At 43.1% G+C, this 1153433-nt stretch overlaps 1 protein-coding gene and 2 pseudogenes across 1 annotated transcript; 2 read left to right on the forward strand and 1 right to left on the reverse strand.

Moving 5' to 3' along the window:
* The first annotated feature begins 424467 nt into the window (after positions 1-424467).
* On the forward strand, positions 424468-429001 carry LOC139317758 (transmembrane protein 120B pseudogene; annotated as a pseudogene).
* Positions 429002-430792: 1791 nt separating this feature from the next.
* Positions 430793-949298, reverse strand: KANSL1 (KAT8 regulatory NSL complex subunit 1). Its single transcript, XM_070944495.1, has 14 exons — positions 947955-949298; positions 786142-786283; positions 563105-563209; positions 555462-555577; positions 554162-554357; positions 552507-552672; positions 548985-549170; positions 537528-537686; positions 537059-537213; positions 495740-495861; positions 485859-485916; positions 453016-453128; positions 432175-432412; positions 430793-431868 (listed from the first exon to the last, which is right to left on the reverse strand). The coding sequence occupies exons 1-14, from the start codon at positions 949253-949255 to the stop codon at positions 431641-431643; spliced, it is 3285 nt and encodes a 1094-aa protein (XP_070800596.1). The 5' UTR covers positions 949256-949298; the 3' UTR covers positions 430793-431640.
* Positions 949299-1055546: 106248 nt separating this feature from the next.
* LOC139317759 (uncharacterized) lies at positions 1055547-1119452 on the forward strand (annotated as a pseudogene).
* The last annotated feature ends 33981 nt before the right edge of the window (positions 1119453-1153433 follow it).

Raw genomic sequence — 1153433 nt, forward strand, 5'->3', positions numbered from 1 at the left:
CCTGAATGCAGGTACCCAAAGGAAAGGGGGCGAGGGTGGTCACCCAACCCCAGGAAACACCACGAGCGCAGAGACCACTCCAGGGACAGTAACTCTGGCTCCATGTACGGGATCAGGCACGATGACCCAAATGACAAACATAAGGTAGAGAGAAACACATGGCTCCTGGACTCAGGGGCCACAAGTCACACTACTTGTAACCCAGAGCTGCTAGACTCACTCACAGAAGTAGACTCAGAAATAAAGGTGGCAAACCAAAGCAAGGTCAAAGTAGTGGGGAAAGGAAACATACACATCACACAGATAGGGGATTTAAAAGGGGTACTGTACGTGCCAGAAATACCCCACAACGTGCTAGCCATCACAAAGCTGACACGGGACACAAACATAGAGATAAAATTCAAAGATGGAAAGGCACACTTGATCAAGCAAGGGAAAGAGATAGGAAAGGTAACCATACACGAAGGACTTCCCTACTTCACACCCAACACAAGGGAGGAAGAAGGCATTGATACCAACACGAACCACAAAGTAGATGAGTATCCAGAAATAGAGGGGGTGCAGCAAGAGGCAGGAAGTGGCCATGAGAAGGCCAACAAGTCTGTATCTATCGGTAAGCCATTGCACGATAACTGCGCCCACCTCCTCCACAGGAGGCTGGGACACATAAGTTTCCCCATTGTAAAGAAAATGACGGAATGTACCGAGGGTCTCAAAGTAAAGAACTGCGAAAACTACTTGGAGTGTTCGGTCTGTAAGCGTTCTAAGATCAAGGTTAAGGCCATCCCCAGGGGATCCAAACGAACCACAGAGTCCCCCTTCCAATTGGTGCATATGGACTTGGTAGGGCCATTGAAACCCTCTGTAGGGCATAGGAAGCGATTCTTCCTCACGATTGTGGATGACTACACCAGATACGGGTATGTCTACTCCCTCAGACACAAAAACGAAGTATTCCAAAGGTTTAAAGAATTCCACAGAAGAGTAGATATGCAACATAACATGAGAATAAGACAGATAATGACAGACAGGGGCTCAGAATTCATGGCCAAGTAATTCACAAGGTGGCTGAGAGAACAGGGCATAGCGCATTACACCTCTTCACCTTTCTCCCCCTTCCAAAATGGAGTCTCAGAGAGAAAGAACGGACTTTTGCAAACCATGATGAGGTGCGCCCTGGAGGATGCTGGGATGGGGCAGCATTTCTGGTCAGAGGCACTACACTACGCTAATTACACCCTGAATAGACTGTGGTCAAGCTCTATCAATAAGACACCATACGAGATGCTATACAACAGAAAGCCCAACATCACACACTTACACATATTCGGCGCCCCAGCCGATGTCCACATCCCCAGACAATTAAGAAAGAAAGGGGAGAAATTATCAAAAAGACTGAGATTCGTGGGTTACGAACCGGGCACAAAGGGCTACAGATTTGTTGACAACAACAACCGTTTTGTGGTTTCCAGGTCAGCCAGTTTCCACGAAAATGCAAACTGGTCGAGGGTACACTCCAACGACATTCCCACCAATAGGGTCACATTCGAACATGGCCAAGGGGAAAAGGAGGTCAGAGAGGTCGGAGGGCATAAAGCCAACAATCGCAAGGCGAGCATCAAAGAGTGGAAAGAAGGGCACCCTTCCCTGAAGATAGATGACCTGACAGACAAAGAGGCAGACAACATGCAGGAAACCGAGCCAACCCCCAGCAGGCCAATCAGAGAAACCAGAAACAAGCTGCCAAGGAAGCTAGAGGACTACGTTATGGCCATCCACAACACCCATTTCACGCCCAGCTCATACGAGGACATCCTCGGGCTCCCACAGAAAGAGAAAGAAAAATGGATGTCTGCCATGGAGAAGGAGATGGAGAGCCTAAGGAACCTCCAAGTATACTCACCTGCCCAAATTCCAGAGGACAAAAAGCCAATAGGAACCAAATGGGTGTTCAGAGTTAAGACATTAGAAGACAACAAGGTCCTGTACAAGGCAAGACTAGTCGCGCAGGGTTTCGCCCAAAGATACCCCGAAGACTATACAGACACCTACTTGCCAACCGTCAGGGCGGAGAGCATCAAAAGCGCCCTGGTGGTGGCCACCATCCTGGGCTTGGAGGTTTTCCAATTCGACGTACAAACAGCGTACCTGCACGCCGAGTTGGACAAAGAGATATACGTTAAAGCACCGCCTGGGTACAACGAGGGCGAGAACCAAACCTGGCTACTGAACAAAAGCCTGTACGGGCTCAAGCAGTCGGGCAAAAGGTGGTATGACTGCCTAGCCAAAGCTCTCAGATCCATGGGCTTCGAGGCCACCTCAGCCGACAAATGTTTCTTCACGAAGAGAGAAAACAACACATTCGAAGGTGTGCTCGTTTACGTGGACGACATCTTGTACATCAGCAAGCACAAGGACAGATGTGACAAGTTCGCCACTGAGCTGGGTAGCCACTTCTCCCTAAAGTCACTTGGAAAGATCGATAAATACCTAGGGGTCCAAGTGATAAAAACCAACAAGGGTTTCCGCCTCTCCCAGAGAGAAAAGATCATCGAGCTGCTGTCCAAATGCAACATGTCCGAAGCAAAACCCAGCGAGACCCCCATGCAACCAGAGTTCCTGAAGACTATGTACGAGGAATCTGAACCTTTCACAGACAATAAGTTGTATAGATCAACGATAGGGTCACTGCTGTATATATCCAACTGGACCAGGCCCGACATCGCCTTGGCCGTCAATCTGCTGTCCAGACATGTAAGCAAACCCACGGTAACACACTGGAACGCCATCAAAAGACTACTTAGATACTTAAAATTCAGTGCGGATGCCCTACTCTGCCTAGAGCCAGAAACATCTGAGAAACCAAAGCTAACCTGCTATGCTGACGCTGACTGGGCTGGGGACATAGAGTGCAGAAAAAGTACCTCTGGCTATGTGCTACTACTCAACAATTGCCCCATCCATTGGTACACTGGAAAGCAAAAACTGGTGGCCACATCAACTACGGAAGCAGAATTTGTTTGCCTATCCAAGGCCGCAAACAACTTAGTATGGTTCGATGACCTGCTCTGCAACATCTGGGCTGAACCCTCATATCCAATAGTTATCCACGAAGACAACAAGGCAGCGATAGAGATCTCAAAGGCCGATGCTATAGGTCAGCGGTCTAGGCACATTGACATTAAATACAAACACGTCAGGCAGTTTTCAGAAAAAGGTTTCATTAAGGCAGTACACTGTGACACAGAGGAGCAAACAGCAGATATTCTCATGCTTTACTGCGTGTCTGGAAAAAGTATCAGTATAAATTAAACGATAAGTTACCAATGTGGGCAATACCCAGACACGCAATAGAGAATATAAGTGTAGAGCAAAAACAAGATGTGATTACTTATAAAGAGCTTCTTAATAAGGAAGGAGGTATATTACAACTAAAATCTTTGAATCAATTAAGAGAAGAAAGGATAATTCAAACATGGTTTCAGTATGGACAGCTGCAAGCTAGATGGAGAGAGGATCAGAAAATTGGTATCTCGCAAAATGAGGAGAACTTGGTAAAACAAATTAGAGACCAAAGTCAAATGCATATAAAAAGTTTGTATAATGCATTGGTAGAAATAGATTCAGAAACAGAGCTAGTTAAGGATTGTATGATAAAATGGGCACAAAATATTGAAGAAACAATAATGATGGAAACATGGGGAAAAATATGGGTTAGAAATGTAAAGTTTAACTTAAGAGAGAATTTTTATAAAATGTTTTATAGATGGCATCTAGATCCTAAAAAGCTAGCCTGTATGTATCCAAGTTTGCAACCTAAGTGTTGGAGATGCGAATGTGATGATGCCACGTATTATCATATATGGTGGACATGTAAAAAAATTAAGTCATTTTGGATAAAAATATGGTGGATTATCCAAAATATTCTCAAGAAGAAGATAAAATTTACTCCACAGTTCTTTCTGTTGGGTATAATTACAGATTGTATGGTTATAGAGACTAAATTGATTTTAAATTTAATAACAGCAGCCAGACTTTTGGTGGCGCAGTATTGGAAGAAGGAAGACTTACGTACTATTGAAGAATGGACATTAAAAGTAGTGAATTTAGCAGAGATGGCAAAAATTTCGGCATACTTGAAGGACCATTCAAATGAAAGATATATATCAGAATGGAGAAGATGGATTGACTATATTCAAAACAAATATTGGACTAAAAAGTTTCAAATAGCTTATGAATGAAACCAACATTTTCTTTTTGAATTATGTTTTGTTAGTTGAAAGGGGAGTTAAAGAGCAAGAGGAAGTATGGAGCCTACAGAAAGATAGCATATTTTAGTTTATGTTTGTTAAATGTTATACCCTGTATTTGCTCTGGGAAGTCCGGGGTCGGTGGGTGGGGGGAGGGGGGTTGGAGGGAGAGGGAGGATGAGGGATGGGGGGTGGGGGGAGGAGGGAAGGGGGGGGAGGAGGGACGGGAAAAAAATTGTTGTAATATTTGATAAAACTTTTTAATAAAAAAAATAATAATCCAGACGATATAAGGTTTCCTGCTGGAGCAGGGGGTTGGACTAGATGGCCTCCAAGGTCCCTTCCAGCCCTAGATTGCTGTGCTGTTTCAAAGCGTCTTCTGAAGCCACGTCTAGTGCCAGGGTTTGTGGTCCTTCCTTCCTCTTCTCTCTCTCTCTCTCAAATTTATATATATATATATATATATATATATTTAAACACCTCAAACATTTCACAAAAAAAAAAAAATCAAAATCGCAAGTCAGAGCAGGACAGGAACTATATCTGCGTAGCTGCCATATGCAGTCAAAAGCAATGTTGCAGGATCAAGTCACCCATTCGCCCCGCCTCTCTCTCAGACAGACTCAGCAAAGGAAAAAAAATGTGTAAAAGGGAAAACAAACCGCACCTCCCCCCCCCCCTTTCCTACTTCTCTCGTTCAAGACAAAAAGAAAGGAGAAATATAGGGAGGAAAAATACTTCTCCTTTCTCCATTCAACATCGCAAATACCTCTTTCTAATCCCACTTCTCCGTGGGATCTCTCTCATCCCTCTCTTTCTCATTCGAACACTTGCTATTACCTTCACAACAACAACAACAACAAACCCTTGCCACTTACTGTTTCTTTATACTGTAGGAAGAAATATCCTTCTGGGTTCAGCTCCAAGTGGGGAAAAAGACACTGGAAACATGGAGACTGCTTGGAAAGATGGTTTAATGGTGGACAGGATCACATGGTTTAAGTACCTGAACAGAAAAAGGGCCGAGATGCAGTGAGTCCCCGGGTTTTATGCCCTCTCTGGCTTTGAACTTCCTGGGCCCCCGAAAGAGTATCCTGATTGGTTGTCAGACTCCCAGGGGGTGGGGGTCTTAGCTAGCCTTGCTGGCTGATGTAATCTTCCCAGGTGCCATGTGGTGAGTTTCTGTTGCTAGATGGGTCCTATTGTGTTAGTTTCTGTTGCTAGATGGGTCCTATTGTGTTGCAGATGATGGTCCATTGACAAAGATGGGAGGGAATTGAGTTTCTGCCTCTGGCCCATTAACAAAGGGTGGGGGGCAGGAAGGTGAGAGCTGCTTTGTCTTTAAAACATGCTTCTCCATTTCTCATACAGAGAAACATAATATTCTGCCTTTTTAATATTTCCTAAAATATTTCATTCTTCTAGGAAAGGGGTGGGTGCTAACTTCCTACAATACAAAAGGAGATCCCCCAGGGGGAGGGGGTTCAGCACACAGGCATTCACAAGTGTCAGGATCACCTTATCACTCCTGTGAGGGCTTTCCACACACACTCACATTTGTACTGCAATCAGACCGTTTAGTGTACACTAACATACACACATACTTTCTCCCTGCCAACTAGTTAGTATAATTATTTCAGGGAGCTTTATTATTATTCTTATTATTATTTTACAAGCCAATGAGCTTTATGGCCTAAACAACTTTTTTATTACACACAGACGCCTTCACACATACATACCATTAAACAACATTTGCAGCCCTGGAATAAAACCTGGGAAGGTTTCATCCCTTCAGATTCCCATTTTGTTTCCATCCTTGACATCTTGTAGCTTATTCTACAAGCAGTGGAAGACCTTAGGATGTGGTTTCTAATCAAAAACATGATTTTGGGCACTAACCACCACCTATTTTCCACAGCTCCAAGCTCAAGCCAAGAAGTTCACTTAATTTGCCGACACACACATATCACTATCACTTCAAGTATAAATATGCACCCAAGAATGGTTAACAGAAATCACATCACATTAATCAAAGACAAATTTGATATAAAGAGCCTTGATAGTACAGGGGTTTAGTGCACCCTGTTATTAACACAGCTGCCTGCAATTTCTGCTGGTTCGAATCTCTCCAAGGCTCAAGGTTGACTCAGCCTTCCATCCTTTCTAAGGTAGGTGAAATGAGGACCCAGTTTGTGGGGGCAATAAGCTGACTTTGTATAAAATATACAAAAGAATGAAGGCTATTGCTTAACGCATTGTAAGCCGCCCTGAGTCTCCAGAGAAGGGCGGCATATAAATCAAATTAAAAAAAAAAAAATATTCCCATTTAACCTTAGGTAGGAAGAACAATAAACCTTTTCTGCCTGTTTCAAGAATGATAAAGATCTGTATACCACTGCAATATTTCTACTCCTTCCACCCATAACAGCATGAAGCAAAATCATCCTTGGTCAGCCCCAACATCTGAATCTTCCCACTAGATATTTCTTCCCTAATTGTTTTAGTGAGCTTCTCACTCCTACTTAAAGTTATCCCTGTTGTTCTATCCCCTTAAGCACCGGACTACCTGTTTCTGCCCTGGGGATGTTCTATCTCTTCAAACAATAATTAATTATCACATTATTATACTGCGCAGTGTATGAACTCAACCAAACTTCCCTCCATCAACATAGTAAAAGGAATAGGAAGGACATAGAAGGAGTTTCCTTATGTTTCCTTCAGTAAATTTCTCAGGATCCTTAACAAATATTCCATGTCGGGGCCCCATAGTTACTTATTTATTTATAGCTAAAGCCGATACTTCCCTCCTTGAACTCCTTTTCCCTTAAAAAATCCACTCAACACGCTTAGCCTCTGGCCACTCCAGTCGCCCAGAAAATGGAACCGCAGAGGAAAGCTCAGGTTAGCATGTTCAACGTGAGTACTAATCACATCTAATGCATCTCAACATACACACAGCACCAGACATTCAAGGAGTCAGACCACCCCAGCGAAACACCCTATAAGTACCCCGTACTTATACTCACTCTGGGTCAGTGCACTGTATTCCTGGTCCTGCACGGCTCAGACTTCCCTGCTCAGTTGTTCAGGTCCCCGTCACATCAGGTTAAAGAAGAGCAATTCCCTCTGGAAAAGAACTACCCGTCCCGGATCGCTAAAATCAGCGATGGTACCCACCGGCCCTCAGGTAAAAATTCCACTCCAGAAGGAAATCTTCAAGTCCCGCTCAGGCGCCAATTGTGAGATTTTTTAAAAAACAGCAAACCTCATAAAAAGTGAAACAGAGACCATGAACAAGTAAAAAGCAGATTTATTAAATATATATATATATAAAGCTATATATATATTTCAAGCTTTTGCAAAAGGGTTCTCCCATGAAAGAGAGAGAATGTCGGACCACTTCGATTACATGGTTTAAATACAGTTTTCGATGCTCAGCAATACAATTCAAACGCCCACGCTTGGTATTGTTTTCAGGTCTTATATAATATTTTGGCTTTCTTCACATGTTCCGCCTTGGAGTTCCCCTCCAAGATTCCCCTCCAAAAATTCCCTTTACATCTGTTTTCATAATTATTAGTATTGTTTTCCTTAATTGATCATTTAGTCTCTTCCTCTTTTTCAATAGAGCTTAGGTCAGCCTGACCCAACTTAGAATATACCAAAGCATCTATTTCCTCAAAACAGGCATCACAGTTCCCTTTTCCTTTCCAGAATATAACGCTTACCCATGTCCTATTCACCTGGTTATATAAATCAGGTTATATGAAGGTTAAATATGGTGTTACTTAGGTTATGATTTTTACAGGAATAATTCATTTTTCTCTCAGCCTCTTAATTAGGTTTGTGTATTTCCTGCAAATTTAGGGACGTGGTGGCTCAGTGGCTATGATGCTGAGCTTGTCGATCGAAAGGTCAGCAGTTCAGTGGTTCGAATCCCTAGTGCTGCGTAACAGGGTGAGCTCCCGTTACTTGTCCCAGCTTCTGCCAACCTAGCAGTTCGAAAGCACGTAAAAAATGCAAGTAGAAAAATAGGGACCACCTTTGGTGGGAAGGTAACAGTGTTCTGTGCACCTTTGGTGTTTAGTCATGCCAGCCACATGACCACAGAGACGTCTTCGGACAGCGCTGGCTCCTCAGCTTTGAAACGGAGATGAGCACCACCCCCTAGAGTCAGGAACGACAAGCACATATGTGTGAGGGGAACCTTTACCTTTACCTTATTTCCTGCAAAAGGATAAAAGGCTTCCCCAATTAGCTTTATCTCTTCCTGATCATCTTCTTTGTGTTCAAACTTGGCTATTTAGCCCCCTGGAGTGAAGGGAACTCAACACAGATCAAAGGTGAGATACGTTCTTAGGCAGAAGAAACAAATAACAAGTTTCTACTAATTCTAGTATTTCAGTATATCCTTATTACTATTTCCTTACACTTTCTTGTCTCTCTCCCTTCCTTCCTCTTTCTTTCTTTTTCTTTCTCTCTTTCTCTTTCTTTCTTTCTCTTTCTTTGTCTCTCTTTCTTTCTTTCTCTCTTTCTTCCTTCCTTCCTTCCTTCCTTCCTTCCTTCCTTCCTTCCTTCCTTCCTTCCTTTCTTTCTTGTCTCTCTCTTTTCTTTCTCCCACTCTGTTTCTCATCTCTCTTTCTCGTCTCTCACTCTCTCTCTCCCCATCTCCCTCCCTCTCTCTCAATTCTCTCTCTCCCTCTCCCTCCCTCTCTCTCATTTGTTTTCTGCTCTTTTCCCTCTCTCATTTTCTCCCTCCAGATCTCTCTCATTTCTCTCTCCCCCTTCTCTCTCTTTCTCATTTGTTTCTCTCTTTAACTCTTTTTCTCCCCTTTCCTCTCTCTCATCTCTTTCACACGTGCACACACACACACAAGTGGATAACCTCCTGTCCTGCTTTGGGATCACGGTGGCAGCAGGGACGGTGACTCCTCTTGCTGTCGCCACTGCACAGTGAGGTGAGTAGCTGGCAGTGCTGCGCAGGAGAAGCGGAGCTCTTCCCCCCTGCATCCAGTGGCAGTGTCTGCTCCTCCCCGTTCCCCTCCTTCCTGAGCAGACACGAAGGGGACCGCGGCTGGAGCTGAGATGCCCACGAAGAAGGCAGAATCGCAAAAGGCAGCCGGTCACGGAGAGTGCAGAGAAAATGTTAGGGGCACTTCAGTTGCGCGGCTCTGCGGAGAGGCTTGCACCTTCTCGGGGCAGAGAGCAGGTCACGTGAGGAGGGAGAAGGGGGCAGCGGCAGCCGCTAGCATTGAGGGGAGAGTGTCACACAGAAATGCCGCCCCCTTCTCCCTCCCAGCTGCTGGGTGATCTTGTGTGAAGGGAACAGCAGCTTTAGCATAGGAATAAAAACTGATTTTACTCCTTCCCCTTGGCTAATGCCCAGAGAGGGAGAAGTTGCTCGATATTCCCCCCCAGGGACCCCAAGGCCAACTGGCAGAGCCTGATCTTTCAACAGGGGAAGGGAAGGTTTTATCACTGCAGGAGCGTCGCTCGGGCATGCCCCTCACCACCCGTCTCTGCCCTTTCATGGCAGAGCAACTTCTCCCTCGCTGGGCATTAGCCTTGCAGTAAAATCAGTTTTTATTCCTTTGCTAAAGCTGCCATTCCTTTCTTCGCACGAGATCGCCCAGCAACCGAGAGGGAGAAAGTGGCAGCATTTCTGTGTGCTGCTGCTACTGCTAGTTCCACAGACAATGCTAGCTGCCACTGCTGTCCCCTTCTCCCTCTCAGCTGCTAGGCGATCTCCACAGCCACAAAGTGGCTCTCAAAGAGGCGGCGACTGGCCGCAGGCCACCAAAAAGTACCGGAGGTCGCAGAAAAAGCTGCTGCTGTCGCCACCATGTTCTTTGCGCATGCGCATCCCATTGGACTTGCAAGGCAATGGGATGCGCGTGCGCAAAAAACATGATGGCGACAAACATGGTGGGCGGGCCAAGTGAGTGGCGACCAGGGGACCGGTTTAGGGGTGTGCCCAGCCAGCCATCACTACCGGTTCGGTGACCTTGGCCAAATTTCTGCCAACGGTTCATGCAAACTGGTGCGAACCAGCTGAATACTACCTCTTGCCACAAAGAAGAGGGTGTCAAGCTATTCTCCAAAGCACCTAAGGGCAGGACAAGTAGCAATGGATGGAAACTAATCAAGGAGAGAAGCAACCTAGAACTAAGAAGAAATTTCCTGACAGTTAGAACAACTTGCCTCCAAAAGTTGTGAATGCTCCAACACTGAAAGTTTTTAAGAAGATGTTGGATAACCATTTGTCTGAAGTGGTGTAGGGTTTCCTGCCTAAGCAGGGGGTTGGACTAGAAGATCCCTTCCAACTCTGCTATTCTAATCTCTATTGCTATTCTTCTATTCCTATTGCTATTCTTCTATTCCTATTGCTATTCTTCTATTCCTATTCCTATTCTTCTATTCCTATTCCTATTCTTCTATTCCTATTCTTCTATTCCTATTCCTATTATTCCATTTTTATTCCTATTAAAGGCAGGGCTAGATGAATCACAAGTTGGAATTAAGATTGCCGGGAGAAATATCAACAACCTCAGATATGCAGATGATACCACTCTAATGACAGAAAGTGAAGAGGAACTAAAGAGGCTCTTGATGCGGGTGAAGAAGGAGAGTGCAAAAGTTGGAAACTTTTAACATTAAGAAAACTAAGATTTTTTCTTTTAATTGAAAAGTTTTATAAGAAATACATTTTCTCCCCCCCCACCCTTCCCCCCTCCCCCATCCCTCCCCCTTACCCTCCCACCCATCCCCCCTCCCCCTTCCCCCCACCCCCCTCCCTAGACTTCCCAGAACAAGCACAGGGTATAGCATTCACAAACATAAACCTAAAATATGCTAACAAATTGTTGACTTCAAATTCTTTCTAGGTCTTTAACTCCTTATAGCTCAAAACACTATAAACATAAGCTAAAGATTCAAAATGTTTCACTCATAAGCTATATAAATCTTCTTAGTCTGATACTTGTTTTGAATATAGTCGATCCATCTTCTCCATTCCGATATGTATCTTTCGTTTGAATGGTCTTTAAGTTATGATGAAATTTTTGCCATCTCTGCCAAATGCACGACTTTTAGTGTCCATTCCTCAATAGTAGGTGGATCTTCCTTCTTCCAATACTGTGCCACCAGTAACCTGGCAGCTGTTATTAAATTCAAAACCAACTTAGTTTCTATTACAGTACAGTCCATAACTATTCCCAACAAAAAAAACTGTGGTGTAAATTTAATCTTTTTTCTTAAAATATTTTGAATAATCCACCATATTTTTATCCAAAAAGCCTTAATTTTTTTACATGTCCACCATATATGAAAATACGTAGCATCTTCACACTCACATCGCCAACATTTAGGTTGTAAATTTGGATACATACAAGATAGGTTTTTTTGGATCTAAATGCCATCTATAAAACATTTTATAAAAGTTCTCTCTTAAATTTTGGGCTTGTGTAAATCTTACATTTCTAACCCATATCTTTTCCCATGTTTCCATCATTATTGGTTCTCCTATATTTTGTGCCCATTTTATCATACAGTCCTTAACTAGCTCTGTTTCTGAATCTATTTCCACTAACACATTATACAACCTTTTTATATGGATTTGACTTTTGTCTCTTATTTGTTTTATCAAATTCTCATCCTGTTGCAAAATACCAATTTTTTGATCTTCTCTCCATCTGGCCTTCAGCTGCCCATACTGAAACCAAGTTCTAATTATTCCTTCTCTTAATTGCTCCATAGGTTTTAACTGTAATCTAACTCCTTCTTTATAAATTTATATTTATATTTATTTATTTATTTATTTAAATTTATATTCTCTATCGCGTGTCTGGGTACTGTCCATATTGGTAACTTATCATTTAATTTGTATTGATACTTTTTCCAGACACGCAATAGAGCATTTCTTAATATATGACTTTTAAAAGTCTTATCTACTTTCTTATCATACACTAAATAAGCATGCCAGCCGTAGACCAGACCATATCCTTCAATATTTAATATCCTTTCCTCCGTTAAATTTATCCAATCAGTAATTGCTGAGAGGGAAGTGGCTTCGTAGTACAATCTTAAATTGGGCATTTTAAGACCTCCTCTTTCTCATGTATCTTGCATTATCTTTTGATTTACTCGTGGTTTTTTCCCTGCCCAAACAAATTTATTAATGCCCTTCTGCCATTCCTTCAAATTTTCATCTTTTTTAAGTATAGGTATCATTTGAAAAAGAAATAAAAACCTTGGTAAAACATTCATTTTTACTGCGGCTATCCTTCCCAGCAAGGACAGTTGTAGTTTTTTCCAATTTTCCATCTCTTTCTGTATTTTTTGCCATAACGGTTCATAGTTATGCTGATATAATTTCATATTCGTAGTCATAATATAAACCCCTAAATATTTAACCTTCTTAACTATCTCAAATCCTGTTACCCTTTCTATCTCTTCTTTTTGGCTTCTAGTCATATTTTTAGCTATTATCTTTGTTTTAGCTGTATTTATTTTAAAACCAGATACTTGTCCTATAAGTTAATTATATCCATCAAGGCTGTAATCGATTGTACTGGTTGGGCTAAGGTAACAACCAGGTCATCCGCAAATGTCCGTAGCTTATACTCATGCTGTCTAATTTTAATTCCCTTTATTGTATCCGTCCCACGTATTTTACTCAGTAGGATTTCCAGCGTCAAAATAAACAATAATGGAGACAGGGGACACCCTTGCCTTGTTCCTTTTTCTATATTAAAAATATCTGTTAAACCACCATTGATTATTATTTGCGCTGTTTGTTTTTGATATATTGCCTTAATAGATTGTATAAAATGTTCTCCAAGTTGCATCCTTTCTATTAATTTTAATAAAAAATGCCAATTCAATCTATCAAAAGCTTTCTCAGCATCCAGAAATACTAGCACTGCGGGGACCTGGTTGTTCCTTCCCAAATACTCTAGTAAGTTAACAATTTGCCTTACATTACTTTTCATTTGTCTACCATTTATAAAACCAGTTTGATCATGATGAATCATTTGTTGCATGACTGTCATTAATCTATTTGCTAAGATTTTAGCAAAAATCTTATAATCTGTATTTAAAAGTGAAATCGGCCTATAGTTTTTTGGATCTGTATAATCTTGACCTTCTTTTGGGATCAAAGAAATAAAAGCTGTCTTCCAAGTTGGAGGTACCTCTCCTCCCTGTTGTATATTATTAAATAATTCCTTCAGTGGTTCCACCATTTCCTCCTGTAAGCTTTTATAATAAACAGCTGTCAAACCATCCGTCCCAGGAGCTTTACCCACTTTCAACTGCTTAATTGCAAACAACATTTCCTCGGAAGTTATCATTTGATTTAAACTATCCCTCTGCTCTTTTGAAGTTGTGTAAATGTTTTCTTTCTGTAAATATCTATCTATATCTATATCTTGAATTTTATCACCGGCATACAGCCTTGAATAAAACTCTAAAAATTATTTTTTAATCAATTCTTGCTCATAAACCTCTTTACCCTTGTATTTTATTTTCTCTATAATCCTTGATTTCTGCTTTTTCCTTAACATATATGCTAACCACCTACCTGGTTTGTTAGCGTTACAGAAAGTATTATGTTTAGCATATTGTAAGTTAGTTGCCACTTGATCTGCTATTAACATATTAAATTGACCTTTCAGTAAATTAATTGCCTCTTTAATTTTCTTATCTGTTGGATTAGCTATTAAAGCTCGTTCCTGTTTTCTAATCTCTTCTTCTAATTCTTTTCTTTTTTCCCCCTGTTTCTTTCTATATTTATTATTCAAATATATCAAAATGCCTCGCACATATGCTTTACTTGCATCCCATACCATTTCCATAGATGTACCCTTTTGCATATTCATAACAAAAAATTCTTTCATAATTTTTTTACACTCTTTTACATTTTCTTCATATCTAAACAAATTATCATTTAACCTCCAGGACCTCCTAGGCCCTTTTCCATACTCCAGTTCCAACCAAACTGGACTATGGTCTGTCAATGTTCTTGAACAAATCTTCATATTCTTCACCCTAGAAAAAAGGTCATTAGTAATTAGTATAAAATCAATCCTTGAAAAGGATTGATGTCTATCTGAAAAGAAAGTAAAATCTTTTTCTTCTGGGTTTCTTTCACGCCAAATATCCCTCAACTCCCAGTCATCCATCATCTCCAAAAACGATTTGGGCAATCTTGCTCTTGTTAAAACATTTTGCTTGGGTCCCTTCTTGTCCTTTTTTACGTCCAAAACACCATTCCAATCACCCAATAGGATACAAATCTTGTATCCCCATTGTGTCAACTTTGAATGTAGAAGATTATAAATTTTTTCCTGTTGTTGGTTCGGGGCATATACTCCAATTAACAGTAATTTTTCTCCTTTTATTAAAAGTTCAATCGCTAAAAATCTTCCTTGATCATCTGCTTCAATTAATTTGGCAATTAAGTCTCTTTTCACATATATGACTATACCATTTTTCTTGTCTGGTGCTGCTGCTACATAGTGTATACCTAATCTTGTATTTGTCAAATATTTTTGATCTTGTGTCCTAATGTGAGTCTCTTGTAAACAAATTACATCATTCTTAAATTGTTTAAGATAGTGAAATATTTTCCTCCTCTTCTGTGGTGAATTCAAACCATTGACATTCCAGGTTAAAAATCTAGTTCCCATCTCTGGGCCTCTGAAGCATCTGGAGCACTTTCTGGTGGTCTTGCCTCATTTGACCTTTAGGTCTGGTTCCTCCTACAGCTTCTGTTTTGGTAGTTTCTTGAGTTGCCATCTGAAGTTGTTGCTGTCTTAATTCTTCCTTACATTTAGCTGTTGCTGCTCTAGTCTGTCTTTGATCCTTCGGTTCTTCTGATATATCAATTAAATCCAAATCTTGAACAGCAATCTGGATTTGTAGCTAATCTTCTTGACTGGTCGAGGCTCCCCCCTGGACTACTGTCATCAGCTCTTCTCTCTCTCCCTCCATTACTTCCTTCTTTCTTTTTCCTTCTGGTGATTTGGATGTCCCAGCCTTTAACACATTGGCATAGAAATCTCTTGCTTTCCATATTGTATTAAGGCGATATCTCTCTCCCGAATATGTCACCACTAGGCCGGCTGGCACTTCCCATCTATACTGTATTTCACGTTTTTTCAGTTCATCCACCAGGAATGTGTAATCCCTTCTAGCTCTTAACATTTTGGGAGGAATTTCTTTCATTGTCATCACTTCCTGGCCTTCCACCTGAAGCTTGTTTTTAAAGGTAGCCTGTAAAATTTCATTGCGTAATCTCCTTGCAGTAAAATATATTACAATGTCTCTTGGTAAATGTTTCTGTCTGGCCACCCACGAATTGACACGATATATCTTGTCAATCTGCCAGCCTAACTCCACTTTTGTCCCCCCCAACATCTGTGCCAATGCCTCTGACATCATTTCTTTCAAATTCTCTTGTTTGTTTTCCTTCACCCCTCTTATTCTTAAAGCAAATTCCATATCCCTGTATTGAATCATTGTTACATCAGCTTCAGCCCTTTCAATTCTATTCTGAGTCTCTCCTAATTTATTATCCAAAATTTCCGTAGATTGTTTAATTTTTTCAACTCTATCATCCAATATTTCAATATTGCCTGCCAGACCTTTAAATGCCAGTAATATATCTTCCCTAATTTGCTGGTTCCGAATTGAAATGTCCTCTGAAACAGCCTGTATTTTTTCATTAGTTTCATTAATTTTTTCATTAATCACAGTTACAAGTTTACTCTGTGTGGCTATTAGGGCTTCTGGTATCATTTCAAACGTTAAAGTCTGTGGATCTGTTGGGGGGGGCAGAGGCTTGCATTCTAGAACTGTGAGCTGGGGAACTTCCAGCACTCCCAGTTCCTTTAGTGGGAACAGTCTTTACAGGTTTTGAGGCCATTCTCAGTTTGGATTAATCTATATATTTTTTTTTTAAAGTTTTATTGTAAGAAATTATAATAATACAATTTTATCCATCCGGTTATATAGTATGGAAAAAGAAATAAATACAAATTGTACATATTATACATAAGTAGGTAATCTTTGCAAACCAGTTACATGGTAAAAAAAAAAAAAATTGTGTTCACATATCATTTTTAGTGCATGTATATATGATAATCTTTAACAATAAATTAGTAAATACATAAGTTATGTCTTTTGCTTACCCATGTAACCTTTCCTTGCCTTATTATATTTCCTACCATCCACAGTACATCTTCTCTTACTATTTCATTTTTCTATTTCTTGTACTTGCTCTGGTCTCTTTCCTTTTTATTTCAATTTCCTCTTCTCTAACCACCCGTACCACTTATCCCATACGCTGTAATAATCCGAGTCTTCTCTGTCATTAATTTCTAATGTTAATTTATTCATCTCGGCACATTCCATTATTTTGCCGATTACTTGTCCCTTAGTTGGTATATTTTTCTCTTTCCATTGTTGAGCGAAAGCGATTCTTGCTGCTGTTATTATATGCACTGCCAAGTATTTCTTCTTTTTTGCCATTTCCGTCTTAAGGATTCCCAGGAGAAGTGTTTTAGGGTCTAATTCAAAGGTTTCACCTATTATTTCTGAAAGCCAATTGCAAATCATCTTCCAATATTTTTTTGCTTGAGAGCAGGTCCACCAGCAGTGGTAAAAGGTACCTTGCTGGTGTCCACACTTCCAACACTTTGGGTTTGAGTTAGAGTAAATCTTGGCAATCCTAGCTGGTGCTAGGTGCCACCTATAAATCATCTTATACTGGTTCTCCTTGTAAGTAGTTGCCTTGGTAAGTTTTATATTGTTGTTCCATATTTGATCCCATTCTTCCAGATTTATGTTTTTCCCAATGTTTTTGGCCCATGCTAGCATTGGGCCTTTAACCACTTCTTCCATCAGGTCATATTCTACTAAATAGTTATATATTTTAGCTAATAATTTATTATCTGTACCCATCCAAATTTTATCAAAATCTTTGCTTCCCATTTCTATACCGTATTGTTCTTTATCGTTTTTGTATCTTGATTTTATCTGTGCGTATGTCCACCATTCAACAAAAGTGCCCTGTTCTTTTAATTGTTCTAATGTTTTGAGGTTCCCTGCCTCATCTAGGATTTCTTTATATTTTACAGTTTTACCATGGTCCAGGACATTTGGGTAAATTATCGCCTCCATGGTTGAAAGCCAGCTGGGAATTTTAGTGTAGTATTTTCGTCTTATTTCTTCCCACGTTGACTTCAATATATCCCTCAATTTATGTTTGTTGAAATGTGTTTTGGTTTTTTTCCCGGTTTCCCATAAATAGGCATGCCAACCCATCTGGAGATCATGCCCTTCTAGTGGCTATTAGGGCTTCTGGTATCATTTCAAACGTTAAAGTCTGTGGATCTGTTGGGGGGGGCAGAGGCTTGCATTCTAGAACTGTGAGCTGGGGAACTTCCAGCACTCCCAGTTCCTTTAGTGGGAACAGTCTTTACAGGTTTTGAGGCCATTCTCAGTTTGGATTAATCTTTATATTTTAATCAGAAGCCAAAAAGAAAAGTTCATCAAAGTCAAAAGTTTTCCCAATCTTAAATTGATGTCTTAAAATCCTCCTTCTCTCATTACAAAAGTTCTTTTCAGGCAAGAGGCTACCAGCGAAACGAAACTTTCCTTTAACTTTCACTTTCCATGCCCTTTCAAGCCTCAATCGCCATTTTGTTGCAAATTTACTAAATTGTTACTTCCGAAGGAGGCAATAAACATTGGAGTTAAGTTTGAATACTTGCAGTCTGACTTCTCCTGGCTTGTTCAGGATGTTGGAATTCCCCTCACTTGTTGTTAGCAGAATTGGTCGCGGCTTCTTGCTCCGCTAATTAGCAGATTCGACCCAGGTCCGGAGCAGATTGACAGGCTTCTAGGGAGCTCTCGCCCTTCGCACCCCAGAATTTCTCCTAGGGCACTTGGGGGGCTCTACCTCCGCCTGTCAGATCTCCTCTCTCCCCTTTGCCCGGGGGGAGAGTTTCCAGACCGCCAGACAGCTGTTTGTCAGCTGTTCTGGCGGCTTTATGGTGCCGGGGATCGGGCGCTCACGGAGGAGCGTCTTCGAGGCGCGCGGAGCCAACCGGAAGTCCAGAAAACTAATATCTTAACGACCTGATAGCTGAATTAATACAAATATAAAGAGGCAATTGAAAATGGTTGAAATCAAAGATGGATTATATGAGTCAGCAAATCCACAAGAGGTGACTGCAAAGGATTTAAAAGATTTCTTAAAATCTTTTACTGTTGAGATAAGGCAGATAATTAAAAGAACTATTCAAAATTTTAAATTGGGGAATAAAAATGACTTGCTGGCTGGAAAAGAGGAAGAAAGTAATCAGGATAATGTGACTTTGGAGGACAAAAGAGATATTGTCGGGATTAAAATGGAGGTTATTACACTGAAAACAGAGGTTTTGGAAGAGGCTTCCATTCAATTAATTGAAAAACAGCAAGAAGATTCTTTACTGCAGGTTGATAAATATTTTGACAAGTTTTGGCTCTACAGACAGAATCAATATTTAAGGAATGAACTGATTGACTACAAATGCAGGAGGAGTCAAAATGGGGGTTTCAATTTAAAGGAAACAACTCCAAGAAGAGAACGAATTCCAAAGACACACCAATTACAATTTCAAACCAAAAAATTCTTGAAAATAAAAGCAGGGGGAGAAGTAATCCTGAGGAAGAAAGTATTATTGAAGAAGGACTGGAAAAAATATAGAAAGAAAGAAAGATTGGTTATATTTGGGAGATTCTTTTATGATGTTAAAAGGTTTAACTAAAGTTGGATAACTTTTTGAACTTTATTGTAGTTTTAAAGTATTGAAGTGAGAGATTTTAAAATGCTTAAATTAAGATTATAGTTTTTTTTTCTTTATAAATGTGAAATGTGATAAGAGAATTTATAAAAGGAAGGTTGAAGTAGAATTTTTAAAGGGGGAGTTAACGAGTGTGAGAGAGTTTTGAATTCTGTAGTAGTTAGTATATTTTAGCTTATGTTTATTAAATGCTATATCCTGTTTTTGCTCTGGGAAGTCGGGGGGAGTTGGGGAGGGGGGTTGGGGGGAAATGATGTATAATAATTCATTTCGTATTGTTTGGTTATTTGAACATAAAAAAATGAAAACTTTTGTTGTGAAAAAAAAAACAAACCTAAGATCATGGCATCCGGCCCTCTCAATTCCTGGCAAATAGATGGGGAAGAAATGGAGGTAGTGACATATTTTATTTTCCTGGGCTCCAAGATCACCGCAGATGGGGACTGCAGCCAAAAAATTAAAATACTGAGAGAAAAAGAATTATTCCTGTAAAGAATATAGCCTGAGAGACTCCATATTTACCCTTTACATAACCTGAGCTAACCCTCAGCTATTAAGGTGTTTCCCAACCTATTTCTTAATGTTGATCATTTCCAACATACATTAAATTCAATCACAATTTGTTACTTAAGTCTGTGTTTCTTATTTTATCATCCGGGGTGGCGGTTGATACCCCCAGACTTATTGTCATGGGGGATTTCAACCTTCCATCTGTGGGTGAGGCATCAGAGGTGGCTCGGGAGTTCATGGCTTCCATGACGGCCATGGACCTGACCCAGTTAGTTCAGGGCCCCACTCACATAGGGGGACACACTCTGGACTTGATTTTTGTCTCTGGTCAGTGGTTGAATGATCTTGGTAGAGGGGAACTAGATATTAAACCCTTGTCATGGACAGATCATTCACTCCTTCACTTGGACTTTCCTACCGCTTCCCCCCGCCGCAGGGAGATGGAACCGACCATATGGTTCCGTCCCAGGCGCCTGATGGATCCCGAAAGGTTCCTGACGGAGCTTGGGCCATTTCCTGAGACTCTGACACACGACTCGACTGAAGAGCTGGTGGCCGCCTGGGAGAGTGCGGCCGCCGGAGCTTTGGATCGCGTTGTGCCTTTGCGGCCTCTGACCCGATGCCGATCTCAATTGGCTCCTTGGTTCTCTGAGGAGCTGAGAGAGATGAAGCGTCGGAAAAGACACCTAGAGAGCATTTGGAGGACTAGTCAATCCGACTCCGACCGGACACAGGTGAGGTCTTATATCAAGACCTACCTAGTGGCGATAAAAGCGGCGAAATCTAACAATTTTTCCGCTCTTATCGCATCTGCAGAGAACCGCCCAGCCGCCCTGTTTAGGGTGACCCACTCCCTTCTTCGGGGGGGAGTGTGGGAAGATCCCTTGCAGGGTCGTGCTGAGGATTTTGTGCAATTCCTGCATGATAAAGTCGCTCGGATTCGGGATGGCTTGGACTCCGATTGGATGAGTCCAGGGGAGGAGACGAGGGCAGGTCTTGAGAATATTATCTGGGAGGAGTTTGATCCTGTGGCTCCCGAGGATGTGGACAGGGTTCTGGGTAAGATTAGTGCCACCATGTGTTTATTGGACCCATGTCCCTCCTGGTTGGTACTGGCCTCCCGGGAGGTTACACGAGGCTGGCTCCAGGGGATTATAACTGCTTCTCTGAGTGAGGGAGCCTTTCCTGCCGCCTTGAAAGAGGCGGTAGTGAGGCCCCTCCTCAAGAAGCCTTCCCTGGACCCGGCTGAATTAGTTAACTATCGTCCGGTCTCCAACCTTCGTTTTGTGGCGAAGGTTGTTGAGAGTGTGGTGGCACGACAACTGCCCAGGCACCTGGATGAAGCTATCTATCTAGACCCGTACCAGTCGGGCTTCAGGCAGGGGCACAGCACAGAAACGGCATTGGTCGCGTTGGTGGATGATCTCTGGAGGGTCCGGGACAGGCGTTGCTCCTCTGTCCTAGTCCTATTAGATCTCTCAGCGGCTTTTGATACCATCGACCATGGTATCATGCTGCAGCGGTTGAAGGGGTTAGGAGTAGGGGGCACCATTTTGCGGTGGTTCTCTTCCTTCCTCTCCGGCCGCTCGCAGTTCGTGTTGGCAGGGGAGCAGAGGTCGACCTCGAGGCATCTCGCATGGGGAGTGCCACAAGGGTCGGTCCTCTCGCCTCTTCTGTTCAACATTTATGTGAAGCCGCTGGGTGAGATCATCCGTGGTTTTGGGGTGAAGTGTCACCTGTACGCTGATGATACTCAGCTGTACATCTCCACCCCAGACCACCCCAACGATGCCCTTGATGTGATGTCTCGCTGCCTGGAGGCCGTGCGGGTCTGGATGGGGAGGAACAGGCTCAGACTCAACCCTTCCAAGACCGAGTGGCTGTGGCTACCGGCGTCCCGATATAGTCAGCAGGTGCCATCGCTGACTATTGGGGGTGAATCTTTGCCCCCCACAGAGAGGGCTCGCAATCTGGGTGTCCTCCTGGACGCACGGCTGTCTTTAGACGAGCATATGACAGCCGTGGCCAGGGGGGCCTTTTATCAGGTTCGCCTGATCCGCCAGTTGCAGCCCTTTCTGGACCGGGACGCCTTGCGCACAGTCACTCATGCCCTTGTCACCTCCCGGCTGGACTATTGTAATGCTCTCTACATGGGGCTCCCCTTGAAGAGCACTCGGAGGCTCCAGCTGGTCCAGAATGCGGCCGCGCGGGTGGTTATGGGCGCACCTCGTTGTGCCCGTGTGACACCTCTCCTGCGCGAGCTGCACTGGCTCCCAGTGGTCTTCCGGGTGCGATTCAAGGTGTTGGTTACCACCTTTAAAGCGCTCCATGGCACAGGACCCGGGTACCTTCGAGACCGTCTTCTGCCACCAATAGCCTCCCACCAACCAGTCCGTTCCCACAGAGAGGGTCTCCTCAGGGTGCCATCAGCCAAGTTATGTCGGCTGGCGACACCCAGGGGGAGGGCCTTCTCTGTGGGAGCCCCAACCCTGTGGAATGAACTGCCCCCGGAAATACGTAAGATCTCCGACCTCCGGGTGTTCTGCTGCGCACTGAAGACCCTGTTGTTCCGCCAGGCAGGGCTGTCAATATAATAATTTTAAATTGGGGTATTTTAATTTTTGGGGTTTTAAATCGGCCAAATCTATTTAATTATTTTAATTTTTAATTATTGTTGTGTCTTGTGTTTTTAAATTGGCTGTACACCGCCCTGAGTCCTTCGGGAGAAGGGCGGTATAGAAATAAAATTATTATTATTATTATTATTATTATTATTATTACCTTCGAGACCGACTTCTGCCACCAACAGCCTCCCACCGACCAGTTCGCTCCCACAGAGAGGGTCTCCTCAGGGTGCCGTCAGCCAAGTTATGTCGGCTGGCGACACCCAGGGGGAGGGCCTTCTCTGTGGGAGCCCCAGCCCTGTGGAACGAACTCCCCCTGGAAATACGTAAGATCTCCGACCTCCGGGTGTTTCGCTGCGCACTGAAGACCCTGTTGTTCCGCCAGGCCGGGCTATCAACATAATAGTTTTAAATTGGGGTATTTTAAATTTTTGGGGTTTTAAATGGAGCCAAATTTATTTAATAATTTTAAATTTTAAATTGATGTTTGTCTTGTGTTTTTAAATAGGCTGTACACCGCCCTGAGTCCTTCGGGAGAAGGGCGGTATAGAAATAAAATTATTATTATTATTATTATTATTATTATTATTATTATTATTATTATTATTATTATTATTATTATTATTATCCAATAGTTCATTAATCATTCACATTTAATCATATTTACCATTTTCAACTTTGTTTACCATTTAAAATTAAAACATGTTACATCAAACATATTCTCCACTTGTTCTCCCATATTCTAATAAATTTTACAATTTAAAATTACAACATATTGCATCAGACATATTCTCCACTTATTCTCCCTTAGTCTAATAAATTTTCTTGAGTTTGTCTCATATTAATATATACTCTTATGCTTTTGTAAAAATATCATTTTTAACCACTTTAACATCAAATTTCTATTTTAGTTACCTTCTTTTATTTTCCATCTTTATTTCTCCATAGACACCTCCTGCTTATATTTAAAACTCATTTAAACATTTAAACATTACATTTTAAGTTTATCTATTTTATTTCTTCATTTCCCTATCTGTCCATAAGTATTCCACTTCAAAATCAGTATATCCATGTTTGAAACTCTATATATCATTTTAATTCTATTGTAAAGTCTGTTCCATGTAGAATCCATCAGTTTCCTTATTTTGTTCCTGCGCCACTTCTTTTATCCCTACGCCAGTTAGTTTCAATTTTATTAGTTCCATTATATTTCTTCTTTCTTTATAAAACCACCCATAGGCAGAATAGGAATCTCCAAAATCCAAAAATCCATAGTTATTTTTTAAGTAATCCAAGGTAAATAGCCAGTCAAAATAGTTCTTTTTCAAGCAGAAGACACTTTCGCTTAGTCACAGCAATCTCCATTTTGTAGCAATTATGTAACCATCCATTTGCCTTGCTTCATCTAACTTTTAAAGGTGTTAAGTCCTTATTTGTCGCTTTTCTCTTTTTCCAAAGATCGAATCTGTTCCAGTTTGAAGGAAAACTCAGTTTTCTGATTTGTTAATAGCCAATTCGTCCAAAACAATCAGAACTAAAGTAAATTCCTTAATGGGTCGTTATCCCCTATTGTTACTTTACAAAATCTTCAAGTCCCGCAAATCTACAGCCGCTTTTTAAGGCTGGGGGTCTTATTAGTAAAAGTCCATAGTCTAATGTTGTTTCTCGCCTGGGTTGGTGTCACTCACCCGGCTTCAAAGCACATCATTCTTTCTTTCTTCTTTCCTCCTGCACAATTCTTTCCCGGTTTGTCCCAGCTTCGTGGCAGCCGCCATGGCTGCCTCCCCCCGCCACCGACTCAGAGGGTTCCCTCCGGCCTCCGAGGAACTTGCCTGTTCCTCTCGGCTGTCCAAGGCGCCCCTCTCCTTCCCCTGTCCCTACAAGACAGGTTCAGTCCAAAGACCTATCGGCGGCAGCTCGTCAGTCAGGGTTTTTGCGGGGCTCATCAGAGCCCACTATTTCCCTGACTGCATCGCTGGGATGCCAAACTTCCAGATTGATAGCCTGGATATTGAATAGCCTGGTGAATAGTTAACTATGTTATTTTAGCTTAGTGTTGCCCAGATAAGGGGATGGATTTTGAGGATTTTAACCCAGAGGTGGGAAGGAAAGACTAGTAGGCATATTTGTCTAAAATGCTAGATCCTACCCTAATGGATGTTCCCTTGAGGGAAGAATTACTTACTAGTAGAAGGTAGAGATGGACTTTTGGTCTGGTTAGCTAGGAAGTTACCTGTACGTTAGTCTGTACAGACTTGTGAATTAAGTCAAGCTTTGCATTTCTCTGAAGCTTGTGGCAATAGTTTAGCTGACTTGTGATAGAGATGTGATTCCCTCAAGTGGGGAGAGTTAAGCATTTATTGATGATACCTGTAGGAGAAATCGCTGGAAGAAAAGCCATGGAAAGTTGTTTGAAAGCTATGGGAAGTTGTTTGTAAGGAAGGTGATGAAGATAGGTTTGAAGAGTTGAAGAAAGCAATGGTACAGGCTCCAGTGTTGAGCTTGCCTGATTTAAGGAAACCCTTCCACTTGTTTAGCAGTGGAAGATGCAATAGCCAAAGGAGTGTTGGCTCACATATGGGCTGGGAAGAAGAGACCTGTAATATTTTTTTCAAAATTGATGGATCCTGTGGTGCAAGGTTGACCCTTGTGCATACAGGCTGTAGCTGCCACTGCACTTTTGGTGGAGAAGAGTAGGAACTTAATGTTATCTCAAAGAGAATTTGGTTCTCTCGACTGATAGGAATTCAAATCCAGCTGGATTCCTGTCGGGAGAGAGAAAGGAATGGGACAATGTGGAACATAATTGTGCCGTTATTTATTGATGGGTCTTCCCGGGTGGAGAATGGAAAAGAGGATGAATGGATATGCATTAGTGAATGGAGACACTGCTGAAGTATTGGAAGCTGGACGGTTGCCTTCTGATTGGTTGGCACAAATATGTGACATCTTTGCTTTATTACAAACCTTGAAGTTGCCAGCCAACAAAGTGGGCAAAATAAATATATTGATTCAAAATATGCTTATAGGCTTTTAATGATCTTTGGTAGAAATATGGTTGGAAAAAGAAAATAAAGAACAAATAGCTATAATACTGTACATATAGGAGTACATTGAAAAGAAAACTCAAAACAGGTTATGGAGAATAGATTGGCAGATGAAACTGCGAAGGAAGCTACACGAATGGGGTAGGAAAAGTGGTTTCATTCCTATTCTGGAATGTGATGAAAAACCTGACTTCACAGATTTATTTTATTTTTATTATTTTATTTTATTTATTGGATTTGTATACTGCCCTACTCCCGAATGACTCAGGGCGGTGAACAGCCACAGAATAAAACACATAAATACAAAATTTAAAAATAGAATAAAACCGAATGAAACAATTTGGCCAAGACAAATTAAAACACCCAATAATTTTAAAAACAAATTAAAATTTACATTTTAAAGGGGAAAGATTTAGGCCAGGCCGGCTTGATGGAATAAAAAAGTCTTGAGAGCGTGACGGAAGGTGCGCAGATCCGGGATCCTCCGTATCTCCGGGGGGAGCTCATTCCAGATAGTAGGTGCCCCCACAGAGAAGGCTCTCCCCCTGGGGGCCGCCGGTTGACATTGTTTGGCCGACGGCACCCGGAGGAGCCCCTCGCGCAGGAGAGGTGATACATGGGAACGCCACGTCGCTCCCATAACCACCCGCGCGGCCGCACTCTGCGCCAGTTGGAGCCTCTGAGTGCTCCTTAAGGGGAGCCCCATGTAGAGAGCGTTGCAATAGTCCAGGCGGGAGGTGATGAGGGCATGAGTGACTGTGCGTAAGGAGTCCCGATCTAGAAAGGGACGCAACTGGCGAATCAGGCAGACCTGATGAAAAATCCTCCTGGTCACGGCCGTCAAATGCTCTTCTAAAGACAGCCGTGAATCCAGGAGGATGCCCAAGTTGCGAGCCCTCTCCGTGGGGGCCAGTGATTCGCCCCCAATAGTCAGTGATGGCGCCAAGTGTTGTGGCTCCGTTGCCTGAGCCTGGGCTATCGACAGATGCAGACTCTGAGAGTGAGGGGGAGGAGTTGGCAAGGCCTCCCTCTCCAGGACCCTCCTCTCTGGCAATGCCTCCAGAGGACACCGAAGGCCAAACGATAGGCTCAGAGCCAAGCACGTCCCTGCAGCCACAGGTGGACAGTGACGAGGAAAATAAGTGCTGGCTGGACCCTCGCCAGAGGCGCAGGGAGAAGCGTGCGCAGCAGAGGGGAAGGCGTGCCAGAGATTAGCTGAGTCACTGGACCACACCCCACAGGCTATAAAAGGGAGTGTGGTGGCCATTCGGACTCTGTGACAGACAAAGCTAATCTCTGGCGAAGCACTTTGCACCTTCGGACACAACACCTATTTTGCTGTGGATTTAATTACGAACTGGACTATTCAAACTGTGTGTGTCGAGATCCCCTCGACATCATGATCCGTAGCGGCATACATGACTCCCTAGCTGACATCCAACAACACCGAAGGACCTGACAGGGGGTGGATGGGGGGGTGATTGGCAATTTATATGCACCTTGGTGGTGGTGGGTGTTCTCCTTTAGGCGGTCGGTCATGTAAACGGCCGGCATAGGGAGGGTCCTCTTCAACTACCTTCCGTTGATGGGGCTGCGGAGGAGACGCTGTGCACATGCGCCCTTTATCACCACAGCCGGAAGGGCGTTATAGCGGCTGGCGCAAGTATTTAAAAAGCGTAAGGAGGCACTTGCTCCTAACGCTGACTTTGTGCTGATCGCATTTCGTACCACTTGTTACCGCTCGCTGTTCGAACAGATTAAACTACTGAAGCAATCAACTGCTGTCCATAGCGTTTTCTTCTCGTTTGCTCCAAACGCAGCGGCAAGTTGACAGTGTGTATTTTTGTCTGTGTTATCGGAGTAAAAGTTTTGGCAGGCAGCCACGGAGTTGCTGCCAAGTTCCTTATCACTGACGTTGAGTGTTTGAAGAGTTTATTTAACCCTCGGCTGGCTGGTTGTGTGTGTGCATGGTATGGGGACAGAACACCAACTGACTATATCGGGACGTCGGAAACCCCAGCCACTCAGTCTTGGATGGGTTGAGGCTGAGCCTGTTTCTCCACATCCAGATCCGCACGGCCTCCAGGCACTGGGACATCACTTCAAGGGCATCATTGGGGTGGTCCGGGGTGGAGATGTACAGCTGAGTGTCGTCAGCGTACTGGTGGTACTTCACCCCGAAACCACGGATGATCTCGCCCAGCGGCTTTACATAAATGTTGAACAAAAGGGGCGAGAGGACCGACCCTTGTGGCACCCCACATATGAGGGGCCTCGGGGTCGACCTCTGCTCCCCTGCCAACACGAACTGCGACCGGTCGGAGAGAAAGGAGGAGAACCACCGTAGTACGGTGCCTCTCACCCCCAACTCTTCCAACCGGTGTAGCATGATACCATGGTCAAGCAACCCCCGTCCCGAGCCCTCCAGAGATCATCAACCAACGCGACCAATGCCGTTTCCGTGCTGTACCCAGGCCTGAAGCCCGACTGGAACGGATCCAGATACATCATTTCATCCAGGTGCTGGGGGAGCTGTTGCACAACCACACTCTCAACAACCTTCGCCACAAAGTGAAGGTTGGAGACCGAACGATAATTAGCCAATACAGCCGGATCCAGGGAAGGCTTCTTGAGGAGACGCCTCACCACCGCCTCTTTCAGGGCGGCGGGGAAGACACCCTCGCCCAATGAAGCATTTATAATCCCCTGGAGCCAGCCTCGTGTCACCTCCCGGGAAGCCAGCACTAACCAGGAGGGACACGGGTCCAACAAACATGTGGTCGCGTTCAGTCTGCCCAGAATCCTGTCCACGTCATCAGGAGTCACAGGATCAAACTCATCCCAGATAACATTCTCAAGACCTGCCTCAGTCATCCCCCCTGGATCTACCCAGTCAGAGTCCAGATCTTCCCGAATCTGAGTGATTTTGTCATGCAGATACTGAACAAAATCCTTGGCTCTTCCCTCCAAGGGGGTCCTCCCGCGCTCCCTGGTGGAGCAGGGAGCGGGTCACCCTAAACAGGGCACCCGGGCGATTATCTGATGATGCAATAAGAGCAGCAAAATAAGTACATTTTGCTGCTTTTATCACCACTAGGTAATTCTTAATGTGAGATCTTACCAGTGTCCGGTCAGATTCAGAAAGATTGGCCCTCCAACTACTCTCTAGGCATCTTTTCTGGCGCTTCATCTCCCTTAGCTTCTCGGTGAACCAAGGATCGGCGCCGGGTGAGAAGCTGCAAAGGCACGACTCGATCCAGAGCTCCAGCGGCTGCCCTGTCCCAGGCGGCCACTAGGTCTCCAGTTGAGGCGTGAGCCAGAACCTCGGGGATTGGCCCAAGCTCCATCTGGAACCTATCAGGCTCCATCAGGCGCCTGGGGCGGTACCATCCTGTCGGTTCCGCCTCCCTGCGGCGGGGTGCAGCGGTTCGAAGGTCAAGGCGAAGGAGAGAGTGATCCGACCATGACAAGGGCTCAGTGACTATATCCCCTATCTCGAGATCACTCAGCCACTGACCAGAGACAAAAACCAAGTCCAGCGTGTTTCCCCCCCATGTGAGTAGGGCCATGAATTAGCTGGGTCAGGTCCATAGCCGTCATGGAAGCCATGAACTCCTGAGCCACCTCGGACGCCTCACCCACGGACGGCAGGTTAAAATCCCCCATGACCATAAGTCTGGGGGTATCAACCGCCACCCCAGAAATAACATTGTGTAACTTGGGCAGGGCTGCTGCCACGTTGCAGGGAGCCAGGTACGTGATCAGCAAACCCATCTGAACCCCATGACCCCACTTCACAAGGAGGGACTCACAGCCGGCCGTCTGAGGAACAGTGGCCTCCCTCGGCCTAAGGCCTTCTCTAATAATAACCACTATTCCCCCGCCCCTCCCCTGTGACCTCAGCTGATGGAATGCGTGGAAGCCTGGTGGGCACATTTCTACAAGAGGGACCCCTCCCTCCGGGCCCACCCAGGTCTCCGTAATACCCGCCAGGTCCAATCCCCCCTCCTGAACAAGATAACAGATGAGGGGGGCCTTATTTACTACAGACCTGGCATTGTACAACATCAGCCGAAGGCCCGGGCCCTGAGGGTCTGTGCAACCTGGAGAATGAGTGGAGCCTTGGGGGCTGGAGCGCGCCACCGCTCGTAGACAGCGGGCGCGTACTCCCTTAACATGATATGGCCCCCTGCTCCCGCCATATGATGAAGAGACACAGGTGAGAGATGAGAGAGCGGAAAAGAGAAATGGAAAATGGATTGATTACGAATAGTAGTAAATACACCTATTATGAGGAATATAATAGAGAGGGGATACAAGCATTACTAGAATTTATAAAAGGAAATATATTTGTAGAGGCATGTAAATGATAGCCATACAAGTGGAGAGATACTATTTACATTGTGTATGTGAGGGATCTCACGAAGAACGATGGTTCGTTGAGGGCGCTTCCAAGAAAAGGTCAGCACCCAAGGATGCAATCAAATTAAGTCTTTATTTAGAAGTAAAAGTAGAGTAAAATAAGTTCCCAGGCATGGAGGTGCCCATGCCTGGATTGAGCCCATGGCTCAGTCCCATAGGAGACTAGAACAAGAGCAGGGAAAAGGGGAAAGGGTAAAAAGCAAAAAGGGAGGGAGCAGCCCCTATGCAGGGGTTCTTATAGGGGCCCCTGGCCCCTCCCTTACAAGGTGTGTGAGGGGGCCAGAGGGCCATTAACTCTCCACAATGGGGCTGCAGGGGCTGGAGCCCCTTGACCCACCAGTGGGATCAAAGGTGCCTCTTTGCCCCCATCTGGTGGCCTTTGAAGAGACTGCCATGGCTGGCACAAAACACCTAACAGTGTATGACTATATAAATACATTGTGTAAGAATAAAAAAGAAGATTATGCGTAAACATGTAGAGATTTGACCATTTGGCCATTTCAACGAATCCAAGTAGATTACATTGAGATGCCAGCGGTGGGAACACTGAAATATTTGCTGGTAATAGTGGATCATCTTACTGGATGGCTTGAAGCCTTTTCTTCTGCAAAGGCAAATGCTCAGATGACTGTTAAAATCATATTGGAGCAAATAATACCCAAATATGGATTGGTTGAAATTATTGATAGTGATAGAGATACACGTTTCACTGTCCAGGTGATAAGGGTAATGGAGCAATTTGGGATTGATTGGCAATAAAAATATTGGCAATAGAAACATTAAGTGAAAAGGTTAATGTTGGAGTTCCAGGTTCTTTGGACAAAATGTTTGCCTTTATCTCTTTTCCATCTAAAGAAAAGATGTTTGACCATATGATATGATGTTTGGTTTATCCTATACTGGCAGTATGGGACTGCCTAAAATAAAGCTTAAAGATGTCTTACTTAGAAAAAATATACAGGGACTGTCCCAGTGTTTTTCTCATTTAAGGTCTAAAGGACTACGGACACAAACTCCACCTCTTGATTCTCAAGTATATAATTACAAAAGTGGTGACTGAGTCCTGATAAAATCAATAAAGGAAAAGAAATTACAGCCTGTGTGGGAAGGACCGTTCCAGGTGTTGTTAACCACTGAGTCGGCTGTGAGGACCAAGGAAAGAGGCTGGATACATTACTCCAGAGTTAAAGGACCAGTGGGTTCGCCCTATGGATGGACTGTATCAACAGATGCAACAAACCTGCTTAAATTAACCTTCAGAAGACAGATATCCGACGATTGATGGTGCTTTCCAATGACTGATGGAACTTTGGGCAGTTGATTTGAACATTTGGTTGGGAGTAATAAACATTTTTACTGTGTTATTGATTGTATTAAGAAAGGAGACAATTGAATCGTGTAAATCAATGCTGTGGTATCCAGTGGATTTAAGTTCCCTACAATTGGCTGAAAGACTTGAAGCCTAATGGTAAGCTTTTAAGCTTTTACACATTTAAACATACCCTAGACAGGGGTCCTAGTCCACTAGGAAGATGAAGTTTGTAGTGGTGATGATTATTGCCTTATGGGAAATTATGCAACATATACAAGTAGGAGTGGGGACTTTGGCTGTATTGCCTAGTTATCCTATAACATGACAGCAGCTGTGTTTTCATACTGAACTTGAGCAACAATATTCCCTGATGCAGACACCATTAACCCTGATTGAAACTACAGCTGACGCTGGGATTTGTATTAAATCTTCTTTCGATGATGGTGTACCGTTGGGTAAATATCCTAGGAGCAACCGTACATATGAAATAGTTTCCCAGTACAAAGATCTCTCAAACAAAATGGAATTTTTATACAATCAATGCACTGATCAATATGGTAATTATACACCTTCTTATAAAAAGTTTAGGATTATAGAGGAAGGGCTACATTTACCATATATCGAGTTGAAAGCTCCCTCCAAACTTATGTTTTTATGTGGAAATATAGCATTGGCTAAATTACCTTTTATATGGAAGGGTAGATGTACTATTGGATATCTTAAAGCACCAACAAGGTATACTAGACAAGTGGGAGAACCTAGTCCAAATAAGAAGGAAGAGAATATTTTCTTGGATCTAATGAAGGTAGCTCTCAACAGTTTTGTTGGGGTGCCAGTCCCTGGTAAATTCTTATTTGAGGAGGCACAAATTACCATAGAACCTATTACTTATAGTTTATCACAAGTGATTTGGGAGTCCGCAAAAGCCTAATAAATGGACTAACCAGACGAAATTGGTAATTGAAGTGAAAACTATATTACTGGCTTATGATTGTTTCAGGCTGTCTAAACAGCCTGAAAAAAAAACAGGAAGAAGTAATACATGTTCCTGTACCTACTGAGCATGTGTTTCCCATACCACTGAAGTGGAAGAGATGGATGCTATGGGACAGGTATTATACCTGCCCAGAGGGTGGATTTTTATTTTGTGGATTATATGCCTATGCATAGATACCTACATATGCAATAGATGGTCCTTGTACAATTGGACATCTGACTACCTTTATGGCAGTTGCACATTTTAAGACATAAATCAGAAAACAGAATTTTACTATGAAATGATGAATACTAGTCTCTATCACAGTAACTGAATGCCCCATAAGGTTGCTACAAAGGTACATGATGGTACGTTGGAGACAGTAGATGAGTCACATGTGCATGGACATGAACATGTGGAAGCACCCAGCCCTGAGAAGGAACTACATCTAATTATTTATGCACCTGTAAAGCCTATAAAGTGGCATATAACACCAATAGAATAATATGATCATATGGAGGACAGAACATATAGGGGAATATATAGGGGTAAGAGAGCTACTGTCAGGTTTCGATGCTATCTCAAAATAAATGCATTTCCAAACTGCTGATCTTTAAGGAAATTTTCTCTTTATTCGAGCACAGCAATCTGATCCTGACTCTTCGCGGTCAGTAATGACCTTTGCCCCCCAATCCCTCCCTTTCCGATCCCCAATTCTCTGCTTCTCATTGGCTATCTTCCAAGTCAGTTTCCTGATTCCTTCTTTGTCAGATCACAGGAATGTCTCCCCTCTCCCCATCTCCGAGGAGACTGAATCTTCAAAGAGATTTAGCAGGCAAAAGTTCAGGCTTCTCCTCCCTTTTCTATGTCAGTGCTGGGACGCTGACATCCGGCCCCTCTCCCTTCACTCTCCCAGTGAGGCCTGCACAAGACAAACAACAAGTTTAGTACCTTTACCCCCGTCCGAGGGTGTGTCCCACCCCCTCCCAGCTTGTCCGGGTGATCTGCATGGAATTTAGCTATAAGGCGGTCAGCTTGAATGTTCGTGCTCTTCACCCAGGAAGCTTCTGACAAGGGGTAACCCTTCCACTTAATTAAGTATTGGAGGCGCCCTCTGTGCCACCTCGAATCAAGAATTCGCTGTACTTCATAGTAGGTATGGCCTCCAATAATCAAGGGTCCTGGGGGATCACGTGGCACCGGTCTTAAAGTTGACCCTACCACAGGCTTCAGGAGGCTACTGTGAAAAATGGGGTGTATCCTCCCTAGTAACCAGGGCAACTGCAATTGTACTGTAACCGGGTTGATTATTTTTACTATCGGAAATGGTCCTATGAATTTTGGGCCCAGTTTCCTGGTCGGGAGCCTGAGTCTTAAATACTTGGTGGAGAGGTAGACCTTCTCCCCTACTCGGAACGGCCTTTGGGGGGCTCGGTGCTTATCCGCTTGTTTCTTATAAGACCGTGCCGCCTTGTCTAATGCCTTCTTGACGTTCTCCCAGGTTTCTCTCAGCATTGCCATCCAGTCGGTCAAGCTAACTGAGGAAGGAAGTTCCCTTGGGTACTCTGGCATGGGGACGAAATCCATGCCGCTCACTATCTTAACTGGGGTTAGTCCTCTGCTACTGTGGACAGCATTGTTATACGCGACCTCCGCAAACGATAAGAGGTCCGCCCAGTTCGATTGTTGGTAGTCAACCTAGCACCTCAGGTACTGCTCTATCATGGCATTCAATCTCTCCGCCCCCCCGTTGGTGCTCAGGTGAAACGCTGAGCTGAGGCCTTGGGATGATCCTATGGATCGAAGGAATTCCCTCCAGAACTTCGCTGTAAACTGGACACCTCGATCGGAGATGATTCTTCTGGGTACTCCGTGCAGGTGGTAGATGTGTTTCACGAACAGTTTGGCCAATTGGCGGGCTGAGGGTAGTCCGCTGCAGGGTATGAAATGTGCCTGTTTGGAGAATAAGTCTATTACAGTCCAGATCACTGTGTTTCCGCCGCTCCTCGGCAGTTCGACTATGAAGTCCATAGCAATCTCCTCCTATGGCCTTGACGGTTCAGCTACTGGCTGCAGCAGCCCCGGAGGTCTTCCTGGTCTGGTTTTCATCGTGGCACAGATGGTACAACTTTTTACATAGCTGTCTACGTCTTTTCTCATGTGGGGCCACCAAAACTGTCTCTGTGCTAAATGCAGAGTCTTTAGGAAACCGAAATGCCCCGCTGGTTTAACATCGTGACTCCTCTTGAGGACCAGGGTGCGTAGAGTCTCTGGGACATAAAGTTTCGTCCCTCTCCATGCTAGGCCATCTCTCTTTGTCAAGAGATGTTGATTGTCTCAGAACCAGGGGTCCGCCAACATTTCTGCCTTGAGCCTTGTCATCAGGTCACTTGCTGGTTGCCCCTGCTGGTCGCGATGCTGCCGTCTGGTGGTTACCTGACCCACTCCTTGGGCAGAGGGGATGATGGCATTCACCACCTGCTCCCGTTCACTGTTGTATTGGGGCATTCGGGAGAGGGCATCGGCCAGAAAGTTCTTCCCCCCTGGGATGTGCTTCAGCTCGAAGTTGAAACGATTGAAGTATTGGGCCCACTGGACTTGCCTGGGCGATAACTACCGTGGGGTCTTGAGGGCCTCCAGGTTTTTATGGTCAGTCCAAACCTCGAACGGTGTTTGGCCTCCTTCTAGCAGATGTCGCCAGGTTAACAGCGCCCACCTCACTGCGAACACTTCTTTTTCCCACGCCGCCCATCGTCTCTCTGTGTCGGTGAGTTTGCGGGATGTGTAGGCACAAGGTTGTAGGTCCCCCTGGCTGTTCTTTTGGAGTAGGACTGCTCCCACTGCCACATCGCTGGCATCTGCTAGGATGACAAAGGGTTGTTCGGGGTCAGGATGCTTCAAGACTGGTTCTTTTGCAAACATTTGTTTTAGTGTTTTGAATGCCTGTTGGCAGGCCGGGTCCCACTGTAGAGGCTGTCCCGGGTGGGGTTTCGTTGTCGGACTCCCTGTCTTTAGGAGGTCCATCAGAGGTTTGGCAATTCTTGCAAAGGAGGGGATGAATTGCCTGTAGAAATTTGCGAACCCCAGGAAGCTTTGCAGTTGTCTGTGGGTGCGAGGGGGTCGCCAGTCTAGGACTGATTGTACTTTAGCCGGGTCCATTTCTATCCCCTCGTTTGACACTCGGTAACCTAAGTAGTCTAGCCGCGATTGGTGGAACTCACATTTTGACAGTTTGACCTAGAGGTTCGCTTTCAGCAGTTTTTCCAGCACTTTGCGTACGAGGGGTATGTGTTCGTCTATGGTCTCCGTGTAAATGAGAATGTCATCTAGGTAGACAAGGACCCCCTTATAGAGGTGGTCATGTAGAACTTCATTGATCAATTTCATGAACACCGCCGGGGCTCCCTGTAGCCCAAATGGCATCACCTTGAATTGGAAACTTCCCAGGGGGCAGTTGAATGCTGTCTTCCACTTGTCTCCTTCCCTGATGCGTATTCGGTAGTAGGCTTCGCGGAGGTCTAGTTTGGTGAAAATCTTTCCCTTGGCCAGGTGGGCTAGCATGTCTTTCATGAGGGGGAGGGGATATAAGTTGTGTACGCAGACAGCATTGAAACTGCGAAAGTCAACTACCAGACGCATAGAGCCATCTTTCTTCTCTTTGAAAAGGACCGGTGCCGCGACTTGTGGTTTGGCTGGCTCAATGAAACCCCTTTGTAGGTTCTTGTCTATGTAGTTCCGCATTTCTTGCATTTCACGGGGCGTCATGGCATACAATTTAGGTTTAGGTAGTTTCGCCCCAGGGATGATTTTGATGGCGCAGTCGGCATCGCGGTGGGGGGGTAGGACGTCACGCTCGGCCTCGCTAAATACCTCTGCAAGGTCTTGGTACTCTTTTGGGATCTGTTCTGCTTCTTGGGAGCTGTTGGATGTGGCCCCCAGCTGCTTCGCAGTGCCCTTCGGGAGGGGCCCTTGTGCTGGCGCCATCTTCTTTTGTTCAGGCGGGAAAGGTTGGGGCTCTTGTGGGTGGGACATCTCTCCTGGTTGGAGCGGCAGAGGTTGGGGCCCCTTTGCTATCCTCAATCTGCGGGTTCCCTCTTGCCACCATATGATTGGGCCCCACATGTCTAGCCAAGAGAGTCCCAGTATGACTGGATCGGTCATTTTGGGGGCTATTATGAACCGAATCGTCTCCCAGTGATCTCCTAGCTCCAGATTCACTGGCTCGGTCAGGTGTGTAGCGTAAGCCCCGCCTACGAGGGTCCCGTCAACTTGCTCAAATCGAATTGGGTGGTTGAGCTTCTTAGCTCAGATGCCCAATTTCAGGACTGTAGGTAGGTTAATCAGGCACCTCGTGCAGCCCGAATCAATTAGGGCTTGGAAAGTCTCTTGGGTTCCTGTTTTAGGGGCTGTTAGGCATATGGGGAAGAGAAAAGGGTGGATGGGTCCACTCACCATTGGGTCGTCTTCATCATCGTCCTCGCTGTCATACGAGTCGGGGAATTGATCTCCATTATCTGGGACTCTCCTTGCTTCAGTCAGGTGGGCGAAGACCTCTGTGCCTGGGGGGAATTTTCGTGGTGCATCGGTGGCGCACTTGGGCCCTCACTCCGGTCGTGCCCTCGGTGGTGGGTTTGCCCTCGGTCCCGGGGTGCCACACGCTGCTGCTAGATGGCCCGTTCCCCCACATCTGTAGCACCTCAGCGGGCTCCGTGGAACGGAAGATCTTTGGGTGGGCTGTAGTGCCGTGTTTCCGCATCTGCTATGTGGTCTTGGGTCCGATTGGTACCTCTCCTTGACATCTGGTTGCTCTAGAATGTCATTGGGTTGCAGCCCCCTCTCAATTTGCATCGCTACCCGGAACCATTCGGAGAGTCGGTTCAGGATGTCCCAATAAGCAGTCACTTGGGTGATTCGCTTGTCTAGGCTTGTTCTGAAGAAATACACCAGTAGTGACTTCCGGTTGGAGCCGTTGTCATCATTAGACGGTCTTTTTAGGACCGCCAGCCCCGCTGCCCGTAAAGAGCCGCCTCTACAGCTGAGAGGCAGCTTGAAAAACTCTTCGATCCGGAGGATTCGGGAGAAGAGCCAGCGCAACGAGGTAGAGCCCCCTTCGAAGTCCCCAGAGTGTTTTTTGGCTTCTGGGGAGGAAGCAGGGTGAGGCTCCCTTTACAGCGCGCTGAAGCTCCGGACTCCGGGGACAACTCTGCACTTAGCAGAACCAGGCGGCGCGTCCAACGAAACGAGTGAAAGCTAAGAAAATCTTTAAAAATAAGCAGGGCGGAATCTGGACTTGAAATTCAAACCGCAAGTATTTTCACTAGCCCTGTGAATGAATTTAGTAATTGAGAAAAAGTAAAAGTTCTTTTAAAATGGTGCCCGGCTTTAGCAATAAGGAATGCTGAAAGCGAAAGTGGAATTGTTTGAGCCCATTGTGCCACAAAGTAACGAAAAGTAACAAAAAGTAACAGTGCTGGCTAGAAGAAAGGGGAAGAGTTCTTTTTAAACTGACTTGATTTGTTTCCTCTCCCTTGGGACTTGACTAAAGCGGGGGAAATTCCTGAAAGGTTTTTGTGGTGGAAAGGGAGAGAGGTCATCTTTTTTAGAAAGAGTCAGGCTGCGTGGAAGAATGGCTTCAAAGCAAACAAAGCCAGCTAAAGCTGCTGGGGGGGGGCTCCCCCACTCATAAACCACAAGAGCAGCCTTTGAGCTTGCAAACACAGACTCAAACACAAGAATCTGGATTTAATGATTTGAAGGAATTTATTGCTGGGGCTTTGAAGAATCAAAATGAAGCTTTAGACCAGAAATTTGAAAAATCACAGCAGGAATTTAAGGAGGTGATTCAAGAAAAGTATGACAAAATGAAATGGGACATATTGACAGCTATGACTGGTTTATCAGAAGTAGTGGTCCAGATTGATAAGAAAGTGGAACATCTTAGCTCAGAAGTAGAATCTAAAATGAAGGAAGCTGATCAAAAAATTTCTAATGTTGATAATACAACGCAAAGGCTTGAAAATGAAGTGACAATGATGCAATTTAGATTTATGGAGTTTGCTGTAAGACTCAGAGGTATAAAAGAGAACAATAGAGAAGACTTGAGAAGGGTTTGTGCTGATGCTCTGGCTGTAATGTTAAAGGTTGATCCTGAGGAGATTTTTTGCAAAATTGATAAGGTCTATAGAGTGAATTCCTGGGTGGCAAGACAAAGGCAACTGCCCAGAGATGTGGTGATCTATTTTACAGATAGAAGAATAAGAAATGATATCTTGCAAAAGTCTTTTGTTTCTACTATTCAAGTGGATGGAAGAGAGATTGGGATTTACAAAGAGTTGCCACCTAAGATGCTGAAAGATAGAAAAGATTTTGGATTTTTGGTGACTGAATTAAAGAAACAACAAATTCCATTTAGATGGGACACTCCAGTTGGCATAATATTGAGGTATCAAGGAGAGAGATATCGATTAAATACTGTTGAAAAAGTGGAAGGATTTTATTTTAGTGTTTTTAAACCTGGTGCAGCATCTCCACGTACTTCCTCGGTGTTAGCCATAGTGGAGGGTGAGAAAGAGAAGCAATTTGAACAAGAGCTTGAAGAGCAGAGAAAACAGACTGAGATGGAGGCATTGCAGACTCAAGGAGCGACAGGAGGTTTTTTAGATAAACCTTTGCTGGATCTTCCCTTAGAGTCTTTAGCTGATCCGCCTAAAAATACAAGAGAAGTGGCAGTGGATCTTGATTTGATGTTGCACAGTGCTAAAGATCAGCGTATAACTCGAGCAGTTTATAAACAACTTCTAGAGAAACAACAACACCAGAGCTCTAAGCTACCACAAGATAAACAGGGAACAAATGGTAAAGCACAAAAAACCGAAGCCATGGGGGGAGCTAAGCCGAAGACTACTAGTCTGGAACAGCAACTTCAGCAAATGCTCTTATCGCTTCAGGAGACTATTTTATTTATTTATTTATTTATTCAAATTTCTATACCGCCCTTCTCCTTTCGGACTCAGAGCGGTGAACAGCCAAGATAAAAACATCTATACAAAACATCACAGTTAAAAAATAAAGTTAAAATAATTTATAAATTTGGCCCATAATTTAAAACTTGTCAATTAAAATCAATATTAAAATTTTAAAACTAACCCTAAAATCAAGACAGACCGGCTAACTGGAAAAAATGAGTTTTTAGGGCCCGACGAAAAATCCGAAGGTCGGAGATCACTCGTATCTCTGGGGGTAGATTGTTCCATAGGGTAGGTGCCACCACAGAGAAGGCTCTCCTCCTGGGGGTCGTCAGCCGGCATTGTCTGGCCGACGGCACCCTGAGGAGGCCCTCTCTGTGGGAGCGAACCGGCCGGTGGGAGGCTATTGGTGGCAGAAGGCGGTCCCGTAAGTACCCTGGCCCTAAGCCATGGAGCGCTTTAAAGGTGATCACCAACACCTTGAAGCGCACCCGGAAGTCCACCGGAAGCCAATGCAGCTCGCGCAGGAGAGGAGTCACATGGGAGCGCCCCGTCGCTCCCATAATCCCCCGCGCAGCCGCATTCTGCACCAGTTGGAGCCTCCGGGTGTACCCCAAGGGGAGCCCCATGTAGAGAGCGTTACAATAGTCCAGACGAGAAGTGACGAGTGCTTGAGTGACCGTGCGTAGGGAGTCCCGGTCCAGAAAGGGGCGCAACTGGCGTATCAGGCGAACCTGACAAAAAGCCCCCCTGGCCACGGCTGTCATATGCCCTTCTAAAGACAGCCGCGCATCCAGGAGGACACCCAAGTTGCAGGCCCTCTCCGTGGGGGCCAATGATTCGCCCCCAATAACCAGCGATGGCGTCAGCTGGCTATACCGGGACGCCGGCAGCCACAGCCACTCGGTCTTGGAAGGGTTGAGTCGAAGCCTGTTTCTCCCCATCCAGACCCGCACGGCCTCCAGGCACTGGGACATCACTTCCAAGGCATCATTGGGATGGTCTGGGGTGGAAATGTACAGCTGAGTATCATCAGCGTACTGATGGAACTCCACCCCAAAACCACGGATGATCTCACCCAGCGGCTTCACATAAATGTTGAACAGGAGGGGCGAGAGGACCGACCCTTGCGGCACCCCACAAACAAGGCGCCTTGGGGTCGACCGCTGCCCCCCTGTCAACACGGATTGCGACCGGTCGGAGAGATAGGAGGAGAACCACCGCAAAACGGTGCCCCCCACTCCCAGTCCCTCCAGCCGGCGCAACATGATACCATGGTCGATGGTATCAAAAGCCGCTGAGAGGTCTAATAGGACCAGGATAGAGGAAGAACCCCTATCCCGGGCCCTCCAGAGATCATCCACCAACGCGACCAATGCCGTTTCCGTGCTGTACCCAGGTCTGAAGCCGGACTGGAGCGGATCCAGATAGACAGCTTCATCCAGGTACTGGGGAAGCTGTCGCGCCACCACACTCTCAACAACCTTCGCAATAAAGCGAAGGTTGGAGACTGGACGATAGTTAGCCAAAACAGCCGGATCCAGGGATGGCTTCTTGAGGAGAGGCCTCACCACCGCCTCTTTCAAGGCGGCCGGCAGGACACCCTCGCTCAAAGAAGCGTTAATAATCCCCTGGAGCCAGCCTCGTGTAACCTCCCGGGAAGCCAGCACCAACCAGGAGGGACACGGGTCCAATAAACATGTGGTTGCGTTCAGCCGCCCCAAGATCCTGTCCACGTCCTCGGGAGCCACAGGATCGAACTCCTCCCAGATAACACTCTCAAGGCCTGCCTCAGTCATCTCGTCTGAACTAACCCAGTCGGCGGCCAAGTCTTCCCGAATCTGAGTTATTTTATCATCCAGATACTGTACAAAATCCTCAGCTCGGCCCTGCAAGGGGTCCTCCCGCGCTCCCAGATGGAGGAGGGAGCGGGTCACCCTAAACAGGGCAGCTGGGCGGTTATCTGATGACGCGATAAGAGCGGCAAAATAGCTAGATTTTGCCGCTTTTATCGCCACTAGGTAGGTCTTAATATGAGACCTTACCAGTGTCAAGTCAGACTCGGAACGACTGGCCCTCCAACCGCTCTCTAGGCGTCTTTTCCGGCGCTTCATCACCCTCAGCTCCTCGGAAAACCAAGGAGCTAAGTGAGTTCGGTGCCGGGTCAGAGGCCGCAAAGGCACGACCCGGTCCAAAGCCCCGGCAGCCGCCCTATCCCAGGCGGCCACCAGGTCATCAGCCGAGTCATGGGCTAGAGTCTCAGGAAATGGCCCAAGCTCCATCTGGAACCTATCAGGGTCCATCAGGTGCCTGGGGCGGAACCACCTGGTCGGTTCCGCCTCCCTGCGGCGGGGTACAGCGGTCAGAAAGTCAAGTCGAAGGAGCGAGTGGTCAGACCATGACAAGGGTTCAATATCTACATCCCCTATATCAAGGCCACTCAACCACTGACCAGAGATAAAAACTAAGTCCAGAGTGTGTCCCCCCATATGAGTAGGGCCGTGAATTACTTGGGTCAGGTCCATGGCCATCATGGAAGCCATGAACTCCCGAGCTACCTCAGATGTCTCACCGATGGATGGCAGGTTGAAATCCCCCATGACCACAAGTCTGGGGGTATCAGCCGCCACCTCGGCTATAACATTGAGGAGTTCGGGCAGGGTGGTTGCCACGCGGCAGGGAACCAGGTACGTGATCAACAGACCCATCTGCGCCCCACGACCCCACTTCACAAAAAGGGACTCACATCCGGCTATCTGAGGTACAGTGGTCTCCCTCGGATTGAGACCTTCTTTTAAAATGACCGCCACCCCCCCCGCCCCTGCCCTGAGCTCTCGGCTGATGAAATGCACGGAAGCCTGATGGGCACATCTCCACGAGGGGAACTCCCCCCTCATGGCCCAACCAGGTCTCCGTGATACCTGCCAGGTCTGCTCCCCCCTCCTGAATAAGATCACAAATGAGGGGGGCTTTATTTACTACGGACCTGGCATTACATAACATCAGCCGGAGACTCGGGCGCTGAGACTCTAAGCAGCCTGGGGAATGGGAAGAACTAAGGGGACCGGGGCACGCAATCGCTCGGAGATAGTGAGCACGTGCCCCCACCACATGATATGGCCCCCTGCTCCCGCCATACCTGCCCCTCCCACTCAGCGTGTTAATAGAGAAGCCCTCACTAGAGGGCATTCTAACAGTCCCCTTTCCCCCAGAGTCCGTACCCCCTACGGCACCATTAATAGCAGCCGGACTGGTCTCCAACCCCCGTGGGTTTTCCCCCAAACCCACATAACCTCCCCCACCCTCAGAACCCCTTAAAAGTCTAATTAAAAAAGTCTTTAAAAAACCCCTCAATCCCCTTTTTGTGACATGCCACCTCTCGGGGTCCCAAGATCCATCACTAAGGTGGGCCCTCGATAACATAGAGGGCCAGGCCTGCGAGAGGGGGGAATCTCGCAGCACAAGAAGCTTTGCCCTAGAATACATTTTAACACTAGAGTGATAATACAAGTTTGGCCTAGACATGGCCTAGGGGTCGATAATGATGGTTTCAAATGTCCAGGAAGCAAGACTAAGATAATCGGAAGAGTCACCATTACCCTCTCACAGTAATGGGTAGGAGTCCTCACGTTGACAATTACTACAAATGACAATTAAGTTTTTATCTTGGAATGTGAACGGATTGAACTCACCACAGAAAAGGAGGAAGATATTTCATTATTTGAGACAATTTAACAACGAAGTTATTTGTTTACAAGAAACTCATATTAGAACACAAGATCAAAAGTATTTGATAAATTCTAGATTAGGAACACAGTTTATAGCTTGAAATTTGGAGAAAAAGAATGGTGTAGTGATTTATATAAATAAAAGACTGCCAACAAAAATTATAGAAGCAGATGATTGTGGAAGATATATAGCAATAGAACTTCTTATAGATAACGGTCCAATTTTGGTGATTGGAATTTATGCTCCTAATCAGCAACAAGAAAACTTTTATAAATTACTGCATTCTAAAATACTACAATGGGACTATAGATCTATTCTACTTATGGGAGATTGGAATGGAGTAATAGATCCTAAAATAGATAAGAAGAGCTTGGCAAAATCATGTGTCAAACTACCACAGTTTGTTTTTTTTTTATTTGAAAGAAGATTTGGAACTGAAAGATATATGGAGAGCGCATAACCCAAAAGAATTGGACTTTACTTTTTTCTCAGATAGACACAGATCCTTCTCTAGGATTGATCTTATTTTACTTACAGTTGACTTGCTTTTAAAAACAAAGAAAACAAAGATATTTCCGAGGACTTTATCTGACCACAGCCCAGTATGGATAGAAATAGAAATGGGAAAGAAAGAGAGAAGATCTTGGAGAGTAAATGAAAATTTGTTTAGATATGAAAAAAATGTAAATGAACTTAAAAAACAAATGAAGGAATTTTTTTGAAATGAACTTGAATAAGGGTACCCCTATTGAAATTGTTTGGGATGCGAGCAAGGCCTATATGCGGGGGGTACTGATTTATATGAACTCTAAACATAAATCAAATCGACAAAGAAAAAGCTTAGAATTGGAAGGGGAGATAAAGAAAAAAGAGCAGTTACTTATAAAAAATCCAACAGATGAAAAACTACAAGGAGTTATAAAACTTTTGAAAGATCAATTCCATATGCTCACAGCGGAACAAGCAGCAACTAACTTACAATTTGCGAAACATAATACATTTTGTAATGCCAATAAACCGGGCAGGTGGTTGGCTTACACATTGAGGAAACAGCAGAGTACTCGGACTATTGGGAGTATTGAGTATAGAGGGAAGGAAGTATTTCAACAAAGATTAATTAAAGAAGCCTTCTTAGATTATTATACCAAACTATATGCTAAAGATGATATACAGAATGAACTTATAAATAAGTACCTAGAAGAAAAGAGAGTTATAAAAATTTCTAATGATCAAAAGGAAAGAACGAGTTTACCAATAACAGCTGAAGAGATTATTGTTGCTATTAAACAACTGAAAACAGCTAAAGCTCCAGGAACGGATGGCTTAACTGCGGTGTACTATAAAACTTTACAAGCAGAAATGATTGAACATCTTAAAGACTTATTTTGTAGCATACAACAAGGGGGAAAAATACCCCCTTCATGGAAAGCAGCTTTTGTCTCTTTGATACCGAAAGAGGAGGCAGGCTCTACATAACCGGAAAATTTTAGACCAATATCTCTCCTGAATACGGATTATAAAATTTTTGCGAAAGTATTAGCCAACAGATTAATGCCAGTTATTCAAGAGGTGATTCATCATGATCAAGCAGGATTTATAGAAGGCAGATACATGAAGGATAATGTGAGGCAAATTATAGATTTATTGGAATATCTTGAGAAGAATAAACAGATCTCTGCAGTGCTGGCGTTTTTGGATGCGGAGAAGGCCTTTGATCAAGTGAATTGGAACTTTCTATTAAAGACTTTAAAAAAGATGGACTTTGGGGATCAGTTTGTACAGGCGGTTGCAGCAATTTATCAAGAACAAACAGCACAAATTATTATTAATGGAAGTTTAACTACAAACTTTAGTATAGAAAAAGGCACAAGACAAGGTTGTCCGTTATCCCCGTTGTTGTTTATTCTAACTTTAGAAGTCTTGTTGAATACAATATGGGACTCGAGCACTTTGAAGGGAATAGTGATAAGGCAAGAGGATTACAGAACAAGGGCATTTGCAGATGATCTGGTTGTTACCCTAACACAGCCGATGGAATCAATAATTCAGATGAAAGACATTATAGAAGAATATGGTATGGTATCAGGATTTAGACTGAATCAGAAAAAAAAGAAGATGATAGTTAAAAATATGACAGCTGATCAAAAGAAGGAACTGGAAAGGAAGGCAGGCTTTGAAATAGTATCAAAAGTGAGATATCTAGGAGTTCAAGTTGCAGATTCAAATATAAAACTGTTTCAAAATAATTATGAGGTGTTGTGGCAAAAGGTACAAAAGGATATGGAAACCTGGAAAAAACTGCAGCTGTCTTTACTTGGAAGAATAGCAGCAGTTAAAATGAATGTTCTACCTAGATTTTTATTTTTGTTTCAAATGATTCTGGTGCTTAAAAGTGACAAATACTTGATGGAATGGCAAAAAGGAGTGAATAAGTTTGTTTGGAATGAGAAAAAGCCAAGAGTTAAACTGAAAATTATGCAAGATGTTCGTGAAAGGGGTGGTCTTAAACTTCCAAACCTGCGATTGTATTATGAAGCAGCAGCATTTACACAAGCAAGTGATTGGTTTGGAAGGACAAAGACTGGAATATTGAATATTGAGAGTTATGATCTTGAATTTGGTTGGCATGCATATTTATTTTATGAAAACAAGGTGGATAAAGTATTTAATAGCCATATACTTAGAAGCTTCTTGATGAGAGTATGGAAGAAGCACCGACTCAAATGGGATTATAAAATACCGTTGTGGTTGGATCTTGGTCACATTATACGGAATATAAATATAAAGTCACTCGGGGGGGGTTTATACAAAGAAGTACTTTTTAATGATGGGGGCAGATGGCAACTAAAGACATTGAAGACACTGTTGGAAGAAGGGATTAATTTAACTTGGTTACAGTATAATCAACTTCAATTGAGATGGAGAGAAGATCAAAAAACTGGTTTAATGTTGCATGAAGAAGAATTGGTTAGACAGATAAAAGAGAAAGGCCCAATGCATATTAAGAGGGTTTATAATGTTTTGTTAGAAAGAGACTCAGGAAATGAATTGGTTAAAGATTGTATGATAAAATGGGCGCAAAATTTTGGAGAACCAGTTATGATGGAAACTTGGGAAAAAATATGGGTTCAGAATGTTAAATTCACACAGTCGCAGAATTTGAGGGAAAATTTTTATAAAATATTTATAGGTGGCATTTAGATCCTAAGATATTATCATGCATGTATCCTAATGTTCAACCGAAATGTTGGAGATGTGATTGTTTAGATGCTACATATTATCATATATGGTGGACATGTAAGAAAGCAAAGGCTTTTTGGATAAAAATTTGGTGGGTTATGCAAAATGTCCTGAAGAAAAAAATTCAATTTTCTCCTCAATTGTTTTTATTGGGTATAGTTAAGGGCTTTTCAGTGGGTGAAACAAAATTGATATTGTATATGGTGACAGCAGCTAGGTTACTGATTGGTCAATACTGGAAAAGGGATGATATGCCTACAATTCAAGAATGGACTTTGAAGATGGCCAGTTTTGCAGAAATGGCAAAGATATCAGCATACTTAAAAGATCGGACTCAAGAGACTTATGTATGGGAATGGAAGAAATGGATAGATTATGTGCAGAATAAATATCAAACTAGGAAGTACCAGATAAGTTTTAGCTAAATGTTGTGTAGAAATGTATAGTTTATAGGAGGCAAAATAGCTTATTGTTATGTAGAAATGTATAGTGCACAGGGGGGAGAATAGAGGGGTGGTAAAGTATGATATAATATAATGTGGATGGATTTCACCTTGGGGAAGTCATGGGGAGAGGGGAGGGTTTGGGGGGGTTAGGGAGGGATGGGGGGGAAATGGGGGAAAAATTGATATTTGTAAAACTTTTCTAATAAAAAGAAAAAAAGAAATACACCAGTAGTCACTCTGGTAGGGGAGGTAAGGTGCCAACGACTCTTCTGAATTCACGAATGTGCTCCCTGATGGGCTTCCCTTTCTGCATTAGGTTTCTGAGCTCGTCTTCCACATAGGGGTCCTCCCCTGCCTCATGGAACCTGGCTCGTAGTAGTTGCAAGAAACCATCTGCATCTTGCAGTTGGGGGGCCCTATTCCTGTAGAGGGCTGCTGACCAGCTCCTTGCTTCTCCCTCCAGCCCTTCTGCAATGGCACTGACTAGGGCTCTGGGGAATGGGTAGAGGTGTCCATAGCTCTCGATGTAGATCTCAGCTGCGTCAAGGAATTGCGCTACCTGGTCTGGATCCCCATCGAACTTCCCTTTGAATCGGGGTGGCTCCACTCTCGGTGCTCCCTCCTCCCATTGCGGGGCTCTCTGAGCCTGCCTAGGGCGCCATTGGGCTTCTTCCTCATCTCTCATTAGGGGGCGGGTGGGCGATGCCCTGCCCAGGCTGGTGTGCTTGCTGGGGAGAGGGGGAACCCATGGATGCACACTGGGACCATCTCTCCTTCTGGTGTGGGAGGGGGGAGGGCTGCGCTCCCATCTATGGTGACTCAGTTCAGCAGGCTTGGCTAACCCTAACCCTAACCCTAACCCTAACCCTAACCCTAACCCTAACCCTAACCCTAACCCTAACCCTAACCCTAACCCTAACCCTAACCCTAACCCTAACCCTAACCCTGTCCTTGGGCCGGCAGGATGGCTCCTCCCCCAGTCGGATAGCACGGTCAGAATCATCCTTCAATTTTTCCATGGGGCTCTCGAGTGGCAGCTTTGAAGCTTTTTGCTGCCTGGCTTGTTGCCAGCTCCAAATCCCACCTGCCCTCCCCAATTCACTCAGGGGATTTCCCTTACCTTTCACATCCAGAAAAGGGAACTCAGCTTCTGCAGCTTTTTGCAAAGTCCACCAAGGTTCTTTTTTTTTTTCTTGGCTTGGAGCACGATTGTCTGACTTTCGTAATGTTGTGGCAGTGCTAGAGGAGGTGGGGGGCGGGCTGGTTCCCAGCTGTTTGAAGTAAACTTTCAGTAGAGAGTTGGCTTTCTGCCATGGCTTCTGAAACTTGGTGCCACTCCGTCCAAACATCTGGCAGGGAACTGGAGGGCTGGAGGTTTGCCAGTTTGGCTTGGAAAGTTGTGAGTACTGACCGTCTGTCAGGTTTCTTTCTTTCTTTTTTTAAAATTTTTTTATTAATATATTCTATACACCAATACACAAATAAAATATACAATCCTGCCACCATGGTATAATGTGATTACATTGTCCATAAATATAAAGTCATTCCTTTATACATACATATTTGCCATCATATATATACATCATCATATATCTATTCTATCCCACCTTTTCTGGACCCAATCATACCATACTTTCCAACTGTTATAAAATTCTGAATCTTTTTTACCATTGATCAATCTAGTTAATCTATCTGATTCCACACACTCATTAATTTTATATATTATTTTCAAATCTATCGGTAAGTATTGATTTTTCCACTCCTGCGCATACGCTAATCTTGCTGCAGTAATAATGTGAATCAACAAGAACCATATATCTGATTTAACATTCAAAGGTTTTGCCCCCAATAGGAAAATCTCGGGCCTTAATTCCAAATTAATCTGTGTAATTTCCAAAATCCATTGCCGTATTTTTTTTCCAATATTTAACCGCCTGCGGGCAGGTCCACCATTGGTGAAAATAAGTTCCATTACTGTAACCGCACTTCCAACAGCAGGCAGATGTCCCGGGAAACATTTTAGCTAATCTTGGCGGGGGGAGATGCCACCGGTAGACCATTTTATATATGTTTTCTTTGTATGAAGAAGCCATAGTTAATTTCATATTTTTCAGCCGAATCTGTTCCCATTGCTGGAAGTCAAGGGGATATCCGAAATTTCGCCCCCATGCTATCATACAATCCTTCACTACATCCTGTTCTATCTGCAGAGACAATAAATATGCATAACATTTAGATAGTATCCCTTTCCCTCCTTCTAATAAGATCTTATCCAATTCTTGTCTTTTACGGTAGATTCCTTCACTATATAAATCTTTTTTATACCTGGAGTGCACTTGAGAATAAGACCACCAGTCTATCTTATATCCTTGAAGAGTTAATAATTCTCATGACTTCGGATTACCCTGAACATCCAAGAAACCTTCATACGTTAAGGTTTTCTCCCCTTTATACAATGTCGGGTAAACCTGAGCTTCCTGCGCCAAAATCCAACATGGAACTTTTGAATATACTCTTCTTCTAACCTTTTCCCAAGTGTACCCAAGCGTCCTACGTAAATAGTGATCATCAAAGTGTCTAGGGCGGCCGGATGCTCCCGGCCATAGAAAATAGTGCCAGCCATGTTGAAGACCGGCTCCCTCAAATGTCAAAAGTCGTCTCTTTTGTAGGACCATCCATTCTTTCACCCAAATCAAGTTCGCTGCTTGGTGATAGAGCTCCCAATTTGGGAGTCCAAATCCTCCTCTATTTTTGGGTTCTTGTAACATTTTAAGTCTAATCCGCGGCCTCTTTCCCTGCCAGATAAATTTAGATATACTCCTATCCAAATTTGTAAAAAACTCTTTATTCAACCTTACCGGGGCTGTTTGGAATAGAAATAACCATTTGGGTAACACACACATCTTAATGGTTGCCACCCTTCCCAAAATTGATAGCTGGAGATTTTTCCATCTTTCTAAGTCTCTGAGCATCTGGCTGTAAAGAGGAAGATAGTTATCCTCCTTTATGGAGGAGCATCTGGCGGTCAACCATATACCCAGATACTTAATTTTATTTGTTATTCTTAAACCCATTAACTGCTCCAGGTGTTGCCTTTGCATCTGAGTCATATTTTTCGCTAGGATTTTAGTTTTTTCTTCATTCATCAGTAATCCCGCTACCTTCCCATACTCTCTAATCAAGCATAATAATTTCAGGCCCGAGTCCAGTGGTTGATCCAAGATAAATACAAGATCGTCTGCATAAGCCTGGACTTTAACTTCCTCCTGCCTAATCTTCATTCCTCTTACTTCCATGTTTCCTCTCACTTCTCTAAGCAGGGGCTCTAAAATTAATACAAATAGCAATGGGGAAAGGGGACATCCCTGTCTTGTACCTCTACGAATTTGAATTCTCTCCATCTCCTTTCCATCTATGAGAACTCTTGCAGTCTGCTCCCGGTAGATAGCTCGAATTGCCCGAATAAAATTCCCACCAAACTCCATATATTCCAATTGAGAAATCATAAATTCCCAACTGATTCTGTCAAACGCCTTTTGGGCGTCAACAAAAATTAAAGCTAATTGTTTATCCGGGCGATTTTCGAAAAATTCTAGTGTATTCATGATAATTCTAAGATTATCTCGTAGATATCTATTAGGAAGGAAGCCGTTTTGGTCTGAATGAATGAATTGGTTAAGGAAGCAGCTAAGCCTGGCTGCAAGAACCCCCATAAATATCTTATAATTGGAATTTAGTAATGATATTGGTCTATAGTTCTTAATAAGAGATAGATCACTTCCCTCTTTTGGGATAATAGAAATATAAGCCTCAGTCCAAGATACTGGAACCTGAGCCTCTTTCATAACCGCATTGAATAAATCCATCATGTGTCTTCCTACCACGTCAAACACTATTTTGTATAATTCAACTGGAAGGCCATCTCTACCTGGGGTTTTGCCATTCGCCTGTGCTTTCATAACTGTTTCTACTTCCTCCATCGTAAATTCCGCATTAAGAATTTCCTTCATTGTTTCCGAGACTTTAGGCAAGTCTGTCTTTTCCAAATATTTCCGAATTTCACAGATATTTTCCTCTCCTTTCTGATAAAGCTGTGTGAAAAAATCCTGAGCTACCATTCTCTTGCCTTCCTTAGTACAATGAAGATTCCCAATTACATCTTTCAGCCCTTCTATTCTCCGTTGTTCCTGCTCCTTTTTAAGCCGGTAAGCCAACCATCTTCCTGTTTTATTTGCCCTTTCAAAAAATTTTTGCTAATTCCTCTTGATCTAATAATTTAATCTGGTGTTGCCAGTACTCCCTTTCCTCTATCAATGTTGTCTGGGTTAATCCATTTTGCATCCTTTCTTCCACCCGTTGTAATTTATTCAAGAGGTTGTCTCGGTGTTTCTTACCCGCCCTACGTTTATCAATCATATATTTGATTAACCATCCCCTCATCACTGCCTTAACCGTATCCCATGTATTGTATATTGAAGTATCCTCTTTCTTATTTTCCTGGAAAAAAAGATGTAACTCCTTCTTAAATTTACTCATAAATTCTTCATCTCTCAAGATACCTATATTCATTCTCCATCTACCCTTCCTACAATGTGGGATCTTCCAAGTTACCATTAGCGGGTTATGGTCTGCCCACTGGTTGGGCCCTATTTCCACTTCTGAGACCAACCCCCTCAACTCAAGAGACATCCATATCATATCTATTCGGGTCCACGAGTGGTGTCTGGGAGAGAAATAAGTATATTGATTTTTATTGGGATTTCTCAACCTCCATATATCCTGTAATCCAAATTCCTCCCTTAAATCATTACATATTTTTGGTAATGTTCTCTTAATATCCTTCAACCTTCCTTGTATGTTTCCCGGGACATAATCCTGCATTCTATCCGTTACAGCATTGAAATCCCCCACTAAACAGACATGTTCATATTCCAGTTCCCCCAGTTTAACATATAAGTTTTGATAAAAAGTCCTCCGATTGTCATTAGGGGCATAAATACAAACCAATAAAGACTTCCACTGGGCAATTTCTATTTCGAGCATGAGAACCCGGCCTTCCTGGTCAGCAAAAACCTGTTGGGATTTCAAATGATGTCGTACATATACCACTATCCCTCTTTTTTTTTGACCTGCTAATGAGGTATAAGTTTTACCCAACGCCCGGCATTCTAACAAATGGTTTTGATCTTTTTTTATATGGGTCTCCTGCATGCAGACAATATCATACTTAGCCTTTCTTACTTTATTCAAAATCCTACTGCGCTTATTAGGAGCATTTAAACCATTAATATTTACAGATATCAAACGCACTAATTCCCTCATTTCCTTTTCTCACCTAAGTTTTTACTTTCCCGCTGTTATAGCCTTCTTAACTGTTTGTCTTGTCTCCCTCTGAGGTGCTGTTAATTCCTCAACTTTTCGTGTTCCCCCACCCTTCTTTCCCGCCTTTCCTTCTCTCCTCTCCTCTCCTCTACCTCTGTCAGGTTGATCTGTCCCCGTCCACACACACACACAAACACAGCCAGCCGAGGGTTAAGGAAACACTTTGGCACACACCCAGGTCTTTATCTCCAACTTGGCAGCGATTTACACACCGTCTGCCAAGTGCGTTTATTTCCACAAAACAGAAAGATAAGATAACTTAGTGTACAAAAAGTCCAATCAGAATAATATTTCTCTCAGCAGTTCCGGACGAGGCTTTAGTGACTATCCAAGGTTTATTTTTGTTCGTCACAAGGATCACTGGCCACCACCCTCTATTATATAGTCTCTGGGGTGTGGTCCAGTGACTCAGTTCTAATCCCTAGCACGCCTCCTGAGCTGCTGCAATCGTTTATCACGCCTTCGGAGGCGTGCGTCCAGGAATGATGTTTCTCCTTCGCTCTCATCCGAGCCACCTGTCTCCCTGCTAATCTCCTCTCCCTCGGCCGGCACCTGAGACAGTGCCAGAGGGGAGGGGCCTGGAGAGGGAGGCCTGGCTGACTCCTCTTCCTCATGCTCGGAGCTTTCTTCCTCCGATGGGACAGGCTCAGAGGGTGGGGCCACAACACAGGTTTCGATGCTATCTCAAAATAAATGCATTTCCAAACTGCTGATCTTTAAGGAAATTTTCTCTTTATTCGAGCACAGCAATCTGATCCTGACTCTTTTCGCGGTCAGTACTGACCTTTGCCCCCCAATCCCTCCCTTTCCGATCCCCAATTCTCTGCTTCTCATTGGCTATCTTCCAAGTCACTTTCCTGATTCCTTCTTCATCAGATCACAGTAATGTCTCCCCCCTCCCCATCTCCGAGGAGACTGAATCTTCAAAGAGATTTAGCAGGCAAAAGTTCAGGCTTCTCCTCCCTTTTCTATGTCAGTGCTGGGACGCTGACAGCTACATTACAAGAAGCATTTGATGCAGGATGTAATGACAAGGTAGTAATATTAAATAAAGTACAAGCGGGACTTTTGAGAATGTTTCTATGGGTGGCTACTCAATATAATCAGATGCATATTGGACATCTTGCTTGTGCTTTAGCAAAAAGCATAAATGAAACATTGTCTGCTATTGCTGCATTAGCTGATGAGATGGGAGAAATTAGGAAATCACTGTTGCAAAATCGTATGGCTATAGATTGTATGTTGTTACGGATGGGACATGGATGTGAGGAATTCCAAGGAATCTGTTGCTTCAACATATCCGATAAATCTCAATTTATTGAATCTAAACTACAAACATTGCATAATATAACTACACATTTAACACTCCTGAGTCCCGCAGGAGAAGGGCGGTATAGAAATATAATAAAATAAAATAAATAAAAATAAATAAATACATATAACATAAAATACAGCCTTTAAAGGAATCTGGGATTTGTTAACCTACTGGTTACCTAGCTTTCCCTGGTTAAAGGACCTATTTGTAGGTATCGTTATTATTGTAATCATATGCCTTATCTCCTGTATCTGTATTAAATGTGTAGCTGTATGCTGTAACTGTTGGAAGTATTGTTATCAGGTGACTAAACCAAATAAAGCCAATGAAGAACTGAGCAAGAGGTTAGGGAGACAGGAAGTATGTATTATGTTACAAAACATACATGATGATTTACAGGAATAAAACTGATAAAAAGGAAAAGGGAGGATTGAGAGAAAAAGAATTATTCCTGTAAAGAATATAGCCTGAGTGACTCCATATTTACCCTTTACATAACCTGAGCTAACCCTCAGCTATTAAGCTGAGTAAGATATGCAGAAAAGGGAAGCATGTATGACGCCTGTTCTGAGGAAAATAATGTGTTAGTACATTCTGAGTTGGGTCAGGCTGACCTAAACTCAAATGGAAGGAAGGAAGATACCTGGTTCCCATTAATTGTCTTTGTTAAGGACAGTTAAGGACATATTGAAAGGGTATTTATGGAGGGGAATTCCAAGCTGGAACAAATGTTGCTGAGAAAGCTAAAATGTTATGTAACAACTGAAAAACAATGACAGGTGGGGGCGTTTTAATTGTTTTGCTGATTGCCTGAAAATGTATTTAAACCATGTATTTGGAGTGGTAAGACGTTCTCTCTCTTTCATGGGAGAACCCTTTTGCAAAACTTATGATATGTATATATCCAGATATGTATATCTATAATAAATCTGCTTTTTACTTGTTCATGGTTTCTGTTTCACTTTTTATGAGGTTTGCTGTTTTTTTAAACCTCACAAATACACTTGCTCCTGGGGAGGAAAGCTATGGCAAATCCAGACAGCATACTAAAAAACAGAGACATCACCCTGCCAACAAAAGTGCATATAGTCAAGGCTATGGTTTTCCCAGTTGCTGTCAGCATTCCAGAAAAACCTCTGCTCCAATTAAAAACTCTGAGGCAAGCATTTTCTCAAAGTTCCATTTATTAGAGTAGGTATGCTGGCACATCTTAGGAAAACCTGAATCTGAGAGTTTCGGGTTTTCCCTCAGTAAAGCAAAACCCCCAAAACCATCCCCTCACTCATCAATCGATCACATGCTCCAATCACCATCCATCCCATCTTGAGACAGCACTCCAACCAGTGGTGGGTTGCTCCCGGTTTGGCCCAGTTCCGCCGAGCCGGTAGCAGTGATGCTATTACGTCACCGAACCGGTTCTCTTTCTTCAGGAGCTGGGCCCTCCCGCCCGCCCCCGCGTTATTCCGACCTTATATTTCTTCTTTTTTCGCCCAGCTGAGAGGTGCAGCAGAGCGGATTGCTGCACCTCAGCTGGGCAGATTCGCAACGCGCTTGCGCAAAGCGTGCAACTGAAGAGGTGATCGCGCGCGAAGCGCACACACAAAGGGAACCAGTAGTAAAGCCAGTTAGAACCCACCCCTGACTCCAACCACTCCTTCTCCAGATGCAGGCTCGTCCTGACCTTGACCGACAGGAAGAATGCTATTTTATCTAAATACAAACCCTCAATTAAATCCCCCCTCCTACTTTCCCACACATGAGAAGGTGGCAGCTTGGAAGCTTCCGGCCTAATATGGCTTCCAAAGATGACAGGCATCCCCTCCCCCCGGAGAAAAAAACATACCCTTTAAAATAAAATAGACAAAACACAAAAGAAGGGGTTAACGCATTGTACATAATCCCACTTAACCTCCTCTCCCCCCTCCAGGAGGACCCCTTGGTTTCTATGGAAATTTATCATGGAATTGTTTCACTAGTCTATCAGCTTTCATATTCCAACTTTTCACCCAAGTAGCTTCAGGCAACGGGTACCTTTTCCAGTGTACCAAATACTGTAACTGACCCCTGAATATTCTAGAGTGCAAGATCTTCTTAACTTCATAATGAGTCTCCCCTTGTACTATCAAAGGAGGGGGGGAACAGCTGGTAAGGGTCTTAAATTAGATCCTATTGCTGGTTTCAATAAGCTACTGTGAAAAACTGGGTGCACTTTTCCTAATATGCGAGGGAGGCTAAGTTGGACAGTCACTGGGTTAATCACTTTCACTATAGGAAAGGGACCTATGAATTTGGTTCCAAACATCTTGCTAGGTAACCTCAATCTTAGGTATTTGGTTGACAAATACACCTTATCCCCTATTCGAAAAGGTGGTTGGAGAGACCTGCATTTTTCTGCCTGGGCCTTATATTTCTCCGCTGCTTCAGCTAAAGCTTTTTTAGTATTCTCCCAATCCTTTTTTAATGAGTTTATCCATTCTGTTTATCCACATGGAAGTGGGTGGCTCTCTAGGCAACTCAGGCATTGGCACAAAATCCATGCCTGTAGTTATTTGAAAAGGAGTCAACCCGGTACTACTGTGTACTGCATTATTATAAGCCACTTCTGCAAATGGTAATAACTCCGCCTAGTTTTCTTGTTGATAATTTACATAACATCTAATATATTGTTCCACCACGGCATTCACTTTTTCAGCGGATCCGTTAGTAGATGGGTGGAAAGCTGAGCTAAGCCCCTGGGATGACCCAATGGACCTCAGGAACTTCTTCCAGAATTTAGCAGTGAATTGGACCCCTCAATCTGATATTATTCTCCTTGGAACCCAATATAGCCTGTAGATATGCTTCACAAAAAGTTTTGCCAGCTTCTTGGCCGAGGGTAGTCCATTACAGGCAGTGAAGTGTGCTTGTTTGGAGAATAAATCAATGACAGTCCAAATCACCTTATTTCCCCCGCTTTCAGGGAGTTCGATGATAAAGTCCATTGCAATCTCCTCCCAGGGTTTTGTGGGTTTGGCCACGGTCTGGAGAAGCCCAGGGGGCTTCCCTGGTCTGGCCTTCATGGTGGCACATGTGGCACAGCTTCTAACATAGACCTCTATGTTGGTTTTCATTCTTGGCCACCAGAATTGTCTTCTAGTCAAATGGAGGGTTTTTAAAAATCCAAAGTGGCCCCCTAGTTGAGAATCATGACTATGTTTTAGCACCAGGAGTCACATGCTGCTGGGCATATAAATCTTACTCCCCTTCCAAGCCAATCCCTCCCTTAAAGTTAAGTCTGTCTGGTTTTCCTCAAACCAGGCATCAATTGAGAGTGCCGCTTTTAGCTCTGCTGTCAACTTGTCTTCAGGGAGGTCGGAACCACGGCGTGTTTGTGCTCTAGTGCGTGTTTGTGCTCTAGTGCGTGCTTGGGCTGATGGTTGGGTTTCAGAGATCATGGCATGAACTACCTCTTCCTGTCGGCTGTCAAACTGGGGCTTCCTGGACAAAGCATAAGCTAATAGGTCCCCCCCCCCGGAATGTATTTCAGCTTGAAGTTAAAGCGTTTGAAATACTGAGCCCAGCGAACATGCTTGGGGGAAAGCTTCCGAGGGGTCCTCAACGCCTCGAGGTTTTTGTGGTCAGTCCACACTTCAAAAGGCTCCTTAACCCTCTCTAGGAAGTTTCTCCGGGATAGGAGAGCTCATCACACCGCAAAAGCCTCCTTCTCCCATACCGCCCATCTGCGCTCCATGTCCGTTAACGTTTTCAATACGTAAGCACAAGGCATTAGTTCATTTTGACTGTTCCTATGCAGTAGAATAGCTGCTACCGCAACATCACTAGCGTCAGACTGGACTACAAATGGTTTATTTGGGTCAAGGTGTTGTAGGATCGGCTCCACTGCGAATAGGCGTTTTAATTGTTCAAAGGATTTTTGACAGTCCATTGTCCAAGCTAGGGGTTGGCTAGGTTTTGGCTTGGTCAGAGATGGACTGGTTTTTAGTAATTCCGTCAAGGGGACAGCAACCTCGGCAAAGGAAGGGATGAATTTTCTGTAACAATTTGCAAACCCCAGGAAGCTTTGAAGTTGCTTACGTGTTCGTGGGGGTTGCCAGTCTAGCACCTCCTTCACTTTCCCTGGGTCCATTTCAATTCCTTGATTCGACACCCACTAGCCCAGGTAGTCCAAGGACTCCTTATGGAATTCACATTTTGACAGCTTTGCATAAAGCCTGGCTGCTAGTAGTTTTTTCAGCACTTGCCTGACTAGTTTGACATGTTCTTCCATATTTTCACTGAATATAAGAATGTCATTCAGGTAAACAAGGACCCCCTTATACAGGTGTTCATGCAGAAGTTCATTGATCAGTTGCATGAAGACTGTGGGGGCCCCTTGGAGTCCAAAAGACATGATCCGGAATTGGAAACTGCCCAGGGGGCAGTTAAAAGCAATTTTCCATTCGTCTCCCTCCTTTATGTGAACTCAGTAGTAGGCCTCCCTTAGATCCAACTTGGTGAAAATCTTGCTTTTTGACAAGTGGTTCAGCAAGTCTTTCATTAGTGGTAGGGGGTAGGTATTTTGTATGCAAATGTAGTTCACACCCCTAAAGTTCACACACCCCTGCAGTGCTGGAATCATTGGGGCATATTGGGGCCATGGGGATCCCTGGAAAATTGGAGCATATGGTGCTGGCGACCACTGGCACTGGCCGGGATAGAATCCCCAGCCTGGGGGGATACATTCGGCAGGAGGTAGCACAAAAGCAGCTGGTGAGGGGGAGCAGCAGGGGGGTTTGGCATTCCCCATGCTGGCTGCGTCTGCTGTCTTCCAGCTGCCGGCTGGCCATGCTGCATTGAGCCGCTCCTCCTGTCAGACCTGGCCGGGTAGGAAGGCGCCTGTGCCCCACTAATTTCTCTGTCAGGTCCTGGAGCGGGGAAAGTAAATGTTGGTTGTGTTAAGCTCCATCTCACTTGAGAAGGTTGGGGGGGCAGAGCTTCCCACTTCCATCTGTTCAAAACGCTCATGGAGCCCTGTTAATGATTGGCTTTGAGATGAAGGCAACAGGTTCCAGTCCTGGGAATCTCCAGATCCCACAGCTGTCACACCTCTCCACACTGGCTTGTGGGGCGACTTCATTGGTCTGGAAGCGGCACAACATCCAGGCAGTCTCTCCTCAGTTCCCCAGCCAAGGCTTCACCCGTTCCCCAGGTTGCACAGACCCTTAGGGCCCGGCCCTCCAGCTGATGCTGTGCAATGCTAGGTCCGTAGTAAATAAAGCCCCCCTCATCTGTGAGTTAATTGGTGAGGGGGGGAGCGGACCTGGCAGGTATTATGGAGACCTGGTTGGGCCAGGAGGGGGGGGTTCCCCTCGTGGAAATGTGCCCGCCAGGTTTCCTTGCATTCCATCGGCCGAGGTCACAGGGCAGGGGCAGGGGAGTAGCGGTTATTATTAAAGAAGGTCTGAGACCGAGGGAGGCCACTGTTCCTCAGACGGCTGGCTGTGAGTCCCTCCTTGTGAAATGGGGTCATGGGGTTCAGATGGGCTTGCTGATCATGTACCTGGCTCCCTGCCACGTGGCAGCAGCCCTGCCCGAGCTCCTCGACGTTATCGCCGCAGTGGCAGTTGATACCCCCAGACTTATGGTCATGGGGGATTTCAACCTGCCATCTGTGGGTGAGACGTCGGAGGTGGCTCGGGAGTTCATGGCTTCCATGACAGCTATGGACCTGACCCAGTTAATTCATGGCCCTACCCACACAGGGGGAAACACGCTGGACCTGATTTTTGTCTCTGGACAGTGGTTGAGTGATCTTGAGATAGGGGATATAGTCACTGAGCCCTTGTCATGGTCGGATCACTCTCTCCTTCACCTTGACCTTCGAACTGCTATACCCCGTCGCAGGGAGGTGGAGCCGGTAAGATGGCTCTGCCCCAGGCGCCTGATGGAACCTGATAGGTTCCAGATGGAGCTTGGACCATTTCCTGAGACTCTGGCACACGCCTCGACTAGGGACCTAGTGGCCGCCTGGGATAGGGCAGCCGCTGGAGCTCTGGATCGGGTCGTGCCTTTGCGGCCTCTGACCCGGTGCCGATCTTGCCTAGCTCCTTGGTTCACTGAGGAGCTGAGGGAGATGAAGCGCCGGAAAAGACGCCTAGAGAGTAGTTGGAGGGCCAGTCTTTCTGAATCCGACTGGACACTGGTAAGATCTCATATTAAGAATTACCTAGTGGCAATAAAAGCAGCAAAATGTACATATTTTGCTGCTCTTATTGCGTCATCAGATAATCGCCCGGCCACTCTGTTTAGGGTGACCCACTCCCTGCTCCACCAGGAAGCGCGGGAGGACCCCTTGGAGGGTAGAGCCGAGGATTTTGTTCAATATCTGCATGACAAAATCACTCAGATTCGGGAAGATCTGGACTCCGACTGGGTAGTTCCAGGGGGGTTGACTGAGGCAGGTCTTGAGAATGTTATCTGGGATGAGTTTGATCCTGTGACCCCTGACGATGTGGACAGGATTCTGGGTGGACTGAACACGACCACATGTTTATTGGACCCGTGCCCCTCCTGGTTAGTGCTGGCTTCCCGGGAGGTGACGCGAGGCTGGCTCCAGGGGATTATAAATGCTTCGTTGGGTGAGGGTGACTTCCCCGCCACCTTGAAAGAGGCGGTGGTGAGGCCTCTCCTCAAGAAGCCTTCCCTGGACCCGGCAGTGTTGGCTAACTATCGTCCAGTCTCCAACCTTCGCTTTGTTGCGAAAGTTGTTGAGAGTGTGGTTGCGCAACAGCTCCCTCAGTACCTGGATGAAACAACGTATCTGGATCCGTTCCAGTCGGGCTTCAGGCCTGGGTACAGCACAGAAACGGCATTGGTCGCGTTGGTTGATGATCTCTGGAGGGCTCGGGACAGGGGCTGCTCCTCTGTCCTGGTCCTATTAGACCTCTCAGCGGCTTTTGATACCATCGACCATGGTATCATGCTGCACCGGTTGGAAGAGTTAGGGGTGGGGGGCACTGTATTACAGTGGTTCTCCTCCTTTTTCTCCAACCGGTTGCAGTCTGTGTTGGCAGGGGGGCAGAGGTCGACCCTGAGGCCCCTCATATGTGGGGTGCCACAAGGGTCGGTCCTCTCGCCCCTTTTGTTCAACATTTATGTAAAGCCGCTGGGCGAGATCATCCGTGGTTTCGGGGTGAAGTACCATCAGTACGCTGATGACACCCAGCTGTACATCTCCACCCCGGACCACCCCAACGATGCCCTTGAAGTGATGTCCCGGTGTCTGGAGGCCGTGCGGATCTGGATGGGGAGGAACAGGCTCAGGCTCAACCCATCCAAGACCGAGTGGCTGTGGTTTCCGACGTCCTGATATAGTCAGTTGACGCCATCGCTGACTATTGGGGGCAAATTGCTGGCCCCCACGGAGAGGGCTCGCAACTTGGGTGTCCTCCTGGAGTCATAGCTGTCTTTAGAAGAGCACTTGACGGCTGTGACTGGGAGGATTTTTCATCAGGTTCGCCTGATTCGCCAGTTGCGTCCCTTTCTAGATCGGGACTTCCTACACACAGTCACTCATGCCCTCGTCACTTCCCGCCTGGACTACTGCAACGCTCTCTACATGGGGCTCCCCTTGAGGAGCACCCGGAGGCTCCAACTGGCGCAGAGGGCGGCTGCGCGGGTGGTTATGGGAGCAACATGGCGCTCCCGTGTGACACCTCTCCTGCGCGAGCTGCACTGGCTCCCGGTGATCTTCCGGGTGCGCTTCAAGGTTCTGGTTACCACCTTTAGAGCGCTCCATGGCTTAGGACCTCGTTATTTATGGGACCGCCTACTACCACAAGCAGTCTCCCACGGCCGGTACCCTCTCATAGAGAGGGGCTCCTCCAGGTGCCGTCAGCTAAACAATGTCGACTGGCGGCCCCCAGGGGGAGGGCCTTCTCTGTGGGGGCACCCACTATCTGGAACGAGCTCCCCCCAGAGATACGGAGGATCCCGGATCTACGCACTTTCCGCCGTGCTCTTAAGATTCTCCTATTCCAGCAAGCCGGCCTGGCCTAATTTTCTCCCCTGTTTTAAAATTCTTTTAGATCGAAATTTTAATTTGTTTTAAATTTTGGGATTTTTAATTGTCTTGGGCTAAATTATTTAATCTGGTTTTAATTATATCTTTTAACTTTTGTATTTATGTATTTTATTTTGTGCCTGTTCACCGCCCTGAGTCCTTCGGGAGTAGGGCGGTATATAAATCTAATAAAAGAAAGAAAGAAAAGAAAGAAAGTTTCTCTTTCTGGAGTTGGATCAGCCTGGCAACTTTTCCAGGAATCTGACTCCTTGGGCCGAGCGCCTAGCCTTTGGACCGCCTCTACAGCTCCAATGGCTCGCACCATTTCTTCAGAAGAAGAATACAGGGGCTTGATAAATCCTTCAGTATCCATCCCCATGGCCCCCTCTGTGATCTCCTCCTTCTCTTCCACCTTTGCTGAGTCTTCGCACCACCTGAGGTTTAGGTCGATTCTGGGACTCTCTTGTCAAATCTGTGTGCACAACAGTTACCTCATGGTGGTTGAGAAGCCATGGTGTTTCATCTTTCTCTTCTGTGTGATTCCTGTCCAGCTACTTCTGAAATAGAATAGAATAGAATAGAATAGAATAGAATAGAATAGAATAGAATAGAATAGAATAGAATAGAATAGAATAGAATAGAATAGAACAGAACAGAACAGAACAGAATAGAAATTTTATTGGCCAAGTGTGATTGGACACACAAGGAATTTGTCTTGGTGCATATGCTCTCAGTGTACATAAAATAAAAGATACTTAAGCCCTTAAGAGTTCATAAGCACTTGTTTTTTTTCCCCTGGAAGAAAAGTGCAGGAGAACCAGCTGATTGGAGTGCATGCAAAGTGGAGGGAAAGGAGCAGCAAGAGGGGTGGTAACGACACATATGTTTCCCTTTAACTATCCACCCAGGCAAGCACCAGAGTCAAACCTTTGGCGGGGAGAAAACTGGGGCGTCTTCTCTTGCGAGAGAGACAGCAGTGAAAGAAAACATTCCCCAGCCAGCAGCAAAACCAAGTTTTATTCCCCCCTTCCCATCAATGGGAAAGTTTATTCACATTGAAATCACTTTCAAGACCTTGACAGTCTTCCTCCTCTGCTTAATTTTTGTGATCATATAGTTATTTTCTCCATGCCCCAAGGAATGGCTCCCACTATATAGAAATGAGTTAGGAAAATTGAATTATCTGTTAGAGTTTGCTGCAAAAATCAAATCCAGAAAGCACACACAGGCAGACTGATGCAGCAGGATTCAGTAACTTCTTTATATACATAATAAAACATGAAGTAAATTTACAGTACCAATAGCAGATTCCTTCCAATGTAGCAGTTACATGCAAAACACCAGCAGAGTACAGCAGACAGACAAGTTTGCAGATTCAGAGCTCAGAGCTTAATGCAGAGCCACGCCCAGGCTCCTTCCAGTTTCAGTTTCAATTCACCAATCAGCTCCCATTGGCTGACATAGTTGCTATACCTATTCATTGGCTGACCTTGTTACCATGTCTCCATTCAGTCCCCAGTGGCTGATCTATTCCAGTCTATGAATATTCATACTCTGACATTCTCCATAGTATGCTTTACCTAATTTGTTTTCCTTGTTTGAATGAAAAGTACTGTATGATCATTTAATATACTGAACCATACTTTGGATAAAGCCCCATTTGTCTGTGTAGGTTCTGTGTAGGTCTTGCATAAATATCCTTTATTTCTGGTGGAATAAAAACATGAGTTTTCTTCTGAAGGAAGAACCCCCTCCCCAGATAGAAGAAGAAACCATGAGGCAGCAAATAATCCAAACACAATACAAATAATTAAATCACAACCGTTTACACAAGGGAAGGAAAGCCCTGTCTGGCTCATTGTCAGAGCTCACACCCCAGGCAAGCTCAAGTGTAAACACTTGAGATAAGCCTAACTACAAAAAATGCAATTAGCGCTAGAATGTAGCAAAAGAGCAAACACAGTAGCTGTTGCTTGTTAGACAAATTACCAGAACAATTAAACACAGGAATTAGGTTTCTCAACCCTGCTTCCTTTTAGGAACAGAGATTAACCTTCTTCATTCCAAACAAATAGGGAAAATTATCCTATCAATAAACACAGGATTAAACGTCACCAAGCACATAATTAAACGTCACCAAAAACCAGTTTTAGACCAAAACTCAGAAAAGGTATATATCACGCTTGAATAGGGTATATATCACGCTTGAATATCAATCTTTGTTCTGTCCCCTCCCACGAGTGGCCTTGCAGAAGCTCAAATAGCCCGGCAGTAACAAACGCAGGCTAAAGAGATTGAAGCTGGTCCTTTAATAAACAGTTCAGTAGTTACCGGCAATGTTCCAAAGGTATATCAGTTCAGTAATTACCGGGCAATGTTCCAGAGGTCTTGGCAGACGGCCAGCAGGCTAATGCAGACTCCTTTTCAAAACTCAAAACTAGCAGTTCTAAACTTCAAAATGCCAACAAATTGTTCACCACGCCTTTCCGGCCCAGCCATACCCCTTTTATACTTTGTAGGGTGTGGCCCTACATCTCCTGACCACACCTCTTGGGACGTGGCAATAGCTGTTCTCTACGATGTCTCCTACGTCTCTCTCTTGCATCCAATAGGGGCTCCCTCTCCTCGTTACCGGCCTCTGTTTCCTCCTCAATTTGGCTGGGGTCCAGAGGCACATCAGCAACTGTCAGTTCTTGCTGACTCACCAGTGAAGACGACCCCTTCGGCACATAGCTCGTGCCAACTTCCTCCATCTCATCCTCAGAATCAGCATGCGAAGATAAATCAACCCCCGGGGCCGGAGTCACAACAATCTTTCTAGCTAGCCAAGAAACTTTGCTGAATGTCACTCATCTTGGTTTCTTGCCATTAAAAGACTTATTTCCGGCAGCTCTGCTTTGTTATTCCATTTATTCTTCAAAGCGTTGTTTCCCGGCTGGAAGAATCCTCATTGGGAGGCATTTTTCTCCCAACACTTCTAACCCATCATTTATATTGTAGTGCTGACATGTCAAACACACAGACTGCAGGCCAAATCTGGCCCATGATAGGCCGTGGAGTTGGCCTGCAGGGCCATCCCAGAGACAGCGAGGGACCGGCCCCTGCTGCCCCGGGCCTGGCCACGCCTGCTCAGCCATGCTGACCAGGCCACGCCTACCCCAGTCCCCCAAGGGCAAACAAACTCCTGATGCAGCTCACGAAGGGATTGAGTTTCACACCCCTGTTGTAGTGTATAATGAACAGCCATGCTTCCAAGCTTGTGTGTAGGGCATTACCCTAATCACTCATATTGCTGCAGTCTCCCAAAATAAATTAGTATTCAAATGTGAATGAATCCAAACATATCCTGCTAACTATAACTTGTTTTGCTGAGATGTTTTTGTTTATTAGCATTGATTATCACTACAATAATGTATAATTTACATTAGCATTGTATCTTCTATATGCCAGACTTCTTCCATTCTACCCCCAACAGCCGCCCTGTAAGGTAGATCGGACACTGAAGCAACAACAGACCCAAAATGGGAACCCATGACTGGGAGTGAATTTGAAATCGGGCCTCCTGAGTTTTTGCCCAACACCTTAACCGCTACACATCAGTCCCTCCTCCTGCCTTTTGTGCACTGGGCAGGTGTCCAACCTGGGTGGGCCTTTTAAGAAATAATAAGCGCATATTTCTTTTCCCCTGGAAGAAAAGTGTAGGACAATGAGTCGATTAGAGTTCACGCAAGGTGGAGGGAAAAGAGCGGCAGGAGAGGTGGTAATGATGTGCATGCTTCCCTTTAACTACCTGCCAGGCAACCACCAGAGTCAAACTTTTGGAGGGGAGAAAACAGAGGTGTCTTCTCTTGCAAGCAAGGAATGGAACAGCAGTGAGAGAAAACATTCCCCAACCAGCAGCAATATCCTGTATTGGTTTTCCCAGCAAGCTAGACACATTCTGCATGGGCGCTCACTGGCAGGGTGGGAAATTCATCTGGCGAGCCATGGCCCCTATGTGCTTTCAGCTTCTCCCAGTAGCTGATTGGCTGCCAGGATGGGCAGCTATTTTTCCTGTGCAGCCAATTGACCCTAGAGAAATTGTCCCTCTGCGAATCACCCAGGAGGAGGGGCCGGGGGACTGGGGGGGGGAAATGACAGTGGAGGGCAAGCCAATGGTAAATGCCTGTGATGGGTCAGCTGCGGTGGGGGGCCCGCAGTGAAGCGGGAGTGGCCAGGCAGCCACGTTCAATTCTCCCATTCCAAGCTAGATTTGGATTCCTTATTCCCATGTCCTAGTGTCAGGCCTGCCTCCGTTCAAAACCCAAGAAAGAAAACCCCCAACTCCATTGAGATAGAGAAGAGGTACTTTTACTGAGTTTGAAATAACAACAGCGAAAGCAAGGCAAGATCTGATTCAAAATGCACAAAAGTTACAGATTGAAAGTTTCCCCAAATTCCTCCCCACAGGGTTCAGTGTTGAGGGTCCAATCAACATCCAGTATGAAGTTGTGTGAAGCTCATCTTCAGGTATTTCACCCATCTGGAGTTGATGGGTGTAAGTTTGGCCTTGACAGGGTGTAAACAACTCCACTCAGCAGTGCAATAATTCTTGAGAGGAAACCTTCCTTTCAGTTCACATGGGACTTCACCTCACCAGCTCACTTCCCCAGCCCAAATGCCATGCCCCCCCACTCCCCGTTACTATGGCAGCCGATAGCAAGCATGCAGCAAGGTTGAACCCCATGCTGGAGATCCGGCTGACACCTAGTTTATTTTTCCCAGCATTTTTCATAAGAGGTTTGAAGAATCTTGAAGACTCTCTACCCTGACTTGACTTTTCTATCTCAGATAATGTTATTACTGTAGTTTGTAATTTTGATATCTTATCAAATTCAGAGTATATTTTTTCTGGTTCATTTGTTTACTTCTCCAGTAGGAAGAATTTACCACCCTTTTCTCAATGTTTTTTGTAGTTTAATCAGTCTGTGATAAAAACTTGTGGAATGACAGACTTCAGAATCATTCAGTCATTATGCTAAAGCAACTTCTAGGTGTCTCTTTTCTTTTTCTGACTTTTGCAGAACAGGCCAGGCCTACAGTTAAAACCATTCATAGTTCTATAGCACTGCATCTGATTATTTGGATGGAGTTGGCACTTCTTGATTATACTTACCTTTTGCTATGTCTTAAGAGATCTGTTCTGCTGCCTGCAGATAAGCATATCTGCCATATATACCTCTACTGGCCATATTATATATATATGTTATCTAGCTCCCATGGCAGGTGCTGACTTGATTGTCTGAATAACTGTATCATGCCCAGGAAACCAGGGCATAGGTTCCAGCAGAGTGTACAACCAGTTTCAGAGGAAAAGTAACAATTCAATAGTTTTTGAAGTTCCCACTCTGGAAGTGCTCTGTCTGCTTCTCTTTGTTTGTTTCATTCCCTTTCTTTCTCACAAAATCAAGCAACTGAAAAAAAACTCAAGGTAACAGATTGTTAAAATAATAAAAACAGATTAAATGAATAAAAACCATAACAAAATAAACTATGACTACACCTAGAAACAGTGGTAAAATCTAAAATTTGTTACTTGTTACTTAACAAATTTGTTAAAATTTGTTCTGTGGGCGTGGCTTGGGGGGTAATGTGATTGGGTGGGCGTGGCCATTTTTTTTTACTTTTAAAACCATTTTTTCTACAACCTCTTCAGCGAAGAGGTTGTAAAAAAATGCTTTCAAAAGGCTCTGACAATCCCAGCTGAGTTGCCTGATCATCAGAGGCTTTTTTTCTTTTAAATGGCTCTGACAATCCAAGCTCTGACAATCCAAGCTGAGTTGCCTGATCGGCAGAGGCTTTTTAAAAAACCCTCTGCCAATCAGGCAACTCAGCTTGGATCGTCAGAGCCATTTAAAAGAAAAAAAGCCTCTGATGATCGCGCGGCTCAGCTGGGCATGGGGAGGGCAGGGATTTTTGCTACCGGTTCTCCGAACCACCCACCTCCATCGCTACCAGATCAGGTGATCCGGTCCGAACCGGGAGCATTTCACCCCTGCCTAGAAACTAGAAAGGCAGCAAGATCTTAGATCCTATATGTGTAATGAAAAATTATGATCTTCACTTGTCTTCCTAAAGGCAAGGTGTGAGTGGGCCACTTGATCCTTGGGTGGCCAATTATTCCACAATATAGGGGCTGCCACAGGAAAAGCATCCTTCTTCACAACTATTCCTCTAGTAGCCGAAATGTAAGGGAGAAAATGTGAGCATTCCTTTTTAATGTTACTGGGAGCAAGTAGTCCAAAAGATAACCTTGACCTAAGCCATGTAGGACTTGATCAACAGCAGCTTGATCTATAATCAAGAAACAAATAGGCAAGACACTACAGGCTCTGCAGCACTGGTGTAATTTTGCTGAAGTGGCTCTCACTACAAAGAGGTGCAGTGGGCACTCCCCCACATCGCCATCCTGACAAAGGTCATCCACTAGAGTGACCAATACTATTACAGTTCCATATCCAGGTCTGAAACAGAGAGAAAGGGAATCAAAATACTCTCTTTCATCCATAATTCTCTGTAATTGATGTTCCATGGATTCTTTAAAATCTTCCCCCAACAAATTGTATATTGGGGGATATATATTCAAAACGGCAGGTTCCAAGGATGACGTTTCAGGATGTTGCTTTTCAGTCTGATAAAAACTTTATTTGGTTTCAGCTTTCACCTTCTGGAGAGAAGCCATGTTCATATGGTAGGTATGCTTACCCAATTACCCTTGTCATTCTAAAATTGCACATGCCATATATGAGCCTTGAACATTTTTTCAAGTCTGATAACCAAGGATACAGTAGACAAATTGTCAAGCACAGGATGAATGCAGGTTTATTGCATGCTAACACTCTCTACAAGAATCTGAACTACCAATGGTTAAGGCAAATTGGCGGTAGATAAGGGTCAACAGAATTCAAGGTGGGCTGGACTTAGATCTCTTGTGGGCACAAAGGGACATGAGACTGATGACACGTTTGACCCCTCCCTTGGGCTCAGCCTGGTCATCTCCTACATCACCCACCACTCCACCTTGACCCCGTCAATGCTGTTCTCCCCCTCCTCCATCACTTCTTCAAAGTCTAAGTTCTCATGAAACTTGGCAAGGGCAGAAGGGAACCAGTTTCAAAGGAATCTGCCTCCCCCTCATCTGAAGGAGCTGGTGAGCCAGGTGGTGGTGGCTGAAACACAGAAACATAGTTAGAAGGCCCCTCCCTTCCCTTGCCCAGGAGTTGAAGGCCTGAGGTAGAAGGCCCATTGTAAGCAAGTGCCCACCCTCCCCCTCTCTGAGCAATCCAATCCTGGAAAATAGCAGGCTCCCACGAGCCTTGCGAAAATCCAGCCAGACAAACCGCTGTCGGGGAGGTCTTTGGACCGGAACTGTCTTGTAGGGACAGTGAAGAAAGAGATGTGCCTCGGACGACCAAGAGGAACAGGCAAGTTCCTTGAAGGGTCAGAGGCAGCTCTCTGAACCAGCGGCGGGGGTGGTGGCCATTAAAATTACCACTCTGAAGCTGGGGCAACCAGACTAAGATTTTGTGCAGGAGTGATGTCTGAATGGAGTATTGATGAGTGATTGGCCAATTCACAGGTAAAAAAGAAATTTTTAAAAATCTTAAAAGAGATCCCGGCGAGGAAATAAGCAGCTAATTGGCACTTGGGAATTTTAATTGGAGGGAGAAGAACAAAGAGGAAGTTAAAGGATTAAAGCCCAAAAAAGAAAACTTTCTACCTGGACTTAAAATTGGACTTGGAGAAATTAAAAATAATACAGGAAAAAGAAAACTCAGGGAAAGCACTTTTTAATGAAGATTTGAAATGAATTATTTGAGATAGTTTTGATATTGGAAGAAAGAACAAAGAGGAAGTTAAAATATCAAAGCACAAAAAAGGAAACTTTACAACTGGATTTAAAATGGAATTCGGAGAAATTAAAAACAATAAAAGGAAAAGAAATTGAAGAGAAAGTATTTTCTATGTGGATTTAAAGCATTTGTATAACCATGTTACTTTGTTGTCTTGGGAATTGTGGATTGGAGAGAGACATCTGCTGGCGGAAAGAAAGCACTATAACTATTGCTTTGACCTTGACTACTATGAGGAACTTTAAGGAGTATTTGTTTCTTTTTAAACAGCTGGGACTTGACTTTGAAAGGAGGTGAAAAATAACAAAGTTTTAAATTGGAGTGGACTAGATAAATATTTGAACTGGGTATTATTTGGAAGTAAAAAAAAGAGACTATATGGACTTGAAACTTAATTAAACATACATTAAAATATAAAAATTGTTTTGAATTGCAAATAGGGAGCATTGGGAGTATGAGGAATTAATGGAGATGTTTAAAAATGTGCGTGAAGCATTCAAGGGTAATAAAGAAGCAGAAGCCTGGTTAGAATATATAAAAAAGGGAAAAGAGAATATAAATGAGAAGCAAGAACAGAATGTTGAAGGGGAAATAATTGAAGATAAAAAGATAGATAATTACACTGGGATTGACAGTGACAAAAAAGAATGGACGGGGGGAATATCCCTCAAAAAAGAAAGGAAGAGAAGGAAATGGGAAAAGACTGGGTAAAGATAGGGGGAGAATTATGAGAGCAATAATCTTAAAAGTTAGAGAAAGGATTCAGGGGAAAAGATACAATAAATATAAAAAGAAAAAGAAAAAGAAGATAAGAGAATGGGATAAAGGGAGAAAAATTTTAAGAAGTGGAATTTTGGAGAGTCCAAAAGAAAATGGTTAAAAGGGGAAGAATAATGGAGAGAAGGAAGGGAAATAAAGCATATATTAGTTGATTTAAGGGAACTGTGTTAATAGTAGAAATTGTATGTAAGAAGCAAACAAGATGAAGTATATTGATTATTGCAAAATGGAAGCATATGTAATATGAAATATAATCTGGTTTAACTATGAAAATAACTGATTTTTTTTTTTTATTTGATTTATATGCCGCCCTTCTCCGGAGACTCAGGGCGGCTTACAATGTGCTCAGCAATAGCCTTCATCCTTTTGTATATTTATACAAAGTCAGCTTATTGCCCCCACAACTGGGTCCTCAATTTACCTACCTTAGAAAGGATGGAAGGCTGAGTCAACCTTGAGATTCGAACCTGCAGTAATTGCAGGCAGCTGGTCTTAATAACCAGCTTAATAACAGGATGCCTTAGACCACTTAAGATATAAAATTGAAATTGTGATGGAGATTTAGAAAAAATGTTGTAAATGATGAAATAAAATAATTAATTGATGTTAGAATAAGAAATTAGAATTAAGGAAAATAAGAGGTGGAAGGTTAATTAAGCTAAAAGGTTTCAATGTAAGAATGGAATAAGATGAAATACATTGTTAATAACCAAAAAATGTGATGGGGATTTTGAGAAATATACTCAATAAATGGAGAAAAAATCAGAGTTGCTCAGATACCATTGAAAATATTGAACTGAAAATGATTACAACAATGGAGAGAGAATGGAAAGAGGAGTAGAGGGATAGATAGGAGGGGAGAAGAGAGGAAGGAGAGAGAGGAACAGAAGAAATGGAAAAGGAGAGGAAGAAAGGGAGGGGAAACAAGAGTAGGAGAGAAGGTCAGAAGAGGAAGAAAGGAGGAGTGGGGGAAAGGAAGGGGAAGGAGAGAAGAAAGTAGAAAAGGATAGAAGAAAGGAGGGAAGGGAAAGAGAGGAGAAGGAGAAGAAAGATTGTTGTAAAATAAGGGAGATGGAATGGTAGAAGGGCAACCCCGAGTATACTCAAATTTGTTAGGATGAAGAATGAACTAATATGAAAGTTAAAAGAGAATATGTATGATTAACAATGGATAAGATAAGATAATTAATTGAAATAATGTTAAGAAATTAGGATTTGAAGGGCGAATGGTGATACTGTTTATATAATAAGTATAGAAGGTATTAAGATAAGATAAAAAAGTAGGAAAAAAGAATATTTTGGCAGAAATTGAAATATGTAAATTGTATTTGGAGGTGATAAGTTGTATAAGATATGATCTGGCCAGTACTCTGTTCATAAAATATGTATGTGAAAGAAAAAATCAATAAAACTTTTTTTTTTTTTTTTTTAAAGATGCTAACAACTTGGTAGAGAACCAAATTTTGTCCCCTACTGCTATGGGTGGCCCCTCCCGCTGGTGGGCATCCATCACCTTCTTGTAAGACTGTTTTGCGTGGTCAAGTTGCTGTTTCAAGAGGTCTTGGGCAGCAACTGCTCCTGTAAGAAGTCAGCTGCCCCTTTGATGGAGGGATTTGGCCCTCCTGCATGTGTGGCAAGAGGCCACATATTCTTTGATGTCTGTTGCCAACTTAAGTCACCAAAAATCTCTTAAGGTTCTGTGAAGAGTTTTGAAAACACCCCCATGCCCCACTTTCTGCTTATCATGGCAAAGATGCAATACCTCATCCCTGTAAAGTGTGGGAACTACTGTTCTACCCTTGTGTTTTAAGGCTTCTCCCTCCACTGCAAATGGAGTTACAGTACCTACTGGGGCTTCCTTGAGGTCATCCATTTCGGCCTGTGAGAAGCAGTCCAGACATTGCTGAACCTGGTGATTTAAGTCCTGATGCGGTTGGGTATTCCCCAACCTCTCAGTGGATGGTGGTTGCTGTTGAGGCTGGAAATGTGATGGCTGTCAATCATTTAAAAGAAAACACACCAATAACACCATGTAATCTCAGTTTGCTTTCCAAATCACATTAAGCCTGTTACTGTCTTGTTTTGGCTTGTGCAAATGCATTCATTGTGGGCATTAACCAGGGAGGTGGCTCAGCCACTGAATTTAAACAATCTGCTTTTAATGCAGAGTAGAAATCTTGTGGATTAAGAGCTGGAGGGGGTCCTGGACCTATCCCCAAGCAGTAGTCACAACCTTGGTGCATTGTGACTATCATTGTGAATGATTGACAGAGAGGTTTGTGAAGGTGCTGGGCTCATATAGCACCTTTGCCCCATTAACTGAACATTTATTCACCTAATTAACTCCTGTTTGGGTTTCTTATGAGATGCTAAATCCTGAATTAAGCACAAAGCCTTGGTTAAGCTGTGATTGGCTAGTCTGGAGGTCAGCATGTCTTGCAACCCAGAGCATCTGCGAGGAGGGGGGGCTGGTGTGTGTGTTTGTATTTGTGTATGTGTGTAAAAGCTGGAAATCCTGCTCTGGGTTTGCTTTCCTCTTCCCTCCCATTCCATTTTCCTCTCTTGTCATGCTTATTATATTTTGAACTGGACGGCAGAGCCTCTGTTCTCTTTGAACATCTGCACCACATTCTGGAAAATCAAGGCTGCCTTTGCATGTCCATAAATCTCCTGCTTGCAATAAACAGGTCTTGGCTGGTGCGGTGGATGCTTGTGGCTTGGCCACGCATGATCCACGGTCTGGAAGGGGCTGGCTGGGCATGCAGAGGAGCTGAGGAAGAAGGTTGGGGCCAGAGGAGACACCTGAAGGCCGTGCTTCCTGGCTTGCTTCACCCTCTTCTAGGGTGCCAGCCATCCCCCTCAATCCTGTATGGTCAGTAAGCCTGGAAGAGGGTAGTCCGCTTCCACGCTTTTTACCCAAGCCATTAATGAATACACAGAAGTGGTGGTTTGGTGGGGCCAGCGAGGTATGGGGACAGCAGGGGATGAGTGGATGTGGGTGCCCTAATAGCACCTTCACCTTCCATTTTTGGGAAAAGGAGCAGCTCTGGCAAGAGGGTTGGACCTGAGGTTGAGGCCAAGACCAAGGCTGGGATGGCAATTTGCCCTGGAGACACCAAAAGATGCCTTATGGCAGGGTTGTCAAACTCAATTTCATTGAGGGCTGCATCAGGGTTGTGTTTGACCTCAGAGGGTGGGCACATGTGGTGGCCAAGTGCTAAGGCAGAACTTCCATGAGACCCTCCCTCACATTATACAGGTAATCCTCGAGTTACAAATGTAATAGAGCCTGCCAATTACATTTGTAACCCAAGGATTTGTTTGATTGAATCACATTAAATGAACGTGATCACTCTCTGCTTTCCCCAATGCATGTTAATCGAATGCACAGGTCATTAAATACACATGAGGTATCTCAGAGAGGGGAAGAGCATGAGGTGCCTAGTGCTGAAGCAGGCCATCCAAGGCCTCCCCCAATCCACTGAGATACCTCATGCTCCCCTGGGGTCCCCACAATTGCTTCCTCTCCATCCTGCCCCGCTGGGTCTCCACAGACTGGGCCTGCTTTGCTAGTGTCCAGTATTCCACTTACTCCTCCCCACCCCATTTCCCATGGATTACTTACTTTTTGAAGATCTCCAGAGATCCAGAAGAGGCTGACCCACTAGCAGAGAAGCCAAAGTGTTTTATTCAGATGATGGTGAAGCTGTAAGAACGTGAAATCTAAGGAAAACATTTTTGCCAGCTTCTGATAAAACACTGTGGCCCGCAGGCCTCTGGTAGTAGAAAAGGCCTGGGCAGGGCCACAGCAGCCTCCTACTTCAGAACAGCTTCAGGGATTGAGGCTTCAGCAGCAGCCAATAAACAAGGAGCTTGCTTCCTTTGTCTCATCAGGTTGAACTGCAAGCACCTTGTTGATTGGCTGCCACACCCCAATCCCTGAAGCTGCTCATTTGAACTAGCCAGTGATCAGCAAGCAGGAGGCTGCTCGTTGCTGGCCAGACTGGGCCCAAACTAGCCTGCAGGCCCTCATGGCAGAGAAGCCAGTCTTTTATTCAGATGGGGAAAGCTGTTTTCCTTACATCTCACATTCTTACAGCTTTACAGGCTTCTGAATAAAAGACTTTGGCTTCTCTGCCACGTGGGTCAGCCTCTTCTGGAGCGCTTTGAAAAGTAAGTACAGTAAAGCCATGGGAAATGGGGTGGGGAGAAGTGGAATCTGGGATGCTAGCAAAGCAGGCACAGTCTGTAAAGAGGACCAAACAGAGCCTCAAAGGGCCGAATCCAGCCCATGGAGGCTCTATTTCAGCCAGCAACAGGCCGGGCAAGGCCTCTGGAGGCTGCAGGCAGAGTCCTACCTGGTGGTAGGGCTCTGGTAGGACTCAAACTGCCTGAGTATAAACCTTCTCCAACGTCTTTTAAGCCACTGACCCACCACACCTCTACCCCAATGTGTACTCGCATGTAATTCCCATAAGAGTGCTCACAATTCATGAACCCGTTCATGGGAAAGTTTCCTACAACCTTGAGTCAAAATGTAGCCTAAGTTTTGGAATTTTTGCTGGACTAGCTGTGCCTTTGGGCAAGAAACTTTATACCCCCACTGTTGTGACCCAGGCCCAAGTAGGTAGTAATCGACGCAAACAGTTCCAAAACAAACAGACTTTATTAGAACAGCTGAGAATTAACTCATTCTCAGCATAGTCCAAACTAAATTAAAACAAACTCTTCATAACACAAATTCTTCAGTCTAATCACCAACCTTGGTATAATTAGGCAAACTGCCAAAGGCTTCTCTTGGCAAAAGTTCAAAAGCAGAAGACGCCGACAAGAGATAAGTGCAGCAATACTATCAATGTTGTTTTCCGACAAAGAGCCCAAGAGCCGTTGCTGGTCTTTTAAGCCTTATGGGAGGGGCCAATCATATCTTGGCCCTACTCCCAAGTCATCCTCTTTGCTTTAGCTGCTCTTGCCTTCTGGCAGCTCTTCTCATACGTGCACTAGGAACAGGGTCCTCCTGTTCCTCTGCCTCTCTACTGTCAGCCTCTGGAGGCTCCGGAGTCCGCACCTAACTCCCCGATGGCCCTGGCCTCATCTCTGCCTCCAATGCAGAGCCCTCATCCGGGCCTTCCCCAGCCTCCAGGACCGGCCCATGTTCTTCCTCAGCCTCATCTCTGTCCGACTCTGCTGCCAGCTCCGCAGGCTGCTGGCGAATCACAACACCCACGTCCCCAATGCATTAAGCAGGGAGAAGGCACTTGTTCTCTGAAGGGGCAACCAATAAGAGATTGTCCACATATTGTAATACCACAGCAGTAGTATTATAAACTGGCTTCCATGTTGCCAAATCTTTAGCCAGAACATTGCCAAATATGGTGGGGCTGTTCTTGAATCCTTGAGGCAATACAGTCCAGCAAAGTTGCCAGTGCTGCCACTGAAAAGCAAAAAGGGGTTAACTAACAGGTGCCAAGGGAGCACAGAAGAAAGTGTCCTTCAGATCTATAACAGTATACCAAGTAAAAGCAGGACTTAACTGACTACTTAAAGTATAGGGTTTAGGTACCATCTAGTACAATGTAACTGTACTCTGTATTCTGTAATCTGTAATCTGATTTATAGCTCTTAAATCCTGACAGAAGCAATATGACCCATCGGGTTTCTTTACTGGCCGTATTGGCATGTTATAGGACCTCACCACTGGTTTAATGAGACCATAAACTAGAAAGTTTTCAATTATGGGTTCTAATCCTTTTAGAGCATTGGTACTGATGTAGTATTATCGAACATGGTTGGGATCAGGTAAAAGTGACATTTCAACAGGGAATGCATTGATAGCTCACCCAGGAATTCCAGAGCACCATACCTCATGGTGTACTGCCTGTTCCAAAAAGGTTTTTAAAGGGTGGGAGGCAAGGGTTCCTTGGAGGAGGTTGAAGAACCATTAAGTGCCAATCCTGATCAGGGGGAACTGAAACTTCGACATAAACCCCCTTGAAAGCAATAGTAGCCTGTAACTTGGTAATCTTGGGATCCTAGCTGAAAAGAGGCATTGGACAATCCAGCAAGTACAAAAACTGATGAGTTAGTCTGAACTTGCTGAGGGAACACTCCAGGAGGTCAGGGATGCTAGCGGACAAGGATTTCCCACCAGCTCCAACCACTTGCATGGTACCTGAGGAGGGGTGACCCAGTGGGTGATTCAAGGCCAACCACAACACTCCCATGTCAACCAAATATGAGACAGGTCTCCCTCAAACTTGGACCTTTACTAGGGGTGAAGAGGGAGACATTTGTGAAAGGGCTGGGAGACATAAGTCCCTCTGCCCCGACACCCCTAGTATCACTGGAGCGGTTGCTGAGGGACATGAAGAGTAGGGTGTGTTAGTGATCGCCCACACAACGGACAATCCTTGCCCCAGTGGCCAGGCCTCTTACACAGTCTACACTGATTAGACTGCAGGAGTGACGGGCGCTCCTGATCATTCCTAAACCTGAGTATTCCTGTCTTGTTCTGTCTATAGCCTCCTCGCTCAGATCCTCTTCTGAGAGAACTACCAGTCCCCTTGCCTAATGCTTCTGCTAATAAAACAACACTCCATCTCTCCTTCTTTACTTGCTTTGTCTCTACCTCAGGTTGTGCAACATAAACCTTGTAGGCCACTTCCAGTAATTTGTCCATTTTTTTCAGTAGTTCCCACATCCAGCTTCTGCAGCTTTCGTCTCATGTCAGGGACACTGTGACTGATAAAGAGCATATTGACTATTCTCTGATTTTCCAGATCCTCCAGGTTGAGGTCACTGTATTTCTGGAAGGCCTGATAGAGGTGTTCTAGGAAGTCACTTGGACTTTCAGAGGGGTGTTGAACCTTGTAAACCTTACTAAGGGTTGTTGTTGGGGTTTTTTTGCTTAGGGATGGCCATATGAAAAACCTGAATCATCCAATCCTGATACTCCTTCAGTTTCTCATAGTCTTGACTTTCATAGTTTTGAATGGACCATCAAGAATCCTTATCAGGGATTATTAGCAATTAGAAAGATGTCTAGCATAGCCTGCAAATAATTGGGATTGGGATTGTGTGTTCAAATTATAGATAAGACCAATTCTGCATCTTATGGGGGGGGGGTGTCAGTATAAGACCTGAGATGATCTTTCCATGCATATAAAACAGTGGTGGAAAAGGGTGTGTAAACAAGAACCTCCTGAAGTTCACCTTGTCCCATCACCACCTGTTCTATAAGAAGATACAACCCCTTATAGGTTGGTGGAGCTGAAGCAACTGCCATGGATTGTCTTTTAGGTGGGCTATAGTGACACAACCTACAATCCCTCATCATTTTCTTATTCTTTGGTAAGTCCCAAAATAATGCATAATATTGTGTCTGATCCTCATCCATAACCCTATGAGCATAGTCACCCATGGTCTCATAGACACCCAAATCCAGAGATCCTCCATATTTTGATGCCAAAGAGCATTATATTTTATAAGAGTTTCCACCTTCATTTCCTGGCAGGTTTTTTAAATTTATCAAACATTTTTATAACACATTCAAGAGGGTTTAGACTTTTCCCCTGAGGCTTTCCTCTGTCTTTCTTTAGCTTAGCCTGGCCTGATCGATCCCATTCTCCTATCCTAATCAGCAATTTTCCAGCCACACTCCTTTTGCAGACCGTTGAGCTACAAGAGATTCACCGATGCCCCCTTGCAATGTAAACACCCTTGGTCAACAGTGAACCACCTAGCAGGGGGTTATGGGCAGCTGAGATTGGTTTCATGCCTAGGCTTGGTCAACAGCAGGAGTTTTATAAGGGAACATTCACCAACACCAACCATTCATCAACACATGCAAGCCATTGTAGCACAAGAGTACAAGATTGCCCTCCCCCCCCTTGTGATTTAAGCACCACCAGTCACAGCCTTTCAGCTCGTGGATGGTTAATGTGGGGGGGTATAATTCAGTAGGAGACAACCATTCATACACACACACACACACACACACACACACTCAAATACAGACAACCTATTCCTATTGGCTAAATTGTAGAGAGAGAGAGAGAGAACCGGGCACCTGACTCCTGGCTGTTGGCTTGCCAAATTTGTTAAGCAGTGCTTGGTCTAGCCTGGCATGAACAAAGAGGCAAAGTCCAATTCTCTCTGAGTCACATGTTTATTCAGATCTGGACAAAGGTGGGTTCTCCCATTAGGCTCGGAAGAACCCCAAATGATTTCTTCAACAAGCTTTTATACTTTACTTGGTTACACGAGCAGGAAATACAGTTGTTGGTATGAAAGTAAGTAAAATACAGAAGTTACTGGAACTGTGCCCACATCCTATTGCGATATGTATTTTGAGGAAGCCTTGCTCTCAGAACCATTGTTTCCCCACTGTTCCTCACCCTTACTTGGGACTTGTGCAATTTATTTTAGCTATTTCAGTGTATGAATCTTAATCATCAGAATCCTGATCAACAAAGTAAAGGGGAAAATATCTTCTATCTGTGTGGTTCTTTTGCAAATCTCAGGATTTTTCTGATCACGATAATACCTTTCTCTCATTTCTTAATAGCCCTGCTTTGTTTTCATTTCTGAATTTATCTTCATAAGAAATGAAAACAGGGATGGCATATGAATCTAATTGGTAAATCCAGAAAGGTCTAGCCAATACTGAATTTTAATCCCAGATGCTAACAACTACATATTTCTTTACTACTTCTGCAAGCAAAGGTGCTTCCAGACTAGGCTCTCATGGTGCTGCTGTCATTCACAGAATTTTATGGGGGAACCAAGTGTGATTTAACATGTGTAGCTCTACTAAATGTTCCCACCACTTTTGTCTCCCCCCCACCCCCCAATATCAATCTTTTCATTCTCAAGGGGTTAGTTGAGACACATATTTTAATTTGTTTTAATAAACTTTGTCTGTAAGCACCTCAAGAATTCTAGGATTTTTGTTTTTATAAAATGTAGTGAACTTGATTTACCCTGAGTTTCCAAGTTTAATCTCCCAACTCAAAGTTTTAGGGCATATTACAGAATTATATGCATGGCACTTGAACTACACATTAACTAGCATGTATTGCAAAAGAAAATATAGAAACTTAATTTACTAATTAAACTTACATAGTTTGTATCATTAGTCTGTTTACTGTGTATAATTTGCCTTTTCAAGAGCACTATTTGCATGATGTTGTGTTGCAGAAAAATAAAGATGAATTTCGAAATCAATAAAAGCTTTTATTTTGGCCAAAAGGTTCAGACATGCGTTCTTTTTACATTCTGAACAACGTGTTGATTCAGACATACATTCTTATATGTGAGAGATAAGTTCTCTCAGGATTAGCTGTAACTATTGATTGGTTATCAGCTTGTAAGTTTGAACTGGCCAATCATGCTGCAGTATTTGATTTAAAGTTTTTCCCGGGCTTTTTCCAATGGACATTCTTGGAGTATACAATATAAGGGAGGGCTTTCCCAGCCCAAAGAGAGACACAGAGACAGGCTCACACAGACGAAGAGAGAGACAGAGACTTGCATACGCCACAGAGCCTCCAGGGCTGAAGTCACTTCAATGGAGCAAAAGAGCTGAGTCACTGCCTTGCTCCCGAGGAAGCAGACAAAGGACCGAGAACTCCCTATGCTGAGGGAAGACTCCATGAAGAGCTGATGGACTTCACTAAGAGGAGTGTCAGGTTTCGATATCGTCTTCAAATAAAATAAATTGCATTTCCAAACAGATAGTCTTTGAAGAAATCTTTCATTTTATTAAGCACGACAATCTGGCCCCGTTCGTGGCGAAGCCAGCTCTGGCTTCCTGACCCCAGACCCTCCCTTTCCGTTCCCCAAATCTCTGCGTCTCATTGGCCTTCTTCCAAATCACTCTCCCCATATCTACTACCTAAGCTCCCAGGAATGCCCCCCTCCCTCTCATCTCCTAGGGGATATTATCTTCAATGAAAGTAAGTAGGTGAAGTGTCAAGCGTCCTCTTGCCAGCTGGCCCCTCTTCTTCTTATGTCAGCACTAGAGTAAATGCAGGTTGAAGTGCTGACATCAAGAGCTTTTGGCTGTTGGTGTTTTCTTGTAGGCTTTGCTTTTATGTGTTTTTATTAAAACAAATAGTTTCTCAAGACTCCTCTCTCGACTTGCATGCTTTAGTCCATTTGTGTGCGTAATTGGATCACGGTCTATTGTGCACAGAACCTCCTTCACAATTGGTAGCAGACAATGGTTCTGTGGACCTGATTCGCAACACAATGCACTAAGCAAGCATGCCCACCATTAAATCAACGCGACAGGAGAAAGTTGTAACCCAGGCTTCTACCAGAAGCAAACAGTCCCAAGACGAATTGATGGAAGTGCAAGCCAGGATAGCTTCAGCTGAAGGACTTCAAGCAACGGTTGAGCAGGAGAGCGGAGAGGCTGCGAATTTTGAAACAGATGCCCCAGCTCTCGAGACGCACGCTGCTGAAGGTGATTTTCCTCCACTTGCAGGAATAGAAGGTGGACGGGTGTCTCCTATGGCATCGAATGCGAGCCCGATGGGAGAAGATGAGGTGAGGTCAATAATACTTCGAACCCTCGGCCTCCCGACAACATGTGAGAATCCGGTTGCTGATCTCAGTGTTTTGATGCAAGCAGCAACTACGCCGGTGATAACAAGGGACAGGATTGAAACCCAGGATAACACCAGACCGGTAAGGGATATTCAACCTTCCCCTGTAACCCCCCTTGCTGGCTGCAGATCGAGAGTAGGAAACAATAGACTGCCCATTTTAAATTTCCCACCAAACGTTATGGCGCCACCTACTGCTCAAACTGTTTTAAATCAGTCAGCTGGAAGTTTTATCCCCCCAACGACTACAGCATCGTTAGTTCCAGCTGCATCAGGGATGCCACCAATGCTGCCTAGGCAGGCTTTTACCCAGGCGACCAATACGGTTACGGCGGCCACAGCTTTGAATATAAGAAGTTCGCCTCCCGAATCTGAGATCGTAAGTGCAATTGAAACATTAACTGTGTTTTTTGGAACAGATTTTCAGTTATTCCTTGCCCAACGTGCAACAGCGGCCCATATTAATACACCCTCGATGTCCACGACCCACTCCTCATCAGTTGTAAATGGGGTGGGCTCTCCTACGGCGCCTCCAGCTTTTGGGGCTATCTCTGGGACTGCACCAACTGAGGTTGAGGTTCCAGGAGCACGCCCAAGGTTTTTTGCGGGGGAGCAGCTGAGGAGATCTTTGCACTCTGGAGTTCAGGCACGAGTAAATTCCGGGCCCATGCAGCTCGGAACTTCGACTCCCCCCATTAGGGAGGAACAACCATCGAGTGACCAATCGGCAGATTTTAAGCCAGCCGCCGCAATCCCTATGCCCTATTGTCAGTTTAGAAACTTGCAGCATTATGGGCAACAACAACTTTCTGTCTCCACGCCTGCAAACACAACGTTTTACCATCCGGTTTTAAAACCTTGAATATAAATGGGAAAAACTTAAAAGAGTGGGTTAAAAATATTCAAGTGATTTTAATGAGGGAAAATGTATTATCATTATTGCTAGAGCCTCCCCCTAAACCCTGGACTCTCAAAATTGACTTATTGCATCACAAGGCGTTTTGTATTTTGCTATCATCAATTGATCCTGCCTTGTATCCTAGTATTTCACATGGTTTAACCATATGCGAAGTTTGGCAGAAACTGTTCAAATTGTTCTGTTGTAAGAATTCTAATACAACAAGCAGAATCTCCAGGGAATTTCATTCTGCAAAATTGAAGGAAGGGGTGGATATGAATGAGCATCTTTGTGAGCTTAATAAGATGAGAAAAGAGCCTGTAGTACAGTGGACTAAAGCACTTTTATTAACATCTGCTGTTTGCAATTACTGCAAGTTCAAACCTCACCAGGCTCAAGGTTGACTCAGCCTTCCATCCTTTCAAAGGTAGGTGAAATGAGGACCCAGATTGTGGGGGCAATAAGCTGACTTTGTATAAATATACAAAAGTATGAAGGCTATTGCTTAACGCAGTGTAAGCCGCCCTGAGTCTCCGGAGAAGGGCGGCATATAAATTAAAGCAAAAAAAAAAAAAAAAAGAGTTAATTTTAAGGGGGGAACATGTATCTGAACAGAGTTTGATCAGCATCATAATTAATTCTTTAGGCTCTAGCTGGGATAACTTTGTTTCCCAATTGGATAACACCAGTTATGAGAATATGTCCCTGGAAGTTCTGTCTGGCAAATTGATTGCAGAAGACAACTTAAGAAAGGATAGGGCGGCTTTTCACAAGAAGGAAAGACTAACGAGAAGGTCAAATAGCCCTGATAAGATATATACAGTTGGGGAATGTTTTAGTTGTGGATCCAGGGGTCATTACAAAAGAGACTGCCCGTGCAATGCCTATGTTAGAGCACGTCAAAGGGCATCCTCTGGTGATAGGTATAGGAAGAGATCACCCACCCCACATGGAAAGCCACAAGGTAACCCTAGGGGTAGATGGCCGAAGAAAGATGATAAGAAAGACAAATTTGGTTTTGCTAACAACTTTGTTACTGTGATTGAGACATCTGAATCAGATCTCTCAAGGAAACAACGTGCACAATTGTGGCTGCTGGATAGTGGGGCAAGTAAATACATTGTGAGTGATCGAAGGTTGTTTACTGAATTGAAGGGATATAAATCTATGGTCAAGGTTGCAAATGGTAAAAGGGTAAGAGTTACAGGTATTGGTAAGGTTTTTATCCCCGGGCTTGAGGAAGTTAATGATGTTTTATATGTACCTGAAATTGATCATAACTTGCTCAGTACTGTGAAAATAAGTGAGAATTCTAAGATAGAGGTATTGTTCACAGAGGGAACTGCTATAGTTACCTATGCTAAGGGAAGACTCCATGAAGAGCTGATGGACTTCGCTAAGAGGAGAGCTTTTGGCTGTTGGTGTTTTCTTGTAGGCTTTGCTTTTATGTGTTTTTATTAAAACAAATAGTTTCTCAAGACTCCACTCTCGACTTGCATGCTTTAGTCCGTTTGTGTGCGTAATTGGATCACGGTCTATTGTGCACAGAACCTCCTTCACATTATAGTTAACAAAAACAGGAAGTATCTGAGATCTGCCTCTTTAGCTAGCCCCCTCCCTTATTGCTTAGGCAGGAAGCTAGGTAACTCTGCAACTGTCTCTTTGCCTGTGGTTTGACTTCTTGAACTTTGCAACAGTAGGGGGCTTCCGGTTGCATCATGCTAAATGGAGGACTAGGAATTGTGTAGCTGCTTATCCTAGTTCTCCCTTTTCTGTGTCTGGCGGTTGTTCCTGCGCCATCGTGAGCCGTGGAGAGGCTTGCGAAGAAGGGGAGGCATCGGGGCATGCGAGGAGGTGGCTTTCCCGCATGCCGGCAGATTTCTTCTCAGGATACCAGCGCAGAAAGAGGGCGGCGTGGGATCGCCCCGAAATCGTGACTATACCAACTGGAGAGGGGAGCCCGCCAGCATGGTGTAAGAATTCTACTTTACTAAGTTAGCTCAGAGCTGACTGAACCTCCTGCCTAAGAAGCGTATAAGATTTGCCATTTACTGGGGGAGCGGCTGAAACAGAGAAATGGCTGTCTTGTAAACTTCTTGCTGCTAGCTGTTATTTCCCCCTCAGAAGCAGTTATTGATCTCCCTTTGAACTTTTATATTATCAAAACTTCATCTTCTCCCTTTTTTTATTTGAATATATTGTCTGTTGGATGAGGAATAATTGACTGATCTTGTTGAAGACGTAGTGAGATTTTCTCTTTTACTTCTCTCTTTGTCACATTATCAGAAGAGGCGAGCTTTTTGCCACATCTTGACTTGATATTTTTTTCTTCTTTCCCCACTGTTGAAGACGGAGACTGCCCTTGGTTGGTCTTGTACTGCCACCTAGTGGTGGATTGGGATATTACAACTAAAGGAAAGGAAAAGAAAGGAAAGGAAAGGAGGTGGGAAAAAGATATATATACACTGCCTCATAGTAAACATTGAAAATAGACTAATTTGGATATATCAAGAGCTGATGGATTAACTTATTTGATTTAAAAGACTTGATTGATATATTTATTCAACAAAGAGTAGAGGAACAGTGGTTGTTTTCAGTTATGTCTACATCTTCAACTATTACCACAACAAATAAGAAAATTATCTCTCTGCCTACCACTGTAACCCCAAATTCGACCTATTTAGCTTCTAGAAGAACATCGGAAGATATGTCGGCGACGGGGAAGACGCCCTCTATGCAGGCTCTTCAAAATATGTTACAAGCCATCCAGGAATCAATGGCCAAAAACCAGGAGTCGACATCTAAGAACTTTGAGGACTTGGGAGCAGATGTGAAAGCGGAAATGAGAGGGTGTTGTGGCCCCGCCCTCTGAGCCTGTCCCATCGGAGGAAGAAAGCTCCGAGCATGAAGAAGAGGAGTCAGCCAGGCCTCCCTCTCCAGGCCCCTCCCCTCTGGCATTGTCTCAAGTGCCGGCCGAGGGAGAGGAGACAGCTGATTCGGATCAGAGTGATAAAGAAACATCATTCCTGGACGCACGCCTCCGAAGGCGTGATAAACGTTTGCAGCAGTTTAGGAGGCGTGCTAGGGATTAGAACTGAGTCACTGGACCACACCCCAGAGACTATATAATAGAGGGTGGTGGTCAAGGATCCTTGTGACGAACAAAGCAAACCTTGGATAGTCATTAAAGCCTCGTCCGGAACTGCTGAGAGAAAGATTTAAAGTGTCGGACATTTGGACTCTTGAGTATTTATCTTTCTGTTTTACTTTGAAAATAAAGTCACTTGGCAGACGGTGTGTCTATCGCTGCCAAGTGGGAGATAAGACCTGGGTGCGTTCCAAAGTGTTTCCTTAACCCTCGACTGGCTGTGTTGGTGTGTGTGTGGGTACGGGGACAGATCATCTTGTTCGTCACCCCATACTCCATCGTTAACCCACGATGGACCAACAGCTGCAGCAGCAGATACAGCAGATGCTGGAGGCCAATCAGCTTCTGCAACAGCAAGTAGCACAGCTAACTGCCCAACTTGCTTTGGGAAATGCTCCTGCAGCTCCACCTCCTCCCCCTCCCCGTCCGAGATGCCCAGTGAACATGCCAGATAGGTTTTCTGGGCAGCAGGAGATGTTTCCGGCCTTCTTGGGACAATGCCAACTGTTTATGGCGATGAGGCCGGAGGATTTTCCGGATGACCGGGCTCGGGTGGCATTTGTTATCAGCTCCCTCTCTGGCACTGCCGCCCGATGGGCCATGCCCCTGTTGTTGCAAGATAGCCCCTTGCTCCTGGACTTTCAGGGCTTTTTACAACACCTGCGCACCATGTTTGAGGACCCCCTCCGGGTGCAGATGGCAGCAAGGCGCATCAAGGACCTCCGCCAAGGCAAGCGCCCCCTGCAGGACTATATTGCAGAGTTCCGACTGCTAGGCCAGGATTCGGCTTGGAATGAGGTGGCGCTGATGGACACTTTCCAGGACGGCCTTTCCGACGAGATGCAGGACGAGCTGGTTCGTGTGGAGGCGCCACCGACCCTCGACGCGCTGGTGACCCAATGCCTGCGCATCGACGCCCGCCTGCAATGGCGACGGCCCCGTCGGGCTCTTCCGGAACCATCGACAGCGTCGGCACCCCCGCGTTTCGCACCGACAGCCCTCCGGACCGCACAGCGTTTTGTGGCGACGGCTGAGGAGCCCATGGAGCTCGGAGCAGCCAGACCTCAACTGACGGCCCAGGAGCGGATGCGGAGACGTCAAGGGGGGTTGTGCCTCTATTGCGGCGAGGCGGGACATTTTGCCGCCTCGTGTCCCCGGAAGCGGAGTGGACCGCTCAAGCCTGTTCCGGAGTCTCGGCGTGACCAGCCGGGAAATGGGCCAGGCCTGGCCTAGGGGAAACTCTGGGTCAGGCACGTGACCATGCCCCGCCGGAGTCGGCGGCTATGGACTGTGAGCCCCCTCGGCACCTGATTTTGAACACCCGGGTGTTGTTGGCTAACCGGTCGGAGGGGCTCCAGGCGCACGCGCTGGTGGACTCGGGGGCCACCACGAACTTTATGGACCAGGCCTTTGTGGCCCATTACAAAGTCCCCTTGGTTCCAGTGGACCCTCCGTTGAGGGTTGAAACTATAGATGGGCGGGAACTCGTGGCGGGGCCCATCAAAACCGCTACCCAGCCCTTGCGCCTCACCATTGGGAACCACGAGGAGGAGATCCAGTTTTACGTAACGGCGGATCTGCACTTTCCCTTGGTCCTGGGGATGGCCTGGCTTCGGGCGCACGACCCTCAGGTGGCATGGTCGAGAAACGCCATCTCGTTCCCGAGCCTGCAGTGTGTCGACCACCTTCGCCACACCTGCGCCGGCTAGGACGTCTCTGCCCCAAACGTCTCCTTGCCTCCGGAGCTGACGCCCTTCGCCGATGTGTTCAGCGAGAAGGAGGCGGACCGTTTGCCCCCGCACCGACCCTATGACTGTGCGGTGGACCTAATGCCCAACGCGCCCCTGCCCTCGGGACACCTGTACTCCATGTCGGAGCCCGAGCTGGCCGCCTTACGGGACTTTCTGGAAAAGAACCTGGCCCGTGGGTTCATCCGGCCTTCGACCTCCCCGCTCTCGGCCCCGGTCCTCTTCGTTAAAAAGAAGACGGGGGACTTTCGCCTGTGTTGCGACTACCGGCGCTTGAATGCCATCACAGTGCGAAATCGCTACCCCCTGCCGCTGATCCCGGAGCTGATGGAGAGGTTGCGGGAGGCCTCGATCTTCACTAAGCTCGATCTCCGAGGGGCCTACAACCTGGTGCGCGTGAGAGAGGGGGACGAGTGGAAGACGGCGTTCGGCACTCGGTACGGACACTTCGAGTATACCGTCATGCCGTTCGGGTTGACCAACGCCCCCGCGGTCTTCCAGCACTTGATGAACGATGTGTTCCGGGACATGCTGGATCGGTTCGTGGTGATCTACTTGGATGACATTTTGATCTATTCCCGGACCCCGGAAAGTCACCTCCAGCATGTCCGCCAGGTCCTGCAGCGCCTGCGGGAGCACCAGCTCTATGCGAAGTTGGAGAAATGCTACTTCTTCCAGACTTCCATAGAGTTCCTCGGGCACATCATCACCCCCGAGGGCATCGCGATGGACCCGCGCAAGGTGGAGGCCTTGCGCAGTTGGGAACCCCCGCGTCGGGTGAAGGACGTCCAGCGTCTGTTGGGATTCGCCAACTACTATCGGACCTTCATCCCGGGCTTCGCCACCCTGACCTTGCCGTTGACCCAGCTCCTTCGGAAGAAGGTCCCATTCCAGTGGGGGCCCCCGCAGCAGCAGGCCTTCGAGGTCCTCAAGCAGGCCTTCCTCACGGAGCCAGTCCTGAGGCACCCCAATCCACACCGTCCATTCGTGGTGGAGACGGACGTGTCCAACGTGGCGATTGGGGCGGTGCTGCTACAGGCTCCGGTGGATGGCGGCACTCTTTTTCCCTGCGCATACTACTCCCGGAAACTCAACCCTTCCGAGCGCAACTACACCATCTGGGAAAAGGAGTTGCTGGCCATCAAGGCCACGTTCGAGGCTTGGCGACATCACCTCGAGGGGGCCCGACACCAGGTGGAGGTGCGGACGGACCATCGGAACCTGGAGCACCTCACCACGGCCCGGAAGTTGAACCAGCGGCAGATCCGGTGGTCGTTGTTTTTCGCCCAGTTCAACTTCCATGTCACATACATTCCGAGCAACCTCAACCAGAGGGCGGACGCGCTATCCCGTAAGCCGGAATACTTTTGCCCCAAGGACTCCCTTCCCCCCCGGACGGTGCTGCCAGCGGACTCCTTGGCCGCGGTCCAGGAACCGGTGGACCTGCGGGCTCAGGTGCTGGAAGCACAGCGACGGAACGACTGGTCGCAGCAGCGGAGAGCGGACGTCGGCCCCGCGTCCCCATGGACTGTGGAGGAGGGCTTGCTCAGACACCGTGGTCAGCTGTACGTGCCCACGAGTCCGTTCCGAGCCCTCGTCATGAACCAGTGCCATGACAACCCCGCGGCGGGGCACTTCGGCTTCTTTAAGACTTTGAACTTTGTGACACGGACTTTTTGGTGGCCTCGGGTACGGCATGACGTGCACGCCTACGTGACGTCCTGTGTGACGTGCCGACAGGCCAAAGCCGCGTTCGGCCCCCCCTCCTGGACTCCTCCAGCCGCTGCCGACACCGGAGAGACTGTGGGGAGCCATCTCCATGGACTTCCTGACAGACCTGCCCCTGTCCGCTACGTACACGACCGTCCTCGTGGTGGTGGATGCGCTTATGAAGATGGCACATTTCATCCCGTGCCGCGGCCTGCCCTCGGCCCGCACCACGGCTCGCCTGTTCCTGCAACATATCTTCCGCCTCCACGGCCTGCCGGACCGGGTGGTTTCGGACCGCGGGGCCCAGTTCACGGCTCGCTTCTGGAAAAGCCTGATGGCCGCGCTGGAGGTGCAGGTGTGCCTGTCGTCGTCGCACCATCCGGAGACTGACGGGGGCACGGAGAAGGTCATCGGCATACTGGAGCAGTACCTCCGCTGTTTTGTCAAACAGCAGCAGGACAACTGGGCCGAGTACCTTCCCCTGGCGGAGTTCGCTTTTAATAACTCCCAACACACCTCCACCCAGATGACCCCGTTCCATGCCAACGTCGGATACCATCCACGGCTTTTCCCGTTGACCATCATGGACTCCCCTGTTCCCGAGACCTGGGACTTCCTCTCGGAGCTGCAGGCGGTGCAGCAACTGGTGCGGTGGCAGCTGATCCGGGTGAAAGAGGATTATAAACGGTTCGCCAATCGCGCCCGCCGGGCGACGCCACCGCTGGAAGTAGGAGATCAGGTGTGGTTGTCCACGAAACACCTCCCCACGGACCGGCCGGTGAGGAAACTGGCCCAACGCTTTATCGGTCCCTTCCCTATCGAGGCGGTCATCAATCCGGTGGCCTACCGGTTGACTCTACCCCGCTCCATGCGGCTCCACCCTGTTTTTCATCGGTCCCTCCTGGTCCCTGAGGCCCCCGCAAGCCATCTCCGCCGCCCGCTGACGCCTGCCCCCCCAGCCGCAGCCGACGAGGACGACGCCTCGACGTACGAGGTGGACAGTATCCGGGACTCCCGTTGGCTGAAGGGGCGCTTCCAATACCTCATCGCCTGGAAGGGGTACGGGCCCGAGGATTTCACCTGGGTGGACGCATCTGCCGTTCAGGCCCCTGACCTGGTGCGGGCTTTCCACGAACAGTTCCTGTCCTGACCCCATCCCGACTGTCAGACCCGGGGGAAGGGCCCTGCGGTGGGGGATAGTGTTGTGGCCCCACCCTCTGAGCCTGTCCCATCGGAGGAAGAAAGCTCCAAGCATGAGGAAGAGGAGTCAGCCAGGCCTCCCTCTCCAGGCCCCTCCCCTCTGGCATTGTCTCAAGTGCCGGCCGAGGGAGAGGAGACAGCTGATTCGGATCAGAGTGATAAAGAAACATCATTCCTGGACGCACGCCTCCGAAGGCGTGATAAACGTTTGCAGCAGCTTAGGAGGCGTGCTAGGGATTAGAACTGAGTCACTGGACCACACCCCAGAGACTATATAATAGAGGGTGGTGGTCAAGGATCCTTGTGACGAACAAAGCAAACCTTGGATAGTCACTAAAGCCTCGTCCGGAACTGCTGAGAGAAAGATTTAAAGTGTCGGACATTTGGACTCTTGAGTATTTATCTTTCTGTTTTACTTTGAAAATAAAGTCACTTGGCAGACAGTGTGTCTATCGCTGCCAAGTGGGAGATAAGACCTGGGTGCGTTCCAAAGTGTTTCCTTAACCCTCGACTGGCTGTGTTGGTGTGTGTGTGGGTACGGGGACAGATCAGAGGGGTTAAAGAAGAAATTAAACAGATGCGAAGTGAACTGGGAGATATACGACAGACATTAATACAACAAGAGGAAAAAATGAAGGAGATAGAGAAGAAGACGGAGAAATGCGAAGGACGGATGGACAGTTGGGAGAAGAGACAAATAACCAATAATAGAGACTTAGAAGAAGAAATATTTTTTCTGGAAATGGAGCGATCTTCTTTTTTCCTTAGAATACAGAATGTGGCAGAAGAGAAAGGGGAAAAACTGGATGACATTGTAGGAGAAATAGTTGCAGAAACTTTGGAGGCAGATAGACTCATGATCCAACGGGATATTGATGAGGCCTTTAGAGTATTCACTAGCTACGCAAAAAGGAACAATCTTCCTCGGGAAATTCATGTTCGTTTTAACAAGAAAGCTTTGTGTGAAGAATTTTATAAACGAACAAGGGATCAAACTATTACATATAAAGGCCAACCGATGATAGTTTTGAAACAAATCCCACGTCGGGTAAGGGAACAGAGATGCAGATATCAATTTTTGACGACTTTCCTGAGGAAAAATGCAATTTCGTATCGTTGGTTATTGCCTGAAGGTTTATTGATGACATGGAGGGATAAGAAGGTGAGGATTCGGAGTCTTCAAGAAGCAAGAGAATTCATGGAACAACAATTTAATTTGTCAGAATTAGATGTTGAAGGAGAAGGGGAAAGTAGAAGTTTGGAGGAATCGCAAGAGGAAGAAAAGGTAGAGGAGAGGAGAGAAGGAAAGGCGGGAAAGAAGGGTGGGGGAATACGAAAAGTTGAGGAATTAACAGCACCTCAGAGGGAGACAAGACAAACAGTTAAGAAGGCTATAACAGCGGGAAAGTAAAAACTTAGGTGAGAAAAGGAAATGTGGGAATTAGTGCATTTGATATCTGTAAATATTAACGGTTTAAATGCTCCTAATAAACGTAGTAGGATTTTGAATAAATTAAGAAAGATTAAGTATGATATTATCTGCATGCAGGAGACTCATATAAAAAAAGATCAAAACCATTTGTTAGAATGCCGGGCGTTGGGTAAAACTTATACCTCATTAGCAGGTCAAAAAAAAAGAGGGATAGTGGTATATGTACGACATCATTTGAAATCCCAACAGGTTTTTGCTGACCAGGAAGGCCGGGTTCTCATGCTCGAAATAGAAATTGCCCAGTGGAAGTCTTTATTGGTTTGTATTTATGCCCCTAATGACAATCAGAGGACTTTTTATCAAAACTTATATGTTAAATTGGGGGAACTGGAATATGAACATGTCTGTCTAGTGGGGGATTTCAATGCTGTGACGGATAGAATGCAGGATTATGTCTCGGGAAACATACAAGGAAGGTTGAAGGATATTAAGAGAACATTACCAAAAATATGTAATGATTTAAGGGAGGAATTTGGATTACAGGATATATGGAGGTTGAGAAATCCCAATAAAAATCAATATACTTATTTCTCTCCCAGACACCACTCGTGGACCCGAATAGATATGATATGGATGTCTCTTGAGTTAAGGGGGCTGGTCTCGGAAGTGGAAATAGGGCCCAATCAGTGGGCGGATCATAACCCGCTAATGGTAACTTGGAAGATCCCACATTGTAGGAAGAGTAGATGGAGAATGAATATAGGTATCCTGAAAGATGAAGAATTCATGAGTAAATTTAAGAAGGAGTTATATTTTTTTTTCCAGGAAAATAAGAAAGAGGATACTTCAATATACAATACATGGGATACGGTTAAGGCAGTGATGAGGGGATGGTTAATCAAATATATGATTGACAAACGTAGGGCGGGTAAGAAACACCGAGACAACCTCTTGAATAAATTACAACGGGTGGAAGAAAGGATGCAAAATGGATTAACCCAGACAACATTGATAGAGGAAAGGGAGTACTGGCAACACCAGATTAAATTATTAGATCAAGAGGAATTAGCAAATAAACTAAAGTGGACTAAACAAAATTTTTTTGAAAGGGCGAATAAAACAGGAAAATGGTTGGCTTACCGGCTTAGAAAGGAGCAGGAACAACGGAGAATAGAAGGGCTGAAAGATGTAATTGGGAATTTCCATTGTACTAAGGAAGGCAAGAGAATGGTAGCTCAGGATTTTTTCACACAGCTTTATCAGAAAGGAGAGGAAAATATCTGTGAAATTCGGAAATATTTGGAAAAGACAGACTTGCCTAAAGTCTCGGAAACAATGAAGGAAATTCTTAATGCGGAATTTATGATGGAGGAAGTAGAAACAGTTATGAAAGCACAGGCGAATGGCAAAACCCCGGGTAGAGATGGCCTTCCAGTTGAATTATACAAAATAGTGTTTGACGTGATAGGAAGACACATGACGGATTTATTCAATGCGGTTATGAAAGAGGCTCAGGTTCCAGTATCTTGGACTGAGGCTTATATTTCTATTATCCCAAAAGAAGGAACTGATCTATCTCTTATTAAGAACTATAGACCAATATCATTACTAAACTCCGATTATAAGATATGTGCGGGGGTTCTTGCAGCTAGGCTTAGCTGCTTCCTTAACCAATTCATTCACTCAGACCAAAACGGCTTCCTTCCTAATAGATATCTACGAGATAATCTTAGAATTATCATGAATACACTAGAATTTTTCGAAAATCGCCCGGATAAACAATTAGCTTTAATTTTTGTTGACGCCCAAAAGGCGTTTGACAGAATCAGTTGGGAATTTATGATTTCTCAATTGGAATATATGGAGTTTGGTGGGAATTTTATTCGGGCAATTCGAGCTATCTACCGGGAGCAGACTGCAAGAGTTCTCATAGATGGAGAGGAGACGGAGAGAATTCAAATTCGTAGAGGTACAAGACAGGGATGTCCCCTTTCCCCATTGCTATTTGTATTAACTTTAGAGCCCCTGCTTAGAGAAGTGAGAGGAAACACGGAAGTAAGAGGAATGAAGATTAGGCAGGAGGAAGTTAAAGTTCAGGCTTATGCAGACGATCTTGTATTTATCTTGGATCAACCACTGGACTCGGGCCTGAAATTATTATGCTTGATTAGAGAGTATGGGAAGGTAACGGGGTTAAAGATGAATGAAGAAAAAACTAAAATCCTAGTGAAAAATATGACTCAGATGCAAAGGCAACACCTGGAGCAGTTAATGGGCTTAAGAATAACAAATAAAATTAAGTATCTGGGTATATGGTTGACCGCCAGATGTTCCTCCATAAAGGAGGATAACTATCTTCCTCTTTACAGCCAGATGCTCAGAGACTTAGAAAGATGGAAAAATCTCCAGCTATCAATTTTGGGAAGGGTGGCAACCATTAAGATGTGTGTGTTACCCAAATGGTTATTTCTATTCCAAACAGCCCCGGTAAGGTTGAATAAAGAGTTTTTTACAAATTTGGATAGGAGTATATCTAAATTTATCTGGCAGGGAAAGAGGCCGCGGATTAGACTTAAAATGTTACAAGAACCCAAAAATAGAGGAGGATTTGGACTCCCAAATTGGGAGCTCTATCACCAAGCAGCGAACTTGATTTGGGTGAAAGAATGGATGGTCCTACAAAAGAGACGACTTTTGACATTTGAGGGAGCCGGTCTTCAACATGGCTGGCACTATTTTCTATGGCCGGGAGCATCCGGCCGTCCTAGACACTTTGATGATCACTATTTACGTAGGACGCTTGGGTACACTTTGGAAAAGGTTAGAAGAAGAGTATATACAAAAGTTCCATGTTGGATTTCGGCGCAGGAAGCTCAGGTTTACCCGACATTGTATAAAGGGGAGAAAACCTTGACGTATGAAGGTTTCTTGAATGTTCAGGGTAATCCGAAGTCATGAGAATTATTAACTCTTCAAGGATATAAGATAGACTGGTGGTCTTATTCTCAAGTGCACTCCAGGTATAAAAAAGATTTACATAGTGAAGGAATCTACCGTAAAAGACAAGAATTGGATAAGATCTTATTAGAAGGAGGGAAAGGGATATTATCTAGTTGTTATGCATATTTATTGTCTCTGCAGATAGGACAGGATGTAGTGAAGGATTGTATGATAGCATGGGGGCGAAATTTCGGATATCCCCTGGACTTCCAGCAATGGGAACAGATTTGGTTGAAAAATATGAAATTAACCATGGCCTCCTCATATAAAGAAAACATATATAAAATGGTCTACCGGTGGCATCTACCCCCGGCGAGATTAGCTAAAATGTTTCCCGGGACATCTGCCTGCTGTTGGAAGTGCGGTTACAGCAATGGAACCTATTTTCACCAATGGTGGACCTGCCCGCAGGTGGTTAAATATTGGAAAAAAATATGGCAATGGATTTTGGAAATTACACAGATTAATTTGGAATTAAGACCTGAGATTTTCCTATTGGGGGCAAAACCTTTGAATGTTAAATCAGATATATGGTTCTTGTTGATTCACATTATCACTGCAGCAAGATTAGCGTATGCGCAGGAGTGGAAAAATCAATACTTACCGATAGATTTGAAAATAATATATAAAATTAATGAGTGTGCGGAATCAGATAGACTAACTAGATTGATCAATGGTAAAAAAGATTCAGAATTTTATAACAGTTGGAAAGTATGGTACGATTGGGTCCAGAAAAGGTGGGATAGAATAGATATATGATGATGTATATATATATGGTGGCAAATATGTATGTATAAAGGAATGATTTTATACTTATGGACAATGTAATCATATTATACCATGGTGGCAGGATTGTATATTTTATTTGTGTATTAGTGTATAGAATATATTAATAAAAATTATATAAAAAAAAACCAAAAACTTTGCAACAGTAGAAAGTGAGTTAACTCTGCGGTTGGACTTTTTGAACCCAGCATCTGTCTCTTATAATTACTAGTTAAAGGACCTTTAGAGATCATTCAGGCTGACCCCATATTATTTCACTCATATTCAATTTCACTTTACGTCCTACTTTATTCCCCCCTTTAAGACTCTATTTTACTTGGTTACAATTGAGTCTTACCTATTACTGAGCTTAAATCAGCAAAGCAAGTATATAATATTTGGCATAACATAATCAATTCAGGATAAGATACATAATAATGCAAAGGAAAAGACAAGTAATACATATGATTTTCAATCTTATTCTCTGAAGCACGTTCTCTAATCACCCGGTTGAGAGTTGTACATATGTTCCTGCATCAGAAACTTCATTTTCATCAAAGAGATCAGGGTCAATTTTACGGTCTATAAGGCTTTCCATCAAAATCAACTCTTTCTCAACTCTTATCTCTTTTACTGTTCTCATAGCTAGTTGTCTGAACAGAGGTCTTGCACAAGGAATAAAAGCCAGGCCTGTCACTGTTGGATGCTTATCCTACGGTTGGGTAGGTAATATATAGAAAACTATGTTCTGTAACTTTAACTGCTACAAGATGACTAATTGGCTGTGCTAAGCAGACATAAAAGAAGGCAGGAAGTTCATTCACTTCTGCTCCTGCTATTAGAAGGTTGAACTGCTGAAAGGAACTGTGTCTGTGTTACTGAAGAGAACTGGAATTGTAAGCAAACAATGTTTTTGTGTTGAACCGTGATTATTTGAAGAAGTGTTATCTTTGTTTGTTTTTACTACAAGTAAAGACTGTTTATTTTTCTTTAAACATTCAGAGTCTGTGAGTATCTGTGTGTTTTGCTAAGCAACGTATCTATTCGCTGTCTGGTCCATTGCACCACTTTGCAGAGGGTAGTTTTACCCTCAACAGTCACAACAGAAATAACATCTGTCTAATCCAGCTAGGCCCAGGCAACCAAGAAAACCACATTTCTGTTGCTTGTAACTTCTGACCCATTGTGGATGCCTGGTCTTGTAAATCCTTGGCAATCTCTCTGACCACCTTTCAGCTGTTAAAAGGTCTATGGCACGCCAGTTTTGTAAGACCACTGCTGCCAAAAAATCTATTTGGTCTTGGGCCCTGACCAAGGTTCCAGCAATTTGGGACAATTGCTTAAATTGTATTATGGAGTGTGTCAGTCTTTCTACACCTGTCCTGACTGCTGTCCCTATCCCCAGAATTGCTAATAGTGGGACTAAGAGTGGCACTCTTTTTGAACATGTCCCATGAGGGGGACAGGGATAGTGTGCTCTCCACTGACAACACCTATTTTGGGGAAAGATGTACCAGAGTGCATGTTCCAGTCCAGTTTGTAGGTAAACACAAATACGCATTTTTCCCACATAAGAAGAAAACTCCATTTTTTTTCTACACACACACACACACCTATGTTCATAGAAAAGGCATGGGCTTGTTGGTTTTTCTCATTAGTCCAGACCCCCAAAGTCCCTGCCACTAGCATGCCAGTCAACGGCTGCAATGGGACTTCTAGTGTAGGGTCCTTTTGCTTATCTCTGAGAATTGTGCCTTCAAAAAGATAACAGGAGCTTGCATTTCCAAGGGGAAGTAGGACACATAAGCCTGTGTTGGACCTAATGGAGACATGTGGTGGTATTGAGAAGGGACCTTCTGTTGAAATAAATAGTGGGCATAAGGAGAAATGCCACTAGTTAGTTTTACATCCATAAGTGACATTCTAGGGCTCAGGACCTGGGTACCTACGAGACCACCTTCTGCCACCGATAGCCTCCCACCAACCAGTTTGCTCCCACAGAGAGGGACTCCTCAGGGTGCCGTCGGCCAAATTATGTCAGCTGGCGACACCCAGGGGAAGAGCCTTCTCTGTGGGAACCCCTGCCCTTTGGAACGAACTGCCCCCGGAAATACGCACAATCTCTGACCTCCGAGTTTTTCGCTGTGCCCTCAAGACCCTGCTCTTCCGACAGGCAGGGCTATCTTTGTAATGGAGTTTTAAATTTGGAGTTTTTAAATTTTTGGGTTTTTAACGAATTTTGGCCTCAAATGTAAGAATTTTAATAATTTTTAAATTTAATTATGATGTTTGTATTGTGTTTTTACTTGGCTGTGCACCGCCCTGAGTCCTTCGGGAGAGGGGCGGTATAGAAATAAAATTATCTTTAATCTTTAATCTTTAGGGTCAAAGTGTATTTCTGATGGACATTGTTCTCCCGTCAGGGATCCTACAGGAATACCTGGTTCCTGATGTCACTTTACACACAAGAAGGGTGACCCTAGGATTTCCACACCAACAGCTATAGGGCCAACAATGGGGAGACAGCTCATCCCCAGCCTTTTGAAGACGTTATAAAAGTCTCCTTGCAATTTGGCTACTGCTGCTTTGGTTCTCCATCTAATATCTTTCTCAAGGACTATTGTGGCCCTGGTCCTGACCCAAAGATCTGGCTCATCTGGAACAGCATGATAAGATGAAGGACCAGCAGACAAACACAACCAGTATTTTTGACCTAGGGCAGGGTCAGACTGATTAACTAGGCTTTGACTCAATTCCAGTATTCTTAACATGTAGTTCCCTTTTCTCAATTGTTGCAGGGGCCCATTCTCCTTTTGTTCTACCCCACTCTGTTCTGAGACTGTCAGATGCTTGTCTTTAGGTCTTGGGGTTGGCTTAGGTCCAGGGTACCATCACCTATTGATGATACGTTGTTGGCGGGAGTGGACCTGTTCCAAAGTGTTCACACCTTGTGACCTGTTCCTGCCCTGTTCTTTGGGGTTCTCAACTTCCCCGGATCCTTCCTCAAGGGCAAGGGGGGTCACTCGGGCATTCTCACAACATTGGGAACTACTGTTCAGGGTGTTATTACTCATTAGGCCCTTTGCCATTAATAGCGAAAGTCACAATAAATTCATAATTGTCTCCTATACAGAACCTTTCCAATCACAATTCCCTTAATCTACAAAATCACCATGTCAGGAAGTAGGTTAGGGTTATATGTGACTTGGGAAAAGGCAATATCAGTCTTAGGTATCCCACAGAACCACCCCTTATTTGTTAAATAAAATATCCACAGTCCTAGAGCTAGAGCAGCACCACAGATAGCCCACTCCCTGGCTTAAGTATCTACAGGAGTTTCGTACTGCTCTCTGTCACAGTCAATGATTTTAGGTTCAGCACCTGTCTTTCTGAGGAGAAGGTGATTCCAGCAAAATGAATATCCAATACAGCAATTCACAATAAGGGCAAGCACGCTCACTAAAGCAAGAGATAGCGTAGCTATGGCTATATACAGTCAGGTCCAGAAATATTGGGACATCGACACAATTCTAACATCTTTGGCTCTATACACCACCACAATGGAGTTGGAATGAAACAAACAAACACAATGTGCGTTAACTGCAGACTGTCAGCTTTAATTTGAGGGTATGTACATCCAACTCAGGTGAACGGTGTAGGACTTACAGCAGTTTGTATATGTGCCTCCCACTTGTTAAGGGACCAAAAGTAATGGGACAATTGGCTTCTCAGCTGTTCCATGGCCAGGTGTGTGATATTCCCTCATTACCCCAATTACAATGTGCAGATAAAAGGCCCAGAGTTCATTTCAAGTGTGCTATTTGCATTTGGAATCTGTTGCTGTCAACTCTCAAGATGAGATCCAAAGAGCTGTCACTATCAGTGAAGCAAGCCATCATTAGGCTGAAGAAACAAAACAAACCCATCAGAGAGATAGCAAGAACATTAGGCATGGCCAAAACAACTGTTTGAAACATTCTCAAAAAGAAGGAATGCACCGGTGAGCTCAGCAACACCAAAAGACCTGGGAGACCATGGAAAACAAGTGTGGTGGATGACCGAAGAATTCTTTCCCTGGTGAAGAAAACACCCTTGGCCAGATCAAGAACACTCTACGGGAGGTAGGTGTATGTGTGTCAAAGTCAACAATCAAGAGAAGACTTCACCAGAATGAATACAGAGGGTTCACCACAAGATGTAAACCATTGGTGAGCTTCAAAAACAGGAAGGCCAGATTAGAGTTTGCCAAACAACATCTAACAAAGCCTTCACAGTTCTGGAACAAGATCCTATGGACAGATGAGACCAAGATCAACTTGTACCAGAGTGATGAGAAGAGAAGAGTATGGAGAAGGAAAGGAATTGCTCATGATCCTAAGCATACCACCTCATCAGTGAAGCATGGTGGTGGTAGTGTCATGGCGTGGGCATGTATGGCTGCCAATGGAACTGGTTCTCTTGTATTTATTGATGATGTGACTGCTGACAAAAGCAGCAGGATGAATTCTGAAGTGTTTTGGGCAATATTATCTGCTCACATTCAGCCAAATGCTGCAGAACTCATTGGACGGCACTTCACAGTGCAGATGGACAATGACCCAAAGCATACTGCAAAAGCAACCAAAGAGTTTTTGAAGGGACAAAAGTGGAATGTTATGCAATGGCCAAGTCAATCACCTGACCTGAATCCCATTGAGCATGCATTTCACTTGCTGAAGACAAAACTGAAGGGAAAATGCCCCAAGAACAAGCAGGAACTGAAGACAGTTGCAGTAGAGGCCTGGCAGAGCATCACCAGGGATGAAACCCACTGTCTGGTGATGTCTATGCATTCCAGACTTCAGGCTGTGATTGACTGCAAAGGATTTGCAACCAAGTATTAAGAAGGGAAAGTTTGATTTATGATTATTATTCTGTCCCATTACTTTTGGTCCCTTAACAAGTGGGAGGCACATATGCAAACTGCTGTAAGTCCTACACTGTTCACCTGAGTTGGATGTACATACCCTCAAATTAAAGCTGACAGTCTGCAGTTAACGCACATTGTATTTGTTTCATTCCAACTCCATTGTGGTGGTGTATAGAGCCAAAGATGTTAGAATTGTGTCGATGTCCCAATATTTCTGGACCTGACTGTATGTTCCACCTTATATATTTTACTTCTAACAAATAGAATGTGGTCTTTCTCCTCCAATCTTCAGCCGTACGTGGAGGGTCAGCTTCCGGTGTGACACCAGTAAGGCCTCTTCTGCCCCGTATGTTGCCTGCCGATTGCCAGTAGGACAGTTATAGGGGGCACTTCTTCAAGCGTACCACTAGGGGTCAGGCCTGGGCCTGGTCTGCCTCCCAATATTCCTCAGCTGCGGACTTAACTCGAGTCCAGTGAATCCAAGACTTGGATTCCAACATTTTTACTGCAAGTGGGAAAACATGACCACAGTATACAGGCCCTTCCACCTAGGCATTAAACTTTTCTTCTTTCCAGTGTTTTACCCATACAATCCTCCAAATCACAATTTAATCATTTCTACTTTCATCACAATATAAATTTTAAAAATATTTCAATTGTTACAATTTCCCTAATTAAATTTTAAAATGTTCTAGCTGTTATCCAAGTTACAACTTAATCCTTTTTACTTTCACCACCATATACCATTAAGGTATTTCAATTGTTACAGTTTATACTTATTCATATTTCTAGAAAAAGAATAAAAAAGAAAAACTTATCATTGTCTAGATTTCAAAAAATACAAAGACAAATACTCCAATTATTATTCATTTCATTTTTACAATCATGTTTTCCCATTTATTTCTTACTACTATTTGAATATTGTAACTAGAGGTGGTCAAAAATGGTGGGCTAAGGGACACACAGTATTGTTGGATTTCTTGTATTTGCTTATTTAATTCTCCCACCATCTGATTCACGCACTTAGTTCCTATCTGGCTTAGGTCCCCTATATGATTTTCAAGTATTTCAAAAGGAGTTAATCTAATTCCTTTACGTGGAGTACATTGCACAGACCAAAGTGCTAGTGGTAATGCATCTATCTACTTAAGGTGATTTTCTTTTTTTTTTTTTTTTTTTTTATTGCAAAAGTTTTACAATTACATTTTCACCCCTTTTTTCACCCCCCCACCTCCCTCCCCAAACTTCCCATCCTCCCTAACCCTCCCTAACCCTCCCCCCCCCAGACTTCCCTATTACATACTCATAACTAATAACACTAATATATAAACCTGAACCCATCCCTCCCCCTATATAATTTTTCCTCTTTGTCTCTTTACATTAAAATATTTCTAATACATTATTTTCAAATAAAAGCTATTTGATACTTTCTAGTTTGGTATTTGTTCTGAACATATTCTATCCACCTTTTCCATTCCCATTCATAAGTCTCTTGTGAACAATCTTTTAAATACGCTGAAATCTTCGCCATCTCTGCAAAACTAGCCATCTTCAAAGTCCATTCCTCGATAGTAGGCAAAGCTTCATTCTTCCAATATTTACCTATCAACAATCTTGCTGCTGTTATCATATACAATATTAGTTTTATTTCACCCCGTGTAAAACCCTTAACTATACCCAATAAAAACAATTGTGGAGAAAATTGAATTTTTTTCTTCAAAACATTCTGCATGACCCACCAAATTTTTATCCAAAAAGCCTTAACTTTCCTACAGGTCCACCATACATGATAATACGTAGCATCCAAACATTCGCATCTCCAACATTTTGGCTGAACATTAGGGTACATACATGACAACTTTTTAGGATCCAAATGCCATCTATAAAACATTTTATAAAAATTTTCCCTCAAATTCTGCGACTGTGTGAACTTAACATTCTGAACCCAAATTTTTTCCCATGTTTCCAACATCACTAGTTCTTCAAAATTTTGTGCCCACTTAATCATACAATCTTTAACTAATTCAGTTTCTGAGTCCCTTTCTAACAAAACATTATAAAGCCTTTTAATATGCATTGGACCTTTCTCTCTTATATGTCTAACTAATTCTTCCTCATGCAATATAATACCAGTTTTTTGGTCCTCTTTCCATCTCAATTGTAATTGATTATATTGTAACCAGGTTAAATTAATCCCTTCGTCCAACAGTGTCTGCAATGTCTTCAGCTGCCATCTGCCCGCATCTGTAAAAAGAACCTCTTTGTATAAAAACCCCCCGAGTGACATTATATTTGTATTCCACAAGGTATGACCAAGATCCAGCCATAGCGGTATACTTAAGGTGATTTTCAAGGCACACCTTTGTCACCTTTTCTCTTATAGTCCATTTCATTCTTTCAGCCTTTTCATTCAAAAGCAAATAATTTCTGACTATCCTTTCTTTCATGTCTTCTTGGTGGTAAGGCTGGATTAAAGCATTTGTTTGTTTCAGGGTCACTCGTGGGTTCTGATTGAGGAGAGCTTGATGCTTGTAAATTCTGGGGTTTGTCAGCCACAAATGGCCCTTTGTCTCTAAATCTCCTTGAATCGCATGGCTGGTGTAAATGGTTCTGCAATTAAACAGACAGCTTCCTTCCTCGCATGTCCTGGTGAGTTATCTTCTGCCCATAACTCCAGTACTTCAAACTCCTGCCAGGTATTGGGGATTTGACCCTCTTGAGCCAACATTACTCGCCATATTTCATCTGGGGGGTGCCTCATTATTAATGGTAGTTGGCTGCCCAAAGGTTAATTTATTAGCTTCTGCTGCTCCTAAAATCCTCGCAACTCTCTCTTATTAGTTGACATCTTGTCTTCATCAAAGGACAGAATAGCTCCCATCTCACATAGGATGTCACGACCCAGGAGGGAAACTGGACACTCAGGCATATAGAGAAACTGGTGTTCTTTATTTCTTCCATCTAGGGAACATTTCAGGGGTTTCAGCATGGGGCAACGATTTATGAAGCCATTAACCCCTTGGATATTTATTACATCATTAGAAAAGGGAGCCAGCAGCTTTGTAATTACAGATCTAGATGCCCCTGTGTCTACTAAGAAGGTTAAATTATTCCCCCCCCTATTTTCATTCAGACCAAGGATTCAGGGGGGGCTTGACTGAACCCTGGTCCCCTTCAGTCTTCAGGCCTCTCATCTACTGCGGCCAGGCCTATGGCTTCCTTTCTTTACAGAATGCCTTTGCAACTTTTCTTCAATGAAGATTGAGCTCACTAGGCTGAGAAGCAACTTGTATCATACAATTTCAATTTCCACGGAGGCCATGTGGCTCTGCTTGCTTTGTGCTAAAACAAGGCCTTTCTCGTTTTACTGCCGAGGTAAACTTCTAAAACAACATACGCACAACTTTGCAAAGATGACTCAAACATGCAGCCCTGGGCCCCTTTATTGCAGGGCGATCTTTTTAGCTAACACAAGAACTGTCTTTCCTCTTTCTGTCCTTTTACTGCTGAGTAGAATACTTTACTCAGTTAAATCCAAATGGAATTTGGGATGCAAAGAGAAGGAAAGCAAGTTTTGTCACTTTTGTGGCTAAGCAAAGGTCTCAATTAGATGCAAACTGTCAGGGTGGCAATTAATCCCATTCTGCTTTTGGGTAATTGCACCTTGATTAGAGAATGGATCGAGGCTTTTCCCTTGGAGTATACTTTAAGAAAATAAACCCGAGATATATTCTAATAAACACATTTTATTATAAAGAAGTAAAAACAGTCTTACTAGCTAATGATTACATCTTGGCAGCGTTCCTGCCGTACCTCTTGGCAGGCGAACAAAGAAAGTTAGAAGAAAGTGAAAGAATGTGAAAGAATGAATGTGGACATGTGCAGTAGAATCAGAGATAAGAGTCAAATCAGTCTACCGTAAATCTCAGAATGGGAGCCCAGCTGACAAATACAAAAACGCAGTGACAATCCCCTTCTTTTGTCAGTTGAGCAGACATCAGGTACATCATCAGATAAGGCACATCTTCTTACGCAGATACTCGTGTTGAGCTGCTGGAAGTGGTTTGTTGAGCATATCAGCAATTTGATCATGTGTAGATACATACTGCAATTGAACAAAACCTTTTTTCACTAATTGTTTTATGTTTTGATAACGGCTGTCAATGTGTCTGGACCTAGAACCTGTGAAATGTGATTCAGAAATATAAACCACCGATTCATTGTCTTCCATCACGGTGATCGGTCTGGTCGGGTGTGTCCAGATATCTGTGACCAAAGCATCAAACCATGTTAGAGAATTACATGCATCTGAAACACAAGCATATTCAGCTTCAGTAGATGAACAAGAAACAAAATTCTGTTTACGCACTTGCCAATAAACAGGACATCCATTTAAGAACATCATATAACCTGAAGTACTTTTACGTGATTTCTTATCACTCGCCCAATCAGAATCTGCATAACAACGTAATTCTGCATAATCAGTATGTGTTGGTTCTAACAATAACTTCATATGTTTAGTGTGTTTTAGATATTTCAATAATTTCTTAAGGCATGTCCAATGAAACTGTTTTGCCTTACCTACATGTCGAGATAAGAGATTAACACTAAGTGCAATGTCGGGTCTGGTCCAACTACTAATGTACAATAGTGACCCAATAACCGAACGATAAAGTGTTTGATCCTCAAACTCAGGACTTGCTTCATGTGTCAAGTTGTGAAAATCTGTTTGCACGGGTGTCTTTGTTGTGTTAGCATCCTTCATGTTGCAATGATGCAAAATTTGTTCAATCTTATCTTCTTGTGAAAGACTAAACCCCTTCTGTGTTTTTTCAATCTGAACACCTAAATAAGTGCTAATATGACCTAAAGATTTCAATGTGAAATATCTCTGCAAAGCTTTGGCCCCTCATATGCGGGGTGCCGCAAGGGTCGGTCCTCTTGCCCCTCCTGTTCAACATTTATGTGAAGCCACTGGGCGAGATCATCCGTGGTTTTGGGGTGAAGTACCACCAGTACGCTTATGACACCCAACTGTACATCTCCACCCCGGACCACCCCAACGATGCCCTTGAAGTGATGTCCTGGTGTCTGGAGGCCGTGCAGATCTGGATGGGGAAGAACAGACTCAGGCTCAACCCATCCAAGACCGAGTGGCTGTGGTTTCCGACGTCCCGATATAGTCAGTTGGTGCCATCACTGACTATTGGGGGTGAATCATTGGCCCCCATGGAGAGGGCGCGCAACTTGGGCGTCCTCCTGGATTCACGGCTGTCTTTAGAAGAGCACTTGACGGCCATGACCGGGAGGATTTTTCATCAGGTTCGCCTGATTCGCCAGTTGCGTCCCTTTCTGGATCGGGACTCGTTACGCACGGTCACTCATGCCCTTGTCACCTCCCGCCTGGACTATTGCAATGCTCTCTACATGGGGCTCCCCTTGAGGAGCACCCGGAGGCTCCAACTGGTGCAGAGTGCGGCCGCGCGGGTGGTAATGGGAGCGACATGGCGTTCCCATGTAACACCTCTCCTGCGCGAGCTGCACTGGCTCCCGGTGGTCTTCCGGGTGCACTTCAAGGTTTTGGTTACCACCTTTAAAGCGCTCCATGGCTTAGGACCTGGGTACTTGCGGGACCGCCTACTACCACCAATAGCCTCCCACCGGCCAGTACGCTCCCAAAGAGAGGGGCTCCTCCGGGTGCCGTCAGCCAAGCAGTGTCAAGTCGCGGCCCCCAGGGGGAGAGCCTTCTCTGTGGGGGCACCTACTATCTGGAACGAGCTCCCCCCGGAGATACGGAGGATCCCGGATCTGTGCACCTTCCGCCATGCTTTAAAGACCTTATTATTTCACCAGGCGGGCCTGGCCTAATTTTCTCCCTCTTTTATAAAAGGTTTTTAATTTTTAAATATCTTTTAGTATTTTATACATTCAATTTTAAAATTGGTTCTAAAAAGTTTGGGGTTTTAAATTTGTCGGGGCCAAAATTATTTAATTTGATTTTATTCTACTTTTAAATTTTGTATGTATGTGTTTTATTGTTTGGCTGTGCACTGCCCTGAGTCCTTCGGGAGTAGGGCGGTATAGAAATCAAATAAAATAAATAAAATAAATAAAATAAAATTTCACTCATTTGCATATTTGGACCAATATAAACAATATCATCAACATAAACAAGAACTATCTCATATGCATTGTTAGATCTTTTTGTGAACACGCACTCATCAGTTTCGGACTTAATAAAGCCCATTGAATTTAGTTTGTCAGTAAGACATAAGTATCACATTAAACCGGACTGTTTCAGACCATAAAGACTTTTGTTTAGAAACCAGGTATCCCCTTCTTGCTGTCGGAACCCTGGAGGACCTCTCACGTAGATCTCTTCATCTAGGTCAGCATGTAGATAAGCCGTGTCAGCATCGAACTGGAAAACTTCTAAACCAAGGATAGTTGCGGTTGCTAAAGCAATTTTTACACTCTCAGTCCAGACTGTCGGTGAGTGGGTATTTGTGTAGTCCTCAGGATAACGCTGAGCGAAACCCTGAGCTACAAGTCTGGCCTTGTACAATGACTCACCATTTGGCTTCTTTTTGATTCTGTAGACCCATCGAGTGCCAATGACCCTTTTGTTTGCTGGAGGTTTTGCAGGTGTAAACACCTTAAATTTCTTTAGACTGTCCATTTCAACCTGCATTGCCTCATACCATTTCTCTTGCTCTGAATCAGGAAGATGTTTGATTTGTGTGAACGTATCAGGTGGAAGTGTAACATTGCAAATCAAAGGCAAGGGTGTTTTTGTTAGTTGCCACAAATATTGCTGTGGAGGGATTCCCTTTGTGGCCCTCTTGGAACGTCTTGGAACAACAGTCCATCCTTCTTCTGCTTCGTCCTCGTTCTCACATTCGTCACTAGCGTCAACATCCGCGGCTTGCGAAGACGGAACATCAGTTTGTGAAGAACTAGTGGATGGAACATCCGCCCGTGAATCTTTTTTTTTTAATTTATTTTATAAACAAACAAACAAACAATACATAATCAATCATTCAATATATCTTCTGAGTACATCTTTTGTATCTTCTTTTTACTCCTCCAATATTTATCATATCTTAATATTATCATTTCCTTTATTATGACATTTCCCCCACATTTCTTACTTCTCTATTAATACATTTATCTATCTTTTAGTTTTATTAAAAATTAAACAACAATTTTATCCCCAACAACCTTCAACCCCCCCTCCCCTCCCCCACCCCCGACTTCCCAGAGCAAAAACAGGGTGTAACATTAAACAAGCATAAGCTAAAATATACTAACTTACTACAAGATTCAAAACTCCCTCACACTCTTTAACTCCTCTTTTAAAAATTATTCATCAGCCTTTCCTTTTAAAATTCTAAATTAAACATTTTAAAACTTTCTTTAAAGCGTATCTTTTTAAAAGAAAAGGAAAAAAATATTATTTTAAGTTAAACCTTTTAAAATCTCTTAATACCTTTAATAAGACATTCTTCAAGATATAAGTTTCAAAACTTTTTTTTAAAGGCTATCCATATAATCTTAAAAATACTAGTAATCCATTGAGTTAAATTATTTCTAACTCTTGAGTTCATTCTTCAAAATATCAATTTCAAAACTTTCAGAAAGTTATCAATTAAGTTTAAAGTTAAGCATTTTAATACCTCGATAATTTTTTTTAAAAAAGCTATCCATTTTTAGCTAAACATTTTTACTTAAACTTGAAAAATACTAATTTCAGTAAACTTTTCAAATTTATTATTAAAATCCTCCCCAAAAGAAACTAATCTTCAATTCTTCCTTTCTTTCTATATTTTTTCCAGTCCTTCTCCTTCAATAGTACTTTCTTCTTCAACATTGCTCCTCCCCCTGCTTTTATTTTCGAAAATTTTTGAATATAGATTTGAGGCTGATGCATCTTTGGAAATCGTTCTTTTCTAAAAGTTATCTCCTTCAATTTGAAACCTCCATTTCGACTCTTCCTGCTTATATAATCAGTCACTTCCTTCCTTGAAAATTGATTCTGTTTATCAAGCCAAAAATTGCCACGATAAAGTTTATCAGTCTGCAGGAAAGAGTCTATTTGCTGCTTTTCAGTTAACTGCATAGAAGCTTCTGCCAAAACCTCTGTTTTCAATGTGCTAACTTCCATTGTGATCCTGACAGCCTCTTTTTCCAGCTCCAAAGTCAAAATAGCTTGATTTTCTTCCTCTTTTCCACCCAGCAAATCATTGTTGTTCTCCAGATTATAATTTTGAATAGTCCTTTCAACTGATTCCAATATAACAGAAGTATAAAAATTTAAGAGTTCTTGTAAAACCTTTACAGTCACAACTTGTGAATTTGCTGGCTCATATAATAATGATCCTCCATCCTTGATGTCAGCCATATTTCGATTTCCACTTTAAATTTATTCAGCTGTCAGGTCAATAAGTCCAATAATTTTCCACACAATTTAGAAGTATAAAGTAGTTGGGGTCAGTACCATAGTCTTTTTCATTCCACTAGCACTTTAAATCTTTTTCTTGCCACGTAATCCAGTAGCTTTTACAATGTTGCAGCTTTAACGATCACTTTCACTAGTAAGTTTCGTTTTAACGCCCTTAAGCGCCATCTTTTTTCTTTTTCTTTTAAACGGAGTTAAAGTTTAGTACTTCCGCCGCCCATGAATTTTGATCATCAGGCTGCGAGGCATCAGCAACAGCATCTCTAGGAAAATAAACTCCAGGATCATTGGAATGGATCCTGGAGCAGTCAGCATCTTCCTCAAAATTAGTGGATTGGGAAATCACTATTACATGTGTGGAGTCAATAAATTTGCTCCACTTTGAGTTATCATCAATACCCATAAATCTCAGTCTCTTTGCTGCTGGACCTCCTTTTCTTCTTTGAGCTAAGGGAATGTTCACCATAGCGTATGAACCAAAAATATGGAGGTTTCTGAGATCGGGCTTGTACCCGTACAACATGAAGAAAGGAGTCTGATTTATTACACTACTCCAAGTACGGTTGAAAATGTAATTTGCATATTTGATAGCTTCACCCCAGTATGGCATACTAAGGTTGGCGTCTTCTAGGAGACAATGCATCATGGTTTGCAGAACCCCTTGTCGACTCTCTATGACTCCGTTGTGAGCCAGTGTGTAAGGAGCCGATGTCTGATGAAGAATTCTATTCTTACGCATCCAGTCCTGGAAACGCTGAGACATGAATTCAGCACCACAATCACTCTGGATTCTGGCGATACGAACTTGGTGTTGGGTAGAAACAAGAGCAGCAAAGTCTTTAAAGATCTGAAAAGTCTCAGATTTTTCTTTCATAGGATATCCATATCCATATCTAGAGTAATTATCAACAATTGTTAAAAAATATTTTCTACCACCAAGTGTTGGCGGAAAAGGACCAACTATGTCAGTGTGAACCAAATCAAAAGTGCGTGTTGACAGGCGTGTAGCACGTTTGGGAATGGCTGCTGCTTTGGATTTGGCCTTTTTGCAGACAGCACAATCAATAAAACACCTTACACCCCTTTAGATCCAAACCTTTTGCGAACTCCGGCATCTTCCTAAGAACACGGAAACTGGCATGCCCCAATCTTCTATGCCATTTATGGATACACCTGGAATGCAAAGGTTTACCAGTTAGTGAATTCTCAACATTAACAGTTTTATGAGGAACCTCAGGCTTGCTCTGAACAACCTGTTTCCTAATTTTCTTTTTGTTGGCTCTAGGAGCCTTTGGAGTAGCAACAGGATCTCTCTCTGGAACATCTCTCTCTGGGCCTGTGCTCTCCTCTTTTGGAGCTTGCATACTTGCCTGTGTTTGTGGTTTAGGCTTTGGCTTTAAGTAATAAACACCACCAATTAACATGGTTTCAGCAACAATATCTCCATTTTTAACTATGTAACTTGCTTTTTCAAGGTGGTGAACCTGGAACTTTAACATTCTAGACAAGTGACTCTGACTAAGCAAATTACTATTTGCTGTTGGTATGTAATAAACATCAGGAATGAATGCATCGAGCTCTTCAACATAAACAGTTCCTTTTCCTTTGACCTGACAAGGATGATTTGAAAAAGAATAAAGTTCACGTAGTTCAGGTTCAGGCTCATGCATCTCTGTGAAAAGTTCCTTTCTGTAAGTAACATGCAATGCTGCACCACTGTCCAAAGTCCACAGGAGTCGTCTGTTGTACTCTGGATGAGGTTGTGCATCGTTGGTTAATGCCAATGTGGCGAGTGGAGCTTGTGGATCATGCCTGGGACCACGACAACCTTGTCTTCCACCTCTGCCTCTGCCTCCTCTGGAATCTGTTCCTCTGGGCTGGTACGAGACGGGAGCTGGAACTCGTTGGGGACAATCCTGGGTGGCATGTCCCACATGATTACAGATGTAGCATCTTGGCATCCTTGGAACGTAGGCTCTTCCTCGGAAGGGACGCCTCGCTGGAGCTCTTGATGCAGGTGGTCCTCTCAAATGTGGAGTAGCTAACATAAGTGCTTCTTCTTCAATTAAAAGTCAGCACACATGGTCCACTGTGCGTTGAGCAATAGGTACTAGATTAATCTTTGTAATGGCATCTTTCCATTCATAATTCAATGAGTTAATAATAATGCTGATCATTTGAATATCATCAATAAGATAGCCTCTTTCTCTCAATTCTCTTCTGATTCCTTTCAGTTTGGTCAAATGTCCTCCAATTTGTTCACCAGGTTTCAATCTCGAACCATGGAACTCAGACATGAGCAAACATGAAGATTCAATTGAAACAGGCCTGTAGCAATTTTCCAATTGGGCCCAAATTTGTTGGGCTGTTGCATCAGGCGGAAAGGTGACCTGCAGTTCAGTATCCATGGACATCAATAATGTTGTGCAAGCTTTAGTCTCTAAGTCTCTTATTGCAGGAGTCCATGGCTGAGCAGGAGGATTAAAAACCATACAGTGAGTACCTTCTCTACGAAGTAACAATCCAATCTCACTGACCCAGGCCTTATAATTCTGTCCTGACATCTTTAATTTTGACTCACCAGCTAGTGGAGCAACAGAAAAGACCTGTTGAGGAACATGCATTTGGTATGCTGGCTGTGCCGGTAAAAATACCTGTGGTATTTGCTGTGCTTGTTGTGGACCAACAAATGGTCCTGGTTGCACGGCTGGAGGCACTTGTGCATGCACTTGTGGCTGAGGCTGTTGCGTTGGGATCTGCTGTGCTCCAGCTGCTATTTGTGCTTGAGCTTGGAGCTGTTGCATTTGAGCTGCAATATTAACATGGCCTGCTGGAGACGCAGTCATTTGCCTTTGCTGCATTAAGCGTTGTTGTGCTCCATCTAAAAAGACACCAGAACCACCAGGGGGTGCTGAAGATTGGGCCTGTGGAGACACTTGTTGCACTGCAGTCTGAATATCTGGGTGAGTTAAGGACATGTTTGATAAAGTCTTATGTAATACTTGAAAGTGTTCATGTAAACTGTGATGCATTTCAGCTTTCTCTAGTACAGTGGTTCTCAACCTTCCTAATGCCACGACCCTTTAATACAGTTCCTTATGTTGTGGTGACCCCCAACCAGGGGTGGGTTCTAAATTTTTTTACTACCGGTTCTGTGGGTGTGGCTTATTTTGTGGGTGTGGCTTGGAGGTCATGTGACTGGGTGGGCGTGGCTAGCTGGTCATGTGACCGGGTGGCCATGGCTATGTGTATAGGGACTACTCAGAGGGCTGAAAAAAGTCATTTCTGACAGGTCCTCGCACTTTTGACTGGTCCTCACACTTATGACCATCCTCACGTTTATGCCCGTGCAGCATTCTTAACAACCATGTCACTCATTTCACAACTGCTTCTCTTCACCATGGTGACAAGATAGGGCAAAAACGTAAAATGTGAGGACAGTCGTAAGTTCGAGGACTGGTCAAAAGTGCGAGGACCAGTCAAAAATAACTTTTTCAGCCCTCTGAGTAGTCCATATGCATAAAAGGATACAGCAATAGAGAGGGATGAAGGAAGGGAAGGGAAATTAGAGTAGGAGTGAGGGTAAGAGAGGGAGGAAGAGAGGAGGAGAAGGAGAAAGGAAGAGGAAGTAGGGAGGAGAAGAAGAGGGGGAGGAAGAGAAAGTAAGAAGGAAAGAAAAGAGAGAGGTGGTAGGTTTGAGGAGAAAGATTGTTGTACAATAAAAAAGATGAAAGGGAAGAAAGCCAACCCCAAACAAATATAAAGATATTAAGATAAAGAATGAATTGTTAAACTTTAAAGAATAAAAGAGAACAAATATGAATAAATAACAATAATTAGAAACACACATACAAACATACAATATAATTTCTTTGAACAGAGTATTTGGCCGGTTCACAAATTTAAACAGTGTTAAACTGTTGAAGTGTTAAACATTTCAATTAAATTTACAATTTCTATATTTCCTTTTTGCCATATTTATTCCTCATCTATTTTTGTAAAAAAACAATATTACCCTTCATCCTCATCTCTAAACTTAATCAAATTCAATTTTTCCCTTCTATTCTATATTATACCCCTTCCCATTGTCATCTATTTTTATATCCATCCTCACATTGGTTAATTATGTAATATTACAGTTGTTTAAGATAAATTCAACATTTTAATATAAATCAATTAGTTATATAACTACCTTTTTTGTATATTAATCAATATGAACATGAATATTCCAATTATTTCCATGCCATCCAATTTCTTACAAATCAATTAATTATATTTACCAATAATAATAAACCAAATAATTTCCCCCATATATTCCTCCAAACCACAACTTAACCATTTCTGCTTTCAACACAATATACAATTAATAGTATCTCAATTATTACAATTCCCTAGTTAAATAGAGCTTTTTTTCTTTTGTGTTTTAAAATCTTGAACTCTCCTCTTTTGCCCTAAATTTCCCATTGTTTGCACCTACCTTTTTTGGTGAGGAAAAAGAAAAGAAATCTGCCTGCCTAATTTTCCAACGTTGTAGCAACAGCAAAGCCAACAGCCTGCTTTACTTTCAGTTTCGTTTTTCAGCATAGCTAGGGGAAAAAAAATCTGCTCCAGCAAGCAGCAGAGCCCTGAGCAAAACAGCTGAGAGTCGGGAGCCGATCTAATCAAGGGCTAATTAGCCTATGCTGAAGCTCCGCGGGCCAATAAAATTACAAAAAAACACCAAACCATTTGTTAAATTGCTGGCTCGCCCGCCCCTCGCCCACCACTATTTATTGGCAATAAATAGTGGTGCGGAGAGGCGGGGCAAGCCAGCAATTTAACAAACGGTTTGGCCGAACCCCCTAGAACCGGCAGAATCCCACCACTGGCTATAGGGCAGCCCTTTGAAGCCCCGCAGCAAGAATTTAAACAGTTTTTTTTCCTCTAGCCATCAGCTGGGACTCAGGAAGCAGCAATAGATTGGGAGTGGGTGGGGTAAGCGAACGGCCGGCGATCCAACAGAGCAGAGAGTGAGGGTGAGTGAAGGCATGGGGGGTGGGGGCGAGAGAGGGCTTTGGCGACCCCTGGGAAATGGCCGTTTGACCCCCAAAGGGGTCGCGACCCCCAGGTTGAGAACCGCTGCTCTAGTAAATTACTTTTGCCAGCAGATGGTGCTGCACCTTTAGTTTCGGGCAGCTCAGATAATTTTTCTGCCTTCGTGGCATGATATGTAATTTGATCAGAGAGAACATCATGTGACAATTGTGACGTGTACACAGCTCTCTGTTCTGATTGGCCTGATACAATATCCTCTAGGGGGTGTGTCTTAGGCTTCGAAGAAGAAGCTAAGATGGCAGTTTCAGGAATTTTAAAAGCATGAGACTCTCTCTTATCTTGCTCGAGCATAGATAAAGCCATTTTTGCCTGGGATAGCTCATGTTCAAAAAATTTTATACGGTCATGATAGGCTTTTATAGTTTTCTCATCCAGGGTGAGCTCAGACCTTTGAGGAGAATAATAGATTATTTCTCTTTCTGCATGGGGGGAATAATGCTCAGCCGTTTGTGAAAACTTTGGCCTTGCACCAAGTGTTTCAAATTCAGAAGGTTCTGGGAGGACTGTTTGAGAGCATGCATATTCAGAAGGAGACGTCACTGACCTCAGTTGCAGCATGTTGCCTTCAAAAGCAGCTTTTCTGTTATCTTCCTCCTGAAGCGTCTGTAAGAGCATTTCATCCGTTTCTCCTCCCACGGCTTCCTCTAGCCGGGTGGCTGAGGCAAGCAGTGTTTGAAAAGTTGAAAGCCTGTATAAAATTCTTTTCGCTTCTTCATGAGAGAGATCATCTTCAGCAGACTGTGTTCGTTTGGTCTTTTTCTTTTTTGGCATATTTGCAAAAAATAATCAGCGTTCCTCAGTCGCCGAAAATAATCATCTGGCTAAACTAGCCTAGAGGTCTAATCATCAAAGTAACAAGCAAGGAAAAAAGCCATAAATCAATCCAAACCATCCTCTGCTACCATGTGTCAGGGTGGCAATTAATCCCATTCTGCTTTTGGGTAATTGCACCTTGATTAGAGAATGGATCGAGGCTTTTCCCTTGGAGTATACTTTAAGAAAATAAACCCGAGATATATTCTAATAAACACATTTTATTATAAAGAAGTAAAAACAGTCTTACTAGCTAATGATTACATCTTGGCAGCATTCCTGCCGTACCTCTTGGCAGGCGAACAAAGAAAGTTAGAAGAAAGTGAAAGAATGTGAAAGAATGAATGTGGACATGCGCAGTAGAATCAGAGATAAGAGTCAAATCAGTCTACCGCAAATCTCAGAATGGGAGCCCATCTGACAAATACAAAAACGCAGTGATAAAACAAAGTCTTTTTATAAGTTGTGCGCAGAGATGCATTTTCACTCAAACAGAATGTCCATCAATGCTCCAAGAGAAAGAAAGGGAGGGTCCCTTCTTGGAAACTGTTGGTCTAATATAGCCTGGAGGTTTCCCCCGTCTGTGGGTTTTAAAATCTTACCAATGGCATTACTTAATCTCTCTCTCTCTTCACCATTAAGGAGAGTAGTCATCAGCTGTTCCAAGTCCTGCCGGGTAGGATTGTGGGTCTTTATAATGACTTGCTGGAAGGAAAAAAGAAGCCTTTCCCTTTAAGGATTGTTGGAAGACAGAGCTTCCTTTTTTCTTGAATTCAAAACTCCCGGCTGGGAGATTACTTCGAAATGATTGGAGGTCAGCTGCTTGAGAGCAGAATTAGTTTATTGTTTATAGGAAGGCAGGCAAGAACAAATACAAGCACAGCGTTCTGAGGCTAGCCTGTTTGAGTGTAAGAAAAACCCTTTTTATATCCTTTAAAGTCTTTTGAAATTCTTTTGATTTGGCGTGTGAATCCTTTGATTTGTATGTGTGATTGTTTTATGGTGTTTAAATCCTGCTCTTTTTTTTTTTTTTTTTTTTTTGTGATTGGGTTCTTCTGTCCTGGATCTGGCAAATAAGTAATTGTTTTATAGTCCAATCTCTGTTTTTCCTAGCCCTTTCCAATTTAGGTGTCTCCCTCTAGCTATTTCACCTTGCCCCTTCTGATGTCCCTTGCAATGCATCACCGCTTCTGTCTTTGGCATCTTGACGGTGGCTATGAGTCTCTCAATTAGAAAGGGATGTTTAATTTCTTTTTCTCTCTTACTGTGAACAACTGTACTTTTAGTTTCCAACCCAGCAGGAAAAACTCCCTGTAAATGTTGAAACTTTTCCATCAAAGCCTGGAGTTTAGTTTTATATTCAGCTTCATTCTTGTCCTTGCTTTCTTCTAAATCCAATTTTTACTTTTAAAAGAGAAGTATAATTTTCTTGGAGTTCTTGGTAATTATGATTAAAATTTATTTCAGCAAGTGAAAAGGAGGTGTTTTTTTTTAGTGTATCAATCTCTTCTTTTTGTTTGATGTCTTGTTGTACAAGTTTTTCATTTTCAGCTATTAATTTGTCTAAGAACTTCTATCTCTTCCTTGAGGTTATTTACCAGAAGCATCATTTCTTCGGAGATAGTAATTACTGTAGGTAAATCTTTTAGTCTTGCTATTTCTAATGTAAGTTGATTCTGATTTTATTATTATTATTTTTTTAAGATGTCATTTTTGAATTGCATAGCTTCTAATTTTTTTTTTCATTTCATTTTGCAAATCATCTAATTGCTGTTTAGCTTGCATAGTCATATTATCTTTAAGATTTTCAATATTTATTTTGTGTCCTATTTGTAAATCATCTTTCACTTTTGATAATTCTTCATGACTGAATAAAAGCTGAGTCCTTAATCTCTCTAGTTCTGCTTTTACAGTTCTGAGTCATCCTTGCAGGGCTAAAAGACATGAGAACGAGGTCCCCTCCCCCCTTTCCGGGTGAGGAAAGGCATTGCAGGATTAGAAAAAAAAAAAGAAAAAAAGGGGGGATAGATAGTTTACAGGCAAAGTTTGAAGGAACACAACCCATCAGTATTGTAGTTAAGTGAACTTAAAACGTTTCCTCATAAACTTGAGCTTATCTTGAAAGCACAGAGGAGTAGGAAAAGTTGAATTCTGTTCTTCACCCCGTCTAGATGGCCAGACCAAACTGGGTGAGTCATTTTCCTTCTTCTCGGCGCCCTCAACTCTTTTCTAACAATTTAAAAATTCATATCTCTAGAGATCAGGCATTTAAGAGTTGCTATTACCTTGAAGGTACACAAAAGACTTAGACATACACACTAGTCATTCCCGCCTTAAATTTCAGTTGAATTAGGGAAGGCACAAATCTTAACAAAATAATTTTTAACAGAAATCACATCAAACTAATCAATTCAAATTATCTGAGTCTTCCCATTTAGACAGGCTTTTCTTTTTATTACCTGCTAAACCCCGGGTGGGAAAACAATAAACAATTTTCTTCTCTATTCTTAGTTCTTTCAGAGTTCTCTGGCTCTTTTAAGAATGGTAAATTATCAGAATCTTTATAACACTGCAGTATTTCTTTTCTCCTACTCTGAGTTCCTCCTACTGCACATAACAGCATAAACTAACCATATCTTCTTTGGTCAGCCCCAACATCTGAATCATCTTACTGTATGGTGGGGCTTCTCAACTTCTAAATATTTTTCCTTTAAGGACTAGTCGGGTCTATTACAGTTTAGGATTTTTCCTAATTGTTTTAGTGAACTTCTCACTTTTTACACAAGGTTACATCTATTGTTCTATCTTCTCAAGCACTGGATTGCCTCTGCCCTGGGGATGTTCTGTCTAGCTCTTTCTATTTAGATCTCCCAGCAGGCGCTGGCTTATTTTTAAAGATCCAAACTCTTCTCCATCTATTTTAGATCTCCCAGCAGGCGCTGGCCTATTTTTAAAGATCCAAAATGTATAGAGACTTTTGTTCACACATCATTTGCACTTAGCCAGGGCTTTCATGAGCAAGTTTGAACTCCACTTTTCCTTTAAGGACCTTTATTTAGCCAAATTGGTTTTCCTGTGTCATCCCTCAGCAAAGCCCATTTTCTACATCTGTTTTCCTCTCTCTTCTTCAGGCTGGCCAGGACAGGCATCTGCCTCTCGTCCTATGCCTCAAACAAGTTTCCTAAAGGGGTATCTACCACCCTCGAGCTGCAACTTCCCATGTTTCCCCTTCCTATGTGCGGTTTCACACTTTGGTTCAGCTGGGCTACACAACATCAGTTCTGCCACTGATTTTCAGACTCCTCTTTTAACGGAAATCTGGGAGGACCTTCTGCCCCCAACACAGACTACTGACACCCCCTACACTTCACAGCTTCACAATTTCCTAAAAAATCCTGTGGTTTCCTTTTGGAATTTTCACAGGAAAAAAAAGGAACAACAAATTTTCTTTTTTCACTTGCATGGGCACATAGTGAGTGGAGGCGATTGATGTAAGCTATGCACTGAAGTGCTTCTGCTTTAGAGTATCTGGGGCTCAGTCCCCTTGGCATTTGCAATGCTACACAAGCTGTCATTTCAGGGTGGTCTCTCCTCTTCATAGGTTGCAGTCTTTAAGATAGGTTTCTTTTCAGGGTGACTCTTTCTGACCTGACATTTGGGGTTTCCTCTCACTCGAGCCACACAGACTTGCATGACTTCTACTTGGCATTTGTGAAGTCAGTCAGGGTTCTGTTTCACTACTATTTGCCACCCATTTTCTAAGACACTGCCACTGACCTACAGCGCCGGACATTCCAACGGTCACCAATAGGAACTGCAAAGGCTTAACCACCCACACAATTCTAGAGTCTCATTAGGACATACTGGTTCCGTTAGGAAGGGACGTTTCCTGGACCCAGGGAGGTGATGAGGCTCCCTCTTCCACTCTCAAGGAGTGGGCCTACAATTCCCACAATACTTGCCTGCAGACGTCTTCTTTTTTCTTTCTCAGCCAGCGTTATTGGTTAGCTTGTCTTGATTTCGTAAGGTTCTTGGGTTGGTTGGAGCCATCGAGTACCCAGAGGGGCTGTCTGCTCCCTTCCAGAGAAAAACTCTCAGTGGCACCTGAAGTTTGGCAAGACAGTCTCACCTGGGCACTGACTGGTCCGTTCCATCCCTTAGCGAAATCTCGCTTCATCTCCTGGCTGGCTCGCCATAATGTTGCAGAAAAATAAAGGAGATGAATTTCGAAATCAAGAAAAGCTTTTATTTTGGCCAAAAGGTTCAGACATGCATTCTGTTTACATTCTGAACAACGTTTTGATTCAGACATACATTCTTATAGTTAACAAAAACAGGAAGTATCTGAGATCTGCCTCTTTAGCTAGCCCCCTCCCTTATTGCTTAGGCAGGAAGCTGGGTAACTCTGCAACTGTTAGGTGTTTTGTGCCAGCCATGGCAGTCTCTTCAAAGGCCACCAGATGGGGGCAAAGAGGCACCTTTGATCCCACTGGTGGGTCAAGGGGCTCCAGCCCCTGCAGCCCCATTGGGGAGAGTTAATGGCCCTCCGGCCCCCTCACACACCTTGTAAGGGAGGGGCCAGGGGCCCCTATAAGAACCCCTGCACAGGGGCTGCTCCCTCCCTTTTGCCCTTTTTCCCTGCTCTTGTTCTAGTCTCCTATGGGACTGACCCATGGGCTCAATCCAGGCATGGATGCCTCAATACCTGGGAACTTATTTTACTCTACTTTTACTTCTAAATAAAGACTAATTTGATTGCATCCTTGCGTGCTGACCTTTTCTTGGAAGCGCCCTCAATGAACCATCGATCTTCGTGAGATCCCTCACAGCAACTGTCTCTTTGCCTGCGGTTTTGTTAGATTAGGCGCAGGAAATGAAGACGTGACCAGCTCGATACATTTAGTAACTTTATTGGCTACAGTACAAGACTGACTGCGCGCTGCCGGAGCTCTCCTTATATTTGCTCTGGCAGTCGCACCGCCCCTGACAGTGATTCAAACTTTCCCGCCCGATGGCTGGCAGCCAATCCGGGCGGATGTCCTTATAAGGACATAACACTCCTCCCCTCTTAGTCCGGAAACCGTCAATGTTCATCAATAAAAGTCACGTAATCACGCAGGTACGTAGGACGCCTCGGCACCCTAGTTGACCTGCGCAGTCTCACTTCTTCCTTGTCCCCGACCCGGACGGACGGGGCTCCTGTGTCTCCTGGTTCCCTCCCCGGAACCGGGCTCGGTTCGGCTGGCGAGTGTGCGGGGTCACGCTCAGCGCCTCCGGCCGGACCGCAGACCTTGGATGGCTGGTTCTGGTGGTCTTCCTCCTGGCCTGTGGATCTATCGTCTCGTCGAGGTTGCTCGGTTCCGACCCGGGAAGAGCGTCTGAGTCTCGGTAAGTCCCAGGCTGTCACTTGCTCCTCCCCGGTCTCCCGGGCGCTGCGGGTCGGCTGCGGTTCGGCTCGTTGTCGTCTGGGGGGGTGGTTCGGATCGGTGCCCTCGGGTCCGGTCTGCCAGCGGTGGGTGGTGTTGGCTCGTGTCGTGTTGTCCGACCTCGCAGGGGTGGCGCAGGTCCCCTTGGTCGGGCAGGCGTTGGCCTACCCCGTCGGGTCGGCGGTGGTCGACCTGGTCGGGATGTCGTTGTGGGGCTACCTCTGCGGGTCGGCGGAGGTCTCCCCTGCCGGGGTGGCGCAGGCCTCCCTGGCCGGGTTGTTGTCGGCTTTCCCTTCGCCCTAGTCCCTGGTCTACCGCCGGTTGGTGGCTGGGGTCATCTGGGCTGGGTTGTTGTTGCCGGGTTGTCTTCTGTGCTGGGCGGGGGTCCCTCTCGCCGGGGAGTCGTGTGCCACCCTCACCCCTGGGCTGTGGTGTGTCCATCTTGAATGGTTCCCGGTCTACTCGCCTGGAGTGGAGGTCTCCCTAGCAGGGCTGACGTGGGCTGCCTTCGCTGGCGGGGTGTGATGCTTCCACTCTGGGCAGGTCCCGGTCTACTCATGGGCTGGTTTGGTAGTCCCTCGCCCTGTCGTGCCGGGTGCCCACCTTGCTGGGTTGGTGTTGCCATCCCCCATGCGGCTGGCCCCAGTCTACCGCTCTGGACTGTCGGTGTGATAGTGCCTGGTAGTGTGCTTGGCTGGCCTCGTCGGGGTGGCGGTGGTCTGCCTCGCCGGGGTGTGGTAGGCCTACCTCGTCTGGGTGTCGTAGGCCTACCTCGCAGGGGTGTTGCAGGCCTACCTCGTCGGGGTGTTGCAGGCTTACCTCGCCGGGGTGTTGCAGGCCTACCTCGCCGGGGTGTTGTAGGCCTCCCTCGTCAGGCTGGTTTTCTTGCGCTCCCTCCTCCACCTTTTCCGGAGCTGGTCGATGTGACATCTACAGACCTGTCCATCTTCCAGCTCCACGGTGTAGGACTTTGGGCCGGTTGTCTTGTCTATCTTCCCCTTCAGTCACTTAGAAGAGCCGTTGAAGTTTAGCGCGAAAACCGAATCTCCCTTGCTGAAGGCGCGAAGCGGGCAGCTGGCCGTTGTGGTCACTTCTGGGCTGTATTGGGGGTGCAGCCGGTCCAATGGTGACCTCAACCTTCTGCCCATCAACAGCTCGGCCGGGCTCTTGTGGGTGGTGGCATGCGGCATGATGTGCTGGGTGAGGAGGAAGTTGTCTATTCTTTCCTGCCAGTCTCCCGTGCCCATCTTGGTGAGTGCCTCCTTGGTGAGTCTCACCATTCGTTCCGCTTGTCCGTTCCCAGCCGGCCTGTATGGGGCGGAAAGGGCATGGCGGATGCCCAGTCCTGCCAGGAATGCCTCCATGGCCAGGGATGTGAGTTGGGGGCCATTGTCGGAGACCAGCACATCCGGCAGTCCATGGGTGGCGAAAAGGCGGCGCAGGGCCCGGATCGTTGCTTCCGTTGTGGTAGATGCCATGGGTACCACCTCGAGCCACTTGGAGAAGGCATCTACGACGATGAGGAGGTGGCGCCCTTGCATCGGACCCGCGAAGTCGATATGGATCCTCGACCAGGGGTTGCTGGGGGTCTCCCACTTCGCTGTTTCAGCTTGTGGCGGCGCTGGGCGTACTTCTTGGCACGGGTCACATCTGGAGACCCATTCTTCGATGTCTCTGTCCAGTGAGGGCCACCAGACGTAACTCCGTGCCAGGGCCTTCATGCGGACGATGCCTGGGTGCCCTTTATGTAAAGTCTCTAGCGTCCGCCGTTGCAGAGTGCTTGGGATCAGCACCCTGTCTCCCCATAGCAAACAGCCCTTCATGGTGGACAGCTCCTTCTGCTTCCTGGCGAATGGGCTGAACTTCTCCTCCGTCTTCTCAGATGGCCACCCCCTGAGGATCCAGGACTTCACTTGGCAGAGTGTGGAGTCCTTTTGGGTGTGGACGGTCACATCTACGGACGAGACTGGACAGCTGGCGTCGTCATCTATATGGAATAGGTGGAGCGTGGGGGCTGGGTCTTCTACAGGATCCTTCAATGGGCATCTGCTCAGCGCGTCGGCGTTTCCTATGGCTGTGCCTGGCTGGTGCACGAGCCTGTAGGAATAGCCGGCTAGGAAGATGGCCCATCTCGTCATCCGCGGGGACATGAAGGTCGGGGTGGGTTGGTCGCCTGCGAGGAGCCCCAGGAGTGGCTTGTGATCGGTGACTATGGTGAAACTCCTCCCGTAGAGATACTCGTGGAATCGTTTCACTCCTGCAACGATGGCCAGGGCTTCTTTGTCCAGCTGACTGTAGTTGCGTTCCACGCCGGACATGGTTTTAGAGAAGTATGCTATTGGGGCTTCGGAGCCGTTGGGCAGTTCGTGGCTGAGGACTGCCCCCACCCCGTAGGGCGACGCATCGCAAGTCAGCTTGATGGGGAGCGTCTCATTGTACTGGATGAGGACGCTTTTGGAAGTTAAGAGTCCTTTTATGGCTCGGAATGCTGCTTCCTCTTCTTGGCCCCACTTCCAGGAAGCCGCTTTCCCCAGCAGGCGGTGGAGTGGCTCAGCAACTGTGGCTTTCTGTTTAAGAAATATGGCATAGAAGTTAAGCAACCCAAGGAATGCCTGAAGTTCCGTTTTGTTTTTTGGGCTCGGAGCTTCATGGATTGCTTTCACTTTTGATTTGGTGGGGTGGATGCCAGTGCTATCTATGAGATAGCCCAGGAACTCGACTTCCTGTACTCCTAGGATGCATTTATCTCTCCTGACTCTCAAGCCCTTGGCCTTGAATCGCTGCAGGACAAGCCTGAGCCTTTCAAGGAGTTGTGCCTGTGACTCTCCGGAGATTAGTACATCGTCAAAGTAAGGCACCACCCCTGGAACGCCTTGGAGGAGGCGTTCCATCATAGATTGGAAAATGCCAGGGGCAGCGCTGACTCCAAATTGGAGGCGGTTGCATTTGAATGCCCCCCTGTGCGTGACAATTGTTTGTGCCTCCGCCGTTTTTTCGTCCACTGGCAGTTGCTGGTAAGCCTGGGCCAGGTCCAGTTTCGCAAAAATTGAGCCAGTTCCCAGGGAATGCAGCAGGTGTTGCACCACTGGGACTGGGTATGCGCTCTGTGCCAACGCCTTGTTGATGGTACAACGATAGTCAGCGCAGATGCGCACAGACCCATCATGCTTCAGTGGGGTCACAATGGGGGTCTCCCATGAGGCATGATCGATCGGTTCCAGGACGCCCTGGGCGATCAGCTTATCCAGCTGCTCGTCTACTTTAGGCCGCAGAGCAAATGGAACCCGGCGGGGCTTCAACCTAATTGGGGTGATTCCCTTGTCCAGATTAAATGAGATTGGCCTTCCCACAAATTTCCCCAGCTTACCATCGAAGACTTCTTTGAACTCTTCGATGAGGTTGTCGAGTTCATCCCTGCGAATTTGGTGGATGCCTCCGATGGATAGCCCCAGCGGCTTAAACCACTCCACTCCTAGCAGGTTCGGTCGGCTGTTCTCCACGACTGTGATGGGAAGCTTGCCTTGGAATTCCTTGAAGGTGATGTGGAGGATGGTTCTGCCCAGGACTCCGATGGGGTTTCCGCTGAAATCCACGAGCCTCGACTTCAGGGGTTTTAGCTGGGTCTTTTCGCAGGATGGCTTTAGGCGCTTCAGATGCTGCCAGTCCATGATGGAATAGATGGACCCGGAGTCTACTTCCATTTTGCACGGTGACCCCTCTGCCAGCAGCATCACATTGAACTTGGTGGCTCCCTCGTCGTTTGTGTGGGCGATGGTAGTCTGGTGCACTGCTCTGCTGTGGGAATATTCCTCGTCTCCGCGCCTGGACTGGTTCGAGGACCGTTTGGATGTCCTCTGGGTTTCTCTGCGGTTTTTGTGGAATCTTGGCCTGGGTGGTTCCGGGGCTGGATCTGCTGCTCTGCATGTCTCGGCGATGTGTCCCCTCTTCAGACAGCGGCAGCAGGTTGCGTCCCTCCATCTGCAGTTTGCCCTGGGGTGGTCGCCTTTGCAGCTGCCACAGCGTTCCCCCCGGTCACCATGTTGGGGGTTTTCCCGCCTGGGAGGGCGGGAAACCTTGTGGACGGCCATTTCCTCATCGGACTCTGATGGCGTGGTCGAGTCATCTGATGAGTTCGGGCCGGACTTGTGGATCTTGTGGATCCCTCTGGCCTTTACCATCGCGGCGGCTGCTTTTTCGGAAGTCTCGGCGGCTGTGGCTTCTTCGAGGACTTTCTTGAGTGGGATCCTCTTGCGGCTCAGGAACTTCTTCTGGAGACCCACATCACGCATTCCGAAAACAATGCGGTCCCAGATGGCATCGTCCACGTTGTCGAATTCGCAATTGGCAGCGATTTGGCGAAGCGCTGCCACGAATTCTTTGATGGATTCACCTTCCCGTTGATTCCTCTGTTGGAATGTGAATCTGTTGGCGATCGGGGTGCCTGTGGGTGCGTAGTGTTCCTGTAGGACTTCCTGCAGGTCATTCCAGGACATCTCCTCAATGTCCCTGGGCGCCACGAGGTCAATGGCCATTTCCAGGACATCGGACCCGCAGTGAGCCAGGAATAGGGCTCTCTTGCGCTCATCGTCGAGGTTCTGGTATCCGTTCCCTCGGAGGAATTGCCGGAATCTGACCATGTACGACCTCCATTTCTCTCGTGCCGGGTCGAATGGGTTCAGCGAGGCAATCGGTGCTTGCGGGTTTGCCATTCTGAAGGCAGCTGCGGTTGAGTGACTTCAGCTCGGTTTGTGCAATTGTGCCACGAGTCTTGCTCAGGTTCTCTTCTCTAGTCCTTCGTCGCCAGTGTTAGATTAGGCGCAGGAAATGAAGACATGACCAGCTCGATACATTTAGTAACTTTATTGGCTACAGTACAAGACTGACTGCGCGCTGCCGGAGCTCTCCTTATATTCGCTCCGGCAGTCGCACCGCCCCTGACAGTGATTCAAACTTTCCCGCCCGATGGCTGGCAGCCAATCCGGGCAGATGTCCTTATAAGGACATAACAGGTTTGACTTCTTGAACTTTGCAACAGTAGAAAGTGAGTTAACTCTGCGGTTGGACTTTCTGAACCCAGCATCTGTCTCTTATAATTGCTAGTTAAAGGACCTTTAGAGATCATTCAGGCTGACCCCGTATTATTTCACTCTTATATTCAATTTCACTTTACGTCCTACTTCAGTTGGGCCTGTAAAATTATCTGTGTTTCTATGTTTTATCAGATGACATAATTGTGACATTTGTGTGCAGTGGAGAAAATGATCTCAGTAGTTAGCATTTAAAAACTAGTTAAGTAATTTTTTTTTAAAGACAGCTCTGGGTAGAAATTTAATGGAAACATACTAGGTATCCTCTGATTAGTGTCATACTTTTAAAGTACAGTGGATATAGAAAGTCTACACACCCCTGTTAAAATGCCAGGTATTTAAATTACAAAAAAATCAGTCCAAGATAAATCACTGCAGAATTTTTCCACATTTAATATAACCTATAAGCTGTACAATTCAATTGAAAAACAAACTGAAATCTTTTAAGGGGGAAAATAAAAATAAAAGATAATGTGTTCAGAATTTACCAATCACATCTAAACCGATGCTAAATACAGTACATACCTGCCGTCAATTAAAGTAACTCTGATCAAGCCCATATAAAGTTCAACTGTTGTAGGAGTTTTTTTTTTCTGACATTTACTCAGTTGTCTCTTGCAGCAAAAGCCATGGTCTGCAAAGAGCTTACAAAGCATGAAAAGGATCTCATTGTTGTAACATATCAGTCAGGAGAAGGGTACAAAAAGTTTCCAAGGCATTGGATCTATCATGGGACACAGTGAAGACAGTCATCAAGAAGTGGAGAAAATATGACACAACAGTTACATTACCAAGAACTGGATGCCCCTCCAAAATTGATGAAAAAACAAGAAGAAAACTGGTCCAAGAGGCTGCCAACTGCCAAGAGACCTATAGTAACATTAAAGGAGCTGCAGGAATTTTTGGCAAGTGCTGGTTGTATACTACATGTGACAACAACCTCCCATATTCTTCATATGTCTGAGCTCTGGGGTAGGGTGACAAGATGGAAGCTTTTTGTTACAAAGAAAAACATCCAAGCCCAGCTACATTTTCTAAAACCTACATAAAGTCAGACAAAAGCATGTGGGAAAATGTGTTATGGTCTGATGAGACCAAAGTTGATCTATTTGGCCATAATTCCAAACAGTATGTTTGGCACAAAAACAACACTTTGCATCACCAAAAGTACACCATACCCACAGTGAAGCATGGTGATGGCAGCATTGTGCTTTGGGGCTGCTTTTCTTCAGCTGGAACTGGGACTTTAATGAAGATGAGGGGAATTAGGAACAATTCCAAATATCAGTCAATTTTGGCAAAAAACCTTCAGGCCTCTGCTACACTGCTGATGATGAAGAGGAATTTCACCTTTCAACATGACAACGACCCAAAGTATACTTCCCAATCAACAAAAGAATGGCTTCACCAGAAGAAGATCAAAGTTTTGAAATGGCTCAGCCAGAGCCTGGACCTAAATCCAATTGACAATCTGTGGGGTAACCTGAAGAGGGCTGTGCACAGGAGATGCCCTCACAATCTGACAGATTTGGAGTGCTTTTGCAAGGAGGAGTGAGCAAAGATTCCCAAGGCAAGATGAGCCATACTGATAGGCTCCTACCCCAAAAGAACAGAATAATAGTTGGAAGGGACCTTGGAGGTCTTCTAGTCCAACTCCCTGCTCAAGCAGACAGCCCTATACCATTCTGGACAAATGGCTATCCAATCTCTTCTTAAAAACTTCCAGTGATGGAGCACCCACAACTTCTGAAGGCAAGCTGTTCTACTGGTAATTGTTCTCACTGTCAGGAAATTTCTCCTTAGTTTTCAACATCCTTGACTTCAACATTATTGAAATTAGTTACTGTTATTTCCCCCCCAGAAAGATTTCAGTTTGTTTTTCAATTGAATTGTACAGCTTATATGTTATATTAAAGGTGCAAAAATTCTGAAGTGATTTATCTTGGTCTTAATTTTTTTACATCTCAAAAACCTGGCATTTTAATAGGGGTGTGTAGACTTTTTATATCCACTGTATACTGTTCTTTCTATCCTTGCTGTGGGTCTATGACAATTGGCCACACCCACCTGGCCTCACTCGCTTCACCCCAAAATCCCCCCACCACAGCTGACCCATCGCAGGCATTCATCCCTGGTTGCCCCTCCCCCTCTGCTCCTCCCTACCACTCATCTCCCGCCACTCCTCCCCCACTGCATCACACCTGATGATTGGCCATGGTACAAATTGCCATGGTCGATTTGCCACATGGGACAATTAGCCATGCATCCCAGCAGCCACTCCATGTGCCAAGGGGTGGGCCTCTGCCTTCCCATTGAACACGACATGCAGACAGGGCACCAGGTGGGGTAGGCAGCGGCCTCTGGAGCCGGGCTTTTTCAAAAGGTTGTGTGTCCAAGGACTGAGAGGTGGCCAGGTGTGCATTCCAATGGACACTGGTTGCTGCCTGGCCATCAATGTATAAACAGTTCATGCCCAACCTGTGTTTGGGCCTCTGTCCCCGAACTTGAGGACCAGCCGCTGGTGGCCACTGCTTCTCTACTGTCCTCGTAGCTCTCTTCTTTGGGAAGGTTTCTGCCTGCCGTGCTTGGACGAGAGAGGCTTGCCCCCCATTGCAGACACGTCTCCACGCACCCCACTTCCCATTTGGCTGCTTCCACCTGCTGCTCACCCTTCCGCATTCAAGATCGTGGGCAAAGGTTGCTACCGTGATGCACACACACACCCATCCACACGTACAGCGGGCATGGGCAAGCTCAGACTTGGTTGTGTGGGGTTGCTCACAAGGTGTTTTGGGCTGGAAATGACCCCTCAAAGCTGGGCCCTCCCCAGCAAGGCAGGTTGCCTGGCATGTGGACCCCTCTGGGCCCCTCTTGCCTCTCCTTGCAAGAGGGCTGGGGGGGAGACAAGCATGGGGTGGGAGCAGCTGCTTCATCTCCCCCACCCTCCTGCCCTGCCAGCAGCAAAGTGACTTCGGCCACTCCGACACCTTTTGCACCTGCCAGTATTTCTGTTGGCTGACTCTGGGGAGGGCTGACTGCTTGGAAAGGAATAAAAACCAAGCATGTGCCTTTCACTTACAAGCTGCCCAGCCTGTTTTGCTCCATAAAATCTGGGACAAATAGGGGGGTGACTCAGGCTGGACGTCAGGATCAGGGCCAGGGACTCCCTGCAGTCAGTCCTCTCCACAGTCAACCCTCCCTGCTACACAAGTATTAATTAATCTTTCTCCATGATCTCCTGCAAAAGCCATTTAAATCCTCAGGTGTCACTCCGCTTTTTAATTCAACCCCTGAAACAACTTGGAAAGGAATGAAATACCAAGCACATAATTTTGCATTTGACTTATAAGCATTCATCTGCCCAGCCTGTTTTGTTTGATAAAAGCTGGGAGAAATTGGGGGGGGGGGGTGACTCTTCCCCCTATATCCCAGGATCCCCTTGCAGCACCAACCCTAGAGTAGACAGTAGGGTGACCAATTGTGCCATTTTCCTCTCCTTCTCATTAAGAAAATGTAAGACAAGATAGCAATAGCACTTAGGCTTATATACCACTTCACAGTGCTTTACAGACCTCTCTAAGCAGTTTACATTGTCAGCATATTGCCCCCAACAATCTGGGTCCTCATTTTACCAACCTCAGAAGGATGGAAGGCTGAGTCAACCTTGAGCCAGTGAGACTTGAACTGCCGAACGCTGGCAGTGAGCAGAAGTAGCCTGCAGTACTGCATTCTAACCACTGCGCCACCATGGCTAAACAAACCATACACCACCTACTCACTGAACACCATACCCACAAAGGCGAATATTGGTGATAGCAGAGTCAATTCTTAGGGGAACAGAAACTATAGTCTGCAGACCAGGCAGTCAATCTAGGGAGGTATATTGTCTCCCTGGAGCAAAAATCAAAGGTGCTATTGAGAACCTTACTAAAATAATCAACCCCATGGATTACTACCCCTTTCTTCTCCTACATGTGGGGACCAATGGCACAACAATTAATCTAAAAACAATAACAAGAGATTATGAACTGCTAGGAAAGAAAGTTAAAGAATTAGGAGCACAAGTGGTGTTTTCATCTATACTTCCCAAAAAAGGCTTACATGCAATGAGGGAGCTGTCAGGTTCCATAGATCCCTATCAGGACACTGCCATTCTGATGGGGAGGGAGGGATGCTCCTTTACACTGCCTTTCCTGTTTCTGGCTTTCCTGTCACTTTGATGTACCTGCTTGGGGAAGGGAGGAGGAGGGAACTGCCTGGGGCCATCTGTTTTGTCTCAGCTCCGAAGAAATGGCCAGAGCGGCACCTGAGAACAACTTCTTATCACCTTCTTGGCTCGAGTTCTCAAAAGAACTTCACACCTGTGGATTGGATCAATTTGGACTGGACATATGGGAGGGGCTTTTTCAATGTTTAATCTAACGGTCTTTGAGCAGGAAACTCAGATCCTGCCTTACTATCCATGCTATCACTTTCCCTCAGTAAAAGTTTCCTTTTGAAATAATGCTCATTTCAAGAGTTCTGCTTTCTTGAGGAGAGAGGAGAGGCAAGTCCTTACATTAGGCAGGATCTGCAAAGTGGTCAACCCAGAGAAGCATTGCTCTACCGAGGGGACCTTGCAAGCCATGTCTGACCAGGGCAGCAATGGAGAGGGAGAGTACTGGGGGTGAAACTGTTGTGACTCCGGCCCCGGAGGTTGATTTATCTTCGCATGCTGATTCAGAGGATGAGATGGAGGAAGTTGGCATGAGCTATGTGCCGGAGGGGCCGTCTTCACTGGTGAGTCATCAAGAACTGACAGTTGCTGACGTGCCTCTGGACCCCATCCAAATTGAGGAGGAAACAGAGGCCGGTAACGAGGAGAGGGAGCCCCTATTGGATGCAAGAGAGAGACGTAGGAGACGTCGTAGAGAACAGCTATTGCCACATCGCAAGAGGTGTGGTCAGGAGATGTAGGGCCACACCCTACAAAGTATAAAAGGGGTGTGGCTGGGCCGGAAAGGCATGGTGAACAATTTGTTGGCATTTTGGAGTTTAGAACTGCTAGTTTTGAGTTTTGAAAAGGAGTCTGCATTAGCCTGCTGGCCGTCTGCCAAGACCTCTGGAACATTGCCCGGTAATTACTTTTTTTTTTTTTTTTTGCTTTAATTTATATGCCGCCCTTCTCCGGAGACTCAGGGAGGCTTACAATGTGTTAAGCAATAGCCTTCATACTTTTGTATATTTATACAAAGTCATCTTATTGCCCCCACAATCTGGGTCCTCATTTCACCTAATTACTGAACTGATATACTTTTGGAACATTGCTGGTAACTACTGAACTGTTTATTAAAGGGCCAGCTTCAATCTCTTTAGCCTGCGTTTGTTACTGCCGGGCTATTTGAGCTTCTGCAAGGCCACTTGTGGGAGGGGACAGAACAGAAACATCCACCATCACTCAACCAGATGTAGCCTCTGGATGCCTCGCAGAGGAACCAACCACCCTGGAGAACCCCGTGAAGCTGAAGTGGTTGATCGGAATTGGGAAGAAGGACAGCTGGGAGGGGAGAATCAAGGGGGTCACCCGCAGCAGCTGGCAGCAGGGTTGGAAGTGCAAACTGGAAGCATGAGGACCTGGCAGACGAACCAGCCCAAGATGACCACCTCAAGAAGTACATCATGTGCTTCATGATGGAGGCTTTTGAGAACCTGAGGGCCAGGGGTAAACTGGACCACCGGGACAGAGGAGATGAAGCAGCCACGGCAGCCGATGCGGAAAGAACTGGCACCCTGGTCCCAGCTTCTGCTGCCTAGGTAGATGGGGCAGATGGGGCAGGCATTACCCCAGCCAACCCACCGCACTGGGTACCAATCCCCACAAACATCCCAGGACCAGGGAGACCCCTGCAACTGGAGTGGAAGACACACACCCCTTGGCATCAAATACGATAGCGACCCACAGCAGTTGGGTTTCTTCTGGGCGCATATCCTCATGTACATGTAGGAGTACAGGCACAACACTAACCCAAACCCAAAGCGCCTGGGTCAGAGTTGTCACCCTGGCCTTGTTCTGTCCCCGTTCCACTCACGCACCCCCACAGACGGCCCAGAGTTAATAAGCCACACGACAAAATTCTTTGAAAATAAAGCTGGCAGCAACCCAGTGGCTAGCTGCCAATTCAGACTTTACTCACACAAAACAAAGATTAGCCTGCCAGCATTCCGATAAAACAGGCAGAGTTTTCAACAATAATGCAGTCCGATAAAGCAGGCAAAGTCCAGTAATGCAGAAATCATGGATTAGTTCTAGTTTTTGCTCGTCACAAACTGAACCGGCCACGACACCCACATTTATACCCTGTGGGGTGTGGTCCAGTGACTCAGCTAATCTCTGGCACACCTTCCCCTCTGCTGCGCACGCTTCTCCCTGCACCTCTGGAGAGGGTCCAGCCAGCACTTATCTCCTTCGTCACTGTCCACCTGTGGCTGCGGGGACGTGCTTGGCTCTGAGCCTATCTTTTCGCCTTCGGTGTCCTCCGGAGGCATTGCCAGAGAGGAGGGTCCTGAAGAGGGAGGCCTTGCCATCTCCTCTTCCTCACTCTCAGAGTCTGCATCTGTCGATAGCCCAGGCTCAGGCAATGGAGCCACAACACGCCTTAGAGGGTGTAGCGCCTAGATGGATGGTGATCCTCCACAATGTCGATGCCCTGGAGCTCTGAAACTTCGACCGTTTCATGATGGCGCTCCGCCACAGGTTTGAGGACCCACTGGCGGATCATAAAGCCCACGACTGCATTAGAACAGTGAAACAGGGTCGCCGGCCAGTGGCTGAATACACTGAAGAATTCCGAGACCTCGTTTGTCTATTAAGGGATAGGTTAGGGTTAGGGTTAGGGTTAGGGTTAGGGTTAGGGTTAGGGTTAGGGTTAGGGTTAGGGTTAGGGTTAGGGTTAGGGTGGTAGACTGGCCAGAAGACATCTTGGTGAGCTGATTCAAGGACGGGCTGAACAAGGACCTCTATCATGCCTGCCTGGCCGACGGAGCCCCAAATCGCCTCCACGAATGGTACATCTTGGCAGAGGAAGTAGAAATCGACTGAGCCAGAAACCAGTACCGAGCCAGGAGAACCTGGAAGAGATCACCATCCCAACGGAAGTGAGAGCCCTTCAAGCCACAAACTGGGGTCCCGAGATCAATGGCCTGCTTCAAATGCAGAAAAGATGGGCACCGTGCCGCTGAAAGCCGCTTGAAAACCCCAGCCTGGAAGCCAGATCGTCTGTCAAGTGGGAAGCCAGCAAAAGCCACCCCGCGCGGGAAGTACACGGCAATGAGAGGTAGTGAGGTCATGGAGTTCCACCCCTCACCAAAGCCGGGGAAGGGAACTCTGACCCCATCCAAGGAAGACCCAGGCCTTTCCAAGAGCAATCTAGTGGATTACCCCTTGTTAAGTGAGCTGATCGAGCCGGTTACTTTACCCCTAAGACTGTTGATCCCGACTTCTGGCAGTGACGTCAGCGTGAGTGGAGCGAGGGAACGGGGCTCTGTTCTTGAAGCTCAAATTTTCCCAGCTAGGAAGCCTAAATATTTATTTATTTATTTATTAGTTCAATTTATATGCCGCCCTCCTCCGAGGACTCAGGGCGGCTTACAATGCACTTATAGCAATAGCCTTCATTCTTTTGTATATACCTGCTTATTAGGGCTTTTGGCCCCACATAAGTGGTGTTTCTACAAAGTCAGGTTATTGCCCCCACAATCCGGCTCCTCAATTTACCTATCTCGGAAGGATGGAAGGCTGAGTCAACCTTGAGCCTGGTGAGATTTGAACTCACACTAATTGCAGGCAGCTGGCAGCTAAGTGCTACATAACAGCACTTAGTCCGCTGCACCACCAAGGCTCATAGGCATGATCAATCCCAGAGAGATTGATAGAAAAAAGAGGAATCTTCGAGGACCTCGGGGAAAAAAGCCTGAGGTTCAGGAGAAACCTCTTAATTCCAGTGGGGAAGAAACCAGCCATTTTGGCTGGCCTGAAGCGCTGACAGCCAAGGAGTAGGAAGCGAAGATCGAGAAATCAACAGAACAGCAATCGGTAGGAGAGAAAACCCCAAAAAGGAGGTACAACTATATTGTCGAATGGTGGAGCGGAGATATTGAGACTCCAAAACTTGAGGCAGAAATACTGCCAAATAAACGCAGCAACTAGGAGGACGAGGTGCGGAAGAAACAATTTGACGAGCAGTGACTGCGCAAAAGGTGAGGCATTAGATGAAACAAGGAAAGAAAACTCCGGCTGGATACATCTTGAGGATTGAGTGAAGTGGTGACTATAAATTAAATATATCTGTTCCGTTATTGTTATTGTTATTGTTATAGTACTGTGAAATTCATGGAAGACTTTAAAGAACAAAAAAGACTTAATTAATAGCCTCCCACCGACCAATACGCTCCCACAGAGAGGGACTCCTCAGGGTGCCGTTGGTCAAACAATGTCGACTTGTTGCAGGAAAAGTAACGGGACCAGGCCAAGCTCTTCAATGCAGGAAAGAGTTTATTGTGCACGGTTCAGACAGCATAAAGGCAAACACAAAGTCTGAACATTGATGGCTTCTTCTGGCCATGTATTTATACAATTTAAAGGCAGAGTTATTACAGAGAGTGATACACTTCACACGTAGAAGCTGCCCTTTCATCTATCTCTGGGAAAGGAAATAACAATCCTGTTCTCACAGGCTCAGGTTCTCAGCTCTGGAGCTCAAGACATAATAAAAGAGGAGATAAGGGGCTCAGAGATGCCTCAAGGGCAGTAAAGGAAGCAGCACTTCTTATCTGGGGATATGCATGACATTTGGGATGCAATAAACAGTAAACCACAGGATGTAACTGTTTAGGGTCAGTTTGCCCTTTTACAATTCTGTACCTACGTCAAATACCTTTTGCCAGCTTAGCACCTTGGCACGGAAGAGGCACTTCTGTCTTGACCAAAGTTTTAGAATTATAATATTTGAATTTTGTCCCAATATCGGATCTTAGCCTAGCTCATTTCCCCCCCTTTGTGACTCATCTGTCTTATCCAGACGAGTCACACCTCCAGGTCCTCTTCCTGCTGGAGTCGTCTGTAATCCCACATAGCCATCACCTGAGCAGTTGTCTTACATTCCACCAGCAAGGATAGACTTTTAGAAATAGTTTTAACAAACAGAGGTAGAATACATGGGAGAAAAATACACCCTGCAGCTATTAATCCCATCAGGCCAAAGATGGCCTGCAGGCCGGGTAACTTTGGCCACCATCCTGAAAACATATCCTGCAAATTAAGGCCTTCCCAAGTTTGGACTGGCACATGAGCTATTTTAACCATTTTATCCGTTATTTCCTTAATAACTTTCCCACTTTCATCAATTTCTATGCAGCAATTAGTTAAATTAAACTTTCCACATACCCCTCCTTCTTTGGCTAATAGGTAGTCTATTCTGCATAATATATGTCCTTGATTTAACACTTTCCCTGGCTAATTGAGTAAGACCTCTCACAGTTTCATTGGTGATTATTTCGACCACTGCTTGCAGACGAATTAAATGGTTCAGAATGTACATGGGGGTCCGATAGCCATACATGCCATCTTCCACCCATGTAGCTGGTCCATAAACCTCAATAATTCGTTCTGCAGGCCTGTTAGGATAGGCATACCTCCTATCCTAACCCTTCCTATTGCAGATGTACCAACATGTCTTTTCTGTCGTTGATTACCTACATCATCATATACCGAAACACCCAAAATCTGTCGAGTTTTAAGGGAGAGCAAAAAGAATCCTGGACTAATTATTCCCAGGACGCAAGCTCCACACCAATCCTTAGGTAGATACCCATATGCCAGTTTACCACAAATCCAGTACAATCCATCAGGAGCAAGCCATCCAAGGGTTTGATTATCCGGATCCCCTAAGAAGGCTAATCTGTTTACCTCAAACAGAGCCGTTTCATCAATACCCTCTGTAACATTTCTTCCGGACCACCATATCTTGCTTTCCCATTTTCCTGTGCATATGAGGTTTCCTACCTGTTTACAATCAGTTTCAGTCCTCCTTTGGAAGCATACATTCCCTACCAAACTGGTGGTAAGTGTCCAATCCCCATCTTTTCCCTGATTATATGAAAGGTTACCCTTTTGCTCCATTTCTAATACTTTGGAATAGTTCAATTCCTGGGCTTCCCATGGCCATTTTTCTCCTATATTAGTTCCTCCACATACAAAATAATTTGATACATTCAGAGTGTGGGCTATGTCTTCTGCCAATTTGACAAAGGTATTTGTTACATGGCTAGGAATTTTAGGTACATTTAGCTTTTCCATTTCCAGATAATATAACTAAAACAATCCTTTCGTATCCTGTGTTGTCCTAGTAATCTTGGTAACATACCAGCTAAGGATTACAAGGGGATCTCTTCAGTATCTATTACCAAATAATGTACTAACACATCCTCTATAATTTTCACGCACACTCTATCTTACAGCCTATACATAAAACACAATCTATACAGTGAGTGCAACAACAACACTCACACCCACAATTACAAAACCAGCACATTTAAAGAAAATCTCTTTTCTGTTCCTTTGCATCAAAAGGCAGCTTCCAGGGTGTCCTCCGCAGCCAGTTGGGGAAATGTAGGGAGCATTAGGGATCGAAACGACTGAGAAATCAAATGGCCTTGGTTGTCCAGCTGGTGTCAGCTGCTGCCTTGACTCGTGTCCGATGGATCCATGATTTTGATTCTGCAATCTTAATAGCAAGTGGAGAAGTCATAATAACAATAAAAGGTCCCTTCCATCTTCTTTCTAGTGGCTCTTTCTTCCAGTGTTTGACCCACACTTGGTCCCCAGGTTTAAATGAGTGACATTAGGTTACTAATCTAGGGGGTACTTGTTCCATCACATATCATTGGAGTCTCTCAATTTGCTTATTAAGTTCTTGTACCATCTCCATATTCCAAACCCCCCCCCCCATGACCTAAATCAGGCCACCTAGCATACATATTTACCTTATTTTACCATATTTACATATTTACACATCCAATGTTTCTCCCTTGTTTCTCCCTTGGCCCTTTCTAAAGCCCGTATCAATGCCCATAATTCAGCCACCCGTGCGCTATGTTCACCTCCCAGAGGACCGCTTTCCACCACTTTTTCATCATCCACAATAGCATATCCGGATATTCGCCTCTCATCTATAACATAACTTAACCCATCCGTATACCAATTAAGCTGCGCATTTGGCAACAGAATATCAGTTAAATCTGGTCAGGTGGAATAAACCTTCTCCAATACCTGTAAACAATCATGCTCAGAAACAGACTCCGTAGGCAACAAAGTTGCTGGATTTAATCGGTTAGACACCACCAGACGCACCTGTGGATTCTCAATCATAATTGCCTGATATTTTGTCAACCTTTGCCCACTAATCCACAAATGTCCCTTAGTATCCAACACAGACTGAACCGCATGAGGGGAGTGCACGAGTATAGGACAAAAAAAGTAAGTTTATTACAATCCTGAATCAATTCTGCACTTGCAGCCAGCACCTTCAAACAGTGGGGCCAGCTTTTGGCCACTCCATCCAATTGTTTTAACAAATAGGCTACAGGTTGTTGCCAACTTCCCAAAAGCTGGGTAAGTACCCAGCAATGTTTCTATTAGTGTCTGCGTACAGATCAAAAGGCTTCCGCAAGTCCGGTAAAGCCAGAGCTGGAGCCTGAGTAAATGCAAGTTTTATGTCTTTAAAAGCCTTTTTCTATTCCCCCCCTCCACTCAAGGGGTTTCACATTGGCTCCTTTGGTGGCTGCATACAAAGGTGCTGCCATCAAAGCAAAGTTAGGGATCCAACTACGGCAAAAGCTAGCTAATCCTAAAAAGCTTCTCAGTTGTCTTTTTGTTCGGGGTTCTGCCAGCATTAGGACCTCCCTTTTCCGCTCTGGTCCTAAAGCTCGACAACCCTTATATCGTATCCCAAATATCTAACTTTCCTTTTCACCAATTGAGCTTTCTTCCTTGATACCCAATAACCACACTCTAATAACAAAGCTAGCATTATCGTGCATTCATCTTAGTATTATCCCAACATAAATCCTCTGTCAGTCCTGTTGATCAAAACATCATCAACATATTGCAGTATTGTGTCTCCTGGTTGTTGAGGCACATAATACTGTAAGTCTCTAGCTACCGCTGTTCCAAACAATGTGGGGGAGTTCTTAAATCCCTGAGGCAGCCGAGTCCAAGTATATTGCATTTTCATTCCTGTATAAGGATTCTCCCACTCAAAATGCAAACAGTGGCTGGCTTACGGGGTGAATGGGAATTGTAAAGAATGCATCCTTTAAATCAATAACAGAAAACCACTCAGCCCGGGGTGGAATTAAACTTAACAGGGTATATGGATTCGACACGGCCGGGTGTAAGGTTACCGTGCACCGGGCGGTAAGACCCATCTGACTGTTTAATTGGGATAATTGGAGTATTCCAGGGGGACTGAATAGGCACCAAAACCCCTGCTTCCAAATCTCTGAATGCTTTCATAAATAGCACAAATAGCTTCCCAAGAAACGGGACGCTGCCTTATACTCACAGGCATCGCTCCAGGTTTTAGTTCCACCACCACTGGAGGGTGGTGAGCTGCAAAACCTGGTGGATTATCCTCTGCCCACAGACCTGGCACATCAAACAACCTCCACTTCTCCTCCTTTTCTCTCTCTTCAACCTGTCTCCCTATCATCAACCTCCAATTCTCCTCCGGGGAATGCCTTATGGTCATTTTCTGACTACCTTCATCAAAGGAAATTGTTGCCCCTAATTTACTCAGCAGATCCCTGCCTAACAATGGAATAGGGCATTCAGGGATATACAAGAATTCATGCTGGATTTCAGCTCCCTTAAAGTCACACATCACTGGCTTTAGGACCTGCCGTCCCATAACCTGTCCTGATACTCCCTGAACCTGAATTTTACGTGGTCCAGGGGCTGTAATTTGCTTATTTACAACTGATCTACCCGCTCCTGTATCCACTAAAAATGTTGTCTGCTGGCCCCCTATCCTTGGCACGGAAGAGGCACTTCTGTCTTGACCAAAGATTTAGAATTATAATATTTGAATTTTGTCCCAATATCGGATCTTAGCCTAGCTCAGACTGGCGACCCCCAGGGGGAGAGCCTTCTCTGTGGGGGCACCTGCCCTCGGGAATGAACTGCCCCCGGAGATTCATATGATCCCTGACCTATGTACCTTTTGCTGTGCCCTTAAGACTCTACTGTTTCAACAGGCTGGGCTGGTTTAAGAATAGATTTTAATGGGTGTTTTAGTTTTTCATATAAAGCCAAATCATTTAATATGTTTTAAACTGTTTTTTAAATTTTATAGATACACATGTTTTAGTATGGCTGTGCACTGCCCTGAGTCCCTCAGGAGAAGGGCAGTATAAAAATGTAAATAATAAATAAATAAAATAAATAAAAATTAAAGGTGGAATTTGAGTGGTGATTCAAGACATGGTGGATTTAAGGGAGGTGTAGGTGGAATAGAAGTGGAAAACAATAGGATCGGGGCTTTCTAATTAAGACTCTTGAAATTGGATATTTTGGACATTTTTGGAGATTGACAATAAACTTTACAATTGGAGAGAATTGAAGTGGAGGATAAAGGACAGACAGGAGAAAAAAAGGACTAGGAGAAGATTACACGGAATTAAAGACTATATATATATATATATATATGTTTTTCTTCTAGCCAGGTTTTCCCTATGTAACCAAGGTTTTTCTGCAGCACCAGCTCAGTAGAATCACATCCACTCGATTCTGGGCTTTTTTCTTTTCTAACAGCTAGCAAGCTCTTCCTGCTAGGTGGGAGACCTATATAGATCTATTTCTAGCTCATTTGCTTTCATCAGTAGGCCACACCCATATCTTATGTATCCTCCCTGTAAAGGTATAGTATCTATTTTCTTACTTCTTCGTAGGGTTTATGTGTGTTTTTCTTCTAGCCAGGTTTTCCCTACGTAACCAAGGTTTTTCTGCAGCACCAGCTCAGTGGAATCACATCCACTCGATTCTGGGCTTTTTTCTTTTCTAACTAGGTCTCCCACCTAGCAGGAAGAGCTTGCTAGCTGTTAGAAAAGAAAAAAGCCCAGAATCGAGTGGATGTGATTCCACTGAGCTGGTGCTGCAGAAAAACCTTGGTTACGTAGGGAAAACCTGGCTAGAAGAAAAACACACATAAACCCTACGAAGAAGTAAGAATACACACACACACACACACACACACACACACACACAAGAGACTTTCACCTTTTGCAATATAAAAACATTAAGAACCAAACATAATTGTGAGAGATGAAATAAATGTCTAACTGAAAGCAATCAAGTTATTAAGACAAAACTGTGGAATATATAAATTAAGAAGTTTATAAAGTCTTGTATGGTTAAGTAATTATTGATATACATCTGATTATTGTTATTTGAAAATTAAGTATTAGTATTTATTAGTAAATATTGATATACATCAGATTATTGATATTTGAAAATTAATTTTGAGTAATTTATATTTATACCTGCTTATCTTTATAATTAGGCATATATGTAGATACAATATATTACTGAGTAATAAGTGTACAAACTTCTATTTTCTCTTATAATTCCATATATAAGTAAAAATATACAGTCTTAAATAAGTATATAGAAGTATATAGAATATAGAAAATAAGGATTTGAGAAATATATATATATATATAATTTGTAGACTTGTAAACTTATCATTATAATCGTAGTGATAGTTATATCTATATCTATATCTAAGGAATTAATATTGATATTGTATAGAACAAACTTAAAAATTATACAAGGGAAGAGGACTGACCACTCCCATAGTTAATACATTTAAGATCCCTAGAATTAACTTATTGTATGATAATTTGGAAGAATTTACTACAGATAGGAAAAATGACAAGTACAGGTACAACAACGATAACTAAAATAAGTAAGAAAACAGCTTCAAACCCTACATCCATTACATCTTCACCAGCACAGCAGCGATCAATAGAAAGTATGCTTGGAGCAGATAAAGCAGGTTCTATGTCCAATATACAAAGCATTCAATCTACGTTGTTAATGATTCAGGAGGCAATGACTAAAATACAAGAATAATCATGTGAATAATCATGAGGAAAAAAAAAGAATCCGATATGGGAGAAATGAAGGAAAATATTTTAAAAATGGATGACAAAATAGAAAAAATTCAACAGAATATTTCCAGAAATGAACAAAGGATCCAAACTGGAGTTAAAAATGGAGCAAACAGATAAGAAAATAGAGACAATGGAACAAAAACACGTGTCAATTAGTAGAGAATTAGAAGAGTCAATTGTGTATCTGGAAATGGAGAAAGCATCATTCTATCTTAGATTTCAGAATATTATGGAAAACAAAGACGAAGACTTAAGGGAGATAATGGCGGAAATTTTAGCAGACGCAACGCAAAGAGACAAAGATGATATACGAAGAGATACTGACAAGGTGTACAGAGTACACATGAACTATGGTCGCAGGCACAAATTGCCAAAAGAAGTTCACGTTAGATTCACCAAAAAAACGATAAGGGACGAAATCTATAAAAAAATGAGAGATGAATCGATACTATACAAAGGAAAGGAAATAATAACCCTCAAACAAATCCCAAGATGAGTGAGAGACCAGAGAAGAAATTACAACTTCCTTACATCACAATTGAATAAATACAAGGTTATGTTCCGATGGTTGATACCGGAAGGTATCTTAATCTCCTGGCAAGAGAAAAAAATTAAGATAGACACATTGGATAAGGCTCAGGAGTTTTTTGAACACCATTTTGCCTTAGAGGAAGATCAAGAGAGTAGGGAGGAAGTCGAGAGCAAAAGCCAGGAATAATACCTAATGGAAGAAAACGAAGGAGAACAAGAAGAAAAAAGAAGACTGGAAAAGGAACAAACAGAGAGAGAAGGAGCAAGGGAAAAAAAACAAAGAGAAACAAGAAACAGAAGAAGATTAAGAACAATGAACAAATAAGAATGAATATGGAGGAAGAAATTTTATTTATTTATTTTTTTCAAATTTCTATACCGCCCTTCTCCTTTCGGACTCAGGGCGGTGAACAGCCAAGTAAAACACTTTATATACAAAAGTTAAAATAGATTTAAAATAATTAAATAATTTGGCCCATAATTAAAACATTTCAATTTAAAACCAATTTCAAATTTTAAAAACCCCATCATAAAATCAGGATAGCCCGGCTAACTGAAAGAGGTAGGTTTTAAGGGCCTGACGAAAAGTCCGGAGGTCTGGGATCACTCGTATCTCTGGGGGTAGATTGTTCCAGAGGGTAGGTGCCACCACAGAGAAGGCTCTCCTCCTGGGGGTCGCCGGCCGACATTGTCTGGCCGACGGCACCCTGAGGAGGCCCTCTCTGTGGGAGCGAACTGGCCGGTGGGAGGCAATTGGTGGCAGAAGATGGTCCCGTAAGTACCCCGGCCCTAAGCCATGGAGCACTTTAAAGGTGATCACCAACACCTTGAAGCGCACCCGGAAATCCACCGGAAGCCAATGCAGCTCTGTCGCTCCCATAATCCCCCGCGCGGCCGCATTCTGCACCAGTTGGAGCCTCCGGGTGCACCCCAAGGGGAGCCCCATGTAGAGAGCGTTACAATAGTCCAGACGAGAAGTGACGAGTGCTTGAGTGACTGTGCATAGGGAGTCCCGATCCAGAAAAGGGCGCAACTGGCATATCAGGCGAACCTGATAGAAAGCCCCCCTGGCCACGGCCGTCATATGCTCTTCTAAAGACAGCCGTGCATCCAGGAGGACGCCCAAGTTGCGGGCCCGTTCCGTGGGGGCCAATGATTCGCCCCCAATAACCAGTGATGGTGTCAGCTGGCTATACCGGGACGCCGGCAGCCACAGCCACTCGGTCTTGGAAGGGTTGAGTCGAAGCCTGTTTCTCCCCATCCAGACCTGCACGGCCTCCAGGCACTGGGACATCACTTCCAAGGCATCGTTGGGATGGTCTGGGGTGGAGATGTACAGCTGAGTATCATCAGCGTACTGATGGAACTCCACCCCAAAGCCACGGATGATCTCACCCAGCGGCTTCACATGAATGTTGAACAGAAGGGGCGAGAGGACCGACCCTTGTGACACCCCACAAACAAGGCGCCTCGGGGTCGACCGCTGCCCCCCTGTCAACACAGATTGCTACCGGTCGGAGAGATAGGAGGAGAACCACCGCAAAACGGTGCCCCCCACTCCCAATCCCTCCAGCCGGCGCAACATGATACCATGTTCGATGGTATCAAAAGCCGCTGAGAGATCTAACAGGACCAGGATAGAGGAATAACCCCTACCCCGAGCCCTCCAGAGATCATCCACCAACGCGACCAATGCCGTTTCCATGCTGTACCCAGGTCTGAAACCGGACTGGAGCGGATCTAAATAGACAGCTTCATCCAGGTACTGGGGAAGCTGTTGCGGCACCACACTCTCAACAATAAAGCGAAGGTTGGAAACTGGACGATAGTTAGCCAAAACAGCCAGGTCCAGGGAAGGTTTCTTGAGGAGGGGCCTCACAACCGCCTCTTTTAAGGTGGCCGGCAAGACACCCTCACTCAAAGAAGCATTAATAATCCCCTGGAGCCAGCCTCGTGTAACCTCCCGGGAAGCCAGCACCAACCAGGAGGGACACGGGTCCAATAAACATGTGGTCGCGTTCAGCCGTCCCAAGATCCTGTCCACGTCCTCGGGAGCCACAGGATCGAACTCCTCCCAGATAACACTCTCAAGGCCTGCCTCAGTCATCTCGTCTGAGCTAACCCAGTCAGCGGCCAAGTCTTCCTGAATCTGAGTTATTTTATCATCCAGATACTGTACAAAATCCTCAGCTCGGCCCTGCAAGGGGTCATCCCGCACTCCCAGATGGAGAAGGGAGCGGGTCACCCTAAACAGGGTGGCTGGGCGGTTATCTGATGACGCGATAAGAGCGGCAAAATAGCTAGATTTCACCGCTTTTATCGCCACTAGGTAGGTCTTAATATGAGACCTCACCAATGTCAAGTCAGATTCGGATCGGCTGGCCCTCCAACTGCTCTCTAGGTGTCTTTTCCGGCGCTTCATCTCCCTCAGCTCCTCGGAGAACCAAGGAGCTAAGTGAGTTCGGTGCCGGGTCAGAGGCCGCAAAGGCATGACTCGATCCAAAGCCCCGGTGGCTGCACTATCCTAGGCGGCCACCAGGTCTTCAGCCGAGTCATGAGCCAGAGTCTCAGGAAATGGCCCAAGCTCCATCTGGAAACTATCAGGATCCATCAGGCGCCTGGGGTGGAACCACCTGGTTGGCTCCGCCTCCCTGCGATGGGGTGTGGCGGTGAGAAAGTCAAGTCGAAGAAGCGAGTGGTCAGACCATGACAAGGGTTCAATGCCTATATCACCTGTATCAAGGCCACTCAACCACTGACCAGAGACAAAAACTAAGTCCAGAGTGTGTCCACCTATGTGAGTAGGGCCATGAATTACTTGGGTCAGGTCCATGGCCGTCATGGAAGCCATGAACTCCCGAGCTACCTCAGACGTTTCACCGATAGATGGCAAGTTGAAATCCCCCATGACCACAAGTCTAGGGGTATCAGCTGCCACCTCGGCTATGACGTTGAGGAGTTCGGGTAGGGTCGTTGCCACGTGGCAGGGAGCCAGGTACGTGATCAACAGACCCATCTGGACCCCATGACCCCACTTCACAAAAAGGGACTCACATCCGGCTATCTGAGGTACAGTGGTCTCCCTCGGATCAAGACCTTCTTTTAGAATGACCGCTACCCCCCCCCCCCGCCCCTGCCCTGAGCTCTCGGCTGATGAAATGCATGGAAGCCTGGTGGGCACATATCCACGAGGGGAACCCCCCCCCTCATGGCCCAACCAGGTCTCCGTAATACCTGCCAGGTCCAAGACCTTAGTGCCTTCCGCCGTGCCCTTAAAACCCACTTTTTCCAGCAAGCCGGGCTGGCTTAAGAAGAAATTTTAAATGTTTTAATTGGTTTGTATTTTTAATTTTGGGCCAAATTTATATATATATTAATTGTTTTTAATATTTGTATTTCATGTTTTTTAATTCTGGCTGTACACCGCCCTGAGTCCTCAGGGAGAAGGGCGGTATATAAATTTAAAAATAAATAAATAAATAAATAAAATAAGAAAAATAAAACAAAGAAAAAGACACTACCTGACACATTTCACAAGATGACACACAAATTATGCCTACAAGATACATGGAGGGAAATAAACAAAGAAAAAAAACAATACACATTCTATTCTAGTCCACATCAATCGTGGTCTAGGATAGATATGGTATGGATGATGACAGAACTTAGAAAGGAAATAGAAGAAGTGGAAATAATGACTAATACATGGGTTGATCATAATCCATTAAGAAAAACAAAAATAAAAAACAAGAACGAGATAATTTGTTAAAAGAACTTTAAAAATGGAAGCTAGATTTACAGAAGGAACCCCAAAACAAAAGAATTAAAGAAAAAATAGATGCTGCTGATGATCTGGTCTTCATTTTAGAACAACCAATACTGACAGGACCCAAATTAATAACGCAAATAGAGGAATTTGGAAAAGTAACGGGACTTAAAATTAATAAACTCAAAACAAAGGCATTAACGAAAAATCTCACCAAGCAGCAGGAGAAAGAATTAGAAGACAAAATGGGCATCCAAATGACAAAAAAAAAAAAAAATACTTAGGAATATGGTTAACAAATAAAGGTTCATCGATCAAAGAAGATAACTATAATAAATTAATACTACAGATAAAGAAAGACTTGGAAATTTGGAGTAAATTACAATTATCCTTTTTAGGAAAAATAGCATCGATTAAAATGAACGTGTTACCATGAATACTATTCTTATTCTAAGTAGTACCCATAAAATTAGGAAAAAACTTTTTTAAAGACCTAAAGAAATTAATAGCGAACTATATTTGGCAGGGAAAAAAATCAAGAATCAAAGTACAATCACTGCAAAATAGTAGAGAAAGAGGAGGATTTGGACTCCCAGATTGGGAAATTTACTATAAAGCAACATCACTTATATGGATCAAAGACTGGATGGAATTAAGAAACAAAAGAATTTTAATATTAGAGGGATACAATTTACAGAGCGGGTGGCATGCCTTTTTATGGGAGGGAAAAACTAGACAACATAACTATTTTCAATGACATTTAATCAGAGATGCACTACTACAAACATGGCAAGGGATAAAAAAGGATCATTATGATAATGTCTAACTGAGCCGGACGGAGAACTGAGGGAGCCGAGGGAATCATCTATAGTGACCCAAGCCTCCCTTTCGATCTGACGGCGGCTGTAAAAAGCTGGGCTGCCGGGGGGGGGGGGTGCGGGAAGCGGAGGGCGATGGATCCGGCACCCGGAGGCTCGGAGGCCGGTAGGCCGCTTCAAACAATTATTTAGCCCAGATTTGAGGCTTGGGGTGTATGGTCCAGCGGTTAGCTGCGCCTGAAAACCCCCCATATGGACCGAGACCTGGGAAGATCGTGGCAGAATTTGCTCGGAGAAGACGGGCAGGACTATTGGGGGTGATTTGGCCTGGAACATCGAAGGGAGTTGGGGAGTGATAGAGGGGGGGATTGCCAATTACCATCTGGTTTCCCCCCTTGGATTTGCTCCCCCCCCCATGAAAATGGCCTCCCCCCGTTGCTGCCTGGGCTCTCTATTAGGTCGGCCCATTTTTACCATCATTACTGACTCTGGGACTTTATTATCACCCTCCTGGATTTTTATGTTTGATCTCTATCTCCTTCTGCTGCTGGCTAGTTTATTCCTGCCACCCGATTACCACCTTTAGGCCTTGGCTCGGGGGAGGAGAGATTGCAGGCTGGAGGGAGAAGCTGAGAGTCCAGGTCAAGGACTGTTGCTCCATCTGCAGGGAGAGAGTGACTATTGTTGGCCGTGACATCCAGCCGCGGTGAGAGAACGGCTGTGGCCATCCGCCTGCACTGCAACCATCTGATCTGGTCGCCCCATCGCTGTGAGAGAGTGAAGGGGCCCCAGCTTCATCCTGGCCAGCCTCTTTTGCCATCTCTCACCTCAATGACTATCTTTAAATTTCACTGACATCCAAGGTTCCCCTTTTCCATCTCATCATACTTGTATGGTTTATACCTCGGCAGATTTGCTCACGCTGCGAGATGCCCCCCTCTCACGGCGATAGCCTTCCACTCTATCGAAGGCCTACCTTAAGGACGGGCTTTGGAGCCCCGAGAGGTGGCATGTTTTAAAGCGGGGATTGAGGGGTTTTTTAATTAGGGTTTTTAATAATCTTTTAAGGGGAACTGGGAGGGCGACCAAAGGGGATGGGGGGGTAATCCACCTAGGTCAGGGCCCAGCCCGGCACAGGGTAACGGCTTGGAGGGCGCAGGACGAGGGATTGGGAATATCATCAGCACGGTGGATGGGAGGGGCAGATATGGCGGGAGCAGAGGACCTTATCTTGTGCCGGGGGTGCGCACTCGCTACTTGAGAGCGATTGCATGCCCCGGTCCTCAAGGCTCCCCTCGGATACTAGGTGGCTCAGATACTCAGGACCTGGGCCTCCGGCTGATGCTGTGCAATGCCAGGTCCGTGGTAAATAAGGCCCCCCTCATTTGTGATCTTATCCAAGAGGGGGGAGCGGACCTGGTGGGTATCACGGAGACCTGGTTGGGCCCGGAGGGAGGGGTCCCTCTGGTTGAGATGTGCCCACCAGGCTTCAGAGCATTTCATCAGCCGAGAGCTCAAGGGAGGGGCGGGGGGGGGTGGCGGTTATTATTAACAAAGGTCTTGGTCCGAGGGAGACCACTGTGCCACAGATTGCTGGATGTGAGTCCCTCTTTGTGAGATGGGGTCATGGGGTTCAGATGGGCTTGCTGCTTACGTACCTGGATCCCTGCCACGTGGCAACGGCCCTGCCCGAGCTACTCGACATGATAGCCACGGTGGCAGTTGATACACCCAGGCTTATGGTCATGGGTGATTTCAACCTGCCGTCCGTTGGTGAAACGTCGGAGATGGCTCGGGGGTTCATGGCTTCCATGACGGCCATGGACCTGACCCAGTTAGTTCATGGCCCCACTCACAGGGGGGGGACACATGCTGGACTTGATTTTTGTCTCTGGCCAGTGGTTGAGTGGTCTTATTATAGGGGATATAGACATGAAACCCTTGTCATGATCAGATCACTCACTCCTTCGTCTGGACCTTCGAACCGCTACACCCCGCCGCAGGGAGGCGGACCCAATTAGATGGATCCGCCCCAGGCGCCTGATGGATCCTGATAGGTTCCAGATGGAGCTTGGGCCAATTCCTGAAGATCTGGCACACGACTCGGCTGAGGACCTGGTAGCTGCCTGGGATCGAGCGGCTGGTGGGGCCTTGGATCGAGTCGTGCCTTTGCGGCCTCTGACCCGGTGTCGATCCCTCGTGGCTCCTTGGTTCACCGAGGAGCTGAGGGAGATGAAACGCCGGAAAAGACGCCTAGAGAGCGGTTGGAGGGCCAGTCTCGCTGAATCTGACCGAACACTGGTAAGGTCGCATATTAAGACCTACCTAGTGGCGATAAAGACGGCAAAGTTTAATTACTTTTCCGCCTCTATTGCATCATCAGGAAATCGTCCGGCTGCCCTGTTCAGGGTAACCCGCTCCCTGCTCCATTCGGGAGCGCGGGAGGATCCCTTGGAAGGCAGGGCGGAGGATTTCGGACAATACCTGTATGACAAAATCGCTCAGATCCGGGGGGATTTGGACTCTGACTGGGTAGATCAGGGCAGGGTGACGAGGAATAGTCTTGAGAATGTTACCTGGTGGGAGTTTGATGCTGTGACTCCCGATGATGTGGACAGGATTTTGGGGAGACTTAGTGCGGCCACATGTTTACTGGACCCGTGTCCCTCCTGGTTGGTACTGGCCTCCCGGGAGGTTACACAAGGCTGGCTCCAGGGTGTTATCAATGCTTCGTTGAGTGAGGGTCACTTCCCCGCCGCCTTGAAAGAGGCGGTGGTGAGGCCTCTCCTCAAGAAGCCGTCCCTGGATCCGGCAATATTGGCCAACTATCGTCCTGTCTCCAACCTTCGCTTCCTGGCGAAGGTTGTTGAGAGTGTGGTCGCGTGACAGTTTCCGCAATTCCTGGAGGAAACATCCTATCTAGATCCGTTCCAGTCGGGTTTCAGGCCTGGGCACAGCACGGAAACGGCATGGGTCGCTTTGGTTGATGATCTCTGGAGGGCTCGGGACAGGGGTTGCTCCTCTGTTCTGGTCCTGTTAGACCTCTCAGCAGCTTTTGATACCATCAACCATGGTATCATGCTGCACCGGTTGGAAGAGTTGGGGATGGGGGGCACCGTATTACGGTGGTTCTCCTCCTTTCTCTCCGACCGGTCGCAGTTCGTGTTGGCAGGGGGGCAGAGGTCGACCTCAAGGCCTCTTATATGTGGAGTGCCTCAGGGGTCGGTCCTCTCGCCCCTCCTGTTCAACATTTATGTGAAGCCGCTGGGCGAGATCATCCGTGGCTTTGGGGTGAGATACCACCAGTACGCTGATGACACCCAGCTGTACATCTCCACCCCAGGCCATCCCAACGATGCCCTTGAAGTGATGTCCCAGTGCCTGGAGGCTGTGCGGATCTGGATGGGGAGGAACAGGCTCAAGCTCAACCCTTCCAAGACTGAGTGGCTGTGGTTCCTGGCATCCCGATATAGTCAGTTGACTCCATCACTGACTATTGGGGGTGAGTCGTTGGCCCCCACTGAGAGGGCTCGCAATCTGGGAGTCCTCCTGGATACGCAGCTGTCCTTGGAGGAACATCTGACGGCTGTAACCAGGGGGACCTTTTGTCAGGTTCGCCTGATTTGCCAGTTTCTTGATCGGGATTCCCTGTGCACAGTCACTCATGCCCTCGTCACCTCTTGCCTTGACTACTGCAACGCTCTCTACATGGGGCTCCCCTTGAAGAGCACCCGGAGGCTCCAACTGGTCCAGAACGCAGCAGCGCGGGTAGTGACGGGAGCAGCATGGCGCTCCCATGTAACACCGCTCCTGCGCGAGCTGCACTGGCTCCCAGTGATCTTCCGGGTGCGCTTCAAGGTGTTGGTTATCACCTTTAAAGCGCTCCATGGCATAGGGCCTAGCTATCTTCGAGACCACCTGCTGCCACCGACGACCTCCCATCGACCTGTGCGCTCCCACAGAGAGGGCCTCCTCGGGGTGCCATCAGCCAAACAGTGTAGGCTGGTGACCCCCAGGGGGAGGGCCTTCTCTGTGGGGGCACCTACCCTCTGGAATCAACTGCCTCCAGAGATAAGGAGAATCCAAGACCTCAGTGCCTTCCGCCGTGCCCTTAAAACCTTTCTTTTCCAGCAAGCCAGGCTGGCCTAATTTTTTAAGTGTTTTTAAGTGTTTTGTTTATTGTTTTTAATTAACGGGGCCAAATTTATATATGTATATTTTTAACTGTATTTTAATATTTGTACTTGATGTTTTTACTTGGCTGTTCACCGCCCTGAGTCCTCAGGGAGAAGGGCGGTATACAAATTCAAAATAAAATAAAATAAATAAATAAAATAAATAAAATTCCAGAATGGTTATCCACAATGGAGGCACAAATTTACCCAAATACATTGACAAAATGAAAAGATATAAAGATTTGTTAAATAGTCAAGGGGAATTGAAAACAAGGCAGGAATTAAAAGAACAGGTTACAGACATTGATTGGTGGCCTTACATGCAAATAAAATCTAGATATAAGACAGATTTGATACAATACGGATTCCAAAGAGAAGTACACAAATTAGATAAAATCCTCCAAGGCACAGAAGAAAAATTGATAAAAAAAAATATATAACTATCTTTTAAGATACAAATTGGAGGAGGAGGTATTTAAGGAAAATATGATAATTTGGGTGAAAAATTTTGGATATAACATTGAATTGGACAAATGGGAGAAATTATGGAACAAAAATTATGAACTGACAATGTCTGTATCCTATAAAGAAAACATGTACAAAATGTTTTATAGGTGGCACTTGCCACCAGATAGACTGGCAAAGATGTTTCCCAACACTTCACCAACGTGCTGGAAATGCAAACAGCAAAAGGGAACATATTACCACATGTGGTGGTTCTGTCATAAAGCGAAACAATATTGGAGTAAAATCAGATCACAATTAGAAGAAATAACTAAACAACTTATAGAAATGAGGCCAGAAATATTTTTACTAGGAATACTCCCAGGGTCATATGAAGAAGAAATACAATATTTAATTATTCATATTATCACAGCAGCAAGAATAATCTACGTACAGAATTGGAAAAACAATAATATACCAACCAAAGATAATTTGATCAGAAAAGTTTTGGAATGTGCGGAAATGGACAAACTTACAAAGGAGATACAAGAAAAAGAGGAAACAGAATATTAGTGTGGGAGAAATGGTATGAATGGTTGGAGGAGAGAGATAAAAGGCAAGGAAGAATTAAATAATGGTTGAAATAGGAGTAGAAGTACAATAACAAATATGAGGAAACAAAAACTGTAGAAATGAAATTGTGTACACGGTTATTTATATGTATATATGTAAATAAATAAATTAATATTAGAAGTATATGTACAAAAGATACATTAGAATAAAGGAGAAAAAATGTATGAGTAAGAAATTCTTTACCGACGCGAACCTGTTGAAAAGGAAGAATTGTTAAAGCTTTCTTTTTGTTATTTTAAAAAAATGTTTAATAAAAAAAAAAAAGACTGTTGATCCCCAGCTTGGGGAACAGAGTAAAAGTGACAGCCCTGCTAGACTGGGGCTGCACCCGATGCCTGGTGAGCCCAACCCTGGTGGGGAGACTTGGAATCCGCCTGAAGAAGTTAAAAAACCCCATTGCCTTTTGCCAGTTGGATGGAACTATTGCAGGGGGACAACCAGCCATGTTTGCCATCAAACCCTTGGAGCTAACCATGGGAGACCACAACAAGTCTTTAGTATTTATCATGGCACCCGGGATGGAGTGGCCCATGGTCCTGGGTCTTGCTTGGCTGAAACACTGGAACCCCCGAGTAGACTGGAAAGAGGGAGCCCTAAGATTCCCGTGTGGGGTGACGGCACTGGACAGAATGGAGGAAAAGTGGGGAGGTGAACCGAGAGACGAAACTGCAGTTGCTGTGAAAGCCCAGCCACTGCAAGGCATTCCCCCAGAGTACAGGGACTTAGCTGAGGTTTTCAGTGAAGAGAGTTCAGATGAATTGCTCCTTCACAGACCCACAGACTGTGCTATTGAAATCCTCCCCGGAGCTAAGCTGTCAGAGCCAAAAATGTACTCCATGACCCCTAGGGAACTAGAGGAGTTGCACACCTTTATAGACAAGAATCTTGCCCAGGGATTCATACAACTGGCCAGACCCAAGGTGGAAGCCCCTGTCCTCTTCTGAGAAAAGAAAGATGGGTCTCTTCACTTATGCATGGATTATAGAGGTCTGAACGCCATGTGCATGGAAAATGTGTACCCACACCCACTCATGAAGGACATGCTAGCTCACCTCTCAAAAGGAAAGTTTTTTTCCAAGCTAGACTTGCACGAAGCCTATTAATGGGTTAGAATTAAAGAAGGGGACGAGTGGAAAACTGCATTCAATTGCCCACTGGGATGTTTCCAGTTTAATGTGCTGCCCTTTGGGCTACAAGGGCTACAAGACTTGACTGATCTCCACTGCACACGAGATGGCAGCTCCAAAATTTTCTATGCTTCGGCAATTTCTATTGGCAATTTATCCCAGCGTTTGCCCAAATCGCCAATCTACTGAACACAAAAGGAGGAGACAAACTCAAGCCCGGGAAGCCCTTAAAGTGGACAACGGAATGCCAAGCAGCATTCAAAAAGCCAAAAAGACTTTTTTCAGTTGAACCAGTATTAAAACACTCGGACCCAGAGAAACCTTTTGTAATCGAAGCAGATGCAAGTGATGTAGCAATCAGGGCTGTCTTGCTCCAGGAAAACAAGCAGGGGCAGCTGCAGCCATGCACATACACTTCAAAGAAACTAACAGACACGGAGCAGCAATGGGCAGTTTGGGAAAAGGAAGTCTACGCTGTCCACTGGGCCCTTCTGACCTGGCGCCACTTTCTGGAAGGGGGGGAAGATTCCCTTCCAGGTGTGGACAGATCATAAAAACCTGGAAGCATTGAAAAACCCCCGGAAGCTGTCCCCTAAACAATTACACTGGGCCCAGTTCTTCAGCTGTTCAATTTCACCCTCCAATACCTCCCAGGGGAAAAAAAAACTTCCTAGCTGACACTCTATCCAGGCTGCCACAATACAATAGCACTAAACCAGAAATAGTCAAGCCCCTGCTCCCAGCATTGCAGCTAGCTGCTAGAGTCATGTCTAGGGCGCAAATGAAGGGGGACCTCCAAATGGACAATGCCACTACCCAAGCTTTCAAATGCCCCCAAGAGTGACGAGTGGTTCCAGAACCACAAGAACCCTTGCCTGATGAAAGAGGGCTTACCATGGATGGGAGGGAAGCTATATGTCCCAGAAAGCCAGAGACTCAAACTCATGCAGACTTGCCACAACTCAAAAATGGCTGGCCACTTCAGATTCATGAAAACACTGCTAAAAACACTGCTAAAAAGGCAGTTCTGGTGGCCGTCACTCAAGAAAGACATTGAGAGTTACTTCCGGTTTGGCGCCGCGGTGAGATGGTCAGGATAGCATGACTCTGTGAAATCCTGGCCAATTCTTCTGCGTTGGGAGGCCCTAAGGGGCTAAAATCACCCTGGAGGGGTGACAAAGAATGGAGGGCTCCCTTGCTGATCATGGGAGAGTGGCAGCTCTTCCGCTCAATCCAAGGCACCCTCCTGAACAACAAAGAAGAGAGACGGCCAAACCGAAGCTGGGGCAATCGAAGAAAGAAATGAGTTGGAGTGGTTTGTGAACAGTGGATTGGAACTGGGTGAGGCGACTTTCAACTTCTATACTAGAGACCTAACCCCAAATAAAAGAACTTTTGAAAGAAAGATTCTCTTAAAGCGCTGAAAGTGGCGAACTAACATAGAGATTATAGACTCGAAAAAGAAAGGAAATTTTAATGGGAGACTATGTAGTTCTAAAATATAGAAAGACTGGACTGGAACTTGCAGTATTGTGAAAAATGATTTTAATTTGTTGACAATATTGTTTGACTATTGGAAGAAAATGTATAAAGAAAAATAGATTCTGTGACTATTTGGCAATCAGCTGTGACAGCTTCTGCTCTGTTTTAATGCTGGAAATTTGGGCTGGGGCACCATCTACTGGTGGAAAAAAAGATACTATACCTGTGATGGCAAACCTATGGCATGTGTGCCAGAGATGGCACGCAGAGCCCTCTCTGTGGGCACCCGTGCCATTGCCAGCTGCTCTTCCAGGTTCTGTCGCACGCATGCGGGCTGGACAGCTGGTCTTTGTGTGAAGACCAGCTAGTCGATGTGCATGCACGTGCCAGAACCCAGAAGAGAGCAGCTGGCCTGTGCGCATGCACGCCGGACCAGCTGTCCGGCCCGCATGCGCATGATGGAACCCGGAAGAGCAGCTGGTGACCGCACACATGCACACCGGCCAGCTGCTCTTTTCCAGGTTCTGGTGCTCCAGCACACCCACTCCCACTCCAGTTTCAGCACTCAGTGCCGAAAAGGTTAACCATCACTATACTGGAAAAGACCTTGAAACTCAGGATTGATAAGAGAAAGGGAAATAGAGTGCAAACAACACCTGGAAGGCTTTTTGTTTTGTATCTATTTGTTTTTTGGCTGGTTGGGAGTAACTAGTGAGTCTTTTGAAGACTATAAACAACAGGCATCGCCCTTGAAACTGAACATTTGACTATGTGGATTAATGAGACACGGGGAAACCTGGTGGGCCATTCTGGATTATAAATGCTGCTCAATAGAACATCTTACGAGGCAAAAGAAGAAAAGTTAAACAAGACCTACAAATTCAGAAAATTGAGAGGGAGCAAATTGGCAGACCCTGAGGACTATAAACATTGTGCATTTTGAGGAACAGTTCCGGGATTGAGTAATTTTTTCTAATATTGGCCTTTTGGTGTGATGGACAATTGGGACATTGGGATCTTGGTAGATTATTGAGTAATTCTTAGCCCATTAAATTAAAGTAAAATGTCACAACAGGGAGAATTAGATGCATCTCAAAAGTAAATACTATTGTTGCTTCAATATATTCAGGAAGCTATGATAAGGAACCATAGGGAGATGAACTGATACATGACACAGATGTGAGATCAGGAAACTCTACGCAAATGATAATGAAAAATGTACAAGAAATTCAAGAAATAGAGGAGAAAGTAGAAAGAGTAGAGGAAGAAATAGAGGAGACAAATCAACAAATGATAGAAACAGACAAAGATGAGGAAGAGATAATAAAGATTCCTGAAATGGAGCAGCCAGACTACACTTTAAGAGCTCAAAATATAGAAGAGGACAAAGAGAAAGAACTCCCAGGAGTGATGAAAGAGTCATTGATGGGCATGCTGGAGATTCAACAGTGAGAGGTAGATGTAGCCTTGGTGGCACAGCAGACTAATGCACTGTTAAGTAATACCAGCTGCCTGCAATTACTGCAAGTTCAAATCTCACCAGGCTCAAGGTTGACTCAGCCTTCCATCCTTTCGAGGTAGGTAAAATGAGGACCCGGTTTGTGGGGGCAATAAGCTGACTTTGTATAAAAAAGAACACCGCTTGGGGAGGCCCGAAAGCCCTACTAAGCAGGTATATACAAAAGTATGATGGCTATTGCTTAACGCATTGTAAGCCGCCCTGAGTCTCCGGAAAAGGGCGGCATATAAATCGAACCAATAAATAAATAAATAAATGTAGAGGCAGACAAAATATTTAGATTAAATAAGAGTGATGTAAGGAGATGCACCCCTTCATGGATTACTGCCTTGTTGTGGCGAAGGGGCTTGTGTAGCTCAATGAGCCTTGATAGTACAGGGGTTTAGTGCACCCTGTTATTAACACAGCTGCCTGCAATTTCTGCTGGTTCGAATCTCTCCAAGGCTCAAGGTTGACTCAGCCTTCCATCCTTTCTAAGGTAGGTGAAATGAGGACCCAGTTTGTGGGGGCAATAAGCTGACTTTGTATAAAATATACAAAAGAATGAAGGCTATTGCTTAACGTATTGTAAGCCGCCCTGAGTCTCCGGAGAAGGGTGGCATATAAATCAAATTTAAAAAAAAAAAAAAATGAAGCTATGAGCTATGCCGTGCAGAGACACCCAAGATGGACAGGTCATAGCAGAGAGTTCTGACAAAACTTGAGCCACTGGAGAAGGAAATGGCAACCTACTCCAGTATCTTTGCCATGAAAACCCCATGGACAGTACCAAAAGGGAAAAAGATATGATGCTGGAAGATGAGCCCCTCAGGTCAGAAGGTGTCCAATATGCTACTGGGAAAGAGCAGAGGGCTAGTACTAATAGCGCCAGAAAGAGTGAAGCGACTGGGCCAAAGCCGAAAGGATGCTCAGCTGTGGATGCATCTGGTGGTGAAAGGAAAGTCCAATGCTGTAAAGATTTTTTCTCCATAGGAACATGGAATGTAAGATCCATGAATCAAGGCAAGCTGGACGTGGTCAAACAAGAGATGACAAGACTGAACATCGACATCTTAGGAATCAGCGAACTAAAATGGACAGGAATGGGTGAATTTAATTCAGATGACCATCAGGTATACTATTGTGGGTAAGAATCCCTCAGAAGAAATGGAGTAGCCTTCATAATCAATAAAAGAGTAGGAAAAGCAATATTGGGATACAATCCCCAAAATGACAGAATGATCTCAGTTCGAATCCAAGGCAAACCATTCAATATCACAGTAATCCAAGTCTATGCCCCAACCACTGGTGCTGAAGAGGATGTAATTGACCGGTTCTATGAAGTCCTACAGCATCTTATAGAATTAACACCAAAAAATGATGTCCTTATCATCATAGGGGATTGGAATGCTAAAGTAGGAAGTCAAAAGATAACCATAATAACAGACAAGTTTGGCCTCGGAGTACAAAATGAAGGAGGGCATAGGCTGATAGAATTTTGTCAAGATAATACGATGGTCATAGCAAACACTCTTTTCCAACAACCCAAGAGACGACTCTACACATGGACATCACCAGAAGGTCAACACAGAAATCAGATTGACTATGTGCTCTGCAGCCAAAGATGGAGAAGCTCTATACAGTCAGTAAAAACAAGACCAGGAGCTGACTGTGGCTCAGATCATGAGCTTCTTGTTGCAAAATTTAGGCTTAAATTGAAGAAAGTAGGGAAAAGCACTAGGCCACTCAGGTATGAACTAAATCATATCCCTGATGAATATACAGTAGAGGTGACAAATAGATTTAAGGAATTAGATCTGATAGACAGAGTGCCTGAAGAACTATGGACAGAGGTTCGCAACATTGTACAAGAGGTAGCAACTAAAACCATCCCAAAGGGAAAAAAAGGCAAGAAAGCAAAATGGTTGTCTGAGGAAGCTTTGCAAATAGCTGAGGAAAGAAGGGAAGCGAAAGGCAAGGGAGAAAGAGAAAGATACACCCAGTTGAATGCAGAATTCCAGAGAATCACTAGAAGAGATAAGAATACCTTCTTAAATGAACAATGCAAAGAAATATAAGAAAACAATAGAATAGGGAGGACCAGAGATCTCTCCAAGAAAATTGGAGATATGACGGGAATGTTTCATGCAAAGATGGGCATGATAAAGGACCAAAATGGCACAGACCTAACAGAGGCAGAAGAGAAAAAGAAGAGGTGGCAAAATTACACAGAAGAGCTATACAAGAACGAGCTTAACATCCATGATAACCACAATGGGATGGTCACTGACCTCGAGCCAGACATCCTAGAATGTGAAGTCAAATGGGCCTTAGGAAATCTGAGCAACAACAAAGCTAGTGGAGGAGACAGTATTCCAGCTGAGCTATTCAAAATCTTAAAAGATGATGCAGTAAAAGTACTACGCTCAATTTGCCAGCAAATTTGGAAAACTCAAAAGTGGGCACAGGATTGGAAAAGGTCAGGTTACATTCCAGTTCCAAAGAAAGGCAATGCCAAAGAATGTTCAAACTATCGCACCATTGCACTCATTTCACATGCTAGTAAGGTTATGCTTAAAATCCTACAAGCTAGGCTCCAGCAGTATGTGGATCGAGAACTACCAGAAGTACAGGCAGGATTTCGAAGACACAGAGGAGCTACAGATCAAATTGCCAACATACGCTGGATTATGGAGAAATCTAGGGAGTTCCAGAAAAACATCTACTTCTGCTTCATTGACTACGCTAAAGCCTTTGATTGTGTGGATCACAACAAATTGTGGCAAGTTCTTGAAGAGATGGGAGTACCAGACCATTTTATTTGTCTCTTGAGAGACCTATATGCGGGTCAAGAAGCAACAGTGAGAACTGGACACGGAACCACTGATTGGTTCAAAATTGGGAAAGGAGTCCGGCAAGGCTGTATACTGTTGCCCTGCCTATTTAACTTATATGCAGAGCACATCATGAGAAAGGCAGGGCTCGATGAATCAAAAGTTGGAATTAAGATTGCTGGGAAAAATATCAACAACCTCAGATATGCAGATGATGCCACTCTAATGGCAGAAAGTGAAGAGGAACTAAAGAGCCTCTTGATGCAGGTGAAGAAGGAGAGTGCAAAAGTTGGCTTGAAACTCAACATTAAGAAAACTAAGATGATGGCATCCGGCCCTCTCAATTCCTGGCAAATAGATGGGGAAGAAATGGAGGTAGTGACAGATTTTATTTTCCTGGACTCCAACATCACCGCAGTTGGGGACTGCAGCCAAGAAATTAAAAGACGCTTGCTCCTGGGGAGGAAAGCTATGGCAAATCTAGACAACATACTAAAAAGCAGAGACATCACCCTGCCAACAAAAGTGCGTATAGTCAAAGCTATGGTTTTCCCAGTTGCAATGTGTGGCTGTGAAAGTTGGACCATAAGAAAGGCTGAGCGCCAAAGAATTGAGGACTTTGAACTATGGTGCTGGAGAAGACTCCTGCGAGTCCCTTGGACTGCAAGGTGATCAAACCGGTCAGTCCTAGAGGAGATCAACCCTGACTGCTCTTTAGAAGGCCATATCCTGAAGATGAAACTCAAATACTTTGGCCACCTAATGAGAAGGAAGGACTCACTGGAGAAGAGCCTAATGCTGGGAAAGATTGAGGGCAAAAGAAGAAGGGGATGACAGAGAATGAGGTGGCTGGATGGAGTCACTGAAGCAGTAGGCGTGAGCTTAAATGGACTCCAGAGGATGGTAGAAGACAGGAAGGCCTGGAGGAATCTTGTCCATGAGGTCGCGATGGGTCAGACATGACTTCGCAACTAACAACAACAAAAGGAGATGCAAGATCCCAAGGGAGGAGTATGGGTCAAAAAATCAATAAGAGTTGAAATACTAAAAAGGGCAAGAGATGATGGATAGATCTACAACACTTCTTAATATAAGATTTGCTTGATTAAGAGTTAGAAAATAGAGGTAGAAATTAGAAATGGGGAAAATATTACTAGGTATATTGCTATATAATATATTACAATTAACATGTAGATGCAAATGTTAGAAGTTGAAAGACTATTATCAGATATACCTGAATAGTACTATTATTGTCATTAGCATTGAGCATAAAGTAAATTGATCATTATTATTATTTCAACTATTATCGTTAATATCAGAATTATTATTATTATTTTGTAAACCTAAAATGCCTCAGACAATACACTGTTCATTAAGCACCTATGTATGTTTAAGGGAAAAAATGAATAATTTTTTTTAAAAAAAGAAAGACACTGAGAGCTACGTGGTGAGCTGCCCTATCTGTGTGGCAGCAAAGAGGCGACAAGGAAAAATGGCTGGACTTTTGCAGACGGTTGCCGAACCGTCAGCACCCTGTAGAGAGATCTCCATGGATTTTATTGTCGAGTTACCGGATAGCGCAGGAAACACTGTCATATGTGTGGTCACAGATCTGTTCTCCAAGCAGGTCCACTTCATCCCATGTCAGAAAATCTCCATGGCAAAAGCCCTAGCAAAGATTTTTTTAAACCACATATATTGCCTACATGCCCCCCCCCCCGAGAATAATTGCTGACAGGGGGTTCCAATTTACTTCAAAGTTCTGGAGAGCCTTTTTGGCCCTCTTGGGGACCGATCAGGGCCTGAGTTCTAGTCATCATCCTCAAACTAATGGAGGGATGGAATGTTCAAACTCGGTTCTAGAACAATACCTAAGATGCTTTATTATCAACAAGATGACTGGACTGACCTACTGCCCTTTGCAGAGGTGGCCTACAATAATGCAGTCCATTCCAGCATGGGATTTACCCCCTTTAGAGTAGCCACTTGTCAAGACTTTAACCCTATGCTGGAGTTACCAGCAGAAGAGCCCACAATACCCTCCCTTAAAGAGTGGATACGACTGCAAAACACCTGGCCAGTCATGAGAAAAGCACTAGAATAGCCATGGGCTGCTTACAAAGCACAGACAGATAAAAAAAAAAAGGACAGAACCAAAACCATATAAAGTGGGAGACAGTGTGTATCTGTCCATTAGGTTCTTACAATCCTTACAGCCCTCTAAAAAGTTGGGACCAAAATCTATAGGACCTTTTCCCATCCAGAGAATCATAAACCCAGTCATGGTAGAACTCCAGCTACCAAAAACCCTAAGGCAAGTGCACCCAGTATTCCACTGTAGCCTTTTAAAGCCCAAAATAACCTCATCTCTCAAACCTAAACCAGACGCAACCCCACAACCCATTATGGTGGAAGGAGAACAACACTTTGAAATTAAAGAAATACTTGACTCCAGGAGATGCCATGGAGTAACTCAATACTTGGTGTCCTGGAAACACCTCCTACCCTCAGAAAATGAATGGGTCCATAAAAACATATTCAAGCCCCCAAACTGGTGAAACACTTTCATGATATGTACCCAGATAAACCTCACTAATTATCTTCATTTGTCTCTCTTTCCAGGTGGACCTTTCCTTTTCCTAGGGGGGGAAGCATGTCAGGTCCCATAGATCCCTATCAGGACACTGCCATTCTGGTGGGGAAGGAGGGATGCTCCTTTACAATCCCTTTCTTGTTTCTGGCTTTCCTATCGCTTTGATGTACCTGCTTGGGAAAGGGAGGGGGAGGGAACTGCCTGGAGCCATCTGTTTTGTCTCAGCTTCGAAGAAACAGCCAGAGTAGTGCCTGAGAACAAGTTCTTATCACCTTCTCGGCTCGAGTTCTCAAAAAAACTTTGCACCTGTGGATTGGCTCAACTCGGACTGGACATATGGGAGGGGCTTTTTCAATGTTTAATCTAACAGTCTTTGAGCGGGAAACTCAGATCCTGCCTTACTATCCTTGCTATCACTTTCCCTCAATAAAAGTTTCCTTTTGAAATAATGCTCATTTCAAGAGTTCTGCTTTCTTGAGGAGAGAGGAGAGGCAAGTCCTTACAGGAGCAAAGGATTTTAGAAACAAAGCACTGGCTTAAAAACTGGTGTTGTGAAGAGAACTTCAGTTTCCTAGACCATGGTCTGCATTACCTACATGAAGGGCTACTGGCAAGGGATGGACTGCACCTCACAAGAATTGGAAAGATTATATTCAGAAAACGACTGGCTCATCTTATCAAAATGGCTTTAAACTAAAATTGAGGGGAGAGGGGGACCAATCTTCAAAACCTTTATAACCTGGGGATAGGCAGAGATGACATTGCGGTGAAACGATGACTCTTCTATAGGGCTCTATGGAAGTTCACTGAATTCTCCTTGCCAGAAGGTCCCAATGGACCTAAGCCACCTTGGAGGGGTGGTGAAGAAGAGAGGAGACCCCCGTAGGTCACAAGGAGATTGCTAACTCCTTATTTGATCCGGGGGAAGGTCTCAACCCATTAGGGAGGAAAAGATGGCCATTGCATGCCGTCCAAGGCTGTGACAGCCCAAACGGAGAAGAATGAGGAAAGATTGAAGAATAGTGTGGTGGATGGGTGAGAATTTTCTAACTTCTGTCAAAATTGCCCCCTTTAAGACTGACTGAATGATAGTGAGTCTGAAAAAGAAGGGGGTGGTTTTGTCGATCTCTCACCCCTGGAAATAGCGGCGAATAAGCACAAAGCTGAAAGAGACCTGAATAAGAACTTTGAATTGTTTGGATAATTGGAAGTTATAAATGCTAAAAGAGGAAAATCGGATTGGTTAACCTAAGGATTATATTATTTGGATATTACTGAACTAAAACTTTATTTGGGACTATAAAACTTGGGCTCTGGAACTTTAAAGGGGGAAAAATGGCGTATGCAAAACAAAGTTAAAGGAGAGGAGTAGAAGAGAAATAGAGCAACAGTGACATCTGCTGGCCAGAAAAAACCCATAGGGAAAGTGAAAGAAAGTGAAGAAAAGAAAGTGTGAATAGTAACTTGACCTTGAGCAGCTTATTGGAAAAACATTGTTACAAGACTGTCACAGGACTTAGATAAGCTGCCTGCACCTGGGAATTGTTTATAGAGAGAACTACAGAGAAAGAGAGTGGAAACAGTGTAAGCTGTAAACACTGTAGCTCCTTGACTGGATATAGATTTTAGCAACTGAGTAACTGAGCAACTGGAACTGGGAAACAATAGAGGTTGTTTATAAGATAAATGAAAATTTTTAAACTTCAGCCTTCAACTCTTGTCCTTGGGGATTTACAATTTGTTGGTTATAATTCTGGGGTCTTGGTGGGCCTTTGTGGATTACAATTTGGTGAGCCCTCATGGATTACAATTTATAACTTTGTAGATTATAACATATAAGTTACTAAAAAGAAAAAAAGAAGAAAGATAACAACCCTTGTTGAAAGGAATTTGGACTATGGACATTTTGGATTCATGAAATATGGCATCTAAAAGTAGGAAGTGATTGGAGGCTTGAAAATAAGAACTGGGAATAAGAAAGGAAATTGTTGGATTATACCAGGTATATTTTATAAATTGGATATAGTGAAGTACAATTGTGTTTGACTTACAGTATTATTGATTGTTGGGTTGCTGATTGGTTGTTTTTGTTAAACAATAATTATCTAAAATATTTGACTATTTCAAACTATCAAAATGTCAAGTAACATAAATTCAAGTAAAACAGGGAGGAAAACCCCATAATCTGCGCTATCATCAGTGGCATCAGCAACAGCATTGAGCCCAGCAAGTCAGTGCTCTATAGACACCATGTTGCAGAATGAAAAATGAAACACCTTTCAGACAGAGATGAAAAATATGATTCAATCATTATAGGAATCACTACAAGGAGCCATGGAAAAGAATCATGAGGATTTGGCAGATAGGATGCAAAAGATGGAACAAAAAATGGAAAATAAAATAGACAACATCCAGCAAATAATTACTAAAAATGAACAACGGATCCAGAAAGTGGAAGAAAAGACAGAACAAACAGATAAGAAAGTAGAAAAGATGGAGAATAGATTAACTAAGGCAGATAACGATTTGGAACAATCCATAATTATGTTGGAGATGAATAAGGCAGAATATTTCCTAAGATTCCAGAATGTTGAGGAGGAAAAGGGGGAAGATCTTGCGGAGAAAGTGGCAGAATTACTGGCAGAGGCATTGGAAATAGACAAGCAGGAAGGTCTCTATGGGATGGAAGAAATACAGTATTTAGAGTATATACAAGCTACGCGAGAAGAAACAAGCTTCCCAGAGAGGTACACATGAGATTTTCAAAGAAGGCAATGAGAGTGGAAATACTCTAAAGAGCAAGAGATGCACCATTGAAATACAAAGGAAGAGAAATAGTAGTTTTGAAGCAGACACCCAGAAGGGTAAGAGACACAAGAAAACAATATCAATTTCTGACAAGACAACTGATTAAATATGAGGTAAACTTTAGATGGTTAATACCTGAGGGAATATTGGTGACTTGGAGGGAAAAAAGACACAGATTAGACATGGTGGAGAGTGCATGACAATTTTATGATCAGTACTTCACAGCACAGAAGGTAGAAGAGAAAAGGGAGCAAGCAGAGATGTTGGAAGTGACACCAGAAGGGAACATACAACAAGAAGAAACCGAAACAGAGGAAAAAGAGAGAAGGGAAAGAGGAGCAAAACAGAAGGCACAGAGAGAAATAAGATCAACTAGGACAACAAAACCTATTTATAAGTAAACAATGGAAGAAGCAACAAAATTACTATCAATTAATATAAATGGACTAAACTCACTAATGAAAAGAAAAAGAAAAGGAGTCTTCAATAAACTAGAGAAATTAAAATTAAATTTAATCTGACTTCAAGAAGTCCACATTAAAAAACAAGACAGTAAGCTATTAGAGCACTCAAAAATTGGGAAACTATATTTTTCATTAGCACAGCAAAAGAAAAAAAGGGGGCGGGGTGGCTCTATACATTAAAGAAACTATAAAGGCTAGAGGTGAGAATATTGATGATGGAGGTAACAATAAATCAAAAACAGATATTGTTGATAGGGATATATGCACCTAATAATAAACAAGATGAGTTTTATGAAAAACTACACAAGAAAATCATAGAATTGGAATATGAAAATATTTGTGTGGTAGGAGACTTTAATGCAATTGTAGACACAGAATTTGACTATACAAGCAGTAAAATAGGTAAAAAAGCCAGGAAAACACTACCAAAACCTTTTTTTAAAAAAATGATGGAAGAAATAGGAACGCAAGATGTATGGAGAGAAACTCAACCTAAGTAAAATCAATATTCGTTCTACTCAAATAGGCATAAATCCTGGTCCAGAATAGATATAGTATGGATGACATCAAAACTGAAAGAATGCGTGCAAGAAGATCTATAGGAGAAAGGGAGGCTGGATGAAGCAACCAGAGTTACAAGTTCGCTATAGAGACAGTATATAGTTGTATTAAGGGATATGTGTTATAATATAGGTTTGGGTGTAGAAATAGGGTAAAGATGGTTAAGGGAGGTGGAGTGAGTGACCTAAGTCCATTTATGGATGGCTCCTCTTCTCTCCTCTGGAGGCCCTATGTGGCAGAGAGGAGGAAGATCTCCTGAAGAACGGAAGGGGGACATTATACAGTATATGTTTATGGGTGGGTAAGAGGTTATTTACATTTTGGGGTAATATGTATACTGTGTAGTTTTAGTTTTGTAAGATTTATGTTAGAGCACATATGGAGACCAAAGGGAATATGTAATATGAGGAATAGATGAGGAAATCATTGAAGGTAGCTACATGGAATGTACATGGCTTGGGGGGAAACCACAAATGAGCAAGAATTGAAAAATCAATTAACAAAGAGAATATAGATATTGTATTTTTACAAGAAACACATCAAAAGAAAGAAGGGGTGAATGAACTTAAGTTATACTGGGCTGATGTATATGAAAAGGCATTTGGTACATCAAAAGCAAGAGGGGTAGCAATCATTGTAGCTAAAAGATGTGAATTTATGATAAAAGCCATAAGAAGGGACAGTAAGGGAAGATTTCTTATAATTCAAGGCTTGATTTATGGACAAGAGGTTACCTTAGCAAACTTGTATGCACCTAATATAAACCAAAGAGAGTTTTATAATAGGGTATATAAAGAAATAGAAGTCAAAAAAGGTTATGTGATAATGGCAGGTGATTATAATATGGTTATGGACAGCAGAATTGACAAATCCAACCCAACAAAAGCAGAAATAAAGTATAATAATACAGATTTAAGAAAATTTATTTATAGAAATAGACTGAAAGATGTTTGGAGAGAATTACATGATAATCAAAAGAGTTATACATATTTTTCTGGTAGACATAAAAATTTTACAAGAATAGATTATATATTTGTAACACCGGAAATATTATCTAAAATAATGAGAGCAGAGATAAAAATAATTAAAATATCTGATCACGCAATGGTAACTATGGATATGGAAATAGATTGTGATTATAAATAGGCAAGTAGATGGAAAATGGATTTGAGGATTTTTAAAAATAAAGAGATTTTAGAAAAAATGGAAAGGGAATTAAAAGAAATATGGACTATAAATGAAGAAGGCGGTAGTAGTAATTCCGCCGCGAATTAAAAACATGGTTCTTTACATTGCCCAGCCTGGACTGAGAGGGTTTTTAGATTTGGGGGTTTTTAATATAAATTATATATTATGTATTTCATATTTTTAACTGGTTGTTTTATTGTTGTGAGCCGCCCTGAGTCCTTGGAGATAGGGCGGCATATAATTTTTATTAAATAAATAAATAGGTGTAATATAGGATGCAATGAAAGCAGTAGTGAGAGGTTTAGGGACAAAATATTCTTATAATATAAAAAAACAAAAAAGAAATATATAAAATGGTTGGAGGAGGAAATTAAGGAACTGAAGAGTAAACATAGAAAGTAGAGAGAATGTGATTATGTTAGAACTATCAGCTAAAAGAAAAGAGTTGCAAAATATTGAGATAGAACAGGTTAAAAGAAATCTAATATATTTAAACAGGGAATTTTATGAAAACAGTAATAAAAATTCTAGAATGTTGGCTAGACCCACACAAGCTAAAAAGGCAAAAAGCCTGATTGTAGTAATAAAAAATGATAAGGGGGAAAGATGTAATGTGATAAAAGAAAAATTGTTGATATTTCAGAAGTTCTTTGAAAAGCTATATTATTTATTTTATTATTTTATTTATTTATTTTATTAAATTTTTATCCCGCCCTTCTCCTGCTGGACTCAGGGCGGTGAACAGCCAAGAATAAAAAAAACATCACATACAAAATTTAAAATTTTTAAAAGAATTAAACAAATTTTGGCCCAATAAATTTAAAACACCCCAACTAAAATCAATTTACAGTTAAAAATATCTAAAAATATCTAAGGGGGCATTACGCCAGCCCAGCTTGATGAAATAAAAAAGTTTTAAGGGCACGGTGAAAAGCACGGAGATCTGGTATCCTACATATCTCCGGGGGCAGGTCGTTCCAGAGGGCAGGTGCTGCCACAGAGAAGGCCCTCCCCCTGGGGGTCGCCAACCAACATTGTCTGGCCGACGACACCCTGAGAAATCCCTCTCTGTGGGAGCATACTGGCCAGTGGGAGGCTATCGGTGGCAGAAGGCGGTCCCGTAAGTACCCAGGCCCTAAGCCATGAAGTGCTTTAAAGGTGGTAACCAGCACCTTGAAGCGCACCCAGAAGACCACCGGAAGCCAATGCAGCTCGCGCAGGAGGGGTGTCACATGGGAGCACCCCATCGCTCCCATAATCCCCTGCGCGGCCGCATTCTGCACCAGTTGGAGCCTCCGGGTGCTCCTCAAGGGGAGCCCCATGTAGACAGCATTACAGTAGTCTAGGTGGGAAGTGACGAGTGCCTGAGTGACCGTGCGTAAGGAGTCCCGATCCAGAAAGGGACGCAACTGGTGAATCAGGTGAACCTGATAAAAAGCCCCCCTGGCCACAGCCGTCATATGCTCTTCTTAAGACAGCCGTGCGTCCAGGAGGATGCCCAAGTTGCGAGCCCTCTCCATGGGGGCCAGTAACTCGCCCCCAATAGCCAGCGATGGCACCAGCTGGCTATATCAGGACGCCGGAAGCCACAGCCACTCGGTCTTGGAAGGGTTGAGTCGGAGCCTGTTTCTCCCCATCCAGACCCGCACGGCCTCTAGGCACCGGGACATCACTTCAAGGGCATATATAAGGGAAATGACATAAATATGAATGAAAGTCAGGCATATATAGAAAAGAATTTAAATTGTAAAATTCTATAATACGATAAAGAAATAATGGAATCACAAATAGAAGAAAAGAAAATAGTGGAATTTATTAATAAATTGAAAATAGGTAAGGCACCAGGGTTAGATGGACTAGGCGTAGAATATTATAAAAATTTTAAAGGACTATTGATGCCGAAGATGAAGATAATGTTTAATAAAATAATGGAAGGGGAAAATATTCCAAGTTCCTGGAAGCAATCTCTGATAATATTGATAGCGAAACTAGGTAAAGATCATACAAACCCAGGATCATATAGACCAATATCCCTTATTAATCAGTATGCTAAGATTTTTACAGCAATATTGGCAAATAGATTGAATATATTTATAGAGAATTATATTAAAAATGACCAGTGTGGATTTATAAGAGGTCGACAAATGTCAGATATAGTAAGAAGGGTACTATATAAAGAATCAAAATTTGAAGGCAGATGTATTAGCATTAGATGTATTTAAGGCCTTTGATAGTGTGGAATGGCCTACATTGAAGATATTAATAGAGAAGTTAGGTTTTGGAAAAAAATTTAGACAAGTGATGAATCAATTATATTCAGAGAATAAAACGAGTATAGCTATAAATGATGGTGTTACAGAGACAATAACCTTAAGCCGGGGAACGAGACAGGGTTGCCCTTTATCCCCAGTTTTATTTGCACTATTGATGGAGGTTTTGGCAAATGCAATTAGGGAAGATTCATTGATTGAAGGAATTGGCATACAGAAGAAAACTAAAATAAATTTATTTGCAGATGACACATTATTAACATTTAAAAATACCATAGTTAATATAGAGAGGATATATTTACATCTGAATGAATTTGGGAAATATAGTGGATTACAAATAAACTGGGAAAAATCAGAAATGATGTTATATAACCATAGTAAAGAAGAAGTGGATGTACTGAAAGGAAAATATAAATTAAAAATAGTAGGTAGCATTAAATATTTAGGTATTGACATCCCAAAAGATATTCAAGAATTCAAGAAAATAAATTATGAAAAGCTAAAGAAAGATATAAAAGATAAAATAGATAAATATGAGAAAGTAAAATTATTTTTATTTATTTATTTATTTATTAAATTTTTATACCGCCCCCTCTCCCGAAGGACTCGACTTATCATGGTTCGGAAGAATTACAATGATAAAAATGAAAGTTTTACCAAAAATTAATTTTTTGTTTTGGATTATCCCAATTAAATTTTTGGATCAAGAATTAAAGCAAATACAGAGGTTGCTGGAGGTGTATTGTAATGGAGGTAAGAGAGCAAGAATAAGTAAAGCACTGTGATATGAACCATTAAAAAAGGGTGGGCTGGGTCTTCCAAATGTTAGAAATTATTGGGTAGCTAATCAATTAAAGGTGGTGCCAGATATTATAGCAGTAACTAGAGATTTAATATGGAGGGATATTGAGTTGAAAGAATTAAGGGAAATAGGTGATCCTATAGAAACATATTGGTTTAAAAAGGATATTTAAAAAATTGCTAGGAGGATTCAAAATCCCTTTTTAAAAAAATTGATAGAATTATGGAATAAATGGAGATATCGGCTAATGCCAGGAATTTCTCCTTTAACACCGGTGGTGGAAATGGAGAAATTCCCTAAGACTGAATTGAAAGAATGGATTAGTAAACTAAAAGAAAATCAGATATATAAATGGGAAGACTGGAAGAACAAGATAAAGAATATAACACAACTACAGAACGTTTTAGCAGATATTAAATTAAATTGGTTGAATTTAATACAATTAGAGAAATGGATAAAAGTGGAAGAAAGATTTGAGGAGAAAGATAGACAGTTAAAATTTGAAATGAAAATTTGTTGGAGGTGCAAGAAAGAGGTTGGAACATATAAACATATGTGGTGGGATTGTGATAGCGCACAAAAAATATGGGACATGGTGTTTAGAGAAATTAGAGCACTTTTGAATGTAAATTTAGATACGTCACCGAGAATTGCATTATTGTTGCTGGTGGAACAACGGGATATAAATGAAACAAAAAAAGAAATGATTGTAAATTTGATAATGGCAGCTAGATTAGTTTTTTCTTTTTAAACAAGTTTTATTGGTCCCCCTCCCCACATTTACCCACATCTTTTTTGAACAGAGTATTGGCCATATCTTATCTTATACAATTAATCAAATTCAAATACATTTTACTCAATTACAGTTTTTGCCAAAATCTTTTTTCCCCTTTTCTTTTATCATGTCTCAATATTTCTATGCTTTCTTACATAAACAACATCTTCATTTGCCCTTAAATTCTAATTATTGCTATTTATTCATATTTATTCTCTTTTATTCTTTAAACAATTCATTCTTTATATTAATATCTTTATATTTGTTCGGGGTTGCCTTTCTTCCATTTCATCTTTTTTACTGTACGGCAATCTTTCTCCTCAAACCTACCACTTCTCTCTTTTCTTTCTTTCTTACTTTCTCTTCCCCTCCTCTTCTTCTCCTCCCTACTTCCCCTTCCTTTCTCCTTCTCCTCCTCTCTTCCTCCCTCTCTTACCCTCACTCCTACTCTAATTTCCCTTCCCTTCCTTCCTCCCTTCTCTTCCTTCCCTCTCTCTCCTTCCTTCTTCCATCTCTCTTCTCCTTCCTTTATTTATTTATTTATTTATTTATTTATTTATTTATTTGATTTGATTTGATTTGATTTGATTTGTATACCGCCCTACTCCCGAAGGACTCAGGGCGGTGAACAGCCAACAATAAAATACATAAATACACAAAATTTAAAAAACCCGATAAAATCAAATTAAACTTTTTGGCCCAGACAAATTAAAATACCCCAATAATTTAAAAACAGATTAAAATTTACATATTTAAAAAGGGAAGAGATCAGGCCAAGCCCGCTTGATGGAATAAAAAGGTCTTCACAGCACGGCGGAAGGAGCGCAGATCCGGGATCCTCCGTATCTCCGGGGGGAGCTCATTCCAGATGGTAGGTGCCCCCACAGAGAAGGCTCTCCCCCTAGGGGCCGCCAGTCGACACTGTTTGGCTGACGGCACCCGGAGGAGTCCCTCTCTATGAGAGCGTACTGGCCGGTGGGAGGCTATTGGTGGTAGTAGGCGGTCCCGTAAATAACCAGGCCCTAAGCCATGGAGCACTTTAAAGGTGGTAACCAAAACCTTGAAGCGCACCCGGAAGACCACCGGGAGCCAGTGCAGCTCGCGCAGGAGAGGTGTTACATGGGACCTCTCTATTGCTGTATTCATTTTCAATTTTATATTTTCCACTATGGAGTCCAGGCAACCCCGGTCTTTCTTTCATTTATCAAGTATATTTCTCAAAATTTCCCCTCATCTTTTTAATTATTAGAAGTATATTTCATCTTATTCCATTTTTTCTTTTAAATCTTTACTCAAACAATCTTCCAATCCTTAGACTTTTTACTTTTAACAATATATTTTTTCTACTTTACTTCTTACAAGTATATCATTTGAATCATTTTTTGCATTTCAATTTCATTCAGTTTTACATTTAATTTCCATTTTCCATCTTAATTTCAATTAATTCTTATATTATAATTTATTCTCTCCTTTTAGTGCTTCTTCCAATATCATTCTTTCTTTCACATTACATTGTTCTATTTTTCATTTAACAGCATTTTCACATACCATTTCTACAACTAGCATCCTTCTCTTTATTAACAAATTAACGTTTTCATTGACTCTTAACCATTTTCTCTTAATTTCTCCACCATTCTCTTTCTTGATGTTTTCCTCCCTTTCTCCCATTTCTTTACCTTCTTCTTTTTCCTTTTCTTATATCTCCCCGTCAGCCTTTTTCCCTTAATTTTAACTCTATTACTTTTCATTCTCAATCTTTCCCCATTTATTTCTCTTCTCTTCATGTTTGAGATGTATTTACCCATATCCATTTTTATTCTATCACTATTGAACCCAGTGTAATCATCTTTATCTTTTTCTTCAATTATTTCCTTTTCAATATTATCTCCTTGTTTCTCTTGCTTCTCATTCATCTTTTCTCTTTCTTTTTTTTTTGCAATCTAACCAATCTTTTGCTTCTATATTTCCCTTAAATGCCTCCCTTATTTTTTGAAATATCTCCCTTAGTGTCTCATATTCATCCTCCCAATTCTCCATATTTTCAATTTTAAAAGGCTAGGATTTTTAAGCTTGTTCTTTTCATTTACATATACTTCAGGTTTCAAAATCCATATAATATCTCTTTAAAAGAAATAATGTCCACTTCAAATATTTATTTGAGCCAGCACAGTTTTAGTCTTTGTCTCTTTAACCTTGTTTCAGCTGCACCAATATGCACTCCCACGCCTCTCTCTCATGCTCCTTCCGCCAACAGATGTCTTTCTCCGCTTCACTAGTCTTCTAACAATAACATATCCATTTTATAATCCACAGGAACGCTGTTTAAGAAAAAGTTTTTCTGTCTCCTTTTTCCTTGTCTTATTCTTATTTTTCCAAATCCAATTATAAATCCAGGTGGAAGATTCCTTTTAGGACTTTAGGTTTGATTTTAAAGTTCCTTTTCTCTCTCTCTCTTAAGTTCCCCCTCTAGCAACTGTTTCTCCAATTCACAATTTCCATAACAAAATAGCCATGTTGCAATACACAAAAGCATTCACTCTTTAAATTAAATTCTTCTGCTGTTTTTTTTTTCTATCTTCTTTTCCTTGTCTTATTTTTTTCCCCAAATCCAGTTTTAACTCTGAATGGAAGATTTTTTCCAGGCTTTAGGTTTGATTTTTAAAGTTCTGTTTCTGTTTTTTTTTTTTCTCCACTTTCGTCTCTGTGCTAATTAGCCGCCAATCTCCGCTACAATCTTTTCAAGCTGTCAAAGATTTTTTCTCTTTTATTTGTGAATTGGCCCATTACTCACCCGGTGACAATACTCCGTTCAATTACCATTAATTGCATTTCCTCTTTCAGATCATGGCCGTTCTGGCTTGTGACAGCTCCTTAATGGCTGCCTTCCTTCGCTGACGGGTCGAAGACTAATGCCGGCACTTCAGGGAACTTGCTCATTCCCTATCCATGCCAGCCAGTGTCTTCTTTCTTCGCTGTCTCCACAAGACAGCTATGATCCCTGGGGATCCCCAAAATTGGCTAGGATATCGGTGTTCTCCTGGACACCCAGAATCCACACCGTATCGCCTGATGCCAGCCCCGCCCTCTTCATGGCAGCTAGATTAGTGATGGCTAAATATTGGGGACAAAATTGGGATATTCAAAGAAATGAATGGTATAATGAAATTTGGAGTATGGAAACAAATGATAAATTAAGAACAGAAATTAATTTTAAAAAGGAATGATTAAAGAAAACAATTATAATGAAATATGGGTGGATTTTATAAAATCACTGTTGGTGGAAGGCAAAGGGAATAAATGTACTCAAGAATATATGTTGTTTTGGAGTGGATAAGGGCACAATTAGAATATATTGTATATCTTTTAGCTGTTATAGAAGAAGAAATATAAGGGGGGGGGAATGGTCTCCAGGGGTGGGGGTGCACTGTATTATTTGTATTTTTTTTCTTTTCTTTTTTTGTATTTAGATGTATATGTATATGTTTGTATTGTTTGCATTACTTGTATTTAAAATGAATAAATAAGAAAGAACTGAAAGAATGAGTGCAAGAGATAGAAATAGAACCTAATGTTTGGGCAGATCATAATCTGATGAAAGTTGTATGGAAAGGACAAAAAAGAAAATGGAGATGGACGTTAAATCAAGCAATACTGCAAGAAAAAGAATTTATACAAAAGATGGAAAAAGATTTGGACTTTTTCTCCAAAGAGAACAGGAAGGAAGAGGCCTCCCTACAAATTGTATGGGATACTGTTAAAACATACCCAGGGATTAGCTATAACATATATTGGAAAGAAAAATAATAATAAGAAACAAAATAAGATAATGTTAGAAGAAGAATATAAAAGATTGGAATTAGAATTACAGAGAGAACCACAAAAAAAAGGAAAACCTAATAGATATAATAAAACATAAAATGAACTTATTGGAAAAAGAAGAACTGGCTTATAAAATTAAAAGTTCAAAACAAAACTTTTTTGAAAATGCGAATAAGCCTGGAAGATGGTTGGCATACAATCTGAACAAAGAGAAAGAGAAAAAATTGATACATCGACTAATTCAGGGGTCACCAACCTTTCGGACCTGAGGGACCACTAAATTCATAATTTTAAATCCTGCGGACCACTAATATGATCTGCCTAATGATCAGCTGGGTGGGCGTGGCAAGGTGGTCATGTGACTGGGTGGGCGTGGCCAACTCGATGTCACTCATGTCGAGGGGTGCCTTGCCAGCCTTTACTCGCTACTCCTTGCCTGGCCCTCCCAGGCTCCTTAGGACCCCAACAGGAAGCAGTTGCTGGAGCTAAGCAGCCACCATGAGAAAGAGTTGGCAAAACAGCTGGCTCACTTCAAATTGGATCTGACCAAGAAGGAGTCTCACCAGAAGCACCTCACTGAGGACTACGAGCATAGGCTTTCCAAGCAGAGGGAAAACCTGTGGGAGTGCAAGGCCAGGTACCGGCACCTGGAGGCTCAGCAGGCTGAGATGGTCAGCCAGTTCCAGGCCATGATGGAGTCCCACTGGAACGAGGCCCTCTGGCTCTTCGCCACCAGCGGCACTTCCCTCCAGCCTTCACCCAAAGCCTTGCAGCAGGAGGCTGAAGCAGACCCCAAGTCAGAATTTCTGCCCCCCTCCAATCCACACAAAAAGACCCAGAAGGGGGAGACTCTCTGCAGCAACACAAATGTTCATTGCAAGATCCGGCCCAGGGCCATAGTTTGAGGACCCCTGATTTAGTGCAATATAAAACATGCAATTAATTTTTCTGAGGACCACCAAAATTTTAGTGCGGACCACCAGTGGTCCACGGACCACCAGTTGGTGACCACTGGACTAATTGATGAGAAAGTGACTCTTCACTATCAGAATGAGGAGAAAAAAGCTATCATAAAAGAGTACTACAAGAACATGTATGATAAGGAGGAAATTCTGTAAAATAAAATACAACAATATTTGGAACAATCTGAACTTCCCAAGGTACCGGATACAGTTAAGGATATGTTGAATGAATGGATAAATATAATGGAAGTGACAGAAGCGATTAAGAGACAAAAAAACAATAAAACAGCAGGGCCCAATGGGTTACCAGCAGAATTCTATAAACAGCTAGAAGAGGTATTAAGTCCAGTGACGGTGGAAGTTTACAATGAAGTATTATTGGAAGCAAAAATACCAAACTCATGGATGGAAGCAAATATTACCCTCATACCGAAAGATGACTCAGATTTAACACAGATAAAGAACTAAAGAACTTGTGAGCCGAGGTGGCACAATGGTTAGAGTGCAGTACTGCAGCTACTTCAGCTGACTGCTAGTTCAGCAGATCAGCAGATCAAATCTCACCGGCTCAAGGTTGACTTAGCCTTCCATCCTTCTGAGGTGGGTAAAATGAGGACCCAGATTGTTGGGGGCAATATGCTATTTAGTATACTGTCTTTGGTGTAAGCCACCCAGAGTCCTCGGAGAGTGGGCGGCATAGAAATACGAATAATAAATAAATAAATAAATATAGGCCAATATCTTTATTGAATGCGGACTACAAATATATGCTTCAATAATAGCAGAGAGATTAAAAAAAAATTTGAATGAATTTATACATACAGATCAGAATGGATTTCTGCCAAAGAGACAGATAAAAAATAATATGAGAATGATTCTAAATACATTGGAGTACTATGAGATACACCCTGGAAAGCAAATGGCGCTGATGTTTCTAGATGCACAGAAAGCATTTGATAACGTTAATTGGCAATTCATGATAGCACAACTAAAATATATGGACTTTGGGGAGAGATTTATTAATATGATCAAAGCAATATATTGTAAACAATCAGCCAAGGTGATAGTAAATGGAGACATGACAGAGAACTTCGATATCAAGAAAGGCACCAGACAGGGATGTCCACTGTCTCCACTGCTATTCATACTGACTTTGGAAATGCTAACCAGGAACATTCGGCAAGATGAAGAAATAAAAGGAATGGAAATTTAAAAAGAGAAATACAAACTACAGGCATTCGCAGATGACTTGGTCTTCATACTAGAAGACCCCCCTAGAAACTGGACTGAAGCTAATTAGAAAAATAGAAGAATATGGAGAAGTATCAGGATTGAAAATAAACAGGGATAAAGCAAAGATTTTAGTCAAGAACCTCACAGATACACAAAAAAAGAGTGTTGATGGAAAGAATTAATATACAGATAGTTTAAAAAGTGAAGTACTTAGGAATACAACTAACAGCAAAATGTGCAACAATTAAAGAGGATAATTGTATGAAAATGATGAAGCAAATTAAACTAGATTTGGAGAAATGGAAAGACATACAGCTGTCACTATCAGGAAGAATAGCTACTATAAAAATGAACATTTGGCCAAGACTACTATACTTATTCCAAACAATACCAATAAAACTGGAGAAAAAATACTTTGAAGAACTAAATAAAATAATATTTGGTTAATATTTGGATGTTTGGTTAGGAAAGAAAGCAAAAATAGGCTTGAAAATGTTGCAGGAAACAAAAAAAAAGAGGGGACTTTGGACTACCAGATTGGGAATTGTACTACCAGGCCTCGGTACTCACATGGGTGAAAGAATGGATCAGCCTGAGACACATAAGATTATTAACGTTAGAAGGGCATGACCTCCAACTAGGCTGGCACGCTTTCTTATGGTATGGGAAGAATAAGATACACAGTTATTTTCAGAGACATTATGTCAGGAATGCATTGCTAACAGTCTGGTTTAAAATAAAAGAACAACACTATTTGAAAATACCAATCTGGCTTTCCACTATGGAGGCATCGGTACATCTTAATGTTATTAATATGGAAAAAATTGTAAGATATAAAGATATGTTAAATGATAAAGGGGAACTAAAAACTAAACAGGGACTTAGTAGCCAAGGGATAGACATTGCATTGTGGCCACATATGCAGATAAAACCACGTTACGAGAAAGATGCTAAAATGTATGGTTTTAATAAAGAGTTAACAGAACTAGACCAGATATTAACTGGAACAGATGATAAACTAATAAAGAAATTATATTGTTACTTATTGAGTATTAAACTTGAAAGTGAGCAGGTAAAGGAAACAATGATTGCCTGGGCCAAAAACTTTGGAAATGCAATAGAATTAGACAAATGGCAGAAACTATGGGATAGAAATATTAAATTGACTATGTCAACAACGACCCAGGAGAGCAGGCACACAGTAGGGCGAAAGTGTGCAGCAGCGGAATGGCGATCCTGTTGTGGCCCCGCCCTCTGAGCCTGTCCCATCGGAGGAAGAAAGCTCCAAGCATGAGGAAGAGGAGTCAGCCAGGCCACCCTCTCCAGGCCCCTCCCCTCTGGCATTGTCTCAGGTGCCGGCCGAGGGAGAGGAGATTAGCAGGGAGACAGGTGGCTCGGATCAGAGTGACGGAGAAACATCATTCCTGGACGCATGCCTCCGAAGGCGTGATAAACGATTGCAGCAGCTTAGGAGGCGTGCTAGGGATTAGAACTGAGTCACTGGACCACACCCCAGAGACTATATAATAGAGGGTGGTGGTCAGTGATCCTTGTGACGAACAAAACTAACCTTGGATAGTCACTAAAGCCTCGTTCGGAACTGCTGAGAGAAATATTTATTGTTGTCGGACATTTGGAAGCTGAGTATTTATCTTTCTGTTTTTCTGTGAAAATAAAGGCACTTGGCAGACGGTGTGTCTATCGCTGCCAAGTTGGAGATAAAGAAACTGGGTGTGTTCCAAAGTGTTTCCTTAACCCTCGGCTGGCTGTGTTTGTGTGTGTGGACAGGGACAGATCAGATCCCCACACGAATGGCGGCCCCAGGTACCGTCGCAGGGCTGGGGCTGACACTAAAAAATATTGGACGAAAATACATACCTGACTGGAAAAAATGACAAAGCAACTTATAGACTTGAAACCAGAGATATTTTTGTTGGGCATGTTATCGGAAAAATATGATAAAAAGATTATATATCTGGTCTTGCATATACTAACCACAGCTAGAATTGTATTTTCACAGCAATGGAAAAACAATGAGATTCTGTCTGAGGGGAATGTAATTAAGAAAATATTAGAATGTGCAGAAATGGATAGATTAACGCTCACTATTAAGGATAAAGAGGAAACTGAATATTTTTTGATATGGGACATATTCTATCAATGGCTAGACAATAGAAACAGAAGTTAGAAAGGAGGAGATATAAAAAGAGGAAATGTTAATGTGGAGAGTTGTTAAAGATGATGATGTTAAGTATTATTGTTATTATATTATTATAAATTAGATGATGATGATGATGATGATGATGAATACTAAAACAAATATGTGGATTATGATTGTTTAAAAATAACTGTACCCAGATCACACACTGTTTGATGGAAGCTGAATGTTATACAAATAAAACAAATAAAACTTGGGGAAAAAACCCTTTATAACCTAATTCCAAGCAAAAACCACTAGATAACCAATCATATAAGAAGGTAGGGAGTAAAGAGAAAGAAGAAGACAAAAAGGAAAAACACAACGAAGTAGAGAGTGATGGAAAGAATGGAAAACCCATTTACAAAGTAGGAGCTATAACAACTATACTCAAAGATATAAGAAGTATACCCAAGACCCACTAAGGACTTAAATGCCTATACACAAATGCTCAAAGTTTAGAGAAAAATGGAAAGATGGACAGATAACTAAAGCAGAATACCAACATATAGCATGAATTTGCAAAGATGAAGTCAGGAAAGACAAGGCTCAAAATGAAGTAAGACTTAAAACAAAAATCGAAGATATTTTTTTTAAAAAAGTTTCTTTCAATATATAAATAACAAGGAAAAAGTCAAGGAAACAGTCAGTTCACTAAAGAGAGAAGATGGCAAGGAAGTAACAGGCAGTAGAGAAAAAGAGCTGCTTAACTCATTCTGTGCATCAGTCTTCACACAAAAAGAAACTATAGCCCAACCTACCAAAAAATAACTGCAAAAGACAGACTAGAAATAAAAATTAAAATAAGCAAGAAAATGGTAAAAGAACACCTGTCTGACCTTGATGAAGGTGGGATTCAGCCAGTTCGCACCTATTCGGGAGAACCAGTTGTTAACTTTCTAAGCAGTTTGGAGAACTGGTTGTTGGAAGAAATCTTATTTTGTTTTTTTCCACTTTACAGGGCTAATCCTGTAAGGAAGGCAGGAAGGAAACATTCTGGTGTTGTTTCTAGCCTAATCTTTATTGCCCTGCTTACAGAAACTGCCTCTCTGGTTAACCCTTATTACATTGTAACAGCTAAGGCGAAGCGCCCATCGACGTGAGTGACATTGAGTTGGCCACACCCACACGGTCACATGACCACCAAGCCACGCCTACCCAGCTGGTCATTAGGGCAGAGAACCAGTTGTTAAATTATTTGAATCCCACCACTGACCGGGACCTGATGGATTACATCCCAGAGTTCTGAAGGAGCTGGCAGATGTTATCTCAGAACCATTATACCATATCTTTCAAAAATCTTGGCACACCGGGGAACTACCAGAGGATTGGAAAAGAGCTGATGTGGTTCCCATCTTCAAAAAAGGGAAAAAACTAGACCCAGAAAACTACAGACCCATCAGCCTAACATCAATACCTGGGAAGATACTGGAAAAGGTAATTAAAAACCAGATCTGTTAACATCTACAAACAAATAAAGTCATAAGGCAAATAAAGACAAGCTCAGGATCCAAAAGTATCTTGACAGACTTGAACAATGGGCCCTATCCAACAACATGAAATTTAATGTGGAGAAAAGCAAGGTTTTACACCTAGGCAGGAAAAACCAAAGGTACAAGTACAGGTTAGGCAAAACCTAGCTCAAAAACAGTAACTGTGAGAGGGACCTTGGAGTTCTAGTGGACGATCATTAAACATGAGCCAGCAGTGTGTGGCGGCAGCCAAAAAAACTAATACAATTCTTGGTTGTATAAACAGAGGCATAGAATCAAAATCACATGAAATATTAGTACCACTTTATAATCCTTAGTAAGTTAATCCTTAGTAAGACCACACCTGGAATACTGCATCCAGTTTTGGTCACCACATTACAAAAAAGGTGTTGAGACTTTGAAAAAAAGGTGCAAAGAGCAACTAAGATGATTAAAGGCCTGGAGACAAAAGCATATGAAGAACGGTTGCAGGAATTGCGTATGACCAGTCTAGAGAAAAGAAGGACTAGGGGTGACATGATAGCAGTATTCCAGTATTTGAGGGGCTGCCACAATGAAGAGGGGGTCAAGTTTTTTTTTTCCAAAGCACCAGAAGGCCAGACAAGGAACAATGGATGGAAACTAATCAAGGAGAGAAGCAACCTAGAACTAATTTACTGACAGTGAGAATAATAAACCAGTGAAACAGCTTGCCTCCAAAAATTGTGGGTGCTTCATCACTGGAGGTTTTTAAGAAAAGACTTGACAGCCATTTGTCTGAAATGGTATAGGGTCTCCTGCTTGAGCAGGGGGTTGGACTAGAAGACCTCCAATGTCCCTTCCAGCTCTATTCTGATTGATTGAGGATGACACTGCCACAGAACACTCCATGTCCACAGAAACCATCATGAAACTACTGGATCTATGGCTCAACACATACTTCAAGTTCAATGGGAAAATCTATAATCAAGTACAAGGCACCCTGATGGGATCACCCATTTCAGGCCTAATAACAGAAGCAGTTATGCAATGACTTGAATCCATAGTCCTAACCACCATCCAACCAAAATTGTGGACAAACTACGTCGATGACACCTTCTTCACCATCAAACGCTCCCAAATTGAAGAAACACACCACCTACTCAACAGTTCCTCATATTGTGGTGACCCCCAACCAGGGGTGGGTTCTAAATTTTTTTACTACCGGTTCTGTGGGTGTGGCTTATTTTGTGGGTGTGGCTTGGAGGTCATGTGACTGGGTGGGCGTGGCTAGCTGGTCATGTGACCGGGTGGCCATGGCTATGTGTATAGGGACTACTCAGAGGGCTGAAAAAAGTCATTTCTGACAGGTCCTCGCACTTTTGACTGGTCCTCACACTTATGACCATCCTCACGTTTATGCCCGTGCAGCATTCTTAACAACCATGTCACTCATTTCACAACTGCTTCTTTTCACCATGGTGACAAGATAGGGCAAAAACGTAAAATGTGAGGACAGTCGTAAGTTCGAGGACTGGTCAAAAGTGCGAGGACCAGTCAAAAATAACTTTTTCAGCCCTCTGAGTAGTCCATGTGCACAAAAGGACTACACAGAGGGCTGAAAAAAGTGATTTCTCACAGGTCCTTGCACTTTTGACCAGTCTTTGCACTTATGACTGGTCATCATTTATGCCCATTGTAGCATTCTTAACAACCGTGTCATTCATTTCACAACTGCTTCTCTTCACCATGGTGACAAGATAGGGCAAAAACGTAAAATGTGAGGACAGTTGTAAGTTCGAGGACTGGTCAAAAGTGTGAGGACCAGTAAAAAAATAACTTTTTCAGCCCTCTGAGTAGTCCATATGCATAAAAGGATACAGCAATAGAGAGGGATGAAGGAAGGGAAGGGAAATTAGAGTAGGAGTGAGGGTAAGAGAGGGAGGAAGAGAGGAGGAGAAGGAGAAAGGAAGAGGAAGTAGGGAGGAGAAGAGAAGGGGAGGAAGAGAAAGTAAGAAGGAAAGAAAAGAGAAAGGTGGTAGATTTGAGGAGAAAGATTGCTGTACAATACAAAAGATGAAAGGGAAGAAAGCCAACCCCAAACAAATATAAAGATATTAAGATAAAGAATGAATTGTTAAACTTTAAAGAATAAAAGAGAACAAATATGAATAAATAACAATAATTAGAAACACACATACAAACATACAATGTATTTTCTTTGAACAGAGTATTTGGCCGGTCCACAAATTTAAACAGTGTTTAGTCATTTCAATTAAATTTACAATTTCTATATTTCCTTTTTGCCATATTTATTCCTCATCTATTTTTGTAAAAAACCAATATTACCCTTCATCCTCATCTCTAATCTTAATCAAATTCAATTTTTCCCTTCTATTCTATATTATACCCCTTCCCATTGTCATCTATTTTTATATCCACCCTCACATTGGTTAATTATGTAATATTACAGTTGTTTAAGATAAATTCAACGTTTTAATATAAATCAATTAGTTATATAACTATCTTTTTTGTATATTAATCAATATGAACATGAATATTCCAATTATTTCCATGCAATCCAATTTCTTACAAATCAATTAATTATATTTACCAATAATAATAAACCAAATAATTTCCCCCATATATTTCTCCAAACCACAACTTAACCATTTCTGCTTTCAACACAATATACAATTAATAGTATCTCAATTATTACAATTCCCTAGTTAAATAGAGCTTTTTTTCTTTTGTGTTTTAAAATCTTGAACTCTCCTCTTTTGCCCTAAATTTCCCATTGTTTGCACCTACCTTTTTTGGTGAGGAAAAAGAAAAGAAATCTGCCTGCCTAATTTTCCAACTTTGCAGCAACAGCAAACTGCTTTGCAGCAACAGCAAACTGCTTTACTTTCAGATTCGTTTTTCAGCATAGCTAGGGGAAAAAAAATCAGCACTCTTTGCAAGCAAGCAGCAGAGCCCTGAGCAAAACAGCTGAGAGCAAATCAGCTGAGGGTCGGGAGCCGATCTAATCCAGGGCTAATTAACCTATGCTGAAGCTCCGGGGGCCAATAAAATTACAAAAAAACACCAAACCATTTGTTAAATTGCTGGCTCGCCCGCCCCTCGCCCACCACTATTTATTGGCAATAAATAGTGGTGCGGAGGGGCGGGGCAAGCCAGCAATTTAACAAACGGTTCAGCTGCACCACTGGCTATAGGGCGGCCCTTTGAAGCCCCGCGGCAAGAATTTAAAGTTTTTTTTTCCTCTATCCATCAGCTGGGACTCCGGAGGCAGCAATAGATTGGGAGTGGGCGGGGTAAACGAACGGCCGGCGATCCAACAGAGCAGAGAGTGAGGGTGAGTGAAGGCATGGGGGGGCAGAGAGGGCTTTGGCGACCCCTGTGAAATGGCCGTTCGACCCCCAAAGGGGTCGCGACCCCCAGGTTGAGAACCGCTGGGTTAAAGGAATGGAAAACTGTCCTTGTTGCTATGACAGTATGGACAGATTCCGAAAATCATGTGAGTTGTGGTTTTAAGGTATAAAAGACAAAGTTGAATAATGGGAGGTGGCCAATCAGCCTCAAGCTGTCCTTTTTGAGTGCTTGTCTGATTGACCCTCATAGCAATGTGATGTAAGTGCCTACAGCAAAGGTTTTATGTTTGCTATGCTTTAAATTCTAATAAACCTCTGAATCCTAAAGTGAGACTTTTGTGGTGTGCTGTCTGTTCGATTTTTATTAAGTGCAGCTGTGCTCATAATCAGGTTTTTCCCGACAGTTTACATAGTGAAAATTAAGTTTTGTGTGTTTGCTTTATAATTTAAAACAAGTATTTAATTAATTATCATGTTTGCTTGTGAGTTTAAAGGATTTTTTTCCTATTATTGCTTGTCGGCTCCCCGCTCTCCCCCCCCCCCCTTTCTCCTGAGGCTCCTGTCAGCTATTGGCAACTTTCTCACTGATTGGTAACTTTATTAAAGCTTAGGTTAGTCAATATGTGATTTCTTATACAACATTTATAATACAATTTATACAAATTTCTAGATCCTTCCCACAGTTCCTCCCCGGTACATATATATACGAAGACTACAGTATATATTTGTACATTACTTACTGACATGGTTTATAACCATACCTTAGGGCCGTGATGGTGAACCTATGGCATGCGTGCCACAGGTGGCACACGGAGCCATATAGGTGGGCACATGAGCTCAGCTCTGTGAGCCACCTGATTCCTGGGCCTTCTGGGCCCACGGAAGTCGGGAAACAGGCTGTTTCCAGCCTCCAGAGGGCCTCAGGGGCTAGGGGGTGGGGAAGACCGTTTCCACCCTCCCCAGACTCCTAGAAAGGCTCTGGAGCCTGGGGAGAGCAAAAAATGGGCCTTCCGTTTGAAGTGTGGACGGATCATAAGAAGTCAGCAAACGGGCCATTTCTGGCCTCCAGAGGGCCTCTGCAGGGTGGGGAAGGCCATTTTCACCCTCCCCAGGCTCCTAGAAAGTGTCTGGAGCCTGGGGAGGGTGAAAAATGGGCCTACCGGGCCTACTGTGCCATCGGGTGCCAAAAGTGGGGGGAGGGCGGGGGGGTTGTGCATGCATGCACAGGGGTCGGGGTGCATAGAATTATGGGTGTGGGCACATGCGCGTGACACCCCCCCTCGCAATCCCCCCACTTTTGGCACACGATGGCAAAAAGGTTAGCCATCACTGCCTTAGGGTCTATTTGTAACAAATTATAAACATCTTTAGTAAGGTGGGTAAATTGATTCACATTTGAACAATTCTTTACAGTTGTTATACATGCAGTAACACATTGAATAAGACAACAAAAAAATATACCTAAGGTAGGGAGCAGGGCCAGCTGTCGAGAGGGAAAGCTGTGCAGAACAGCTCTCTGTTTAAGAGAGTCAAATACACAGCTTTTTCCATCCGATCAGCAGATTCTTCAGAGTCCCAGATTCCTTGGAGGGGAATTGGAAGAAAGGGGCACCCTGCAGAGCAGCTCTTGAGCCCTGGCCAGGACTCGACACACTTGTGGGGAGGAGAGTGGGAGACACAGCTACAGCTACCTGTAAAGAGGCTGGGATAGTGGTGGGAGGCCAATCCTGGTGGCGAGCGGATGACTGGCATCGAGAGGCTGTCAGCAAAGCAGCAGGAGGCTGCCAACGACTGCGGAGAGGCCCCCTGGCTCCCGGCATGGATTGGCAGCTTGTAATGATGTTTCAAAGTGCTGGAGAGCCACGAAAGGGCGGGAATTACAAAAGACCCAACGGACAGCTGATGGGGGGGGTGGCTTCGAATGCCGGATGCTGGCTAACCAGACCTAAGTGAATAAATAGCGCTGAGAGGCGGTTGCTCTCAGCGCTGACTTTGACTCGATTACTCGCCTTGTCCTGCCTGTTGGCTGTGTTCAGCAATTAAAGCTTTGCAACTATCACCATCTGCTGGTCTTTTATCTGAATCACACAGACCCAGAGCAGAAAGGCTGAGAGAAAGTCAGCGCTTTCTTCATCTTCATATATCTACATCAAGGTTTGGAGGATGGCAGAGGGGACGTCCCTGAAAGGGACGGAGATAGAGACTGTGGTGGTGGAGGAGGTGGCAGAGGAAGGGCCAGTGGAAGAGGTGGCGCAGGAGGGCTCTGACCAACCGGTGGTGAGGCCAAAGGTCTGTCAAACAAGGAGTGCTGAGTGCCCAGAGGAAAGCCAACCATGCCAGAGAGCTAAGCCTGGACAGACAGCCACAGGAGAATGGTGGCATAGTTCTGCTCTCACAGGTGTTACAGGGCCTAGGATGCCAACACCCCCTTGTGCAGGACCTTCTTTCCAGGGGTGGAGGGCAGGGGTGGGTTCCAATTTTTTTTACTACCGGTTCTGTGGGCGTGGCTTATTTGGTGGGTGTGGCTTGGTGATCATGTGACTGAGTGGGCATGGCCAACTCAAAGTCACTCACGGCAAGGTGGGGCGGCCCCTTGCTGTGAGTGACATCAAGTTGGCCACGCCCACTCAGTCACATGACCGATGCTGCAGAGACAGAGCGATTTCCTGTGTACCTTCCCCTGACCCATGGGCTGATAAAATAAAAGCCTGCCTGCCTAGCAGCCCAAACTGGAAAATGAGGGGGGGGGGGGATGCTTTATGTCTAGAAAAACAGCCTTTCTTTTAATCGCCTCATCAAACCACAAACTCCTCCGATCAGGGCTTCGGTCTCTGAGTAACGGGTCGGACGAAGAGTGGGGAAGTGACTAAAGGGGGAGAGAGGGACAAAGCCCCCTTAACGTGGGTGCATGTAAAAAAGGGTGGAATTTTGACAAACTTCTCCCCCAAGACCAAGAAGAGATTCATTTCCCACTCGCCCTCCCCCCCCAACATTTCCAAGAGCCTCCAACATTGCAGCAGCTGCTGCTCCTCGCCTCTCCTGTCCCAGAAGTGGAACCAGGCGCCGTTTCCTCCCCCAAGTCATTGTTGGAGCATCAGAGATCTAAGGAAAAGTCTTCCAGCTCTTCACAATCAACTTTAAGAGAGGCGAGAAGCCAATGCAAAAGAAGCGGCAGCGGAGCCGACAGGGGTGTGTGTGTGTGTGTGTGTGTGTGTGTGTGTGTGTGTTTGTCCTTCTGTGGTCCTCTCCCGGGGGACAGCCAGGGCTTCACCGCCTCCTCTTTCCTTCAGAGGGGCTGCCTCCAAGTCCTTGCGAAGGGATAAACACACACACACACACACACACACACACACACCCTGCCCTGTCACCTCCACTGCTGCTTCTTTTGCATCGGCTTATCACCTTTCTTAAAGTTGATCGTGAAGAGCTGGAAGACATTTCCTTAGATCTCTGACATTGCACAATGACTTGGGGGAGATCTAAGGAAATGTCTTCCGGCCCTTCACGATCAACTTTAAGAAAAGCAAGAAGCCAACGCAAAAGAAGCGGCAGTGGAGGCAACAGGGCAGGGCGTGTGTGTGTGTGAGTGACAGAGAGAGAGTGAGACATCCAGCCACCCTCCCCCAGCACCGCCGCTGCTCCTGCCCCTCTCACCTCCAGCACAGCGGCTCCGTCTCCCTGAAGGGCCGCCCGCACACCCAAGGCAGGCAAGCATGGTAGGGCCATGGGGAAGGGAGCTAGCTAGCCGAGCGGCCCCGACATGCTTGCCTGCCTTCCCGATGGTCCCCGTGGCCAGGCCCTCTTGCTTACCTTCCTCCACCACCACCGCTTCTTTTTTCGGCTGCTTACCTTCCACGGCGGCTGGTCCAGAGTCGGGAAGGCAAGCTAACCTGAGTTTTTGGCAGCCCCCAGCCAGGTGCCACTACTGGAAAGTGGCTGGCCAGAAAGCCTCCGAAAAGGCTTTTTTGCCAGCGACTTTCTCCGCAGGCTGCCAAAAAGCATCTGCTGTTGTCGCCATGTTCTTTGCACATGCACATTCCATTGGACTTGCAAGGCAATAGGAAGTGCATGTGCAAAGAACATGGCGGTGATGAACATGGCAGCCAGGGAACCGGTTCGGGGGCGTGGCCAGCCAGGAATTACTACTGGTTCTCCGAACGATGAGAGATTTTTACTACCGGTTCTCGAGAACCAGTGCGAACCGGGAGCAACCCACTACTGGTGGAGGGAGAGACTTTGGATGGAAGACGAGGAGGGGGAGTGGAGCTATTTCACCGGCCCTGGACCCAACACCATGGACATTCTGCAGGAACGGTTTAGGGAAGCCAGTTTCCATGATGCTCTGTCTTGGCAACCTTGGGCCACAGGGTTGGATCCTCCCGCATCATGGCAAGGAGCATTAGGACCCAGCTCAGCAACTCGATTTCATCTTGCTAGTCCGAAGTTCTGAATGGACCATGCACCTAGTCAGCCTCCTGAATGCCCAGTGCCATGGGATCAGAGGTCATCTATGGGAGAGGTTGTTAGGAGTACTGAGCAAGCACCACATAAGACAATGGTGGAGCAGGGGCCAAACTGGGGGCCTCAGGGGGCCCACCCCAGCCGGGTGAGGGGCAATAGAAGGGCTGCTGGTGTGGCTAGAACACCAGAAAAAGCTCCATTGTGGGGCCTGGGGATGTGGCCTCAGCAGGCTTTCTGGGGTCCACTGGCGATCCAGGCCACATTTGATGGTAGCTCTGACCGGGTGGCTCTTTTCCTCAGTCAAGTCATAAGCCACATGGACTTATACAGACAGTATTACCCATCCCAGTGGGCAATGGTGGTGGCTATTACAGCAGTACTGACGGGGGAGGCAGCGGATTGGGTGGCTGGCCTGCACAGCGACCATGCACGAGAACTAGTGGACATGGGCCTTGTTACGAAATGGGGTTGAGGGGTACCCCGGACCGTGAACCAGCTCATGAGTAAACACACTGAGACTGAAATAATTCTGACAGAGGCGTCTTGTGTAAAAATATAATTTACTTTAAAACATTTAAAAAGCACTATGTCTTTAAGAAAACACATTAAAAACAAAGTCTTATCTGGGTATGTGAAGCAAGGCTATCTCCCTAGATCCCTCTCCACAATACCGAAACAGTTCACATAAGAATAAAGCTAGCATGAAGGTAAGCAGCTTCGGCATCGATACATCATCAAGGCCATCATAATGGGAGCAGCACGAGCTTCACAGCTGAAAGTCACCTGAAGTAAAAACAGTTCAAATAGCAAACATTGCTTGAAGCTTGTGGGAGGAAGAAGGTCCAGCAACAGCAGTCCCGATGATAGCTTGCGTGCTATAAAACAGCAAAAGGCAAGCATCCGTGGGAGTCTCTCTGTAGCGGCGTCTGGAGTCCTTATCTGCATTCTTCTCCCATCTGCGGCATTGCACCAAGCTTCCTGCAGGAGCTGTGCATTTAGGCCTAGAAGACTAGGCCCGAGTAGCAAGCAAAAGGTCCTTGCTTATATAGGGAGTTAACCTGCAATTAACTAGGGCGGGGAAGGCTTGCAGGTAATTGGCAACAGTAGATGGCTTGATTAAAACCATACTGTTTGTGAGTAGGCAGATAGCCACAGCAATCCTGGAAACACTCGTGACAATCCCCTTCTCTGCGGCTATTTGATTGGTTAACAAACATACATTCTACATTGGGTACATATATACATCAATGGTAAGTATATTCACATAGCCATCGACATTTTACCCAGAAGATAGAGGTGTTGGTCATGGGGCAGCGGCTTGGTAAACACGTCCGCTACCTGTTCCTTGGTTTCACAATACACAGTCTTAATGAAACCTGTTTTCACCAATTGCCTCACATGTTTGTTTTGTATATCAATATGGCGTGATCTCTGGCCTACAGCATCAGCTTCCGATATGTTAATGGCAGCCATGTTATCCTCATAGACTTTTATAGGTTGCATAGGCTGCCTCCATAAGCTTACCAGAAGATCGTCAAACCAAACTAGGTTATTGGAAGCTTTGGACAAACTCACATACTCAGCTTCCGCTGTGGAGGTTGCAATTAGCTTCTGCTTCCCAGAGTACCAATACACGGGGCTACTATTTAGGTATACAATGTACCCTGAGGTACTTTTTCTAGATCTAACATCCCCTGCCCAATCGGCATCCGAAAAACAACTCAATCTCAATTCTCTAGTTGCTTCTGGTTCCAATAACAATGAATAGTTCGCAGTACCCTTTAAGTATCTCAGGAGTCGTTTAATTCCGCTCCAATGGTACTGTATGGGATGTTCAGAATGTCTAGATAACACATTTACACTTAGACTGATGTCCGGTCTAGTCCAATTTGCAATGTACAACAACGACCCAATCACGGACTTGTAAAGGGTCTTATCCTCAAACTCCGTGCTCTCAGTGTACATGTTCTTAAGGAAGTGTGTTGCCATAGGGGTATCACATGGCTTCGCCTCTACCATGCTACACTTTTTAAGCAATTCCTGAATCTTATCTTCCTGAGAGAGCCGAAACCCCTTCTCGGTTTTTACGAATTGCACCCCTAAAAATTTGCTAATGTGACCTAATGGTTTTAAGGCAAAACTCTTACTTAGGTCCTCAGAGAACTTCTTATGCCTGTTCTCTGATCTGCAAATATATAGTATGTCATCGACGTACAACAGTACTGTTTCCCTAATGCCCTGATCTTCCTTGACAAAAACACACTCGTCAGCCGACGATGGTAAAAAGCCCATCTCAATCAGGCTTTTTGTGAGACACTCGTACCATCGTTTACCAGATTGTTTTAAGCCGTATAGGCTCTTGTTCAACAACCACACATCGTCTTCCCAATGGCTTACTCCCTGAGGAATCCTCACGTACAGCTCTTTGTCTAACTGGGCGTGCAGGTACGCGGTCTGAATATCAAACTGATAGACATGTTCGCCTCGCATGGTAGCGATGGTGAGAGCTGTTCTCACGCTCTCAGGGCGCACTGTGGGCGAGAAGGTGTCCTCATAATCGTCAGGGAATCTCTGCGAAAATCCCTGCGCCACTAGTCTCGCCTTATAGATAAAGCCCCCACCTTCAACGGGCTTTTGCTTGAAAAGCCACCTGGTGCCGATCACCCTCTTGTCCTTGGGCAATCTTGTTGGCATGAATACATTGAGCCTTCTCAGGCTATCTAATTCTGTATCCATAGCGGCCAGCCACTTCTGTCGTTCATGGTCAGGTAAGGCCAACACATCCTCATATCTCTGAGGGGTGGCCAAAACCTGGTCGACTGAGGTAACAAAGTCGTCGTACCTCTTAGGCTTATTGCCCCTGGTAACCCTAACTGGTCTGCCTTTAGGAGAGTCACTCACATCAGAGTCGTCCGATGAGTCATCTACCTCGTGACTATCACTATGTGTCTCAGAAGCTGGGTGCCTATCCTTCCTGGCTACCCCCATCTTACGCTTCAATACCCCTTTCAAGGGTGCCTGGAATGCACGCTTCCCAGAACCAGATGTATCCCTATCCTCGGATAGGTTCTCCGATACATCCTCCAATTGCCTATGACAACTACGGGAAGGGTTCCGAGTAAGAATCTCATTGGCATGGATCTTACTCCAGTTGGCGCCTTCGTGAAAGGTGGCAGACCTTGATATCATTAATTTCCCGTTAGGGTAGGCAAACCTAAATGCCTTGGAGCCCTGCTCATAACCAACAAATCTCAGTTTAACAGAGATTGGGTCTCCCTTTCTCCTGAGCTCCTTCGGGACATGAACATCGGCCATCGCTCCGAAAACGTGGAGGTGTGCCAAGCTAGGCTTATGGCCGTATAGCACCTCGTATGGGGTCTTCTGCACCATGCTAGACCACACACGGTTCAGGGTGTAATTCGCGTATCTAACTGCTTCTACCCAATACGCGAAGTTTAATCCGGAATCCTCTAGGGCGCACCGCATCATAGTTTGTAATACGTCGCTGCGCTGTTCTGCAACGCGATTTTGAAACTTAGAGTAAGGCGCGGTGCGTAAGTGGACTATGCCCTTACTCCTTGACCAGCTGGAGAACTGCCTGGAATTAAATTCAGTCCCCCTGTCAGTTAAGATCTTCTTAACTCTGACCTGGTGCTGGTTCTGGACTAAGTTACAAAATTCCTTAAACTTAGTCAACGTTTCACTCTTGGACATTAGGGGAAAAACGAATCCAAATCTGCTATGGTCGTCTACTATGGTAAGAAAGTACCGTCTCTTACCCACGGAAGGTGCGAATGGACCCACCAAATCCATGTGGACGAGCTGAAACGGGTGTTCAGAGTACCTCTGAGACCTCTTGGGCGCAGATTTCACCTTCAATTTTGCGCTCCTACAAATTGAACAGTCTAGAAATGTGTTACAATCATTGATCTTGGTTCCCCTTGAGTGTTCGGTTACCTTTTTCACTATAGGAAAACTCACATGACCTAATCTACGATGCATCAAGTGGGCACATTCATTATGCAGCGGCTCACCTGTAGCAATTGCATTAGCATTTTCAGGTTCTCTATTATCTGACTCTAAGTTAAAATTTAAAAACTTTTTATTAACTTTACATTTGTCTTTACAAGGCTTCCTCTGGTGAAAGTCTTGATCCTCATCACCTAGTTCTAACTGTGATTCATTGTTACTACCAAATGAGATAGTGTAATTGCTATCACTGCAGGACTCAGCATTCGTATTGGGGGAATAATAAGGCAAGCCACCTATCTTCAAAACCTCCCCAATCACACATTTGTTGTTTTTGATCACAGCTGTTCCTCCTGAGAACAGAATCTCCATTCTAGGGTTCTCACATATCCTCATCAGGCTTAGCAGATTATGATCTATCTCTGGTACATACAATGCTCCGTGAATCTCCCCTATCCCAGGGATATAAACATCTCCAATGCCAACAACACTCACCTTTTTACCGTTTGCAACTTTGACCATGGATTGATGCCTTCTCATATTAACAAACAACCTTCGGTCACTGACAACATGGTTACTGGCTCCACTGTCCATTAACCATAGTTGCTCTCGCTGTTTCCTTGTAAACTCTGACTCAGTAGTTTCCACTATACCTACAGAGCTATCATTAAACCTGGGATTGTTCCCTTTGTTGCCTCCATTTGGCTTTTTACCCCTTCTGTGGTTAGGAACATCTATACTTGGCTTTCTACCAGGAGGCAATGGCCTCCTTTTACATTTATTATCAGAAGGTGCCTTTGAACATGCCCTAGCATTCACATTTTGTGGGCAATCCCTTCTATAATGTTCTCTTGAACCACAATTGAAGCATTCTCCGATAGTATATGCTCTATCTGAACTATCGGGCCTTCTTAAAGGTTTTTCCTTTTTGTGAAAAGCCGCCCTGCATTTTCGCAAGTTATCTTCAGCAATCAGTCTGCCAGATAACACTTCTAAAGATAAGTTATTACAACTAACATTATCCAGTTGTGATATAAAATTATCCCAGCTAGGATCAAGGGAATTGAGTATAGCAGTAATGAGGGTTTGTTCAGACACTGTTTCCCCCCTCAACATCAATTCCTGCCTTAACCTGTTTAATTCACATAAGTGTTCATTAATATCTACTCCCGCCTTCAACCTTGCGGAATAGAACTCCCTATAAACTCTGTTTGTAACATGGGAGCTTTTTGAACAAAATAGCTTATGCAGTTTCACCCAAACTTCTGTTACGGTCAGGTTACTAGGTAAACTGGGATATAGTGCAGGGTCAATGGACATCAATAAAATACAAAAGGCCTTATGATGTAAAAGATCAACTTCTAAGGACCATGGTCTAGGTGGGGGTTTTAACAACAAAGATAAAACATTTTCTTTCATTAAAATTACAGGTGAAACTCGAAAAATTAGAATATCGTGCAAAAGTTCACTTATTTCAGTAATGCAACTTAAAAGGTGAAACTAATATATGAGATAGACTCATTACATGCAAAGCGAGATATTTCAAGCCTTGATTTGTCATACTTTTGATGATTATGGCTTACAGCTCATGAAAACCCCAAATTCACAATCTCAGAAAATTAGAATATTGTGAAAAGATTCAATATTCTAGGCTCAAAGTGTCCCACTCTAATCAGCTAATTAAACCATAACACCTGCAAAAGGTTCCTGAGCCTTTAAATGGTCTCTCAGTCTGGTTCAGTAGGAATCACAATCATGGGAAAGACTGCTGAGCTGACAGTTGTGCAGAAAACCATCATTGACACCCTCCATAAGGAGGGAAAACCTCAAAAGGTAATTGCAAAAGAAGTTGGATGTTCCCAAAGTGCTGTATCAAAGCACATTAAAGTTATGTGGAAGGGAAAAGTGGAAGAAAAAGGTGCTCAAGCAGCAGGGATGACCGCAGCCTAGAGAGGATTGTCAGAAAAAGGCCATTTAAAAGTGTTGGGGACTTTCACAAGGAGTGGACAGAGGCTGGAGTCAGTGCATCAAGAGCCACCACACACAGACGGATCCTGGACATGGGCTTCAAATGTTGTATTCCTCTTGACAAGCCACTCCTGAACAACAAACAACGTCAGAAGCATCTTACCTGGGCTAAAGAAAAAAAGAACTGGTTTGTTGCTTAGTAGTCCAAAGTCCTCTTTTCTGATGAGAGCAACTTTTGCATCTCATTTGGAAACCAAGGACCCAGAGTCTGGAGGAAGAATGGAGAGGCACACACTGCAAGATGCTTGAAGTCCAGTGTGAAATTTCCACAGTCTGTGTTGATTTGGGGAGCCATGTCATCTGCTGATGTTGGTCCACTGTGCTTCATTAAGTCCAGGGTCAACGCAACCGTCTACCAGGAGATTTTGGAGCACTTTATGCTTCCTTCCGCAGACAAGCTTTATGGGGATGCTGACTTCATTTTCCAGCAGAACTTGGCACCTGCCCACACTGCCAAAACTACCTAAACCTGGTTCAATGACCATGGGATTACTGTGCTTGATTGGCCAGCAAACTCACTTGACCTGAACCCCATAGAGAATCTATGGGGCATTGCCAAGAGAAAGATGAGAGACATGAGACCGAACAATGCAGAAGAGCTGAAGGCCGCTATTGAAGCATCCTGGTCTTCCATAACACCTCAGCAGTGCCACAGGCTGATAGCATCCATGCCACGTCGCATTGAGGCAGTAATTGATGCAAAAGGGGCCCAAACCAAGTACTGAGTACATATGCATGCTTATACTTTTCAGAGGTCCGATACTGTTCTATGTACAATCCCTGTTTTATTGATTTCATGTAATATTCTAATTTTCTGAGATTGTGAATTTGGGGTTTTCATGAGCTGTAAGCCATAATCATCAAAAGTATGACAAATCAAGGCTTGAACTATCTCACTTTGCATGTAATGAGTCTATCTCATATATTAGTTTCACCTTTTAAGTTGCATTACTGAAATAAGTGAACTTTTGCACGATATTCTAATTTTTTGAGTTTCACCTGTACTTGAATACTTTTAACCCATTCCTTAAAATTTCCTCCACCCACACTTAAACTTTTAAAATTAGGAGGAAGGACCTGTACATTATTAAACATGGAAACAGACATTAATTGATGTTCAAAATGTGGTCCGTCCTGGAATGGGCAATAAGGCATTGGAATGGAAGCACACAACACAGTGTCTTCCATCTGGCATTCTGACGATCATTCCTCCTCAATGGGAGGGATTAAAACTTCACGTTGTGCGGATGCAAAGCTCATCCTGGCTTGATCACAAAAACTCGAGGGTCCTCTCTGGTGCACATCTCTAGGAATTTTTGGACGCGCTCCCAAATTCCTATCTTCAGTTGAGGTAGCCTCCGGAACCGTCCTGGATGTCGATGTCGTCACAGATGGATATATCCCACTCGTGGCGTGCGCTGAATTAGTCGCAGACATCAGGGGTACTTTGGTATGTGCAGCTACTATTTGTTGAGCCGATGGTGCCTGCAAACCATCGCCTAAAATGGTTGCCAAAGTTTCTATCACACTTGCAACCTTACGCTCAACATGATAGTCTCTTAAACTTTTAGCAGAAGTCACTGATGTCATCAAGGGAGCTAAAGTCTTTATGGCCTGATCTATGATGGCTTCAACAGCAGGTGGCGCAATATCAACTTGGCCATGCTGGTTTAACAAAGAAGCAGGAACATTCGAATCAGGCAGTCTGTTATCCCCCATTCTCCACTTATGGTCTGAGGTGGGGGTTTTAGGAAAAGATTGAAAGTCTCTTACCGATCCGGTGTTTTGTAGGACTTCGATCTTCTTTCCTTTCACGGCTGGATTCTTTAATAATCTGCTAGAATCAGCAGTCAGGTTCTGACTTACTGTGGGCAAACCTAAAAACTGAAGGATTGCCTTCCTAAACTCATCATCCACCTCTGTATTTGTTTTCAAGACCTGAAGTGGCGTTCTTCCAGTCTCTACTTCTTTAGGTGATGATGGTTTATTCACTATCGTAGGGCCTTCAGAAGTTAAGGCCTCTGCTCCAAAACTTACAGCTCCACTATTCTCTAAATCAATTAGAGTTTGGGGTTTTTCAGCCAAAACATTTTTGGCCTGAGCCCCAGACAGTCCAGTTTGTGACTTCATACTTTTTGCTGCTGCTGCTGCCCTAGTCAACATTTGTTCAACTGCAGACATTCCAGTCTAGCACGTTACCACATGAGCGTAGGTTCGTTAAACCATCCTCTGCTACCAACTGTGACGAAATGGGGTTGAGGGGTACCCCGGACCGTGAACCAGCTCATGAGTAAACACACTGAGACTGAAATAATTCTGACAGAGGCGTCTTGTGTAAAAATATAATTTACTTTAAAACATTTAAAAAGCACTATGTCTTTAAGAAAACACATTAAAAACAAAGTCTTATCTGGGTATGTGAAGCAAGGCTATCTCCCTAGATCCCTCTCCACAATACCGAAACAGTTCACAAAAGAATAAAGCTAGCATGAAGGTAAGCAGCTTCGGCGTCGATACATCATCAAGGCCATCATAATGGGAGCAGCACGAGCTTCACAGCTGAAAGTCACCTGAAGTAAAAACAGTTCAAATAGCAAACATTGCTTGAAGCTTGTGGGAGGAAGAAGGTCCAGCAACAGCAGTCCCGATGATAGCTTGCGTGCTACAAAACAGCAAAAGGCAAGCATCCGTGGGAGTCTCTCTGTAGCGGCGTCTGGAGTCCTTATCTGCATTCTTCTCCCATCTGCGGCATTGCACCAAGCTTCCTGCAGGAGCTGTGCATTTAGGCCTAGAAGACTAGGCCCGAGTAGCAAGCAAAAGGTCCTTGCTTATATAGGGAGTTAACCTGCAATTAACTAGGGCGGGGAAGGCTTGCAGGTAATTGGCAACAGTAGATGGCTTGATTAAAACCATACTGTTTGTGAGTAGGCAGATAGCCACAGCAATCCTGGAAACACTCGTGACAGGCCTGTTCCTGGAGGCTCTCCGCTCCAGGTTTGAGGATGAGACATGTACACAGGTAGCGGAGGGGGAGCTCATAGCACTCAGGCAGAAAGGCCGACCCACAAAAGAGTACGTCCGAGAATTCAGGAAGACTGCCGGCCGGTTACGGGCATGGCTGGGGTGACTTCTGGTTCACCACTTTCGCATGGGCTTGGACCGGGACCTCCGGCAAGCCTGTGTATATCAAGGTTTGCCTCCTTGACTGACCAACTGGTTTCGAGCGGTGATAGATCTAGACGAGGGGCTGCGAGAGTTTAGAGTACAGGGAGAAGGGAGCACAGGACAACAAAAAAGGCAGATAGAACGGCCTCTGCCCCCAAGGGACATAAAGGCTGTAGGCATTGTTCCTGATTCTACTGACAGGGCCTGGAGGCCATCATTCCATTGTTTTAGGTGCAACCAGATGGGACATCGGGTGGCAGAGTGCCCCATGCCAGTGCCACGAACGCCGGCTCCAAAACCACCTTCCGGCAGGGACAGGGCGAGAGGACGACCTCGAGCGACACCAGAGCAGTCCCAAGTGATGCAGACCCTGCCGGCGGATGCTGAGACAATAACCAGAGAAGTTGTGGTTACACCAAGCCCAGGACGGTTCCCGGTGGTGTCTGGGGATAGTGACGATGAGGACCCAGAAGATCCAATGATGAGCGACCCCATTCAGCCCTTTGTAATTCCTGTCATCATCCGGAACCTTCGCTCTTCTCAAGGGATCGAATACGGGGCCCTGGTAGATTCAGGGTGCATGCATTGCCTGATCCGCCGTAGTGTGGTAACTGAACTGGGGTCAGAACCGTCAGGATGAAAACACCTATCAAGTTCAAACAGATGGATGGCTCATTACTGGGGGGGGGGTGCCGGCCACCCATGTAACTGAACAAGTCCAGTTAGAGATAGGGAACCACTGGGAAAGCATCCGATTCATTATTGTGGAAAGGATGATTGAGCTGATTATATTGGGGTTAGCGTGGCTCGACAAATGGGAGCCCATGATATGGTGGGAAGGGGGCTTCCGGAAACTACGGTTGACACTTGGCCCAGAGCTGCCTGCGAACAACCAGATAAAAGGGGGAACAGGGGTGAGAGAAGAGCCAGTGATAGCTCTGCCAGATCAGGGATTCCCTAGTATATATGGGGATTTGGTTGCTGTGTTCAGTGAAAAAGGAGTGTGAGATACTCCCCCCTCACAGGTCGACTGACTGTGCCATCGAATTGATCCCAGGGGCCAAGCTGCCAAAACCCCGTATGTACTCGATGACACCGAAAGAACTGGAGGAATTGAGACGATACATTGATAAAAACCTAGCAAGGGTTTTCATTAAACCCAACAGGTCCAGGATGGCAGCACCCATTCTCTTCAGAGAGAAGAAAGATGGGGGGTTATGCTTGTGCGTTGACTTCCGTGGCCTTAACAGCATGTGCGTGGAGCATCTGTACCCGCTGCCGTTAATGAAGGACCTGCTCGCTACTTTGGCAACAGGCCGTATTTTCACAAAACTTGACTTTTTTACAAGTTTGAAGTTTATTACAGGGTGCGGATCAAACCAGGGGACGAGTGGAAAACTATGTTCAACTGTTCCCTGGGGAGTTACCAATTCCAGGTAATGCTGTTTGGGTTGCAGGAGGCCCCCACGGTGTTCATGCAGTTAATCAATGAGGTCCTGCATGAACACTTGTAACAGGGGGTCCTTGTGTACCTGGATGACATTTTGATCTATACCAGAACGATGGAGGAGCACACCCGTTTGGTTCGTCAAGTATTGAAAAAGTTACTAGCAGCCAAGTTATTCATGAAACTATCAAAATGAGAGTTTCACCAAACAAGATTGGATTATCTGGGATATAGAATATTGGGGGAAGGAGTAGAAATGGATCCCAGGAAAGTCCAGGCAGTGTTAGAATGGCAAGCCCCGAGGACTCGAAAACAGTTACAGAGCTTCCTCGGGTTTGCCAATTTCTATCAGCAGTTCATTCCCTCCTTTGCTAAGGTGGCTTTGCCCCTGATGGACTTACTGCAGACCAAACCTGTGATAGCAAGACCAAGACCAGGGCAGCCGTTACAGTGGACTACTGAATGTCAACGGGCTTTTGAGGAACTGAAGGGGCTTTTTGCCCGTGAACCAGTCCTCAAACACCCCAATCCCAAACAAGCCTTTGTAGTGCAGGTAGACGCCAGCGACGTGGCTGTAGGGGCCGTTCTCTTACAAAAAACCACCCAAGGCCAATTGCAGCCCTGTGCATATACCTCCTGGAAACTGACACCAATGGTACGAGGAGAGAGAAGTGTTTGCAGTACGGTGGGCGCTCCTGACCTGGCAACATCTTCTTGAGGGTGCTCCACACCCATTTGAGGTGTGGACGGATCATAAGAATCTGGAAGCCCTCCAAACACCAAGAAGGTTGTCCCCAAAACAGGTGATGTGGGCGCAGTACTTCCAGTGATTCTCATTTCATCTGAAGTACGTTCCTGCTGGGAAAAACTTCCTGGCTGATGCCTTATCCCGGATGCCCCAATATAACAGCAAATGGGAGGAGGTAGTGGAAGCTCTCATACCACCCGGGCAGCCGGTGAACAGCATCTCAGCGGGTGACGCGTCAGGCAAACTGTTCCAGGATGAACTAAGAATGGCATTGATAACTGATCCGTGGCTAGCTAGTAATCGAGATCTGATGAGTTTCAAGGAGGATTTGGCTTGGAAGGGGGACAAATTGTATATCCCTAGCGGCCTACGGACTGCTGTATTGAAACGCTGCCATGATGCCAAACCAGCTGGCCATTTTGGTTTTCTAAAGACATTGCATCTAGTAAGAAGACAGTTTTGGTGGCCCCGGATGCAGGTGGATATTGAGGAATATGTGAAGGGGTGTCCAACATGTGCGGTGGCCAAACTGAGGATGGGAAGGCCCCTCAGTCTATTACAACCAGTGGCTGATCCTCGGCATCCAGGGGATGAAATAGCTATGGATTTCATAGTCGACCTCCCAAGTAGCAACGGTTTTACGGTAATATGGACAGTGGTGGATTTGTTCTCGAAACAGGCTCATTTCATGCCATGCAAAGGGATACCATCCGCATGGTGAGTAACGAGTTTCTCCAACACATCTACCGCCTTCACAGAGTGCCAAGATGCGTTGTATCTGATAGGGGTGTGCAGTTCACCGCTAGATTTTGGAGGGAGTTTATGCGTCTGATAGGGTCAACTGAGTTTGGCATTCCATCCCAGCACCAATGGGGTGTCTGAACGAGCCAACGCTATGGTGAAACATTACCTGTGGTGTTACGTGTCATACCAGCAAACAGACTGGTCAAACCTCCTACTGTTCGCAGAGGTGGCATACAACAACGGGCCTGTCCCCTTTCCAGGTGGTGTATGAAAACCAAGTAGAGGTTTTCAAGAAGAATTAGCAATTCTATCATTAAATGTTAATGGGTTAAATTCTCCAGGGAAAAGGAAAAGCTTCTTTAGTAAACTGTATAAGACAAATGTGGATATAATAGTGCTGCAAGAGACACACATAAAAAAGCAGCATCAGTATCTATTAAAATGCTCTAAGTTAGGAAAGATGTTCATATCTTCATCACAACAGAAGAAAGGGGGAATTGTAATGTATGTAAAAGAGGGTATTGTGGCCAAACAAATGTATAAAGATGAAGAGGGCAGAATATTGATAATAGAATTAACTGTGGATGGGAAAAAAACTGATGTTAGTTGGAATATACACACCAAATGAGGGCCAAAAACTATTTTAGAAGAAACTGTATAACATGGTTAGAGACCTAGAATGAGATAATTGGTGTATAATTGGTGATTTCAATGCGATTGTAGATAGAGAACTAGACTATAGAAATGACAAATGAAAGAAAGGTGTTAGAAGGATATTACCTAATTCATTTTTCAAGATGGTGGAAGAATTAAGCATAAAGGATTGTTGGAGGGAAAGAAATGGGGATAAGAAACAATATACTTATTATTCAGGTAGACATCAATCATGGTCTCAAATTGATATGGTTTGGGCATCGACAGATTTGAATCTGGGAACTGAGGAAGTTAATATTGACACAAATTAGTGGGCAGATCACAATCCCATTAAAATTAAATGGAAAGGGCAAAAAAAGATAAGGAGGTGGACCCTAAAAAAAGCAATCTTTAAATTAAAGATGGATGATCAAATGAATTTGTTTTTTCAAAGTAATAAAAAAGAGGAGACAAACAATTAGAACCTGTGGGACACGGCAAAAGCTTTTATGAGGGGTATTGCAATATCATACATGGCCAAAGACAACAAACAAAAAAGACAACGGCAAAAAAAATTTAGAGGAAGATCTTAGCAAACTGGAAAAAGAGCTGCAGAAGGAACCCATAAAACAGGAACTGAAATGATTGAACAACTACAAAATATGCAAATTGGGGAAAAATTTGGGAAAATTATAGCAGAAATCTATACCAAGCAATCAGCAAGGATAATTATGAATGATGACATAACAGACAAATTTAATATAACAAAAGGAGTTAGACAAGGCTGTCCACTTTCCCCCTTACTATATATTCTATCATTGGAAACCCTGTTGAAAAAAATTAGAGAAGATCAAGGAATTGAAGGTTTAAGGATTAATAGAGAAGAATACAAAGTTCAAGCCTTTGCCGATGACTTAGTGTTTTTGATGGAAAATCCTATGGAATCTATACCTAATTTGTTTCAAAAAATAGAAGAATTTGGAGAAGTGGCTGGACTAAAAATTAATAAAAGTAAATCGAAGCTAATTGTTAAAAATCTTACGGAAATCCAAACAAAAGATTTGATAGATAATATACAAATTCAAACAACAACAAAAATAAAATATCTAGGAATCTGCTTATCTACAAGAACATCAGCAATTAAAGAAAACAATTATGATAAATTACTAGAACAAACAAAGAAAGACTTAGAAAAATGGGAAAATTTACACATTTCATTCCTAGGAAGAATTTCGGCTATCAAAATGATTATATTACCTAAATTTTTATATTTGTTTCAGGTCACCCCAATTAAAATAGATAAACCGTTTTTTGAAAAGCTGAATAAAATAACATCTAAATTTATTTGGCAAGGGAAAAGGCCACGAATAAAATTTAAACTGCTTCAGGATACAAAAGATAGAGGAGGAGCTGCACTCCCTGACTGGGAGATATACTACCAAGCAGCAGTACTATCGTGGGTCAAAGATTGGATAGAATTAAAGGACTCTAGAACTTTAACAATTGAGGGACATGAACTTCAAACTGGCTGGCACTCCTTTATGTGGGATGAGAAATACAAAACACATTCATATTTTAAAACACATACAATAAGGAACTCACTATTACAAATTTGGCTTAAAATTAAAAAACAACATTATATGAAGATACCAAATTGGCTAGCACCGGCTGAATCAATTAGACACCCAAATTTAACAGATAAGACAAAAATAATTAGATATAAAGATATAATTGACTATCAAGGCAAACTAAAGACAAAACAACAATTGGAGACAGATTTACACAGAGGAATAGACTGGTGGACTTACACTCAAATACAATCCAAATATAGAGAGCATATAAAAACATATGAAATTTACAATCAAAAACAAGAAATAGATAAAATTATATTAGATTCAGAAAATAAATTAATTAGTAGAATTTATAAATTTCTCCTACGCTATAAATTGGAAGAAGAGACAGTCAAAGAAACAATGATTAAGTGGGCTCAAAATATCAAACACACAATACCTTTGGAAAAATGGGAAAAGTTCTGGCAGGAAAACCTAAAGTTAACGAAAGCAACGGCGTACAAGGAAAACCAACTGAAAATGTTTTATCGGTGGCATATGTCTCCAACCAGATTGGCAAAAATACAACCTAAAAATAGCCCAATTTGTTGGAAGTGCAAAAAGGCACAAGGGACTTTCTATCATTTATGGTGGACATGCCCGGCAGCAAAGAAATTTTGGTCTAACATCAAAAAATGGTTGGAACAAATAATAAAAACACAGATTGAAAAAGAACCAGAAACATTTTTATTAGGAATATTTAACAAATCATACCCTAAGGATATCAAATATCTTACAATTCACATATTAACTGCTGCAAGAATAACCTACGCAAGAAATTGGAAACAAGAAAAAATACCAAGTGAAACAGAAGTAATAGGGAAAATTTTAGAATGTGCTGAAATGGATAGGTTAACCAAAGAATTACAAGAAAAAGAAGAATCAGACTATTATAAAATATGGAATAATTGGTATAATTGGTTAAAAATTAGAAATATACAAAAAATATAGGGGATATATTACCGATTGATACATATATATGTAATAAAAATATTATTAGATTACAGAAAGGTGAAGGAATATATTATAAGTAGAATTGTAGAACGTCACTCTGAAAAAATGCTTAAGAAGAAATTATATTCTTTTTGTGTATATGTTGTATAAATGTTTGTTGTGTATATGTTACGTATGTCTTTTTTAATATTTATATTCAATAAAAACTATTTTTTTTAAAAAAAACAGGAACTGAAACAACAAATAAACACAATTAAACACAAATTAAATATCATTGAAAAGGAAAATATGGGGAAAAAAATGGAAGCATTGTGGCGATACTGGTTGGGGGATAGCGAAGCTCCGTGAGCTTTGCGAAAACCCAAACTGACAAACCGCTGTCAGGGAGGTCTTCGGACTGGATCCGTCTTGTAGGGACAGAGGAGAGAGAGAAGCGCCTCAGAAGACCAAGAGGAACAGGCAAGTTTCCTCAAAAGGTCAGAGGCAGCTGATTGACCCAGCAGTGGGGGCGGTGGCCATTGAAACGGCTGCTACAAGCTGGGGCAACCGGATTAAGAATTGAGCAGGAGCGGTGATGAAATGGAGTATTGTTACCAAATGAGTGATCGGCCAACTCATAGGTAAGAAGAAAATTTTTAAAAACTTTAAAAGAGGTCCCAACCTGAAATAAGCGGCTAATTGGCATCTGGGAATTTAAAGCGAAGGGGAAAAAATTAAAGAGGAACTTTAAAAATGAAAGCCCTAAAAGGAGAACTAACCACCTGGATTTAAATTGGACTTGGAAGAAATTAAGAATAATATAAAGAAAAGGAAATTGAGAGAAAGCATTTATTTAACAGCAAAAGGAACTAATTGAAGAACAGGAAGCACTACTTTTGTGGATTTACAATTGATACTTTTGCCTGGGGATTTGTGGATTGGAAAGTCATCTGCTGGTGGAAAAGAAATATTGCACTTAAATCAGCGTGAGAAGCCGCATGAGGAGTATTTGTTTAAACAGCTGCAGTAAGATTACCAAAAGAAGTTGAAGGAATAAAATCTCGAACTGGGAAGGCTTAAAAGACTATCTGAATTGGATATTATTTGGAAAGAAGAAAGAAAAGAAAAGAAAAGAAAAGACATCAAATGGACTTGAATTCGAACTATATAATAAGTTAAAATAAAAACTATTTCTTCTTAAATTGAAAATATGGAAAATTGGGAGCATGAGTATGAGGAGTTGAGGGAGATGTTGCAAAAGGTGCGAGAAGCGTTTAAGGGAAACAAAGAAGCGGAAGATTGGATAGAATATAAAAAGAAAGAAAGAGAAAAGATAAATGAGAAGCAAGAATATAATGTTGGAAAGAAAATAATTGAAGGGAAAAATATAGATGATCACACTGAGATTAACAGTGATAAAATAAAAAAAAGATAGGGGGGAATATCTCTCAAAAAAGAAGAAGAGAAGGAAATGGGAAATGAGTAAGGGGGAGAACTAAAAGGGTAATAAAGTTAAAAATTAGAGAAAAGATGCAGGAAGGAGGCTACAATAAACATAAAAAGAAGAAGAGGAAGAAGAAGAAAATAAATGAATGGGAGAAAGGGGAGAAAATATTAAGAAGTGGAATTCAGGAGAGCTTAAAAGAAAATGGTTAAAAGGGGAAAGAAAAAAATGTAGTAGAAAGGAATCAAAGCAGTAATATGTTGATTTAAGGGAATGGCATTAGAAGTAAAAGTTGTATGTAAGAAATAAACTGAAATAAATATATAGATTACTATAAAAGGGAATACTTAATTGAAATTAAGACATAAAATTGAAATGAAAGTAAAGAAATGTGTGCTAAAGATTGAAAAAACAAAGGAAATTGAAAGTAAGAAATGAAATTGAAATGTTAAATAAATGATGTAAGAAAATGTTGTAAGTAGATCAGCAGATACAGAATGGTTTATAGGTAAAAAATAGCTGGAAGTAATTGAAATATTAGGAAAAGAGAAAAATAACTATTGAAATGGAAATAAGAGGTGGAAAGTTAATTAAGTTGAAAGATTTTAAGGTAAAGATGAAATAAGTTGAAATACAATGTTAAGAATTTTAAAATACGATGGGAATTTTGAGGAATATATGCAATAAAGGGAGAGAAAAACGGGGATGCCTGGACACCATAGAAAAAAGAGCACTGAATTGAAAATAAATACAGCAATAGAGAGAGACAGAAGGAGTAGGGAGATTGAAGGAAGGGAGAAGGAGAGAGAGGAACAGAAGAAAGAGAAGAGGAGAGGAAGAAAGGAAAGGGGAATAAGAGTAGGAGAGAAGGTTAGATGGGGGGAGGAAAGGAGGAGGGGGAGAAAGGAAGGGGAAGTAGAGAAGGAATAGGAGAGGAGGGAAGAAGAAGGTAGAAAGGATAAAAGAAGGGGGACTTCCGGTGGCACCGTAGGCACCGAAGACGCTCCTTTTGTGAGCACCAGCCCCGTGATCTCGTAAAGCCGCTAGAACAGCGCAAATCAGCTGTCTAGCGGCTTGGAAACTTTCTCCCCAGGAAAAGGGGAGGAAGAGAGCAGACGGGTGCAGGTAGAGCTCCCCAAGAAGCCCCAGGAACAATTCTGGGGCTCGAAGGGTGAGAGCTCCCTGGAAGCCCGACAGAGCTCCGGATCCGGGACGTTTCTGCTTTAAGCAGAAGAAGACGCCGCGACCACCCCTGCAAACAACGCTTTGAATAAACATTGGAATTGGAAGCAGGCTGAGCAAAGCCAGGAGACATCAGATTTGAAAGTACTAAGCTTTAACTCCAAATGTGTATTACTTCCTTCTGAGTTAACAAGGGGAGAAAGTGAAACCAAGATGGCGATTGAGCTTTAATGGGGCATGAAAGTGAAAGTTAAAAGGAAAGTTTCGTTTAGCGCTGGCAGCCCCTGTCTAAAATTAGAGATCTTTGCTTTGAACGAAAGAAGATTAAAGGCTAAAACGACTATAGCAGTGTTTTTAAAAAAAGGATTGATATTATTTAAAGACTGGAAATTTTTGGATTTGGTGGATTTGTTTCTGGTTGCTGAATAAATTCAAATTGGAAACTAAAAATGGCTTCAAAACAAATAAAGACTATTGTTCCTAAAAGTGCTGTTCCTAAAAGGTTTGCCAGCTCAAACCTCCAAATTGCAATCTCTCTCTGTTCCAACGGAACCACCAATATTAACACTTGAAATGTTGCAGGAAGCCCTTAAAACACAAGCCTCTGTGACAGAAAAAAAAATTACTTCGGTGTTTGAGGATAAAATTTGAGACGTTGCAGTAAAAATGAATGTTTTGCCTAAGTTTTTGTTTCTTTTTCAAATGATACCAATACTTAAAAAAGATGAAAATTTGAAGATATGGCAGAAGGGTATTAATAATTTTGTCTGGGCAGGGAAGAGACCAAGAATAAAACAAAAAATAATGCAGGATATTGCATCTACTATTGAAGAATGGACATTAAAAGTAGTGAATTTAGCAGAGATGGCAAAAATTTCAGCATACTTGAAGGACCATTCAAATGAAAGATATATATCGGAATGGAGAAGATGGATTGACTATATTCAAAACAAATATCGGACTAAAAAGTTTCAAATAGCCTATGAATGAAATCAACTTTTTCTTTTTGAATTATGTTTTGTTAGTTGAAAGGGGAGTTAAAGAGCAAGAGGGAGTTTGGAGCCTACAGAAAGTTAGCATATTTTAGTTTATGTTTGTTAAATGTTATACCCTGTATTTGCTCTGGGAAGTCCGGGGTGGGGGGTGGGGGGAGGGGGGTTGGAGGGAGAGGGGGAAGGAGGCAAGTGGGGGAGGAGGGATGGGAAAAAATTGCTGTAATACTGGATAAAACTTTTTAATAAAAAAAAAAAGAAAGGATAAAAGAAGGGAAGGAGAGGAAGAGAAAGAGAAGAAAGATTGCTGTAAAACAAAAAAGATGAAATGGAAGAAAGGAATCTCCGGACATGTTTAAATATATTAACATAAAGAATGAATTATTAAAAAATTAAAGGAGAATGTGTATGATTAAGGATGGAAAAAATAGAACTTGAGGGTGAAAGAAGATACTGTTTATAGAAATAAGAATAGAAAAATTAAGATTGGATTCAAATATGGAAAAAGAACACTTTGGCAGAAACTGTAATTAAGTAAAATATACTTGGATATGATAAATTGTATATGATATGATATGATATGATATGATATGATATGATATGATATGATATGATATGATATGATATGGTCAATACTCTGTTTCAAAAAATATGTGGATGTGTATTGGGGAGAAACCAATAAAACTTGTCAAAAAAAAAAAAAGGAAAGGAAAATATGGCACAACAAATTAAAAGCATTAAACAAAAATTTTTTGAGAATGCAAATAAGCCGGGAAGATGGCTGGTTTATAGACTAAGAAAACATAAAGAAAAGAACCAGATTAGTAAATTACATAATGAAGAAGGAGAGTTAATTTATCAAAATGAGGCGAAGAGGAAGGTAGCATATGAGTTTTTTAAAAACCTATATGAGGATAAGGAGAAGATAGAAGAAGGCAATACCTACAAAAAACAGAATTGCCCAGAATCTCAGAGGAAGGTAAAAATTTATTAAATAATGAGATAACAGCATGGGAGATATCTGAGTCAATCAAGAGCCTTGATAGTACAAGGGTTTAGTGCACCCTGTTATTAACACAGCTGCCTGCAATTTCTGCTGGTTCGAATCTCTCCAAGGCTCAAGGTTGACTCAGCCTTCCATCCTTTCTAAGGTAGGTGAAATGAGGACCCAGTTTGTGGGGGAAATAAGCTGACTTTGTATAAAATATACAAAAGAATGAAGGCTATTGCTTAAAGCATTGTAAGCCGCCCTGAGTCTCCGGAGAAGGGCGGCATATAAATCAAATTAAAAAAAAAAAAAAAAAGAAATAGAAAAGTAACAAAGCGCCAGGCCCAGATGGTCTACCTTCAGAAATTTATAAAAATCACCAGGAATGATTAAGCCCACTGTTATTAGAGGTGTATAATGATGTACTTAATGAAGCTAAGATACCTGAATCGTGGAAAGAAGCAACAATCACATTGATTCCCAAGGAAAATTCCGATTTGACTTATATTAAAAATTATAGGCCAATATCCCTACTAAATTCGGATTATAAAATCTTCATGACAATTATGGCAGACAGACTAAAGAAAATTTTAGAGAATTTCATTGATACTGATCAAAACGGTTTTCTTCCCAGATGGCATATAAGGAACAACATCAGGATTATCTTGGATACGCTAGAATACTATGAAGTCCACAATGAAAAACAGATGGCGTTGATATTCATCGATGCGCAAAAAGCATTCAATAACGTTAAATGGGACTTCATATTAGAACAATTAAAATATATGGATTTCGGGGGGAAATTTATAAAGATGTTTAAAACAATCTACTCCAGACAAGAAGCCAGAGTGGTGATAAACGGGGAAACGACAAAGAACTTTTTAATCCAAAAAGGCACAAGGCAAGGTTGTCCGCTATCACCACTGCTTTTTATTTTATCACTAGAGGCCTTAACTAGAACAATTCGAGAAGACAAACAAATCAAAGGTTTAAAAGTAAGAAAAGAATGTTTTAAGGTACAGGCATTTGCGGACAACCCTGTATTTATTATTGAAGAGCCTGTACAATCTGGTTTTAGGCTGATGGAAGTGCTGGAGGACTATGGGGAGGTAGCAGGCCTGAAAATAAACAAGGATAAAACAAAAATGATAGTTAAAAATATGACTGAAGAGCAAAAAAAAAAAAAAATTGGAGGGAAAGATAAATATTCAGACTACGAAAAAAATAAGATATTTGGGAATTCAATTGACAGCGAGATACATCACACTTAAAGAAGATAACTATGACAAATTAATGGCGCAAATTAGGTCTGATTTGGAAAAATGGGGAAAATTACAGCTATCTCTAATGGGCAGGATAGCCACAATCAAAATGAACGTCCTTCCGAAAATGTTGTTTTTATTCCAATGCATACCAATTCGACTCAAAAAAGATTTTTTTTACGAATTTGGACAGACTCATTTCAAAATTCATATGGCAAGAAAAACGATGGAGAATCAGATTCAAATTATTACAAGATGCTAGAGAAAGAGGAGGATTTGGCCTACCAGACTGGACAAAGTATTATCAGGCAGCAGCGTTGGTTTGGCTAAGTGAGTGGATGCATCTTAAAAACACAAGACTATTGGCACTAGAAGGTCATGACTTACAGACCGGGTGGCATGCTATTCTATGGGAGGAAAAACATTTAGTCCATCAGTACTTCTGGAGGCAATATATTAGGAGAGCACTATTGGATATTTGGAAAAAAACAAAAAGAAATAATTATATGGAAATTCCTAATTGGGTGTCAACATTAGAAATGTACACACATCCAAATTTGACAAAACGAGCCTTGGTAGTACAGTGGTCTAAAGCACCCTGTTATTAAGAACAGCTGCCTGCAATTACTGCAGGTTCGAATCTTGCCAAGGCTCAAGGTTGACTCAGCCTTCCATCCTTTCTAAGGTAGGTAAATTGAGGACCCAGTTGTGGGGGCAATAAGCTGACTTTGTATAAATATACAAAAAGAATGAAGGCTATTGCTTAGCGCATTGTAAGCCGCCCTGAGTCTCCGGAGAAGGGCGGCATATAAATCAAATTAAAAAAACAAACAAACGAGGGGGAGCTGTCACCTATAAAGATATTTTGAATGAGAAAGGAGAATTAAAAGCAAGAAATACTTTAAAGAAGAAGGAATCAAATTGGAATGGCGGGCATATCTCCAAATTCAATCTAAATTTAGCAAAGATAAAAAGGAATGGGGCATAAAGCAAGAATCATCAGAATTAGATAAAAAATTTATTTAGCAGGGAAGGCAAGACCATAAGTAAACTATATCGATATTTATTAGCACAAGATATGATTGAGGAACAGGTGAAAAAAACAATGATAATTTGGTGTAAATATTTTGGGCACAATATCGATTTGGACAATTGGCAAAGTTTATGGGAAATTTTTTTAAAAATCACACTAGCAACTTCCTATAAGGAAAACCTCTATAAGATGTTCTATAGGTGGCACCTCCCCCCCCCCCCAAGATTAGCACGAATGAATAAGGGGAAATCCTCGATATGCTGGAAGTATGGAGAGACCGTTGGGAATTACTACCACATGTGGTGGGAATGCCCAAAGGCGCAAAAATTTTGGAATTTACTAAAGAACTGGCTGGAAGAAATTTTGTCAACAAATATAGAAGTCAAACCGGAATTTTTCTTACTGGGAATTATAGAACGAAAATATAAGAAAGATACAAATTATTTATTACTGCATATACTCACAGTGGCACGAATAGCCTTCGCTCAAAAATGGAAAGAGAAAGATATTCCAACTGAAGAGGAAATATTACTGAAAATCTTTAACTGCGCAGAAATGGACAGACTCATTTTGGAACTCAAGGATAAAAGCGAAACTAAGTACTACAAAATCTGGGAACAATTTTATGATTGGATAGAGGGTAGCCAAGACAAATGTATAGTGTTAGAACAAAAATATAGATGATATTATAGATAAATGTATGTTTAAGAGATAAATAAATATACAGAAATAAGGGGAAAAGTATTAATATCATATCATATTATGTTTAAATAATGAACAAAGCTTAAGAACTATATGTTTATATGAGTACTAATATTGTAAAGTGACGGAAGATGTTTGGAACCAGTGATGTCATATCTATGTCCAATGTTTTTTTTTTAATTTTGTATTATTAATAAAAAACTTTAAAAAAAAGAAAGAAAATATACCTATTACAATTAAACCTATAAGACTTAAGACTAAAGATTTTAACTAGGTTAGATTTGGTAGCCAGGAAAGCATCCATGAGAAGTCAAATGGACACTTTTCATATCCAATATTCTGTGCCAAAGTTTTGAGGGTTTTTTTTATATGTCCTTCAATTAATTGAGATTCCTCAGACAAATTAAAACAGCACATACCTTTAAATTCAGAGCACCCATGGTTATGTCTCAATAGTAAGAAATCTGCTCGATGCTCAAGTGTTGCTTCTCGTACCTGCCTGAGTTCTTGGTTTAAAGCATCTAAAGCCTGGGATGTGGCATTTAGACTTTTTGCTAGTGCACAGGCTACTAAGCTATTAATGTTGCGTGCATTTCAGGTGGCTAACCCAGGGACTCCCACTAAGGATATTGCAAAAATGTGTTGTATTCAAAATATATTTGGCTATGTATTCCCATACATTATCTTTATAAATGCAGGAGCTTAATTCCTATTAATTGGGATTAATTCCCCACCCAAACAAAAAGTATATTCCACAATAATATATCAATTTCATGGTTTTTTCTCAGTTGCAATCTGATTCAAATAGAGTCTTTAGTCCCCACTGGTCTGTCTCAGGATCTTTGATGAGCTTGATGGGTGGCACTTTAGAGTTTTGCATGATGTTGCTGCTATGATCAACTACAGCTGGCTTGATGTGTGACCAATGGATCCTTGCTTCTGCATTTTTTACTGCTGTATGGGTAGTTAATAGGACTTGGTAAGGTTCTTTCCACTGTGGCTGTAGTGGTGAAGTTCTGAATGACTGGATCCACACCCAGTCGCCTGGTTCAAAGGGATGTAATACTTCCTCTAATGGCAGGGTTTGTGTTAGTGCACTCCATCTCCACCACTGGGTTTTTTTTTTAATTATTATTATTGTTGTTATTATTATTATTATTATTATTATTATTATTATTATTATTATTATTATTTTATTAGTTTTAAAAGTAAAACAATGGACATTGCTCAACGTCTCTGGTTTCTAACATTTACGTCAAAATCAAGTTAATTAGTCTATTCCTTGCTCTATATACAAATTTACATATCTCCTACTTCATTATATATCAAGTATTTTACTTCCTAACCAACTATGCATGTATTTAATAAACCAATATTACATTCACAAGTTCAATATACATTGATATATTAATATACATTGATATATTAATAATAAAATATTAATTGATACATGTTTATTGGACCCGTGTCCCTCCTGGCTGGTACTGGCTACCCGGGAGGTTACACGAGGCTGGCTCCAGGGGATTATTAATGCTTCTTTGAGTGAGGGTTACTTCCCTGCCGCCTTGAAGGAGGCGGTGGTGAGACCCCTCCTTAAGAAGCCTTCCCTGGACCTGGCTGTATTAGCGAATTATCGTCCAGTCTCCAACCTGCGCTTTGTGGCGAAGGTTGTTGAGAGTGTGGTGACGCGACAGCTCCCGCAGTACCTGGATGAAACTGTCTATCTAGATCCGTTCCAGTCCGGCTTCAGGCCTGGGTACAGCACGGAAATGGCATTGGTCGCATTGGTTGATGATCTCTGGAGGGCTCGGGACAGGGGCTGCTCCTCTGTTCTGGTCCTATTAGACCTCTCAGCGGCTTTTGATACCATCGACCATGGTATCATGCTGCGCCGGCTGGAGGGGTTGGGAGTGGGAGGCACCATTTTACGGTGGTTCTCCTCCTATCTCTCTGACCGGTGGCAGTCTGTGTTGACAGGGGGGCAGAGGTCGACCTCAAGGCACCTTGTTTGCGGGGTGCTGCAAGGGTCAGTCCTCTCGCCTCTCCTGTTCAACATTTATGTGAAGCCGCTGGGTGAGATCATCCGTGGTTTTGGGGTGCGATGCCATCTGTACGCTGATGACACTCAGCTGTACATCTCCACCCTAGACCACCCCAATGATGCCCTTGAAGTGATGTCCCGGTGCCTGGAGGCCGTGCGGGTCTGGATGGGGAGGAACAGGCTCCGACTCAACCCCTCCATGACCGAGTGGCTGTGGTTGCCGGCGTCCCGATATAGCCAGCTGGTGCCATCGCTGGCTATTGGGGGTGAGTCATTGGCCCCCATGGAGAGGGCTCATAACTTCGGCGTCCTCCTGGATGCACGGCTGTCTTTAGAAGAGCATATGACGGCCGTGGCCAGGGGGGCTTTTTATCAGGTTTGCCTGATACGCCAGTTGCGCCCCTTTCTGGATCGGGACTCCTTATGCACGGTCACTCATGCCCTCGTCACTTCCTGCCTGGACTACTGTAATGCTCTCTACATGGGGCTCCCCTTGAGGAGCACCCGGAGGCTCCAACTGGTCCAGAATGCAGCCGTGTGGGGGATTGTGGGGGCAACATGGTGCTCCCATGTAACACCTCTCCTGCGTGAGCTGCACTGGCTTCTGGTGGTCTTCCGGGTATGCTTCAAGGTATTGGTTCTCATCTTTAAAGCGCTCCATGGCTTAGGGCCTGGGTATCTACGAGACCACCTTCTGCCACCGATAACCTCCCACCGGCCAATATGCTCCCACAGAGAGGGTCTCCTCAGGGTGCCGTCAGTCAAACAATGTCGACTGGCGGCCCCCAGGGAGAGAGCCTTCTCTGTGGGGGCACCCGCCCTCTGGAACGAGCTACCCCCAGGGATACAACTGATCCCGGACCTCCGTACTTTCTGCCGGGCCCTGAAGACTTTTCTATTTCAGCAAGCCGGGCTGGCTTAAAATTTTTAACTGGTTAATTTTATGGGTAAGGGGTTTTAAATTGGAGAAGCCAAATTGATTTAATTATGTTTTAAATTATTTTAATTTTCATATTTTATGTATTTTAATCTTGGCTGTTCACCGCCCTGAGTCCTTCGGGAGAAGGGCGGTATAAAAAATTTAATAAATATAAATATAAATATATACATTTAGAGACATTCATTATCCCTTGTTTTTGGCATTCTTCCTCTTATCTAACCAATTCTAAAATTTATTCCAGACTTCATAGTATTTTGATTCACTTTTGTCTTTGAGTTCTAAGGTAAGTCTGTCCATCTCTGCACAGCTGTAAATTTTGTGTATTACTTCTTCTTCTGAGGGTATTTCTTTACACTTCCATTTTTGAGCAAATGCTAGTCTTGCCGCGGTAAGTATATGCAATATTAAATAGGTTACATTTTTGTCATATTTGCCATCTGTCATGCCCAGTAAGAAAAATTCCGGCTTAACTTCTATTTTAAACATTAACATCTCTTCTAACCAACTCCTTATTTGCTGCCAGAAACTTTTGGCTTTTGAGCACTCCCACCACATATGGTAATATGACCCTAGTTCCACCTCACATTTCCAACAAATTGGGGAGTATTTTTACTAATTATTGCCAATCTTGTGGGTGGGAAGTGCCACCTGTAAAACATTTTATACAGGTTTTCTTTATAAGAAGCCACCAGTGTGATTTTGATATTTTTTCCCCACAGATTTTGCCAATTGTCCAAATTGATACTGTACCCAAAACATCTATTCCAGATTATCATCATCTCCTTAACTTGTTCTTCGAGCATATCTTGTTCTAATAAATAGTGGTACAGTTTTTTTATGGCCTTTCCCTCTGTGCTTAGTAAAATTTTATCCAGTTCTGATGATTCTAATTTTATAGCCCACTCTTTTTTATCCTTCGTCAATTTGGATTGTATTTGTAGGTATATCCACCATTCTAATTCAATTCCTTCTTCTCTTCCTTTAATTTCTTCCTTGATTTTAATTCCCCTTTCATAATTCTTTATATGTAATAGCCCCTCCCGTTTTGAGAAGATTAGGATGTGTGAGCATTTCTACTGTCGATATCCAATTGGGGATTTCTATATAGTTACTTCTTTTGGTCTTAATCCAAATATCTAAAAGCGCCCTCCTAATATAATGCCTTTGGAAGTACTGGTGAACCTTATACTTCTCTTCCCAGATGATAGTGTGCCACCCTATTTGAAGTTCATGTCCTTCTAGTGTCAACAGTCTTCAGTTTTTGAGGTGTAGCCAATCACTTACCCAAACCAGGGCTGCAGCTTGCTGATATTTTTCCCAATTTGGAAAACCAAATCCTCCTCTTTCTTTTGCATCTTGTAGTAACTTTAATTCTTGACTTTTTGCCCTGCCATATAAATTTTGCTATAATTCTATTCAAATTTGTAAAGAAGTCTTTTTTGAGCCGGATTGGTATACATTGAAATAAATATAAAATTTTGGGTAGCACGTTCATCTTAATCGTAGCAACCCTCCCCATAAAGGAGAGTTGCAATCTTCCCCATCTTTCTAAATCAATTTTAATTTGCTCAATTTGTCTATCGTAATTTTCCTCTTTAAGCGTCACACATCTTGATGTCAATTGAATCCTTAGATATCTAATTTTTTTAACTATCTGAATATCAATTTTCCCCTCTATATCTCTTTTTTGCTCCTCCGTCATGTTTTTTACTAACATTTTTGTTTTGTCCTTATTTATCTTTAAGCCAGCTACCTCCCCATATTCCTCCAGTACTTCCATTAGCCGTACACCTGATTGCATTGGCTCTTCAATAATAAAAACAAGATCGTCTGAGAATGCTTGCAATTTAAAAATTTCATTTCTGATCTTCAAACCTTTAATTTGGATATCTTCTTGAATTACTCTATTCAATGCTTCTAACGATAAGACATACAGTAGGGGTGACAGTGGACAGACCTGTCTCGTACCTTTCTGGATTTGGAAGTTCTTTGTTGTTTCCCCATTAATTACCACTTTTGCTTCTTGTTCCAAGTAAATTGCTCTGCACATCCTTATAAATTTTTTCCCAAATTCCATATACTTTAGTTGATTTAAAATGAATTCCCATTTAACATTATCAAATGCTCTCTGTGCATCAGCAAATATTAGTACCATCTGCTTCCTCTAATGGCAGTGTTTGTGTTAGTGCACTCCATCTCCACAGCTGGTTGATTTGCCTGTATAGGGAGGAAAGATAAGAACACACAAAAAAGTCTCCCCTCTCTAGGTTTAAGAATTGGGGGTCTAGCCCTTTCATAGTAACTGGAGGTCTCCCAAAAAGCAATTCAAAGGGAGAGAGCCCTATATCTTTTGGGGGTCAAGTTCTTAAATGGAACAAAGCAATAGGGAGCACTTGGGGCCACAATAAATGCATTTCCTGACACAATTTTCCTAATAGGGTTTTTAACTCTTTATTGGTTTGTTCCACCCCTCCTGAAGATTGAGGGTGTTGTGGGGCATGTAGATTTTGTGTGATGCCCAATGCTTGAAAAATATGTATAATAACTTGTGCTACAAAGTGGGTTCCTCTATCCATATCTAATGAGGTAGGTACCCCATATCTTGGGACTATATCTTTAAGAATGTGTCCTGCAGTTTCAATAGCTGTGGCATGATGGCATGGAAATGATTCTACCCCATGGGTGAGCTGGTCACAGCATACCAGGGCATATCCATTGCTTTTTGGTAGTTGGATGAAGTCTATTTGCAGTCTTTCAAAAGGTCATTGTGCCTATGGTCTTCCTCCTTGGTGGATGGATTTTCTTGAGGATGTGTTGATAGTTTGATAAGAAAGACATTTACGTGCAATTCTTGCTGCTTCCATGTATACTCCAGGAACATACCATTATCTTCTAACAGCATCTACCATGTCTTGTATGCCACAATGTCCTTTTTATGTTATTGTTCACATATTAGACACAGTTTCCTGGGTGCAATGGTATGTGGATGTGAGGGTGATCTGGGTGCAATATGGTATGTGGATGTGAGGGTGATCTGGCTGCAACATCTGTCACCCCATTGATCGCCAGGGTTGATTCAGCTGAACTGGCTTGCTAGGCAGGTGTCCCCTTCCTCCCTCACCACTCCATGTGCATCCCTTCTGAAGCTGTGCACTTGGTGGAAGAGGACGACCATCCCAGATAGAAGGAGTGTACTGATCTTCGGTCAAGGGTATACAATAGCTGCGCTCTCCTGCTAGAACCTCCAAACAAGCTCAAGGTCCATCTGGTATGTGTCAAAACCCATCAGACCACCTCCCCTTTTTCTATAAAGTTATCCTAAGGGACAGTGGGATGTAATTGAAAAACAGGTGCATTAATGGAGAGAGGAAGAGGGTGTGTGGCAATCCATTTAGCTACTCCTGCATCTGCATAGGTATTACCTTTTTTGGGGGGGGGGTTAAAGGGGTTAAAGTTTTTTAAAAATTTTTTGAATATACATCAATATCAATATATGAACAGTGAGGCAGCTAGGTATCATTTATTTGAATACAAGTAGTAATGGTAATTAATAATATTTGTTACTTAAATCATACTTATGTAATTGTAATGTTATTATACATATTTGTGTTAAAATATAGGCTTTCATTATTTAGTTGTTCAGCTTTTCAGTCCGCTATTCTAATGACAATAACAATCTTGTGTTACAAAACATTTCCTCTATCCATCATCTCTTGCCCATTTTAATATTTCAATTCTTATTCTTTTTTTGGGGGGGTGGATAATTTTTTTTTATTTTTTTAAAACAAAAAAATAAAAAAAATAAAACACATCTTTTCAAAACGAAGCTTTTGCTCCGGTCACAAATTAAAACAAATCATTAACAAATCTTATTTTCAATTAACACAACTCAATATTTTAAACAAATATTTCCCTCAAATCTATCTATATAACTATACCATTATCCCCAAAAACCCGTTACTTAAATCTTAAATCCTGTCCAGTTAACAATTCATTTTTCTCTTTCATTTGCTTAGATGGATATTTGACAATATAAATCATACGATTATATTAAACAGATTAAACATTCATTAATTATTTAATTATTATTAAACCTAATTTATGCATTTTATCTTAACTATCACTCTCAACATACACCTCCTCGATTTACTTATCCCACCTCTTTTTATTATCTTTGATGTTAAACCAATCATTTCTATTTCTTGACTGTTAATCACGGCATAGCCCTTTGTTTTAGCTATTAAATATAGCATATTTTTATTTTTTAGCCATTACCCGGCATGCCCTTTATTTGGCTGTTGAACACAGCATATTAGTTTTGTTTTTTGGCTGTTACACGGCATCTTCAGGTTTGTTTGGCTGTTGAACACAGCATCTCTATTTTTGTTTTTGGCCATTACACGGCATATTAAGCTTCGTTTTGGCTGATACCCAGCATGACCATTTGTTTGGCTGTTCTATACAGCATATTATAACTTTTTGGCTGTTAAATACAGCATGTTCATAGTTGGTTTAACAATCTCTACTTAAATCTTTCTTTGTTGTTTCCCTCCATCTATGCATTGCTTTTCATTTAAACATATTTTTCTTTATCTTTTTTCATAGCATTCATAACATTTTAACCTTGAGACATGGTTCTTGCTTAAAACATATTTTTAAATATATTTTTAAATTCCTTTTAACATTTTCAATTAATCATATTCACCCTTATTCTTTATCTTGACATTTTACCATTAAAACATAGTTCTTGCATTAAACATATCTTTACATGTATTAATTAGTTTCATTTAACAATCTTAATTTCTATAAAAGCCTCCCTTTAATTTATTACAATCATCTTTACTTTATTTTATTTTTAATCACATTATCTTCATTTCCTTGTCTGCAAACATAAATTTCTTTCCATTTTCCAAGTTTTTAATTTTATTCTTCATAAATCCAATTAGATCTCTTTTCATAGTTTTATTCCAGATATAATGTATCAAATCTCTTTCTTTTAGGGCTGCACTAAATCCTTCTTCTATTCCTGCGCCAGCATTCAAGTTATTATTTGTTCAACTGTAGGAGTTCCATTGTAAATTCCTTTTCTTTTCACTCAAGTCCATCTGTTTGCAGTCAGGAAAGAAAAATCCTCCTCCACAGTTCAGCATTTTTTTTTTTTCTGTAGAGCTCAAAGTTCTCATAACAAAGGGAGGTTACAAAGTTCCTCTTTATGCCAGATGGTGTCTCTCTATAATCCACATTTCCCATTAAGTCATGCAAGACTCCATTTTATTTCTTATTATATAACCATCGACTTTATTTTCTTCTTTTAGTTAAAAAAGTATCAAATCTTCTTTTCTTTTTTTTCCCTTAGTCCAATTCAGATTTTTAAAGTGTTTAGTCCTTTTACCAAATCTCTAAATTAAGTCTCTTAGTTCTTGTTCCAAAATTAGTTGTTTCTCGGGTCTTTGTTCTTTAAAGTTGCAGTTTCAAAAAATTTTTCCAAAGCCCCTTTGTTACTTAGCCACTGCTTTAGGCTAGGGGTCTTCTAGTTACTGATATAGCTCCAAACATTGTTACAAGCCTGGGTTGTTGTCACTCACCCGGCTTCAAAAGGCTCCGTTTTACTTCGCTTTCCTCCAGCACTTTTCTTGCCCAGTTGTCACAGCTTCGTGGCAGCCACCATGGCTGCCGCCCCCCACCACCGACTCACAGAGGGTTCCCTCTGACCTCTGAGGAACTTGCCTGTTCCTCTCAGTCTTCTGAGGCGCCCCTCTTCTTCCCCCATCCCTACAGGACAGGTTCGGTCCGCAGACCCATCGGCGGCAGTTCAGCAGACAGGGTTTTCGTGGGACTCATCAGAGCCCGCTATTTCCCTGACTGTCTTGCCGCGACATCAACCGGAAGTCAATTCTTATTTATTTTTTGACTTGCCTCCCAAACTCCTCCTCCTACATCTTTCCTGTTTAACCTAAGTTACTATCTACTATCTACTATCTTTTGCTGCCAAGCCTCCAGAGGGTCTACCCAAGTCTCTATGTTTTTTTCAAGAATATCTTTCTGTTTATCCAGTACCATTTTTTGGTCTTTTAATATGTATTTTCCCTGAATTGTTTCATAAGTCTTTATTGCCTTCTCCTTCTTATCTTCTTGTTTTATTTGTTGATTTGTCTGTTCTATCTTTTCCCCTGGTCTTTCTATTATCTCCTCTATTTCCTGGGCTTTTTGATCATTGTTCATTATCCCTTGTTGAACACTTTCTAGCTTCCCATCTATGTTATTCATTAGATCTTTTATCTCCCTGTGATTCTTTATCATGATATCATAAATGCTTTGAAACATCGACACCATTTCTTTTTGCAACCCATTTATTTCCCCCTGCTGAAACATCTTGTCTTCTTTTGATAAGTCCAAATATTGCTCAGTAGTCTGTCAATGGTCTATCACTGCCCCAGAGTCTCAATTATCTTTGATCTCAGAAAGTTGATCTGGAAACCATTTACTCAATCCTGACGTTGCTCGTCAAGGAATACAGTAATTATAATTCTTTATGTCCCACAGTTAGTCAATTAGTTCTATTTAGGTAATCCAGGAAGATTTCCAAATGTCTCCTTAAGTCCACTCTATAAGTTCAATCAAAACTCCTGGTATTTGAAAGTCACTTTATTTAGATGTCTTCCGTGTTCTCACCATTAGAGCTCCAGTAGTCGTGAGATAAATAAGTATAGAGCAGTAGATAGCACGGCAGTCCTCCAGGTGTTATTTATTTCCACTTTCTCCTCTGTCTTATCAGTATTTTTCCCAGGGTTGTAGAAGAAGTATAATGTCTATTCCATTCACCAGTAGGTGGCACCTTCAGCTTAACTTTCAACATTGCATTAAATCTGACAGGTTCCGTTGGTATTTATTCAAACAAATAATCAAAATTCAGACAAGTAATTCCAGCATTTTAAAATGCCTTATTGCCAATAAAAATTAGAAATCCAATCTTTCTATACTTTTAAAGGTTTTACACTCTCCTCTTAGAATCTTTTCTTTTGGGTCTGTGATTTTTCTCTCTGTAATTGTTCACCGCTTAAACAAACATTTCAAAGAGTCTCTTTTCCAGAATTTATTTTATTTAGGGTAGGTTTTAGGGTAAAAAAAAGAATCACCTCACCCAGTTCCAGTCACTGTTCATCCACACTGCTCCAGCACATTCTTTGTTTCTTCGGATGCCCCAGCTTCATGGCAGCCATAATGGCTGCCTCTCCTCTTCATTGTTGGATGAGAGGAAATTAGCCCTGGGTCAAGCAGGAGAACCGCTGCTCTCCGCGACCTACAGGGCACCCCTCCACTCTTCATCACCCCTGCAGGTTGACTATAGCCCCTTATGGAGCCCTCCAACAAAGGGATTCGGCGTGAGTTCGCGGAGCTCCGCTCCTCGTGTCCGATAGGTCCATGACATCAACCAGAAGTCAGGTATTACCTTTTGTGATGAGGGTGTTGTCTCTTTTGTGAGTGTTGCAATGAATGATGGCAAGGGTGGCTGCTTGCTGGATTGCTAGAAGTAAGTTAGAGATGAATGTAGCATGTGCAATAGGAGTGCCTGCACATATTATTATTATTATTATTATTATTATTATTATTATTATTATTATTATTATTATTTAGACTTCTATACTGCTTCATAGTTCTGATCTGTCCCTGTACCCACACACACACCCACACAGCCAGTCGAGGGTTAAGGAAACACTTTGGAACGCACCCAGGTCTTATCTCCGACTTGGCAGCGATAGACACACCGTCTGCCAAGGGTCTTTATTTTCACAAACAGACAGATAAGATACGAACGTTCAAGAAAGTCCAAACAGAAATAATATTCCTCCCAGCAGTTCCGGACGAGGCTTTAGTGACTCCAAGGTTTTGCTTTGTTCGTCACAAGGATCCTTTGACCACTACCCTCTATTATATAGTCTCTGGGGTGTGGTCCAGTGACTCAGTTCTAATCCCTAGCACGCCTCCCAAGCTGCTGCAAACGTTTATCACGCCTTCGGAGGCGTGCGTCCAGGAATGATGTTTCATTATCACTTTGACTCGAATCAGCTGTTTCCTCTCCCTCAGCCGGCACTTGAAACAATGCCAGAGGGGAGGGGCCTGGAGAGGGAGGCCTGGCTGACTCCTCTTCCTCATGCTCGGAGCTTTCTTCCTCCGATGGGACAGGCTCAGAGGGCGGGGCCACAACAAGTTCTTTACAGCCCTCTCTAAGCGGTTTACAAAGTTAGCATATAGCATATTGCATATTAGCATATTGCATTAGCATTAGCATATTGCCCCCAACAGTCTGGGTCCTCATTTTACCCACCTCGGAAGGATGGAAGGCTGAGTCAACCTTGAGCCGGTGAGATTTGATCTGCTGATCTGCTGAACTAGCAGTCAGCTGAAGTAGCTGCAGTACTGCACTCTAACCACTGCGCCACTTCGGCTCTTTATCCAAGCAGCAGGAATCCCCACTGTCTCTACAAAGCCCCTGTAGCACAGCATACTGTGAGTCTGTGTAAATGTTGGCAGAAGAACCAGCAGCAGCTTCACAGGCTTTTGTTAATGCAATGAGTTCAGCAGCTTGGGCACTGTATGCTGGAGAAAGAGGTGATGCCCATACAATTTCAAATAGGATGAACCATCAGTATAAAGTTCCATATCAGGATTGTTGAGGGGTGTGTCGCTGAGGTCTGGTCTTGGCTGTTCAGCATTTTGTACAAGGTGAAGACAGTCATGAAGTGGAGTGCTTTCTTGCTCTATAGGCAAAGGTGGCTGGATTTAAAGTATCACAGCACTCGAAGGTGATATGATCTGTAGTAAAAAGTTCAGCTTCATACTGTGCCAACCTTTGATGTGTGAAGGCGTGAGTCTGGGACTTTAAGAGAATTGCAAAAACATCATGGGGAACTTTAAGAATTAACGGGTTTCCTGAAACAATGCCCTTTGACCGTTTGACTAATTCAGCTGTTGCTGCAACTGCCCAGACATGAGACTGCTCCTCTAGTGACAGGTTCTAATTGTACTGAATAATATGCCACAGGTCATATGGTTGGCCCAAAAGGTTGAGTTAAAACACCTGAAGCTACCCCTTTGTTTTCATGGACAAATAAAGGTGTTCTTGTCAGCGTTCCTCAGTCGGTTTCTCAGGAAATTTATCATGAAATTGTTTCACTAGAGTATCAGCATTTACATCCCAACTTTTCACCCAAGTAGCTTCAGATAAAGGGTAACCTTTCCAGTGTATCAAATATTGTAAGCGACCCCTGTAGAGTCTAGAGTCCAGGATCTTCTTCACTTCATAATGAGTCTCCCCTTGCACTACCAAAGGGGGGGGGGGGTGGAGCAGCTGGCAAGGGTCTTAAGTTAGATTCTCTGGCTGGTTTCAATAAGCTACTGTGGAAAACAGGGTGTACTTTCCCTAATATGCGAGGGAGGCTAAGCTGGACAGTCACTGGGTTAATAACTTTCACTATAGGAAAGGGACCTATGAATTTGGGTCCAAACTTCTTCCTAGGTAACCTCAATCTTAGGTACTTGGTTGACAAATACACCTTATCACCTATTCGGAAAGGTGGTTGGAGGGACCGGCGTTTGTCGGCCTGGGCCTTATATCTTTCTGCTGATTCCACTAAAGCTTTCTTAGTATTCTCCCAACCCTTCTTCAACAAGGTCATCCATTCTGTTAGGGACATAGAAGTGGGCGGTTCTCTAGGTAACTCAGGCATCAGCACAAAATCCATACCCATAGTTATCTGAAAAGGAGTCAACCCAGTACTGCTGTGTACTGCATTATTATAAACCACCTCTGCGAACGGTAGTAAGTCTGCCCAGTTTTCTTGTTGATAATTTACATAACACCTAATGTATTGCTCCACCATTGAGTTCAATTTTTCAGCTGATCCATTAGTAGATGGGTGAAAAGCTGAGCTAAGCCCCTGGGATGACCCAATGGACCGTAAAAACTCTCTCCAGAACTTAGCAGTAAACTGGACCCCGCGATCCGATATTATTCTCCTTGGGACTCCATGTAGCCTGTAGATGTGTTTCACAAACAGCTTTGCCAGCTTCTTGGTCAAGGGTAGTCCGTTGCAGGCAGTGAAGTGTGCTTGCTTGGAGAATAAATCAATGACAGTCCAAATCACCCTGTTCCCTCCACTGTCAGGGAGCTCAACTAAGAGCCTTGGTAGTACAAGGGTTTAAGGCACCCTGTTATTAAGCTGCTTAAGACCAGCTGCCTGCAATTACTGCAGGGTTCGAATCTCGCCAAGGCTCAAGGTTGACTCAGCCTTCCATCCTTTCTAAGGTAGGTGAAATGAGGACCCAGTTTGTGGGGGCAATAAGCTGACTTTGTATAAATATACAAAAGGATGAAGGCTATTGCTGAGCACATTGTAAGCCGCCCTGAGTCTTCGGAGAAGGGCGGCATATAAATCAAATTAAAAAAAAAAAAAAAAAGCCTCTTTCTCCCATACCGCCCATCTGTGCTAAGTGTCCGTTAACTTTCTCGATACGTAAGCACACGGCATTAGATTGTTTTGGGCGTCCCTTTGCAGTAGAACAGCAGCCACCGCCACATCACTTGCGTCCGCCTGAACCACAAATGGCTTATTTGGGCCAGGATGCTGTAGGATCGGCTCCACTGCAAATAGGCGTTTCAACCGTTCAAAGGATTTTTGACAGTCCATTGTCCAAGCTAGGGGTTGGCTAGGTTTTGGCTTGGTGTGAGACGGGCCAGTTTTCAGCAATTCTGTCAAAGGGAGCACAACCTCAGCGAAGGAAGGGATGAATTGTCTGTAAAAGTTTGCAAACCCCAGGAAGCTTTGGAGTTGCTTACGGGTTCGTGGGTGCTGCCAGTCCAGCACTGCCCTCACCTTCCCTGGGTCCTGGGTATGTATCTATGTATCTATGTATCTATGTATCTATGTATGTATGTATGTATGTATCTATCTATCTATCTATCTATCTATCTATCTATCTATCTATCTATCTATCTACCTACCTACCTACCTACCTACCTACCTACCTACCTACCTACCTATCTATCTATCTATCTATCTGTTCTGCCCCAGCTACGGATCCCAAAGAACACAGCACACACAAACTCTGAACAAAACTTAGTTTACTCAAAAACGCAGTTTTAGCAAATGCCGGCTGTTAAGAAAGTGTTCTTAACAGCCTGCCAGAATTCCATAGATAAGGTATTCAGAGTCTTACTGGAGTTGGCAGAAAGCCCAGAAACAAGGTTTGCAGAGACATCCCAACGCGATGGTTAGCGAACTAAAGTTGTTTCCTGCAGCTTGTTACCAGCTGTGTACTTTCTTAAATAGGCTAAGGGAGTGGCCAATTAGCCCCAAGCCTTACTCTCAAGGAGACCTCCTCCTGAGGAACCACTCCTGCCTTTTGGCAGCTGTGTGCCCGTGCATTAAGAAGAGGCTCCTCCTCTTCATCCTCGTCACTTAAAGGAGCCTCTGGAGGTTCTGAAGGCCCTGACTGAATCCCTGCCTCTGGCACCACCTCTTCTTCAGCTTCCTCACTGTCCTACTCGAGCGCCGGCTGCACAGGCTGCTGGTGCAGCACCACACCAGCTTCCTCGTCATCGGGATCAGCAACAATTTGCGCAGGCCACTGGCAGGCCACAACAAACACTTATTTCTTAATCTTGAATCACCTATCTCAACTAATACCATCTTAAAAGAATTAAGTCAAATTTACTTAATCAAAACAATTACCCTTCTATTAACCCCCCTTAAATCTTAATTCATTTAATACCTCATAGTACATTACACAAATCTTACCCTAAATCCTCACTATTAACAATACTTAATCTTAAATCACCTATCTCCCTTATTACCATCTTATAAAAAGTTTACTCTTATTTATTTAATCAAAACAATTACCCTTCTATTAATCCATTTTAAATTTCAATTCAATTAATACCTCATAATACATTTCACAATTCTTAGCCTAAATCCTCACTATTAACAATCCAGGTCAAACATGTTTATATTTTAAAATCTTATTTCCCTTTCTAAAACTTCATGTCAGCCTCCGCTCTTTCAATGCTTGCTTGTCGGCTGCCATGGTAACGGGGGAGGGGGAGCTAGGAAGTTGTTAGAGGGGGAAGTGTGCTGGAGGAGAAACAAAAGGAGAAATGAAAGTGAATCTTAGCTGCAGTCCTGTGCCTTTGAAGTTGTTATCGAGTCAACGGTCCTGACATTCCAGATTGATGACACTGCCAGATGTGTGATTCCACCTGACCTCTGGAGGACCTTTGGATTGGATGATTTACGCTGGACAGTTGGGAGGGGATGCTTTCTATATGTAATTTTTGCGCCTATTGCCTCAGATCTTGCTTTCCTTGGCTGTGAGCTAGGCTAAGATCCAATATTGGGATAAAACTCAAATATTATAATTCCAAATCTTTGGTCAAGACAGAAGTGCCTCTTCCGTGCCAAGGTGCTAAGATGGCAAAAGGTATTTGACGTAGGTACAGAATTGTAAAAGGGCAAACTGACCCTAAACAGTTACATCCTGTGGTTTACTGTTTATTGCATCCCAAATGTCATGCATATCCCCAGATAAGAAGTGCTGCTTCCTTTACTGCCCTTGAGGCGTCTCTGAGCCCCTTATCTCCTCTTTTATTATGTCTTGAGCTCCGGAGCTGAGAACCTGAGCCTGTGAGAACAGGATTGTTATTCCTTTCCTAGAGATAGATGAAAGGGCAGCTTCTACGTGTGAAATGTATCACTCTCTGTAATGACTCTGCCTTTAAACTGTATAAATACATGGCCAAAAGAAGCCATCAATGTTCAGACTTTTTGCTTGTCTTTGGACTGTTTGAACCGTGCACAATAAACTCTTTCCTGCATTGAAGAGCTTGGCCTGCTTCCGTTTCTTTTCCTGCAACAGCTGCATTCAGTTCAATTTCAGTAAAAGTACCTTTATCTATGAAAATGGAGTCGGGGTCATTCTTTCTTGAAATTTGAAAGGAGGCACGCCTGACATTAAGCAAGATCTCATTTTTACAGCCATCCCGGATAACTACCGAGGGGGCTGAAACCAAACAATGTCTGATCAAGACAGTGATCAGGACCAGATGGGAGCTGCTGGCTCTACAATTTCTTCCCTCCACCTGGGGGGGGGGGGGGGACTCAGAATGGATGACAAAATTACGACTGGGAGAGGAACCAGAGCGAGCCATATGGTCGACTGGAGTGGGGAGGCTACCGGACTTGAAAAGGACCCCCCCAAGGAGTAACAAGTGCCAGACCCTGAAGGGGAGAATCAGCATGGATGCAAGAGCAGAAAGAAAGCCTCATGGTTGCCCAGGCTATGCAACTTCTCAGAGATGCTGAAGAAAGCCGCCGAGCCCAGGAGAGGTATGTTTACCCAACTGGGAAGGGAGGAGACCACCCCAGGGATGAACCAGAGATGGCTGCTTGTGGGGGAGAGGAAGAGCAAGCTGGGGAAGGAACATCTCAAGCCTCTGAAACTCAGGCGAGAGATGCAGCAGTCCAGGGGCCCCCAGCATTGCAGGCTCCACCCCAGAGGTAAAGAAAGCCAAAAATTCCCCCCCTACCAGACAAGTTCGGAGGAGATCCAAAGACCTTGGGATTTTTTTTGACCCAAGTGTGGAACCATATGCAGGACTGGGGGGAGGACTTCTTGTTGGATGCGAGGTGAGGTGCATTACAAATGCCCTAGAGGGAGTGGCAGCCAAAAGGATGGTGGGCCTTCACAATAACAACTCCCCCCTGCTGAGAAATTACAACCTCTTTATGGGAGCCCTCAGAACGCACTTTGAGGACCCCCTAGCCAAGCGGAAGGCAAGAATCAGAATGAAGGGCATTCACCAGGGCCGGAGATCTGTGGCAGAGTACACCCAAGAGTTCTGCGAGCTGGCTCCTTTCATGAGAGGGTGGTCAGAAGTGGCCCTATTAGAAAACTATAAAGATGGATTGAATGAGGACATCTACAAAGATTGCAGAGCACGGGGGGTCCCTGAAGATTTAATTTAATTTAATTTAATTTCGAATTTATATACCGCCCTTCTCCCTGAGGACTCAGGGCGGTGTACAGCCAAGATAAAAAACATAGAATACAAATATTAAAACATTTAAAAATATATATAAAATTTGGCCCAAAAAATTAAAAATCGCAGACTAATTAAAAGGATTTAAAAATTTTAAAAATTTCTTCTTAAGCCAACCCGGCTTGCTGAAAAAGATAGGTTTTCAGGGAACGACGGAAGGCATTGAGGTCCTGGATTCTTCTTATCTCTGCAGAGCTGGTACGTGGTAGCAGCGGACGTGGAGATTGACCTGGCCCGAAGCCGGATCCATGGTGGCCGCACCTGGGATCAGTCACCCTCCTCTTTCCACAAGGGGGCGCCAAAGACAGCAGTGGGGAAGACAGAGCCCAAGCCCAAGCCAAAATCCTTCACGTGTTTCAAATGTGGAAAGGAAGGACACGAAGCGGCTGAGTGTTTCTCCAAGCCAGTGCCAAAATCAACTGGCCCCAGAGGGAAGAAGGCTGACAAAGCGCCTGCAAAAGCCCGCGAGCCTGCCCTGAAAGGAGAAGCCGTTGAGTTCACTCCCCAAAAACAGGGTGAGTTGGGAACTCCGACCATCGCGGACGACAGCGAGACTGACACCAAGTCCAATGATGATGACCTGGTGAGTCACAATGGGGGCCCCATGATCATCCCTGTAGAAATAAGGGTGCCATCCACCAAGGCTCACGGGCAGATGCCAGCCCTCCTAGACTCTGGATGCACTAGGTGCATAATCAGCCCAAAAGTGGTGGAAAAGATGGGCCTAAGGCTAAAAATGTTGAGAAGGCCCATCTCTTTCTGTCAGTTAGACAGATCAGTGGCAGGAGGGGGCCCAGCCAGTTTTGTGACCGAACCCATTGAGATGCAGTTGGGGGATCATCTAGAGACTCTTAGTTTCATTGTGGCCCCTGGCATGGAGCGACCCCTCATACTTGGACTACCTTGGCTCCGTAAATGGAACCCGCGCGTTAATTGGAGGACGGGAGTTTTGCGCATTCACTCCGAGAAACCAGGAAAAGACAGGGAAGAACCCCCTTCGGAGGACGGAGTGGAAAACGAGGGGGCGGAAATGGCAATAGACCACATTGAGGGGGAGGAGAAGATTCCAAAGGAGTATTGGGACCTCTGGGAGGTTTTCAGCGAAAAGGCCTCTGATGTGTTACCTCCCCACAGACCAACAGACTGTACCATTGAAATACTTCCTGGAGTAAAACTCACTAAGCCACAAATCTACCCCATGACCCCTCGGGAGCTGGGGGAACTACGGAACTTTATTGACAAAAACCTAGAACGGGGTTTTATCCAACCAGCCAGGCCAAGGGTGGCAGCACCAGTACTATTCTGGGAGAAGAAAGATGGGTCCTTTCACCTTGTAGTTGACTACAAAAACTTGAACGCCATTTGCGTAGAAAATATCTACCCCCTGCTGCTTATGAAGGACATGCTGGCCCACCTAGGCAAGGGGAAAATTTTCACCAAACTTGATTTACAAGAGGCTTACTACAGAGTTCGAATTAAAGAAGGGGATGAATGGAAAACGGCTTTTAACTGCCTGCTGGGATGTTTCCAGTTTCAGGTGCTCCCTTTTGGACTACAAGGAGCCCCTGCTGTGTTCATGCAATTAATCAACGAAGTACTGCATGAACACTTATACAAGGGGGTGCTGGTCTACTTGGATGACATTCTTATCTATACCGAGAACATGGATGACCATGTGAAATTGGTGAGGACTGTCCTGAAAAAAATCAGGGCTGCTGAACTATACGCCAAACTCTCAAAGTGCGAATTCCACCAAAACAAAATTGACTATCTCAGGTACCGCATCTCGCATGAGGGAATAGAGATGGATCCGGAAAAGGTCTGGGCGGTGTTGGAATGGGCCCCACCATGCACCCGCAAACAACTACAGAGCTTCCTGGGATTTGCTAACTTCTATAGACAGTTCATCCCCTCGTTCGCCAAAATCGCTCTTCCGATTACCAATCTTTTGAAGACAAAAGGAGAAGTAAAAGCAAAGCCCTCCCGACCCCTCGAATGGACTATGGACTGTCAGGCGGCATTTGAGAAACTAAAACGCATGTTTGCTGCTGAACCAGTCCTTAAGCATCCTGACATGGAAGAACTGTTTGTTGTACAGGCTGATGCCAGTGATGTAGCAGTAGGAGCAGTACTTCTGCAAATGAATGCAGAAGGAAAGCTGCAACCCTGTGCTTATACCTCTCGTAAGCTGACGGAGACTGAGAGGAGATGGGCCATATGGGAGAAGGAGGCTTTCACTGTGCGTTGGGCCCTGTTAATGTGGAGACAATTCCTTGAAGGGGATAAGCACCCCTTTGAGGTGTGGACTGACCACAAGAACTTGGAAGCTTTGAAAACGCCACGTAAACTGTCCCCAAAGCAAGTCCGCTGGGCTCAGCATTTCAAACGTTTTAATTTCTCCCTGCGCTACCTTCCTGGAGGGAAGAACTTTATGGCAGATGCACTTTCCAGACTGCCGCAATACAACAGTGCTAGAGAGGAAGTGATTTGGCCAATCATCCCCTCAACACAGCTGGCGGCACCAGTAACTACTAGAGCGCAGGCTAAGGCAGATCCAGCCTTATCGGACGACTTGTCTAAGCAACTACAAGAAGCTCTAAAGACCGACAAGTGGTTTCAAGCCCACTTGAATGAGTGTACACTTCGCGATGGTCTGGCTTGGGTGGGAGCCAAGTTGAATATTCCCGCTAGTCTGAGAGCAACGGTCTTACAGCACGCTTATGATGCCAAAGTTGCTGGGCATTTCGGATTTGTCAAAACATTACATTTAGTCAAATGACAATTCTGGTGGCCCGCACTCAAGAAAGACATAGAGGCATACGTAGCTAGCTGCCCCGTGTGTGCCTCGGCCAAGAGACCTCCGGGGAAGCCGTCTGGACTACTTCAGAGTGTTGCCAGGCCAGATGCCCCTTGGAAAGAGATCTCCATGGATTTTATTGTAGAATTGCCCGAAAGGGGGGGGGGGACACAGTTATTTGGGTGGTCACTGATTTGTTTTCCGAACAAGTGCATTTCCATCTCATGTCCCAAGATTCCTTCTGTAAAAACACTTGCGAAAATGTTTGTCCAACATGTGTACAGATTACATGGTGCTCCAAAACGTATAATCTCTGATAGGGGTGTTCAATTTACCTCCCATTTCTGGAAAGAGTTCAATTGTTTCACATCAAATATCCTGATAAACCTTAATCTAGTAATCCATGTACATATTGTATATTGTATATTTATCTCCCTTTTATCTTTTCCAGGAATAATGTCTCTTTTGAAGGGGGGCTGAATGTCAGCCTCCGCTCTTTCAATGCTTGCTTGTCGGCTGCCATGATAACGGGGGAGGGGGAGCTAGGAAGTTGCTAGAGCAACTTGGTGAGCCTTGGTGGCACAGCAGACTAAAGCACTGTTAAGTAACACCAGCTCCCTGCAATTACTGCAAGTTCAAATCTCACCAGGCTCAAGGTTGACTCAGCCTTCCATCCTTTCGAGGTAGGTAAAATGAGGATCTGGTTTGTGGGGGCAATAAACTGACTTTGTATAAAAAAGAACACCGCTTGGGGGGGGGCAAAAGCCTTACTAAGCAGGTATATACAAAAGTATGAAGGCTATTGCTTAACGCATTGTAAGCCGCCCTGAGTCTCCGGAAAAGGGCGGCATATAAATCGAACCAATAAATAAATAAATAAATAAATAAATAGAGGGAGAAGCGTGCTGGAGGAGAAACGAAAGGAGAAATGAAAGCGAATCTTAGCTGCAGTCCTGTGCCTTTGAAGTTGTTATTTTTTCATTTTTTTCCCTCATTTTATTTAATTTGTATACCGCCCTACTCCCGAAGGACTCAGGGCGGTGAACAGGCACAGAATAAAACACATAGAATACAAAAATTAAGAGCAGAAGTAAAATCGAATTAAATCAATTTAGCCCAACACAAATTCAAAACCCCAAGTTAAGAACAAATTAAAATTTACATTAAAATTTACATTAAAAAAGAATGGGAAAGGTTAGGCCAGGCCAGCCTGGTGAAATAAAAAGGTCTTAAGAGCGTGGCGGAAGGTGCGTAGATCCGGGATCCTCCGTATCTCCGGGGGGAGCTCGTTCCAGATAGTAGGTGCCCCCACAGAGAAGGCTCTCCCCCTGGGGGCCACCAGTCGACATTGTTTGGCCGATGGCACCCGGAGGAGTCCCTCTCTGTGAGAGCGTACCGGCCGGTGGGAGGCCGTTTGCAGCAGCAGGCGGTGCTGTAAATAACCAGGCCCTAAGCCATGGAGCGCTCTAAAGGTGGTAACCAAAACCTTGAAGCGCACCCGGAAGACCACCGGGAGCCAGTGCAGCTCGCGCAGGAGAGGTGTTACATGGGAGCACCACGTCGCTCCCATAACCACCCGCGCGGCTGCACTCTGCGCCAGTTGGAGCATCCGGGTGCTCCTCAAGGGGAGCCCCATGTAGAGAGCATTACAGTAGTCCAGGCGGGAAGTGACGAGGGCATGAGTGACCGTGTTTAAGGAGTCCCGATCCAGAAAGGGACGCAACTGGCGAATCAGGCGAACCTGATGGAAAATCCTCCCAGTCACGGCCGTCAAGTGCTCTTCTAAAGACAGCCGTGAATCCAGGAGGACGCCCAAGTTGTGAGCCCTCTCCGTGGGGGCCAGCGATTCGCCCCCGATAGTCAGTGATGGCGTCAACTGACTATATCGGGACGTCGGAAACCACAGCCACTCGGTCTTGGACGGGTTGAGCCTGAGCCTGTTCCTTCCCATCCAGATCCGCACGGCCTCCAGACACCGGGACATCACTTCAAGGGCATCGTTGGGTTGGTCCGGGGTGGAGATGTACAGCTGGGTGTCATCAGCATACTGGTGGTACTTCACCCCGAAACCATGGATGATCTCGCCCAGCGGCTTTACATAAATGTTGAACAAAAGGGTCGAGAGGACTGACCCTTGTGGCACCCCACATATGAGGCGCCTCGGGGTCGATCTCTGCCCCCCTGCCAACACAGACTGCGACCGGTTGGAGAGAAAGGAGGAGAACCACCACAACACGGTGCCTCCCACCAACTCTTCCAACCAGTGCAGCATGATACCATGGTCGATGGTATCAAAAGCCACTGAGAGATCTAATAGGACCAGGACAGAGGAGCAACCCCTGTCCCGAGCCCTCCAGAGATCATCCACCAACGCGACCAATGCCGTTTCCGTGCTGTACCCAGGCCTGAAGCCCGACTGAAATGGATCCAGATATGCCGTTTCATCCAGGTGCTGGGGGAGCTGTTGTGCAACCACACTCTCAACAACCTTTGCAACAAAGTGAAGGTTGGAGACCGGACGATAATTTGACAACACTGCCGGGTCCAGGGAAGGCTTCTTGAGGAGAGGCCTCACCACCACCTCTTTCAAGGCGGCGGGGAAATCACCCTCACCCAATGAAGCATTTATAATCCTCTGGAGCCAGCCTTGCGTCACCTCCCAGGAAGCCAGCACTAACCAGGAGGGACACGGGTCGAACAAACATGTGGTCGCATTCAGTCTCCCCAGAATCCTGTCCATGTCATCAGGAGTCACAGGATCAAACTCATCCCAGATAACACTCTCAAGACCTGCCCCAGTCATCCCCCCTGAACCTACCCAGTCAGAGTCCAGATCTTCCCGAATCTGAGTGATTTTGTCATGCAGATACTGTACAAAATCCTCGGCTCTACCCTCCAAGGGGTCCTCCCACACTCCCTGGTGGAGTAAGGAGTGGGTCACCCTATACAGGGCGGCCGGGTGATTATCTGATGATGCAATAAGAGTAGCAAAATAATTACATTTCGCTGCTTTTATCACCACTAAGTAATTCCTAATATGAGATCTTACCAGTGTCTGGTCGGATTCGGAAAGGCTGGCCCTCCAACTGCTCTCTAGGCGTCTTTTCCGGCGCTTCATCTCCCTCAGCTCCTCAGTGAACCAGGGAGCTAGGTGAGATTGGCGCCGGGTCAGAGGCCGCAAAGGCACGACCCGATCCAGAGCTCCAGCGGCCGACCTATCCCAGGCGGCCACTAGTTCTCCAGTTGAGGCGTGTGCCAGAGCCTCAGGAAATGGCCCAAGCTCCATCTGGAACCTATCAGGTTCCATCAGGCGCCTGGGGCAGAACCATCTTACCGGCTCCGCCTCCCTGCGGCAGGGTGCAGCGGTTCGAAGGTCAAGGCGAAGGAGAGAGTGATCTGACCATGACAAGGGCTCGGTGACTATATCCCCTATCTCAAGATCACTCAACCACTGTCCAGAGACAAAAACTAAATCCAGCGTGTTTCCCCCCGTGTGGGTAGGGCCATGAATTAGCTGGGTCAGGTCCATAGCTGTCATGGAAGCCATGAACTCCCGAGCCACCTCAGACGTCTCACCCATGGACGGCAAGTTGAAATCCCACATGACCCTAAGTCTAGGGGTATCAACCGCCACCATGGCGATGATGTTGAGTAGCTCAGGCAGGGCTGCTGCCATGTGGCAGGGAGCCAGGTACGTGATCAGCACACCCATCTGAACCCCATGACCCCACTTCACAAGGAGGGACTCACAGCCGGCCGTCTGAGGGACAGTGGCCTCCCTCGGTCTAAGACCTTCTTTAATGATACCCGCTACCCCCCCCGCCCCTCCCCTGTGGCCTTGGCTGATGAAATGCATGGAAACCTGGTGGGCACATTTCTACAAGGGGGACCCCCCCTCTGGGCCCAACCAGGTCTCCGTAATACCTGCCAGGTCCGCTCCCCCCTCCTGCACAAGATCACAGATGAGGGGGGCCTTATTTACTACAGACCTGGCATTGCACATCATCAGCCGAAGGCCTGGGCCCTGAGGAACTGAGCAACCTGGGGAACAGGTGGAGCCTTGGGGGCCGGAGCGTGCTACCGCTCGTAAACAGCGAACGCGCGCTCCCCTAACACGATATGGCCACCTGCTCCCGCCGTATCTGCCCCTCCCACTCACAGAATTGATGTTAAAGACACTATCTGGATAAGCTCTGACCCCCCCTCGACCCCGGGCCCCCCACCTCCCACACCGTGCTTCATGGCCACACCCGACCCTCCCCTTAGTGGGTTTTCCCCCATACCCACAACCCGATTTCTAATCCAACCCTCTCCGCTCCCAGAGCCCCTTAAAAGATTAACTAAAAATTTAGATAAAAAAACCCTCAACCCTCTCTTTGCGGCGTGCCACCTCTCTGGGTTGCAAAACCCGTCATCGAGGTAGGCCCTCGATAACGTGGAGGGCCAGGCCTGCGAGAGGGGGGAGTCTCGCAGCGCAAGAAGTTCAGCGGTCGAGTACATTCACAAACGGAAGAGGTGAGGATAACCTCTGGCAGGGTTCATAGCATCTAAAAGTCCTGAGGACAGAAGGCAGCAAACTTAAAGATGTGGGAAGCTGGACTCCACTGTCCTCCCACTGTCCTCCCACGACAGTGGAGAGAGTCTTATGCCATTACTGCATATCCAGGGGGTGTTCCTTCCAGCCATCCTCTCACGATGCTTGGGCAGATATAGTATGTTCTAAAGAAAAAGTCAGGAAACTGTCCCCTCAGGTAGGAATGGCAGTGGTGACCCGGACTCCCTCAGGGCCCATACCAAGCTGTCCATTTGTCCACTAGTCAGGGGCAATAGTTGAAATAAAGCCGGTTCAGAAGGTAAATATATAAGCCCGGGGGCAGAGTTTGATGACATTCAGCAAGACGGAAAAAATGGCTTACAAGGCCGAAAGGCAACTGGAGTGATGACCATGATAAGGCCTACACAGGCCAGAAAGGGGGGGGGAGGGTGTGGCCCGAGACAGCCAACCATCTCTCGACCATCTCCCCACCTCTCCCACTCCCCAAGGTCTTTGGCCATTTGTACCCCCAGTCTACAGCCCCCAACTCAAGGGGGGCCTCTGGGTTCATGCAGGAACGGCCCCACAAAAGCCAGCTCCTGGCAGGTCCAGGCTGTCGGCCTCTCACCATATCGTCTTTCAATAATAATAGTTGACTGCCACCCCCTTCGGCCAGGAACAGTCAACACCACGTAGGGGCGCTTCCGGTGGCTCCGCAGACGTCGAGGACGGTCTCCATAGACCGCCAGCCACCCGATCTGTTAAAACCGCCCTGACAGCGCTAAACAGCTGTCCGGCGGTTTGAAAAAACTCTCCTTCGGGCAAAGAAGGAGAGGAGAGTCGGAGGGGGTGGGTAGAGCTCCCCGAAAGTCACTGGATTAATTCCAGGGACTCGGAGGGTGAGAGCTCCCCAGTTCACCCCTCCCATCGCTCCGGATCGCTGGTGCCTCTGTCTTCAGAGCAAGACGTCTGCGTCCAATTCTGCCAGCAAACAGTGAGTTTTAATGATTTTCAACAAGGCAGACAGAGCGGAAGCAAGAGTGCAAGCTTTTTAAGAGAAACAGAACTTAACTCTGTGAATACATTGTTGCAAACGGAGCTCTCTGGAGCTGGAGGCTGGGAGGAAGCCTTTGTTATGGGCGGAAGGGAAAGTGAAAGTTAAAAGGAAACTGCTTGTTAATAGCCCTCTGCCTGAAGAGAAAACTGCTGGGTATTGAGTATAGTTTGAAGAGAGGATTGTTTATTTTGGAAAAACTTTGAAATATACTTTCTAAGACTGTTTACAAGATTTTCTGGCTGTAAAAGGAAAACTTTTTTAAAAATAAAATGGCTGCTAAACAACTAAAGCCACCAACTTCTAAAGGGGGAGGAGGTTCCCCTGTAGTGACTCAAAAACAACAACTTCCGGCTGATACACAGTCACAAGACCTTAAAGAATTTATAATGGGTGCCCTGAATAATCAGACAGAAATGATGAAAGAATTTTCAGAGGAGTTAAAGAAACTTACAAGTGTGGTGGAGGAAAAACATGATGAAATAAGAGATGACATTGTTTATGCAGTTTCAGGATTGGCTACTCACATGTTAAAGATTGAGGAGAGAGTGCGGGAAATTGATGATGCCAACTTGGAGATTGCAACTAAACTGGGAGAGGTTATGATACAGACAGAGAAAGTGGATGACGAGATGGTTATGTTACAATACAGGTCAATGGAATTTGCCCTGAGGCTGAGAGGTTTGAAAGAAAAGAGTGGTGAAAATTTAAAAGATGTTTGCTCCAAGGCTTTAGCAGAGCTGATTCCAGAAAGGCCAGAAGACGTGGTAATTCAAATGGACAAAATTTACAGGGTCAATTCCTGGCTGGCAAAACAAAAGCAGCTGCCAAGAGATGTGGTGATCTATTTTACAACAAGGAGAGTTAGAAATGACATTTTACAAGCGTCTTATAGAAATAAGATTAAAGTGGAAGGACAAGAGCTGGTGGTCCTGAAAGAGCTCCCTCCTAAAATGTTAAGAGACAGAAAGCAGTTTGGCTTTTTGGTGAATGAACTAAGAAACCAGCAACTTCAGTACAGATGGGATGTCCCATTTGGGATAATAGTGTCACACGCTGGGCAAAGACATCGCTTAAATACAGTTGGAAAGGCAAAAGATTTTTATGCCAATGTTTTAAAGGCTGGAAGGCCACCCTCACCAGGGGGTGCTAGAAAGCAATTGGAAATTACTCAACAAGAGAAAGATGGAGGGCAACCACAAACCTATGCTCAAGCACTAGCTGGAGGAGCTATTCTGGAAGAAGACCCATTACTGAGTGGGGGTCCACCACCAACCCTTGAGTCATTAACGATGATTCAGCTGCCAAAAGATCAACGATTGACAAGAGCTACCTATAAACAACATTTGGCACAACAGCCTCAAGACCCAACTCAACAAGCCCAAAAAACACAAGCAGTGGGAGGAGCTAGGCCAAAGTCTAAAATGGCGGAGGAGGTTCAGCTGATGCTCTCAAAGCTTGGAACGCCCAGAGATGGCAAATAAATTTCTATCTTGGAATGTTAACGGTTTAAATTCTCCACAAAAAAGAAAGAAAATATTTCATTATTTGAAGCAATTTCAGAACGATGTTATTTGTTTGCAAGAAACGCATATTAAATCTTCAGATCAAAAGTACTTGATAAATTCGAAATTAGGTACACATTTTGTGGCATCAGCACCAGAAAAGAAAAATGGCCTAGTAATATACGTTAAAAGAGGCTTAGTGGCCAATTTAATTGAGGCTGACACTCAAGGTAGATATATTGCAATTGAATTAATAACACAGAGTGGGAAGCTGCTTGTAATTGGAGTATACGCACCTAATCAACAACAAGATAAATTTTACAAACTTTTACATACCAAAATATTACAATGGGACTATAGATCCTTATTTTTAATGGGTGATTGGAATGGGGTATTAGATACCCAGAAAGATAAAAAAAGTCTTTCCAAGATCTCCATGCGTGCCAAGTTGCCTGATCAATATGGGAAAGTATCAGGATTTAAAGTTAATTCACATAAGACAAAGATGATAGTTAAAAATATGACTACATTTGAAAGAGACAAACTAGCAAGATTAACAGATTTTGAAATAGTTAAAAAGGTTAAATATCTAGGGGTATACATAGCAGCTTCAAATACAAAATTATACAAAAACAATTATGAGGTACTTTGGCAGAAGGTACAGAAGGATATGGAAAATTGGAAAAAACTACAGCTGTCTTTATTGGGAAGAATTGCAGCAATTAAAATGAATGTTTTACCAAGATTTTTATTTCTGTTCCAAATGATACCTGTGCTTAAGAAAGATGAAAATTTGAGAGAATGGCAGAAAGGTGTTAATACTTTTATTTGGGCTGGGAAAAAACCCAGAATAAAAATGAAAATTATACAAGATACACGGGAAAGAGGGGGTCTTAAAATGCCTAATTTAAGATTATATTATGAAGCAGCGGTTTTATCACAAATCAGTGATTGGTTTAACTTAACTGAGGGGAGAATTTTGAATTTAGAAGGTTATGACTTGTTATATGGATGGCATGCCTATTTGTTATATGATAAAAAAGTGGATAAAGTATTTAAGGTTCATATATTAAGAAATGCTTTGTTAAGGGTTTGGAAAAAATATCAATATAAGCTAAATTATAAGATACCTTTATGGGCAAATCCTAGACATGCAATAGAAAATATAAGTATAGAACAAAAACAGGAGGTGATTACTTATAAAGAGCTTCTTATTATGGAAAGGGGGGTAATGTATTTGAAATCTTTAGATACACTGAGAGAAGAAGGTATAATTTATACATGGTTTCAGTATGGTCAACTTCAAGCTAGATGGAAGGAAGATCAAAAAACCGGCTTTGTGCAAAATGAGGAGAATTTGGTTAAACAAATTAGAGATCAAAAACAAATGCATATTAAAAGGTTGTATAGTGCTTTACTGGAAATAGACTCTGAGACTGAATTGGTTAAAGACTGTATGATTAAATGGGCACAAAATTTTCAAGAGCCAGTAATGATGGAAACTTGGGAAAAGATTTGGATTAGAAATGTGAAATTTACACAAGCACAAAATTTAAGAGAAAATTTTTATAAAATGTTTTATAGATGGCACTTAGATCCTAAAAAATTATCATGTATGTATTCTAATGTGCAAGCTAAATGTTGGAGATGTGACTGTGATGATGCAACTTATTATCATATATGGTGGACTTGTAGAGAAATCAAAGCATTTTGGATAAAGATTTGGTGGGTGATGCAGAATATTCTTAAAAAGAGATTGAAATTTACTCCACAGTTGTTCTTACTGGGTATAACTATGGATTGTACAGTTGCAGAGACTAAATTGATTTTGAACTTGATAACAGCAGCAAGATTGCTGGTAGCACAACATTGGAAGAAGGACTTTTTGCCTACTATTGAAGATTGGATATTGAAAGTAACTAATTTAGCTGAAATGGCTAAAATTTCAGCATATTTGAAGGATCACACACAAGAAAGGTACATACAGGACTGGAGAAGATGGATTGATTATATACAAAATAAGTACCAGACCAAAAAATATCAAATAGCTTATGAATGATTTTTCTTATTTGTATAAGTGTTATATAAGTGATATTAGATGTATTATGTTTAAGAAATAGGATTTTACATATGGGGGGTTAAGAAATTTTTTTTTATAGGGGTGTTAGTTTATTGATTGGTTATGCAATTTAGATTATTGTTAAAGATCAATAGAAATACCTTGTGTTCTGCTCTGGGAAGTCGGGGAGGGGGAGGGGGGGGTTGGGGGGGTTGGGGGGGGTTGTGGGGAAAATATGTTTGTTTTTACAACTTTTTCAATAAAAAAAGATGTGGGTGAATGTGGAGGGGAAAAAACCAATAAAACTTGATTTAAAAAAAAAAAAAAAAAAACACCACGTAGGCACCACCGCCGCCGCCGCTTCCACAAGGGCTCCCACCGCGCTCCAGAAACGCTGGGGGCTTTGAAGGAAGCCCCAGAGAGGCCAGAGAGCCAGGGAAGCCCTCGTATTTCCGCCGCCGTCGCCACCGCAGAGCCGCCGCCGTTCCGACTGCCGCCAGCCGAAGAATGCAAAGCCGCCGAACAGCTGTTTCTGCCGGCACCCCGCGGCTCCTTCTGACGGCCCTTTCTCGACCATCCTGGTGTCCCGGAGGGCAAAAATACCCTCATCGTGACGGGAGAAAGCCCCTTTCACCAGGACTGGGGGCCACGATAGTCAAACTAGCCCCAGAGTCCCAAAAATCGCCAGGGCATTCTCCATCTCCTGGGAGCGTCTCAACGTCCGTCCGCCATCTTGAGCATGCGCAAATTTATATGGTTTGTGATTGAGTCAACGGTCCTGACATTCCAGATTGATGACACTGCCAGATGTGTGATTCCACCTGACCTCTGGAGGACCTTTGGATTGGATGATTTACGCTGGACAGTTGGGAGGGGACGCTTTCTATATGTAATTTTTGCGCCTATTGCCTCAGATCTTGCTTTCCTTGGCTGCATTCAGTTCAATTTCAGTAAAAGTACCTTTATCTATGAAAATGGAGTCGGGGTCATTCTTTCTTGAAATTTGAAAGGAGGCACGCCTGACACTTCCCCATATTTATTATTACTTCGTATAATGCTCAATAAATCTTTATTTCCTTATTACTTCACCAAATTTAAATCCTATCTCTAATCCCAAAAATATAGCAATTTAACATTGAAACATAGTTCTTAATTCAAATAAAACTACAATACAATTTTCCAATTATTTCCCACAATTCTGTCTCTTTAACCATACCATTTATATAAAAACCAGTTTAAGTAATTCTTATTTATAATTCATAATCCTATATTATTTCAATCTTCTTTTCTTTTTTTCTTAGATAGATATATTATCAAAAATATTAGAAATGTTAAAATATTAAAGTTATTGAAAATATTCAAATTATTGCAATTGTTATAGGTATTTAAACAATATCCCAGTTTTTATAGTCATCAATTATTCTCAAGTAATACCATGTAACATCTTAACAAAAGTTGATTCATTATGTCCATTGATATATTTTCTTTTAACGTAGTCTATTTCTCATATATTATAGCTTCCATCCATATTTCAATTTTAAGTATCTGTAACATATACTTCTCATATTTCTATTAACCATTATTAATCTCAATATAGTTATTTTATAAATCAAAGTCCTGGACTTTTCTATTTTACCCCCTATTCCTCAATTCTTTCACTGTTAATCCCAGTGTAATCATCTTTATAACTATTGTTATTCACAATATAGTCTCTAAAAACCTTTTTATTATTACTATCCACCTGTGCATTACTTATTCATATTTAATCACGTTGTCTTTATCTTCTTTATTTCCAGCCATTATGTCTTGTTTCTTCATTTTCTTGTCTGCTTGTGTATACTTCATTTCAGCTTCAATGTCCACAAATTTTGTCCTCCATGTAGCATTTTAATTATTTTTCTTATTTCCATTCCAAGTCAAATACATCAATTTGTTCCTTCTCTAATTCCTGTGCCATTTTATTCTTTTTAAGTTGATGTCATCCCAATTATAAGAGTTCCGTTGTAGTTCCCCTTTTCTTTTTTCTTTTTTCCCCCAAAGTCAAGCTGCCTGCGGACAAAGAAATCATCCTCCACAAATTCTCACAGTTGTTATCTGTAAAGTTCACGATTTTCCAAAACAAAAATCAAGTTGCAATGTTCCTTTTTACTCCAGAAGGTGTCTCTCTGCAATCCACAATTTCCAATTGTTTAACAAGTATCCATTTTGTTTCAGTTACATAACAATCTTACTTGGCTTCTCTTTTTCTTTTTAGTTTTAAAAGTATCAAATCTTTTTTTTTAAAGTCCAGTCCAAATTTAAACTCTTTCCAATCCTTTGACCATGTCTCAATGTTTAATGTTTCCAATTAGTTTTATTCAAAAGTCAATTTTCTATTGGGTTTTTGTCTCTTTAAAGTTACGTTTCAAAATCTTCTTTGCCCCCGTGCTCCTTAGCCGCTATTTTATCGCTAGGGGTCTTGTAGTTAAAAGGTGTTTCCCTTGATGTTATTACAAGCCTGGGTTGGCTGTCACTCACCTGGCTTCGAAAAACTCCATTCTGTTCCACTTTCCTCCTCATCAATACTTGATCCAGTTGTCCCAGCTTCGTGGCAGCCGCCATGGCTGCCTCCCCCCACCGCCGAGTCACAGAGAGTTCCCTCCGACCATCGAGGAACTTGCCTGTTCCTCTTGGTTATCCGAGGTGCCTCTCTTTCTTCCCCGTCCCTGCAGGATGGTTCTGGTCTGAAGACCCATCAGCGGCGGTTCGTCAGCTGGGGTTTTCACAGGGCTCGTCGGAGTCCGCTAGTTCCCCAACTGTCTCGCCGCGATGCCAAACCGGAAGTCTGTCTCACCCCTTTTGTTATATCGAATTTCCCTGTCATATCTTCATTCATGATTACCCTCACCGTTTGTTTTGTGTAAATTTTTCCAATCATATTTTCAAATTTAGTCCCAAATTCCATAAATTTCAATTGATTTAACATAAATTTCCAGTTCAAATTATCAAATGCCTTTTGGGCATCAAGGAAAACCAGTGAAGCTTGTTTTTCCGAATGTGCTTCATAAAACTCTAGGGTATTTATTATTGTTCTCATATTGTTTTTAATTTGTCGACCTGGCAGGAAACCGTTTTGATCTGAATGTATATGTTTATTCAATATTTTTTTTTTGTTCTTTCAGCTATGATTGACATAAATATCTTGTAATCAGTATTTAACAATGATATTGGTCTGTAGTTCTGTATTTGTTGATGATCTGTATCCTCTTTGGGAATAAGGGTGATTATACAAGTGCGCATGTCCAAGATGGCGGTCCTGCTCTAAAACGCTGTGGAGAGATGGGGTGATATTTGGCTTTTGGGGGGTTCCGGGGGGCCGTTTTGACCATCTATGCCCCCCCTCCCAGCAAGCGGAGCCTATTGTCAGTGGTTAGAGAGCTTTCTCGCTCTCTAACATTCCCTGGAACATCGACTCTGTGAGAAAATGCTGGTCCATGGTCGCCGCGGGAAGGGCGGCATCAGCGGCTTATGGGCGGCGGCGGCAGCGGCGGTGGCGAACTAGCCCATCGGCTTGTTTAGCCGGCTTTCCTAGCTAGATGGCCCGTCGGTAGTTACAGCTGGAGCGACGCCGGCGGCGCTGGCTGCGGCGTCAACATGGGCAGCATCTCTCTGTCGGAGCCGTAGACGCCTGGTTGGAGGTAGAGGGGCATCTACGAGGTGAAGATACTCGACGAGGTAGCTATTGGTGGTGCCTGCGATGATGCCGACACCGCCGCCGCCGACGGGGCAATGGTGGGACGGTGGGATGGTGGGACGGCTAGAAATCGGGTGCTAACAGCAGATGAGGGGTATTACGATGCTGGGAACCCCTCCAACATGGAATTTAGATCCCGGAGCCTGCTGGACCGCTACAGGGCTGTCGGGGTAACTCCCGAAGATTAGCCCCTGTGGCGAGGCCTCCTCCATTAACATTGTTGGAGGCCAAGACTGGACATGGGGTGGCTGTTGAAGATCTGGGGTGGATGAGGAGGGTCGAGAGGTTTATTTATTTATTTATTTATTTATTTATTTATTTATTTATTTATTTATTTATTTATTTAATTTGTATACCGCCCTTCTCCCAGAAGGGACTCAGGGCGGTGAACAGCCAAAATTAAAAAACATACAAATACAAAAGTTAAGATAATTAAAAAGAATTAAATCACTAGCTTCCCAGTTTAAAACCCCCAAATCCATAAAATTTAAAATCCCAATTTAAAAACCATTTAGGCTAGGCCGGCTTGATGGAATAAAAACGTCTTCAGGGCTTTACGGAAGGTCCGGAGGTCCGGGATCAATCGTATTCCAGGAGGCAGCTCATTCCACAGGGCGGGTGCCCCCACAGAGAAGGCTCTCCCCCTGGGGGCCGCCAGCTGACATTGCCTGACCGACGGCACCCTGAGGAGGCCCTCTCTGTGAGAGCATATTGGCCGGTGGGAGGTTATTGGTAGCAGCAGGCGGTCTCACAAATACCCTGGCCCTAAGCCATGGAGCGCTTTAAAGATGAGAACCAACACCTTAAAGCGCACCCGAAAGACCACCGGGAGCCAGTGCAGCTCGCGCAGGAGAGGTGTTACGTGGGAGCGCCACGTCGCTCCCACAATCACCCGCGCAGCCGCATTCTGCACCAGCTGGAGCCTCCGGGTGCTCCTCAGGGGGAGCCCCATGTAGAGACCATTGCAGTAGTCCAGGCGTGACGTGACCAAGGCATGAGTGACTGTGCACAAGGAGTCCCGATCCAGAAAGGGGCGCAACTGGCGTATCAGGCGAACCTGATAAAAAGCCCCCCTGGCCACAGCCATCATATGCTCTTCTAAAGACAGCCGTGTGTCCAGGAGGACGCCCAAGTTGCGAGCCCCCTCTGTGGGGGTCAGTGACTCGCCCCCAATAGCCAGCGATGGCACCAGCTGGCTATACCGGGACGCCAGCATCCACAGCCACTCGGTCTTGGAAGGGTTGAGCCGAAGCCTGTTCCTCCCCATCCAGACCTGCACGGCCTCCAGACACTGGGACATCACTTCGAGGGCATCATTGGGGAGGTCTAGGGTGGAGATGTACAGCTGAGTATCATCAGCGTACAGATGGCATTGCACCCCAAAACCACGGATGATCTCACCCAGCGGCTTCACATAAATGTTGAACAGGAGCGGCAAGAGGACCAACCCTTGTGGCACCCGTCAAGCAAGGCGCCTCGAGGTCGACCTCTGCCCCCCTGCCAACACAGACTGCGACCGGTCAGAGAGATAGGAGGAGAACCACCGCAACACGGTGCCTCCCACCCCCAATCCCTCCAGCCGGCGCAGCATGATACCATGGTCGATGGTATCAAAAGCCGCTGAGAGGTGTAACAGGACCAGAACAGAGGAACAACCCCTGTCCCGAACCCTCCAGAGATCATCCACCAATGCGACCAATGCCGTCTCCGTGCTGTACCCAGGCCTGAAGCCGGACTGGCACGGATCTAGATAGACGGTTTCATCCAGGTACTGTGGGAGCTGTCGCACAACCACACTCTCCACAACCTTCGCAACAAAGCAAAGGTTGGAGACCGGACGGTAGTTTGCCAAAACGGCCGGGTCCAGAGAAGGCTTCTTGAGAAGGGGCCTCACCACCTCCTCTTTCAAGGCGGGAGGCAAGAAACCCTCACTCAGAGAAGCATTTATAATCCTCTGGAGCCAGCCTCGTGTTACCTCCCGGGTGGCCAGTACCAGCCAGGAGGGGCACGGGTCCAATAAACATGTGGTTGCGTTTAACCTCCCCAGAATCCTGTCCACATCCTCAGGAGTCACAGGGTCGAACTCATCCCAGGTAACATTCTCAAGACCAGCCTCAGTCACCCCGCCGGGATCTACCCAGTCAGAGTCCAAGCCTTCCCGAATCTGAGCGATTTTATCGTGCAGATACTGTGCAAAATCCTCAGCCTGCCCTTGCAAGGGGTCTTCCCGCACTCCCTGATGTAGTAGGGAGCGAGTCACCCTAAACAAGGTGGCTGGGCGGTTATCTGCCGATGCAATAAGAGCGGAAAAGTGGTTACGCTTTGCTGCTTTTATCGCCACTAGATAGGTCTTAATATGAGACCTAACTAGTGTTCGGTTGGATTCGGAGTGACTAGCCCTCCAACCGCTCTCTAGGCGTCTTTTCCGGCGCTTCATCTCCCTCAGCTCCTCGGAAAACCAAGGGGCCGGGCAGGTTTGGTGTCGGGTCAGAGGCCACAAAGGCACGACTCGGTCCAGAGCACCGGCGGCCGTCCTATCCCAGGCAGCCACCAGATCTGCAGCCGAGTCGTGAGCCAGAGTTTCAGGAATTGGCCCAAGCTCCCTCTGGAACCTATCAGGATCCATCAGGCGCCTGGGGCGGAACCACCTGGTCGGTTCCGCCTCCCAGCAGTGGGGTGCAGTGGTCAAAAAGTCCAGCCTCAGGAGAGAATGGTCCGACCATGACAGGGGTTCAATAACTATATCCCCTATATCCAGACCACTCCGCCACTGACCAGAGATAAAAACCAAGTCCAGAGTGTGTCCTCCCGCATGAGTGGGGCCATGAATTAATTGTGTCAGGTCCATGGCTGTCATGGAAGCCATAAACTCCCGAGCCATCCCAGACGCCTCACCGGCAGACGGCAGGTTGAAATCCCCCATGACCAAAAGTCTGGGGGTATCAACCGCCACCCCGGCAATAACGTTGAGAAGCTCGGGCAGGGCCGCTGTCACGTGGCAGGGAGCCAGGTACGCGATCAGCAGGCCCACCTGCATCCCATGGCCCCACTTCACCAGGAGAGACTCACATCCGGCTATCTGAGGTACAGTGGCCTCCCTCGGATCGAGACCTTCCTTTATAACGACCGCCACCCCCCCCCACCCCTGCTTTGGGCCCTTGGCTGATGGAATGCGCAGAAACCTGGTTGGCACATCTCTACGAGGGGGACCCCCCCCCCTCTTGGCCCAGCCAGGTCTCTGTAATACCTGCCAGGTCCGCACCCCCCTCCTGTATTAAATGAGTGGGGCCTTATTAACCACGGACCTGGCGTTGCACAGCATCAGTCTAAGGCCTGGGCTCTGAGACTCTGGACAGCCGGGGAGACGAGAAGAGTCATGGGGGCCGAGGCATGCCACCACTTGGAGATAGCGGGTGCGTGCCCCCACCACCTGATGTGGCCCCCTACTCCCGCCATATCTGCCCCTCCCAACCACGGTCCTGATGGAATTGCCCTCCACCCTATCAGCACTGAGCTCCTCCACACCCCGCTCCCCGCCTTCCGTTCCATGCCCCTGTAACGAGCCTGACCTATGCCCCTCCCTCCCCACCCCCCCGCCCTAAACCCCTTAAAAGATTACAAAAAGACAATTTTAAAAAACCCCACAACCCCCTCTTTGCGGCATGCCACCTCTCGGGGTTCCAAAGCCTGTCATCGAGGTAGGCCCTCGATAGAGTGGACGGCCAAGCCTGCGAGAGGGGGGAGTCTCGCAGACCAAGAAGCTCCGCTGCGGAATACATCTTGACCACAGAGGATGGGAGCAACCACATCCTAGGGGTCCATATAGAAGGTCCAGGGGAGAGACATGGAGTGGTGTCTACCCTGTCGCCTCGTATGACCCCCCCTACCTTCGGCCGGTTTATAGGCCCCAGGATGGTCACCCTTGCCCTATTGGTTCCTGCTCGATGGAGGTGGCCCTACCCGTTTCCATCTTTTCCCTTTCTGGTACGCCCACCTTTGTGAACAATGTGGACCTCCTTATTCCAGAGTCTTGGGACCTGGCTCTTTTTTTCATCCTGCTCACTGGCTGTATGGAGAATGGCAGTTTACAGGAGGATTGATGGAGCCGGTTCTGTACTACGTTTTCACCACTGGTGGGATGTTCCACCTTTTCCAGGGCCAGTGTGGCCCAACCACCATGAGAGGGTGGCTTGGATGTTTCCCCCCCCAGTTGTCGGAACGCTATGACTCCAGCCCATTGCCGTGAGAGGGCAATGTAGGCTCTCCCGGTTATGTTTAATCTGACCTGTCTCCTGGATGTTTCTGGACTATCATTGTGGACTCCCTGGCCATATTTTCACCATCATCCCAGAGTTTTGGATGTACTCAAGGTCCAAGCTTCTTGCGCTGCGAGATTCCCCCTTCTCGCAGGTTTGGCCCTCCATGTTATCAAGGGCCTATCTTGATGACAGGTTTTGGAACCCCGAGAGATGGCATGCGTCAAAGAGAAGATTAAGGGGTTTTTAAAATGTATTATTAACTAAAATTTTAAGGGGTTCTGGGGTGGGAGGGGGTTGTAAAGGTGGACCTGGGGGGGTCCATATAGCCACTGAGCAGAGTGATGGGTCAATTGGACGCAGCGGAGGGGTCGTGGAAGGAAATTTGACCAGGGAGCAGGGGGGTGATAGGAAGGGCAGTGTAATTGAAATAATGAGTGGGAGGGGCAGTTATGACGGGCGCAGGGGGCCATATCACACTCCGGGGGTGCGCACACACTGTTTACGAGCGATTGCGCACTCCAGCCCCCAATGCGCGACTCATGTCCAGGGTTGCACAGAGCCTCAGGCCCTGGGTCCACGGCTGATGTTATGTAATGCCAGGTCGGTTGTTAACAAAGCCCCCCTCATTTGTGATCTTATTTTGGAGGGGTGTGTGGACCTGGCAGGTATTATGGAGACCTGGTTGGGCCAGGAAGGGGGGGGTCCCCCTCATTGAAATGTGCCCACCAGGTTTCCGTGCATTTCATCAGCCAAGGGCTCAGGGGAGGGGTGGGGGAGTGGCGGCGATTATTAGGGAAAGTCTTAGTCCGAGGGAGACCACTGTTCCTCAGATAGCCGGATGTGAGTGCCTTTTTGTGAAGTGGGGCCGTGGGGTGCAGATGGGTTTGCTGACTACGTACCTGCCTCCCTGCCACGTGGCGGCGACCCTGCCCGAGCTGCTCGACGTTATTGCCGGGGTGGCGTGTTAAGGATATTGTTGTTGTGTTACCAACCAGCAGAGTAAATGCACAAGGAAATGTTGCTGAGAGCAATGAATAAGAGTTATGCAAACTGGTTTATCAAAAGCTTACTTTATAGTAGAAAAACAGTCTCATAGTCTTTAAACAAATTCCAAGTCTTTTCCAGTTAAATCAGTCCAGTAGTTACAGATATCTTCTTACCAAACAAACATTAGTTGGTTAGCATAACAAACTCACTCTGGTTCACAAACCACGATGGTAGCAGATCCATCAAACAATGATTAGCAGATAACAACTCCTCTCAATGGTAGCTTATCATAGCAGCTTCATCATCAAACTGAATACATTACAATACCTCACTTAAATACTCTCACAACCAGTCATTACCTAATTACAGCATGACTCAGCATTACAATGAATACCTTTAAAGTAACATAATACATTTACAGATTAAAGTTACAGTACACATATATTGCCTGGACAATTAGTTAGGCTCAAACCATATCCTAACATTCTCCCCTTTGGACAGGTCAATATATACAGTTTAGATTCTTAATCCATAGCTTTCACAACACATTCTATGTTTTATAGCACCTTGGGCTTTGATAAAATTATCAGCAATATTGTCTTCCGACATACAATATTCCAACTTAACCATGTTGCTTTGGATACACTGACGAACATTCAGATACTGAATGTCAGTATACTTAGATCTAGTTTTAACTGCTAAATTTGTTGCCATTTTTATAGCAGCTTGGTTGTCCTCATGTATTACAATTGGATAATCCATCTTTAAACCAATATCCAACATTAATTGTTTGTAATAAATCAGATCAGTACAAACTAGCGACAAACATGAAAATTCTGCCTCCATAGTCGAAAGACTAATATGTTTTTGACGAATTGATTTCCAGCCAATCAAACAATTGTCTAACATAATAGCTATACCCGATGTGGACTTTCTGGTGGTCACATCAGTAGCAAAACTGGCATCAGCATATGTGCTCAATACTAAATCATTGTTAGGTTCCAGATACAATGCATAATGCATCGTCATTTTCAGATATCTTAATATACGCTTTGCAGCCTGCCAATGCCTATCAGTTGGCTCTGCATTATATCTCGCTAATTGGTTTACTCCAAATGAAATATCGGGTCTCGACCAATTGCTTATATAAGATAGACTACCTATAAGAGACTGGTAGATCTCCTTACTAAATTTAGGACTTTGGATTTCTCCTTGTTGAAAATCCTGTGCCATAGGCGTTTTAGCTGGCTTACATAGCTCCATGCCATAACGTTTCAACATTTGACTTATTTTGCTAGATTGAGATATTTTATAACCTCTAGCTGTTTGATTGATATCTAAACCCAAATAATGCCTAATATTTCCTAAATTTCTGGTTTTAAATTTGATTTGTAACTGTTTAACAATATCTATGGTTTCATTGTCAGTTTTAGTTATTATGGCTATATCATCTGTAAACAATAACAAAAATGATACTACACCATTATTTTCTCTTTTAAAGAGACACTTATCCGCTACACCTTCATGAAAACCAATCTTATTTAGCTCTTTCACTATACATTGGTTCCACTCAAACCCTGATTGTCTCAAACCATAAAGGCTTTTATTTAACTTCCAACAATCAGTGTGGTTTTGTGTTTCAACTCCTAAAGGCTTCCTCATATAGATGGTGTGTCTCAATGGAGCATGCAAGTATGCTGTCTCTACATCTATATGGTTAATACTATATTTATGCTTAGCCGCCCACACTAGCATTGTTCTTAAAGTACTCGCATGTAAACTAGGAGCAAAAACCTCATCGAAATCCTTTTCGGTCTGAGAAAAACCTTGAGCTACAAGGCGAACTTTATGGGTTACTGTGCCATCTATGCTTTTCTTAATTTTGTAAACCCATCTACAACCTATTAATTTTTCACCAGGTGGCAATTTCACAGTTTCATAAACACCTAACTTAGTTAAAGAATTAATTTCCTTACTCATTGCCTCCTTCCAAGCATTCTGCTCCTTTTCAGGATAAAGCCTGATATCTTCATAACTTGAAGGTTCAATGTTAACCTGGCAAACTACGGTTGCTTTATATCAATCAGGTGGATGCCTTTCCCTAGTAGATCTCCTAGGTAATACAGGACTTACAGCAGATGATTCATCTGACTCCTCCCCTAAAACTACCTCCTCTAAACCTACTTCCTGTTCTTCATCCTTGATAGAGGATTCTACATCATCTAAATCCTCAGGAATATCATCAGGAATATGATGCTCTATACTAACAGTATTATCACGTCTATAATCTGCACGTTCTAGTTTATCCCATCCTTCGTGCTCTAGAAATTTAGCACTTGCACTACAGTAAACACTAGTAGTTCCCTGTGCCCAAAATCTAAAAGATCTATGATTTGATTCATAGCCAACGAAAAACATTTTTCTGGCTCTTTGTTGATCCTTTCTCCTTAAACTAGATGGAATATTTACCCAAGCTGGGGTTCCAAATGTGTGTAAGTAACTAAGATTTGGTTTCCTCCCATGCCACAAGGTGAATGGTATTTCTCCTGTAGAGGAATGAACCACGTTGTTTAACACATGGTTAGCACACATAACAGCCTCACCCCATAAATTTTCAGGCAAACCAGAATCTGCCAACATAGTTCTAGTCATGGCTTGTAATGTTTGACCTCTTCTATATGGAGCAGACCGTTTGTACTGGATCCCTGCATCCTGCAAAAACTTTTCCAACCTTTGGTTGGTAAATTCTGTACCATTATCAGTCACTAAGCATTTAACCTTAAATTTCTGTTTCCTTTCCACAAAAGGTAGCCAGTTGTTAATATGTTGGAATGTTTCACATTTTGTTTTCATTAGATAACAGAATCCGTATCTAAAATAATGGTCTACTATGCTCAGAATATAGCAGGCACCTCCTATGCTGGGTTTCTTGGGTCCAATTAGGTCTATAAACACTACCTCTAATGGATTTTTGGTTTTAAAACCATTAACACTGTTTGCTGGTGTAACCCTACTTTTCTGCTGATTGCAGGCATTGCAATTTAGATATTTACTACATGCTTGTATTTTTATCCCTTTAGATAACTGAACTGTTTTCTTTAACGTCCTGAAATTTAAATGCCCAAATCTCCGGTGTAACAGATGAATACATTCATCATGTGGTTTAACATTCTTATAAACAGACTTAGACTTAGCCATCAATACTGGGTTATCCCTTAAAACAAATAAATCATTTTCTAAACTTGCAGTAACAACTTTGCCATCTTTCTCAATAAAACACTTATCATTTTTAAATGTTACTGTAAACCCAAATTTCAATAATGATTTAACAGATAATAAATTGAATTTTAACCCAGGAATATATAACATAGGTAATGGTTTATTACTAAATGACCAACGAGCAGCACCCTCTCCAGCTACCTTAACCTTCCAGCCATTTGCTAGTTTAACATGCTGGTTACTTTTCTCCATTTTAACAAAAAAAATTCCATTTCTAGAAATTGATTGAGAAGCACCACTGTCAACAACCCAACAATCCTGGTTAACATCAGTAGTTGAACTGGATATAGCTAAATTACAACCTTTCTTGGGTCTAGTATTGTTCCTAACAGACATTTTCTTATTCTTACAATACGTAGCTATATGCCCTTTAGCCCCACAAGCAAAACAACGTTTTACAAAATAGGCAGTTGAGTACATTTTTTCTTCTTTTGGTTGTTGCAGTCTCAACTGATCCCTTTCTTGTCTTCTTTTGGATTCTTCCAATAACCTGCCGGTTATGCCAGCCAATGTCAGTTCACCTCTGGACAAAACCTCTAACGAAGAAACATAGTCATCATAACTATCGTCCAAGGAAGAAAGAATTATATAAACTTGTTGTAGTTCTGAGAAAACAAGTTCTTTTTCATGCAGCTCCTGGAAACTTCTAGTCATGGATTCCAAATGAGCCATCATATCTCCACCTTTAAGAAGATGTTGTTTAAATAATCTCCGTGTGAGATAAATATGAGCACCCACAGAGTCACGAACATATAGTCTCTTCAACTTGGTCCAACACCTAGCAGCAGACTCTTTGCCACGAATATGGACAAGCTGCTGGTCACCCAGTGTTAGTCCAATAATGCAAAGAGCTCGTTCATTGTCTCTGTTAAACTTGGTTATTTTCTTTGCATCTTCCTCATCAGCAGGATTCCATGCTGTTACATCCGGTGGATTATTAACTATATCCCACAGTCCTTCTCTACGCAGAAGTAGAGTACATTTTGCAGACCAGGATACATAGTTTGGTCCATCCAGCCGTGATATCATGGAAAAATTTGCTGCTTGTTCTAGTGCCATCTTCACTTGGATTGTTTATCACAAACACAGTTTGTACTATTCATATTAACTCTCAGTTTAGTTTTTAACAATCCTAGTTAGTTCTGGTTGGCTCTGGGCCCATAACCAATGTTACGGATATTGTTGTTGTGTTACCAACCAGCAGAGTAAATGTACAAGGAAACGTTGCTGAGAGCAATGAATAAGAGTTATGCAAACTGGTTTATCAAAAGCTTACTTTATAGTAGAAAAACAGTCTCATAGTCTTTAAACAAATTCCAAGTCTTTTCCAGTTAAATCAGTCCAGTAGTTACAGATATCTTCTTACCGAACAAACATTAGTTGGTTAGCATAACAAACTCACTCTGGTTCACAAACCACGATGGTAGCAGATCCATCAAACAATGATTAGCAGATAACAACTCCTCTCAATGGTAGCTTATCATAGCAGCTTCATCATCAAACTGAATACATTACAATACCTCACTTAAATACTCTCACAACCAGTCATTACCTAATTACAGCATGACTCAGCATTACAATGAATACCTTTAAAGTAACATAATACATTTACAGATTAAAGTTACAGTACACATATATTGCCTGGACAATTAGTTAGGCTCAAACCATATCCTAACATGGCGGTTGATACCCCCAGACTTATTGTCATGGGGGATTTCAACCTACCATCAGCAGGTGAGACGTCAAAGATGGCTCGGGAGTTCATGGCTTCCATGGCGGCCATGGACCTGACCCAGTTAGTTCAAGGCGACACTCACATAGGGGGACACACTCTGGACTTGATTTTCATCTCTGGTCAGTGGTTGAATGATCTTGGTAGAGGGGACCTAGACATTAAACCCTTCTCATGGACAGATCATTTGCTCCTTCGCTTGGACTTTCCAACTGCTTCCCCCTGCCGCAGGGAGATGGAACCGACCAGATGGTTCCGTCCCAGGCGCCTGATGGATCCCGAAAGGTTCCTAACGGAGCTTGGGCCGTTTCCTGAGACCCTGGCACACGACCCGACCGAAGACCTGGTGGCCGCCTGGGAGAGTGCGGCCGCTGGAGCTTTGGACCACGTCGTGCCTTTGCGGCCTCTGACCTGATGCCGATCTCAATTGGCTCCTTGGTTCTCCAAGGAGCTGAGAGAGATGAAGCATCGGAAAAGACGCCTAGAGAGCATCTGGAGGACTAGTCAATCCGATTCTGACCGGACACTGGTGAGGTCTTATATCAAGACCTACCTAGTGGCGATAAAAGCAACGAAATCTAACCATTTCTCCGCTCTTATCGCATCTACAGAGAACCGCCCAGCCGCTCTGTTTAGGGTGACCCACTCCCTTCTTCGGGGGGAGTGCGGGAAGTTCTCTTGCAGGGTCGTGCTGAGTACTTTGTGCAATTCCTGCATGATAAAGTCGCTCGGATTCGGGAAGGCTGGGACTCAGACTGGATGAGTCCAGGGGAGGAGACGAGGGTAGGTCTTGAGAATATTATCTGGGAGGGGTTTGATCCTGTGGCTCCCGAGGATGTGGACAGGGTTCTGGGTAAGATTAGTGCCGCCACGTGTTTATTGGACCCGTGTCCCTCCTGGTTGGTACTGGCCTCCCGGGAGGTTACACGAGGCTCGCTCCAGGGGATTATAAGTGCTTCTTTGAGTGAGGGTGCCTTTCCCGCCACCTTGAAAGAGGTGGTGGTGAGACCTCTCCTCAAGAAGCCTTCCCTGGACCTGGCTGAATTAGCTAACTACCGTCTGGTCTCCAACCTTCGTTTTGTGGCGAAGGTTGTTGAGAGTGTGGTGGCACGACAGCTTCCCCGGCACATGGATGAAGCTATCTATCTGGACCCGTACCAGTCGGGCTTCAGGCAGGGGTACAGCACAGAAACGGCATTGGTCGCGTTGGTGGATGATCTCTGGAGGGCTCGGGACAGGGGTTGCTCCTCTGTCCTAGTCCTATTAGATCTCTCAGCAGCTTTTGATACCATCAACCATGGTATCATGCTGCAACTGTTGAGGGGGTTAGGAATAGGGGGCACCGTCCTGCAGTGGTTCTCCTCCTTCCTCTCGGACCGTTTGCAGTTTGTGTTGGCAGGGGGGCAGAGGTCGACCTCGAGGCGCCTCGCATGGGGAGTGCCGCAAGGGTCGGTCCTCTCACCCCTTCTGTTCAACATTTATGTGAAGCCGCTGGGTGAGATCATCCGTGGTTTTGGGGTGAGAGTCCATCAGTACGCTGATGACACTCAGCTGTACATCTCCACCCCAGACCACCCCAACGATGCCCTTGATGTGATGTCTCGCTGCCTGGAGGCCGTGCGGGTCTGGATGGGGAGAAATAGGCTCAGACTCAACCCTTCCAAGACCGAGTGGCTGTGGCTTCCGGCATCCCGATATAGTCAGCTGGTGCCATCGCTGACTATTGGGGGTGAATCTCTACCCCCCACAGAGAGGGCTCACAATCTGGGTGTCCTCCTGGACACACGGCTGTCTTTAGAAGAGCATATGACGGCCGTGGCCAGGGGGGCTTTTTATCAGGTTCGCCTGATTCACCAGTTGCAGCCCTTTCTGGACCGGGACGCCTTGCGCATGGTTACTCACACCCTTGTCACCTCCCGGCTGGACTACTGTAATGCTCTCTACATGGGGCTCCCCTTGAAGAGCACTCGGAGGCTCCAACTGGTCCAGAATGCGGCCGCGCGGGTGGTTATGGGCGCAACTCGTTGTGCCCACGTGACACCCCTCCTGCGCAAGCTGCACTGGCTCCCAGTGGTCTTCCGGGTGCGATTCAAGGTGCTGGTCACCACCTTTAAAGCGCTCCATGGCATAGGACCCAGGTACCTTCGAGACCGACTTCTGCCACCGATAGCCTCCCACCGGCCAGTCCACTCCCACAGACAGGGTCTCCTCAGGGTGCCATCGGCCAAGTTATGTCGGCTGGCGACACCCAGGGGGAGGGCCTTCTCTGTGGAAGCCCCTGTCCTGTGGAATGAACTGCCCCCAGAAATGCGTAAGATCTCCGACCTCCATGTATTCCGCTGTGCCCTCAAGACCCTGCTGTTCCGCCAGGCCGGGCTATCAATGTAATGATTTTAAATTGGGTGTTTTAAATTTGGGGTTTTAAATCTGAGCCGAAATTATTTAATAATTTTAATTATTTTTAAATTGATGTCTTTTAATAGGCTGTACACCGCCCTGAGTCCTTCGGGAGAAGGGCGGTATAGAAATAAAATAATAACAATAACAATAACAATAACAATAACAATAACAATAACAATAACAATAACAATAACAATAACAATAACAATAACAATAACAATAACAATAACAATAACAATAACAATAACAATAACAATAATTGCTTCTGTCCATGTTTTAGGTATATTTGCCTGTTCTAGAGTCTCACTGAATATTTCCAACATCATCCCCCCCAGCATTTCTTGAGTGTTTTTATATAACTCTACTGGGAGTCTGTCCGGGCCCCGTGTTTTGTTGTTTTTTCATTGCCATTTCAAATTCTGTTTCAGTTATCGGTCTATTTAGTAGTTCTTGTTGTTCCTCCATAGTTTTACACAAGTTTGTTCTCTCTATATAGTCTTTAACTTTTTTTTTCTGCTATCTCTTCCTGACAGTATAGATTTGAGAAAAACTTTTGTATAATTTCCTTTTTGTCCTCCCTTTTGTGTTGGGTTATTCCATTTTCATCTTTCAATTGATATATCATTCTTTTATCTTTTACTTTTTTTAATTTATAAGCCAACCATCTATCCGTTTTATTCGCATGTTCAAAAAAATTTTGTTTTGACATCTTTATTTTCTGCGCTATTTCCTTTTGGATTGTTAAATTTATTTTATGTCTAACTATATTCCATTCCTCTTTTATTTTTTTTATTTTGGGGGTCTTCCTGTAATTTTCTTTCTAACTTTTTAAGTTCTTCCTGTAGTTTTTCTTGTTGATATTTCCTTTCCTTCTTCTTCCTTGCGTTATAAGCCATTGTCAGTCCACGGATGTATGCCTTTAGCATGTCCCAAAGGTTTTGTATTGATGTATCTTCTTTTTTATTCACACTAAAAATATCTTCAACTCCTTTTCCAACATCTGTTTGTATTCTTTGTCTTTGCATATATTTTGATTCAATGTCCATCTTTTAAATCATTTTTGTCCTTTCCATTTTATAGTTATTGGGTTATGGTCTGCCCACTCGTTTACTCCTATATCTACTTCTTCCACTCCTGTCCGTATTCCCGCTGTCATCCAAACCATATCAATCCTGGACCAGGATTGATGTGGGTGTGAATAAAATGTATATTGGCTCTCTTCACTATGCATTTCTCTCCATACATCTCACAATTTTAGTTCTGTTGTCATATTAAAGAATTCTTTTGGTAATATATCTTTCTTTTTTTAATTTTTTAATTACTCTTGTAATCTTTTTTGATATCCACTATTGCGTTATAGTCCCCAATTAAACAAATATTATCATATCCTAGTTCTATTATTTTATTGTGCATTTTTTAAAAAAATTCATGTTGATTTTTATTGGGAGCATATATTCCTATTAATAACAGTTGTTTTTGTTCGATTTCTAATTCTACCATTAACATTCTACCTTCGTCCGAATGAATTAATTTTGATTTTATTCTTTCTTTTACATATATAGCAATTCCTCTTTTTTTCTTTTGTATTAATGATGTATATAGTCTTCCTAATTTTGGGTTCTCTAATAGTTTCTGGTATCCTTTTTTAATGTGTACCTCTTGAAGGCATATCACGTCCATTTCAAGTTTTTTTAATTTAGTAAAAATTTGTGTTCTTTTTTTTTGGTGCATTCAAACCGTTTATGTTCACAGAGAAGAGATTTATTGCCTCTGCCATTTATTACTGAAGTTGTTTTTTGGTGTTTCTTGTCTCTCTTTTTACTCTCTCTCTCGTTCCCTTTTTTTCTTCTCGTTCTTTTTCCTGTATTTTTCTTATTTCTCTTTCTCTTTCCATTTCTTCTATTTGATCTTCCTCCTGGCTTTTGCTCTCTGATTCTTCCTTGCTTTCTTGTTCTTCTTCCTGTGAAAGATAATGTTTATAAAATTCTTGTGCTTTCTCTACTGTATCCACTCTGTATTTTCTGTCTTGCCATGTAATAAGTATGCCATCTGGTATTAACCATCTAAACATCACTTTATATTTGGTCAGTTGAGTTGTCAAAAATTGGTATTGTTGTCGTTGATTCTGGATTCTTCGTGGTATCTGCTTCAAAATTATAATTTCTTTACCTTTGTATGTTAATGTTTCTTCTCTTGATTTCTTATAAATGTCAACCCTCACTGCTTTTTTTGTAAATCTTATGTGTACTTCCCTTGCCAGCCCGTGTCTTCGTATATAGTCTTCGTATATAGCACACAATAAATTTCGTCTATCTGTCCCCTTATTTCCGTCTTGTTTCTTTGTGTTAATTCTGCCAAAATTTCTGCCATTTTTTCACCCAAATCCTCCTCTTTCTCTTCCGCGATATTTTGGAACCTTAGGAAATATGAAGCTTTCTCCATTTCTAAAAACGCAATTGAGTCTGACAGCTCCTTATTTAGTTGTAATGACTTCTGTTCCACCGTTTCTATTTTGACATCTATTTGGTCCATTTTTGTTTCATTTTTTTTATTCTTTGGTTGTTCTCCAACATTGCTTGTTGTATGGTCTCTATTTTATTGCTCATATTTTTAATACCTTCTTTTACCTCTCCTATTTCATTCTTAATTTCTTTATGATGTACTTTCGCCTCTTCATGATTATCAGCCATTTTCTCTTGTGTTTTCATTAATGTTTCCTGTATCATCTGCAACATACAGTACTCTGCATATTGTTTGCTGTCAAATCTGTTTTCTCTTTTTCTTTCCCCAAAATGTTTTCTTTTGTTCTTTGGTTTGACGGGGAGGCAGCTACTGGAGGGGGAATTGTAGCTGGTTTTTTCCCTGTTTTAACTCCAGTTGCTGTGTTTGACATTTTTAAGCCTCGGGTAAAATTTTTCCACAATATCATATAACCATATAACCAATACTCTCTAATTATGTTTATACACATATCTCTGTAGTTCTTATTTACTATATCCACACTCTTCCAAGACAGTCTCTCTTATAAAAGTAATTTGTGGGTTTTTTCCCCCCGTCCACTTACTATATACTTATATATTGCACAATACAATTATTGAAATTCTATATACCGGTATATGTTTTGTCTCAATTAAACTTTATCAATAATTATCTTTTGATTACTTTCTATTTATCTTATACAAGTTATACAAGATTATAAATCACTTTAGTTCATTCAAACAAGTCAATTTAATCTTTCATTACTTCATTAATCATTTACCATCTTTTACCTTTTTCTCCCCTTTTCAATAATAGTAAAAAGCTTTATTTATTGTTTTTCCTTACTTTCACAGTCTATATTTATTTTATTTTCAGTTGTTTCCTTTTATTACTTAACCTCTGGTTGCAAATGTCTGTAGTAATATTGCATCAATGTTGCATCAAACTCCTTCAATCCTTCAGTCCTATCCCCAAGTCCTTCTATTATTCTATTATCTTCTCTTCTCTTCCTTCTTCTTTCTTCTTCTTTATGTATTTTTGTATTTATATTTCCGTTATTATAATTGCACAGTTTATATTTATATTGTCACTCACTAATCAGTCATTAATCCTTAAATGTTTTTTCCAATATTGTAAGTTCCTTAGAATATTTTCCAATATATTTTCTTCGCTGTTTCCCCTCTCTTCTTTCCTTCTGGCACCCTCTCCACTTCTTTTTATTTTTAAGTTCTTATCTCCGTTCCAGTTATCCTCTCAGTCTATTTAAATCCACCTTATGGGATCTTCCTTCTTTCGCACTAACCTCTTCTCCAATTTGTCTCTCCGTTCTGCGCTCTGTTTCCTTTTACTCACCGCCTTTCCTTCTCCTCTGCGTCTTTCTCCTCTCGTGCCTCCGATTAGCAAACTGTTATCTCTCCTTCCGGATTCACCTCGGCCACCATCCGAAGCTGTTTTCACTTTTTGCTTCCCCGCTATGCAGCTGCCATCGCTCTTGGTCTGCCCTGGAGGCCGACTCTTTCTCCACTGGATTAAGAGGTTTGTCTTTGTCCTCCCTGTCTATTGCTGTTCACCCCAGGGGCTTCAGACCTTCCCCTTTTGTTTTCTGATCTCTCCGGGATCGGAATTGCTCATAAAGAGCTCCTAGCAGAGAATATTTGGGATTTCGGGAATGACACTTCGTTCCTTCTCCCACTTTGCAATGACATCACTGCCGGAAGTACCAACAAACTTTTTCTTATCTGGAGCTAGTCTACAGCTTGTTTATCAGTTTAGGAATATTAAAAGCTAATAAACCTGAACATCATTTTAAAAGAGAGAAAATAAATCAAATTAAAATACAAAGTATCTATGTTAGTTAACAAATTACAAAACCCATGTCATTTGCCCCTCACTTTCTACAGGTTTGCATCTCTAAAGTAGCTTGACAGGGTTTTTTTAAAATCATCCTTGGAGCACAGCTGATCATCAAACTGGTGGATTTTATTTAAAGAAATTTCAAATATATCTCTAATAATTTGCTCCTCCATCTTGACTCCCTCTTTGATCAAAGAATAGCTTGTTTGTAAGTCACTTAGGAATTGCTAGCCATTCAGGAATCATAAAAATCAGAAAGTTTTAGCCACCCACAGCAAAGCAGACCAAGCTACAAGTTACTACAATAATAAATTAAAACCACAGCTTTCAGTCTTTATGTTTCTCCATCAGCTTTTCTGGTTTTTTGCTCCACACTTCTTTACTTTGGCTTGCCTTAGCAGCCTTCTTCCTTGTTGTTTAAGACTAAAGAAATCTCACCCCCAAAATTCGGCATGAAGATACTTTGAAGCTCAGCTCCTGAAGATGTTTGTAGACCTCAACTGTATCAGAGGAATTTGAGGGGTAATTCTTAGACTCTCCCTGATCCAGGTGGTTCATAAAAACTGAAGGAATGCCAGTCCCTTCAGTTAGTAGTTGAAGAGCTATAGCCCAGGGAAAAACCCTTCAGGGATCCCTCCCTGAGTGTCGGCCATCTTCATTGGAAGTGACGTCTTGTGATGATGATGATGATGATGATACTACTACTACTACTACTACTACTACTACTACTACTAATAATAATAATAATAATAATAATAATAATAATAATAATAATAATAATTTTATTTATATACCGCCCTCCTCCTGAAGGACTCGGGGTGGTGTACAGCCAAAATTAAAAACATAAATATACAATATCATAGTTAAAATTAATTAAAATCATTAAATAGTTTTGGCCGAATTTTAAAACCCAAAGTTAAAACCCAATTTAAAATCATTCAATTAGACAGCCCTGCCTGTCGGAACAGTAGGGTCTTGAGGGCACAGCGAAAGACCCGGAGATCAGAGATGTTACGAATATCCGGGGGCAATTCATTCCAAAAGGCAGGAGCTCTGACAGAGAAGGCTCTCCTCCTGGGTGTCGCCAGCTGGCATAACTTGGCCGACGGCACCCTGAGGAGTCCCTCTCTGTGGGAGCGAACTGGTCGGTGGGAGGCTGTTGGTGGCAGAAGGCGGTCCCGTAGATATCCTGGTCCTATGCCATGGAGCGCTTTAAAGGTGGTAACCAACACCTTGAATTGCACTCGGAAGACCACTGGGAGCCAGTGCAGCTCGCGCAGGAGAGGTGTTACATGGGCATAACGAGGTGCGCCCATAACCACCCGCGCAGCCGCATTCTGGACCAGTTGGAGCCTCCGAGTGCTCTTCAAGGGGAGCCCCATGTAGAGAGCATTGTGATCTTGATGCTATCTTGATGCTATCACTCTGTTGATGCAACCTAGGACTGAATTAGCTTTTTTGGCAGCTGCAGCATACTGCTGGCTCATAAGTGGCATCACTTAAGTGGTGGTCCACTAGGACCCTTAAATCCCTCTCACAGGCACTACTGTTGAGCCAGGTACTGCCTACAGGTTGTGCTTAACCTACGACCACATTTGAGCCCAAAATTTCTGCTGCTAAGTGAGACAGTTGTTAAGTGAGTTTTTCCCCATTTTACGACTGTTCTTGCCACAGTTGTTAAGTGAATTACTGTAGTTTTAAAGTTAGTAACATGGTTGTTAAGTGAATCTGGCTTTCCTGTTGACTTTCCTTGTCAGGTCACATGACCCTGGGACACTGCAACCATCATAAGTATGAGTCAGTTGCCAAGCATCTGAATTTTGATCATGTGACAATGGTGATGCTGCAATGGTCATAAATTTGAAAAATCATCCTAAATCACTTTTTTCAGTGCTATTATAACTTTGAATGGTCACTAAAATGAACTGTTGTAAGTCGAGGACTACCTGTATTCTGGACCTGTGCATCTGGTTTTTCCTGCCTAAGTGCAGGACCTTACTTTTCTCACCACTGAACTGCATCTTTTTGGATAAGGCCCATTGCTCTAGTCTGCCAAGATCCTTCTGAATCTTGAGTCTATCTTCCAAAGTGTTAGCAAGAAAGTGGAGAGGAGAGAAGGAAAGACATGCAATCAAATAAACTTTATCACAGAGAAAATATTTAAAAGCACAACAGAAACCGAGCTAAATACCTTTTCTGATGTAAAACATGGTTTATGTCCACAAAACTGAAAGAACAGAAATAATCAATGTGCATTGAAAAGGCTGAGGGAGGCTTCCTGTCTGGCTTCCGGCGCCGCCAGACGGTCCTCCGTGACCGCCGCCCCGTTGCCTGTAAAAGAGCCGCCTTTACACCTGAAGGGCGGCTCGAAAAACTCCATTTCCTGATGGAAATGTGAGTCAGAGCAGGCGAGGGCAGGTAGAGCCCTCTGCGAAGTCCCCAGAGGCTTTTTTTTGACTCTTGGGGACGAGCAGGTTGAGGCTCCCTATTTCTGCTCGCCGTCGCTCCAGGCATCGGGAGAACTCTGCCTTTTTGCAGAGCTAGGCGCTGGAACCGGATTAACCAACGAACTTAACAGATGGATTTATTAAAAAAGATGAGACTTGGACTTGGGACCCTAAATTGCAAGTATCCTTAATGAATTTATAAGCATTTCAGAGTGAAAGAGAAAAAAAAACTTTAAAATGGCGACCGCTGAGGCTTGGGAAGTAGAAGAAAGCCGAAAGTGAGAGTCCTTCCGTATTAAATACAAAGTAGCGGAATATATAGTGCTGGCTACAATTTGGAAGAAAATTAGTTATTTTAAGTTCCTTTCTTCTTGGAGATTTGTACTTGATCTTGTTTGGGGGAAAAAAAGAGTTTGCTGGCAAGATGACGTTAAAACTTATAAAGCCTGATAGACAAGAAGGGGGGGGGGTGCTCCCCCACTCACAACTGTTTGAACAAGCTCTGAGCCTACAGACTTTGCAGAATGGTTTTAACTTAAAAGAATTTCTTCAGGAGGAAATGGCAAAATATCATGAGTCTGTGAACCAGAAATTTGAAAAATTAAGGCAGGAAATTAAAGAAATGATACAAGTATGATAACTTGCAATGAAAGATTGTAACAGTGACTAAGGGTTTTTCAGAAGTTGTTATAAAGTTGGATACAAATATTAAATTACTAGAGTCTAAAATGGAGGAAATTGATGATAAGATTTATAAGTTGGACAACAAAATACTAAGAATTGAAAAGGATTTAATAAATATTCAAGACAATAGTTTAGAAGTAAAGTCTAAAGAGGAAGCTGGTCACGAGACTTATAATGCAGAAGATATAAAGCAAGGGATTGAAAGAGAAGTTGTAAGGATGCAATACAGGCTGACAGAATTTGCGATCAGAATTAGAGGTTTACAGGAAAATAACAGTGATGACCTAAGAAAAATATCTGCTCAACTTCTGGCTGGGATCTTAAAGGTTCATCCTGAGGAGGTATCCTGTAAAATTGATAAGGCCTATAGAATAAATTCTTGGATTGCAAAGCAAAGGCAACTGCCTAGAGATGTGGTGATTTACTTTATAGATAAAGAAATAAGAAATGATATTGTGCAAAAATCCTTTAACTCTACTTTGGCTTTTTGGTAAATGAGCGGAGAAATCAACAAATGGCATACAGATGGGACGTTCCAATTGGTCTAATAGTGACTTATAATGGAGAAAGATACCAGTTAAACACAGTCTGGAAGGCAAAAGACTTCTATGTAAATGCTTTAAAGGCTGGATACCCACCCTCACCAGGGGGGGGAAGGAAGAAAATGGAGATGTTACAACAAGAAAAAGATGGAAAACAGATACAAACCTATGCTGAAGTTGCAGCTGGAAGAATTATCATGGAAGAAGATTTGGATCTTGGGGGCTTACCTCCAACTTTGGAACCACCTAAGAAGGGAGAGCCGAAAGTACAACGACTGACCCGATCAATTTATAAACTTCAAGAAAAACAATCAAAAAGGCAACAATCTCAAGATTTATCTCAAGAAGTTCAAAAAACAGAAGCAGTGGGGGGGGGGCTAGGCCGAAGAGTAAGGTGGAGGAGGAGCTTCAGCTGATGCTCATACGGCTTCGAAAGGCTAAAGATGGCAACTAAATTCCTATCTTGGAATGTCAATGGCCTAAATTCACCACAAAAAAGAAAGAAAGTATTTCACTACTTGAAATAATTTAACAATGATGTTATTTGCTTGCAAGAAACACATATTAGATTATTAGATCAAAAATATTTGATAAATTCAAGGTTAGGTACACATTTTGTGGCATACCGACGACCTCCCATCGACCCGTGCACTCCCACAGAGAGGGCCTCCTCGGGGTGCCATCAGCCAAACAGTGCAGGCTGGTGACCCCCAGGGGGAGGGCCTTCTCTGTGGGGGCACCTACCCTCTGGAATCAGCTGCCCCCAGAGATAAGGAGAATCCAAGACCTCAGTGCCTTCCGTCGTCCCCTTAAAACCCATTTTTTCAAGCAAGCCGGGCTGGCTTAAGAAGAAATTTTTAAATGTTTTAAATGTTTTAATTGGTAGTGAGTTTTAATTGGGCCAAATTTATATATCTTTTAATTGTTTTTTAATATTTGTACTGCATGTTTTTTAATTCTGGCTGTACACCGCCCTGAGTCCTCAGGGAGAAGGGCAGTATAGAAATTCAATAATAATAATAATAATAATAATAATAATAATAATAATAATAATAATAATAATAATAATAATAATAATAATAATCAGTGCCAGAGAAGAAAAATGGGATAGTCATATATGTAAGGAAAGGACTATCAGCTAATCTAATTGAGGCAGATGATCAAGGAAGATATATTGCAATTGAATTATCAACACAGACTGGAAAAATGCTTTTTATTGGAATATATGCCCCTAATCAGCAACAAGACAAGTTTTATAAATTTCTACATACTAAAATAATACAATGGGATTATAAATCTTTTATATTAATGGGTGACTGGAATGGAGTAATAGACACACAGAAAGATAAAAAAAGTTTATCAAAGATCTCAACACGTGCAAAATTACCTAAATCTTTTTTTGATATGATGGAAGATATAGAACTGAGAGATATTTGGAGAGAACGTAATGTGGAGGAAAGAGACTTTACTTTTTTTTCTGATAGACATCAATCCTTCTCCAGGATTGATTTTATACTAACCACAAATGATTTTATTTCCAGGGTGAAGAAGACGAAGATATGTCCAAGAACTTTAACTGATCACAGTCCAGTTTGGGTGGAATTTGAACAGGAGAGGGGAGAAAGGAGGTCTTGGAGGTTAAATGAAAATTTATTTAGATATGAAGAAAATGTGAAAGAGCTTAAAAAACAAATGAAAGAATTTTTTGTAATTAATATGAATAAGGGTACTTCCATGGAAATGGTCTGGGATGCTAGCAAGGCTTATATGAGGGGTATGTTAATACACATGAATAATAAACATAGACTAAAACAACAAAAGAAGCGGAAAGAGATAGAGGAAGAAATAAAAAAGAAAGAACAATTACTTATATTTAATCCAGGAGACAAGAAAGTAAAAGAAACAATAAATATACTACGAGGGCAATTTAGTATGTTAATGGCTGATCAGGTGGCAACTAGCTTACAATATGCTAAACATAATACATTTTGTAATGCCAATAAACCAGGTAGGTGGTTGGCCTACATGTTGAGGAAAAAACAGAAATCACGAGTCATTGGTAAAATAGAATTTAGAGGTAAGCAAGTTTACCAACAGAATATGATCAAAAAGGTTTTTATAGAATTTTATACAAAGTTATATGCTAGTGACTCAATACAAGGTATAGATATAGATAGATACTTAAAGGAAGGGAATATTCCTGAATTAACGTTGGAACAGAGGGAAGGATTGAATCAACCAATAACTTCTGATGAGATTATTGATGCAATTAAGCAATTAAAAATAGGGAAAGCTCCGGGAACAGATGGATTAACAGCTGTTTATTATAAGAATTTACAGCTTGAAATGGTAGAACCGCTTAGAGTTCTATTTTGTAAAATTCAATTAGAGGGAGGAGTCCCACCCTCTTGGCGAACAGCTTTTGTTTCACTGATCCCGAAGGAAGATCAAAATTGTACTAAACCTGAAAATTTTAGGCCAATTTCACTTTTGAACACGGATTATAAAATTTTTGCTAAGATATTAGCGAATAGACTAATGCCAGTTATGCAACAAACAATTCATAATGATCAATCAGGCTTTATAAAAGGGAGGCAAATGAAATATAATGTTAGACAAATTATAAACCTATTGGAATATCTGGAAAAAAACAACCAGGTCCCTGCAGCGTTCATATTTTTGGATGCAGAGAAAGCATTTGATCGATTGAATTGGCAATTTCTGTTTAAGATAATAGAAAAAATGCATTTTGGGGAGTATTTTATACATTCAATTAGAGCAATATATCAGGAACAAACAGCACAAATAATAGTTAATGGAGGTTTAACAGATGTGTTTAAAATTGAGAAAGGTACTAGGCAGGGTTGTCCCTTGTCGCCATTGTTGTTTATTTTAACTTTAGAAGTTTTGTTGAATAAGTTACGTGACTCTGATAAAATAAAAGGAACTGTAATTAGACAGCAGGATTATAGATTAAGAGCGTTTGCAGATGACCTGGTTGTTACTTTATCTCAACCTATAGAAGTGGCTCCCTATATGTTGGACATAGTAGCTCAATATGGCAAAGTATCTGGATTTAAAGTAAATCTACATAAGACAAAGATGATAACTAAAAACATGTCCATAACTCAAAGAGAAGACTTAGGGAGAATAACGGGGTTTGAAATAGTTAAAAAGGTTAAGTATCTAGGAGTATATATTGCAGCCTCAAACACGAAATTGTTTAAAAATAATTATGAAATTCTTTGGCAAAAAGTACAGAAAGAAATGGAAAATTGGAAAAAGTTACAACTATCATTACTGGGAAGGATAGCAGCAATAAAAATGAATGTACTACCTAGGTTTTTATTTTTGCTTCAAACGATACCAGTGCTTAAGAAAGATGGAAATCTGATGGAATGGCAGAAAGGGGTTAATACTTTCATTTGGGCTGGGAAGAAACCAAGAGTGAAACTGAAAATTATACAGGATATACGTGAGAGAGGAGGTCTTAAAATGCCTAACTTAAGATTGTATTATGAAGCAGCTGCTTTATCACAAATTAGTGATTGGTTTAACTTAACTGAAGAAAGAATGTTAAACATAGAAGGTTATGATTTGTTATATGGATGGCATGCTTATTTGTTATATGAAAAAAAAGTGGATAAAGTGTTTAAGGGTCATATACTTAGAAATGCGTTGTTGAGGGTTTGGAAAAAGTACCAATATAAGCTAAATTATAAGATACCCATATGGGCAAATCCCAGACATGCAATAGAAAATATAAGTATAGAGCAAAAAACAGAGGTGATTACTTATAAAGAGCTTCTTTTTTTGGAAAGGGTTAAGTTGCAACTGAAATCTTTAGATGAATTAAAAGAAGAAGGGATAATTTATACTTGGTTTCAGTATGGTCAGCTTCAAGCTAGATGGAGGGAAGATCAAAAATTTGGTGTTATGCAAAATGAGGAAAATCTGGTGAAACAGATTAGAGATCAAAGTCAGATGCATATTAAAAGGTTGTATAATGCATTATTGGAAATAGATTCAGAAATGGAATTGGTTAAGGATTGTATGATAAAATGGGCACAAAACTTTCAGGAACCAGTGATGATGGAAACATGGGAAAAGATTTGGGTCAGAAATGTTAAATTTATGCAAGCGCAAAATTTGAGAGAAAATTTTTATAAAATGTTTTATAGATGGCACTTAGATCCTAAAAAATTATCATGTATGTATTCGAATTTGCAAGCTAAATGTTGGAGATGTGAATGTAATGATACAACCTATTAACATACATGGTGGACCTGTAAGAAAATCAAGGCATTTTGGATAAAAATTTGGTGGGTGATACAGAATATTCTGAAAAGAAGGTTGAAATTTACTCCTCAATTGTTCTTATTGGGTATAACTACGGACTGTACAGTATCAGAGACTAAATTGATTTTGAATTTAATATCAGCAGCTAGGCTGTTGGTAGCGCAATATTGGAAGAAGGACTCTTTGCCTACTATTGAAGAGTGGATATTGAAAGTAACGAACCTAGCAGAAATGGGGAAAATCTCAACGTACTTGAAGGACTATACACAAGAAAGATATGTATCGGAATGGAGAAGATGGATTGATTATATTCAAAATAAGTATCAGACAAGAAAATATCAAATAGCTTATGAATGAACGTTAAGTATCAGAAGTATTATGTTACCTATAGTGGAGTTAAGGTTTCAGGGGGGGAGTTAGTAGTCTGAGGATAAGTAGGTTAATCTAGTTTATGATTGTTAAATGAAATACCTTGTATTTTGCTCTGGGAAGTCTGGGGGGGAGGGTGGGATGAGGGGAGGGAAAGGGTGGGGGGAACATGGGGGGGAAGAAAATTCTTGTTTTTTTTTTGTAAAACTTTTCAATAAAAAAAATAAAATAAAATATAATGATTAAAAATGTTAGACCCTGGACCGGTCCCGTGAAATCTATGTGTACTCTCGACCATGGCCCTTTTGGTTTCTCCCATTCCCTTGTGGGTTCCCTGGGTGGTGCTGGTCTGGATTCCTGGCAAGGTGTACAAGTTGCAACCCATTCTGTTATATCCCCATCCATGGTTGGCCACCAAACATAGCTCCTGGCCAATGCCTTCATTCGGACAATGCCAGAATGCCCCACATGTAATGCCTCTAATACCTGCTTCCTCAACTTGTGTGGTACAACCACTCGATCCCCCCATAACAGGCATCCCTTTTGGGCTGACAATTCACATTGTTTGGTTATGAATGGCTTGAATTCCTCCCCCACTGGCCCCTCCATCCATCCCCTCCACACCCAGTTCAGAACTTTTGACACAGTTTTGTCTTTCACCGACTGTCCCACTATCTCAGTCGCTGTGACTGGGCTGGCTGCAAAGTCCTCGATGAGCAGGACAGGTGTGACAGGGACAGGGTCTTCAACGAGGTCTGGGATGTCAGGGCATTGATTAATCCCATGTTTGGCTCTGGGACAATCACCCTGGTTAGAAGATGGATCGTGGCCTCTCCAAGTTTGCAATATTCTGAAAAGAAACGCAAAGAAAAGTTCTCTAATAAAACTCATTTATTTGTTATAAAGAAAATAAAACACCTCACTAACTAAGAAAGATAAATTGTTACATTTTGGCAAGCGAGATCTCCTGCCGGTCCAGCTGGACCTCTCTGGCAGGAGAACAAAGGAAAAGTGTGTGAAGGAATGTGAAAGAATGCGGAAGCACGTAGCTTACTGATAAGAAGTTGGCAAGCTACGGAAAGTCAGACAGTCCAGAAATGATTAGCTCAGCTGGTAAATAAAATAACGCAGTGACATGGGAGGGGGCACCGGCTGAGGGCGTCTGCATGACTGATGTCTTTGCCCAGCTGTTGTATTAGTTTGTAGTTATATACTGCCAGGAAAATTGTCCATCTAGTCATTCTTGGGGATGACATGTTCAGGGTGGGGCAGTCCCCTGCAATGATGCCCAGTAGCGGTTAATGATCGGTAATAAGTTCAAAGTCCCTTCCATATAGGTATTCATGGAAATGCTTGACCCCTGCTACAGCAGCCAGTGCTTCCTTGTCCAGCTGGCTGTACTTCCTTCCTGTGGAAGACAGCGTTTTAGAATAAAATGAAATTGGAGCCTCAGTCCCATCCAGCAGCCGATGGCTGAGGACCGCGCCGACCCTAAAAGGTGATGCATCACAGGTTAATAAGAGGGGTAAAGTCTTGTTATAATGGGAGAAACCGGAAGCGTTGCAGCGATACTGGTTGAGAAATAGCAAAGCTCCATTGTGCTTCGCGAAAACCCAAACTGACAAACCACTGTTGGGGGGTCTTCGGACTGGATCCATCTTGTAAGGACGGGGGAGAAAGAGAGGCGCCTTGGAAGATCAAGAGGAACAGGCAAGTTCCTCAAAAGGTCAAAGGCAGCTCTTTGACCCGGCGGATACAGAATGGTTTATATGTAAAAATAGCTGGAAGTAATTGAAATATTAGGAAAAGAGAAAAATAACTATTGAAATGGAAATAAGAGGTGGAAAGTTAATTAAGTTGAAAGATTTTAAGGTAAAGATGAAATAAGTCGAAATACAATGTTAAGAATTTCAAAATATGATGGGAATTTTGAGGAATATATGCAATAAAGGGAGAGAAAAACGGGGATTCCTGGACACCATAGAAAAAAAGCATTGAATTGAAAATAAATACAGCAATAGAGAGAGACAGAAGAAGGAGTAGGGAGATTGAAGGAAGGGAGAAGGAGAGAGAGGAACAGAAGAAAGGGAAGAGGAGAGGAAGAAAGGAAAGGGGAATAAGAGTAGGAGAGAAGGTTAGATGGGGGAGGAAAGGAGGAGGGGGAGAAAGGAAGGGGAAGTAGAGAAGGAATAGGAGTGGAGGGAAGAAGAAGGTAGAAAGGATAAAAGAAGGAAAGGAGAGGAAGAGAAAGAGAAGAAAGATTGCTGTAAAACAAAAAAGATGAAATGGAAGAAAGGCATCCCCGAACATGTTTAATTATATTAGGATAAAGAAGGAATTATTAAATATTAAAAGAGAATATGATTAAAAATGGAGAAAATAGAATTTGAGGGCGAAAGAAGATACTGTTTATACAGTAAATAAGAATAGAAATATTAAGATTTGATTAAAAAATATGGAAAAAGAACACTTTGGCAGAAATTGTAACTAAGTAAAATATATTTGGATATGATAAGTTGTATATGATATGATATGATATGATATGATAAATACTCTGTTTCATAAAATACGTGGGTGTGTATTGGGGGGGGAACCAATAAAACTTGATTTTTTTAAAAAAAAAAAAGTCTCATTATATTGAACAAGGAGGCTTTTGGATGACAACAAGTTCTTGACTGCAGAGAAGGCAGAGGCTTCCTTTTGTCCCCAGGTCCAACTGGCCTTCTTGTCTAGCAGCCGGTGTAAGAGTTCAGCAACTATCACCTTCTGTGGCAGAAAAATACTGTAAAAGTTTAACACGCCAAGAAAAGCCTGGAGTTCCGTTTGACTTTTTGGTGTGGGGGCTTCCTTAATGGCTTTAACCTTGTCTTGGGTTGGGTGTATTCCTGAGCCATCAATTAAATATCCCAAAAATTCGACTTGTGGCATGGCTATTTTGCATTTTTCTTTTCTAACTTTAAGTCCGGCTTCCTGGAACCACCTCAAGGTGTCTCTTAATTGATGGATTAGTTCTTCTTTGTTGTCCCTGGACACGAGGACATCCTCAAAGTAAGGCATGACCCCAGGAATGCCCTGTAGGAGGCGTTCCATTATGCTCTGGAAAAGCCCTGGTGCCACGCTCACCCCAAATTGTAACTGGCGGCATTTAAATGCCCCTTGGTGTGTGACAATAGTCTGTGCTTCGTCCACCGGCAGTTGCTGATAGGCTTGTGCTAAATCAAGTTTTGCGAATATTTTGCCTTGCCCCAGCGAGTGCAGTAGATGCTGCATGACCAGAACTAGGTAGGCACTCTGTTGCAAAGCCTTATTCAGGATACATTTATAGTCCACACAGATGCGGATTGACCCATCTGGTTTAATTGGGGTGACTATTGGGGTCTCCCATTTAGCGTGATCAACCGACTCCAGAATTCCCTGAGCAATTAATTTCTCTAATTGACTGTCTATTTTGGGCCTGAGAGCAAAGGGAACCCTCCTTGGTTTCATTCTGATAGGGGCTACTATAGAGTTTAGAGTTTATTGGATTTCTATACTGCCCTTCTCCCAGGGGACTCAGGGCGGTGTACAGCCACATTAAAACACATGAATTTATAAAATTTAAAACCAATTAAAACAAATATATACAGTTTGGCCCTCAAATTAAAACACACATACACCCACTTAAAATTCATATTAGGCCAGTCCGGCTTGCTGAAACAGGAAGTTCTTTAGGGCACGGTGAAAAGTACGCAGGTCGGGACTAAGACGAAGCTCTAGGGGCAGCTCATTCCAAAGGGCTGGTGCCCCCACAGAGAAGGCTCTACCCCTGGGTGTCGCCAGTTGGCATTGTTTGGCTGACGGCACCCTGAGGAACCCCTCTCTATGGGAGCATATTGGCCAGTGGGAGGTTGTTGATGGCAGAAGGCAGTCTCGTATGTATCCCGGTCCTAAGCCATGGAGCTCTTTAAAGGTGGTGACCAACACCTCGAATCGCACTCGGAAGACCAACGGGAGCCAGTGCAGCTCGCGCAGGAGGGTTGTTACATGGGCGCGTCGAGTCGCACCCATAACCACCCGCGCGGCCGCATTGTGGACCAGCTGGAGCCTCCGAGTGCTCTTCAAGGGGAGCCCCATGTAGAGAGCGTTGCAGTAGTCCAGACGGGATGTGACGAGGGCATGAGTGACTGTGCGCAGGGCATCCCGGTCCAGAAACGGACACAACTGGTGCATCAGGCGAACCCGATAGAAAGCTCCCCTGGCCACGGCTGTCATGTGCTCTTCCAAAGACAGCCGTGCATCCAGGAGAACACCCAAGTTGCGAGCCCTCTCTGTGGGGGCCAAGATCTCACCCCCAATAGTCAGCGATGGTGCCAGCTGACTATACCGGGACGCCGGAAGCCATAGCCACTCAGTCTTGGAGGGGTTGAGTTTGAGCCTGTTTCTCCCCATTCAGATCCGCACAGCCTCCAGGCACCAGGACATCATGTCAAGGGCATCATTGGGGTGGTTCAGAGTGGAGATGTACAGCTGAGTGTCATCAGCGTACTGATGGAATCTCACTCCGAAACCATGGATGATCTCGCCCAGCGGCTTCACATAAATGTTGAACAGAAGAGGCGCCCCACAAACAAGGCACCTCGAGGTCGACCTCTGCCCCCCTGCCAACACAAACTGTGTGCAGTCGGAGAGGAAGGAGGAAAACCACCGCAACACGGTGCCCCCCACTCCTAACCCCTCCAATCGTCGCAGCATGATACCATGGTCGATGGTATCAAAAGCCGCTGAGAGCTCTAATAGGACCAGGACAGAGGAACAGCCCCTGTCCCGAGCCCTCCAGAGATCATCAACCAATGAGACCAATGCCGTTTCCGTGCTGTGCCCAGGCCTGAAGCCCGACTGGAACGGGTCTAGATAATCGGCTTCATCCAGGTACTGGGGCAGTTGTCGCGCTACCACACTCTCAACAACCTTCGCCACGAAGCGAAGGTTGGAGACTGGGTGATAATTCGCTAATGTAGCCGGGTCCAGGGAAGGCTTCTTGAGGAGAGGCCTCACCACCGCCTCTTTCAAAGAGTGGGGGAAGTAACCCTCACTCAAAGAAGCGTTAATAATCCCCTGGAGCCAGCCTCGTGTTACCTCCCGGGAGGCCAGCACCAACCAGGAGGGACACGGATCCAACAAACATGTGGCAGCGCTAAGCCTCCCCAGAATCCTGTCCACGTCCTCGGGAGTCACAGGGTCAAACCCCTCCCAGATAACATTCTCAAGATTCCCCTCCATCACTCCATCCGGATCTACCCAATCAGAGTCCAGACCTTCCCGAATCTGAGTGACTTTGTCATGCAGGAATTGCACAAAATCCTCAGCGCCGCCCTGCAAGGGGTCTTCCCTCGCTCCCAGGTGAAGGAGGGAGCGGGCCACCCTAAACAGGGCTGCTGGGCAGTTCTCTGCAGATCCGATAAGAGCAGAAAAATAGTTAAATTTTGCCGCTTTTATCGCCACTAGGTAGATCTTAATATGAGACCTCACCAGTGTTCGGTCAGATTCGGAGCGACTGGCCCTCCAATCACTCTCCAGGCATCTTTTCTGGCACTTCATCTCTCTCAGCTCCTCAGAGAACCAGGGAGCCAATTGAGATCGGCACCGGGTCAGAGGCCGCAAAAGCACGACACGATCCAAAGCTCCGGCAGCCACCCTATCCCAGGCGGCCACCAGCTCTTCAGTCTCACATCTGGCTATCTGAGGTACAGTGGTCTCCCTCGGACATAGACTTTCTTTAATAATGACCGCCACCCCCCCCGCCCCTACCCTGGACCCTTGGCTGATGAAACACCCGGAAACCTGGTGGGCACATTTCAACCAGGGGCACCCCCCCCCCTTCTGGGCCCAACCAGGTCTCCGTAATACCCGCCAGATCCGCTCCCTCCTCCTGAATAAGGTCGTAAATGAGGGGGGCCTTATTTACCATGGATCTGGCGTTGCACAACATCAGCCGAAGGCCCAGGCCCTGAGAGTCTGTGCTACCTGGGGAACGAGTAAAGCCTTGGGCACCGGAGTGCGCAATAGCACCAAGGATTAGGATCTAGATTGAAAGAGATGGGTTTCCCCATGTACTTGCCCAAAGTTCATCCACGAATTCCTTCATTAGGTCCTTGATGCTGTCGTCTTGGACTGTGTGGATGCCGGTCACCCCTAAACCAAGGGATTCGAACCACTCCAGTCCCAGCACGGTACCATCTGTAAGTCAGCTGGTTCCGATACTGCTTCAGCCATATCAAGGACTTCAGGTCCACAATAACTTAGGAAAAGCACCCTTTTCCTGTTATCGGATAGAGCCAGTAGATCATTGAATCGGAGCATGTACTTCTTCCACGATTCCTTAGCTGGGTTGAATGGAGTGGGTGGGGCATATGAGGTCATCTTGGATGCCAATGCAGATGTCCAGATGCTGTGATGATGGCGGATGCCACGTGGATCCCCAGTTCAGATCATCTCCGTTGTCCTTTGTTCTCTTTAGGATCCCACCTTTGTCACCAGTGTTAAGTGTGGGTCAAAGGAAGAGACAGGACTCCAGCAAGTGATTTCAGCTCTTTATTTGCAGCTTTGGAAAAACTGCTTGCCACCTGGCCGACAGCATGTTCTTTTAAAGCAGCGGTTCTCAACCTGGGGGTCGTGACCCCTTTGGGGGTCGAACGGCCATTTCACAGGGGTCGACAAAGCCCTCTCTCGCCCCCCCCCACGCCTTCACTCACCCTCACTCTCTGCTCTGTTGGATCGCCGGCCGTTCGTTTACCCCGCCCGCTCCCAATCTATTGCTGCCTCCGGAGTCCCAGCTGATGGCTAGAGGAAAAAAAAACTTTAAATTCTTGCCGCGGGGCTTCAAAGGGCCGCCCTATAGCCAGTGGTGCAGCCGAACCATTTGTTAAATTGCTGGCTTGCCCCGCCCCTCCGCACCACTATTTATTGCCAATAAATAGTGGTGGGCGAGGGGCGGGCGAGCCAGCAATTTAACAAATGGTTTGGTGTTTTTTTGTAATTTTATTGGCCCCCGGAGCTTCAGCATAGGTTAATTAGCCCTGGATTAGATCGGCTCCTGACTCTCAGCTGATTTGCTCTCAGCTGTTTTGCTCAGGGCTCTGCTGCTTGCTGGAGCAGATTTTTTCCCCTAGCTATGCTGAAAAACAAAACTGAAAGTAAAGCAGGCTGTTGGCTTTGCTGTTGCTGCAACGTTGGAAAATTAGGCGGGCAGATTTCTTTTCTTTTTCCTCACCAAAAAAGGTAGGTGCAAACAATGGGAAATTTAGGGAAAAAGAGGAGAGTTCAAGATTTTAAAACACAAAAGAAAAAAAGCTCTATTTAACTAGGGAATTGTAATAATTGAGATACTATTAATTGTATATTGTGTTGAAAGCAGAAATGGTTAAGTTGTGGTTTGGAGGAATATATGGGGGAAATTATTTGGTTTATTATTATTGGTAAATATAATTAATTGGTTTGTAAGAAATTGGATGGCATGGAAATTGGAATATTCATGTTCATATTGATTAATATACAAAAAAGGTAGCTATATAACTAATTGATTTATATTAAAATGTTGAATTTATATTAAACAACTGTAATATTACATAATTAACCAATGTGAGGATGGATATAAAAATAGATGACAATGGGAAGGGGTATAATATAGAATAGAAGGGAAAAATTGAATTTGATTAAGATTAGAGATGAGGATGAGGGTAATATTGGTTTTTTACAAAAATAGATGAGGAATAAATATGGCAAAAAGGAAATATAGAAATTGTAAATTTAATTGAAATGACTAAACACTGTTTAAATTTGTGGACCGGCCAAATACTCTGTTCAAAGAAAATACATTGTATGTTTGTATGTGTGTTTCTAATTATTGTTATTTATTTCATTTCATTTCATTTCATTTTATTAAATTTGTATACCGCCCTACTCCCGAAGGACTCAGGGCAGTGAACAGCCATAAAATAAAACATATAAATACAAAATTTAAAATAGAGATAAAAAAAATTAAATAAATTTGGCTGAACCATATTTAAAACCCCAATAATTTAAAACCAAATTTAAAATTCCCATTTAAAAGAGGAGAAATTTAGGTCAGGCCGGCCTGCTGGAATAGGAACGTCTTAAGCGTGCGACAGAAGGTACGCAGATCCGGAATCCTCCGTATCTCGGGGGGGAGCTCGTTCCAGATAGTAGGTGCCCCCACAGAGAAGGCTCTCCCCCTGGGGGCCGCCAGTCGACATTGTTTGGCCGACGGCACCCGGAGGAGCCCCTCTCTATGGGAGCGTACTGGTCGGTGGGAGGCTATTGGTGGTAGCAGGCGGTCCCGTAAATAACCAGGTCCTAAGCCATGCAGCGCTCTAAAGGTGATAACCAGAACCTTGAAGCGCACTCGGAAGACCACCGGGAGCCAGTGCAGCTCACGCAGGAGAGGCGTTACATGGGAGCGCCACATCGCTCCCATCACCACCCGCGCGGCTGCACTCTGCGCCAGTTGGAGCCTCCGAGTGCTCCTCAAGGGGAGCCCCATGTAGAGAGCGTTACAATAGTCCAGACGGGAGGTGACGAGGGCATGAGTGACCGTGCGTAACAAGTCCCGATCCAGAAAGGGACGCAACTGGCGGATCAGGCGAACCTGATGAAAAATCCTCCCGGTCACGGCCGTCAAGTGCTCTTCTAAAGACAGCCGTGAATCCAGGAGGACAACCAAGTTGCGAGCCCTCTCCGTGGGGGCCAATGCTTCGCCCCCAATAGTCAGCGATGGCACCAGCTGACTATATCGGGACGTCGGAAACCACAGCCACTCGGTCTTGGATGGGTTGAGTCTGAGCCTGTTTCTCCCCATCCAGATCCGTACGGCCTCCAGGCACCGGGACATCACTTCAAGGGCATCGTTGGGGTGGTCTGGGGTGGAGATGTACAGCTGGGTGTCGTCAGCGTACTGATTTATTCATATTTGTTCTCTTTTATTCTTTAAAGTTTAACAATTCATTCTTTATCTTAATATCTTTATATTTGTTTGGGGTTGGCTTTCTTCCCTTTCATCTTTTTTATTGTACAGCAATCTTTCTCCTCAAACCTACCACCTCTCTCTTTTCTTTCCTTCTTACTTTCTCTTCCTCCCCCTCTTCTCCTCCCTACTTCCTCTTCCTTTCTCCTTCTCCTCCTCTCTTCCTCCCTCTCTTACCCTCACTCCTACTCTAATTTCCCTTCCCTTCCTTCATCCCTCTCTATTGCTGTATCCTTTTATGCATATGGACTACTCAGAGGGCTGAAAAAGTTATTTCTGACTGGTCCTCGCACTTTTGACCAGTCCTCGAACTTACGACTGTCCTCACATTTTACGTTTTTGCCCTATCTTGTCACCATGGTGAAGAGAAGCAGTTGTGAAATGAGTGACATGGTTGTTAAGAATGCTACAATGGGCATAAATGATGACCAGTCATAAGTGTGAAGACTGGTCAAAAGTGCAAGGACCTGTCAGAAATCACTTTTTTCAGCCCTCTGTGTAGTCCTTTTGTGCACATGGACTACTCAGAGGGCTGAAAAAGTTATTTTTGACTGGTCCTCGCACTTTTGACCAGTCCTCGAACTTACGACTGTCCTCACATTTTACGTTTTTGCCCTATCTTGTCACCATGGTGAAAAGAAGCAGTTGTGAAATGAGTGACATGGTTGTTAAGAATGCTGCACGGGCATAAATATGAGGATGGTCATAAGTGTGAGGACCAGTCAAAAGTGCGAGGACCTGTCAGAAATGACTTTTTTCAGCCCTCTGAGTAGTCCCTATACACATAGCCATGGCCACCCGGTCACATTACCAGCTAGCCACGCCCACCCAGTCACATGACCTCCAAGCCACGCCCACAAAATAAGCCACACCCACAGAACCGGTAGTAAAAAAATTTAGAACCCACCCCTGGTTGGGGGTCACCACAATATGAGGAACTGTATTAAAGGGTCGTGGCATTAGGAAGGTTGAGAACCACTGCTTTAACCTCAGTGTTACAACATGGCTATTTTTACATGTACTTTAAGCATATACTTCCTCTTTTCCCACAGCCTCACCTCCCCTCATTTTGGCATATAGGGAACTCCAGTGTCCATGTCAGCTACCATTTCATCAGATGCACATGCTGATTACAAATTTTCCTTTATAATTGCATCAGGCAATTTATGTCAATATTGAACCCATCTCAGGTCCCCCAAACTTTACTGTGCTAGAAGGGCATGCAAAGGTTACAACAGCAACAAATATTGTGGGTCCCCATTATTTTCCCCTCACAAAACTTAATTATAACATGTACAGTTTAAAGGAAAAGATTCAGTTATTGCTTGATTTAATCAGCTCTTTTTCTGGGTTAATAAGAATGCTAAAAAATAAACAAGGAAAACCAATTAAGAAACTGATTTAGAATACTATAAATATTGCTGCTAGAATGTTTCATATTTTGTAGTCTACCTTCCATGGGCTTTTTTCAAACATATATAGAATTCAATACAATTCAACATATATAGTCTTTTAGGTAGGCAGGGCCCATTCCGACCTACGAGGTTCCATCTCAAGCCCAATAGCTCCGACGCCCTGACTAGGCGGAGTGACTGACACTGCTTCAGGTGTAGCTGGTGATGCCAGCAAAGGCTCGGTCACTGGTACATCCATCCCAAGAGGAACCGAGTCAGCAGGCATCTGTGCATCACCACCATACCTTGTCGGTATTGTTGTTTGTGGTGGCTGAGCTAGCGTATCCTTAGCCAGGTTTGTCTCTGATGTAGTCCATTCTGGCTGGCAGCAAACGGAGGTTCCGAGGTGGCCACGCAGTTGGTCAATGTGGCGATGCCACAACCTACCATCTTCGAGTGCCACCCTGTATGAATGCAGCCCAGTAATATCCACTACCCGGGCAGAAATCCAAGAAGGGCCCCCAACGTAGTTGTGGGCATAGACAAGGTCACCTGGTGAGAATGACCGGAGCTGGCTGGTCGAGTCTGCAGGGACCTCCGAGGAATAGTCGAGTGTAGCCAGTCCAAGTCAGTCCACAAGCGGCGACCCATTAGGAGTTCGGCCAGACTCCTGTTGGTGGTGGAGCTTGGTGTAACGTGTTGGACCAGGAGGTACTCCGCTATCCGTGTTTGCCAATCCCCCGGGAACATCCTTGCCAGTGCTTCCTTTGCTGATCGGACCATCCACTCAACCTGGCCATTGCTAGCAGGATGGAATGGTGCAATCAGGGCATGATGAATGCCATAACCCGCCAAGAACAGCTCGACTTCCTTGTTTCCTTGTTTTCGGCGACGGCGGTGCTTTTTGAAGCTCCGCCAGCTCCGCCGCCTGTAGAGCCGCTTCGTGACCTAGAAGCGGCTCGAAAACTTCAAAATCCCCAGGATTGTTGAAGAAGAGGTCGCAGGGTACAGGTCGAGCCCCTGCAACCCCCCAGGGAATCGTTTCTGGGGAGGGGACAGGCGCGGCTCCCTTCCAGCCTGCTGAAACTCCAGGCGGCGTGGGACGATTCTGCCTTGCAGAGCAAGCCGGCTGCAGGAAACATTAAAACAAATGGAACCAGCCTTAAAAAGCAGCGAAAATTTACTTGAACTCTGAAGCTCTGAAATGCAAGTATTAGCGTTTTGTTGACTCTTTAACCCCAGAGAAACAAGAGAGAGAGTGAAAGTGATTTGGAAAAAAATATGGCGCTCAGCCTTAGAGTTAACGAACTAGTGAGTGTGGATTGGTGATGTCATCTTGCTTTGTTACAAAGTTTTCAAGTTGCTACAAAGTTGCCTCGTTTGTAACAAGAGAAACAAGTGGAAAACTTCTCCCTTTTTAATACCCAAATATTTGACTTTGCTTTACTTCAGTTCTTATTTGACTAAATCTGGGGGACTTTTTTAGAAGTCTCTGTGGAGGTGGGAAAGGAAAAGGAACTTCCCTCTTCAGAAAAACTAGCCTACGTGGCAGGATGGCTTCAAAGAAGCAGGAAGGGAAGGCAACAGGGGGGGGATCCCCCACACACAAACATGAAACGCAGCTTCCTCCTACTCAACAGTTACAGATTCAGAAAAAAGATTTTGATGTGGGAGATTTAAAAGAATTTATTTCTAAAATTTTGGATGATAAATTTCAAAAATCCCAAAAGGAAATAGATGACAAACTCCAAAAGTCTCAACAGGAAATTATGCAGGAAATTAATGAAATTAAAGACATGGTGAAACAGAATCAAAATAAGGTGACCAAAAAAATATCAGAGGTTGCGTCTGGCCTGGCAGAATTTATTGTTAAAGTTGATTCTAAAGTGGATGGATTTAAATCAGAAGTCAATGCCAAGATGAAAGATAATGATTATAAAATTTTAGATGTTGATGATAAAATGCTCAAAGTCGAGAATGAAATTGTTATGATGCAATTCAGGGCAATGGAATTCGCTATACGGCTTCGAGGAATTCGAGAAGATGATAGACAGGATTTGAGACAGGTCTGTTCTGAGGCTTTGGCTGTGATTTTAAAAATTAATCCTGATGTGGTTTTTTACAAAATAGACAAAATTTACAGAGTGAATTCTTGGGTGGCCAGACAAAGACAATTGCCTAGAGATGTGGTCATATACTTTACAGATAGAGCAATAAGGAATGACATCCTGCAAAAATCCTTCCATACTTCTGTACAAGTTGGGGGTTCACAAATTGGAGTCTATAAAGAGTTACCACCTAAGATGCTGAAAGCCAGGAAGGACTTTGGTTTTCTTGTCAAAGAGCTCCAAAACCAACAGATACCATTCCGGTGGGATGCTCCAACTGGTATAATTTTGAGATATAAGGGAGAAAGACACCGCTTGAATACTGTGGAGAAGGCGGAGCATTTCTACACTACTATTCTTAAAGAAAGAACACCATCTCCGCGTACATCCACAGTTTTGGAGATTAAGGAGAGTGATAAGAAGCAACTTCAACAAGATCTGCAAGAACAGTCTAAGCCGGTACCAGAGGAAATCCAGGGCGCTGAAGGAGGTTTCTTGGATGAGCCTTTGCTGGAATCTTCTCCAATTTTGGACCCAGCTCGGATGATCGAAGTTAAGGATCAGCGTATAACTCGAGCAAAATCCAAGCAACTTAAAGAAATGCAACAACAGGAACGACAAGATAAAAAGGCAGTTAAGAGTGCTGCACAAGAGACTGGAGCCATGGGGGGAGCAACATCGAAGTTTTCGGATGATATTCGGTTATTCTGCTCTTTGCTCCAGGAAGATAAAGATGATGATTAAGTGTTTGTCTTGGAATGTGAATGGGTTGAATTCAGCACAGAAAAGGAAGAAATTATTTGCATATTTGAAACAATTTAATAATGATATAATCTGTTTACAAGAAACACATATCACAGCTCAAGATCAAAAATATTTGATAAATTCCAAATTGGGAATGCATTTTATATCCTCAACTTTGCAAAAAAAGAATGGTGTGGTTATTTATGTAAATAAAAAATTTTCGGCTAAAGCTATAGAAGTAGATGAGGATGGTAGGTTTGTGGCAATTGAATTATCTACAACAAATGGCCAAATTCTTCTGATTGGAATCTACGCTCCCAATCAACAACAGGATCAATTCTACAAAATGTTACATACTAAAATACTGCAATGGGACTATAGATCTATTCTAATCATGGGAGACTGGAATGGAGTAATCGACTCCAAATTAGATAAAAAGAGTTTGGCGAAGTCTAGGATTAGGTTACCGCAGACCTTTTTCGATATGAAAGAAGATTTGGAATTAAAAGATATTTGGAGAATACACAATCCAAAAGAATTGGACTATACTTTTTTTTCAGATAGACATAGATCCTTCTCTAGGATTGATTTCATTTTGTTGTCAGATGATTTACTCGTTAAGACAAAAAGAACAAAGATTTTTCCAAGAACTTTGACTGACCATAGCCCAGTATGGATAGAAATTGAGACGGGCAAGACTGAGAGACGTTCTTGGAGATTAAATGAGAACTTGTTCAGATATGAAAAAAATATTACAGAACTTAAAAAGCACTTGAAAGAATTTTTTGAAATAAATTTGGACAAAGGCACCCCAATAGATATTGTGTGGGATGCAAGCAAAGCTTATATGAGAGGGGTGCTTATCTATATGAACTCTAAACATAGACTGATTAGACAAAAGAAAAGATCTGAATTGGAAGCAGAAATAAAGAATAAAGAACAGTTACTTATTAAAAATCCAACAGACGAAAGAATATCTGGTGCTATAAAACTTCTGAAAGATCAATTCCAAATGCTTATGGCGGAACAAGTTGCAACAAATTTACAATATGCGAAGCATAATACATTTTGTAACGCTAATAAACCGGGCAGATGGTTGGCTTACACATTGAGGAAAAAACAGAGTATGCGGACTATTGATAGTATTGATATTGGAGGGAAGGAAATTTCTCATCAAAAATTAATTAAAGAAGCTTCTGTGGATTATTATACTAAATTATATGCTAAAGAGGATGTGCAGAATGGACTTATAGAAAAATACTTAGATGATAAAAGAGTTACAAAAATTACTGACCAACAAAATGAAAGAATGAATTATCCTATAACAGAGGAGGAGATAATAGTAGCAATCAAACAATTAAAAACAGCTAAAGTTCCTGGTACGGATGGTTTGACTGCAGTCTATTATAAAACTTTGCAAGCTGAAATGGTGGAACAACTTAGAGATTTATTTTGCAACATTCAACAAGGGGGTAAAATACCCCCATCATGGACAACAGCTTACATATCTTTGATACCAAAAGAGCAAGCCGGTCCTAAAAAACCGGAGAATTACAGACCAATATCTCTTCTGAATACTGATTATAAAATTTATGCGAAAGTATTAGCCAACAGGTTGATGCCAGTAATCCAAAAGGTGATTCATGATGATCAAGCGGGATTTATTGAGGGTAGATACATGAAGGACAATGTAAGGCAAGTAATAGATTTATTGGAATATCTTGAGAAGAATAAACAGATCCCTGCAGTGCTGGTCTTCTTGGATGCAGAGAAGGCCTTTGATAGAGTGGATTGGAATTTTCTACTCAAGACTTTAAAAAAGATGAACTTTGGGGATCAATTTATACAGGCGATTGCAGCAATTTATCAAGAGCAAAAGGCACAGATTATTATTAATGGAAGTCTGACAACAGAGTTTAAAATTGAAAAAGGAACAAGACAGGGATGTCCGCTGTCCCCACTATTATTTATTTTAACACTAGAAGTCTTGTTAAATACAATACGGGACTCTAATATTCTGAAAGGTATAATGATAAGGCAAGAGGATTACAGAATAAAGGCATTTGCAGACGATCTAGTTGTTACCCTAACACAGCCAATGGAATCAATAATCCTGATGAAGGACATTATACAAGACTATGGTAAAGTTTCAGGTTTTAGACTGAATTATAAAAAGACTAAGATGATAGTTAAAAATATGACACAAGATCGTAAACATGAGCTTGAAAGGAGGGCAGGTTTTGAGGTTGTACCAAGGGTAAAATATCTAGGAGTTCAGGTTGCAGAATCAAATATGAAATTGTTTCAAAATAATTATGAGGTGTTATGGCGAGAGGTGCAGAAAGATATGGAGACTTGGAAAAAACTGCAACTGTCTTTACTTGGAAGAATAGCAGCAGTTAAGATGAACATTTTGCCAAGATTTCTTTTTTTGTTTCAAATGATTCCGGTGCTTAAAAGTGATAAACAATTGAAAGTGTGGCAAACTGGACTGAATAAGTTTGTCTGGAACGAAAAAAAGCCGAGAGTGAAATTGAAAATTATGCAAGATGTCCCAGAAAGGGGAGGTCTTAAACTTCCAAACCTACAGCTATATTATGATGCAGCAGCTTTGACTCTCACAAGTGACTGGTTTGGAAGGAAAAAGACTGGAATATTGAATGTAGAAAGTTTTGATCTTGAATTTGGATGGCATGCTTACTTATTTTATGACAACAAAGTCGACAAAGTATTCAAGAACCATATACTTAGAGATTCCTTGATGAGAGTTTGGAAGAAGCACCGACTCAAATGGGATTATAAAATACCGCTATGGCTGGATCTTGGTCATACTTTGTGGAATACAAATATAATGTCACTCGGGGGGTTTTTATACAAAGAGGTTCTTTTTACAGATGCGGGCAGATGGCAGCTGAAGACACTTCAGACACTGTTGGCTGAAGGGATTAACCTAACTTGGCTACAATATAATCAATTGCAATTGAGATGGAAAGAGGACCAAAAAACTGGTATTATGTTACATGAGGAAGAATTGGTTAGACATATAAAAGAGAAAGGTCCAATGCATATTAAAAGGCTTTACAATGTTTTGTTAGAAAGGGATTCAGAAACTGAACTAGTTAAAGACTGTATGATTAAGTGGGCACAAAATTTTGAAGAGCCAGTGATGTTGGAAACATGGGAAAAAATTTGGGTTCAGAATGTTAAATTTACACAGTCGCAGAATTTGAGGGAAAATTTTTATAAAATGTTTTATAGATGGCATTTAGACCCTAAGAAATTGTCGTGTATGTACCCTAATGTTCAGCCAAAATGTTGGAGATGTGACTGCTTAGATGCTACATATTATCATGTTTGGTGGACTTGTAAGAAAGTTAAGGCCTTTTGGATAAAAATTTGGTGGGTTATGCAGAATGTTTTAAAGAAAAAAATGCAATTTTCTCCACAATTGTTTTTATTGGGTATAGTTAAGGGGTTTACATCGGGTGAAACAAAATTGATATTGTACATGATAACAGCAGCAAGATTGTTGATAGGTAAATATTGGAAAAACGAAGCTTTGCCCACTATTGAGGAATGGACTTTGAAGATGGCCAGTTTTGCAGAGATGGCGAAGATCTCAGCATATTTAAAAGACTGTTCACAAGAGACTTATGAATGGGAATGGAAAAAGTGGATAGAATATGTTCAGAACAAATATCAAACTAGGAAGTATCAAATAGCTTTTATTTGAAAATAATGTATTAGAAATATTTTAATATAATTAAGATAAAAAGAAAAATAGTAATGGGGAGGGAGGGGTTCAAGTTTTATACAAGCTTTATATTAAGGTTTTTTTTTTTTACCTGATATGAGTATACTGTGTGGAAGTCTGGGGGGGCAGGGGAGGGTTAGGGAGGGTTAGGGAGGTTGGGAAGTTTGGGATGGGTTGTGGGGGGGGGAAAGGGGTGAAAATGTAATTGTAAAACTTTTGCAATAAAAAAAAAAAAAAAAAGAACAGCTCGAACTGACTTGATGTGAGCTGTGGCCCGTTATCCAAAATGAGGACGTCTGGCAGTTCGGGGATCGCAAACAGCCTTTTAAGGGTCTTGATCATGGCATCCGAGGTGGTCGATGTCATGAGTAACACCTCAAGCCATTTTGAGTAGGCATCCACTACCACCATAAAAGTCTGTCCATGAAAGGGCCCCGCAAAGTCAATATGCACCCTTGACCAAGGTGCCTTGGGTGTTTTCCACTCACGTATTGGAGCGGATGGGGGGGCTGGCCTTGACTCTTGGCAAGGCTGACAAGATGCAACCCAATCAGCAATGGCCTTGTCTAACTTAGGCCACCAGACATAATTGCAGCCAAGTGCCTTCATCCGCATGATGCCTGGGTGGCCTACATGAAGAACTTCCAAAATTGGCTGCCGCAAACTCTGGGGTACCACCACACGACTCCCCCAGAGTAGGCAGCCCCATTGAGTGGACAGCTCATGTTGCTGGGTGTAGAAAAAGGCAGGAACTCTGTGCTGACTGGTCCCTTTGGCCACCCCCTCCATACCCAGTTGAGCACTTGGGCAATTACATGGTCCTTGGCTGAGTGTGCAGCAATCTCTGACGCTGTAATGGGACTGGACAGCAGGTCTTCAATTAATAAAACTGCTGATGCTGGAGCTGACAGAAACCATAGAATTACATACATCTCTACTAAGAAATAAGTTTGAAGGACCATACTTAGAGGAGTTTGAAACTTTAATTTCAAATTTGAAATTGGTTCTCACTAAGAGAATACTAGCTCACTCCAAAAAGCCAGTTTAAAGAACAAAAAATGGTTTGATAGAGATTGCGTGCAATTAAAAAGGATATATAATAAGTAATACAGAATAAGTAAAAATGACCCTTCTGAGGATCACACTCACTTCTTAAAACAGTTGAAAGCACAATATAAGACCCTCCTAAAAGAAAAGAAAAGTGCGGCTTTGAAGGAGTCTTGGCAGAGATTAATTACATCAGTCAGGACAAAAAACACATCCCTCTTTTGGTACATCACCAGAGGATTGGGGAAATCCCCCCTACCCCCAACTAATCAGGTACCTATTCAGGCCTGGGAAGAATATTTTAGAGACCTCCTGTAAGTAAGGAGAACCAAATTAGTTTGAACCAAACTGCTTACTGGTGTTGTGGCTCTGTTACCTGAGCCTGTGTTATCGGCAGGAGAGGACTCCGAGAGTGAAGGAGAGGAGCTGGCAAGGCCTCCCTCTCCAGGACCCTCCTCTCTGGCAATGCCTCCGATGTCCTCCGAAGGGCAAGAGATAGGCCCAGGGCCAAGCACGTCCACGCAGCCACAGGTGGACAGTAATGAGGAAGATGAGTCTTGGCTGGACCCTCGGCAGCGTCACAGAGATAAGCGTGCGCAGCAGAGGAAGAGGCATGCCAGGGATTAGGCTGAGTCACTGGACCACACCCCACAGGGTATAAAAGAGGGTGTGGTGGCCGGTTCAGCTCTGTGACAAGGAAAAAACGGATATCGGACGATCTTCTTTGTATTTACTGGACTTTGTTGATTATTGTGTATTGGCTTTGTTCCCGGATGAAGGGAGAAGCTCCCCCCCTCATGAGTAAAGAATACCTGGCAGCCAGCCACTGGGTTGCTGCCAATTCTGATACCGGATAAACTGTTGTCGGCTGAGTTCTTTAACTGTTGCCTGTCTGTGGGGGTGCGTGTGTGAGACGGGGACAGAACAACTGGCCCCCTGTCACACCAGAAGAGATATCCCAGTTGATTGAATCCCTCAAGACTAATAAGGCACCTGGTGCTGATAATGTCCTCCCAGAAATAATCAAAAAGAACACCAGTTGGTGGGCCCCACTTTTAGCATCACTGTTTACGTTTATAGATAAAACGGGCCTTATGCCAAGAGATTGGGGATTAGCAATTATTATACCAATCTATAAAAAGGGTAATAGAAATGATCCAGGAAATTATAGACCCATTAGTCTTTTGAGTGTTATTAGTAAATTGTATGCTAAACACCTAAACTATAAACTCCAGGATTGGCTTATTTCAGGAGGGACAATCAAGGATGAACAAGCCGGTTTTAGAGAAGGAAGATCTATGGTAGATCATATCCTGATACTTCACCATCCGGTGCAAAAATATACGAACAAATCCTCTCTCTACATGGCCTTCCTTGACTTTAAGCAGGCCTTTGACTCAATATCCAGGAACACCCTATGGGAGAAATTAGAATCCACTACAATTGATAAACGTCTCCTTTTCCTCATACAAAAATTGTATGCCAATTCCACCTTGAAAGTGAGGTGTAATCCTCAAGGGACTTTAAATGGCCCAGTAAGGATTCAAAAAGGGGTACGGCAAGGCTGCATCCTGTCCCCCTCCCTTTTTAACTTCTATATTAACCCCCTGATTGATCTCTTACACAACCCTGACCTACATCCTCCTAACATAGCACAACACAAAGTTCTGATTTTCCTTTATGCCGACGATGCTGCTATTATTTCACAAAGTCCCATAGGACTGAAGAGAGCAATTAGGGCAACACTTCGCTTCTGTAGACAGAACAAGTTGGTCCTTAACTTTGATAAATCAAAAATTTTAGTTTTTGCTAAAAGACCCAGACAATACTCCTGGAAAATTGAAGGACACAGATTGGAACAGGTTAGGACATTTAGATATCTTGGGGTGGTCTTCCACTCGCAAGGGACATGGAAGGCACACCTGGAGCAAACATTGCAAGCAGCCAATAGGTCCTCAAATGCAATTAAACACTTCTTTTATACAGGTGGAGGTCAGTTAGTACCTGCTGCCTTAAAACTTTTTGAGGCCAAAACATTGGCGCAAATTCTTTATGGGGCACAAACAGGAATCCTTGCAAAGAAAAACTTGCTAGAAACTATACAAACCAAATTCCTGCGAGTCATCTTAGCTGCACCCAAAGGAACTCCAAATGCCCAGTTAAGAATTGAGACAGGTATGCCTCAAATTCAGGTAAGAGCCTGGAAGATGATGATCATTTATTGGCTGAAAATTCATTACTTTCCAGAGGGACTGTCCCTACTAGTGCTGACTGACAACTTCCCCTCCCCCTGGAAACAGGCAATAGCTCACAAGCTGGGCTCTTATGGGCTCTCATCGGTATTCTTAATGTCCCTCGGCTTTGACAAAGCAAAGCAAGTGGTAATTGATAGAATGAAGGACATGGAGTTCCAAGAAGAACTAAATAGGTTGCCTCTCCACAGTAGGGACAGAATCAAGCAAGGTGTGTGGGAATCAGCAGGATATCTAAATGATCTGATCTTCCCAAAACAAAGAATAGCTTTCTTCAGAGCCAGATTTAATATTCTCCCCTCAGCACTCCTCCAGGGTAGGTACAAGAGAACACCAATAGCAGAACGGGTATGCATATGTGGAAAGGGAGAAGTCGAAGATATCTCACATGTTTTTATTGTACTGTGAGTTATACAGAGTATGTAGGTCAATATACATTCTCCCCTTACTAGAGAGATTGCCAGGGAGGACAGATGACTTTTATGTAGGCTTTCTCCTCCAAGACTCTAATCTGGCTACCACGCGTGCAGTGGCAAAATTCTGTGTCACTGCAATGTCCACAAGAAAAAAATTGGTTACCGAATTATAATATCAACTGGTGCCAATTTTTTGAGATCTATAACAATACATTTACCCACATACTTACACGCATGTTAATTAGGTTTGAGATCATGTATTTTATCACAGAGATGTTATTATTTACGAATAATGTTAGAATTATTTTTAATTTATTGTATGTCTATTGCTGGTCGATGACCGTAATAAAGTTTTTATTCTATTCAGATGCTGGAGCTGGATCCTCCACAACAGTCGGGAGCGGGCATTGGCTGAGGGCGTTGGCATGGCTGAGTGTCTTACCCAGCTGATGTAGGAGGCAGTAACTGTATGCAGCTGGGAACACAGTCCAATGCAGCATATGAGGGGACAAAACTTGTGCCATTTGACGGTCCCCAGCGAGCAGGCCCAGTAGTGGCTTGTGATTGGTCACAAGGTCAAATGATTTGCTGTAGATGTATTCATGGAAGCGTTTGACTCCCGCGACTGCAGCCAAAGCCTCCTTGTCCAGCTGGCTGTAATTTTGTTTAGCTGATGACAAGGTCCGTGAGAAGAAGGCAATCAGGGCCTCTCTTCCATCTGGGAATCGGTGGCTTAAAACGGCACCAACACTGAAATAGAGAGGCGTTGCAGGTGAGAACCAAAGGGAGATTCTCTTTGTACTGCACCAAGATGCTGTTTGAAGATAGCAGTTCCTTGACAGCGAAGAAAGCAGCAGCTTCTTTTCAGCCCCACGACCAAGACATCTTGTTGAGCAAACAATGGAAAGGCTCCGCTATGGAAGCTTTGTGTGGCAAGAAAATGCTATAGAAGTTTAAAAGCCCCAAGAACACCTAGAGTTCCATCTGGTTCTTGGGTGTGGGAGCTTCCTGGATGGCTTGGACCTTTGCCTGTGTAGGGTGTAACCCAGAAGCATCAATAAGGTAGTCAAGGAACTCTACCTGTGGAACAGCGATCTTGCACTTTTTTAACCTTGAGGCCAACTTCCTGGAAATGGTTGAGTACTGCTTGCAGATGGTCAAGGAGTTTGGCATTGTTGGCCACTGACACTAGAACGTCATCGAAATAAGGAACAACATTTGGGATGCCTTGTGGGAGACACTCCATCAGACTCTGGAAGAGTCCCAGTGCCACGCTCACCCCAAATTGTAGCCGGCAACATCTAAAAGCTCCTCAATGTGTTACAATCGTCTGAGCCTCCACTGTGACGTCGTCAACTGGTAGCTGTTGATAGGCTTGGGCAAGGTCCAGTTTACCGAAGACCTTACCCTCACGCAAAGAGTGCAGTAGATGTTGGACCACGGGCACTGGGCATGCATTTTTCTGTAGTGCTTTATTTAATGTACATTTATAATCTGCGCAAATGTGGACAGAACCATCTGGTTTCATAGGGGTCACAATTGGACTCTCCCATTTTGTATGGTCAACAGGTTCCAGGATTCCTTGGCTGATGAGCTTGTCAAGTTGCTCATCAACCTTTGCATGCAAGGCAAATGGTACCCTTTGCGACTTCATTCGGATCAGAGCAACCTGGGGGTCAAGGTTAAATGAGATGAGTGTGCCCGTATATCTGCCCAGGTTTCCGTTAAAGACGTCTGCAAAATTAGGTTAATGCCTCGATATCAGAGTCACTGATGGAGTTAATGCCAATGATTCCCAGACCCAAACAGGAAAACCAGTCCAACCCTAGGAGACTCGGTAGGGAGCCATCCACTACGAGCAGCCGCAGTGGGCCTGAAAAGTCCTTAAAAGATACTCTAGAAGTGCCTGTCAGGTTCTGGAACAGCGCAGTAGGAAAAAAACCTCCAAACCACTATTGTCTTTGATGTAGAGAGTTCTTTATCTTGCTCTCCGGCACGTTCTGACAATCACCCCTGAAAAGTGAATCATTGTCAGAGCTATTTGCACAGTGCTCCCCACCACCTTTGAAGTCTCCTGCTTCCATCCTGTGACTCCACCCCGTGGCTCCACCCATAGCCCAACTTCCTCCTTCCACCCCCCCCTCCAGCTGACATCTAGTCCTGGTTTGTTCTCCTCCATGGCCATTCACTGCTTAGCTTCCTGCAGGTGAACGCCCCGAACATCAGCTGGTTCCGGGCCCGCCCCTCAGCTGTGTGGCGGTTGCGTTAGCAGCAAAAATGGCGGCGCCCATAGCCACGGCGCCAGTCCTTGGAGGCTGCAGAGGCGATGGCGATGGTTCCAGCCACGGGGGAAGGTACCAGGGGGTCCGGAGACCACGGTGGTCTCAATGACGGCAATGGCAGCAGCAGGCGTGATGGCGGCTGCGGTGGTGGCGGGCTCCGGACGGTTAGACTGGCGGTCTCCCCCCTCCAGAATGCCAACCCCGGCGCATTGGGGCTGACAGTGCTCGTTCTGACAACAGTGATGCTGTTCCCCTGGTAGTCTCAGAGATGAATGTGATGGAAGTCCAACTGTCTTTTTGAGATTTTAGGCACCAATCCCCTTAATGTACCTCAAGAGATGATGGTCATTGATGACCCCGTATCCACCTCCATACGGCAAGGGGACCCCTCAATCAGGATGGTGACATGGACCTTCTTGCAGGAGGAGAGACTAGCTTGACTGATGACTGTTTCTGCCTTACAGGTGCCTCTGGAGATGGTAAAACAGTCCTCTCTATAACTCTCTCGTCTTTTCTGCATTCTTTTAGGGCAGTGGCTCTCAACCTTCCTAATGCCGCGACCCTTTAATACAGTTCCTCATGTTGTGGTGACCCCCAACTAGGGGTGGGTTCTAAATTTTTTTTACTACCAGTTCTGTGGGCATGGCTTATTTTGTGGGCGTGGCTTGGAGGTCATGTGACTGGGTGGGCATGGCTAGCTGGTCATGTGACCGGGTGGCCATGGCTATGTGTATAGGGACTACTCAGAGGGCTGAAAAAAGTCATTTCTGACAGGTCCTCATACTTTTGACTGGTCCTCACACTTATGACCATCCTCACATTTATGCCTGTGCAGCATTCTTAACAACCGTGTCACTCATTTCACAACTGCTTCTCTTCACCATGGTGACAAGATAGGGCAAAAATGTAAAATGTGAGGACAGTCGTAAGTTCGAGGACTGGTCAAAAGTGCGAGGACCAGTCAGAAATAACTTTTTCAGCCCTCTGAGTAGTCCATATGCATAAAAGGATACAGCAATAGAGAGGGATGAAGGAAGGGAAGGGAAATTAGAGTAGGAGTGAGGGTAAGAGAGGGAGGAAGAGAGGAGGAGAAGGAGAAAGGAAGAGGAAGTAGGGAGGAGAAGAGGGGGAGGAAGAGAAAGTAAGAAGGAAAGAAAAGAGAGAGGTGGTAGGTTTGAGGAGAAAGATTGCTGTACAATAAAAAAGATGAAAGGGAAGAAAGCCAACCCCAAACAAATATAAAGATATTAAGATAAAGAATGAATTGTTAAACTTTAAAGAATAAAAGAGAACAAATATGAATAAATAACAATAATTAGAAACACACATACAAACATACAATGTATTTTCTTTGAACAGAGTATTTGGCCGGTCCACAAATTTAAACAGTGTTTAGTCATTTCAATTAAATTTACAATTTCTATATTTCCTTTTTGCCATATTTATTCCTCATCTATTTTTGTAAAAAACCAATATTACCCTTCATCCTCATCTCTAATCTTAATCAAATTCAATTTTTCCCTTCTATTCTATATTATACCCCTTCCCATTGTCATCTATTTTTATATCCATCCTCACATTGGTTAATTATGTAGTATTACAGTTGTTTAAGATAAATTCAACATTTTAATATAAATCAATTAGTTATATAACTACCTTTTTTGTATATTAAGCAATATGAACATGAATATTCCAATTATTTCCATGCAATCCAATTTCTTACAAATCAATTAATTATATTTACCAATAATAATAAACCAAATAATTTCCTCCATATATTCCTCCAAACCACAACTTAACCATTTCTGCTTTCAGAAATATACAATTAATAGTATCTCAATTATTACAATTCCCTAGTTAAATAGAGCTTTTTTTCTTTTGTGTTTTAAAATCTTGAACTCTCCTCTTTTGCCCTAAATTTCCCATTGTTTGCACCTACCTTTTTTGGTGAGGAAAAAGAAAAGAATTCTGCCTGCCTAATTTTCCAACGTTGCAGCAACAGCAAAGCAGTTTCAGTTTCATTTTTCAGCATAGGAAAAAAAATCTGCTCCAGCAAGCATAGGAGAAAAAAATCTGCTCCAGCAAGCATAGGAAAAAAAATTGCTCCAGCATTCTTTGCAAACAAGCAGCAGAGCCCTGAGCAAAACAGCTGAGAGCAAATCAGCTGAGAGTCGGGAGCCGATCTAATCAAGGGCTAATTTGCCTATGCTGAAGCTCCGCGGGCCAATAAAATTACAAAAAAACACTGAACCATTTGTTAAATTGCTGGCTCGCCCGCCCCTCACCCACCACTAATTATTGGCAATAAATAGTGGTGGGGAGGGGCGGGGCAAGGGGCAGGGTGGGGCGGAACCAGCAGAATCCCACCACTGGCTATAGGGCAGCCCTTTGAAGCCCCGCGGCAAGAATTTGAACAGTTTTTTTTTCCTCTAGCCATCAGCTGGGACTCAGGAGGCAGCAATAGATTGGAAGTGGGCGGGGTAAGCGAACGGCCGGCGATCCAACAGAGCAGAGAGTGAGGGTGAGTGAAGGTGGGGGGGGGGCGAGAGAGGGCTTTGGCGACCCCTGTGAAATGGCCGTTCGACCCCCAAAGGGGTCGCGACCCCCAGGTTGAGAACCGCTGTTTTAGGGCAATTTTCTGGGCACGCAGTGGTAGCTGTCGGTTTGTTTGCACAACAGACCCTAGTCAAATATCCTTTCTTTTCATATCTTTGGCAGATGACATTCTTGAACTTACACGCCCTTCGCAGGTGATTTCCATCACAACCAACACATGCTGGTTGCCTCTTTCCGGTGGCCACATTCCTCCCCTTGGAGGATTTGAGGCGATGAACATCATCGTCCTCATCTGCTGATTCACCGTGGCTAGCATCTTCATGGTGCACAGTGACTGATTTCCACGATGCTAGTGGGCTGTTTGATTTTTGAATCTCACCCATTGACTGATTGGACATTTCAGCTGCTTGTGCCTCGTCGAGTGCCATCTGCAGGGTGAGGTCTGTTTTTGCAAGGAGGCGTTGCTGTAGCTTGACGTCCCTCACACCGCAGACCACTCTGTCCAAAAGAGCATCATCTAGGTCCCTGAACTCACAATACAGGGCTGCCTTCCGAAGGGTGGCAGTGTACTTGTTGATAGATTCACCTGTAGACTGATTCCGATGATGAAAACCATGCCAACGTGCAATTCACGAAGGTTTGGGCACATAATGACTCCGTAGCTTGCTCTGCAGCACGTCCCATGGTGCAGCCTAAACGGCCAATGGAGCGAAGAGAGCCCTGGCCGTCTCAAAGATCTCTGGGCCACAAAAGTTTAGGAAAAGTGCCCTCTTCCTGTTGTCAGTGATCTCAGCAAAGTCATTTGCTTCAAGGAAGCAGTAGAAACGACCCATGTCTCAGAGGCTGGGTTGTATGGAGCAAAGGATAGTAATGCAGCCATTTTCCAAGGGACCGGGACCAGGCAATCTGGGTTTAGGCATCTGTGGCAGCAACTGTAAATCAGCTCTGGTAATTCAGCTCTGAGTGAGTCAGCTCGCAATAATCAGCTCTTTACAGCCTCCGTTCCATTGATTCCACCTTTGTCACCAGTGTTAAGTTCTGGGCGAAGAATGGAGGTGAGGCCAGAGTTATCTCTAACAGCTCTTTATTTATTTCTGTCTGTAAGCCAATTTAAAAACTCCCTAGCTGACATAGTTCCTTTTATAGGGAACTAATCAGCCAACAACCAATCAGGAGTGAATATTTCCCCACTCTAACAGATAACCAGGATAAGACCTTCAACTAGCAATTATCTCCAATTCATAACACCCAAGGTTGAGAAACACTGAACTGTTGGTTTTGACTTTATGATCCCATCTTCCCACCTCTCTTCTCTTTCTCAAAGCAAATTTTAGACTGTGTATCGATACTCTTTTAAATGCATCTCATATTATTTCTTTAACTGGTGGCAGGAAAATTTAAATATTTCTTCTGGTTTTTTTCACATTTGTTGTTATCTAGAGAGAATATGTTGATCTGGGAATGATATTGAACAATACCTATTCTCTTAGAACAGGGGTGTCAAACTCGCATTGTCACGTGATGTATCATGACTTTTCCCCTTCACTAAACTGGGCATGGGCATGGCCAGCACGTGACGCATCCAGCCCGTGGGCTGTGAGTTTGACAGCCCTGTCTTAGAGGAAAGAATGTGAGGGAAATGATCAGGAAATAACTAAATATTCAGTCCTAAGAGATTTTGAAGCATTTGGCACACTGACAAGGATTGATGATTTCCTGTTTGATTTTTATCCCTTGGATGCATCTCTGTGAGTCCCACTGTAGCCATGAAAGCCAGCTGGGTGACCTTGGGCCAGTCACTCTCAGCCCAACCCACCTCACAGGGTTGTTGTTGTAGGGAAAATAGCAGGAGGAAGTAGTGTTGGATATGTTTGCTGCCTTGATTTATTTGTAAAAATAATAAAGGTGGGATATAAATAAATAAAATAAATAAATAAATAAAATCTCAATTTTATCTAATCTTACAAGGATTCTTCTATAGAACAAACTTGTTTTACCTGCACAGAAAATATTATTACAAGAGTGTGGATAAATAAAAAAAGAATACCAGATCCAGAAATATCCATGTCATGCTACTCCCCTCCTGACTTGGCTAAAAACATTGTGACCTATTATCTTACTGAACTGCATTAAAAGACCTTGGAGCAGTGCAAACTGAGCTCTTAATCCAGCGGTTCCCAACCTGGGGGTCGCGACCCGTTTGGGGGTCAAACGGCCATTTCACAGGGGTCGCCAAAGCCCTCTCTCGCCCCCCCCCACGCCTTCACTCACCCTCACTCTCTGCTCTGTTGGATCGCCGGCCGTTCGTTTACCCCGCCCGCTCCCAATCTATTGCTGCCTCCGGAGTCCCAGCTGATGGCTAGAGGAAAAAAAAACTTTAAATTCTTGCCGCGGGGCTTCAAAGGGCCGCCCTATAGCCAGTGGTGCAGCCGAACCATTTGTTAAATTGCTGGCTTGCCCCGCCCCTCCGCACCACTATTTATTGCCAATAAATAGTGGTGGGCGAGGGGCGGGCGAGCCAGCAATTTAACAAATGGTTCGGTGTTTTTTTGTAATTTTATTGGCCCCCGGAGCTTCAGCATAGGCTAATTAGCCCTTGATTAGATCGGCTCCCGACTCTCAGCTGATTTGCTCTCAGCTGTTTTACTCAGGGCTCTGCTGCTTGCTCGAGCAGATTTTTTTTCCTCTAGCTATGCTGAAAAACAAAACTGAAAGTAAAGCAGGCTGTTGGCTTTGCTGTTGCTGCAACGTTGGAAAATTAGGCAGGCAGATTTCTTTTCTTTTTCCTTACCAAAAAAGGTAGGTGCAAACAATGGGAAATTTAGGGCAAAAGAGGAGAGTTCAAGATTTTAAAACACAAAAGAAAAAAAGCTCTATTTAACTAGGGAATTGTAATAATTGAGATACTATTAATTGTATATTGTGTGGAAAGCAGAAATGGTTAAGTTGTGGTTTGGAGGAATATATGGGGGAAATTATTTGGTTTATTATTATTGGTAAATATAATTAATTGGTTTGTAAGAAATTGGATTGCATGGAAATAATTGGAATATTCATGTTCATATTGATTAATATACAAAAAAGGTAGTTATATAATTGATTTATATTAAAATGTTGAATTTATATTAAACAACTGTAATATTACATAATTAACCAATGTGAGGATGGATATAAAAATAGATGACAATGGGAAGGGGTATAATATAGAATAGAAGGGAAAAATTGAATTTGATTAAGATTAGAGATGAGGATGAAGGGTAATATTGGTTTTTTACAAAAATAGATGAGGAATAAATATGGCAAAAAGGAAATATAGAAATTGTAAATTTAATTGAAATGACTAAACACTGTTTAAATTTGTGAACCGGCCAAATACTCTGTTCAAAGTGTTGGAAGAAATCTCCTTCTAGGTTCTGCTCCAAGTGGGGAAAAAGACACTGGAAACATGGAGACTGCTTGGAAAGAAGGTTTAATGGTGGACAGGATCACATGGCTTGAGTTCCTGAACAGAAAAGGGCAGATACAGTAAATCCTCGGGTTTTTATGCTCTCTCTGGCTCTGCATTTCTTGGGGCCCCGAAAGAGTATCCTGATTGGTTGTCAGACTCCCAGGGGGTGGGGGTCTTAGCTAGCCTTGCTGGCTGATGGTCACATGTGCTTCCCAGGTCACATGTGGTGAGTTTCTGCTGCTATTGTGTAGAGGGCTAATCCTATCTTTATTGGATCTTGGGCACTAATTAAATAATGTATAGTATAGTTTATTGAATAGCCCGAAGGCCTTTTCAAACAAAACAGAAAAGAAAAAGGGAAAAAGATAAAACAGTTACAAAAATAGCAATCTAAAAATATATGATAGATGACATTAAAATTTTACAATATCAAATTTCAATAGCTACGTTGCCAAGACTAGATAACCCAAATAGGCTAGCTCCTCTCTAACTGAGCTCATCTTCCTTACAATCGATAAAATGTTTTTTGATATAACTGGCTCGTATTGCCGTCATTCTTTTAAGGTATCAAGTGATTGCTCTTACCAGGGGAGGAGAGTCAGCCCTCAACAGAAATGCTAATTTTTGGCTTATATTCCAGTGGGGAAATTTATTTATAATTGGGGACAGATATTGTTTTCTTACTTCTTGATAGAGACTACATTCGAATATTATATGCGCCGTGTCCTCCACGACGTTTACCCCACATATGCATATTCTTTTGTCATACGGGATTTTCCGATAGCAGCCGAATCTAACGTTGGTATCTAGAAGTTCGAATCTAAACTTAACAAATAACTGATGGCATTTCTAAATGTAAATACTTTTCCAGAGTGAAAGTTGTTTTAACTGCTGTCAGCAGTTTAAAGGAATGATTAGTTGAAAGGGTTGCCATGTCCATTTGCCCATGTATATCTTTAATCCATTGTTTAACTTGGTTCAGTGTGTCACACAACGGGAACCCTACGCCATATCGGTTCAATATTTCTGACAGCCGGGTTAGCCAGGAATACCTTTGAGGATTTGAAATCTGCTGTTCCTCTAGACATATTTTAGGGAGTCTGCTGGTATCCATCTGGGTCATTTTTAGCCAGTAGCCTACCGCTCTAGTGATTGTATAGGTGTACAGTGAGAAATGTCCCAATTCAGCTCTGACGGCTGCAGCTGAAGTGGAATTGTTTACCCCAAGCATCCTCCTTAACAAATTATTTTGAGTTCTCTCTAATATGGGGGCCTCTGTAAGACCCCAAATTTCAGCACCATAGAGCATGATCGGAACAAGTTTAGCCTGAAAGACTTTACGAAGAGGTAAAATGGAGGTTGGTTGGATTTGTTTACTTAATTTGGATACAAGGCTTGCTCCTGCTCTGACCTTTTGAGAAAGGTATTGATGGTGCGGAGTCCAACCTCCTGCACTGGAAAAAACAATTCCGAGATAAGTATATTGGGTAACTTGCTCAATTTTTGTGTCATTAATCTGCCAATTGTGCTTTTTATTCTTATTGCCAAAGACTAAAACTTTTGATTTAGCTACATTTATAGTCAAGTGGTTTGCAGTACAGTAATGTGTGAGCTTGTCAAGAAGTCTCCTCATTCCTATTTGGGTTCTAGAAAACAACACTAAGTCATCGGCATACATTAATACATTAATAAATCTAGAGCCTATTTGGGGGCTGTGCGTCAGAAGATCATCCATCTGCGCTGGGATATCATTTATATAAAGGTTAAAAAGAGTAGGGCCCAGCAGGCAGCCCTGCCTCACTCCTCTAGTTGTCGGTATGCTGTTTGTTGAGGCCCCATTTGCTGCATATCTGACTCTAATTGCCGTATTAGTATAGAGAATCCTGATCAACAAAATAAGTCTGGGGTCCATCCCCATAACTTGTAGTTTCCTCCACAAGTGGTTCCTATCTATAGAATCAAAAGCAGCAGTAAGGTCAATAAAGGCGGTATACAGCTTTTTCCCCTGGGTCTTGTATTTATTAATTAAGTGGGAAAGGACAAAACAATTGTCTATGGTAGACCTACCTGATCTAAAACCTGCCTGCTCATTTGCCAGAATTTCCTTATCCAAGCACCAGTCCTCTATTTTATTTAGGAGATGTTTCGTATACATTTTTGAAATTATATTAAGAAGACTGATGGGTCGGTAGTTGGATGGGGCAGCTCTGTCACCTTTCTTAAAAATTGGAAAAACTATAGCTAACCTCCACCCTTCAGGGATTATCCCTACTTTATCGATATAAATAAACAGTGCTACCAGCACCGGTACCCAAAAGTCAATGTTGGACCTAAAGAGTTCAGGAGGCAACAAGTCCTCTCCAGGGGCCTTCCCGGCCTTTAAGGATTGAATTATATGCTTAACTTTGGTAGGGGTAACTGGTGTCCATTCCGGACATTTCCTTAATTCTTGCTGGAGGATATCCAATTGCAAGACATTTGTTGTATTGTTACCATCAAATAAAGCAAGATAGTGCTTCTCCCATTTTACTGCTGATATATCAGTGTCCATAAATGGGGAACGTTGTTTTAATATACCGGCTATCTTATGCCAAAAGATCGTAGGGAATTGGGATTTCGCTGCCATTTCTACCTCTTTCCACATCCTGGTGTTATAGCTACTTTTCTTGTTTTTCAGTAGGGATTTGTATGCTCTCCTGAGTTGAACCATATTTGAATAATCACCATCCTGTCTGGATCGGTTAACTTTCTTAACTGCGGCTCTTAGATTTTACCTCAAGTTATGGCAATCATCATCAAACCACTTTCTAGAGATCCCATCTACTTTTCTATCGTTCTGGATCATTAAGTTCTTAAGAGTAGAAGTTAGCTCTGTATAAGCTGGCATTGGGGTGTTGTCTCCAGGCTTAGATTGGGAGATTTCCCTTGCTAGGTGTCTGGCTTCGTCTGAGCCCAAATAAGTGGTGACAGATTTGACATCAAGTCTGTGCCAATATAACCTTTTATAGTTATAAACCCGGGCGTTTGCTAAGGTGTCAATTTCCTCTCTTGAATGAGGCCTAACTTCTGAAGAGAGTGAAACCAGAGCCGTGATGGGAAAGTGGTCACTTTCCTCTCTAAATATAGCTCTTACTTCTGAAAAATGGTGTACTAAACTAGAGGAAGTGCAGATATAATCGATAGAGGTTGAGGTTTTGTTGGACGAGAAAGTATAGGGATATATATACCCATCACTCGAGCCACTAAGTACTTGCATATCATTCATAAACAGCAGGGAAATTAACCTCTGGGCATATTTATTGGTCCTCTTGTCCATTGAGGACCAAGTGAACTCATTATAAAAGTAACCAGTTGGTACCAGGCCTCAGTTAGCATAGCTCTTCATGAGGGACCTAGTCTTGCATTAGTATCTCCAGCTAATATAATTTTTGCTTGGGGAAAGTGTCCCTTTAAGGTAGCTAATACTGAATCTAATTCATCCCACAAATCCCTTCCTAGAAGGTGGAATAAAAATGGAGCGATATATACATTAATTAAGATTAAGTCCATCCCCCTGAACGTACATCTAATAGGCAGAATATATTGGAATTGAGGATCTAAAGAAATTTCTTCACCCTTCCATCCCATATCCCTTTTGACCAACGTGGTTAAGCCCCCAATTGCCCTCCCTCTTAAATTGACTTTGCCTGCCGGTTTATGCCATGAGGCAAAACCCGGTAAGCTGATCTGTGGATCATTAGTAGTCAGCCAGGTTTCTTGAAGAAGGATGAGATGATGTGTTGAAATCAATTTTATAAAATCCATCCAGTTTGCAATGCCTTTCCAGCCCGCTATATTCCAGGACAGGAGGGAAAGGCTAGCGATATAAGATACCCTAGTTGTTGGCCATTTGTTGTCTAGTCAGTCACCCCGAGGCACTACTCCTTGTGTCTCTTCCTCCACCCTTCTGGTGGAGGGGTCCGGAATTACTACCACCACCTTCTCTGGAGTGCCAAAGGAGTCAAAAGTGGCCTCTGTTTGTTGCTGAAGTGCCTCCTCCGTTCTTAAGGAAGATGAGACAGGTGAGGGCAGTTGCACTGTTGGGGGAGGGTGAACTTCTGCCGCTACGTTCATGGTCTTTGTTTCTTTGAAAAGACTTTTGCCTTCCCTTCTATCCCGCTGGACGGACTTAACGACTTTAGGCCTTGTCTGCACATGCTTTCCCCATTCTTCCGACTTGGATAGCCTTCTCGTTGAACTACAGGCTTCTGCTAGTGAAGATCTTAATAAATCAAATTCAATTAACATCGACCTTTGCTCCTTTGGAGACAAGGAGACAAATTCGCTGATTATAACATTCTCTGGTTTGTCAGTGCTTGCCTTCATATGTGGGACCTCCCTGATCTGGCCTGCCTCCATAGTTTCTCCGGATTCTGGAGGAAAGACCCTGGAGGTAGCAGAGTGGTTCCTAGGTACCATTTTTGATGTTTGGTTAAGTCCTTGTAAAAGTGGTTTAATAGGCCCACTCGAGAAGACTCTTGTAGGAATGACATCAAATCTGAGCAGGGATCCTTTTCTTTTCATTACAGCGTTCGGTATAGTATTGCTGTCAAAATGCAGTATTAGTCGAACACAATTGCTATGCTGGGGAAGTTTTTCATATCTGAGTAGATCTATTAATAAAGGATCAGATTTCAATAGCTGTGCAAGTGAGAGGGTTATCCTTTCCTTTGAAGTCCATCGTCCTCTATTGCATGGGATTTTCCTTATCCTTAAAGCGATTTGTTTCTTTAACAACCTTCTTCCTTGATGAGGGTTAGCATCAGTACTTGCAATGCTTTGTTGTTTGGGTTGAGGTCTTACACCCTCCCACTCTCTCCACGCGTCAGGACGGTGTGCAATCTCACCCTCCTTAGCTGCGGAGTGAGGGCCATTTAAGAATTGGAAGATCCTCTCAATGTCTCTTTTGATCGATGTCAGTAAGTCATATATTGAATCTACTGTGTGCGCAGTTAACATACTCTGAGTACAGACCATCTCTCTGAGGTCTGAATATGTCGGAACTTCTTTTAAGCAGCTAGAAGTAGGAGAGGGGATAGAGCTTGAAAAATCACCCATTCTAGCAGGTGAGTTTGAATCTGAAATCCGGGAAGAAAACTCCCCTTCTGTATCTCCCTCTCCCAATGATACAGTCACCACAACATGAGGAACTGTATTAAAGGGTCGCGGCATTAGGAAGGTTGAGAACCACTGTCTTAATCAGTGACAGAGATTTATAAGGGCTTATCTCAGTATAAAAATATTTAACACCAGGTTCCTCAAGTTGGAAGTGCAAGAAGCTTTCTTCATTCCTCTGTGTGTGTGTGTGTGTACATTTTGTACATTTCTGCCAGCTCTGATATTTGCCAGAATACTAAGAAAAGTCAAATCATTCACATGGGAATTATTTATTTATTTATTTATTTATTTATTTATTTATTTATTTATTTATTGCGATTTATATGCCGCCTTTCTCCCTAGGGACTCAAGGCGGCTTACAAAATGACAGCTTCAATACAAATCACAATACAATACCAAATTAAAATCAGTAACCCAATTAAAAACAATTTAAAATTATACCAGTGTACCCCCAAACGGATCAGTTTAATTGGCGGAAGAGCCACGTCTTCAGCTCGCGACGGAAGGAAAGAAGGTTGGGGGCTGTCCTGAGCTCAGTGGGCAATCCATTCCAGAGGGTCGGGGCTCCCACAGAGAACGCCCTCCCCCTGGGGGTCGTCAGCCGACATTGTTTGGCCGACGGCACCCTGAGGAGGCCGACTCTGTGAGAGCGCACAGGACGATGGGAGAACGGCTGGAGATGGTCCTGCAAGTACCCCGGGCCTAAGCCATGAAGGGCTTTATAGGTGAGCACCAGCACCTTGAAACGTATCTGGAGTGCCACCGGCAGCCAGTGCAGCTCACGCAGGAGAGGTGTTACACGGGAGTATCTAGACGCCCCCGTAACTACCCGCGCGGCTGCATTTTGGACTAGCTGAAGCCTCCGGACACATCCCAAGGGCAGCCCCATGTAGAGGGTGTTACAGTAGTCCAACCTAGAGGTAACAAGGGCGTGAGTGACCGTGGCGAGGGCATCCCGGTCTAGGAACGGGCGCAACTGGCGCACAAGACGGACCTGTGCGAAGGCCCCCCTGGTTACGGCCGTCAGATGGTCATCTAAAGACAGCCGAGAATCCAGGAGGACACCCAAGTTGCGGACCCTGTCGGAGGGAGCAAGGATTTCACCTCCGATCATTAAGGATGGAACCTCCAGATCCCGGGATGCCGGCATCCACAGCCACTCAGTCTTGGAAGGGTTGAGTCTAAGCCTGTTCCTCCCCATCCAAACCCGCACCGCTTCCAGGCAGTGGGACATCACGGAAAGGGCATCCCTAGGGTGGTCAGGGGTGGAGATGTAAAGCTGGGTATCATCAGCATATTGATGATACCTCACCCCAAAACCACGGATGATCTCACCCAGCGGTTTCATATAGATATTAAAGAGCAGAGGGGAGAGAACCGATCCCTGAGGCACCCCACAAGTGAGAGGCCTCTGGGAGGATCCCTGACCCCCCGCCCAAACAGACTGCAGACGGCCCGAGAGATAGGAGGAGAACCACTGTAAAACAGTGCCTCCTAACCCTATCCCCCTGAGCCGCTGCAGCAGGATACCATGGTCGATGGTATCGAATGCCGCTGAGAGGTCAAGAAGGACCAGGATGGAGGAGCAACCCCCATCCCTGGCCCACCAGAGATCATTTACTAGGGCGACCAATGCTGTTTCCGTGCTGTGACCACGCCTGAAACCAGATTGGTAAGGATCCAGGTAGTCAGTTTCCTCCAGGAATTGAGGGAATTGCTGTGCCACCACGGACTCAACAATCTTCGCTAAAAAGCGAAGGTTGGAGACTGGACGGTAGTTGTTAAGTACGTCAGGATCCAGGTTAGGCTTCTTAAGGAGGGGTCGAACCACCGCCTCTTTAAGCACAGCGGGAAAGACCCCTTCCTTTAGTGAAGCGTTGACAATAGCCTGGATCCAGTCTCCAGTCACCTCCCTGGCTGCCGAAACAAGCCAGGAGGGACAAGGGTCCAGTAAACATGTGGAAGACCCCAACCTACCCATAATCCTGTCCACGTCATCCAATGAAACAGGCTCAAACTCAACCCAGATGTCTCCACCGAGACTAGGCCCTGTCACCTCAACGGACTCTGTCCAGTCGGAGTCCAACCCGGTCCGAATCTGAGTGATTTTATCTTGCAGAAACTGTGCAAAATCCTCAGCACGGCCCTGTAAGGGGTCCTCCCTCGCTCCCTGATTAAGGAGGGAGCGGGTCACTCTAAACAGGGCTGCTGGGCGATTTTCTGCAGATGCAATGAGAGTGGCGAAATAGTTACGTTTCGCCACTTCCATCGCCACAAGATAAGACCTAATATGGGTTCTTAGTTGTGTTCGGTCGGACTCGGATCGGGAGGATCTCCAACCACCCTCCAGGCGTCTTTTCCGACACTTCATTTCCCTGAGCTCCACGGTAAACCAAGGAGCCGCCCGGGATCTGCGTCGGATCAGAGGCCGCAAAGGCGCGATTCGATCCAAGGCCCCCACCGCAGCCTGTTCCCAGGCCGCGACAAGGGACTCAGATAAATCGTGGGCTAAGGAGGCGGGAAATGACCCAAGCTCCATCAGGAAACTTTCAGGTTCCATCAGGCGCCTGGGGCGGAACCATCTTACTGGTTCCACACCCCTGCGACGGGGGGTGGCGGAGGAAAAGTCGAGTCTAAGGAGGGAATGATCGGTCCATGACAGAGGGTCAATAGATAGAGTCCCCTCCCCACGATCATTTATCCACTGTCCAGAGAGAAAAATAAGGTCGAGTGTGTGTCCTCCAATATGAGTTGGGCCCTGTACAATCTGAGTCAGGTCCATGGCCGTCATGGAGGTCATGAACTCCCGCACCAACTCAGATGACTCACAGGCCGATGGCAGATTGAAATCTCCCACAACCAAAAGGTTGGGAAGTTCCACTGTCAATTCGGCTAAGACATCTAGTAGTGCGGGCAGGGCTGAGGCCACGCAGCTGGGGGAGAGGTACATGATCAACAGCCCAGACTGAACTCCAGGGTCCCATTTCAAAAGGAGGGATTCACACCCGCCAACCTGAGGAACAGTGACCTCCCTAGGCCTAAGACTTTCCTTAATAACTACCGCCACTCCTCCGCCCCTCCCCTGGAGTCGTGGCTGGTGTAGTATCTGGAAACCTGGGGGACACAAATCCACGAGAGGGACACCGCCCTCCGGCCCCAGCCAGGTCTCAGTGATACAAGCCAGGTCTGCGTCCTCCTCATCTATCAGATCTCGGACGAGGAGTGTCTTGTTCACCACGGACCTGGCATTTAAGTACACCAGTCGGAGTCCAGGGCTCCGCACTCTGTCGCCGTCGGGGGGCAGGAGGGCACCACCGCTTGAACAAAGCGGCGGCGCCCTCCTAGCCCCCCCCTCTCCCGACCTCTGCGTCTCCCAACTGTCACAAGGATTGGAAGACCCTCTCTCCGCTGAGCCTCTTTGTTCCCTCCTCCTCCCTCCCTCCCCCCACAACCATCCGACGGGCCCAATTGCTGAACCGTAGGAGCCGCCCCCGGCTCAACCCTTACCACCCGCCTCCCGGGTCCCCTTAAAATTTGATTAAAAACATTAATTAAAAAACCCCTCAAACCACGCTTAGAAGCATGCCACCACTCGGGGTTCCAAAACCCGTCCTTGAGGTAGGCCTTCGATAAATTCGAAGGCCATGTCTGCGAGAGGGGGGCATCTCGCAGAGCAAGGAGGGTCGCCGAAGTGTAAGCCATAATAAATATGAGAAGTGGATGAGAAACAAGAGGGATAATGATGGTAAAATAGGAGTCAACCCAGGCCGGCATAACCACCGCTCTCTCACAGCGGTGGAGAATCCAAGGCTGCAATGAATGAGTCCCGCGGAACCAGCCGCAGCCACCCTCTCACGGTGACTAGGTGGGGAACATCCACCGGCGGAGTCATAAAGCAGTTCCTAGGAACATGATGCTGCAGCAGTCCACCAGGATTCATAGTTCATCAGTCTGTAACTCCATAACTCTGACCAATACAACGAGACCAATAAGGCAGTAATAATTCTGATTTTTTTACACTGGCTATGGAAACTCTGTGTCAGGGTTCTGACCGATGCACTAATTAAATAATGAGCCTCAAGCCAAGCTTCAAAAGAAATCCAGTTATTTATTAGGAGCTTTATGTCGGCACGAACCAAGTGATGCCAACTCTGACCTCACTTAATTCATGCCTTGGCTCTGACACTGTTTCCCCCTCCCCCCAAGGTGTGTCAACAGTCACATTCCCCGACAAAGCAATTTTGCAGGTTGTAGAAGTCACTCCCTCCGGCCACTGTGTGTCCCCCTGGAGATGACGTTGACGTTGCCAGCTGGAATGTGCTTTGTTTTGACTGAAATGCAAGTTCCTTGATGCAGCTGCGAGGCTTGGTTCCCCATCCCCCTGCCTATGGCAACTCGAGAGCAGGTCAGGAATGCCTCACGAGTTGACACTCTGCTTCTCCAAATACAGTATTTTCTAGATGTGGCAATTTGGCCATCTTTTTTTTTACCAAGCTCTACTGCTGAAGTGGCTATTTCTCTCTCTTTTTTTTTAAGTTTTGTTATTTTTATTTTTTATCAACATATTCAAATGTACAATCTTTTGTCCATCATTAATCATTATTCATTCATCTTATTCTTTAATTTCCATTTGCTAATTAATTGTTCGGGTCTGCTCTTCTACCATCTCCTTCCTTTATTTTAATACCACCTTTCCTTTTCTTCCTTTCTCTCTCCTCTTCTGTTTCTTTCTACTTTCCTCATTCCTCCTCTCCTTCCCTTTTCTACTTCCTCTCCTCTTTCCCCTCTCCTCTCTTCTTCCTCCCTTTCTTACCCTCTCTCTTCCTCTTTCCCCCTTCTTTCTTCCCCTCCTTTTCCCGTTCTTCTTTTCTTCTCTTCTCACCTCCCAACTCTCCTCCCTCCCCCTCTTTACTCCTCTCCCTTTTTCCACTCCCTTGTTGTTTCCTTTTTCAATTCAATCTGAGATGGTATTCGAGCAGCCCCGATTTCTATTCACATACATCTTCATTTCAAATTCCTTTTTTACTTTATAATTATATCTCTTCTTACATTCCTGTACATTATTAATCAATCCATGTGTCATCTGGGTATAACATTTTTGTGCCCTCATTCTTCATAATTTATCATCATTTCTTAATACATACATTTGTCTTTCCTTTTTCATTTAATTTTAATATACAACTTAATCATCCCAAAGTTCTTATCTTTACCATGTTTATTGTCTATACTCATTTTCTATCCATTGATAAAATTTTCCCCATATGTTATAATACTCCAACTCTTGTTTCCCTTTAATTGCCAATGTCAACCTATTCATTTCTGCACATTCCAATATTTTCTTAATTACATCTCCCTTTGTAGGAATTTTTTCTGCTTTCCAATTTTGTGCAAATACAATTCTCGCTGCCATTATTACATGTATTATCAAATATGTGTGTTCTTTACTATACTTCTCTGAAAGAATACCCAACAGGAACAATTCTGGTTTTAAGTCAATATGTTGCTGTGTCATTTTCTCTAGCCATATTCTAATCTTTGCCCAATAGTTTCTCGCTTCTGGACATGTCCACCACATATGATAATATGATCCTGGCATCTGATGAAATTTCCAACATTTAGCTGATTTATCTTTAAACATTTTTGCCAATCTTTCTGGTGGCATGTGCCATCTATAAAACATTTTATATAGGTTCTCTTTATATGCTGTGGCCATTGTTAATTTATAATTTCTTTCCCATAATTGCTGCCATTTATCTAACTCAATCGTATATCCAAAATTTTTTACCCATGCTATCATTGTTTCTTTGACTTGTTCTTCTAACTTCACTTCAAGTAAATAACTATACAATTTCCTAATCATTTTTTCCTCAGTTCCTGTATCTCATCCAATACTGTCATTTCCAAGTAAAAACCATATAGCTTTACATCTTTTTCATATCTCGATTGTATTTGTAGCTGAGTATACCACTCCATTTCAATCCCTTGTTCATCTAATTCTTGTTTTGTTTTCAATTCCCCTGTTGCTGATAACATGTCTTTATATCTTATAATATTTCTCATCTTAATAAGATTTGGATGTACAAATGCTTCCATTGTTGAAAGCCATATTGGTATTTTTTTTAGTAATCTGAATGTCTAATTTCTCCATTAATTCTCTTTTCTGTTTCTCTGTGATGTTTTTCACCAATATCTTTGTTTTATCTTTATTAATTTTCAATCCTGCCACTTCTCCATATTCCTCTATTTGTTCTATCAGTTTGGGTCCTACTTCTAACGGCTCCTCTAGAATAAACAATAATCATCTGCAAATGCTTGTAATTTATACTTTTTTTTTAATTTTTGTCCCTTTTATCTCCTCATTTTGTCTTATATTTCTATTTTAACACCTCTAACGTCAGCACAAATAACAATGGTGATAGAGGACATCCTTGCCTTGTTCCTTTCATAATATTTACTTTCTCCGTCATATCTCCATTTATTATTATTTTTACAAATTGTTTGTTATAGATTGTCTCAATCATCTTTATAAATCTCCCCCCAAATTCCATAATCTGTAATTGTTTTGTCATAAATTTCCAATTCACATTATCAAAAGCTTTTTGCGCATCTAAAAACACCAATGCCATTTGTTTTCCTGGGTGTGCTTCATAGTATTCTAAAATATTCAGAATCATTCTCATGTTATCTCTAATTTGTCTTTTTGGTAGAAAGCCATTTTGATCTACATGTACAAAATCATTTAACAACCTCTTCAGTCTATTCGCCATTATTGATGCAAATATTTTATAATATGCATTTAGCAAAGAGATCGGTCTATAGTTTTTAGTTTGTTGTAAATCTGCGTCCTCCTTTGGTATAAGAGTAATATACGCCTCCATCCACGAGTCAGGCATTTTTGCATTTACTAAAAGGTCATTAAACACTTCCAGCATCATATTACTAAGCACATCCTGGAAAGTTTTATACAATTCTGCTGGTAATCCATCTGGACCTGGTGTTTTGCCATTCTTCTGTCTTTTAATGCTTTCTATCACTTCCATCATCGTTATTCTTCCCTCTAGAGCCTCTTTATATTCTTCTGGTATTTTTGGTAAATTAGACTTTTCTAAATATTGTATAATCTTCTCTTCTGATACTGTCTCTTGTGTCAGGTTTCGGTGCTATCTTGAATAAACTTCATTCTCAAGCGCAAACTGTCTAATGAATCATTTTTATTTTAAGAATAGCAGAATCCGACATTTCTGATTCAAATTGCAGCCAAACTGGCCCCTCCTTCCAACCCCCTCCTCTTCCGCTCTCCAACCCCAATGTCCCATTGGCCATCATGCAGATCCATCTCTACATCCCGGCACGTTCTTTTCACAGGAATGTAGCCCCCATCCTCGTCTCCCAGGAAACACTATCTGTAACATACAAAAACTAGGTAAAAGTTCATCTCAGCAATAAATCAAGCTTCTGCTTCATCTTGTTATGTCAGCGCTGGAAGAGAGCCTAATTTGGAACGCTGACATCTTGTTCATAAAGTCTCTTATAATATTTCTGTACCACTTTTTTTCCCCCTCATTTCGGTAACATATCTGTCCTCCCTCATCTATTAGTTGATTAATTAGTTTTTTCTCCTTCTCCTTTCTCATTTTATATGCCAGCCATCTACCTGGTTTATTAGCATTTTCAAAAAAGTTTTGTTTAGACATCTTTAATTGATAAACCAAGTCTTCTTTTTCAATTAAGTTCATTTCATGTTTTTTCAAATCCATTTGGTTTTTAGTCCTCTTGCTTTGTGTATTTTTTTTGTAATTCCATCTCCAGTTCTTTGTATTCTTCTTCCATTTTTTTCTGTGTTTGTCTTTTCTTTTTATTTCTTTTTCCCAAATAGGTCATTGCCAACCCTCGAATATATGCTTTAACTGTATCCCACACATTTTGCAATGAGGTGTCTTCCTTTCTGTTTTCCTTAAAAAAGAAACCTAATTCTTTCTCTACAGATTGTTGAAACTCTTTTTCATTTAATATTGTTTGATTCAATGTCCATCTTAATCTCTTTCTTTGTCCCTTCCATATAATTATAATCAGATTATGGTCCGCCCAAATACTTGTTTCAATGCTTATATCTTGTACATTCACTAATAAATCAGTTGACATCCACATCATATCTATTCTGGACCATGACTTGTGCCTGTTTGAATAAAAAGTATACTGCTTTTCTTTCAAATATCTTTCTCTCCAAACATCTTTAATGCCTATTTCATCTACCATTGTGAGAAAGGAGTTTGGGAGCGTTTTTCTAGGTTTCTTATTAACTTTTGTCATCTTATAGTCCCAATCTACTTCCCTTATCATGTTAAAGTCTCCCATTATGCAAATATTGTCAAATTCAAATTCTATTATTTTCCTGTGTAATTTTCCATAAAATTCTTCTTGTTTATCATTTGGTGCATATATTGCCACCAACAATATTTGTTTATAATTCATTGCTACTTCCACCATTAAAATCCTCCCTTCTTCATCAGCATATATTTGTTTAGGTTCTAATCTCTTTTTAATGTATAATACTACCAGTGGTGAAATCTAAAAATTTTCGCTACCGGTTCTGTGGGCATGGCTTAATTAGTGGGCGTGGCTTGGTGGTAAGGTGACTGGGTGGGCGTGGCTTGGTGGTCAGGTGGGCGTGGCCAAGTCAATGTCACTTCTTTGCCCTCTTTTAACCTACAAAACACAACACAACACAACTGGCTCACCCACAATGTAAAAGCAGCTAGACCCAAAAAGACCCAAAATGACCTCTGGAACAAGCAGGAACCTCACACAGCCACAAAAAGCCCAAAAAACCAACTTTCACACTTTACACACACACAACACAACACAACTGGCTCACCCACAATGTAAAAGCAGCTGTGCTAGACCCAAAATGGCCCCTGCAACAAGCAGGAAACTCACACAGCCACAAAAAGCCCCAAAAAAACAACGTTCACACTTTACACACACAAAATTCCACATACAGCTTTGTGAGATTTTGTGTGTTTGTGTAGTTAGAGTGAAACACTACAGAAACACACTAAATCTCAGAAAGCTGCACAAATATTATTTTATTTTAATTTATTTTTATTTTTATATAAAAGCAGCTAAATTTAAAACTTCCTAAACTTTAAATGGCTAGGTCTAAAAAAAGAACAACTTAAAAAAAACCCCAATTAACTTTTTTTTAAAGCTCCCAAAGGGGAAAAAAACTTACCCAATAGAACAGGGGTCTCCAACCTTGGCAAATTTAAGACTTGTGGACTTCAACTCCCAGAATTCCTCAGCCAGCAAAGCAGGCAGATAGAGCTGCTCACCGATGAGCTTGATTGCAGGCAGGGAGATTCAGTTGCTTGCTGATGCAATGGATTGCAATGGATTGCAGGGAGCAAGCAAAGCAAGGCAGGCGTTGCGACCAGCAGCTAAGGTAAGCAAGCTGGAGGCGGGGGGGGGGGGATTTTTGCTACCGGTTCTCCGAACTGCCCGCCGCCATTGCTACCTACTCGCCCGAGCCAGTCCGAACCGGGAGCATTTCACCCCTGAATACTACACCTCTTTTGCTTTGATGTGTCAATGTGGTAAACAAATTGCCCAATTTTGGATACTCCAATAATTTTTTGTATTGCTTTCTAATATGAACTTCTTGTAGGCATACAATGTCCATTTTTAATTTCCCCAATTTATTAAAAGTTCTTTTCCTTTTTATCACCGAATTCAAACCATTAATATTTATTGATATTGCTTTGGTTTCTTCTTCCATATTTTACTTGTTGCTAGTTTTTGTTGATCTTGTCGTTCTTATTTCTCTTTGATCCTTGGACTCTTTTGACCTTGCCCCCTCTCTTATTGCCTTTTCTTGTTTTTCTTTTGTCGTCTCTCTTTTTTGATCTTCTTTTTCTTTCACCGCTTCATCTTGGACTTTAGTTTCTTTTTCCTCTCTCAATCTTTGTTCTTCTTGGGGCCCCAAGTATTGATCATAAAATAATTCCACTTTCTCTATCGAGTCCAGTCTATGTCTTTGCGCTTGCCAATAAACCAATATTCCTTCTGGTATTAACCATCTGAAATTTACTCCTTTTTGGATTAAGAGTTTTGTCAGAAATTGATATTCTCTCCTCAGATCTCACACTCTTCTGGGTATCTGTTTCAGCACCACAATCTCTTTGTCTTTATATTTTATTGGAGTATTTCTTGCTACCTGTAATATTTCTGTTTTTATTGCTTTCCTGGTAAATCTTACATGCACCTCTCTTGGCAGTTTATTTCTCATTGCATATCGAGTATGCACTCTGTATATCTCATCAATCCCATTTAATATCTTTTCCTTGGGTTTCTCCACCACTTCTGCCAGTATCTCTGCCATCACTTCTGCCAAGTTCTCTCCCTTCTCTTCTTCTATATTTTGAAATCTTAAATAGTACTCTGCTCTCTCCATTTCGAGAGAAATAATTTTTTTTCCTGGTTTTTGTCAGCCATTGTGAGTCTGTCATCCATTTCCTCCACTTTTTTTTCTGTTAAATCTGCCTTTTCCTCCACTTTCTGTATTCTTTCTTCATTCTTTCCCATCATTGCCTTCACTTCTTTAAGTTCTCCTTCTACCTTCTCCATTCTTTCTTTGAAGTCTTCATGAAAAACCTGTATCATATTTTTTTAGTTCCAATTGCATGGCCATGGTATCTAGTGTCCTCTGCACTGCAGGGCTTGAAGCTGGTGTTGTGGTGCCAACAGGAAGTCGAAGCTGGTGTTGTGGAAGGTAACTGCATTGTTGTCTTCTTCATCTTGTCTTGTCTATTATAATCCACTGAATTTATAATCCAAATAAAATTTAAATTTATAATCCAAATACCTAATCCACCCCGTTGAATGGATTGGTTAAAAATAGAAATCAAAAAGCTCCATCAAACCCAGAACCACATAGCAAAAGGTCAAAAAAAAAAAGAAGAAGAAGAAGAAGAGAAAAAAAAATGAAGTAAAAAACCAAAAATTTCTGATTCTTCAGGTTCTTCTTACCTTAATCCAATTTTTTTTATTTATCATCAAAATTCGAACACTCAAAAAACCAACCAGCCAAAAAAAAAGAGGAGAAAAAAAATGGAAAGGAAAAAAGATACAAAACTCAATCCAGTCAGTGAAAATAGTTCAAGAAAAAAGAAAGAAAAAAAGAGAAATCACTGTAAATGGTCAAATCCTAAACCAAAAAAGAGGAGTATGAAAGGAAAATAAAATAAAATAAAAAGAAGCAAAAGAGCACAGTCACAAGAAAAAGATTTCCAAACAGGGCTGTTTATATTGCCTCAGTTGTCTTGTTTTAGTTTCTGTTTCAAAATTTTCACAAGGCACACTATTTTAACTTCTATTAAGGCTATCTATCTCAATATGCAGTCCTTGCCAGACACAGCTGTTTCTTATCAGTCCAAGCCTACAATCTCAAGGCCAGTCCTCTCAATCAGTTTATTTAAAATAAAGTCTTTTTATTTGTGTCTCTAGATGGCACTGCAAACCACTTTCACTCAGAAGAAAAGTGGAAAAAAAGAAAAAAATAGGAAAAGTTTTATAACTAGTTCTTTCCACTCAGTCTCATTAATTTCGCATAAATCCACAAATCCAAAATTTACAACTATTCAATCAGGCTTCCTGTTCTTATTTTCTTGCTCCCCGAAGTAATTTTGTTACTTCATTCAATTCATTTCTTCCGCTTGGGTCAATCCACTTTCTTCGCCGCTAAACAGCTGAGGGTAGAGAGCTGACACATGCCCCGCTCTCCCCTCTTCTCTTTGCCCCCTTCACTTTCCTTCAAGTTGTTTCCCGGGGTTTATGCAAAGAAAACTTCAAATCAAAAAACAAAAAGAGAAGTCGGCTTTCTCACCCAGATGAATCCACATCGATTGCATCTCTGGTCCCACTGTGACCGCCCCGGCTTTGTTGCGGCTCATACAATGGCCGCTTTCTAGATTGTCTGGTTGAAGGTCTGCTTCTGACTAACCAGGGAATTGCGATTTCCCTGCGTTAGCCAGTCTGTGCCCTTCTTGCTCACCGTCCCTCCGAGACAGTTTTCGGTCAATAAAGACCCCAAACGACTTCGATATCGTTTTCTCAGGAGCATCCGAGAAAAACGTTGTGCCGTCAGGTGCTGGCCACGCCTCCTTCCCAGATATTTCTCTTTTGTATAGCACAAAAGAGGAGAAAATTGGGACCATCAAAGAAATAAGCATAACCCCTCATTTAAGTATACATTTATATGTCAAAAGAAAAGCAAAGGCACTAACATTTCAGACACAGCAGAAGGGAGGAAAAGTATTCCTTGGCCCCAAGGAATGGGGCAGAATGTTTGATGATTTAATACTGCTTTCATATATGAGGATACCATATGGTACACTTGAGGATTATCTCAAATTTTACAAAGCTCTTGCTCTGTCTTTGAAAGATCACTCTCAGCTTTTTTAAAAAATCCCTTTTGGTCACTACTTGCTCAAATATTTCTTCTAGGTTGCTGAGAGGGTAAATGTGCTATTTTCCATAGGATGCAAATGAGTGACGTCACAGCGAAGCGGAGCAGGGAAACCGGCCTCCATTACCCTTATCCTATTTTTCCTACCTGGTGACCCTTAATGGGCATTGCAAACCCTGGAGAGGCTAGCAAAGGCAGAGGGGAAGCCCTGAAGACAGCATGGAGAAAGGCGATCTCCTGCTAGAACGAAGGGAAACTCTTTGTTGCCGTTGGGAGAAAAGTCGGCCAGCATGGCCAATCCGAAGTTGTGACAGCTAGGCAAGAATCAGGAAGACAAAATCAAGAAGCTACATACTTGTTTAATAGGACTTTCAGTCTGCAGTTAGTAGGTAACCTGTGCTGGTTGGGGAGAAATGCAATGGAATTGTTTGTCTCTTTGCCCTTTCAGTATTCCACTGCTTGATGATGAACCAAGACAAAATGGAGCACTGTTGGTCAGTTATGGCTAGGGCTTTGTTCTGTTCTGATAAGGGTCACACTGTTCCTGATAATCAGGGGCAGCTTACTGTCCAGTGCGTACCAGTAACAAGAAGTTTGCCCAAGAATGTTTTGAACTTCAGCTACAACCATTTCTGAAAAATCTGTTTTTAAAAATCTGTTTAATCCAGTCCTTGATAACACTGTTTCTGCAATGTGTTGTACCCAGGGCTACTCTTCAGGAGTGCTACAAAAATGTAGCAATTTAGACTGACAATCAGGGGCCAATATCAGAATATCTGCACTGTTTATGAATCATAATTTATGATTTATGAACTAATTCTTCCTGATTCCAGTGTTATAGTAAGTACAATATTCAAGGGTAAAGCAGAACAAGAAAAAAATGTACTGCCTCAGTCCCCCTTTTCAGATGAAGAAAATAATTAAATAAACTAATATTCTGCTCTCTCCCCACCCCACACCTGATCCTGCAGTTGGGCTACTGCTCCCACCCACCCACACCGCACAATCTTAAGTATGGACATATGACATTGGACAAGGCTGGCCATGACGGTTGTAAGTCAAGGATTGCCGTCAAATTGGAAAACAGTACAGGTAGTCCTCAACTTACAACAGTTCATATAGTGACCGTTCAAAGTTACAATGCCACTGATGACCATTTTTCACACTTATGACCATTGCAGTATCCCAATGGTCATGTGATTTACAGTTGGATGCGTAGCAACTGACTTGCATTTATGATGGACGCAGCGCCCTGGGGTCACGTGATCTCCCTTTTGTGACTACCTGACAAGCAGTCACTGGGGGAGCCAGCTTCGCTTAACCATCGTCTGACTGACTTAAACAATGATCCACTTAACAGCAGTGGCAAGAAAGCTCGTAAAATGGGTCCAAGCTCACTGAACAGCTGTCTCTCTTAGCAAAAGAGATTTGGGGAAGCCAGATTCACTTAACGACTGTGTGACTGACTTAGCAACCGTTCAAGTTACAACGGCACTGGGAAAAGGGACTTATGACTGTTTTTCACACTTAACAACCGTTGCAGCATCCCCACGGTCAGGTGATCCAAATTCGGACGCTTGGCAACTGACTCTTACTTATTATGGTCTCAGTGTCCCAGAGTCACATGATCCCCTTTTGCAACCTGACCAATGAAGTCCACGGGGATGCCGGATTCACTTAATGACCATGTGACTTACTTACGAGCTGCAACTATTCGCTTAACAACGGTGGCAAGAAAGGTCGTAAAGTGAGTGAAAGCTCACTGAACAGATGTCTTGCTTAGCAACGGAGATTCAAGGCTCAATGGTGGACATATAGTAAGTCGAGGGGTACCCTTACCCTTACCTTACGAGTGTGTCAATCACCGGTAATCTGGCAGGCCTTTGCTCTCAAATTCTCAATCTGGTCCACAGTGATTGACATCTACTGTTGGAGGATGGATTGAGTAAAATGCATCGAAACTCACTTTAACAACGCTTTTGATTTTGGGCTCAATTGTGGTCATGAGTCGAGGACTATCTCTGCTTTCCTCTGCATGGCAGCCTTGTCCTAGTAAACTCCTTCCCTTTTCTGGGAATTTTCCTCTCTGTTAGAGGCACCAAAATGACCCAGATGATATAAGGTCTCCTGCTGGAGCAGGAAGTTGGACTAGATGACCTCCGAGGTCCCTTCCAGCCCTGGATTGCTGTACTGTTTCAAAGTGTCCTCTGAAGCTGTGTCTAGTACCAGGGTTTGTGGTCCTTCCTTACTTTTTCTCTTCCTCCCTCCCTCCCTCCCTCTATACATCCATCCATATCTCATTCACTTTCCCTTCCCTTCCTTTCTTTCTTTCTTTCTTTCTTTCTTTCTTTCTTTCTTTCTTTCTTTCTTTCTTTCTTTCTTTCTTCCTTCCTTCCTTCCTTCCTTCCCTCCTTCTTTCTTTCTTTCTTTCTTTCTTTCTTTCTTTCTTTCTTTCTTCTTTCTTCTTTCTCTTTCTTTCTTTCTTTCTTTCTTTCTTTCTTTTTCTTTCTTTCTTCCTTTCTCTTTCTTTTTCTCTTCCCTCCCTCCCTCCTTCTTTCTTTTTCTTTCTTTCTCCCTTCCCTTTCTTTCCTTCTTTTTTCTTTCTCCCTTCCCTCTTTCTTTCCTTTCTTTCTTTCTTTCTTTCTTTCTTTCTTTCTTTCTTTCTTTCTTTCTTTCTTCTCTCCCTTTTCTTTCTTTCCTTTCTTGTCTCCCTTCTCCCCCTCTCTCTCTTTCTTTCTTTCTCTCTCTCTGTCTCCCTTCCCTTCCTGTGGGAATAAGGTAGCCATGGTGTATGTGTAGACCAGTCTGGCTGGTTGGAACACATATGCGGAGCTTGGCTATGGAAGAAGAGTAAAGTAGGAAAAGCGGGTTCAGCTAGATGATCACTGAAAGGCCCTCTTCGTTCTCTCTTTGTTCATAATATTGTAGAACAGAAAGTGTGTAGCAATCCCTTTGAACTAACATTCCTGACAACTGAGGTACATCTCTGATAATGGGGCCTCTCAGTTGGCAGGTGATGGGATGCTGGGAACGAAGCCAAATATGATAACATAGCAAGAGTTAAGTTTTGTTTCTGCCTTAGGTATCGCTTTCCTAGAATTCATGTGATTTACTGTAATATGGTAGGATGTGAAAGTTATGTCCAGATATGGAGAAAATCCTTTGTATCACGGATGTAATATGAGAATGTATAGCTGTAATCATGTCTTTTGATACGCCCTATACCCTTGTATAATAAAAGAGAGGTCTGGAGTCAGCTCGAGGCTCTCTCATCCCGAGAAACACTTGTGCCTGTGTTTTCTCTAATCTGGACCTCTCATGGGGAGCCCACCAGATGATCGCAACAACTGGTGACCCTGACGTGATTCGCGGATCGAGCACGTCTCTTGGCACCCTCATACTCATTCAGCTGGAAGAAGCCTCTGCAAACCAGGGCCGGTCGTCTGCGGACGAAGCACCCTCCCATAAATCGTGAGTATGGGGGCAGAATTCTCTAAGCCTCAGGTTGCGCACCTCCACAAACTTACGGAATTAGCCAAGTCCTCAATTATTGTTTTAAAAAAGATAACGGGAAAGTCCTGCCCATGATATCAAAAAAGAATTTGATTTACCTTCTAAAATACATTTGGCAACATTATCCAGCTTATCTGGAAAAGGGCTCTTTAAAAGTGAAAACGTGGAAACAGATGGGAACCTGGCTCCACGAATCTCCCCGAGCCCCTGGAAAAATTCTTGCACTCTGCAGATTGGTTATAGAGTGTTTAATGATGCATGAGAAAGTTTTCAGGACACTGATAAGTTTCCCGAACCTTAGCAGCTGCTTTATCACAAGGCAGCAAACCTCAAGAAGAGTGTTACAATTGTGGAAAACCTGGTTATTTTAAAAGAGAGTGTAAAAATCCAAGGGGGGGCATGTCTGTAACATCTCGCCCTCTCTTTCATCAGGGATCAAAAACCCTGGTATATCATCGTATGAATGACATTTTTATTGGAGCGCAAAAAAATACAACCTAATTGGCTTTTTGAAATACAAAATGATTTATGTGTCTATGAATTGCAAATTGCCCCAGAAAAAATATAGCTGCACGCTCCTTATCTGCACTTAGGACATAAACTGTTGCAATCTTTTTCTGCTCTGGCTTTTCCTCATTTAAAGTTACCCAAAGTTATTTCCTTAGTAAATTTGCAACAATTATTTGAGTTATTGACTAAAGGGAAAAAGCCAGGAGATTTAATTATAGTTCCATCTGTAGTATTTGCTACAGTTGAGAAAATTAATAACATCTTGAGTATTCAGTTTGTGGATTGAATCCCTCATAGAAATTGTCAGTTATCTTTGTTAATATTTCCTACTAGTAAACTACCCACAGGAATATTGGGAGTTTTACAACAGCAAAAAAGGTATATTGTATTGAATGGCTTTATTTGCCTCATTACCATCTAAAAATGTTTTACCCTTTATCCAAGCTATTGCTGAAATTATAACCTTGGGGCGTACTCGAGCCTGTCAAAGAAATGGAACTGATTTAATAAATATTGTTCTTTCTATCTCAAAATCTGACTTTCACTTTTATTTTCAGAATAATTTATCTCTTCAGTGTGCTCTAACTGACTATGTAGGCTGTATTTCATATCATTTGCCTAAAGATCCTAGGTTTACTTGCTTAATGACTTCCTTCTTTCCTATTCGCTCATTGCTTTCTTCTTCTCCACTACCGCAAGCTCTTATGTTTTTTCTGATGGAGGACGAACGAGAGGAGCGATTGCTTAGAAAGATCCTCATGACGACATCTGGAAAGAATCTTACAGTGCAGTTTTCATCTCAGCGCTCAGAATTGTCTGCAGCTATCTCAGCTTTCCACACTTTTTCTCAACAACCTTTTAATCTGATCTCTGACTCTCAGTATGTTTGTCAGGCTGAAAGAAGAAATTGTTTATTGTCTTCCCACCTGGGGTTAGCAGGTAATAAAATATAAAGCCTGTCTAAATGGGAAGGCTCAGATGATTTGAACTGATCAATTTGAAGTGATTTCTGTTAAAAATATTTTGTTGATGTGCATCTATAATGATAGTGTGTAGAATTGAATGTGGTTGAATTAATTATGATATGTTTGGCTGGCCAGCAAAATGGATGGGCTTCGGCTTGAAGCTGTGGGAAACGGGCGATGGTTAGGGCCCAATATCACCTTTTGTGATTAAAACTGCTGCCTGAATTTTCCACTGCTTTGGGAATAAGCTAGTTAATTGAAATAATTTTAATGACTGATTTGCATGGAGGACGCATTATACAAAAGGTCTGATTGCAGTACAGATGTGAATGGGTGTGTATGTAGTCATTTATTGGATTGCATGAAATGTAATTTTGTGCAAGGTTGTGTTGGATGAAACTAGAAAGAAAAGCAGAGAGTGTTGTTTTGTTGAAAGAGTTGTTTTGGTTGGATGGATGATGAAAGGCTAAGGAATGTGAGACTTCTATGTAGTTTAAGCATTTTTTTTCTCTTTCTCTTCCTGTCTTCCCAGGAAAAGGAAGGCTTGTCCGTTTTAACAAAAAAAAAATTTCCTTTCTCTCACCGTGAGAGGCAGGAAGAGGGGGGCTACGGGTTTTTGTTCTTTTCACCATTTTTTTTTTCTCTCTCTGCTGAACCAGCCTGAGAAAGGCGGGGTAAAGGGTGATATCTGATACCTGCCTTTGCAGTTTCACTGTTTTGGCTCAGAATGCAATTTTGATTTTCTTTTTCCTTCTGGAAATTTTTGACGTTTCAAATACTTTCATACCCAATTATATTTCAGAGTATTGACTCAAAATACCTCATTTAGATTGTTTGTTTTATTTTTGAAGCTGTTTTTCTTACTCCTTTATGTTTTTATGTCTGCGTGCATTTTGCATACTTAACAGATGGCACGTTTGTTTGTTTATTTGTTTGTCAGCAGCATAAGTTGCTGCCCTTTTAGGAATTGTCACAGAGATGAGTTAGAAATTACAATATGTAGAAAGAGAGATAAAATACTTAGAACATTTAATTAATGAAAGAAGTAGCAAAAATAACACCTGAAGGAGTTGAGGAAATTTCTAGGATTGACTGGATATTGTAGGCTGTGAATAGATAATTGTGCTATTTTGAATAAAGACTGGTATGCAAAGAACCCAGTGTTACAGGGAATGTAAGGGAATGGCTTTGAGGGTTTTAACCCAGAAGTGGGGAGGGAAGAGAGAGTCAGTAAAATTTTTGTCTAAAATGTTAGATCCTGATGTTAAAGATTTCCAGATTGTGTTCAATCAGTGGCAGCTATGGCAGTGTTAGTGAAGGAAAGCAGAAAGTTGACTTTTGGAAGTATCAGATATTGGTGCTGAGAAGGGGTTGAATTGTTTATAGATGGGAAGAGAAAGTGGTAGCACGTAAGAGAAGACATTTAGGTAAGCTGGTTTGCACAGACTTGGGCTGGCTTGGAAGTCAGAATGGCAGTGGGAGAAGGACTTGAACCTTTAGTGTTATAAGGAGATTTGTTTATTGGAAGGTTATAGATGTTGTGGGTGGCGGAGACAGAGATTGGAAGAGGGAAATGACAAAGCCGATGCTGCTGCAACTGCACTCATGGTTATGTCTCCCATCACACCATGGGACAGTCATGCTTATGTTCATCAAAATAAAAAAGCGTTGGCGAAACAATTTGGTCTCACGGCAGCCGAAGCAACTGCCATCATACAACAATGTCCTACCTGTAGTCAACAAGCTCATTCTATCCCTATGGGTGTAAACCCTAGAGGACTCAAAGCTTGTGAAATCTGGCAAATGGATGTGACTCAATACCTTTCCTTTGCCCCATGGAAATATTTGCATGTTTCCGTGGATACTTATTCAGGATTCATCATGGCATCCCCACAAAGGGGAGAAGCAACCAAACATGTAATAAATCATTGTATTCGGACTTCTGCATCGATGAGACGCCCAATTGAATTTAAAACTGACAATGGACCTGCGTACACCAGTACTGCCTTTGCAGACTTTTGTAACAAGTGGTCCATCACACACAAATTTGGTTTACCCTACAATTCTCAACGGGCTAATCAGACCCTCAAAAACGCCCTGGATAAATTGAAAGAGGAAAAATGCCTCGGCCTCCCAGCCATGCAAAACAAACTCAATCTTTGCTTATATACTTTGAACTTTCTTAACCTGACTGGACAGCCTCCCACATCGGCTGCGACCCGTCATTTTTCTGCTTCTCCATCAGCTACCCCAAAACCAAAGGTCTATTTCCGCCAACCACCCGATCCTGCCTGGAAAGGGCCCGCTGACCTTATTACCTGGGGCCGTGGATACGCTGCTGTCCAGTACAAAGATCGCACCATTTGGATCCCCGGAAGACACGTAAGACCATTTCATTTACAACAAAAAGAAGGAGAAACCTCTCATGCTGAGATTTAAGAAAACACCCTGCTGAGTTCTACCAGCAACAAACTCTCTACGCACAGTGGTGATCATCAGCTTTGCCGGACCACACCGGAAGCTGGTCCCCTGTGCACAGCGGAAGATTCATCAGGAGGAAACTACCTTCACATTGTACATATACATTTTATTAGCTTTAATATAACACTTTCTTACACATACTAATGTTAGTAGAAGTTTGGGAGTGGGTTTTGTGGGCACTTGTTTTTCTAATCTTGCTAGTAATTTTGTTTTACACATATAAGGAGTGTTTTTGTGGTAGACCTAGGATTTTTCTTGCTACTGCTATATCCCAACCCACACGCACCACTGACCCTCTCCCTGACGTAGTGAGCTTCACACCATAGTTGATTATGATTTGTTTATGGCTTTGGACATTGTTAGCTTTGGGATTCTCAAGTGCCCATGTAAGGAACATCAAATCCCCACATACATACACTTTAAGTCAAGTACGCTCCCGCCAAAAATGCATTGTCTATGCACGAGGTCCTTACTTTCTACCTAAGTCTACTCCACCACCTAAGGTTCCCATATTGACATTTCCAGTTGAGGGGGGAGTGAATAAGGACAATGGGCCTCTACAACAATTGCATAGAGGAGACTATATATCACGGATTCTGGAATTAAGTCAAGATCTTGTTAATCAGTACAACCCTACCCTAGGTGAGAAATGCTGGTTATGCCTATCTGCTGACCCTGCATCCTATCATGCTATCCCTGTAAAATCACAACTATGGGTTAGAACAAAGGCAACAATTCTCCTTGAAAGGGATAGTAGAGATAAAATACCCGTCTCACCAATACAAGGAGATTTTTATGAAGCATTCAAACGATTGGGAAAAAGTCGTCTTCCTATCACAGGCCCAATTGCTACAGGTGTAGACCTCATAGGAACACCTTCTTTGTGTGTAAAGAGACATCAGAAACTTGGTAGGCCTGTAGGATCCCTGACAGACGAACAATGTCGGTCAGCAATATATTTTGGCCCAAAAATAAATTTGGTGGACATAAAATTAACAAAGGGAGTTTTTCCCTCTGCTTACCGCAAATTTCAACAAAAGGTTACTTTCTCAGCTCCACCAGAACTACACTTTAGAAAGGAGATGTGGGGTGGATGGAATCTGTCCCTGGAAAGCTGTCCAAGACCATTTCACCCTCCAGGATTTCCCATTTGGTTCAATCTAAAGTCCAAAGCAGGTCTGTGTATCCTTTTTCCACCGGGAAATACTACCTCTCGATATATTTTTGAAGGACCAATTCTCAGAGATAAACAGAAGGACCCATCACTAGAAGTCCCGTTACAACCTTTAGCGGCAATGTTTGTAGCAGGGACTTTGGGAGTCTGGACTAATGAAAACAACCGTAGAATCCATGCCTTCTCCATGAACATCGGAATATGCGTGGAAGAAAAAGGAGTGTTCTTTTTGTGTGGAACAAATGCATATCTGGGTTTGCCAGCAAATTGGACAGGAGTGTGTACACTGGCCCACCTTTTTCCTAAAGTAGGTGTTGTCAGTGCAGAGCATTCTATCCCTGTTCCCCTTCTGGGACATGTTCAGAAGATGGTCCCCATACTAATTCCACTATTAGTGCTTATGGGAATGGGTACAGCTGTAGGGACAGGAGTGGCAGGACTAACTCACTCTGTAATCCAATTTAAGCAAATCTCAGAGGAGCTGCAAGGAAGTTTGAATCGAATAGCTGGCACTTTAATTGAAGTCCAAAATCAGATAGATTCCTTGGCTGCTGTAGTGTTACAAAACCGATGTGCCTTAGACCTCCTGACAGCAGAAAAGGGAGGAACATGTATATTTTTAGGTGAAAATTGTTGTTTCTACATGAACAAATCAGGTGTGGTCAGAGAAGGTGCTCGGGACTTGCAGGATAGGGCTTCCAAGATAAGTCAGAGGTTACAAACTTCTGACATGTGGTTTTCTTGGGTGCCTGGATCCGGATGGATTAAATAAATGATATTTTTGTTCATATGCGCAATAGCTGGCTTAACATTCATCCCATGTGTGATACCAATCCTTAGACAATTATCAATCAGAGCTGTAAAAGAGATTCAAGTTGAGAAGGGACTAGCTTTGACAGAACATTTTCTTAATCAACTTGGTCCCTACCCTGTGGAAGAACTTACAGATACTGAGTCAGATTCATATGTGGTAATGGGACCAGGGAAATAATGGAGAGAATCTCCCTACGACTCAAGAAACTAACCACAATCATGTATAACCATTTATATAGCTTTATCATTGCTTTGCTTGTTTCTGTATGTTGCAGTATCCAATGTATTCCTGCTTTATTTGCTATAATGACAAACATATTTGGCAAACGTAAAGAAAACATCATAATAACAACACAGCTGAACCCTGTTGTAAAAAACAAAAACAGAGGAGATGTGGGAATAAGGTAGCCATGGTGTATGTGTAGACCAGTCTGGCTGGTTGGAACACATATGCGGAGCTTGGCTATGGAAGAAGAGTAAAGTAGGAAAAGCGGGTTCAGCTAGATGATCACTGAAAGGCCCTCTTCGTTCTCTCTTTGTTCATAATATTGTAGAACAGAAAGTGTGTAGCAATCCCTTTGAACTAACATTCCTGACAACTGAGGTACATCTCTGATAATGGGGCTCTCAGGAATGCCATGCGAGACGCAATCAAAACACAGCTACAGCCTTATTCAGCTCTTTTGGCACGCTGGTTTATTCGCATCCGCATCCGGCTACACGCTGTGATTCGTAAACACGATTGAAATCGGCGCTACATTACACCAAGAATGGGGCGTTTATATAGCCCATCTTTCCATTAACTCATTAGGACCGCGCCCTTGTTTGTTACCACGCCCCTCTTTTAGGGGCGTAGATCACGCCCTTGTTTATTACCACGCCCCTCTTCTAGGGGCGTAATTGGTCTTCAGCGTGTTCTGGAAGGTGCTGCTGCTGTGTCCTCCGGAATGGCCCTAATCCCGTCGCACCCGGATACCACCACCCCACACCCCGCATACGGCCGCCTTCACCCAGTGCCACCACCACCAAGTATGTATATGTCCCTCGATGCTTTCAGCACGCGTTAGCGATGTCGAGCAGGTTGCTAGGCTCGACAGGCGGCTCCCCTTTCACCACGTGTCCTTCTGTAAGAGATAAGTTACACGTATTAGTAGATAACCGTGGTTTGTGAGGATACATTCTATGAAACCGTCGAATCAATCGGTTTGCTTTTACATTACTATGCGGTATCCAAGAAGCCTCTTCTACTGGATAACCCTTCCATTTAACAAGGTAAGAGAGGACCCCCCTTGTCCATCTAGAATCTAGGACTTCATCAATCTCGTAATGGCCCTCCGTGACCGGACCAGGACGGTCGAATACTTGGATATGTTTGGCGGGTTTGAGAAGACTACTATGAAATACGGGGTGGATCTTCCCCAATAACGGAGGTAACTTTAGTACTACAGTCACAGGATTTACTACTCGTATCACCGGAAACGGGCCCAGATATTTTGGTCCCAGTTTCCTACTAGGAAGCCTTAATTTGATGTATTTGGTAGAGAGAAATACCATGTCCCCTACCTTGAATGGTTGAAACGGTGCTCGTTTCTTATTCGCCTGGCTTTTATATGTGAGGGCTGCTTTATCTAATGCCTCTCTGACCTGGGGCCATACCGTATTCATCTTATCAGCCCACTCATGGGGCATTGGCGACGTTGTCGGTGGTTGATCTAACTCGGGTATCGCTACGAAGTCTCATCCCATTGCCACCCGAAAAGGAGTGAGACCCGTACTGCTATGAACTGCATTGTTATAGGCGACCTCCGCAAACGGTAGCAGTGAAGACCAATCGGTCTGTTGATATGAAACATAGCAACGAAGGTATCGCTCTATCATTGCATTTGCTCTCTCTACAGCCCCGTTGGTACTAGGGTGGAATGCCGAACTGAGGCCTTGCGTTGATCCAATAGCCGAGAGGAAGTTTCTCCAAAATCGGGCTGTAAATTGCACCCCTCTATCAGAAATAATACGACGGGGTACCCCGTGTAACCTATAAATGTGTTGTATAAATAGCTTAGATAGCTTACGAGCTGAGGGTAATCCTCGGCACGGAATGAAATGAGCTTGTTTAGAAAATAAATCGATAACAGTCCAAATAACTGTGTTCCCATTGCTGTCTGGCAAATCGACTATAAAGTCCATCCCTATCTCCTCCCACGGTTGGGTAGGTGTGGCTACAGTCTGTAGTACTCCCAAAGGTTTTCCAGGGCGGGATTTGGCCTTGGCGCATATGGAACAGTCTTGTGTGTATGTTTCTATATCTTTCCTCATATGTGGCCACCAAAACTGACGCCGTGTTAAATGCAGGGTTTTAAGGAAACCGTAATGCCCAGCCAATTTATTATCATGGCATCGGTGTAACACCAGGCCCCGGACCCCTTCCGGTACATACATTTTGTCCCCTTTCCAAGAAAACCCGTCCCTATGCGTGAGCAGGTGTTTGTTTTCCTTAAACCAGCTATCAGTGTTTAACTCCCTTTGCACCTGCTCTTTCCAGTCTATTGTAGTCTCTGTGGTTACGGCTGCTGCAGTCCTACCACCATTGGGCACCATAGCTTGTACTATCTCATCCCGTTTGCTCTGGAATTGAGGCATCCGAGAGAGAGCGTCGGCCAAGAAGTTCTTGCCACCGGGCATGTGTTTTAGTGTGAACTGGAAACGCTGAAAATAATGTGCCCACCGGACTTGTTTAGGAGACAGTCGTCTGGGAGTTTGTAATGCTATAAGGTTGCGGTGATCCGTCCACACCTCAAATGGTACCTGTGCTCCTTCCAAAAGATGCCTCCAGGTGAGAAGAGCCCAACGAACAGCAAACGCCTCCTTTTCCCAGATAGCCCAACCCCTTTCTGTGGGACTGAATTTTTTGGAGGTGTACGCACACGGGTGTAACTGACCTTGGACATCGGTTTGTAACAACACGGCCCCTACCGCAACGTCACTTGCATCCACTTGTACTATGAATGGTTTCGATTGATCAGGATGTTGTAGTACGGGTGCCTCAGCAAAACAACGTTTCAGGGTTTCAAAAGCTGTCTGGCACTCCATCATCCAATCCAAGCGCCGTCCAGGTCGCGGAGGCCCCTCCCCTTTTGTGCGTAGCAGGTTTGTTAATGGCAGAGCAATATGTGCGAATGTTGGGATGAACTGACGATAGAAGTTAGCGAACCCAAGGAAGCTTTGTAACTGTTTCCTTGTTGTAGGGGCCAGCCATTCCAACACAGTATTTACTTTTGTTGGATCCATCGCTATACCGTCCTTGGATATCCTATATCCGAGATAGTCTAGTTCTGTGCGATGGAATTCGCACTTGGACACCTTAACATACAGGCGGGAGTTTTAACAACCGTTCCAGTACCTGACGGACTAAACTAATATGTTCCTCCATAGACTCAGTGTATATTAAGATATCGTCTAGATACACTAGAACCCCTTGGTATAGATAATCGTGTAATACCTCATTAATCAATTGCATAAAGACTGTGGGAGCGCCCTGCAATCCAAATGGCATAACACAAAACTTATAACTGCCCAACGGGCAGTTAAAGGTGGTTTTCCACTCGTCTCCTTGTTTTACACGTACCCTATAGTAGGCCTCCCGTAAGTCCAATTTTGTAAAATACTTTCCGGTCGCTAATGCAGCTAACAGGTCCTTCATTAAGGGTAATGGGTATAATGGTTCTACGCTTACTGCGTTCAAACCTCGATAGTCCACACATAAACGAAGCCCTCCATCCTTTTTCTCACGGAACAACACCGGAGCGGCCATACATGACCGACTAGGTTGTATAAACCCACGGGCTAGGTTTTTGTCAATGTATCTACATAATTCTTCCACCTCACGTGGGGTCATGGCATACATGCGTGGTTTTGGCAGCTTTACCCCAGGTATTAGTTCAATAGCGCAGTCAGTGGGACGGTGTGGCGGTAACGTATCACATTCCCCTTCATCAAACACTGCCGCTAGATCTGCATATACTGCTGGTACTCCAACGGGACATATATCGCTATCCAGCCCCAATGAAACTCCTTGCTCTTTCGGAACCTTCTGTGAGCTACCTGGATCTGGTCCTATCGACAGACGGAGTTTCCTGAAACCCCCCTCCCACCAGATCGTGGGCTTCCATTTATCCAACCAAGCCAATCCCAAAATCACGGGTTCGATCATTGTGTCCACCACCACAAACCGTATGTTTTCCCAGTGAGCTCCTATCTCCATTTTTACTAATTCTGTCACTTGGGTTGCTGGGGCTCCCCCTAAGGTAGATCCATCCATCTGTTCGAATGTTATTGGGGTTTTTAACGACCGTAACCGTATACCCAAACGGGTGGCTACAGTTCGCCTTATCAAATACCTTGTACACCCAGAATCAATAAGGGCTTCATGCTGTACTCGTGTTGGCCCCTGTAATGGTGTCAGGGTTATGGGTATGAGGAAGGGACGGATGGGTTCACTTACCATTGGGTCATTGGTGTCCTCTTGTATTTGTATTTGTATTTGTATTTATTGAATTTGTATACCGCCCTACTCCCGAAGGACTCAGGGCAGTGAACAGCCATAAAAATAAAACATGGAAATACAAAATTTAAAATAGAGATAAAACAAATTAAATAAATTTGGCTGAACCATATTTAAAACCCCAATAATTTAAAACCAAATTTAAAATTCCCATTTAAAAGCGGAGAAGTTTAGGTCAGGCCGGCTTGCTGGAATAGGAACGTCTTAAGCGTGCGACGGAAGGTACGCAGATCCGGAATCCTCCGTATCTCGGGGGGGAGCTCGTTCCAGATAGTAGGTGCCCCCACAGAGAAGGCTCTCCCCCTGGGGGCCGCCAGTCGACATTGTTTGGCCGACGGCACCCGGAGGAGCCCCTCTCTATGGGAGCGTACTGGTCGGTGGGAGGCTATTGGTGGTAGCAGGCGGTCCCGTAGATAACCAGGTCCTAAGCCATGGAGCGCTCTAAAGGTGATAACCAAAACCTTGAAGCGCACTCGGAAGACCACCGGGAGCCAGTGCAGCTCGCGCAGGAGGGGCGTTACATGGGAGCGCCACGTCGCTCCCATCACCACCCGCGCAGCTGCACTCTGCGCCAGTTGGAGCCTCCGAGTGCTCCTCAAGGGGAGCCCCATGTAGAGAGCGTTACAGTAGTCCAGACGGGAGGTGACGAGGGCATGAGTGACCGTGCGTAACGAGTCCCGATCCAGAAAGGGACGCAACTGGCGGATCAGGCGAACCTGATGAAAAATCCTCCCGGTCACGGCCGTCAAGTGCTCTTCTAAAGACAGCCGTGAATCCAGGAGGACACCCAAGCTGCGAGCCCTCTCCGTGGGGGCCAATGCTTCGCCCCCAATAGTCAGCGATGGCACCAGCTGACTATATCGGGACGTCGGAAACCACAGCCACTCGGTCTTGGATGGGTTGAGTCTGAGCCTGTTTCTCCCCATCCTCTTCCTCATCACTATCAGCTAGCACCACAGGAACTATCCCAGGATGTACAGCAGGACCCGGTTCCTTTGTTGTGGTTCCATTGGGGCTCTGTCCTGGTTGCGATAGACCTCTGGTCTTTTCCGGGGTTGGTCGCCCACGAGACTTTCCACTAGCTGTCAGGGCATTCGGTCCAGGTGGTTGAGCCGGTGGTAGCGAGCCCTATGGCCAGGTTGATTACACCGGAAACAGCGTAACAGCCGCCGTGTGGAATCAGCTACTCGAGGATCAGGCTCCCCTCGCCCCGCTGCTCTGACAGGACCCAGCCGATCTGGTTGGCGTCGGATGGGGATCGTACTCACACCTCCCCTAACCCGGAACTCTCGTAGTCCCACGTCCAGGTCGATAGCTGCTTTAGACCACTCAGACAAACAGGGTGGCATGCCCCGATATACACAGGCTTGTCTTAGGTCACGATCCAGTCCAAGATGGAATTGATGAACAAGCATGCGTTCGGGCCAACCCCTAACTCTCCCCGCTAGCCGACGAAACTCTTTTACGTATTCCTTTGCCGAACGGCCCCGTTGTTTCAAGGCCACAAGCTCCCCCTCAGCTACTTGTGTTCGTGTGTCATCTTCAAATCGTACCCTCAGGCCTTCCAGGAATAAGCCAACATCAGTGAGCTCTCGAGCGTGGTCGTTATGCAAGTCCGCTACCCAATCCGCAGCTTCACCTGTTAAAGTCGTTGTAATGGCCACTACCATGGACCACTGAGTTGGATATAAGCGCCCATATAAATCAATATAACTGAGTACCTGGCTCAAGAACAGGGCTACACGGTCTGGGTTGCCATCAAACGTGGTCTGCCAGGGGGGTGGTCCCCAGACTGGTTGGGATCCCCATACCCCAGGCTGTCCAGCCGGTACTGGAGGATAAGCTATCTGTCCTGAGACCTGACTTGGCCCCTGCCCCGGAGGGGGGCGAAGCGACCCAGATGCTGTCCCTGTAGCCACGCCCGCCAAAGATCCAAGCAATTGGGTTGCAGCATGTTGTGTGGCCGGTGGTCGGGGATTGCTTTGGTAGGGACCCACCCGTAATTTGGGGCTAGCCAGGCGGAACCGGGTCTCTGTCCCTGCGGAGGATGTTGGCCAGCCAGGGTTAGGTTCCGTCCCCGTCATCCACGGTTGCCATGATTGTGCATCCCTGAAGCTGGCTTCACCAAAACGCTCCTGAAGGACTTCTATGGTGGAGTGGCCCAAACCTGTTGAATAGCTCCACTCCCCGTCATCATCTTCCGCCCAGCGCCTTTCTCTCCAGCGGTGGAAACGTTCGCTGTAAGGGGGCGACACCTGGTCCTTCGGGGCCCTTGCCAGAGCAGCCAAAGCGGGGCTTTGCCACCACTCTCCTAGTAATGCCGGGGCGCCCCCCCCTTGCTGCAACAGCGTCCTTACCATCCACTTCCTGGCTTTGACAGCGTTCTTTCGGACGTACCGAGGGCTGAGCTTCAGCCGGGCTTTCCTTAGCTGCAGGCAGCCCCTCCTCCTCCGAGGGCGGTGTTGCAACAGTCGTATCCACTCCCTCTGCCATTCCGTAGGCTTGCAAAGGGAAGCGCCGATTTCCTCTCAGGAATGCCGTGCGAGACGCAATCAAAACACAGCTACAGCCTTATTCAGCTCTTTTGGCACGCTGGTTTATTCGCATCCGCATCCGGCTACACGCTGTGATTCGTAAACACGATTGAAATCGGCGCTACATTACACCAAGAATGGGGCGTTTATATAGCCCATCTTTCCATTAACTCATTAGGACCGCGCCCTTGTTTGTTACCACGCCCCTCTTTTAGGGACGTAGATCGCGCCCTTGTTTATTACCACGCCCCTCTTCTAGGGGCGTAATTGGTCTTCAGCGTGTTCTGGAAGGTGCTGCCGCTGTGTCCTCCGGAATGGCCCTAATCCCATCGCACCCGGATACCACCACCCCACACCCTGCATACGGCCGCCTTCACCCAGTGCCACCACCACCAAGTATGTATATGTCCCTCGATGCTTTCAGCACGCGTTAGCGATGTCGAGCAGGTTGCTAGGCTCGACAGGGGCCTCTCAGTTGGCAGGTGATGGGATGCTGGGAATGAAGCCAAATATGATAACATAGCAAGAGTTAAGTTTTGTTTCTGCCTTAGGTATCGCTTTCCTAGAATTCATGTGATTTACTGTAATATGGTAGGATGTGAAAGTTATGTCCAGATATGGAGAAAATCCTTTGTATCATGGATGTAATATGAGAATGTATAGCTGTAATCATGTCTTTTGATACGCCCTATACCCTTGTATAATAAAAGAGAGGTCTGGAGTCAGCTCGAGGCTCTCTCATCCTGAGAAACACTTGTGCCTGTGTTTTCTCTAATCTGGACCTCTCATGGGGAGCCCGCCAGATGATCACAACACCTTCCACCTTCCCTCTCTCCTCCTAAGGCTAGGATACCCACCCGAAACAAAAACTCCTTTGGATGAAGCCGGTTCTTTGCCAAAAGAGCTGAGCTGAGACTGAAAGTTAGCCTGCAGTGCCACCTAGCGGCAGAAGAAATAACAAAAGAAAAACATTTTTTACTTTGAAGAAGACCTAATAGATAACTGACCTTGATGTTTTGGCTAGAAGATAAATGAGCCAGCTGTGGAGAAAGAAGTGGAGACTAGACTTCAAAGGCGCTTGAGATACTTGTGTTTTTTGTTTGTTTGTTTGTTTTTTTGTTTTCTCTGGATTTGTGGACTGTGATCTTTATTTTCCTTTGCCATACTTCTTTTTTTCTTTACTTTTTTGCTGATTAGTTTTGTTTTGAGAACAAAAAAAAAGATTTCAGGTTGTCCTTTTATTTTTCCTATTTCTTGGTTTGAAACCTTACAAGAACTGAATGAAATGGTTTTTTTCTCTTCTACTTTTTGCTGGAATATCGTTTCTCTATGGATTAAGACTTGAAGAGTCAGAAGAATTTATTTTCTTTATTTTTTTTTATTATTTTCTTTTTAACTTGGGATCTTTTTATCCTTCTTTTCTGGTGCTCAATTGACCTTGATTTATGGATTTGGATTTTTGACTTTGAACTTAAAACTTTATTCTATAACTTTTCTTTTTCTTTCCTTTTTTTTGAGATAGTTGGGCCAAAAAAAATTCTTTCCTTTTTCTTTTATTTTTCTCTTCCCCTTCCCTTTTTTAGTATGTTATTTTTTTTACTATTACTGAATTTTGGAAGGAGAGGGAGGAGCTGAGACTCTTTCTAGTTCATTATACTCTATTTTATTTTATTATTACTAATTCAATTTCTGGTTAACTAGGTAGTTGAATTATAACCAAATTACAAGTGGATTATAAATATTTGGAGAAGTCAAAATGAAGAAATTTACACAGCCAGCGCCAAGTCCCTCAGCAGCAGAAATGCACAAAACTTCAGAGATAACAGAATTGCAAAATTTGATGCAGACTTCTGGCTGATATAAAACAGGAATTAAAAGAAATGAAAGAAATAATGTAGAAGAATGAGGAGAGAATCCAGAAAGTAGAAGAAAAAGCAGAAAAGACAGAAAAAAAGTTGAGGAGTTAGAAGAAAAATTGGTTTTAACAGATAAATCACGAGAGAGAACAATTATTCTGCTCAAAATGGAAAGATCTGAATTCTACCTAAGATTCCAAAACATAGAGGAAGAAAAAGGAGAAAATCTACCAGAGGTCATTGCAGAGATTTTGGCCGAAGTTTTGGAACAACCCCATGAAAGGATTTTAAATGAGATTGACGAAGCATTTAGAATATATACTAGATATGCAATAAGGAACAAATTGCCAAGAAAAGTACATGTAAGATTTACGAAGAGGGCAATGAAAACAGAGATATTACAAGCAGCAAAGACCTCAACACTGAAACACAAAGATAAAGAACTTGTCGTTTTACGACAAATACCTAGAAGGGTCAGAGATTTGAGGAGAGAATATCAATTTTTAACCAAATTCTTAATATTCAAAGGAGTGAACTTTAGATGGCTGATACCTGAAGGGATTATGGTGACATGGCAAGAACAAAGATACAGACTTGATTCGATTGAGAAAGCGAAAATATTTTACCAACAATTCTGTGGACCAATGGATGGAGATTTGGGAGTGGTAGATGCTGCAAAAGAGAAAGATGAAGATAAGGATAAAGAAGAAAAAGCCAAAGAGGAAAGGGCCCTCAGGAAAGGGGCGAGAGCTAAAGATCTACTGGAACAAAGAGAGACCAGGGTGATGAAATTAAAAACTAGCAACAAGTAAATATGGAAGAAGAAGTAAAAGCAATATCTTTAAATGTAAATGGACTGAATGTGGCGATAAAAAGAAATAGAATATTGACTAAATTAAACAGCTTGAAGATGGATATTATATGTTTACAGGAAGTGCATATTAGAAAACAACATTCAAAATGATTATAATACCCAAAACTAGGAGTACTATTTACATCATTGATACAACAAAGTAAAAGAGGAGTGGTACTGTATATTAAAGAAAGGTTAGAACCCAAACAAATTTTTGAAGATGAGGAAGGCAGGTTCGTGATGGTCAAAATAAAAATGAACTTTAAACAAATACTTTTGATAACATTATATGCACCAAATGAAAAACAGGAAGAATTTTATCGGCGACTACACAGAAAAATTATAGAACTGGACTATGAAAATGTATGTATGATGGGTGATTTCAATGCTGTACCAGATACAGACTTAGATTACAAAACAGTAAAGACAAATAAAAAACCGAGAAAAACATTTCCAAAGGCCTTCTTTGCAATGACAGAAGAACTGAGTATTCAAGATATCTGGAGACAGAAACATCTGAAAGAGAGGCAGTACACCTTTTACTCAAATAGACACTTATCGTGGTCAAGGATAGACATGATATGGATGTCAATTGGACTTATAGAAACGGTGCAGGAAGTAAATATTGGTTCAAACATATGGGCAGACCACAGCCCAATAACAATAACATGGAAAGGGCAAAAGAAAAAGATAAGATGGACTCTGAATGCAACAATATTAAATGAAAAAGAATTTCAGAAATTTATATATATATATATATATATATATATATATATATAAGCAAGATTGGAAAAAGAGTATAAAAGCCTGGAAAAAGAGTTCCAGAAAAATGGCCAAAACAATAAAAAAATCAAGAAATTGATGGAATTGAAGAAACATGAAATAATTTTAAATGAACAAGAATTTTTAGCAAATCAATTGAGAACATCGAGACAGAATTTTTTTGAAAATGCAAATAAACCAGGAAGATGGTTAGCATATAAACTAAGAAAAGAGAAGGAGAAGGAAATTATAAAATATCTTCAAGATGGAGAAGGGAAATTGCAATATAGAACTGAGGAAAAAAAGAAAGTAATTCAAGAATACTATAAAAAACTCTATTCACAAGAGAATATCTCAGAGGAGGAGGTACAAAACTATTTGGAGAAGTCTGACTTAATTAAAATATCAGAACAATACAAAGAAATGCTAGAAGAAAGAATAACAATGATGGAACTAATAGAAGCCATAAAAAGACAAAAAAGTGGAAAAGCACCAGGACCAGATGGTCTACCAGCTGAATTATATAAAACACTACAAGAAGGGATTAGTAATATAATGTTGGACTTATTTAATGATTTATTATTGAAGGCCAAGATGCCAGGCTCATGGAAAGAGGCATATGTGACACTGATACCTAAAGAAGATACAGACTTACAATTGATTAAAAATTATAGACCGATTTCATTATTAAATGCGGATTATAAGATTTTTGCTTTGATAATGGCAAATAGGTTGAAAAAAACGCTAAATGAATATATTCATACTGATCAAAATGGCTTCTTACCAAAAAGACAAATTAGAGATAATATGAGGATGATTTTGAACACTTTGGAATATTATGAGACTCATCCAGAAAAACAAATGGCGTTGATGTTTTTAGACACACAAAAAGCTTTTGATAATGTGAATTGGCAGTTTATGATAAAACAATTACAGAAAATGGACTTCGGGGAGAGATTTATAAATACCATAAAAACAATTTATGATAGACAATTTGCCAAGATAATGATGAATGGAGAAATGACGGAAAAAATCAATATAATGAAAGGGACTAGACAAGGTTGCCCTTTATCACCATTATTGTTTATTCTGACTCTAGAAGTCCTAAATAGAAATATTAGACGAAATGATGAGATAAAAGGGATGAAAATTAAAAAAGAGTATAAATTACAAGCCTTTGCAGATGATTTGGTATTTATTATAGAGGAACCGCAAATATCAGGCCCTAAATTACTAGAACAGATAGAAAGATATGGAAAAGTCTCTGGTTTGAAAATAAACTAAGACAAAACAAAAATCCTGGTGAAAAATACAACAGAAAAACAAAACAGAGAGATAAAAGAAAAATTAGATATACAAGTTGTGAAGAAAGTTAAATATTTGGGAGTTCATTTAACTTCAAGATGTGCAACAATAAAAGAAGATAATTATTATAAATTAAAACAACAAATTAAAAAAGATTTGGAAAAATGGAAGAATCTCTAATTATCACTTATGGGACGGATTGCACTGATAAAGATTAACATATTACCAAGATTGTTATTACTATTTCAGACGGTACCAATAAAAATTGAAAAGACATATTTTCATTATCTGAATAAGATAATGAGGAAATTTATATGGCAAGGGAAAAAAGCAAGAATAAGTTTAAAAATGTTACAAGATACGAGACTGCAAGGGGGATTTGGTCTACCAAATTGGGAATTATATTACTAAGCAGCAACATTGACATGGCTGAAAGAATGGATTGAACTAAGAAATATAAGGTTGTTAACTTCAGACTTCCGGCTGGCACCGCAGGCGTCGTTGACGGTCTCTTCAGACCGCCAGCCCCGCAATCTCGTAAAAGCCATTTTGACAGCGCTAATCAGCTGTCCGACGGCTTAAAAACCTCTCCATCGGGAGAAGAAGGAGAGGAGAGCCGGTGGGTGCGGGTAGAGCTCCCCGAAAGTCCTCTGGAAGGATTCCAGAGGCTTGGAGGGTGAGAGCTTCTCTGTCAGCCCACTAAGAAGCTCCGGAACCGGGACAACTCTGTTTTAAACAGAGCCAGACGCTGCATCCGATCCTGCTGTCAAAAGTGAGTTTGATTGAATTCAAGCGCAGGCAGAGCGGAAACAGGAGAACAAGCTTTAAAAGTAACTGTGCTTAACTCCGGATTTACATTGTTTCTAAATGAATCTCTTTGAGCTGGAGGCTGAAGATGGCGCCTTTGTTATGGGTGTGAAAGTGAAAGTTAGGAACGAATGTGTTTATTGAGAACTTTGCACCTTGAGAGTGGATTAAAGCTGCTGGGAATTGAGAGCTTGTGGAGAAAAGACTATTTTGCTTGATAAATCATAGACTATAAATTACAAGCTTTTGAAAACTGCTCAAGGGATTTTGTGGCTGTGAAAGGAAAAAAGATTTTTTTAAAAAAAGATGGCTTCTAAACAAGTTAAGCCAGGAGCTCCTAGAGGTGGAGGGAGTTCCCCAGTAGTGTCAGTAGTGACACAGAAAGCACAACTTCAGGCTGATTCACAGAGCCAGGAGGCTTCTTTTAATGAACTTAAAGAATTTATAAAGGAAGCCATGAATAACCAAGCTGCAGCTATGAATAACCTAACAGTAATTATGGAAGGGAAATTAAAGAAATTTGAGGAGGATATAAAGTCAATTAAAGAAGTTGTTGCAGTAAAGCATGATGAAATAAGAGATATTTTTTTTGCAGTCTCAGGATTGTCAAAACTTATTATCCAGGTGGAAGAGAGAGTGGAAGAAATTAACGAAGCCAATCTGAACCTGGAAAACAAAGTAGGAGACATTATGACTAAAACAGAGAAGGCGGATGATGAACTGGTAATGTTACAATACAGATCTATGGAATTTGCTCTGACATTGAGAGGGTTAAAAGAAAAGAGCCAGGAAAACCTAAATGACATTTGTGCAGAAGCAATTGCAGGGCTAATCAAAGAAAGTCCAGATGATGTGGCAAGTCGAATTGATAAAATCTGCAGGGTTAATTCTTGGGTGGCAAGACAAAGGCAGTTACCAAGAGATGTGGTGATTTATTTTACAACCAGGAGGATCAAAAATGACATTTTACAAGCTTCTTACTGTTCTGTCCCCGTACCACGCACACACACCCACAGACGGCCCGGAGTTAATAAGCCACACGACAAAACTCTTTGATGATAAAGCTGGCAGCAACCCAGTGGCTAGCTGCCAATTCAGACTTTACTCACACAAAACAAAGATTAGACTGCAGCATTCCAATAAAACAGGCAGTATCAATAATACCAGGATTAGTCCAAATGCAGTCCGATAAAGCAGGCAAAGTCCAGTAATGCAGAGATCATGGAGTATTTCCAGTTTTTTGCTCGTCACAAACTGAACCGGCCACCACACCCACATTTATACCCTGTGGGGTGTGGTCCAGTGACTCAGCTAATCTCTGGCACGCCTTCCCCCCTGCTGTGCATGCTTCTCCCTGCGCCTCTGTCGAGGGTCCAGCCAGCACTTATCTTCCTCATCGCTGTCCACCTGTGGCTGCGGGAACGTGCTTGGCTCTGAGCCTATCGTTTGGCCTTCGGTGTCCTCCGGAGGCATTGCCAGAGAGGAGGGTCCTGGAGAGGGAGGCCTTGCCAACTCCTCCCCCTCACTCTCAGAGTCTGCATCTGTCGATAGCCCAGGCTCAGGCAATGGAGCCACAACACTTACAAGGATAAGGTTCAAGTGGCTGGACTAGAAGTGGTGGTTCTGAAAGAGATCCCTCCAAAAATGCTAAGAAGCAGATATAAAGAGCTTCTTTTTATGGAAAGGGGTAAACTGCAATTGAAATATTTAAATGTATTGAAAGAAGAAGGGATAATTTATACTTGGTTTCAGTATGGTCAGCTTCAAGCTAGATGGAGGGAAGATCAAAAAATTGGTGTCATGCAAAATGAGGAAAACCTGGTAAAACAGATTAGAGATCAAAGTCAGATGCATATTAAAAGGTTGTATAACGCTTTATTGGAAATAGATTCAGAAACAGAATTGGTTAAGGATTGCATGATAAAATGGGCACAAAACTTTCAGGAACCAGTGATGATGGAAACATGGGAAAAGATTTGGGTTAGAAATGTTAAGTTTACGCAAGCACAAAATTTGAGAGAGAATTTTTATAAAATGTTTTATAGATGGCACTTAGATCCTAAAAAATTGTGAATGTGATGATGCAACTTATTATCATATATGGTGGACTTGTAAGAAAATCAAGGCATTTTGGATAAAAATTTGGTGGGTGATGCAGAATATTCTGAAAAAAAGGTTGAAATTTACTCCTCAATTGTTTTTATTGGGTATAACAACGGATTGTACAGCATTAGAGACTAAACTGATTTTGAACTTAATATCAGCAGCTAGGCTGTTGGTAGCGCAATACTGGAAGAAGGACTCTTTGCCTACTATTGAAGAATGGATATTGAAAGTAGCGAACTTAGCGGAAATGGCGAAAATTTCAGCATATCTGAAGGACTATACACAAGAAAGATACATATCGGAATAGAGAAGATGGATTGATTATATTCAAAATAAGTATCAGACAAGAAAATATCAAATAGTTTATGACTGAATGTTAAACTTTATTTTAGAAGTATTATGTTATCCATAGTGGAGTTAAGGTTTCAGGGGGGGATTAGGTAGTTTAAGAATAGTTAGGCTAATTTAGCTTATGATTGTTAATTGAAATATCCTGTATTTTGCTCTGGGAAGTCTGGGTGGGAGGGGGGAGGGAAAAAGGGTGGGGGGAATATTGGGGGGGGAATTTTCTTTGTAAAACTTTTCAATTAAAAAAAAAGGTTGTTAACTTTGGAAGGGCACGATCTACAACTGGGTTGGCATGCTTTTTTGTGGTATGGTAGACATAAGATACATACCGTATTTTCCGGCGTATAAGACGACTGGGCGTATAAGACGACCCCCAACTTTTCCTGTTAAAATATAGGGTTTGGGCTATACTCACCATATAAGACTACCCCTCTTCCAATGCACACCAAATAAAAATTAAAAAACATCAACTGGCTCACCTACAATGTAAAAGCAGCTGTGCTAGACCCAAAATGGCCCCTGCAAGAAGCAGGAACCTCACACAGCCACAAAAAGCCCCCCAAAAAAACTTTCACACTCTAAACACACACAACACAACACAACTGGCTCACCCACAATGTAAAAGCAGCTGTGCTAGACCCAAAATGGCCCCTGCAAGAAGCAGGAACCTCACACAGCCACAAAAAGCCCCCCAAAAAACTTTCACACTCTACACACACACAACTGGCTCACCCACAATGTAAAAGCAGCTGTGCTAGACCCAAAATGGCCCCTGCAACAAGCAGGAACCTCGCACAGCCACAAAAAGCCCCCCCAAAAAACTTTCACACTCTAAACACACACAACACAACACAACTGGCTCACCCACAATGTAAACGCAGCTGTGCTAGACCCAAAATGGCCCCTGCAACAAGCAGGAACCTCACACAGCCACAAAAAGTCCAAAAAACTAACTTTCACACTTTACACACACAAAATTCCACATACAGCTTTGTGAGATTTTGTGTGTTTGTGTAGTTAGAGTGAAACACTACAGAAACACACTAAATCTCAGAAAGCTGCACAAATATTATTTTATTTTATTTTATTTTTATTTTTATATGAAAGCTAAATTTAAAACTTCCTAAACTTTAAATGGCTAGGTCTAAAAAAGAACAACTAAAAAAACCCCAATTGACTATTTTTTTTAAAGCTCCCAAAGGGGAAAAAAACTTACCCAATAGAACAGGGGTCTCTAACCTTGGCAACTTTAAGACTTGTAGACTTCAACTCCCAGAATTCCTCAGCCAGCTTTGCTTTGCTGGCTGAGGAATTCTGGGAGTTGAAGTCCACAACTCCCTGCTTGCTTGATTGCTGATTGCTGATGGAATAGATTCAGGCAAGCGAAGCAAGGCAAGCGTTGGGACTAGCAGCTGAGGTAAGCAAGCTGGAGGGGGAAAACTTTTTATCTTTTACATGGCTCTGGCCATCCCAGCTGAGTTGCAGGGAACTCAGCTGGGATCGTCAGAGCTGGGATCGTCAGAGTAAAAGGGAAAAGACTTTTTTCCTTTTACATGGTTTCTGGCGATCCCAGCTGAGTTGCAGGGAACTCAGCTGGGATCGTCAGAGCTGGGATCGTCAGAGTAAAAGGGAAAAAACTTTTTTTCTTTTACATGGTTTCTGGCGATCCCAGCTGAGTTGCAGGGAACTCAGCTGGGATCGCCAGAGCCATTTAAGGCTCGTCAGAGCCTTTCGGGCTGGTCTGCCTGGTTACAGGAGAACGACACCCGGCGTATAAGACGACCCCCGACTTTTGAGAAGATTTTCATGTGTTAAAAAGTCGTCTTATACGCCGGAAAATACGGTACATACTTTCATAGACATTATATAAGAAATGCATTGCTATTGGTTTGGGAGAAGATTAGAGATAAATATTATGTGAAAATACCAATGTGGTTATCAACGATGGAAGCTCTAATACACCCAAATGTTTTTAATTTTGGAAATATTGTTAGATATAAAGATTTGTTAACAGATAAGGGGGAATTGAAAGAGAAACAAGAACTGGAAGAACAGGGGATTGAGATAGATTGGTATATGTCAGGGGTGGGCAACTGTGGCCCTTTTACAACCTGTGGACTTCAACTCCCAGAATTCCTGAGACAGTCAAGCTGGCTCAGGAATTCTTGGAGTTGAAGTCCGCAGGTTGTAAAAGGGCCACAGTTGCCCACCCCTGGTATATGTATATGCAGATAAGAACAAGATATGAAAAAGATGCTAAGTTACATGGTTTTTATTTGGAAAAGACTGAGTTGGATAGGATACTCATAGGAACGGAAGAAAACTTAATTAATTTTTTTTATAATTTTTTGTTATATATTGAATTGGAGGAGGAACAGGTAAAAGAAACAATGATAGCTTGGGGACAAAATTTGGGACATTAAATTGATCTGGAAATTGGCAACAGCTATGGGAAAGGAATTATAAACTAACAATGTCCACTGCATATAAGGAAAACCAATATAAAATGTTTTGTAGATGGCATAGGCCACCGGTCTAGATGGCATATGCCACCCCTTCGGGGTTCAGACAATTTGCTGTGTTAACTGCTGTTTGAACCTTTATGCATAAATAAACCTTTCCTGCATTGAAGAGCTTGGTCTGTCCCGTGATTTTCCTACAACACCGGAGAAGTTAGCAAAAATGTTTAAAGATAAATCAGTGAAATGTTGCAAATGTCATCAGTTACCAGGATGTTATTATCATATGTGGTGGACATGCCCTGAAGCGAAAAATTATTGGAATAAAATTAAAATCTGGCTGGAAGAAATGACACAATTACGTATTGAATTTAAACCAGAGTTGTTCCTATTGGGTATCCTACCTGACAAAATTAAAAAGGAATATATTTATTTGATTATACACGTAATAACAGCTGCAAGAATTGTTTATGCTCAAAACTGGAAAGCAGAGAAAATACCTTTGGAAGAAGAAGTAATAAAAAAGATTTTAGACTGTGCAGAAATGAATCGATTAACTTTGTTGATTAAAGATAGGGAAGAATCAGAATACTTTAGAACAGCGGTTCTCAACCTGGGGGTCGCGACCCCTTTGGGGGTCGAACGGCCATTTCACAGGGGTCGACAAAGCCCTCTCTCGCCCCCCCCATGCCTTCACTCACCCTCACTCTCTGCTCTGTTGGATCGCTGGCCGTTCGCTTACCCCGCCCACTCCCAATCTATTGCTGCCTCCTAAGTCCCAGCTGATGGCTAGAGGAAAAAAAACTGTTTAAATTCTTGCCACGGGGCTTCAAAGGGCCGCCCTATAGCCAGTGGTGCAGCCGAACCGTTTGTTAAATTGCTGGCTTGCCCCGCCCCTCCGCACCACTATTTATTGCCAATAAATAGTGGTGGGTGAGGGGCGGGGGAGCCAGCAATTTAACAAATGGTTCGGTGTTTTTTTGTAATTTTATTGGCCCCCGGAGCTTCAGCATAGGCTAATTAGCCCTTGATTAGATCGGCTCCCGACTCTCAGCTGATTTGCTCTCAGCTGTTTTGCTCAGGGCTCTGCTGCTTGCTCGAGCCGATATTTTTCCCCCTAGCTATGCTGAAAAACAAAACTGAAAGTAAAGCAGGCTGTTGGCTTTGCTGTTGCTGCAACGTTGGAAAATTAGGCAGGCAGATTTCTTTTCTTTTTCCTCACCAAAAAAGGTAGGTGCAAACAATGGGAAATTTAGGGCAAAAGAGGAGAGTTCAAGATTTTAAAACACAAAAGAAAAAAAGCTCTATTTAACTAGGGAATTGTAATAATTGAGATACTATTAATTGTATATTGTGTGGAAAGCAGAAATGGTTAAGTTGTGGTTTGGAGGAATATATGGGGGAAATTATTTGGTTTATTATTATTGGTAAATATAATTAATTGGTTTGTAAGAAATTGGATTGCATGGAAATAATTGGAATATTCATGTTCATATTGATTAATATATAAAAAAGGTAGTTATATAACTAATTGATTTATATTAAAATGTTGAATTTATATTAAACAACTGTAATATTACATAATTAACCAATGTGAGGATGGATATAAAAATAGATGACAATGGGAAGGGGTATAATATAGAATAGAAGGGAAAAATTTAATTTGATTAAGATTAGAGATGAGGATGAAGGGTAATATTGGTTTTTTACAAAAATAGATGAGGAATAAATATGGCAAAAAGGAAATATAGAAATTGTAAATTTAATTGAAATGACTAAACACTGTTTACACTGCTCTCTCTGGCTCTGCATTTCTTGGGGCCCCGAAAGAGTATCCTGATTGGTTGTCAGACTCCCAGGGGGTGGGGGTCTTAGCTAGCCTTGCTGGCTGATGGTCACATGTGCTTCCCAGGTCACATGTGGTGAGTTTCTGCTGCTATTGTGTAGAGGGCTAATCCTATCTTTATTGGATCTTGGGCAATTCCTACTATGGCTCTGCCATAGAAGGAGGTAGATCTTTGTTATGTAGAATAGACTGGCCCAGGCCTTAATGGCCCATTGACAAAGGGTGGGGGCAGGAAGATGGGAGCTGCTTCAAAACATGCTTATCCCAGGGAAATATAATATTCTGCCTTTTTCATATTTCCTAAAATATTTCACTCTTCCAGGAAAGGGGTGGGTGCTAACTTCCTACAAAAGAAAATACATTGTATGTTTGTATATGTGTTTCTAATTATTGTTATTTATTCATATTTATTCTCTTTTATTCTTTAAAGTTTAACAATTCATTCTTTATCTTAATATCTTTATATTTGTTTGGGGTTGGCTTTCTTCCCTTTCATCTTTTTCATTGTACAGCAATCTTTCTCCTCAAACCTACCACCTCTCTCTTTTCTTTCCTTCTTACTTTCTCTTCCTCACCCTCTTCTTCTCCTCCCTACTTCCTCTTCCTTTCTCCTTCTCCTCCTCTCTTCCTCCCTCTCTTACCCTCACTCCTACTCTAATTTCCCTTCTCTTCCTTCATCCCTCTCTATTGCTGTATCCTTTTATGCATATGGACTACTCAGAGGGCTGAAAAAGTTATTTCTGACTGGTCCTCGCACTTTTGACCAGTCCTCGAACTTACGACTGTCCTCACATTTTACGTTTTTGCCCTATCTTGTCACCATGGTGAAAAGAAGCAGTTGTGAAATGAGTGACATGGTTGTTAAGAAAGCTGCACGGGCATAAATGTGAGGATGGTCGTAAGTGTGAGGACCAGTCAAAAGTGCGAGGACCTGTCAGAAATGACTTTTTTCAGCCCTCTTAGTCCCTATACACATAGCCATGGCCACCCGGTCACATGACCAGCTAGCCACGCCCACCCAGTCACATGACCTCTGAGCCACACCCACAAAATAAGCCACGCCCACAGAACCGGTAGTAAAAATATTTAGAACCCACCTCTGGTTGGGGGTCACCACAACATGAGGAACTGTATTAAAGGGTCACGGCATTAGGAAGGTTGAGAACCACTGCTTTGGAATATGGTATTATTTCTATTCTTGGTTGGAAAAGAGATATAAATGATTAATTTTATAACTATGTGTAAAAATTCAATGGCATGAATATGGGTATAGAAATGAATTGTTATAGCAGTTTGGATGATGATTAAGATAGAAGAAACTTATGGAACAAGAAGAACAAAAAGATCTGAAGAAGACAACACTGAGATGTCACAGGGGAGGAATGATTGATGTATTGAATGTTTGTTTGTCTTAAAAAATAAAAAGCTTTTCTAAAAAAAGAAAAGAAAAAAAACCCCAACGCTTTTGATTTTGGGCTCAATTGTGATCCTAAGTCAAGGACTATCTCTGCTTTCCTCTGCATGGCAGCCTTGTCCTAGTAAACTCCTTCCCTTTTCTGGGAATTTTCCTCTCTGTTAGAGGCACCAAAATGACCCAGATGATATAAGGTCTCCTGCTGGAGCAGGAAGTTGGACTAGATGACCTCCGAGGTCCCTTCCAGCCCTGGATTGCTGTGCTGTTTCAAAGTGTCCTCTGAAGGACTTCCGGTATGATGTCACAGCAATAAGGAGCGGAGTAAGGAACTCTCCTAGATACCCGTTCCCTTTTTAGCGTCTGGCGGCTTAATTTGGCCATTGCCGCTCGTGTTTAGATCGGCAAAAGAAGAGGGGATTGCAGGGCGTCCGTGGGGTGGTGCAGATCCCTAAGGAAACCCTGAAATTCCCCCCGAGGTGCCGACGCTGAAAGAAGGCATCCAACATGGAGCCCCTAAGCTGTGGGTCTACCGCTATCTGAAGTCTACTATCATCATACTAAAACCAATAAGGGGCTGGTGGCTGATATTGAAGATCGGACATACTTCTATCTATATCGGAACGGACATTTGACTTTCTAAGCCAGTGATCGGGGAAGCGGCAGGAAGGTGGAGGCTGGAGACAAACCCAATAAATCAGCCGAGGATCGCCGAGGACTGCAGGCTCAGATGAGATTGCTGCTGGACCGAGACAGTCTGAAGGCGAGCGTGGAGTTGCTGTTGGATTTATTGGATTTTTTACCTGCTACTCATCTATTTGAATCGTGAGCGGTAAAAGAGGAGTGTGGTGACTCAGCTATATGATTCAAGCCTCCATTGGAGCTATCAGGAGGGAAAAGGAAAGCGGAAGTTTAAAGACTGAGCATTTCTAGTGAAGTTGTAATATATAAAAGACTTGGACACCATCTTGTGGCTGATACCGGAACTGCATTGTGACCTCTTTTTTTTTCTTTTTGAGACCCTTCCCCTTCCAACCAATTTTCTCTTTTCCCTAGCACTAAAGATCAAAGCTGAATAAATTTCAGGATTATTAGCTATAAATTATTTAAATTGGTTTTTTGATAAACTGCCTAATTAATATATTAATATATTATTCAATGTTAATATTGAATCAAAGCTTCTAGATCCATTAAGTGTTCTATCTGTTTATCCTGCTGAACCCTTATAATTGAGATATCTACGAATTTGTATTTGTGAATGTTTATTAATTGATAATTGACGAATAGAACTAAAATAGCCAGTTCAGAGTATTGCAAATAAGTAAAGTTAAGCAATATACAGGATAAAGAGAATAAGACTAGGGCAAAGATATACGCTGTATGCTAGAGTGGATTAACCTTTTCTGTCCAACAAAGATGGCTACAACTACAATTACTACCAAGAAGAAGACACTTGCAGTACCATCAATCTCATCCCCAGTTACGACTTCTCCAATGGCACACAAACCAGCGGAAGATATGACATCAATGGCATTAACAGGCAAAACCTCAAGCAGAACTGGAATACCCTCAAACCTTCAGGATATTCTCAAAACACTACAAGATACAATGATGACAATGGTAAAAAACCAAGAAACAACGTCTAAAGGAATAGATTAATTGAAATCAGATGTAACAATGGTGAGGGATGAATTACGGCAAATGAATGTTAAAATGGAAGAGATGAACGTGACAATGGTCTCACATGGGGAGAGGATTGTGGAAATGGAGGCTAAAGTGAGGAAAGTGGAGGAGAAGGTGATGCGACTGAAAATAAGACAATCTAGGGAAAATAGGAAGTTGGAGGACGAATTAATATTTATGGAGATGGATAGGGCAGCCTTCTTCATATGGTTTCAGAACATCCTGGAGGACAAAGATGAGGACTTGGATCAAATCATGATGGATATGGTGGCAGAGATTACAGGGAAGGATAGAGAAGAAGTATACCGATACATAGATGAAACTTTTCGAGTATATACTAGTTATGCTAGACGTCATAACCCACCAAAAGAAGTTCATGTACACTGTACCAAGAAGACATTATGTGATGAGGTACTACAAAAAGCAAGAGACCAAAAAATAACCTATAAAGGACGAGAAATAATTATATTACGTCAACTACCAAAACGGGTAAGAGAAATAAGGAAAAATTATGAATTTCTCATGAAAAGGTTTCAGAAGATGGGGATTCGATATAGATGGCTATTACCAGATGGGCTGATTATAAGCTGGCAAAACAAGCGGATACGTATAGAAGACCTAAGAGACGCGCAGGAATTTTTTGACGTGCACTTTAAAGCTGATAAGCAAGAGAGTGAGGAAGAGATAGAAAGCGAAAGTCAAGAAGAGCTGCTGGAAACGGAAGCGATAAAGGAACAGAAGGCTGTGGGAATCAGGTGGCCATAGTATATGTGTAGATCGGCCTAGCTGGTTGGACACGTGTACGGAGCTTGGCACCGAAATAATCTGAGTAGGAAAAGCGGGTTCAGCTAGATGACCACTAGAGAGGCTCTATTTAGAATGGAGGCTGTGTTTGCAAGGCATAGACATCTCCTTGTAGAACATTCCTGAGGACTGAGGTAACCTCTGATAACGGGGAGATGGGCCTCTCGGCTAGCAGAAGAATATGCTGGGAACGAAGCCAAATATGATAACATAGCAAGAGTTAAGTTTTGTTTCTGCCTTAGGTATCGCTTTCCTAGAATTCATGTGATTTACTGTAATATGGTAGGATGTGAAAGTTATGTCCAGATATGGAGAAAATCCTTTGTATCACGGATGTAATATGAGAATGTATAGCTGTAATCATGCCTTCTGATACGCTGTCTACCCTTGTTTAATAAAAGAGAGGTCTGGAGTCAGCTCGAGGCTCTCTCATCCCGAGAAACACTTGTCCTGTGTCTTCTCTAATCTGGACCTCTCATGGGGAGCCCGCCAGGATAATCGCAACAGAAGGCCTTAAGAGAACAAGGAGAAGACCAAATCAGTGGGGGCTCGGGATCCCAGATGGTGATGAGACAGAAAAAGAAACGGATTGAAAGAACTAAATAAATAAATTGGCAGGAGATGGACTTCAATTAATATCAATCAATATCAATGGATTAAACCTACCGAACAAAAGGAAGAAAATACAAATGAAGTTACAGTGGGGGAGATACCAAATAATAGGATTGCAGGAAGTACATATTAAGAAAGGTTACCAGAATTTGCTCCTATGTCCCAAATTAGGTGATCTATTTTGTCCTTGGCTGACCAAAAAAAAGAGAGGAGTAGCGATATATATACAGAAACATTTGGAACCTAAAAAAATATTTGCTGACGAAGAGGGAAGTTTCTTGTTGGTGGAAATTAAAATATGCCAAAGGAAGGTTTTATTAGGAAATATATATGCTCCCAATTGTAACCAGAAAATTTTTTATAACAAGATTTATAACAAACTAAAGGAATTGGAGTATGAACATGTTTGCTTAATGGGCGACTTCAATGTGGTTATGGATGCTACTAAAGATTATGCCAGGGAGGTGGATATGGGGAACAGGAAAGGGGTAAGGAAGACACTGCCGTTGATATGTGATGAAATCCGGGATGAACTAGGATTGGAAGATATTTGGAGAGTTGCACATCCAAGTGAGGCCCAATTTACGTACTTCTCCCCTAGACATAGGACATGGTCCAGGATAGATATGATCTGGGTTACTCCAGAAATATTAAGATTGGCTGTAGAAGTAGAAATTGGACCAAACGAATGGGCGGATCACAATCCGGTGATAGTAAATTGGAAAGAAAGTATAGAGGGGACTTCCGGTGGTGACGTAGGGTCGTGGTGGCACAGGAGAGAAGCGCTCTCTTTCTGGTGTCGGATTTCTGAGCTTTTGGTGCCTTTTTGGTGAAGACTGATCTTGGAGAGATCGGGGATAAGGAGGGGAAGCTTCGGGGGAGGCGAGGAGAGGTGCGATCTCCCGCCGTACCGCAAAGATCCCTCATTCCAGGCTCGGGAGAAGCCAGCTGGTGCGACGAGCGCAGCTGGCCTGGAGGCCCGACGAGCCGATTGAGACCATCGGGAGCGGAGGAGTGAGTACAGTGCAAAATCGTGGAGGGTGAGCAGAAAACAAGAATCAATAATTTGGAATAATTTGGCGCAAATCGAGGAGAGAGTATTTTTCTGGAGGGGTAGCATGAAAAGAGAAGACCTCAGAGCGTAAAGGGGCGGCAACTGTAGAGGTGAGCAGAAAGGAAGAGGACGGAACATAGACCAGCAGAGAAAGAATAAAAACACTAAAACAGCGAAAACGAGGTGAGAAGAAGTGGATTTAAACTGCAGAGATTTGAAGAAGAACAGACATTCTTTGTATCCTCCTTTTTTGGCTGCCCTAACGGAAGGAGAGAGGTAGTTTGGCAAAGTAAAAACTGCAGACTGTGACTGTGACTGTGCAGATTAGAGGTCGCCATATTGAAACAGGAAAAGACTCCAGCGTAAAAAAAAGAGACTTGCCTTTTCCTTCGTTGAAAATATAACAAACAAGACTTATAGAATATTTGAAAATATACTGCTCATACATAGTCCTTCTTATTTAGACATAGATAATTGTTACTGATCGTTATAGATAAAATAGATAATTGTTACTGATATTTATTGGAATTAATTAATTAAGGATTATAGTGAAATTTGTTCATAATTTAAGTACTATAAGCATTATAATTATTAACTATTGAATACTAAATATTAAGTATTAAGAATTGATTGATTGAATAAGTCTTTGATTATTTAAGCTGCATATTTATATATATTTATACTTATATTAATATTTATACTGCTATTTTATATTATATTTATTTTTATATTTCTGCTACATTTTTACGGAGTATTTTATAGAGATAATTAATTATTTAAAGGAATTTACTTAAAGGAAAGAGACTAAGTGATTGAGAGATTATTGAATTGAATTTTTTACGAGAGAAAAGAAAAGAGAGAGAAAGAAATTATACAAAATTTGGATGGTGATTTGGGAGAAAGTTGATAAAATATTAGTGGAACAATATAGAATTTTGAAAGAGATGACGAGTACTACCACAACAACGTTGAAGACAGGGAAGAAGATAACATCAAACTTAGCAGGAACATCGGCCTCCCTAGTGTCACAGAAAACTTTGGAGGGAATGTTTGTGTCAGAGAAGCAACCCAGCACACCCAATATGCCAACAATGCAAGCCGCGTTAATAACCATCCAAGAAACCATGGCCAAAATGCAAAAATGCATGACCAGAAATCATGAGCAATCCAGAAAAGATATGGACGAGGTAAAGAGAGAAGTTAAGAATGACATCCAAAAGATTGATGGAAAAATGGACTTGATACAAGAAATTATCCAAAAAAATGACCAAAGGATAAAAGAAATAGAACAAAAAACTGAATTGACAGAAGAAAAACTAGAAGCACTGGATACAAAAATGACAGGACTAAATAAGGAACTTGAGAACACAGTGGCGCAGCTGGAAATGGAAAAAGCAGCATTTTATCTGCGTTTCCAAAATGTAGTGGAAGAGAGGGAGGAAGATTTGACGATGATAATGGCGGAGATGATAGCTGTGTCGCTTCAAAGAGAAAAGGACGAAATAATAAATGAATTAGATGAAGTGTACCGGGTCCATACAAATTACGCCCAACAAAACAAACTTCCCCGGGAGGTACACATAAGATTCGTAAGAAGAAAGGTGAGGGATATTGTATACAAAATAACAAAGGACGAACCTATGTTTTACAGGAATAAAGAAATAATTACTCTGAAACAAATTCCCAAAAGGATAAGAGACTTGTGAAAAGATTATTGGTTCCTGGCCACATTGCTAAATAGGAGATATATACCCTTTAGATGGACGACGCCGGAAGGAATGTTAGTAACGTGGCAGGGAAAGAAAATAAAGGTGGATTCGCAGAGTAAGGCAAGGGAACTATATGACCAAATGACGGGCAGCGAGGCAACAAATGGTAGTAAAGAAGAGGGAGGAAGGAGTACCAAAGGAAAACAGAGGCGGGAATGTGAAAGAACCCCCCCACAAGGAGGAAAAGAAGACGAAAGAGAGACACAGGAAGAAGGAGGAGTGCAAACAAGAGGCAAAAAAAAAGGAACGGGAAGAAACAAAGAAGAAACAACAGGAAAGTCAGTAAAAAATGGAAAGAACTCTAAAAATCCTATCAGTGAATGTAAATGGACTCAACTCGCCATCCAAACGACACCAAATTTTCAAAAAAAAATTGAAACAAAAATCAGATTTAGTGTGCCTCCAGGAGGTACACATAAGAAAACAAGACATAAAATATGTACAATATAAGAAATTAGGTACAGCATATTCATCTTTGGCAGAAGAGAAAAAAAGAGGAGTAGTGGTATATATTAAGGAAGGAATAGATAGCAATATAAGATACGTGGATACTGAAGGTAGAATAGTGATGATAGAGTTAAAACTTGATTTCAAAAATATACTGTTGGTAGTAATATATGCCCCAAACAGCAAACAATTAGAATTCTATAAAAAAGTGCATGAGAAAATTATGGATCAAAAAATGGAAAATGTATGTCTGATTGGAGACTTCAACACTATTTTAGATGTAAGAAAAGATTATAAATGTGGCCAGCAAATTAAAAATAAGAAAAATGTATTGGCCAGAACTTTTATAGAGATGGTGGAAGAGCTAAATATGATAGATAGCTGGAGATTCTATAATCCCAAAATTAAAAATTTTACATATTATTTGAATCCACATAAGTCCTGGTCTAGGTTGGACATGGCATGGGTATCCAGTATGTTAATGATGGAAATAGAAGCGGTAGAAATTCTATCAAATGATTGGGCTGATCACAACCCAATAATGATGACGTGGAAGGGGCAGCAGAGAAAGAAAAATAGATGGACAATGAATATACAGTTAATAAAAGAAAAAGAATATAAGAAATACATGGAAAAGGAGTTAGAATTGTTTTACAAGGAAAATACAAAGCAACACACCTCCCTACAAAACTTATGGGACACAACTAAGGCGTATGTAAGAGGCCTTACAATAGCATATAATGCAAAACGGAGAAAAGAGAGAGAAAAAGAATATAATAAATTATGAGAAGAAATTCAAAATTGGGAATGTAAATTGCAAGGATGAACAAATAAGGGTAAAATGGATAGCGGCAAAACACAAGCTGAATATATTAGAACAAGGGAAATATGCAATGACTTTAAAATATATAAGGCAGAATTACTTCGAACACACAAATAAACCAGGGAGGTGGTTGGCGTATAGGCTGAGGAAGGAAAGGGAAAAAAAGACAATTCAGAAGCTACAAGATGATGAGGGAAGGATCCAACAGAGCTTAGAGAAGAAAAAGGAGATAATAGTCCAATATTATCAAAAACTTTATGAGAAGGACATAGTAACAACGGAGGAAATTGAACAGTATCTAAAAGGAGAGGGAGTGCAAATACTAACAGAGGAAGAAAAAGAACTATTAGATAAGGAGATTACGATAGGGGAATTAAAAGAAGCACTGAAGAGACAGAAAAATAACAAAACTCCGGGGACCGATGGTCTACCAACGGAGTTTTATAAAACATTTGGAGAATTATTAAATGGAATATTATTAGAAATATATAACGAAGCGCTGATGGAGGCAAAATTACCAAATTCATGGAAAGAAGCGTATATCTCCCTAATACCAAAAGAGGGGGCAGATACCACATTAATAAAAAACTATAGGCCGATTTCTTTGTTGAATACCAATTACAAAGTTTTTATGAGTATAATTGCTAATAGGTTGAAAAAAATATTACACAACAAAATACATCAGGACCAAAACGGTTTCTTGCCCACAAGACAGATAAAAAATAATTTAAGGATGGTAATGGATGTTTTGGAATATTATGAGGTGCATCCAGAGAGACAGGTGGCCCTGATCTTTCTGGATGCACAAAAAGCGTTCAATCAAGTAAATTGGCAATTTATGAAACAACAAATTAAAACTATGAATTTTGGAGAGAAATTTACAAAAATGATAACATCAACATATCAGAACCAAAAAGCATGTATTTTGATAAACGGGGATCCAACAAAATTTTTGGGAATAAATAAAGGAGTAAGGCAGGGATGCCCGCTGTCACCCCTACTTTTTATTTTAACTTTGGAAAACCTGCTAATTAGAATTAGGGCAAACAAAGAAATACAAGGATTAAAGATTAAGAGAGAGGAGTACAAGGTCCAAGCTTTTGCGGACGACCTGGTCTTCTTCATAGAAGATCCAACAGAAACAACCCCGAAATTATTAAAAGAGATTGAAAAATTTGGACAAGTAGCAGGCCTAAAAATTAATAAAGAAAAGACAAATATGATAACAAAAAATATGACAACAAAACAAATAGAGAAATTAGTAAAAGATTCAGGATTACAGGCAGCTAAAAAAGTGAAATACCTGAGGATAAATCTGATGGCTAGAACTATAACAATAAAACAAGATAATTATGAACCTTTAGTCCAGAAAATAAAAGAGGATTTAGAGAAATGGGGGAAATTAAGACTATCCTTGTTGGGGAGGATAGCAGCAATAAAATCAAATATACTTCCAAGACTCCTTTATTTATTCCAAACAATTCCAATAAAACTGGACAAGAAATTTTTTGATAATTTGGATAAAATAACTACAAAATTTGTGTGGGAAGGGAAAAAACCAAGAATAAAATTAAATATATTGCAAGACGATAAAATTAGAGGTGGATTTGGTTTCCCGGCATGGCAAAAATATTATAAGGCTGCAAGCTTATTATGGATCAAGGAATGGATAACCCTGGATAATCAAAGATTGTTAAACTTGGAAGGACATGACTTGATGAAGGGATGGCATGCCTTTATTTGGAACTCTGGGAATAAAATATATAAACAGTTCAATAATCACACTATTAGGAAATCTTTAATCAACACATGGCAACAAATCCAACACAAACACTACATGAAAATTCCCGGCTGGCTATCAACAATAGAAGCAATAACTCACCCCAATATATTATCAAAACAAAAAATATTAAGATACAAAGAAATATTAGATAGGCAGGGGAAACTGAAAACTAGGGAAGAACTAAAAGAACAAGGAATAGTAATAGACTGGTGGCCCTACTCACAAATAAAGATAAGATATAGGAAGGATCAGGAGGAGGGAGGAATAGATTTAAAACAAAATCGACTGGACAAATTATTAGAATCCAAAGAAGGGAAATTAATTTTGAAAATTTATAAATATCTACTTGAATATGATTTGGCAGAAGAATTGGTTAAAGGGCAGATGATAGCGTGGGCGAGGAACATTGGGCACAGTATACAGCTAGAAGAATGGGAAAGAGCGTGGGAGAACAATTACAGCATGACAAAATCGGTAGCTTACAAAGAAAATCACTATAAGATGTGGTATCGATGGTATCTGGCCCCCGCAAGGTTAGCGAAAATGTACCCAAATGTAAATCCGACCTGTTGGAAATGCAAAAAAGCACAGGGAACTTTTTACCAAGCTTGGTGGCTCTGCCCAGAAATTAAGAAATATTGGAACAAGATAAAAACATGGATAGTAGAAATAACAGATTACTAAATTGAATTAGAACCCGAATTTTTTTTTATTAGACATGATTAAAAAGAACATTAGAAATGATATAAAATATTTAATACTTCACATAATTACGGCGGCTAGATTAGAGGTAGCACAACTTTGGAAGATGGATCGATTGCCAACCGATCAGGAGCTAATACAAAAGATATACACATGCGCAGAAATGAACAAATTAACTTTAGAGTTACAGGATAAGGAGGACTCAAAATATTTTACAATCTGGAATAGATGGTACCAGTGGATAAATCAGAGGAGGGGAAATGGGTAGAGATGAAATTTAGAAGAAAGCAATATAATTAAAAACTGCACTGTCAGATAGATAGAAAATGTAATATGTCACTGTAGGTTTGTATATATGTATATATAATAATAGAAATTGGTTAGTAGGTGAAGTTGTGTACTGTATATGTAAATTTGTTTCTTGACTAAGAGAAACTTGTATGTTTTAAATGTTTTTTAAGAATGAATAAAGTTTTGTTTTTAAAATAAAAAAAAAGAAAGTATAGAGGAAGGTGGACAATGAGGACAGATTTGGCAAGGGAGGAGGAATTTGTTACGGGATTTATTTGTTATTTATTTATTTATTAATTTTATTTCTATACCGCCCTTCTCCCGAAGGACTCAGGGCGGTGTACAGCCTGATTAAAAGCACAAAGACAGACAAAATTTAAAAATAATTAAAATTATTAATTATTGAAAGGATTGAAAAAAGAATTAAAGCTTTTCTACGAGGAAAATAGATGAGAGGATACCTTGCTGCAAAATGTATGGGATACTATGAAAGCGGTTATAAGAGGATATTCGATAAAAATTTCGGCGCATAAATGGAAATTAGAGAGAGAAAAAAGGGGCAGAATTCTAGAGGAATTAGAAAAGGAAGTGAGGGCATTACAAGTAGACCCGAGAAATGGGAAGATAAAAGAGAGAAAAGAGTTTCTTAAACATAAACTATCATTATTAGACCAAGAGGAATTGGTGAACAAATTTAAATGGGGGAGGCAACATTTTTTTGAACACGCTAATAAAGCAGGTAAATGGCTCTCGTATAGGTTAAGAAAAGAAATAGCAGCAAAGAGAATTGATGCCTTACAAGATGGAGAGGGAACTCTTGTGGGGAATGTGGAAGGGAAAAAGAGGGTGATTATAAATTTCTTTGAGGAATTATATCAAAAAGAGGGAATACAGGAGATGCAAGTAAGGGCATACCTTGAAAATTTGAAATTAGCTAAAGTCCCACAAGATATGAAAGATATTCTTAATTCAGAGATTAGGGAAGGAGAAATCGAAACTGCTATTAAGAAGCAGAAATGTGGTAAATCACCGGGACCGGATGGACTACCAGCCGAATTATATAAAGAGATATATGATATATTATTGCCAAACATGAAAGATTTATTTAATGAGGTATTAACTAAAGGTATAGTCCCCAGGTCATGGATGGAAGCTTATATTACGTTGCTTCCCAAACTTGATTCTGATTGAACACAGATTAAAAATTATAGACCTATCTCCCTGATTAATTCGGACTACAAAATATTCACATCAATATTAGTGGAAAGGTTGAAGATTTTTTTAAACGAATACATCCATCAAGATCAAAATGGCTTTTTGCCATATAGATACTTACGAGACAATGTTAGAACCATCATGGATACATTGGAATATTATGAAACACATAGACAAAGAAATGACTCTAATGTTCCTCGACGCACAAAAGGCGTTTGATAGGGTTAATTGGGACTTTATTTTATTACAAATTGAGGAGATGGATTTCGGATTTAGTTTTACGCAAGCGATCCGGGCACTTTATACGGCGCAATATGCAAAAGTATTAATTGAAGGTGAAACAACAGAGGAGATACAAATACGTAGGGGAACTAGGTAGGGATGCCCGCTATCCCCGCTGTTATTTATTTTGACTCTGGAACCTTTACTAAATCAAATCAGACAAAACAAAGAAATGAAAGGACTTAATGTCAGGAAGGAGGAGTTTAAAATACAAGCGTTTGCAGATGATCTCATTTTTATATTGGAGGAGCCAATGACTTCGGGGCCAAATTTGTTGAGAAGTATTGAGGAATTTGGCACAGTAGCGGGTCTACAAATTAACAGGGACAAAACCAAATTACTTGTTAAAAATCTTAAGGGGACACGGAAATTGGAGATAGAGAATGTGATGGAAATACAAATAGCTAAAAAGGTAAAATATTTGGGCATATGGCTGACCCCAAAATGCTCCTCAATAAAAAAGAACAACTATGATAAACTCATCATGCAAATGGAATAGGATTTAGATCGGTGGAGGAAAGTACAGCTATCCCTGCTAGGAAGAGTGGCAGTGATAAAGGCACACGTGCTACCAAAATGGATATATCTTTTCCAAACGGCTCCGGCAAGATTAGAGAAAAGCTTTTTTAGAAAAATGGATGAGATAATCAGAAAATTCATATGGCAAGGGAAAAAGCCACGTATTAAAAGGAAAATGATGCAGGAGCATAAAACAAGGGGAGGCTTGGGGCTCCCCAACTGGGAGTGGTATTATCAAGCCTCTTGCCTGGTTTGGGTAAAAGATTGGATAATACTGAAGAGGAAGCATATATTAAAAATTGAAGGGTATAATTTACAGCAGGGGTGGCATTATTTTCTTTGGCCAACCAAAGCAGGACAGCATAAATACTTTACCAATCATTATGTAAGGGGATGTCTGATTAAGGTATGGAATAAGATCAAAGGAATGATGTATAGTAAGGTTCTATATTGGTTTGTGACCCTTGAAGCGACTACATATCCACCTCTATACAACTTGAATAAACTTGTGATGTACAAGGAATTGTTGGATGGTGGGGGTAACCTTAGATCTAAAGCAGACCTACAAATACGGGGGATCAATTTGGACTGGTGGACATACGCACAAATCCAAGCAAGATATCAAAAAGATAAAGCCAATGGGGGGATTTTTACTTCACCACAAGAGTTCGATAAGGCCCTCCTGGAAGGTGATAAAAAATGTATCACCAAGGTATATAACCTCCTCCTGTCCTGATCTGTTGCTGATGAAATAGTTAAAAGACTCGATGATAGCCTGGGGGAGGAACTTCGGATATTCATTAGATTTGGAAAAATGGCAACAAATATGGAACAGAAATGCAAAAATGACGATGGCAGTGTCCTTCAAAGAAAATATATTTAAAATGTTATATAGATGGCATATACCACCAGCAAGAATTGCAAAGATGTTCCCTGGAACTTCAGCAGAATGTTGGAAATGTGGGTCAGCCAGGGGTACTGTCAGATGTAAATGCCTTATTCTCCAATGTGTAAATAGTATATGAACGGGGTATCAGGGGTTAATTTATTCTTCACTCCTTAATGTATTCATAATTCACCACTCCCACATCTAGCTCCTCCCATTGTATATATAAGGAGCTGTCTGCATCTTTTTCCTTGCTTCTATCTGTGAATATTCAGTGAATATAGAATGCCTGCTGTAAATAAAAGAAAATATATTCAAACCTCTAACTCTCACTAATATTATTGAGTCTGATCCTGAAAATATTGCAACAAGCTGGTAGCAGAGGATGGTTAATTGACTCAATAAAAACTTAAAAATGTCTAAGAAAGATAGGCCCAACACCAGGGCATACAGCAAAGAAATGGAAACAGAACAAGAAATAATCAACGAATCCACAAACGCAATTTCGAGAGAATCCGAAGAATACACCACTGAAGACGAAGAAATTATAGATGAAAATGATGACCAGGAGGAAATCGAAATAGAGAATAACGAACTCAGGTCAGAAATATTAAAACTATTAAAGAGCCAGAAGAACGATGAAAGCCTCATCGCGAACCTCCAAGATATGCTGAAGAACAGCGGAGCAGCGAGAGAGAAAAACATCACTAATGAAAAGTCTAAAGACCCAAAAACAGTGAGTGATATGACTGCAGAAAAAAATATTGTGAAGAAGAAAAACGGTGATCCAGCGCGAAATTTTGAATGGCAGCCATCTTGGTTTCAACAGGCCTCCAAGGTGAGCGAAGCAGAGCCAATCAAAAAGCTCAATTCAAAATTTCTGGCGCGAAAAACGTTATCAGACAACGAAAATGAAAAAGAAGATTCAAACTCCTCAGAAGAATCAGAATCAGAAAGTGAAGGTGATTCAACAAACTACCAAATAAAATCAGCAATGAAAACGCTTTTTGCTGCATTTGGGCCAAAACTAAAAATTACTAAAAAGCTAACGAAGAAGCGAGCGAGCAAGCCAATGCCTCAAGACCTGCCCGCTCCCATCCTGACTACGAGAGCGCCGACGCCCGAACCCAGAGAGCCCTGCCGATACCGCCCCACGCCACAGATAGAAGCAAGCACCAACGCCCTCAGAAGAAAAGGAAGAACAGCCGCCGTCGTCAGGACTCCCAAAATCAAACCAGAGACCGATTCATCTGAGGAGGAGCGGAACGAGCGAGCCGCGGTGAGGAGAACCTTTCACGACGACTCCAAGGAAGAAATGGACAACGCGCATGCGCAAGACTACGCAGACGGCCCGGGAAGACATGAACTGGCGAGGAGACCGTGCAGGCTCGTTGCGAGCATCCCCATGCCGTTTTGTAACTTTCTGCATTTACGAGACCACGGACTACCTCAGGTTGTAAGTAATGGACCTAATAATGTCGGAAATTTACCCAGTGACTTCCCAAAGCTAAGGGTAGATGGCATTAATTTGCAAGAATGGTATCAACAGCTCCAGGTTGTCTTTATGAAGGAAAACTTACTGTTTTTTATCACTAGTCCCCCAAAAAGACCTTGGACTCTAAAAATAGATTGTTTACACCATAGAGCATTTTTCTTATTAATATCTAGTGTGTCTCCTGCAATGTATCACAGCATTAAGCCAAATCTGACTGTTTCAGAAATTATTCAATGCATGTTTAATTTGTTTCACAGTGACAGTGTAGCTACCACCACAAGGATGTCTAAAGATTTCTTTTCATCTAGGATAAAACCAGGGGTTTCCATAAGTGAGCACTTAATATCTTTAAACAAAATAAGAGCTGAGCTGCATTTGAGGGGGGAGGTGATTTCAGACCAAACAATGAAAAGTGTTATTATCAACTCACTTGATCCATCATGGGACAATTATATAACACATTTAGACACAATCAATCTAGGATACTTATCCATAGAAAGTCTATCCAATAAATTAATAGCAGAAGACAATTCAAGAAGGAATCGTTCTAACAATCACATAGAACACAAACCATATAGGAAAGTAGCTTTCCAAGAAAAATATAATGAAACATTTAAATGTCATAACTGTGGATCCAGGGAACACAATAGGAGAGATTGCCCCAAGATTTCAAAAGAAAGACATAGGTCAGAATATAGAAACAAATACAATTATAGACAGTCTTCCATAGATAGACATAGATATAGAAGCCCACCAAATTACAAAGAGAATAGAGGGGGCAGAGATAATTCAAAGGATAGAAAATCTGGTTCACTAAATGGATTAAATAAACAAGACAACACTAACATACAGCAAAATGAGAACAATAATTGGCTTATTGATTCTGGAGCAACTAATCACACCACTAATAACAAAAATATATTGTCTTCATTTATAGAAGATAAATTTGTAATAAAGGTAGCTAACCAAGAAAAGGTTCAAGTATTAGGTAGAGGGAATGTAACCCTGCCTGGTCTAGGAAAAATAGAGGGGGTATTGTTAATACCTGAAATACCTCATAACATACTAAGTGCCATAAAACTAAGTAGAGATTCTGACATTAACATTGTTTTTTCTAAAGGAAAAGCAACTTTGGAGAAGAATAAAATAAATATAGGCACTGTGATGATTAAAGGAGGCCTACCTTATCTGATAACAAAGGAAAAATGGTTGCATAACATTGATTCAAATATGGAAGATTGTATTGAAGTAGATAATGAAAATATTAGCAACAGTGACAATGATGAATGTAAAATATCTCATGATCACATAGATACACACAATGAAAAAAAACCAAAAATAGGTAAGCCAATTCATGATGAGTGTGCTCACATCTTACATAGGAAGTTAGGACATGCCAGTTTTCCTGTAGTACAAAAAATGACTGAACACGCAGAAGGTGTTAAAATAAAAAATTGTGAAAACTATTTGGAATGCTCAGTATGTAAATCTACAAAACTAAAAACTAGTCCCAGACCAAGAAAATCTACTAGATCAACCAACAAAATTTTTGATTTAGTACACATGGACTTAGTTGGTCCATTAACTCCATCAATCACTTATAGAAAACGTTACTTCTTGACAATAGTAGACGATTATAGCCGCTATGGATTTGTTTATACATTAAAACACAAAGATGAAACCTTTCAAAAATTTAAAGAATTTTACAAACGCATAGAAACACAACACAATATCAAAATAAAACAAATTATGACAGATAGGGGATGTGAATTCATGTCTAAAGAATTCTCCCAATGGTTAAAAGACAAAGGAATGTTACATTACACATCTAGCCCATTTTCTGCATTCCAGAACGGGATTGCGGAGAGGAAGAACTCAACATTACAAACCATGATTAGATGCACATTGGAAGATGCTGGCTTAAGCAAACAATTCTGGTCAGAAGCCTTACATTATTCAAATTACACACAGAATAGAACCTGGTCCAGCATTGTAAATAAGACACCATATGAAGTGATGTATAATAGGAAACCAAAATTAGCACACATGCACATATTTGGAGTCACTGCAGACGTACACATACCTAAGCAATTAAGAAGAAAGGGAGAAAACGTATCCAGAAGGCTCAGATTTATGGGTTACGAGACAGGCACTAAAGGATACAGATTCATTGATAATAATAACAAATTTATAGTCTCTAGAACAGCTGTGTTCCATGAACAGGCCAACTGGTCTAAAATACATCTTAATGAAATATTTCCAAATAACAACAAAGATACAAAATCTCATGAGGAAGAGACTATAGAAAAGCAAGATATCAACAAATATAAAAACAAAACCAAAACATGGACAAATAGCCAACACAAAATAAAAACAGATACACTAACAAAAAAGGAAGCAAGATATTTGCATGATAACGATAGTAAACCTAAAAAAACTATTAGAAACACCAGAAATCAAATACCAAATAAATACAAGGATTATATAATGCATATGGACGGTGAGCCAACAACACCTAATACATATGAGGAAGTGTTAAAACTCCCTAGTAAAGAAAAAGAAAAATGGGAATTAGCGATGAAAAAAGAGATGGAAAGTTTACAAGGACTAAATGTATTTACACCTGCAGTTGCACCTAAAGATAAAACAATTATTGGTACCAGGTGGATATATAAAATTAAGAACTTAGAGGGAGGCAATACCCTATACAAAGCTAGACTAGTTGCACAAGGTTATGCACAGAAATATCCGGAGGACTATACTGACACGTATTCCCCCACAGTAAGAACAGAGAGTGTCAAAACAGCTCTAGTGGTAGCATCAGCACTCAATCTTGATGTATTCCAATATGACATACAGACTGCGTATCTACACGCAAAACTAGATAAGGAAATATATGTAAGAGCACCTCACAGTCAATACACAAACAAAAATGAGATTTGGTTGTTAAACAAGAGTTTATACGGGTTAAAACAATCTGGTAAACAATGGTATGATTGTTTAGTAAAAGTACTTAAAACCATGGACTTCAATGCTACCACTGCTGATAACTGTTTCTTTGTCAAAAAGGGTGATGATTACATAGAATTTGTATTGATTTATGTGGATGACATTTTATACATAGGAAAACATAAAGAGAGAAGAGAAACTTTTGTAACTAAGCTAAATGAACATTTCTCGTTAAAATCTCTAGGCAAAGTAAACAAATATCTTGGTGTTCAAATTAATAAGACTAAAAGAGGATTCAAACTTACTCAGAGAGATAAGATCATAGAACTTTTAAATAAATGCAATCTAAATAATGCCAAACCTTGTGATACTCCTATGCAAACTGACTTTCTAAGAAATACTGATGAATCTTCTCCCGAATTCAAAGATAACACATTTTATAGATCAGTCATAGGTTCACTTCTTTATATATCTAATTGGACAAGACCAGATATCGCTTTACCACTCAATTTATTATCCAGACATGTCAGCAAGCCAACAATGTATCACTGGGAAGCTGTTAAAAGAATTTTAAGATATCTGAAAAGTACACTAGACTTTTGTTTAATGTTAGAACCTAACGATAATAAAGAACCAAAGCTTACATGTTACGCAGATGCGGACTGGGCTGGAGACACCTCATGTAGAAAAAGCACATCTGGCTATATATTCCTCTTAAATGACTGTCCAGTTTACTGGTACACTGGTAAACAAGAACTAGTGGCCACTTCAACGACAGAAGCAGAATATGTTTGTTTATCCAAAGCTGCAAATAACCTTGTATGGTTTAATGATTTAATTTCAGATGTTTGGAAAAAACCTGCTTTGCCTTTTGTTATGCATGAAGACAACAAAGCAGCCATTGAAATATCTAGATCTGACGCCATTGGACAAAGGTCCAGACACATAGATATAAAATTTAAACATGTGAGACAATTATCTCAGGATGGATTTATTAAAGCAGTGCATTGTGATACTTCAGAACAATTAGCTGACATATTGACAAAGCCTTTACCTTCTAAGCAGCACAAATATTTAACTTCTAAATTGTATGTTTTGTATTGTCCTGAATCTGAATGTAATTGGTGTTGCATAACGAATCGGCATTTAGAGGGGGATTTGTCAGATGTAAATGCCTTATTCTCCAATGTGTAAATAGTATATGAACGGGGTATCAGGGGTTAATTTATTCTTCACTCCTTAATGTATTCATAATTCACCACTCCCACATCTAGCTCCTCCCATTGTATATATAAGGAGCTGTCTGCATCTTTTTCCTTGCTTCTATCTGTGAATATTCAGTGAATATAGAATGCCTGCTGTAAATAAAAGAAAATATATTCAAACCTCTAACTCTCACTAATCTTATTGAGTCTGATCCTGAAAATATTGCAACAGGTACATTTTACCAGCAATGGTGGACATGTCTACAAGCCCAAAACTATTGGAGCAAGATAAAAGATTGGCTCATGGAGATTACAGGAGTCAGCTTTCAATTGAGACCAGAGGTCTACTTATTAGGAATAAACCCTGGGGGTATAAGGAAAATAGACTGGTACCTTTTCATACGTATTACCACTGCGGCTAGAATTGCATATGCGCAACTTTGGAAAGGGAAAGAAGTACCATCGGATCAGATGATTATTAACAAAATTTTGTGGTGTGCAGAATGTGATAGATTAACATATATTCTTAAAGATAGACAAGAATCAACTTTCAATCAAAGCTGGGATAAATGGTACCAATGGATAGAAGTAAAAATGTCATGAGATAGATGTTAGGAAAGCATGTGGCATAGATATGTAAATAGCAAACTAAATATAAATAAGGTAATATTAATGTGAATAAAATAGGAATCATACAGAGTCAGCTACATGAACTCTAAAGGACCCTCTCTATTCACATTATTATAAGAGAGAAAAGTGCTTGTTTGGAGATTATATTAAAAATCAGCTAAACCCCATTAGTGGTAATGTATCTTCTGATGAGGACAGCCATATGGAAAACATTTGAGGGGCCTCACTGTCAAAGACAAGGACATATACAGTCAGGTCCAGAAATATTGGGACATCAACACAATTCTAACATCTTTGGCTCTATACACCACCACAATGGAGTTGGAATGAAACAAACACAATGTGCGTTAACTGCAGACTGTCAGCTTTAATTTGAGGGTATGTACATCCAACTCAGGTGAACGATGTAGGACTTACAGCAGTTTGCATATGTGCCTCCCACTTGTTAAGGGACCAAAAGTAATAGGACAGAATAATAATCATAAATCAAACTTTCCCTTCTTAATACTTGGTTGCAAATCCTTTGCAGTCAATCACAGCCTGAAGTCTGGAACGCATAGACATCACCAGACGCTGGGTTTCATCCCTGGTGATGCTCTGCCAGGCCTCTACTGCAACTGTCTTCAGTTCCTGCTTGTTCTTGGGGCATTTTCCCTTCAGTTTTGTCTTCAGCAAGTGAAATGCATGCTCAATGGGATTCAGGTCAGGTGATTGACTTGGCCATTGCATAACATTCCACTTCTGTCCCTTCAAAAACTCTTTGGTTGCTTTTGCAGTATGCTTTGGGTCATTGTCCATCTTCACTGTGAAGCGCCGTCCAATGAGTTCTGCAGCATTTGCTGCTGAATGTGAGCAGATAATATTGCCCAAAACACTTCAGAATTCATCCTGCTGCTTTTGTCAGCAGTCACATCATCAATAAATACAAGAGAACCAGTTCCATTGGCAGCCATACATGCCCACGCCATGACACTACCACCACCATGCTTCACTGATGAGGTGGTATGCTTAGGATCATGAGTAATTCCTTTCCTTCTCCATACTCTTCTCTTCCCATCACTCTGGTACAAGTTGATCTTGGTCTCATCTGTCCATAGGATCTTGTTCCAGAACTGTGAAGGCTTTGTTAGATGTTTGGCAAACTCTAATCTGGCCTTCCTGTTTTTGAGGCTCACCAATGGTTTACATCTTGTGGTGAACCCTCTGTATTCACTCTGGTGAAGTCTTCTCTTGATTGTTGACTTCGACACACATACACCTACCTCCTGGAGAGTGTTCTTGATCTGGCCAACTGTTGTGAAGGGTGTTTTCTTCACCAGGGAAAGAATTCTTCGGTCATCCACCACACTTGTTTTCCGTGGTCTCCCAGGTCTTTTGGTGTTGCTGAGCTCACCAGTGCATTCCTTCTTTTTGAGAATGTTTCAAACAGTTGTTTTGGCCACGCCTAATGTTCTTGCTATCTCTCTGATGGGTTTGTTTTGTTTCTTCAGCCTAATGATGGCTTGCTTCACTGATAGTGACAGCTCTTTGGATCTCATCTTGAGAGTTGACAGCAACAGATTCCAAATGCAAATAGCACACTTGAAATGAACTCTGGGCCTTTTATCTGCACATTGTAATTGGGATATTGAGGGAATATCACACACCTGGCCATGGAACAACTGAGAAGCCAATTGTCCCATTACTTTTGGTCCCTTAACAAGTGGGAGGCACATGTACAAACTGCTGTAAGTCCTACACTGTTCACCTGAGTTGGATATACATACCCTCAAATTAAAGCTGACAGTCTGCAGTTAACGCACATTGTGTTTGTTTCATTCCAACTCCACTGTGGTGGTGTATAGAGCCAAAGATGTTAGAATTGTGTCAATGTCCCAATATTTCTGGACCTGACTGTATATTACAAAGAGTTACTTAATCCAATAAACTTACCTAAGGACAGCAATAAATCTCCCATTAGCAACTACAGCACTTAAGGAAGGATGTCTAGCTAAAGATAATCTTATAAACTAGAAACTAATGGTTTAGTAATTAGGAAGTGTGTCAATTATCATATAACAAGTGTATGTTAACCATATATGGAAAATGCATGATCTCATGTTAACCATATATGGAAAATGTATGAGCTCACCGAATCCTTTGTCTTAGAAATGTATAAAAACAGTGGGATCAGGGCTCTTCTTGGTTCAAAGTTTCAGGTACAAATCTGGCTCTGAACCTTGCGCAATAAACTGACTCTGGCTGACCCAGGAATGTTGTTCAGTCTCAATTTTTCCACAACAATATTAGATATAAGAAGATATAAGAAGATTAACAAGTGCAAGATGCAATATGATAAACCTAATCGAATCTGTAGTATGATGATATGTAATATTATTTAGAAACTGTATATATATGGGGGTTGAATCAACCTCAGTTGTATGTATGTGATTTTGTCTTGTTATAGTCTTTTTTCTGTTTTTTGTTTTTAATTTATAATAAAAATTATTTTTTTAAAAAAGTGTCTTCTGAAGCTGCGTCTAGTGCCAGGGTTTGTGGTCCTTCCTTCCTCTCTTTTTCTCTCCCTCCCTCCCTCCCTCCCTCCCTCTATACATCCATCCATATCTCATTCACTTTCCCTTCCCTTTTTTCTTTCTTTCTTCTTTTCTTCCTTTCTCTTTCTTTCTCTCTTCCCTCTTTCTTTCCTTCTCTTTCTTTCTTTCTTTCTTTCATCTCTCCTTTTTCTTTCTTTCCTTTCTTGTCTCCCTTCTCCCACCATCTCTCTTTCTTTCTCTCTCTCTCTCTCTGTCTCCCTTCCCTTCCTCCTTCCCTCTCTCCTTCTAAGGCTAGGATACCCACCCGAAACAAAAACTCCTTTGGATTGTTGGAAGAAACATCCTTCTAGGTTCTGCTCCAAGTGGGGAAAAAGACACTGGAAACATGGAGACTGCTTGGAAAGATGGTTTAATGGTGGACAGGATCACATGGCTTGAGTTCCTGAACAGAAAAGGGCAGATACAGTAAATCCTCGGGTTTTTATGCTCTCTCTGGCTCTGCATTTCTTGGGGCCCCAAAAGAGTATCCTGATTGGTTGTCAGACTCCCAGGGGGTGGGGGCCTTGCTGGCTGATGGTCACATGTGCTTCCCAGGTCACATATGGTGAGTTTCTGCTGCTATTGTGTAGAGGGCTAATCCTATCTTTGGCAATTCCTACTATGGCTCTGCCTGAAGGAGGTAGATCTTTGTTATGTAGAATAGACTGGCCCAAGTCTTAATGGCCCATTGACAAAGGGTGGGGGCAGGAAGATGGGAGCTGCTTCAAAACATGCTTATCCTAGGGAAATATAATATTCTGCCTTTTTCATATTTCCTAAAATATTTCACTCTTCCAAGAAAGGGGTGGGTGCTAACTTCCTACAATTTGGATGAAGCCAGTTTACTTACCGCCCACCCCACCCCCGCTCTTCCCTTCCAAACAAACCCGGGTGGCAGTCGCAGTGACAAACACTGCCCGTTCAATGTCAGGGAGGCACGATCAGCTACAGGGAGCTTCCACCCCCTCCCCTTCCTTCTCCTAACAAGCGCCTGAGGCCGTTTGGCTGCAGCACCTCCCCCAAAGCCCCCCAGACCCTGTGATCAATCGCACCGTGGCTTCCAGCTGCCAGCATTGGCAGTTAGCCGATTGGCTGGCGGCTAACTGTCCCAGGTGGCCAAAAGCCCGGGACAAAAGCTGTTTCACTAAATGGGCCACGCCGAACAGCTACGGGTGGGCCAGCTGAGGAGAAAAGCTAGAGGTTAATGCGTGGAGGTGGGACCCTGGTGGAGAAGCAGGTGTGGCCAAGGGTAAGAGCCTAAAAGTCCTAGACCCACTGAATCAGCCTCCTGAATCACCCCACTCCAGTCAGTTTTTCAACTGGCTACATTCAACAAAAGCTGCCAGTAGTAGTTGACAATATTTATCTGCATGCAGTTCATCTCAACTTTTGCATAGTGACCTGAGATTGAAATCACAGGTTATTTAAACCTAGTTATTTTTCCTGTAAATTGCTATCCCACTTTAGATTGCTATATTCACATAGTTCCAGGGCTAGCAACAAAAAAGTAGCATGGGTTTTGAATCACCAATCTGAGAGTGACCCATTAATGCAAGTTCTTTTGTTTGTACGTGCCTCATCTGTTGTTCCTGTCTTAGGGAGAGAAGCTCTATTCATATGCATTTCAGTCTTTTCCACTCAGATGCATCTCATTTTAATAATGTTATAAAACTTCCTGTTTCTCATGCGCTCTTTCCAGTGAGTGTTCTGCCTTTAAAAAAAAAGTTTTATTGATTTTTTCTTTCACATACATATTTTATGAACAGAGTATTGGCCAGATCATATCTTATACAACTTATCACCTCCAAATACAATTTACATATTTTGATTTCTGCCAAAATAATCTTTTTCCTACTTTTTTATCTTGTCTTAATACCTTATATACTTATTATATAAACAGTATCACCATCTGCCCTTCAAATCCTAATTTCTTAACATTATTTCAATTAATTATCATCTTATCCATTGTTAATCATAGATATTCTCTTTTAACTTTCATATTAGTTCATTCTTCATCCTAACAAATTTTAGTATACTCGGGGTTGCCCTTCTACCATTCCATCTCCCTTATTTTACAATAATCTTTCTTCTCCTTCTCCTCTCTTTCCCTTCCCTCCCTTCTTCTATCCTTTTCTACTTTCTTCTCTCCTCCTCTCCTTCCCCTCCTCTCCTTCCCCTTCCTTTCCCCCACTCCTCCTTTCTTCCTCCCTTTCTAACCTTCTCTCCTACTCTTGTTTCCCCTCCCTTTCTTCCTCTCCTTTTCCCTTTCTTCTATTCCTCTCTCTCCTTCCTCTCTTCTCCCCTCCTACATATCCCTCTACTCCTCTTTCCATTCTCTCTCCATTGTTGTATTCATTTTCAGTTCAATATTTTCAGTGGCATCTGAGCAACCTGATTTTTTCTCTGTTTATTATGTTTCTCAAAATCCCCATCACATTTTTTTATTATTAACAATGTATTTCATCTTATTCCATTCTTACATTGAAACCTTTTAACTTAATTAACCTTCCATCTCTTATTTTCCTTGATTCGTAATTTCTTATTCTAACATCAATTAATTATTTTATTTCATCATTTACAACATATTTTTTCTAAATCCCCATCACAATTTCAATTTTATATCTTAATTTCAGTTATTTTTATATTTAAACCAGATTACATTTCATATTACTTCTGCTGATCCATTTTACAATAAACAATATACTTCATCTTGTTTGCTTCTTACATACAATTTCTACTATTAACACAATTCCCTTAAATCAAATGTTTTATTTCCCTTCCTTCTCTCCATTATTCTTCCCCTTTTAACCATTTTCTTTTGGTCTCTCCAAAATTCCACTTCTTAATATTTTTCTCCCTTTATCCCATTCTCTTATCTTCTTCTTTTTCTTTTTCTTTTCATATTTATTGTATCTTTTCCCCTGAATCCTTTCTCTAACTTTTAAGACTGTTACTCTGATAATTCTCCCCCTGTTTTTACCCAGTCTTTTCCCATTTCCTTCTCTTCCCTTCTTTTTTTGGGGATATTCCTCCCATCCATTCTTTTTCTGTCACTGTCAATCCCAGTGTAATTATCTATCTTTTTAATCTTCAATTATTTTCCCTTCAACATTGTATTCTTGCTTCTCATTTATATTCTCTTTAAGGAGTATTTGTTTCCTTTTAAACAGCTGGGTCTTGACTTTGAAAGGAGGTGAAAAATAACAAAGTTTTAAATTGGAGTGGACTAGATAAGTATTTGAACTGCATATTATTTGAAAATTTAAAAAAAGAGACTACATGGCCTTGAATCTTAATTAAACATAAATTAAAATATAAAGAATGTTTGAATTGCAAATATGGAGCATTGGAACTATGAGGAATTAATGGAGATGTTTAAAAATGTGAAGCATTCAAGGGTAATAAAGAAGCAGAAGCCTGGCTAGAATATACAAAAAAGGAAGAAGTGTTCTGGCTTCTGATGGGAGGACTTTTCTGCTTCCTTATCCTTCTTGCGCTGACATTGACACATTTGCACTTCTTCCTCCTCCATCTCTTTTCATTATTTCTTCCTTCTGAACTTCCTGAATCACTGCTGGGATAGCTCACTATATAGATCAGGGGTATCAAACTCGTGGTCTGCGGGCTGGATGTGTCATGTGCTGGCCACCTCCACCCCCATTTTAGTAAAGGGGAAAAAAGTTGCGATACATCATGTGATGATTTGTTGTCGCGAGTTTGACACCCTTAATATAGATGAATAACAGTTGGAGGTCTTCTAGTCCAACCCCCTGCTCAAGCAGGAAACCCTATACCATTGTTGTGACTCCGACCCCCGAGCCTGTATTATCAGAGGGAGAAGACTTCGAAAGTGAAGGAGAGGAGTTGGCAAGGCCTCCCTCTCCAGGACCCTCCTCTCTGGCAATGCCTCAGGTGTCCTCCAAAGGCCAAGAGATAGGCCAGGAGCCAGGCACTTCTGAGCAGCCGCAGTTAGACAACGACGGAGATGAGTCTTGGCTGGATCCCCGACAGCGTCGGAAAGACAAGCACACGCAGCAGAGAAAGAGGCATTCCAGAGATTAAGCTGAGTCACTGGACCACACCCCACAGGGGATAAAAGGGGGTGTGGTGGCCATTCAGGCCTTGTGACGGACAAAACTGAAAAGCTAGCAAGTCATACTGCGTTTCTGGAACTTCGTTATATGCCCTCCTTGGATTTATTATGGACTGAACTTGACAATTCTTTGGCTTTGTGGACTTATTTTGGTGTATCGGACGGAGGAGAAAAACCTCCCTTTGTGAGTAAAGTCTTTGGCAGGCAGCTACTGGGTTGCTGCCAATTCTGTTATCTCAAAGGAATTCCTGACTGCTGGTTTTATTAACTCCTGGCTAACTGTTTGTGTGCGTGTGTGAGACGGGGACAGAACAACCATTTCAGACAAATGGCTGTCCAGTCTCTTCTTAAAAACCTCCAGTGATGGAGCACCCAGAACTTCTGGAGGCAAGTCATTGCACTGATTTATTGTTCTATCAGGAAATTTCTCCTTATTTCTAGGTTTGTTCTGTCCTTTATTACTTTCCATACACTGCTTTTTGTCCTGCCTTCAGGTGCTTTGGAGAATAGGTTGACCCCCCCCCTCTTCTTTGTGGCAGCCTCTTAGATATTGGAAGACTGCTATCATGTCACCCCAGTTTTTCTTTTCATTAAACTAGACATACCCAATTCCTGCAACCATTCTTCATACGTTTTAGCCTCCAAGCCCCTAATCACCTTTGTTGCTTTTTTCTGCACTCTTTCTCGAGTCTCAACGTCTTTTTTATATTATGGTGACCAAAACTGGATTCAATATTCAAAGTGTGGTCTTACCAAGGCATTATAAATAGGTATTAACCAGAGGTGATATTCAGCCAGTTCTGACCAGTTCTGTTGAACCGGTAAGGGAAATTCTGAGTAGTTCAGAGAACCGGTAAATACCACCTCTGCCTGGCCACGCCCCCAATCTATTCGTTGCTTCCCAGCAGATCGGCTAAAAGGAAAAAATCAGGGCTTGCTTTTCAGCCGGGAGATCGCTTGAAAAAGAAGAAAAAAAAACACAAGACACCCCTTTATTTATTTTTTATTTTTTTAATTTTTTTTATTGAATTAAAGACATACGCACACAAAACAGAAAAAAAACAAGAACACAAACAAGTACAAAATGAAACAATACACAACTTATACAACATTTAAACATAATATCTTCTTTCTTAAGAAAATACATCGGTAAATTGTATTTCTCAATATATATTCCCACATCTTGCCTTATATAACGATATTTTTTGAAGTTTTGTTGTAATTCTATTGAATTTCCTTGGTACACGATTTGGTTCAAATCTTTTAGGATCATCTTTTTATTTGGTTTTCCTTTTCTCTAGCCATTGATACCACTTTTGCCAAACCAGATAGTATTCAGATTCTTCCTTTTCTTGGATTTCTTTAGTGAGTTTGTCCATCTCGGCACATTCCATTACTTTTGATATTATTTTATCTTGTGTTGGGATTTCTTCCGATTTCCAATTTTGTGCAAAGATGATTCTTGCTGCGGTCAGAATATGTGTAATCAAATATATTGTTTCTTTTTCGTAGCTATTTGTGAGTATACCCAATAAATATGTTTCCGGTTTTAATGGTATTTTTTGTGCCGTTATTTCTTCCAGTTGGATTTTAATTTTATTCCAAAATTGTTTTGCTTTTGGGCATAACCACCACATGTGGTAGTATGTCCCTTTTTGTATTTTGCATTTCCAGCAAAGTGGGGAAGTGTTGGGAAACATTTTTGAAATCCGTGCTGGGGGAAGATGCCATCTGTAAAACATCTTATAAGCATTTTCTCTATATAATACTGATAATGTCAATTTACTGTTAATTTTCCATAGTTTTTCCCATTTACTTAGTTCGATGCTATATCCAAAGTTCTTTGCCCATGTGATCATATTCTCTTTTACTATTTCCTTTTCTCATTTATATGCAAGTAAAAAATTATAAATTTTGGTCATTAATTTCTCATTTGGGCCCATTAGTATTTTGTCCAGTTCATTTGGTTCTTTTTGGATTCCATACTTCTCCATGCCCGTTTTGTATCTGGATTTTAATTGTAGGTATGGCCACCAGTCAATTTCGACACCTTGTTCTTTTAATTCTTCTCTTGTTTTTAATTTTCCTTCATCATTTAGGAGTTCTTGAGATGTTTTCATTTTATTTATATCCGTTGTATTTGGGTATATTTGTGCTTCCATTGTTGAAATCCACCGTGGGATTCTCTCGTAGTGGTTCTTCCTAATTTCAGTCCAAATCTTTAACAATGTGTCTCTCACAATATGTCTTCAGAATTGTTCATGTTTTTTAGGTTTCTCTTCCCATAGATATGCATGCCATCCTTTCTCCAGATCAATGCCTTCTAATGTTAATATGCGTTTGTTTTTAAGTTCAATCCACTCTTTAATCCATGTTAGTGATGATGCTTTGTGGTAAATTTGCCAATCTGGAAGCCCCATTCTTCCTCTTTCTCGTTTGTCCTGTAGGTGTTTTAGTCTGATTCTTGCCTTTTTGCCCTGCCAGATATACTTTAATATCATCTTATCAAAATCTTTGAAGTAAGTTTTTCCTGGGTGTATTGGTATCACCTGAAATAAATACAGCATCCTTGGCAGAATATTCATTTTAATGGAGGCTATTTTACCTAGAAATGATAGCTGTAATTTAGTCCAAAATTTTAAATCTTGTTCTATTTGCTTGGCCAATTTATTATAGTTATCTTCTTTGAGTGTTGATGTTCTATTGGTAAGCCAGATCCCTAGGTATTTCACTTTCTTTACTATTTGTATTCCTAGTATATTTTCCAATTCTTTCGTTTGGTTTTTGGTGAGGTTCTTCATTAACATTTTTGTTTTTTGTTTATTGATTTTCAGGCCCGCTACTTCCCCATATTGTTTTATTTTTGTCAATAATTTGGATCCTGATTGTAATGGTTGTTCTAGGATGAGTACTATATCATCCGCAAATGCTTGCAGTTTGTATTCCTGGTTCTTTATCCTTAATCCCGTTATTTCTTTATCTTCTGTAATTTCTTTCAATAGTATTTCCAATGTTAATATGAACAATATGGGGGATAGGGGGCATCCTTGCCTCACTCCTTTCTTTATTTCAAATTGTTCCGTTGTCTCTCCATTAATCAATATTTTTGCTGTTTGGGTGTTATATATCCTTTTGATCATATTTAAGAATTTTCCTCCAAATTTCATCGTTTCCAATTGTGTTATTAAGAATGTCCAATTAAGATTAACAAACACTTTTTGTGCGTCCAGGAAAATTAATGCTACTTGCTTATTTGGTCGTTGTTCATAGTATTCAAGGGTATCAATGATTGTCCTTGTATTATTTTTGATTTGTCGTCTGGGAATAAAGCCGTTTTGGTCTGGATGTATATAGTGATTAATTAAATTTTTCAATCTCTGTGTTATAATAGATGTAAATAGTTTGTAATCTACATTAAGAAGAGATATTGGTCTATAATTCTTAATTTCAGCAGAATCCGATTCTTGCTTTGGTATTAACGTAATTATTGTTTCATTCCATGATTGTGGAATTTCAGCTTCTAGAAGTGCGTTGTTGAATACCTGTATTAGAATGTCATCTAGTGATTGCTGGAATGTCTTATAAAATTTGGAAGGTATGCCGTCTGGTCCCGGTGTTTTGTTGTTTTTTTGTTTCTTCCTTGCTTCTGTTAGTTTTAACAGAAAATCGGTCTATTCAATGATTCGGTATGGTTTTCTTTTAATTCCTGAATATTTATTTTGCTTAAATATTCTATAATGTCTTCCTCTCGGATTTCTTCTTTTGCATATAGGTTTTGATAGAAGTCCCTTGCGATTCGTTTTTTATCCTCATTATTATGGTATATTTCTTCGTCTTTTAATTGCTGTATCATTTTCTTCTCTTTTTCTTTTTTCAGTTTGTAGGCCAGCCACTGGCCAGTTTTATTTGCATGTTCGAATTGATTTTGTTTGGCCATTTTAATTTTCCTTGCTATCTCCATTGTTGTAATTAGATTTATTTTATGTCTTATAAGGTCAATTCTAATTCAAATTGTTGCAGTTGCGTCAATAAATTATCTTTTATTTGTTGTTTGTCTTTATTTTTTTTTTGCTATGTAGGCGATTGTTAGGCCTCTTATATAAACTTTGGTTGTATCTCATAGATTTTGAAGACTACTGTGTTCTTTTACATTAATTTGGAAAAATATTTTTAGTTCTTTTTGAATCATTTCCACGTACTGTTTGTCTTTTATGATGTCTTTGTCCATCATCCATCTTCTCCATGTTTGATGACCCTTCCATGTTATTACAATCGGACTATGATCTGCCCATGTATTTGTTGCAATTTCTATTTGTTTGATATCTAATCTGAGCTCTGCTGTTATCCAGGCCATGTCAATTCTGGACCATGATTGATGTGGATTCAAATAAAATGTAAATTGTTTTTTTATTTTGGTTGATTTCCCTCCAAGTGTCTTGTAATTGGAGTTCTTGTACCATATCCTGAAATGTGTCCGGTAGTGTTTTTTCCCTGGATTTATTTTTTTTACTACTTTGGTAATCCTTCTCTATATCTACAATTGCATTGTAGTCTCCAATGAGACATATATTTTCATAATCCAATTCTTTAATTATATTATGTATTTTTTAAAAATAATCAGTTTGGCTTCCATTCAGCGCATAAAGTGACACTAATAGTATGGTTTTTGTTCCTGTTTTAATCTCAATCATCAGGGTCCTACCCTCCTCATCTGCAAATATTTGTTTTGCTTGTATGTGATTTTTGATGTATATTGCAATACCTTTCTTTTTTTGTTCTGTTAATGCAGTATAGAGTGTTCCCAATTGTTTATTTTCTAATAATTTTTGATGTTGTTTTTTAATGTGGACTTCTTGTAATGTTATGATATCTGTCTTCAATTTCTGTAAGTTTTTAAATATACGAGTTCTCTTAGATGGGATATTTAAGCCATTTATATTAATTGATATCAGTTTTAGTTCCTTCTCCATTCCAATCCTCTATTTTCTTACTGTCCTGAGTCTTCTTGTGTTTTTTGCAATAATTTGTGTTTTTTCCCTTGCTCCCTCTCTTTCCATCTTCTCTTTCTCCATTCTTGTTCTTCCTTCTCATTCTCTCTGTACTTCATCTGCTGAGCTCTCCTTGATGGTGAAATCTTGTTGAACTTCGGATTCTTGTTCCTCTTCTAGTACAAAATACCTATCAAAAAACTGTTGTGCCTTTTCTAAGGTGTCGATTCTGTGTTTTTTATCCTGCCATGAAACCAGGATTCCCTCAGGTGTCAGCCACCGGAACATTATTTTATGTTTGTTCAGTTCTGTTGTTAGGAAGTTATAATTTTTCCTTGTTTCTCTTATTCTTCTGGGAATTTGTTTTAATGTTATGATTTCTTTATCTTTGTAAGTAATTACTTCCTCTCTCATTATTTTGTATATTTCTTCTTTCACCAATTTCCTTGCGAATCTAATATGAATTTCTTTAGGTAATTTGTTTCTTCAAGCATAATTTGTATATACTCTATAGACTTCGTCAATTTCTTTATTAATTTCCTCCTTATCTTTTTGGGTTGCCTCTGCTAAAATCCCCACCATCAAATCTCTCAGATTCTCATCTCTATTCTCAGCGATGTTTTGAAATCTTAAGTAGAAGGATGCCTTCTCCATTTCTAAGTAACATATTGAATCTTCCAGTTCTTTATTCAATGCTATTTGATTACTTTCCATATTATCCACTTTTTTTTTCTGCTTGGTCCATTTTTGTTTCAATATTTTGAATCCGTTGTTCATTTTTTGCAATGTTTTGTTGTATCTTTTCCATCTTATCGTCCATTTTTTTTATATTGTCCTTTATTTCTCCTACATCTGATTTCAGTTCTTCATGGTTCTTCCTGGTTTCCTCGTGATTATTAGCTATTGATTCTTGTGTTTTGTTCATCCCCTCTTGTATCATCGCCAAGACTGAGTGTATATTTTGAATATTAAGTGTTGGGGGAGTTTTCTCTTTTTCTATAGATAGCATTGTGTCTATCGTTTTTTGTTGTATCGGTGATGCCATGGTCGATGTCTGGTTAGAAATTATCCTTTTACTTGTTTTGGTTGTCGCAGGTGGGCCTGTAGTTGTCATCTTAATTTTCTGTTTTACTGCTTCCCAAATTTTCATACACAATCTACGTTATGAAGTCAATTCGTTGAGATTTATTGTTTGTAAATTTTTCAGACAGTATGTATTATATTTATATTAATAGTGGGAACAGGATATAATTGTTTAACTTTCATGTCAATTCTTCCAGAGTTCACTTTTCAATATCGTTATATAAGGGTCGGAAGGTATTTATTGGGGAACAGGGAAAAAATCAAATATTTCAGCAAATCATGTATCTATTCTATTTTAAATATACTATTAAATTCTTGCCTATTTGTTAAATCTTACCAGTATTAAATGTCAATTCTTATCTTAAACAATAGTATATATATGATTACTATAAATTATATATATAATAAACACACTATGTATATTTTAAAGAAACTGCTTCACTCTTTCAATTTATCAGTATAATAATATATCAATGACTCAGGTTTATATTAAATTATATCAGAAGGAAAGGGGAAAGACAAGAAGGAAAATACTGTTATCTATTCAATTCCTAAGATATTATCAATCTATTACTACAGTCTAATATTATTCTATCTTTCTTCCTTATATATCTATGAGTAAATATGTACTCTTCTTATTCTCTGTATTTACCAATTCAATTTGCTTATACTGTAAATTTAAACTTATGACTTATAATACAATATAATATAAATATAGAAAATTAGAAGAAGATAGAAAAGATTTGGTTAATTAAATTGATTACTATATATCACTAAATCAACTTAAAGTGTAATTAATATACAGATCTTAATAGCTGGGTTCAGCTTCCAAAAGCGTGATCGTTGTAATTCTCAGTTAGTCTTGCATCATTCAGACTTGTCTCTCATAGAAATTGTTGCAATTTCAGTTTAAGTTCCAATAGTGTTATTAAGTGTTAGTATCACAATATCAAAAACTCCAATGTCACTTAAATGTTTCAGGGTGAGTACCCTAATATGATTATTTAAATCCACTGTTCATTCATTGATTCCAAATGCAAGGATTCTGTAAATCCACTCTCACTTTCAATAATTACCTCTCCTCAATCTCCTCAGCTCTGTTTCCGTTTGTAATGAGTCCAACGTTATTCTCTTCTAATCTATGTTAAATGTCCTTTATAACCCCAAAGTTTAATTTCCAGTTTTCTTGTCTTTAATTGCAGTTCTTATAGTCTTCTATTCCAAATGGTTTATAATGTTCTTTAATCGTCCCATATTCCTTTCGCAGTCCAATCAATCCTCACCAAATCCTGAATCTCAATCAAGCCAAATTCAATATATTTTATAATCCACAACTCTCCAATGTATGTTCTTTTAAGTCCACATTGTTTCTATTGCCTGTCAATTCCGCTTAGTCACCATCTGGTTGGTTTCTCCGCTCTGTTTACTTTCACTTCGCCGCTTTATTCTTGGCTGTGCTCCGCCAATTGATTTGCAGACTCTCTCTTAATTATATTCTTTTCCACACTGTAGTTGTACTTTTCAAAAGATTTTGCTTTCTTCTTGCTTTTTGCCAATGTCTTCTTTATTCGATCTTCGCTTCCTTCTTAGTCAGCTGTCAACGCTTAGGCCAGCCAGGGATGGCTGGTTTTTTTCCGATTGGAATTAAGGGGTTTTCCCTGAACCTTCGGGGCGATTGCTGTCACCTCCGAGGTCCTCGGGATTTCCCCTTTGATCTATTGTCCTCTTCGTGGTCAATAGAGCCAGAAATCGGCTTCCAGATCGAAAATTTTGGAACTCAGGGAACAGAGCTCAGTCCTCTTTGTTCCTGGCATGATGACATCACCGCCGGAAGTCCCAAGACACCCCTTTAAATTGACAAGCCAAGAAGCCTCCCAGCTGGTTGGCTAGAAGGAAAAAATCAGGGCTCGTTTTTCAGCTGGGAGATCGCTTGGCAAAGAAGAAGAAGAAGAAAAAAAAAACAAGAAGCCGTCACTTTAAATTAACAAGCCACGAAGCAGCTGCTGGAAGGAGGTTTTTACTTGCAGAAGCAAAGTGACATTCAGCAGTTCGTTTCTGGGTCAGCTGAACAACAAACTGGATAAGAGGAGGGATTCTTATATGGTTCTTTGTTTTTGAAGTTTTGGGGTTTCTGCAATATGGGCTTTGTGTTTCTAAAAGGGTTTGGGCGATTCCCATTGTGAAATATCCTGTCTTGAATGGGTTTTCTACCGATCTGTTTGCCTGCTTGTAAATGGAGCCGAAGGCTTCCACTTTCTATTATCTCTAAGCGCCGGTAGCTGTTGTTACAAAGTTTCCTTTATGCAGCTGGCAGGAATGTGGAATGAGTCTCAGGCAGGTTCCTTTCTTAGCAGCTTGATTTTTCCTTGCTTTTCTGGGAGCCTTTTCTTATGAATAATATTTTATTTGGGGAAATGAAAGGGGGGGGTTGATTCCTTCCCAGAGCAGGTTAGTGGGGTGAGGAGGGAATGGGGATTTTGAAGTAACCTTCCCCTGCCACGGCAACCAAGCCACGCCCACCAAGCCATGCCACGCCCACAGAACAGGTAGTAAAAAAATTTGAATCCCACAACTGGTATTAACACTTCATGTGATCTTGATTCTCTCCCTCTGTTAATGCAACCTAGGACTGTGTTGGCTTTATTTGCAGATAGAATAGCTGTGCTTCATTATAGCTTTGGTCCTATATTTTGAGAATACATGTGTTATGTATTGAATGTATATAGTTGTGTTAAAATGAAACTAACTTTTAGATGACCCTAACTGTAACTGTGCCAAAGTGAAACTAACCTTTAGATGACCACAACTGTTTTGGAGGGAAATTTGAAACATTTATATTTGGGTGGGCTTTATCTAGTTCTATGATTGGTTAAGGCCCTGTGGGCCTAGAGCCGTGATGGTGAACCTATGGCATGTGTGCCAGAGGTGGCATGCAGCGCCCTCTCTGTGGGTACATGAGTCGTCGCCCCAGTTCAGCTCCGCTGTGTATGCATACCACCTGCCAGCCAGCTGGTCTTCAGTTCTCTGCCGCACATGCGTGGGGTGTGGGGCGTGTGCAGGGGGCACGTGCGGGAGCCCGCACATACACGGGGGGCACATGCAGGGGGTGCACGCATAACATTTTGGGGTTCGAGCGTACGTGCGTGCATTCATGTGCACATGCACACACTTTGGGCACTTGGTCCAGAAAAGGTTAGCCATCACTGGCCTAGAGTATAAATAACAGGTATTTGCCTGCAGTTCCTCAGTTCCCTTTTTGAGTCAATAAATACTGCTGCAGCTATGCTGGTCTGGTTCTTGCTTACTGAAGCCCACTACACAATAGTGGCGACGAAGGTGGGATGCTGCAGGGGAGAGAGCTGCTGCTAACCAAGAGACTGAAGTCACTGGGTGATAGGCTTGGTAACGAAGCCCCGGCAGGACTAGTCCTCACCCCCGCCTGCCAGTAAGCCACACTGGAGGCACGCTGAAATCACTGGGTGTCACTGTCAGACCAGGTAAAAAGCCCTGGTGGGACCACGCTCCCCACCCTGCCTGCCAGTAAGACACACTGGAGGCACAGACGCATCTGAGGGATCCATCCCCAGGACTCCTAAGTGCAGCCCAGCTCCACCCGCAGTAAGTCAGGCATTAACCAGCACCACAGGGGCCTTCTCAAAATGGCTAAACTGGGAAGACTCAATGAGTTTGACATTACTCACCTGGAACAGTGGAGCTCATGTGTCTCCCGAGTAGACAACTATCTCTGGGCTAACCAGATCACGGATGACGGCCTGAAGGTGGCAACCCTGTTATGTGTCTGTGGACAAGCCACATTTGATATCACTGAAAACTTGGTAGCACCAGCAAGAATAGAGACAGTGGCTTACGCAGACCTCAAGAAAAAATTAAAGGAACATTTTGAGCCTAGACTCTCGGTCATTGCTCAGTGCCATGTATTCGAGCAATGAGAACAGAGATCCGGGGAATCTGCATCAGAGTTTGTTGCAGCCCTTCACCAAGCTTCGCGCCAATGTGAGTTTCCTGATCTGGAAGACCATCTCAGAGACAGGCTCGTTTGTGGCCTGCGTAATAGTGAATTACAGCAGCGCCTATTCGCCATGGAGAAAATGACACGTTGAAGGAAGTCATGGAGACTCTCCAGCCACCAAAAACACATACCAGCCCCACAGCGATCCACCAAGAGACTGAAGAAGGCTCGGAGGAGGTCAGTGAGAGACACCCAGATGGCCATGCTCCACAGAGCAAGTAACTCCCCTACAGAGCTGCGCAAGCTGCGGGGGACAACATGAAAGAGCAGAGTGCAGATTCCGCACAGCTGTATGCCGTGCCTGTGGGAAGCAAGGGCACATTGCTAGAGTTTGCAGAGGTCGTCAGGGGGAAACAAAACAGCAGCACAAGTGGAAAAGGCCCCCAGGACAGAACCGAGTTGACTGCTGCTCGCATAGCATCCAACGCACAGGGGCCCAACGCTCCATCAAAGAAAAGATAAAACTCCAACTAAAACTTCAAGGGGTCCCATGCTCCATGGAGCTTGATACTGGTTCAGCCCTGTCCATTATATCGTCCACGACTTTCAACCACATTTGCAAATGTAGCCGATGGCGAGTCCTGCTCAAATCATCGAGTTTAGTGCTAATGGACTTCCAGAGTTGCCATGTTCCTGTAAGGGGCAAAGCGACCATTAGGGTACAATTTAGAAAATTTGAGGGTCCCCTCAGCATAGTGGTCATATAGGGGCAGCGCACCAACCTCATAGGACTGGACTGGTTCGAGGCCCTGGGCATCAGGGTAACGGGCATTCATTGAATCCAAATAGCCGATCTAGAAGCGGTATGCCAACAATACACTGACGTATTCAGCGCTGAGCTGGGACAATACAAAGGGGTACCCATTTCACTCAACCTCAATCCAGCAGTAACTCCAATCCGATTAAAACCGTGCAGGGTTCCCTTTGCATTGAAGCCTAAAATTGATGCGGAACTAGACAAGCTGGTACAGCAGGGAGTGCTCCAACTGTGGACTGTAGCCATTGGGAGACTCCTATAGTGACCCCAGTTAAGCCTAATGGGGATGTTCGCATCTGCACAGACTACAAGTGCACCATAAATAAGGCACTATAGCAGCATGCTTACCCTGTACCAGTGGTAAGCCACATCCTCGCCTCGCTCCAGGGAGGCTGAATCTTCGCTAAGCTAGACCTCGCCCAGTCCTACCAGCAGCTGCCGGTGGACGACGCTACTGCAGAGGCCCAGACAATAGTCACACACAGAAGTGCATTCGGAGTGCACCGCTTGCAGTTTGGGGTAAGCGTAGCACCAGAGTTGTTCCAAAGTATTATGGAACAAACACTGAAGAACATTCCTGGCATCTGTCCGTACTTTGATGACATCCTGATCATGGGGGAATCAGCAGTCCTGGCAGAACGTCTCCATACAGTACTCCAACATTTCCACGAGGCAGGCCTAAAACTCAAGAAGGAAAAGTGCCAGTTCGGCATGGAATCCACAGAATTCCTGGGTTTCCGCATCAACGCTGCTGGAATCCACCCATCTGAAGCAAACCTAAAGGCAATTCAGCAAGCCCCCACACCAAAATCCAAGGGGGAGCTTCAAGCATTCCTGGGCTTGCTCAATTTTTACCACTCTTTCTTACTGCATAAGGCTGCCCTGGCAGAACCTCTACACTGCCTACTGGACAAAAAAGCACCTTGGGTCTGGTCAAGCACTCAAGACAAAACATTGAAGGCAGTAAAATCATTGCTATCTTCGGACTCCATACTAGCTCATTTCAACGAAACCCTACCAGTAACACTAGCCTGTGATGCTTCGCCATATGGCATTGGGGCAGTACTAAGACACAGGATGCCAGATGGTAGACAGGCCCCCATCGCATACTATTCTAGAACATTATCATCGGCTGAAAGGAACTATGCCCAGATAGACAAGGAAGCCCTCACCATAGTGGCTGGCATTAAGAAGTTCCACGATTTCATATATGGATGAACCTTTATCATCTTTATGGACCACAAAGCTCTGCTTGGTCTCTTCACAGCCTACAAACAGACACCGCAGGTCCTGTCACCACAAATGCTACGATGGTCCATTTTCATGGCTGCATACTAGTACCGGCTAGTCCACAAGCTGGGCAAGGAAATGGGCCACACTGACACTCTTAGCTGATTCCCTCTACCACAGACTGAGCCAGATCCAGCCCCAGTTTATCGTATTCTGGTGATCCAGGACCTGCCTGAAGCACCCCTACATGCAGGGGACGTTGCAGCTCAAACAACCACAGACAAAACGCTTAGCTGCGTTCTCAACTGGGTGTTAAGGGGATGGCCAGAGGCTCGGCCAGGCCCTGAGTTCCAGCACTATGCTTCTTGGAAAAATGAACTGTCGGCCCACAAGGGATGTGTGCTGTGGGGCAGCAGGGTCATCATTCCACCCAGTCTTCAGTCCAAGGTCCTGGATTCCCTACACAAAGGACACCCAGGAATTGTTTGGATGAAGGCTCTAGCCAGGAGCTACTTGTGGTGGCCAGGCCTGGACAAAGACATTGAGAATCAAGTAAGGAGTTGCCAGGCCTGCCAAGAAACCTGACCAGAGATGCCACAAGCACCTGTGCACTGCTGGGAGACCATGCATCCCCCATGGTCTCACGTGCACATTGACTTTGTGGGCCCTTTCCATGGGCAGGTGTTCCTGATAGTAGTGGACAGTTATTCCAAGTGGTTGGAAGTGGCACCGGTCTCATCGATGACAACAACCAGAGTCATCCGAGAGTTGTGCCGGTTGTTTGCCACACACGGTCTGCCAGATGTGATTGTGTCCGACAACAGGGAACAATTCACGGCAGAAGAGTTTCAGTCATTCCTCAATGCCAACATGATTCGGCACATAACATCAGCTCCATTCCACCCTGCGACCAACGGTCAGGTCGAACGAATAGTCAGGACCACAAAGGAGGCGCTCAAGCGGATGACTACTGGGGACTGGAATCACCGACTGGCAAACTTCCTCCTGTGTCAACACACGACTCCCTGTACAACAACAGGTTGCAGCCCAGCGGAGCTGAGGTGGGGCCGCTGGCTCACAATGAAGCTTGACCGACTTCACCCAGACAGAATAGTGGCGGAGACGGCTCAGCCAACACCCCCACCAGGTACTTACAGCTGGGTGACTTGGTCTGGGCCAGGAACTATGGGAGTGGGGCACCTTGGGTGGCAGCAAAAGTAACTAAGGTAATGGGTCCCTTGTCATACGAGGTTACTCTGGGGGATAATTGTACAACCATGGCTTAGGGCCTGGGTACTTACGGGACCGCCTTCTGCCACCGATAGCCTCCCACTGGCCTGTACGCTCCCACAGAGAGGGACTCCTCAGGGTGCTGTCAGCCAGACAATGTCGGCTGGCGACCCCCAGGGGGAGGGCCTTCTCTGTGGCAGCACCTGTCCTCTGGAACGACCTGCCCCCGGAGATACGTAGGATCCCAGATCTCTGTGCTTTTCGCTGTGCCCTTAAAACTTTTTTATTTCATCAAGCCGGTGGCTTAACCCCCCCCCCTTTAGATATTTTTAATTGTAAATTGATTTTAGTTGGGGTGTTTTAAATTTATTGGGCCAAAATTTGTTTAATTCTTTTAAAAAAAAAAAAAAATTTTGTATGTGATGTTTTTATTCTTGGCTGTTCACCACCCTGAGTCCAGTGGGAGAAGGGCGGTATAAAAATCTAATAAAATAAATAAATAAATAAATAAATAAATAAATAAATAAATAAATAAATAAATAAATAAATAAATCAGATGCCACATTGATCAGTTACGGCATCGGCAGGCCAGGCCAGTCCCAGATGAGGATCCCAAGGTTTTATCAGACCCAAGAGAAAACTGTTATCCTCCAGGTCTGCCTACACCACCCGGGGCCACTTCTGGAGAAATGGGGGTACCAAGGGCCGTAGAGCCACCACCACTCACGGGCGACCAAAACTGCCCTCAAGACTCTGTCCAATTGGAGATGGACAATACTCCAATTCAACGGGACTCTCCAGTAACATTGCGGCGGTCCACCAGGATTCGTGGGCCCCTAGCCTATCTCAAAGACTATGAATGCTGAACAGACTGAGGATAAGAACTCTCCTGGGGGGGAGGGATGTTATGCATTGAATGTATATAGTTGTGTTAAAATGAAACTAACCTTTAGATGACCCTAACTGTAACTGTGCCAAAGTGAAACTAACCTTTAGATGACCCCAACTGTTTTGGAGGGAAATTTAAAACATTTATATTTGGGCAGGCTTTTTCCAGTTCTATGATTGGTTAAGGCCCTGTGGGCCTAGAGTATAAATAACAGGCATTTGCCTGCAGTTCCTCAGTTCCCTTTTTGAGTCAATAAATACTGTTGCAGCTAATGCTGGTCTGGTTCTTGCCTACTGAAGCCCAGTACACAATAACATGAATATCATATAATGAAACTGGCTGCAGTTGGGGAGTGGAAGCCCATTCACAAAATGACTGCTACAGTTTGTGTAACCAGTCACCAAATGCTAGTTTGCATTTAACAAACACTCATTCAGTGACCATTCAAACTGATGATGGTGTTGAACAAGTGGCAGTTATGACTGGTCCTTGTACTCATGACCAGCATAACATCCCCATGGTCACTTGATTGCAATTTGGGCACTTGGTGCCTGGATCATGATTACAATGTCATAGCATCCTGCAGTCACATGATTGCAATTTGCAACATTCCCTGCTGGCTTCCCACAAGCAAAGTCAACAGACAAGCTGGCAGGAAGTAGGACGTCACAGTCATGTGAGGTCCTCACTTAATGATCACATGTGATTTGCTTAACAATGGCAACCAGGACTGCCAAAATAGCTGTTGCTAAGCAGTGCGGTCACATGGTTTTTCAGCTTGTGACCATGGCACTTAATGACAGAGTTTCAGGTCCACATTAGTGGTGTTAAGTGTGGACTACCTGTAATTTTCTCTGGGCAAGTGAGAACGGTTTAATGTAGACACACTGTAAAATTATATATCTCATCCCACCTCCAGATTTATTTTTAAGGTAAATTGGAACTTTGAAACATGTCCATATTCAACATCTCCTCTTATGCCTATTGAACATCTGGAAGGAAAGAACACTAGTGTTTTCAGAAGAAATTAGAGAATGATATGAGTGTCCCCTTCACATACTTTGTCTTAACTGTGAACTGTAGAAAAAGTGGATACTGCATAGGGCAGGCCTGTCAAAGCGGTGGCCCACGGGCCGGATACATCACACACAGGCCACACCCACCCCGGCTCCGCAAAGGCAAAAAAGTCACAATACGTCATGATCCAGTCCATGACACGATCGAGTTTGACACCCATTGTCAAGCCAGAATTTGATTGGGGTGTGGAATTGTTTGTATCCTTGGGTATTCTGACATGCATTCAGGTTGACACAGTTTGGAACTGAAGGAGGATGGAGCCTTCAGTCAAAACATCATAGCTAGCCGATGAGTCAAGCACATTCCAATGGCTGGCTGACAGGAGGAAAGAAGTCGTCAAACAACCAGCTCCCATCTTGGTTGGACAAGTGACAGTTTGTTTTGGAAACTTGAGAAACTGAAACTTATATTGGGGTGAAAAGCCCGGGAACTTCAGTACTGGCTTTTCACCTGTTAGTGCCAAGATGGTGTATCTAAATAAATTTGTTCTTTGAGAAAATGGCTCTGACCCTGTTCTCCCCTCCCCTCAAGGTGTGTCATCAGTCACATTCCCCAACGAAGCAATTTTGTGGATTGTAGAAGTCCCTCCCTCTGGCCACTGTGGGTCTCCGTGGAGATGGCCTTGACATAGAGATGGCTGGAATGTGCTTTTGTTTTGACTGAAGTGCAATTACCTCGCTGCAGCTGCAAGGCTCAGTTCTCCATCACCCTGCCTATAGCAACTCAAGAGCAGGTCAGGAATGCTTCGCGAGTTGACACCAACTGAAAGAGATTAGACATTATTAGGCATCATGACATCTTTCACTTTCAATTTTTTCAGTGAATTAGGGATAACTGAGACTGGGTCTGTGTATGAAGAAAAGGTGGTGAGGAAGGTACAGAGGCCTGCCATTTTGGCCATAGATCTTTCCTTTATTGCTTTGTTTCAAAGAGATGCTGCTCAGTTTTTCTACAGGCTAGGCTGCAAAAAAGGCTTGATCATGCTGGTTTATTAAGTCACTGCAGGTTAATAGTCCTTAATGAACTACTTCAGCAACAGCCATCCTTTGAGGGATTCAGAATCAAGTCGATGCTATTTGATTCTTCTTCCTTAGCTCTCTTACATTCTCCATCTTCATTTACTGTGGCTTTTCATAGTTCCTGCTGCTCTGTCCTCCTTCAGTTCCATATGTTCCTCTCTATTTAAAGTTTTGGTTTCATTTGATGATGCTATTTTGCATTCCATTGACCTTCACCCACGTGCAGAGAGAAGGGCAAGGAAGACATAGTGTAGAAAACTGCCCCAATAAGGCTGGCCTTCCTTCCCCCATCATGGAGCCGTTCATCCGCGAGGACAGCCCCCTCCTTGACTTGCACCCATGTGGTGTCAGTAAGCAGTTACCTGTTGTCATACGATTTGTGAGAACAAGAAGGGAATTAGATGCCCAAAGCTGGCTGGGTGGCTGGAACAATTCCATTCCTATTCTCTGTTATTCTTTTTTTCTGGTTGGAAAACTACCAGTACTGAATTAACTGGAGATTGTTGAGGAATGCTCAGCTTTGATGTTAGGCTGCCTAGTTTGAGAAGAGGCAGGGATTCTGTACCTTTTAATATTGGGTTGGATGGACAGATAGGTGGGTGTGCAACTGGAGTGGCAGAGGAAGATTGTCCTACTTGAAAAAGGCAGGTTGTGCTTGTGGAAGGAGCCTTTGCCTAATTTTTAGGGCTTTCCCACCTCAGTTTCTCTTGTGCTACAGCCAAACCTATTCACCACCCCCACCACCCTCAAATTTATCTGCAAAGTGTTTTAAGGAGGCTTCTAAATCTTGGGTCCAACCTATTATATACCAAATTCAGATCAGCATAGTATTTCCTACAAGATATTCCCTTGGGTATGGAAAGCTGCTTTTGGAAGAAGTTATTTTTGCACAAAGGTTTATATCTTAATCTGGGTAATTTGCAGTATGAAGTTTATATAGAACTTCCTGTTCAAGTAAACATAGATGATCAAAGCTTTCTGATGGGCAAGAAGGACCCCAGGGTTTCCTTTTTAGGATCACACATTAAAAATATGAGAATATTTCCACTGGCTCTATTATATTCCATTTTGGCTCTACCAACATATTACTGCAATGGATAAGGTTTTAATGCCATGTCTCATCTGTCCTCACCATTCCACCTTGTCTCATTTCAGATTGAGAGCCACAAGCTGACCTTTCGTGAGAATGCCAAAGCCAAGACTGATCATGGAGCTGAAATTGTCTACAAATCACCCACTGTTTCTGGAGATGCTTCTCCGCATTGCCTTAGCAATGTCTCTTCAAGTGGAAGCATCAACACTCCTCTCAGCTGGCTACATTGGCAGATGAAATGTCTGCTTCTTTGGCCAAGCAAGGCTTGTGATTGTGTTGAAGTGTGTGGAGATAATAATACAAAAATTAACCCTGGCCTTTCTGAGTTTTTTTTGTCTACATCCCCCCATCATTCCTATTTTAAATTACTGTCTACTCTTTTAAAAACCCTCCCTCTCCTTCCTCCAGTTATACATCCATCTCTTGTCTCAGGATTTCATAGTTGTTAACAACTTGGAAGCAAAGATTTCCATTCTATATTGCATAAGCTATTTAAAGTCTCCCACATCATTTCACCTCCTAACCCCAAACAAAAAGAAATGTAATTGATTACCGGATAAACTTGTGATGTTTTAAATCTCAGTTTTGGGCATGTAAAATGGTATCTTGTGTTGTACATGCTCATTACTTGGCCAGGTTTTTTTCTGCATTGAAATTTAAGACACAGAAGCCTCTTGACAACCTTGAAGAATCATTGCTACTGATTTAGTATAGAGGTTAATTCAGGTGTACATATATTTCCACTGTACAAGCAGACCTTTTGTTTCAAATGTTTCCCCCTGCTGGAGTTGGAAAGCTAGGCTTTAGTATTTCACCTTTGAAGGAGGAATTTTCAAAAGGGCCATGTTACATGCACATCCATTCTTTTTGGTACTGAGAATTTTTGCAAACCCGGTTAAGTCCAACATGACTGCATGCATTGGATAATTAAAACATCAGCTAAAACTGCCTTGAAAGCCTGCAGAATGCCAGTTTTTATTCTAATTGAAATGATGTATTTTAAGTGGTAGGGTAATAGCTTATCTATTTTCTGTTCCTAAAATTAACCAGTTGACTTTAGGTTACATATTCATACCTAAAATACAGTAATTGGACTTAAATTGCTTCCTTAAATCCTAGGTTCTTTTAATTTTAATGGATGTTAGCATTCCTTTTCCTCTTACTTTTTCAAAACAGTAACTATTGCCTCTTTTTCTCCTACCTCACTGTGGTCGACAGGTAAATCCCATTATCGTTTTAAAGAGACAAAGACCAAAATAATCCTGGAACAAAGTTTATTCTTTGCAAAGGGCCTTTCTCTCTAAAGTAGAGAAAGACGGAAATAAAACAATTTACACGAGTTTTTATAGTCTTCAGGAATATCAGAATACACGTCACTAAAGTACCTTGGGAATCAGTTTCAGATCTTACATAACATCTTATATAACATATGCAGTACATAATCCACCCTGGAAATTCCCCAATTCCCAACAGAAATACCCCTCAAAAACATCAATTCCGTACTTCCTTTAATTAATGAGGACAAGTTAACCCAGGAACATATTTCCTGCAAAACAAACATCCTCTAAAAAACACAGGAATTACACATTTCCTTTCTCATGTTCTTAAATGTCAGCTAAATTATATAATCAGTTTATACAAGGTAAAACAAAACCTTAACATGATTTCAAAATGGCGTAACTCAGGTTATGCTTTTACAGGAATAATTCTTATTTTTCTCACACTCACCTTCAAGTTCAATGATTTTGGGTAGCCTGTCACAACATAAAAGGGGCTGGTAACACACACATTAATTTGTCCAGAGTTGCTGGGAAAGTAGCAGATTTGTTCTTGTGTTCAGCCCACTAAGTCTACTTGTTCTAAAGTTTTTGTAAGTGTAGAAATTTGTGAGATAGAGGTGTGGCTCTAGGCATATTTAAAAATTAAGGAATTTGTGTATTTATTTATGGTGCACAGAGGTGTTTTTTTTAGGAAGAATTATGTGAAAGGACATCAGTTCAGATATGGGAACTTGTATATCTTGACCAGTATCTCATGAATTTTTCGAGTATGTTTATGTAATATGTGTGTATTTGAATGAAGCATCACAGTTCAAAAATCATAGCCAGAAACAAGTACACACTTTTCAATAGTTACTATTCATTTACTTACGAATCATGAATTATGCAAGACTCTTTAGCACCTCAGATATTGCAGAGCTACAATTTGAAGTAGACCCACCACCATGCCAACTGCTAGGGATGCACTTGTGGTAAGAACTGTTTTCTATTAAGCTCACCCACTCACCCACTGCAATGCAACCAGCACTACTTCTAAAAGACATTTAGAACTACTCAAAATTTCCGCTACCAGTTCTTCAGAACCTGTCAGAACCTGCTGGATTTCACCCCTGGTGTCAGGTATGCCTCCTTTCAGTACTCAAGAAAGAAAAACCCGGACTCCATTTTCATAGAGAAAGGTACTTTTACTGAGTATGAACTGAATGCAACCAAAGAAAAGCAAGGTCTGAGGCAATAGGCGCGAAAATTACATATAGAAAACATCCTTAAAACCCTCCCCCCAATGGTCCAGTCAGGATTATCCAATCCACATCCCCCCAAGGGGTCATGTGGGATGCAGCTTCCGATGGTTCCATCCTTCTGGTATGCCAGGATGGTTGACCTTGACTGGTTATCAGCACGCCTCCCAGCTGCAGAGAAATGCTGAGGAAAACTTTCTCCAATTTACTCCGCCAGCTCACTTCCCCCTTCCCAACTATCCAGACAGCTCCCCCCTCCCACCGTTTCAATGGCAGCCGTAGCAAGCAAGTAATATAAAAGCGGAGGCTGACATTCGGCCCTCCTGCAGAAGAGACATTAGTCCTAGAAAAAGAACAATAAGGGAAAATAGAAAATTACATAAACAGTGACTCTTACTGATACTGGCCCTGGCTTTCCTTGCGGAATGGCAGTGGCGGCAATGACGGCGGCAACGGCAACAGCTCCCCACACACACACATGGCAGCCCACCTGGATCCTCGGCAGGGGGGCAGCAAGCCTTGCTGGCTGCATACTAGCTATCCCGGGAAGGCCTCTGGTGACATCGGGGTCTGCGGCAAAGCTCCTGATTTCTCCGAATGCCTCTTTCTTACCGTTGTAAGGGGATGGGCTGTGGTGCGCAAACTTCAAAAGCTGTTCCACTGCCGCCTGCACCGCTTGCTTGGAGCTGGTTTGGAAAGGGAAAAAAACGCAGCCGAATTAGGCGAGACATGCCCCAGCCAGATCCCTCCAAACGGCTCTCCCTACAGTAGCCTTCCCGCTGAAAAGCTTTCCTGCTTCTCCTCTGCCTGCATTCTGTTACAAGCTCTGCACCCAGGTAGCGGCCGGTGGCCCCGGGGAGTGGCATCTTGTTGGTCTTGGGGGGGGGGGTGCAGAGCCAGTAACAGTATGCAGCTAGAGAAGCCAGAAGCGCTTTTCATGCCCCCAGCTCATTCGCTGCAAGAAAGAGCAGGCGCTCAGAAGAATGGGCTCCGTTTGGGTGGGCGATCACTGTTGGGTCGCGTAGTTCAGCGGGGAGGCTACCGAAGGGAGACCCGTTTGGAGGGATCTGGGTGGGGCATGTCCTGCCTAATTTGGCTGCAGTTTTTTTTCCTTTCCAGACCAACTCCAAGCAAGCGGTGCACAAACTTCAACAGCTCTTGCACCACCGCCTGCATCGACTATAAATATACAAATACAAAAATACAGATAAAGTGTCGAGATCCCCTCGACACCCTGACTTATGGTGGATCCTGGTGCTAGAAAACCTTCAGCAGCAAGCGGCTTGTGGGGGTTGGTTGGGTTATTGGGTGGGATCTCACGTTTACACTGGTAGTGGGGGTGAGTAGTGTAATTGCAGGCGGTCGGTCATGCGGTCGGGACAGGCTTTGTTTTCCTGACGCCCTCCGCCCGCCGCTGAGAAGGAGGAGGATGCGGCTCACGCATGCGTTGTGAATGCCATACCTGGAAGGGCGTGTTAACAAGCTGCAAGAGTGGGTGCGATCTTTAAAAGGCGTTGGGAGGCAGCCGCTCCCAACGCTGATTTTGTGTATTTTCACATCAAGTTCACTTGTTGTTAGCGGAGCTGATCAGGTGGAATAAAAGATTACAGCAACTGAAACCTGTTGGCAGCGTTCTTCTTCCCGCTCTGACTCAGACACGCAATGCAAGTTTGACAGAAAGTCGGCGTTGGGAGCGGCTGGAGGGTGAACTGGTGGCCTTAAAACAGGGAGGGCGACCTGCTAGACAGTACGTTAAGGAATTCCGTACTGTGGCCGGTCGCCTACGGGCCTGGCCTGAACGTCTTCTAGTGCACCAGTTCCGGTTGGGGCTTGATAGAGTTACGACAAGCCTGTGTTTATCGAGGGCTACCGCCGAAGTTGTCGGAATGGTTCAGTGCAGCGGTGGACCTAGACATTGGCCTGCGGGAATTCCGCACACGGGGAGTAGCCGGTCCTCTTCTCCCTCCTCGGCGTAATCCAGAAGCAAGACCTGGTTCTCGGGGGGTGAGCTCGTCCCTGCCTCGCACCATTGTACCTGTGGGGAGGGGGATGATCCGCTGTTTCCGGTGCAGTCAGTTGGGTCACCGAGCAGCCGACTGCCCCATGCCGCCTGTACCTCCTCCCACCTCCCGGGCTCCACCGTCGGCCGGCAGGGGACGTGAGAGAGCCCGTTCCTCGTCGGAGTGGTCCAGAGCAACTACACCAATGGCATCTCGTAGTCCTCGAGCGGAGTTGGAGAACCCTCCCGTCCAAGGAAGTGGTCCGGTGGCTTCGGATAGCAGTGACGATGATGCCCCAGTAGACCCTATGGTAAGTGACCCGGTACGCCCGTTCATTATCCCAATTGTCCTAAGACACCCTCAAACCAGAAAAGCAGTCCAACAGAACGCTCTGATAGATTCAGGTTGTACCCGGTGTCTTATCCGGAAGTCAGTGGCCATGGATTTGGGGTTACGCACATTGAAGTTACAAGCCTGTATTAGATGTGAACAGACGGATGGTTCCCTATTGGGTGGTAAGCCAGCAACAAGGGTAACTGAGTTAGTTCGTTTAGAAATGGGGGAGCATTGGGAGGAAATCCGCTTTGTAGTTGTTGACACGATGGTTGAACCTGTAATACTAGGCCTGGCGTGGCTAGATAAATGGCGACCCAACATCTGGTGGGAGGGGGGTTTCCGGAGACTTCAATTAAGTGTTGGGCCAGAACCGGAACCAGAGGACAGGTCTAGCCAATCAAGGATGCAGTGTGCGGGTTTGGGCAAACCACCACAGACAGGGTACCCTGACGTGTATAAAGATCTAGCAGCTGTGTTTAATGAGGAGGAATGTGAGGTATTGCCTCCCCACAGAGCCACTGATTGTGCCATAGAACTAAAACCAGGTGTCAAACTGCCCAAACCACGCATGTATGCCATGACAAAACCAGAGTTGGAGGAACTCAGACGATACATCAATAAGAACTTAGCTAGGGGTTTTATCCAACCTAGCCGGTCACACATGGCTGCTCCTGTGCTGTTCCGGGAAAAGAAGGATGGGGGTTTACGATTATGTGTGGACTTCCGTAGATTAAACGCTGTATGCGTCGAACACCTATACCCCCTTCCTTTGATGAAGGATCTATTGGCCACATTGTCAACCGGGAGAGTGTTCACAAAACTGGACTTACGAGAGGCCTATTACAGGGTACGCATAAAACCAGGCGATGAGTGGAAGACCATGTTTAATTGTCCACTAGGAAGTTATAAGTTCTGGGTGATGCCTTTTGGTCTACAGGGTGCCCCGGCTGTATTTATGCAAGTAATAAACGAGGTGTTGCATGAACACCTATATCGGGGTGTCGTTTATCTAGACGATATCTTGATCTACACCAGAATGATGGAAGAACATACAAAATTAGTGTGGCAGGTGTTATCTAAATTACTGCATGCGAAGCTTTTCGTTAAGCTATCGAAATGCGAATTCCACTGCACAAAGTTAGATTATTTAGGATATTGCATTTCTGGGGATGGGGTGGAAATGGACCCGAAAAAAGTGAGCACGGTGCTGGAATGGCAAGCACCTATGACACAGAGGCAGTTACAAAGTTTTCTCGGGTTCGCAAATTTTTATCGGCAGTTTATTCCCGCATTTGCTCAAATAGCTCGCCCGTTAACTGATCTGCTCCGCACGAAATCATCAGGCCTAAAAGCAAAACCGGGACAATTGTTGGTATGGACTCCAGACTGCCAAAGAGCGTTTGAGGGATTGAAAACCATGTTTTCACAAGCTCCGATCCTACGACATCCTGAACCAGCTTTACCGTTTATTGTGCAAGCTGATGCTAGCGACGTTGCTGTAGGAGCTGTATTACTGCAAAGAACCATGGAGGGGAAACTATATCTGTGCGCATACACTTCACGCAAATTTACAATCACAGAAAGGCGTTGGGCTATCTGGGAAAAGGAAGCATTCGCGGTGAGATGGGCACTACTCACGTGGCGACACTTGTTGGAGGGCAGTGGTATTAAGTTTGAAGTATGGACTGACCACAAAAACCTGGAAGCGCTTCAAAGCCCCAGACGGTTGTTGCCGAAACAGGTGCGTTGGGCACAATACTTCCAACATTTCAACTTTGAGTTGAAATATGTCCCGGGGGGAAGAACTTTTTGGCAGATGCTCTATCGCGATTGCCTCAGGTTTTTGTTTTTGTTTTAATTTGATTTATATGCCGCCCTTCTCCGGAGACTCAGGGCAGCTTACAATGCGTTAAGCAATAGCCTTCATACTTTTGTATATTTATACAAAGTCAGCTTATTGCCCCCACAAACTGGGTCCTCATTTAACCTACCTTAGAAAGGATGGAAGGCTGAGTCAACCTTGAGCCTGGTAAGATTCGAACCTGCAGTAATTGCAGGCAGCTGTGTTAATAACAGGGTGCTTTAAACCATTGTACTACCAAGTTTGATAGTAAACGAGAGGAAGTAGTGCAAGCAATGATGCCCGGAAACCAACAGGTGGCCCGGACATCGCATACCAAGCCGTCTACCACGTGGAAGGAGGATCTGCGGCGAGAATCAGCTTTAGACACTTGGTTGTCGGAACACGGAACAACGTTGTCCCATCGAGATGGCTTTGCTTGGTTGGGGGACAAGTTGTATATTCCCAAATCACTATGACAGTTAGTGCTACATAGATGTCACGATAATAAAACGGCTCGCCATTTTGGTTTCCTCAAAACCCTACACCTCGTAAGACACCAATTTTGGTGGCCACGAATGAGAAAGGAAATTGAGCAGTATGTGAAGAGCTGTAAAGTGTGTGCCATGGCTAAATCTCGACCGGGAAAACCGCTCGGGCTCTTGCAAACCATAGCGGAACCCACCAGGCCTTGGGATGAGATCGCCATGGATTTTTTTTTAAAAAAAAATTTGATTTATATGCCGCCCTTCTCCAGAGACTCAGGGCGGCTTACAATGCGTTAAGCAATAGCCTTCATACTTTTGTATATTTACAAAGTCAGCTTATTGCCCCCACAAACTGGGTCCTCAATTTACCTACCTTAGGAAAGGATGGAAGGCTGAGTCAACCTTGAGCCTGGTGAGATTCGAACTTACAGTAATTGCAGACAGCTGGTGTTAATCACAATGCTATCAGTCTGCTGAGCCACCAGGATTTTATCGTGGATCTTCCAGAAAGTAACGGTAATACTGTGATATGGACTGTGGTTGATCTCTTTTCCAAGCAAGCCCATTTCATCCCGTGCCATGGGTTACCATCAGCCCGAAAACTATCGAAATTGTTTGTTTGGCATGTATATCGCTTGCATGGAGCACCTCAGCGTATTATTTCAGACAGGGGTGTTCAGTTTACCGCAAAGTTTTGGCGCAGTTTTATAAAGATGATAGGCTCGTCACAGGGATTAAGCTCAGGCTTCCATCTGAGTACCAATGGGGCCGCCGAAAGGGCAAATGCTATGGTTGAGCAATACCTGCGTTGTTATGTGTCCTATCAACAGTCCGACTGGTCAGAACTACTCCCATTTGCTGAAGTAGCGTATAACAATGCTGTCCATGGCAGTACAGGGGTCACGCCCTTTCAGGTCGTGTCGGGTAAGGAATTCGCTGCAATCCCTGAACTAGACTTACAAAACCAGGAACATGTTTCTCCTGACACGTGGGCTACACGCATTGGGAGACAGTGGCCACACATAAAGGAGGCTTTGGATAAAGCAACTGAAACATATAAGGTCCAGGCAGATAAAAAAAGGTCAGATCACAAACCCTTTGTCATTGGAGATCAGGTGTATCTGTCGACAAAATACCTAAAGTTACGAACGCCTAGTCGCAAGTTAGGACCCAAATACCTCGGACCTTTCCCTGTTATAAAAGTGATTAATCCAGTTACAGTGGAATTAAAACTACCACCATTACTGGGTAAAGTGCACCCTGTGTTTCATAGTAGTTTGTTAAAACCGGTAGACAAAGTCCGAGAGCAATTGGATAGACCGGGGCCAGTAGACGGAAACCACTACGAGATAGATGAAATATTAGATTCAAAAATTAGTAGGGGTAAACTACACTACTTAATCAGGTGGAAAGGGTTCGAGGATGCTTCCTGGGTTACCGCTACAAACATAAGAGCTAGCCGACTGCTTAAGCGGTTCCATAAACACTATCCACATAAACCTGGACCCTGGGGGATGTGTTTAACACCCTAAACTGAAGTTAACATGTTCGTTTCTGTTTTCCAGGAGAATCCCTGGTAGGGGGAGCTGCCTGTCGAGATCCCCTCGACACCCTGACTTACGGTGGATCCTGGTGCTAGAAAACCTTCAGCAGCAAGCGGCTTGTGGGGGTTGGTTGGGTTATTGGGTGGGATCTCACGTTTACACTGGTGGTGGGGGTGAGTAGTGTAATTGCAGGCGGTCGGTCACACTGCGGTCAGGACAGGCTTTGTGTTCCTGACGCCCGCCACCCGCCGCTGAGAAGGAGGAGGATGCAGCTCATGCATGCATTGTGAATGCCATACCCGGAAGGGCATGTTAACAAGCTGCAAGAGCGGGCGCGATCTTTAAAAGGCCTTGGGAGGCAGCCGCTCCCAATGCCGACTTTGTGTATTTTCACATCAAGTTCACTTGTTAGCGGAGCTGATCAGGTGGAATAAAAGATTACAGCAACTGAAACCTGTTGGCGGCGTTCTTCTTCCCGCTCTCAGACACGCAATGCAAGTTTGACATACAGATGAATAACAGTACTGGTGCTCTATATTAATTAATCCAACTATCTTAAATCAATAAACAAGTCTATATATATATCAAAGTTGGAATCAGGGTTAGAAATTAGGGTTGGGCTAAGTATTGGAAATCAATTAAATATATATCTCAAATTAATTCAAAGTTATAATTATCAATTTGTACAAAGTTAAGCAAGTTGATTATAATTGTCAATATATAGTAAATTCACAAATCTATAATATCTATATCTAATATCTAAAAAAATACTTTAACTGTCTATAAAGTAGTTTTATCAATATTATTACTACCTACAATTAAATATTATTTTACTAATAATTAATATTAATAATATTATTAATATTAGTAAAATTATTATTAAATAATAATATAAATAATTAATAATAATTAATAATTTTATTAATAAAATTAATAATTAAATAATTAATAATTTTATTTATTTATTTATTATTTAATATAAATATAATAAATTATTAAAATTAAAAATTATAAATAATAAGAATAAGAATAATTAGTAATGATAATAAATAAATACCAAATATAAGAATATTTAAATCTTAGTTGATTTGCTGTTGTTCAATTGTTCAGTAATGACTTGTAAATATCCACTAAGTGTACATTAAACCCAAAGTTTAGAGGAGTATAGATCTTTATGTCTTCTCTTGATTATAGCTCTTAGCTCCTCCCAGGTCTCTTTTGCTCCATTTATATAGATAATGTATAATGTATAATAGCCTCTTAAGTCTGTTTTCCCCCTCCTTCTCTTTTATTCTGCCTCAATCTCCTTTGGAACTTCTGGTCAAAAGTTCAAATAGAACAGAGAGTTCTTTCCTTTCTTTTTCCGGCTTGAGCACTCGTCCAATCAAACTTCTCTTACTGTTAATTCACGGCAATGTCTGTCCTCGCTTCTTCTTCTCCTTTCCTTTCCTGTTGCTCTACAATGCCAAGTTTCTCTCCTTCTTTGCTTTCTCTTTCCCTTTAATTCTCAGTTCACACCAGATATCCACCATCTTGCTGAAACATCACAATCTTCCTCCTTGTCGCCGTCTTAAAGGTTAGATGTATTGTGCTGACTCATTTCCCCTTCGCCAAATTGCCGCTCTCTCTCTCCACTGGAATTCTTTTAACCAGAAAAGGAAGGCTTCTGTTGTGGCTCCGTCCTCTGAGCCTATCTTATCGGAGGAAGAAGGCTCCGAACATGAAGGAGAGGAGACGGCCAGGCCTCCCTCTCCAGGACCCTCCTCTCTGGCAATGCCTCAGGTGTCTCCCGAAGGAGAAGAGATTGACCAGGAGCCAGGTGTTTCCGAGCCGTCGGATAGTGACGAAGAAATTAATCCGCCAACACTTGGTGGTAAAAAATATTTTCTAACAATTGTTGATAATTATTCTAGATATGGATACGTATATCCTATGAAAGAAAAATCTGAGACTTTTCAGATCTTTAAAGACTTTTCAGCTCTTGTTTCTACCCAACACCAAGTTCGCATCACCAGAATCCAGAGTGATCGTGGTGCTGAATTCATGTCTCAGCGTTTCCAGGACTGGATGCGTAAGAATGGAATTCTTCATCAAGCTCGATCTCAAAAACATCCATATTTTTGGTTCATACGCTATGGTGAACATTCCCTTAGCTCAAAGAAGAAAAGGAGGTCCAGCAGCAAAGAGACTGAGATTTATGGGCATTGATGATAACTCAAAATGGAGCAAATTTATTGACTCCAGACATGTAATTGTGATTTCCCAATCTGCTAATTTTGAGGAAGATGTTGACTGGTCCAGGATTAATTCCAATGATCCTGGAGTTTATTTTCCTAGAGATGATACTGTTGATGCCACGCAGTCTGATGATCAAGATTCACAGGCAAATGGGGCTTCCGGTTTGCTTCTCGCCGCCGCCAGACGATCCCTCGGGACCGCCAGCCCCATTGCCTGTAAAGAGCCGCCTTTATAACTGAAAGGCGGCTCGAAAAAACTCCGTTTCCATGTGGAAATGGAGATAGAGCCGGCGGGGGCAGGTAGAGCTCTCTGTGTAGCCCCAAAAGTTTTTTTTTTACTTTTGGGGACGAAGCAGACGAAGCTCCCTATTTCCCTCGCCGCCGCTCCGGGCTTTGGGAGACCTCTGCTTATGCAGAGCTAGGCGACAAGAACAAGCCTACAAAATTAACAGAATAATTAAAAAGGATGTGAGCTGGACCTGTGACCCTGAATCGCAAGTATCTCATTTATTTTATAACAGTTATTGAAGAAGGAAAAGGAAAAGGAAAAAAGAATTTTTAAAAATGGCGACTGCCGAGGCTTGAGAAGGGGCTGAAAGGGAGAGTCCTTCCATTTCCTATTAAGATACAAAGTAGCGGAATAAATACCTCTGGCTACAATTGAAGATAAACCTCTACTTTTGTGTTCTCTTTTTCCTGGAGATCTGATAGTGATCTTGGTTGGAAAGAAGTTTTTTTTTTCTTCTTTGCCTCTCTTTTCTTTTCTAAAAAAGTTTGTCTGTGTGGAAACATGGCATTAAAACTTACAAAGCCGGACAAACAAGCAGTGGGGGGGGGGGATTCCCCCATTAATAAATTACGTGAACAAGTTCTAAATCTCCAGTCTCAGAAAACTGATTTTAACATAATTGAATTTCTTTTGGAGGAGATTGTAAGAAGGGATGAGATTGTGAATCAGAACTTTGAAAAATTTAAGCAGGAAATTAAAGAATTAGTGCAATTAAAGTTTGATACTTTGGATCGAAAGATTATAAAAATGGCTAATGGTTTTACAGAATTTATGATCAAGTTGGATCATAAATCTAATCTACTAAATCTACTAATTTATTAGAGTCTAAAATGGAAGAAATTGAGGACAATTTGGACAATAGAATACAAAAAATTGAAAATGATTTGACAAATACTCAAGACAATAGCTCAGAAGAAAAACCTAAAATGGAGGCTGATCAAAAGACTTGTAATGCAGAAAACATACAACAACGGATTGAAAGAGAAGTTTTAATGATGCAATATAATTTTACTGAATATGCGATTAGACTGAGAGGATTGCAGGAAAATAACAGAGATGATTTAAGGAAAATATCTTCTGAAATTTTGGCTGGGATTTTAAAGGTTCAACCTGAGGAAGTATTTTGTAGGATCGATAGAGTTTATAGAATAAATTCCTGGACTGCAAAGCAAAGGCAATTGCCTAGAGATTCAAGGTTTTGGTTACCACCTTTAAAGCGCTCCATGGCTTAGGACCTGGTTATCTACGGGACCGCCTACTACCACCAATAGCCTCCCACCGGCCAGTTCGCTCTCATAGAGAGGGACTCCTCCGGGTGCCGTCAGCCAAACAATGTCGGCTGGCGACCCCTAGGGGGAGAGCCTTCTCTGTGGGGGCACCTACCGTCTGGAATGAGCTCCCCCCGGAGATACGGAGGATCCCGGATCTGCGCACCTTCCGCCGCGCTGTGAAGACCTTTTTATTCCAGCAGGCGGCCTTGGCCTAATCTCTTCCCTTTTAAATATGTAAATTTTAATCTGTTTTTAAATTATTGGGGTGTTTTAATCTGTCTGGGCCAAAATAATTTAATTTGATTTTATCTGGTTTTTAAATTTTTTATGTCTATGTTATTTTATTGTTTGGCTGTTCACCGCCCTGAGTCCTTCGGGAGTAGGGCGGTATACAAATCGAATAAATAAATAAATAAATAAATAAATAGAGATGTGGTGATTTACTTTACAGATAAAGAAATAAGAAATAATATTGTGCAAAATTCCTTCAACTCTACTTTGCAATGGTTTGGAAGAAAGATTTGGATTTACAAAGAGCTCCCGCCCAAGATGTTATCGGAAAGAAAGAAATTTGGTTTTCTAGTGTCTGAGCTTAAAAAAAGAAATATTCTATTCAGGTGGGATGCTCCAGTTGGCATAATATTGAGATATCAAGGAGAAAGATACCAACTAAATACTGTTGAAAAAGCGGAAGAATTTTATCAAAAAATTTTGAAAATGAATTTAACATCTTTATGCACAATACAGGATAAGCAGAAGGAGTTGGAAGTAAAGGGAAAACATCGAATTATAGAGGCTGCTGTGGACAAATTGCCTTTGGATTCTTTAGACACCTCAGCTGGATTATCTACAAATATGAGAGAAGTGGCATCGGACTCTAATGTGATGATTCATCAAGTCACAGACAAGCATGGAAACCAATTAGCTGATACACAATTGATAAAAAAGAAATATGAGATACAAAAGCAAAACCAACAAGATCAAGTCATAAAGCAGAATGAAAACTGATCAGTTGATATACAACTTGTAGAAAGGAAACTAGGATGGAGATCAAACCCACAAAAAGAAAAGAAAAAAAGAAATAGGTCTCACAAAAATAAAAATTTCTAAATTAAGCAACAGTGAAGCCAGTTATTTTTAAAAAAATGAATGAATATATGAAAAGATAGTTGAGGCGAAGTATTGGTTAACATTATCCTGAGGAGAGTGACAGACCTCTGCAATGCCGTAACTTTGGGATGTGAAAAGAGCCTTAAATTGTTGGATTGGAATTATCTATTTTGGATTTCTTTTTTTTATTGATAAATGTATTATATTTATCTTGAGCTATAAGGCAAGAGAGCTACGCTGGGGCACGCAGAAGATCTGGTTGTTACCCATTATGATGATGGGAATTAATAATCCTGATGAAAGCCACAATTACAGATACTATATGGAATATAATTATAATGTCACTAGGGTGGTTGTTTTCCTTTTTTTTATATATATGAGGATATTCATTACTGATGGGGGCAGATGATGACTGAGGATTTTGAACAAACTGTTGCAACCAGGATGCTATGTTACCCTAATATGGATGATGGACTCAACAATCTAGTGGAAAGACATCAAAGAAGATATTATATGGATTATAAATTTAAAGTCATTGATTTTTTTTTTATATAACGGAATATATTTTTTTTAGCAGGGCGGGCAGTAGATTAAAGATATTAAGAATTGTTGTGCATGGCAATTTTGTAGGAAAGTGGGTGGAAATAGGTTAGTTTACTGATTGTTTAGTTTAAGAAAAGGGATGTTTAAGTGATATATTTAGGGGAGTGGAGGAAATGGATAGAGTTGAATAAATGTTAAATTAAGATTTATGGGGAAGGCTGCCTTGAAATGTTATATATATAAGTATGGGGGAGGAGGAAAAAAAAGGCAGAGTGTTGCTAGATTGGGAGTTATAATAATATTATTATGCTAAATTAGAAGTTATTATATAATGTTATTTTGAAATGTATGGTAAAAGGGGGAAGTAATAATATTAATAATATTATTAGCATGTAAGGGTCAGTATTTAGAGGAGGGAGTAAGGGGATGGTAAAATATTATATAATCTGTTATGAATTAGGTTTTTGTTGTGAAGAAGTCACAGGGGGGGATGGGTGGTGAGGGGGGGGTTAGGGAGGAGGGGGGGAGAAAAATGGGGGAAAAATTTGTATTTGAAAACTTTTTCAATTAAAAAAAAAAGATTCACAGGCAAATGTTCCAGCCACTAGTTCTTCTCAACCTGATGTTCCGTCTTCGCAAGCCGCGGATGCTGACGCTAGCGACGAATGTGAGGACGAGGATGAAGTAGAAGAAGAATGGACTGTTGTTCCGAGACGTTCCAAGAGGGCCACAAAGGGAATCCCTCCACAGTGATATTCGTGGCAACTGACAAAAACACCCTTGCCTTTGATTTGCAACGTTACACTTCCACCTGATACGTTCACACAAATCAAGCATCTTCCTGATTCAGAGCAAGAGAAATGGTATGAGGCAATGCAGGCTGAAATGGACAGTCTAAAGAAACTTAAAGTGTTTACACCTGCAAAACCTCCAGCAAACAAAAGAGTCATTGGCACTCGATGGGTCTACAGAATCAAAAAGAAGCCAAATGGTGAGTCACTGTACAAGGCCACACTTGTAGCTCAGGGTTTTGCTCAACGTTATCCTAAGGACTACACAAATACCTATTCACCGACAGTCCGGACTGAGAGTGTAAAAATTGCTTTAGCCACAGCTACTATTCTTGGTTTAGAAGCTTTCCAGTTCGATGCTGACACGGCTTATCTACATGCTGACCTAGATGAAGAGATCTACGTGAGAGGTCCTCCAGGATTCCGACAGCAAGAAGGGGATACCTGGTTTCTAAACAAAAGTCTTTATGGTCTGAAACAGTCTGGTTTAATGTGGTACTTATGTCTTACTGACAAACTAAATTCAATGGGCTTTATTAAGTCTGAAACTGATGAGTGCGTGTTCACAAAAAGATCTAACAATACATATGAGATAGTTCTTGTTTATGTTGATGATATTGTTTATATTGGTCCAAATAAGCAAATGAATGAAATTTTTGCCAAAGCTTTGCAGAGATATTTCACATTGAAATCATTGGGTCATGTTAGCACTTATTTAGGTGTTCAGATTGACAAAACACAGAAGGGGTTTAGTCTTTCACAAGAAGATAAAATTGAATAAATTTTGCATCATTGCAACATGAAAGATGCTAACACAACAAAGACACCCATGCAAACAGATTTTCACAACTTGACACATGAACCAAGTCCTGAGTTCGAGGATCAAACACTTTATCGTTCAGTTATTGGGTCACTGTTGTATATTAGTAGTTGGACCAGACCCGACATTGCACTTAGTGTTAATCTCTTATCTCGACACGTAGGTAAAGCAAAACAGTTTCATTGGACATGTTAAGAAATTATTGAAATACCACTTATGCATGGGAATGGAAGAAATGGATAGATTATGTGCAGAATAAATATCAAACTAGGAAGTACCAGATAGCTTTTAGCTGAATGTTGTGTAGAAATGTATAGTATATAGGGGGCAATATAGCTTATTGTTATGTAGAAATGTATGGTGCACAGGGGGGAGAATAGAGGGGTGGTAAAGTATGTTATAATACAATGTGGACGGATTTCACCTTGGGGAAGTCATGGGAGGAGGGGAGGGTTAGGGGGGGTTAGGGAGGGATGGGGGGAAAGAAAAAACATAAATAAGAAATACCTAAAACACACTAAACATATGAAGTTATTATTAGAGCCAACACATACTGATTATGCAGAATTATATTGTTATGCAGATTCTGATTGGGCGAGTGATAAGAAATCATGTAAAAGTACTTCAGGTTATATGATGTTCTTAAATGGATGTCCTGTTTACTGGCAAGTGCGTAAACAGAATTTTGTTTCTTGTTCATCTACTGAAGCTGAATGTGTATCAGTGTTTCGACGCTGGCATAGAGAGAGAGAGAGATAAGCTCTGAACTTTTGCCTGCTAAATCCCTTTGATGTCGGGGGAAACATTCCTGGGAAATTACGAGACAAGAAGTCTGAAGAATGACTTGGAAGACAGCCAATGAGAAGCAGAGATTTGGGGATCGGAAAGGGAGAGATTGGGGGGCAAAAGGTCAGTCTTGTCCGCATCGAGTCATGATCCGGTGGCTGTGCTCAATTAAAGAAAAGATTTCCTTAAAGATTGGCAGTTTGGAAATTCATTTATTTTGAGATAGAATCGAAGTCTGACAATATGCTTTTGTTTCAGATGCATGTAATTCTCTAACATGGTTTGATGCTTTAGTCACAGATATCTGGACACATCCGATCCAACCAATCACCGTGATGGAAGACAATGAATCGGTGGTTTATATTTCTGAATCACATTTCACAGGTTCTAGGTCCAGACACATTGACATCCGTTATCAAAACATAAAACAATTGACTTCCGGTTTGCTGCTTGTCCCCGCTGGACGCTCCTTTGGGATCGTCGAACCCACTGCCTGTTAGAGCCGCCTTTTTCAGCGGAATGGTGGCTCGAAAAAACTCCGTTTCCATTAGGAAACGGAGATAGAGCCGGCTGGGGTGGGTAGAGTCCTCTGCCTAATCCCAAAAGTTTTTTATTTACTTTTGGGAGGGAGCGGAAGAGACTCCCCGTATCCCCAGCCGATGCTCCGGGCTCTGGGAAATCTCTGCTACACGCAGAGCTAGGAGGCAAAAGCAAGCCTGTAAATCTGTCAAATAAATTAATTAAAGAAGATATGAGCTGGACCTCTGATTCTGAAGCGCAAGTATTCTTTTTATTTTATTTTGCCTAAGAAGTGAAGTGAAAGGAAAAAAGTTTTTTAAAATGGCGATTGCTGCTGCGGCTTGAAGAGAGGCTGAAAGGGAAACTCCTTCCGTTTTCAATTACAAAGTAGCGGAATGAATACTTTTGGCTGTAACTGAAGGCAAACCTCACTCTCACTTCTGTTTTTTTTTCCTTTTTTTTTCCTTGGGGATCTGATATTGATCTTGGTTGGAAAAAAGTTTTTTTTTCTCTTTTCCAGTAAATTTTGTCTGCGTGGAAAAATGGCACTGAGACTTATAAAGCTAGACAAACAGGCAGTGGGGGGGGATTCCCCCATTAATAAATTACATCAACAAGTTTTAACTCTCCAGTCTCAGAAACCTGACTTTAATATAATAGAATTTCTTCTTGAGGAGATTGTAAGAAGGGATGAGATTGTGAATCAGCAACTTGAAAAATTTAAGTTGGAAATCAAAGAAATTGGTGAATTGGTGAAATCTAAGTTTGGCTTTTTGGATCGAAAGATTTTAAAAACAGCTAATGGCTTAGCAGACTTTGTGATTCAGTTGGATGCAAATACTAAATTATTAGAGTCTAAAATGAAAGAAACTGAGGAGAATTTGGATGACAAGATCCAAAAAATTAAAAAGGACTTGGCAAACACTCAGGATAATAGTTCAGAAGACAAACTTAAAATGGAGGCTGATCAAAAGACTGGTAGTGAAGAAAATGTACAACAGAGGATTGAAAGAGAAGTTTTAATGATTCAACACAATTTTACAGAATATGCAATTAGACTGAGAGGTCTGCAGGAAAATGACAGAGATGATTTAAGGAAGATATCTTCTGAAATTCTGGCTGGGATTTTAAAGGTTCAACCTGATGAAGTGTTTTGCAGGATTGACAGAATTTATAGAATAAACTCCTGGTTGGCAAAACAAAGGCAACTGCCTAGAGATGTGGTGATTTACTTTACAGACAAAGAAATTAGAAATAATATTGTGCAGAATTCTTATAATTCTACTTTGCAATTTCGTGGAAGAAAGATTTGGATTTTTAAGGAACTCCCGCCCAAGATGTTAATGGAGAGGAAGAAATTTGGTTTTCTAGTGAATGAGTTAAAAAAAAGGAATATTTTATTTAGGTGGGACGTCCCAGTTGGTTTAATATTGAGACACCAAGGAGTAAGATACCAACTGAATACTGTTGAAAAAGCGGAAGAATTTTATCAAAAAATTTTAAAAATAAATTTAACATCTTTAGGCATAACACAGGACAAGCAAAAGGAGCTGGAAATAAAGGGAAAACATCAAATTACAGAGGCTGTGGTAGATAAACTGTCTTCGGACTCCTTGGATACCCCAGCTGGACTGTCTATAAATTTGAGAGCAGTGTCATCTGATTCTAATGTGATGAATTATCAAGTTACAGACAAGTGCGTAAATCAACCAGTTGATATACAAGTGATGGAAAAGACATATGAGATAATAAAACAAAACCAACAAGATCAATTTACAAAGCAGAATGACAACCGATCAGCTGATATACAACTTGTAGGAAGGAAACCTGGATGGAAATGCAACCCGCAAAAGAAAAAGAAAAGAAACAGATCTCGTAGAAATAGTAGTTTCTAAACCAAGCAACAGTGAAGCTAGGGATTTTAAAAAATAAATGAATATGTGAAAAGATATTGGAGGCGAATTATCGTTTAATACTATCTTGAGGAAAGTGGCAGATCTCTGCAATGCCGTGATATTGGGATGTGGAAAGAGCCTTACATTGTTGGATTTGAACTATCTATTTTGGATTTCTTTTACCGATAAATATATTATAACTATTTTGAGTTACAAGGCAAGAGAGTCATGCTGGGGCATGCAGAAGATCTGGCTGTTACCCACTAAGATGATGGGAATTTATAATCCTGATGAAAACCACAATTACAACTATATGGAATATAATTATAATGTCACTCGGGTGGTTGTTTTTACTTTTATATATACATGAGGATATTCATTATTGATGGGGGCAGAAGATGACTGAAGATTTTGAATAAACTGTTGCACCAGGATGCTATGTTACCCTATTATGGATGATGGATTTAACAATCTAGTGGAAAGACATCAAAGAAGATACTAAATGAATTATAAATTTAAAGTTATTGTCTTTTCTCTTTTTATAAAATGGAATGTATATATAGACATATGTATATTTTAGCAGAGTGGGCAGTGGATTATATTTAGAATTGTAGTGTATGGTAATCTTGCAGGAAACTGGGTTGAAATAGGCTAGTTTAGTGATTGATTAGTTTAAGAAAAAGGATTTTTAAGTCATATATTTTGGGGAGTGGAAGAATTGGATAGAACTGAATAAATGTTAAATTTGGATGTAGGGAGAAGGCTGCTTTGAAATGTTATATTAATATATATAAAAGATTAAAGGTTATGTTGTTGTAATAATAATAATATTTTATAAGTTTGGGGGAGGAGAAAAAGGGTAGATTATTGTGAAAAGCGGAGAAAAGCGGAGTTATAAGAATATTATGCTAAGGGTCAGTACTTTGAGGAGTGAGTAAGGGCATGGTAAAATATTATGTAATTAATTATGAATTAGCTTATTGTTGTGAAGAAGAAGTCACGGGGGGATGGGTGGTGAGGGGGGGTTAGGGAAGAGGGGGGGAAAGGGGGAAAAACTTGTATTTGAAAACTTTTTCAATAAAAAAAAAACATAAAACAATTAGTGAAACAAGGTTTTGTTAAATTGCAGTATGTGTCTACACATGATCAAATTGCAGATATGCTCAACAAACCACTTCCAGCAGCTCAACATGAGTATCTGTGTAAGAAGATGTGCCTTAATTGATGATGTACTGACAAAGAAGGGGATTGTCACTGCATTCTTGTATTTGTCAGCTGTGCTCCCATTCTGAGACTTACAGTAGACTGTCTGAGTTTTATCACTAAGCTACTGTGCATGTCCACATTCTTTCACTTTCTTCTAACTTTCTTTGTTCGCCTGCCAAGAGGTAAGGCAGGAACGCTGCCAAGATGTAATTAATAGCTAGTAAGATTGTTTCAGATCAAGATCTCAGGTTTTATTTTCTTTAAAAGTATACTTCAAGAAAAAGCCACGATCCGTCTCTAATTAGGGGCAATTACCCAAAGCAGAATGGGATTAATTGCCACCCTGACAGTCCGTTCATGCAACGAGTGATCGCCCTTCACTTCGCTGCACTCTAGACTTCCCCTCTAGTCCACAATGCCCTACAGGCTTTTTGTGCCCCGAAGGGTCCCCAAAACATGAAAAATTTGAGGTCAGAGAACAGAGACCGCTCTCTTCCCACTGCACTGCTGCGATACCGCCCTCCAATTTCTAATCTAAACAGTTCTGTAATTTGGGTGACTGGGACTCCTCCAATTAATGTCCCATCCACCTGGTGAAACTTAATTGGGTGTTTTAAGGCTCTTGTTTTGATCCCCAATTGTTCAACAATTGGAAGTCCAATTAAACATCTGGTACAGCCTGTGTCTATTATTGCTGGTACTTCACCTTGCTCCCCCCATCTCTGGCACCACCAGTCTCACTTTAATTGAAAAGGGGGGATGGGAGAACTCACTATTGGGTCATCTTCTCTGCTAGCCTCGTTGGGAGGGGCTTCTTTGGCTGAAGGTTCCTTGCTCTCTTCAGTGGGGAGGGGAACCTCTACGGCTTGTCTGGCAAATCAACTGGTGTCTGGGGCCTTCCTTGGAGCCCTTCTGCCTTGGGCGGCCATGGCCAGACATTGTTGTGGAACTGGGGCAGGGGCCAGGCACTCAGAAGCTCAATGTCCCATTTGTCCACACTGATAGCATTTAATCACCCCTGCCGGTTGAGGGGGGGAAGACTTCAGCAGGCTTTGAAAGGGGCTGTCTAGCTAAAGCTCTCTGAGGAGGCTTTTCTTCTGGGGTTTTGCGGTGGGGGTGAATTTCTCTGTCCAGAGTTATGGACATGGTGTACCAGTCGTGCAGTCGTTCAGGCACCCCCCAGACCCCTGACTTCTTGATCAATGGCTTCTTTAAAATAGTGTAGGAGTACACAGTCTGGCCAATGCCCCAGGTTCCCTGCGACCCGTCTAAAATCCCATACAAAGTCTTTTATGGGTCTATTACCTTGCTTCATCACCTTTATTGTGGCTTCATTTTCATTGATTTGGTCTGGGTCTTCAAATCTGGCCTGGAGCAGCGTAACAAACCCATCGGCATCATTTAGTTCCGCAGCGCCCTCATTGTGCAGCTGGGCTATCCACTCGGCAGCATCCCCTTCATTCATCTAGTCAGAAATTGCCGATACCAAGTCCCGATCTGATTTGTATTGGTCTCCATACTGATCTCTATGAGCCCAGACCCTGCTGAGGAAGTAAGCCAGTTTGGCAGGCGTACCATCAAATGTTGCTCTGAAGCAGGGTGGCATTGGCCTCACAGGTGGATTGGGCCTGGGCACGGGTGGCTGAGCTGGAACCTGTGGCAGAGTTGCTGCTGGTTGCTGGATGGCAGCCTGCTGAGGGAGAGGGGCTGGTGGCTGATCCACTTGTTGGGCTGCGGGGGGGGGGGAACTCCAGCCGGCTTCTGGATTAGCCCCCCCCCCTGCAGTGCTGGGATCGTTGGGCCATATTGGGGACATGGGCATCCCTGGAAAATTGGAGCAGATGATGCTAGATACCACTGGCACTGGACCCACCCCTGGCTGGGATAGAATCCCCAGCCTGGGGGGATACATTCAGCAGGAGGTAGCACAAAGGTAGGCTGGCGAGGGGGGCCAGCAGGGGGGATTTGCATTCCCCATGCCGGCTGCGTCTGATGTCTCCCAGCTGTGGGATGGCTATGCTGTGCTGAGCCACTCCTCGTTTCGTCCCTGGCCGGGTAGAGAGGTGCCTATGCCCCGCTGATTCCTCTGCCAAGTCCTGGATCGGGGAAGGTGAATGTAGGTTGCACTAAGATCCATCTCACCTGAGGAGGTTGGGAGGGGTGTCCATAACTTCCCACTTCCATCTGTTCAAAATGCTCAGGGAGCCCGGTTAATGATTGGCTTCGTGATGGGGGCAACATGTTCTAGTCCCGGGAATCTCCGAATCCCAAAGCTGTCCCCCTCCTCCACTCTGGCTCATGGGGCAACTTCATTGGGTTGGGAGTGGCACGATATCCAGGTGGTCTCTCCTCTGGTCCCCTTTCTGGAGTTGGATCAGACTGGCAACTTTTCCAGGAATCCAACTCCTTGGGCCGAGCGCCTAGCCTTCGGGCCTCCTCTGCAGCCTTCAATGGATTGCACCATTTCTTCAGAAGGAGAAAACAGGGTGTCGATAAATCCTTGAGTATCCGTCCCCATGGCCCCCTCTGCTATCTCCTCTTTCTCCTCCATTTTCACTGAGTCTTTGCACCACCCAAGGTTTAGGTAGATGCTAAGGCTCAGCACCCGACAGCCCCCTTTCGGGGTGCCATTATGCTTTAAGGGAGATTCGGGTTAATGTCAGCATTCCAGAAAACCCCCCAACTCCAAGTAAAAACTCTGAAGCAAGCAATTTTCAAAGTTCTATTTACTAGAATATGTAAACTGGCACATCTGGGAAAACCCGAATCTGAGAGGTCCGGGTTTTCCCTCAGTAAATCAAAACCCCCCAAACCATCCCCTCACTCCTCAGTCAATCTGTATCATTTGCTTTATGATCTTTAACACCTGTCACATTCTGAGGGAAGGATAGAGGAACAGCAGGTTGAACAAATCACACGCATTAACAGTTGACTTTGTCAGCATTACCCTTTTGATTTACTCAAAAATGTTCATCCATGGCACTTGCATCCCTTTTAGTACAGAGATTGATTAAAGGTCATTTGCTCAATCAGTTCAGAATGAGGGCTGGAGCTGCAGTTTCCTGGTTTTTTATATGCAAATCATCTGAATCAGGTGAAGAAAGTTTTGACAAGAACTTGTGAGATCTGGAGGGGAGTAGCTAGACCAGGGGTCGGCAACCTTAAACACTCAAAGAGCCACTTGGACCGGTTTTCTACAGAAAAAAACACACACGGAGCCGCAAAACCATTCTCTATGTCTCTCTCCCTACCTCCCCCTCTCCCCCCTCTTTCTGTATCTCTGTGTCCCTGTCCCTCTCCCTATCTTCCCCTCTTTTCCCCACTGTCTCTCTCCCTCTGTATCTCTCTCCCCCTCTCTACGTATCACTCTGTGTGTGTCTCTATGTCTCTCTCTCTCTCTCTCTGTGTGTGTGTGTATGTGTGTGTGTCTCCCCCTCCCTTCAGGTGACCGTCCTCCTCCTCCCCTCTCCCCTCGTAACCCCCTGGCCAGCTGTGGCTGAGCCAGGAGCGTGTGCACGCGCGGGGAGACCCTCCTCAAGCAAGCACCAAAGTGCAGCAAAGGCGTGCACGGGGTGGGCGGCTGCTTCTTAGGAGGGTCTTAACAGGATGCGGCTTCTCTCCTGCACTAATGCTCCGGCCATCGCCTTGCCGTGTCATCCCCCATCCCTGGCAGCTCTTCAGCCGAGTGCGGAGGGTGCGAACTCCAGCCCAAAGTGGCAGGAAGTGAAGGCTGCCTTACGTGCAAATGTGGAGCAAAGGCAGGTACAGGACTGTTTCGCTCCTGCACTTTCTGGTGACCCTCTTCCCCCTCCTCCTCTCAGGATGCCTGGGACAGCTGTGGCTGAGCCGGGAGCATGTGCACGCATGGGAAGACCCTTCTCAAGCAAGTGCCAAAGCTCAAGAAAGGCGCACGTGGGGCAGGAAGCAGCTTACTTAAGGAGGGTCTCCCTGCGCGTGCGCACACTCCCAGCTCAGCCACAGCTGGCCAGGGGGTCATGAGAGGAGGGGGGGGAGGAGAGTGCAGGAGCAAAGCGGCCCTGTGCCTGCCTTCGCACCACATTTGCGCATAAGGCACACTTAGCTTCCTGCCGTTTCGGGATGGAGTCGAAAAAATAAGAGGGGTGAGGGGCAGGGCCAACCAGTGATGGGACAGGGAGCCGCAGCATAGGGCCCAAAGAGCCGCTTGTGCCTCTGGAGCCGCAGGTTGCCAACCCCTGAGCTAGACAGAAAGTAATGGATAGCCTCTAGAACAGTGGTCCCCAACCCCCGGTCCGCGGACCGGTGCCGGGCCGTGAAGTACCTGGCACCGGGCCGCGCAGCGGCCGGGGGACAGGAACGCTTCAGCACAAAGGCTCCTGGGCCGTGCGCAATGGGCCTGCGCAAAGGCTCCTGGGCCGTGGCCCCACCCCTGCGCGCGCTCAGCGGGCCGCGGCCCCACCCCTGCGCGCGCTCAGCGGGCCGCGGCGATAAAAAGGTTGGGGACCACTGCTCTAGAACTAACTAGGTATTTTACTCCAAGATAGAACTCAAGTGGAAGAGAAGATTTTGCAGAGGAGTCATCTCTACATCAAGTTGCTTTTCAGTCATTTAAAAGCCTGTTGTTACTGCTGTAGTTAAGTTAGGGTGGTAGGTTTATTCTTTTTTAAATCAAAATGATGAAATGGGAGAATCCTTTCACTGAGAAGCTATACACTACGCCCTTGTGATTTTTTTTTTTGCTTGCATTTGAGGACTTTGGGCTGGAAAATCTTGTAATATCTTTACCAGTTGCTGTAGTAGCATAAGCCTACAAAAAAAAAAACCCACCACCAAAGTGACAACCTTCTTCAGCATTGAACAGTTAAGAGTAGCCATGCTGTACTTCTAGAAAAAGCATTGGTCCCCAAGTCCTTTTTCAGAAAATAGGCCTGGCCCATGTTCTTTTTCCCCCAGTGCTTAAACCTTTCTCTTTCCCAAGCATTGCACACATAATTTAAGTGTTCTGAATTATTTTCCCTGCCCTCTTAGCCATTTCCTTTGATCATAGGTCCTGTTTCCTAACTGGATTTTGATTGTCTTTTTGTCCTTCTAGGATTCAGACATTTCCCTCAGATGACAAGAATCCATGGTGGTTCCACACCAAAGTCATCTTAAACTGACTGGTTTTGAAGTTAAAAGGACAATGGGGCTTTATTACATGAATTTGCAAGTATAAAAAAGGGACAATTGAGTTTGGAAGTTTTTCAGGGTTGGGGAAACAGGGAGGAAGGGCATGAGATCTCGGTATGGTCATTTTAGCATAGCTACCTGTTTGTGACTGTCCATGTTGTATATGTGTGTTTTAACAACTGGTTTACAGTCGTCTTATACGCCGGAAAATACGGTATGTCTTCTAAAATACCCCTGTGTTTTTGTGCCCTTATACCATAAGAAAGCATGCCAGCCCAACAACAAGTCATGTCCTTCCAAAGTCAACAACCTAGTATTTCTTAAGGTTATCCATTCTTTAATCCACATCAAATTTGTTGCTTGATAATATAGTTCCCAATCCGGCCATCCAAAACCTCCTCTTATTCTAGCATCTTGCAACAGTTTTAATTTTATCCTCACTGTTTTACCCTGCCAAATATATTTTAACACTATTTTGTTTAATTCTTCAAAATATTCTTTTCCCAACCTAATTGGAATTGTCTGGAGCAAATATAAAATTCTAGGCAATATATTTTAATAGTTGATATCCTCCCTATCAATGATAATTGCAAGTTCTCCCATTTAGCCAAATCTGTCACTATCTGTTGTTTAAGCTTATTGTAATTATTCTCCTTGAGTGTACTGCATCTTGCTGTCAAATATATCCCCAAATACTTAACCTTGTTCGTGACCTGCACCATGATACTTCCACCAATTCTTCTTTTTGTTTTTTTAATATATTTTTTGTCAAAATCTTCATTTTATCTTTATTTATTTTCAAGCCTGCTACCTTGCCATATTCTCCTATTTTGTCTATCAGTTTATTTATTGGTTCAAATGGATCTTCCAGAATAAACACCAGGTCATCTGCGAATGCTTGCAATTTATATTCCTCATTTTGAATTTTCATTCCTTTTATTTCTTTTTCATCTCTAATATTTCTGTTTAATACCTCTAATGTTAGCACGAACAACAGTGGTGACAGTGGGCAGCCTTGTCTCATTCCTTTTTGTATTTCAATAGATTCTGTCAATTCTCCATTTATCATTACTTTTGCTGTTTGTTTATGATGTATGACTTCTATGGCTTGAATAAATTTCCTCCCAAAGCCCATCTGTTTAAGCTGTAATAACATAAATCGCCAATTCACATTGTCAAAGGCTTTCTGTGCATCTAAAAACATCAAAGCCATTTGCTTTTCCAGATGTGCCTCATAGTATTCCAAAGTGTCCAGAATTATTTATTTATTTATTTATTTATTTATTTATTTATTTATTTATTTATGCAATTTATATGCTGCCCTATCTCTGAGGACTCAGGGCGGCTCACAACAGTAAAAATGCATAATTCCTCATTAAAAGCAATATAAAATTAAAATTCCAATTTAAAACAATTTAAAATTCATTAACACTCCCCCCCCCAGTCCAGGCTGCAGAACAACCAGGTCTTCAAATCACGGCGGAACGAGCGAAGGTCAGGGGCCATCCGGAGCTCCAGAGGAAGTTGATTCCAGAGGGTAGGTGCACCCACAGAGAAAGCTCTCCCCCTGGGGGTCGCCAGCCGACACTGTCTGGCCGACGGCACCCTGAGGAGGCCCTGTCTGTGCGAACGCACCGGGCGATTGGGGATTGTCGCTGGCTGCAGGGGGTCCAACAAATATCCTGGGCCTAGGCCATGAAGGGCTTTATAGGTGATAACCAGCACCTTGAACCACACCCGAAGGGCAACCAGTAACCAATGCAAGTCGCGCAGGAGGGGTGTAACATGGGAGCGTCGGGACGCTCCCATCACAACCCACGCGGCTGCATTCTGCACCAGCTGAAGCCTTCAAGTGGTTTTCAAGGGCAGCCCTAGGTAGAGAGCGTTGCAGTAGTCAAGACGGAAGGTGACCAGCGCATGAGTAATGGTGCGTAGGGCATCTTGGTCCAAGTAAGGGCGCAACTGGCGCACAAGGCGGACCTGGGCAAATGCCCCCCTGGTCACGGTCATTACATGAACTTCCATAGACAACCGTGAATCCAGGAGGACACCCAAGTTGCGAGCCCTATCCACAGGGAGTAACACCTCACTACCGATGGTCAACGATGGAATATCTCGATCGGACCAAGATGCCGGTACTTCACTACGAAGCAAAGGTTGGAGACCAGACTAAAGTTATCCAGTATGGTTGGATCCAAGGCAGGTTTCTTGAGGAGGGGTCTCACCACCGCCTCCTTCAAGGCGGCAGGGAAGATCCCCTCATCCAAGGATGCCATTATTACTGCCTGGATCCAATCCTGTGTCACCTCTCGGGCCGCATAAGCTAGCCAGGAGGGACACGGGTCCAGTACACACGTGGTGGCACTCAGCCTTCCCATAATCCTTGTCCACTTCCTCAGGGGTGACAGGATCTAACTCTTCCCAGATCCCAAGACCAGCTGCCTCCTCACCGTCAGACCCTACCCAGAGTCCAGACCGTCCCGAATCCGAGCGATCTTATCCAGCAGATGCTGACTAAACTCCTCGGCGCGTCCCCGCAAAGGATCCGCCCTCGCCCTCTGATTCAGGAGGGAGCGGGACACCCTGAACAGGGCGGCCGGGTGATTATCTGCGGATGCGATGAGGGCGGAGAAGTATGCCCGCTTCGCCGCCTCCATCGCCACCAGATAAGATCATGTGAACGATCTCAACTGGGAACGGTCAGATTCTGAATGGCTGGCTCTCCAACCGCTCTCTAGGCCTCTCCTACGGCGCTTCATCTCCCGGAGCTCCTCTGTGAACCAAGGAGCCAACCGGGATCTGCGTCGAGTCAGAGGCCGCAAAGGCACAACACGGTCGAGTGCCCCAGAGGCCGCCTTTTCCCAGGCATCCACCAGAGCCTCGACTGGGGCGTGGGAGAGAGAGAGAGGTATTGTCCCAAGCTCCGTCTGGAACATCTCCGGGTCCATCAGGCGCCTGGGGTGTAACCAGATGGTCGGTCCCACATCCCAGCAGGGGGTTTGGCATTCTGGAAGCCCAGCCACAGGAGATAATGATCAGTCCATGACAGGGGATGGATAACTGGTACTCCCCCACTGAAATCATCATGCCACTATTCCGAGATAAAAACAAGATCGGGGGTGTGCCCCCCCTCATGAGTCAGGCCCTGAATTATCTGGGTCAGGTCCATGGCTGCCATGGAAGCCATGAACTCCCAGGCCGCCCCCGACACTCCACCCAGGGACGGCAGATTAAAGTCCCCCAGGACAATAAGTCTAGGGAACTCAACCACCAACCCCGAGAGAGCATCGAGCAGCCCGGGCAGGGCCGCTGATACGCAGCTGGGAGATAGGTACTTAATCAGCAGGCCCAACTGCCCTTGCGGACCCCATCTCATAAGGAGGGACTCACACCCATCTATCTGAGGAAAAGTGACCTCCCGTGGGCCAAGGGACTCCCTAATAACAACCGCCACCCCCGCACCCCTACCCTGGGCCCTAGGCTGGTGTAGCACCCAAAAACCTGGTGGGCAGAGTTCAGTCAGAGGGACCCCTCCCTCCGAGCCCAACCAGGTTTCCGTAATGCAAGCCAGGTCTGTGTTCTCCTCCTCAATCAACTCACGGATGAGGGGAGCTTTGTTAACCACAGACCTGGCATTAAAATAAACCAGCCTAAGCCCAGGGACCCTCTCTCTCAAACCCCCGGGCGGTCGGATAGAACCAGAAGGGTCAGAGCGCGCCACCGCTCGAAGATAGCGGGGGCGCGCTCCCAAATACCGATACGGCCCTCTGTTCATCCACCTGCCTCCATTCCCAATCGCAACCAGAATCGAAGTCCCCACCCTCTCCCTTGGGGCACCATCGGGCCCCGTCCCTGCTCCAGCCCCACCGCTCTCCTCCCCTGGCCTGGACTGACATTGGCCCAGAGGAGCACCCACAACTACCTGCCGGAAATTGCAACCCTCCCCCCTCCCCAGTCCCCTTAAAAATTTACATTAAAAATTATATAAAGCCCCTTTAGTAAAACCCTTAAGGTTCTTATGCCACCTCTCGGGATCCCAGGACCCGTCCTTAAGGTAGTTCTTAGCGAGGCCGGTCGGCCACACCCAGGAATGGGGGGCAAATTGTCAAATTGCCTCTGATCTGCCTTTTTGGCAGAAATCCATTTTGATCTGAATGTATAAAATTATTTAAATATCTTTTAAGTCTGTCTGCCAATATTGTAGCGAAGATTTTATAATCTGAATTTAGCAGGGATATAGGCCTATAATTCTTGACTTGTTGTGGATCAGCATCCTCCTTTGGGATAAGTGTAATATATGCTTCCAACCATGATTTGGGTATTTCCTTCTTTAACATTACTTCATTCATAACTTCTAACAGTGGGAGACTCAGTGATTCCTGTATAGTCTTATAGTATTCTGTGTGAAGTTTCTGAAAGATGCCCTAATTAATTCATGAGCCATGAGCCAACCTTCAAAAGAAATACAGTCACTTATTAGGAGCACCATTTTGGCAATATTTGGATGCAGTTAGAACTAATCCCACGTAGCTTTACGTTCCCCTATGACCCCGTCTCTCCCCTCCTCCCTGGCCATGTCATAAATCACATTCTCCAATTAACCACTTTGGCTGGCTGTGAAATCCAACACCCTTCTTCTGATTGCGGAAAGAAAGCATGTATGGAATGTAGCTTCAGTCAGGGAAATCAATCAGCTCTATCAGTTCTCCCTCCCTCCTGCTCATGGCAACTTGAAAGCTTTGCAAGTTGACATTCGGCTCCCCTCACTTCCCGAGGGCGACCTGCGCAAAGCAAAACAATTTGAGTACAGATGTAGAGTTTAGGGACGTGACCCCCCACCTGGCTTGTTTGGATTTTCCGCGTGAAATTTGGCTATAAGGCGATCAGCCTGGATGTTTCGACTCTTTACCCAAGATGCCTCTGATAAGGGGTAACCCTTCCACTTGATTAAATATTGGAGTTGTCTCCTGTGCCACCTCGAATTGAGGATTCGCTGCACCTCATAATGGGTCTGGCCCCCTATAACCACGGGGTCTGGCGGCTCATGGGGTAGTGGCTTCAGGGTCGATCCGACCATGGGTTTTAAGAGGCTACTTGTGGTAGCTCGGGAATGGGTACAAAATCCTGGCCCGATGCGACCTTAAAAGGGGTGAATCCGGTGCTACTGTGTACAGAATTGTTATATGCCACTTCTGCAAATGGCAACAAGTCTACCCAATTGTCTTGCTGGTAATTTACGTAACACCTCAGGTATTGTTCGAGCACCCCATTGGTTCTTTCACAGGCCCCATTTGTCTGAGGGTGGTGACTGGAACTTAACCCCTGTGCGGAGCCTATCAGTTTCAAAAACTCCTTCCAGAAACTGGAAGTAAAGTGCACACCCCTGTCAGAAATTATTCTTTTCGGAGATCCATGTAGTCGGTAAATCTGCCGAATAAACAATTTTGCGAGGGTTTTTGCTGAAGGGATCTTTGAGCAAGGGATGAAATGTACTTGTTTGGAAAACAAATCAGTTACTACCCAAATGACAGTGCAGCCCTCACTGTCTGGTAAGTCCACAATAAAATCCATAGATATTTCCTTCCATGGGGCGTTCGGTCTAGACACACTTTGCAGTAATCCAGGGGATTTTCCTGGAGGTCTTTTAGCCGAGGCACATACTGGACAGCTAGCCACATATGCCTCTATGTCCTTTTTAAGTGCAGGCCACCAAAATTGTCTCTTAACAAGATGTAGAGTCTTGACAAACGCAAAGTGTCCTGCGGCCCTAGCATCATGAGCATATGTCAATACGGTTGTCCTTAAAGTGGTTGGAACATACAATTTCGATCCAACCCAAGCTAGTCCGTCACGAAGTGTGCATTCATTCGAGTGGTTCTTAAACCACTCGTCAGTTTTTAGCGCTTCTCGCAATTTTCCGAGTAAATCCCCCGAGAGTTCTGGTTCGGCTTTACGCTGCGCTCTGGTAGTGACAGGTGTTGCCAATTGCGTTAAGGGGATCATTGGTTGAACCACTTCCTTCTTGATGCTGTTGTACTGCGGCAATCTGGAAAGTGCGTCCGCCATGAAGTTTTTCCCACCAGGAAGGTAACGTAAAGTGAAATTGAAACGCTTGAAATGTTGGGCCCAACGAGCCTGTTTTGGTGATAGTTTGCGTGGTGTTTTTAATGCTTCTAGATTCTTATGATCAGTCCACACTTCGAAAGGATGTTTCGCCCCTTCTAAAAACTGTCTCCATGTTAACAGTGCCCATCTAACTGCAAATGCCTCTTTCTCCCATATGGCCCATCTCCTTTCTGTGTCTGATAGTTTACGGGACGTGTAAGCACAGGGTTGTAATATCCCGTTCTCATTCTTTTGCAAGAGTATTGCTCCTACAGCTACGTCGCTAGCGTCAGCTTGTACTACAAAAGGTTGTTCCATGTCGGGGTGTTTGAGGACAGGTTCAGCCGTGAACAGCCGTTTTAATTTTTCGAAAGCAGATTGACAGTCCATAGTCCATTCTAGTGGTTTCAAAGGTTTGGGGCTTACTTCCCCTTTGGTTTTTAGCAAGTCTGTAATTGGTAGTGCGATTTTCGCGAAAGAGGGGATAAATTGTCTATAAAAGTTAGCAAACCCTAAGAAACTCTGTAACTGTTTACGGGTGCGCGGTGCGGCCCATTCCAGTACTGCCCGGACCTTTTCAGGGTCCATCTCTATTCCCTCATGCGATATACGATATCCAAGATAGTCGATTTTGTCTTGGTGAAATTCACATTTAGAAAGTTTGGCATAGAGTTCAGCTGCTCTGAGTTTCTTCAAGACCGCTCGAACCAATCTTACATGGTCGGCCATGTTGTCAGAATAAATCAGAATGTCATCCAAATAGACCAACACCCCCTTATACAGGTGCTCGTGCAATACTTCGTTGATCAACTGCATGAATACAGCCGGGGCTCCCTGTAGTCCAAAAGGGAGTACTCTAAACTGGAAACATCCCAGTGGGCAATTAAATGCTGTCTTCCATTCATCTCCTTCTTTTATTCTCACTCGGTAGTATGCCTCTCTTAAATCAAGTTTGGTGAAAATTTTTCCCTTCCCTAAATGGGCTAACATGTCCTTCATGAGTGGGAGGGGATAGACATTTTCTACGCAAATCGCGTTCATGTTTCTATAATCAACTACTAAACGGAAGGATCCATCTTTCTTTTCGCGGAACATTACTGGCGCCGCCACCTTGGGTTTGGCTCATTCGATGAATCCCCATTCTAAGTTTTTGTCAATAAAATTTCACAATTCCCCCAATTCTCGAGGTGTCATGGGGTAAATTTTTGGTTTGGGAAGCTTCACCCCAGGAAGTATTTCAATGGTGCAGTCAGTGGCCCTGTGGGGAGGCAGAGCATCCGATGCTTTTTCGCTAAACACTTCCTTGAGATCCCAATATTCCTTTGGAATTTTCTCTTCTCCCTCAATATAGTTAATGGCTACTGCCACCCTTTCTGGTCTTATGTCGTCCCTCGGGGGGGGCTTCCTTTTCCGGAGTTGGTTCTGCCGTGCGGATGCGTAGGACCCCCGTCTTCCAATTTACTCGTGGGTTCCATTTGCGAAGCCAGGGCAGTCCTAGAATGAGGGGTCTTTCCATACCAGGGGCTACAATAAATCTGAGATTCTCTACATGATTCCCCAACTGCAGTTCAAGGGGTTCGGTCATAAAGCTAGCTGGGCCCCCTCCTGCAATCGACCCGTCTAATTGACAAAATGCAATGGGTCTTTTTAAAGTTTTTAGTCTCAGTCCCATTTCCTCCACTACTTTGGGGCTAATTATGCACCTAGTGCACCCCGAGTCCAACAGGGCTAACAATTGCACGTGAGCCCCTGTGGAGGGCACCCTTATTTCTACGGGGATGAGTAAGGGTTCTTCCGTGTGACTCACCCGATCGTCGGTGTCGGAGTCGGAGTCTGTCTCGCTGTTGTCATCGTTGGTCGGAGTTCCCAACTCACCCTGGTTTCGGGGAGTGAACTCAACGACTTCTCCTTTCAGGGCGGTGCCGCGGGTTTTGGCGGGTATTTTGTCGCCTTTCTTTTGGCCGGCCCCGGTAGCTTTTGGCGGTGGCTTGGAGAAACATTCGGCAGCCCGGTGACCCTCCTTCCCACATTTGAAACAGGTGAAGGGCTTTGACTTGGGTTTGAATTCGGTCTTCCCACCAGTCATCTTGGGTTCCCCCTTATGGTGAAAAGAGGATGACTGGTCCCCCATCCGCCTTCCTCGGAGTTCGCTCCGTCTCAGCTCGATCTCTACATCCTCAGCTACTATGTACCATCTATCCAAATCATCGGGGACCCCCATGCTTCTGCAGTCTCGATATATCTCTTCATTCAATCCATCCTTGAAACTCTCCAAAAGAGCCATTTCTGACCAGCCTGTCATATAGGGTGCCAGTTCACGAAACTCTTGGATATACTCTGCCACCGGCCTCCGGCCCTGCTGAATGCTCTTCATTCTGAGTCTCACCTTTCGTTCAGCTAAATGGTCTTCAAAACGCCTCCTAAGGCCCCTCATGAACTGGTTGTAATTTCTCAGCAAGAGGGAGTTGTTATTGTGGAGAACCACCATCCACTCAGCAGCTACTCCCTCTAGGGCATTTGCGACGCTTCTGACTTTAGCCGCCTCTGTTTCGTAGTCCTCCCCCCAGTCCTGCATGTGGTTCCACACTTGGGTCAGGAAAAATCCCAAGGCTTTAGGATTCCCATCAAATTTCCCAGGAAAGGGGGGGGGGATTTTTGGCTTTTTACGTCTGCGGGGGGGGGGGCTGCAAGGCTGGGATTCTCTGGCCGGCTGCATCTCTCCCTCGAGCTGCCGAAGCCTGGGATGTTCCCTCCTCAAACTCTTCCTCTCCCCCGCAGGCTGTCTCTTCTGGCTCCCCCCTGGGGCTTGCTCCCCCCTTCTCCACAGGGATTCCAAAAGACTCACGGTTTTTTCTGCTTTCTTCTACATCACGGATAAGCTGCAAGGCTTGTTCTATCATGAGACGTTCCTTTTGCTCTTGCATCCACACTGCCTCCTTTTTATGGGGTCTGGAAGTCGTCACTCCCCGGGGGTCCTCCCCCCAGTCCGGCAGTCTCCCCACTCCTTTCGACCATCTAGCTTCCTCCGGCTCCAAACGGAGTCTTTCCAACCATTCTGCAGTCTCTTTTTCCGACTGGAGGGCGGTTGAACTCGCTGCCCCCATCTTCTCTTCTCCATCACTCCCTCGATCTGACATATTTTGGATTTACAGTCCCCTCGGTTTTTGTCCGGGATGACTGGATGTGACTTCCAGCTTAATGTCAGGTATGCTTCCTTCAATATCCAGGAAAGAAAAACCCAAACTCAAACATTTTGAAGAGTTTAGTACTTTTACTGAATATGAAATGATCGCAACCCAGGTAAAGCTGGAAGTGAGCAAAACGCGCGAAATAGCATCTACTAAGCTTCTCCCCCCCCCGTGTCCATTGGTCATCAGCCAATCCAAAGGTCTCCCAAAGGTCAGGTGGCATCACGTCTGGCAGCGTCATTCATCAGGAATGTAGGGCAGTTGGTCAGCCGTTCCCTTTGAAGATCCACTTTCGATTCCTTGGAAGACACGTCCTACAATGGAAAGAAAAAAAAACACCTCCTGCATCTTCCCCCCCCCCTTCGCCCCATAACTAATCCCTCCCCCGTTTCTTATGGCAGCTGAAGCAGGCAAAGCTGAGGCTGACACTACTATGGAATACCGGGTGTATCTTCCCTAGCAGTTGGGGCAATTTCAATTGCACCGTGACTGGGTTGATTATCTTTACTATGGGGAATGGTCCCATAAACTTTGGCCCCAATTTCTTGCTAGGGAGTTTTAACCTCAAATATTTTGTGGAGAGGTAAACCTTCTCCCCCAATTGAAATGGCCTTTGGGGAGATCAGTGTTTGTCTGCCTGTTTCTTATAGGTTTGTGCCGCTTTAGCTAGCACTTTCTTGACATTCTCCCAGGTTGCTTTCAGTGTCGCCATCCAATCGGTCAAGCTGACTGAGGGGGGCTCCCTTGGGTACTCAGGCATTGGGATGAAGTCCATGCCGCTCACTACCTTGAACGGGGTTAGCCCCGTACTACTGTGAACAGCATTATTATACGCGACCTCAGAGAAAGACAGGAGGTCTGCCCAATTGGACTGCTGATAGTTCACATAGCACCTCAGGTACTGCTCTACTATGGCATTCAGTCTCTCTGCCCCCCCGTTGGTGCTCGGATGAAAGGCTGAGCTAAGGCCCTGGGATGACCCAATGGACTGTAGTAACTCCCTCCAGAACTTAGCCGTGAACTGGACCCCTCTGTCAGAGATAATTCTTCTTGGTACTCCATGAAGGCGGTAGATGTGTTTCAGGAACAGTTTGGCCAACTGGTGGGCTGAGGGTAGTCCGCTGCAGGGTATGAAGTGTGCCTGTTTGGAAAATAAATCTATTACAGTCCAGATCACCGTGTTTCCCCCACTTTTCGGCAACTCCACTATAAAGTCCATTGCAATCTCCTCCCATGGTCTTGTTGGCTCTGCTACTGATTGTAGCAGTCCGGGGGGGGTTTCCTGGTCGCTTCTTCATCATGGCGCAGATGGTGCAACTTTTTACATAACTGTCTACGTCTTTCTTTATGCTGGGCCACCAGAACTGCCTCCGTGCTAAGTGTAAAGTCTTTAGGAATCCGAAGTGGCCTGCCGGTTTAACGTCGTGGCTCCTCTGGAGGATCAGGGTGCGTAGGGATTCCGGGACATAGAGCTTTGTCCCCTTCCATGCGAGGTCATCCCTTTTTGTCAGGATGTGTTGATTGTCTCGTAACCAGGGGTCTGCCAGCAGTTCAGTTTTGAGTTTTGCCGTTAGATCGCTTGTTGGTTGGTCGTGCCAGTCACGGCGTTGTCGTCTGGTGGTTACTTGGCCTGCTATTTGGGTAAGGGGAACGATGGTGTCCACTACCTGCTCCTGCTCACATTTGTACTGGGGCATGCGGGAGAGGGCATCGGCTAGAAAGTTCCTCTCCCCTGGAATGTGCTTTAGCACGAAGTCGAAACGGTTGAAGTATTGAGCCCAACAGACTTGTTTGGGCGATAGTTTTCACAGGGTCCTGAGGGCCTCCAAGTTTTTGTGGTCAGTCCAGACTTTGAATGGTTTCTGGCCCCCTTCCAGCAGGTGTCGCCAGGTTAGCAGTGCCCATCTCACCGTGAATGCCTCCTTTTCCCATGCTGCCCATCGTCTCTCTGTGTCTGTGAGCTTGTGGGAGGTGTAGGAGCAGGGTTGTAGATTTCCTTGACTATTTCTTTGGAGTAGCACTGCTCCAACTGCCACGTCGCTGGCATCTGCTTGGATGACAAAGGGTTGTTCGGGGTCAGGATGCTTCAACACCGGTTCCTTCGCAAACATTTCTTTTAGTGTTTCAAATGCCTCTTGGCAGGTTAGGTCCCACTGTAGAGGTTGTCCCGGGCGGGGTCTTGTTCCTGGGCTCCCTGTCTTTAGGAGGTCCATCATGGGTTTGGCAATCTTCGCAAAGGAGGGGATGAATTGCCTGTAGAAGTTTGTGAACCCTAGGAAGCTTTGTAGCTGTCTACAGGTGCGAGGGGGTTGCCAGCCTAGGACGGCTTGCACTTTGGCTGGATCCATCTCTATTCCCTCATTTGACACTCGATAACCCAGGTAGTCTAGCCGTGCACGGTGGAACTCGCATTTTGACAGCTTGACATACAGGTTGGCTGCCAGATGTTTTTCCAGTACCCGGCGGACAAGGGGTATGTGGTCGCCCATGGTCTCGGTGTAAATGAGGATATCATCTAGGTAGACGAGAACCCCCTTGTAGAGGTGCTCATGCAGCACCTTATTTATTAATTGCATGAACACCGTTGGGGCTACCTGCAGTCCAAAAGGCATCACTTTGAATTGGAAGCTCCTTAGGGGGCAGTTGAACGCTGTTTTCCACTCGTCTCCCTCCCTGATGCGTACTCGGTAGTATGCTTCTCTGAGGTCTAGTTTGGTGAAGACTTTTCCTTTGGCCAGGTGAGATAGCATGTCTTTCATGAGGGGGAGGGGATATAGGTTGTTTACACACACTGCATTGATATCTCGAAAGTCCACACACAATCTCATAGTTCCATCTTTTTTTTCTTTGAAGAGGACTGGCGCCGCGACCTGTGGTTTGGCTGGCTTGATGAACCCCCTTTCTAGGTTTTTGTCTATGTAATTGCGCATTTCTTGCATTTCCCGGGGTGTCATGGCATACAGTTTGGGCTTGGGTAGTTTTGCCCCAGGGATGATTTCGATGGCGCAATCTGCCTCGCGGTGGGGAAGCAGGACGTTGCACTCGGCCTCGCTGAATACTTCTGCAAGGTCCTGATATTCCCTCGGGATCTGTTCAGTCTCTGGGGTTTTGTCGGATGTGGCTGCCAGTTGTTCTGGTGTGCTCTTTTGGAGGGTTCCCTGCATGGGCGGTGTTTCTGTTCGCTGGTGTGGAAGGGGTTGGGGCCCCCTTGCTATTCTCAGTCTGCGGGTACCCCCTTGCCACCAGATGGTCGGGCCCCACTTGTCTAGCCAGGAGAGTCCCAGTATGACTGGATCTGTCATTTTGGGGGCTATTACGAATCAAATTACTTCTCAGTGATCCGCTAGCTCTAGCCTCACTGGTTCAGTCAGGTGAGTGGCATAGGCTCCCCCCATTAGGGACCCATCAACGTGTTCGAACTGGATTGGGTGGGTCAGTCTTTTTGCTCTGATCCCCAGTTTCAGGACTGTGGTTAGGTTGATCAAGCATCTAGTGCAGCCTGAGTCTATCAGGGCTTGAAAGGCCCCATGGGTTCCCATTTTTGGGGCTGTGAGGCGTATTGGGAAAACGAAAGGGTGGATTGGTCCCCTCACCATTGGGTCATTTTCGCCCTCATCCTCACTATCATAGGATTCTGGCAACTGGTCATTGCCTGGTGTTCCCCCCCTTCAGCCTAGAGGGCCCTCTGGGACATGTTGATGGCTCGTTTGGGGCCTCATTCCAGCTGTGCCCTGGGTGGTGGCTCTGGCCTGGGCCTTGGGGCTGGGGTCATGCACACAGATGCCGTGTGGCCCTTTCCCCCACATCTGTAGCACTTCAGCAGGCTTTGGGGGAGGGCTGGTTTTGGGGTCTGCCGTGGTGCTGTGGTTCCCCATTGGCTGGGCGGTTTCAGGTCGGGTTGCCCCCTCTCTTTCGTGTCTGGTTGCTCTCTCATGTTGTTGGCGCACAATCAACTGTCAACTTTTATTGCTACTCGGAACCACTCAGAGAGCTGGTTTGGGATGTCCCAGTAAGCGGTTACCTGGGAAATTTGATTGTCCAGGCTTGTTCTGAAAAAGTGCACTAGCAACCGCTCTGGCAAAGGGGGTATTTATTTATTGTACAGCAATCTTTCTCCTCAAACCTACCACCTCTCTCTTTTCTTTCCTTCTTACTTTCTCTTCCCCCCTCTTCTTCTCCTCCCTACTTCCTCTTCCTTTCTCCTTCTCCTTCTCTCTTCCTCCCTCTCTTACCCTCACTCTTACTCTAATTTCCCTTCCCTTCCTTCCTTCCTCCCTTCTCTTCCTTTCCTCTTCCATCTCTCTTCTCCTTCCTTCATCCCTCTCTATTGCTGTATTCATTTTCAATTTTATATTTGAAAATGCCCCCCTGCCAACACAGACTGCGACCGGTCGGAGAGATAGGAGGAGAACCACCGTAAAATGGTGCCTCCCACTCCCAACCCCTCCAGCTGGCGCAGCATGATACCATGGTCGATGGTATCAAAAGCCGCTGAGAGGTCTAATAGGACCAGAACAGAGGAGCAGCCCCTGTCCTGAGCCCTCCAGAGATCATCAACCAATGCGACCAATGCCATTTCCGTGCTGTACCCAGGCCTGAAGCCGGACTGGAATGGATCTAGATAGACAGTTTCATCCAGGTACTGCGGGAGCTGTCGCGCCACCACTCTCAACAACCTTTGCCAGAAAGCAAAGGTTGGAGACTGGACGGTAGTTTGCCAAAACAGCCGGGTCCAGAGAGGGCTTCTTGAGGAGGGGCCTCACCACCACCTCTTTCAAAGCGGGAGGCAGGAAACCCTCACTCACTTCTCTTGGTAATTTATTTCTCATTGCATATCTTGTGTACACTCAAAATATCTCATCTATGCCATCCATCATCTTTTCTTTGGTGATTTCTAATGCTTCTGCTAAAATTTCTATCATTTTTTCTGCCAAGTTTTCTCCCTTTTCTTCTTCAATATTTTGAAATCTTAAATAAAATTCTGATTTGTCCATCTCCCATCCTATTCCACTCTTGTCGGGTTCAACATCATCTAATCTGCTGTCCATATCTCTAATTTTTTTGTCTCTTTGTTCTTCCTTTTCTTCAAGAAGAAAGAACAAGATGATCTCTGGAGGGCTCGGGATAGGGGTTGCTCCTCTATCCTGGTCCTGTTAGACCTCTCAGCGGCTTTTGATACCATCGACCATGGTATCATGTTGCACCGGTTGGCGGGGTTGGGGTTGGGGGGCACCGTTCTGCGGTGGTTCTCCTCCTACCTCTCTGACCGGTCGCAATCTGTGTTGACAGGGGGGCAGCGGTCGACCCCGAGGCACCTTGCTTGTGGGGTGCCACAAGGGTTGGTCCTCTCGGGGTGGAGTTCCATCAGTACACTGATGACACCCAGCTGTACATCTCCACCCCAGGCCACCCCAACGATGCCCTTGAAGTGATGTCCCAGTGCCTGGAGGCCGTGCGGGCCTGGATGGGGAGAAACAGGCTCCGACTCAACCCCTCCAAGACCGAGTGGCTGTGGCTTCCGGCGTCCCGATATAGCCAGCTGACGCCATCGCTGGCTATTGGGGGCGAATCACTCACCCCCACGGAGAGGGCTCGTAACTTGGGCGTCCTTCTGGACGCACGGCTGTCTTTAGAAGATCATTTGACGGCCGTGGCCAGGGGGGCTTTTTATCAGGTCCGCCTGATACGCCAGTTACGCCCCTTTCTAGATCAGGACTCCCTACGCATAGTCACTCAGGCACTCGTCACTTCCCGCCTGGACTACTGCAACGCTCTCTACATGGGGCTCCCCCTGGGGTGCACCCAGAGGCTCCAGCTGGTCCAGAACGCGGCCGCGCGGGGGATTATGGGGGCGACGAGGCGCTCCCATGTGACACCTCTCCTGCGCGAGCTGCACTGGCTCCCGGTGGTCTTCCGGGTGCGCTTCAAGGTGTTGGTGACCACCTTTAAAGCGCTCCATGGCTTAGGGCCGGGGTACTTACGAGACCGTCTTCTGCCACCAATAGCCTCCCACCGGCCAGTACGCTTGCACAGAGTAGGCCTCCTCAGGGTGCCGTCCGCCAGACAATGTCGGCTGGTGACTCCCAGGGGGAGAGCCTTCTCTGTGGCGGCGCCCACCCTCTGGAACAACCTCCCCCCAGAGATACGTACAATAACAGACGTCCGGATTTTTCGTCGGGCCCTGAAAACCCATTTATTTCAACTAGCTGGGCTGGCTTGAGTTAAATTTTAAATTGATTTTAAATTGGGTTGTTTTCATTTACGGCTAAAATATTTAATTATTTTAAACTGCTTTTAAATTTTGTATGTTCTGTTTTTTACTTCGGCTGTTCACCGCCCTGAGTCCTATTTGGAGAAGGGCGGTATAGAAATAGGAACAAATAAATAAATAAATAAATAAATAAATAAATAAATAAACAATATTATAAAATACGGGATTTATTTTATCAATGGTTAGATAATAAAACATGGAAATGAAATATGAAATATGAATGTTATAAATATAATATTTGAAAATGAATCTTTTGAAGCAATAATGCAATAGTTAAATAAATGATAAATGAGGATGTTGACTTGTTTGACAATATGAGAAATAAGATAATTAGTAAATTTTGAATAGGAGGATGATGCACAAAAGATCTGTAACTGACTGACACACTGATTGTATTTGTAATGGATGATGGATTTGTTTTATTTTTTTTTTTAAAAATAAAATTTTCCAAAAAAAAAAAAAGTTTGCAGATGCAATATAATCACCAGTAATTAAGCCTGTCTCAAAGGCAACTTTCTTTTTACTTTTGTTGAAAGAATGGGATGGTGCTCAAGCCATGCTGATTAAGGCGAGTTACAGTACTGTGACTGTCTCTCCACCTTCCATCTCTTGCAGCATTAACTCGCCCATTCCATAGATGGCACTCACTTTCATTAAGCTGCTTTACCTACCATAGAAAGTAAACATTCCCTGGAGGCCTATTTGCCAAAGAGGAACAGTCTGTACTTAAATCTGGTGTTGGGGAACGTTAATGTCACTCTGCTAAGTGAGCAGACCAAGTTTGCCTACAAAGACGAATATGAAAAATTTAAACTCTATTTAACCATCATCCTGTTGCTAGGAGCAGTTGCTTGTCAGTTTGTTCTCCATTATCGGGTCACCGATGAAGTGTTCAACTTCCTCTTGGTTTGGTATTACTGCACGCTGATAAGAGAAAGCATCCTCATCAGCAATGGATCAAGGATTAAAGGCTGGTGGGTGTCTCATCATTACATTTCTACGTTCTTATCTGGCATGATGCTAACGTTGCCAGAGGGTCTCATGTACCAAATTTTCCAGAACCAGTTTTTATCTTTCTCCATTTTTCAGAGCGGTGTCCAGTTCCTTCAATATTATTATCAAAGTGGCTGCCTTTATCAACTTCGTGCACTGGGGAAAAGAAACCACTTGGATCTCACAGTGGAGGGGTTTCAGTCCTGGATGTGGCGAGGACTAATGTTTCTCCTCACTTTTCTGTTCTTTGGACAGTTTTGGCAACTCTACAACACAATCACCCTTTTTAAACTGTCCAGGCACGAGAAATGTAAAGAATGGCAAGTTTCGGGCCTGGCTCTGACATTTCTGATTCTTTTCCTTGGAAACTTCCTCACCACGCTGAAAGTGGTCCATACAAAATTGCAGAAGAACAAAACCAAGAAGTTGTGAAAGAAGATGACTGAACTGGCGAACAGGACAAGTCAATGTGGGATGGAACTCTGGTTCATGGTGGCCTTCTCTACATGTCTTCTAACTAGTTCTCCAGCTTCCTGACTGTCCTGCCACTAAGTAAAGCCCTGGAGGAAATTCCACTCGACGTTCTGTTGTGTCCTCCAAAACTGACTGGTCAATGCTGCTGTCTTTCCATCAATGAATGTTTTTTAAAAATTAAATAAATAAATAAAAAGTAAACATTCCCCAAATCCCTGCTAAATCATGAAATCACATCTCTGAAAAAGATACAATTTCTTTGAAATAGTCAATGGTTTCTAAATTACTAAATCTCAAAGGTTTTACAATCCAAAAATGGAAAACCACGGCATTATCTCTGTTGTAATAGCTTTCCATTATTCTCTGAATATCTAACAAGGTATTTTCCCCATTGTATTGCCCAAAGAAATGTAGCACTTTCCTTAACTTTTACATTTTTAAAATCTTTTTTTAATAAACACACATTGGTGCTTTGGCCAACAGAATCAAGACATTAAACAAAGATCAGCCTCTCTGAAGAAAAGTGTTCCTATATAACAAGGACATTACACAGCTTGAAGCAGGAAAAGAAATATTTACAAAATACAAGGTGGGTTTTATTTTTATTTTTTGTAGATTTCCTTTATAATGTTAAAATGGTTATTCAGAATTTTCAACCATATAAACAGAAAAGCACTTAATGCAGAGGGAGATAGTAGCATTGGGTTTTTCCTTTTTAAAAAAATTGAAAATTGTGGAAAAAAACAACCACCACCATTAAGCCATTTAGCTACTATTTTGTTACAATTAAGAAATGAGAAAAGGCCCCCCCCCTTTTTTGTGATGTGTTTAATACAGCAGACAGACACAATGCTTAACAGGACAGGGACCAACAGCCACACTGCTAAGGTCAGGAAAAAGTTACAATGGATGGATGTGCAATACATGGGAGTGACAAGAAATGGGAAGTGAGGGCAGTGGCCTCTTTAAATTAAAATAAATTCAGATCTCTTCAACTTGGCAAGAGTCAGCTCAAGTCATTTTCAGAAAAGAAAATGTGACTTAGAAGATTGATTTCCAAAAACTTTTAAGCTGAAATGGAGTTAAGTAAGAGGTAGTGGTGAAAAACAACATCCAATCTTTCTCTGGAAAAATATTTTGGTACTCAGACATATGTTAAAATTTAAGATGCAATCTCAGCCAATGCATAGACTTTTTTTAATAGTGGGTGGAAGAAAAGGAACTATGCGATTATATCACACTCACAATATGGCTTGTGGATCTCGGGTGGCAAATTGTTGAATCCTGTGACATCACTCCCAGTACTTAAGGATCAACACTGTATTGCAATCCGTTAGCTGCAGATGTATAACCTACAGCACAGGTATCAAACTCACGTTGTCACAGCGGCATCACATGATGTATTGGGACTTTTCCCCCCTTCGCTAAACTGGGCGTGGGCGTGGCCAGTGTGTGACGCATCCAGCCCGTGGGCCGGGAGTTTGACAGCCCTGACCTACAGCTTTCAAACTAATGGCCAGAATGCAAAAGTAAAAGGAAACACAGAAGTGTTAGTAATTAGCAGGGAAAGAGGAGAGAGTAACCTTAGATCATATCCAGCAAAGAAAATGCATGGAAAAACGGTTCCTCTTGAAATGGGAATGGTTGCCAGCCTTTTCCCCACTAATCTGCCATTAAAAAACAACACAATACAATATGAATAAAATGTAACCAAAAACATATCCAGGCAGATTATGAAAAATTGCCTTTTCTTGCACAACTAAACTTCCTGTGTAACATTGAGAGACTGTCTCGGAAGCAACAGATAACCTCAGAACAGATCTAGGTCACTGGAGAAGAGCTTCTTGCCATTCACAATGGGAAGCCATCCCTTAAGGAACCAAGTAATCTTGAGAGGGTTTTTTTTTTTTGTTTTTTTAATCAGGGCAACCTGGTCTACCCAAATATGGGACGGAGCATACTGCTTCCGCTTTCACCTTTCAGCCCCAATCCAGGAGCCTTCGCAGGCAGTCACTTTCGCGACAAACTAAATTTAACATAAGTGATCTTGAGAGTCTGCATTGCAAGTGCTTTCTGTGGGGGCTGGGGGGAAGAGGAGAAGGTCTCAGTCAGGAAGCAGCCCTTTTCAACAATAATTTCACTTCACTAAACTCTTAAGGGTGAGAGAGGGCACTATGAGGATGATGATGGTGGCAGGTGAGGGAAACAGACACTAAACAGCAAAAGAAAAAACAAAAACAAATGAAAATACCCTTTCACCAGAGAACCAATACCAGGGTCAACCAGCCAGCTTCACTCTGCTTTCTGAGAAGTGTAGACCTATGAATGGGGGAGGAAGAGGCAGCTTTGCTATCCTCATTAGACCACACTGCACTGGATAAGGTATGTGTGAGACAAAGAAACATGGAAAGAAAGGGGGAGGGGGAGAAGGTGAGAAAGAAAGAAAAGAGTTTCTAAACTCCTTAAATTCACTAAAAACTGTGAAAATTCCCAGCAGGATGTTTGAATATCAAACACAGATTTCAGAAACTTTAATGCCAAGAGTTAATTTGGTGGATTGGTCCCCCCACTTTTTGCTCAGTTTTCCTCTCTGTCTCTTATCTGTGGGCTGGTCGCTGAACCATGGCTATGGCCCCTGAATTCTGACTCTTGAGGCAAGCAAGGGAAGGTGAGGTGGGGGCAGTGTCTGCTTCTTGGGAGGGCTTGCTGCCAGATGTGCGCCGTGTGCAACGTGATGACTGGTCCTGTGCTTCTGACTGGTCCTCCTGCTCTGTCTTGGGATTGCAGGACAGTGGGAAATTGCGTCGTTCCCAGGGCTGTACAGTCTGGGAAGAAAAGGCAGAATAGTTGGTAGGCTACATTGCTTCCACAATCTGGAAACCTGAAATATCCTTTCTGAATATGACTGCATCTAAAGGCAATCTTCAGCCTGTATGCAGCCCATGTTGGTTCTTGTACACACACACCCACACACCCCAAATCTGAGGAGGGTGGGAAAGCATAGAAATAACCAAGCACAAGTGAACCTTCAATCAAAAATAGGCAAATAGAAACAATTAACGGGGCAATCCACCTACAAGGCGAACAAACACGTGGGTTATTTCATTAAGTGTCAGAAAGAATTCACTCACCTGCTCATCAAGGCCAGAGTCTGGTGTGGAACAGCACATGTCCTCCATGGACAGATGCCGCATGGAGTCTTGGGACAAAAGGGTATGAGGACCAGAGAACAGGTCAGGACTGATGGGGCTGCATGGAAAGTATATATGGGAGAAATCAGAATGAAGATAGCAGTTTCCAACATCAGGTGAGGCTGGCTGTGGGGTAGATGGGATCCCCAACTGAGCGGTTGTCCGTCCATCTGTAGACCTGAAATGAAAACAAATACCAATATATAAGGATGACAATTATTAAAGGGTACAATCTCCTCTCCAATCTCCTAGTACATTGTCCCATCTTAATTTAGACAAGACATACGTGAAGTGTAAAAGTAGAGAGTGGCTCCAGGAAAGCATACAGTTATAGCATCTGTTACTTGCTAGTGAAAAGTCCCCTATTCCCAAGAATCATGGCATGGTCCTTATAATTTCCTCTTATATTGGCTACAGTGGCTAGAGAAAGTCTATACACCCCTGTTAAAATGCCAGGTTTTTAAGATGTAAAAAATCAGACCAAGATAAATCACTTCAGAATTTTTTCCACTTTTAATATACCATGTAAGTGGTACAATTCAAATGAAAAACAAACTGAAATCTTCAAGGGGGAAAATGACAATTAAAAACTTACAATAATGTGGTTCCATAAAAATGCACGCTCTGTAATTGTCAACTGTCCGACTAGTGAACCCAAAACAAGAAAACACTCTCGGGAGCTTTGAATTCCCAAAAGTAAAACTTTATTGGATACACCATTTTGGTACTGAAGAAACAAAACCAGCTCTGGTTTTCCCACGCAAATGCTTGCTTAGTTAAACAATAGCTTCCCTTTCTCCCCACCCCTGGGTGATCACATTGTCCAATTATGAGACGTCATTTTGTTATGGGAACAGTCCATTTCTTTCTCAAGCACCTGCAGTGGTGACTTTGATGGTTTCCAGGCTCTTATGATCTGTACACAGCTTCTCAGCATTCCATTCCATGCTTCCCTCCCATCACTTTATTGGCAAGTTGAATAGCAATAGAGTTTGAAAGAAGCAAAGTGGTTCAATTTTGACATTAATACTTTGTTGAAGCACTGTTTGATTTTATAACAGCATTCAGTCTTCTGGGGTAGGAGCTTACCAGCATGGCACATCTTCCCTTGGGAATCTTTGCTCACTCTTCCTTGCAAAATTGCTCCAAATCTGTCTGATTGCGAGGGCATCTCCTGTGCACAGCACTCTTAGGGTCACCCCACAGATTGTCAATTGGATTCAGGTCCGGGCTCTGGCTGGGTCATTCCAAAACTTTCACCTTCTTCTGATGAAACCATTCTTCTCTTGATTGGGAGGAATGCTTTGGGATGTTGTTGTGTTGAAGGGTGACATTCCTCTTCATCTTCAGCATTGTAGCAGAGGCCTGAAGGTTTTTTTACCACAATTGACTGATATTTGGAACTGTTCATAATTCCTTCCACCTTGACTAAAGGCCTAGTTCCATCTGAAGAAAAGCAGCCCCAAATGCTGCCACCACCATGCTTCACTGTGGGTATGGCATACTTTTGGTGATGCAATGTTGTTTTTGCAGCAAATTTTGTGGAACTTTTCTTCTTGTTTTTTCATCAATTTTGGAGGGGCATCCAGTTCTTGGTAATGTCACTGTTGTATCATATTTTCTCCACTTCTTTATGTCTGTGTTTGCTGTGTTCCATGGTATATCCAATGCCTTGGAAATTGTTTTGTATCATTCTCCTGACTGATACCTTCCAACGAGGAAGCCTGGTGGCGCAGCAGACTAATAGCCTGTTATTAACATTCAGCTGCCTGCAATTACTGCAAGTTCGAATCTCCCCAGGCTCAAGGTTGACTCAGCCTTCCATCCTTTCTAAGGTAGGTAAATTGAGGACCCAGTTTGTGGGGGCAATAAGCTGACTTTGTATAAATATACAAAAGTATGAAGGCTATTGCTTAACGCATTGTAAGCCGCCCTGAGTCTCCGGAGAAGGGCGGCATATAAATCAAATTAAAATAAATAATTAAAAAAAAAACGAGATCCCTTTTATGCTTTGTAAGCTCCTTCCAGCCATGGCTTTTGCTATAAGAGGCAACTGAGTAAATGTCAGAAAAAAACCTGCTACAACAGTTGAACTTTATATGGGCTTGATCAGAGTTACTTTAATTGATGGCAGGCATGTACTGACTATTTAGCATTGGATTGGATGTGATTGGTTAATTCTGAATGCAGTCATATCCCTACTTATAAGAGGGTGTGGACAGTTCTGCAGCCACATTATTCTACTTTTTTAATGTTATTTTATTTTTATTTTTCCCCCTAAAAGATTTCAGATTGTTTTTCAATTGAATTGTACAGCTTATAGGTTATATCCTACTTGAACAGCTGAACTTTAAATGGGCTTGATCAGAATTACCGTAATTGATGGCAGGTGTGTATTGACTAACATCAGTCTGAATGTGCTTGGTTAATTCTGAACACAGTCACATCCCTACTTATAAGAGGGTGTGGACAGTTCTGCAGCCACATTATTCTACTTTTTTAATGTTATTTTCCCCCTAAAAGATTTCAGTTTGCTTTTCAACTGAATTATACACCTTATATTAAAAGGTGGAAAGAATTCTGAAGTGATTTATCTTGGTCTGATTTTTTTTACATCTCAAAACCTGGCATTTTAACAGGTGTGTGCAGACTTTCTCTATCCACTATATATCACTGGTCATGATGGTCATTCTCTCTTCACACACGGTTCCCTTCTTGGAATTGGACTATTAGGCACTGACCCTTGGCCGTGCCCACTTCTCTCCTGGCCCCCTGCCGCAGCTGACCCACAGTGGCCTTTCATCCTCTGCTGGCCCTCTGCCAGTGTTCCTCCTCCCCAGCAATGCCCCCACCCGCCCTCCACCTCTGGTTCCTCATCCCAGCCGATTCTTCAAGGCATGCTTGCACTCCGGCAATTTGCTGCACGGAACAAGAAGCTGCGCCTCCCGGCAGCCAATCAGGCAGTGGGTGGCAGTGATACAGAGGCACTGGCGGGGGGGGAAGGGTGGCGGGCGGCTGGGCAGCAGTGATTGCAGAGGCCACTGGGGGATTGCAGAGGCACTGAAGAAAGCCAGGGGTGTGTGTGCACTTTTATTTTTTCTTCACTTCTTGGTGGTGTTTCTCTCCTTGTCCAATGTGCCCCAAATTCTCAGTTTCCTCAATTGAAGGATGACTGTGATGCAGGGACCAGGGTTTTAGGCTATTGATCATTGAGGCAGGACAGGAAAAAGATCTTCCCACTTGGGAGAAAAGGTTGGGGGGGGGGGAAGAGGGGAGGATCATGAAACACCTTGAATGTTATTTCAAGATGTCTTGGAGAACAAAATCTTAAGACTCCCTCCTTTCTCTTTCTTTTCCTTCCTTCCTCTGTTTCTCCTCTTTCTTTCTTCCTTTCTTTTCCTTCCTTCTTCCTTCCTTCCTTTCTTCCTTCCCTCCCTCCTCTTTCTCTTCCATTCTTCCTCCTTCCCTCTCTTTTCCTTTTTTCCACTCTTTCCCTCCCTCCCTGAATGAATGAAAATTGACACAGCAAATACCAGGTAGTCCTCGACTTACAACCACAACTGGAACCAAAATTTCCATTGCTAAGCAAGATGGTTATTCAGTGAGTCACACCTGACTTTATGCCCTTTTTTGCCATGGCTGTCATGTCAAATCACTGCAGTTGTTAAGTGAATCATGTGATCCTTAAGAAAATCTGGCTTCCCTCATTGGCTTTGCTTGTTGGAAGTTGGCTGGGAAGCAGTGGTGGGTTGCTCCTGGTTCGCACCAGTTCGCAAGAACCGGTAGTAAAAAATTTTAGTAGTTCGGAGAACCGGTAATAAGATTGGCTGGCCACGCCCCCGAACTGGTTCCCGGCCCGGTCGCCGCTCACTTACCCCACCCATCGTCATTGCCAGCATGCAGCCCTGGGACTCGACCCTTTGCCAGCCAGGAGCGCTGCCACCAGTCGCTCCCGTGCACCCGGCTGCCTGCCTGCCTCGTCACTGCCACCATGAGGAAAGGCCCTGAAGTAGCACTGCCTGGGATCCATGTGGGCTGCCGCAGGGAGAAGCCAGGTATGGCTGGGGGGACGCTGCCTGGAGCTGAGCTCGAGGCTGGCAGGAGGAGGAACGTTGCCTCTTAGCCAGCTCGAACTGTCTGCTGCTGCAGCCTGCCGCCATCCCCTCTCCCCTGCCAGCTGCTCCTGTGCGAGAACCGCTGCCGCCAAGGGTGAGGGGGCGGTGGTGGCAAGGATGGGCCGTCCAGGGCTTCCTTGTCTCCCCGTCCAAGCAGACTTCTGGCATAGCCCCAGGCCTCTGGAGGGAGGGAAGGAGGGAGGGAGGGAGGGAAGCCCTGGCCTGCTGCTCCTGCCGCCACCACCCCCTTGCCCCCAGCAAGAGCGGTTCTCTTGCTGCCGCTTCTCCGGCAGCACCAGGAGCAACTGCCGGGGCAGAGAGGGCAGGGCAGGCTGTGGTGGCAGGCCGTTCTCGCCAGGTAACAGAGAGGCTGCTCCTGGAGCAGCCAGGAGAAGGAGAAGCTGCCAGTGGGGAGGCGAGCCGCCCCAGGAGGACCAGAGGAGAGCGCAGCTTCTCACTCATGGAGATCTACTGGTGGCGAAGTGGGCGCGGTAAGAAATGCGCGAGCCAGGAAGCGGTTATGCTCCCTGGCCAGAGTGGGTTGCACGTTCACTCCAGCAAAGGTTTGTGCAACCCTCTGCGGCCCATCTTCCCACTTGGAAGAAAAGGTGGGAGGGGGAGGGGAGGATCATGAAACACCTTGAATGTTATTTCAAGATGTCTTGGAGAGCAAAATGTTAAGACTCCCTCCTTTCTCTTTCTTTTCCTTCCTTCCTTGCTTTCCCCTCAGCGGGGCTTCCCCGTTGGAGCAGCAGCAGGAGGAGGAGGAGGAAGCGACGGGAGAGGCTTTGCTGGCTGCCCGGCCGGGACCCAGAGGCGGCGGTTGTAATAGGGCGCTGGGTACGCAGAGGAGGGAGAAAGAAGGGCGGGCGATTAAATGTCTTCTGAGTGTATCTATGGATGTTTTTTTGCATTTTTTTCTGCAACCTCTTAAGGTTGTAGAAAAAAATGCCTTTAAAAGTAAAAAAAAATAAAAATAAATAAATAAGAACTCCAGCCTTACCTAGCGGCTGCAGATCTGAGGGGCTTGAAGATTTTGAAGGAAAGAAGTTTTAAACCCTTTAAGAACTTTATTCCACCACTGATTGATTGGCGGGAACTGCTTATTAACTAAATAGAGCTGGATATTTGAACTTTCTTGCTAAAAACAAAATGAACTTGAAAAGAGAAAAGCGATAATTAAGGACTTGCCACCTTTAAAAGCCAGACAAAGATATCAAACGGATAGCTACATAAATGTTTCAAAATGGCGATTGAAGCTGTGACTAAGTGAAAGTGTTGATTGTGGAAACTTGTTTTTTTTCTGAAAAGAACCTATTTGTCTTGTTACATATTGTGGATTACTTAAAAAAAAAACTATAGTTTTTTGAACTTTGGAGATTCCTATTCTGTCGTTTGATGGCTTTACAAAGAAAGAAGAAATGCAATGACTAATAAACTTCTAACTAACTGGCCTAGCAACAAAAGGCTTGGCGCAGGATCAGAAGTGGAGAAGCTGATGTTTTACTGGAAACAGATTTTATAATAGAATTAAAAAGGATATGCAGAGTTTTAAGTGTGGAAGTATTGACTTTGAATTGAAATGCATATGGACAGATAAGGAAAAGAAGAAGCAAAATAGATAAATTAGATAGCAATGTTTGAATGTTTAATTGTTTAAATGGTTCAAAATTTAAATGAGCTTTAAATAAAAACAAGAAGTGTTTATGGTAAATAAAGATAGAAATATAATAAAAATAGAAATGGGAAGCTAAGGTGACCAAAAGTGATATGTTCATAAAAGCATAACTTGTAACATGTTTTAGTTTCAATTTGATAACAAAGTGGTGGATGATAATGATGATCAATTGTTAATGATTTTAGATGATGTACTAAGGTACACAAATGGAAGTTATAATTGTGATTGCATTTAACACATGTTGGAAATGATTAATATTAAGAAATAAATGGGGATACACCCTGGAAGAGTACAGTTGGAAACAGTGGATTAATAGACAACATATGGAAAAAGAAATTCTTAATAAGATAGCAGAATAGAAGTTGGAGTTAATGGAGGAGAATATGCTGAGAAATCAGCCAAATAATGAAATGCTGGAAATCAGCCAAATAATAGGTGGAGTTAAGGAGGAGAATGAGGAGAATATACTGAAGAATAATTATTAATAAGGGGTGAAAAAGAAAATGTTGGGTGATAATTAAAATGAAATGGTAAATTTTGAGATCTCTGTAAAAGTTTAAGAACATGATAGGATGAATTGGGTTTAGAAAATGAGAAAAATAGAAAGAAATTTTGATTAATAAATTGAAATAAAAATTGAGTTGTATAGATTTGGAATTTAAGATTTGTGGTGATAAAATTGTAAGGTAAATATATAGATTAATAGAATAGGTTGTCTTTGTGTTTAATGTTGTTGCTAAAAGGAGCAAGGGATAAAAAATTTAGACAAAGCAGTATTGAATTTTGATTTATAATTGAATTTATAATTGCATATAAAAATGAGCTCTGCCTTAGTAGGAGATTAGGATGTATGATGAGATAATAGAAAGATTTATTAAGATGTTGGAATTTACGTTAAAATTGTTTCTCATTTTATTTATTTTATTTATTTATTTATTTTTATTTAATTTGTATACCGCCCTTCTCCAACAGGACTCAGGGCGGTGAACAGCCATGGTAAAACATAACATATAAAATTTAAAAGCAATTTAAAAAACATTAAATAATTTTGGCTATTTGTTAAATTAGTGTACCCATTTGTGACCAGACCAAGACTTCGTTCTTGAAAAAATTTTCTTTTTTATGTTTATGTTGGAAAAAATTAAAAAAAAATTACAAAAAAAAAGTAAAAAAAAAGTTGGCCACGCCCACCCAGTCACATTACCCCCAAGCCACGCCCACAAAATAAGCCACGCCCACAGAACCAGTAGTAAAAAAATTTAGAACTCACCCCTGCTGGGAGGGTCATGTGAATGGTGATCGCATGACCCTGGGATGCTGCAACCAACACAAACACATGCCGGTTGCCAAGTACTTGAATTCTGATCACATGACCATAGGTATGTGATGATCGTAAGTGTGAGGACTGGTTTTAAGTCACATTTTTCAGTGCTGTTGTGACTTTATTTATTTATTTAGTTTGTCAAGCATGTATGAGAAAGCAAGTATAAGTATGAACATAACATATAAACATATAAGTATAAACAGGTATAGGTATATACGTACATAAGAAATGAGTAGGAATAAATGGGAACAGTAGGACAGGGACGGTAGGCACACTGGTGCGCTTATGCACACCCCCTTACAGACCTCTTAGGAATGGGGTGAGGTCCACGGTAGACAGTTTAAGGTTAAAGTTTTGGGGGTTTGGGGAAGAAACTACAGAGTCAGGTAGAACATTCCAGGCATTGACCACTCTGTTGCTGAAGTCATATTTTCTGCAATCGAGTTTGGAGCGGTTTACTTTGAGTTTGTATCTATTGTTTGCCCGTGTGTTATTGCGGTTGAAGCTGAAGTAGTCATTGACAGGTAGGTCAGACTGTAGGTGGCATAGTTCTAGGTTGTCCAGGTCCAAAATTTCAAGCCTGGTGGCATAAGGTATTTTATTGCAAGCAGAGGAGTGGAGTATTCTTCTCATGAAATACCTCTGGACTCGCTCAATTGTATTAATGTCTGTTATACAGTGTGTATTCCAGGCAGATGAGCTGTATTCGAGAATTGGTCTGGCAAAGGTTTTGTATGCCCTAGTTTGCAGTACAATATTTCTTGGCTTAGATACAGGGGATATAGTTATTGAACCCTTGTCATGGTCAGACCATTCTCTCCTTAGACTTGACTTCCTGACCGCTATGCCCCACCGCAGGGAGGCGGAACCAATTAGGTGGTTCCGCCCCAGGCGCCTGATGGATCCTGATAGGTTCCGAATGGAGCTTGGGCCATTTCCTGAGACTCTGGCACGCGACTCGACTGAGGACCTGGTGGCCGCCTGGGATAGGGCGGCCGCTGGTGCTTTAGATCGGGTCGTGCCTTTGCGGCCTCTGACCCGGCGTCGAATCTGCCCAGCTCCTTGGTTCTCCGAGGAGCTGAGGGGGATGAAACGCCGGAAAAGACGCCTAGAGAGTAGTTGGAGGGCCAGTCGCTCCGAATCTGACCGTACACTAGTGAGGTCTTATATCAAGACCTACTTAGTGGCGATAAAGGCGGCGAAGTGTAATTACTTTTCCGCTCTTATCGCGTCGGCAGAAAATCGCCCAGCTGCCTTGTTTAGGGTGACTCGCTCCCTTCTCCATCTGGGAGCGCGGGAAGACCCCTTGCAAGGTCGTGCTGAGGATTTTGCGCATTATCTGCACGATAAAGTCGCTCAAATTCGGGAAGGCTTGGACTCCGACTGGGTAGGTACAGGCGGGTTGTCCGAGGTCTGTCTTGAGACGGTTATCTGGGATGAGTTTGACCCTGTGACTCCCGAGGACGTGGACAGGATGCTGGGGAGGTTGAACGCAACCACATGTTTATTGGACCCGTGTCCCTCCTGGTTGGTGCTGGCTACCCGGGAGGTTACACGAGGCTGGCTCCAGAGGATTATAAATGCTTCCTTGAGCGAGGGGTTCTTGCCTTCCGCCTTGAAAGAGGCGGTGGTGAGGCCCCTCCTCAAGAAGCCCTCTCTGGACCCAGCTGTTTTAGCAAACTATCGTCCAGTTTCCAACCTTCGCTTCCTGGCGAAGGTTGTTGAGAGTGTGGTTGCGCGACAGCTCCCGCAGTACCTGGAGGAAACCGTCTATCTAGATCCGTTCCAGTCCGGCTTCAGGCCCGGGTACAGCACGGAAACGGCATTGGTCGCGTTGGTTGATGATCTCTGGAGGGCTCGGGACAGAGGTTGCTCCTCTGTTCTGGTCCTATTAGACCTCTCAGCGGCTTTTGATACCATCGACCATGGTATCATGCTGCGCCGGTTGGAGGGGTTGGGAGTGGGAGGCACTGTTTTACGGTGGTTCTCCTCCTATCTCTCCGACAGGTCGCAGTCTGTGTTGGCTGGAGGGCAGAGGTCGACCTCAAGGCACTTGGTTTGTGGGGTGCCACAAGGGTCGGTCCTCTCGCCTCTCCTGTTCAACATTTATGTGAAGCCGCTGGGCGAGATCATCCGTGGTTTTGGGGTGCAGTGCCATCTGTACGCTGATGACACCCAGCTGTACATCTCCACCCCAGACCACCCCAACGATGCCCTTGAAGTGATGTCCCGGTGCCTGGAGGCGGTGCGGGTCTGGATGGGGCGGAACAGGCTCCGACTCAATCCCTCCAAGACTGAGTGGCTGTGGCTGCCGGCGTCCCGATATAGTCAGCTGGTGCCATCGCTGACTATTGGGGGCGAGACATTGGCCCCCACGGAGAGGGTGCGTAACTTGGGTGTCCTCCTGGACGCACGGCTGTCCTTAGAAGAGCATTTGACGGCCGTGGCCAGGGGGGCTTTCTATCAGGTTCGCCTGATACGCCAGTTGCGCCCCTTTCTGGATCGGGACTCCCTATGCACGGTCACTCATGCCCTCGTTACTTCCCGCCTTGACTACTGTAATGCTCTCTACATGGGGCTCCCCTTGAGGAGCACTCGGAGGCTCCAACTGGTGCAGAATGCAGCCGCGCGGGTACTTATGGGGGCGGCATGGCGCTCCCACGTGACACCTCTCCTGCGCGAGCTGCATTGGCTTCCAGTGGTCTTCCGAGTGCGCTTCAAGGTGTTGGTTCTCATCTTCAAAGCGCTCCATGGCTTAGGACCCAGTTATTTACGAGACCACCTTCTGCCTCCGATAACCTCCCACCGGCCAACACGCTCCCACAGAGAGGGTCTCCTCAGGGTGCCGTCTGTCAGGCAATGTCGGCTGGCGACCCCCCGGGGAAGAGCCTTCTCTGTGGGGGCACCCGCCCTCTGGAATGAGCTGCCCCCAGGGATACGACTAATCCCGGATCTCCGGACCTTCCGCCGGGCCCTGAAGACTTTTCTGTTTCAGCAAGCCGGGCTGGGTTAAAATTTTTTTAATTGGTGAATTTTATGGGTAACGGGGTTTTAAAATTGGAGAAGCCTAAGATAATTTAATTCTGTTTTAATGCATTTTAATATTTGTATTGTGTGTTTTTAATCTTGGCTGTTCACCGCCCCGAGTCCTTCGGGAGAGGGGGCGGTATAAAAATTTAATAAATAAATAAATAAATAAATAAATAATTTCCGGAGAAGAAGCTTCACAAAATTAGGTTAACAACTCTTTTTGGCAATGCTATTACAGTGAACTCTGGGTCTTAGATCTTTTGAAATGAGTACTCCTAGGTCCTTGACAGAGTGAGGGTTGTCTACGAGGTCGTATCCGTCCAGTTTGTATTTGGTGTTCTAACTTTTGTTGCCAATGTGTAAGACAGAGCATTTGTTGGTTGAGATTTGAAGTTGCCAATTGTTCGACCATTCTGACACATAGTCTAGGTCTCTTTGAAGGGCAGCAGTATTGTTGGTGGTGTTAAATAGTTTTACGACATCAGCGAAAAGGATGCAGTTGCTTATAATACGATCACAAAGGTCTTTTATGTAAATTAGAAAGAGAGTGGGTCCTAGAACGCTGCCTTGGGGGACACCACTGTTTACTGGTGCAGGGTTTGATAGGGCACTCCTTATTTTGACTACTTGTTGCCTGTTTGACAGGAATGCAGCTATCCATTTGTGCAGTGATCCAGAAATGCCATAAGAGCGTAGTTTTAACAGTGTCAGGTTTCGAGGTCGTCTCAAATAAATTGCATTTCAAACAAAGTCTTTGACACGTAATTTGTTGTGTACCACTGAATCAAAGGCTTTGCAGAAGTCTATGTAAATTGCGTCTATTGCTTTACCCTGGTCGAGTTGTGTAGTCCAAATGTTTCTGCAGTGTAGGAGTTGAAGATTACAGGACAATTTTTTTCTGAAACCAAACTGCTTGTTAGAGAGTAGGTTGTTTGTCTCTAAGTGGAGGGTAATGGATTCGTTTATGATTGATTCCATGACTTTGCAAGTGACACAACATAATGAGATTGGTCTGTAATTTTCAACTAGGCTGGGGTCTCCCTTTTTGAAGATAGGAATGACCGTGGCTAATGACCATAGGTCGGGCAAAGAGCTGGTTCTAAAAGATATCTAGTAGATTGTACTTAGTGGTTCGGCTATGGCAGTGGAAAGTTTTTTCAAGAAGTAGGCACATAATCCATCAGGGCCAATAGATAGAGATGGTTTTAGGTTGCGTAGTGCCTTTTCAATGTTATCTTCTGTAAAGTCAATATGTAGCAGATCGTTGCAATTAGTTGTGGTACAACTAGGAAATGTGGGGCATGAGCCATTGCTGTTGATAAAGACTGAACTGAAGAATGTGTTGAAAAGATTGGCCTTACAGTCTTTCCCGTTAGGCCCTTTTAGGGGTGGCATGGTTTTTGAGTCTTTAAATTTGATATTTACGAAATTATAGGAGGCGCGGGTGGATTTTGTGTGTAACAGCTTTTCCTTTTGTTTGCAGTAGTAATTGGTGCATTCTGCCTTTACCTGATGGCATAAGGTTTTGTAGTGGCTTTTAAAGTTAGCTACGTTGCCAGTTTTGTTTTTTCGCCAAAGAGATTTTTTTGGGGATTGGCGCTTCCTTATTGTTATAGGTATTTTTTTTTTTTGTCTTTGGGGGTTACTATTGGTACATATAGTTTAATGACTCTTTTGACTTTGATCAAAAAAGTTTTATAATGGTCTTCAGCAGTATTACAGCTAGTGAATAGAATATGCCAATCAAGAGATGAGAGGTCGGCAGCTATGAGATCATAGTTGGCTTTTTTAAAGTTATAATCTGGAATCCCGACATTATGACCTTCTTTGCTGGGGCGTAAATTGAGACAAAAGTCAATCATGCTGTGGTCACTAAATGGTCCCTAAACAAGTGGCTGTTAAGTTGAGGACCACCTGTAAAAGGATCTGAGCTGGAGCACCCTTTAAGCCTCTCCTTTTCATTCCTGAGTCACAAGCCTCAAGCAAACCCAGATTAAGAGAAGATCCAGTCGGTCCTCTGAAATTTGCACTGCCAGCTTGGATGTCCTCAGGGGATCCAGCCAGCTGTGCCAGACAGATTCGAGCTTAATCCTAGGATCTTTATCAAGGTCCCTTAAAAAAGCATTGCAAAGAACATTCTTTCCTTTCCTGGATCCTGAATAAACAGTTTTAACAATCAGAAGATTGGAGCTGGTGCTGCTGCCTTTAAAGCTCAGGAGATAGTTGGCATGAAACTTGAAAGACCTTGATCCCTGAATTTGGGAAAGCAATACCATGTCAGCTCCGACACGTGGCTGCATGTCGGGGCTGTCATTCCGGTGGGTGCGGTGGTTCCGGTGGCGCGGCAGCACCAATGGCACCAATGGCACCCTGGCTCCTCGGCTTACCTCCTGGCCACCAGCCGATCTGGGGAGCCTCTCCGACCTGCCTCTTCGTCTCCTGGCTTGCACTCTCGCCGCTCATCAGCTGAGAGGCGCGCCGACTGCAGGAGACCGGGTTGGCGTTGGTGGCACGCTTTGGAGACTGCAGGCGCTGCCTGATGATGTGATCAGGGCCACGGCAGCCTCCTCCAGACCTTTGTGGCACCCTGGGTACACTGGACTGGCAATGGACGTTTCTGGATGACCTGGGCGGTAGTTGCAGCTGGGAGCTGCTAACTGGGCAGCTATTGCTGGCTGAGAGACCTGGAGTCATGCAGAGGTGTAGAAATGGCTGTAAGGCTTGCTATGCCTGGGGCGTGGCCAGCTGGCTGGGAGCGCATGGGGAAAATGCATAATTGCAGTTTCTAATTGCAAGATGATTAATGAGTGGGGTGGGGCCGGATTAAGGGTCACCTGGGTGGTAAGGCTTTATAAGGTGGTGGGGAGCACGGAGCATTAGCTCCAACAATATCTTCCTGTAGTAGTTTATGGATGTCAGTTCGTGCCGGTAAAAAGGATTCAAACCATCATTTGTGTGTGGCGTTTTCTTTGTACATTGGAACCTGACATACCAATTTTGCAAAGTGCTTTCTGCACACACCCCAAATACCAACCACAAGTCTAAAGTGAAAGGCCTTTATTAAGGCGGTCAAGTCTCCCCCCTCCTGTGCGAGCTGCACTGGCTCCCAGTGGTCTTCCGGGTGCGATTCAAGGTGTTGGTTACCACCTTTAAAGCGCTCCATGGCATAGGACCCGGGTACCTTCGAGACCGTCTTCTGCCACCAATAGCCTCCCACCGACCAATCCGTTCCCACAGAGAGGGTCTCCTCAGGGTGCCATCAGCCAAGTTATGTCGGCTGGCGACACCCAGGGGGAGGGCCTTCTCTGTGGGAGCCCCAGCCCTGTGGAATGAACTGCCCCCGGAAATACGTAAGATCTCCGACCTCCGGGTGTTTCGCTGCGCACTGAAGACCCTGTTGTTCTGCCAGGCAGGGCTATCAATATAATAATTTTAAATTGGGGTATTTTAATTTTTGGGGTTTTAAATCGGCCAAATTTATTTAATTATTTTAATTTTTAATCATTGTTGTGTCCTGTGTTTTTAAATTGGCTGTACACCGCCCTGAGTCCTTCGGGAGAAGGGCGGTATAGAAATAAAATTATTATTATTATTATTATTATTATTATTATTATTATTATTATTATTATTATTATTATTAATAATAATATTAATATAGCATGCAGAAACAAATGATATTCAGTAGTCCTCGACCTACAACCACAATTGAGCCCAAAATTTCTGTTACTAAGCAAGAGAGTTAAGTGAGTTTTGCCCCATTTTATGACCTTTCTTGCCACAGTTAAGTGAATCACTGCAGCTGTTCAATAAGTAACATGGTTGTTAAGTGAATCTGGCTTATCCATTGACTTTGCTTGTCAGAAGGTCGCAAAAGGGGATCACACAACCTCGGGACACTGCAAGTGTCATAAATACATGCCAAGCCTACAATCCTGAGATCACCTGGTGGTCTCCCATCCAAGTACTCTGTTTGGGAACATCAGACAAGGCCAGCCTGCTGCTGCCTCTCACAGGCAAGACAGAGAAGCATTCTTCCTGGATACCTTTGACTTCCCGTTCCAGGCTTTCCTAGTGGTGTTCCATCCAGGGTCTGCCCAAGTGGGTGAAAGGTTGCTGTGGGTTGGCTGCGGCAGGGGGCTGGGAGAGAAGTGGGTGCGGCCAAAGGTCGGTGCCTAATAGTTCTAGAAACCCCCTTCTTTCAGAAAAAGCTTTCTCCTTCTTACACTTCTCTCAGAACACCTCTCTTATGCTACATCTTTCCTTCAAACCTTCTGAACCTGTCTTTCTTCCACAAAGCTTTTGACACAAACCCTTCTACCATTTTATGATGAACTCAACTACACTAGTGCTTTTAAACTTTATGAACACTTTTGAATGTTCAGTATTTCTGCATAAATATGACCTAAAACCTGATATGTTCTCCACACAAGTCCTAAAACTAGATAAACAGAATCTAATTAAATGAATCAAAAACATTTGATGAAAAATATCCAAAGCTACATACTTGAGTGTGTGTGAAAGTATGCAAACATTTGTTTTCAATAACTGATGTGCCTCCCTTGGGCAGCAATAACTGCAAATAAATGTTTCCGTTAACTGTTGATCAGTCCTGCAATGAGCTTGGAGGAATTTTAACCCATTCCTCCTTACAGAACAAGCTTCAACTCAGGGATGTTGGTGGGCTTTCCTTGCATGAATTGCCCTGTTCAAATCCTTACACACAATTTCTATAGGATCAAGATCAGGACTTAAACTTGGCAATTCCAAAACATTAAATTTCTTCTACTTCAACCATTCTTTGGTCATACAACTTGTGTATTTTGGATCGTTGTCTTGGTCCATGACCCAGTTCCTTCAACAATGGTAAGCTGTCAGACTTCCGGCTGATGTCACGGCGAGATCGGAGATGAGGAGCAGGTCTCCGTGCTCCCACACTGAGATCTCCCTGTTGGAGAGCTAAAGCCACCCTGTAGGGGTGGTGAAGAAAAGAGGGGCGCCCTGCAGGTCGCAGAGAGCAGCAACTCTCCTGCTTAACCCAGGGCTTCTTCCCTCTCATCCATGACGAGAAGAGGCAGCCATCATGGCTGCCATGAAGCTGGGACAGCCAAGACAACAAAGGACTGTGCAGGAGCAGTGTAAATGAACAGTGACTGGAGCTGGGTGAGAAGATTCCTTTTTTATTTAGACCTTAATTTTAAAAGAAAAAAAAGAGGAAAATCCAGGAAAAGAGACTCTTAGAACTATTTCTTAAAGCAGCAAACAACCATAGAGAGAAAAATCCTAGACCCAAAAGAAAGGAACCAAGGGGAGAAAAGCTAGACTTTTTAAAACATAGAAAATTGGATTTTTAAACTGGGTAGGTGTTGTTTTGGAAAGGCATTATAAAATGCTGGAACTATCTACTTGAATTTACTTGAATAGCCGACTTTGCTTCCATAAATTGAACTAAATCTGGATTAATTTATCAGACTTGAAACAATGCTGAAACCTAAGCTGAGGGCGCCATCTACTGGTGAATGGAAAATATACCATACCTCTACAAGTCTAGGAATTCCTGATATGAGAAATTAATAACATTCATCTGGAGGTTTGTGGTGATATTTACCGTTCTATAACTATCTACTTTATGACTACTGGAGAGACTATTGTGAGAATAAGGAAGACTCTTAAGTAAAGTAAAGTGTCTTTTGACTGTGGAAGCTGCCTGGACTACTTAAATGGAACTGATTGATAATCCTGAGATGCAAAGAACTATGATTATTGAACTTTCTGAGGAGCAACACTGGACTTGAATATATTGTTTTTGGACTTGAGTAAGAGCGGGACTTATTAAAATAAGACAAGATGCTCCCTCAGGGGGAAATGAGTGAGATTTCAAGAGAAATGGTGCTGATGTTTCAAAGCATTAGGGGTACTATGACAAAGAACCACAGAGAGATAAAGAACCTAATGCAAGACATAAATGGGAAAATAGAAAATATGCTACAACTGATAATGAATGAAGATCAAAGAGTCCAGGAAAGAGAGGAGACAGTAGAAAAAATGGATGAAAAGTACTTTAAGAGATTTAAAAATGGAATTGAATAATCTGGAACATACTTTTGAAAGGGAGATAGGGGAAATATTCAGACTGAATGGTGGAAACACAGATGCTGATAGAGACAAAGATCAAAGAGAGGAGTATGGGAGGCAAGCCAAAAAACAAATAAGAATTGAAGTATTAAAACGGGCAAGAGATGATAGATAGAAAAGAATTATTTTTCCCCTTTTTTCTAATATAATGATGGTCTGATTAAAAACTGAAATAGAGGTAGAAATAAGAATACATACCTTTATATAAAGCAATAGTTAGATGGAAAGATTGGAGGTTGAAAGATGGCATATTAGGTATGTTTAAATAATAAGATGACTGGTACTTGAATGGCGTATTGTGACTTTGAACAACCAAATAATGAAGGACTATGTTTTAATATAAACATGTGTATTAACACTAGGATTAGTAATGGTGGCCTGACTAGAAGCTAGAATACAGGTAGAAATAAGAAATAGGGGTCATATTAGCAGATATAATTTTCATATAATAGAATATAAGTAATAATTAGATGGAAAGATTAGAGGTTGAAAGATGGTATTACTATGTATGCTTAATAATATCACTGGCATTAAAATGGAACATTGAAATATTGAATAACTACTCTAAAACTATCATGTATATCAATACTAGGATTATGTAAGAATGACTAATTTATTTATTTATTTTATTTTATTTAACTTATATGCCGCCCTATCTCCAACGGACTCAGGGTGGCTCACAACAATAAAATCCACAATAACCACAGAACAAAGTTAAAATACCTAATTAAACCAGATAAAAGTTAAAAATCCATATAAAACCCCATCAGTCCAGGCCGGGGGACTTGAATAACCAAGTTTTTAATTCGCGGCGGAAAGTGCGAAGGTCAGGGGCCAGCCGGAGCCCCAAGGGGAGTTGATTCCAGAGGGTGGGTGCGCCCACAGAGAAGCCTCTACCCCTGGGGGCCGCCGGTCGACATTGTCTAGCCGATGGCACCCTGAGCAGGCCCTCCCTATGGGCGCGAACCGGGCGATGGGAAGTTGTTGCTGGCTGCAGGTGGTCCGCCAAATATCCTGGGCCTAAGCCATGTAGGACTTTATAGATCATCACCAGCACCTTGTATGTCACCCGGAGGGCAACCGGCAACCAATGCAAGTTGCGCAGAAGAGGTGTTACATGGGAGTACCGGGATTCTCCCATCACAACCCGCGTGGCTGCAATTTGTACCAGCTGAAGCCTCCGAGTGGTCCTCAAGGGCAGCCCCATGTAGAGAGCATTACAGTAGTCAATACGGGAGGTGACTAGCACATGAGTAACTGTGCGTAGGGAATCTCGGTCCAAGTAGGGGTGCAACTGGCACACCAGACGGATCTGGGCGTATGCCCCCCTGGTCACGGTCGTTATATGGTCTTCTAAACTCAACCGTGAGTCCAGGAGGACACCCAAGTTGCGTGCCCTGTCTACAGGGGGTAAAACGTCACCCCCTATAGCCAACGATGGAACCTCTCCTTTGGACCGAGATGCCAGTACCCACAGCCACTCGGTCTTGGCAGGGTTGATCCGAAGCCTGTTCCTTCCCATCCAGACCCGTACCGCTTCCAGGCATCGGGCCATCACGTCGAGGGCATCACTGGGTTGGTTCGGGGTGGATATAAAGAGCTGAGTATCGTCAGTGTACTGGTGGTACCTCACCCCGAAACCACGGATGATCTCCCCCAGCGGTTTCATATAGATGTTGAACAGAAGGGGCGAGAGAACTGACCCCTGGGGCATCCCACAAGTGAGGGGCCTCAAGGTCGATCTCTGCCCCCCTGCCAAAACCGCTTGCATTCGACCCAAGAGGTAGGAGGAGAACCACCATAAAACGGTGCCTCCCACTCCCAGCCCCTCGAGGCGCCACAGCAAGATACTGTGGTCGACGGTATCGAAAGCCGCCGAAAGATCTAATAGGACCAGAACAGAGGAATCACCTCTGTCCCGAGCCCTCCAGAGATCATCCACCAGCGCGACCAATGCCATCTCCGTGCTGTACCCGGGCCTGAAACCCGATGGTACGGGTCGAGGTAATCCGCTTCATCCAGGGCCAGCAGGAGCTGACGTGCCACCATGTAACAAGATGTACTTGTTAATGTAACAAGAAGTATTATTATTATTTATTATTTATTATTGTTATTGTTATTATTATTATTGCTCTTTGTATCAAAATGAACTATACCCAAAATGAACTATACCCAGAGGCCACACTGTTCATGTATTGAGATTGATGACCACCAATAGCCTCCCACCGGCCGGTACGCTCCCATAGAGAGGGGCTCCTCCGGGTGCCGTCAGCCAAACAATGCCGACTGGCGGCCCCCAGGGGGAGAGCCTTCTCTGTGGGGGCACCTACTATCTGGAACGAGCTCCCCCCAGAGATACGGAGGATCCCGGATCTGCGCACCTTCCGCCGCGCCTTAAAGACCTTACTATTTCACCAGGCCGGCCTGGCCTAAATTTCCCCCTCTTTTATAAAAGATTTTTAAAATTTTAATTATCTTTTAGTATTTATATATTCAATTTTAAATTGGTTTTAAAAGTTTGGGGTTTTAAATTTGTCGGGGCCAAAATTATTTAATTTGATTTTATTCTATTTTTAAATTTTGTATTGTATGTGTTTTTATTGTTTGGCTGTGCACCGCCCTGAGTCCTTCGGGAGTAGGGCGGTATAGAAATCTAATAAAATGAAAAAAAAATGAAAAAATGTATATTTAAAAATAAAAATTCATTAAAACTTAAAAAAAAAAACAATGGTAAACTGTCCTAATCTAGAGGCAGCAAAGCAAATCCAAACCATGATACTGCCCCCAACATGTTTCAAAGATGGGATAAGCTTCTTATACTAGAATGCAGGGGTTATCTTTTGCCAGTGGTGAGCTACTGCTGGTTCAGACCAGTTCGGGCGAACCGGTAGTTCCGACCAGTGGCTGGCTCCGCCCACATGCTATCACGTCCTATATAAGCACCAGTTTTTCAATGCTGCATGCATGCTCACATTTTCAATGCCGCGCGCACTCACATTTTTGGTTCCAGGAGAACCGGTTGTTACAACCGGCGGCAGCCCACCACTGTCTTTTGCCAAACATATCAGTTTTTATTCAAGCAAAAAGGGTTTATTTTGATTTCATTTGTGCACAGAACATTCTTGCAATAGCCTTCAAGGCTTATCCAGATGGCCTTTTACAAACTGTAGATGGGGAGCCATATTCTTTTTGGAGAGTAGTGGCTTTCACCTGCAAACCTACCCTGCACACCATTGTTGTTCAGTCCTGATGGTGGTCTCACAAACAGTGACATTCAAGAAAGGCCTTTAGTTCCTTAGACATTACCCCTGGGGTTCTCTGAGACCTCCCAAAGTATTACAAACCTTGCTCTTGGTGTGAACTTGTTTCATTGATGTCTCCTGGGGAGAACAACAAAAGTGTACAAATGGAGACAATTGAATACCATCTGCCTGACAGTGGAGTAGTGAAGTCCAAACTCTCTGAAAATAGTTTTGCAACCTTTTCCTGTATCAACAACAGTTTTTCAGAGGTTCTCAGAAATTTCCTTTGTTTGAGCCATGACATGCCTATTTTGAAGATCAGACTTTGATAGTAAATACCCATAATTCTGTTCCTTAAATAAGGCAGGACCTCCCACACTCACACCTGATTGTCACCCCATAGATTGAAACACTTGACTCTAATTTCCCCTCCAAATGAATTGATAATCCTAAAGGTTCATATACTTCTGCCACACACAGATATGTAGCTTTGGATCATTTTCCTCAATAAACAGGCATACTGTTCTTGACTCGTTTGTTTAATTTGGTTTTCTTTATCTAATTTTAGGACTTGTATGGAGAACAGATCATAGAAGAGAATATTTGTAGCTCAGGGTTGAACTGTGGGGTCCTTGATGCTCTCTGACCTTGGTGGCTTTCTTGCAGACATTTCATTACCAAACTAGGTAACATCATCAGTGCTACACAGAAACGTCTGCAAGAAAAACACCAAGGTTGGAGAGCACCAAGGACCCCACAGAACAGATCAAGTTTTAGGTCATATTTATGCAGAATTATTGAAAATTCAAAGGGGTTCACAAACTGTTAAGCACCACTGCATATGAAATGAAAAACAGCTGAGACATCTTTTCTCTATTTCAGCTTCCATTTCCCATTTTTTCCTACTGCTGTTGTCCTTCATTGAAGTTCAGACTGTAAACTTCTTGGGACGGGGACTGTAAAGCTTCTGAACTATTCCTGGAAAACAATGCCGCCAGATGTTAGTGGCACTCATACAGATGCAGATCAACTTCATTTAATGAACAATGTCTTGCTCACCAGCACAAGCAACTTTAGAAGCCAGGAGACGCTTCTCTGCAACCTCCCATTATTCATGTCCAAGTGAACTTTGGAACAATTCACAACTCAACAGGGATATGGTCTTTGCGGCAATGCTGCTGAACAGTTAACAGCAGATGCTTAACATGGAAACATTTGGGCCGCTAAGCACTTTACTGCTGAAGCAGCAGGCAACCTTACCTGCTACCTCGCCGCTGTGGTGGCATACTTGTGTTCCACAGCCACCTGGCTCGCTCCATTTCCTCACACCTAGCATGGAGAGTGGCAAAGGCTGCATCAGACATATTCTCTATCTGGAAAAGCAATTAAAGAAGGTTAGGACTGGAATAGTCACTGAAGCTTTGCTGACTTGTCCTACTGAAGCACTCCATAAAGAGGTCAGACAGCTCTCCAAGAACAGTTGTTTTTTCATCATAGGCCTGCCTTATTCACTTCCAAAACATGTATAACTGAAGGACACTGAATTATCCAGTTACCCACCTTTACATGTAACAAACTTGAAATGCATGACTTATCTAGCCATAAAGCAAACACTATTTTCTTTCTTGAGGAATTAAGTACAGGGCAAGAAGACTCTCCCAGCCATATCCTCTGGTTCTGCCTAGAAGTAATCCTTGATTTACAACTACTACCAAGGCCACAATTTGGGTCACAAGTTCCAGTTGTTAAGCGTGGCACCCATATGTCCACTTTGCTCAACAACCACAATTCCCAGCTTGCCCCATTGAGGTTAAATGCCTGTGCAGGGGTGCCTCGGGGAGGGGGGGGAGACCCAGGGAGGCCTACCAGCATGTAGGTCTTTCCCCCGCCCAATCACATGAGTCTACTTACCTTCCCTTTTCCATGCAGCTGCTGACAAGCACACCCAGCCAATGCGAGGTGCAGTTACTGTAGAAAGCTAGCCAACATGATGTTTCCAAAATCAGGAAGAACATCAGAACATAGTGAGTGCCAGCCCTCACAATGTTTTGAGGCTCTTTCTACCTTTGGAAAATAGTGTTAACTAGCTTTCTACAGCTGAGCCTCACATTGGCTGGGCATACTTGTCAGCAGCTGCATGGAAATGGCAGGTAAGCAGTTGGGCAGGGAGAAGGCCCAAGCCTCTGGGTGTGCTGGGGCAGGGAGAAGGCCCAAGCTTTCTGGGGGAGTGGTGGGATGGGGAGAAGGTACAAAACTTTGGGGTATGGTGAGGTAGGGGGAAGACCTAAGCCTTCCAGAAGTGGGGGGGGGGGGGGAGGTCCATGCATCGGTGGACCTAGGCAGCCAATGTCTCCTTGTCTGTGGACTTGCAGCACTCCTGTGGTTGTAACTGCAGATGTGCTGTCAAGTGCCTGAATTTTTGTCATGACTGCAGGGGTGCTACAACGGGTAGAGCTTTGGGAGGGGGTCAAAGGTCCCTTCATTCAGCACCACTGGAATTTTGAACAGTTGTTGAATGAATGGTCATTAAGTCAAGGACTCCCTGTATTACACAGATGAGCTTGCAATCCTGCCTTTACCTGGCACAGATAGGTTACAACAAAAAAATAATAATCAGGACTGTGTAATCCTTTGGATTCCACCCCACAGGAGTGCTTTGCAGCATGCATGGACATGCAACTTCAAGCAACTTTGTGATCATAAAAAAAGGACACCGCTGCTTTAAAGAATTGCAAACAGGAGCCAATTTTGTGCCACCACATACCCTAGCATTTTTTTGGAATTTGCAAGTTTTTAAAGGAAATCCCCTATGAATAACTATATCAAGTTTGAGTACCAAAAGGTAACAACATTGAGATTTTAGACTTTAATTCTCTACCAGCAAAAGAGAATGATAAAAATTCAATTTGGCTACAACTAAACTACTAAGAGAACTCAAGGAGATGGTATTTTATACATTTTTGGTTCAAATATATTTCCATGCAACTACAGCAGCCTTCTCCAACCTGGTGCCCTCTGACTATGTGGATTTTTAACTCCCACGTATCTCAGTGACAGCCAGCTGAGAATCAGTATGATTTCCTGAGGAAGGTTCAATTTCCTAAGATGTGGATAAAACTGAGCTTTCGTGATAGCCCCGTCGGAAGCCTGTTCGGAGGAGGAGCTGGAACCAAGACCATCTGACGGGGATGGCATGTCTCCCCAGGAATGTCTGGAGAACCTGGGGTCTGAGGACGACAGCCCCAGGCCCATCCAGCATTGGGGAAGCAGTCAACCAGATAGGGAGCTGCCTGCCCAAAAGCAGAGGAGGACTGACTGCTGAGAGTCAGTGGTGATAAAAGGCAACAGATCCCCTCTGACGAGGAACCACTGTCTTGCCCGCCCGATCTGCAGGCACGGAGAGCAGAGCGAAGGGAAGCACAGAGGTGGTCTGCAAGGCTCTTTAGGAGGAAGCAGCCCTGCCACTCCTCACAAGGAACACCTGGCTTGGGGTGATTTAGCCAGCTGTAGGGAGAAGGTGCGTTTGTCGGAAACAACTGTTTGCTTCAGCACGCACTTCCCCAGCCCTTGTAAACCCTGCTTCGTGGACTTTGGATTGTGTTTCAGCCTTGTGGATTTTGGACCTTGCTTTGTGGACTCTGAACCTTGTTTGTGGAATTTGGACTTCATCTTTTTTTTTTTTTTTTGAAAAAAAAATATTTTTAAAACATAAAACATAAAATACATCTTTTTGGAGCAAGAATTTGATCCGGTATAAAGCAAATACAATTACTCACATTCCCTCAACCAATTTTGTTCCAAATTTTATCCATTTACCTCTTTAAAAAAAAAGAAAGAAAGAAAAATCTTATTCAAAACATTTAAATTTTATACATTCTACTATGTCACCCTAAATTCTAAACAATTATTTCCAAATAGACATCATTCCAAATCTTTGTCATTTTAACAATCAATATTTCATATATATTCCTCTTTTCTAAGACCCATTTCATCGAATCTATGTTATACCTCTTTTAAATGACAACTAGTATCCATAAACTTGACAAGGAATATTTTCCTCCTCTCTTAATTTCTAAATCAATCAACATTTCCATCTAAAATTTGTCACTCCCAAAATACTTTATTTTAAAGTCTAATATTTAACTGATTCATAATTTAAGGAGCTATTTCCCAACAGTGTTTCCCGCCACTTCTATCTCTATTTATTTAACTGGTTCACAGTTTGGCTTAACTATTTTCCAGTATTGTCTCCTTCACTTCCTCCTAAGTTTATTTTTGGCTGGTTCGCATCTTAATCAGTTGCTTTCCAGCGATGCTTTCCTCCACTCCTAAACTTACTTATTTGAGCTAGTTCACAGTATAATTTTAACTGCATACCAACGTTATCTTCTTCGATCCTCCTAAATCTATTATGAAACTGGTTCGCAACTCAAATAGTTGAACCGGTTGGCGCCGCGGGGACACAGACGGAGAAATGGAGAGCTCCGCGGAGCCCTGCCAAAACCCCATCTGCCAAGCTGCCGCCGACAGGTCTTCGGACCTCCCCTGTCTTGAAGGGACAGGGGGACAAGAAGGGACCCCTTGGGCAGCCGAGAGGAACAGGCAGGTTCCTCAGAGCCGGAGGCTTTCCCTTCACGCCGGCAGCAGTGGAACGACAGCCATGGCGGCTGTCCCGAAACCGCGGCAACCAGGAACAAAGATCGTGCTGGAGGAGAGGAGGAGAAGCGAAAAGTGGAGAGTGGAGCAGGGAGTTTGAAAGCTGGGTGAGTTGACTTCTGCCCAGGCGAGAACTGCCCGTAGATATTGGATTATAAAAAGTGTGCCCCAGCCTTAACAGTGGCTGAGAAACATCGGGGCAAAAAGACTCAAATGAATGGTGGAGAAAAGACCTGTTGATAGATAGCGCTAATTTTAGACTTTTTGGAAATGATTTTACTACAGATTTGGTTTTCTTTTTTTTTATTTTTCTGGCTATTTTTTGTGGCTAAACAATATTGGATTATATTTGAGAGAGAGGAAGGAGAAGAGGAAATAAATATGCTTTTAAAAGTAAAGATAAAAGACAAGCGGAGATGGAAAAGATGGCTGCCAGCTGAAAAATGAAAGTAAATTTCAGACTGCTTGTTACTTGAAAGAGAAACTTTGTCGCTTGTTACTTAAAGTGGATTATCCTGAGAAAAATTTCAAGAGGCTTGTCTTTGGACATATAATCTCTGTATTGGAGGATATTGAAGACTAGAAAGAAGAAACTAAATGGAATAATGAAAACTGATTTATTAAGCGTGGCCACAAGAGAAAAAGGGCGTGGCAACAAAAGAAGAACATGATGATACCATATATGGAATAGTTAATTCAGAACTAACTTTATAGAATTTATAACTCTGAGGACATTGAAATGGAAAATAAATATACTCAGATAGATTGGAGAAGGAAAAAAAATGGAATATAAAGTAACAAGTTAACAAAATACCATAGTTTGAATTAAATGGATGTAATGATGTCTGGGAGTTTGATCTTTGAATAATTTTAGGAGATACCTTCCTTCTTCTCTGGGCTCTCTCTCAATTCTATTCTATTTTATTTTATTTTTCTTTCCTTTTTCTTTTTTTTTCTTTTGTCCCTTTCCCCCTCTCTATTTTTTCTAATTCTCTTTTCAATTTTTTTTGTTATATTTCTATTCTGTTTCCTACTTTTATTCTTGTTTTTTTTTTGTTTTTAGTTTAACTATTATTAATATTGTTACTATTCTCTCTCTTTTTTCACTATTATTTTCACCCAAGTTGATTTTATGAATATACAATAATTTGATTAGGAAAAAATGAGTATAAATGACTGAAAATTATGATTTTTGGATGTTTTAATATCTTTTTAAAACTTGGAATTTTTAAGCTCTATTTACAGACCTAATAATTTAGAAGAAAATGTTCTCTAAGGTGCTGGATATTAAGAAGAATTAATTACAGGTTTAATAATTATAGAAAATTGATTTTACAGTAATTTAAAATGTTGATATTTACTGGAAATAAACATGGCACGGGAGAAAGCTTAGGAGAGAATATGAGCTAAGATATTTGTTGATATACTTTTTTATTTTAAATTAGTTAAATATATGGAGGAGAATGGATTTAAAAATGAATATGAGTAATAAATATATTGTGAATTAATTTAAAGTTAAATAATTGAATAAGAGATGTAGAAATGGAGGAAAACATAAAGCTGGGCAATAATTAAAATAAAATGTTATGAATTAGTTAAACAAATGAAGTTAGGAGTGGAGGGAAGCATGATTCTGGAGAACAGCGAAAGTAAAGCTGTGATCTAGTCTTACAAATAAGGTAGGAGTGGAGGAAAGCATCATACTGGAGAACAGTTAAGGCAAAACTGGGAACCAGTTAAAAATAAAAATAAGAGTTAGGAGTGGAGGAAAGCGCAGGCTGGAAAACAGCTAAAGTAAAGCTGTGAACCAGCTATTAGAATTAGGAGTGGAGGAAAGCATATGCTAGGTAACAGTTAAAGCAAAACTGTGAACTAGCCAAAAAATAAAAAGTTAGGAGTGGAGGAAAATATACCTGGAGAGCAACTGAAATACAGTTGTGAACCAGTTAAAAATAGGGGTTGGAGCGGAGGAAAGCATTGCTGGGAAGTAAGAATTTGGACTTCCTCTTTGCCTTGTGGATCAGCTCTGGTGACTGTTGGACCTAGTTTGCGGGACTGGGTTGCACTGACTGTGGGTGGCTGCCTTCAGGGAATATTGGTGTACAGATTTACTGGCAACGTTGGAGTGCGTCTGTCGTGGTATAGCAGTGCAATAAACAGACTTTATTGGTACCTGTGCCTGCACCTGCCAGTGTGACCCGGGTTGGAACAGCTTCTGATGGCATATTCACATGAACTGTCAAAGAATAATGGCAAAATCCAATGCATGAACAACTTTGTCATGATCATTCTGCCATCATATAAACAACACAATCACCTTTTTCCATGGAAAAACTGTAATTGTTTTGAGAGTGACTACTTCAGTTGTAGTCTGAATTCATTTTCCCCCCTTCCATTCAATCGTGTTGGGAGACTACCTGGACAAGTCCCTGCAATCCCCTTGGCAAGGTTTTTGAGAAGTGGTTTGCCATTGCCTCCTTCCTAGGGCTGAGAGAAAGTGACTGGCCCAAGATCACCTAGCTGGCTTTGTGCCCAAAATGGGACTAGAACTCGCTGTCACCTGCTTTCTAGCCTGATGCCTTAACCACTACATCAAACCGGCTCTCTGAATTCTAATTACCCTCTAAGCAATGCTGGAACTATGGTTTCCTCAACAGAGAAGACCCATTTAAATTATATGATAGCATAAAAAGGCCAACTCAGATCAGCTTCTGATAATCTGATATTGGAGCACATGACAAGCTCTTGTGTAAGAGGAGAGCAGAAACTCCTCCACATGAAAATGCTCTGGCTACTTTCATGCCATCTTGACTAGAACAGGGGTGTCAAACTGGCAGCCCACAGGCCGGATGCATCACACTCAGGCCACGCCCACCCCAACCTGGTTGGGCCAGGAGGGGGGAGTCCCCCTCGTGGATATATGCCCACCAGGCTTCCGTGCATTTCATCAGCTGAGGGCTCAGGGCAGGGGCGGGGGGGTGGCGGTTATTATAAAGGAAGGTCTGGATCCAAGGGAGACCACTGTTCCACAGATAGCCGGATGTGAAGTGGGGTCGTGGAGTACAGATGGGCTTGTTGGTCACATACCTGGCTCCCTGCCACGTGGCAACGGCCCTGCACGAGCTGCTTAACGTTGTAGCCGAGGTGGCGGTGGACACCCCCAGACTTGTCATCATGGGGGATTTCAACCTGCCATCTATCGGTGAAACGTCTGAAGTGGCTCGAGAGTTCATGGCTTCCATGACGGCCATGGACCTTACTCAGTTAATTCATGACCCCACTCACACAGGGGGACACACTCTGGACTTAGTTTTTGTCTCTGGTCAGTGGTTGAGTGGCCCTGATATAGGGGATATAGCCATCGAACCCTTGTCATGGTCTGACCACTCGCTCCTTCGACTGGACTTTCTAACCGCTGCACCCCGCCGCAGGGAGGCGGGACCGACCAGGTGGTTCCGCCCCAGGCGCCTGATGGACCCTGATAGGTTCCAGATGGAGCTTGGGCCATTTCCTGAGACTCTGGCTCATGACTCGGCTGAAGACCTGGTGGCCGCCTGGGATAGTGCGGCTGCCGGGGCCTTGGACCGTGTCGTGCCTTTGCGGCCTCTGACCCGGCACCGAACTCACCTAGCTCCTTGGTTCTCCGAGGAGCTTAGGGAGATGAAGCGCCAGAAAAGACGCCTGGAGAGTAGTTGGAGGACCAGCCGCTCCGAATCTGACCGAACACTGGTGAGGTCTCATATTAAGACCTACCTAGTGGCGATAAAAGTGGCGAAAACTAGCTATTTTGCCGCTCTTATCGCGTCATCAGATAATCGCCCGGCCGCCCTGTTTAGGGTGACCCGCTCCCTCCTCCATCTGGAAGTGCGGGATGACCCCTTGCAGGGCCGAGCTGAGGATTTTGTGCAGTATCTGTATGACAAAATCGCTCAGATTCGGGAAGGGCTGGCCTCTGACTGGGTATGTCCGGACGGGATGACTGAGGCAGGTCTTGAGAGTGTTATCTGGGGGGAGTTCGATCCTGTGGCTCCCGAGGACATGGACAGGGTCCTGGGACAGCTGAACGCGACCACATGTTTATTGGACCCGTGTCCCTCCTGGTTGGTACTGGCTTCCCGGGAGGTGACACGAGGCTGGCTCCAGAAGATTGTTAACGCTTCTTTGAGTGAGGGGGTCCTGCCGGCTGCTTTGAAAGAAGCGGTTGTGAGGCCCCTCCTCAAGAAGCCCTCTCTGGATCTGGCTGTTTTGGCTAACTATCGTCCAGTCTCCAACCTTCGCTTCGTTGCGAAGGCTGTTGAGAGTGTGGTAGCGCAACAGCTTCCCCGGTACCTGGATGAAGCTGTCTATCTAGACCCGCTCCAGTCCGGCTTCCGGCCTGGGCACAGCACGGAAACGGCATTGGTCGCGTTGGTGGATGATCTCTGGAGGACTCGGGATAGGGGTTGCTCCTCTATCCTGGTCCTGTTAGACCTCTCAGCGGCTTTTGATACCATTGACCATGGTATCATGTTGCACCGGTTGGCGGGGTTGGGGGTGGGGGGCACCGTTCTGCGGTGGTTCTCCTACCTCTCTGACCGGTCACAATCTGTGTTGACAGGGGGGCAGCGGTCGACCCCGAGGCACCTTGCTTGTGGGGTGCCACAAGGGTCAGTCCTCTCGCCCCTTCTGTTCAACATTTATGTAAAGCCGCTGGGTGAGATCATCTGTGGCTTCGGGGTGGAGTTCCATCAGTACGCTGATGACACCCAGCTGTACATCTCCACCCCAGGTCACCCCAACGATGCCCTTGAAGTGATGTCCCAGTGCCTGGAGGCCATGTGGGCCTGGATGGGGAGAAACAGGCTCCGACTCAACCCCTCCAAGACCGAGTGGCTGTGGCTTCCAGCGTCCCGATATAGCCAGCTGATGCCATCGCTGGCTATTGGGGGCGAATCACTCGCCCCCATGGAGAGGGCTCGTAACTTGGGCGTCCTCCTGGACGCACGGCTGTCTTTAGAAGATCATTTGACGGCCGTGGCCAGGGGGGCTTTTTATCAGGTTCGCCTGATACACCAGTTACGCCCCTTTCTAGATCGGGACTCCCTACGCACAGTCACTCAGGCACTCGTCACTTCCCGCCTGGACTACTGCAACGCTCTCTATATGGGGCTCCCCCTGGGGTGCACCCAGAGGCTCCAGCTGGTCCAGAACGCGGCCGCGCGGGGGATTATGGGGGCGACGAGGCGCTCCCATGTGACACCTCTCCTGCGTGAGCTGCACTGGCTCCCGGTGGTCTTCCGGGTGCGCTTCAAGGTGTTGGTGACCACCTTTAAAGCGCTCCATGGCTTAGGGCCGGGGTACTTACGAGACCGCCTTCTGCCACCAATAGCCTCCCACCGGCCAGTACGCTCGCACAGAGTGGGCCTCCTCCGGGTGCCGTCCGCCAATGTCGGCTGGCGACCCCCAGGGGGAGAGCCTTCTCTGTGGCGGCGCCCACCCTCTGGAACAACCTCCCCCCAGAGATACGTACAATAACAGACCTCCGGATTTTTCATCGGGCCCTGAAAACCTATTTATTTCAACTAGCTGGGCTGGCTTGAGTTAAATTTTAAATTGATTTTAAATCGGATTGTTTTAATTTACGGCCAAAATATTTAATTATTTTAAACTGTTTTTTAAATTTTGTATGTTCTGTTTTTTACTTTGGCTGTTCACCACCCTGAGTCCTATTTGGAGAAGGGCGGTATAGAAATGGAAACAAATAAATAAATAAATAAATAAAATAAACTCCACAAAGGGAAAAAAACATTGTGAATCATCACGTGACACCCGTGATCTAGAGCACAACTTTCCAGAGTCAGATCATAACACAGCTCTTACAAATAATCTTCTACTCATATGATTCCTATTTGTTGAAACATGGAGGGTCTTTGCTCTCTAATCTAATAAGTAGGAATCTCCAATGGGCATGGCTAACCTAGCCTTACAGATACCAAGTTTCCAAAAACTGGATCTGTCAATCTTCCTCATTAGCCACTTAGATACAGCTCAGTAGCAGGCTGAAAACCCTTCCAGGGATAACTGATGCAGCAATTTTGTAAATTTGCTTATTAACTGCAGTAGAAAAATTGCCTGTGACAGAGGGTGGGGGCAAGGAAAAAGAAAACAGATCTCTTGACTTCCAGTTGGCATTGCGATGAGAACAGCTTGGAAAATAGTGGGCTCCACCGAGCCCCGCGAAATCCAGCCGGCAACTGCTGTTGGGAGACCCTACGGGGTCAAAGCCGCCTTGTAGGGGTGGCGAAGGAAGGAGAGGCACTGCGTGGACCACGAGGAACTCGCAATCTCCTCGTTAGGTCTGAGCATGAGACCTTTTAATGAAAGTGAGGAATGTCTAATACACATAACAGAAGAAAGTAAACAACACCTGGAAGGCGGCCGGACCTTGATTCTATTTTAGAAGACAATTTGGACATTTTGAAATACTTAGTGAGTTTCTTTTCTTTTTTGAAGATTTTTAAGATGAATTAAATTGTAAATAACTAAACTCTATTGGAACTGGTTATTGGACTGTGGATTTGAAAGATTGGAGGAAACCAGGGGTGGGTTTCACTTACCTTTGCTACTGGTTCGCTTACCCGCTTGCCACTTCTGCGCATGCGCAGAAGCTTCTGCGCATGCACAGATCATATTTGACGACATCCGGGAGGGTGGGCAGAGCCTCCCGCCGCTGCTGCTACCAGTTCGCCCGAACTGGGGTGAACCGGTAGCAGCCCACCACTGGAGGAAACCTACTGGATTAATTAGGATCTGGATTATTAATGCTATTTGACAAACATTCTACGAGGCAAAAGAAGAAAGGTGATAGAAGAAAAGAGAAAAGAAGAAAAGTTAAATAAGACTTTAAAATCTGGACAACTGGGAAGATAAATAACTGGAAAACCAAAAGGCTGTAAAATACTAAAGAACTTTAAAGATTATAAATTTAGGGGATTTGGAGGTATAATGATGGGATTGACTAAATCTTATTAATAATTGGCTTTGTTGGAGTTTTTAAATATTGAGATGTTGAAACCATAGAGGTATATTGAGTAATTTTTATTAAATTGGTACAAAATGGATCTACAGGGGATAATAGAGGTAAATGAAGAAATAATTTTGATGCTCAAAAGCATGCATTAAACTATAAAGAACAATAAGGAGCTAAGGGGATTTTCTAAAGATAAAGAAATGAGTGTAGAAGCCTCTCAACAACTGGGGGAAAAAGATGAATATGATATTCAGAAAATAGATGAGAAATTAGAAGAAGCAGGGGAAGAGAAAAATCAAAATGAGATGCAAGAACACAAAGATAATGAAGAGAAAGGATTGATAAGTAGGAATCAAATAGGTAATTCCTTAAAAGTTTATAATAGAACGGGGGTGGGGGAAGGAAAACCTCTTCAAAAAAAGAAAGGTTTAGAGAAAAAAAAGAAAAATCTCTTCAAAAAAGAGAAAGACGGGTGGATGGGTGCTCAAATGATACAGCAGAAAGAGACAAAGGGTAACCCGAAGGGAATACTCAGTGGGTATAAAAATATCATAAAGAGTTATAAGGTTCCAAGAGAGAGAAATAGAAGGGTGATTAAAAAGTTAACAAATGATGGAACTCCAAAAAGGTTAAGAGATGATGGATAGTGATAAAATATATTAATAAAATGAATAAGTAGAAAATACAAATAGGGAAAATAGTAGCATACCGTATTTTTCGTAGTATAAGACGCACCTTTCCCCCCCTAAAAGGGGGTGAAAATTTAGGTGCATCTTATACACCCAATGTAGCCCCGCCCACCCACTGGCCCCCACCCTTTGGCCTCTGCCTCCCAGCAGTTTACCTCCTTGCAGCAAGCAGCAAGAAGAAACAGCTCGTTTCAGCTTCAGCACAGCCTAATTAGCACAAGTTGATTGGATCAACCTCCCGACTCTCAGCTGTTTTGCTCTCAGCTGTTTTGTGGGGCCTCTGCTGCAAGGAGGTAAATTGCTGGGAGCAGATTTTTTTTTCTTGTGCTAATCAAGCTATGCTGAAAACGAAAATGAAAGTAAAGCAGGGTATTTGCTGTTTGCTGCAATGAGGCAAAATTGCTGGGAGGCAGAGGCAGATTTCTTTTTGTTTTCCTCACCAAAAAAGGTAGGTGCGTCTTATAGTCCGGAGCGTCTTATACTCCGAAAAATATGGTATATACCAACAGATAATAGAATTTATAGAACTTGTTATAATTAAAAGTAAGCTATGGTTAGAAGATGGAAGTTTAGGATTAGGTAATTTAATTGTATTATTAACAGTTGCTAAAATATATTGTGAATTTAAACTTTTAAGGATTAGAAATTGGGGGGGGTGGCTTTGAGATATAATCCCGGGATTGATTAAAGATTGTTAATATTTGGTTTTATTAGTAGTCCTAGACATTTGGGATATTGAAATTATGGTGGAATAATGAGTAATTTTTAAAATATTAAATATTAGTGACTTAGCAGGGGATAACAAATACATGGTGCAAAGAAATGTTATTTATGTTTAAATGAATTAATGGGAAAAATGATAAAGAAATACAAAGAGAATGGTATTGTTGAAGTTGGAAGATTAGGATTATGCATACTTATTTGTATTATTATTGTTAGCATTGTTTAAAAAGGACATTGACCCAGTCAATACACTGTCCACAAACTATGTATGGTGTGAAAGGAAAACTGCAAATAAAACATGAAAAAAAAGACAATGCATCCTGAAAAAAAAGAAAGAAAACAGATCTCTTCACTGCTCCATGGTGATCTCAACTAGTTTGAGTTTGTATAAAGCAAAACAAATGTCCCCTAACGTGACTGATCCATCAGCCCTGGAGAATATAAACATGGTGCTCTACACCAAATAAACAAGATTACCGTTTCCAAGTGTGAGGCAGCCTCCCACCTTGAGATAGTTATTGAGAGGTACTTAGGTGTTGCCTAGAAACCTACTTGTTAGGAAATGGTCATTGCCTAACTAGTTGGCCAGGTAATATATAAGCCAACATTATATGTTTATAGTATGAATATGTATAATATAGCTTTAAGAGTATTGCTGAGTCATTCTGCATCCTGATTGGATGAGCTCTGTAGCAACTGTATTTAAGGAGAGCTTGATTGTGGTCAGTTTGGACATTACACCATATTGTTACCTGCTGCTATGTTGTAAATATCTTTGATCTCTTTACATGGTCAAATTGATCATGGTTTATTTATTACTGCTTTTATGAACTGTTTTAATATTGTTCCTGAATGATTCATGTATTGTTCTACGAACCAGTAAGAAGTTTTGTATCTCTGGATTGATTATGCATGACTAAGACTTGGATTGGAAAAGGACTATGATTTTGCTTGCTCTATAAGTAAAATACTTTAAAAACCAGTTTGTATGCAGTTTGTTCACAATTACTCTCACAACCGTTTCCGTGTGCAAAACTCTACACTCTGCTTCATAACCATTCCTGGTTATCTCACAACTATATCCTTAACACTACTAATACCTGTAAAATAGGGTGTAGCAGAGGATGAGAGATTTTCAACTCTCTCTCAACTCTGGCCTTACTAGAAAAACAGCTAACATAGCCAAACACATCACGATGCTAATGCCACAATCCTACTTTTACAACTTATAGCAGTGATGGCTAACCTTTTTGCTGTTGCGTGCCAAAAGCAAGGGGGTTGCGAGCGTGCGTGCCCACACCCATAATTCAATGCGCCCCACCCCACCCCATGCATGCACGCATGTCTCCCTGTGCTCCCCCCGCTTTTGGCACACGATGGCACGGTGGGCCCAGTAGGCCCCTTTTTTGATCACCCCAGGCTTCAGAGCCTTTCTTGGAGCCTGGGGAGGGCAAAAATGGCCTTCCGCACCCTCCTGGAGGCCCTCCGGAGGCCGGAAACGGCCTGTTTGCTGACTTCTGGTGGGCCTGGAAGCCCAAAAATCAGGTGGCATGCGCTGGAGCTGAGGTAGGGCAACACTCGCGTGCCCATCGATATGGCTCTGCATGCCACCTGTGGCACATGTGCCATAGGTTCGCCATCACAGACTTATAGTATGACTGGCTACATGCCTCAACAGCCTTCTTCCCAAGGCTGTTCGTGTTGTCCTGCTCTCGTGATGCTTTGGAAAGTCCTCAGAAAGCTTCTGAAGGATTGTGAGAAAGGGGCATGCTAATTGGAGAACAGTGCAAGTGGCCTCAAGAAATAGAACTGGCATAGCCAGCAGCTGCCTCGTATATGGCCAGGCTGGGCATGCGTCCTCAGTGGAAGACAGGTACTTTACTTTACTTTGCTTTATTTTGAATTTATATACCGCCCTACTCCCGAAGAACTCAGCCAAAAGATAAAACACACATAATACAAAATTTAAAAACAATGTAAAAGCACATTAAATAATTTGGCCCAAACAATTTAAAACGCCCCTATTGTTTTAAAACAAATTTAAAATTAACAATTAAAAGGAGGTTAGGCCAGGCCAGCCTGTTGAAATAAAAAGGTCTTGAGGGCACGGCGGAAAGTGCGTAAGTCCGGGATCCTCCGTATCTCCGGGGGGAGCTCGTTCCAGATGGCAGGTGCCCCCACAGAGAAGGCTCTCCCCCTGGGGGCCGCCAGTCGACACTGTTTGGCCGACGGCACCCTGAGGAGCCCCTCTCTATGGGAACGTACTGGCCGGTGAGAGGCTACTGGTGGCAGAAGGCGGTCTCGTAAGTACCCAGGTCCTAAGCCATGGAGCGCTCTAAAGGTGGTAACCAAGACCTTGAAGTGCACCCGGAAGACCACCGGGAGCCAGTGCAGCTCACGCAGGAGAGGTGTTACATGGGAACACCACGTCGCTCCCATAACCACCTGCGCGGCAGCATTCTGGACCAGTTGGAGCCTCCGGGTGCTCCTCAAGGGGAGCCCCATGTAGAGAGCATTACAGTAGTCCAGGCGGGAGGTGACGAGGGCATGAGTGACCGTGCGTAAGGCGTCCCGATCCAGAAAGGGACACAACTGGAGAATCAGGCGGACCTGATAGAAAGTGCTCCCGGCCACAGCCGTCAAATGCTCTTCTAAAGACAGCCGTGAATCCAGGAGGACACCCAAGTTGCGAACCCTCTCTGTGGGGACCAACGACTCGCCCCCAATAGTCAGTGATGGCACCAACTGACTATATTGGGATGCCGGAAACCACAGCCACTCGGTCTTGGATCGGTTGAGCCTGAGTCTGTTTCTTCCCATCCAGATCCGCACAGCCTCCAGGCACCGGGACATCACTTCCAGGGCATCATTGGGGTGGTCCGGGGTGGAGATGTACAGCTGAGTATCATCAGCGTACTGATGGTACTTCACCCCGAAACCACGGATGATCTCACCCAGTGGCTTCACATAAATGTTGAACAGAAGGGGCGAGAGGACCGACCCCTGTGGCACCCCACATACAAGGCGCCTCGGGGTCGACCTCTGCCCCCTTGCCAACACAGACTGCGACCGGTCGGAGAAAAAGGAGGAGAACCACCGCAACACGTTGCCCCCCCCCAACTCTTCCAACCGGTGCAGCATGATACCATGGTCAATAGTATCAAAAGCCGCTGAGAGATCTAATAGGACCAGGACAGAGGAACAACCCCTGTCACGAGCCCTCCAGAGATCATCAACCAACGCGACCAATGCCGTTTCCATGCTGTACCCAGGCCTGAAGCCCGACTGGAACGGATCTAGATAAACCTTTTCATCCAGGTACTGGGGAAGCTGTCGCGCCACCACACTCTCAACAACCTTCGCCACAAAGCGAAGGTTGGAGACTGGACGATAATTCGCTAACACTGCTGGGTCCAAGGAAGGCTTCTTGAGGAGAGGCCTCACCACCGCCTCTTTCAAGGCGGTGGGAAAGTCACCCTCACTCAATGAAGCATTAATAATCCCCTGGAGCCAGCCTCGTGTAACCTCCCGAGAAGCCAGCACCAACAAGGAGGGACACGGGTCCAATAAACATGTGGCCACGCTCAGTCTACCCAGAATCCTGTCCACATCTTCGGGAGTCACAGGGTCAAACTCTTCCCAGATAATATTCTCAAGACCTGCCTCCATCATCCCTCCTGAATCTACCCAGTCAGAGTCCAAGTCTTCCCAAATCTGAGCGATATTGTCATACAGATACTGCACAAAGTCCTCGGCCCTGCCCTCCAAGGGGTCCTCCCGCGCTCCCTGGTGGAGCAGGGAGCGGGTCACCCTAAACAGGGCAGCCGGGCAATTATCTGATGACGCAATAAGAGCGGAAAAATAATTACATTTTGCCGCTTTTATCACCACTAGGTAGGTCCTAATATGAGACCTTACCAGTGTTCGGTCAGATTCAGAAAGGCTGGCCCTCCAACTGCTCTCCAGGCGTCTTTTCCGGCGCTTCATCTCCCTCAGCTCCTCGGTGAACCAAGGAGCCAGGTGAGACCGGCGCCGGGTCAGAGGCCGCAAAGGCACAACCCGATCCAAAGCTCCAGCAGCCGCCCTATCCCGGGTGGCCACTAGGTCTTCAGTCGAGTCGTGAGCCAGAGCCTCAGGGAATGGCCCAAGCTCTGTCTGGAACCTATCCGGATCCGTCAGGCACCTGGGGCAGAACCACCTCATCGGTTCCGCCTCCCTGCGGTGGGGTGTGGCAGTTCAAAGGTCAAAGCAAAGGAGGGAGTGATCCGACCATGACAAGGGCTCAATCGCTATATTCCCAATCTCAAGATCACTCAACCACTGACCAGAGACAAAAACCAGGTCCAGCGTGTTTCCCCCCGTGTGAGTAGGGCAATGAACTAATTGGGTCAGGTCCATAGCCGTCATGGAAGCCATGAACTCCCGGGCCGCCTCAGACGCCTCACTGACGGATGGCAGGTTAAAATCCCCCATGACCATAAGCCTGGGGGTATCAACCGCCACCGCGGCTATAACGTTGAGCAGCTCGGGCAGGGCCACCGCCATGTGGCAGGGAGCCAGGTACGTAATCAGCAAGCCCATCTGTACCCCATGACCCCACTTCACAAGGAGGGTCTCACATCCGGCAGTCTGAGGAACAGTGGCCTCCCTTGGACCAAGACCTTCTTTAATGACAACCGCCACCCCCCCCGCCCCTCCCATGACCTCGGCTGATGAAATGCGCGAAAACCAGGTGGGCACATTTCAACGAGGGGGACCCCCCCCTGGCCCAACCAGGTCTCCGTAATACCCGCCAGGTCTGCTCCCCCCTCCTGAACATGATCACAAATGAGGGGGGCTTTATTTAACACGGACCTGGCGTTGCATAACATCAGCCGAAGGCCCAGGCCCTGAGGAACTGTGCAACCCGGGGAACGAGCATTGGGGGCCGGAGCGCGCCACTGCTCGAAGACAGCGAGCGCACACTCCCACCGTATATGGTCCCCTGCTCCCGCCATAACTGCCCCTCCCACCCACAGTACTGATGTAATATCCATCATCGGCACAAGCTCTAACCCCCTCCTTGATCCCGAGTCCCGCACCTCCCATGCTGCACCCCTCAGCTGGACCCAGCACCCTCCCCCGCGGGTTATCTCCCAAACCCACACAACCCACCCCCCTCCCCAAACCCTTTAAAATCCTATCTAAAAACTTCCCCAAAAAACCCCACAACCACCTCCTCGCAACATGCCACCTCTCGGGATTCCAAAATCAGTCATCAAGGTAGGCCCTCGATAGTGAGGAGGGCCAAGCCTGCGAGAGGGGGGAGTCTCGCAGTGCAAGAAGGTCAGCAGCCGTAAACATCACAAAAAAAAAACAGAGGTGGAAAGTAAACTGGTCAGGGCTTCACCAGATAGTCCAATAGTACTGGGTCAAGAGTAGATCTTCATACCAGGAGCTGGGCTTCACTGCCCTCTCACGGCAGTGGAAGGGGTCAGTGTCATCCCACCGCATTCGGAGGGTAACTATCCCAGTCACCCTCTCACAGTGACTGGCCCAGATGACACCGACAATAAAGTCAGAATAGTCCATCCTTTCGTTCGGTGGATGACAACAGCCCCCACAGCACCTGCATACCAATTCGCCCAGTTCTCTTCCAGTTAGGGGTCCGATAAAGGCCAGCAGTTCGTAAATATGTTTTTTTTTATTGAAAAGTTTTATAAGAAATACAAACAATTTTCTCCCCCCACCCTTTCCCCCTCCCCACATAATAGAAAGTGTACATTTTCTTATACATAATAAATGCATGTTTCCCTTAAAGAAAGCATTAAAATAGGACATTTTAATTGCATTCGGAGTTGCTCTTCTTCTCTTTCTTCCCTCATTCTACAACAAACCTTCTTCTTCTCCTCCTTTCTTTCCCTTCCCTCCCTCTTCTCTCCTACTTTCTCCTTCCTCCTCTCCTACCTCATCCTACTTCCTTTTCCTTTCCCCCACTTCTCTCTTCTTTTCCCCTTTCTCGCCTTCACTCCTACTCCTGTCCCCTTCCCTTCCTCCTCCTCTCCTTCTTCCATTCCTCTCCCTCCCTCTCCTCTTCCTACCCTCTCCTCCTCTCTCCTTTCTAACTTCTTTGCTGTGAAATATTCTCCTCCTTTAGTATCTGAGCAACTCCTGTATTCTAATCGTAGATACTTTCTTCTGTTAAAACATTTCTCTATTCACCACTTTTTTTTCCACCCCAACCCTTATCCCACCCTCCCCACCCCACCCCCCTGACTTCCCAGAGCAAAAACAGGGTATAGCAGCTCGTAAAGATGGTAATAGCGATGGTAATAGTCCCATGGGCACAAGATCTTCTCCGAGGCGAGAGTAGGAATAGCGAAACAGCAAAACCCAATCCAGGGGTGGATGGCCATCAAGGCCAACACCCACCCATACCTGGGGGGAGGGGGGGAGGAGAGGCCACCCGAGGCGACCAACAAAACCAAACCATGGTCAGCCTCCTGCCTCTCCAACCCCCAGATCTCCACAAACCCCTCGTCACAGCTCTAATCTTGAACACCCAATCACAGTAGGGGTCTACTGTGGGCCAGATGGTAGTCCTAAGGGTGAGGCTGTCCGCATCTCCCCCATCAACCTGCTGCCAGGCTGTTTCCCTGGCCAGCTGGTCCGTGGCAGCCACTGCCTCCGCCGCCGCCGCCAGCCCGCAACCAGGCACCCCAGGCTCCCAAGGCACCCTGCCCCCCCCCGAAAACATCAGAAAAGAGCGTCCCAGGGGTCCAGAGGGGCAAGGGGAGCAGGGGGCCACTTCCAAGCCGCTGCCGCACAAACGCCAACCGCTGCCAGACGCTTCGGCCTCCACTTCCTCCGACACCGAAAAGCTGGAAAAAGCTGCCGCAGTCAGGTCCATCGCCCCATCTCCCGTGGTGCCGTCCAGCCCTGCCCTGACATTCCGGAGGGCGAAAAAGCCCTCAACAGGCAAGGCGGACGTTCCCCTCACTGGGACTGGAGCCGGAGGTGGTCAAGGTGGCTCCTGAAGACCCTGGCGACCAGCAACTATTCCATCCCCGAAACGGAGCTCATTCGGTCACCGCCATCTTGAGGCATGCGCAAAAGATCAATGTCAGCTGAGGGTGGCAGGGCCTGTGGAGCGCAGGGGGACGATTTTGCACTGTGGCACTTGGATAATTGAGGCAGCTTTCAAGTTAGCGCTGCTGTAACTTCAAACAGTTGCTGAAGAAATGGTCATAATTTGAGGACTACCTGCAAAACTCTTAATGGTACAAGGCTGAGTTATTTGAAGGACTGTCTATCTTCCATGATTTCTGCCTATCCAGTAGCTTTGGGTAGACTTGGTATGCTGTGGATCCCATAAAATGCTACATAGAGGGACCCAAGAAACATGACTTCTCTGTCATGGTCCCTGCCTCTGGCATAGCATCGTACTAGAAATCTATGTGTCTCCCATTCTAGCATGGAATGGGACAATTGATCGTGGTGACATTGCTGCACCCACTTCAACCCGGAACCCCCCCCCATCGCTGCTGACCTATCACGGGCATTCATTCTCAGCTGGCCCTCTGCCAGAACTCCTGTCCCGCCCCTGGTCCCCTGTCCTCTCCCCCGTGCTGCATGGCCAGGGGCTATAAGAGGAAGGAGAAGGGGAGGGGGTGAGCTGGGGAAAGAGAGAAATGGAAAGAAAGCCAAGCTGTGCTGTCCACCTCTGTGGCCATGGAAGGGAGAAAGAGAAGGGCGTCCCGGCGTCTGCTGCCCCTCCCCACTCCCTGGTGCTCCACCAGCTTCTGTGGCTTTACCGCCCAAGCATTCTATTAAAACAAAATATTATCATATTTTATTTGAGATATGTTTACATGATCCATGAGCATTGCCTTGCCAAGGCTGTAAGTGACTTGGTTAAAGGTGAAGGCTCCTATCTGGGCAAGCAGCTACCCTGAAGCAGATGCCTGTGCACACTCCAAGTTTCCTTGAGTGCTGCACTTTGGCAAGTCACATCACATGTGGCGGCAATGCAATTAGCCATTAACCGGAGCAGAGTCAGTTCCAGCAGCAGATGGGGAGTATCTCTGCTGGGAGTTCCCCCATGCCTGTCTTTTTCCCTTCTGCAGCTGCAGAGGCAGCCAGTGCAGCCCAGCTTTCTTTCCCCCTTCCTCCTCCCTGGCTCACCCCTTCCCCTTCTCAGCAATTGAGAACACATGCAAATTGATTCCCTGGCCGGAGCACTTTGCATGATTCCTGAAAAACGCAGGCCAGTTGGGGCTCTGCATGCAGACCTGCGGCTTTGTCCCCTGCCTCCCCGGTGCCCGAGGCTGCTACTATCCAATGGGAAGGCAGATGCCCATCCCTCAGCATGTGGATTGGTTGGCAGATAGTTGTCTCACAATGCAAATTGGCTAGGGATAAGCGTCCCTGGGTGAATTGGCCATGGGGCAGGGGGGAGAGGATGGGGGACCAGTGGCGAGGCAGGAATGCTGGTGGAGGGCCAGCTGAAAATGAACATCCGTGATAGGTTGGCTGCAATGGGGGGCCCGGGGATGAAGTGGGTGCAGCAATGTCGCCATGACCAATTGTCCTACACCAGTGATGGCTAACCTTTTCCGGACCGAGTGCCCAAAGCGTGCAAGTGTGTGCATGAATGCGCACGCACCCAAACGCACCAAATGCAATGCCCGTGTGGGTCCCCCGCACACCGCACGCCCCCCGCCCATGCACCGCAGAGACCTGATGACCAGCTGTCTGTCTGGAGGTGCACACTAATGCGCGGTGGAGCTGAACTGGGGTGACGGCTTGCATGCCCACAGAGAGGGTGCTGAGCGCCACCTGTGGCATATGTGCCATAGGTTCACCATCATGGTCCTACACCCATTCTAGCAGTGCTCTAGAAGTCTTTAAAAACATAGCACTTTTCAATATAAACTGCATAATTTTTTTCTTCTTTTTCCATTAATATCGTCTTCTTCTAAATTTTGAGTTTTAAAATTTTAAATAAATTTAAATTAAAAACTGAAAATTTTGAAATCAACTTTTACAATGTTTAAATTTTGATTTTTAAAAAAAATGGGAAATTTTTTTTACATTTTTTGAACATTTTGTAAACTTTTAAAATTTTTAATCCTTCAATGAACCTGGAAGCAAAAATGGGCTGCGGGGGGGGGGGGGGGGGCTTCAAGGGAGAAAGAAACAAAGAATTCCTCACTGTTTAGGGAGATCCCCAGGTGCACTGAGCTTGAGTTGAGACCTTATTGTAAGTCCTGCACTAGCTATCTTTGCTCACGCTAAGCTACAAAACGTTTCAAAACGTCTGGCTTTTCTTCCTCCTACCAAACACCTTCTGGGGTTCTTCACAGGAAGGGAAAAAGGGAGGGAGAAAGAAAGAAAGAAAGAGAAAGAAAAAGAAAAAGGAAGGGAGAGAGAGAATGCAGGTATCTCTTAACAGAGGCTTGAACTTGCCTGAAATTAGATCAAGCCCTACATCACTTAATCCAATGTATCAGATTAAATAGTTTTTGAATTATTTTTGGTATATATACTATATTCTCTTGTGTAATTTAGTTACAGTGTAAAACTAGTCCGTTATGTCTCAAAATAAAAGGGAGATCAAAAGTCCAATTAGTGCCATGTAAATTCTGGAATCCCCAAAGACCTTTCCCATTGTATTTATTAAACAAATTTATATAGCTATCCAACTCATATACAGTGACTTTATCACTTTCGTGTTCCTTTCATGTAGTTCTCAATGTGTCAATCTCCTTGCTACTCTATTTCCTCCACCAAAATTCTATTATAAATAATATTACCACACATTACAGCTCTAATTTTGTGTATTTGCACCAGTAATTTTCAGAAAAAGATTTATTTCTCTCTTACATAGTTATTTAGAAGTAGCTTCATATGTCAGTTTACTTTTACCATTAAAAAATGTTTTGTTGCATTATATGACTGCAAAAGCCTTTTAGCAGTTTCATGTAATAGGAAATATCCAGTAACAATTTTGAAAGTAGTTGTCATAGCCACAAACACCCTCCCCCAAAAAAGACAGAGAGAGAGAAAGAAAGAAAGAAAGAGGAAGGAAGGAAGGGGGAGAGAGAGAGAAAACTCTGTGCTATTATTTTTAATTGTTCCATTATTTATCATGTGTTAATATTTTACACTGTCCCTACACCTAGAGTGATTTTACTGCCTTTCTTTTGCCCAGGGCTACCACATATTTTTCAGGGATTTACATGCATTCAATGTCTATAGTCCAGGACATAAATATGTGTGTGTTTATTTTGTACATCAGGTTGCATAAGTCCATCTTAATATGCTATTCCTGGTATGTGATGTTTTGTATACATACAGAGAAAGAAGCACTCTTGTGATCTTTGACTTTTAGGCTTGCTGTCAAACATCAGCCATAATACTAATGACTGTTTTGAACAATATGCACGAATGGCTATTTTATATGTGAAATTATGACTGAAATATTTCTGCACCTATATTGGTTCTGTCAGGAAGTTTCTCCTTAGTTTTAGGAGAAAAATTAACTTCTCTCTTTGTTCAGTTTCCATCCATTGCTTCTTGTTTTGCCTTCTGGTGCTTTGGAAAATACATTGCCTATACATTCTTTCTGGCAGCCCCTTAAAAACTTGTTGCCTATCACACTCTTGGGCAAAGCATGTGAGCCATTTCCTCCTTTCAGTGGTCCATGAAAGTACAGCTATAGTATGTAGATAATAAACTTGAAAAAAGGTGAACAACATTTTTACAGAACTATAGATACGTTGAGGCTGGGTGTGACAACGCGACCACATGTTTATTGGACCCGTGTCCCTCCTGGTTGGTGCTGGCTTCCCGGGAGGTTACATGAGGCTGGCTCCAGGGGATTATTAACGCTTCTTTGAGTGAGGGTGTCCTGCCGGCCGCTTTGAAAGAGGCGGTTGTGAGGCCCCTCCTCAAGAAGCCCTCCCTGGATCCGGCTGTTTTGGCTAATTATCGTCCAGTCTCCAACCTTCGTTTTATTGCGAAGGTTGTTGAGAGTGTGGTGGCGCGACAGCTTCCCCAGTACCTGGATGAAGCTGTCTATTTGGATCCACTCCAGTCCGGTTTCAGGCCTGGGTACAGCACGGAAACGGCATTGGTCGCGTTGGTGGATGATCTCTGGAGGGCTCGGGGTAGGGGTTATTCCTCTATCCTGGTCCTGTTAGATCTCTCAGCGGCTTTTGATACCATCGACCATGGTATCATGTTGCGCCGGCTGGAGGGACTGGGAGTGGGGGGCACCGTTTTGCGGTGGTTCTCCTCCTATCTCTCCAACCGGTCGCAATCTGTGTTGACAGGGGGGCAGCGGTCGACCCCGAGGCGCCTTGTTTGTGGGGTGCCACAAGGGTCGATCCTCTCGCCCCTCCTGTTCAACATTTATGTGAAGCCGCTGGGTGAGATCATCCGTGGTTTTGGGGTGGAGTTCCATCAGTACGCTAATGATACTCAGCTGTACATCTCCACCCCAGACAATCCCAACGATGCCTTGGAAGTGATGTCCCAGTGTTTGGAAGCCGTGCGGGTCTGGATGGGGAGAAACAGGCTCCGACTCCACCCTTCCAAGACCGAGTGGCTGTGGCTGCCGGCGTCCCGGTATAGCCAGCTGGCGCCATTGCTGGTTATTGGGGGCGAATCATTGGCCCCCACGGAAAGGGCTCGCAACTTGGGTGTCCTCCTGGACGCACGGCTGTCTTTAGAAGGGCATATGATGGCTGTGGCCAGGGGGGCCTTCTATCAGGTCCGCCTGATACGCCAGTTGCGCCCCTTTCTGGATCGGGACTCCCTACGCACGGTCACTCAGGCACTCGTCACCTCTCGTCTGGATTATTGTAACGCTCTCTACATGGGGCTCCCCTTGGGGTGCACCCGGAGGCTCCAACTGTTGCAGAATGCGGCCGCGCGGGGGATTATGGGAGCGACGGGGCGCTCCCATGTGACTCCTCTCCTGCGCGAGCTACATTGGCTCCCGGTGGACTTCCGGGTGCGCTTCAAGGTGTTGGTGATCACCTTTAAAGCGCTCCATGGCTTAGGGCCAGGGTATCTATGGGACCGCCTCCTGCCACCAATTGCCTCCCACCGGCCAGTTCGCTCCCACAGAGAGGGCCTCCTCAGGGTGCCGTCGGCCAGGCAATGTCGGCTGGCGACCCCCAGGGGGAGAGCCTTCTCTGTGGTAGCACCCACCCTCTGGAACAATCTACCCCCAGAGATACGAGTGATCCCAGACCTCCGGACTTTTCGTCGGGCTCTCAAAACCTATTTTTTTCAGTTAGCCGGGCTGTCCTGATTTTATGATTGGTTTTAAATAATTTTGATATTGTTTTAATTGGAATGTTTTAAATTAATGGGCCAAATTTATTTAATTATTTTAAATTTATTTTAACTTTTGTATATAAAATGTTTTATTTTTTGGCTGTTCACCGCCCTGAGTCCGAAAGGAGAAGGGCGGTATAGAAATTTGAATAAAGATAAAGATAAAGACAAGGAATGGCTGGGAAGGGAGGGGCCAGGCGAGGCGCCTCTTGACGTGAGTGACATTGATTTGGCCATGCCCACCCAGTCACATGACCATGAAGCCATGCCCACCGTCACATGACCAAGCCATGCCCACAAAATAAGCCACGCCCACAGAACTGGTAGTAAAAATTTTTAGAATCCATCCCTGAAATAGAGACTGACACTTGTGATTTGCAAAATATGTTCCTTGCATGTGCTTATTCCCATGGAGGACCCAGATTACACATGTACCAAATGTAGACTAAACGAATTACTGAAAGAAAAAGTAAAGTGTTTAGAGACATCTCTAGCCACTGAGACTCAACCTACGAAAGTAGAAACTCCAATCTAACCAAGAAGACTAAATTGAACATAATAAGGAACAAACAACTAGAAGAAATGAACCTGTACATGAACCTTTAGAGTTAGACCGATGGAAACATGTCACTCATAGAAGAAAAAAACAACCAAGAACAATGCCACTGCTGTCTAGTTCAGCCCAGTCCAGTAAAGCCCCACTGGAGCTGAGAAATCGATTTCATATCCTCCCCCTGGAAGAAAGCATGCAGACACCTGGAAAAGGAACATCATCAAGTGTTCCAGTGACTGGAAGAAAAGTAGCCCACAGACTTTCCCAAGGAAAAAAAAGGCGAGTGTTGGTGATAGGAGACTCAATTCTCAGGGGAACAGAATCAGCCATCGGTAGACCAGTCAATCAATGTAGGAAACGGGTATGACTCAACCCCTCCAAGACGGAGTGGACTCAACCCCTCCAAGATGGAGTGGCTGTGGATACCGGCATCTCATGGTCTAGCGCCCCCATCACTTCAGATGGGGGGGAGTTACTCACTCCCTCTGAAAAGGCTCACAATCTAGGTGTCCTCCTGGATTCGCGGCTGTCCTTGGTCGACCATCTGACAGCCGTGACAAGGGGGGCTTTTGCACAGGTTCGCCTGGTGCGCCAGTTGCGCCCTTTCCTAGACAGGGATGCCCTCCGTACAGTCACCCATGCTCTTGTCATCTCTCGTTTGGATTACTGCAATGCCCTCTACATGGGGCTGCCCTTGTGGTGCACCCGGAGGCTCCAACTGGTCCAGAATGCGGCCGTGCGGGTTGTTACGGGGGCTTCCTGTTACTCCCGTATTACACCTCTCCTGCGCGAGCTGCACTGGTTACCGGTGGTCCTTCAGATCCACTTCAAGGTGCTGGTACTGACCTATAAAGCCCTTCATGGCATGGGCCCGGGGTACTTGCAGGATCACCTTCTGCCTGCCTCCAACCGCCCAGTGCGCTCACATAGGATTGCCCTCCTCCGGGTGCCATCGGCCAGACAATGTCGGCTGATGGCGCTCAGGATGAGGGCATTCTCTGTGGGAGCACTGACCCTCTGGAATGGTTTACCCACTGGGCTCCGGATGGCCCCCCGACCTCCGCTCTTTCTGCGCTGACCTGAAGACATGGCTTTTCCAACAAATTTGCTGATCTGATGGGAGTTTTAACTATTTTTGGGGGGATTTTGAGTATTTTAGTCGTAATTTTACTGTTTTATTGTTTTATCTTTGTGAGCTGCCCCAAGTCCTTCAGGAGAAGGGCGGCATATAAGTATAAATAAACTAAACTAAACTAAACTAAACTATGTTGTCTCCCTGGAGCAAAAATCAAAGATGTGGCTGAGAACCTTATTAAAATAATCAAGCCCACAGATTAGTATCCCTTTCTTCTCCTTCATGTGGGAACAAACAACATGACAATGAACATAAAAACAGTATCAAGAGACTATGAGCAGCTCAGCAAGTAAGTTAAGGAGTTAGGAGCACAAGTGGTGTTTTCAACTTCCAACAAAAGGTCACCATCCAGTGAGGGAACAAAGGATTTTAGAAATGAATCACTGGCTCAAGGGTTGGTGCCGCCAAGAGAACTTCCTAGACCAGAGTCTGCATTACCTACAAGAAGGGCTTCTATTCACTAACACTCAAGGTTTGGGGAACAAACAGGGTGAACTTGAAGTACTAGTACATGAGCCCAGGTATGATATACAGTAGTTGCCATTACTGAAACTTGGTGGAATGATACTCATGACTGTAATATAATGATGGAAGGATTTCAATTGTTCAAAAGAAACAGACCTAACAAAATAGGAGGTGGAATTGCATTATATGTAAGAGATCACTACATCTCTACAGAAATGCATAAAACCAAGGGTGAAAACCTCCTAGGATGCATATGGGTTAATATAAAAGGAAAAAAGAATGACATTGCCATAGGTGTATACTACAGGCCACCCAACCAAGCAGAAGAAAGATAAACTTTTTGCTAATCAGTTAATAAACATATGTAGGAAACACACAGTAGTAATGGGGGACTTTAACTACCCTGACATCAACTGGGAGACAAACTCTGCATCAAGTGGGAGATCAAACAGATTCCTAACCAATTTAGCTGGCAACTTTGTCATCCCAAAGGTAGAGTAGGGAACTAGAGGGACAGCTGTACTGAACTAACTAACATAGAAAAAATGATAGATGGGGTTGATGTTGAAGGAACTTTGGGGAAGAGTGACCATGTCATATTAGAATTCAGTACAATGCAGACACAAGCAATAGAACATAATCAAACCAGTGTCTTAGGCTTTAAAAGTGCTGATTTAAACAATTTCAACAAATCTGAGAGCGCTTGGGAAGGATTCTATGGATGAAAATCTTAAAGGAGAAAATAACACAAGAAGCTTGGGAAACTCTGAAAAATATGATTATAAAAGCCCAGTCCACATCATTACCACTGAAAAAGAAAAATAAGAAATCCAAGAAGAAACCAGCATGGTTACACAAAGAACTCCCAGATAAATTGAAAGACAAAAAGGGTAAGTATAAAACATGGATAGAGGGACATATAACTAAGGCAGAATACCAGCATATAGCCCAAATCTGCAAAGATGAAGTCAGGAAAGCTAAGGCTCAGAATGAACTAAGACTAATGTTAAAAATAATTTTTAAAAGTTTCTTTCAAAATGTTAAAAAACAAGAAAAAAGCCAAAGAAACAATCAGTCTACTAATCGGACAAGAAGGCAAGGAATTGACAGGTAGCAGGGAGAAAGCAAAGCTGCTTTATTGTTTCTTTGCATCTGTCTTAACACAAAAAGAAAAATAGCCCAACCTACCAAAAACAGAACCGTAAAAGACAGACTAGGAATTCAAATTAAAATAGGCAAGAATCTGGTAAGAGAACACCTGTCCACTCTAGATGAGTTCAAATCACCAGGAATTGATGGATTACATCCCAGAGTTCTGAAAGAGATGGCAGACGTGATCTTAGAACCAATGAACCATATCTTTCATAGATCCTGGAGCACCGGGGAACAATCAGAGGACTCAAAAAGAACTGATGTGGTCCCCATCTTCAAAAAAGGGGAAAAAAACAGATCCAGGAAACTATAGATCAGGGGTGTCAAACTGGTGGCCTGCAGGCCAGATGCGTCACGCGCATGCCACACACACCCCAGCTCCGTGAAGGGGAAAAAACGTCATGAAACGTCATGTGACAGCAGAGGTGGGTTGCTACCGGTTCGGACCGGTTTGGGTGAACCATTAGTGGAAATTTGACGTGGTTCCCCGAACCATTAGTGACCTTTGGCTGGCCATGCCCCCAAACCGGTCCCTGCTCGCTCACCCCGCTCGCCCAATGCTCGCCCGCCCCACCCAGCCACTACTTGCAGAATCTAGCCCCGTACTTCTGCTCACTGCTGCTGGCAAAGGTAAGGCCGAAGGGCACGGGTGGGCGGGGGAGGGAGAGCTGGTGGAGGGGTGATACCAGCAGCAGGTGGTGGACCGATGCGTGCGGGGAGGGAGGGGAGCACGGGGGAGATCGTGGCACCAGAGCTCTTCCCGTGCGTTTCCCCCAGCTCTTCCCGCTGCTGCTCAGCCTCCTCGATGCACGGAGGCAGGAGGCAGTGGTTTCTTTCGCTGCCTGCGATCTGCTGCCTGCCTCTAATCTGCAGTTTACTCGTGAGCATGGTGCTCACGACTAAACTGCAGATTACAGGAAGCCGGCAGATCGTTGGCTTACTCGCTCTGCTGCTCGCCTGGCAGAGCGCAGACTGGCAGCTCCAGGTCGTCTCTCAGCCACTGTGTGCAGGGAAAAACCTTGCAAAGTAAAGAAAAACTTCTGAGAGTGAGAAGTTAGTTGCCTCACACTCCCTGCACGCAACGGCTGAGAGACGACTTGGAGCTGCCACTCTCTGGTAAAATGCGCGTCTTGCAGTGGGGCGCAATTTGGGGTGGCAGGTGGTGCAGGGGATGGGGGGGAGCTTGGCAAGCTTTGCAGCTATGTGGCTACAAAGGTTGCTGTGCCAGCTCCCTTCTCCCTGCCGGCCAGTGCCTCCCAAAGCCACCGGCGTTGCATGCAGCCGCTGCACTGGGACTGATAGGGGCAGCAGCAGCCCTCTCCTGCTGGGCAGGAAAAAAAGGAGGGGGACTTCACAAACAAAAGAGAATTCTCTCTTTTGGCACCAGAGCCAAAGCTAAAAGAAACTGGTGGGGAGAAAAAGAGGGAGGGTAGGAACAGGGGAAGGGCAATTTTTTCGTTGTTTTAACTCTGTAGCAACATCTTTCTCAGCTACTGCTTTCTCTGCTCAGCAGCAGAGCTTTTTTTTTTTTTAAGGTTAATCCCCTTCTTCCCGGGAGAGAGAAGAGCGGGGGCAGGGAGAGAAAAAGAAGGCAGCGCGGGATGGTGAAGGGTGGGAGCGGGGGGGGGTGTCTTAGTCCCAGCCGGTTGCTGCTTCCTTGAGTCCCCTCGACTTTTCAGTCCCAGAAAGCAGCTGAAAAATGCCCTCCTCCATGCACCATTTTCTGTCCTTGCCTCCTTCCTGTTTTTATTTGGTTTTCCCTCCCACCCTGAAAGGAGTTTCAAGCAAAAGGAAGCGGGGGGGGGGGGGGGGGGGGAAGGACCCAGGAGTGGGAAGGGATTGGGAAGAATGAGAACAAGGAGGGCTTCCCGGCTCAGGGAAGGCTTGGAGTCCAGAATCCAGAGTGCGCCTTTCCCCTTTTCTCTTGCTGCGCTTTTATTTCCAAAGCCCCCCCCCCCCAAGTCCACCCTCTTTCCCTAAAAACGGAGCTCTTGGTCCGAAGTGGGCGGTGTGTAACAAAAGCAAGATTTAAAGGAAACAAAGTTGAGCTAATTTGTAAGGAAAACAAGTACTGTCAAGGTTCAGTGCAAGCCATACTAGTATTCCAAACTAATGAGTCTTAATGTCTGGTTAAAATGGGTAGTACTTTCATTTAAAGAAGAAAAGCATAGCTCAGACTATTGCTATGATTTTTTGCTCCTATATTCTGTTGTTTAGGTATAAATTTTGTTAATGTAGGAATTTTACTTACAGCCTATTAAACAACAGAGCTAGCTGTCTGCCTGCAATCATGTGTATCTATTAGGAGTAAATCCCACTGAAAGAGAGTAGCCTTACTACCAAGTAAACATGCATAGGCTTTACATAGTTGAGAGATAGGGTATCGATTAGTATCAGGTGTATTATACAGAGAAATGAGAACTTCTGTAACAACAGATACTTTGTGGCCAGACCGTGTGTGAGTGAGAGAGAGACAGACAGACAGAAAGAGAGAGCGAAAGAAAGAAAGAAGAAAGAAAGAAAGAAAGAAAGAAAGAAAGAAAGAAAGAAAGAAAGAAAGAAAGAGAGATAGAAGAGAAAGAAAGAGGAAGGAAGGGAGAGAGAGAGAGAAAAAACTCTGTGCTATTATTTTTAATTGTTCCATTATTTATCATGTGTTAATATTTTACACTGTCCCTACACCTAGAGTGATTTTACTGCCTTTCTTTTGCCCAGGGCTACCACATATTTTTCAGGGATTTACATGCATTCAATGTCTATAGTCCAGAGCATAAATATGTGTGTGTTTATTTTGTACATCAGGTTGCATAAGTCCATCTTAATATGCTATTCCTGGTATGTGATGTTTTGTATACATACAGAGAAAGAAGCACTCTTGTGATCTTTGACTTTTAGGCTTGCTGTCAAACATCAGCCATAATACTAATGACTGTTTTGAACAATATGCAGGTTGTATTACACGAATGGCTATTTTATATGTGAAATTATGACTGAAATATTTCTGCACCTATTTTATTTATTTATTTATTTGTTCAATTTGTATGCCGCCTTTCTCCGAAGACTATATTGGTTCTCACTGTCAGGAAGTTTCTCCTTAGTTTTAGGTTGCTTCTCTCTTTGTTCAGTTTCCATTCATTGCTTCTTGTTTTGCCTTCTGGTAGTTTGGAAAATACATTGTTACCCCTTCTTTCTGGCAGCCCCTTAAAAGCCTGTTGCCTATCACACTCTTGGGCAAAACATGTGAGCCATTTCCTCCTTTCAGTGGTCCATGAACGTACAGCTATAGTATGTAGATAATAAACTTGAAAAAAGGTGAACAACATTTTTACAGAACTATAGATACGTTGAGGCTGGGTGTGATAAGGAATGGCTGGGAAGGGAGGGGCCAGGCGAGGCGCCCCTTGATGTGAGTGACATTGATTTGGCCACACCCACCCAGTCACATGACCATCAAGCCACACCCACAAAATAAGTCACGCCCACAGAACCGGTAGTAAAAAATTTTAGAACCCACCCCTGCATGACAGCAACGTGATGCTGCAAATTTGACACCCGTGCTATAGATCAATCAGCCTGACATCAATACCTGGGAAGATCCTGGAAAAGATAATCAAGCAGCAGATCTGCGAACACCTAGAAGCAAGCAAAGTTATAACCAGAAGCCAACATGGGCTTGTCAAAAACAGAACATGCCAAACAAATCTTACTTCATTCTTTGACAAAGTAACTATATTAGTGGACCAGCAAAATGCTGTGGACATAGTATACTTGGATTTCAGTAAGGCATTTGTCAAAGTAGACCATTACCTACTTCTTGGTAAGCTAGAAAAATGTGTGATAGACAGCATCACCACCAGATGGATTCATAATTGGCTGACAAACTGCATTCAGTGTGTAGTCCTTTATGAAACTACATCTACATGGAGGGAAGTAAGCAGTGGGGTACCCCAAGGTTCTGTTTTAGGCCCAGTACTCTTCAATATCTTCATAAATGACTTAGATGAGGGAATAGAAAGGGAACTCATCAAATTTGCAGACAACACCAAGCTGGCAGGAATAGCCAACAGCCCAGAAGATAGGCTCAATATCCAGATGGATCTTGAAAGACTTGAACAGTGGGCCCTATCTAACAAAATGAAATTCAAGGTTTTACACTTAGGCAAGAAAAACCAAATGTACAGGTACAGATTATGTGAAACTTGGCTCAACAGCAGTAACTGCGAGAGGGATTTTGGAGTCCCAGTGGACAATCACTTAAATCTGAGCCAGCAGTGTGCTGCAGCCTCAAAAAAAGCCAATGTAATCCTAGGCTGCATTAATAGAGAGATAGAATCAAGATCACGTGAAGTGATAGTACCACTTTATAATGCCTTGGTAAGACCACACTTGGAATACCGCATCCAGTTTTGGTCACCACAATATAAAAAAGATGTTGAGACTCTGGAAAGAGCACAGAGAAGAGGAACAAACATGATGAGGGGTCTGGAAACTAAAACATATGAAGAACGGTTGCAGGAATTGGGTATGTCTAGTCTAGTGAAAAGGAAGACTAGGGTTGACATGTTAGCAGTCTTCCAATATTTGAGGGGCTGCCACAAAGAAGAGGGGGTCAACCTATTTTCCAAAGTACCAGAAGGCAAGACAAGAAACAATGGATGGAAACTAATTAAGGAGAAAAGCAACTTAGAACTAATTTACTGACAGAATAATAAACAAGTGAAACAGCTTGCCTCCAAAAGTTGTGGGTGCTTTATCACTGGAGGTTTGTAAGAAAAGACTGGACAGCCATTTGTCTGAAATGGTATAGGGTCTCCTGCTTGAGCAGGGAGTTGGACTAGAAGACCTCAAAGGTCCCTTCCAACTGTGTTATTCTGTTATATAAATAACAAACCTTCACAAGACAGTCTTCCCAGCCTGAGCTGGTGCCTTCCAAGGATTATCCAGACACAATTATTAATATTGGCTGGGAATGGCAGTTCCACAAAATTAGTGGGTGCTGGGGTGGGGAAACCTATGTACAGAAAATCAGTTGGCTCTCCAATTTTAGTTTCTTAACAGTGACAGCAGCCACACTGAAGTATAATTCTATTTTCTTGTCCAAAAATGCCCTGTAGGCAGATACTTCCATTGCTATCAGCCATTTAACATGCCCAAATAATGGCTCTGGACTGTTTCAAAAAGTATTCTTCCTTGGAAAAAGTCAACATGTGTTGATCACATGGTCATTCTAGGATGATAAGAAAGGCATACTCTCATTCAAGGAATGAGGGTAAAAGGTATGTAAATATATTTAGAAGTCAACATATGTCAATATAATATACAGTATCAGAATCTGCACAGAATCCCATGTATGGAGATTAAGCACAGACAACGAAGGAAAGTCATTACAATTACCTCTTCAGTGTCTTCATCTGGATTCACCTTCAGAGCACCAACATCCACAACACGCCAGCTGAAACAATTGTTCAAAACAAAGAAGAGTCAGTAAGGAAAGACATCCCTCCCATTGTTACCTGGATACAACAGCAAAGGGAATTCTGCTACTCTTGCCTTTGGCCTTTCCTCCATGGAGCTTATGGAGATATTTTCATTGAGGAACAACGCAACTCAAGAAAGTAGCTGAAGACCAAGCTTAAACCTTTCTAGGGAATGTCAGAGTCATGGAGGAGCCTGAACCTTATGATGGCATTTCAGACTACCTGCCTCTTCTTATGCTCAGTGGCCCCAATTTTCAACCACACCTTTCTAACTCTTCAGTCTTTCTCCACTCATGTTAAAGCAAATAAAAGAAATGACAGCTTCAAAAAACTTTGTTCCAGAGTTCACAAATGTTCTTAAACAGTTTTATCTCAATCTGCCCCTTTAATATGTAGTGGCAGACAAAACAGCTCATACCAACTCATTCCTCCTGCTTTCTGTATGTACTAGGTTGCAACTCCACTCACACTTTGCAAAATCTCTTGTGAGATCTGCCATTTTTTAAAAAAATCAACTATTTGGAGAGTGTGTGAGCATTATTAAGGGAAAATGCCTGCTGATTGCCAATCCCCGTATAACATATTCTATTAATTATATCATTGCTTCTCTAAGGATGAATTGAAAGTCTTTAACTTCCAACAGCAAACTGGTGATGGCTGAAGATGATGAAACAGATCCAAGGGATATAGCTACAGATACATAGCTATTCATCTCCACTGTGTAACGTTATGGCAGCCACTAAAAGGGATTGCTGTTGTCATGATAGCATGAAAAATAGAGCACAGCAAAAAGAAAAACGGGTGGGAAATATTTCACATTCTCTTTCCATGATTATCCCAACCTGCCCCCCTTGCTCTAATTCAGCTGGATTTTTCCCTCTTCCAATTTCTGGTCAAACAATAGAGAACATTTAAACTGGTGACTGAAATGTTGGATCTTTTAAATTAAAAGCATGCTGAGCTATGGCTCTTCCTAGAAAAGTACAGACCCATGCCCCAGTCACATGACCACAATTTATGTCATTTTTTGCCCCAAACCAGTGTTTACTTCTGGTTTCCAGCAAAAAATGCCCATAGAGAATAATGGGTTTGTTTAACAACTGCAACTTCTGTTTTACAACCGCTACAAAAAAAGGTCACAAAATTGGGTCTGGTCACATGTTTTATGACTGTCATGACTTACTGTGTTTTCCCAAAAATAAGACCCGGTCTTATTTTCTTTTGGGCTCCAAAATAGGCACTAGGGCTTATTTTCAGGGGATGTCTTATTTTTTTCATCGCAAGGCCCAGCCCAGCCGGGCACCCTCCCACCCACCCCCACCCCGTGCACGCACAGGAGGCAGCCAGTGCATGGAGGCCAACAGTGTCTGGCAGCAGCCACAGCCCACCGGCCCCCTTGGCCAGGGCACTCTGAGGCAACTCAAGTTTTACTCGGTGTGGGAGGAAGGCTTTGGAAACTACCTTTTCATTTACATTCATCATCAATATTGTAATCCATTCCTTTATTTTCAAAAAGATGATTTGTATTTACCACGATTAGCCTCCTTCAACCCCAATGCTCCTTCAAAGCTCACAACGTTTTCTCGCTTGGGGTGCACCCTGCTAAACTCTTCAGCTACGGCAGGCTGCAGTTCCCATCACCTTCAGGAAGCCTGGGTGATGGAAAACTTAGGCCAGGCTGGCAGCTGAAGCCATCCAGTTTGCCCAGGGTCAGGTTGGCCGTCATGGAAGGCTCGTCCTGCATGTGCGGCGGAGCTGGACGATTGGGGTGGCACCATGCTACGGCCTCTGTGCACTCAGCCCCCGCCTCCTACGATGGCCAACCTGACCCTGGGTGAGCTGGACTGCTTCATCTTTAGAAGGGGAAAGCCGGCATGGCCATAGCTGAAGAACCGGGGAGAGGCGTGGGCGGCGAGGCAGGAGCATGGCATGGGCCAGGGGTCAGCCCCCCACCAGGCTGCAGCAAGAGGTAGAGGGAGGCAGGCGCCCAAAGGGCATCGGCCTGTGCGCCTTGGATCAGCTGCAGCATGCCGTGGAGAGTGTGGCTGATGCGCACATTGACTCCGCCACATTGGTAGCGCTCCGGTGCCTGGCCGGCCAGAATGCCCCCACTTCTCACTCTACCGCTTTCCCTCTTTCTGTTCCCCGCTCCTCCTCCTCCTCCTCCTTCACTGCCACCTTTTTCCCTCACTCCGCTCTCTGTCTCTCCATTGCAGCGCAACTCCCAGGATCCATTTTGACAGCGGCGGGGTTTGGGGGATGGTCAATCCCCATTCTTGGTGTGGCCGACCATAGAGGTGGAGAAGGGGGAAGGCAATCCCACCCACCAGACCAGCTTGGCAGGAGTGAGGTGGGGTGGGAAACTGAGCGGCGCCAGAAACAGCTGAAAGTGTGGTGTTGAAGTTTTGACTGCTGGGTGGGACCTCTCCCACCAGAAACTTCTTCCCCGCTTCCCGTCCAGAGCAAATTGCCTTTGTGTAATCAAACCCTGGAAGATTGTGCGAAGCGTGTGCTTAGAAGCAACCTGCAGCCTCTCCCAGTAACGAGAACTGCACACAACACTGTCCCTTTCAAACAATCTTCCAGGGCTTGATTACACAAAGGCAATTTACTCTGGACGGGAAGTGGAGAAGTTTCAGCTGTTTTGGGTACCGCTTGGTTGAAAACGTGTGTGCCCTGGATTTTAAGGCAAAAAAACAAAGGGGGGCAATTTCAAAGACCCTGGAGAAAAAGAACAAAGCTCCTCTGTTTGCCATCCAAAGCGGGTGCCAAGGCCAACCCTGTTCGAAGCGATCTGCTCCTCCACGCAAAACCTCAAGGGCTTTGCAGAGCCATTGGGGAAGGGGAGCCTGGCCTTCCTCGTCCAGCTCCAAGTGGCCTAGTTTTCCCAGAGCTTAGCATCCTTCCATATGAAGGAGGAACACAACGCCGGGTGGAGAAGTGGCAGAAAAAGGGGCTGCCATTTCCAGAACGGAGACGCGGAGTGATGCAGGCTGGTGAGAAAGTGGGGACCAGCCATCGCTGCGCAGAGGAAGGAAGGAAGGAAGGAAGGGAGCGATTTGATCCAACCACTGTGTTTGTGTGCTTGTGAGAGAGCGAGCAAGTGTGAGCCACAGAGAAATCAGATCCAACCTCTGTGTGTGCATGCCTCCTGCTCGGTTGTGGCAGCGAGCTGGCAGCCACTTGGGCTCCTGCTGGATGGGACTGTCAGTGCTGCTGCCGCGAGGAAGGTGTCAGGGCATGGGTGGCCTGGCTGTGGGGGTCCTGAGGTGCACAGGTGCAGGATGTGTGGGGCAGCCCCAACTCCCCGCCTCGCCTCGTGGCCATGGCACCAGTGCGCCACTTGGCCTCCTGCTCGGTTAAAGTGTTGGGGCATGGTGGCCTGGCTGCGGGGGTCCTGAGGTGCATGAGGGTGGGGCGCGTGGGGCAGCTCTACCCCCTGCCGCCTGTCTCACCTGATCTCGTGGTGGTGGCACTGGGTGCTGAGTAACCAAGCGGAGGGACTTGGGCTTATTTTTGGGGTAGGTCTTATTTTTGGGAAAACACAGTACAACCAAAATTGTGGGTTCAATTATGGTCATTAAGTCAAGGACTACAGTGGATATAGAAAGTCTACACTTGCCTGTTAAAATGCCAGGTATTTAAGATATAAAAAAATCAGACCAAGATAAATCATTTCAGAATTTTTCCACATTTAATATACTATAAGCTGTGCAATTCAATTGAAAAAAAAAACTGAAATCTTTTGGGGGGGAAAAATAAAAATAAAGTGGTTCCATAAGTGTGCACACCCTCTTATAAGTAGTGGTGTGACTGTGTTCAGAATTAACCAATCACATTCAAACTGATGTTAAACAGTAGTCAGTACACACCTGCCATCAATTAAAGTGACTGATCAAGCCCATATAAAGTTCTGCTGTTCTAGTTGGTTTTTCCTGACATTTACTCAGTTGCCTCTTACAGTAAAAGCCATGGCTGGAAAGAGCTTACAAAGCACGAAAAGGATCTCATTGTTGAAATGTATCAGTCAGGAGAAGGGTACAATTTTTTCCCCCCAAGGCATTGGGTATACCATGGAACACAGTGAAGACAGTCATGACACAATATGACACAACATGACATTAACAAGAACTGGATGTTCCTCCAAAATTGATGAAAAAACAAGAAAACTGGCTTCCTACAGCAACATTAAAGGAGATGCAGGAATTTCTGTCCAGTGCTGGTTGTGTACTACATGTGATAACAATCTCCCGTATTTTTCATATGTCTGGACTGTAGGGTAGGGTGACAAGATGGAAGCATTTTCTTAAAAAAATAAATAAATCCAAGCCTGGCTACATTTTGCAAAAGTCTACATAAAATCTGACAAAAGCATGTGGGAAAATGTGTTATGGTCTGATGAGACCAAGGTTGAACTCAGGGTGGATAAAAAACTATGATTTTCTTTAAAAAAATAAATATATGTTTTTTTTGAGTTAAATCAGATTTTTTTTATTTTTATCAAATTTATTTTAATAAAATGCTTTTGTTTGCAAATAATATTAAAGATTCTAACTACCAGCAAGAATGAGTCATTACATTTAAAGAGCACCTGTCATTTCAGATCCATAATGGCAGCACCTCTTAGTGGGTATCTACTCACCTGCTGCCCGCCACATCCCTCACCTTGTTGTGTCACTGCTGCATCACCAGCCATCCCATTAAAGTGAATGGGACTGTCGGTGAGTCAACAGCAGATCAGAGGAGGAGCCACTGCGGGACATAGATGACAGTTGCTCTTTAAAAAATATGATTTAAATCAACTTGATTTAAAGTGTATTTACTAGTGATTTAAATCAAGATTTAAATTGACTTGATTTAAATCAAATCCACCCTGGTTGAACTTTTTGGGCATAATTCCAAAAAGGTTGTTTGGCGTAAAAACAACACTGTGCATCACCCAAAGTACACCATATCCACAGTGAAGCATGGTGGTGGCAGCAGCATTATGCTTTGTGTTGGCTGGAACTGGGGAGTCAAGGTGAAGTAAATTATAAACAGTTCCAAATATCAGTCAATTTTGGTACAAAACCCTCAGGGGCCTCTGCTACAATGCTGAAGATGAAGAGGAATTTCATCCTTCAACATGACATCAACTTAAAACATTCTTCCTAATCAACAAAAGAATGGCTTTACCAGAAGATCGAAGTTTTGGAAAGGCCCAGCCAGAGCCCGGATCTGAATCCAATTGAAAATCTATGGGGTGAGCTGGAGAGGGCTGTGCACGGGAGATGCCCTTGCAATCTGACAGATTTGGAGCACTTTTGCAAGGAAGAGTGGGCAAAGATTCCCAAGGAAAGATGTGCCATGCTGATAGGCTTCTACCTCCAAAGACAATGTTGTCATAAAATCAAAGGGGTGTGCACACTTATGGAACCAGGTTCTTGTAAGTTTTTATTTTTATTCCCCCCCCTCCCCGAAAGATTTCAGGTTTTTTTTCCCAATTGAATTGTACAGATGATAATGTTATATTAAAAGTGGTAAAAAATCTGAAGTGATTTATCTTGGTCTGATTTTTTAGCATCTCAATAGCCTGGTATTTTAAAGGGGTGTGTAGACGTTCTATATTCACTGTACCTGTAATAAGGAAATTCCATCAAGGCCACAGGTAAGACCCAGCCTTCCTCATTCCCAAGTATAATCTTCTAAAACGGGTGTCGGCAATGTGCGGCTCCTGAGCCGCATGTGGCTCTTTCGTCCCCGTGCTGTGGTTCCCTGCCAGCTGGCTGGCCCCACCCCTTGCCCTCTCCTCCCAGTCACTCCTCGTGTGGCCTGAGAAGGTAAGGGCGATGGCGGGCATGGAGACTCGCTCCATATTCCAGAGCGGGGGGAAGCGCCCCTGTACTTGCCTCTCATCTCACGGCGCTTCTTCCAGAGCTTCTTGGTGCTGTGTGCACCTCGGTTGCTCAGGGATACGCGCAACTTTCTCTCTGCCCTGAGACACTGGCCTGGCCCGGCCTGGCCCGGCCTGGCTGCGGCTGATGCTCCGCAGCGTAATGGGCTCCAGGAGGAGGAGGGGACGCCGTCTCCCCCATTGTGAAATGTGCTAAATATAAGTGTGCTGCGCAAAGCGCTGTGAGAGCAACAAGCAGGCCATGGAGGCGGTGAGAGCAAGTTGCAAGCCTAGAGCACTGGCCTGGCCTGGCCTGACTGCGGCTGACGCTGCTGCTCTCGCCACCTCCATGGCCTGCTCGCTGCTCTTGCAGCACCTTGCGCAGCACACTTAAATTTAGCACGCTTCACAATGGGGAGACAGCATCCCCTCCTCCTCCTGGAGCCCATTATGATGCGGAGCATCAGCCACAGCCGGGGCAGGCCAGTGTCTCGGGGTGGGGAGCAAGTTGCGCGTCTCCCCGAGCGACCGAGGTACACACAGCACCAAGAAGCGCCGGAAGAAGTGCCCACGAAATGAGAGGCAAGTACAGGGGCGCTTCCCCCCTGCTCTGGAATATGGAGCGAGTCTCCATCCCCACCATCGCCCTTACCTTCTCAGGCCACGTGAGGAGTGACTGGGAGGGCGAGGGGTGGGGCCAGCCAGCCGACAGGGAGCCACAGCAGGGGGACGAAAGAGTTTCATTTATCTGGGAACCTGAAATGACTCTTGATTTAAATCGTATGATAAAAAGCAGCCAAGGGAGAAGAAAGAACATCAGCAAAAAAACAAAAACAAAAAACCAACACTTGCCTGTTTTTGGAAATGGTTCAAGAGGGAACACACACACACACATACCAGAGAGAGAGAGAGAGAGAAAGGGGGGGAAGAGCGATAGAGATGAGAGAGAGAAAAGGGGGAAGAGAGAGAGAGAGAAATGAGAACATGATGGAGGGAGAGAATGAGAGGAAAAAGAGAAACAAATGAGAGAGAGAGAAGGGGAGAGAGAGAGGGAGAGGGACACAGAAATGAGAGAGCTCGAGGGAGAGAATGAGAGGGAAACGAGAGAGAGAAGGGGAGAGAAAGAAAGGAAAGAAAAGAAAGAGGGGGGAGGGGGAGAGAGAGAGAGAGACCCATTTCCCACACTAAACATCCAGAGCCACAAAACCCGGGTAGGCGTGGCTGGGGGGGGGGGGTGATGTGAGTGATGTTGAGTTGGCCACGCACACCCAGGTTTTGTGGCTCCCAGTGTTTTCTTTTCTGTGGGAAACGGGTCCAAATGGCTCTTTGAGTGTTTAAGGTTGCAGCCCCCTGTTCTAAAACATGGGTGTCCAACCTTTTGGCTTGCCTAGGCTGCATTGTGTGAAGAGGCATATAAAATATATATTGTTCATGTTAAAAGTTTATGATCTTGTGGGGCCACATTACTAGCTGTCCAGGGCCACATGCAGCCTGTGAGCCACAGGTTAAACACACCTGCTCTAAAAGCCTACAATAAAGAAAATATTTTCCATCGGGTCTAGGACTATTAGGCTTGGCCGTGCCCACTTCTCTCCCAGCCCACTGCCACAGCCTCTGCTGGCCTTCCACCAGTACTCCACTCCTACCAATGCCCCCCCCCCCGGCCCTTCATCCCGGCCAATTCCCCAAGGCACGTTTTTACCTGGATGATTTGCTGCACAGGACAAGTAGCCACACCTCCCAGCAGCAAATTGGGTGGCAGGTGGTGGCAGTGATGCGGAGGTGCTGGGGGGAGCGGACAGCTGGTGATTGCAGAAGCACTGGAGAAAGCCGTGTGTGTGCACTTATATTTTTTCTTTGCCTCTTGATGGTGTTTCTCTCCTTGTCCAACCCTCCCCAAATTCTCAGTTTCCTCAATTGAAGGCTGGCTAGGATGCAGGGACCAGGGTTTTAGGCTCCAGCACATTGATTGCTGTGGCAGGACAGAAAAAAGATCTTCCCACTTGGGATAAAAGGTTCCTTCCTTCCCCTCTGTTTCTCTCCCTCCTCCCTCCTCCCTCGCTGCCTCTCTTCCTTCCTTTCTTCCTCTCTTTCTTTTGATTCCTTCTTCCTTTTCTTTCCTTCCTCTCTTTCTCCCTTGGAAAACAGTAAAAGAAAGAAAGGGAGGGTGGGTAGGAAGGAAGGAAGGAAGGAAAAGAAAGAGAAAGAAAGAAAGAAAGAAAGAAAGAAAGAAAGAAAGAAAGAAAGAAAGAAAGAAAGAAAGAAAGAAAGAAAGAAAGAAAGAAAGAAAGGAAGAGAAGCAGGGAGGGAGGAGGGAAAGAAACAGAGGAAGGATGAAAAAGAGAAGGAAGGAAAAAGAAAAGGAGTCTAAGAGTCTGCTCTCCAAAATACCTTGAAATAACAGTCAAGTCGTTTCATGATCTCCCCCCGCCTTTTCTCCCAAGTGGGAAGATCTTTTTCCTGTCCTGCTGCAGCGATTAATGTGCCAGAGCCTAAAACCCTGGTCCTTGCATCGCAGCCATCCTTCAATTGAGGAAACTGAGAATTTGGAATGGCTTGGAGGAGGAAAGGCAAAGAAAAGTGCACTCCCATCCCAGCTTTCTCCAGTGCTTCCGCAATCGGCTGCCACCCAGCTGCAATTGCCCACTGCCCAGTCACCCACTGTGCCCCCCCAGCCACCCGCCACCCCCTCAGCGCCTCTGTATCGCTGCCACCTGCAGCCGCCTGCTGTCCAATTGGCTGCTGGAAGGCACGGCTACTTGTCCCATGCAGCGAATCGCCTGGGTAAAAACGTGTCTCGGGGAATCGAAGGAGCCTTGGTGGTGCAGCGGACTAAAGTGCTGTTAAGTAGCACTTAGCTGCCAGCTGCCTGCAATTACTGCGAGTTCAAATCTCACCAGGCTCAAGGTTGACTCAGCCTTCCATCCTTCTGAGGTGGGTAAAATGAGGACCCGGATAGTGGGGGCAATAAGCTGACTTTGTATAAAAAAGAACACTGTTTAGGGGGGCCCGAAAGCCCTACTAAGCAGGTATATACAAAAGTATGAAGGCTATTGCTTAATGCATTGTAAGCTGCCCTGAGTCTCCGGAGAAGGGCGGCATATAAATCGAACCAATAAATAAATAAATAAATAAATCAGCCAGTACAAAGGGCTGGGGGTAGAGTCATTGGCGGGAGAGGAGTGCCAGTGGAAGGAGGATGAAAGGCCGCTGTAGGTCGGCTGTGGTGGTGGTTGTCCAGGAGAGAAGTGGGCGCAGCCAAGGGTTGGCACCTAATAGTCCCATTCCATTTTCTATCAAGCTGCTAGACCTTATGAAATTTCACTCCCAATGGAAATGTGGCCTCCATAATGGAAAAACAAAATTTTGTAAGGCTGCCACTGTAAGGAACATACTAGCTCCATTTCCTTTTTCCTGGGAAGTCCTTGACCCTCCCAAATTTGACTGGAGACCTATTCTGTAACTTATTTAGCAGAATGTTTAACCTGATCTTAAGAGAGTGGCTTTGTTTCTAGGCCACTGAGAGAGCATTGGTGGTCTTGTAGATATTATTTAGTTGTTTAACTAGCATCCTTTATTACTGGACATGCTAGCAGCTGAAAAATATAGATCAGCAACATCTTGGGGCCCAGAGGTACTCCCACACATGTCCCTATTTATCAGAGGTTCTCTGTAGTCTGCACACCACTGGTGGTCTACAAGCTTCATTCAGATGGTCTGTGGAATGGGAAAAAAAACAAGACTAATGCTTGCTGTGTTAGTGTTATGGAGCAAAAAAAAGTTTTACCAAGTAGTTCCTCAGTAATTTTCAAGCAGTCTACAGAGGAAAAATTTGAAAAATGAGACATTACACCATTCAACTGGTTTAGATGAACAGGAAAATAGATCATGGAAATTTACGGTGCTAACTAAACCTGTGAATATACCTTGGTGTAAGAATTTCTTTGTATTGAAGTTTTTCTACCCTGGTCGTTGCAGCAACAGACATTGGTATGACAATGTTGTTAATGTCAAAAGAGCTTTCCCCTCTTCTCCTCCTTGGCTGTTGCTGCAAAATAATGCAGAAAACAATAGTGAAAATCAGACAGTGATATGAAGAGGGAAAAATTTCAAAACTAACTTATAGCACCAAGAAGGAAAGGACAAATGTTCTTGTCTTTTAATCTAGTGATTTAACAGGAAAGTGGCTGTTGCCAAGAGCTCAACCTTTGGCATCATTGGACTTCTTGTCATCTTCTCACCCCTCCTGTTGGGGGAATACTAAGGACAGTGCAGAGAAGAGAAGAGAGAATGAGGGTATCTATTTGTATATTGATTACATTCATGTCCTGCAGAAAATTTAGGCCAATGTCTTTGGATATGCTCATTCTCAGTCAAGATCTTAAGTATAGGCATGTAAATCTTCATGGGTTTGCAAATACAATTGGTGGTGGGGATTTATATAAGTTCTAATTTGTTTAAATATCCCAGGGAATCAACTACTAATGGAAAATTTAGAGCTTCTGATGTAAATACCAAGTTAAGCAACCTTGTAAAACTAAAGCAAAGCTACTCTTCTGGGCTGCAAAATTCACAGGTATGAAACAACCAAGGTCTAGAATATAAAGTCAACATACACTGAATTACTTGTTTATGCAAAGAAGATAACAATCCTAGGATAATTTCTGAATACTGATTAGATGGTTTTTCCATTTAGGATGTTTGGAAGAAAAATCCTTGGGTATCTGAAGAAGCATGCAGCTTGAGGAAAAAGAGTAAATTAAGCATCTCTAGGCCATTCTAGAGAATCTGAATGGACAATGTCTTATATATACAGCATTACATAGGTAAAGGTTTCCCAGGTCCAGTCATGTCCGGCTCTAGGGGGTGGTGCTCATCTCCATTTCTTAGCCGAGGGAGCCAGCATTGTCCAAAGATGCTTCTATGGTCATGTGGCTGGCATGACTATACGCCGAGGCGCATGGAATGCTGTTACCTTCCCACCAAAGTGGTACCTATTTATCTACTTGCATTTGGGGGACTCAGTGGGTGCCATATTGTGGCAGATCTATCTTTTCCTTTTGGCTGTTTTATAGTGAACAGGGTTTTGAATACATTCCTTAAGGCAGTGTTTCTCAACCTTGGCAGCTTGAAGATGTGAGGACTTCAACTCCCAGAATTCCCCAGCCAATCTGGGAGTTGAAGTCCGCACATCTTCAAATTGCCACCATTGGGAAACACTATCTTTTTAAAAAAAAAATATTTTTTTTTTATTTTGAATACAAATAATACAATATATATCTAAATACAAAAAAAAAGAAGGAAAAAAATACAAATATTACTGTGCACACACCACCGCCCGGAGACCATTTATTTCCCTTATATTTCTCCTTCTATAACGACTAAAAGATATACAATATATTCCAATTGTGCCCTTATCCCCTCCAAAACAACATATATTCTTGAGTAGGTTTATTTCCTTTGCCTTCCACCAACACTGTTTTTATAAAATCCCCCCATATTTCATTATAATTGTTTACTTTAATCATCCCTTTTTAAAATTTAATTTCTGTTGTTAATTTATCATGTTACCATACTCCAAATTTCATTATACCACTCATTTCTTTGAATATCCAAATTTCATCCCCAATATTTAGCCATCACTAATCTAGCTGCCATTATCAAATTTACAATCAATTCCTTTTTTGTTTCATTTATATCCTGTTTTTCCACCAGCAAAAGTAATGCAATCCTCGGTGACATATCTAAATTTACATTCAAAAGTGCTCTAATTTCCCTAAACACCATGCCCCATATTTTTTGTGCATTATCACAATCCTACATATGTTTATATGTTCCAACCTCTTTCTCGTACCTCCAACAAATATTTGTATATTTAACATGTATTTGATTTAATTTACGTGGGAAACACTATTTTAAGAAGATTCTCAGACTCTGCTCTGTTGATATAGAAATTTATACCAAATGGGGTATAAATCCATTTAAGACAGTTATTTTTTTAATTCATTTTTATTGTACAATTCACCTATACTCAAGGTATCTTTATTACTGCTCTAAATGCTTGGTGCAGAATATACTTAGATCTCTTTTTTTTTTTAGTATCAACAAGCTTAGAAGAAAGGTTATGACTTACTAACAGGCATTTATGAAAAAAATAGCCTATTATGGGAAAATTTGAAACCATCCTTATTACATTTAAAATTTTCAAAATAGTATCCAACTTGGGAAACAAATCAGACATGAAAATATACCATAAACAATACTACCAATAAACATTTACAAAGTGTCAACTCGCGAAGCCTTCCCAACCTGCTCTCGAGTTGCCATAGGCAGGGGGATAGGGAATCAAGCCTTGTAGCTGTATTGAGGAGTTTGCACCTCAGTCAAAACAAAGCACATTCCAGCCGGCAAATGTCAAGGCCATCTCCACGGAGATCCACAGTGGCCAGAGGGAGTGACTTCTACAACCTGCAAAATTGCTTCATTGGGGAATGTGACTGATGACACACCTTGGGGGGGGGGGGATGGGGAAACAGGGTCAGAGCCAAGGTGCAAATTAAATGAGGTCAGAGTTGGCTTCACTTGGTATGTGCCGACATGACGCTCCTAATAAATAACTGGATTTCTTTTGAACCTTGGCTTGAGATTCATGTTTTAATTAGGGCATTGGTCAGAACCCTGACAGCAAGCCAACTCTCTCAAAACTAATCAAAACGACCGGGATTCTTGAGCCCTGGACTCTCCATTTGCTCCCTGACACCTGGGGTGCGTGGAGAGAAACTCATGCCACCATAGCAGAAGGCAGACTTCGAAGAAAGTGTGCTCCTGGCGACCCAGAAGGAGGCAGAACTTGCCCCCCCCCCAGGGAACTCCAGGAAGCAGCAGCCCAGTTGGAACCCAATTGCAGCCCTTTCTGACCATCAAAGCCAAGACGTCCAAGACGCCCACCTTGGCGACCGAAACGAAAAAGGATGAGTATTGGTGGAAACGAGCCCCTAAAGCGGCAGAGGTCGAACTCCCCTACCCTAGTGCCCGTGGCTTGAGGAAACCCATAAGTGAGCTAGGAAGACTGGAATGGATGAAGGAATAGGAACAGGTCAGACTCCCAAAAACTCTGTTGGAACCCTTAGGTGGATCCTTAGAACAGCTAAGGGAGGAATTTGACTGAGCCACCCTTCGTGATGAGGAGCCATTGTGCTGCCCAAAAGAGAGGGGGTTACAACTGATCCCTTTGAAGTGAGGAGTAGCAGACAAGAATGCAGCCCCCCTTCTCCACCCATCAGAAGGAAACTGAGCCCAAGGCTGCAGCTGGTGGCTCCCCCGCACCACAGGCAAGCCGCCCAAAGCGGATGCCCCCCTCTCTACGAGCTAGAGCCGATGGAGGCCGCCAAACACACCAGGCACAGGCATAAGGGGGCCAACATGATGAGGGAGGGGCAGGGTTGAAGGAGCTGCCCCGATTCGGGGGAAATTTGATGGGGATTCAACTGGCTCCATTCCTTGACTCTGCTAGAGTCCACCTAGAGCGTTACAGACACCTTTACCCATCGCACAGAGCCATGCTGAATACCATCGCCAGGGGCTAGAGGGGGAATCAAAGGAATGGCTAGCAGCCCTTCATAAGCCCCCCCCACCAGCTGCAAGACGTTGACGACTTCCTACAAGAGCTAGAAGCCAGATTTGAGGAGGTGGAGGAGGATCAGTATGCGGAGGATGAGCTTTGAGATTTAAAGTAGAGCGGGCGACCCATCAAGTAACACATCCATAAATTCAGTGGAGTCATGGGAAAGGCACCGCCTTTGCCAGAGCAGCTATTAGTTCATTTCTTCAGAACAAGCCTGAATAAGCAAATTGTCAGCGTTCCAATTTATGATCTCCTCCAGCGCTGACATGAATGAGAGAGGGAGAAGCTTTGCTTTAATGCTGAGATGAACTTTTACCTAGTTTCCTGCTCTTTAGTAGATAGTGTTACCTGGGTGATAGAGGGAGGGGGGAATTCCTGTGAATAGAAAGTGCTTGGGACGGAGAGATGGATCTGCATGATGGCCAATGAAACATTGGGATTGAAGAACGGAAAGGGAGGGGTGTGGAAGGAGGTGCCAGTTTTGGCTGCACAAAGAGTTCAGTGATGTCGTTCTTTCTATTCTTAAATAAAGAAAAGATTCATCAGAGGCCTTGCGTTTGAGAATGAAGTTTATTTAAGATAGCAGCGAAACCTGACAGATAGCTTATATTAATAAATTAAGTACATTTTAACAAAATATTTCTTATGATGTCTATATCCTGATCCAGTTTTCCTTAGAGGGCAGAGATTATTGTGCAATTGGTGATTAGTTTTATTCCAATTTATTGTATGTCCAGAAAATATACTTGGGTAGAGAAGCTTAAAAGTTGTTGATTAGACCAAAGTGTTATCAGCATGTAATTATAACTTGTATTTAATTTCAGCTAAACCTTAAATACCTATAGATTGTCTATTGAAACAGGGCAAAGATTCTAAGGCAATGGAAGGCTCAACTCTCCCCGCCCTCCCCCTCGGCAGAACTTCAAGCCAAGAAACGGGAGCCAGATAAGTACCCGGGGATTGTGCCAAAAGCCTCCGAGGCTGAATTTCCCTTTCCAAACGTGAAAGATAAAGGGAAATCCCTAAGCGAATTGGGGAGGGCGACCTGGCTATGGGAATGGGAACAAGCCAGGAAACAAACCAAGCACCAAGAAATTCTAAAGAAGCCACTCAAAAGCCCCATAGATGAGTTGAAAGAGAAATTTGACCATGCCACCCTTCAGGGGGAGGGGCCATCTTGCAGACCCAAAGAAAAGAGAGAACCAGTCTGGGCTGTTGATCCAAGAGGCCGTAGGCCAAAGCGCAGCCCTTCCCCCCTCCACAGCAGAAGGAGGAAGAGCCCAACGACGCATCCATGGGTTCCCCCCCTCCCAGCAAGCAGCGAAGCCTAGATAAGGCAGTACCTCCCTACCCCAGGATGAGAGACGAGGCAGAGGACTATCAACACCAAGGCTGGCCCTACAGAGCTCAGCACAGAGAGAAGAGGGCAGAGAGGGAGGAACCACCCCAGTTCAGAGGGAAGTTCGATGGTGACCCAGATAATCTCGCCCAATTCCTCGATTCAGCTGAGATATACATAGAGCGTTTTGGACACCTCTACCCTTTCCCCAGAGCCCTAGTGAATGCTATCTCAGAAGGGTTGGAGGGAGAAGCAAAGAGGTGGTCAGCATCCCTCTACAAAAACAGGGCCCCCCAGCTGCAAGATGCAGACGGGTTCTTGCAACTATTGAGAGCCCGTTATGAGGAGGAGGAAGAGGACCCCTATGTGGAAGACGAGCTCAGAAACCTAATACAGAAGGGGAAGCCTATCAGAGAGCATATCCATGAATTCAGGAGAGTCATTGGGACACTGCCTCCCCTACCAGAGCGATTGCTGGTGTATTTTTTTAGAACAAGCCTAGATAAGAGAATTTCCCAAGTGACTGCCTATCGGGACATCCCAAACCGACTCTCCGAATGGTTCCGGGTAGCGATAAAAGTAGACAGAGGACTATGCAAACGACATGTCGAAAGCACCAGATGGAAAGGAGAGAGGCCGACCGGACCAGGGACCACCCAACAGACGAGAAACCCCAACATCACAGCCCACCCAGAGGCCAGCTGCCCCACGGAACCCACTGAAATGCTACAGATGTGGGGGGAGTGGCCACGTAGCAGCAAGATATGGAACCCCTAGACCGGGACCAGCTCCACCGCCCAAAGCACGACTGGAACGAGGGCCCAAACGCGCCACCCACGTACCACGGAAAGCTCCCCAAAGCCCGGAGTTTTTCGCTCACCTGACCGAAACCAGAGGAATCCCAGATGAGGGACATCAGTCCCCCGAACCCTATGACACGGAGGACGAAGGCGAGGACGACCCGATGGTGAGTGGACCCGTCCATCCTTTTTTTTTTTTTTTTTTAATTTGATTTATATGCCGCCCTTCTCCAGAGACTCAGGGCGGCTTACAGTGCGTTAAGCAATAGCCTTCATACTTTTGTATATTTATACAAAGTCAGCTTATTGCCCCCACAAACTGGGTCCTCATTTAACCTACTGTCAGGTTTCGGTGCTATCTTAAATAAGTTTCATTTTCAAGCGCAATCTCTCTAATGAATCATTTTTATTTAAGAACATAAAAAGCCGACATTCCTGATTTCATTTTGCAGCCAAACTGGCCCCTCCTTCCAACCCCCTCCTCTTCCGCTCTCCAACCCCAATGTCCCATTGGCCATCATGCAGATCCATCTCTACCTCCCGGCACGTTCTTTTCACAGGAATGTAGCCCCCACCCTCGTCTCCCAGGAAACACTATCTGTACATACAAAACTAGGTAAAAGTTCATCTTGTTATGTCAGCGCTGGAAGAGAGCCTAATTTGGAACGCTGACACCTACCTTAGAAAGGATGGAAGGCTGAGTCAACCTTGAGCCTTGGAGAGATTCGAACCAGCAGTAAATTGCAGGCAGCTGTGTTAATAACAGGGTGCTTTAAACCACTGTAGTACCAAGGCTCTTTTCTTTTCCCCATACGCCTAACAGCCCCCAAAACAGGGACCCAAGGGACTTTCCAAGCCCTAATAGACTCTGGTAGCACAAGGTGCCTAATTAACCTACCCACAGTTCTAAAGTTGGGGATCCGAGCTAAAAAGCTCAAACAACCAATTCGCTTTGAGCAAGTTGATGGGTCCCTAGTGGGGGGAGCGTACGCCACACACTTGACTGAACCCGTGAGACTGGAACTAGCAGATCACTGGGAAACGATCCGCTTCATAATAGCCCCCAAGATGACAGACCCGGTCATATTGGGACTCTCGTGGTTGGACAAATGGGGCCCAATCATTTGGTGGCAAGACGGGACCCGCAGGCTGAGGATAGCAAAGGGCCCCCAACCCCTACCTCCCCGACCAGGAGAATTCCCTCCCACGCTGGGACCCCAAAGCCGCCCGCCACTGCAAAAGAAAACACCGCCAACACAAGGGTCCCTCCCAGAAGGTACAGTGAAGCAATTGGCACCCGCACCCGCCAGCGCTTGTAATACAGATCAGATCCCAGGGGAGTACCAAGACCTTGCAGAGGTATTCAGCGAGGCCGAGTGTGACATTCTACCCCCCCACCGCGAGACCGATTGTGCCATCGAGATTATCCCGGGAGCAAAACTACCCAAACCTAAAATGTATGCCATGACGCCCCGTGAAATGCAGGAAATGCGGGACTACATAGACAAGAACTTACGAAGGGGATTTATTGAGCCAGTAAAACCAAGGGTAGCGGCGCCGGTCCTGTTTAAAGAGAAAAAGGACGGCTCTATGAGACTGGTGGTCGATTTTTGAAGTATCAACACCGTTTGCATACACAACTTATACCCCCTCCCCCTCATGAAGGACATGCTAGCCCACCTAGCTAAAGGAAAGGTTTTCACCAAACTAGACCTTCGAGAAGCTTATTACCGAGTACACATCAAGGCAGGAGATGAATGGAAAACAGCATTCAACTGCCCCCTGGGTAGTTTCCAGTTCAAGGTAATGCCCTTTGGATTGCAAGGAGCCCCGGCAGTGTTCATGCAGTTGATAAATGAAGTCCTACATGAGCACCTTTACAAAGGGGTCCTCGTCTACCTGGACGATATTCTCATCTACACGGAGACCATAGACGAACATATACCCCTCGTCCGCCAAGTACTGAAAAAACTGCTGAGGGCAAACCTGTATGTCAAACTGTCAAAATGCGATTTCCACCAATCACGGCTAGACTACCTAGGCTACCGAGTATCAAACGAGGGGATAGAAATGGACCCAGCCAAGGTCCAATCAGTTCTACAATGACAGCCCCCTCGCACCCGCAGACAACTGCAAAGCTTCCTAGGCTTCGCAAACTTTTACAGACAATTCATCCCCTCGTTCGCGAGAATTGCCAAACCTTTGACGGACCTCCTAAAGACAGGAAGCCCAACAACGAAACCCCGCCCGGGACAACCCCTACAGTGGGATCTGACCTGCCAACAGGCATTCGAGACGCTAAAAGGAATGTTTGCGAAAGAACCTGTCTTAAAACACCCTGATCCTGAACAGCCTTTCGTCATCCAAGCAGACGCAAGTGATGTGGCAGTAGGAGCCGTGTTACTCCAAAAGAACAGCCAAGGTGATCTACAACCCTGCGCATACACCTCCTGCAAACTCACCGACACGGAGAGGTGATGGGCGGCATGGGAGAAGGAAACGTTCGCAGTAAGTTGGGTGTTGTTGACCTGGCGGCACCTACTAGAGGGAGGCCAGAAACCGTTTGAAGTCTGGACTGATCACAAAAACCTGGAGGCCCTAAAAACCCCACGGAAACTGTCGCCCAGGCAAGTCCGATGGGCTCAATACTTCAATCGTTTCAATTTCGAGCTTAAGCACATCCCAGGGGGGAGGAATTTCCTGGCTGACACCCTCTCCCGGATGCCCCAATACAACAGTGAGCGGGAGCAGGTAGTGAATGCCATCATCCCCTCCACCCAAGCAGCGGCTCAAGTGATCACCAGACGGCAACAACGTGACCAGCAGGGCCAACTTGCAAGTGACTTAACTGCAAAATTAAAAAAATGAAACACTGACAGACCCCTGGTTCTGAGACAATCAACATCTCTTGACAAAAAGAGATGACCTAGCATGGAAGGGAACAAAGTTCTATGTCCCACAGACTTTACGCACCCTGATTCTCAAGAGGAGCCACAACATTAAACCAGCGGGACACTTCGGGTTCCTAAAGACTCTGCACCTAGTACGAAGGCAGTTCTGGTGGCCCCACATGAGAAAGGACGTAGACAGTTATGTAAAAAGCTGCACCATTTGCGCCACGATGAAGACAAGACCAGGGTGCCCGCCTGGACTGTTGCAACCAGTAGCTGAACCGACAAGACCATGGGAGGAGATTGCGATGGACTTCATAGTAGACCTACCGAGGAGTAGTGGGAATACAGTGATCTGGACTGTAATAGACTTATTCTCCAAACAGGCACACTTCATTCCTTGCAGCGGACTGCCCTCAGCCCGCCAGTTATCCAAACTGTTCCTGAAACACATCTACCGCCTGCATGGAGTCCCCAGGAGAATCATCTCCGACCGAGGGGTCCAGTTCACAGCAAAGTTCTGGAGGGAGTTCCTACGATCCATAGGGTCATCCCAAGGGCTCAGCTCAGCATTTCACCCGAGCACCAATGCGGGGGCAGAAAGACTGAATGCTATGATAGAACAGTATTTAAGATGCTACGTCGACTACCAGCAGTCCAATTGGGCAGACCTCCTATCTTTTGCGGAGGTCGCATATAATAATGCTGTCCACAGCAGCACGGGGCTAACCCCGTTCAAAGTAGTGAGTGGTATGGATTTTGTACCCATGCCAGAGTACCCGAGGGAGCCCCCTTCCTCAGTCAGCTTGACTGACTGGATGGCAATGTTGAGAGAAACTTGGGAGAATGTTAAGAGGGCGCTGGCCAAGGCGGCTCAATCTTATAAGAAACAGGCAGACAAGCGCCGAACTCCCCAAAGACCATTTCAGTTGGGAGAGAAAGTCTACCTTTCCACCAAGTACTTGAGACTTAGACTCCCGAGCAAGAAATTGGGCCCGAAATTTATAGGACCGTTCCCCATAGTAAAAATAATCAACCCCGTTACAGTAAAACTGCAGTTGCCACGGCTCCTGGGGAAGATTCACCCCATTTTTCACAGTAGCCTTCTGAAGCCTGTAGTGGGGTCTACTTTAAGGCCGACGCCACGTGAACCCCCTGGGCCCCTGGTTGTTGGGGGCCAAACTCACTATGAAGTGCAGCGAATTCTTGACTCAAGATGGCACAGGGGGCGCCTCCAGTACTTAATTAAATGGAAGGGTTACCCGTTGTCAGAGGCTTCCTGGGTGAAGAGCTCAAACATCCAAGCTGACCGCCTTATAGCAAAATTCCATGCAGACCACCCGGGCAAGCCGGGAGGGGGGGCTCGCATCCAAGGAGGGGATAATGATACTTATCTTGTTGTGTTTTTTTTCTATGGGGCAGGTTACGTCGGAGAAGTGAAGGGAGAGGGGCCGGATGTCAGCGTTCCAATTTATGATCTCCTCCAGCGCTGACATGAATGAGAGAGGGAGAAGCTTTGCTTTAATGCTGAGATGAACTTTTACCTAGTTTCCTGCTCTTTAGTAGATAGTGTTACCTGGGTGATAGAGGGAGGGGGGAATTCCTGTGAATAGAAAGTGCTTGGGACGGAGAGATGGATCTGCACGATGGCCAATGAAACATTGGGGTTGAAGAATGGAAAGGGAGGGGTGTGGAAGGAGGTGCCAGTTTTGGCTGCACAAAGAGTTCAGTGATGTTGTTCTTTCTATTTTTAAATAAAGAAAAGATTCATCAGAGGCCTTGCATTTGAGAATGAAGTTTATTTAAAATAGCAGCGAAACCTGACACAAATCGGCCAAGTAACTGCCTATCGCAACATTCCAAACTGACTCTCTGAGTGGTTCCAAGTAGCCATAAAAGTTGACTGTGGGTAGGAGAATCCGGAAGCGGCGTGGCATTACTGGCTGGGAAAATGTCGGGCTCCGACGAGCTCGGCAAAATTCAGCCAGACGAACCGTCACTGGGGGGTCTTCGGACCCAAGCTGTCCTGTAGGGACAGTGAAGAAAGAGAGGCAGCTCGGTGTCTAAAGAGGGACAGGCAAGTCCCTTGGATAGCCCGAGAAACTCTCTCCGAGCTGGTGATGGGGGGCGGCAATCAGTGAATCACCATGAAGCTGGAGCCTCTGGAGCAAGCGATGTGCAGGAGGGAAGATTTGGACAGAGTGCTGGTGTTGGGTGAGTGATCGGCTAACCCACAGACAATAAAAAGAAAATTCTAAATATTTTTAACTACTGAACTATTACTAAAATTACCCCAGCGTGGAAATTACAGTTAAATAGCGGCGGGGGGAGATGGCGGATGGAAAGAGAAAGTGAGAATGACAAGCGCGCCATAGAAGAACCCGAATAAAGAATTAAAAGTGATTGACAAATGTAAATGTAAATCTGGAACTTGGATTCAATTTGGATTGGATTATAAACTGATTGGTGATATATAAAGGTGAAAGAAGATGTGAAAACTGGATTTTTTCTCTTTTATGACTCGGTAAACACAGATGTGGATTACAAATAAAATGGTGATTTGTTAATTAGTTGAGTGGAACTGTGGATTATAGAGAGACATCTGCAGGAGAAGGAAGAGCATGACATGGAATTGTTTTACTTTTAAAACCTTGAACTTTTTTAAAAAAGATAACTGGCGAGAACTAAGGAGGATACGTTTTGCCTAGAAGAGGACAGACTTTGATGATTATAAAAGAAGGACCTTAATGCAATTTAAAACTGGAATAATTCGAGTCAAGATGCAGCACTTAATGATTTTAAAGAATTTATGAAAGAAGCCATGAATAATCAAGCAACAGCAATGAGAGAAGCTATGAATAACCAAGCCACAGCAATGAATAATTTAACACTACTTGTGGAAGGGAAATTTAAGAAAATTGAGGAGGATATAAGTTCGATCAAGGAAGCGGTCGCAGAGGAACACGATAAAATAAGAGATGATATTGTTTATGCTGTATCAGGATTGTCAAACCTTGTTATCCAGCTTGATGGGAAAGTTGAAGAAATTAATCAAGCCAATTTAAATTTGGAAAGCAAAATGGGAGATGTTATGACCAGAACAGAGAAAGTGGACGATGAACTGATAATGTTACAATACAGGTCCATGGAGTTTGCTTTGAGATTGAGAGGCCTGAAAGAAAATAGTAAAGAAAATCTAAAAGATATTTGTGCTGATGCTATTGCAGAGATAATTAAAGAAAGACCAGAAGATGTGGCAAGCCAAATTGATAAAATTTACAGGGTTAATTCCTGGCTGGCAAAACAAAGGCAACTGCCAAGAGATGTGGTGATTTATTTTACAACTAGGAGGATTAGAAATGATATCTTACAAGCTTCCTACAAGAATAAAGTTCAGGTGGCTGGGCAAGAGGTGGTGGTTTTGAAAGAGATTCCTCCAAAGATGTTGAGAAGCAGAAAAGACTTTGGTTTTTTTGGTAAATGAGCTGAGAAATCAACAAGTGGCATACAGATGGGACGTTCCAATTGGTCTAATAGTGACTTATAATGGAGAAAGATACTGGTTAAATACAGTCTGGAAGGCAAAAGATTTCTATGTAAATGTTTTAAAGGCTGGATACCCACCCTCACCGGGGGGGGGGGGAGGAAGAAAACAGAGTTGTTACAGCAAGAAAAAGATGGAAAACAGATACAAACCTATGCTGAAGTTGCAGCTGGAGGAATTATCGTGGAAGAAGATTTGGATCTTGGGGGCTTACCCCCAACTTTGGAACCACCTAAGAAGGGAGAGCCGAAAGTACAACGACTGACCCGATCAACTTATAAACTTCAAGAACAACAATCAAAAAGGCAACAATCTCAAGATTTATCTCAAGAAGTTAAAAAAACAGAAGCAGTGGGGGGGGGCTAGGCCGAGGAGTAAGGTGGAGGAGGAGCTTCAGCTGATGCTCACAAGGCTTCGAAAGGCTAAAGAAGGGAGTCAAGAGTACTACACAAGAATGTGAAGCCATGGGGGGAGCAAAGTCGAAGACTTCGGAAGATATTCGGCAATTCTGCTCGTCGCTTCAAAAAAGTCTACATGACGATTAAGTTTCTATCTTGGAATGTGAATGGATTAAATTTACCACAGAAAAGGAAGAAATTATTCACATATTTGAGACAATTTAATAATGATATAATTTGCCTACAAGAAACTCATGTCAGAACACAAGATCAAAAATACTTGATAAATTCAAAATTAGGAACACACTTTATAGCCTCAAATTTGGAAAAAAAGAATGGTGTGGTTATTTATATAAATAAAAGATTGTCAGCTAAAATTATAGAAGCAGATGAAGGTGGCAGGTTTATAGCAATTGAACTGAACACAGTAAGTGGCCAAATTTTAGTGATTGGAATTTATGCTCCTAATCAACAACAGGATCATTTTTACAAAACTTTGCACACCAAAATATTGCAATGGGACTATAGATCTATTTTAATTATGGGAGACTGGAATGGAGTAATTGACTCTAAAATAGATAAAAAGAGTTTGGCGAAGTCAAGGATTAGATTACCACAGACTTTTTTTGACATGAAAGAAGATTTGGAATTAAAAGACATTTGGAGAATACATAATCCAAAAGAATTGGACTTTACTTTTTTCTCAGATAGACATAGATCTTTTTCTAGGATTGACTTTATTTTATTATCAGATGATTTACTTGTTAAGACAAAAAGAACAAAGATTTTTCCAAGAACTCTAACCGACCACAGCCCAGTATGGATAGAAATTGAGATGGGAAAGATTGAGAGAAGATCATGGAGATTAAATGAAAATCTGTTTAGATACGAAAAAAATATAACAGAACTGAAAAAGCAGTTGAAAGAATTTTTTGAAATGAATTTGAATAAGGGTACCCCTATTGAAATCGTGTGGGATGCGAGTAAAGCGCATATGAGAGGGGTACTCATTCATATGAACTCTAAACACAAACTGAATCGACAAAAGAAAAGATCTGAAATGGAAGCAGAAATAAAGAACAAAGAACAGCTACTTATCAAAAATCCAACAGATGAAAGAATACGTGGTGCTATAAAACTTCTGAAAGATCAATTTCAAATGCTTATGGCGGAACAAACTGCAACAAATTTACAATATGCGAAGCATAATACATTTTGTAATGCTAATAAACCGGGCAGATGGTTGGCTTATACACTAAGGAAGAAGCAGAGTATACGGACTATTGATAGTATTGATATTGGAGAGAAGGAAATTTTTCAACAAAAATTAATTAAAGAAGTCTTTGTAGATTATTACACTAAATTATATGCTAAAGATGATATGCAGAATGGACTTATAGAAAAATATTTAGAAACTAAAAGAGTTACAAAAATTACCAACCAACAAAAGGAGAGAATGAATTATCCTATAACAGCTGAGGAGATTATTGTAGCAATTAAACAACTGAAAACAGCTAAAGCTCCTGGAACGGATGGTTTAACTGCGGTGTATTACAAAACTTTGCAAACAGAAATGGTTGAACATCTTAGAGATTTATTTTGTAACATACAACAAGGGGGTAAAATACCCCCATCATGGAAAACAGCTTACATTTCTTTGATACCAAAAGAGCAATCAGGTCCTAAAAAACCTGAGAATTTTAGACCAATATCTCTTCTGAATAATGACTATAAAATATATGCAAAAGTATTAGCCAACAGGTTGATGCCAGTTATCCAAGAGGTGATTCATGATGATCAAGCGGGATTTATAGAAGGCAGATATATGAAGGACAATGTAAGGCAAGTTATAGATTTATTGGAATATCTTGAGAAGAACAAAGTTTTCTTGGATTTCTTGCTGGTTTTCTTGGATGCGGAGAAGGCCTTTGATAGAGTGGATTGGAATTTTCTATTAAAGACTTTAAAAAAGATGGATTTTGGGGATCAATTTATACAGGCGGTTTCAGCAATTTATCAAGAACAAAAGGCACAGATTATTATTAATGGAAGTTTGACAACAGATTTTAATATTGAGAAAGGAACAAGACAAGGTTGTCCGTTATCCCCATTGTTATTTATTTTAACACTAGAGGTCTTGTTGAATACAATACGGGACTCGAGTACCTTGAAAGGTATAGTGATAAGGCAAGAGGACTACAGAATAAGGGCATTTTGCAGATGATCTGGTTGTTACCCTAACACAGCCGATGGAATCAATAATCCAGATGAAAGACATTATAAAAGATTATGGTATAGTATCAGGATTTAGACTGAACCAGAAAAAAACTAAGATGATAGTTAAAAATATGACACAAGGTAAAAAGGACAAGTATAAAAAGTGGAAAGAGGGGCACATAACTAAGGCAGAATATCAGCAAATAGCCCGAGCCTGTAAAGATGAAGTGAGGAAAGCTAAGGCTCACAATGAACAAAGGCTTGCGACAAAAGTAAAAAATAACAAAAAAAGCTTCTTCCAACATGTTAAAAACAAGAAAAAAGTCAAGGAAACAATTGGCCCATTGCTGAGAGAAAGTGGCATGAAGGTGACAAGCAACAGGGAGAAAGCAGAACTACTTAACTCGTTTTTTGCATCTGTCTTTACACAAAGGGAAAAAACAGTCCAACCTATCAAAAACAGCACCACAAGAAACAGATTAGGAACACAAGTTAAAATAGGGAAGAAAATGGTAAGTGAACACCTGTCTACCCTAGATGAGTTCAAATCACCAGGACCAGGTGGATTACACCCCAAGGTTCTGAAGGAACTGGCAGACATGACCTCAGAACCACTGAACTATATCTTTCAAAGATCCTGGAGCACCGGGGAACTACCAGAGGACTGGAAAAGAACTGATGTAGTTCTCATTTTCAAAAAAGGAAAAAAACCAGATCCAGGAAACTACAGACCTATCAGCCTGACCTCAATACCAGGGAAGATTCTGGAAAAGATAATCCAGCAATGAATCAGCGAACACCTATTATTATTATTATAATTTTATTATAATTTTACTTCTATACCGCCCTTCTCCTGAGGGACTCAGGGTGGTGTACAGCCAAGATAAAACATTGCATATAAAATTTAAAAACAATTTAAAAAACAATTAAATAATTTCGGCCCAAAATATTAAAAACAGCCCAATTAAAACCAAATTCAATTAAAACTGAGAGGATGGGATCAAGCCAGCCCAGCTAGATGGAATAGGTGTGTTTTCAGGGCCCGACGAAAAGTCTGGAGGTCTGATATCGTGCGTATCTCAGGGGGTAGGTCATTCCAGAGGGCGGGTGCTGCCACAGAGAAGGCTCTCCCCCGGGGGTCGCCAGCCGACACTGTCTGGCCGACGGCACCCTGAGGAGGCCCTCTCTGTGTGAGCGAACCGGTCGGTGGGAAGCTATTGGCGGCAGAAGGTGGTCTCGCAGATAACCCAGCCCTAAGCCATGGAGCGCTTTAAAGGTGGTCACCAACACCTTGAAGCGCACCCAGAAGACCACAGGAAGCCAGTGCAGCTCGCGCAGGAGAGGTGTCATATGTGAGCGCCCTGTCGCTCCCATAATCCCCTGCGCGGCCGCATTCTGAACTAACTGTAGCCTCCGGGTGCACCCCAAGGGGAGCCCCATGTAGAGAGCATTGCAGTAGTCCAGGCGGGAAGTGACGAGTGCTTGAGTGACCGTGCGTAGGGAGTCCCGATCCAGAAAGGGGCACAACTGGCGTATCAGGCGAACCTGATAAAAAGCCCCCCTGGCCACGGCCGTCATGTGCTCTTCTAAAGACAGCCGTGGATCCAGGAGGACACCTAAGTTACGAGCCCTCTCCGTGGGGGCCAGTGATTCGCCCCCAATAGCCAGCGATGGCACCAGCTGGCTATATCGGGACGCCGGAAGCCACAGCCACTCAGTCTTTGAAGGGTTGAGTCGGAGCCTGTTTCTCCCCATCCAGGCCCACACGGCCTCCAGACACTGGGACATCACTTCAAGGGCATCATGAAGAAGCAAACAAAGCAATAACCAAAAGCCAACATGGGTTTGTCCAAAACAGATCATGCCAGACTAATCATATTGCATTCTTTGACAAAGTGACAAAATTAGTGGACCAGAGGAATGCTGTCGATATAATTTACTTGGACTTCAGTAAAGCATTTGATAGACCATAACCTACTACTAGATAAAGTAGAAAAATGTGAGTTAGACAGCATCACCAGAAGATGGATTCGTAACTGGCTGACCAACCGCACTCAACGTGTAGTCCTCAATGGAACTGCATCTACATGGAGGGAAGTATGCAGTGTGGTACCCCAAGGTTCTGTTTTAGGCCCAGTACTCTTCACCATCTTCATCAATGACTTGGACAAGGGGATAGATGGGGAACTCATCAAATTTGCAGATGACACCAAGCTGGCAGGAATAGCCAACACTCCAGAAGATAGGCTTAAGATACAGAAGGACCTTGACAGACTTGAATATTGGGCGCTATCTAACAAAATGAAATTCAATGGTGAAAAAAGTAAGATTCTACATTTAGGCAAGAAAAACAAAATGCACAGGTACAGTATATGTGGTGCCTTGCTCAATAGTGGTGACTATGAGAGGGATCTTGGAGTCCTAGTGGACAATCATTTAAATATGAGCCAGACGTGTGCAGCAGCTGCCAAAAAAAGGCCAACAGAGTTCTAGGCTGCATTAACAGAGGGATAGAATCAAGATCACATGAAGTGTTAATACCACTTTATAATGCCTTGGTAAGGCCACACTTGGAATACTGCATCCAGTTTTGGTCACCACGATGTAAAAAAGATGTTGAGACTCTAGAAAGAGTGCAGAGAAGAGCAACAAAGTTGATTAGGGTACTGGAGGCTAAAACATATAAAGAATGGTTGCTGGAACTGGGTATGTCTAGTCTGATAAAAAGAAGGACTGGGGTGACATCATAGCAGTGTTCCGATATCTCAGGGGCTGCCACAAAGAAGAGTCAAGCTATTCTCCAAAGCACCTGAGGGTAGGACAAGAAGGAATGGGTGGAAACTAATCAAGGAGAGAAGCAACTTAGAACTAAGGAGAAATTTCCTGACAGTTAGAACAATTAATCAGTGGAACAAATTGCCTCCAGAAGTTGTGAAAGCTCCAACACCGGAAGTTTTTAAGAAGATGTTGGATAACCATTTGTCTGAAGTGGTGTAGGGTTTCCTGCCTAAGCAGGGGGTTGGACTAGAACACCTCCAAGGTCTCTTCCAACTCTGTTATTCTAAAATACTTAAGGTTAAAACTCCCCAGCAAAAAGCTGGGACCCAAGTTCATGGGGCCATTCCCCATAGTGAAGATTGTCAACCCGGTCACGGTGCAATTAAAATTGCCCCGACTGCTAGGGAAGATACACCCGGTATTCCACAGCAGCCTCTTAAAACCCGTGATCGGGTCGACCCTGAGACTACTACCGCATGAGCCCCCAGACCCAGTGGTTATAGGGGGCCAAACCCATTACGAGGTGCAACGCATCCTCGACTCTAGGTGGCACAGGAGACAACTCCAATACCTAATAAAGTGGAAGGGCTACCCCCTATCGGAGGAGTCTTGGGTAAAGAGTAGAAACATCCAAGCTGACTGCCTCATAGCCAAATTCCATGAAGACAACCCAACAAAGCCTGGGGGGGGATCGCACCTGTAAAATCTATACCTGTACTCAAACTATCTTTGCTTTGCACAGGTTGTCTTCAGGAAGTGAGGGAAGCTGGATGTCAACTCACGAAGCCTTCCCAAACTGCTCTCGAGTTGCCATAGGCAGGGGGATGTGTTGTGGCCCGCCAGCGGCCTGCGTGGATCGTGGCTGATCCCAACAAAGAGGAGGCTGGTGTGGTGTCACGCCAGCAGCCTGCGCATCCAGCGCTTGCGTCGGACAGCGAGGAGGCTGAAGAGGATGTGGTGCCAGAGGCAGAGACTCAGCCAGGGCCTTCAAGAACCTCCAGAGGTTCCTTCAAGTGGAGAGAGCGAAGTGGAGGAGCTTCTCCTCAATGCTCGAGCACGCAGGGCTGCCAAAAGGCAGGAGTGGCTGAGGATAATTGGCCACTCCCTTAGCCTATTTAAGTCGCACGCAGCTAGTGCTTTCTTGCTGGAAACAACTCATATTTATTATCAGAGTATTTTGGTTTATCGTATCTTGTTTTCTGGGCTGGTTGCCAACCTTTGCCGGTCTTGTTTATTCTTGCTACTTAATAAATTTGATAAGGACCGTTGGTGTGTGTCAATATCCTCGGAAATCCGGAGCTGGAGCAGAACAGGATGGGTGATCGAGCCTCGTAGCTGTAGCGAGGAGTTTGGACCTCTGTCAAAACAAAGCACATTCCAGCCGGCAAATATCAAGGCCATCTCCACAGAGTCCCACAGTGGCCGGAGCAACTTCTACAACCCGCGAATTTGCTTCGTTGGGGAATGTGACTGATGACACACCTTGGGGGGAGGGGGAAACAGGGTCAGAGCCAAGGCACGAATTAAGTGAGGTCAGAGTTGGCTTCACTTGATACGTGCCGACATGACGCTCCTAATAAATAACTGGATTTCTTTTGAACCTCGGCTTGAGATTCATGTTTTAATTAGGGCATTGGTCGGAACCCTGACACAAAGACTGTATGATTTACCATTGTCTCAGTGCCCTCCCCCCATGAATAAAGAGGATAAAAACCAAGCACGTGCATCTACTGCACTTTAAAAGTGCACTTTAATCTCGAGAAAAGCAATTAGTCAGGAGCACTGCTACATAGAATCTTAATAGCCTCAATTCAACTGTTAATGCTGGAAAACAGGATTGTTACGCACACACAAATCTTGGCACTGACAGGCCACACAAAAAGTCTTTGGCCTGCATCAATGGACCTAGTATTATGTAGGTACCTGAGAGGTCCAACAAAGCATGAACTAATAGGAGCTACTCAGGGCAGAGGTGCAAATTTCTTGACTCAGTTCTTGCTTGCGAACTCATACAAAGGTACCGATGTGGAGATTCCATTTGCCTCTGTCTCAATTAGTGACATTGAAGTTATTCCTGCACATATTTAGATATTTATACCTTAAACCAGCTTTTTCTAAATTGTTTCTTCTAGAAGCGCTGGGTCTGTAGTAGAGGTGGCCAGTAATGGTGAATATCTTGTCCCTATGCTATTCATAATTCTGGAAGAGATTGCATTCTTTTTTTTTCTTTGTATATATATATATAATATATACAAAACATATACATATATGTTTTCTGAGGTTTTCGCGGGTGTTTGTATGTAGGTCTTTGGTTATTCGGGTTTTCTCCCGCGTAAAATTGGAGGTGTCTTGGCAACGTTTCGACAAAGTCTCATTCGTCATCTTCAGGCTGGTGTTTTCGGCTTCGTGCTTCTAGGAGCAATGTGTGTGATCGCAGCTGTTTCTTCCTTTTAACTGCCAGTGGGGGTGTGAACTGATTGGGTGGGAGCTTGGCTGTGTTCTGATTGGGTAGAGGTGTGTTCTGATTGGTTGGGGGTTTGGCTGTGCTCTGATTGGATGGGGGGTTGGCTGTGCTCTGGTTGGCTGGGTGTGTGTTCTGTTTAGGTGGGGGCTTGGTTGTGCTCGGGTTAGTCTGAGTAGCAGGGGGATTTGAGCTGGTGAGCTGTGTTGCTGTTGTTTGGCTTCGTGTTCGTGGCCGTGCCACCTCTTCATGGTGGGTGTCATTCTGCTTCATATATGGATTGGAGGGGTTTAAAGTGGCTAATGATGCAGCTGTGGTCTGGCTTCTGGTCCGTGGTCATGCGGGAGGTTCATGAATAAATGAGATGATACCTCCCGCCTACCAGCCATTTGGAAACCCACCCTTATTGACAAACGAGTCCCTAACACAAAGAATGACACCAGACCCACACTCACGAGAGCCACACAGGATGTAACCACCACACATCCACGCAGAAAGCAGACTCAAACCCACACTGATGATGAGGCACGACCACGGACCAGAAGCCAGACCACAGCTGCATCATTAGCCACTTTAAACCCCTCCAATCCATACATGAAGCAGACTGACACCCACCATGAAGAGGTGGCACGGCCACGAACACGAAGCCAAACAACAGCAACACAGCTCACCAGCTCAAATCCCCCTGCTACTCAGACTAACCCGAGCACAACCAAGCCCCCACCTAAACAGAACACACACCCATCCAATCAGAGCACAGCCAACCCCCCATCCAATCAGAGCACAGCCAAACCCCCAACCAATCAGAACACACCTCCACCCAATCAGAACACAGCCAAGCTCCCACCCAATCAGTTCACACCCCCACTGGCAGTTAAAAGGAAGAAACAGCTGCGATCACACACATTGCTCCTAGAAGCACGAAGCTGAAAACACCAGCCTGAAGATGACGAATGAGACTTCGTCGAAACGTTGCCAAGACACCTCCAATTTTACGCGGGAGAAAACCCGAATAACCAAAGACATACATATACACACACACACACACACACACACACACATATATATAAAGTATACATCCATATTATGTGTGAACAGTGTTAGACCTGAGCATCATTCATATTGATCCAATTTACCACATTAGTGTTCTTTTTCACATTCATTGAATTTAAATAATTCTCTTTATATTATTTAAACATACATAAAAAAGCCTAACATCTATAAGCCTTTAATCTTTCTATTATTCTTTTATTCTATAGAAAAACAAATTTCCCCTAATTTACTTCTGCTTTTCCAACTTACAATCAAGCTACCTTAATATTTTGAAAGCAATTATTTCTAACCATCATCTCTTGCTCTCATTAGTGCTTCGATTCTTATCCGTTTTTTTACTTGTTTCCCACACTCCTCTTTATCTCTAACTTTATCTCTATCTTTCTTACCTAATCCAAACATTTCTCCCAATACATTCTTATATTGCCACTTCTCCCACATGTCTGCCCATGTCCCAATCTCCTCATCAACAATATCTTCCTGTCTGTTCATTTAATACAAATATTAAAATACAATTAAAACAAAATTAAATTATCTTTGGCTTCTCCAATTTAAAACCCCTTACCCATAAAATTCACCCAATTAAAATTTTTAACCCAGTCCGGCTTGCTGAAATAAAAAAGTCTTCAGGGCCCGGCGGAAGGTCCGGAGGTCCGGGATTAGTCATATCCCTGGGGGTAGCTCATTCCAGAGGGCGGGTGCCCCCACAGAGAAGGCTCTTCCCCGGGGGGTCGCCAGCCGACATTGCCTGACAGACGGCACCCTGAGGAGACCTTCTCTGTGGGAGCGTGTTGGCCGGTGGGAGGTTATCGGAGGCAGAAGGTGGTCTCGTAAATAACCGGGTCCTAAGCCATGGAGCGCTTTGAAGATGAGAACCAGCACCTTGAAGCGCACTCGGAAGACCACCGGAAGCCAATGCAGCTCAGCAGTAAAGGTTTTTAAAAAGTCTTTTAAGTCCTTCGCAGTCACTACTTGTAAGTTTGCTGACTCATATAGTCCATCTTTAATTTCAGCCATTTTTCAATGTTACTGATGTTAACAAGGACTTTCACTTATAGGTTTCATTTTTCACGCCCTGAGGCGCCATCTTTTTTTAAAAAAACGAAGTTAGCGTACAATACTTGCATTTTTAGTCTCCTGGATTAACTCTGCCAGCATCCAAAATCCAAATTCTTTTTAATCCTTCTAGTTGCTTTGCTGGTGTGGTCGCGACGCTTCGGTCTGCTTTAAGCAGACTCGTCCCGGCTCCGGAGCTTTGAAGGGCTTTCAGGGAGCTCTCACCCTGCAAACCCCAGGCTAAAAAAAAAAAAAGCCTGGGGGTCTAGGGGAGCTCTACCCAGACCCTTCTGCTCTTCTCTCCCCCTTTTCCCTGGGGGAGAGTTTTAAAGCTGCTAGACAGCTGATTTTCGCTGTTCTAGCGGCTATACAGAGTCATGGGGCTGGAGCTCCTGAAAGGAGCTCCGTCGGCGTTACGCCAAGGGCAGTTTGATCTTTATTTATTTATTGTTCTTTGTAAAATATTTTCCATTTTCTCATCTATGCCATCCATTAGAACTTTAATGCTTTGGAACATCAAGGTCACCTCATGAAAAAGTCCACTCATTTTCACAGCTGTTCCTCCAAATCCAGTCATAATGATAAATGTTCTACAATAAAGAGTCTCTGTCCAGTTCAAAATAAGTCCAGTTATAGGAGTATGGTTTATCTTCCACTTGTCAACAGATGGCGCTCTCCTCTCAGATTTCAATGCTGCCTTTTTTCCAGCAGATATTAATTACAATCAGAATCCATTTATTTCAAAACAAAGTCAATAATTTCAATAAGCCAAATCCAGCCTTTAAATTAACTAATAATCAGTTCCAGCATTTAAAATGCATTTTCAGAATAACACCAAGCCAATCCAAAATCCAGTACTAAATGCTTAAAAAGAAAACACCCAAAAAAACTCCAGCTCTTATTTCTTCCTTATTCCAGTTTTTTCCAGGGCTGAATCAATAGTTCAAAGTGCCCATTAGCCACTAAAGTTAATCTTTTGAACGTTTTCCTCCCCCTCTTGGGGGAGGGGAAATGGGCCGAGGAGTAGTGAGACCGAACATGCCTATAGGAACTAGGGCTGATACTCCTCCAAAGATGCTATCTTTGGGGATAACTTTTAGGCAAAAATCAAGCTTAATCTCACCCAGTCACACACTGCTCCTCTACTCGCTCCTGCGCTGTCTTTGTTCCTTCGGCTGCCCCAGCCTTGTGGCAGCCATGATGGCCACTGCTGCTCTTTGCCTTCGGGTTAAGAGGATTTTCCCTGGGTGGAACAGGAGAGTTGCTGCTCTCCGTGACCTCCTCGGCGTCCCTCTATCCTTCGCCTCCACTCCAGGGTGGCTTTGGCCCCTTTAGGAGCCCTCCGATGGGGAGAGTTCAGCACAGGATCGCAGAGCTGCAATCCCTGCCGCTGATGTCACTGCGATGTTTGGGATTGCATTCTTAATAAAAGAGTAAGATCACCATTTGGAAGAGCTCCTTGACACCTTCAACTATCTCTGGATTTTCAGGTGGTATGAGTGGTAAGGAGTATGGTCATTCAATCACATCTAATGCACAAGAGACTGTCTCTGAGCTGGCTAGATCTAGCAACAATTATCTACTTCATGGTTATACTACAATGTCTTCTATGTAGTTTTACTCTTGAGGAGTGTCTGGAGGCTGTAACTGGTACAAACTGCAACAGCTAGGTTGCTAACCTGATACACAATATCAGAAGCATATTATGGGTCCCCGCCGGACGCTCCTTCGGGATCGTCGAACCCACTGCCTGTAAGAGCCGCCTTTTTCAGCGGAATGGCGGCTCGAAAAAACTCCGTTTCCATTAGGAAACGGAGATAGAGCTGGCTGGGGTGGGTAGAGTCCTCTGCCTAATCCCAAAAGTTTTTTATTTACTTTTGGGAGGGAGCGGAAGAGACTCCCCGTATCCCCAGCCGATGCTCCGGGCTCTGGGAGATCTCTGCTACATGCAGAGCTAGGGGGCAAAAGCAAGCCTGTAAATCTGTTAAATTAATTAAAGAAGACGTGAGTTGGACCTCTGATCCTGAAGCGCAAGTATTCTTCTTATTTTAGAAAAGTTATTGAAGTTGTTTAAGAAGTGAAAGGAAAAAAGATTTTTAAAATGGCGATTGCTGCTGTGACTGCTGCGGCTTGAAGAGAGGCTGAAGGGGAAAGTCCTTCTGTTTTCTATTACAAAGTAGCGGAGTGAATACTTCTGGCTGTAATTGAAGGCAAAACCTCACTCTCACTCTTGTTTTTTCCTTTTTTTTTTTTTCCCCCTGGGGATCTGATATTGATCTTGGTTGGAAAAAAGCTTTTTTTTTTTCTCTCTTTTCCAGCAAATCTTGTCTGTGTGGAAAAATGGCACTGAGACTTATAAAGTTAGACAAACAGGCTGTGGGGGGGGACTCCCCCATTAACAAATTACATCAACAAGTTCTAACTCTCCAGTCTCAGAAACCTGACTTTAATATAATAGAATTTCTTCTTGAGGAGATTGTAAGAAGGGATGAGATTGTGAATCAGCAACTTGAAAAATTTAAGCTGGAAATTAAAGAAATTGGTGAATTGGTGAAATCTAAGTTTGACTTTTTGGATCGAAAGATTTTAAAAACAGCTAATGGTTTAGCAGACTTTGTGATTCAGTTGGATGCAAATACTAAATTATTAGAGTCTAAAATGAAAGAAACTGAGGAGAATTTGGACGACAAGATCCAAAAAATTAAAAAGGATTTGGCAAACACTCAGGATAATAGTTCAGAAGACAAACCTAAAATGGAGGTTGACCAAAAGATTGGTAATGAAGAAAATGTACAACAGAGGATTGAAAGAGAAGTTTTAATGATTCAATACAATTTTACAGAATATGCAATTAGACTGAGAGGTTTGCAGGAAAGTGACAGAGATGATTTAAGGAAGATATCTTCTGAAATTCTGGCTGGGATTTTAAAGGTTCAACCTGATGAAGTGTTTTGCAGGATTGACAGAATTTATAGAATAAACTCCTGGTTGGCAAAACAAAGGCAATTGCCTAGAGATGTGGTGATTTATTTTACAGATAAAGAAATTAGGAATAATATTGTGCAGAACTCTTTTAGTTCTACTTTGCAATTTCGTGGAAGAAAGATTTGGATTTTTAAGGAGCTCCCGCCCAAGATGTTAATGGAGAGGAAGAAATTTGGTTTTCTAGTGTCTGAGTTAAAAAGAAGAAATATCCTATTTAGGTGGGATGTTCCAGTTGGTTTAATATTGAGACACCAAGGAGTAAGATACCAACTGAACACTGTTGAAAAAGCGGAAGAATTTTATCAAAAAATCTTAAAAATGAATTCAACATCTTTAGGCATAATACAGGACAAACAAAAGGAGTTGGAAACAAAGGGAAAATATCAAATTATAGAGGCTGTGGTAGATAAATTGTCTTCGGACTCCCTGGATACCCCAGCTGGACTGTCTATAAATATGAGAGCAGTGTTATCTGATTCCAATGTGATGAATTATCAAGTTACAGACAAGTGCGTAAATCAACCAGTTGATATGCAAGTGATGGAAAAGAAATATGAGATAATAAAACAAAACCAACAAGATCAACTTATAAAGCAGAATGAAAATCGATCAGCTGATACACAATTTGTAGGAAGGAAACCAGGATGGAAATTCAACCCGCAAAAGAAAAAGAAAAGAAACAGATCTCATAGAAATAGCAGTTTCTAAACTAAGCAACAGTGAAGCCAGGGACTTTAAAAAAATGAACGAATATGTGAAAATAGTGGAGGCGAAGTATTGTTTAATACTATCTTGAGGATAGTGGCAGACATCTGCAATGCCGTGATTTTGGGATGTGAAAAGAGCCTTACATTGTTGGATTTGAATTATCTATTTTGGATTTCTTTTACCGATAAATATATTATAACTATTTCGAGTTACAAGGCAAGAGAGTCATGCTGGGGCATGCAGAAGATCTGGCTGTTACCCACTAGGATGATGGGAATTAATAATCCTGATGAAAACCAATTACAACTATATGGAATATAATTATAATGTCACTCGGGTGGTTGTTTTTACTTTTATATATACATGAGGATATTCATTACTGATGGGGGCAGAAGATGATTGAAGATCTTGAATAAACTGTTGCACCAGGATGTTATGTTACCCTATTATGGATGATGGATTTAACAATCCAGTGGAAAGACATCAAAGAAGATATTATATGAATTATAAATTTAAAGTCATTGTCTTTTTTCTTTTTATAAAATGGAATGTATACATAGATATATGTATATTTTAGCAGAGTGGGCAGTGGTTCATATTTAGAATTGTAGTGCATGGTAATTTTGCGGGAAACTGGGTTGAAATAGGTTAGTTTACTGATTGATTAGTTTAAGAAAAAGGATTTTTAAGTTATATATTTAGGGGAGTGGAGGAATTGGATAGAACTGAATAAATGTTAAATTTGGATGTGGGGAGAAGGCTGCTTTGAAATGTTATATTAATATATATAAAAGATTAAATGTTATGTTGTTGTAATAATATACTATAAGTTTGGGGGAGGAGAAAAAGGGCAGATTATTGCGAAAATGGGAGTTATAAGAATATTATGCTAAGGGTCAGTATTTTGAGGAGGGAGTAAGGGAATGGTAAAATATTATGTAATTAGTTATGAATTAGCTTAATGTTGTGAAGAAGTCACAGGGGGGGATGGGTGGTGAGGGGGGGTTAGGGAAGAGGGGGGGGAAAAGGGGGAAAAACTTGTATTTGAAAACTTTTTCAATAAAAAAAAAAAGAAGCATATTATGCCTCTTTTGGAAAACTGACTGCACTGTCACTATTTTCCAGGCCCAATTTAAGGCATCAGTTTTAATCTTTAAAGTCCTAAATGTCTTAGGACCTCATTATCAAATGGACCACTTGCATAAGGTCAGTAGAAGAGGCTCTTTTAGAGATACCTTCACTTTCTGAGGTCTGTCTGCTAGATACATGAGAGATGGCCTTATTCCCAAGCTATGGCGTATGTTCCCTCAGGAACCACGCTCAGTTCCCACTCTTTCCATTTTCAGGAAAGGGATCAAAACCACCTCTTTAATTCAATCCTTTTCTAATTGTGTTAGCTTAATAGTGGTTTTAACAATTCTTAGTAAGATTTTTTACAAAACAGTTATTGTTACAAAACAATTATTGATTGCTGTATGTGCAGAAAGACACAAAAATAAATAACTGAAATTCCACCCTAACTAACAAGCATAGCTATTGGTATGGTTGATGGGAGATGCAAATCATCTGGAGAACCTGACCTGGTCCACAACTTCAAACATCCTCCAACCATAGCATTCCAATATATTTTGAATGTGCCAGATACACACGTCTTATTGAGTACTTAAAGCTTTCTTTTTTCTTTCTTTTTTTTTAATTGAAAAGACAGTGCCATGTCAGGATAACAATGCAAATAAAGCACAACCAGAGAGAGATCAATGATAAATAACATACATGCTAATAACTATAACTGTACTATGTTAACAGTAATTGCAACAATACAACAGAAACAAAAAACAAGGAAATAAAAGAAAACTTCAACTAAGTTTCTACTTACATTAGCTTATTTACAAATTTTTCCATATTATATCCATAGTTTTATACATCTTTGTTGCACTGACATTCATAAACTTCCCTCTCATTTCTACCTCTTGTCTCTATCCATTTGTAAAATTTATTCCATGTCCTGTAATATTTCAAGTCTTCTTTATCTTTAATTTTTAAAGTTAATCTGTCCATTTCTGCACAGTCCCAAATTTTCCTAATTATGTCATCATCCGGTGGGGTATTCACATTTTCCCAATATTTAGCATACATAATTCTAGCTGCCATCAATATATGTAACACTAAGTAGATGGTTCCTTTGTCATAACTTTCCAACAATATACCTAAGAGGCATGTTTCTGGTTTGAACTCAATATGTTGCTCAGTTATCATTTCTAGCCATTTATTTTCTCCCAGTAACTCCTTGCTTTCTTACATGTCCATCACATGTGGTAGTATGATCCTGGAGTCTGGTTGCATTTCCAACAATTGGCGGAGGAGTTCTTATACATTTTGGCTAATCTTGCTGGCAGCAAGTGCCACCTGTAAAACATTTTGTAAAGGTTTTCTTTATATGCCGCGGCCATCATCAGTTTGTAGTTTCTCTCCCAAATTTTTAACCATGCTTTCTTCTTTCTTTCTGCTCTCATATGTCCAACAGAAAAAAAATATTCAACCAGATTAATTTATCTTCCTGTTACTTCTACTTTTAGGAGCCTCCCTCATGAATGAAACTGGTTGACTGATTATGTGCCATCATGACCATGTCAATTCATTATACTGATCAGCTTTTTCCAGGATGAATAAAATGAATTAGCAATTGAAAATTTATTCAAACAGTTTATTTATTAAACTTACATGTGAAGGAAATGAATAATAAGTTACTCTTTTGTAAAAGTGTTTAATGTATTAAAAAGCTATGATGTTCTTACTGTTGCAAACTGACCACAAATTGTAATTAGTAGAGACAATGTGTTATGATTTGCTAAAAGCTCCCTTGGAGACAGGAACCTACGCCTTGGGCAAGACCGCTATCAGTAAGAAAGGAACATCCGCTCAAGGTGAAAAGCAAAAGTAAACATGATAAGATAGTTGTTGTTAGGCAGGAAATGTCAAGATGACCCTTTAAAGTGTAAAACAACTTGAAGAATGATTTAGGAGAATAAAGGGAAGTTGGGAGGGCTTCTTAGGCGTGGCGTGCATTGTGTAGGAGTATAAAATGTGTAGCTTGAAAACTGCTTTTTGCGCTCTTTGAACTCAATCCATTTGGGAAGGGTCTAAGAGGCCGCGCTTGCAACCGCTTTTTATTTTTCTTCATTTTATCTCCAATAAACCTTTGATTTTGTGAACCAGACTTGTTTATGAATTGTGAGGATTAAAATATTTGGGTCTTATATCTCACCTGCCCATCTCACCTAGAGGAAACTCTAGGTGGCTTACAATCATAAAAACAAAACATTAAAACAATAAATATTAACACTAAAATTGATTTAAAATTGTCAAGATGGAATGGGAGCAAGATGAACATGGGGAGGAGGTGGGGTCTTATCTTAGTCGATTAACCACATCTAGAATGACACGCCCCCATTGGGACCCCCATGCCATTAGGCAAAGCCAGATCTTCAGGCCCTTTTGGAAGGCCAAAAGGGTGGGGGTGGATCTCACCTGGGGGGCACAATGTTCCAGACAATGGGATGGGAGCCATGAAAGAAAAGGCTGTTCTCCTGCACCCCACCAGACGGAATTCCTTGACTAACAGGTCTGCAGCATGGCCCTTCTCGTGGGTGGGGCGGGCCAATCCCACTGGGGTGAAATGGTTTCTCAGATAACCTGGACCCATGCCATGAAAAACTTTAAAGGTAAGAACCAACAACATGAATTCTACCCAAAAGCAAACTGGCATCCAGTACAATTTGCAGAACAGCAGTGTAACACGGGCCACAAACTGGCTGCATGGCTGCATTCTGCGCCAGCTGTAGCTTCCAAATACTCTTGAAGGGTAAACACATGTATAGCGTGTTACAATAGTCCAAGCATGAGATGACCAGGGCTTGACCCAAAGCCACTTTGTTTTACCAGAGTTTAGCCAAAGCCTGTTGTCTTCCCATGGCCTCCAAGCACCGCAAGAGAGCAGCAACAGCATTACTTGGGTCACCAAGGATGTAGATGTAAAATTGAGTATCATCAGTATACTGATGTCACCCAACGGCTTCATGTAGATGTTAAAAAGGAGTGGAGATAGTACTGAGCACTGCGGCATGCCACAAAGGAGTGGCTGTGGGCTGGACCTTTCACTACCTATCAACACTGATTGGGACTTCCCTTGGAGAAAGGAGCTAAACCAACACAAAACTGCACCACCCAGCCCCAAACCCCACAGCCGGCCCAAAAGTATAGCATGGTCAATGGTAGTGAAGGCCACCAAGAGGTCGAGGAGAGCAAGGATGGATGCACTATCCCTATCTCGCTCTCTTCACAGATCATGAACAACTGCAACCAATGCTTTTTCTGTCCCATAACTGGGCCTGAAACATGACTGGAAGGGGTCCAGATCAGTGGTGAAATCTAAAATTTGTTACTACCGGTTCTGTGGGTGTGGCTTGGTGGTGGGGGTAATGTGACTGGGTGGGCGTGGCCAATTTTTTTTTTTTACTTTTAAAACCATTTTTTCTACAACCTCTTCGCCGAAGAGGTTGTAAAAAAAATGCTTTCAAAAGGCTCTGACGATCCCAGCTGAGTTGCCTGATCGGCAGAGGCTTTTTTTCTTTTAAAAGCCTCTGCCAATCAGGCAACTCAGCTGGGATCGTCAGAGGCTTTTAAAAGAAAAAAAGCCTCTGCCGATCAGGCAACGCAGCTGGGATCATCAGAGGCTTTTAAAGAGGTTCTGAAGAGGTTGTAGTAAAAATGCTCTTAAAAATTAAAAAAAAGCCTCTGATGATTGTGCGGCTCAGCTGGGCATGGGGGGGGCAGGGATTTTTGCTGCCGGTTCTCCGAACCACCCACCTCCATCGCTACCGGATCAGGCGATCCGGTCCGAACCAGGAGCATTTCACCCCTGGTCCAGATAATCAGTTTCATTCAGGTCCCTCTGAAGCTGCCACACAACCATTTTTTCTACCATCTTCCCTAACAAGGGGAGGTGGGAGACTGGACAAAAATTGTTCAGACAACTGGGATCAAGAGATGGTTTTCTTGAGGAGGGGGCAGACCAGGGTATCCTTCAAAGGTCCCAGAAATGTCCCCTCATGCAAGTGAAGATTTTATCCCTGCCTGAACCCACTTGGAGGTCATTGTCCTGGAGGCTTTCACCAGCTAGGAGGGACAGGGATCTAATTGACAGGTGGTTGTGCTGACAACATTCAGGACCTGTCCACTTCATCAGGTCCAACAGGACTGAAGTGTTCCCAAATAACCAGGTAAGACCTTTCCCCAGGCATCTCTAATGGACTTGCACCATGCATGGATTCCAACTGGGAATGGATCCAAGCGACTTTGTCCATCAGATATTCCACAAATTCCTCTGCATGGCCCTGAAGATGATCACCTGAGCCCTCCTGTCCCTGTGGGGGACCAGGTGACTGTGAACAGGGCTGCCAGGTGACACTCTGTAGATGCAATAGGGGCAGAGAAATAAAGTTGTTTCATCACTCTTACCATCACAAGGTAGGCCTTAATAGCAAAGGAGCCTGAGTGGCGTAGGAGGCTAATGCCTCCTAAGGCAGCATTTAACATCCAGCTGCCTGCAATTACTGCAAGTTCAATTCTCACCAGGCTCAAGGTCAACTCAGCCTTCCATCCTTTCTAAGGTGGGTAAATTGAGGACCCAGTTTGTGGGGGCAATAAGCTGACTTTGTATAAATATACAAAAGTATGAAGGCTATTGCTTAACGCATTGTAAGCCGCCCTGAGTCTCCAGAGAAGGGCGGCATATAAATCAAATTTAAAAAAAAACAAAAAAACCTCTAACTTGTGTTTGGTCAGAGTCATCCTTCATTTTCCTCCAGCAGTGCTCTAGGTGTCTCTTGGCTCTTTTCAGAGACCACAGCTCTTCCATGTTGGGAGTGATGGGTCAAGAGAGGCCACAATGTGTGTTCTTGTCCAAAGTCTTGGCCACTCTTTGGTTCCAGGATGTAACCAGAGCTTTGGTAGGACTATGCAGTGTCAAATTTTTCAACTTTCAATTTCCAAACATTAGGGGTGCTCAAAAGTTGTGACATGTCTCATCTCTCTCTGTTCCAACGGAACCACCAATATTAACACTTGAAATGTTGCAGGAAGCCCTTAAAACACAAGCCTCTGTTACAGAGAAAAAAATTACTTCTGTGTTTGAGGATAAAATTCGAGATGTCACTGATGAGATGGCTGAAATTAAAGAGTTTATTCAAAATCGAAATCAGGAAATTAGAGAAGATATTGTCATGGCAGTCCAAGGTCTGGCAAGCCATATTGAATCATTAGATGAAAAAGTGGAAGAAATTAAGCAGTCTAATGTGAATTTAGAAAATAAAATGGGAGAAGTTCAGAATAAGATGGAAAGAGCAGAGGCTGATGTAACAATGATACAATATAGAGACATGGAATTTGCTTTGAGAATAAGAGGTCTGAAGGAAAATAAGCAAGAGAATTTGAGAGAGATTTTTGCAGAAGCATTTGCACAGATAATGGGAGAATAAAAAGCAAATTTTGAATGGCAAATTGACAAAATTTATCGTGTCAATTCATGGGTTGCCAGACAGAAACATTTACCAAGAGACGTTGTAGTCTATTTTACTACAAGGAGGATACGTAATGAAATTTTACAAGCCACTTTTAAAAACAAACTTCAAGTGGAGGGGCAGGAGGTTTTAATATTGAAAGAAATCCCCCGCAAAATGTTGAGAGCCAGAAGGGAGTATGCCTTTCTGGTGGAAGAACTCAGAAACAGTCAGATACAGTACAGATGGGAGGTTCCAGCTGGACTAGTGGTGAACTATTCAGGAGAAAGATATTGTCTTAATTCAGTGTGGAAGGCAAGAGATTTTTACACCAATGTACTAAAGGCTGGATGCCCACAGTCCCCAGAAGCTAGAAGGAAGGCGGAAGCAGAGGGGGCAAGAAAGGGGGAGAAGGAAGAATTGCTGGCACAGGCCCAAAGGGGAGCTCTGATTATTCAAGAAGATTTAATACAACTTTCGACTACTGCTCAAGCTTTGGAGGTACTTGAAAAAATAGAAGAACCTAAGGATCAAAGACAGACCCGAGCGGCAGCCAAATGTCAAGAAGAATTAAGAGTGCAGCAACTCCAAATGACAACTCAAGAAACTACAAAAACAGAAGCAGTGGGAGGAGCAAGGCCAAAAAGCAAAATGCATGGCGATTTCCAGCAGAAAGAGGAAATAAAAAAAAAAAAGAACAAGCTTTGATATTGAACCCAGCAGACAAGAAAATAAAAGAGGCAATTAACTTACTGCGAGGGCAATTTAATATGTTAATGGCAGATCAGGTTGCAACTAACTTGCAATATGCTAAACACAATATTTTTTGCAATGCTAACAAACCAGGGAGATGGTTAGCATATCTGTTAAGGAAAAAACAAAAGTCACGGACCATAGAGAAAATAGAATATAAAGGTAAAGAGGTTTATCAGCAAAATATGGTTAAAAAAGCATTTTTAGAATTTTATACGGGGTTGTATGCTAGTGATAAAATTCAAAGTATAGATATAGATAGATATTTACAGAAAGAGAATATTTCTATAATTACAAGAGAGCAAAGGGAGGGTTTAAATCAACCGATAACTTCTGAGGAAATTATGTTTGCAATTAAGCAGTTGAAAGTGGGTAAAGCCCCTGGGATGGATGGTTTGACAGCCACTTATTACAAATACTTGCAGTTAGAAATGGTGGGATCACTTAATGAATTATTTACTAATATACAATCTGGAGGAGATGTACCCCCATCCTGGAGGACAGCTTTTATTTCTCTGATTCCAAAGGAGGAGCAAGACCATACCCAGCCAAAAAAGTATAGGCCTATATCACTTTTAAATACAGATTACAAGATTTTTGCTAAAATACTAGCAAATAGGTTAATGACAGTCATGCAACAAATGATTCATAATGATCAAACTGGTTTTATAAATGGTAGACAAATGAAGAGTAATGTAAGGCAAGTGGTTAACCTATTAGAGTATCTGGGGAAGAACAACCAAATCCCTGCGGTGCTAATATTTCTCGATGCGGAGAAAGCATTTGATCGATTGAATTGGCATTTCTTATTGAAAATAATAGAAAAGATGCAGTTTGGAGAATATTTTACACAATCTATTAAGGCAATATATCAGAAACAAATAGCGCAAATAATAATTAATGGTAGCTTAACAGATACTTTTAATATAGAAAAAGGAACAAGACAAGGATGTCCCTTGTCTCCATTATTGTTCATCTTGACTTTGGAATTTTTGTTGAGTAAGATATGTGGGTCGGACAAAATAAATGGAATTAAAATTAGGCAGTATGATTACAGAGTACGAGCATTTGCAGATGACTTGGTTGTTACTTTAACCCAACCATTACAGTCGGTTGTAGGTTTAATTGATATAATTAAGCAATATGGGCAAGTATCTGGATTTAAAATAAATGCAGGGAAAACCAAGATAATAACTAAAAATATGACTACAAATCAAAAAGATGAATTAGAAAGATTAACAGGATTTGAAATAGTAAAAAAAGTTAAGTATTTGGGGGTTTATATTATGACATCAAATGCGAAATTATTCACGCATAACTATGATCTGTTGTGGCAAAAAATACAGAGAGAGATGGAAAACTGGAAAAAATTACAATTATCCTTGTTAGGAAGAATAGCAGCAGTAAAAATGAATGTTTTGCCTAAGTTTTTATTTCTTTTTCAAATGATACCAATACTTAAAAAAGATGAAAATTTGAAGATATGGCAGAAGGGTATTAATAATTTTGTCTGGGCAGGGAAGAGACTGAGAATAAAACAAAAAATAATGCAGGATATACGTGAAAGAGGAGGTCTCAAAATGCCCAATTTAAGATTATATTATGAGGCAGCTGCCCTATCAGCAATTAGTGACTGGATGAATTCAACAGAAGAAAGAATATTGAATATTGAGGGATATGATTTGGTTTACGGTTGGCATGCTTATTTATTATATAAGAAAGTCGATAGGACTTTTAAAAGTCACATATTAAGGAATGCTTTATTGCGTGTCTGGAAAAAGTATCAGTATAAATTAAATGATAAGTTACCAATGTGGGCAATACCCAGACACGCGATAGAGAACATAAGTGTAGAGCAAAAACAAGATGTGACTACTTATAAAGAGCTTCTTAATAAGGAAAGAGGTATACTACAATTAAAATCTTTGAATCAATTAAGAGAAGAAAACATAATTCAAACATGGTTTCAGTATGGACAACTGCAAGCTAGATGGAGAGAGGATCAGAAAACTGGTATTTTGCAGAATGAGGAGAACTTGGTAAAACAAATTAGAGACCAAAGTCAAATGCATATAAAAAGGTTGTATAATGCATTGGTAGAAATAGATTCAGAAACGGAGTTAGTTAAGGACTGTATGATAAAATGGGCACAAAATATTGAAGAACCAATAATGATGGAAACGTGGGAAAAAATATGGGTTAGAAATGTAAAGTTTAACTTAAGAGAGAATTTTTATAAAATGTTTTATAGATGGCATCTAGATCCTAAAAAGCTAGCCTGTATGTATCCAAGTTTGCAACCTAAGTGTTGGAGATGTGAATGTGATGATGCCACGTATTATCATATATGGTGGACATGTAAAAAAATTAAGGCATTTTGGATAAAAATATGGTGGATTATCCAAAATATTCTCAAGAAGTAGATAAAATTTACTCCACAGTTCTTTCTGTTGGGTATAATTACAGATTGTACGGTTATAGAGACTAAATTGATTTTAAATTTAATAACAGCAGCCAGACTTTTGGTGGCGCAGTATTGGAAGAAGGAAGACTTACCTACTATTGAAGAATGGACATTAAAAGTAGTGAATTTAGCAGAGATGGCAAAAATTTCAGCATACTTGAAGGATCATTCAAATGAAAGATATATATCGGAATGGAGAAGATGGATTGACTATATTCAAAACAAATATCGGACTAAAAAGTTTCAAATAGCTTATGAATGAAACAAAAATAATTTTTTCTTTTTGAATTATGTTTTGTTAGTTGAAAGGGGAGTTAAAGAGCAAGAGGGAGTTTGGAGTCTATAGAATGTTAGCATATTTTAGTTTATGTTTGTTAAATGTTATACCCTGTGTTTGCTCTGGGAAGTCCGGGGTGGGGGGTGGGTGGAGGGGGGTTGGGGGAGAGGGTAGAGGAGGGATGTGGGGTGGGTGGAGGAGGGATGGGGGGAGGAGGGATGGGAAAAATTGTTGTAATATTTGATAAAACTTTTTAATAATAAAAAAGTTGTGACATGTCTTGCGGATTGTGAAAATATTTTGGTTACTTTAATATAATTTAGATGTGCGTGGTAAATAACTACATAAATATCATGACTTTTCAGACCAGCAATTCCCTAGTACCATCAAAGAAAGAACACTATTCTGTGTGCAGTGAACCGGGTGGAAGACATCTTTATCATTTCACTCCAGAGAAAGGCTTGAAAACAGGAAAACCTGCTCAAGTGATTGCAGATAATCTGGTGTATTTCATGAAGAAGAAAGGCACTGACAAAAGCTTGAAGGCCATTGGAGGAGATTCTACAAATGTTAATACTGGCTGTGAAGGTGGTGCTATGCACTGGGTAGAGGTCAAGCCAGAGCATCCACTCTGCTGGAGCTGACTGACTGGTCTGAAGGTGTTTATGAGCCACCTTTGACGTGTAAAGTGACTACAGCGGAAATAAAGAAGTTAATTGACGAACCAATGCAAGTACCAAAGTGGCCCTGTCATGCTCAATCAATAGAGAAATGTGTGAAACAGGTCACAGAGGCAGCAAGCAGTGTGTATACACATGAGAAATGTGAGGGCTATTATATTACTAAGAGCCTTGGTGGCGCAGCAGACTAAAGTGCTGTTAAGTAGCACTTAGCTGCCAGCTGCCTGCAATTACTGCAAGTTCAAATCTCACCAGGCTCAAGGTTGACTCAGCCTTCCATCCTTCCGAGGTAGGTAAAATGAGGACCCGGATTGTGGGGGCAATAAACTGACTTTGTTTAAAAAGAACACCGCTTAGGGGGGGCCGAAAGCCCTACTAAGCAGGTATATACAAAAGTATGAAGGCTATTGCTTAACACAGCGTAAGCCGCCCTGAGTCTCCGGAGAAGGGCGGCATATCAATCGAACCAATAAATAAATAAATAAATAAATAAATATCAGAGGCCAAGAAGCAAGTTGGCGGCTGATGTTGAAGAACGAATCAAAAGAAGACTTGATGAAACCGGTTTAAACATTTTTGTAACTCAGATAATTACTTTCTGGTGTTAGTTTATGATTGCATGGTTTATTTTTTGCTTAGCTAGATACTGTAAGATTCATGCAGAAAAAAACTTTAATTTTTATAGCACAAGGTGTAATTTTGAGAAGATAAAGTTAACAGTATTTGGGTTACAAGAGACTTTTGTGGGGTATATGATCAGACGTGAATTTACCATACCAAACTAAACGTTGTGAAATTGCAAAAATAACAGATTTGAATTCTTGATGTAAAAACACATATTTTTAGAACCCCTCACTGAAAAAAAAATTGCTAAAATTATTTTTCACCCCATTAAATGACATGCCCTACTGGAACATTCCCCAGTTCCCTCTGGAACCAATACAGTTCAATCAGTCAACTGGGGGCACACTGCTTGAATGGATATGGCGTCCCTGCGTAGCGGGGTGGCATAAGAGAATCTCAAGGACACCAGGGTGTGATCTGACCATGACAGGGGGGATAACGACAAGATCCCCCACCAGATAATGTTGCCATTGCTCCAACAGGAAAATCATATCTGGCATGTGACCACTGTCCCAAGTTGTGGCTTGGATGATCTGGATAGGCCCATGGTCACCATGGTAGCTATGAACTCCTGGGCCACTTCCAAGGCCAAACCCAGGGATGGCAGATTGAAGTCCCCCAGGACCATAATCCTGGGGAACGCCATTGCCAACCCTGACATGGCCTCCAGCAGCTCAGGCAGGGAGGTTACTACACAGCACTCAAATTTTGCCAAGAAAGTATGATTACTTCTTAGAAGAACATCTAGTGTTTTCTACAGGAGTTCAAGGAAATATACACTGTATCTCTTTCTCTAATTTAGCTTTGTAATAACCACCCTATATAGGAAGTTAATGTGGCAGTTGACGTTTTACAGGTTAATGTGGATTTCAATCCATGGTGTTAGTCCAACACCCTATCCACTATCCTGCACTACTTCAACTGGTTCTGATAAAGACTGTCCAATCAAGGAAGTCTCCAGGTAAGCACTAGAATGCTATCTTGAACTTCTCTTCTAGAGATGTCACTGAAATTCCACTTTTATTTGGTATGCTATACAGCTTGAAATACCAACATTAAAAGATAGGCAGCATATACATTTAATAAATAAAACAAAATAAAACAGTATTTCGAACAAATAAGCTTGTTTAGCATAGAAAAGGAAGGGAGATGAATATGGGGCTAGTGAACCCAAACACAGTGACTACACAGAGCACTATTGATGTCCAAATAACAAGATGATAAACCACAAGAGGGCTCCCAGAAAGCAGTATTTTTCTAACTGCTTAACAAGTTTGGAAAACCAAATCCTGTCAAATGAAGCTCACCTATCACCAGCAATTGATGAAATATTGTCAGGTGCAAACAACCAGAACCACTCATGAATAGTCTCAAGTAGAACCTTTATTTATGGTTTCGGTGTGCAGTACCATCAGTACGCTGATGACACTCAGCTTTACATCTCCACCCCGGACCATCCCAATGATGCCCTTGACGTGATGTCCTGGTGTCTGGAGGCTGTGCGGATCTGGATGGGGAGAAACAGGCTCAAGCTCAACCCATCCAAGACCAAGTGGCTGTGGTTTCCGGCGTCCCGATATAGTCAGTTGGTGCCATCTCTGACTATTGGGGGCGAGTCGTTGGCCCCCGCGGAGAGGGCTCACAACTTGGGTGTCCTCCTGGATGCACGGCTGTCTTTAGAAGAGCATATGACGGCTGTGGCCAGGAGGGCTTTTTATCAGGTTCGCCTGATCCGCCAGTTGCGTCCCTTTCTGGATCGGGATGCCTTGCGCACGGTCACTCATGCCCTCGTCACGTCCCGCCTGGACTACTGTAATGCTCCCTACATGGGGCTCCCCTTGAAGAGCACCCGGAGGCTCCAACTGGTCCAGAATGCGGCCGCGCGGGTGATTATGGGAGCGTCATGGTGCTCCCATGTAACACCTCTCCTGCGCGAGCTGCACTGGCTTCCGGTGGTCTTTCAGGTGCGATTCAAGGTGTTGGTTATCACCTTTAGAGCGCTCCATGGCTTAGGACCTGGATATCTACGAGACCGCCTTCTGCCGCCGAGAGCCTCCCACCGGCCAGTACGCTCCCACAGAGAGGGGCTCCTCGGGGTGCCGTCAGTCAAACAATGTCGACTGGTGGCCCCCAGGGGGAGAGCTTTCTTTGTGGGAGCACCTGCCCTCTGGAACAAGCTCCCCCCGGAGATACGGACGATCCTGGATTTACAAACTTTTCACCGGGCCCTAAAGATTTTCTTATTTCACCAAGCCAGGCTGGCCTAATTTTTTAAATTGTTTAATTTTAATCTGAATTTTAATGGGGTATTTAAACTGTTGGGCCAAATTATTTAATTTATTTTAAATTGCTTTTAAATTTTGTATTTTGTGTTTTTACCTTGGCTGTTCACCGCCCTGAGTCCTTCGGGAGAAGGGCGGTATATAAATTTAAAAATAAAATAAATAAATAAATATTGTTAGTCACCTATGTTACAAGAACCTTGCCAGACTGACTGTATTCCTTTGGGAACACAGTCAGATAGGTTTTCAGGGATTCTAGGGGAGGTCAAGCCTGTGCCACTTTCTGCAGTGTAAGGACTCTAAGCTTAGCCCTCTCTTAACATCTCCCTCTAGTCTAGCTGGAGATTCCACCACAAATATTTCAGACATGATTAAGTTCCCCACTATCTTGCTTTTCTAGAGTCTGGGCACACAATGCAAATGGTTATGGCTCTGTCCCAATCTAATACTCCAATCATCCTATGTACAGACTATTCCATATACAGGACAGGAGGTTCTGGGAAGTCGTGCCTGGATTAGAATATGCAGTTTTTTACTGAGTCCAAAACATGCACATTCCAGGCAGAGATGTTCTGCAATGGGGAAGAGTGGGAAAGGGGGAAAATCAGAGATGATAACATGAGGCAGCAGCTAAAAGTACACAGAAGGAGACTTTGGGGGGTGGGGTGGATAGAAAGGCTGTTGGTTATGCACAGGGGGAACAGGTGTGTGCAGCCAAGGAGAAGTAAACAGAAAGAAGGCATAGGTAGGTTGGGGAGGGCTGGGTGGACAGATACGCAGGTTAAGCTTGAAAGAGTGGTGGTATACAGCTAAAGCCGAGGAAGCCATGGGAAGACTGAGAGACAGAAGGGAGAGCAGGCTATGTGGAGGGGAAAGGTACATCAACTTTACCCTACTTCCTTTATAAGATCCCTTCCAATTTGTCTGGGTCAAAACACAAAACAACCAAGTAGTTCAGCTGGACTGCAATCCTGCCCAAAATGGTCCTATCCAAGGTGCAAGCCATAAAGGCCTCCTTCCATGCATGCAACTGAAGATACATTTCATTTCTTAACTGCCACCTCTCACCCCCACACCTCTTTTGCTAGCATCCTTCACTAGGATTCATGACTTCCTTGTTCCCAAACCCAGAATATATTGCTCCCCAACGTCTGAAGCCTGATTTTTTTAACCTTTTCCTCTGCTGCAGTCTGGGACACTATCTAAAGCCAATTGTTCAGAAGACTGATAGCAATAGCACTTGGACTTGTATATTGCTTCACAGTGCTTTACAGCCCTCTCTAAGCGGTTTACAGTGTCAGCATATTTCCCCCAACAATCTGAGTCCTCATTTTACCGACCTCGGAAGGTTGGAAAGCTGAGTCAACCTTGAGCTGGTGAGACTCGAACTGCCAGCACCTGGCAGTCAGCAGAAGTAGCCTGCAGTACTGAATTCTAACCACTGCGCCACCACGGCTTTTATGATGATCATAAAAGCTAAAAATCTCCTTTTCCATTTTACCTACTGTAATTCCATTTAACCCTAACCCTTGCATCCCATATCCTATAACTGAAACAAAAAATCAGCAACAGAAGTAATACATATGCTCATTCCTCCTTGCCCTAATTTTTCTTCTAAATCAAGATTAGCTGTCAAGCACCTTGAGACATAGAATGTCAAGGTCACGCAGTGCACTGCATCTTGAAGGCACTTAAGAAATGGAACTTAGTTGTAACCGCCATGTAACCCCTTATCCCCACCCAAAGGTACTTACAGCTGCAATGGAGCTTCCCAGGGAGCTTGTGGTGACAGGAGAGATGGGATTTTCAGAGGAAGCGGAGAGCTGTCGCGTAAGTGGACTATAAGCAGTGGAGGCCATAGAGCTTGACAAATAACTTGGACCTCCAATCTCTGGATGATGCTTCAACACTGTGCAAGGAAGGAAGAAATAAGGAAGAAAGAGAAAAGTGAGTGAAAACAATGCCTGTATTATACCCACAAGCATTACACCAGACAGACATCAAGTAATCACTAGAGCACACTTAAGTGAGAGAAACTTCCACAGGCTGGACTGCTTCTCTAGAGGAAGGAAGGTGTTAAAGCACACAAGAGAGACTACAGCAGGTGACACCACTACCCCTTTAATTTCCCAGAAGCAGAAAGCAACCATCTCCAAAGGGAGAGGGGGAGCAGAATGCAGAACCCAAGCTCTCCCCAGACAGACCTGGCTGGGGCCAGCCTACCTTCACTTCTCTTGGAGCCGTCCCGCAATCGCTTTCTTTCATGAACTGCCATCAGGATAAGTGAGCGCTCTGGCGCTCTCTCGACCTTGGGGGCAGCCCTCACATCATTTAAGGGCTGCCTGTATGCCTTGTCTGGCTCGATTTTGTGATGTGAGCAAGCTGAGGAGTGGAACAGAAAGAGAGCCATGAAAACGCCCTGCTTTCGCCTCTCTTTCCTGCCTTTCAGGACCCAGCCTAGACAAGACTCTAGAAGCCATACAAGCATGACTGCCAGAACAACACAAAGAGCCACTGGCAGCAACTGCCCTCCAGTGACAACCCCATTAATTCAGCAGTTGCTGTAAAAATCAATTCATCCATCCACCTTGTTTGCAAGGCCTGCTATAGCGCAGAACGCTTGAGCTGCACCCAGCCCTGCCATGACTTCTAACAGGCTGGCTTCCATTCTGGCCCACGTTTGGAAGACTGTGTCAGATATACAGTATTCTCTAAAGAGACCCAAGGTGCAATTATAGATGGTGCTACTTGACTACTACAGAACAATCTCAAAAACCAGGAGCAGCAGGATCTGTGTCTTGCTTTATTTTAAGTAATAAACCTACCTTTACAGTTTATCAATTATATACAATGTTCCTGATCCTCAAAGCAGATCATCCACTCAAAAAAAAGGAATAGGCATATGTGTGTGCACACAAACATATTTTCTCTCGCTCATTTAGGGGCACACAGCCAATGTTTAATTGTTTTCAGCTCTGGAACAACGACCATGAAACATTCAGAAGAGTGATTGCACTCTAGATATACTCATCATGGTTTTCCCATATCACTAGCCAACAATAAATAATCCACTATTTCATACTCCAACACAACTTCTAGATTCCTTGAAAAGATTTTCCTGGTCAAACAGTCTACGACAGGGGTGTCAAACTCGATTGCATTGAGGGCTGCATCAGGGTTGTGGTTGACCTTGGGGGACGGGGGTGGGCGTGGCTGGGGTGGGAATGGCCAGGTCAACATCACTCGTGTCGGGGAACGCCTGTGGTGGCCTGGGCGGGGCTGGGTGGATCCATTGTCTCCAGTGGAGAAAAGCGAAAGCAGGGCGAGCACCAAATCCTTGTACACCAGAGGAGTCTCACTGTCCCTCTCAGGCCATACAAAGGACCCCAGGATGGTGGCGCGGGCTGCCTGGAGCCCTGGGCAGCAGATGGTAAGTGCCCAGTCAGCCCTTGAGCTCCCAGGGCAGTGGGACCCCACAGCCCAGCCCACGCCCACTTCCCCAAGGGGGCGCCTGGCTGCGCTTACCTCCTCAACGCTACTGCTGCTGTGCTCACTCTCCTTGGCCAGGTTGCTCATGGTGTGTGCGGGAGGGCAAAGTGTGTGGGTCAGAGGAGGCCCACTCCCTCTCCTTGCAAGGAGACCCAGCTTTGTAACCAAAGCATCCTCAGCGATAGGATGGGAAAGGAGAGGTCAGGAAGAGGGGACAAGGGGATGGCAAAAGGGCAGCAGGGCTGCTGGTGGCCAAGTGCTAAGACAGAACTTCCCTCAGACCCTCACTCCCTCTCATTATAATGAATCTCCCTCCCTCCTTCCCTTTTTTCCCTTTTCTTCTTTTTCCTTCCCTCTTCCTTCTCCTTTCTTTCTTCTCCTCTTTCCTTCTTTTTCCTTCCTTGCTATCTTCTCCTCTTTCCTTCTTTTTCTTTCTCTTTGTCTTTCCTCTTTCCCTTTCCCCTTTCCTGTCCCTTCTCAGATGCTCAAATGCAAAAGGGGAAACATTTCTCGGTGCCTCCTTGCCTTATGATCAAATGCCACTTTTGCTAGTAGTTTGTGGCTACTTAAAAGACTGAGAACAAATCAGTTTATCCCATGCTTGCATTTAGTGGGGGCATCCACAGACAACAGTACAGCAAAACTGTCAAAATGGTGGCTGTGATAGTTGATCAGAGTTCCTCTGTTTTTTATGTGCAACAGCTTTAGCGTTTAGGAACAGAGGTATGTTAGTTGCTTTTCTATTAATACATAATCCTTAAATGGACTCTCCTGTAGGGACCCTGCCATGGTCTAATTCAGACTGCAAATATAGCAAAGGAAAATATTTTCCCCACTCTGCTTTTTCCTGTTTTTCCTCCTGGAAATGGCTGATTGCAACACACAAGGAGGGGATACTTTCCTAAGAGCTCACAATTCAAGAATACCAATGTGCACATTCATTAAGTGCACATGAGGTATCTCAGGGTGGGGAAGGCCATGGGGGATCTAGTGATAGAACAGGCTCTCAAGGCCTCCCTGACCCACTAAGACCCACTGCTGCTGTTTCTTTGCCTTTGAGGGAGGGAGAGGAGAGTTGGCTTGGAAATGCTTTTCGCGCTGAGAATGGATGCTCCTGGGTGCCATAATATTGTGTGGGTTCAGGCACGCATCCTCTTTTGCAGAGAATCAGGGACCCAGAAACTTTCATTCTCTGCGCGAAAAGTGTTTGCGGTGCCTGTCTCCTGCTCCTCCCCCCCAACTCCTTTCTGTGGCCGGAGCCAGGAAGTTCGCTGTGGAATCGGAATCAGCCGTGCGCAGGAACCAATGCCGTCTGTGGCCCGGGTGCGCTGCTCACTCGCATGCGTTGGTCTTACTGTTTGAGTGCAGGAACAAAGCCTTCAACTGAGCGAGGAGGCACCGAGAGGCAGGCCCCTCGCACCCGCGTCCAGCCCGTTGGAGTTCGCCGTGCCAGGGGAGGAATGAGAGACCCTATTGTCCTGCTGAGCCCAACACTGCTTGAGCGGGGAGGAGGAGGAGGAGGAGGAGAAGAATGGTGAGGGTTTGTGCCGGCCAGCTGGCCAGGCACGGAATAGGTCAAGTGGGGCTGGCTGGCTGGGGAGGGGAGAATCATGGCTGCTCAGGTGGCTCCCGGCGCCAGCGCCAGCAGCTTGGCTGCCCTGGCTGCATCCGAGCTGAAGAAAGCGGAGGCGCAGCAGCGGGATTGCCCTCAAAGATTGCTCCATTTCCAAACACCCATTTGCACACAGATGCCCCATTTGAATGCAGGCGGGCTCCATGGGAAAATGGGGTCTCATTACTCCCTTAGTGTGGCAAACTCTGGTGGGCTGGATGCGGGTGTGAGAGGCCTGGCCCCACGGTGCCTTCTCGCTCAGTTGAAGGCTTCATTCCTGCACTCAAACATTAAGGCCTGCACATGCGAGCAAGCAGTGCACCCTGGACATGGATGGCGTTGGTTCTTGCGCCCGGCCTTAGATCCAACCCACGGGGCCACTCTGGAGTCAGCAAGGGACTGTCCAGCTGCCTCAGCCCTGCCCCCTGTGCATACGCATAGGAGATGGCGAGCACACAGGGGCTGCCGTCCTGGGTGAAAAAGAGGTGCTGAGAACGCAGTCAGCCTGTGGGAGAAGACGCCAAACACCATGTGTGCTCGCTGCCTCCTGTCCGTGCAACTTGTTGGATATTTATCCTACGGTTGAGTAGGTAATATATAGAAAAACTATGTTTGTGACTTTAAATGATATAAGAAGAATGATTGGCTGTGCTATTATCAGGCAGCCATAAAAGTAGACAGGAAGCCCAGGAGCTCCTGCTCCTGCTATTTGATGATTGATCTCCTGAAGAGGGACTGTGTGTGACTGAAGAGAACTGTAAGCAAACTATGTTTTGTGTTGGAGAGTGATTATTCAAAGACGTGTTATCATTGTTTTGAGAAACCAAGTTTGTTTTTTCACTAAGAGTAAAGAATGTTTTTTTTTTTTCACCGTTCAGAGTCTGTGAGTATTTGTGTGTTTAACCAGCAACGTATCTCTTTGCTGTCCGGTCTGTTGCCTACTATGCAGAGGGAAGCTTTACCTTCAACACCGGTTATGGGCCCAGGTTGTATGTACCGGTTACAGCAATAAGGGAGTTGCGACACACATTACTCCTCCAGGCGTTCTGATATATTTCATATCCTGGTGAGGATGGCACACGGTCAAGCTCCAAATTTATCACTGGTTACCGGGCTGGATGGCACCAACTACAAATCCTGGTCCACCAAATGCAGTCTACTGTTGCGCAAAGAGGGGCTATGGGATGTAGTGCAGAACCCACCAGATGTGACCTCCTGGAATGCTGACGATGCCGAGGATGCCAGGAAGATAGCGGAGTTCCAGAGGAAAAATGAGAGTGCATTGTGTATAATTGGTTTGACTCTAGACGATACCCAGCTTGTTCACATTGAGGGTGAACAGTCTGCTGCAAGATGCTGGGGTAATTTGAGACGGCTTTATGTTCGCGACACTGTGGGAGCACAAATTAACATTACACAAAAGTTATTTTGCACACGACTCCTTAAGGGTGGTGACATGTTAACACACTTGAATTACATGAAAGGTGTTTTTCGAGAGCTACATCAGAAGGTGGTTTTTGCTGAGCAGCAACAGGTTTATATACTGTTATCATCGCTGGATGAGAGCTACGACAACGTAGTAACATCATTTGAAGTCCTCACACAGCAAGAACTAACTTTGGGCAATGTAACCTCGCGACTACTAGAAGAGGCCAGAAGGAGAGAAGAAAGAAAACAGCTGAGAGAAGAACCTGGGTCGACTAATGTAAATGCAAATGCAAATAACCATGTATATGCTGTGAAACATTGTTTTAATTGTGGCAAGAAGGATCATATAGCCAAGTTTTGTAGAAGGCTGAAACAAACAACCATGGTTAAAGATAGGAAACAATGTAATGTAGCTATGTCTGATAAGGCACCGGTTAACCACGAATCATGGGTTATTGATAGCGGGGCGTCACTGTGCATTATCAGAACTAGAAACTATTTTGTAAAAATGTTGCCCAGTAACAATAAGATTTCTTTAGCAAACAGGTGGAAGCTAAAGGCATGTGGTGAGGGAACGGCGATATGTCCATACGTAAAAGAAAAAATGCATATGTTATACGTTCCAAATCTAAACTTTAATTTATTATCGGTTAGAGTATTAGTTAAGCTAGGATATACAGTAACTTTTAGGGATAATGATTGTTTAATTGAAGAGGGTGGAACGAAGATTACTGGAAAATTGAAAGATGGTTTGTATGTATTATCTAATAATCACATTACAAATGCTGTATACTCGAACGTCAAACCACATGACGAATGTGTTCATTTGCTCCACAGATGAATGGGGCATATCAGTTTTAAGATGCTGCAGAAAACTGTTAAATTAGTTGATGGGTTGAAGCTGAAGCCATGTAACCAGTATTTAAATTGCAATATTTGTAATCAGCAAAAGAGCAGAACACTCCCTGCCAATAGGTGTGACGGATTTAAAATGAAGAGACCACTGGAAGTGGTATTCGCTGACCTAATAGGGCCAATGAAAACTAGTCTAGGGGGTGCTTGTTATGTCCTAAGCATAGTTGACCATTACTCCAGGTATGGTTTTTGCTACCTATTGAGGAATAAGACAGATACATTTCGGTATTTTGTTCAGTGGATCAAGTTTGTCGAGAGAAAAACAAAGCAAAAAATAGTTACCATTGTAACTGATAACGGTTCTGAGTTTGTAAACACGAGGTTTAAATCAATGTTGGACAATGCTGGTATAAAACATAAATGTTCAGCTCCATATAGACCACAACGTAACTCATATGTTGAAAGGAGAGGACAAACTTTACAAGCAATGATGAGAACAATGTTAGCTGATGCAGGTTTACCGGCCAGTCTATGGGGAGAAGCCATAATGTGTGCAAATACACTCTTGAACAATGTCGTAAATACAACCACTAAGAAAATTCCCCATACTGTATGGCATGGAAAGAAGCCGGATTTGAGTTACATTCACACATTCGGGTCACCTGCATGGGTACATATTCCATCGCAGTTAAGACGTAAGGGCCAGAGTAGGGCACAACAATTAATATTTGTTGGTTATAATTCAAACCACAGGTCCTACAGATTTTGGCTAAAAGGAACAACAACGGTAGTTAACAGTGTGAATGCAAAGTTTATGGAGCATGTAGGTGGAATAAATTGGGGACTGAGAATGAGGTTATCATTGAAACTCAGACTGAAGCTACTAATGAAATGCCAGAAATCCAGAACAAAGAGGTAGAGGAGGACATAGTACAGGAACAGGTGAAGGTGGAGAGACCATCTGTAAGTCCTGATCTTCCAAGAAGGTCGAATAGAGTAACAAGACCACCTGATAGGTATCAGGCAACAATGGTCTATCAAATAAACAAAGTTCCTACAACATATAATGAGTTAACCACGTTTCCACCTGAAGACAAGGAAGTGTGGAGATCTGTGATGACTAAAGAACTAAAATCTTTGCAGAATTTAAATGTGTATGAAACTGTAAAAATACCACAAGGTAGAACTATACTCGGTAGTAAGTGGATATATAAATTAAAGACTGGTATAAAGGGTGAACCAATATATAAGGCTAGGCTGGTAGCTCAAGGATTTAATCAATCTCCTGAAGATTATGATGAGGTATTCGCTCCAAGTTTAAAAGCCATTACACTAAGAGCAGCGTTGGTATGGGCAGCTAGATATAAATATATAGTTAATCATCTGGATGCAGAGACTGCATACCTACATGCACCACTACAGCACGAAATCTATTTAAAGAAACCCTCAGGATTAGAGGAGAATAGGACGTCTGACTGTTGGTTATTAAGGAAAAGCCTTTATGGGTTAAAACAGTCAGGGTACGAATGGAACCAGTGTATTGTAAGAACATTAGAGAAGATTGGATTCAAAGCAGGATTAGCAGATCCATGTTTATTTAGAATGGAGAGGGATGGTAAAGTGTCGTTATTACTTCTTTTTACTGACGACATAGCTTTGATTACAGAAAACGAACAAGAGACCAGCAGGATTGTTGATCAATTAAAAACTCATTTCAGAATTAAAAATCTAGGGGAGATACAACAATACCTGGGTTTACGAATTGAAAAAACCAGGGGAGGATTTAAATTATCCCAAACTGATAAAATCAATAATTTATTAAAACAATTCAGGATGGAGTTATGTAAACCATCAAAGACACCTATGGTTCAAGACTATTGTAACACTGATGTAAACAGTCCGTTGTTTGATAAAGGGATTTACCAATCGCTGGTTGGCAGCTTATCATATATCAGCAATTGGTCTAGGCCCGATATTTCTTATAGTGTTACCCAATTGGCTAGGTTTAACAAGGAACCTACAGAAAGACACTGGCAGGGAGCAAAACGTATCCTAAGGTATTTGTCACGAGTGTTTCCAGGATTGCTGTGGCTACTTGCCTACTCACAAACAGTATGGTCTCAATCAAGCCATCTCCTGTTTGTAATTACCTGCAAGCCTTCCCCGCCCTAGTTAATTGCAGGTTAACTCCCCATATAAGCAAGGACCTTTTCGCTTGCTACTCGGGCCTAACACTGTTTAGGCCTAGATGCAAGAGCTGTTGCTGGAAGCTGCAAGCAGAGCTCAGTGCAACGTCGCAGATGGGAGGAGAAGCACAAATAAAGACTCCAGACGCTGTTGCAGAGAAACTCCTACGGATGCTTGCCTTTTGCTGTTTTGAAGCACGCAAGCTATCATCGGGACTGCTGTTGCTGGACATTCTTCCTCCCACAAACTTCAAGCTACATTTGCTGTTTGAACTGTTTTTACTTCAGGTGACTTTTAGCTGTGAAGTTTGTGCTGCCGCCCTTCTATTACCTCGATGATGTATCGACGCCGAAGCTGCTTATCTTCATGTTAGCTTTATTCTCTTGTGAACTGTTTCGGTATTGTGGAGAGGAATCTAGGGAGATAGCCTTGCTTCACATAAACAAGATAAGACTTTTTTACTAATGTACTTTTTTAAAGACATAGTGCCTTTTAAATGTTTTAAAGTAAATTATATTTTTACACAAGATGACTCTGTCAGATTTATTTCAGTCCCAGTGTGTTTGCTCATGAGCTGGTTCACGGTCCGGGGTACCCCTCAACCCCATTCCCTAACAGTATTTGAAATATACCATGCATCATGCATTATATCTACAACCATCAGAAGATTTACCCATAATTGCTTATGCAGATGCTAGTTTCACAACAGATGTAAATACAAGGAAATCAACCTCAGGAATCGCTATATTTCTGGGAAAGTCTTTGATATGGTGGCGTTCAATTAGACAGAAGCATTTGAGTATGTCTACAATGGAGGCAGAATTTTCTTGTTTATCTTTATTATGTACTGATCTGATTAGTATTAAGCAACTGATGCTAGATATAGGAATAAATATAAGAGATCCTATAACAGTATACGAAGATAATCAGGCAGCGATTCAAATGGCAACGAATAGCTGTGAAAACTAGAACGAAGCATACAGATCTTTGGTATCTAAATGTAAGAGAGTGTATAATGAACAAGATGATAGAACTTGTATATTGTGCATCAGAAGACAATGTGGCTGATCATTTCACGAAAGCACAAGGAAGTAGGAAACATAAAGATACATGTGAACAATATGGTTTGAGATTGTAAATATATTAAGCTACCCAAAGGGGAGAATGTTGGATATTTATCCTACGGTTGGGTAGGTAATATATAGAAAAACTATGTTTGTGACTTTAAATGATATAAGAAGAATGGTTGGCTGTGCTATTATCAGGCAGCCATAAAAGTAGACAGGAAGCCTGGGAGCTCCTGCTCTTGCTATTTGATGATTGATCTCCTGAAGAGGGACTGTGTGTGACTGAAGAGAACTGTAAGCAAACTATGTTTTGTGTTGGAGAGTGATTATTCGAAGACGTGTTATCATTGTTTTGAGAAACCAAGTTTGTTTTTTCACTAAGAGTAAAGAATGTTTTTTTTTCACCGTTCAGTGTCTGTGAGTATCTGTGTGTTTAACCAGCAACGTATCTCTTTGCTGTCCGGTCTGTTGCCTACTATGCAGAGGGAAGTTTTACCCTCAACACACCTAGGGGGCGGGGTGAGGGTGGCCCCATCGATCTAAGGCTGACTGCATTCTGGCCCAGATGGCTGCCACCGGGTTGTACATCAGCGCTTGCTTGGCCTGGGCTGGGCCAAGGCGCCACGGGCTGGTCCTTTGCTTCCTTCCTTAGTTTCCAGGGCAGCTCTGCGGGCCAGATCTAATCATGTCGTGGGTCAGATCCTGCCCACGGGCCTTGAGTTTGACACCCCTGGTCTAGGACATGGGTCTCCAACCTTTTGGCTTGCCTGGGGCCATACTGAGTGAAGAGGAATTGTCTTGGGCTTCATAAATTATATAATATAGTTTTATAACATAAAATCACGTTAAAAGTTTACAATCTTGTGGGGCTGCATTACAGGTAGTCCCTGAGAAACAACAGGCCACATAATGATGATTCAAAGTTATGACTGACACCCCAAAACTATATGCAACCCTGTTTCAAAGTTATTACAGCTGAAGTGTCCCTGTGGTCATTCACCCTTATGACCGACCACAGGGATATTACAACATCCCTGTCATGGCCCCATCGGATCCTGGTTCAGAGGAGTTGGAACTGGGACCATCTGACAGGGATAGTACATCTCCCCTGGAACATCTGGAGAGTCCAGGGGCTGAGAATGATGCTACCCCAGGCTCCTCTGGAATTGGGGGAAGTGGTTGACCGGACAGGGAGCTGCCTGCCTTCACAAACGCAGGGGAGGATTGGCTGCAGACAGGCAGTGGTGATAAGAGACAACAGATCCCCTCTGATGAGGAACAGCTACCTCCCCCACCCAGAAAGTGGAGCGGAGGGAAGCTTAGAGGAAGTCTGCTAGGCTGCTCGCGAGGAGGCTGCCCCACCCCTCCTCAGAAGGAACACATGGCTTGGGCTGATTTAATCAGAGGGCGGGGGTATGTGTGTGCCTTCATCGGGAACAACTGTTTCTCTCAGCACTCACTCCCCTGATTTTTGGAAACCTTGACTTCAACTCTTGTTTCAGCCTCTGGATTTGCATACCTTGCTTTGTGGACTCTGACTCCGGATTGTGGCTTACAGACGTTGTTTTGCAACCTCTGCACTGGGTTTGTGGTCTTCACCTTTCTTCCTGTTTGGGGTCTTGTTTCTGGTGACTATTGGACTCAGCTGGTGGAACTGTGTTATTGTTCTGTCCCCGTTCCACTCACGCACCCCCACAGACGGCCCGGAGTTAATAAGCCACACGACAAAATTCTTTGAAAATAAAGCTGGCAGCAACCCAGTGGCTAGCTGCCAATTCAGACTTTACTCACACAAAACAAATATTAGCCTGCCAGCATTCCGATAAAACAGGCAGAGTTTTCAACAATAATGCAGTCCGATAAAGCAGGCAAAGTCCAGTAACGCAGAAATCATGGATTAGTTCTAGTTTTTGCTCGTCACAAACTGAACCGGCCACCACACCCACATTTATACCCTGTGGGGTGTGGTCCAGTGACTCAGCTAATCTCTGGCATGCCTTCCCCTCTGCTGCGCACGTTTCTCCCTGCGCCTCTGGCGAGGGTCCAGCCAGCACTTATCTCCTTCGTCACTGTCCACCTCTGGCTGCGGGGACGTGCTTGGCTCTGAGCCTATCTTTTGGCCTTTGGTGTCCTCCGGAGGCATTGCCAGAGAGGAGGGTCCTGGAGAGGGAGGTCTTGCCAACTCCTCTTCCTCACTCTCAGAGTCTGCATCTGTCGATAGCCCAGGCTCAGGCAATGGAGCCACAACAGTTATACTGACTGTGGGGGTGGCTGGTTTTGGGGGAAAAGTGGAGTGGTGGTTTACCAACACCCCTGGAGGGCCATCTGTTGTGGTTTAGCAGTGCAATGAAATACTTTATTGATGCCTGCATCTGCCTACACAACCTGTGTCAGAACAGCCCCTGCCTCTCTCTTCACCCCCTTATCCTGCCCCAACAGGACCCTGAAGCGCTCGGGTCTGCTCCCCATGCCTCCTGGAAGCAGCTGCCATTTTCAAGGCCCCAACAATTCTTTGTGGAAATGGTGGGTACTTTCAGGGCTTTCTGTGCTGATCAAGTGGCCGTTGAGAGGCTGCAAAGCTCTTCTGCCTCTGTATAAAAGGCGGCAGCTTTAGGATGAGCTTCCCAAAACCTTTCCTTTGCTTAATCCCCTCCCTCCCCCAGAAAGCCACATTTCTTCAATAAACAAAACAAAACAAAACAAAAAGCTGTGAGGGAGAGACTTGTTAGTCTCCCCTCTTTTACTACTAAAACAGGACATACTGCCAGAATTTATACCTCCAAAGGCAGAAAGTGGTGCTGGGTCTCCAGGCTGTCTATAACCCTTGAAGCCCTGCCTAAATTCAGAGTCTGTGTACTGTTATTATGGGAGAGCCAAGTACTCAGTGTATTCTCAGAAGCAGCCTTTTGTTTATTATTTCCTTTTTCAGGCTGGGCACTAGCATTAATCACATTTAAAAATGGAATCCTGGTTCACTTTTATGTCTTTGCAGGACATTGTAATTCCTGACAATTCAAGATTAAAATCAATGAAGGCACTTACTGGCTGCTGCTAAAAAGGTATTAACCAGCTTGTGACGGTCTTTGCGCTCTGAGTCAGAGATACTGCTGGGAAGCACAGTGGGTTGGTGCTTCAATGTGAGCTTTTTGGGAGGTTTCATTTTCTCACAGGGCTTGTTCTGTAACTGGGATTTCAACATGCTCTGAAGGTGTAAGGTCACTGGTACATCTGCAGAAAAATGAACACACATATACACAAACAAAAAAAAAAACCAATAGGAGACAATTATCAGACAACATTCAGAATGAAGATGGCATATTCTGAATGCAGAACATTCATCACCAAATCTATCTAACAATACATTTGGGGATTTATACCTATCATGGACCAAATATATATCCATTCAGAAGCAAAAAATAAGCCATATTTATGGAGTCCTCCACTTTCACCCAGTAATGAAAACACCAATATTGGCTGAACTGCAGCTATCCTAACTCTGTACTCTCCAGATTTCTTGAGTCAACTGGAATTCTGAGCTAACACAGCCTTCAGCAACAACACAGCTAGGTGGCATGGTTTTTTTGTTTTGCATGAGGACCAAAAGAAAAGCCATCAGATGATTATTGCATTGATTATGATGCTGTTATATATTTTATAAGATTTTGTTCTTACATTATTAGTATATTTTTTGTTCTTTTTATTTGCAAACTGCTTTAAGGTTGTAGGGATTGAAAGGGTAGAAAGAAAATGGAGAAAGGAAAAATAGTCCCTCTCTTTGAGCATGCTTCACCTCCAGTGAGGACACAAGAGTTTTGTGTGTAAAGACCCACAATGGCCTGACTGAGGCCATTTTGAGACTTCAGTGCTAACACACTGGAGTCAAGGGACAGAGAGGGGGGAATAGATAGTTGGGTTAATATAGTCAAAACAAAATACTTTCTCTTGGGAACCAAGGACATTCCTGCAGGTGTTCGGAAGGAGGGGACTGATGTCACCTAGCAACTGGACTGTATCCTAATTGGGCCATGTGACTAGTTGTTTTGGGAAAGTGACAAACTTTTACTTTTAATTAGGTGAAAACCACAGGAATATTCAGAGTCGGTTTTCACCAGCCTGTGCCAATATGACATATCCAATAAACTTATTCTTTGAGGAATCTACCTGCCTCAGAGTTTTGTTTGCTATGGGTATGTTACTTGGAATCCTGACAGCAACAGCAGCTGCTGCCACCCTACAACTGAAATACAAACAGCTTTCCCTGGAGAAAATTCAAAAGACCTAGATTTATATCCTAGATTGCATTTTACTTGAGTGAATTAAAATGTCTTGTTAAAATCCAAAATAAGTTTCTTAAAATAATGTCAATATCAAGTGCCCCTTAAATTATAACTAGGATATTACTAAATAATATGAATGACAGCATGTTTGTCCTACAGTAAAATTTTGAAGGTGAATTGGTGTCTCTATAGAAACACTGAGTTAAAGGAAGTTTTCCCACATAAATGAAAAGTCAATTTGATCACTTCTCAAATACAATTTTGATTCATCATCTATCCAAAACATGTGCTTTATTTTTACCCAATGAACACACACAGCCCTAGACTATCCAGTCACAACTAAAACATACTTCCAATTACTTTGTCATTGGCAGTTCATTTTTTTGTTTGGTAGTTTTCTGTATGTGTGTGAAATGGAGGAACTCTAAGAAACCACAAACATCACACATGACCAGGAGAAATGGGGCTGGGGGTGATGCAGGCAGCCTGTAAGGCAAGGTACTAGACAATATGTGATAAGTGTGTAGGCACCCTTCAATAGATAAAGGAAAGCATGAAAATGGTATGAGGTATACACAAACATACCCCCACAAACCTGGTTAAAAGCAATATGTGTACCTTTCTTTACAGCACATACACAACAGAAGGATACAAGGCTACATCCTATCCACACATAACCCCCACCCCAAAGCTTTCTGTGCATTCTCTGGAGTGTTTCAAAATATTAAGCAAACAATAGTTTTTAAAGTGAAGGAAAAAATTCCATAGTATATGCTTAGACAGTAATCATGTTTAATGCTTAATGCAAATGCAAATGAAACAAAATCCAATTTAGTTTTTGGCCTGCCACTGCCTACCACATTTGGAGTGCAGCTCCCAGCATGGTACCATGTTTCCCCAAATAAGACTGGCTCTTACATTAATTTTTGCTCCAAAAGACGCATTAGGGCTTATTTTGGGGGAAATACGGTACTAAATGCATCTATCTGGCTGACGATCTTAACTGGGGCTTATTTTGGGGGTACGGTTTATAGTACGAGCATCCTGAAAAATCATGTTAGGGCTTATTTTCTGGTTGAGCCTTATTTTCAGGGAAACATGCTACTTCAAAGCGAAGGACAGTCATATCACAGTAGTTGCACCCACTTGGTTTGGAAAATAAGTTACCTGCCCAGAATATTAAAAAAAAAAAAAGGGCAATACACAAGCACTGTTAAAACTAAGGGCAGGGCTTAAGGTAAGAAAGGCAGTTGGATACTGAGAGAGCAGCTGATGAGAGTGTGAATTCAGATATTAATAAAAAGTAGTCTGGATAACAGGCTAAGGATGAGCTGAAATTTCAAACACACCCAGCAGAAAAATTCAAATTAATCTGCTAATCAAGTCTCCTGCCTTTACTCTAGCCACATGTTAATAAAGTACAAATGATGAAAATCATGAAAATGCAGATAACCTAAGAAGGCTGCACTGTAGCAGTAAAATAATGCTACCTGTGTGCATGGATACAGAAGTGCACTGTTGAAGAAACAAAAACAATTTTTCTCTCTGATCAGCCCATCCAATTGATTATTGAGTTTACTTTTCCTCTCTGTTGTACTGCTAGTCAACATCTGACTGTGCCAAAACAGCATCGTGACCTGCCAAGAGACAGCCTTTTCCCCTGACCAAATGCTTCAGAGCAGCAACTTTCTCTCAAGAGCCCCAGATGGCACTATCTTAGCTGTTTTTAAAGTCCTGATTAACATCCTTTTCACCAAGGTTATTACAATGTTATTACATCATGTGGAAATTTCCAGTCACATATCAAATTATCAAGATGAGGACAGAACATTAACAATCTCACATATGGAAGAGAGAAGCAGGCTGAGGGCAGGGGAAAGATTGGGGGAAGAGATGCCCAATTTTTTAAATTCTATCTACTAGGTCTCTAGCAGCACATGTCATGCAGTCATTGGCTAACTAGGTCAGGGATGCCTGACATTGGTGCTAAAGCAGCTCAATGTCCTAGGAGAGCCAAATTAAATGCCTTTCCAGATCCTCTCTTATCCAAAATTGATCAACCTCTACAACCCCTGTGGCTGGCTGCCTCTCTCCATGGTCCAAGCAAAAAAAAAAAAAAAAAAGCTTCCAAAGGATCATCCTCAGGCAAGCATTCTATGCAGGACAGGATAAAAAAGTAGGGTTCTTACTGTTGCCTACATATGGCTTCCTAGCTAGCCTGGAAGGAGCAGCTGACTTTTTTTCAGCTCTTTTTACTACTCACATCTGCTAATGGGGTCTTTCTTACCATCTAGGAATGAAAGTTCAGGGTGGATGCAGAAATCCAACTGTGAGAGACGCTCCATCAAAGGGGCTTCATACTGGATTTCTGGAGGCAATGAGCTTCGAGTAGCACAGAGAGCACACAAAGGGTTCACATCACAGCCACACTGCCCAATGTTGTTACGATGAACCTAGACATAAGATGAAAAAGGGAGAAGGGCTGGAATCCATCAATCTAGAAGACGGCATCAATTTGCACTTTTTTTCAATCTGAGGACCTAGTTACCAATCACTTGCCATTTTCATTCGGCAGAGTTACTCCAGGTTTCACAACATGGGATATTAGGATGGCCAAAGATCAATGGTTTGCTTTGAGGTGCTCTTGACTGCCCAAAACATAAAGGGAAAAACAGGCTTTATTGCCACTGCTTGGTAAGGAAGGAAACCTCAGAGTGGCACTGGGCAGCCAGGAAAGGATTGGGAGTGATCCAGGGAAATTTGAAGTTGACTTGATTGTTGAATCAATGCGATGGAAGTATATGACTTGGGTTACTGAACATGGTGAAGCTATAACAAAGCATTTAAAGAGCCTGATCTGATGGCAGTGGAAAGGGAACAGGATGGGTAAGAGACTGACTCTGAATCTGCCTAAGAATGACAACTGCAGATGTAAAGAAGGGTTTTGAGCTACAGGGTTGGAGCTTTCTCTGGTGTTTGGGCAAACTACTTGTACTTTAGCTTTTGCAGTTGCCTCCCTCATTGCAGTTTTCATCCAGGACTAGGAACCTTCTATTTACATCTAATAACATAATATTTGCTATTCACAAGTTCAAAGGTATCAGTATCCATGATGATACAATAGTCCCAAATTAAGATATTTAAATGTTTATGTTCTTGGAAAAAGTGTCTTCACTTTTTTTCTGATTCAGAGAGTGAGCACTGCAACACTTGATCTTCAATACTGAAGTAGTTAGAATGATTATCTAAAAATCTGGTTACTTTGGTTATACAGTACACTCTGTGTGTACTATGTCTTCTGTTTATGCATACAAAATTAAATTTGTTGACTGCCAATACAACATTTGCCCTAGTCTGTCTGAAAAGGCATAGTTCCTTAAATACTTACTGTAGAATGGCTATTTTTAAATGGGAGGGGGGGTGTTTAAAAAATAGAAGAGTCAACTACTTAAAAATGATTTGATATATTTTCTGTTAAGTGTACCTGTACAACATCCTTTCCTGAGTTATTCTACAACAGGCATGCTTTTTTCTTCTTTTAAGAATGCCACTGGTCCAGTGATCCATTAATTAAGCTTAAGAGAGTGTTTAAAATTGCGACTTACCTCCCAAAACAGTATGCATAGTGGAACAAATGAAACCACCTTCCTCTGCCCATTTCTACAGTCAAATGATCACGATTTAAAATGTATCTCTCTCCCAGTTTTTCCTACTCAATGCCAAGTTCATTTAACAGGGATAGCCTAAAAAACTTCCACTGACATAAGGACTGATAAATCCACTTTATTTGAATAGCAGAGGGACTCTAAGCAGAATTTATGATATGGGGCAAAAGATCAATATGTAAGTCCACCAATTTGTTACTTAGCTATGTCATATAACTCAGCTGCAATACCCCCCCCTCCCCATTTTTCTACTGCCCTAACTTATAAATTTACAGACCTTTTTGGATAGTGGAACCAGACTGTTGGGTTGAACAAGCCGACGTTTCTTGCAGCTAAGGACAGGACGTGTGCGGGCTGCCACACAGGTTCCATCAAGAGTTGAAGACACCACATTTAATTTCTGCTTTTTCTGCAACAGCTCCTCAGCATCTGAGCCATCTCCCTGACTATGTTCTGTCAAGCTTGGCTGTAGACTGTCCAAGAATGGAAATACAGCACATTAGACATTTCTACTTCTCTATCACTAATGGGAGCCAAATTTTCATTACCTAAAAACAGCAGCCCATTTGTTCAGGCAAACCAATAAATCCATGCCATATAGCAAAATATGCAAAACTAAGGTCAGTACCTCCAAAATTCTTGTTTGATACCAGGTTAGGATAGATTATGGTAAATGTTACCTGTCAGCAGCTCTCTAGCTTTTCATTATTTGGAAATGTCAGCTGTTTTTCCTTTGTCCTTACACGTCTCCCTGGCTTACATTTTTCTCTTTCACACTTTTTCACCATTAGCCTATCTCATTTTTCTGCACACAATGCCTGCTCCAAATTTCCACTAGATTTATCCTGTCAACTTTCTATCACCTTTTTACTTTAGGTATTCGTCAATCCAATGTATTCTCCAGATTAGCTGGTATATAGCTTCCAGAGCCAGTTTCCTCATTCATGCTGGGAGTTATATTCTAATACAGAGAACATCGGGTTGAGGAAAACCCTTTGACTCACTTCTGCTCAAAACTTTTCACACTTCCGGTTTATTTATTTATAAGACTTTTAGGAATTTTGCAAAAGCCTACATTAAGTCTGACAAAAGCATGTGGGAAAATGTGTTATGGTCTGATGAGACCAAGGTTGAACCTTTTGGCCATAATTCCAAAAGGTTTGGTGCAAAAACACTGCGTGTCACCAAAAATGTACCACACCCACAGTGAAGCATGGTGGTGACAGCAGCATTATGCTTTGGGGCTGCTTTTCATCAGCTGGAACTGGGGCTTTAGTCAAGGTGGAGGGAATTATGAACAGTACCAAATATCAGTCAATTTGGGCACAAAACCTTCAGGCCTCTGCTAAGATTTCAGTTTGTTTTAATTGAACTGTACAGCTGGTATGTTATATTAAAGGTGCAAAGAATTCTGAAGTGATTTATCTTGGTCTGATTTTTTTTAACATCTCAAAAACCTGGCATTTTAACACAGGTGTGTAGACTTTCTATATCCAATGTACCTTCAAGAGTGGCCTTTCAGAAGTACCTTTCTTAAAGTTATATTTTCTTAAGGAGAGATTTAGCAAGAAGCTTACGTGTTAATGACTCCACTGAATGGTCTTGGCACTCTATAGGTTTTAGCAGGTAGAGACTCTTGGGTATTACTAATGGATATGCAAAGTTTCTCTGATGGCTGGGAGATATAAGTGCCCTGTAGAAGAAATTGAGGTGGGGGGAGGAGAAAATCCTTGTAAAAATTATACAAATCTATGGTAAATGGCTTTTCTTTAACATGGCAAACAATCATCTGGCATTTGTGAATCAGAGTATTTGAGAATATAAACTATGTGATAACTGTTATACTGCTACTCAGCAACAAACAGTACAACAGGCTGAAACATGGAGCGATCATTTCAAAGATCCATTAATTCAAAGACAAACAGCATATTCTGCATCTTCACAGACTTTAAAACAGTTTTCTCAAACTGAAACTACTTTAATGATGAGCAGGCCAGTCTCTTTTTAAAGTTCAATTATCCATCATTTTCATATGGAAGGCAGTTTCCATTAGTGGAGACCCCTTCCTGTAGAAAACCTTCAAATGTACAAGTGCACACAGTAATACCCAAGCAACACAAACATACCTTGTACATTTACAAAATAGCCTACTAAACTTGATACTGAGGGTCTATATTCAAAATAACAGAATAAGAGTTGGAAGGGATCTTGGAGGTCTTCTAGTCCAACCCCCCTGCTCAGGCAGGAAACCCTATACCATTTCAGACAAATGGTTGTCCAATCTCTTCTTAAAAACTTCCAGTGTTGAAGCATCCACAACTTCTGGAGGCAAGTTGTTCCACTGATTAATTGTTCTGTCAGGAAATTTCTCTTTAGTTCTAGGTTGCTTCTCTCCTTGATTAGTTTCCATTCATTGCTTCTTGTCCTGCCCTCAGGTGCTTTGGAGAATAGGTTGACTCAGTCTTCTTTGTGGCAACCCCTTAGATATTGGAACACTGCTATCATGTCACCCCAGTCCTTCTTTTCATTAAACTAGACATACCCAATTCCAGCAACTGTTCTTGATGTGGTTTAGCCTCCAGTCCAGTGGTGGGATTCAGCCAGTTCGCACCACTTCGGGAGAACCGGTTGTTAACTTTCTGAGCAGTTTGGTGAACTGGTTGTTGGAAGAAATCATTAAGGCAGAGAACCGGTTGTTAAATTATTTGAATCCCACCACTGCTCCAGTCCCCTAATCAACTTTGTTGTTCTTCTCTGCACGTCTTTTACTAGAGTCTCAACCAGGGGTGAAATGTAAAATTTGTTACTACCGGTTCTGTGGCTTGGTGGGAGGGTTTAATGTGACTGGGTAGGCGTGGCCAACTTTTTTTTTCATTTTAACTTTTCAAAGCATTTTTTCTGCAAATGCAAAAAAATGCTTTGAAAAGCCTCTGCCGATCAGGAACACAGCTGGGATCGTCAGAGCCTTTTCAAAATATTTTTTTAACTACCTCTTCTGCTGAAAAAAAAAATGCTTTGAAAAGGCTCTGATGATCCCAGCTGTGTTGCCTGATCGTCAGAGCCTTTTCAAAGCATTTTTTAACCACCTCTTCCTCGGAAGAGGTTGCAGAAAAAAATGCTTTGAAAAGCCTCTGAGATCCCAGCTCAGCCGCGCGATCATCAGAGGCTTTTTTTTTTACTTTTAAAAGCATTTTTCGGCGGAAGAAGTTGTAGAAAAAATGCTTTTAAAAGTAAAAAAAACCCCGACTTCCGGTGGCTCCGCGTTCCCCGAACGGATGCTCCTTCAGGAGCTCCAGCCCCGTGATTCCGTTTGCCGCTAGAACAGCGAAAATCAGCTGTTCTAGCGGCTTGAAACTCTCCCCCAGGGAAAAAGGGGGAGAGAAGAGCAGAAGGGTCTGGGTAGAGCTCCCCTAGACCCCCAGGCTTTTTTTTTTAAGCTTGGGGCTTGCAGGGTGAGAGCTCCCTGAAAGCCCTTCAGTGCTCCGGATCCGGGACGATTCTGCTCTATGCAGAACAAGGGGTCGCGACCACACCAGCAGTGCAATTTTAAGGATTATGAGAAAATTTGAATCTGGATGCTGGCAGAGCAAAATCAGGAGAACAGAAAATGCAAGTATTAAACTTTAACTCCGTTTAAAACAAAGAAAAAAAGATGGCGCTTAAAGGCGGTAAAACGAAACTTATAAGTGAAAGTGATCGTTAAAGCTGCAACATTGTTAAAGCTACTGGATTACCCAGCAAGAAAAAGGATTTAAAGTGCTAGTGAAATGAAAAAGACTATGGTATTGACTCCAACTACTTTATACTTCTAAATTGTGTGAAAATTATTGGATTTATTGACCTGATAGCTGAATAAATTTAAAGTGGAAATTGAACTATGGCTGACATCAAGGATGGAGGATCATTACTATATGAGCCAGCAAATTCACAAGTTGTGACTGTAAAGGTTTTACAAGAACTTTTAAATTTCTATACTTCTGCTATATTGGAATCAATTGAAAGGACTATTCAAAATTATAATCTGGAGAACAACAATGTTTTACTGGCTGGAAAAGAGGAAGAAAATCAAGTTATTTCGACTTTGGAGCAGGGAAAAGAAGCTGTCAGGATCACGATGGAAGTTGGCACACTGAAAACAGAGGCTTTGGCAGAAGCTTCTATGCAGTTAACTGAAAAGCAGCAAATAGACTCTTTCCCGCAGACTGTTTCAAGGAAGGAAGTGACTGATTATATAAGCAGGAAGAGTCGAAATGGAGGTTTTGAATTGAAGGAGATAACTTTTAGAAGAGAACAATTTCCAAAGATGCATCAGCCTCAAATCTATATTCAAAATTTTTTGAAAATAAAAGCAGGGGGAGGAGCAATGTTGAAGAAAGTACTATTGCAAAAGAAGGACTGGAAAAAATATAGAAAGAAATGAAGAATTGAAGATTAGTTTCTTTTGGGGAGGATTTTAATACTAAATTTGAAAAATCTACTGAAATTAGTATTTTTTAAGTTTAAGTAAAAATGTTTAACTAAAAATGGATAGCTTTTTAAAAAATTATCAAGGTATTAAAATGGTTAACTTTAAACTTAATTGATAACTTTCTGAAAGTTTTGAAACAGATATTTTGAAGGATGAACTTAAGAGTTAGAAATAATTTAACTCAATGGATTAATAGTATTTTTAAGGTTATATTTTGAAGAATATTCTATTGAAGTGTTTTTTTTTAAAAAACTTACTGAAGTATTAAAATGGTTAATTTAAAATTGAATGGATATAAAATAATATTTTTTTTCTTCTTAAAAGATATGCTTTAAAGAAAGTTTTATAATGTTTAAATTAGAATTCTAAAAGGGGAGGCTGATGAACAATTTTTAAAAGAGGAGTTAAAGAGTGTGAGGGGTTTTTGAATCTTGTAGTAAGTTAGTATATTTTAGCTTATGTTTGTTTAATGCTATACCCTGTTTTTGCTCTGGGAAGTCGGGGGTGAGGGTGGGGAAGGGGGGGTTGAAGGTTGTGTGTGGATAAAATGGTTGTCTAATTCTTAATAAAATTAAAAGATAGTTTAATAAATAAATGTATTATTAATAAATGTATTAATAGAGAAGTAAGAAAAGTGGGGGAAATGTTATAATAAAGGAAATGATAATATTAAGATATGATAAATATTGGAAGAGCAGAAAGAAGACACAAAAGATGTATTTAGAAGATATATTGACTGATTGATTATGTATTGTTTGTTTGTTTGTTTATAAAATAAAAAAACTTTTTGAATAAAAAAAAAGTAAAAAACCCCCCCAAACCTCTGATGATCGTGCGACTCAGCTGGGCATGGTGGGGGGGAGGGGGGCTCAGGGATTTTTGCTACCGGTTCTCCGAACCACCTGCCGCCATCGCTACCGGATCGGGCGATCCGGTCCGAACCGGGAGCATTTCACCCCTGGTCTCAACATCTTTTTACATGTTCTATGTTTAAATTTACACCCACTGAAAACTTAAAGTTTAGTGTTTCATAATTAACTTTTTCTATAATCAAGCTTCTAGCCCTTATACCTGTAAAGAAAGTTTGACAATTATACTGGACCTTTCTCAATCATATTAGAAAGGCTATCTGAAATAAAGCAAAGATTTACACATTTCTGATTCACAGTGTTATAGCTTACCTTTAACTCTATGTTACTATTACAAGTCTGTGACAAGGTCATTTGTAAACTCAAAATGAAACTACTGAGGGAAGGTCAGGGTTTTAAAGAAGGTTTTTAGCCCTCCCCCCAAAGCATTCTTAAAGGGGAGAGTTTAAATGGACCCAAAGAAAAGATCAGTCATATTATTTTTTGCACAAAACAAAGAATTGAGTGAGATTTTAAAGATGAATGCAAGTATCACAAGCTTTTACCAACTACAGTCTGCTTTAACATATGAAGAAAAATGTAAGAACCTGACAGACCAATATTATACATTTATGGATGAAGAGGAAAAACACAAACATGAATAGAAAGACAAAATGCATGTCAGCTGGTTATAAGTTTTAAAAGCTTTTACAAAAACAAATCCAGGACATCTTAAAATGAGAAAAAAACTTTAAAATGTTTTCTGAGGAACAGAAAAACAAACACATGTAATCTAGCAACCTAGTCCCCTATGAAGTGGATCTCCTGTTATTTCATGCACAGTATCATGTTATACTGGGCCAATATTATTTAGATACTCTGCAAATGCAAGGCGCAAAAACAAAATTTTGAATTCCTTGAGAGTGCTTTATCTTTTATGGCAATTTTGCCAGCAGTGAATCAAATTATGGGGCCAAAAATAAAAGGGATGGAGTGGAGAATTAATTTTAGGCAGAGCAATCCTGCCCACTGCACAGTTTTGTTAAACTTCAGACAAGGGGAGCAGGCAATTGGCAAGCCTTTTCCTTTATACCCTGTAATATCAAAGCTGATGTCTCAAGATGTTTCAGATATAGACTCAAGGGCATCACTGTATGATTCATGAAGTAATAGATCTGGCTCTACTACCAAATACAAGTTTTCAGCCTCCCCTGTGTGTATTCTGCATCTGTAGTATTTATAATTCAAATGGCAATTAACATGCAACAATTTTTGACCAGAGGCATGAAAAATTAGCAATATTTGAGTTGTCCAGTCTGCTCTAAACAAAAGGTCTTAGAAGAGAGGGTGTTTTTTGTATACATTCATGTTACATACTCAGGTAAAACTAAGAAAACTCTTATCCAAAAGTCTAGAAAGACACTGCCTGTCACTGTAGATCAGGGATGTCAAACTCACGTCGTCATGACGGTGTCACATGACGTATTGGGACTTTTTTCCCCTTCGCTAAACCGGGCATGGGCGTGGCCAGCGCGTGATGCATCCGGCCCATGGGCTGGGAGTTTGACAGCCCTGCTGTAGAAGGTTCTGATCAAATGGACAAACTCATGACAGTTGTTCACAGACAATTTAACATGATTGCAATTGTGAAACCTGCCTAAATCAGATGTCACCTGAAAGTCTCTTTGGGTAAGCAATTGTGAAGGTTTATAGAATCAGGCCAACGGACACTTACTTGCTTATTTTAGTCAGTAAGTTAATATTTATTTACTGTAAATGGTTTCAAGTAAATGTCTGTTACCAAAATAACCATGACTGAACTTGGGACCTTTTATATGCCAAGCAAATATAATCATTCCTTTAAAAACTGTGAAGAATAACTGCTAAGCATTCCTAAAATATGCCAAGTTATGGATAGAAAACTCTCCATTACCTAGTCATCTATGAGTAAACCCTGGCTGCCAGAACCGAAGAATGTTGATATTTCAGCCCACAGACTGATCAAAAGCATCTGATGCCCCTTGAACCAAGCTGGGATTGGATAATACCCAATTTGAAGTGCATTCACCTGTTTAACTTCTAACTAAGCTAAACCAGCTAGCGGTACCTGAACACACTTGTAAATGGATCATAAGCTTCCTAACAGACAGGAAGCAGCAGGTGAAGCTAAGCAGAATCACATCAGATACCTGTACAATTAGCACAGGGGCCCCACAAGGCTGTGTGCTCTCTCCACTTCTCTTCTCTCTATATACCAATGACTGCATCTCAAACAATCCATCTGTTAAGCTACTGAAGTTCGCAGATGACACAACAGTCATCAGACAATGATGAATCTGCATACAGACGGGAGGTTGAACAACTAGCCTTGTGGTGCAACCAGAAAAATCTGGAACTGAACACACTCAAAACCGTAGAAATGGTGGTGGACTTTAGGAGAAACCCTCCCATACTACCACCTCTTACAATACTAGACAGCACAGTATCAACAGTAGAGACCTTCAAATTTCTAAGTTCTACCATATCTCACGACCTAAAATGGACACCCAAAATCAAAAACGTCATCAAAAAAGCACAACAAACAATGTTCTTTCTGCGTCAACTCAGAAAGCTCAAACTGCCCAAGGAGCTGCTGATACAGTTCTACAGAGGAATTATTGAGTCTGTCATCTGCACCTCTATAACTGTCTGGTTTGGTTCTGCAGCCCAACAAGACAGACACAGACTTCAGAGGATAATTAGAACTGCAGAAAAAACAATTACTACCAACCTGCCTTCCATTGAGGACCTGTATACTGCACAAGTCAAAAAGAGGGCTGTGAAAATATTTACAGACCCCTCGCATCCTGGACATAAACTGTTTCAACTCCTACCCTCAAAACGACGCTATAGAGCACTGCGCACCAGAACAACTAGACACAAGAACAGTTTTTTCCCGAACGCCATGACTCTGCTAAACAAATAATTCCCTCAACACTGTCAAACTAGTTACTAAGTCTGCATTACTATTAATCTTCTCATCATTCCTATCACCCATCTCCTCCCATTTATGACTGTATGACTGTAACCTTGTTGCTGGTATCCTTAAGATTTATAGTGACTGTTTCCCTGTGACTATCATTAAGTGTTGTGTTGTACCTTATGATTCTTGACGAATGTATCTTTTCTTTTATGTACACCGAGAGTGTATGCACCAAGACAAATTCCTTGTCTGTCCAATCACACTTGTCCAATAAAGAATTCTATTCTATTCTACCCAATTTGGAGTGCATTCACCTGTGCTCCTCCAGAAAAACAGGTGAATAACTGAATCTCATCCCTCCCACAATCATTAACTACAGTTGCTATCAACTCTAGGTCTGGTGTTTTCCTTATTCAACCACGTTTTAAATTAATTTTGTCTGCTTTTCATAATCAGCTGCATTGCTGATATTTGTTTCACAATGTCTTGAATTTTAAAAAAAATTAAAAAGTTGAAAGCCAGTACTAGATTTTGGCAGAATGCTTTAAAACTTTAAAAATTAAAATTAAATATTTTATTCTAGTGCTCAGGAATTTTGAAACTGCATCCCAACTTCTAATAAAGTTTCAATCTAGCCTGCAGTAATATGCCATCCTGGCAAAATGTCTTTGTGGATGCCAATTTAGGTAATAAGGTGATTCTGGGAGCATCTGCAGGGCAGAATGTATTAAACTGGGAATTCTCCAAATACTGGGTCAAAACAAAAACAGCAACAGGACAATCTTTTCCCCCATACAACAGTGAAATACATATATAGAAGTCTAGTCCAGAAACAAGGTAATCAGTAAAACAAAATACAGCAATATAACGTCAGCAGGGAAGGAGAGGAGTAATTAAGGAAATAGTACTTCAAGGAGTACTCTCTCCACTCTTAATACATACCAGTCTGTGAATTCCAGGCTCCAGCTTGAAGTCGACACTAAGACTATGGGTTGAATCACCTAATACATGGTCAGAAGGAGGCATCTCACCAAGTAATACCAGTCCCTAAACGGGAAAAGGAAAAAGATGGTTGCATTTTGCCAGGCCAAATTCTCCTTGAGACTATGCCAAGAATAGCATTTACATTCATTATATTTTGTTTCTTTGTACCTATCGTCCCTTTTCTCCTGTAAGATTCTTTGTTAGTTTCTTTTTCTATTAGTTAGCAACTTTATCTTCACTGTGCTACATGACTTAAAATTCTTGCTCTGAAAAAGTCATTACAGAAGAGATCCATTCTAGCATTAATCACATGCTAGAATATATAGTTGTAATATGGAGGACTGGAAAAGGAAAAATAAAATACTCATATATCAGATTGAAAGTGTTAGAGCAAAACCTTTTCTTTTTTGTTTGCCACAAGGCTGGGTCTGTAAGAAAGCTGATCCTGTATCAGGCTGGGTACCTTTTTCAGAAGCTGCAAAAAACAGAAAAGTTGGGTGTTGTTGGGCCTTGGAGCAGGCTGAGTCCTGCAAGTCATTGAGTGGGAAGGAAGCTGGAGGCTTGCAAGCTTCATCTGGGCCTGATCTCCCCTTGCTTGCTGGGTGGGAAGGAAGTTGAAGGACTGCAGGGACCCTGAGGGGTGAGAAGCAGAACATGGGGTGCCACAGGTGGTAGGGATAGCCTTGCAAGACCTGGGACAGGTGACCTTCCCAGGGCTTCCCCCACCTGAGGCATCCTGTGCTCCATTTAATGACCCTTGTGTTCATTTAACAGCTACATCAGGGAGAGTAGGGGGTGGGGTCATTAAGCAAGGTTATTTTGCATAACAGCCATCACAACATGCAACCATAAGGGGCAGGCTGTATTACAATCGTATCTCAAGGACTACCTGTACTAAATCCTTACTATATCATGTTTTGGGGCACCATTAATGTGCTCATGTGTATGTACACAACAAAGAAAGAAAGAAACAATGTGCTGTAACAACAAATCTTAAGTTGATGTACACTAAATACTAATACTACAAAACCTGAATATGAGACATTTTTACATCTCTCAAAGATTGATCTTGTAACACTACTCAGCATTCTAACACAGAACAATCAAGCTACATATTATGTGGGAGTTTCTCTTTTGTAAATCTAAAGTAGCTTCAAATTAAAGAAGATTATATACTGTATACATGATAACTAATCATAAACTGTATTTGATAGATTGCAGGTCTTTAGACAACCTTTGGATCAAGATCAAATACTCTTGTTATCACGGAATACAAAACACAAAGCTATTGGACAATGGCTTTAAAATGGTTTTTGTCTCTTTATTCTTCCTTCCCCTGCTCTAAAAGCCTTCAAGTTACAGAGGAATCTGTCAAGTGCCAGGGAAATCAGGAAATCTAGGAACTTCAAATGAATATAAAGGTTTATTGCAAGCTTAAACTCGCTACAAAAATCTGAAGTACAAAGCAAATTGGCAGTAGATTATTATCAATGGAAATCATTGTGGGCAAGAAGGGACTTGAGACTGGTGATGCATTTGACCCCTCCCTCGGGCTCAGACTGATCATCTTCTACATCACCCACTCCTCTGTTGTGGCCCGCCAGCGGCCAGTGGATTATCCGGGTACTTGTCGTGGAATTGTTTGACTAGCCTATCTGCTTTCACATTCCAACTTTTGACCCACGTAGCTTCAGACAAAGGGTACCCTTTCCAGCGTACTAAGTATTGTAATTCACCCCTACATAGCTTAGAAACTAATATTTTCTTGACTTCATAATGGGTCTCTCCTTGTACTACTATAGGAGGAGGAGGTGGTCGGGCTTGAGGTCTGTTGTGGCTCCGTTACCTGAGCCTCTGTCATCGGCAGGAGAGGACTCCGAGAGTGAAGAAGAGGAGTTGGCAAGGCCTCCCTCTCCAGGACCCTCCTCTCTGGCAATGCCTTCGGTGTCCGCCGAAGAGCAAGAGATAGGGCCGGGGCCAAGCACGTCCACGCAGCCACAGATGGACAGTGATGAGGGTAATGAGTCTTGGCTGGATCCACGCCAGCGTCGCAGAGATAAGCGCGCGCAACAGAAGAAAAGGCGTGCCCAAGATTAGGCTGAGTCACTGGACCACACCCCACAGGATATAAAAGGGAGCGTGGTGGCCAGTCAAACCTTGTGACGAACAAAGCTGAAAGCTTCCACGCCATTCTGCATTGCCGGACTTTTGCTATAAGACTTTGCTGGATTATCTCTGGACTTGATTGTAATTATTGAGCTGTTTCTTTTGATGTATCAGAAGTGGGGAGAAGTTATCTCTCCTCTTCATAAATAATAAACTCTTGGCAGGCAGCCACTAGGTTGTTGCCAAATTCCGTTATCATAAGGAAAAGGATTTTGCCGGCTGGTTTGGTCTTTAACTCTTGAACGTCTGTTGGTGTGTGTGCGTGTGGTTGGGGACAGAACAAGGTCTTAGGTTGGACCCAACTTATGGTTTCAGCAAGATACAATGAAAGACAGGGTGTATTTTCTCTAGAATGCGAGGGAGGCTAAGCTGAACTGTCACTGGGTTAATTATTTTTACTATTGGGAAAGGACCTAGGAACTTGGGTCCCAATTTCTTGCTAGGCAGCCTTAACCGTATGTATTTGGTAGATAGAAATACTTTATCCCCCAACGAACGGTGCTTGTCTGCCTGTTTTTTATATTCCTCTGCTGCTTCTGACAGCGCTTTTTTTGTATTTTCCCACCCCTTCTTTAATGACTCCATCCACTCTGTTAAAGACATGGACGAAGGGGACTCTCTCGGCAGCTCAGGCATGGGGACAATCTCCATGCCGCTGGTGACCTGGAAAGGGGTCAGTCCAGTGCTACTGTGCACTGCATTGTTGTATGCCACCTCCGCAAATGGTAACAGGTCTGCCTAGTTCTGTTGTTGGTAATCCACGTAGCATCTGAGGTATTGTTCTACCATTGTGTTCGCTCGTTCTGCCACTCTTTTGGTACTCGAATGGAAAGCAGAGCTAAGTCCTTGTGTGGACCCAACGGATCTCAGGAACTCCCTCCAGAATTTGGCCATAAACTGGACTCCTCATCCACCAAGATGATTCGGTGGGGTACTCCATGCAAATGGTAGATGTGCTTGATGAATAGCTTAGTGAGTTTCTTTGCGGATGGCAGTCCAGAGCAAGCAGTGAAATGGGCTTGTTTGGAGAACAAGTCAATAACTGTCCAAATTACTGTGTTCCCCCACTTTCTGGGAGTTCAACTATGAAATCCATCGCGATCTCTTCCCAAGGTCAGTTGGGGCTTGCCACTTGTTGAAGGAGTCTAGGTGGTTTTCCTGGTCTTGTCTTCATCACTGCACATGTGGCACAGCTTTTTACATAGTCTTCCACTTCTGTTTTCATTTTTGGCCACCAGAATTGCCTTCTAGCGATGTGCAGGGTCTTCAGGAATCCAAAGTGGCCAGCCAGCTTGGAGTCGTGGCTGTGCTGGAGCACTTTGAGTCTCAGGTTTGCGGGGACATACAATTTGGATCCTTTCCATGCCAGTCCATCTCTCATGGTCAAGACGTCTTTATTGTCTGTGATCCAAGGGCCCACTGGTAGCGCCGCTTTCAACTTAGCCATCAATCCATCTTGGCTTGGGTCGGGTGGCCGCCTGGCTTGGCTCCTGGTGGTGACTTAGGCAGCTGATTGTGAGGAGGGAATGATGGCGTGGACCACTTCCTCCCGGTGGCTGTCAAATTGAGGTTTTCTCGATAGGGCATCTGCTAACAGGTTTTTTCCTGCTGGTATGTACTTCAGTTCAAATTTGAAGCGCTTGAAATATTGAGCCCTACCTACAAATCAAAACAAGACTAAAAAAAGATCAAGAACAATTCGGCATATATGAAAAACAATTGGAGTTGGATAAAATTTTATTGGGAACAGAAGGAAAAATTATTACAAAATTATATAAATTTCTACTAAGACATAAAATGGAGGAGGAAGTTGTAAAAGAAACAATGATTAGTTGGGGAAGGAATTTTGGCCACAGCATAGAATTAGAACAGTGGGACAAACTATGGGAAAGGAACTACAAACTCACAACAGCAGTTACCTACAAAGAAAACCTCTATAAAATGTTTTATAGGTGGCATTTGCCACCAGCGAGATTGGCCAAGATGTATCCCAACTTATCACCTAATAGTTGGAGATGTAACTATAAATCCGGAACATTCTACCATATGTGGTGGATGTGCCCCATCACAAGGAAGTATTGGTGTCAAATTCAAAAATGGTTGGAAGCAAAAAATAGATTTGAAACCTGAATTGTTTTTATTAGGAATACTGGACCTGAAAATGAATAAAAACCTTCAACACATTATATTGCACATACTTACCGCAGCAAGAATCACATTCGCAAAAAATTAGAAACAAAAAAATATACCGTCAGACGAAACTGTAATTAGGAAAATTCTAGAATGCGCAGAGATGGATAAAATGACTATGGAGTTGAAAGAGAGAGAGGATTCGGACTATTATGAAATATGGAATAAAATGTACAGTTGGCTCAAAAATAGAAATCAGAACAAGAAATGTTTAACTTAATATTGATGAAACTTAAATTAAAGTAACTGAACAACATTAAATAAAGAGAGGTAAATATAAACGAACATAAATGTATAGATAAGAACAAATGAATATTATAATGTGTATATGTATGTGTATATATATATATATATATGTAGGTCTTTGGTTATTCGGGTCTTCTCCCATGTAAAATTGGAAGTGTCTTGGCGACGTTTCGACGAAGTCTCATTTGTCATCTTCAGGCTGGTGTTCTCGGCTTCGTGCTTCCAGGAGCAATGTGAGATCACAGCTGTCTCTTCCTTTTAACTGCTAGTGGGGGTGTGAGCTGATTGGGTGGGAACTTGGCTGTGTTCTGATTGGGTGGAGGTGTGTTCTGATTGGTTAGGGGCTTGGCTGTGCTCTGATTGGATGGGGGGTTGGTTGTGCTCTGATTGGATGGAGGTGTGTTCTGTTTGGGTGGGGGCTTGGTTGTGCTCAGCTTAGTCTGAGTTGCAGGGGGATTTGAGCTGGTGAGCTGCGTTGTTGTTGTTTGGCTTCGTGTTTGTGGCCGTGCGAGCTCTTCATGGTGGGTGTCAGTCTGCTTCATGTATGGATTGGAGGGGTTTAAAGTGGCTAATGGTGCAGCTGCGGTCTGGCTTCTGGTCCTTGGTCCACGACCAAGAAGAAGAGCTCACACGGCCACAAACACGAAGCCAAACAGCAACAACGCAGCTCAGCAGCTCAAATCCCCCTGCAACTCAGACTAAGCTGAGCACAACCAAGCCCCCACCCAAACAGAACACACCCCCAGCCAATCAGAGCACAACCAACCCCCCATCCAATCAGACCACAGCCAAGCCCCTAACCAATCAGAACACACCTCCACCCAATCAGAACACAGCCAAGTTCCCACCCAATCAGCTCACACCCCCACTAGCAGTTAAAAGGAAGAGACAGCTGCGATCTCACATTGCTCCTGGAAGCACGAAGCCGAGAACACCAGCCTGAAGATGACGAATGAGACTTTGTCGAAACATCGCCAAGACACTTCCAATTTTACGTTGGAGAAGACCCGAATAACCAAAGTCCTACATACAAACACCCGCGAAAACCTGAGAAAACATATATATATATATATATATATAAATACTTAGACCCATAGTCAGCTCCATAGGCTCACCTCTACAAAACCTAGCCAAATTTCTCGCCAAACAACTACAGCCCTATGCAGAATCCATCACTTCACACGTAAAAAACTCATTCCAGTTCATAGAGATCATAAACAAAACTTACAGCCCAGCGACCTACTCGTGAGCTTCAATGTCATACCCCTCTTCACCCAAGTGCCAATCAAAGAAGCCTTGACAGCTATCCAAAACAAATATAACCCCCCCAAGCACATCCTAGATCTGACCAACCACTGCCTATCCAACACATACTTCATCTATAACGGACAAAAATACAAACAAATAGAAGGAGCACCCATGGGATCACCCCTCTCACCTGTCATTGCAAACCTCTACATGGAACACTTTGAAACCCAAGCTCTAGAAAAATCGGATCACAAACCCAAACCCTGGCTCAGATACGTAGATGACACCTTCATAATCTGGCTACACAGGAAAGAAAAACTGGACAACTTCCTCACACACCTCAACAGCCTACACCCCAAAATACAGTTCTCCATGGAAACAGAAGCTAACAACCAACTTCCCTTCCTGGATGTCTTAGTCTAAAAGAAATCCAATGGCTCCCTAGGACACACCATCTACCAGAAGAAAACACACACAAACCGCTATCTGCACGCACTCTCACACCACCACCCAGCACAGATCAACTCCGTAGCCAAGACACTCATCTCCAGAACAAAACGCTTAGCTGACAAACAACACCTAAAAACCGAACTACACACTCTCACTAACGTACTAACATCCAACGGATTCCAAAGAAATAAGATTACCAACCTAATCCAAAAAGAAACCCCCACTAAAACCCAAGACAGAGAACAAGAAAACGGCAAAGCCCTCCTCCCATACATAAAAGGCACCACAGACAGAATCAGCAAGATCCTCCACAAACACAACATCAAGACAGCATTCTGCACAAACCGAAAGAAAAATATCCACCATCCTAAGAAACCCCAAAGACAAAATTGAGTTAGAAAATCAATGAGTATATGAAATCCCATGCACCGCCTGCCCCACCACATACATCGGACAAACCAACAGAAGAATAAGTGCACGCATTGAAGAACACAAGAACTCAGTCAGAAAAGAGGAACCAACTTCTTCCCTGGTCCAACACCTTAAAGCCACAGGACATGAAATTGACTTTAAAAAGACCAGAACTATCGCCAAAATTGAACACTTTAACAACAGAATAATCAGAGAAGCCATCGAGATAGAAAAACGCCCACACAGCATGAATAAACAAGATGATACCTCCCGCCTACCAGCCATTTGGAAACCCGCCCTTATTGACAAACAAGTCCCTAACACAAAGAATGATACCAGACCCACACTCACGAAAACCACACAGGATGTCACCACCACACATCCACGCAAAAAGCAAACCAAAACCCACACCGATGATGAGGCATGACCACAAACCAGAAGCCAGACCACAGCTGCATCATTAGCCACTTTAAACCCCTCCAATCCATACATGAAGCAAACTGACACCCACCATGAAGATGTGGCACGACCACGAACGCAAAGCCAAACAACAGCAATGCAGCTCACCAGCTCAAATCCCCCTGCAACTCAGACTAACCCGAGCACAACCAAGCCCCCACCCAAACAGAACACACCCCCATCCAATCAGAGCACAGCCAACCCCCCATCCAATCAGAGCACAGCCAAGCCTCCAACCAATCAGAACACACCTCCACCCAATCAGAACACAGCCAAGCTCCCACCCAATCAGCTCCCACCCCCACTGGCAGTTAAATGGAAGAAACAGCTGCGATCACACATTGCTCCTAGAAGCATGAAGCCGAAAACACCAGCCTCAAGATGACCAATGAGACTTCGTCAAAACGTTGCCAAGACACTTCCAATTTTACGCCGGAGAAAACCCAAATAACCAAAGACCTACACACAAACACCCGCGAAAACCTCAGAAAACAAACAAATATATATGTGTGTGTGTGTGTGTGTGTGTGTGTGTTGGAGTAATGTGATTATTCTACTATTGAGTAGTAAATAGAAATGATAGAATAGAGAACTACAAAAGCAAAGTACGTAAGTTGATACAAAATGCTGTACAATTACCATTAATGTTATGTAATGTTTAATACGTTATGTTTTGACATGTTTTGTTTTTATATATGTGTGATTGTTTTTTGTGTTGTTTTTAAAGACAAACTGTTTAATAAAAATTATTTTTTAAAAAAAGAAATATTGAGCCCACCGAACTTGTTTGGGAGACAGTCTCCTGGGGGTCTCTAGGGCCTCAAGGTTTTTGTAATCAGTCCAGACCTCAAAAAGCACTTTACTCCCCTCTAGGAAATGCCTCCAAGAAAGTAAAGCCCATCGAACTGCATAAGCCTCTTTTTCCCAGATGGCCCATCGTCTTTCTGTGTCGTTGAGCTTTTTGAACACGTAGGCACAGGGCAATAGTTGTCCTTTGTTCCTTTGCAGGAGTACCGCAGCCACTGCCACATTGCTGGCGTCGGCTTGTGTGATGAATTGTTGCTCCAGATCTGGGTGCTGCAGAATCAGTTCTTGGGAAAACAGTCTCTTTAGTTTTTCAAAGGATTTTTGGCAATCCATCGTCCAAGCGATTGGTTGGTTCGGCTTTTGCTTCGTCGGAGGGGACCCCATTTTCAAAAGTCCGGTTAGGGGTAGAGCCACTTCTTCAAAAGCCGGGATGAACTGTCTATAGAAGTTAGTGAACCCCAGGAAGCTCTGAAGTTGCCTGCAGGTATGTGGGGGCTGCCAATCAAGAACTGCTTTCACTTTCTTTGGGTCCATCTCCACTCCTTCGCTGGAAATTCGGTAGCCCAAGTAGTCTAGGGAGGCCCTGTGAAACTCACACTTTGCCAACTTCGCGTAAAGTTTGGCGGCAAGTTTTTTCAGCACTTGCCGGATGAGTTTCACATGCTCTTCAAGGGTCTCACTGAATATGAGAATGTCATCTAAGTAGATGAGGACCCCCTTGTACGGGTGCTCATGCAGCACTTTGTTAATGAGCTGCATGAACACTGCGGGGGGCACTTGCAGTCCGAATGGCATTACTTTAAATTGGAAGCTGCTGAGCGGGCAGTTGAAAGCAGTCTTCCACTCATCCCCCTCTCTGATTCTTATACGGTAGTAGACTTCCCTTAAGTCCAGTTTGGTAAACACCTTGCCCTTCGACAGGTGGTTCAGCATGTCTTTCATGAGGGGGAGGGGGTGTTTTCCATACACATAGCGTTCATTTCATGAAAATCAGCACAAAGCCTCATACCCCCATCTTTCTTCTCTTACAGTACTGGGGCTGCCACTTTGGATTTTGCGGGCTGGATGAAACCACACGCCAGATTGGTGTCTATGTACTCCCTCAATTCCTCCATGTCTTTAGGAGTCATGGAGTACATTTTTGGCTTAGGTGGTTTGGCCCCAGGTACAAACTCTATCGCGCAGTCAGTCAAGCGGTGAGGGGGCAGAAAGTTGCAATCCTCTTCGCTAAAAACCCCCGATAGGTCTCAGTACTCTTTTGGCACTTGCTGGCTGCCAGGCGGGGCATCACGGACCGGGCTGTAGGTTCCGGTGCACTGGCGTCCTCTGGGATCGTGGCCTCTAGGAGGGGGTCCTGCCTTACAGGTGCCAATGGTCCAACACCAATGACTAGCTTCCGATAACCACCCTCCCAGGTGATCGTGGGGCCCCACTTATCAAGTCCCAATATGACTGAGTCGGTCATCTTTGGGGCAACTACGAACCAGAGGAGCTCTCAGTGATGACCCATCTCCAGTTTGACGTGCTCGGTGACCAAGGTAGCCAGGGCCCCGCCAATTAGCATCCCGTCGACTTGTTCGAAGCTGATGGGGTGTGCAAGGGGCCTTGTGAGCATGCCTTGTTGCTCGACTATGTGAAGGCTGATCAGGCATCTGGTGCAGCCGGTATCAATGATGGCTTCTACTTCTCCTTGGACTCCGAACTCCAGTATTACCATCTGGAGTTTGAGAGCAAAGGGGCGAAGAGTTCCCCTGGTCATTGGGTCATCATCCCCGTTGCTTCCCTCAACCGGTTTTGGCTTGTCTTCTTCGGCTGGGGCCTCTGCAGCCTGCTTAGCAAATCTCCTGTTTTCCGTTCTCTCCTGCGGCTTTAGGCCTTTCACGGTCGAGTTGGGGAGTTTTGCTTCTGGCGTTGGCAAGGGGCCCAGTAGGGGCGGCAAGGATCTGTTTGAAGTGTGGGCCCCTCCCTCCTGGGCTCTGCCTCTACTGGGATGGGGTCTTCGCTGGCGTTTACTGGGACCAGGGGCCTCTGGCCTAGCCCACTTGCAGAAACACTTGGCTGTTCGACCGGTCTCTTAGGTGGCTGGGTCGGCCAGAGGGACTTTCCTTTCAGCACTTTTACTCGCCTGGCTCTCAGTGAGGGACCGTTGCTCCAGCAGGCATCCTCTGAAGGGGAAGCTTCCCCCTCAACAGACTCAACCAGCACTCCTTCTGTTTCACCCCACAGGGGTTTACAGCAGTGGTGAAATCCAAATTTTTTTACTACCGGTCCTGTGGGCGTGGCTTGGTGGGCATGGTGTGGCTTGGTGGGTTTGGCTTGGTGGTGTGGCAGCTGAAGGATACTGCAAAATCTCCATTCCCACCCCACTCCAGGGGAAGGATACTGCAAAATCCCCATTCCCTCCCCACTCCTGGGGGAAGGATATTGCAAAATCTCCATTCCCACCCCACTCTGGGGCCATCCAGAGGTGGTATTTGCTGGTTCTCCAAACTACTCAAAATTTCCGCTACCGGTTCTCCAGAACCTGCTGGATTTCACCCCTGGTTTACAGGACTGGTGCTCCGGTGGCTGACTTGGGCTTCATGGCTGTGCATACAATGACGAGGGGGGAAGGGACTCACCCGCTGCTCCCGGCTCCTCGGGACTTGCCACAAATGCACTCCGCTGATTGGGGCTCTTGTGGTTCTCGCCGAGCCCTTTTTCAGATGTGGTGAGGACTTCCTATGGCCGCCAGGGAAACCTGCAACCGAGCCAGCGCGAGGGCAGGTGAGAAACATCCTGTCTGCGGACCCTCGGTGGAACCGTCTCATCACAGATCACTGCGCCTCTTCCTTCAGGCTGCATTGGCTCCAGTGAAGGGGGCGGCAGTGGGACAAGAACCCATGGCGGGTTGAACCAGCTACAGACTTCGTTGCTACTCCCACTGAGAGGCCACGGCACTGGCGGCAGGAGAGGTGGCTGGGGAGTGACAACCCACGGGGAATTTGCCCAGCCGCAGGCTGCATAGCCATTCCGTCCGGGTGTCAACTTCACATCTCTCAGAAACTTCACACAGGGTGGCATTGGGCCTGGCGGCAGCTGCGGCAACTTGGCACAGTTGGATCAGTTCTGCTCTGACAGGGACTGGGGGGCCCAGGATACTCACACCCCCTCCTACTGGAGCTCCATTCCAAGATTGGAGAGAGAGAAGGTGGACAGAGGATGAGGAGGGGGAGTTGAGCTACTCCACAGGACCAGGAGCCAGCACAATGGAAGTATTGTGAGACAGGTTTGGGGAGACCAGTTTCCGGGATGCACCATCATGGCAACCTTGGGTGACGGGGATGGAGCCGTCATGGACTTGGCAGGGGGGAGTTGGGTCTGAGCCATGGTTCCGCTCAGCCAGTCCAAAACTAAGGGTGGAGCATGATTCAGGCCGAACTCGGACCGCTGAACAACAAGCCACCGGAACCCAGGCCTCCTCGCTGGGGGCAGTAATGAGAGGAGCTGACTGTGACCCCCATAGAGACCAGGGGGAACGTGACGTAGGTCAACCAGGGACAAGGAGACAGCAGGGTCACCAAAAGCCAGATAGTAAGGCCCCAGGGGCCAGCGCAGTAAACCAAATGACCTTTTTGCATCCAGGAACCTGGACTCCACATATGCCTTGGGGTCCACCGCCTATACCAGCTTCTTTTGATGGCAGTTCTGACCGGGTGGCCCTTTTCCTGAGTCAGATTATTAGCTATCTGTACGTGTACGGATGTTGTTACCCATCTCAGTGGGCGATGGTCATTGCTATCACGGCTGTGTTAATGGGAGAGGCCACTGATTGGGTCGCAGACCTACATAGTGACCATGTGAGGGAATTGGCAGATGTAGGGCTTTTCCTGGAGGTCCTACGGGTGAGATTCGAGGATGAGTCCCGGGCACAAATGGCTGAGGGGGAACTCATTGCACTCAAGCAGAGGGGATGTCCTGCTAAGGAATACATCAGGGAGTTCCGCAAGACTGCAGGCAGGTTGAGAACGTGGCCTGAACGTTTTCTGGTACACCAGTTCCATATGGGCCTGGACCGTAATCTTCGACAGGCATGTGTCAATCGAGGTTTAAACCCCCCTACCCCCGGTCTAGCTGAATGGTTTCAAGGTGCAGTAGAACTGGATGTTGGCCTGAGGGAATTTCGAGGGTGTGGTAAAACTGGACCAGGTCAGCCCCGATGGGGTATGGACAGACCACCTTCTGCTCACCACTTACAACCTTCCAGACCTGTCACTACTGGCCGTGATGGGAGGCCTTCTTTCCAGTGTTTCCACTGTAACCAGGAAGGTCACCGAGCCGTGGAATGTTCTATACCACCCCAAACAATACCGTCCCCAAGCCCTGTGGCTTTGGGGAACAAGGCTAGAGAACGACCGTGGCAGACTCCAGAACGCTCCAAGACAGACTCACATACACTACCCATCGAGGCTGAAACTCCCACCATGGTTGTTGGCAGCACACTGGGGACCAGGTGGGTGACTACAACAACGTCTGGTGACGGTGAGGATGAGGACCCCAACGACCCGATGGTGAGCGAACCTATTCGACCGTTTGTAATACCGGTGACCGTGCGGAATCCATGCACGTCCATGGGATTGGAACAGGGTGCGTTGGTTGATTCAGGATGTACTCGATGCTTGATACGTTGGGTGGTGATCGAGAAGTTCGGGAGTCTCATGGTGAAGTTGCGACAACCCATCAACTTTGAGCAAATGGACGATTAGACCTTGGGTGGTGACCCGCCACACGTTACTGAACCTGTACGGTTAGAAACAGGAGGGCACCAAGAAGATATTAGATTTATAGTGGTTGGAAAAATGATTGAGCCCTTTATTTTGGGCTTGGCATGGTTAGATAAATGGGAACCCACTATCTGGTGGGAAGGGGGGTTCTGTAAACTCAGAATTTCCATGGGCGCCGAGCCACCTGACCAATGACAAAGGCCTGGGAGGGAGGTGTTACGACAGAACTCAGACCTCGCGGCTGGAGGTTTTCCTGATATATACGGGGATTTGGCAGAGGTTTTCAGCGAGGAAGAGTGCGAGATCTTACTGGCTCATAGATTGTCCGTCTGTGCCATCAAATTGCTCCCTGGGGCCAAACTGCCAAAGCCCCGTATCTACTCCAAGACACAAAAGAGCTAGAGGAATTGAGAAGCTATATAGACAAGAATCTGGCTCGGGTTTTTATTCAGCCCAGTAGGTCTCATATGGCCGCACCGGTCCTCTTTAGAGAGAAAAAGGATGGCGGTTTACGTCTATGTGTGGATTTCCGGATCCTCAATGCTGTCTGTGTGGAGCATTTATACCCCCTGCCCAGTGGTGAAATCTAAAATTTGTTACTACCGGTTTTGTGGGCGTGGCTTGGGGGGGTAATGTGACTGGGTGGGCATGGCCAATTTTTTTTTTTTACTTTTAAAACCATTTTTTCTACAACCTCTTCGCCGAAGAGGTTGTAAAAAAATGCTTTCAAAAGGCTCTGACGATCCCAGCTGAATTGCCTGATCAGCAGAGGCTTTTTTAAAAAAGGGGTTTTTTTCTTTTAAATGCCTCTGACGATCCCAGCTGAGTTGCCTGATCGGCAGAGGTTTTTTAAAAAGCCTCTGCCGATCAGGCAACTCAGCTTGGATCGTCAGAGGCATTTAAAAGAGAAAAAGGGGTTTTTTCTTTTAAAAGCCTTTGACGATCCCAGCTGAGCCGCATGATCATTTTTTTTTTACTTTTGAAAGCATTTTTTGGCCAAAGAGGTTGTAGAAAAAATGCTTTTAAAAGTAAAAAAAAGCCTCTGATGATTGTGCGGCTCAGCTGGGCATGGGGGGGGGCAGGGATTTTTGCTACCGGTTCTCCGAACCACCCACCTCCATCGCTACCGGATTGGGCGATCCGGTCCGAACCGGGAGCATTTCACCCATGCCCCTGCCGTTGATGAAGGATTTACTTGCCACTTTGGCAAACGGCTGGAGTTTCACAAAATAGAACTTGTGTGAGGCTTATTACTAGGTGCGTATCCAACCAGGGCACAAGTGGAAAACAATGTTTATCTGTCCCCTGGGTAGCTATCAATTCCAATGTCAGCTTTGGAAGCCATGTTAGGCCGGAAGTTCCAATGCTGCCACCTTCTCATGTGTGGGAAAGTAGGAGAAGGGGTTAGTAGACATAATAGCATTCTTCCTGTCGGTCAAGGTCAGGGCGATCCCGCATCTGGAGAAGGAGTGGTCAGGGGGCTGGATCAGGATGGAACGGACGTTGATTGGAGCATGTGACCGACTGGGTGGAAAGGGGATGGTTTTGGGAGCTTTGACTAACTGAAGGAAAACCCGGGCTTTTCAGATTCGGGTTTTTTCAGATGTGCCAGTTTGCCTATTTTAGTAAAGAGGACTTTGGAAAATGCTTGCTTCCGCGTCTTTACTTGGAGAAGGTTTTTTTCTGGAGCGCTGACATTAACCCGAATCTCTCTAAAACCTAACAGCACCCCGTAAGGAGGCTGTCAGGGGTACTGAGCCCCAGCATCTACCTAAACCCTGGGTGATGCAAAGACTCAGTGAAGATGGAGGAAAAAGGAGAAATCGGAGGGAGGCCCGCCAGGGCCCCAGATGCTCAAAGAATTGCCTATCCCTTGCTTGCTCTTTCTGAAGAGATGGGACGAGCCATGGAGGCTGCAGGGGAAGCCCTTCGACTTGGGGCTTGGGCCGAGACGTCAGATTCCTGGAAGAGTTGCCAGTCCGACCCAGCTCCAGGAGGGGAAATGAAGTCGCCCCGTGAGCCAGACTGGAGGATGGGGGCTGCTGTGGAATCCAGGAACTCCTGGGGCTGGGACCAGCTGCACCCGAGGCAGAGCCAGCCCTTACCCCTGGAGGTGAGCTGGAAGCTAGCGAAACCAACATTCGCCCTCCCTGATCCGGGACATGGAGGGGGGATTAGTAGGACGCAGACCCCCCCTTACCCACCCAGGGGCCAAACATCAGGATTAGCACAGCATTCCAATCCTGCAGCAGTTGGACATCAGGCTCAGCTGGCATATGGAATGCAAAACCCCCCTTTAGGGGCCCCTTGCCAGGGTGCCTTCGCGTTACCTCCTGCTGAGAATATAAAGCCCGGATGGGGTTTCTGTCCCGGCCAGGGATGGATCCAGTGCCAGTGGTATACCGCGCCATCTGTTCCAAACTTCCAGGGATCCCCCTGGCCCCCCTCCTACGGCCAAATGATCCTGGCACTGCAGGGGGGACTAATCCAGCAGCCAGCTAGAGTGCCGCACCCCCCTCCAACGCAGCAAACAGCTCAGCAGCCAGGCCCCCTCCCCAGCAGCTGACAACGTTGCCCCCCTCCTTTCCAGCCCAGCAATTCTCACAACAGCCTGTTGGAATGCAGCAACCAAGAGCAGCCCCACAGCAAGTTCTATCCCAACCACCCGCGAGGCCAATGCCCCCCCCCCCCCCATTTCAGAGCAACCTTTGACGGGACGCCAGGCAAGTTAGCTTATTTCCTCAGCAGGGTCTGGGCTCACGTGGATCAGTATAGGGACCAATACGAATCAGAATGAGACTTAGTGTCAGCAATCTCAGATGGAATGAATGAGGGGGAGGCTTCTGAATGGATAGCCCAGCTGCACAATGAGGGCGCTGCTGAACTGAATGTTCCCGATGGGTTTATCACACTGCTCTGGTACCGAGTTGAGGACCCAGACGGCGTAAATGAAAACGAAGCCACGCTAAAGGTCATGAAGCAAGGTAATCGACCTATAAAAGACTTTGTATGGGACTTTAGATGAGTCGCAGGGAATCTAGGCCATTGACCTGACCGCATACTCCTGCACTACTTTAAAGAAGCTATTGACCCAGAAGTCAGAAAAGCCTGTGGGATCCGGGGGGTACCTGAGCGTCTCCACGAGTGGTATACCATGTCCATTGCTCTAGACAGAGAAGTCCACCCCCCCCAGCCAAACCCCAGCACAGCAGCCGCCTCGAAAAGCGTTATCTACAAAGCCCATTTCAAAAGCTACAAATCTCACCCCCCCTCAACCGGGGGGGGCGATTAAATGTTGTCGGTGTGGACAAACAGGACATCAAGCTTCTGAGTGCCTGGCCCCTGCCCCAGTTCCACAACAACGACCCGCCACAGCTGCACCAGGCAGGAGGGCTCCAAGGAAAGCCCCAGACACCAGCCGCTTTGCCAGACAAGCCGTGGAGATTCCCCTCCCCACTGAAGAGAGGGATCACCCTCCGGCTAAAGAAGCCCCTCCCGGCGTGGCTAACGGGGATGAAGACCCGATGGTGAGTGCACCCATCCCCCCCTTCTCAATTAAAGTAAAACTGGTGCTGCCAGACACAGGGAAACAAGCAGAACTGCCAGCAATAATAGATACCGGCTGCACCAGATGTTTAATCAGGCTAAAAGTGGTGGAACAATTGGGGATCAAGACAACACCCTTAAAGCACCCAATTAAATTTCACCAGGTGGATGGAACGTTAATTGGGGGAGTCTCTGCCACCCATATTACTGAACTGATTAAATTAGAGATGGGGAAACATCATGAACTTATACGATTTATAGTAACCCCAAAAATGTCAGAATCTATCATACTGGGCCTGGCTTGGCTGGACAAATGGGGCCCCACCATCACATGGGACGATGGATACCGAAAAATGAGGATAGCGGTTGGCCCATCACCATTTATATCAGGGGGTTCTTGTTTATCTCGATGACATTCTTATATTCAGCGAAAATATGGAAGACCACGTCAAATTGGTCAGACAAGAGCTGAAAAAACTCCTAGCAGCCATACTTTTTGCAAAATTGTCCAAATGCGACATAAGGAAGCCCTTGACTACCTGGGATACAGGGTGTCGAATAAGGGGATCGAAATGGACCCAGAGAAGGTGAGGGCAGTACTGGACTGGCAGCCCCCACGTGCCCGTAAGCAACTCCAGAGCTTCCTGGGGTTTGCAAACTTTGACAGACAATTCATCCCTTCCTTTGCTGAGGTCGCACTCCCTTTGACAGAATTGCTAAAAACCGGCCCGTCTCCCACCAAGCCAAAACCTAGTGAGCCCTAAGCTTGGACAATGGACTGCCAAAAATCCTTTGAACGGTTAAAACACCTATTTGCGGTGGAGCCGATCCTACAGCATCCTGACCCAAATAAGCCCTTCGTGGTTCAGGCGGACGCAAGTGATGAGGCGGTGGCTGCTGTTCTACTGCAAAGGGACTCCCGAAACAATCTAATGCCGTGTGCTTATGTATCAAGGAAGTTAACGGACACTGAGCGCAGATGGGCGGTATGGGAGAAAGAGGTGTTTGCGGTGCGATGGGCTCTCCTGTCCTAGAGACACTTCCTGGAGGGGGTGGAGGAGCCTTTTGAGGTTTGGACTGACCACAAGAATCTTGAGGCTGTCAGGTGTGCTTCCTTCAAAATCCAGGAAAGAATGACCCAGACTCCATGATTTATAGAGACAGGTACTTTTACTAGACATGAAATGAACGCAAGCACGGCTAAGCTAAAATTAAAGCAATAGGCGCGAAAAGTGCATATAGAAAGCATCCCCTCCCACTGTCCATCGTAAATCATCCAATCCAAAGGTCTTCCAGGGTCAGGTGGAAGCACGTCTGGCAGCGTCATCAATCAGGAATGCCACGACGGTTACCCGATAGCCACTCCAAGGATTCAGTTTCGTTTCTTCCGAAGCCATGCCCCTCCTCCAGCATGCTTCCCCCCCAAGCTCCCCAGTTCTCCCCCCTCCCGGTTCCTATGGCAGCCAAAGCAGCAAAAGCGGAGGCTGACAGAGGCGCTGAAGACCCCGAGGAAACTTTCTCCCAAGCAGGTTCGTTGGGCTCAATATTTCAAATGCAACTTTAACCTGAAATACATCCCGGGGGGGTAAAAACCTTCTGGCTGATGCTCTCTCCCGTAAGCCCCAGTTTGACAGCCGACGGGAAGAGATAGTTCACGCCATGATCTTGGAGACTCAGTCAGCCGCCCAGGCCCGCACCAGAGCACAAACGTGCCAGGGTTCCAACCTCCCCGAAGACAAGTTGACAGCGGAGCTGAAAGCGGCGCTCTCCACAGATTCCTGGTTCAAGGAAAACCAGGCGGACCTAACCCTAAGGGACGGGTTGGCATGGAAGGGGAGTAAACTTTATGTGCCCCGCAGCCTGCGGCTCCTGGTGTTGAAGAGAAGTCATGATTCTCGACTAGGGGGCCACTTTGGATTTTTAAAAGCCCTCCATTTGACGAGGAGACAATTCTGGTGGCCAAAGATGAAAGCTGATGTGGAAGACTATGTGAGGAGCTGCGCCACCTGCGCCACCATGAAGTCCAGACCAGGGAAGCCCCCTGGACTTCTCCAGGCTATGGCCAAACCCACCAAGCCCTGGGAGGAGATTGCGATGGACTACATAGTTGAGCTCCCTGACAGTGGGGGCAACCGGGTCATTTGGACTGTCATTGATTTATTCTCCAAGCAAGCCCACTTCACTGCCTGCAGCGGACTACCCTCGGCCAGGAAACTGGCAAAGCTGTTTGTGAAACACATCTACAAGCTACATGGAGTCCCAAGAAGAATAATATCGGACCGCGGGGTCCAGTTTACCGCTAACTTCTGGAGGGAGTTTCTGCGATCCATTGGGTCATCCCAGGGACTTAGCTCGGCTTTTCACCCGTCGACTAATGGATCGGCTGAAAAATTGAACTCAATGGTGGAACAGTACATTAGGTGTTATGTGAATTATCAACAGGAGAACTGGGTGGACTTGCTACCGTTCGCAGAAGTCGCTTATAATAATGCAGTACACAGCAGTACTGGGTTGACTCCTTTTCAAATAACTACGGACATGGATTTTGTGCCGATGCCTGAGTTGCCTAGAGAACCGCCTACTTCTATGTCCCTAGTGGAATGGATGACCTCGTTGAAAAAAGGTTGGGAGAATACTAAAAAAGCTTTAGCCGAGTCAGCAGAAAAAATATAAGGCCCAGGCCAACAAACACCGGGATCTCCAACCACCTTTCCGAATAGGCAATAAGGTGTATTTGTCAAGCAAGTACCTAAGTTTGAGGGTGCCCAGCAAGAAGTTTGGACCCAAATTCATAGGTCCTTTCCCTATATTGAAAGTGATTAACCCAGTGACTGTCCAACTTAGACTCCCTCGCATATTAGGGAAAATACACCCTGTTTTCCACAGTAGCTTATTGAAACTGGTCAGAGAATCTATCCTCAGACCTTTGCCAGCTGCTCCGCCCCCTCCTTTGGTAATACAAGGGGAGACTCATTATGAGGTGAAGAAAATCCTGGACTCTAGACTCTACAGGGGTCGATTACAATATTTGGTGCACTGGAAAGGCTACCCTTTGGCTGAAGCTACTTGGGTTAAGTGTTGGGATGTGAATGCTGATGTGCTTGTGAAACAGTTTCACGACAAATTTCCTGACAAACTGAAAGGTCCTCCTGGGGGGGGGTGTTTAAAGGGATTGTTGCTAGGCGTTAACCCTTTCTTTTGTGTTTTGTCTGGAGGAGGGTTTTTTTTCCCCCAGGGGAGGATGCCTGTCAGCTTTGGAAGCCATGTTAGGCCGGAAGCTCCAATGCTGCCACCTTCTCATGTGTGGGAAAGTAGGAGAAGGGGTTAGTAGACATAATAGCATTCTTCCTGTCGGTCAAGGTCAGGGCGATCCCGCATCTGGAGGAGTGGTCAGGGGGCTGGATCAGGATGGAACGGACGTTGATTGGAGCATGTGATCGACTGGGTGGAAAAGGGGATGGTTTTGGGAGCTTTGACTAACTGAAGGAAAACCCGGGCTTTTCAGATTCGGGTTTTTCCAGATGTGCCAGTTTGCCTATTTTAGTAAAGAGGACTTTGGAAAATGCTTGCTTCTGCGTCTTTACTCGGAGAGGGTTTTTTTCTGGAACGATGACATCCAAGTGATGCCATTCGGGTTGCAAGGGGCCCCGGCCATGTTCATGCATTCGATAAACGAGGTCCTGCATGAACGTCTGTACCAGGGGTTACTTGTATACCTGAATGACATTCTCATCTATACCAAAACAATGGAGGAACACACCTGGTTAGACCGCCAAGTACTGAGAAAATTTTAGCCACCAAACTGTTTGTAAAGATATCCAAATGCGAGTTCCACCACACTGATTTAGACTATTTGGTTTCAGTTCCAGCGCGCTGTTGGCATGGAGCTGCCATTCTTGGGGGGAGGAACGCACAAACCTCGTTTCAGCCCAGCATCTGCTTTGTCGGGCCTTCCAGGAACTGACAGGATTGACGGTAGGGAATGGCTGGGGGATGACACCATCATGGCCAGCCGGAAATAACAAGTGGATTAACTGTTTAGATGCTGGTTGTAAATACTCAAGAATTAAACATAAGCCAACTTCCGGGTCACATGGGAGGGAGCAGCGCGCGTGATTGGGTGGGTGGTGATAACTAATGGATAAATGGTGGTGAGAAGCACAGGGCAGTAGCCCTAACAAGATTTTCATCTGTGATTGTCAGTGAGTGCCAAGAAGTGATTAAACTAAGGTAGCAGCCATCCAGGTTTGTCTCCTTTTATTTCCTTTTGTTTGGCACCTGACAGATTTGTTAGGGCTCATTTCTTTTCAATGGCTGAGGGCACGGTGCCAGGGTTAGAGGCAGTTGACCTTGAAGAGTCAATAGCTCCAACCGAAGCTACTGTGCTCGAGACCTCTTCTCCTACAGAGGAGCCTGTGGCCACGGTCAGGCCAAAGAACAGGTCAGGTGGGAAGAGCTCACTGGACAGAAGGCTGCAAGTAGCAGTAGAGGCAGAGCCAGGTGATTCCAGGGATTGGTGGCTGGACACCAAGACAGCAGACCGTCGAGGGCGGCCACTTCCTGGACCACTACTCACACCTTTGGGACAACACTTTACTCAATGGAGAGAGAGATGAATCTCTGAGGACGATGACTGGAGTTACTCCGCAGCGCTGGGAAACCAGACCATTGAAGTGCTCCAGGAGATGTATGGAGTGGCTGGGTTCCGAGAGTCGACCCAAGGTAATGTGTGGCAGAGGCCAGGAGTGGGACTGCCTCCTTCGCCCAGGACCCAAGGAATAGAAGGTCCTCCGCTTCGATCCAGGCTGCCTGGGAAGGGCAGGCCATATGACCTCCCAGGGGCTTTAGGGGTCCCACGAAAACTCGTCCCAGAGGACGCTGGGCCAACAGGATGTCAATATGAACTGCAGGTGCCAGGGGTACAGGAGTACATGGGCCAACTGCCCAACCTCCCGGCTGACCAACCAGCCCAGCAAGGCCCTGTATATATGGGCAGGTGGGACCCGCCGCCTTTGCGAGCATCATTTGATGGCAGCCCCGAGAAGGTGTCTTTGTTTCTAGGCCATGTCCTCAATCACTTTGACCGCTATGGCAGACTGTACACCTCCCAGTGGGACATGATTATCACAGTGACAACAGTCATGGAAGGGGAGGCGGCAGACTGGGTGGCGGATCTATATAGAGACCATGCGGCCGAGTTGGGTGATTTAGGCCTGTTTCTATCTGGCCTCCAGGAGAGGTTTGAAGACTGTACTGGAGCACAACAGGCCAATGGAGATCTACTGAAGACAAAACAGAGGGGGAGGCCTGTGGCAGAGTACATCAGGGAATTTAGAAGGCTGGCTGGTAAAGTGCAGGGGTGGCCTGAGAGACTGGTTGTACACCATTTCAAGGTGGGCCTAGATAAGACCTTACGTCAGGCTTGTGCATGCAGGGGCCTGGCTCCATGGTTGGCAGCTTGGTTCCAAGCAGCCACTGAACTGGACGTTTTGAGACTGTTAATTGTTGTGTTAACCAACCAGCAGAACATAGAGCACAGGGAAACGGTGCTGAGAGCAATGAATAAAATACATACAAACTGGTTTATCAAAGTTTTTACTTTGTAGTGAAAAACAATCTCATAGTCTTTAAACAATCCAAGTCTTTGCCAGTCAAATCAGTCCAGTGATACAAGAATCTTCTTACCATACAAAACAGCAGTAGGTAATAAATAGCAGCACATTCACGCTGGTAACAGATCACAATGGTAGCATATCCATCCACAATGTTAGCATCTCCACACACGATGGTAGCATATCATCAATGACTACATTTCAGCTCCCTTCTTAAATAGTTACAACAGAGCTTATCCAATCAGGTTACAATGACTCAGCATTACAATGATTCAGCATTACAATGACTCAGTAGTACTTCTTAAAGTCATATAATACATATTCATGTTAAAGTCATAGAACATATATTGCCTGGACAACCTGTTAGACATACACCATATCCTAACAGAGACGATCGGCAATGGAGAGAGTGGGGTTCCAGGGGCCAACGTTCAACATCCAGGCTACCTAGTCAAACCTCAGTACCACCTTCTCCGGCTCAGGTTCCCCAAACATCAACAGTACAACCAGTGAGACCAGTAATGACGTGTTTCCGGTGTGGAAAACCAGGCCAGAGCCGCGGACTGCCAGGATGGAACCAAGATTACACCGGGTCCTAGCAGTACAAAACGGGGGTCTGCTAGGAAAACCATCTGACCCACACCAGAACGGTCCCGGGGAACACAACAGGTACCGAAGACCCTAGTAACCCTGTTGGAGGAGAGGTCCCCTCCCACTGAGGACTTGGAGACCAGTGATAGTGAGGGTGACATTGATCCAATGGTGTGTATGGCCATAAAATCATTTGTGATGCCTGTCGTCTTAGAGGCTGAGCGACATAGAAGGTGTGCAGCCCTCATTGACTCAGGTTGCACACGGTGTCTAATAAGCATGGGGGTGGCTGCTGATCTAGGAGTCAGATTACATCGATTAGGTCAGCCCATCCATTTTGAACAGATGAATGGGTCTTTGTTGGGGGGTCAACCAGCAACCCATGTCACCAGCAAAATGATAATGGAAATAGGTCAACATAGGGAGGAAATACGCTTCATTGTAGTACCCAGAATCACCGAGGAGATAGTCCTCGGTTTGGCTTGGTTGGATAAGTGGGGCCCCACCATATGGTGGGGAGGTGGTTGTTGGCATCTACGGATAGGGCTATGTTGTGGCCCGTACGCGGACTGTGTGGCTGGTGGCTGATTCGGACAGCGAGGAGGCTGGTGTGGTGCTGTGCCAGCAGCCTGTGCAGCTGGCACTCAAGTCGGACAATGAGGCTGGAGAAGATGTGGTGCCAGAGGCGGGGATTCAGCCAGAGCCTTCAGAACCTCCAGAAGCTCCCTTAAGTGAAGAGGACGAAGAGGAAGAGCCTCTTCTCGATGCACGGGCGCGCAGAGCTGCCAAAAGGCAGGAGTGGCTCCTCAGGAGGAGGTCTCCTTGAGAGTAAGGCTTGAGGCTAATTGGCCACTCCCTTAGCCTATTTATTTTTTTAAAAAAGTTTTTTATTTTAAACACATTAAAAACAAAACATAGACATACAACATTTATAGAAAAATAAAAAAGACAAAAAAATAAAATAAAAGAAAAATAAGAAATAAAAAAGAGAAAATATCACTTTTCTTTTCGACTGGATGCAGTGATCCTTTCTTTCTATATATCAATATTTACAGATACTTTAGTATTAACTTATTTAATGTTCATTTTCTACTTTCTTTCATTCCCTCTATCCTATAAGTTGATCGGCCACATTTTCCCCCTCCTTTCTTCATTCATTTAACTTATTTCCTTATTTTTCAACCATTCATACCATCTACTCCATACCTTATAATACTTTGATTCTTCTTTTCCCTTAATTTCTTTAGTTAATTTATCTAATTCTGCGCATTCCAGAATTTTCATCCTCTTCGGATGGTGAGTTTTCTTTCTTCCAATATTGCGCATATACAATATGTGCTGCAGTCAGTATATGCAATTATGAGGTACTGTATTTCTTTAGTGTAATTTTCTATCGAGATTCCTAACAAAAACTGTTCCGGTTCTCCCTCTAGTGAATTCTGAGTTATTTCTTCTATCCAAGTTTTAATTTTCGTGCAGAATTCCTTTGAAATCGGGCATGTCCACCATTGATGGTAGTATGTTCCATAACTAGTCTTGCACTTCCAACACTTCGGGGAGTTACTAGGGAACATTTTCGCAATTCTAGCTGGGGGGAGGTGCCATCTATGAAACATTTTCATCTGGTTTTCCTTGTATGCCGTCGCAATTGTCAATTTCATATTCATTCTCCACATCTTCTCCCACTTCTCTAATTCTATCACATGGTTAAAATATTTTGCCCATTTGATCATCGTGTCTTTCACTGTTTCCTCTTCCATTTTATGCCGTAATAGAAATTTATATAATCTACTGATTAGTTTTCGTTCATTCCCTAATAGAATTTTATTTAATTCAGTTTGTTCTAATCGGACTTGATCCTTTTTTTATCTCCTCTGTATACTTTGATCTTATCTGTAGATATATCCACCATTGCACTTCCCTACCTAAATCCTCTTCCAGTTCGTATTTGGTTTTTAGTGTTCCCCTCTCATTTATTATATCACTATATCTGATTATTTTAGTCCAATCTACTAAATTTGGGTGTGTTAGTGTTTCATCTGGGGAAATCCAAAACGGTACTTGTATATAGTGTTGTTTTTTAATTTTATTCCAAATTATTGATAATGAATTCCTAATTGTATGTCTTTTAAAATATCCATGGGTATTCTGTTTCCCCCCTCCCACAGAAATGCGTGCCACCCTATAAATAAATCATGTCCTTCTACTATTAGCAGTCTTTTATTTTCTAACTCTATCCACTCCTTTATCCAGACTAATCCTGCTGCTTGGTAATAAGACTCCCAGTCTGGGAAGGCAGCCCCGCCTCTATCTCTGGTGTCTTGTAATACTTTTAGTCTAATTCTAGGCTTCTTCCCTTGCCAAATAAATTTTGTAGTCAATCTATTTAATAGGTCCAAAAAAATTGTTTCTATTTTTATCGGCATAACCTGGAAGAGGAATAAAATTTTGGGCAGGATGTTCATTTTTATTACTGCCACTCTTCCCATCCATGAGATCTGCAAATTTGTCCAGTTTTCCAAATCTTTCCCAATTTGCTCAATTAATTTATCATAGTTTTCTTTTTTAATTGAGGGACATTAATTGAGCTTCTTGCGGTCAACCAAATTCCCAAGTATTTAATTTTTTTTTTGTTATTTGTATATTCATAATCTTTTCTAATACTGTCTCCTGTTTTTTTGTAAGGTTTTTAGTTAATAATTTTGATTTATTCTTATTAATTTTTAAGCCTGCTACTACACTGAATTCTTCTATTTTTCTGATCAATTTAGGGCCAGATTTTAAAAGTTCTTCAATTATAAAGACCATATCATCTGCATATGCCTGGACTTTATACTCCTCATTTTTAATTCTCAAACCCTTTATTTCTTGATCTTCCCTAATTCTATTTAAAAGTGGCTACCAAAATGTGAACTGCGCGAGCTGCACTGACTCCCAGTGGTCTTCCGGGTGCGATTCAAGGTGTTGGTTACCACCTTTAAAGCGCTCCATGGCTCAGGACCTGGGTACCTATGAGACCGCCTTCTGCCACCGATAGCCTCCCACCGGCCAGTTCGCTCCCACAGAGAGGGTCTCCTCAGGGTGCCATCAGCCAAGTTATGTCGGCTGGCGACACCCAGGGGGAGGGCCTTCTCTGTGGGAGCCCCTGCCCTTTGGAACGAACTGCCCCCGGAAATACGCACAATCTCTGACCTCCGAGTTTTTCGCTGTGCCCTCAAGACCCTGCTCTTCCAACAGGCAGGGCTATCTTTGTAATGGAGTTTTAAATTTGGAGTTTTTAAATTTTTGGGTTTTTAACGAATTTCGGCCGCAAATGTAAGAATTTTAATAATTTTTTAAATTTAATTATGATGTTTGTATTGTGTTTTTACTTGGCTGTGCACTGCCCCGAGTCCTTCGGGAGAGGGGCGGTATAGAAATAAAATTATCTTATCTTATCTTATCTTTTTTTTTTTTTTTAATTTGATTTATATGCTGCCCTTCTCTGGAGACTCAGGGCAGCTTACAATGCGTTAAGCAATAGCCTTCATACTTTTGTATATTTTATACAAAGTCAGCTTATTGCCCCCACAAACTGGGTCCTCATTTCACCTACCTTAGAAAGGATGGAAGGCTGAGTCAACCTTGAGCCTTGGAGAGATTCGAACCAGCAGTAATTGCAGGCAGCTGTGTTAATAACAGGGTGCTTAGACCACTGTACCATCAAGGCTCTTATCATCTTCAGTGATAGAATAAAAAGAAGTGGGGAGAGTGGGCAACCTTGTCTTACTCCCTTTGTTATCTCAAAGCCTTCTGTCATGTCCTGATTAAACGTTACTTTTGCAGTCTGTTTTGAATATATTTTTTCAACCATTTGTCCAAATTTTTGTCCATAGTCCAATTTCTTTATTAATTGTATCATAAAATTCCAGTTCAGATTGTCAAAGGCTTTTTGCGCATCAAGGAAAACCAGTGAAATTTGTTTCTCTGGGTGCGCTTCGTAGTACTCTAGTATATCAACTATCGTACGTGTATTATTTTTGATTTGACGTCCTGGCAGAAATCCACTTTGGTCCAAATGTATATGTTTGTTCAGAATCAATTTTAATCTTTCAGCAATTATTGACATAAATAATTTATAATCAGAATTCAATAGAGAGATAGGCCTGTAATTTTGTATTAGTTGTTGATCAGACTCCTCCTTATGAATAAGTGTAATTAGTGCCTCTGACCATGATTTAGGTATGTTTGTCTCTTGCAGTACTTCATTAAATATTTCTAACGTAAGTCCTCCTGTCTGATTTATTGTATTTTTATACAGTTCAATCGGTAATCCATCTGGGCCTGGGGTCTTGTTATTTTTTTGTTTTTTTATTGCCATTCCAAATTCAGTTTCGGAGATTGGTCTATTCAGTATTTCTTTTAGTTCCTCTGTCAACTTGCAAACATTTATTTCCTCCAAGTATCTCTGGATTTCAGTTTCTTTCTTTTCTTCCTGTGTATATAATCTGGAGAAGGTATGTACTGTTCTTTTTTTGTCTTCTTTTTTATATCGAATTTCCCCTTCTTCATCTTTCAGATATTGTATCATTCTTTTATCTTTTTCTTTTTTCAGCTTGTAGGCTAACCATCGACTTATTTTGTTTGCATGTTCAAAATAATTTTGTTTCGCTGTCTTTATTTTGAAAGCTATTTCTTCTTGTGTAATCAAATTTAATTTATGTTTAGTTATTCTCCTTTCCTCTTTAGCTTTCTTATTTTGACAATCTTTATATAGCTTTTCTTCTAGTTTTTGAAGTTCTTCCTGTAGTTTATTTTGTTGGTATCTTTTCTCTTTCTTTCTCTTTGCAATATATGCAATTGACACCCCTCTAATGTAGGCTTTTAATGTATCCCAAAGATTTTGGGGCGAGGTGTGTTCTTTTTTATTTATACCTAAAAAGATCTCTATCTCTTTTCTCATTAATTGTTTATATTCTTTCTCCTTACATATATACTGGTTTAGAGTCTACCTTTTATATCTTTTTTGTCCCTTCCAGTGTATTATTATTGGATTGTGGTCCGCCCATTCATTTATTCCAATATCTATTTTTTCTATCTCTAATTGCAGTTGTGTTGTCATCCAAGCCATATCAATCCTGGACCACGACTGGTGCGGATGAGAATAATATGTGTATTGTCTTTCTTCTTTGTTAATTTCTCTCCAGGTATCTCTTAGACCTAATTCTGATGTCATGTTAAAGAACTCTTTTGGCAATATTTCCTTTTTTTTTTACTTTTCCTCTCACTGTGATAATCTTTTTTACTATCAACTATAGCGTTGTGGTCTCCTATTATACATATGTTTTCTATTTCTTCTAATATTTTATTGTGTAGTTTTTTGTAATATTCTTTTTGATTAGTATTAAGGGCGTAGATCACTACTAGTAAAAATTGTTTCATTTCAGTATGTAATTTAACCATCAAAATTCTACCCTCATCATCCGCATATTTTAATTATGATTTTAATCTTTCCTTTATGTACACTGCTATTCCCCTTTTTTTCTGTTGTGATAGTGACACATATAATTTTCCTAATTTCTTATTTTCCAACAATTTTTGAAAATCTTTATGTGGACCTCTTGTAAACAAATCACGTCTATATCTAATTTTTTAAAATTTTGTAAATATTTGGGCTCTCTTTTTCTGTACATTTAGGCCGTTGATATTCACGGAGAATAAAGATATTATTTCTTCCATCTCCTACTGTACTTGCCTTTTGGTATTTCTTGTCTCTCTCTTGACTCTTCCTTTTGCTCCCTTTCTTTCTTCTCGTTCCTTTCCTTGGGCTTTCTTTTGTTCTTTCTCTCTTTCTATTTCCTCCTGTTGTTCCTCCTCTTGGCTTTTGCTTTCTAATTCGTCTTTACTTTCTTGTTCTTCTTCTAAATAATTTTTATAAAACTCCTGTGCTTTTTCTACTGAGTCAATTTTAAATTTTTTGTCTTGCCATGTGATGAGGATTCCTTCCGGCATAATCCATCGGAACATTACTTTGTGTTGTATTAATTGAGATGTCAGAAAATAATATTGCTGTCTTTGGTCTCGTACTCTCCGTGGAATTTGCTTTAAGATGATGATCTCTTTCCCATTGTACGTTACTTTTTCGTCTCTTGATTTTTTATATATTTCATCTCTCATTGTTTTTTTACTGAATCTGATATGTACTTCCCGTGCCAAACGGTGCCTTCTAATATAATTGTTATGTACTCGATATATTTCATCTATCAAATCTTTTACTTCCATTTTATCTCTCTGTACTAATTCTGCTATTATATCACTCATTTTTTCTTCCAAATCTTCTTCTTTCTCTTCGGTGATATTCTGAAAGCGCAGGAAGGAAGAAGCTTTCTCCATTTCCAAAAAAGTAATGGAGTCAGACAGTTCTTTGTTTAATTGTCGGGTCTTCTGCTCTGCCATTTTTAGCTTTAAATCCAGTTGATCTACCTTAGATTCTTTTTTTTTTTTTTTACTTTCTGCTCATTCTCTGCTACTGTATGTTGAATGTTCTCCATCTTCTCTTTCATACTTTTCAGATCGTCCTTTAATTCTCCTATTTCATCTTTGATTTCTTGGTGGTATATGGATTGTTTGTAACATACTTTGCATGCTGCTCATCATCGGCTCCATCTTATCCTTTTCTTTTCCCAACATGGTCTCAATCAGCTGCCCCCAGAGATAAGGAGAATCCAAGACCTCGGTGCCTTCCACCGTGCCTTTAAAACTTACCTTTTCCAGCAAGCTGGGCTGGCTTAAAATTTTTTTAAATGTTTTTAATTGGTTTGTCACTTTTTAAATTATGGGGCCAAATAGATATATATTCTTTTAATTGTTTTTAATGTTTGTATTTTATATTTCTTATTTGTGGCTGTACACCGCCCTGAGTCCTCCGGGAGAAGGGCGGTATATAAATTCAAAATAAATAAATAAATAAAATCGATTGCTGCGTTGTAGGTGAGGCCATCAAAGTTGGATTTGATGTAGGTTTTTTCCCAGTTTTCGCTATTGTTGTTGTTGTTGACATTAAATTTTTTGTCCAGTTCCTCCACAATATCATAAACGTTTAGAATTACTTTACCACATTACACCTCAATTTAAATAGTATTAATACCCCTCACAAATATGGCTTTCCAACAATTATCAACTATTGTACCCTCTTTCCCCCACCTCTTTACACAGCGCTATTTAGACAATCCCTTTTTCACCACTATCTATTCCCCTTTAATTCTTACTCCTTTCTATATAACACTTATTCATACATTCAGCAAAACAAATTCCCCCTCTTTTCCAATTGCAAATTCCTTTCAGAAATAATGCTCAAATCAGATTCGAATCAAGGATTTTCCCTTTTAAGTTCTTTAAAAAAAAAAAAAAGATGCCTTCTTCCGCAATTTCCGGTCCTTATTGCATCAGATTGTCCAGTTCAAATCTTATCACTCTTCACTCCACCGACCAGTTCTTCCCTCCTTTCAGTCTTACACTTTATTGTCCTTCTTAATATTTATAAATCCACAATGTTCAATTGTTTGTACTTACTTCTCTGTCCACAAATCTCCTTTCAAAAATCCTCCATCAAAATTGCCAATTAAAGAAAAGAAGTTTCTTACTTTTTAGTCTTAAATCCAAAGTCACCGTTATAAATTACTCTTTTTTTCCTCTTCTCCGCTGTACTTCCTCAGCATTAATCCAGAAAGTCCAGGTTGTTACTTTGTATCTTCTTTGTAGATTCTGCTCTCTATTTCCGCTACGTTGTTGCCTTCTTTTGATCGTCTCCTGTTGAGCGCTCTCCTTCTTAATCGCCGCTTTTATTGCTCTCCACGACTCTCTTTTCCAAACAGGTTTTTTTTAAAAAGTCTCACTATTTTTTCCTTCTTCTTCCTCCACTCTTAAACGACCACTGCTGCTGAATTCACTCTTTGCTTCCTCTCTGAAATGGCCACCATCACTTTCTATCTCCCTTAGCCTATTTAAGGAGGAAGGCCAACTGAAGCAATTTGCAGGGAACAACCGTTCACTCTCCTTTGTGCTTTGATCTTAGTTCTCTGCAAATTGTTTCTGGGCTTTCTGCCAACCATAGTAAGATTAAGATTATTTATTCTTTGGATTCTTGCAGGCTGTTAAGAAAGTTAATTAACAGCCTTTGTTTGAAAAAAAACCTGATTTTATTTTAGTAAACTAAGGTTTGTACAGACTTTGTGTGTGCTGCGTTCTTTGGGGTCCGTAGCTGGGGCAGAACAGGCTAGGTCCCGATCCACCCCCACATGAAAGCCACACACACGCCGGGGGCCCAGCTGGTAGCGAGGAGCATAGGACCCCATGTAAGGGGGGAGAGGGGTTGGCTTTCCCTGTAGAGTACACTGACTTAAAAGATGTTTTCAGTGAAAAGGAATGTGATGTTCTACCACCTCATCGCCCCACCGATTGTAGTATTGAGATTATCCCGGGGTCTTTACCAAAACCTAAAATGTACTCTATGACCCCAAAGGAGTTGGCAGAAATGAGATCCTACATCGAAAAGAACCTTAAGAGGGGATTTATTCAGCCTGCTAGGTCCTGGGTAGCAGCCCCTGTCCTATTTCGGGAAAAGAAGGATGGTTGGTTGCGCTTATGTGTTGACTTCAGGGTTTTCAACGCAGTTTGTATGGAGCATTTATATCCTCTCCCCCGATAAGACATGATGGCCAGGCTTTCGGAGGGTGGTTATTTCATGAAATTAGACCTCTGTGAGGCTTATTATAGGGTCAGGATTAAAGCAGGGGATGAATGGAAAACGGCATTGAACTGTCCCCTGGGCAGTTACCAGTTCCGTGTAATGCCGTTTGGGCTTCAAGGGGCACTGGCAGTATTCATGCAGCTCATAAACAAGGTGCTGCATGAGCACTTGTATAAGGGCGTGCTCATCTATTTGGACGACATCCTTATATATACTCAGATGATGGAAGAACACGTCAAGTTAGTTTGCCAAGTGCTCAGGAAATTGTTAAACACCCATTTATATGTCAAGCTCTCCAAGTGTGACTGTCACCAGACGACCCTTGACTATCTGGGATTTAGGATATCACCACAAGGAGTAGAGATGGACCCCAATAAGGTCAAAGCGGTCTTAGATTGGCAAGCCCTGAAAACCAGGAAACAGTTGCAGAGTTTTCTGGGGTTTTCTAATTTATATCGCCAATTTATACCCTCGTTTGCACAGGTAGCCCTCCCCCTTACTGATTTGCTATGGACGAAACATCTGAATAAAACCCCATGCCCGAACTATCCGCTTATATGGACGATCAAGTGTCAGGAGGCTTTCGAACGTTTAAAATCATTGTTTGCAAGAGAGCCAGTTCTAAAACATCCGAATCCTTCCAAACCTTTTGTGGTCCAGGCGGATGCTAGCGACGTGGCGGTTGGAGCAGTGCTCCTCCAGGCCAATGAGGAAGGGGCACTCCAACCATGTGCATATACATCTCGAAAGTTGAACAACACCAAACGCAATTGGCCCATTTGGGAAAAGGAGGCATTCGCGGTTCAGTGGGCTCTCTTAACGTGGAGGCACCTGTTTGAAGGGGGTAGTATCACTTTCGAGGTCTGGACAGACCATAAAAATCTAGAGGCCCTACAGTCCCCGCGAAGACTATCCCCCAAAAAAGTTTGGTGGGCCTTGTATTTCCGTAGGTGTCAGCCTCAGCTTTTCTGCTTTAGCTGCCATAAGAAACGGGGAGGGATTAGGTATGGAGCAAAGGGGGGGAAGAGAGCAGGAGGGGGTTTGTCTTTGTAGGAGGGGACTTCGTGGGAATCGAAACTGGATTTCAGAAGGGGATGGCTGACCAACTGTCTCGACATTCCTGATGGATGACGCTGCCAGACGTGTTGCCACCTGACTTTTGGAAGACCTTTAGATTGGCTGAGAAAATATAAACACGAGGGGGGGAAGAAGCTTAGTAGATGCATTTCGCGCGTTTTGTTCACTTCCAGCTTTTCCTGGGTTGTTAATCTTTTCATATTCAGTAAAAGTACCAAATTCTTCAAAATGCTTGAGTTTGGGGTTTTCTTTCCTGGATACTGAAGGAAGCATACCTGACATTAAGCTGGAAGTCATCTCAGTCATCCCGGACAAAACCCGAGGGGACTGAAAATCCAAAGTATGTCAGATCGAGGGAGTGATGAAGAAGGGAAGATGGGGACTTCCGGTTTCCTTGTCTTCGGCGTCGGCGTCGCTCTTTGAAGCTCCGCCAGCCCCGCCGCCTGTAGAGCCGCTTCGAAACGAAGAAGCGGCTCGAAAACTTCTAAATCCTAAAGGATTGAAGAAGAGAGACCGCAGGGCACTGGTTGAGCCCCTGTGACCCCCCAGGGAAGTTTCTGGGGAGAGAACAGGCGTGGCTCCCTCCCAGCCTGCTGAAACTCCGGGCGACGTGGGACGATTCTGCTTTTGCAGAACAAGCCGGCTGCAGGAAACTTAAAGCGAAAGAACCGGCTTTAATAAACAGCGAAACTACCTGAATCCTGAAATTTGGAAACGCAAGTATCAGCACTTTATTGACTTTCGATTTGAGAAATGCGAGTGAGTGAAAGTGCTTTGAAAAGAAAAAAACATGGCGCCTAGCCTCAGAGTTAACGAGCCAGTGAATGTGGATTGGTGAAGTTATCTTGTTTTGTTACAAAGTTTCCAAGTTGCTACAAAGTTGCCTTGCTTGTTGTAAGAGAAACAACAATTTCTCCCTTTTTAATACTGGATTTTGCTTTATTCTAGTCTTTATTTGATTAAATCTGGGGGACTTTTTTAGAAGTTTTTGTGCAGGAGGGAAAGGAAAAGGAACCTCCCTCTTTAGAAAAACTAGATCACGAGCCAGGATGGCTTCAAAGAAGCAGGAAGGGAAGGCATCAGGGGGGGGATCCCCCACACACAAACATGAAAAGCAACCTCCCCCTGCTCAACAGTTACAAACTCAGAAAAAAGAATTTGATGTGGGAGATTTAAAAGAATTTATTTCTAAAACTTTGGATGATAAATTTCAAAAATCCCAACAGGAGATAGATGATAAACTTCAAAAATCACATCAGGAATTTATGCAGGAAATTAATGAAGTTAAAGACATGGTGAATCAGAATCAAAAAAAGGTGACCAAAAAAATATCAGAAGTGGCGTCTGGCCTGGTAGAATTTATTGGGAAAGTTGATTTTAAAGTTGAAGAATTTAAATCAGAAGTTAATGTTAAGATGAAAGACAATGATTATAAAATTGATGAAGTTGACAATAAAATGCAGAGAATTGAAGATGAGATTGTTATGATACAATTCCGGGCGATGGAATTTGCTATACGGCTTCGGGGAATTCGAGAGGAGGAGAGACAGGACTTGAGACAAGTTTGCTCTGAAGCCTTGGCCAAGATTTTACAAGCTAATCCTGATTTGGTATTTCATAAAATAGATAAAATTTACAGAGTCAACTCTTGGGTGGCCAGACAAAGACAACTGCCTAGAGATGTGGTGATATATTTCACCGATAGAGAGATTAGAAATCATATCCTGCAAAAATCTTTTCACACCTCTGTACAAGTGGGGGGTTCACGACTTGAAATTTTTAAAGAATTACCTCCTAAAATGCTGAAAGCTAGAAAAGAATTTGGTTTTCTTGTTAAGGAATTGAAAAATTTACAGATACCCTTCCGGTGGGACGCACCAGCTGGGATAATTTTTAGATACAAGGGAGAAGGATATCGGTTGAATACCGTGGAGAAGGCACAACATTTTTATAGTACTATACTTAAGGAAAGAACTCCATCTCCACGTACATCTACAGTTTTGGAGATTAAGGAGAGTGAAGAGAGGCAATTGGAAGAACAGTCTAAGCAGGAATTAGAAACAGTGCAAGGTGCAGAAGGAGGTTTTCTGAGTGAGCCCTTGCTGGATTCTTCTCCAATTTTGGATTTGATTCAGTTGGCTGAAGTGAAAGATCAACGTATAACTAGAGCTCAATCTAAGCTATTTAAACAACAGCAACAACAACAACAGGAAAGACAAGACAAGAAGGCAGTTAAGAGTACCGTACAAGAGAGTGGCGCTATGGGAGGAGCGAGATCGAAGCTTTCGGATGAACTTCAAAGATATTGCTCCGCGCTCCAGAAAGAGGCTGATGACCTTTAAGTGTCTATCTTGGAATGTCAATGGGTTGAATTCAGCACAGAAAAGGAAGAAATTATTTACATATTTGAAACAATTTAATAATGATATAATATGTTTACAAGAAACGCATATAACTACTCAAGATCAAAAATATTTGATAAACTCAAAATTAGGAGCACATTTTATATCTTCGACTTCGCAGAAAAAGAATGGTGTGGTTATTTATGTAAATAAAAAATTAACAGCGAAAGTTATAGAAGCAGATCAAGATGGTAGGTTTGTAGCAATTGAATTGTTTACAGCAAATGGACCAACTCTTTTGATTGGAATTTATGCTCCCAACCAACAACAGGATTATTTTTATAAGATATTACATACTAAAATATTGCAATGGGACTATAGATCTATTTTAATTATGGGAGACTGGAATGGAGTAATTGATTCTAAACTAGATAAAAAGAGCTTGGCAAAGTCTAGAATTAGACTACCACAGACTTTTTTTGATATGAAAGAAGATATGGAATTAAAAGATGTTTGGAGAATACATAATTCAAACGTATTGGATTACACTTTTTTTTCTGATAGACATAGATCTTTTTCTAGGATTGATTTTATCCTGTTGTCAAATGATCTACTTGTTAAGACCAAAAGAACAAAGATTTTTCCAAGAACTTTGACTGACCATAGCCCTGTATGGATAGAAATTGAGATGGATAAGGTTGAGAGACGTTCCTGGAGATTAAATGAGAACTTGTTTAGATATGAAAAAAATACAATAGAACTTAAAAAGCATTTGAAAGAATTTTTTGAAATAAATTTGAATAAAGGTACTCCAATTGAAATTGTTTGGGATGCAAGTAAAGCTTATATGAGAGGGGTACTTATCTATATGAACTCTAAACATAGACAGTTCAGACAAAAGAAAAGAATTGAGTTGGAAATGGAAATAAAGAATAAAGAACAGCTACTTATTAAAAACCCAACAGATGAAAGAATTCGAAGTGCTATAAAACTTTTGAAAGACCAATTTCAAATGCTTATGGCGGAACAAGTTGCAACAAGCCTACAATATGCGAAGCATAATACATTTTGCAACGCTAACAAACCGGGCAGATGGTTGGCTTACACATTGAGGAAAAAACAAAGTATACGGACTATTGATAGTATTGATATTGGCGGGAAAGAAATCTTTCAACAAAAATTAATTAAAGAAGCTTTTGTGGACTATTATACTAAATTATATGCTAAAGAAGAGGTGCAGAATGGACTTATAGAAAAATATTTAAATGATAAGAGAGTTACAAAAATTACTGATCAACAAAAGGAAAGAATGAACTATCCCATAACAGAGGAGGAGATAACAGCAGCAATTAAACAGTTAAAAACAGCCAAAGCTCCTGGCACGGATGGTTTGACTGCAGTGTATTATAAAACTTTGCAAGCTGAAATGGTGGGACAACTTAGAGATTTATTTTGTAACATTCAACAAGGGGGTAAAATACCCCCATCTTGGACAATTGCTTATATATCTTTGATACCAAAAGAACAAGTTGGTCCTAAAAAACCAGAGAATTATAGACCAATATCTCTTTTGAATACAGACTATAAAATTTATGCGAAGGTATTAGCCAACAGGTTGATGCCAGTAATTCAAAAGGTGATTCATGAGGACCAAGCGGGATTTATTGAAGGCAGATATATGAAGGACAATGTAAGGCAAGTAATAGACTTATTGGAATATCTTGATAAGAATAAACAGATTCCTGCAGTGCTGGCTTTTTTGGACGCAGAGAAGGCCTTTGATAGAGTGGATTGGAATTTTCTATTAAAGACTTTAAAAAAGATGGACTTTGGGGACCAATTTATACAGGCAATCTCAGCAATTTATCAAGAGCAAAAGGCACAGATTATTATTAATGGAAGTTTGACGACAGAGTTTAAAATTGAAAAAGGAACAAGACAGGGATGTCCGTTGTCCCCACTTTTATTTATTTTAACATTGGAAGTCTTGTTAAACACAATACGGGATTCTAAAATTTTGAAAGGCATAATGATAAGGCAAGAGGATTATAGAATAAAGGCATTTGCAGATGATCTGGTGGTTACCCTATCACAACCAATGGAATCAATAATCTTGATGAATGACATTATACAAGACTATGGTAGAGTTTCAGGTTTTAGATTGAATTCAAAAAAGACCAAAATGATAGTTAAAAATATGACACAAGATCGTAAATATGAGCTTGAAAGGAGGGCAGGTTTTGAAATTGTACCTAAGGTAAAATATCTTGGAGTTCAGGTTGCAGAATCAAATTTGAAATTGTTTCAAAATAATTATGAGGTGCTGTGGCGAGAGGTCCAGAAAGATATGGAGACCTGGAAAAAGCTGCAACTGTCTTTACTTGGAAGAATAGCAGCAGTTAAGATGAACATTTTGCCAAGACTTCTGTTTTTGTTTCAAATGATTCCGGTGCTTAAAAGTGATAAACAATTGAAAGTTTGGCAGTCTGGTGTGAATAAGTTTGTCTGGAACGAGAAGAAGCCGAGAGTGAAACTGAAAATTATGCAAGATGTTCCAGAAAGAGGAGGCCTTAAACTCCCAAACCTACAGTTATATTATGATGCTGCAGCTTTAACTTTAACAAGTGATTGGTTTGGAAGTAAAAAGACTGGAATACTGAACGCAGAAAGTTTTGATCTCGAATTTGGATGGCATGCTTATTTATTTTATGACGACAAAGTAGATAAAGTATTTAAAAGTCATATACTTAGAGACTCCTTGATGAGAGTTTGGAAGAAGCACCGATTCAAATGGGATTACAAAATACCGCTATGGCTGGATCTTGGTCATACTTTGTGGAATACAAATATAATGTCACTCGGGGGGTTTTTATATAAAGAGGTTCTTTTTACAGATGCGGGCAGATGGCAGCTGAAGACATTACAGACACTGTTGGATGAAGGGCTTAATCTAACTTGGTTACAATATAATCAATTACAACTGAGATGGAAAGAGGACCAAAAAACTGGTATTATGTTGCATGAGGAAGAATTGGTTAGACATATAAGAGAGAAAGGCCCAATGCATATTAAAAGGCTTTATAATGTTTTGCTAGAAAGGGATTCAGAAACTGAATTAGTTAAAGATTGTATGATTAAGTGGGCACAAAATTTTGAAGAACCAGTGATGTTGGAAACATGGGAAAATATTTGGGTTCAGAATGTTAAATTTACACAGTCCCAGAACTTGAGGGAAAATTTCTATAAAATGTTTTATAGATGGCATTTAGATCCCAAAAAGTTGTCATGTATGTACCCTAATGTTCAGCCAAAATGTTGGAGATGCGAATGTTTGGATGCTACGTATTATCATGTTTGGTGGACCTGTAGGAAAGTTAAGGCTTTTTGGATAAAAATTTGGTGGGTCATGCAGAATGTTTTGAAGAAAAAAATTCAATTTTCTCCACAATTGTTCTTATTGGGTATAGTTAAGGGTTTTACTCGGGGTGAAATAAAACTAATATTGTATATGATAACAGCAGCAAGATTGTTGATAGGTAAATATTGGAAGAATGAAGCTTTGCCTACTATCGAGGAATGGACTTTGAAGATGGCTAGTTTTGCAGAGATGGCGAAGATTTCAGCGTATTTAAAAGATTGTTCACAAGAGACTTATGAATGGGAATGGAAAAGGTGGATAGAATATGTTCAGAACAAATACCAAACTAGAAAGTATCAAATAGCTTTTATTTGAAAATAATGTATTAGAAATATTTTAATGTAAAGAGATAAAGAGGAAAAATTATATAGGGGGAGGGACGGGTTCAGGCTTATATATTAGTGTTATTAGTTATGAGTATGTAATAGGGAAGTCAGGGGGGGGGAGGGTTAGGGAGGGTTAGGGAGGATGGGAAGTTTGGGGCGGGAGGTGGGGGGTGAAAAAGGGGGTGAAAATGTAATTGTAAAACTTTTGCAATAAAAAAAAAAAAAAAAAAAAGAAGGGAAGATGGGGGCAGCGAGTTCAACCGCCCTCCAGTCGGAAAGAGAAACTGCAGAATGGCTGGAAAAACTCCGTTTGGAACCGGAGGAAGCTAGATGGTCCAAAGGAGTGGGGAGACTGCCGGACTGGGGGGAGAATCCCCGGGGGGGTGACGACTTCCAGACCCCGAAAAAGGGAGGCAGTGTGGATGCAACAGCAGAAGGAACGTCTCATGATAGATCAAGCCTTGCAGCTTATCCGTGATGTGGAAGAAAGCAGAAAAAACCGTGAGTCTTTTGAAACTCCTGTGGAGAAGGGGGAAGCAGACCCCAGGGGGGAGGCCGAAGAGACAGCCTGCGGGGGAGAGGAAGAGTTTGAGGAGGGAACATCCCAGGCTTCGGCAGCTCGAGGAAGAGATGCAGCCGGCCAGAGAACCCCAGCCCTGCAGGCCCCCCCCCGCAGACGTAAAAAGCCAAAAATCCCCCCCCTTCCTGGGAAGTTTGATGGAAATCCTAAAACCTTGGGATTTTTCCTGACCCAAGTGTGGAACCACATGCAGGATTGGGGGGAGGACTACGAAACGGATGCGGCTAAAGTCAGAAGCGTTGCGAATGCCCTAGAGGGAGTGGCGGCTGAGTGGATGGTAGTTCTCCACAATAACAACTCCCTCCTGCTGAGAAATTACAACCAGTTCATGAGGGCCCTTAGAAGACGTTTTGAAGACCATTTAGCTGAACGAAAGGCGAGACTCAGAATGAAGAGCATTCAGCAGGGCCGGAGGCCGGTGGCAGAGTATATCCAAGAGTTTCGTGAACTGGCACCTTATATGACAGGCTGGTCAGAAATGGCTCTTTTGGAGAGTTTCAAAGATGGATTGAATGAAGAGATATATCGAGACTGCAGGAGCATGGGGGTCCCCGATGATTTGGATAGATGGTACATAGTAGCTGAGGATGTGGAGATCGAGCTGAAACGGAGCGAACTCCGAGGAAGGCGGATGGGGGACCAGTCATCCTCTTTCTACCGTAAGGGGGCGGCCAAGATGACTGGCGGGAAGACCGAATTCAAACCCAAGTCAAAGCCCTTCACCTGTTTCAAATGTGGGAAGGAGGGTCACCGGGCGGCCGAATGTTTCTCCAAACCACCGCCAAAAGCCACCGGGGCCAGCCAAAAGAAAAGCGATAAAATACCCGCCAAAACCCGCGGCACCGCCCTGAAAGGAGAAGTCGTTGAATTCACTCCCCGGAACCAGCGTGAGTTGGGAACTCCGACCAACGATGACGACAGCGAGACGGACTCCGACTCGGACACCGATGAATGGGTGAGTCACACGGAAGAACCCTTACTCATCCCCGTAGAAGTAAGGGTGCCCTCCACAGGAACTCACGCGCAATTGTTAGCCCTGTTGGACTCGGGGTGCACTAGGTGCATAATTAGCCCCAAAGTAGTGGAGGAAATGGGACTGAGACTGAAAACTTTAAAAAGACCCATTGCATTTTGTCAATTAGATGGGTCGATTGCAGGAGGGGGCCCAGCTAGTTTTATGACCGAACCCCTTGAACTACAGTTGGGGAATCATATAGAGAAGCTCAGTTTTATCGTAGCACCTGGCATGGAAAGGCCCCTGATTCTAGGACTGCCCTGGCTTCGTAAATGGAACCCACGAGTAAATTGGAAAACGGGGGTCCTGCGCATCCGTACGGCAGAACCAACTCCGGAAAAGGAAGGCCCCTCCCTAAGGGACGACATAAGACCAGAAGGGGCCGCAGTAGCCATTAACTATATTGAGGGAGAAGAGAAAATTCCGAAGGAATATTGGGACCTCAAGGAAGTGTTTAGTGAAAAAGCGTCTGATACTCTGCCTCCCCACAGGGCCACTGACTGCACCATTGAAATACTCCCAGGGGTGAAGCTTCCCAAACCAAAAATATACCCCATGACACCTCGAGAATTGGAGGAATTGCGGAATTTTATTGACAAAAACTTAGAACGGGGATTTATCGAACGAGCCAAACCCAAGGTAGCAGCGCCAGTAATGTTCCGCGAAAAGAAAGATGGATCCTTCAGATTAGTTGTTGATTATAGAAACATGAACGCCATTTGCGTGGAAAATGTCTATCCCCTCCCACTTATGAAGGACATGTTGGCCCATTTAGGAAAGGGAAAAATTTTTACCAAACTTGATTTAAGAGAGGCATACTACCGAGTGAGAATAAAAGAGGGAGATGAATGGAAGACAGCATTTAATTGCCCACTGGGGTGTTTCCAATTTAGAGTACTCCCTTTTGGACTACAGGGGGCCCCGGCCGTATTCATGCAGTTGATCAACGAAGTGTTGCATGAGCATCTATATAAGGGGGTGTTGGTCTATTTGGACGATATTCTAATTTATTCTGACAACATAGCTGACCATATAAGATTGGTTCGAGCGGTCTTGAATAAACTCAGAGCAGCTGAACTCTATGCCAAACTTTCTAAATGTGAATTCCATCAAGACAAAATCGACTATCTTGGATATCGTATATCGCATGAGGGAATAGAGATGGACCCGGAAAAGGTCCGGGCAGTAATGGAATGGGCCGCACCACGCACCCGTAAACAGTTACAGAGTTCCTTAGGGTTTGCTAACTTTTATAGACAATTTATCCCCTCTTTCGCAAAAATCGCACTGCCAATTACAAACTTGCTCAAAACCAAAGGGGAAGTAAAACCCAAACCCTCGAAACCACTAGAATGGACTATGGACTGTCAGGCCGCTTTCGAAAAACTGAAACGGTTGTTTGCAGCTGAACCTGTGCTCAAACACCCCGACATAGAACAACCTTTTGTAGTACAAGCGGATGCTAGCGACGTTGCCGTAGGAGCGATACTCTTGCAAAAGAATGAGAATGGAATATTACAACCCTGTGCTTACACATCCCGTAAGCTATCTGAGACAGAAAGGAGATGGGCCATATGGGAGAAGGAAGCGTTTGCAGTTAGATGGGCGCTGTTAACATGGAGACAATTTTTAGAAGGGGCAAAACACCCTTTCGAGGTGTGGACTGACCATAAGAATCTAGAAGCATTAAAAACACCACGCAAATTGTCACCCAAACAGGCACGCTGGGTCAAACATTTCAAGCGTTTCAATTTCACTTTACGTTACCTTCCTGGGGGGAAAAATTTAATGGCGGACGCACTTTCCAGATTACCACAGTACAACAGCATAAAGAAGGAAGTGGTTCAACCAATGATCCCCTTAACGCAATTGGCAACACCTGTCACTACCAGAGCGCAGAGTAAAACCGATCCAGAACTCTCAGGGGATTTACTCGAAAAGTTACGAGAAGCGCTAAAAGCTGACGAGTGGTTTAAAATCCACTCGAATGAATGCACACTTCGCGACGGACTAGCTTGGGTTGGATCAAAATTGTATGTTCCGACCACATTAAGACCGACCGTATTGAAATATGCGCATGATGCCAAAGCCGCAGGACACTTTGCGTTTGTCAAAACTTTACATCTTGTTAAGAGACAGTTTTGGTGGCCTGCACTAAAAAAGGACATACAGGCATATGTGGCTAGCTGTCCAGTATGTGCCTCGGCTAAAAGACCTCCAGGAAAATCCCCTAGATTACTGCAGAGTGTGGCTAGACCGAACGCCCCATGGAAGGAAATATCTATGGATTTTATTGCGGATTTACCCGACAGTGAGGGCTGCACTGTCATTTGGGTAGTAACTGATTTGTTTTCCAAACAAGTACATTTCATACCTTGCTCAAAGATCCCTTCAGCAAAAACCCTCGCAAAATTATTTATTCGGAAGATTTACCGACTACATGGGTCTCCGAAAAGAATAATTTCTGATAGGGGTGTGCAATTTACTTCCAGTTTCTGGAGAGAATTTTTAAGATTGATAGGCTCCGCACAGGGGTTGAGTTCCAGTCACCACCCTCAGACAAATGGTGCTTGTGAAAGAACCAATGGGGTGCTCGAACAATACCTTAGGTGTTACGTGAATTACCAACAGGACAATTGGGTAGACTTGTTGCCATTTGCAGAAGTGGCGTATAACAATTCTGTGCATAGTAGCACCGGATTCACCCCTTTTAAGGTTGCATCGGGCCAGGATTTTGTACCCATTCCCGAGTTACCTCAAGATGATCCCCAAAATCCCTCCTTGATAGATTGGATGGAACAACTAAGGAGCACCTGGACAGTGACTCGGAAGGCATTAGATGAGGCACACCGAGCTCATAAGGCACAAGCCGATAAGAAAAGGTCCCCAGCTCACATTTATAAAGTGGGGGATAAAGTCTATTTGTCTACCAAATACTTACAAACCACCCAGAGATCTAAAAAGCTGGGGCCTAAGTATGTAGGACCATTCCGTGTGATTAGACTGATAAATCCAGTGACAGTTGAATTAGAATTACCAAAAACCTTGAGACGGATACATCCTGTATTTCATGTTAGTTTATTGAAACCTGAACACTCATCTCCCCTAAGGGTTGATCATAGCAACCCTCCAATTCCCATCCTCATAGAAGGGGAGCAACATTTTGAGGTTAAGGAAATCTTGGACTCTAGAAAACACCATGGTAAAGTCCAATATCTAATTGCCTGGAAACATTTTCCACTATCTCAGGCTGAATGGGTAAATAAACGGGATGTCCGAGCTCCCAAGAAAGTACAACAGTTCTATGCCAAATACCCTGATAAACCTTGATCATTGTATATATTCTGTTTCTCTTTCTCTTTTTCCTTTTATTTAGGACTAACGTCTCTTCTGCAAGAGGGGCCGAATGTCAGCCTCAGCCTTTCTGCTTTAGCTGCCATAAGAAACGGGGAGGGATTAGGTATGGAGCAAAGGGGGGGAAGAGAGCAGGAGGGGGTTTGTCTTTGTAGGAGGGGACTTCGTGGGAATCGAAACTGGATTTCAGAAGGGGATGGCTGACCAACTGTCTCGACATTCCTGATGGATGACGCTGCCAGACGTGTTGCCACCTGACTTTTGGAAGACCTTTAGATTGGCTGAGAAAATATAAACACGAGGGGGGGAAGAAGCTTAGTAGATGCATTTCGCGCGTTTTGTTCACTTCCAGCTTTTCCTGGGTTGTTAATCTTTTCATATTCAGTAAAAGTACCAAATTCTTCAAAATGCTTGAGTTTGGGGTTTTCTTTCCTGGATACTGAAGGAAGCATACCTGACAGTAGGTTTAATTTCACCTTTCATTCCAGGTGGAAAGAATTTTTTGGCAGATGTGTTATCTAGGAAGCCACAGTACGAGAGCAACAAGGAAGCGGTAGTACAAGCGATACTCCCGGTACGATCACTCCAGCTGACCACCACATCTGTGCTGAGTTGTGCTGGAGGGGACGTACCGCAAACCATACGGGAGGCACTAGACACATATACATGGTTTAAGGATAACCAATTGTGGCTAATGAAATGAGAGGGGTTGGCTTGGAAAGGGTCCAAGATATATGTCCCTAAAGAGGTACGCCTGACCATATTAAAACGGTGCCATGATGTCCAGACAGCTGGACACTTTGGATTTCTAAAAACCTTCCATTTAGTGAATAGACAGTTTTGGTGGCCGAAGATACAGAAGGATATCAAGGAATATGTCTGTAGTTGCGTCATGTGTAATACTATGAAGGCCAGACTTGGGAAACCACCGGGGCTGTTACAGCCAGTGGCTAATCTAACCCAGCCCTGGCAACAAATAGCCATGGATTTCATAGTCGAGTTGCCGGAGTGTCAGGGAAACACCATAATATGGACAGTTATCGACCTCTTCTCTAAGCAGGCACATTTCATCGCCTGCCGCGGCCTACTGTCAGCTAGGAGACTGGCGAAATTATTTATTACACATGTATATAGGCTGCATGGCATTCCTCAGCAAATAATATCGGACAGGGGCACTGCCAAGTTTTGGCAGAAATTCCTAGAAAGGGTGGGTAGCAAGCAAGGATTGAGCTCAGCATTTCATCCCGCTACCAAAGGGGCAGCTGAACGGACAAATGCGATGATAGAAAGATATCTGCGTTGTTACGTGAATCACCAGCAGATTAATTGGACCAAACTTCTTCCATTCGTGGAGGTTGCGTACAACGCAGTACACAATAGTACAGGCTTCACCCCATTCAAAATAGCTACAGGCAGAGAGTTCATGCCCATACCATCAAATACCACAGTGGATACCGATGTACAAGAGAGGTTAGCCCAAGCAGAACAAGTGTGGCAAATTGCCAAAAAAGCCTTACAGAAGGCATCGGATAATTACAAACATCAGGTCAATAAAGCCAGATGGCCATCGCCACCCTTTCATGTAGGCCAGCAAGTATTCCTGTCTAAAAATTATCTGAACCTACGCCTCCCGAGTAGGAAGTTAGGGCCCTTCCTGGTGTTGCGGGTGATCAACCCCGTAACTGTACAACTCCAATTGCCCAGGCTGTTGGGAAAAACGCACCTGGTGTTCCACTGCAGTCTGCTGCGCCCAGCCCACTTATCTACACTCAGGGAGACCCCGTTGCAACCACCTCCACCACTGATGGTGGATGGGGAACAGCAGTACGAAGTAAAGAAGGTGCTGGATACCCGATGGCATAGGGGTAAGCTCCAATACCTTCTCTTATGGAAGGGATATCCTCTGTCAGAGGCCTCCTGGGTACCCGAAAGAAAGCCCTAGAAAGCTGTCCCCCAAACAGGTGCGTTGGGCACAATATTTCCAATGGTTTAACTTCATCCTTAAATACGTACCTGCTGGGAAAAACTTCTTGGCAGACGCCCTATCCCGCATGCCCCAATATAACAGTAAGCGGGAGGATGTAATACAGGCCATGATACCACCAGAGCAATTGGCAGGACAGGTGCAGGGGACTGAAACAGTAAACCCATGGCTTACCACATTACGTGACACATAAGTGGTTAAAGGATAACACCCTGCTGGTCACCCGTAGGGAGGGTCTTGCCTGGAAGGGGATAAGCTATACATACCCGACGGCCTCAGAGCTTCTGTGTTAAAATGATGCCATGATGTAAAACCTGCTGAGCATTTTGGTTTCCTAAAAACGCTACACCTTGCGAGGTGCCAATTCTGGTGGCCAAGGATGCGTTCCGATATTGAGGAATATGTAAGGGGTTGCACGATATGCGCAATAAACAAACCACGGCCAGGAAAACCCCTGGGTCTGTTACAAACGGTAGCCGAGCCCAGACGTCCATGGGATGAAATTGCTATGGATTTCATCGTGGACCTCTTGGAGAGCAACGGCAATACAGTCATTTGGACCATGATAGACCTGTTCTCAAAACAGGCACACTTCGTACCGTGTAACGGTCTCCCCTTGGCCCGGCGGTTAGCAAAGTTGTTTATTCAACATATCTACCGCCTACACGGGGTACCCCGTCACATAATCTCAGACAGGGGGGTGCAGTTTACCTCCCGCTTCTGGCGGAACTTCATACAGCTGATAGGGTCATCACAGGGGTTAAGTTCAGCCTTCCGCCCCAGCACCAACGGTGCAGCGGAACAAGCTAATGCGATGATAGAACGTTACTTAAGGTGCTACGTATCATATAAGCAAACAGATTGGTCCAGTTTGATACCATTTGCTGAAGTAGCCTACAATAACGCAGTGCACTGTAGTACCGGTTTCACCCCATTCCAGATAGTGACAGGACAGGATTTCCTCGCCATCCCAGAACTGGAGATACTGGCATCAAGAACAGGGACAGCAACAGAGCCGACAGGGTGGGCCGATAAAATCTGTGAGGTATGGCCACAAGTCAAACAGTCATTACACACAGCGGCAGAAGAATACAGGCAGACAAGAAAAGGGCCGACCATACACCGTTCCAGGTGGGGGATCAGGTGTACTTGTCCACGAAATACATAAAACTAAAAATACCCAGTAAAAAACTGGGACCGAAATACAGTGGTCCCTTTACAGTAACTAAAGTGATCAACCCTGTCACGGTGGCTCTAAAACTACCGTCCCTTTTAGGAAAAATCCATCCTGTGTTTCACAGCAGCCTGCTGAAACCTGCAAAAAGTGTTAAGCCCCATGGTGAGACACCTGGACCGGTGTGTAATGACCAATACGTAATAGACAAAATCCTTGACTCTCGGTTGTACAGGGGTAGGATTAGGTACCTGGTACAGTGGAAAGGATACCCCGACACGGAGGCATCATGGGTGAAAGCAGATGATGTCCATGCTGAACGGTTGTAACAGCGCTTTCACTGGAAATACCCCCATAAACCCGGAGGACCCCTGTGGGCGGCAGGGCGGCATTAACCTCTCTCCTTTATGTCTTACAGGTGGACTCCTGGTAGAGGGGGCCGCCTGTCGAGCCACGTCCGCCACTCAACACACAAGCCGCAGACAAAAGCCGAAAATGCAGAAGTGAGGGAACCCGGGTGGGCGGCAAACAGACCTGGTGCCACGAAGCACAGAGAGGGGACACGGGGGAGGGTGATGGTGGCAACAAGAAACGAAGACATGGATGTTGGTGGTGGCACTGGGTGATTGGTCGGATTGGGTCGGGCTGGAATCCAGGCGCTGTCAGATGACGCCGGGACAAGCGGGGAGCGACAAGCGAGCGGCTCATTTGATCCAGACCGCTGAACACCTGAGACAGCCGACGTCGAGCGCCTAGGCGGTTGTGGGGGCATGGCATTGCCTTGAAAACGAGTGCTGAGAGGCAGAAGCTCTCAGCGCCAACTTTGAATTTGTAAAGCTCAGCTTGACTTGTAGCCGGCTTGTAGCGAGAATAAACCCACATCTGACAAGCATTCAATGATTTTCAAGTTATTTGTGAGGGCTCAGCACAAGTGTGGCCAGGCGGCTGAGATAAACTTTATTAGAGATGTCATATTAGCACACCTGGGAAAATCTGAGAGCTTCCGTGTTTTCCACACCCAAAAGAAAGTTCAAGACCTTGCCCCTCTCCCACATGTCCACCACAAATCCAATCAGGTACAGTTCAGAACATAAGATACCTCCTCGCTACTCTCAGCACAGCTGCAGAGCACCTTGGCCTTGACTTTCTATAAAGAATTTTATTTTGACTACATATCTTCCTCCCTCTATGTAATCCCCCCTCCCAATTTCCCATAGTAGGATTCGTGGCAGGCCTGAAGCTTGAAGGCACCAAGGTAGAAAGATGGCTTCCAGGCCTGACACCTGCATTGTGTCTTCAAAGTCTGGGTTCTTATGGGAATTTGGCAAAGGCAGAAGGGAAGCAGTATCAAAGGAATCCACCTCCCACTCATCTGAAGACGTTGGCGAGCCAGGTGGTGGTTGCTGTAACAGAAAAACATCATTAGAGGTTCCATCCCCTTGCCAGGAATTGAAGGCCAGATGTGGAAGGCCCATCATAGGCGAGTGTCCTGCCTCCCCCTGGAGGAATGCAGAGAGACTGGTTAACCTCTTCCTCGACAGGTTCCTCAGGCAAAATCCCCTGCCAGGGAGCTTGGTCAGCCATATGTTGTCAGGGAAGCACTGGTGAAACTGATGAACTAAATCAGAGACATGAACATACTGTGCGTTTTCCCAGGAGCGATCCGCAACAGGGTAGCCTTTCAATGAATAAAATACTGACTGTTTTTGCCTCTTTTCCTAGAGTCTAGAATTTCTTCCATTCTGGTGCTCACTCCACTATGACTGGTGGTGGAGGGGAGCCTTGGGATTGTATTGTGGTTGGGGGAGCGTCTTTGGAAAGCAGTGCTCGGTGAAATGGATCGTTGGTCTTACCTGATACGTTCCTTCTCGTTGAGTGGAGACAGCAGCCAGCGTGGGTAGTGCTCATCCAATCAGGTTGAAGGACTGAGCCTGCCAATTTTTCTTAGTCCCGCCCTATTGCCGGGCATGCCCAGTTTTGGCGAAGACTGGAAGACAGACTCGGTGTGTGGGACAAAGGAAACAAGACAGAAATGCATGAAAAAAGTTTTCGAGTCCAGCGTGAGAAAAAAACAGGGAAGGGTCTGGCTGCTGTCTCCACTCAACGAGAAGGAACGTATCAGGTAAGACCAACGATCCTTCTCCATTGAGAGTGGAGACAGCAGCCAGCGTGGGACATACCCAAGTTCACTGTCCCGAAGATAGGGGGGGATCACGCTGGACCGCATTGTCCTCCCCGGCAACAACTCTTTGCAGAACCCGGCGACCAAACGAAGCTTCAGCTGACGCAAACTGGTCGAGTTTGTAATGTCTGATGAAGGGGCTAGGAGAAGACCACGTGGCAGCCCTACAAATTTCCAGTAACGAAGCCTGTGTCGCCCAAGCTGCCGTCGTAGCTGCGCTGCGGGTGGAGTGAGCTGTTAATCCTGAAGGACGCGGAAGGGATCTAGCATCATAAGCTGTGGCGATAGTCTGGCGAATCCAACGACCGATGGTTGAAGACGAGACCTTACTGCCTTGAGAAGTAGGTAAGAAGGATACAAAGAGAGACTCCGAACGACGGAAGGAAGCCGTCCTCTTCAGGTAAACCCGCAGTGCCCGCCGGACATCAAGGGAGTGCCAACGACGTTCCCGAGGGTGAGTAGGCTGGGGGCAGAAATTAGGCAGGATAAGCTCCTGGGCACGGTGGAACACGGAATTGATCTTCGGCATGAATGTCGGGTCCAAACGGAGCACCACCCGGTCTGTGTGGAAAACGCAAAGGTCCGGACGAGTGGATAATGCGGCGAGCTCAGATATGCGGCGAGCCGAAGTGATGGCCACCAGGAAGGCAACCTTGCAGGTGAGAAGTCTGAGACTGGTCGTCCGAAGTGGTTCGTACGGGGGACACGTAAGAGACTGCAAAACCAGAGGAAGATCCCAGGTCGGGTAACGGTGCAGAACAGGAGGGCACAAGTTCTTTGCTCCCCGAAGAAAACGACGGATCAAAGGGTGTTGAGCTAGAGATGACAAGGAGCCGCAGGTAAGAACCGAAGATAAAGCTGCAATGTGTCGGCGGAGGGTGTTGGGGGAGAGCCCTTGGGAGAGACCCTTCTGCAAAAACATCAGAATATGTATAATAGACGGTTGAAGAGGCAAGACCCCGACCTGACTACACCAGTTGTAGAAGCTCCGCCAGGTGGCAGAGTAAATGCGTTCCGTAGAAGGCCATCGGGAGGATAGCAAGGTATGCACGACATCTGCCGGGACTTGTACCTCCCTCAAAGAGCACCGCTCAATCTCCAGGCGGTTAGATTGAGCCAGGCCGGGTCTGGATGCTGCAGGGAGCCCTGTGAGAGAATATTGTCCGAGAGAGGAATGCGCCACGATGGGGCCACCGATAGGGACACGAGGTCCGCAAACCAGGGTCTCCGAGGCCAATGAGGTGCCACAAGGATCACTTCCGCTCACTCGGATAGAATCTTGCGTATGACCCTGGGAAGGAGGGCCGTCGGGGGAAATGCGTACAGAAGGCCCGACGGCCATGGAATTCGAAGAGCGTCGACGCCGGCCGCTCGAGGATGGGGGTATCTTGAAAAGAACAGCGGAAGTTGAGAGTTCTCGTGAGTCGCGAACAGGTCGATCACCGGACGGCCGAAGCGAAGAGACAGATCCTGGAAGAGGCGCGGAAGGAGACGCCATTCCGCATTGTCTATCTGCCGGCAACTCAACCAGTCCGCCTGAACATTCTGAACCCCGGAGATGTGTTCCGCCCGAAGGGAACACAGGTGGCGCTCTGACCAGATACCCAACGCGATTGCCAGGGTCAGAAGAGACTTCGATCTGGTGCCCCCCAGTTTGTTCAAGTGAGCCTTTGCAGCGACGTTGTCCATGAGGACGAGGACGTGGGCTCCGGAGACCAGATTGCGGAATGACCTTAGAGCTAGGAAGACAGCCCTCAGTTCCAGCCAATTGATGGGACGCCGAGCTTCCGAGTGGTCCCAAGTCCCTTGAGCCAGCTGACCTTGGCAAAGGGCTCCCCAGCCCAGGAGACTGGCATCTGTCGTCACCACCACCCTCGTGGGCTCGAGGAAGAAGCAACCCGCCGAAAGAGCGGGGGAACGCCACCACCGGAGGGATCTTCGTACCGCCGGAGGAAGAGGAATTGGCTTCGATGAAGTGCCCCTGCCAGCCTTCTGCAAAGGTAAGAGAAACCATTGGAGTTCCCTGGCGTGAAGTTGAGCCCAGGGAACAATAGCTATCGCAGATATCATCTTACCTAAGAGCTGAGACAAGACATAGGGGGAAACCACCCGACTCCTTTCAACCCGGGAAACCAACTGTCGCAGACTAGCTTGCCTATCGGGAGAAAGGAAAACTTTGCCTTGAACAGAGTCAATCAGAGCACCCAAGTGCACTAATCTAGTGGAGGGAGAAAGATGGCTCTTCTCCAAATTAACAGAGAAACCATGAGCCGCTAGCGTCTCAACCGTCAAACGAATATCTAAGGCAGCCTGCTGCACAGAAGGGGACAATAGCAGAATATCATCTAAATAACACAGGAGACGGACTGAACGGAGACGGAGCTGAGCCGCCAAGGCAGCCAGCACCTTCGTAAAGGTGCGAGGGGCAGAAGAAAGGCCAAATGGGAGAGCCCTATATTGGTAGTGTGCTCCGTCATAATAAAACCTCAAAAACTGTCTATGGGATGGGAGGATAGGGATATGAAGGTAAGCCTCGGTTAGGTCAATGGAGGAGAGGAGGTCGCCCCTCCGAACACCGTCCAGAATAGTATTCAATGATTGCATTTTGAATTTTCTGTACACAACGTATCTGTTCAAACGCTTGAGGTCCAGAATGGGACGCCACCCCCCCGATGATTTAGGGACCAGAAACACCCTTGAATAGAATCCCGAACCCTCCTGACCGGGAGGCACAGGTTGAATAGCCCTGATAGACAGGAGATGCTGAACCGATGAATCCATAAGGGACCTCCTGACGGGATTATGAGAGATCGGACAGCAGACAAAGGTGTGAGGGGGGGGGGCAATAAATTCAATGGCCAACCCAGATTTTAAGGTGGCGTGGACCCACTTGTCCGAGGTGGATTCTTCCCAGATAGCGGCAAAAAGGCCCAATCTACCGCCAACGGGAGGATCAAAGGAGCAATCATCGACGGCGACGGGCGAAACGACCTCCTCCCCCTCGAAAGGGCCGTCTAAAGTTAAAGGGACGCCCTCTAAATGACCTATCAGAAGAACCCCGCTGCCTGCTGAAAGACCCATCTCTCCTAAAAGTGGGGAAGGGAGAAGAGGAGGACCCCCCATCCGCACCTCTGGAGTAAGAACGAGAAGGGTAAGGTGAGAAACGGGGTGCTCCTCTCCGGAAGACAGCAGCTAAGACCTTCTTTTTGTCCCTGGTTTCTGTGAGGAAAGGATCTAAAGCGTCCCCGAAAAGCTTCGTGCCCTTAAAGGGAACCGAAGCCAATCGCCACTTATGTCTGGCATCTGCCTGCCAGTGACGGAGATACAGCAAACGACGAGCCGTGACTTCCGAAGCCAAAGACTTTGCGGAGAACCTTGCAGCATTCAGAGTAGAATCGGCTGAAAATTGTACGGCCGCCACGATTTTGTTCAGGTCTTGTCTGATACGAGTATCCCCGGGGGCCAACTTTTCTTGTAACTGACGCAACCAAAGCAACGTTGTTCGGTTAAAGAAGGATGCTGTGGTGGTGGCTTTAATCGCCCAGGAGGAGCTTTGAAAGGCCTTTTGAAGGACTTGATCAGACCTGCGTTCATCAGGACGGAGACCTTCGTCCGGTTCGCCCGGAACATTGGAGTTAGGAAGAAGAGCTGCAACTGGAGCATCCACCGAAGGAATTTGAAGGAGGGCCTCCAGATCCGAGGATACTTGAAAGTTTCTCTTGTCATTAGCCGAAGGTAGGGGAGCAGAAGCCGGAGATTCCCATTGGCGTTTCACAACGTCCAGAAAAAGAGGAGGAGTAGGAACTGATGTTATAGGCCTAGCTGGTTCCGCAAACATCGGTCTAAAGATCCAGAGGAAGATGAAGGAGGAATCGGATCCGCATTTGGTGAGGATAAACGGGCCGTATTAACAGCCTTGAAGAGCAATGATTTGAATAAGGCTTGAGGAAAGAGACCTGTGAAGGCCGGCTGATCCGGGGGAAGGTTCTCATCCTCCGACAGATCAGAATCAGGATCTCCTTCGTCAATCAAAGCTGAAGGGTGACTGTAGTGAGAAGAAGTAGGAGAAGCAGAGCGAACTGAATGCGAACAACCTTCCTCAATGTGGCCTGCTGAAAAGGGGGAAGCTTCTCTTACCGACCCATGTCGACTGGAAGGGCTCGAACGGGCGGCCAAGGATCTTTGAACCGCAGCCTCAATCATCTGCTGCAGTTGATCTGGAGGGACGAATGGATCCAAAGAGCGGGCAGGTACAGATTCAGAGGAAGGAGCCGCCTGAAGTGTTGCTGGATCAGGAACCGGTTGCTGAGAAACTGCTCCAGGACCCCACAAATTCTCATCGGAAATAGTCACTGGACAATCTTGCAGAGACAGTTGGTCAGGAGTAGGCGGATGGGACACAGTGACAGGAGGTGGATTAGAAGGAACAGACTGTGGAGGGGTGGGAGGAGGTAACTGGGCGCATGCTTTGTCACATAGCCTGGTCAAAACCTTGTCTCTACGTTTTTCTACTTTAGAAGAAGAAGATGACAAGACACCTGTGGAAGACTTGTGGTGGGAGCGTGAACGTTGAGAAGTTTTGGAAAGAGACCTGGATTCTTCCATGGCAGATTGCTGGGTAACAGACGCAGGGTCTGATTGGCCAATTTCCGCTGCACTGGCCTTCCGGCCGTGCTTAGATTTAGAAAGGGCCTTAGGCATGACAGACAAAAAGGGGCGAATGTGAAACCCCACACACCAGACTGCGCCTCAATAAATAGAATCTGAGTAGATAAAAGGGAGCGAGAGGAACTCCACAGGAGGCAGCCTCGAATATATTGACAATTAAATTTTAACCATTCAAATGCCAGACAGAAAGGGATGGGAGCGTAAAAAAACTCCACAAACTGGAAGGTGTGGTGAGTAAGGCCCAAAGCAAATTAGAGGCGTTGGTGAGAGGCGGGCAATCAATCAACTAATAAATTAGGCAATAAAGACCACAGTCCTGTGGCCGTTGCAAGCAGGAAAGAAAAAAGGTGGGGTGGGGGCGTGAAGCTCCACTATCAAATAACGAAGGTAAGCGCAGAGACAAACAATTGCTGCAGTAAAATAATGGGGGCGTGAAGCTCCACTGGGCACGATTCAGGGCACCCACGGATCCGGGCCCCTGGCCGCAGAAGGAGGGGGGCGCGAAGCTCCTCAGCTATGGAGACTCAGGCAGCACGTGGGTTAGTAATTAATTAGCCTGAGGAGAAGGACTGCGGTTAATTTATGGGCGGCAGTTAAAGGCCACAGCAGCACAGAAGAGGGGGCGCAAGACTCCACCAAATAACCACTCAGCCAACCACGCTTCTCCTCCAAATAAACTTAGCCTGAGGCGAGCGGCTGAGAGAGAGTTGTTTCGGAGCGAAAAAAGCCTCAGGCGGAAAGATATCTTAATCGGGGATCGCCGGTTGCAGAAATAAGCGCTCTCTCCAATGGCGGGAAAACTAGCAGCCCAAAATGGCCGGCGCCGCTTTAAAACGCCCGCTGCAACCGCCGACAGAAAGGAGAGGCGAAAGTGGCCAAATGCAGAGGGCGAGGATAGAGCAACCAAGAAATGTCCCTCGAAGATCAAACGATCCTCAGCCTTCCTTTGAGGGGAACTAGGGCAGGGAATCCCCACGCCCCTAACCAGGTCAGGGAAGACCGAAGTCAAACGAAGTTCTGGGTAACTCACAAACTCGATGTCAGCGGTCCAAATCAGCAGGAGTAATCAGCAATGTCCAAATCGGAAATCCAAGTCACAGTCAAACAGTCCAAGTCACGAAAAAAACCAGAAATCAGTACGAAAGAGATAGAAAGGAGAATTTAGCCAGGGAGAAGTCCCACACACCAGCCAGCGCTGAAGGACTGAGCCAAAAACTGGGCATGCCCGGCAATAGGGCGGGACTAAGAAAAATTGGCAGGCTCAGTCCTTCAACCTGATTGGATGAGCACTACCCACGCTGGCTGCTGTCTCCACTCTCAATGGAGAAATTGGATGCACCTTCATTGATGGGGGTAATTGGAGGTGAAAGGCTACAGGGTTGTTTTGTTGGAGAAATTTGAATGGTCCCACAAATTTAGTGTCTAGCTTCTTGGAAGGTCTTGAAGTGCCTAAGAACTTGGCAGAGAGCCAATCCTTGTCTCCTACTGCTATGGGTGGTACCTCCCGCCAATGGCCATCTGCTGCCTTCTTTTAGGCCTGTTTCGCTTGCTCAAGCTGCTGTTTCAAAAGGTCTTATGAAGCAAGTTGCTCCTGTAAGAAGTCAACTGCCCCAGGACAATTGAGTCCAGTGCAGGGTGGTCTAGCACCACCTTAGGTTGCATACCATACATGGCTTGAAATGGCATCATTGAAGTGGATGAGTGTGGTGAATTCTGCAAGTGGCAATAACAATGGCCAGTTGTCTTGGCTGGAGGTGCAGTACCACCATTTGCGAGAGAGCACATCTGGCATTACATTTTTGGAGCCTGGCACTCATTTAATGTAAAAATCAAAATGTGAGAAGAATTGGCTCCATCTGATTTGTCTGGGCGAAAGTGGTTTGGTTTGTTGCAGTGTGTGTAGATTCTTGTTGTCAGTGCTGACCTCTATAGGAAAGAGCTGCCTTCTAGGAAGTGTCTCCAGTGTTGGAATGCTGATTTAATGGCCAGGAGTACTTTATTAGAGATGCCATAATTTCATTCTGAGGCAGTCAGGATTCTGGAAAAGAAGGTACATGGCAGAAGGCTGTTTTCTCCCTCTCTCTCTTGTAAAAAGAAAAGCTCCAATGGCTACATCTGAAGCATCCATTTGAACAATGAATCTCTTTGATATGTCCAGGTGCTGAAAGAGGGGCTGGCGGGCAAAAAGCTGCTTTAACTCTTTAAATGCTGATTGGTGTGTAGAAGTCCAAGCAAATTTAACTCCTTTAATCTTAGTCAGTTGGGTGAAGGCCTTGGCTTTATGAGCAAAACTGGGTATAAATTTCCTGTAGAAGTTAGCAAAGCCTAGGAAGCGTTGGATGTCTTTGGCTGTGTGAGGGGCTTGACAATCTAGGACAGCTTGGACCTTCTGGGGGTCCATCTGGATGCCTTTTGTGAAAATACAGTAACCCAAGAAGTCAAGCTGTTGCAGGTCAAAGGCTCATTTTTCTGGCTTGGCAAAGAGATGGTTATCTCTTAGTCTATGGAGAACTGTGTGCACCTGGGTTATGTGATGAGCCTCTTTCTCAAAGTAGACCGAAATGTTGCCCAGATAGAGCACCACAAATTTACCCATGAGGTCTGCAAATACTTGGTTCATAAACTGGAAAATACGACCTCCGCATGAACTACTCCGAAAGGAACCACTGTGTATACAAATTTGCCATATCTGGTGTCAAAGGTGGTTATGTATTATGCCTTCTTTGATCCTAATGAGGCTGTAAGCATTGTGGAGGTCCAGTCTCGTAAAAATGCATGCTTTCTCCAGTCTATCTAATAGGTCTGAAATTAATGGCAGCGAATAATGGTCTCTTAGTGTCACTGAGTTCAATGCTTTGTAATTATGGACCCCTCTCAGTGGGGATTCCCCACTATTGTTAGACTCACTGGGGTTTTGCTTCTTAGATATGAAGAAGGTGGGAGCTGAGGCAAATTAGAGTCCAAACATTGTTTTAGAGTTTCTAGTTCTTTCGGAGACATTTGGTATTGTCTCTTGGCAGGATTCTTGGCACCCTAGACCAGATTTATGGTGCAGTCACAGTCTCTGTGTGTGCGGGAGGACTGAGGCTTCTTCTGTTGTGGTTCGCCAGCAGCCTGCGGAGCTGGCAGCGGAGTCGGACAGCGATGAGGCTGAGGAAGGACATGGGCCAGTCCTGGAGGCTGGGGAAGGCCCGGATGAGGGCTCTGCGTCAGAGGCAGAGATGGGGCCAGGGCCATTGGGGAGTGAGGTGCGGACTCCAGAGCCTCCAGAGACTGATAGGAGTGAGGCAGAGGAACAGGAGGAGCCTGTTCCTAATGCACGCATGAGAAGAGCTGCCAGAAGGCAAGAGCAGCTCAAGCAAAGAGGACAACTCGGGAGTAGGGCCAAGAGATGATTGGCCCCTCCCATAAGGCTTAAAACAGACCAGCAATGGCGTTTGAGCTTTGCCGGAAAACAACGTTGGTAGCTTCGTCTTCTTCTTCGTCTACGTCTTGTATTTATTTTTGTATCTGTGACTTCTGAACGTTTGCCAAGAAAGGCCTTTGGCAGTTTGCCTAATTGGACTAAGGTTTGCGATAGGACTGAGGAATTTGTGTTGGGAGGAATTTGCTTTAATTTAGTTGAACGACACTGGGAATGAAGTAATTCTCCGCTGTTCGAATAAAGTTTGTTTGTTTTTTCACTGACTGATTTTCCTACTACTTACTTGGGCCTGGGTCACAACATCTTCCTCCCTGAAAACATCAGCAAAGTTTATGTATTTACTTGGCAGATTGGGAATCTTTCTGTTAACTGGGGGGGGGGGGGCTGGGGGGGTTTGGAGGGCTGATTGCAGTGAGAAAGGCACTGAGGATTATCAAAGTCAGTAGACTGTTTCTTTCACTTAATAGTGGGGTCATGGTCTTTTAACCAAGCAGCTCCCAGCACCAGTGGAAGATTGATGTGGTCAGCCACGAAAAGGGTTAACATTTCAGGATGTTTATTTATTGTCAATTGCAAAGGCACTGTGGTGTTAGTGATGGGGCCTGCTTTTAAAATTTGGCTATCAATAGTTATCACTGGCAATTGAGACTTCAGAGGAACAGTGGGGATCTTGAGTTTCTAGACTGTGGCTAGGCTTATAAAGTTGGCAGTTAGCCCAGAATCTATCAAAACAGGGATAATGTCAGGGTTCCAAGTAACACCCGCAACGAAATCAAACTCCAAGGCTTGAAGTTCCTCAAAGCTAACTTTTATTAGAGATGTCATATTGGCACATCTGGGAAAACCCAAATCTGAAAGCTTCCAGGTTTTCCTCACCCACAAGAAAGTTCAAGACCTTGCCCACATCTCCCACATGTCCATACAGCTTCAATCAGTTCTTTCCTGAACAGAAGACATCCTCCAATTTCTTCTTTGCACAGCTGCTGGACACCATGGCCTTGAACTTCTCTTAGAGAAGTTTGTTATGGTTATCTATACTTCACTCATGCAATCCCCCCTCCCAACTTCCCACGGTATGATTGTGGCAGGCCTGGATCCTCAAGGCACACAGGTAATATGGCTTCCAGGCATGACAGATAGTGGCTTCCTGACCGCTGGGAAGTGTCAGTATAGAATCAAATTTTATTAACGTACCTGAGCGTGGAAGTAATTGAGCCCCGTTTGGTGCTTGGGTGCCCCCCCCACCCATGAGCTTGTTGAGTGGGGCATTTCTCATTTCCCTAGCCTTGAGGCTTGTCGTCCAGGTGGTAAATAGTGGAGGCATTGCTGTGCTGTCTGTTGCCTCTTCTGGGAGGTTTAGTAGGGCAATTCTTGACCATGTGGCCAGGCTCTCCACAATAGAAACAAAGGGCGAGCTCTCTGCACTGTTGCTATTCTTCTGCTCCTAGAGCCTGTCTGGCTGCTCCGATTTGCATCGTCTCTTCAGCGTCCAAGTTCAAGGGGGCAGGGAGGCTTGGGTAGTGACAGGAAAAGGCAGCTTTGTAAGCAGCTGGCTGGGGCTGCTGAAAAGTGCTCTAAGTTTTGCAAGTTGAGACTCAGCTGTTGTAGTAGCTAGGTAGAGGTCTTGTAGACCGTGGGGAATACCTTGTATTAGTTATGTGATTATGGCCTTGTTGAGCTCGCTCTTGAATTGTGCTCTTAAGGCTGGCTCGTTCCAATTGATATCTGCTACGAGGAGCTTAAAGTCTTCAACATATGTATATATGGAGTTGTTGCCCTGGTAGAGCTGGCAGATGTGTTGTTTGGCAGTTTCCATCTGAATAGGGTCTCCAAAGTGCTTTCTAAATCTGGTAAGGAAGTTTGGGAAAATATCCAGGGCAGGGTCATTGCTTTTGATGAGTGGAAGTGCCCACCTGGCAGCGGAGTCGATTAAAAGAGTGAGGATTAAGGAGACTCTCGATCTGTCTGTGGGAAACTCCCCTGGTCGTGTGCCGATGAATACTTCACACTGGGCTAGGAATTTTCTCATCAGACTTCCCAGTGAATCTGTGCAGTAGGTAGCTGGGAGTCTTGGGGATAAGTGCAGTGGGAACTGGCAGCTGTGCCTGGGTGGGTGGAACAAGTGGTTGCAATTGCAATGGAACCCCTTGTTGAGTCAGGATCTGTACTTGCTGTATCAGTTGTTAAAGACTGGCTGCAACATTACTCATCTCCTACACTCTTCTCTTTCAACTAAAGAAAGACGCAGTATCATTTCTGGAGCACTTTGTGCAAAGTTCTAAACTACCAAGCTTCACCACCACTTCCGGTGCAAGTTTCAGGCTTTGTGGTGTTTAAAGGCAAAAAGAATTCAATGGGCAGCCTTTGAACAGTTCACATCATTGTTATCATTGACAATGTGCCCACCATTGAAAGTGGAAGAACAAGGTTGTTCTTTTTGCTTTCGCTTTACAGGTGGCAACCACAACTGGGACCAGCAACTCAGTCACTAAATGGAAAATCATGTGACCATGTCTTTGGATTATACTTTCACCTTCTCTATAAACTCTGCTCGTCACAAGCTGCTTGTGAAGTCTGCATGTGGTGACCATGGAAAACTGTGATGGTCATAAAAGTACACCAGTTGCAAAGTGCCCAAATGGCGATCACATGACCACAAAGACACTGCAACGGTCATAAATGCAAGGGTTGTTTTTTAAAAAATACACTATTGTAACTTCAAACCATCACTAAATGAGGCAATCAGTAAGCAAGGACTACCTGTACTTTTATTCTCATAGAAAGCACACAAATGAGCAGTAAGAAGGGAGCTCTTTGGAGACAGCAGCGGGTGTTTTACCAAGGTATGGGCTTTGTGATATGCCCAATGATGCCAACACCAAGAATTAGCCCTTCCCATTTTATGTATTGGAGGTCAAAATGGTTCAGCTCATAAATCTAAATTCTAACTCATTTGTCTATTTGAAGGAGTAGAAGAGAGGGAAACAGACTTTTTTCACTATTGCTAATAAGAACAAAACTTTGCAGGTGCTGCTCCTGGTGGAAGTTCTCATCTAATGTGATGTAAGCAGATTTTAATTATGTAGATGAGAACTTCCACCAGGAGTAGCAACCAGGCCACAAGAGGCATAAAAAATCCATTACATTATCTGTCTACAATAATGCATCGTAAAGAAGCAGATTTATCCACTCTTTTTAAAGGAAAGAAAGCTTGAATTCTGTACAACATTCTGTAAACATCAAGATTCATATTAATGGCACTGCACTGGTATAGCACTTACAATTTAAAAACAGGACTATTAATATCCGAAATGCCTATGTATGTCTTTGCTTGGCACTAGTTAACAATGAGGGCAAATTTTCTTGAAAGCTTTTTAACATGTCATATCCCACTGTTGACAACTCCTGCTCCTGTTCTATCTCCTTTAGGCAGGATAGTTTGGCTTCAAATCATGCAAGGATTCAGTGGCCAGTATTAACATTTTGGGTTGGATCTTAAAACCAATTGGAACCCAGTAGACTAAACAAAATGATACAGAGAATGACTGAAAAAAGCAAATTCCACTAAAAGTAGCTGGCCACACCAATTATTACAAATACATGAAAATTTAACAAAGGCGCCAAAGCGTCTGTATAAAGGTTTTATTCTTACTAGATTAAGAGTGTGCATATTTTAAAGCAGAGAAATTTTCTGATACAAATATCAAAATATAAACTTTATAAATGCAAAACTAAGTTAGAATTGTCATCTGGCAGAAGTTACTTCCATCATACATCATCATACATGTCTTGTTTACCCGTTTACAGCATTGTGGATATTCCGGTCGAAGTTATATTCAGTGAACTCACTGAAATCTACAAAACAAGTTTTCCATGGGGGGGCGGGGGGGAAGAGACAAGGGACTTTCAATCTCCAGGGATCTATTTTAACTCAACTGGATTCAATCCTATATTTGAATAGGAAAGTATACAAGATTGATTTGTTGAAAGAATGACATTCTGCTTGCAGGGATGTCAAAAGTAATGTGTATTTGCTATACTGCATTCAGAAAAAATATAAACACTGCACTATTACCAAATTAGCTACTTGTGCTTTCTTTTTCTGCTGTTCCAGGTTACTGCAGTGTGTTTTGGCTCATCTAAATAAAGTCCTTATGCAGCTTCATCACCCAAAAAGTAGAGGAGGCAACTACAGGGACAGCTATACTGGACCTTATTCTTACCAACAGAGAAGAAGTGATAGAGGGGTTTGAAGTTGCAGGAACTTTAGTGGAGAGTGACCATGTCATATTAGAATTCAATATAAATCAGACACAAGCAATAGAACATAATCAAACCAGTGTCTTAGACTTTAAAAGAGCTGATTTTAACAAACTCAGAGAGAGCTTGGGAAGGATCACATGTGCGATGACCCAGGACAAGGCAAGAAGGCCACACAGCCAGCTGAGAGTTCAAAGTTCCCTTTAATGCTCAAACTCTCCCCCCAAACACTCCCACGTTATGCAAGTCCCAGAGCAAAGCACTCACTCACACACACACACACAGCAGCCTCTGGCTGCAAGCAGTCCAGCAAATGCTGTTAGTACAATGGCTTCAAAGAAGTCAAGCAAGGCAAAGGAACAAAGAAATGAGTCCATGAAGCAAGGAAGAAGCAATAAATCCACGAAGCAAGGAAGAAGCAAGCATTCCTGCAAATGCTAGACGTTGCAAACGGCACCCCAAATTCCACCAATTCAGCGTTTGTTCCCAACAAATGCCCCTCCCCACAGCGTCTTAAGTCTTAGTCCCCAGGTATGCCTTGTGAAGAGGGGTGGGATGCTCTCCTCCCGAGTCATCGGGTCAGCCTGCACTGTTCTTGTCTCCTCTCCACTCTTCATGCTCGGGGATCAGGAGGGGCAGTCCTTGCTCATCGCCTGAACTCTGTCGCTCCTCATTTCCACTGCCTGCCCTCTCTCGGTCATTGTGCCCCTGTTCCTCCCTGCTGGCAAGCCGTCCCAAGCCAGAGGGGCCCGGGGCTGCCTCATCCTGCTCCTCCCCACATTCCTCTGAAGCCAACGAACCCACCCCCTCAGTCACCATCAGCCACAGCTCCGGCTCATCATCCCCTGCGGATTCAGGCTCTGATGGGGGCATGACAACATGGATGAAAATCTTAAAGGGGAAATCAACTCAAGAAGCTTGGGAAACTCTGAAAAATATGATTGTAAAAGGCCAGTCCAGTTCAATACCACGAAAAGAAAAAAACAAGAAAACCAAGAACAAACCAGCATGGTTGCACAAGTAACTTTCAGATCAACTGAGAGAAAAAAAAAGATAAAAAATGGAAAGAGGGACAAATGTCTAAGGCAGAATACCAACAATTAGCCCAAACCTGCAAAGATGAAGTTACGAAAGCTAAGGCTTTGAACGAAGTAAAACTTGTAACAAATGTCAAAAACAATAAAAAAAGTTTCAACACACAAAAAACAAGAAAAAAGTCAAAGAAACAATCGGTCCACTAATGGGAGAAGATGGCAAAGAAGTAATGGGCAATAGAGAAAAAGCAGAACTACTTAATTCATACTTTGCATCTGCCTTCACACAAATTAGAATAGAATAGAATAGAATAGAATAGAATAGAATAGAATAGAATAGAATAGAATAGAATAGAATAGAATAGAATAGAATAGAATAGAATATTTACTGGCCAAGTGTGATTGGACACACAAGGAATTTGTCTTGGTGCATATGCTCTCAGTGTACATAAAGGAAAAGATACATTCATCAAGAATCATAAGGTACAAAAGAAAACACAACTCAGTTTACCAAAAATAAAACCATAAATGACAGGTTAGGAATGCAAATTAAAATATGCAATAAATAAGGTAAGAGAACACAGCTCTAGATGGATTCAAATCATCATGTCCTGATGGACTACATCCCAGAGTTCTGAAGGAGCTGGCAGACGTGATTTCAGAAACATTGAAACATATCTTTCAAAGTTCTTGGAGCACCGGGGAACTACCTGAGGACTCCAAAAGAACTGATGTGGTTCCCATCTTCAAAAAAGGATGAAAACCAGATCCGGGAAATTGCAAACCAATCAATCTGACATCAATACCTGGGAAGATCTTGGAAAAGATACTCAAGCAACAAATCTGCAATATCTAGAAGCAAACAAAGTTATAGCCAGAAGCCAACATGGGTTCGTCAAAAACAGATCATGCCTAACAAATCTTATTTCATTCTTCAACAAAGTGAAAAAATTAATGGATCAGCTAAATGCTGTGGACATAGTATACTTAGATTTCAGTAAAGCATTTGATAAAGTAGACCACAACCTACTTCTTGGCAAGCTAAAAAACGTGGGATAGTACCACCACCAGATGGGTTTGTAACTGGCTGACAAATTGTACTCAACGTGTAGTCCTCAACGGAAATACTTCCACATGGAGAGAAGTAAGCAGTGGGATACCCCAAGGTTCCGTTTTAGGCCCAGCACTCTTCAATATCTTCATAAACAATCTAGATGAGGGAATAGAGGGGGAAGTAATAAAATTTGCAGATGACACTAAACTGGCAGGAATAGCCAACACCCCAGAGGACACGCTCAGGATCCAAAAAGATCATGACAGACTTGAACACTGGGCCCTATCTAACAAAATGATAAAAGGTTTTAAACTTAGGCAAGAAAAATAAACAGACTAGGTGAAATCTGGCTTAATGCCAGTTAAATGTGAGCAGGACTGTAGAGTCCTAGTGGACAATCACATAAATATGACTTAACAGTGTGTGGCAGCAGCCAAAAAAGCCAATGAAATCCTAATGTCAGGGTTCCAAGTAACACCCCCAACGACACCTAGGCTGTGTTAATAGAGGGACAGAATTAAGATCACACAAAGTTCTAGTACCGCTTTACAAAGCCTTACTAAGACCATACTTGGAATACTGCATCCAGTTCCGGTTACCACAATATAAAAAACATGTTGGGACTCTGGGAAGACTGCAGAGAAGAGCAAAAAGAATGATTACGGGGCTGGAGGCTAAAACATACGAAAAATGATTACAAGAATTGGGTATGTCTAGTCTAATGAAAAGAAGGACTAGGGGTGATGTGATAGCAGCATTCCAGTATTTGAGACGGGGGGTCAAATTATTTTCCAAAGCACCAGATGCAAGACAAGAAACAATGGATGAAAACTAACCAAGGAAAGAAGCAACCTAGAACTAAGGAGAAAATTCCTAACGTTGAGAGCAATCAACCAATGGAACAGCTTGCCTTCAGAGGTTGTGTGTGCTCCACTGCAATGATAAGAGGGAGGTTTAGAAACTGAATGGCAGTAGTATTATGTATTTTTAAACAATATGAAATAATGAAAGATTATAATTTGATATAAATGTGTATTACTACTAGAAATATATAAACTGGATGAATGTGATAACTATGATTAATAATATTATTTTATCTGTACTGAAGTGTATGGCACTCAGGTGTCACACTGTTCACGCACTGATATGTATATGTAATATAAAATAAAAAACTTGATAAAAAAACCCAACCCTCTGTCTTACCCTGAATGTCAACTTGTACCAGGGAAAGCAGCACCTGGATCTGTTTAAATCAGGGCAAGTAACTACATCAATCACATGGGCTGTGGTAGTGGGGAGCTGTAATTAGTTGTAAAGGCGGACAAGTCTGCTTTAACTAAACCATGCAACAATTTCAGAAACTAGAAGTGCTATAAGATTTACAAGTACTTCTCACCCTGGAAACCCACATTATGGCTTGCAAACATGGTTTATGTTGACCACTGAGCTATTTAACATCTGTAGCAAGCCAACAGGATAGGAATAAACAGTTTGGCGCTCTCCACTTTATTTGGACTATTATCCTTCAAAACTTCACCAATAGTCAGGAATTATGAAACTTCCTATCTCTGAGGTAGGTGTAGGATTCTATAATTATACTTGGGCTTGGAGGCTCATGATGGTTCATGGTACAGTAGTTTATAGTAGGGTCCTGGCTGGAGTGTTCCGATTCTGGAGTCATTTGCAGTGGAGCCTGGGTTAACAGGGGAAGTAGCTGTGGTGGTGGTCAGCGGAAATCAAAGCTCTATATGAGATTGGTTGGGTGAACAGATGATATGGCAACTGGTGGTCATTTTTTACTATTTATTAATATTTATAGCAAATATTTATTATTTGCTGCAGTTTTAGCTGGGATCGTACCCCTTGCTGCAGAGAATCTTTGGAGAGCCAGTTTCAATTGCTGGGCTTTAGTGGCATCACAGATCAGGGTACGGGTTAAGGTGTGGCTGTTGCCATCCAGCAACTCTTGAAGCCTTTAGGGGCACTGGCCCAGACATAGCCAGATGTAAGAACCTGTTTGTGAAACTGGACCACAAGGATCAGTTAGGGTTACTTGCCTCCCTGTGGTCTAGTGGCATCCTTCCCTGGGTTCCTTGAGTATGTTGCTGAGTTGGCAGTTGGTCCTGGAGTATTTCAACCTGCTTTCTCTTGGCCCAGAGTTAGAGGTTGCTTGGGGATTTTGACCACCATGGCAACTATGGACCTCATCCAGCTTTCTTTTTTTTTTTTAAAAAAAAAAATAGTTTTTATTGAATATAAATATTAAAAAAGACATACGTAACATATACACAACAAACATTTATACAACATATACACAAAAAGAGTGTAATTTCTTCTTAAGCATTTTTTCAGAGTGATGTTCTACAATTCTACTTATAATATATTCCTTCACCTCTCTTTAATCTAATAATATTTTTTATTACATATATATGTATCAATCGGTAATATATCCCCTATATTTTTTGTATATTTCTAATTTTTAACCAATTATACCAATTATTCCATATTTTATAATAGTCTGATTCTTCTTTTTCTTGTAATTCTTTGGTTAACCTATCCATTTCAGCGCATTCTAAAATTTTCCCTATTACTTCTGTTTCACTTGGTATTTTTTCTTGTTTCCAATTTCTTGCGTAGGTTATTCTTGCAGCAGTTAATATGTGAATTGTAAGATATTTGATATCCTTAGGGTATGATTTGTTAAATATTCCTAATAAAAATGTTTCTGGTTCTTTTTCAATCTGTGTTTTTGTTATTTGTTCCAACCATTTTTTGATGTTAGACCAAAATTTCTTTGCTGCCGGGCACATCCACCATAAATGATAGAAAGTCCCTTGTGCCTTTTTGCACTTCCAACAAATTGGGCTATTTTTAGGTTGTATTTTTGCCAATCTGGTTGGAGACATATGCCACCGATAAAACATTTTCAGTTGATTTTCCTTGTACGCCGTTGCTTTCGTTAACTTTAGGTTTACCTGCCAGAACTTTTCCCATTTTTCCAAAGGTATTGTGTGTTTGATATTTTGAGCCCACTTGATCATTGTTTCTTTGACTGTCTCTTCTTCCAATTTATAGCGTAGGAGAAATTTATAAATTCTACTAATTAATTTATTTTCTGAATCTAATATAATTTTATCTATTTCTTGTTTTTAATTATAAATTTCATATGTTTTTATATGTTCTCTATATTTGGATTGTATTTGAGTGTAAGTCCACCAGTCTATTCCTCTGTGTAAATCTGTCTCCAATTGTTGTTTTGTCTTTAGTTTGCCTTGATAGTCAATTATATCCTTATATCTAATTATTTTTGTCTTATCTGTTAAATTTGGGTGCCTAATTGATTCAGCCGGTGCTAGCCAATTTGGTATCTTCATATAATGTTGTTTTTTAATTTTAAGCCAAATTTGTAATAGTGAGTTCCTTATTGTATGTGTTTTAAAATATGAATGTGTTTTGTATTTCTCATCCCACATAAAGGAGTGCCAGCCAGTTTGAAGTTCGTGTCCCTCAATTGTTAAAATTCTAGAGTCCTTTAATTCTATCCAATCTTTGACCCACGATAGTACTGCTGTTTGGTAGTATATCTCCCAGTCAGGGAGTGCAGCTCCTCCTCTATCTTTTGTATCCTGAAGCAGTTTAAATTTTATTCGTGGCCTTTTCCCTTGCCATATAAATTTAGATGTTATTTTATTCAGCTTTTCAAAAAACGGTTTATCTATTTTAATTGGGGTGACCTGGAACAAATATAAAAATTTAGGTAATATAGTCATTTTGATGGCCGAAATTCTTCCTAGGAATGAAATGTGTAAATTTTCCCATTTTTCTAAGTCTTTCTTTGTTTGTTCTAGTAATTTATCATAATTGTTTTCTTTAATTGCTGATGTTCTTGTAGATAAGCAGATTCCTAGATATTTTATTTTTTTTGTTGTTTGAATTTGTATATTATCTATCAAATCTTTTGTTTGAATTTCCGTAAGGTTTTTAACAATTAGCTTTGATTTACTTTTATTGATTTTTAGTCCAGCCACTTCTCCAAATTCTTCTATTTTTTGGAACAAATTAGGTATAGATTCCATAGGATTTTCTGTCAAAAACACTAAGTCATCAGCAAAGGCTTGAACTTTGTATTCTTCTCTATTAATCCTTAAACCTTCAATTCCTTGGCCTTCTCTAATTTTTTTCAACAGGATTTCCAATGATAGAATATATAGTAAGGGGGAAAGTGGACAGCCTTGTCTGACTCCTTTTGTTATATTAAATTTGTCTGTTATGTCATCATTCATAATTATCCTTGCTGATTGCTTGGTATAGATTTCTGCTATAATTTTCCCAAATTTTTCCCCAATTTGCATATTTTGTAGTTGTTCAATCAGAAATTTCCAATTTTGGTTATCGAAGGCCTTTTGGGTGTCAAGAAAAACCAATGCTGCCTGCTTCTCCGGGTGTGATTCATAATATTCTAAAGCATTAAGTATTATTCTCATGTTGTTCTTTATTTGGCGTCCCGGCAGAAATCCATTTTGGTCTGGGTGTATATATGTATTTAATACTAATTTAATCCTTTCTGCCAAGATTGCTGCAAATATTTTGTAGTCGGCATTCAATAATGAAATAGGTCTATAGTTTTGTATTAACTGGAGATCTGTGTCTTCTTTTGGAATGATTGTTATTATGGCTTCTGTCCATGAATTTGGTATTTTGGCTTTCTCCATAGCTTCATTATATAATCGCAACATATTCTCTCCCAATACTTCTTGCATTGTTTTATATATTTCTACCGGTAGCCCGTCGGGACCTCATCCAGCTTTCATGAGGGTACAACACAACAAAAGAGAGAGGAGGAACTCCGGACTAACCGCTAAGAAATATATTTATTGCCACATTTTATTTAGATTGACTGTAACTGATTATAACAACTTTGAAAGAAGTTCCCCTAGGAATAGTATTAAAAAGAATAAGATAGGGGCAAGAAGAAATATTGGATTAAAGTAAAGTGACTGATGCAATACTTTTAACAACTAAAGAAGGCTGTTTTGTGAGAACCTGTGGACTTTAAAAAGAAAGAAGAGACAACCTTTGGACAAATCTGGAAAGATATATTGGACAGTGTTGTGGTGTTGGTGAGTTTAGGGGCGCAGAAGGATTAAAAATTTTATAATCTGGAAGAGTACTAAAAAGAACTATAATAAAGGGGACAACCACCTTATGAATTATGAACTAGAACATTAAAGAAAGAAGAAGATTGGACTTCCGGTTTGCTGCTTGTCACTGCCAGACGATCCCTTTGGATCGCCAGCCCCATTGCCTGTAAAGAGCCGCCTTCACAACGGAATGGCGGCTCGAAAAAACTCCGTTTCCACGAGGAAATGGAGATAGAGCCGGCTAGGGCGGGTAGAGCTCTCTGCGTAGCCCCAAAAGTTTTTTTTTTACTTTTGGGGACGGAGCAGATGAGACTCCCCATTTCCCTAGCCGCCGCTCCGGGCTTTGGGAGACCTCTGCTTATGCAGAGCTAGGCGACAAGAACAAGCCTACAAATTTAGCAGATTAATTAAAGAGGACGTGAGTTGGACCTGTGATCCTGAATCGCAAGTATTTCATTTATTTTATAAAAGTTATTCAAGAAGGGAAGAAGGAAAAAAGAATTTTTAAAAATGGCGACTGCCGAGGCTTGAGAAGGGGCTGAAAGGGAAAGTCCTTCCGTTTTCTATTACTACAAAGTAGCGGAATAAATACTCTTGGCTACAATTGAAGGTAAAACTTCACTTTTGTGTTTTTTTTCTCCTGGAGATTTGATATTGATCTTGGCTGGAAAGAAGCTTTTTTCTCTCTGCTTTTCTTTTCTTTTCTAAAAAAAAAGTTTGTCTGGGCGGAAACATGGCATTGAGACTTATAAAGCCGGACAAAAAAGCAGTGGGGGGGGGGATTCCCCCATTAACAAACTACATGAACAAGTTCTAAATCTCCAGTCTCAGAAACCTGATTTTAACATAATAGAATTTCTCTTGGAGGAGATTGTAAGAAGGGATGAGATTGTGAATCAGAACCTTGAAAAATTTAAGCAGGAAATTAAAGAATTGGTGCAATCAAAGTTTGATATTTTGGAACGAAAGATTATAAAAATGGCTAATGGTTTTACAGAATTTATGATCCAGTTGGATGCAAATATTAATTTATCAGAGTCCAAAATGGAAGAAATTGAGGACAATTTGGACAATAGAATACAAAAAATTGAAAATGACTTGACAAATACTCAAGATAATAGCTTAGAAGAAAAACCTAAAATGGAGGCTGATCAAAAGACTTGTAATGCAGAAAATTTACAACAACAGATTGAAAGAGAAGTTTTAATGATGCAATACAATTTCACTGAATATGCGATTAGACTGAGAGGACTGCAGGAAAATAACAGAGATGATTTAAGGAAAATATCTTCTGAAATTCTGGCTGGGATTTTAAAGGTTCAACCTGAGGAAGTATTTTGTAGGATCGATAGAGTTTATAGAATAAATTCCTGGACTGTAAAGCAAAGGCAATTGCCTAGAGATGTGGTGATTTATTTTATAGATAAGGAGATAAGAAATAATATTGTGCAAAATTCTTACAACTCTACTTTGCAATGGTTTGGAAGAAAGATTTGGATATACAAAGAGCTCCTGCCCAAGATGTTATTGGAAAGAAAGAAATTTGGTTTTCTGGTGACTGAACTTAAAAAAAGAAATATTCTATTCAGGTGGGATGCTCCAGTAGGTATTATATTGAGATATCAAGGAGAAAGATATCAATTAAATACTGTTGAAAAAGCGGAAGAATTTTATCAAAAATTTTTGAAAATGAATTCAACATCTTTATGCACAATACAGGATAAGCAGAAGGAATTGGAAATAAAGGGAAAACATCGAATTATAGAGGCTTCTGTAGACAAATTGCCTTCGGATTCTTTAGACACCTCAGGTGGATTATCTACAAATAAAAGAAAAGTGGTATCGGATTCTAACGTGATTATGATTCATCAAGTCACAGAAAAGCATGGAAATCAATTAGCTGATATACAATTGATAGAAAAGAAATATGAGTTACAAAAGCAAAACCAACAAGATCAAGTCATAAAGCAGAATGAAAATCGATCAGTCGATATACAACTTGCAGAAAGGAAATTAGGATGGAGATCAAACCCACAAAAGGAAAAGAAAAAAAGGAATAGGTCTCACAAAAATAAAAATTTCTAAATTAAGCAACAGTGAAGCCAGTTTTTTTTTTAAAAAAAATGAATGAATATATGAAAAGACAGCTGAGGCGAAGTATTGGTTAACATTATCCTGAGGAGAATGACAGACCTCTGCAATGCCGTAATTTTGGGATGTGAAAAGAGCCTTAAATTGGTTGGATTGGAATTATCTATTTTGGATTTCTTTTTATTGATAAATGTATTATATTTATGTTGAGCTATAAGGCAAGAGATCTGGTTGTTACCCATTATGATGATGGGAATTAATAATCCTGAAGAAAACCACAATTACAGATATTATATGGAATATAATTATAATGTCACTCGGGTGGTTGTTTTTCTTTTTTTATATATATATGAGGAGATTTATTACTGATGGGGGCAGATGATAACTGAGGATTTTGAACAATCTGTTGCAACCAGGATGCTATGTTACCCTAATATGGATGGTGTACTCAACAATCTAGTGGGAAGACATCAAAGAAGATATTATATGGATTATAAACTTAAAGCTATTGATTTTTTCTATATAACGGAATATTTTTTTTTAGTAGGGCGGGCAGTAGATTAAAGATATTAAGAATTGTTGTGTATGGCAATTTTGTAGGAAAGTGGGTGGAGATAGGTTAGTTTACTGATTGTTTAGTTTAAGAAAAGGGATGCTTAAGTGATATATTTATGGGAGTGGAGCAAACGGATGGAGCTGAATAAATGCTAAATTAGGATTTATGGGGAAGGCTGCTTTGAAATGTTATATTAATATACACAAAAGATTAAATGTTAAAGCAGGACTTATTATATAGTTTTAAAGTGGAAGGTTGTTATGAAATGTTGTATTAATATACAGATATAAGTATGGGGGAGGAGTAAAAGGGCAGATTACTGTTAAATTGGGAGTTATAATAATATTATTATGTTAAATTAGAAGTTATTATGCAATGTTATAGTAGAATGATATTTTGAAATGTATGGTAAAAGGGGGAAGTAATAATATTAATAATATTATTAGTAAGTAAGGGTCAGTATTTAGAGGAGGGAGTAAGGGGATGGTAAAATATTATATAATCTGTTATGAACTAGGTTTTTGTTGTGAAGAAGTCACGGGGGGGATGGGTGGTGAGGGGGGGTTAGGGAGGAGGGGGGGAGAAAAATGTGGGAAAAAATTTGTATTTGAAAACTTTTTCAATAAAAAAAAAAAGAAAGAAGAAGATTGAATATATACATACTGTATTTTTCGGACTATAAGACGCTCCGGACTATAAGACACACCTACCTTTTTTGGGGAAGAAAATAAGAAAAAAAATCTGCCTCTGCCTCCCAGCAATTTTCTTCCTTGCAGCAAACAGCAAACAGCCTGTTTCAGTTTCATTTTCATCACAGCCTGATTAGCACAAGAAAAAAAAATCTGCCTCTGCCTCCCAGAAATTTGCCTCCTTGCAGCAAACAGCGAACAGTCTGTTTCAGTTTCAGTACAGTCTGATTAGCACAAGCAGCTGATTGTTGTTTGGACTGCCCTCCCAAGGATCAGCTGTTTCAGGCTGTAGGGATTGCCATAGCCTATTGCTGCCTCAGTTTTCAGCCTCCGTGCACCCCATTTTCCGCCTGTTCTGGGCGGCGGGGATCAAAATGGGCAATTAGCAATGGCAATCCCTGCAGCCTGAAACAGCTGATCCTCAGGAGGCCGATCCAACCGACAATCAGCTGCTTGTGCTAATCAGGCTGTGCTGAAGCTGAAACGGGCTGTTTGCTGTAAGGAGGCAAATTGCTGGGAGGCAGAGGCCAAAGGGTGGGGGCCGGTGGGTGGGAGGGGCTACATTCGGTGAATAAAACACACCCCAATTTTCACCCTCTTTTACGGGGGGAAAATGTGTGTCTTATACTCCGAAAAATACAGTATATATATTAATATATTTGAGCCAGGCTAAGTTTCGATATTGGGATAAAACTCAAATATTAGAAATCCAAATCTTTGGTCAAGACAGAAGTGCCTCTTCCGTGCCAAGGTGCTGAGATGACAAACGGTATTTGACGTAGGTACAGAATTGTAAAAGGGCAAACTGACCCTAAACAGATACATTCTGTTGTTTAATGTTTATTGCATCCCAAATGTCATGCATATCCCTGGATAAGGGGTGCTGCTTCCTTATTGCCCTTGAGGCGTCTCCTAGCCTCTTATCTCCTTTTGTTATGTCTTGAGCGCCGGAGCAGAGAACCTGAGTATGTGAGAAGAAGATTGTTATTTCCTGTCCCAGAGATAGATGAAAGGGCAGCTTCTACGTGTGAAATGCATCACTCTCTGTAATAATTTTGCCTTTAAACTGTATAAATACATGGCCAGAAGAAGCCATCGGCGTTCAGACCTTTTGGACTGTTTGAACCTTGCGCAATAAACTCTTTCCTGCATTGAAGAGCTTGGCTTAGTCCGTTTTTCCTATAACAGCTGGCGACTCCGCCGGGACTAGGTGCAAGGCGATATTTCGCTGAGGACCGTTTCGACCCCTCGGGACCATCGGGAGGTCGCTCCTGAACATTCTCCAGGCGCCGCGGAGATACATCTCCGGGAGACAGCAGCGATACCCCTATGGGCCCGACGGTGCTCTGATCGAGTCCAAGAACCCTGCGGTGCAGGAAAGGTGGTCTGAACAAATTCCTGGCCAGGAATCTACGGAGTGGGAGCGTTTTAAGTGAGTATATTGTAAAAGAATTGTACCTGCCTCATTTGAAGGCAGACGGAGGGACCTGATCACTCCCTCGGACTCGGGGTGGCTACCCTAATGAAGTCCATGTCAGGTTGTGTGGGTGGTTAAGCCGTCGCATTTCTCGTTAGTGGCCATGAGTTTCCGGGACTACGAGTCGACGGCAGTGTGATAGAATTGGTGGGGTTCAGAGTGTGCCAAATACTCCGTTGGCATGCATGATAAAAGGTTTTGACAAGTATTTTAGCAACCCTTCCTATTCGAAAGAATCAAAGGATCAATTAAAATTCTTATGTAAACATGTGTGGCCACAAAGGGAGATGGGCTGACCCCCCCCCCCTCAGGGATGGTTAAGGGAAGAAACAGTGGATAAGTTGTGGGGAGTGATTGTAGTGAATCAGGATAAATATCCTGATCAATTTCAATATATTGATCAATGGGTGAGAGCCCTGTTGAAAAAAGCTGAGGATTTATTGCAATGTAGGGCTGAAACAGTCGGGTTATGTGTATCTGAGCAGGCAGGAAAAGTAAGGGGGCTGCTGGAGGGAGCGGAGGAGGAAATCAGAGGCGTATGAGTGATCCTGGCGTGAAGTCAAGGGGAGTCATTTGCCTAGAGGTAGCAGTCAGAGTGAGGGAGACGGGGATGATGATGATGATTTGGAGGCTGTGGGGGCTGTAGGTGGAGAAGAAAGAGCAGGAGGCACGGATGAATAAAAAGGTTGGTTTGTTGGCAGGGGCACTGCGAAGTGGGATGCAAGGGGGTTTTTCTCCCCCCCCCTTCCTTTGGAGGGGAGAAAGAGGAAAAGAGATGCTTTAAAAAAAAATTTCTCCTTTCTGGTGTTTGTCTTGTTTTTTTAAACAAAATAGGCTGTACACCGCCCTGAGTCCTTTGGGAGAAGGGTGGTATAGAAATAAAATTACTTGGGAAAAGGAATGCCCAAGACAGATGGTGAGAAGTAGAGGGATGAGAAGAGCGGATTTTGGGTCAGGGATGCGTGGGCAGCTCTCTGGGAGAAGGGGAGAGCGAGGACAGAGGAGAGGTTTGAGTAGAAAGTTGGACAGACAAGTTCAGGTTGGGGTTTTGGTAGAGGATTTGGAGAGGGCGCAGGGCAGCAGAAAGCGGAAAGTATTGGATTGGCAGACATGACTTGGTCAGATTGAGGGGGACCAGGCTTGGAAGAACCCCCGCCTGAGCCATTAGTTACAACGAAAATAGGGGGTCAGTACAGAACGTTTTTGGTAAATATGGGAGCAGGAAGATCAGTTGTAAATGAGCAGATTGCAGCCCCTGGATCACGTAAAATCCAGGTTCAGGGGGTATCAGGACAGATTATGGGACGGCAGATCCTAAAGCCTGTGATCTGTGATTTTAAAGGAGCTGAAATCCAGCATGAATTTTTGTACATCCCTGAGTGCCCTATTCCGTTGATAGGCATGGGTTTGCTGAGCAAATTAGGGGCAACAATTTCTTTTGATGAAGGCAGTCAGAAAATGACTATAAGGCATTCCCTGGAGGAGATTTGGAGGTTGATGATAGGAAGACAGGTTGAGAGAGAGAAGGAGGAGAAGTGGAGGTTGTTTGATGTGCGCTGAGGATAACCTGCCGGGTTTTGCAGCTCACCACCCTCCAGTGATGGTGGAACTAAAACCTGGAGTGGCGTCTGTGAGTATAAGGCAGCGTCCTGTTTCTTGGGAAGCTATTTGTGCTATTTATGAAAGCATTCAGAGATTTGGAAGCGGGGTTTTTGGTGCCTATTTAGTACTCCTGGAATACTCCAATTATCCCAATTAAACAGTCAGATGGGTCTTACCGCCTGGGGCACGGTAACTTTACACCTGGCCATGTCAAATCCATATACCCTGTTAAGTTTAATTCCACCCCGGGCTGAGTGGTTTTCTGTTATTGATTTAAGGGATGCATTCTTTACAATTCCCATTCACCCCGTAAGCCAGCCACTGTTTGCATTTTGAGTGGGAGAATCCTTATACAGGAATGAAAATGCAATATATTGGGACTCGGCTGTCTCAGGGATTTAAGACCTCCCCCATATTGTTTGGAATAGCGGTAGCTAGAGACTTACAGTATTATGTGCCTCAACAACCAGGAGACACAATATTGTAATATGTTGATGATGTCTGGATCAACAGGACTGACAGAGGATTTATGATGGGATAATACTAAGATGAATGCACGATAATGTTAGATTTGTTATTAGAGTGTGGTTATTGGGTATCAAGAAAGAAAGCTCAACTGGTGAAAAGGAAAGTTAGATATTTGGGATACGATATAAGGGTCGTCGAGCTTTAGGACCAGAGCGGAAAAGGGCGGTCCTGATGCTGGCAGAACCCTGAACAAAAAGACAACTGAGAAGCTTTTTAGGATTAGCTGGCTTTTGCCGTAATTGGATTTGCTTTGCTTTGATGGCAGCACTTTTGTATGCAGCCACCAAAGGAGCCAATGTGGAACCTCTTGAGTGGAAAGGGGGGGCCAAAAAGCTGGCCCCACTGTTTGAAGGTGCTGGCTGAAAGTGCAGAATTGATTCAGAGTTGTAATAAACTCACTTTTTCTTGCCCTATACTCATGCACTCCCCTCACGAGGAGCAGTCTGTGTTGAATATTAAGGGACATTTGTGGATTAGTGGGCAAAGGCTGACAAAATATTAGGCAATTAGGAGTGAGAATCCACAGGTGCGTCTGGTGGTGTCTAACTGATTAAATCCAGCAACTTTGTTGCCTACGGAGTCTGTTTCTGAGCATGATTGTTTACAGGTATTGGAGGTTTATTCCACCCGACCATGTAAATATGGTAAAATAAGGTAAATATGTATGTTAGGTGGCCTGATTAAGGTCATAAAGGGGGGGGGGGGGGTTGGAATATGGAGATGGTACAAGAACTTAATAAGCAAATTGAGAGATTCCAACGATATGTGATGGAACAAGTACCCCCTAGATTAGTAACTTAATGTCACTCATTTGAACCTGGGGACCAAGTGGAAGATGGAAGGGATCTTTTATTGGTATTATGACTTCTCCACTTGCTATTAAGATTGCAGAATCAAAATCATGGATCCATCGGACATGAGTCAAGGCAGCAGCTGACACCGGCTGGAAAGTGTCCGTGGACAAACAACATCCAACAAAACTGACATTTGAATGTGCTTAAAGAAAGCTTTTGTATTTTATATATAGGTTACCTTGATGTATATCTGCCGATGTAACCCGCTGTAAGCTAAAAAAAGAGGATGGAGCACCTGCTCTCTTGAATTAGTCCGGAACTTGGACCCTGACCAAAGATTGAAGGTGATTGTGGATTCATGTGGGAGGAAAATTGGGTGTGGGCACTTTGAGTAATTGGGGTAGTAGCTTTATTGATTATTGTGTTTTACAGATACAAGCAATGGTTTTGTGGACAACCAGGGCCCATTTGATTTCTCAGTCGTTCCGATCCCTAATATTTCCCCAACCGGCTGCGGAGTGTGAACCTCTTACAGATGAAAGAAGTCCCTGCTTAGGACGCCCTGGAAGCTGCCTTTTGATGCAAGAGAACAGAAAAGAGAATTTTCTTTAAATGTGTTGGTTTTGTAATTGTGGGTGTGAGTGTTGTTGTTGCACTCACTGTATTGATTGTGTTCTATGTATAAGCTGTAAGGTAGAGTGTGACGTGAAAATTATAGACGAGGTGCTAGTACATTATTTGGTAATAAATCCTGAAGAAGTCCCCTTGTAATATTATCTGAAAATGGAAAAGCTGAATATACTCGAAATCCCTAGCTATGTAACAAATACCTTTGTCAAATTGGCAGAAGACATAGCCCACACTCTGAATGTATCAAATTGTTTTGTTTGTGGAGGAACTAACATGGGAGAAAAATGGCCATGGGAAGCCCAGGAATTAAATTATTCCAAAGTCTTAGAAATGGACCATAAGTGTAACCTGTCATATAATAAGGGTAAGGATGGAGACTGGACATTGACTACTAGTCTGGTAGGGAATGTCTGTTTCCAGAGAAAAATTGTGGCAGGCTGTCATCAGGTAGGAAACCTCATATGTACAGGAAAATGGGAAAGTAAGGTATGGTGGTCAGGAGGTAATTGTTGTGGCCCCGCCCTCTGAGCCTATCCCATCGGAGGAAGAAAGCTCCGAGCATGAGAAAGAGGAGTCAGCCAGTCCTCCCTCTCCAGGCCCCTCCCCTCTGGCACTGTCTCAGGTGCCGGCCGAGGGAGAGGAGATTAGCAGGGAGACAGGTGTCTCGGATGAGAGTGAAGGAGAGACATCATTCCTGGACGCATGAAATAGGTCTATAATTTTGTATTAACTGGAGATCTGTGTCTTCTTTTGGAATTATTGTTATTATGGCTTCTGTCCGTGAATTTGGTATTTTGGCTTTCTCCATAGCTTCATTATATAATCGCAACATATTCTCTCCCAATACTTCTTGCATTGTTTTATATATTTCTACCGGTAGCCCGTCGGGTCCCGGTGTTTTATTGTTTTTTTGCTTTTTCAGTACTTCATCTAATTCTAATTTGGTTATTGGCCTATTGAGAGTTATTCTTTGTTCTTCTGTGGTTTTGGGCATTCCTGATTTCCCTATGTACTGTTTTATCTTGTCTTCCTCTATTTTTCCCTGATTATATAAATTCGCATAAAATTTCTTAATAATTTCTTTTTTGGCCTCTTTACTATGTTGAATTTCTCCTTTATCGTCTTTCAATTGATATATTGTTCTTTTTTTCTGTTCTTTTTTCAGTTTATAGGCTAGCCATCTGCCCGTTTTATTTGCGTGTTCGAAATAATTTTGTTTCGGCATTTTTATTTTTTGGGCTAGTTCTATTTGGTTTATCAAATTCAATTTATGCTTAATCATTTCCCATTCTTCTCTTATTGTTTTGTTCTGGGGCTTTTCCTGGAGTTTTTGTTCTATTTGTTTTAGGTCTTTCTCTAAATTATCTAATTTTTCTTTCTTCTCTTTATTCTTTTTCCTCGTATATGCTATTACTAGGCCCCTTATATATGCTTTTAAAGTATCCCATGTGTTTTGTAAAGAGGTTTCCTCTATTTTATTTATCTGAAAAAATATTTTTACTTCCTTTTCTAACATCAAATTAAACTCTTTTTCTTTACATAATCTTTGGTTCATTGTCCATCTCTTACGTCTTCTTTCCCCTTTCCAGTTTATGAATAATGGATTGTGGTCTGCCCATTGGTTTGTGCATATCTAAATTTTTTCTACTTCTATTTTGATATTTGGGGTCATCCATGCCATGTCCAATCTTGACCAGGAGTTATGCGGATGGGAGTAAACGGTGTATTGTGCCTCTTCTTCATGTGTTTCCCTCTATACGTCTGCCAAGTTTAGTTCTTCAGCCATAGTAAAGAATTCTTTTGGAAGTATTTCTTTTTTCTTTTTGTTTTTTTTTCCCAGTTTTGTAGTCCTTCTTTGCATTTACTATTGCATTATAATCCCCTATTACACAAATATTATCATATTCTAATTCTGCTAATTTTATGTGTAGATCTTTAAAAAAAACCTGTAGTTTTTGGTTAGGTGCATAAATCACTACAATTAACATTTTCCTCTTTCCTATTTCTAGTTCTACCATCACCACTCTACCTTGCTCATTGGTATAAACTAATTTAGATTGTATTTTTTCTTTTATGTAAATCACTACTCCTTTTTTATTTTTTTGGGCCAGAGATGAATATAGTTTTCCTAATTTGGGGTTTTCTAGGATTTTTTGATAGTCTTTTTGAATGTGTACTTCTTGCAGACATATCACATCTCCTTCTAATTTTTGTAATTTTGTGAAAATTTGATTCCTTTTCTTTGGGGCATTTAAGCCATTAATATTTACCGAAAAGAGTTTGATCTGTTCATCCATTGCCTATCATATCTGTTTTTTTGTGTTTCTTGTTTCCGTCCGTGCCTTAGCTTTTGCACCTTCTCTCTGTTCTCTCTTTTTCTTGCCTCTGTCTTATTTCTTTTTCTTGATTTGTTTCTATTGGTTCTTCTTCTTGACTTTTACTATCTGTTTCCTCCTTGCTTTCCTGTTCTTCTTCTAGTCTAAAGTGTGTGTTATGGAATTCTCTTGACTTTTCTAGAGTGTCTATTTTATATTTTTTGTCTTCCCACGTAATTAAGATCCCCTCTATTGGCAGCCATCTGTACATTATCTTTTATTTATTTATTTATTTATTTATTTATTTATTTATTTATTTATTTATTTATTAAATTTTTATACCGCCCCCTCTCCCGAAGGACTCGGGGCGGTGAACAGACAAAATTAAAAACACACAATACAAATATTAAAATACATTAAAACGAAATTAAATTATCTTTGGCTTCTCCAATTTAAAACCCCTTGCCCATAAAATTCCCCAATTAAAAGATTTTTAACCCAGCCTGGCTTGCTGAAATAAGAAAGTCTTCAGGGCCTGGCGGAAGGTCCGGAGGTCCGGGATCAGTCGTATCCCTGGGGGTAGCTCATTCCACAGAGAAGGCTCTTCCCCGGTGGGTCGCCAGCCGACATTGCCTGACAGACAGCACCCTGAGGAGGCCCTCTCTGTGGGAGTGTGTTGGCCGGTGGGAGGTTATCGGAGGCAGAAGGTGGTCTCGTAAGTAACTGGGTCCTAAGCCATGGAGCGCTTTGAAGATGAGAACCAACACCTTGAAGCGCACTCGGAAGACCACTGGAAGCCAATGCAGCTCGCACAGGAGAGGTGTCACGTGGGAGCGCCATGTCACCCCCATAAGTACCCGCGCGGCCGCATTCTGCACCAGTTGGAGCCTCAGAGTGCTCCTCAAGGGGAGCCCCATGTAGAGAGCATTGCAGTAGTCCAGGTGGGAAGTAACGAGGGCATGAGTGACCGTGCATAAGGAGTCCCGATCCAAAAACGGGCGCAACTGGCGTATCAGGCGAACCTGATAGAAAGCCCCCCTGGCCACAGCCGTCATATGCTCTTCTAAAGACAGCCGTGCATCCAGGAGGACACCCAAGTTACGTGCCCTCTCCGTGGGGGCCAATGTCTCGCCCCCAATAGTCAGCGATGGCACCAGCTGACTATATCAGGACGCTGGCAGCCACAGCCACTCAGTCTTGGAGGAGTTGAGTCTGAGCCTGTTCCTCCCCATCCAGACCCGCACGGCCTCCAGGCACTGGGACATCACTTCAAGGGCATCTTTGGGGTGGTCTGGGGTGGAGACGTACAGCTGGGTGTCATCAGCGTACAGATGGCACTGCACCCCAAAACCATGGATGATCTCGCCCAGCGGCTTCACATAAATGTTGAACAGGAGAGGCGAGAGGACCGACCTTTGTGGCACCCCACTAACCAAGTGCCTTGAGGTCGACCTCTGTCCTCCAGCCAACACAGACTGCGACCGGTCGGAGAGATAGGAGGAGAACCACTGTAAGACAGTGCCTCCCACTCCCAACCCTTCCAACCGGCGCAGCATGATACCATGGTCGATGGTATCAAAAGCCGCTGAGAGGTCTAATAGGACCAGAACAGAGGAGCAACCCCTGTCCCGAGCCCTCCAGAGATCATCAACCAACGCGACCAATGCCATTTCCGTGCTGTACCCGGGCCTGAAGCCGGACTGGAACGGATCTAGATAGACGGTTTCATCCAGGTACTGCGGGAGCTGTCGCGCAACCACACTCTCAACAACCTTCGCCATGGAGCGAAGGTTGGAAACTGGACGATAGTTTGCCAAAACAGCTGGGTCCAGAGAGGGCTTCTTGAGGAGGGGCCTCACCACCACCTCTTTCAAGGCGGGAGGCAAGAAACTCTCACTCAAGGAAGCGTTTATAATCCTCTGGAGCCAGCCTCATGTAACCTCCCGGGTAGCCAGCACCAACCAGGAGGGACACGGGTCCAATAAACATGTGGTTGCGTTCAACCTCCCCAGCATCCTGTCCACGTCCTCGGGGGTCACAGGGTCAAACTCATCCCAGATAACAGTCTCAAGACACACCTCGGACAACTCGCCTGTACCTACCCAGTCAGAGTCCAAGCCTTCCCGAATTTGAGCGACTTTATCGTGCAGATAATGCGCAAAATCCTCAGCACGACCTTGCAAGGGGTCTTCTCGCGCTCCCAGATGGAGAAGGGAGCAGGTCACCCTAAACAAGGCAGCTGGGCGATTTTCTGCCGACGCGATAAGAGCGGAAAAGTAATTACACTTCGCCGCCTTTATCACCACTAAGTAGGTCTTGATATAAGACCTCACTAGTGTACGGTCAGATTCGGAGCGACTGGCCCTCCAACTACTCTCTAGGCGTCTTTTCCGGCATTTCATCCCCCTCAGCTCCTCGGAGAACCAAGGAGCTGGGCAGATTCGGCGCCGGGTCAGAGGCCGCAAAGGCACGACCCGATCTAAAGCACCAGCGGCCGCCCTATCCCAGGCGGCCACCAGGTCTTCCGTCGAGTCGCGAGCCAGAGTCTCAGGAAATGGCCCAAGCTCCATTCGGAACCTATCAGGATCCATCAGGCGCCTGGGGCCGAACCACCTGGTCGGTTCCGCCTCCCTGCGGTGGGGTGTAGAGGTTAGAAAGTCAAGTCTAAGGAGGGAATGGTCTGACCATGACAAGGGTTCAATGACTATATCCCCTGTATCTAGGCCATTCAACCACTGACCAGAGACAAAAACCAAGTCCAGAGTGTTTCCTCCTATGTGAGTGGGGCCCTGAATTAACTGGGTCAGGTCCATGGCCGTCATGGAAGCCATGAACTCCCGAGCCACCTCAGACGCTTCACTGATGGTCAATAGTTGTGTTAAAAACTGATATTGTTGTCATAGATTTCTTACTCTTCGGGGTATCTGTTTTAAGATTATAATTTCTTTATCATTATAGATCACCGTTTCTTCTCCAGATTTCTTATAGGCTTCATCTCGGATTGATTTTTTTAAGAATTTGACATGGACTTCTCTCACCAGTCTGTGTTTTCTTATATAATTTGTTTGTACGCGGTAAGTTTCTTCCAATTGTCCTTTTATTTCTTCTGGCTCTTTTTGTGTCATTCCTGCGATAATTTCCACGATCTTCCCTTCTAAATCCTCATTTTTTTCTTCTGGAATATTTTGAAAACGCAAGAAGTATGAGGCCTTTTCCATTTCAAGCATAGCCAAGGAATCTGACATCTGACATCATGTCAATTCTAGACCAGGATGCATGGGGGTTGGAATAAAATGTATATTTATTTTCTTTTGGATGTAGGGTCCTCCACATATCTATCAAATTTAGTTCATCTATCATTCTAAAAAAGGTTTTTGGTAATATATTTCTCTTTTTCTTGTTATTTTTATCACTAACATAATCTTTTTTGGTATCGACTATCCCATTATAATTACCCACAATACATATATTCCTGTGGCCTGTCACAATTATCTTTTCATGCAATTTCTTATAAAATTCCCCCTGGTTTTTATTAGGCGCATAAATAACTACCAACAAGATTAGTGTATGTCCTCTTTTTATTTCCATCATTAGGATTCTTCCTTTTGGGTCTGCATAAATTTGATTAGCCTTTATTCCTTCCTTAATATATACCACCACCCCTTTCTTCTTCTCTGCCAATGCTGTATAAAGTTTCCCTAACTTATTGTACTCTAAATATTTTTCATCTTGCTTTCGGATGTGTACCTCCTGGAGGCACACTATGTCTGTTTTTTGTTTAATTAGCTTTGTAAATATTTGTCTCCTTTTTGCCACTGCTTTTAGTCCATTAACATTTATTGAGTAGTTAGAAATTGATATTGTCTCAGATTTACCTAAAATAACTGAACAATACAAGGGAATGTTAGAAGAAAGAATAACGATGGAATTAACAGAAGCAATTAAAGGACAAAAAAATGGGAAAGCACCAGGACCGGATGGTCTACCAGCGGAACTATATAAAACATTACAAGAAGTGATGAGCAATGTAATGCTGGAATTATTTAATGAACTTCTAATGAAGGCAAGAATGCCAAACTCATGGAGGGAGGCCTACATAACACTCATACCTAAAGAAGATGCAGATCTACAACTAATAAAAAACTACAGACTGATTTCATTATTAAATGTGGATTACAAGATCTTTGCTTCAATAATGGTGAATAGATTAAAAAGACTATTAAATGAATTTATTCGTATGGATCAAAATGGTTTTTTACCTAAGAGACAAATCAGAGACAATATGAGGATAATTTTAAACACGTTGGAATATTATGAGACACGTTCAGAAAAACAAATGGCGATGGTATTTTTAGATGCTCAGAAAGCCTTTGATAATGTGAATTGGCAATTCATGATAGAACAATTGCAGATAATGGATTTTGGGAAGAGATTTATAAATACTATAAAAACAATTTATGATAGACAATCTGCTAAGATAATGATGAATGGAGAAATGACAGAAAATGTTAGTATTACGAAGGGTACAAGACAAGGATGACCTTTATCTCCATTGTTGTTTATCTTGACTTTAGAAGTCTTAAATAGAAATATTAGGCGGAATGAAGAGATAAAAGGGATGAAAATTAAAAAAGAAGAGTACAAATTGCAAGCTTTTGCAGACGACTTAGTATTCATCTTAGAAGAACCTCAAATAACAGACCCTAAATTATTAGAACAAATAGAGAGTTATGGAAAGGTGTCTGGCCTAAAAATAAACAAAAAAAAAAAAACCCACAAAAAGTTTGGTGAAAAATATTACAGAAAAACAAAAAGAGATAAAAGAGAAATTAGATATACAAGTTGCAAAAAAAGTTAAATATTTAGGACTATATTTAACGTCAAGATGTGCAACAATAAAAGAAGATAAATATTATAAATTAAAAGATCAAATTGAGAAAGATTTGGAGAAATGGAAAAACCTTCAATTGTCACTTATGGGAAGGATTGCATTAATAAAGATGAACATATTACCAAGACTATTACTTCTATTCCAAACAGTACCGATAAAAATTGAAAATACTTATTTTCAACATCTTAATAAGATGATAAGGAAATATATATGGCAAGGGAAAAAAGCAAGAATAAGTATAAAAATGTTACAGAATATGAGATTATGTGGAGGATTTGGACTGCTGAATTGGGAATTGTGGCTCCGTTACCTGAGCCTGTGTCATCAGCAGGAGAGGACTCTGAGAGTGAAGGAGAGGAGTTGGCAAGGCCTCCCTCTCCAGGACCCTCCTCTCTGGCAATGCCTTCGGTGTCCGCCGAAGGTCAAGAGATAGGCCTGGGGCCAAGCACGTCCACGCAGCCACAGGTGGACAGTAATGAGGGAGATGAGTCTTGGCTGGATCCTCGGCAGTGTCACAGAGATAAGCACGTGCAACAGAAGAAGAGGTGTGCCAGAGATTAAGCTGAGTCACTGGACCACAACCCACAGGGTATAAAAGGGGGTGAGGTGGCCATTCAGACTCTGTGACGGACAAAACTAACTACTATCGAGTCACATTGCATCTTTGGAAACAACATTATCTGCCTTGGATTTAATTACGGACTGGACTTGACAATTCTTGAACTGTGTGTATTTTGTTTATGAGTAAAGTCTTGGCAAGCAGCTACTGGGTTGCTGCCAATCCTCTTATCGAAAGAATTTGGTTGTCTGCCAGTTTATTTAACCCCCGGCTGTCTGTGTGCGTGTGTGAGACGGGGACAGAACAGGAATTATATTACCAGGCAGCAGCATTGACTTGGATGAAGGAATGGGCTGAATTAAGAAATATACAGTCAGGTCCAGAAATATTGGGACATCAACACAATTCTAACATCTTTGGCTCTATACACCACCCCAATGGAGTTGGAATGAAACAAACACAATGTGCTTTAACTGCAGACTGTCAGCTTTAATTTAAGGGTATGTACATCCAACTCAGGTGAACGGTGTAGGACTTACAGCAGTTTGCATATGTGCCTCCCACTTGTTAAGGGACCAAAAGTAATGGGACAGAATAATAATCATAAATCAAACTTTCCCTTCTTAATATTTGGTTGCAAATCCTTTGCAGTCAATCACAGCCTGAAGTCTGGAATGCATAGACATCACCAGACGCTGGGTTTCATCCCTGGTGATGCTCTGCCAGGCCTCTACTGCAACTGTCTTCAGTTCCTGCTTGTTCTTGGGGCATTTTCCCTTCAGTTTTGTCTTCAGCAAGTGAAATGCATGCTCAATGGGATTCAGGTCAGGTGATTGACTTGGCCATTGCATAACATTCCACTTCTGTCCGTTCAAAAACTCTTTGGTTGCTTTTGCAGTATGCTTTGGGTCATTGTCCACCTGCACTGTGAAGCGCTATCCAATGAGTTCTGCAGCATTTGGCTGAATGTGAGCAGATAATATTGCCCAAAACACTTCAGAATTCATCCTGCTGCTTTTGTCAGCAGTCACATCATCAATAAATACAAGAGAACCAGTTCCATTGGCAGCCATACATGCCCACGCCATGACACTACCACCACCATGCTTCACTGATAAGGTGGTATGCTTAGGATCATGAGCAGTTCCTTTCCTTCTCCATACTCTTCTCTTCCCATCACTCTGGTACAGGTTGATCTTGGTCTCATCTGTCCAGAGGATCTTGTTCCAGAACTGTGAAGGCTTTGTTAGATGTTGTTTGGCAAACTCTAATCTGGCCTTCCTGTTTTTGAGGCTCACCAATGGTTTACATCTTGTGGTGAACCCTCTGTATTCACTCTGGTGAAGTCTTCTCTTGATTGTTGACTTTGACACACATACACCTACCTCCTGGAGAGTTAGAGACGAATATAATAAGAACTTGGAAGAAGCAGATAGCAAATTACAACAAAACCCGGGAGACGAGATGGCCAAGCAAAAATGGATGATGGCAAGACACAACCTTAACATCCTGGATCAGAAAGAGCTGGCACAAAAAATTAAGAGGATAAAACACTATCAATTTGAAAACGCCAACAAGTCGGGAAGATGGCTAGCATATAGATTAAAAAAAGAACAGAAAAAAAATCAGATTCTTATATTAGAAGACATCAATGGGGACATCCTGACAAAAGAAATGGATAAGTTAGAAAGAGCGAGAAAATTTTATGAAGGCTTATATAAAGAGGAAGTGATTGACCCAGACAAAATTGTACAATACTTGATGGAAGCTAACTTGCCACAGGTAGCAGAAGAAGAGAGAGAAATGTTAAATAATAAAATCACAATGGAAGAACTTAAATCTGCGCTTGCCAAAATAAAGAAAAATAAAATACCAGGTCCAGACGGACTCCCGGGGGAAATTTACGTAAAATTTGAGGAAGAACTACTATTAAAATTGTTGGACATATTTAATGAGGTACTAGTGGGTACAAGAATCCCAGACTCCTGGAAGGAAACCTATATTACTCTCATTTTGAAAGAAGGTGCTGACCCAAAACAGATAGCAAATTACAGGCCGATTTCTCTGTTAAATTCAGATTATAAATTATTCACTAGTATAATTGCGGAGAGACTAAAAAAATTTTTAAATGGCTGGATTCATAGCGATCAGAAAGGATTTCTCCCAGGGAGGCAAATGAGGGATAACGTGAGGACAATAATAGATGTTATAGAATATTATGAACAACACCCGGAAAAACAGCTGGCGTTAGCATTTTTGGACGCCCAAAAGGCGTTCGACAATTTAAATTGGAAATTCATGATTAACCAAATTGATTTGATGGGATTCGGCACAAATTTTAGAAAGATGATTGAAAATATATATAATAAACAGAGAGCAAGTATATTAATAAATGGAGATAAGACACGGACATTCTGGATACAAAAGGGAGTTAGACAGGGATGCCCCCTGTCCCCCCTACTCTTTATAATGGCGCTGGAAATTCTATTAAGAAAGATTAGAGACAACAAAGAAATTAAAGGATTACAAATTAAGAAAGAAATTTTTAAAATACAAGCCTTCGCGGATGACGTGGCCTTAATAATGGAAGATCCCTTAAAATCTGGTCCCAAGGTACTCCAGGAAATACAACAGTATGGTGAAGTCGCTGGCTTTAAACTTAACAAAACTAAAACTAAAATCTTAGTAAGAAATATGGATGAGATGAACAAGAAGCGGTTAGAAAAGTCCCTGGAACTGCAAATAACAAAGAAGATAAAATATCTGGGAATCTGGATCACTGTAAGGTATTCCTCCTTAAAAGAGGACAATTATAATCCATTACTACAAAAAATAAAACAGGATATAGATAGATGGAAGAAACTAAAACTATCCTTTACAGGTAAGATCTCAGCAATTAAAATGAATATTCTTCCTAAAATCATATTTCTGTTTCAAACCATTCCGGTGAACCTGGATAAAAAATATTTTCTAGATTTGGAAAGGAAGGTGCGAGATTTTTTGTGGGAAGGGAAGAAGGCAAGAATTGCATATAAAACGCTGCAAGGGAAAAGAAACATGGGCGGCTTCGGATTACCGGATTGGCAATTATATCAGAACGCGGCCAAATTAGTATGGATCAAAGATTGGGTCACATTACAAAATAAGAGAATTCTGACATTAGAAGGCCACGATCTACAGGCAGGCTGGCATGCTTATTTATGGGGTCCAAAGAATAAAAAGAAATTACATTTTCACAGACACAAATTAAGAGAGACTCTGATCCAAACATGGGAAGAAATTAGACAAAGATTTTATACCAAAATTCCGATTTGTCTCTCAATTATAGAGGCGTTGCTCGCTGCTAATAAAAGGGATATTGGAAAATTTGGCACGTACAAAGACATACTAGATGGAAATGGTACCCTTAGACCTCGAGAAACTTTAAACAATCAAGGCTTTAATTTGGACTGGTGGAGTTACATGCAGATAAGCTCTAGATATCAAAAAGATAGGGATCAATTTGGGATAGAGATGAAGTACAACAATTTAGATAAAATTATCCTGGGAATGGAAAAGAAAATGCTAGCCAGATTCTATAACCTCTTATTAGGCGAAGACAGAGCAGAAGGGATAGCGAGGAACCAACTAAGCATTTGGGAAAAAAATATTGGCCACAGACTAAATTTTAATGATTGGGAGGAGGCTTGGAATAGAAATTATAATTTTACTAAATCTGTTACTTATAGGGAGAACCACTACAAAATATTTCATAGATGGTATCTAGCCCCAGCTAGATTAGCAAAAATATTTCCTAATGCCTCAGGAATTTGTTGGAAGTGTGGAAAGGAGATTGGCACCTTCTTTCATATGTGGTGGTCCTGCTCAGAGACAAAGAAGTTCTGGACAAAAATACGAACCTGGCTGCAGGAAATAGTAGAAGAAGATATAGAATTTTCTCCAGAAATTTTCCTATTGGGAATGACGGGAGATGGGTTCTCTAAGGACAAGACACAACTAATAATACATATCATAACAGCGGCCAGATTAACCTTCGCAAAATATTGGAAGGATAAACAAGTCCCTCCAGAGGTGATAATAATAAATAAAATTTTGGAATGTGCAGAAATGGCGAAATTAACCAGTATGCTCAAAGATGAGGAAAATTCAAAATTTAAGGCAGTATGGCAAAGGTGATACATATGGTGGAATAATAGAATATGACTATAAGGATATACCTATTTCTAAAAATGATTAATAATAATGATTGATTTGAAGATATTTGCTATGTATATACTGTATATATGTAATCGCACGATACCTCAGATGTTACCTGAGATTTGATATTTTATTTTTTTAAAAAAACTTTTTTAAAACACACTTGTTTTCCGTGGTCTCTCGGGTCTTTTGGTGTTGCTGAGCTCACCGGTGCATTCCTTCTTTTTGAGAATGTTTCAAACAGTTGTTTTGGCCACGCCTAATGTTCTTGCTATCTCTCTGATGGGTTTGTTTTGTTTCTTCAGCCTAATGATGGCTTGCTTCACTGATAGTGACAGCTCTTTGGATCTCATCTTGAGAGTTGACAGCAACAGATTCCAAATGCAAATAGCACACTTGAAATGAACTCTGGGCCTTTTATCTGCACATTGTAATTGGGGTAATGAGGGAATATCACACACCTGGCCATGGAACAGCTGAGAAGCCAATTGTCCCATTACTTTTGGTTCCTTAAAAAGTGGGAGGCACATATACAAACTGCTGTAAATCCTACACTGTTCACCCGAGTTGGATGTACATACCCTCAAATTAAAGCTGACAGTCTGCAGTTAAAGCATATTGTGTTTGTTTCATTCCAACTCCATTGTGGTGGTGTATAGAGCCAAAGATGTTAGAATTGTGTCGATGTCCCAATATTTATGGACCTGACTGTAAGATTATTAACATTGGAAGGCCATGATTTACAATTGGGATGGCATGCATTCTTATGGTATGGTAGAAGTAAGATACATACGTACTTTCATAGACATTATATAAGGAACACATTGTTATTGGTATGGGAGAAGGTTAGAGACAAATACTATGTGAAAACACCAACATGGTTATCAACAATGGAAGCTTTAATACACACAAATATTTTTAATTTTAGAAATATTGTTAGATACAAGGAGTTAGTAACAGATAAGGGAGAACTGAAGGGGAAATGAGAACTGGAAGAATGGGGGATTGAGATGGATTGGTATATGTACATGCAAATACAAACAAGATATGAAAAAGATGCTAAATTACATGGTTTTTACTTAGAAAATACAGAGTTGGATAGGATACTCACAGGAACAGAGGACAAATTAATTTTAAAAATTTATAATTTTTTACTTGGCATTGAGTTAGAGGAAGAACAAGTAAAGGAAACAATGATAGCTTGGGCAAAGAATTTTGGATATTCAGTTGATTTAGACAAATGGCAACAGTTATGGGAAAGGAATTATAAACTAACAATTTATTTATTTATTTATTTATTTTGATTTTTATACTGCCCTTCTCCAGCAGGACTCAGGGCGTTGAACAGCCGAGATAAAACAGCATACAAAATTTAAAAAACAGTTTAAAAAGTAATTAAATAATTTCAGCCCACAATTTAAAACAACCCAATTAAAACCAATTTCAAATTAAAACCGAACGGATGGGATCAAGCCAGCCCAGCTAGATGAAATAAATGAGTTTTCAGGGCCCGACGAAAAGTCCGGAGGTCTGGTATCGTGCGTATCTCTGGGGGTAGGTCGTTCCAGAGGGCGGGTGCCGTCACAGAGAAGGCTCTCCCCCTGGGGGTTGCCAGCCGACATTGTCTGGCGGACGGCACCCTGAGGAGGCCCTCTCTGTGCGAGGATACTGGCCGGTGGGAGGCTATTGGCGGCAGAAGGCGGTCTCGTAGATACCCTGGCCCTAAGCCATGGAGCGCTTTAAAGGTGGTCACCAACACCTTGAAGCGCACCCGGAAGACCACCGGGAGCCAGTGCAGCTTGTGCAGGAGAGGTGTCACATGGGAGCGCCCCATCGCTCCCATAATCCCCCGCGCGGCCGCATTCTGGACCAGCTGGAGCCTCTGGGTGCACCCCAAGGGGAGCCCCATGTAGAGAGCATTGCAGTAGTCCAGGCGGGAAGTGAAGAGTGCTTGAGTGACCGTGCATAGGGAGTCCCAATCCAGAAAGGGACGCAACTGGCATATCAGGCAGACCTGATAAAAAGCCCCCCTGGCCACGGCCGTCATATGCTCTTCTAAAGACAGCCTTGCATCCAGGAGGACGCCCAACAATGTCCACTGCATATAAAGAAAACCAATATAAAATGTTTTACAGGTGGCATATGCCCCCTGAGAAACTGGCAAAAATGTTTAAAGATAAATCAGCTAAATGTTGGAAATGTCACCAATTACCAAGATCTTATTACCATATGTGGTGGACTTGTCCAGGCGCTAAAAACTTTTGGAATAAAATTAAGACATGGTTGGAAGAAATGATACAACAACATAATGATTTAAAACCAGAGCTGTTCCTACTGGGTATCCTTCCAGAGAAAATTAGCAAAGAAAATATTTATTTGATTATACATGTAATAACAGCTGCAAGGATTGTTTTTTCACAAAATGAGCGTTGGTCTTACCTGATACGCCACTTCTAGTCACTAGGAAACGCCGGTCACTAAAGGGTTACAACCAAGCCAGTAGCTCTAGGACCGAGTCCACCAACAAAAGAAGCCCTGCCTCTTCCTGTATCCAGTTTGAGACGAGGACGAAAGGTAGACTGTCGTGTCTGTAGAAAAATAAAGGAAAGGTAAAAAATCCCCAGGACCCACCCCCCTCTGTCAACAGCCAAAAGCCAGCACGAGAGGTGCCGGACCAATTGGGAGGGGGTGACTGGCGTTTCCTAGTGACTAGAAGTGGCGTATCAGGTAAGACCAACACTCATTCTCAGTCATGGAGGAAACGCCGGTCACTAAAGGGATATACCAAAGCCCGTGTACCTATTGGGAGGGAGAAGGCCGGCGCCTCTCCTGGTCCTGGGAAGATACCCGCTGCAGCACACGTCTTCCAAAGGAGGCTTCCGCCGATGCATAAACATCCAACTGGTAATGCCGGATAAATGGAGATGGAGACGTCCAAGTAGCGGCTCGGCAGACCTCCTCGAGTGAAGTTTGGGTAGACCAGGCAGCCGAAGTAGCCGCGCTCCTGGTAGAGTGGGCTGTAACACCACGAGGCACTGGCAACGATTGAGCTTCGTAAGCTAAAGAAATGGAAGCCCTGAGCCATCGACCCAAGGTAGTAGAAGAAACCTTTGACCCCATGGACTGGGGTTGGAAAGACACAAAGAGAGCCTCGGAGCGACAAAAGGAAGAAGTCCTGGAGATATAAATCTTGAGAGCCCGACGAACATCAAGCTTGTGCCACACAGTCTCCAAGCGATGACGGGGGGAAGGACAGAAGTTGGGAAGAATGATCTCTTGAGAACGATGAAAAGTTGAATTGATCTTTGGAATAAAAGCTGGATCCAATCTCAAAATTACTCGATCAGGATGAATAATACAGAGATCCTGGCGAACTGAGAGGGCAGCCAACTCCGAGATCCTTCTAGCCGAGGTGATAGCCACTAGAAAGGCTGCCTTAAAAGACAAGAACTTCAGCAAGACTTCCCGGAGAGGTTCAAAAGGAGGACCAGTAAGAGCTAACAGAACCTTATTCAGGTCCCAGGTGGGAAACCGATGAACAGCCGGAGGACGTAGATTGGTTGCGCCTCTGAGGAATGAACGGATGAGAGGATGAGTGGACACAGACTCAGCGGTGCCACAGGTGAGGATAGATGAGATGGCAGGGATTTGCCTCCGGAGGGTATTGGGAGAAAGCCCCGAAATGAAGCCATCGTGAAGGAAGCCCAGGATGTCAAGAATGGAAGCAGCAGTAGGAAGGACCTTCTTACGGCGACACCAGGCACAGAAGGCCATCCAAGTGGCATTGTAAAAATGGTTCGTTGATCCTCGACGGGAGGCCTGGATCATAGAAATTATTTCCGAAGGCACCCTGGCTGAGGACAGGAGGAACCGCTCAACCTCCAGACGGTCAGCCGGAACCACTGAGGGTCTGGATGAGCTAGACGGCCCTGCCACAGAGATATTTTGTCGGCTGGGATCTGCCAATGGGGAGCAACAGAGAGAGCCATCAGATCCGCAAACCACGGTTGTCTGGGCCAGAAGGGTGCCAGAAGGATGAGCTCGGCTTGTTCATGCAACAGCTTCCTGATGACCCTGGAGATGAGGGGAAGAGGTGGGAAAGCATAGAGAAGAAGACCACAAGGCCACGGGCTGATCAAGGCGTCCACAGCTTCAGCTCCCGGGACAGGAAATCTCGTGTAAAACCTCGGAAGCTGGTGGTTGGATTCGGACACGAAGAGGTCCACTGCTGGAAGGCCGAAGCGATGCACAATGTCCTGGAACAGAAGTGGATCGAGGCTCCACTCCGTCTGGTCCACCACCGATCGACTGAGAGCGTCCGCCTGAACATTTGCTGACCCTGAGATGTGAGAGGCGTGGATGGATGCCAAGTGACTCTCCGCCCACCTGAAGAGACGAGATGCCTCCCTCATGAGAGCCTTGGAGTGGGTCCCTCCTTGCCGGTTGATGTGGGCCTTGGCAGCTACGTTGTCTGTTCTGATCAAGACATCCAGACCTCGAAGGAGAGGAGCGAACTTGCGAAGAGCTCGGAAGATGGCTCTGAGCTCCAAGATGTTGATGTGAAGTCCCCTCTCCTGGACCGACCACTGCCCTTGGGCCAGCTGAGACCCCAGGTGAGCCCCCCATCCAAAGAGGTTCGCGTCTGTGGTGATGCTCACGCGTTGAGGCACTCTGAACAGGCATCCCTGAGCAAGAGCCGGAGAGGTCCACCATGCCAAGGACCGGAGAACTTGAGGAGTCAAGGGGAATCTGGCCTCTGATGTGCTCCTGCGAGACCGTTGAAACGGAAGTAAAAACCATTGAAGTTCCCGGCTATGAAACCGAGACCAGGGAGTGATCCCAAAGGAAGAAACCATTTTCCCTAGCAAGCGGGAAAGCCCCAGGAGGGAAAAAGAGCGAGAGGCCTTAACCTGACCTACCAGCTCAACAATGCTGCCCTGACGATCCTGAGAAAGGGAAACCTGCAACCTGACAGAATCAATAACAGCCCCTAAATGCTGAATGCACGTGGAGGGAACTAGATTGCTTTTAGAATGATTAACCAAAAAACCATGGGAATGCAGGGTCTGAAGGGTGACCTGAATATCCTCATTACCCCTAACCTCAGAACTAAACAAAAAAAGAATATCATCTAGATAAAACAAAACTCTAACAGGAAAAGATCTCATATGGCCCGATAAGGCAGCCATGATTTTTGTAAAGACCCTAGGAGCAGAGGAAAGGCCAAAGGGAAGGGCTCTATACTGATAATGCCTACCCCGATAACAAAAACGGAGGTATTTCCGATGGTCCGGAAAAATGGGCACATGGAGATAAGCCTCCGTCAAATCGATGGAAGACAAAAAATCACCTGGACGGATAGAAAGGAGAATGGTCTGGAGGGATTCCATCTTGAACCGACGATAGACTATATATCGGTTCAAGGATTTAAGATCCAATATGGCCCTCCAGCCTCCTGAAGCCTTGGGAACTAGAAACAAACGGGAATAGAATCCCTGGCCAACTTCCCCTAGGGGAACACATTGAACAGCCCTAATCTCCAAAAGATGTTGAATAGCCTCATCTAGCAGAACCCTCTTGGACCTGACATGAGAGACAGGGTACCTGACAAACAAGTCAGGGGGAACAGAAGAGAACTCAAGGGTCAACCCAAACCTAATAGTACATCTAATCCAGGGGTCTGAAACTGAACAATCCCATTGGTCAGCAAAAAATGCTAACCTACCTCCAATTAAGGAGTCAGAGATAGGTAAAGAAGAACTAACGGGACCTGCGAAAGGGACGCCCCCTACCCCCCCTGAAGGGTCTGCGGGGAGGGAAACGGGACCCCTGCCTGACCTGGAAATCCTGCTGTTGTCCGCCCCTGGGCTGAGAGTACCGCTGAGGCCTGGACTGGAAGGAAGAGAAGTCGGAGCGAAAGGAATGGCTTCGAAAGGAACCCTGCTGACGAGGATCAGATCTTCTCGATAAGGCGGGCAGAATCTTGCGATGATCCTTCGTCTCGATGAGGAGTGGGTCCAAGGCTGGGCCGAAGAGATAGTTCCCCGAGAAAGGAGCTGATGCCAGTCTCCACTTGTTCCGAACATCTGCCTGCCACTGACGAAGCCACAGGAGCCTACGAGAAGTGACTGAAGCCCCGATAGCCTTAGCTGAAAACCTTGCCGCATTCAGAGTAGCATCAGCAGAGAACTCAACAGCAGCTATGATCTTGTTGATGTCCTGGTGAGATCGCATATCAGAAGGAGGCAGCCTTTCCTGTAATTGGCGAAGCCAAAGGATGGAGGCCCTGTTAAAAAAGGAAGCTGCCGAGGAGGCCTGAATGGACCAAGCTGAGGCCTGGTGGTCCTTGACCAAGGAACGTTCAAACTTCTTATCTTCAGGGCGCAGGAATTCCTCTGACGGACCAGTAAGAGGAGATGCAGAAGAGAGGGCGACGACGGGAGCATCTACAGAAGGAACTTGAAGAATATTAGCAAAATCAGATGCCATATTATAAAATCTTTTATCTAGACCATTGGGAACCGGGCCAGAACTAGGAGAAGACCACTGTCTTTGAACGACATCAGAAAACAGCTTGGGAGCTGGAACGACCTCTGCACGAATGGAAGGTTCCTGAAATAATAATGATGAAGAGGGATGCTGAGAAGATGGTGTAGAGGCCCCTTGAGAGGAAGGAGTAGAAGAAATTCCCAGGCCAGTAACATTTTGAGCTTTAAATAGAAGGGATCTGAATAATTGAGGCTTGAAAAGACCAATGAAGGAAGGCTGGTCTGGTTCTAGACCTTCATCATCCGAGAGATCTTGATCAGGGGCAATTTCCCCCTCAGACAGGGAACCTTGACTTGCATTTTCCGGGGAATCCACCCTTTCTTCACATTGCACAGGATCAGCAACCGCCTGGGCCCTCACAGAACGACTCTGCTGACTCACATAACTGGAGGCCTCAGAAGAGGCCCTTTGCTGAAGGCCTTCAGCAATACCATGCCTAATTGAAACAGAAATAAGTTCAGCTAGGGCAGGAGTTAAAGTTACAGGAGCCTCAGACCCCTGAATGCAGGATTGGGCTTGAGCCTCAGGAAATTCTTGCCTTGGGGGGGGCTGAATAGAAACAATTGGAGATAGAGGCCTAGCAGCAGGAAAAACTGAAGAAGCATCAACAAATACATTCTCACCCAGAGTAGACTGATCAGGAGAAAAATCATGTTCAATTTGAATTTGGGAAGAAGGAACAGCCACATTGGAAGTGGGGAGGGCAGGAGATTTAGAAGGCCCCACAGAAGGAGATGAAACTCTAGAGGCCTCTGAAGCAGCTTTTTGAAAGGCCTTTTCCATGGCTTTATGCCTCCTGGTCTCTTCTCTTGATGATGCAGCAATATTAGCACTCTTGGAGTGATTAGATCTAGTAGAAATTCTGGCTGCCTTGGGAGGAACAGAATCCCCTGAGGAACTTTCTTTAGGATCAGAAGAATGGCCCCTTTTTCCTTTGCTTTGGGATTTATTGCTCCTAGCATCAGCCATGATAAAGCAGAAATTTACTTTTGCAGCTCAGAATAAATGCAAAGGATAGAAATCACCCTTAAATGCACCCACAGGGAATAATTGGTGGTTCAGGTAACTCACTGCGCCAGGAGAGAAGCAGAGTAGAATCCAGGAGCCAGGAAGATTACTCAGGAGGCAGGAAATGGCCACTAGCCAAAGGGCTTAACAGCGTGGCAAAATTGGGCGTGGAAAAGCCTTCGCGCCAGAAATTAGCAGCCAGAAATCTCCAACAGCAGCAGGAGGCAGGGAAACCTCTCCAAAAGCCTCCAAAATCCTTTGCAAGTGCTGCAAAAGGTAGGGCGATGCAAAACGCACATGGGCGTTGCTGCAGGGCTGCTCAGGGCCGCTGGAGCGTTTCTAGCGCTCCCCAGCTGATTCCAATAAAGTTTAGCCGCTTTTGAAGAAAACTCCAGCAATTTGAGCAGAAAGGAGCAAACTAAGTAGAAATAAGCCAGCAATGGCCAAATAACTCCCCCACGAAGAGTTAATGAGAGAGAACTAACAGACACGACTGTCCTCTACCGGACCGAGTCTAAAAACTGGATACAGGAAGAGGCGGGGCTTCTTTTGTTGGTGGACTCGGTCCTAGAGCTACTGGCTTGGTTGTAACCCTTTAGTGACCGGCGTTTCCTCCGTGACTGAGAATTGGAAAGCAGAAAAAATACCTTTGGAAGAAGTAGTAATTAAAAAAATTTTAGACTGTGCAGAAATGAATAGATTAACTTTGATGGTCAAAGAAAGAGAGGATTTAGAATATTTTAAGATATGGGATCAATTTTACTATTGGTTAGAAAAGAGATATAGATAAGCAAACTAATAGTTATGTTAAGAAAATGATATAATTAGAATACTGTACTTGTGGAGAAATGCTGTAATAGATTTGGTGAAAATGAAGACAGAAGAAACAACAAAAAGATGAAGCCATGGAGAAAATACCGAGAAGTCGCATGGAAGGAATGACTGATGTATTAAATGTTTGTTTATGTATAAAATTAAAAAAATATATATAAAAAAAGGAACAATATGGTAATTTACTAGAATATCTTAAAATCGGAAAACTCTATGTATCCTTAGCACAGCAAAAGAAGAGAGGAATAGTTCTATATATCAAAGAATGGCTAAAACACAAACAAATATATGTGGATGAGGAAGAAGAATATTAATGATGGAGATATCAACAAATCAGAAACAAATGCTTATTGCAATATACACACCAAATAATAAACAGAAAGAATTCTATAGAAAATTACATTAAAAATAATGGAGACAGACTATGAAAATGTATGTTTAATAGGTGATTTTAATGCAGTAGTAGACGTCAAAAAAGATTATAGAAGCAGCAAAAGAAATAAGAAAAAATGAAGAACACTTCCAAACACATTTTTGACATGGTACAAGAATTAGATCTACAAGATGCATGGAGGGAATTAAACTTAAAGACCAATCAATATACATTTTATTCAAATACACATCAATCGTGGTCAAGAATTGATATGGTATGGATGACCTTGGGACTGAGAAGAGACATCGAAGAGGTAGACATAATGACAAATACATGGGCAGACCATAACCCGATAAAAGTGACATGGAGAGAACAGAAGAAGAGGCAGAGATGGACAATGAATCCAAACATTCTGAAAGATAAGAAATACATGCAAATGGTGGAAAAAGAAATGAAACTCTTTCAATGACAATAGGAAAGAAGAAACATCATTGCAAAACGTGTGGGATACGGCAAAAGCATACATTGAAGGACTAACAATAGCATACGTGGCAAGGAGAAATAAGAAAAAGAAGCAACAGCAAAATATACTGCAGGACGAACTATAAAAAATTGGAGTTAGACCTACAGAAAGAAACCTCAAAAAAAAAAAGAAAAGAAAAGAAAAAAGAGATTTAATAAGACACAGATTAAATTTAATGGCACAAGAAGAAATGGCACAAAAAGTTAGAATGGCGAAACAAAATTTCTTTGAACATGCAAACAAGCCAGGGAGATGGTTAGCATACAAGCTAAAAAATGAAAAACAGAAGAAAATAATACATCAACTGCAGGACGAGAAGGGAATCCCACACCACCAGATTGAAGATAAAAAGAATATAGCCCAAAAATTTGTTAAGAACTTATACAGCCAAAAAAATATACCAGAAGACATTACTAAACAGTATCTAGAAAAGGCAGGCCTAACCAAAATATCTGATACAATGAGAACAATGCTAAACGAAAAAATAACAATGATGGAAATAACCGAGGCAGTTAAGAAACAAAAAAACAACAAAACTCCGGGTCCAGACGGACTCCCCGCAGAATTATATAAAAGCACACAAGAACCATTAAAAGCTTTAATGTTGGAAGTATATAATGAGGTGCTAGCAGAGGCCAAAATACCCAAATCCTGGTCAGTAGCATATATCACACTAATACCAAAAGAAGATACAGATCATCAACAGATTAAAAAATTATAGGCCTATATCACTATTAAATGTTGATTATTATTTATTTTTATTATTTTATTAATCAAATTTCTATACCGCCCTACTCCCGAAGGACTCAGGGTGGTGAACAGCCAAGATAAAATACAGATAATACAAATATTAAAAAAAATCCCTTAAAATTATTAAATATTTCGGCCGAAACACAGATTAAAACACCCAATTTATAAAATCACAAATTAAAAAATTTAAAAAATTTAAAAGATGGGAGTTAGGCCAGGCCAGCTTGCTGAAATAGAAAACTTTTGAGAGCACGGCGAAACGTGCGCAGGTCTGGGATCTTCCGTATCTCTGGGGGGAGCTCGTTCCAGATGGTAGGTGCCCCCACAGAGAAGGCTCTCCCCCTGGGGGCCGCCAGTCGACACTGTTTGGCCGACGGCACCCTGAGGAGCCCCTCTCTATGGGAGCGTACTGGTCGGTGAGAGGCTATTGGTAGCAGAAGGCGGTCTCGTAGATACCCCGGTCCGATGCCATGGAGCGCTCTAAAGGTGGTAACCAAAATCTTGAAGCGCACCCGGAAGACCACCGGGAGCCAGTGCAGCTCACGCAGGAGGGGGGTCACATGGGAGCGCCACGTCGCTCCCATAACCACCCGCGCGGCCACATTCTGGACCAGCTGGAGCCTCCGGGTGCTCCTCAAGGGGAACCCCATGTAGAGAGCATTGCAGTAGTCCAAGCGGGAAGTAACGAGAGCATGAGTGACCGTATTTAACGAGTCCCGATCCAGAAAGGGACGCAACTGGCGAATCAGGCGGACCTGATAAAAAGTCCCCCTGGCTACGGCCGTCATGTGCTCTTCTAAAGACAGCCGTGAGTCCAGGAGGACACCCAAGTTGCGAACCTTCTCCGTGGGGGCCAGTGACTCGCCCCCAATAGTCAGTGATGGCACCAACTGACTATATCGGGATGTCGGAAACCACAGCCACTCGGTCTTGGATGGGTTGAGCCTGAGCCTATTCCTCCCCATCCAGATCCGCACGGCCTCCAGGCACCGGGACATCACTTCAAGGGCATCATTGGGGTGGTCCGGGGTGGAGATGTACAGCTGAGTATCATCAGCGTACTGGTGGTACTTCACCCCGAAACCACGGATGATCTCACCCAGCGGCTTCACATAAATGTTGAACAGAAGGGGCGAGAGGACCGACCCTTGTGGCACCCCACATACAAGGGGCCTCGGGGTCGACCTCTGCCCCCCTGTCAACACAGACTGCGACCAGTCAGAGAGAAAGGAGGAGAACCACCGTAGGACGGTGCCCCCCACCCCTAACTCCTCTAGCCGGTGCAGCATGATACCATGGTCGATGGTATCAAAAGCCGCTGAGAGGTCTAATAGGACCAGGACAGAGGAACAGCCCCTGTCCCGAGCCCTCCAGAGATCATCAACCAATGCGACCAATGCCGTTTCCGTGCTGTACCCAGGCCTGAAGCCCGACTGGAACAGATCCAGATACGACGATTCATCCAGGTACTGGGGAAGCTGTGGCGCTACCACACTCTCAACAACCTTCGCAACGAAGCGAAGGTTGGAGACTGGACGATAATTTGCCAACACTGCCGGGTCCAGGGAAGGTTTCTTGAGGAGAGGCCTCACCACCGCCTCTTTCAAGGCGGCAGGGAAGACACCCTCACTCAAGGAAGCATTTATAATCCCCTGGAGCCAGCCTCGTGTAACCTCCCGAGAGGCCAGCACCAACCAGGAGGGACACAGATCCAGTAAACATGTGGCTGCGCTCAGTCTGCCCAGTATCCTGTCCACGTCTTCGGGCGTCACAGAATCAAACTCTTCCCAGATAATACTCACAAGACCTGCCTCTGTCCTCCCCGCAGAATCTACCCAGTCAGAGTCCAGATGTTCCCGAATCTGAGCGATTTTGTCATACAGATACTGTACAAAATCCTCGGCTCTACCCTCCAAGGGGTCCTCCCGCGATTCCTGGTGGAGCAGGGAGCGGGTCACCCTAAACAGGGCGGCCGGGCGATTATCTGATGACGCAATAAGAGTGGCAAAATAGTTATACTTCGCCACTTTTATCGCCACCAGGTAGGTCTTAATATGAGACCTTACCAGTGTTCGGTCAGATTCAGAATGGCTGGCCCTCCAACCACTCTCCAGGCGTCTTTTCCGGCGCTTCATCTCCCTCAGCTCCTCGGTGAACCAAGGAGCCAGGCGAGATCGACGCCGGGTCAGAGGCCGCAAAGGCACGACCCGATCCAAAGCTCCAGCAGCCGCCCTATCCCAGACGGCCACCAGCTCCTCAGTCGAGCCGTGTGCCAGAGCCTCAGGAAATGGCCCAAGCTCCGTCTGGAACCTATCCGGATCCATCAGGCGCCTGGGGCGGTACCACCTCAATGGTTCCGCCTCCCTGCGGCGGGGTGCGGCGGTTTGAAGGTCAAAGCGAAGGAGGGAGTGATCTGACCATGACAAGGGCTTGATCACTATATCCCCTATCTCAAGATCACTCAACCACTGACCAGAGACAAAAACCAGGTCTAGCGTGTTTCCCCCCGTGTGAGTAGGGCAATGAACTAATTGGGTCAGGTCCATGGCCATCATGGAAGCCATGAACTCCCGAGCCACCTCAGACGCCTCACCGACGGATGGCAGGTTAAAATCCCCCATGACCATAAGCCTGGGGGTGTCAACCGCCACCGCGGCTATAACGTTGAGCAGCTCGGGCAGGGCTGCCGTCACGTGGCAGGGAACCAGGTACGTAACCAGCACACCCATCTGCACCCCATGACCCCACTTCACAAGGAGGGACTCACAACCAGCCATCTGAGGAACAGTGACCTCCCTCGGACCAAGACCTTCTCTAATGACAACCGCCACCCCCCCCGCCCCTCCCCTGTGTTCTCGGCTGATGGAATGCGCGGAAACCGGGTGGGCACCTCTCAACGAGGGGGACCCCCCCTCCTGGCCCAACCAGGTCTCCGTAATACCCGCCAGGTCCGCTCCCCCCTCCTGAACAAGATCACAAATGAGGGGGGCTTTATTTACCACGGACCGGGCGTTGCACAGCATCAGCCGAAGGCCCAGGGCCTGAGGGTCTGTGCAACCTGGGGAACGAGGGGAGCATTGGAGGCCGGAGCGCACCACCGCTTGGAGCCAGCGGGCGTGCGCTCCCTCAACCTGATGTGGCCCCCTGCTCCCGCCATATCTGCCCCTCCCACCCACAGTACTGATGTAATGACCATCCATAACACAAGCTCTAACCCCCTCCTTGACCCCGGTTCCCGCATCTCTAGTGCTGTGCTCTTCAGCCGGCTCTTGCCTCCTCCCCGACAGGTTCTCCCCCAAACCCACCGAACCCACCCCCCTCCCAGAAACCTTTAAAACCTTATCTAAAAATTTCCCCAAAAAACCCCACAACCCCCTCCTCAACGTATGCCACCTCTCGGGATTCCAAAATCCGTCATCAAGGTAGGCCCTCGATAGTGAGGAGGGCCAAACCTGCGAGAGGGGGGAGTCTCGCAGCGCAAGCAGGTCAGCAGCCGTAAACATCGCACAAAAGGCCAACACCCACACATACCTGGGGGAAGAAGGGGGGGAGGAGAAGCCACCCGAGGCGACCAATAGAACCCTGGTCAGCCTCCCGCCTCTCCCGTCCCAAGACTCCCCCAAATCCCCAGTCTCAGCTCTGATGACAAACAAACCCCGGATAACAGGGGTCAAGGCTCAAAAAAGAGCAGATGGTAATCCTGAGGGCAAGGCTAGGCTGTCCGTATTCCCCCATCCACCTGCTGCAAGTTCTTTCCTCAGCCGGATGATCCGTGGCTGCCATTGCCTTCCGCCACCGCCACCACCGCCGTGGCCAGCTCGCAACCGGAACAAAGCAAGAATTAAAAAACCAGGGAATTGATCTAGACTGGTGGCCCTATATGCAAATCCAGACAAGATATAAGAAAGATGCAGAAAACTACGGGTTTTACAAGGAACCACAAGAACTGGACAAGATACTACAGGGGACAGAGGAAAAATTGATTAAAAAAACTATACAACTACTTATTGAGATTTAAAATACCCGGGCTTAGGGCCCGGGTATTTATGAGACCACCTTCTGCCACCGATAACCTCCCACCGGCCAATCCGCTCCCACAGAGAGGGTCTCCTCAGGGTGCCGTCGGTCAAGCAATGTCGACTGACGACCCCCGGGGGAGAGTCTTCTCTGTGGGGGCACCCGCCCTCTGGAACGAGCTACCCCCAGGAATACGACTGATCCCGGAACTCCGTACTTTCCGCCGAGCGTTGAAGACCTTCTTATTTCAGCAAGCCGGGCTGGCTTAAAATTTTAATGGGCTATTTTATGGGTAAAGGGTTTTAAAATTTGGGGAAGCCAAACTGATCTAATTCTGTTTTAATTTATTTTAATTTTTATACTGTATGTATTTTAATTTTGGCTGTTCACCGCCCTGAGTCCTTCGGGAGAAGGGCGGTATGCAAATTTAATAAACCTAAACCTAACCTAACCTAAAATGGAAGAAGAAATAGTAAAGGAAATTATGATAACCTGGGCAAAAAAATTCAGCTATACTATAGAACTTGATAATTGGGAAAAATTGTAGGAAAAAAATTATAAATTGACAATGTCAGCAGCATATAGAGAAAACTTATACAAAATGTTTTATAGATGGTATCTACCTCCAGCAAGACTAACAAAAATGTTTTCAAACAGATCACTGGAATGTTGGAAGTGTAAACAGACACAGGGAACATACTACCACATGTGGTGGACTTGTCCAGTAGCAAAAAAAATACTGGACAAGGATAAGAAAGTGGCTAGAGGAAATAATAAAATAACAAATAAAGTTAAAACCGGAGATATTCTTACTAGGCATATGAACAGGGAACTATAATAAAAAAAACCAATATCTAATGCTACATGTAATAACAGCAGCTAGAATTGTTTATGCGCAAAATTGGAAAAATGGAAATATACCAGCTAAGGAAATGGTGAGATTGCACAGAGATGGACAGGCTGACAATGGAAATAAAAGAGAAAGGAGAAACGGAATATTATTTGATTTGGAATGTATGGTATAATTGGTTAGATAGTAGATGCAAAGATTAGAAAATCAACAAGACAAGATGATTAACGAACTAGAAAATAGAAGTAAGTATAAAGATAAGGATAGATGAAGAATATATATTATAGTACGATGTTATAAAATGTAAAAAATATTCAGAATAACAATTACATATTGTACACATAATAGCATATATAAAAAAAAACTGTGGATGTATACAGGTACAGGAGTGTTGTAAAGATGGAAATTGTGATGTAAAATGAAGAAAATTGTTTAATAAAAATATTTATTAAAAAAGAGTTGAAATACTAAAAAGGCCAAGAGATGATGGATAGATACAGAATAAATTTTGATATGGGATTTGTTTTACTAAAGATTAGGAAATAGAGCTAGAAACTAAAAACTGGGAAAATGTTATTATATATATTGCTATAGTTACTATTTACAAGTAAATGTTAGAAGTTAAGATTATTATACCATGTTTCCTCAAAAATAAGACCCTGTCTTATATTTTTTTGAACCCTGAAATAAGTGCTTGGCCGTATTGCCATGTGCTCAAAAGCCCGATTGGGCTTATTATCAGGGGATGTCTTATTTGGGGGGAAACAGGGTATATGTTTAAAAAGTAAAAAATAAGATGATAGCTAGAAAGGTTACTGAGATAGATAATCAAATACTGCTATTATTATGTGATCACGATCAATGTTATGAATATTATTGCTATTATTACTATTATTTCTCAAAACTAATTGTACCCAGACAACACAGTTCATGTAGACATTGATGTTTTATATATATATATAAAAAGACATTCACTCCTTCTTGGCTCTGCACTTCTCTGTAGCTGCCTCCTATTGCAGAGAAGTGTCTATTTGATCAGCCTGACCCAGGTGACCGATTGACCCAATGGAGTTTTAAAGGGAATTTAGGATTACAGTGCATTCAGAAAGTATTCAGACCCTCTTCACTTTTGCAAATTTTGTTATGCTGCAGCCTAATTCTACAGTTGTTGGAATTCATTTTTTTCTCATTAATCTACACTCAGTACCCCATAATGACAAAGTGAAAACAGAATTTTAGAAATGTCTGTAAATTTATTAAAAAGAAAAAACTGAAATATCATATTGGCATAAGTATTCAGACTCTTTGCAACAACATGTGAAATTTAACTCTGGTGCCTCCCATTTCTCTTGATCATTGCTGACATGTTTCTACACCTTGATTGGAATCCACCTATGGTAAATTAAATTGATTGGACATGATTTGGAAAGGCACACACCTCTCTATAGAAGTCCTCACAGCTGACAATGCATACTGTAGCACAGGTGTGTCAAACTCACGTCGTTATGGCAGCGTCACATGACGTATTAGGACTTTTCCCCTTCGCTAAACCGGGCATGGGCGTGGCCAGCACATGACGCATCCAGTCCGTGGGTCGGGAGTTTGACAGCTCTGCTGTAGCAGAACAAAAACCATGAGGTCAAAGGAACTGCCTGGAGAGCTCAGAGACAGGATTATTGCAAAGCACAGATCTAGGGAAGGCTACAATAAAATTTCTGCCTCACTGAAGGTTCCTAAGAGCACAGTGACCTCCTAATTCTCAAATGGAAGAAGTTTGGCACAACCAGGACTCTTCTAAGAGCTAGTTACCCAGTCAAATTGAGCAATTGGGGGAGAAGGTTCTTAGTAAGAGAGGTGACCAAGAACCCGATGGTCACTCTGACTGAGCCCCAGAGATCCTGTGTGGAGATGGAACAGAGTTCCAGAAAGACAACCATCACTGCAGCCCTCCACTGATCTGGGCTTTATGGCAGAGTGGCTAGACGGAAGCCTCTCCTCAGTGCAAAACGCATGAAAGCCCGCTTGGAGTTTGCAAAAAAGCACCTGAAGGACTCTCAGACTGTGAGGAACAAGATTCTCTGGTCTGATGAAACCAAGATTGAACTGTTTGGCCTCAATTCTAAACATTATGTCTGGAAGAAACCAGGCACCGCTCATCACCTGCCCAATATCATCCCAACAGTGAAGCATGGTGGTGGCAGCATCATGCTATGGGGGTGTTTTTCAGCAGCAGGGACTGGGAGACTGGTCAGGGTTGAAGGAAAGCTGAATGGAGCAAAGTACAGGTACATCAATGAAAACCTGTTCCACAGTGCTCAGGACCTCAGACTGGGCCGAAGGTTCACTTTCCAACATGACAACGATCCTAAGCACACAGCCAAGACAACACAGGAGTGTCTTAGGGACATCTCTGTGAATGTCCTAGAGTGGCCCAGCCAGAGCCCTGACTTGAATCCTATTGAACATCTAGAATAAAATACTTTTATTGTCACTTTGAATGTACACTAATTGGCATACATTAAAATGAAATTACATTGCATACAGCTCTCAAAGGGTCTCCACCTCTAATATAAACATAAACACGAGAAGATAAATGTATGAATAAATAAATAAATACAAAATTATGCATGTACCCACATATATTATGAGACATGGAGAAACAACACAGTCTAGTTCGAATGTATACATGTACATAGCAAGAAAAACATATCTCGCAAGTTTACCAGATGGATGGCATAGGGAACAAAGCTGTTACAGAATCTGGAAGTCCTGCTAGAAATACTTTGAAACCTCCCAGAGGGGAGCAACAGAAACAGACCATGAAGTGGGTGTGGGGGGTCTCTAACAATGCTTTGAGCTCTAAGCACATAGCACTTATAAGCAATATCCTGAGTGACAGGAAGCAAGCTTCCTATAACCTTCTCAGCTGTCCTTACCCCTCTCTGAATGGACTTTCTATCTGAGGCACTGCTGCCACCTCTGGAGGGACCTGAAAATGTCTGTCCACCGATGGTCGCCATCCAACCTGACAGAGCTTCAGAGGATTTTCAAGGAAGAATGGCAGAAAATCCCCCAATCCAAGTGTGCAAAGCTTGTCACGTCATACCCAAAAAGACTCGAGGCTGTAATTGCTGCCAAAGTTGCTTCAAGAAAATACTGGGTGAAGGGTCTGAATACTTATGCCAATGTGATATTTCAATTTTTTCTTTTTAATAAAATAGAATAACAGAGTTGGAAGGGACCTTAGAGGTATTCTAGTCCAACCCCCTGCTTAGGCAGGAAACCCTACACCACTTCAGACAAATGGTTATCTAATCTCTTCTTAAAACCTTCCAGTGTTGGAGCATTTACAATTTCTGGAGGCAAGTTGTTCCACTGATTAATTGTTCTGTCAGGAAATTTCTCCTTAGTTCTAAGTTGCTTCTCGTCTTGATTAGTTTCCAGCCATTGCTTTTTGTTCTACCCTCAAGTGCTTTGAAGAATAGTTTGACTCCCTCTTCTTTGTGGCAACCCCTGATATTGGAACACTGCTATCATGTCACCCCGGTCCTTCTTTTCATCAAACTAGACATATCCAGTTCCAGCAACCGTTCTTTATATGTTTTAGCCTCCAGTCCCCTAATCAACTTTGTTGCTCTTCTCTGCACTCTTTCTAGAGTCTCAACATCTTTTTTACATCGTGGTGACCAAAACTGGATGCAGTATTCCAAGTGTGACCTTACCAAGGCATTATAAAGTGGTATTAACGCTTCACGTGATCGTGATTCTATTCCTCTGTTTATGCAGCCTAGAACTGTGTTGGCTTTTTTGGCAGCTGCAGCACACTGCTGGCTCATATTTAAGTGATTGTCCACTAGGACTCCAAGATCCCTCTCACAGTCACCACTATTGAGCAAGGCATCACATATATGGTACCTGTGCATTTGTTTTTCTTGCCTAAATGTAGAACCTTACTTTTTTCACCATTGAATTTCATTTTGTTGCATAGCGCCCAATGTTCAAGTCTGTCAAGATCCTTCTGTATCTTAAGCCTACCTTCTGGAGTGTTGGCTATTCCTGCCAGTTTGGTGTCATCTGCAAATTTGATGAGTTCCCCATCTATCCCCTCATCGAAACCATTGATGAATATTGAGTACTGAATATTGAGAGAGTACTGGGCCTAAAACAGAACCCTGGGGTACCCCTCTGCATACCTCCCTCCATGTAGATGCAGTTCCATTGAGGACTACACGTTGAGTAAGGTTGGTCAACCAGTTACGAATCCATCTGGTAGTGATGCTGTCTAATAATTTTACAGACATTTCTAAAATGGTTTTCACTTTGTCATTATGGGGTACTGAGTGTAGATTAATGAGAAAAAATGAGATTCAACAACTGTAGAATCAGGCTGCAACATAACAAAATTGACAAAAGTGAAGGTGGGTCTGAATACTTTTTGAATGCAGTGTATACAGTATCTAAAGCTCTGATGCATGGTTCGACTGAGGCCTTAACTATGACCTGGAACAAGCATACAAGAACCTTGGATCAGACTGCACCTGTGTGGATTCTCTGTGATCATGATTCCTGTAAAGCCCCCTAGTTTACCAAGGAGCTCTAGGAGATTAAGTGATGAAAGAGACACCTAGAACATTGCTCGAGAAAAACAAAGAGCAAATTCAACCAAGCACAGGCAACAGCTAAGTCTAAAACTAAAGGTAAGTCTTTATTAAGACTTACCTTGTAGAAATAAGAGTGATGAAGCAAGTTTATTTATCTGTTTTTATTGTATCTGCAGATAGCCAGCAGCAGTTTCATATGACCAAGTCCCTCTTTTTAAGAAGGGGCCAGAGGAGCCCCTGCAGAGCCACAGTGAGAACTACTGTATTCTAGGCATCTGTCATATAAAGTCACTCCGAGTTGGAACTCTTGCTGGACAGATCCTGTGGAAATGATCAAGACATGTCTTGTTTGGGTATCTGGGAAAACTTTCAACTAGCTGATCATAAGAAAATGGAAAGGATCCTTGCTGCTGTTAAACTCTGTCATTTGTGCTCTGGACACATATCCCTCCTGGCCCATCAAGGCCTCTGAGAATGTGGTATATGGTTTAGGTCCAGGTGTTGGTTAATGACGCTTTGCAGGAGCGGGTGGTTCTGCTTCTCAAGAGATCATCCTTGGGTGCAACCATGTTGGAGAACTTTCATCCAGTCTCCAACCTTTGTTGAGAATATGGTAGGTACTCAGCTGCAAAAAGCCCGGGAAGAAGTAGATTAACTGGAACCTTTTCAGTAGGGGTTCAGGCCAAGTTCTAGCATTGAAATGGCATCAGTCATGCTTGTAGATGAAATTTGGAGGGATTGGGATGGGGGTGGTATGTCTCTCCAGGCCCTCTTTGATCTCTAGGGGGCTTTCAGTTCCATTGACCACAGTATCCTTCAGGACACTGTTTTGCAATGGTTCTCCTTTCACACTATGGCCTGTTCCTGGTCTAGCCTTGGCGCCTCTTATGTGGGATGCCTCAGGGATTAGTCCTCTCACCCCCTAATTAACATCTACATGTAGCCACCAGGTAAGATCATCATACAATATGCTCATGATATTCAATTGTACATCTCTGCCCCAGACTGGACAAGTGTTTACCCAGTGCATAGAGGCCATGAGTATGAATGATGAGGAACCAGCTGTGACTCAACCCTAGCAAGATGGGGAACATTTGAATTTTTGGGGGACCTGGATTTGGAGAGCTGCCATCTTTTAATTTTCAATGGGGTAGCATTCTCCCAAGCAGAGTTGATGTACAGTTTTGGGGCCCTTTCTTGCAACTCCTGTTTGACCAGCAGGTTCCAAATGTGGTTAGGTAGGCTTTTGCACAGATTTATTGTCAGCTTTGGAAGCCATATTAGCACCAGATGCTTCTCCGCTGCCAACTTCTTGCGCTTGGGAAAGTGGGAGAGGGGATTTAGAGTGATTGTGGTTAGACATAATAGCATACTTCCCTTCAGTCAAGGTCATGGTGTTTATGTATCTAGAGGAGGAGTGGTTGCAGGGATGGCTCTAGTTGGGACGGATAGTGATTGGGCCATGTGACAGACTGATGGGTGCAGGGGCTGGATTTGGGGTTTTGATTTACTGAGGGAAAACCGGAACTCTCAGATTCGGGTTTTCCCAGTTGTGCCAGTTTACCTTCTCTAATAAATGGAACTTTTGAGAAATGCCTGCCTTGGAGTTTTTACTTGGAGTTGGGGACGTTCTGGAATGCTGACATCTATCTTGTATGCTACTTGTTCTTGGTCTGTAAGGCCCTGCTCATGGTCATTCAGGCCTTAGTAACTTCCTGATTTGGACTACTGCAATGTACTAGATATGGGGCTGACCTTGAAGGCTACTCAGAAGCTTCAACTGGTCCGGGAGGGGCATGGTTAGCCACGGTTAGACGACGCATCTCTTGGAAACTCTGGGGGTAGCGCCGAATCCAGCCACCGGGACGGTTCATTTGGACCAGAATCGCCTTGAAGGGGTGAGGAACAGAGAGAGAGTGCTCTGCTGATCTCAGGGAGTCCGCATACTCCCTGATTGATCCAGAGAAGCCTCTCAAATCCGACGGAATGGAAGACACAGCCATCGTGTGCAGGACCGAAGTCAGGACAGCCACAGAAAGGAAGCCTTGAAGAAAGACTGTCAGTGTGAACGATCTGGTGAGAGATTTCCAATTTTTTGTTTTTGTTTTTTAGAATTGTTTAAAGTCCCCCGGGAAGTAGTTGTGGAAGTGGGACTCCAAAAGGGGGGTGGATTTGTTTTTTTCACCTTTTCCACCCTCCCCAAGAAGTGGCGAGGAGAGCTTTTTTTTTTAGCCGTCTTTGGAACAGGAAGTGAGAAACTGTTAGAAAGGAGTGAAAATATTTTATATTTGAAAGCTGGACTGGTTATTTTTGGTTATTTTTGGATTGTGGAGAGTATTGATTTTTATTACTGAGCAACTGGACTTGTCTTTTTTGCTACGATTTTATTTTATTTTATTTTACTCAAGATTAAGATTAAACCCGATATATTGTTTGAGAGAGAAAGGATAGGAAGAGAGAGAAGCAGAGCCAGAGTGCCACCTATTGGCAGAAGCTGGAAGTGGAGGTGGGGATCTGTAGCCCCAGCTGCAGATTCAACCTTCGAAACTGTGTAAATAAAGATACTGTATGAACTGTCTACCAGGAATGACCTTGGTGCTACAAACTGGCCAGAATGGAAATTGAAAAAGGAGATAGAGAGCGTGAGACTGAAACTTGTTATTTCTAAACAGCCTAGCTCTTGAAATTCAAAGGGAGATTCATGTACTAAAGGACCCTCTCCCCCTTCCTTGATTCTTTTTAGTGGCTGTGAACTCTGTGAATATTTTCCTTGGTAATATAAAATAACTGGTTTGGTGTGCCTATGAGGATTACAAATTATTGATATACTATCCTTTCAGGCTGGATATCAAAGGATTAGGGTCTGAAGAACCTGAAGAAAACAATAAACAGAAGAAGAAGGTTTAAGAGATTTAATTTTGGAATTTTTGGAACATAAAGGATTTTTGGGTTTTCCTTTTGGTTTTTTTTTTCTTTTTTCTTTTCTTTTTTTTTGGTTTCATTTTTGGACCTTTTTTGGGCCCTTTGCTTATCTTCAGTTATTATTGGATTACAGTTGGAGATCAACTTTTTTTTTCACTTTCCTTTTGTGATGGATTATAAATATTAAGATTTAAAAACAATCAAGAGGAGGAAAACAGAGTCAACACCATCATCTGTAACCTCTTCAGCAGCCTCGAGCCCCTCTGGACAGAAGACTTTGGGAGTACTAGTTCAGCAAGAGAAAGAGAATGCAATGTGGGCAGAACTGAAAGAAATGATTCAAGCACTGCACGACGATTTCAAAGAAGTTAAAGAAAAAATAGGGAAAGTAGATGACAAGCTAGAGAAAGTAGAAGATAAATTAGAAAAAGTTGAACAAATGATGGCAAAAAATGAACAACGTATGCAGAAAGTAGAAGAAAAAGCTGAACATGTAGAGAAAAAAGTGAACGAAGTTGATGATAGACTTATATCAGCAGATAAAAACAGAGAAAGATTAATAATTTCATTGGAAATGGACAGAGCTTATTTTTATCTGCGATTTCAGAACAGAGAGGAAGAAAGAGGAGAAAACTTAGCAGAAATAATGGCAGAGTTATTGACAGGAGTTTTAGAGATGGACAGAGAAAAAATCTTGGCGGATGATGATGAAATATTCAGAGTGAATACTAGATGAGACATAAGCTTCCCAGAGCGGTTCATGTGAGATTCACAAAAAAACCAATGAAGGCAGAAGTGTTACAAAGAGTGAGAGATGAACCTTTAAAATATAAGGAGAAGGAAATTGTAGTACTAAAACAGGTTCCGAGGAGAGTAAGAGAAATAAGAAGAGAATACCAGTTCTTAACAAGACAACTAATTAAGCATGGAGTAAACTTTAGATGGCTGATTCCAGAAGGAATATTGGTGACCTGGATGGAGCAAAGACACAGATAGGATACTAAAGAGAAAGCAGAACTGTTTTATGAGCAATATTTTGGACTACAAGAGGAAATCAGAATAAGTGACAAAGAAGGAACAAGATGACGAGAAGAAAAGATGGAAGAGAAGAACATGCAAAGAAAAGAAGATGAAAGAGACCGGGAGGAAATAGCGATAAAAGAGAGGGAGCAAGAGCAAAAGAACCAAGAAAACCAAGAGAGATAAGAACTACTAGAACGACAAATCCGATCTACAAATAATCATGGAAGAAGTAGTTAAATTAATATCAATCAACATAAATGGACTGAATTTGGCAATAAAAAGGAAAAAGATTTTTCATAGACTAGAAAAATTAAAATTAGATATAATTTGCCTGCAAGAAGTACATATAAAAAAAAACAACATATGAAAATATTGGAGTATCCTAAAATCAGGAAACTATATACTGCCTTACCATTACAAAAGAAAAGAGGAATAGCTTTATATATAAAAGAAACAATAAATGCCAAACAAATTTTTACAGATGAAGAAGGGAGGATTTTGATGGTGGAAATAGTGATGAATAATAAACTGATACTTATGGTAGCGATATATGCACCAAATGTTAACCAAGAAGACTTTTATAGAAAACTTCATAAAAAAATAATAGAATTGGAATACGAAAATATTTGCATATTGGGAGATTTTAATGCAATTGTGGATGCAGAAATGGACTAGAAAACTAGAAAAATAAATAAAAAGGCAAGAAAAATGCTTCCAAAGGCATTTTTGAGAATGATGGAAGAATTAGCTATTCAAGATGTTTGGCGAGAAATGCACTCTAAAGAAAACCAATATTCATTTTACTCAAATAGACATATGTCTTAGTCAAGGATAGATATGATATGGTTGACAACAGAATTAAAAGCTAATGTACAAGAAATAAATATGGAGCCAAGCAACTGGGTGGATCATAACCCAATAAAAGTTATATGGAAAGGACAAAAAGAGTATTGAGATGGACATTGAACCAAGAAATACTAAAGGAAAAGGAATGCATTCAATTTATGGAAAGAGAATTAGACTTTTTTTTCAAAGAGAATAGAAAAGAAGAAACATCACTACAAAATGTAAGGGAAATGGCCAAAGCATATATCAGAGGATTAGTTATAACATATAGAGGAAAACAGAACAGAAAGAAGAAACAAAACCAAAGAAAATTAGAAGAAGAGTATTAAGGAGTTAAGAGAGAGAATTACAAAAAGACCCACAAAAAAAGAAATAAAGAACCAAATGGACTTAATGAAACATAAGATGAGTCTAATGGACAAAGAAGAATTAGCACAGAAAATTAAAAGTGCTAAGCAAAATCTCTTTGAAAATGCTACCGTGTTTCCCCGAAAATAAGACCTCTCCCGAAAATAAGACCTCCCCTGAAAATAAGCCCTCCCCGAAAATAATTAAACGCATGCGCAGCCAGTCCCCGCCATTTCCTCTGGTTAGGGTTAGGGAGACAGAGCTGGAAATCAGGTAAGAGGGCAAGAGGATCCCCATCTCGCTCCACGCACCCCAAAATAATAAGACATCCTTGAAAATAAGGCCAAGTGCTTATTTTGGGGTTCAAAAAAATATAAGAAAGGGTCTTATTTTTGGGGAAACATGGTAACAAACCAGGAAGATGGCTGCTGTATAAACTAAAAAAAGAGAAAAAGAAGAAACTGATAGATAAGTTAATGGATAGTGAAGGGGGAATCCAATACCGAAATGAAGAAAAAAAGGAACTGATTCAAAACTACTATAAGAAACTATATGAGCAAGAATTAATATCAGAAGAGAAAATAAAACAATATCTGGAAAAAGCGGAAATACCTAAAATACTTAAAACAATTAAAACATCGTTAGATGAACGTATATCTATGATGGAGTTAATAGAAGCAATTAAGAGGCAAAAGAATGGGAAGACACCAGAACCAGATGGTCTGCCAGCTGAATTATATAAAGAATTACAAGAAACATTGAGTAAACCAATGTTGGAAGTATTTAATGAAGTCTTGTTAGAGGCAAAAGCACCAGATTCATGGATGGAAGCATATATTACCCTTATACCGAAAGAAGATGCAGACATACAACAAATTAAAAACTATAGACCAATATCTTTGTTAAATGCGGACTACAAGATATTTGCGTCAATAATGGCAGAAAGACTAAAGAGATTTCTGAATCAATTTATACATCCAGATCAAAATGCATTTTTTACCTAAGAGGCAAATTAAAGATAATATGAGAATAATCTTGGACACTTTGGAGTATTATGAAGCACATCCAGAAAAGCAAATGGTGTTGATCTTCTTAGATGCGCAAAAAGTGTTTGACAATGTGAATTGGCAATTTATGCTAGCGCATCTAGAATAGATGGAGTTTGGGGAGAGATTTGTGAAAATGATCAAGGCGATATACCATAAGCAAACAGCAAAAGTGATAGTAAATGGAGATATGACTGAGAAAATTAGTATTAAGAAAGGTACAAGACAAGGATGCCCTCTGTCTCCATTATTGTTTCTACTGATGTATTAAATAGAAATATTAGACAAGATACAGAGATAAAAGGCATGGAGATTAAAAGGGAACAATATAAATTGCAGGCATTTGCAGATGATTCAGCTTTTATTCTAGAAGATCCAGTAATAACAGGGCCTAAACTACTGAAAAAAATAGAAGAATATGGAGAAGTGGCAGGACTGAAAATAAATAAAGAGAAAACCAAGATTTTAGTTAAAAATCTTACGGCTAAGCAAAAAAAAAAAAAAAGAAAGAAAAAAAGAACTAGTAAAGAATGTAGATATTCAGATAGTAAAGAAAGTCAAGTATTTAGGGATCCAGCTGACAGCAAGATGTGTAACAATTAAGGAAGATAATTACTATAAGCTGTTAAAGCAAATTCAAGTTGATCTGGAAAAGTGGAAGAATCTGCAATTATCTTTAGTAGGAAGAGTGGCAACAATTAAAATGAATATATTGCCAAGGATATTGTATTTATTTCAGACAATTCCGATAAAGCTGGAAAAGAAATATTTTGAGGAACTTAATAAAATAATTCATAAATTCATTTGGCAAGGGAAAAAAGCAAGAATTGGCTTGAAAATGATGCAAGATATAAGGAGTAGAGGCTTTGGACTACCAAACTGGGAACTGTACAATCAGGCTGCAGCACTAGCATGGATGAAAGAGTGGATTGTACTGAGGAATATAAGGTTATTGACCTTGGAAGGACATGATTTACAATTGGGATGGCATGCATTTTTATGGTATGGGAAAAATAAGATACATGGATATTTTCAGAGACATTATATAAGGAATGCATTACTATTGGTATGGGAGAAAATTAAAGAACAACATTATTTAGTTTGGCTTTCAACAATGGAAGCATTAATTCACCCAAATATTATTAATATGGGAACTATTGTCAGATATAAAGATATTTTGAATGAGGAAAGGGTACTTAAAACGAAAGAAGAAATGAGTGAGCAAGGGGTTGATATAACATTTTTATTTTATTCATTTTATTTTTATTTAATTTGTATACCGCCCTTCTCCAACAGGACTCAGAGCGGTGAACAGCCATGGTAAAACATAACATATAAAATTTAAAAGCAATTTAAAAAACATTAAAATAATTTTGGCTATCCATTTAAAACAACCCGGAATAAAACCAATTACAAATTAAAACCGAAGGGATGGGATCGAGCCAGCCTGGCTAGGTGAAAAAGATGTGTTTTCAGGGCCCAACAAAAAGTCCAGAGGTCTGGTATTGTGCGTATTTCTGGGGGTAGGTCGTTCCAGAGGGCAGGTGCCGCCACAGAGAAGGCTCTCCCCCTGGGGGTCGCCAGCCGACATTGTCTGGTCGACGGCACCCTGAGGAGTCCCTCTCTGTGGGAGTGTACTGGCCGGTGGGAGGCTATTGGCGGCAGAAGGCGGTCTCGTAAATACCCCGGCCCTAAGCCATGGAGCGCTTTAAAGGTGGTCACCAACACCTTGAAGTGCACCCTGAAGACCACAGGAAGCCAGTGCAGCTCGCGCAGGAGAAGTGTCACATGGGAGCGCCCTGTCGCTCCCATAATCCCCCGCATGGCTGCATTCTGAACCAACTGGAGCCTCCGGGTGCATCCCAAGGGGAGCCCCATGTAGAGAGCATTGCAGTAGTCCAGACGGGAAGTGACGAGTGCTTGAGTGACCGTGCGTAGGGAGTCCCGATCTAGAAAGGGACGCAACTGGCGTATCAGGCGAACCTGATAAAAAGCCCCCCTGGCCACGGCCGTCATATGCTCTTCTAAAGACAGCCGTGTATCCAGGAGGATGCCCAAGTTGCGAGCCCTTTCCGTGGGGGCCAATGATTCGCCTCCAATAACCAGCGATGGCACCAGCTGGCTATATCGGGACGCCGGAAGCAACAGCCACTTGGTCTTTGAAGGGTTGAGTCGGAGCCTGTTTCTCCCCATCCAGGCCCACATGGCCTCCAGGCACCAGGACATCACTTCAAGGGCATCATTGGGGTGGCCTGGGGTGGAGATGTACAGCTGAGTATCATCAGTGTACTGATGGAACTCCACCCCAAAGCCACGGATGTTCTCACCCAGCAGCTTCACATAAATGTTGAACAGGAGGGGCGAGAGGACCGACCCTTGCGGCACCCCACAAACAAGGTGCATCGGGGTCGACCGCTGCCCCCCTGCCAACACAGATTGCGACCGGTCAGAGAGGTAGGAGGAGAACCACCGCAAAACGGTGCCCCCCACTCCCAAACCCTCCAACCGGCGCAACATGATACCATGGTGGATGGTATCAAAAGCCGCTGAGAGATCTAACAGGACCAGGATAGAGGAACAACCCCTATCCCGAGCCCTCCAGAGATCATCCACCAACGCGACCAATGCCGTTTCCGTGCTGTGCCCAGGCCTGAAGCCGGACTGGAGCGGATCTAGATAGACAGCTTCATCCAGGTACTGTGGAAGCTGCCGCGCCACCACACTCTCAACAACCTTCGCAATAAAACGAAGGTTGGAGACTGGACGATAATTAGCCAAAACAGCCAGATCCAGAGAGGGCTTCTTCAGGAGGGGCCTCACCACCGCCTCTTTCAAGGCGGCCGGCAGGACACCCTCGCTCAAAGAAGCGTTAATAATCCTCTGGAGCCAGCCTCGTGTAACCTCCCGGGAAGCCAGTACCAACCAGGAGGGACACGGGTCCAATAAACATGTGGTCGTGTTCAGCCGTCCCAGAATCCTGTCCACATCCTCAGGAGCCACAGGATCAAACTCCTCCCAGATAACACTCTCAAGACCTGCCTCAGTCATCCCGTCTGGACTTACCCAGTCAGAGGCCAGCCCTTCCCGAATCTGAGCGATTTTGTCATGCAGATACTGCACAAAATCCTCAGCTCGACCCTGCAAGGGATCATCCCGCGCTCCCAGATGGAGGAGGGAGCGGGTCACCCTAAACAGGGCGGCTGGGCGATTATCTGATGACGCAATAAGGGCGGCAAAATAGCTAGATTTTGCCACTTTTATCGCCACTAGGTAGGTCTTAATATGAGACCTCACCAGCGTTCAGTCGGATTCGGAACGGCTGGTCCTCCAACCGCTCTCCAGGCGTCTTTTCCACATGGTATTCATATGTGCAGATACAGTCTAGATATGAAAAAGATGTTAAAATACAGGGCTTTTACAAAGAATTAACGGAGTTAGATAAAATTTTAACAGGGACAGAAGAAAAATTAATAAAGAAATTGTATAGTTACTTATTGGGTATAAAATTGGAAGAGGAACAAGTAAAAGAGACAATGATAACATGGGCAAAAAACTTTGGCCACACAATAGAATTCGATAAATGGCAGGAATTGTGGGATAGGAATTACAAATCAATGATGTCAACTGCATATAAAGAGAATTTGTATGAGATGTTTTACAGATGGCATTTACCACCGGCGAGGTTGGCAAAAATGTTTAAGGACAAATCAGCTAAATGTTGGAAATGTCACCAAATACCTGGCTCATACTATCATATGTGGTGGACATGTGGAGAAGCAAAAAAGTATTGGACAAAAATCAAGACATGGTTGGAAGAGATGATACAGCAACATATTGAATTGAAACCAGAAATATTTCTGCTAGGAATTTTACCTGAAATTTATAATAAAGAGAATGTATATTTGATTATTCATGTATTAACCACAGCTAGAATTGTATTTGCACAACATTGGAAAAGTGGAGAGATTCCCATTGATGAGAAGGTTATAAGGAAAATATTAGAATGTGCAGAAATGAACAGACTAACATTAGCAATTAAGGAGAAAGAACAAACTGAATATTATGTGATATGGGAGGTATTTTATCAATGGCTGGAGAAAAAAAAAGGAGTTTGGAAATGAAGATTAAAGAGAAAGTAAAAATACATTAAGATAAAGATGTAAATAAAAAGGAAATTGTTAGTATATATATAATGAGAATAAGGATGTTTAACGTTAAAATGTATTATTATTATAAGATATTAAGACGAAAATGGAGAGCATTATAATGTTTAAATGTTTAATATACTATAACATTAAGCTTAGTGAAATGATGTTATGTGAATGCAAATGAGATGGAAAATGGTGAATGATGTTGCACAGAGATGTTTGTAACCAGATGACACACTGCAGATGGACAGATGGAATATTTATGTTTGTAACTGAAAAATAAAAAACTTTGGCTTCCGGTTGGCACTGCCGGCATTGTGGACGGTCTTTCCGGACCGCCAGCCCCGTGATCTCGTAAAAGCCGCTTTGACAGCGTTAAGCAGCTGTCTGGCGGCTTGAAAACCTCTCCATCGGGAGAAGAAGGAGAGGAGAGCCGGTGGGTGTGGGTAGAGCTCCCCGTAAGCCCCCTGGAACAACTCCAGAGGCTTGGAGGGCGAGAGCTCCCCGGTCAGCCCACTGAAGCTCCGGATCCGGGACGACTCTGTTTTAAACAGAGCCAGACGTCGCGACCAACTCTGCAGGCAAAAGTGAGATTGATTGAATACAAGAGCAGACAGAGCGGAAACAGGAGAACAAGCATTTGCAAGTAACAGCGCTTAACTCCGGGTTTACATTGTTTCTAATTGAATTTCCTTGAGCTGGAGGCTGGAAGATGGCGCCTTTGTAGTGGGCGTGAAAGTGAAAGTTAGAAACGAAAGTGCTTATTGAGAGTTTTGCGCTTTGAGAGTGTATTAAAGCTGCTGGAAATTGAGAGTTTGGTGGAGAAAAGACTATTTTGTTTGACAATAAATTTTTGAAAATTGTTCAAGAGACTTTGTGGCTGTGAAAGGGAAAAAGACTTTTTAAAATAAGATGGCTTCTAAGCAAGCTAAGCCAGGAGTTTCTAAAAGTGGAGGAGGTTCTCCAGTAGTGTCAGTAGTGACACAGAAAGCACAACTTCCGACTGATTCACAGAGCCAGGAGGCTTCTTTTAAAGAACTTAAAGAATTTATAAAAGAAGCCATGAATAATCAAACTGCAGCTATGAACAACCAAATAATAATTATGGAAGGGAAACTAAAAAAATTTGCGGAGGATATAAAGGCAATTAAAGATGTTGTTGAAGAAAAGCATAACGAAATAAGAGATGACATTATCCTAGCAGTCTCAGGATTGGCAAAACACCTTGTTCAGCTGGATGAGAGAGTAGAAGAAATTAATGAAGCCAATCTGAACTTGGAAAATAAAGTAGGAGACATCATGACTAAAACAGAGAAGGTGGATGATGAATTGGTTATGTTACAATATAGACCTATGGAATTTGCTTTGAGATTGAGAAGGCTGAAAGAAAATAGCTGGGAAAATCTAAAGGACATTTGTGCTGAAGCTATGGCAGAGATAATCAAAGAAAGAGCAGAAGATGTGGCAACCCGAATCGATAAAATTTATAGGGTTAACTCCTGGGTGGCAAGACAAAGGCAGTTACCAAGAGATGTGGTGATCTACTTTACAACCAGGAGGATCAGAAATGACATTTTACAAGCTTCCTACAAGAATAAGGTTCAAGTGGCTGGACAAGAATTAGTGGTTCTGAAAGAGATCCCTCCCAAAATGTTAAGAAGTAGAAAGGACTTTGGCTTCCTGGTAAATGAACGGAGAAATCAGCAAGTGCAGTACAGATGGGATGTTCCAACCGGTCTAATAGTGAATTATGGTGGAGAAAGATACCGTTTAAACACAGTTTGGAAGGCAAAAGATTTTTATGTCAATGTTCTAAAGGCTGGATACCCACCCTCACCGGGGGGGGGGGGGGGGGCAGAAAGAAAATGGAGATGTTACAACAAGAGAAAGATGGAAAGCAGATACAAATTTATGCTGAAGCTGCAGCTGGAGGAATCATCATGGTAGAAGATTTAGTGCAATCTGGGGGCTCACCCCCAACTTTTGAACCACTCAAGAAGACAGAGGAATCAAGAGAACAACGAATGACATGAGCAACCTACAAACGCCAAGAACAACAACTAAAAGTGCAACAATCTCAAGACTCATCTCAAGAAGTCAAAAAAACAGAAGCAGTGGGAGGGGCTAGGCTGAAGAGTAAGCTGGAGGAGGATATTCAGCTGATGCTTTTGAAGCTTCGAGGGGCCAAAGATGGCAACTAAATTCCTATCTTGGAATGTTAATGGTTTAAATTCACCACAAAAAAAGAAAGAAAGTATTTTACTACTTGAAACAATTTAAGAACGATGTTATTTGTTTGCAAGAAACACATATTAGACAATCAGACCAAAAGTCTTTGATAAATTCAAGATTAGGTACACACTTTGTGGCATCAGCACCAGAGAAGAAAAATGGGTTAGTTATATATGTAAAGAAAGGATTATCAGCTAATCTAATTGAGGCAGATACTCAAGGAAGATATATTGCAATTGAATTATTAACTCAGAATGGAAAAATGCTCTTAATTGGAATATATGCACTTAATCAACAACAAGACAAATTTTATAAATTTTTACATACCAAAATAATACAATGGGATTATAAATCCTTTATACTAATGGGTGATTGGAATGGAGTAATAGATACACAGAAAGACAAAAAAAGTTTATCAAAGATTTCAACACGTGCGAAATTACCTAAATCTTTTTTTGATATGATGGAAGATATGGAATTGAGAGACATTTGGAGAGAACGGAATGTTGAGGAAAGAGATTTTACTTTTTTTTCCGATAGACATTAATCCTTTTCCAGGACTGATTTTATACTAATCACAAATGACATTTTTTCTAGGGTGAAGAAGACGAAGATATGTCCAAGAACTCTAACTGATCACAGTCCGGTTTGGGTGGAATTGGAACAGGAGAGGGGAGAAAGGAGGTCTTGGAGGTTAAATGAAAATTTATTTAGATATGAAGATAATGTGAATGAGCTTAAAAAACAAATGAAAGATTTTTTTGCTACTAACATGCATAAGGGTATTTATATGGAAATGGTATGGGATGCAAGTAAGGCCTATATGAGGGGAACTTTAATACATATGAATAATAAATATAGATTAAAACAACAAATGAAGCAGAAAGAGATAGAGGAAGAAATAAAAAAGAAAGAACAATTACTTATACTTAATCCAGGAGATAAGAAAGTAAAAGAAACAATAAGCATACTATGAGAGCAATTTAATATGTTAATGGCTGATCAAGTGGCAACTAGTTTACAATATGCTAAACACAATACATTTTGTAATGCCAATAAACCAGGCAGGTGGTTGGCCTATGTGTTGAGGAAAAAACAGAAATCACGAGTTATTGGTAAGATAGAATTTAGAGGTAAGGAAGTTTATCAACAGAATATGATCAAAAAAGCTTTTTTAGAATTTTATACAAAGTTATATGCTAGTGATTCAATACAAGGTATAGATATAGATAGATACCTAAAGGAAGAGAATATTCCTGAATTAACGTTAGAACAGAGGGAAGGATTGAATCAGCCAATAACTTCTGAGGAGATTATTGCAACAATTAAACAGTTAAAAACAGGAAAAGCTCCGGGAACAGATGGATTAACAGCTGTTTATTACAAGAATTTACAGTCTGAAATGGTAGAACCGCTTAGAGCTTTATTTTGTAAAATTCAATCAGGGGGAAGAGTCCCACCCTCTTGGAGAACAGCTTTTGTTTCACTGATCCCGAAGGAAGATCAAAACTGTATTAAATCTGAAAATTTTAGGCCAATATCACTTTTGAACACTGATTACAAAGTCTTTGCCAAGATATTACCGAATAGATTAATGCCAGTTATGCAACAAACAGTTCATAATGACCAATCAGGGTTTATAAAAGGGAGACAAATGAAATATAATGTCAGACAAATTGTAAATTTATTGGAATATCTGGAAAAAAACAACCAAGTCCCTGCAGCGTTCATATTTTTGGATGCGGAGAAGGCATTTGATCGATTGAATTGGCAATTCCTGTTTAAGATAATCGAAAAAAATGCATTTTGGAGAGTATTTTATACAATCAATTAGAGCAACATATCAGGAACAAACAGCACAAATAATAGTTAATGGAGGTTTAACAGATGTTTTTAAAATTGAGAAAGGAACAAGGCAGGGTTGTCCCTTGTCTCCACTGCTGTTTATTTTAACCTTAGAAGTTTTGTTGAATAAGATACGTGACTCTGATAAAATAAAAGGAATTGTAATCAGACAGCAAGATTATAGACTAAGAGCATTTGCAGACGACTTGGTTGTTACTTTATCTCAACCTATAGAATCGGTTCCACATATGTTGGACATAATAGGTCAATATGGTAAGGTATCTGGGTTCAAAGTAAATCAACATAAAACAAAGATGATAACTAAAAATATGTCCATATCTCAAAGAGAAGATTTAGGAAGAATAACGGGGTTTGAAATAGTTAAAAAGGTTAAATATCTGGGAGTAAATATTGCAGCCTCAAATACGAAATTATTTAAAAACAATTATGAAGTTCTTTGGCAAAAAGTGCAGAAAGAAATGGAAAATTGGAAAAAGTTACAACTATCTCTATTGGGAAGGATAGCAGTAATAAAAATGAATGTGCTACCCAGGTTCTTATTTTTGTTTCAAATGATACCAGTGCTTAAAAAAGATGGAAATTTGAGGGAGTGGCAGAAAGGGGTTAATACTTTTATTTGGGCTGGGAAAAAACCAAGAATAAAATTGAAAATTATACAGGATGTACGTGAGAGAGGAGGTCTTAAAATGCCTAATCTAAGATTGTATTATGAAGCAGCTGTCTTATCACAAATTAGTGACTGGTTCAATTTAACTGAAGAGAGAACGGACGTTGTGTTCCTGAACGTCCATTTTCGGGGCGCTGCGACTCCAATCCATGGACGGGTAGTATCTCCTAGTTGCTGGGCAGAAAACTGAGTGCTAATTACTTCCCATTGCTAGGCCACGCCCACCTCGACCAATCAGCTTCAGTCTTTCCTCACGAAGGCGCAGGAACAATGCCAACCATGATAACTCCAACAAACAAGAATCTACAATAACACAACAGGAAGCCGAATGGGTGGGTATGGATTGGAGTCGCAGCGCCCCGAAAATGGACGTTCAGGAACACAACGTCCGTTTTCCATTGCGCTGCTCCTCCAATCCATGGACGGGATGTACCCAAGTTCAAGTGCCTAGGGCGGGAGGCTGACTGGAGACCTCATTCCTGGGTGTGGCCACTTGTTGCAAAACTCTACGTCCAAAAGAAGCATCCGACGAGGCATACTGGTCAATTTTGCAGTGCCGTATAAAGGACGAATCAGACGCCCAAGAGGCTGCTCTACAGATCTCAGACACCGAAGCATTCGTAGACCAAGCTGCCGATGCAGCCGCACTTCGTGTTGAATGTGCGTAAATTCTAGTCGGACGAGGACGTACTTTGACATTGTAGGCTGTCGTGATGCAAGCTTTAATCCACCTGGCAACTTTATTAGACGACACCTTCTTCCCCATTGAGGAAGGAGTGAAAGATACAAGTAAGGATTCAGTCTGTCGAAAAGACTCAGTACGCTTGATATAACGCCTGAGGGCACGCCTAACGTCCAAAGTATGCCATAAGGATTCAGTCTGGTGACGAGGATTCAGACAAAAGTTAGGCAGAACCAACTCTTGGGCATGGTGGAATTTTGAGTTAATCTTTGGTAAAAAGGACGGGTCCAAGCGCAGAACCACTCTGTCGCTGTGAAAAACACAAAGATCCTTGTGAACAGACAGAGCAGTGAGTTCAGATACACGTCTAGCCGACGTAATACCCAGCAGAAAGGTGACCTTAAGCGTTAGAAATTTTAGAGACACTGAAGCCAAGGGTTCAAATGGCGAGGTGGTAAGCGCTTGAAGCACTAATGGAAGATCCCAAGATGGGTATCTGTGTATCACAGGCGGTGAGATGTTGGAGGCCCCATGTAGGAAACTCCTAATCCTAGGATTGTGCGATAGAGTACGGTGTTTCTCGCAGGAAATGACAGTGGATAAGGCTGCCACCTGGCGACGAAGCGTGGCGGGAGCTAGACCTTTGGCTAAACCTTCATGCAAAAATTCTAGTACATCCGGGACATCCACAGAGGTTGGGTCCACGTGATGGGAAACACACCAAGCAGAAAACGAACGCCAAGAAGCCTCATAAATCCTAGTGGTGGAAGGGCGTCTTGCAGCTTGAATCACCTTAATGACATCAGAGGACAATCTGTCCTTTTGTACCTGGAGCCGCTCAAGCGCCAGGCGGCCAATTGGAGCCACCCTGGATCGGGATGGAAGATGACTCCCTGGCTGAGCATATTCGTTTGCAGTGGTATTGCCCATGGTGGAACTGTAGACAGGCCCATCAGGTCCGCATACCAGGGTCGGCGAGGCCACTGCGGCGCAATCAGAATCAACTCGGCTCCCTCCAACAACATTTTGTGAATCAGTCATGGAATCAACGGAAGAGGTGGGAAGGCATAGAGGAGCTCGGAAGGCCACTGGCAGTGCCGGGCGTCGTAACCTTCTGCTCCGCTGGTCGGGTAACGCGTGTAGAACCTCGGTAGCTGGGCGTTCTGGGGCGTGGCGAAGAGGTCTACTTGAGGACGACCAAATCTGCTCACAATCTGTTCGAAGAGAGCAGGATGAAGAGACCACTCTGCAGGGTCTATGTGCTCCCTGCTAAGCCAGTCCGCCATGATGTTGTCCTGCCCCGAGATGTGGTCCGCCACTAGAGAAGCAGTGTGTCGTTCCGCCCAAGCTAACAGACTCTCCGATTCCATCATCAGGGACCTGGAGCGCATGCCTCCTTCCCGATTTTTGTGCGCCTTGGTGGTAACATTGTCCGTCCGGACTAACACGTGTTGTCCCTCCAAGGCGTGTACGAAATGGCGTAAGGCGAGACGAACAGCCCTCAATTCCAGCCAATTGATGCTGTTCGCCCGCTCCGCCGGAGACCACTGACCTTGAATCACCGCATTCTGCAGATGGGCTCCCCAGCCCGACAGGCTGGCGTCGGTAATCAGGACTACCCGTTCCGGGTCGAGAAAGACACATCCCCATTGTAGAGCGGAGGACCTCCACCACGTGAGCGATAGACGAGTCTGTGGAGGTAAGACAATTTGATGAGCCGACGTGCTGCGGTGGGCTCTCTGAAAGGGGAGCAACAGCCACTGAAGCGGACGAGAATGTCTGCGTGCCCACGGAACAACATGGATGCAGGATATTAACTTCCCCAACAATTGAGTCAACAGAAGCAGGGACACCTTCTTCTGGGATTGAATTTGCTGCACCATAGTTCTGATGTCGCGAATGCGATCTGGAGACAGAAACACCTGGCCCAGCTGGGAATCGATCACTGCACCCAGGTGTTGGAGCTGCGTCGCAGGTGTCAGATGGCTCTTCTGCCAGTTGATGGAGAACCCGTGGCTCTGGAACGCCTGGAGGACCACCTCCACGTCCTTCCGAGCCTGCGATGGTGACGTTGACATCACTAGGAGATCGTCGAGGTAACAGCTGAGACGTACAGAACGAGACCTGATGGAAGCCGCGACCACTGTCACCAATTTCGTGAAGGTCCTGGGGGCCGAGGACAGCCCGAAAGGCATCGCACGATACTGAAAATGCATGTTGTTGTATTCGAAGTGGAGATAGCGACGATGCAACGGGTGGATAGGAACATGCAGGTACGCTTCGCGCAGATCTACAGACTGAAGATAGTCCCCTTGCCTGATGGACGCCAGAATTGATTTGAGGGAGTGCATCTTGAACCTGCGATACAGTATATACTGATTGAGACGTTTCAGGTTCAAGATGCCTCTGTGGCCCCCCGATGATTTTGGCACCAGAAATAAGGTAGCGTAGAATCCAGTTCTCTCCTGGTCCTTGGGCACTGGTTCCACTGCGTGGATGGAGAGGAGATGTGATATCTCTGCTTCCATGAGCTCCCTCTGGACCTTGCACCGAGGAATGGGGCAGTGGCGAAAACTGGTTGGCGGTAGTGTGTGGAATTCTAGGCGCAGTCCCTGCTGGATGGTCGCTAGAATCCAAGCATCTGTTGTCGAGAGGCCCCACCTGAGGGAGAATTGCTGGAGTCGACCTCCGATAGGACCCGGGAGCAACGAGTCACTTCCCTCTGCGAGGAGGCCGGTAGGAGGAACCTCTGAAGGGACGCTTTGCTTGGGACTGGTTCCTGGTTCTATCTCGAAAGGACTGTCTGTCCGAAGCACGGTCAGAGGCCTGGGAATAAGAACGTTGGTAGAATGTGCCACCCGGTCCCGAGGATGATCGAAAGGACTGCCGCGGAGTATAAGGTGTAAATCTCCGTTCAGAACGGCGAAAGGAGGACGGCAACACCTTGCGTTTGTCCTTATCCTCTATCAAGATTGACTCCAGACAAGGGCCGAACAGTGATGGGGCAGTAAAAGGCGCTGATGCCAATTTCCATTTAGCTTTGTTATCTGCGCGCAAATTGCGAAGCCAGAAAAGGCGTCTGTTGGTAACTGTTGCTGCCATAGCCCGTGAAGCAAACTTCGTCGCCGTCAAAGAGGCATCCGCGGAATATTCTGTTGCTGCCACAAGTTTATTAATGTCTTGATGCAGCCTGGTATCAGCGGGGAGCAACCTCTCTTGCAGCTGGCGGAGCCAAATCAGCGAAGCCCGATTGAAAAACGACGTAGCCGTGGCTGCCTTGATAGCCCAAGCTACCGCTTGGTGCGCCTTATGGAACCCCATCTCCATCTTGCGGTTCTCCACTTTGAGGCCATCTACCACGTCAGAAGTCAGCTTCGAAGATGTAGACAGGGCAGCGACCGGGGAGTCAACGGAGGGTATGGCAAGTAACTCCTCCAACTGCGACTCAGCAGCATAAAGACGTTTGTCAAGGCCACTCGGGGCTGTCAGGGAACCAGGTTGGCCAAAAGCCGATTTGATGACATTGGAGAACAATGGAGGACAAGGGATCACGTCCTGGTCTTGATGAGCTACTTGGAAAAGAGTATCATGCGGGTGTTGCGAGTCAGAGGCTTTGCCAGTAGACACTTCTATAATACCAAACTTAGTAGCAACCTTGGCTTTGTGCAGTAAGGATTTGAAGACAGAAGGCCGGAACAAATTCGTGAAAGTGGGTTTTTCGGGGGGAAGATCCTCATCCTCTGAGAATTTGACATCCTCCGGACAGATCTCCCCTTCTTCAGACTCCTCCGAAGACGATTCGACAGGACAGTGTGTACTGGTACTCGGAACAGCCTCATCGATAGGGGCCTGAGGTTGAGAAGGCTGACAGGTGTGGATCGGCCGAGCCACATCCTGATGTATGCCAGCTGCTAAAATCTTTGCCAGCGCATCTGATAACATAGATTGAAAATTCACTGAAGTGTCAGGCACCTCTGGGCGGAGCCCCGCCGCAGTAGGCGTAAAGGTAGCTTCTGGTAGACGCCTGTGACCCAAGGGGACATCAGAGTGGCTAGAAACATCTGGCAATGACATAGATACTCCTTTGGAGCGTTGTAAGTTTGAAGCATAAAGTCTGGTAGCCGATCCTGAGGAGGATCCGGCCTGTAAATTCCCAGAAGTATCAGCATCGCACTCAGAAGTGGGAGCCTGCCTTGACAGAGCCACCTGATGTTGTTGGGCCCTCTCAAATTGTTTCTCCAAGGCTTCATGGTGCCTCTGCTCCGCCTTATTCGAGGAGCAAGATCTAGAAGCCAATTTGGATCTGTGGGCTTTGGATTTCGCCTTCTTCTTGCCTGGCCTATGCTGGGTGGCAGGATAATTGCAGGCACCTTCAGAATCCGATGACAAGGCTATGTCTGCCATGATAAAGGAGGGGGTACAAGGCAAGCAGCAATACAGGCCCACAAGAGATCAACACCGAGGCTCCCCCAAGGAAGATGCCCAGAGTGAGGACTCAATTGAGTAGGGGTAAACTAGGCCCAGAAGCTGCTGGGCTCAACCCCAATGTAAAGTCAGCCAACCCAACCAGGCAAGTGGTGGGGGGTAGCGCCAATTCGCCCTGGGCAGGAGACAGGGACACAAGTTAAACAGGGTGGCTTATAAGGCCCCAAAGTCACACCGTTGCTAGCAGGCAAGCCGTTCGTTTTTTTTTTTTAATTTATCGCCTTCAAAATGGCGGCTGCCATGCCGTCAATGTCCCGAAACAAAATGGCGGCCGTCAGTCAGCCAGAGTACCTCCTGAGGCGTCGAATTCGATGTAAGGGGAATGGCGCCGCTGTAGGTGCCGCCCTGCGATTCCGTCGACTGGCGATGCGATTTGGCCCGAAAACAGCTTCGAAGCTTGCCTCACAGTTGGGGCTTGCATTCAAAGGCGCCACCTCTCCCTGCGCTTCACAGCTGATTTCAATCAACGGAGGCCGCCCGATGACAAGGCAAGCACTCCGGAGCCGCTCGATCATCGGAGCTGGGGCGACGGCAGCTTTTCCGGCTCACCGGTAAGCTAGTGCGTCACCAGCTGCCTGAGAAGCACGGATCCGCCCAGCCGGGTCGGAATCCAGCGTGCTGCAGTCCCGATCGGAGGGGAGATAGGCCAGGCGGCTTGGAGCCCCAAGCACGCCCAAGGCACACAGCACAGTAGAAACTTTACGTAGCAGCTCCTCAGCAGAAGTAGAATGACAGGCAAAACAATAAAATAAAATAAAAAAGCAATGAGAAAGCAATAATTAAAGAAGGATTAAATCCAATTAGAGAGCACTCAAATTGCCAAGTTCTCACAGCAACTGAGTGAGAAAGACTGAAGCTAATTGGTCGAGGTGGGCGTAGCCTAGCAATGGGAAGTAATTAGCACTCAGTTTTCTGCCCAGCAACTAGGAGATACTACCCGTCCATGGATTGGAGGAGCAGCGCAATGGAAAATGTTAAATATAGAAGGTTATGATTTGTTATATGGATGGCATGCTTACCTGTTATATGAAAAAAAAGTGTATAAGGTGTTTAAAGGTCACATACTTAGAAATGCTTTGTTGAGGGTTTGGAAAAAGTATCAATATAAATTAAACTACAAGATACCTATATGGGCAAATCCCAGACATGCAATAGAAAATATAAGTATAGAATAAAAACAGGAGGTGGTTACTTACAAAGAACTTCTTTTTATGGAAAGGGGCAAATTGCAATTGAAACCTTTAAATGTATTGAAAGAAGAAGGGATAATCTACACTTGGTTTCAGTATGGTCAGTTTCAAGCTAGATGGAGGGAAGATCAAAAAATTGGTGTTATGCAAAATGAGGAAAACTTGGCAAAACAGATTAGAGATCAAAGTCAAATGCATATTTTTTTTAAAAAAATTGATTTATATGCCGCCCTTCTCCGGAGACTCAGGGCGGCTTACAATGTGCTAAGCAATAGCCTTCATCCTTTTGTATATTTATACAAAGTCAGCTTATTACCCCCACAACTGGGTCCTCAATTTACCTACCTTAGAAAGGATGGAAGGCTGAGTCAACCTTGAGCCTTGGCGAGATTCGAACCTGCAGTAATTGCAGGCAGCTGGTCTTAATAACCAGCTTAATAACAGGGTGCCTTAGACCACTGTACTACCAAGGCTCTTGGTAGTACAGGTTATTAAAAGGTTGTACAATGCATTATTGGAAATAGATTCAGAAACGGAATTGGTTAAGGATTGTATGATAAAATGGGCACAAAATTTTCAGGAACCAGTGATGATAGAAACATGGGAAAAGATTTGGGTTAGAAATGTTAAATTTACGCAAGCACAAAACTTAAGAGAAAATTTTTATAAAATGTTTTATAGATGGCATTTAGATCCTAAAAAATTATCATGTATGTATCCAAATTTGCAAGCTAAATGTTGGAGATGTGACTGTGATGATGCAACTTATTATCATATATGGTGGACTTGTAAGAAAATCAAAGCATTTTGGATAAAAATTTGGTGGGTGATGCAGAATATCTTGAAAAAAAGGTTGAAATTTACTCCTCAACTGTTTTTACTGGGTATAACTACAGATTGTACAGCATTAGAGACTAAATTGATTTTAAATTTGATATCAGCAGCTAGGCTGTTGGTAGCGCAATATTGGAAGAAGGACTTTTTGCCTACTATTGAAGAGTGGACATTGAAAGTAGCAAACCTAGCGGAAATGGCGGAAATTTCAGCGTACTTGAAGGACTATACACAAGAAAGATACGTATCGGAATGGAGAAGATGGATTGATTATATTCAAAATAAGTATCAGACAAGAAAATAGCCTCCCACCGGCCAGTACGCTCGCACAGAGAGGGCCTCCTCAGGGTGCCGTCCGCCAGACAGTGTCGGCTGGCGACCCCCAGGGGGAGAGCCTTCTCTGTGGCGGCGCCCATCCTCTGGAACAACCTCCCCCCAGAGATACGTACAATACCAGACCTCCGGACTTTTTGTCGGGCCCTGAAAACTTATTTATTTCACCTAGCCGGGCTGGCTTGATCCCACAGTTTTTGGTTAAATTTAATTGATTTTAATTGGGTTTGTTTTAAATTGCGGCCAAAAATATTTAATTATTTTAAACTGTTTTTAAATTTTGTATGTTCTGTTTTTATACTGGCTGTTCACCGCCCTGAGTCCTGCTGGAGAAGGGCGGTATACAAATTAAAACAAACAAACAAACAAACAAACAAACAAACAAATAAATAAATAAAATATCAAATAGCTTATGAATGAATGTTAAATTTTAGAAGTATTATGTTATCTATAGTGGAGTTAAGGTTTCGGGGGGATTTGGTAGTTTAAGGATAGATAGGTTAATTTAGCTTATGATTGTTAACTGAAATACCCTGTATTTTGCTCTGGAAAGTCTGGGGGGGAGGGGGGAAGGGGTGTGGGGGTGGTGGGGGGGAGGGAAAAAGGGTGGGGGGGAATATTGGGGGGAAAATTCTTTTTTTGTAAAACTTTTCAATAAAAAAAAAAACTTTAATAATAATAATAAAAAAAGAAGCTTCAACTGGTCCAGAACACAGCAATGGGTGCAGTTCTAGGTGCCCCAGTTTGCCCATGTTACACTGTTACTGTGTGAGTTGCACTGGATCCCACTTTCCTTCTGGGTGCAATTGAATGTGCTGGTTATCATCTTTAAAGCCCTACATGGCACAGGGCCAGGTTATTTACGGGACTGCCTCTCCTAGGATATCTGTCTACCCTACCAGATGATAATGGGAGGATGTCCGCTAGGACCTCTCAATGTAATCCAGCAAGACCTAGAATGCAGGTTTTCTTTGTAGTGATGCCTGCGCTATGGAACAGCCTCCCCACTGAGATCCAGAAGACCCTTGCCCTACCGGCCTTCCAGACAGTCTTTAAGTCCTTGTTCTTCCCTCAGGTATTGAGCCAGGATGGCAGTTGAGCCCAGCACAGGTATATTTGGGATAGGAATGTTATATCATTTCAGTTATGTAAAATGATTTTGATTGTGTTTGTATGTGTTTTCTGTTGTTGCAAGTTGCCCAGTGTTATGTTATGTAAGATAGGTAGCCATATAAGTCACATACATACATACTGTACATACAAACTTTTGAAAGACATCTTTCAGTGCATGATGTCATCTGGGAATCTGGAGTCAAATGTCATCAATATCAAGCTGACTCCTATATATCCTTAATCAGATGATTAGATCAGATGCTTTAACTTTCAAGCAAAAACAAGTATGATTTTCTATGGTTTCAATTAGGTTGGTTGATTTATTATGCTTATGCTTGTTGCTATGGCTACTGTTACTACAATTTTACTGTTTTTAATTCATTTAAATGTTTAAATTTTTAATTCTGCTGTTAGCTACTTAAATGTTTAAAAACAAGTCAAAATAAGGAAATACGTTTACACTGTATTTTTAACCTCTATTTTTCACATACAGTTAAAAACAAGAACAATGTTGTCCACTTCCTACAACCTTTAGGTGAGAGTAGAGAATTTGGAATAATCAGAGGACCTGCAGCAAGTTCATTATAGTTGGACGGCAACAAATGGGGAAGCCTGTCAAACTTAAGGAAACTCTGACAAAAGTGTTGCAATTTACTGTCATTTCCTCATTGAGACTTAAAAGTAGCATTGTCCAGCTATAATTCATTATTTCTTAACCATTCAGCTGAAGCAAACTGATTACAGCATTAGGGAATAAAAAAATAATCAATGCTTGTCCTAAATTATGAGATTTAACTGTAATCCCTTCCTTCAAACAATACACATCCATTCATTTAAGGACCATCTAGGCTGGCAATATATTTTAAAAGTCCAGTTTTCAAAAGTGCTGGTTCCAGTTTCATGTTTTCAGGTTTAATGTGTAACAGGCAACATTTGCTAATGTGTAATCTGACCTTGAAATCACCTATAAAACCTGTCTACCCATTGGCTAACACACACTTGTGTTGGACTTGCCTGCCTCAAAACCCCACATTAAGCATTCTCTCAGTGGCTGAGTTACAGCGATGGGCAGCCATAGACACTTCATTTTCTTGCCTTCACTCATTCACAGCCACTTAAGTAAGTCTACTGTTATGCTTTTCTGGAGGGAGGGGGGCATTTTTATAGTGCCAAATGCAGCTGTATACAGTATATTGCAACCCCCTTAATCGAGGCCTGCAAAACATTGCTCACCCAGGTGAAATCTTTCTACTTCCAAGCCCCTGGAGAAATATTGTTACATATCTTGAAGGGTATTAATGAGTTTAAAACAAAGTTAAGCAATGGGTATTTACATTTCCATAGCTCTTGTGAAAAAGATTCCAAAAGTTTCAGTTTTTATCTCCAAATGCAGTACAGGTAGTCCTTGAGTTTCAACTATAATTGAGCCCCGCAATTACAATTGTAAGTCTTTTTATTATTATTATTTTTATTAAACATCAATGTCTACATAAACAGTGTGTTGTCTGGGTACAGTTAATTTTGATAAATAATAATATTCATAACATTAATAATGATCACATAATAATATTTGCTTATCCATTTTAGTAAACCTTCCTTACAGGTGAAACTCAAAAAATTAGAATATCGTGCAAAAGTTCATTTATTTCAGTAATGCAACTTAAAAGGTAAAACTAATATATGAGATAGAATCATTACATGCAAAGCGAGATAGTTCAAGCCTTGATTTGTCATACTTTTGATGATTATGGCTTACAGCTCATGAAAACCCCAAATTCACAATCTCAGAAAATTAGAATATTACATGAAATCAATAAAACAAGGATTGTACATAGAACAATATCGGACCTCTGAAAAGTATAAGCATGCATATGTACTCAGTACTTGGTTTGGGCCCCTTTTGCATCAATTACTGCCTCAATGCGGCGTGGCATGGATGCTATCAGCCTGTGGCACTGCTGAGGTGTTATGGAAGACCAGGATGCTTCAATAGCGGCCTTCAGCTCTTCTGCATTGTTCTGTCTCATGTCTCTCATCTTTCTCTTGGCAATGCCCCATAGATTCTCTATGGGGTTCAGGTCAGACGAGTTTGCTGGCCAATCAAGCACAGTAATCCCATGGTCATTGAACCAGGTTTTGGTACTTTTGGCAGTGTGGGCAGGTGCCAAGTCCTGCTGGAAAATGAAGTCAGCATCCCCATAAATCTCATCTGCGGAAGGAAGCATGAAGTGCTCCAAAATCTCCTGGTAGACGGCTGCGTTGACCCTGGACTTAATGAAGCACAGTGGACCAACACCAGCAGATGACATGGCTCCCCAAATCAACACAGACTGTGGAAACTTCACACTGGACTTCAAGCATCTTGCAGTGTGTGCCTCTCCATTCTTCCTCCAGACTCTGGGTCCTTGGTTTCCAAATGAGATGCAAAAGTTGCTCTCATCAGAAAAGAGGACTTTGGACCACTGAGCAACAGACCAGTTCTTTTTTTCTTTAGCCCAGGTAAGACGCTTCTGACGTTGTTTGTTGTTCAGGAGCGGCTTGACAAGAGGAATACGACATTTGAAGCCCATGTCCAGGATCCGTCTGTGTGTGGTGGCTCTTGATGCACTGACTCCAGCCTCAGTCCACTCCTTGTGAAAGTCCCCAACACTTTTGAATGGCCTTTTCCTGACAATCCTCTCCAGGCTGCGGTCATCCCTGCTGCTTGTGCACCTTTTTCTTCCACACTTTTCCCTTCCACATAACTTTCTATTAATGTGCTTTGATACAGCACTTTGGGAACATCCAACTTCTTTGCAATTACCTTTTGAGGCTTTCCCTCCTTATGGAGGGTGTCAATGATGGTTTTCTGCACAACTGTCAGGTCAGCAGTCTTTCCCATGATTGTGATTCCTACTGAACCAGACTGAGAGACCATTTAAAAGCTCAGGAACCCTTTGCAGGGTTAGATTAGAGTGGGACACTTTGAGCCTAGAATATTGAACCTTTTCACAATATTCTAATTTTCTGAGATTGTGAATTTGGAGTTTTCATGAGCTGTAAGCCATAATCATCAAAAGTATGACAAATCAAGGCTTGAACTATCTCGCTTTGCACGTAATGATTCTAACTCATATATTAGTTTCACCTTTTAAGTTGCATTACTGAAATAAATGAACTTTTGCATGATATTCTAATTTTTTGAGTTTCACCTGTATATAACCAATCATTCTGTTATGCTTTTAAATTTCTAACTTCTGTTTCTGTTAGTTAGCCATTGATAAAACAAATCTCATGTTAAAAAATATTCAGTTTCTTCCTTCTCCTTAATTTTAAGTGTTAATCTATCCATTTCAGCACACTCTAATATTTTTTTAATTACATTTTCATCTGTACGGATCTCTTCATTTTTCCACTGTTGTGCAAACACAATTCTAGCCACTGTTAACATGTGTAAAATTAAATATGTATTCCCTTTATTGTATTTTTCTGGTAAGATAACCAACAAAAATATTTCTGGTTTTAAATCTATATGTTGTTTTATCATTTTTTCTAACCATGCACAGTATGTATTTTTGTCCAATTTTTTTTTGGCCTTTGGGCATGTCCACCACATATGATAATACGTATCTGATTATATTTCCAACATTTAGCGGACATGTTCTTAAACATCTTTGCCAGTCTTGCTGGTGGAAAGTGCCATCTGTAAAACATTTTATATAAATTTTCCTTATATGCAGTTGACATTGTCAGTTTATAGTTCCTATCCCACAATTTCTGCCATTTATCTAACTCTATTGTATAACCAAAATTTTTAGCCCATACTATCATTGTTTCCTTTACTCACTCTTCTTCCATTTTAATGCTCAGTAGATAGCTATAGGTTTTTTAAATTAGTTTTTCATCTGTCCCTATTAGTATCTGATCTAGTTCTGTTGGTGCTTTATAGAAACCATACATTTTAGCATCTTTCTCATATCTTGATTGCATTTGCACATGCGGCCACCATACTAAATCAATCCCTCGACTTTTCAATTCTTGCTTAATTTTAAGTTCCCCTTTTTCATTCATATCTTGGAGATTTTTTCTATGTTAACAACATTTGGATGTATCAGTGCCTCCATCGTGGAGAGCCAGACTAGTATTTTCATGTAATGTTGTTCTTTAATTTTTGCCCACTCTAACAATAATGCATTTCTAACAATATATTTGAAAATATCTATGTATTTTATTTTTCCCATACCATAAGAAGGCGTGTCACCCCAGTTGAAGATCATATCCCTCCAAAATCAATAATCGTCTATGCCTCAAATTTATCCATTCTTTCACCCATGATAGTACAACTCCCAGTCTGGCAGCCCAAAACCCCCTTTATTTTTAGAATCTTGTAACATTTTCAAACTTATTCTTGCTTTTTTCCCTTGCCAAATATATTTTGATATTATTTTATTTAACTCCTCAAAGTAGTTTTTTTCCAGCTTTATCGGAATTGTTTGGAACAAAAACAATAATCTCAGCAAAATATTCATTTTTATAGTAGCTATTCATCCTATGAACAATAGTTGCAGGTTTTTCCACTTCTCCAAATCTAATTTGATTTGTTGCATTAGCTTGATATAATTATCTTCTTTAATAGTTGCACATCTTGCTGTTAGTTGAATTCCTAAATATTTTACTTTCTTGACTATCTGGATATCTGTCTTCTTCCTCAATGCTTTTTTCTGTTTATCTGTGAGATTTTTAACTAGTATTATAGTTTTCTCTTTATTTATTTTCAATCCTGCAACTTCACCATATTCTTCTTTTTTTTTTTTATTAATTTGGGTCCAGTTTCTTGTGGTTCTTCTAAAATAAATACCAGGTCATCTGCAAATGCCTGTAATTTGTATTTTTCTTTTTTTATTTCGATACCTTTTATTTCTATATCTTGTCTAATGTTTCTATTTAACACTTCCAAAGTCAATATAAATAGTAGTGGGGACAATGGACATCCTTGTCTTGTGCCTTTCTTTATATTGAAGTTCTCTGTCATGTCCCCATTTACAATCACCTTTGCAGTCTGTTTAAAGTATATTGCCTTAATCATATTAGTAAATCTTTCATCAAAGTCCATATATTTTAATTGTAATAACATGAATTGCCAGTTTACATTATCAAATTCTTTCTGTGCATCTAAAAAGATCAACGCCATTTGTTTTTCAGAATGTACTTCATAGTACTCTAGCGTATTCAGGATGTTTCTCATATTATTTTTGATTTGTCTCTTGGGTAAAAATCCATTCTGATCTGAGTGTATAAATTCATTCAAAAATCTTTTTAGTCTACTATTATTGATGCATATATTTTATAGTCCACATTTAGTAGTGATATTGGCCTATAATTTTTAATCTGCATTAAATCTGAGTCTTCTTTCGGTATAAGAGTAATATTTGCTTCCATCCAAGGTATTTGGTATCTTAGCTTCTAACAATACTTCGTTGTAAACTTCCAACATTGACGGTCCTAGAATGTCTTGTAAATTTCTTCTTTTATCTTCTGAGACTTTCTCTTGATCATACAGTTTTTCATAAAAGTCCTGAATTATTTTTTTATTTTCATTTTGATAATGAAGAAGTCCCTTCTCGTCTACCAATCTATGTATTAATTAATTTTCTTTCTCCTTTTTTAGCTTATATACTAGCCATCTTCCTAGTTTATTCGTAATTTCAAAGAAGTTTTGTTTTGCACTTTTAATTTTTTGTGCCAATTCTTCTTTTTCCATTAAATTTAATGTGTGTTTTATTAATTCCATTTGGTTTTGTAGGGGTTTTTTTTGTGGTTCTTTCTGTAGTTTTAATTCTAATCTTTTATGTTCTTCTTCTAGTGTCTTTTGATATTGTTTCCTTTTCTTGTTTTTTCTTACTATAGAAGTTATGGCTAGTCCCCGAAAATACGCCTTAGCTGTATCTCATACATTTTGTAATGAAGTCTCTTCTTTTCTATTCTCTTTAAAAAAGAAATCCATTTCTTTTTCCATTGTTTGTATGAATTCTTTATCCTTTAATATGGATTAATTCAATGTCCATCTATATTTTTTCTTTTGTCCTTTCCACTTAACTTTTACTGGATTATGGTCCGTCCATATATTCAATTTTATTTCTATCTCTTCTACATTTGCTCTTAATTCTGGTGACGTCCATATCATATCTGTCAGCCCTGAAGCGCCGGGGCTGCCATTCTGGAGGGGGGAGACCGCCAGCCCACCAGCCTAGCCACCCAGAGCCCATCGCAGAAGCCGCCGCTGCCGTCATGGCCGCTGCTGCCTTTGCCGCCATTGAGACCGCCATGGTTTCTGGGACCCTGGTACCTTCCCACTATGGCTGAACCATCGCCATCACCGCTGAGGCCTCCAAGGACTGGCGCCATGGCCGCTATGGGTGCCGCCATTTTCGCTGCTAACGCAGCTGCCTCACAGCTGAAAGGCGGGCCAGGGACCAGCTGATATTCGAGGCATTCGCCTGCAGGAACCTAAGCCGCAGCAGTGAATGGCTGCCGGGAAGAACAAGCCAGGGCTGATTGTCGGCTGGAGGGGGGGTGGAAGGCGGAAGTTGGGGTATGGGTGGAGCCATGGGGTGGAGTCAGGGGAGGGAAGCGGGAGACTTCAAAAAGTGGTGGGGAGCACAGCGTGAATAGCGCTGACAATGATTCACTTTTCATGGGTGATTGTCAAAGCATGCCGGAGCGCAAGATAAAGAACTCTCTACATCAAAGACAATAGTGGTTTGGAGGGTTTTTTTCTCTGCGCCATTCAGGAACCTGACAGATTGTCAGCGCTCCTCTTTATCTCTTCTCTACACAGCGAGCATGGCAGAGGGGACTAAGCCAGGCTTGGAAACAGTGGATTTGGCGGAGTCAGTGGTGTCAGCTGAGTTGGCTACTCTGGAAGACCTGCCTATTCAGAGTTTAGGGCCAGATGTTCGGCCTAAGGAGTGCACAGCACCACTGCCTCCTCCACATTTGGACCAGGAGATGGTGGATGCCAACCAGGTCATGCTGCCAAAGACTGGGGGTGTGAGGGAGTAGTGGTTGGGCTCCCTGGGGCAGGGGGGTTATGGGGCACCACCACCCCTGCTCCACCACCGCTCACCCCCTCCAGGAGCCAATTTACTCAGTGGTACGAGAGACGCATCTCAGAGGATGAGTGGAGTTGCTCTACCGCATTGGGGAGTCAGACTCTACATGTGTTATGTTGTGAGATGTGAGATGTTTGGCCCCATTGGGTTCAAGGGCCCAAACTCTGAGTGGGGATGGAGAAGAGGTGTGGGACACCTAAGGCCAATGCCCCACCCCCAAGGGACCACCTTGAACACCGTGTAGGGCAGGACAGAGCGCTGAGGCAAGACAACTGGGCCTCGTTCCCATCCTGGCCATTAGCCAACTAAGGCCAGGGCCCTATGGGACCCCCCAGCCATGCAGGCCTCATTTGATGGCAGTCCAGATAGGTTAGCCCTCTTTTTGGGACAAGTGATAGACCATCTAGATAAGTATGGCCATTTATATAATTCCCAGTGGGCCATGATAATGGCTGTAGCTGCCGTTATGGAGGGCGAGGCGGCTGACTGGGTCGCTGACCTATATAGCGACCATGCCGGAGAACTGGGGGATATAGGCCTATTCCTCTCAGCCATTACAGCTGGTTACAGCTCCCGCCTTTATTGGGGAAGACACATCCAGTTTTCCACAGCAGCCTTCTACATCCACGCAGGACATCTCCATTAAGGGGCACCCCACCTTCCCCACCTCCTCCTATCACCGTGGGGAGATGTCATTATCTGGTAGCAGAGATACTGGACTCTCGTTGGCATAGAGGCTGTCTGCAATACCTTGTCCTATGGGAGGGGTACCCGCTGGCAAAGGCGTCCTGGATACCTTTCCAGGACGTAAACGCTGCACGACTAGTCACCTGGTTCCATCAGAAACACCCGGCCAAAGCAGGGGCGGTAGGGGTACTAGCACTATGACCTACCTTACTTCACATTTTGTTTTCCAGATGCCAACCTTGTGGTAGGGGGGCCACATGTCAACCCCGAAGCGCCGGGGCTGCCATTCTGGAGAGGAGAGACCGCCAGACCGCCAGCCTAGATACCCGGAGCCTGCTGCAGCCGCCGTCACGCCAGCTACTGCCTTTGCCGCCATTGAGACAGCCACAGTTTCTGGGCCCCTGGTACCTTCCCACTATGGCTGAACCGTCGCCATCGCCGCTGAGGCCTCCAAGGACTGGCGCCGTGGCCGCTGCTATGGGTGCTGCCATTTTTGCTGCTAATGCAGCCGCCTCACAGCTGAGAGGCAGGCCTGGGACCAGCTGATGTTCGAGGCATTCGCCTGCAGGAACCAAAGCCGCAGCAGTGAATGGCTGCTGGGAAGAACAAACCAGGACTGGTTGTCGGCTGGAGGGGGGTGGAAGGAGGAAGTTGGGCTATGGGTGGAGCCACGGAGTGGAGTCAGGGGAGGGAAGTGGGAGATTTCAAAAGGTGGTGGGGAGCACAGCGCAAATAGCGCTGACAATGATTCACTTTTCACGGGTGATTGTCGGAGCGTGCCGTAGCACAAGATAAAGAACTCTCTACATCAAAGACAATAGTGGTTTCGAGGGTTTTTTTTCTCTGCGCTGTTCTGGAACCTAACAATCTATTTTTGACCATGATTGGTGTCTATTTGAATAAAATGTATATTGATTTTTCTTTGGGTTTATATCTCTCCATATATCTTGAATATATACTTCTGCCATTTTAAAGAAAGTCCTTAGGAGAGTTTTTCTTGTCTTTTTGCTTATTTTGCTACTTCTATAATCAAGTTTTGTGTCTACAATTGCATTAAAATCTCCTACCACACAAATATTTTCATATTTCTATTTCTATAATTTTCTTATTAAGTTTTTCGTAAAATACTTCTTCTTTATTATTTGGTGCATATATTGCTATCAAGAGTATCTGTTTGTGGTTTATTGTTACCTCCACCATTAATATTCTCCCTTCTTCATCTATGTAAATTTGTGTGGCATTTATTTTTTCCTTAATATATAAAACCACCCTTCTTTTCTTTTGTTGTGCTAATGAAGAATATAGTTTCCCAATTTTGGGGTATTCCAATAATTTACTATGTTGTTTTTTGATGTGAACTTCTTGTAGATAGATTAAATCTAATTTTAATTTTTGTAGTTTTGTAAAAGTTCTTTTCCTTTTTATAGGAGAATTCAGTCCATTTATGTTAATTGAAAATAACTTTAGTTCTTCTTCCATCATTTCACTTATAAATGGGTCTTGTGGTTCTAGTTGATCTTATTTCTCTGTTCCTTTGCTCTTGCTCCTTCTCATTCTGCTCGTTCTTTTTTCTCGACTTAACTTCTTGTGTATTTTCTCCTCCCGTTTTTTCTTCTAGTCTTTTATCTTCTACTTCCTCTCTTCTTTCTTGTTCCTCATTTGTACTGAAGTGGCGATCATAAAATTCATATGCTTTAACTAGGGAGTCCAATCTATATCTTTTATCATTCCAGGTGACTAATATTCCCTCAGGTGTCACCCATCTAAAGTTTACATTACATTTAATAAACTGTCCTGTCAGGAATTGATATTGTTTCCGTAGATCTATTACTCTTCTAGGTACCTGTTTCAGAACCACAATTTCTTTCCCTTTGTATTTCAGTGATTCTTCTCTTGCTTTTTTAAGTATTTCAGCTCTTATTGTCTTTTTAACAAATCTCACATGTACTTCTCTTGGGAGTTTATTTCTTCTCGGATAGCTCGTATGTATTCTAAATACTTCATCCATCTCAACCTGCATCTCCTGCTTGTTTATCTGTAAAACATCTGCCAACAACTCTGCCATCATATCATTAAGATCTTCCCCTTTTTCTTCTTCAATGTTCTGGAATCTCAGGAAATAATCAGCCTTCTCCATTTCCAATGTAATCACTGTTCCCTCTAACTCAGAGGTCTTCAAATTAGGAAACAGGTTGCTCAGAGCAAGCCTGAGGTTCCTGACAAAACTGTTAATGTTGAAAATTCACTAACTGGTAAACCTTTGCATTACAGGTGTATCCATAAGTGGCATAGAAGATTGGGGCATGCCAGTTTCCGTGTTCTTAGGAAGATGCCAGAGTTTGCGAGAGGTTTGGATCTAAAGGGGTGTAAGGTGTTTTTGGATTGTGCTGTCTGCAAGAAAGCCAAATCCAAAGCAGCAGCCATTCCAAAACGCGCTACACGCCTGTCAACACGTATTTTTGATTTGGTACACACTGACATAGTAGGTCCTTTTACCCCAACACTTGGTGGTAAAAAATATTTTCTAACAATTGTTGATAATTACCCTAGATATGGATATGTATATCCTATGAAAGAAAAATCTGAGACCTTTCAGATCTTTAAAGACTTTGCTGCTCTTGTTTATACCCAACACGGAGTTAGCATCGCCAGAATTCAAAGTGATCGTGGTGCTTAATTCCTGTCTCAGCGGTTCCAGGACTGGATGCGTAAGAATGGAATTCTTCATCAGACCTCGGCCCCTTATACACCGGCACATAATGGGGTGGTAGAAAGACGACAAGGGGTCCTGCAAACCATGATGCGTTGTCTCCTAGAAGACTCCAACCTCAGTATCCCATACTGGGGTGAAGCTATTAAATATGCAAATTACATTGTCAACCGTACTTGGAGTAGTGTAATAAATCAGACAAGCCCGATCTCAAAAACCTCCATATTTTTGGTTCATACACTATGGTGAACATTCCCTTAGCTCAAAGAAGGAAAGGAGGTCCAGCAGCAAAGAGGATGAGATTTATGGGTATTGATGATAACTCAAAATGGAGCAAATTTATTGACTCCAAACATGTAATAGTGATTTCCCAATCCTCCAATTTTGAGGAAGATGCTGACTGGTCCAGGATTCATTCCAATGATCCTGGAATTTATTTTCCTAGAGATGATGTTGCTGATGCCTCGCAGTCTGATGATCAAGATTCACAGGCAAATGTTCCAGCCACTAGTTCTTCTCAACCTGATGTTCCGTCTTCGCAAGCCGCAGATGCTGACGCTAGCGACGATGGTGAAGACGAGGACGAAACGGAAGAAGAATGGACGGCTCTTCCAAGGCGTTCCAAGAGGGCCACAAAGGGAATCCCTCCAAAGCGATATTCGTGGAAACTGACAAAAGCACCCTTGCCTTTGATTTGTACTGTTACACTTCCTCCTGATAAGTTCACACAAATCAAGCATCTTCCTGACTCAGAGCAAGAGAAGTGGTATGAGGCAATGCAGGCTGAAATGGACAGTCTAAAGAAACTTAATGTGTTTACGCCTTCAAAACCTCCAGCAAACAAAAAAGTCATTGGCACTCGATGGGTCTACAGAATCAAAAAAAAAGCCAAATGGTGAGTCATTGTACAAAGCCAGACTTGTAGCTCAGGGTTTCGCTCAACGTTATCCTGAGGACTACACAAATACCTACTCACCGACAGTCCGGACTGAGAGTGTAAAAATTGCTTTAGCCACTGCCACTATTCTTAGTTTAGAAGCTTTCCAGTTCGATGTTGACACGGCTTATCTACATGCTGACCTAGATGAGGAGATCTATGTGAGAGGTCCTCCAGGGTTCCGACAGCAAGAAGGGGATACCTGGTTTCTACACAAAAGTCTTTATTGTCTGAAACAGTCTGGTTTAATGTGGTACTTATGTCTTACTGACAAACTAAATTCAATGGGCTTTATTAAATCCGAAACTGATGAGTGCGTGTTCACAAAAAGATCTGATAATATGTATGAGATAGTTCTTGTTTATGTTGATGATATTGTTTATATTGGTCCAAATAAGCAGATGAGTGAGAATTTTGCTAAAGCTTTGCAAAGATATTTCACATTGAAATCTTTAGGTCATGTTAACACTTATTTAGGTGTTCAGATTGACAAAACACAGAAGGGGTTTAGTCTTTCACAAGAGGATAAAATTGAATAAATTTTGCATCATTGCAACATGAAAGATGCTAATACAGGAAGCATACCCATGCAAACAGATTTTCACAACTTGGCACATGATCCAAGTCCTGAATTCGAGGATCAAACACTCTATCGTTCAGTTATTGGGTCACTGTTGTATATTAGTAGTTGGACTAGACCCGGCATTGCACTTAGTGTTAATCTCTTGTCCCGACACGTAGGTAAGGCAAAACAGCTTCATTGGACATGTGTTAAGAAATTATTGAAATACCTAAAGCACACTAAACATATGAGGTTATTGTTAGAACCGACACATACTAATCATGCAGAATTATGTTGTTATGCAGATTCTGATTGGGCGAGTGATAAGAAATCACGTAAAAGTACTTCAGGTTATATGATGTTCTTAAATGGATGTCCTGTTTACTGGCATGTGCGAAAACAGAATTTTGTTTCTTGTTCATCTACTGAGGCTGAATATGCTTGTGTTTCAGATGCATGTAATTCTCTAACATGGTTTGATGCTTTGGTCACAGATATCTGGACACACCCGAGCCAACCAATCACTGTGATGGAAGACAATGAATCGGTGGTTTATATTTCTAAATCACGTATCACGGGTTCTAGGTCCAGACACATTGACATCCATTATAAAAATATCAAACAATTAGTGAAACAAGGTTTTGTAAAATTGCAGCATGTGCCTACACATGATCAGATTGCTGACATGCTCAACAAACCACTTCCAGCAGCTCAGCACGAGTATCTGCGTAAGAAGATGTGCCTTACCTGATGGCAGTACCTGATGTCCGCTCAACTGACAAAGAAGGGGTTGTTACTGCGTTAAGTGTTTGCCAGCTGAGCTTCCATCCTAAGACTTACGGTAGTCTGCCAGAGAACTTTATTTATCTGTAGTAACAGAGATAAGACTGTCTTGTGATTTCTGAGCTACTGCGCATGTCTACATTCTTTCTTTTCTAACTTCCTGATTTATACTTCCTTTGTTCGTCTCTGAGATAACTGACGGTAAAATGTAGTTAGCTGGTTTTTACTTTTATAATAAAATGTTTCTTAGAATACATTCGGGTTTTCTTTCTTTGAAAGTATACAGCATGGAAAACAAGATCCATTCACCTCTAATTAATTACAGTTTCCCCAGGAGGGGAACGAGGCTGATTCACGCTTCGACAGTCTGATGCATCCAGCCCGTGGGACTGCATTCCTCTCCTCTGTGCCTCTGTCTTCAGCTACTGCTCCCATCGCAGGAGAAGACAAGGTGAGGAGGGTGTGGGGTGGCTGCTGCCTACTCCCTCCCATCTCTTTTGGCTTGCAGTTGGAGATCAGGTCACCGCTGGTCATCTCCTTGGTCCCCTCGCGGGTCTTGCCCTTGGCCTGTGTATGAAGCGTGTTCCCCTCGCGCACCCAACAGCAGCATTGGGTGCACGAGAGGGATGCTTTGCCAGCAGACCCTGCAGGAAATGGGGGAAAGCCCCGCATTTCACTGTCCGCTACCAGACAGAACACGCGGCACCCGGCCGGGCTTCCCTGAAGTATCGCCGGGGGGCGGGGTAGGAAGCGGCGCTCACACCAAGGCTGGAGGAAGAGAGCCTTTGAGCCTCAGGCACCGGTTTGGGTAGTGCCCTGCCGACTTACCCGCTCATACGGAAGGAAGCCTGGCTACTCAGGAGCCGCGCCTTCCTGGAATCTGGCTGCAACCCTCCCTCTTCAGTGGCGGAGACGGCTGTCCTCTTTCAGGAGCGGGCAGCCGAGTGGGAGAAGGACAGCCAGCCAAGCAACGGTGGGGGGGGGAAGAGAAGGCAGCAGCTGTTGCAGCGCCCACTCCCTAGCTCGCTCACCTCTCGCCAGTCCCACTTTGACAACAGGCGCACAAGCTCGGAATGGAGATGGGACGGAGGGGGGGCTGCAAGGCAGAAGGCTGCCTTCAGTCCAGGGAAGGGACTGCAGGAGGAGCTGTGTCACTCGGGAAGCGCCCCGAAAGTGCTGTGGAGCTGCTGCCGCCTCGCAGGACAGGGCGGGGCGCTGCTCTCCCTGCCGAACTGCCCCAGTGAAGGAGGCACAGCATCGGAGGTCTCTACCCCTGGCAGCTCCTGGGTGGCAACTCTGCCACCACTCAGCAGACCCGTGTAGCCTGAAGGAGGCGAAGAGGCCAGTTAGAAAGGCGCGTTCCTCTCACGGACCACCGAGGCTGTCAGCAGCTTGCGTAGGTCCATTAGGCTGCGGCCACCGTGAGTGGGAAAAGCCAGGATTGCGTTCCTCCCCCCCCCATCTCTGCTGGGCCTGGGCAGCCAGGGCTCCGATTGGGATCTGGATTTCTCCACTCGCGGTGGCCGAAGCTTAATGGACCAGCACAAGCTGCTGACAGCCTCGGTGGTGCATGAGAGGAATGCGCCTTTCTAACTGGCCTCTTCGCCTCCTTCAGGCTGCACGGGTCTGCCAAGTGGTGGCGGAGTTGCCACCCAGGGGCTGCCAGGGGTAGAGACCTCCAATGATGTGCCTCCTTCACTGGGGCTGTTCGGCAGGGAGAGCAGCGCCCTGCCCTGTGAGGCAGCAGCTCCACAGCGTTTTCGGGGCACTGCCCGAGTGATGCAGCTCCTTCAGATGGAGCCCTGAGGCTGCAGTCCCTTTCCTGGACTTAAAGAAGCCTTCTGGCTTGCAGCCCCACCCACACCCCACTGAATCTCCATTCCGAGCTCATGCACCTGTTGACAAAGTGGGACTGGTGAGATGCGAGTGAGCTAGGGAGTGGATGCAGAAACAGCCGCCGCCTTCTCACCCCCCCCCCCGGCCACTTGGCTGCCCATCTTTCTCCTGCTCGGCTGCCTGAAAGAGGACAGCCATCTCCTCCACTGGACAGGGAGGGGGGAAGGGCTGGCTGGCCAGCAGATCAGTGCTGCTGAGCCCCCGTCTTGGGACTTCCTCGCTACATCCACTCCAAACGATCCCTGCCTGGTCCGATTCTGCCTGCCAGATGTGCAGAGCCCTTGCCCGAGCCTGTTGTGCAGGTTCGACAGGTGGAGGAAGCTCTGGCCAGCGAGATTCCAAAAGCAGATTGAGACTGCCTCTATGCGAATGGAATGGGATTCAGCAAAGTTTCTCTTCCTCACCCCCATTTGCTCTTGTAGGAGCCGTCTCTTTCCTGACAGAGAGATGGGAGGGAGAGATGGAATGGAATGGAATGGAATGGAATGGAATGGAATGGAATGGAATGGAACAGAGCTAAGTTTCTCTTCCTCACTCCCATTTGCTCTTGTAGGAAACGTTTCTTTCCTGACAGAGAGATGGGAGGGAGAGAGCAAATGGAATGGAATGGAATGGAATGGAATGGAATGGAATGGAATGGAATGGAGCAAGGTTTCTCATCCCCACTCCGATTTGCTCTTGTAGGAGACGTTTCTTTCCTGACAGAGAGATGGGAGGGAGAGAGCGAATGGAATGGAATGGGATTCAGCAAGGTTTGTCTTCCCCACCCCCATTTGCTCTTCTAGGAGAGAGGGAGGGAGGGAGAGGGAGAGGGAGAGGGAGAGGGAGAGGGGGAGGGGGAGGGGGAGAGAGAGATGGATGAATGTCAATTGTAACCTCCTTGGGGCTGAGAAGAATTGCTGCAAAACAGAGTTTTCTGAAGTGGACCACTAGACTCGTAAACAACTTAAAAAATGATCTAGTAAAAAGAAAAGTCAAACAAAAGCAAATAAAACACTCCCAGGAGGAAAACAAATTAAAGTTTCATTTGTGTGTATTATTTAATGGACTGCTAAATTGGCAAAATGGACTGCTAAATTGGCTGCGCCCACGCAGCCACACCCACCCAGTCACATGGCCACCAAGCCATGCCCACCCAGTCACATGGGGGCCCCCAGCCACACCCACCTAGCCAGTCCGGCCCCCCAACAGTCTGAGGGACCCTGAAGTGGCGCCCTGTTCAAAAAGTTTGAGGACCCCTGCTCTAACTCCTTGTTTGCCTATGTCAATCTTTGGTTCATCTCCCACTTTTTTCTCTGCTTGTTCTGATTTCTCTTCTATTGTCTTAACTTTGTTCATTTTTAACTATCATTTGCTGAAAGTTCCCTATTTTTTCATCCATATTTTATATTTTTTCCTTCAGCTCTTCCATCATATTCTTCATCTCATTATGGTTTTTTGCCATAACCTCTTCTATTAATTGAAACATCATCTGCATTTCTTTTTGAATTGTATTCATTTTTTCTTGCTGTAAAAGACTTTCTATTGACCTTTGGCTTGATGGACTGGATGCTGCAGATGAAGTTTTCCCCCGTATTTTAGTTAAGTTTGAAGTACTTGTCATTTTAAGTTATATTGATCAATTTTAAAAAGATAAACAATAATCCAAAATAATCCAAAATTCCCAGCCAACTCCTCTCCCCACTTTTTAGAATCTTACCAAGAGCAATTAACCAAAAAGTCCCACCTTTTTTTTTTTTTTACAATCGCCAGCCAGCTTCACAATCCTTTACTATTGTAATCCACAAGGTCGGTCTATGCATTAGTCCAGAAAGTTTCTTTAAAAACAGCTGTTGTTTCTTCTTCTATTAGCGAATAATATTTGTAATCCACAAGGGCCCACCAAATCCCCAATATTTTGTAAACCACAATGCCTGGCAGATAAAAAAAAAACACCATCCATTTGGTCTGAGAACAAATCCACGCTGTTTCCCAATTTCACACTGCCAAGCGTATTTATAATCCACAAAGGTTCAGAGAATTTCAATGTTCAAAGACTTTCAATGTTTTCACTGTCTATTTCCAAATATCAAGTATAAACAATTTGCAGGTGTTACTTTGTACCAAACACAAGCTTATCTGTAACAGACAAAAAACCAAATTCCTTTCACTTTCATGATGTCATTCCCCACCAGTAAGTGTCGCCCTTGCTCCATTTCTTTACTTTTGCTTCCAAGTTTCTGAAATGTCCAAAATCCTCTCTTTAAAAGTTCCAAAAGTCAAAGTATCATTTAAAATATATTCTAATATTTTTAAATCTATTGGAGTAGCTAAAAGCAACCAGTCCAGTCTTCCTATAGCAGCGGTGCCAAACTCAAGGCCCGTGGGCCGGCTCTGGCCCGCAATGTGGTTTGATCTGGCCCACAGGGCTGTCCTGGAAAATTAAAGGGGTTGGCCCGCATTGCTTCAACCCGGCCCAGCCCACCCCATCTCAGTGGGAACGCGCGTGCGAAAACAAAGCATCAGGCCTAGGTGGCTTGGCCCTGGCCTACCACATCCTGGCAGGTGCGCATGCGAAAAACAAAGCATCGGGCACTGAGGCAAGAGGCCCAGTGAAGAAATGAAGAGGCTCTGCGTGTGCAGGCTAGGCAAAGAGGCTGCGCGGGGAGAGGCCAACAAGCTGCAGCGAGGCGAGGCAGACTTGTTCGGCCCTGCCCAGCCACTTTGCCTAGCCTGCGCATGCACAGCCTCTTCACCAGGTCTCTTGCCTCAGTGCTCAGACTTGTTTTTGCTGTCTGGCCTGATCCAGCTTCGTCTCTTCACCCAGCCTCTTCACCTGGCCTCGCCCTGTGGTGGCACCAGCAGCAGTCTTGAGGTAAGCGGACGCCCCCTTGGGAAAGCAGGGCTGGGCTGTGGGATCCCGATGCTCGAGGGCTGGACTGGGTGCTTGTCCACCACTGCCCAGGGCTCTGGAGTGAAAGTACAAAGTTTTTTTTTTTTTTTTTTTTTTTTAATTTGATTTATATGCCGCCCTTCTCCGGAGACTCAGGGCGGCTTACAATGTGCTCAGCAATAGCCTTCATACTTTTGTATATTTTATACAAAGTCAGCTTATTGCCCCCACAAACTGGGTCCTCATTTAACCTACCTTAGAAAGGATGGAAGGCTGAGTCAACCTTGAGCCTTGGAGAGATTCGAACCAGCAGTAAATTGCAGGCAGCTGTGTTAATAACAGGGTGCTTTAAACCACTGTAGTACTAAGGCTCTTAGTACTAGTGGAAGGCTCAAGCCAGATCACACTGGTTCAGGAAAACCGGTAACTAATTTTTTGTGCATTTTGGCAAGCTGGCTGAAACTCACCATGCCCCTGGGAGCCCCTCCCCTCCCAGCCACTCCACGCCTCATGCGCGCATGAGTGTCTAATTCATGGCTTGGACATTTCCTCCCCAAGCCAAACCTCCACCTTGTCTGGGACATGATTGCCTCCCCCTCCTTGCTCGCTCTGTCCTCCCAATATCGTAAGTCGCCTCGTCAACTACGAGGTAAAGATTCAACTGAGCGACTCCAGATTGAATTCTTGGCAAGTCGCGAGGTCAGGAAGGAGGAGGAGGGGTGTTGGTGGTAGTGGCATCATGGTTTTAGGGAAGCAATACAAGCAGCCAGGTAGGCGATGCGGCCACCTCCTCCATTGACGGCAGTGTTTCCACCACCACCACCATCCACCCCCCGTGCCTGAGTCTGAATCATCCATTCCAGCTGAGGAGGGAAAGCGAATGTGCCGTCTGAGGATCAGAACTGCGCTCCTCGTCCCTCAGCTCCAGACACAGAGCTTGCAACGTAGGGCTGCAAGGTACAGTTGCCATGGGAGAAGAAACCACACACTTGGGCTTCCTGCCTCTTTTAATTTTCTCCCTGCTTCCTCCGAGGGACGTGCTTCTCCTGGGATTCTCTCCACACAGCCAGCGCTCACCTGAGCCCGCCACCGCTCTTGAGGGCACCCACACCACAGTAATGCCAGACTATGCCTGCGCGGGGTGCCGTCCCAAGTGGCTGCTGACTCCAGGTTGCCATGCGCTCATTATTCGAAGTTCTCCAGCCTTTTGGGTACACTCGTTTCTCTCCCCCTTCCCCCCAGTGGCTTCAGCCGGAGTAGGAAGCTCTCCAGCATTTTGGGCGTGCTCCTTTCTCCCCCCGTGGTGTCAGCCTGAAGATTGTGGTAGGGTGGTGAGCACTTCACAGGGTGGTCCTGTTCCCATCTCTGCCGGGTGGGTGATAATTCGCTGCCTGCTTTGCCTCCGAGTCACTCGCCCCTTAGGCTTTGCTCGTGCTGGCAAAGAAGGGGAAGAAGGCTTGTGTCATGTAACAGCGGATGAAGGAAGGGGCTCTCCTCATGCAGGGCCAGCCATCAAAGGAAATGCCATCCCCCCCACCTCAGGAGGCCAGGTGAGTGAGCGGCCGGGAGGCAAGGCAAGGTTAAAATGCCAGGTATCTCCAGATATTTTGCTGATAAATTGATTCACACACAGACCCCCTCCCCTCCCTGTTCATTTTGTAACTTTAGCGTTTCCCAACCTTGGCAACTTTAAGCTGTGTTGATTTCAACTCCCAGAATCCCCCAGCCAGCATAGTAGGGAGAATTCTGGGAGTTGAAGTCCACATAGCTTAAAGTGGCCAAGCTTGAGAAAAGCTGCTCAATAAATGTTCAGCTCTATCTGTCTCTCTGGATTGGGGCTAACAAGCCATCTCAGCTCAGTCACATGACCAGCCAACACCTGATGGGCATTCTCTTCCATGAGCCCCCATCCCCTTGCCCCCTGGGCCCCCAAAGCACACCATGCTCCAAGGCTTTGTGGAAAATGTCTGGAAGTCAATGGAGGGGTGCTTTGGGTCTCTCCCTCTCCCCTCCCCCCGCAAAGGATAGACCCACAAAGAGGCCCTGAGGGATCTAACCAGCATTGTCTGTGAAAGCTAAATTTTGGATGGATATTTCAGGCATTTTGAACTCTATTTCTGGGATTCTTGGATGTTGAAGAGTTTTTGGGAAAAGATGGGAGACCGTGGTGCCTTTCCTATTTGAGAAAGCTGGATTGTGTCTTGGTTTTTTTTTTCCCTACAGAGACACTGAAAGGCAGCCCTGAAAATATCAGAATCTTATCAGAAATGGAGATAGCTTAACTAGAGAGGCTGAGTAGCCCTTGTGGCTGCTAGACCAGCTTCGGAGTGATGGTGGATTGCTGATTTTTTCCTCCATCCAGGAGCTCTCCTGTATAAAATATATAATTTCAATTGTATCAAAGAGGGCTGCAGTCACTTGCTTTCTCTCCAGATGATGTGATGTTGCTAAACCTGCTCAAAACATCCAGACTCACAGCATCCTACTGAGCCTCCAGAATGGATTCCTAGAGCACTCACAACTGCTCGCCTCAAGCAGCTCCTGGGACTTTGAGCTTTCTGTGCAGTCTCATACTCCATATGTACATCTGCTGTGAATACCTGTGTGCTGATATTAAAACCCCACAAAATGGCCAAACAGAAAGTGGACTTTGAAAACAGAAGCTTTCAAAACAGGTGGGAGGCAGAGTACCAGTTTGTTGACATTGACAATAAGGCCGTGTGCCTTGTTTACGGAGCTACTGTGGCTGTAGTTAAAGAATATAATCTGAGACGACACTATGAGACAAAACATCAGGACAAGTACAAAAACTTGGACATACACCAGAAGCTACAGAAGGTGGAAGAATTGAAAGAGTCTGATGTCACGGCAGCAAATGTTCACAAAAGCAAAGTCACAAAGTGAAGCTGCTGTGACAGCTAGTTTTATAGTGGCAGAAGAGGTAGCAAAATCAGCCCGGCCATTTACAAAGGGGGAGGTTTTGGGGGGGTTTTTTGTATTTTTTTTAATAAAATTTTTATACCGCCCTTCTCCCGAAGGACTCAGGGTGGTGAACAGCCAGGATTAAAATACATACAATATGAAAATTAAAATATTTTAAAAAATAATTAAATCAATTTGGCTTCCCCAATTTAAAACCCCTTACCCATAAAATTAACTGATTAAAAATTTTAAGCCAGCCCGGCTTGCTGAAATAAGAAAGTCTTCAGCGGAGGTCTGGGATCAGTTGTATCCCTGGGGGTAGCTCGTTCCAGAGGGCGGGTGCCCCCACAGAGAAGGCTCTCCCCCTGGGGGTCGCTAGTCGACATTGCTTGACCGACGGCACCCTGAGGAGACCCTCTCTGTGGGAGCGTATTGGCCGGTGGGAGGTTATCGGTGGCAGAAGGTGATCTTGTAGATACCCAGGCCCTAAGCCATGGAGCGATTTAAAGATGAGAACCAATACCTTGAAGCGCACCCGGAAGACCACCGGAAGCTAGTGCAGCTCATGCAGGAGAGGTGTTACATGGGAGCGCCATGTCGCCCCCATAATCACCCGCGCGGCTGCATTCTGGACCAGCTGGAGCCTCCGGGTGCTCCTCAAGGGGAGCCCCATGTAGAGAGCATTACAGTAGTCCAGGCGGGAAGTAACGAGGGCATGAGTGACCGTACATAAGGAGTCCCGATCCAGAAAGGGGCGCAACTGGCATATCAGGCAAACCTGATAAAAAGCCCCCCTGGCCACGGCCGTCATATGCTCTTCTAAAGACAGCCATGCATCGAGGAGGACGCCCAAGTTACGAGCCCTCTCTGTGGGGGCCAATGACTCGCCCCAATAGCCAGCGGCAACCACAGCCACTCGGTCTTGGAGGGGTTGAGTCGGAGCCTGTTCCTCCCCATCCAGACCCGCACGGCCACCAGGCACCGGGAGATCACTTCAAGGGCATCATTGAGGTGGTCTGGGGTGGAGATGTACAGCTGAGTGTCATCAGCGTACAGATGGCACTGCACCCCAAAACCACGGATGATCTCACCCAGCGGCTTCACATAAATGTTGAACAGGAGAGGTGAGAGGACCGACCCTTGCGGGACCCCACAAACAAGGTGTCTTGAGGACGACCTCTGCCCCCTGCCAACACAGACTGCGACCAGTCGGAGAGATAGGAGAACCACCATAACACAGTGCCTCCCACTCCCAACCGCTCCAGCCGGCGCAGCATGATACCATGGTCGATGGTATCAAAAGCCGCTGAGAGGTCTAATAGGACCAGAACAGAGGAGCAACCCCTGTCCCGAGCCCTCCAGAGATCATCAACCAACGCGACCAATGCCGTTTCCGTGCTGTACCCAGGCCTGAAGCCAGATTGGAATGGATCTAGATAGACAGTTTCATCCAGGTACTGCGGGAGCTGTCGCGCAACCACACTCTCAACAACCTTCGCCACAAAGCTAAGGTTGGAGACTGGACGGTAATTTGCCAAAACAGCCGGGTCCAGAGAGGGCTTCTTGAGGAGGGGCCTCACCACCGCCTCTTTCAAGGCGGGAGGCAGGAAACCCTCACTCAAAGAAGCGTTTATAATCCTCTGGAGCCAGCTTCGTGTAACCTCCCGGGTAGCCAGCACCAGCCAGGAGGGACACGGGTCCAATAAACATGTGGTTGCGTTCAACCTCCTCAGCATCCTGTCCACGTCCTCGGGAGTCACAGGGTCAAACTCATCCCAGATAACATTCTCAAGACCCACCTCGGACATCCCGCCTGAACCCACCCAGTCAGAGTCCAAGCCTTCCCGAATTTGAGCAATTTTATCATGCAGATAATGCGCAAAATCCTCAGCTCGCCCTTGCAAGGGGTCTTCCCGCGCTCCCAGGTGGAGAAGGGAGCGGGTCACTCTAAACAAGGCAGCTGGGCGGTTATCTGCCGACACGATAAGAGCGGAAAAGTAGTTACACTTTGCCGTTTTTATCGCCACTAAGTAGGTCTTGATATAAGACCTCACTAGTGTTCGATCGGATTCAGAACGACTAGCCCTCCAACTACTCTCTAGGCGTCTTTTCCAGCGCTTCATCTCCCTCAGCTCCTCGGAGAACCAAGGAGCTGGGCAGGTTCAGCGCCGGGTCAGAGGCCGCAAAGGCACGACCCGATCTAAAGCACCAGCGGCTGCCCTATCCCAGGCGGCCACCAGGTCTTCCGTCGAGTCGTGAGCCAAAGTCTCAGGAAATGGCCCAAGCTCCATTTGGAACCTATCAGGATCCATCAGGCACCTGGGGCGGAACCACCTAGTCGGTTCCGCCTCCCTGCGGTGGGGTGTAGCGGTCAGAAAGTCAAGCCTAAGGAGAGAATGGTCTGACCATGAGAAGGATTTGATGGCTATATCCCCTGTATCTAGGCCATTCAACCACTGACCAGAGACAAAAACCAAGTCCAGAGTGTGTCCTCCTATGTGAGTAGGGCCATGAATTAACTGGGTCAGGTCCATAGTTGTCATGGAAGCCATGAACTCCCGAGCCACCTCAGACGTTTCACCGATGGACGGCAGGTTGAAATCCCCCATGACCAAAAGCCTGGGGGTATCAACTGCCGCCCCGGCTATAACATTGAGGAGCTCGGGCAGGGCCGCTGCCACGCATCAGGGAGCCAGGTACGCAATCAGCAGGCCCACCTGCATCCCATGGCCCCACTTCACAAGGAGAGACTCACATCCGGCTATCTGAGGTACAGTGGCCTCCCTAGTATCAAGACCTTCCTTTACAATAACAGCCACCCCCCACCCCCACCCTGGGCCCTCGGCTGATGAAATGCGCGGAAACCCGGTGGGCACATCTCTACGAGGGGGACCCCCCCTCCTGGCCCAACCAGGTCTCTGTAATACCCGCCAGGTCCGCTCCCCCCTCCTGAATCAGCTCGCAAATGAGGGGGGCTTTGTTGACCACGGACCTGGCATTGCACAACATCAGCCTAAGACCCCGGCTCTGAGGCTCTGGACAACCCAGGGTACGAGAAGAACATTGGGAGGCCAGAGCACGTCACCGCTTGGAGACAGCGGATGACGTCCCCACAACACGATATGGCCCCCTGCTCCCACCATATCTGCCCCTCCCACCCACAGTCCTGATGGAATCGCCCTCCTCCCTACCAACACTAACCCCTTAACTCCCCGCTCAGCACCTCCCAAGACGCGACCCTGTGCCGGGCCTGGCCTCCCCCCTAACAAATCTCCCTCCCTCTCCTTCGCCAAACAACCCTCCCACCCAAAACCCCTTAAAAGATTGGCTAACGACTTCCGGTGGCACCACAGGGGCCGAAGACACTCCTTTTGCGAGCGCCAGCCCCGCGATCTCGTAAAGCTGCTAGAACAGCGCAAATCAGCTGTCTAGCAGCTTGAAAACTTTCTCCCCAGGAAAAGGGGAGGAAGAGAGCAGATGGGCGTAGGTAGAGCTCCCCAAGGAGCCCCAGGAACAATTCTGGGGCTCGAAGGGTGAGAGCTCCCTGGAAGCCCGACAGAGCTCCGGATCCGGGACGTTTCTGCTTTAAGCAGAAGAAGATGCTGCGACCACCCCTGCAAACAACGCTTGGAATAAACATCATTCAGAAGCAGGCTGAGCAAACTAAGGAGAGATCAGATTTGCAAGTACTGAACTTTAACTCCAAATGTGTATTACTTCCTTCTGACTCATTAAGGGGAGAAAGTGAAACCAAGATGGCGATTGAGCTTTAATGGGGCGTGAAAGTGAAAGTTAAAAAGGAAAGTTTCATTTAGCGCTGGTAGCCCCTGTTCAAAAATTAAAGATTTTTGCTTTAAAAAAAAGAGAAGATTAAAAGCTAAAAAGACTACAGCAGTGATTTTTTTTTTTTTTTAAAGGATTGATATTATTTAAAGACTGGGAATTTTGGGATTTGGTGGATTTGTTGTTCTGGCTGCTGAATAAATTCAAATTGGAAACTAAAAATGGCTTCAAAACAAATAAAGGCTATTGTCCCCAAAAGTGCTGGGAGCTCGCCAGCTCAAACGTCTAAATTGCAATCTCTCTCTGTTCCAACGGAACCATCAATATTAACACTTGAAATGTTGCAGGAAGCTCTTAAAATACAAGCCTCTGTTACAGAAAAAAAAATTACTGCGGTGTTTGAGGATAAAATTCGAGATGTTGCTGAGGAGATAGTTCAAATTAAAGAGATTATTCAAAAATGAAATCAAGAAATTAGAGAACATATTATCATGGCAGTTCAAGGTCTGGCAGGCCATCTTGAAGCAATAGATGAAAAAGTGGAAGAAATTAAGCAGTCTAATGAGAACTTGGAAAATAAAATGGGAGAGGTCCAGAATAAGATGGAAAGAGCTGAGGCCGATGTGATAATGATACAATATAGAGATATGGAATTTGCTTTGAGAATAAGAGGCCTCAAAGAAAATAAGCAAGAGAATTTGAGAGAGATTTTTTTCAGAAGCATTTGCACAGATAATGGGAGATCAAAAAGCAAATCTTGAATGGCAAATTGACAAAATTTACCGTGTCAATTCATGGGTTCCCAGACAAAAACATCTACCAAGAGACATTGTAGTCTATTTTACAAGAAGGAGAATATGCAATGAAATCTTACAAGTCACCTTTAAAAACAAACTTCAAGTGCAGGGGCAGGAGGTTTTAATACTGAAAGAAATCCCCCCCAAAATGTTGAGAGCCAGAAGGGATTATGCCTTTCTGGTGGAAGAACTGAGAAACCATCAGATACAGTACAGATGGGAGGTTCCAGCTGGACTAGTGGTGAACTATTCAGGAGAAAGATATCGTCTTAACTCAGTGTGGAAGGCAAGATATTTTTACACCAATGTACTAAAGGCTGGATGCCCACAGTCCTCAGAAGCTAGAAGGAAGACGGAAGCAGAGGGGGCAAGAAAGAGGGAGAAGGAAGAATTGTTGGCACAGGCCCAAAGGGGAGCTTTGATTACTCAAGAAGATTTAATACAACTTTCAACTACTGCTCAAGCTTTGGAGGTGTTCGACAAAATAGAAGAACCTAAGGATCAAAGACAGACCCGAGCGGCAGCCAAGTGTCAAGAAGAATTAAGAGTGCAGCAACTCCAGATGACAACTCAAGAAACTACAAAAACAGAAGCAGTGGAAGGAGCAAGGCCAAAAAGCAAAATGCATGGAGATTTCCAGCAGATGCTCCAAAAGCTTCAGGCGGCCAAGAATGGCAACTAGATTTTTGACTTGGACTGTTAATGGCTTAAATTCACCACAAAAGAGGAGAAAAATATTTCATTATTTGAAACAGTTTAAAAATGATGTAATCTGTTTACAAGAGACTGATATTAGAAGTAAAGATCAAAAATATTTAATAAATGCAAGGTTAGGTATACATTTTGTTGCATCTGCTCCAGAGAAGAAGAATGGTATAGTTATATACCTAAAAAAGACTTAATTGCCAAATTAATTGAAGCAGATGATCAAGGAAGTTTTATAGCAATTGAACTTTTAATAAAAGGAGGAAAATACTTTTAATTGGAGTATATGCACCGAACCAGCAGCAGGAAAAATTTTACAAGCTTTTACATTCCAAGTTACTACAATGGGATTATAAATCATGCATTTTATTCGGTGATTGGAATGGAGTTTTGGACACTAAAAAAGATAAGAATGGGCTCTTGCAAAATATCTCAACGTGTGCCAGATTGCCAAAATCGTTTTTTTAAATGATGGATGATATGGAGTTGAGAGATATCTGGAGAGAGAGGAACTCTGAAGAAAAAGACTTTACTTTTTTCTCTGATAGACATCAATCTTTCTCTAGGATTGATTTCTTATTAATTACTAATGATCTTTTTTCTAGGGTGAAGAAGACGAAGATCTGCCCAAGAGTTTTAACGGATCATAGTCCAGTTTGGATGGAATTAGAGTATGGAATGGGATTTAAGAGGTCTTGGAGGTTAAATGAAAATCTGTTTAGATATGAGGAAAATGTAAAAGAATGCAAAAAATTTATGAAAGAATTTTTTATTATAAATATGTATAAGGGTACATCTATGGAAATGGTTTGGGATGCAAGTAAAGCATATATGAGAGGTATTTTGATATATTTGAATAATAAACATAGATGTAAACAGGAAAAAAAAAGGAAGGACTTAGAAGAGGAAATTTAAAAAAAAGAACAAGCTTTGATATTGAACCCAGCAGACAAGAAAATAAAAGCGGCAATTAACTTACTGGGAGGGCAATTTAATATGCTAATGGCAGATCAGGTCGCAACTAATTTGCAATATGCTAAATATAATACTTTTTGCAATGCTAATAAACCAGGAAGATGGTTAGCATATCTGTTAAGGAAAAAACAAAAGTCACGGACCATAGAGAAAATAGAATATAAAGATAAAGAGTTTTATCAGCAAAACATGATTAAAAAAGCATTTTTAGAATTTTACATAAGGTTGTATGTTAGTGATAAAATTCAAAGTATAGATGTAGATAGATACTTACAGAAAGAGAATATTCCTATAATTACAAGAGAGCAAACGGAGGGTTTAAATCAACCAATAACTTCCGAAGAGATCATGCTTGCAATTAAGCAGTTGAAAGTGGGTAAAGCCCCTGGGACGGATGGTTTGACAGCTGCTTATTATAAACACTTGTAGTTAGAAATGGTGGGACCACTCAAAGAGTTATTTACCAACATACAATCTGGAGGAGATGTACCCCCATCCTGGAGGACAGCTTTTATTTCTCTGATTCCAAAGGAGGAGCAAGACCATACCCAGCCAAAAAAGTATAGGCCTATATCACTTTTAAATACAGATTACAAGATTTTTGCTAAAATACTAGCAAATAGGTTAATGACAGTCATGCAACAAATGATTCATAATGATCAAACTGGTTTTATAAATGGTAGACAAATGAAGAGTAATGTAAGGCAAGTGGTTAACCTATTAGAGTATCTGGGGAAGAACAACCAAATCCCTGCGGTGCTAATATTTCTCGATGCGGAGAAAGCATTTGATCGATTGAATTGGCATTTCTTATTGAAAATAATAGAAAAGATGCAGTTTGGAGAATATTTTACACAATCTATTAAGGCAATATATCAGAAACAAATAGCGCAAATAATAATTAATGGTAGCTTAACAGATACTTTTAATATAGAAAAAGGAACAAGACAAGGATGTCCCTTGTCTCCATTATTGTTCATCTTGACTTTGGAATTTTTGTTGAGTAAGATATGTGGGTCGGACAAAATAAATGGAATTAAAATTAGGCAGTATGATTACAGAGTACGAGCATTTGCAGATGACTTGGTTGTTACTTTAACCCAACCATTACAGTCGGTTGTAGGTTTAATTGATATAATTAAGCAATATGGGCAAGTATCTGGATTTAAAATAAATGCAGGGAAAACCAAGATAATAACTAAAAATATGACTACAAATCAAAAAGATGAATTAGAAAGATTAACAGGATTTGAAATAGTAAAAAAAGTTAAGTATTTGGGGGTTTATATTATGACATCAAATGCGAAATTATTCACGCATAACTATGATCTGTTGTGGCAAAAAATACAGAGAGAGATGGAAAACTGGAAAAAATTACAATTATCCTTGTTAGGAAGAATAGCAGCAGTAAAAATGAATGTTTTGCCTAAGTTTTTATTTCTTTTTCAAATGATACCAATACTTAAAAAAGATGAAAATTTGAAGATATGGCAGAAGGGTATTAATAATTTTGTCTGGGCAGGGAAGAGACCGAGAATAAAACAAAAAATAATGCAGGATATACGTGAAAGAGGAGGTCTCAAAATGCCCAATTTAGGACTATATTATGAGGCAGCTGCCCTATCAGCAATGAGTGATTGGATGAACTCAACAGAAGAAAGAACATTGAGGGATATGATTTGGTTTACGGTTGGCATGCTTATTTACTATATGATAAGAAAGTGGATAAGACTTTTAAAAGTCACATATTAAGGAATGCTTTATTGCGTGTCTGGAAAAAGTATAAGTATAAATTAAACGAGAAGTTACCAATGTGGGCAATACCCAGACACGCGATAGAGAATATAAGTGTAGAGCAAAAACAAGATGTGATTACATACAAAGAGCTTCTTAACAAGGAAAGAGGTATACTACAACTAAAATCTTTGAATCAACTAAGAGAAGAGAGGATAATTCAAACATGGTTTTAATATGTACAGTTGCAAACTAGATGGAGAGAAGATCAGAAAATTGGTATTTTGCAAAATGAGGAGAACTTGGTAAAACAGATTAGAGATCAAAGTCAAATGCATATAAAAAGGTTGTATAATGCATTGGTAGAAATAGATTCAAAAACGGAGTTAGTTAAGGACTGTATGATAAAGTGGGCACAAAATATTGAAGAACCAATAATGATGGAAACGTGGGAAAAAATATGGGTTAGAAATGTGAAGTTTACGCAAGTCCAAAACTTAAGAGAGAATTTTTATAAAATGTTTTATAGATGGCATCTAGATCCTAAAAAGCTAGCCTGTATGTATCCAAGTGTGCAACCCAAGTGTTGGAGATGTGAATGTGATGATGTCACGTATTGTCATATATGGTGGACATGTAAAAAAATTAAGGCATTTTGGATAAAAATATGGTGGATTATTCAAAATATTCTCAAAAAGAAGATAAAATTTACTCCACAGTTCTTCTTCTAGGTATAATTACAGATTGTACTGTTATAGAGACTAAGTTGATTTTAAATTTAATAACAGCAGCCAGACTTTTGGTGGCGCAGTATTGGAAGAAGGAAGACTTGCCTACTATTGAAGAATGGACACTAAAAGTAGTGAACTTAGCAGAGATGGCCAAAATTCCAGCGTATTTGAAGGACCATTCAAATGAAAGGTATATATTGGAATGGAGAAGGTGGATTGACTATATCCAAAACAAACAAAGTTTTTACTTGGCTGTTCACCGCCCTGAGTCCTCAGGGAGAAGGGCGGTATACAAATTTAAAAATAAATAAATAAATATCCGACTAAAAAGCTTCAAATAGCTTATGAATGAAATCAACTTTTTCTTTTTGAATTATGTTTTGTTAGTTGAAAGGGGAGTTAAAGAGCAAGAGGGAATTAAGAGCCTACAGAAAGTTAGCATATTTTAATTTATGTTTGTTAAATGTTATACCCTGTATTTGCTCTGGGAAGTCCGGGGTGGGAGGAGGGGGGATGGAGGGAGAGGGGGGATGGGGGAAGGGTGGTGGGTGGAGGAGGGAAGCGGGGGAGGAGGGACGGGGAAAAAATTGTTGTAATATTTGATAAAACTTTTTAATAAAAAAAAAAAGATTGGCTAACGACAATTTTAAAAAACCCCTCAACCCCCTCTTCGCCGCATGCCACCTCTCGGGGTTCCAAAACCCGTCATCGAGGTAGGCCCTCGATAGAGTGGAGGGCCAATCCTGCGAGAGGGGGGAGTCTCGCAGAACAAGAAGCTCAGCTGCCGAATACATCTTGCCACAAGAGGATAAAGTGACCATGTCCCAAAGGGTCCAGATGGAGAATAAAACGTCCAGGGGAGAGCAAATAAGATGGGAGCATCCAAAATCCAAGGTCCAAAGTCCACTGTCCCCTCACAAAGGTGGGCAGAGTCTCTTGCCAAGTCAACACAGTTCAAGGGGGATACAATCCAACCACCCTCTCACAGTGATTGGTCTTGATGGTCAGTCCTCTCTACTGGTGAGATGGAAGTAGTGAACCAATGCAAATATCAAACACAGCCCAAGGGGTTAAAGTCCAAAACCACCCTCTCATGGTGGTTGGTCTGATAGTCAGTCCCCTCTGGTGGTGAAATGCAAATAATGAGCAAGTACCATAACGACTCAGCCTGAGGGGCTCAAAGCCAGGACCACCCTCTCACGGTGGTTGGTCTGATGGTCGGTCCCCTCTGCTGGTGAAATGGAAGAAATACACCGGCTCCCATAGCATCCCAACATATTTGACACTCCCCCAAACGCTGCATGGTTGAAGTGTGCGAAGTCTTGTGTCCAGCCAAAAAGCAAGCATTTTTTAATGTAAGCCTAAGCAGAAATACTGTTGCTGATCGGATATGTGAGCTTGCCTCTCATTTACAAGGACAGCTGATTGAAAAGGGAAATGTTCTGTCCCCGTCTCACACACGCACACAGTCAGCCAGGAGTTAATAAAACCAGCAGTCAGGAATTCCTTTGAGATAACAGAATTGGCAGCAACCCAGTAGCTGCCTGCCAAAGACTTTACTCACAAAGGGAGGTTTTTCTCCTCCGTCTGATACACCAAAATAAGTCCACAAAGCCAAAGAATTGTCAAGTTCAGTCCATAATAAATCCAAGGAGGGCATATAACGAAGTTCCAGAAATGCAGTATGACTTGCTAGCTTTTCAGTTTTGTCCGTCACAAGGCCTGAATGGCCACCACACGCCCTTTTATCTCCTGTGGAGTGTAGTCCAGTGACTCAGCTTAATCTCTGGCACGCCTCTTTCTCTGCTGCGCGCGCTTATCTTTCCGACACTGTCAGGGATCCAGCCAAGACTCATCTCCGTCGCTGTCTAACTGCGGCTGCTCGGTAGTGCCTGGCTCCTGGCCTATCTCTTGGCCTTCGGAGGACACCTGAGGCATTGCCAGAGAGGAGGGTCCTGGAGAGGGAGGCCTTGCCAACTCCACTCCTTCACTTTCGAAGTCTTCTCCCTCCGATAATACGGGCTCAGGGGTCGGAGTCACAACAGGAAAAAAATTCATTGCCTATTCCCTTGCTGTGGATGAGAGCACTGATAGAAGTGACATGGCACAGCTGACAATCTTCATCCATGGAGTGGATGCAAGTTTATGTGTGACAGAAGAACTTTTGACTATGCAATCAATGCATGGAACTACCACTGGAAAAGACATATTTGAAGCAGTATGTAAAGGTGTAAGTGACATGAAACTGCCCTGGGACAAACTTATGGGACTGACAACAGATGGAGCACCTTCTATGTGCAGGGAAAAGAGTGGATTTTTTTTAATTTTGATTTATATGCTGCCCTTCTCCGGAGACTCAGGTCGGCTTACAATGCGTTAAGCAATAGCCTTCATACTTTTGTATATTTTTATACAAAGTCAGCTTATTGCCCCCACAAACCGGGTCCTCATTTTACCTACCTTAGAAAGGATGGAAGGCTGAGTCAACCTTAAGCCTGGTGAGAATTGAACTCGCAGTAATTGCAGGCAGCTGGAAGCTAAATACTACCTTTAACAGTAGCATTAGTCTGCTGCGCCACTCAGGCTCCTGAGTGGAAGGATGTGAGAGAAGATGAAGAGCGAGAATTGCACAGGTGAGCTGACAGAACATCACTGCATCATACACCAGGAAACACTATGCGGCAAAGCCCTTAAGATGGAACATGTAATGAGCACTGTAACAAAGACAGTTAACTTTATAAGAGCCAAAGGTTTAAATCACCGTCAGTTTAAAACATTTCTTTAAGAAATAAATTCTGAACTTGGTGATCTGCCCTATCACACAGAGGTGTGATGGCTAAGTAGAGAAAAAGTTCCATTTTATTAGAGATGTCATATTGGCACATCTGGGAAAACCCGAATCTGAAAGCTTCCAGGTTTTCCCCACCCAGAAGAAAGTCCAAGTCCCTGCCACTGCACCCACATGTCCATCACATGGTCCAATCATTACACTGTCCCAACTGGAGACGCCTCCCAGTCACCCCACTCCAGGTGCAGGGCAGGATCTGAATCAGTAACAGAATTGGAAGGGACCTTGGAGGTCATCTAGTACAACCCCCTGCTCACGCAGGAGACCTGTACTAGGGATTCGAACCACCAACCTTTCTGATCGACAAGCTCAGTGTCTCAAAGAAAAGAATGTTATTATGGCTAGATATCTCTCCACTCCATACAGTCCCCCCCTCCCAGTTTCCCACAGCACTAAATGTGGCAGCCCTGAAGATCCAAAGTAAAGGTGTCTTCCAGGACTGACAGTCCCCCTCCCCTCAACTGTATCCTGCAACAAGAGGAACATAGGGGGTTAACGCAATATTCCCTAACCACCTCTTCCCCACCCCCAGGAGGACCCTTTGGCTTATCTGGGTGTTTATCATGAAATTGCTTCACTAATCTATCTGATTTTACATCCCAGCTTTTAACCCAGGTAGCTTCAGACAAAGGATACCCTTTCCATTGAACTAAATATTGCAATCGGCTTCTATACACTCTAGAGTCTAAAATTCTTTTTACTTCATAATGTGTTTCCCCCTTGCACTACAATAGTCTTGGGTGCTGGTCGGGTCTGCGGTCTCAATTGCAACCCAACTGCTGGCTTTAACAGACTGCAATGAAATACTGGATGCACTTTCTCTAGAATGGGTGGGAGGTTCACCTGAACTGTCACTGGGTTAATTACTTTCACTATTGGGAAAGGACCCAAAAACTTAGGTCCCAGCTTTTTACTGGGCAACTTCAGTTTTATGTATTTGGTTGACAGATAAACTCAATCTCCCACACGGAAGGTGGGGTTGAAGGGATCGATGTTTGTCAGCTTGCTTTTTATACGCGTCGGCTGCTTCGGCTAGCACTTTTTTGGTGTTTTCCCATCCCTTCTTCAGCAACTCCATCCACTCGGTTAGAGTCATGGAGGAAGGTGGTTCTCTGGGCAACTCGGGCATGGGGACAAATTCCATGCCACTGGTGACCTGGAAAAGGGTTAATCTGGTGCTGCTATGAACGGCTTTGTTGTAAACCACCTCTGCGAACAGCAACAGGTCCGCCAAGTTCTCTTGTTGGTAATTCACATAACATCTTATATATTGTTCCACCATTGCGTTTGCTTATTCCACTGCTCCGTTCGTACTCGGATGGAAAGCCGAGCTAAGTCCTTGTGTGGATCCGACCAATCTCAGGAACTCCCTCCAAAGTTTGGTGGTGAATTGAACCCCTTGATCTGAGATTACTCTGCAGGGTACTCTGTGCAGACAGTAAATCTGTTTAATAAACATCTTCGCCAGCTTCTTCGCTGAGGGCAATCCCAAGCAAGCAGTGAAGTGAGCTTGTTTGGAAAATAAGTTGATGACTGTCCAAATCACTGTATTTCACCCACTTTCTGGGAGTTCGACTATAAAGTCCATTGCGATTTCCTCCCAAGGTTGGCTGGGTTGACTACTTGCTGGAAGAGCCCAGGAGGTCTCCCTGGTCTCATCTTCATGGCTGTACAAGTGGCACATCTTTTTACGTAATCCTCTACATCAGCTTTCAACTTTGGCCACCAAAACTGTCTCCTGGCCAGGTGTAGTTTCCAAGAACTCAAAGTGGCCAGCCAGCCGTGAGTCGTGGCTGCGCTGTAGTACTTCCAGCTTCAAGCTGACGGGGACATACAGTTTGGACCTTTTCCAAGCCAGACCATCGCTCATGGTCAAGACATCTTTGTTATCTGTGAGCCATGGGTCTGGTGGGAGCACTGTTTTCAATGCTGCTGTCAGTTTTTCCCGTCCAAGATCGGGTGGCCATCTGGCTTGGCCCCTGGTGGTGATTTGTGCAGCTTGTTGTGGGGGGGGGGGGATGATGGCGTGGACAACTTCTTCCCTACGGCTATCGAATTGCGGTTTTCTTGATAAGGCGTCAGCTAGCAGGCCAGTTTTTTTGAAATTCACATTTTGACAGCTTTGCGTAGAGCTTTGCAGCCAAAGGTTTTTTCAGCACTTGCCGCACTAGCTTTACATGCTCCTCAAGAGTCTCACTGAATAAAAGAATCTCATCTATGTAAACTAGGACTCCTTTGTATAGATGCTCGTGTAGCACCTCATTTATCAGCTGCATGAAACTGCGGGGGCTCCTTGCAGACCAAATGGCATGACTTTGAATTGGAAGCTGCCAAGCAGACAATTAAAGACAGTCTTCCATTCATCTCCTTCTTTGATCCATATGTGGTAATAGGCTTCTCTCAAGCCAGATTGGTAAACACCTTGCCTTTGGCTAAGTGACTTAGCATGTCCTTCATGAGGGGGAGGGGGAGGTGTTCTCTACACACACAGCATTAATTTTAGAAAAATCCACGTAAAGCCTCACCCCCCATCTTTTTTTTTCTTTAAATAGCACTGGGGCTGCCACTCTGGATTTTGTGGGCTGGATAAAACCCCATGCTAAGTTGGCATCGATGTATTTCCTTAATTCCTCCATTTCTTTTGGTGTCATGGAGTACATCTTTGGTTTAGGTAGTTTTCCTCCCCGTATGAATTTGATCACACAGTCTGTTGGGTGGTGAGGGGGGAAGAAGTTGTAATCTTCCTCACTGAAGACACCTGACAGGTCTCGGTACTCCCGTGGCACCTGTGGGCTGCCGGGTGGCCCGTCTGCGGCTGAGGATGCAGTTTGGGGCTTGCTAAGGCTGCTGGGGCTTGTGGCCTTTTGGCAATGATCCGGCTTGACAGGCGGTAGCGGTCCGATGCCTATCCTTAGTTTTCGGTAGCCGTCTTCCCATGTGATGGTCGGTCCCCATTTGTCTAACCACGCGAGGCCCAATATGATTGATTAAGTCATTTTTGGAGCTATGACGAATTGGATGAGTTCTTGGTGGTGGCCCGTCTCCAGCCTAACAAGTTCTGTGACCAATGTGGCGTGGGCTCTGCCTATTAGTATCCCATCGACGTGCTCAAAGCGAATGGGGCACACCAGGGGTCTCCTGCCTATTTCTAGCTATTGGACTAGCTGTTGGGGGAGGCTGATCAGGCATCTGGTGCAGCCCGTGTCTATGACGGCTTCTACCTCCCCCGGGGTCCCCGTTTCTGTCACTACAATCCAGGTTTTGATAGTGAAGGGGTGGATGGCTTCACTTACCATCGGGTGGTCTTCGCTACTGCTCCCCTTGGCGGCGCCTGGAGGGGTTTCTCTGGCTGGAGTTTCCTCGTCCCCAGTTGGAAGGAGAGGAACTTTGACAGCCTGCTTGGCGATTTTCCCTTTATCCGGTGGCTTCCACGGGGTTCTTCTTAGCCGGGTTGCAGAAGGAGTCCGGACTTGAGGGATTGGGGCAGAGGCCAGGCATTCAGATGCTCTGTCCCCGTGCTGGCCACACCGGTATCACTTGTTTGTCCCAGACGGTGTGGGTTGCGGCGCGTCAAGTGGCTTAGCCGGAGTTTGGCAGCCCAGGGGTCTTCTTGCTGGTTTTTCTGCAGTCGGTTTCATATGGGGGTGAATTACCAAGTCCATGGCCACTGCCGTGCTGTACCAGGCTTGTATATGCTCTGGAACTCCCCTGATGCCGCAAGCATGTCCGAGGTCTGGGTCAAGGGCCTCTTTGAAGTGGTAAACAAGGAGGCGCTCAGGCCAGTCCCTCAGCTTTCCGGCCAGTCTTCGGAACTCCCACACCAATTCCTTGGGAGGTTGGCCCACTTGCTTCAAGGCGTTGATCTGGGCTTCAGCTTCTACTCGGTGGACCGTGTCTTTGAACCGACCTTGGAGCAGTTGGACAAACTCATCTGCATCATCTAGCTCCAGGGCTCCCTCATCATGCAGCTCAGCTATCCACTCAACCACTTCTCCTTCATTCATGCCATCTGCAATCGCCAAAATCAGGTCTCGATTAGTCTGATATTGGGGACCGTTATGGGGTCCCAACTGGTTGCGCGACAGTGGTAGGAAGCCCCATTCTCAGGAGTCGCTGAGATTAGCCGGTCCTGGTGCTCTCCATTCGAGGGCTTGGGTCTGCTCGCTCCCATATGCTGTTCCCGCAGTGCCACCCCAGTCAACACTTCCGGAGGCAGCATGGCTCCTGTGGCTTCACCCCACAGAGGAGGGTTCGGTTGCGCAGCTTGCCAAGGTGCCGGCACTTTGGGCCAGGCACCCTGTCAGAGTTCTGCTTCGGCGGCCTCCGCTGCCTTCATTACAGCTTCGGAAAGGGAGTAGAGCGTCTTGATGTAGACCATCGAAGCAGCTCCTTCTTTTCCATCTGCCTTGTCTTCTTCCATCTTCCCTAAGTCTTCATACTGCCTGGTGTCGGGTCGGCGCTCAGGACCCTGGACAGCACCCTGGGGTTCAGGAAGCTGGTTGAAGTTTTAAAGTAGTTTCAGATTAATGTCAGGATTCCAAGTAACACCCGCAATGAAAGAAGACTCCAGGGCCAGAAGTTCCTCAAAGTTCCATTTTATTAGAGATGTCATATTGGCACATCTGGGAAAACCCAAATCTGAAAGCTTCCAGGTTTTCCCCACCCAGAAGAAAGTCCAAGTCCCTGCCACAGCACCCACATGTCCATCACATGGTCCAATCATTACACCGTCCCAACTGGAGATGCCGCCCAGTCACCCCACTCCAGGTGCAGGGCAGGATATCCTTGACTCTCAAAGAAAAGAATGTTATTATGGCTAGATATCTCTCCACTCCATACAATCCCCCCTCCCAGTTTCCCACAGCACTAAATGTGGAAGCCCTGAAGATCCAAAGTAAAAGATGTCTTCCAGGACTGACACTTATGCTTTTCTTTGTTTTTTCTTTGTTTTTGCATATTAAAAGTTTGTTTCTTCTTTGTTTTAAATTTGCTTTTGCAGATTTATTTGAAATATTTGTTCATATTTGAAATATTAATCCTGTTTGGCCAGGGGTGAAATGCTCCCAGTTCAGACCGGATTGCCCGATCTGGTAGCAATGGTGGTGGGTGGTTCGGAGAACCAGTAGCAATCATCCCTGCCCCCCCCCCATGCCCAGCTGAGCCGCGCAATCATCAGAGGCTTTTTTATTTTTATTTTTAAAAGCATTTTTTCACAATCTCTTCAGCCGAAGAGGTTGTAGAAAAAATGCTTTTAAAAGCCTCTGATGATCCCAGCTGAGTTGCCTGATGGTCAGAGGCTCTTAAAAGCATTTTTTTACAACCTCTTCAGCTGAAGAGGTTGTAGAAAAAATGTTTTTAAAAGAAAAAAAAGCCTCTGCTGATCAGGCAACTCAGCTGGGATCGTCAGAGGCTTATAAAAGAGAAAAAAGCCTCTGCTGATCAGGCAACTCAGCTGGGATCATCAGAGGCTTTTAAAAGCATTTCTTCGGCGGAAGAGGTTGTAGAAAAAATGCTTTTAAAAGGCTCTGACAATCCCAGCTGAGTTGCCTGATCAGCAGAGGCTTTTAAAAGCATTTTTTTACAACCTCTTCGGCCAAAGAGGTTGTAGAAAAAATGGTTTTAATAGTAAAAAGAAAAAAGTTGGCCACACCCACCCAGTCACATTACCCCACCACCACCAAGCCACGCACAGAACCGGTAGTAACAAATTTTACATTTCACAAGTGTGTTCGGCCCACGCTAATACACTCCTGAACTAATATGATACAATAGTCTTACATGCAACTGGTCCTTTGAGGGCAACCATAATGCTGATGCAGTGAAAGTTTGCAGGAAGCCGTTTCCTCCAAGTTCAATTTCTGCGTTGAAAGATCTCTGGAGAGGAGGAGAGGATGGTAGGGGAGCAACATGACAGAAGGCCACAAAAAGCTAGCATCCTTACCACTCACAATTGGAAACAGGGATTCTTTTTCGAGAAGGGCCAGCCTCCCTCATGCAGGACCAGGGATTACTGCTCCCCTGCCTCCTCCTCTTGCTCTCCAGAGATTTGCCAAGGCAGAAGTTGGACTCAGAGGAAACTGCTTCCTGCAAACTTTCTCCTCCACGTTTCCACACACAGCAGCAGCATCCTCCGCCTCCTCCTTTGCTGGGAGGGTGCACCAAACAGGGGAATGCCAACTATGTCTGGTATTGGGAGAACATCTCCTTTGGCGTGCTGTACACACACACACACACACCCCATTCCAAGTTTGGAGACTTTTATCCACATTTGAGCTTACAAACTGCCAATCATGCCTGGGCTTGGGGAGAAGGCTCTTTCCTTCCTAAGTGGAGAAAAGTCCCCAAACTTGGAATGGTGTGTGTGTGTGTGTGTGTGTGTGTGTGTGTGTGTGTGTGCATGCACTTGGCTGCCAGCAGTTTTTTTTGAAAAGTTTTTCAGTTTTATTTCTTATACACATAATATAAAATGTACATTTTCTTATACATAATTAATCATACATATACATGTTTTCCTTAAAGAAACATTAAAATAAGGCATTTTAATTACATTCAGTTGCTTTTCTACCCTTTCTTCCCTCATTTCACAAGAAACCTTCTTCTTCTCTTTCCCTTCCTTCCTTCCCTCCTTTCCTCTCCCTTCTATCTTCTTTGCTGTGAAATATTCTCCTTGTTTGGTATCCGAGCAACTCCTGTATTCTAATCATATATACTTTCTTTCAATTTCTTTTCAGATTTATTCTATCAGTATTATCATCATAATTGTACATTTAGTCTTATAATCTTCTTTTTTTTGCCCCCTCCCATCCCCCTTTTTCATTTACTCTGGTGTCATCTGGGTTTCTATTTCTTTTTTGTCCTCTCCCTCGTTTAACTTTCTATTATCTAAATCATTTATCTATCCTCTTATCTTCATATTTCTTTTCTAACCATATATAAAATCTTCCCCATGTCTTGAAATACACTGATTCCTCTTTATCTCTTATTCTTAAAGTTAATCTATTCATTTCCACACAGTCTAAAATCTTTTTTATTACTTCACCTTCTGACAGGATTTTTTCTGTCTTCCAATTTTGCGCAAATACAATTCTTGCTGCTGTTATTATATGTATAATTAAACACACATCTTCTTTACTATATCTCTCTGGCAGAATACCCAATAAAAAAAACCTCTGGTTTTAATTCTATAGATTTATGTAATATTTCTTCCAACCATTTCTGTATTCTAGACCAATAATTTTTTGCTTCTAAACATGACCACCACATATGATAGTATGATCCCGGCAAATGGAAACATTTCCGACATTTGGCTGATTTATCCTTAAACATCTTTGCTAAGCTTTCTGGTGGCATATGCCACCTATAAAACATTTTATATAGATTTTCTTTATATGCAGTTGTCATTGTCAATTTATACTTCCTTTCCCATAGTTTTTGCCATTTCTCTAATTCTATTGCATATCCAAAATTTTTTGCCCATGTTATCATTGTCTCTTTTACCTCTTCATCTTCCAATCTAATTTGCAACAAATAATTATACAGTCTTTTAATCATTTTTCATCCTTTCCAGTCATTATCTGATCCAACTCGGATTCCCCCAAATTAAAACCATATTGTTTCAAGTCTTTATCATATCTTGATTGTATCTGCACCTGTGTATACCAGTCAATCTCAATCCCTTGTTTTTCTACGTCTTGTTTCTGTTTTAATTCTCCCTCCTCTGTTAAAATGTCTTTATATCTTACAATCTTGTCCATGTTAATTATATTTGGGTGTGTCAACGCTTCTATTGTTGAAAGCCACATTGGTACTTCCATATAATGTTTTTCTTTTACTCTTTCCCATACTACCAACAAAGCATTCCTTACACAATGTCTCTGGAAGTATCCATGGATCTGATTTTTTCCATACCATAAGAAAGCATGCCATCCTAGTTGCAAGTCATGTCCTTCCAAAGTCAATAGTCTTGTATTTCTCAATAAACTCCATTCTTTAATCCAAGTTAACATCGCCACTTGGTGATACAATTCCCAATTTGGTAGTCCAAATCCTCCTCTAATTCTGGAATCTTGAAGCAATTTAAGATTAATTCTCGTTTTTTTCCCTTGCCATATATATTTCCACATCATTTTATTCAAACTTTCAAAGTTATTTCTCTCTTATTTTTAATTATAATTTTTGTTTTATCTTTATTTATTTTCAATCCAGCTACTTTTCCATATTCCTCTATTTGCTCAATTAACTTTGGACCCGTTTCTATTGGTTTATTTATTTATTTATTGGTTCGATTTATATGCCGCCCTTCTCCGGAGACTCAGGGCGGCTTACAATGCGTTAAGCAATAGCCTTCATACTTTTGTATATACCTGCTTAGTAGGGCTTTCGGCCCCCCCTAAGCAGTGTTCTTTTTATACAAAGTCAGCTTATTGCCCCCACAATCCGGGTCCTCATTTTACCTACCTCGGAAGGATGGAAGGCTGAGTCAACCTTGAGCCTGATGAGATTTGATCTCGCAATTTTCTTTAAAAAAAAAGGTCAATTCTTGACTTCCGGTTTCCTTGTCTTCGGCGACGGCGGTGCCTTTTTTTTTTTTTTTTTTTTTTTATTGCAAAAGTTTTACAATTACATTTTCACCCCTTTTTTCACCCCCCCACCTCCCTCCCCAAACTTCCCATCCACCCTAACCCTCCCTAACCCTCCCCCCCCAGACTTCCCTATTACATACTCATAACTAATAACACTAATATATAAACCTGAACCCATCCCTCCCCCTATATAATTTTTCCTCTTTGTCTCTTTACATAAAAATATTTCTAATACATTATTTTCAAATAAAAGCTATTTGATACTTTCTGGTTTGGTATTTGTTCTGAACATATTCTATCCACCTTTTCCATTCCCATTCGTAAGTCTCTTGTGAACAATCTTTTAGATACGCTGAAATCTTCGCCATCTCTGCAAAGCTGGCCATCTTCAAAGTCCATTCCTCGATAGTAGGCAAAGCTTCATTCTTCCAATATTTACCTATCAACAATCTAGCTGCTGTTATCATATACAATATTAGTTTTATTTCACCCCGTGTAAAACCCTTAACTATACCCAATAAAAACAATTGTGGAGAAAATTGAATTTTTTTCTTCAAAACATTCTGCATGACCCACCAAATTTTTATCCAAAAAGCCTTAACTTTCCTACAGGTCCACCAAACATGATAATATGTAGCATCTACACAATCACATCTCCAACATTTTGGCTGAACATTAGGGTACATACATGACAACTTTTTAGGATCTAAATGCCATCTATAAAACATTTTATAAAAATTTTCTCTCAGGTTTTGCGACTGTGTAAATTTAACATTCTGAACCCAAATTTTTTCCCAAGTTTCCAGCATCACTGGTTCTTCAAAATTCTGTGCCCACTTAATCATACAATCTTTAACTAATTCCGTTTCTGAATCTCTTTCTAACAAAACATTATACAGCCTTTTAATATGCATTGGACCTTTCTCTCTTATATGTCTAACCAATTCTTCCTCATGCAACATAATACCAGTTTTTTGGTCCTCTTTCCATCTCATTTGTAATTGATTATATTGTAACCAGGTTAAATTAATCCCTTCGTCCAACAGTGTCTGCAATGTCTTCAGCTGCCATCTGCCCGCATCTGTAAAAAGAACCTCTTTGTATAAAAACCCCCCGAGTGACATTATATTTGTATTCCACAAGGTATGACCAAGATCCAGCCATAGCGGTATTTTATAATCCCATTTGAGTCGGTGCTTCTTCCAAACTCTCATCAAAGAATCTCTGAGTATATGACTTTTAAATACTTTATCAACTTTATCATCATAAAATAAATAAGCATGCCATCCAAATTCAAGATCAAAACTTTCTGCATTCAATATTCCAGCCTTTTTATTTCCAAACCAGTCACTTGTTAAAGTTAAAGCTGCTGCATCATAATATAACTGTAGGTTTGGGAGTTTAAGGCCTCCTCTTTCTGGAACATCTTGCATAATTTTCAATTTCACTCTCGGCTTTTTCTCGTTCCAGACAAACTTATTCACACCAGACTGCCAGACTTTCAGTTGTTTATCACTTTTAAGCACCGGAATCATTTGAAACAAAAACAGAAATCTTGGCAAAATATTCATCTTAACTGCTGCTATTCTTCCAAGTAAAGACAGTTGCAGCTTTTTCCAGGTCTCCATGTCTTTCTGAACCTCTCGCCACAACACCTCGTAATTATTTTGAAACAATTTCATATTTGATTCTGCAACCTGAATTCCAAGATATTTTACCTTAGGTACAATTTCAAAACCTGCCCTCCTTTCAAGCTCATGTTTACGATCTTGTGTCATATTCTTAACTATCATTTTAGTCTTTTTTGAGTTCAGTTTAAAACCTGAAACTCTACCATAGTCTTGTATAATGTCGTTCATCAGGATTATTGATTCCATTGGTTGTGATAGGGTAACAACCAGATCATCTGCAAATGCCTTTATTCTATAATCCTCTTGCCTTATCACTATACCTTTCAAGATTTTTGAGTCCCGTATTATATTTAGCAAGACTTCCAATGTTAATATAAATAAAAGTGGGGACAACGGACATCCCTGTCTTGTTCCTTTTTCAATTTTAAACTCTGTCGTCAAACTTCCATTAATAATAATCTGTGCTTTTTGCTCTTGATAAATTGCTGAAATCGCCTGTATAAATTGGTCCCCAAAGCCCATCTTTTTTAAAGTCTTTAGTAGAAAGTTCCAATCCACTCTATCAAAGGCTTTCTCCGCATCCAAGAAAACCAGCACTGCAGAAATCTGTTTATTCTTATCAAGATATTCCAATAAGTCTATTACTTGCCTTACATTATCCTTCATATATCTACCCTCAATAAATCCCGCTTGGTCCTCATGAATCACTTTTTGAATTACTGGCATCAACCTGTTGGCTAATACCTTCGCATAAATTTTATAGTCTGTATTCAAAAGAGATATTGGTCTGTAGTTCTCTGGTTTTTTAGGACCAACTTGTTCCTTTGGTATCAAAGATATATAAGCAGTTGTCCAAGATGGGGGTATTTTACCCCCTTGTTGAATATTACAAAATAAATCTCTAAGTTGTTCCACCATTTCAGCTTGTAAAGTTTTGTAATACACTGCTGTCAAACCATCCGTGCCAGGCGCTTTAGCTGTTTTTAGCTGCTTAATTGCTGCTATTATCTCCTCCACTGTTATAGGGTAATTCATTCTTTCCTTTTGTTGATCAGTAATTTTTGTAATTCTCTTATCCTTTAAATATTTTTCTATAAGTCCATTCTGCACCTCTTCTTTGGCATATAATTTAGTATAATAATCCACAAAAGCTTCTTTAATTAATTTTTGTTGAAAAATTTCTTTCCCTCCAATGTCAATACTATCAATAGTCCGTATACTTTGTTTTTTCCTCAGTGTGTAAGCCAACCATCTGCCCGGTTTATTAGCATTGCAAAATGTATTATGCTTTGCGTATTGTAAACTTGTTGCAACTTGTTCCGCCATAAGCATTTGAAATTGGTCTTTCAAAAGTTTTATAGCACTTCTTATTCTTTCATCTGTTGGGTTTTTAATAAGTAACTGTTCCTTATTCTTTATTTCCATTTCCAACTCAGATCTTTTCTTTTGTCGGAACAGTCTGTGTTTAGAATTCATGTAGATAAGTACCCCTCTCATATAAGCTTTACTAGCGTCCCAAACAATTTCAATTGGGGTACCTTTATTCAAATTTATTTCAAAAAATTCTTTCAAATGCTTTTTAAGTTCTATTGACGGCGGTGCCTTTTGAAGCTCCGCCAGCCCCGCCGCCTGTAGAGCCGCTTCGAGATGAAGAAGCGGCTCGAAAACTTCTAAATCCACAGGATTGAAGAAGGAGAGATCGCAGGGCACAGGTCGAGCCCCTGTAACCCCCCAGGGAAGTTTCTGGGGAGACAACAGGTGTGGCTCCCTTCCAACCTGCTGAAACTCCGGGCGACGTGGGACGATTCTGCCTTTGCAGAACAAGCCGGCTGCAGGAAACTTAAAGCGAAAGAACCAGCTTTAATCAACAGCGAAACTACCTGAATCCTGAAACTTGGAAACGCAAGTATTAGCGCTTTGTTGACTTTTCAATCTGAGAAAACGCGAATGAGTGAAAGTGCTTTGAAAAAACATGGCACTTAGCCTCAGAGTTAACGAGCCAGTGAGTGTGGATTGGTGAAGTTATTTTGCTTTGTTACAAAGTTTCCAAGTTGCTACAAAGTTGCCTTGCTTGTTATAAGAGAAACAATTGGAAAATTTCTCCCTTTCAATATTTGACTTTGCTTTACTTCAACCTTTATTTGATCAAATCTGGGGGACTTTTTTAGAAGTCTTTGTGAAGGAGGGAAAGGAAAAGGAACTTCCCTCTTTAGAAAAACTAGATCACGTAGCAGGATGGCTTCAAAGAAGCAGGAAGGGAAGGCAACAGGGGGGGGGGATCCCCCACACATAAACATGAAACGCAACTTCCCCCTGCTCAACAGTTACAGACTCAGAAAAAAGAATTTGATGTGGGAGATTTAAAAGAATTTATTTCTAAAACTTTGGACGATAAATTTCAAAAATCTCAACAGGAGATAGATGATAAACTTCAAAAATCACATCAGGGGATAGATGATAAACTTCAAAAATCACACCAGGAATTTATGCAGGAAATTAATGAAGTTAAAGATATGGTGAAACAGAATCAAAACAAGGTGACCAAAAAAATATCAGAAGTGGCATCTGGCCTGGCAGAATTTATTGGGAAAGTTGATTTTAAAGTTGAAGAACTTAAATCAGAAGTTAATGTTAAGATGAAAGACAATGATTATAAAATTGCTGATGTTGACAATAAAATGCAGAGAGTTGAAGACGAGATTGTTATGATACAATTCAGGGCAATGGAGTTCGCTATACGGCTTCGGGGAATTCGAGAGGAGGAAAGACAGGATTTGAGACAAGTTTGTTCTGAGGCCTTGGCCAAGATTCTACAAGTTAATCCTGATGTGGTTTTTCATAAAATAGACAAAATTTACAGAGTGAACTCTTGGGTGGCCAGACAAAGACAATTACCTAGAGATGTGGTCATATATTTTACAGATAGAGAAATAAGAAATGATATCCTGCAAAAATCCTTTTACACTTCTGTACAAGTGGGGGGCTCACGAATTGGAATTTATAAAGAATTGCCTCCTAAAATGCTGAAAGCTAGAAAAGAATTTGGCTTTCTTGTTAAGGAATTGCAAAATTTACAGATACCCTTCCGGTGTGACGCACCAGCTGGGATAATTTTTAGATACAAGGGAGAAAGATGCTGTTTGAATACCGTGGAGAAGGCACAACACTTTTATACTACTATTCTTAAGGAAAGAACACCATCTCCACGTACATCTACAGTTTTGGAGATTAAAGAGAGTGAAGAGAAGCAACCTCAACGAGAATTGCAAGAACAGTCCAAGCAGGAATTAGAAGAAGTGCAAGGTGCAGAAGGAGGTTTTCTGGATGAGCCCTTGCTGGAATCTTCTCCAATTTTGGACTCGGTTCGGATGATTGAAGTTAAGGATCAACGTATAACTAGAGCTTAATCTAAGTTACTTAAACAAAAGCAACAACAACAACAGGAAAGACAAGACAAGGAGGCAGTTAAGAGTACTGCACAAGAGATTGGAGCTATGGGAGGAGCGAGATCGAAGCTTTCGGATGACCTTCAAGTATTTTGCTCTGTGCTCCAGAAAGAGGCTGATGACCTTTAAGTGTTTATCTTGGAATGTTAATGGGTTGAATTCAGCACAGAAAAGGAAGAAATTATTTACATATTTGAAACAATTTAATAATGATATAATTTGTTTACAAGAAACGCATATCACAACTCAAGATCAAAAATATCTGATAAACTCCAAACTAGGAACACATTTTATATCTTCAACTTCGCAAAAAAAGAACGGTGTGGTTATTTATGTAAATAAAAAGTTAACAGCTAAAGTTATAGAAGCAGATGAAGATGGTAGGTTTGTAGCAATTGAATTGCTTACAGCAAATGGCCAAATTCTTCTGATTGGAATTTATGCTCCCAATCAACAACAGGACTATTTCTATAAGATGTTACATACTAAAATACTGCAATGGGATTACAGATCTATTTTAATTATGGGAGACTGGAATGGAGTAATTGATTCTAAATTAGATAAAAAGAGTTTGGCAAAGTCTAGAATCAGACTACCACAGACTTTTTTTGACATGAAAGAAGATATGGAACTAAAAGATGTTTGGAGAATACATAATCCAAAAGAACTGGACTACACTTTCTTTTCTGATAGACACAGATCCTTCTCTAGGATTGACTTTATCTTGTTGTCAGATGATTTACTTGTCAAGACAAAAAGAACAAAGATTTTTCCAAGAACTTTGACTGACCATAGCCCAGTATGGATAGAAATTGAGATGGATAAGGTTGAGAGACGTTCTTGGAGATTAAATGAGAACCTGTTTAGATATGAAAAAAATACAACAGAACTTAAAAAGCATTTGAAAGAATTTTTTGAAATAAATTCGAATAAAGGTACCCCAATTGAAATTGTCTGGGACGCAAGTAAAGCTTATATGAGAGGGGTACTTATCTACATGAACTCTAAACATAGACTGTTTCGACAAAAGAAAAGATTTGAATTGGAAATAGAAATAAAGAATAAAGAACAGTTACTTATTAAAAATCCAACAGATGAAAGAATAAGCAGTGCTATAAAACTTTTGAAAGACCAATTTCAAATGCTTATGGTGGAACAAGTTGCAACAAACTTACAATATGCGAAGCATAATACATTTTGTAACGCTAATAAACCGGGCAGATTGTTGGCCTACACATTGAGGAAAAAACAAAGTATACGGACTATAGATAGTATTGATATTGGAGGGAAAGAAATTTTTCAACAAAAATTAATTAAAGAAGCTTTTGTGGACTATTATACCAAACTATATGCGAAAGAGGAGGTGCAGAATGGACTTATAGAAAAATACTTAAACGATAAAAGAGTTACAAAAATTACTGATCAACAAAAGGAAAGAATGAATTATCCTATAACAGAGGAGGAGATAATAGTAGCAATTAAACAGTTAAAAACAGCCAAAGCTCCTGGTACGGATGGTTTGACCGCAGTGTATTACAAAACTTTGCAAGCTGAAATGGTGGAACAACTTAGAGATTTATTTTGCAATATTCAACAAGGGGGTAAAATACCCCCATCATGGACAACAGCTTACATATCTTTGATACCAAAAGAACAAGTCGGTCCTAAAAAACCAGAGAATTATAGACCAATATCTCTTTTGAATACAGATTATAAAATCTATGCGAAAGTATTAGCCAACAGGTTGATGCCAGTAATCCAAAAGGTGATTCATGAGGATCAAGCGGGATTCATCGAGGGCAGACACATGAAGGACAATGTAAGGCAAGTAATAGATTTATTGGAATATCTTGAGAAGAATAAACAGATTCCTGCAGTGCTGGTCTTTTTGGATGCAGAGAAGGCCTTTGATAGAGTGGATTGGAATTTTCTACTCAAGACTTTAAAAAAGATGAACTTTGGGGATCAATTTATACAGGCGATTTCAGCAATTTATCAAGAGCAAAAGGCACAGATCATTATTAATGGAAGCCTGACAACAGAGTTTAAAATTGAAAAAGGAACAAGACAGGGATGTCCGTTGTCCCCACTTTTATTTATTTTAACACTAGAAGTCTTGTTAAATACAATAAGGGACTCTAATATCTTGAAAGGTATAAAGATTAGGCAAGAGGATTACAGAATAAAGGCATTTGCAGATGATCTGGTTGTTACCCTATCACAACCAATGGAATCAATAATCCTGATGAAGGACATTATACAAGACTATGGTAGAGTTTCAGGTTTTAGACTGAATCCAAAAAAGACTAAAATGATAGTTAAGAACATGACACAAGATCGTAAACATGAGCTTGAAAGGAGGGCAGGTTTTGAGACTGTACCTAAGGTAAAATATCTAGGAGTTCAGGTTGCAGAATCAAACATGAAATTGTTTCAAAATAACTATGAGGTGTTGTGGCGAGAGGTGCAGAAAGACATGGAGACTTGGAAAAAACTGCAGCTGTCTTTACTTGGAAGAATAGCAGCAGTTAAGATGAACATTTTGCCAAGATTTCTTTTTTTGTTTCAAATGATTCCGGTGCTTAAAAGTGATAAACAATTGAAAGTTTGGCAATCTGGAGTGAATAAGTTTGTCTGGAACGAGAAGAAGCCGAGAGTGAAATTGAAAATTATGCAAGATGTTCCAGAAAGAGGAGGTCTTAAACTTCCAAACCTACAGCTATATTATGATGCAGCAGCTTTAACTTTAACAAGTGATTGGTTTGGAAGGAAAAAGACTGGAATATTGAATGCAGAAAGTTTTGATCTTGAATTTGGATGGCATGCTTACTTATTTTACGACGACAAAGTAGATAAAGTATTTAAAAGTCATATACTTAGAGATTCTTTGATGAGAGTTTGGAAGAAGCACCGACTCAAATGGGATTATAAAATACCGCTATGGCTGGATCTTGGTCATACTTTGTGGAATACAAATATAATGTCACTCGGGGGGGTTTTATATAAAGAGGTTCTTTTTACAGATGCGGGCAGATGGCAGCTGAAGACATTGCAGACACTGTTGGATGAAGGGATTAATTTAACTTGGTTACAATATAATCAACTACAATTGAGATGGAAAGAGGACCAAAAAACTGGTATTATGTTGCATGAGGAAGAATTGGTTAGACATATAAGAGAGAAAGGTCCAATGCATATCAAAAGGCTTTATAATGTTTTGCTAGAAAGAGATTCAGAAACTGAATTAGTTGAAGACTGTATGATTAAGTGGGCACAGAATTTTGAAGAACCAGTGATGCTGGAAACATGGGAAAAAATTTGGGTTCAGAATGTTAAATTTACACAGTCGCAGAACCTGAGGGAAAATTTCTACAAAATGTTTTATAGATGGCATTTAGATCCCAAAAAGTTGTCATGTATGTACCCTAATGTTCAGCCAAAATGTTGGAGATGTGAATGTTTGGATGCTACGTATTATCATGTTTGGTGGACCTGTAGGAAAGTTAAGGCTTTTTGGATAAAAATTTGGTGGGTCATGCAGAATGTTTTGAAGAAAAAAATTCAATTTTCTCCACAACTGTTTTTATTGGGTATAGTTAAGGGTTTTACATTGGGTGAAACAAAATTGATATTGTATATGATAACAGCAGCAAGATTGTTGATAGGTAAATATTGGAAGAATGAAGCTTTGCCCACTATTGAGGAATGGACTTTGAAGATGGCCAGTTTTGCAGAGATGGCGAAGATTTCAGCATATTTAAAAGACTGTTCACAAGAGACTTATGAGTGGGAATGGAAAAGGTGGATAGAATATGTTCAGAACAAATATCAAACTAGAAAGTATCAAATAGCTTTTATTTGAAAATAATGTACTAGAAATTTTTTAATGTAATGAGATAAAGAGAAAAATTATACAGGGGAGGGAGGGGTTCAAGTTTATATATAAGTGTTATATTAGGGTTCTTTATGAGTATGAGTATATTATAGGGAAGTCTGGGGGGAGGGGAGGGTTAGGGAGGTTGGGAAGTTTGGGGGGGTGGGGGGGGAAAAAGGGGTGAAAATGTAATTGTAAAACTTTTGCAATAAAAAAAAAAAAGGTCAATTCTTTTTCCATATATTGTATAAAATCTTTCTCATTTAATAGGCTTTGATTTAATGTCCATCTCATTCTTTTTCTTTGTCCTTTCCATGTCATCATTATTGGATTGTGATCTGCCCATATATTTGCTTCTATATCGAACTTGTCTATCTTGGATATTAAGTCTATGGACATCCACATCATATCTATTCTTGACCATGACATATGCCTGTTTGAGTAAAATGTATATTGTTTTTCCTTTAAATGTCTTTTCCTCCAAGCATCCTATAAACTTAATTTGTCTACCATTGTATAGAATGTTTTCGGGAGTGTCTTTCTTGGTTTTCTATTCACTTTTGTAGATTTATAATCTAACTCATTATCAACAATTGCATTAAAATCTCCAATTATGCAAATATCTTCATCTTCATATTCTAATATTTTCCGGTGTAATTTTGCATAAAATTCTTCTTGATTTTCATTTGGAGCATATATACCCACAAGTAAGATTTTTTTTATAGTTCATTACAATTTCTACCATTAATACTCTCCCTTCCTCATCCTCATATATTTGTTTGGATTGGATTGGATTGGATTGTCTGTTTGATGTAAAATGCTACTCCTCTTTTGCTTTGAAAAGCCAAAGTTGTATACAATGTCCCTAATTTTATTTGCTCCAAAAGTTTTTTATGTTGCTTTCTAATACGTACTTCTTGTAAGCATATAATTTCTAATTTTAGCTTCTCTAATTTATTGAATATTTTCCTTCTCTTTATTGCCGAATTTAATCCATTTATATTCAAAGATATTATTTTAATTTCTTCTTCCATTTCTTATTTATTTGTTTTGTCAATCTAGTCATTCTTATCTCCCTTATTTCCTTAACTTCTTTCGCCCTCGGTCCTTCTCTTAACGCTCTCTCTTCTTGTTCTTTTGTTGTCTCTCTTGGCTGTTCTTTCTTTTCCTCCTGTTGTTCATCTCCTTTTTCTTCCCTGAACCTTCCTTCCTCTTGGACATCTATGTATTGTTTATAAAATAACTCTGCTTTCTCTACTGAGCCTAATCTGTATCGGGGGCTATGGTCAGTGCCAGCGGCAGTACAGCAAATTCCGGGGCTCCTGGAAAATGCTGATATCTCAGCTGTTTTAGGGGATCCCCAGGAATCATAGCTGTCCTGTAGGGACAGTGAAGAACGGAGGCACAGGCAAGCATGAACAGGGAAGACGCAAGTTCCCTGAAGTGTCTGCATCAGCCTCCGACCCAGCAGCAAGGGAAGACAGTCATTAGGAGCTGTCAAAAGCCGGGCGGTCACACGCAAGAAGAGAAGGAAAAAAGAATGAGGTGATCATCTGGGTGAGAAACTGTGGTCTTGGAAACAAGATTCCTTTATATATTTAACTCCTGAACTTTTAAAACTATTTTACTTGAGAAAATTGGCAAAGAGAGAGGGGAGGGAGTGGAAAAAGGCTACCTCCCCACCTTCGGAACAGCTGCAAAGAAGCGGAAGCCATTAATAAAAGCTATTTAACAAAAGCTGAAAAGGTAATTTAACAAATTGAAAGCAGATTGGGAAAAGAGGCATTTTTGGCTAAAGAACTGTAATTTGAAAATTTGAGTTTGGAGTTTTGAAGCTGGGGGTTTATTTTTTTTTTTCTCTTTTAAGACTATTTTGGATTGCAGAGGAAATTAAAGAGATATATTGGACAAAGGAAAAGATGAGAAGGGAGTGACCTTGGGAGTGACCAGCGGGGACCCCGTTTTTAAAAGTTCGGTATGGGATAGAGCCACCTCCACAAAAGCTGGGATAAATTGCCTATAGAAATTAGCGAACCCCAGGAAGCTTTGAAGTTGCCTGCGGGTGCGTGGGGGTTGCCAATCAAGAACTGCTTTCACTTTTCCTGGATCCATCGCTACACCTTCGCTGGAAATTCGGTAGCCCAAGTAGTCTAGGGACGTTTTGTGAAACTCGCACTTTGACAGCTTCGCATAAAGTTTGGCGGCAAGGAGTTTTTTCAGCACTTGCCGGACAAGTTTCACATGCTCATAGAGGGTCTCACTGAATATGAGAATGTCAGCCAAGTAAACAAGGACCCCCTTATAAAGGTGCTCATGTAGCACTTTGTTAATGAATTGCATGAACACCACGGGGGCTCCTTCTAGTCCGAATGACATTACTTTAAATTGGAAGCTGCCAAGCGGGCAGTTCAAAGCAGTCTTCCACTCATCCCCCTCTCTGATTCTTATACGGTAGTAGGCTTCCCTTAAATCCAGTTTGGTAAACACCTTGCCCTTCGACAGGTGGTTCAGCATGTCTTTCATGAGGGGGAGGGGGTGTTTTCCATACACATAGCGTTCATTTCATGAAAATCAACACAAAGCCTCATACCCCCATCTTTCTTCTCTTTGAAGAGTACTGGGGCTGCCACTTTGGATTTTGTGGGCTGGATGAAACTGTGCGCCAGATTGGTGTCTATGTACTCCCTCAATTCCTCCATCTCTTTAGGAGTCATGGAGTACATTTTCGGCTTAGGTAGTTTGGCCCCAGGTACAAACTCTATCGCAGTGTCGATTGAGCGATGAGGGGGAAGAAAGTTGCAGTCCTCTTCGCTACCCCCCCCCCATAAGTCTCAATACTCCTTGGGCACTTGCTGGCTGTCAGGTAGGGCGTGTCAGGCTGGGGCTGCAGGTTCCATCGTGGTGGTCTCCTTTCAGGTGGTGACTTCTAGGGGATGGTCTTGACTTACAGGTGGCAATGGACCAATGCCAATGACTAGCTTCCTATAGCTGCCATCCTAGGAGATTGTGGGACCCCACTCATTGAACCATGAGAGTCCCAATATGACTGACCATCAGGTCGTCGTCGCCACTGCTGTCCCCCGGGGAGATAGGAGGGGAAACGCTGGCCGGAGTTCCCTCTGCTTCGATGGGCAGGAGTGGGACCGTGGCAGCCTGCTTGATGCTCTGTCCCTTGTCTGGCGGTTTCTGTGGTGTTTTTTTTTTCTCCGGTTTGAGCAGGCGACCTTGGTTGAGAGATGGGGGCCGGAGCCAGGCATTCTGAGGCCCGGTGCCCTTGCTGACCACACCGGTAGCATTTGACAGCCCCAGAGGGTGTGGGAGGGGGCTCCTCAGTCTTCTTCGTCTGTGCCCGGCGCCCTAAGGGTCTCCTGGTTGGTTTGTCCGCCGCTGGTTTTCTGTGAGGGTGAAGCTCTAGGTCCAGAATGATGGCAGTGGTGTACCACGACTGTATCTGGTCCAGTATTCCCCTTATGCCGCAGGCTTGCCTGAGATCCGGGTCCTGGGCTTCTTTGAAAGTGTGCACCATCAGGCACTCTGGCCAGTCTCGCAACTTTCCGGCCAGCCTCCAAAACTCCCATACTAATTCTTTTGCAGGTCTCCCAGCTTGCTTCAGTGCTGTAATTTGGGTTTCAGCTTCTACTTGCTGAGCAACGTTATTGATTCTGACCCACATCAGTTGGATGAACTCATCAGCACCTTCTAGCTCAGGAGCCTCCTCATCGTGAAGCTCAGGTATCCATTCCACCGCTTCTCCTTCATTCATACCATCCGCGATGGCAGAAATGAACTCCCGGTCAGATGGGTACTGATTTCCATATTGGTCGATGTGGTCCCATACCCGGTTGAGGAAGTATGTCAACTTCCCAGGAGTCCCGTCGAAAGTTGCCCAAAACCATGGGGTAGGAGCAACTGGCGGAACCAGCGACTGGGCTTGCACAGTGTTGTGACCCAGGCCCAAGTAAGTAGTAGGAAAATCAGTCAGTGAAAAAACAAACAAACTTTATTTGAACAGCTGAGAATTACTTCATTCCCAGCGTCGTTCAACTAAATTAAAACAAATTCCTCCCAACACAAATTCCTCAGTCCTATCGCAAACATTGCTCCAATTAGGCGAACTGCCAAAGGCCTTTCTTGGCAAACATTCAGAAGTCACAGATACAAAAATAAATACAAGACGTAGACGAAGGAGACGAAGCTACCAACGTTGTTTTCCGGCAAAGCCCAAACGCTGTTGCTGGTCTGTTTTAAGCCTTATGGGAGGGGCCAATCATCTCTTGGCCCTACTCCCAAGTTGTCCTCTTTGCTTGAGCTACTCTTGCCTTCTGGCAGCTCTTCTCATGCGTGCATTAGGAACAGGCTCCTCCTGTTCCTCTGCCTCACTCCTATCAGTCTCTGGAGGCTCTGGAGTCCACACATCACTCCCCGATGGCCCTGGCCCCATCTCTGCCTCTGACGCAGAGCCCTCATCCGGGCCTTCCCTAGCCTCCAGGACTGGCCCATGTTCTTCCTCAGGCTCATCGCTGTCCAGCTCCGCAGGCTACTGGCGGACCACAACACACAGGTGGCTGGCCAGGCGCTTGCTGCCAGATTGGGACCTGCTGCGGAGCCACTGGCACCTGTTGTTGAACCTAGACCTGTTGAGGGATCACGGCTTGAGGTTGCAGGGGCGGTTGGGGCGGGGCCAGCACTGGCTGCAGCGCAACAGCTGGCTGCTGAAAGGAACCAGGCTGTTGGAACTGCATTGGTTGCTGGATCAGGGCCGGTGTCCACTGGCATTGCACCCACCCCTGCCCCAGGTAGAAAGCCCACCCGGGAAATATTTGGCTTGCGGGTGGCAACACGAACCCGGGTTGAGGTTGCGGGGCAGGCAGACTCCAGAATCCCTGCAGTGGGTCTGGCATCCCGTGGCTGGGCTGGCTGATTAGGGTTGGTTGCTGGGTTGCTTGTGCCCCGGGGTGGAGGGGACCCACAGCTGGGCCGGGCTGGAGTGTTAGGCTGGGAGTTGAGCTGCTTGGGACTAAATGGAAAGAGGCTGACACTCCGGTCCATTGCGCTGCAACCCCCTGGCTTGGGAAGGTGAATATTGGCTGTGCCAATGTCCACCTAAGTTGGCTCAACTGCTCCAGAAGACCAGCTAGCAACTGGCTGCGCGACGGCGGCGGGAATCCCCATTCTCCAGAGCGCCTGTGGCACTTCCCAGCCGAAGGTTGAGGCTTGCTCTGTACCCACTCATGGTTCCCACAGCAATTCCTGGATCGGGGCAACTCCCACAGCTTCGTCCTGCAGGACCGGGTCTGGCTGCGACCTCCGTTCTGGCATTGGCTCCTTGTGCCGGGCGCCCAGCTGGCGTTCGGCTTCTGCGGCTTTCATGGCTTCCTCCATAGCCAGGGAAGGAGAGCAGAGGGTCTCAGAAGAAGTTGCTGAGCCCATGCCTGCTGCTCCCTCTGTGGACTTCTTTTCTTCCTCCATCTTCCCTGAGTCTTCGCGCCACCTGGTATCCACACCCAAAAGAAAGTTCAAGACCTTGCCCCTCTCCCACATGTCTACCACACATCCAATCAATTATTTTCCAGAACAGACGATACCTCCTACTTCTTCTCCACACAGCTGCAGGGCCCCATGGCCTTGACTTTCTATAAAGAATTTTATTGTGACTACATATCTTCTTCTCTCTATGCAATTCCCCCTCCCAAATCCAATAGGATTTGTGGCAGGCCTGAAGCCTGAAGGCAGAATGGTAGAAATATGGCTTCCAGGTCTGACAGGATGACTTGTTCCTTCCTGAGTCAGCCATGTCCAGTGAGCAGCATTAATCTGGCTATGCCCACCCAGTCAGCCACGCCCAGTAAGCTGTTTCATATTGGCCACGCCCACCCTTTTGACCACACCCACCCAGTCAGCCACACCCACCCAGCCCCCCGAGATCAATCATAGCCCTGATGTGGCCCTCCATGAAATTTGAGTTTGACACCCCTTTCCTATAGTTTTGGAATTTATTTCTCTCTAAGCATTCTTTTCTCTCTTTTTCGGGTCTGTCAGTAGCTCAAGCTCTTAATCACCGCTACTCTTGAGGAGTGGGAAAAGACTCCACCTCCTCCTCTCTCGAGTCCCACTTTCAACAAGAGAATGTTTCTGGGGAAGGTTCCTCAACAGAAGTTGGAAAAATCTCATCCAGATCAGCCACACTGTTGTCGGATCATTTCTTCATTCCTCCTTCAGTCGGGCTGTCACAGCCTCGTTCTGGCTGTAATGGCTGTCTTTTTCTCCCGCTGGTTTGAGCGGTTTCTCCAAATCAAGCAAGGAGATTGTTGTCTCCTTCCGATCAACGGAGTATCCCCTCTGTCTTCGTCACCCCTCCAGGGTGACTTTGGTCCTGTAGGACCTCCTGGCGGGCAGAATTCAGCAGGATTTCACAGAGCCCCAGGAATCCACAGTTTCACTACAACATCAGCCCCTCCCCTCCCTTATGTCTTGATGGTCATAAAACAGGTCACCATGTGACCACACCGGATTTTATGACATTTTGCAGCAGTCTTTAAGCAAATGCCATGGTTAACCCATTGTTCACAATGGGGCATTTTTCTGCTGGAAACCAGAAGTACTTACAACCATCTGTTTAGTGACCATTCAAAGTTACAACAGCACTGAAAAAAGTGACTTACAACCAGTCCTTGCACTTATGACCATTACAGCATCCCCATGGACATGTGATCAAAATTTGGGTGCTTGGCAACTGGCATGTATGGTTGCAGTGTCCTGGGGTCAAGTGATCACCTTTTGTGGCCTTCCCAGACAGCTTCTGACAAGCAAAGGCAATGGGGGAAGCTGGATTCACTTAATGAGCATGTGATTCACTTAATAACTGCAGTGATTCACTTAAAAACCATGGCAAAAAGAGCTGTAAAATTGGGCGCAATTCACTTAACAACTGCCTTGCTTAACAACAGAAATTCTGCTCCCAGTTGTCATAATTTGAGGACTACCTACTGTATAAAAACTGGTTTCCGGGAAAACCATTGTAAATCACAGTCATGTGACCGTGGGGTACTGCAAACAGCCATATATGTGGGCTGGTTCCCAAGCACCCAAAATGCAGTCACATAACCAGGGGGTGCAGACTTTGGAACTTTGAAACAGGGTTTAAATACCTATGGAGGGGGGTCCATTGTAACTTTGAATGGTTGCAAAGTGACTAGTTGTAAGTTTTAAGTCAAGGACTACCTATATTTGTTTCTGCCCACATCCATCCTTATTCCCAGACTTAGACTTCCCTTTCAGTATCAAAAATCTTTCCTGGTTCATCCTAATTTAGTGCCACAATCAGTAAGAACTCCTGGAAGTGTTGTGGCTCCGATCCCCGAGCCCATCTTATCGGAGGAAGAAGGCTCCGAACATGAAGGAGAGGAGCCGGCCAGGCCTCCCTCTCCAGGCCCCTCCTCTCTGGCTATGCCTCAGGTGTCTGCCGAGGGAGAGGAGATTGGCCAGGAGCCAGGTGTCTCCGATGACAGCGATGACGGTGAAACGTCGTTCCTGGATCCACACCAACGAAGGCGAGATAAACGTTTGCAGCAGATGAGGAGGCGTGCCAGGGATTAAGCTGAGTCACTGGACCACACCCCACAGGCTATATAAGAGAGTGTGGTGGCCATTTAGACTCTGTGACGGACAAAGCTAACTTCTGGCTAGTCACTTTGTACAACGCCTGAATCTGCTGAAGGTTTCTGTTTGAGCTGGACTGTTTTTGAAAACTGTGTGTATTTGTTGGTGTTTATCTGGTGGAGGAAAACTCCCTCTTCTTGAAATAAAGTACTTGGCAGACGGTTATCGTATTGCTGCCAAGTTCCTGATAATGAACCTTGTGTGTGCCAAGTAATTCTTTAACCCCCGGCTGGCTGTTTGTGTGTGTGTGTGGGGACGGGGATAGAACAGGCAGTTAGCATCGGCAACAACAGCAAAACCAGAAAAAAATATACTATTATAACTAGTTTATATGGGTTTTTAACTTCTATCTGGTTTAATTAGGTATTTTAACTTTGTACTGTGGTTATTGTGGATTTTATTGTTGTGAGCCGCCCTGAGTCCTTTGGAGATAGGGCGGCATATAAGTTAAATAAAATAAATAAAATAAAAAATAAATAACTCCTGACAGCATCAGAACACTACTTTCTAAATGCTGGAAGACCATACAAATTTATGGAAAGTTATTAGGGAGAGTTAACCTGGCCTTAAAGAGGGAAATTGTTGACTTCCGGTGGCTCCACGGACGACGAGGACGGTCTCCATAGACCGCCAGCCACCCGATCTGTAAAAACCGCCCTGACAGCGCTAAACAGCTGTCCGGCGGTTTGAAAAAACTCTCCTTCGGGCAAAGAAGGAGAGGAGAGTCGGAGGGGGTAGGTAGAGCTCCCCAAAAGTCACTGGATTAATTCCAGGGACTCGGAGGGTGAGAGCTCCCCAGTTCACCCCTCCCATTGCTCCGGATCGCTGGTGCCTCTGTTAATCAGAGCAAGACGTCTGCGTCCAATTCTGCCGGCAAACAGTGAGTTTTAATGATTTCTAACAAGGCAGACAGAGCGGAAGCAAGAGTGCAAGCTTTCTAAAAGAAACAGAACTTAACTCCGTGAATACATTGTTGCAAACGGAGCTCTCTTGAGCTGGAGGCTGGAGAGGAAGCCTTTGTTATGGGCGGAAGGGAAAGTGAAAGTTAAAGGGAAACTGCTTGTTAAGAGCCCTCTGCCTGAAGAGTAAACTGCTGGGGATTGAGTATAGCTTGAAGAGAGGATTGTTTATTTTGGAAAAACTTTGAAATATACTTTGTAAGACTGTTTATAAGATTCTGTGGCTGTAAAAGGAAAAAACTTTTTTTTAAATAAAATGGCTGCTAAACAACTAAAGCCACCAACTTCTAAAGGGGGAGGAGGTTCCCCTGTAGTGACTCAAAAACAACAACTTCCGGCTGATACACAGTCACAAGACCTTAAAGAATTTATAATGGGTGCCCTGAACAATCAGACAGAAATGATGAAAGAATTTTCAGAGGAGCTAAAGAAACTTACAAGTGTGGTGGAGGAAAAACATGATGAAATAAGAGATGACATTGTTTATGCAGTTTCAGGACTGGCTACTCATATGTTAAAGATTGAGGAGTGAGTACGGGAAATTGATGATGCTAACTTGGAGCTTGCAACTAAATTAGGAGAGGTTATGATACAAACAGAGAAAGTGGATGACGAAATGGTTATGTTACAATACAGATCAATGGAATTTGCCCTGAGGCTGAGAGGTTTGAAAGAAAAGAGTGGTGAAAATTTAAAAGATGTTTGCTCCAATGCTTTAGCAGAGCTGATCTCAGAAAGGCCAGAAGATGTGGCAATTCAAATGGACAAAATTTACAGGGTCAATTCCTGGCTGGCAAAACAAAAGCAGCTACCAAGAGATGTGGTGATTTATTTTACAACAAGGAGAGTTAGAAATGACATTTTGCAAGCTTCTTACAGAAACAAGACTAAAGTGGAGGGACAAGAGCTGGTGGTCCTGAAAGAGCTTCCTCCTAAAATGTTAAGAGACAGAAAGCAGTTTGGTTTTTTGGTGAATGAATTAAGAAATCAGCAGCTCCAGTACAGATGGGATGTCCCATTTGGGATAATAGTGACATACGCTGGGCAAAGACATCGTTTAAACACAGTTGGAAAGGCAAAAGATTTTTATGCCAATGTTTTAAAGGCTGGAAGGCCACCCTCACCAGGGGGTGCTAGAAAGCAATTGGAAATGACACAACAAGAGAAAAATGGAGGGCAACCACAAACTTATGCTCAAGCACTAGCTGGAGGAGCCAATCTGGAAGAAGATCCACTATTGAGTGGGGGTCCACCACCAACCCTTGAGTCATTAACGATGATACAGCTGCCAAAAGATCAACGATTGACAAGAGCTACTTACAAACAACATCTGGCACAACAGCCTCAAGATTCAACCCAACAAGCCCAAAAAACACAAGCAGTGGGAGGAGCTAGGCCGAAGTCTAAAATGGCGGAGGAGGTTCAGCTGATGCTCTCAAAGCTTGGAACGCCCAGAGATGGCAAATAAATTTTTATCTTGGAATGTTAACGGTTTAAATTCTCCACAAAAAAGAAAGAAAATATTTCACTATTTGAAGCAATTTCAGAACGATGTTATTTGTTTGCAAGAAACGCATATTAAATCTTCAGATCAAAAGTACTTGATAAATTCGAAATTAGGTACACATTTTGTGGCATCAGCACCAGAAAAGAAAAATGGCCTAGTTATATACGTTAAAAGAGGCTTAGTGGCCAATTTAATTGAGGCTGACACTCAAGGTAGATATATTGCAATCGAATTAACAACACAGAATGGGAAGCTGCTTGTAATTGGAGTATACGCACCTAATCAACAACAAGATAAATTTTACAAACTTTTACATACCAAAATATTACAATGGGATTATAGATCTTTACTTCTAATGGGTAGATACCTTTATGGGCAAATCCTAGACATGCAATAGAAAATATAAGTATAGAACAAAAACAGGAGGTGATTACCTATAAAGAGCTTCTTATTATGGAAAGGGGGGTAATGTATTTGAAATCTTTAGATATACTGAGAGAAGAAGGTATAATTTATACATGGTTTCAGTACGGTCAACTTCAAGCTAGATGGAAGGAAGATCAAAAAACTGGCTTTGTGCAAAATGAGGAGAATTTGGTAAAATAAATTAGAGATCAAAAACAAATGCATATAAAAAGGTTGTATAATGTTTTATTGGAAATAGATTCTGAGACGGAATTGGTTAAAGACTGTATGATTAAATGGGCACAAAATTTTCAAGAGCCAGTAATGATGGAGACTTGGGAAAAGATTTGGATTAGAAATGTGAAATTTACACAAGCACAAAATTTAAGAGAAAATTTTTATAAAATGTTTTATAGATGGCATTTAGATCCTAAAAAATTATCATGTATGTATTCTAATGTGCAAGCTAAATGTTGGAGATGTGACTGTGATGATGCAACTTATTATCATATATGGTGGACTTGTAGAAAAATCAAAGCATTTTGGATAAAGATTTGGTGGGTGATGCAGAATATTCTTAAAAAGAGACTGAAATTTACTCCACAGTTGTTCTTATTGGGTATAACTACGGACTGTACAGTTGCAGAGACTAAATTGATTTTGAACTTGATAACAGCAGCAAGATTGTTGGTAGCACAACACTGGAAGAAGGACTTTTTGCCTACTATTGATGACTGGATATTGAAAGTAACTAATTTAGCTGAAATGGCTAAAATTTCAGCATATCTGAAGGATCACACACAAGAAAGGTACATACAGGACTGGAGAAGATGGATTGATTATATACAAAATAAGTATCAGACCAAAAAATATCAAATAGCTTATGAATGATTTCATTTATTTGTATAAGCGTTATATAAGTGATATTAGAAGTATTATGTTTAAGAAATAGGATTTTATATATGGGGGGGTTAAGAAATTTTTTTTTAGGGGTGTTAGTTTAATGATTGGTTATGCAATTTAGTTTATTGTTAAAGGTCAATAGAAATACCTTGTGTTCTGCTCTGGGAAGTCGGGGAGGGGGAGGGGGGGTTGGGAGGGGGGGTTGTGGGGAAATTGTGTTTGTTTTAAAACTTTTTCAATAAAAAAAAAAGAGGGAAATTGTTCATAACATTGAGGCTGCCATGAGAAATAACTAACCCTAGCCCTTACCCATAACCTGAAAATGGGGGACCACTAACCATTTCTACTGGAACACGTTGATAATTCTGTAATATTCTATAGTGCCATTCAAATGCATCTGTCATTACATCATCCTATTTTAAGCAAACAGAAGAAACAGTTTTCCTAATTTTACCCTCTCACACATTTCTTTTTAATTTTATGAACTATACCCAGTAGTAGATTATGATAGGAAGCAAAAGTAAAAGGGTTGTACCCCAAATGAGTGTCCAACAGATATACTGTTGTTATCTGTTTGCAGAAAGAAAACAAGGAAAATGCATTTCAAATATAAAGAATATCTTTAATGAAGAGCATATCATGGGATAAAAGTTATTTCATTCTCCAAGAATCAAATTTTCCAAGCAGGAACTCTAAATTTGTTTTGAAAGACTTATTAAATAAGGGGAAATATATATTATTAACTGATAAAATAACATTTGAATATCTGTGTATTAGATTCTGGCTAATAAACCATTATCTACTCTAGTCCCCCGTAAATCCACAGATATATGGGAGCAAGCACTCGATTCTTGTACAGATTTTTGGTGCAAAGTCACACCTACAAGCATACATTTGCATATAACTAATCAAATGACTAAAAAAAGCAATGGATGGGAAATGAATAAACTATTCATTCAAAAGCATGCAAAGATCTCTGAGAAAAAGAAATTACAGCTGTGCTCCACTATATAAATGTAACAGATACACCTTAATGAACTCTCCAATTTCTGTTTCATTCCTTTCTGATTCACATTTTCAAATTATTAAACATTTGGAGGGCAAGACAGGAAGGAAATAGAGATGTGTGTACATGGGTTGTTACTTAATTTTATTTCCCAATTCTAAGAGTTTGCTCATACCTTTGATGTGGAAGTTTTTCAAGCCATGTCAATTGGCTGAAGGATGGTTTGGGGCTGCACTGTATAAAAATACTTTATATAACGTGAACACGCCTGTCTCAGTGACAACCACCAAATCATTTATTTAAAATAAAAGATGGAAATCAATTGCATAAACACCATACATACAAACAAAATCTATCATGATCCACGAGAAGGGAAAAATCCAGTATCAACAAATGCATAGTACATTTTTTAAAACAACCCATTTCCCAGAGTATGTGCTACCTTCAGACTTCTGCAGAGCTCTTCATCAAGCAGGAAATGAGATAGAGACAATGTGACTGAATGAATTAGACATTTGTAGATACTGTGTGTGTCAAATTTTACCTAGCACATAAGACAAAGAAGCAAAGGCTGACCTCTGCATTTCTACATATATACTTATGCCAGCTGTAACTCAGATTTCCTTCTCTCTTGCCTTGAGCAAAATACTTAAGCTCCTGGAAAGTCAAAGAACAGAAATAAAGAAGGCACAATGATCATTATATTAGCAAGGCCAGTGGTTCAGGTCTGGTGTACCTACCTGGCAAAGTGTAAACTGAAGCCAAATCCATATCTAGTATTTGAAATGAACAGACCTCTCAAATTACATTTTTTTCCTGGTAGTAGAAAAATCATATTTGACCTAATTTGGGGATATTTATTATTTTCTAAGATTTACATGTCACTTCAATCACAGATGATGCTAAAAAGTATATGTTCCAATATGTTAACAAAAAATTAAATCAATTAAAAATTATAAAACAGTAATAAAGTAGGACGTAAAGTGAAATTGGATATAAGAGTGAAATAATACGGGGTTGGCTTGGATGATCTCTAAAGGGTCCTTTGACTTGTTATTGTAAGAGACAGTTGCAGAGTTCAAAAAGTCAAACCACATAGTTAGCTCACTTTCTCGTACCATGTCAAAATGCAGAACTAAACCACATGGATCAGCATGAATCAGCTTTCCTGCCTAAGCAATATGGGGAGGGGGCCTAGCTAAAGAGGCAGATTTCACATATTTCCTGTTTTGCTACTACTGAAGAGTATAAGAATGCATGTTTTAAAGACAGAAGCTGTTCAGATGTTAGATGAATATATTTCTGTCTGAAACTTACTTTGGCCAAAATAAAGTTTCTCTTGATTTCGAAGTCCAACTTCTTTATTTTTCTGCAACATTTCTGGCGAGCCAGCCAGGAGTTTGGAGTGATATTTCGCTAAGGACGGAACGGACCAGCCAGTGCCCAGACGGGACCATCTTGTCCAACCTTCAGGCGCCACTGAGAGTTTTTCTCTGGAAGGAAGCAGACGGCCCCTCTGGGGACTTGGTGACTCCGACCGATCCAAGAACTAGACAAAATCAAGACAAGCTAATGAAATACGCCGGCTGAGAAAAGAAGACGCCTGCAGGCAAGTATTGTGGGAATTGTAGGCCCACTCCTTGAGAGTGGAAGAGGGAGCCTGATCACCTCCCTGGGTCCGGGAAACATCCCTTCCTAACGGAACCGGCGTGTCCTAATGAGACTCTAGAATTGTGTGGGTGGTTAAGCCATTGCAGTTCCTATTGGTGACCGTTGGAACGTCCGGCACCATAGGTCAGTGGCAGTGTCTTAGAAAATGGGTGGAAAAGGGAGTGTTCCCCGAACACCTCTTCAATGTATGTTGAAGAATTTTAAGAAAGGTTTTAGTGGGGATTATGGAGACCCCAAGGCCAATCCAGGTGACTTAAAGAAATTCTGTGAAAATGATTGGCCAGCATTTAATGTGGGCTGGTAGCCTGAGGGAAGCTTTAACCCTGCCATCATTTCTGTCAAGAGTATTGCCAGGATTGCTGTGACTATAAGATTAGTTACAAACTGCAAAGATTCAAACAGGCCAATCTCCGTCTTGCAATTAACTATAAGCCTCCCCCGCCCTAGTTAATTGCTCACTGACTCACTATATAAGTAGGAGCTTGTTGCCTGCCAAAACGATTCTGCAAGCCAAGCCAAGCCAAGACAGCCAAGAGCCAAGAAGTCCAAAGAAGCCTGGACTCAGAGAGCTGAGTAAAGAGACAGAGCTGGAACAAAGTCACTGCCTGATGCCTGAGCTAGAGCTGAAGCTGAGAGCCAGAGAGAAAGGAGAAGAGAGCTTGCCTTTGCTGAGCTGAGCATGCAAGCCAGAATATGCCTGCAAGCTAGCATCTGCTGTTGTCTCTGAGCTGTAGTTGCTGCTGCTGCTGCTGCTGAAACCACGACCAAGAGGAAGAGTTGGAGAATTTCCCTGCTAGAAGTTTCCTGCCAGAAGCTTCAAACCACGATGCTGACTGGATCAACTCTACAGGTGACTTGATTCACAGAAGCCCTCTACAGGACATTCTCACTCATCACTGCTGAGAAGCCTACGCTGCCGCTTCCCACTGCCTCGATGATATACCGATCCTGAAACTACTTAGTGTTGTATTAGCTTTTGCCTTTCCCTTTGGAAAGGGTTAAGAGGACTGGTTTCAGTATTGCAGGAGAGGAACTTGGAGAGACAGCCTGGCTTCAGCTAATGAAGATAAGTGCTAGTTATTGATGTGTTTTAAAGACATTTGTCCTTTTTTTAATGTTTCTAGTAAAGTATATTTTTACAAGACTCCTCTGTCAGTTTCATTTCAGCCCCAGTGCGTTTGCATGTGAACAGGTTCACGGTTCGTTGGGACAAACCTCAACCCCCATAACAATTTCAAAAGTACATCAGATCGTAACAGACCGAGAAAGTGGCCACCCAGACCAGTACCAATACCAGTACCAGTGGCAAATAGTAGTGAGACAGAACCCTGACTGGCTTCGCAAATGCCGAGTAGAAGTCATGTGAGTCTGCATGGCTCGAGTAAGAGGAAATCCCAAATGTCAGGTCAGGAAGAGTCACCCTGAAAAGAAACCTATCTTAAAGACTGCACCCTATGAAGAGGAGAATCCCCCTCCATATGCCCCCCTTTATCAACCAGGACAGCAGCCAAATGTCAACGATGATAATAGCCAAGTTCAAAAGGCAGTAGACCATGAAGGACAGAGGGAGACATTTAAGTTGGAAAAGGCTTCTTGTAAATTCCCTCCTCTGTCGCCCCAGTGGACTTCTCCCATTGCTGCCCGAACCAGAAGCCAGTTTTTGGCCTAACTCCGTCAAATAGATCAAAGAATAATAGATGGTCAGGGCCAGGCAGAGATTCAGCCTCTGTTCCAGCACATCCCGTTTACTACAACAGAGCTATTAAATTGGAAAAAAATATTATGGACCACTGTCAGCTAAACCTCAAGAGGTTGTGGACCTGTTTAAAGTCATTATAAAGACCCACAATCCTACCTGGCAGGACTTGGAACAGTTGATGACAACTCTCCTTAATGGTGAAGAGAGAGAGATTAAGTAATGCCATCAGTAAGATTTTAAAACCCAAGGACGGGGAAAGCCTCCAGGCTATATTAGACCAACGGTTTCCAAGACGGGACCCACAGTGGGATCCCTATAATGACATGGTCAACCTCCAAGATTATCAGGCATTAATCCTTCAAGGTTTAGAACAGGCTGATAAACCTCCAGTAAACATGTCCAAACCTTCCTTGGTAATACAAGAGACTGAGGAAAGCCCAGAGGCTTTCTTTCAAAGGCTTGTTGAGACTTATAAGACATACACTCCAATCGATCCCCTGGATCCCGAAAATGCCCACATGTTAACCCTGGCCTTCATATCCCAGACTGCCCTGGACATAAAGCGGAAACTTCAGAGGCAAGAGGGCGCCTTAGGGATGAGCATCAGCCAATTAATGGAGATACCACGTAAAGTCTATGTGAATAGAGACAAAGTGGAGGAAAAGAAAGGATGATAGGATGCAACGCAAGGCTGAGTTGTTGGCAGTTGCTTTATCAAAAAATTCCAAAGCCTGGGAAAGAGACTGGACGTTGTCTTACCTGAACGTCCCTTTTCTGGGCGTTGCGTACACTATCCATGCATGGGTTAATCCTCCAGTGCTTGGCAAACAACTGAGTGAAAACAAAAGGCTTTTGTTCCCCTTTCCGGCTCCCTAGCCACGCCTCTGGTCCCACGATCCCCCAGTCTGAACGAAGGCGCAGCAGACAAGAATCCACACTATGAGTAACTTATAAAACTCAACTTTATTAACTCAAATTAACGTAAGAAAAATAAACTAGTTTCAGCCATAAACAGTGGCAGGCAGCCCTAACGGGCGGGATATGGATAGTGTACGCAGCGCCCAGAAAAGGGACGTTCAGGTAAGACAACGTCCATTTTCCTGTGCGCTGCTCCCACTATCCATGCATGGGATATACCCAAGCTTAAACTCCCTGGGTGGGGAGCTGACTGCCTCCAGAGTCCTCCTCCGTCAGTACTTTTTGCAGAATTCTGCGGCCAAAGGATGCCTCAGCCGAGTTGCACGCATCGATCTTGTAGTGGCGGATGAACGGTGTAAGGGATGACCACGTCGCAGCTCTGCAGATGTCCACGACCGAGGCTTGGGTGGCCCAGGCCGCCGTGGTAGCCGCGCTGCGAGTCGAGTGCGGAAGGATCTTGCCAGGGGTCGGTTTGGCGTTCAGGTCATATGCCAGGGTGATGCAGGCCTTGATCCATCTGCTGACTGTGGCTGCTGATATTTTCTGACCCATGGACTTCGGGTTGAAGGAGACCAGGAGTCCCTCCGTACGGCGGAAAGGAGCGGTCCGTCGGATGTAAGTGCGGATGGCGCATCGTACGTCTAGGGTGTGCCACCTCTCCTCTCTGGGGTCACGAGGTGAGGGGCAGAAGTCCAGCAGAATGAGCTCCTGGGCTCGGTGGAACCACGAGTTGATCTTCGGGATAAAGGCAGGATCCAGGCGTAGGGTCACCGTGGAGTCGTGGAAAATACACAAATCTTTGCGGACTGACAGAGCCGCTAGCTCTGAGACCCTCCTCGCTGAGGTGATCGCCAGCAGGAAGGTCACCTTAAACGATAGGTACTTAAGAGAGGTCGAGTTTAGGGGCTCGAATGGGGGCCCGGTCAGTGCCCGCAACACAAGAGGTAAATCCCATGAGGGGTAACGGTGAACTGTGGGGGGTCGCAGGTTGGTGGCCCCATGCAGAAACCCCTTGATGCGTGGGTGGTGCGCAAGGGATTGGTACGGAGAGAATGCAATGACTGTTGACAGCGCCGCTGTCTGTCTCCTTAGGGTTGCGGGAGCCAGGCCCTTGTCTAGGCCGGCTTGTAGGAACCGCAGAATATCCCGAATAGCAGCTGACGTGGGGTCGATGTGCTGGTGGGCGCTCCAGCGACAGAACGCCTGCCATGATGACTCGTAGATGCGGGTCGTAGCCGGACGTCTGGCCGCCTGGATAGTGGCAACTACCTCGTCTGGTAGGTTGTCCTTCTTCAGGATGACCCGTTCAAATGCCAGACGGCTAATTGCAGCCACTGGGGCTCTGGATGCGTGACTGCTCCTTGGCACAGAACGAGCTGCTGCGGTGGGATCACCCATGGCTGTTCTACGGACAGTACTACTAGGTCGGCGAACCATGGTCTCCGGGGCCAGTTCGGGGCTACCAGGAGTAGGTCGGCTTTTTCTGCCAGTAGCTTCCGAATGAGGCGCAGGAGCAGCGGGACTGGTGGGAATGCGTACAGGAGACCCTCGGGCCACCTGCAACGCAGCGCATCGTGGTCCTCCGCTTGTGGTGTTGGGTAGCGCGATACGAAGCGGGGAAGCTGAGCGTTGGCCGGGGTTGCGAAGAGATCTATGACCGGTTTCCGAAGCGTGAAGTGAGTTCTTGGAACAGCTGAGGGTGGAGCTGCCATTCCGCTTGATCTATCGTTTCGCGGCTGAGCCAGTCCGCCCTCACATTGGTTGCCCCAGAAATGTGGTCTGCTCTGATCGAGAGCAGGTGTCTCTCTGCCCAGCTGAACAGCTCCGCGGCCTCCTTCATCAGGGTACGGGACCTTGTGCCCCCCTCCCTGTTGACGTGCGCCTTGGCCGAGATGTTGTCGGTCAGGATTAAGATGTGCTGCCCCTGCACCGTCGGCTGGAAGTTGCGCAGTGCCAGTCTGATCGCCCGAAGCTCTAGGAGGTTGATGCTGCATTGCTGTTCTTGTTGCGACCACTGTCCTTGCGTGACTAGGTTGTGGAGATGGGCTCCCCACCCCCGAAGGCTGGCGTCAGTGGTGAGTATCAGACAGTCTGGTTCTAGAAAGCTGGACCCCTTGAGGATCGACGGCGATGCCCACCACCTGAGGGACCTGCGGACCTGAAGGGTGAGGCGCACTTCCTTCTTGGAGTTGGCCCTTCCCGTTCGCTGGAAGGGAAGGAGGAACCACTGCAGGGGCCTCGAATGTCTGCGTGCCCACGGTACGATGCCGAAGCAGGATACCATCTTCCCGAGGAGGGTTGAGAGGTGGATCAGGGCAACTCTCCTCCTCGTCAGGGTCTGCAGAGTTAAGGTTCGGATGCTTTGGACTCTGTCCGGTGATAAAAATACCTGGCCGCTGGCCGAATCTATCAGTGCCCCCAGGTGAAGTAGCCTGGTGGTGGGCAGGAGCTGACTCTTTGCGAAGTTTATGGTGAAGCCGTGATCCTGGAAGACCTTGATCACCATCTTCATGTCTCTGTAAGCCTGGTCGGGCGTGGACGACAGGACTAGAATGTCGTCTAGGTAACAGAGCACCCGGATCGGGACGGCTCGGAGCTTGGCCGCCACCACCGCTACCAGCTTGGTAAAGGTGCGGGGGGCCGACGAGAGTCCAAATGGCATTGCACGATATTGGTAGTGTCGGCCCGCGTATTCGAACCTCAGGTACTTACGGTGATGTGGATGAATTGGCACGTGCAGATAAGCCTCCCGGAGGTCGACTGATTGAAGGAGGTCACCCTGTCTCACTCCCGCTAAGATGGACTTGAGGGAGTGCATCTTGAACCTGCGGTATTGTACCAACAGGTTCAGGCGCTTTAGATTCAGTATGCCCCTCCAGCCCCCAGAGTTCTTGGGAACCAAGAAGAGGGTCGAGTAGAATCCTGAGCCCCGCTGGTTGTGCGGGACCGGCTCTATGGCCTCGACCTCCAGGAGGTGGGCAATCTCCTGCGACATTAGGTCCTGAAGTTCCGAGGATCGAGGGGTTGGACAACGGACAAACCGGTGGGGCAGCTGGCCGGAGAATTCGATGGATAGACCAGAAGAGGTCGTACGCCTTACCCAGGAGTCCGAAGTCAATCTGGCCCATTGTTGATGGAAGAGGATAAGCCTTCCCCCTATGTGCCCCGTGGGCCTGGAGTCATTTCCCCCTTCTGGCGGGCTTAGGACCGGCTCCACGGAAGTTGCGTTTAGGCTGCTGGTGTCGTCCTCGGTCTCGGAACTGTTGTCTGTCGTGAAATCTGTCTCCTCCCTGGTAATGGGAGCGGTGCGAGGAGGACCCCCTGGGTCCGGCGCCCGCACGAAAGGGCTGTTGGAGCGGGTAAGGTGTGTACCTGCGTTCCTGGCGCCGGTAGGTTGAGGGGAGGATCTTCCTCTTGTCCTTCTCCTCGATCAGTAGGGGTTCCAGCGAGGCACCAAACAGCTCTGGTGCTTTATATGGGGCAGTCGCCAACTTCCACTTGGCTTTGAAGTCGGCTTTCCATGGTCGAAGCCAGAATAGCCTCCTAGCAGTAAGAGTTGAGGCCAGAGCCCTTGAGGCGAACTTGACTGAGTTCAGGGAGCTGTCGGCAGTGTATTCGGTGGCAGCTATTATCTTATTTAGATCTTGATGCAGTCTAGTGTCCTCAGGCGGGAGTCTGTCCTGCAGGTGACGAAGCCAAATGAGCGAGGCTCTATTGAAGAAGGACGAAGCTGTCGCGGATCTGATTGCCCAGCCTGCGGCCTGGTGCGCCTTGCGGAAGGCCCCCTCCATCCTTTTCTCCTCAGCTTTGAGAGTGTCTAGCAGGTCGGTGGAGACCAGGGAGCTGGAAGATAATGCTGCCACCGGCTGGTCTACTGAGGGGAGTGCCAGGAGGTCCTCCAGCTCCGGGGCTGAGCAGTAGAGTTTCTTATCCAGGCTGCTGGGTGTTGCCAGGGAGGCCGGTTGCGCCCAAGGGTTCTGGATCACATCCGTAAACAGCTGAGGGCAAGGAATATAGTCCTTTTGCGGCTTTGCCGATTTGAACAGCGCGTCATGAGGACCCGGCGCCTGCGGGGTGGCGGTTGCGACGTCCCCTGGTACTCCGAGGTTGGTTGTGAGCCGCGCCTTGTGGAGCAGGGACTTGAATAGGGCCGGGCGAAAGAGGCCTGTGAATGCGGGGGTGTCCGGTGCCAGGCCTTCGTCCTCTGACAGCTCCATCTCCTCCGGTCCCTCCTCTGCTTGGTCTGACTCTTCCGACGAAGAATCTTGCCCTCGTTCTGGGGGGGGGTGGCCTGGTACTCCGAGGCTGGGCTGTGGGAGATGTTGGCGTGCCTGGACCGGTGCGGGTTGCACGGGTGCCTGGGATGCCTGTTGTAAGGTTGCACTGAAGAAGGATGAGAGGGCAGCCGAGAACATAGCCTGGAAGTCCATTGGAGCCGCCAACCCTGGCCCCCCCTGGGTTTGGTGGTCTACCCCTGAGGGCGTAGAACTTGCTTCCCTAGCGCGAACGGGCTGTGCTGGTGATGGAGTCATTGAAGGCTCCGGAGCAGCCCCTGGACCTATCTCGAGATGGGGCGTAAGGCGGTCCAGCCTGGGCGCATCTGGAGTTCTTGGAGTTATTGCAATGTTGGCCAGAGATGTAATTCCCAGCTCTGTCTCCCTTGGGATGACCTGCGCTGGTTCCAAGGACCCCGGCTCTCTGGAAGAGGTTCCGGCAGCCGCCTTGTGGGCCCTCTCCCACTGTCGCTCCAGCGCATTGTGCCTCCTTAAGGCGTCCCTATCCCGGATGGGTAGGCAGCCTTCTGATGCAGCCCTGCTGGTTGAGCTCTCGTGCCTCTTTTTGGATTTCTTTTTCCCCCCTTTTGAGCTTTTGCGAGTGGGGGTTAGCTCCAGCTCCATATCTGAAGACGGGGGGGAACGAGACATGGCTGTAGGCTGTGAGCTGTTCAGGCAGGCCCCTTGCTCTGTACCGGTCAGGTCGAGCGGTAATCCTTCCAAGAGCACTCGGGCTGCGCTTACCTCTCCCCCGTTAATTGCCCTTCCAGAGGTGAAGTGGTGGAGGGGGGGTGGTCTATAGCCGGCTCCCTGCTGGTGGGGGGGGAGACACAGGCTTCAATCCTTTGCCAAATATGGTGGCCCGAAGGTCCGCCAAAATGGCGCTGGCACGTGGTGCGCTGACCCACTGTGCCAGACTCCGGCAGCGGACTCACAATGGCGGCCCGAGGGTCCGTCCAAACGCCGCGCTTTTCCCCTGCAATGGGGGTTCTGTAGTGCAGGGGGAGGCTGCTGAGGCTTTCGGCTCTCTCTCTCCTCTTCGCGCCCTCGTAGGACGCTCCGATGAGGCGCGGCTCAGGAATGAACGTTCCGGGTCGGCACCACGTGGCCTGAGCCTCCCGACCCGCCGCCCAGCTGATGAGCGTGCAAGCCGCTTGGTTCCGGGATGAAAGCGGCGCGTCTTGGATGAGGGGGCGAGGGAGCTCCGAATGGCGAGCCTGCAGTCAGTTGGAGGAGCGTGATCCTGGCGGCAGCAGTAACGGTGAGGAGAGAGCAGCCATTTGAAATTCCACCCCCCGGAACGAGCAGCGTGGGCGGCTGAGCTCCGCTCCCCCCCCTTCCTCTGGTAACGTTGCAGCCAATGCAAACGGTAAAGGAGCCGCGGAAAAAAACAACTAATCAAAATTAACTAAAAGGCCTAGACGCCCTAAGGAAAGGGAAAGCCTGATAAAACTTAAGAAAAGAGAAAAGGGAGAAAGTCCCCACAGATGTACAATACCTTCAAAACTGTGGAGCTCCCAAAATCACTACAGTGTTTGCCAGCAACTGAGTGAAGACTGGGGGATCATGGGACCAGAGGCGTGGCTAGGGAGCCGGAAAGGGGAACAAAAGCCTTTTGTTTTCACTCAGTTGTTTGCCAAGCACTGGAGGATTAACCCATGCATGGATAGTGGGAGCAGCGCACAGGAAAAAGGGGTAATTGGTGTAAGGAAAAGGGCCACTGACAACAAGAATGTCCCAAAAGACTTGAGGTCGAAATAAAGGGACTGGGATGTGGATCAAATAGAGGAAGAGGCCGTGGTCATTTGACTCGGGAGGTCAAGATCTATGATTTTCAGAGAGGAGGAAAGGGAAGAGTGCGTCCCCATGGGTTCCAAGGCAGAGGGCAAAGTCGCTTCCAAGAACGGATGGAAGCCATAGGCCTGGCTGCAGTAGATGAGAGGCCTGAAGACTGAAGGGGACCAGGGTTCAGTCAAGCCCCCCCCCGAACCCTTGGTCCGAATGAAAATAGGGGGCAATAATGTAACCTTCTTAGTAGACACAGGGGCATCTAGATCTGTAATTACAAAGCTGCTGGCTCCCTTTTCTAAAGATGTAATAAATATCCAAGGGGTTAATGGCTTCATAAATCGTTGCCCCATGCTAAAACCCCTGAAATGTTCCCTAGATGGAAGAAATATAGAACACCAGTTTCTCTATATGCCTGAGTGTCCAGTTTCCCTCCTGGGTCGTGACATCCTATATAAGATGGGAGCTATTCTGTCCTTTAATGAAGACAAGATGTCATTAATAATGAGGCACCCCCCCCCAATGAAATGTGGCGAGTAATGTTGGCTCAAGAAGGTCAAGTCCCCAATACCTGGCAGGAGTTTGAAGTACCGGAGTTATGGGCAGAAGATAACCCATACAGAGCCTGTAGTACAGTGGACTAAAGCACTGTAATTAACATCTGCTGCTTGTAATTACTGCACGTTCAAATCTCACCAGGCTCAAGGTTGACTCAGCCTTCCATCCTTTCAAAGGTAGGTAAAATGAGGACCCAGATTGTGGGGGCAATAAACTGACTTTGTATAAATATAAAAAAGTATGAAGGCTATTGCTTAACGCATTGTAAGCCGCCCTGAGTCTCCGGAGAAGGGTGGCATATAAATTAAAGCAAAAAAAAAAAAAAAAAAAAAACCACCAGGACATGCTGCACACCATGCTCCAATAATTATACAAATGAAGCCTCTAGCAGTGCCTGTCCGTCTCAGGCAGAAAAGCTATCCTCGCCCTATTACAAAGGCAATACAAGATCATATTACCAAATACTTAAGAGCAGGCATTCTAAGAACAATACAATCCCCTTGGAACACCCGAATTCTACCTATTCCAAAACCTGATGGTTCTCTAAGGCCAGTTCAAGACCTTCGGATTCTCAATGACACCACGGTCACTATCCATGCTATTATGCCCAACCCATATACCCTTTTGAGTTTGATTCCAGCCTCGGCCAGTTGGTTCTCAGTGGTAGATTTGAAGGATGCCTTCTTTACCATCTCAATACATAGAGACAGTCAGAAACTGTTTGCTTTTGAATGGGAAGACCCAGTAACAGCTCGAAAAAGGCAGTATGCTTGGACCAGGCTTCCCCAAGGATTTAAAAATTCACCTACCCTTTTTGGCGAAGCCTTAGCCTCAGACCTAGAAGACTTCCAGCCTTGCGAAGATGGAGATGTACTACTCCAATATGTAGATGATGTATTAGTAACTGGCCAAACGAAGGAAACCTGTTGGGATAATACCAACCAACTGCTTCATCTGTTAATGAACAAGGGATATCGTGCCTCAAAGCAGAAAGCCCAATTGGTGAAGCCACAGGTTAAATACCTAGGTTACATTATAAGTCAAGGGCAGAGAGCGATAGGACATAAAAGGAAGGAAGCTATCTGTCGAATTGCAGAACCAACTAATAGGAGAGAGCTGCGGGGATTTTTAGGAGCAGCAGGCTATTGTAGAATATGGATTCCGAATTTTGCTCTATTAGCTAAACCACTCTATGAATCTACAAAGGGGAGGGGAGGGAACCCTTTGTTTGGAACCTGGAACAAAGACGGGCATTTGAAACCTTAAAGTCAAAATTATCTCAGGCTCCTGTCATGGGACTTCCCAACCTAGACAAGCCTTTTAATTTATATGTTGACTCAAAGAACAATACAGCACTCAGAGTACTGACACAAGAAAAGGGAAGTTGGCAACAGTCTGTGGCTTATCTGTCAAAGCAACTTGACGGAGTAGCGAAGGGCTGGCCGCATTGTTTAAAAATCTTAGCAGCAACTGCTCTTTTGATGGAGGAAGCTAATAAATTAACCTTTGGGCAGCCAACTACCATTTACACCAGCCATGCAATTCAAGGAATCTTAGAGACAAAGGGCCATTTATGGCTGACAAACCCCAGAATTTACAAATATCAAGCTCTTCTCACTCAGAACCCACAAGTGACCCTGAAACAAACAAATGCCCTCAATCCAGCCACTCTCTTGCCAGCATCGGGTCCTGAAATTGAACACAACTGTATGGAGGTCATCGAGAGTCAGTTCTCATGCAGGCCTGACCTAACTGACGTTCCACTGAAAGCAGCAGACCATAATTTATTTACTGATGGGTCAAGTTTCATCTCAGTAGGGGAACGCTATGCAGGTTATGCAGTAGTCTCACTTGACCAAGTCATAGAAAGTGGACCACTCCCAAAAGGCACTAGTGCCCAAGTAGCAGAATTATGGGCTTTGATACAGGCATTTGAAAGGACAAAGAATGAAAGTGTAAACATTTGGACTGATTCTAAATATGCTTTCCTCACTTTACATGTCCATGCAGCCGTTTATAAGGAGAGAGGGCTCTTAACAGCCTCAGGAAAAGAAATTAAACATCCCTTTCTAATTGAGAGACTCATAGCAGCTGTTAGGATGCCAAAGACAGTAGCAGTGATGCATTGCAAGGGACATCAGAAGGGGCAAGGTGAAATAGCCAGAGGGAACAGGGCAGCCGATAGAGAAGCAAGACTGTCGGCAACCCGAGATGATCAGGCCCTCCCTGACATGATAGCTTGTGTAGCATTGGAAATGCCAAGGGGACTGAGCCCCAGATATTCTAAAGCAGAGGAACTCCAGGCAACTGTAGACTAGAAAGGACATAAGCAGGGAGAGTGGTATGTACTTCCAGACGGAAGAATTTTTGTGCCTGCCAATTTAGCCTGGCCAGTAGTAAAAGACTCTCATTTAACCACACATATGGGCAAGACTGCGTTAGCAGAAGCACTTCAGCGCATAACTTACATCAATCGCCTCCATTCACTATGTGCACATGCAAGTGAGAGATGTAATACATGTGCTCAAGTTAATTCAAGGCAAGGACCTAGACTCCCACCTGGAAGTCAGCCCAAGGGATATTATCCTATGGATTCACTAGTTGTTGATTTCACAGACATGCCCAAGTGTGGACTCTATAAGGCAATGCTAGTCATAGTATGCAATTATACTGGATGGCCTGAATGTTTCCCTACCAAGACAAAGCAGGCACGTGAAGGGGCTAGAATCCTACTCAAGGAAATTGTGCCCCGATATGGAGTTCCCTCATTCATATCATCAGACAATGGTCCTGAGTTTGTACACCAAGTAATCCAAAAACTAGCAAAATCCTTAGGAACCCAATGGAGACATCATTGTTCTCTAAGGCTAGAAAGTGTTGGCTGCGTTGAATGAAAAAATAGGACCATTAAAGAAAAGGTGACAAAGGTGTGCCTTGAAACTCACCTTAAGTGGGTAGATGCATTACCACTAGCACTTTGGTCTGTAAGATGCACTCCACGTAAGGGAATTAAATTATCTCCTTTTGAAATGATGTTTGGGAGACCACCCGTTAGAAGTACTAACTTGAAAAATCACATAGGGGACCTATGTCAATTAGGGGCCTCATGGGTGAATCAGATGGTGGGAGAATTAAATAAGCAAATACAAGAAATCCAACAATACTGTGTGTCCCTTAGCCCACCGTTTTTGACCACCTCTAGTCATAATATTCAGATGGGAGACAGAGTGTGGTTTTTTTTAGCTTTTTAAATTGTCAATGGGTTTTAGTTTGAATGTTTTAAATTCTGGGCCAAAGTCATGTAATTCTTTTAAAAATTTTAAATTTTGTATTGGTATGTGTTTTAGTTCTGGCTGTGCACCGCCCTGAGTCCACTAGGAGAAGGGCGGTATACAAATTGAATAAAATAAATAAATAAATAAATAAAAACACTGGAAAGGAGAAAATTTAAAGCCTAGATGGAAGGGCCCGTATACTGTGGTCATGTGTTCTCCACTTGCAGTAAAAGTATTGGAATCCAAGTCTTGGATTCACTGGACGCGAGTTAAGCCAGCTGCTGAGGAGTATTGGGAGACAGACCAGGACCAGGACCAGGCCCGACCTCTAGTGGTACGATTGAGGAAGCACCCCCTATAACTGTCCTACCAGCAACGGACAGGCTACGTACGGGGCAGAAGAGGCCTTACTGGCATCACACCGGAAGCTGACCCTCCACGTACGGCCGAAGATTGGAGGAGAAAGACAACGTTCCATTTTTTTTAAAAAAAGAACCTGACCACTTGTCAGGGAATGGGAAGTCAAACATATATAGCCATAGCTATACTATCTCTTATTTTAATGAGCATGCTTGCCCTTATTGTGATTTGCTGTATAGGATATTCATTCTGCAGGAATCACCTTCCACCCAGAAAGACAGGTGCTGAGCCTAAAATCATTGACTGTGACAGAGAGCAGTACGAAACTCCTGTAGATACTTATGTTTGAAGAAGCCTGGGAGTGGGCTCTCTGTGGTGCTGCTCTAGCTCTAGGACTGTAGATATTGTATTTAACAAATAAGGGGTGGTTCTGTGGGATACCTAAGACTGATACTGCCTTTTCCCAAGTCACATATAACCCTAACCTTCCTGACGTGGTGATTTTGTAGATTAAGGGAATTGTGATTGGATAGGTTCTGTGTAGGGGACAATTATGAGTTTTTTGTGGCTTTGGCTATTATTGGCAAAGGGCCTAATGAGTGATAACATCTTGAATAGTAGTTCCCAATGTTGTGAGAATGCCCGGGTGACCCCCCTTGCCCTTGAGGAAGGATCCGGGAAAGTTGAGAACCCCGAAGAACAGGGCAGGAACAGGTCACAAGGTGTGGACACTTTGAAACAGGTCCACTCCCACCAACGACGTATCATCAATAGGTGGGGTCAGTACCCTGGACCTAAGCCAACCCCAAGACCTAAAGACAAGCATCTGACAGTCCCGGTGCAGAGTGGGGTAGAACAAAGGGAGAATGGGCCCCTGCAACAATTGAGAAAAGGGAACTACATGTTAAGAATACTGGAATTGAGTCAAAGCCTAGTTAATCAGTCAGACCCTGCCCTAGGTCAAAAATGCTGGCTGTGTTTGTCTGCTGGTCCTTCATCTTATAATGCTGTTCCAGTTGAGCCAGATCTTTGGGTCAGGACCAGAGCCACAATAGTCCTTGAGAAAGATATTAGATGGAGAACCAAAGCGACAGTAGCCAAATTGCAAGGAGACTTTTATAACGCATTCAAAAGGCTGGGGATGAGCCACCTCCCCATTGCTGGCCCTATAGCCGTTGGTGTGGAAATCCTAGGGTCACCCTCCTTGTGTGTAAAGCGACATCAGGAACCAGGTACTCCTGTAGGATGCCTGACGGGAGAACAATGTCCATCAGAAATACACCTTGACCCTAGAATGACGCTTATGGATGTAAAACTAACTAGTGGTATTTCTCCTTCTGCCCACCACTTATTTCAACAGAAGGTCACTTTCACATTACCACCACACGTCTCCAGTAAAAAAATGGGGAAGATGGAATATGTCCCAGGAAAAGTGCCCGAGGCCATTTCAGCCACCCCGATTTCCAGTCTGGCTCTCCCTTAGGTACAGCATAGGCTTATGTGTCCTATTTCCCCCTGGAAATGCAAGCTCCCGTTATCTTTTTGAAGGCCCAATTCTCAGAGATAAGCAAAAGGACCCTACACTAGAAGTCCCATTGCAGCCGCTGACTGGCATGCTAGTGGCAGGGACTTTGGGGGTCTGGACTAATGAGAAAAACCAACAAGCCCATGCCTTTTCCATGAATATAGGTGTGTGTGTAGGGAAAAATGGAGTTTTCTTCTTATGTGGGAAAAATGCGTATTTGTGTTTACCTACAAACTGGACTGGAACATGCACTTTGGTACATCTTTTCCCTAAAATAGGTGTTGTCAGTGGAGAGGACACTATCCCTGTCCCCCTCATGGGGCATGTTCAAAAAAGGGTGCCACTCTTGGTCCCACTATTAGCAATCCTGGGGATAGAGACAGCTGTCGGAATAGGTTTAGGAGGAATGGCACACTCCATAACACAATTCAGGCAATTGTCAGAGGAGTTCCAGGAAAGCCTGAACCAAATTGCAGGGACCTTGGTTAATGTCCAAGACCAAATAGATTCTTTGGCAGCAGTGGTCTTACAAAACCGGCATGCCATAGACCTTTTAACCGCTGAGAAAGGTGGTTTGTGTGTATTCTTGGGAGAAGTCTGTTGTTTCTACATGAATAAGTCAGGTGTGGTCAGAGTGATTGCCAAGGATTTACAGGACTGGGCATCTAAAATGGGTCAGAAGTTACAAGCAACAGAAATGTGGTTCTCTTGGTTGCCTGGGTCCGGCTGGATTAAACAGATGTTATTCCTGTTGTTATGTGCGGTGGCAGGCCTGGCCTTTATTCCTTGTGCAATACCTCTGTTCAGACAGCTAGCTATGAGAGCAGTAAAGGAGATAAAGGTTGAGAAAGAGTTGATTTTGATGGAAAGCCTTATAGACTGTAAAATTGACTCCGATCTCTGATGAAAATGAAGCAGGAACATATGTACAACTCTCAACCGGATGATTAGAGAAAGTGCCTTCAGAGAATAAGATTTGTAAAACACTGATGTGTTTTATAGGAAAGAATGTATCGGCGCAATACACTCCAAGGGCAAAAAATGGTTTGCAAATCTCAGTTTTAACAACATAATTCAACCCTGCCAGCTGGACTCAGGTGCAACCTGTGATTTTATGAGTCTAAATTGTCACTGCGTTTTTTTATTTACCAGCTGAGCTCTCATTTCTGGACTATCAGACTTTCCATAGCTTGCCAAGAATCCTTATCAGTAAGCTAAACTGCGCATGTCTCTCCACCCACATTCCTTCACACACTTTTTCTTTGTTCTCTTGCCAGAAAGGTCCGGATGAGAAATAGCCGGCACGAACTTTATCAAAAATGTAACAATTAAATTTTAGATAGTTAGATGTTTTATTTTCTTAACAAATAAATGAGTTTTCTTAGAAGATATATCTTCGGGTTTGTTTTCTTAAAGTATGCTGGCAAGGAAAGGTCTCGATCCACCCCTCTTAATCAAGGTGCGATTATCCCAAAGGCAGAATGGGATTAATCAGCGCCCTGACACCTGGTAGCAGAGGATGGTTAAAATTATGGCTTTTTCCTTGCTTGCTATTTTGATAAGACCTCTAGGCTAATTAGACAGATGATTATTTTTTTGCGACTGGGGAACGCTAATTAATTGTCTGCTAAGATGCCGAAAAAGAAGAAAAAAGGAAAAATGAAATTAAGACCACTCTTCGTAAATGATTTGATTGATCTTTCCAACGAAGAAGAGGCAGAAAGGAGGATTTCAAACTTCCAGCCCCTTGCTTCAGCCACACGCCTGGAACAAGAAGCCGTGGGAGAAGAAACAGACGAAATGCTCTTAAAAAGGCATCAGGAGAGAGATAAGAGAGAAACTGCTTTTGAAGATAATGTGCTACAACTGAGGTCAGTAGCGTCTCCTTCTGAATATTCATGCTCTCAAACAGTCCTCCCAGAGCCTTCTGATTTTGTAACGCTTGGTGCAAGGCCAAAGCATTCACAAACTGCCCAGCATTTTTCCTCCTACGCAGAGAGAGAAACAATTCATTATTCTCCTCGAAGCTCTGAGCTCACCCTGGATGAGCTGGCTATGAAAGCCTATCGTGACCATATAAAGTTCTATGAACAGGAGCTATCCCAGGCAAAAATGGCTTTATTTATGCTTGAGCAAGATAAGAGTGAGTCTAGTGTTTTCAAAATCTCTAAAAGCGCCATTTTGGCTCCTTCTTCTTTGGAGCCAAAGACACACCCCCTGGTGGATTTTGTGTCAGGCCAATCAGAACAGAGAGCTGTGCACACATCACATGTCTTACATAATCACCCCTATTCTAAGATTAAAAATGCCACGAAAGCAGAAAGAGCTGAGCTGCCCGAAACCAAAGGTTCAGCACCATCTGCTGGCGAAAGTAATTTACTAGAGAAAGCTGAAAGGCATCGCAGCCTACATGAACATTTTGAACTATTACAGCAGACTTTAGCAAACATGTCCTTAACTCATTCAGATATTCAGGCTGCAATGCAACAAGTGTCTCCACAGGCCCAAACTTCAACACCCCCTGGTGGTGCTGGTGTCCTTTTAGATGGAACACAACAACGCTTAATGCAGCAAAGGCAAATGACTGCGTCTCCAGCAGGCCATGTTAATATTGCAGCTCAAATGCCACAGCAGCCACAAATGCATGCACACGTGCCTTCAGCTGTACAACCAGGGCCAGGTCCTGGTCCACATTCAGCGCAACAAGTGCCTTTACTTCCACAGCCAGCACCTCAAATGCACATTCCTCAACAGACACCTTCTGTTGCTCCACTGGCTGGTGAGTCCAAATTAAAGATGTCAGGACAGAATTATAAGGCCTAGGTCAGTGAGATTGGCTTGTTACTTCGCAGAGAAGGTACTCACTGTATGATTTTTAATCCTCCTGCTAAGCCATGGTCTCCTGCAATAAGAGACTTAGAAACTAAAGCTTGCACAACATTATTGATGTCCATGGATACTGAACTGCAGGTTACCTTTTCACCTGATGCAACGCCCCAAAAAATTTGGGCCCAATTGAAAAATTGCTACAGGCCTGTTTCAATTGAATCTTCATGTTTGCTCATGTCTGAATTCCATGGTTCGAGATTGAAACCTGGTGAACAAATTGGAGGGCATTTGACCAAACTGAAAGGACTGAGAAAAGAATTAAGAGAAAGAGGCTATCCTATTGAAGATATTCAAATGATCAGCATTATTATTAACTCTTTGAATTATGAATGGAAAGATGCCATTGCAAAGATTAACCAAGTCCCTATTGCTCAACGCACAGTGGACAATGTATGCAGACTTTTAATTGAAGAAGAAGCACTTATGTTAGCCATGCCACATTTGAGAGGACCACCCGCATCAAGAGCTCCAGCTAGGTGCCCCTTCCGAGGAAGGACCTACGCTCCAAGGATGCCAAGATGCTACATCTGTAACCGTGTGGGACATGCCACCCGGGATTGTCCCCAACGAGTTCCAGCTCCCGTCTCGTACCAGCCCAGAGGAACAGATTCCAGAGGCAGAGGCGGAAGACAAGGTTGTCGTGGTCCCCGGCGTGATCCACAAGCTCCACTCGCCACATTGGCTTTAACCAATAATCCACAACCTCAACCAGAGTACGACAGACGGCTCCTGTGGACTTTGGACAGTGGTGCAGCATTGCATGTTACCTACAGAAAGGAACTTTTTACAGAGATGCATGAGCCTGAACCTGAACTACGTGAACTTTATTCTTTTTCCAATCATCCTTGTCAGGTCAAAGGAAAAGGAACTGTTTATGTTGAAGAGCTCGATGCATTCATTCCTGATGTTTATTACATACCAACAGCAACCAGTAATTTGCTTAGTCAGAGTCACTTGTCTAGAGCATTAAAGTTCCAGGTTCACCACCTTGAAAATGCAAGTTACATAGTTAAAGATGGAGATATTGTTGCTGGAACCATATTAATTGGTGGTGTCTATTACTTAAAGCCAAAGCCTAAATCGCAAACACAGGCAAGTATACCAACTCCAAAAAGGGAGAGCACAGGCCCAGAGAGAGATGCTCCAGAGAGAGATCCTATTGCTGCTCCAAAGACTCCTAAAGCCAACAAAAAGAAAATTGGGAAACAGGTTGCTCAGAGCAAGCCTGAGGTTCCTCATAAAACTGTTAATGTTGAAAATTCACTAACTGGTAAACCTTTGCATTCTAGGTGTATCCATAAGTGGCATAGAAGATTGGGGCATGCCAGTTTCCGTGTTCTTAGGAACATGCCGGAGTTCGCAAATGGTTTGGATCTAAAGGGGTGTAAGGTGTTTTTGGATTGTGCTGTCTGCAAAAAGGCCAAATCCAAAGCAGCAGCCATTCCCAAACGCGCTACATGCCTGTCAACACACATTTTTGATTTGGTTCACACTGACATAGTTGGTCCTTTTCCGCCATCAATTGGTGGTAGAAAATATTTTCTAACAATTGTTGATAATTATTCTAGATATGGATATGGATATCCTATGAAAGAAAAATCTGAGACCTTTCAGATCTTTAAAGACTTTGCAGCATTCTATGCGTAAGAATGGAATTCTTCATTAGACGTCGGCTCCTTACACACCGGCTCATAAAGGGGTCGTAGAGAGAAGACAAGGGGTACTGCAAACCATGATGCATTGTCTCCTAGAAGACGCCAACCTTGGTATGATATACTGGGGTGAAGCTATAAAATATGCAAATTACATTGTCAACCGTACTTGGAGCAGTGTAATAAATCAGACTCCTTTCTTCATTTTGTATGGCTACAAGCCCGATCTTAAAAACATCCATATTTTTGGTTCATACGCTATGGTGAACATTCCCTTAGCTCAAAGAAGAAAAGGAGGTCCAGCAGCAAAGAGACTGAGATTTATGGGCATTGATGACGATTCAAAATGGAGCAAATTTATTGACTCTAAACATGTAATTGTGATTTCCCAATCTGCTAATTTTGAGGAAGATGTTGACTGGTCCAGGATTCATTCCAATGATCCTGGAGTTTATTTTCCTAGAGATGATACTGCTGATGCCACGCAGATTGATGATCAAGATTCCACTGGTTCTTCTCAACCCGATGTTCCGTCTTCGCAAGCCACGGATGCTGACGCTAGCGACGAATGTGAGGACAAGGACGAAGCAGAAGAAGACTGGACTGTTGTTCTGAGACGTTCCAAGAGGGCCACAAAAGGAATCCCTCCACAACGATATTCTTGGCAACTGACAAAAACACCCTTGCCTTTGATTTGCAATGTTACACTTCCACCTGATAATTTCACACAAATCAAGCAGCTTCCTGATTCAGAGCAAGACAAATGGTATGAAGCAATGCAGGTTGAAATGGACAGTCTAAAGAAACTTAAAGTGTTTACACCTGCAAAACCTCCAGCAAACAAAAAGGTCATTGGCACTCGATGGGTCTACAGAATCAAAAAGAAGCCAAATGGTGAGTCACTGTACAAAGCCAGACTTGTAGCTCAGGGTTTCGCTCAACATTATCCTGAGGACTACACAAATACCTATTCACCGACAGTCAGAACTGAGTGTGTAAAAATTGCTTTAGCAACTGCAACTATCCTTGGTTTAGAAGTTTTCCAGTTCGATGTTGACACGGCTTATCTACATGCAGACCTAGACGAAGAGATCTACGTGAGAAGTCCTCCAGGATTCCGACAGCAAGAAGGGGATACCTGGTTTCTAAACAAAAGTCTTTATGGTCTGAAACAGTCTGGTTTAATGTGGTATTTATGTCTTACTGACAAACTAAATTCAATGGGCTTTATTAAGTCCAAAACTGATAAGTGCGTGTTCACAAAAAGATCTAACAATGCATGAGATAGTTCTTGTTTATGTTGATGATATTGTTTATATTGGTCCAAATAAGCAAATGAGTGAAATTTTTGCCAAAGCTTTGCAAAGATACTTCACATTGAAATCATTAGGTCATATTAGCACTTATTTAGGTGTTCAGATTGAAAAAACACAGAAGGGGTTTAGTCTTTCACAAGAGGATAAAATTGAACAAATTTTGCATCATTGCAACATGAAGGATGCTAACACAACAAAGACACCCATGCAAACAGATTTTCATAACTTGACACAAGAAGCAAGTCCTGAGTTCGAGGATCAAACACTTTATCGTTCAGTTATTGGGTCACTGTTGTACATTAGTAGTTGGACCAGACCCGACATTGCACTTAGTGTTAATCTCTTGTCTCGACACGTAGGTAAGGCAAAACAGTTTCATTGGTCATGTATTAAGAAATTATTGAGATACCTAAAATACACTAAACACATGAAATTATTGTTAGAACCAACACATACTGATTATGCAGAATTATGTTGTTATGCAGATTCTGATTGGGCAAGTGATAAGAAATCACGTAAAAGTACTTCAGGTTACATGATGTTCTTAAATGGATGTCCTGTTTATTGGCAAGTGCGTAAAGAGAATTTTGTTTCTTGTTCATCTACTGAAGCTGAATATGCTTGTGTTTCAGATGCATGTAATTCTCTAACTTGGTTTGATGCTTTAGTCACAGATATCTGGACATACCCGATCCCACCGATTACCATGATGGAAGACAATGAATCGGTGGTTTATATTTCTGAATCACATTTCACAGGTTCTAGGTCCAGTCACATTGACATCCGTTATCAAAACATAAAACATTTAGTGAAAAAAGGTTTTGTTAAAATACAGTATGTATCTACACATGATCAAATTGCTAATATGCTCAACAAACCACTTCCAGCAGCTCAACACGAGTATCTGCGTAAGAAGATGTGCCTTATTTGATGATGTACCTGATATTCGCTCAACTGGCAAAAGAAGGGATTGTCACTGAGTTTTTTTATTTACCAGCTGAGCTCTCATTTCTGGACTATCAGACTTTCCGTAGCTTGCCAAGAATCCTTATCAGTAAGCTAAACTACGCATGTCTCTCCACCCACATTCCTTCACACACTTTTTCTTTGTTCTCTTGCCAGAAAGGTCCGGCTGAGAAATAGCCGGCATGAACTTTATCAAAAATGTAACAATTAAATTTTAGATAGTTAGATGTTGTATTTTCTTAACAAATAAATGAGTTTTCTTAGAAGATATATCTTCGGGTTTGTTTTCTTAAATATGCTGGCAAGGAAAGGTCTCGATCCACCCCTCTTAATCAAGGTGCGATTATCCCAAAGGCAGAATGGGATTAATCAGCGCCCTGACATAAATGACAAAATGAAACTGGCACCTGAGATACTTTTTCAGCCTAGCAGTGCTAAATTGAAGTTATATTCAGGAGAACTAATGAACTCACTGGGCTTATTTCAAACAGAATGCAGCATATGTGGGGATATTTATAAATTTGAATTTGAGACTGTGGAAGCTGACCAGAAGCCATTATTGTCAGGATCAACATGTGAGCACTTGGGGTTGATGCAGTTTACCTTTCCGGCCGAGCTACACAATGTTGTGAGTTAACCCCCCCCACCCAAATCTCCGGTGGGGCCATTGACAGAACAGCAAATCCTCCAAGTATACCAGGAGGTGTTTGAGGGCCCCATAGTATCTTTTCCAGGAGAGGTTCATTTTGAACTTGACCCTACTATTTCCCCAGTACAAAGTGCACCACGCAATGTGCCTATAGCTATTAAGCAGCAGGTTAAAGCACAACTGGATAAGTACGAGGCGGAAGGACATATTACGTCAGTAACTGAGCCCACTGACTGGATAAGCAACATGGTTGTTATTAGGAGGCTGGAGAAGATTAGAATTTGCATTGATCCCAAGTTCCTGAATATGGCCCTGAAACGGTCACACTATTTAATGCCAACACTTGATGACGTTTTGCACAAGCTACCCAAAGCATGGGTTTTTACGCTTGTTGATGCTAGAGATGCCTTCTTACAGTGTAAACTGGATGACATGAGTAGTTACATGACTATGTTCTGGACCCCATGGGGTAGAAAGAGATGGCTTAAATTACCCTTTGGAGTTTCTGTAGCACCAGAGGTGTATCAACGAAAGCAGCACAAACTACTGAGTGGGCTCAGTGGGATTGAGCCAATAGCTGATGACATTCAAATAGTTGGCTGTGGTAAAACAGACAAAGAAGCTAAGCATGATCATGATGAGAAGCTAATAGCATTATTAGATCAGTGTAGGCAGGTGAGGTTAAGGCTCAGTGTAAAGAAGTTGCAATTTAAGGTGCACAAAGTCTGCTTTCATGGGCATATTTTGTCCTCACAAGGTTTAAAAGCTGACCCAGATAAGATTAGAGCCATTGTGGAGATGCCACCGCCTGCTGATGTTAAATCAGTGCAGAGATTTATCGGATTTGTTACCTATTTAGCAAAATTTCTGCCGCACCTATCGGAGGTGTGTCAGCCATTGAGACACCTTCTGGAGAAAGATGCAGTTTGGCATTGGCTTCCCAAGCATGATCAGGCAGTACAGGATATAAAACGCTTGGTCACTATTGCTCCAGTGTTAAAATATTATGATGTTACAAAGACTGTTACCATCCAAAGTGACTCGAGCAAAAATGGCCTAGGATGTTGCCTATTGCAAGAAGGTCAGCCAATTGCATATGCATCCAGAGCGCTCTCTTCTGCCAAGCTGAATTATGCTCAAATTGAAAAGGAATGCTTAAGTATTGTATTTGCCTGCCAGCGTTTCCATCATTATCTTTATGGCCGGGATACAATCACAGCCGAGACTGATCACAAGCCACTAATAGCCATATTCAAGAAGCCCCTTTTGTGCACTCCCAAACAGCTGCAGAGCATGATGCTTAGTTTGCAGAATTACAACCTCAATGTTGTCTACAAGCCAGGACGTGAAATGTATATTAGTGATACCCTGAGTAGGGCGACGTTAGATCAGGTGAAACTTGGAGGAGAACATGAGCATCAGACGGTCTGCTGGTTGCAACAGGAACAAACTTTTTTTGCCCGAGTTAATCAAGCAGACTATCTTAATGTCACAAATCAGCGGCTATGTCAGCTTAGGCAGCACACAGGTACTGATGTAGCACTACAGGCACTGAAGGCTATCGTTATGAGCGGGTGGCCGGATGAGAAGGAGGCAGTTCCAACAATAGTGAAGGAATATTGGTCTTTTAGAGATGAGATTGCCGTACAAAATGGGATCTTGTACAAGGGCCCAAGAGTCATAGTACCCAGGTCATTGAGAGCAGAGATGCTATTGCACATACACTTGAGCCATATTGGCAGAGAAGCATGCTATAGACAAGCCCATGACACGCTTTACTGGCCCAACATGCAAAGCAAAATCAAGGACTTTGTTAGCAATTGTTCTACCTGCAATGAATATGCATATTCGCAACAAAGAGAAGCCATGATGTCACACAAGATACCATCACATCCTTGGCAGATTGTTAGTATGGATTTGTTTAACTATGCAGGAAAAGAGTATCTAATATTAGTTGATCATTATTCTGTCTTTTGGGAAATCGAACCCCTTACAGACTGTTCGGCTGAGACTACCATTAAGAAATGCAAGACTCAGTTTGCACGTTATGGCCAACCAGATAAAGTGATCTCAGATAATGGTCCTCAGTTTGCGACTTTACAATTTAGGAAATTTGCTGCTGAGTGGGAGTTCGAGCATGTGACCTCTTCACCATGTCATCCGCAAGCTAACGGCAAAGCTAAATCAGCTGTGAAGATTGCTAAGAATCTATGTAGGAAAGCTCACAGTGAAGGTAAAGATGAGACTGTTGCCTGGAGTTCGAAGCGGCCACTGGAAAATGGGTAGCTGCTTACAACAAGTAGCTCCACATTCCTATTTAGTGGATGTTGAAGGAACTTTGTATCGTCGCGATCGGGTAGATTTGCATGTAGCTGAGTGGCCAGATTTTACATATCCTGTGGACAGGCCAGATGTAACAGGTATTACCACGCCGCACTTACCCATGGACAATGAGGAATGCACAGGGATGGGGCCTCAGATTAATGTTGATGAACATTCTTGAGAATGTTATCTGGGAAGAGTTTGACCTTGTGACTCCCGATGACGTGGACAGGATTCTGGGTAGACTGAACACGACCACATGTTTGTTGGACCCGTGTCCCTCCTGGTTGGTGCTGGCTTCTCGGGAGGTGACACCAGGCTGGCTCCAGGGGATTATAAATGCTTCATTGGGTGAGGGTGACTTTCCCACCATCTTGAAAGAGGCGGTGGTGAGGCCTCTCCTCAAGAAGCCTTCCCTGGACCCGGCAATGTTAGCAAATTATCGTCCAGTCTCCAACCTTCGCTTTGTGGCGAAGGTTGTTGAGAGTGTGGTTGCGCGACAGCTTCCCCAGCACCTGGATGAAACGGTTTATCTGGATCCATTCCAGTCGGGCTTCAGGCCTGAGTACAGCACGGAAACGGCATTGGTCACGTTGGTTGATGATCTCTGGAGGGCTCGGGACAGGGGTTGCTCCTCTGTCCTGGTCCTGTTAGATCTCTCAGCGGCTTTTGATACCATCGACCATGGTATCCTGCTGCACCGGTTGGAAGAGTTGGGGGTGGGGGGCACTGTGTTGCAGTGGTTCTCCTCCTTTCTCTCCGACTGGTCTCAGTCTGTGTTGGCAGGGGGCAGAGGTTGACCCCGAGGCGCCTTATATGTAGGGTGCCACAGGGGTCAGTCCTCTCGCCCCTTCTGTTCAACATTTATGTGAAGCCACTGGGTGAGATCATCCGTGGTTTCGGGGTGAAGTACCATCAGTATGCTGATGACACTCAGCTGTACATCTCCACCCTGGACCACCCCAATGATGCCCTTGAAGTGATGTCCCGGTGCCTGGAGGCGGTGCGGATTTGGATGGGGAGAAACAGACTCAGGCTCAACCCATCCAAGACTGAGTGGCTGTGGTTTCCGGCATCCCAATATAGTCAGTTGGTGCCATCACTGACTATTGGGGGCGAGTCATTACCCCCCACAGAGAGGGCTCGCAACTTGGGTGTCCTCCTGGATTCATGGCTGTCTTTAGAAGAGCATTTGACGGCCGTGACCGGGAGGACTTTTCATCAGGTTCGCCTGATCCACCAGTTGCGTCCCTTTCTAGATCGGGACTCCTTACGCACGGTCACTCATGCCCTTGTCACTTTCCGCCTGGACTACTGCAATGCTCTCTACATGGGGCTCCCCTTGAGGAGCACCCGGAGGCTCCAACTGGTGCAGAGTGCGGCCGCGCGGGTGGTTATGGGAGCGACGTGGTGTTCCCATGTAACACCTCTCCTGTGCGAGCTGCACTGGCTCCCGATGGTCTTCCGGGTGCGCTTCAAGGTTTTGGTTACCACCTTTAGAGCGCTCCATGGCTTAGGACCTGGATATTTACGGGACCGCCTTCTGCCACCAGTAGCCTCTCACCGGCCAGTACGCTCTCATAGAGAGGGGCTTCTCCGGGTGCCGTCGGCCAAACAGTGTCGACTGGCAGCCCCCAGGGGGAGTGCCTTCTCTGTGGTGGCACCTGCTATCTAGAATGAGCTCCCCCCGGAGATACGGAGGATCCCGGATCTACGCACCTTCCGCCACGCCCTCAAGACTTTTTTATTTCAACAGGCCGGCCTGGCCTAACTTTTTCCCTTTTAACTTTTTAAATTGTAAATTTTAAATTTGTCTTAAGTATTGGGGGTGTTTTAATTTGTCCCGGGCCAAATTATCTAATGTGGTTTTATACTGTCTTTTAAATTTTGTAATCTTATGTGTTTTATTTTTTGGCTGTTCACCGTCCTGAGTCCTTCGGGAGTAGGGCGGTATATAAATTTAATAAAATAAAATAAAATAAAATGAGAGCTCAGAGCAAGCGGGTATACCCAATAACAGTCGAGCGCCGGACACTCCAGTAAGCGGCGAGAAGAGCCCAGCGGTCCTAGTGAGGTCGGAGAAGCCCATACTGCAAAGAGAGCCAGTCGGCGCAAGAGGGCCAGTCGTCACTCGTAGTGGCCGATGTTCGTGACCACCTGACAGACTTAATTTGTAGAAAGTGTTGATATTGTTCCCTTTTACAATTTGAACTTTTTACATTGTTTTATATTGTTTTATTATGCGATAGTTGTGTTAATATGAAAAGGGAAGATGTTATAGTTGCTTGGATCAGAACTTTGCATGTTTCACAATGTTTTATAATGTTTATAATGTTTAATAAGGTTTTATAATGTTTTAATAATGTTTAATAATGTTTTAATATGCGATAGTTGTATTAATATGAAAAAGGGAAGATGTTACAGTGGTTATGTCTGCTGTGTTGGCAGGATTAGTCTGAGATGCATTCCCTGCCTCTCAAGGAGCTGCCTTCAGCTGCTCCTGTGAGGTATTTCCGGTTCCTGTCATATGTAGATATATACTTGTAATGATGGCTTATTGGGCGTCTCTCTTACGATTAAACTTCTTGAAACAGCGTCCTCACTTATTGCATCACGGTATGGCATGCTGGTCTGACAGCCGCGGATAGAAAAACATTACAGAGGGTGGTGAGTACATCACAAAACATCATGGGCTGTCCCCTGATACCACAAGATGAGATCTCTAGGGCTCGTTGCCTTAGAAGAGTGAGGAAAATTCTCAGGGACGACTCTCACCCTGGTCACCACTTCTTTACCCTCCTATAGAAGTATAGCCAGCCCCACAAACAGGCTGAAGAACAGTTTATATCTGTGGGCGGTCAGACTCCTGAATGAGAAATAACATCATAACTATGTAGTATGATGGACTTGCAGGGCCGGCGCAATGTGTAACATGTTCACACTGGTGCAATAGGACTGGGTGTTTTGTTAATATGATTTATTGGGTTAGGGATTTTTTGTCTTCACTGTGAGTTGTATTGTGTTGGGGGGGTGCACTGAGGGAGCTCAACCAATCTCATTGTACATATGTTGTGCACTGACAATAAAGATTTGAATTGCTCTGCAACTTCTGCTAAAATATACTTCTAGCGACATTCATGTAGTTACACCTGGTAACAAAAATGTTAAGACAGATGAAACCATAAAATTCTGCTCTCCCCCCCCCCCCACATATGCAATACAAAACTTACATTTTGCAGTATTTTTGCAAATTATATTTGCAGTACTGTAATAATGGGTAAAGTTCCAAAGAAGTAACTTTTCCTTTCTTACCTTGCTGGCTCGAATTTGCTTGTATATCTCTGTTTGCTGCCGGATTCGGTACTCTAAATCTGAGACATGAGCTTGAAGCCAGTTCCAACGACTGACAATAGCAGCTCTGTCTGCTGCCCACTGCCATTCTGACCTTCGCCTCCTGGAAAAAGAGAAATGAGCATTCTGTTTAGATGACTGAACACATGCTGCCCCAATTGAAGAACCACCTGACTACCAGTTTTAGTAGCATAAAAAGAGGGGGTATAATAAATACTTGATTCTACGAAGTTGGAATACATTTTTTTTGCAGACTCCAATAGAGAAGAAGAGCATCTAGATTTCTACTTGATCGTATCTGACTAAAGCACTCCTGACACATTTGCCTAATCTTTTCACAGATCTCTAAACTTTGCAAGTAATTGATTTCATTTATATACTTTTAACAATATTAGACTTCCCTATTTCCTATATTCTTAAATAAATTAAATCTATACAGGTAGTCCTTGATTTACGACCACAATTGAGTCCAAAATTTGCTAAGTGAAACATTTGTTAAGTGAATTTTGCTCAATTTTATGACTTTTCTTGTCACAATTCTTAAACAAACCACTGCAGTTGTTAAGTTAGTAACACGGTTGTTAAGTAAATCTGGCTTCCCCAGTGACTGCTCATTAGAAGGTCACAAAACGTGATCACATGACCCCAGGACACTGCAACCTTCATATATATGTGTCAGTTGCCAAGCATGTGAATTTCGATCACATGACCATGGGGATGCTGCAACAGTTTTAAGTTTGAAAACTGGTCATGAGTCAATTTTTTCAGTGCTGTTGTAACTTTGGCCACTAAACAAACTGTTGTAAGTTAAGAACTACCAGTAGTTGTTCTGATAACATTCCCAATAGAAATGTTGTCATATTGTCCTTGTGTGCTTTCAGCATTCTCTAAAACAATTTATCTTCTAGACCAGGGGTGTCAAACTCAAGGCCCGTGGGCTGCATCCGGCCCGCGGGATGCTTAAATCTGGCCTGTGGGGCCGGCCTGGAAATATCAAAGGACTGGCCCGCAATGCCTCTGCTGGCCAAAATGGGCTGCTGGGGGGCTGCACGGCCCATTTTCGGATGGCAGAGTGCTGCAGGAGGACTGTCTTGGACTGGATTACAATTATGTGGCCTTAAGTAAGTGCCTGATCTGGATAGAAAACAAGCAACATCTTCTGTTAATACTACAGTTTAATGCCAGATTTTACATACTGTAGGTCCATTTAATCTACAATCAACAATCTATTCTGTATTCTATATTCAGTATTTTATTCTGTATTCTATTCTGTATCTATAATTGACAGCCATTTCTATTTACTATCCTGGAAATTTACCTCTGCTGTTAGATCTTGTTTTATCATGTTATTTACGCTATTGTATTTTTATTATTAGTTGAATAATAAAAATACAATAGTATAAATAGCTTTTCTGCCTGGAAAAGCAATTTACTATTAAACAATGGGGTATAAATTTAGAAATAAAAAGTTTAGTGGAATATGAAGAATAAGTAATAAATGTTTGCCAGTAATATCTGGTAGAAGAGATAGGAAAATGGTTATAGAACTGTGGAAAGAAAGAAGAGAAGGGGGAAAAAATCTTGAGCCTGTGACAATTTTTTTTTTATTTTTATTTTATTTTAAATTTATATACCGCCCTTCTCCCTGAGGACTCAGGGCGGTATACAGCCAGAATTAAAAAACATGAAATACAAATATTAAAAACAATTAAAATATATATAAATTTGGCCCAAAATTTATCCAGGAGGACTCCCAGATTGCGAGCCCCTTCTGTGGGGGCCAAAGACTCTCCCCCAATAGTCAGTGATGGAGTCAACTGACTATATCGGGATGCCGGGAGCCACAGCCACTCAGTCTTGGAAGGGTTGAGCTTGAGCCTGTTCCTCCCCATCCAGATCCGCACAGCCTCCAGGCACTGGGACATCACTTCAAGGGCATCATTGGGGTGGCCTGGGGTGGAGATGTACAGCTGGGTGTCATCAGCGTACTGGTGGTATCTCACCCCAAAGCCATGGATGATCTCGCCCAGCGGCTTTACATAAATGTTGAACAGAAGGGGCGAGAGGACCGATCCCTGCGGCACTCCACAGATGAGAGGCCTCGAGGTCGACCTCTGCCCCCCTGCCAACACAAACTGCGACCGGTCGGAGAGAAAGGAGGAGAACCACCGCAACACGGTGCCTCCCACCCCCAACTCTTCCAGCCGGTGCAGCATGATACCATGGTCGATGGTATCAAAAGCCGCTGAGAGATCTAACAGGACCAGAACAGAGGAGCAACCCCTGTCCCGAGCCCTCCAGAGATCATCAACCAACGCGACCAATGCCATTTCTGTGCTGTGCCCAGACCTGAAACCTGACTGGAATGGATCTAGATAAGATGCCCACCATGGCCATGCCCACCTGACCACGACCAACTCTGGCCATCCCCCACCACCTCCCCAGGCCCTCTGAGGTCAAACACATCCCTGATGCGGCCCTCAATCAAATTAAGTTTGACACCCCTGTTCTACACTCCTTATCAACCCTGTATCTCTCCTCCAAAATGGAATGGAAATACAGAACATGTTACTCCAAATAAGGCCTCTGTGCTGCCCCGCACATTCACACACACACACACGTAACTTTGGTTTAGTGAGTTTATTAATATTCCCCAGCAATTCCCTTCACCAAAACCAAGAACTACCCCCATTAATGCCAGCCACAAGCAGACCAATGTTAGTCCACAGAGCAATGGCCAAAGAATCCACCAGACAAACTTAAATCCACCAGGCAAACTTAAATCCACACACAAGAGAGCTCACAAGGCAAGAAAAATCCAGTTTCCAAGGCATGATTCAATTCCAAACACGGGTGTCAATCCATGTTGTGGTTCATCAAATTCAGTTCACCAGAGTCAGATGAGTCAGAGGAGGTGGAGGGGGTGCCTGGGCTAACATCGGAGCCTGCGGAAGGCTCTGATGAGCAAGAGGACTCAGAGCCAGATGCAGAGCAGGGTCCATCTACTCACGCTCAGGCAGAGAGACAGCTGTTTTCGGGGCCTGAGCTGAGCAAAGGGGAGGAACAGCTAGGGCCTGTCCCAAATGTGTGACTGCAGAGAGGAGAGGAGAGGAGAGGAATGGAGGGCTGGGGGCCGGCTCTCCAGGAAAAGTAGATGTTAACAAGCCCCTCCCTGGCTGGAACATAAAGAGGAGGGGTGTGGGAGGCGCCAGTTGCCGTAGACAACCATTCGTGCTACAGGATATTTCCCTCCGTTGGATTTCCTTGCCAGGATTTCTTTGCCAATACCCAGGTTGGTCAGGACTCTTTGTTGAAGTGCTAATTGAGCCTCCCTGCAGGGAACTCAGAGACATTGCAATTAGCTCTGCTGGTGTGAGCAGAGACTGCTACTGCTTGTTGAAACAGCTAAGGACTTGTTACCTGGATTTTTTTCCGTGAACGCAGTTTATTTCTGCCTTGTTAAATAAAAAGGGGTTTTCCTCATGAGTAAGCAGTTGAGTAGTACTCACAAAGGCTGGGTCAGAACAATCCAAAGTGAAGCAACAATCACGATGTCCAGAAAACATACAGCTAGAAAACAAACATGTTCCCAGCAATGCCTCCCTCTGTCTGCTGTGCTAAATAGCCAGCTTCCAGTGCAGCCAATCAAGAAGGGCGAGGCTTTCTCCTCTCGAGTAGTCTGGATGAGCTTCTCTGCTCCTGCCTTTTCTCTGCCCTATGTGTTGTCCGATCAGATGCAAAAAACTGTTCCACCTCCTCCTCACTGACGGTCTGCAATTGCATGCTTTCCCCAGCGAAATCCCTTCCAGACAGCTGTTCCAAGCCATCAATTAACTCAGCTTCTGACGGGCCAGGAACCAGTTCATCCTCCCCCGAGCTGACATCTACAGAGATATCTAGAGAATCATCCGGGGGAGTCATCACAGCCTCATAATATCAAAGAGGGATATTTTTACTAAGATAGATAGATAGATAGATAGATAGATAGATAGATAGATAGATAGATAGATAGATAGATAGATAGATAGATAAGACAGACAGACAGACAGACAGACAGACAGACAGACAGACAGACAGACAGACAGACAGACAGACAGACAGACCTTTATTGTCATTTTTTTACTGTGGGCACACTGGCACACTTTAAAAATGAAATTCTGTTGCCTGCTCTCAAAAGTGTACACATAGATAACACACAACTACACATGCTATATACATACATATATACAGTATATATACCTACATCCATACATATAAATCCATCCATCCATACATCCATACATCCATCCATACATACATACATACATACAATTTAGAACTAAGGAGAAATTTCCTGACAGTTATAACAATTAATCAGTGGAACAACTTGCCTCCAGAAGTTGTGAATGTTCCAACACTGGAAGTTTTTAAGAAGATATTGGATAACCATTTGTCTGAAGTGGTGTAGGGTTATCTTGAATACATATTGGAAAGAGGAAGCTTGAGAGTTCACAAGATTGATACTATATGGAACAAAACTGACCAAATCTGGATGTTCTGCTTCGGATACCACAAAGCCTCCTCCCAGAAGGTAACTGTTGTGACCTAGGCTTAGTGAGTCACTACAAGTCACAATTAGTCCCAAACAAACCTATTTTATTGTAACAGCTGAGAATTACGTTCATTCCCAGCTGAGTCCCAATTAGTTGCAAAACAAGTCCTTCAGAAGAAGTCCTTCGGGATAATCACCAACCTTTATCTTCTTTGACACCCTGCCAAAGGCCTTACTTGGCAAAGCCCCACAAAGTTCAGAAACAAACAAGAGATGCCGACTGGAAAGAGAGTTAGCAACATTGCTTTCCTGCAAAAGGCCCAAGTGCCTTTGTTTCTCTTTTAAGCCTTATGGGAGGGGCCAATCATCTCCTGGCCTTACTCTCGAGTCGTCCCTTTTGCTTTAGCTGCTCTTGCCTTCTGGCAGCTCTGCGCATGCGTGCACTAGGAACAGGCTCCTCCTGTTCCTCTGCCTCTCTGCTGTCTGACTCTGGGGGCTCTGGAGTCCGCACATCACTCCCAGATGGCCCTGGCCCCATCTCTGCCTCTGACGCAGAGCCCTCGTCCAGGCCTTCCCCAGACTCCAGGACTAGCCCATGTTCCTTCCCAGCCTCCTCACTGTCAGACTCCGCTGCCAGCTCCGCAGGCTGCTGGTGGACCACAACAGTAACAAGGAAAACAGTTGTAAAGAGTCTGTATAGCATCCCAGACAATACTGCGGACCATGGTCAAGCATTGCTTATATGCTATGTCCTGGATAGAAGGAAGTGAACTGCCAATAATCTCTGCCATCCTCACCAATCTCTGCATCACCTTCCTTTCCAAAGCAGTAATGCTTCCAAACCAGACTGTAATGCAATATTATTATTATTATTATTATTATTATTATTATTATTATTATTATTATTTCTATGCCGCCCACTCTCCGAGGACTCTGGGTGGTTTACACCAAAGACAGTATACTAAATAGCATATTGCCCCCAACAATCTGGGTCCTCATTTTACCCACCTCGGAAGGATGGAAGGCTGAGTCAACCTTGAGCCGGTGAGATTTGATCCGCTGATCTGCTGAACTAGCAGTCAGCTGAAGTAGCTGCAGTACTGCACTCTAACCACTGTGCCACCTCGGCTCTCGATCGTCCCCCTATAGAAAGTGGTAAGGACAGGGGAAAGAAGATGTACTTTTCTCATGCAACGCAGAAAATGCAGGTGCTGCTGTGCCTGCTTCACCAGTGTCTCGCTGTTGAGAGACCAAGCCAGCCTACTCATTAGCTGCACACCCAGAAACTTGATGCTGCTAACCACCTCCACAGATAAATCATTAATACTCAGAGGTGTGGCACTGTGGCTGTGCCTGCCTTTTCTGAAATCCGCAATGATCTCTTTAGTTTTTCCAACATTTAAAACAAGGCTGTTTTTATTACACCAGTTCACCAAATCATCTACCTCCTTGCAGTAAGCACCCTTATTGTCATCTTGAATAAAGCCCACTACTGTTGTATCATCCACATACTTCACAATATGGTTGGTGACAAACCTTGCACAACAGTCATGGGTCAACAGGGTTAACAACAGCAGACTTAGGACACAGCCCTGAGGAGAACCTGTGCTCAAGAAAATGGTGTTAGAAATATTGGTCCCAACTCGGACATACTGGGGCCTATCAATAAGAAAATCAAGAATCCAGTTGCACAAAGGAATAGTAAAGCCTAAAAGGCCCAGTTTGTCTACTAGATGCTGAGGAATGATTGTATTAAATGCCAAACTGAAGTTGACAAACAGCATTTGCACATGAGTATTTCTTTCCTCTGAGTGCTCCAAGCTCAGATGGAGAACAGAAGAAACAGCATCCTCTGCAGAGCAATTTGGATGGTAAGCAAACTGAAGCGATTCAAATGTTGGAGGGAGGTTACATACAGGTGAAACTCGAAAAATTAGAATATCGTGCAAAAGTTCATTTATTTCAGTAATGCAACTTAAAAGGTGAAACTAATATATGAGATAGACTCATTACATGCAAAGCGAGATAGTTCAAGCCTTGATTTGTCATACTTTTGATGATTATGGCTTACAGCTCATGAAAACCCCAAATTCACAATCTCAGAAAATTAGAATATTACATGAAATCAATAAAACAAGGATTGTACATAGAACAATATCGGACCTCTGAAAAGTATAAGTATGCATATGTACTCAGTACTTGGTTTGGGCCCCTTTTGCATCAATTACTGCCTCAATGCGGCGTGGCATGGATGCTATCAGCCTGTGGCACTGCTGAGGTGTTATGGAAGACCAGGATGCTTCAATAGCGGCCTTCAGCTCTTCTGCATTGTTCGGTCTCATGTCTCTCATCTTTCTCTTGGCAATGTCCCATAGATTCTCTATGGGGTTCAGGTCAGGCGAGTTTGCTGGCCAATCAAGCACAGTAATCCCATGGTCATTGAACCAGGTTTTGGTACTTTTGGCAGTGTGGGCAGGTGCCAAGTCCTGCTGGAAAATGAAGTCAGCATCCCCATAAAGCTCGTCTGCGGAAGGAAGCATGGAGTGCTCCAAAATCTCCTGGTAGATGGCTGCGTTGACCCTGGACTTAATGAAGCACAATGGACCAACACCAGCAGATGACATGGCTCCCCAAATCAACACAGACTGTGGAAACTTCACACTGGACTTCAAGCATCTTGCAGTGTGTGCCTCTCCATTCTTCCTCCAGACTCTGGGTCCTTGGTTTCCAAATGAGATGCAAAAGCTGCTCTCATCAGAAAAGAGGACTTTGGACCACTGAGCAACAGACCAGTTCTTTTTTTCTTTAGCCCAGGTAAGACGCTTCTGACGTTTGTTGTTCAGGAGCGGCTTGACAAAGAATACGACATTTGAAGCCCATGTCCAGGATCCATCTGTGTGTGGTGGCTCTTGATGCACTGACTCCAGTCTCTGTTCACTTTTTGTGAAAGTCCCCAACACTTTTGAATGGCCTTTTCCTGACAATCCTCTCCAGGCTGCGGTCATCCCTGCTGCTTGTGCACCTTTTTCTTCCACACTTTTCCCTTCCACATAACTTTCTATTAATGTGCTTTGATACAGCACTTTGGGAATATCCAACTTCTTTTGCAATTACCTTTTGAGGCTTTCCCTCCTTATGGAGGGTGTCAATGATGGTTTTCTGCACAACTGTCAGGTCAGCATTCTTTCCCATGATTGTGATTCCTACTGAACCAGACTGAGAGACCATTTAAAGGCTCAGGAACCCTTTGCAGGTGTTATGGCTTAATTAACTGATTAGAGTGGGACACTTTGAGCCTAGAATATGGAACCTTTTCACAATATTCTAATTTTCTGAGATTGTGAATGTGGGGTTTTCATGAGCTGTAAGCCATAATCATCAAAAGTATGACAAATCAAGGCTTGAACTATCTCGCTTTGCATGTAATGAGTCTATCTCATATATTAGTTTCACCTTTTAAGTTGCATTACTGAAATAAATGAACTTTTGCACGATATTCTAATTTTTCGAGTTTCACCTGTATAATAATGTCCTTTATCAGCCTCTCAAAACATTTCATAATGATGTAAGTAAGTGAAAAGTCTTAAGATACTATGCTAATACTGCTCTAAAATGCCCTTGGCCTTTTGTGTAAATATTTTTAAAGAAATCACATTGAAAGTAGCTGATAAAAATGATGGGGGACCTTCTTGTTAATATTTTCCAATATTACAAAAAGTAGCATTATCAACAGAGACAAAGAAGTATTCACAGTATGTCTCCTCAACTCCATTCAATGTAGGACTATGTTTTATATTTCCCCTTCATGGATCACTGCCTTGTCGTGCAGCTCAAAGAAGCTACAAGCTAAGCTGTGCAGGGCCACCCAAGACAGACAGGTCATAGTGGGGAGCTCTGACAAAACATGGTCCAATGGAGAAGGAAATGGCAACCCACTCCAGTATCCTTGCCAAGAAAACCCCATGGACAGTACCAAAAGGCTAAAAGATAAACCCCTCAGGTTGGAAGGTATCCAATATGCTACTGGGGAAGAACAGAGGGTAATTACAAGTAGCTCCAAAAAGAGAGAAGTGGCTGGGCCAAAGCCAAAAGCTCAGCTGTGAATGTGTCTGGTGGTGAAAGGAAAGTCTGATGCTGTAAAGAGCAATATTGCATAGGAACCTGGAATGTAAGATCTATGAATCAAGCCAAGGTAAGCTGGATGTGGTCAAACATGAGATGGCAAATTGAACATTGATATCTTGGGAATCTGTGAACTAAAGTGGACAGGAATGGGCAAATTTAATTCAAATGACTATTATATCTACTACTGTGGGCAAGAATCCCTTAGAAGAAATGGAGTAGCCCTCATAGTTAATAAAAGAGCAGGAAAAGCAGTATCAGGGTACAATCTCAAAAATGACAGAATTATCTTGGTTCGAATCCAAGGCAAGCCATTCAACATTGCAGTAATCCAAATCTATGCCCCAATCACTGATGCTGAAGAGGCTGAAGTTGTCCGGTTAAATGAAGACGGGAAGAAGGGAAAAGAGAAAGGGAGAAAGAGAAACATACCCAACCGAATACAGATTTCCAGATAATAGCAAGGAGAGATAAGGCGGCCTTCTTAAATGAGCAATGCAAAGAAATAGAGGAAAACAACAGAATGGGAAAAACTAGAGATCTCTTCAAGAAAATTGGAGATATGAAGGGAATGTTTTTTTGCAAAGATGGGCATGATAAAGGAAAAAAATGGTACAGATATAACAGAAGCAGAAGAGATTAAGAAGAGATGGCAAGAATACACAGAAGAACTATACAAGAAATATATTTTTATATATATATATATATATATATTATTTTTTAGTATAATAATTCCATCTTCCATTTAAACAGAGTGTCGTCTGGGTACAAATATCTTTGTGCAGTAATAATCAAAGTTTACAACAATATTCATTGCATTAATATTAATTCTCTGATTTTACAATATGTTCTGACCTAGGCTTCCCCAGCAGCACGAAGCCGAGTCCTCATCCCGATAAACCCCTTTTATTTAATTTACAGTGAATTCCTCTCCAACAAAGTCTTTCCTCTCCTACAGTCTTTCAAGATAATTCACAATTACCGACCTTTATCAGGCTTGGAGAGTGGCCAGGCTGATATCTTTCAGACTCCACACTGTAACCGACAATACCTGGCAAGAATGCAGGAACAGATCTTCACCCAAATGAACTAAATTGTCTCCTGCAAACTCCCCTCCCCTTCGCTCCTCTTTATTCCCTATGGGAGGGGCCGTTCACCGTCCACCGGTGGCTTTACTCCTGAGTCGACACTTGTTCCTTAGCTGTTCTCTTCTCTTGGCAGGATCCAGCTGTTCTTCTGCCTCACTGATGTCCGACTCCGAAGGCAACTGACAACTGTCAAACGGCCCTGGCCCCATCTCTGCCTCCGATGCAGAGCCCACATCAGAGCCTTCCCCAGACTCCAGGACTGGCCCATGTTCCTCCCCAACCTCCTCACTGTCCGAATCTGCTGCCAGATCCGCTGGCCGCTGGCAGGCCACAACACAATACTAATATTGAACATAATAAATATATTCATTTCTCCCTCTTAACATACCTTCTAATAAGAATATAATAGTAATAATAAACATAATAATCCTAATAGTCATAATAATCATCATCATCATAGTGTTTACGACAAGAAAGATCTTAATGTCCCTGATAACCATGACGGTGTGATTGCTGACATCCTGGAATGCAAAGTCAAGTGGGCCTCAGGAAGCATTACCAACAACAAAGCTAGCAGAGGTGACGGTATTCCAGCTGAGCTATCTAAAATCCTAAAAGATGATGCTGTTAAAGTGCTGCACTCAATATGCCAGCAAATTTGGAAAACTCAACAATGGCCACATTCCAATCCAAAAAAAAAGGCAATGCTAAAGAATGTTCACACTACCGTACAATTGCACTCATTTTGTACGTCAGACAGGTCGCTGGCATTCCGCCTCTTATGGCACCATCCAACTGGAAAACACCTTGGGCTGCCTCAGTCTCCTCAGCCTCATCCCCAGCTTCTCTATCACCTGGGGGCTAACCAAGGACCTGGTGCAATACGAGTGCAGTAGGGCCATGAGGAACCCCCTTACTCCTCTGGACGCCACCAAAATCTCCACCCTGGCTGTCATAGGGATGATGTTGCCACTTACCATCAGGTCATCTTCCCCCTTGCTGTCGCTTTCGTAGAAGACCAGGCCCGGTTTGGTGGGAGTTGGAGTTCCCTCCTCACTGGATTGAGGAGAGAGCTCCATGACCTGCTTTCCTATGCGTGTCTTCTCTTTTGGCTTTGTGAGGGGGGGATTTTTCTTCTTCAACTGGCTCGGAGGTGGGGCAATGGTAGCCAGGTGCAGTGCGAGGCACTTGGCTGCTTGATGGCCCTCCTTTTCCGCAGCAAAAGCAAGCTCCTGGGCTTTGGAAAGGCTTCCTTCCTTTGATCGGAGACTCACCTCCCCTTCCTCCTCTGGGGGCCAGTCACTTCTCAGGCGCTTGGCGGGGCCAGCTTTCCTGCATGGTGTGTTCACAATACTCCATTAGGTCAATCTCCACTTCAGTGGCCACTCGGTACCATGCCCCCAGGGTAGGCAGTTGTGGTATAGTTCTTTGTTTAGTCATTCCTGAAATTGGTAAACCAGCATGCACTGCGTAAGTCTTGGATGTACTCCGTCCTCTGCCGCTTGTCCTCTGCGTCGAGCTGCCATAGGGTCTTCAAACCGCTCTCGCAGTGCTTGCATGAAGGTGACCAGGTCAGTCAGCTCCGAAGCCCCCTCATCATGCAGAGACACCTACCATCCGGAAGCACTCCCTTCCAGGCTGGACATGCCAGCATGAACCAGGGCTGCATCGTCTGGGTACATCACTCAGTAGCACTCCATATAGTGCCACGTCTGAGCCAGGAAATGGGCCAGGTGGTCTGGGCATCCGTCAAAGCAGACCACCGAGGGGGTGATGGCCACTCCTCCCGCACCAGGATGTACCCTGGCTGCAAGTTAGCTGCTGCTGCCAGCACAGGGGCCCCAGCCACCTTTGGAACCATCAGGACTGTCTGCTGCAACATCTGAGGTGGGGTGGCGGGGCCAGCTGCTACCGCCACCTACGCCACAGCTCCAGCCATCCCTGTTGGCGTTGGTACGGTTGGCTGTAGGAGGGGGAGATGGGGTAGCCACCACCGTTGGCTTCACTTCTCCCGCCCCGGTTACTGCCACCGTGGTTCCTGGTGATGTAGCCGGCCGACTCTCCAAACCATCAAACTTCTCTCTCAGCTGCTCCATTGATGGGCTGTGGGTAGTGACCGGAAGCTTCCACTCAAGCTGGTTTGTCCCACTTGGCCAGTCGCCTCATTTTCCACCTGCTCCCTTGAACCATGTTGACTCCTGAGGGACTCTGCTTCCGCCACCTTGCCCAGGGGTTTTTGGCCCCTGGGACAGGGTGTCCTTCACCCACTCTCTTCTGCTCGCAGGCTGCTGCTCGTATCTCTTGGCCTTCTGTTTGGGACATGCGCTGGCCAGCTGTGCCCCTGCTCCAGCTTGGAGCATTGCCGGAACCTCCCAGGCCAGGATTTCTCCTGGCTTCTTCCTCTCCTCCAAATCTTTGTCTGCCATCGAAATCTCAGTTGACTTTTCAGTGCAAACTCTCTGTTTTGGGAAAGCGTCTGTTTGGCTAAGAAGGCTCTCATTGTTCGACCTTGAGGTGTTGAGATTCTCCCAGGCCATAGATGGTACACATGAATTCCCCAATTCCCTCCCATTCCAATCATTCCTTCCCCCCCCCTTTCTGTTGTCAAGCTGCGAGAAAAAGTTGTAGAGGGAGTTGACAAAAGGTTTATACACAAATATTGCAGACTAGCACTAACCTCAGTCTTTTTCATTTCCTAATTATACACATAAATAGTCCACCCTTATTATAATATATCTCACACATAAACATATTGTGTGGTTTCACTCATTAATATCAGAGTTTGAAGGATTCTCAAAGGTCAGTTTAGATTATTAGTTGGGACTATCAAGAAGTTCTATTGTGAAAATCTGTTCTTTTAATCTGAACACATTGCTTCTTAATAATTTCTTTACCTGACCAAACATCCACAGCTTCTCTATGTCACAATACAGGCAGTCCTCGATTTACAAGAGTTTGTTTAGTGACCGTTCAAAGTTACAACAGCACTGAAAAAATTGACTCATGACCGTTTTTCAAACTTAAAACTGTTGCAGCATCCCTATGATCATGTGATCAAAATTCAGGTGCTTGGCAACTGGTTCATACTTATGACAGTTGTTGTGTCCCAAGGTCATGTGCTCACCTTTTGCGACCTTCTGATAAGCAAAGGCAATGGGGAAACCAGATTCACTTAACAACCGTGTTACTAACTTATCAAATGCAGTGACTCACTTAACAAAAATGTGTCAAGAAGGGTCGTAAAATGGGGAAAAACTCACTTAACAAATGTCTCACTTAACAACAGAAATTTTGGGCTCAATTGTGGTCATAAGTCAAAGACTACTTGTACAGATAGTCCCCAGGTTAAGTCATCCGACTTATGGACAACTCATATGAAAAATGGTGGACAGTGTTCTCCTTCCCTTGAGCTAACAAACTGTTGAAGCTGTCCAAAGTTTTAATGAATTGCTGAAGCTGCAGGTTTTTAATATACAGCCTGCTTTCAGCAGTTCATGAAAACACTGCATAGCTTCAGTGGTTTGTCAGCTCAAGGAAGGAGAATGCTTTCTGCCATTTTTAGTAACAGGCAGCCCATCTTAAGTACAACTTCCCACTTACATAGAAATTCAAGTTAAAGACAGACTTAGGAACAGAACTCATTCCAGCCTGTTCCAGCCTGTTGTACTGTTTGTTGCTGAGTAGCAGTATAACAGTTATCACATAGTTTATATTCTCAAATACTCTGATTCACAAATGCCACAGCTGATTGTTTGCCATGTTAAAGAAAAGCCATTTACCATAGATTTGTATAATTTTAACAAGGGTTTTCTCCTCCCCCCCCCCTCCATTTCTTCTACAGGGCACTTATATCTCCCAGCCATCAGAAAAACTTTGTATATTCATTAGTAATACCCAAGAGTCTCTACCTGCTAAAACCTATAGAGTGCCAAGACCATTCAATGGAGTCATTAACACGTAAGGTTCTTGCTAAATCTCTCCTTAAGAAAATATAACTTTAAGAAAGGTACTTCTGAAAGGCCACTCTTGAAGGTACATTGGATATAGAAAGTCTACACACCTGTGTTAAAATGCCAGGTTTTTGAGATGTTAAAAAAATCAGACCAAGATAAATCACTTCAGAATTCTTTGCACCTTTAATATAACATACCAGCTGTACAGTTCAATTATGTTGGAAATGCAATCAAATACCAGGTTCATACTATCATATGTGGTGGACATGCCCAAAGGCAAAAAAATTTTGGACGAAAATACATACATGGTTAAGAGAAAATGATAAAGCAACACAGATTTAAAGCCAGAAATATTTTTGTTAGGTATAGTACCAGAAAAATATGACAAAGGGAACATATATTTAATATTACATGTTTTGATGGCAGCAAGAATTGTATTTGCACAACACTGGAAAAATGAGGAAACTCCTACAGATGAAAATATAATTTAAAAAATATTAGATTGTGAGGAAATGGATAGGTTAACATTAAAGATAAAGGACAAAGAAGACACAGAATATTTCTTAACATGGGATTTGTTTTACCAATGGTTAGATAATAGAGCTATATTAGAATTAAAATTAGAAATTGGAAGAATATCACTATATACAAGTAAATAATATTATTACTATTATTATGTATAAATTGACCATAACAGTACACTGTTTACTAAGCATTTATGTATGTTAAAGGAAAATCCATAAATATATATATATTTTTTAAATGAAGCAAATGTAATCATTTTAAATTCCACAGATTGGGGAAGGGGTGCAGCTGGAGAAATTATAAACATTACCATAGTTCTGAGTTTGAGAACCCATATGCATTTCTTCTCTGTATCATCAGCTGTTCTAACCTCAGCTTTTCTCAACCTGACTAGCTAGAGCAGTGGTCACCAACCAGTGGTCCACGAGAAAATTTTGGTGGTCCACAGAGAGTGTCAGAGAAAGAGAGAGAGAGAGAGAGAGACAGACAGACAGAGAGAGAGAGACAGAGACAGAGAGACAGAGAAACAGAGAGAGAGATACAGAGAGAGAGACAGAGAAAGAGAGAGAGAGATGGAAAGAGGGAGGGAGAGAAAGAGAGTGAGACAGAGAGAGAGATACCTGTTTTCCATAGAAAACACCAGGAGCCACAAAACCTGGGTAGAAATGGCTGGGGGTGGGGGGCGGTCATGTAACTGGGTAGGAGTGAGTGATGTCGAGTTGACCACGCCCAGCCAGGTTTTGTGGCTCCCGGTGTTTTGTTTTCTGTGAGAAATGGGTCCGAATGGCTTTTTGAGTGTCTAAGGTTGCAGAAACAGGCGGCCAAGCTAAGTGCCTGAAGGACCCCATCCAGTCACTGGGAGTCCAGACACTTCAGAGAGTGGTGTGCTGGGTTCATATTAGTGGTCCGTGGGATTTAAAATTATGAATTTAGTGGTCCCTGAGTTCTGAAAGGTTGGTGACCCTTGAGCTAGAGCATGGGTGTCAAACTCACATGATGTATCACAACGTTTTTTGCCTTTGCAGAGCTGGGGTGGGCGGGGCCTGCATGTGATGCATCCAGCCTGCGGGCTGCCAGTTTGACACCCCTGAGCTAGAGCTTCCAGAATTTCCAACCACTCTGGCCTTTGAGTTCGGCAGAAAGATTTGTCATTCTCATAACTCTGAGTCAACTATAACAAAGGCTTCTATATTGTCACAGATGCTTGAACTTGGCAAAAGATCACACTATCTACATACCACTGTAAGATAAAGGAAAAAGAAATAATTTCAGGGATAAAAAGTCCAAAGTATTAAACAGTTTAAAAGTGTATGTACTGTTGATGTCTTCCTGAACAATTAACAGATAACTACTGCAAAGATTAAATCAATTTGTTCCCTCTATACTCATACTATTATGAACAAAGTATGTCACTATTGGTATATCATCAGCATACTCTTTACAGGCCTTTGCTCCATTATTAATAGTGGTAAAATCCTGCATATGATTTCACTGTTAAGTAAGCATTAGGGATTACAACCTTAAGAACAAATACAATGAACTTCCTTTTAAATATCAGGCTAGAAAATAAATTATTAATTCCTTCTGAATCTTTTTTGATCCTGATATTTTAGAAAGTTAAGAAATGCATATACAAATAAATCTACACAGAAGACAGACAATAATTTTCTTTCCAATATTTTCTAGCAAGAGCTAAAACTGAAATTCCAAATCACACAGAGAATTAAGAATTAAGATCAGTCTCTCTCCCATAGTTTTAATAAGTATATAAACTGATTGTCAGGGTTCCGATGGATGCCCTAATTAAATCATGAGTCTCAAGCCAAGCTTCAAAAGAAATTTGTATGGCAAAGTGGCAGGGCTTAAGATCAATAAACAAAAAACCAAAGTCTTGACCAAAAATATGACAACGACACAAGAGGAAAAATTAGAAGAAGAATTATGAATGCAAATTGCGAAGAAAGTAAAATATTTGGGAATCTGGCTTACTACAAAAGCAACAACTATTAGACAGGACAATTACACTAAATTGATGAAGTAAATTAGAAAAGACTTGGAAAGATGGAATAAAGTACAACTATCATTTCTTGGCAGAATAGCGTCTGTAAAGATGAACATATTACCAAGACTCCTATATCTTTTCCAAGTGATACCAATTGGTCCGGGAAAAGATTTCTTTAAGGATCTCAACAAGACAATAATGAAATACATCTGGCAAGGAAAGAAAGCTAGAATTAAAATAAGATGCTTACAGGACACAAAGGAGAAGGGAGGCCTAGGTCTACCAGACTGGGAGCTATACTACAAGGCGGCGGCGTTGAATTGGATCAGAGAATGGATAGATCTATCAAATAGGAGAACGCTATACTTAAGAGGGATTTGATTTGAGTCGAGGTTGGCATGCCTTTCTGTGGGAAGGCACAGACAAGCAACATCCGTACTTCCAGAGACATGTAATAAGAGGTGCACTATATAAAATGTGGCAAGGTATCAGAAGGCAACACTATAGTAAAATCCCGCGATGGTTGTCGCCTATGGAGGCGCTAATTTATCCAAATACTATAGAAATAGGAAAGATGCGGAAATATCAAGAATTGTTGAGTAGTGAGGGAGACCTACTTACGAGACAAGAACTGGAAAGACGAGGCATTATGATTGATTGGTGGCCATACCTTCAAATTGAGTCAAAATATACAGCAGACCGGAGACATTATGATTTTCAAAGCCAACCAAGTGAACTGGATAAAATTTTAAAAGGCACAGATGAGAAAATAATATCTAAAATTTATGGATATTTAATAAGGTATAAATTAGAGGAGGAAACAGTGAAAGAAAACATGGTAAGCTGGGCAAGAAATATAGGTCACAATATAGAGTTGGATAGATGGGATAAGCTATGGGCAGAAAATTATAAGATGACACTGTCGATTCCATATAAAGAAAAATTATACAAGATATTTTATAGATGGCACCTTCCTCCGGCACGTTTGGCTAAAATGTTTCCAAACACATCACCAATGTGTTGGAAGTGCAAGACACAAATGGGGACATATTACCATCTCTGGTGGTCTTGCAGGAAGGCACAACACAACTGGCAAGAGATTAAGAGAATAATTGAAGGAACAACGAGGCAAAGAGTAGAAATGAAACCAGAATTCTTTCTATTTGGAATGACTACACCACAGTGCACCAAGGAGATAAAATAACTTACCATCCACATATTGACAGCGGCACGCATAGTGTACGCTCAGAATTGGAAATCCGAGATAATACCAACAGAAGAAAAAATAATAACAAAAATAAATGAATGCGCAGAGATGGATAGGCTCACAAAAGAGCTCCAAGATAAAGAGAACACTGACTTTTATTTAGTTTGGCAAAAATGGTACACATGGTTAGAAGGAAGGATAGGGCCAACAACATAGGACATTAGGAGAACATAACTCAAGAATCGCAGAAATAGATACATGAGATGGAGTAGGATTGTATAAATAAATGGTTAATATGATTGTAGAAAGATACTGCTGAACTTTTATGAATGCATTAAGGTATAAGCAAGTAAATTTGTAAATAGTATAATTAAGGAAAATTGGTTAAATGGACATTAATCACCGATGCGAAGGTTTTCTAGAAGTTAGTCGATGGACTTTTTGTTAATGTATAAGTGTTTACATGTATTTGTGTTTTACGTTTGTTTATGTTAATAAAATTAAAAAAAAAAGGAGAACAAATACAATGAACTTCCTTTTAAATATCAGGCTAGAAAATAAATTATTAATTCCTTCTGAATCTTTTTTGATCCTGATATTTTAGAAAGTTAGGAAATGCATATACAAATAAATCTACACAGAAGACAGACAATAATTTTCTTTCCAATATTTTCTAGCAAGAGCTAAAACTGAAATTCCAAATCACACAGAGAATTAAGAATTAAGATCAGTCTCTCTCCCATAGTTTTAATAAGTATATAAACTGATTGTCAGGGTTCCGATGGATGCCCTAATTAAATCATGAGTCTCAAGCCAAGCTTCAAAAGAAATCCAGTTATTTATTAAGAGCTTCATGTTGGCACGTTCCCAAGTGAAGCCAGCTCTGACCCTACGTAATTTACGTTCCAATTATGACCCTGTTTTCCCCCTCCCCACCAAGGTGTGTCATCGATCACATTCGCCAACGGAGCAATTTAGTGGGTTGTAGAGACCTCTCCCCTCTGGCCACTGTGGGTAACCCTAGGATACAGCCTTGAGAGACATAAGTCTGGAATGTGCATCTGTCTTTGGCTGCCATGCCGTGTCATCGGTTTCCCATCCCCCCTTGCTTATGGCAACTCAAGAGCAGGCCAGGGATGATTTGCAAGTTGACATTTCGCTCCCCTCACTTCCTGAAGGCAACCTGTGCAAAGCAAAAACAATTTGAGTACAGGTATAGATTTCAGGGTTGCGACCCCCACCCCCAGACTTCTTTCGGTTGTCTACGTGAAATTTTGCTATGAGGCGGTCAGCCTGGATGTTCCTATTCTTTACCAAAAATGCCTCTGATAAGGGGCAGCCCTTCCACTTGATTAAGTTTTGGAGTTGTCTCCTGTGCCACTTCAAGTAGAGGATTTGCTGCACCTCATAGTGGGTTTGGCCCCCTATGACCATGGCGTCCGGGGGCTCACGGGGTAGTGGCCTCAGGGTTGATCTGACCACGGGTTTTAAGAGGGTACTATGGAATACTGGGTGTATGTTCCCTAGCAGTCGGGGCAATTTCAATTGCACTGTGACTCTGTTGATGATCTCTACTATGGGGAATGGTGCCATAAACTTGGGTCCCAGCTTCTTGCTGGGGAGTTTTAACCTCAAGTATTTTGTGCAGAGATAGACCTTCTCCCCCAACTGGAATGGCTGTTGCGGGGCTCCGTGTTTCTCTGCCTGTTTCTTATAGGTTTGCGCCACTTTAGCTAGCGCTTTCTTGACATTCTCCCAGGTTGCTGTCAGCATTGACATCCAGTCAGTCAAGCTGACTGAGGAGGGATCCCTTGGATACTCAGGCATTGGGATGAAGTCCATGCTGCTCACTACTTTGAACAGAGTTAGTCCCGTGCTACAGTGAACAGCATTATTGTACACGACCTCAGCGAAAGACAGGACGTCCGCCCAATTGGACTGCTGATAGTTCACGTAACACCTCTGGTACTGCTTTACCATGGCGTTCAGCCTCTCTGCCCCCCCCCCATTGGTGCTCGGATGGAAGGCCGAGCTAAGGCCCTGGGACGACCCAATGGGCAGCAGGCACTCCCTCCATAACTTTGCCCTGAACTGGACCCCTCTGTCGGAGATAATTCTCCGTGGCACTCCATGCAGGCGGTAGATGTGCTTCAGGAAGAGTTTGGCCAGCTGGTGGGCTGAGGGTAGCCCGCTGCAGGGTATGAAGTGCGCCTGCTTGGAGAATAAGTCTATTACAGACCAGATCATCGTGTTCCCCCCACTTTTTGGCAACTCCACTATGAAGTCCATTGCGATTTCCTCCCATGGCCTCATTGGCTCTGCTATTGGTTGCAGCAGTCTGGGGGGTTTTCCTGGTCGTTTCTTCATTGTGGCACAGATGGTGCAGCTTATCACATAACTGTCTACATCTTTCTTTATGCCGGGCCACCAGAATTGCCTCCGTGCTAAGTGTACAGTCTTTAGGAACCTGAAGTAGCCTGCCGGTTTGACGTCGTGGCTCCTCTGGAGGATTAGGGTGCGTAGGGATTCTGGGACGTAGAGTTTCGTCCCCTTCCATGCTAGGTCATCTCTTTTTGTCAAGATGTGTTGGTTGTCTTCAAACCAGGGGTCTGGTAGCAGTCTGGTTTTGAGTTTTGTGGTTAGATCGCTTGCCGGTTGGTCTTGCCGGTCGCAGCGTTGTCGTCTGGTGGTCACTTGGGCTACTGTTTGGGTAGGGGGGATGATAGCATCTACTACCTCCTCCCATCCGCATTTGTATTGGGCCAAGCGGGAGAGGGCATCAGCTATGAAATTCCTTCCCCCTGGGATGTGTTTTAGCACAAAGTTGAATCGGTTGAAGTATTGAGCCCAGTGAACTTGTTTAGGTGATAGTTTTTGCGGGGTCCTAAGGGCCTCCAGAATTTTGTGGTCAGTCGGTCCACACTTAGAATGGTCTCTGCCCCCCTTCCAGCAGGTGGTACCAGGTTAGCAGTGCCCATCTCACCGTGAAAGCCTCTTTTGCCCATGCGGCCCATTGCCTTTCTGTGTCCATGTAGGTGCACGGCTGTAGGTTTCCTTGGCTATTTCTTTAGAGTAGCACTGCTTCCACTGCCACATCGCTGGCGTCTGCTTGGATAACGAAGGGTTCTTTGGGGTCAGGTTGCTTCAGCACTGGTTCCTTTGCAAACAGTTCTTTTTGTGTTTCAAATGCCTTCTGGCAGGTTAGGTCCCATTATAGGGGTTGTCCCAGGCGGGGTTTCATCGCCTGGGCCCCCTGTCTTTAGGAGGTCCATCATGAGTTTGGCGATCTTTGCGAAGGAGGGGATGAATTGTCTGTAGAAATTTGCGAACCCTAGGAAGCTTTGTAGTTGTCTGCCAGTTTGAGGGGGTTGCCAGCCTAGGATGGCTTGTACTTTGGCTGGGTCCATATCTATGCCCTCATTTGACACTTGGTAGCCGAGGTATGCGGGTGCGGTGAAATTCACATTTTGATAGCTTGACATACAGGTTGGCTGCCAAATGTTTTCCAGTACCTGGCAGACTAGGGGTATGTGGTCATTCATGGTCTCAGTGTAGATGAGGATATCGCCCACTTAGACGAGGACCCCCTTATAGTGTCAGCGTTCCAGAAAAAAACCCCTCTCCAAGTAAAGACACGGAAACAAGCATTTTCCAAAGTCCTCTTTACTAGAATAGGCAAATTGGCACATCTGGGAAATCCCGAATCTGAAAAACCCGGGCTTTCCTTCAGTAATTCAAAGCTCCAAAACCCATCCCATTTCTCCCCAGTCGGTCACATGCTCCAATCAACGTCCATTCCACCTTGACTCAGCCCCTGACCTTGACCGATAGGAAGAATGCTATTATGTCTACTAATTCTCCTCTCCTAAATCCCCCCTCCTACTTTCCCACACACGAGGAGATGGCAGCATTGAAGCTTCCGGCCTAATATGGCTTCCAAGGCTGACAGGCGTCCCCCCCCTGCAGAAAAACCACATCCTAAAAATAAAACAGACAAACACAAAAGAAGGGGTTAACGCTAGCACCAATCCCTTCAACCCCCGCTCCCTCCCCCCGGAGGACCTTTTGGTTTGTCAGGAAATTTGTCATGAAACTGTTTCATGAGCGCATCAGCGTTCACATCCCAACTTTTAACCCAAGTAGCTTCAGACAAAGGGTAGCCTTTCCAGTGCACCAAATATTGTAATCGCCTCCTGTAGAGTCTAGAGTCTAGGATTTTCTTCACCTCATAATGAGTCTCCCCTTGTACTACTAAAGGAGGGGGCGGAGCAGCTGGCAAAGGTCTGAGGGTAGATTCTCTGACCGGTTTCAATAAGCTACTGTGGAAAACGGGGTGTATTTTCCCTAATATGCGAGGGAGTCTAAGTTGGACAGTCACCGGATTAATCACTTTCACTATAGGAAAGGGACCAATTTGGGTCCAAACTTCTTGCTAGTCAACCTCAATCTTAGGTACTTGGTTGACAAATACACCTTATCACCTATTCTGAAAGGTGGCTGGAGACCCCGGTGTTTGTCGGCCTGGGCCTTATACTTTTCTGCTGACTCCACTAAAGCTTTTTTTGTATTCTCCCAACCCTTTTTCAACGAGGTCATCCAGTCCGTCAAGGACACGGAAGTAGGCGGCTCTCTAGGCAACTCAGGCATCGGCACAAAATCCATGCCCGTAGTTATCTGAAAAGGAGTAAACCCAGTACTGCTGTGTACTGCATTATTATAAGCAACTTCTGTGAAAGGTAGCAAGTCCGCCCAGTTCTCCTGTTGATAATTCACAAAACACCTAATGTACTGCTCCACCATTGAGTTCAATTTTTTAGCCGATCCGTTAGTCGATGGGTGAAAAGCCGAGCTAAGGTCATCTGGTGGTAGGTCTTTCTTTTTCCAGTATTGAGCGTATGCTAGTCTGGCAGCTGTAGTTATGTGTATTAGGAGGTGGACCTTTTCCTTTCCATACCCTTTCTTTACCATTCCCAGGAGAAATATTTCTGGATTCAAATCGATTTCTTCTTTAAGTATGTCTTTCAACCATCTCCGAATTTTGCTCCAGTACCTTTTTGCTTCGGGGCATGTCCACCACATATGAAAGAAGGTGCCATGACCATGGCCACATTTCCAACAATTTGGCTGCGCATTGGGGAACATCTTTGCTAGTCTTGCAGGTGCTAAATGCCACCTATGAAGCATTTTGTAATGATTTTCCTTATACGTGGCTGCTCTAGTTAATTTATAATTTTTATTCCAGGCTTCTTCCCATTCATTAAAGTTCAAACTGTGTCCAATATTTCTCTCCCATGCTCTCAATTGGTTTCTGATTATATCCTCATCTCTGTCTTCATCTAATAAATAATTATACAGCTTGGCCAACGCTTTTTTCCCTGGTCTCATCAAAATTTTGTCTAATCCATTATATCCTAATTCTAAGCCATATTCATCTTTGTCTTTCTGGTATCTTGATTTTATTTGCAGATAGGTCCACCAATCTAAGGTTATACCTTGGTCTCTCAGAGCTTCATTTGATTTAATGTTTCCCCCTCCATCGACGATGTCTTTATATCTGCACAATTTCTCCATTCCCCACCTGTTGGGGTAAATCATTGCCTCTACCGTGAAAAGCCAGTTTGGGACTTTTGAATAGTATCTCTGCCTAATCCCCACCCACGTTTGTATTAGGGAGTCCCTGATTTTATGCCTGTGGAAATAGGTTTTCTTTTTATTGTCTTTGTCCCATAAATATGCATGCCACCCTTTCTGTAGGTCGTGTCCTTCTAACACTAAGATTCTCTTATTCTCCAAGGTGATCCAATCCTTTATCCATATCAACTTTGCTGCTCTGTAATACATTTCCCAATTTGGGAGTCCAAGTCCAAGTCCTTATAATTAATAAAATATTAGAGTGTGCAGAGATAAGTAAATTAACACACGAGATAAATGACGATGAAAATTCTGATTATGATACTGTGTGGGGAAGATGGTACGAATGGATAAATGATAGAATTAAGGAAGGAATAAAAGGTGCAGAAATTAATTAGAAATGTATAGTATAAATGACACCAGACACTTACTCATGTATATATGTATAAACACTGCGAATCCGATGTTAAACAGAATTGTTACTATATTTTATTTGTGTAAAAAAAATCAATAAAATTGTATTAAAAAAGAAAAAAGAAAAGCCGAGCTAAGCCCCTGGGACGACCCAATGGATCGTAGGAACTCCCTCCAGAACTTAGCGGTAAACTGGACCCCGCGGTCCGATATTCTTTTTGGGACTCCATGTAGCCTGTAGATGTGTTTCACAAACACCTTTGCCACTTTTTCGGCCGAGGGTAGTCCACTGCAGACAGTGAAGTAGGCTTGCTTGGAGAATAAATCAATGACAGTCCAAATGACTCAGTTGCCCCCACTGTCCGGGAGCTCAACTATGAAGTCCATCGCAATCTCCTCCCAGGGCTTGGTGGGTTTGGCCACAGTCTGGAGAAGCCCAGGGGGCTTCCCTGGTCGGGACTTCATGGTGGTGCAGGTGGCGCAGCTCCTCACATAGTCTTCCACATCAGCTTTCATCTTTGGCCACCAGAATTGTCTCCTCGTCAAATGGAGGGTTTTTAAAATCCAAAGTGGCCCCCTAGGCGAGAATCATGACTTATCTTTAGTACCAGGAGCCACAGGCTGCGGGCCATGTAAAGTTTAGTCCCCTTCCATGCCAACCCGTCTCTTAGGGTTAGGTCCGCCTGGTTTTCTTTGAACCAGGAATCATTAGAAAGCGCCACTTTTAGCTCCGCTGTCAACTTGTCTTCGGGGAGATTTGAACCCTGGCGCGTTTGCACTCTGGTGCGGGCTTGGGCGGCTGGCTGAGTCTCTGAGATCATGGCGTGAACTACCTCTTTCCATCGGCTGTCAAATTGTGGTTTGTGGGAGAGAGTGTCAGCCAGAAGGTTCTTACCCCCTGGGATATACTTCAGGTTAAAGTTAAAGCATTTGAAATATTGAGCCCAATGGACCTGCTTTGGAGAGAGCTTCCTCGTGGTCTTCAGAGCATTGAGATTTTTGTGGTCAGTCCAAACCTCAAAAGGCTCATCCACCCCCTCCAGGAAGTGCCTCCAGAACAGGAGAGCCCATCGCACTGCAAACGCTTCTTTTTCCCATACCGCCCATCTGCGCTCAGTGTCCGTTAACTTCCTGGATACATAAGCACACGGCTTTAGATTGTACTGGGGGTCCCTTTGTAGAACAGCCGCCACCGCCACATCACTTGCATCCGCCTGAACCACGAAGGGTTTCGTTAGGTCAGGATGCTGTAGGATCGGCTCCACCACAAATAGGCGTTTTAATTGTTCAAAAGATTTTTGGCAGTCCATTGTCCAAGCTAAGGGCTGGCTAGGTTTTGGCTTGATGGGAGATGGGCCGGTCTTTAGCAATTCTGTCAAAGGGAGTGCGACCTCAGCGAAGGAAGGGATGAATTGTCTGTCAAAGTTTCCAAACCCCAAGAAGCTCTGGAGCTGCTTACGGGTGCATGGGGGCTGCCAGTCCAGTACTGCCCTCACCTTACCCGGGTCCATTTCGATGCCCTTATTGGACACCCTGTATCCCAGATAGTACAGGGCCTCCTTGTGGAACTCCCATTTGGACAATTTTGCATAAAGTTTGGCTGCTAGGAGTTTTTTCAGCACTTGTCTGACCAATTTGACGTGGTCTTTTATATTTTCGCTGAATATAAGAATGTCATCGAGATAAACAAGAACCCCCTGATATAAATGCTCATGCAAAATTTCGTTGATCAGTTGCATGAAGACCCCTGGGGGCCCCTGGAGTCCAAAAGGCATGACCCAGAATTGGAAGCTGCCCAAGGGGCAGTTAAAAGTGGACTTCCATTCGTCTCCCTCCTTAATGCGAACTCAGTAGTACGCTTCTCTTAGATCTAGCTTGGTGAAAATTTTCCCTTTCGATAGGTGGTTCAGTAAGTCTTTCATCAGTGGGAGGGGGTATTTTGTATGCAAATAGCGTTCACGGATCGAAAATCGATACACAATCTTAAGGTGCCATCTTTCTTTTCTTTAATATTGGGGCGGCCATGGTGGATTTCGCAGGCTCAATGAACCCTCTGGCTAGGCTGGTGTCAATGTACTTCCTCAATTCAGTCATCTCAGCAGGTGTCATGGAGTACATTCTAGGCTTTGGCAATTTAGCCCCCAGTTGTAATTCAATGGCACAGTCTGTGGGCCGGTGAGGGGGGAGGAGGTTACATTCCTCCTCACTGAAAGCTTCGGCTAAGTCTGCATACACCTTAGGGATTTGGTGTTCGCCTGGAGGCCCGTCTGAACAAGCCGCTGCTGTTTCTGGCTGCTGGTCATTTTGGGTAGGTTGGTGTTTGGGGGGAGGGGCAGGGGGTGTTGGGCCAACCCCAATCCTGATTTTTCGGTATCCATCTTCCCATGTGATGGATGGGGCCCCATTTGTTTAGCCAAGCCAGGCCTAGTATGATAGATTCTGACATCTTTGGGGTTACTATAAATCGTATAAGTTCATGATGTTTCCCCATCTCCAATCTAATCAGTTCAGTAATATGAGTGGAAGGGACTCCCCCAATTAGCGTGCCATCCACCTGGTAAAATTTAATCGGTTGTTTTAAGGGTGTTGTTTTGATGCCCAGTTGTTCTACAATCTTAAGACCGATTAGACATCTGGTACAGCCGGTATCTATTACTGCTGGGAGTTCTGTTTTTTTTCCTGTTTCTGGCAGGACTAGTTTTACTTTAATTGAGAAAGGGGTGATGGGTGCACTCACCATCGGGTCTTCATCCCCGCTGGGCTTGTCGGGAGGTGCTCCTGTAGCTGGAGGGTCCCGCCTCTCTTCAGTGGGGAGGGGAATCTCCACGGCTTGTTTGGCAAATCGGCCAGTTTCTGGGGCTTTCTTTGGAGCCCTCCTCCCTCGTTCAGGTGTGGCGGGTCGTTGTTGTGGAACTGGGGCAGGGGCCAGGCACTCAGAAGCTCGATGCCCCATTTGTCAACAGCAATAGCATTTAATCACCCCCCCAGGTGGAGGGGGGGTGAGATTTGCAGGTTTTGAAAGGGGCGTTTTAGCTAATGCCATACAAGGTGGCTGCTGTGCTGGGGTTTGGCTGGGGGGGTGGACTTCTCTGTCTAGAGCAATGGACATGGTATACCACTCGTGGAGACGCTCAGGTACTCCCCGGATCCCACAGGCTTTTCTGACTTCTGGGTCGATGGCTTCCTTGAAGTAGTGCAGGAGTATGCGGTCACGCCAATGGCCCAGATTCCCTGCGACTCGCCTAGTCCCATACAAAGTCTTTCGTTGGTCGATTACCTTGCTTCATGACTTTTAGCGTGGCTTCATTTTCATTTACACGGTCTGGGTCGTCAAAGCGGGACCATAGCAGTGTTATAAAGCCATCGATATCATACAGTTCAACAGCACCCTCATTGTGCAGCTGGACTATCCATTCAGAGGCCTCCCCCTCATTCATCCCCTCTGAGATTTCCAACACCAAGTCCCATTCTGATTCGTATTGGTCACCATACTGATCAACGTGAGCCCAGACCCTGCTGAGGAAATAAGCTAGCTTGGCTGGCGTCTCGTCAAAAGTTGCTCTGAAGCGGGGTGGTTGGGGGAGGGGGGCTGGTTGCCGAGCTGCTTGCTGCACTGGAGGGGGGGCATTCCAGCCGGTTGTTGGATTAGTCCCCCCTGTGGTGCCCTTGGTTGTTGCATTCCAACAGGTTGGTGTGAAGGTAGATGGGTTGGAGGGGGGGCGGGCAACAGCATCAGCTGTTGGGGGAGGGGGCCTGGCTGCTGAGCTGCTTGCTGCGCTGGAGGGAAGGGCACTCCAGCTGGCTGCTGGATTAGCCCTCCCTGTGGTGCCAGGATTGTTGAGCCATAGGAGGGGGTCCAGGGGGATCCCTGGAAGTTTGAAATAGATGGTGTGGGATCCCACTGGTCCAGGATCCATCCCTGGCTGGGACAGAAACCCCATCCGGGCTGTATGTTCTCAGCAGGAGGTAACGAGAAAGCAGGCTGGAAAGGGGCCCGGAAAGGGGGTTTTTGCATTTCGTATGCCATCTGAGCCTGATGTCCCACTGCTGCAGGATTGGAATGCTGCGCTAATCCTTGTTTGGCCTCTGGATGAGTAAGGGGTGGTCTGCGTCCTACTAATCCCCCCTCCATGTCCTGGATCAGGGAGGGTGAACTTTGGTTTTGCTACCCTCCAACTCACCTCCAGGGGTGGGGAAGGGGGGGTGAAAGTCCCCATTTCCATCCTCCAGTCTGGATCACGGGGTGACCTCTTTTCCCCTCCTGGACCTGGGTCGGAGTGACAACTCTTCCAGGAATCTGACGCCTCGGCAGCCTCCATGGCTCGTCCCATTTCTTCAGCAAGAGAAAGCAAGGAATCGACAAATTCTTGAGCATTCGGGCCACTGGCGAGCCTCCCTCCGATTTCTCCTTTCTCCTCCATCTTCACAGAGTCTTTGCATCACCCAGGGCTTAGGTAGATGCTGGGGCTCAGTACCCCTGACAGCCCCCTTACGGGGTGCTGTTAGGTTTAGGGAGAGATTTGGGATAATGTCAGCGTTCCAGAAAAAAATCCCTCTCCAAGTAAAGACACGGAAACAAGCATTTTCCAAAGTCCTCTTTACTAGCATAGGCAAACTGGCACATCTGGGAAATCCCAAATCTGAAAAGCCCGGGCTTTCCTTCAGTAATTCAAAGCTCCCAAAACCATCCCATTTCTCCCCAGTTGGTCACATGCTCCAATCAACGTCCGTTCCACCTCGACTCAGCCCCTGACCTTGACCAATAGGAAGAATGCTATTGTGTCTACTAATTCTCCTCTCCTAAATCCCCCCTCCTACTTTCCCACACACAAGGAGATGGCAGCATTGAAGCTTCCGGCCTAATATGGCTTCCAAGGCTGACATATAGAGGTGCTCATGCAGCATCTCGTTTATTAACTGTATGAACACCCCTGGGGTCCCCTGCAGTCCAAAAGGCATCACTTTGAATTGGAAGCTCCCTAGGGGGCAGTTGAATGCTGTTTTCCATTCATCTCCCTCCCTGAGGCGTACTCGGTAGTATACTTCTCTGAGGTCTAATTTGGTAAAAACTTTTCCCTTGGCTAGGTGAGATAGCATGTCCTTCATGAGGGGGAGGAGGTATAGGTTGTGTACGCACACACCGTTTATTGCCCTAAAATTCACGCACAATCTCATAGTTCCATCTTTTTTTTTCTTTGAATAGGACTGGGGCTGCGACCCGAGGCTTGGCTAGCTCAATGAACCCCCTTGCTAGGTTTTTGTCTATGTATTTGTGCATTTCTTCCATTTCCCGGGGTGCCATGGTGTACAGTTTGGACTTGGGTAGTTTTGCCCTGGGGATGATTTCGATGGCGCAGTCTGTCTCATGGTGGGGAGGTAGGATGTCGCACTCGGCCTCGCTGAATACTTCCGCGAGGTCCTGATATTCTCTCGGGATCTGTTCGGCCTCTGGGGTTTTGTCAAAGGTGGCTGCCAGTTGTTCTGGTGGGCCCTTTGGGAGGGTTCCCTGCGTGGGCGATGCTTCTATTTGCTGGTGTGGAGGGGATTGGGGTCCCCTTGCTATCCTCAGCCTTTGGCTGGCCCCTTGCCACCAGATGGTCGGGCCCCACTTGTCTAGCCAGAAGAATCCCAGTATGACTCTGTCTGTCATTTTGGGGGCTATTACAAATCGAATTGTTTCCCAGTGATTCGCTAGCTCTACCCTCACTGGTTCGGTCAGGTGGGTGGCATAGGCTCCCCCCAATAGGGACCCATCGACCTGTTCAAACCTGATCGGGTGGGCCAGCCTTTTCGCTCTAATCCCCAGTTTCAGGACCATAGTTAGGTTGATCAAGCATCTAATGCAGCCTGAGTCTATTAGGGCTTGAAAAGTCCCCTGGGTTCCTGTTTTTGGGGCTGTGAGGCATATTGGGAAAATGAAAGGGTAGATCGGTTCACTCATCATTGGGTCGTTTTCGCCCTTGTCCTCGCTGTCATAGGAATCTGGTGATTGGTCGTCGTTGGCTGGAGTACATCCCCCCCTTTGGCTGGAGTACATCCCCCCCTTTGGCTGGGTGGGGAGGGACCTCTGCAGCCTGGAGGGCTTTTCGGAACATGTCGGTGGCATGCCTGGGGCCTCATTCTGGTCATGCCCTGGGTGGTGGCTCTGGCTTTGGTTTCAGGGCTGGGGTCGCACATGCTGATACCATGTGGCCTATCCCCCCGCATCTGTAGCATTTCAGCTGACTTCGTGGGAGGGTTGGTTTTGGGGATGGCTGTGGTGCTGTGGCTCCCTGTTAGCTGGATGGTCTTTGGTCTGGTTGACCTCTCTCTTTGGTGTCTGGTTGCTTTCTCATGTCATTGGCGCACAATCCGGTGTTGACTTTTATGGCCACTCAAAACCACTCAGAGTAGGTTGGGGATGTCCTGATAGGTGGTTACCTGGGCAATTTGCTTGTCCAGGCTTGTTCTGAAAAAATGAACTAACAGCCACTCTGGCAGAGGGGGTAGCTTCCCCTTGACTCTCCTGAACTCACGGATGTGTTCCTTAATGGGTTGGCCCCTCTGCTTTAGGTTTCTTCCGTGTACGGATCCTTCTCCGCCTCCTCAAATCTGGCCTCTAGCTGTCGTAGGAAGTCGTCTACATCTTGGAGTTGGGGGGCTCTCCTCTTCTGGAGGGCTGCTAGCTATTCCTTTGCTTCTCCCTCTACCCCCTCGGCAATGGTGTTCACCATGGTTCTGTGGGATGGGTAGAGGTGTCCATAGCGCTCTAGGTGGATCTCAGCTGAGTCAAGGAATAGAGCCAGCTGATCTGAGTCCCCATCAAATTTCCCCCTGAAGCGGGGCGGTTCGTTCATCACTGCTCCTCCCTCCTCCTGTCGGCCCCTGTAAGCCTGCACTTGATGTGGCTGGCCGTCTTCCTCGGCTCTAGTTCGTAGGTGGAGGGGGGGGGCTGTCTGCCCTGGGTGGCTTGCCTGCTGCATTGAGGAGGCACTGGTTGCAGCCTCGGGCTCCTTCTCCTTCTGGTGGGTGGAGAAGGGGGGCTGCGTTCCTGGCTGCATCTCCTCACTTCAAAGGGGTCAGCTTCATCTTCCCTCTTTTTTGGGCGGCATGACGGCCTCTCATCACGAAGGGTGTCCCGGTCAAATTCCTCCCTCAGCTGCTCTATGGATCTCCCCAGGGGTTCCGTCAGGGGCTTTGGGAGCCTGGCCTGTGCACAGTCCCACATCCAATCCACTCTTCCCAGGTCGCTCAGGGGCCTTCCCCACTTCTGGGCATTAGGGTGGGGGAACTCGACCTCAGCTGCTTTAGGGATTCTTTTTCACCAATACTCATCCCTTCTTGCTTCAGTCGCTGGTGCGGGCGTCTCAGCTTTGATGGTCAGGGAGGGCTGCACTCCAGTTGCGATTAGGCTGCTGGGTCCTGGAAGTCCCTGGTTGGAGGCAAGTTCTGCCTCTCTCTAGGTCACCTGTAGCAGGCTCTCTTTGGATAGTCCACCCTCTGCCATGGTCGTCTGAGTTTCTCTCCACACACCCCAGATGTCAGGGAGCAACTGGAAAGCCCGGGACCCAGGAATCCCAGTAATTTTTATTAGTTTTGAGAAAGCTGGCTTGCTGTCAGGGTTCCAACGGATGCCCTAATTAAATCATGATCCTCAAGCCAAGCTTCATAATAAATCCAGTTATTTATTAGGAGCTTCATGTCGACATGTTCCCAAGTGAAGCCAGCTCTGACCCTATGTAATTTACACCCCAATCATGACCCTGTTTTCCCCCTCCCCCCCGAATGTGTCATCAATCACATTTGCCAACGGAGCAATTTCACAGGTTGTAGAGACCACTTCCTTCTGGCCACTGTGGGTAACCCTGGGATACAGCCTTGAGAGAGATAAGTCTGGAATGTGCATCTGTCTTTGGTTGCCGTGCCATTTCATCAGTTTCCCATCCCCCCCTTGCTTATGGCAACTCGAGAGCAGGCCAGGGATGCTTTGCGAGTTGACACTGATCCTATTGAAAGATCAATGGTATTTATTGCAGCAAAAATTAGGTTTGAATGTAGATTATCCTTTCAGAAAAGTAGATTAAACAAGGCATACATGTTACAAACATGTGTAATAATAGTACTAGTAGTATCAATCGTCTCACTAGGTTAGACAGCAAAAGAAACTCCTGGGACATTTTTTTTAGCGAGAGTATAAGTTTACTCAAGATTCCATGTGGCTACAGAAGTACCGTAGAAAAGCCAATTGGTGGCGCAGCGGACTAAAGTGCTGTTAAGTAGCACTTAGCTGCCAGCTGCCTGCAATTACTGTGAGTTCAAATCTCACCAGGCTCAAGGTTGACTCAGCCTTCCATCCTTCCGAGGTAGGTAAAATGAGGACCCAGATTGTGGGGGCAATAAGCTGACTTTGTATTAAAAAAAAAAGAACACCGCTTGGGGGGGGCGAAAGCCCTATTAAGCAAGTATAGACAAAAGTATGAAGGCTATTGCTTAACGCATTGCAAGCCACCCTGAGTCTCCGGAGAAGGGCGGCATACAAATCGAACCAATAAATAAATAAATAAATAAATAAATTCTAATGATTTCACCTGCAAACAGCATAGGAAAATTTTCCCTTTTTCCCCTTGGACCTCCCATTGTCCATTGCACTTGCTCTGTTTTGGGAACAGTTTGCCTCAGACGTTCCCAGCCAGTGACCTTGGGGTGTTGGGTCCGTCTCAGGCTTCCAGTTGGCACACTTGCATTCCAAATTTCCCTCCCAAACCTCCCTTACATTCCAATGCCTTCCCTCCCTCCTCCTGTTACATTGTCTGATTGCAAGCAGGGCTGTGTAGCGAGTCAACCATGACAACTAGTTTCCTATATACAATTAAAACAAGAAAGCATAGCAAATAAAGCAAGCAACTACGGAACATTTGCAGGACTTATCAGTTCAAAACAGACATTCCAGTATTTATAGCCACTATGGGGAAAAATTGTTTTTAAGGGAAGCTTCCAATTTCTGAGGTTGCAATTTTGTGCACACGTATCAAGTTTAAGGCCCACTGAACACATTAAGACTTACAGTCATGTGAAAAAGAAAGTACACCCTCTGTGAGTTCTATGCTTTTACACATCAGGACATAATAAAAACCAACTGGTTTTTAGCATTTCTTAAAAGTAGGTAAATACCACCTCAGATGCACAGCAACACACCTGTCAGCGTTCCAAATTAGGCTCTCTTCCAGCGCTGACATGAACGAAATGAAGCAGAGAGCAGAAGCGTTGATTTATTGCTGAGATGAACTTTTACCTAGTTTTCTGCATGCAACAGATAGTGTCACCTGGGTGATGGAGGGTGGGGGCCACATTCATGTGAAAAGAGCGTGCCAGGACGTAGAGATGGATCTGCATGATGGCCAATGGGACATTGGGGTTGGAGAGCGGAAGAGGAGGGGGTTGGAAGGAGGTGCCAGTTTGGCTGCAACTTGAATCAGGAATGTCGGATTTTTTCTATTCTTAAATAAAAGTGATTCATTAGAGACTTTGCGTTTGAGAATGAAGTTTATTTAAGATAGCACCGAAGCCTGACAGATAGCCAAACTCCCTCAAAGCCAGGCTGGCTGAGTTTAAATCATCCCGTTCCCTCCCAGACGTCTGGTCGGACGGACTATGGCTGAAGCCAAGCTCTCGGAGGAAAGCCTGCTTCAAGCAACGGGAGGAGCAGAAGCGGTCGTGATCCCAGCCAACTTGGAAAATACAAAGGTTCAACTTTCTCCGCCTTCCCCCCCGGCAGAACTTCAAGCAAAGAAACGTGAGTCATCATTTATTTTACAAAAAGAAAGCCAAAATGGAGAAGCCATGTGTTAAAAACTAAGCACATTTTATGATACAATAGCTTGTAGAACCACCTTTAAGACCAATAACTTAAAAGTAATCATTTTCTGTATGACTTTTTCAGCCTCTCACATCATTGTGGAGGAATTTTGGCCCACTCTTCTTTACAACATTGCTTCAGTTCATTGAGGTTTGTGGACATTTGTTTATGCAAAGCTCTCTTGAGTTCCCACTACAGCATTTCAATCAGGTTGAGGTCTGGACTTTGACTGGGCCATCGCAACAGCTTGATTCTTTTCTTTTTCAGCCATTCTGTTGTAGATTTGCTGTTGTGCTTGGGATCACTGTCCTGTTGCATGACCCGATGTTAGCCAAGCTTTAGCTGTTGGACAGATGGCCTCACATTTGACTCTAGAATACTTTGGTATACAGAGGCGTTCATGGTTGACTCAATGACTGCAAGGTGCCCAGTTCCTGTGGCTGCAAAAGAAGCCCAAATCATCGCCCCTCCACCACCATGCTTGACGGTTGGTATGAGGTGTTTGTGCTGATATGCTGTGTTTAGTTTTCGCCAAACATGGCACAGTGCATTATGGTCAAACATCTCCACTTTGGTCTCACCTGTCCAAATGACAGTGTTCCAGAAGTCTTATGATTTGTTGAGATGCAACTTTGCAAACCTAAGCTGTGCTACTATGTTCTTTTTAGAGAGAAGTGTCTTTCTGCTGGCAACCCTTCCAAACAAACCATACTTGTTCAGTCTTTTTCTAATTGTACTGTCGTGAACTTTAACATGCTGAGGTCTGTAGAGTCCGAGATGTAACTCTTGAATTTTTAGCAATTTATCTGAGCATTGCAAGGTCTGACGGGGTGAATTTGCTGGGATGTCCACTCTTGGGAAGATTGGCAACTGTCTTCAATGTTTTCAACTTGTGAATAATCTTCCTCACTGTAGAATGATGGACTTTAAATTGTTTGGAAATGGCATTATAACCCTTCCCAGATCGATGGGCAGCAACAATTGCTCATCTAAGATGATTGCTGATGTCCGTACTATTTGGCATTGTGTTAATTCACACCTCAATGCTGAAGACCAGCAAACTCCTAAAACTTTGGCTTTAATAGAAGTAGTCAGACTTGCTGATGATCAATTGATCAAGGGCACTTGATTAGCAGCACCTGGCTGCTACTTGGCTTCTTCATACCTATGGAAGCAGTAAGGGTATAACAACCAAGCTAGGAAAGCACCAACAACCCCACAAACATACACATTGCAAAAAGTATTTTTTATGTTACTGTTGTTTGTAATGCGAAATTGTAATGTCTAACAGAATTTAAACTTTGCCTACTGGAATCAAGCCCTAATAATTCTATTAAAGCAATCTAAATGCAAGACCTACAGTGGATATAGAAAGTCCCATTACAAAATCAGACCAAGAGAAATCACTTCAGAATTTCTTCCACCTTTAATATAACATATAAGCTGTACAATTCAATCGAAAAAGAAACTGAAATCTTTTATGGGGATAAATATCAATAAAAATGTACAATAACATGGTTGTATAAGTGTGCAGCCCAGGGCGTGCCAATTTTTTCTACTTTCAATTTCCAAACATTAGGTGTGCGCAAAAGTTGTGACATGCCTGCGCAATGTTGGAAAAATGAGGGAACACCACGAGATGAAGAAATAATTAAGAAGATACTACAGTGTGCAGAAATGGACAGACTGACATTAAAAATGAAACAGAACGATACAGAATATTATCAAACATGGAATCTATTTTACCAGTGATTGGAAAAAAGAGGTGGAGATTAAGAACGTAGTATGTATTGTTAAGCAAATTAACTACCCAAACAACACGAAGTGTATTAAGCACTAAGAAATGTAATTAATAAAAAATAATTAAAAAAAGTTGTCACATGCCTTGGGGGTTGTAAAGATATTTTGGTTACTTTAATATAATTTAGATGTCCTTTGTAAATAAGTACATAACTATCATAACTTTTTAACATTTTGTTTGTTTCATTTCACAGGTTCAGCTGTCTTTCTCTTTTTGTTAAACGTTATTTTGTCTGAGACTGTTAATACTGCTGGCCTTATTTCCTGTGAGTGTGATAACTGACCTGTAATGGCTTCTAAAAAAAGAACAAGACTGGGAACATTCACTCATATGAGCAACCTAATTGGGACTGGCAGAGACTTGTTGCTGTCTGAACTACCAACACTGCGAGACATTCTCAGATATGGCCTACTGTTAAGAGAACAAAGTAGTGATGATGCTAGAAACTACCCAGCAACCAGTCTTGCAAGAGACACTTATCCAAAAGTGCTTGAAAAGTGGGAACGAGCAAACAGTTCTTTTGTGACCCCTGTTGAATTCACAAGTGACAATCTTGAACAAGATCCAAGAGAGCTGGGATCAAGCCAAAAACATATCTCTTGGTAGAGGAAAGCTAGATGTCAAAGAGACTTTCACTGTGAAACTTGACAAATGGTTTGACATCCTCAAGTGCAAGTGTCAAATTGTTCTGTGTGCTGAATTTGGCTGCCCTGCTGGCTGCAAACAAGAAGCTCACATTAACCGTACCTGCCCTAAGATGAAGATACCATTGAAGGAACTTGCTTTCGTTAAAGGTCAGAGAGACAAGATTGGTTCTTTTGGATTGCACCAGATTGGTTTGCCAGATGTGCCCAAGCAGAAACGACTAGGTAAAAGGCATAAGCAGCAAGATGATGAGAGACAAAGGTTCGCTAAATATAAGCAGAGAAGTATTCCAGACATTTCGATACTGAAAAATGAAGTAATGATCTCTTATGATGAAAATGAAGGACAGACTGATGATGAAGATGGATGTTCTGTCCCCGTCTCACACGCGCACACACCAACAGACGTCCAAGAGTTAAAGACCAAACCAGCCGACAAAATCCTTTTCCTTATGATAACGGAACTTGGCAGCAACCTAGTGGCTGCCTGCCAAGAGTTTATTACTACAAAGGAAAGAGATAAGTTCTCTCCGCTTCTGGTACATCAAAGTAAAAAGCTCAATAATTACAGAGTCAATCAAGTCCAAAGATAATCCAGCAAAGTCTATAGCAAAAGTCCGGCAATGCAGAATGGCGTGGAAGCTTTCAGCTTTGTTCGTCACAAGGTTTGACTGGCCACCACGCTCCCTTTTATACCCTGTGGGGTGTGGTCCAGTGACTCAGCCTAATCTCGGGCACACCTTTTCTTTTGTTGCGCATGCTTATCTCTGCGACGCTGGCGTGGATCTAGCCAAGACTCATTACTCTCATCACTGTCCACCTGTGGCTGCGTGGACGTGCTTGGCCCCGGCCCTATCTCTTGCCCTTTGGCGGACACCGAAGGCATTGCCAAAGAGGAGGGTCCTGGAGAGGGAGGCCTTGCCAACTCCTCTCCTTCACTCTCGGAGTCCTCTCCTGCCGATGACACAGGCTCAGGTAACGGAGCCACAACAATGGAAGAGGAATGTGATGGAAGTTATGAAGAGGCCTTAGACCAGGGGTGTCAAACTCAAGGCCCACGGGGTGCTTAGATCTGATGCGGCCCTCAATGAAATCGAGTTGGACACCCCTGTTTTAGATTATAATTTTATGTAAATTTTAAACCCTTCGTTCACATATCCAAAATTCCTTGCCCACTGAATCATACAGTGCTTTTACATGTTCATTTTCCAAATTCAATTTCAATAACATTTTATAGATCTTAGCGATATGTTCCTCGTTTCCACATAATAAAGTTTCCAATTCATTTTTAACAGTCAAATCCATAGCATGTTTTATCTAGTTTAAACTTTTCTTTCAGTTGTTGATAAGTAAACCAATGTCAAACATAACCTTCTGATTCAAGTTCTTCCCTCAGCTTTAATATTGGGTCACCAGAGTTGAAAGATAAAATTTTACCATACGTCAAACAGTTTGGCTTCGTCACCATTTCTTTTCTAAAGAAAGCTTCCTGGGGTGACACCCAAAGAGGCAACTTCATAGAGAGCCTTGTTTTATATTTATTCCAAACTTTTAGTATGGCACGTCTAACAAAATGATTATTAAATTCAACATTAACTTTACTTTTATCATACCATAAGTAGCTGTGCCATCCAAACATTAATTCATGGCCCTCTAATTCAAGTAACCTCTTATTCTGGAGGCTTACCCATTCTTTTGACCAGGCCAGACAGCATGCATCAAAATACAATTTCAAGTCTGGTAGACCCAAACCCCCTCTTAGCATCTTGCAGTAGCTTATATCTAATTCTTGGTTTTTTCCCTTGCCATATAAACTTGCAAATATCCTTCTGCCATTGTTTAAATGGATTGTCAGTTGTAAGTATTGGTAACGTCTGGAATTAAAAAAACCATCTTTGGTAAAATATTCATCTTAATTAGAGATTCTACCCAATAATGATAAGTGCAGTTTATCCCATCTTTGTAAGTCCTGTTTAATATCCCTCCAAAGAGGGACATAATTGTTTTGAAACAGTTTTATATTTGTACTAGCTGAATACCCGTGCTCCGCTACGAAACTATATGATCGGGCTTGATAAATCGACACTTACAGCTTGAAAATTAATGAATAGTTACGATCAGCCTCTCCTCTCCCCTTCTTTCCCTCAGGCTTGCCCCACAGAAGCCTCCCCTATCCTATCCCCTTCTCTCCCTCAGGCTTGCCCCACAGAAGCCTCCCCTATCCTATCCCCTGCTTGCTGCTGTGAAAGTAAAACTGAAACTGAAACTCCTCTCCTCTGCTTCTGTTTTGCATTTGGAACAGATTTCTTTTCAGGTGGAGAGGGGGAGTAGAACTCCTTAGCAACAGAGCATGTTAATAATAATATAGGAAATACTAATGCTCTGATGGTCATTTCGAAAAATCCTTTCTTAGTGAGCACCTAGAAGCCAAGAGGAACATACATGGCAAATTTCAAGTTTGTTGTTGTGGCCCGTCAGCGGCCTGTGCAGATTGTAGCCAATTCCAACAACGAGGAGGCTGGTGTGGTGCTGCGCCAGCAGCCTGTGCAGCTGGCGCTCGAGTCGGACAGTGAGGAGGCTGGAGAAGATGTGGTGCCAGAGGCAGGGATTCAGCCAGGGCCTTCAGAACCTCCAGAAACTCCTTTAAGTGAAGAGGACGAAGAGGAGGAGCCTCTTCTCAATGCATGGGCGCGCAGAGCTGCCAAAAGGCAGGAGAGGCTCCTCAGGAGGAGGTCTCCTTGAGAGTAAGGCTTGGGGCTAATTGGCCACTCCCTTAGCCTATTTAAGGGGGAATGCCGCTTGCAGCAAGCTGTAGGGAACAACTTTAGTTCACTCTCCTTCGTGTCTGGATTGCTTCTGGGCTTTCTGCCAACTCTAGTAAGACTGTGATTACCTTATTTTAGAATTCTTGTAGGCTGTTAAGACAGTTTATTAACAGCCTTTGGTTGATAAAGACTGAGTTATTTGAGTAAAATAAGCTTGATATAGAGTTTGTGTGTGCTGTGTTCTTTGGGGTCCGCAGCTGGGGCAGAACATTTGTAGGCTTTATAGTTCTGGAGATTTTGTGATGATGCGTGAATGGTATTTTGCTTTTACATATATATAGATAGTTGACAAACTTTTATGCTATACAAATATGGAATGAGACTTAACATGAATTACTATTTATCAGTTACCTTTATTATGGATACTGAGCAGTTTTGAAATACTGTATATAACTGCGTAACACAATGAAAACAACAGGAAACTAAGGAAATCTATGATAATCCATCTTCTCTTATCCCACCAATGTATCAACTGTAATATCGATACATTTGTCATTTATATCATTTATGATACTGTATATTGCAGTATGCAGCCTGCTTAGAAAACAGGAAATTTGAGAGCAACAAGGGAACTTTGACCAAAGTTGCAGCTTGCCATCATTCTACTCATTGTCTTTCATAGTATAGGAAATAAGTACAGCAAAAGTATAACCCCACCCACTTTTGATAGCAGTTTATAATCCACATTATATGACACAGTAGTAAGACTTCATTTAGAAGTCTTTATGGGGTTCTGGATGTATAGTTCAACAATATTGGTGATAAATTGAGAGAGAGGTACAATGATAATTAAAACAGTAAACTCAGGAACACTCAAGATGTTACAGGTAGTCCTCAATTTGCAACCATTCATTTAATGACCATTCAAAGTTAGACTTATGACCGTTGCAGCATCCTCATGGTCATGTGATCAAAATTCAGGCACTTGGCAACCAGCATGTATTTAATGGTGGTTGCAGAGTCCCAGAGTCACATAACCACCATTGATCACCTTTCCAAGGGGCTTCTGACTAGCAAAGTAATGGGGGAAGCCAGATTTGCTTAGTGACTCTGTGATTTGGTTGTTCACTCTGTGATGTGCCTAACCGCAGCAAAAAGGTTGTAAAATTAGGCACAACTCACTTGATCACATAGCGATGGAAGCTCTGGTCCCAACTGAGGTTGTAAATCGAGGACTACCTGTTGGTGTGGTGCTCAGTATTGAGAAGACAGATAAATAAATGTTCAAAAGATCCTGTACAAGATAGAAATAGTTGTTTCAGTCTACATGCTTGGAATTGGGTACAAATTTGGAGCCGTTCTTATAATGAAGTAGTGTTATGTTATGGCAGCTTCCTCCAACCTACAATCTAGTGATTGAAAGTTGTCCTAAAATATTTAGAGGGCTCCTGGCTGGTATGTAAAACTTTGAAAATTTGGTATCTTCCATGGAAAAATACCCAGGCTTTGTTAAGGACCAGAAGGAGGACCGGATGGCTAGTTAGGATTCCTCCAACCATTAGTAACTCAGTATTTCTCATCCTTTTCATTAGTACACAGCTCAGGACATCTGCTTCTTTTTGTATAACAGCCCACTGTAGTCTTAATGCACCTACTACAGTTATTTGCAGTTCTGGAGTCAGGTAGGTTGGGCCAGACTAGTTGGGAAAGCACCTGGCACTTCAATAAACTCGTATTATGAGCTTCTAATAGAACACGCAGAATGTAGTTATTTAAGTGGCAGCAACAGGAATTCAAACAATATATTTCTCAAATGTAATTGTTGTGGCCCGCCAGCGGCCTGCGCAGATCATGGCTGATCCCGACAACAAGGAGGCTGGTGTGGTGTCGCGCCAGCAGCCTGTGCAGCCAGCGCTCGCGTCGGACAGCGAGGAGGCCGAAGAGGATGTGATGCCAGAGGCAGAGACTCAGCCAGGGCCTTCAGAACCTCCAGAGGCTCCTTCCAGTGGAGAGAGCGTAGTGGAGGAGCCTCTCCTCAATGCTCGGGCACGCAGGGCTGCCAAAAGGCAGGAGCGGCTACTCAGGAGGAGGAGGTCTACTCGAGAGTAGGGCTTGAGGATAATTGGCCACTCCCTTAGCCTATTTAAGTCGCACTCAGCTAGTGCTTTCTTGCTAGAAACAACGTCTCATTACTACAGAGCATCTTGGAGAGCGAGTGACTTCTCATATCTGGTTTTCTGGGCTGGTTGCCAACCTTTGTCGGACTTTGTTCTTAATAACTTTGATAAGGACCCTTTGCACGGGAAGCCTGCATTCTTGAAAGGGGTTTGTTTGGAATTAAACAGTGTTTGCGAAGCTTGGTGTGTGTCACATTCTCTGGGAATCCGAAGCTGGGGCAGAACAGTAATAGTCCACTTACTCAAAAATTTAAGCATGGGGTTTGTGGAAAGGTGTGTGTGAGGCATGTAATAAAAATGTAGTGAAAATGGCATATACTGAAATCTGTATGATAGGGGATTTTAACGGCATTGTAGATCCGGAGAAGGACCATAAGAGCAATAAAGTTAAAAAAAATAAAAGGACAAACTTACCGAGAGCATTTTTTGAGTTAGTCGATGAATTAGATCTAATTGATATTTGGCGTACCCTGCACCCAAATGACAGGCAATATACCTTCTTTTCAAATGCACAAAAGTCGTGGTCCAGAATTGACATGGCATGGGCCAGTAGAAATTTGGGGTTGGAAATTGAAACTGCAGTAATTAACCCAAACGATTGGGCAGATCATAATCCATTAGAAATCAGATGGAAGTCTCTCCAGAGAAAATACCAACGGAGGTGGAGGTTTAATGCCAAATTACTGGGCGACAAAGACTGTATACAAAAATTCAAAGAAGAAATAAATTTCTTTTTTAAGGAAAATGAAAACAAAGGCACATCCCGCGCAATAGTTTGGGACACAATGAAGGCCTATCTGAGAGGAGTCGTGATTTCATATATTGCACATAAAAATAAAGAAGAAAGGAAGACCCTGGAAGAGTACTTAAATCATATAGGAGAATCAGAAAGAAAACTCCAAGATAATCCAGAAGATGAAGCAGCCAAAGAAAATTGGATGATGTGGAAGCATAAAGTAAATATCATGGAGCAAGAAGAGTTGGCACAAAGAATGAAAAGAACGAAACAATATCTTTTTGAGAATACCAACAAATCGGGGAGGTGGCTGGCCTATAAATTAAAAAAGGAAAATGAAAGGGGAATAATCCATACTTTAGTAGACTCTAAGGGCAAATTATTGATTAACGAGGAAGAAAAACGGGATGGGGTGAGAGAATATTACGAATCCTTATATAAAGAAGAGGAGATATCGGATGACAAAATAGAACAATACTTGATAAAAGCAGAGCTCCCACAAATAACTGATGATGAGAAAGAAATGCTTAACAGAAAGATTACAATTGAAGAATTAAAAATAGCCCTTTCCAAATTGAAAAATAATAAAGCGCCAGGACCTGACGGATTTCCAGGGGAAATATATAAAAAATTAGAAGAAATACTCCAACCGAAATTAGTAGAAATTTTTAATGATGCACTGTTAGACCACAAAATTCCAGAGTCATGGAAAGAGGCGCATGTCACACTTGTGCCGAAAGAAGGTGCCGACTCAAAACAAATTCAAAATTACAGACCAATCTCGCTCCTAAATACGGACTACAAATTATTCATGGGCATAATGGCAGAAAGAATGAAAAAGATTTTAAATAATTGGATATATAAAGACCAGAATGGATTCTTACCGGGGAGACAAATTAGGGATAATATGAGAATTGTACTAGACACGCTAGAGTATTATGAGGAACACCCTGGAAAACAGATGGCTCTGATTTTTGTCGATGCTCAAAAGGCATTTGACAATCTAAATTGGAAATTCATGATTAAACAAATTGAGATGATGAAATTTGGAACAAATTTTGAAATGATGATTAAATCCATTTATAATAACCAAAAGGCGAGTATCCTGGTGAATGGGGATAGGACTAAAACATTCCAAATTAGTAAGGGAGTAAGGCAAGGTTGTCCCCTATCCCCTTTATTGTTCATTCTGGCCCTAGAAGTTCTTCTAAGGAAAATTAGATTTAACGATGAAATAAAAGGATTGCAGATCAGGAAGGAGATTTACAAGACGCAAGCATTTGCGGATGATGTAGCCCTAATCCTTGAAGACCCTATAGAGTCGGGACCTAAAGTATTGGAGGAATTAAGTAAATATGGAGAGGTGGCAGGCTTCATACTGAACAAAACCAAAACCAAAGTATTGATCAAGAACACAACTGAGAGCCAGAAAAACGAGATAGAAGAAGTACTAGGATTACAGGTTGCCAAAAAAATTAAATACCTAGGAATTTGGATTACATCAAGATGTTCGACCTTGAAAGACGACAATTATATTCCCCTAATCAGGAAAATAAAACAAGACCTAGATTGCTGGAAAAAAATAAGACTATCACTTTTGGGCAAGATAGCCACAATTAAGATGAACATCCTCCCCAGAATATTATTTCTATTTCAAAATATACCCATAAATTTAGATAAAAAATTCTTTTTAGAACTAGACAAAATTATTAGAGAATTCATATGGGAGGGGAAAAAACCGAGATTTTCCATTAAAATTTTAAGGGGCAAAAGAGACATAGGTGGATTTGGACTCCCGGACTGGGAAACATACTACAGGTCAGCCAAGCTAGTATGGATAAAAGATTGGATCACCCTGGAAAATAAGAGAATTCTTACCTTAGAAGGCCATGACCTGCAAAAAGGCTGGCACGCCCACATCTGGGAAACGGAGAAGAAAAGGAAGACACATTTTCATAGACACAAAATTAGAGATTCCCTGATACAAACATGGACCCAGATTAGGCAAAAATATTACAAAAAAATCCCAAATTGGCTCTCAACGATGGAGGCCCTGACCCACCCAAATAGGTGGGAGAGGGAGAAAATGGGCAGATATAAAGATATCCTAGATGAAAGAGGGTGGCTTAAACCAAATGATATCTTACGAGAGCAAGGAATAACTTTAGATTGGTGGACTTATGCACAAGTAAAATCCAGATATCAGAAAGACAAAGAACGGGGACTTCCGGTTTGCGAGCCTCGGCGACGGCGGTGTTTCTTTAAAGACCGCCAGCCCCGCCGCCTGTAGAGCCGCCCTGCGATCGAGGAGCGGCTCGAAAACTCCAAAATCTTGAAGATTGAAGGAGAAGAGACAGCAGGGCACAGGTTGAGCCCCTGTAACCCCCCAGGGAACTGTTTCTGGGGAGGAAACAGGCGTGGCTCCCTTCCAACCTGCTGAAACTCCGGGCGGCGTGGGACATTTCTGCTAATTAGCAGAACAAGCCGGCAGCAGCAAACTCTTAAAGCGAAAGGAACTAATTTTAACAAACAGCGGAAATATCAACTTGAATCCAGAAACTTGAAAACTGCAAGTATCAGTGCTTTGTTGACTTTCTAATTTAAAAGAGAAAGTGAGTGAGTGAAAGTGATTTGAAAAAAAATGGCGCCCAGCATTTGAGTTAACGAGCTAATGAAAGTGGATTTGTGAAGCCTTCCTGCTTTGTTACAAAGTTATAAAGCTGCTACAAAGTTGCTCTATCTAAAGAAAAAATTTCTTTTTCTAAAATTTGACTTTGTTTTACTTCAGTTTCACTTGATTAAATCTGGGGGACTTTTTTAGAAGTTTCTGTGGAAGAGGGAAAGGAAAAGGAATTTCCCTCTTCAGAAAAACTAGCTTACGTGGCACGATGGCTTCAAAGAAGCAGGAAGGGAAGGCAACAGGGGGGGGGATCCCCCACACACAAACATGAAACGCAGCTTCCCCCTGCTCAACAGTTACAGACTCAAAAAAGAGAATTTGATGTGGGAGATTTAAAAGAATTTATTTCTAAAACTCTGGATGATAAATTTCAAAAATCTCAACAGGAGATAGATGACAAACTTCAAAAATCACATCAGGGGATAGATGATAAACTTCAAAAATCACACCAGGAATTTATGCAGGAAATTAATGAAGTTAAAGATATGGTGAAACAGAATCAAAACAAGGTGACCAAAAAAATATCAGAAGTGGCATCTGGCCTGGCAGAATTTATTGGGAAAGTTGATTTTAAAGTTGAAGAACTTAAATCAGAAGTTAATGTAAAGATGAAAGACAATGATTATAAAATTGCTGATGTTGACAATAAAATGCAGAGAGTTGAAGACGAGATTGTTATGATACAATTCAGGGCAATGGAGTTCGCTATACGGCTTCGGGGAATTCGAGAGGAGGAAAGACAGGATTTGAGACAAGTCTGTTCTGAGGCCTTGGCTAAGATTCTACAAGTTAATCCTGATGTGGTTTTTCATAAAATAGACAAAATTTACAGAGTGAACTCTTGGGTGGCCAGACAAAGACAATTACCTAGAGATGTGGTCATATATTTTACAGAAAGAGAAATAAGAAATGATATCCTGCAAAAATCCTTTTACACTTCTGTACAAGTTGGGGGCTCACGAATTGGAATTTATAAAGAATTGCCTCCTAAAATGTTGAAAGCTAGAAAAGAATTTGGCTTTCTTGTTAAGGAATTGCAAAATTTACAGATACCCTTCCGGTGGGACGCACCAGCTGGGATAATTTTCAGATACAAAGGAGAAAGATGCCGTTTGAATACCGTGGAGAAGGCACAACACTTTTATACTACTATTCTTAAGGAAAGAACACCATCTCCACGTACATCTACAGTTTTGGAGATTAAAGAGAGTGAAGAGAAGCAACCTCAACGAGAATTGCAAGAACAGTCCAAGCAGGAATTAGAAGGAGTGCAAGGTGCAGAAGGAGGTTTTTTGGATGAGCCCTTGCTGGAATCTTCTCCAATTTTGGACTCGGTTCGGATGATTGAATCTAAGGATCAACGTATAACTAGAGCTCAATCTAAGTTACTTAAACAAAAGCAACAACAACAACAGGAAAGACAAGACAAGGAGGCAGTTAAGAGTGCTGCACAAGAGATTGGAGCTATGGGAGGAGCGAAATCGAAGCTTTCAGATGATCTTCAAGTATTTTGCTCTGTGCTCCGAAAAGAGGCTCATGACCTTTAAGTGTTTATCTTGGAATGTTAATGGGTTGAATTCAGCACAGAAAAGGAAGAAATTATTTACATATTTGAAACAATTTAATAATGATATAATTTGTTTACAAGAAACGCATATTACAACTCAAGATCAAAAATATCTGATAAACTCCAAACTAGGAACACATTTTATATCTTCAACTTCGCAAAAAAAGAATGGTGTGGTTATCTATGTAAATAAAAAATTAACAGCTAAAGTTATAGAAATAGATGAAGATGGTAGGTTTGTAGCAATTGAATTGCTTACGGCAAAGGGCCAAATTCTTTTGATTGGAATTTATGCTCCCAATCAACAACAGGACTATTTCTACAAGATGCTACATACTAAAATACTGCAATGGGATTACAGATCTATTTTAATTATGGGAGATTGGAATGGAGTAATTGATTCTAAATTAGATAAAAAGAGTTTGGCAAAGTCTAGAATCAGACTACCACAGACTTTTTTTGACATGAAAGAAGATATGGAACTAAAAGATGTTTGGAGAATACATAATCCAAAAGAACTGGACTACACTTTCTTTTCTGATAGACACAGATCCTTCTCTAGGATTGACTTTATCTTGTTGTCAGATGATTTACTTGTCAAGACAAAAAGAACAAAGATTTTTCCAAGAACTTTGACTGACCACAGCCCAGTATGGATAGAAATTGAGATGGATAAGGTTGAGAGACGTTCCTGGAGATTAAATGAGAACTTGTTTAGATATGAAAAAAATACAACAGAACTTAAAAAGCATCTGAAAGAATTTTTTGAAATAAATCTGAATAAAGGTACCCCAATTGAAATTGTCTGGGACGCAAGTAAAGCTTATATGAGAGGGGTACTTATCTACATGAACTCTAAACATAGACTGTTTCGACAAAAGAAAAGATCTGAATTGGAAATAGAAATAAAGAATAAAGAACAGTTACTTATTAAAAATCCAACAGATGAAAGAATAAGCAGTGCTATAAAACTTTTGAGAGACCAATTTCAAATGCTTATGGCGGAACAAGTTGCAACAAACCTACAATATGCGAAGCATAATACATTTTGCAACGCTAATAAACCGGGCAGATGGTTGGCTTACACATTGAGGAAAAAACAAAGTATACGGACTATTGATAGTATTGATATTGGAGGGAAAGAAATTTTTCAACAAAAATTAATTAAAGAAGCTTTTGTGGACTATTATACCAAATTATATGCCAAGGAGGAGGTGCAGAATGGACTTATAGAAAAATACTTAAACGATAAAAGAGTTACAAAAATTACTGATCAACAAAAGGAAAGAATGAATTATCCTATAACAGAGGAGGAGATAATAGTAGCAATTAAACAGTTAAAAACAGCCAAAGCTCCTGGTACGGATGGTTTGACTGCAGTGTATTACAAAACCTTGCAAGCTGAAATGGTGGAACAACTTAGAGATTTATTTTGCAATATTCAACAAGGGGGTAAAATACCCCCATCATGGACAACAGCTTACATATCTTTGATACCAAAAGAACAAGTCGGTCCTAAAAAACCAGAGAATTATAGACCAATATCTCTTTTGAATACAGATTATAAAATCTATGCGAAAGTATTAGCCAACAGGTTGATGCCAGTAATCCAAAAGGTGATTCATGAGGACCAAGCGGGATTTATCGAGGGCAGACACATGAAGGACAATGTAAGGCAAGTAATAGATTTATTGGAATATCTTGAGAAGAATAAACAGATTCCTGCAGTGCTGGTCTTTTTGGACGCAGAGAAGGCCTTTGATAGAGTTGATTGGAATTTTCTACTAAAGACTTTAAAAAAGATGGATTTTGGGGATCAATTTATACAGGCGATTTCAGCAATTTATCAAGAGCAAAAGGCACAGATCATCATTAATGGAAGTTTGACAACAGAGTTTAAAATTGAAAAAGGAACAAGACAGGGATGTCCGTTGTCCCCACTTTTATTTATTCTAACACTAGAAGTCTTGTTAAATACAATACGGGACTCTAATACCTTGAAAGGAATAAGGATTAGGCAAGAGGATTACAGAATAAAGGCATTTGCAGATGATCTGGTTGTTACCCTATCACAACCAATGGAATCAATAATCCTGATGAAGGACATTATACAAGACTATGGTAAAGTCTCAGGTTTTAGACTGAATCCAAAAAAGACTAAAATGATAGTTAAAAACATGACACAAGATCGTAAACATGAACTTGAAAGGAGGGCAGGTTTTGAGACTGTACCTAAGGTAAAATATCTAGGAGTTCAGGTTGCAGAATCAAACATGAAATTGTTTCAAAATAACTATGAGGTGTTGTGGCGAGAGGTGCAGAAAGACATGGAGACTTGGAAAAAACTGCAGCTGTCTTTACTTGGAAGAATAGCAGCAGTTAAGATGAACATTTTGCCAAGATTTCTTTTTTTGTTTCAAATGATTCCGGTGCTTAAAAGTGATAATCAATTGAAAGTTTGGCAATCTGGAGTGAATAAGTTTGTCTGGAACGAGAAGAAGCCGAGAGTGAAATTGAAAATTATGCAAGATGTTCCAGAAAGAGGAGGTCTTAAACTTCCAAACCTACAGCTATATTATGATGCGGCAGCTTTAACTTTAACAAGTGATTGGTTTGGAAGGAAAAAGACTGGAATATTGAATGCAGAAAGTTTTGATCTTGAATTTGGATGGCATGCTTACTTATTTTATGACGACAAAGTAGATAAAGTATTTAAAAGTCATATACTTAGAGATTCTTTGATGAGAGTTTGGAAGAAGCACCGACTCAAATGGGATTATAAAATACCGCTATGGCTGGATCTTGGTCATACTTTGTGGAATACAAATATAATGTCACTCGGGGGGTTTTTATATAAAGAGGTTCTTTTTACAGATGCGGGCAGATGGCAGCTGAAGACATTGCAGACACTGTTGGATGAAGGGATTAATTTAACTTGGTTACAATATAATCAATTACAACTGAGATGGAAAGAGGACCAAAAAACTGGTATTATGTTGCATGAGGAAGAATTGGTTAGACATATAAGAGAGAAAGGTCCAATGCATATCAAAAGGCTTTATAATGTTTTGCTAGAAAGAGATTCAGAAACTGAACTAGTTAAAGACTGTATGATTAAGTGGGCACAGAATTTTGAAGAACCAGTGATGCTGGAAACATGGGAAAAAATTTGGGTTCAGAATGTTAAATTTACACAGTCGCAGAGCCTGAGGGAAAATTTCTACAAAATGTTTTATAGATGGCATTTAGATCCCAAAAAGTTGTCATGTATGTACCCTAATGTTCAGCCAAAATGTTGGAGATGTGAATGTTTGGATGCTACGTATTATCATGTTTGGTGGACCTGTAGGAAAGTTAAGGCTTTTTGGATAAAAATTTGGTGGGTCATGCAGAATGTTTTGAAGAAAAAAATTCAATTTTCTCCACAATTGTTTTTACTGGGTATAGTTAGGGGTTTTACATTGGGTGAAACAAAATTGATATTGTATATGATAACAGCAGCAAGATTGTTGATAGGTAAATACTGGAAGAATGAAGCTTTGCCCACTATTGAGGAATGGACTTTGAAGATGGCCAGTTTTGCAGAGATGGCGAAGATTTCAGCATATTTAAAAGATTGTTCACAAGAGACTTATGAGTGGGAATGGAAAAGGTGGATAGAATATGTTCAGAACAAATATCAAACTAGAAAGTATCAAATAGCTTTTACTTGAAAATAATGTACTAGAAATTTTTTAAAGTAATGAGATAAAGAGAAAATCTATACAGGGGAGGGAGGGGCTCAAGTTTATATATAAGTGTTATATTATATTATGTTATTATATTAGGGTTCTTCATGATTATGAGTATATTATAGGGAAGTCAGGGGGGAGGGGAGGGTTAGGGAGGGTTAGGGAGGTTGGGAAGTTTGGGGGGAGGGGAGGGTTAGGGAGGGTTAGGGAGGTTGGGAAGATTGGGGGGGGAGGTGGGGGGGGGAAAAGGGGTGAAAATGTAATTGTAAAACTTTTGCAATAAAAAAAAAAAAAAGAAAGACAAAGAACAATATGGTTTAGAACTGGGATCAAACGGACTAGATAAAGTCTTGATGGGAACAAACAAAAAGATTCTGGCAAAACTATACAATTATATATTAAACGAGGACAAGTTCGAAGAGGTCACGAAGAATCAAATAATTGCATGGGAGAAAAATATAGGGCGCAATATAAATTTTGGGGAATGGGAGGAGGCATGGAATAGAAATCTTAAATTGACTAGAGCGGTGACATATAAGGAAAACCATTACAAAATGTTTCATAGATGGTACTTAGCCCCGGCCAGACTAGCGAAGATATATCCCAATATACATCCCAATTGTTGGAAATGTGGTCACGGTCAAGGCACCTTCTTTCACATGTGGTGGACATGCCCGGAAGCAAAAGGATACTGGAATAAAATTAGGAGATGGTTATATGAAATAACTGATGAAGATATTGCATTAACACCAGAGATTTTCCTCCTGGGAATAATAAAGAAGCCATATAGAAAGGAAATGATGCATTTAATGATCCATATAATTACAGCCGCTAGATTGGCATACGCACAGTATTGGAAAGAGAAAATTCAACCACCAGAAGAGCTTACAATTAAGAAAATACTCGAGTGCGCAGAGATGTCTAAATTAACCTATGAATTAAATGATGAAAAGTCAGTTTACTATATGGTGTGGGAAAGGTGGTACAAGTGGTTGCATGATAGAATGAAAGAAAGATCTAAAGGTGTATTAAATAATGGTTAAAAGTGAGTTAAAATGTCACCAAGTATTATCTATGGAAATAGTTAAAACACTGCACATCCGATACAAATTGAAAAGCTATATTATGTATATGTTGTTTTATGTTATTGTTTGAATGTTTGTTTTTTCTTCTTATTTCTCTTTTGTTTTTATCCTGTTTTTTGTTTGTTTTTTTTTAAAAGAAAACCTCAATAAAGTTTAATAAAAAAAAAAAATGTAGCTTAATTGTGAAGAAAACTGTGCATTGAACAATGAATCTATTATATCCGTGTTGGTTGTCATGGTCAACATTAGAGGTCAAAAGTGCAGTGATTCTGTGGATCCTCATATTCTACTTGCTGCTTCATTGCTTTGAGCAGGGGTGAAATTCAGCCAGTTCTATCCGGCTCGGGTTAACCGGTAGCAGTGGCTGTGGGAGGCTCCACCCACCCGCACAGACATCATGATGGCACTTTTTTTGCAACATTTTAAGCCTCTGCGCATGTGCAGGAGGCTTTGTGCATGTGCAGATGGCGAGTGGACCGAGCGTGTGCATGGCGCACGCACATTTGCGAACCGGTAGGGAAGGTAAGTGAATTTCACCCCTGGTTTTGAGGTTTAGGAACTCATTTAGTATGTTGTCTCACTCCATCCCAGAGTAGAATATCCAGGCAATCATGGTAATATGTAAGGTGTTTCAATAGTCCTTATTAAATTAAAGGATACATTTTGCTGTTAGGTATGTACCGTATTTTTCAGACTAAAAGATGCACCGGAGTATAAGACGCACCAAGATTTCAAAGAGGTAAACAAGAAAAAAAGGTTTTTGCCCTCCCCAGCCCCCAGGAGCACTCTGCATGCCTCCCAAACCCTCTGCGCATCCTGTTTTTGCAAAAAGCGGGCCTGTTTTTGGCAAAAACGGGACGCATGGGGCGGGGTTTTAGGAGGCCAAAAATGGCTGTATTCAGTGTAAAAGACGCACCAACATTTCCACCCTCTTTTAGGGGGGGAAAAAGTGTGTCTTATACTCTGAAAAGTACAGTATGTGCTAAGCAAGACTAGAAAATTTGTACCCCAGAGTGATACTGAGATGTTCAAATTAATTATTTGGAATTGACAATGGAGATTTAATGGGCCATGGAGATGTTTTCAACTCCTTCTCATGGAAGTTCTGTACAGGGCATATGGAGCATTCAGGCTTTTATTGCTAATAAGGTTAAAATTGAATAGCTAACCAAAACATCTGATTCATCTAAATTGCGAACAGGAAACCTGTGTCTTACAAAAGGAGTTGCTCCGAGCAAGATAGTAACTCTAAAATATGGGCTCTAGGGATAGGTCAAAAATATCTCTATAATATAAAAACCTTCTGTCTGTATTATGAGCCATGTGTTCCTTTTTACTCCAGTGGCTGAGCTGTTACAACATTGATGCAAAACATAAACACTGAAGGAAGAGTTAATCTTAGAATATTGGTGGAAATGTGATTGCATAGGAAACAGGAGGTTTCATTTTGGCTGGGAAGGAAAAAAAGTGGAAGTGTTGTAGAGTTTAGACTGCATTGGGAAGCATTTAGAACAAGCACCAGTTTTTAAGGTATTCCATTAATTAATTGTTCACACTGTCAGAAAATTTCTCCTTCTAGGTTGCATCTTTAACAAGCTTCCACGGATTGCAGGTAGTCCTCAACTTACGACCACAATTGAGCCAAAAATTTATGTTGCTAAGCGAAACATTTATTAAGTGAGTTTTGCCCCATTTTACAACTTTTCTTGCCACAGTTTTTTTTTTTATTGAAAAGTTTTACAAAAAAAGGATTTCCCCCCCAATATTCCCCCCACCCTTTCCCTCCCCTCCCCCCCAGACTTCCCAGAGCAAAATACAAGGTATTTCAGTTAACAATCATAACCTAAATTAACCTTTCTATCCTCAGACTACTAAATCCCCCCCTGAAACCTTAACTCCACTATAGATAACATAATACTTCTAATACTTGACATTCATTCATAAGCTATTTGATATTTTCTTGTCTGATACTTATTTTGAATATAATCAATCCAATTTCTCCATTCCGATACATATCTTTCTTGTATATAGTCCTTCAAATACGCTGAAATTTTCGCCATTTCTGCTAAATTCGTTACTTTCAGTATCCACTCTTCAATAGTAGGCAAAAAGTCCTTCTTCCAGTATTGCGCTACCAACAGCCTAGCTGCTGATATTAAGTTCAAAATCAATTTAGTCTCTAATACTGTACAATCCGTCGTTATACCCAGTAAAAACAATTGAGGAGTAAATTTCAACCTTCTTTTCAAAATGTTCTGCATCACCCACCAAATTTTTATCCAAAATGCCTTGATTTTCTTACAGGTCCACCATATATGATAATAGGTTGCATCATCACATTCACATCTCCAACATTTAGCTTGCAAATTCGAGTACATACATGATAATTTTTTAGGATCTAAGTGCCATCTATAAAACATTTTATAAAAATTCTCTCTCAAATTTTGTGCTTGCGTAAATTTAACATTTCTGACCCAAATCTTTTCCCACGTTTCCATCATCACTGGTTCCTGAAAGTTTTGTGCCCATTTTATCATACAATCCTTAACCAATTCTGTTTCTGAATCTATTTCCAATAAAACATTATACAACCTTTTAATATGCATCTGACTTTGATCTCTAATCTGTTTCACCAGATTTTCCTCATTTTGCATAACACCAATTTTTTGATCTTCCCTCCATCTAGCTTGAAGCTGACCGTACTGAAACCAAGTGTAAATAATCCCTTCTTCTTTTAATACATCTAAAGATTTCAGTTGCAGCATACCCCTTTCCAAAAGAAGAAGCTCTTTATAAGTAATCACCTGTTTTTTGCTCTATACTTATATTTTCTATTGCATGTCTGGGATTTGCCCATATTGGTATCTTATAATTTAACTTATATTGATACTTTTTCCAAACCCTCAACAACGTATTTCTAAGTATATGACCCTTAAACACTTTATCCACTTTTTTTCATATAACAAATAAGCATGCCATCCATATAACAAATCATAACCTTCTATGTTTAACATTCTTTCTTCAGTTAAGTTAAACCAGTCGCTAATTTGTGATAAAGCAGCTGCTTCATAGTACAATCTTAAGTTAGGCATTTTAAGACCTCCTCTCTCACATATATCCTGTATAATTTTCAGTTTCACTCTTGGTTTCTTCCCACCCCAGATGAAAGTATTAACCCCTTTCTGCCATTCCATCAAATTTCCATCTTTCTTAAGCACTGGTATCATTTGAAACAAAAATAAAAACCTAGGTAATACATTCATTTTTATTGCTGCTATCCTTCCCAGTAATGATAGTTGTAGCTTTTTCCAGTTTTCCATTTCTTTCTGTACTTTTTGCCAAAGAACTTCATAATTGTTTTTAAACAGTTTCGTGTTTGAGGCTGCAATATATACTCCTAAATACTTAACCTTTTTAACTATTTCAAACCCCGTTATTCTCCCTAAGTCTTCTCTTTGAGTTATAGACATATTTTTAATTATCATCTTTGTCTTATGTAGATTTACTTTAAATCCAGATGCTTTACCATATTGACCTATTATGTCCAACATATAGGGAGCCACTTCTATAGGTTGAGATAAAGTAACAACCAGGTCATCTGCAAACGCTCTTAATCTATAATCCTGCTGTCTAATTACAATTCCTTTTATTTTATCAGAATCACGTAACTTATTCAACAAAATTTCTAAAGTTAAAATGAACAACAGTGGCGACAAAGGACAACCCTGCCTTGTACCTTTCTCAATTTTAAAAACATCTGTTAAACAGATGCCTGTTTCATACACCTTATCGGAGAGGATGAGGTAACCCTGGAGAATCCTGAAAAGCCCCGCTGGTCAATTGGCATTGGGAAGAAAGACAGCTGGGATGAGAGAACCAGAGGAGTCACCCTCAGCCGTGGCAACCGAAAACCAGGGTGGAAACTGGAACTAGAAGCCCTTGCTGACCAGGGAGGACTGACCGAAGCACCGCTGAGGGAGGATTATCTGAAGAGGCATATAACCCAATTGGTGATGGAAACTTTGGAAAATCTCAACATCCGAAGGGACTCAGGACAACCACCAAAGGGTGCGGAAAGAGTAGCAGTCGCAGATGATGCCACAGGAGGCAACCCCCTTCTGGAGCCTACCTATCGAGCAGATGGTGCAGCAGCAGCAGCAGAAGACCCAGCAAACCCTCTCCCCAGGCCGCACGCACACCGGCGCCCATTCCCAACCAGCCCCGAGTCCCGCAACTGGAAAGAGAAACTCCTGCCCTTGGGGTGAAGTTTGATGGGAATCCGCAACAATTAGGATTCTTCGTGGCACATGTGCTAACCTACATGCAAGAGTACGGGCGTGATTTCCAAACCCACGGATCCCGAGTGTGAGTTGTGACCCTAGCCCTAGTGAGCTAGGCTAAGATCCGATATTGGGACAAAATTCAAATATTATAATTCCAAATCTTTGGTCAAGACAGTAGTGCCTCTTCCGTGCCAAGGTACTAAGATGGCAAAAGGTATTTGACGTAGGCACAGAATTGTAAAAGGGCAAACTGACCCTAAACAGATACATCCTGTTGTTTACTGTTTATTGCACCCCAAATGTCATGTATATCCCTAGATAAGAAGTGCGGCTTCCTTTACTGCCCTCGAGGCGTCTTCAAGCCTCTTATCTCCCTTTTATTATGTCTTGAGCTCCAGAGCAGAGGATCTGAGTATGTGAGAACAGGATTGTTATTTCCTTTCCTAGAGATAGATGAAAGGGCAGCTTCTACGTGTGAAATGTATCATTCTCTGTAATGACTCTGCCTTTAAACTGTATAAATACATGGCCAAAAGAAGCCATCAATGTTCAGACTTTTTGCTTGTCTTTGGACTGTTTGAACCGTGCACAATAAACTCTTTCCTGCATTGAAGAGCTTGGCCTGGTTCCGTTTCTTTTCCTGCAACACTAGAGGGTGCCGCTGCCAGATGGATGGTGACCCTGCAGAATGCCAACACACCAGAATTACAGGATTTTGACCGGTTCAAGATGGCCCTGCACCGTCGGTTTGAGGACCCACTAGCAGATCGCAAAGCACGCGACCGCATCAAGGTGGTGAGGCAAGGGTGACGGCCAGTAGTAGAGTATACTGAAGAATTCTGGGACCTTGGGGACTTCCGGTTTGCCTCTCGACGCCGAAAGACAGTTCCGTTTTTGGACCGCCAGCCCCGCTGCCTGTTAGAGCCGCTTTGAACAAGAGAAGCGGCTCGGAAGTTCCAGGATCCTGCAGGAATCTTGGAAGAGAGTGGGTGAGAAGCAGGTTGAGCCCCTGTGAGCCCCCAGATAGCTACCGTTTGCTTCTGGGGAGGAAACAGGCGCGGCTCCCTTTCAGCTTGCCGAGACTCCGGACAGCGTGGGACGAGTCTGCCTAGCGCAGAACAAGGCGTCAAGAGCAACCTTTTTTTACTGAAAATAAAGCGATTTAAATTACCAGGGTGGAAGAACAACTTGAACCTCAAAACTGCAAGTATTACTAGCCCTGTGATTCATTTTAAAAACGGAGAGTGAGTGAGTGAAACTCCTTTGAAAATGGCGCCCGGCTTCAGTGTTAACGAGCTGAGAGTGAGAGTGGATTTCAACTAGTTACAAAGTTGCAGCGTCTGCAACAAGTGGAGGAAGAGAAAAAAAAAGAAACTTTCTTTAAAATAAGTTTGATCTTCCTTTAACTTCACCCTTATTTTGATTAAACCTGGGGGAATTTTTTAGAGGACTTTGTGGGGGAAGAAAGGGAAAAAGGATTTCTTTTTTTGGAAAAGCCAGCTTACGTGGCAGGATGGCTTCTAAGCAGACCAAACAGGAAGGAAAGGCGGTGGGGGGGGAATCCCCCACACATAAGCCGGAACAGCAGCCTCCTAGCCAGCAGAGCCAGAAAAAAGAGTTTGATTTTGAATGCTTAAAGGATTTTATTACCCAGGTTTTGGATGAAAAATTTAAAGAATCACAACAGGAAATCAAGCAGGAGATTAAAGAAATTAAAGAGGTGGTGCAAGAAAAGTATGACAAGGTGACCAACAAATTAATGACAGTGGTGACTGGATTATCAGAGGCAATTATTAAAACGGATGCTAAGGTGGAAGAATTTAAATTGGAAATGGATGTTAAAATGAAGGAGACTGATTATAAAATTTATGATGCTGACAATAAAATGCAGAGATTTGAAAATGAAATTACAATGATGCAGTTCAGGTCAATGGAATTTGCCATAAGTCTGAGAGGCATAAGAGAGAACGATAGACAAGATTTGAGACAGATTTGTTCTGATGCTCTTGCTGTGCTTTTAAAGATTAGTCCTGAAGAGATTTTTTGCAAAATTGATAAAATTTACAGAGTGAACTCGTGGATGGCCAGACAAAGACAACTGCCTAGAGATGTGGTAATATACTTTACAGACAGAAGAATGAGAAATGATATTCTGCAAAAGTCTTTTCTCTCTGCTGTGCAAGGGGAGGGAACGCAGATTGGAGTTTATAAAGAACTACCACCCAAGATGTTAAAAGATAGAAAAGATTTTGGATTTCTAGTGAATGAATTAAAAAAACAACGAATTCCATTTCGGTGGGATGCTCCAACTGGCATAATTCTGAGGTACAATGGAGAAAGGTATCGATTAAACACTGTTGAGAAGGCAGAAGAATTTTACTCTAATGTCTTTAAAAAGAGTTCACCATCCCCACGTACATCTACTGTGTTGGAGATAAAGGAGAGTGATAAAGACAAGCAATTTCAGAAAGAGATGGAAGAGCAGTTTAAGCAGGTGGAGCCAGAGGTAATGGAAATGCAGGGAGCTATAGGAGGTTTTCTGGAGGAGCCCCTGCTAGACCCTCCTACGAAAATTGTGACTGACCCACCTAAGACTACAAGAGATGTGGCTTTGGACCTAGCCCGGATGGCTGAAGCTAAAGATCAGCGTGTAACTCGAGCAATTTCTAAGCAACTCAAAGAAAAACAACAACAGGAAAGGCCCAAGCCACAACAATATAAGAAAGGAGTCAAGAGCAATATACAAGAATGTGAAGCCATGGGGGGAGCGAAGCCGAAGACTACCGAATTGGAAGATCTTTGACAATTTTGCTCGTCGCTTCAAAAAAATGTACATGACGATTAAGATTTTATCTTGGAATGTGAATGGACTGAACTCACCACAGAAAAGGAAGAAATTATTTACATACCTGAGACAATTTAATAATGATATAATCTGTTTACAAGAAACTCATGTTAGAACACAAGATCAAAAGTATCTGATAAATTCAAGATTAGGAATACATTTTATAGCTTCAAGTCTGGAAAAAAAGAATGGTGTGGTTATTTATATAAATAAAAGATTGTCAGCTAAAATTATAGAAGCAGATGAAGGTGGTAGGTTTATAGCAATTGAACTGCACACAGCAAGTGGCCCAATCTTAGTGATTGGAATTTATGCTCCTAATCAACAACAGGATAATTTTTACAAAACTTTGCATTCTAAAATATTGCAATGGGACTATAGATCTATTTTAATCATGGGAGATTGGAATGGAGTAATTGATTCAAAAATTGATAAAAAGAGTTTGGCGAAGTCAAGGATTAAATTGCCACAGACCTTCTTTGATATGAAAGAAGATTTGGAATTAAAAGATATTTGGAGACTACATAATCCAAAGGAATTGGACTTTACTTTCTTCTCAGATAGACATAGATCCTTCTCTAGGATTGATTTTATTTTATTATCAACCGATTTACTTGTAAAAACAAAAAGAACAAAGAGTTTTCCAAGGACTTTAACTGACCATAGCCCGGTATGGATAGAAATTGAGCTGGAAAAGAGCGAGAGAAGATCATGGAGATTAAATGAAAATTTGTTTAGATATGAAAAAAATATAACAGAATTCAAAAAGCAGATGAAAGAATTTTTTGAAATCAATTTGAATAAGGGTACCCCTATTGAAATTGTGTGGGATGCGAGTAAAGCGTATATGAGAGGGGTACTCATTCATATGAACTCTAAACACAAATTGAACAGAAAAAAGAAAAGATCTGAAATTGAAATAGAAATAAAGAATAAAGGCATCCTTCTACTTAAGGTTTCAGAACGTAGAAGAGCAAAAGGAGGAGGATCTAGGAGAAATCATGACCGAGATACTTTCAGAAGCGACCCAGAGGGACAAGGAAGAGATACGAAGTGGAATAGACGAAATCTATAGAGTTCACACGAACTACGCCCGGAGAAATAAGTTACCAAAAGAAATACACATCAGATTCACAAAAAAATCTTTAAAAGAAGAAATCTATCGGAAGATGAGAGAGGATACAGCTATGTATAAAGGAAAAGAAATCTTAACCCTCAAACAGATACCAAAAAGGACAAGGGACCAAAGAAGGAACTACAACTTTTTAACGGCACAGTTGAATAAATTTAAAATAAAGTTCCGCTGGCTAATACCGGAGGGTCTACTAATCTCCTGGGAAGACAAAAAATACAGAATCGATAGCGTAGGAAAAGCACAGGACTTCTTTGACCAACACTTCGTGCTGGAGGAGGAGCAGGAGAGCAGAAAAGAAGAGGAACTTAAGAGGCAAGAGGAACAGCGGACAGAGAAAGAAGAAAGAGACCAAGAAGAGGGGAGAAGATTGGAAAGAGAAAGAATGGAGAGAGAGGGAGCGAGGGAAAAGACGCAAATGATCACTAGAAACACAAAAAGATTGCAAACAACGGATAAATAAAGAGAGATGGAAAAAGAGCTAAAACTCATTTCAATCAATATAAACGGACTTAATTCACCAGCTAAAAGAAAACAGACATTTACAAAACTTCAAAAGCTAGAAACAGATATTATAACACTCCAAGAGGTACATATTAAAAGACAGCATCAAAAACTATTGGACAACCAAAGATTAGGAAGACTATATGCAGCTCTAGGAGACCAAAAAAAGAGAGGAGTCGTAATATATGTCAAGAAATACCTAAAAACAAAACAAATATATGCAGACACAGAAGGACGTTTCTTAATAATAGAAATACAAACAGGATCCAAAACAATATTATTAATATCCATATATGCACCCAACGGAAACCAAAATGATTTTTTTAAAAAGCTACATAATATAATTAAAGACCTGGAATACGAAACTATCTGTATGGTAGGAGATTTCAACTCAATCATGGACATAGAAAAAGACTATCGGAGTAATAAACAAAGTAAAACCAGAAAGAAAACTCTACCGGAACCTTTCAAAGATATGATCAACGAACTACACCTACATGATGTATGGAGAGAGGCAAACACACAAACAAAACAGTATACATATTATTCGAACCCACACCAGTCATGGTCTAGGATCGACATGGCCTGGATGACTGCAGACCTCAGAGAGGAGGTAAAAAATATCGAAATAGCAGCGAACACCTGGGCAGATCATAACCCCATTAAAATAATATGGAAAGGACATCGAAAGCAAAGGAGGTGGATGATGGATACGGGAATAATAAAAGATAAGGAATATATACAGATGATTGAGAAAGAGGTTAAAATGTTCCTACAAATAAACACTAAAGAACAGACATCGCTTCAAAACCTTTGGGACACAATTAAAGCATACATAAGAGGTCTTACAATTGCGTATATGGCAAAAAAAAATAAAGAAAAACGACAGTCAAGGAATAAGTTGTTAGAAGAACTTAGAATATATGAATTAGAATTGCAGAAGGAGCCCCATGACAAAACAATAAAAGAAAAATTAAACCTTACTAAACATAAAATCAATCTGATTACCCAGACAGAAATCGCACAGAAAATCAAATTAGCAAAACAGAAACATTTTGAGCATGCAAACAAAACGGGGCGCTGGTTAGCGTATAAATTGAAAAAAGAAAAAGAAAGGAGAACAATATTTCAATTGCAGGACGAAACAGGACAAATATACCATAACAACCTAGACAAAAAACGTATAGTCAAAGATTTTTTTCAAAATCTCTACAAGAAAGAAGAGATTCGGGATGAAGACATTAAGGAATACTTATGTAAAACAAACATTACAAAATTAGAGGAGTCCCACAGAGAAGCATTAAATAGACCAATTACGATGTCTGAGCTGGTGGAAGCAAGGAAAAAGCAAAAAAACAACAAGGTCCCAGGCCCGGATGGAATACCAACGGAGTTTTATAAAAACTGTCAAAACGCAATCGATGAACTGTTACTCCAAGTCCTCAATGATGCACTGTTAGAAGCAGAAATTCCCAAATCCTGGACTGAAACCATTATTACACTTATCCCTAAAGAAGACACAGACCCTACACAAGTTAAAAATTATAGGCCGATCTCATTGCTCAATGTAGATTATAAACTCTTCATGTTGGTTATAACGCAAAGACTGAAAACAATTATTCATAAATACATACATACAGATCAGAACGGTTTTGTTCCAAGAAGACAGATCAAAAACAACATAAGAACAATTATCAACGTCTTGGAATATTACGAGAAAAGAATCGACAAACAAGTAGCCTTAATCTTTTTAGACGCACAAAAGGCCTTTGATAATCTAAATTGGAACTTCCTTATATTGCAACTAGAAACCATGGACTTTGGTGCTAAATTTTTACATATGATTAGAAGAATATATTCCCTCCAAACGGCCAAAATTATGATTAATGGAGATATGACTGAAAATCTGGATATACAAAAGGGTGTGAGACAGGGCTGCCCTTTATCCCCACTATTGTTCATAATTTCATTGGAAATATTACTAAATGAAGTCAGGAAAGATGCCGAAATAAAAGGTTTGAGAACACGGAAAGAAGAGTACAAATTGCAAGCCTTCGCTGACGACGTGGTATTTATAATGGAGCAACCGGAAATAACAGGAACCAAACTTCTAGCGAAGATAGAGGAATATGGAAGAGTCGCAGGGCTTAAAATTAACAAACAAAAAACTAAAATATTAACAAAGAATTTGACAAAGGTACAAGAGACAATACTAGAAGACAAATTAGGAATACAAATTGTAAAGAGAATAAAATATCTAGGAATCTGGCTTACTGCTAAAGCAATAACAATTAGAGAAGACAATTATAATAAATTAATGAAGCAAATTAGAAAAGACCTGGAAATGTGGAACAAATTACAACTGTCATTCCTAGGGAAAATTGCATCCATAAAAATGAATATACTGCCTAGATATACTCTACCTCTTTCAAGTAACCCCAATCTGGCCAGGAAAGAACTTTTTTAAGGACCTTAATAAAATAATAACAAAATTTATTTGGAATGGGAAAAGGGCCAGAATCAAAATAAAATGTATGCAAGATATTCGGGAAAAAGGAGGTTTAGGCCTACCGGACTGGGAGCTATACTATAAAGCAGCGTCGCTGAACTGGATAAGGGACTGGATAGACCTTAAGAATAAAAGAATGCTATCACTAGAGGGCTCTGAATTACAACGCGGATGGCACGCCTTTCTGTGGGAGGGAAAGGACAAGCATCACAGATACTTTCAGCAACACATTATCAGAGAATCATTGTACAAATCATGGCAAGAGATTAGGAAACATTATACTAAGATCCCACGATGGCTATCGACAATGGAAGCACTAATATATCCCAACGCCATGGATATAGAGAAAATGAGGACTTACAAAGAATTACTGAACAGTGAAGGAGAATTACAAACAAGACAAGAATTACAAAATCAGGGTATAGACATTGATTGGTGGCCATACATGCAAATAGAATCAAGATATAAAACTGATCGGGCACAATTCGGATTCCAAAATGAACCAAATGAATTGGATAAAATATTACAAAGTACAGATGAGAAAATGATTACCAAAATTTATAAGTACCTATTAAAATACAAATTAGAAGAGGAGGTTGTCAAAGAGAATATGATAATATGGGCCAAAAATATAGGATATACTATTGAATTGGATAAGTGGGAGAATCTGTGGAAGATAAATTATAAGATGACATTGTCTATACCCTACAAGGAAAACCTTTACAAAATGTTCTACCGATGGCACCTCCCACCGGCGCGCCTAGCCAAGATGTTCCCAAATACATCTCCGATGTGCTGGAAATGTAAATCACAGAAAGGGACATATTATCATCTCTGGTGGCTATGCCGAAGGGCAAAACAATACTGGCAACAAATTAAAACAATGATTGAAGAAATCACGAAACAAAAACTGGAAATGAGGCCGGAAACTTTTTTATTGGGAATAATCACAACACAATATACCAAAGAAATAAAATATTTGATCATCCATATCCTCACAGCAGCACGTATACTCTTTGCCCAACATTGGAAATCTGAACAGTTACCCACAGAAGACAAAATAATAGCTAAAATCACAGAATGTGCAGAATTGGATAAGCTCACAAAAGAAATACAAGAGAAAGATGATACTGATTACTATTTAGTATGGCTAAGATGGTACAACTGGCTGGAGGCAAAAGTAGGAATATAAAGATGATTTTCGAGTACTCAATAGAAATGCATAGAAGTAAATAAGGAGTCAATTATATATGTACATATATAACTAAGTAAATAGGTGACTGTAAATATTGATACAAATAGAAATATGAAAAATAACCCACCGTTGTAATATCTTCTAAGAGTCAGTCGTTGGACTGAATTGATGTGTGTTCATTTTGTATGTTGTTTCAATGTATCTATGTTGGTTTTGTTTTTTCTTTTTATTATTAATAAAAACTATTAAAAAAAAAAGAAATAAAGAATAAAGAACAGTTACTTATAAAAAACCCAACAGATGAAAGAATACGTGGTGCTATAAAACTTCTGAAAGATCAATTTCAAATGCTTATGGCGGAACAAACAGCAACAAATTTACAATATGCGAAACATAATAAATTTTGTAACGCTAACAAACCGGGCAGATGGTTGGCTTACACGCTAAGGAAGAAGCAGAGTATACGGACTATTGATAGTATTGATATTGGAGGGAAGGAAATTTCCCAACAAAAATTAATTAAAGAAATTTTTGTAGATTATTACACTAAATTATATGGTAAAGATGACACGCAGAATGGATTTATGGAAAAATATTTAGAAAACAAAAGAGTTACAAAAATTACCAATCAACAAAAGGAGAGAATGAATTATCCTATAACAGCTGAGGAGATTATTGCCGCAATTAAACAATTGAAAACAGCTAAAGCTCCTGGGACGGATGGTTTAACTGCGGTGTACTATAAAACTTTGCAAGCAGAAATGGTTGAACATCTTAAAGACTTATTTTGTAACATACAACACGGGAGTAAAATACCCCCATCATGGAAAACAGCTTATATTTCTTTGATACCGAAAGAGCAAATAGGTCCTAAAAAACCTGAGAACTTTAGATAATCAACTTCAACTGAGATGGAAAGAGGACCAAAAAATTGGTATAATGATGCATGAGGAAGAATTGGTTAGACATATAAAAGAGAAAGGTCCAATGCATATTAAAAGGCTTTATAATGTTTTGTTAGAAAGGGATTCAGAAACTGAACTGGTTAAAGATTGCATGATTAAGTGGGCACAAAATTTTGCAGAACCAGTGATGTTGGAAACATGGGAAAAAATATGGGTTCAGAATGTTAAATTTACACAGTCGCAGAATTTGAGGGAAAATTTTTATAAAATGTTTTATAGATGGCATTTAGATCCTAAGAAATTATCGTGTATGTATCCTAATGTTCAACCAAAATGTTGGAGATGTGATTGCTTAGATGCCACATATTATCATGTGTGGTGGACTTGTAAGAAAATGAAGGCTTTTTGGATAAAAATTTGGTGGGTTATGCAGAATGTTTTAAAGAAAAAAATTCAGTTTTCTCCACGTTTTTATTGGGTATAGTTAAGGGTTTTACACTGGGTGAAACAAAGTTGATATTGTATATGATAACAGCAGCGAGATTACTGATAGGTCAACACTGGAAAAATGAAGCTATGCCCACCATCGAGGAATGGACTTTGAAGATGGCCAGCTTTGCAGAGATGGCGAAGATTTCAGCATATCTAAAAGATCGCTCACAAGAGACTTATGAATGGGAGTGGAAAAAGTGGATAGATTATGTGCAGAATAAATATCAAACCAGGAAGTATCAGATAGCTTTTAACTGAAAGTATTATATAAAGATAGAAATATTTGAATTTTGTGAAAATGTGGAAAATATACAGGGGGTGGAGGGGTTCAAGTTTTATAAAAAAGGGGATTTTGATTTGGATTATATTCTGTGGAAGTCCGGGGGGGAGGGGAGGGTTAGGGAGGGTTGTGGGGGGAAATGGGGAGAAAATGTAATTGTAAAACTTTTTCAATTAAAAAAAAAAAAAAGAATTCTGGGACCTTGTGTGTCGTGTGCACTGGCCGGAAGATATTTTGGTGAGCTGTTTCAAGGGCTGAGTGATGAGCTATACAATGCCTGCGTGGCCTGAGGTGCACCGAATAACCTACATGAATGGTGCATCACCGCCGAAGCCGAGATCGATATGGCCAGAAACCAGTATCGAGCGGGGAGAGCATGGAAGAAATCCCCACCCCAATGGAAGCAAGAGCGCCACAAACCACAAACCGCATTCTCTCTGAGGTCTTCAGCATGTTTCAAGTGTGGAAAAGAGGGACACCGAGCTGCATAGTGTCATTTGCAAACACCCGCCCGGAATCACCCACCAGGGGAGAACCCTGCAAAACTGGGCTGGCGTGGGAAGGAGACTGCCCTGAGGAGCAGGGAGACCGTAGAAGTTCCATCCCCTCCCCTTTCAGGAGGAAACCCTGGCATCTGAACAGGAAGAATCACACTCATTCGGAAGCAATCCAGATGATGAACCACTGGTAAGCAAGCCAATTAAACCGCTTACCCTCCCCTTAAAGACTATTTATCCCAAACCAAGACAGGGAGGTAAATGTCTCCACTCTAGTGGATTCAGGGTGCACCCGTTGTTTGATCAGCCCAACCCTAGTAGGGAAGTTAGGGATTAACGTAAGAAGGCTGAAAAACCCCATTGCTTTCTGCCAACTAGATGGGTCAATAGCAGGGGGGGAGCTAGCTTCTTTTGCTACCGAGCCTCTAATTATAGGCATCGGAAGCCACGAGGAAATGCTTACATTTATAGTGGCACCGGGCATGGAATGGCCGTTGGTTCTGGGCCTTGCATGGCTGAAAAAATGGAACCCAAAAATCAATTGTAAACAAGGCATCATAAAATTTCAGATGAATGTGACTTTTGCTGAGAATCCACATAAAGGAACTGAGGGGGCAGAGAATCGAGAAACAGCCATGTCTGGTCACGCCATACCAACTGAGGGCATACCCATAGAATACAAGGATTTGGCTGAGATTTTTAGGGAAAAAGCCTCAGACGAGCTCCCCCCAACCGCACCACTGACTGCGATAGAAATCTTACCCGGCGCTAAACTCCCTAAACCCAAGATGTACAGCATGTGACCGGGGGAGTTGGAAGAGCTGAGAACATTTATTGAGAAAAACCTAGCAAGGTGTTTCATCGAGGCAGCCCGACCAAAAATCGCAGCTCCAGTGTTGTTTAGAGAAAAAAAAGATGGCTCAAAACGTTGCTGTGTTGATTTTCGAAGCCTGAATACAATCAGTGTGAAGAACATGTATCCCCTCCCCCTTATGAAACATATGCTAGCACACCTCGCTAAAGGGAAAAAATTTTCAAAGCTGGACTTAAGGGAGGCTTACTACCATGTCAGAATTAAGGAGGTGGACGAGTGGAAAACGGCATTTAACACCCCCCTCTGCTGCTACCAATTCAAGGTGCTCCCCTTTGGGTTGCAAGGAGCCCCTGCAGTGTTTATGCAGTTAATAAATGAAGTGCTGCATCAGTACATTTATACTCATTTTTTCCTAATCAAATTATTGTATATTCATAAAATCAACTTGGGTAAAAATAATAGTGAAAAAAGAGAGAGAATAGTAACAATATTAATAATAGTTAAACTAAAAACAAAAAAAAAACAAGAATAACAGTAGGAAAGAGAATAGAAATATAACAAAAAAAAATTGAAAAGAGAATTAGAAAAAATAGAGAGGGGGAAAGGGACAAAAAAATAAAAAAATAAAAAAAAATTGAGAGAGCCCAGAGAAGGTATCTCCTAAAATTATTCAAAGATCAAACTCCCAGACATCATTATATCCATTTAATTCAAACTATAGTATTTTGTTAACTTGTTACTTTATATTCCATTTTTTTCCTTCTCCAATCTATCTGAGTATATTTATTTTCCATTTCAATGTCCTCAGAGTTATAAGTTCTATAAAGTTAGTTCTGAATTAACTATTCCATATATGGTATCGTCATGTTCTTCTTTTGTTACCACACCCTTTTTCTCTTGTTGCCACGCTTAATAAATCAGTTTTCATTATTCCATTTAGTTTCTTCTTTCTAGTCTTCAATATCCTCCAATACAGAGATTATATGTCCAAAGACAAGCCTCTTGAAATTTTTCTCAGGATAATCCACTTTAAGTAACAAGCAACAAAGTTTCTCTTTCAAGTAACAAGCAGTCTGGAATTTACACTTTCATTTTTCAGCTGGCAGCCATCTCCGCTTGTCTTTTATCTTTACTTTTAAAAGCATATTTATTTCCTCTTCTCCTTCCTCTCTCTCAAATATAATCCAATCTTGTTTAGCCACAAAAAATAGCCAGAAAAATTTAAAAAAAAGAGAACCAAATCTGTAGTAAAATCACTTCCAAAAAGTCTAAAATTAGCGCTATCTATCAACAGGTCTTTTCTCCACCATTCAACAAAAGAGTCTTAAGGGCACGGCGAAAGGTACGTAGGTCGGGGATCATGCGAATCTCCGGGGGCAGTTCATTCCAGAGGGCAGGTGCCCCCACTGAGAAGGCTCTCCCCCTGGGTGTCGCCAGTCGACATTGTTTGGCTGACGGCACCCTGAGGAGTCCCTCTTTGTGGGAGCGTATTGGCCGGTGGGAGGCTATCGGTGGCAGAAGGCGATCTCGTACATTGCCAGGTCCTAAGCCATGGAGCGCTTTAAAGGTGGTAACCAACACCTTGAATCGCACCCGGAAGACCACCGGGAGCCAGTGCAGCTTGCGCAGGAGAGGTGTTACATGGGTGCGCCGAGTCGCCCCCATAATCACCCGCGCGGCCGCATTCTGGACCAGTTGGAGCCCCCGAGTGCTCTTCAAGGGGAGCCCCATGTAGAGAGCATTACAGTAGTCCAGACGGCATGTGACGAGGGTATGAGTGACCGTGCGCAAGGCATCCTGGTCCAGAAAGGGACACAAATGGTGGATCAGGCGAACCTGATAAAAAGCTCCCCTGGCCACAGCCATCATATGATCTTCTAAAGACAGCCGTAGCTAGCTGCATTTGTGCAGCAGCAAAAAGACGTCAGGGGAAAACCCCAGGTCTATTGCAGAAGATAGCTGAACCTTCAGCGCCTTGGAGAGAGATTGCTATTGATTTCATCGTAGAATTGCCAAACAGTGAGGGAAATACTGTTATTTGGGTTGTGACAGACCTGTTTTCAAAACAGGCACATTTTATACCCTGCCAAAAATTCCCAACTGCTAGAAGTTTAGCCAAATTATTCCTAATACACATTTATCGACTTCATGGTGCTCCACAAAGGATCTGATCTGTCCCCGTCTCCACACACACACAAACACAGCCAGCCGAGGGTTAAGGAAGCACTTGGCACGCACACAGGTCGTTATCTCAAACTTGGCAACAATATAAGCACCGTCTGCCAAGAGCTTTACTTCAACAGATAACATAACATTACATACGCATTGTAAATAGTCCAGTAAAACAATATCCCTTCGGCAACTTCAGGCGTTGTTCAAGTGACTAGCCAGAGTTAGTTTTTGTTCGTCACAGAGTTTTACCAGCCACCACCCTCTCTTATATAGTCTCTGGGGTGTGGTCCAGTGACTCAGTTCTAATCCCTAGCACGCCTCCTTAACTGCTGCAACCGTTTATCACGCCTTTGTTGGCGTGCATCCAGGAACGACAGCTCTCCTTCCTCGCTCTCATCAGAGACACCTGGCTCCTGGCTAATCTCCTCTCCCTCGGCCGGCACCTGAGACAGTGCCAGAGGGGAGGGGCCTGGAGAGGGAGGCCTGGCTGACTCCTCTCCCTCATGTTCAGAGCCTTCTTCCTCCGATGAGATAGGCTCAGAGGGCGGGGCCACAACAGGATCATCTCCAACAGAGGGGTTCAATTCACCTCCAACTCTTCCCATCATCCGGCTACTAATGGTAATTCTGAAATTTTGAACTCAGCATTAGAACAATATTTAAGATGTTTCATTTATTTTCAACAGGATAATTGGACCCAGTGCTGTGGAGTCGGAGTCGGAGTCGGAGTCGAGGAGTCGGCAAACAATGCACCGACTCCGACTCCGACTCCTACTAAATTTAGATTGGAATTTTAAAAAAAGCAAGTTTAAATGTCCCAATTCACAAAAAGTTATAATTAATGACTTCTCTACTGTAAGAATAAAGACCAATGCATGCAGTGCCTCACGTAACCGCAAAATGAACACGTTAAGTGACCGTGAAGAAGCATGCTTTTCATGTGCTTCACTATAAGGCACGCAACGCACAATTAGGAGTGGCAATACTTATACTTTCCATAGTGTTGTGTTCTGCTGTTACAGGGAACGCAGCGCCCATGGGTAACCTAGCCTCTCACTGATAAGGGATTAAGTAAATATGTTTTTTGCAGGACTAGAGACACTTGCATAAGTGAAGGGAATGGAGGGTCAATAGTTCAAGACTGAAGCTGTAAACCATTGGAAAAACTGCTGTCATTCAGCTAAGGCTATAAAAACTTGTAACTCTGATTGTTAGCTTAAACTTTAAACATGACTAAACACTGTTTAAATTTATGAACCGGCCAAATACTCTGTTCAAAGAAAATACATTGTATGTTTGTATGTGTGTTTCTAATTATTGTTATTTATTCATATTTGTTCTCTTTTATTCTTTAAAGTTTAACAATTCATTCTTTATCTTAATATCTTTATATTTGTTTGGGGTTGGCTTTCTTCCCTTTCATCTTTTTTATTGTACAGCAATCTTTCTCCTCAAACCTACCACCTCTCTCTTTTCTTTCCTTCTTACTTTCTCTTCCTCACCCTCTTCTTCTCCTCCCTACTTCCTCTTCCTTTCTCCTTCTCCTCCTCTCTTCCTCCCTCTCTTACCCTCACTCCTACTCTAATTTCCCTTCCCTTCCTTCATCCCTCTCTATTGCTGTATCCTTTTATGTATATGGACTACTCAGAGGGCTGAAAAAGTTATTTCTGACTGGTCCTCTCCCTTTTGACCAGTCCTCGAACTTACGACTGTCCTCACATTTTACGTTTTTGCCCTATCTTGTCACCATGGTGAAGAGAAGCAGTTGTGAAATGAGTGACATGGTTGTTAAAAATGCTGCACGGGCATAAATGTGAGGATGGTCATAAGTGTGAGGACCAGTCAAAAGTGCGAGGACCTGTCAGAAATGACTTTTTTCAGCCCTCTATACACATAGCCATGGCCACCCGGTCACATGACCAGCTAGCCACACCCACCCAGTCACATAACCTCCAAGCCATGCCCACAAAATAAGCCACGCCCACAGAACCGGTAGTAAAAAAATTTAGAACCCACCCCTGGTTGGGGGTCACCACAACATGAGGAACTGTATTAAAGGGTCGCGGCATTAGGAAGGTTGAGAACCACTGGCTTAGAAGAACTTGGTGGAACAGCTTCTTGGATTCAACTGTAAGTGTTTATATTGTATAGGACAAATCATGTCTAGGTTTAGTGCTGGGATATATAGCTTATTTGTTTGTATAAAGCCATGTACGTACAACTTACAAGACTGTGTATGTTGATATTAAAAATCTAATTATATGCCAGTTAGTATAACATATTTTATATTTTAGGGAAAGAGGCATCCTAAACAATGGCAAAAAGACTGCTAACAACAAACACAACAAAGTCTACTGTTTATGAGCACTTTGCATTATCAAGTGATGGAAAACATTACGTGTGCCAATGTATTAGAAAAGATGATGATGGTGAAAAACAATGTGATGCAAAAATTAGCAGTTTCAGTGGGCCTGATAAAAATGCACCTACAAGAGCATCAAATTTGAAAAGACACTTACAGCGTTTTCATCCCAAAGTGTTAGAAGCCGTGAATGAGAAAGATAGCAATGAAAACATTGCATCTACTTCTGTGACAAAAAACGTTCAGAAATCTACTGGAGAACAATCACAAATAAGAAAATTCTTTATATCTGACAAAGTTACCATAAGGATGACACCAGAAAAATTCAAACACCACATTATTGAAATGGTAGTAAAGAATAGTGTACCACTATCCTTCTTTTCACAGACAGCCTTTTTAGGCCTAAATGGAGAAATGGCAAAAAAACTTGGTGTTTCTCTGGAAAGAGAAAGTATAAGGAAACTTATAATTGAGGAGGCCAAATGTAAAAAGGAAGAACTACAGAAAGTTATGAAAGGACGTTTTGTCTTCCTTAAAATGGATGCATGCACACGTCACAGAGTCAATTATTTCGCTATTAATGTTAGATTTGTGGATGAAAATAACAAAACAATAACACGGACCCTCGGAGTAAAGGACACTCAGGCACATCACACCAGTGATTACCTTCAGAAGTTAGTGGAGGGTGTTCTAGAAGATTTTGAAATTAAAAAGGAACAGATTTTATGTGTTGTGACAGATAACGCTTCTAACATGTTGAGCACAATTGAGAAGATGAAGGCAGATGAAGAAGGTATCAAACAGATATTAGACTTAGAGGAAGACAGCTCTGCAAGTATTAGAGAAAGTTTAGAAACTGAAGAGAATGCTGACATTTTTTTAGACAACTTTGTTGAAGAAGCATTGAAGCTTGCTACTATTCATCATATGCGATGTGCTGTTCATACACTGCAACTTGCCATAAGAGATGGATTAAAAGATCGCCATGCAGCTACATTAATTGGCAAATTACGGCAAGTAACTGTTGCAGCCAGGGCCCCAAAAACAGATGCAATTTTGAAAAGACGTGCAGGAAAAGGAGCCATTTTGGATCAAACAACTCGCTGGGGAAGCACTTATTTAATGGTGAAGCGTTTGCTTGAACTTAAAGACTTCATAGAAGAAATGGACAATGAAAATCTTGCATTAACTGCAAGCCAGTGGACACAAACAAAAGAGCTGGAGAACCTTCTTTCTCACCCCTTCACTGTCACCAAGAGGTTGCAATGTGATGATCTAACCCCGGGTAAATTCCTCTTGGAATGGAAGAGCCTGTTATATCGCCTGAACAAAAATGGAGGGTTAATAGCTGAGGGCATTGCATCTTCAATGATGAAAAGAGAGAGTCTTTTGCTGGAAAATGAAATCTTGTTAGCGGCTATTTATGTCGACCCAATGAGCCGACTTTTATTGAACAGTAAACAGATTGCTACTGGGAAAAAGGCCCTCTATGATGTAGCAGTTCGCATGAAGGGATTACGACCTGAAATACCTCCACAGGAGGATGGAGTTCTTTTAAGCAATAGTGGTAACTCAGAATCATCTTCTTCAAACGAAGAATTAGACTTTGATTCCTTCTTAGACAAAATGGAAGTTGCTAAAGGAAAGCGACGTCGCATAAGCGTTACAGAACCAGTAAATGTCCAAATAAAAAAATTCCAACAGGAGTTTTATAAAGCACTAAAAGAAGTTGAAAAGTATGATCGCTCATCAAAACTTACTGTTGAAGAAGCCATCCTTGTTTATCCAGAGATCGTTAGTGATGTGGCCAGAATAGTTACTGCAATGCCACCCACCCAAGTCAGTGTCGAAAGATTATTTTCAGCCCTAAAAATAATAAAGTCTGACTTAAGAGCCTCTATGAAAGAGGATCTGGCAGAGGCAATTCTCTTCCTTAGAACTCTACATTGAATTGATTTGCATTTGCTAAGCCTATAACTACATTTCAAGATTAATATAAACCATTTCTAGGTTTTACAGATTTTGTTTTTGGTTCATATAGATAAGCTTTGTTTTTGTTCTAAAACAACCAAATAATGTGGTTTGTATTTTTGAACTGGTAAAGTTCCTGTTCCTGATGTTTATGCCTGCTGCTACTATCCAGCAACTTGATTAATTAAATTAATAAAAAAAAATTAATAAAACTTTGTTGTTTTCATTGTGTTTGTCTTTTGCTTAAACTGTTCAATACAGTAGACTGTTGGCTTCCCAGCCAGTAGTCCTGTGGTAATGACATGTATGTTGCCTTTCTTTCCTTCAAGGAATGTATAAAATACATTCGCATATTAATACAGAGGAGTCGGAGTCGGGGAGTCGGAGTCGGAGTCGGAGTCGGAAGTACAAAAAACTGAGGAGTCGGAGTCGGAGTCGGAGTCGGAACATTTATCTCCCGACTCCACAGCTCTGATTGGACCGAACTTTTGCCTTTTGCTGAAGTTGCGTTTAATAATGCTGTCCATTCAAGCACTGGTTTTACCCCTTTTAGAGTAGCAACAGGCCAGGATTTCAGTCCCATGCCTGAACTACCCACAGAAGAACCCACCATCCCCTCACTTAAGGAGTGGATGGATAATTTGCAAAACACGTGGCCAGTGGTTAGATTGGCATTAAAGGAAGCTAGAGAAGCTTTTAAAATTCAAGCGGACAAGAAAAGGATGGAACCCAAACCTTTTCATATTGGAGACAGAGTATACTTATCTACAAAATTCTTGAAATCATTACAACCATCAAAGAAACTAGGGCCAAAGTTCATTGGACCTTTCCCCATCACTAGAATCATCAATCCAGTAGCAGTTGAACTACTCCTTCCAAAGACACTCAGACAAGTCCACTCAGTATTCCATATCAGTTTACTCAAGCGGGAAGTAATCTCATCCCTCAGACCACGTGCATCTACACCACCCGTTCCCATCATGATTGAAGGTGAACAACACTTTGAAATCAAGGAAATCCTTGATTCTAGGATCCACAGAGGGAAAATCCAATACTTAAGTCGCTTGGAAACATTTACCATTTACCATCAGCACACAATGAATGGGTCGCTAAACACCATGTTAGGGCTCCAATCTTACTGAGAAAATTTCACTCCCAATATCCCTAACAAACCTTGTTAATTACTATCATGAAATCTTGTGTGTGTATATATTTTTACAGGTGGACCCTTTCGCTTTCTAAGGAGGGTAGCATGTCAGATCCCTAAAAGTGATACTGCCATTCAATTGGAGGAAGGGGGAGATTTGGATTCGATTTATTAGCAGTGCCTGTGTCAACAGATATTTTACAACCTATATCCTGGCGCCAAAGAGCCCTGAGATCCTTGTTACCTGGAGGAATTTTTATGATAGCCATGTGGGTTGTTTCACTTTAAAGGATAACGGTGGGAATGCATGTTTGTTCGGGTTCTCAGGAGAACTAGGAAAGGAAACATCTTCACACTTGTGTATTGGTTAAAATCTGCATTCTGATTTAAAGGGAGGGGTCTCTACTGCTTTAATCCTACTTGTCTTGCCTAAGGGTATTCAAATCATGCTTTAACTGGATGGCTTTCACTTCTGCTTAATAAAAGAATCCTTTTGAACAACCACGTTTCAAGAGTCAGTACTTTCTTAAGTTGGAAGGAGAGGCAATCCTTACAATAAGTAAATCCCCTCTTCTCTGACAGCCCCTCAAGTACTGGAAGACAGTTATGTCCCCCCCTAATCTTTCTCTTCGATAGGCTAGACATACCTAGCTCCCTCAACCATTCATCATATTAATAGTGATAAAAATGCAGACCCTTGAAACTGACATCTTTAGATTAGCTTTTTGCAATCTGAGGCCCTCCGGACTTGGATTTAAAACCCTGTAAACTTCTAGCTGGTATGTACAGTAGTTGATATGGGAGTTGGCCCAGTAGTTTTGAAGGATTTTGCACTATATTATAGAAACTGCTTTATCGTGACTATTATAAATTTTATCTCGGAGTATGGATTTACTTAGCTCAAGCTAAATGTGGATTTGAAGAATGATTTTATTCTTAAACAGCAGATGAAAAAAATGTTAAGGTAAAATGGAAAGCTTAAAATACAATGCTATCTGGATCTAGCCAGTATGTAACCAGATTATATCCTGGAGATACAAATCTCAGAATGGCTACTGTGCATTCAAACATGGAATTCCACATTTCTTTCAATAACCCTGGATGGAATAAGGTGGGGAAGGTTAATTGATCTTACCCATAAACGTGAGTAGAAAACAATAAGGTTTCATCTAGTGCTGGAAGTCCCAGGTGTTTTCATGGAGAGCTATTTCTTACTCTGTGTTGCTAGCTGTTCTTTTCTAGAGTAGTGTGGTTGAGGTGCTTAGGGAAGGTGTTTCTGTCTCCTTCAGACAGATGTTAGATTTCTAGGTTGTAGTGGTCTGATAATATGGAGTCCATCCAAGTTTGGAGAGGTGTGTGTTGGAGCATTATTATCAGTACTTTCAGAATAGACATTTTCCATCCCCGTTCAAGCAGGAGAACCCAGGGGTGAAATTCAGCAGGTTCTGACAGATTCTGGAGAACTGGTAGCGGAAATTTTGAGTAGTTCAGAGAACTGGCAAATACCACCTCTGGCTGGCCCCAGAGTGGGGTGGGAATGGAGATTTTGCAATATCCTTCCCCCAGGAGTGGGGAGGGAATGGGGATTTTGCAGTATCCTTCCCCTGGAGTGGGGTGGGAATGGAGATTTTGCAGTATCCTTCCTTGTCACCTCCACCAAGCCACACCACGCCCACCAAGCCATGCCCACAGAACTGGTAGTTAAATAATTTGAATTCCACCACTGGGAGAACCTATACCATCTCAGACAAGTGTCTGTCCAGTCGCTTCTTAAAAATCTCCAGTGATGGAGCGCCCACAATTTCTGGAGGCAAGCTGTTCCACTGGTTAATTGTCCTCACTGTTAGGAAGTTTCTCCTTAATTCCAGGTTGCTTCTCTCCTTGATCAGTTTCCAACCATTATTTCTTGTCCTGCCCTCTGGTGCTTTGGAGAGTAATTTGACCTCCTCTTCTTTGTGGCAGCTCCTCAAATACTGGAATACTGCTATCATGTCACCCCTAATTCTTCTTTTCTTTAGACCAGCCAGACCCAAAACCTGCAGCCGTTCTTCATATGTTTTAGTCTCCAGGCCTTTGATCATCTTAGTTGCTCTTCTCTGAACTTTTTCCAGGTTGTGATCTTACTAGAGTTTTGTAAAGCGGCACTAATATTTCACGTGATCTTGATTCTATACCTCTTTATACAACCCCAGATTGTATTAGCTTTTTTGGCTGCTGCTGCACACTGCTGGCTCATATTCAAGTGATCATCCACTAGAACTCCAAGGTCCCTCTCACAGTTAGTTTTTGAGCCAGGTCGCACCTAATCTGTACTTACACCTTTGATTTTTCCTGCGTAAATGTAAACCTTTGCTTTTCTCCACATTAAAATTCATTTTGTTGGATAGGGCTCATTGTTCAAGTTTGTCAAGATCCTTTTGGATCCTGAGTTTGTCTTCTGGGGTGTGGGCTATTCCTGCCAGTTTAGTATCGTCTGCAAATTTGATGAATTCCCCTTCTATTCCTTCATCTAAGTCAGTGGTCAGCAACTTTTCGGACCTCAGGGACCACTAAATTCATAATTTTAAATCCATTGGACCACTAATATGAATCCAGTGCACCACTCGCTGAAGCACCTGGACTCCCAGTGACGGGATGGGGTCCTTCAAGCACTTAGCTTGGCCACCTGTTTCTGCAACGTTAAACACTCAAAAGAGCCATTTGACCCGTTTCTCACAGAAAACAAAACACCAGCAGCCACAAAACCTGGGTGGGCATGGCCAACTCGACTCCCACCCAGTTACATGACCCCCCAACCCCAGCCATGCCTACCCAGGTTTTGTGGCTCCCGATGTTTTCTTTTCTATGGGAAACAGGTATCTCGCTCTCTCTCATCTCTCTTTCTATCTCTTTCTGTCTCTCTCTGTCTCTGGGTCTCTCTTTCTCTCACCTCTCTGTCTCTCTCTGTATCACTCTCTCTTTCTCTCTCTGTCTCTCTCATATCTCTCTCTCTCTCATTCTGATTCTCAGGCGTTCTTTCGGTCTCGCAGGTGCTTCTTTGACCTTTGTTGGTGCTAGATGCACCTCGGTCACTCAGGGAGACGCACGATCTGCTCTCCGCCCTGAGACATTCGCGCAACCCAGCTGTGGCTGATTTTCCGTGTCGTAATGGGCTCCAGGAGGAAGACGGGACGCCATCTCCCCCATTGTGAAGCAAGCTAACATTTAACTGTGCTGCGCAAGGTACTGCAAGAGCAGTGGGCGGGCCATAGAGGCACCAACAGCAGCGGCAAAGAGAAACAGCTGAGCCAGGCCAGTGTCTCGGGGCAGAGGAAGTCACGTCTCCCCGAGTGACCAAGGTGCGTGCAGCACCAAAAGGCCGGAAGAAGCGCTCACGAGACCCAGCAAGAGATGAAGCAACTACAGGGGTGCTTCGCTCCTGTTCTGGAACATTGAACGAGTCTCCATCTGCTGCCGTCGCCCTTACCTTCTGAGGCCAGGCAAGGAGCCACTGGGAGGGGAGGGTGAGGAGCGGGGCCAACCACTGGTGGGTTCAGCTGACAGGGAGCCACAGCAGGCGGATGAAAGAGCTGTGGGTTGCCGACACCCATTGCTTCGGCCCGCCTGCACCACCACCACCACCCCCCGCAGCAACAGCACCTTTACCTCGTTCTGGCTGGCGAGGGCTGCACTACTCCTTGCACGTTTCACCACCTGCAAAGTTGCAAGTTGCATGTACCACCCTCTACGGCGGAGATTTCCAGCCCCACCATGAGCTGCCTGGCCATTTTCCAGAGCTCTAGTCACAGGAATGGCCCATTGGTCATCCCAGAGCAGCTCCTCCACCCGGGTGCACTGCAGACCACAAAAATTTTCTCACGGACCACCAGTGGTCTGCAGACCACCGGTTGGTGACCTCTGATCTAAGTCATTTATAAAGATATTGAAGAGTACTGGGCCTAAGAGGGAGCCTTGTGGTACCCCACTGCTTACTTCTCTCCATGTGGATGTAGTACCATTAAGGACTACTTATTGAGTGTGGTTTGTCAGCTAGCTACAAATCCATCTGGTGGCGATGCTGTCTATTCCACATTTTTCTAGCTTACCAAGAAGTAGATTGTGGTCTACTTTGTCAAATGCCTTACTGAAATCTAAGTATACTATGTCTACAGCATTTTGCTTGTCTACTAATTTAGTGACTTTATCAAAGAATGAAATAAGATTGGTTTGGTATGAAGTAGTGATTACCAAACACAATTCAGTCCTCAACAGACTTATTTTATTAAAACAGCTGAGAATTAATTCATTCTCAGCTTAGTCCAAAACAAAATTCTTAATAACCAATCCGCTGGCCTTATCACCAACCTTTGATGTCTTTGGCAACCTGCCAAAGGCTTTTCTTGGCAAAAACCCCACAAAGTTCAAGAGACACTAACAAGAAGCACGGGAATCAACATTGCTTTTCTACAAAGAACCCAACGTCTCATTGCTGTTCTTTTAAGCCTTATGGTAGTGGCCAATCATCTTCTGGCCTTACTCCTGAGTTGTCCTTTTTTCTTCAGCTGCTCTTGCCTTCTGGCAGCTCTTCACATGCGTGCATTAGGAACAGGCTCCTGTTGCTCTGCCTCTCTGCTGTCCGCCTCTGGAGGCTCCGGAGTCCGTGCATCGTTCCCAGATGGCCCTGGCCCCATCTCTGCCTCCAACACATAGCCCTCGTCTGGGCCTTCCCAACTCCAGGACTGGCCATTGTCCTCCCCAGCCTCTTCACTGTCCGACTCCGCTGCCAGGTCCACAGGCTGCTGGCGGACCACAACACTATCCCTCACCGCAGGCCCCTTCCGCCCGGTCTGACGATCCAGATGAGGCCCTGACGGTAATTGATCATGGAATGCTTTCACCAATATAGGTGCATGCACGGAGGTTGCATCCTCCCAGGTGAAGTCCTCCAACCCATATCCCTTCCACTCAATGAGATACTGGGACCGTCCTTTTAGCCACCGGGAGTCCCAAATGCTGGCGACCTCATACTCGGGTGGTTCATCTCTGTCACGTGGCGCTGGCTGGGGATGGTCAGATTGGCGGAGCGGACAGGCTGGCCGTTCTGGGACAAGGAGGGATCTATGGAAGACTGGGTGAACACGCATCGAGCGTGGCAATGTCAGGTGGTAGGCGACCGGGTTAATAACCGCGTCAACAGGGAACGGACCAAGGTACTGGTGGTCTAGCTTCCTGACTGGCCGGTCTGACAGAAGATGCCTGGTGGACAGCCAGACCCGATCCCCCATAGCCAATGGTGGCGTCGCCCGCCGAGATTGGTCTGCAACTCTTTTATAGTCCTCCTTGGCTTTCTCTAGATACCTTCGTACCAACTGATGGGTGGCCTGGAACTCGGACAGATAGTCATTAGCCGCCGGTCCTGGGGAGTCAAGTTGTGTGAGGGAAAAGAACCGAGGATGATATCCTACATTAGCCAGTAAAGGGGTCGTTTGCGTGGAGGTGTGTTGGAGTTGTTGAATGCAAACTCTGCTACTGCCAAATAATTGTCTTGTTGCTGGTTCACGAAGCAGTGCAGGTATTTCTCCAGAATGCCGATAACTTTCCTAGTCCCGCTGTTGGTTTCCAGATGATGTGCCGATGACAGGCAGATTTTTACATCCAAGGCCGTCATCAGCCCTTTCCAAAACTGGGCTGTAATTTGAGCCCCTTGATCCGATACGACCCTATCAGGTAGGCCGTGCAGTCGGAGAATGTGTTGGATAATCATGTGGGCGGTGGCGCGAGCCGTCGGTAACCCACGACATGGAATGAAATGCACCATCTTCATCAGCATGTCCACCACCACGAACATGGTCGTGAATCCAGAAGACAGAGGCAAATCCGTCAAGAAGTCCATGGAAATGGCACCCTAGGGTCTCTATGGTGTCGGCAATGGCTGGAGCAGCCCTGAAGGGGCTCCCGTTGCTGACTTGGCCTGTTGGCAGCGAACACAGGACGTGACATAAGCCTGGACATCGTGTCACAGTCGGGGCCACCAAAATGTGTCTTAAAGAGACTGAAGTGCCCCGCAGCAGGATTATCATGGCACTGCGACAAGAAAAATCCCCAGAGCGGCCCCACTGGCACGTAGAGCCTGTCTCAGTACTGCAAGAGTTCCTCGTGAAACATCCATGGAGAGGCGGGCCCTACCTCTTCCTTCCGTTGCTCCACATAAGCATCGTGCCGCTGCGCTTCCCGTATCTGAGCCCGTAAATCCCGTAAGTCCACTGGTTCCTAAACTGTGGAGAAAGACTCTACAGGCAACATTGTCTGGAGCAGAAGCGGGTCTTCGATGTGTGAATACTCCGGTTCCTGTGAGAGCGCATCCACTCATTGGTTGTGACCACTGGGGATGTACGTAACGTGGAAATTGAACCAGGCAAAGAAGAGGGACCACCAAATCTGCCGTTGGTTCAGTTTCTGGGCAGTCTGTAGGAACTCCAAGTTTTTATGGTCTGACCGGACTTCAATTTGATGCCGGGCCCCCTCCAGAAGATGTCTCCAGGCCTCAAACGCCATCTTTATGGCCAGTAACTCCTTCTCCCAGATGGTGTAAATGTGCTTGGAAGGGTTGAGCTTCCACGAATAATATGCGCAAGAGGTATCGCCGGATGCGCAGGCCTGGAGCAAAACCGCACCAACAGCAACATCCGATGCATCTGCTTCCACCATACAACGGACGGTGGGGGTCAGGATGCTTCAAGATAGGCTCCTTCATGAAGACCTGTTTCAAGGCCTGGAATGCCTGCTGCTCGGGGGTATCCCACCGGAATGGGACCTTTTTCTGCAGAAGCTGAGTGAGGGATGCGGTCAAGGCAAGAAAGCCAGGGATAAAGGTCCAATAGTGTTGGCGAGCCCGAGGAGGCGCTGGACATCCTTCACTCGCCGAGGAGGTTGCCAACTACACAAAGACTCCACTTTGCTCGGCTCCATGGCAATGCCCTCGGGAGAGATGTGATGCCCCAGGAACTCGATGGTGGACTGGAAAAACTGGCATTTCTCCAGTTTAGCATACAGATGATGCTCCCGATGACGTTGCAGGACCAGGCGGAGGTGCTGTTGGTGGCTCTCCCGGGAAGGAGAGTAGATCAGAATGTCGTCTAAATAAATTACGACAAACTTGTCCAAGAGGTCCCTAAAAATGTCATTCATGAAATATTGGAAGATGGCAAGAGCATTGGTCAGCCCAAATGGCATGACCGTATACTCAAAATGTCCATAACGGGTGCCGAACATCGTCTTCCATTCATCCCCAGGATGGATCCGAACAAGATTATAAGCCCCTCACAAGTCCAATTTAGTGAACATGCTAGCCTCCCAAAGCCGTTCCAAGAGTTCGGGAATAAGGGGCAAAGGATACCGGTTGCGCACTGTGATGGCATTTAACTTGCGGTAGTTGCAACGAAGCCGCAAGTCTCCAGTCCTTTTTCACAAACAGGACCGGTGCAAACAATGGCGATGACAAGAGCCAAATAAAACCCCTAGCCAGGTTTTTGTCCACAAAGTCCCGTAACGCGGCCAACTCAGGGTCTGATATCGACTATAAACGCCCCAATGGGAGTGGCCTTCCCCTGGCTCCAGGACTGGCGCTTTGTCCTCCCCAGCCTCCTCACCGTCCGACTCCACTGCCAGGTCTGCACAACACAACAGGGGTGCAGTGTGGGGTGCTTTTCTGTTTATCAAAGGTGTGTTTGTTGATGTGACTTTTTTAGGGGTGTCTCTTTTGATGATGTCTCTTTTCTAGGTGCCTGCATGTTTTCTTTGGGGGGGGGTTGTCGGCCTGCATATTTTCATCTAGGGGTAGAAATCGATTGCTCAGATTTAATGGGGCTGCTTCTGGTTGGGTTAGATTAGGCAGTAGGGGTTTGTTAGATGTAGGCTGCTTTTTTCTTTGATTGAACGTTGGACTTACCTGAACGTTCATTCTATGTGTGCTGCGTGAGAGTCCAAGCAATGGGTGTTAACCTCATCTGACTGGCCAGAGATTGAGTTAAAATTTGTTTGTTTGGGCACACCTCTTCCTGGACTGGACTACAGTTTCTTTAACAATAAGATGGTGCTGGAGAGGCGTAACCTGTAAAGGAAGATCATCCACTCCTAAACCCTGGACCCCCTACGGTACCAGGGAGGGGTTGAACTCTCACGCAGCGCACATAGAATGAACGTTCAGGTAAGTCCAACGTTCATTCTCCTGTGCGCTGCTTAGAGTGTCCAAGCAATGGGATATACCCAAGCTAATTATCCCCAGGGCGGGAAACGGATGGGTCCAGGGTTCCCCCAACTGGAAGAACCTGTTGTAGCACCCTTCTTCCGAACGCTGCCTCGGCCGAGACAAACTGATCAATTGTCATGCCTGGCAGACATATTACCTGTGTGTCTTGAGGATCCAGGCCTGCCACAATCATATCGTGGGAAGTTGGGAGGGGGGATTGCATGAGTGAAGTAGTGATAGCCATAACAAACTTCTCTAAGAGAAGTTGAAGGCCATGGTGTCCGGCAGCTGTAAAAAGAAGAAAGTGGACGATGTCTTCTGTTCGGGAAAGAACTGATTGGAGCTGTGTAGACATGTGGGAGATGTGGGCAAGGTCTTGAACTTTCTTGTGGGTGAGGAAAACCCAGAAGCTTTCAGATTCCGTTTTTCCCAGATGTGCCAATATGACATCCCTAATAAAAGTTAGCTTTGAGGAACTTCAAGCCTCAGAGCTTGATTTCATTGGGGGTGTTACTTGGAACCCTGACATCAATTTTGTAGTTCTTGATGAAAGGTGAGGGTGGCGCCAAGGTAGCCGCCCTGCAAATTTCCAGGATAGAATCCTGTGTAGCCCAAGCCGCCGAGGTGGCTGCGCTCCTTGTCAAGTACGCCGTAATACGGGCGTGCTGTGGTCTGGCCTGATGTTCGTAGGCCAATGCAATGCATGCTTTGAGCCAGCGACTGATGGTAGATGGAGTGACCCTTGAGCCCATGGACCTGGGTTGAAATGAAACAAATAGCGATTCAGTTCTCCTGAAGGAAGCTGTTCTGCTGATGCAGGGCTCTGCGTACATCTAATGAGTGCCACCGTCATTCTCTGGGGTGTCTGGGATTTGGATAAAAATCCAGGAGAATGACCTCCTGGGCCCTATGGAACCAGGTGTTAATTTTGGGCACGAATGTTGTATCCAGGCGTAGTATGACTCTATCTGGGTGAAAGATGCACAAATCTTTACATACCGAAAGGGCTGCCAGCTCGGAAATTCGTCTGGCAGATGTAATCACGACAAGAAAGGCAACCTTGAAGGTGAGTATCTTGAGACTGGCTCAAATGGAGGAGACGTGAGTGCCTGCAACACTAAAGATAGGTCCCAAGATGGGTATCTGTGGACCGTTGGTGGCTGTACGTTGGATGCTCCTTTTAAGAAACTACGTACCCTTGGATGTTGTGAGAGGGTTAATGCGCCGTCGCAGGTCAGGATAATAGCTAAGGCGGATATCCAGGCCCTCTTAAAGGAAGTCCAAGACCTGTGGGACGGACGCTGACCGAGGAACAAGCTTTGCCTTGGTGCACCAGCAACAAAAGGACGACCATGTAGCCTCATACAGGTGAAACTCGAAAAATTAGAATATCGTGCAAACGTTCATTTATTTCAGTAATGCAACTTAAAAGGTGAAACTAATATATGAGATAGACTCATTACATGCAAAGCGAGATAGTTCAAGCCTTGATTTGTCATAATTTTGATGATTATGTCTTACAGCTCATGAAAACCCCAAATTCACAATCTCAGAAAATTAGAATATTACATGAAATCAATAAAACAAGGATTGTACATAGAACAATATCGGACCTCTGAAAAGTATAAGCATGCATATGTACTCAGTACTTGGTTTGGGCCCCTTTTGCATCAATTACTGCCTCAATGCGGCGTGGCATGGATGCTATCAGCCTGTGGCACTGCTGAGGTGTTATGGAAGACCAGGATGCTTCAATAGCGGCCTTCAGCTCTTCTGCATTGTTCGGTCTCATGTCTCTCATCTTTCTCTTGGCAATGCCCCATAGATTCTCTATGGGGTTCAGGTCAGGCGAGTTTGCTGGCCAATCAAGCACAGTAATCCCATGGTCATTGAACCAGGTTTTGGTACTTTTGGCAGTGTGGGCAGGTGCCAAGTCCTGCTGGAAAATGAAGTCAGCATCCCCATAAAGCTCATCTGCAGAAGGAAGCATGAAGCGCTCCAAAATCTCCTGGTAGACGGCTGCGTTGACCCTGGACTTAATGAAGCACAGTGGACCAACACCAGCAGATGACATGGCTCCCCAAATCAACACAGACTGTGGAAACTTCACACTGGACTTCAAGTATCTTGCAGTGCGTGTCTCTCCATTCTTCCTTCAGACTCTGGGTCCTTGGTTTCCAAATGAGATGCAAAAGTTGCTCTCATCAGAAAAGAGGACTTTGGACCACTGAGCAACAGACCAGTTCTTTTTTTCTTTAGCCCAGGTAAGACGCTTCTGACGTTGTTTGTTGTTCAGGAGCGGCTTGACAAGAGGAATGCGACATTTGAAGCCCATGTCCAGGATCCGTCTGTGTGTGGTGGCTCTTGATGCACTGACTCCAGTCTCTGTCCACTTTTTGTGAAAGTCCCCAACACTTTTGAATGGCCTTTTCCTGACAATCCTCTCCAGGCTGCGGTCATCCCTGCTGCTTGTGCACCTTTTTCTTCCACACTTTTCCCTTCCACATAACTTTCTATTAATGTGCTTTGATACAGCACTTTGGGAACATCCAACTTCTTTTGCAATTACCTTTTGAGGCTTTCCCTCCTTATGGAGGGTGTCAATGATGGTTTTCTGCACAACTGTCAGGTCAGCAGTCTTTCCCATGATTGTGATTCCTACTGAACCAGACTGAGAGACCATTTAAAGGCTCAGGAACCCTTTGCAGATGTTATGGCTTAATTAGCTGATTAGAGTGGGACACTTTGAGCCTAGAATATGGAACCTTTTCACAATATTCTAATTTTCTGAGATTGTGAATGTGGGGTTTTCATGAGCTGTAAGCCATAATCATCAAAAGTATGACAAATCAAGGCTTGAACTATCTCGCTTTGCATGTAATGAGTCTATCTCATATATTAGTTTCACCTTTTAAGTTGCATTACTGAAATAAATGAATTTTTGCACGATATTCTAATTTTTTGAGTTTCACCTGTATATGCAGTTTGTTGATGGGCAAGAGGCCTGAACGGTGGAAATGACTCTCGGAAAAATGGTCTTTCTTTAGGATCTCCCGTTCAATTGCCATACGGCCAATTGGAGCCATTGAGGCTCTGGGTGGGTGACAGCCCCTTGGCACAGGGAGATCCTGTCTGGAGGCATCCGCCAGGGTGGAGATATGGACAGATTCACTAGGTCCACGAACCAGACTCATCTGGGCCAATGAGAGGCCACAAGCAGGACCTCCACTCGCTCCTCCAGGATCTTCCTGATGACTCGTGTTATCAGAGGGATCGGAGGAAATGCATACAACAGGCCCTGGGGCCACGGGCAGTGCAGGCCATCGGTCCCCTCGGCTCCTGGTGTCTGGAACCGGGAGTAGAACCTCGGTAGCTGTGCATTCCGAGGGCTGGCAAATAGGTCCACACATGGTTGTCCAAATTTGGCTGAGAGTCGGAGAAAAAGGTCTGGATGTAGTTGCCATTCGGCCTGATCAATGGTGGTCCTGCTTAACCAGTCCGCCTGGGAGTTGGATATCCCGGAGATGTGTTCCGCTTGCAGAGATAGTAGATGTTTCTCCGCCCATAGACCCAGCTCCGCTGCTTCGCGCATCAGTGCCCTGGAACATGTGACCCCTTGACAGTTCACGTGTGCCTTGGTGGCAACATTGTCCGTCAACAAGAGCATGTGGTGGCCCAACAATGGTTGTTGGAAATTCCGGAGCGCCAGATGTGCAGCTCTCAATTGCAGCCAATTGATGTCGTTTAAGAGGTCCTCTGCAGACCATCGACCCTGGGTTACACTGGAGTGCAGGTGGGCTCCCCAGCCAAAGAGGCTGGCATCCGTGGTCAGGACAAGGTGGGAGGGTATTGCTTGAAGAGACAACCTTTTTCCATGGCTGTCGACGTCCACCATTCTAAGGATCTGATCACCTTCTGTGGAACCCTGATCCGTGTGGTGGCATTGCTGAGACCGGCCTTTTGACTTGGTAACAGCAGCCACTGAAGTGGACGAGAGTGTAATCTCACCCATGGTACTATTGCCAAACAGGAAATAATTTTTCCCAATAATTGGGAGAGGAGCACCAGTGGCACTCGCCTGCGTGTTCTGATCTGTTTGACCATGAACTTGACGCTCTGGGGACAGAAAAACCTGACAGGTCAAGGTGTCGATCCTTGCTCCTAAGTGGAACAGATTGGTGGAGGTCGTCATGTGGCTCTTCTCCAGGTTCACGGAGAACCCATGTTCCTGAAGAGTTTGCATCATGATCTGGAGGTCCTGGCTCGCTTGTTGTGGGGACGACTGTATTAATATGTCGTCAAGGTAACATTGTATCCTGACGGGCCTCGCCCGCAGGTGAGCCGCAACCACGCCCAACAGTTTGGTGAAGGTCCTCGTGGCTGAAGAGAGCCCGAAGGGCAGGGACCTGTATTGGAAGTGGGCTCCTGCGTAACTGAACCTGAGGAACCTTCTGTGAGATGGTCTGATGGGTACGTGGAGATATGCCTCCTTGAGATCTATTGATGCTAAGAGATCTCCCTGTCTGATGCCCCCAAGGATGGAATGCAGAGATTGCATTTTGAAGCGCCGGTACTTTATGTGTACATTCAGCTTTTTCAGATCCAAGATGGGCCTGTTCCCTCCCGACTTCTTTTGAACCAGGAAGAGGATCGAATAGAAACCGAAACCCCGATGTTGCGGGGGGACAGATTCTATGGCCTGGATTGTCAGGAGATGTCAAATTTTGGTTTCCATCAGAGATCTCTTGGTGGCGTCCCTCGACACCGGGCATTAGATGAATCACTGTGGGGGTTTGGAGCAGAACTCCAGGGTGAGACCAAGAGATACAGTCTGCAATGCCCAAGAGTTGTTGTTGTACATTGCCATTGGCTGGCAAACCTGCCAATGGGACTGTCATTGGAACAGTCACTTGGTCCAGCGGTAGGGCCGGTAGCCTGCACCCCGAAAGTGGCGTCTGGATTGTGGTTGTCTGGTACCATCTCAAAAGGACTGTCTGTCCGCTGATCTACCCGCGCCCTGAGGATAGGTCCTCTGATAATTTGGGGCCCGGAATCCTGTGTCAGGGATTTGAAATGGCTGCCTGCGGTAGAGAAAAAAGGGCCTCCTGTCTGTCCTTCTGTATACATGAGGAAGAGCCTTCCTCTTGTCCTTGCCCTCCACAAAGATGGGTTCTAGGGCCTCTCCAAAGAGGTTGCCTTCTTTGAACGGGGCCGACGCTAGCCTCCACTTCGTTTTCATGTCGGCTTGCCAATGTCTCAGCCATAAAAGCCATCTGGATGTGACATTTGACGCAAGAGCCCATGAGGCAAACTTTGCCGTATTGAGGGTTGCATCCATGGAATACTCCGCTGCTGCTATCAGGTTATTTATGTCCTGGTTCAACCAAGTATCGTCGGGAGATACACGTGACTGCATTTGGCGAAGCCAAATTAGAGATGTTCTGGCAAAGAAAGACGCTACTGTGGCAGATCGAATTGCCCAGGCAGCAGCTTGGTGGGTCTTATGAGCAGCCAGCTCCACCCTCCTGTCCTCGGTTTTCAAGCCCTCAGCCGAATCTAAAGGGAGGATGCTGGAGGTAGCCAAATTGGCCAGAGGCACATCTACAGTAGGTAATTTCAAGAGCTCCTCAAGCTCTTGCTCCACAGTGTACATTTTCCTGTCCATCCCACTAGGGGCAAAAATGGACCCAGGCTGATTCCATTGATGTTGGATGACATCAACAAAGGGTTTGGGTGATGGCATAGCCTCTTGTTCCGTGATAGGTTCAGTGAAAAGAAGTGGGGTCTTGAGGGTCTGTGGATCCCTCAGAATGCCCAATAAGCGCCCCCATATTAGCCGTTGTTTTTGCCTTGAATAGAGTTTTAAATAGGTCATGGCGGAAAAGCCCCATGGTGGCAGGTCTATCTGGTAGGACACCCTCGTCTTCAGAAAGATTATAGTCTGCCATGTCTTCCTCATCGATAAGCAACAAGTTGCTATGATGTGAGGTTAAAGGAGAGTGAGGCTCCTGAATATATTCCCTGTCAGTATGAGCCACTTCCCCATATTCATAGTTTACAGTTTACCTAAATTCTTATATTATCGATCTAATATATATCTATATATTATTGTCCTCATTGATCATTTATAGCTAGCTATTCTTCCCTCATTTTGTACAAAATATTCTAAGATTTGAGTTAATTTATATTATAACATTCATTTCATCACTAAATTGATCCAATAATACATCTTTGTTATATTTTATATAATTCTACAATTCTTGTATTATAAAAATCTCGATCTTTCATTTCCATATTTTTTTATCTAACCATTGATAAAATAAGTCCCATATCTTATAATATTGTTTATCTTCTTGTTCTCTAATTTCAAATGTCAATTTGCTCATTTCAGCACATTCCATTATTTTTCTCGGCTTCGTCTGTCATCCAGACCGTGTCCACCAAGAAATCATCAGCGTCCATAGCGATCTCTTCCCACGGCTTACTGGGATCAGCTACCGTCTGTAACAGTCCAATCGTTTTTCCTGACCATGGTTTAGCCGCCGCACAATTTGAACATCCTCTTACATATTTCTCGATCTGGCCGCGCATCTGTGGCCACCAAAATTGTCGCCTGACAAGATGAAGCGTTTTTAAATAGCCGAAATGTCCTGCCGGTTTTGAATCATGACAACGGCGTAGAACATACGTTCTCAGCGACTCTGGAACGTACACTTTATCGCCTTTCCACGCTAACCCCTCCCAAATGGTAAGTAAGGCGCGGTTCTGTGTCAACCATTGATCATTGTTCAGTGAGGCCTTGAGTTCAGTTACAAAGGACCCCTCTGAACGAAGCACGGTTGACATATCATGTGACCTCTGACTGGGCGGTATAAGAGCTTCTACGACCTCCTCCCGTCTGCTATGGTATTGTGGCATTCGAGACAAGGCATCTGCAAGGAAATTTTTCCCAGCCGGTACGTACTTCAAGCGGAAGGAGAACCTATGGAAGTATCGCGACCATCGCACTTGTTTAGGGGACAACCGTCTCGGTGTTTGTAGGGCCTCCAGGTTCTTATGATCCGTCCAGACCTCAAATGGATGCGCTGCCCCCTCAAGGTGAGCACCCCGTCTGGTCCCAAACACCCCAGCGTCCCGGAGACCGGGACTCCGTCTGGTCCCAAACAGATAATAATATCTTTATCTTGCGTTGGTATTTTCTAATTTTTCCAATTTTTAGCAAACACAATTCTAGCCACTGTTAATACATTCACAATCAGATATCTCAATTCTCTATTATATATTTCAGGTACAATCCCCAATAAAAAAATCTGGACTAAAATCCACACATGGTTGGAAAAAATGACAAAAAAAAACACATAGACTTTAAACCAGAGATTTAGTTTACTTTATTGATTAGCCCTTGGGCCATATCAAAGTGCAGAGTTCCAGACACAAATTATTACTAAAATCTGATAAAAGCAATTTAAAATGGAATTGGATAAAATACTATTTAAAATGAAATTGGAATACAACAGTTTAAAATGAAATTATAATAAAATATAATAATTTATTATATAGATAAATAACATATGATAAAATTATATTTCGGTGTCACCCCTACAATCTACCCCAATCAGTCCCACATATGCAGATCTCAACTGAACCATTTTCCTTAAGTACTGTGCTATATTAAATGTTATTTTCAGATTCTGGCCGCACATAAGGTAAATTGTTTAGATATGGGGATCCTAATGGGTCATTCTTTTAGTATATAGACCAAGGTACCTGTCTCTCACACTCTTATACAGGCAACAATCAAATAGGATGTAAGCCAGGTCTTCTACCTCTGCCGCTTTGCAAATGCAGAGACGTCCATTATAGGGTATAGAATGGAATCTCCCATATCTGACCATTGTGTCAAGCTGTTTGCATCTCGCTCGCTTAAATATCTCCCTAAGATGTTTTGGCAGTTGTAACTTTAAATAGCTGTCTATTTGAAAAGTATGTTTGTATTTGCTCAGCCATTTCAAGTTACCCACCTTACTAAGGATAGCTATATCATTTTGTGTTTCTATATCCTTAATTCTTTGGGCAGCTCTTTTTTTAAATCATTCCCCTGTTATGCAAGAGACAGTAAGGCCACAGCTTCTTACACAATTTGTCAGTTTGGTGATCCAGGAGATTTGTGATTGTGATTTTATTTGCTCTAGTAGATATAACTTGGGGAGTCTTATCAGTCTCCATTTCATTGATTTTGTACCAGTAGTTATATGCTCTAATTTTGAATAGTGCATGAATTGTATAAATTCCCAATTCAGCTCTAACTGCTGCAGCAGATGTTCTTATATCTACACCCAAAATAAACCTCAAGTGCTGGGACTGTGTTTGTTCTAGTACTGTAGTCGAGTATAGACCCCAACCTGCTCCATACAAGAGCATAGGGGTAACCTTAGCTTTATATACTTTAATTAATGGGGCTAGGGACCCTGGGTAACTATGATTCTTTAATTTAAGCAGTAAATTCAAACAAGCTTTTGCTCTAAGTGTACTCCATTGATGATGGCAAGCCCAAGATCCGGTCTTGGAAAAAGTTACACCTAAATATACAAAGGTGTTAACCTGTTCAATTGGTTCACTGTCTAATTGCCATCTATGTCTCTGATGTTTTCCAAACACCATGATTTTTTATTTAGATTTACTAATGTTTAGGGAGTTACCCTGGCAATAGGAGCTGAATCTTCTTAATAGCCTATGTAATCCTACTTGTGAATACGATAATAAAATCGTATCATCAGCATAGAGCAAGCTGTTACAGTATGTATTTAGGATCATCGGCATATGTACCACGGAATCCTTCATTAACCCTGGCAAGTCATTGATATATAAACTAAATAATAGGATACACCCTTGCCTTACTCCTTAATTTGTGTGAATCCTGTTAGTCAGAGCCCCATTAACCACATACCGCACCCTCAAACAGGTACTTGTGTAAAGGGCTTTAATCAAAGCCAGCAGTCTAGGTTCTATTTTAAGAGATGTCAGTTTACTCCATAGTACTTCTCTGTTTACCATATCAAATGCTGCTGTGAGGTCTATAAAAGCAGCAGATGGGTCTCCTCTTATGGGCATATTTGGCAATTAGATGGTTCAAGACACTGAAACCAGAACTGTTTTTACTAGGAATATTAGATCCAAAAATGGATAAAAGTTTTCAATATATAACACTACACATACTAACTGCTGCTAGGATTGCCTTTGCACAAAATTGGAAACAGATTAATACATCCTCAGATGAAATAGTAATCAGAAAGATACTTGAGTGTGCAGAAATGGACAAAATGACCATAGAGTTAAAAGAAAGAGAAGAATCGGATTATTATAAAGTTTGAAATAGAATGTATAAGTGGTTAGAGAACAGAAGCCAAAACAAGAAATAAGAGTTTTAAATTAGTATTGATTAAATATTAACCAAAATTACCAATTATTGTTAAATTTAAATTACTGATTATAATGTAAGTATAATGTAGATATGAGTAATTAGTATTGTTATAATTGTTATTATATCATTATAGTTGTTATAACTGATAGGAAGGCAATGTAGAAGTACGAATTATAAAAACAACATATATGCTGATACGGAAGGCTGTAAAACTACTCTACATTGTTATGTTTGTCTTGTTTTCTCTTTTTTCCCCCGTTTTTGTTGTTGTTTTTTGTTTTTAAAGGTGAAAAATGTTTAATAAAAACTATTTTTTTAAAAAAGATGGTTCAAGACAAAGCAGTTATCGATGGTAGACAGCCTTTGTGTAAAACCTGCTTTTTCTTCTGTGAGCATATGGTTTTCCTCTACCCAGATTTTAATTCTGTTCAAAAGGAACCTAGCATATATTTTTGCTACAATGTCAATCAGACTGATGGGCCTATAATTACTAGGATCCTTTTTATTCCCATTTTTATATATGGGGACAACTATTGCCATCTTCCACCCATCTGGTATATGGCAGGTGTTATTTATATGTGTAAAAAGACCTGCCAATACTGGACCCCACCAATCAGGAAATTTCTTAAATAATTCGCTGGTAAAAAAAAATTCTCAACTGGGGTTTAATTGCTCTTTAAACTTTTAATGATGGATTGTATCTCTTTTACCGAGACTGGTGGCCAAAAGGGAGGAGTTTTAGTGTTTACTAAATCACTGCTAAAGACAGTTTCTCTACAGGTTCCTTGGAAGCAAACAAACATTAATAATAATTCTCCCAGTCCTCAGCAGAGATTGGTATATCAAATGCAAATCTCCGTTCCTTTAGGACACAAATAAGCAATTATTAGTATTTTATTTATGGTTATTAATATTACTCTCATTGCCAGTTTATTAATATTTTGTATAAACAAAGGGATCCAGACAAAACACTGCTCATTAAGCATTTATGTATTTTAAAGAAGAAAAAAATGTATAAACAAACAATTAAAAAAAAGAATATGTCTTCTCAGGACAATAATATATTGACCAAAAAGTTGGGTTTTAGGGTTGAGAAAAAGGTGAAATACTTAGGGGTTATGTTGACAAATCTATATATATAAAAGCGAAATACCACTCACGCATCATCACAAAATCTCCAGAACCGTAAAGCCTACAAACTTGAAATTTGCCACGTATGTTCCTCTTGACTTCTAGGTGCTCACTAAGAAAGGGATTTTTTGAAATGACCATCAGAGCATTAGTATTTCCTATATTATTATTAACACGCTCTGATGCTAAGGAGTTCTACTCCCCCTCCCCACCTGAAAAGAAATCTGTTCCAAATGCAAAACACAAATAGAGGAGAGGAGTTTCAGTTTCAGTTTTACTTTCACAGCAGCAAGCAGAGGATAGGATAGGGGAGGCTTCTGTGGGGCAAGCCTGAGGGAGAGAAGGGGATAGGATAGGGGAGGCTTCTGTGGGGCAAGGCTGAGGGAGAGAAGGGGATAGGAGAGGCCTCTGTGCGGCAAGTCTGAGGGAGAGAAGGGGATAGGATAGGGGAGGCTTCTGTGGGGCAAGCCTGAGGGAGAGAAGGGGAGAGGAGAGGCCGATCGTAAATACTCATTAATTTTCAAGCTGTGTCGATTTATCAAGCCCGATCACAGTTTCGTAGCGGAGCACAGGTATTCAGCTAGTGAATATATAAAATTAACTGAGATGCAAAATTTGGTCACCTGAAAACCTTGATATTCTCCCCTCTGCCCCCCCAAAAAAAGTTTCCAATTCTTATTATTACAATTCATAAGATTGAAACTATGTAAGAACAGAACACTGAAATATCAAAAATTGAAGGGGCTAGGGAAAGAAAAATAAGGAGAGATTATGAACAGATCCAGGTCTCTCCAGGTGACTAGGAAAACAGAATGATACAAAATATACAATGATAAGTGAATTTTATTTGGGGAAAAAAAGAGGTAGCCAGGACTTCCGGTTGGTGACTCGTGGTGTCATGGCGTGGTGAGAGTGATCGCTCTCTCCCACTGCCACTTAACACAACGTTTTGGGGACCGTTCGAGGCGTGGAAGCCTGGAGGGTTTCGCGGACAATAGTGGGGCTTCGGTGAGTCGAGTGGTGGAGCGCAAACCCACCCGGCGGGACCGATTTCCACTGTCAAGCTAACGGGGCGCGTCTGCCTCTTAATGGCAGACTCAAAGCCACGACAGCCAACAAAAGGGGAAGCAAGGATTGCGGGAAAGAGAGGCGAGTGCACTCGTAACCACTTTCTTCAGAGCGCGCTTGAGATCGGCAAAAGCTTCGCTGGCTGGGTTGGAGTGGAAGGGCTCATAGGAGGAAAAAGCGGCGATTGAAAGGGAGGAGGAGGATTGACAGCTAAAAGGATCGCAGACAGGCCGGCAAGAAAGAAGGGGGAAAGATCGGCAAGCGGAACAGCGGCACTACCTTATTTGGATTTAATTTGCTGTATGGATCGAGCTCTGAGGACGTAGGGAAGAGATTCTGCTGACTGGAAAGGAGAACGACCGGAAATTTAGGACCGGAAGTGCAACCATACTTGATACCAACGAGAAGAACAACAAAGAGCTAGAGAGGAAAGAAGGAGCACCAGGAAGAGATAAACGGAACAATTAAACTCATTTTTACAAGGTGTTGGAGATTCCGAAGAAGCAAGAAGTAGAAGGGTGATATTAAATTAATGTACCTTCCTGCATAGACCTTAACAAGTGTGGTACTCGAAGGGACTAAGAAGAACTGAATTTAAATTTGTATTAATACATATTTTCATTAGTCTAAAAATAGTCTAAATTTACAGTATATACATATCTATTTTTTTTTCTATTTTTTTCTCTATACATTCAAAGTATTTAAAATATTTATATAAGCATTTAAAATATTTAAAGTACCTATATATTCAAAGTATTAAAAGTAGTAATACAACATAGCTAATTAATATATTTAAATACCTGTATAGACATATTAGGACCTACTATCTTCTATTTATTTATCTATCTATATATCCATTTATTTATTTATCTATTTAACTATCTACTTATCTATTTATCTATCATTTATTCATTAACTACTTTTTTGTCTTGTTTTCTATTTTTCTTTGCTATGTGCATAGAGTGGCTATTGATTGATTATTGTGTTTAATATTACTAAGGATTAATTTTTATAAAATAGTGATTTATTCTATAACATCAATTAATTAAGTGCTTACTGATTGGCCATTGAGTATTTGTGGGAATGCGGTGGCCATAGTACATGTATAGACCAGTTTAACTGGTTGGACACGTGTATGGAGCTTAGCACCGAAATAATCAAACTATGAAAAGCGGGTTCATATGGATACTCTCTGAAGGGCCCTATTCGTTCTCTCTTTGTTAATAACATAGGCTGTGCCTGCAAAGGCAGAGACATCTCCTTATAGAACGGGGCCTCTTTGTTGGCAGGTGATGGGATGCTGGGAACAAAGCCAAATATGATAACATAGCCAGAGTTAAGTTTTGTTTTTACACCTTAAGTATCGCTTTCCTAGAAATCACGTGATTTACTGTAATTGGTAAGAATGTGAAACCTATGGATGTTTTTCTATCTCTTGTATGTAATATGAGATGTGTAGCCATAATAACGCCTTCTGATGACGCTGTATTTTCATGATTAATAAAAGAGAGGTCTGGAGTCAGCTCGAGGCTCTCTCATCCCGAGAAAACACTTGTCCTGTGTTTTCCTAAACTGGACCTCCCATGAGAAGCCCACCAGAATGAATGCAACATCTGGTGACCCCGACGTGATAACCCTGCTGGTGGCTATATGTCTCTTGGCATCCTCATACTCATTCGGCTGGAAGAAGCCTCTGCAAACCAGGGCCGGTCGTCTGCAGACGAAGCACCCTCCCATAAATCGTGAGTATGGGGGCAGAATTGCCAAGTACCCCGACATGATAGCCCTTGAGGCTATATGTCTCTTGGAACTCCTGTTCTCACCGGCTGGAATGAGGACTGCGCAACCGATTTCGCCTGAAACACGACGACAATCTTTCGTGAGAATAGGAGAAGGTCTTTCCAAGCTACAGACGGAGCATCTGAGGGAGCTTGGTGAGATATCCAAGACTAATATTATTGTTTTAAAAAGATAACGGGAAAGTTCTGCCCGTGATAAAAAAGAATTTGATTTACCTTCTAAAATACTTTTGGCAATAAAAGGGCTCTTTAAAAGTGAATATGTGGAAGCAGATGGGAACATGCCTCCACAAACCTCCCCAGCCCTGAAAAAAATTTTGCACTCTGGAGATTAGTTATAGAGTGTTTAATGATACATTAAAAAAAAAATAATAATAATAAAAAGCCTTCAGGACACTGTTAATAGTTCCTTTTCAGACTTTGTTGAGAGACTGCAAATTGCGCTCTCGCGTTAAATCACCCACGCAGACGCATGGCATGAAATTAAACATCAGCTCATTCTGAAGGAGTCAGTTACACCCCCACTAAGCAGAATTTAAAGAAACAGTTAGACAAAAAGAAGGGGGATGGAATATAGAATAAATTCTTGAATTGCTTTCAGTCTGTCTACCGGCTGCAACCTTGCACGTTTATTTGGCAGATATGATTAAAGTGTGTCAGGATATAGGAACATCGTATAAAACTAATTTGTTAGCACTGCCTTATCATCAGACAGCAAAACCTCAAGGAAAAGTGTAAAAATCCAAAAAGTGGGGGCATGTCTGTAACATCTAGCCCTCAAAACCCTGGTTATCATCGTATAGATGACATTTTAATTGGAGCACAAAAAATACAACCTAATTGGCTTTTTGAAAATACAAAATGATTTATGTGTAAATGAATTGCACATTGCCCCAGAAAAAATACAGCTGTACGCTTCTTATCTGTATAGGGCATAAACTATGTGCAATCTCTTTCTGCTCCGGCCTTTAAAGTTACCCAAAGTTAAATTTGCAACAATTACTGGGTACTATTAATTGGGACTGCTCATATTTCTCTTTACCTATGCATTTACTTAGCCCATTATTTGAGTTATTGACTAAAAGAAAAAAGCCAGGAGATTTAATTCTGTTTTAGAACAGCAAAAAGTACATTGCTTTATTTGTCTCATTACCATCTAAAAATGTTTTACCCTTTATTTAAGCTATTGCTGAAATTATAACCTTGGGGCGTACGCCAGACTGTCGAAGAAATGGAACTGATCTAATAAATATTATTCTTTCTATCTCAAAATCTGACTTTTACTTTTATCTTCAGAATAATTCATCTCTTCAGTGTGCTCTAACTGACTATGTAAGCTGTATTTCATATCATTTGCCTAAAGATCCTAGGTTTATTTGCTTAATGTCTTTCTCCAGAGGAGCCATTGCTTACAAGGATACTCATGACGACATCTGGAAAGAATCTTACACTAATTGTCTGCGACTATCTTAGCTTTCACACTTTTTCTCAACAAGCTTTTAATCTGATCTATGACTCTCAATATTTGAACTAATCAACTTGAAGTGATTTCTGTTAAAAATATTTTGTTGATGTGCATCTATAATGATAATGTGTGGAATTGATATGCTTGGCTGGCCAGCAAAAATTGACTGGGTTTGAACTTGAAACTGTGGAAAACCGGGCAGTGGTTATGGGCCCATGTCACCTTTTGTGATTATGACTCCTGCCTATGTTTTTCACTGTTTTGGGAATAAACTAGTTCATTGAAATAATTTGAATGACTGAGTCGCATGAAGGATGTATTATACAAAAGGTCTGATTGCAGTACAGATGTGAATGGGTGTGTATTGGATTGCATGAAATGTAATTTTGTGTATAAGCACCTTTTTTCTTTTCTCTCCCTGCCCTCCGAGGAGAAGGGAGGCTTGGTCTGTTTTAAAAATTTTTTCCTTTCTTCCGGTTTGCGAGCCTCGGCGACGGCGGTGTTTTTTTAAAAGACCGCCAGCCCCGCCGCCTGTAGAGCCGCCCCGCGATCGAGGAGCGGCTCGAAAACTCCGAAATCTTGAAGATTGAAGGAGAAGAGACAGCAGGGCACAGGTTGAGCCCCTGTAACCCCCCAGGGAATTGTTTCTGGGGAGGAAACAGGCGCGGCTCCCTTCCAACCTGCTGAAACTCCGGGCGGCGTGGGACATTTCTGCTTTCAGCAGAACAAGCTGGCTGCAGCAAACGTTTAAAGTGAAAGGAACCAACCTTAACAAGCAGCGGAAATACCAACTTGAATCCAGAAACTTGAATCGCAAGTATTAGTGCTTTGTTGACTTTTTAACTTAAAAGGAAAAGCGAGTGAGTGAAAGTGATTTGAAAAAAACATGGCGCTCAGCATTTGAGTTAACGAGCTAGTGAGAGTAGATTTGTGAAGTCATCCTGCTTTGCTACAAAGTTACAAAGTTGCTACAAAGTTGCTCTATTTAAAGAAAAATTCCCTTTTTTATATAATTTGACTTTGCTTTACTTCAGTCTCTATTTGACTAAACCTGGGGGACTTTTTTAGAAGTCTCTGTGGAGGTGGAAAAGGAAAAAGAACCCCCCTTTTCAGAAAAACTAGCCTACGTGGCAGGATGGCTTCAAAGAAGCAGGAAGGAAAGGAAACGCAGCTTCCTCCTGCTCAACAGATACAGACTCAAAAAACAGACTTTGATATTGAACATTTAAAAGAATTTATTTCTAAAGCTCTGGATGATAAATTTCAAAAATCCCAACAGGAAATAGATGATAAACTTCAAAAATCTCAACAGGAAATTATGCAGGAAATTAATGAAATTAAAGATATGGTGAAACAGGATTATGGCAAGGTGACTAAAAAAATATCAGAGGTGGCGTCTGGCCTTGGAGAATTTATTATCAAAGTTGACTCTAAAGTGGAAGAATTTAAATCAGAAGTCAATGTTAAGATGAAAGACAATGATTATAAAATTTCCGATGTTGATGATAAAATGCAGAGAGTTGAAAACGAGATTGTTATGATGCAATTCCGGGCAATGGAATTTGCCATAAGGTTACGAGGAATCCGAGAGGATGACAGACAGGATCTGAGACAGATTTGTTCTGATGCTCTGGCAAGGATTCTAAAAATTAATCCTGATGTGGTTTTTTACAAAATAGACAAAATTTACAGAGTGAATTCTTGGGTGGCCAGACAAAGACAATTGCCTAGAGATGTGGTCATATACTTCACGGATAGAGCAATAAGAAATGACATCCTGCAAAAATCTTTTCTTACCTCTGTGCAAGTGGGGGGTGCACAAATTGGAGTCTACAAGGAGCTACCACCTAAAATGCTGAAAGCCAGAAAAGATTTTGGCTTTCTTGTAAAAGAATTGCAAAAACAAGAGATACCATTTCGATGGGACGCCCCAACTGGTATAATTCTGAAATATAAGGGAGAAAGACATCGTTTGAATACTGTGGAGAAGGCGGAGCATTTCTACACTACTATTTTTAAAGAAAGAACACCATCTCCACGTACATCTACAGTTCTGGAGATTAAGGAGAGTGATAAAAAGCAACTTCAACAAGAACTGCAAGAACAGTCAAATCAGGTGGTGCTAGCGCAAACGCAGGGTGCGGAAGGAGGTTTCTTGGATGAGCCCCTGTTGGAATCTTCTCCAATTTTGGACCCGGTTCGGATGGTTGAGGTTAAGGATCAGCGTATAACTCGTGCAAAATCTAAGCAACTTAAAGAAAAGCAACAACAACAGGAAAGACAAGACAAAAAGGGAACTAAGAGTACCACACAAGAGATTGGAGCCATGGGGGGAGCGAGACCGAAGATTCCGGAAGATATTCGGTTATTCTGCTCGTTGCTCCATAAAGACAAAGATGACGATTAAGTGTTTATCTTGGAACGTGAATGGGTTGAATTCGGTACAGAAAAGGGAGAAGTTATTTGTATATTTGAGACAATTTAATAATGATATAATTTGTTTACAAGAAACTCATATCACAACTCAAGACCAAAAATACTTGATAAATTCCAAACTAGGCACACATTTTATATCTTCAACTTCGCAAAAAAAGAATGGTGTGGTTATCTATGTAAATAAAAGACTAACAGCTAAAATCATAGAAGCAGATGAAGATGGTAGGTTTATAGCAATCAAATTGCTTACAGTGAATGGCCAAATTCTTTTGATTGGAATTTATGCTCCCAACCAACATCAGGATCATTTTTATAAAATGTTACATACTAAAATATTGCAATGGGATTATAGATCTATTTTAATAATGGGAGATTGGAATGGAGTAATTGATTCTAAACTAGATAAAAAGAGTTTGGCGAAATCCAGAATCAGACTACCACAGACTTTTTTTGATATGAAAGAAGATCTGGAATTAAAAGATATTTGGAGAATACATAATCCAAAAGAACTGGATTATACTTTTTTTTCCGACAGACATAGATCCTTCTCTAGGATTGACTTTATTTTGTTGTCAGATGATTTACTTGTTAAGACAAAAAGAACAAAGATTCTTCCAAGAACCTTGTCCGACCATAGCCCAGTATGGATAGAAATTGAGATGGCTAAGAATGAGCGACGTTCTTGGAGAGTGAATGAGAACTTGTTCAGATATGAAAAAAATATAAAAGAACTTAAAAAGCATTTGAAAGAATTTTTTGAAATAAATTTGAATAAAGGTACCCCAATTGAAATTGTGTGGGATGCGAGCAAAGCTTACATGAGAGGGGTGCTTATCTACATGAATTCTAAACACAAATTGAATCGACAAAAGAAAAGATCTGAATTGGAAATAGAAATAAAGAATAAAGAACAGCTACTTATTAAAAATCCAACAGATATAAGAATACGTGGTGTAATAAAACTTTTGAAAGACCAATTTCAAATGCTTATGGCGGAACAAGTTGCAACAAATCTACAACATGCGAAGCATAATACCTTCTGTAATGCCAATAAACCGGGCAGATGGTTGGCCTACACCTTAAGAAAAAAGCAGAGTATACGGACTATTGATAACATTGATATTGGAGGGAAAGAAATTTTTCAACAAAAATTAATTAAAGAAGCGTTTGTGGACTATTACACTAAACTATATGCTAAAGATGATGTGCAGAATGGACTTATAGAAAAATATTTAGATAATAAAAGAGTCACAAAAATTACAGATCAACAAAAGGAAAGAATGGATTATTCTATAACAGAGGAGGAGATAATGGTAGCAATTAAACAATTAAAAACAGCTAAAGCTCCTGGAACGGATGGCTTGACAGCAGTGTATTATAAAACTTTGCAAACAGAAATGGTGGAACAACTTAGAGATTTGTTTTGTAACATTCAACAACGGGGTAAAATACCCCCATCATGGACAACAGCATATATCTCTTTGATACTAAAAGAACAAGCAGGTCCTAAAAAACCGGAGAATTATAGACCAATATCTCTTCTTAATACTGATTATAAAATTTATGCAAAAGTACTAGCCAACAGGCTGATGCCAGTAATTCAAAAGGTGATTCATGATGACCAAGCGGGATTTATCAAGGGTAGATACATGAAGGATAATGTAAGGCAAGTAATAGACTTATTGGAATATCTTGAGAGGACTAAACAGGTACCTGCAGTGCTGGTCTTTTTGGATGCGGAAAAGGCCTTTGACAGAGTGGATTGGAATTTTCTACTAAAGACTTTTAAAAAGATGGACTTTGGGGACCAATTTATACAGGCGGTTTCAGCAATTTACCAAGAGCAAAAGGCACAGATTATTATTAATGGAAGTTTGACAACAGAGTTTAAAATTGGAAAAGGAACAAGACAGGGATGTCCGTTATCCCCATTGTTATTTATTTTAACATTAGAAGTCTTGTTAAATACAATACGGGACTCTAATATCTTGAAAGGTATAATGATAAGGCAAGAGGATTACAGAATAAAAGCATTTGCAGATGATCTGGTTGTTACCCTAACACAGCCAATGGAATCAATAATCCAGATGAAGGACATTATACAAGACTATGGTAAAGTTTCAGGTTTTAGATTGAATCAGAAAAAAACTAAGATGATAGTTAAAAATATGACACAAGATCGTAAACATGAGCTTGAAAGGAGGGCAGGTTTTGAGATTGTACCAAAGGTAAAATATCTAGGAGTTCAGGTTGCAGAATCAAACATGAAATTGTTTCAAAATAATTATGAGGTTTTGTGGCGAGAGGTGCAGAAAGATATGGAGAGTTGGAAAAAACTGCAGCTGTCTCTACTTGGAAGAATAGCAGCAGTTAAGATGAACATTTTGCCAAGATTTCTCTTTTTGTTTCAAATGATTCCGGTGCTCAAAAGTGATAAGCAACTGAAAGTCTGGCAAACTGGAGTGAATAAGTTTGTCTGGAACAAGAAAAAACCGAGAGTGAAATTGAAAATTATGCAAGATGTTCCAGAAAGGGGAGGTCTTAAACTTCCAAACCTACAGTTATATTATGAAGCAGCAGCTTTGACTTCAGCAAGTGATTGGTTTGGAAGGAAAAAGACTGGAATACTGAATATTGAAAGTTTTGATCTTGAATTTGGATGGCATGCTTACTTATTTTATGACAACAAAGTGGATAAAGTATTTAAAAGCCATATACTCAGAGATTCTTTGTTGAGAGTTTGGAAGAAGCACCGATTCAAATGGGATTATAAAATACCGCTATGGCTGGATCTTGGTCATATTATGTGGAATACAAATATAATGTCACTCGGGGGGTTTTTATACAAAGAGGTTCTTTTTACAGATGCGGGCAGATGGCAGTTGAAGACACAACAGACACTGTTGGACGAAGGGATTAACTTAACTTGGTTACAATATAATCAATTACAATTGAGATGGAGAGAGGACCAAAAAACTGGTATTATGTTGCATGAGGAAGAATTGGTTAGACATATAAAAGAGAAAGGTCCAATGCATATTAAAAGGCTTTATAATGTTTTGTTGGATAGGGATTCAGAAACTGAATTGGTTAAAGATTGTATGATTAAGTGGGCACAAAATTTTGAGGAACCAGTGATGTTGGAAACATGGGAAAAAATTTGGGTTCAGAATGTCTGTTGTTTGTTTGTTTATTTGTTTGTTTCTTTGTCAGCAGCATAAACTGCTGCCATTTTTAGGAATTATCACAGAGATGAGTTAGAAATTACAATATGTAGACAGTGAGATAAAATACTTAGGACATTTAATTAATGAAAGAAGTAACACCTGAAGAATTGAGGAAATTTTTAGGACTGACTGGATATTGTAGGCTGTGAATAGATAATTGTGCTATTTTGAATAAAGACTGGTATGCAAAGAACCCAGTGTTATAGGGAATGTAAGAGAGAGTTAGTGAAGGAAAGCAGAAAGTTGACTTTTGGAAGTATGCTTGTTTTTTATTTGAATCAAGCTCAGTTTACAAAAAGATTTAAAAGGACGATTAGATATTGGTGCAGAGAAGGAGTTGAATTGTTTAAGAAAAAGTTGGTTTGCACAGACTTGGGCTGGCTTGGAAGTCAGAATGGCAATGGGAGAAGGACTTGAATGTTTAGTGTTATAAGGAGATTTGTTTATTGGAAGGTTATAGATATTGTGGGTAGCGGACAGAGATTGGAAGAGGGAAATGACAAAGCTGCAACTGCGCTCATGGTTATATCTTCCATCACACCATGGGACAGTCATGCCTATTTTCATCAAAATAAAAAAGCATTGGCGAAACAATTTGGTCTCACGGCAGCTGAAGCGACTGCCATCATACAACAATGTCCTACCTGTAGTCAACAAGCTCATTCTATCCCTATGGGTGTAAAACCTAGAGGACTCAAAGCTTGTGAAAATTGGCAAATGTATGTGACTCAATACCTTTCCTTTGCCCCATGGAAATATTTGCATGTTTCCTTGGATACTTATTCAGGATTTATTATTGGCATTCCCAAAAAAGGGGGAAGCAACCAAACATGCAATAAATCATTGTATTCGGACTTCTGCATCAATGGGACGCCCAATTGAAATTAAAACTGACAATGGATCTGCTACACCAGTACTGCCTTTGCAGACTTTTGTAAGAAGTGGTCCATCACACACAAATTTGGCTTATAAAATTGAAAGAGGAAAAATGCCTCGGCCTCCCAGCCATGCAAAACAAACTCAATCTTTGTTTATATACTTTGAACTTCCTTAACCTGACTGGACAGCCTCCCACATCGGCTGCGACCCGTCATTTTTCTGCTTATCCATCAGCTGCCCTAAAACCGAAGGTATATTTCCACCAACTACCTGATCCTGCATGGAGAGGACCTGCTGACCTTATTACCTGGGGCCATGGATATGCTGCTGTCCAGGACAATGATTGCATCATTTGGATCCCCAGAAGACACGTAAGACCATTTCATTTACAACAAAAAGAAGGAGAAACCCCTGGTGCTGAGATTTAAGGAGAAAACAGCCTTGCTGAGTCCTCCTGGCAACAGACACTCAACGCACGGTGGTGACCATCAGCTTTGCAGGACTACACCGGAAGCTAGTCCCCTGCACACAGCGGAAGATTTCATCAGGAGAAAACTACCTTCACATTGTACATATACATTTTAACACTTTCTTACACATACTAATGTTAGTAGAATTGTTTTTCTAATTTTGCTAGTAATTTTGTTTCACACGTATAAGTGACTATGATTTGTTTATGGCCTTGGACATTGTTAGCTTTGGGACTCTAAGTGACCATGTAAGGAACATCAAATCCCCACATACATACACTTCAAGTCAAGTACGCTCCCGTCAAAAACGCATTGTCTATGCACAAGCTTCTTACTTTCTACCTAAGTCTACTCCACCACCTAAGGTTTCCCATATTGACATTTCCAGCTGAGGGGGGAGTGGATAAGGACAATGGGCCTCTGCAACAATTGCATAAAGGAGATTATATATCATGGATTCTGGAATTAAGTCACGATCTTGCATCTATTGCCCCTACATCTCATGATCCTTCATGTCAGCAGTCTCTATATTCAATCATGATGGGACAGTAAAAGACATTCAAATAGCTGCTAATCAGACAAACTCCACTACTCCTATTTCTCAAACCACACCCACCACTGACACTGGGTGGCTCATTAAAAACTCAGATATCCAGAGACATCTTGCCCAATCTCGGGTGGCAATGAACGATCGGGATCTTCATTTATTATTTAACTGGACAGTACATATGTTCAACGAGACTATCAAGGTGCTGAAGCTGATGAACAAAGAACTGGCTGAAATCAGGGAGGTGGTCTTACAAAACCGATATGCTTTAGATATTATGTATCTGATTATCAGTATAACATCACTCACACCATAGAACATATGGAAAACTTGATCAAAAAACAATCCCTTATCATCCAATGGATCTGACGCCATTGGCATCTGGGCTGCTCTTTGGTCATGGCTCCCGGATGGTTCTTGGTTGAAATCAATTATGCCAACTATTGTATTTATAATTGTACTGCTTGTTTTGCTTTGTTGCTGCATCCAATGTCTCCCCTCCCTTCTGCAAATGTGCAAAGGTTTTATTCCCTCCAATAGGAAGGACGTCCTGATAAGTGAAACCAAAGCCCTTCTGGAACTGGAGGAACAAATCAGGTGTGGTCAGAGAAGGTGCTCGGGACTTGCAAGATAGGGCTTCCAAGATAACTCAGAGGTTACAAACTCCTGACATGTGGTTTTCTTGGGTGCCTGAAACCGGATGGATTTACAATTTGTGTGAGCGATTTGTGGAAATGTATAACTGGAATACAACTCAGAAACTTGATGGCCTACCTCGCTTGACATCTCCTGGCCACTTTTCCACTAACTTTGTTCACCGTAATAAAAGAATGGGTGAGCTAAAAACATTTGCAGAAACCAGATGTCTGAAGAACATATTATCTACTATACTCATGATTATTGCTTTGCTTATTTCTGTATGTTGTAGTATTCAATGTATTACTGCTTTGTTTGCTATGATGATAGGTATGTTTCCCAGGCATAAAGAGAACATCATAATAACAACACAGCTGAACCCTGTTGCAAAAAACAAAAACAGAGGAAATGTGGGAATGCGGTGGCCATAGTACATGTATAGACCAGTTTAACTGGTTGGACACGTGTATGGAGCTTAGCACCGAAATAATCAAACTATGAAAAGCGGGTTCATATGGATACTCTCTGAAGGACCCTATTCGTTCTCTCTTTGTTAATAACATAGGCTGTGCCTGCAAAGGCAGAGACATCTCCTTATAGAACGGGGCCTCTTTGTTGGCAGGTGATGGGATGCTGGGAACAAAGCCAAATATGATAACATAGCCAGAGTTAAGTTTTGTTTTTACACCTTAAGTATCGCTTTCCTAGAAATCACGTGATTTACTGTAATTGGTAAGAATGTGAAACCTATGGATGTTTTTCTATCTCTTGTATGTAATATGAGATGTGTAGCTATAATAACGCCTTCTGATGACGCTGTATTTTCATGATTAATAAAAGAGAGGTCTGGAGTCAGCTCGAGGCTCTCTCATCCCGAGAAACACCTGTCCTTGTGTTTTTCCTAATCTGGACTAATCATGAGAAGCCCGCCAGGATGAATGCAACAAGTATTAATTTATTGATTATATATATTTGTATTGAAAGGGTTTTTTTTCTTTTTAAGAATTGAGAATTTAATTAATTAATAATCAGGATTTAAGTTAAATAAGAAACACAGTTTCCAAATATTGATTAGTCAACAAAGCTAAGTAGTGGGCAGCATAGCGGAGAAAAGGTCGACTGTACTATTACTACCTGTCTTGTAAATTGGGAATATTCCAAAAAAAATTTTTTTAGTCCTGTTAAATTAAGCAAGGGAAGTCAATTAGTGGATGACTGTTTGGAGGAACATAGAAAGGATAGTCAGAGAACAGGCGAAAGTGCTGAGGGAGATGACAAGTTTTGCATCCACTGTGGCAAAAACGGGAAAGAAAGTAACCCCCAGCGTATCACGTCCCACAATTATAATGTCGTCCCCTGCAACCCAAAAATCGATAGAAGGGCTACCAAAAATCGAGAAATCATCAGTGATTCCAACAATGCAAGCGATGCAGTCGTCATTAGCAATGATTCAAGAGACAATGCTCTTAATGCAAGAGAAAATGTCTAATAACCATCAGGAAATGAAAACAGACATACAAGGCATTGACCAGAAAATGAGTGACATACAACAAGCCATACAAAAGAACGAACAGAGAATACAAAAAATAGAATCTAAGGTGGAACAACAAGAGAAAGATCTAGAGACAGTAGATCAAAAATTAATGGCCCAGAACAGGGATTTGGAGGATTCGATTACGCAGTTGGAAATGGACAGAGCTTCTATCTGTGTTTCCAAAATGTTACAGAAGACAAGGACGAAAATTTAGGCCAAGTAATGGCTGAATTAATAGCGGAGGTGCTCCAACAGGATACAGACGATATAATAAAAGAATTGGATGAGGTGTACAGAGTACAGATGAACTACGCTAGACGGAATAAACTACCCAGACAGGTACATATAAGGTTCGCACGAAAGAAAGTTAAGGACATCTTTTATAAAATGGTAAAAGAAGAACCGATCAACTATAAGGAAAAGGAGGTGGTTGTCCTGAAGCAAGTGCCGAGGAGGGTGAGAGAACAACGAAGAGACTACAGATTCCTTGCCACACAGCTGAACAAAAGGAATATACTTTTCAGATGGACCTTGCCAGAGGGCATGCTGATCACTTGGCAAGGGAGGAGAATTAGAATAAATAGTTTGGTGGAGGCTCAAGAATTCCTTGACCAACTGAGAGGGTCAGAAGACGAACAGAGTAGCAAAGAGGAATTGGAAGCTGTTATCACAGAAGAAGAACTCACCCAAAGAAGATCCCAAGAAGAGATCCCGACGGGGAAAGAGAGCTCAGAGGAGAAAGAAAAGGAAGAGAAAGAAAGTAGAGAAGCAGGGAAGAAACAAAGACCTCAAAGAGCAGTTCGAGCAAACACCAACCTCAAATTTAAGTAAATCAACACAAGGCAAAAAGGATGGACGATTGGAAAATCCTATCGATTAATGTAAATGGACTTAATGATCATAAAAAAAGAAAAACCTTCTTTAACAAATTAGTCACACAAAATGCAGACATAGTCTGTCTTCAGGAGGTACACATTAAACAAGAAGACAAAAAATATTTGGAATATAAAAAATTGGGAAATCTTTACACCTCCTTAGCCATGAAGAAAAAGAGAGGGGTGGCACTATATATTAAAAAAGAGATAAAGACAGAACTGAAATATGTAGACCCAAAAGGTAGATTATTAATTGTTGAAATCGAGAGGGGCAATTCGGCAATATTAATAGCAGCGATCTATGCCCCAAATAAAAATCTGAAAGAGTTTTATAACAAAACACGAGAAATAATAAGAGGATTGGATAACAATAACATTTGCATCATTGGGGATTTCAACGGAGTGGTCGACGCGAACAAAGATCACAAAAGACCCAGAGGTCAAAAGAAAAAAAGGAAAAATTTACCAAAAACCTTCTTCGACTTAGTGGATGAATTAAACCTTGTAGATATCTGGCGAACACTACACCCCAATAAAAGACAATACACCTTTTATTCTAACCCCAATAAATCATGGTCTAGAATAGACATGATGTGGGTAAGCAGGAACTTGGGTATGGACATTGTATTAGCAGAAATCTTACCCAATACCTGGGCAGACCACAATCCACTGGAAATCAGATGGAAAAGTAGATATAAGAGAAAGAACACAAGATGGAGAATGAATACACAATTTTTGCGAGACAAAAAAAATATTGATAAAGTCAAGGGGGAGTTAGCAATTTTTTTTGAAGAAAATGAAAATGAACCAATGGACCGGGGAATAATCTGGGATACGATGAAGGCCTACTTAAGAGGCCTAATGATATCATATGGAGCATATAGAAATAAAGAGAGGAGAGAAGCTCAAAGAACATTGCTAGAAGAACTGGCAAAGGCAGAGAAAGAGGCGCAACAAAACCCTGACAATGAAATAATAAAAGAAAATTGGATGAACATTCGTCATAAATTAAATATAATAGATCAAGAAAAATTAGCATATAATATTAAGAGAACAAAACAATATTACTTCGAGAACGCCAACAAGCCAGGAAGGTGGTTATCCTACAGAATTAAAAAAGAGAGAGAGAAAGGAATTATTCTCCAATTAGAGGACACCGAAGGCCATATTACAACTAAGGAAGAAGAAAAACTGGAAATAGCACGCAAATTCTATGCGTCTTTATATAAAGAAGAAGATATACCCAAAGAGAAAGTAAAACAATATTTATTGGAGGAGGGAATGCCACAGATCGGAGAGGAGGAAAAAGAGATGTTGAACAAAGAGATCACATTAACAGAGTTAAAGACAGCAATTGCTAAATTGAAAAAGAACAAATCTCCGGGCCCGGACGGATTCCCAGGGGAATTATACAAAAATTTAGAATTAGAAGACATTTTACTCCCAAGAATGCTTGAAATTTTTAACGAGGCCTTAATGAAAAATAAAATACCAGAATCTTGGAGAGAGGCCTATATTACACTCTTACCAAAAGAAGGATCGGATACCAAATTGATACAGAATTATAGGCCAATTTCCCTTCTCAATATTGATTATAAAATATACATGAACATATTAGCGGAAAGACTAAAAAGAATTCTCAATAAGATAATACATAGCGACCAGAATGGATTCCTCCCAGGGAGGCAAATTAGGAATAACACAAGGACGATTCTGGATGTGATAGAATATTACGAGGAACACCTGGAAAAAGAGGTAGCATTAGTTTTTTTAGACGCACAGAAGGCTTTCGACAATTTGAATTGGGAGTTTATAAAGCAACAACTGAATATAATGGGATTTGGACAAAATTTTACAAATACAATAAACACGATTTATGAGAAGTAAAGGGCCAATATTTTAGTAAACGGTGAACTTACCAAAACATTTCAGATCAGCAAAGGAGTAAGACAGGGATGCCCAATGTCACCACTTTTGTACATATTGGCACTAGAAGTGCTATTGAAGAAGATTAGAGAGAGTGATCAAATTAAAGGGCTTAAAATCAGGAAGGAAACATATAAAGTTCAAGCGTTCACGGACGATGTCATTTTAATAATGGAAGAACCGGTGGAAACAGGTATACAAATATTGGAAACACTTGATAAATATGGAGAAGTAGCGGGACTTAAATTAAATAAATCTAAAACCAAAATGCTCACCAAAAATATGACGAAAAACCAGAAAGAAGCCCTGGAGGAATCTATGGGAATCCAAATTGTGAAAAAAGTTAAATATCTGGGAGTATGGATCTCAACAAAGTATCTGGCCCTCAAAGAGGACAACTATGTCCCCTTGGTAAAAAGCATAAAACAAGATTTAGAGAAGTGGGGGAAGTTGCAAATCTCCTTCCTAGGGAGGATAGCGACAATTAAAATGAGCATCCTACCCAAACTGTTGTATCTGTTCCAAACAGCGCCAATTAAATTAGATAAAAAAATTTTTAGCGAATTTAATGCCACTATTAGGAAATTTATTTGGGGAGGAAAAAAACCAAGAATAGCAATTAGGAGTTTACAAGATAAAAAAAATAGAGGAGGGCTCGGATTACCTATATGGGAAACATATTATAAAGCAGCAATTCTTGTTTGGCTAAAAGAATGGGCGACTTTAGCGAACAAAAGAATTTTAACATTAGAAGGGCATGATCTCCAGAAGGGTTGGCATGCCTATTTATGGGAAACGGGGGAAAAAACCAAAACACATTTCAATAAACATAAATTGAGGGATATATTGAAGTCAACGTGGGAAGAAATAAGACAAAAACACTACACTAAAATTCCCAGCTGGCTTTCAACCATGGAGGCGATAATTTACCCAAACGTTTTGGATCATGGTAAAACTGTAAAATATAAAGAAATTCTAGATGAGGCAGGGAACCTCAAAACAATAGAACAATTAAAAGAACAAGGCACTTTTGTTGAATGGTGGACATATGCACAGATAAAATCAAGATACAAAAAAGATAAAGAACAATATGGTATAGAAATGGGTAGCAAAGATTTCGATAAGATCTGGATGAGTACAGACAATAAATTATTAGCTAAATTGTACAACTATTTAGTAGAATATGACCTGATGGAAGAAGTGGTTAAAGACCCAATACTAGCATGGGCCAAAAATATTGGGAAAAATATAAATCTGGAAGAATGGGATCAAATATGGAACAACAATATAAGACTTACCAAGGCAACCACTTACAAGGAGAACCAGTACAAGATGATTTATAGGTGGCACCTAGCACCAGCTAGGATTGCCAAGATTTACCCTAACTTAAACCCAAAGTGCTGGAAGTGTGGACACCAGCAAGGTACTTTTTACCATTGCTGGTGGACCTGCTCTCAAGCAAAAAAATATTGGAAGATGATTGGCAATTGGCTTTCAGAAATAATAGGTGAAACCTTTGAATTAGATCCTAAAATACTTCTCCTGGGAATTCTTAAAACGGAAATGGCAAAAAAGAAGAAATACTTGGCAGTGCATATAATAACAGCAGCAAGAATCGCCTTCACTCAACAATGGAAAGAGAAAAAAATACCAACGAAGGAACAAGTAATTGGCAAAATAATGGAATGTGCCGAGATGAATAAATTAACATTAGAAATTAATGACAGAGAAGATTCTGATTATTATAGCGTATGGGACAAGTGGTACGGGTGGTTAGAGAAGAGGAAGATGAAATAAAAAAAAGGAAAGAGACCAGAGCAAGTACAAGAAATAGTTAAATAAAATAGAAAGAGAAGATGTACTGTAGATGGTAGGAAATAGAATAAGGCAAGGAAAGGTTACGTGGGTAAGTAAAAGACATGACTTATGTATTTACTAATTTATCTTTAAAGATTTATTATATATATATACACTAAGAATGATATGAGAACACAATTTTTATACCATGTAACTGGTCTGCAAAGATTATCTATATATGTACAACATGTATATTTTTATTTATTTCTTTTTCCATACTATGTAACCGGATGGACAAAAATTGTATTATAATAATTTCTTAATAATAAAACATAAAAAAAAAGAGGTAGCCAAAATACAAGTTGAAAAAATAACAACTTCAGTTTAGACATCTATTAGCCCTAAATGCAATATTTTAACCTAACTAACCTACTAAAGCTGGCTATGCTCCATCAATCCTACCCACCCTGATCACGAGCAATAAATTTGTACCTCAATCCATCTAAGGTACAGTATATCCTTTTCTGAACACCTTACATTAAGTGTAATTAAATTAAATTAAATTAAGTGTAACCAGGAGAGCAGGGAGACACACGGAGCAAAAAATCCGTTTCTTCAAATAAAGTTCGCATTTTTTTGTTTTCTGTTTTTGTGCAGGCAAAAAAGGGATCAATTTGGTCATTTGGCATCAGGATTCCAAAGGAAAGCATTTTCAGGCGGCAGACCCGCGATCCCCTTCCCGATTCCAAACATGGGGTGTGCAGAGGCAAAAAAAGTGCATCGCGTTTCAGGCGGCGGATCTGGCCAGGAGGAAAGAGGTGAGTCTGCTGAGAAGGAGGACGAGGGCGCGTGGGTCTGCAATGTGCAATGGGAAGAAAAGCACTTTCAGGCAGCAGCACTGCAATCCCCTCCCTGAATCCAAAACTGTTCCCAGTTCCCCGCTGCACATTGCAGGGGAACTGGCCGCCTGCCGCCTTAAACGCGGCTCTGAGAATTGCATTGGGGAATCTGGGCAGCGGTGGCTGGAAAGGAGGGACGTTTCACTTTAGGTGCTCCCGTTCGGCTCGGCTCGGCTCCTGGGCGCGGAGAGGGCTTAGGCAACAGTGGCAGCGGCTCCTCACATTGCTGGGGAGTGAAGTCATTGCGACCATTGTCTGCCCTGAGCTGCCCGCTGGGTGGCCAGAGGGGTGACCAGCTGCAAATCGTGGCGCCCGCCTTGTTCCCCAGAGCTGCTGGGCAGATTCCCCCCCAGACCATCCCAAAGAGGTTTGTTCCTCAGGTTGTGCTCTGTCCCTCCCCCCAAAGCATATGAGGGGTCTCTTTGGGGGAAAGTGAGTAGTCCCTGCAGATCGCAGGAGCACCCTGATAAGTTTTCTGGAAAAGAACGTATCAGTAATCGACGCCCTCTTTCCCAGCCGAGTCTCTGAGGCACCTCTCGCTTGCAGGAGGAGGAGGAGGGCAGCGTAAAGCAGCGCCACCTTAAATGCTGGTAGGCAGAGGTAGAATTCTTGTTTTCTTGTTTTCCTCCCCCCAAATTAAGGTGCATCTTATACTCCAGTGCATCTTATACTCCGAAAAATACGGTATGTTCCAGAGGGAGGGAGCCACCACGGAGAAGGCCTTTCTTCTGGGTCCCACCAGATGTATCTCCTTAGGAGACAGGACCCGCAACATTCCTTGCCTCCCCATTCTAGTGGGTCGGGTGGATGTGACCAGCAAGAGACGGTCCCTCAGATAATCTGGTCCCAAGCCATGAAGGGCTTTAAAATGTAACAACCAGCACCTGGAATTGCACCCGGAAGCAAATCAGCAACCAATGCAGCTGTTCTGACCTCGGCTCCCTTAAAAAGCAGGAAGCAGGAATTGATCCTGGCAAAACCTCCTTTATTTACACGACTGTGAATTACTTTCATTCACAGTCAGCAAGGTTTGTCCAAACAGTTTTTCAAAGGAATATTTCTCAATACACCGTATCTTGCTTGGCAAGCTGCCACGTAACTTGTTTCCAAACGCAGAGTAAGGCAAAACCTGCCACAGAGTCTCTTAAGAGTCACGAACAGAACTTTTCACTCTTGAAACTACCCAACGAACGAATTGTTTCCTGCAAAAGCCCCCTCCCCGTTCACTCCTCTTTTGTTTCCTATGGGAGGGGCCAATCATCTCCAAGGTGTGGCTTTACTCCCAAGTCGACCCTGCTTTCTGAGTTGTTCTTGTCTTCTGGCAGCTCTGCGCATGCACACACTGGGAATGGGCTCCAGCTGTTCCTCTGCTTCACTGCTGTCTATCTCCCTCTCTGCCTCCGACGCAGAGCCCTCGTCCGAGCTTTCCCCAGCCCCCAGGACTGGCCCATGTTCCTCCCCAACCTCCTCACTGTCTGACTTTGCTGCCAGCTTTGCTGGCCGCCAGCGGGCCACAACAGCAGCTCCGACAGTAGAGATAACACATGTGCACACCGAGGTCTTCAGAAAACCATCCAAGCCACTGCATTCTCCTGTGCGCTGCTTAGAGAGTCCAAAGCAATGGGGTGATAACCTTGTCTGATTGTCCAGAGACTGAGTTGTAATTTGTTTAAACACGCCTTCTCCTTCCTGCTTAGCTCCAGTTTGTTAACTCAGTCGGCCTAGAGACTTATTCTGATTATCCTCACATTGCTTGGACTTTCTTTACTACAACGCACAGGAGAAAATTATTTCAAAAAGCTTCGTTTCTGCTGGGAAGCGGTTTCTGGCACTGCGCCCAGCCAAGCGCCGATCAGCAGAGCCGTGGGGCTCCGCAGTGGCATTTTTTCTTGCAGAGAGGCCTGCGCGGCGTTTGAAGTCTCCAGCTTCTTCCTCAATCACTCCAGAGCTGGTATTGTGAGTTTTGGTGGCGGAGTGGCATGGGGAGAGCCGTGGTATCGGCTCTGCACCTCTGTTTAACTGGGCAAGGATCGTGGTGTCGGATTCCAGTTCCCTGGGGCAGGCTGCGTTACCATTCGCGATTAAAGCCTTGGTGTAGGCTCAGCGCCATTTTGGGTTCCCCCCCAACGCAGCCTTTATTCTACTCGCTTTCAAGCCATGGTGTCGGCTGTTCTGACCCAGGCCCACGTAGTTAATATTAAATGCAAAACAGTTCCAAAAAACAAACAGATTTTATTAAAACAGCTGAGAATTAACTCATTCTCAGCTTATTCCAAATTAAATGAAAGCAAAGTTCTCAAAACACCTTCAGTTTATCTCTGACCTTGGGATAATTAGGCAAACTGCCAAAGGCTTTTCGTGGCAACAGTTCAGGAACAGAAGATGCTGACAAGAAAGAAATACAGCCAAACACGAAGCAAATCTCTCAACTGTTGTTTTCCGGCAAAGAGGCCAAGAGCCGTTGCTGGACTTTTAAGCCTTATGGGAGGGGCCAATCATCTCTGGGCCCTACTCCCGAGTCGTCCTCTCTGCTTTAGCTGCTCCTGCCTTCTGGCAGCTCTTCTCATACGTGCACTAGGAACAGGCTCCTCCTGTTCCTCTGCCTCTCTACTGTCAGCCTCTGGAGGCTCCAAAGTCCACGCATCACTCCCCGATGGCCCTGGCCCCATCTCTGCCTCTGACGCAGAGCCCTCATCCGGGCCTCCCTCAGCCTCATCGCTGTCTGACTCCGCTGCCAACTCTGCAGGCTGCTGGCGGACCACAACATTGGCTTGGCAAGCTTAAAGCCCCCAACTGCCCTCCATACTAGGGTTTGTGTACACCAGGGAGGTGATTGCAAAGAAATTGGCAATAATTAATTCGAATCTTGCAAAGAGGAAGTTTATTTGGCTGATTCACTGTTACCTTGTGGCTTTCAAAATGGCATCGCGCAGTAAATCTCCTTCTCATGCCTCTTCCTCCATTAGGCATAAAGCCTTGGAGGCTCCTGCTTCAAAAAAGGGAAAATCTAGATCCAAAGTACCAGTTACTAGATTCCAGTCCTCTGCTCAAACCTCTACTTCATTAGCATCTGAGAAAGATGCCATGAGGCGACATTGTGCCTTAGATAGACAGTTTGATATGGCCAAGAAAAGAGCAGAAGCTAGCATGCAACATTCTACTTCTGCTTGCAGCGGGGAAACTACCGAGGCATTAAGCAAGGAACCTCTGACTCTGAAATCCCAACCAGGTCAGTTCGGTTGGTCTCCCTCTGCTTCTCCTAGCACACAGCCACTGCAGGCAGCAGATATGGAGGCTCCACGGGACACAGCCATTACTGAGCCTGGTTCCTCTCAGCAGTACAGGGGCTCCCGTGCCTCTGCCACTTTTACGCCCACCGCGGCGGGGCTCCGCCCAGAGGAAGGCCAGGGCACTGCACTGTCACAAGACTTGTGCAACATGATTGCCCAAACTATTACCAGGGGCATTGATGCTGCTCTTCTGCAACAGGGTTTTTCAGCCCCTCTGCCAGCAACAGACCCGAATCCAAGACCCACTCCTCCAGTGGGCCAGGTGAATAGAAAGTACATTCTAGACTCTCGTTCTCCTTCACCTTCGCAACAAAGTGACATGTCCTTTCATGGCGACGAAGAGGAGATGCTGGATTACAATTTTTCTGAGGATGAAAGGGTCATTCCTGATAAGCCTCCTGTTATGGGTCTGTTTTGTCATGACCTATTTAAAACACTATTGTACAAGGCTAAGACTACAGCCAATTGCTGCCACCGGCTTATCCTCCATGGGTACCTGTAAGATACCAGCCAAAAAGAGCCTGGTGGCGCAGTGGACTAAGTGCTGTTAAAGTAGCACTTAGTTGCCAGCTGCCTGCAATTACTGCAAGTTCAAATCTCACCAGGCTCAAGGTTGACTCAGCCTTCCATCCTTTCGAGGTAGGTAAAATGAGGACCCGGATTGTGGGGGCAATAAACTGACTTTGTATAAAAAAAGAACACCGCTTAGGGGGGCCCGAAAGCCCTACTAAGCAGGTATATACAAAAGTATGAAGGCCATTGCTTAATGCATTGTAAGCCGCCCTGAGTCTCCGGAGAAGGGCGGCATATAAATCGAACTAATAAATAAATCAGGAACCATGTTATAGAGCCTCTGCTCTGACCTGGACGGGGGAAGCCCTGCGCCCGGATTGCTCCATTGACGTTGTACCACATCCAAAAATAATTTGGGTGATGGTATTACCTCAGCCTCAACTGCTGGCTCTGTAAAGAGTCCATGGCCAGAACCCACAAGGCTGGGAGCAGGGTCTGGAAGAACCTCAGATTCCATATTCATAATGGACTTAGCCTTACGAAACAATGGTTTAAATAGATCTGGCTTGAAAAGGCCTGTAAAAGGGGATGGTTCTGTATCCATCCCTTCATCCTCAGAAAATGCCATAGGGTCTTCCTCCTCAGCCGAGGAGTCACCACTTCTGAGAAAATGGGCCCCAGAAGGAAGACTCTGAGGACCCATCCAATTCTCTAGTTGTACAGGCTGCAACAATGGAGGCTGGCGGATTTGAACCCCTTGGGAAGGTTGGTTACTTTGCTGTAAGCCTATAGCTATACCCTGGGGGATAGCCTGAGATATCAGTTGCTGCAAATGATCAGGCACTGCTGACCCAGTTTCCACCTCTGGGCGGATCCCCACTGCAGTAGGAGTAAACAAAGCAGGCGGTCCTAAGCTGGAATGCGGGCGTGGCTCTGCAAAGCTTGCAGCAGGCAAGCTGGGATTTGCAAATGCAAAGGCTTCAGCTCGATCTAAAACTTCCCCTAAGGTTGGAGAAGACGACTCCCTCGCGCCATCTGGTGACCAGGCACTGTATGAGGCAGGCTGCAAGGAATCTGGATCATTGGAAGGATCCACTGATTCATCTGCTTGAGGGCGGGAAAGATCTGCTCCTCCTCAGGGGGGGGGGTTTGTTTCGCTCCTGGATTTGTTTAGCCTTCTGGAGCTTTGCCAGCTCTCTTTCCAAGGCCTTTTGATGCCGTTCTGTGTCTGTTTCAGCCTATTATGAGCCCCTCTTGCCACTTGAGGTGGCTGCTTGGCTCCTGGTTGTTGCCCCCTTTGCTGCAGCCCTCTGGCTGGAAGCCATGTGCCTCTGACCCGGGGAGGCTATAGGGCAAGCCCTCGTCCCTTTTCTGGGCCTGTTGGCTGGTGGAAGGCGCGTGTGATGCCATTTTCCACCGTGACGAAAGGCAAGCCAGCACACAAAGGTCTGAAGCTGTGACGGCTCTAAGGTGCGCTCCCGCGCACTTCTGCTGCCCACAGTGTGACCAGACAAACTGGGCAGAGACTGATTCCCCCATTCTGCCCTCCGGCGGGATTGCCTGGGCCCCGGCTCAAACAGATGCCGTCTACTAAGGCCCTGCCACTAAACACGGCTGGCGGGGTCTTCGGCTACAAAAGCCGGCACAATGCTGCTAACCAGTGGACCAGTTAGCGGACCAGATCGCAGAAGCAACCTCCCAAGTAGATCTGAAAATGATTCCAATAGCTCACGCTTTGCTGATCAAGAAACCGAAGGCAAAGCCGCTCAGTGAAATACGTCTCTCTGCACTGAAGACTGAGCTGAACTGAGGAAGCACCAGGTGAGGAAGGAGGGACTAAACATGCAAATTATGATCACATGCTCAGTCTCCAGGCAGAAGAACAAAGCAATACCCATCTTGGATTCTCTCGATCCAGCTCTGCCAATGTAGGCAGAGGAAGCTGGGACTTGTGCTGCAAGAGAAGCTTTTCTGGAAAGTTACTTCCAAATAGTCAGGATGCGATTATTATGTAATCTGACACGTTACTGTGGGCGAGGAAACAATCAATCAAAAATTCAGACAAATTAAGGTCACAGACTTGTGACCGTTATAATTCAAGCACACAGGTGGGGGCGCGAAGCTCCACTAAATTTAATGGTGGCCAGTGGCTAAACAAACAGATGTTGCATCAGATCAAGGGGGCGTGAAGCTCCACTGGGATCAATGAGAGGGGGCTCCAGAATAAGGCCACTGCAGAATAGGAAGAGGGGAGGGGGGCGCGAAGCTCCTCAGCTGCAGTCACGCAGCCAGCAACGGCAATTAGCATAGATTAGCCACGAAGTAATTAGCCAGGCCGCATTTACCGGTAAGAAAAACCAGTGGAGGGGGCGCGAAGCTCCTCAAGAGAATCACTCAGCCCACCACACTTTGCCTTAAATTTAACAGCGGGATGCGAGCGGCCGCAAGGAGAGCGTTTCGGCAAGCTGTTTAAGTATTGCTCTACCCCAAGGCGGCAAAGTTTACAATCCAAAATGGCGGGCGCCGGTCTGGGAAGCCTCCCGAAACGCCGCTATTGCCGGAGGCGAAAGTGAAAGTAACGAGGGGCGAGGGGAGCGCAATGGAAGGGCTTGTCCCCCGAAGATCAAAGTTCCAAAGCCCTCCCTTGAGGAGATCGAGGGCAAGAAGTCCCCACGCCCCTGGAAGAGCCAGGAGAGATCGCTCTAACGGAGATCACTCCCTAATTCAAACTCACAAAAACGATGTCGGAACAGTCCAAGTCAGCCAGAGAAGCAGTCAGTGTCCAAATCGAATAGCTAGAGCACAGTCGAAGCAGTCCAAGATCAATTTTTCCGAAAAAACCAATAAGAAGGAAATAAATGGAGAATTTTAGCCAGAGAGAAGTCCCACACACCAGTCAGCGCTGAAGGACTGAGCCAAAAACTGGGCATGCCCGGCAACAGGGCGGGACTAAGAAAAATTGACAGGCTCAGTCCTTGAAGCTGATTGGATGGGCACTACCCACGCTGGCTGCTGTCTCCACTCTCAATGGAGAATCAGTCTCCATCAGGCTATTCAAACTGTAAAACCAAGCTGCACTGGCAGGCCCAGACACTATCAGCCTCCTTATAAAAATAGATCCAGCCCTGCTACCAAGGCTTGTCGAAAACAGGCTATCCAGAAGTATTGCCAGTCTCGCTGCGCAGTCAGGCTACTCAAGAACATAACCAAGCCCTGCTGCCATAACCTGCCACAATCAGGCCATTCAGAAGTAAAGAAGCCTTGCTGACTACCTAAGCTATTTCTGAATGTAACAAGTCCTGCTATCAGGACCTGGCCCCATCAGGCTGATCATAAGTAATCAATCCGTTCATGTAGGCTATTCAGGAATGTAAATAAGCCATTTTGACAGAACCGGCCCAATCCGGTTATTCAGAATAAGTGCAGCCTTGCTGCGCACTTAGGGTAATCAGGAATGTCAACAACCCCACTGCCAGGGCGGGCTGTATTCAAGCTATGCAAAAATAAATGCAGCCTTGTAGTGCCCATAGGCCATTCAGGAATGTGCTGCCAGGACCGGTCACAATTAGGCCAATCAGAAAAGAATGCAGCCTGTTACACACTTAGGTTATTCAGGAAAGTAACCAAGCCATGCTGCCAAGCCCGGCCGCAATCAGGCTAGTCATAATATTGCAGTCTTGCTGCGCCCATAGGCTATCCAGGAATGTAAAGACGCCATGCCTGGTCGCCATCAGCTATTTAGAAAAGTACAGTCTTGTTGCGCCCTCAGGTTATTCAGGTATGTAAACAAGCCGTGCTGCCTGGTCCGGCCGCAATCAGGCTTCCAGAAATAAATGCAGCCTTGCTGCGCACTTAGGCTAATCAGGAATGTAAACAAGCCATGCTGCCGGGTCTGGCCGCAATCAGGCTATTCCATCTCACTTAATGACCGTCTCAACATTCCATATTACCTCAGGAGGGACTTCCGGTTGGCGCCACAGCGAGCAGACGGGAAAATAGTGGGGCTCTTTGGAGCCCCGTGAAAACCCCGTCTTTTAAGCCACCGCCGGCAGGTCTGCGGACCTACCCTGTCCTGGAGGGACAGGGGATTAGAGAGGGACCCCTTGGACAGCCGAGAGGAATGGGCAGGTTCCTTGGGGCCGGAGGATTGCCCTCTGCGCCGGCGGTGGTGAGAGGCAGCCATGGTGGCTGCCCCAAAGCTTCGGCAGCCAGGACAAGCAAAGTGCAGGAGGAGACACAGGAGCAAGATGTTTGAATGCCGGTGTTGTGTTACCAACCAGCAGAGTAAATGCACAAGGAAACGTTGCTGAGAGCAATGAATAAGAGTTATGCAAACTGGTTTATCAAAAGCTTACTTTATAGTAGATAAACAGTCTCATAGTCTTTAAACAAATTCCAAGTCTTTTCCAGTTAAATCAGTCCAGTAGTTACAGATATCTTCTACACAAACAGTAGTTGGTTAGAATAACAAACTCACTCTGGTTCACAAACCACGATGGTAACAGATCCATCTAATGATGATTAGCAGATAGCAACTCCTCTCAATAGTAGCTTATCATAGCAGCTTCATCATCAATGGCAGCATATCATAGCAGCTTCATCATCAAACTGAATACGTTACAATACCTTGCTTAAATACTCTCACAACTAGTCATTACCTAATTACAGCATGACTCAGCATTATAATGAAAACCTTTAAAGTAACGTAATACATTTACAGATTAAAGTAACAGTACACATATATTGCCTGGACAACTGTTAGGCTCAAACCATATCCTAACACCGGGAGAGTAGGATTAGCCCAGGCGAGAACAGTCTTCAAACATTTAAATACTAATAATGCCCTGGCCCTAACAGCAGCTAAGAACTATTTGGGCAAAGAATTTAAACAATTAACAAGGAGAAGACCCATTAAAAGACAATAGCACCAATTGACTGCTTTTGGAATTTAACGTCCCTTTGGATGGATTTAAAATTTGATATTTTCTTGGTCTTTAATGAGAATGGATTAGCTTGGAAGGGGAAGAAGGAGAAGAGGAAACAAGCAGAATGTTTTTTTTAAAGCTAAGAGAATAACAAGCGGAGGAAGTTAAAATGGCTGAGAGAATGAAAGTGCAAATTGCAACTGTGGAAAGTTTGCTGTTTAAAGAAGAAACTTTGTCTCTTGCTTCCAGAATTGGATTATTTTGAGGAAAAATTAAGGAGGCTTGATTTTAGATGTACTTAAACTGTCTTTGGACTACTTATGGACAGTTGGAAAGAAGAAATTAATTGGAACAATTAAAATTGCTGATTAATGGTGTTGTAACATAAGGGAAGGGCGGAGCCCCACAAGAAGACATGATGATACCATATATGGAATACAAAAGAACTAAATCCTTTAGTCTTTATAACTTTATTGATATTGGAACTGAAAAGAAAAAAAAGAAAGTAAGTTTGGACAGATTGGAGAAAGAAAACCGGAATATACTGGGTAGCAAGATGAGAAAAGTACCAGAGTTTGATTAAAATAGATGTAAATACTTTCTATGTAATTGATGTCTAAATAATGTAAGTTCCTCCTGCTTCTTTTCTCACTTTTCTACTTTTCTACTTTTTCTTTCCTTTTTTTAATATCTTCTTATTATATTATTATTATATTCCTCTCTTTTTGTTTTCCTTTTTTTTCCCTTTCTCTTTTTGAATCTTTCTTTTTGATTTTTTCTGCTATACTTTTATTCCTTTTTTCTTCTCACTTTCTCTTTCCTACTTTTACCTTTCATAACTATTATCAAGGTAAGTGATTTTCAAGGTGGGGAAAATGTGATTATAGAAAAACTACAAGAAATATGAAGATTATGAATGAATTTTTGACTATTAATAAGAATTGTTGATTCAACTACTACAGAAAATTGTTTCTTTAAAATGGTTTAAAATATTGTTTTTTATAGAAAATAAGAAAACGTGAATGAAGCTTTGAATATTACCAAGAATTGTTTATAGACTCTATGACTATTTTAAAGTGAGAAATGTCATTATAGAAAAACTACAAAAAATGTGGATATTTTGAAAGAATTTCTTAAAAAAAATATTAATAAGTGTTCCAATGGTTACAGAAAATGGATTTGAAAGTGGTTTAAAATGTTTTTCTACAGTAAATAAGAGACTGGGAATGAATTTTTGAATATTAATAAGACTTCTTTATAGATTTTATAACTATGGTAAATGGGTTTTTAAAATGGTTTAAAATGTTGTTTTACATAGAAAAACAAGAAACAAATAAGAAATGGGAGAAATTTAAAGAAAATTAATAGTTCAAGACAGAGTAGGAGAGAAGATATATACTAAAACGCATTATTAGTTTAAATTGGCAAAGAAGTATGATTTTGGGGATCAGATGATTAAAGCTAAATTGTGAATTAGTCAAATATAAGGTTAGGAGCGGAGGAAAGCGTTTCTGGAGAACAGTTGATTAGGCTGTGAACCAGCCAAAAATAAACCTAGGAGGAGTGGAGGAGGCAATGCTGGAGAGCAGTGAGAGCCAAACTGCGAACCAGTCAAATATAGGGTAAGGAGTGGAGGAAAGCATTCCTGGAAGACAGCTAATTAAGCTGTGAACCAGCCAAAAATAAACTTAGGAGGAGAGGAGGAGATAATACTGGGGAGCAGTTAAAGCTAAACTGTGAACCAGCGAAATATAGGTTAGGAGTGGAGGGAAGCATCCCTGGAAAACAGCTGAAAAGCTGTTATCCAGTCAAAAATAAACCTAGGAGGGACTTCCGGTTTTTCTGGCTCCGGTGAAGACGGTGCCTTTTTAAGGACCGCCAGCCCCGCCGTTTGTAGAGCCGCTTCGATCATGAGAAGCGGCTTGGAAACTCCAGAATCTGCAGGATTTGAAGGAGAGAGTAAGCAAGGCACAGGTTGAGCCCCTGTGAGCCCCCAGAAGTTTGCTATTGGGGGGGAAACAGGCGCGGCTCCCTTCCAACTTGCGAAGACTCCGAGCGGCGTGGGACGACTCTGCTTTCTGCAGAGCAAGCCGGCAGCAGCAAACACGAAAATTGAATGAAACTAACTTTACCAACTATAAAAAACAAAAACCTGAACCCTGAAACCAAGGAACTGCAAGTATTCTTTCTCTTTGTGATTTCCCGATTTTACTAAAAACTAACACGAGCGGAAGCAGCTTGAAAAGATGGCGCCGCTCCAGCGCTAACAAGTTAACAAGCTGAAAGGGAGAGTGATTTCCTAAAGCTATTCCAACAAGTTACATTGTTGCGCTGTTTGTAGCAAGCACAGGAGAAGAGGGGGGGGAAATCCCTTTTGAAAACAAGTTGATCTTATAGTCTAATTCTATTTCTAATTTGCCTAAAAAACTGGGGGACTTTTTTAGAGGACTTTGTGGTGTTGGAAGAGGAAAAAGGATTTCCCTTTTTAGAAAATCTAACCTACGTGGCAAAATGGCTTCTAAAAAACAGGAAAGCAAGGCAGCAGGGGGGGGATCCCCCACACACAAGCCTGAAGAGCAGTTTGATTTTGAAAAATTAAAAAAATTATAACTCAGGCTTTGGATGATAATTTTCAAAAATCACAACAGGAAATGGATGATAAATTTCAAAAATCACAACAAGAAATTAAGCAGGAAATTAGTGAAATGAAAGACTTGGTGACAGAGAATTATGACAAGGTGACTGATAAATTATCAAATGTGGTTTCTGGTCTGTCAGAAATTATTATTAAAGTGGATTCTAAATTGGAAGATTTTAAATCAGAAGTGAATGTCAAAATAAAGGATACTGATTTTAAAATTGCTGATGTGGATAATAAAATGCAGAGAGTTGAAGATGAGATTACGATGATGCAATTCCGGTCCATGGAATTTGCTATAAGAATTAGAGGTATCAAGGAGAGTGACCGGCAAGATCTGAGACAGGTTTGCCTTGGCTGTGTTGTTAAAAATTAATTCTGATGAGATTTTTTACAAAATAGATAAAATTTACAGAGTGAACTCGTGGGTGGCCAGACAAAGACAATTACCAAGAGATGTGGTGATATATTTCACAGATAGAAGAATGAGAAATGACATTTTGCAAAAATCTTTTCTTTCCTCTGTGCAAGTGGAGGGAACTCAAGTTGGAATTTATAAAGAATTACCTCCAAAGATGCTGAAAGATAGAAAAGACTTTGGTTTTTTAGTAAAGGAATTAAACAAATTAGAGATACCATTCCGGTGGGATGCCCCAACGGGTATAATTTTGAAGTATCATGGGGAAAGATATCGACTGAATACTGTTGAAAAAGCGGAACATTTTTACCATACTGTTTTTAAGGAGAGATCACCATCTCCACGTTCATCTACTGTATTGGAGATAAAGGAGAGTGATAAGGAGAAGCAACCCCAGCAAGAGTTGGAAGTGCAGTTTAAGCAGGTTGAATTAGATCCAATAGAAGCACAGGGTGCTGTAGGAGGTTTTCTGGAGGAGCCCCTGCTAGAATCCTCTCCAATTTTGACTACAAGAGATGTGGCTTTGGACCTAGCTCGTATGGCTGAAGCTAAAGACCAGCGGATAACTCGTGCGGTTTCAAAACAACTCAAAGAAAAACAATTGCAAGAAAGAGCAAAGGTACAACAATATAAAAAAGGAGCTAAGAGTACTACAGAACACAGTGAAGCCATGGGGAGAGCAAAGTCGGTGGCCTCGGAAGACATCCGGCAATTCTGCTCGTCGCTTCAAAAAAGTATACATGATGGTTAACTTTTTGTCATGGAATGTGAATGGACTGAACTCACCACAGAAAAGAAAGAAAATATTTACATATTTGCAACAATTTAATAATGATATAACTTGTCTACAAGAAACTCATATCAGAACGCAAGATCAAAAATACTTGATAAACTCCAAATTAGGATCACACTTTATAGCTTCAAACTTGGAAAAAAAGAATGGTGTGGTTATTTATATAAACAAAAGATTACCAGCTAAAATTATAGAAGCAGATGAAGGTGGTAGGTTTGTAGCAATTGAATTGCATACTGTACATGGTCAAATTCTTGTGATTGGAATTTATGCTCCTAACCAACAACAGGATCACTTTTATAAAATTTTGCATACTAAAATATTGCAATGGGATTATAGATCTATTTTGATTATGGGAGACTGGAATGGAATAATTGATTCTAAATTAGATAAAAAAAGTCTGGCGAAGTCTAGGATTAGACTACCACAAACTTTTTTTGATATGAAAGAAGATCTGGAATTAAAAGATGTTTGGAGAATACATAATTCAAAAGACTTGGACTATACTTTTTTTTCTGATAGACACAGATCTTTTTCAAGGATTGATTTTATTTTATTATCAAATGATTTACTTGTTAAAACAAAAAGAACTAAAATCTTTCCAAGAATTTTATCTGATCACAGCTCAGTATGGATAGAAATTGAGATTGGAAAAATTGAGAGAAGATCATGGAGATTAAATGAAAATTTGTTTAGATATGAAAAAAATATAATAGAATTTAAGAAGCAGATGAAAGAATTTTTTGAAATTAATTTGAACAAGGGTACCCCTATTGAAATTGTCTGGGATGCAAGTAAAGCGTATATGAGAGGGGTACTTATTCATATGAATTCTAAACATAAACTGAATAGACAAAAGAAAAGATTAGAAATTGAAGCAGAAATAAAGAAAAAAGAACAGTTACTTATCAAAAATCCAGCAGATGAAAGAATACGTGGTGCTATAAAACTTTTGAAAGATCAATTCCAAATGCTTATGGCGGATCAAGTTGCAACAAATTTACAATACGCAAAACATAATACATTCTGTAATGCCAATAAACCGGGCAGATGGCTGGCTTATACATTGAGGAAGAAACAGAGTATGCGGACTATCGACTGTATTGATATTGGAGGGAAAGAAATTTATCAACAAAAATTAATTAAAGAAGCTTTTGTAGATTATTATACTAAACTATATGCTAAAGATGATATACAGAATGGACTTATAGAAAAATATTTAGAAAATAAAAGAGTTACAAAAGTTACTAAACAACAAAAGGAGAGAATGAATCACCCTATAACAGTGGAGGAAATAATTGCAGCAATTAAACAACTGAAAACTGCCAAAGCTCCGGGAACGGATGGCTTGACTGCAGTGTATTATAAAACTTTGCAAGCAGAAATGGTGGAACAACTTAGAGACTTATTTTGTAACATACAACAAGGGGGTAAAATACCCCCATCATGGAAAACAGCTTATATTTCTTTGATACCAAAAGAGCAAGCAGGTCCTAAAAAACCGGAGAATTATAGACCAATATCTCTTCTGAATAATGATTATAAAATTTATGCAAAAGTATTAGCCAACAGGTTGATGCCAGTAATTCAAGAGGTGATTCATGATGATCAAGCGGGATTTATTGAGGGTAGATACATGAAGGACAATGTAAGGCAAGTTATAGATTTATTGGAATATCTTGAGAAGAATAAACAGATCCCTGCAGTGCTGGTCTTTTTGGATGCGGAGAAGGCCTTTGACAGAGTGGATTGGAATTTTCTATTAAAGACTTTGAAAAAGATGGACTTTGGGGATCAATTTATACAAGCGGTTTCAGCAATCTACCAAGAGCAAAAGGCACAGATTATTATTAATGGAAATTTAACAACAGATTTTAATATTGAAAAAGGAACAAGACAAGGTTGTCCGTTATCCCCTTTGTTATTTATTTTAACACTAGAAGTCTTGTTGAATACAATACGGGATTCGAACAGCTTGAAAGGTATAGTGATAAGGCAAGAGGATTACAGAATAAGGGCATTTGCAGATGACCTGGTTGTTACCCTTTCACAACCGATGGAATCAATAATCCAGATGAAAGACATTATAAAAGATTATGGTACAGTATCAGGATTTAGACTGAACCAGAAAAAAACTAAGATGATAGTTAAAAATATGACACAAGATCGAAAACATGAATTTGAAAGGATGGCAGGCTTTGAGATTGTACCAAAGGTTAAATATCTAGGAATTCAGGTTGCAGAATCAAATATGAAATTATTTCAAAACAATTATGAGGTGTTATGGCGAGATGTACGAAAAGATATGGAGACTTGGAAAAAGCTGCAGCTCTCGTTACTTGGAAGAATAGCAGCAGTTAAGATGAACATTTTGCCAAGATTTCTTTTTTTGTTTCAAATGATTCCGGTGCTTAAAAGTGATAAACAACTGAAAGAATGGCAAAGTGGAGTGAATAAGTTTGTTTGGAACGAGAAAAAACCGAGAGTGAAATTAAAAATTATGCAAGATGCTCCAGAAAGGGGATGCCTTAAACTTCCAAACCTACAGATATATTATGAAGCAGCAGCTTTGACTCAAGCAAGCGATTGGTTCGGAAGGAAAAAGACTGGAATATTGAATATAGAAAGTTTTGACCTTGATTTTGGATGGCATGCTTACTTATTTTATGACAACAAAGTGGATAAAGTATTTAAAAGCCATATACTTAGAGACTCTTTGATGAGAGTTTGGAAGAAGCACCGATTTAAATGGGATTATAAAATACCGCTATGGTTGGATCTTGGTCATATTATGTGGAATACAAATATAATGTCACTCGGGGAGGTTTATACAAAGAGGTTCTTTTTACAGATGCGGGCAGATGGCAGTTGAAGACATTACAGACACTGTTGGACGAAGGGATTAATTTAACTTGGTTACAATATAATCAACTACAATTGAGATGGAAAGAGGACCAAAAAACTGGTATTATGTTGCATGAGGAAGAATTGGTTAGACATATAAAAGAGAAAGGTCCAATGCATATTAAAAGGCTTTACAATGTTTTGTTAGAAAGGGATTCAGAAACTGAATTGGTTAAAGATTGTATGATTAAATGGGCACAGAATTTTGCAGAACCAGTAATGTTGGAAACATGGGAGAAAATATGGGTTCAGAACGTTAAATTTACGCAATCGCAGAATTTGAGGGAAAATTTCTATAAAATGTTTTACAGATGGCATTTAGATCCCAAAAAATTATCCTGTATGTATCCTAATGTTCAGCCAAAATGTTGGAGATGTGATAGTCTAGATCAGTGGTCCCCAACCCCCGGTCCGCGGACCGGTGCCGGGCCGTGGAGTACCTGGCACCGGGCCGCGCAGCGGCCGGGGGACATGAACGCTGCAGCGCAAAGGCTCCTGGGCCGTGCGCAATGGGCCGTGCGCAAAAGCTCCTGGGCCGTGCCCCCACCCCTGCGCGCGCTCAGCGGGCCGCGGCGATAAAAAGGTTGGGGACCACTGGTCTAGATGCTACATATTATCATGTTTGGTGGAATTGCAAGAAAGTTAAGGCTTTTTGGATAAAAATATGGTGGGTTATGCAGAATGTTTTGAAGAAAAAAATTCAATTTTCTCCACAACTGTTTTTATTGGGTATAGTAAAGGGTTTTACATTGGATGAAACTAAGTTGATATTGTACATGATAACAGCAGCGAGATTATTGATAGGTAAATATTGGAAAAATGAAGCTTTACCCACCATTGAAGAATGGACTTTCAAGATGGCCAGTTTTGCGGAGATGGCGAAGATCTCAGCATATTTAAAAGATCGCTCACAAGAGACTTATGAATGGGAATGGAAAAAATGGATAGATTATGTGCAGAAAAAATATCAAGTTAGGAAGTATCAAATTGTTTTTCACTGAAAGTTATATAAAAATAGAAATGTATGAATTGTTAAGAGAGAAAAAATTATAAGGGGGCTTGAGGGGTTCAAGTTTTTATTAAAAAAGGGGATTTTGATGGGATTATATTCTGTGGAAGTCAGAGGGGGAGGGTTAGGGGGGGTTTGGGGGGGTTAGGGTGGGGAGTGAGGGGTGGGTTGGGGGGGAAAAAGTGGGGTGAAAATGTAACTGTAAAACTTTTGCAATAAAAAAAAAAAAACCTAGGAGGAGTGAAGGAGAAAATGTTGGAAAGCAGTTAAAACTAAACTGTGATCCAGCCAACAAATAAGGTTAGGAGTGGAGGAAAGCACCCCTGGAAACCAGCTAATTAAGCTGCAATCCAGCTAAAAATAAACCTAGGAGGAGTGAAGGAGATATTTTTGAAGAACAGTTACTGATTTTGAAATATTCTTAAGAGAGGAATAAAATACTTTATGTTGATTATTAGATGTGAGTTAAAAGAAACATTGACTTGATTTGGGTCTTTGAAGTAAGGAAAATATATGAAATACTGATTGTTAAAATGATAAATGAATATTATAAAGAGCTGTTTAGATTTGAAGTTTAAGATTTAGGGTGATTACATAATAAAATATAAAATGTTAGAATAAGATGTTAGATTGAATGATAAAAATTGGGTTTAGATTTGTTCTTTTTCTCTTTTTTTTTCCTTTAAGATGCTAACTGATGAAATTTGGAATTTATATTTATTTTATACTGGATCAAACCCTTGCTCTAAAAAGATGTTGTTTTATGTTGAAAAATAAATTAAAAAATTTTCAAAAAAAAAAATTCCATATCACCTCAGAGGCCAAAGCGGGCTCAGGTCCAGGACCTTTCACGCTGCCAACCGAGGACTTCATGCTGTGCTGGAGAGCCGAGAACCAAGCCCTATGACAGCTTTTCATTCCTGTTTCATTTCAGTTCAGTTCAGTTCAGTTCATGTCTTTTCATTTCATGGCAATTCATGTCAGTTCATGTCATTTCATGCTGTGCTGGAGGGCCGAGAACCGAGCCCCATGACAGCTTTTCATTCCTGTGCCAGATCAATTCCAAGTACAAGTCCACGATCATAGGATAGGGATAGGGATAGGGATAGGGATAGGGATAGGGATAGGGATAGGGATAGGGATAGGGATAGGGATAGGGATAGGGATAGGGATAGGGATAGGGATAGGGATAGGGATAGGGATAGGGATAGGGATAGGGATAGGATAGGATAGGATAGGATAGGATCGGATCGGATAGGATAGGATAGGATAGGATAGGATCGGATAGGATAGGATAGGATAGGATTGGATAGGATCGCATCGCATCATCGCATTTCACTTCAGTCCATTCCGTTCCGTTCCGTCCCGTCCCATCGCATCGCACTGCAGTTCATTGCACTGCACTGCATCACCCTGCACTGCATTTCATTGCATTGCACTTCATTTCATCTCATTTCATTTCCTTTCATTCCATTTCATTCCATTCTTTTAATTCCCACAAAAAGGCCCCATCCATTTGGTGCCAAAACAACAAATCCAATAATTTTCTCTTCCTGGACACAGTTCAGACCAACCATCCTGAAATCCCAACCATTTCCTCCTTACTGTTCAAGGCTCTATGCTGCCTTAAACAAGCCATGGGGAAAGCAATCCTCACCAAAGGCTACAATCAAACTGTGAAAATTTCTATACATTACCAAACTCCTAATCCAACTCAGAAATCCTATCAGCCAAATTGCTGTGATTAATTTTAAAGAGAACCCCATAGTATGTCCTAACGAGCTCAGGACTGAGTTGAAACTGGGAGTGTCATCAAAGAGGGGGCGTCTCTACAATTTGAACCCAGTCCATAGAGCCAGAAGACAGAGTGATACCCATGCCTGGAGTCCCGAGTTCCTAGCTGGAAAATTCACTTAACTCTTTCAGATAGCAACAGAAATTTTGGGCTCAATTGTGGTCATTAGTTGAGGACTACCTGTACTGGTGGAGGTAAGAGATCTTGTTTTGTTACAGACAACTAATAGATCAAAGCCTGAGGTCCTACTGTACAAATATTCAAAAAATTCTTATAAACCAAGAAATTGGGCGTTGGTCTTACCTGATACGCCATTTCTAGTTCACTAGGAAACGCCGGTCACATGAGGGATGTGACTTATCCAGTAATCCTAGGACCGAGTCTACCAACTAAAGAAGTCCCGCCTCTTCCTGTATCCAGTTTGAGACTAGGACGTACGGTAGACTGTCGTGTCTGTAAAGATAAAAGAGAAGTAAAAAATCCCCAGGACCCACCCCCGTCCCCCAACAGCCATAGTCCAGCACGAGAGGTGCTGGACCAACCGGGAGGGGGTGACCGGCATTTCCTAGTGAACTAGAAATGGCGTATCAGGTAAGACCAACGCCCATTCTGTCACGGAGGAAACGCCGGTCACATGAGGGATATACCAAAGCTCATGTACCTACTGGGAGGGAGAAGGCCGGCACCGCTTGTGGTCCTGGGAAGATACCCTCTGCAGCACTCGTCGCCCAAAGGAAGCCTCCGCCGATGCATAAACATCCAACCGGTAATGCCGGATAAACGGAGACGGAGAAGTCCATGTAGCAGCGCGGCAGACCTCCTCGAGAGAAGCTTGGGTAGACCAGGCAGCCGAAGTAGCTGCGCTCCTGGTAGAGTGGGCAGTAACACCACGAGGCACTGGCAAGGATTGAGCTTCGTAAGCTAAGGAAATGGAGGCCCTGAGCCAACGACCCAAGGTAGTGGAAGAGACCTTCAACCCCATGGACTGGGGTTGGAAAGACACAAAAAGGGCCTCAGAACGATGAAAGGAAGAGTCCTGGAGACATAAACCTTGAGGGCCCGACGAACATCAAGCTTGTGCCACACCTTCTCCAGGCGATGACGGGGGGAAGGACAGAAGTTGGGCAGAATGATTTCTTGAGAACGATGGAAGGCTGTATTGATCTACGGAATGAAGGCTGGATCTAATCGTAAAACCACTCGATCAGCATGAATGATGCAGAGATCCTGACGAACTGAGAGAGCGGCCAACTCCGAGATCCTCCGAGCTGAGGTAATCGCTACGAGGAAGGCCACTTTAAACGACAAAAACTTCAGAGAGACTTCCCGGAGAGGCTCAAAGGGAGGACCAGTAAGAGCCAATAGAACCTTGTTCAGGTCCCAGGTCGGAAACCGATGAACGGCCAGAGGGCGTAGATTGGAAGCGCCTCTGAGAAATGAATGGAAAAGAGGGTGAGTGGACACAGACTCCGAGGTACCGCAGGTGAGGATAGAAGAGATGGCAGAGATTTGTCTCCTGAGAGTATTGGGAGAAAGTCCCGACTTGAAACCATCCTGGAGAAAGCCTAGAATGTCAAGGATGGAAGCAGCAGTAGGAAGAACCTTCTTACGTCGACACCAGGCAGAGAAGGCCATCCAGGTGGCATTGTAAATACGGTTGGTTGACTCGCGACAAGAAGCCTGGATCGTAGAGATTATTTCCGAAGGGACCCTGGCTGTGGACAGGAGGAACCGCTCAACCTCCAAGCGGTCAGCCGGAGCCACTGAGGGTCTGGATGAGCTAGGCGGCCTTGCCACAGAGAGATCTTGTCGTCCGGAATCTGCCAACGGGGTGCGACGGAGAGAGCCACCAGATCCGCAAACCACGGTTGTCTGGGCCAGAAGGGTGCCAGAAGGACGAGCTCGGCTTGTTCCTGCAACAGCTTCCTGATGACCCTGGAGATGAGGGGAAGAGATGGGAAAGCATAGAGAAGAAGACCACAAGGCCACGGGCTGATCAAGGCGTCCACAGCCTCGGCCCCCTGGACAGGAAACCTCGTGTAAAACCTCAGGAGCTGGTGGTTGGATTCGGACGCAAAGAGGTCCACTGCTGGAAGACCGAAGCGAGTCACAATGTCCTGGAACAGAAGCGGATCGAGGCTCCACTCCGTCTGGTCCACCACTGAGCGACTGAGGGTGTCCGCCTGTACATTTGATGACCCCGAGATGTGAGAGGCGTGAATGGAGGCCAAATGACTCTCCGCCCACCTGAAGAGACGGGAAGCTTCCCTCATGAGGGCCTTGGAGCGGGTCCCTCCTTGCCGGTTGATGTGGGCTTTGGCAGCTACGTTGTCTGTCCTGATCAAGACATCCAGACCCCGAAGGAGAGGAGCGAACTTGCGAAGGGCCCGGAAGATAGCTCTGAGCTCCAAGATGTTGATGTGAAGCCCTCTCTCCTGGACCGACCACTGCCCCTGAGCCAGATGAGACCCCAGGTGAGCCCCCCATCCAAAGAGGCTCGCGTCCGTGGTGATGCTCACTCACTGAGGATCTCTGAACAGGCACCCCCGAGCAAGAGCCGGAGAGGTCCACCAGGCCAAGGACCGAAGAACTGCTGGGGTCAAGGGAACTCTGGTCACTGACGTACTCCTGCGAGACCGTTGAAACGGAAGCAAAAACCACTGAAGCTCCCGGCTGTGAAACCGAGACCAGGGCGTGATCCCAAAGGCAGAGACCATCTTCCCCAACAAGCGGGAAAGACCCAGGAGGGAGAAAGAACGTGAAGCTCTAACCTGACCAGCCAATTCAACTATACTGTCCTGACGTTCTTGTGTAAAGGAAACCTGCAACCTGACAGTATCAATAACAGTCCCCAAATGCTGGGTGCAAGTGGAAGGAACTAAGTTGCTCTTGGAATGATTAACCAAAAAACCATGGGACTGCAAGGTTTGAAGGGTGACCTGAACATCCCTATTACCCCTGGCCTCAGAACTAGACAAAAGAAGAATATCATCTAAATAAAACAAAACTCTAACAGGAAATGAACTCATATAACCCGATAAGGAAGCCATGATCTTCGTAAAAACCCTGGGAGCCGAAGAGAGACCCAAGGGAAGGGCTCTATACTGATAATGCCTACCCTGATAACAAAAATGGAGATATTTCCGATGTTCAGGAAATATGGGCACATGGAGATATGCCTCCGTCAAGTCGATGGAGGACAAAAAATCACCTGGACGGATAGAAAGGAGAATAGTCTGGAGGGATTCCATTTTGAACCAACGATAGACTATATATCTGTTCAAGGATTTAAGATCCAATATGGCCCTCCAGCCTCCTGAAGCCTTGGGAACTAGAAATAAACGAGAATAAAAGCCCTGGCAGACTTCCTCCTGGGGAACACATTGAACAGCCCTAATCTCCAAAAGATGTTGAATAGCCTCTTCCAGCAGAACCCTCTTGGTTCTGACATGGGAAACTGGGCACCTGACAAACAAGCTAGGGGGAACAGAAGAGAACTCAAGGGTTAAACCAAATCTAATAGTACGCCTAATCCAAGGGTCTGAAACTGAAATATCCCACTGGTCAGCAAAGGATGCTAACCGACCTCCAATTACGGAGTCAGGGATAGGTAAGGGAGAACTAACGAGATCTATGGAAGGGGCGGCCCCTACCTCCCCTGAAGGGCCTGAGAGAAGGGAAACGGGACCCCTGCCTGACCTGGAAATCCTGTTGTTGTCCACCCCTGGGCTGAGAGTAAAGTTGAGGCCTGGATTGGAAGGAAGAGTAGTCAGAGCGAAAGGAATGGGCTCGAAAGGAACTCTGCTGACGAGGATCAGATCTCCTCGATAAGGAAGGCAGAATCTTGCGATGATCCTTCATCTCAATGAGAAGTGGATCCAATGCCGATCCGAAGAGATTGTTCCCCGAAAAGGGAGCCGAGGCAAGCCTCCACTTGTTCCGGGCATCCGCCTGCCACTGCCGAAGCCAAAGAAGCCTTCGTGATGTCACTGAAGCCCCAATAGCCTTCGCTGAAAACCTGGCCGCATTCAGAGTGGCATCAGCAGAAAACTCAACAGCAGCCAGGATTTTGTTGATGTCCTGGTGGGATCGTACATCAGAAGAAGGCAGCCATTCCTGCAGTTGGCGAAGCCAAAGAATGGAAGCCCTGTTAAAAAAGGAAGTGGCCGAGGAGGCCTGAATGGACCAAGCTGAGGCCTGGTGATCCTTGACCAAGGAGCGCTCAGACTTCTTATCTTCAGGACGCAGAGATTCCTCTGACGGACCAGTAATAGGAGATGCTGAAGAGAGCGCCACCACAGGTGCATCTACAGAGGGAACTTGAAGGATGTTAGCAAAGTCAGAAGCCATATTGTAAAATCTTTTATCTAGACTGGAATAGGGCCAGAGTTAGGAGAAGACCACTGTCTTTGGATCACATCAGAAAACAGCTTGGGAGCTGGAACCACCTCTGCACGAATGGAAGGCTCCGGAAATAATAATGATGAAGAAGGATGCTGAGAAGAAGATGAAGAAGCCTCCTTTTGAGTGGAAGAAGAAGAAGAACTTCCCAAGCCAGTAACATTTTGAGCTTTATACAACAAGGATCTGAATAATTGAGGCTTGAACAGCCCAATGAAGGAAGGCTGGTCTGGCTCCAGACCTTCATCATCGGAGAGATCTTGATCCAGGGCAATTTCTCCTTCAGATAGGGAACCTTGACTTGCATTTTTCTGGGAATCCCCCCTTTCCTCACAGTCCACAGGATCAGCAACAGCCTGGGCCCTCACAGAATGACTCTGCTGACTCACATAACTGGAGGCCTCAGAAGAGGCCCTTTGTTGCAGGCCTTCAGCAATACCCTGCCTAATTGATAATGAAATAAGCTCTGCCAAGGCAGGAGTTAAACTCAAAGGAGCCTCAGCCCCTTGATTGCTAGATTGAGCTGGAACCTCAGGGGGTTCTTGCCTTGGGGGGGCATGAATAGACACAATTGGAGATAGAGGCCTAGCAGCAGGAAATACAGAAGAAGCATCAGCAGCCACATTCTCACCCAGAGTAGACTGATCTGGAGAAAAATCATGTTCAATTTGGATTTGAGAAGGGGAAACAGCCACATTGGAAGTGGGGAGGGCAGAGGATTTAGAGGGCCCCACAGCAGGAGATGAAACTCTAGAGGCCTCCGATGCAGCCTTCTGAAAGGCCTTTTCCATGGCCTTATGCCTCCTGGTCTCTTCCCTTGATGATGCAGCAGGATTGGCACTCTTGGAATGAGTAGACCTAGTAGAAACTCTGGCTGCCTTGGAAGGGACAGGATCCCCTGAAGATCCTTCCTTAGGATCAGAAGTATGGCCCCTTTTTCCTTTATTCTGGGATTTATTGCCCCTAGCATCTGCCATTTTGGAGCAGGAAAATACTTTCACAGCTCAGAAAATTAAGGCCAAAAGAGGGAAATAACCCTTAAATATACACCCACAGGGAACAATTGGTGGTTCAGGTAACTCACTGCGCCAGGAGAGAAGCTGGAATGGAGCCAGGAGTCAGGATGGCCGAACAGGAGGCTGGAAATGGCCGCTAGCCAAATGGCTTAAAGGCGCGGCAAAATTAGGCGCAGAAAAGCCTCGCGCCAAAAACTTGCAGCAATAAAGGTTCCAACAGCTGCAGGAGACAAGGAAGCCTCCCAAATCGCCCCAAAAGGACAGAAAACTGCTGCTGATAAGCGCGCCGGTGCTTCCGCACGTGTGCACGTGCGCACTGTCGCGGGGCTGCTCGCGGCTGCCGGAACGCTCCCAGCACTCCCCAGCTGATTTCAATTAAGTCCTGCTGCTTTTTTGTAAAACGCCAGCAAACTAAGTAGAACTGAGTAAAATAGGCAGAAAATAGCAGAAAATAGCCAAAAAGCTCTCCCCACGTGGAGTTAATAGGGAGAGCTAAACAGACACGACTGTCCTCTACCAGACCGAGTCGAAAAACTGGATACAGGAAGACGCAGGACTTCTTTAGTTGGTAGACTCGGTCCTAGGATGACTGGATAAGCCACATCCCTCATGTGACCGGCGTTTCCTCCGTGACTGAGAAAATACTGGAATATTCATTGGACTTTTCACTTTCCTGGGGCATTATATATACAGTGCGAGTGGGACTGTGAGTGCCTGCGACTCTCACACAAGTGGGGTGTGGGACGCTCATGCGAGTGAGGCCCCAAGTGCCCATGACTCTCGCACGTGTGGGGCCCCAAGTAGTGGGCCATGGCCCACAGGTTGAGGACCCCTGAACTAGAGGGACAGCTATACTGGACCTAATTCTTATTAACAGAGAAGAAATTACAGAGGGTTGACATTGTATTCCATGGATGAAAATCTTAAGGGGAAAACAACACAAGAAGCTTGGGAAACTCTGAAAACTATGATTATAAAAGCTCAGTCCAACTCAATACACCACCGATAAAGAAAAACAAGGAATCCAAGAAGAAACCAGCATATTTACACAAAGAATTTGCTGATAAACTGAAAGAAAAAAGGATAAGTATAAAAAAATGGAAGGAGGAACACATAGCTAAGGCAGAATACCAACATACGGCCTGAATCTGCAAAGATGAAATCAGGAAAGCTAAGGCTGAGTTGCAACAAATGTTAAAAATAATAAAAGAAGTTTCGGTCAATATATAAAAAACAAGAAAAAGGTCAAGGAAACAATTGGTCCATTAATGGGAGAAGATGGCAAGCAAGTAACGGGCAGCAGAGAGAAAGCAAAGCTGCTCAATTCATTCTTTGTGCATGTGTCTTCACACAAAATGATAATACAGCCCAACCTACCAAAAACGTAACCGTAAAAGACAGACTAGCAATAGCAATACCACTTAGACTGATATACTGCTTCACAGTGTTTTACAGCCCCTCTCTAAGCGATTTAGTCAGCATACTGCCCCCAACAATCTGGGTCCTCATTTTACCCACCTCAGAAGGATGGAAGGCTGAGTCAACCATGAGGCAGTGAGAATCGAACTGCTGGCAGTCAGCAGAATTAGCCTGCAATACTGCATTCAAACCACTGTGCCACCACGACTAGGAATACAAGTTAAAATAAGCAAGAAAATGGTAAAAGAACACCTGTCCACTCTAGACAACTTCAAATCACCAGGACCAGATGGATTACAACCCAGAGTTCTGAACGAGCTGGCAGATGTGATCTCAGAACCATTGACCCATATCTTTCAAAGATCCTGGAGCACTGGGGAGCTACCAGAGGACTGGAAAAGAGCTGATGTTGTCCCCATCTTAAAAAAAAACAGATCCAGGAAACTACAGACCAACCAGCCTGACATCAATTCCTGGGAAGATCCTGGAAAAGATAATCAAGCAACAGATCTGTGAACATCTAGAAACAAGCAAAGTTATAACCAGAAGCCAACATGGGGTTTTCAAAAACAGATCATGCCAAACCAATCTTATTTCATTCTTTGACAAAGTGACTAAATTAGTGGACCATCAAAATGCTGTGGACATTAGTATACTTGGATTTCAGTAAGGGATTTGACAAAGTAAACCGCAACCTACTTCTTGGTAAGGTAGAAAAATGTGGGATACAAAGCATCACCACCAGATGGATTTGTAACTGGCTGACAAACCACACTCAATGTGTAGTCCTTAATGGAACAACTTCTACATGGAAGGAATTAAGCAGTGGGGTGTCCCAAGGTTTCGTTTTAGGCCCAGTACTCTTCTTTTTTTTTTTTTAATTTTTATTAATAATAAAAAAAAAACAAACCAACATAAATACATTGAAACAACATACAAAACGAACAAACATCAATTCAGTCCAATGACTGACTCTTAGAAGTTACTACAACGGTGGGTTATTTTCATATTTCTATTTGTATCTATATCTACAGTCACATGTTTACATGGTTATATATGTATATATATAATTGACTCCTTGTTTACTTCTATACATTTCTGTTGAATAGTCGAAAATTATCTTTATATTCCTATTTTTGCCTCCAGCCAGCTGTACCATCTTTGCCATACTAAATAGTAATCAGTATCGTCTTTCTCTTGTATTTCTTTTGTGAGCTTATCCAATTCTGCACATTCTGTAATTTTGGCTATTATTTTGTCTTCTGTGGATAACTGTTCAGATTTCCAATGTTGGGCAAAGAGTATACGTGCTGCTGTGAGGATATGGATGATCAGATATTTTATTTCTTTGGTATATTGTGCTGTGATTATTCCCAATAAAAAGATTTCCGGCCTCATTTCCAGTTTTTGTTTCGTGATTTATTCAATCATTGTTTTAATTTGTTGCCAGTATTGTTTTGCCCTTCGGCATGACCACCAGAGATGATAATATGTCCCTTTCTGTGATTTACATTTCCAGCACATTGGAGACGTATTTGGGAACATCTTGGCTAGGCGCGCCGGTGGGAGGTGCCATCGGTAGAACATTTTGTAAAGGTTTTCCTTATAGGGTATAGACAATGTCATCTTATAATTTATCTTCCACAAATTTTCCCACTTATCCAATTCAATAGTATATCCTATATTTTTGGCCCATGTTATCATATTCTCTTTGACAACCTCCTCTTCTAATTTGTATTTTAGTAGGTACTTATAAATTTTGGTAATCATTTTCTCATCTGTACTTTGTAATATTTTATCCAATTCATTTGGTTCATTTTGGAATCCGAATTGTGCCCGATCAGTTTTGTATCTTGATTCTATTTGCATGTATGGCCACCAATCAATGTCTATACCCTGATTTTGTAATTCTTGTCTTGTTTGTAATTCTCCTTCACTGTTCAGTAATTCTTTGTAAGTCCTCATTTTCTCTATATCCATGGCGTTGGGATATATTAGTGCTTCCATTGTCGATAGCCATCGTGGAATCTTGGTATAGTGTTTTCTAATCTCTTGCCATGATTTGTACAATGATTCTCTGATAATATGTTGCTGGAAATATCCATGGTGCTTGTCCTTTCCCTCCCACAAAAAGGCGTGCCATCCGTGTTGTAATTCAAAGCCCTCTAGTGATAGCATTCTTTTATTCTTGAGGTATATCCAGTCCCTTATCCAGTTTAGCGATGCTGCTTTGTAATATAACTCCCAGTCCGGTAGGCCTAAACCTCCTTTTTCCCGAGTATCTTGCATACACTTTATTTTGATTCTGGCCCTTTTCCCATTCCAAATAAATTTTGTTATTATTTTATTAAGGTCCTTAAAAAAGTTCTTTCCTGGCCAGATTGGGGTTACTTGAAAAAGGTAGAGTAATCTAGGCAGTATATTCATTTTTATGGATGCAATTTTCCCTAGAAATGACAGTTGTAATTTGTTCCACGTTTCCAGATCTTTTCTAATTTGTTTCATTAATTTGTTATAATTGTCTTCTGTAATTGTTATTGCTTTAGCAGTAAGCCAGATTCCTAGATACTTTATTCTCTTTACAATTTGTATTCCTAATTTGTCTTCTAGTTTTGTCTCCTGTACCTTTGTCAAATTCTTTGTTAATGCTTTAGTTTTTTGTTTGTTAATTTTAAGCCCTGCGACTCTTCCATATTCCTCTATCTTCGCTAAAAGTTTGGTTCCTGTTATTTCCGGTTGCTCCATTATAAATACCACATCGTCAGCGAAGGCTTGCAATTTGTACTCTTCTTTCCGTGTTCTCAAACCTTTTATTTCCGCATCTTTCCTAACTTCATTTAGGAATATTTCCAATGAAATTATGAACAGTAGTGGGGATAAAGGGCAACCCTGTCTCACACCCTTTTGTATATCCAGATTTTCAGTCATATCTCCATTAATCATAATTTTGGCCGTTTGGAGGGAGTATACTTTTCTAATCATATGTAAAAATTTGACACCAAAGTCCATGGTTTCTAGTTGCAATATGAGGAAATTCCAATTTAGATTGTCAAATGCCTTTTGTGCGTCTAAAAAAATTAAGGCTACTTGTTTATCAACTCTTTTCTCGTAATATTCCAGGACGTTGATAATTGTTCTTATGTTGTTTTTGATCTGTCTTCTTGGGACAAAACCGTTCTGATCTGTATGTATGTATTTATAAATAATTGTTTTCAGTCTTTGCGTTATAACCAACATGAAGAGTTTATAATCTACATTGAGCAATGAGATCGGCCTATAATTTTTAACTTGTGTGGGGTCCGTGTCTTCTTTGGGGATGAGTGTAATAATGGTTTCAGTCCAGGATTTGGGAATTTCTGCTTCTAATAATGCATCATTGAGGACTTGGAGTAACAGTTCATCCATTGCATTTTGACAGTTTTTATAAAACTCCGTTGGTATTCCGTCCGGGCCTGGAACCTTGTTGTTTTTTTTGCTTTTTCCTTGCTTCCACCAACTCAGACATCGTAATTGGTCTATTTAATGCTTCTCTATGGGACTCCTCTAATTTTGTGATGTTTGTTTTACATAAGTATTCCTTAATGTCTTCATCCCGAATCTCTTCTTTCTTGTAGAGACTTTGAAAAAAATCTTTGACTATACGTTTTTTGTCTAGATTGGTATGGTATATTTGTCCTGTTTCGTCCTGCAATTGAAATATTGTTCTCCTTTCTTTTTCTTTTTTCAGTTTATATGCTAACCAGCGCCCCGTTTTGTTTGCATGCTCAAAATGTTTCTGTTTTGCTAATTTGATTTTCTGTGCAATTTCTGTCTGGGTAATCAGATTGATTTTATGTTTAGTAAGATTTAATTTTTCTTTTATTGTTTTGTTGTGGGGCTCCTTCTGCAATTCTAATTCGTATATTCTAAATTGTTCTAACAACTTATTCCTTTACTGTTCTCTTTATTTTTTTTTTTTTTTGCCATATACGCAATTGTAAGACCTCTTATGTATGCTTTAATTGTGTCCCAAAGGTTTTGAAGCGATGTCTGTTCTTTAGTGTTTATTTGTAGGAACATTTTAACCTCTTTCTCAATCATCTGTATATATTCCTTATCTTTTATTATTCCCGTGTCCATCATCCACCTCCTTTGCTTTCGATGTCCTTTCCATACTATTTTAATGGGGTTATGGTCTGCCCAGGTGTTCACTGCTATTTCGATATCTTTTACCTCCTCTCTGAGGTCTGAAGTCATCCAGGCCATGTCGATCCTAGACCATGACTGGTGTGGGTTCGAGTAATATGTATACTGTTTTGTTTGTGTGTTTGCCTCTCTCCATACGTCATGTAGGTGTAGTTCGTTGATCATGTCTTTGAAAGGTTCCGGTAGAATTTTCTTTCTGGTTTTACTTTGTTTATTACTCCGATAGTCTTTTTCTATGTCCATGATTGCATTGAAGTCTCCTACCATGCAGATAGTTTCGTATTCCAGGTCTTTGATTATATTATGTAGCTTTTTAAAAAAGTCATTTTGGTTTCCGTTGGGTGCATATATAGATATTAATAATATTGTTTTGGATCCTGTTTGTATTTCTATTATTAAGATACGTCCTTCTGTGTCTGCATATATTTGTTTTGTTTTTAGGTATTTCTTTACATATATTACGACTCCTCTCTTTTTTTGGTCTCCTAGAGCTGCATATAGTCTTCCTAATCTTTGGTTGTCCAATAGTTTTTGATGCTGTCTTTTGATATGTACTTCTTGGAGTGTTATGATATCTATTTCTAGCTTTTGAAGTTTTGTAAATGTCTGTTTTCTTTTAGCTGGTGAATTAAGTCCGTTTATATTGATTGAAATAAGTTTTAGCTCTCTTTCCATCTCTCTTTATTTATCTATTCGTTGTTTGCAGTCTTTTTGTGTTTCTAGTAATTATTTGCGTCTTTTCCCTTGCTCCCTCTCTCTCCATTCTTTCTCTTTCCAATCTTCTCCCCTCTTCTTGGTCTCTTTCTTCTTTCTCTGTCCGCTGTTCCTCTTGCCTCTTAAGTTCCTCTTCTTCTCTGCTCTCCTGCTCCTCCTCCAGTACGAAGTGTTGGTCGAAGAAATCCTGTGCTTTTCCTACGTTATCAATTCTGTATTTTTTGTCTTCCCAGGAGATTAGTAGACCCTCCTGGGGAGGCCCAGTACTCTTCAACATCTTCATAAACAATTTTTTTTTTGTAAATATTTTTTATTTATTTTTTCAAATTTAAACATAAAAACATAACTTTCAAGAACAAAAATCTCGATCCGATCATAGATGGTTACCACGCTTACATTCCTTTCACAAGCTCAATTCACAATTTCCATTACATCTTTTATAAATAAAGAAAAAAAGAAAAAAAAGAAGATAAAAAAGAAATTAAACACTTAAGAAAAAACCAATTTTACCTCAAATTTAACATTTTCATCTATATAAATCCATTATATCTATCCAAAATTAGTTTCAAATTCACTTTCACTCATTTTTACATCTGCATAACAATTCTAAACATATCTTTATTCTTCTTTACCAAGTCATATCAAAATAATTTTTACAATATTCTAACCTCTTGTTAAGTGTTTACCTTACAATTTTATCACCATTTATTCTTAGTTTCAATTCAATACCACTCCATTTTTATTATATTTTATAAAACAACATTTTATCTAATTTTAATCCTTTGACCCTTATCCTCAAATCAGTTTACCTTAGTTTTTTTTTTCTCCCAGTTTACATATTACACAGATTTTTCTCAAAGGCATATTTTATTTACTCCAATTTCTAATATATTTTCCACTATATCTCCCTCTAATATTTAACTATCTTCCAGCTTGTTCTATTTGATTAATTCTCAGCTTGATCCCCTCCAAAACACCAACCAGGGCACCAGGGTCGTGCCGAGGATTTTGTCCAGTATCTGCACGATAAAATCACTCAGATTCGGGAAGGCTTGGTCTCTGACTGGGTAGGTACAGACGGGATGATGGGTGTCGGTCTTGAGACTGCCATTTGGGAGGAGTTCGACCCTGTTGCTCCCGAGGACAGGGACAGGATACTGGGGCGGCTGAACGCGACCACATGTTTATTGGACCCGTGTCCCTCCTGGTTGGTGCTGGCCTCCCGGGAGGTTACGCGAGGCTGGCTCCAGGGTATTATCAACGCTTCTTTGAGCGAGGGTGTCTTGCCATCTGCCTTGAAAGAGGCGGTGGTGAGGCCCCTCCTCAAGAAGCCTGCTCTGGATCCGGCTGTTTTGGCTAACTATCGTCCGGTCTCCAACCTTCCCTTCTTGGCGAAGGTTGTTGAGTGTGGTGGCGCAACAGCTTCCTGGGTACCTGGATGAAGCTGTCTATCTGGATCCGCTCCAGTCCGGCTTCAGGCCTGGGCACAGCACGGAAACGGCATTGGTCGCGTTGGTGGATGATCTCTGGAGGGCTCGGGATAGGGGTTGTTCCTCTGTCCTGGTCCTGTTAGATCTCTCAGCGGCTTTTGATACCATCGACCATGGTATATAAATTGAATTAATAATAATAATAATAATAAAATAATAATAATAATAATAATAATAACTATTTAGTTGATTTTAGAATAGTTCCTCAATCTCCTCCAACTCTCCTCCTATTTGTTTGACTGTTTCCAGCATTTTGTGGTCTGATTTCCAGCATAGTCTCCTCCTTGACTCCCTCCATTGTTTGGCTGATTTCCAGCATAGTCTCCTCCAACTCTCCTATTTGTTTGGCTGTTTCCAGCATTTTATGGGCTGATTTCCAGCATAGTCTCCTCCTTGACTCCCTCCATTGTTTGGCTGATTTCCAGCATAGTCTCCTCCAACTCTCCTATTTGTTTGGCTGTTTCCAGCATTTTATGGGCTGATTTCCAGCATAGTCTCCTCCTTGACTCCCTCCATTGTTTGGCTGATTACCAGCATAGTCTCCTCCAACTCTCCTCCTATTTGTTTGGCTGTTTCCAGCATTTTGAATTAATTTCCAACGTATTTCCACCGAGTCTCAAACTCTTATCTAGTTGGTATCCATCCCACACATTTTAACTGTAATATAATTATCTGTTTTATATCATTTCTCCATCCTGCTCTTTCAATTTAAATCTCAGTATATTTCATAATAGTCATCATTTCCAACTTGTATTACCTTAATTCAAGACTAATCACCAGCATCTGTGTATTTATTTATTTATTTATTTATTTATTTATTTATTTTTTATACCACCCCCTCTCCCCAGGGACTCGGGGCGGTGAACAGCCAAGATTAAAAAAAACATATAAACATTAAAATACAGTTAAAAGAAAATTAAATCCAAAATGGCTCCCCAATTTAAAACGCCTTACCCATAACCCTATAATTAAAACAAATTTAAAATTTCCACATGTAAAAGGGGGAAGATTTAGGCCAGGCCGGCTTGATGAAATAGATGAGTCTTAAGCGTGCGGCGGAAGGTGCGCAGATCCGGGATCCTCCGTATCTCCGGGGGGAGCTCGTTCCAGATCGTAGGTGCCCCCCCAGAGAAGGCTCTCCCCCTAGGGGCCGACAGCCGACATTGTTTGGCCGACGGCACCTGGAGGAGCCCCTCTCTATGGGAGCGTACTGGCCGGTGGGAGGCTATTGGTGGTAGCAGGCGGTCCCGTAAATAACCAGGTCCTAAGCCATGGAGCGCTTTAAAGGTGATGACCAGAACCTTGAAGCGCACCCGGAAGACCACCGGGAGCCAGTGCAGCTCACGCAGGAGAGGTGTTACATGGGAACTCCACGTCGCTCCCATAACCACCCGTGCGGCCGCACTCTGCGCCAGTTGGAGCCTCCGAGTGCACCTCAAGGGGAGCCCCATGTAGAGAGCGTTGTAATAGTCCAGCCGAGAGGTAACGAGGGCATGAGTGACTGTGCGTAGGGAGTCCCGATCTAGAAAGGGACGCAACTGGCGAATCAGGTGAACCTGATGAAAAATCCTCCCGGTCACGGCTGTCAAATGCTCTTCTAAAGACAGCCGTGAATCCAGGAGGACGCCCAAGTTGCGAGCCCTATCCGTGCGGGCCAATGGTTCGCCCCCAATAGCCAGTGATGGCACCAGCTGACTATATCGGGAAGTCGGAAACCACAGCCACTCGGTCTTGGATGGGTTGAGCCTGAGCCTGTTCCTCCCCATCCAGATCCGAACGGCCTCCAGGCACCGGGACATCACTTCAAGGGCATCGTTGGGGTGGTCCGGGGTGGAGATGTACAGCTGGGTGTCGTCAGCGTACTGATGGTACTTCACCCCGAAACCACAGATGATCTCACCCAACGGCTTTACATAAATGTTGAACAAAAAGGGCAAGAGGACCGATCCCTGCGGCACCCCACATATAAGGGACCTCGGGGTCGACCTCTGCCCCCCTGTCAACACAGACTGCGACCGGTCAGAGAGAAAGGAGGAGAACCACCTTAGTACGGTGCCTCTCACCCCCAACTCTTCCAACCGGTGCAGCATGATACCATGGTCGATGGTATCAAAAGCCGCTGAGAGATCTAACAGGACCAGGACAGAGGAGCAACCCCTGTCCCGAGCCCTCCAGAGATCATCCACCAACGCGACCAATGCCATTTCCGTGCTGTACCCAGGCCTGAAACCCAACTGGAACGGATCCAGATATGACGCTTCATCCAGGAACCGGGGAAGCTGTCCCGCAACCACACTCTCAACAACCTTCGCTACAAAACGAAGGTTGGAGACTGGACAATAATTAGACAATATTGCCGGGTCCAGGGAAGGCTTCTTGAGGAGGGGCCTCAACACTGCCTCCTTAAGGGCGGCGGGGAAGACACCCTCACCCAGTGAAGCATTTATAATCCCCTGGAGCCAGCCTCGCGTCACCTCCCGGGAAGCCAGCACTAACCAGGAGGGACATGGGTCCAACAAACATGTGGTCGCGTTCAATCTACCCAGAATCCTGTCCACGTCATCTGGGGTCACAGGATCAAACTCATCCCAGATAACAGTCTCAAGACCTGCCTCCCTCACCCTCAATGGATCTACCCAGTCAGAGTCCAGACCTGCCCGAATCTGAGTGATTTTGTCATGCAGATACTGAACAAAATCCTCGGCTCTTCCCTCCAAGGGGTCCTCCCGCGCTTCCTGGTGGAGCAGGGAGCGGGTCACCCTAAACAGGGCGGCCGGGCGATTATCTGATGACGCAATAAGAGCAGCAAAATGAGTACATTTTGCTGCTTTTATCGCCACTAGGTAATTCCTAATATGAGATCTTACCAGTGTCCGGTCCGATTCAGAAAGACTAGCCCTCCAACTACTCTCTAGGCGTCTTTTCCAGCGCTTCATCTCCCTCAGCTCCTCGGTGAACCAAGGAGCCAGGTGAGATCGGCGCCGGGTCAGAGGCTGCAAAGGCACGACTCGATCCAGAGCTCCAGCGGCCGCCCTATCCCAGGCGGCCACTAGGTCTCCAGTCCAGGCGTGAGCCAGAACCTCAGGAATTGGCCCAAGCTCCGTCTGGAACCTATCAGGTTCCATCAGGCGCCTGGGGCGGTACCATCTTATCGGTTCTGCCTCCCTGCGGCGGGGTGCCGCGGTTCGAAGGTCAAGGTGAAGGAGTGATCCGACCATGACAAGGGCTCGATGACTATATCCCCTATCTCAAGATCACTCAACCACTGTCCAGAGACAAAAACCAGGTCCAGAGTGTTTCCCCCTATGTGCGTAGGGTCATGAATTAGCTGGGTCAGGTCCATGGCCGTCATGGAAGCCATGAACTCCCAAGCCACCTCAGACGCCTCACCCACAGACGGCAGGTTGAAATCCCCCATGACCATAAGTCTGGGGGTATCAACCGCCACCGCGGCGATAAGGTTGAGTAGCTCGGGCAGGGCTGCTGCCACATGGCAGGGAGCCAGGTACGTGATCAGCAAGCCCATCTGAACCCCATGGCCCCACTTCACAAGGAGGGACTCACAACCGGCCGTCTGAGGAACAGTGGTCTCCCTCGGCCTAAGGCCTTCTCTAATAATAACCGCTACTCCCCCGCCCCTCCCCTGTGACCTCGGCTGATGAAATGCGTGGAAGCCTGGTGGGCACATTTCTACCAGAGGGACTCCTCCCTCCGGGCCCAACCAAGTCTCCGTAATACCCGCCAGGTCCGCTCCCCCCTCCTGAACAAGATCACAGATGAGGGGGGCTTTATTTACTACGGACCTGGCGTTGCACAGCATCAGACGAAGGCCCGGGCCGTGAGGGTCTGTGCAACCTGGAAAACGGGTGGAGCCTTGGGGGCCGGAGCACCCTACCGCTTGGAGACAGCGGGTGCGTGCTCCCTTAACATGATATGGCCCCCCAGTCCCGCCATCTTGTATCTTGTATTTTGTTCAATCAATCCTTATTCATCAGTTTAACATTTGTTTGCAAATTAAAATTAAAACGTATTACATCAAACAGTACATTTTCTTAAAATTTTCCTGCCTCAAAATATATTCTTCTTTATTATTTTTATCCCCTTGATATCATCCACTATTTTAATAGCCACCTCTTATTTTCTATTTTTATTATTTCACAACCCTTCCTGTTTTTATCCAAAAATCATATATACCTAGGCTTTTAAACTTTATCATATATACATAGGCTTTTAAACTTTACATTTCAGTTAGTCACATTTAAATTTATCCACTTTAATTCTTCCTTTTCTTCCTTTTCTTCCTTTTCCTCTCTGTCCAAAGTGCTCTATTTCAAGGTTCATCAGTTCAAAGTAAAGAATTTCTGTATGTCCCTTTAAAACTTTTAAAATGTCTGATCCAAGCGTAGTGCATCAGCTTCCTGTCTTTGTTAACTACGCCACACCTAGTTTTGTCAGTCTCCATTGTTAAAATCCAAAATGTTCTTTCTTTCTTTCTTCTTTCTTAAAATCATCTGGGACAGAGTAGGAATCTCCAAAATCCTTATATCCAATATTAATTTCAAGTAATCCAAGGTAAAAAGCCAAGTAACATGTTTCTTTTCCACCCAGAAAGGGAAATCTCTTTAATCCACTTCTCTGTTTAATCACTGCAGACTCCATGGCTATTTCTCTATCTTCATTAGCTTCATTTTCTTTTAGAGGCATTAATTCTCAGGAATATCCATTTCTCCTCTCCACTCCAGTTAAAGGCACAGTCAAATTTCAGAAATTTATTAATACCAAATCATCCAGTTTAAGTTTACTGCAACAAAATTCAATTTGGGTCTTTTATCCATTTTTCTTTTCTTTTCAATCTTTAAGCCCCGCAGTCCAGCAGCCGCTTTTAATTTTGGGGTCTTATTTTCCAATAATTCCAAATAGGTACGTTATATTACCTGGGTTGGTGTCACTCACCCAGCTTCTTGATTTTTGCTCTTTCTTCATCTTCTTCCTCCAGCACAATCCTTGTTCCCGGTTGCCGCGGTTTCAGGGCAGCCGCCATGGCTGCCGTTCCGCTGCCGCCAGCGTGAAGGAGAAGCCTCCGGCCCCGAGGAACCTGCCCGTTCCTCTCGGCCACCCAAGGCGTTCCTTCTTGTCCCCGTCCCTACAAGACAGGGGAGGTCCGCAGACCTATCGGCGGCAGCTTAGCAGAGGGGATTTGGCAGGGCTCAGCGGAGCTCGCCATTTCCCCGTCTGTGTCCCCGCGGCACCAACCCCACATCTTCATAAACAATTTAATGAGGGAATACAAGGGGAACTCTTAAAATTTAAGCTGGCAGGAATAGTCAACACTCCAGAAGATAGGCTCAAGATCCAGATGGATCTCAACAGACTTCAACACTGGGCCCTATCTAAGAAAATGAAATTCAATGTAGAAAAATGGGCGTTGGTCTTACTGTAATACGCCCTTTCTCTGTGTCGTCCCAGGAGTGGCCAAGAATGGGTTGAATCTGTTTCCTGTTGAGACCAAGCTGTTTCTTTTAGCCACGCCTCCTGCCTCCACCTTCCTGCCCCAGTTTCAGCGAGGACGTAGCTGTAAAGACAACTCAAACCATGTATGCATTAGTTCCCGGATCACAGGCCAAGCGAAGCAGGGTGGGGCTTGGCCACTCCTGGGACGACGCAGAGAAAGGGCGTATTACGGTAAGACCAATGCCCATTCTCCTGCAAGGTCCCAGGAGTGGCCAAGAATGGGACTTACCAAAGCCTCCCCCTATTTACGGGTGGGAAGCCACTTGGCCAGAGCCTGAAGCCTCCCCATGAACACGTTGTAACACCCTTCGTCCAAACGATGCCTCAGCCGAGGCACAGACATCAATCTTATAATGACGAATAAAGGGTGAAGGGGACGCCCACGTGGCGGCTCTGAAGATGTCCTCAATAGAGGCCTGCATAGCCCGTGCTGTAGAAGTGGCAGCACTGCAGGTGGAATGGGCCATAACCCGCCTAGGGGATGGTAAGGCTTGAACCTGGTAGGCCATTGCAATGCAAGCCCGCAGCAAACGGCCTATGGTAGATGGGGTCACCTTGGCACCTGTAGATGAGGGATGGAAGGACACAAAAAGAGCTTTCGTCCGGCAAGACTGGGATGTTCTCTTAATATAAATCTTAAGAGCCCTCCTAACCTCTAAAGTGTGCCATTGTCGCTCCAGGACATGGGAAGATCCTGGGCAGAAATCAGGCAAGATAACCTCCTGAGCCCTATGGAACTTAAGAGTTCACTTTAGGGATGAATGATGGATCCATCCGGAGCACAACCCTATTAGGATGGAAAATACACAAATCCTGTCGCACTGAAAGAGCGGCCAGTTCAGAAATGCGCCTGGTGGAGGTGATAGCCACCAAAAACGCCACCTTAAATGTTAAGAGGCACAAGCTCACGGTATGTAGAGGTTCGAATGGGGCTGATGTCAGGGCCTGAAGAACTCAAGATAAATCCCATGTGGGGTATCAATGGACAACCGGAGGTCGGAGGTTAGCAGCTCCCTTAATAAATTGCTTAAGAATGGGGTCATGAGCCAATGATGTTCTCTTCCCACACCGCAAGACCGTGGACAGCGCTGCAACCTGCCTGCGGAGCATGTTGTGGGACAGACCTTTGTCCAATCCGTCCTGCAAAAAATCTAAAACATGTGAAACTGTAGCAGAGGTGGGGTCGAGATCCCTAGCCCCACACCAGGTGAGAAATGCTGCCCATGTGGAATTGTAAATATGATTCGTAGAAGATCTGCGAGAGGCCTGGATGGTTACAATGACCCTGGAAGAGAACCCCTGCTTCCTCAGGAGTCCCCGCTCAAGTGCCAGACGGTTAAGTTGAGCCACTGGGGCTTCGGATGTTGCAAGGCACCTTGGATGAATGATATCCGTTCCTGAGGAATCCTCCAGGGCCGGGAGACTGAGAGGCCCACCAGGTCCACAAACCATGGGCGCCTGGGCCAGTGAGGGGCAACTAGGAGGAGTTCCGCCCTCTCCTGAATTACCTTCCGGATGACACCTGGGATCAGTGGAAGAGGTGGAAAGGCATAAAGTAGGCCACTTGGCCAAGGACTGCGTAAGGCATTGGTCCCCTCCGCCCCTTGTGACGGGAAACTGGTGAAATACCTGGGAAGCTGAGCATTTTGCTGGGAGGCAAACAGGTCCACTACTAGCTGACCGAATCTGGTTGTCAGTTCCAGGAACAGCGTGGGGTGTAACTGCCATTCTGCATTGTCTATTGTGGACTGGCTGAGGCAATCCACCTGAGTGTTTGCCACCCCCGCGATATGCTCCGCTTTGAGGGAAAGCAAATGCTTTTCCGCCCACCTCCCCAGGAGCTCTGCTTCCGTCATGAGGCTCCTGGAATGAGTGCCTCCTTGACGGTTTATGTGTGCCTTGGCCGTGACGTTGTCCGTAAGAATGAGAATGTGTTGGCCCTGTACTAAAGTCTTGAAGTGGTGAAGGGCAAGGTGTGCCGCCCGAAGCTCCAGCCAATTGATGTTGTGGGTCAGGTCCACTGGGGTCCAGCAGCCCTGAGCCATGTGGCCCTGAAGATGAGCCCCCCCCCCAGCCAAAGAGGCTGGCATCTGATGTTATCGTGATGCGACTGGGCTCCCGGAAGAGACAGCCCTTGTCCAGTGCTGGAGACATCCACCACTTGAGGGAGAGCAACACCCCTGGGGGAACACATACCTTGGTCCAAGAGCTGCTGTTGCCTGACTGTTGGTATGGGAGCAGGAACCAGTGAAGGGTTCTTGCGTGCAGCCGAGCCCAAGGCACTATCAAGATGCATGACACAAACATCTCCAACAGTTGTGCTAATAGGGCAATGGGGACCCGATGCTCTGCTCTTACCTGTCTGAGCAGGGATGTCAGATTGTCCTTGCGGTCCTGGGAAAGGAAGACCCGTCCCAGCCTGGTGTCGATTTCCTTCCCCAAGTGTAAGAGTCTCGTGGCCAGAACCAGCTGACTCTTTGGAAAGTTCACAGAGAACCCGTGCTGTCATAAAACGGTGATTGTTGTCTGCAACGCCTCCCTGGTCTCCTCGAAGGAGGACACTTGCACAAGAATGTCATCCAAATAGCATTGTAGACTAATAGGAATTGATCGTAGATAAGGCGCTAATGCCAGCAGAACCTTGGTGAAGGCCTGGGGCGCCGACGCTAGTCCGAAGGGCAAGGCCCTGTATGAGACTGTTTGAAGCAGAAGCAGAGATACTGACGATGTGCCGGGAGGATTGGCACATGGAGGTAAGCCTCCGTAAGGTTGATAGATGCCAGGAAGTCGCCCTCCCCAAATTCCCTCTAGGATGGTGGTTAGGGAATTCATTTTGAACCTTTTGTAGACCAGATAAATTTTTTTTTTTTAGATTTAGAATTGCTCTCCATCCCCCCGAAGACTTTGGAACCATAAACAGGGTGGAGTAAAACGCCCGACCCATCTGGCCCTCTGGAACCGCCTTGATTGTTTGGATTTCCAGCAAATGCTGGATGGCGGCTTCCAGGAGACCTTCTTTTTCGCTGCTTCGGGATACCGGGCAGCTGACAAAGTGATTTGGAGGAAGGGAGAGGAAGTCCAAGCTGAGGCCGAGCCTCACTGAATTGAGGACCCAGAGGTCGCTCGTGATCATCTCCCATTGAGGTGCAAAAAGAGCCAATCGGCCACCAATGGATGCGCTTGGCATGCAGTCATCATGGTCTACAAAAGGCGCAACCTCCTGCCCCTCGAAAGGGCCGTTTGCTCTGGAGGGTCTGCCTAGGCTGGGTGCAAAACCCTGTCCTATCCGTTTGGCAGTCAGAACGTTGAGGAAAAGGTCGTTTGAGACTGTTGAAAGGAAGAACTGGAATCAGGCCGATATGACGACCTGCGATAATATGGAGTCGTGCGCCTCTCGCCCCTCTTAAGGAAGGATGGCAGGACCTTTCTCTTATCCTTATTCTCAACTAGTACAGGCTCCAGAGCCTCCCCGAAGAGGGAGCCCGCTGTATAAGGAGCCGAGGCCAGCCGCCATTTGGACTTGGCATCCACCTGCCAATTGCGGAGCCAGAGCATCCTCCTTGATATGATGGAGGAGGCCAAAGATCGAGAAGCATACTTAGCCGCAGCTAATGTTGCATCTGCAGAAAATTGTGTTGCTGCAATCAATTTATTCAGGTCCTGGTGGAGCCTGGTTTCACTGGGTGGAACCCTCTGTTGCATCTGCTGCAACCACAGTAACGAAGTGCGATTAAAAAATGAGGCTGCAGATGCGGCTTTAATCACCCAGGCTGAGGACTGGTGCGCCTTGCACAATATCAATTCCACTTTTTTATCCTCTGGTTTCAGTCCCTCCGCTATATCGCCAGATACCAATGACAGCGAGACCAGAGATGCCACTGGTGAATCTACCGTGGGCAAGAGCAGTTGGTTTCCCAATGCTGGCGCCAGCTGGTAAAACCGATGGTGAAGACCGCCAGGTGTTGGGAAGGATGCTGGTAGCGCCCATTGTTGTTGCACCACATCAATGAACAACTGTGGAGCTGGAACATCCTCCTGTACAGTGGCCGGCTTGGAGAAAAGGAGGTCACTGGGATTTGTAGGTCCTGGTGAACTGAGACAGGGATCTAACCCCATCCCTGCTGTCACACGTGCCTTGTGCAGAAGAGATTTAAACATGGCAGGAGGAAAGAGGCCGGAAAAGGCCAGCACATCAGGTGTTAACCCTTCATCCTCCGACAAATCCACCTCTCCTTGACTCCCCTCTTGTATAAGTGAATCTTCGCCATCAGAAGATTCAGCCTGCGATTGGGACTCCTGCCTGTAAGACAGGTCCCTTCACAAATGCTCTCCATGAGGAAGACTGGTGAGAGCCTCCACTGGAAGGGCTACAGGCCTGGGGATACTGCTCAGTTGCCTGAGAAACAGTTTGCACAATGAGCAATTTGAGATCAGCAGGTAAATCAGAAGCATAGGCCTCACCTTGTCTCAAACCAGCTGCCGTCGGTGTGAAGGTCGCTGACACTTCTCTTCGAGGAGCGGAATGTTGAGTTGCAGCAGCAGCAGCAGCAGCCGCAGAAGCTGGGCAGAAAACAGAATCTCGCACAAGAGAATCATTAGTATTAGGAGACAAGTTAAAGGAAGCCTCACTTGCACCCTCTGGTGACAAGGGCGGAGCAATTACAGGCTGAATAGTCAGCAATCTCTCAGAGGAAGAAGAAACTGGGCGAGAAGTACCCTGTTCAGCCCTAGAATGGGCGTGTTGGGATTGATCTTTCTCTGCTCTGTGAAATTGTTTTTCCAGAGCCTTATGTCTTCTGCTGGCATCTTTTTCAGAAGCTTTGGAATGCTTTTGCTTCCCTTGGGCCCCAGTTTGGGGAGTGGCCTCTGGAAGCATTGCAGCATTAGTCGCCAGATTCAAATTACTGTAACCTTGCTTCTTGGCTCTATGCCCAGCAGCTCTTCCTGCCATTTTGCAATTTGAAAAATGCAGCCGTTACAAACTGCAGACTCCTGTAGCCCAAAACCTCCTGCAATCAGTATACCTAGCCGAGACCAGGCAGGGACTTAAAGCCAATCAGGCTAGCAGGGAAATCTGAGTGTGCCTAGCCGAAACTAAGCAGGGACTCCAATGGCCTCCACTGAGGCTGTGGCTCTTAGGTATGCCCAGTAGCCGCTGGGTAGGGACTCCATGCCTCTCCTGAGGCCACTGCCACTGAGTATGCCTAGCCAAAACTAGGCAGGGACTCCCTCTCGCTCCAGCGAGGAAAATGGGCCCGCAAGGACTCACCCAGCTCCGCTGTGGAAACTGAGAGTCCGAAGCTCTTCCCCGGGTCCAAAGCGAGCAATTTGCTCAAATGCCAGGCTTTTGAGGCCTGGGAAACTTCATTCTCCCCTCTTCCTCAATTCAGGCCGATAATGGCCCCCAGGAAGGAAAACCGACGATCCCACCAGTTTCCTGCTCCTAGCAATCGGCTGCTGGCAACTGTGAGCCCGCAGTTGTCCAGCCCTTATTTTAAGAGCTGATCACTAACACACGGTGGCAAGCCGCAGCTTTAAAAGCCAGCCGCCTCTTTTAATCTTTAAAATCAACAGAAAATAAGAAAAAATTACAAAGCTCACGATCCTGAAGATCAAAAGTGACCAGGAATGCTTTGAAACGTCTCGTTCAGGTTAAGACCAAGCCGAAACTGGGGCAGCAAGGTGGAGGCAGGAGGCGTGGCTAAAAGAAACAGACAACTCGGTCTCAACAGGAAACAAACGATTCAACCCATTCTTGGCCACTCCTGGGACCTTGAAGGAGAACGTAAGTGGCAGCATTGGAGCTTCCGGCCTAATATAGCTTCCATATTAGTAAGGTTTTCAATTAGACAAGAAAAACCAAATGTACAGCTACAGATTAGGTGAGACCTGGCTCAAAAATAGTAACTGTGAGAGGGAGCTTGGAGTCATAGTGGACATAGATGGACATATCACTTAAGTATGAGCCAGCAGTGTGTTGCAGCAGCCAAAAAAGCCAATGCAATCCTAGGTTGCATTAACAGAGGGATAGAATCAAGATCACGTGAAGTATTAGTACTGCTTTATCAAGCCTTAGTAACACATTTGGAATACTGCATTCAGTTTTGGTCACATTATAAAAAAAGATGTTGAGTCTCTGGAAAGAGTGCAGAAAAGAGCAACAAGAATGATTAGGTGCCAGGAGGCTAAAACATATGAAGAACCATTACAGGAATAGGGTATGTCTAGTCTAGTGAAAAGAAGGACTGGGGTGACATGATAGCAGTGTTCCAATATTTGAGAAGCTGCCACAAAGAAGAGTGGGTCAACTTATTTTCCAAAGCAACCAGAAGGCAAGACAAGAAACAATGGATGGAAACTAATCAAGGAGAGAAGCAACGTAGAAACAAGGAGAAATTTCCTAACAGTGAAAACAGTTACCCAGTGGAACAGCTTGCATTCAGATGTTGTGGATGCTCTATCACTGGAGGCTTTTAAGAAGCCCCTCCCCTCTGCGCATGCCCGAAGATGGCGGTTTGTGACTGAGGCTCCTGAAGCCTGGGGCAATGTAGGGCCGTTTTGGATTCTTCGAGGGCTGAATTTTCTATCTATGAGCCCCGGCCCAGCAAGAGAATACTGAGGACAGCCTGTTGTGATCTTTTCGGCTGTCCTGGGTCACTCATGTGGCCGTTTGGACCCGAAGAGCGCCGTGGGATTATGGCGACGCTGACGGGAGGTTCAGGTACGGCCGGGCGGTGCTTCCTGCCTTGGCGTCTCCCCAGCGGTCCCCTTGTGACGGCCGAAATGGGGGTGGGGGTGTGGTGGCGATGGCGATGGAGTGTTGGAGCGTCGCTGCCCCCCCTTGGAAGAACTAGCAGCGGCGGGGACGGCGTTGGGGCGGCGTTTCTTTTGCCTCAATGTCCCCCAGCAAGGGCTGGAGCGTCGCTGCCCCCCCCCTTGGAAGAACTAGCAGCGGCGGGGACGGCGTTGGGACGGCGTTGGGGCGGCGTTTCTTTCGCCTCAATGTCCCCCAGCAAGGGCTGGAGCGTCGCTGCCCCCCCCCTTGGAAGAACTAGCAGCGGCGGGGGACGGCGTTGGGACGGCATTGGGGCGGCATTTCTTTCACCTCGATGTCCCCCCAGCAAGGGCCGGAACGGCGGGGGGGGGTACGGAGATGATGGTGGAGCATCCCCCCCCCGAAGGGAAGGCTACCAGCAGCGATGGTGACGTAGGACTGCGGTGGCGACGAATAAAATGCTGTCCGCTGGGGCGACGCCGAGGGAGGACTGCCGGGCCCCGCCTGAATCTCTTCGAATCTAGACCTCTACAAACTAGGTCTATTGTCAGCTGTGAGGGAGAGAGTGCAAACCATCGATTTGGAGCTCTCTGGTTGGAGGCTTTATTGAAGATCTGGGAGTTAAGGGAGGGAAGAAGATCTGGTGGAGACTGGGGGAGCTGGGAAGAGCTGGAAGATGGTGTGGACTGTCCCGCCCCCTCTTGGTTTGTCTCCACACACCCCTTCCTTCCCTCTTTCTTTTTTCCGCCACGGCCTGGTTTGTGGGCGCGGCCTGGATTACTATCTCCCCGACCAGATTTTTCTTGCACCCAGACTTAATAGCTCCTTTTATGCCCACAGCTGACCTCCGGTTTCCGGCAATTCCATCGGCCCTATTGACATTAACATCCACTTGCTGTGAGGAGAGATGTGAGCCTGGGCGGGGGCACCGAGGGAGTCATCTTGTTGCAGCTGCCACTGTATAAGACCTGCTGACACTGGCCACCGTGAGAGGGTGACCGGGTCATTGCCCTCTGGGACAGCTGCCTGAGACTCCTCTCCACTGTCGTGGGAGGACAGTGGAGTCCGGTTTGACCCCCGGCCGAAATGGTGGACTCTCTCCCCTGGACTTTTTTTAAACCATCATTAAGAATCCTTGGCCTCTTTCCATCTTCCCCAGACAGACTTTTGGAACCTTAAGATGTATTCATCCGCTGATCTCTTCGCACTGCGAGACTCCCCCCTCTCGCAGGCCTGGCCCTCCATGTTATCGAGGGCCTATCTTGATGACGGGTCTTGGAACCCCGAGAGATGGCATGCAGCGAAGAGGGGGTTGAGGGGTTTTCTACGTAAATTTTTAATGAAATTTTTAAGGGGTGGGAATAATGATTTTTTAAGGGGAACCGGGAGGAAGACCAAGGGGTTTGGGGGGACGAACCCACTAGGGTCAGAGCCGAGCCCAGCACAGGGGGACGGTTTGGAGGGTGCAGGTCGAGGGATTGGGGAGGGGCTGGAGGACTATCCGGAGGAGGAATTTTCCATCAGCACGGTGAATGGGAGGGGCAGATATGGCGGGAGCAGGGGACCATATCATGTGTCGGGGGCTCGCACTTGCTATCTGAGAGCAATTGCTTGCCCCGGTCCCCAAGGCTCCGCTCGGACACTAGGTGGCTTAGATACTCAGGATCTGGGCCTTCGGCTGATGCTGTGCAACGCCAGGTCCGTGGTAAATAAGGCCCCCCTCATTCACGATCTTTTTCAAGAGGGAGGAGCGGACCTGGCGGGTATTACGGAGACCTGGTTGGGCCCGGAGGGCAGCATCCCTCTGGTCGAAATGTGCCCACCAGGCTTCAGAGCATTCCATCAGCCGAGGGCCCAGGGGAGGGGCGGGGGGGTGGCGGTTATTATTAACGAGGATCTGGGTCCGAGGGAGACCACTGTGCCTCAGATAGCCGGATGTGAGTCCCTCCTTGTGAGGTGGGGTCATGGGGTTGAGATGGGCTTGTTGCTTACGTACCTGGCTCCCTGCCGCGTGGCAACAGCCCTACCTGAGCTACTCGACGTGATAGCCACGGTGGCAGTAGATACACCCAGGCTTTTAGTCATGGGTGATTTCAACTTGCCATCCGTTGGTGAAACGTCTGAGGTGGCTCGGGAGTTCATGGCTTCCATGACGGCCATGGACCTGACCCAGTTAGTTCATGGCCCTACTCACAGGGGAGGTCACACTCTGGACCTGATTTTTGTCTCTGGCCAGTGGTTGAGTGGTCTTATTGGGGATATAGACATGGAACCCTTGTCATGGACAGACCACTCACTCCTTCGCCTAGATCTTCGAACCACTGCCCCCCGCCGCAGGGAGGCGGATCCAATTAGATGGATCCGCCCCAGGCGCCTGATGGATCCTGAGAGGTTCCAGATGGAGCTTGGGCCATTTCCTGAGGTTCTAGCACATGACTCGGCCGAGGACCTGGTAGCCGCCTGGGATTGGGCGGCTGGTGGGGCCTTGGACCAAGTCGTGCCTTTGCGGCCTCTGACCCGGTGCCGATCCCGTGCGGCTCCTTGGTTCACCGAGGAACTGAGGGAAATGAAGCGCCGGAAAAGACGCCTGGAGAGCGGTTGGAGGGCCAGTCTCGCTGAATCTGATCAAACACTGGTAAGGTCGCATATTAAGACCTACCTAGTGGCGATAAAGACGGCAAAGTTTAATTACTTTTCCGCCTCTATTGCGTCATCAGGGAATCGTCCGGCCGCCCTGTTTAGGGTGACCCGCTCCCTGCTCCATCTGGGAGTGTGGGAGGATCCCTTGGAAGGCAGGGCGGAGGATTTTGGACAATACCTGTATGACAAAATCGCTCAGATCCGGGGGGGATTTGGACTCTAACTGGGTAGATCAGGGCAGAGTGACGAGGAAGTCTTGAGAATGTTATCTGGGAGGAGTTTGACGCTGTGACTCCCGATGATGTGGACAGGATTTTGGGGAGACTTAGTGCGGCCACATGTTTACTGGACCCGTGTCCCTCCAGGTTGGTACTGGCTTCCCGGGAGGTTACACGAGGCTGGCTCCAGGGTGTTATCAACGCTTCGCTGAGTGAGGGCCACTTCCCCGCTGCCTTGAAGGAGGCGGTGGTGAGGCCTCTCCTCAAGAAGCCTTCCCTGGATCCAGCAATATTGGCCAACTACCGTCCTGTCTCCAACCTTCGCTTCATGGCGAAGGTTGTGGAGAGTGTGGTTGCGCGACAGTTCCCACAATTCCTGGAGGAAACATCTTATCTAGATCCGTTCCAGTCAGGTTTCAGGTCTGGGCACAGCACGGAAACGGCATTGGTCGCGTTGGTTGATGATCTCTGGAGGGTTCGGGACAGGGGTTGCTCCTCTGTTCTGGTCCTGTTAGATCTCTCAGCGGCTTTTGATACCATCGACCATGGTATCATGCAGCACCGGCTGGAAGAGTTGGGGGTGGGAGGCACCGTGTTGCGGTGGTTCTCCTCCTTTCTCTCCGACCGGTTGCAGTTTGTGTTGGCAGGGGGGCAGAGGTCAACCTCGAGGCCTCTCATCTGTGGAGTGCCGCAGGGATCGGTCCTCTCTCCCCTTCTGTTCAACATTTATGTAAAGCCGCTGGGTGAGATCATCCATGGCTTCGGGGTGAGATACCACCAGTACGCTGATGACACCCAGCTGTACATCTCCACCCCAGGCCACCCCAATGATGCCCTTGAAGTGATGTCCCAGTGCCTGGAGGCTGTGCGGATCTGGATGGGGAGGAACAGGCTCAAGCTCAACCCTTTCAATACTGAGTGGCTGTGGCTCCCGGCATCCCGATATAGTCAGTTGACTCCATCACTGACTATTGGGGGCGAGTCTTTGGCCCCCACAGAAAGGGCTCGCAATCTGGGAGTCCTCCTGGATATGCAGCTGTCCTTGGAGGAACATCTGACAGCTGTAACCAGGGGGACCTTTTGTCAGGTTCGCCTGATTCGCCAGTTGCGGCCCTTTCTTGATCGGGATTCCCTGTGCACAGTCACTCATGCCCTCGTCACCTCTCGCCTTGACTACTGCAACGCTCTCTACATGGGGCTCCCCTTGAAGAGCACCCGGAGGCTCCAACTGGTCCAGAATGCAGCAGCACGGGTAGTGACGGGAGCAGCATGGCGCTCCCATGTAACACCGCTCCTGCGCGAGCTGCACTGGCTCCCAGTGGTCTTCCGGGTGCGCTTCAAGGTGTTGGTTATCACCTTTAAAGCGTTCCATGGCATCGGGCCTAGCTATCTTCGAGACCGCCTGCTGCTACCGACGACCTCCCATCGTCCCGTGCGCTCCCACAGAGAGGGCCTCCTCAGGGTGCCATCAGCCAATCAATGTAGGCTGGTGACCCCCAGGGGGAGGACCTTCTCTGTGGGGGCACCTACCCTCTGGAATCAGTTGCCCCCAGAGATAAGGAGAATCCAAGACCTTAGTGCCTTCCGCCGTGCCCTTAAAACCCACTTTTTCCAGCAAGCCGGGCTGGCTTAAGAAGAAATTTTAAATGTTTTAATTGGTTTGTATTTTTAATTTTGGGCCAAATTTATATATATTTTAATTGTTTTTTAATATTTGTATTTTATGTTTTTTAATTCTGGCTGTACACCGCCCTGAGTCCTCAGGGAGAAGGGCGGTATATAAATTTAAAATAAATAAATAAATAAATAAATAAATAAATAAATAAATAAAAAATAAATAAAAAATAAATAAATAAATAAATAAATAAATAAATAAATAAATAAGAAAGAAAGAGACTGGACAACCACTTGTCTGGAATGGTTTAGGGTCTCCTGCCCAAGCAGGGGGTTGGAGGACTAGAAAACCTCCAAGGTCCCTTCCAACTGTTATTCTGTTATCTTGGCCACCAGCAAACCACTAGAATGTAAACTGTGAGCAAAACCCAGCACTGATGATGCTACCTTGTTTGGGTAATGAAACATCTGCAAGAAAACAACCAAGCTCAGGAGCACCAAGAACCCCTCACTGTAATAGTGGCCAGTAGACTTGTTTCAAAGCACTGTAAAGACCTGTCTCTATTTTCACACAGATAGCTTCTGTTCATTTCAATCAAATAAAATTAAGCACTTGGTCAGCTGTCACAAAACAGTACTTGCTAGATTAGGCTTGGTTGTGTCTATTCATGTTTAAAATCTACAGCTACTGTAACCCCAAAAGGAGCAATTTCACACTTACAATATGTAAAGTTTCATCTTTATTGCCTAAAATGCACCTAATTTCTAATCAGAAGATTGTATTCTGGGTTCTCACAGACTGTAGATCACCCTTCTTCAACTTTGTCCTCTCATGATATGACTGGAATTCAGGCCATGATCAAGTTCTCTTACATTTCAGAACATCCAGTGAAATAAATAAGGTAATTTTAGATGCTGAAGTCAATCTCCAAACACTCTACTTCACAAAGTCATAATGTAATCATGATTTGATTTAGCATGTTGTGATTCCAGTGGTTGGCAAATCAGAGATTATTTTGCAAAAACAGAATATATGGTTTAATAAACCATACATAGACCATGGATAAAGGACATGTGTGAACGGGGCCCTCTTGGGACAAACTATGGGCAGCTAAAAGAAGTGTGAACAACTTGCAGTGCAACAGCTTCTGCCTTGTCCTGAATCATTTATTTGTAGGTAAATTCTTAGCTATTACCCATAGTCCCATCATAGAATAAAACTATGGGTTGGATTCTTTTAGTTAAAAAGCAATGAGGATGCTTGGCCATTCTCAGCCACAATAATAGTTAAAGCGGGTTATTTTCTTCAAGCAAGCATAATTTATGTAAGTTACTATCTATCACCAATAAATAACCTTTCTATTGCAGGAAACCTATTTTAGGTAAATTACACACCTAACATAACTGAGACACAAAGAGACTTTCCACTTCTAAAACGAATTTGTTATTGCAGTTTGCTTGCTCCTTGTTTTAACTGTACTTTAAAACAACAGTGATGTGAGACAAAACTTGTTTGAAAAGCAGAGTATTAAAAACTGTACAGAAAATAACACTTGATGTTACTCACAAAGGTACATGGTGCTGTTCTGTGTCTGCTTTGGTCAGTTCCTCTTCTTCAATATCAGACTCTCCACCGGAGCTGCTGTCCGTGACATCAGAATCAAATGCTTCCTCACAACATTGCAGGTTAGCCATCCCACTGGCAGTAAACCTCTGTAACTCTTCTGAGATAGAGTCACTTTTTATGAAGTTGCTCAGTCCTTCTGAGGCATTTGTCTTATTTGCAGCTTTTCTCAGAGTTGCTTCTGCCTTGCAGGTCAGTATTACCTGACTCCGGTGTTTCAAGGAATCCAAAGCAGGCAACTTACTTAGTGTTTTTTCTAAAAATCCACCAAGCTGTTGCTGAATGTGCCGCTCCACCTGCTTGACCTGTACCACCTGCAGCCGCTTTTGCAGCCTGTGAGCACGATTCTCAATGTCTACCTGCCTCCGCAATAGCAACTTTGTCCTCATATCTGAATCTAGAGTGCTAAAGGAACTGTTTGGCAGAGAGATCTTCTGTTCCTCTGGCTTACTGCTTCCAAGCTCAGAACAAACAGGCATTCCAGATAACAAAAGCAAGATGTTCTCCCCACCCTCTTCAAGTCCACACTGCTGCTCTGAGGAACTGTGATCATGTTTATTTTCCGTGCCATTTTTGGTAAATGGGGCAGCATGCTCTGCAACTGGGCTTTTATGTGGTAGAGTGCAACTGCTCAAACCAGACTTCAGGTCCTCCAAATCAGAACCCCCAGGTCTATTTGAATCAACATCCTGGAGAGTCAAAGAAGATGGTGTGCTCTTCCCACCATTAAGTGAAACAGAGCTTTCATGGTCAGAGCTGTTAGTCTTAGCTAATTTTTTAGCCAAGCCATTGACAGGTGTTTGTGGCAAAGGTGTCTGATTACTTGTACTCATGGTTTTTAGGTTTTCCAAGGAAATCTCCAACACTGGAGACCTTCCTAACAGGTCACTAGTTTTTAAGAAAGGATGAGTCAACAGAGAATGAGATTTAAGGACTGTCTGCTTGTTGAAGACTCCTTGCAGTTTCAAGGATTCCTTTGGAGGAGATGTTACATCTGAACAGAGATAAGATGCTACCAAGGGCTGCAGCTTTCCCAGGTCTTCTTTTGTAGAATTATTTCGGAAATCTAGACTGGAATCCTCAGCTTTTCTTTTAGTGCCATTAGCAGCAACAAGGATGTTGTTGGTATTGCCATTTTTGTCCACACTACCAGGAGACAGGGAGGAGGATGGGGCAGCCACTTTGAACGGGATGTGGTGAGCTTCAGTTGCTGCATCAGTGAGAGCGGGTGCCATAGTAGCCATTCAGCACAGAGAGTTGGAAAGTCCAGACTTTCCCGTTGCAGAGGCCAGCTCTGCTGGGTTTTTCTGCTTTGCCAAAGAGCAGCCTAAAAAAACCAAGCAGATAAAATTTAGAAGTGTAGAATTGTCAAAACAGAAACAAGTCATTTGTTATGTACATTTTTGTCAGATACAGAGAGCCTGTATAAACCTATTCATCAGAGACAATTAACAATGACAGATTTCCTATCCAAATTAGTATAATATCCAAGCCCAACATGTACAGAAATGCAAGCATCTTCCGAAATGCCAAAAATGGTGAAGGGATATGAAGCAGGAACAAAGGTGAAATCACTAATCAAGGGTTAAGTACAATAAAAACGTTTTCTCCAACATGGTGCCCTTCAAGTGGCCTTTCACTTACCATATTTTTCGGACTATAAGACGCACCTGACTATAAGACGCACCTACATTTAGAAGAGGAAAACAACAAAAAAAAGTTTTTGGCCTCCCCTTTTTTGGGCCTTTTTTCAGCCCGTTTTTGAGACTTTTTTTGGCCCATTTTTGAGGCTTTTTTCAGCCCATTTTTGAGGCTTTTGTGGTCCCGTTTTTGAGGCTTTTTTCAGCCCTTTTTTTTGGAAAAATGGCCCACTACCAAGCCTTAGGCCTTTTGGAACCAAGCCACAGAAATGGTGGGCGAGTGCGTGTGCATCCCTACTTGCGTGAGCGGTGGGCGTACATGCCCACCATTCACGCAAATGGAACTGCACCACGCGGAACCATCCCTTCTTCCCTCCCTCCTCCCCGCCAGTTTGCAAAGCCAAAAAGGTTGGGGAACTCTGACGTATGTCACTTTCAGCTATTCCTTGATTATTGGAAGAATATCAATTCTAACAAATGAAATATATTTCTTTATTAAATATTGTTCAGCTCAGCATTCCTCAATCATGATATCTTCAAGTGTGCTTCAAGTCCCGGAACTGACAATAAATGTTATGCTGGAAGAGCCCAGGAAAGCTAATATGTATCATATACTCTATGTTCCACAGGCAGCCCACTGAAGCAGGCAAGCACCCTTACCAGGGGTGGCAGGAAGTCAAACTGAAAACAAAACCAGTTCAGAAAGGTATTTTCCACAAGTGAATCAAAACTGAACTTACCTAAATTCCCTCAGTTGCCATGATCATGAATCAAATCCCTAGCATAAAGAACAATCATTTCTTTAGAAAAAGAACCCCAAGGGAGTTCTTTTCTTTTGTGTTTATGAAAAGAGGCCTTCCCTTTTCCACTGCTAAAGGTCAAGAATCTTAATTCTTAGGATTCACAAAAGGGAATTTCCACCTGCATTTAACTTGACCCTAAATACAAAGTATCGCTTTTCTCAAAAACTAAGAAAATTATTTTCTAATTATGTGACTTAACATTTTCAAAAATTATAAACTCAGTAGTATTGATTTTTTTTCCCAACTTAAATCAAAACTGAGCAAGCAGTTGAGACACACTGCCCCTTAAAACCTTCATTACAATCTGAGAAGGCTAAGAAAGATGCATATTGCCAGAGACGAGTGAGAACATATTAGTAATAGCAATAGAACTTAGACTTCTATACCGCTTCACACTGCTTTACAGTCCTCTGTAAGCGGTTTACAGAGTCAGCATATTGCCCCCAACAATCTGGGTCCTCAGTTTACCGACCTCAGAAGGGTGGAAGGCTGAGTCAACCTTGAGCCTGGTGAGATTCGATCTGCCAAATTGCAGGCAGGCAGGCAGCCAGCAGGAAGCAGAAGCAGCCTGCAGTACTGCATTCTAACCACTGTGCCACCGTGGTTCATAATGATCTGAATGTCAGTTTTATGACAGGCAATGGCAAAATAGTGCCCTCCCAATATGTTAAACAACAGCTTTCTTTCTTGACAAATTCCTTGATGAAATGTTTGAAGATCTCAATATTTGTCCACATTGTGGACACCTTAATTAGACAAAGATTCCTTCACAAGCATATTCTGAATGAAGTGGTTTGTTTTTAAGTCATACAGTACACTATACCAGGAGAACCAGTTTGGTGCAGTGGCATTGGGAGTGGTTAAAGCTAGAAACCCAGAAACCATGAGTTCTAGTCTTGCCTTAGGCACGAAGCCAGCTGGATGACCTTGGGCCAGTCGTGCTCTGTCTCAGCCCTAGGAAGTAGGCAACAGCAAACCAGTTCCAAAATATATTGCCAACAAAACTGTAGAGATTATTATAGTTCATCAGTCATCCAGATGTTTACACTGGATTTGGCAGTTTTATCCACTTATCAAGTTCTTCCCAAGGACCTGGGATAGGCATCATTATCAAACCAATTTATATAGCCACCCATCTTACAAACAAGCGACTCTGAGCAACGTACAACAGAGCTAAAAAGTTAATAAACACATTGACAACTATAAAAAACAAACTAAACCAAAGAATTATAGATGAAGGGATGTTAAAAACAGTGGTTCACTAGTTCACCCATCTGTGGTCCCCAGGCCTGCTAGCATAACCAAGTCTTGAGTGACCTCCGGAAGCTCAACAGTGATGAGGCCAACCTTACCTCAGGGAAAAGATTCCACAGCAGGGGGCACCACAGCAGAAAAGCACCATTGCCTAGGGCAGGGGTGTCAAACTCAAGGCCCGAGGGCTGGTTCCGGCCTGCGGGGTGCTTACATCCGGCCCACGGGGCTGCCCTGGAAACAGCGAAGGACCAGCCCACAGTGCCTCTGCCAGTGAAAATGGAGTTTGTGAGGGCCGCGGGTAGCCCTCCCGAGCTTTCACTGGCAGAGGGTTGCAGGAGGCCGTCGCAGCCAAAAACGGAGCTGAAGAGCCTGTTTTCGCTGGCAGAGCGCTCGGGCCACCACCCCGAAATGAGTGACATTGAGCTGGCCATGCCCCCCCCGGCCCCCCCAAGGTCAAACACAACCCTGATGCGGCCCTCAATGAAATCGAGTTTAACACCCCTGGCCTAGGGCCTGCCTAATGTAGTTACCTTGGCGATGGAATCTGTAACAATCCCTCTCTGCTGGATTTGATAGGAAAGGCAGATGAAATCTGGAAGAGGTAGTCCGTCAAATATCTGGTCCCCCGACACTAGTTGGCAGGACTCAAAAACTGACTTGAAGGCACACACACAGACATTATACCTACACATTTTTACATAGGAAGACACGCTTCCAACAAATGTTGGGTTCTCCTATTTGTTTGGAACACAAAGCAAAATACAGGTAGTCCTCGATTTATGACAATTGAGCCCAAAATTTATGTTGCTGAGTGAGAAATTTGTTAAGCGAGTTTTACCCGATTTTACGACTTTTCTTGCCACATTTGTTAAGTGAATCACTGCAGTTGTTAAATTAGTAACATGGTTGTCAACCCTGAAGCTGACCTGACCAAGGCCATTTTGAGGCTTCAGTGTTGCCACACTGGAGCTGAGGGATAGGGAGGGGGGAATAGAGATAGCTGAGGTTTTGTAGCCAAAACAAACTATTTTCTCCTGGGAAGCAAGGACATTCCCACAGGTGGCCGGCGAGGAGTGAAGTTACCAGGTAACCGGATGGCACTTTGATTGGACCATGTGACTGATTAATTAGGTGAAAACCGCAGGAACGTTCAGTGTCGGTTTTCACCAGCCTGTGCCAAGATGATATATCCAATAAAACTACTCTTTGAGGAATCTACCTGTACTGAAAGTGACTTATGACCATTTTTCACTTACAATTACAGTCAGGGTGTCAAACTCACGTCATCACGGCGGCATCACATCAGGACTTTTTTTCCCTTCGCTAAACCGGATGTGGGCGTGGCCAGCACATGACGCATCAGGCCCGCGAGTCAGGAGTTTGACAACCCTGAATTGCAGCATCCTCATCGTCACATGATCAAAATTCGATCTCCAATAATACAAGATACAGGTAGTCCTTGACTTACAACCATTCATTTAGTGACCAAAGTTACAATGGCACTGAAAAAAGTGACTTATGACAGTTTTTCACACTTATGACCGTTGCAGCATGCCCATGGTCATGTCATCAAAATATGGCTGCTTGGCAACTGGCATATATTTATGATGGTTGCAGTGTCCAAGGGTCGTGTGATCACCTTTTGCGACCTCCTGACAAGCAGTCAATGGGGAAGCCAGATTCACTTAACCGTGTTACTAACGACTGCAGTGATTGTCTATGGAGATTCTCAGTCAAAAATAAAGAATACAAATGACCAGCTGCAAAAAGTATAAATCCTTCCATTCCCCACCATCCAGTCAGAGCTGAAGAAGCTTCTTGGATATGAAGCCAATTGTCTTCAAAGAAAAACATGAAAGTCCAGTTGCCTCTTGAAAAAGCACCTTTGGGACAACTGCAGCGATTCACTTAACTGTGGCAAGAAAGGTCGTAACATGGTGCAAAACTTACTTAACTGTCTTGTTTAGCAACAGAAATTTTGGGCTCAATTGTGGTCGTAACGCAAGGACTACCTATTGTTATAGCTATGAGACAACATGCAGTCTCCACAAAGCGCACACAAGAAACAAAAGACCCCAGCTCCCTGCCCACAGCAGATATTTTGGTGCCAGCTTATCTACAAGACAGAAGACTGGGCCAGTCTATCTACAAAACAAAAGACCCCAACTCCAGGATGATGGGATTGTCCTTCAGGGCAAAGCCATTCAGCAACAATAGGAAATTGCCTTTCATTGCATCACCCAGCAAGATTCAACCAAGCCTGGGACACAGACAGCCTGTCCATCCTTTTTCTGAAGCATGTGAATGCAGCTTTTTTCCCCCTCATCTGTGATGTCCCCATTTTGTTATAAATGGTCTATCTGTTCAACAACTGCAGTACTGATTTTTTTTCTTCCTCAAATCCTGCCTGCAAGCTATCTACCCACCCCCACTCTCTCTCTCCATCTCTTATCCTTCAACAATGCCTTTCCTGGGAGGATTACCCACAAAGGGGGGGGGGGTCTTGTTCTCATGTCTTTCAGCCCTGCACAGATGACTCTGCAACCTGTGGAAGCAGATAACGCCGACCCAGATACTGCCTCCACAGGAGACCTTCCACTCATTGAGCCAGGAATTGGGTTTGGATCCAGCCCTCCACTAGAAAGTCATTACAGCAACCAGAGTGGGACAGACCTTCCCAAGCCTGACTGACCAGCCTTACCACCAAGCCAAGCCTAATGCCAACCAGCAGACATGAAAGGACCCTGAGATGGACAAGTAAAGACTAAAAGACTCTTTTCAATCCCAGAAAACAGCTGGAAAGACTATGGGGGAGGGTGGAAATTCATTGTAAGGTTTTCTTTCTTGTCTCATTTATGTTGTAATCAGTTAAATGGATTCTTGGAGGGATAGCATTTGGGAGTGGTTGGCACAGCAAGTTCTGAACACCTTGGACTTTTGTCTGGTGAGAGGGGAATTTGACCAGCATGTTTGTATTGCCTGTATTGTAAAAGTAACTGCATACACACGCACACACCCCATTCAAAATCAGACTGAGGCATTCCCTTCACCTACCTCCACAGGAAGCTTCTCCTAGGTTGGTTTTTGCTCTGTGGCATTAAGGCCCAAGCAGTCATACCTCTCTGCCAATTCTATGGGGGAGGGGCATCCCCCTCAGGCAATTCCTTCACTGAAGAGATAGCAGAAAAGAGATCTCGAAATCGCAAGCCCTGATTGTGACTCACATATTATGCTGCCCAGTAAAGCAGGATATGTTGCACTGGTCTCATTAGTAGGAGTCCCAGGACTCATTGTGTGCAATTTGAAAAATACTAAGTAGCCTAGATTGCACACTGGCTAACTTCAATTTGGCCTCACAAAAGTAAGACCTAGGGCAGGTTCAAGAAACAACCCTTGAAATGGGCAGCCAGTAGTTATGTAAGGCAAAACCATGGCTGTGAAGAATTTTGGGATTTGTGCTTGTGTGAAACCTGACTGGAAGCTCACAGAAAGTGATATCTAATATCTGAAAATAATTGGCATAGAAAATTGGATACTGTAAATTTCTTTCCAGAATTTTTCCCCTGGCTGCTAGACCTTCATGATTGAAAGCTCTCCTTTTGGGAGCCACTGAAGGAATCCTTCTCTGTTGCCTCTATCAATGCCTTCCCCTTTGCATCAGAAAAATTAAAAGCACCCATCAAGTCTCCCTGATCTGATCAATTTTTAATCTTTTGCCAATAACGTGTGTTCCACCCACATATTTTGGCAAAAAGGGGGGATTGTAGAAAGTTAGCACCCACCCCTCTCCTAGAAGAATGGAATATTCTAGGAAATATTAAAAAGGCAGAATATTTCCCCTAAGAGAAATAAAAATCTTAAAGGAAACAGAAACAAAAGACCCCAACTCCAGGATGATGGGATTATCCTTCAAGGCAAAGCCATTCAGCCACAATAGGAAATTGCCTTTCATTGCATCACCCAGCAAAATTCAACCATGCCTGGGACACAGACAGCCTACAAAGTTAGCTAAGATCCCCACCCCCTGGGAGTCTGACAACCAATAGGACACATTTCTTGCACAGGAACAGGAAGCTCTAAGGCAAGGCCCAAGAGAGGGTATAAATATCTCTCTCCTCCATGTGGTCAGCTACCCAGGACTTCAAACCCATGTGGTCCTGTTCACCATTAAACCATCCTTCCAAGCAGCCTCCATTGTTTCCAGTGTCTTTCTCCCCACTTGGAACTGAACCCAGATGGACATTTCTTCCAACAGACGGATGTGATGGAACTTTGGGAACCCCGAAGTTCGGATGTTAGCGAGAAGTAAACTTGGAAGCCTGCATGTATATGAAAGGAGGGGGCAAACAGAGCAAGCGACTAATACAAAGAAAATAAACATATTCCAGTTGGGAAGCTTTGTTAACAGCGAGCCTTCAACTTAAAGTGACGCCATAAGAAACCAGCTTTTCTTCTTCCCCTCCCCCCGTTTGCAATGGAACCGCAATATCTTCGCATAAGCGCGCACGTACACGTCTGATTTTTAAATGCCACTTCAACAACAATCGAGGGACGGAGCCTTTACAGAAGGCGTTCGTTGCGTTGACTAAGGGAAATGTTTTACATATGCTATTGTAAAATGGACAGAGGGAATGCTCGCCTCTATTCCGAAGCAAAGTCAATCCTCTCCAGTTCTTTTTCAATTCCTTTCCCTACCCCCAAGCACAGACGACCGGCTGCAGTGCTTATTTCCTTCCTCCCCCGCCCCCACACTTAACTGTTAAAGGGAACGGGAACCAAAACGCTCTTTTGCAACCCTATAAAAGCACTCCAAGATGCACAGCTTTATAGCTTTCCAAAGGTAAATGAGGTAGGGCAGAAATGGCATTGTAGTTGCAGGACAGCAAAAACTGTTGCAAACAGGTAACGGAAAAGTAGGCAGGCAAAGGAACAAATTAGTATTATGCAGAATTAAGAACCTGGCGGTGACTGGCACTTCGAGTGGAAAATAAAAAAAAACTGTTCAGGGTACTTTCATGATTACGGATTTTTTAAAAAAGAGATCTCTGCAACAACAAATGCACACCTCAGAACCAGAAATTAAAAGACAACCGAGTCGCAAATCGAAGTCCGGGTGTGTGTCAGAGTTGTTGTTTCTGGCCGATGCGGGCTCGTACGGCGTGCAGGTAGCCAGTAGCGCTAACAAAGACAGCGACAGAAGGGCCGAGCAAGGGCAACGGGAAAGCCAAGCAAGTTATCGAATAAAGCAGGCCAAAGCAAGCAGGCGGAGACACCTACCACGTGACGGAGCTGAGAGCAGAGTCCGGGCGGATCCGGCCCAAAGCAAATATATACTAATTTTTTAAAAAGGCGCAGTTTGCAAACAAGCTGAGCGCGAGAGAATCAGTCTTCTTCCTTCGCTCCCGCCACCACCGTCGTCTTCTCGCCGTTGCTCTTCTCTCTGTGTAGTTTCCCCTTTCCCTGCCCGCCTGCTCCCTGCTCTTCTGCGGGCAAGGAGGACGGGCGGGCAGGAAAAGGGCTGCGGAAGGAAGGGACTCCTGCAAGGGGGGCGGGAAGGTTGCCTTCTCTTTTGCAACCGCCCCCACCCCACGCACCCAAGAGGAGGGAGAGAGGCGGCGGCAGCGATGTGGGGGTGGGGGAGTCGTTTCTCCCCCAGTGGCGGCGACGGCTGTTGCGGTGCCTCCTCCTCCTCTCCTGCAAAGGAGGGCCTCCCGCTCTTCAAAATAGGGCCCAATGTGCAACAGTCTCTGCGACGTTTCCTCCTATCTGCCTTCGCCCCCCTTTTTGCTTTCGTACCCGACCTGCGTACGACAGAAGGCAGTTGCGGAGGTGGCGCTACTGCTGTTTTTCTGCTGCTAGATAATGTTGGGGGGGGGGGGGGGATGGCGGCTGAGCTCCTTCTCTGCCCTCCTCCCTTTAATCGGAGAATGCACCGGGTAGGCAAGGCAGGGTAAGGGAAAGCAAAATGGAGAGGGGGGGAGACGAAACACAAAAAGGGAAGCGCTAGCACCACCGCCAGTTTCCTGTGCGCACTGCGGATGAAACTACAGCTTTGCAGCTGTTGGAAGAAATGTTCATCTGGGTTCAGTTCCAAGTGGAAGACACTGAAAACATGGAGGCTGTTTGGAAAGATGGTTTAATGGTGGACAGGACCACATGATTTGAGGTCCTGGGCAATTGAGCACATGGAAGAGAGATTTATACCTGCTCTTGGGCCCCGCCTTGGAGCTTCCTGTTCCTGTGTAAGGGCAGGTATCCCGTTGGTTTCTGTAGGGGTCATGGCTAACCTTGTAGGTTTTCTGAGGCTGTTGCAGGAAAAGAAACGGAACCAGGCCAAGCTCTTCGATGCAGGAAAAAGTTTATTGTGCACGGTTCAAACAGTCCAAAGATGAGCAAAAAGTCTGAACATTGATGGCTTCTTTTGGCCATGCATTTATACAGTTTAAAGGCAGAGTTATTACAGAGAGAGAGACATTTCACACATAAAAGCTGCCCTTTCATCTATCTCTAGGAAAGGAATAACAATCCAGTTCTCACAGGCTCAGGTTCTCAGCTCCGGAGCTCAAGACATAATAAAAAGGAGATAAGAGGCTTGAAGACGCCTCAAGGGCAGTAAAGGAAGCAGTATTTCTCATCTTAGGATATACATGACATTTGGGATGCAATAAACAGTAAACAACAGGATATATCTGTTTAGGGTCAGTTTGCCCTTTTACAATTCTGTGCCTACGTCAAATACCTTTTGCCATCTTAACACCTTGGCACGGAAGAGGCACTTCTGTCTTGACCAAAAATTTGGAATTATAATATTTGAGTTTTGTCCCAATATCGGATCTTAGCGTAGCTCATACCCCCCTTTGTGACTCATCTGTCTTATCCAGACGAGTCACACCTCCCGGTCCTCTTCCTGCTGGAGCCGTTTGTAATCCCACATAGCCATCACCTGAGCAGTTGTTTTACATTCCACCAGCAAGGATAGACTTTTAGAAATAGTTTTAACAAACGGGTAGAATACATGGGAGAAAAATGCACCCAGCCGCTATTAATCCTACCAGGCCAAAAATGGCCTGCAGGCCGGGTATCTTTGGCCACCATCCTGAAAACATATCCTGTAAATTAAGGCCTTTCCAAGTCTGGACTGGCACATGAGCTATTTTAACCATTTTATCCGTTATTTCCTTAATAACTTTCCCGCTTTCATCAATTTCTATGCAGCAATTAGTTAAATTAAACTTTCCACATACCCCTCCTTCTTTGGCTAATAGGTAGTCCAAGGCTAATCTATTCTGCATGATATATGTCCTTGATTTAACACTTTCCCTGGCCAATTGAGTAAGACCTTTCACGGTTTCATTAGTGATTATTTCGACCACTGCTTGCAGATGAATTAAACGGTTCAGAATGTACACGGGGGTCCGATAGCCATACATGCCATCTTCCGCCCACGTAGCTGGTCCATAAACTTCTATAATTCGTTCTGCATGCCACTCCTTCACTTCCCCAACTACGTTGGTTACCTCCGACCCTAACTTTTCCTATTGCAGATGTATTTACATGTCTCCTCTGTCGTAAGTTCCCCACCTCATCATATACCGGGACACCTAAAACCTGTCGAGTTTTAAGGGGAAGCAAAAAGAATCCGGGCCTAATTAGTCCCAGGACGCAGGCCCCACACCAAGTCTTTGGTAGAAACCCATATGCCATTTTACCACATATCCAGTATAGTCCATCAGGAGCCAGCCATTCGAGGGTCTGATTATCCGGATCCTTTAAAAAGGCTAACTCGTTTACCTTAAACAGAGCCATTTCATCAGTTCCCTCTGTGGCATTACTTCCTGACCACCATACATTACTTTCCCATTTGCCTGTGCATATGAGGTTTCCTACTTGATGACAGCCTGCTACAATTTTTCTCTGAAAACATACATTCCCTACCAGACTAGTAGTCAGAGTCCAGTCTCCATCTATACCCTTATTATATGACAGGTTACCTTTTTGATCCATTTCTAATACCTTGGAGTAATTTAATTCCTGGGCTTCCCATGGCCATTTTTCTCCCATGTTAGTCCCTCCACAAACAAAACAATTTGATACATTCAGGGTATGGGCTATGTCTTCTGCCAATTTGACAAAGGTATTTGTTACATGACTAGGAATTTCGGCTAGATTCAACTTCTCCATTTCCAAATAATATGACCAGAACAATCCTTTCGTGTCATGTGTCGCTCTGGTAACTTTAGTGACATACTATCGAAAGGTTACAAGGGGATCTTTTCCCTTGGCATAAATTCCTAATCCATAGTCCTCCTTCCATAATTTTGTCGGGGTACATGTAATCTTTATAGGGTTACATTCATTCTGTCGGCAGTTACTACTAGCTACCCCATTTTCCAGCTTGCATTTTTGGGTACCCCCAGGCTGATCTCCTGTCCACATAACTGCACAAGACCAATATGGACAATAACTATACGTGTCCCGATCACTGCATTCTCCCTGCTTTCGGCACATATACTTTTTGTCCAACATATAACTTCTTTCCCACTCCAATGTCCCACATGTTGACTTCCATACATCACAGTTACGATTGATAGCTAAACAGGCATCAAATGTTATCTCTACTGGATTCCCTAACTTTCTAAATTCTGTCTTATTCAAAAGTTCTTCTCTCCCACATTCCGTTGTGTATATTGACATTTCATAAGTAGTTATCTGTTTGGTTTCTGCTGGATTATAGCACTGCACCTTATCCTTCAGTATACACATGTGATATATGGTATTGTTTACCTGACAGGTTCGGGGTGTGTTTTCCCTACACCCGTCAGGTTTTTGAGTGTGATAAATCAAAGTATTAGAAACCTGTGTTCCCTGCAGTGTTGTGCGTATGCATGGGTCACAGTTCTCTTTCCTTATTGCTCCTGTTATGGGAATGTCTGGCTCACTTCGTAGTCTCATTACCCATCCACTCATCCATAATCCCAGTCCAACAATCACCATGTTCTGCATCCTCCCAGTCCTTTTCATTCCAATTTCTCAATGCTGTCTCAATGGTGGGGCTAGTCTTAAGCGTATAATAAGATTTCTCCAAACCTATCACCAAATAGTGCTCTAGCACGTCTTCTATGATTTTTATGTCACACTCAATCACACACCCTGTACACAAAACACAATCTATACAATGAGCGCAGCAACAACACTCACATCCACAATTACAGAACCAACACATTTGAAAGAAAAAAAAATCTTTGTACATTAAAGAATCGCCTTTCACTTATTACAACAAGTATTTCTTTGGTCAGCAGACGGTTTATACCATGTGGGTGTTCAGGAGGAGATCTGGACAGTTAGGGATTGGAGTAGCTGGTGCCTCAATGCTCTTCGGTTGCTCGCAAAACCACTGTTTATACCTGTAAAACACAATAATCGCCAGGACCAATACCCCCAATCCCCAACACGCCCACAGCCAATTCTCCTCCCACATGGATCCTTGTTCTTCAGCTGCTTGTCCTTAATCAGCCTCCAATCACAATGCGCCAACCCAGGTCTCCAGTCCACTCTTTGATCTGCTGTGGGTCCCCACAATCAATTACACCTCCAAGTATCCTATATATAAAATAGAAAAAGCTTTCTTTAAACACGCTTGAATGTTAGCTTAGTTGGATTTTGTTTATCCATGGTCACTTTCCAGCTTGATTCCGCTGCCGCCTTGACTCGGGTCCAGTGAATCCACGACTTTGATTCTGCAATCTTAATGGCAAGGGGAGAAGTCATAATAACAGTAAAAGGTCCCTTCCATCTTCCTTCTAGTGGCTCCTTCTTCCAATGTTTAACCCATACTTGATCCCCTGGTTTAAATGGGTGACAATGGGTTATTAATCGGGGGGGTACTTGTTCCATCACATATCGCTGGAGCCTCTCAACTTGCTTATTAAGTTCTTGTACCATCTCCATATTCCAGACCCCCCCTTTATGCCCCAAGTCCGGCCACCCAGCCAAGTTCCTTCTTAGCAACCCTGGTGGTCGTCCATACATTAACTCATATGGCGATAGCTTATGTTGGCCCCTTGGTGAGCTTCTGATTGCATATAAAGCTAGTGGTAAAGCATCAGGCCACTTTAAATGACTATCTGTACAGATCTTAGTTATTCTTTCTTTGAGTGTCCTGTTCATTCTTTCTGCACATGTATCTGATTCCGGCCAAAATGCACTGTGAAACCGCCACTTTATCCCTACCGCCGCTGCAACTGCCTGATTAATATGGTGAACAAACTCAGGACCATTGTCCGATGAGATATAACTGGGAATTCCAAATCTGGGAATTATCTCTTTTAGTAATAGTCTGGCCACCTCCCGTGCCTGCTTGGTCTTTGTAGGAAAAGCCTCAGGCCACCCCGTATACATATCCACCATAACTAACAGGGCTTTAAACAATCCACATCTAGGCATATCAGTAAAGTCTATCATAATGTAATCCATGGGGATGTATGACCGGGGTATGGCACCAGGGGGCAGTAAGGGCCCTTGCCTTGGATTAACCTTTGCACATGTAACACACTTTGCAACCATCCCAGCAGCGACTCCGTCCAGCCCATTAATATAGTAATCCCTTCCTAATGCTAGTTCTAAAGCCGTTTTACCCATATGTGTTGTTTCATGGGCTAGGCGAGCTAGTGTCCAAGCTATCGAGGCTGGTATAAAAACCCTCCTGTCTGGTAGTACGTACCACCCATCTTCAACCTGAGCTTTCAAATCTGTCACTGCTTTCACACTTTCCTGCTGCGTGTATGTTGGTTTGATTTCCGGGGGTAAGACCCCTAAATCCATAGCTACACAAACAGACAAGTCAGGCAGCGGACCATCTTGTTTCGCCGCTTCCCTAGCTTCTACATCAGCTGCTCTATTTCCCATAGCTACCTTATCATCTCCCCTTTGATGTCCTTTACAATGCATCACTGCCACTTTCTTTGGTTTGTTTACAGCTTCAATCAAGTGACTAATAAGATGTCCATGCAAAATACCTTTCCCTGCTGAATCTCTAAACCCCCGTTCCTTGTAAACAGCCCCGTGTGCATGTAAAGTAAGGAATGCATATTTACTGTCTGTCCACACGTTCAATGTTTCTCCCTCAGCCCTTTCTAAGGCACGTATCAATGCCCACAATTTGGCCACCTGTGCACTATGTCCACTTCCTAGGGGTCCGCTTTCCACCACTCCTTCATCATCTACAACAGCATATCCAGACACCCGACACCCATCTATAATATAGCTGGATCCATCCGTATACCAATTAAGCTGTGCATTGGGCAACGGAATATCCGTTAAATCGGGTCGGGTGGAATAAACTTTCTCTAATACTTGCAAACAGTCATGTTGTGCATCAACCTCCGTTGGCAGCAATGTAGCAGGATTCAGCCTATTGGACATTACCAAGCGTACCTGGGGATTCTCAATCATGATTGCCTGGTATTTTGCCAATCTTTGTCCACTAATCCACAAGTGTCCTTTAGCGTCCAAAACGGACTGCACCGCATAGGGAGAGTGCACGATTATAGGACAAGAAAAAGTAAGTTTGTTGCAAACTTGAATTAATTCTGCGATCGCAGCCAACACTTTTAAACAATGTGGCCAGCCTCTTGCTACTCCATCCAATTGTTTTGACAGATATGCTACGGGTTGTTGCCAACTTCCCAGCGGTTGGGTGAGAACCCCCACCGCAATATTTCTGCTTGTGTCGACATACAAATTAAAAGGTTTCCGCAAATTCGGTAAGGCTAGCGCCGGAGCCTGGGTTAGCGCAAGTTTTATGTCTTTAAAGGCTTTTTTCTGTTCCCCTCCCCATTCAAGGGGTTCCGTATTGGCGCCCCTGGTGGCTGCATACAAGGGTGCTGCCATCAAAGCGAAGTTAGGGATCCAAATACGACAAAAGCCAGCCAACCCTAAAAAGCTTCTCAATTGTCTCTTTGTTCTAGGTTCGGCCAGCATCAAAACTGCCTGTTTCCGCTCTGGTCCTAGAGCTCTGTGTCCTTTCTCAATATCATATCCCAAATACCTAACTCTCTCTCTTACCAATTGAGCTTTCTTCCTTGATACCCGATACCCACACTCTAGTAACAAATCCAACAACATTTTAGTATTGTCCCAGCATAAATCCTCTGCCTGTCCTGTTACTAAAACATCATCAACATATTGTAAAATTGTATCTCCCGGTTGCTGAGGCGTGTAATACTGCAGGTCCCTAGCCAACGCTGTTCCAAACAATGTCGGGGAATTTTTAAACCCCTGTGGTAACCTAGTCCACGTGTATTGCATTTTCGTGCCCATATAAGGGTTCTCCCACTCAAATGCAAACAGCGGCTGGCTTGATGGGTGAATAGGAATTGTAAAGAAGGCGTCTTTCAAATCAATTACAGAAAACCACCCAGCTTGTGGTGGAATTAAATTTAGCAAAGTGTATGGATTTGACACAGCTGGGTGTAGGGTAACTGTTAGGTGGTTTACAGGCCTCAGATCTTGTGCTGGGTGGTAAGACCCATCTGCCTTCTTAATTGGGATAATTGGGGTATTCCATGGGGACTGAGTAGGCACCAAAACACCCACTTCCAAATATCTCTGTATACTATCATAGATGGCATATATCGCTTCCCATGAAACGGGACGTTGCCTTATTCTTACTGGCATCGCTCCCGGCTTTAGCTCAACCACCACTGGAGGGTGGTGTGCTGCAAAACCTGACGGATTATCCTCTGCCCACAAACCTGGCACATCAAACAACCTCCACTTCTCCTCCTTTTCTCTCTTCAACCTGTCTCCCTATCATCAACCTCCAAATCTCCTCCGGGGAATGCCTTATAGTCATTTTCTGACTACCTTAATCAAAAGAAATTGTTGCCCCTAATTTGCTCAGCAGATCCCTGCCTAGCAACGGAATAGGGCATTCAGGGATATACAAGAATTCATGCTGGATTTCAGCTCCCTTAAAGTCACACATCACGGGCTTTAGGACCTGCCGTCCCATGACCTGTCCTGATACCCCCTGAACCTGGATTTTACGTGGTCCAGGGGCTGCAATTTGCTTATTTACAACTGATCTACCCGCTCCTGTATCCACTAAAAATGTTGTCTGCTGGCCCCCTATCCTCATTGTAACCAACGGCTCAGGTGGGGGTTCTTCCAAGCCTGGTCCCCATCAATCTGACCACATCATATCTGCCAATCCGATACTTTCCGCTTCCCTTTGTCCGGCACCCCCTCTTGCTCCTCTACCAAAACCTCGGCCCAAGCCTCTTTGTCCAAATCCTCTATTCAAACCTCTCCTTAATCCTTGTTCTCCCCTTCTCCCCGCAAACTGCCCACGCATCCCTGATCCCAACTCTGGTCTTCTCATCATCCCTCTACCTCTCATCACCCGTCTGGGGCATTCTCTTTGCCAATGGCCTTCTCCTTTACAATAGGCGCATTGGTTAGGGCCCAAGGGAGCCCCTGGGTTGGGGTTCAAATTTATTCCTCCCTGTAATGCTACTGCCAATAATTCAGCCTTCTTTTGCATTCTAGCATCTCTCTCCTTCTTTTCTACCTTATCCCTATTCACATACACCTTCCGTGCCAATTCCAACAATTCGGTAGTATTTTTCCCAAGGGCTCCTTCTACTCTCTGCAGCTTTCGCCTTATATCTTCATAGCTTTGAGCTATGAATCTCTCATTCAACATCCGCACATTATCCCCCTGCCGTGGGTCCACCTGTGTGTATAACTCATATGCTTCAATCAATCTTTGAAGGAAACTTTCCGGACTTTCATCCACTCCATGCATCACTAAAGATGGCTTAGACATGTTCACTGGGGGCTTCCCTGCTTTTCTGAGGCCTCGCACCACCAAATTCTGATATTCCCTCAAACGTGTCAAGTCCTCTTCCTCCTTAGGGTCCCAGCCCGGATCTATTTCGGGTGCCCGGATCAACACCTCCGGCTGAACGTCCGCATCATTTGGCAACATCTCTCTCACACACTGCCTAACTGCGGCTTTCCACTTTTCTCGTTCTTCCGGAGTCAACAGAGTGCGTAACAACTGTTGTACATCCTGCCATGTTGGATTATGTGTCAGCATGATAGTTTGAGACAGGTCCGCCATCTCAGTGGGCTTAGTGGTCAGCGGCCCATAATGTTGTTTCCAATTTAAAAGATCAGTAGTAGTAAATGGCACATATTGAAAAAGGGGTTGGCGTTGCACCTCCCCCTGCTGGTTCACTATTATCTGATCCACCTGTCGTAAAGGCGCTGTGACTTCTTGCTTACTAGCCTTCAACTTAGCTGTAACCGTGCGAGTTTGCATCCCCGCCTGCTCTTTTCCTGTTGCTTCCTTTAACCCCTTATCATCCCGATCTTCTTCTTCACTCCGACTACCTTCTTCCGGCGGGGGACTTTTCTTAACTTTTGGTCTAGCCCCAGGATCGCTCATGCGTCTTTGATTTCCACTTCCTTCTCCTCCTACGGCCCCTGCAGCTGCTGCTGCTGCGCTGGGGGCTGCTGCTGCGCTGGGGGCGGCTGCTGCGCTGGGGCGGTTGCTGCGCTGGGGGCGGCTGCTGCGCTGGGGGCGGCTGCTGCGCTGGGGGCTGCCACAATGGAGCATACGGGGGTGGTCTAACTACCTCCTCCACGTCCTCTGTCAATACTTTTCTCCTTCTTGGACATTCCTCTGTTTTTTCTGCCTGCATTTTTCCTTGCTCACTTCTCTTCCCTTTAATCTTCCCACCTGATCTGGATACACATAATCTGACCATCTCAGCCTTACACTGCAGTAAATCCTCAGCTTTTTCTGTTAGGGCTCTCGCCCATTGATCAATGTATTGAAATTGATCAAGATATTTATCCTGATTCACTACAATCACTCCCCACAACTTTTTTTTTTTTTAATTTGATTTATATGCCGCCCTTCTCCGGAGACTCAGGGTGGCTTACAATGCGTTAAGCAATAGCCTTCATTCTTTTGTATATTTTATACAAAGTCAGCTTATTGCCCCCACAAACTGGGTCCTCATTTCACCTACCTTAGAAAGGATGGAAGGCTGAGTCAACCTTGAGCCTTGGAGAGATTTGAACCAGCAGAAATTGCAGGCAGCTGTGTTAATAACAAGGTGCACTAAACCACTGTACTATCAAGGCTCTTATCCACCGTTTCTTCCCTTAGTGATCCCTGAGGGGGCCAACCCGTCCCCAATATTGGCCACACATGTTTACATAAGAATTTTAATCGATCCTTTGATCCTTTCGGATAGGAAGGGTTGCTAAAATATTTGTCAAAACCTTTTAACATGCATGCCAACGTAGTATTTGGCATGCTCTGAGCTCCTCCCATTCTATCACACTGCCGCCAACTCATAGCCCCGGAACTCACGGTCACTAACGAGAAATGCGACGGCTTAACCACCCCACACAACCTGACACGGACTTCGTTAGGGTAGCCACCCCGAGTCCAAGGGAGTGATCAAATCCCTTCTTCTGCCTTCAAATGAGGCAGGTATAATTCCTTTACAATATACTCACTTAAAACGCTCCCACTCCGTAGATTCCTGGCCAGGAATTTGTTCAGACCACCTTTCCTGCACCGCAGGGTTCTTGGACTCGATCAGAGCACCGTCGGTCCCACAGGGCTGCCGCTGCCATCTCCCGGAGATATACCCCCGTGGCACCTGGAGAATGTTCAGGAGCAACTTCCCGATGGTCCCGAGGGGTTGAACGGCCCTCAGCGAAATATCGCCTCGTACCTGGTCCCGGTGGAGTCGCCAGCTGTCGCAGGAAAAGAAACGGAACCAGGCCAAGCTCTTCGATGCAGGAAAAAGTTTATTGTGCACGGTTCAAACAGTCCAAAGATGAGCAAAAAGTCTGAACATTGATGGCTTCTTTTGGCCATGCATTTATACAGTTTAAAGGCAGAGTTATTACAGAGAGTGAGACATTTCACACATAAAAGCTGCCCTTTCATCTATCTCTAGGAAAGGAATAACAATCCAGTTCTCACAGGCTCAGGTTCTCAGCTCCGGAGCTCAAGACATAATAAAAAGGAGATAAGAGGCTTGAAGACGCCTCAAGGGCAGTAAAGGAAGCAGTATTTCTCATCTTAGGATATACATGACATTTGGGATGCAATAAACAGTAAACAACAGGATATATCTGTTTAGGGTCAGTTTGCCCTTTTACAATTCTGTGCCTACGTCAAATACCTTTTGCCATCTTAACACCTTGGCACGGAAGAGGCACTTCTGTCTTGACCAAAAATTTGGAATTATAATATTTGAGTTTTGTCCCAATATCGGATCTTAGCCTAGCTCAAGTCAAGCTTGGTTGAACTGTGCTGGGTGATGTAATGAAGAGGCATGTGCTCTGAAAGGGTGTTGGGCAATTCCTATTATGGCTTAATGACTTTGTCCTGGTTTGGATCTTGAATGACAGCTAATCCAATTGTTATAAGAAATATCCTTCTGGGTTCAGCTCCAAGTGGGGAAAAAGACACTGGAGACATGGAGTCTGCTTGGAAAGATGGTTTAATGGTGGACAGGATCACATGGTTTGAGTTCCTGAACAGAAAAGGGCAGATACAGTGAGTCCCTGGGTTTTATGCTCTCTCTGGCTTTGAACTTCCTGGGGCCCCGAAAGAGTATCCTGATTGGTTGTCAGACTCCCAGGGGGTGGGGGTTTTAGCTAGCCTTGCTGGCTTGTTGTGGAATGGAAGGACGAAGTAACATTCCTAGGTCAGCCAGAGACAGCTTTATTGCACAAGGTTCAGAGCCAGTTTTTTTAAATGAAGCTTTGAACAAGGAGAGAATTCTGATACAACGGTTTTATACATTTCTAAGACAAAGGATTCAGTGAGATCATACATTTTCCATATATGGTTAATCATGAGATCATACATCCGATTTTCCCTATATGGTTACATACACTGGATAATAAGTTCATCTAATTACTTAAAGCATTAATCTTAGTTTACAAAATTATCTTAGCCACACAACTTTTCTTAAGTGCTCGGAGTTGCTAATGGGAGAGTTACTACTGTCCTTGGGTAAATTTATTGGATTAAGTAACTCTTTGTAACATATAGGTCTTTGTGTCATTCACAGTGAGGTCACTCAGATGTTTTTCCATATGGCAGTCCTTTCCGTGACATCTAGGTCTCAGAAGATATATTACCACTTAATGGGGTTTAACTGTCTGTTAATGTAATTTCCAAAAAGCACTTTCCTCTCTTATAATAATGTGAATAGAGAGGGTCCCCCAGAGCCCATATGTCTGACTCTGTATGATTCCTTTCTTTTATTCACATTATTTCTTATTTGCTATAATTCCTACTTTATTCACATCAGGCTGATGTAATCTTCCCAGGTGCCATGTGGTGAGTTTCTGTTGCTAGATGGGTCCTATTGTGTTAGTTTCTGTTGCTAGATGGGTCCTATTGTGTTGCAGATGATGGTCCATTGACTAAGATTGAGTTTCTGCCTCCGGCCCATTGACAAAGGGTGGGGGCAGGAAGGTGGGAGCTGCTTTTTCTTTAAAACATGCTTCTCCATTTCTCATACAGGGAAACATAATATTCTGCCTTTTTAATATTTCCTAAAATATTTCATTCTTCTAGGAAAGGAATGGGTGCTAACTTCTTACACTATCATGTCCTGAGGGTGAAGGTCTTTTGTCGATAGGTTGGCACCAAAATATCTGCTGGGGGGCAGGGAGCTGAGGAGCTGAGTTTATGTCTTTAGCAACATGTTTCTCCTTTAGGGAAAATATAATATTCTGCCTTTTTAGTATTTCCTAGACTATTTCATTCTTCTAGGAGAACGGTGGGTGCTAACTTTCTACACAGCTAAAAAAATCTGGCTTGCACGCGACCCAGTTAGGAAAGCAAGTTAAAAAGGCACATGCATCCGGGCACAGACGGGAAAATTAATGGCCCGACGGCTAAATAGACAATGATCAATCAGTGGAGGGGGAATAGCAAGCAACTGCATCCTCTGGAAAATCTGTGAAACTAAGAGCCATGAAAAAGTATTAAAATATCCCAAGGGTTGATAAGACATTCTAAAAGAGGTTTTCAAGAACAAAATTATGCTGATGATATTCACAATATAATACTTTAAAACTATGTACAAAAAACAACCCTTTCCCAGTAATGGGGCATATTCTATGCGGGCAGAATTTTTTTTTCAGACTCAGCCTTATCTTTTGGAGAGAAGGAAAGGAACTGTAAGGTCCCAAAATGTACTTGAGTCACCAGAATGCTAAAGAGAGAGACCCAACAAGAGGCTTGGAAAAAGTAACAGCTTTTATTTGTACAAAGAAGAGCTGGGTAGACCATTCTCAGTCACGGAGGAAACGCCGGTCACATGAGGGATGTGACTTATCCAGTAATCCTAGGACCGAGTCTACCAACTAAAGAAGTCCCGTCTCTTCCTGTATCCAGTTTTTCGACTTGGTCTGGTAGAGGACAGTCGTGTCTGTTTAGCTCTCCCTATTAACTCCACGTGGGGAGAGCTTTTTGGCTAGTTTTCTGCTCTTTTCGGCTCATTTCTGCTCATTTCTCCCTGTTTTGCCGGCGTTTTGCATTGGAGCAGCCGGACTTAATTGAAATCAACTGGGGAGCGCTAGGAGCGTTCCGGCGGCTGTGAGCAGCCCCGCGGCAGCGCGCACGTGCGGAAGCACTGCCGCACTTATTAGCAGCAGTTTTCTGCCCCTTTGGAGCCATTTGGGAGGTTTTCCTAGCCTCCTGTGATTGTTGGAGCCCTGTTTGCTGCAGTTTTTGGCGCGAGGCTTTTCCGCGCCCAATTTTGCTGCGTTTTGAAGCCCTTTGGCTAGCGGCCATTTCCAGCCTCCTGTTCGGCCATCCTGACTCCTGGCTCCATTCCAGCTTCTCTCCTGGCGCAGTGAGTTACCTGAACCACCAATTGTTCCCTGTGGGTGTATATTTAAGGGTTATTTCCCTCTTTTGGCCTTAATTTTCTGAGCTGTGAAAGTATTTTCCTGCTCCAAAATGGCAGATGCTAGGGGCAATAAATCCCAGAATAAAGGAAAAAGGGGCCATACTTCTGATCCTAAGGAAGGATCTTCAGGGGATCCTGTCCCTTCCAAGGCAGCCAGAGTTTCTACTAGGTCTACTCATTCCAAGAGTGCCAATCCTGCTGCATCATCAAGGGAAGAGACCAGGAGGCATAAGGCCATGGAAAAGGCCTTTCAGAAGGCTGCATCGGAGGCCTCTAGAGTTTCATCTCCTGCTGTGGGGCCCTCTAAATCCTCTGCCCTCCCCACTTCCAATGTGGCTGTTTCCCCTTCTCAAATCCAAATTGAACATGATTTTTCTCCAGATCAGTCTACTCTGGGTGAGAATGTGGCTGCTGATGCTTCTTCTGTATTTCCTGCTGCTAGGCCTCTATCTCCAATTGTGTCTATTCATGCCCCCCCAAGGCAAGAACCCCCTGAGGTTCCAGCTCAATCTAGCAATCAAGGGGCTGAGGCTCCTTTGAGTTTAACTCCTGCCTTGGCAGAGCTTATTTCATTATCAATTAGGCAGGGTATTGCTGAAGGCCTGCAACAAAGGGCCTCTTCTGAGGCCTCCAGTTATGTGAGTCAGCAGAGTCATTCTGTGAGGGCCCAGGCTGTTGCTGATCCTGTGGACTGTGAGGAAAGGGGGGATTCCCAGAAAAATGCAAGTCAAGGTTCCCTATCTGAAGGAGAAATTGCCCTGGATCAAGATCTCTCCGATGATGAAGGTCTGGAGCCAGACCAGCCTTCCTTCATTGGGCTGTTCAAGCCTCAATTATTCAGATCCTTGTTGTATAAAGCTCAAAATGTTACTGGCTTGGGAAGTTCTTCTTCTTCTTCCACTCAAAAGGAGGCTTCTTCATCTTCTTCTCAGCATCCTTCTTCATCATTATTATTTCCGGAGCCTTCCATTCGTGCAGAGGTGGTTCCAGCTCCCAAGCTGTTTTCTGATGTGATCCAAAGACAGTGGTCTTCTCCTAACTCTGGCCCTATTCCAGTCTAGATAAAAGATTTTACAATATGGCTTCTGACTTTGCTAACATCCTTCAAGTTCCCTCTGTAGATGCACCTGTGGTGGCGCTCTCTTCAGCATCTCCTATTACTGGTCCGTCAGAGGAATCTCTGCGTCCTGAAGATAAGAAGTCTGAGCGCTCCTTGGTCAAGGATCACCAGGCCTCAGCTTGGTCCATTCAGGCCTCCTCGGCCACTTCCTTTTTTAACAGGGCTTCCATTCTTTGGCTTCGCCAACTGCAGGAATGGCTGCCTTCTTCTGATGTACGATCCCACCAGGACATCAACAAAATCCTGGCTGCTGTTGAGTTTTCTACTGATGCCACTCTGAATGCGGCCAGGTTTTCAGCGAAGGCTATTGGGGCTTCAGTGACATCACGAAGGCTTCTTTGGCTTCGGCAGTGGCAGGCGGATGCCCGGAACAAGTGGAGGCTTGCCTCGGCTCCCTTTTCGGGGAACAATCTCTTCGGATCGGCATTGGATCCACTTCTCATTGAGATGAAGGATCATCGCAAGATTCTGCCTTCCTTATCGAGGAGATCTGATCCTCGTCAGCAGAGTTCCTTTCGAGCCCATTCCTTTCGCTCTGACTACTCTTCCTTCCAATCCAGGCCTCAACTTTACTCTCAGCCCAGGGGTGGACAACAACAGGATTTCCAGGTCAGGCAGGGGTCCCGTTTCCCTTCTCTCAGGCCCTTCAGGGGAGGTAGGGGCCGCCCCTTCCATAGATCTCGTTAGTTCTCCCTTACCTATCCCTGACTCCGTAATTGGAGGTCGGTTAGCATCCTTTGCTGACCAATGGGATATTTCAGTTTCAGACCCTTGGATTAGGCGTACTATTAGATTTGGTTTAACCCTTGAGTTCTCTTCTGTTCCCCCTAGCTTGTTTGTCAGGTGCCCAGTTTCCCATGTCAGAACCAAGAGGGTTCTGCTGGAAGAGGCTATTCAACATCTTTTGGAGATTAGGGCTGTTCAATGTGTTCCCCAGGAGGAAGTCTGCCAGGGCTTTTATTCTCGTTTATTTCTAGTTCCCAAGGCTTCAGGAGGCTGGAGGGCCATATTGGATCTTAAATCCTTGAACAGATATATAGTCTATCGTCGGTTCAAGATGGAATCCCTCCAGACTATTCTCCTTTCTATCCGTCCAGGTGATTTTTTGTCCTCCATCGACTTGACGGAGGCATATCTCCATGTGCCCATATTTCCTGAACATCAGAAATATCTCCATTTTTGTTATCAGGGTAGGCATTATCAGTATAGAGCCCTTCCCTTGGGTCTCTCTTCAGCTCCCAGGGTTTTTACGAAGATCATGGCTTCCTTATCGGGTTATATGAGTTCATTTCCTGTTAGAGTTTTGTTTTATTTAGATGATATTCTTCTTTTGTCTAGTTCTGAGGCCAGGGGTAATAGGGATGTTCAGGTCACCCTTCAAACCTTGCAGTCCCATGGTTTTTTGGTTAATCATTCCAAGAGCAACTTAGTTCCTTCCACTTGCATCCAGCATTTGGGGACTGTTATTGATACTGTCAGGTTGCAGGTTTCCTTTACACAAGAACGTCAGGACAGTATAGTTGAATTGGCTGGTCAGGTTAGAGCTTCACGTTCTTTCTCCCTCCTGGGTCTTTCCCGCTTGTTGGGGAAGATGGTCTCTGCCTTTGGGATCACGCCCTGGTCTCGGTTTCACAGCCGGGAGCTTCAGTGGTTTTTGCTTCCGTTTCAACGGTCTCGCAGGAGTACGTCAGTGACCAGAGTTCCCTTGACCCCAGCAGTTCTTCGGTCCTTGGTCTGGTGGACCTCTCCGGCTCTTGCTCGGGGGTGCCTGTTCAGAGATCCTCAGTGAGTGAGCATCACCACGAACGCGAGCCTCTTTGGATGGGGGGCTCACCTGGGGTCTCATCTGGCTCAGGGGCAGTGGTCGGTCCAGGAGAGAGGGCTTCACATCAACATCTTGGAGCTCAGAGCTATCTTCCGGGCCCTTCGCAAGTTCGCTCCTCTCCTTCGGGGTCTGGATGTCTTGATCAGGACAGACAACGTAGCTGCCAAAGCCCACATCAACCGGCAAGGAGGGACCCGCTCCAAGGCCCTCATGAGGGAAGCTTCCCGTCTCTTCAGGTGGGCGGAGAGTCATTTGGCCTCCATTCACGCCTCTCACATCTCGGGGTCATCAAATGTACAGGCGGACACCCTCAGTCGCTCAGTGGTGGACCAGACGGGGTGGAGCCTCGATCCGCTTCTGTTCCAGGACATTGTGACTCGCTTCGGTCTTCCAGCAGTGGACCTCTTTGCGTCCGAATCCAACCACCAGCTCCCGAGGTTTTACACGAGGTTTCCTGTCCAGGGGGCCGAGGCTGTGGACGCCTTGATCAGCCCGTGGCCTTGTGGTCTTCTTCTCTATGCTTTCCCATCTCTTCCCCTCATCTCCAGGGTCATCAGGAAGCTGTTGCAGGAACAAGCCGAGCTCGTCCTTCTGGCACCCTTCTGGCCCAGACAACCGTGGTTTGCGGATCTGGTGGCTCTCTCCGTCGCACCCCGTTGGCAGATTCCGGACGACAAGATCTCTCTGTGGCAAGGCCGCCTAGCTCATCCAGACCCTCAGTGGCTCCGGCTGACCGCTTGGAGGTTGAGCGGTTCCTCCTGTCCACAGCCAGGGTCCCTTCGGAAATAATCTCTACGATCCAGGCTTCTTGTCGCGAGTCAACCAACCGTATTTACAATGCCACCTGGATGGCCTTCTCTGCCTGGTGTCGACGTAAGAAGGTTCTTCCTACTGCTGCTTCCATCCTTGACATTCTAGGCTTTCTCCAGGATGGTTTCAAGTCGGGACTTTCTCCCAATACTCTCAGGAGACAAATCTCTGCCATCTCTTCTATCCTCATCTGCGGTACCTCGGAGTCTGTGTCCACTCACCCTCTTATCCATTCATTTCTCAGAGGCGCTTCCAATCTACGCCCTCCGGCCGTTCATCGGTTTCCGACCTGGGACCTGAACAAGGTTCTATTGGCTCTTACTGGTCCTCCCTTTGAGCCTCTCCGGGAAGTCTCTCTGAAGTTTTTGTCGTTTAAAGTGGCCTTCCTCGTAGCGATTACCTCGGCTCGGAGGATCTCGGAGTTGGCCGCTCTCTCAGTTCGTCAGGATCTCTGCATCATTCATGCTGATCGAGTGGTTTTACGATTAAATCCAGCCTTCATTCCGAAGATCAATACAGCCTTCCATCGTTCTCAAGAAATCATTCTGCCCAACTTCTGTCCTTCCCCCCGTCATCGCCTGGAGAAGGTGTGGCACAAGCTTGATGTTCGTCGGGCCCTCAAGGTTTATGTCTCCAGGACTTCTTCCTTTCGTCGTTCTGAGGCCCTTTTTGTGTCTTTCCAACCCCAGTCCATGGGGTTGAAGGTCTCTTCCACTACCTTGGGTCGTTGGCTCAGGGCCTCCATTTCCTTAGCTTACGAAGCTCAATCCTTGCCAGTGCCTCGTGGCGTTACTGCCCACTCTACCAGGAGCGCAGCTACTTCGGCTGCCTGGTCTACCCAAGCTTCTCTCGAGGAGGTCTGCCATGCTGCTACATGGACTTCTCCGTCTCCGTTTATCCGGCATTACCGGTTGGATGTTTATGCATCAGCGGAGGCTTCCTTTGGGCGGCGAGTGCTTCAGAGGGTATCTTCCCAGGACCACGAGCAGTGCCGGCCTTCTCCCTCCCAATAGGTACATGGGCTTTGGTATATCCCTCATGTGACCTGCGTTTCCTCCGTGACTGAGAATGGGCGTTGGTCTTACCTGATACGCCATTTCTAGTTCACTAGGAAACGCCGGTCACCCCCTCCCGGTTGGTCCAGCACCTCTCGTGCTGGACTATGGCTGTTGGGGGACGGGGGTGGGTCCTGGGGATTTTTTACTTCTCTTTTATCTTTACAGACACGACAGTCTACCGTACGTCCTAGTCTCAAACTGGATACAGGAAGAGGCGGGACTTCTTTAGTTGGTAGACTCGGTCCTAGGATTACTGGATAAGTCACATCCCTCATGTGACCGGCGTTTCCTAGTGAACTAGAAATGGAGTATCAGGTAAGACCAACGCCCATTCCACAACATACAGACAAAGAGCATGCAGTGAAAGGCCACACCTTGGGGAAACTGGCATCCTTTTATACCTTCAGAGACATCGGCTTAGTACCCAATTTTGGCCCCCTGGCCCATGCCTGCCTTGTAGCCCTGCATTGGCCATGCAGCAAGGAACAGGGGGGCTGGGTGCTTAGCAACACAGGTATTTGCCCGGTGTAACCCTGCCAAGCTATGGCATATTCTGCTCCAGGCACCGAGTTGTACAAAAAAACAAGAAGTTAGACCAGTGGTAGAAGCAAATGGCAAATTCTAATTCTTAGCAAAGCAATTCTTACAGAAGCAAAATAGCAAGTTATTATTATGTTCCACTAATTCTACCTATTCTACTATTATGTCCCTTCATTCCTCCCTTTTCTTTTAGGACAGGATGGGTCCTGTCAACGATGGACTAGGGAAGTATATTTAATGGGGACGGTCTGGAGGACCATGATACTTCCCAGTGTATTGAGAGGGGTAGCAGACGCTATGCGATGGATTAAAGGGATGAAACGGGAGGAGAAGGAGACCTCCAAAGGTTAACAACACTAGAAATCCAATCCTGCTGTTTAGCTATTAAATTTAAAGCAATAGCAGTTTCATTAGTTATTTCTAGCACTGACTATAACCTTATAATTTAATCAGCATATAAATGGGAGTTCTATAACCATACATACCATCTTCTGCCCAGGTGGCTGGTCCATTATACCTGAATTATTCTTTCTGGAGGCTACACATCCTCCTTCCTCATAAATAGGTACACCCAGTCGGTCACCTTGTTGTATGGGCAGTAGAAAAAAACTAGGTTTCACAGTGCCTAATACACATACTCCATACCATTGGCCAGGCAATTGCACATAGGCAAACTTTCTACAGATCCAATATAAGCCGTTTGGAGCATGCCAATTAAGAGTTACCACATACATACATCCATAAACCACTCAATCTAGTTATACTATATTTGTAAATGGATTACTAGGTTGTTGCAGGTTAATTCCAGACTGAAAGGGGACATTAAGTGAAGAAAACAACCTTGTTTTAATATATGATTTTTCACACTTATCATTGCATCATATTCTCCTATTAGTCCTACGGATAAGAAAATTAGTCCCAAATATTGAACCATTGCATTAAATCAATCCATTCTATATCTTCAGGGATTATGATATCACTAGCTCCTAGGACTACTGTGTTCAAGTCAGGTTAATCTGATTCAATGCCCCAATCCTCCGGTGTAGGATATATAGGAATAGAGTTTCTATGGGGAGCAATCCTTTGCATATTTCCACAATCACAGTGTCCCACTATTCCCCACAGCGTGTATCAGTTCACAACAATAATAACATTCAGTGATACAGTTACAATCACAGAACCAACACAATCTGTAGAGTGCAAAGTTCCACAGCTTCTTTTGGGATCTTCAGATGGAATAACATAAGCCACCATTCAGGCCAGAAAGACTAAAAAATTGCTACTCCTGCAATGAGAAAAATCACAGACACAACTCATTCATACCACAATGACCACATCAGTTTTTGGGAATGTTTCTTCTCAACGGGTCTTCTCCAGGAATCACTTTCCACTCTTTTAAATTCTTCCACTGATCCTTTTACACATATGTAGTGGGTCCACCCTTTGTTTTTTGTTCGGACTGCTGTTTCATCAGGACTTGGTAGGACTTGTCCCAGGCTTGGCTAAGTTTCATTTCACGTCAGCTTTATATCAGGACCCAATCACCAGGCTGGAACTTATGAACAGCAAATTGGAGTGGAGGCATTTGAGCTAGCAGTCCTTTGTTCCTGAGGTAAGATGAAGAAGAGAGGCCAAATATACAGTTTTTTACAGACATCATTAGTTTCATATTGTGGAATTTCCCCCATTCTGTCCAAGTGTGGTAATCCAAACTTCATTGCAGAAGGCAAGGCCAAGGGTAAACATTTGGTTCACGGCATAGACTATTTTGCATTCCATGGTACATGACATTCCCATTGCCTCTATGATTGATTGAAGCACTTTTGCAGTAAAATGAGTCCCTTGGTTGTTGTCTATAGCTTCTACTATTCCATATCAAGGTATAATCTATTCCAATATAATTTTGGGAACTAATGCTGCAGTGGCTCTCATGGTTGGATAAGCCTCAACCCATCCAGTCAAGTGACCCACTATCACCAATAAATATTTTAAGTCTCACTGTCAGCCTCCGCTCTTTCATTGCTTACTTGTTTGGCTGCCATGAAACGGAGGGAGGGGGGAGCTCTTGGGATTCTTGGGGCGGGGGGAAGTGAGCTGGAGGAAAAGGAAAGTGAATCTTTGCTGCAGCGTTTTCTTTGAAGCTGATTACTTCTCAAGGTCAACGGTTGTGGCATAGCAAGAGGATGACACTGCCAGACGTTTGCTCCCACATGACCCCTGGAGAACCTGTGGATTGGATGATTTACACTGGACAGTTGGGGGGGGATGCTTTCTATATGTGATTTTCGTGCCTTTGCTTCAGACCTAACTTTTCTTTGACTGCATTCAGTTCTTATCCAGTAAAAGTTACCTTTCTCTATGAAAATGGAGTCCGGGTTTTTCTTTCTTTCTTTTTTTTTTTAATTTGATTTATATGCCTCCCTTCTCCGAAGACTCAGGGTGGCTTACAGTGCGTTAAGCAATAGCCTTCATACTTTTGTACAGTCAGGTCCAGAAATATTGGGACATCAACACAATTCTAACATCTTTGGCTCTATACACCACCGCAATGGAGTTGGAATGAAACAAACACAATGTGCGTTAACTGCAGACTGTCAGCTTTAATTTGAGGGTATGTACATCCAACTCAGGTGAACGGTGTAGGACTTACAGCAGTTTGTATATGTGCCTCCCACTTGTTAAGGGACCAAAAGTAATGGGACAATTGGCTTCTCAGCTGTTCCATGGCCAGGTGTGTGATATTCCCTCATTACCCCAATTACAATGTGCAGATAAAAGGCCCAAAGTTCATTTCAAGTGTGCTATTTGCATTTGGAATCTGTTGCTGTCAACTCTCAAGATGAGATCCAAAGAGCTGTCACTATGAGTGAAGCAAGCCATCATTAGGCTGAAGAAACAAAACAAACCCATCAGAGAGATAGCAAGAACATTAGGCGTGGCCAAAACAACTGTTTGAAACATTCTCAAAAAGAAGGAATGCACCGGTGAGCTCAGCAACACCAAAAGACCTGGGAGACTACGGAAAACAAGGGTGGTGGATGACCGAAGAATTCTTTCCCTGGTGAAGAAAACACCCTTCACAACAGTTGGCCAGATCAAGAACGCTCTCCAGGAGGTAGGTGTATGTGTGTCGAAGTCAACAATCAAGAGAAGACTTCACCAGAGTGAATACAGAGGGTTCACCACAAGATGTAAACCATTGGTGAGCCTCAAAAACAGGAAGGCCAGATTAGAGTTTGCCAAACAACATCTAACAAAGCCTTCACAGTTCTGGAACAAGATCCTATGGACAGATGAGACCAAGATCAACTTGTACCAGAGTGATGGGAAGAGAAGAGTATGGAGAAGAAAAGGAATTGCTCATGATCCTAAGCATACCACCTCATCAGTGAAGCATGGTGGTGGTAGTGTCATGGCGTGGGCATGTATGGCTGCCAATGGAACTGGTTCTCTTGTATTTATTGATGATGTGACTGCTGACAAAAGCAGCAGGATGAATTCTGAAGTGTTTCAGGCAATATTATCTGCTCACATTCAGCCAAATGCTGCAGAACTCATTGGATGGCACTTCACAGTGCAGATGGACAATGACCCAAAGCATACTGCAAAAGCAACCAAAGAGTTTTTGAAGGGACAGAAGTGGAATGTTATGCAATGGCCAAGTCAATCACCTGACCTGAATCCCATTGAGCATGCATTTCACTTGCTGAAGACAAAACTGAAGGGAAAATGCCCCAAGAACAAGCAGGAACTGAAGACAGTTGCAGTAGAGGCCTGGCAGAGCATCACCAGGGATGAAACCCAGTGTCTGGTGATGTCTATGCATTCCAGACTTCAGGCTGTGATTGATTGCAAAGGATTTGCAACCAAGTATTAAGAAGGGAAAGTTTGATTTATGATTATTATTCTGTCCCATTACTTTTGGTCCCTTAACAAGTGGGAGGCACATATGCAAACTGCTGTAAGTCCTACACCGTTCACCTGAGTTGGATGTACATACCCTCAAATTAAAGCTGACAGTCTGCAGTTAACGCACATTGTGTTTGTTTCATTCCAACTCCATTGTGGTGGTGTATAGAGCCAAAGATGTTAGAATTGTGTCGATGTCCCAATATTTCTGGACCTGACTGTATATTTTATACAAAGTCAGCTTATTGCCCCCACAAACTGGGTCCTCAATTTACGTACCTTAGAAAGGATGGAAGGCTGAGTCAACCTTGAGCCTGGCAAGAATCGAATTTACTTTAATTGCAGACAGCTGGTGTTAAATTACAATGCTTAGTCTGCAGAGCTATCCAAGCTCCCTTTCTTGGATAATGAAAGGAGGCCGTCCTGAGATTAAGCTAGGTCTCTTTTTAACAGCCATCCCGAAAAAATACCAAGGGGGCTGAGCAAACAATGTCTGATCAAGATAGCGACCAGGACCAGATGGGAGCTGCCGGTTCAACAGCTTCGTCGTTCCAACCGGGGGGGGGGGGGCGAGGGAAGCCTCAGATTGGATGGCAAATTTACAGCTGGAAGAAGAATCAGAGCAAGCCAGATGGTCGGTGGGAGTAGGGAGGCTACCAGAACTGGAAAAGACCCCCCCCCCCCGGAGTAACAAGCACCAGACCCTGAAAGGGAGAATCTGCTTGGATGCAGGAGCAGAAAGAAAGTCTCCTGGTCACACAGGCCCTGCAACTTCTGAAAGAAGCTGAGGAGAGCCGTAGAAGCTGGGAACGGGATGTTTACCCTACTGAGGGGGGGGGACGCCCCAGGGATGATCCAGAGGCTGCTGCTTGTGGGGGAGAGAGAGAGCAAGCTTAAGCCTCTGGAACTCAGGCGGGAGATGGAGCAGCCCAAGGGCCCCCGGCAAGACAGGCACCACCCCAGAGGCAAAAAAAGCCAAAAATTCCCCCCATATCAGAAAAGTTTGGAGGAGATCCGAAGAAATTGGGATTTTTCCTGACCCAAGTGTGGAACCATATGCAGGATTGGGGTGAGGACTTCCTCTCAGATGCCGCACGAGTGAGGTGCGTTACCAAAGCCCTAGAGGGAGTAGCAGCTGAATGGATGGTGGGACTCCACAATAATAACTCCCCTTTGCTGAGAAATTATGATCGTTTTATGAGAGCCCTCAGAGCGCGTTTTGAGAACCCCTTAGCCGAGCGAAAAGCGAGAATCAGAATGAAGGGCATTCACCAGGGCCGGAGATCGGTGGCGGAATACACCCAAGAGTTCCGCGAGTTGGCACCCTACATGAGAGGGTGGTCAGAAGTGGCCCTACTAGAGAATTATAAAGATGGGCTGAATGAGGACGTCTACAAAGATTGCTGTTCATGGGGGGTCTCTGAAGATCTGCAGAGCTGGTACGTGGTAGCAGCGGACGTGGAGATCGACCTGGCCCGAAGCCAGCTCCGTGGTGGGCGCTCTTGGGATCAGCCACCCTCCTTACTCCACAAGGGAGTGCCAAAGGCAGCAGTGGGGAAGACAGGGCCCAAGCCAAAATCCTCCGCATGTTTCAAATGTGGGAAGGAGTGGCACCGAGCCGCTGAGTGTTTCTCCAAATCAGCGCCCAAGGTGACCTTTGCCGGAGGAAAGAAGGCTGATGAAGCACTAGCGAAAGCCTGTGAGACCGCCCTGAAAGGAGAAGTCGTTGAGTTCACTCCCCTGAAACCGGGTGAGTTGGGAACTCCGACCATCGCTGATGACAGCGAGACCGACACCTATTCCGACGACGATCTGGTGAGTCACAATGGGGGCCCCATGATCATCCCAGTAGAACTAAGGTTACCATCCACCGGGGCCCATGGCCAGATGCCAGCCCTCCTAGACTCCGGATGCACCAGATGCGTATTCAGCCCAGATGTGGTTGAAAAGATGGGCCTAAGACGAAAAGCAATGAAAAAGCCCATCGCATTCTGTCAGCTAGATGGATCGGTGGCAGGAGGGGGCCCAGCCAATTTTGTGACCGAGCCAATCAAGATGCAAATGGGGGATCACCTAGAGACTCTTAGTTTTATAGTGGCCCCAGGCATAGAGCGGCCCCTCATACTTGGACTGCCTTGGCTCCGTAAATGGAACCCGTGCATAAACTGGAGAACGGGAGTTTTGCGCATTCGCTCCGAGAAGAGAGGCAAGGAAGGGGAGGAACCCCATTTGGTGGACGGAATGGAAAACGAGGGGGGTGGCAACGGCAACAGACCACATTGCGGGGGAGGAAAAGATTCCAATGGAGTATTGGGACCTCCGGGAGGTGTTCAGCAAGAAGGCCTCAGACGTGCTGCCCCCCCACCAGCCCACGGACTGTACCATTGAAATACTCCCTGGCGTAAAACTCCCTAAGCCAAAAATCTACCCCATGACCCCCCAGGAACTGGGGGAACTACGAGACTTTATTGACAGAAACTTAAAACGGGGTTTTATCCAACTGGCTAGGCCAAGGGTGGCAGCGCTGGTACTTTTCCAGGAGAAGAAGGATCAGTCCTTTCGCTTGGTGGTTGACTACAAAAACCTGAATGCCATTTGCATAGAAAATGTCTACCCCCTGCCACTCATGAAGGACATGCTAGCCCACCTAGGCAAGGGGAAAATTTTCACCAAACTGGACTTGCGGGACACCTATTATAGAGTTCGGATTAAGGAAGGGGATGAATGGAAAACGGCTTTTAACTGCCCGCTGGGATGTTTCCAGTTTCGGGTGCTCCCTTTCGGACTGCAAGGAGCCCCTGCTGTGTTCATGCAATTAATCAACAAAGTAATGCATGAACACCTGTACAAGGGGGTGCTGGTCTACTTGGATGACATTCTTATCTACACCGAGAACATGGACGACCATGTAAAGTTGGTGAGGACTGTCCTGAAAAAATTTAGAGCTGCTGAACTATATGCCAAACTTTCCAAGTGCGAATTCCACCAAAACAAAATTGACTATCTGGGGTACCGCATCTTGCATGAGGGAATAGAGATGGATCCGGAAAAGGTCAGGGCAGTTTTGGAATGGGCCCCACCCCGCACCCGCAAACAATTAAAGAGCTTCCTGGGATTTGCTAACTTCTATAGACAGTTCATCCCTTCGTTCGCCAAAATCGCATTGCCAATTACAAATTTTTTTAAGACAAAAGGAGAAACGAAACCAAAGCCCTCCCAGCCCCTCGAATGGACTATGGACTGTCAGGCGGCATTTGAGAAACTAAAACGGCTGTTTGCTGCTGAACCGGTCCTTAAACATCCTGACATGGATGCCCCTTTTGTTGTACAGGCTGACGCCAGCGACGTAGCAGTAGGGGCAGTGTTACTACAAGCCAATGCAGAAGGAAAGCTGCAACCCTGTGCTTATACCTCTCGTAAGCTAACGGAGACCGAGAGGAGGTGGGCCATATGGGAGAAGGAGGCTTTTGCAGTTCGTTGGGCACTGTTAACGTGGAGACAATTCCTTGAAGGAGCTAAGCACCCGTTTGAGGTGTGGACTGACCACAAAAACCTAGAAGCTTTGAAAACGCCACGTAAACTGTCCCCAAAACAAACCCGCAGGGCTCAACACTTCAACCGATTTAATTTCTCCCTGCGCTACCTTCTGGGAGGGAAGAACTTCATGGCAGATGCCCTTTCTAGACTGCCGCAATACAATAGTGTTAGAGAGCAGGTGATTTGGCCAATTATCCCCTCAATACAACTGGCTTCACCAGTAGTTACTAGAGCCCAGGCAAAAGCAGATCCAACTTTGTCAGACGACTTGGCTAAGCAACTACTAGAAGCCGACCGATGAGTGGTTTCTGGCTCATTCAAATGAGTGTACACTTCGGGAAGGACTTGCTTGGGTGGGAGCCAAGCTGTATTTTTATTATTATTATTATTATTTATTAAATTTATATACCGCCCTACTCCCGAAGGACTCAGGGCGGTGAACAGCCATAAAAATAAAACATGGAAATACAAAATTTAAAATAGAGATAAAACAAATTAAATAAATTTGGCTGAACCATATTTAAAACCCCAATAATTTAAAACCAAATTTAAAATTCCCATTTAAAAGCGGAGAAGTTTAGGTCAGGCCGGCTTGCTGGAATAGGAACGTCTTAAGCGTGCGACGGAAGGTACGCAGATCCGGAATCCTCCGTATCTCGGGGGGGAGCTCGTTCCAGATAGTAGGTGCCCCCACAGAGAAGGCTCTCCCCCTGGGGGCCGCCAGTCGACATTGTTTGGCCGACGGCACCCGGAGGAGCCCCTCTCTATGGGAGCGTACTGGTCGGTGGGAGGCTATTGGTGGTAGCAGGCGGTCCCGTAGATAACCAGGTCCTAAGCCATGGAGCGCTCTAAAGGTGATAACCAAAACCTTGAAGCGCACTCGGAAGACCACCGGGAGCCAGTGCAGCTCGCGCAGGAGGGGCGTTACATGGGAGCGCCACGTCGCTCCCATCACCACCCGCGCAGCTGCACTCTGCGCCAGTTGGAGCCTCCGAGTGCTCCTCAAGGGGAGCCCCATGTAGAGAGCGTTACAGTAGTCCAGACGGGAGGTGACGAGGGCATGAGTGACCGTGCGTAACGAGTCCCGATCCAGAAAGGGACGCAACTGGCGGATCAGGCGAACCTGATGAAAAATCCTCCCGGTCACGGCCGTCAAATGCTCTTCTAAAGACAGCCGTGAATCCAGGAGGACACCCAAGTTGCGAGCCCTCTCCGTGGGGGCCAATGCTTCGCCCCCAATAGTCAGCGATGGCACCAGCTGACTATATCGGGACGTCGGAAACCACAGCCACTCGGTCTTGGATGGGTTGAGTCTGAGCCTGTTTCTCCCCATCCAGATCCGTACGGCCTCCAGGCACCGGGACATTACTTCAAGGGCATCGTTGGGGTGGTCTGGGGTGGAGATGTACAGCTGGGTGTCGTCAGCGTACTGATGGTACTCCACCCCGAAACCACGGATGATCTCGCCCAGCGGCTTCACATAAATGTTGAACAAAAGGGGTGAGAGGACCGATCCTTGTGGCACCCCACATATAAGGGGCCTCGGGGTCGACCTCTGCCCCCCTGTCAACACAGACTGCGACCGGTCAGAGAGAAAGGAGGAGAACCACCGCAGTACGGTGCCTCCCACCCCCAACCCTTCCAACCGGTGCAGCATGATACCATGGTCGATGGTATCAAAAGCCGCTGAGAGATCTAATAGGACCAGGACAGAGGAGAGCAGTCTGAGAGCAACAGTTTTACAGCACGCTCATGATACCAAAGTTGCTGGGCATTTTGGGTTTGTGAAAACGTTACATCTAGTTAAGCAGCAATTCTGGTGGCCCGCACTCAAGAAGGATATAGAGACATATGTGGCCAGTTGTCCCGTGTGTGCTTCGGCCAAGAGGCCTCCGGGAAAGCCACCTGGACTGCTTCAAAGTGTTGCCAGACCAGGTGCCCCATGGAAGGAAGTCTCCATGGATTTTATTGTAGAATTGCCTGAAAGTGGGGGGAACACAGTTATTTGGGTGGTTACTGATTTGTTTTCCAAACAAGTGCATTTCATCCCATGTCCCAAGATCCCTTCTGCAAAAACACTTGCAAAAATGTTTGTTCAACATGTATACAGGTTACATGGAGCTCCAGAATGTATAATTTCGGATAGAGGAGTTCAATTTACCTCCCATTTTTGGAAGGAGTTCCTAGGGTTGATAGGCTCTGCCCAAGGGTTAAGCTTCGCCCACCCCCCCCAAACTAATGGGGCTTGTGAGAGAACCAATTCCGTTTTAGAACAATATCTCAGATGTTACATAAATTATCAGCAAGATAACTGGGCTGATTTACTGCCGTTTGCAGAGGTGGCCTATAATAACTCCATACATAGCAGCACAGGGTTTACCCCTTTCAAAGTGGCTTCTGGCCAAGATTTTGTGCCCATTCCAGAGTTGCCTCAGGAAAATCCACAAAACCCCTCCTTGGTTGATTGGATCGAATAGTTACGTGCCACTTGGTCAGTAACTCACAAGGCACTGGATGAAGCACATCGGGCTCATAAGGCCCAAGCCGATAAGAAGAGGGTTCAAGCACGGACTTACAAAGTTGGTGATATGGTTTACCTCTCCGCCAAATACTTGTAAACTACCCAAAAGTCTAAAAAGCTTGGACCCAAGTATGTGGGTCCTTTTCCGGTAGTTCGGATCATTAACCCAGTCACAGTACAATTGGAGTTACCCAAAAATTTGAGGCAAATTCATCCGGTATTTCATGTAAGTTTGCTAAAACCGGAGCATTCGTCCACTTTACGTCCAGACCAAAACCCTCCTCCTGTCCCCATACTAATTGAAGGGGAACAGCATTTTGAGGTCAAAGAGATCTTAGACTCTAGAAAGCATCGGGGTAAGGTGCAGTATTTGGTGGCCTGGAAACATTTCCCATTATCTAAGGCTGAATGGGTGAATAAACGGGATGTTTGAGCTCCTAAGAAAGTACAATTGTTTCACTCCAAATATCCTGATAAACTGTAATCTGGTTTTATGTCATGCTCTATTTTTGTGATCACCTGTTTTATGTCATTTTGCTTTCTTGTAGGAATAATGTCTCTTCTGCAGGAAAGCCAAATGTCAGCCTCCACTCTTTCATTGCTTATTTGCTTGGCTGCCATGAAATGGAGGGAGGGGGGAGCTCTTGGGATTCTTGGGGGGGGGGGAAGTGAGCTGGAGGAAAAGGAAAGTGAATCTTTGCTGCAGCATTTTCTTTGAAGCTGATAATGTCTCAAGGTCAACGGTTGTGGCATAGCAAGAGGTTGACACTGCCAGACGTTTGCTCCCACATGACCCCTGGAGAACCTGTGGATTGGATGATTTACGCTGGACAGTTGGGGGGGATGCTTTCTATATGTGATTTTCACGCCTTTGCTTCAGACCTAGCTTTTCTTTGACTGCATTCAGTTCTTATCCAGTAAAAGTTACCTTTCTCTATGAAAATGGAGTCGGGGTTTTTCTTTCTTGGATAATGAAAGGAGGCCGTCCTGACACTCCCCACTTGAAGTAGTTTAATAAGATCAACTCGAATGCATTGAAATGGTCTCACACTAAAGTTGCCCTCCCTTTTCTTTATGTGTAGAACTTGTTGACTAACTCTTTTACATACTATACCTGTGATGGCGAACCTATGGCACGTGTGCCACAGGTGGCACGCAGAGCCATATCGGTGGGCACGCGAGCTCAGCTCCGGCACGTATGCGCGCGCCAGCCAGCTGATTTTCGGGCCTTCTGGACCCACTGAAAGTAGGGAAACAGGCTGTTTCCTGCCTTTGGAGGGCCTGGGGGGTGGGGAAGGCCATTTTTGCCTTCCCCGGGCTCCTAAAAAGGCTCTGGAGCCTGGGGAGAGCAAAAAACAGGCCTACCGGGCCCACCGTACCAACACGTGCCAAAAGCGGGGGGAGCGCAGGGGGGGGTCGCATGTGAATGCACGGGGTGGGGCGCATAAAATTAGGGGTGTGGGCACACACGTGCATCACACACACACCTCGCACTCCCCCCGCTTTTGGCACGCGATGGCAAAAAGGTTAGCCATCACTGTACTATACATTTTTCACATATTTATCACAACCCACAGCATCCATAAGCTTCTACAAACAAGTCACATCATACCTTAGTCCCCCAATGACTACCCTGATGTAATACTTCCAAAATCAACATTTGCCTTCCATCAGGTACTACCCATTTACCTCCTCCACTTTTACTGCTCACACTTTCTCTAACTCCTCACCTAACATTAAACATTCAGTTCCTTCTGCCGCTGCCACCCTGGCTTCCAAGTCAGCTAAATTATTGCCTCGAGCTTCAAAGGAATTCAAAGCTTGATTTAAGGCATACAATTCACAAGTCTGTGCAGACTAACTTAAACTTTCTAGTTTCTACCAAAATTCCTTCTCTTACCTTCTACCACTTTCTCTTCCCATCTATAAACAAATTAACCCCTTCTCAGCACCAATATCCGATCATCCTTCTAAATCTCCTCTTAAAACTGAGGTGGAGTCAACTGAACAGTGGTTAATACTAAATCATTTTGTTCCACAAACATACTCTCCTATTTTAAAATCCTTGAATATGTTGGGGGTCTAACATTTTAGACAAAAATGCCACTGGCTGTCTCTTCCTCCCCATTTGTGGGTTAAAACCCTCAAAGCCATTCCCTTATCCGTGTAACACTAGGCTCTTCTAATAGTTTTGCATACCAGTCTTTATTCAAAATAGCATAATTATTTATTCATAACCTACAACATCCAGTCAACCCTAGAAATTTTCTCAACTCCTTCAGGTATTATTTTTCTACTTCTTTCATTAATCATATGTGCTAAGTATTTTATCTCTCTTTTCATTTCTTTCATATAGGCTTAATTAAGCATTTTAAATCTCAAAAACTTCCAGGAAAAAAAAATCAAAATTGTGTTCAGAAAACAAAAATATATCTGCATAGTTTTCTATATGCAGGCCAAAAACAGTGCAAACTGCAAAGGCAGGTATCAGATGTCACCCTTTACCCCGCCTTTCTCAGGCTAGCTCAGTAGAGAGAGAAAAAAATGGTTAAAAAGAACAGAAAACCGCAGGGCGGACGGGGGGGGGGGGGGCTTTCCTGCTTCTCTTGCTCTTCCAAGGCAAAAAGTCCTTGTAGCAATGAGAATACAGGGAGAGAAAGAAAGAAAGGGAAAAAATATTTAAAAGACTACCTCACCTCCTTTCTCCACTCAGCATCCTTTCAACAAAATAATTTCCTCTCTCTCTGGGGGGGGGGGGTCAACACACAGCCATTCACAGGTCTCAGGATCACTTCGCCTTGCCACTCCTTATGAGCCTCAGGGCATCTCACACACAAACTCACATTTGTACTGCAATCAGACTTTTTGTGTAAACCAATTTCACATACAAACATTTCATTTCATGCTTTCTCCATGCAAACCAATCATCATAATTATTTCAGGGAGCTTTTTCACAAGCCAATGAGCTCCATTTTTGTTAGAGGGTGTCATCCTCCCTGCAGGTTTGGAAATGATTACACACAGACATGTACACACACATACCATTAAACAATATTTCCAGACTTGTGGAGGTTTTGTCCCTTCAAATTTTCATTTTCTTTTTAAAGACAACTTTTACCGCCACAACAGATTTTTAAGGTGTCCCAGTGGGCTAACGCAGTCCAATGGAGAACACAGCCCTATTCTTTTTACTAGGTTATTTGTTCCTAACAGGCTACTAATATTGTTGCCCATATTTCCTAAGGAGATTCCTCGGACCTTCCCATTGGTTTGGAGTTGGTCAGAACCCTCCCCTGAATCTAAAAATTCTTATTCCAACAGTCACACTCCTTTCAAAGTGTAGGCAAACCTCTAGCAGGTATTTCCCACGTCTCAGTCAGTCACACACACAAGGCAACACTCCCCTCCCCTTCCCCCCCAAAAAAAAATTTCTACTCACCTAGAAGAGCTCAGTTCCTCAATCCCCAGTGCAAGCCTCTTTGATTAAAGCGTTCATGTTTGGCTGGAATCAGAATCTACCAGCAAATGACCAAGTCGAAGTCACCGGGTCAAATTTACCGGGAGCACTCTTGACTTCGCTACTGGTCCCAGCTGGTTTCTTCCATCTGCCATAGTGAAGGCCACTGAACTTCAAAGGAGTTCAGCTTGTGAGGAGCTGAATGCAGCCACCTCGAAGGAACGATGCCTTCGAGCCCCACGTTGGGCACCAGAAAAATGTAAGGTCCCAAAATGTACTTGAGTCACCAGAATGCCAAAGAGAGAGACCCAACAAGAGGCTTGGAAAAAGTAACAGCTTTTATTTGTACAAAGAAGAGCTGGGTAGACCATTCCACAACATACAGACAAAGAGCATGCAGTGAAAGGCCACACCTTGGGGAAAGTATGGTGTCCTTTTATACCTTCAGAGACATTGGCTTCAGTGGTGGGTTGTCCCCGGTTCGCACCGGTTCTATAGAACCGGTAATAAAACTGGCGGGAGGCTCCGCCCACCGACCCTGATGTCATCAAAATGCTTCTGCACATAAGAGCGCACACGTGCATGAGCAAAACCCATTGCAAACCGGTAGTAAAGGTAAGTAGAACCCACCCCTGATCGGCTTAGTACCCAATTCTGGCCCCCTGGCCCATGCCTTCCTTGTAGCCCTGCATTGGCCGTGCAGCAAGGAACAGGGGGGCTGGGTGCTTAGCAACACAGGTATTTGCCTGGTGTAACCCTGCCAAGCTATGACATATTCTGCTCCAGGCACCGAGTTGTACAAAAAAACAAGATAGCAGAAGTTAGACCACTGGTAGAAGCAAATAGCAAATTCTAATTCTTACCAAAGCAATTCTTACAGAAGCAAAATAGCAAGTTACTATTATGTTCCACTAATTCTACCTATTCTACTATTATTATGTCCCTTCAGAACCAAACAAAATAAAACTGATGAAAGAATCAAAGAGATTATTGAAAGTCCCTTATAGGAGTTACAAATTATTAACTATCAGTCAAAATGGGAATTTTTTATATTTCAATAATCCAAATTAATTAAGCAGATTGCTATTTGGCAATTTATTAAATGCTACATTGTATACTTTCTCTGGAAACATGTAGCAGATTCCATCACTGACTCCGCTCCATTCAGTTTATAACAGAACTCTGGGGTTTTCAATTATAGTTACATAAAAAGAGGAACATCTTTATGACATGCTGAAGTATGCTGAACTGCACTAAAACTCCCTTTTTATGACCCTTTAATCCCTTAATTAATTAATCCCTTAACTAATTATTATTCAGTGGCTGAGAGGACCAACTGAGCAGCAGCACCCATAGCAGCAGCTGAGAGCAGCGCAATGGACCAGCTAAGCAGAGAGCTCACATCAGCACATTGTACTTGAAAACCCTGGCAGTGACCAGGCAACTGAAGGGCAAGAAAGCAGGAAAAAAAGGATAAGTACAAAACGAAGGAAAGGGATAAACTTTCAAGGCAGAAAGTAGAGGGTTAAGAACAAAGCATCTCCTAGAAAACAGCCTGAGATTTCCAACAAAAAAGAAGTGCAGATTACTTCATAAAGGGCCAAGAACTCTTGTAAATTCTTAATTTTTTAAAATCTCTGAATTCCTTTTTTTAAAGAAATTCTTTTTTCACATTTTTAATTTCTTTTTTCAATTTTTAAATTCTTTGTTCAAATTTTAATCTTTTTTCAACTTAAATATTTTCAATTTTAATTTTTTTCAAATTTTAAATTTTGTTCAAAGTTTAATCTTTTCAACTTAAATATTTTCAATTTTAAATTCTTTTTTCAATTTTTCAATTTTTCTTCAATTATAAAATTTATTTTCTAATTTTTTTAAAAAAAATCAACTTTTTAATTTTTTTCTATTTGTTCAATTTGTTCAATTAAAAATGGAAATAACCAGTTTATTTTAATTCTTTAGAATTTTTAAATTCTTTTTTTTTTTTAATTTGATTTATATGCCGCCCTTCTCCGGAGACTCAGGGCGGCTTACAATGCGTTAAGCAATAGCCTTCATTCTTTTGTATATTTTATACAAAGTCAGCTTATTGCCCCCACAAACTGGGTCCTCATTTCACCTACCTTAGAAAGGATGGAAGGCTGAGTCAACCTTGAGCCTTGGAGAGATTCGAACCAGCAGAAATTGCAGGCAGCTGTGTTAATAACAGGGTGCACTAAACCACTGTACTATCAAGGCTCTTAATGAGCTAAGAGAAAAAAAAATAATAAACCATGGAAAAAATTTTCAAGGCAGAGAACAAAAGGTCAAGAACTCTTGTAAACTCTTGTAAACTGACACTTTGCAATAGGGAAAATTGTTAAAAAATTAAAAAATTCTAATAATTAAGAAAAAAGACATGGAAAAAGAGACTGATGCTATAGTGACTTGCGAAGTGTGTCATGTTTCAGCTGATGACCACGGAGGGCCCAAACTATGTATGTATCAAATGTAAACGACAGTACTTGAATTACTAGAAGAAAAAGTAAAGGGTCTAGAGAGGCAACTCTAGCCACTCCGAAACTCAGTGAACAAAGTGGTTCCATCTTAGGCCCAGTACTCTTCAATATCTTCATAAATGACTTAGATGAGGGAATAGAAGGGGAACTCCTCAAATTTGTATTTAACACTAAACTGGCAGGAATAGCCAACACCCCAGAAGACAAGCTCAGGATCCAAAAAGTTCTTGACAGACTAGAACAGGGGTGTCAAACTTATGTCATGGCAGCATCACATGACGTATTAGGACTTTTTTCCCTCTTCGCTAAACCAGGCATCAGCGCGGTCAGCGTGTGACACATCCAGCCCGCGGGCCGGGAGTTTGACAGCCCTGGACTAGAACAATGGCCCCTATCCAACAACATGAAATTTAATGTGGAGAAAAGCAAGGTTTTACGCCTAGGCTGGAAAAACCAAAGGTACAAGTACAGGTTAGGTGAAACCCAGCTCAAAAACAGTAACTGTGAGAGGGACCTTGGAGTCCTAGTGGATGAGCACTTAAACTTGAGCCAGCAGTGTGCAGCAGCAGCGAAAAAAGCTAATACAATCCTTGGTTGTATAAACAGAGGCATAGAATCAAAATCATGTGAAGTATTAGTACCGCTTTATAAATCCTCAGTAAGACCACATCTGGAATACTGCATCCAGTTTTGGTCACCACATTACAAAAAAGATGTTGAGACTTTGGAAAAAGTGCAAAGAAGAGCAACTAAGAGGGCCTGGAGACAAAAACATGAAGAACGGTTGCAGGATTTGGGTTTGGCTAGTCTAGAGAAAAGAAGGACTAGGGGTGACATGATAGCATGTCCAGTATTTGAGGGGCTGCCACAAAGAGGAGGGAGTCAACTTATTTTCCAAAGCACCAGAAGGCAAGACAAGAAACAATGGATGGAAACTAACCAAGGAAAGAAGCAACCTGGAATTAAGGAGAAACTTCCTAACAGCGAGGACAATTAACCAGTGGAACTACTTGCCTTCAGAAGTTGTAGGTACTTCATCCCTGGAGGTTTTTGAGGACAGACTGGACAGTCATCTATCTGAAATGGTATAGGGTCTCCTGCTTGAGCAGGGGAGTTGGACTAGAAGACCTCCAAGGTCCCTTCCAGCTCTATTCTGATTGATAATAATTATTAATTAAAGATTAATTAATTAATCCCTTAATGCAGGCAGGCATGCAGAAGGGGGCTCTCCTGAATAATCTATTTAAAAGCCTAAGAAACCCTAAACATGCACAGAATTGCACCCACAGGAAAAAAAGTGAATGGAGGAAAAGACTGGACTTGGAGAGAAGAGAAAACTTGGAATTGAAACATTTATTTGGATGCAAAACTTATTCTGGTCAGTTCTGCTGAGTTCTGTCTACAGCTTTCTGTGTTTTGCTGAAGTGAAGGGACAAAGCTCAGTGCAGCATCTTTTTTTTTTTTTTTTATTCATTTTATATTTTAAATTACTAACATTACAAACAACATATACAATATTTCACCCTGTGCTATACATAAGAAAGGAAGATTTGGTTCTTCGGATATATCCTCATGATCGCCAAAATCCACGTTCTCGGGGTACAGGTACCGAAGCATCCAATTTTCCCAGCGCATAGTCCACAAATGGTTTCCAAATTTTCCAGAAAATATCTTCTTTATAGTCACCATTTCTAATTTTAATATCACATGTCATTTTATCATTTAAAGCTAATTTCCACATTTCACAATACCATTCTTCTATTCTAAAATTCACATCTAATTTCCAATATCTGGCTATTATAATTCTACCCATTATAATCATAATTCTAATCAATTCTTTCTCATATTTTGTTGGTTCTATTTCCTTAATTATCAACAGTAATATAGTTTCTGGTCTCAATATTATTGCTTTCCCCATCATTTCAAATATCATTTCCTCCAATTGTTGCCAAAACTTTTTAACTTTATCACATTTGTACCACATATGTTCATAAGTCCCTAATTCTATGTCACATCTCCAACATTGTTTACTAATTTTTTTATCCATCAATGACAATCTTAATGGAGTCAAATACCATTTCCAAACAACCTTATAATTATGCTCTTTAATCCTTACAGATAAAGACTTCATAATTCTACTCTTCCAATTCACGTTCCAATCTAAATCTGATATTTTAATATTAAGTTCTTTTTCCCAATTCATCTTCATCACCCTTTGTGGTTTTCCATCAAAATTTATAATCTTATATATCTTACTAACGAGTCCCTTTAGCCCAATTTCATCTTTCATAATTTGGAATACTAAATATTCAAATTCAGTTTTACTTCTACTTATCGAACAATTGTCCCTTACCTTCTTAGTCCATTTTTCTATCTGTATTTTTTCAAACCAGCCTAAACCCAATTTTTCAATGATTTCTTTTTTCCTCCTTTCATTTTCTGAAGTTTTTAACCAATCTATTATAGTTTGTATATTTTCATCTTCCATTACCCTATCACGACTTATATTAGTTTTAATCGGCCAATTTTCAATTGTCTTCCCTAAGAAAATTATATCTGGAATTAAAATTTTAACAAATTTGTTCCAAATTTTACTCAGTCCCTTTAACCAATAGCTATTAATTACACATTTTGATTTTGCTTTATCTAAAAACCATGTTGAGCCAAATCTCTTGATGTCCTTTAATTCTAAATCTCTCCAATGACTATCTTCACCTTTAAATATTTTTACCACAGTCCGAATAGCATAAGCCCAATAATAATTGAGTAGTTTGGGGATTCCTAATCCACCTTCCTTTTGATTTTGATACCACATTTTCTTCACTAATCTAGGTCTTTTCCCACCATTGCAAAATTTATCCAATTTCTTCTGATATCCTTCAATAGCTTTCTCTGTCAAGTTTAACGGTAACATCTCAAATAAAAAATTAAACTTTGGCAACAACATCATCTTACACATTGCAATTCTACCAAACCAAGACAACTTTATCATTTTATATTTATCTATCTTTTTCTCAATTTCATTCATCACCACATCATAATTTAATTTTTTCATTTCTTTAACTTTGAGTGAAAGTGTTATGCCCAAATATTTCAATGTTTTTTTAATCCTTATCCCAAGTTGTTCTTGCATATTCTCCCACTCCTTACCATTATTATTCATTAATAATTCAGATTTTGACCAATTTATTTTCAAACCTGTCATTTCCTCAAATTCTTCCAAATGCTTATGTATCTTTTTCAAATCTTTCTCTATATCTTTCAAAATAATCAAAGTATCATCCGCATACAGATTTATCTTATATCCCTTATACCCTTCCAATTCTTCATCTTTTTCTATCATTTTAGTCAAAATTTCCATAACCAATAAAAATAATGTTGGAGACAGGGGACATCCTTGTCTTGTACCCGCTTCCAATCTTATCTCTTCTGTCAGCCTTCCATTCACCTTCACTCTTGCACTACTTTTTTGATACAGTTTTGAAATAACATGTATAAACTTATTACCAAAACCTAGTACCTCAACAATTGTTTTAATAGTTTCCCATTGTACAGAGTCAAAAGCTTTAAAAATATCTAATGATATTATACCTATTTTATCAGCATTATATTCAGCAACATCTATAATATTTAATACTCTTCTGACAATATCACTCATGTATCTACCCTTCACAAAACCTACTTGGTTATAACTTATATATCTATCTATAAATCTACTTAATCTATTACTTATAATGGCAGTAAATATCTTTGAATCTTGATTAATCAAAGAGATGGGCCGATAGGACTCAATCCTTTCTAAGTCTTTATCTGGTTTAGGGATTATAGATATCACCGTTCTGTTCCATGACAACGGAACTTCTCCACCATGTAAAATTCCGTTAAATAGTTTTTGCAATTTTGGTATTATTATTTCCTTAAATTCTTTATAAAACTCAGCAGGTAATCCATCTTCACCTGGAGCTTTCCCTAATTTTATTTTTTGTATTACTCCATTAATCTCATCTTGTGTTATATCTTCTTCCATTAAATCTTTATATGTTTGGTCAATTTTCACAACATGTTTTTCTAAATAGCTTCTCAGTTTTCCCCGATCAATTAATTTTTTCGAATATAAATTTTGAAAAAAGTTCCTGACCACTTCACATTTTTCTAATTTTTTATAGCATCTTATACCCTTATCATCTATCAAGGCTCCAATTTCTCTCTTCTCTCTTTTATTTTTCGCCATCCTTGCCAATAACTTAGAGTTTTTAGTGCTAAATTCAAAAAAATTCCTATTTAAATATCTCATATTCTTTTTTACCAATTCTATATCTTCTTCTATCAATTTATTTTTTAGCAAATTTAATTCCTCCAAAAAATTGTTTTCTTTAGTAAGCAAAAATTGATTTTCCAATTCCTTAATCTGGCTTTTATCTTTTTCAATTTTATTTTTATAATTTTTATATTTTCTGCTTGATAACTTGATACTTTCCCCTCTAAACACTGCTTTCATCGCATCCCAAACAATTTCAAATTTAACCTCTCCATTATCATTCAATCTCCAACATTCTTCCCATTTTTTAAATATCCATTTTTTATCTTCCTCATTTTATACAGTTTTTCATCATATCTCCAACAACTTCCTTTTTTCTCAAAATTAAAATCTATTTCCATCGTAACTTCTGCATGATCAGAATCCTTAAAAATTCCCACATCTATCTTATCCACATTATTCAACAAATCTTTAGAAACTAAGATATAGTCAATTCTTGAATATGCATTATGTATCTTAGAGTAAAAAGTGTACACTCTTTCAGTTCCTTTCACTTCTCTCCAGACATCCACCACACCGTTTTGAAACATCCATTTATTTAAGGTCCCCATTTTATTTGCTCCTCCACAACGAGTGGGGTTAGTACTATCTATTTTATCTCTAATTAAATTAAAATCCCCAGCCACAATTACTTTCCCTACACTTTCGATTTCCAAAATTTTAGTTATTTTTTCAAGAAATTCTTTTTGCTTCTCATTTGGTAAATATAAATTAACCAGTGTCACTTTTTCCTCGTTAATATTTCCCACAATTATTACATATCTTCCTTCTTCATCCACAATTACTTGTTCTTTTTCAAAATATACCCTATCTGATATCAATGTAGCAACTCCTCTAGCTTTTGAAGTTCCAAAAGATTTTTCATAAATTTGCATACCCTTTATATACATTTTATTTGAGTCTTCAGATTTCTGATGGGTTTCTTGCAAAAATAATATATCTGGTAGGTCTCTTTTAATTTTAAGTTCCAATCGTCTTCTCTTGATCTGATTCCCTGTACCCTTCACATTCCATGTCATTATTTTTATTAAACCCATTTAAACTGTAACTTTTTTAATCCTTTCCCCTCCTCTTCCTTTCTGTGCCCAGATCCCAACACCAATCTCCCACATTCCAAACAACATTCAACATAGAAGAAAAAAAACAATAAAAAAAACAAAAAAGGACAAAAAACACATCAAACATTGAATAAATTTTTTTTTATCTTGTTGTTCATTTTTAAAAAAGATTTCTCCAATTTGCCGATCTATCTTTGCATCATGTGTATGAATCTGCTCAATTTCATCTTTAATTATTGTCATTTCTACTGTTTGCTTTGCAAAATTTTCATTCATTTCTTGCTTCATTCTTTTAATTTCCAATGTCATATTATCCATACTATCTGACAGTCCTGATATCTTTTCACTAATTTTGGTTAAGGCCACAGCAACTTGTTGCATTTCTAAAGATTGTTGGGTCGCCATTTTTTAATAAGTTTTAATTATCCACTTTTGCCAAGAGGGTCTGTAATGAAGATTAAGGGACAGCAATCCAATATTGAAGCTAAGACAGCTTATTATTGCACTCAAAAGGACCAGCAATAAAAGTTTATAGTTCTCAATTCAGCTTACGTAATTTCCCTAAAAAAAAAAGCTAACATCCGTTGGAAGGCACTGCCCAGAAATGCGTTTTGCTGCTTCAACTCAGGCACTTTCACAAACAAAAGATCAACTTAAAGTTCACATATTCTTCCAAAAACAAAAAAACAAAAACCCTTCCACCAGTCTTTTGATGTTCCGTGCCTTTATCCCACAGCAAAAACAAACACAGATCGTGGTAATAATGAGAACAAAGGCAGCTATTTACTCCAAATATGCAATCGCGACTGCCTATCTGGTCACCCCTCACTCCTTCCACTTTCCCACGCTATGAAAAGCTTCAAAATTTGAGTTGTTCAGGGTGACCTACCGATTCCAAAGTCAGTCTGCTGGGCCAGTATCTCTTCCGATACAATTTATAAAATTTTGGTCCTTATCAGTGCATTTCAAACACTTTAATCCACATTTATCTTCCGTAAAATGCCCTGCGAAGTGGAGAAAACGTCCTCACACCACCACGGCCATAACCACGCCCCCAGTGCAGCATCTTACCATGTAGATAATTTTCTCTCTATAGACCAGGGATGTCAAACTCAAGGCCCGTGGGCCGGATCCGGCTCACGGGGTGCTTAGACCTGGGCCCCGGGGCCACCCTGGAAACAGCAAAGGACCAGCCTACAGTGAGAAATGTTTCCCCTTTTGCATTTCAGCATCCAAAAAGGGACAGGAAAGGAGAAAAGGAAAAACGAAAGACAAAGAAAAAGAGGGAAAGATGGGAACAGAGCAAGGATTAAAAGAAGGAAAGAGGGGAAGGAAGAAGAAAGGAGAATGAAGAGAAAAGGAAAAAGCGGAAAAGGAGGGAGGGAAGGAAGGAAGGAAAGTCCTGCCCTAGCACTTGGCCACCAGCAGCCCTGCTGCCCTTCGCCATCCCCTTGTCTCCTCCTCCTGATCTCTCCTGGTGGTCTCCCATCCTATTGCTGAGGATGCTTTGGTTACAAAGCCGGGTCTTCTTGTGTGGAGAGGTAGTGGGCCTCCCTCTGACCCACCCTGCCCGGGCCACCACAGGTGCCCCCGACACAAGTGATGTCGAGCTGACCACGCCCCCCTCCCCCCCAAGGTCAAACACAACCCTGATGCGGCCCTCAATGAAATCAAGTTTGACACCCCGATATACTGTAGACTGTACTGTTTTTCTTCAATATTGACTGCATAGTTCATTTTACTGTTAATAGTGCATACTTACACAGATGTAATTGTAAAATGAATTAGATACAGATCTGTTTGCACAAGTGTTCTTACTCCCTCCCGCCCCAAAATTGGTACAGATCTGTTTGAAAGGGTGTTTTTTTCTCTCTGCAGGATTACAGTCTTTATTAACTAAATAATCATGAATGAATTGAATACTAAATTTTATATATATATTGACTGTTCCTGAGAAATCTGAGAAAGGGGCTGCAATCTATTCGGGGGCTGAAGTCATCAAAACCGACAGTAAGTTATGTCTTCCTTATCTTTTTTTAAAAAATAAATTTTATTAATTTTTTCAAATTATAATCAACACAAGACAAAAACATTGTTTATACATACAAACAAAAAACCATACATTTCCTTCCCTCCCTCCCCCATTCATAACACTAAACATAAAAAAAAAACACTGTCTATCCTGGCAGATATTGTTCCTGCCCTCATTGGTAAATATGCCCACAACACAGAATAAGGTAAGTAATCCCCAAATGTGATTTTCATACAATTATCTTTCAATCTAAATAAGTATATCTCTCTTCATACTAACATAGGCCCTCACTTCATCTCAATTCTTTTATTCAACCACCGATACCAACTGTCCCAACTTTGAAAAAAATCAAAATCCTCTTTTTCTTTCAACATATATGTCATTCTATCCGCCTCAGCGCACTCTAATACTTTGTTTATAATTTGGGCACTAGCTGGTATCTCTTTTCCTTTCCACTGTTGGGCGAACACTATTCTAGCTGTGACTAAAAAATGTAGAGTGAGATACCATTTTTTCTTGCTCATCCCCTCTGGGCAAATACCTAGTAAATATATCTCAGGTTTCCATTGGAGGTCCACATTAGTAATTTCCTTAATCCAATTCTTAATCCTTCTCCAATACTTCTTTGCCATTATACAAGTCCACCATTGGTGGAAATACATACCTCTGGTTTCCCCACATTTCCAACATAACTCTGATGCACCCGGAAACATTTTAGCAATTCTTGCTGGTGGGAGGTGCCACCTATACAACATTTTATATGCATTTTCCTTGAAAGACGTTGCCATAGTCATTTTAATATTTTCCCCCCACATTTGTTGCCATTTTTCTAGGGGGATCGAGTACCCCAAATTCCTCCCCCAGGCAATCATAGTGTCTTTTACAACCTCCTCTCCTATCATTCACTCAAGCAACTGTGCATACATTTTGGTTATGTATTTATGGTCCTCTCCCAATAATATTTTATCAAAACTCTGTTCCATCACATATCTAGATAATAAAAGAGTCACAAAAATTACTAATCAACAAAAGGAAAGAATGAATTATCCTATAAAAGAGGAGGAGATAATAGCAGCAATCAAACAATTAAAAACAGCTAAAGCTCCTGGAACGGATGGTTTGACTGCAGTGTATTATAAAACTTTGCAAGCAGAAATGGTGGAACAACTCAGAGACTTATTTTGTAACATTCAACAGGGGGGTAAAATACCCCCATCATGGACAACAGCTTATATTTCTTTGATACCAAAAGAGCAAGTAGGTCCTAAAAAACCGGAGAACTATAGACCAATATCTCTTTTGAATAATGATTATAAAATTTACGCAAAAGTACTAGCCAACAGGTTGATGCCAGTAATTCAAGAGGTGATTCATGATGATCAAGCGGGATTTATTGAGGGCAGATACATGAAGGACAATGTAAGGCAAGTAATAGATTTATTGGAATATCTTGAGAGGAATAAACAGGTACCTGCAGTGCTGGTTTTTTTGGATGCGGAAAAGGCCTTTGATAGAGTGGACTGGAATTTTCTATTAAAGACTTTAAAAAAGATGGACTTTGGGGACCAATTTATACAAGCGGTTTCAGCAATTTACCAAGAGCAAAAGGCACAGATTATTATTAATGGAAGTTTGACAACAGATTTTAAAATTGAAAAAGGAACAAGACAAGGATGTCTGTTATCCCCATTGCTATTTATTTTAACACTAGAAGTCTTGTTGAATACAATACGGGACTCTAATATCTTGAAAGGCATAGTGATAAGGCAAGAGGATTACAGAATAAAGGCATTTGCAGATGATCTGGTTGTTACCCTAACACAGCCGATGGAATCAATAATCCAGATGAAAGACATTATACAAGACTATGGTATAGTATCAGGTTTTAGATTGAACCAGAAAAAAACTAAGATGATAGTTAAAAATATGACACAAGATCGCAAACACGAACTTGAAAGGAGGGCAGGTTTTGAGATTGTACCAAAGGTTAAATATCTAGGAGTTCAGGTTGCAGAATCAAATATGAAACTGTTTCAAAATAATTATGAGGTGTTGTGGCGAGATGTGCAGAAAGATATGGAGACTTGGAAAAAACTGCAGCTGTCTCTACTTGGAAGAATAGCAGCAGTTAAGATGAATATTTTGCCAAGATTTCTTTTTTTGTTTCAAATGATTCCGGTGCTTAAAAGCGATAAACAACTGAAAGAGTGGCAAAGTGGAGTGAATAAGTTTGTCTGGAATGAGAAAAAACCGAGAGTGAAATTGAAAATTATGCAAGATGTTCCAGAACGGGGAGGTCTTAAACTTCCAAACCTACAGTTATATTATGAAGCAGCAGCTTTATCTCAAGCAAGTGATTGGTTTGGAAGGAAAAAGACTGGAATATTGAATATAGAAAGTTTTGATCTTGAATTTGGATGGCATGCTTACTTATTTTATGAAAACAAAGTGGATAAAGTATTTAAAAGCCACACACTTAGAGACTCCTTGATGAGAGTTTGGAAGAAGCACCGACTCAAATGGGATTATAAAATACCGCTATGGCTGGATCTTGGTCATATTATTTGGAATACAAATATAATGTCACTCGGGAGGTTTTTATACAAAGAGGTTCTTTTTACAGATGCGGGCAGATGGCAGCTGAAGACATTAGAGACACTGTTGGATGAAGGGATTAACTTAACTTGGTTACAGTATAATCAACTTCAACTGAGATGGAAAGAGGACCAAAAAATTGGTATTATGTTGCATGAGGAAGAATTGGTTAGACATATAAAAGAGAAAGGTCCAATGCATATTAAAAGGCTTTACAATGTCTTGTTAGAAAGGGATTCAGAAACTGAATTGGTTAAAGATTGTATGATTAAGTGGGCACAAAATTTTGAAGAACCAGTGGTGTTGGAAACATGGGAAAAAATTTGGGTTCAGAATGTTAAATTTACACAGTCACAGAATTTGAGGGAAAATTTCTATAAAATGTTTTATAGATGGCATTTAGATCCTAAGAAATTGTCATGCATGTACCCTAATGTTCAGCCAAAATGTTGGAGATGTGATTGTTTAGATGCTACATATTATCATGTTTGGTGGACTTGTAAGGAAGTTAAGGCTTTTTGGATAAAAATTTGGTGGGTTATGCAGAATGTTTTGAAGAAAAAAATTCAATTTTCTCCACAATTGTTTTTACTGGGTATAGTTAAGGGTTTTACATTGGGTGAAACAAAGTTAATATTGTATAAGATAACAGCAGCGAGATTATTGATAAGTAAATACTGGAAAAATGAAGCTTTGCCCACTATCGAGGAATGGACTTTGAAGATGGCCAGTTTTGCAGAGATGGTGAAGATTTCAGCATACTTAAAAGATTGTTCACAAGAGACTTATGAATGGGAATGGAAAAAGTGGATAGATTATGTGCAGAACAAATATCAAACCAGGAAGTATCAAATAGCTTTTAATTGAAAATGTTATATTAAGATAGAAATATTTTAACTTAGTGAAGATGAAAAATTATATGGGGGATGGAGGGGTTCAAGTTTTATATAAAGGGGTTTTTTTCTGATGTGAGCATATTCTGTGGAAGTCTGGGGGGAGGGGAGGGTTAGGGAGGGTTAGGGAGGATGAGGTTGGGGAGTTTGGGGTGGGTTGAGGGGGGGGAAATGGGGTGAAAATGTAATTGTAAAACTTTTGCAATAAAAAAAAAAAAACTCTGTTCCATCACATATATCCCATATTTATCTCTATCTCTCCTGTAACGAGATTGAACTGTAGCATAGGTCCACCAATCTAGCCTAATTCCTTTTTCAACCAAATCTCCCCTAGACCTTAATATCCCTTGGGCATCCACAAGATCTTTATATCTAAAAATATTACCCTGTTTAAGAGTTGTTGGGTATGTCATCGCTTCTATTGCTGAGAACCAGGTTGGGATCTTGGTATAAAATTTTCCTCTAATTATGTCCCAGGTTTCCAGCAATATTCGCCTTAGATAATGTCTCTGGAAATACTTATACTGTTGAACTTTCTCTCTCCATAGCAGTGCATGCCAGCTGTGTTGTAGGTCGTGTCCTTCTAAATCTAATAAAGACCTCCTCTTCAATAACACCCAATCCTTCATTCAGGCTAGCAGTGAAGCTCGATAATATAGTTCCCAGCAGGGGAGACCGAAGCCCCCCCTCTATCTATGCTCTTGTAACATTTTGAGCTTCACCCTAGGCCTCTTCCCCTGCCAAATAAATTTCAGCACGACTCAATCCAGACCTTTAAAAAACCTTTTATCTAGAGACTTCCGGCGGTGATGTCAGCGTGTAAGGAACGAGGGGAACGAGGCTCCGTCCCCGAAGTTCCAAATTTCTTGATTGGAAGCCGTTTTTGGCACTATCGACCACGGAGAGGTCGATAGAAAAAGGAGGACTCTCTAGGACCTCGGTGTGACAGCAATCACCCTGAAGGTTCAGAGGAAAACCTCCTAACTCCAGCCGGGAAAAAACCAGCCATTTTGGCTGGCCGGAGCACTGTCAACCGATAAGTGTGGAAGCGAAGATTACAAAGAGAAACATCGGTAAGGACTAAGTAAATCGAAATATAAAGGTATAATCATGAGGACCTAAATACATTGGCGAGAATAGGACTCCAAAAAGTGGCGGCAAGATCGTCAGGCAAGCGGCGAGAGACAGTGATCGGAGCGAAGCTTAATACCCACAGTGACAATGCAGATTTGACTGGCGAAAGGAACGAGTGACTGACAAAAAGGATTACAAGTAAGCGGTGGATTATAACTTTACAATAATACATCTTGACTTAACAGAGGGAAAAAAGGATTAATTAAGAGAGTGATTGTAGAAAGTGAACTTAAAGAACTGAGACTATTTAAGATTGTTGTGGGCGGAAGGAAACTAGCTGAACAGTAGCGAATGGCGGACTGAGGATTCGGAGAAGAAAACTTTCACTTTGTGTCCAGCGACAACAACAAATTCAACTACAGACACAAGATTCGTAGTGAGACATTAGATACATTGACGCTGTTGGCAAAGGAGATATAACTTGTTACACAGGAAAATTGGAACAATTGACTTACTTACGGATTTAATAGAGGCTATTGAAATAGAATTGTGATAGCTGGGTGAAAAGAAGGTGAACTGAAGAACGAAGGAAGAAGGAGAAGGAGAAGGAAGCAACCCCAATTGGTCTGAGAGTGATACAGTGGAGAACTTTAAACATTAAATTATTAAATTTCATCTACTTTATAAAATCCAAATTTAAAACTTACTTAATTCTGCTTTAAGAATACTAATATCAAATTTGAAGTTATTATAATATACACTAAGGAACTGACTTAATATTATTTTTTCTTTTATTGTTTTATTGTTTCCCACTCCATTGAAATAAGTATATAGATTGTACAGTAATACATTGATTAAGGGGAATTATACTGTGTATTGATTAGAAAGCTAGATATTAACATAGATATTGTATAGAGATTGTTATAGATATTATTAAGGAATAATAATTGTGATAATTAATATAAGTAGCATGTACTGGTAATTGTGATATAACTTAATAGAATATTTTAGATGATTTATAGAGAATCTTAAATCCCATTGATCTATTACATAAAGGTTATATAGGAATTGTTTAGTCTTAAAGTGAATTTAAGTACTGTGATAACTTGGTATTTAAACATTAATTGCATTATATTGTTTAGGAACAAGAATAGAAGAATGAATTGTTAAAACACTGCATTTTCCCCCTAACTCCTCTGAATTAATTAACCCGATCCTTATATAACGATATTTCATCTACCCCCAACCAAATTAGTATATGAAAATTTGGGGAAAAATAACACAAAAGACAACGATGGCAACATCCTCAATAACAATAACTAAAACAGGGAAAAAATTAACAACGAACCCAATACCTACACAATCTTCACCTGCACAACAAAAAACCATAGACACGATGCTAACTACAGACAAAGAAAAAGCTGCCACTGCACACAACATACAGAATATACAGTCTATATTAGCTATGATTCAGGAGGGGATGAACAAGACCCAAGAAACAATAGTGAATAATCATGAAGAAACAAAAAAGAACCACGAGGAACTGAAATCAGAAGTAGGACAAATAAATGATAATATTAAAAAAATGGACGATAAGATCGAGAGAATACAACAAAACATAGTTAAAAATGAAGAACGAATTCAAAACATGGAAGCTAAAATGGTCCTAATGGAGAAAAAGATGGATAATATCGAACAAAATCAAATGGAGTTAAATAAAGAACTCGAAGAGTCAATTACCCATTTAGAATTAGAAAAGGCATCATTCTTTTTACGGTTTCAAAATATTGCAGAAACAAAAGGAGAAGATCTAAGAGACCTGATGACAGATATATTAGTAGAGGCTACCCAGAAGGAAAAAAACGATATTAGTAGGGAAATTGACGAAATATATAGAGTTCATACGAACTATGCTCGTAGGAACAAACTACCTAAAGAAATACATGTTAGATTCGCACGTAAAACTGTAAAAGAAGAGATCTACACATCAATGAGAGAGGGAAAACCCTGCTACAAAGGAAAAGAAATAATAACCCTAAAACAAGTTCCAAGAAGAACAAGAGAATACAGAAAAAACTATAATTTCTTGACAACCCTACTGAATCAACATAAAATAATGTTCCGCTGGCTGGTGCCGGAGGGAATTCTAATATCTTGGGATGACAAAAAATATAAAATCGACACGATAGAGAAGGCACAAGAATTTCTTGACACTCACTTTATAATAGAAGAAGAACAGGAAACTAGACGTGATTCAGAAAATATCAAGAGCCTTGATAGTACAGGGGTTTAGTGCACCCTGTTATTAACACAGCTGCCTGCAATTTCTGCTGGTTCGAATCTCTCCAAGGCTCAAGGTTGACTCAGCCTTCCATCCTTTCTAAGGTAGGTGAAATGAGGACCCAGTTTGTGGGGGCAATAAGCTGACTTTGTATAAAATATACAAAAGAATGAAGGCTATTGCTTAACGCATTGTAAGCCGCCCTGAGTTTCCGGAGAAGGGCGGCATATAAATCAAATTAAAAAAAAAAATAAAAAAAAAAAATAAAAAAAAATGCAAACCAGGAACACTCCATGGGGGAAACAAAAAAAGAAAAGGAAGAGAAGGAGTCTAGGGAAAGGGAGAAGATGGAGAGAGAAGGGGCTAGGGGGAAAACACAAATGGTAACAAGAAACACAAGTAGACTTAGACTAACAAAGAAAAACTAAGGGAAATGGGACAAGAGTTGAAATTAATCTCAATCAATATAAACGGCCTTAATCTACCAACCAAAAGAACACACACTTTCAGAAAACTTCAAAAATTAGACATAGATATTATCAACTTACAAGAAGTACATATCAAAAAACAACATCAACAGTTACTAGAAAACAGAAAACTTGGAACATTATTCACCTCACTATCAGATCAAAAAAAAAGAGGTATCGCAATATACATTAAAAGCCATATTCAGGCAAAACAAATTTACACAGATGGAGATGGCAGGATACTAATGATAGACATTAAGATGGAGGCCCGAAATATGTTATTGACATCAATATATGCTCCGAACGGGAACCAAAAAGAATACTTCAAAAAGATACACGATAAAATTAAAGAACTAGACTACGAACATATATGTATAATAGGGGACTACAATGCAATCGTTGATATGGACTATGACTACCAAAGTAACAAAAAAAATAAATCTAGGAAAAAGACACTACCCGATACCTTTAAGGATATGATTCAAGAGTTACAATTGAAAGATGCCTGGAGAGAACTGAATAAAACCAAAAAACAGTATACATATTACTCAAATCCCCATCAGTCCTGGTCCAGACTAGACATGGCCTGGATGACTGCAGAACTAAGAGAAAACATAAAAGAAATTGAAATTACACCGAACGTATGGGCAGACCACAGTCCTATAACAATAGTCTGGAAAGGCCAGCCAAAAAGAGGATGATGGATGATGGATAGAGAGATCATCAAAGATAAAGAATACATAGAGATGATAAAGAAAGAGATGGAGATATTCTTTCAAATAAACAATAGGGAACAAACATCATTGCAAGTCCTATGGGACACTACAAAAGCATATATAAGAGGACTAACAATTTCATTCAAGGCGAAGAAAAACAGAGAGAAACAGCAAAGAAGAAACAATTTATTGATTGAGCTCAGAAAACAGGAAGCAGAATTACAGAACAGACCCGACAAGAAAGAGATCAAGGGAAAAATAAACCTTATTAAACATGAAATAAACCTAATAACAACAACAGAAATAGCTAGGAAAATCAAAATGGCAAAACAAAACCAATTTGAATTTGCAAATAAAACAGGACGTTGGTTGGCCTATAAACTAAAGAAAGAAAAGGAAAAAAAATTAATACACCAACTACAAGACGAACAAGGGCAATTGCAGCATATGGATGAAGAAAAAAAGCGAATTGTAAGAAATTTTTATCAGGAACTATATGCACAGGAAGAAATCCAATTGGAAAAAGTAAAAGAGTATATAAATAAATCCAACATTCAAGAAATAAAGGAAACTCAAAGAGAACTCTTGAACAGACCAATATCGATGTCAGAATTAATTGAAGCGAAGAAGAAGCAGAACAACAATAAAACACCAGGTCCAGACGGCATCCCGGCGGAATTTTACAAAATTGAATACCAGCCAATAGATGATATTTTATTACAAGTCCTGAATGAAGCAATCTTAGAAGCCAAAATTCCTAAATCATGGATAGAAACAATCATTACATTGATACCTAAAGAAGACTCAGATCTCACCCAAACCAAAAACTACAGACCCATATCACTTCTAAATGCAGATTATAAATTATTTACATCAATCATGGCCCAGAGAATGAAGAGAATTATCGTGAATTATATCCATCCAGACCAAAATGGATTCATTCCAAATAGGCAAATTAATAAGAACACAAGAACAATAATCAATATACTGGAATATTATGAGCAAAAATCGGACGAAAAGATGGCCTTACTCTTCCTTGATGCACAGAAGGCGTTCGACAATCTTAATTGGGGATTCTTAACATTGCAATTAGAAAAAATGGGAACCGGCGATAAATTTTTAAATATGATTAAAACAATATACTCAGACCAAATTGCAAAAATATGGATAAACGGAGAGACGACAGACCAATTTAAAATATCCAAGGGAGTGAGACAAGGATGTCCCCTCTCTCCTATATTATATATATTAGCATTGGAACCACTGTTGAATGAAATTAGGAATGACAATGAAATAAAAGGATTAAGAACAAAAAACCAGGAATATAAGTTACAAGCATTCGCGGACGACGTAGTATTTATTTTAGAACGACCAAAACAATCAGGACTGAATTTACTAAGGAAGATAGAACAATATGGCGAAGTGGCAGGATTGAAAATCAATAGACAAAAAACAAAACTACTAACTAAAAATTTGACAAAAACCCAGGAGAAAGAATTGGAAGAGACATTAGGAATACAAACAACAACAAAAATAAAATACCTAGGAATTTGGCTCACCAATAAGGTATCATCCCTTAAAGAAGATAATTGTATTAAATTGGCCAAACAAATTCAGAAGGACTTAGAGGCATGGAGTAAATTGAAACTATCACTACTAGGCAAAATTCCTTCAATTAAAATGACAATTCTACCAAAAATATTATATCTATTTAGAACAATACCGATAAACCCAGGAAAATCATATTTCAAAGACCTTGATAAAATGACATTAAAGTATATATGGCAAGGGAAAAGAGCCAGGATTAAACTGAAACACCTGCAGGACACCAAAGAAAGGGGTGGCCTGGGATTACCAGATTAGCAAATTTATTACACTGCAACAGCTTTAACTTGGATTAAGGATTGGATGACACTCGAAGATAAACGAACACTAGCACTAGAAGGATTTGACTTGTCAAAAGGCTGGCACGCATTTTTATGGGAGGAAAAGCCCAGACAACATGAACACTTCAGGAGGCACTATATCAGAGGAGCATTGGCAAAAATTTGGACTGAAATAAGGAGAAAATACTACGACAAAATCCCAAGATGGCTATCAACCATGGAGGCCCAAATTTACCCGAACACAATGGATATAGACAAGATGAAAACCTATGACGAATTGTTGAACACAGAGGGAGATATGAAAACAAGAGAGGAATTGAGACAACAGGGCACGGACATTGATTGGTGGCCGTATTTACAGATAAAATCAAGATATAAAAGTGATATGAAAAAATTTGGAATCCAAAAATAAAGAAATCAATTAGATAAAATTATAATGCAATCAGATGATAAATTAATAACTAAAATATATAATTATCTGCTAAAATACAAATTGGAAGAAGAAGTGGTGAAGGAAAATATGATTATTTGGGCTAAAAATTTTGGATATAATATTAACCTAGAAAATTGGGAAAAAATGTGGAAAGTAAATACTAAGCTGACAATGTCCGTGCCCTACAAAGAAAATACATACAAGATTGTATGGTTGGCAAGGATGTTTTCCCAATACCAATCAGAATTGTTGGAAGTGTAAAATACAGAAGGGGACCTACTACCACATGTGGTGGTCATGCCCAAAAGTCAAAAAATTTTGGAAAACAATTCAAAGTCAGCTGGAAGAAATCACCACCCAAAAAGTGCCCCTCAGACTGGAAACATACTTATTAGGAATACTGACAAAGGACTATAAAAAAGAGACACAATACTTGATAATACACATCCTAACCGCAGCTAGAATCGTTTTCGCACAAATGTGGAAATTGGAAGACACGCCACCAGAAGAAAAAATAATACAAAAAACAATGGAATGTGCGGAAATGGATAAACTGACCAAAGAAATACAGGGAAAAGAAGATTCAGACTTTTACTTAATTTGGCAAAAATGGTACAACTGGTTAGATAAAAAAGACACGAAATAAGGGAATACCACCCAATGATACAAAAATAAGGAAATAAAATGAAATATTGTTATATAAACATTGATACATGATGAAAGATAATATATACAGATATATAGATATATAATTACCGAAGTAGCTCTATTTTCAAAGTTTTAGAGTCAAGTCATAGAGTTTTCAAGCTCTATGACTTGATTTCATTGTATAGTTAGTTTATGTTTAGTTTGTTTAAACGTCTATGTCTGTATGTGTATGTTTGTCTATAATAAAAACAAAAAAAAACAAAAAACCTTTTATCTAGCCTCGCCGGAGCTGATTGAAATAAAAATAGCCATTTGGGCAAAACATGTGTCTTAATTGCTGCTATCCGTCCCATCAAAGACAACTGTAAATTTTTCCACTTCTCCAGGTCTCTTACAGTCTGATCATATAGTTTAACAAAATTGTCTTTCTTTCTTTTTTTTTTTTATTGAAAAAGTTTTCAAATACAAATTTTTCCCCCTTTTTTTTCCCCTCTCCCTCCCCCTCCCTAACCCCCCCTCCCCACCCATCCCCCCCTGTGACTTCTTCATAAAAAAAAAAAACCTAATTCATAACAGATTACTTACTCCCTCCTCTAGATATTGACCTTTACTTACTAAAAATATTATTAATATTATAACATCCCCCTTTATCCATACATTTCAGAAAAGAGAAAAGAAAGGAAAAAAAGGAAAAAGAAAAAAAAAAGACATTATACTATGACATTATAAAATAACTTCTCCACTTTAAAACTATACAATAAGTCCTACTTTAACATTTAATCTTCTATGTATATTACTATAACATTTCAAAGCAGCCTTCCCCATAAAATCTAAACATTTATTCCACTCTATCCATTTCCTCCACTCCCCTAAATATATCACTTAAAAATCCCTTTTCTTAGACTAATCAATCTACTAACTATCTTATTCACCCACTATCATGCAAAATTACCATACACAACATTTCTTAATATCTTTGATTCACTGCCCACACTACTTAAAAATATATGTCTATATTTTCCATTATATCTAAATAAAAAAAAAGAAAAGACAATGACTTTAAATTTATAATCCATATAGTATCTTCTTTAAGGTCTTTCCACTGGATTGGTAGAACCAACATCCATAATCGGGTAACATAGCTTGCTGGTGCAACAGTTTATTCAGGATCTTCAATCATATCTGCCCCCATCAGTAGTAAATATCTTCTTATATGTATAAAAGTAAAAACAACCACCCGAGTGACATTATAATTATATTCCATATAGTAATAATTGTGGGTTTCATCAGGATTATTAATTCCCATCATCGTAGTGGGTAACAACCCGATCTTCTGCATGCCCCAGCATAATTCTCTTGCCTTGTAATTCAAGATAATATAATATGTTTATCAACACAAAAAAAAAATCCAAAATAGATAATTCAAATCCATCAGTTTAAGGCTCATTTCACGTCCCCAAATTACGGCCATGCAGAGATCTGCCACAATCTTCAGGATGATATTAACCAATACGTCGCCTCTTCTGTGTTTACACATAATCATTCATATTTTAAAGTCACTGGCTTCACTGTTGCCTGATTTAGAAATTTCTATTTTTATGCCACCTATTTCTTTTTTTCTTTTCTTTTTGTGGGTTTGGTTTCCATCCTGGTTTCTTTTCTACAAATTGTGTATCATCTGGTCGGATTTTGTTCTGCTTTGTAGATTGGTCTTGTTGGTTTTGTTTTTGTATCTCATGTTTCTTTTTTATCCCTTGTATTTCCCCTAATTGGTTTCCATGCTTATCCTTGCCTTGATAAGTCATCACATTAAGGTTAGATGCCACTTCTCTCAAATTTGTAGATAGTCCAGCTGGGGTATCCAATGAATCCAAAGGCAATTCATCTGGTACAGTCTCTGTATTTCGATATTTTACCTTTATTTCCGGCTCCTTCTGCTTATCCTGTATTATACCTGAAGATGTTAAGTTCATTTTCAACCTATTTTGATAAAATTCTTCCGCTCTTTCAACAGTATTTAGCTGATATCTTTCTCCTTGATATCTAAATATAATACCAACTGGGGCGTCCCACCTGAATGAGATATTTCTCTTTTTCAACTCATTCACCAGAAAACCAAATTTCTTCCTTTCCATCAATATCTTAGGTGGGAGTTCCTTGTAAATCCAAATCTTTCTTCCATGCAATTGCAAATTAGAATTGAAGGAATTTTGCACGATATTATTCCTAATTTCTTTATCTGTAAAATAAATCACCACATCAAAATTGTCTTTCTTAATTGTAGAGCATCGGGCTGTTAGCCAAATTCCTAGATATTTGATTTTATTTACAATTTGAACATCCAGTCTTGATTCTAGTATATCCTTCTGCATCTTTGGAATATTTTTGACCAATATCTTGGTTTTATCCTTATTCATTTTTAACCCAGCCTCTCTACCATATTCTTTTATCATCTCTATCAACTCTGGGCCCGACTCCAGAGGGTCTTCTAAAATGAAGACGAGATTGTCCACAAATGCCTGTATTTTAAATTTCTGCCTTCATACTTTAAGTCCTTTAATTGCCAGGTTATTCCTAATTTCCCTGAGAAGGGGCTCCAGTGTCAGAATAAATAAAAGCGGGGAAAGCGGGCAACCCTGTCTCGTACCCCTACTAATTATAACCTCCTTTGTTTTTTCCCCATTAACTAAAACCCATGCCACCTGGGAAGAATAAATTGTTTGTATCACCTGTGTAAATTTTTCGCCAAATTCCATTTTACGAAGCTGAGTTAACAAATTCCCAACTTACGCTGTCAAATGCTTTATAAGCATCTAAAAAGAGAAATGCCATCTCTTTGTCCGGATAGTGTTCATAAAACTCAAGAGCATTTAATATTACTCTCAGATTATCTCTCAACAATCTATGTGGTAAGAAACCATTCTGGTCTCTATGTATAAACTGATTTTTAAAAACCTGTAGTCTTTTTCCTAGGATGGATGCAAACAATTTATAATCAGCATTAAGCAAGGCTATTGGTCTGTAATTCTTAATATAGGTCGTATTGGCCCCTTCCTTAGGAAGGAGAGTGATATACGTCTCTTCCCAAGATTTTGGCAATCGTCCATCATTCAACACTTTGTTAAAGACCTCGCACAACTGGTTCCCAATCACTTCCCAAATTACCCTATACACCTCTACAGGCAGTCCATCTGCCTTCCTTATCTTAATCACCTTCAAAGATTATTCTATCATGTCAATTTAAAAGAGGCCCTTTCTAGCAAAAGCCTGCTATACCTTTTTGAAGACCTGCACCATTTTAGGGATTTTTTGTTTTAAAGAACAAGGAAGAAGGCTGCTATGGCAAGCCAAATAAAGAAATGGGCTGAGAGGGGGGAAAAATGCTGATGGAGAAAGATAAAGATTGAAGCCGTGATTTTAGTTTACTATTGTAGTAACTGGTAGCTTGATCTCAGCTGTGGGTGGCTAAAATCTTCTGATTCTGATTAAAAGAGGAAGCCAAGATGGTGGAGCAAAGTATTAGAGATATATTTGAAAGGTCTCTAAATAAAATATGCCAATTTGTGAACTAGTTGTTATCTGAGGATAAAAAATCCTCTCAAAGTACTTCTGAGATGCAAAGATGTGGAGAATGTTACCAAACTGCCAAGGCAACTTCACAAGTAGATGAAAATGAAAATGCAGAGGAGTGTATCACAGTTTTGGAAACACCAGATATTAATTTTCATTTTTACCCTCACTACTTTGGTTCAAATGCAAACCTCTCAACACAATTGAAAGAAGAGCTTCAAGAAAATAGACAAATTTGGGACTTTTTCTTTAAGGACATTAACACGGTTTAGGATTTCGTGGTAAAAAGAAAGGACTACAAGTCTTTGATACTTCCAGAGAAGAAAAAGATTTTACTCCATGAAGATAAGCTGGAAGGAGTGACTTAAACTTAAGGAGTTAACTCAAGAATAAAACCCAGCAGGTTCTGACAGGTTCTGGAGAACCAGTAGAGGAAACTTTGAGCAGTTCGGAGAACCGGTAACGGAAATTTTGAGTAGTTCAGAGAACCGGCAAATACCACCTCTGGCTGGCCCCAGAGTGGGGTGGGAATGGAGATTTTGCAGTATCCTTCCCCTGTCATGCCCACCAAGCCACACCACACCCACCAAGCCACACCACACCCACCAAGCCATGCCCACAGAACCGGTAGTAAAAAAATTTGCATTTCACCACTGAGTTAACTGGAATCAGGCTGCATTTTTCTCTGCTTGATATGTGCAACTGAAAGAAAGGTTTAACCCAAAATTTGCAAATGTATTTCTTTTACATATATATAATGCTTAAGTAACTCTGAAGTAGCCCTGAAGACCCTTTTATTTCAACAAGCCGGGCTGGCCTAACATGAATGTGAATTTTAAATGGGTGTATGTTAGTTTTAATTTGTGGGCCAAATTTTTGTATATCCGATTTTAATGGTTTTTTAAATTTTGTAAATTATATGTGTTTTAGTATGGCTGTAGACCACCCTGAGTCCTTCGGGAGAAGGGCAGTATAGAAATCTAATAAAAGTCAAAGTCAAAGTCAAAGTAGGCAAAAGCTATTGAAAACGTATTTGAGAGTATCTGTATTAAGATACCTGTTTAAAGAAAAAAACTATGTTAAAAAGGATGTTTATTAAAAGGAAAAAAATATTCTATAAGGGTAGTTTGGAGAGAGGGAGCTAAATGCAATATTGAACTTTAAAGCTTGTATGTTAAAGTTAAAGAATAAGATGTATTATAAAGTTTTGACTTAAAAGAAAAAAAGTGCCTTTTTTGTTTTTAAAAAAGTTTAGTACTTTGAAGGAAAAAAAGAGGGGGAAAGGGGGGGGAGATTCCCCCCCTTTTTTTTGGCCAAAGAATTTGAAAGAATATAATAAACTTTGTAAATAAAAATGGTGACAGTTTATAAAGATTACTAGGTGCAAATAGAAATACATGTTATTTCCATAGCAAGGAAGATAAAGCAGGAATGGTTAACTTGATTACTTTATTTAAAGAGGAAAATATGTTCTTATTTGGATATCACTTCTGGAATTTGTGCTTGTGAAGAAAAAAAAATGAAACTTTGATCTTGGTTTTGTTCATTAGAAAGATTTGGTGTTATAGAAATGGCTAGTTATATATTAATGTGTAAAAGCAAAAAGTTGAGGCTGGAGTGTGTTTATCTTGTACTGAGCTAGGAAGAGTTAATGCCCCCTTTTCTTTCTTTTTTTCTTCCCCCTTGTATTCCACACTCCCTTTTCCCGTTCCCTTTCCCGCCCTTAATTTCTTATTTTATTCTCTTTTTTTGTATTTTATATTTTATATAATAAAATAAAAATTATATATAATATATAATATAATACATTATATAATATATTATATAATATATTATATATAATTTTTATTTTATTATAAATCTTTTTTACACTAACAAGCTGACATTTCATTTTTTACCCTCAGTTGAGATACTATTTTTTCTATTCAGCTGGGATTTTGTTAATAGTAAAAATAGTATATAGGTCCTTTCAACTCCGTTTTGAATTTAAAAACATTTTGCAAATTCCTACATTACAGCTTTTGCACAGTCAGGAGGTACAGTAGAGGGATAAACAATACACAGTACACAGCACCACAACTGTCTAGGAAGTTTGTTTAAAATATATTAAACCTGTTTCAGCCCTAGGGCTTCAGGTTACAAGGCCTTGGCATAATGCAATGTTTGAATCAGAACTGCGCCATACATCATCTCAGGACCTGAAATTTAAGCAAAATCTTCCAAAAGAGACTGCCCTGATATTACTTAAGGCTCCTTTCAACCTGCCTTACAGGATGGAAATCACTAGAGAATATTTTTATTTCACTCCAGTATTATAAATATGTCATTCCTATTCCTGTTCTATTTTTCCTTACCTTCCAAAAACTACCTGGTAAACTACCTGCTTTTAAGCAAATATCAAAACAGATACTGCAACTTCTTTCCTTTGCATATGTTCTTAAATATGTCTGGCATATTAAGTTCTTCTTCACAAGGCTTTATCTGATCCTTCCACCGTCAGAGGTTTATGATCAGGAACAGGGACTTTTTTGTATTGACACCAAAATTATTGAACATCTTGCCCAAGCAGACTCTCATGGAACCAACTCCACTATATTTTCTACAAAGCTGTGATATTTGCCTAGAAGTTTCAGGTCTCATAATTATTTTATCTTGTTGCAAATCTTAATGTCTTGGTAGTACAGTGGTCTAAAGCACCCTGTTATTAAGACCAGCTGCCTGCAATTACTGCAGGTTCGAATCTCGCCAGGCTCAAGGTTGACTCAGCCTTCCATCCTTTCTAAGGTAGGTAAATTGAGGACCCGGTTGTGGGGGGCAATAAGCTGACTTTGTATAAATATACTGTTGCAATGTTTTCAGGATCAGACTCAATAAATCATTTAAGAATTAAGAGTTCAAATATATCTCTATTTATTTACACAAGGCATTCTATATTCACTGAATATTCACAGATAGAAGCAAGGAATGGGTGCGTGCAGCTCCTTATATATACAATGGGTGGAGCTAGATATGGGAGTGGTGAAGTATGAATACATTAAGAAGTGAAGAATAAATTAACCCCTGATATCCCGTTCATATACTATTTACATATTGGAGAATAAGGCATTTACTTGTGACAAATCCCCCTCTAAATGCCGATTCGATATGCTACACCAATTACATTCAGATTCAGAACAATACAAAACATATAGCTTAGAAGTCAGGTATTTATGTTGCTTAGATGGCAAAGGTTTTGTTAATATGTCAGCTAATTGTTCTGATGTCTCACAATGCACTGCTTTAATAAATCCATCCTGAGATAACTGTCTCACATGTTTAAATTTTATATCTATATGTCTGGACCTTTGTCCAATGGCATCAGATCTAGATATTTCGATAGCCGCTTTATTATCTTCATGCATGACAAAAGGCAAGGCGGGTTTTTTCCAAATGTCAGAAATTAAGTCATTAAACCATACAAGGTTATTTGCTGCTTTAGATAGACAAACATATTCTGCTTCTGTTGTTGAAGTGGCCACTAAATCTTGTTTGCCAGTGTACCAGTAAACTGGACAACCGTTAAGGAGGAATATATAACCAGATGTACTTTTTCTGCATGAAGTGTCTCCAGCCCAATCCGCATCTGCGTAACATGTGAGGTTTGGCTCCTTGACATTATTAGGCTCTAATATCAAACAAAAATCTAAGGTATTCTTTAAATATCTTAATATCCTTTTGACAGCTTCCCAATGGTACATTGTTGGTTTGCTGACATGTCTGGACAATAAATTGAGGGGTAAAGCGATATCAGGTCTGGTCCAATTGGAAATGTAAAGAAGGGAACCTATGATTGATCTATAGAATGTGTTATCTTTGAACTCAGGGGATGATTCATCTGCATTCCTTAGAAAGTCAGTCTGCATAGGAGTGTCACAGGGTTTGGCATCGCTTAGATTACATTTGTTCAAGAGCTCTATGATCTTATCTCTCTGAGAAAGCTTGAATCCTCTTCTAGTTTTACTAATTTGAACACCAAGATACTTATTTACTTTGCCTAAAGATTTCAGTGAAAAATGTTCATTTAGCTTTGTTACAAATGTTTCTCTTCTTTCTTTATGTTTACCTATGTACAAAATGTCATCTACATAGATCAATACAAATTCTATGTAATCATCACCCTTTTTAACAAAGAAACAGTTATCAGCAGTAGTAGCACTGAAATCCATAGTTTTAAGTACTTTTACTAAACAATCATACCATCGTTTACCAGATTGTTTTAACCCGTATAAACTTTTGTTTAATAACCAAGTCTCATTCTTGTTCGTGTATTGACTGTGAGGTGCTCTTACATATATTTCCTTATCTAATTTGGCGTGTAAATACGCAGTCTGTATGTCATATTGGAATACATCGAGATTGAGTGCTGATGCTACAACTAGGGCTGTTTTGACACTCTCAGTTCTTACTGTGGGGGAGTATGTGTCAGTATAATCCTCGGGATATTTCTGTGCATAACCTTGTGCAACTAATCTAGCCTTGTATAGAGTATTGCCTCCCTCTAAATTTTTAATTTTATATATCCACCTAGTGCCAATAATAGTTTTGTCCTTTGGTGCAATTGCAGGTGTAAATACATCTAATCCTTGTAAACTTTCCATCTCTTTTGTCATTGCTAATTCCCATTTTTCTTTTTCTTTAGGAGGAAGTTTTAACACTTCCTCATATGTATTAGGTGTCGTTGATTCTCCATTCATATGCATTATATAATCCTTGTACTTATTTGGCATTTGATTTCTGGTGTTTCTAATTGTTTTTTCAGGTTTACTATTATTATCATGCAAATATCTTGCTTCCTTTTTTGTTAATGTATCTGTCTTTATTTTGTGTTGACTGTTTGTCCATGTTTTGGTTTTGTTTCTATGTTTGTTGTCATTTTGCTTTTCTATAGTTCTTTTCTCTTGGGGTTTTGTATCTGTGTTGTTGCTTGGGAATATTTCATTAAGATGTATTTTAGACCAGTTGGCCTGTTCATGGAACACAGCTGTTCTGGAAACTATAAATTTGTTATTATTATCAATGAATCTGTATCCTTTTGTACCTGTCTCATATCCCATAAATCTAAGTCTTCTAGACACATTTTCTCCTTTTCTTCTTAATTGTTTAGGTATGTGTACGTCTGCAGTGACTCCAAATATGTGCATGTGTGCTAATTTTGGTTTCCTATTATACATCACTTCATATGGTGTCTTATTTACAATGCTGGACCAAGTTCTATTTTGTGTGTAATTGGAATATTGTAGGGCTTCTGACCAGAATTGTTTGCTTAAGCCAGCATCTTCCAATGTGCATCTAATCATTGTTTGTAATGTTGAGTTCTTTCTCTCTACAATTCCATTCTGGAATGCAGAAAATGGGCTAGATGTGTAATGTAACATTCCTTTGTCCTTCAGCCATTGGGAGAATTCCTTAGACATGAATTCACATCCCCTATCTGTCATGATTTGTTTTATTTTGATATTGTGTTGTGTTTCTACGCGTTTGTAAAATTCTTTAAATTTCTGAAAAGTTTCATCTTTATGTTTTAATGTGTAAACAAATCCATAACGACTATAATCGTCCACAATGGTTAAGAAGTAACGTTTTTTATAAGTGATTGATGGAGTTAGTGGACCAACCAGGTCCATGTGTACTAAATCAAAAATTTTGTTGGTTGACCTTGTTGATTTTCTAGGCCTGGGACTAGTTTTTAGTTTTGTAGACTTACATACTGAGCATTCCAAATAGTTTTCACAATTTTTTATTTTAACACCTTCTGCGTGTTCAGTCATTTTTTGTACTACAGGAAAACTGGCATGTCCTAACTTCCTATGTAAAACATGAGCACACTCATCATGAATTGGCTTACCTATTTTTGGTTTTTTCTCATTATGTGCATCCTTGTGATTATGAGCTACTTTACATTCATCATTGTCACTGTTACTAATGTTTCCATTGTCTAGTTCAATACAACCTTCCATATTTGAATCAATGTTGTGTAACAATTTCTCCTTTGTTATTAAATAAGGTAGGCCTCCTTTAATCATTACTGTACCTATATCTATTTTATTTTTCTCCAAAGTCGCTTTTCCTTTTGAAAACACAATATTAATATCAGAATCTCTGCTTAGTTTTATGGCACTTAGTATGTTATGAGGTATTTCAGGTATTAGTAATACCCCCTCTATTTTTCCTAGGCCAGGTAAGGTTACATTCCCTCTACCTATTACTTGGACCTTTTCTTGGTTAGCTACCTTTATTACAAATTTATCTTCTACAAATGAAGATAATATACTTTTATTATTAGTGGTATGATTAGTTGCTCCAGAATCAATAAGCCAATTATTGTTCTCAGTTTGCTGTATGTTAGTGTTGTCTTGTTTGTTTAGTCCATTCAGTGAACCAGATTTTCTATCCTTTGAATTATCTCTGCCCCCTCTATGCCCTTTATAATTTGGTGGGCTTCTATATCTATGTCTATCAATGGAAGACTGTCTATAGTTGTATTTATTTCTGTGTTCTGACCTATGTCTTTCTTTTGGAATTTTGGGGCAATCTCTCCTATTGTGTTCCTTGGATCCACAGTTGTGGCATCTAAATGTTTCATGATATCTTTCTTGAAAAGCTACCTTTCTATATGATTTGTGTTCTATGTGGTTGTTAGAGCGACTCCTCCTTGAATTGTCTTCAGCTATTAACTTATTGGATAGACTTTCTATGGATAAGTATCCTAGATTGATTGTGTCTAAATGTGACATATAATTATCCCATGATGGGTCAAGTGAGTTGATGATAACACTTTTCATCGTTTGGTCTGAAATCACCTCCCCCCTTAAATGCAGTTCAGCTCTAATTTTGTTTAAAGATATTAAATGTTCACTTATGGAAACCCCTGGTTTTATCCTAGAAGAAAAGAAATCTTTAGACATTCTTGTGGTAGTAGCTACACTATCACTGTGAAATAAATTGAACATGCATTGAATAATTTCTGAGACAGTCAGATTTTGCTTAATGCTGTGATACATTGCAGGAGATACACTAGAAATTAATAAGAAAAATGCTCTATGGTGTAAGCAGTCTAACTTTAGAGTCCAAGGTCTTTTTGGGGGATTAGTGATAAAAAACAGTAAGTTTTCTTTCATAAAGACAACCTGGAGCTGCTGATACCATTCTTGTAAATTAATGCCATCTATTCTCAGCTTTGGGAAGTCACTGGGCAAGTTTCCGACATTATTGGGTCCATTACTTACAACCGGGGGTAGTCCGTGGTCTCGTAAATGCTGGAAATTACAAAACGGCGTGGGAATGCTTGCAACGAGTCTGCACGATCCTTTCAGCAACTCATGTCTTCCTGGACCGTCTGCGTAGTCTTGCGCATGCGCGTTGCTCATTTCATTCCTGGAGTCGTCGTGAGAGGTTCTCGTCGTTGCGGCTCGCTCACTCTGCTCCTCCTCAGATGAATCGGTCTCCGGCTCGATCTTGGGAGTCCTGACGATGGCGTTTGTTCTTTTTCTTCTCTTGAGAGCGTTGGTGCTTGCATCGATCTGCGGTGTGGGGCGGTATCTGCAAGGCTCTCTGGGTTCAGGCGTCGGTGCTCTCGTCGTCAGGATGGGAGCGGGTAGATTTTGAGGCGTTGGCTTGCTCGCTTGCTTTCTAGTTGATTTTTTGGTAATCTTTAGTTTCGGTCCAAATGCAGCAAAAAGCGTTTTCATTGCTGACTTTATTTGTGTGTCTGTTGAATCACCTTCACTTTCCGATTCTGATCCTTCTGAGGTGTTTGACTTTTCTTTTTCATTTTCATTATCTAGTAATGTCTTTCGCGCCAGAAATTTTGAATCAAGTTTTCTGATTGGCTCTGCTTCGCTCACCTTGGAGGTCTGTTGAAACCAAGATGGCTGCCATTCAAAATTTTGCGCGGGATCACCGTTTTTCTTCTTCACAGCGTTTTTGTTTGTAATCGTATCACTCACTATTTTTGAATCTTTTGGCTTTTCAGTAGCGATGTGCTTCTCTCTCGCTGCTCCGCTGTTTTTCAGCATATCTTGGAGGTTCGCGATGAGGCTTTCATCGTTCTTCTGACTTTTTAACAGTTTTAATATCTCTGACCTGAGTTCGTTGTTTTCTATTTTGTTTTCCTCTCGGTCATCATTTTCATTTATTATTTCTTCGTCTTCAGTGGTGTATTCTTCAGATTCTCTCGAAATCGCATTTGTGGACTCATCGATTATTTCTTGATCCGTTTCCATTTCTTTGCTGTATGCCCTGGTGTTGGGCCTATCTCTCTTAGACATATTTAAGTTTTTATTGAGTCAATTTAACCATCCTCTGCTACCAGCTTGTTGCAATGTTTTCAGGATCAGACTCAATAAATCATTTAAGAATTAAGAGTTCAAATATATCTCTATTTATTTACACAAGGCATTCTATATTCACTGAATATTCACAGATAGAAGCAAGGAATGGGTGCGTGCAGCTCCTTATATATACAATGGGTGGAGCTAGATATGGGAGTGGTGAAGTATGAATACATTAAGAAGTGAAGAATAAATTAACCCCTGATATCCCGTTCATATACTATTTACATATTGGAGAATAAGGCATTTACTTGTGACATATACAAAAGGATGAAGGCTATTGCTTAGCGCATTGTAAGCCGCCCTGAGTCTCCGGAGAAGGGCAGCATATAAATCAAATTTTAAAAAAAAATGTCCTTGATGTGCTATTGCTTTAACCTATTTGTTGTTACAGTATTCCTATTTTAAAATAAGCTGCTTTGGAATTTTTTGATTACTAGAGTGGAGTGTTGTAGAAAGGAGAGGCTGAAGCACATTCCTGGGTCAGACACATACCTTTATTTGCACAAAGGTTCAGTGCTATGTTTGGTTATTGCAACCTGAACAAAAATGATTATGATTCTACGACTTAAATATGTTTTCAAGACAAAGAGTTCTATGAGCCTTTCCGGCTTCCATATATGGTTACATTAAAAATACATTTCACTTACATTACACTTTACTAATTATCAAACCATTACTTACTATTTAATAAAATTATTTAGGCTACACATTTTCACTACTCCATCATTTACTCATGATTAAACTATTACAACTTTTACTAACCCATCACTTTATGTTTTACAACTGTCCTTTAAGTGCTGTAATGTTTAAATGCAGAAATTATGACTATACCTTAAACAATAAGTAACTTTTTGTCTCCCATGTATATCCGTCCAGATGTTCACATTTGATTCTATTAAGAAGATGTATAGGATCAGTGGGTTTGACACAGGGCCATAGGTCAAGTAATTATGGGGACATCCATGAACTAATTGCTTAGTTTCATTCACCAGAACTCCACTCTTAACTTTCCTGCTGGATGACAGTTGAGCCTCATCAGAAGATATATTTACCAATAATGGAGTCCAGCTGCCTTTAGCCAGCACGTGAATAGATGAGTTCATTCAAAGTTTATTCAGAGTTCATAGGATTTGATCTGACTTTATATACCTGACTTGGAATGATTATTTCTTTTATTCACCTTTTATTTTCTTTTATTTACCTCATTTCCACCTCAGGAGCAGGATACTGAATATTATTTATGCACACACTCTTATAATTAAAAAAAACATAGTATTTTTATGCCCGGTGAAGAAACCTGCATTCTATTAGTTAGGAAGAGGGCTTGTGAAAAAGCAAAGGATGTGTTTAGAGAAGGTGCAGAATATAGCAGCGATCCCCAACCTTTCCAGCTTGGTGGGCCAGGCCAGCGGGGCATGTGAGTGGTAGGCGAACATGCACACACACCCTCCACTCACACAAATGGAGCTTTGCGTGCAAGCGGAAGGTGCTTGCGCTCACGCGCGACACTCCACTCGCACAAGTGGCAGGCTCTTGCACAAAGCTCCACTCGCACAAATGGAGCTTCGTGCATGAGCGCAAGTGTCCGCCACTTGTGAGAGTAGAGCTTCGCATATATGTGCACGCTTGTCTGCCGCTCACGTGAGTGGAGCTTCACACACACACACACACACCCATTTCTCCTGCAGCCCGGTTTCAAACAGATCACAGCCCGGGGGTTGGAGACCCCTGGAATATAGGACACGCACATAGAGAGAGACCAAGAAAGAGATTGTAATCCTGGGGAGAGCTTTGGATTCAAAGGGAGAAATATTATTTGGAGCATACACAGGGATACACATAACACCTGTCAGAAACACAGTCAACCTTTTCCTGTGATCATGTAGCAGCTGTGGAAGGCAGGTTCTCAGCTCCGGAGCTCAAGACATAATAAAAGAGGAGATAAGGGGCTCAAAGGCGCCTCAAGAGCAGTAAAGAGGACAGTAAGGGAAGCAGTATTTCTTCTCTAGGATATACATGACATTTGGGGTGTAATAAACATTAAACAACAGGATGTATCTGTTTAGGGTCAGTTTGCCCTTTTACAATTCTGTACCTACGTCAAATACCGTTTGTCATCTCAGCACCTTGGCACGGAAGAGGCACTTCTGTCTTGACCAAAGATTTGGATTTCTAATATTTGAGTTTTATCCCAATATCGAATCTTAGCCTGGCTCATACCCCCCTTTGTGACTCATCTGTTTTATCCAGACGAGTCACACCTATAGGTCCTCTTCCTGCTGGAGCCGTTTATAATCCCACATAGCCATCACCTGAGCAGTTGTCTTACGTTCCACCAGCAAGGAGAGACTTTTAGAAATAGCTTTAACAAACTAAGGTAAAATACATCATGCAGCTATTAGTTAAATTAAACTTTCCACATACCCCTCCTTCTTTGGCTAACAAGTAGTCTAGGGCTAATCTATTCTGCATAATATATGTCCTTGATTTGACACTCTCCCTAGCTAAATGAGCAAGACCTTTCACGGTTTCATTGGTGATTATTTCGACCACAGCTTGCAGACGAATTAAATAATAATAATAATAATAATAATAATTTTATTTCTATACCGCCCTTCTCCCGAAGGACTCAGGGCGGTGTACAGCCTATTTAAAAACACAAAAAACACGACAACAATTAAAATTTAAAATCATTAAATAATTAGGCTCCAATTAAAATCCCAGAAATTTAAAATACCCCAATTTAAAACATTATGTTAATAGCCCTGCCTGGCGGAACAACAGGGTCTTCAGAGCGCAGCGAAACACCCGGAGGTCGGAAATCTTTCGTATTTCGGGGGGCAATTCATTCCACAGGGCTGGAGCTCCCACAGAGAAGGCCCTCCCCCTGGGTGTCGCCAGCCGACATAACTTGGCTGATGGCACCCGGAGGAGACCCTCTCTGTGGGAGCGAACTGGTCGGTGGGAGGCTATTGGTGGCAGAAGTCGGTCTCGAAGGTACCCGGGTCCTATGCCATGGAGCGCTTTAAAGGTGGTAACCAACACCTTGAATCGCACCCGGAAGACCACTGGGAGCCAGTGCAGCTCGCGCAGGAGGGGTGTCACATGGGCACAACGGGTTGCACCCATAACCACCCGCGCGGCCGCATTCTGGACCAGTTGGAGCCTCCGAGTGCTCTTCAAGGGGAGCCCCATGTAGAGAGCATTACAATAGTCCAACCGGGAGGCGACAAGGGCGTGAGTGACCGTGCGCAAGGCGTCCCGATCCAGAAAGGGCTGCAACTGGTCCATAAACCTCAATAATTCGCTCTGCAGGCCTGTTAGGCTAGGCATACCTCCTATCCTAACCCTTCCTATTGCAGATATGTCTACATGTCTCCTTTGTCTTAAGTTCCCCATCATATACCGGGACACCTAAAACCTGTCGAGTTTTAAGGGGAAGCAAAAAAGAATCCTGGCCCAATTATTGCCAGGACACAAACTCCACACCAATCTTTCGGTAGATACCCATATGGCATCTTACCACAAATCCAGTACAATCCATCAGGAGCAAGCCATCCAAGGGTTTGATTATCCGGTTCCTTAAGAAGGCTAATCCATTTACCTCAAACAGAGCCGTTTCATCAATACCCTCTGTGACATTACTTCCTGACCACCATGTCTTGCTTTCCCATTTTCCTGTGCATATAAGGTTTCCTACCTGTTTACAATCAGTTTGAGTCCTCCTTTGGAAGCATACATTCCCTACCAAACTGGTGGTAAGTGTCCAGTCCCCATCTTTTCCCTGATTATGTGAAATATTACCCTTCTGTTCCATTTCTAATGCTTTGGAATAGTTCAATTCTTGAGCTTCCCATGGCCATTTTTCTCCCATGTTAGTTCCTCCACATACAAAACAAGTTGATACATTCAGAGTGTGGGCTATGTCTTCTGCCAATTTGACAAAGGTATTTGTTACATGACTAGGAATTTCGGGTATATTTAGCTTTTCCATTTTCAGATAATATAACTAGAATAATCCTTTCGTATCATGTGTTGCTCTGGTAACATACCATCGAAGGGTTACAAGGGGATCTTTTCCCTTAGCATAGATTCCTAATCCGTAATCCTCCTTCCATAGTCTTGTCGGGATACATGTGATCTTTAGAGGATTGCATTCATTCCGTCGGCAGTTGCTACTAGCTACCCCATTTTCCAACTTGCATCTCTGGGTACCCCCTGGTTGATCTCCTGTCCACATAACTGCACAAGACCAATATGGACAATAACTATATGTGCTTCGATCACTGCATTCTCCCTGCTTTCGGCACATATACTTTTTGTCCAACATATAACTTCTTTCCCATTCTAATGTCCCACATGTTGACTTCCAGACATCACAGTTACGATTAATAGCTAAACAGGCATCAAATGTTATCTCTACTGGATTCCCCAACTTCCTAAATTCTGTCTTGTTCAAAAGTTCTTCTCTCCCACATTCTGTTGTGTATATTGACATTTCATAAGTAGTTATTTGTTTGGCTTCTGCTGGGTTATAGCACTGCACCTTATCCTTTAGTATACACATGTGATATATGGTATTATTTACTTGACAGGTTTGGTGTGTGTGTTCCTTACACCCATCAGGTTTTTGAGTGTGATAAATCAAGGTTTTAGAAACTCGTGTTCCCTGTAATGTTGTGCGTATGCACGGGTCACAATTCTCCTTGCTTGTTGCTTCTATCCTGGGAATATCTGACTCACTTCGCAGCCACTTTTTACAGGTGTGCATACTCTGGATCAGATTTCTCTGAATCTGAAGCATTGCACATATACTGTAGGTTTCATTAGTGCCTTGAAGGAGATATCCTATTTCTAAAGGCAAACAAAGGAGGGGAGCTTTCTTAAACAAGGTCCTAGTGGAAAAATGTGCAATAGGAAATGAAGCACTGCCAATAAAATGGTGAATGAGACACAGATCATGAAAGGTTCCATAGCTCATTCGTTATAACAGCTGTTATGCAAATCACAAGCACAATTTCTAGCAATGAAGCAATAGTGTAGTTTGATCTCTTATTTTTATTTGACTAGAATGCATGTAGAAAATAGTCCCATCCACTACTGGCACATAGTGCTCAATTTCTCAATTGGAGTGTAATGTTTGTCAGTGTTGAAATTGCCCTATATTTTGGGGACCCACAGACCTACCTGTGTTTCCCCGAAAAGAAGACTGGGTCTTATTTTCTTTTGGGCCCCAAAATAAGCACCAGGGCTTATTTTCAGGGGGAGTCTTATTTTTTCCCACGTACGGGAGGCCTGCTTCTTCTGCTTACCTGCAGTGGGGCAGGAAGCCGTGCGGTGCACAAGTGCTGCCATGAGTTTGGGGGTGGAGCTGCACCCCCACACCAGCTTACCTCAGGGCCCCCGCAGCCAGGCTACCCATGCCCCAACACCTGCCTCATGGCCGCGGCACCAATACACCACTCAGGCTCCTGCTCCATTGCGGCCATGAGCAAGCAGAAGTGCGCTGGCAGCCATGTGGGCTCATGCTGCACATGGTTGTTGATGCTGCCGCCACGAGGCAGTTGTCGGGGCGTGGATGGCCTGACTGCAGGGGCCCTGAGGTAAGCCAGTGTGGTGTGCATGGAGCACCTCCACCCCCCTGCCTTGACTTGTGGCCACAGCACCACGAGCAACCAGATGGAATGGGCGGCTGGCCAGCTGCGCAGGTTCTTAAATAGGGCTTATTTGGGGGGGTAGGGCTTATATTAGGTGCACATGTAAAAAATATATGCTAAGACTTATTCTTGGGAAAACAGGATATTAAACTATTAACTGTCTTTAAATATATAAAATGATCAAACTTCATTACACAACAGATTTAGAAGTAATAACAATATAAAAACAAATATTTTCTAGACCTTGCTTGTTTTGGTTTAAGCAAACCAAATAATAAAGAAGGCAGGGCACCACTTAGAGCAGGGGTCCTCAAACTACGGGCTGCGAGCCAGATATGGCCCGCCGAAGCCATTAATTCAGCCCACGTGGGACCACGAGGCTGCCCCACCCACATTGACCCACCGGCCCCCACCCTTCAGCCGAGTGCAGGCCTTACCTTCGCGAGCCCCACGGGCTGAAACTGGAAGGTAAAGCCAACGCTTTTGGCTGGCAGCGTGCTTCTGGGGGCCAGGGAGGCACAAAAGGGATGCTCAGAGGCCCCGGGGTGCCTCCATGCATCCCATTTTTGGCCGGCAGAGTGCTTCTGGGGGCCGGGGAGGCCAAAAAAGGAACATGCAGAGGCCCCGGGAGAGGAAAACAGCTCCCTCCACCTCTGCTTGGGCTTCCTCCGTCTATCCATCCCCGGACTCAGGGCAGGGATCAAACAAGACTGCTCCAAGTGGGCAAGCAGCCGCAGTGGTCCTGGAGCTCCCGGCCCAACCAGAAAGAGGCTCCTGCAAGCCGGTGGGCACCTGTTGGCGAAGTGGGGCTGGTGAGACACGAGCAAGCCAGGGAGCGGGTGCCGCAACAACTGCCCCTGCCTTCTTCCCCCCCTCACCACTGCTGCTTGGCTGCCCATCCTTCTCCCACTCAGCGCTCAGCAGTTCCAGGGCAGTAGCCAACAAGGCTGCCAGCCCCCAAAGGAGGACGGCCATCTCCACCCCTGGAGAGGGAGGCGGGAAGGGCCGGCTGACCAGCAGATCAGCACTGCTGAGCCCCGGCCTTGGGGCTAACTCCCCAGATCTGCTCCAAGCGATGCCTGGCCAGTCTGATACTGCCTGCCAGATGTGCGGAGCCCTTGCCTGAGCCTGTTGCGTGCGTTCGGCACATTCGGAGGAAGCTCCGGGGCAGCCAGCGAGATTCCAAAAGTGGATTGAGACTGCCACAATGCAAATAGAATAGAATGGAATTGAATGGAAATAGGAGAGAATGGAATGGGAATAGGAATAGGAATAGGAATAGGAATAGGAATAGGAATAGGAATAGGAATAGGAATAGGAATAGGAATAGGAACAGGAACAGGAACAGGAATAGGAATAGGAATAGGAATAGGAATAGGGATGGAATAGCAATAGCAATAGCAATAGGATAGGATAGAATGGGAATGGGAATGGAATTCAGCAAGGTATCCCAGGGCACTGCCAGGATTGAAGGGGATCCTGCAGAAGATGCCCCAGGAGCCAGTCTCATCTCTGTACCCATCAAGCATTCCATGTCCTGGTTTCTCTTCCCCCACCTCTTCTAGCACAGTTTTCTTTCCTTTGATATAGCAAGTAAAAGTCTATGAACGTACCCGAGAGCTAAACTTTAGTTGTACTTGAAATCTTAATTTCTCCAGAGGGGCTCAAATAGTGGAAAGGATTTTTCTTGCATAATATTAAAGTCATTACAGAAACTTTGTCCTACTATAAACTATAAATACATTCATAGAATTACATAAACTCAGCAATCTGTCTAAAATTTGTCCCAGCTGCAATCTTTTGCAGCAAAAACAAGACTTGTGCCATTTTAAAGAACAGCCAATAATTATTGCATGAGTTTTCTTGGATTGCAGTCCACTTTATCAGGTGCAAACAGCATAGCTTGTGAGAAATGTGTGCATGCATATGTGTATGTATACACACAAACACAGCTGGCGTGGGGGAAGGAATACAGAGGTTAGGTGTTACATAGACATTTATGAGAATGCTTTCAGTTTTGGCCAATGTTGGATTCTATACAGTGGTGGACTGCAACCAGTTTAACAACGCTTGCACGCAGCGTTCAAAATACAGCAATTTGAAGCTCAGCTGCATACCTTCTAAGGCAGCCACGGTAAGTAGAATGGCAGAGGCGCGGAAATCAGCTGTGCCGCGTGAATCAGCTGAGACAGAAAGAAGGAAATATAGGACAGGATAGAGCAAGGGAGGGTGGGCGGGGCCAGCTGATCATCAGAACTACTGGTTCGGGGACTTCCGGTTGGCACCGCAGGCTTCGTGGACGGTCTCCTTAGACCGCCAGCCCCGTGACTTCGTAAAAGCCGCTTTGACAGCGCAAATCGGCTGTCTGGTGGCTGAAAAACCTCACCTTAGGGAGAAGAAGGAGAGGAGAGCCGGTGGGCGAGAGTAGAGCTCCTCGAAAGTCCTCTGGAATAATTCCAGAGGCTTGGAGGGTGAGAGCTCCCCAGTCAGCCCGCCAAGAAGCTCCGAATCCGGGACAACTCTGTGTAAACAGTGCTAGAAGCCGCGACCGATCCTGCTGTCAAAAGTGAGTCTGATTGATTACAAGCGCAGGCAGAGCGGAAACAGGAGAACAAGCTTTAAAAGTAACAGAGCTTAACTCCGGATTTGCTTTGTTTCAAATTGAATTTCTTTGAGCTGGAGGCTGAAGATGGCGTCCTTGTTATGGTTTTGAAAGTGAAAGTCAGAAACGAAAGTGCTTATTGAGAACTTTCCGTGAGAGTGGATTTAAGCTGCTGGGAATTGAGAGCTTGTGGAGAAAAGACTATTTTGCCTGATAAATTAGAGACTATAAATTACAAACATTTTAAAGTTGTTTAAGGGACTTTGTGGCTTTGGAAAAAAAAAATCTCTTTAGAAGGGGAAAAAAAAAAGGCTTCTAAACAAGTTAAGCCAGGAGTTGTTAAAGGAGGGGGAGGTTCTCCAGTTGTGTCAGTGGTGACACAGAAAGCACAACTTCTGGCTGATTCACAGAGTCAGGAGGCTGCTCTTAATGATCTTAAAGAATTTATGAAAGAAGCCATGAATAATCAAGCTGCAGCAATGAATAACCTAACAGTAATTCTGGAAGGGAAATTAAAGAAAGTTGAGGAGGATATAAAGTCAATTAAAGAAGTTGTTGCAAAAAAGCATGATGAAATAAGAGATGATATTGTTTTTGCAGTATCAGGATTGTCAAAACTTGTTATTCAGGTGGACGAGAGAGTGGAAGAAATTAACGAAGCCAATTTAAATTTGGAAAGCAAAATGGGAGATATCATGACTAAAACAGAGAGAGTGGATGATGAATTGGTAATGCTACAATACAGATCTATGGAATTTGCCTTGAGACTGAGAGGCCTGAAAGAAAAGGAAAATCTAAAGGATATTTGTGCTGAAGCTATTGCAGAGATAATTAAAGAAAGACCAGAAGATGTGGCAAGCCGAATTGATAAAATCTATAGGGTTAATTCCTGGCTGGCAAGACAAAGACAGCTGCCAAGAGATGTGGTGATTTGTTTTACAACCAGGAGGATCAGAAATGATATTTTACAAGCTTCTTACAAGAATAAGGTTCAGGTGGCTGGGCAAGAAGTGATGGTTTTGAAAGAGATCCCTCCAAAAATGTTGAGAAGTAGAAAGGACTTTGGCTTTTTGGTAAATGAGCTGAGAAACCAACAAGTGGTGTACAGATGGGACGTTCCAACTGGTCTAATAGTGACTTATAGTGGAGAAAGATACCGGTTAAACACAGTTTGGAAGGCAAAAGATTTTTATGTCAATGTTTTAAAGGCTGGATACCCACCCTCACAGGGGGGGGGGGGGTTAGAAAGAAAATGGAGATACTACAACAAGAAAAAGATGGAAAGCAGATACAAACTTATGCTGAAGTTGCAGCTGGAGGAATCACCATGGAAGAAGACCTGGATCTTGGGGGCCCACCCCCAACTCTGGAACCACCTAAGAAGGGAGAGCCAAAAGAACAACGACTGACCCAATCAACTTATAAACTTCAAGAACAACAAAAAATGCAACAATCTCAAGATCTATCTCAAGAAGTTCAAAAAACACAAGCCGTGCCGGGGGGGGGGCTAGGCTGAAGAGTAAGGTGGAGGAGGATGATCAGCTGATGCTCATGAGGCTTCGTAAGGCTAAAGATGGCAACTAAATTCCTATTTTGGAATGTTAATGACCTAAATTCACCACAAAAAAGAAAGAAAGTATTTCATTATTTAAAACAATTTAACAATGATGTTATTTGCCTGCAAGAAACACATATTAGACTATTAGATCAAAAATATTTGATAAATTCAAGATTAGGCACACACTTTGTGGCATCAGCATCAGAGAAGAAAAATGGGTTAGTTATATATGTAAAGAAAGGATTATCAGCTAATTTAATTGAGGCAGATGATCAAGGGAGATATATTGCAATTGAACTATTAACACAGACTGGAAAAATGCTTTTAATTGGAATATATGCCCCTAATCAGCAATAAGACAAGTTTTATAAATTTTTACATACTAAAATAATACAATGGGATTATAAATCTTTTATATTAATGGGTGACTGGAATGGAGTAATAGACACACAGAGAGATAAAAAAAGTTTATCAAAGATCTCAACACGTGCAAAATTACCTAAATCCTTTTTTGATATGATGGAAGATATAGAATTGAGAGATATTTGGAGAGAACGTAACGTGGAGGAAAGAGACTTTACTTTTTTTTCTGATAGACATCAATCCTTCTCCAGGATTGATTTTATACTAACCACAAATGATTTTATTTCCAAGGTGAAGAAGACGAAGATATGTCCAAGAACTTTAACTGATCACAGTCCGGTTTGGGTGGAATTTGAACAGGAGAGGGGAGAAAGGAGGTCCTGGAGGCTAAATGAAAACTTATTTAGATATGAAGATAATGTGAAAGAGCTTAAAAAACAAATGAAAGAATTTTTTGCTATTAATATGCATAAGGGTACTTCTATGGAAATGGTTTGGGATGCTAGTAAGGCTTATATGAGGGGTACGTTAATACATAAGAATAATAAACATAGATTAAAACAACAAAAGAAGCAGAAAGAGATAGAGGAAGAAATAAAAAAGAAAGAACAATTACTTATACTCAATCCAGGAGATAAAAAAATGAAAGAAATAATAAATATACTACGAGGGCAATTTAATATGTTAATGGCTGATCAGGTGGCAACTAGTTTACAATATGCTAAACATAATACATTTTGTAATGCCAATAAACCAGGTAGGTGGTTGGCCTATATGCTGAGGAAAAAACAGAAATCACGAGTCATTGGTAAGATAGAATTTAGAGGTAAGGAAGTTTACCAACAGGATATGATCAAAAAGGCTTTTTTAGAATTTTATACAAAGTTATATGCTAGTGACTCAATACAAGGTACAGATATAGATAGATACTTAAAGGAAGAGAATTTTCCTGAATTAACATTAGAACAGAGGGAAGGATTGAATCAGCCAATAACTTCTGAGAAAATTATTGCTGCAATTAAGCAGTTAAAAACAGGGAAAGCTCCGGGAACAGATGGATTAACAGCTGTTTATTATAAGAATCTACAGTCTGAAATGGTAGAACCGCTTAGATACTATTTTGTAAAATTCAATTAGGGGGAGGAGTTCCACCCTCTTGGAGAACAGCTTTTGTTTCACTGATCCCGAAGGAAGATCAAAATTGTACCAAACCTGAAAATTTTAGGCCAATTTCACTTTTGAACACTGATTATAAAGTTTTTGCTAAGATATTAGCGAATAGACTAATGCCAGTTATGCAGCAAACAATTCATAATGATCAATCAGGTTTTATAAAAGGGAGGCAAATGAAATATAATGTTAGACAAATTATAAACTTATTGGAATATTTGGAAAAAAACAACCAGGTCCCTGCAGCGTTCATATTTTTGGATGCAGAGAAAGCATTTGATCGATTGAATTGGCAATTTTTGTTTAAGATAATAGAAAAAAATGCATTTTGGAGAGTATTTTACACACTCAATTAGAGCAATATATCAGGAACAAACAGCACAAATAATAGTTAATGGAGGCCTAACAGATGTTTTTAAAATTGAGAAAGGCACAAGGCAGGGTTGTCCCTTGTCGCCATTGTTGTTTATTTTAACTTTAGAAGTTTTGTTGAACAAGCTACGTGACTCTGATAAAATAAAAGGAATTGTAATTAGACAGCAGGATTATAGACTAAGAGCGTTTGCAGATGACCTGGTTGTTACTTTATCTCAACCTATAGAAGCGGCTCCATATATGTTGGACATAATAGGTCAATATGGTAAAGTATCTGGATTTAAAGTAAATCAACACAAGACAAAGATGATAATTAAAAATATGTCCATATCTCAAAGACAAGATTTAGGGAGAATAACGGGGTTTGAAATAGTTAAAAAGGTTAAGTATTTAGGAGTATATATTGCAGCCTCAAACACGAAATTGTTTAAAAACAATTATGAAGTTCTTTGGCAAAAAGTGCAGAAAGAAATGGAAAACTGGAAAAAGCTACAACTATCATTACTGGGAAGGATTGCAGTAATAAAAATGAATGTATTACCTAGGTTTTTATTTTTGTTTCAAATGATACCAGTGCTTAAGAAAGATGGAAATTTGATGGAATGGCAGAAAGGGGTTAATACCTTTATCTGGGGTGGGAAGAAACCAAGAGTGAAATTGAAAATTATACAGGATGTATGTGAGAGAGGAGGTCTTAAAATGCCTAATTTAAGATTGTACTGTGAAGCAGCTGTTTTATCTCAAATTAGCGATTGGTTTAACTTAACTGAAGAAAGAATGTTAAATATAGAAGGTTATGATTTGTTATATGGATGGCATGCTTATCTGTTATATGAAAAAAAGTGGATAAAGTGTTTAAGGGTCATATACTTAGAAATACGTTGCTGAGGGTTTGGAAAAAGTATCAATATAAGCTAAATTATAAAATACCCATATGGGCAAATCCCAGACATGCAATAGAAAATATAAGTATAGAGCAAAAAACAGAGGTGATTACTTATAAAGAGCTTCTTTTTTTGGAAAGGGGTAAACTGCAATTGAAATCTTTAGATGTATTAAAAGAAGAAGGGATAATTTATACTTGGTTTCAGTATGGTCAGCTTCAAGCTAGATGGAGGGAAGACCAAAAAATTGGTGTTATGCAAAATGAGGGAAATCTGGTGAAACAGATTAGAGATCAAAGTCAGATGCATATTAAAAGGTTGTATAATGCTTTATTGGAAATAGATTCAGAAACGGAATTGGTTAAGGATTGTATGATAAAATGGGCACAAAATTTTCAGGAACCAGTGATGATGGAAACATGGGAAAAGAAAAGAAAATTTGAGAGAAATTTTTTATAAAATGTTTTATAGATGGCATTTAGATCCTAAGAAATTATCATGTATGTATTCGAATTTGCAAGCTAAATGTTGGAGATGTGAATGTGATGACGCAACTTATTATCATATATGGTGGACCTGTAAGAAAATCAAGGCATTTTGGATAAAAATTTGGTGGATGATGCAGAACATTTTGAAAAAAAGGTTGAAATTTACTCCTCAATTGTTCTTATTGGGCATAACGATGGATTGTACAGTATTAGAGACTAAATTGATTTTGAACTTCATATCAGCAGCCAGACTGTTGGTAGCGCAATACTGGAAGAAGGACTCTTTGCCTACTATTGAAGAGTGGATACTGAAAGTAATGAATTTGGCAGAAATGGTGAAAATTTCAGTGTATTTGAAGGACTATACACAAGAAAGATACGTATTGGAATTGAGAAGGTGGATTGATTATATTCAAAATAAGTATCAGACAGGAAAATATCAAATAACTTATGAATGAATGCTAAGTACTAGAAGAATTATGTTATCTATAGTGGAGTTAAGGCTTCAGGGGGGGATCTAGTAGTCTAAGGATAGATAGTTTAATTTAGCTTATGATTGTTAATTGAAATACCCTGTATTTTGCTCTGGGAAGTCTGGGGGGGAGGGTGGGTTGAGGGGAGGGAAAGGGTGGGGGGAATATTGGGGGAAAAAACTTTTTCTTTTTGTAAAACTTTTCAATTAAAAAAAAAAAGAACTACTGGTTCGCCTGAACTGGTCTGAACCGGCAGCAGCCCACCACTGATTCTATAGCATCCCTTAGCTCAGTGATGGCTAACCTTTTTGCCATCGTGTGGTGGGGGGCGGGGGGGCGGGTGGGTCGCACACACGCATGCCCACACCCATAATTCTATGTGCCCCACGCATGCGCGTGTGACCCCCCCACTCCCCCCGCTCCTGGCACGTGATGGCCCGGTAGGCCCGTAGAGCTGCTAGCCGATGTTCTGCAGAAAAGTAAACAAGAGACTCAAAATGACATAGATGAGATCTATAGAATCCCTACTAACTATGCACGTCAACATAAATTGCCAAGAGAAGTCCATGTGAGATTTTCAAGGAAAACAACTAGGGATGAAGTCTATAGGAGGACAAGAGATGAGCCACTGATCTACAAAGGAAAAGAAATCTTGACCCTGAAACAAGTCCCAAGAAGTAACCCTTCTTGGGACTTGTTTCAGGGTCAAGATTTCTTGAAATCTCGAGAACAAAGAAGAAACTACCATTTCCTAGCCTTGCAACTGGTTAAATATAAGGTAATGTTCAGATGGCTCATACTCATACTTGAAGGTATGCTGGTCTCATGGCAAGAAAAGAAATTTAGAATCGATACTTTGGACAGGGCACAAGAATTCTATGAACACTACCTAGCTGTAGATGAAGAACAAGATAGTAGAGAAGATATAGAAAGCAAAAGCCAAGAAGAACAGCAATCAGAAGAAAAAGAGTCAGACCAAGACGTAAGAGAACGGAAGGAAATGGAATGCCAGGAAAGAGAAGGTGCGAAGACAAGAACGCAAAGAGAGACAAGAAAGAACCGAGACCTACACGTAAATAATAAGATGGAAGAAGAAATTAAGCTGTTATCAATTAACATCAATGGAATGAACTCTCCGGCTAAAAGAAAACAAACATTGACAAAACTTCAAAAACAGAATATGGACATTATTTGCTTACAAGAGGTCCACATTAAGAAACAACATGGTAGTATTTTAGAATTTCCCAAAATAGGGAATCTCCATCTGGCCCTGGCACAGAAAAAGAAGAGGGGTATAGCAGTATATACAAAAGAGTGGCTGAAATCGAAACAGATCTATGCTGATGAAGAAGGAAGAATCCTATTGATAGAAATAACAACAAGTCAAAAACAAATGTTACTTGCAGTAATATACGTGCCAAATACCAATCAGAAGGAATTTTACCATAAATTACACCTGAAAATAATAGTCAGAACAGGAAAATGTATGTCTAATAGGAGATTTCAATGCAGTAGTAGATACCGTGTTTTCCCAAAAATAAGACCCTGTCTTATATTTTTTTGAACCCTGAAATAAGCGCTTGGCCTTATTGCCATGCGCTCAAAAGCCCGATTGGGCTTATTATCAGGGGTGTCTTATTTTGGGGGAAACAGGGTACTAAGAAAGATTACACAAGCAGTAAAAAAAATAAGAGAAGAACACTGCCAAATACATTCTTTGAAATGATACAAGAGTTAAATCTACAAGACACATAGAGAGAATTAAATCCAAAGAAGAGTCAATATACCTTCTTCTCAAATCCCCATAATTCCTGGTCAAGAATTGACATGGTGTGGATGAATTCGGACTTGAGAAGGAACATAGAAGAAATAGAGATAATGATGAATGCCTGGGCAGACCATAACCCCTTAAAAGTGAAATGGTAGGGACGAAAAAAGAGAAGGAGGTGGACTCTAAACCAGAGGATTGGATCTTGAAGGAAAAAAATATGTACAAATGATGGAAAAAGAGCTCGAATTATTTTTTAAAGAAAATGTGAAAGAACAAAGAACGTCGCAAAACCTATGGGACACAACTAAAGCATATATCCGGGGTTTAACAATAGCTTATGTGGCATGAAGGAATAAGGAAAAGAAGAAGCAACAAATGGTATTTAATGGTACTTAAAAGAATTGGAACTTGCATTGCAAAAAGAACCCCAAAATGACAAAATTAAAGGAGAAAGGGACTTAGTAAAACATAAAATAAATCTAATGATACAAGAAGAAATGGCACAAAACCTTAGAATGGCGAAACAAAACTTCTTCGAACACGGAAATAAACCAGGGAGATGGATGTCACACAAATTGAAGAAAGAGAAAGAGAAAAAACTAATACAACAATTGCAAGATGAGAATGGGAACCTTCACTATCAGACAGAAAAAAAAAACATTACCCAATTTTTTAAAAAAAATCTATATAGCCAAGAGGATATATTGGAAGAAAATATTAAGCAATACTTAAATGAGAGGGATCTGCCTACAATTCTGGATATAACAAGGGAAATGCTGAATGATCAAATTACCATGATGGAGATGAAGGAGGCAATTAAAAAACAAAAAAAATAATAAAACACTGGGGCCAGACGGAATCCCTGCAGAACTATACAAAAAAATTCAAGAGCCAAATATTGTTCTATCTTTTCTTCTGGTATCTGCTCTTGTTGATATAATTTCTTATAATATTTCTCAATTATTTTTTTCTTTTCCTCATTTCGGTAACATATCTTTCCCTCTTGATCTAATAATTGAGTTATCAGTTTCCTTTCTTTTTCCTTCTTCATCTTGTATGCCAGCCACCTTCCTGGTTTATTTGCATTTTCAAAAAAGTTTCGCTTTGATGCTTTTATTTTCCTTGCCAGGTCTTCATTTTCTATTAAATTCCATTTATGTTTCCCCAATTCCATTAGGTTTTTAATTTTTTTTGTCTTGTGGATTTTTTTGCAATTCTTTCTCTAACTTATTATATTCCTGCTCCAACTTCTTTTGAGTTTGTCTATTCTGTTTGTTTCTTTTTCCTGCATAGGTCATTGCCAAACCCCTTATATATGCTTTGCTAGTGTCCCATACATTTTGCAATGATGTATCTTCTTTTCTATTTTCTTTGAAGAAAAAGGTCAATTCTTTTTCCATGTATTGTATAAAATCTTTCTCATTTAATAGGCTTTGATTTAATGTCCATCTCATTCTTTTTCTTTGTCCTTTCCATGTCATCATTATTGGATTGTGATCTGCCCATATATTTGCTTCTATATCAATCTTGTCTATCTTGGATATTAAGTCTATGGACATCCACATCATATCTATTCTTGACCATGACATATGCCTGTTTGAGTAAAATGTATATTGTTTTTCCTTTAAATGTCTTTTCCTCCAAGCATCCTGTAAACTTAATTTGTCTACCATTGTATAGAATGTTTTTGGGAGTGTCTTTCTTGGTTTTTTATTCACTTTTGTAGATTTATAATCTAACTCATTATCAACAATCGCATTAAAATCTCCAATTATGCAAATAACTTCATCTTCATATTCTAATATTTTCCGGTGTAATTTTGCATACAATTCTTCTTGATTTTCATTTGGAGCATATATACCCACAAGTAAGATTTTTTTATAGTTCATTACAATTTCTACCATTAATACTCTTCCTTCCTCATCCTCATATATTTGTTTGGATTGGATTGGATTGTCTGTTTGATGTAAAATGCTACTCCTGTTTTGCTTTGACAAGCCAAAGTTGTACACTGGACCTGGCAGGTATTACGGAAACCTGGCTGGGCCAAGAGGGGGGGTCCCTCTCATTGAAATGTGCCCACCAGGTTTCTGCACATTCCATCGACCGAGGTTACAGGGTAGGAGCGGGGGGGTAGTGGTTATCATTAAAGAAGGTCTGAGACCGAGGGAGGCCACTGTTCCTCAGACGGCTGGCTGTGAATCCTTCCTTGTGAGATGGGGTCACGGGGTTCAGATGGGTTTGCTGATCACGTACCTGGCTCCCTGCCACGTGGCAGCAGCCCTGCCCGAGCTACTCATCGTCATCGCCGCGGTGGCGGTTGATACCCCCAGGCTTATGGTCATGGGGGATTTCAACCTGCCGTCCGTGGGTGAGGCGTCTGAGGTGGCTCGGGAGTTCATGGCTTCCATGACAGCTATGGACCTGACCCAGTTAATTCATGGCCCTACCCACACGGGGGAAAACACGCTGGATCTGTTTTTTGTCTCTGGACAGTGGTTGAGTGATCTTGAGATAGAGGATATAGTTACCGAGCCCTTGTCATGGTCAGATCACTCTCTCCTTCATCTCGACCTTCGAACCGCTGCACCCCGCCGCAGGGAGGTGGAGCCGGTAAGATGGTTCCGCCCCAGGCGCCTAATAGAACCTGAAAGGTTCCAGATGGAGCTTGGGCCATTTCCTGAGGCTCTGGCACACGCCTCAACTGGAGACCTAGTGGCCGCCTGGGATAGGGCGGCCGCTGGAGCTCTGGATCGGGTCGTGCCTTTGCGGCCTCTGACCCAGTGCCGATCTCAATTGGCTCCTTGGTTCACCGAGGAGCTGAGGGAGTTGAAGCGCCAGAAAAGACGCCTAGAGAGTAGTTGGAAGGCCAGTCTTTCTGAATCTGACCGGACACTAGTAAGATCCCATATTAGGAATTATCTACTGGCGATAAAAGCAGCGAAATGTAGTTATTTTGCTGCTCTTATTGCATCATCAGATAACTGCCCGGCCTCCCTCTTTAGGGTGACCCGCTCCCTGCTCCACCAGGAAGCGCAGGAGAACCCCTTGGAGGGTAGAGCCGAGGATTTTGTTCAGTATCTGTATGACAAAATCACTCAGATTCGGGAAGATCTGGACTCCGACTGGGTAGTCTCAGGGAGAGGGACTGAGGCAGGTCTTGAGAATGTTATCTGGGATGAGTTTGATCCTGTGACCCCTGAGGACGTGGACAGGGTTCTGGGCAGACTGAACACGACCACTTGTTTATTGGACCCGTGTCCTTCCTGGTTAGTGCTGGCTTCCCGGGAAGTGACACGAGGCTGGCTCCAGGGGATTATAAATGCTTCGTTGGGTGAGGGTGACTTTCCCGCCGCCTTGAAAGAGGCGGTGGTGAGGCCTCTCCTCAAGAAGCCTTCCCTGGACCTGGCAATGTTGGTAAACTATCGTCCGGTCTCCAACCTTTGCTTTGTGGTGAAGGTTGTTGAGAGTGTGGTTGCGCAACAGCTCCCCCAGCACCTGGATGAAGCGACGTATCTGGATCTGTTCCAGTCGGGCTTCAGGCCCGGGTACAGCACGGAAATGGCATTGGTCGCGTTGGTAGATGATCTCTGGAGGGCTCGGGACAGGGGTTGCTCCTCTGTCCTGGTCCTGTTAGATCTCTCAGCAGCTTTTGATACCATCGACCATGGTATCATGCTGCACTGGTTGGAAGAGTTAGGGGTGGGAGGCACTGTGTTGCAGTGGTTCTCCTCCTTTCTCTCTGACCGGTCGCGGTCTGTGTTGACAGGGGGGCAAAGGTTGACCCCGAGGCCCCTCATATGCGGGGTGCCACAAGGGTCGGTCCTCTCGCCCCTTTTGTTCAACATTTATGTGAAGCCGCTGGGTGAGATCATCCGTGGTTTCGGGGTGAAGTACCACCAGTACGCTGATGACACCCAGCTGTACATCTCCACCCCAGACCACCCCAACGATGCCCTTGAAGTGATGTCCCGGTGCCTGGAGGCCGTGCGGATCTGGATGGGGAGGAATAGGCTCAGGCTCAACCCATCCAAGACCGAGTGGCTGTGGTTTCCGACGTCCCGATATAGTCAGCTGGTGCCATCACTGACTATTGGGGGCAAATCATTGGCCCCCACGGAGAGGGTGCGCAACTTGGACGTCCTCCTGGATTCACGGCTGTCTTTAGAAGAGCACTTGATGGCCGTGACCGGGAGGATTTTTTATCAGGTTCGCCTGATTCGCCAGTTGCGTCCCTTTCTGGATCGGGACTCCTTATGCACAGTCACTCATGCCCTCGTCACCTCCCGCCTGGACTATTGTAATGCTCTCTACATGGGGCTCCCCTTGAGGAGCACCTGGAGGCTCCAACTGGCGCAGAGTGTGGCCGTGCGGGTGGTTATGGGAGCGACATGGCGCTCCCATGTAACACCTCTCCTGCGCGAGCTGCACTGGCTCCCGGTGGTCTTCCAGGTGCGATTCAAGGTTTTGGTTACCACCTTTAAAGCGCTCCATGGCTCAGGACCTGGGTACTTGCGGGACCGCCTACTACCACCAATAGCCTCCCACCGGCTGGTACTCTCTCATAGAGAGGGGCTCCTCCAGGTGCCGTCGGCCAAACAATGTCAACTGGCAGCCCCCAGGGGGAGAGCCTTCTCTGTGGGGGCACCTACTATCTGGAACGAACTCCCCCCGGAGATACGGAAGATCCCGGATCTGCGCACCTTCCACCGCTCTCTAAAGACCTTTTTATTTCACCAGCCGGGCCTGGCCTAATTTTCTCCCTCTTTTTAAACAATTTTAATAATTTTAATATTTTTAAATATGTTTAATACTCAAAGTTTAAATTGTTTTAAATTGATTGGGGTTTTAATCTGTCTGGGCCAAACTATCTAATTTGATTTTAATTCTGCTTTTAAATTTTGTATATATGTATTTTATTGTTGGCTGTTCACCGCCCTGAGTCCTTCGGGAGTAGGGCGGTATATAAATCAAATAAAAGTAAAAGTAAAGTAAAGTAAAGTAAAAGCAAAGTACACAATGTCCCTAATTTTATTTGCTCCAAAAGTTTTTTATATTGCTTTCTAATATGCACTTCTTGTAAGCATATAATTTCTAATTTTAGCTTCTCTAATTTATTGAATATTTTCCTTCTCTTTATTGCCGAGTTTAATCCATTTATATTCAAAAATATTATTTTAATTTCTTCTTCCATTTCTTATTTATTTATTTGTTTTGTCGATCTAGTCATTCTTATCTCCCTTAGTTCCTTAACTTCTTTCGCCTTCGGTCCTTCTCTTAACGCTCTCTCTTCTTGTTCTTTCGTTGTCTCTCTTGGCTGTTCTTTCTTCTCCTCCTGTTGTTCATCTCCTTTTTCTTCCCTGAAAATCAGCTTTATCCATTTCCAGGGTTATAATTGTTTTTCCTGATTTTTATCAGTAATTGTAAGTCTATAGACTATCTCTTCAACTTTTTTCTCTGTTGCTTCTGCTTTTTCTTCCATTTGCTGCAATTGTGGTTCATTTTTCCCTATCATTTCTTTAACTTCTTTCAATTCTCCTTCCATTTTTTCCATATTTCCTTCCATTTTTTCCATTCTCCCATCTACCTTGTCTAATCTTGTCTTAAGATCTTTATATATAGTCTGTAGCATATTTTTTTAATTCTGTGTTGACTTTCTTTTGCTGTGATGCAATGATAGATGTTGTGTAGTTTTCTTCATCTTATTTTTTTTCAAACCTTACTACCTAATTTTATAATCAAATACTCGATTTCTTTAAATTCAAAATGCCCAATCAGACTCTTCAGGTTCTTGATACCCTAATCCACATAGATTTGATCCATAAACCATACAAAAAGCCAAGAACAATCAAACAGCCCAAAAGGGCAAAAATAGAGAAAGAAATAGAAAGAAAAAGAAAGAAGAAGAAAAAAAAAAGGAAAGAAAGAAAGAAAAAAGAAAAGGTAAAACCAGTTCAGCACAAAAATAAAAATTCACTAGTCCAAAACCCAGGTGTTTGCCCAAAATATCCAACCAGGCAATAAAAAGATGAAAAAAAATATATCTCCCCCCAAAAATAATTAAAAAATAGAAAAAACAAAAGCCCTGCCAATGAATTCTTTTAAGTCCAGGAAGAGGGAATTTCTACAAGAAAAAAGGAAAAGGAAAAGGCACAAAAAGAGAAAAACCAGAAAGAAAAAATAATATTCCAAAATACCACTATTCCAAAATCTTCCAAAATTCATAACTCCATCAAGCGAAAGGAAAAAACAAACAGCTTTCTTTCTTTTTTCCTCTTCTATATCTTCACCCTTCTGTTACAAAGTCACAAGACCACTTCTTATCAAAATCTTCTTGCCAGTTTCCAAAACATCCCAAGGTCACTCCCTTCTCATCTTTTCCTTTGTCCAATATATCTCTTTAATTTCCTCTGCAATCCAAAATAGTCTTAAAAGAGAAAAGCAAAAACAAAAAACCCCAGCTTCAAAACTCCAAACTCAAATTTTCAAATTACAGTTCTTTAGCCAAAAATGCCTCTTTTCCCAATCTGCTTTCAATTTGTTAAATTACTTTTTCAGCTTTTGTTAATTAGCTTTTATTAATGGCTTCTGCTTCTTCGCAGCTGTTCCGGAGGTGGGGAGGTAACCTTTTTCCACTCCCTCCCCTCTCTCTTTGCCAATTTTCTCAAGTAAAATAGTTTTAAAAGTTCAGGAGTTAAATATATAAAGGAATCTTGTTTCCAAGACCACAGTTTCTCACCCAGATGATCACCTCGTTCTTTTTTCCTTCTCTTCTTGCATGTGGCCTCCCGGCTTTTGAGAGCTCCTAATGACTGTCTTCCCTTGCTGCTGGGTCGGAGGCTAATGCAGACACTTCAGGGAACTTGCGACTTCCCTGTTCGTGCCTGCCTGTGCCTTCGTTCTTCACTGTCCCTACAGGACAGCTATGATCCCTGGGGATCCCTAAAGCAGCTGAGATATCAGCATTTTCCAGGAGCCCCGGAATTTGATGTACTGCCACTGGCACTGGCCGCTCCACAACTAATACAACAATTGCAAGATGAGAATGGGAACCTTCACTATCAGACAGAAGATGAAAAAAACATTACCCAATTTTTTTTTTAAAAAAAATCTATATAGCCAAGAGGATATATTGGAAGAAAATATTAAGCAATACTTAAATGAGAGGGATCTGCCTACAATTCCGGATATAACAAGGGAAATGCTGAATGATAAAATTACCATGATGGAGATGAAGGAGGCAATTAAACCCCCCCCCACAAAAAAAGACTTCCGGTTGGAGCCGTTGTCGCTGTTAGACGGTCCTTTCAAGACCGCCAGCCCTGTTGCTTGTAAAGAGCCGCCTCTACAGCTGAGAGATGGCTTGGAAAACTCCACGATCCGGAGGAATCGGGAGAAGAGCCAGCACGACAGGTAGAGCCCCCTTTGAAATCCCCAGATCATTTTTTTTAGCGTCTGGGGAGGAAGCAGGGTGAGGCTCCCTATACAGCGCGCTGAGGCTCCGGGCTCCGTGGGCGACTCTGCATAATTGCAGAGCTAGGTGACGCGACCAACGAAATGAGAGAAAGCTAAGAAAATTGCTAAAAATAAGCAGGGTGGAATCTGGACTCGAAAATCAAACCGCAAGTATTTTTTTTTACCCCTGTGAATGAATCTAGCAATTGAGAAGAAGTGAAAGTTCTTTTAAAATGGTGCCCGGCTTTAGCAATAAGGAATGCTGAAAGTGAAAGTGTAATTGTTTGAGCTTGTTTGCGCTACAAAGTAACAAAAAGTAACAGTGCTGGCCAGAAGAAAGAGGAAAAGTTTTTTTAAAAACTGATTTGACTTGTTCCCTCTCCCTTGGGACTTGACTAAAGCTGGGGAAATTCTTGAAAGGCTTTTGTGGTGGAAAGGGAGAGAGGATATCCTTTTTAGAAAGAGTCAGGCTGCGAAGAATGGCTTCAAAACAAACAAAGCCAGCTAAAGCTGATGGGGGAGCTCCCCCACTCATAAACCAAAAGAGCAGCCTTTGAGTTCACAGATACAGACCCAAACACAAGAATCTGGATTTAATGATTTGAAGGAATTTATTGCTGGGGCTTTAGACCAGAAATTTGAAAAATCACAGCAGGAATTTAAAGAGATGGTTCAAGAAAAGTATGACAAGATGAAACGGGAAATACTGACAGTTGTGACTGGTTTGTCAGAAGTGGTGCTCCAAGTTGATAAGAAAGTGGAACATCTTAGCTCAGAAGTAGAATCTAAAATGAAAGAAGCTGATCAAAAAATTTTTAATGTTGATAATAAAACACAAAGGCTTGAAAATGAAGTGACAATGATGCAATTCAGATTTATGGAGTTTGCTGTGAGGCTTAGAGGTATAAAAGAGAATAATAGAGAAGATCTGAGAAGGGTTTGCGCTGATGCTCTGGCTGTAATGTTAAAGGTTGACCCTGAGGAAGTTTTTTGTAAAATTGATAAGGTCTATAGAGTGAACTCTTGGGTGGCAAGGCAAAGGCAATTGCCTAGAGATGTGGTGATCTACTTTACAGACAGAAGAATAAGAAATGATATTCTGCAAAAATCCTTTGTTTCTACTATTCAAGTGGATGGAAGAGAGATTGGGATCTACAAAGAACTGCCACCTAAGATGTTGAGAGATAGAAAAGATTTTGGATTTTGGGTGACTGAACTGAAAAAACAGCAAATTCCATTCAGATGGGACACTCCAGTTGGCATAATATTGAGGTATCAAGGAGAGAGATATTGATTAAATACTCCTCAAAAAGTGGAAGAATTCTATTTCAATGTTTTTAAACCTGGTACAGCATCTCCACGTACTTCCTCGGTTATAGCCATAATGGAGGGTGAGAAGGATAAGCAATTTGAACAAGAGCTTGAAGAGCAGAGGAAACAGACGGAGAGCGAGGCACTAGAGACTCAAGGAGCGGTAGGGGGTCTACCTGTGGATCTTCCCTTAGAGTCTTTAGTTGAACCACCTAAAAATACAAGAGAAGTAGCAGCGGATCTTGATTGGATGTTGCATAGTGCTAAAGATCAGCGTATTACTCGAGCAGCTTATAAACAATTCTTAGAGAAACAACAACATCAGAGCCCTAAGCTACCACAAGACGAACAGGGAGTTAATGGTAAAGCACAAAAATCCGAAGCTGTGGGAGGAGCTAAGCCGAAGACCAATAGTGTGGAACAGAAACTTCAGCAAATGCTCTTATCGCTTCAAGAGCCTGCAGATGACAATTAAGTTTTTATCTTGGAATGTGAATGGATTGAATTCACCACAGAAAAGGAGGAAGATATTTCATTACTTGAGACAATCTAATAATGATGTTATTTGCTTACAGGAAACTCATATTAGAACACAAGATCAAAAATATTTGATAAACTCTAGATTAGGAAAACAGTTTATAGCTTCAAATTCGGAGAAAAAGAATGGGGTAGTGATTTATACAAATAAAAGGTTGCTAACAAAAATTATAGAAGCAGATGATTCTGAAAGATATATAGCAATAGAACTTTTTACAGATAATGGTCCGATCTTGGTGATTGGAATTTATGCTCCTAATCAGCAACAAGAAAATTTCTACAAGTTATTGCATTCTAAAATACTACAATGGGATTATAGATCTATTTTACTTATGGGAGATTGGAATGGAGTAATAGATCCTAAAATAGATAAGAAAAGCTTGGCAAAATCATGTGTCAAACTACCACAGTTTTTTTTTGATTTGAAAGAAGATTTGGAATTGAAAGATATTTGGAGAGTGCATAACCCAAAAGAACTGGACTTTACTTTTTTTTCAGACAGACACAGATCCTTTTCCAGGATTGATTTTATTTTACTTACAGTTGATTTACTCTCAAAAACAAAGAAAACAAAGATATTTCCGAGAACTTTATCAGACCACAGCCCGGTATGGATAGAAATAGAAATGGGAAAAAATGAGAAAAGATCTTGGAGAGTAAATGAAAATTTGTTTAGATATGAAAAGAATGTAAATGAACTTAAGAAACAAATGAAGGAATTTTTTGAAATGAACTTGAATAAGGGTACCCCTATTGAAATTGTTTGGGATGCGAGCAAGGCATATATGCAGGGGGGTACTGATTTATATGAATTCTAAACACAAATCAAATCGACAAAGAAAAAGATTAGAATTGGAAGGAGAGATAAAGAAAAAAGAGCAGTTCCTTATAAAGAATCCAACAGATGAAAAATTACAAGGAGTTATAAAACTTTTGAAAGATCAATTCCATATGCTTACAGCGGAACAAGCAGCAACTAATTTACAATTTACAAAACATAATACATTTAGTAATGCCAATAAGCCGGGCAGATGGTTGGCTTACACATTGAGGAAACAGCAGAGTACTCGGACTATTGGGAGTATTGAGTATAGAGGAAAGGAAGTATTTCAACAAAGACTAATTAAAGAAGCCTTTTTAGATTATTATTCTAAACTATATGCTAAAGATGATATACAGAATGAACTTATAAATAAATATTTAGAAGAAAAGAGAGTTATAAAAATTTCTAATGATCAAAAGGAAAGAACGAGTTTACCAATAACATCTGAGGAGATTATTGTTGCTATTAAACAACTGAAAACAGCTAAAGCTCCAGGAACGGATGGTTTAACTGTGGTGTATTATAAAACTTTACAAGCAGAAATGATTGAACATCTCAAAGACTTATTTTGTAGCATACAACAAGGGGGGAAAATACCCCCTTCATGGAAAGCAGCTTTTGTTTCTCTGATACCGAAAGAGAAGGCAGGCTCTATAAAACCGGAAAATTTTAGACCAATATCTCTCCTGAATACGGATTATAAAATTTATGCGAAAGTACTAGCCAACAGATTAATGCCAGTTATTCAAGAGGTGATTCATCATGATCAAGCAGGATTTATAGAAGGCAGATATATGAAGGATAATGTGAGGCAAATTATAAACTTATTGGAATATCTTGAGAAGAATAAACAGATTGCTGCAGTGCTGGTGTTTTTGGATGCGGAGAAGGCCTTTGATCGAGTGAATTGGAACTTTCTATTAAAGACTTTAAAAAAGATGGATTTTGGGGATCAGTTTGTACAGGCGGTTGCAGCAATTTATCAAGAACAAACAGCACAAATTATTATTAATGGAAGTTTAACTACAAATTTTAGTATAGAAAAAGGCACAAGACAAGGTTGTCCGTTATCCCCGTTGTTGTTTATTTTAACCTTAGAAGTCTTGCTGAATACAATACGGGACTCGAGTACCTTGAAGGGAATAGTGATAAGGCAAGAGGATTACAGAACAAGGGCATTTGCAGATGATCTGGTTGTTACCCTAACACAGCCGATGCAATCAATAATTCAGATGAAAGACATTATAGAAGAATATGGTATGGTATCAGGATTTAGACTGAACCAGAAAAAAACCAAGATGATAGTTAAAAATATGACAGCTGATCAAAAGAAAGAATTGGAAAGGATGGCAGGCTTTGAAATAGTATCAAAGGTGAGATATCTAGGAGTTCAAGTTGCAGATTCAAATATAAAACTGTTTCAAAATAATTATGAGGTGTTGTGGTAAAAGGTTCAAAAGGATATGGAAACTTGGAAAAAACTGCAGCTGTCTTTACTTGGAAGAATAGCAGCAGTTAAAATGAATGTTCTACCTAGATTTTTATTTTTGTTTCAAATGATTCCGGTGCTTAAAAGTGACAAATATTTGATGGATTGGCAAAAAGGAGTGAATAAGTTTGTTTGGAATGAGAAAAAGCCAAGAGTTAAACTGAAAATTATGCAAGATGTTCGTGAAAGGGGTGGTCTTAAACTTCCAAACCTGCGATTGTATTATGAAGCTGCAGCGTTTACACAAGCAAGTGATTGGTTTGGAAGTACAAAGACTGGAATATTGAATATAGAAAGTTATGATCTTGAATTTGGCTGGCATGCATACTTATTTTATGAAAACAAGGTGGATAAAGTATTTAACAGCCATATACTTAGAAGCTCCTTGATGAGAGTATGGAAGAAGCACCGACTCAAATGGGATTATAAAATACCGTTGTGGTTGAATCTTGGTCACATTATATGGAATATAAATATAAAGTCACTCGGGGGGGTTTTATACAAAGAAGTACTTTTTAATGATGGGGGCAGATTACAACTGAAGTCATTAAACACACTGTTGGAAGAAGGGATTAATTTAACATGGTTACAGTATAATCAACTTCAATTGAGATGGAGAGAAGATCAAAAAATTGGATTAATGTTGCATGAAGAAGAATTGGTTAGACAGATAAAAGAGAAAGGCCCAATGCATATTAAGAGGGTTTATAATGTCTTGTTAGAAAGGGATTCAGAAAATGAATTGGTTAAAGATTGTATGATAAAATGGGCACAAAATTTTGGGGAACCAGTTATGATGGAAACTTGGGAAAAAATATGGGTTCAGAATGTTAAATTTACACAGTCGCAGAATTTGAGGGAAAATTTTTATAAAATGTTTTATAGGTGGCATTTAGATCCTAAGAAACTGTCATGCATGTATTCTAATGTTCAACCGAAATGTTGGAGATGTGATTGCTTAGATGCTACATATTATCATATATGGTGGACATGCAAGAAGGTAAAGGCTTTTTGGATAAAAATTTGGTGGGTTATGCAAAATGTTCTGAAGAAAATATTTAATTTTCTCCTCAACTGTTTTTATTGGGTATAGTTGAGGGTTTTTCAGTGGGGGAAACAAAATTGATACTGTATATGGTTACAGCAGCTAGGTTATTGATTGGTCAATATTGGAAAAGGGATGATATGCCTACAATTCAAGAATGGACTTTGAAGATGGCCAGCTTTGCGGAAATGGCGAAGATATCAGCATATTTAAAAGATCGGACTCAAGAGACCTATGCATGGGAGTGGAAGAAATGGACAGATTACGTGCAGAATAAATATCAAACTAGGAAGTACCAGATAGCCTTTAGCTAAATGTTGTGTAGAAATGTATAGTTTATAGAGGGCAAAATAGCTTATTGTCATGAAGAATTGTATAGTACACAGGGGGGAGAATAGACGGGTGGTAAACTTTGATATAATAAATGTGGATAGATTTCACCTTGGGGAAGTCATGGGCGGTGGGGAGGGTTTGGGGGGTTAAGGGAGGGAAGGGGAGGGGAAAAATGGGGGAAAAAATGATGTTTGTAAAACTTTTTCAATAAAAAAAATATATATATATATAAAACACCTGGGGCCAGAACTATACAAAAAAATTCAAGAGCCACTTGAGATACCAATGCTGGACCTATATACTGAAGCGCTAGAACAAGCCAGATTACCAAACTCATGGACAGAGGCATACATTACGCTAATATTAAAAGAGGATACAGATAGCCAGCAGATCAAAAACTACAGGTCAATCTCACTACTAAATACCGACTATAAAATATTTGTCACAATAATTGCGGAAACAGTTAAAAAAATACTAAACGAAATTATTCACCCCGATTAAAATGGGTTTTTACCAAAAAGGCAATTGAGAAATAATACAAAAATGATAATGAATGTGTTGGAATACTATGAAGCCCATCCCGAGAAGCAAGTAGCACTGATATTTCTGGACGTGCAAAAAGCTTTCAATAACTTAAATTGGCAGTTCCTCATTAATCAATTAAATATCATGAACTTTGGAGAAAAATTTATAGGGATGATCAGGGAGATATACTCCACCCAAACAGCAAAAATAATACTAAACAGGGAAATAACGGACAAATTGAACATAACCAAAGAGGTAAGACAGGGATGCCCATTGGCTCCCCTGTTACTTATCCTATCATTAGAAGTCCTACTGACACATATTAGGCAAATGCAAGAAATAAAAGGATTAAGAATAAAAAAGGAAGAGTATACAATATAAGCCTTTGCTGATGATTTGGTTTTTATTATAGAAGACCCACTAGAGACAGGAACAACATTAATACAAGAAATAGAAGAATTTGGCAAAGTATCAGGACTTAAAATAAATAAAGAGAAGACAAAGATAATAACTAAGAACCTTACCCATAGTCAGAAAGAGTAATTGGAAGAGAAATTGGGAATTCAGACAGCTAAGAAAGTGAAATATCTTGGAATTTGGCTGACGGCAAAATGATCATCTATAAAAGAGGACAACTATAATAAATTATTACAACAAATACGAAAAGATTTGGATAATTGGGTGAAATTACTATCACTAATTGGAAGAATTGCTACAATCAAAATGAACATATTACCTAAAATCTTATTCCTCTTCCAAACTGTACCGATTAAATTAGGAAGGAAATTTTTTGAAGAATTAAATAAAGCAATACTAAAATTTATTTGGCTAGGGAAGAAATCCCAAAGAAAATTTAAACTTCTACAGGATAGTAGAAATAAGGGAGACTTTGGACTCCCAGATTGGGAAATTTATTATCATGCAGCAGCCGTGACATGGCTAAAAGATTGGATAAATCTAAAAAACAAAAGAATACTGACAATAGAGGGCCATGACCTGCAACTCGGCTGGCACGCATTTATCTGGGAAGGGAAAACAAATCACACTCATATTTCCAGAGACATCAAGTGAGAGATGCCCTGCTATATATTTGGGAGAAAATCAAGAAAAACCATTACATTAAAATTCCAATCCGGTTGTCAACTATGGAGGCAATGATATATCCCAATGTACTAGATTTAAATAAGATAGTAAGGTATAAAGTGATATTGGATGAGCAAGGGGAATTAAAGTCTAACCAAGAGCTAAAATGCCAAGGAATAGAGATAGATTGGTGGCCATACCTACAATTTGGACAAGATACAAAAAAGACCTAGAACAATATGGCTTTTACAAAGAACAACAAGAATTGGATAAAATATTACAGGGGACAGAGGAAAAAATGATATCTAAAACATATAATTATTTCTTAAGATTTAAAATGGAGGAAGAAACGGTCAAAGAGACCAGGATAATTTGGGCTAAAAATTTTGGTTATAACATTGAACTAGAACACTGGGAAAAATTATGGGAGAAAAGTTACAAATTAACAATGTCAGCATCCTACAAAGAAAATCTATACAAAATGTTCTATCATTGGCATTTACCCCCAGCAAGATTGGCCAAAATGTTTCCGAATAGATTGGCGGAATGTTGGAGATGTAACCACAAACAAGGATCATTCTTCCATATGTGGTGGACTTGCCCAAAAGCTAGGAAATACTGGGTCAAAATAAAGAATTGGATAGAAGAAATTACGAAACAAAAAATTGAGTTGAGTTTTATTGGGCATAGTAAGAGAAAACCTATGCAAAAAAATTCAATACATTATACTCCATATAATAACCGCAGCTTTGGAAATTGGAAACAAGATAACATTCCTTTGGATGCAAAGATAATAAAAAAGGTGCTTGATTGTGCAGAGATGGACAAGTTAACCATAGAACTAAAAGATAGAGAAGAAACGGAATATTACAAGATTTGGAATATATGGTACAATTGGCTAGAAAATAGATGTAAAGTCCAGAGATAAAAACTATTTAAGACTCAAATTAAAATGGGATAATATTGTATATATTTGTAAATATTGCTATAATTTAAAGGTAAAAGGTATTAAGTATGTATATAAATAAATAATCATAATGTAATTAAATTTATATAATTAAGTAAATATATAATATATAGAATAGCAATCTATAAAAATTGGAAACTATGTAAATATGAGTGATACCGATACTGGAACGCTGTAAAGAGTGGAAATGTGGTGTAAAGGTTGAAATATGTTTAATAAAAAAATATTAAAAAAATTTTTTTTTACAACTTACTGGTATTTCATCTTCCACTGCAGCATGTAAAAACAAACCTAACCAGTACCTGAGAAGTAACACATTTCATTTGCAAAGCTCACCATAAACTAAAATCTATTTCAACTATTCTGCTTGTAAATGGCCTAGGGCAGTGTTGGTGAACCTTTTTGGCACCGAGTGCTGAAACAGGAGCGCGCACGCGCATGCCGGAAATCAGAAGAGCAGTCGCCCGGTGCGCATGCATGCACCGGGAAGATGATGTTCCGGTTTCTGGCACACTCATGCGCACTGGACAGCTGGTCTTCGTACATGCATGCGCGCCAGAAACCGGAAGATCATCTTCCCGGTGCGCACATGTGCACCAGGCGGCTGCTCTTCCGGTTTCCAGCGCTCCCGCACACATGAAGACCAGCTGGCCGGTGCGCTGGAACCCGGAAGAGCAATGGGTGACAGCTCTGCGTGCCACTTCCGGCACACGTGCCATAGGTTCGCCATCACAGACCTAGGGCTAAGCTAACAAAGTGCTTTCCAATTATCATAGCTTGAATACAGGATGTGGTACAGAAATCAATTTTAAAAAGTGAACTGATAGATAAGCTATTAAAGTTTTTTGGAAAAAAGCAGTAACTATGCATAGAACCCTAAATAGTAGTATAACAAGTTTAACCTAAAGGAACCTCTCCCTGGTTTCTAGCAATAATTGCAATCATAAGTGTTATTGCTTCCAGTACCTGGGTTCATATGTTAAATACAGTTTGTTTTTGGATGTTATATAAATAGGCTTTATGGCATAGGGAGTATGCAATGCTGCTTATTATTACCATTATTAAAGAAACCATGATTTGGTATGTCATGTGAACTAGGTCTGTGTATGGTTTCTTTATTGAATAATAAAAAACTAGGATGGCTTAATACAATGTGCAAGGACAAAACCATACAGATCCCATTATTGTTCAATCTGAGGTTCTCAAACCCTGTGGTGCCATTTCATAGCAGTTAGGTTTGGGAAATAAATATACCAGTCATAATAAAAATACATTTGACTTCATATGTCAGCTAAGAGTCCACTGAAGTAGGGACCAATACATTTAGGAGGAGAAGGAACCTTGCAGCTTTATAAAACTTTCACTGGAAATGAACAATAAAAATACACTGTATATAACAGGAAGGATGAATTTAAGTTTGGCATAATTCCTAACATCTGGGTTTTATTTTTGAGCCAGCACTCTCACTTCTTATCCCGCCTTTATTTTGAATCAATATTTGCATATTACATCAGCAACTACAGAACATCTTGACTTTGCTGTCAGCTTGTTCAGCAGAGCATGAGTGAGTTCCTGTACCAATTCTGTTAGAGTTTGCAGCAATCCAACCAGCACACAAGTAAATAATTCAGCAGGATTCATTTATAGAAGAAACTTGTTTATATACAATAATATAAAACATGATGCATCTATACAATACCCATGCAGCTCTTGCAACGTGGTAGCAAGTACAAGGACAAGAAGCAGAAGCCAACAAATTCAGCTTTGGGACAAAGCTGTCAGCTTGTCCAGACATAGTGAGATTGAGTTTTGGCAGTGATCCTTCTTCGTCAACACAAACCTACACCCATCATTAAATTTTCCTTATGATTACCTAGGAGGTTACAAGCTACACTTTGAGAATCCCTACTTTAGTGTCTATTGAGATTCTCAGTCATCCAGGTCATGGTTGTCCCAAAGGTGCTTTTTCAAGAGGCAACTGGACTGTTTTTTCTTTGAAGACATTTCACTTCTCATCCAAGAAGCTTCTTCAACTCTGGTTGGATGGTGGCGAATGGAAGGATTTATACTCCTTACAAACAGCTGGTCATTTGCATTCTTTTAGAGAGTCATTAAGGCCACCTGGAGGTTTATCTGTGTCATCAGGGTCACCTGAGTAGTGCAAATGGGTAGGGAGCCTTCTTGAAACTGTTGAAAGGACTGTGTTGTAGACTGGAGATAGATGATGTAGTATCCCTCCCACTCTGTTGAGAGAGGGCTAAAAAAGCTGCTTGGATGAGAAGTGAAATGTCTTCAAAGAAAAAACAAAGTCCAGTTGCCTCTTGAAAAAGCACCTTTGGGACAACCATGACCTGGATGACTGAGAATCTCCATAGACATTTAACTATACACTTTGGGATAAACACCCTTTGAGTGGTGCAGGAGTATGAATGGATTTCCAGAAAAATTGCAGACTACAGGAACCAGGGGTGAAATGTAAAATTTGTTACTACCGGTTCTGTGGGTGTGGCTTGGTGGGGGGGGGGGGTAACGTGACTGGGTGGGCATGGCCAACTTTTTTTTTTTAACTTTTCAAAGCATTTTTTCTGCAAATGCAAAAAAATGCTTTGAAAAGCCTCTGCCAATCAGGCAACACAGCTGGGATTGTCAGAGGCTTTTCAAAGCATTTTTTTACCACCTCTTCCGCTGAAGAGGTTGCAGAAAAAAATGCTTTAAAAGCCTCTCTGACGATCCCAGCTGAGTTGCCTGATTGTCAGAGAGGCTTTTCAAAGCATTTTTTTAAAAGCCTCTCTGACGATCCCAGCTGAGTTGCCTGATTGTCAGATAGACTTTTTTAAAAAAAAGCCTAGATTTTTTCTCTATCTGCGCATGTCCAAGATGGAGAATCCAGCCTGAGACGCTCCCGGTAGATGGGGTGATTCCTGGCAATTTCGGGAGGTTCCTGGGGCGATTGTCCACCATGGCCCCCAGTCCTAGAATCTTCCCCCGACCCATTGAGGGGCTTTTTGCCCTCCGGAACATCGGGGCGAGGGAAAAAAACGGCTGCTGAAGGCTCCGCGGGGTGACGTTGGTAGCGATTTGACTGGCGGCGCTTTTCTCAGCCTCCGGCATGGACCGACGGCGGCAGCAGCTCTGCGGTGTGGCGGCGGCAATGCGGTGGCTCCCCTGGATTCCTGGCCTCTCCGGGGCTTTCTGAGGCTCCTGGGGACCCTGGACTATGGTGGGAGCCATGGTGGAAGTGGCGCTGGCGCTGGCAGTGGGCGCGGGGCTGTTGGCGGCCGCTGGACGATGGCGGAGGCGAGGGGGCGGCAGCTGGCTGCTACCGAAGAGGACGCTATGGTGAGAGGCTGCTGGCTTCTATTTTGAAACCCCGGACCTGCTAGGGGGCGGCCTATTTCTGCTGTCCCACTTTGCTGCAGGAATCCAGAGGCCCCATTGGAGACTGGGGCTGTAGACTGGGGGTAAAAAAAAAAAATGTTGGAAGACCTGGAAGATCTGGGGAGTGGGAGAGGTTGGAAGATGGCCGAGGGTTGGCCTTGGGCTGCCTCAGGCCATTCCCCCCCTCCCCCCCTTTTTTTTGTTGGCCTGTATAGGCCTTATCATGGTCACCACCCCAGCTACTTTCTGCCTTGCAAGCCATCTCCCTTCATTGCTTTCCATGTGTCATCTGTTCCCCGGGTTTACTATTCTGCCTTCTAGACTGGCTCTATTCCACCTATGCCCTTGATGGTGTGGAGAATGGACAATTCTGATATGGATTCTGAGGGAGTCCGGTTCAACTGCTGTTTCCCTACCAGAGTGGATAGACTATCGAATCTCTCCATAGCCAACTCCATCGGCTAGCCATCGTGAGAGGATGGCCTGGAGAGAGCACCTTCTGAGTTTTGTTGAAAAGGCACAAGACTTCTTCCACTGTCGTGAGAGGACAGTGGAGCCCGGTTTTTCCCATGTCTTGAGTTGCTGCCTCTCCATGCCCTAGGACGATTAGACTATTCTATGGAACCTCAGCCAGAGGATGCTTCACCCTTCCCGGTTCTTGATGCACTCGGCCGCCGAACTCCTTGCACTGCGAGACTCCCCCCTCTCGCAGGCCTGGCCCTCCATGCTATCGAGGGCCTATCTTGATGACGGATTTTGGAATCCCGAGAGATGGCATGCTGCGAAGAGGGGGTTGAGGGGTTTTTTATTTAAATTTTTAAAGAAAATTTTAAGGGGACCCGGGAGGAAGGGAGGGGGTTGTGAAAGTGGACCTGGGGGGGTCCAGATAGCTACTGAGCGGGGTGACAGGCTGATTGGCTGCAGCAGAGGGGTCAGGAAAGAAAATTTATCCGGGGAGCAGGGGGATAACAAGAAGGGCAATATAATTGAAATAATGAGTGGGAGGGGCAGGTATGACGGGCGCAGGGGACCATATCATGTGCCGAGGGTGCGCATACGCTGTTTACGAGCAATTGCGCACTCCGGTCCCCAATGCACGCCTTGTGGCCTGGGTTGTGCAGAATCTCAGGCCCAGGGTCCACGGCTGATGTTATGTAATGCCAGGTCGGTTGTCAATAAAGCCCCCCTCATCTGTGATCTTATATTGGAGGGGGGTGCGGACCTGGCAGGTATTACGGAGACCTGGTTGGGCCAAGAGGGGGGGGTCCCCCTCGTTGAAATGTGCCCACAAGGTTTTCATGCATTTCATCAGCCAAGGGCCCAGGGGAGGGGTGGGGGAGTGGCGGTGATTATTAGGGAGAGTCTTTGTCCGAGGGAGACCACTGTTCCTCAGATAGCCGGATGTGAGTCCCTCTTTGTGAAGTGGGGCTGTGGTGTGCAGATGGGTTTGCTGACTGCGTACCTGGCTCCCTGCCACGTGGCAGCGACCCTACCCGAGCTACTCGACGTCATCGCCGGGGTGGCGGTGGATACCCCCAGACTTGTTGTCATGGGGGATTTCAACCTTCCATCCGCGGGTGAGATGTCAGAGGTGGCTCGGGAGTTCATGGCTTCCATGACGGCCATGGACCTGACCCAGTTAGTTCAAGGCCCCACTCACATAGGAGGACACACTCTGGACTTGATTTTCATCTCTGGTCAGTGGTTGAATGATCTTGGTAGAGGGGACTTAGACATTAAACCCTTGTCATGGACAGATCATTCGCTCCTTCACTTGGACTTTCCTACCGCTTCCCCCTGCCGCAGGGAGACGGAACCGACTAAATGGTTCTGTCCCAGGCACCTGATGGATCCAGAAAGGTTCCTGACGGAGCTTGGGCCGTTTCCTGAGACTCTGACACATGACTCAACTGAAGAGCTGGTGGCCGCCTGGGAGAGTGCGGCCGCCAGAGCTTTGGATCGTGTCGTGCCTTTGCGGCCTCTGACCCGATGCCGATCTCAATTGGCTCCTTGGTTCTCTGAGGAGCTGAGAGAGATGAAGCGTCAGAAGAGACGCCTAGAGAGCATTTGGAGGACTAGTCATTGTGATTCCGACCAGACACAGGTGAGGTCTTATATCAAGACCTACCTAGTGGTGATAAAAGCGGCAAAATCTAACCATTTTTCCACTCTTATCGCATCTGCAGAGAACCGCCCAGCCGCCCTGTTTAGGGTGACCCACTCCCTTCTTCGGGGGGGAGTGCGGGAGGATCCCTTGCAGGGTCGAGCTGAGGATTTTGTGCAATTCCTGCACGATAAAGTCGCTCGGATTCGGGAAGGCTTGGACTCCGACTGGGTGAGTCCGGGGGAGGAGACGAGGGTAGGTCTTGAGAATATTATCTGGGAGGAGTTTGATCCTGTGGCTCCCGAGGATGTGGACAGGGTTCTGGGTAGGATTAGTGCCGCCACATGTTTATTGGACCCATGTCCCTCCTGGTTGGTACTGGCCTCCCGGGAAGTTACACGAGGCTGGCTCCAGGGGATTATAACTGCTTCTCTGAGTGAGGGTGCCTTTCCCGCCGCCTTGAAAGAGGCAGTGGTGAGGCCCCTCCTCAAGAAGCCTTCCCTGGACCCGGCTGAATTAGTTAACTATCGTCCGGTCTCCAACCTTCGTTTTGCGGCGAAGGTTGTTGAGAGTGTGGTGGCACGACAACTGCCCAGGCACCTGGATGAAGCTATCTATCTAGACCCGTACCAGTCGGGCTTCAGGCAGGGGCACAGCACAGAAACGGCATTGGTCGCGTTGGTGGATGATCTCTGGAGGGCCCGGGACAGGGGTTGCTCCTCTGTCCTAGTCCTATTAGATCTCTCAGCGGCTTTTGATACCATCGACCATGGTATCATGCTGCAGCGGTTGAAGGGGTTAGGAGTAGGGGGCACCGTTTTGCGGTGGTTCTCTTCCTTCCTCTCCGGCCGCTCGCAGTTCGTGTTGGCAGGGGGGCAGAGGTCGACCTCGAGGCATCTCGCATGGGGAGTGCCACAAGGGTCGGTCCTCTCGCCTCTTCTGTTCAACATTTATGTGAAGCTGCTGGGTGAGATCATCCGTGGTTTTGGGGTGAAGTGTCACCTGTACGCTGATGATACTCAGCTGTACATCTCCACCCCAGACCACCCCAACGATGCCCTTGATGTGATGTCTCGCTGCCTGGAGGCTGTGCGGGTCTGGATGGGGAGGAACAGGCTCAGACTCAACCCTTCCAAGACCGAGTGGCTGTGGCTACCGGCGTCCCGATATAGTCAGCAGGTGCCATCGCTGACTATTGGGGGTGAATCGTTGCCCCCCACAGAGAGGGCTCGCAATCTGGGTGTCCTCTTGGATGCACGGCTGTCTTTAGAAGAGCATATGACGGCCGTGGCCAGGGGGGCCTTTTATCAGGTTCGCCTGATCCGCCAGTTGCAGCCCTTTCTGGACCGGGACGCCTTGCGCACGGTCACTCATGCCCTTGTCACCTCCAGGCTGGACTATTGTAATGCTCTCTACATGGGGCTCCCCTTGAAGAGCACTCGGAGGCTCCAGCTGGTCCAGAATGCGGCCGCGCGGGTGGTTATGGGCGCACCTCGTTGTGCCCGCGTGACACCCCTCCTGCGCGAGCTGCACTGGCTCCCAGTGGTCTTCCGGGTGCGATTCAAGGTGTTGGTTACCACCTTTAAAGCGCTCCATGGCACAGGACCCGGGTACCTTCGAGACCGTCTTCTGCCACCAATAGCCTCCCACCGACCAGTCCGTTCCCACAGAGAGGGTCTCCTCAGGGTGCCATCAGCCAAGTTATGTCGGCTGGCAACACCCAGGGGGAGGGCCTTCTCTGTGGGAGCCCCAACCCTGTGGAATGAACTGCCCCCGGAAATACGTAAGATTTCCGACCTCCGGGTGTTCCGCTGCGCACTGAAGACCCTGTTGTTCCGCCAGGCAGGGCTGTCAATATAATAATTTTAAATTGGGGTATTTTAATTTTTGGGGTTTTAAATCGGCCAAATCTATTTAATTATTTTAATTTTTAATTATTGTTGTGTCTTGTGTTTTTAAATTGTCTGTACACCGCCCTGAGTCCTTCGGGAGAAGGGCGGTATAGAAATAAAATTATTATTATTATTATTATTATTATTATTATTATTATTATTATTATTATTATTATTATTATTATTATTATTATTATTATCTGACGATCAGGCAACTCAGCTGGGATCGTCAGAGAGGCTTTTTAAAAAAATGCTTTGAAAAGCCTCTCTGACATTCCACAATGTTACGGTGGTTCTCCTCCTTTCTCTCAGACCGGTCGCAGTTCGTGTTGGCAGGGGGGCAGAGGTCGACCTCGAGGCCTCTTATATGTGGAGTGCCTCAGGGGTCAGTCCTCTCGCCCCTTCTGTTCAACATTTATGTGAAGCCACTGGGCGAGATCATCCGTGGCTTTGGGGTGAAGTACCACCAGTACGCTGATGACACCCAGCTGTACATCTCCACCCCAGGCCACCCCAATGATGCCCTTGAAGTGATGTCCCGGTGCCTGGAGGCTGTGCGGATCTGGATGGGGAGGAACAGGCTCAAGCTCAACCCTTCCAAGACTGAGTGGCTGTGGTTCCTGGCATCCCGATATAGTCAGTTGACTCCATCACTGACTATTGGGGGTGAGTCTTTGGCCCCCTCGGAGAGGGCTCGCAATCTGGGAGTCCTCCTGAATACGCAGCTGTCTCTGGAGGAACATCTGACGGATGTTGCCAGGGGGACTTTTAGTCAGGTTTGCCTGATCCGCCAGTTGCGGCCCTTTCTTGATCGGGATTCCCTGTGCACAGTCACTCATGCCCTCGTCACCTCTCGCCTGGACTACTGCAACGCTCTCTACATGGGGCTCCTCTTGAAGAGCACCCGGAGGCTCCAACTGGTCCAGAATACGGCCACGCAGGTAATCACGGGAGCCACATGGCGTTCCCATACAACACCTCTCCTGTGTGAGCTGCACTGGCTCCCAGTGGTCTTCCGGGTGTGCTTCAAGGTGTTGGTTATCACCTTTAAAGCGCTCCATGGCATAGGACCTAGTTATCTTCGAAACCGCCTGCTGCTACCGACGGCCTCCCATCAACCTGTGCGATCCCACAGAGAGGGCCTCCTCGGGGTGCCATCAGCCAAACAATGTAGGCTGGTGACCCCCAGGGGGAGGGCCTTCTCTGTGGGGGCACCTACCCTCTGGAATCAGCTGCCCCCAGAGATAAGGATAATCCAAGACCTCGGTGCCTTCCGCCGTGCCCTTAAAACCTTTTTTTTCCAGCAAGCCGGGCTGGCCTAACACTTTTTAAAATGTTTTTAATTGTTTGTTATTGTTTTGAATCATGGGGCCAAATTTATATATATCTTTTTAATTGTATTTTAATGTTTGTAGTTTATGCTTTTACTTGGCTGTTCACCGCCCTGAGTCCTCAGGGAGAAGGGCGGTATACAAATTTAAAAATAAATAAATAAATAAATAAATAAATAAATAAATAAATAAATAAATAAATAAATAAATAAATAAATAACACTGAAGCTAAAGCAGCCACTTGCCTATGAAGGGTTGCTGGTGATAACCCTTTCTCTAACCCAGCTTGCAGAAACTCCAGAAGCTGCTGCACTGTTGCCTTGGTCGCCTGAATCCTCCACCCCAAGTACCACAAACAGAATGTTTGCCAGGTGGAGTTAAAAATGCGTGCCGTCGACGGGTGCCTGGCAGCCTGCATAGTCTCTATCATGCTTGCGGTGAAATTTCTCTCTTCAAGCAATCGCCACTCAACCTCCACACAGATAAGTGAAGCCATTGCGGATCTGGGTGACAAACGGGTCCCTGAGAGAGGCAGACCCTGTCGGGCGGGATCTTCCAGGGTGGTGCGACCGATAGAATCACCAGATCCGCAAACCACGGTCGCCGTGGCCAATGAGGAGCTACCAGGATGAGCTCTGCCCTGAAGTGAAGAATCTGACTGATGACCTTCGGAAGCAGTGCCAGTGGGGGGAAGGCATATAACAGGCCCTCGGGCCAAGGGCAATGAAGAGCGTCTACTCCTTCCACTCCCTGACACAGGAACCGAGCGAAAAACCAGGGTAGCTGGGCATTCGTCTGTGAGGCGAAGAGGTTGATGGTCGGCTGACCGAAACATGTCACAATCTCCTGGAATAATTTCGGGTCCAGTCGCCACTCTGACTGATCTAAGGCCTCCCTGCTTAGCCAATCCGCCCACATGTTGTCCTGTCCGGCCAAATGTTCTGCTTTGATGGACCTCACATTTTGCTCCGCCCAACGACAGAGCCTCTCTGCCTCCTTCATGAGAGTCTGGGATCATGTACCCCCCTGCCTGTTTACATGGGCTTTTACTGTAACATTTTCTGTCATAAGGAGTACATGGCGGTTCAAGAGGTAGGGCCTGAAGTGCCTGAGTGTCAAGCGTGCCGCTCTCAGCTCTAGCCAATTGATGTACTTCCGTGCCTCCGCCCGTGACCAAACACCCTGTGCCATCTGATGCTGGCAATGAGCCCCCCATCCTACTAAACTGGCATCTGTGGTCACTGTGACTCTCTCCTGTACTAGGAAGTAACATCCCTGTGAAAGCCGTCTGGACATCCACCAGCTCAGGGATGCTCTGACCAACACTGGAATCCTGACCTTGGTCCATGACGTTGCCCTTCCTGACTTCTGAAACGGTAACATGAACCATTGCAGAGGCCTGGCGTGAAACCTCACCCAAGACACAATCTCTATGAACGAAATCATCTTGCCTAACAGGGTGGAGAGCTGTGCTAAAGTCACCCTGGGTGCAACCATCACCCATCTGGTCAAACTCTTTTTTTTTGAAAAAAACATTTTTTATTTTCAAACAAAAAACAAACAAAACATAAAAACATCATCATTCCCAATCATTACAGACAGTGTAAAGAACGGTTTTCATCCTTTTGTGCTCCTGCAATCTTCATAATATCAATATACAAGCTTATTTCCTAAAAGAAGAGTTTAAAATATTTTATCTTATTGCATTTCATATTTCTTATCTCATCTCCATGTTTTATTTTCTATCCATTGATAAAACAAACCCCATATCAGATAATATTGTTTATCTTCCTGTTCTTGTATTTCAAGTGTCAATTTACTCATTTCAGCACATTCCATCATTTTCTTAATAATTTCTTCATCGTTAGGTATTTTCTCTCCTTTCCAATTTTTAGCAAATACAATTCTAGCCGCTTTTAAGACATTCACAATTAAATATTGCAGTTCTTTATTATATGACTCTGGTAAAATCCCTAGTAAAAATATCTCCGGTTTAAAGTCAATATGTCTCTTTGTCATCTTCTCCAGCCACGTATGTATCTTAGTCCAGTATCTCTTAGCATCTGCGCAAGTCCACCACATATGGTAATATGATCCTGGGGTCTGATGACACTTCCAACACTTCTCCAATTTATTCTTAAACATTCTGGCTATTCTCGTCGGGGGTAAATGCCACCTGTAAAACATCTTATACAAATTCTCTTTATACGCTGTAGACATTGTCATCTTATAGTTATGTGACCACAATTTTTGCCATTTCTCTAAATCAATGATTCACCAGTTTCTGGATCGGGACTCCTTACGCACGGTCACTCATGCCCTCGTCACCTCCCGCCTGGACTATTGTAATGCTCTCTACATGGGGCTCCCCTTGAGGAGCACCCGGAGGCTCCAACTGGCGCAGAGTGCGGCCACGCGGGTGGTAATGGGAGCGACATGGCGTTCCCATGTAACACCCCTCCTGCACGAGCTGCACTGGCTCCCGGTGGTCTTCCGGGTGCGCTTCAAGGTTTTGGTTACCACCTTTAAAGCGCTCCATGGTTCAGGACCTGGGTACTTGCGGGATCGCCTACTACCACCAATAGCCTCCCACCGGCTGGTACGGTCTCATAGAGAGGGGCTCCTCCAGGTGCCGTCGGCCAAACAATGTCGACTGGTGGCCCCCAGGGGGAGAGCCTTTTCTGTGGGGGCACCTACTATCTGGAACGAGCTCCCCCCAGAGATACGGAGGATCCCGGATCTGTGCACCTTCTGCCGCGCTCTAAAGACCGTTTTATTTCACCAGGCGGGCCTGGCTTAATTTTCTCCCTCTTTTTAAACAATTTTAATATTTTAATATTTTTAATATTTTAATATTCAAAGTTTAAATTTGTTTTAAATTCATTGGGGTTTTAATTTGTCTGGGCCAAACTATTTAATTCGATTTTATTACTGCTTTTTAAATTTTGTATGTATGTATTTTATTGTTGGCTGTTCACCGCCCTGAGTCCTTCGGGAGTAGGGCGGTATATAAATCAAATAAAAGTAAAAGTATTATTATTTATTATTAATCATTACTAATGATCTGGCCTAACTCTCCTTTTTAAATTTTTAATTTGTTTGATTTGTTTTATAAATTGGGTGTTTTAATCTGTGTTTCGGCCAAAATATTTAATAATTTTAAGGGATTTTTAATGTTTGTATTATCTGTATTTTATCTTGGCTGTTCACCACCCTGAGTCCTCCGGGAGTAGGGTGGTATAGAAATTTGATTAATAAATAAATAAATAAATAGTAGCTGGCCTGAAAATTAACAAAGACAAAACGAAGATAATGACCAAAAATATGTTGAAAAGGCAAAAAGAGGAATTGACGGAGATTTCAAAGATCTAGGTCACAAATAAGGTAAAATATTTGGGGATACATTTGACAACAAGATGTAGTGCACTCAAAGAAAATAATTACAATAAGCTGAAGCAACAGATTGGGCAGTATTTGATGAAATGGGGAAACTTGCAGTTATCTTTGATTGGTAGGATCTCAAGTATTAAGATGAATGTTTTGCCTAGACTGTTGTATTTATTTCAGACAATTCCAATTAAGTTGGGCAAGGAATTTTTTGAAGAACTGAATAAAATAATATTGAAATACATTTGGCAGGGAAAAAAGGCAAGGATAAAATTAAAGCTGTTACAAGATGCTAAAATGAGGGGTGGCTTCGGCTTGCCCAATTTAGAATTATATTATCAAGCGACATGTTTAATGTGGATTAAAGAGTGGATAACTTTGAGAAATACTAGATTATTGAATTTGGAGGGTCATGATCTGCTGATGAGATGGCATGCTTTTTTGTGGTATAAAGGAGCAAAAATACAGGGATATTTTAGAAGACATCAAATATGGGAAGCTTTACTATTGAATTGGGAGAAGGTTAAAAAACATTATTATTTGAAAATTCCAGTCTGGGTATCAACAATTGAAGCTTTCACTTACTCAATAGTATTGAAAAGGGAACAAATTGTTAGATATAGCGAATTACTGGATGAAAAGGGTGAACTTAAGTTAAAGCAAGAATTAGAAGATCAGGGATATAAGATGGATTGGTTTTCTTACATGCAAATACATTCTTTACTTTACTTTTACTTTTAATACTTTTATATTAAAATATTAAAATTGTTTAAAAAGAGGGAGAAAGTTAGGCCAGGCCCACCTGGTGAAATAAAAAGGTCTTTAGATCTAATCATTACTATTATTAATTATTACTGTCCCAAACTCATCAATAGATTCTATCAATTTCTTTATTGTTGTTAATGGTTCTTCAATAATAAAGACCAGGTCATCTGCGAAGGCTTGCAACTTATATTCTTCTTTCTGAATTTTCATGCCTTTTATCTCTTTATCTTCTCTAATATTTCTATTTAGAACTTCCAATGTCAGAATGAACAACAATGGTGACAGCGGGCATCCTTGTCTAGTGCCTTTTTCTATCTCAATCGGATCAGTCAATTCTCCATTTATTATTACTTTGGCAGTCTGTTTACAATATATAGTTTCAATTGCCTGGATAAATTTCCTACCAAAGCCCATCTCTTCCATTTGAAGTATCATAAATCGCCAATTCACATTGTTGAAAGCTTTTTGAGCATCTAAGAATATCAACGCCATCTGCTTTTCAGGATGTGCTTCGTAGTATTCTAAAGTGTCCAGAATTATTCTTATATTGTCTCTAATTTGTCTTTTTGGAAGAAAGCCATTTTGATCTATATGTATGAAGTTATTCAAATATCTCTTAAGCCTTTCTGCCAATATTGATGCAAAAATTTTATAGTCTGAGTTTAGCAGAAATATAGGCCTATAATTTTTAATTTGTTGTGGGTCTGTATCTTCTTTATGGATCAATGTGATATATGCCTCAGTCCATTATTTGGGTATTTTCTTCTTTGTCATCACTTCGTTCATAACATCCAGTAGTGGGAGACTTAAATAATCTTGTAGTGTCCTATAATATTCAACAGGTGCCTTTCCATTCTTTTGTTTCTTAATTGCTTCTGTTAATTCCATCATCATAATATTCCCCTCCAGCATCTCCTCCACATCTTTAGAAAGCCGAGGTAATTTAGCATCATGCAAATATCTCATCACATTTTCATCCTCTATCATCTCTCTCTCATAAAGTTGCCGATAATATTCTTGTATTATTTTTCCCATTTCTTTATTTCCAAATTTCCTTTGCCCATAGTCATCGATTAATTGCATTATTTTCCTTGATTCGCTTTCTTTTTTCAATTTATATGCTAACCACCTTCCTGGTTTGTTCGCATTTTCAAAATAGTTCTGTTTAGCACTTCTTATTTTTTGGGCTAGTTCTTCCTTCTCCAATAAGTCCATTTTATGCTTTATTGTGTCCATTTTTATTTTTATATCTTTCTTACATGGATTTTTCTGGAGTTCCTTTTCAAATCTCTTATGTTCATCAATTAACATTTTAGCAGTTTGTCTTTTCTTCAAATTTCTTTATCTTGTATAGTCCATTATTAGACCTCTAGCATAGGCCTTCATTGTATCCCATACATTTTGAGCAGATGTGTCTTCTTTCTTGTTTTCTTTAAAAAAGAAAGTCAATTCTCTCTCCATTTTCTGTACGAACTCTTTCTCTTTTAATATTGTATTATTTAAAGTCTATCTAGATTTTCTTTTCTGACCTTTCCAGGTAGCAGTCACAGGATTGTGGTCAGCCCACAAGTTTGTTTCTATTTCCACATAGTCTATCTTCAAAGTCAAGTCCATTGTTGTCCGAATCATATCTAATCTAGACCAAGATGAGTGTCTATCAGAGTAAAAATTATATTGTCTATTTTTCCCATTTCTGTCTCTCCATACGTCTTTCAAATTAATTTTAAATTAATCATCTTAAAGAAGGTTTTCGGTAATATCTTTCTGGTACGTCTTACTGGTTTAAGTGTATTATAATCCAGATTTTCGTCTACCACTCCATTAAAATCACCCATCATGCATATATTTTCATATTCCATTTCAATTATTTTCATGTGCAACTTTCTATAAAAATCACTTTGCTTATTATTTGGAGCATATATTGCAACCAACAAAATTTTCATATTATTGTCCATTATTTCCACCATCAAGATTCTGCCCTCTGAGTCTGCATATAATTGTTTCGTGGGTAATGAATTTCTAATATATAAAACAACTCCTCTCTTTTTACTTTGTGGCAACGATAAAAAAGTTCTACCTAATTTGGGCCGTATCAATAGTTGTTCATATTGCTTTTTAATATGAACTTCTTGCAAGCATATTATATCTAATTTTAATTTCTCTAATTTGTGAAACACTTTACTCCTTTTAGCTACTGAATTGAGTCCATTTATGTTTATTGAAATTAATTTCGTTTCTTCCATGTTCATACCTTATATGTAGGTTTTGTTGCTCTAGTTGATCTTACTTCACATTGTTCCTTGTATTCCACCACTCCACCAACAGCGCCTTCTGTTGGTTCAATCATAGCCAATTCTTCTTCTGTGAATTTTACTGGCACCACTGTAGTTGAAGATTCCGTTTAGATTTCCGCTTCTTTTCCTTTAAAAAAATCTTCATAAAAGGCTCTCGCTTTATCAATTGTATCCAACCTGTATCTTTGAAGTTGCCACGTTAAGATTAACCCTTCTGGAATCAGCCATCTATAATGAATTCCTTTTTGGATTAAGATTTTGGTCAGGAACTGGTATTCTCTTCTCAAGTCTCTCACCTTTCTTGGTATTTGTCTCAGAACCATCACTTCTTTCTCCTTATGTTTCAGGGTTTTTTCTCTGGCCACCTGTAAAATTTGTGCTTTAAGTGATTTCTTAGTAAATCTTATATGTACTTCTCGTGGCAATTTATTACGCATTGCAGATCTGGTGTAGACTCGATATATCTCATCCACCCCTTCCATCACCTTCTCTTTAGAGATTTCTAGTGCCTCAGCCAGCATCCCAGGATGCTCAGCCAGGAGCTCTGGTGGCTCAGCAGACTAATTAACATCCACTTACATCTGCTGCCTGCAATTACTGCAAATTCAAATCTCACCAGGCTCAAGGTTGACTCAGCCTTCCATCCTTTCTAAGGTAGGTAAAATGAGGACCCAGATTATGGGGGCAATAAGATGACTTTGTATAAATATACAAAAGTATGAAGGCTATTGCTTAACGCATTGTAAGCCGCCCTGAGTCTCCGGAGAAGGGCGGCATATAAATCAAATTTAAAAAAATATCCCAATCATAACGTCTGGCAAATTTTCTCTCTTTTCTTCTTCCACATTTTGAAATCTAAGATAGAATTCTGCTTTATCCATTTCCAACCCAATTACGTTGCTCCCTTCTCGCTGGATCTCTCCCAATTTATGCTCTATATCTCTCATTTTTTCCTCTTTTTGCTCCTCCCTTTTCTCCAGCTTCAACAGCCTTTCTTCATATTTCGACATTGCTTGCTGAATATTGACCACTTTTTCATCTGTCTTAAGTAGTTGCTGTTCCATCCTCTGGACTTTCTCATCTGTCTTCAACAGCTGTTGTTCCATCCTTAAAACTGTTTGTAAAATCATTTGTATCGGTAAATCTTTCTCTTTCTCTTTTTCTCTTTTTTATCTTGCTGCAGCATTGTCTGGATGGATCGTTGTCCTCCAGATGGTGACGAAGAAGGTGTAGTTGCAGCCGATCCCACAGTCGCAATTTTCCTGCTCATTTTATTCCAAAATAGGAAAGAAAAAAAAAAGAAAAAAAAAGAACAAAGAAAAAAGGGAAAGGGAAAATTTAAAAATTTATCCAATTTTAAAAAAGGAAAAGGGAGAAGTAAAAAAAATAAAGAAAAAGAGAAAAAAAAGCAGATAAAATACCATCACTCTTCAGGTTCTTCTAAACCAGTGGTTCTCAACCTTCCTAATGCCGCGACCCTTTAATACAGTTCCTCATGTTGTGGTGACCCCCAACCAGGGGTGGGTTCTAAATTTCTTTTACTACCGGTTCTGTGGGCGTGGCTTATTTTGTGGGCGTGGCTTGGAGGTCATGTGACCGAGTGGGCGTGGCTAGCTGGTCATGTGACCGGGTGGCCATGGCTATGTGTATAGGGACTACTCAGAGGGCTGAAAAAAAGTCATTTCTGACAGGTCCTTGCACTTTTGACTGGTCCTCACACTTATGACCATCCTCACATTTATGCCTGTGCAGCATTCTTAACAACCATGTCACTCATTTCACAACTGCTTCTCTTCAACATGGTATAAGATAGGGCAAAAAACGTAAAATGTGAGGACAGTCGTAAATTCGAGGACTGGTCAAAAGTGCGAGGACCAGTCAAAAATAACTTTTTCAGCCCTCTGAGTAGTCCCTGTGCACAAAAGGACTACCCAGAGGGCTGAAAAATGTGATTTCTGACAGGTCCTCGCACTTTTGACCGGTCTTCGCAGTTATGACTGCTCATCATTTATGCCCATTGTAGCATTCTTAACAACCATGTCACTCATTTCACAACTGCTTCTCTTCACCATAGTGACAAGATAGGGCAAAAACGTAAAACGTGAGGACAGTCGTAAGTTCGAGGACTGGTCAAAAGTGCGAGGACCAGTCAAAAATAACTTTTTCAGCCCTCTGAGTAGTCCATATGCATAAAAGGATACAGCAATAGAGAGGGATGAAGGAAGGGAAGGGAAATTAGAATAGGAGTGAAGGTAAGAGAGGGAGGAAGAGAGGAGGAGAAGGAGAAAGAGGAAGTAGGGAGAAGAAGAAGCGGGGGGGAAGAGAAAGTAAGTAAGAAAGAAAAGACAAAGGTGGTAGGTTTGAGGAGAAAGATTGCTGTACAATAAAAAAGATGAAAGGGAAGAAAGCCAACCCCAAACAAATATAAAGATATTAAGATAAAGAATGAATTGTTAAACTTTAAAGAATAAAAGAGAACAAATAGGAATAAATAGCAATAATTAGAAACACACATACAAACATACAACATATTTTCTTTGAACAGAGTATTTGGCCGGTCCACAAATTTAAACAGTTGTAGGAGGTTAGCAGCCACCCCTTTCCTAGAAGAATGAAATATTTTGGGAAATATTAAAAAGGCAGAATATTATATTTCCCTGGATGAGAAATGGAGAAGCATATTTTACAGACAAAGCAGCTCCCAGCTTCCTGCCCCCCACCCTTTGTTAATGGGCCAGAGGCAGAAAGTCAATCCTTTGTCAAAGGACATTTGCAACACAATAGCAACAGAAATTAACACAATGGGCCCCATCAAGCCATGTGATCCTGTCCACTATTAAAACATCTTTCCAAACAGTCTCCATGTTTCCAGTGTCTTTTTCCCCACTTGGAGCAGAACCCAGAAAGATATTTCTTCCAACACAGTATTTAGTCATTTCAATTAAATTTACAATTTCTATATTTCCTTTTTACCATATTTATTCCTCAACTATTTTTTAAAAAAACCAATATTACCCTTCATCCTCATCTCTAATCTTAATCAAATTCAATTTTTCCCTTCTATTCTATATTATACCCCTTTGCATTGTCATCTATTTTTATATCCATCCTCACATTGGTTAATTATGTAATACAGTTGTTTAATACAAATTCAACATTTTAATATAAATCAATTAGTTATATAACTATCTTTTTTGTATATTTATCAATATGAACATGAATATTCCAATTATTTCCATGCAATCCAATTTCTTACAAATCAATTAATTATATTTACCAATAATAATAAACCAAATAATTTCCCCCATATATTCCTCCAAACCACAACTTAACCATTTCTGCTTTCAACACAATATACAATTAATAGTATTTCAATTATTACAATTCCCTAGTTAAATAGAGCTTTTTTTCTTTTGTGTTTTAAAATCTTGAACCTCCTCTTGCCCTAAATTTCCCATTGTTTGTGTTAGATCAGGCGCAGGAACAGAAGATGTGACCAGCTCGATACATTTAATAACTTTATTAGTTACAAAAGTAGCAAGATAAGACTGCTGGCGCGCTGCCGGAGCTCACCTTATATTCGCTCCCGGCAGACGCACCGCCCCTTGACAGGGATTCAAATCTCCCGCCCGATGGCTAGTAGCCAATCAGGGCGGATGTCCTTATAAGGACATAACACTCCTCCCCCCTTAGTCCGAACTGTCAAATCTCGTCCACAAAAGTCACGTAATCGCGCAGGTACGTAGGACGCCTCGGCACCCTAGCTGACCTGCGCAGTCTCACTTCTTCTCCGTCTCCGGCCTGGATGGACGGGGCTCCTTCATCTCCTGGTTCCCTCTCCGGAACCGGGCTCGGTTCGGCTGTCGAGTGAGCGGGGTCACCCCCAGCGCCTCCGGCCGGACCGCAGACCTTGGATGGCTGGTTCTGTTGGTCTTCCTCCTGGCCTGTGGATCTATCGCCTCGTCTCGGTTGCTCGGTTCCGACCCGGGAAGAGCGTCTGAGTCTCGGTAAGTCTGTCGCTTGCTCCTCCCTGGTCTCCCGGCCGCTGCGGTTCGGTCGCGGTCCGGCCTGCTGCCGGTTGGGTGGTGGTTCCGCTCGGTGCCCTCGGGTCCGGTCCGCCGGCTGTGGGTGGTGCTGGTTGTCGTTGTGCTGTCCGACCTCGCAGGGGTGGCGTTGGTCCCCTCGGTTGGGCTGGTGTTGGTCTACCCCGTCTGGTTGGTGGTGGTCGACCTGGTCGGGACGTTGTTGCAGAACTACCTCTGCGGAGCGGCGGAGGTCTCCCCTGCCGGGGTGGTGTAGGTCTCCCTGGCCGGGTTGTTGTTGGCTTTCCCTTCCCCCTAGTCCCTGGTCTACCGTCGGGTGTTGCCTGGGGTCATCCGGGTCGGGTTGTTGTCTCCTGGCTGTCTTCTGCGATGGGCGGGGGTCCCTCTCGCCGGGAAGTCGTGTGCCACCCTCGCCCATGGGTAGTGGGTTGCCCGTCTTGGCTGGGTCCCGGTCTACTCGCCTGGAACTGCGGTCTCCCTGGCTGGGCTGGCGTCGGCTGCCGTCACTGGTGGGGTGCGCTGCTCCTTCTCTGGGCAGGTCCCGGTCTCCTTGCGGGCTGGGTTGGTAGTCCCTGGCCCTGTTGTGCCGGGTGCCCACCTGGCTGGGTTGGTGTTGCCATCCCCCGTGCGGTTGGCCCCGGTCTACCTCGCTGGACTGCCGACGTGACAGTACCTGGTAGTGTGCCGGGCCGACCTTGTCGGGATGGCGTTGCTCTGCCTCGCAGGGGTGTGGTAGGCCTACCTCGTCTGGGTGTTGTAGGCCTACCTCGCCGGGGTGTTGTAGGCCTACCTCGTCCGGGTGTGGTAGGTCTACCTCGCCGGGGTGTTGTAGGCCTACCTCGTCTGGGTGTTGTAGGCCTCCCTCGTCAGGCTGGTTTTCGTGTGCTCCCCCCCACCTTTTCCGGAGTTGGTCGATGTGACGTCTACAGACCTGTCCATCTTCCAACTCGACGGTGTAGGATTTGGGGCCGGTTGTGCTGGCAATCTTCCCCTTCAGCCACTTGGGAGAGCCGTTGAAATTCAGCGCGAAAACTGAATCTCCGTTGCTGAAGGCGCGAAGCGGGCGGCTGGCGGTTGCGGTCACTTCCGGGCTGTATTGGGGGTGCAGCCGGTCCAAGGGTGACCTCAACCTTCTGCCCATCAGCATTTCGGCCGGGCTCTTGTGGGTGGTGGCATGTGGCGTGATGTGCTGGGTGAGGAGGAAGTTGTCTATGCGCTCTTGCCAGTCTCCCGGGCCCATCTTGGTGAGGGCTTCTTTGGTCAGTCTGCCCATGCGTTCCGCTTGTCCGTTTCCGGCCGGCCTGTAAGGGGCGGACAGGGCGTGGCGGATGCCCAGTCCTGCCAGGAAGGACTCCATGGCCAGGGATGTGAGCTGCGGGCCATTGTCCGAGACCAGCACGTCCGGTAGACCATGTGTGGCGAACAGACGGCGCAGGGCTCGGATCGTTGCTTCTGTTGCGGTAGATGCCATGGGCACCACCTCGAGCCACTTGGAGAAGGCATCTACCACGATGAGGAGGTGTCGCCCTTGCATCGGACCCGCGAAGTCGATGTGTATCCTCCACCAAGGGTTGCTGGGGGTCTCCCACTTCGCGACTTCGGATTGCGGCGGCGCTGGGCGAACTTCTTGGCACGGGTCACATCTGGAGACCCATTGTTCAATGTCTCTGTCCATGGAGGGCCACCAGACGTAACTCCGTGCCAGGGCCTTCATGCGGATGATGCCTGGATGCCCTTTGTGCAAGGTCTCTAACGTCCGCCGTTGCAGAGTGCTTGGGATCAGCACCCTGTCTCCCCATAGCAGACAGCCCTTTATTGTGGACAGCTCCTTCTGCTTCCTGGCGAACGGGCTGAACTTCTCCTCTGGCTTTTCCGATGGCCACCCTCTGAGGATCCAGGACTTCACTTGGCGGAGTGTGGGGTCCTTTTGGGTGTGAACGGCCACATCTGCGGATGACACCGGACAGCTGGCGTCATCATCAATATGGAATAGGTGGAGCGTGGGGGCTGGGTCTTCGACTGGATTTTTCGACGGGCATCTGCTGAGCGCGTCGGCGTTTCCTATGGCTGTGCCTGGCTGGTGCACGAGCCGGTAGGAGTAGCCGGCTAGGAAGATGGCCCATCTCGTCATCCGTGGAGACATGAAGATCGGGGTGGGTTGGTCGCCTGCAAGGAGTCCCAGGAGTGGCTTGTGGTCGGTGACTATGGTGAAGCGTCTTCCGTAGAGGTATTCGTGGAAGCGCTTCACTCCAGCCACGATGGCCAGGGCTTCCTTGTCCAGCTGACTGTAGTTCCGTTCTGCGCCGGACATGGTCTTTGAGAAGTAGGCGATGGGGGCTTCCGTGCCGTTGGGCAGTTCGTGGCTGAGGACTGCCCCCACCCCATACGGCGACGCATCACAGGTCAGCTTGATGGGCAGCGTCTCACTGTATTGGATGAGGACGCTTTTGGACGTCAATAGTCCCTTGATGGCCCGGAACGCTGCTTCCTCTTCCTGGCCCCACTTCCAGGAAGCCGATTTCCCCAGCAGGCGGTGGAGTGGCTCAGCAACTGTGGCTTTCTGTTTTAAGAAAATGGCGTAGAAGTTGAGCAACCCAAGGAAAGCCTGAAGCTCCGTTTTGTTTTTTGGGCTTGGAGCTTCATGGATTGCTTCCACTTTTGATTTGGTGGGGTGGATGCCCGTGCTATCAATGAGATAGCCCAGGAACTTGACTTCCTGTACTCCTATGATGCACTTGTCCCGCCTGACCCTCAAGCCCTTGGCCTTGAACCGCTGCAGGACAAGCCTGAGCCTTTCAAGGAGTTGAGCTCTTGAGACGCCGGAGATGAGCACATCGTCGAAGTAAGGCACCACCCCTGGAACGCCTTGGAGGAGGCGTTCCATCATAGATTGGAAAATACCGGGGGCAGCGCTGACTCCAAATTGGAGGCGGTTGCATTTGAATGCCCCCCTGTGCGTGACAATTGTTTGCGCCTCCGCCGTTTTTTCATCCACTGGCAGTTGCTGGTAAGCCTGGGCCAGGTCCAGTTTTGCGAAAATTGAGCCAGATCCCAGAGAGTGCAGTAGGTGTTGTACTACTGGGACTGGGTATGCGCTCTGTGCCAACGCCTTGTTGATGGTGCAACGGTAGTGGGCGCAGATGCGCACAGACCCATCATGCTTCATGGTCACAATGGGGGTCTCCCATGAGGCATGATCGATCGGTTCCAGGACGCCCTGGGCGATCAGCTTATCCAGCTGTTCATCTACTTTGGGCCGCAGGGCAAACGGAACTCGGCGGGGCTTAAGCCTAATTGGGGTGATTCCCTTATCCAGATTAAAGGAGATTGGCCTCCCCACAAATTTCCCCAGCTTACCATCGAAGACTTCCTTGAACTCTTCGATGATGGTGTCGAGTTCGTCCCTGTGGATTTCGTGGATGCCCTCGATGGAAAGCCCCAGCGGCTTAAACCACTCCACACCTAACAGGTTGGGTCGGCTGTGCTCCACGATGGTGATGGGCAGCTCTCCGTTGAACTCGTTGTACTTGATGTGGATGGTGGCTCTGCCCAGGATTCCAATGGGGTTTCCGTTGAAGTCCACAAGCCTCGACTTTGGGGTTTTCAGCTGGGCCTTTTTGTAGGATGGCTTCAGCTGCTTTAGGTGCTGCCAGTCCATGATGGAGTAGGCGGATCCGGAGTCTACCTCCATCTTGCACGGTGACCCCTCTGCCAGCAGTGTCACGTGGAATTTGGTGGTCCCCTCGTCGCTTGTGTGAGCGATGGTGGTCTGGTGCACCGTTCTATTTCGGGGATAGTCCTCCTCCCCGCGCCGGGACTGGTTTGAGGACCGTTTGGATGTCCTCTGGTTGTCTTTGCGATTCTCCCGGAATCGTGGTCTGGGCGGTTACGGGGCTGGATCGGTGGCTCTGCAGGCCTCTGCGATGTGCCCCCTCTTCAGGCATCGGCGGCAGGTCGCGTCCCTCCATCTGCAGGTCGCCCTGGGGTGGTCGCCTCTGCAGCTGCTGCATCGTTCTCCCCGGTCGCCATGCTGTGGGTTTTCCCGCCTGGGGGGGCGGGAGACCTTGTGGACGGCCATTTCCTCATCTGACTCGGATTGCGTGGTTGCCTCGTCTGATGAGGTCAGGCCCGACTTGTGGATCTTATGGATCCCTCTTGCCTTTATCATCGCGGCGGCTGCTTGCTCGGATGTTTCGGCTGCTGTCGCCTCGTCGAGGACGTCTTTGAGCGGTATCCTCTTTCGGCTGAGGAATTTCTTCTGCAGCCCCACATCTCTCATTCCAAAAACAACGCTGTCTCGGATGGCATTATCCACGTTGTCGAACTCGCAGTTGGCAGCGATTTGGCGAAGCGCTGCCACGAATTCCTTGATGGATTCACCTTCCCGCTGGTTTCTTTGCTGGAAGGTGAACCTGTTTGCGATGGGGGTGCCTGTAGGTGCATAGTGCTCCTGTAGGACTTCCTGCAGGTCGTTCCAGGACATCTCCTCAATGTCCCTGGGTGCCACGAGGTCAATCGCCATCTCTAGGACGTCCGATCTGCAATGAGCCAGGAAGAGGGCTCTTTTCCGCTCATCGTCGAGGTTCTGGTAGCCATTACCTCGCAGGAACTGTCGGAATTGGACCATGTATGACCTCCACTTCTCCCGGGATGGGTCGAACGGGTTCAGCGCGGTCATCGGGGCTTGCGGGGTAGCCATCCTGGAAGTCGCTGTGGTGTAGTGACTTCAGCTCGGTGGGCGATCGTGCCGTGAGTCTTTCTCAGGTTCTCTTCTCTTAGTCCTTCGTCGCCAGTGTTAGATCAGGCGCAGGAACAGAAGACGTGACCAGCTCGATACATTTAATAACTTTATTAGTTACAAAAGTAGCAAGATAAGACTGCTGGCGCGCTGCCGGAGCTCACCTTATATTCGCTCCCGGCAGACGCACCGCCCCTTGACAGGGATTCAAATCTCCCGCCCGATGGCTAGCAGCCAATCAGGGCGGATGTCCTTATAAGGACATAACAGTTTGTAGTTTTGTACCTACCTTTTTTGGTGAGGAAAAAGAAAAAGAAACCTCTCTGCCTCATTTTGTCACGTTGCAGCTAAGACCCTGCTTTCGCTTTCTCTTTTCAGTATAGCTAGGGGGAAAAAAACTTGCTCCAGGAATTTACCTCTTTGCAGCTAGCTCTTTGAAGCCCCGCGGCAAGAATTTAAAGTTTTTTTCCCTCTAGCCATCAGCTGGGACTCCGGAGCAGCAATAGATTGGGAGTGGGCGGGGTAAGCGAACGGCGACCGGGCGATCCAGCAGAGGCAGAGGGTGAGTGAAGGCGGGGGGGCGAGAGAGGGCTTTGGCGACCCCTGGGAAATGGCCGTTCGACCCCCAAAGGGGTCGCGACCCCCAGGTTGAGAACCGCTGTTCTAAACCCTAATCCAATAGGTATAGGAAAGTCAACAATAATAAGAAAAATAAAAATAAGAATAAAAATAAAAATAAAAATAAAAGTAAAAATAAATCTTCAGGCTCTTGATTGCCTTAATCCAATTTTATATGGTCTCAGGCCGAGGTGAGAAGTCACAAAAGAGGAAGAAAGAGATAAAAAAAGAAAGGTCCATCAAATATAATTGTATCCAGAAAGCATATGGAGAGTTGTCTTTTAAGCAAGCCACAACGATAGAGAGAAAAGCAAGAAATCTTCTATAGTATTTCCAGACTCTTACTTCAGCTAAATCCAACAAGAACACCTGTGAAAACAATACAGATAGTTCCACTTCCTCTGGTGTTCTCACACACACTTATCAGCTCAAGATTCAGAGTCTCAGTTAGTTATGGCTACAATGTTTCCTTTGGTAATTGCTTAGAAGAAAAACACAGGAACAAAGTATCTCCTCCAGCAGATGGCAGCAATACACACTCTCCTGTCTTTCCTGTGCTTTAAAATCTTTAAGGTCCAAAGCTTCCTTGGACCAAAGAAAACAATATCATCAGCTGACATCCCAACTAATACAACACAAAGTGATGTTCCAATGGATTATGCCGGAAGGAATCCTTATCACATGGCAAGATAAAAAATTCAAAATTGACTCAGTAGAAAAAGCACAGGAGTTTTATAAAAATTATTTGGAAGACAAACAAGAAAGTAAGGATGAATCAGAAAGTAAAAGTCAAGAAGAGGAACAACAAGAAGAAATAGAAAGAGAGAAAGAATCAAAGAAAACTCAAGAAAAAGAACGAGAAGAAAGAGAAGGAGCAAGAGGAAGAGTTAAGAGAGAGACAAGAAATACAAAAAAAAAGTACAGTAAGGGATGGAAGAAGCAATATCATTATTTTCCATGAACATTAATGGTTTAAATATACAGAAGAAAAGAACACAAACATTCTCAAAATTCAAGAAGTTAGACATAGATATTATTTGTTTACAAGAAATTCACATAAAAAAAGGCTTTCAAAAATTATTGGAAAATAAGAAATTAGGGAAATTATATGTGTCTCTATCTCAACAAAAAAAAAAGGGAATAGCAGTGTACATAAAAGAAAGAATAAAATCAGAATTAAAGTATGCGGATGATGAAGGCAGAATTTTGATGGTCAAATTAGATACTGAATCCAAGCAATTTTTATTAGTTGTGATATATGCTCCAAATTCAAATCAGCAAGAATATTATAAAAAATTACATAATAAAATAGTAGAACAGGAGATAGAAAACATTTGCATAATAGGAGACTATTTATTTTATTTTATTTTATTTTATTTTATTTTATTTTATTTTATTTTATTTTATTTTATTTTATTTTATTTTATTTTATTTTATTTTATTTTATTTTATTTTATTATTTTATTTTATTTTATTTTATTTTATTTTATTTTATTTTATTTTATTTTATTTTATTTTATTTTATTTTATTTTATTTTATTTTATTTCTATACCACCCTACTCCCGAAGGACTCAGGGCCGTGCACAGCCAAACAATAAAAACACATACATACAAAATTTAAAAGTAGAATAAAATCAAATTAAATAATTTTGGCCCCGACAAATTTAAAACCCCAAACTTTTAAAACCAATTTAAAATTGAATGTATAAAATACTAAAAGATATTTAAAAATTAAAAATCTTTTATAAAAGAGGGGGAAAATTAGGCCAGGCCGGCCTGGTGAAATAGTAAGGTCTTTAAAGCGCGGTGGAAGGTGCGCAGATCCGGGATCCTCCGTATCTATGGGGAGAGCTTGTTCCAGATAGTAGGTGCCCCCACAGAGAAGGCTCTCCCCCTGGGGGCCGCCAGTCGGCATTGTTTGGCTGATGGCACCCGGAGGAGCCCCTCTCTATGGGAGCGTACCGGCTGGTGGGAGGCTATTGGTGGTAGTAGGCGGTCCCGCAAGTACCCAGGTCCTAAGCCATGGAGCGCTTTAAAGGTGGTAACCAAAACCTTGAAGCGCACCCGGAAGACCACCGGGAGCCAGTGCAGCTCGCGCAGGAGGGGTGTTACATGGGAACGCCATGTCGCTCCCATTACCACCCGCGCGGCTGCACTCTGTGCCAGTTGGAGCCTCCGGGTGCTCCTCAAGGGGAGCCCCATGTAGAGAGCGTTGCAATAGTCCAGGCGGGAGGTGACAAGGGCATGAGTGACCGTGCGTAACGAGTCCCGATCCAGAAAGGGATGCAACTGGCGAATCAGGCGAACCTGATGAAAAATCCTCCCGGTCACGGCCGTCAAGTGCTCTTCTAAAGACAGCCGTGAATCCAGGAGGACTATAATGCTATAGTGGATAGTAAAAAAGACTATCATAGTGAGAAGAAAACCAAAAAAAAAAAGAAATAAATATTACCAAAAGAGTTTTTCAATATGACACAAGAATTAGGTTTAAAAGATACCTGGAGAGAAATCAATAAAGAAGAGAGGCAATACACTTATTATTCACATCCACATCAGTCTTGGTCCAGGATCGATATGGCCTGGATGTCAATACAATTGCAATTGGAAATTGAAAAAATAGATATTGGATTAAACGAATGGGCAGACCATAACCCTATAATAATTAATTGGAAGGGACAAAAAAGATACAAAAGGTGGACTCTAAATCAATATGTATGTAAGGAGAAAGAATATAAATTGCGAATGGAAAAAGAAATAGAGATCTTTCAGAGTATAAATAAAAAAGAAGATACCTTGCCTCAAAATCTCTGGGATACTCTAAAAGCTTACATCAGAGGGGTCTCGATCGCATATATTGCAAAGAAAAGGAGAGAGAAAAATCATCAACAAAATAAACTACAGGAAGAACTCCAAAAATTAGAAGAAAAATTATATAAAGATCCCCAAAACAAGAAAATTAAAGAGGAAAGAAGGATAATTAAACATAAATTAAATTTGATTACACAGGAAGAAGTAGCCTGGAAAATAAAGACAGCGAAGCAAAACTATTTTGAGCATGCAAATAAAATAAGTAGGTGGTTAGCCTACAAACTGAAAAAAGAAAAGGACAAAAGAACGATACAATGCCTGAAAGATGAAGGGGCAATTCGATACAGAAAAGAAGATAAAAAACGAATAATCTATAATTTCTTCTCTAAATTATATACACAAGAAAAAAAAGAAGAATCGGAAGTTAAAAAATACTTGGAGGAAATAAATGTTTGTAAATTGACAGACAAACAAAAAGAAATATTGAACAGACCAATTTCTGAAACTGAATTTGGATGGCTATAAAAAGACAAAAAAATAATAAGACCCCAGGCCCTGATGGATTACTGATTGAACTATATAAGAATACAATAAATCAGATAGGAGGGCTAATGTTAGAAATATTTAATTATGTATTGCAGGAGACAAACATTCCGAAATCATGGTCAGAGGCAGGGCCGGATTTAGATGAAAAGAGGCCCTAGGCTATTCCACTTATGAGGCCCTTTCACCTATAGTGAAAGTGTAATTTTAATTTTGCTAACAATTTGAATGTAGGCCCCTCTTGATCTTGAGGCCCCTCTTGATCTTGAGGCCCTAGGCTGAAGCCTAGTTAGCCTATAGGAAAATCCGGCCCTGGTCAGAGGCATTAATTACACTTATTGTCAGCCTCAGCTTTGCCTGCTTCAGCTGCCATAAGAAACGGGGGAGGGATTAGTTATAGGGCGAAGGGTGGGAAGATGCAAGACTTGTTTTTTTCCTTGTAGGATGTGTCTTCATAAGAAACGAAAGTGATTCTTCAAAGGGGACGGCTGACCAACTGCCCTATATTCCTGATGAATGACGCTGCCAGACGTGATGCCACCTGACCTTTGGGAGACCTTTGGATTGGCTGATGACCAATGGACACGGGGGGGGGGGGGGAGAAGCTTAGTAGATGCTATTTCGCGCGTTTTGCCCACTTCCAGCTTTACCTGGGTTGCGATCATTTCATATTCAGTAAAAGTACTAAATTCTTCAAAATGCTTGAGTTTGGGGTTTTCTTTCCTGGATACTGAACGAAGCATACCTGACATTAAGCTGGAAGTCACAACCAGTCATCCCGGACAAAAACCGAGGGGACTGTAAATCCAAAATATGTCAGACCGAGGGAGTGATGGAGAAGAGAAGATGGGGGCAGCGAGTTCAACTGCCCTCCAGTCGGAAAGAGAAACTGCAGAATGGTTGGAAAGACTCCGTTTGGAGCCGGAGGAAGCTAGATGGTCCAAAGGAGTGGGGAGACTGCCGGACTGGGGGGAGGACCCCCGGGGAGTGACAACTTCCAGACTCCGTAAAAAGGAGGCAGTGTGGATGCAACAGCAGAAGGAACGTCTCATGATAGACCAAGCCTTGCAGCTTATCCGTGATGTAGAAGAAAGCAGAAAAAAACGTGAGTCTTTTGGAATTCCTGTGGAGAAGGGGGAAGCAGGCCCCAGGGGGGAGCCAGAAGAGACAGCCTGCGGGGGAGAGGAAGAGTTTGAGGAGGGAACATCCCAGGCTTCGGCAGCTCGAGGGAGAGATACAGCCGGCCAGAGAACCCCAGCCTTGCAGGCCCCCCCCCGCAGACGAAAAAAGCCAAAAATCCCCCCCCTTCCTGGGAAGTTTGATGGGAATCCTAAAGCCTTGGGATTTTTCCTGACCCAAGTGTGGAACCACATGCAGGATTGGGGGGAGGACTACGAAACAGAGGCGGCTAAAGTCAGAAGCGTCGCGAATGCCCTAGAGGGAGTAGCTGCTGAGTGGATGGTGGTTCTCCACAATAACAACTCCCTCTTGCTGAGAAATTACAACCAGTTCATGAGGGCCCTTAGGAGGCGTTTTGAAGACCATTTAGCTGAACGAAAGGCGAGACTCAGAATGAAGAGCATTCAGCAGGGCCGGAGGCCGGTAGCAGAGTATATCCAAGAGTTTCGTGAACTGGCACCCTATATGACAGGCTGGTCAGAAATGGCTCTTTTGAAGAGTTTCAAGGATGGATTAAATGAAGAGATATATCGAGACTGCAGAAGCATGGGGGTCCCCGATGATTTGGATAGATGGTACATAGTAGCTGAGGATGTAGAGATCGAGCTGAGATGGAGTGAACTCCGAGGAAGGCGGATGGGGGACCAGTCATCCTCTTTTCACCGTAAGGCGGCACCCAAGATGGCTGGCGGGAAGACTGAATTCAAACCCAAGTCAAAGCCCTTCACCTGTTTCAAATGTGGGAAAGAGGGTCACCGGGCTGCTGAATGTTTCTCCAAGCCACCGCCAAAAGTTTCCGGGGCCGGCCAAAAGAAAGGCGACAAAATACCCGCCAAAACCCGCGGCACCGCCCTGAAAGGAGAAGTCGTTGAGTTCAATCCCCGAAACCAGGGTGAGTTGGGAACTCCGACCAACGATGACGACAGCGAGACGGACTCCGACTCCGACACCGACGATCGGGTGAGTCACACGGAAGAACCCTTACTCATCCCCGTAGAAATAAGGGTGCCCTTCACAGGGGCTCACGCGCAATTGTTAGCCCTGTTGGACTCGGGGTGCACTAGGTGCATAATTAGCCCCAAAGTAGTGGAGGAAATGGGACTGAGACTAAAAACTTTAAAAAGACCCATTGCATTTTGTCAATTAGACGGGTCGATTGCAGGAGGGGGCCCAGCTAGCTTTATGACTGAACCCCTTGAACTGCAGTTGGGGAATCATGTAGAGAATCTCAGATTTATTGTAGCCCCTGGTATGGAAAGACCCCTCATTCTAGGACTTCCCTGGCTTCGCAAATGGAACCCACGAGTAAATTGGAAAACGGGGGTCCTACGCATCCGCACGGCAGAACCAACTCCGGGAAAGGAAGGCCCCCCCCGAGGGACAACATAAAACCAGAAAGGGCGGCAGTAGCCATTAACCATATTGAGGGAGAAGAGAAAATTCCAAAGGAATATTGGGACCTCAAGGAAGTGTTTAGCAAAAAAGCATCGGATGCTCTGCCTCCCCACAGGGCCACTGACTGCACCATTGAAATACTCCCTGGGGTGAAGCTTCCCAAACCAAAAATTTACCCCATGACACCTCGAGAATTGGGGGAATTGCGAAATTTTATCGACAAAAACTTAGAACGGGGATTCATCGAACGAGCCAAACCCAAGGTGGCAGCGCCAGTAATGTTCCGCGAAAAGAAAGATGGATCCTTCAGATTAGTAGTTGATTATAGAAACATGAACGCCATTTGCGTAGAAAATGTCTATCCCCTCCCACTCATGAAGGACATGTTAGCCCATTTAGGGAAGGGAAAATTTTTTACCAAACTTGATTTAAGAGAGGCATACTACCGAGTGAGAATAAAAGAGGGAGATGAATGGAAGACAGCATTTAATTGCCCACTGGGATGTTTCCAGTTTAGAGTACTCCCTTTTGGACTACAGGGAGCCCCGGCTGTATTCATGCAGTTGATCAATGAAGTGTTGCATGAGCACCTATATAAGGGGGTGTTGGTCTATTTGGACGATATTCTAATTTATTCTGACAACATAGCTGACCATGTAAGACTGGTTCGAGCGGTCTTGAATAAACTCAGAGCAGCTGAACTCTATGCCAAACTTTCTAAATGTGAATTCCACCAAGACAAAATCGACTATCTTGGATATCGTATATCGCATGAGGGAATAGAGATGGCCCCGGAAAAGGTCCGGGCAGTGATGGAATGGGCCGCACCACGCACCCGTAAACAGTTACAGAGTTTCTTAGGGTTCGCAAATTTTTATAGACAATTTATCCCCTCTTTCGCGAAAATCGCACTGCCAATTACAGACTTGCTAAAAACCAAAGGGGAAGTAAAACCCAAACCCTCGAAACCACTAGAATGGACTATGGACTGTCAAGCTGCTTTCGAAAAACTGAAACGACTGTTTGCAGCTGAACCTGTGCTCAAACACCCCGACATGGAACAACCTTTTATAGTACAAGCTGATGCTAGCGACGTCGCTGTAGGAGCTATACTCTTGCAAAAGAATGAGAACGGGATATTACAACCCTGTGCTTACACGTCCCATAAACTATCAGACACGGAAAGGAGATGGGCCATATGGGAGAAAGAAGTGTTTGCAGTTAGATGGGCGCTGTTAACATGGAGACAATCTTTAGAAGGGGCAAAACACCCTTTTGAGGTGTGGACTGATCATAAGAATCTAGAAGCATTAAAAACACCACGCAAACTATCACCAAAACAGGCACGCTGGGCCCAACACTTCAAGCGTTTCAATTTCACTTTATGTTACCTTCCTGGTGGAAAAAATTTCATGGCGGACGCACTTTCCAGATTGCCACAGTACAACAGCATAAAAAAGGAAGTGGTTCAACCAATGATCCCCTTAACGCAATTGGCAACACCTGTCACTACCAGAGTGCAGAGTAAAACCGAACCAGAACTCTCTGGGGATTTGCTCGAAAAATTACGAGAAGCGCTAAAAACTGACGAGTGGTTTAAGGCCCACTCGAATGAATGCACACTTCGCGACGGACTAGCTTGGGTTGGATCAAAATTGTATGTTCCAGCCACATTAAGAACAACCGTATTGAAATATGCTCATGATGCCAAGGCCGCAGGACACTTTGCGTTTGTCAAGACTCTACATCTTGTTAAGAGACAATTTTGGTGGCCTGCACTTAAAAAGGACATAGAGGCATATGTGGCTAGCTGTCCAGTATGTGCCTCGGCTAAAAGACCTCCAGGAAAATCCCCTGGATTACTGCAAAGTGTGGCTAGACCGAACGCCCCATGGAAGGAAATATCTATGGATTTTATTGTGGACTTACCAGACAGTGAGGGCTGCACTGTCATTTGGGTAGTAACTGATTTGTTTTCCAAACAAGTACATTTCATCCCTTGCTCAAAGATCCCTTCAGCAAAAACCCTCGCAAAACTGTTTATTCGGCAGATTTACCGACTACATGGATCTCCGAAAAGAATAATTTCTGACAGGGGTGTGCAATTTACTTCCAGTTTCTGGAAGGAGTTTTTGAAATTGATAGGCTCCGCACAGGGGTTAAGTTCCAGTCACCACCCTCAGACAAATGGGGCCTGTGAAAGAACCAATGGGGTGCTCGAACAATACCTTAGGTGTTACGTAAATTACCAGCAAGACAATTGGGTAGACTTGTTGCCATTTGCAGAAATGGCATATAACAATTCCGTACACAGTAGCACCGGATTCACCCCTTTTAAGGTCGCATCGGGCCAGGATTTTGTACCCATTCCCGAGCTACCACAAGATGATCCCCAAAATCCCTCCTTGATGGATTGGATTGAACAATTAAAAAGCACATGGGCAGTGACTCGGAAGGCATTAGATGAGGCACACCAGGCTCATAAGGCGCAAGCCGATAAGAAAAGGTCCCCAGCTCACATTTATAAAGTGGGGGACAAAGTCTATTTGTCTACCAAATACTTACAGACCACCCAGAAGTCCAAAAAGCTGGGGCCTAAGTATGTAGGACCATTCCGTGTGATTAGACTGATTAATCCAGTAACAGTTGAATTGGAATTGCCAAAAACATTGAGACGTATACATCCTGTATTTCATGTTAGTTTATTGAAACCTGAACACTCGTCTCCCCTAAGGGCTGACCAAAGCACCCCTCCCATTCCCATTCTCATAGAGGGGGAGCAACATTTTGAAGTTAAAGAAATCTTGGACTCTAGAAAACACCATGGTAAAGTCCAATATCTGATTGCCTGGAAACATTTCCCTTTGTCTCAAGCTGAATGGGTGAATAAACGGAATGTCCGAGCTCCCAAGAAAGTACAGCAATTCTATACCAAATACCCAGATAAACCTTAATTATTGTATATATTCTATTTCTCTCTCCTTTCTTTCCTCTTATTTAGGAATAACGTCTCTTCTGCAAGAGGGGCCGAATGTCAGCCTCAGCTTTGCCTGCTTCAGCTGCCATAAGAAACGGGGGAGGGATTAGTTATAGGGCGAAGGGTGGGAAGATGCAAGACTTGTTTTTTTTCCTTGTAGGATGTGTCTTCATAAGAAACGAAAGTGATTCTTCAAAGGGGACGGCTGACCAACTGCCCTACATTCCTGATGAATGACGCTGCCAGACGTGATGCCACCTGACCTTTGGGAGACCTTTGGATTGGCTGATGACCAATGGACACGGGGGGGGGGGAGAAGCTTAGTAGATGCTATTTCGCGCGTTTTGCTCACTTCCAGCTTTACCTGGGTTGCTATCATTTCATATTCAGTAAAAGTACTAAATTCTTCAAAATGCTTGAGTTTGGGGTTTTCTTTCCTGGATACTGAAGGAAGCATACCTGACATTTATATACAAGGAAGATTTGGACCAACAACTAATACAAAACTACAGGCCTATCTCTCTATTGAATTCTGATTATAAAACATTTATGTCAATAATTGTGGAAAGACTAAAAACGATTCTGAATAAGCATATTCATCCAAACCAAAGCGACTTTTTACCAGGACGCCAAATTAAAAATAATACATGTACAATAGTTGACATATTAGAGTATTATGAAATACACTTGGAGAAGCAAATTTCACTGGTTTTCCTTGATGCACAAAAAGCTTTCGACAATCTGAACTGGAAATTTATGACAAAACTGATAAGGAAAATGGAATTTGGACAACATTTGGAAAAATGGTTGAAAAAAATATATTCAAAACAAACAGCAAAAGTATGTTTAACCAAGACATGACGGAGGGATTTGAGATAACAAAGGGAGTAAGACAAGGTTGCCCACTCTCCCCACTTCTTTTTATCCTATCACTGGAACCACTCTTAAATAGAATCAGGGAAGATCAAGAGATTAAAGGTTTGAGAATTAAGAATGAGGAGTATAAAATTCAAGCCTATGCAGACGATACGGTTTTTATAATTGAAGACCCACTAAAATCAGGCCCTAAATTGATCAGAAAAGTAGAGGAATTCGGTGCAGTGGCGGGTTTAAAAATAAATCAAAATTATTAACTAAAAACTTTACAAAAGAACAGGAGATAGAATTAGAAAAGACTATGGATATACAAACTACCAAAAAATAAAATATTTGGGAATCTGGCTGACCGCAAGAAGCTCATCAATCAAAAAAGAAAATTATGATAAATTGGTTCGGCAAATTGAGAAGGATTTGGAAAATTGGACAAAGCTGCAAATTTCATGGACAGGAAGAGTGGCGGCAATAAAAAAGAGTATCTTGCCCAAAATTTTATTCCTCTTCCAGGTTATACCAATTAGAATGGAATTTTTTTTTTTTGATTTATTAAACAGAATGACTACAAAATTTATTTGGCAAGGGAAGAAAGCCAGAATTAGATTAAAAGTATTACAAGACACAAGAGACAGAGGAGGAATAGCCTTCCCGGACTGGGAGACCTATTACCAAGCAGCTGTCTTAGTCTGGATAAAGGAGTGTATAGAATTAGAAAATAAAAGACTCTTAATATTAGAGGGACACGATCTTCATGTAGGGTGGCACACATTTCTATTGGGGGGAAAACAGAACACACATTGATACTTCAAAAGACATGTAATTAGGGAGAACTTCCGGTGGCTCCGCAGACGTCGAGGACGGTCTCCATAGACCGCCAGCCACCCGATCTGTTAAAACCGCCCTGACAGCGCTAAACAGCTGTCCGGCGGTTTGAAAAAACTCTCCTTCAGGCAAAGAAGGAGAGGAGAGCCGGAGGGGGTGGGTAGAGCTCCCCGAAAGTCACTGGATTAATTCCAGGGACTCGGAGGGTGAGAGCTCCCCTGTTCACCCCTCCCATCGCTCCGGATCGCTGGTGCCTCTGTCTTCAGAGCAAGACGTCTGCGTCCAATTCTGCCGGCAAACAGTGAGTTTTAATGATTTTCAATAAGGCAGACAGAGCGGAAGCAAGAGTGCAAGCTTTTTAAGAGAAACAGAACTTAACTCCGTGAATACATTGTTGCAAACGGAGCTCTCTGGAGCTGGAGGCTGGGAGGAAGCCTTTGTTATGGGCGGAAGGGAAAGTGAAAGTTAAAAGGAAACTGTTTGTTAATAGCCCTCTGCCTGAAGAGAAAATTACTTTTGAGTATAGTTTGAAGAGAGGATTGTTTATTTTGGAAAAACTTTGGAATATACTTTCTAAGACTGTTTACAAGATTTTCTGGCTGTAAAAGGAAAACTTTTTTTTAAATAAAATGGCTGCTAAACAACTAAAGCCACCAACTTCTAAAGGGGGAGGAGGTTCCCCTGTAGTGACTCAAAAACAACAACTTCCGGCTGATACACAGTCACAAGACCTTAAAGAATTTATAATGGGTGCCCTGAATAATCAGACAGAAATGATGAAAGGATTTTCAGAGGAGTTAAAGAAACTTACAAGTGTGGTGGAGGAAAAACATGATGAAATAAGAGATGACATTGTTTATGCAGTTTCAGGATTGGCTACTCACATGTTAAAGATTGAGGAGAGAGTGCGGGAAATTGATGATGCTAACTTGGAGATTGCAACTAAACTGGGAGAGGTTATGATACAGACAGAGAAAGTGGATGACGAGATGGTTATGTTACAGTACAGGTCAATGGAATTTGCCCTGAGGCTGAGAGGTTTGAAAGAAAAGAGTGGTGAAAATTTAAAAGATGTTTGCTCCAATGCTTTAGCAGAGCTGATTCCAGAAAGGCCAGAAGATGTGGCAATTCAAATGGACAAAATTTACAGGGTCAATTCCTGGCTGGCAAAACAAAAGCAGTTACCAAGAGATGTGGTGATCTATTTTACAACAAGGAGAGTCAGAAATGACATTTTGCAAGCGTCTTATAGAAATAAGATTAAAGTGGAAGGACAAGAGCTGGTGGTCCTGAAAGAGCTTCCTCCTAAAATGTTAAGAGATAGAAAGCAGTTTGGCTTTTTGGTGAATGAACTAAGAAACCAGCAAATTCAGTACAGATGGGATGTCCCATTTGGGATAATAGTGCCATACGCTGGGCAAAGACATCGTTTAAACACAGTTGGAAAAGCAAAAGATTTTTATGCCAATGTTTTAAAGGCTGGAAAGCCACCCTCACCAGGGGGTGCTAGAAAGCAATTGGAAATTACTCAACAAGAGAAAGATGGAGGGCAACTACAAACCTATGCTCAAGTATTAGCTGGAGGAGCTATTCTGGAAGAAGATCCATTACTGACTGGGGGTCCACCACCAACCTTGGAGTCATTAACGATGATTCAGCTGCCAAAAGATCAACGACTGACAAGGGCTACCTATAAACAACATATGGCACAACAGCCTCAAGATCCAACTCAACAAGCCCAAAAAACGCAAGCAGTGGGAGGAGCTAGGCCGAAGTCTAAAATGGCGGAGGAGGTTCAGCTGATGCTCTCAAAGCTTGGAACGCCCAGAGATGGCAAATAAATTTCTATCTTGGAATGTTAACGGTTTAAATTCTCCACAAAAAAGAAAGAAAATATTTCATTATTTGAAGCAATTTCAGAACGATGTTATTTGTTTGCAAGAAACGCATATTAAATCTTCAGATCAAAAGTACTTGATAAATTCGAAATTAGGTACACATTTTGTGGCATCAGCACCAGAAAAGAAAAACGGCCTAGTAATATATGTTAAAAGAGGCTTAGTGGCCAATTTAATTGAGGCTGATACTCAAGGTAGATATATTGCAATTGAATTAACAACACAGAGTGGGAAGCTGCTTGTAATCGGAGTATATGCACCTAATCAACAACAAGATAAATTTTACAAACTTTTACATACCAAAATATTACAATGGGACTATAGATCCTTATTTTTAATGGGTGATTGGAATGGGGTATTAGATACCCAGAAAGATAAAAAAAGTCTTTCCAAGATCTCCATGCGTGCTAAGTTGCCTAAATCTTTTTTTGATATTTTGGAGGATATGGAGCTTAGAGACATTTGGAGAGAAAGGAACGTATTGGAGAGCGATTTTACTTTTTTCTCAGATAGGCACCAATCTTTTTCGAGGATTGATTTTATATTAACTACAAATGATCTTTTTTCTAGGGTGAAGAGTACGAAGATATGTCCAAGAACTTTAACTGATCATAGCCCGGTTTGGGTGGAACTAGAGCAGGAGAGAGGGGAGAGGAGGTCTTGGAGGCTAAATGAGAATTTATTCAGATATGAAGACAATTTGTGTGAGCTTAAAAAACAAATGAAAGAATTTTTTATTAATAATATGAACAATGGAACTTCGATGGAGATGGTATGGGATGCGTGTAAGGCTTATATGAGAGGAACATTAATCTTTTTGAATAATAAACATAGATTAAAACAACAAAATAGACGGAAAGAGATAGAGGAGGAAATTAAAAAGAAAGAACAATTGCTTATAATTAATCCGGGAGATAAAAAGGCAAAAGATATGATTAATATTTTAAGAGAGCAATTTAATATGTTAATGGCGGGGCAAGTAGCAACTAGCATACAATATGCCAGACATAACACATTTTGTAATGCTAATAAACCTGGGAGATGGTTGGCTTACACGATGAGGAAAAAACAGAAATCACGTATTATAGATAAAATAGAATTTAGAGGTAAAGAGATTTATCAACAGAATTTAATAAAAAAGGCTTTTTTGGAGTTTTATACAAAATTATATGCTAAAGATGCAATTCAAGATGCTGATATTGATAGATATCTAAAGATGGAGATTCCTGAATTAACGTTGGAACAGAGAGATAGATTGAATCAGCCAATAACTTCTGAGGAAATTGTTGGAGCAATTAAACAATTAAAAATAGGTAAGGCTCCGGGAACAGATGGACTAACAGCTGTCTATTATAAACAGTTACAATCTGAAATGTTAGAACCACTAAAAATTTTATTTAATAAAATACAATTAGGAGGAGGAGTACCACCTTCTTGGAAAACAGCCTTTGTTTCACTAATTCCAAAGGAGGATCGAAATTCCATTAAACCGGAGAATTTCAGGCCAATTTCACTTTTGAATACTGATTATAAGATTTTTGCTAAAATATTAGCTAATAGACTAATGCCAGTTATGCAACAAATAATTCACAATGATCAATCAGGGTTTATAAAAGGTAGACAAATGAGATATAATGTCAGACAAGTTGTAAACTTATTGGAATATTTGGAAAAAAATAATCAAGTCCCTGCAGCGTTTATATTCTTGGATGCAGAGAAGGCATTTGATCGATTGAACTGGCAATTTTTGTTTAAAATAATAGAGAAAATGCACTTTGGGGAATATTTTACACAATCAATTAGAGCGATATACCAGCAGCAATCAGCACAAATCATAGTTAATGGAGGTTTAACAGAGGCTTTTAAAATTGAGAAAGGAACAAGACAGGGGTGTCCTCTGTCCCCACTATTATTTATTTTGACTTTGGAGGTATTACTGAATAAGATACGTGATTCACAAAAATTGAAGGGTATTGTAATTAGACAACAAGATTACAGATTAAGAGCCTTTGCAGATGATTTGGTTTTTACCTTATCTCAACCTATAGAGTCGGCTCCATACATATTGGATATAATTAATCAATATGGGAAAGTATCAGGATTTAAAGTTAATTCACATAAGACAAAGATGATAGTTAAAAATATGACTACATTTGAAAGAGACAAATTAGCAAGATTAACAGATTTTGAAATAGTTAAAAAGGTTAAATATCTAGGGGTATATATAGCAGCTTCAAATACAAAATTATACAAAAACAATTACGAGGTACTTTGGCAGAAGGTACAGAAGGATATGGAAAATTGGAAAAAATTACAGTTGTCTTTATTGGGAAGAATTGCAGCAATTAAAATGAATGTTTTACCTAGATTTTTATTTCTGTTCCAAATGATACCTGTGCTTAAGAAAGATGAAAATCTGAGAGAATGGCAGAAAGGTGTTAATACTTTTATTTGGGCTGGGAAAAAACCCAGAATAAAAATGAAAATTATACAAGATACACGTGAAAGAGGGGGTCTCAAAATGCCTAATTTAAGATTATATTATGAAGCAGCGGTTTTATCACAAATCAGTGATTGGTTTAATTTAACTGAGGGGAGAATTTTGAATTTAGAAGGTTATGATTTGTTATATGGATGGCATGCCTATTTGCTATATGACAAAAAAGTGGATAAAGTATTTAAGGTTCATATATTAAGAAATGCTTTGTTAAGGGTTTGGAAAAAATATCAATATAAGTTAAATTATAAGATACCTTTATGGGCAAATCCTAGACATGCAATAGAAAATATAAGTATAGAACAAAAACAGGAGGTGATTACTTATAAAGAGCTTCTTATTATGGAAAGGGGGGTAATGTATTTGAAATCTTTAGATATACTGAGAGAAGAAGGTATAATTTATACATGGTTTCAGTATGGTCAACTTCAAGCTAGATGGAAGGAAGATCAAAAAATTGGCTTTGTGCAAAATGAGGAGAATTTGGTAAATCAAATTAGAGATCAAAAACAAATGCATATTAAAAGGTTGTATAATGCTTTATTGGAAATAGATTCTGAGACGGAATTGGTTAAAGACTGTATGATTAAATGGGCACAAAATTTTCAAGAGCCAGTAATGATGGAAACTTGGGAAAAGATTTGGATTAGAAATGTGAAATTTACACAAGCACAAAATTTAAGAGAAAATTTTTATAAAATGTTTTATAGATGGCATTTAGATCCTAAAAAATTATCATGTATGTATTCTAATGTGCAAGCTAAATGTTGGAGATGTGACTGTGATGATGCAACTTATTATCATATATGGTGGACTTGTAGAAAAATCAAAGCATTTTGGATAAAGATTTGGTGGGTGATGCAGAATATTCTTAAAAAGAGACTGAAATTTACTCCACAGTTGTTCTTACTGGGTATAACTACGGACTGTATAGTTGCAGAGACTAAATTGATTTTGAACTTGATAACAGCAGCAAGATTGTTGGTAGCACAATACTGGAAGAAGGACTTTTTGCCTACTATTGATGACTGGATATTGAAAGTAACTAATTTAGCTGAAATGGCTAAAATTTCAGCATATCTGAAGGATCACACACAAGAAAGGTACATACAGGACTGGAGAAGATGGATTGATTATATACAAAATAAGTATCAGACCAAAAAATATCAAATAGTTTATGAATGATTTTTTTAATTTGTATAAGCGTTATATAAGTGACATTAGAAGTATTATGTTTAAGAAATAGGATTTTATATATGGGGGGTTAAGAATTTTTTTTTATAGGGATGTTAGTTTAATGATTGGTTATGCAATTTAGATTATTGTTAAAGATCAATAGAAATACCTTGTGTTCTGCTCTGGGAAGTCGGGGGGGAGGGGGGGTTGGGGGGGGTTGTGGGGTGTTGTGGGGAAAATATGTTTGTTTTTAAAAACTTTTTCAATAAAAAAAAAAAAAGACATGTAATTAGGAACTCACTCTTAACAATTTGGAACAAAATTAAGAAACATCACTATATAGGAGTACCGTCCTGGATCTCCCCAGAAGAAATATTAACACACCCAAATTTAGTAGACTGGTCCAAAATTATTAGATATAGGGATATTGTTAATGAAGGGGGAACTCTAAAAGCAAAACACGAATTGGAACAGGACTTAGGTAGGGAAATACAATGGTGGTCATACCTACAAATAAGATAAAAATATATTGATCTTATATAGCTATAAATATAGCTCTCTACATGGGGCTCCCCTTGAAGAGCACCCGGAGGCTCCAACTGGTCCAGAATGCGGCCACACAGGTGATTATGGGAGCAACATGGCGCTCCCATGTAACACCTCTCATGCGCGAGCTGCACTGGCTTCCGGTGGTCTTCCGGGTGCGATTCAAGGTGTTGGTTACCATCTTTAGAGCACTCCATGGCTTAGGACCTAGGTACTTACGAGATCGCCTTCTGCTACCGATAGCCTCCCACTGGCCAGTACGCTCCCACAAAGAGGGACTCCTCAGGGTGCCGTCGGTCAAACAATGTAGACTGGTGACCCCCAGGGGGAGAGCCTTCTCTGTGGGGGCACCCGCCCTCTGGAATGAATTGCCCCTGGAGATACGGATGATCCCTGACCTATGCACCTTTCGTTGTGCCCTCAAGACGTTATTGTTCCAACAAGCTGGGCTGGCCTAAATATTAATTTTAATGGGTTGTTTTAGTTTTTTAATGATATCAGGGCCAAATTATTTAATATGTTTTAAAAATTGCTTTTAATTTTATATATGCGTTTGTTTTATTTCTTGGCTGTGCACTGCCCTGAGTTCTTCGGGAGAAGGGCGGTATAAAAATTAGATTAAATAAATAAATAAAATAAATATTGAGGAGAGGAAAACGGATCAAATTAGAGTAGAACTAAACGACCTTGATAAAATTCTGTTAAAGAATGAACAAAAACTAATTAGTAAAATATACAAATTTCTATTACGGTATAAACTGGAAGAGGAAACCGTGAAAGAAACGATGATCAAATGGGCCCAAAATTTTAATTTTTTTTTTATTATTTATTTATTTATTTATTTTAATTTGATTTATATGCCGCCCTTCTCCGGAGACTCAGGGCGGCTTACAGTGCGTTAAGCAATAGCCTTCATACTTTTGTATATTTATACAAAGTCAGCTTATTGCCCCCACAAACTGGGTCCTCATTTAACCTACCTTAGAAAGGATGGAAGGCTGAGTCAACCTTGAGCCTTGGAGAGATTCGAACCAGCAGTAAATTGCAGGCAGCTGTGTTAATAACAGGGTGCTTTAAACCACTGTAGTACCAAGGCTCTTATTATTATCCGATTGAGTTGGAGAAGTGGGAAAAGATGTGGAAAACAAATATGAAATTAACAATCTCAACTGCATACAAGGAAAACCAGATGAAAATGTTTCACAGATGGCATCTTCCACCAGCTAGAATAGCAAAAATGTTCCCCAGCAATTCTCCGAAATGCTGGAAGTGTAAGATTAGTTATGGAACATTCTATCACCAATGGTGGACATGCCCGGTGGTGAAAATTTTTTGGAAGAAAATTAAAAATTGGATCGAAGAAATAATCCAGAATTCAATAGAGGGAAAACCTGAACAGTTTCTATTAGGGATATCAATAGAAAATTATACTAAAGAAACACAGTATCTCATACTACATATATTGACAGCAGCATGTATTATATATGTGCAATACTGGAAGAAAGAAGAATTACCACCAGATAAGGATATAATTAAAAAGATTTTGGAATGCGCAGAACTGGATAAACTAACTAAAGAAATTCAGGGGAAAGAGGAAACCAAATACTATAAAGTGTGGAATAATTGGTATGAATGACTGAAAAATAAGGAAATAAATTAAAGGAATGAAGAAGGGAAAGAGAAAAATGTGATAGATCAATTAACATGTTAGTAGAAATGAAATATAATAGAGAAAAAGGCTGAATAAGTTAACATTATAATATCTGTAAATGTTTATATATAGTAAGAAATGGATCACTGTTAAGTAGCTGAAAAAGAAACTAAGATTCTTGTATATGTTGTATGTCTATGTATGTCTTTTTAACTATGTTTAAAATAAAAAACTTTTTTTTTTAAAAAAAATAAAAAATAAAAGTTTACAAAAAATTTCAATAGAAGGAAAAAAAAATAGAGAGGCTTCAATTACCAAAAAAGAAAACCAAACCAAAGTCAAACATTCATTTTAAAAAGGCGAGCTCAACCAAATGTTAATGGCTTCTTTTTCAATCCAGTCTTGGTCAGCAAAACAAAAGGCTAATTTAAAAGTCTTCCAAATTAGGTAATAGGGTATTAAAATCAATTCCAATTTAAGGTCGCCGCTTATTTCATCTCCATCTTAAGTTCAAAGTCTCTAGTTCCTCAGGATGTTCTTTTTATCAATTAAAAAATAAGATTCTCTCACCGCTCTAGTTTGCTGTCTTTCTCCTTTCTTCTCCCAAAGCTGTCCCAGCCTTGGCAGCCGATGGCTGCGACCCCCGCCGCCGGAAAAAGGGCTTTCCTGGATCGACCAGGGACTTTGCGATGTCCCTGGGATCGACAGGAGATGCCCTCCACTACCACAGTCAAAACTAGACTGTGGGGTCCAAGAAGGACTGTCCTGCAACGGGGCTATCGGCGGAGATTTCGGAGCCCCGAAATCTTCCGTCCATTTCGCTGCGACTCCCAACTTCCGGTCCCCGTTTGGTCAAACTCTTGATATCCTCCAACCTGTCTGGAGACAGGAACACCTGGCACTGAATGGTGTCTATAACCGCCCCTAGATGAATGAGGCGATTTGTCGGGAGAAAATGGCTCTTCTCTATATTTATAGAGAAACCGTGAGCCTGCAGAAATTGGACTGTGGTATTCAGATCCGACTCCGCCCGAGCTAGAGATGTTGACTGCACCAAAATGTTGTCCAGGTAAGCCTCGAGACGAATTGGCTTGGACCTGAGTACCTCCCCCAATGCCGCCAGGATCTTTGTGAAGACCCTGGGAGCAGAGGCTAGGCCGAATGGAAGCGCTCGGTATTGGAGATGTCTGCTGTCGTAATAAAACCTCAGGTATTGTCTGTACTCCTAATGAATCGGAATGTGCAGATATGCATCTGTGAGGTCGATGGAGGTCAAGAAATCCCCCCTCTGAACATTTGCCAAAATTGACCAGAGGGAGTGCATCTTGAACCTCCGATACCTCAAGAACTTGTTCAGGCCCTTCAGGTTTAGAATTGGTCAAAGTCCCCCCGAGGGTTTTTGTATGACAAACAGCATTGAGTAATAACCCTTCCCCTGTTCTGATAAGGGGATGGGCTCCACTGCTGCTATGTCTATCAGATGCTGAATGGCTGTTTCTATACACCTTCTCTTTGTTACATCTCTTGACTTTGGGCAACAGACAAAAACCCTTGGGGGAACCGCAAGAAACTCTAGAGCTAGACCTGAAGTGATGGTCTCCCTTACCCATCCATCTGTGGTGGATTTCTCCCACTGGTCTGCAAAAAGGCCTAGCCGGCCACCAATGGGAGCTTTGAGCCTCCAGTCAACGGGACCTGCGAAAGGAATGTGAATTCCCTCCATGAAAGGAATGCTTGGGCTGGCCTGCTCTGTTCCTATCTGATTGCCCCATCCCCGACTGATGGAACTGCCCCACTTGACTGCCCTGGCCTTGGTAAAACCGTCTCTGACCTTTATAGAAACCTGCTCCCCCATAGGGATGAAAATAAGACCTCCGATCCTGTGAAGTAGATCGGGTGTCCGCCTTTCGTGATAAAGCTGGAAGAACCTTCTTCCTGTCCTTTGGTTCAGATAAAAGGGGATCTAAAGCTGACCCAAATAACTTGGACCCTTTAAAGGGAACAGAGGCCAAGCGCCATCTACGCTTGGAATCTGCCTGCCAATTCTTTAACCATAAGAGCCTCCTAGCCGTCACTGTAGAAGCGATGGCTCACGCTCCAAATTTTGCTGAATGTAGTGTGGCATCAGCTGTATACTCCGCTGCCGCCACTATCTTATTGAAATCCTGATGAGCTCTGAGATCTGAAACTGGTACCCTGTCCTGCATCTGTTTAAGCCACAACAGTGATGCCCTGGTGAAGAAGGACGCTGCCGTGGCTACTTTGATCCCCCAGGCTGCTGCCTGGTGAGCCCTCTTAAGAGCCTGCTCTAACTTACGGTCATCCAGTTTTAGCACCTCCTCTGGTTCGGCTAAGGTAGCTGAGGAAGAGGACAATGCTAGCACCGGTTCATCCACATTCAGGATATTCAGGAGCTCCGTGAGAACAGGTGTGGTGTTATAAAATCTCCTTTCATAAGAAGAGGAGCTGGTATGAGTTCCTGGCGAATCCCACTGTTTCTTAATCATGTCTAGAAACATCTGGGGAGCTGGTATAATATCAGTTTCTGCAACTGGTTCTGAAAACAGTAAATCTGCTGGATCCTGTTCTGATCCAACTCCCGTCTCTTCCGAAGTACCCTGCTTCATGGTGACCTTAGCCTTCATGAGCAAAGCCTTAAAAAGATGTGGTCCAAACAACCCCTTGAATACAGGCTGTTCCGGTAACAGACCTTCCTCAGATAATTCCTGATCCCACTGCTCAGAAGCACCTGCTAATGAGCCCTCTGACTCTGAAGAGGAAACTGAGACCTCAGATTCCAATTCTGGCTGTGACCTAGCTGGTCTCTGTTCAGCAGAACTCTGTGGCTTAACCACCTCCACATTCTTCCGCTGTGATCTTTTGGACTTAGCCTGACCAGCTGCAAAGCCCCTCTGCACTGCCTCAGCAATCCATTGCTGCACAATCGCAGGCATCTCAACTTCCTGTCCAGTGGCCTGACCCTCTGGTTGAGGTGCCACCACAGGTGAAGGAGATAGACTCTGCTCCTGTTCCTCTACCTGCTCTCTTTCCAAAGGTGGAGGAGATAATTCTCTAGACACTAGCAAACTGGTAGAAGGCCCTGGTTCTGCTAAATCAGAATCTTGAGCAGGCTGTGGACTATCTAAATGTCTACACTTTGCTGTTGCCTTTTGACTCTTTGCCACTTGCTGTTCTAAGGCATCATGTAATCTCTTCTCTGCCCTTTCCTGTGCTCTTGATGGGCGCGTGAGAGCCATAGCCTTGGCCTTGATCTTTGCTGCTGCAGTCTGACTGCCAGACTTAGACCCATGGCCACTATTAGTGCTGCAGGTAGATTTTCTGTGAGACTCTCCACTGCTCTCCATGCTGTGTCCAGAAAAACACCTTAAATCTCTGTTCCACCAGTATTACAAGGAATAATCCTCAACTGAAGAATATTTATTTATTTATTTATTAGTCACATTTTTATGCCGCCCAACTCCCGAGGGACTCAGGAATAGACGAAACAGCCTCACTTGATCTGAAGAAAAACGATCCTTTGAGGCAAAATATGTAGATCAGAAGTGGAGCTGAAGTAAGGAATCAGTCTAATTCTCCAGTTCAAAAGAGGGAGAAAAAGACCTGTGCAGGCTACACACCACTGCACTATGGCCCTCCACTCCCTGGTCAGCCAACTGTGACCAGGCCTCCTCTTCACCTCAGGGGAATAGGACCCAGGTCCGGGCTCCTTTGTGCGTCCCTGAGGGCTTAAGCTGCACTGGAGGGCCGAGAACCTGAACCCTATGGCAGCTGTTGCTCCGTGCCTTTAAAATTAGGGGAAAACAAAATGGCCGCCCATCCGGTGGCCTCCTCAGCACTATTTTTTTAAAAAATTTGATTTATATGCCGCCCTTCTCCGGAGACTCAGGGTGGCTTACAATGCGTTATGCCAAAATGCCCAAAGTCCTCCAAACGGTGCTTCCACCCCCCTCCTTACTACTTACAGCCTCGGAGGGTAGGTGGTCAGGGCACAAGGCAGGAATGGCTGAATCCCGATGTCCACTGCCTGATCAGAGCCCACACGTGGCTCGGTGCTTCACAAAATGGCGGCCGTTTCTTCTAGCTGCCAAATAGCTGAGATCCCCTCGCCTAGCGCTCTGCCAGCAAAGGCGACAAAAATAAATTTAAAGCTGGGCACGGATGCAGGCAGGGGTCCTCAGCTGAGGAACCCCCCCTCCCACGACGATCTTTCTTCGACTCTTCAAAACCTTTTAAAAATGCAAGGAACCCCCACAAGGGGAAAGAAAACAAAACCAAACAAAAAACAAAAAAAAATTAAACCAGAACTATCTGACTAAATTTAACAAGAGAGAACTCTAAATCCATCCAACCGAGCTCAGGACTGAGATGAATCTGGGAGCGTGTGCAAAGGAGGGCGTCTCTTTAAGATTGAACTCAGTCCATAGAGCCAGAAGACAGAGTGATACCCATTCCCTTGAGTCTCGAGTTCCTAGCTGGAAAATAAGACAGATTAATTTTACTACTGAGGTTCTGAAAGAGAGTGGAACACAAACTCCAAGAGAGCTGAAATCACTTCTACCAACAGAAGTATTGGAACAGGTCACAGAATTTATAAAGAAGGCACAACTAACACAACACAACAAGAGCAAAGAATGAGAAAAAGGCAATTTTTCTACCCTACAGCTTAGACAGGAAAAAACACACAAAACAGAAAACCAACCCAGATGAGTGACATGTCTCAGAAAACTGACCGATGGGTGAGAAATCTGTCTGACAGAGAGCTTACCCAAACAGAAAATAATGTTTTGGCCAAAGGACTGAATTTTCCAGTAATACCAGAACAGCTACCAATTGTAGATCTCCTCACAACCACAGAGTCAGCCATCAGGATCAATAAACTGGCAGAAGCAGAAGCAGAACAAATAAGGATGGAGGTATCTGCAGCCCTTGCCAGTGCCAAAACACCCCCTTCCAACCTTACAATTCAAGAAAGGAGAGCAGTGACATCCCTAGGAAGAGACCCAAACATCACCATCCTGCCAGCTGATAAAGGAAGATGCAGCCATCCTGAACACAGATGACTACAAGGCCAAGGGCAACAGTCTTCTGCTACATATGAGACTCTGAAGAGAGACCCCACCAGCAGTTACAAGAAAAATATCATTGATTTCTTGCAACACCTACTGAAGGACAATGCCATTGACAAGCCACAATATGACTGTCTTTACCCCAGGGAAGCCACCCCATGCATATATGGACTCCCCAAAATCCACTCGGGAACTCCACTCAGACCAATTGTCAGCAGCATCAACTCTGTCACCTACAACATTGCAAAACATCTAACAACCTTATTGACTCCTCTAGTTGGCAACACCACCCATCACATCAACAATTCACAGGACTTCACCAGCAAGGTTTGGAAACTAAAACTGGACCCGGATGAGACCATGGTTTCCGATGATGTGACTTCCCTGTTCACCTGCATTCCAACTGCCGAAGCTGTCACGGTAGTGAAGAAATGACTGCTACAAGACAGCACCTTAGGTGACAGAACCAACCTCAGCCCAGACCACATATGTGCCATGCTAGACCTCTGCCTGACCACTACCTATTTTAAATATAATGAAGGTTTCTACAGACAAAAACACGGCTGCACCATGGGTTCACCTGTGTCCCCCATTGTGGCCAATCTCTACTTGGAAGAGGTAGAAACCAAAGCCCTAGACTCCATCACAGGAATTGCACCCACTCACTGGTATAGGTATGTGGACGATACTTGGGTCACGATCAAAACACAGGAATTGGAAGCATTCACCAAACATATTAACTCTGTGGACAGATACATCAAATTCACACGGGAAGATGTTAAGGAAAATAGCCTTCCTGGACTGTGCAGTACACAAAATTGAAGACAGAAGCCTTAACATTGAACTTTACAGAAAACCCACACACAGAGATCGATATTTACATTTTGATTTCCACTACCCACTGGAGCACAAAATGGGAGTCATCAGAACCCTACACCACCGAGCTGAAGGCCTGCCTACCAGCAAAGATGGGAAAGAAAGAGAACTAAAACACATCAAGGAAGCCCTCAGAATGTGTGGCTATCCCAAGTGGGCCTTCATCAAATCTTAAAAAAAAGACCTTACAGGAGCTCCTCCATAACAGACAATGAAGAGAACAATAAATTAAGCAACATTATCATTCCATACATTGCAGGAATATCAGAAAAGCTCAGGAGGATCTTCAGGCAACACAACATGTATGCACACTTCAAACCCAAGAATACACTAAGGCAGACGCTTGTCCACCCCAAGGATAAAACACCCAGACACAAACTGAGCAACGCGGTATATGCAGTACAATGCAGTGAGCCATGTGTTGATCTGTACACTGGGGAAACAAAACAACCACTTCATAAATGCATGGCACAACATAGGAGAACAAACCCATCAGGACTAGATTGAGCAGTTCATCGGCATTTAAAAGACAAAGGCCACTCTTTTGAAGACAGCAAAGTCCACATTTTGGACAGAGAGGACTGCTGGTTTGAAAGAGGGGTCAAAGAGGCCATCTATGTCAAAATTGAACAATCCTCTCTCAACAGAGGGGGAGGGATACGACATCATCATCTATCTCCAGTCTATAACATAGTCCTTTCAACAGTTCCAAGAAGGATCCACACCATTGATGACACAGATGACACAGATAAACCTCCAGGTGGCATTAACGACTTGCTAAAAGTATGCAAATGACCAGCTGTCTGCAAGGAGTATAAATCCTTCCATTCCCCACCATCCAGTCAGAGCTGAAGAAGCTTCTTGGATGAGAAGTGAAATGTCTTCAAAGAAAAAACAGAAAGTCCAGTTGCCTCTTGAAAAAGCACCTTTGGGATGACTGTAGTTTAGCGCAATATTGAACACAACATTCCCATTCTTGTATTCTAAACTATATGAATGTCTACTTGTTTTTCCCATTCCTTGTAATGAAAAAAAACCTAATCATAACCTGGAGTGTGAGACTTACAATTAAAAGATTTACGCCTGAAACATCAGATTCATAAAGACAGGCTTCTCCCAGATATATAAACAGTAGCAAAACTAATACTAGATAAAACAGCCAAGATTACAAGTGTTCCAAAATCTGAATAACATTAGTTTTTTTAAAATATGAAATTGCTTGTTGCAATATTTTCAGGATCAGACTCAATAAATTATATAAGAGTTAAGAGTTCAAATATATTTTCTTTTATTTACATAAGGCATTCTATATTCACTGAATATTCACAGATAGAAGCAAAGAAGAGAGTGTGTGCAGCTCCTTATATATACAATGGGTGGAGCTAGATATGGGAGTGGTGAAATATGAATACATTAAGAAGTGAAGAATAAATTAACCCCTGATATCCCGTTCATATACTATTTACATATTAGAGAATAAGGCATTTACATGTGACAAATCCCCCTCTAAATGCCGATTCGATATGCTACATTTATTACATTCAGATTCAGAACAATATAATACATATAACTTGGAAGTCAAGTATTTATGTTGTTTAGATGGCAAAGGCTTTGTCAATATGTCAGCTAATTGTTCTGATGTCTCACAATGCACTGCTTTAATAAATCCATCTTGAGATAATTGTCTCACATGTTTAAATTTTATGTCTATATGTCTAGATCTCTGTCCAATGGCGTCAGATCTAGATATTTCAATGGCTGCTTTATTGTCTTCATGCATGACAAAAGGTAGGGCAGGTTTTTTCCAAACATCAGAAATTAGATCATTAAACCATACAAGGTTATTTGCTGCTTTAGATAAACAAACATTCCGCTTCTGTCGTTGAAGTGGCCACTAAATCTTGTTTGCCAGTGTACCAGTAAACTGGACAACCGTTTAGGAGAAATAAGTAACCAGATGTACTTTTTCTGCATGAAGTGTCTCCAGCCCAATCTGCATCTGCGTAACATGTGAGTTTCGGTTCCTTGACATTATTAGGTTCTAACATTAAGCAAAAATCTAAAGTATTTTTTAAATATCTTAATATTCTTTTAACAGCTTCCCAATGATACATTGTTGGTTTGCTGACATGTCTGGACAATAAATTGAGGGGTAAAGCGATATCAGGTCTTGTCCAATTAGAAATGTAAAGAAGTGAACCTATGATTGATCTATAGAACGTGTTATCTTTGAATTCAGGGGATGATTCATCAGCATTTCTTAGGAAATCAGTTTGCATTGGAGTGTCACAGGGTTTTGCATCATTTAGATTACATTTGTTCAAAAGTTCTATGATCTTATCTTTCTGAGAAAGCTTGAATCCCCTTCTAGTTTTACTAATTTGAACACCAAGATACTTATTTACTTTACCTAAAGATTTCAATGAGAAATGTTCATTTAACTTTGTTACAAATGTTTCTCTTCTTTCTTTATGTTTACCTATATATAAAATGTCGTCCACATAGATCAATACAAATTCTATGTAATCATTACCCTTTTTAACAAAGAAACAATTATCAGCAGTAGTAGCATTGAATTCCATAGTTTTAAGTACTTTCACTAAACAATCATACCATCGTTTACCAGATTGTTTTAACCCATATAGACTTTTGTTTAATAACCAAATCTCATTCTTATTTGTGTATTGACTGTGAGGTGCTCTTACATATATTTCCTTATCTAATTTTGCGTGTAAATACGCAGTCTGTATGTCATACTGGAATACATCGAGATTGAGTGCTGATGCTACAACTAGAGCCGTTTTGACACTTTCAGTTCTTACTGTGGGGGAGTATGTGTCAGTATAGTCCTCTGGATATTTCTGTGCATAACCTTGTGCAACTAATCTAGCCTTGTATAGAGTATTGCCTCCCTCTAAATTTTTAATTTTATATATCCACCTAGTGCCAATAATTGTTTTGTCCTTTGGTGCAATTGCAGGTGTAAATACATTTAACCCTTGTAAACTTTCCATCTCTTTTGCCATTGCTAATTCCCACTTTTCTTTTTCTTTAGGAGGAAGTTTTAACACTTCCTCATATGTGCTAGGTGTCGTAGTTTCTCCATCCATATGCATTATATAATCTTTGTATTTGTTTGGCATTTGGTTTCTAGTGTTTCTAATTGTTTTCTCAGGTTTACTATTATTGTCATGCAAATATCTTGCTTCCTTTTTTGTTAATGTATCTGTCTTTATTTTGTGTTGACTGTTTGTCCATGTTTTAGTTTTGTTTCTATATTTGTTGTCATTTTGCTTTTCTACAGTTTTTTTCTCTTGGGATTTTGTATCTGTGTTGTTGCTTGGGAATATTTCATTAAGATGTATTTTAGACCAGTTGGCCTGTTCATGAAACACAGCTGTTCTGGAAACTATAAATTTGTTATTATTATCAATGAATCTGTATCCTTTTGTACCTGTCTCATATCCCATAAATCTAAGTCTTCTAGACACATTTTCTCCCTTTCTTCTTAATTGTTTAGGTATGTGTACGTCTGCGGTGACTCCAAATATGTGCATGTGTGCTAATTTTGGTTTCCTATTATACATCACTTCATATGGTGTCTTATTTACAATGCTGGACCAAGTTCTATTTTGTGTGTAATTGGAATATTGTAGGGCTTCTGACCAGAATTGTTTGCTTAAGCCAGCATCTTCCAATGTGCATCTAATCATGGTTTGTAATGTTGAGTTCTTCCTCTCTACAATTCCGTTCTGGAACGCGGAAAATGGGCTAGATGTGTAATGTAACATTCCTTTGTCCTTCAGCCATTGGGAGAATTCCTTAGACATGAATTCACATCCCCTATCTGTCATTATTTGTTTTATTTTGATATTGTGTTGTGTTTCTACGCGTTTGTAAAACTCTTTAAATTTCTGAAAGGTTTCATCTTTGTGTTTTAATGTGTAAACAAATCCATAGCGACTATAGTCATCCACAATAGTTAAGAAGTAACGTTTTTTATAAATGATTGATGGAGTTAGTGGACCAACCAGGTCCATGTGTACTAAATCAAAAATTTTGTTAGTTGACCTTGTTGATTTTCTAGGCCTGGGACTAGTTTTTAGTTTTGTAGATTTACATACTGAGCATTCCAAATAGTTTTCACAATTTTTTATTTTAACACCTTCTGCGTGTTCAGTCATTTTCTGTACTACAGGAAAACTGGCATGTCCTAACTTCCTATGTAAGACATGAGCACACTCATCATGAATTGGCTTACCTATTTTTGGTTTTTTCTCATTATGTGCATCCTTGTTATCATGAGCTATTTTACATTCATCATTGTCACTGTTGCTAATGTTTCCATTATCTGGTTCAATACAATCTTCCATATTTGAATCAATGTTGTGTAACCATTTCTCCTTAGTTATTAAATAAGGTAGGCCTCCTTTAATCATTACTGTACCTATATCTGTTTTATTTTTCTCCAAAGTTGCTTTTCCTTTTGAAAACACAATATTAATATCAGAATCTCTGCTTAGTTTTATGGCACTTAATATGTTATGAGGTATCTCAGGTATCAGTAATACCCCCTCTATTTTTCCTAGACCAGGTAAGGTTACATTCCCTCTACCTAATACTTGGACCTTTTCTTGGTTAGCTACCTTTATTACAAATTTATCTTCTATAAATGAAGATAATATATTTTTATTATTAGTGGTATGATTGGTTGCTCCAGAATCAATAAGCCAATTATTATCCTCAGTTTGCTGTATGTTAGTGTTGTCTTGCTTGTTTAGTCCATTTAGTGAACCAGATTTTCTGTCCTTTGAATTATCTCTGCCCCCTCTATACTCTTTGTAATTTGGTGGGCTTCTATATCTATGTCTATCAATGGAAGACTGTCTATAGGTGTATTTGTTTCTGTGTTCTGACCTATGTCTTTCTTTTGTAATTTTGGGACAATCTCTTCTATCGTGTTCCCTGGATCCACAATTGTGGCATCTGAATGTTTCATTATATCTTTCTTGGAAAGCTACTTTTCTATATGGTTTGTGTTCTATGTGATTGTTAGAGCGACTCTTCCTTGAATTGTCTTCAGCTATTAACTTATTGGATAGACTTTCTATGGATAAGTATCCTAGATTGATTGTGTCTAAATGTGACATATAATTGTTCCATGATGGGTCAAGTGAGTTGATGATAACACTTTTCATTGTTTGGTCTGAAATCACCTCCCCCCTTAAATGCAGTTCAGCTCTTATTTTGTTTAAAGATATTAAATGTTCACTTATGGAAACCCCTGGTTTTATCCTAGAAGAAAAGAAATCTTTAGACATTCTTGTGGTGGTAGCTACACTATCACTGTGAAACAAATTGAACATGCATTGAATAATTTCTGAGACAGTCAGATTTTGCTTAATGCTGTGATACATGGCAGGAGATACACTAGAAATTAATAAGAAAAATGCTCTATGGTGTAAGCAGTCTAACTTTAAAGTCCAAGGTCTTTTTGGGGGATTAGTGATGAAAAACAGTAAGTTTTCTTTCATAAAGACAACCTGGAGCTGCTGATACCATTCTTGTAAATTAATGCCATCTATTCTCAGCTTTGGGAAGTCACTGGGCAAGTTTCCGACATTATTAGGTCCATTACTTACAACCGGAGGTAGTCCGTGGTCTTGTAAATGGTGGAAATTACAAAACGGCGTGGGAATGCTCGCGACGAGTCTGCAGGGTCCTTTCAGCAACTCATGTCTTCCCGGGCCGTCTGCGTAGTCTCGCGCATGCGCGTTGCTCATTTCGTTCCTGGAGTCGTCGTGAGAGGTTCTTGTCGTTGCGGCTCGCTCGTTCAGCTCCTCCTCAGATGAATCGGTCTCCGGCTCGATCTTAGGGGTTCTGACGATGGCGTTTGTTCTTTTTCTTCTCTTGAGAGCGTTGGTGCTTGCATCGGTCTGCGGTGTGGGACGGTATTTGCAGGGCTCTCTTGGTTCAGGCGTCGGTGCTCTCGTCGTCAGGATGGGAGCGGGCAGATTTTGAGACGTTGGCTTGCTCGTTCGTTTTCTGGTTGACTTTTTGGTAATTTTTAGTTTTGGTCCAAATGCAGCAAAAAGCGTCTTCATTGCTGACTTTATTTGAGTATCTGTTGAATCACCTTCACTTTCTGATTCTGATTCTTCTGAGGTGTTTGATTTTTCTTTTTTGTTTTCATTATCTAGTAGTGCCTTTCGCGCCAGAAGTTTTGAATCAAGTTTTCTGATTGGCTCTGCTTCGCTCACTCTGGAGGTCTGTTGAAACCAAGATGGCTGCCATTCAAAATTTTGCGCGGGATCACCATTTTTCTTCTTTATAGTGTTCTTTTCTGTAGTCGTATCACTTACTATTTTGGAGTCTTTTGACTTTTCGGTAGCGATGTGCTTCTCTCTCGCTGCTCCGCTGTTTTTCAACATGTCTTGGAGGTTCGCGATGAGGCTTTCATCGTTTTTCTGGCTCTTTAACAGTTTTAATATTTCTGACCTGAGTTCGTTGTTTTCTATTTTAATTTCCTCTCGGTCATCATCTTCATCTATTATTTCTCCGTCTTCAGTTGTGTATTCTTCGGATTCTCTCGAAATTGCATTTGTGGACTCATCTATTATTTCTTGATCCGTTTCCATTTCTTTGCTGTATGCCCTGGTGTTGGGCCTATCTCTCTTAGACATATTTAAGTTTTTATTGAGTCAATTCAACCATCCTCTGCTACCAGCTTGTTGCAATATTTTCAGGATCAGACTCAATAAATTATATAAGAGTTAAGAGTTCAAATATATTTTCTTTTATTTACATAAGGCATTCTATATTCACTGAATATTCACAGATAGAAGCAAAGAAGAGAGTGTGTGCAGCTCCTTATATATACAATGGGTGGAGCTAGATATGGGAGTGGTGAAATATGAATACATTAAGAAGTGAAGAATAAATTAACCCCTGATATCCCGTTCATATACTATTTACATATTAGAGAATAAGGCATTTACATGTGACATTCATAAAACCAGAATTCTATACATTCATTTACATATTCCTGCATTAAATCAAAGGTCCACAAACACAAAGTAGCTTTTTAAAATGAGTGTCTGCATTTTCTGCATCAGTTTTGAATTTCTGCAGTGGAAATGGTCCTCCAATACAATGCCCCCAACTTATAGATGTCAACATGTTTACAAGGGTAAGCAGCAGAGGTGGGCTGCTGCTGGTTCGGACCGGTTCAAGCGAACCGGTAGTTGTGACCCGTAGGTAGGCCTGCCCACCGGCCCCGGCACTATCCCGTCCTATAATCGCCATGTTTTTGAAACTGCGCGCGCTCACATTTTCGGTGTTGGGCGAACCAGTTGTTACAACCGGCTGCAGCCCACCACTGGTAAGCAGTCTATGGCAAGGTGCACAATAGCATAAATATAAATAAAACTATGCATGGTTATTAGACCAACATTTTTAATCTAGTAGTTGGTTTCTAAAAGGGCACAATATAGATCAGAGAAAATCAAGAGTTTTCAACAGTGACTGCACTAAAATGGGAGGGACTGGAACCTAAAGTACTTCAGCTACCTAAACTCAGGCAGAAAGGAATTCCCAATACACAATCAACTTCTGAAACAGACTACATTACATTTCCTTGATTAAAAGCTGTAGTTCATACTGAAATTAAGCACCACCAAGAGTACAGAACCTCACTCTTAACCACAAGAGTCATTACTGCAAAAACATTCATTACTCCCTTCAACAGTTGATTCAAGACAACTCAGGGACAAAGTGCTGATTCAAATTAACTTTCTGCTAAATAACATGTTAGTACTGATAAACTGGAGAAGCATTACAAACTTACCAGAGGTGGGTTTCAGCAGGTTCTAACCAATACTGGAGAACCGGTAGCGGAAATTTTGAGTAGTTCGGAGAACCGGTAGTAAAAATTCTGACTGGCCCCACCCCCATCTATTCTCTGCCTCCCACGTCCCAGCTGATTGGGAGGAAATGGGGATTTTGCAATAACCTTCCCTTGGAGTGGGGTGGGAATGGAGATTTTACAGTATTCTTCCCCTGCCACGCCCATCAAGCCATGCCCACCAAGCCATGCCACGCCCACCAAGCCACACCCACAGAACCGGTAGTAAAAAATTTTGAAACCCACCACTGAAACTTACCTTAGAGTACACTGCTGCAAAATCCATTGTGTCCAAAGTAGGTCACAAGCAATTCCAGAAAGAGAAGTCTACTTCTACAAATGTGAGTACCTCCGTAGATCTCTCCAATTCTGAGAAGAAATATTTTTTTCCTCTGTAACAGAAAACTTTCCATCAGTGGAAATAAATGGACTGCACACAGCATTTCTTTTTATTAAAATTGTTTGCCACCCATCTCACTGCAAGATATCTCTTGCAAACATACACTGTGTTCATACAACCTCCATACAGAAGTCTAATTTTCTCATACAAATTATATTGGCTTGAAAGAAGAGGCTGTAATCTCAAATAAGTTTAGTTAAAATAATCATTTATATCTGTGTTAAATTATAGTTTGCTTAGAGAAATTTGCTCCTTAGTCACATCTTGTTATCCCAGTTCCACAAACTCCATTGCATCTTATTTATTAGAGATCAAAGGTTTCATAGCATTAATACCTTAATAAAATTAAGCTTTAGGCACCCTTTTCCCCACTATCAATAAGTTTGACAGAAAGCAACAGTATATTTGAGCTGATAGTCATTTCCCAACCTCTGTTGGCACAGCAGTAGTTCCTCCTTTTCTGCAGCAAATTCTATTACAGTCCCAATCTGGAAGCCCTCTCAATAATTCCAATTAGGAATTATGGAAGTCAGTGAAATATGTTGAAAGGTTCCAGGGTGGGAAAATTGCAACAGATCAGTTTATTTTCCAACTGTATCCAAATTTAGTACATCATTTGTTTGAAGAACAAATCTACTATATGCTTTTCTTCAAACAGTAAGAAATGCATACAATAGCAAGTACTATTCAGAAAAATCAATGTCAATATTGTAATAACTTTAATCTACACTGCTGATACATTTAGTTTATTCTTGATAGTTGTTTTATATTTTAGAAAGCTGTTTTTATTCTAAGTTGCAAATGGAATTAGAAATGTTAACATATTTGCTCAAAATTAAAAAAATAAATGTAAGAGAAATAACTTTTCTTAGCAGTAGATTGTACCATATAAAATTCTCACAAATTCTCACAAAGTTCCAGGATCCTGCAGGAATCTTGGAAGAGAGTGGGTGAGAAGCAGGTTGAGCCCCTGTGAGCCCCCAGAAAGCTACCGTTTGCTTCTGGGGAGGAAACAGGCGCGGATCCCTTTCAGCTTGCTGAGACTCCGGACAGCGTGGGACGAGTCTGCCTAGAGCAGAACAAGGCGTCAAGAGCAACCTTTTTTTACTGAAAATAAAGCGATCCAAATTACCAGGGTGGAAGAACAACTTGAACCTCAAAACTGCAAGTATTACTAGCCCTGTGTTTCACTTTAAAAACGGAAGAGTGAGTGAGTGAAAGTCCTTTGAAAATGGCGCCCGGCTTCAGCGTTAACGAGCTGAGAGTGAGAGTGGATTTCAACTAGTTACAAAGTTGCAGTGTCTGCAATAAGTGGAGGAAGAGAGAAGAAAACTTTCTTTAAAATAAGTTTGATCTTGCTTTAACTTCACCCTTATTTTGATTAAACCTGGGGGAGTTTTTTAGAGGACTTTGTGGTGGAAGAAAGGGAAAAAGGATTTCTTTTTTTGGAAAAGCCAGCTTACGTGGCAGGATGGCTTCTAAGCAGACCAAACAGGAAGGAAAGGCGGTGGGGGGGGATCCCCCACACATAAGCCGGAACAGCAGCCTCCTAGCCAGCAGAGCCAGAAAAAAGAATTTGATTTTGAAAGCCTAAAGGATTTTATTACCCAGGTTTTGGATGAAAAATTTAAAGAATCACAACAGGAAATCAAGCAGGAGATTAAAGAAATTAAAGAGGTGGTGCAAGAAAAGTATGATAAGGTGACTAACAAATTAATGACAGTGGTGACTGGATTATCAGAGGCAATTATTAAAACGGATGCTAAGGTGGAAGAATTTAAATTGGAAATGAATGTTAAAATGAAGGAGACTGATTATAAAATTTATGATGCTGATAATAAAATGCAGAGATTTGAAAATGAAATTACAATGATGCAGTTCAGGTCAATGGAATTTGCCATAAGGCTGAGAGGCATAAGAGAGAACGATAGACAAGATTTGAGACAGATTTGCTCTGATGCTCTTGCTGTGCTTTTAAAGATTAGTCCTGAAGAGATTTTTTGCAAAATTGATAAAATTTACAGAGTGAATTCGTGGGTGGCCAGACAAAGACAACTGCCTAGAGATGTGGTAATATACTTTACAGACAGAAGAATGAGAAATTCTTCTCTCTGCTGTGCAAGTGGAGGGATCGCAGATTGGAGTTTATAAAGAGCTACCACCTAAGATGTTAAAAGATAGAAAAGATTTTGGATTTCTAGTGAATGATTTAAAAAAACAACAAATTCCATTTCGGTGGGATGCTCCAACTGGCATAATTCTGAGGTACAATGGAGAAAGATATCGATTAAACACTGTTGAGAAGGCGGAAGAATTTTACTCTAATGCCTTTAAAAAGAGTTCACCATCCCCACGTACATCTACTGTGTTGGAGATAAAGGAGAGTGACAAAGACAAGCAATTTCAGAAAGAGATGGAAGAGCAGTTTAAGCAGGTGGAGCCAGAGGTAATGGAAATGCAGGGAGCTATAGGAGGTTTTCTGGAGGAGCCCCTGCTAGACCCTCCTATGAAAATTGCGACTGACCTACTTAAGACTACAAGAGATGTGGCTTTGGACCTAGCCCGGATGGCTGAAGCTAAAGACCAGCGTGTAACTCGAGCAATTTCTAAGCAACTTAAAGAAAAACAACAACAGGAAAGGCCCAAGCCACAACAATATAAAAAAGGAGTCAAGAGCAACATACAAGAACGAGAAGCCATGGTGGGAGCGAAGCCGAAGACCACCAAATCGGAAGATCTTCGGCAATTTTGCTCGTCGCTTCAAAAAAGTGTACATGACGATTAAGATTTTATCTTGGAATGTGAATGGACTGAACTCACCACAGAAAAGGAAGACATTATTTACATACCTGAGACAATTTAATAATGATATAATCTGTTTACAAGAAACTCATGTTAGAACACAAGATCAAAAATATCTGATAAATTCAAGATTAGGAATACATTTTATAGCTTCAAGTCTGGAAAAAAAGAATGGTGTGATTATTTATATAAATAAAAGACTGTCAGCTAAAATTATAGAAGCAGATGAAGGTGGTAGGTTTATAGCAATTGAACTGCACACAGCAAGTGGCCCAATCTTAGTGATTGGAATTTATGCTCCTAATCAACAACAGGATAATTTTTACAAAACTTTGCATTCTAAAATATTGCAATGGGACTATAGATCTATTTTAATCATGGGAGATTGGAATGGAGTAATTGATTCAAAAATGGATAAAAAGAGTTTGGCGAAGTCAAGGATTAAACTGCCACAGACTTTCTTTGATATGAAAGAAGATTTGGAACTAAAAGATATTTGGAGAATACATAACCCAAAGGAATTGGATTTTACTTTCTTCTCAGATAGACATAGATCCTTCTCTAGGATTGATTTTATTTTATTATCAACCGATCTACTTGTAAAAACAAAAAGAACAAAGATTTTTCCAAGGACTTTAACTGACCATAGCCCGGTATGGATAGAAATTGAGATGGAAAAGAGCGAGAGAAGATCATGGAGATTAAATGAAAATTTGTTTAGATATGAAAAAAATATAACAGAACTCAAAAAGCAGATGAAAGAATTTTTTGAAATTAATTTGAACAAGGGTACCCCTATTGAAATTGTGTGGGATGCGAGTAAAGCGTATATGAGAGGGGTACTCATTCATATGAACTCTAAACACAAATTGAACAGACAAAAGAAAAGATCTGAAATCGAAGTAGAAATAAAGAATAAAGAACAGCTACTTATAAAAAACCCAACAGATGAAAGAATACAAGGAGCTATAAAACTTTTGAAAGATCAATTTCAAATGCTTATGGCGGAACAAACAGCAACAAATTTACAATTTGCGAAACATAACACATTTTGCAACGCCAATAAACCGGGCAGATGGTTGGTTTATACATTAAGGAAGAAGCAGAGTACACGGATTATTGATAGTATTGATATTGGAGGGAAGAAAATTACTCAGCAAAAATTAATTAAAGAAGTTTTTGTAGATTATTACACCAAATTATATGCTAAAGATGACACACAGAATGGACTTATAGAAAAATATTTAGAAAATAAAAGAGTAACAAAAATTACCAATCAACAAAAGGAGAGAATGAATTATCCTATAACAGCTGAGGAGATTATTGTCGCAATTAAACAATTGAAAACAGCTAAAGCTCCTGGGACGGACGGTCTAACGGCGGTGTACTACAAAACTTTACAAGCAGAAATGATTGAACATCTTAAAGACTTATTTTCTAGTATACAACAAGGGGGTAAAATACCCCCATCATGGAAAACAGCTTATATTCCATTGATACCGAAAGAGCAAATAGGTCCTAAAAAACCTGAGAATTTTACACCAATATCTCTTCTGAATAATGACTATAAAATATTTGCAAAAGTATTATCCAACAGGTTGATGCCAGTTATTCAAGAGGTGATTCATAGTGATCAAGCGGGATTTATAGAAGGCAGATACATGAAGGATAATGTAAGGCAAGTTATAGACTTATTGGAATATCTTGAGAAGAATAAACAGATCCCTGCAGTGCTGGTCTTCTTGGATGCGGAGAAGGCCTTTGATAGAGTGGATTGGAATTTTCTATTAAAGACTTTAAAAAAGATGGACTTTGGGGATCAATTTATACAGGCGGTTTCAGCAAGAACAAGATTATCAAGAACAAAAGGCACAGATTATTATTAATGGAAGTTTGACAACAGATTTTAATATTGAGAAAGGAACAAGACAAGGTTGTCCGTTATCCCCATTGTTATTTATTTTAACATTAGAAGTCTTGTTGAATACAATACGGGACTCGAGCACCTTGAAAGGAATAGTGATAAGGCAAGAGGATTACAGAATAAGGGCATTTGCAGATGATCTGGTTGTTATCCTAACACAGCTGATGGAATCAATAATCCAGATGAAAGACATTATAAAAGATTATGGTACAGTATCAGGATTTAGATTGAACCAGAAAAAAACTAAGATGATAGTCAAAAATATGACACAAGATCGAAAACACGAACTTGAAAGCAAGGCAGGTTTTGAGATAGTACCAAAGGTTAAATATCTAGGAGTTCAGGTTGCAGAATCAAATATGAAACTGTTTCAAAATAATTATGAGGTGTTGTGGCGAGATGTACAGAAAGATATGGAGACTTGGAAAAAACTGCAGCTGTCTTTACTTGGAAGAATAGCAGCAGTTAAGATGAACATTTTGCCAAGATTTCTTTTTTTGTTTCAAATGATTCCGGTGCTTAAAAGCGATAAACAATTGAAGGAATGGCAAAGTGGACTGAAAGGGGAGGTCTTAAACTTCCAAACCTACAATTATATTATGAAGCAGCAGCTTTGACCCAAGCAAGTGATTGGTTTGGAAGGAAAAAGACTGGAATATTGAATATAGAAAGTTTTGATCTTGAATTTGGTTGGCATGCTTACTTATTTTATGAGAACAAAGTGGATAAAGTATTTAAAAGCCACATACTTAGAGACTCTTTGATGAGAGTTTGGAAGAAGCACCGACTCAAATGGGATTATAAAATACCGCTATGGCTGGATCTTGGTCATATCATGTGGAATACAAATATAATGTCACTCGGGGGGGGGTTATATAAAGAAGTTCTTTTTGCAGATGCGGGCAGATGGCAACTGAAGACCTTAGAAATGCTGTTGGAAGAAGGGATTAATTTAACTTGGTTATAGTATAATCAACTTCAACTGAGGTGGAAAGAGGACCAAAAAACTGGTATAATGATGCATGAGGAGGAATTGGTTAGACATATAAAAGAGAAAGGTCCAATGCATATTAAAAGGCTTTATAATGTTTTGTTAGAAAGGGATTCAGAAACTGAATTGGTTAAAGATTGCATGATTAAGTGGGCACAAAATTTTGCAGAACCAGTGATGTTGGAAACATGGGAAAAAATATGGGTTCAGAATGTTAAATTTACACAGTCACAGAATTTGAGGGAAAATTTTTATAAAATGTTTTATAGATGGCACTTAGATCCTAAGAAATTGTCGTGCATGTACCCTAATGTTCAACCAAAATGTTGGAGATGTGAATGCTTAGATGCTACATATTAACATGTGTGGTGGACTTGTAAGAAAGCGAAGGCTTTTTGGATAAAAATTTGGTGGGTTATGCAGAATGTTTTAAAGAAAAAAATTCAGTTTTCTCCACAATTGTTTTTATTGGGTATAGTCAAGGGTTTTACATTGGGTGAAACAAAGTTGATATTGTATATGGTGACAGCAGCGAGATTACTGATAGGTCAATATTGGAAAAATGAAGCTATGCCTACTATTGAGGAATGGACTTTGAAGATGGCCAGCTTTGCAGAGATGGCGAAGATTTCAGCATATCTAAAAGATCGCTCACAAGAGACTTATGAATGGGAGTGGATAAAGTGGATAGATTATGTGCAGAATAAATACCAAACTAGGAAATATCAGATAGCTTTTAATTGAAAGCACTATATAAAGATAGAATATTTGAATTTTGTGAAGATGTGAAAAATATACAGGGGGTGGAGGGGTTTAAGTTTTATAAAAAGGGGATTTAGATTTGGATTATATTCTGTGGAAGTCCGGGGGGGGAGGGGTGGGCTGGGGGGGGAGGGAGGGTTAGGGAGGTTAGGGAGGGTTGGGGGGGGGAAATTGGGGAGAAAATGTAATTGTAAAACTTTTTCAATAAAAAAAAAAAGAAGAAGAAAGAGCATGTTTCAACCCCCCTGAAAAGTAGGGTTGGTGTTTCATCTCTGACATATAAAGCCCTAAAAATAGTGAAAAATTTGAGGACGTTGCTATGGCAGCGTCACATCCATTCTATTATTGTTTCGTCTTGTTTGTTTTATATAGACTACTATTACTACTATTATATTGCATTGGTCCATGGTGACATTGTCACTACCAGTTCAGGCACTTGACCCAGCAACCCCATCGCCATAGGGGGCACATCTGATAGCCATGCAATACCAGCCACAGGTAGGTTTCTTGGTTCAGGATTGCAAGCCTGTAGTTTGGTTTCTTCCTCGAGGTTCCAAAGCCTTGTGTGAGTATCTGTCCGGTTCCCAAGCTGGCAATTGGGCAGCTTATCCTAGGCTCCCAAGCCTAAAGTGGGTAACGTATATGATTCCCAAGCTGAAGTCCATACTGATCGTATGAACTGCCAAATTCCTACAATCGCTTATTTATTATTGAATTTATGTGCCATGTTCTTTAGCGTCACTTCTGGGAATTGATACTGTTGACCTGATGATGTAACTGAAGGCACTGGAAGCACGCAAATAAGATGTGGTTCTGGAGCCCAACAAACATCTTGTTTTTCAGGCCAATAAAATGAATGAGAAGGGCCTCGTGGATGCATAAATGTTACCAATGCATCATTTTGTTCGATCAAAATTTCCATGATGTTGCCTACCCACCATTTTTTGTCATAAATGCAGGCAACATAACAACCGGGAAATATGTCGGCCAATTTTTAATTTGGATCGACGGTATTGGATATTTTGGCCACAAAGTTAATCGTGTCATTTGAAACTTTGCTGGAAGAAATCAAATTTGAATCAACTGGCACCACAAACTGGTGATGATCTCTTGTGCCAGCTATTGTGCTGCTAACTTTCCATCTTTCTTCTTGCAGCATCCTGCTTTCTTCGATTTCTTCCTTTGGAATGTATATATATTAAAGTCCGTGAATGTTTCTGTCACAAAAGTTGAACCGATTTGTCGGTGTCAGTATTTGGTTGGTTGATGGTCGCTGGAGGCTGACTTGAACAGCCAAAAGTTTAGTCGTGCTGCCAACTGCATCACATGGTGATTTGGTGAAACAAAATCACATGGTGAAACATTCACGGACTTAAATATATATACATTCCGAAGGAAAAAATCAAAGACAGCAGGATGCTGCAAGAAGAAAGATTTGCAGAACAATAGCTGGCACAAGAGATCATCACCAGTTTGTGCCAATTGATTCAAATTCGATTTCTGTCAGCAAAGTTTCAAATGACATGATTAACTTTGTGGCCAAAATGTCCAATACCTTTCCTTCCAGAGATCTAAAAAGCCAAACTTTACCCTTTTTTCACACCACAGTCATTTTTGGCCAACTTTGCTCCAAATTATCTAGATGGAGATTGCTCATGAGAATGTTTTTTATTAGACCGAAGAGGGTGTGGCCGGCATCGGCTGATACGTTGTGGATTCTGGAGCTCCAGAAGAGCATCGATATCCCAGCTGATTTTGGGGATCCATAGGGATCATAGCTGTCTTGTAGGGACAGTGAAGAAAGAAGACACAGGCTGGCATGGATAGGGAAAGAGCAAGTTACCTGAAGTGCCGGCATTAGTCTTCAACCCATCGGCGAAGGAAGGCAGTCATGGAGCTGTCAAAAGCCGGAGCAGCCACGATCAGAAAGAGGAAGTGCAGGAGTGGTGATTGAACAGAGTATGGATTGGCCAACTCATAGGTAAGAAGAAAAAACTTTTAAAAGCTTGAAAGAAGTCCCAACAAGCAATTAGCGGCTAATTTGCTCTTGGGAATTTAAGCAGAGGAAAAAAAACAAAAGAGGAACTTTTTTTTTTTTATTTGATTTATATGCTGCCCTTCTCCGGAGACTCAGGGCGGCTTACAATGCGTTAAGCAATAGCCTTCATACTTTTGTATATTTTATACAAAGTCAGTTTATTGCTCCCACAATCTGGGTCCTCATTTTACCTACCTTAGAAAGGATGGAAGGCTTTGGAACTGGGAGATGGAATAGGGGCTTGCTCCGTCCACTCCAAGCATCGGCCTGGTATTGCAGTAGACTTCCGGTTGGCACCGCGGGGACACAGACGGGGAAATGGCGAGCTCTGCTGAGCCCTGCCAAATCCCCTCTGCTAAGATGCCGCCGATAGGACTCCCTTCCCCCGCGGACGGTGCTGCCAGCGGAATCCTTGGCCGCAGTCCAGGAACTGACAGACTTGCGGGCTCAGGTGCGGGAAGTGCAGCGCCAGGACGACTGGTCGCAACAGCGGAAGGCGGACGTCGGCCCCGCCTCCCCATGGACTTTGGAGGAGGGCTTACTGAAGCACTAAGGCCGGTTGTACGTGCCCACAAGTCTGCTTTGAGCTCTCATCATGAACCAGTGCCATGACAACCCCGCAGCGGGACATTTTGGGTTCTTTAAGATGCTGAATCTGGTGACGCGGACTTTTTGGTGGCCTGGGGTACGGCACGACATGCACGCGTATGTGATGTCCTGTGTGATGTGCCGACAGGCCAAAGCCGCGTCAGGCCCACCTCCTGGACTTCTCCAGCCGCTGCCGACACCGGAGAGACCCTGGGGAGCCATCTCCATGGACTTCCTGACGGACCTGCCACCGTCCGCCACGTTCACCACTGTCCTCATGGTGGTGGACATGCTTACAAAGATGGCACACTTCATTCCGTGGCATGGACTGCCATCGGCCCGCACCACAGCTCGATTGTTCCTGCAACACATTTTCCGCCTCCACGGCCTGCCGGACAGAGTGGTTTCGGACTGCGGGGCCCAATTCAATCAAGGTTGACTCAGCCTTCCATCCTTTCTAAGGTAGGTAAATTGAGGACCCAGTTGTGGGGGCAATAAACTGACTTTGTATAAATATAAAAAAAGGATGAAGGCTATTGCTTAGCACATTGTAAGCCGCCCTGAGTCTCCGGAAAAGGGCGGCATATAAATCAAATTAAAAAAAAAAAATTCACGGCCCGCTTCTGGAAAAGCCTGATGGCCGCGTTGGAGGTGCAGGTGTGTCTGTCGTCGGCACATCATCTGGAGACTGACAGGGGGACGGAGAAGGTCATCGGCATCCTGGAGCAGTACCTCCGCTGCTTCGTCAATCAGCAGCAGGACAACTGGGGCGAGTACCTTCCCCTGGCGGAGTTCACCTTCAACAACTCCCAACACACCTCCACCCAGATGACCCCGTTCCATGCCAACGTGGGATACCATCCACGGCTGTTCCCTCTGTCCATCTCGGATTCCCCTGTTCCCGAGACCCAGGACTTCCTCTCAGAGCTGCAAGCGGTGCAGCAGCTGGTGCGTCAGCAGCTGAACCAGGCGAAGGAGGACTATAAATGGGTCGCCGACCGCTCTTGACGGGCAACGCCACCGCTGGAGGTTGGGGATCGGGTGTGGCTGTCCACGAAACACCTCCCCACGGACCGGCCAGTGAAGAAGCTCGACCACCGTTTTATCGGTCCCTTCCCCATAGAGGCAGTCATCAGCCCGGTGGCCTACCGGTTGACCCTACCACGATCCATGCGGCTCCACCCTGTTTTCCATCGGTCCCTTCTGGTCCCTGAGGCCCCGACGACACCTGCTCCCCCGCTCCACGACGTACGAGGTGGACAGCATCCGGGACTCCTGTTGGCTGAAGGGGCGTTTCCAGTACCTGATTGCCTGGAAGGGGTACGGGCCCAAGGATTTCTCTTGGGTGGATGCTTCCTCCGTTCATGCCCCTGACATGGTACGGGCCTTCCATGACCAGTTCCTGTCCCGACCGCATCCCGACCGTCAGCTGCGGGGGAAGGGCCCTGCAGTGGGGAATAGTGTTGTGGCTCCATTGCCTGAGCCTGGGCTATCGACAGATGCAGACTCTGAGAGTGAGGGGGAGGAGTTGGCAAGGCCTCCCTCTCCAGGACCCTCCTCTCTGGCAATGCCTCCGGAGGACACTGAAGGCCAAACAATAGGCTCAGAGCCAAGCACGTCCCTGCAGCCACAGGTGGACAGCGACGAGGAAGATAAATGCTGGCTGGACCCTCGACAGAGGCGCAGGGAGAAGCGTGCATAGCAGAGGGGAAGGCATGCCAGAGATTAGCTGAGTCACTGGACCACACCCCACAGGGTATAAATGTGGGTGTGGTGGCCGGTTCAGTTTGTGACGGGCAAAAACTGGAAATACTCCATGATCTCTGCGTTACTGGACTTTGCCTGCTTTATTGGACTGCATTGGGACTAATCCTTGTATTATTGACACTCTGCCTGTTTTATCGGAACGCTGCAGTCTAATCTTTGTTTTGTGTGAGTAAAGTCTGAATTGGCAGCTAGCCACTGGGTTGCTGCAAGCTTTATCATCAAAGAGTTTTGTCGTGTGGCTTATTAACTCCAGGCCGTCTGTGGGGGGGGGGGTGGTACGGGGACAGAACACATGTATGCAGAATTTTAACCGAAGAAGCGGCACTTATGCTAGCCACGCCACATTTGAGAGGACCACCCACATCAAGAGCTCCAGCGAGGCGTCCCTTCTGAGGAAGAGCCTACGTTCCAAGGATGCCACGATGCTACATCTGTAATCGTATGGGACATGCCACCCGGTTTTGCCCCCAACGATTTCCAGCTCCCGTCACGTACCAGCCCAGAGGAACAGACTCCAGAGGAGGCAGAGGCAGAGGCGGAAGACAAGGTCGTCGTGGTCCCAGGCGTGATCCACAAGCTCCATTTGCCACATTGGCTTTAACCAACAATCCACAACCTCATCCAGAGTATGACAGACGACTTCTGTGGACGTTGGATAGTGGCGCAGCATTGCATGTTACCTACAGAAAGGAGCTTTACACAGAGATGCACGATCCTGAACCTGAACTACGTGAACTCTATTCTTTCTCAAATCATCCTTGTCAGGTCATAGGAAAAGGAACTGTTTATGTTGAAGAGCTCGATGCATTTATTCCTGATGTTTATTATATACCAACAGCAAATAGTAGTTTACTTAGTCAGAGCCACTTGTCCAGAGTATCAAAGTTCCAGGTCCACCACCTCGAAAAAGCAAGTTATATAGTTAAAAATGGAGATATTGTTGCTGAAACCATGTTAATTGGTGGTGTTTATTACATAAAGCCAAAGCCTAAACTGGCAAGTATACAAACTCCAAAAGAGGAGAGCACAGGCCCAGAGAGAGATGTTCCAGAGAGAGATCCTGTTGCTACTCCAAAGGCTCCTAAAGCCAACAAAAAGAAAAGTAGGAAACAGGTTGCTCAGAGCAAGCCTGAGGTTCCTGATAAAACTGATAGTGTCAAATATTCACTAACTGGTAAACCTTTGCATTACAGGTGTATCCATAAGTGGCATAGAAGATTGGGGCATGCCAGTTTCCATGTTCTTAGGAAGATGCTGGAGTTCGCGAGAGGTTTGGATCTAAAGGGGTGTAAGGTGTTTTTGGATTGTGCTGTCTGCAAAAAAAAATCCAAATCCAAAGCAGCAGCCATTCCAAAACGTGCTACACACCTGTCAACACACATTTTTCATTTGGTTCACACTGACATAGTTGGTCCTTTTAAGCCAACACTTGGTGGTAGAAAATATTTTCTAACAATTGTTGATAATTACTCTAGATATGGATATGTATATCCTATGAAAGAAAAATCTGAGACCTTTCAGATCTTTAAAGACTTTGCCGCTCTTGTTTATACCCAACACGAAGTTAGCATCGCCAGAATTCAAAGTGATCATGGTGCTGAATTCATGTCTCAGCGGTTCCAGGACTGGATGCGTAAAAATGGAATTCTTCATCAGACCTCAGCCCCTTATACGCCGGTGGCAGAAAGGCGAAACAGGGTCCTACAAACCATGATGCGTTGTCTCCTAGAAGACGCCAACCTCAGTATCCCATACTGGGGTGAAGCTATTAAATATGCAAATTATATTGTCAACCGTACTTGGAGTAGTGTAATAAATCAGACTCCTTTCTTCATGTTGTATGGGTACAAGCCCGACCTCAAAAACCTCCATATTTTTGGTTCATACGCTATGGTGAACATTCCCTTAACTCAAAGAAAGAAAGGAGGTCCAGCAGCAGAGAGGATGAGATTTATGGGTATTGATGATAATTCAAAGTGGAGCAAATTTATTGACTCCACACATGTAATAGTGATTTCCCAATCCGCTAATTTTGAGGAAGATGCTGACTGGTCCAGGATCCATTCCAATGATCCTGGAGTTTATTTTCCTAAAGATGCTGCTGCTGATGCCTCGCAGCCTGATGATCAAGATTCACAGGCAAATGTTCCATCCACTAGTTCTTCTCAACCTGATGTTCCGTCTTCACAAGCCGCCGATGTTGACGCTAGCGATGATGGTGAAGACGAGGACGAAACGGAAGAAGAATGGACGGCTATTTCTGTTGTGGCTCCGTTACCTGAGCCTGTGTCATTGGCAGGAGAGGACTCCGAGAGTGAAGGAGAGGAGTTGGCAAATTGTTTTTTCTCCAGGACCCTCCTCTCTGGCAATGCCTTCGGTGTCCACCGAAGGGCAAGAGATAGGGCCGGGGCCAAGCACGTCCACGCAGCCACAGGTGGACAGTGATGAGGGTAATGAGTCTTGGCTGGATCCTCGGCAGCGTCGCAGAGATAAGTGCGCGCAACAGAAGAAAAGGCGTGCCAGAGATTAGGCTGAGTCACTGGACCACACCCCACAGGATATAAAAGGGGGTGAGGTGGCCATTCAGACTCTGTGATGGACAAAACTAACTACTATTGAGTCACATTGCATCTTTGGAAACAACATTATCGGCCTTGGATTTATTTTACGTACTGGACAATTCTTGACTGTGGGTATTTTGTTTATTGAGTAAAAGTTCTTGGCAAGCAGCTACTGGGTTGCTGCCAAGCATCTTATTGGAAGAATTGGTTGTCTGCCAGTTTATTTAACCCCCGGCTGTCTGTTTGTGTGTGTGTGTGAGACGGGGACAGAACAGTTCCGAGGCATTCCAAGAGGGCCACAAAGGGGATCCCTCCAGAGCGATATTCGTGGCAACTGACAAAAGCACCCTTGCCTTTGATTTGTACTGTTACACTTCCTCCTGATAAGTTCACACAAATCAAGCATCTTCCTGACTCAGAGCAAGAGAAGTGGTAGCAGGCAATGCAGGCTGAAATGGACAGTCTAAAGAAACTTAAGGTATTTACGCCTGCAAACCCTCCAGCAAACAAAAAAGTCATTGGCACTTGATGGGTCTACAAAATCAAAAAGAAGCCAAATGGTGAGTCATTGTACAAGAGCCTTGGTAGTACAGGGGTTTAAGGCACCCTGTTATTAAGCTTATTAAGACCAGCTGCCTGCAATTACTGCAGGGTTCAAATCTCGCCAAGGCTCAAGGTTGACTCAGCCTTCCATCCTTTCTAAGGTAGGTGAAATGAGGACCCAGTTTGTGGGGGCAATAAGCTGACTTTGTATAAATATACAAAAGGATGAAGGCTATTGCTGAGCACATTGTAAGCCGCCCTGAGTCTTCGGAGAAGGGCGGCATATAAATCAAATTAAAAAAAAAAAAAAAAAAAAAGGCCAGACTTGTAGCTCAGGGTTTTGCTCAACGTTATCCTGAGGACTACACAAATACTTACTCACCAACAGTTCGAACTGAAAGTGTGAAAATTGCTTTAGCCACCACCACTATCCTTGGTTTAGAAGCTTTCCAGTTCGATGTTGACACGGCTTATCTACATGCTGACCTAGATGAAGAGATCTACGTGAGAGGCCCTCCAGGGTTCCGACAGCAAGAAGGGGATACCTGGTTTCTACACAAAAGTCTTTATGGTCTGAAACAGTCTGGTTTAATGTGGTACTTATGTCTTACTGACAAACTAAATTCAATGGGCTTTATTAAGTCCGAAACTGATGAATGTGTGTTTACAAAAAGATCTGATAATATATATGAGATAGTTCTTGTTTATGTTGATGATATTGTTTATATTGGTCCAAATGAGCAGATGAGTGAGAATTTTGCTAAAGCTTTGCAGAGATACTTCACATTGAAATCATTAGGTCACATTAGCACTTATTTAGGTGTTCAGATTGACAAAACACAGAAGGGGTTTAGTCTTTCACAAGAGGATAACATTGAACAAATTTTACATCATTGCAACATGAAAGATGCTAATACAGTACGTATACCCATGCAAACAGATTTTCACAACTTGGCACATGAACCGAGTCCTGAATTCGAGGATCAAACACTTTATCGTTCAGTTATTGGGTCACTGTTGTATATTAGTAGTTGGACTAGACCCGATATTGCACTTAGTGTTAATCTCTTGTCCCGACACGTAGGTAAGGCAAGACAGTTTCATTGGACATGTGTTAAGAAATTATTTTTTTTTCCAATTTTTTTTTATTTTTTTAGCATAAAACATAAAATACATCTTTTTAGATCAGGGGTTTGGTCCGGCTTAAAATAAGTACAATTATTCACATTCCCTCAATCAATTTTGTTCCAAATTTTAAAATCTTTAAGAAGAAAAATAAATAAATAAAAAAAACAAAATTCTTATTCTAAACATTTATCATTCTACTATAACACCCAAAATTCTAAACAATAAACACCGTTCTAGATCTTTATCATTTTAACAATTAATATTTCATATATATTCCTCAATCCTAAAACCCGTTGCCTCAAAACTATATTTTATCTCTCTTAAATGACAACAGATATCCAATTCTTGACAAAAAATATTTTCCTCCTCTCTTAAAATCATTTTGAAATAAATCAACGTTTCTTTCTATATTTTATTACTTCCAAAATATTTTACCTTAATACTTCAAATTTATTCTCAAATTCTATTAGACCAGCTGTTTAACTGATTCATGGTTTAAATATCTATTTCCCAGTTATAATTTCCAATATTCCTTTCTCCATTTATTTAACTGGTTCACAGTTCAATTACTATTTTACAATAATGTCTCTTCCACTTCCTCCTAGGTTTATTTTTAAGCTGTTTCGCATCTTAATCAGCTGCTTTCCAGCAATACTTCCTCCACTCCTTACCTTAATTATTTTGGCTGGTTCACAGTATAATTTTAACTGCATACCAACCTTCTCCTTTACTCCTCCTAAATCTAATGTAAAACTGGTTCACAACTCAGATGGTTGCCTTCCAGCAATGCTTTCCTCCACTCCTACCCCTATTTTTAACTGGTTCACAACTTTATTTCAATTGATCCCCAGGTATAGTCTCCTCCACGCCTACCTTTTTTGTCAAGTATTTGCAAGCCATTGGCACATATATCATACAGACACTAGTGGAGGCAGAAAGTGCCCCCACCCCTATGTGGAGAGGAGGGGCTTATACTGAGTATAAAACCCCCTCTAACCTTTCCACCATGCTCTCTTTTTTACGTTTGTTCTCCAGGAGACATGATCTTTGATAGGGGTAGTCACACACGCTGTGTGCCCCCTATCCTAATGGATATTAAGACAGCCTTTGTATATAGTTAATATGTTTTGTTATATGAATAAATACATTTATCACATTTATTCATGCATCTGCCTTTGGACTCTTCTATGCTCCTGGGTGTTTCTACGATCCCAATTTCCACATTTTTATTTTTTGCTAGTTTACAGTTTTGCTTTAACTGTTAGCCAGCGTATGCTTTCCTCCACTCCTAACTGTATTTTGGCCGGTTCACAGCTTTGCTTTAACTGCTTTCCAGCGCATATTTCCTCTGCTCCTAACTCCTATTTTTATTTTTAACTGGTTCCCAGTTTACATTAACTGTTCTCCAGTATGATGCTTTCCTCCACTCCTACCCTATTTGTAAGACTGGGTCTCAGTTTTTCTTTCAATGATCACCAGAATCTTGCTTTATATTTTCCTCCACTCCAAGATCTCTTATTCAATTATTTAGCTTCAAATTACTTCAAAGTGTATCACCAATGGTATTTTCAATCTATTCTCCTCCGTATCTTTTGCTAATTTAAAAAAAAAATACATTTCAACAAATATCTTATCTCTTATTTATCTCCTAAATTTTCTCCCGTTACTTGCTTATTTCATATTTCAATACAAACATCATTTTAAACCATTTTAAATTCATTTTCTATGCTTATTAAATCTATGAATAATTATTTTAACATCCAACACCTTAAAAGAAAAAACATTTTCTTCCAAATTATTAAATCTATAAATATTACTTGTTAAAGATTTAAAATTCAAAAAGGCATTAGAACATCCAAAACTCATGCTTCTTCCTTCAAACATTTCTTAATCAAGTTATTTATATGTTTATATAAAAGTAATAATAATTATAGAAAATGGGAAATAGTGACAGTAATAATGTAATTACCTTAAAATGGTGACAATAATCATAATACAGCAATAATAATAGTGAAAAAAAAACCTAAGAAAAAGGAAGAGGATAGAAATATATGAAAACAAAGGAAAAAAGAAAGAAAAAAATCAAGTAGATTAAAAAAAATGTAAAGAGGAAAAACAAAAACAAATAAAAAGATAGAAAAAAGAAATAGAGAGAGATGGTATAATAAGAAAAAAGAAAGAAATGTCTCCTGACTCTATTCATTCACCCAAAAACTATTATATCTATTTAAATCAAAATAAAATAATTTGTTGTCTTGTTACATAATATGTTCCAATATTCCTTTCTCCAGTCTGTCCAAGTATTTTTTTTCTCCATTTTAATACCATCAAAGTTCCAACTTTTCTTTTTTTTAAAAAAAGAAATTAGTTCTGGGCTATTCCATATATGGTATCATCATGTCCTTCTTGTGTTGCCACACCCTTCTCTTATTACCACGTCTGTTTGTTCAGTTTCCATTGTTCCATTTAATTTCTTCCTTCTGATCTTCAATAAATCCTCCAATAAACAAATTTGTCTATCCAGAATCAGGCTCTCTTAATCTGAGTCTTTCTCTTTTTTCCCCCCCAAGTTAGTCAAGTTTAAAGAAACAAGTAACAAAGTTTCTCCCTTTATGTAACAAGTAGGCAGTCTGTAAATCAGTAACAAGCAGTCAGTCAGAAGTTCACACTTTCACTTGCCAATTAGCAGCCATTTTCTCTGCCTCTGTGTCTTCTTTTTTTTTCTTTATTTTTAAAAGCATAGTTATTTCCTCTTCTCCTTCCTCTCTCTCTAACATAGTCCAATCTCATTTTTCCATACAAAGAAAAAAAAACCATATCCAACACTGTAATGCAGCCATTTCCAAAAAAATCGTTATTTCACGTTGTTCTCCAACAGGTCTTTTGCCTTTATGCCCCAATAGTTCACAGCCGCTGTTAAGGCTGGGGCAAAAACTCATTTTAATCCAGAGTCCATGGGCAGTTCCCGCCTGGGCTGATGGTCACTCACCCGGCAAACAAACTCCCGGCTCTGTTCTCTGCTTCTCCTCCTCTCCTCCTGCGCATTCTTGTGTCCCGGTTGCCGCAGTTTCAGGGCAGCCGCCATGGCTGTCGCTTTGCCACCGCCAGCGCAGAGGGCAAGCCTCCGGCCCCGAGGAACCTGCCTGTTCCTCTTGGCCGACCGAGGGGTCCCTCTCCATGCCCCCTGTCCCTACAGGACAGGGGAGGTCCGAAGACCTGCTGGTGGGGGCTTGGCAGACAGGGTTTTTGCGGGGCTCCGAAGAGCCAGCTATTTCCCCGTCTGGTTCCCCGCGATGCCAAGAGGAAGTCTCATGTGTTAAGAAATTATTGAAATACCTAAAACACACTAATAATAATAATAATAATAATAATAATAATAATAATAATAATAATAATAATAATAATATTTTATTTCTATACCGCCCTTCTCCCGAAGGACTCAGGGTGGTGTACAGCCAATTTAAAAACACAAGACAAAACAATGATTAAAAATTAAAATAATTAAATAGATTTGGCCCGATTTAAAACCCCGAAAATTTAAAATACCCCAATTTAAAATTATTATGTTGATAGCCCGGCCTGGCGGAACAACAGGGTCTTCAGTGCGCAGCGAAACACCTGGAGGTCGGAGATCTTACATATTTCCGGGGGCAGTTCATTCCAGAGGGCTGGGGCTCCCACAGAGAAGGCCCTCCCCCTGGGTGTCGCCAGCTGACATAACTTGGCTGATGGCACCCTGAGGAGACCCTCTCTGTGGGAGCGAACTGGCCGGTGGGAGGCTATTGGTGGCAGAAGTCGGTCTCGAAGGTACCCAGGTCCTGTGCCATGGAGCGCTTTAAAGGTGATGACCAACACCTTGAATCGCACCCGGAAGACCACTGGGAGCCAGTGCAGCTCGCGCAGGAGGGGTGTCACGCGGGCACAACGAGTTGCGCCCATAACCACCCGCGCGGCCGCATTCTGAACCAGTTGGAGCCTCTGAGTGCTCTTCAAGGGGAGCCCCATGTAGAGAGCATTACAATAGTCCAGCCGGGAGGTGACAAGGGCGTGAGTGACCGTGCGCAAGGCGTCCCGGTCCAGAAAGGGCTGCAACTGGCGAATCAGGCGAACCTGATAAAAGGCCCCCCTGGCCACGGCCGTCATATGCTCTTCTAAAGACAGCCGTGCATCCAGGAGGACACCCAGATTGAGAGCCTTCTCTGTGGGGGGCAAAGATTCACCCCCAATAGTCAGCGATGACACCTGCTGACTAAATCGGGACGCTGGCAGCCACAGCCACTCGGTCTTGGACGGGTTGAGTCTGAGCCTGTTCCTCCCCATCCAGACCCGCACGGCCTCCAGGCAGCGAGACATCACATCAAGGGCATCGTTGGGGTGGTCTGGGGTGGAGATGTACAGCTGAGTATCATCAGCGTACAGATGACACTTCACCCCAAAACCACGGATGATCTCACCCAGCGGCTTCACATAAATGTTGAACAGAAGGGGTGAGAGGACTGACCCTTGTGGCACTCCCCATGCGAGGTGCCTCGAGGTCGACCTCTGCCCCCCTGCCAACACAAACTGCGAGCGGTCGGAGAGGAAGGAGGAGAACCACCGCAGAACGGTGCCCCCTATTCCTAACCCTCTCAACTGCTGCAGCACGATACCATGGTCGATGGTATCAAAAGCCGCTGAGAGATCTAATAGGACTAGGACAGAGGAGCAACCCCTGTCCTGAGCCCTCCAGAGATCATCCACCAACGCGACCAATGCCGTTTCTGTGCTGTACCCCTGTCTGAAGCCCGACTGGTATGGGTCTAGATAGATAGCTTCATCCAGGTGCCTGGGCAGTTGTCGTGCCACCACACTCTCAACAACTCAGGTTATTGTTAGAACCGACACATACTGATCATGCAGAATTATGTTGTTATGCAGATTCTGATTGGGCGAGTGATAAGAAATCACGTAAAAGTACTTCAGGTTATATGATGTTCTTAAATGGATGTCCTGTTTACTGGCATGTGTGAAAACAGAATTTTGTTTCTTGTTCATCTACTGAGGCTGAATATGCTTGTGTTTCAGATGCATGTAATTCTCTAACGTGGTTTGATGCTTTGGTCACAGATATCTGGACCCACCTGATCCGACCGATCACCGTGATGGAAGACAATGAATCAGTGGTTTATATTTCTGAATCACGTTTCACGGGTTCTAGGTCCAGACACATTGACATCCGTTATAAAAATATAAAACAATTAGTGAAACAAGGTTTTGTAAAATTGCAGTATGTGCCTACACATGATCAGATTGCTGATATGCTCAACAAACCACTTCCAGCAGCTCAGCACGAGTATCTGCGTAAGAAGATGTGCCTTATCTGATGGCTATACCATGATGTCTGCTCAACTGACAAAGAAGGGGTTGTCACTGCGTTATGTGTTTGTCAGCTGAGCGTCCATTCTGAGTGTTACGGCAGCCTGCCAGAGAACTTTATCACGTATCTATAGCAACAGAGATAAGACTAGTCTTGTAAAACTTTGAGCTACTGTGCATGTCTACATTCTTTCTTTTCTAACTTCCTGATTTATACCTTTTTTGTTCGTCTGCTGATAAGCTGCCGGTAAAGATGTAGTTAGCTAGTTTTTTTCTATTTTTATAATAAAATCCTTATTAGAATATATATATTTCGGTTTTTCTTTCTTTAAAGTATACAGCATGGAAAACAAGATCCATCCATCTCTAATTAAGTGCAATTACCCCAGGGGGAAAACGAGGCTGATTTACGCTTCGACACCTCCCTCCTCTCCTCTCCTACTTTCTCCCTCCTCCTCTCCTTCCTCTTTCCTACTTCCCCTTCCTTTCCCCCACTCCTCCCCTCTTTTCCCCCTTTCTCACCTTCTCTCCTACTCCTATCCCCTGTCCTTTCTTCCTCTCCTTTCCCCTTTCTTCCATTCCTCTCTCTCCCTCTCCACTTCTTACCCTCTACTCCTCTCTCCTTTCTTTCTCCTTTGTTGTGGAATATTTTCCCTGTTTGGTATCCGAGCAACTCCAATATTCTAATAATATATACTTTATTTTTGATTTCTTTTCATTTTACCCAATCTGTCACTTTTATCATCATAATTGTACATTTATACTTATAATCTTCTTTCTTTTTCCCCCTCCCATCCCCCTTTTCCATTTACTCTGGTGTCATCTGGATTTCTATTTCTTTTTTATCCTCTCCCTCATTTAACTTTCTATTATCTAAATCATTTATCTATCATCTTTTATTCATATTTCTTTTCTAACCATACATAAAATCTTCCCCATGTCTTGAAATACACCGATTCCTTTTTATCTTTTATTCTTAGCGTTAATCTATTCATTTCCGCACAGTCTAAAATCTTTTTTATTACTTCACCTTCTGACGGGATTTTTTCTGTCTTCCAATTTTGCTGTCAACTTGCGAAGTTTTCAAGTTGCCATGAGCAGGAGGGAGGGAGAACTGATAGAGCTGATTGATTTCCCTAACTGAAGTTACATCCCATACATTCTTCCTTACCGCAATCAGAAGGAGGGTGTTGGATTTCACAGCCAGCCAAAGTGGGTAATTGGAGAATGTGATTTATGACATGGCCAGGGAGGAGGGGAGAGACAGGATCATAGGGGAACATAAATCTACGTGGGATTAGTTCTAACTGCATCCGAATATTGCCGAAATGGTGCTCCTAATAAATGACTGTATTTCTTTTGAAGTTTGGCTCATGGCTCATGAATTTATTAGGGCATCTTTCGGAAACTTCACATTTGCACAAATACAATTCTTTTTTTTTTTTGAAAAAAAGTTTTTTATTTTTAAGCAAAACTTAAAACAACCATCATCCATTACAATTACAGAAAGTGCATCGATCGGTTACAGATCTTTTGTGCTTAATCCCATATCTATATTCTCATTTACCAATTATTTAACAATGGCTTATCTCCCATAAAAAACCCCGCTTTATATATTTTATTATTACATCCATTTCATATTTCATATTTCATTTCCATGCTTTATTAGCTAGCCATTGGTAAAATAAGTCCCATATCAAATAATATTGTTTATCTTCCTGTTCTCTAATTTCAAATGTCAATTTGCTCATTTCAGCACATTCCAAAATTTTCTTCATAACATCGTCATCAGTAGGTATCTTCTCTCCTTTCCAGTTTTTAGCATATACAATTCTAGCCGCTGTTAAGACATTCACAATTAAGTATTGCAATTCTCTGTTATATGTTTCTGGTACAATCCCTAATAAAAATATCTCTGGTTTAAAATCAATATGTTTCTTTATCATTTTTTCCAACCATGTGTGGATTTTAGTCCAATATCTTTTAGCTTCTGCACATGTCCACCACATATGGTAGTATGAACCCGGAGTCTGATGACACTTCCAACACTTCTCCGATTTGTTCTTGTACATTCTGGCTATTCTCGCCGGGGGTAGATGCCACCTGTAAAACATCTTATACAAATTCTCCTTATATGCTGTTGACATTGTCATTTTATAATTCTGCGACCACAATTTCTGCCATTTCTCTAAATCAATCCCATGACCAAAATTTTTCCCCCATGCAATCATTGTTTCTTTAACTTGTTCTTCTTCCAATTTAACTTCTAATAGATAACCATATAATTTTTTGATAACATAGTCATCAGAACCTGTTAAAATTTTATCTAAATTCATCAAATTACTGTAAAAACCCTCATTCTTAGAATCTTCATCATATCTAGGCTGTATTTGCATATATAAAAACCAATCCATTTCTATCACTTGTTCTTCTAATTCCTTCTTCAATTTAAGTTCACCCTTTTCATTTAATAATTCACCATATCTAACAATTTGTTCCTTTCTAAATGTTATTGAGTGTGAGAATGCTTCAATAGAAGATAACCAGACTGGAATTTTTAAGTAATGGTATTTTTTGATCTTCTCCCAATTTAATAACAAAGATTCTCGTATAATATGTCTTCTGAAATAACCCTGTGTTTTTGTACTTTTATACCATAAAAAAGCGTGCCAGCCCAACAAGTCATGACCTTCTAAAGTCAACAATCTAGTATTTCTTAACATTATCCATTCTTTAATCCACATCAAATTACATGCTTGGTAATATAGTTCCCAATCCGGCAGGCCAAAGCCTCCTCTTGATCTAACATCTTGCAACAATTTTAATTTAATCCTCGCCTTTTTACCCTGCCAAATATATTTTAACACTATTTTATTTAGATCTTCAAAATATTTTTTCCCCAACTTAATTGGAATTGTCTGGAACAAATATAAAATTCTAGGCAATATATTCATTTTTATAGTTGATATCCTCCCTATCAATGATAGTTGCAAATTCTCCCATTTTGCCATAACTGTCACTATCTGTTGTTTAAGCTTATTATAATTATTCTCCTTAAGTGTACTGCATTTTGCTGTCAAATGTATCCCCAAGTACTTAACCTTGTTCATGACCTGCATCCTTGATACTTCCGCCAACTCTTCTTTTTGTTTTTTTTAAATATTTTTTGTCAAAATCTTCGTTTTATCTTTATTTATTTTCAGGCCTGCCACCTTACCAAATTCTCCTATTTTATCTATCAGTTTATTTATTGATTCAAGTGGATCTTCCAAAATAAACACCAGGTCATTGTTAACAATATTTTTCTGTTGTTATCTGTAATTTCCACTATCAAAATTCTTCCCTCGTCGTCTGCGTAAATTTTTTCTGCTGGTATTGTATCTTTAATATACAAAGCCACTCCTCTTTTCTTACATTGTGGCAGTGAGGCAAATAATTTCCCTAGTTTAGGCTGTACCAAAAGTAGTTCATGTTGTTTTTTAATATGTACTTCTTGTAAACAAATTATGTCCAATTGTAATTTCTCCAATTTATGAAATACTTTCCTTCTTTTAGTTGCTATGTTAAGTCCATTTATACTCATTGTAATCAATTTTTTTCTTCCATATTTATACTTTATATATAGGCTTTGCTGCTCTAGTGGATCTCAATTCGCGCTGTTCTTTGTGTTCTACAATACTTCCTACTGCACCTTCTAGTGCGCCCTCTGCCTTTTCAATCATCACTAAATCCTCTTCTTGTAGTTGGAGCAATGTCTCTTCCCTTCTTGATTCTACATCCTTTTCTTTTAAATATTCTGCATAAAATGCTTTGGCTTTATCAATTGAATCTATTTTAAATCTTTGCAATTGCCATGTAAACACCAAACCTTCTGGTATCAGCCATCTGTAATTCACTTCTTTCTGGAGCAATATTTTTGTCAAAAATTGATATTCTCTTCTTATCTCTCTCACTCTTCTCGGTATTTGCTTCAGCACCACTATTTCCTTGCCCTTGTATTGCAATGTTTTCTCTTTTGTAGTCTGCAATATTTGTGTTTTAATTGATTTCTTAGTAAATCTTATATGGACTTCTCTTGGTAATTTGTTTCTCATTGCATATCTAGTATATACTCGGTACATCTCATCAACGCCATCCAACATTTTTTCTTTAGTAATTTCTAGTGCTTCTGCAAGAATTTCTATCATTTTTTCTGGCAAATTTTCTCCTTTTTCTTCTTCGACATTCTGGAACCTTAAATAGAATTCTGATTTATCCATCTCCCATCCGAAACCACTTTTGTCGCGTTCAACTTCTTCTAATCTACTGTCCATATCTCTAATTTTTTTATTTCTTTCTACCTCCTTTTCTTCAATTTTTTCAAGTCTGTCCTCATATTTCTTCATCATCTGTTGTATATTATCCACTTTTTCATCTGTTTTCTCTATTTTTAATTTTATGTCTTGTATTCCTTGTAGAATCATCTGCATTGTCACATCTTTTTCTTTCTCCCGTTCTCTATCTTTCTCCTGCTGTAACATTGCCTGTATTGATCGTTGTCCTCCCGCTGGTGATGAAGGGGTTGATCCAGCAGAGCTAACAACTGCTTCTTTTTTACTCATTTCTATAGATAATCCAAATCAAAACAGAAAATAAAATATCTTCAGGTTCTTCTCAACCCTAATCCGTTTTTATGAATGGCAAAAAGAAAAACAATTTTCAGGCTCTTGTGTGCCCTAATCCAATCAAATAACAAGGTAAAAAACAAATTTAAATAGCCTCCAATCAGTAGAGGAAAAAGAAAAAGGAATATAAAAAGAAAAAATTAAAGAGAAAAAAAAAGAATGATAAATAGAAAAAAAAAGTCCAAAATATAGTTTCTTCAGGCTCTTGTAAGACTTAATCCAATTGCAGAGTCACTTGTTGTGGAAGAGTAGAAGGAGAAAACAAAAAGAAAAAGAAAAAGAATTTCTGTTCCAAAAATTTAAAAATAAAAATAATTAAATCATGAAGAAGTGGAAATAGAAAAAGGAAAACTTTCTATCCTACTTAAAAGTCCACAACTGTGTAGCATTCAACGGCTCTTTCATATACCTCTCTCAATTTTACAGCTCTCTTTCCAGAGTCGCTGTTTTCTTCTTCTTTCAAGTTTTAGCCGCCTATCAGCAATATTTTCTCCAAAGAGCACCTGTATAAACAACTGCAAAGACTCTTTGATGCTCTTCTAAATTTTATCTATAGACATGCATCTTGACCTTGAAAAAAGGGACACAGTTGTTACCTTTTTAATCAGTGAGAAAAAAAAGGAGACAAAAAAAATTACAATGTTTCAATCCACTAGGTGGCAAAATTTCTTGTTTATTCCATTTCTTCTTCTATCTCTGATTTACAATAAAGCCAATGTAAAAGGAAATTAAAATGTAAAAATCAACCAAAAAGAGGGAATAACAAAGCCAATCCAAAAACGTATAAACTCAAAAAGCACCAAAAATTAAATATTTGAACAAGTAAAAAAGAAAATCTCCTTTCCAATCCAGTCCAGTCAGATTTAAAAATAAAACTTTCCACAAGCATCCACAAATGAAAATAGTTTATGTTTTAGGAAAATTAACTTAAATTCAGGCTCAATTCTGCCGCTAAATTACTTCTAGCTTCAGTTCTAATTGTATTTGCACTTCAGGGTGTTCTTAAAGTCCAAATAAAAAGCCTCTCACCAGATCGTAACACTTTCACTCATTCTCTTCCGTTCAGGACTGTCCCTACTTCAGCAGCTTAATGGCTGCCTCTTCAGCGCCAGAAAAAAGAGCTTCTCCTGGATCAACCAGGGACTTTGCGGTGTCCCTGGGATCAGCAGGATGTGCCCTCCTCTATCACTGTCTCTATGGGATAAAATACAATTCTTGTTGCTGTTATTATATGTATAATTAAATATGCATCTTCTTTACTGTATCTCTTTGGCTGAATACCCAATAAAAAAAGCTCTGTTTTTAATTCTATAGATTTATGTAACATTTCCTCCAACCATGTATGTATTCTAGACCAATATTTTTTTGCTTCTGTACATGACCACCAGATATGATAATATGATCCCGGCAAATGTGAACATTTCCAACACTTAGCTGATTTATCCTTAAACATTTTTGCTAATCTTTCTGGTGGCATATGTCATCTATAATACATTTTATATAAATTTTCTTTATACGCAGTTGCCATTGTCAATTTATAATTCCTTTCCCATAGTTGTTGCCATTTCTCTAATTCTATTGCATAACCAAAGTTTTTCGCCCATGTTATCATTGTCACTTTTACTTCTTCATCTTCTAGTCTAATTTGCAACAAGTAATTATACAATCTTTTAATCATTTTTTCATCTTTTCCAGTCATTATCTGATCCAACTCTGATTCCCCCCAATTAAAACCATATTGTTTCAAATCTTTATCATAACTTGTTGTATCTGCAGCCATTTATACCAATCAGTCTCAATCCCTTGTTTTTCTAAATCTTGTTTCTGTTTTAGTTCTCCCTTCTCTGTTAAAATGTCCTTGTATCTTACAATATTGTCCATATTTATCATATTTGGATGTGTCAACGCTTCTATTGTTGAAAGCCACATCGGTATTTCCATATAATGTTTTTCTTTTACTCTCTCCCATACTACTAACAAGCCATTCCTTACACAATGTCTCTGGAAGTATCCATGTATCCTATTTTTCCCATACCATAAGAAAGCATGCCAACCTAGTTGTAAATCATGTCCTTCCAAAATCAATAATCTTGTATTTCTCAATAAAATCCATTCTTTAATCCAAGTTAACATCGCTGCTTGGTGATACAATTCCCAATTTGGTAGACCAAATCCTCCTCTAGTTCTAGAATCTTGAAGCAATTTAAGATTAATTCTTGCTTTTTTCCCTTGCCATATATATTTCCACATCATTTTATTCAGACTCTCAAAGTATTTTTTCTCCAACTTTATCGGAATTGTTTGGGGGGAAAAAACAGTCTTGGTAATACATTCATTTTGATTAATGCTATTCTTCCCATTAATGATAATTGTAAATTTTTCCATTTTTCCAAGTCTGTTTCAATTTGATTTCTCAGTTTATAATAATTATCTTCCTTCACTGTAATACATCTTGAAGTTAATTGGATGCCCAGATATTTCACTTTCTTCACTATTTGAATATCTAACTTCTCCGTTAGTTGCTTCTTTTGTTTTTCTCTCATATTTTTAACTATAATTTTTGTCTTATCTTTATTTATTTTCAATCCAGCTACTTCTCCATATTCCTCTATTTGCTCAATTAAGCTTTGAGCCCGTTTCTATTAGTTCTTTCATAATGAATACTAAATCATCCACAAATGCTTGTAGCTTATATTCTTCTCTTTTAATTCTCATCCCTTTTATTTCTTTATCTTGTCTTATTTTTCTGTTTAAAATTTCTAGGGTCAAAATAAATAATAATGGAGATAGCGGACATCCTTGTCTAGTTCCTTTTCTGATATCTACTTTCTCTGTCATTTCACCATTTAGTATTACCTTTGCCGAGTGGTCCTTATATATAGTCTTAACCATATTTATTTATTTATTATTTATTAGTTCAATTTATATGCCACCCTTCTCCGAAGACTCAGGACTCATATTAATGACTCTATCCCCAAAATCCATCTTTTGTAATTGTAAAGTCATAAATTGCCAATTCACATTATCAAATGCTTTCTGCGCATCTAAAAATAACAATGTCATTTGTTTCTCTGGATGTGCCTCGTAATATTCCAATGTGTCCAGTATAATTCTTATATTGTCTCTAATTTGTCTTTTAGGCAAAAAACCATTTTGATCTGAATGTATAAATTCATTTAACAACCTCTTCAATCTTTCCACCATAATTGATGCAAATATTTTATAATCTGCATTTAATAGTGAAATTGGTCTATAATTCTTTATTTGTTATAAGTCTGTTTCTTCTTTTGGTATAAGAGTTATATATGCCTCCATCCACGAGTTCGGATTCTTGGCTTCTACTAATAAAACATTAAATGCTTGTAACAGTGTATTGCTTAGTACACCTTGCAACTTTTTATATAATTCTGCTGGTAGTCCATCTGGTCCTGGGGTTCTTCTGCTTTTTAATTCCCTCCATCAATTCCATCATTGATATTCTTTCTTCTAATGCTTTTTAAAATTGTTCTGGTATTTTAGGAGTCATTACTTTTTCCAAATATTGTTCTATTTTTCCTTCTGGTATCTGCTCTTGTTGATATAATTTCTTATAATATTCCTCAATTATTTTTTTCTTTTCCTCATTTCAGTGGCATATCTTTCCCTCTTGATCTAATAATTGAGTTATCAATTTCCTTTCTTTTTCCTTCTTCATCTTGTATGCCAGCCATCTTCCTGGTTTATTTGCATTTTCAAAAATTTTTTGCTTTGATTATTTTATTTTCCTTGCCAGGTCTTCATTTTCTATTAAGTTCAATTTATGTTTTTTCAAATCCATTATGTTTTTTATTTTTATTTTTTGTCTTGTGGATTTTTTTGCAATTCTTTCTCTAATTTCTTATATTCCTGCTCCAACTTCTTTTGAGTTTGTCTATTCTGTTTGTTTCTTTTTCCTGCATAGGTCATTGCCAAGCCCCTTATATATGCTTTGCTGGTGTCCCATACGTTTTGCAATGATGTATCTTCTTTTCTATTTTCTTTAAAGAAAAAAGTCAATTCTTTTTCCATATATTGTATAAAGTCTTTCTCATTTAATAAGCTTTGATTTAATGTCCATCTCATTCTTTTTCTTTATCCTTTCCATGTCATCATTATTGGATTGTGATCTGCCCATATATTTGCTTCTATATCAATCTTATCTATCTTGGATATTAAATCTGTTGACATCCACATCATATCTATTCTTGACCATGGCATATGCCTGTTTGAATAAAATGTGTATTGCTTTTCCTTTAGATTTCTTTTTCTCCAAGCATCTTGTACACTTAGTTCATCTACCATTGTGTGAAATGTTTTCGGAAGTGTCTTTCTTGGTTTTTTATTCACTTTTGTAGATTTATAGTCTAGCTGATTATCAACAATCGCATTAAAGTCTCCTATTATGCAAATATCTTCATATTCATATTCTAGTATTTTCCTGTGTAATTTTGCATAAAATTCTTCTTGATTTTCATTTGGAGCATATATACCCACAAGAAATATTTTTTTGTAGTTCATTACAATTTCTACCATTAATACTCTTCTTTCCTCATCCTCAAATATTTGTTTGGATTGAATTGTCTGTTTAATGTAAAATACTACTCCTTTTTTGCTTTGACAAGCCAGTGTTGTATACAATGTCCCCAATTTTATTCGCTTCAAAAGTTTTTTCTGTTGTTTTCTAATATGAACTTCTTGTAAGCATATAATTTCTAATTTTAACTTCTCTAATTTATTAAATATTTTCCTTCTTTTTATTGCCGAGTTTAGTCCACTTATGTTCAAAGATATTATTTTAATTTCTTCTTCCATTTCTTATTTATTTATTTGTTTTGTCGATCTAGTCGTTCTTATCTCCCTTTGTTCTTTAACTTCTTTCACTCTTGGTCCTTCTCTTAATGCTCTCTCTTCTTGTTCTCTCATTGTCTCTCTTGGCTGTTCTTTCTTCTCCTCCTGTCATCCATCCCCTTTTTCATCTCTCAATCTTTCTTCCTCTTAAGCATCAATGTGTTGTTTATAAAATAACTCTGCTTTCTCTATTGAGTCTAATCTGTATCTTTGCTCTTGCCAGTTCACCAATATTCGTTCTGGAATCAACCATCTAAAATTTATTCCTCTCTTTATCAAACATTTTGTGAGATATTGATATTCTTTTCTCAGATCTCTCACTCTTCTTGGAATTTGTTTCAGTGCCACTACTTCTCTTCCTTTGTGCTTTATCATCGTGTTTCTCATCAATTGCAATATTTCTGTTCTCAGTGTTTTCTTGGTAAATCTCACATGAATTTCTCTAGGCAGATTATTTCTCATCGCATATCTTGTGTGCACTCTATATATCTCGTTGATCCCATTTAGTATCCCTTCCTTACTTTCTTCCATTGCTTCTGCTAATATCTCTGCAATTTTCTCTGCTAAATTTTCTCCCTTTTCTTCTTCAATATTTTTGGAATCTTAAATAATAATTAGCTTTATCCATTTCCAGAATTATAATTGTTTTTCCTGATTTTTATCAGTAATTGTAAGTCTATAATCCATTTCTGCCACTTTTTTCTCCATTGCTTCTGTTTTTTCTTCCACTTGCTGTAATCTTTGTTCATTTTTCCCTATAATCTCTTTAACTTCTTTCAATTCTCCTTCTATTTTTTCCATTCTCCCATCTACTTTGTCTAATCTTGTCTTGTGGTCTTCATATATAGTTTGTAGCATATTTTTAAATTCTGTGTTGATTTTCTCTTACTGTGGTGTGGGTTCTGTTGTCTTTTGCCCTGTGGTACCAGGCGCTGTTGATATTGATGGTGATGATAGATGCTGTGTTGTTTTCTTCATCTTGTTTTTCAAGTCTTACCGCCCAATTTATAATCTAAGTAATCAACTTCTTCAAATTCAAACTGCTTGATCAGACTGTTCAGGATCTTGATACCCTAATCCACATAGGTTTAATCCATAATCCATATAAAAAGAAAAAAAGAAAAAAAATAGAAATGCTGTGACGGAAAAAAAAACAAACCCTCCCCCCCCCCCGAAAAAAAACAACCAAGATGCCCAAAAAAGCAGAAATGGAAAAAAAAGAGAAAAGAAAAAACAAGATCAGAACAAAAATAAAAATTCACTGATAAAAAATTCAAAGCCAAAGTGTTTACTCAAAATATCCAACCAAGCAATAAAAAGTATATACTATAATCTCCCAGAAAGAATTAAAAAATAGAAAAAACAAAAACCTTTCCAATCATAAAAATTTTAAATCCAGGAAGAAGAAAAAAAGAGAAAAAAGAGAAAAAAAAATCAGCAAAGAAAAAATATTCCAAAATACCACTATTCCAAAATCTTCCAAAATTTATAGATCCATCAAGCGAAAGGAAAAAACAGCTTTCGTTCTTTTTTTTTCTATATCTTTTCCCTTCTGTTACAAAATCACAAGACCACTTCTTATCAGAATCTTCTTGTCAGTTTCCAAAACATTGTCCAAGGTCATTCCACTCTCATCTTCTCCTTTATTCAATATATCTCTTTAATTTCCTCTGTCACCACTAGATGGCACTGCAATTCCCTTCACTCGCCGCTGGGTCGGAGGCTGATCGCCGGCACTTCAGGGAACTTGTGATTTTCCTGTCCGTGCCAGTCTGTGCCTCCATTCTTCATTGTCCCTACAGGACAGCTATGTTCCCTGGGGATCCCCAAAAGCGGCTGGGATATCGGCGTTTTCCCAAAGCCCCGGAATCCACACCATACTGCCGCGATGCTGGCCACGCCCCCCTCTCCCGATATTCACATTGGAGGTGTTAGTCTGGAGAATAAATTTCTTGGATAGATCAGGATGCTGATGAAGGGTATCAGGTGCAAGTAACCAAGAACAGGAGTTGAGTTCAAAGCACTAAAAGTTCATTACATGCTACCTATACATAAGAATTTGATCTACTAATGGTCAAGGCAAATTGGCACTAGATAAGAGTCAAGCATTCTCAAAGGAGTCTTCCGCTTCTGCAGCCACTGGTGAGCCAAGTGGCAGTAGCTGAACCACAGAAGAATTGTTAGAAGGTCCCTCCCCTCTGCTACCCAGGAGTAGAAGGGCAGAGGTGAAAGGCCCATTGTAAGCAAATGTTGCACCTCTGCCCACCCCCCACCCACCCCGGTGTGAGGCAGTGAGGCTGGTTAACTCCATCAGCAGGTTCCTGGTGGTGTGGGGGTCTGGGAGCTTGGCTGTTCATGGTTTCTCAGGGAAGCATAGGTGAAACTGTCAAACTAAATCAGGGACATGAACATACTGTGCTTTCTCCCAGGACCGGTCAGAAACTGGGTAGCCTTTCCAATCAATCAAATACTGAATGTCTTTGCCCCTGTGTCTAGAGTCCAGGATTTCTACTGGGATTGCAGTGTACTGGGGGATGGGTATCTTTAAACAGCAATGATTAATGAAAGACTGGATGCACTTTCATAGAGGGAGGCAGTTGGAGATGGTATACAACAGGATAAATCTTGTCTGTTGCAAGATGTGTAGATTCTTATGGTCTGTGTTGAACCCTGTGGGAAAATATGTGCCTTCCAGAAAGTGTCTCCATTGTTAGAATGTGGATTTACTTGCCAGGAGCTCCTTGTTATAAAAATGTCATTCTGGGGCAGTCAATGCTCTTGAGAAGAAGGTGCAGGGCAAAGGGCATTTACCCCCCTCACCTTCTTGTGGAAGAATAGCTCAGAGTGCTACATCAAAAGTGTCTATTCAAAGTACAAATCTCTTTGATGGGTCTGGATGTTGAAGGAGGGGTTGGCTTTTTAAACTCTTCAAATGCTGTCTCGTGTGTGGGAAACCAAACAAATTTAACTCCTTTCTTTGTCAGTTGAGTGAGTAGTTTGACCTTGTGAGTGAAGCCATGAATAAACTTTCTGTAGAAGTTAGCAGAGCCTAGGAAAATCTGAACATATTTGGCTGTGTGTATGGGGGGGGGGGTTGCCATTCCAGCACAGCCATCACATTTTGTTTTGGGGGGGGTGCCCATCTGTATACCATTTGTGGAGATACAGTACGCCCAAAATTCTAACTGTTTAGGTTCAAAATCACATTTTTCTGGTTTTCTGGTTTCTGGTTTTCTGGTTTGGCAAAGAGATGGTTGTCTAGTGATGGCTGTGTCAGGTTTCGGTGCTATCTTAAATAAGTTTCAGGCTGTCTGGACATGTTCTCTGTGCGATTCATCCTCAATGAATAATCTTTTTTTTTTTTAAATATTTTTTATTTATTTTTTCCAAATTTAAACATAAAAACATAACTTTCAAGAGCAAAAATCTCGATCCGGTCATAAATGGTTACCACGCTTACATTCCTTTCACAAGCTCAATTCACAATTTCCATTACATCTTTTATAAGTAAACAAAAAAAGAAAAGAAAAGAAGATAAAAAAGAAAATCAAAACTTAAAAAAGAACCAGTTTTACCTCAAATTTAACATTTTTATCTATATAAATCCATTATATCTATCCAAAATTAGTTTCAAATTCACTCACTCATTTTTACATCTGCATAACAATTCTAAACATATCTTTATTCTTCTTTACCTTATATCTTATACAAGTCATATCAAAATAATTTTTACAATATTCTAACCTCTTGTTAAGTGTTTACCTTACAATTTTATCACCATTTATTCTTAGTTTCAATTCAATACCACTCCATTTTTATTATATTTTATAAAACAACATTTTGTCTAATTTTAATCCTTTGACCCTTATCTTCAAATCAGTTTACCTTATTTTTTTTTCTCCCAGTTTACATATTACACAGATTTCTCTCAAAGGCATATTTTATTTAATCCATTTTCTAATATATTTTCCACTATATCTCCCTCTAATATTTAACTATCTTCCAGCTTGTTCTATTTGATTAATTCTCAGTTTGATCCCCTCCAAAACACCAACTATTTAGTTGATTTTAGAATAGTTCCTCAATCTCCTCCAACTCTCCTCCTATTTGTTTGAGAATTAATTGTCACGAATAAATGCCTTGCCTCTGATCCAGAGCTAGAGGCATGGAGGCTGGACAAGCCAACCCCCAAGGTCCACCCTAACCCAATAACCCCTCCTTACCTTAGCCACGCCCAGGGGGTACTTAAGGGTCAGCCATGCGGTCCTGCTGCAGTTCCAGACTTGTACCTGTAATGATAAGATGCTTAATTAATAAACGATACCTGATTTAATGAATACCTGCTTATGGAGTTATTGGGCACGATCCTTGAACACATTTAACAATATGGTAGCAGAGGATGGTTTGATAGCCAATTCTAATACTCCACAACATGCAAAGGACCACGACAGACAGGGTGAATACCAGAGCATTCACCAAGAAGATGGCAGAACGGCCTGCCCAACTCGAAACCAAGCAAGGAGAGGCACCCGAGACGAGCGGCCCACTCCACCACCCATGCACCCCGGCTAGAAGCGACGAGGGGTGGAAGAAACACGACCTAAAGATAAAACTTCTAGAGCTGATAGATTCGTCACAAAACAACACTGACCTCATCGCGGAACTCCGAAGCCTGGTCAAAGGCTGCGAAGCAGCGAGTGAGGAAGAGGAAGACGAATCCGACTACAGCGACGAAGATGCGGTAAGGGAGGACTTCCCCCACCAGAAACCCACCGAAAAGGCCGAAGGAGACTTCGCGCCCTTTTTACGGCGGCCATCTTGGGAGGCGGCGTCATCAAAAATGGCCGACCGCCCACCAATGGATTCCCGAGATTTAAATCTCATGGCGGGAATCGGGGCCTACCCAAAAGTAGCCGACCAAAACCACTACAAAAAATACAAAAAACAAGAAAGCCCAAAGCCTAAACCTACAGGCTCGCCTACCGAGCCCGAAGTCAACCAAGCCATCGAACTAATCACCGCGGCCCTGGGGGACAAAATGAAACTACCGAACACGCACCCCGGTGCTAGGCCCAAATGCAAAGGGGACCCTAGTACGAAGAGGGCTGACACCGGCACCCACCCTGGGGAACTGACCGCTTCCGCATGGACCCAGGGCCACCCAGAGCTCCCAAGGAGCCTTCCCTTAAAAACGGGACACCGAAGGCGATGGGACTACTCACCGGACCGACGACCGGGACCAGATCCATGGCCCACGGGGCCATCCGCAGGCAGGGGACATCCAACGGCGGGCAGGGGACTCAGCCCGGCACCCGGAGGCGACACCCACACAAGGCCGGGCCATCCGGGACCATTCGCGGCCCCAACGGGACTTCCGACATCCACCGACGATCCTCACCGCTTCCCGAGGCTCCAAACGACGATCCGCGACGATCCCGAGCAAGCGAGGCCGACCAAGAAGGAGCCAGAGGCCCATCCGGAAGGTTGGGGCCTTCACCCGGGAGCTGCAGGGACGAGCTCCTCACTCCACGGCGGCTGGGCAGAAATGAACCTCACGCATGCGCAATGCTCCCCTGTAGGAGAAATGGAACAAGACATAGAGCTACACCGACGCAAGCACATAGAGACAAGTCAGTTCAGACTTGCCACAGTCGTTCCTCTGCCTTATTGCGAGTATCCTTATGTGAGGAACCATGGACAGCGACATAATGTAAGTAATTTAACTTACAATTCAGGGAATTTACCAAGTGACTTTCCCAAACTGAGACTAGATGGGGAGAATTTCCTAGACTGGAACCAGCAGCTCCAAGTCACTCTGCTAAAGGAAGATTTATTATCCATAGTTATAGACCCCCCAGAAAAACCCTGGACTTTTGAACTAGATTGCATACACCACAAAGCATACTGTATTGTCATTGCCAGCATTACCCCCAGTATTTACCCCAGCATTAACCATCACTTGACAGCTCTGGAGGTAATACAAAGGATGCACAAACTATTCTACTGTCAAAACATAGCTAGCACCACCAGGTTATCCAGGGAATTCTATGCCACCAAACATAAAGCAGGGACCCCAATGAGCGAGCACCTATTGTCACTAAACACCACCAGAGCTCAGCTGACACAAAGGGGGGAGGTCATAAGTGAAAGGACCAAGATAAGCATCATTGTAAATTTCTTAGACCCCAGTTGGGACACATTTATCACCCAGATAGACAACGTAGGGTCAGGGAAACTCTCACTGGAACTACTAACAAGCAAACTTATAGCTGAGGACAGCATCAGGAAGGACCGTTTACTAAGCCGCAGGGAGCAAAGGCCCAGCAGAAAGGCCGAGCCACAGGGCAAGAACTACAGTACCATAGTGAGCCAGGCTAGGATTCGATATTGGGATAAAACTTAAATATTAGAAATCCAAATCTTTGGTCAAGGCAGAAGTGCCTCTTCCGTGCCAAGGTGCTGAATTGATACAAGGTATTTGACGTAGGTATAGCATTGTAAAAGGGCAAACTGACCCTAAACAGATACATCCTGTTGTTTACTGTTTATTACACCTCAAATGTCATGTATATCCTAGAGAAGAAAAACTGCTTCCCTTACTGTCCTTTTTACTGCTCTTGAGGCACCTTTGAGCCCCTTATCTCCTCTTTTATTATGTCTTGAGCTCCGGAGCTGAGAACCTGAGCCTGTGGGAATCAGGCTGTTATGTCTTTCCTAGAGATAGATTAAAGGGTAACTTCTACGTGCGAAATGTTGCACTCTTCGTAATAACTTTGTCTTTATACTGTATAAATATCTGGTTGAAATCAGTCACCACTGTTCAGACTTTTCGCGGTCTTTCGGACTGTTTGAACCTTGCGCAAATAAACTTTTTCCTGCACTGAAGAGCTTGTTCTAGTCCGTCATTTTTCCTGTAACAATAGAGTGTTACTTATGCGGGTCAAGGAACCATTACAAAAGGGACTGTCCCAGAAACACAGGGGATAGGGACAGGTCACATAGAAGGGACAGACCAGAACAAAGGGCAAGACACACTAGTGGACGCTCACCAGAGGACAGACACAGGCGTAGGGATTCCCCTAGCCCCAGGGACAGGAGAAACCACAGGGACAGCTCCAGGGAGAGCCAGACCGGATCACTGTATGGCATAGGAGATCAAAAGCGTCACATAGGCAAGGACAGGGAGGAAGGCACATGGCTGTTGGACTCAGGGGCCACAAACCATACCACTTATGATCGTAACTTGCTAACCTCATTCACAGATGAAAGTTTTATTATAAAAGTGGCTAACCAGAACAATGTACAAGTAACAGGCAAAGGCAACGCATACGTGCCAGGGATAGGAGTAGTGCAAGGAGTACTATTAGTACCTAATATACCCTATAACATCCTTGCCACCCTAAAACTAAGCAAGAATAACAATGTTGAGGTGACATTCAAGGAAGGAAAGGCACAGGTAACTAGAGGGGGCAAAAGAATAGGGAAAGTAGTGATCAGTGGGGAACTGCCATTCTTCCAATCAGTCAGGGACAAGCAGCCAGAGGTAAACAACCACCAGAAGGTCAAACCCGACAACCCAAAACACACAAGTGGGGAAGTACAGGGGGTTAGTCACGCACACACCACTGATGATACAAGTGAACAGGGGACTCCCAAGAAAGGAAAGCCAGCAATAGGGAAACCAATGCATGACAACTGCGCACACCTGCTACACAGAAGACTAGGACACATTAGTTTCCCTGTGGTGCAGAAAATGATGGAATGCTCTGAAGGTGTAAAAATAAAGGATTGTGAGAACTATCTCAAGTGTTCTATTTGTAAGAGCTCTAAATTAAAAACCAAACCAAGGCCCAAAAAGTCAGTGCGCACAACTAATTCAGTTTTCCAACTCATACATATGGACCTGGTGGGACCACTAAGGCCCTCCATCAAATACAGGAAAAGGTACTTCCTGACCATAGTGGATGATTTCAGCCGCTATGGCTTCATATACACATTAAAACACAAGAGCGAAGTATTCCAAAAATTTAAGGAATTCTACGCAAGGGTGGAGACACAACATAATACCAAGATCAGACAAATAATGACAGACGGGGGTCTGAATTCTTGTCAAGCGATTTCTCGCGATGGCTTAAGGCACGCGGGATAATACACTACACGTCTTCTCTGTTTTCCGCCTTTCAAAATGGCGTCGTAGAACGGAAAAATGGAACACTGCAGACCATGATGAGGTGCGCACTAGAGGATGCCAGCCTAGGGCAGCATTTCTGGTCAGAAGCACTCATTTATTCGAATTATACCTTGAACAGGCTATGGACCAGTGTACTAAACAAAACTCCATACGAGTTAATGTATCAAAAGAAACCACAGGTGTCACACTTACACATATTCGGGGTCACAGCAGATGTGCACATCCCCAAACAATTGAGACATAAGGGAGACAAGGTATCCAGAAGACTGAGGTTCATGGGGTATGAACCAGGGACAAAGGGATATAGGTTCATAGACAACAATAACAATTTCGTGATATCACGGACTGCTGTTTTCCACGAAAACGCCAACTGGTCCAAGATACACCTCAACGAGGTGCCCCTTAGCAAGGACGAACCAGGGGATGACCAAAGGGGGATACAACACCAAACAGGAAAGGGTACAGAGCAGGAAAAGAACAAACCCAGGAGGCAGGAAATACCGGTGAGAGGGTGGAAAGAAAACCACCCATGCATCAAAGTGGACTCACTCACAGAGAAAGAAGCTAGGTACATGCACGACACAGAGACACCCCCCGACAGGCCAATCAGGGCAAACAGGGGTAAAAGGCCAGAAAGGTTAGGAGACTATGTGTTATCCCTCCACACTAACCAACTAACCCCCAACACATACGAGGACGTACTGAAGTTACCAGATGAGGAAAGAGAAAAGTGGGAACAAGCCATGGAGAGGGAAATGGACAGCCTGAGGGAACTAAACGTATACACCCCCTCCAAAGTCCCAACAGGACAAACGGCCATAGGCACCAGGTGGGTCTACAAAATTAAAACACTAGAGGGAAACAAAACACTCTACAAGGCTAGGCTGGTGGCACAGGGGTTCGCCCAAAAATACCCTGATGATTACACGGAAACGTACTCCCCCACAGTCAGGGCTGAAAGCGTGAAATGTGCGCTGGTTATTGCATCACTACTTGGGTTAGAAGTACACCAATTCGACGTGCAAACCGCTTATCTGCACGCCGAGCTCGATAAAGAAATATATGTGAGAGCGCCACCTAGCCAAAGCACCAGGAAGGGAGAAACCTGGATCCTAAACCGGAGCCTGTATGGACTCAAACAATCAGGGAAACGTTGGTACGAGTGCCTGTCCAAGACATTGAAGTCTATGGGATTCTCAGCCACCTCGGCCGACAACTGCTTCTTCACCAAGAAGTCAGACAGTTCCCTCGAGTATGTTTTAATATATGTGGACGATATATTGTATATCAGTGACAAGTCTAGCAAATGTAACGACTTCGCCAGTGAGCTGGGAAAACATTTTACACTAAAGATACTGGGTAAGGTAGATAAATATTTGGGGGTACAAATCACAAAGACAGACAGAGGTTTCCAACTGTCACAGAAGGACAAAATTTTGGAACTTATACATAAGTGCAACATGACAAACGCCAAGGGGTGTGAAACACCAATGCAACCGGACTTCTTGAAGGACATGTACAATGAGGCTGAGGCGTTCAAGGACAACACATTATACAGATCCACCATAGGCTCCCTATTATACATTGCGAACTGGACCAGACCAGACATCGCACTACCAGTCAACTTATTATCACGACATGTAGGTAAACCCACTGTGTACCACTGGGAAGCCATCAAGAGGGTACTGAGGTACTTAAAACAGAGCTCAGATACTTGCCTATCACTAGAACCTGAGAACACCACAACACCCACACTCACGTGCTATGCAGATGCTGACTGGGCTGGGGATGTGAAATGCAGAAAGAGTACTTCAGGTTACGTATTCTTTTTAAACAACAGCCCAGTACATTGGTACACAGGCAAACAGGATCTGGTAGCCACATCAACAACAGAGGCAGAATATATTTGTTTGTCCAAGGCCGCCAACAACCTGGTCTGGTTTGATGACCTGCTATCAGACATATGGGCCAAACCGAACTATCCTATCATCATGCACGAGGACAATAAAGCCGCCATGGAAATATCTAAGGCTGAAGCAGTGGGTCAAAGGTCGAGACATATCGATATAAAATACAAACACGTTAGACAGTTTGCAAGCATAGGATTCATAAGGGTTGTACATTGTGATACAGAAGAACAAACAGCGGACATTCTAACCAAACCATTGCAAAATAAGCAGCACACGTACCTAACATCAAAATTAGGTGTCCTCCTGAAAAGGACACCTCAGGTATGCACCACACAAGGACACCTCGGCCAGGCATTTAGAGGGGGTTTTGTCACGAATAAATGCCTTGCCTCTGATCCAGAGCTAGAGGCATGGAGGCTGGACAAGCCAACCCCCAAGGTCCACCCTAACCCAATAACCCCTCCTTACCTTAGCCACGCCCAGGGGGTACTTAAGGGTCAGCCATGCGGTTCTGCTGCAGTTCCAGACTTGTACCTGTAATGATAAGATGCTTAATTAATAAACGATACCTGATTTAATGAATACCTGCTTATGGAGTTATTGGGCACGATCCTTGAACACATTTAACATTAATGCCTCTAAAAGAAAATGAAGCTAATGAAGATAGAGAAATAGCCATGGAGTCTGCAGTGATTAAACAGAGAAGTGGATTAAAGAGATTTCCCTTTCTGGGTGGAAAAGAAACATGTTAATTGGCTTTTTACCTTGGATTACTTGAAATTAATATTGGATATAAGGATTTTGGAGATTCCTACTCTGCTCCCAGATGATTTTAAGAAAGAAGAAAGAAGAAAGAAAGAACATTTTGGATTTTAACAATGGAGACTGACAAAACTAGGTGTGGCGTAGTTAACAAAGACAGGAAGCTGATGCACTACGCTTGGAACAGACATTTTAAAAGTTTTAAAGGGACATACAGAAATTCTTTATTTTGAACTGATGAACCTTGAAATAGAGCACTTTGGACAGAGAAGAAAAGGAAGAAAAGGAAGAATTAAAGTGGATAAATTTAAATGTGACTAACTGAAATGTAAAGTTTAAAAGCCTATGTATATATGATAAAGTTTAAAAGCCTAGGTATATATGATTTTTGGATAAAAACAGGAAGGGTTGTGAAATAATAAAAATAGAAAATAAGAGGTGGCTATTAAAATAGTGGATGATATCAAGGGGATAAAAATAATAAAGAAGAATATATTTTGAGGCAGGAAAATTTTAAGAAAATGTACTGTTTGATGTAATACGTTTTAATTTTAATTTGCAAACAAATGTTAAACTGATGAATAAGGATTGATTGAACAAAATACAAGATACACAGATGCTAGTGATTAGTCTTGAATTAAGGTAATACAAGTTGGAAATGATGACTATTATGAAATATACTGAGATTTAAATTGAAAGAGTAGGATGGAAAAATGATATAAAACAGATAATTATATTACAGTTAAAATGTGTGGGATGGATACCAACCAGATAAGAGTTTGAGACTCGGTGGAAATACGTTGGAAATTAATTAGAAGTGCTGGAAATCAGCTAAACAAATAGGAGGAGTGCTGGAGGGAATTATGCTGGACACCAGCCAAACAATGGAGGGAGATTAGAGGAGACTATGCTGGAAATCAGCCCACAAAATGCTGGAAACAGCCAAACAAATAGGAGGAGAGTTGGAGGAGACTATGCTGGAAATCAGCCAAACAATGGAGGGTGTTAAGGAGGAGACTATGCTGGAAATCAGCCCACAAAATGCTGGAAACAGTCAAACAAATAGGAGGAGAGTTGGAGGAGATTGAGGAACGATTCTGAAATTAACTAAATAGTTGGTGTTTTGGAGGGGATCAAGCTGAGAATTAATCAAATAGAATAAGCTGGAAGATAGTTAAATATTAGAGGGAGATATAGTGGAAAATATATTAGAAATTGGAGTAAATAAAATATGTCTTTGTGAGAAATCTGTGTAATATGTAAACTGGGAGGAAAAAAAACTAAGGTAAACTGATTTGAGGATAAGGGTCAAAGGATTAAAATTAGACAAAATGTTGTTTTATAAAATATAATAAAAATGGAGTGGTATTGAATAAATGGTGATAAAATTGTAAGGTAAACACTTAACAAGAGGTTAGAATATTGTAAAAATTATTTTGATATGACTTGTATAAGATATAAGGTAAAGAAGAATAAAGATATGTTTAGAATTGTTATGCAGATGTAAAAATGAGTGAAAGTGAATTTGAAACTAATTTTGGATAGATATAATGGATTTATATAGATGAAAATGTTAAATTTGAGGCAAAATTGGTTTTTCCTTAAGTTTTGAATTTCTTTTTTATCTTCTTTTCTTTTCTTTTTTTTTTTTGTTTACTTATAAAAGATGTAATGGAAATTGTGAATTGAGCTTGTGAAAGGAATGTAAGCGTGGTAACCATCTATGACCGGATCGAGATTTTTGCTCTTGAAAGTTATGTTTTTATGTTTAAATTTGGAAAAAATAAATAAAAAATATTTACAAAAAAAAAAAAAAGAAAAAAGAAAAGAAAGGATGGAAGGCTGAGTCAACCTTGAGCCTGGTGAGATTTGAACTTGCAGTAATTGCAGGCAGCTGATGTTAATAACAGTGCTTTAGTCTGCTGCGCCACCAGGGCTTAACTTTAAAGTTAAAACGAAAGCCCTAAAAGGAATCTTCCACCTGGATTTAAAATTGGATTTTGAAAGAAATAAAAACAAGACAAGGGAAAAGGAGACAGAGGAACATTTTTTAAACAATAAAAAGATTTAACTCAGAAGAGAGGAAATGGGCATTATAAAATGGATACTTTGTTGCCGGAAGAGTTGTGAATTGAAGAGAGGCATCTGCTGGAGGAGAGCTCATGGGAAAGAGCCATAGGAGTATACAGCTGAAAAGAT

The sequence above is a fragment of the Pituophis catenifer genome, unplaced genomic scaffold, assembly GCF_029215685.1.
Source record: "Pituophis catenifer annectens isolate HBS135680 unplaced genomic scaffold, rPitCat1.0.hap2 SCAF_5, whole genome shotgun sequence".
Classification (NCBI taxonomy): Eukaryota; Metazoa; Chordata; class Lepidosauria; order Squamata; family Colubridae; genus Pituophis; species Pituophis catenifer.

What these genes read in the sequence shown, in the direction of transcription:
- KANSL1 (XM_070944495.1), bottom strand. Translation starts at nt 949,255, where the DNA reads ATGGCTACTATGGCACCCGCTCTCACTGATGCAGCAACTGAAGCTCAC. An exon ending in AAAGAAATTCTTACACCAAG is followed by an intron (nt 485,917 to 495,739) that starts GTATATTCACAG and finishes CAATTGTTTCAG; the next exon opens with CTGGCGTGTTGTGGATGTTG. An exon ending in CCACAGCGGCGAGGTAGCAG is followed by an intron (nt 432,413 to 453,015) that starts GTAAGGTTGCCT and finishes TTTTCATTTCAG; the next exon opens with GTCTACAGATGGACGGACAA.